At 39.5% G+C, this 1,153,433-nt stretch overlaps 7 protein-coding genes across 28 annotated transcripts; 5 read left to right on the top strand and 2 right to left on the bottom strand.

The window, feature by feature from the left end:
* Window positions 1-8,505: 8,505 nt before the first annotated feature.
* Window positions 8,506-18,174, bottom strand: CCNA1 (cyclin A1). Of its 3 annotated transcripts, none has more exons than XM_052812486.1 (9): window positions 18,033-18,174; window positions 15,076-15,218; window positions 13,634-13,880; window positions 13,281-13,402; window positions 12,340-12,563; window positions 11,506-11,710; window positions 9,909-10,022; window positions 9,108-9,241; window positions 8,506-8,773 (listed from the first exon to the last, which is right to left on the bottom strand). In XM_052812486.1, exons 1-9 carry the CDS (start codon window positions 18,157-18,159, stop codon window positions 8,722-8,724), a joined length of 1,368 nt encoding a protein of 455 aa, XP_052668446.1. In that variant the 5' UTR covers window positions 18,160-18,174; the 3' UTR covers window positions 8,506-8,721. The 3 variants fall into 3 exon arrangements, with proteins under 3 accessions (XP_052668446.1, XP_052668447.1, XP_052668448.1); XM_052812487.1 differs by having other exon boundaries at window positions 13,634-13,877; XM_052812488.1 differs by lacking the exon at window positions 18,033-18,174 and adding an exon at window positions 15,365-15,508.
* A 33,849-nt stretch (window positions 18,175-52,023) lies between these two features.
* SPART (spartin) lies at window positions 52,024-70,278 on the top strand. Of its 5 annotated transcripts, none has more exons than XM_052812475.1 (11): window positions 52,024-52,099; window positions 52,910-52,987; window positions 53,453-53,569; window positions 57,510-58,349; window positions 59,482-59,679; window positions 60,697-60,801; window positions 63,013-63,142; window positions 63,933-64,127; window positions 65,100-65,258; window positions 65,337-65,427; window positions 68,619-70,278. In XM_052812475.1, exons 4-11 carry the CDS (start codon window positions 57,519-57,521, stop codon window positions 68,803-68,805), a joined length of 1,896 nt encoding a protein of 631 aa, XP_052668435.1. In that variant the 5' UTR covers window positions 52,024-52,099; window positions 52,910-52,987; window positions 53,453-53,569; window positions 57,510-57,518; the 3' UTR covers window positions 68,806-70,278. The 5 variants fall into 5 exon arrangements, with proteins under 5 accessions (XP_052668435.1, XP_052668436.1, XP_052668432.1 ...); XM_052812472.1 differs by lacking the exon at window positions 52,024-52,099 and adding an exon at window positions 56,827-56,975 and having other exon boundaries at window positions 52,565-52,987; XM_052812473.1 differs by lacking the exon at window positions 52,024-52,099 and adding an exon at window positions 56,827-56,988 and having other exon boundaries at window positions 52,565-52,987.
* A 1,836-nt stretch (window positions 70,279-72,114) lies between these two features.
* Window positions 72,115-118,332, top strand: CCDC169 (coiled-coil domain containing 169). 7 transcript variants are annotated; one of them, XM_052812480.1, is made up of 9 exons: window positions 72,117-72,294; window positions 78,435-78,517; window positions 78,970-79,086; window positions 79,173-79,213; window positions 86,632-86,730; window positions 86,931-86,984; window positions 90,805-90,881; window positions 93,635-93,732; window positions 94,373-97,604. In XM_052812480.1, exons 1-9 carry the CDS (start codon window positions 72,218-72,220, stop codon window positions 94,441-94,443), a joined length of 717 nt encoding a protein of 238 aa, XP_052668440.1. In that variant the 5' UTR covers window positions 72,117-72,217; the 3' UTR covers window positions 94,444-97,604. The 7 variants fall into 7 exon arrangements, 6 of the variants coding, with proteins under 6 accessions (XP_052668438.1, XP_052668440.1, XP_052668439.1 ...); XR_008238919.1 differs by lacking the exons at window positions 93,635-93,732; window positions 94,373-97,604 and adding exons at window positions 110,922-111,888; window positions 114,812-114,911 and having other exon boundaries at window positions 72,119-72,294; XM_052812478.1 differs by having other exon boundaries at window positions 72,115-72,294; window positions 93,635-94,597.
* A 23,592-nt stretch (window positions 118,333-141,924) lies between these two features.
* On the top strand, window positions 141,925-388,592 carry DCLK1 (doublecortin like kinase 1). 4 transcript variants are annotated; one of them, XM_052812469.1, is made up of 17 exons: window positions 141,925-142,310; window positions 152,540-152,886; window positions 267,255-267,354; window positions 307,962-308,078; window positions 322,232-322,326; window positions 339,917-340,001; window positions 341,335-341,443; window positions 346,351-346,408; window positions 347,148-347,267; window positions 353,128-353,274; window positions 358,187-358,320; window positions 358,998-359,075; window positions 359,725-359,821; window positions 361,713-361,793; window positions 368,479-368,592; window positions 374,100-374,173; window positions 383,654-383,821. In XM_052812469.1, exons 1-17 carry the CDS (start codon window positions 141,935-141,937, stop codon window positions 383,709-383,711), a joined length of 2,190 nt encoding a protein of 729 aa, XP_052668429.1. In that variant the 5' UTR covers window positions 141,925-141,934; the 3' UTR covers window positions 383,712-383,821. The 4 variants fall into 4 exon arrangements, with proteins under 4 accessions (XP_052668429.1, XP_052668428.1, XP_052668431.1 ...); XM_052812468.1 differs by lacking the exon at window positions 374,100-374,173 and having other exon boundaries at window positions 383,654-388,592; XM_052812470.1 differs by lacking the exons at window positions 141,925-142,310; window positions 152,540-152,886; window positions 267,255-267,354; window positions 307,962-308,078; window positions 374,100-374,173 and adding an exon at window positions 321,078-321,289 and having other exon boundaries at window positions 383,654-388,592.
* Window positions 388,593-446,035: 57,443 nt separating this feature from the next.
* On the bottom strand, window positions 446,036-957,543 carry NBEA (neurobeachin). 7 transcript variants are annotated; one of them, XM_052812195.1, is made up of 58 exons: window positions 956,899-957,543; window positions 862,583-862,814; window positions 856,181-856,281; window positions 855,834-855,929; window positions 852,952-853,073; window positions 843,185-843,311; window positions 838,625-838,744; window positions 834,245-834,391; window positions 826,795-826,992; window positions 826,233-826,366; window positions 812,563-812,671; window positions 809,942-810,094; window positions 808,991-809,159; window positions 799,677-799,756; window positions 798,838-798,900; window positions 798,632-798,729; window positions 796,561-796,653; window positions 793,297-793,405; window positions 791,120-791,201; window positions 790,784-790,907; window positions 790,264-790,456; window positions 788,973-789,995; window positions 784,583-784,800; window positions 782,912-783,065; window positions 776,035-776,058; window positions 773,373-773,553; window positions 772,119-772,249; window positions 770,722-770,829; window positions 768,822-768,990; window positions 767,330-767,425; window positions 753,260-753,698; window positions 741,581-741,735; window positions 737,324-737,450; window positions 732,918-733,045; window positions 712,611-712,672; window positions 699,503-699,567; window positions 685,840-685,948; window positions 682,023-682,189; window positions 641,402-641,526; window positions 620,544-620,687; window positions 605,636-605,772; window positions 553,855-553,972; window positions 552,920-553,022; window positions 546,891-547,006; window positions 537,272-537,384; window positions 527,545-527,685; window positions 518,753-518,872; window positions 507,646-507,798; window positions 497,136-497,303; window positions 476,157-476,246; window positions 474,456-474,633; window positions 469,392-469,463; window positions 467,057-467,212; window positions 465,968-466,138; window positions 455,388-455,489; window positions 450,828-451,024; window positions 449,954-450,105; window positions 446,036-447,827 (listed from the first exon to the last, which is right to left on the bottom strand). In XM_052812195.1, exons 1-58 carry the CDS (start codon window positions 957,169-957,171, stop codon window positions 447,737-447,739), a joined length of 8,826 nt encoding a protein of 2,941 aa, XP_052668155.1. In that variant the 5' UTR covers window positions 957,172-957,543; the 3' UTR covers window positions 446,036-447,736. The 7 variants fall into 7 exon arrangements, with proteins under 7 accessions (XP_052668155.1, XP_052668156.1, XP_052668154.1 ...); XM_052812196.1 differs by having other exon boundaries at window positions 474,456-474,648; window positions 741,599-741,735; XM_052812194.1 differs by having other exon boundaries at window positions 474,456-474,648; window positions 956,899-957,542.
* Window positions 600,662-603,074, top strand: MAB21L1 (mab-21 like 1). Its single transcript, XM_052812202.1, has one exon. The coding sequence runs from the start codon at window positions 601,743-601,745 to the stop codon at window positions 602,820-602,822; it is 1,080 nt and encodes a 359-aa protein (XP_052668162.1). The 5' UTR covers window positions 600,662-601,742; the 3' UTR covers window positions 602,823-603,074.
* On the top strand, window positions 605,705-607,127 carry LOC128153212 (collagen alpha-1(I) chain-like). The gene is made up of 2 exons (XM_052812203.1): window positions 605,705-605,799; window positions 606,897-607,127. The coding sequence occupies exons 1-2, from the start codon at window positions 605,739-605,741 to the stop codon at window positions 607,121-607,123; spliced, it is 288 nt and encodes a 95-aa protein (XP_052668163.1). The 5' UTR covers window positions 605,705-605,738; the 3' UTR covers window positions 607,124-607,127.
* Window positions 957,544-1,153,433: the final 195,890 nt, after the last annotated feature.

Below are 1,153,433 nucleotides of genomic sequence, written 5' to 3'. Positions count from 1 at the left end.
GCAAGAAGCTGCTGATTTTGGGTCATTCATATGCCAGGTAAAATGCAGGCCCCATTTGAAGACAGTATGAGATTTAGCAAAGATTTCACTAGTTCAAGATAGTACCACTCAAGAAGGGTAGTAAAAATCAAGTGATAGCCTTTACAAAGTCACTTATAGAGCAAGGCCAGATAAATTCATTACATTTAATACTGTAATGAACTTTTTTTTTCAACTTTAATGTTACATTGAATTTTATACCATTACAATTAATGTTGTTCTTAAATTTTTCAGTATCTTTAATATGAATTAGCACAAAGAAATTCCCAGAATCTCCTTGAGCATCCTTAGAGTGATTGCTCGTGTCACACCATACAAGGAAAACCCCCAAAGATTCTAAAATATTATGTTTTCAGACACTTACCAACCACCTGTGGAAGCTTTTCCCATGCCAAAGCATCTACAAGTTTCTCTCCTCCAGATGGAAGAAACAGCAACTTTTTAATTAATGTTTTCTGCTAGAGATAATCCAGTACAGTATTGGCACAATATTGACAATGTAGTCTTCTTACTATATCAGATTAATGAATCTAAGGCGGGGGGGGGGATTGTTTTGTTTTGTTTTTAAAAAAAAAAATCCTTTTATATCTTTACAAGACAGCTATGAACAGTTCTGGAGATTTCATCTGACAATAAAATAAAGGATTTTCCCAGTTTAAGTCCAGTCAGCATTTGCTTTAAAACAAGTGAAAGTTACAGAGATCAGCAGTTCCCAGACAGTAACCTCTGAATTGGCCCAGAGAACAGTATGAAACAGCAGAACCTACTCGTACATCCCTTACATACTGTCCAGCTCAGTGCTCTGGGAGGATTGGCAGTGGTTGTGCTGCGAGGCCTAACGTTTGTGCACTAAAACAAGAAGCCATTTAGAGAAAGTACAGTTTTGCGAAGCATAATCTGGCAAACTGCAGCAGAGCTTTCTGCCCTGATTACTTGCTGAAAAAACAGAGCCATCAGAGCCTGTTTACTCCCTGCTGGACTCGTCTTTTCACCAGGTAATACAGGATAACTAGCTACAAAAGATTAGGAGCCAGCTTCATGTTTAAGACTTGGTGCAAGGAGATGCTTTTACAAACGGGTGGACTCTGTTCAGCACTAGTGTGTCGGTGCTACATGATGTGAGATTTATTATTTGCTAGCTCTGGGCCAGGAGCCCTGCACAGCGTTATCCTGCTGGCAAAGGCGCCTCTGCAGAGCCACATCCTCGTTCCACATCATTTGAAAGTTGTGAGCAGTAGCTGAATGAAGAGAAAAAGACAGAGGAAGGAGTACAATGTTCAGCTAGCAGATGCAGAGGCATATGCGGAAAATTGCATTTGTTCACGGGTACTCAAGTGCCTACTGAAGATACACATGCATGATGTGAACATGCTCTGCCCTCCCCCGTACCTCTTTTACTCAGAGACAGCAACACCTCCTGAAAGCTGCTACTGTTAGCCCGAACAAAACATTTGTTTTCCTCTAGCCAATGTCCGTGGAACGCCTCAGGCAGCCCATGCCTCTGTGCACAAGACAACTGGTTCAGCAACTGTCTTAAAATACATCTGTATTGATATCTGCAAAAGCTCAAAAAGAATAAGGAACCTAGGCTCAGTCACAGCTCAGCAACATAACTATCCAAGGAGAAAACTTTTCCGTTTGACTCAAAATGTTTTACTGACAAGTTAGATCACTGCTGCAGCACTCAGATGACTGCTCTGGGTACAGGCTTTCCACTGACTCTACCAGTACACCTCCTGCATTCTGTTTAGAAGCTAAAGCTGAGAGCAAATACATTTTAGAAATAGCTGCAGACCAAAAAAAAAAAAAAAAAAAAAAAAAAAAAAAAAGATTTGAATGGGTGAGCAGCTTGTGAAAGTAAAACTCAATTCAAGTTGGGAACAGAATAAGGAAAACATGACTAAAATCTCCCCAAAGTGACACTTAAACACCACAAACTGGGCAATAATTGTCATACATAACTATTCTCCATCTAGCTAGATCACCTTGAAACAAGAATTAACACTGAAGTTTTCAATGAGCAAGACGAACACATTCTAACTTAAAAATTATCATTGATTTTTTAAATTTTTTCCCCTTCTTCGAAATAGGGCTGAATCATCTGGCAGGAATTCCCCTCTCTCCTGCACAAACCATACAAGCTCTGTAACATTACAAGAGCTTTATCTGCCCAACCCACAATATAAGGGGATGCTCCTCCATCAGACCTGCTTCAACAGAACATGTCATGAACATTAACAGCTTCCATCATATTTTTATCCTGTCTGAAGCAGATTTTAAGTTTAAGTCAACATCAGATAGCCTGATTTGTATAGCCAGGGAAAAGATCTAACGGAAAGCATTGGATAAACTAGTGCAAAAAGTCAAACTCTGGAGTACAAGATTATGGATGTTCTGAAAAGTTGCATTTAGTACCCCTGGAGCACCATGTGTGAGAGCTAGACAGCATGGCTGACAACCTAACATTGCAGCTTCACTAAATCCTGGTTACATTTAATGAAAAAAATAACTGAACATAACTGTATTGTTGCAGTGATCTCACATGTTGCTGATCTACCCAAAACCAGGTAAAAATGAGTCCAAGACCAAAGAGTCTTCTCGAGCTCTGACCCAGCATCCTTGTGGGAAACGCTTAGGTTGACTTTCCCCCTGCAGCCACGGACCAAGGCCGCCGGTGCCCTCTTCTGGTTGTCTTCTTTGGAGACCATCAGAATACAGCATGACTAGTATTTTTTACTAGAAGTCAATTTGCTCTTTGCTTCTGGTTTAACACAATAAAAAGCTCAAGGTCTTTTCTTGTATGGCTGAACCTGAGAATATTTTTTATGTGCCTCTTCAGTAAATAGAGGTGACAATACATCACGGCACTGGGACAGGTATATCGTCCTAAGCATGTGCTATGCAAATGTGGAGTGAACCTGGTTCTGCCACCTCAACATCTCACTCCATTATCATATGGGAGAACAGCACTGCTGTTGCTGCTCATCTGCAGTCTGTTTTGCCATCCATTTTGTTAATTCCTGGATATTTCTATCCTTATTAGGGACAAAAAGAACTAAATGGAGGATGATTCTGGTTTGAGATACATGTCACGCTCTAGTTTCTGCCTAGATAGGGATAGGGTTTACAGTATTCTACTGTAAGCAGCTCACTGATTAGTACCAAATGCCTAATCTGTTGAATACGGTGGGGTCTAGGGCTCTCTTTCCTAGTTTTTCAAGTTATTTACACATCAAAACACAAACAATAATAAACAAACAGAAAAGGCAGCTTGGCTGCAGATGGTGGAGGGAGAAGACTATTTCTTGCCAGAACTCTATGCTTTATCATGAGTCTGTTCTTCCAGGACTTGGCTCCAGTAATGCTCCTCCGTGTTCAAATAAAGAGGGTCTGAACATCTGAAAGACAAGGACTGAACACTCCCTTATGGTTTAGCTAGGTATTTACTGGTATTAGTGACAGGGACACTTGGTCATTCTGGGCACATTGCTAAGACAAAAGAGGGGCAGACAGCAAGTGTGAGCACTGAACACAGCCACTCACACAGCCTGTTTGTTAGTTCACACTGACTACTTTGTCCTGCTCCAACAAGCTCTCCCCTGGACAAATCTGCTTAAAAAAGGAGCTAGCCCTAAGCATCATGGAAACAAGCCAAATAGAGACAGACATTTGGCCAGGAACCAGCCCTTTCTCAGCCCACAATTATTTTTCAGTACCAGCACAGCCTAGCTAGACAAGCACTGTACAAAACTCCAGGACAAAGCCATCATTTTAGCATCTTCAGTAGGATTAGGGCCAGGACTGCCTGGTCATTCTTGTCTTAGCTTAGTTTAGACACAAGTAAATTTGATGAGGGTAGGCATGTACTTTAGGATTAACTGCACGATATGCTCAGTATCTTCCTGTAGACTGTCCTGGAAGTTTGTCTGTGCTAATTCTCTTCAATGTTTGCACTGCTGCCATCTGCACTGACAAACCCCAAGCAGGGCACAGAAAAGCTGGGACTGGCTATATTAGCTACTCATCACATGGGCTAAGCCAATGTTTCTCTACATCTCTGCAGGAACACAAGATAAAGTACACCTCCTCCATCAATGTGTTGCCAGGGATGTTCATTATGGGCATCTCATCATGCAAAGCTTCGTATTTTTTACATTACGTGGATGCAATCTGAACAAGCTTCCAAGAGAAAATCTGAGCTTACCATACAAGAGAACTACAACACAGACAAGAGCTAAGAATAAGCCTTCAGTGAGACTCTTAATTGTCCAATGCAATAGGAAAATACATACATCCACTCTAACCAGCAGAGGACCTAACAAAGTTCCTAAGACTCAACTTGACAGGGCTCTAGAACATCTGAGTAGTAGGGGATGGTCCGTACCTCCTCCAGTTCACATCTGCCTAGCAGAGTCTGCACAGCTCTTCAGTATACAAAGATGATCTTGCTCCGGGGCAGTGGGTGCTGAGAAAAATGGCAAGATAAAAAGCTTAATTCCAGGAAGCAATCACTGATGCTGCTGGCTTGTTTCTCATCCTTGAGAGCAGCCCTACAAGCTGCTTCAAGGTCACTGGCTAAAATAAGTACCAACCTCAGCAATCAGAGCTAATTCTAGTCATTTGTAGAACTGACAACAAGCAGGTATGTACACAGACTAATCACACAGCTAGGTTTCCCAGCAAGGCAGACACCCTTCAGTCATGAATTAACAGCTTAACTGTCCTGACCACAGTTAAATCATTCTCTTTAATTACCCAATTACATCTCAGACATCCTTAACTCACTCGAGAGAAGAGGAAAACAAATACAGGCACTAGTTGTTAAATCAGTACCTTCCCATAAAGTATTATTTTGGGTTCTGCTTGTCCATTTTAATCTTAAGGGAACAATGGATCCACAATACATCCCCAGCTATAAGGAACAGCTTTCTCAGGACACCAGAGGCAGCTACAATATTTAATGTTAGAAGATATTGGTTAAAAAATTAACTACAACACAGAAGAAACAGGATCATGCAACCACAGCACATTTGGGTCTTCCGAAAGTCACAGCCTGATAATATGGAAACTGCTAGAATAAGATTAGGGAGCTTTTTGTTTGCTACTAATACCAATGTTAAAGAGCTCTTGAATTGAACATCATGGGTCAAAGTTAAAATCCTCAGCACTTCTCAGTTCCAACCCACTCAAGAGTATTGAATGATCACTCAAAGCTCCTTGGATGTGCTCAGCCTGCTGTCTCACCAGTAGGTTTTACTCCCAGGGTATTGTCCCAATACACTTTTAACTGGGGGGAAGATACTGTGACCTGCACAGGAGTCAATATTCAGCCTTTGAAATACACATGCTGAAAGTCAACAGACTGATCTTCACAGCAGAGCTAACTGAGCAAGATCAGGCTTGACAATCCTGAAACTGCAACAGTTTAAATACTTCCTGAACGTTTGTGTCCGTTGTTTATAAGCCACTAAGTGGGATGGTCAAGAATTGAGATTGCCTCTGTTCAGTCTTTAATGATGATTCCCCTTTATTTCTTTTCCAGGATATGGCTGTCTTCAAGAAATCTGGTTCTGTTTGTTTCAAACATCACACAAGGCTGTGAGCTTTACAGGTCTTAGTTTTTCTGTATAGCATAGGCACTACATGAGTGAAAACTTGAAAGCAACCCAAAAGGAAGCTTTATCTCCCTCCTTATAAATCCATATTCCTGTATACTTGATTATTTTCAGTACATCTTTTAAGTACTCTGAAGTAGTTTTGCATCTGCATTTAAGCACTTCATCTTATTAAAACAGCATTATTTCACTTTAATTACCACAATATGCCTACCTCTTACACCTTGATCTCAAGTAACAGCTGCAGAGGAGAGCCCACATGAGGGGTAGGCCAGAGTTAAGTGTGGTGACTCACACAGAATGCGAGAGGAGATAGCACCCAGTTTTCACCTTGGAAGAGTCAAGGCTCACTCATACAAGAGCAGTTAAGACTTTTCCTTGCTCCGAGTAAGACAAATACAACAAAAGGAAGTGAGAAGAGAGCAGGAACATTCAAAATGCCATTATTACCCACAGATCTCAGATGAGACCACTTCAAGATTAGTTTCTTCTGTCTCACAAATTAAAATTTAATCCGTCTTGCACAAACTTGTTATTAGCATTCACACTGCAGCACTATGTGATTCTTCACCTTAACTTCTTAGCTTTTTTTCCCCCCCCCCCCCCCTTTTTAGCCTTTGGACTAGAATAATATTTAAGCCACTAGGTCAGTTGCAAAATAATGACAAAACAAACAAGAAAGCATACAAAGCGCAGTCTTCTTCAGAGATTATAGTTTAAAAAAACAAACAACAAAAACATCTGGCAGGTTTGTATACCAGAGAATTAAAGCTTCAAGGAAGTTAAATGCAACTATTGTATCTGTCTGGCAGCTTAAGTAAACTCTAAAGTAAAACAGAATGAAAGTTTGGCTTCTAGGAAGACACCACATGGTAAAACATTTAGTAAATTCAGACCTGGACACCTCTTACTGTGCTAGATGCCCCAAATCTTTTGGCCCAGGAACACAGGACGTGACTGTGGTCATAGACTGTTCATAAGATCAAAACTCATCTCTTCCCCATTACTATTGTGACATGACCATATGAATACCTTCAAACTGCTCTAACACTAGGAAAACAGTTCTGCACTTGAGACATTTGTTACTGCTTCCAAAATACTTGACACTACAGTAACTGCAGTTCAGTAAGCGCTACTACTTATTAGTAGAGTAAGGCTTATTAACACAGGGCTTCAGGACACCTTACGTTCAGCCTGAAGCAGCACAGACAAGCTGGTACTCACAAGCCTGTAGATTTAGCAAGACTCTTGCTCGGTACACTCACCATTTCCTTGTGAAACAGGCAACCAAGAAATTCACCACTCCCCACTGTAACTAGGGACCACTGGCTCTGACCAGCTACTTCAAAGGACTTGGCTGCAGGCATGAGTGAAGTTCATAGCCCACCTTTAAGACATTCATCCACAAGCCATGAAATTCACTGCATGGACACAATCCATGGATCTAGGCCCCCACCATGAAGTGAATACCACAGACACAAGCATGGGATATCTGGTCACATCTGTCATTATCAGTAAATACAAAAACCAGATTCATTTACTTAACTAGAAAGTGTTTGAAGCAAGAGACCAAGAACTGCATAGGCTAGAACTGAAACTGAATGCTCACCTCCCTTAAAGAATATTTACTTTGAGACAAGTGAATCAGTCATTACCACTACGTCCATTTTGGAGGAATACATGGGGCCGCATTACTAGGAAGATTCACCAGCCTGGACAGGGAAGAGGCAGGGGGAAGAAAGTCTCATACACATCGAGGGAAGTGAAACCCCTGAAGCCAAGAAGAGCCTCATGACACACACACTGGTATAATCAGGTTTTAAAATTAAAGCAAGCAGCTTGTTAGCTGGTACTTAGTATGTCTGCTGAATTGCATGTTAATGTCAAGTGCTAAGCATATTCCTGTTTGAAAACACATAATGCCCTTGTACCGATTAATCTCTTATGAAGCAGTAAGCGCTGAAGGTTTTAAACTCTTACAGTAAGAGAATGCCTCAGACTTACCTTGCCCTTTAGATGAGCTGGGCATAGTTTTCTACACATTGACCAACAAGACCAACCGAATTTTTTTAACTACTTTGGACAGGAATTATGTTTAAGAGTACTCAAGGTGGCGTTTTCTTTGTTTTTGAAAACACTACCTAACGAATAACTGGGGGGCACAAAACAGCGTAGCAGCTCAGGATAAAATAGTTAGTCCTGTCCCATCATCCCCCTCCTTCCTGCTAAAGTGAGGTTTTTCTAGAGACTGCAGAGCACACACATTCAGCAGTGCTCTAGTGGCACGAGAGGTTGTCTCGGACAACTATGCCATAAGACTACTCAACGCCACAAGTGTGGCGCAGCAGCCATCTAGCTCAACTCCACTGTTCCAGTACCTCGTAGCTTTTAGCATTGCTCTTTACTGCAGTCTGTCCACCTGTGTTCGAAGTGTTGCTAAGGCTCTGACAGCCACAATCTCCCCTTCCTCCAGCTCCCTGCAGAGGGATCCCCCTTATTCTCCTCCATCGAGGGAAATGTGATTTTTACCTCAACAGTGGTAGCCTTCTACGCACAAGTTCTGAGTTCATAGACCACTTGCATCTGGATGTTTTTGCTGTGATATGGTAAACAAGTTGTAGAAAATAGGTTCTGTTCATGGTCACATGATCTTGTCTCATAGAAGAGGAAGAAACAGGTAAGATACTGCAGCAAATCACCCGTGTCTATGGAGATGTCAGGTTGTATGGGTTCAGGCACTTATCCACTCCAGCTAGCTTAAAAGCCCTGCTCACAATGATTTTGTAAAAAACCACAACCCTTTCCACTCACTGTTGCTGCAGATATTAACTGGAGTCAGAAGATTCAGAGGAACAGTATAATAAGACATTTATTAAAAGTGCTGTCAGCTATATTAAGAGCTATATTCTAATATCCTTTTTAAAAAAGGCCTCTAATTAAAAAAGAGTAGCTAAAAACCATTCTGATCTCTGTGGTTACAGACATATGACCTGCAGTGCTCTGTGGAATGTTTGACCAGCTTTGCCGACTGGGACGAAGTAATCTTTAAGTCCAGGATCCACAGTCTCTATTGTAGAGGAAGAACTGCTGGGGGCTCCAGAAGAGACACCTGCAGGTACCTGGAATAGAAATACAGTCACTAAAGATATTAGTTTAGCTAACAAATTTAAAGATGTCACCTTCTTGTGTGACACACTGGAGAAGAAGAGAATAATCCTGCAACATTACAGAAGAATTGTTATCCAGTACATCTGTATACCTACAGCTGAACTACTTTTCTGGTCCAAAAAGTTTTCCCCTCAAGAGGCTGACAGAGGCTTCCATTTCAGGAATAGAAGCTGACCACCACGAGAAGTTTGCCAGCTACAGCAGCTGTAGCCCAAGCTACTAAACCAGAGTTATCCTGTGCTTATAGCCGCCAAGTTACAGAACACTGGCTTCATGGTTACTTACTTTGAGCGCTTATACTTCTCCTTAATCGCTTGCAGTTGGCAATGGGGAACATCAAGGCATGCTTTATGCAGATCAGTCAGGCAAGGTGCTATCTCACTTAATGAATACCCAGTGAATGCAGCAAGCGTTTCCGGCTGGTCAGAGGAGAAAAAACAGTGTTACTCTATTGTAGGCAGCATTTATCTAGAAGATACACTTTCTACAGAAGCAGAAACCATTTTCACGACATCAGTGCTCACTCCAGGTTCTTTAGGCTTGAATCCTTTTCAAGTGTATCCTGCCATCAGTTTCACTCTAGGTCTCTTCCTTGGTGCCAGGAGATCTGACAAGAAGCTCCTTCTGCTCTAAGCATGTGACATCCATTACATCTCTTCTGGATCCTGCTCTCTGCTAAAGCTGTTCCTCCAACACACAGCTGAGAGCCCTATCAAGGCCTGCGTTAAAGCAGCCACTCAGTGTAATCACTCCACTCAAGTGGACACATTCAGCTCCCCCCTCCCTCCCAGAAAGCCCCTGAATTGTATTTGGGGGACGAGTTTTGGAGATTAAAAACTAACAAGGCCTTAGGTACAGGCTTGATGTAAGTGAGCAAGACAGCAAGGTCCCTCCCATTTCAGAGAGGAGGCAGGATATTTCAGGTTGATTTAACATTCTTTTATCAGGTAGTCCCATTAGCTCAGGGTCCTAGGATTTCAGCCTTTTTAACAACATACTTTGAAGCTACTCCTTCTGCTTTCTCAGCCTAGTTCTAATGATAACATAAAATGCTTGAGCTACTCATTAACATGCAGTTGTTCTTACCCAGAAAGATCTGTTCACGGTATAGTTTGCTAGACAGTAGGCTGCTGCAGCAGTTTGTGAAGGAAGATACTTCAGAAAAGGATCAGCTTCAAGGAGACTCAGCTCTGCAAGATACTGAACAAAAAAACAACAAGTTTTTCCAGACAGAATGAGCCTAGCTGCTAAAATCAGTCCAATACAGCAAGCACTGAAAATTGTCAATGGTCTCAGTTTCATGTAAAAAAACCATGAGTCACACGTCTGGTGGGTAGAAATAGCATTCTGGTCCTGTTGAGCTTACAAAAGAACCTTTAGCATGTTTCAGTGGGGACAGAAAGACCACACTTTGTCAAAGCCTAAACAATCTACACTGTAAAATCTGAAGTTCTGGTCCCATCAGCTGTCCCAGTTTCAGCTGGGATAGAGTTAATTTTCTTCCTAGTAGCTGGTGTAGTGCTGTGTTTTGGATTCAGTGTAAGAATAATGTTGATAACACACCGATGTTTTAGTTGTTGCTAAGTACCACTTATCCTAAGTTAAGGATTTTTCAGTTTTGGCTCAGCAGGAGCCAAACCGCACTTGGGCAAAGGCAGTGCGGTGGCTGCAGGAGGGACACGGCAGGCAGAGGATTCATACCACAGAACATCACGCTCAGTATATAAACTGGGGGGGAGCTGGCCGGGAGGGGGGAATCACTGCTCCGGCATCAGTCAGCCAGTGGTGAGCAATTGCATTGTGCCCCACTTGTCTTTTCTTGGGTTTTCTTTCTCTCTCGTTTTGTTATATTCCTTTTCATTACAATCATTATTATATTTTAGTTATTAAACTGTTCTTATCTCAACCCACAAGGTTTACTTTTTCTCCTGATTCTCCTCCCCATCCCACTGGAAGTGAGCAAGCAGCTGCGTGGTACTTAAGTGCTGGCTGGGGTTAAACCACGACATCAGCTCTGATGTAGTTTTACAGATAGACACTTAGAAAATTCATGTTTTGTAAAAATAACAAAGACACACTTTTCCCATCCTCCAAGGCTCTTGTTCACACAGGTGGACCTCACTTGGAGATCAGGGATAAATGGACAGCTCTAAGAAACAGAATTTGGCCTCTGTTGGAGCAGCGTCACTGTACAATCCTATACCCTTTGCAGATAAGCAGCAGGTCAGATGTTTTGCTATAAGCTTGGGTTAACCCGTTTCTAAGCGGGGTTGCCTATGCAGCTATGCAGGCATAGACTGTGTCATCCTGTAGCAATGTGTAGTACCACCACACCCAGGGCAGACTTGCTGTGCAGGCGCTGTTGAAAAAACAACCAGATTCCTACCACCTAGCTGCCTCATCAGTGCATTATCCCCAACCAGACAGACAGACCAAACTTAGGATTTCCATGAGATATTTATCCCGAAGTCTCAGCACACAAGCCACCTACTGAAGGTAATAGGCTACAAAACATCCAGTTTTAGCCCTGTTGCAGTCCTACATAAAACTTGGCATGAGAAAAAGAGTATCTTCTGATAGAGCATAGTATAGTAGCAGCACCTGTCTTAGTGAAATACAAGTGGTCCTGCTTTTAGGATCACTTCTACCCCCTCCCCAGTCCTAAAAAGAGGATAATTCATACCCTTGCAAAGTTCTCTGTCCTCATACAGACTCCATGCCTCTGAATATACTGAAGGAGAAACTGGTTGATGGTGGGGGCTGTTAGGTCAAAAGCCAACACTTTGAGGAGCAGGTGTTCCATTTTTAGCAGCTGCCTCTTTGTGTAGGTATCATCTGTTATATACACAAACTCATCCACTTCTGGTGGGTAGATTTCTTCATATTTCCTGAAAAAGGAATATAGAAGCCACATTTGCCAGCTTGAAAGCTATGGTAAAAGCAAGCTTTCTGCTGGACCCATATCAGGATGAGCGCATGACATTACTAAGATTTGTGCAGAGCTCTTATTTTAGTCCTTCCTCCAGGCTAGGTAACAATTTAGTTTCAAATTTGGGCAAAGATGTTTAGAGGAACTCCAAGTCATCGGTCTAGATAGAAACACACTCACATTGCAATAGCAAGTTAACAGCAAGCTCTGAGAGAGAGAGTCTCAAGAATACAATGCACTCCAGACAAAAACCCATGCACTCCCAGGCTGTGTTGGGTACCCTGTCTACTTAAAGCAGTTCAAGGCTAATTGCAGACTGCAACTGTGAATCTACTACAGCCTTATAGGCTAGCAGCCTAACACAGTAGTGGTTTTGCTCCTGCTGTTATGGTTACAAGTTTTCCCCACTACAGTTCCTCACATCACAAACTAAGTATTTAATTTTGCTAGTGCCAAAGTAGGCGAAGTTGCTAATCTTGAGACATCATGAAAAGCTACCTACCACTGCAAGCTTCAGTCCTTCAAATTAAACTAAAAGACTCAGTCCAAAAAACAGTTTTAGCTCACCGAGATTTCAGGAACACTTACGCAGCCAGAAGAATTGCTGCTGTTCCTACAAGCTGCAGCTTCCCTCTGAGAACAGACATGCAGGAAAGAAACCTGTCCAGGAAGTTCACCGCCAAGTACAAAGTCTCCGTCCGCAGTTTATATTCTTCCCCTACTTCCACCAGCCAATCTACCAAGATGGCACGCATTCCTGTTGTTATATCTGGTTGCTTCCTCATGTAGTGGGGCTTGGGCCTGAATCTCACCTGTTTGGAGAGAGAGTTGAAGAATCAGGATGCTCACCCTGAAGAGAGCCATCAATGGCTGCGCTGGTTAGCATTCTTTATAGTTCTACCAAAAGGAGCATGAGTTGTTCCACTATTAATAACTCATTACTACTAATTACAGTTATAGTGCTAGTAGTATTAATTAGCAGCTAGTAGCATCTCCAGAAAGTAGTATTTCTACGCTGAAGAGCTAGGAGCTACTGTGTTAGCAGCAGAATAGTAGAAGACCTCCGAGACCATGGACAGCCTTTGCCATCAAGCACACATGAGCCATTCAGAGGGACCTGAAAATAAACAGATCACATTTTTTTCCCCTCTTCCTATCAGGAGACTGCACTTTACTGCTCTGATACAGAAAGGTAGGAAAAACTACTAGTATAGCAAGAGAGCTGTCAGTGGCTTCACATCCAACTGCTTTAGTATTTTTGCAGCATTCAACTCCCATCTGCAAGAATCCTTCATCCCAAAGAGTCAAGAGATGCTCCAATGGCAGGGAATTTCAGGGACACAGACTAATCCTGAAGGACCTCATCACTGTGTAGATGCTGCCTCCAGAGATGGCTTTTACTGCTTGCTTTCCCTCCTTTGTAGTTCAGCGGCAGCCTTGGGTTACCCTGGGGCAGCCACACATCTGCGCAGCATTGCAGCCCATCACAGAGACCACGAATATCTATCAGCTTGTTACAAGCCACTCACTTCAGCCTCTCGGAGGTACCGATGAATGTCTTCGGCATACTCTCCCACAGTCAGAGTTATGGCATCTCCCACGTGATCCTCAGGCTGGGACTGGAAGGATGTGTCCACTATCATAGGAGATCCTAACAGGTAGGAGAAGAGGAAGCAGCACGACATTTGCGCAATTAGTCTCTTCACCTTCTCCTGCTATTTCTAGCACAGAAGTGTTGTGCCTCACGTAGACACAGTCCAAGCTATCTTGAAGTGTTACTTGCCGTAACATCAGCTACTCACTAGCTTACCAGCATCACAGTTCATAACCACCTTACATGTACTCGTGCTATAGACACCATCCGAGCAGTAACAGGAGTTACCTGTACTCAGATCCAGCAGCAGGTGAATACTGGATGTCATTGCACTAGTATCCAGTTCACACAGGCTTGACTCCAGCTCTTCAGCCACTTGGCAGGTGTAGTTTTCTTTCTGTTCTGGTTCATCTACGTAGATGGCAAACCCTTGCTTTGATGCAGCATTGACCGTGCAGTTGGGCAATTCATCTTTTCCAGATGAAGGGATGGTGTTTTCAGAGCCAGAGAAGCGTCTGATAACAGCAGCACCCTGCTGAAACAGAGCACACAGTAATGCTGTGGGAGGGCAACTCAGGAAGAAAACAACAGTAAGTATCACTTGTTTCAGAAAAGAAAATCACTTTCCTTGCCTAACAGACATCAGTAACATAAAAGTTCACTGGAAAAACCACCAGCTGCAGGGGGTGCCTCAGAAGTACCACTTTTGGCTGTCTCGCTCCAACAGACACCTCACAGAAAGAGCGAGGCGTAGCAAAGGCCAGGAACCAGGGGAGCAGCCTCGTCTCCAGCGCCCACCACCAAGGAGGAGGAGGTGAGAGCGCGGCTCGGTTCTGGTGGGGCTGGCAAGTGCAGGGTCTGCTCCGCGTTCCGTTCCGGCAAGAAGCAGCTGCTTTAAAGCGCGGCAAGTTAAAGTTGCAAAAGGAAGCACTCGGGCACTGTCACAGACTTACGAAGGACTTGGCCTGCGAGAAGGTGTTTTACGCCGAGTTACAGACCAAGGTTTGAACTTTTCAGCTCAAGCATCACAGCCCCTAGGGCTACAACGTGTGACCGGGATACAATCCTTCACATCACCTACTATCAGTAAGCCACCAAACAAGCTAGGGGCTTTACACAGTCACAACCAAGAAGAGTTTGTGCGCCGGTAACAGCCGCTGTTTTGGGTCCCGTAAATCAGCACAATCACATTTTCCCTGCCACACCAGCAGACTCCAGGAGGGCCCAAGGAACCGAAGCGCAGACAGACGCCCCGCTGTGAACTTTAGCTTCTGGAAGGCTCTAGCACCCTGCCGGGAGCGTGGCCAGCCACAAGGCAATGGGACCTTTGGGTAAGCATCGGCGAACGGAATTTTCTTAAGCTGCCCCTGCGCACTTTAGAGGGCAACTGCCCAAACAAATTCTCACGGAGCCCCCCCCCGTTCCTTCCGGGACAGATTATTTGTCCACAGCATTTCCACGGGGGAGCGTGGAGGAGGAGAGGAGGGCTGAGCGGTCACTAGCAGGGTTTCTCAGGAGACTCACGCTCGTTAACCGGAGCCCGACCCAACCGCTTCCCCCGCCGACCCCAGGCCTTTCCCCCCGCAGCGGCGGCGGGCTGCCGGCCCCGGGGCCCGGGCGGCGGCCGGGAGCTCCCCCGGGGAGCCCGGCGGGTGGCTGCGGTCCCCCGCGGCGGGGAGAGGAGGCCCGCCCGGCCGCCCTTCCCTCCCCTGCCCTGCCCGGGGGCTCACCTGGCTGCCGGGCCGGCGCTGCCCGTTCTCCGCCAGCACCCCCAGCACGGCCCGCCCGCCGCTGCGGGGGGCGGCGGGGCAGGGCTCCCGCCGGCCCGCCCGGCTCTTCTCACCGGTGCGGCGCATCGCCCAGACGTCGGTACCTTTCGGAGAAAAGGGGAAAAAAAAAAAAAAAAAAAAATCAGCAAAATAAAGTTGGGGGGAAAAAAAACCCAAACCAAACAAACCCAAACACCCGGTTACGCCTCGGGCAAGCCCCTCCCGTCCCGCAGAAAGGCAGGCGACCGACCGACCAGCCCGCTCCGGCCCCGCTCGCCACGGACCCGCGGAGGCGGCCGCCGGCCCACCCGCCCCTATATAGGCGGGGACCGGCGGAGGCGGTGGCTGTTAGCCGCGGCCGGTTGGAAGCCCGGGCCGCAACCCCCGCCGCCGCCCTGGCCCTGGCCCTCGCCGTGGCAACCCAAGCGGCCCCGGGTCGTCATGGAGACCCCGGCGGGGGGGGGGACGACCGGCCGCGCTGCCCCCGCGCAGGACACGCACCGCCCCGCGCCGCGCCCGCGGGGCGGCGGGCAGGGGGGACCGGCCGGGGGGCGCGGCCCCGGCCGGAGCCGGAGGCGAGGAGGCGCCGGAGGGAGCGGCGGCCTCGCTGAGGTCGGAAGGGCTCGGCTTCCCTCTCTGATAACGGGAAAACCAGAAGGAGGAGGGTCTCGGTGGTCTCCAGGCTGGGACGGGGTCCGCAGCCAGCGGGCAGCCGCGGAACCGAGCGCGCAGCCGTAGGCAAGAGCGGGTCTCACCCGACAAGGGGGGAAACGGGCAGCTCTGCAGGAGGACTGGAGCGGCCGCTCGTCCGGTGCCATCCAAGATGCTGGCAGCAACGAGCACAGCCAGCACGCTTACTGAATTCGTGGGCAGTACCACCCACGGTGCTGGGAAGGGCTGCGACTCTGCTGGGGGACAAGATTCGATTTCAAAAATGATCTTGGCAAACTGGAAGAATGTTCTGGAAGAGCGGGATGCTCCTGCAGCGCAAGTGCGAGGTCAGACGCAGCCGCTGGCTGCAGAAATGCAGGACGAGGAACAGCCGGGCAGGTCGCAGCTCCGTGAAGAAGAGTCAGGAGGTTATAGTGAACCGCAGACTGAGCGTGACCCACCATGCTCGTGGCGGCTCCAGCACGAGCAACCGAGAATATACCCTGTGTGGCGCACGAGCCCTCTAAAAGTCCGTAGTGAAGACAAAAGAGCAAGCGGTGTAACAGCTTGAACCTCAGCATGAGGTTTAGCTCAGGTATCAGGCTTGTGGGCTTGTGATGCCCCAGAATAGACAGCATGGGAAATTCAGGGATTTCCCTTTTAGCAGATCTGCAAGAGCAAGTTAAAGAAACCGCTGTCAAAAATGGCCGTGCCTTGGCAGTTGTGGTACTTCTTGAGATGCTCTCCAGTGTGATTGAAATGTAGGGGCTACGATCCAAAATTTGGATACGTCAAGCAGGGTCTTACACCAGAACTGGGTTTTGCAGTTCTTGTCATCCAGGTTGTATTAAGGTCTGTATTTTTTCTTCCCACTTTTCTTATGTTTATTTTTTAATTGAGCCCCCCCCCCCCCCCGCCACCTCCCCAGTGAATTTACTATAGGAGGTAAGTGGAATATCTCAAGGTGAAAAACATTACCTGTGTTTGATCCATCGGCCACGTAACACTACTTTTCCTTTGCGACGGAAAGAGCTCCGTGTCCTTGCAGCAGCAAGGTTGTAAGCAGGCAGTTACCACAGTGGAGCTGTCACAGCTACAGGCGTGGGCAAATGCAGGTCAGGGGGACAGAAGGTTTACGCTGTACTTCCCTGTTCTTCTCTTTCTTTCACGTCATCTCTAAACCCCAGGTTTGCACAAGGAAGACTTCAGTTGGGGACAGTTCTTTAAATATTTTCATGCAAAGTTTTAATTTCTGGAAAAAATCAGTCTAGCTGCCAGCCTTTGAAATGAAATATCAGCTTAAGCGGAACTTTAAATACTCTTTATCCTGTTGTTTTGATGGCATTACTAAAAAATATGGAAAAAATCCTGTGCTATGATACATGTAGAATCTATAGCAGTCTAAGAAGGTGGATGTTAGTCAAAACCATATTTAAATGTGTGACTATTCCAAAAGTTAATTAAAAATTTCAGTTTTAAGAACATTTTTTAAACAAAAGGCTTTTGAAATTTATATATTTTATGAGTGAAAAAAAGCCCAGTCTCATGCTTCTTAGCAATAAAGGAAGAAAAAATTGGATTTTTCCCTCAAAGAAAAAATTTGCTTTCACTTCAAATTACAATTCAGCAATGTTTTTTCTAATTCAGGAGTATCAGGACTCTGATTTCAGGCTCTAATTGTATTTTAAGTGGCTGGCGCTATTCTTCTGACCTTAAATCCCTATGGGTTGCTAGTTTCAAAATCTCCTCTGAGAAGAACGGAAGTCATATATTCAGGAGTAAAATGTTAAAATATAAAAAATAAGGGAATGACTTTGGAAACATTCCCTCGGGACATCAGTGAGGCGATGGTTCTAGGGCCCAGATCCCCAAAGACGTTTATGTCCCTGACGCCCCGGTCGCACGCCCATTTCCATTCAGCGTGGTCTGGCCTGCTGTGCACAAGGACTGCCTGCCCTGCTCCCAGCCCCTCACTGCTGCTGCCACAAGGATTGGTGCGGTTGTGAGACAAACCACGGACCTAGTCCGCCGGAAAAGTAACGCAGCCGCAACACCGGCACAGCGCTGTCAGCGGCGGGGTCAGTTGTCTCGGCTGGGTTTCTAGACAGCTCCATGAACTGTAGGTCCAGCACAAAAGAAATGACGAGACTGCGGTACCAGCATCAGGAAGGCAGTGGGGGTGGTGGCATCCCTTGTCTTTATAGACCTAGCGCTCCATGCCTGAATTTTAAGTGCTGTTTAATTTTTCATAATTTTTAAAATGTTACCTGATTCTTTGTCAACCCTGAAAATACCAGCTGTTCTTTCAAGGGATCTTCCTTTGGCAGTGCCAGAGCTGGATTTTTTATTTTCAGTAAAAAACATCCAGGTGTGATACGGAGATAGATGAAACATTATGCAAGTACGTATTTTCAGATAGATAAATGCTGTTTGTGAAAACTGCCTGTAGCTTATAAGAATAACCTTACCTCTGCCCAAACCTATTTTTCTAGCTGCTCAGTCTCTCCATATGGTATTTGTCACGAGGAGTGTCAGAACTTGGTAGTTCCAGGTCTAACACGTAACTCGCGTTCATACAGAAATGGCGTGTCACTCCTAGCCAAATACATGGATGGAAGTTACTTACTAAATTTGTCTTCAGTCAGTGAATATCCTTTATATCCAAATACCCATCATATCCATACACCATTTAGACATAACTGAGGAACCTCAGCTACCCAACAGATGACTTATTCATATTTTTATATATGAGCAGCATATGGATGTCCTTGATAGTCATATAGTACATTAATGTAACTGAAACACCTCTCAAATAGCTTTTAATGAGGTTATCTAAGCTCCAGTGTCTCAGGAGCTCTTTGAAACAGCCCAGTATGGATTAGTACCTGAGGGAGGCCAGTGAGCTTTGCCAGCCACTACCTAATTGTAGCAGCAGATCAAATAAAGCTTTGGGCCATTAATCATTTACTTCTGAGCTTTCCTGTGAGTGCTTGAGAGGAAACTGGGGCCTTCCTGAGTGGACTCCTTAGGGCTTCTTGCAGTAATTACTGTCTGTCTTACGATTTCTCGGAAGACAGAGAAGTCAGAGTGATTCCTGACTTGGCGAGGGTGCTTCCTCGGGGGCTCTGGAAAAGACAGTATTAAAGGGCCGGTTGGGACTTGTCTCTGCCTCATGACTCTTTCCGAGCTCCTGAGCTCTTTCTCCTTTTTGCAGTTTTTGCTTTGAATGTTGAAATTTCCACATTTGGCACCTTTTTCAGTTCAAGGGACTTCCCTTCTTCCGTGCCGTGGGAGCAGGCACAGGCTCCTGCTTTCCTCTCCGAGGACCACTGGTAAGCCCCAGCTTTTACAGAGCGAGCTCTGCACGGGCTTCAGGTCATGATCTGGGGCACGGGCAGTGACTCCGCCTGTCCTGCAGTTCTGCCCCAACGTCAGGCCTCCCAGAAGTGCCACAGAGGGCTTCTCTAGAGATTGAAGAGCTGGATTTTATTTGTAAATTTCCCAATAGAAATACTTGAAGAGTATATTTTACCATACCAATCTTTTTGCAAGATTTGTTTACGGAAGAGAGAAATGTTGTCTGTACAAATGCAGGTGCTTGGCACTGTGCCTGGGAGCTGGAGGAGAGATGAAGCACACTCCCTTTTTTCCTTTCTCACGCAATTCAGAGTTTTCAGGCTACCACCACCACATCATCCCCCTCCCAGGATCTTGGTCCCGTCGCCCGTACAGGGACCATCCTTTGTCTCTGTGGCTTGAAACCACACGATTCACTCCTGCTCTGGTTGTAAGCATACAGGGGCAAAACTGCCTTTTGAAAGGAAATCATAGCATATTTTGACCTAAGAGATTTTTCCTGCATATTTCTTCCTCTCACGAGCTTGAGAAGGACACAGCTGCTTCAGAAGCTCCCAGCAGCTCCTGCTATCCAAAAATCAGACCACCGTCAGCTGTCCCCTTCTCTCTTCACCCTTTGACGTATGTTTTGGTCCCTGGTGTGTTTTAATCCCCAGGGTTTCAGCTTGGCCTAAATAGCTATTTGGCCTGCACCCTGGAAGTAGTGTCTTCACTAGTGATAAAACATCCATTGTCTTACAAATATGTGTAAGTATAAGATGTGAAGCAGTTAACGTAAGACTTGCAACTTCCCAGCCTCATTTCTCTAAGTCTCATACCGAATTACAACACAATATTCATATAGGAAAACCCATTCAGGCAGGTTAAACACAGAGTTATTATGACCTTGGCCAGGTCACATTCAATATTGGGGAAGTTTTTTCAGACCAGTGTACCGAGCAATCACACAGCAGGTCCGTGTGTGCCACAGACTCTTCTGAGGTCAGCTTATTGCAGAGCAACCCTGAAGGGTCCACTGCATAGCAAATTTAATGCACGGCTGCATAATACCCTGGAAAATGTGCTGTGGGAGCAGTCTTTGAGTTCAGAAAGTTTCTAAAAAGGATTATGAAATCTCCTTGACAGCGAGAGCAGTGCCTGGACTCAGTGACCTGCAAGGTCCCATCAGGACCTTGTTGTATGGTCTTACAGTAGCAAAGAGTGGAGAACCTGAGCTCTCTTCTTTCATATGGCTATGATTCCTAGGGTTGTGAATAGTCCCCTGCCTGCAGTTTGCTTTGATTATCATACCAGTAAATTAATTTCACGTTATTTAAGAATACATAGATTTTATCTTGGGTCTCAGTGTTTTTCTGAACTACCAAAATCAGAAGAGTGGCCAACAATTAAGACATGGGTCCAGGGCTCAGGAATTGTTGGCCAAGGCATACAAACAAGACCAAGACACAGCCTTGGTTGAGCCACCAACTCTCAACATATATTAGAGAGATCGCTTTGGCTTTCTCTATCTGTACTGGATATTTAGCACAGGCCCAAACAAGAACTCAAGTCCAAGCTTACCTAATATTCCTCTGCATGAAAGCCCACAGTGGACAGCGAGTTTGGACAACTCTGCAGCCCACCGAGAAAAAGCTCTGTGCACCCAACCACCCAACAGACAGGATCACGTATCGCTGGCAGCGCAGGCAGTCACAGACACAGTCTGCATTGCTTGGCTGATGATAGTGCATTAAAAAGGGCCAGAAAATGTACGCTACCCTGCAGTTCAGTCATCTATACCATACGGTTGTTAGTACAGCTCTGACATGGTCCCTGCTGCAGTTCAGGCTCATGGCAGATTGTGCTTTTCAACAGTTTGTGAGCATAATCCAAAGGTTAGCATGGCCAGGGACCAGTCCCCATTGGCAGTGGACATGTGGACTCCCTGTTTTGACAGATAAGAGAACCTAATGCTCAGAGTTTTTCTGAGCCTATATTCCTAAGCTTGGAAGAAATGGTCTGAGAGTAAGAATTGTGCTTGTTCAGCACCCTCCAGAAACTCAAAAAGAGGCCATAACTGAAAGAGGTTGTCAGGATGCAATCAAATTCGTAATATCTGCCGTCTGGTTTCCTTTCATCGTATTGTGTTTCTCCTTTTGCCATTCCGTAACTTTTCCAAATGTCCTTAGCTTTTGCAAAGTTACACTTGTCCAGGAGAAAACAGAAGAAAACCAGAGGTATAATTTATTCTGTTGCTTTCACAGGCAAAAAAGAGGGCAGAGATAAAAAGGAAGAAACACTGTGTTTAAATCACAGTTTCAAAACACTAAATTGCTTTTCTAAAATATTTCAGGAGAGTTTTTGAAAAATGACTATGTTCTGAGTCCTAGAAGATGGAAACTATATTGGAATGTTTATAACCTATTTCTTTTTTTTTTTTTCCTCCTAACCCTTAATCTAAACTTAATGGTGCAGGTTGTACTGATTATCTAGTGTTAATTGGTATAATTTAAATAGGGCTACATGTATGCTTGTCAGCTGACTCTGTGTAATATTCACTTGTAATTTACAGAATATAAAAGAAGGTAGCTTCTTCCAGTGGACATATTTCTTTAAACTATTGCTTATGCATACCTGATGTACTTTAAAATCTACATTTCCCCTCTATGACACTTCTGTGAATGATGTCTATATAACTTTAATTTGTAATGCTTCAGTATTCCTTAGGCATCTCTAGAAAATACTTCATATTTGCCTTTCAGAATCATTTAGTGATTAAGTTGGCTCTTTTAACTTTGCCAGTTTTCTCTATTAAGCAAGTTCCACTAGGTTTCATGCACTAAACCCTTCAGTTATAAAAAAGAAAACAGTCAAACCGCCACACACATACAATTTTACATTGTGCAAAATTATGTTTTCTCTATGCGTATTAGGGCTCTGCTGTAATACAAACTTTTGTGTATTTTTAAGTATACTGACTTTATAAGATCAATGAACTCCAAGGCTTAGAGTGAAAGCTTTCTTCCTAAACAGGGGCCTAAACTAATACCCCTTACTCATTACGTGTGTCATAGCAGATTATCAAATCTGAGAGCTGAGATTTATCTGGAAGGTGAACCGACTGATTTTCCTCAAGCCAAATCACCCATCAGTGCGAAAGGTTGATATTGCTGGCAGGATCAATCAAGCAGCCCATTTTGTTACATGGAGTGCTATGAGACAATTTCTGATTCTTACTGTACTGTATGCCACTATAGCACATATATTGAATGTAAAGTGGGCGTGGAGTAATTCTTACATAGAGATATGGAGCCAGGGGCATGAGGGAGAACAATAAATGTAGGACCTTAGTCAGTAGAGTGTTCCTGAAAATCCATTCTGCAGAACGGCCCAGAGACAACCATGTGAAGTTGTTTTAAGAAGTGCGATGATCCCAGGACAGCCCTCGAAAGCAGATTCCTGTTCCCCAGATGTTGACTGTCAGAGGTACAGTGCACAATCCGTGTTCTTGGCAAATGCTGTGCAAGGTAAGACTGTGAAATTTGCCTGTACCGTGCACATACTCCTCCTCCACTTGCTATAGAAACCAGATATAATCTGTGAGAGTCCCAGGGTGCCTATGTAAAGAAAGAAGGGAAGCAGCAACGTATCCTACGTCCCTTGGAGCACAGCCTGCCTGCAAATCCCACCACCTTTGCCATCATGTCTCGTGTCTGACGGCGAGCAGAACTCACCTCAAGAAGTGGTGGAAGCTACCAAGCTGGCACAGAGCACCAGCGGATGCCCACAGCAGGAAAGCAAAGCCCAAAGCCTCAAGCAGGTGCAAGATTTTCCCCTTCGGGGTTGCAACGGTCCCAACCAGAAGACTCTTGTGCATCCAAGAGTTAGCGATCCACATAACAGAGAACCTGAGCAGGCACGGGCGGGTGCCGCGCTGCGCTGTGCCGCTGGACGCACGGCTTCTCCTTCAGTCCTGCGCTGGGCGCTCCGGTCTCTTGGCCGCAGCGTGAACTGGGCTGGGCGATGGGAACGGAGGAGCCCGCGGGCAGCTCCCACTCGGTGGGATTGTCGACTGCACCGCCTGCGTGGCCTTGTCTTTATCTTAAAAGCGGAGCAGCAAGTTCTCATCTGAACACAGGGTTGTTTGACGGTAGGAATGACGAATACAGTATTTTCTATAGGAGGTCTCGAAACCGTAAATGTCGGTGAACCTTTCCATGGGTGGGATCTGGACCACATGCCCTGAGCAGAGGTCTGTCTGATGCTGCGCAGCTCGGGGTTCCCAGCACCTGAAGGGCCATAAGATTATCTGTATTCCTTCTCTCTCTTGCGTTAGCTCCAGAAAATGGTATTTTAAGCAATAGCTCATGGAGTCTGAGTGCCTTTCTTACTGGGATCATCAGGTACACTAGCCCCAGTGCCTTGTACTACAGGGTATCAGCAGAATAGCCTTAAACTGCCCCCAGAGATTTTTCTGAATCAAGTGGTGTGACAGGTGACAAATACGGCTCCAAACATTTCCAGCTTTGGGGTTGCTTCTCCACAGCAGTCCAGGGCTGCTCCTGCCGGCTTTGTGACTGTGCAAGTTGCCCAGCACCACTGCAGTTACTCCCATTTCTCCCAGAAGGACAAGAAAAGGAGGTTTTTCAGTATCAAAACAATCACAGAATATAAACTATACCCTTTAGTGCTGCATGTGAAGGGAAAATACCAAGCTTAAAATCAAACATTTCCACTGCCCTTATTTTATTCCCTTACGAGCTTCTCTGTATCGTAAAGCAGCTGATAGCGTACTGTAGCACTGTGCATGTTTTAAATGAATGTCCTTCACGGAACATTAATATCTCAACCCTGCTTTTCAGTTCAGAACACCACAGGAAAACACCCGTAACTTTGATAGAACCTTGAAACAGTTCTGCACAATTCAGAAATAGACATTTCCAGATTGTTCAAATCACTCTTTTTAATAACTGTCTAGCTCCAGTGTTAGGCCCTTCTGCCAGATACTGCTGAAGTGCATGCTAAAATGCCCTTGTTGTATAGTAGATCTTTTCTTGATCAATCAGGCCCCTAATTTATTGTCCCTATATTCACAGCATCTGTTACTCAGCTGTTTTTGCCTGCTGCCGTTAATTTCTACCCAGAAGCTGACAGTTGAAAAGTTTCAAAAGGAATTCGTGTTTTGACTTGACGATCCTATGGAAGCTGACTCGTGGGCTCTGTTTCTCGGGTTACAAATCACAGACAAGTTCTCAGAGTGCAGTGTCTGGACATTAAAAGAACAGTTATTTATTATTTGTTGCTATCAGTTCTACTTGTTCATGTTAGTAATTCAAATGGAACGGCTTGTATGCATATAAAGCAGATGAGTTTTGTATGCATGACTAGTTGGAGATCAGCTACCTGTAACAAAAATTGAGGCAAAATTTACAGCAACAGTAGTCTTGGAAAACAGTTTTTTATCTTTGTTGTTTTGAAAAGTAGGTGCAATGATCAACATCTGTAGTGTTGTGAAGGCAAAGGCTATTCATGAAGGCCTCAGCTCAGCAGAGTTCTGCAGTGCCGGTGTAAATGCTGTATGTTGGATGTTGACAGGGGGGTGACTTCTCTGGAACATTCCACGTGCTAAAATTCATACCGTAAAACTTTGTTACAGCTAAACTAAAGGATGTGAGCAGAACTGGTCACTGTAATTTTCTGAAGCCATTTTAATAGTTTTCTTAATAGAATAGCAGTTTGATATGGAATTTCCTTTTAGACTAATAATAGAAAGAAATAAAACACCAAAACTTTCAGATCTTATCTTTCAGTAATTTAACTTTTTTATATTACAAGCATTTATTTCAAATTGAATTGAAAATCTCTGTTGAAAGCAAGAACAATCTCTGAACAGAAGCCATGCATGTTTTGGTTTTGGAGGGAATGATCAGAATGACAACTATTTATCAGAATGAATTGGGACAGGCAACTGTTGTTTTTCAGTTCGCTCTGCATGCAAGATTCAGCATTGCTGGACTCTGGCAATGGTTTTATCTACACTGGAAGAGAGGTTCTCATCTGAACTCTATGCCTTACATATTAAGTACACGACTTCATGCCACCATGCAAGGGCGAAGGGAGACATATGTGCTTAGACAGAGGATGGCTTAACAGAGCCATTGCCCAGTGGTTTCATGTCACTGGCACTCTTTCCCCTATTTCCCCTAGAAGTCAGTGGTAAGATTCATCAAAACTGAGATGAGCTCCTCAGACATCAAGCCATTACTGTGGATTTCATAACCTGTGAAGCAAATAGGCTGTACTGTGCTGATCACACCTGGAGCATTGCAGTCTCTCTGTCTTCAAACTAAAGAAAAATACAAATATATGGCTGCTTGCAACAATGCAGTGTTCACAAATTTGTACCAGGATTATTAGCCTCATGGCCAGCAAAGTGTACTGAAAGAAGAAACAGAAGTAGCCAAACTCTTCCATTACTTGGAGAGTTCCTCTGCCTTTTTTCTTTGGTTTAGGAGTTTTAATTGGAGTACTGTGTGGTTTCTCTGTAATGTAATTTTAGTTGGCCCTTGATTATCTGAGTACATTAGTTAATGATGCTTGCTCATTGCAATTACACTTTCCCATTGCAATTATCTGAATTCCGCTCTTTCAAGTCGTCTATAATGAATCTGTGTCCATAATTACAGCATATTGCTAATAAACGTTTGTAGTAGATGTATGGTACAGCAATGCTTATGTACATACACAGCGGCTACCGTTTAACGTAGTTGAGCTCACACATTCTTATTGCTTACCGCATGCTTTGCTAGTGATAAATGATAGCCATTTTTCTCTACCACAGCCAAGAACAGAGATTAAAACTCTAGATACCAATCTGATCTCACAGGTCACAGCTTGTCTGTGTAACCTGTTTTATGTTATAACTGATAGCAGTAAAAGGTCTTTCATCAACCATGTTTATTTATGTCCATGATTCACAGTGATGATGATTTATAGAGCACCTGTAATTGCAAGTGTATACCTCTCATGAAAATGCAACGCATAGCTGGAAAAAATGACCTTGTGGGAGGGAGAGATATTAAAAGTCTAGTGTGAATAAAAGAAATCCCAACAGTGTGAATAAAGAAATCTAAACAATAGGACAATCCAATTACTAAATAGAGAGCACATCTGTATGTAAGCAGTGGAGATGGGTAATTAGAAGGGGAAAATAGAGGACTATAAAATTCAGCACATCTATTTTACATTGTTTGAAATTCAAAAAGCTCTGTTCGTGTAGTCATCTGTGCTCTTTGGCTTGCTAACATTCATCTTGGCTACATCTTGGAAAGCCAAGAAGCTTTGAGATCATAGAGTTTGAATTTCCAAATTCAATGTGGTGAAGAATAAGAACTCTATAATGTAGAAAACATGAATGGTGATTTTAATACAGAAAACCAATGTCTGCATGTAAAAAAGATGTTGAAAATGTAGCAAGGGATGCAGAACAGAATAAATTAAAAAAAAGCCTTACAGGAAGAGATTGAAGTATCTCAACATTTTACTAAGCAGAAGACTGAAAGATGACAGGATTGCATCAGGACTCCCATGGGAAGAAGATACTAAGCCTGAAATCCCATTTATTCTAGCAGTCACTGAGATAATAAGATGCAATGACAGGTACCTGAAAACAGTCAGATTCCAATTAGACATAAAGCAAATGTCTGTAACAATGAGATTGATCACCCACTACAGCAAACCCAAACGGGAAAACAGGATGTCTTTCAACATCTGCCTTTACTTAAGATATCCATTGGCTAAAAAATACACGTGCTACCAGACTGTATACTGGAGTAACTGGGGAAAAATTTTATGGTATGCTAATAGGTAGAAAGCCCAATGAGGTGATCTAACAGACTTTTTGGCCTCTAAGATCAAAACAACTGTTATCTGAAAGTTTGTTCCTGTAGAGCTATATTTGGGCTATAGCATCACTGACTAGATGACCCCATAAGCTTTCACCTGTGTATTTACATTTACCTAATTCCCTACCCTGGAAGCAGCTCTTTCCTCAGAAAACACAGTAAGAGAACCGCAACCTCTTTCCTCCCTTTTTAGTCTGGACAGCCAAGAGGTTGGTGTCACGTTCTTCTGTCCTCCAGATGCTGCCGTCTCCCTGTTTCCATCATTCCCTACTTTCCACCCCAGAAGCCAACTGTCCCCTATTCTCGGGTGGTTAATAAGCACCCACATGTTGTCTCTAAAGCCGGGGAAACCTTTGCCTCTGATACCCTCCTGAAAAGAGATAGGCTTCTGAGAGGTGAAGGAACTAGAGCCATTGAAGAGAGTCCTTATCTGTAAAACAGCCCAGGCCTTTAAGTATTCATGTGTTAGCCAGAAAAAAATAATTTCTGTTTATCTCTAGCGTACAGACTACCACTGTGGTACTGATAAGACAGTGAGAAATGAATGCCTTTCTCAAAATAGAATATACTATCAGAGACAGTACTTACAGAACCCTGTTTCATATACTGAATTTAGGTTTCCTCTTAATGTCTAGCATATGTATTCAGACTTTCTTCTTGTATTTTTTATACTTGCTTAGTACCAAGAGAGTAGAGAATTTTTATCTTTTTACCAGCTTTTTAGGGTTTCAGATCTTATTTTTGGACAGCAACGCATGATACCCTTTAAGACCACTAAGAATTTTCCTGGTGGTCCTTTTCCAGCAGACAGTTGTGCACTGCTGACAGCTTTACACCCGACTCTTGCATTGATCTCAGTTTGTGCCCGTTGCCTCTTGTCCTGTCACTGGGCACCACTGAGAAGAGCCTGGTGTCCTCTCCTCCATTCCCTCCCATCACGTATTTATACACATTGATAAGGTCCCTCTGGGCCTTCTCTTCTCCAGGCTGAGCAGTCCCAGCTCTCTCAGCCTATCTGGGTTTTGGCTGGGATAGAGTTCATTTTCTTCCTAGTAGCTGGTACAGTGTTATGTTTTGGGTTCAGTATGAGAAGAATGTTGCTAACACGCTGATGTTTTCAGTTGTTTCCAAGTAGTGTTCAGACTAAGTCAAGGATTTTTCAGCTTCTTGTGCCCAGCCAGCGAGAAAGCTGGAGGGGCACAAGGAGTTGGGAGGGGACACAGCCAGGACTGACCCAAACTGGCCAAAGGGCTATTCCATACCATGTGATGTCATGTCCAGTATATAAACTGGGGGAGTTGGCCTGGGGGGATCGCTGCTCAGGAACTAACTGGGCATCGGTCGGTGAGTGGTGAGCAACTGCATTGTGCATCACTTGTTTTGTATATTCCAATTCTTTTATTACTATTATTGTAATTTTATTATTGATGTTATTATCATTATTAGTTTCTTCCTTTCTGTTCTATTAAGCTGTTCTATCTCAACCCATGAGTTTTACCTTTTTTTTCCCAATTCTGCCCCCATCCCACTGGGTGGGGGGGAGTGAGTGAGCAGCTGCATGGTGCTTAGTTGCTGGCTGGGGTTAAGCCACATCACAGCCTCTCCTCATCAGTCAGATGCTTCGGTCCCTTCATCATCTTCGTCGCCCTGTGCTGGACTCACTCCAGTAAAGCTGTATCTTGTACTGAGGAGCCCAGAACTGGACCAGGTGTGGCCTCACCAGTGCTGAGCGGAGGGGACGGATCACCTCCCTCAACCTGCTGGCGACGTTCTCCCTAATGCAGCCCCGGGAGCCATTGCCCGCCTTTGCAGCAAGAGTGCATTGCTGTCTGCCAGGACCCCAAGGTCATTCTCCGCCAAGCTCCTTTCCAACTGGTCAGCCCCCAGCATATGCTGGTGCCAGGGCTTGTTCCTCCCCAGGGGCAGGATTTGGCATTTCCCCTTACTGGACTGCGTGAGGTTTCTGCCAGCCCATTTCTCCAGCTTGCTGAGGTCCCTCAAAGGGCAGCGCACCCATATGGTGTATCAGTCACTCCTCCCAGTTTCGTATTGTGCAGACTTGTAAGGGTGCACTCTTCCCCATCATCCGGGTCATTAATGAAGTTGTTAATCGGGATTGGCCCCGGGATTGGCCCCAGTATTGACCCCTGGGGTACACTGGTAGTGACGTCCCTCCATCTGGACTTCGTGCCACTGACTACTGTCCCTTCAGCCTGACATTTCAGCCAGTTTTCAATCCACCTCCCTGTCACCTTATCTAAGCCGTACTTTAAATGTGATAGACTTGCCATTCCTTCTATCTCCACAATAGATGGTGAGGGCTGCATTGGTATGGCATACGATACCATCCTCTCCCAGGATCAAGTTTTTAAACACATCCTGTGATTTCCGTCCTAAGGCATTATAATGAACCTATCTATGTAGTTCTTGGTACACAAGGGAATCTCAAAGCTTGAAATCAGTTGGATGCCTTCAAATCAAACTATATGAAAATGTTATAGTACAAACAAAGTGGTAAAGGATTTCTAAGTATTGAACAGGGCACTTCGTAGTAGGGAGTAGTATGTTTCTTCAGAGCCAATAAATATATTTTTCATTCAATGGCTACATAAATATGCCTTCATTCAGAAAGTCAGCTTGAGAGCTTAAAATGTAAGGTAAAGCTCTCACAAGAATATGAAAATAGGTAAGAATAAGAATACGTGAATAGGTATATGACAGTCTTTCCAGCAGACCTGTGGTTCGTCTAGTTGAACAGCCTACCTCAGGCAAGGACCAACACTTTATTATTCAGAAAAATATAAAATTCCTTTCATGTGCACATTGTGTGAAGACAGAAAGTGCTGCATCCTCATTGTATTCCAGATTTCTGGTCGTGATAGTGATCAGTAGCATATAAATCAGAGAAAATTTTCTTGTAGTCCAGATATGGGAAATGGAGTATGTCTTGCTTGAAAACTTCTCTTCTCTTGAAGACAAATTTGAAATTTATGTGCCCTTGCAAGAGAAGGGCACATCTCATTTTAAACTGGGGCCTAAAGACTGAAAAGCTGAGTCAACCTCAGGAGGTGCCTTTCTCCCTCCTTTGGCTATAGATGGAGACTATCTCAACAAGTTATGTGAGATGAACACAATCTCTTGTAATTATTTTGTATCTAGAAGCACATTAATGTCTAATTTTTTTCAAAGTCTAAAACTAAACTCTCAGTCTCTGATATCTGATGGCAATAAGTAATATATACTCTGTATTTAGAAATAATACTGTTATCAGTTTCCCATGTGTGGATGTTTTGGGCTCATTTCTGCTTATATTGACGTGTCTAGTTTTGTCTTTGGCTTCAGCTGGAGTCTGTTCAAGCTTTTCATGCTCTTTATACATTTTTACAGGTCAAAGACTATGGCTGCTTTTTTCTAAAACCTAGGAAAAGGGCGCTAATGGCTTGCCCTGTGTTCCCAGAAGTCCAGTGTCCCTGGATTTTAACACGGCCAAAGATTTGGCAGTGTTTGGGCAGATTTTTCCCTCTAACACTTGATTAGTTAATGAAGTCAGGTTGCTTCTTACAAATACAATACTGACTTCTTTTAGACATTCATATTTAGCCACCCAAGGCTACTGCATCATTACAAGAAATGTCAAAGTCGTGCTGGGAGTGCAATTAAGTATTCTTTATTTTTGTTTACTGCCATTAAAAAATTGTGCTCAAGATGTGCTCAGCCACAGGAAAAAAACCCCACCACCCTCTCAAAGTATTAATTACAGATTTTACTAAAAGCGTACATAAGACTTGAAGCGTAACCACATAAGATCACTCTTCTCTCACCCTAGGAGAAGGGAGGAAAAGGAATTCCAGTGGCAGGGAGCTTGGTTGCTTTTGACAAGAAGGGAAACGTAGACCTCCTAATGAACAATGTAGTTAAAGATGGGTGAGCCCAAGTTGCCATACATAACCACAGGGAAAACTGTAACTGCTGTAATCAAGAGAGTTATTTACCCAGTCAATAAAACCAGGCTGAAACAAATGACACAACGCCCTGAATAACTGTGGTCTGAGAATAGGAAGTTACCAAGGAACGTGGCTGCTGGTGGGGGGTTCCCTCCTGGGTCCCGAGCAGCGTGGGTACCGCGGGTGCTCGACTGAAGGTGTCCTGCATTGTACGCGCGGCGGTGGGCACCGAGCTTGGATCTCGTCTCTGCGAAACAAGAGGAAGACCAAAGAGAGAAGATCATGTCCGCACACTATGAATATCCAAAGGGAAACGACGGTCCAAAAACTCCCCAGCTATTGATCGTGGTCAACTTGCAGGCTACCGGGTGTTGAACTGGGCTGCACCGTTTGGGATTTTGTAATGAATCCCAGGAGATTTGTGTCTTCATCTAACCATGACTGGAGACAAAATGAGGTTTTCTATTCACTCCAGCATTTATTGGGTCAGGACTTTATTAAAGAGCTAGTGGGCCTTTTTCACAACCCTCACAGCCTCTTCCAGAGCACGCCAGAAAGGAATGAAAAGCACTTTTACAAATCTAAATCCAAAAGTGATTTGGCATGCATCAAAAAGCAAAATGATCCTATATAGACCTTGGCTGACGTTTACTAGGATACCAGAAAATGCACCAGATTTAGAGCTCCCTGGCTTGCCCTGGACCACTCAGTGCTAAGTAACTCGATGTCAATGCCGAGTCCACTGCTGTGTGCACAGTAAGGCATAATCCATTGATAATGGTCACAGCTAACTGTGGGTTTGCTTTTTTTTCCCTGTCCATATTAAATTACCCAGAACATCTGCTATAGCCTCACATGATAGTCCGTAGGCTCAGGCCTACATTCTTGATGTCCTGAAGTCTTGACATCCCGTGGATCAGTGACAAAATGTGGTTAAAATAAAGCAATGGCTACATATTTGAGGAATACTGAATACTGTTGATTGGGGTACCAATTAAAATCTTAGTGAATATAAATTATTTCTTTCTTAGCTTCAGAAATACTAATATATTCAACCTTACAGCTGTACAGAGCCAGCTCCAGGTAATATGTGATCAGATTTTCTCAGACTCTTCGGTAGTCCTTCTGCAGATGAGGAGGGCTCTGATAAGGAGGAAGCAGTTGTGTGAGTCAGACTACCAGGGTCAATAAGGATTTTCAGGACTTGGGCTGATGTATCATAGCTTTCAGCTCTAAAACTGCCTTTTTGATTAGCTTTGATGTAATCTTCTCAACCTCTGCTAACAAGAAAGCCAGCCAATATTTTTTTGTATGATGGCAGCCAAAAAGAACAAGTACCATAAAGGTGCATGTGGAATTGAAATGCTTTCCAGCTTTTGGACGTCTAAGAACCAGTGTCCACACTGAAGTCAGCTGCTTCGTTATTCAGACCATCATTTCTACACGGCTCTTTGTGGACACAAAGGATCGGTTTCCAAGCAGATTCCCCATCAGGCAAGAGACTTCTGGTATTACTTGTGCACACCCACCAGGTGTGAGTCATTGTGCTGATAGATCCTCATTCCTCTCTTGTTTTTACAGGTTTAGCAACTACCTTAAGTTACACCAATGCAAACAAGTCGAGGATGACACCTAGCAGATCTGACTGACCTCATTTTCTCGTCTGCACAAGTGGAAGTGAAAGTAATCTACGGAAACAACTAGATTTGTAGTTGAGAAAAAAGCATTGAAGGTAAGTGAAAGATCTGACCCAGCTGGAAAATCTGCCTTTAAGTTCTTCAGTAAATTCTTCAGGTTTTTCACTTTCCTGGAAAACAACTGGAGGGCAAGTTTCCCAGGCAGCAGGGGCAATGACGGGGCAATTTAAGTGTCTCGCTATGCTCCCTGTGCCAGAAATTTGCGTAGTGCTTACCATAAAGGCTGTCCCCATAAGGCCAGGCTGCTAATGGGTGTTTGGTCAACGGGGCCAGGGGATCCCCAGGAGCCACACAGGGCAGCAGCCTGATCATACACCTTCGGCTACCGACTCGTAACGTGCCCCAGCAGCACACATCGCCTGCGTTTCTGAAGCATGGAAAAGATGTGGAGGTCAGAGGGAAATGGGGGCAGCATGGGATCTGCGTAAAACCACAGGAATGGCTAGCAGGAGACAGTTCAAGCTGAGCTGGGTGTTCTGTTACTGTTATTTAAGCTTTCTGTAAAGCAAGCACTGCGTAAGAGACGACTTTGACTTCGTGCAATGCACATAGCCTGTAATTGGAGCATAGTGGCTGGCAATGGCACCTGCTCACAGCACACATCAATCTCGCCTGTAAGTACCTCCATCATTTCGGAACACAGTAACAGTTGTCTCCTAAAAGTATATTATTTTGTTGAGTGATGAATGGCATTGTGAAATATTACCTATAATCAGCACCCTTTATTGCAAAGCTCATTAAATTCCTGACAAATCTAGTGTTGACAGCACTTTAATTTTGTTTTATTGCCTCATTTTATCTCACCAATTTCTGTCTCTGGTTTACAGTTAATAATGAAAGACAGCAGAACTGCACTGTGCTTGAGAATCAGAAAAATAAGTATTCATCTTTTTAGAAGCCCCTGATTTAGGCCACAGGAACAGCGGGTACTAGACAATGAACGCATTGAGAAGGTGATTAAAGTTTAATAAAACTGTCAAGTGAAATAAACCAATCTCCTTGCAAAACATTCTGTTTGCCAGGTGCTTGGATTTTAGCTGTTAAAAAATTGTCCTTCAACAGTCTGTTTAAATGTGCAGCAGACTAATGTTGTGACTGCCAAGTCACAATTCGTTTTTTTGCATGATCTGTTGAGACTTGGTAATAAAGACGACTGCTAAAATGACACACTCAGAAGCCACTGTAGCAAGTGCTATATAGAGTAAATGCACTATTAGTTAATGAATTGCTACAAACATATTCCTGTCTTTTACTGTCCAAGTTAGGCTTTGGAGCCTGGTCCTTCACCACCGTCTTCACAGAAGAGGGTCTGATTCTCTGCCCAGCTGGTCATCTGCAACTGTCCAAACTGTGTATCTGCTACCAGTCTGATGTGACAGAGCTTTCCAGCATTTTTTCAATATGCACACGCTTATACAAAATCCAAGGCAGTGAGAAATCGAACACATACATCCACATATAAAATCTATAGTCCCTATAGCCACCTGAAACAACCTTTCATCTAAGTTCAGCACAGAATTCTATTAAACTGTAAAAATTGCTCGTTATTAGTGGATTACTAATTATTAATTGACTTGCTATGCAGTACGTCAGGTAACATTTCAAGAAATTTTTTACCAGTTGTATTCTCTGTAGAGCTGTAGGTGAGTTAATACAGAGTGATTCATAAGTGACGTGTTCCCGTGATTCTGCCCAATGTGTCAGTGTGGGTACCGTATGTCAAACCGTGTTCTCCAGATGCCTCTCTGAAGAAAACAGGTCAAACGACAAATTGAGTTTCTTGAAGGCCGGGATGGTCCCAAGGGATTCACGGTTACTTTAATGAGAACATCACCTCGCCTCTCACAAGGTTTTGCAGTGCAGAGCGCGTCGGCTCCCTGACTCAGAGGCAGCCCTGACTGACGGGAGAGAGACCTCAAATAATGAGGAAACCATTACACCTGGCGCTGCCCTGAGTTAAAAAGGCAGCCTGGCTCTCAGGAAGACAAGTTTTTCTCCAGCCACTTTGGAAACGCTAAGTGGCCTCGAGAGGGGAGAAATGTCCCACTGAACAAACCTGTCTGTGCAGCTCCCAGCAGAGCAGGCTCCTGCTTTTCTCCGATATCAGAGGCACCAGAAATACCCACCCAGGCAGGTGCTCGCTGCATCGGAAATTAAAAGAAGGGCTTAAAGCTAAATCTACAATGGCTTCTGTATCACAGTGCTATCTGAGATATCCTGTCCTCTCCCCTCATTCCGCCCAATGATTGTTATTCCTCACACTTGCAACTGATTTTAAATTGTATTGCAAGGCTCTTGGGAGGATGCTGAATGTCTCTGTGTGTTTGTATTAGCTCAGCTCTGTGTGTGAATTTTGTTCCAGGTGCAGGTACTGCTAGGGCTAGTACGGTAATACACACACCTATATATGTGTGTATATATATACACGCACATATAAAAGAGCTCTCTTAATAGGACAGCATTAACTTCCATTGCAAAATTCTTGTTCAAAATTCATGTTCGAAACAAAGATAGCAAAAATATGCAAAATTAAAAGGTCACATGCATGTCAGCAAAGCTTGCATTTTTAACTTTCCCATACTTTCTCTGGGCTTGTGACAAGATGTGCAAATTTATACAAAGCTTTAATTAATACTGGGAGGTGAGAACTGGAGAGCTTTATGAAAACAGCCATTTACAATTTTATCTGGAAGCTCCTAAAGATAATGAGATAAACCTCATATTTTTTCTTCCTCTGCATTTGGCTTTTCAATAATACTACCAACATATACTGTACCACGTACAGCATTATCTGTAGAAAGGCACTGCAAAGTAAGATCATAAGAAAAATAAGATATGCTATATTTAAGGAAAAATAAATCTGTTTCTTTATGCTTTTGACAATGGTTTTGAAAAGAGTGTGTTTTGAAATTATGTGGAAAAGAGTGTGCATAGACTCTGAGTAAGGAAAATGCATGACTTTTTCAGGGAACAAAAATCACCCTTTGTAGCAAGATCCACATTAACCAATATGCCTGGCATTCAGTGGAATGTATTGCCAAAGAGTCTCACTGAGGGGGAGTCCTGCTACCTGGAGGGGGGCTACCAGTGAGCTCCATTCCCCCACTCTCACATTAATAAAACCCTGAGGTTTGAATCTGCTGCCTGATAGTATACATCAGCATTGTGCCAATATCCTTTCTTCTCTTACAGCTCGACCGAAAAAAAGTCCCACCAAAAACCCAAGAAGAAGGGATACTGAGATAAAATAAGTATTTTCAGGGGTTTGCATTTATTTTATTCTGTAACAAAGAAGATGTTTTGTCTGAGGGCTTGTTTTAGGACCATTGAAAAGCGTGGGAAATGACAGCCTGGGTTCATAAGATCGTTAGTGCTGGTGGTAACAATGCTCAGGTAATAAGCGTCCCAAACTAAGATGGGGGAGACTTCATGTCAGATGTCTCCTTGATGAAGAGGATGTGAACCCTGCCTCCTTTCTGTGCTCTAATCACCATAGAGGCTGCTCTCAGCCACCGCAGACCTTTATAAGAGTGTCTTCAAGTAGAAAAATTAAAGCGTAAATAGCCTATGACATCGGATAATGTAGTCACTCGTTTTTTGAGTAGAGGGAAAAATACTTTTCTTGAGAAGGAACTTCAGTCTAATGATCTGGACCACCAAGGGTTCCACACTCACTTTGATTTCTGTACATTAAACATCTCTTTGTGAAAAAGCTGTATTTAGCAAAAGTTGAGATTTTTGTGCTCGGAGTGCTGTCTAGAACAGGAGTGGTCACCCTTTAACGCTTGGTCTGCATTGTCTCATGAGCGGTCTGCATTGTCTCATGAGCCTAGAACAGTCCTCAGGCAGGAGATGGGTCTCCCCATGGGGCAGAGAGTGCTGAGGGGATTATTTGAATTCTCTATGGTGGGAAAAAGCACACCGGCATGTGTTGCTAAGGCTGACATCACCAACTTGCCTAGGGTAACCTCATCCTGCAAAAATGAAGTGCTGGGACCCTGGGAGAGCTGCTGCCTGCAAAGTGCTCCCAAAGCTTATAGGAGATGCTGTACGCAGTTGGCAGGGTCAGGATCTTTTGGCTACCTATGATCTTGAACAATTTGTCACTGCTTCCTTTTCCACTGAGAAGTAGATGTTCTGGATAGAAAGGTATATGAATCATGGCAGACAGTAATTTTCTCCTGCAAATCTTTTGATGCTGCCTTGCCAGGAGGATGAAGCAAACCGTCCTGACATCACGTTCGCTCCCTACATTGGTTCAACACACCCCCTTAATCCACAGCCTCACACACCCGGCATTCTCAGACCGACTTTTGTTGATTTGAAGGAAGATGGAGGATGCCATCTCTCCCTCTCGTGCTTTTATCACTGTTGGAACAAAGGGTTTTATTCTTGTTATCTCCCTCTGGTGAGCAATAAAAGATAAGCCACAGGACTTACAGATTCAAAGAGAAGCTGAGAGATGTAACTAAAGAAGAAAAACAAAGAGCCGGCTGCTGCTGGGCACTGCAGGTAGGCGAAGCTGGCAGGGTGCCCCATGGCACGTCCGCTGTGCCTAATGGCTGCAGGTAAGGTGAAAGGAAGAGTAGCAAAAAGATTACAAGGATGTTTCTCTCCAGTGCCCTTTGGTCTTTGTTTTAGCATTTGCCAGGCACCTTCTGTGCTGCAGAGATCTATATCTAGATTTTTAAAAAAATCTGTAACTTCTTTTTTTTATTTAAAAAAAATGTTTTCGCTCAGTCTATTTCAAGAAATTGTTACTGCACCTGAAGCTCTGTATAGATTTTAGCCTTACTGCTTTAAGATCCAAAATACCTGGTCTTCTAACCTGCAGTGTCTTCTACTAAGACACTGCAACATCTTTGTAATTCCAATAGCGTAGTGCAACAGTGGCGGCCACACATTTCTTCAGTTACACAGCTAGTTGTAGCACTGCTGACATTAGCTACCAAGAGAGCTTTGAGCTGATGTGCTGTCATGCTAATTAGGACTAGTGTACACATCAACTTGTAGAAACTCATACCAAAAACAAATACATGGGAGGCCACTCTCTTCCACTGGTAACAGCTTCTCTAAGAAGTCTTTCATAAATGATTGTTTATCAAGAGCCGCCTCTTCTATGCATCTATTGACATTTGTGTATTGAACAACATAGAATATTTATATGCAGCTTCCAGCTGACACAAGTCTCAGAAGTGAAGAGCAGATGAGTAATGCATATTATTTCTTTACTGGCTGTCTCCAAATCATAAACCGAGTGTTTGTCCAGTTTTAATTAGAAAACGGTAAACTGACAGGATGTGATTTCATTTCCAAGAACACAGAACACTATTTCTTGGAACGAATTTAATTTATTAACTCGTGAATTGTTTGTAAAGGTGATGTATGTCAGGAGTACTAAGGCATTACTAATGGTTTTCTGGCTTAGAATTTGCTTGAAGGACAGACAAGCAAATTCAAGGTGATTGCTATGCGCAATTTAAGCTGTAATGCAGCCTCCTAATAAGAGTTTACATCCACTCAGTGCAATGACGACTGCTGAGAAAGATAATACTGACACATCTAGAAAACTAAAGCAATAGAAAAAGATGGTATCGTCACATTATTCATTATTATTATTATGCCTTTTTCTAAAGGAACCAAACCAGGAAAAACAAGATAGAGATAAGCAGGGTTTCAAAATCGGTTTTGGCAATGATAATAACATATTTATATTGGACGCCTCATTCAAAAGAGCTTTTCACCCAGAGATTTTAATTAATTGCATACACCAGACAAAAGAATCGCAGAAACTCAGCCATTTCTGAGGAAGAGCCCAGAGCGATTCTACAGCAAAGATAAAGGATGAGCTGTGAAAGCCAGCTTCTCCAGCCGATAGGCAGGACTTGCTGCTCACACTGACTCAAAACCGCAGGGTCAGTGCAGGCAGCGGGAGGTGCCACGAGGGGAGGCTGAGAAATGCAAGGACTTCGTACGGGGGTCTTGGCAGGGGCGAAGCAAGATGGAGTTTGCCACTTCTCAAGCAACTGCTGCCGGAGGAGCTCCCGCAGCACGCGCCTGCCCCCGGATCCCGGCGGCGCAGCCCGTGTCCCCTTCCGCACCAAGCTGGGCTGGAGCATCCCTGTCCCCAGCTGCCCGGCCGGGGCTCCTCCGCCAGCCCTCGTGCCACCCGGAGCTCTCACGCCTGCCAGCACCGCTGCCAACAGCCCGGCTGCCCTCGGCACAGCCGGCATCCACATCACCAGGGCATCATCGCTGCAGATGCACAACAGTTACGACCGAGGTACCGCCTTCCTGCGGGTTTCCAAACGAATTGGTCCTTCCTGTCGCTCGTGGAAGAAATGCGGAGACTTCGACAACGAGCGAGCAGAGCCGGAGTGCCTGCCTGAACCTCCACACCGCTCCAGGACTTTCTCCAAGTCCAGCTCTCAGCTCCCACAGCAGCTCTGCCCGGGGGAGCCAGGCAGCCAGGCATCGGCTCCTCATGCACAGGCCACCTCTGTTACAGCTGTGGGCAGCCAGCAAACCTGGAGACATTTCATTCCTCCCAAATTCTTGACCGTGAGGACTTTCTCATCTGACAGTGTCAGGAATGCTGATGTTTTAAATGAGCAGCGAAAGTTGTGCTTTAAAAGGCTACAGCCCCAGATCAGCCTAGCTGCTAAAATATATACACAACGATTGACAGAGCCAAATTATTGATTCCTTAGGGAATAGTTACTCTACACGGAAACTGCAGAAATTGGTAGTTTTATTTAATACTGTGCATGCTGGTGCACTTCTTTGCAACTACTTTGCAGTTATGGTGCATTGGAGGCATTAGCCCGTGTCAGTTCCAGCCCTCAAGGAATGAGAAAGGAGGATCAAAACATCTGCAGAAAAAAAGCAACTGCATGAGAGACATGGGTTCAGATTCTGCAGCTGGGGATATCCTCACCCCTTCAGGTTTCTGAAAGATTGGGAAGCCTCCTTCTCTTCTCTTTTGGGTCCCCACACAAGACCCTTCATGTGCAGAGGATCCCTTTCCAGGAGTCAGTGCGAGAATACAGCCTGGTGGCTCTGCACACCTTCTTTCTATCTGGAGACTGAAATCACTTTGTTTTCAAGTGCTTCGCGGCAGACTTGGGTATTGTACATGCCTCACAGTGAGATGCTTCCTGGGTTGTATAGAAATCCAATCACAGAATACAAACCAGGCCTTGGACATATGTCCTTTTCTGCTTCCAGCTGAAGAGCTCCTGGCCCTCACCAACTCCAGACACTATTGCTGATCCTCAGAAAGAGGCTGTTGCACAAGGAGCATCATTTGCACTGGCCCGCAGCTGGTGGCAGTAAGCACTGCACCATGCTTTGCACTTCAAGAACACACACGGCAACAGCCTTTATAACAGTAAGCACCTGTAACAGTGGGAAAGTGGTGGGATTGTCTTACTGATTCTGAGGATAGTATTCAATAATTTTACTAACAATTATTTTATTCACAAGGCTCTATGACATTCAGACTGTGTTTTCTAAGTAAAATGTTTGTTTCAAGAGTGTGTCCACAAAGTAAAACTATCCATTATGAGTTAAGGCTTAAACAGTATATTATAGTAAGATAATGATCTAGGTTTTTCTGCAGCTAATGACAGAATTAGTCCAAGGAACTTCTGGATCACCTTTGGTCTGATGTGGATATTTCCAGCATAACTGCCCAATCTGATGTAATTATACCACCTGGCTGCCTGAGGTACTTTAGATTGACCAAGATTGACAATGGACACTTGTTGGCCTATTGCTCTTAATAATATAAACCTTCCCATTACCCCATCAAGTTTGTAAAGTTTTCCTGCTTTACAATCAGAAAGAGTATGTAAGCACTAGGTTGGAGTGGGCTCTTCTCCCCTCCAGAGCCCTGACCGTAGCACAGAATTGCTGTTGCCTTGCCCAGGTAGTACAACGCCCCGACTACCACTGAACTGCTAGTAAAACATTTCAGTTTTCCATACCTATATTGTACTGCTTCAATCACACATTGTCTTATATTTCCTCCTTATATGTGATATCAGTCTGCTAGCTTGTTCATGTTAGCTTCTTCTCTTTGCCCATCAGTCTCTCAAACTTTGGTTCATGACCCTTCATGTTAGTGTCACAGTTTTGTTATATCTTAATACACTGCTCTTTGAGTGTATTTAATGAATAGGATCTAGGATTTAATTAACCTAGGATCATTCATAGGTCTTGACATTAGATGCTATTATACAGCGTAGGGTTGTCAGTGCTGGCTCACAAGTGAGCAGAATTACTTTCAGTAAGGTTGCAAGAGGCAAGAATGGTTTTAGGAGGGAGCATTCCCTGCATATATTTAGGGAGTTGCAGTATCTGCCATACTTGTTGCTTTACATGAGCTTTCTTTTTTTTTATTACTGAATCTTAATCTCTTGCCAGATCTTTTTGGCTATAATCCTTTCCAGAAGAGAATTAAAGATGGGGCAATAGTTGACAACACTGGAGAATGCTGCTTTTACCATAAGTGCAAAAGCTGAGGCAGAAAGGTCTAATATAAGAAAATGAGAGCACTATGTTTCAGAGGTGATATAAGCCCTCTTTAAGTATTTCAAACTAGACCAGACAAAGAACTAGAAGTTGTCTCATCTCTGATGCGTATAATGCTGTTAAGACAGAATTCAGTTCAATAGGGATTAACTCAAATTTAGGTTGCATTTGGCACCTTAATTTCAGCTGAAAAGCATTTTTTATACACTCACTGTTTTCATGCCTCCCAGATAAATATGTCTACAGGAACTACTACTTTTTTAAAAGCTTCAAACAAAACAAGAGAACTGTATAAGCCACTTAACTACCCATCCCTGAAGCCAGGAGAACAATGTTCTGCTCTTGAATATCTATATTTTTACTCAGACAGCTTTTAAAAATACTTATAAAATTTATGCAGTAGATAAGAACAGTGGAACAAGTTCCACTTGAGTAAATATGTGTTGAATATTTATTGAGCTTAAAGCATTTTACAAGTAAAAACAAGTCAGAGAGAAAAAATATCTTCAAATATGTGTTCTCTTTAAATCAGAACAAAGTAATCATTTGAACAGTCCAAGATGGAACTTGGCATTTTGTGAGGAAAGCTAATTTACCTTTTGCCGTTACAGCTGATAGTATGTGGAGTTGTTATTCTCCTGGATGATGCAAGCCACCGTCCTGCAAATGTATGTGCTTCCCTACGCACAGACGTGTACCTTCCTCACGGCACCTCAGTTTTGCAGAGCTGCTGTTCTCAGCAAAGAACGGCGATCCCTGTCCTATTGCTTATTGTTAGCTTAGACTAACAAAAGAAATGAAATACTAACTACTACACACCTGGGAAATAGCTAAGAGGGTGTATTTTAGATCCTTAGGGTGCTGGTGGTGCCCCATTTTCTCAGGCAGCAAGGCTATTTTAACAAGTTCCCCGCCTCTATGCTGCAGTTCATCATCCCATCAGGTCTGCAGATGTGACTGTGATGGGCACCTACCATGAACTGCATCAGTAGCATTAAAAACCTGCCAAATCAAAGAAAAAGAAACAGTTCTTCATGGGTTGGTTTGCTGGTTGGTTTTTAAACCTGGACAATTTGACTGTTAAGGCACTTACTTCCCCAGCCTCTCTGCTTTCCACTAGTACACAGACAGCATGAATTCCTGAGCTTTTGAAGGGTGAAATGAATATTAGTTAATTTGATTTGCAAGAGGGAAAGTGAAAGGGTATTTTGGTCCTACAAGTACAGACTTCAAACCAGGTTAATTCCCTAATAACACATATCGAGACCTCTGCACATAAAGATTTAGATTTAATTATGCTGCACATTATGTTTTCTTAAATATTTTCATAAATAAATAAATAAAATTTGAGGGTAATAAAATAATTGTACTGGAATATAATAATGTCTCAGACACTGAGGGAGTAACAGGTATGAAAAATTTCTCATAAAAATGTAATCCTTGGGATATAACCTTGTCACTTGCATTTCAATATCATACAGACACTTTATCCAGTAGGTTAAAGAGTTCTCAGTGCTAGTTATTGGGACTTGTTTGTGTTAAATTAGCCCCAGAAGGGTTTTCCTTGTAATCCCTGTATAAAAAGGAAAGATATGAAATATTTCAATTACAATAATGCTGAAGTCTAATATAAATTCTAGAAAATTAAAAAATACCTATTTCATTTCAGGAGAGTTTCACATTCATAAATTTAATACATATTTCTCCTTCACTCAAGAAGATTGAATGGAGAAAACAGTCATTTTACTGTAATTTATTTATACAATGTTGGAACAACAAGCCAACACTTGTACTAAGTAATTTACCTAGGGAAGTACATAAAGACAATAACAAAGAAGCTTTTGTTTGAAGTTCAACTTTTATACATGCTTCAGGTACTTAAGTATTATTGTGATTGCCAAGCTGGAAGGACCATGAGATATCTCTGAGTAAAGGATGCAGCCTTGTAACCTAGGAAAGAGGGATTAGCATAAGGACAGAATGGTTAATGGGTCACAAATTCTCTAGACACTTGGACAAAACCCTACACATGTTGGTCCATTTACAGCAGGTCAGTCCATAACATTAAGGATGTACTCAGGTGTCTGTATCATCATTTTTCTCTATGTTTTGGCAAATTTTAAAATAAATTCAATCATATTGATAAATATGATAAGTATCACCTAGCACGTTTACCTGTATATTCAAGGCCAAGGCTTTGCACTGAGCTCCCTATCTAAGTATCAGTAAGAGAGCTGTGAACTTTCAGGTGACTTTTTCATTCAACTTTTATAGGTTCCGATGACGAGATTTAATGAACTATTGACCTTTGCTCTATATTATACAGCTTTTGTTTATGAGATTTACTGACCTTTGGTTGATGTTACACATCTGCAAAAACTCTGGAGCTTCGTTTCAGGTTCTGATGGCAGCTTTCCTCCATTGAGCTAATAAATATAAAAAAACATTCCTATAAACTAAAAAGCACAGGTATTGGATCTACAGAAATAAAGAAAATTCAGAAAGCTTTTAGTCTATGGGTTAGCCAGCAAGGCAGTCAGAACAGGGCTGTAAGACCAGAATTGCTGAATAGAAATACAATGGTGCATTTTTGCTAATAAAATCATGCTCAGACTTTACATTATGATTTCAAGTAAATATGTCCATAGTATAACCTCCAGTGTTATGCAGAAATACTGAAAATAGGTTTAAGCATCTCTGTCCTATCCTATAGTCTGCAGTATAGACAGATGCTGAGCAAAACCTTATTTTCACTGCAGTATTATTTGATTTCAGGCTGACACCTCTGCACACTACATAGTTACCCTGCTTTGCTTTCTGCAGTTCAGTCCATAAACTAGAGATAAGAAAGTACAGAGAGCAGCAGAAAAGGTTCTCTCAATGGTACCTCCAAGGACAGTGAGCTGAAATTCATAAATAATTGAACTGAGATAGCAGAGTTAAACTCAGCCCTGTTTTAATGCTGAGGCCACAGCAACAGCTTACCAGAAAAGACAATATGCCCACATCATCCTGGCAATGCCAGGATCTCCCCTGGCCTCCAGATCAGGTCAGCACGATCCTAAAGGCTCTTATGACTAGTGTCACCGTTGAAGTGGTGGCTAGCACCTGAGGAAAGCCACCCCTGTCAGCTCTCCCTCTTCTTTCGCCCTGCCAGGGAACCAGCCTGTCTGACATGTAGTCCCCATCCATCCTGTCCTCACGGACCATTTAAAAGTATGTAGTAGAGCTGATTTTCAGAAGGCATCAGAACACTCTAATTTACTCTTTAAATTACTTTAGTTTAAGGTTGAAGGTGGCTCTGAACAGTCCCATGGCTTTCTTGGAGTTCTCGTCTGTATGCCACCTTTAGTCTCCTGCAGAGAAGGCAAATCCTTCCAGTGCAGGAGCTTCTCAGTTGTTCTCTACTTCTATGCAACCCTCAGCACAGGAATGTCATGGATAGGGGTATTCTAGGAAATACTGCCTCACTAGTAAATGAATGTATAACTTTACATACATTTAGAGACAATTTTAAGCAGTTAACAGTGAAATCAGTAATAACAGACTCAGAATAATTTAGGTTGGAAAAGACCTTTAAGATCATCGAGTCCAACTGTAAACCTAACACTGCCAAGTCCACCACTAAACCATGTCCCTAAGTGCCACAAGGCATGAGGTGGTGGGCTTCTGCTTGGTGAAGATAGGTAAGGCTTGGCGGGATAGACAGAAGGAGCTTACTGGACATTCAGAAAGACTTTACTGAATAAGTATTTTGCTATATATTTGAAAGGAAGAAAATTTGTATATCATCAAAACAAGCTGCTTGTAGCATTTCATGATACTATCATAAACATGTTTCCCTCTAATGCTGTTTAAAGTAGCTTCTTGGTATTTGAAGCTGGAATCTGTTTCCCTATTCATTGTGTTTACAGACTAGCCTATTATTGTAGACATATTCAATAGCTTGTGCATTTTACTGTACTTTAATTGCTTTTGTAATGAAATAAATGAGGTTTGGGAGGTTTTCTACTGAAGAAAAAAGTACAAGGTAATTTTAAGAATGATTCAAGGCCTGCTGAGTCAATGGCAAAGATGCATTAATATTGCCTCAAATTTTAAGGAAATGGAGTATGTATGTAAAAAGAGTGTTTTTATTTTATTTTATTGCAGTATCTTATTTACAAAATTCTCGAACAAAAAGAATCATATATAATAATATATTAGCCTGTTTTGAAAGTTGTAGACACATAATCAGGTTTTTATCTTTTTAGATAAACAGGGAAATACTACATTTCATACTCATTATCTATAGGGCCAAATTATGCACCTTTGATTTAGACACCTAAATGAAATGGTCAGATTTTCAGATGTATTAGGTATTCAGACATTCTTACGCAGCACATTTCAAAATAGGACCATGCCATTTAACTGTTACAGAGCAGCCAGATTTTTTTTAAAACCTTTCAAATAACCCCAGTTTTTCTAAAAGCAATGTGAATGCTGCCATCTAGCTATACAGTAACAATATATCTTTAGTCCAGTTCTGCTAGACACAAATTTTTTCGGTTTCAGTTTGGAATAGAGCAGAACAGGGATACAAAAATTCCCGTTGCATTTCTGTTAATTTAAAAAGGTGTAGGCACCATTTATTATTTAAAAAATACTATAGTATTATAAAATACTACTTTGACAGCGAACTGAAAAGATAAGAACAAGGTTAAAATTATTGCATCTGATGGTGAAAAAGCTATTCCTTGTGAATGACTGACTTTACAAATGCAGGATCTTATTTTTCAAAGGTTTACAGATGCCTTCAGTTGAATGGGGTAACTAATAAAGTTAAAACAACACATTTGTAAATTGAAGCCTAGATCCTCTTTCCAGTTTGAGATTCATCTACCAAAGATCAGGATTTTTACAAAACACTTTGTCTAACAAATACCCTTATTATTATGTCTGATCCATGAATCGTTTGGAAACTGTTTATGCAGAGTGTCAGCTAGACACTCAGTATTCAACCAGTACTGTTTGAGTTCTGCCATTGGCCATATGAAGGCACTTTTGGATGCCTATCATTGCATGCTCAAGATGTTGATCCACCAAGCATCCTACTCAACACCTCTTTGGGTAACCAAAGGACCAAGAGACTGAAGACACACGCACAGGACTTGCCCTGATACTGAGAGGGCCATGGATGGTCTCGGCACCTAGACTTGGGAATTAGAAGAACCGATTTCCACAGCCTATTTCCACATTTCATCCAGAGCATCATGTACAGAGCTGTGCAGAGCCAGACTGTTGTTTGGGATTACTCAGTGGATAACTGGAATCATTCTGGTTGAGCTCCTACCCATCAGTTTGAGGAGCTTGCATTTCAAAACAAATTGAGACATGTGGCTCCTTCAACTTTCTTCCCTAGGTGGGGAAAACGGATGTAATTACATGACAGATGTGCCACCTAGTTAAACATTAAACACACAGTCTCATTTCTAAGTACAAAGCGACCCGGAAAGCTATCCACTTCCCACCTGAGGAAGAAAAAGTTTACGTAATCTAGCACACACACGGTGGGACTCCAACTAGAAAGCGAAACCTATCCAAGGACAGACATACCTTAAACATAAAAGGAGAGGAAATCTATATAAGCAGATGTCTTTTAGCTAGGGTTTCCTATATCCTTACCAAAAAACCCATACAATATGGCATATATCCCTGCACAGGACCAGTTCACAGAACTGTCTAGTCCAAAACCTGGCCAATACCAGATTCATCAAAGGAAGATGCAAAAAAACATGTTGTTACTTACAGAATAACAGCCCTTGGACCCATTCTAATTCAAGCAACAGGAGATGAGCCTGAATTTCAAATCGTGAAGAGCTGAGACAACAAGAAAACAAGCCAGAACTGCCACAGGCAGGGCCCCAGATTGCCTCACCTAAATCATTAGGAAAACAGATGTTCTCCCACATCATCTGTAGAAAAATCTTGATGATAGTTGTTCTTACATACAGTATGTCATAAGGCCCTAATTCTGCCAATATCGTTTTTGGAATAGCATGCTTTGAAGTTTGGGTATATGTGCTTTTGTACACACGTGCGCACTCACACACACAGCTGAATGAGAGTTACAGCTTCTTATCAAAAGATGAAGGGACTACATGCAATCAAATGATTAACTCAATTGATCACAAATGCCAAGCCGCTCTTGGCCACTGAAAAACAACAGAAAAAACAACGCTCGATATCACTAGGCCTATACATTATTTTTCAGTTTGACACATTAGTGCTTGATGGTGGTATGAGCCACAAAAAGCCAGAAGACAAACAAGAAGTTATCTTTCATGTTCCCAGCGAAATTAATTTATGGTGAAGTGAAATCAGCATGCAGACATCTGTTTCTCCCAAACATCAAGAGCATTAAAAAAATGTTTAATTATGGATACAGGGTGAGATGCACTGCTTTCTAATTCTGCACTTTTTATTTTGCATTTTTAATCTTCTGTGTTCCCTCCCCCCCAAAAAAACAACCAAAACCCAGGATAAATTGCATAATTCAGGATTCTTTATTAATTGTGTAAAATTTCACTCCTAGACTTGTGAAGTGCAAAGTCCTTGCCCCTGAATAGTCTCTCTTTTTTGACAGCACCATACTTTGAACCTTTGGTGCTAAAAGAAAAAGAAAGATATTTCACGATCTCCACTGCTTTCTGCAGTCTGTCAGTATGTCCAATCATTCTGGAAAACACATAGCTGCTATCAAATAAAGTGGCCACTATTCCAAGTGCCACAAAGGGGCACGATAGAATACTCCATCAGCATTTGAATTTATTTTTCCTCTGAACTGAACAAGCATCTCAATTTTGTAATCAACATATGTGAATAACTCAAGTTCTGTGGTGCCCAGATTTACTGTGATCTGTCCCAGTAGGGATGCATTTAGCTATAAAACACCCAAGAGAACAACTTTGTTACCATTGGTCTTTACAGAGCCAGGTATTTCCCTGGTATTATTCTCTTCTGACCATTTTTATCAACTTACTTTGTGTACTGCTGAATTAACAAACTGAACTCCCAGTCAACTTAAGCTGGTCCATCATCTGTCTCCCTAGTTCTCACATTCCTATCTCCACTGCAGCAGACCCTGCCGTAGCAGACCCTGCAAGAGCACTTTGACCCCTTTCCAGAAAAATTTCCCTTAGGCTGGACTTGAGGACCGTGCTTATAGTGTCTCTGAAGGTAGGAAATGTTAAACCTGGGGTCCCATAAAATGGTCTAGGTTTGCTGTGCTTACTCTGTGGGCACCCCTATTCGACATAAGAATACGGCAGATTAGGAAGATAGCATTTAATGATTACACACATGCAAATGACTGCTTACAGCAAAGGGCAGGGAAAAACCTTGCTCATGGTGGCTGCAGCCTAGCAAGCGGCCAAATGCAATGGACAGATGATATCTGGACCTGTATCTATATCTTTGAATTGGTAGAGCCTGCTCCTTCCCAGGGCTGTACTGTTAACAGCCAGGTTATTCCATCACCCTTTGGGAGTGGGCATCCCAGACAAGATCTTCTCAGGAGCCACCTACCCCTTCCAGATGTTTCATGCTTGTCTGCTCTCTAGGTTGTTAAGTGCATTACCCCTGCGTGTAGTTCAAGCCTATCAACGCTGCACATACATGCTGAAGATGTGTTCTTGCACCTTAACAAAGTGCCAGTTCGCTCTGAGGTCAGTAGCTGGCATAATTTTTAAAAGCTGCAATATACCTTTGTCAGACAGCTGTTATTGCTGTTTCCTCACTTGGCTTGAGGACAATTTATCTGCAAATGGAGTTTGGAGGCAGAAAAAAGGTAATCATCACAGTAAGATCATCTACTCATCTACTACAAAAGTTTTTACTATTGTTACAAGCTGTAGAATAATTATATATTCAGTTGTACCCACACAACAGTGATTTATTGTGCTTCCATCAGTGTTTCAGTGGCTGCTGACTAAAAGCACTCTGTCTACACAGCATGATTCCCATCAGATGTGTAACCAGGTTACAGTCATACTGGCATTTGATGTAAGTCAATGAAATTTATTTGCATACTAGTAGTGGTTTTGGAGAATTCTCGCATATTTTTATTCACAGCCTCAGCCCCCTGCCATGTACACCCCGGCCTCGGCGTACATCTCCTCAGCTCATCCCTCCCTCGCTTGTGACGCTGCTGTGCCCTTCACCAACTTCTAGGCCTAGCAAGGCCTGCTTGCACAAAATAATGTTGGCAAAGGGGATTATTTAGGCCTGTTTACAGAAAACATTGAACTACTGAAAATGCTGAGCTCTCTCTATTGACTGATAAAAATGACATAAAAGTTTCTCTTTAGGAGGCATCCTCTCCACTGATCCACAGGAACTACTTGCAGCTTCTGCTCTTACAGAAATAAAAAAATAATCTATCATCACCTCATCACTTACATCTTCTCAAGACTGACCTGTGTTTCAGCACTCTTTCGGCTGGTTTATTTAATCTCTTTCCACAGTCTGATTAAACTACATATTTAAGAAGGAACCGAAACGAAGTAGAAGAGCTCTGAGATGAAGAATTGTGTGTTGTTCCTACTCCTCTCTAGACATCCACTTAAGGCCACTGTTTTGATTGTTTTGGGTTTGGGGTTTTTCTCTGTTTGAAGGGGAGACCAGCATTTATTTCAATAGAATCACAGAAAAATTTAGGCTTGAAGGGATTGCTGAAAGTCATCTAGTCTAACCCTCTGCTCAAAGCATAGCCAACTCTGAAGCTACACCAAGTTGCTCAGGGTCTTGTCCAGTGGGCTCTGAACACCTCAGGGATGGAGGTTGCATGGCCGCCCTGGGCAAAACGTGACCAGTGTCTGATCACCTGCATGGTTAAAAAAAAAAAAAAATTAACAAGTCCTTCTATTAACTTGCGGCACTGCTTGAAAAGAGAGTGTCACTTTCCGTCATACAACTGTTTTTTAGTTCCTTGTAAGTCTTGCTGTCATGGTTAACCCCAGCCAGCGACTAAGCACCACACAGCCGCTCACTCACTCCCCCCCACCCAGTGGGATGGGGGAGAAAATCAGGAAAAGAAGTAGAACTCGTGGGTTGAGATAAGAAAGGTTTAATAGAATATAAAAAGAAGAAACTAATAATGATACTGATAACACTAATAAAGTGACAGCAGTAATGATAAAAGAATCAGAATATACAAATGATGCACAGTGCAATTGCTCACCACCCACCGATCGATGCCCAGTTAGTCCCCAAGCGGCGATCCCCCCAGGCCAACTCCCCCCAGTTTATATACTAGATGTGATGTCACGCGGTATGGAATACCCCTGTGGCCAGTTTGGGTCAGCTGCCCTGGCTGTGTCCCATGCCAACTTCTTGTGCCCCTCCAGCCTTCTTGCTGGCTGGGCATGAGAAGCTGAAAAATCCTTGACTTTAGACTAAACATTACTTGGCAACAACTGAAAACATCAGTGTGTTATCAACATTCTTCTCATACTGAACTCAAAACATAGCACTGTACCAGCTACTAGGAAGACAATTAACTCTATCCCAGCTGAAACCAGGACACTTGCATATATCCACATAATTCAGTGTCATCTAGTTACCTGAGCCCAACCTATCATCTGCTTAAATCAATGTTTAGGACCCTCTCCACCAGCCCAAACCACAAATGCCACCCTCATCCATCTGCATACCACTTCATGTACAAATGCCATTCTCATCACTGTTTGAAGAGAGGAACTCTCCCTGATTTGTGGACGGCTTGTCTCTCCTCCAGATTGTTCTCTGTTTCTTGTCAGTAGGGAAAGGAGTGAAGAGCAAGCAAGGGAGCATGGAATTCCTACATAAATGTGCTAGAAACTACAATGTGTGACAAATTTCCAGAGATATTTCAGAACTAAATGAAGCTAAGAGGCAAACCCATCTTCCAGGACTGTGCTGGACAGGGCTGCCACTACCTAAACACAATGTTTACTACGAATTTCTCACGGTCTGCGGTCCTGGGTGTGTTACAAGTTGATTCAGGATCAGCCTACACACGACAGTACCTGAGAAAGGAAGTTAATTAGCCCCCAAAGGGCTGGCACTCGGCAAGTTCTGGAAGAGCTCTCTCAGGTACAGAACCACGCACCTTGGAACGCACCTTTGCTAGATTTAACACGGTTAGAAATTTTCTACGTGGAAGTCAAGCTGCAGAAGATTTTTACCATTGATTATGAAAGCGGCAAATAAATAATACGCTGCCAGATTACACTGAGAAAGTCTAACAGCTGTTTCACTGAGAAGCTGAAGTTCCACTGAGAACATGGGCGTTCATGCTCTGAGGCAAGTGCTGGAAATTTAGCGAGACCGTTTCTCTTTCTGTTTTTCCCCACAGCAGTGCCCAAGTGCAGCTCCTTCCCTCCCACAGCGAAGAGGCCGGTACCGGGGGAGGCAGCCAGCTCCTCCTTCCCCAGAACTGGAAATAAGCCTCACCTGGAGACAGCCACCGCTGCGAACACGCCGTCTCTCCCAGCAGAGCCGTCATTTCGCCACAGTTAAAGTAACAGTCAAAATGAAGCTTCTGGCGGGCGACATTAAAGGGGGAGGGGACTTTCGCCCTTCAGAACGATAGCTTTCAGGCCGTATTTTTCCTTTTTTTTGAGCGCTGGTGTCGATCACCTGACTAGAAGCCCCAGTGACAGCAAGATACCCTGGCGTTTTCGCCAGTGCCAGCTACGAAGCCCGCCCTCCGGTGGCGGGTACCGGCGGGTACCGCCGCCCGCCGCGCCCGGGCGGCGGCTGGCACACCGGCGGGGCCCAGGCCCGCAGGAGCGGCAGAGCGACCGCGTCCTGCCGCTTCCTGACAGGAAACCGAGCCGGGGGAACACGCGGGTCACAACCGAGTGCTTACGGAACGCCTTTTGTTAATTGAACCGAGGTAATCAAGCTGTTATAACCGCGCAGCGCCGCCCGCGCCCGGCTAGGGGCGCCCGGTGACGTCACGGCCGCCTGACGCGGGCGGCGGCTCGGCTCGGCTCGGCTCGGCTCAAGAGCGGGGCCCGGCTCGGTGAGCGCGGCCGCGGGGTCGGGCCCTGCCGGGCGGGGGCTCCCTGCGGAGCCGGGGAGGGGACGGGGACGCGGCGCGGCTCCTGCCGGCGGGCTGCGGTGAGGGGAGGCGGCGGCGGCGGGGGGCAGGTCGCCGGGGACGGAGCGGGGAGTCCCGGTCGGCTGGGCCGCAGGGCGGGCGGTGGTCGGGGGGGTGTGTGTGTGGGGTGGGGGGGGGTGTGTGTGGAGGTGCCGCCTTTCCAACGCGAGCTGTGCGGCCGGGGGAGGCGGGGGAGCAGCGGGGAGGGCTGTGGTGAGGCCCGAGTCAAGCAGCCGCGGTAATAAATAATCGTTTTGAGCGTCTCCTTGTGGGACCGAGGGGTTATTTGTCAAAATGCTTCGGAAGACTGCTCCGTGCAGTTTGTCTTTTTTCGCGTCGGTTGGGGCCTGGCTTCTTTGAACGCGGAGAAGTGCGTTGGCAGCGATCGGAGGCTGGCAGGCACGCAGCTAATGAAAAAGTATTAAATGGCAATGTTACGTGACAGTAAGTTTTCCACGATGTTGCTAGAACCTTTGGCCGCAGAACGGCAGATAGCAAGTGTCTTTGTACTTGAGTGCTGTGAAGAACGTCAGTGCTGGGCAGCACAGCTGCGTGATGAAGGGAGTTATCTGTGCCCTACTGGTTTTTCACTTTCCTTTTTAGAGAAGTGTCAAGTAGGCACTCAAAGCCTAAAAGCCCCGCGTTGAGAGCATGTGGTGGAAATACAGGCCAAGGAGTCAGGTAGGAATTCCATTTATTTGGACAAAACAAGGCTTGGGGCAGCAGTAGTACTGAGAAGAGGAAAATTAGACGTGCTGGCTGGGTGAACGTAGGTGCTGGGATACCAGCCTGAGAAGATGGTGTGAGTTGAAAATGTCAGAAGATGGGAGTTTACTGAAGTCTTCAGTAATTTTGAGAGTAAGAATTACCATGTTAGATCAGATCACTAACTTTCTCTGTTGTCTAGTCTTTGATATTATCTAGCCTTAGGTGCTTAAAAACTAGCAGTAGGCCACCATTTAATGAAAAATTTAAGGGCTACTTTAAACAAACTAATTTAAATAAACTGAAAGCAAAAAAAGTAAATTTATCAGCTAGTACCTGGCTTGTATTAGTTTAAATCCTTTGTAACACTTGTTTTAATTCAGTTTGTTCTCTAAATTCTTGAAAGTTACTAATACTTTCTTAATTGCTCTTTCCCTACAGAAATAAGGCTTAAAACACTTCTGTCGGCATGGTAGTTCTCCTTCATCCTCTTCATCTTTGAAATCAGCAGCTGATAGAAAAACAGCTGTCACATAGGAAGAGCTCGTGGATTAAGGGGTTTGTTTTGGTTTTGCTTTTTCCTCCCCTACACCCCCAAGGTTTCAAAAATAGTGAGTTGGAAAGAGTGTCCTACCTCTGTCAGTCAGGATATTTAATCCTCTTAATAAGCTTTAGGCTTCATGGTTACCTTCTGGCAGTAAGGTCCATCATTGAGCTACATTTTTTTTTAAATAGATGTTATTTTTTAATGAAGGGGGGTTTGCTGCTTCAGAGGAAGGATGGTCAGCTAGATAGTTGAGATGTTAGCGTACAATATCAAATTGAACTCAAGTTTCTCTGTTGCACTGTGGCCCCTCTTGGTCAAGTCACTTAAAACCACAGAGTGTATCTGTACTGATAAATGAAAAGGGGCCAAGGAATGAGCTCAAGTACTGGATTGATCTGTGATTATCTACAGTGCCCAGTAGCTCTTTTCTTAGCTCTGTTTTGGACCAGCTTTCTCCAAGACAAGTTCCTCTAAATCTTACTTAGCGCTAAGTAGTACAGATCTGGGCCAATCTGTACCAGCCGTAGGACCAAAGGTTGGTTTGCGGCTCTCTCATATTTAGTAATATACACTTTGCCATTCATTCCAGCTTTAAAACAGAGGAAATAAGACTCTGCATTGTACAGAAATGGATTACAGATAAACATTAAAACATGTAGGGTGTTTAAATACTATATTAAGATCATACACTGAAAATAATAATGACCGAGGATCTTCCTTTCATATGGTCAAATTGCTACTTAAATGTTCTGTTCCAGAGAATATTTCTTCTTGTGTTGTGAGGGAGCAATCCAGTTGCCTTATTTACTTTATACTATCCATTATTTTGTATTAATTTTAATCAATTAATAAGAATGAATTCAATTCAGCTCTTCAGGCTGACTTTTTAGTTATCTTGTGTTAAACTGAAAATCCACTGTGAACTCCTTCCTCCATTTCCAAGTCCTTTGCCACCCAAATGCATAGTTTGGTGGTAACTATACATATACTGCAAACTTGGGATGTTTCAAACAATCAGAGGTGAGTTGCAACACTCCCGCTCTTCTGAACTGCTGAGCCAGCTTTTGTATCTTTGCCATGCGTGGCCACACACTAGTGCTGTATATACACTGATCATGCTGACATCTCCATTTTCTTACAGACCTTTTCGAGTGTTAATAAAGACTGAGCTTTAGCAAGGACAGTGGTGTTGACAGTATGACGAGCGTACAGTGAATAGTAAATTAATTCACTGTTAAGTTGAAATGTAGCTAGGATTTTACTTGATGTCTCTTCTTGTTATATACTAACAATCACTAGCAAAAGAATTATTTAAAATCTGTAAAGTATCTTTGCCTTAGCCTCCCCCAGCAAAAACAAATCAAAAAACATGGGGCAAAGTAGACTATGGTACTGCAGTTGTGTTCACACAAACAAATTGTTTACTTAAAGCCTTAAGAAGGGACTTTTTACAGAATTGGATTCACAGGCACTAAAAATGCCAAACCACTAAATTTTGCTCATAAAGAAGTGAACTGTGATGTTAGGTTAAATTCCTCTGTCTTTCTCAGTCTTCTAAACGTTTTTTGTGTTTTGGGAACCTGCAGTAATTTTTAAATTGGAGTTCTTTACTGTTGAATTGGTTTTTACCTTTATACCCTTCTTAAAAGGAAAAATTGACTTTTCATTAGTAAATACAAGTGTTGACACAAGATGATGTGGTTTGGGAGTCCCTAGGTTTTTTTGCTAGCAAATAATTCAACTATGCATATCTTAAATAGTTAATGTCTAGATCATAAAATACATGATGTGGTTAAGTATAATCTTTCATGTAAGCATCCAGCTGTACTCGCACACTTGTTAAGAGTTCTTTCCAGTTACTTTCATTATAATTGCTTGCTGTTGTGCTGGTCAGAAGCATGGTTATAACTTCTAAACTTGATGTCCTTGGTGGTTATTAAATATATGCTTATGCCAGTGTTGTTCTTCAGCTTAAATCAAAGATGCTGAGCCAGTTGGCAGCAAGTGACTGCAATCAGCCAGAAAAATCTCCTCCAGCCCAAGATTCGTTTTTCTGCTATATGGTGGGGAATGGGCGGTGAGCCTGGTGGCTCGAGTTGCTGCTGATCTGTACCATGTGGGCTGCTTTCTCAAGCCATCCCTGTCGTATTCCTAGCTACATCTCGGTCATTGGACTGAAATCACACATCTTGTCTTTTGCATGAAATTGGATTCTGTTGCATCGTAAAAATACAGACATGTGCCAGATCACATGGCACTTCTGTCATGTGAGTGCGGATGCATCAGTCACATAAGTGCTATCTGCATTTTCATCATAAAAGATGTGGGAGTAGAGCGCAGCATTCCATCTTTGCCTCTTTAAAATCTTTTCATGACCTGCACTTCTTAAGTTTCTCTGTTTTGGTTGGAGTAGAGGAAGGATATTTTCCAGATTTTTTACAGATATATATATATATATATAATTTTTACTTCATTGATAGTTAGACTAAAACAAGAAGACACATTAAATAAACTCAAATGTGGGTACTATTTCAGGATTTTATTAAAACTTTGGCTTTCAGTAGTTCTTTTCTTCTTTCCTGATTTACTTTCTTCTGAAAAGAAGTTTATTTATAGAGACTAATGCAATCTCTTAGCCTTTGATTTATTGGCTTGGTAAGCCAAACTTACCTCTCTCTAGGGAAAAGAAAAGTAATTGGTTCACCAGAAAAAAATAATCAGTAACCGTCTGCACGCCTCTTCCTGTTCTGGTGCAGCTTTCTTGAATGTGGCTCAGTGTCCTGTGAGGTCTCACCAATGCTGTTTACAGTGGCATTAATGCTTCTGTATGTCTAATGGAAGTATTTTTATTTTTGCATTTCGGATTTCACTTACCCCCATGTTTTCTGTAGCTTGCTATCATTGTGATTGACAGACGTCTCTAGATTTTTCTCCTTTCTTCCATCCAGTTTACAGCAGAGAATCATTGTTTTTTGTGAAAATCCATGCTCCTTCATTTTTATATAGTATCCCTTTTTTGTTGTCCACGATCATTATTCCCTTCTAGTATAAAAACCTGATTTTTCTGAATTGACAATGCCTCTCAATGCTGTCAGCAAAAGATTTCACTGGAATTTTTTACATTCTGTGTTGTAAACACTATCCTAGTCCAAGAATGATTTGTATTTGCTGCGTTTGGCCAAGACTGAAGATCTGCACTCAGTTGAAACAGTGATTTGACGCATTTTAGAGTTCAGATAAACTTATTGGATTCTCTTCTGCTCTTCAGTTGTTGAAATACACATGGCAGTTTGAGGAATAAATTCCAAAATAGACATAGAACTGCAACCTTTTGTACATATTGGTACTGCCAAGTTTTTGTCATCTGGGGAGCAAGGAAGCGAAAACACCAGTTGTCTTTCTCACCTTATAAACACTGTAAAGGAGATAAGTAATTCCCTGGTTTTGTTTTGTAAAGCACAGCTTTAACTGTTCAAAGTATTTCTTCCCAGTTCTGTGTGTTGATGTTAGTTTATCAAGATTTGTTTAAATGTTGAGTGCTGTTCCTGAATTTTTTAATACCTTAGAGATTTTTTTTTAAATACTATCAAAAGTAAAGTTAGATTTTTAAATATTTTTTTTACTCCACTATTTGCTACTGATTTTAATACTTTTTAAGATGGAAAGTTTAGTATCAAGCATGTCTATATTCTTCTGATGTTTAACTTCTGAGAAATACACGTCTGTGGTGTAACTAGATGTGATGATTATAAATTCCTTGCTGTCTTGGAATCACGTATTCTAAATCTGAAGGTTAAGACGCGATAACCATAACATATCAGACACTGCACCAAACAACTAGATAGCTTTCTGCAGAATGGTCATCATTAGAAACCAGTTAGAAGGCATTTTGTTCTAAGGTAAACTTTGTTTGGCTTCATCTATGAATATCCTTACTAATTTTTATTCCAGTTTGCAGTAATGGAACAACTGCAGGATCCAGTTGTCCAAGAAGATGCAAATATTAAAGCTATTAATGAAGAGTACAGGAGAGCCTTTATTTTTATCAATAAAGGACTGAATACAGATGAACTGGGTAAGAAGGAAGAGGCAAGACATTATTATAAGCAAGGGCTTGAGCACTTGCTCCAAGGAGTTAGCATTCCATCGCAGGGTCCTGCATGTGTAGGGTCCCAGTGGGAGTCTGCCAGGCAAATGCAACAGAAGATGAGGGAGACCCTCCAAAACGTTCGTGCTCGACTCGGCATTCTAGAACAAAACACCCCACCTGCACAAGCAAGTCCTGCTGTGATGGATGTCCCTGCTGGGGTGCCCAAGTTGTACCCACCTATTCCTTCCAAAGAAAAGCCAGAAAGACCCCCTGCCCCTAATTCTCGGTTTGTACCAAGTCAGCCACCTGCAGCAGATGGAAGTGTTGCAACTGCGAGCCAGGGGCAGATTCCAGCTATGAGTCCATCATCTGCAAAACCTCTTTGTCTGCCAAATGAAGCACCTCCTGCCTATACTCCTCAAGCTACCAATGGCCATTTTACTGTGTCTTATGGCACAGACTCTGGGGAGTTTTCTTCTGTAGGTGAGGACTACTACAGTAAGTGTACTCAGCCACCTCCCCTTGAAAACCTGGGAGTGGATGCAGATGAGCTGATCCTGATTCCCCAAGGAGTACAGATATTCTTTGTGACTCCTGATGGGCAGGTTAGTGCTCCTTCATATCCTGGATATCTACGCATTGTGAAGTTCTTGGATACAGATAGTGAGATGGTCCAGAGTCGTCCACCTGCATTTCTTCAGGTAACAGGAAAATAATTTTCTCCTTTAATTAAATTCCAAGAACTGTTGTAAAACTTCAAAAGGCAATCTTCTTAAGTTCTTGCTTTTCTGAGCCTGAATATCTGTATGGTAATATAAAGGATGTTATAGCTGTTGGAAAAATGGTTTTCTGCAAGTATACACTTTATGACTTTTTCTGCGAAAATCACCTCTGTATCTTCCCAAGGTTGTCGAGTGTTGACTGTTCTGGTGAATTCCGTTTTCTAAAGGAGTTGACTTAACATGTCTTTTCATTTCATGAAATTAACTTCCCTTTCCTCACATAGAGAAGACATGTTGATTCACCTGTTGTAACGTGTCAGTGTAAAACAGGGTTGCATGCTACCCGCTTCCATCTCAATTGGTGATAACGTATTGCAGTTAGGACAACTGATAATTTGGAATCTGAGGGCCCATGTTAATCCAAACCCTGATCTACAAATAAAAAAGATGCATTGTTTTAATTTTATCAGTCCATGCTTGCTTCACGTGGGCATGTTCTGTAACGTATGTTGTGTTTCTGGTCTTGTTTCTGACTTTGGATCTCCTTGTTGCTGCTAAGATTGGCTGTTGGTAGTCTCAGCGAAGGGGAAACTTGGAGGAACAAACAAAAACTGCTTCCTGTTTTTGGGTCTGCTGGTTCACCTCCACCTGTGTTAGCAGTCTTCAGCAGTCAGCCAGTGACAGCCATACGTTCTCTTTATCCTATCATATAAACCTGTTCTGAGACCTACAGGAAGTTACAGGCACTGTGAATCCTGACTTGTTTTGCAGTGCTTTGCATCTCCTACACCTGGGTCTCAAGACTAGATCTCAGTTAAGAGGCTACCAGCCTGAATTATAGTCCTGTGAAAATTAGTATTTTCTCCATATTAGACTGTCAGAACTAATAAAGAATGATATTTCCATGTGGGGAAGTCATGTGGGGCTTTTGGTTTGGGGGTTTTTTTTCTTTCTTTCTTTTTTTTTTTTTTTCCCCAAGATGGCATAGAGCTTTTTTGTTTTTCTTGCTAAACTTTATGGAAAATCAAGTTTGTGGTGCTTATCAGTACATTCTGCCTGCCTTTCTTTTTCAAAGGATCCTTTTATTCCTTCATGTACTTATCTTTTCTAGGTTTGTGACTGGTTGTATCCTCTAATGTGTAACCAGTCTCCTGTTCTGTGCTGCAATACTGGAGTCTACATGTTCCCTGACACAATGTCCCAGATACCAGGGTCCTATGTGGGAGTAGTGCTGTCTTCAGAACTTCCAGCAGCAGACAGAGAGCTGTTTGAGGATCTCTTAAAACAGATGTCTGACCTTCGAATCCAGGTAAATTTCTGGGCTGCCTGTTTTAAGCCAATAAGGAAAGGTGTAAATGATCAATATATTCTCCCATTTACAGTTAGTTGTGTAAAACTGCAAAGTTCTGTGTCTTGCTTGGTAAGCTCACCTGTGAGAAATAGATAAAGTAGCCAAGATTAAGCAACCTAGTAATGAAACTATAGGCCCTGTGAGATGGGAGGACAGAAATTTTAAAATAATAAACTGTAAGCACAAAGAGGAATTGGAGACCATTTTGTATATTTTCCCTACTTTTCCAAAAGATAACATAGGACCCAAAATGAAATTTTGTGTTCAGGAGAAAGCACATTTTTTCCTCTGTGTGCACACACATGCACACACTGTAGTTTTGATGATACCAGTCCTGGAATATTGTGCCCAAATGTGTTCACAGTTCAAAAATGTTAAACCACTTCAGAGAAGCAGACCTGTGAAAATAGTGTGTACCTCAAAAATCTGCCTTCAAATGGGATCTCAAAATAGATAAATCTAGTGCCTTATTGCAGTAAGATATTGACAGATAGAGAAAACAGAAAAAAACATAGTCTAACAAAGGTGCAATAAGATACAGTAACTGGAAACAAGGTGAAAAATGTTACTGTAAGAGCACTGGAGCACTATTTCAGGAAGTATGGTAATCAGTAACTACTTAAAAGCTCATAGCGGGATTATATTGTTTCATGAAAGATAGAATCTTGTTGAATCACCAAGATTTGAATGCAGTGATGATGAAGGACCAGTTTGCAGCATGCCATGTGGGCAGAATTCTGTTATGGTATAAATTCTGTTTTGTTCGGCAGGGAATTTCTCTAGCACAGGAGGCCACTAATTTTTACTTAAAAGGGAGAAGTACTACAGAATTATGTGATGTTTCAGTGCAGGACTTATTTGATAAAACTCTGTCATCTTTCCTGCATAGAAGTAGTTCAAATTGGGTATCTCATTAGTTCCTTATTGTCCTAAAATTCCATGTTTTTGTTAATGTTCCCTGATACGATGTCACAGGTGCCAGGATCCCATGAGAGAGTAGGGTTATCTTCAGAGCTCCCAGCAACTGAGAGAGTGCATTTTGAAGATAAATTTAAACAGATGTCTGGCCACAAAGTCCAGGTAAATTCCAGGACAGTGATTCCAAAATTCTATAGAAAAAAAAAAAATGTCACTGAAATATGTTAGAACTGCTGAGATTCCAGACTCGACTGACAGCAGCAATGTATGCTGTGCCCTGTGGTTTTTTGGTTTTGGTTTTTTTGTTTGGTTGGTTTTTTGTTGTTAAGAGCTGATTCAGCTACTGCAGGCTACCACATTTTGCAAATCAGATTTCTGAAGTTTTAAAAACAGTGATACAGCACAAATATTTCAAAGCCTAGTCTGATGGCCATTTAATGTATCTTCTGTTTTATATAGTATTCATGAGGATCTAAGTAACAACTATATTTAATGTAATTATAGTATTGAGTCACCTGTCTCAGAGAATCCATTTCTGCTCCTTAGTATAGTCCTTAGAAGTCTTGTTGACTGTTTTTCTACATAGTGACCCAAACTCTGGTGTAACTAAATTATATCTGGAACATAGTTTAGGTTTTTTTATTGGGGTTTTTTTGTTTGTTTGTTTTTTAGCTATAGCTGTGTATTAACTTTATTTCTCCTGCCCAGCCCCCAGAGTGTTTTGGTCACATGCTAAAGACATTTCTTGAACATGAGATTTCACACTGCTGTCAAGCAGTAATTGATGATGTACTACATGTCAGTGATACACTGTTAATCTTCTGGGTAGCAACTGTCTAAGTCTTAATCTAATCTTTTCTGTTAATGTTGGTTTTGTTTTGTTTTACTGCAGCAGTCATCTTTGTGCAATACCTGGCTTTTATTTCCAGTAAATATTTCAGGGGAGTCTAAGAATTCCATGTAATATCAAATATTCTATATGCTGTACTCTATTCTGCTGATAGGTTTAATCTATGAATGCTTTCATTTAGACTCTTCAAGACTAAATAAAAAGGTTTTTTCTTTCTATCCATTGATAACTAGAAGTGTTTTGAATTATTGAAATGTTTTGTTTTGTTTTTAACTTTTACATTGGGAAAGTCCTAAAAATAGGATCTTGAACAGGAACCTAAATCTATTCCAATTTTTTTCATTTCTGTAATTAAAGTTTAATTATACATTGTCTGTGAACTGTGTAATGTGATGTTAACACTTTTTAGAAACACTAACCAGACTGTGGTGATGGTTGATATGTTTGAATGATCAACATCTACTCATAGATTCATAGAATGGTTTGGGTTGGAAGGGGCTGTTGAAGATCACCTAGTTCCCACCCCTCTGCCATGGGCAGGGACACCTTCCACTAGACCAGGTTGCTCAAAGCCGCGTCCAACCTGGCCTTGAACACTGCCAGGGATGGGGCAGCCACAACCTCTCTGGGCAACCTGTTCTAGTGCCTCACCACCCTCACCGGGAAGAACTTATTCCTTACATCTAGTCTAAATCTACCCTCTTTCAGTTTAAAGCCATTACCCCTTGTCCTGTCACTATATGCCCTTGTAAAAAGTCCCTCTCCAGCTTTCTTGTAGGCCCCCTTTAGGTACTGAAAGGCTGCTGTAAGGTCTCCCTGGAGCCTTCTCCAGGCCGAACAACTCCAACTCTCTCAGCCTGTCTTCATGGGAGAGGTGCTCCAGAAACTCTAGTGTTTGACATGAAATCACACAGATCCTATCCACCCAGCTTTAAATGGGGAGCAGTAGCATGTACAGCTTGATGTGTTCCTTGGCTGTGCTAGTCTGCAAAAGCATCAACAGCACATAGAATGAATAATCTCCTTTATTTTTGAATTTGGGAGGAAAGGATGAGGAGCAAAACAACCAGAACAGCTGCATTATTTTCATGCAGCTGGATTCTCTGACCAAAGACTGCAGATCCCATACTGAAAAACAACAGAGTTGACTTCCCTCTGAGAAGATAAAAATTATAGATAGACTAGTCTCTTATCTTTTTTGCTAGTTAACTTGTACTATAAGTTTTCCCTACTTAGCTACTTGACCATATGGCCGTGTTGGCAAGCAAATCTTTTCATTTTAACTGGATGAAGAAAGCGTACAGAAAATGCTGAGCTGTCTGACAAGGTTCTTCGAACGCATAGCATTTCTGTGCAAAAGTAGTTGAATCACAAATTTCCCTTGAGTTTCTGCACACTTACCCAAGGAATACACAACATTAGCATTATTTGATAATGGATCTGTATAACCTGAAACATCTAAAACAGAAACCCTGATGATATGTTGTGAAGTAGATTCTCAGATGTTTACTTTCACTTGTTAGCCTTCAGAAGCCTCTAGTGATGCAGTTAACTTGCCGCAGACCGTACATATCCAACCACAACCTGAAGAAGCGGAAAATCAGAAAGAGTTGCCAGAATGGAGCGAGAAAGTTGCCCATGGAATCTTGTCAGGTACTGTTGTAATAAGAGGATTGTGTTGGATATAAACCTCCGTGAGTAACATTTAAACAGTATTTTCACCTAAATGCATGTGTGCTGGTAGAAGTTGAGTGGTCGGAAGTAGTCGTTCACCAGTTCCAGTTGTGATCTTCTAAAGGATAGTTTGATGAGCTTTATAAAAACAGTGCAGAACTTAAATCCATTGGCAACACCCTTGTTCACTGCAAATGAGTTAGGCTCCTCATTTGACTGTGTGTTAGGGGATCACCCCCTGTGACCCAAACCACTGTGACAGAACAACTGTACTCCTGTATGAGCAGTTACATTAAAGCAGGCATCTATTGTGATTTCTGCAGATAAACATTTTTTTTCCTCTGAGAACCTTTGGAATATACTAATGACCACCAGCTGATTTCAATAAGTATGAATCTGCTAGGAGGGTTAGAGGGTTGGGTTGTACGTTTTCAGAATGTTAATAGCATTGAGATGTGCAGTTCTATCACTTCTGACCCAGCTGGGGCTTGGATAGCTATTTAAAAACTGAGTACCTGTATTAAGCTGACATTTGGATGAGGGCTGGCTGTATTAAACTTAAATAAGTGAATTGAAAAAGACGTGGGTGGTGTAGGAGCAGAAATCACTGTAGCAATTCATGCTGACCCATTCAAGGAAGAGTGTCATTGCAGACTCTGTAATCAGGAATGTTTCTAAAGTTGGTGTTGCAGAGGCAGAGGAGGGAAAGCTGTAGGAATCATAGTCTGTAGAATTGTACCTTCTAAGAAAAAGAATTTTTGCCTTGAAGGTGCATCTTGGGTAAGCTGGGGCCTAATAAAAGGAGCAGAATATACTGGTAAAGCTATCCACAAAGGAGCTTCTAAACTGCGAGAACACATTCAACCAGAAGAAAAACCTCTGGAAGTCAACCCAACTGTAGCAAAGGGACTTCATGTAGCAAAACAGGCTACTGGAGGAGCTGTGAAAGTCAGCCAATTCTTAGGTAAAAATTTCCATCTCATAGTATATTATATTTTTGCCTTTAATAAATATTCTGTAAAATGAGAGCTGGTTTCTCTAGCCAATGAACTAGAGGAGGGACTGACCTGGTGAAATCCAGAGATCAGTAGCTTGTGCTTAGTTACTTCCTGTGAGAGACATGCTTTAGGATTAATATTTATTATATGGCCTTGAGGCATCTTTCTCTTTCCTAAAAGAATAGTCTGTACAGCCTTAAGTTTGGCATGCTTGTCTAAGTTTTAGACAGTTAATTCAAAATTGTGTCTCTCTTTCTTAAGTTGATAACCATGTATTTTAAAAGCTGCACTGTCACTGGTTACTACCGTATTGTACCACTAGAGAATGTGTGTGTGCATGTTTTTAAAAATGCACACCTGAAACAAGTCTATTAGACTATGTATAAACTTCCAGATAGAAACAGCGTGGTGTTCAGAGGTGCTTGGTAACCCTAGCAGCTCTCAGTAACTTCATTCTGTTATTTATTTGCATTAATGTTTCTATTTAGTGTCTAGTGACTTGTCCAAGCTTAAAACCAAATTGTGCTGGATGTTACAAAACTAGTTTGAAGAGCTGGAATGATTGTGAGAGAGACTTCTCCAGAAGACAAGTCAGGGAAGAAACACAGCTTGTTCCCTGTCTGCAGGTTGGGGTTAACAAAGCAATGGGAACAGCTTCTTGAAATTCAAGTGTGAGACATAAAGTGCTTTTTAGCTGTAAGACCAACCTTACTCGTTTCGTAGGAACTGGAGCTGTGGAGAATCTGAAAAATAAGGTTGCTTCTGTATCAGTTGGGTACTTAAGTGTGGATTAAAGTCTGTCTTTCAAATAAGCATATTTAAATAGAAGCAACACTTAAGACTTCAGTGAAGCTTACTTTTAATTAGGAGTAAGGACTTTTAAAGAAAGATGTTCTATGTTCTTACTAAATAATCTGCATACTATTGTTTTATGGTAGTTGAGGGAGTGTGTTCTATAGCAAGCTGTGTTGGAAAGGAGCTGGCTCCGCATGTGAAGAAGCATGGCAGCAAATTAGTTCCAGAATCCCTTAAGAAAGATAAAGATGGCAAATCCACTTTTGACGGTGCTCTGGTGGTAGCAGCAAGTGGAGTTCAAGGTAATAAAAATTCCTTATACTTTTTTAATTGCATACTTTTCAATGCTATGAACTCAAATAAGCTGTTCGTTTTCACAGGGTTTTCAACAGTGTGGCAAGGTTTAGAAAGCGCAGCGAAGTGCATTGCTAAAAGTGTTTCAACTGAGACTGTAAAAACTGTCAAATACAAGTAAGTTATGTTTTTATTGGTTTCATCTTCTACAGCATATTGTCATTGTGTTTGAATACTGGCAAAAAAAAGCTTATGGAAGTGCAGGGAAACTAACTGAAATACCTGCTTTGCTCTAATTATGCAGCACATGGTAAGCTGCTAAGTGCACAGTAATGAGCATCTGTGAGTAAAAACATGAAATGAGTGAATGATTGTGGTAAGTATTTTTTTAGCTCTTCTAGAAGTATTACAGCGTCAGGCTATGTTACAAATGATATTCAGATTTATATCTTTGCTCTACAGTATAATGTCATTATGAAAAAGTTACCAGTTTAAACCTCTCAGCTTGATCCTGAATTTATGTAAATTTAGCTAAATTTAAGAAAAAAAAGAACTTCATCTATCAGCAGGTGTGACTAAAGCGAGGAGGTACAAAAAAGAAAATTGTGTAAGGAAATCTAAGGCATAAATAGCGATAATAGCATAGCCTCGACTTGCAAAATACAGGTATTCTTAGAAAAAGATAGTGGGGGAAGAGGATAGTAACATTTGGGATTAAGATGATGTTACTAAGGTGATGGAAAGACCAAAGTTGAATGCATGTACTGGAAGATGCTGTGGAGAATAAGGGAATATATTGAAATAACTGCAAAATGTAGGAAATGCACCCCTCCAAAAAAGTGCAATAGGTGTAAAAGAAAGTGAAGAGTAAGCAAAAGCAGGTTAAATGGAATCAGTGATAACTGTAGCAAAAGAGATGTTAAAAAGGATTGTTGAAAGAGCATACAGGCTACTAGCAGAAGGTAGCAAGGTAAACATCAGCATACAGTATGAAGTGGATTGGCATTCAGAGTTGTGTTGTGATGCATTTCAAATAGGAGGCTGGATAGTGAAGTTCTAGTCAGTGGTGCTTTATTGCTAATGTTTGTTTTCCGTAGGAATGTCAGGAGGTATTGTACTGGTACTCGTTTCACATAAATCCACATTAATGTTTTTGTTCTAGATATAAAAATAGGAAATATGGAGATCAGCAGTCAACAGCCACTGAGGGTGAAAAACAATAAGTAATTAAATGTTGCAGTTAATTACAATACAATTGAAAATATTTGATACGTGATCTTTAAAATCTATCTATATAAATGTATTAAAATTCTACATAATATCTCTTTTGGAAGCTGTTTTTTGTTTCGGTGACAAAGATTTCTGCCACTCAGAATACTTCAGTGAATGAGCTAAATTCCACTTAATGGAAACAAAGCGAAAGGAGCATCATCACAGTGTCTCTAAATCAACAAAAAACTCAGCTAAAATTTAGCTGCAGTACCTTTGCGGATGGAATTACAAAGAGATGCTCATCATATGTGCATGTTGATCAGAATTGGGGGAAAACATAGCTTCAGAAGTAACATTACTGCCAGATTACCATGCTACTACCTTGGTGGGTTTTTTACAGTGATTTTAATAACTGCAATACCTACCTCTGCCCAACTTTTTTCTTAAGAAAAAAAAGTTACAAATGATGCAATTGGGACAGGCAAACTGAAAAATCAGTTATCAAATATTAAGAAATTGTTAGTCTAACTGTATTGGATAAGCTATAGTCTTACTTTTAAATGAGGTTACCTATTTTAGTGATGTTATATAAAACTGGCGTATGATGTTTCTGAGGTGAAAATAACTAATCATATTGACAAATACTGCACTTTTGCTGTGAGATTAATTCTGTGATATGCAAATCCAATGTTGGTGATTCAAGGCTGTTGCTCTATCAGAGAATTAAAAACAAAACAAAAAAAGCACTAATTCTTTTTATTTGGTTTCACTGTTGGTTCCAGCCATTATGCCGTGGCTGCTGTACTGATAATGCGATAGATTTTTGGATTCTCTGATATTTTGTGCTTCTCTCTAGCCTTTTTTCGAGGTCCTCAGAGAATCTCTGGTTGTAAGAAGCACAGGGAAAAACTAACTCTGCTAACTGCTGGGATTCTGATGCTGCCAGAAATACTTCCCTTTGGCCTGGTTTGTCTGATTACAGTGCTCTCTGGGGAAATGTCTGGCTGCCCAGAACAGTTGGAGTTGCTGCTCTCACTGTACTCTTGTCCTCCTTCAGTATGCTCCCTCTACTGGTGTAGATGTGTACCTTTCTTTACAGTCGAGTAATTAATACAAGACTGCTGATTTGCCACCTAAAGCATAAAGAAGCCCGACCCACAGCCCAGTGGAGAGACCAGAGGTTTTATCTCTTGGTAATTTCCGTCATATCCTCAAGATAGCTTCGTTGAGCCTTTGGGGGTTTTGTATGACTTCTCTTTTTTTCTTCCCCTTCTTCCCCTTTGCCACTGTTTTGATTCCAGGTTACTTCATATAAGTTTTCACTGCACAATGGAATTTTTTTGTAGGGACCTTGCTACCTCCAATATATGATCATAGCTGTGTCAGCAATTCTTTGTACCCAGGAGACCTGTTAGACTGTCTGGGTTAATTTGTTTGAGCACCATGGTGCCCTACCTCAGAGAGTCTACTTTTGGGACTTTGAACTAACATGCCAATGTGTTGCTGTTTACACCAGATGTAGTATCATATTATGCCGTGCAGACACAGGCAAAGGTGATACAGGACAAGTACTAACCAAGCACCATTCTGGCAGTGGTGGTACCAACTGAGACAAAATATGCCTGAGGTGATTCCAGTCCCTTTTTCTGTAACAGGTGAGAAGGCAGGACAGTGTTTGCCCTCCCTCCTCCTCAGTGCTGCCACCCATGGTACATACTGAGAAGGTTTAGCAGCTGCAAGGGTCCGGCTGTGAGGACTTACATGGGGGTATAGAGGGTATCAGGAATTTTACCTAAGAACTTATGTGAAAAAGTACTTAGGGGTTATTGCACACAACTTCCTCCCTCCCCTGGCTCTTCTTACGGTTCAATAGATAAGCCTTCTACTCTTCAAAACTAGAGAGGAAGGAGGGAGAAAGACTGAAAGTTTTTTTGAGGAAAAAGGCAGAAGCATATTGGTATCTTTAAAGAGTAACCTGTCTGATAGAGGAGCAGCCCTTATGCAAATAGTTTGGTAATTCCTAATTTTATTCTTTAGGCACTCAGGCTGTGTGCTTATTTGTTCTTGGTAATGCTTAAATTTTTGCTTTCAGAAGAATTCCAGTGAATATTAAAATACTAACTATACAAATCTACAAAACTGCTATCTTTCTTTAGGTATGGAGATGATGCTGGCCATGCCACAGACAACGCTATGAATTCTGCCATCAATGTTGGTGTGACAGCATTTAACATTGACAATATTGGTATCAAAGCTGTTGTAAAGAGAACTGCAAAGGAAACCGGCCATGCTGTGTTAGATGAATATAAAGTGTTGGATAATGAGAAGAAGGATAAAAAATGAAAGCAATGAAATATTTCTCAAAGCCTTACATTAGAGATGAAACTTCCTATTTAGAAGTAACTACATTGCTAATCTGCGATTTAACACAAATCACGCTGTACTTTCCAAGCAACTGTTACTTAATTTGACATGAAAATGTAAAAATAGGGAGGGCATTTGTAGAAGGAAAGATGAAAGTTGTCTTGCCTCCTTGTTCTGTATTGAACAAGGGTTTTAAACAACTGGATCAGGACTTCAGACAACTGGAAGGATATGAGTTTTCGGTTAATAAACTTGCCTCTAAGCACTTTCTCAAAATATAATATGGAACAATAGATTAATATAGAAACACTATTGTGAATATTTTTGTAATACTTTATATTTGTAAAGAGGATGGTGATACAGAACAAATAGGATTACTAATTCTGGAACAAGTAGGATTACTAGTTTTGTTTTTTACCTATCATTAAGAGTTAGTTTTATTAAACCAGCCTTGTCTTATTTAATATGCACTACTAAAATAAGCTTTGTGTTTCATTGTTTTGTAGAGAATTTCCCTTTTCAGCTACCAAACAGCTAATCTTATCCAAAGTTCATGTTAGAAGAAATGAAAGATGAACCTCAGGTAACTAGGTAGTTACTCCCTTTAAAACTTTTTTTTTCCCCCCATCCAGCATATAAGCAAACCAAAGATATCAAGCATTTCTTCTAAAAGAGAGTATTTACAATTCTAGAAAAATGTATTCTCCAGTTGACTCCATAAGGAATATACAAAGATTCTTTGAAATTGAGATTTTTATTTAGAGAGGGTAAGTATGTTTTTGCATAAAGTATTTTTCTGTAAAAACATTCTATAGAGGACACTAGGAACTTCTAAGCATTCTGTACTTTCCAGCCAATCCAGAAAGATTCAGTGTATGTAGCATGGCCTCCTAATGGAAGACAATATGTATTTGCTTTAACAAGTAGTTCTAACAGTCAGCATCTTTATTCTGTTAAATTAATAGTTGCACAAGGTATGTCTTTAAAGGGTATGAAGACAAGCCCTTTTCATGAAGAGATGTGTGTGGAATAGAATAGACACTACTGTGTAGGTTTTTCATCCTGTTCCTAGTGCAGTGTGAAATAACTCCACATGTAGAACCCTTGAGATGCTTTTACACTGCTACTTATTTAACAGTTCATTATTGAGTTTTAAAGCCGCTACACATTCTAATATTGGCTGGACCTGCAGCAAACAGAACACCATGAATTTACAACTTACCTCTGTTTCATGTAAATGGAGAAAATTACTATAAATGGTTGTTAGCAAATGATATTTGCATCAGATTGAACAAATACAGTAACAACTAATGTCTATTAGAATGGTCATAGGTGCACATTTTGTGGTAGCTACTGTAGGTGTGTACTTAGGTTGAGAAATGTGAAACAAAGGATCTAACCACTTGAAGTGTAACTGATTTATGGAAATAAAGATGAAATGAAAATTGGTTACTCTGTGCTTGGCCTTTTTATGATGTTGCACTACTGTACAGATCAGTGAGGGGAAAGACTAGGACTTCTGAAGTAATAAGAGAACAGTATTTGGGTATGTCTATGACAGAAACATAGAAGGTTCCTCTAGTTGGGAACTATTCAGTAGGCTGGTTAAGTTAATCTTGAAGCAGTTCTTCACAAAAACTGGTAACAAGAAAAATGGTTACTGATTAACACCTTTGCTGTTAAGATTCAGTACATTGAGTTAGTTATGAATGCTAACCTAGGTCCAAGTCATTACTTAAATTATTGGTTCGGTATGGAATGTGTTTTCAATATGTATCTTAAAAAGGTAGCATTCAGTAAATCCTGAAGGCAAAATGAGCAGCTAAATTTAAATGCAGTTACAGTGCAGCACTCTTCTAAATTCGTTTCTTGATTAAAGTATTTCAGACAATTTTGAATTCAATCCACACCTCAAGTGGTAATTCACTGATTAGATGATAGCATCAGTTTTAACTTGAGACTGTCAAAAACCACCTCCTGCTCTAATATATATCGGACAAGTGAAATTAAAATGACTACTTCTTATGATCAAACTTCTTGCTTTCCATCCTACTGTTCTGCTGCCAGACACTAGATCCTGCAGGATCGGTGACCCTGCTGTTCCAGTATCAGTAAGGTGTTAGACTGGCTCATTCCAGCGTCACACACTACCACCTTAGGACTAAAGCAGCTGGGTCTAGTGGAAGGTGTCCCTGCCCATGGCAGGGTGGTTGGAACTAGATGATCCTTAAGGTGCCTTCCAACCCAAACCCTTCTGTGATTCTATAGCTCCCCTAGTGAGCACTAGGTCCCATGAAATGGTGAGCTGATCTAAGAGCACGCTGATCACTCCCAGTTTCACCCTGTCCCTTGCATCAGCCCTGGTGCTTTTTCTGAGCAGCTGGTGAGCCATTTCAGCTCACCAACCAGCAGAAACTGCAAACATTGAACATGTTCCCTGAAGTAAGTTTTCTAGGTTTCAGGAGCTGGACTGGCTCATGGGAGAGTTACACTAATGTCAGAGCTGGCACTGAAGCAGCCGGAGAAGGCAACAGGGAGACCCTGACGGAGGTGATGCCCCTCTCGGCAGCATTAGGCTGTTAGATTAATTCAGTCCACCCATTAAAAGCTTTACCTTGAGAAAGCCACGAACCAATCTGAAATGCCTTGTTTGAAAACTGCAACATCAAACATTTTTAAGCATGAATCCGGACCATTGTAAGATAATTAAAATACTAGCCAGTATATATTGGCTAATTGACTCCATTGACTTGATCAGTGATGATTAAGACTGATTATTCTAAGCTCTTCTGTCCTGTCTCAAGTCAGATTCTTGCAAACTAGTTCACACACAGCACAGATCGCAATTATCAAGGGTGCCAAAGTACAGGCTAGGCACTCTTTCAAGACCGAGCCCCGCCATGCTGTGCCTCCCTTCACATGCGGGTCAAAGCATTTCTTTAAAACCATGCCACTTTCCATCCAAAAGAAGTGTTTAAAAAAAACCCCAAACCCCGCACATTTGTGTTTCCCAGGTCACGAAAAGCTTCACACGCAAACAGTTCACCCCGCACGCCCAAACCCCTTTCACTAGGCCAAAACCCGTGCAGCGTTATTTCCCATTAATTTCTGGTGCTGCCCGAGCCACACGCCGGGCATTTCCCCGGACAGAGGGAAGAAAAACCCCATCAAACGACTGGCGTTCGCGCCCGACCCCGTCTCCCCCTCTCCCTCCGCTTTCCCGGCAGAGCCGCGGCGGCTGCCGAGACCGCGCTCTCCCGCCCCGAGAGCTGACAGGACCGGCGCGAGGACCGCCGCCCGCCCCGCTCCCTCAGGCCTCCGCCGGGCGCTCGGCGGCCATTATCCCGCCCAGCCGCCGGGGCTTGCGGGCGGGGCGGGGGCCGGCGGCGGCATGAGGGAAGGCGGCGAGCGGCGGGCGGCAGAGCCCGACCGCCTGGCGCTGGAGCTGGGGCGGGAGAGGCGGAAGAAGTGAGTGGCCGGCGGGAGATGGCGGGGGGGGGGGGGGGGGGGGGCGAGGCCGGGGACCGCAGCGGCTCCGGGGAGCCGCGCCGGGCTGCCTTGACGGCGGCTGCTGCCGGCTCCCCGCGGCAAAATGGCGGCCGTCGCCGTCGGCGGGTGCTGCGGCTGGCGGGACGGGGAGGCCGTGTGTCTGCCGGCAGGTCCCACAGCTCGGCTGGGCTGTGCTGGGAGCGCGGCTGGGAGCCGCGAGTGGACGTGGGGGCGTAGGGCATGGTGGGCGATCGAACAGCTGGCCAGAGGGCTGGGACTGGCACGAGGAGCCTGAAGAAGTTGGGTAATTTCAGCCAGAAATGGGGCTGGTGCTGAACGGGCAAGGAAAATGGGACTGGGTGTCGTGGTTTAACCGCAGTGGGCAGCTAAACACCGCAGAGCTGCTTGCTGCCTCCCCTCCCAGTGGGATGGGGGGGAAGAATTGGAAGGGTAAATGCGAGAAAATTTGTGGGTTGAGATAAAGACAGTTTAGTAAGTAAAAGAAAGGTAACAGAAACAAACCAAAGAAAAGCAAGCAATGCAGAAAAACCCAGTTGCTCACCACCAGCTGACCAGTGTCAATCCCCAAGCAAGGCAGCCCTGGCAAACTCCACACCCCTCGTTATTATCGCTGAAGACGACATGACGTGGTCTGGAATATCCCTTGGGTCAGTCGGGGTCAGCTGTCCCGGCCGTGTCCCCCCCCAACTCCTTGTGCCCCCCCAGCCTGCTCGCTGGTGGGGTGGGTGAGGAGTAGAAGAGGCCTTGGCTCTGTGTAAGCACTGCTCAGCAGTAAACAAAACATCCCTGAGTTAGCAACACTGTTTTCAGCACAAATCCAGAACAGCTCCGGATGAGCTACTGTGAAGAAAATTAACTCTACCCAAGCCCAAACCAGTACACTGGGATTGGAAGCCGCAGTGGGGTAAGAACAGAAAAGACCTTACGTGGGTGCATGCCTGTCAAATGGACAACAAGGTGCTCTTTAAACACGCATCGTTCCACAATGTCGAATAAAACCGGAAAGCTGGGTTTCACTCTTTCTCTATTATCAGTAGATATCTCTGAAACCTACAGGGAACGTATGGTATCTCTAGTGCATTTTGCAGAGAAGATGAGGACCTGTTAGTGCAATCAGTTAGTCCCGTTGCTTAAGCAGCAAGTGTTTCAGTGCTCTGATGATTGTTGATGCTCATGCAGTGGTGGGATTCTAGGTCTGGTTTTTTTCCCAGTTTGCTTAGGAAGTTACACATTTTCCCTGTGTTAAAGAACATGATTGCCTTTTGAATGTTAATAAATTAAAAGTTAGAAAATGTCAGAAGCTCCTGCGCTGCTCCCTTAAGTCAGACTCTTAATATTTACATTTCCATACCATTTTCAAACATTCTGTTCCATACTGATGTTTTCCCTGGACAATGTTTCTTTCCGTGTCTGGGCTGCAGATTCTCTTCAAACTAGTCCTGCAGTTATGGACTTCATAAAATGTTTATTCACTAACAGAAAGGGGGGAAGCCGATATTAACAAAGTCAAAATGGTTAGGGAGCTTGTATGTTCAAAATGGCGCACAAAGGAGCTTGGACGTACTTGCACCAACGTGTAAGCAAATGTCCTTTTACTAAGTCTCCTGAAAAGTAGCATGTCAGTGTAATATATTAATTGTCCTTTGCATACACCAATTCTTTTACCTGACACACAATCCTGATACTGTAGGTATTCAGGTAAAAAGCAGAATGGTATTGGCTTTGTTTCACTGCTCTGGTTTTGTTTTGGTTTTTTTTAATTAATAAAAACGTAGATTCTTTGTGCACCTCAAGTTCTTACTAATATACCTGAGAATCTTCTGCAAAACTGGGCCGAAAGCCCAGCACAGATTGTGAAGTGTTGACTTAATTGCCGATGAAAGGAAAATATATATTTAATAAAAACCTTGAAAAAAAGGGTTTTGATGGCATGACAGTAGAAGACTTGCAGCTCCAGGTGGATTCTGCACCTGTTTCCTGTGTGTATCTTGTGTGTACAAATAGACTATATCATTATTGCCTATTTCACAGAAGTTATTTATTCAACCTAACTGTTAATGACCAGGCTTGTTAGACATCTGCATCTAAACCAGTGGCATGTATAGTCAATGAATACAGAAAGGCTCTTTGAAGGTGTGATTCATCTGACCTACTGTGGCTGGCTGTTTTAGATGACTCACACCCTAGGAGGTGCCTGTTTCTCTCCATTGGGTATAAAGCAAGCTGAGGATGACTGGCTTGCAGATAGATGGTCTGCATTCCTTCACAGTCATCTCATCTTTGTTGTCTTTTTACTGGCTTATTTGATTATTGTGCCATTTAGGCAGTTTGCTAACAGCCCACCTACCACTCTCATTTAACACTCATGAAAGAGAGATTTTTACTTCAAAGAGTAAATTGAATCATCCATGTCCGTAAGGGGTCTGTACCTAAAGTACCTGCTGATTCTCAATGATTGTGGATGTAGTGCTGTGAAATCTTTCAAAGGCTTTAATGAAAGCTTAAATCTGACTCTCAATTACTGTAATCAAGGTTCAGCACAGGTTTTGACTGGGAAATGTCATGGCAAATGTTTCTGAGCGAGAGAGAGAGAGAGAGAGAGAAGGCATATAATACTGCAGTATACTTCTTAATAGACAAAGAGGTCTTAGAGCCATATATTTATGCATGTCAGCTACTTACTAATGTTGATGGAGTTGTGTGTTAATTCAGCTTGTGAGATTTCAGCTTCTGTGGCTTTCCTGGCAAGGAAAGCTGCAGCATTTTCCCAGCATACTGCTGACTGCAAGTGTCTGAAGTCTGTAGCTTTCAATGCTGTGTATGCTCTTCCCTGTGCTGCTGCCTTTTGCACTGCGCAGTATTCTTTCTGGTTTGTTTGTGGGTTCTGAAGGCATCTATATATTTTGTCTTTTACAGGAATCAGTAAAGGTCTGCCATGTCGTAGAGCTGATGCCCTAGAAGTGGCGTTTTGCCTTGAGCTGCTCCTGTAACGTTTCACTGGTTTCTCTCTCCACTATAGAAAATGGCTTCAGGCAGCCTTTTGCCTGATACATGTACCAGATACCCAGATCTGGGTAGCAAAACGTGCAGGAAAATGGCTTTCATCCTAAGTGGCTGTCACTTTCAAGTAAAATAACACCCATAAACTGTCTTAAAAAGAAACTTAGCAATTTTTTCTTTTGTCATTTCAATCACAGCCTTCTTAATCTGAACTGTGCTTTTTTTCTCCTTTTCTTCACAAGAGCTTTCTTGTTATGCTTAGGATGCAAGGATGTAGTTAAGTTCCCCTGACGACTTAAATGTGAGCTTCCAGGATTTACGGGCTTTCTTCTGTGATGACTATAAATTGTCGATTGACATGGGAAAGATTCATAGGCCTTGAATATGTCTAATTATGTTTTAACACATGTGAGGTTGCAGGTAAAGTTACACCACAGTCCCTCTTAAGTACACACCAAGTCTTTGGGCAGGCAGCTCTACACAGCTGCATTAAATTCACAGTAACAGATACATGGCCTGACCATCACTTCCTATCACAGTTAGAAATAACTGCAGAAATGGAAAATACTCAATACATTAAAAAGCTGAAGTATTTACCAGGTTGATCAAAGTGATTGATTTTTACAATACCTTCTCTGTCAGGGCAGGGACTGTAATTTACTGCATATACACTGGGTAAAATAGAGAGGTTCCACCCTGAGTACTTTCTGGGTGCTATTGGAGTATTAAATGTTTAATAATAATTAGATTTCTTTAAAAACTGGTTTCAGTTGCCAAATGAAAATAAGACTTTCTGTTGGTGTAGCAATTATAGTCTTGACACCTGACAATTCATCATTTCTTAACACATTTGCATCAGGACAAAATATAATTAGAAGTTGGCTGGAAGTTTTGCTAATGATGTAGAAAGAATAATAAAATCTTATGTAAGAAATGTTGCATATAGTCTTGGAATAGTAACAGAAATTAAAAACTGAAAACATTGGATTTAAAGAACTCATTCTTCCTGTGTTATCCCTCTGCATCCAAGCACTTCGTTAGGATTTCTTTGAAAAGGTAAAACAATTTCATTTTGATACAGCTCAGCTCTAGTTACAGCTTTGACTTTGTCTAATTTTCAGTGTTTTCCAAAAATCCCATTTTAGCACTCACTGTTGTCATAATTTCCTCTTTTCCAGGCACTGGGAGGTTGATAGAAATCTGCTTTACAGAAACCTTACCTATTTTTATTGGAATGATACCAGCAATGTAGTAAGACTTTGTCTTTCTTCTTGCTAGCCATCTGCCTCTTTAATTTGGAGTGGGAACAAACAGGCAGCAGCAATCAGATTTCCTTTGGTTTCCTGTATCTAATACTTTCATTATTTCTTTCCTTAGGTCCCTCCTCTCTAACGTTGGTAGGGACAAAAAGAGCAATGGAGCAAGGAGGGACTGGAAGACCCAGCTCTCCTCTGCCATTCGAGATGTCTGTCTTACTGTGCTCCAGTGTGTTTCTTGCACTGAAAACGTACTTGCATTACGTTTAATTACTCTTCTTTACATGTCTTTGCTATTTCAGCTCTTCAGCCCTCCTTACTCTAGGCATACCTCTTCTGTTTCTTCAGATTGGTTGGTTTGCTTCTGCAGCTTTCAGTTGAAATCTGATGTTTCAAGCTGTGGAAAAGAAACGTCACCAACTGAATGTGAGCATAAGGAGTGCAACAGGTGATACTATTTATCAGTAATCACCTCTATCATCAGGGCTTTAATTTCTTATAGGCTTATTAACTATTTCTTGAAGAGCATTTCTTATTATGAACATGTTCAGAAAGAGAAGATCCATGTTGACATGGAAGCTCCCCTTAAAAAAAAAAAAACCCACACCAAAAAATAGGACAGCACAATGATTTTCTCACTTGTATGTTTTAATGAATTAGGCTAAGATTTAAAAGACTTCTATAATCATATTGGTATTGTAAAGCATTTTCTAAAGGGTCTTATTTGCAGAGTTGTGTTCTCAGTTCTTTTGAAATATCTCAATTTGGGCACTGAAAAATAGAGGCATCCAGGAACCATTGGTTGTTTTTTTGAACTCTTGGCCTTCTAAACTTAACTTTAAAGGACAAAACCACAAACTGCTCTTGCGTTGTGGTGCATTGTGTTTTGCTTGCACTTATGCTGGTGTGGGCTGACTTCCTGAGATCTCCATAGACATCTCCAAAAAGAACCAGGCTGTTGGCATACGTATGGTCAGTAATTTAGTTAGGAGTAATTTCCTCGTGGCGTGATTGAGATCATGTGATTCATTATAGCACACTAAACTACCATCTTACCACTTAGAAGGATGAGAGTCATTCAGCACGTTGTCTCATGCATGTAGGTGGGTTGTGCTCTCATCAGAGTCCTCTGCTAGCTTCTGCTTCTGGTCATACCTTCCAAGGCAGAAAGAACTCAGTTTCCATGGTACTTGTCAGCTGTCTGGCTGCCCGACCAGTATACAGAAGTAATCAATGGGCAAAAATACATTTTGCCACAAGATTAAGTTTAAGGTACGGGAAGAAATGGTGGCTTTAGCTCCTGTATTTTTTATGTAGCACTCAGTTACTTTAATCACTGGCTTTCTTTTCTGATAGTCATAATACATGGCATGCTTTGATTGGTTTTGTTATGGGTACAATTTAGAAAATGATTCTTAATCATTGAGCAGTGGGTCAAAATGAAAAATTGATTCAGAATTTCAAATAGCACATCTCTCAGGCATATTCTTGTTTCAAAAAACCGTATTCCTTGGGCATCTTCTTTTAGATGAAGAATTAAGGCCAGTGTCTTCTCTACATTTGTTTAATTCTGATGATCTGCTAGACAGTTATTAAATTTTAGGAAATGTTGGTCTTGTTTTTTTATGGAAGTAATTTTATTCACAAAGTAGAAATGGTTCTATTGTTTTTAAGGCTGTACTGTAGTATCCATAGAGAAAAATACATTAAAAAAAACATGGGCAAGATGACGTACATAGGAAAGACCAGTAGATACTTCATCTGAAAATATATTCATTTTATTCTTTTTAATTTTAATAATAGGATTAATGTAATAGCCGATTTATTCTCTAAATACCACAGGCAAATGCTTGAAACCTCAATGTTTGAACTGAGAAACACTGTAACAGAACTGGAAAAAAGACTTAGCAGTGTTGAAGATGAAGGTAAGTGAAATACAACAGGGTCTTGCTAATTGGTTAGGAAACACAGAAAATTCATTCTTTTGGGTAGGCCCTACAGAGATACAAATTTTTATTTAGAAATTTAAGTTATCCCTTTTCAAATGTGACTATTATAGGTGTGATGTTGAAAATGTGAAATTAAGGAATGCTATATGCTGCCATGTTAGCTTTTTTGTTAATTATTAATGAAACTATGAATAACATGAATTCATAGAGTTGGTTAATATTCTGGCCACAGTAAGCCCAGTGAAAAATTCCCTTGATTTATATTTTCAAGCTCTTTTGTATGCAAAGATCCTCATTATGAGGATTACTAATTAGAGACTTTCTCAGTCTCCAGAAAAAAGTGGGAACAGTTTGAAAAAATGCTAACTTTTAGTTGAAATGGCATGAAATAATCTGGGAAATAGAATAACCCTGTATTTGTTTTAAAGGTAGTGAATGGAAAACCAGATATGAGACACAAGTAGAATTGAACAAACAGCTGGAAAGGCAAATTAATATTCTTCAAGACAAGATGGAGCTTATTCGTGGAAATCCAGCAGGAAGAAGTGGGTATTCATAACTGTTTTTCAATAGAATTAGTGATTATATGTTAAAATTATATCAATGGGTCAAATGTTCTGCTTATTTGTAGATAAATTGTCCATTGTTCGCACCTTTGATCAAATGCCTGTGGTGAGTACTATGGCATTTAGTTGGTTAACAACAAATCGCAGTGTAATTGAAGAACTTGTATAATATTTGTTTTTTCATGACAAAAAATAGCAGCAGCCTGGTCTAGAAACCAAAGCAATCAGTCCTGCTCACTTTTTTATTGTTTCAGATATGCAGTTACTTATAAATTTGTAAAGTATAGGGTAAAGTCATTAAGTAGGACGTACGTAAGACCGGAATATTGGGAAGAATCATGTAGTGAAATTTTTAACTGAGTGAAGGTTGTGTGATTGAACCTGAAGTAAGGCATGTGAGATGGAGTAGCTGGACTAGTTCTGTGAATACATGGAAAAATGTTGAACCTCGATCACAAAATCATGGCATCATTTAGTGTTTGACCACTCTCACAGTAAAAAAAAGTGCTTTCTTGTGTTCAGATGGAATTTCATGTGTTACAGTTTGTGCCCACGGCCTCTTGTCCTGTCACTGGGCACCACTGAGAAGAGCCTGGCGTCCTCTTCTCCATTCCCTCCCATCACGTATTTATACACATTGATAAGGTCCCTCTGGGCCTTCTCTTCTCCAGGCTGAGCCGTCCCAGCTCTCTCATCCTCTCCTCATCTGTGAGATGCTCCAGTCCCTTAATCATCTTCATAGCCCCGTGCTGGACTTGCTCTGGGAAGTTCCTGTCCTTCTTGTACCAGGGAGTCCAGAACTGGACCCAGCACTTCAGATATGTCTCACCAGTGCTAAGGAGAAGGGACGGATCACCTCCCTCGACCTGCTGGCGACGTTCTTCCTAATGGAGCCCGGGTGGCCATTGGCCTTCTTTGCAGCAAGAGCACATTGCTGGCTTGTGGTCATCTTGTTATCCACCAGGACCCGAAGGTCGTTCTCTGCAAAGCTGCTTCCCAGCCAGTAGGCCCCCAGCATATACTGGTGCCAGGGGTTATTTCTCCTCAGGGGCAGGACTTTGCATTTCCACCTGTTGAACTGGGCTTCATGTGATTCCTCTCTGCCTATTTCTCCAGCCTGTTGAGGCCCCTCTGAATGGCAACACAATCTTCTGGTGTATGAGCCCCTACTCCCAGTTTTGTATTAACTGTGATAATATAGGTGAATAGTTGCAGTAACATTTTGTATAATAAGTTACAGGAAAATTCCTCATTGTAGAGTAAATTTTTGCAACACTAAAGGAAGTATCTTTCTATTTTTTAGATTTTATTCCTTAAGATGCTCGTATTTCATGACCTGTATTTCAACAAAGCATAAAACATTTTTCTGCGATCTTGAGGAGAAAATGGCAAAAAAACCCCAGTAAATATTTTGACCATTTAGTCTTCTAAAGTGGTAAATGAAGTGAAAACAATTTTAGATTCAGGACTGCTTTTTCCTTAGTCTGTTATCTGCTGAAATCTTTTACTTTGACACCTTTTCTCCTTCTTACCCACTTATAGAAATAGGGAAGGTAGATAAAGATGTTATAATGCCTTGTAACATAAGCAGGAATAATGAACGTTATGAGGCAGGGCTCTGACAAGTTTTATTCCAGTTGCTTATGCTTACAGAAGTGTTTCCATCTGACTTTTTTGTGCTTCAGATTATGAAGATTAATGGGAGTTTACTGACCCTAGAGAAGGCTGCATGCCCTGTTAGTGGGAATCATTATCTGTTGTAAGCAGGGTGTGAATAATTAACTGCTCTTTCTGATCTGATCCATGGCTTTCAGATAGTAAATATTCTTGCCAGTTTTAGTACTGTCCTAAAGACCATGGTGTTTTCTAGGTTGGCAGGACTATTTTTTTTTTAAACAGCTAATTAAAAAAAGAACAAAATCTTTCCCATGCCACTTTCCTGTTTCACGGAGTTGATTTGAAAATACAACTGAGATTATGTTTGAAGAAAAGTCTTGAAGACAGAACATTGGTCTACAAAATTTACAGTAGAGTCTGCTTCAGACAATGTTATTCCTGTCAGCCTGTAAAGCACAGACTGGCATGCATGCTTACAGTATAGGAAGTGTTTATTTCCATCCAATTGCTAGTACTCTTAACCAATCCAATTACACCTTGCCAAGCACTCGAAGAGTCATTACCAGTGAGATAATCTCCTTCACCAGCAGCTGGGCTGCACCAGTCCAGTACATTTCTAATACCTACTGAATACTGCCTTGCCTCCTCACCTATGAGATATTGTTCTGAGAGGTTTGATTACTGTTCCCATAAAGGAAAGAATGACAGCACAACTGGAAGATTCATACTGCCAGAAGGAGTCTAGAAGACAGTTTGGAGAGTCCTAGACTTCCTCAGTGACACCTAGGGAAGTCTGGAGCCCATGTGCCATGCCATGTTTTTTTCTTCTGCAGTTTTAAGTCCTTCCTTCAGCCTTCCAGCTTACAGTGAATACATTCTTCTGTTTGCTAGCCAGAGGGGAAAAAAAGTGCATAGGGACTTAGTGAAATGTTTCAGTTTTCCTTGTTTTAATTTTCAGGAGATGGAAAGAGGGGAAGAAAATAGATGCATTTTGTGGGCTTTGCTGGTTTTATTTCACTGAAGCTATCAGAAAAGTCATTGTATATTTACAGATACTCTTGGAGAATGCGGAGCTGCTTTTTTTTCTTTTAAATTTTAGGAGATACAGAACATTGGTAAAAAAAATACAGAGATCATTTTGTGGTGTTTAAGCATACAGGTTTATCCAAATCCTTTTTATGGTTTTGTGAGTTGTTCATGGGAGTAGGGGGGAATTTTTAGCTTCTCCACAGATGAGAATAAAGAGCAGATGTGGTGAGTGGGTGTAGAAAAGCAAAGAGCTTTGCAGCCAGTCATCGATCTACATTTGCTCAAAGTAAAAATGCTGAGAGTGGGTATATATAAAATTGTGTGTGTGTGTGTTAAATCAAAAGTACACTATGATATTCAGCTTTCAACTTGCAGTTGCATATGAAGCTCTGTGGAGAGATAGCAAAGTGATTCTTCCAGTAAGTTGGTAAAATTTCTATAATACAGCAACAGTAGACAGTAGATTTTGAGCAACATATTTAGAAAATTAAATAGTATTTGCAAGTCTTTTAAACCTGTGTTCCCAAGGAGGTTAGAATTGTGCAGTTAGAGTTATTAGAAGGGCCTCTAATAATTCTTAACTTCCTAAGTAATTTCAGCTGTATTTAACAGAGGAGATATCTCAAAGATACTAAAGAGATTTATCTTACTCAGCTAGTCATTTAAGGTTCTACCATAGTCAACAGAAGGAGAAAAACATGTCTGTAGAGTAATTCATCCCATTTAGAGGTAGATAGCATAAAATATTTTCTTGATATCAAGCACTACAGGGAAAATAAAAAAAAAATTAGTCATCAGAGACCCTGGCAGTCAGCAAGCTATAAAAACCTGAATGAAAGAGAAGAATACAAGTGCAAATTCTGGAGTGATGAACAAGGAAGCACAGATTTTCTGTGTTGATAAATTGCAATAATTGTTGCAGGTGGCTTGCACTATTTTTACTTCAGAATTAGAATTGTACTGATGAATGATTCCTTGCTATTAAAAACACGCCTAAACCATTTAAATATACAATTATCATTCTGAAGTCCGTATACTGACTTGAGATAATCCTTTTTTTTTCTTTCAAAAAAATCCTGTAGATCTCACATGACAGTAATTGCAGAACCAATACCTTGAACACACAAATTTTTACAGGCAGGGTTTCGAAAATCATTTTTGTGTACTGAAGGCAGATCAAAAATAACCTAAACAGTGACAAGCAAAAGGGAGTTCCAACAGTGAAAACTGTTTAGTCAGTAATTTCCTTTATGTCCCAATGAATAATAGAAATGTCATATAGTACTTCAGAAATAATTACAGAATGAATGCCTTCTCTCTAAAGTATAACATGATGTGAATTTTACTTGCCTCTCTTAAACATGCTGCATTCATTTGTTCACATTTTTTCATTAAATGAGTTTTGGTGAAATACATGCTCTCTGCTGAGCATAATTTCCCATATAAGCAGAAAGAAAATTATTCCTTTCTCTCTCACCATTTCTGCAAGAAAGAATCCCTAGATAGCAGCTTTAGTATGCAAATACTGAAAAGCATACTGCAAAATCGGTTCAGAAGAGCACAGTCCTGATAGCATTGCCTTAGCAACGCTCTAGTTAAGATTAGCCAAGGAACCAAGGTTTCTGTGATAAATCACCATTTTCAGGAATGTCCAGCTCCATAGCTGAGAAAATTCTGACATTAAGGGCCAAATAATTGCTTTGCAGAGCTGCCTTTCTGAGAGCACAGTGACACAGAACTGAGACCCTCACACAACCACCTCAGGGTTTTTGCCGTCAGTTTTAAACTGTAAGCAGAATGTGTGGCAGTGGCACACTGGAGAAGGCGTTAGCAACATGACAGGAGGGGAATCTTGCGTTTATGAAAACACGCAACAAAGACACTATTTCAGTAGGTGTCGATAACTGCCTATAGGGAACATCAGCACTTTATAATGGCATAGGAAACGACAATTCTCCTAGCAAGTCACTATTAAAGGAACCTTGTTGCTCGTGCTGGAGTAAGTCACCAATAGCTCTATGGGAAGAAATCTGCTATCCTATCTTTTCGTGAAACTTGGAAGCATTTTGGAGAAAGTTCTGTAGTCTGGTCTGACTGCCCTAAGATATATCCTGCCTTCTCACAGACTTCCTCTTCCTACTCCTTTCATCTGACCTCAGACAAGTATCTTGGATGCCTCCAAGAGACCTTTGTGATTTGCATTTTTTCCTTTCCTTGTCATGTTGGCATTAGTTGTTCCTCCTGGTGGCCTTGCACAAACCAGCAGACTATTTTACTCAAATCATTTTGTGGTATTCCCAGAGACAGAATACACTTTGTATTTCAAAGAAAACAATCAGGGAAAAATCTTGCAGTCAAGTGACATTTTTAGCTGGCTGTTCTGAAGAATTCCTCAGCAATTGACTGGGGCCCTGGGATATCTTCCAGGGAAAATGTGTAAGGAAGGTATCTCCAGGCTTTTTCAGGCCTATCAGGAGAGATACTAAGTGAAATGTTTCAGAGTCAGGAACAACTTGTTCTGCCAATCTGAACCACGGCAATGGAAGTCTCCGTTTTAACTTCCTACTGCCCGAGTCAGCAGATAACCTCTATGAGCAATGCTGTGGAGACCATTGACATAAGGATTTAGGGTAGCAGTGTCCCACATCTCTTACACTGAAGGAGCCTGAACTTTCCAACAAGTCTCCAGGCTGATTTCTTTACCCTGACCATTGCCAATGTCTGGTGGGAACAGGACGCTCTGCATTCATGTGGTTCAGCTCTCAGTCTGGTTTGGAATATGAAGACGATGCTAACCACGAGGGGGCACTTGGCATTTAGGCAAGTACAGGGAGCCTTTCTTCACCTGTACTGAAGCCCTTACAGCATTTAGTGTATATATATCGAGTGCATACTGTATGTAGAAATGTGCTATGCTAAATAATTTTTAGGCATCATTTGTTCAGTAATATATGACTAGTGAGTTTATTGGTATCAAGTTAAAATCAAATTCTGTTACAGGAAAACTAAAGATATAGTATTGCTTTTTGCTCTTGATGGGTTTAAAATGATATGTTAAAAGATTCAGCTAAAGCAGCTGATGAATGTCAGCTCCTAGTGTTGGAGGGAAGGGAGTTTATTTTCTAAACAAAACTTCATTTGATTTAAAATGTCAAGTAGAATGGATTGCAAAGGCTTCTTGTGTTGTTGGTTTTTTTCTACACAACTGACAGATATGTTGCTTCTGTTCTAACTCATGGAGAAAAGTTAGAGGATTAGAGCTGAAGAAAATTGCCATAAGGATCAATGGTCTGCATGAGCTGTCTCTGATGAAAGCAAGTTTGAGCCTCTTGATGATGTCATGGATTTGTCACCTTGTCCGTTGTGAAATGATTGATAGAAATTGTCACCTCTTGCCACTGGTAGCAGGGCAAGGAACAATCCAGAATGAGAGCAACTTACGTGGGTGGCCTTAAAAATTCAGCTGCAGTATCATTCTGTATAATTTCATTTTCTGGCAATTGTTAAGCCAAATGTGTAACTTCAGTCGAATGAAAAGGAAATTGTGTGAAAAAAAGAACTGGAGAATTGGTGTTCCCTTTGTGAAACTCTGGGCTTTGGTCACTGCTGGACACAAGACTTAATGTATCGTTGCTCTGAGAGTGAATCTTGCTAAGCCCTGCAAAATTCCGTTACATAAATAAAGTATTCATTTAAAATCTCAGTATGTCTTTTAGCTTACCAGCTTGCTCAGAGTGGTTTGACATGGACGACTTATTGAAAACTAAGGATCTTAAATTCAGGTTAAATCCTTTAGTCAGCTTATGACTCCTTTTCAGGAATACATTGTCCAGCTATTCAGGGCTTAGTAGAAGAACCTGTAATAAATCTAACTTAAAAAAAATTTCAATATTCAGTTAAACCACTTCTAAAAAGCTTTTTCAGAATTTATCTTACTGGTTCATCCTGGGGTTTGGTTGGCAATTTCTCCTTCTGGGGGAGTGCTGCATAGCTGGGAGGCTCCTTCTGGTTCTCTTGAGCTCTCACTGGTCCTTGCTTTGTACTGAGGCTTTTCTGTGCTCCAAGAACTCTGCTACAAGTCTTTGTTACTGTATGCTTTAAGCTCTGTTTTCTGTGAGCTTTTTCTTTTGTGTTTTACTCTATTAAGCACTAAGCTGATCATACAACCATGAGCATTGAGAATTCAATCTGTTTCAGTGAGGCTTCCTTCTGCTTGCTTCCCACAGAATTCAGGAAAGGCAAATCCAGCCCTTAGTGATTTAGCTGAGTTCATAGGCTGGCGTTTCTCCCTTCTTGATTTGTATTGTGCAGCAGCTAAAGACTTCAGATATATAAGGTCTCAGCTAGTTCTTCAATTACTGCCTTGAAAGTAGGGGTGGGAGGTAACTTACAACCAGTCCTGGCTAAAGTGGGTTTCCAGAACTTCTTTGAAGTTTTACCATTTAAAATGTTATTGTGTCTGTTTTTGAAATTACATTTTATAGTGTTTGGGGAGCCCAGAACTGAACACAGCACTCCAGGTGTGGCCTCACCAGTGCTGAGTAGAGGAGAAAGATCCCCTGCCTCGACCTGCTGTCAATACTTTGCCTAATGCAGCCAAGTATAACAACCTATCAAGGAGCAGCAGTGTGGAAAACCATATCTGTGTCATTTTAACACAGTGGAAATGTGTAGTGCATAACTGATAATTGTAGCATATAGTTAATTGCTTTTGTCTTTGCATTGTGCCAGCCGGAACCATGTAAGCAAAAAGGGTACAAGAAGCAAATAGAATGACAAATATCATAATGCTTGAAGAATAAGGAGGACTATGGTGATGATATCTTTATATGGTATGGAAATATTTGTAAAACGTTGTTTTATTTACTATAACCACAGGGTTCCTTAAAGGAGGTTCTTAAACGACTAGAAGAAGAGAAGAAAAGTCTCCAGAACCAGCTAAAAGACTATGAACTTAGACTGGAACAAGAAGCAAAGGTTTGTAATCACTGTATGCCTCTAATCTATAAAAGCCATTATGTTGTCTGACAGACAATGTGTGTGGAACACACAATAGTATAGTTCCACAAAATACGTCACTAGAAAAAAGCTCTGCTGTATATTTGTTTCTTCCTGTATGATTCAACTTTTAAAATATTTTGCTTAATGCTAGCCTATACCCCTTATTTTAACTGTAGGCTTACCACAAAGCTAATGATGAGCGGCGCATGTACCTCTCGGAGATCTTACAGGTAAGAAAAATATGCTATTCAATAACTTTTAAAAATCATTATGCTTTCTTAATACAGCAACAGCATCTGTTAATGCCATTAGGTCAACGTCTTTTATCACTTCATTCATTTACCAAATCCATTACAAAAGCTAGAAATTTTTAAAAATTTTAAGAGCTAGAAATGGAAAGATTGCTACAATTTATTTATTTTTAAATACTGGTTTTGCTTTTGTGTCAATTGGAGTTTCATTGTTCCCAAGGATAGTCAAAGTGCCCTTAACTGAGAAAGCTGAAGTAATTTTCTGATACTTGCTTGCCCATCCATTAGTCAAAAGACTGCTATGCTAGTTAATGTTTCAGTTGAAAAGAACAGAACCAAATTATTAGCAGTAGTGACACCCACCTTAAGTAGCAATTCCTCTTTTTCATATTTCTCCTTTTTTCTTTTAAACACAAACTACCCAGCCAGCTCTGAATGACAATACAGCACATATTTCAATTAAATTTAGAAGATAAGGGGTAAGATACCTTGGTTGGTTGAAATCGGAGGTTAAATCTTATTTCTGCAAATTATGTAATACATAAAAGTTGATACTATAAACTGGAGGAACCTGTAAAGGAACCTGTAAAGATTTCTAGTACTTCTTATTCTGAAAGAGCTCTTAATTCCTGAATAACATAAAAGTAATAGCTTAGTGTGATACTCCAGAATGACTGTCACTGAATCCCTGTCATAGCTAACTGGGGTGAAAGGCTGTAATTAGCAGTGTTTCCATGTGTTTGCACAGTGGGCAACTGATTCTCTTACGTGGTTCATTGCTGCTTTGGGAAATCTGAAAGAATTGCTTAAACTAACTTTCCAGCGTGAAACCAAGAAAAAGCCCAGGAAATGCCCATGATAACTGTTAGTACCTTTGCATTAACAGTGAAACTGGGAACTGCTGGAGGAAGAAGGTAGGATATAAAAGATGATTTTATTACTGAACATGCTAGCAAGAGGAGTGCCTATGTTCAGCTGCCTAGAAAAGCACTTAAACATGCATAAAACATTATTTGAAGTGAGGTGTATGTACCTGCGTGTTGCTTAAATGGGGCATTAGGGACTAGGATTTTGCCACTGACACTTAAGGTAGGTAGTGCATTGTATTTTCATTAATCAGTTATTTGCCCCCATGATTTGAGAACCATATGAGAGCAAAATAATCATCTCCAGATTAATCTCTCTGTCTTTAATTCTCTGAATGTTAAACAGCCAATCTAAAGTAGTTGCAGAGGGATCCTCTGTAATCTATGGAGAGAGAAGCATGTTTAAGGTACAAACCATCACACCCATTTTAGATCAAGATGAAATGAATTTCAGAGGGATTTATGTGTCCCTCTTCCTGAGCTATAAGCGGAGCCTAGGTGAGTAGTTTAGACATCTACCTTTTACATTGCTAATCTGAACATGGCAGTCAACCTAATCATGGTTGACCATTGGTTGCAAAAGAATCAGTGGCTTATCTGGGCCCTTCAGGTCCTGTTCTGCTATGACTTTGATTTGATTGTTGCTTTTATATTATCTTAAAATCTGCGTATGTATGCCCTCCCTTTTAACAGCTCATTTTAACAATAGAGGCAGAAGTAAACTTATATTCGGTCCAGACTCTTTCAGCTGTATTAAAATTTCAGTGTTCTAGAGCCTGCACAGTAATGTTGGCAGCAGAGTTAGAAGGATTTACCCATAGGCTAATATTTTCCATACATTCCAAAGTAAACATACTACAGGATGTTGTTATCCTGTGACAACAATGTATTCCAGTGACACTCTCTTAGTTACAGAGGGTGGATATAATGTCTTTTTAGGCCTTTTTTTCCTCATTATGTTTGTGCTTTTCTATAGCTCACAGTAAAAAAAAATAATCATAGAATGGAAGTTTTTACTTGGAGGTGTTAAAAAAATCCCAGATATTTTGGGTTTTTTTCTACTTTGTTTTGGATCCCTCCTGAAGCCTGCAGCAGAAGAGAGAGATGCTTCTGAGCAACCATTTCTTTTATTTACCTTTTTTTTTTATTGAGTGCTTTTCTGCTTTTTTACAAAATATATGTATCTTCCGAGTGCTTTTTTTGTTTGTCTTGTCTGGATCTGTGAGGGTATAGTCAATTTTAAATGATAGTTTAAATTAAAGATTTCACAAACTTGAGAACCCATGCTAGAGGCACCGATGGTTTATGGTGTATTCCTGTTTGCTTTTTTTGTTTTGCTTTCAATCTGAAAAAATGTTGGGTTTGGATTTGGACTCCACAAATCTCAAAGCACTTTCTGGTGGTATTCAGAAATTGGTTTGAGAAGCAGGCAAAGAAGAATGATAGATATTTAAAAGGGCCATTCTTTCAGGCCAGATTTTTACTGCAAACTTTTACTAACATAGTAGAGTCTGACTTGTGATTGGGATTTCTTTGCAGAAAAAGACCACAATTATAGAAAGGCACAACTGGAAAGCTGCCTGTGCAACAGCAGCTCATTTTAGTTGGGATAGGCCTGGAGTAAACTACCAGCAAAAACAGTGCTGTAGATAATAATCGTATATACTGGCACTCTATATTCATATAAATTAAAAAACCAGTGAAGGCAATCGTAGCCCAGATCTTGCCTTGTGTCACAGAGTCACATCTGCTCAGAAAAATGATAATTTATACTAGCCGTCATCTTTAGTACTAGAGTTCCTTGAGTGCAAAAAATTTCTCGCCTTCAAGAAAGTAAATCTGTGCAGATCCTATTCCATTTTTACGCTTGCACTCTGAAAAGACTCTGCTTTAGTTATAGCTAAACTGGGTCAGCAATACTTGCCTAGTGCATTGTATACATGGAAACACAGTAGAAACCATTGTCTTATAAGCAGTGAGACATGCTGCTTTTCAGTGCCAGAATTTTTTCTCACAAGTGCAAGATGTTTTCACACATGCTATAAAATGTAAAGTTGTAATGTAATGTAATGTAATGATCCAAACTTTGAGCCTTGTTTAGGTAGCCCCAAAATCTAGCTCTAGGCTTTCAAAAAGTCTTCCTTGGTCTGGTTAGCCGATACTTCATCTATCATGATTATCATATATTTATTGCATGTTCCTGATGGATCCCTTTAAAGGGGCTGAGAAAATTCCATGCACTTACACTAGACACCCAAGTGTGCACAGCAGCCAGACAAGCCCTAAACCTTCTGCGTTTTCTGGTTTTCTGTCCATGGTAGAGCTGTACCTCTGAGAGGTAAGGGCAGCTGGGTGAGCCAGCAAGTGCTAGGTGAGAAGGGAACCCTGTGAACTAAGGAACAGGAGAACAAACTGATTTAATCCTGCTCAGATGCTTTTGAATGCAATACCAAGAGTAACAACTGGGTTTTTTTCAGTATGTCCAGTAATGTAGACTTCCAGAGTGTGTAGAGATTTCCATGCTGTGGTATTTTTTTTGAAGTGGTTCCTGTTCTCAATTAATGGTTTAATCATTCAAAAGTAGAACTAAGTGACTATAATTTGTTTTGTTTCTCATTCAGGGAAGTATGTTAGAAATAGAATGCTTCTTCATTGACAATGTGGAATTATAGGTCGTATGACCAAAAATATGCTGATTGAAATTACATATTCTCTGATCGTCCAGCTTAACAAATAATGGTATTTTTGCACAGCAAGGGATTTTGGCATGTGTTCAATTCCCCAAATCAACAAGGCATCAGTGTAATATGTGCTTAAAGTACTGTATGGCAGTAAGACTGTAGTGGGTCAAAATTAGTTTGGAAATATTTTATTTTCTTAACTGTGATTGTGGTTAGGATTTAACTTGTTTTGTAAAAATTTGGCTGTTGCAGACCTCAGCGACGCTTCAGATTGTTCAAAGGCAAAAAACAGATGCTCTGACTGGCAAGGGAGAAAACCAGATACTGAGGTAAATTTCCTTTATATTCCCTCTTTTTTCTGGTTTATTATTTTTTGTTGAATATTGCAACTTTCCGTTCATGGTAAATATCACTGAGCATAATCCTACTGACAAAGTATTACTCTTAACATCATTTTTAATACTGCTTTTTAATCAGTTTTATTTAATACTAAGTATGTTGCAATATCGAAAATACATATATTTAAGTGGCCTTTTTGAAATCTTACAATACCTCTGATATTCTTCCCTTTCAACCTGTGTTTAAAATGGATCATTTTTTTCTATATTACTGCAGAGTTGGGAGCAACAAGTATACCATTTAGTCCATGAAGAGTAATTCAATTAAATAAATGCCTGCCTTGGTCCTTTTTAGCCAATAGAGATTGTAAAGCTTTTTGTGGATGATAATGTGAGTGATTTTAGATGACAACATATAAAGGCTTCATTGTTTAACAAATTTCTGTTTAGTTGTATGGGTTAGAAATTTAAATTTTAAAAGAGCCCACCTGCTCTGAGCTATATAGAAATAAAATGAATTTCTGATTGTAGTGCTTGTGAGAAAGCTTGAAATTGGAGGAGAGTTATTTTTTTAACTGAACCGAAAATGTTAAGAATATAAAGTACGAAGGATATAGGGCATCACATCAGAAGTGTGTTGGACCCAGTATCCTGCCTCCAGTGGCCATAAGTAGATGCCTACAAAAGCGTAGGCAGGCAGATACAATATTTGCTTTTGGAACTCTCCCAAATACTTTATATTTGGAGACTTCCTGAGCTAGTGTGGTTTCTATGTATTTAGTATCTCACAGTAAATACTCTTCCATGAACCCACTTACTTCTGTTATTAAAATGAGCATACACAGTATATACTGGGAACATCTGAAAATGTAATGAGTAAATTATAAGCATGAAATTGTGTAGACATATTTGCTTGCCAGCTTTATGCTTTCATTCTGTGTAAGCACAGAATCACAGGATTTCATAAACTGGAACAGTAGATCTTCATGCTCCAGGAGAGGATATTAGTAGAATATGAATTAATGTAGTACAATATGAATCAATGTCTATAACTGAAGTTTCTGAGTACAGAAAAAGCACTGTATGGGTCTGAGGTACCCCATATATAGCCAGCGTGTTGCTTCTGGCCCCAATGATGTTTAACGTAGCTCATGCGAAGGTCAGGAAGCTAGAACTAGGAGAATTCACTGTCTCTGCTGGGAGATTAAATATCGTCAGCCAGATATTGAGAGTTGCTGAGGGTTAGCACTGATCTGTGATAATGTTGGGGTTTTTTTGTAATTTATTTTAGTGGATCATTACTTACCCTGAAATTATATGACAGTGTGTTTCTGTAATTTTCTTTATATCAAACAAAAGAAAATTAAGTGTAAAAGATAATAAAGTGTCCTGTAATTGCTCATCTCAGAAGATGCATATTGTAACAAAATATCCCCTTTTTCCCTCAGAGAATTTTTTTTAAACTTTTCAAAGTATTTTATGCACATGAAGGGAATAGTTCATCTTTTAAATTGTCCTTAATAGCAAAGCATTGGCTTTTATAACCAGTGATTTAGAACTTTCAAGTCAAACTTTGGTCTTGGCAACATGGAGATAAGAATGGGGATTGGCATAGTTCGTATTTTGAGGAGATGCTAGAATGTAAGTAGGCACCCCTTGATCATCACAAGGTTAACACATAACAAGGTTATCAACACAAGGTTGTCATATTATTCCTTTTTAATTATGTTTTGATTTACAGCCTGAAGGTTGTTCGTTCAAGCTGACATTAATGAGAAATACTTTCATTCAAATAAGAGAAGACTTGCATGATTGAAAATATATGTGTTCTTGAAAATAATTTGAAAATTTTCTGTCCTGAGTTCTTATCTCACTTCTGTTGGCCTTTCAGAAAACGCCTGCCTTGACTGGATTTCAAACCATACTAAGAAACTATGCTTAATGTTTGTTTTAACAATAGGTACAGGTATAGAAAATGCCACCTGTGTATTAAAGCAACACTGAAACATTTTTGAGTAGTAATTGTGAACACTAATTGTTGTTGCATTCAGTTTCCTGGCCATCCAAACATAGAAGTCAAGTTCAGTAGGGGTCCTTTTTATGCCATTTCATAGGACAAGAAGATAGGCTAGCTGACTTTTGGGAAAAACATGGATGTCTTGATGACTCATATCTCTGATGCGATCTGAGCAGCCAGTTTAAAGTCATTTTGAGCCCTTACTGTCATACTGAGGCATATAGCAGGGCTTATTAACTCCGTTTCAACACTGCACTAGCTGCAGCTACGTGGCTTCTCAGTCCATAAGTCCGGCTGGTTTTGAGTGGAAAGAGGTTTTTCTGCCTGCAGAATTCTACACAGACATACGCTGTTTGCTTGGTCCAGCTCTACAGTGATCTGCAGATTAATCAATTGATTTTGAGTAATCAATTGATTTGAATTTGAATAATCAATTGATAATTGAGCACTTGGGTTCTGACCTTCGAAGCTCTTGAGTAGAAGTAGCTCCGTATCTCTATGGGGGCAGCTCTCCCTTCAAGACCATGACTGCTTGTAAGAGCTCGAACAAAGGATGTGTCAATCTCAAGAAGACTGGCGAGCCCTAGGGACAACTTTGTTGGCTGTTTGTCCAGAAATTTGGAACTTGCACAGATCATGTCATCGCAGCTTCTACTGCATAACAAAATATTTCTCTGGCTATCATCATGAATATCATGATGTGATGTTGTGATATATTTTCCTTCAGAGTGCCTTTACTTGAGAAAGACATTGAAACCCTGTCTGTTGTTGTTAGAGTATGTAAAGTGATGTCTGTCCACTGTAGTAATGAACAGGGAGAAAAAGGTACGTTGCGTAAGAGTCGAGATGCATGTTGCTTGATCATGAGAATGACCCTTCCAGTTTGTGGAATCACCATTCCCCTCCTGGAGATTAGTTTACATTCCCACTGATTTCTCTTAGAAGATCAAGATGAAAATGGCTCTGGTAGGTTTCAGGCAGATGATGTATGTGTCCTTGATGCATACCACTTCAGAAGTCTGCTGGCAGCATTTCCCACATATGATCATGGGCTGAAGAGCATGGGTCTCTGGAGTGGAATACCTGCAGAGAACTGTAACTACATCTACATGAAGTGTTTTTCCATTACCTCATGGGAATTATGTCATTGATGAAAATGTCTCCTTAGCCAGTTATCATTCTCTTTGTGCAAATGTTTAGTATTCTGTTCATGTTCTTTGAATGCCATCATTTAGGTAACAGGAAGTAGTCAGGAATCATGAGATGAGGATTGAGTTTCTGTGCAGAATAATTAGATGCTCTGCTAGCCTGCAAATCCAGAAATATACTTGTGTTTTCCTCTCTCAGGTTTATTAATTCACAATAGTAATCAGTTATGCAAATACAAAAAGCATGCAAATTTCTAGCAGTTAAAGCTTACAGGCAATGTGACACTTGGTGACTAACTTCACCCATTTTATTTCAGAGGGAGGTACAGTGTTCCAGGAAACCCGAAGATGGTTAATCCTCAAAAAGGATCGATTAAAAAGACTGTAGGAGTGAAGCAGCTTCCAAGGCTAAAGGACTGATTAAATGTTAATGCCAAGAACTTCCAATCACTTTTCAAAAATTTTAATTTAACTGAAAGTTTCAAAATTGAAAATGAATGTATTTGTGCCTTATTATAATACCAAACCAAGAGTGGCATGTCTTCTTGGCAGTCTTAATGTAAGTGTTCCTCTGCCTAATGGAATTGTTCTAGTTGCCATCTTTGTTCTGGTGATCTCTGACCCTTTCTATTCTGGTTCTCATCAGTGATTCTGGGTGTCAGGGAGTTGGAAGCCTTGGAGAACATTTTATGTCTTTATACACTAGGTAGATCCTTGAACTCTTTGACTGCACAGCAACGATTGAAAACAAACAAGCCTTTAACATTTTTGATCTCTCAACCAAGAAGAAAAAAGCAGACTGATGTAACCTGAAGTATTATCTCAGCACCCGAAACAGTAAATCTCAGATAAAATTCCATTCAGGGGCATCCCCATTCAGTACAGGCAGCAAAGAGACTCTGAAGTAGTCTGATGTTGGTACAGCTGAACACGCCTTTCATTTGGCTTTTAAAAAGACCGACAGCATAGTTTACTAGCCAGTCTGATTTCTTACATGATACCATACAGTAGAGTCCCTTTACAGTTGTTTTATATTCCATGAGCTTTCTTACTCTAGCAGAGAAGACAAAACACCTCCAAATCTAACTTTTTTAAAAGTTGGCTTGCCACAGACCCTGTGTTGACCACCACTTTATGTCTGCATGGGTTAGAAGCACAGCACCATTTCCAGCTACTTTAGGCACTAGTAATGGGTAGAACCAAAAGAAAAATCGAGGACTTTTTATTAAGGATTCTTCAGAGCCCATCTTGCGGAGGGGTTCTTTCTTTTAAACACTATATACTCTATATGTTTCCTGATATTGGTATGTTGCTATTTGAGATTTGAACTCTCAGGTGAACCTTTGTATCCACAATCTGGGTTCCATAAAAATTTCTATGTATTCCTCAGTGGCCCTGATCCATGTATTTTTAGGGTCCAAAATAGTCTTTAAAGTCATCTCTTCAATGAAAGTAGAACTACTTCGTATTTTCATTCTTAAGCGTGCAATTATTGTTGCAGTTTCATTACCGACATTCTAGTCATTAAAATTCAGCAGAATTTTTTTAAGTGGCAACAGGAAAAATGTTTTGGTAATGAAGCTTCAAGCCTCTGGGTTACCTTTTAAAAGCTCTTGCAGAGCAAATGTGATTGATTGACTGCCCTTTATTATTTTTAAGAGCATCCCTAGCTCTTTGCAGTATCTAATAAAGCTTTTTGCCTCTTCAAGAGCAGTACTAATAGTTCCTTATTACTGGCAGCATTAAAGTGAGGCTGTAATTAAACTCATACAAAAAGATCAGTGATGTCATTCTAAAATGCAGAGAAAGAAGACTTGCAGCATTGTACAGCATATTCAGTATGGAAACCCCATTTTTTCTTTTACATAGTACAAGATTTATTACAGATATTTCTAATGTTACCATGACGCACCTGGTATCATTCTTTCATAAGCAGGGTGGTCTGCCTGGCCAGTATTTTCCTCACAGTCACAGCTGAAAGCATAGCACAGCTGATTAGGTTAGCACTCTTCTGTTCCTGTTTTTCGCATGGAAAATTTCCAAATTTTGATTATGCTGGCATTTGTCATTGTGGAGAAGGAGAGGGGAAAAAATCACCATGATGGTCCTATTGGCATAAAAGAGAAGGGACATCTGCAGTAGTGAAGAATATCCAGTTCTTGGACTCATGCAGCAGACATTTACTACTGCTGTCTCTGAATCGAATGTTAGTCAATACACTCAAGTCTGGTCCCCGTAGCACCTCAAAATAACTGGAAATGTTGCCCAAATGTGGCAGAACAGCATTTATTCACAGCAGGAGACTTGGACACTTTCCTCATGGGTAGTCCTCACTGAGGACTTAAAAGGGAATTTTTTATTTTTGAAGCCTAAGAAGATACATTTATTGGTACAGTTTGGTACAGTAGTGACCTGAGGAGAGGAACAGACTATGTCCTTCCTAGTCCCTGTTTCAGCTTGCCAGGAACAAGCTCAGGATTTGAAACTCAGTAGTATGATAATTAAGCTCTAAAACATGTGTTTGACCATTCTAATTGTGTGTCCAGCTGTAATGTTTTCTGTGCAAAATGGTTATAGTTCTGTACTCTTACTCTTTAAATGACTTGGCATTTCATTTTCCTCCCACCTTTCTGAAAATAAGGGCACCCCGATGATTAGGTTCGATGACTCAAGTTTCTTTGCAACAGCAAAAGGATAGGTTTTGGTTTCAGAAGTGTTGCATTATTTCTTTGGACCTGAATAAAACTTTTACACTGCTAGCTTTCCCAAACCATGTTGGAATTTTTGGTTTGGTGGTTTTGGATGGACGAGTGTTCTGAAGTTCCTGGCTTCATCTTGCACGGACTTTTCTCACTACTGTTAAAGCTGTGCTGTGAAATGGGGTTTGTCTACATTTGCAGCAATGAAGAGTTACACGTCTTTACACAATATCTTCTATGTGGCTATTCCAGTGCATTTAGGAGTAATTAATCCTTCAAAGCACAGTAGGTACTGTTGTTCTCATTTTAGGCATAGAAGACTGAATCACAGAGCTAGGTTTATTTAAATTAGAGATGGGAGTGTAGTGATGTCTGGTTTTTCCCTGATTTCATGACAGGGTGATCTTTTGTAATGTTGCTATCCGTTAGAAGGTAAATTCTGTCTCCTCTAAAGTCTCTGTGCATCATGTTCTAAACAGTGGACAAATCTGAAGACAAAAATGGGAAATGGAGTTGCTGACGGTGGTCAGTGAGCAAATGGAGCTAAACGTCAGAGGAAGATAGGATTAGAGGTGAAGGTTTGAATCTGGCCAAACTTCTTCCTGCAGCATGGAATGTAATTGGGATTCCAGATGTACTGGTTGTAGTGTAAGTGCCTTTAATTGATGGGCTGAGAAATTTTATATCCTAACTCTTGGGACTTGAGAGTATGCTTCCCTTACGTGGTTACTCATGTAACTCCACTGATTTCAGATGAGTCATGATTTTGAGGTAACTATGGCATTTTAAGTATTTACCCATATTGTTGCTGGCAAATATGAATTAAAAACCTCAAATGCTGGTAAGCAAACATTTATTTTCCGAAATACATTTTTTTTAAGTCTCATGATTTAAGAGGCTATCGAGTTGTGATTTTTCTTTTTAATAAATCAATATAGCACCACCATATTCCTCTATGACAGAATAAAATTGTTTACTGGATAGGCATTGAGTGTGTGGTTGATGATTATGCAGCGTAACCAGAGACTCCAGAGAACTTGGGCGATGAGCTTCCTATATTCAGGATATTATTAACAATAAGTGAGATATTTCATTGCTTAAATACTTTGTTTAATGGGTTCTCCATATAAATAACTGACTAGGTTGTACAGTTCACAGCTTCCCTGATTCCTATGATATTCTATCTCCACTGGTAAAGACAAGATGCGTAATTTAGTATTAATACATTTCCAGTAGTGGAAAATGCTGCGCAGGCATTTTTAGAAATGTGATGCAGACACAGTAGCAAGCAAATAAATAAATAAATAGATAGATAGATAAACAAATGAACCTCTATGTTATTAAGCTTCTGCTGTTGCTGCCAGACTGGTGTCAAACATAAACAGTAATTTGAACTAACTCTGGTTGGAAGCAGAAGTAAAGTGCGTGGATGAAAATCACAGCTAATGGCTGTGTCATACATACAGGTGTCATGCCAACAGCAGACAGCTCTAGACCAGATAATGAGGCTTTTCAAAGCTGGCGGTATGCCATTGAACTCGGCAGATCACTTTAACCCTCTCTTCCAAAGATACACTATATGTAGTTCCTTGTAGGTTACAGTTCTGCACTTTGCTAATCTGTGCCCTAAACTACCGCCCAAGAACCACACAGAGCCCACAGGAGTATCTTGGATCCACGGGAGCGGCACGCAGGTGGGAGCAGGCGTTCCGTACGGTTCTGTGCGCACCCCAATGCACGGCTCCGCAGAAGGGGCTCACCCAAGCTGTGCCTTCCTTTCAGCGAGAACCACCAGCAGCTGAGCTGTGGAATGGCTTGAACCTCTGAATCCATTCTGGGTGCTGCCTGTCGCACAGGTGGCTTCCACCACAGTCCTGTCGTCCACGTGGCATGCCCTGTGTAGCTGGCAGCATCCTCTTAAAAAGACTGTTAAGACTCCGCAAGTTTTCTCGTGAAGGAGAATCAAGGTGTGTTTTGTGTCCTCTGGCTGGCAGAACAGGTAACGGCTAGCTGGCTTAGCTGTGCCCTTGCCGTTGTTTGACAGAAATTTCCTGTGGTGCTTGTGACGCTCTTTACCAAGCTCTCAGAGATGCCTCCCGTGACCGGAGATGTTGGGACATCACCTGACAGCAGTGGGAAGAGAGGTGTATGCCTGATGGTAGTAACACGGCGACAGGAGTTGCACTCTGTCCACCTCCAGTATAGAGCTGAGGACTGAGAAGGACAGTAGTCCGCTCCCCTAAGCACAGGACTGTTTCGAGCATCTCCAGTTCTCTCGCTAGAAAGGCAGATTCTTTGAGGGGGGCTACCCCCAGGTGACGTTCCTTTGCCCGTTATAACCAGGGACAAAACGGGGCTGAGAAGACAGTGCTGACTTGTTGCAGATGCTTCAGTGCACCTAGCTAGGGGAGGCTAATCCGCTGCTTGTGCTCCTGCTGAGGGGTACCTGGGCAGTTCCTAAGTTAGAGCTGGCTTCCAGGCGTAGGCAATGAGGTTTCTTCAGATTTTGCAGCTAGGAGTGCTCTGTTGCCACGGCCTGGCCAACGTTTGAGGATCGCCACTGCTCCATCTGGATTCCGTATCAAAGACTTCCTTGGTGCCGTCTTCCCCGATGGAAGCAGCAGAGCTTCATTTCCAGGCTGGTAAAGTTCCTATGCTCCGGTTCCCACGTAACTTCCTCACCCCTCCCTTTGTTGCCTGGGAGAAGGTGAACTCTGCTTCAGGAACCCATCTGTAAAGTGGGGAGAATAGTATGTTTCTGGTGCTGAAAAGTGATACGAAGATAAATACGTCAGCGCTGGAAGGAAGCCAACTGGTAAAAACACAATGAGCCTAAGTAAGCCTGACCTAAATCAAAGGGGTTTTCTTTTGTCTTACAATGAAAATGAGAAATTTTGGTGCTATGTTGGTGCAGAAACTTAACAGCTGTGGCTGCTGCATCCTATTAAAAAGAATTACCGGTAAGGATTCATGTTGGGGTGTTTCAAAATGAACACAGCCCAGCAGTGTCACCAGTTGCTGTGCAAATCTTGTCAAAGGAAAAAATGCCAGCCATGAAAAGAGAAGGACCCCTTGTGAGGTGTGGACGAGGACGTGCCTTGCTCCCCCACCACACTGTACAACAGGCGCTTCCTCCTGCAGCTGTCTGATCTCGCCTCCCAGCTAGCAAGTGTCTTGTGGGGAATCTGCTAAGGAATGATGCAGTGTAACGGAGCTGTGCAGGCTGGGGAGCAGACAAATGCACAGCTGAAGGGTTATTTTGGGGGAGAGGTGAAGCAACAAGGGTATAACCCCTTGACTCATCCTGTGCTGATCAGGAACAGGATACTGAGACATCTTAAAAAAAGAGCAGAAGTGGAAAAGAAGGAAATACAGAATCATAGAACGGTTTGGGTTGGAAGGGACCTTAAAGATCACCTAGTCCAACCCCCCTGCCATGGGCAGGGACACCTTCCACTAGACCAGGTTGCTCAAAGCCCCATCCAACCTGACCTGCAACACTTCCAGGGATGGGGCAGCCACAACCTCTCTGGGCAACCTGTTCCTCACCACCCTCATAGTGAGGAATTTCTTCCTAATATCTAATCTACGTCTACCCTCTTTCAGTTTAAAGCCATTACCCCTTGTCCTATTGCTACATGCCCTTGTAAAAAGTCCCTCTCTGGCTTGCTTGTCGGCCCCCTTTGGGTACTGTAAGGCTGCTGTAAGGTCTCCCCAGAGCCTTCTCTTCTCCAGGCTGAACAAACCCAACTCTCTCAGCCTGTCTTCATAGGAGAGGTGCTCCATCCCCCGGTCATCTTCATGGTCCTCCTCTGGACTCGCTCCAACAGGTCCATGTCCTTCTTACGGTGGGGGCCGCAGAGCTGGACGCAGTACTGCAGGTGGGGTCTCATGAGAGCAGAGTAGAGGGGGAGAATCACCTCCCTGGACCTGCTGGCCACGCTGCTTTTGATGTAGCCCAGGATACGGTTGGCTTTCTGCGCTGTGAGCACACATTGCTGGGTCATGTTGAGCTTCTTATCAATCAACACCCCTAAGTCCTTCTCTGCAGGGCTGCTCTCAATCCACTCATTGCCCAGCCTGTACTTGTGCTTGGGATTGCCCCGACCCATGTGCAGGACCTTGCACTTGGCCTTGTTGAACTTCATGAGGTTCGCACAGGCCCACCTCTCAACCCTGTCCAGGTCCCTCTGGACGGCATCCCTTCCCTCCAGCGTGGCGACCGCACCACACAGCTTGGTGTTGTTGGCAAACTTGCTGAGGGTGCACTCAATCCCACTGTCCATGTTGTGGACAAAGATGTCAAACAGCGCCGGTCCCAATACCGACCCCTGAGGAGTGCCACTCATCACCTGTCTCCACTCAGACATCGAGCCATTGACTGCAACTCGTTTGAGTGCGACCATCCAGCCAATTCCTTATCCACTGAGGGGTCCATCCATCAAATCCATGTCTCTCCCATTTAGAGACAAGGATGTCTTGCGGGACAGTGTCAAAAGCTTTCCACAAGTCCAGGTAGATGACGTCCGTTGCTCTTCCCTTATCCACCAACGCCGTAACCCTGTCGTAGAAGGCCACCAAATTTGTCAGGCACGATTTGTTCTTAGTGAAGTCATGTTGGCTGTCACCAGTCACCTCCTTATTTTCCATGTGACCTAGCATAGTTTCCAGGAGGATCTGTTCCATGATCTTGCTGGGCACAGAGGTGAGACTGTCTGGCCTGTAGTTCCCCAGGTCTTCCTTTTTTCCCTTTTTAAAAATGGGGGTTATGTTTCCCCTTTCCAGTCACGGGACTGCCATGACTTCTGAAAGATGATGTATAATATGATATACAATATATAAACACGAGGAATCATCTGTCCCAGCTTGGGTCTTAAAAGTCATACATCTAAGTCTGAGCTAATCACTGTATACTCCATGTGTAGTCAATGGGAAAAAATAGACACCTTCAGAGAGCAGATCCTCTCATTCTAACAAAGATGCTTAAAATGGATCAGATGACACATCTCCTGGACTTCTCTCCACTGACTAGAAAGAGAATATAGGATGACAAATTCAGAATAACCTGTCTAGCATGTAGCTAGGTAGGTTGAATCCTGTTCTTGAAAATGTCTTTATTTTTCTTGCTCTGGTTAGGGAGAGTGTCACCGAAGATCAGCGGTAGAAAGTCTGAGCCAAGAAGAAAGACTGAGCTGCAGTTTCACTCTCCTTTGGGTTGATCTTTTCCTCTGGTAGCAGCCCAGCACACAACAGAGGACCTGTTCTTTTAGCATCGTATTTACAGGGCCCATGGGTCTATTCTCATGTTGCATCAGCAGTTACAAGGACAAATTAGCTTTTTTTTTTTCTTTCCCTTTGAAGAGATTTGGCAAGCTCCATGCTCTTTTGAAATCAAAGCAACAAGCTGCTGCATTATTCTAAAAAGCCCTCCCTAAAGCCTATGGACCTCTAATATACAAGTGGGAAAATACAGCCCATAGATCAATTTGCTACAGACCTTAGAAGAAATCTGAAGCAATTGTGATAGGAATCAATAACCTAGAGATCGATACTTTTTTGTGTGTTCCTGTCTCTTAAAAAGCTGAGCTAGGAATTTGCTAATGACAAGTCAAATTACTGGCTCGGCAAGTACGTTCCTAGAGGATTAAAATAGTCTGCAATTCCTGCCAGGCCTGCAATGGCTGACAGCGTAACTTCATTAGTATAATGTATTTCTAGGGCAAGAATAATTTGTCCAGAGACACTTAAAATGTTTGGATGAAATCATTTGCCTTGCCTTAGACTGCCATCAGAAATCGCATCTCGGGCCAAGCCTTTGGTCCCTCATCAGGACCTGAACGGCAAGGATGGATGCTGCTCCTGTGCCGCCGCGGCCGTCCTGGCTCGGCGGGCCGTGGGAACCGTGCGTCCTTCCCGCGGCTCGCGAGGAGAGGGCAGGAGTGGAAGACCACACGTCTGCGCGGTGTTTTCTGCTCCGGGCCTCTGCAGCGAAGCACCAAGTCTGAAAGCTTACCGCATCGTGCTGTGCTGATCGCTGCCTCGGCTAATGTTTCTTAATTTGTAGGAATACCGCTCCGGTGGCTGGTGTGTCTGGGTGTACCCACAGACACGCTAAACTGGGCAAGTAGTGGGAATTCCTAACAATCCGAATCAACGAAAGGCTTGCCGGAGATAGAAAAAACCTACCTCTTTCCAACCCAATTAAAATTAGAAGAACCGAAACCCTGGCGTTACAAAACCAGGCTGGTGGGACAGGCTCTGCCCTGCCTGCCCGTGGGTTCCCTGCAGCTCCCAGCTCTGGGTGGCAGAGGTCACCGGCTGCCGCCAGCCCTGCCAGATTTGCACTCGCTGACAGCGATGACACGCGTAACAACTCGCTAAAATGCAGGAGTGATTTACTTTAAGCACTTCAGCACCTGCTGTTGCTCATTAAGGGATTATCATGCCCCAGATTGTTCCCGGCAGTCCAGGGTTTACAGTTTTAGCAGGCGGCACGCGTGTACGAGTCCCCTCGCAGTGGTGGGTTCATGCGCTTACCCTGTCCTCCCCCCGGCACCCCCAGACTTCGTGTTAAGGTCTCACACGGAACTTGAAGCCACGCATTTTGGAGGTGGGACGATTAGGAGAAGATTCAACAATTATAGCAACACGCACGCTTTTAATGTTAGAGATCAGTATTTGACAGTACTTCATGATTCAGAATAGCTGAGCAGTCTCCGTTGTCGGCTGATTTTATCGCTATGTGGACATCATTGCAATTAGCATTTCCTGAAAAGGCTGAGAAGAATACAGAGGTGTAAGAGAGGTGAACTTGTGCTAAAGCCTCTGCAGAAATCTGGCATTTCTCACTGTCCCCTGGGCTGGCATTCAGTGGGGGGAACTTACAGCAGTTTTCATGGCAGATGTTCCAAAAACCTTGGCAAAAATACCTGTCTCGCTCCTCCTAGTAGTCTCCCCTGCCTACTTAATTGCTTTAATTGCTTGTTCTTTTGTTCTTTGCTATCTGCAGCGCACACTTTCTCACCATAGCATTTCACAGTACTGCAAACTTACTCCTCCATCTCGTTTTATTAAAGTTGGTGACCTGCAAGCCTGAGTCATAGGCTAGTTCAATTATTATTTTCTGGCCTGGTAATTTCCCAGCACCATCTGTTTCCTAATGCCAGTGCTGGCCGCAGCGGTGCCTGCTATGTCCTTTTTGAACTGTATGCCCTCTCTTGTCTCACCATCAAAACTTCAACTGGAAATTACTTGAATTTTACTGCTTAGTACGGCTCTATGGACTAGTTGTCTGGTCTCAGGGAATGATCATTTAGGAGCAGTGCCCATGGCATTTCCGAGGAGGAAAGAAGGAACGGTCTGTGCCCAAAGATACAGAAAATGGAAAAAAGAACATGCTAACATTACACAGGACAAACAGCACCCTGCTGCTTTCCCAGCCAAAGCTCTGATGATGTGCAAAAAACCCTACCACCACCAAAAAAAAAACCCAACCCAAAACAATCCGCCCTAAAACCTAAACAATGGATTAATGCAATGAAAGACAAAACTGGTCCATACAAGCTATGATGTGTTATTTTGAAGGGAAGTTCAGCATTTCTATAAAAACATTGTAGTATCAAACTTCATATAAACTTCAATTTAAAACAAGCATTGGTACAAAGCGGGGGGAGAGGAGGAAGGTTACCCTATAAAAGCCTTAGAAAGGTTTAATTAAGAAATACCTTTGAGGGACTATTTTAAATCTAAAATTGTGCTCAGAGGCAAGGAAGATACTTCTGCTAGGGAAGAAAGAAAAGAGGCTTCCTGAGGGCATAATTTATTTACTTGCAAAGATAAAGCTTAACAAGTTTAATTGGCTGGTTGAATTCTCATATAAAGAAAAAAGAGAGAGAAGATGTTCGAAAGTAAACCTGCATGCTTTTGGCATTCCTTTTGAGCTGTGGAGTGTAAGCATAGCTGAGGTACTTGCCCAATATATCTGTGCAAAGACTGTCTGACAAACAGCATCCAGTGGATTCCTGGACCCTTAAAAAGAGGGTGCAACAGAAAATAATACAGAATGTGTTGTTAAGGTTTACGTTAAGAGCCAGATTTTCAAAGGACTTTACTGAGTAGATTCAAAGAGGGCCCAAATCATATAGGGCTTGAAAGGTAGGTTCCAGAGAGGGAATCTGGCACTGATGCTCTCTGTACATTAAATGGGAAAAGTTAGAAATGGAAGGATGAGATCTGCAGCACTCAGGTGCTAAATGGGGGGAAGCCTAAGCCAGACAGCCAGTACTCCAGTCATCAGGATGATGACCAGGAGCGGTGGAGAGCTCCCGTCAACTCTGCTTTATTTTACCGAAGCCAAGTAGGGAAGCTCTTTCTGGGGAGAGCTTCTGTTTCAGTTATTGGCCACTTGATGATGAAATGTAGCTTAACCAGAAAATTCTGTGCTGTACTCCATTTCAGATCCCTCAAATGTCTTTGGAACCGTTCAGCGTTTTGGTAGTTTCTTGTTAATAGAGTTTTCCACAGTGCAGAAATAAATGCATCACTGATGTCATTGCATGTATGTTGCAACATTCGTGTTTTCCACAGTCATCCAGAATTCATTGGTGTTTGACAAACAGAAGAAACTCTGCTGGAATGGTTAAATAAAATAGGTTGGGGTTTTTTAAATACCACTTTATGTTATGAAATGTATGTGTACAAGAAGACTGAGAGTAATCATAATCAAGTGAAAGGAAAAGGTGTCCTTAACAAGGCATGCTGAAGAGGTTCTGTGTAGTCTTTCCACCCTCTCCCTGGCAAATCCACAGTACTAATATGTACATGTCTGGGAGTGATGCTCTTACCAGGTTAGTTCTTTCTCTTTGTTGTTGCCTGTGAAGCATTACTTTAAATAAAACAGGTCACTCTCCTTCTTCTGCATTTTCACTGACCTTAGACACAACCGATATTAAAGAGCCTGAAGTTGTGATTTTGACAATTTTAACAAAGCAGTGATATCTAAAGTATTCTGTCTATGAGCTGATTAGTTAAGCTGGTGACTCTCCGGAAGGATGAGTTTAGGCTTCTTCAGTGTGTGCAGGAATAGCAGAAGATTTTCTCTCCAGGTATGACACTGTTATCAAATAAGCCTTTTCTTTTTGTACACAGCTTGTCCTGCAGTTTTAAACCAAGACTGTGGTGAAAGCATTAAAGGTGCTAATATCATAGTTGCATGCTAAAGTTGCTTTGAGGGACCTGGCTCTTAGCTGAGTAGTGGAATCACAAACCTGAGAAATGTAGATGGTTTTTGAGAAAAGCTGCTTGAGTTTTCTGGTAGAAAAGGCAGTAAATCAAAGTCATCCTAGGGGACGTGTGCCGTGTCTAAGATTGCAGCTTCCCTGGAATAAGGACACTGTTTACTATGGAAAAAAAATGAAACACGCTACCAAATGATTGTTCTAATATATGTATTTTACTTCCAACAAAAAAGACACGATAAGAAAACTGTGGGAAATACTTCATACCAAAGGTTTTTGATGACTTTTAATGACTCTCATTCTATTTATGAGTCTTGGGTTTGTCTTTGAATTTTCAGGCAGAAGGCACCATTTCATCTGCTGAAAGCGCTGTTTTCAGCACAGAGGAATACAGGTATTGCTTTCTGTGCGTACCTGTCCCCATCACCATTACCAGTGTTCCCAGTGCAGTAGGGCTCGGCGGGGAGTGCACGAGCAGCACGCCTGCCCGCTTGGAGGAGGTTGCACCGTATGAGAAAACTTGAGGCTAATATATGACAAACCACAAAAATCTGCGATACCTGTAACGTTGTTGTCAGGTGACAGTTATCTAACTGAAAGAGGATTTTCTTGGGTTTGTAGTATGAGGATTTTCTTTCTTTTTGCTGTATTGTACCTTTAACTATCAGGTACCTTCCTCAGGAGGGTGGGTGGAAATTGCAGGCAAGCCATACAGCTCAGTGGACAACATCCCATTCATCTGAGCTGAGCTCTGGGGAAAACATCACTGAAAGGAGAAGTGGTTCAGCTAAGAACAGCTGATTACTTTTAAATTTGCTTTCTAAAGGCCATTAAGTAATCAAATTAGCACCTTTGATTGGGAGGAAAGCTCAGCAAACCTACGTAGAGCTGGGTCAGGGTGTGTGCCAGTGAACGCAGGGGAGGGAGCTCTGCATGGCTGGGTGGAAAGTTCCCGGCGACGGCCGTGCCCCGTGTACTTCAGCATAAAGCACTTCATCGGGTGAATATTGAACAGCCCTTGCTTTGGCCCACCGTATGTCCTGAGGTCATCCTGCAGGTCACGATCTAGCCTAGATGTCCGTAATTCAAACGTGAGACAGCTGCTTGTGCCGGCAAGGCTCCGCAATACTCCGGCGGTCCTTACCTTTAAGGCTTCATTTTACTTAGATGATTCTGAATAGGGAATGATGTTATAATTAGGACCCTCGGCTGGGCTGTAGGAGACGATGATGATACGGTGACTCAATTTCTCACTTGCCTGTGGGATAACAACTGTTTCCTGTGGGTGTTGTAAGCACTATAATTATGTCATGTTCTAGAGGTGTCTCCGTCTCAACGTGACAGGCATCAGCGGTAAAAACCTGCAAATGAGTCCATGCCCTCTAACTCAGAAAGATGAAACAAGAAAAATTGAATGAATGGTGGAAATTGTGCATGCTTGCATTTTTTGAACACCAAAAAAATTGGATTATTTGAGTTGCAAAGATGTTATACCCAGATTTCTACAATGCCTGGTTTCCTACAGGCTGTTTGGGCCGTGGACTGCTTCTGCAGCACAGCAGAGCCCCGACCCTGTTTCTCTGTGACAACATTTCTACCAGTGTAGACCAAGTGAGTGAGAGAAATCATGGCAGGTTAATCGGTATTTTTCATTCTCCCTTCCTGAAGGCTAAACTTCTTCTCTGTAGACAGAAAGACCTTCCAATGGGTAAAACAGGCCAGTCCACTTTTGCAAGCAAAAGGACGGCCACAGGTGGAAATCCCTCCTCTCTTCTGCAGCATACCGCGGGCATAATTTTGAATAAATGGTTTCAAAATTTGTCACGTTCTGCTTCAGAAAGCAGGAGGAAGGGGACCTTTTGTCGTCTTTTTTTTTTTGCTGGCATGAGAATTGGACAAAATCTGCTGTTTTGTCCTAGCTGAAATGAGTACAGAACATCTATTATGACTGAATCGTTGCCAAACAGCTTTGGGTTAGAGAGATGAGCCTGAATAAAACTGTTGACTGTACTGGGAATATTTTCAGTTGCCTCTTCATGACTGGCTCCCTGCTCTGCCTTTCCCCATAACTTTTCAAGGAAAAAGATGGGATATTTGGTTCAGATTTCAGATTCCGTGCAGGTAGATGCAGTGAAAGAAGCCTCTTCTTGTTGCCCAATGTGACAAACACAAAAAATTAAAATACAGAATATTTATATGTTAAAACTGATCAGGAGCAAATGGAAAGGGGTGATAATAACATGCAAAGTGACTTTACTTTGTAAGTGGTTCTTTCTTGAAGAACTTAAAGTAAGACTTTATGCCTTGTAGCTTAGCTATAGTTGATTTCACTTTAAATTCTGCAGGCTTCTCAAGCTAAGCACAGAGATCCACCCACAAGAAACAGCTTGCAGACTCAGACCTTTAGCTGGAAGAGTTAGCTGACTTATGTCAATCAGCTTGCCAGTATATACTCTCCCTACTCTCTTCTTAAAATAGCAGTAGCTAGTTGAAAATTTATTTTCATGGGGGTGGGGAGGTGATAGGAATAATAAAATGAATTCATAAGCCTAGCTGTGCACCATGAAATATATCTCTTGATTCTTATGTGCATTAGCCATTCACATATGGTGTATGGCTGCAGAGTTCACAGTAAGTGCCATTCAAATGGATTTTGACATTTAAAGGTTAAGTAGCACCAACAGTCATTGAGAGAGCGTGATCAAAAAAAAAAGATATGTAAAAGTGAGCTCAGAAAGAGAAATTAAGAGAATGTTACTGTGATAGCTTGCCGTTTTGCTTGTAAGTTGTTTTGAAGATAAGTAGGGAAAGTTTGTCTCACCACTAACTATGAAATGTAGTTCTAGAAGTGGCATATAAAGATAAGCCTCTTGCTGAAAAATGACCACAGCACCTATCCCCTAGAGATCAAACAGTCAAGGCACTTTGAAAAGCAGAGCAAACAACAAAAAATAATACAACACTGTTCTGCTTTTGCTGCCTTCTTCTGCCTTCTTCAAAGAGCTGGCAAGTGAACTAACCTTGCCTGTGGTCCATGCTTCCCCCCATCTCTTTGCTTCTCTTTTTTTCTTTGAATTTTTTTTTCATCAGACAGACAAATGGGTAGTTTTAGGAGAATGTGGTTATTAAGCAAGGAGAACCAATTGAGTTGTAAAGGGTCTCTTATTCGGCTTAAAACTCACTGAGTTGTGCTGGCAGAGGGGACTGGATATGCGCACAGTGCTGTCATTTGCACAACGTAAGGGAAATGAAACATTTTTTTCTAAGCTCTTGTTGTTATGGCACTTTTATAATAGCCACAGTCAGAGCAAAAACCTTCAGGAAGAAATGTAAACATTTTTCTAAATTTGTTCTGTTGCATAAGAACTGAAAGGTGAAACCAACTTTTCCCTCATTCCAGAACAAAAATAGACCAAAAGTACAAGGAGGAGATTAAACTCTAAACTTCTCTTGAAGTCCGTTAGTGTGGTTTCTCAGCTTCGCACTCTCCATGTTTTTATGTCTGTAAGTCACTATTTGACATCTACTTTTCCACACCATCCAGCTCACCTGAGAAGCTGCCTTTGACACGTGTTGTTAAAATGAATCTTTAAGCTTTTTTGGATTTTTAAAAGGGTGACATTTAGCTAGATGGGAAGGAAAACGGTATGACTGTCATGATAGTGCACACTCTTTCTCCCCCAGCTTTTGGAAGGATGAAAGGTGAGGCCTGTCTTCTTTCAAGGCATTTTCAAACTTCCAGCAATGATTTAGCAGGAAATGTATCCCAGCGAGCAAAACACTGTGACTGCCACTGCAGAGTTCCTTACAGAACTGCAATGTAAATCAGCAGGGCTGGTTTGAAACTTCACCATGTGCTGACAGAGAAAGAGACAATGCACCTTAAATAACTTCCAATAGGTAAGATTTCAAAAAAAAAAAAAAATCACAGTGAAAGGTCTCTGACTGATAGATTATGATTTGTCACTGCACTATGGAGCAGGTAAAAGGAAGGATAGAGTAAAGCTCTTTTCCAACCTAAATGTTTCTATGATTCTATGATTCTATGATTTTCAAACTTGTAATTGATATAGCTGTTATTTTTACGAGGTTTCTAAATGCTTGTTTTACAATCCCATATTTAATGCAGAATAATGCAAAGAGTAAAGAGCAAACATTACAGATGAATGTTTCAATGTTAGTGTCTGCTTTGTAAAAGACAGAAGAGGAAGCAATATATTTAACTTGGTTTAACTTGAAAAATTTGGGTCATGCCGAGTAGGGGAAAAAAGCAGTAAAATACATGGAAGCAAAGTAAAAAGGAAGCAGCAAGCAATTCTTCTAGAGGGTAAATATTTGCCTTTTTTTTTTTTTTTAAACAGTGGACTCACTTTGCTTTCTCATGCACTTCCTCAATTTTAAGACCTATGCCTATATGAATTAAAGAAAATATTATCAATAACTAGTTAATCCAAATGTTGTAGTGTACAACTTCTATGAACATTAGTTTTCAAGGAACGTAACAGTTTTGTCTATGAACTCCTCCACTGTGGCACAAAGCCAGGGCATGTGAAGTGAAATGGGACTGTGTTCCTTGGGAAGAGCTCATGCTGCTTTCCTCCTACCAGGAGAAGCCAAGATGGTGAGTGCTGTTGTTAATGCATTAAGCAACTACTGCAACACAGCTTGCTTTCAAGGGGAATATAGATTCTTCTAATTATTTTAACTAGAGAACCAAATGAAGTTATTACCACGAACAGCTGTTTGATCTTCTGAAGCAAATAAAGGGGGAAAATGATGTTATATTAATTCTTGAGGCACTATCTGGTTATACAAGGTATAGTTGAGATGGGATTTCTCAGGCACTCTGAACTCCTTCTAGGATGCTTTACAATATTGTACACCCTGCCTAAAAATACTTCCCAGTGCTTAACTGATTTTTTTTCCCATAGTTACACTGCAAAAACACTTCAAAGCAATGAAAGGACTCATAAGAGGCATCTAATGCCTGGACATCCAGCACCACCAGCCCATGTCATGGCACGGAGGTATTCCTGACAGATGTGGGTCCTTCAGGGCCTCTATCTCAGTTGTTCTTCTTCACTGCCGAGTGTCAATACACCAGGTGTATGACATGCACAAGAAGAGGAACTTGGCGAGTGTATAACCTGCCCCTTGTCAGGAGTAATTTTTCTGAGTCTCATAATAGCCTGGGTCATTGGTCTCCTGAGTGCTACTTGTGTGGCTATACGTGTCATTAAAAAGGCACCAAGCGGATCTGTCGTAGATGCTTTCTAAGACTAAGTCCCTTGGCACCCCGCTACGAGTTACCTGGAGGTACTCCCAGAAGCCGCTCTGACATTTGTATATTTATGTGTGTGCAGTGCTTTGCTCTCCAGAAACCGGGGCCAGACTTCTGTCTGAGGATTAGCAATCACCTTCTCTAACAAGCTGCAACACACACTAGAATACGTCTCTTGGAAATTTAGTAGAAACGAGCATGCAAAAGCCTCCAAGGGAAATTTTTCACTCATCACAGCTGCCAAAGGAGCTACATGCCAACAAGAGAGGCAGTGCAAGACTACAGCAAGTCACTAGCAATACGCTAGTCAAAGAAATGTGGATAGCTTACAATGCCACTTCATGAGACTTGAACTAGATTTGACTTAAGTGACCTTTTGTTTTCCATCCAAGAACAAGCAGGAATAATCAAATTTAAAGGTGCTTTGAGCACTGGTGTGGGCTGTCAGTTGTCCTGAGGATCTTGCTGGGGACCTTGGCAGGGCTGGTTTATAGACAGTCTTTTTTTCTTCACCCACGTGCCTGTCTTCACTTTCCCATCAGCTCAGCCAGCCAGCCTGCAGCTGAGCAATGTGGGAATACAGAAAGAGGAGGAAAGCAGTTGCAGTTAAAAAGACGGTAAGTTACTCTTTCCTCTGGTGGTGGGTGAGTGCAGGTTGCACTGATCAGTTCTTCATGCCAGAATCCCACTTTCCTCAATGACTGTCTTAACTTCAGCCCTCACCCCTGCCTTTCACAGGCAGCTCTTAAAGCATGCAGAAGCACAAAGCAAAATCTTCTCGTTTCTCCATATTTGCAAGTTGAGCTTTACTAAGACAGATGTTTTCATGAATGAAGGCACTCTGTCACTGCAGCATGGCACAGTTGCCAGGGTTATGCCGAAATCTGACTGGTCAGGATTTGTTGGTTGGGGTTTTTTGAGATTGTAAGCAGAGATGCACCATACTTATCATTGGGCTTGGGGCAGGGATCAATGTATGGTTCAGAATATGGAGGGAATGATACTTCATGCTGATGCAAGGTCTGCTCATCACTCAAAGGCCAGTATCTTGCTGGTCTCAGTCTAGTGGTTCCCAACTCTTGCCAATGTGAGCAAGGGAGGAGAAAGACTGCTTGGGACATACATCTGGAAAGAGTGAAGGAAAAAAAAGGAAGAAAAAACCTGTTTGTACGTGTACAAGAAGAGTGGAGGGGTTCTGGATCAAGTACATCAATATGCTGTCAGATTTCTGCTGCCAGGCTGTAGTGACCTGTACTATGAACACTGAACAAAGAAGGTAACTATTTTGTTATGCTATAGACTTTTCTTGACTAAATCCTGTTACATGAAATCATGTTTCAAATATTATTTGGTGAACTCCAGAAATCTTAGAAAGAGTTAGAAAATCTGGGTTTGGGTTTTGGTTGGGTTTTTTTTTTAGTTTTCCCATGTTTAGGAAATTATCCAATTATCAGCCTATAAGAGACATGATGCCTCCTTAAGTTGGGAGAATAGTCTTAAGATTCCCTCTCAAGACAAGAGACACAGTTGCTCCTAGAAACTGATCCCGTTTTTGAGGCAAGTGCATTTTCACTAAAATTCCCCTCTCACCTTTGAGAAAACTCAGTTGAGTGCCTAAAATTAATGGTCATAAATCTGTGTAGGGATGTGTGGAATGAAAGGGTATATGGAAGGTAAAAGACACAGGTGAAGTAAAGGCTGCGTAACTACCTGGCATGAAAGGACATGTTTTGTGGGGATAGCTGGTTAATGGTTATTCAGCATAAAAAAAAAGGGGTGAGAGACATGAGAAGTAATAAACCACACCCAGATACACAGACTGTGAGGACAGGAGATAACAGAGACAATCCTGAGGACCAGAGCGCGCAGGTCACCGATGGACGGGCCACTGAAGGAGCCGCTCCAGGCCTTGAGGAGTTTCAACCAGGACTTTGTAACTGGGAAGAAGGGGTGGGGAACGTGTTTACCATGGGTCTCGTGGGAAAGAGCAAACTTGTTTGGGGATATCTGAGGGGGCTTGTGGGATTGTGTAAAACTTTTTATGGGATGCTTGAAGGGAATTCTGGAAAAGTGTAAAATGTGTGATGGGTTGTTTAAGGGAAGGGGAAAAGGTGAGGAAAGGAGGGACCACGATGGATTTGGAAGGAACAAGTATGTGAAAATGGAGAGGAGAGGTGGATAATAGGGGCCAGCTATGTATAAATAAGTTGTTGGTCGTATCCTTGTCTGGACAAACCCAGCAGCTGATCACTGCTGTCTGTCCTGTCTTCTTATTAAACACTACTCATTACTGTTTTCCTGGCAGAGGGTGCTCTCTATTCTGTTTTTGTATGTTTGTGTGTGTGAGACATGAGGGAACTACAAGCCAGAACAGGGTGAGAGGTCTGGGAGCCAGCTACTGGAAAGACCATAGGTCTGGGGACCAGGCACTGGGAGCCTGGGGATCTGAGAGGTGGTTACTGGAGGGACCATAGGTCCAGATTTGTCTCTGTGAGTCTGGGTGTGAGCTCTGGTGGCAAACTTTGAGCCTGAGCCCCTAGGCTAACCGTAGCTGGCAGGTAAGAACAGGATCAGACCTTTGGTCTACAGGCAGGCAAGCCACGGGAATGGACTCATACAGCACAAGGGTTCTCAGGAGAAGGTGGGATAACGTTCTGCACAGGTTAGACTCGTCTCCACCAGAGTTTGTGCTATGCACGGGGTATGCACGGAAAGGACTACAACCATACGCTCTAGTGTAGTGTATAGTTTGCTCTGAATTATTTAACAACGGGAAATCAGTAAAAGTGAAGTAAATGAAAGGTAACAAAAACACACAGTCTCTGTCCTGAGGCTTGAGCTAGGCACAAAAATGTAAGCATTAGTAAGAGGTTACAAGATCACTTAATTCTGCTGCTTCTGGAGCTGCCAGCAGTTCTCGTCATTTGAAAATGCCTCACCAGTGTCTCTCAAGGACCTTCCTTCTCCCTTTGTTCTCCTCAGGGAATACCTCTTCTCACTAACCTTTAAAGGGTCTTATATCTTTCCCCAGTCAATGTTTTGAAGCACTGTAGAACACAGTTTGAAATATGTGTACGTATAGAGAGAGAGTTTATCAGGGTAAAGCAAATTTTGTGATTTGCTAAAGTAAATTCTTAAACAATATCATGTAAATGTGTTATGTTAAATGTCTGGCTATCTGGGCAGGGTAAAATACTACACATTTTATTTTACTCCGTTTATATATGGCGTTACCAGCCTAAATATAAACTGAGAGCCAGAATTAAAAATGTATTGAATTTTCATTAGAGTAATGACAACTGTGTGCCTAAGTTAATCTTAAGTGTAAATTACTGTTCAGGTAACCTTTTTTTTCTTCCCAGTTGAGGTTTATCTAAGTTAAGGAGCTCAGGATTTGTTTCTTGACATCTTTTAATATACTGAGTGAGAATTAAGTGTGTGGGTTTCCATCACCTTGATTACCCTTGCCATCAGCAGGAGAAACTGTGCTGCAAGTAATAAAGGCAATAATAAGACCATTTCCTTTTTTCTTAATTTCAGGCAGAGCACTGTCAGTTTGCAGAGAAGTAAAATTCATGCTGATAAGAAGATTAAAGGCTGTTTAGAGTATCATCATTTGTGGTCCATGGAGAACTTGAAAGCCATATATTCTACTGGTGATACCTGCAGGATAAAAATACTAGTAACATCTTGTTTCCCTGAAATGGTTGTAGCTACTCATGCCTACAGGCAGTAAATAAAGCTAAGTGTCACAAAGGAGAACAGACATCAGGCTTGCAAATAAGAATGACTGCTTTCGGTATGAAAATGCCTGATCTAAGAAGCTTGAAATTTCAAAAAATAATTGAGAAGATTTGTTCAGCCCTACATTTCCACCTGAAGTGAAATAACTTTGCACAGCTGCCTTGTCAAAGCAAAATAGCGTGTTTGAAGCTAAACTGAAGAAATGTATCATCTGAGTTACTGACCTTCTATTAGTTGAAAATACTTATCGCATGGGGAGCACCAGGGGTTGTTTATTAGACTCACCAGTTTTATTCAGACATTACTCAGTGGTAAGTAGAGTGCAGCCCTGCAGGTTTGCAATGCTTCCAAGAACCATCTGAATGAAAATCTCTTTTTATTGTCCTTTTTTTTTTTTTTTTTTTAAATCTATGAACAATTCAGTTCATTTAGGGTTGAACATAATTTGATTTAGGGATTTAGAAGAACCTCAGGAACCTTATGAAGTTCAACAAAACAAATGCAATCTCCAACCTCTGGAACAGGAAAAACCCCAGGCATCAACACAGGCTGGGAACCAACAACTGGAAAGCAGCTTTGCAGAGAAGGATGCAGGGGCTCTGCTGGACAAGTTGACCGAGAGCCAGCAATGCACCCCTGCGTCAAAGGCGGCCAGCAGCCTCCTGGGCTGCATCGGCATGAATGGCCAGGGAAGCAATTCTTCCTGTCAATTTGGCACTTGTGAAACTGTATCTAGAGCGCCGTGTCCAGTTTGGGGCTCCCCAGTACAAGAAGGCCATGGACGTACTGGCTTTGGAGAAAAGAGGAATACTGTAGGATGGAATCCATCTCACTTTCCTTGCCTTGAAAGTCAGTGTGGTATTCAGGTGCCCACCATGTTTTTATACAAAGCTTACCTAGTTCTCTTTAAAGAGGGTTTTCTAGCTGTTAGGGTTCGGGCTTTTTGAAGGAAACCCAGTGCTCTACCTAGTTTGATTTATCTTGAAGAACTGATCATATTAGAAATTACATTCATCGTCAATGCGCCAGCTCGTACTGAAGTTCAGAACTTCTTGCTGTCGTCACTGTTCTGTGTCCTTTGCTTTGGCCGATTCATTGCACACTGGCAATCTGTTTACTGTCACCGAGTCCTCCTTCAGTTCTAACAGCTGTTGTCCTGTTTCTTCCATTAACTTCTTTTCTGGACTTAGCTTTTCAACTTCTCTAAATAGGGATAGTACCATGTGATTACAAAAGCTGTGTGATTACAGCGAAGGTGGACTATCTAGGCTTTTTTCCTTCCTCTTCCATTCACTGCTGAAGACTTTCACACACCAGTTACGTGTGCAAAGACTCTGACATTTCCATGAGCTAATCAGAATATGCATAAGGACACTTAGAGGATTGTCTTCCCTTTACAAATGTTTCAGTGACAGCCACATTGGGGTGTTTTATTCCAGGACACAGAAAAAAGTACCTGAAAAAGTAGTTTATTTCCCATAATCTGGAATGTTATAATTATTTTATGTTTAAAAATATTCAAGAGGAATTCTTGCTGTTGTAGGGTGAAGTCAGTTGTTAATTATTTACATTTTCTCCTTTATTCAGCTATTCTTTCTACATAATTAAAAATTCCTTCCCATCCAACAAGAAGTCTGCGTTCCAGCTGAGTTTGAGTCTCCTAGAGGGGAAAGGGTTTTTTTGTTATTGCTGGTTTTTAGTCATCCCCTGCTGCTATCCTGTCGTCCAGTCAAAACAGAATGAATTTGCAAAAGGCTTCCAGCAGCAGAAAAGCCTCTGAAGCTTTGCTGTAAAATAATGCGTACAATGTACTGGAAAACAATTGAGCTCACAGTGCTGGAATATAAACTCATAGTAACAAACCACTCACTAATAAGTTTGACACACTAAGTCCAATATTGATTTGAAACGATTTCCTGTAGATCTTGTGCATTGTGAAAGTGGGAAGTGGATGTAATAAAGAGGCTAACACAATTAACTTATAAAAGTGTATAGAGTGAAGCAAATAATCACACAGAAGTTTTAAATGACTGATAAATATTTGGTCAGATTTCATCTTACTGTGGCAAAAGCCTTGCCTGTTTTCTCTGAGAATATTGTGACATGCCTAAGAGCAATCAGGTATCTAAAGTGACTTAGTATCCAAATCAAGAATTTTTGAAAAAAATACATTTCCTGATTAGTTTAACTCACTAGATTGCCTGTGGACTGTCAGTGTTGATGCGAGGAATTGGCAGTTTCATGCACAAGTAGATACAGATTCTTCTAGACGTCACCGAAATGGAATCTGAAAATAGTCTACAAATATGTACAGTGTTGTCCCTACTGAATCCTGTGGAAATCATCCCGTAAGTCAGAAAAGCACAGAAGACAATCTAGATTCTGGTTGGAATGCAGGATGGAAGGCTAATCTGAACATTACTTGTGTTTTAAAATCAGTTTAATTAAATTCATGAACACAGCTGAATGGACACGCTTTTCTTTAGTATATAAATAAGGCAGTACTGCAACACCAGTCAGAAAAGTAATGTGGGAGTCGTATACATACAGCATGCTTATGCATCTATCATGTTCCGGGGAATGTGGATCCAATACCACTGAGTAAATCTATTCCTTGTGACAGTTTGATGGGGGTTTTTTTGGATCTTTTCTTGCTGCAATATTGTAGAACATAGTCAGAGATATCAAGATTTATTCTGATGTCTCCTACGTGGAGTCCCTATCAGAAAACAGCATTAGCTGGATGTTCTCAAAGAGCTGCTTCTGAATGGGCTGCCAATCTGAGATAGCGGAAAGGACATACTCTCTATTATCTTATGTATTATTATGAGCCATTTTATTAAAATGAAAAGTTTGTTGTCCAGCTTATTCTGTATTACCTTTCTGTCCTTCTGTCTTCTTCCTGCTTTGCAAAGCTTTTTACAATCTTCTCATCCTTTTTTAAAGATCTGTGTGAAGAATATGCTCTATACAATACTGTTGTGCTGAAAGTTTTACTAAAAAATTAAGATTTTTGTGGTTTATGACCTATTCAGACAACCAACCTGTTACACTAAATATTAATTTTAAATTGTTTTATACAACCAAAACATTTGGAATACACAAATACTTTCCAAATATTAATTAGTTATCAAATTATTTTTCTGTCCCTGTTAGACTGTAAGCTCGGAAGTGTATGTTACAGAGCCAAACATGTTTAGGGTATTAGACAAAAGCAACAGGCCAAATTCAGACAGATGATGCTCAGCCAGATTGTTGTGTATGGCTCAGTAAGCTTCTACTGTCTAATACTTAAAATATTTTGTTTAACAATGCTATGCTGTTCATTTCTTTACAAATCTTCCTTTTCAGATGTGAAATTGTTCTTCTCTCTGTGGGGACCACATAAGCATAGATCTGAGTTATTGGGAAACAAAGCTAAGCTTTTGTTAAGGAAAACCACAATGAAGGAATGCATGTTAATGATTAAGAAATGCAGGGGTTCTGCTAATCTAAATTACAGCCTGTTATCCAAACCTGATAAGTTACATAAGAAGTTGTATCTTGATCCACCTAATTTACTCTACCTTTTTGCAATGCTGGATTAATCTGAAATATAGATATTTTGCTGGTGTCATATCTGGTCACAAGGTTGGAGGTCGAATACCATCACATACAACTTAAATCCTCATTACCCTATTTTATTCCTGAACCATTCTTGATTTCGGGACTGCCATAGCCCCTGAAACTGTTGAATAACACAGTAAAGAAATCAAAGTTTTTTGGTTTTTTGGTTTGGGGTTTTTTTTTTGCTGTAGTGAAAGTCTGGCATGAACAAGCAACTGTTTAAATTATTTTTTAAATTATTGTGCTCGTTTTGGCTGGGGTAGAGTTAATTTTCTTCATAGCAGCTGGCAAGGAGCTATGTTTTGGATTTGTGCTGGAAACTGTTGATAATTCAGGGATGTTTTGTTACTGCTGAGCAGTGCTTACACAGAGCCAAGGGCTTTTCTGCTCCTCACCCCACCCCACCAGCGAGCAGGCTGGGGGGCCACAAGGAGTTGGGGGGAACACACAGCTGGGACAGCTGACCCCAACTGACCCAAGGGATATTCCAGACCATACGATGTCATGCTCAGCATATAAAGCTGGGGGAAGAAGAAGGAAGGGGGGGACGTTTGGAGTGATGGCGTTTGTCTTCCCAAGTCACCGTTAGGCGTGACAGAGCCCTGCTGTCCTGGAGGTGGCTGAACACCTGCCTGACTGTGGGAAGTAGTCAATGAATGCTTGATGTTGCTTTGCTTGCGCACACAGCTTTTGCTTTACCTATTAAACTCTCTTTATCTCAACCCACGAGTTTTCTCACTTCTACCCTTCTGATTCTCTCCCCCATCCCACCAGGGGGAGTGAACGAGCAGCTGAGTGGCCCTTAGTTGCCAGCTGGGGTTAAACCATGACAGTTATTCAAGCACAGCTTAATTTATCTGAGATTTAATCTATGGAAACCACAATTTTCAAACAGTTCATAATAGCATGGAAGTTCACAAGGTGCTACATAATGTGTAATCATTTTTGTCTTAAAACTGATTTCTTTAAATCTTGTTTTCTATAAATATTGCTTGATCTAATGGAACTTATTTTAGAGCTCTACTGGAACAAATCAATTACCTCTTGAAACTTTTTCCAGTATCTAGCATAATAAAAACATCAATTTTAGTTTCTAAAATAGATCATTTTGTATAGTGCTCTAATAGTTTCTGAAGATTTCTGGAGTAACTATAGCAGAGCTTCCCTTTATAAAACAAATGGTTTTTACTCTCTGGTGAAGCCTTGTTCTGCTAAAATAGTCAATTTGATAATAAGAGCTTCTATTAGGAAATAAATTCTCAGTAACTTTGAAATATGTGAATTAAATTTGCTCTGTAAGGACTTGATTCACAAAACTTTTACCTAATTGGTAAGACGTGAACAATTAGGACATATATTTAATAAGATTACAGTTCTCCTGAGCCTGAAGAATTTTTTAAAAAATTTTTTATTTCATTTTTCTTGTATAACTGTGAAATACAGTCTCAAAGAACACAGTCAGTTGTGGTTTTTCACCTGTGGTATGCAGTTAAAAGCATCTTGGTACTTTTTTCTGTGATCTACCCCATCTCTGTGAGTTCCTTGACTATGCTGCTTGTTTTCTCACAGGTCACAGTGGTTTTTCTTTAGTCACTTTTCTCCTCTCATTGAGTATGCAAAGGGCAGCAAGAAATTCTGATCCCAGCAACCCCCTATTCAGCTGCTTTTTAAACACCGAGCCACCTAAAGCTGACTAACATCCTTTCTCTTTGGCGTGCAGTGCTTTCAGTGCATATCCGTAATACCCTGTGCCCTTGCGTGCCTGGAAGCATCAGCCTTCACGAGGCAAAGCACCCCAGCACGGCTCATACCTAAAACCTACAGAGGTCTAGACACTTAGGAGGAAATTCATTTCACCTAACTTTGCAGCCTGTTTTGATGTTCCTTATTCCCCACAGGCACTTTATGGGAAGCACAGGCACCTGTGAAAGGGTTCAGATGCCTAGAGCACAAACAACTTTTTAACCTTCCACCTTCTTTATGACTACTCGTCTTAGGTCTCTAGAGGATGTGTTCCTACAGCTTTGAGTGAAGTCAAGGGAGGATCTGCCAACACCAAGCTCACACCTTTTTGTGCTTCTCACACCTACTTGTATGAATAAATTAATTTTTTTACTTCTCAAAACAAGAGATAAAATGTTGCCTCTTATAATTACACAATTGGTGAAGCTGAAACCTAGACCCATGTTGTTTAAGCAGTTGATTCCAAACGACGTGACCGATACTAAAGGGGAGATGCAAACAATCAGAATTAATTTAGAGCAAGCCATTGACCTTGATTTCTTTGAAATTGTATTTCTTGTTAAAAGTCAGCCTTAGCCTGTGATAACAGGAGATGGCAAAATAATTTTTAAATGTGTTTAATACTAGAGAGAGACTGTCAAAGAGTTTTATATGGCAGCAGTTGAATGTCTGAGGAAAAGCAATAAGATTCATATTGTCATTTTTCACAGGTGGCGTTTATATTTTTTCAGAGTTATTAGACTCTCTGAATGGTTAATGGGAAATTGTGTATTCTTAATCTCTTCTCAAGGGGTACTTCATAACTACCAGATATCTTAGTCCCCCAGTTGTCTTCTGGGTCTTGGCTCCCTAATCATCAATACTGTATACATTAGTTCAGCAGTAAGCACTCATTTAGACTGAAACGTTTAGTTCCCCGCAAAACAAAATCTAGATGCAGTTCTGGGGATAATTCAGTCCAAAAACCATTCTCCAAAGATGTATATATGAGCCTGCACGAGTTCTAACTCCTGCATTACGTTCTTCCAACCCACTCTCAGTAGCCTTTGAAGCCTCAAGCAACCTTACATGTCTCCCCCAGACAGGTAATACATGCCTTCTGTTTCATGCTATAAAAATATTGCTCTTGATTGATAGACTGAAATAAGATCCTTATATTTTTTTTCAGAAAATTTCAACTAGAAAATACAAGATATTAAAAACCACTTATATCTCTAAGCAACTGGGACAGCATATAGGTCCTTGAGGAGGAAGCCCCGGACTGGTGTGGATGCAGCCAGCTTATTTTGAGCGGGGGAGCCCCCAGGATGGACAGGAGCCATTCTGCACTATGTAGCGTGGGGCCAGAGATCTCCCTGTAGTGAATGCATTTAGCGATGTTGGTACAGCCAAAGAAACGAAGCTTTACCAATTATTCAGGCAGCTGATGGCAAACTCACGATTGTGTTAGTGGCAACAAACTCCAAGCAGCAGAACTTTCCCCCTACACCACCTCCTGCACAAAATATGCATGCTTTGGTCCCACCCATATTCCGTGTAAGATTTTTGTACCTTGCCAAGGTATCCAAACACCTTAATTGTGTATCATTCCACAAAAATGTTCAGACAAGGCTAAATACCTGTCTTTGGCATACACCTCTGCGTATACATTACTTTACTAATGCAAATAATCAGCTTCATTGGGTCTCAGTGATTAATCATGTACTTTGGTGGTTTTTTTGCATTAGGTCCCAAACTGTGTTCAGAGTTTAAGTGAGCAAGACAACTTTGGGCCTGCTCCACCATGACATCTAAATAAAAATATCTGCAGTCCCGCGAGTTCAAAGGCCGTTAGTCAGCCCCTTGGGTATGTTATACTTACCTATAATAAAATGGATGCCTTTTTGATTTGGGGAAACAGTGTCCAGTCATAGACTATATTTTGTTATATCCACCCGCAGCTTTTCCTCATATGCCAAAGGTCTACTGCTCCTGCAGCCCTTGAAATGATTAAGAATTTTGCCACTGTTAGCAATGCACTAAATCAGGATGAGATTTTCTTTAATACAAATGTGTAAACATAAGATGAACAGCTAAACACAGCTTTTCAGCTCTGCAAACTTGGCTGGGCTTTAGTGAAGCTGAGTTCATTCATGGAAGCTGTTCTCACAGTTGTGAGCAGTACACGTAATCATTCCTTATGTAATTACACCTTTTTTTCTTCATTCCCTAGCACTTTCTTAAAACTACTAGGCATACACAGTATTTTGTGTTATTTCTAAACAAAGTAAAATTCCATGATTCTTGCAGTTTAATTAAAGGAAGAGATTTAAGTGAGTACCTAAGTTTATTGATTTCTAGGGGGTTTAAGCATACATTTCAATTAGCATATAGGTAAATATGCTGCTAAATCATAATCCTGGTTTGTTTGATAAGAATTGCATTATCTGTCCTGTATTAGTCAGTCTACGTCACCCACGGTCAGCTCTCCTTTTGGATGTCTTCTTCATCTCACCCCTCTAATATTTGTTCTCTATTTGTGTTTTAGAGCTTTAGAAACTGCTTCTTTGTTTACTTTTAGAAAACAAACCTTTTCATGATACAGATTCCCCACCTAAGAAGTCCTTCCATCACTCGCTAAAGATGAAACATCAATATCTGTATTTACTGAGGAAGGTGCTTCAAGTCTAAAGGGAATTGACTTGAATTTTTTTATAATTAATGTGATCAGCAGCAATATTAATTTGCAAACATCTTCAGTCTGATGATACCTTTTTGCAGCTGTGGTCAAGATAAAACATGAAACATTAGACATGAACATAAAACATATCTCCTCACCTCTCTTTCAAAACCAATTTTAGAAAGAAAACATTCAGAAAAGTTCTTTAGAAGAAACTTCATAACAATCTGCAATGCAATCTGCAGAGAAACCCCTCTGGTCCTTGCAATTTCGTAACCAAGGACCGTAACAACAATCCTTAGGGGTGGATCAGGGACTTTCTTTCCTTTCCTACTTAGTTTTCATTTGGCCTTTTTGGGTAAAATGAGACAATATTTAGAGCCTGTCATCACTGTTCTTTATTTTATTGTATGATGACCTGTGTCTGCCCAGAAGGCAGCAGAGACCCTTTGAGCCTGCCATCAAGGATGCAGAGGAATCCTGCACTGCCATATTCTACCTGGATGACAGAAGCAAGAGAAACAATTAGACAATACCTGAGGACCACAGAGGCACAGCAGGGTGATGGACAAGCTGAAGGATTAAAGCTTTATGAGGATCCATGGTAGAAACTAAGCTGAGAAGGTGCTGTTTGTCATTACTTGGGACAGACCTGGTATCATATCGTATTGAGTCCTTTAACTCAGAACTGTGTCATCGGAAGGGTAAAGGGTTTGCCTTCCACCGGTCATGGCAAGACACAACTATGTTCCCTCTGCTAAAGCCTGGGCATTTTGTCTCAGTAGGGTTTCCAGAGCACTTAGTAGGGAGAGGCAGAGATGAATGCGCACACACCCCTTTTTCCTGTTACCACACAGTTCTAATTTCCACAGACTACTGGTCTGATTAACAGCTAATGCCAGTTTCCAATTGCTAGTATAATAGAGTGGTTTATTTTTTAAATGCCTTAATACTCTACACATAACCTAATAATTGCAAGAGTAAGAACTCCCTGATTAAAATCTAAACTGGGACTAAGAAGAAAAATGATGTCTTATACCCAGTGGCCAATTACATTCCCCCTCAGCTTTTAAGGATTATTTATATGCCATTTTGTATTACAGTCACATGTAAAGGGTCACCACTGTACCTTCTCTCCACTGCACTGTACTGTATCATACAATAAATGGCAGGCTTTTCTTTAACAATGTTAAGATAGGAAGCATATGCTTGCCAAGTATTGCACAAATCACACCATGGCAAACATTTTCAAATGAAAACCTGAGAAAACAATGGGCTGTACCTCTTAAAGAGCAGGTATGTTATATATGTTATAGGTCTAACCCTGGCTCTCTGAGAGGTAGATTTATGCTTGCTTGGGATAGGCTAAATTCCCTTTAAGGGTGGTGCCACATATTTCTGCTTTTTTAAAAAACAAGGCAATTTGGTTTCCTACATTTTAGCTCATTCTTCTGTCCAAGAAAAAGAAAAGGCATAAGAAACTCACAAGAAAAAGAGGATGGAGAGGCTAGGATATACAACATAAGAGGGTCTGTACAAACACTAAACAGTTAACCTCCCTCGTCTTATTTTGCAGTGTGTCTGATGGGTGTACATGGGTGTACGTATATAGCCTTTCCTTTTCCTGTTTGTCTCTCATTATCACCAATTCTTCCCAAAGTATATCCTCTTGTATCTGGCTTGTAGGCAGTACCTTGTCTTTCATCTTTACATAACCATTCTCCCCCTCAGTTTTCAACACAGCAGCCTGTTTCTTCCTTTCAGCTCTGACATGGCAATCACCCCCCTTTGCTATATAGATATGCAGTCCCTCAATTCTCAGCACATACACTTATCTAACTTTTCTTAAATCCGGCAATATACCTGTTCTGCTTTTGTTCTGCTGGGTTCTACTTGTGCGAAAATGTGCAGGGACTCCTCATGTACTTAAAGGAGAGTAGCAAGTATTTTAAGCTATATTGTCTTATAATAAAAAAATCAGATACATTATTTGTTTAGGGTATCATCACATAAACTTGCTCTACTTACAGTTTGGAAAACATACTGCACCTTATTGCTTTAAGTTGGCACACTGTGAAATATAAGTGGGACTGACTTGTTTAGTCAGGGGAGTAATTAGTGCTCTTTAAAACCTGTACTCATGATTTTAATTTTATCTGGCACGTAGCTGTGAGAGCATACGATAGCAGATATATATGACAGCACACATTCCCACTGATAAGACCAGTGACTTTTTATACGCGTATTACCATCAGACACAGTCATAATACTCTAACATGCAGCATACGTTTTAAAGGTCTATCTTTACCTTTTTTCCTCTTTTTCTTCACTCAGCTTTGTGCTTATTTTATCCTTTCTCACCCAGAAGCTTTGTGTCTCCTCTCCAGTTTGAGAATGAAAAAGTGTGAGCGCCACGAACTCCGCAGGGAGTTCAGGAAAATCGCTATTACGACATTGTTTCCTGCAGTTTTCATGGCTTCTTACACAGCCAGAACCACAGAAAAGATGCTGAATCTAGGGCAATTCTTCCAGCTTTGCACTATACAGTGTGTGGCAGTGGGGAAGCTGGAGGACTCACTATGTATGTCCAGCAACAATGAAGCAATCCCTGTTTAATGAGAAAAGAGGAAAAAGCACTTTTTATCCCGGATGCTCAAGTATCCATCTTATTATGGAGTTCGGCCTTAGTTTGTTTAGGGACACTTCAGCTCCCTTGCAAAATACAACTATCAACTTCTAACAGTATTATTTTATCTCATAAGCCTGCCAAAACCACATATTTTGCTATAGGTACATTTTTCAAAACTATTCACACAACTGAAGAGTAATTATTATTCTGATTTTTTTTCTGTCTTTCTATTCCACCTTTGCCCTTTGCTTCCATTTCCCTCTTGTTCCCTATTTCTTTTTGCCAATGGAAAGGGGAGAAAACAGAAAACAAAACTTGTGGGTATCTGTCTCCTGGGTTGAGATGGATACCCACTGTTTGCTGGACTATTTCTGTATCCAGCATCACCAGGGATCAGATAAAATATGGGATCCCTGGAAACCACATCAGGAATTACCTTTCTGAGTAACTAGTAGGCAGTAGGACTATGCTCCTGCATGCTATCTGCCTATAAATGTAACGTAACTTCAGCAAGCCAGAGGACAGTGTTGATTATTCTGTTGTCTTGCTTTCATTCTGGAATATGAAGTAGCATAAGAAGAAAATTTTCCTGCTAAGATTACGGATGTTTGGGGAATATGCTGAGTTGCCCAAGGAACACGCAGGCATTGCATATATGGATGTGCCTGGCAGACATTTGCCAAGACAGAGGTTTTCTGCACTGGTTTACCTTTGGTTTCTAAGGATATGAAACTCAGAAAATTCGGTGAAACTCAATTCAAAATTAGCTCCTCTAGAGCACGGAGCAAGTACTGGCAGCCCGAGCACGTACATTTTGTTGTTTGAGCTTTCAATATGTTTTTGGCAGTGCTAAGGTGGGGACCATCCATCCTTCCCCAGAGGCTCTTCAGGCTCTCTGGAGGATCCCTGCCAGCCTGCTGCCCCTGCTGAGGAAGCCGTATCCATCAGCTGCCTGCTGAGCACTTGCAACCACTGGAAACTGTAATCAAATTGGACAAGAGGAGAGAGCTCGAGTACGCTGAATTCCTTCAAATGTTATGAAATTAGACAGCTGGGTAGAGAGAAAGGGTATTTGTGTCCGTGCTGAGGAAAAGGTTAAGAAGCTCATTCACCATTGGACATCGAAGAATCATTATAAGCAAGATGCTCTAACAACTGAACTCGATTCTTTCTGCTGCTCTGGGAACAATTTTTTCAGCATCTCTCTTAAGTATGAGGGAACTTTCTGCATCTGATGATAAATTGTGTTTAATCACTTTTACATTATTGGTCACTTTCACCTAGCTAAGTGATTATCATTGTATTGTGCAATGGATTTATCAATTCTTCTGGATTTATTCCCTTCTGCAGGTTTGATACAGTCTTTTACTAAAAAAAAAAAAAAAAAAAAATTCTAGCTTCTTTACTAAGAATGCAAATTTAAATAATTCCTGGCTGATACTTTTATCTTGCTTTTGAGGCATTTTTTTTGCACCTTTTGTTCCTCAAAACATATTTAAATAGCTCAACTAACATGGGAAACAGGTAAAAATGTTGTATTTCCTCAACAGCTGCTGTCTACCAACTTCTGTGGTATACCAGCTTCTATAATACTCAAATCTAAGAATGCTGAAACTGGAACCAATGATCCGCATAACATATGTAAGATATTTTAAATAGCAAACTAAAAATGCTAAAGCCCATTATATATATTTAAGTACTTAAGTATAAAGAAAAGTGTTTTTTTCTGAAGGATCAGCTGGCAAATTTTACATTGCTTCAGTTTTCAATAAAAGGCTTTCCACTGCTGCCAGACAGCAGTGGAAAGCTATGCTGACTTTAAGAAGGAAGCTAGAACAGAGGAAATATTCACATACTAACTTAAAAGAATCATAGTTAAACCATCTGAAACTAATACATACACAGGATACTGAGGTTGCATGTTTTTCCCTGCTATGTGCAAGAAATAAGAATTTATATTAAGTTACTTGCCATGTTAAAATGATTGAGCCTCATGTTTTCTGCATGGTTTAGTACTTTCAAAGTGGGACAAGTAATTATCTCTTACATAATAAACCATCTGCATGGATATAATTAAACATTTGCTCAGTTGTATTTTATATTAAACCAGAAAAAGAATGTGGTTAAGCAGCATTTATCATGCAAAAGATGCCAAAATCAGCTGAAAAATCCATCTATAACATCCTGGTTAGTTGCTAAGCTTTTGAAGGGGTCTTGAATAGATCTCAAATGTGATGCTGCATAACTCAGGTTGACATGGTAACGTGCATAGTAAGGAAAATCTCAGCTTTATTAGCAACTTCATTTTAATTCCCTCCCCTTTTCATATGCTCCCCTCAGTTTCTGGAGTAAATGTATCTTAAGAGCCTCTGATTGTAACTCATAATTTTTTGGCATAATTAAGATGGTGTGCTAGTCTTTTATTTTGTAGGCAGCAGAATAGTAACAGGTCTTTGAGATTAATCCCTAGCAGCATTTTTTAATGACCATGTTAAATTTAGTGCTGTTCTGAGAGAGATTATGTGTATTGCTTGGTTAATGGGATGCTTGCTATATTAGGACTGATCTGGCAGCACTCTGCCAGAGGAAACAGGCGGAAGAAAAGAAATTTTCTCAATATAGCTACTCTAACAAACATATAAGCTGTTAAGGGTCAATGGCGAGAGCCATAGGCCCTGAAGACTCCTGCTGAGCAGACAAGACCAGAAGGGCCAAAGCTTTAGAACACAGGCTGAAGGAATGATAGCAGGGTACAAAAAAGGACCCTGTAAGACGGAGGCAAGAGCAAGTTTACAAGAACAAAACTGAGACATAGTCAACACTTTTGGGATATTTGGATAAAACTGAGGCTTCATGGATGACCATCACAAAATTGTAGGTCTTAAAGTAATATAAACAGATCTTTACATTGTTTTAAAATAATTCTCTCTAAAAGCTTTATTTCTTCTGCAAAGTAAACAATACTTTGTTTTTAGCAAGATTTCATATCTTTTTGCATTCCTTAATTATCATCTTCTGTGCATGAGAGAGCATTACAGATTGCTGTATGGTGTGGGATGCGTCTGGCACCTTATAGCACGTGATCGAGAGGAGGGAGGGAGGGAAGGAACTGCAGAGCTAGGATGTCATCTGAGGAACACGACAGTCAGAGCAGGAAAGCAAAGTGCTACGCTGCAGGAACGCATCAGGTACAGACAGAACTGAAGAGGAGAGGCAGAATCTGTTTTACTGTGTGACACTTGACAGGTCTACTAGATACAGAGTCCCAAAGGTACTCAAACTCATCCAGCCTTTTGGGTAAGTCATGGAAGATTAAATAGAGTACTTCAGCTCCGAGGCTGATTGAGGGACAGGAGAACTGTGAGATTCCACAGAGGATAAATAAAGGCAGACTCGGAGTGACCAAAAAAATGCTTAGCTGAAGCTTTCCCTGCAACCATGACCTTGGTCAGTCTTCAACCCCCCAAAATAACTTACCACTTAGAAAAGTGAGATGTTATCATCACACTAGACAGCAGTGTTATGAAGTGAGAAATGAGTGTTTAAGTTTGTCACCTGGCTTTACGGGGGAACCGTGATTTACCATGGAAATACTGACATCACTGTGAGACATCTCTGACAAGGGAAATCTAATCAAGGAATTAGAAACACTTGAAAAGAAACCTGACATATGAAATAACAGAAAAGATCTTCCTCTTCTCTGATAACTGTGTAATTAACAAGATTGAAAAATGCTTCAAACTAGCTTCCGTGAGAGCTTCTGGGTCCCTGGTAGCTCCGCATGTCTACTTAAGATCTGATTCCATCCACAATGGCATTCCAGAGCATCAAAAAAACTAGTCATTTTTTAAACTGACAAGTAAGTTTTCTGTTGTTCAGATAATTCTAAATGTAATAACCCTGGTAAGATTAAAGTGAGGAGACAAAACAAGAATAATTGTTTGGAGGCAGTTTCCCCTAGGCCCACACCATCCAAAAGGGAAGAAAGAAAAGAGAAATTTTAATGTCACTATCTACTGCAATATCATCAATTAAATGTTAAGCTTGAAAATGCCGGTTTTCCACATGGACTTGCTTTACTGAAGCTTCACAAACTTAAACCACGCATGATTTAAGGTTCTTTATTTTAAAGCTATAAAGAGGTATAATTCTGTTTATGTAAAACAGCCCTTCATAAATTTTCAAGGGATGTGTTACACAAAACTTTCCTGTACTAAGGCAAAATTAATTAGTTCTTCAAAACAGGAGACTCTGAATTCCACTTTCATGGCAAATTAGGTTTCACATTGTTACCGTCTAAGAGCATGTGGATTAACTTGCTTAATACTACTTTCCTTCCTATCAACAATGGTTTGAATGTAATCTTAAGGTTTGTGTTTGAATGCTTTCCAGTTATTAACAGTAACAGCCTCTTTTTATCAAAATTCATGTTTAAGACTATCTGTGAATATATTTCATGTCGACTGCATCTAAACTTTCAAAATGTAACCACATGGACAAGCAGAAGAAGAGTTACCTGGTGATGCAAAACTGCCAGCTACCCTGTTCTCTTATAGGCCTCATCAGTTTCCCCACAAAAGCACAGTTACTGTGTAGATAACAATGGCCCTATTCCTTACCAAAGGACTGGGCTGACAATCCACAGAGTTTTAAAATTACAGAAGACATCCATCTACCTGTTGTGGGTTTGTGTGGCGGGGTTTTTGGTAGCAGGGGAGGGGCTGCAGGGCGAGCTCCTGTGAGAAGCTGCTAGAAGCTTCCCCGAGCCCATCAGTGACAGTGGAAACACCTGTGGGAGAGCAGATTTAAGAGGGGAAACCTGCAGTGGAGAGGGGATCAGAATGTGAGAGGAACACCTATATGGGTACTGAGGTCAGTGAAGGAGGAGGGGAGGAGGAGGAGGAGGAGCAGGAGCAGGGAAGGAGGGGATGCCCCCGCAGCCCGTGGTGAGACAGCAGGCTGTCCCCCCCAGCCCACGGAGGGGAGCGGGGGAGCAGATGCCCACCTGCAGCCCGGGGAGAGAGAAGCCCACGCCGGAGCAGGGGGATGCCCCCCAAGATGGCCGGGACTCCATGGGAAAGCCCGCGCTGGAGCAGGCTGTGCCTGAAGGACTGCAGCCCGTGGAAGGGACCCACGCTGGAGCGGTTCGTGAAGAACTGCAGCCCATGGGAAGGACTCGTGTTGGAGAAGTTCATGGAGGACTGTCTCCCATCGGAGGGACCCCACGCTGGAGCAGGGGATGAGTGAGGAGTCCTCCCCCTGAGGAGGAAGGAGCGGCAGAGACAAGGTGTGATGAACTGACCCCAGCCCCCATTCCCCGTCCCCCTGCGCTGCTGGGGGGGAGGAGGGAGAGAAACTGGGAGTGGGATTGAGCTGGGAAGGAGGGAAGGGTGGGGGGAAAGTGTTCTCAGGTTTGGTTTTATTTCTCATTATCCTTGTTTTGATTTGATTGGTAACAGATTAAACTGATTTTGTTTTTTCCCCAAGTTGAGCCTGTCTTTTGCCCGTGACCATAAGAGAGAGTGATCCCTCCCTGTCCTTGTCTCCAACCAGGAGCGTTTCTTTCTTTTCTCCTCATCCCACCGGGGCTGGGGAGGAGGAGTGAGTGAGCAGCCTCGTGGTGCTTTGTTACTGGCTGGGTTTAAACCACGACACTACCCCAGCCCAGAGCTTTTGCCTTACCTTTTCTAATGAGTAATGCTAAATAGCAGCTCTTAAAGATACATAATTTTTAATCATTCCAGATCATTGTCATTTAGACTGGCTGAAGAGTTTTCAAGGTCAATTTTTTGATGAACTTGGGGATAATTCTAGTTTGGTGCAGCAGAACTGGAGGTACCTGGAACTGTCCAGAAGGGTAGTGTGTTGGGCAGATTTCAGTTTTGTATTTAGGCTTCTAAAGTCTGAGTCCAGTTTTAGGCATTTAATTACTTTCTTTGGGGGAAGGGGAGAAGACTGTTGGTTATGTTTACTTGCTTTCTCCATTTACTAGCTGTTTAGTTCACCTCAAAGACAGTCTCTAACCTTCATTCTTTTTCCTCTTTATTTTGGTTATCTGTGTGTCCCTGACACAATCTGTGATGATTGTGGGAATATTGCACTTCGATCTGATTTTACCTCAAGACGTATTACCACAAGAGTCACAACTACTTACAGTGTCATTGCTAATTAAAGCAGTCTGCCCTATAAGACATAAAAGTATTACTGCCTGTATATTTACCTTAATTATTCTTTAGCAATAAGGTATTTAGGATTGGTATCTGTGATCGTATTGTTTGTCTTTTACCTGATGAACCTTACAGCAGTGCACAACCTTATGGTGGCTAAGCATACCTGAATTGGCATCAACAGAGATGTTATTAAAGAGTACTTCTCTAGACCTTATATTTTCAATAATTTGGAGATAAAATTATTTGTTGCTCAGCATCTTAAAAAAAAAAACTTACTATTTATCTGTGCAGCAATTGTATTAGGCTGAAATCTTTAACATTACCATGATAGTTTGGAGGTTGAATCTCCTCTAAATTAACGAGAATTGGATTTGCAGCCATAATGTAGATAAATCTTTAACTAAATGTCACAAAATCAATTCTACCTGCTGCTGTGCTTAGCCATAGGGTGGTCAAGTGGAAGGACCATCAAGTAAAGGAGCCTTTTCAGACCACATAAGCAGTAGAGCAGGATCCCTCCATAGGATGCAACCTGCATGAGGAGAGAAGTGGTAGTCTAGTTAAAGCAACAGCCAGTGCCTTACACCCCTAACCCGCGAATGACCTGCGGGAGAGGATGGCATCCAAATCCTCACTCAGAAGAGATACATGCTGCCCAAAGGATCTGATTCTGGTTGTGACAGGAGGTGTGGAACCCAGCAGACACTGCTTGACAACCTCGTATGGCCAGTGCATCACAAAAACCAGCACCTAGGTGGTGAAAAAAATACTCCTATACAGTGACAATTTGAGACACCTCCCCGGTCATTAATGTCTTCCCAATTCATTTCTCCTCTTTGAAAGACCTGAGATTTCCCCCATTGTTTCCTTTTTACTGTCCTCACATGTCCTTTATTGATTTGGGAGACACTGGCTGATTACGTTCCTGAGAATGAGCTGAGGTCTATCCCTCCCTCTCACAAAATCCTGCCTCAGCTACTGTGACGTTCCAACCCTCTTCTGACTGACAAGACCTGCATGGCAAAAGAATTATTTGGGGATTTACTTCAAAAGTGCCAACAGGTGGTGTAGAATTTCACCCTCTGAATTCTTTTGGGAAGCAGGATCTTTTTAAAAATAGTGTTTGTAAAAATTCAGTCCCAACCCCAGCCTCTCTAACTTATTTTTAAAACACTGGTAAATGAAACTACCACATATGCTGTTCTTAGGTCATTCCAAAAACTGTGTGCAGTTTGTGCATTTATATTCATAAAACATTCCAGCTTCCTCTCAAAATGAAAAAGACACTCCCCAAATCCTCAGCTTAGAGCATGTGAATACTACTGAGATTGAGTTGAGGTTATTGTGAACATACATATTCTAAATTATTTAAAATGCTTCTGCCAAAGGTTAGCAGTCAGCAAAGAATATCAATTTACTTTAATTAGTTTGAACCAAAGACCAGCAAGAATTCAGATCCTGCACTTCAGAATTATTCTAATTCAGCTTCTTGGCAACATGGAGAGGAGGAAGATTATAGTAACAGTTTACTCAGATATTTATCTTGCTATACTACATGATGATGGAGAATATTTTAGAGACAAATAGAGTTGTTTCACAGGTAGGATTTGGCCTGCCACATGGATAGCTAATTTATAATTGATAATCCCAAATGACAGGGTTTTAGGTTCAATTTGTTAACCAGTACAGGCAAGCAAATCAAATCAGACAAACAGCTCTTTAAACATGCCCTTCATAATATTTGAAATAATAGTATCTGAAACATCTCAACAGCATTTGAAAGAAAAAAATTAACAGATGTAAATCTGACAAACCATGCTGGAGGTCTTTTGTTGACATAGTTAAAATACCCATGGAGTATCAAAACGTGAAATGCCATAATTTTCCAACACTAAACATGTTCACTTTACAACGGGACCTCTTTCCAGTGGACAAACATGTAGAAATAACTTTAAGAATGTTTCATCCAATGACCAGCATGGAATTATATCTGCTGTACGCAAAGAGAGTTAAGTCCTGGTCTATAGTCTGTTTTTAAAAGGATGAATTTCTTGAAAAAGTCAGTTATAAGCAAATATATGAGACAAAAAAAAGAGTCTTTAACAGTGAATGATTTTACCAGATTCAAAAATCCAGTTGTGCAGTTAGAGAGGATATTGTCTTTTGTTAAAAATATCCTTACTGAAAAGAAATACAGAAGGACAGATAATATAGCAAAAACTTTTTATTTACTCATTATTGTAAATCTGGACAAGTGAAATATCAACAACAGACATATGAGAAATCATCAGTGAGAAATTTTACACCCAGAAACACTAAGGACAAAGAGGAATTAAAAAAAAAAATATATTGTGAACAAAATTAATCCTAGCAGAATCATAGGTCTGTTATTAGAAGCAGTTGAACTGTTATTAGAACAGTTGAAATTGTCCATAACAATGCAGAAGAGATTGAAGTATTCAACGAATATTTCTGCATAATGCAGTCCCACCCCAGTCATGAATGCCATATGTTTTTGCCTAAAATAATACGTAAATAATTTTTAATACACGGGTAGTTTAACTCTAAAATTAACATTGCTATTCAAGAAATTAAAGAATATCAAAGAAGTATTAAAAACCTGGATAAAGCCAGGGTTACAGTAGGATTTGGACAACACAAAAAAAATAGGACCTTGATTATATAATCCTAGCTATGCTGGAATCAGTAGCGGGTAAAATAACTGAACGCCTGATACACGATGTAATCAATACAGAGAGTGATTGTGTAACTAGTGCCAATGAGCATGTTAAATTAGGTAGACTTCTGGGTGAGATTGCCAAATATGATTGAGAAAGGTGACTGCATCGACATACGCTTCTGTAAAGCAACAGACATACAGCAGCACATCAATCTAATTAAATGATTAGCATTATACAAAATCAGTGTAACACGTAATAATTAATTAAAAACCGGCTAAATGACAGATCTCCAAAAGTAACTATAAACAGCTAATCATCATCCCTGGGGTAGGTAATTCTTGAGGAATTTGTCTGTCCTTTTTCACGAGCGAGGTTTTCCCAAAGCGCTTCTGGTGCCAGGACGCTGCCAGCCCACCCCGTGCCTCTGCAGTGCCCAGCTGGCTGGTGCGGCTCCAGTTGCCCAGATCCCTGCTGGGAGCTGGCACGGGCTCTTTGCTGAATCGGGCATATGCCGCCGCGCTAGCACCGGTTCCCTTGGCCTGCTTTGGCATCCCAGGAGCTGAGCGCCTCTCTGATTCGAAGCGGAATGAGCTCTAAACACACCCTTGACACCGCTGCCTTGGGGGATTGAGCCCCACGTTTTAGAAAATGCTGTGCTCTGCTACTACATAAATTTATGAGTGATCTGAAGAAATACTTAACAGCATTAATGGTAAAATTTGCAGATGACATAAAATGCATAAAGCACTAAATAATGCAAAGAAAAAACAGTTTTTCTGTAGGGAAACTGACATCCTTTAGCAAGCCAGGATCATTTGAACGTGCTTTTTGAGACAGCTGAATGCAAGGTCATTCAGCAGGAACAAAGAATGTAGGTCACGTTTAGAAGACTGGAGACTGTGTCCTGGAAAGCAGTGACTCTGAAAAGGATTTAGGGGTCACAGTGGTTAGCCAACTAAAGAGAAGCTCCCAGAACAAATTTCCAAGGCATTTGGTAGAGCCTTCAGATACAGGAGTGTTGGGCGGTGACATAACTGTATCCAATTCTACTGCACACTTTTGACAAAGGTGCTTAAAAATTGGAAATGTTCAGAAAAGCACTGTTGGAATATTGTTAGATCTGAAAAACCCGATTAACAGTAACAGAGAGGAGAAGTCCAAGTTACTTACTTTATCCAAAGTGGGATTAAGAATTGACTGTATTGTGGTTTACAAAGTTGCGTTACAGAGGGCTCTGGAAACACACAATATTCCAAAGTCTGTCCAACGAGGAAAGACAGTTTTGTATTAGCAAAACAGTACGCTCTTTTAACAGGGCGACTACGTAACTGTTGACACAATTTACACAAGCTTTGTTTCTATTTAGAATTGCTTTGTTTTAATTTAGGTGGAGGACAAACATGTGAAAAGGTGAAGGAAAAGTATCTTTTAAGTGCTTTAAAAAGAAAAGCACAGCAGGAGTGCATGACGAAGGCAAACAGACGGTACAGTATTGTGTTGTGTCTTCATGTTAAACACAAAACTGTAAATGAACAAAATAATACATTTTAAAAGATACTTTCCTATTGGGTTTATACTTTAGTATTGATTTATATCATATTCTTTTCTTTTGACCTTTATGTTTTTTTTAACGTAATCAGAATTAAGGTCTGTCTTGAACATCTGTGAAATATTTTGCTCACTTAGGCTAGCCGTGAATAATACATGTCAGAGAGATGTAAACACCAATGGGAGAAATAAATTATGTACGTGAACACAGGGCACTATAGCTAAAGTAATGAGCTGAAACGTAAGAAACTTCCATTAACCCGATCGTCAGAAAAAAAAATTCCTTATAATTGGAGGAATTCAACTTTGAAGAGATGTCTCCTTTGGGAAGTAGAAGCCCCATTACCTGAGACATTTAAAATGAACTGGACAAAACAGCACTGAAGAATGTTAAAGAACAATCCTTCGTCAGGACCACGATAGTCTTTTCCATCTCTAATCTTTGTGATCTCCTGGTTTTTCTTATCATTTAAGACTGTCGTGAATATTTTATTTGATTGTTGACCTACAAATGAAGTGGTTTAAAGAGTAGAATTTTAATGCAAGATTAGCAGAATTCTTTTAAAATTAGTTTCCATTCTCCAATCAAGTATACCATGACCAATATCGCCGTATCTATTACGGCTAAACACAGACGAAGAGATTTTCAAAAGCAATAGACTAAAAAGCAATATAGCTGGTGAAATAGTCAATGCGGAGGTGCTCAATTTTTAGGAACGTGCATTTGAAAAACGACAATCTCTAGTAAGATGCCCATTGACTACAGGAGAAGAATTAAGTGCCTTAGAACAAGATCAACAAAAACTAAGCTCGGTGGTAAGAGCGTGCTGAGGACAGAGTTGTACATCGAATTCTGAATCTCTTTGGTGTTCAGGTATTTTAATGCTATTACTCTTTTGAGCAGAGCTTTCCTGAAGATTTTAGGTGCTTGTTGTTACACTTTCAAAAACTAAGGAAACAAGTGTAGCCAGAAGGCTCCTGTTTCCGCGCTCAAAGCACCCCTCCAAGACAATGAAGACACAGCAACAATTAATTTTTCTCCTTTAGGGAATCTCCCGTCTCCTAAAAGCCTATCCGTGGACTATTCTAGGGGAAAAGAAAAGAAGGGAAGTGCTCCATCCCCTTCTTCTTTTGAGCCTCTTACAGTTTTTGTAGACTGAAGGCTTCATTTGCCTTCAGACAGATTAAGCAGGAGCCTCTCTTCTGATTAGAGGTCTATCACTGGCAGCAGGGCACCCCAGGCTTAAGTCCCTACTCCACTGATTGTGTCTGGATTTATGGATATAAAACACATAAATGGTCCGTAATACAGACACACAAAGCCATCTTTTGTCCTTCCCGAGTGCCATAACCACGAGGTTACAGACTAATTCCCTCTCTCTGATCTAATGCATTTTTAATTCCTTCAGAGTACAAAGTGGAGCAGCTTCAGCAGAAGGGACAGACTGTGTTTTCTTCCCATCCGTGTCCCCCTGGACTGTGGGCTGTTTACCTGACAAGCAGAAGAGAGTTGAAGTCTTTGTCGCACAAAGGAAAGCGAACCAGGTCCTTCACCTCGAGAGTGTTTTAACCGCTGAGATTTTTATATTAAAAGGAAGAGTAACCAAGCCTTTGAAGAGAAAGCATCAGTTATGACTGAATTTTTGTGTGGAGGCTGACTTAGCAAAGGTGCTCCCAGACCTGAGGGGCTTGGGCGTAAGGGGGGCGAGTCAGTCAGGTGGAGCCTGAGACACCTTTGGGCGAATTCATCTTCTGGGAAATTTAAGAGTAAAAAACTGTAGCGTCTATGGAGGCTCCTCACCTCCGAAGTCAGCTGTAACTAAGCAAGCGGCGTGAGGAAGCCTGGCTCCACTTTTAGCACCCAAATTCCACGTCAATCCCACCTTCAGCACCCGGCCCCGTCGCGGGGCTTCGGGCACCGGGCGGCCCTCCCGTACTTCGGGACCAGGCCAACCTCGTAGAAACGCCGAGTGACGCATTTGGTAAAAATACTTCCAAAAGCGTGTTTTTTGGGTTGTTTTTTTTTTTTTGGACGCCGGGCCAGGGCCTCGCAGGCCCGGCAGCTGCCCCCCGCCACGCACGGCTCGGGCACATGACGGCGGGCGGGCAGCGGCCCAGGAATCGCCTCAGGGGGAGCCCAGCGGGAGCGTCACCCACGGTCCCAGCCCGGCCTCGCCTCTCCCCCGACCCGCCGGGGGTCGCGGAGCGGGCGGCGGGCTGCCCTGGCCCCCGTCGCCCCGCGGGCAAGGCGCGCTGCCCGGGGGCGGCTCCGGCGGTCGCCCCGCGGGGCTGAGGGAAAGGAGGAGAGAAGAGGGGGAGATGGCGGCGGCGCCGCCCTCCGGAGAGAGCGGCAGGGAGAGGCTGGTGCGAAGAGCCGCATTTCAATGAGGGCCGGGCTAATGCAAATCCCTGCAATCGGCAGTCAGCAGAAGAAAGGCGAAGCAGCCGCAGCCCGGGCTCTCCCAGCAGCGCGCTCCGGCCGGGGGAGGCGTAACAAAGGCAGCGTGAGCCGCTTTCTGCGGCAGCTACTGCGATTATAAGGCGGGTGGTCGCCGGAGGAGGGCGGAGGGAGGGAGGGGGGGAGCGCTGCCGCTACTTCGGCCGCTTTCCCCGTTTCGAGCCGCCGTCTTTCCCTCCGCGCCCCGCCGGCAGTGTGTGAGGCAGAAGGGGCTCGCCGGGCTGCGGAGAGCAGGTAAGCGCCCGGGGCCGGGGCCGCGGCCGGGGCCGGGGCCGTCCCTCTCCTGCGCTGAGGCGCTGAGGCGCGGCCGTTGGGGCGCGGCCGTTGGGCGCCCGCCGCGGCGCGGTGCACCTGTGCCCATTGTGTGGGGCGGCGGCGGCGGCCTCCGCCGGGCGCCGCGGCCCCGCGCCCCGGGCGGCGGGAGCCTGAGGCGGGAGGTGCGGGCTCCTGCCCGCCCGCCCCTGGGCAGCGGGGCGGCTGTCCGTCCGTCCGTCCGTCCGTCCGCCTGCTGGCAGCGCCGGGGGAGCGCGGTAGGTGCCTCGCCCGGGGGCGAACGCTCCTCGGTTTTGTCCCCGCGGGGTTGGCGCCGCGCTCGCAGCACCGCGGCGGGGCTGAGGTGCTTGATGCCACCTTCAGCCGGCTGGTTGTATTTCACACACGTTTCCCCTACCCCAGCAGAATAAACCCTCTTTTTTTTTTTTTTTTTTTCTTCTTGGAGCCGCTGCCGCATGTACCCACGTTCCCCCCCCCCCCCATGACTTAGTAGTCGGTGTGCTGCCTAGTCTTTGAATGATCTTCGCTGGGTCCCAGTCACCCCGCTGCATGTTTTTTGCCAGCGTGTGTGATTGTTCTGTATAACTGCTCACCCGCACCGGCGTTATAAATAATTCTTTAACAGATTTATAGGGTGTGAAGTGTTGGGCATGGTGGTTTTCCAGGGGTGTGTCCTTTCATTTTTATGTATCTGTATGTATATGACTATATATATGCACGCACACGGAAACATCTGATCAGATCAAATTGTTTAGGATATTTCTTTGTCTGCTCTGACCTTGTGGTTTGAACACGCTTTTCTGTAAATAGCAGGACTGTGGTGTTCAAGGGGAGCTCTATTTCTGTTTTAAAGGGCGTAAGTGGGAATTACAGCCCTTATTGATTAAAGCGTAAGTGTGCGAAAGAAGGGGCAGTGACTCGCGCTTCTTCCTCCCCCATCCAAAATTAGTAAAGCTGAAAGTCTCTTAGAAAAGTATATCTTCATGTAAACTTGATTTTTCCTTTTTTTGTGTGTGTGTGTTTGAGATGGTTTGAGCAAATGAAACAGCAGACCTAAGAAAAATCCATTTTTCTTGGCACAAGCGTTGCTTTTGAGATACAGTTGCTGAATTGTGAGTTCTGGGATTGTTTAAATCTGAATAACACATTCTCATTGGAATTAGAAATTAAGTAAAACAACTGACATAATTTTTTTAACATGGGAACGGCAGTGGTGTAATCTTGATCCTAAGATGTGGCCACTAAGTGGTATTTTGTATTTAACCTATAGAGAAGTGTTAGTGAAATGCCACAGCAAATGTTCTTGTTCTTTTCACTGAAGTGGGGTGTATGTGTGTGTGTGTATACTGAGAAGGAAAAATGTAGATTAGTCTTTTTATGTGCGTGTGTGTGTATATATATACACACACATATATACTGCACCATATATATATGTTAGGTACCTTTAAAGTATTTACAAATCTAAATCTTGCATACATACATAAGCACATGATCCTGTGCCAATGTAACAAAACAAGCTGTGAGCTGTAACCAAAGCAGGGTAAATAATTTCCACCGAGGCCCCGCACTTGCAGTGGTTAGCCTTAGGTGCTTGTTCTAGTCAAGCACATGAACCGCTCTGAGAAGTTGCTGAGCAGATCCCCTACAGCTTTGCAGCATCAGGGTCCAGCTGTATAATCATTGGTTTAATACAAACTTCTGTAAGCTAAAGAGCATCCATAAGTCTTTCTGTATTTCCTCCTACTGTTTTACAGCTGGTCTGAATACGTTTTTTTTCTTAATGGTCACACAATTGTGAGTGGTTGAAACAAAGCTTGTGCTTGCTATTTTTTTTTTTTTGTTTTTATTGGAAATCAATGAGAGAGACCACTTCTAAATTAGGTCTGTGTATCTGTGCTATAAATAAACTTACTGTGCTTTGCTGTTCTGCAGACAACTGCAAATCTAGGAGGCTCCTAAATTAAAATAAATATGTTTGGAACACGTGATCCTTTGATAATTCTAATATTTTTTGTCATATTTTTGTTTCTTTTATTTGTGAAGATTAATGTGCGATTTGTAGTATTTAGTCTTGTCTTGGTTGTAAAAAAGAACGGAAGAATCTACCTCCTTGATTTCATTTCAGAACATGTAAACTTCCATTTACATGAACTGTATTGAACAACTGGGATCATTTTGGTTAGACCAGCGGGGTTTTTGTCGCTGTCAAACATGGGAGACACCAATTGCTAATTTGCCCATCGACACTGAATTTATCACTCCTTCAGTGATAGGTTTGTAGGCAAAAGAATCTGTCAGCCTTAATAAATTTGAATATTAGGCCTAGGATATTAATAATACGCCTTGCAAATGTTACAGAGCGCTAAAGTAGCTCGCTCATTGAAAAATACTAGTTTCCTGTCTCCCTCTAATCTTTTTTTTAATTTCATGATGTTTGAGCACTTCTGTTGGTTCTGAGTATACAAAGTATTTGGACAAGGACAACTGAAGCAATTTATTACAAAGCTTAGGCTGCAGGGAAACCAGTGGTTGGAATACCCAAAGACTTTTGAACAGTGGGCTTGACCCACTAAGTGGTAGTCCTGATTCTCACTGCCAACCTGTGACATCTATTCCTCTGAGAAGTTCTTAATTGCTTACTTGTTGGCTGCAGGTTGCCCTTCCAAAATGGTGCCTCCTGAGATCACAGTTGGAAAAAACAGTTTAGTGGGAGTGAATGGTCTAGAAGGTAGACTGGACTCAAATAGCACCTGAATATAACATGAGAGAAAGTAGAAAGTTGATGCATTTGTTCTTTTTTTTCCAGTAGCTCAGCTTTGTCACCTCGTTTTCAGAGTTTTTACCGGATTTGAACAAACACTTTTTAATGTTTGCCTATTGCTAGCAGTTGGTTTCATGAGTGGCATTTCTACGGTGTCTAAAAGCCTAACTGATAAATTAGGTTTTATGGAACGGCAAGAGAGGTAGCTGTAAAATGAACATGTAAACATGGCATGGTTTCATTCAAACCATTCATTTTTCTCAACCCAGAAAGTAGTCCTCTGTAAGTGCCATGTATAGAACGTGAAGTCTCAAAGTGAGCTCCCTTAAAATGTGTGAGTTTCTTAAACTTTTTATCTTCTTTTGTGCATCCCTTAGGTTGAACTTCCAAGATGTCCTTTGGGAGAGATATGGAGCTGGAGCATTTTGATGAGCGTGATAAAGCGCAGCGATATGGCAGAGGGTCCCGGGTAAATGGTTTGCCCAGCCCAACTCACAGTGCCCACTGCAGCTTTTACCGAACCCGTACTCTACAGACCCTGAGCTCTGAGAAAAAAGCCAAGAAAGTTCGTTTCTATCGTAACGGAGACCGGTATTTCAAAGGGATTGTATATGCCATCTCCCCTGACCGGTTTAGATCCTTTGAAGCTCTCCTGGCTGATCTGACCCGAACTCTGTCTGACAATGTGAATCTGCCCCAGGGAGTGAGAACAATCTACACAATTGATGGCTCCAAGAAGATTTCCTCCTTGGACCAACTAGTAGAAGGTCAGCAGTAAGATTTGGAGGTGTAAAGTTATGTTTGAGTTAGTGTTTGTTTGTCTAATCTGTTAAGTTTTCTGCAAATAGGTAATGGTATTGTTGTTTTTATTGATAAAGAAAGGATCTTCAATGGTATAACTAGAATTGTGAATATCTTAAATTGTGCCATGAAATATTGTTGCCTTGCTACTTATTTCCCTCCTGTTGAACGTGTCTAACCTTTCCCTTTCTGTTAACCTAGTGCTGATAGTCCTAGATCTTGAAGATTGCATCTGCTGCTTCTTTTGAACTTGCATATTTAAAAATGCTAATGAGAGTTTAGTCAGTTAAACTTGACAAGGTCTGTGGTGCTGATGAAACCTATGTGAAATACAGTTCTGATGGATTTTTCTTTTTTTTAAAGTCTGTCTGTACCTAGTGAAGAGCTCAAACTCTTCGCTACAAGTAAATATGCCATAAGTAAAATACTCTGCTCTCGTGGAGTAGTATAAATGTAGGCAACCTGTTAAAAGAGTAATGTTGTAGCCATGGTTCAGCTGGGGTAGGCAGTAAGCTTTTCTTCCCTGTAGCATTTCCCTTTTCCTCTTCCCCAGTCCTTTGGCATCCTTATGTTGTTTTTAAATAAGGGTGATGTACCTGCAGTATAAAGCATTACCAGTAATTTGGTCAGAACTGACCGGTCTTGGTCACTGTCAAACATCGGAGATGCCAGTTGCTAATTTGCCCATCAACGCTGAATTTATCACTCCTTCAGTGATAGTTTTGTTGGCAAAAGAAGCTGTCAGCATTAATCAACCTGAATATTAGGCCTAGGATATTAATAATACCTTTTAGAACTATTACAAATCACTGAAGTAGCTTTTCCAACATAAAGTGCTTCTGGCTTGCAGTGGGTTTCTTTTTGTGTGTGTAGGCAATAGCACCAGAATGTATAAGGTCTGAAAGCAATAACTAGCACATGGGCGTAACTGAGGTTGTTTTGTATCTGTAAAGTTTAAATGCAGGTGCTTAACTGTGTTCAAAGAAAGTAAAGGTGGAAAATTTTGTTTTTGTGTGTTGCTTCCATCCTGCCCCTGGCCCCAATGTGCCATGGGCAAGCCTGTAAAGCATCGATCTGCAGTCACTGGACAGCCAATTTAGAGTTGTAACAGAGATCGTAATTTCTTTGATTTTTTTGTTTCTGGGTGAGAGAACTTGTGGTGTCAGGATGTAATGAGTGGATCAGAAGAAGACTAATGTGGGGAGAGAAGAAGAAAAGGGTAGTTCATGCTGAATAAGGTTGCTTAAAGGAGCACATCTTTGCATAGCAGGTGTTCAGCCATGTCTGAGTTGTCTCCTTTAGGTGTCATAGCAGAGGAAGGCTTTTAAGAAGTTTTGAGAGAGGATATTCTTGATAATCGTCCTTGCATAAAAAGGAGAGTAGAAGACCACGTGAAGATGCTTAGAAAGAAAATTGAAGTGGTGGGATTGTCCATGTATGGTTTTTGGGGTTAGGACCATAGGTTTAGTGAAATGGAAAAGAAACTGGTCTTATGATCAATGTTATGAGTTCCAGGGCAGAGTTAGAACTGTATTTGTCAGGACAGTATTTAATTGGTGGAGAAAATCAATTTCTGGGAGGAAAGACCAATATTAATCAACATCTGTTTAAAAGCAGTGTTGTGCATTTTATTCTCAGTAGTAGTATAAATAATTGTACTTATTTGATTGGTATGCTCATCAAGAAGGAAGTATCATTGATGTTAATGTTGATTTGCACAGTCTTTTGCTGCCAGTCAGAACCAGCTTTTGAAAATAAAGAACTGAATACAGAAATAAATTCAGCAACCTATAAGATTGGTTTATTTTGGCATCCTAGAGAAGAATTATACCAGCTATAAATCAGTCAGTCAAAATGAATGACAGTACAAGAGCATAAGTTTATTTTAAAGAGCTTTGGGATTTTTTTTTTTTTTAGTTCTGTGGTACTTTATTCCATACCTTTTCAATGAACACATCCTCCCTTCCTGTGTATAGTTCAAGTTGGACAGTCTTATTTGCTTGTGCCATAAACACTGTGGGATTTACAGAAGTCAAGTCTGTGTGTGCAAGTAGAGAGCTACATCCTTGTTCCACCTGAAAGGGGGCTTCTGTCTATTTGTATACAACTACAAGGTGGGTTACTTTGTTCTGTTTCCCTTGTAGAGCTTCACTGTAGAGTACAGGTTCATATATTATTAGCTTAGTGATGGTTTTTATGTAAGCCCCTTCCACTCTACTGTACAAATTTATTAGAGTTTGGCTAGTCTGGTACAGCATTAATTAGCTTGAAGCTGTGCTTTGTGTTTAAGTAGCTGGAAAATCACTTGATTTTTGCCTCTTGCCAAATGACTTTGTGTTGAAACTATTGAAATATGAAGCATTGCTTTCCTTATGGTGAGACTACTCCCTTACTGTATGAATTCATTTAATAAGACTGTTATGAGTTTACAAATTTTTTTTTTTTCTTTTTTTTTGGGGGGGGGGGGGGGCATTGATTTTTAGTGATTGCCTTGTAAGGTAAATGTATAAGGCCTTGATTTGGTGTTGGTTTTTTGCCTTTATGCCTGTGAGGAAGTTACTGTGCTCTTACCTTCCTGTATGATACATGAAGACAGAGAAGTAACTAGCTCCTGAGGGAAACAAGACGGCAGCCACTGTCTTTCATCCCCGAGCTAAATACATAGAACTGCATGAAAGGTAGTCCCAAAGGCAAAAGATTGTAAAGGAGGTGTTTTACTTCAGTAATATTTAGTTCTGTCCTGCATACAGTTCAGAGCTGGCATGGCTGTATGCTGGTGCTGTAGGTTATTTTGAGGTGCATGAACACATCTTCCCTTTGTTTGAAGCTAGTGACTTCCCTAGTCACTAGTTTTGGTGTTTGGTGTTTTTGTGGGTTTTTTGTTGAAGACTCGGGGCATGTGAGATTTGTTGGAATTTGATAACAAGGTGTATGTACTGTTCTGAAAAGTTTCACAGGCTCTGTAACTTCTCCTGTCACCCTAGAGGAAGGACAGAATGCAATGGATTCAGGTTACCTTCTTTTTGTCAGACCTGATGTTCAGGACCCTCTTATCTTTAAAGAATGGTTTCCAAATGTGACATGACTATTGCCTAGGTATGACATGTAATCAAAGCATGTAGAAACAATAAAGATGAAGTTGCTCTAAGGCTAAATTGTCTAGCTCTAAACAAAGTCTCAGGAAAGGACTAAATGCCTTTTGCTTTTCCAAAAGTATACCATCTTTAAAGCTGAAGGCAGAGGTGGACTGATGGGTCTTACCCCCGAAATTACCATTGAACAGTGTAACAAGAACAGTAGTAGATAGGAATGAGCAGGATAACTCTGAAACAAAGAGTATTATTTACAGTTTGTTTGTTTTTTGTTTGTTTTTTTCGTTTTTTTTTAGGGGTCCTGCTATGTGGAACAAAGACCACAGAATCAATCCATAGCCAGAACTGCATCCCTTTCTCATTAATTTTTATTATAATATTACCTCAGAGTCTTGGGTGTGAACCAGAATCAATTGTTTTAGGTTTCCACAATACCTGCCACAAAAGATGAACCCTGCAGCAGAGAACTGGCAGTCAAAGACAAACCAAAAACCCCAAACCACAAGGCTGAGAGGGTACTGGGAAACAATATTGTCACATGCCAATATTGGGTGCACTCCCAAACTATTGTAAAGACTTGTATGCGTGCATGCACATTTTGCGTAGGCATAATGGCAAAAATAGTTTTAAGGAATAATCTGAAAGAGAAAAATGAATGTCTCTCAAGGATTATCTTGGAGCTGCAATCCTCATTGAAGGAGCAGTTTGAAAGAGCGCTGATGCACCAGTTTTAAAATCTGATAACGGCTGTAACTGGCTGATAACTCTTGGGAGATGTGAACCTCACTGCAGCGGCAGAGGAGATGATGGGTCCCATGAGGACCGCGGGAAGGCTCTTGCGAGTGGAGGCAGGCAGTTTGTGTTCGATGCAGCGGAGAAGCTGCCCGCAGAGAAGCGGAGGGTTCAGGAGGCCGTGTCTCCTTGCTAAAGTGGTGGGCCGTGATGGAGTTCCTGGCTTTTTATGTATGTGGGTCTTGCCACTCCCACTGTCACCTCATTCCTCTTGTCTCAGCTTTTCCCTCTCCTACCTGCTCTTTTCCCTCTCCTGCTGCTGCCTCCTTGACTCTGCCACCCGCTCCAGTGGTGCTGGTGAGAAGCCCAGCCAGGCCAGACTGTAGGAATTGATTGATGTGGTCTCTGATGCACTCTGGAGCTAATGCTCTTTCTTCTAAGTCGTGCCTAACTCAGCAGCTGGGAGTTGGTGGGCTGGAAAGATTTGTGTGCATATGTAATGTGCTATCAAAATAATAATAGTAAAGTATCTGTTTAAATGTTTGTAGAGCTGCATCTATGTGGACATTTGTTTACAGGATTGAATTTATACTGGATATTTACCATGGACTTGATCCAGGGCTATCAAAGTTAGTGAAACTTGGACTGGATCCTGTGGCAGAAATGCCTGCAATCCTTATATTGTTTAATAAACAAACGGCTGAATAATCCTGTTGCATAAAATGGTAGAGGGTTGTTCTGGCACTGTTTATTTGATTATTTTATTTCATGAATTTGAGAAGATTCATCCATTAGCCACTTGAATCACACTGTGTCTTCCTTAACAACTTCTTGGAAGGTCCCATGGTTTCTTATTCTAGGTGCCTTCCCGTTCTTTTTTTAAAGCACGTACAATGCCTATCTTGATTGTAGCAAGACTGTGGAAATTTGGGGGGCCTGAGGGGGAGGAAGTATGTCTTTATTTTTTCACTTGGCTTTTGATGAAGAAAAAAAAAATAATTTTTAGTCCGAGCTGAGCAGAAAGAATGTTGTGTGAAAGAAGTCCTTTAAAAGGACTGAGGAGATCTGTTTCAAAGTTTCTGGTGCATCTGAATGCTAGGTGAACATGGGTCGGTCAGATTTATTTCCTGTAGATGCTCCATCTCTTTTGCACTGTTGTGTTTTTTCAGACACTGCAGAAAGACAAGGCGGCAGTAATGTAGTTTAAGTAGGTTATTGCTCTATTAACTAACACATTTGGGAGCTATCAGGTAGTAACTTATTTGGTTCAGGTCATCTTCGTTTTGCAACCTGCTCTGTGTGGTGAGGGACAGTCGGAATTCTTTGTCCTTTCCCCTGAGAGATTGCTCCTCTGCCTTTTTTATGTACAAAACCAAAAGGTGGAAGCGAAGAGGGGTGGCTGTGCCTGTTGCACGGGGTGCTGGATGGTGCCAGTCCCTTCCCCGTTCTCACAGTCTGTTTCTTGCCCTGTCCGCTGGGGAAACGGACCACAGCGAATGACTGCTGCACCGAACGTCGTCACTGCCAAAGTGTGCAAGTACTGCGGTTCCTTCACCTCTGGTGGGCTTGTAGATTAACTTTCCTTGCCTAGCGCGTACTCTACTACGACGAGTCAACGCTACTTTCAATAAATTGGCAGTCCTGCTGCCCCCACAAAGAGGGGTCGGTTGTTCACTCTCGGCTTGCGTGATTCAAACAAGTTCTCTATTCCTTCTCCAGGGTTTTCACCTAAGACCAGCTGGCTTCTTCATGAAGCCATTTTAGGCCAAGTCGCCTTTAGCACAGAAAAGCAATGTGAATGATCCCCTTTAAGAGATAATGCCTTGATCATTCTTGTAGTGCAGCAAGCTGAAGGAGACAAACTAACTACTAATACCAATATGCCAAAGAGGGAATCAACACTTGCATCTGGAAAGCTCCAGTACTTACAGGCAGTGATTCAATGTCTCCTTAGCAGCCAGCCACCTTGTATACAGATATATTTTTTTAAATTATATTTTTAATACATGAAGCGTGTCACGAAATTCTGTTGTGACCTATAAGAACTATCCTTCAGTGTTACATGGCTCTAGTGGTTAAGCTGCATTGAATTTTGACAGATGTGTAACTGCAGGTAGTAGGTTTTGGTTTTTTGTTGTTTTTTTTTTTTTTTTTTTTCCCCAAGCATATCCATGGCAGGGGGGATTGAAACTAGATGATCTTTAAGGTCCCTTCCAACCCAAACCATTCTAAGATAAACTGTGTTTGGGGATCTCTCCTTCTACATGATTAGCTTTCTGATTAGCTTCTCCGTGCTAAGATTTATTTTAATTGTTCCACATGGAATTTCCTGCAGTGTTGAACACTTGCATAACCTAAATTGTAGGATTACTGGTTCAGAACTGGCAAATAAGCATTGTGTATCTTTTTTTTGAAGGGTTAAAGTGGTGTGCATTTCATTTGCACTGTTGCTGTGAAGAAGTAGGAGGGCTGTCAGGAAAGCGATACTTTCTAAGATTTAGTAATGACTTTTTTCCTAGATGTCAGATATCCCAAAACAGCTGGGTGTCCCCATTTTTCTAATGGCTATTGATACTGTAATCAAGAGTCAAAATTTCATTAGTGACAGCTGACTGCACTGTGAAATGCTTGCTCCCCTCTCTTGGGAGGCTGCAGTCAAATAGACACTTTAAATGGCTTTTTTCTATGCTTTTGTTTAATCCAGTATCTCCCAAGATTCCTTCTTCAACACGTGTTCTGTTGCAAATCTAGTGTTTCGAGATTGTTACCTTCTTCCTCCAGCTGCCAGTTAGTCAAAGCTGATGTTTGGGGGCCGTATTTGTGCTTAGGTCTGACCCAGAGTAAGAGGTGATGGTGCTTGGTGGGATTACCCCTGGAGGTATATTTTCCTGGTGCTTAGGAGCTGGGAAAACCAACTTGCTGCTGGCATTGCCAGTCTGTGAGGCAGTTGTAGCCAAAGGATACCAAAAATAAAAATGAAAAAAAAAAAAGAAAATTGTGTCATCACCTAATAGTTTTGGTGAGGAAGCAATAGTTAAGGCAGAAGGTGGATTTTTTGGACGAGCAAGTCATACCCATTGTAAAACTTCTTTGCAGTCTTTTCTCCTTAAGATAACTGTGAAAGAAAAGAGAGGATGAAAATCTAGATGAAGGCTTTTTGTCCTTTTCTTTGAGATTTCCTCGGCATACAAACACCACGGGCACTAAAGGATTAGGCTAGACTTTGAAATGTCTGGCTGCTGTCAGGGTGGGTCCCACATTGCAGAAATTTAAGCTTGTATTTGAGTGTTTCTAGTGTTTTCAGTACTTAAAATTTGCTGGATGTCAACATAAAACAGGGTTTACTGATCTTAAGGTCAGATATAAGGTACTTTTAGGACATAGGGGTTTTGTGCATTTAGTTTTTGTTCTTACAGGCCTGGTCCTTAGGACCACCGTGAATGAGAACTGCAGTCCATGGCTAACATTCCTGAAGGTTTATAAGCCCCAGCACTTCGCTTGAAGTATAAAAAGTCTAAAATAACAGCATTATGGGAGAGGTGTCTGTTTCTGTTTTCCTATATAAAATAGGTTTTACTGAAGATATTTCATCTTAGAAGGCATTGGATACTCTACCTCCAAGACATTCTGTAGCTAAATATGAGCTTCGTCAAGGGGAAAAAATATATCTTGGTGCAAAAATTTTATTGATGTAATATAGTACTATTGGAAATGAAGAAAGGGAAAAAAGTCTGATGTTAAAACAATCCCATAACTTCAGGGATTGTATTTGTCTTTTTTATGGTCACAGAAAATGAGTTTTGTAATGAAGAGCTGACATGTGCTGTTACATGCTACAAGGAATTCAGCTGACCTTTAAATATAGCTGATATTAAAAATCATGTGGAATGCTGTCCTTTCAAGAAGGATAACCAAAAGAGTTCTTAATAAACTAAATGTAAATCTTCTGGATACAACATGTATGGCCATTTGTTTATGCACCTACCCTTTGAGAAGTGAGTTTTAATATGAAGACTTGTTTTTAAATAATTCTTATTTCATGCAACTAAACTGAACAATTTCTCGGATAGCACTGAACCTGAAAATCTGATGTCTCTCTTCCCTCCCCTAAAAAAAAAAAAAAAAAAAAAAAAAAAAGGTTGCTGGTAAATTTTAAGTCTTAGAGCAAACGCAAGTGGAGACAGGAATAAATTATGTTGAAAAATTTATAAGAGACACTTCTGCAAAGTATTTTACAGAACAGGTATTTAATGTATTGAGTGCAGTCCTATTCATAGTAGGATCTTTAAAATTTTTTTTCCATACAAAATGCTATTAAAGTTTTTAAAAACTTGTTAATTTTGTGGATGTGGTGTTGTGGGTGCATTCTGACCTTGCAGTAATTGAGTAGCTAGTGCTAAAAATATTGGACAGGGACATGGATAAAAGAGAATATGTACTGTTTAATTACTCTTGGATCATTACTGTGGCTAAGCCTTTCTGTTCTGATGTTACCATCTCTCTCTCTCTCTCATATATATACAATGGATAAAAGGAAGAGCTTACCTTTATCTCTTGTAAGGTTGGTGTAAGCATTCCATCTTAGATTCTTTTCTTAACACTTTAGATGTTACTGCAAAGTGCAGATTAACTTGAATTTACAGGATGACTAGTAAGCATTGGAATGTCTTACTTCATGTCCCATTCTGTATGTTTTTCTGCTTTAGAAGAATGCTTTTTTAAAACCAAAAAAAAAAAGGAAAACCAAAAATCTTCTTATGGTTCTTGCTTGATCTTATGCTATCATTGCATTTATCTTTTCTGCTCAGTGATCCGTCTTCACGTGTTGCTCTGACTTCTTTGTCTTCTTTTGGAGTCCTTGCACTGCCTTTCTGATAATCACTGTACAGTGTGTTACTGTCTCACCTTTGGAGCATCATGCCGGCAGACTTGAACCTCTCTTGCACTGGGGGCCTCACGTTGCGGTGGATCCCGCTGCCCCCCATTTCTAACTGTGGTAACTCTTGTCTATTTGCCAGCATTCCTTGTGTGCTGTATTGTCTGTGGGATTGGGTTGGGTGCCCTGAAACCTTTAAAATTTGTGTCCAGAAGTAAAATTTAAATACTTCTTTTTCTTTTAATAATTGAACTGTGAGTCCTCTTTCCTTAGGGTAGGGATTGTTAGGGAAATCCTTGGTTCTTATGTGCTTTTTGGCATAGGAGTTACATCACTAGGTTTTGTTCTGTTTTTATTTCAATACTTTGGGCTAAACTGCTAACTGAAGGCCTCTGTGCTGTTAGCATACACTGAACTGCTGAACCCAGAAGAATTAAAACATCTCAGATGTTTTTGTGGTATTGTTCAGGGTAGGATTTTGCATTACTTGTAATGGAGTTTAACCGCAGGCTGCCAGAAGGTGTGGTCTTGCTGGATGTAGTAGTGTTTTCTTTGGTGTTTTTTTTTTTTTTTTTTTCCAGCCAGAGAGTGAACTGGATCAGCTTGTCATTGCAAAATTAGCGTTGTCTTCGTTATGTTCAGTCAGATCACCAAGCTGATCCAGCTCACCCAGTGTGAGTGGCGGTGCAGTCGCTCAGTCCAGCTCAAGGGAGTCCTTGGGAGCACCCAAGCAGGTGCCCCTTTCGCAGCAGCCTGGATTGAGGTGTTAATCCACAGGGATGTGCTGGGGTTTTCTGGCTAATCCACTTTTTTCTTTAAAGTATGGTAAATTCGTTGTGAGGAGAACTCTGTAATTACTACTCTTTACCTTCTTTTCCCCCTCATATTACATATTGAGTCAGTAGAATAATACAGTGAGATTTCTTGCCTGTACGTATCCTGGGTTTATGCTACTTAAAGCTTTAAATAATCAAATATTAACGAATCTCCTATGACACTTTCATCCACCTTTTATAGAAAGTTATTTGTAACCTGTAGTTTTTGATAACGTTTCATATTATTTCCTCTGAAGTGTATGGGGCCTTCTGTTTTGTTAGGAGTGGGCCATTTAGACACGAAGGCTGGGGGACTGCTGTGATAATGTGCTGGGGCTGGGCAGCTGATTAGATATGAACACTACTTACTGACAGGAACGATCCCCACTGCAGATGGTGTTTTCTGAAAAGAAAACTGCTGCTTTCAAGGATTTTGTAACAGCATTTTCTGAATGGTTAGCTGACAAGTGATCTTTAAAAGATATTTTATAGTCTGTAGCATCTGAGAAGGGAAGAGATCAATTCTTTATGCACTGTAGATCAAGAATGATAAGAATAATGTTTAATAATTTGAGAAGGATTTGATTTGGTATTTTTCTTTTTTTTTTTTTTTTTTTTTTTTCTTCTCCCCTCCTCCCCCTCCAATCTGACTTGCTGGTCTGGCACTTTTGTTTCCGCAGGGGAAAGCTATGTATGTGGCTCCATAGAACCCTTCAAGAAACTGGAGTACACGAAGAATGTAAACCCAAACTGGTCAGTGAATGTTAAGACAACTTCTACTTCTCGTTCAGTGCCATCTCTTGCCACTGCTAAAGGAGGTACTCCAGATGCAAAAGAGAATAAGGATTTCATTAGGCCTAAACTAGTCACTATCATCAGGAGCGGAGTGAAACCAAGGAAAGCAGTCCGGATTCTGCTCAACAAGAAGACAGCACATTCGTTTGAACAGGTTCTTACTGATATAACCGATGCCATCAAGCTGGATTCAGGGGTGGTTAAACGCTTATACACACTAGATGGAAAACAGGTAAGAATTTTCATGATGGTCATTCTCAGCATGAAGAAAATATAATTTTCCAAAAGGAAAAGAATAGAACATTAGTAAAAAATTACTTTTCTCTAGAACATAGAACCAGGCCTTCCACTGCTTATATTGTATTTAAGAACTGTGAGCAGTTCAGGAACATATCATGAAGCATTACTTGGCCTCGGTGATGGTCTTGCCATTTATGATAAATAATAGCTCTAAATCTGTCAGTTGAAAGTGTGATGTGGTTTTGGCTCTGCATGCCGGAAACGTAGGATGAAGGGTGTCATTTTAAAGAAGCTCATTCTGTTAACTTGTTTCAGCTTTTTCTTGCAGCAGTTTTATGAGTCATTGTACTTGCCTTTCCATAAACTGTAAGAACAAACAGTGAGGACACATTCCACCATGATAAATGCAGGCCTACTGCTGTCCTGAATGACCAAATGATGAATCTTACTGCAGCTAGAATGGACTATGAAGAAGGTGCAAGCTTAGAAAATGAGTAAGCTTTTTCCTTTTGCAGGAAAACAGGTAGGGGTTTGTGTGGTGCCCACATTTATTGAGGAATCTCTTGTAGGTTACATGTTATTTCTTCTATGAAATACCTTCAAGCAGTGTCTCCTTTTTGCTGACTTTTTAAATTGCAGTAGGTTGAGATTTTTGAGAGGCTTATTATTGAACTTGGGGATGGAGGGACAAGAAGAAACATTAGAGAGTAATCCTACTTCTTTTTTGTCTTTCACTTTATTTGTAATTTATCTACGGACATGTATTAATTATAGCAAAACTGGAGAAGCTGTTAACCTGGTGAAGGGCAAGACTAATTTCAGCATGACCTGAATTGATTTAGAGCAATGGTGACTCTAGAGAAATAAGGCAGATACTTGCATTTACAGATGTAACTTATTAAACTGAAGAAATGATAGAGATATAAAATGTGGGCAGAAAGATGAGCAAACAGTCTCCCTGAGAAGCTAGAAGCTGCTAGAGACCAAGATAATTCTGCTGTAATATAACTGTGTTTTACAGCTTCTAGGCTCAATGATTCACAGATATACAGCTAACAGCGTAGCTATCAGGAGATGCTGCAAAATATGCTTGATACAGATAAATACTCAGTCAGCTGGACACAGTGGTGATGCTAACATGTATGCAGTTACTGGGGTTAATATGCAGGCATAGCTCTGGAAGCAGCTACAGCAGTACCCTCTGATCTCGGAGAGGGCTGGTTAATGGACAAGCTACTTATTCAGAGCACTGGTTCAAATCAGGGGCAAGCCTGGCTTGACCGCAAGTCCCTTCCATCTGCTGTTTTGTATCAGTAACCTTTGACACCAGTTACAGACAGTAGTTCAGTTCTTGATGACTGCATACATGCCTGTAATGATCCCATTACTGTGACTTTGTTGGGAACTTTGACCTGGAGCAAAAATGTGGATGTGAAGTTCTTTTTGCCTGCAGCAAAGGTAAAGTGTGTGTCTGGGGAAGCTCTCAACTCATGTCCTTCTTACCTTGCCTCGTGCTCCAGGGAGCACTGAGGATATTAAACTTGAGGAAGGAGTTGGGATTTTAAAGCTGCAGAGATCAGTGGTGGTCTCTGCTGTGACCTTGACAGAAGATCTTGAGTGACTATTCCAGTTCGTGCAAACCCTGTCAATAAAAATGGATGCATATCTGTTTTGTATTGTATATGTAAATAAACTCGTGATCTCGCTATAAAGTAGTACAGCCTGGAAGGATGCCGATGTGGTCTATTGTCTCCTGGATAATGTGCTCACTTTTATTTTTTTTATATTCCAAACTCCCCTTTAATGGTTGTGCTTAAAATGAAAAAATACCTTTACACCTGTTTTAGAGCTCTAATTGTTGGAAGTAAATAGTACTATCCTACTACTGGGGGGAAAGGGAAGACCAGGTTTTCTTGGCCCTGATGTTGTCAAAGTTCAGTTGAATCCTTTGTCAAGTCATGGGATTTGAGATGAGCTTAAATCAGCGGTGTACTGGGACATTTGTTACCTGCCTCGTAGCCTGAAACCCTTGTGTCTAAAGGCTCCTCCAGGAGACTGGTGTCTCCGCGCTCCTTCCCTTTTTGGCTGTACAGTTGAAATTGCGTAGCTAACTGCCTAACCCTACGGGTAGGGGTGGGGTTTGGGGGAAGGTGTGTGCGTCCCGCCGGTGTGACGGAGACCTTGCTCGCTGCGCGTACAAAGCAGCTTTGCTGGCAGAAAGGGGAGTGAATGGTCCCGTGCTCAGCAGGAGCAGCCTGTGGCTCACCCCTGTGCGGGGAAGTCGTTGATTTCCTGTGCTGCTAGGCGGTTGCTGCTCCGCTTTTCTCTGCCAAAAGCCTGATCTCCCAGATGGTGCTGGGGGCACGATGATGGATTTCTTTATTGCTGAACTCAAGCTGTGAATGATTACTGGGAGGAAATCCATGGTAAATCCAAAATTTTTCCATTAGTGTTTATAGTTGAGAACTTCTACTGCGACTGCTGCTGGAGCTTTGAAGGTTCTGGAAAAGCCTGCATTCAGTGGCTAAATCTAACAAATCTATGATTAAATCTTTCATCGCTAACTTAAAAAGCAATAAAATCTTAAAGCTTTGAGCCAAGAAAAGTCATTTACTGTAAGGATAAGGGAATAAAGCTCTCCTAGGATTATTCTTTGGGAATGTAACTTGGAGAAAGGCTATTCTGTACAGTCATCTCTTGTGGGTTATTTTGAGGCCAACACCGGAATTGCCCATCCATGGCAAAAATTGACGTGAGTCCCATGTATTGTTAGCACAGGTGGGCAATGAGGTATGTGTACTGTTGTTGGGTGCTATCACTAGATGCCTCAGGCTAATAAAAAGAAAGTAGTAGGAGTCAGAGTCGTCGCTGGGCATCCGAGTTAGCTGGTTGTCCCATACTGACACTACACACTGAGGAAATGAGCTTCGGTGCTCTCCTTCCAACAGCCCCGTTAGTTGTGATGTTTTGATTTGTATCTCTAAAAGACATTAATAAATATTATGTTGAGTTAAAAGGAATTTAAACGATGGCTTATAAAATTTGATGACAATGTAAAGAGCTTGTCTTGATCAGAGAGTAGCACTTGGACAATCAGTACCTGAGGAAAGTTATGATTGCTAGGAAAAACGCACTTCCATGACATTCAGTTGCGTCCCCCATCCCAAAAATTCCTTCTTGGCTTTGGAAAATTCAGTAATTTTTGGTGTACATGATGCTCTGTGGGTGTTCCTTAGAACTTCAGGGAGCTTGATTAAGTAGGTGTGTTATAGTAGCCATTTCAATTTTTTAATGCTGGAATAGCAGAAGAAAGGAGAAAAAAACCCCCAAAACCCAAAGCAAAAAACCAGCAAACTAAAACCACAAAAAAACCCAAGAAAACAACCGCCAAGAAAACAAACCCCAACAAAACTAACAAATCTTGTCTCATTGGGTCAGTGGCAGTTCAGGGACTGAAACTTGGTGTTTTCCAGTATTAGGTAGGTATTTACTTTGGATTTCATCCATTTAATTTAATTTTGTTAAAATGTTTCTCCATATTACAAACAGGGTGACTAGTGGTTTATTTGCATTTCCTTATAACTCATCAGAATCTGTGTTTTGACTTCAAGGTTTCTGAAAATTTAGAATATAATTTAATTTGTGCTAAAAGGGGTGCAATGTACAACTGCAGTCTGATTGTATAGCACATTGGTGGCCTGCATTTAGTATATTCTCGCAGTTCAATTATTAATGATTCCTCAAAGCCGGATAGGTTTCATACTGAGTCTAGAATAGTATATGTATACTTTTATGGATACGTTTATTTTTTTTCTGCGGGTACAAGGAACTGATGCTGTTTGTACTCTAAAGAAAGGATAGAATCACTTCCCTGTAAGATACTGATGAATCTGAAGAAGGTGGTGGGACTCTCAGAAGTGTTTAATAGTCTTAAGAGCTCAGGCCAAAATTAAAACTTTTCCAGGGGAAGGGAGGTCTTGAAGTGTTTTCCTGCCAACTTTGCTATGTAGGTTTAATGGCTGCCTGTAGGAATACAAACCATGAGGGCATGCTCTTACTGTGAGTATTACTCTTTTTTTTTTTTTTTTTTTTTTTTTTTTTTTAAGATTAAAAGGTTGTTTAAGTACATGAAAAGATATTGTTAGGGCTGACCCTTAATATTATCACGTACTTGTGCAGAGAAGGAACACTTTTTCATAGCTAAAACATGTCTTGCATTACTGTAGCTGCACTGTTGCAGTTTGGTTTTTAACCTTCCCTTAACAGAAGGTGTCATTTTTAGTTTGATGTGCATTAAAATATAGTTTTGTAAAAGGCAGTGTGTAGGCACACAATGAAAACATCAAGGATACAAGCTGCCTGTGGAGATAGAGCCCGGTTGCTGTGTCACAAGCTCAGTTCTCTGGTTTCTGTTTACTTGGTGCACTTGTAGGACACCACCAATGACTAAAATGGGAGAAAATTAACGAAGGTCACACATAACAGCAAAATTGTGAAACAGTGCCATTTTTAGAAGTGTTATGATGTGTGTATTTGTACAGGGTATTTACAATTTGCATGTTTAGATAAAGACTAAAGTTCGGACAAAAGTGCTGTATTACTTTAAGTCCTTCATTTGCTTTTGGGAGAACAAACATCTGGTTTATAGTAGGACCTACTTATTTGAACAGGTGGTTTGTTTAGCTTAACAAGATGCAGTCATGCAAATTATTTTTCAGTTTATGCATTATGCTGTCGATTTGACTCCAGACAGATAAGTGGTCAGTGGCAGAGATACCAGAATAAAAGTCACTATCTGATTTTGGTTTTTTTTTATAAATATTTTATTACAAATCAAATTACCTTTACAAATATGAAATACAGCTACTGTTACTTAAAGGCATACCTTAAGAAGTGTGTGTGAGAGGTGTAGGATGTCCCTCAATAACCTTGCTTTAAACCATTAAAATAGCTATTAAAAAAATTGTGGCTGCAAGGAAAGTGAACATCACAGTGCTGGAAAGCTTGAAGCTTCTTCACTGAGTGTAATACATGTTTGTTTTTTATTGGAACCCCACTCTAAAGGGGATATTTTATGATACAAACAACTCCCTTTCCTGTGGACTCCTGTCTGTGAAGGCACCTAATATCTTAGTTTTTAATAAGGAATTAATACTACTGTTTTAAGAAAGTACTCTCTCAAGAAAAAGGCGGCAACTGTTTGCACCTACAGCTAAACTGAGTATGTGCTTTTTAAATTGTTTTCCACTCGCCAAGAACAAAACATTTGATAATAATGTCTGTATTCTACAGTAAATTCTTGGATAAATCTACCCTTTTGTAGGATGGATTAAAGATCTCAAATGTCTTTCTCTATACCTGGATTGTCCTTGATACAGAAAAGCCTACAAGGTAGGTATCATTCACGAAAAGACATTCTCTGCTTAGTATTTGTGTAGTGTGTGTTATACAACAATCTAGGCAAAATGAGTGTTAATAAAATTTATGTGCAGCAAGTGACTCGTTTTGTGTGTGCTCTGTAACTTTGATTCACATCAGCATTTGTAATCAGTTCCATTCTTAATATAGAAGGTGCATTTAATTTTAAGGGTGACTGGTTGTGCGTGTTCTTTTTATTTGTTCTTTAGTTGTAGTTACAATCCACTCAAGATGCACGCAACTTAAAATTATTCCGAGTGTGAAAAATGTGGACAGTAATTGCTATTTTATCTTCTGTATGACTTCTCTTGAGTGCAGTAACTTTAACTTCTCTCTTCTGTTGAAGGCTTTGGAGCTCCCTGCCAGCCACAGGCACACAGGGGTGGTATTGATTGACGAGAGAACCATGGTAAATTCTCTGAGATGTAGCTGTGCAGATACTGACTGATTGGGAGGAAACATTAAGTAAAATGGTTTCTGCAGCTCACGCAAGGATTTTAACAGGGGAGCAACAGCTAGGGAAACTTGTGCTTATGTTTTTGAGGTGGTACTTTAATATTCCACTACCACCTGGGACCTGAAACCCATTGTGCTTACACTGTACAAGCTGTTCTTTCCTAAAGGGCTTCTGATGTGAATGCCAGATTGCCGTGCCTCTCAGAAAATACCCGTACTGCTTAATTTTAGATATGAAGTTTCGGGCCCTCTCTGGGAGATGCTGACAGACCACCATGTTATTTAGCTGCGAGAGACACTCTCCAAGAACAAAGAGTGTCTCTCCAGCTTTTAATGCACCTCACTTTCCCTCCTTCCTGCCTGCAGTATGCTTAATCAAAAGCTTTTTTCTTTCTCTGGAAGATGTATCATTTCTGGCTTTGGTGTTTTGAAACTGATTTTGGGGAAGGACTTAAAAGATGAGGATTTTTTCTCAATATGGGGGAAAAGGCCCCTTTCTGAAGACATGATAGACTGAAAACAAAACAAAAAATCAGGGACTGAAAATTGCCTATCTCAGCAAGTGGTGGTGGGCTCTGGGGGTCTTGGAAGGTTCTTACAATTCCTCTTGAGAGAAATGGACTTCCATTATGAATTAGACCATACTTTAATATGAAAAACATAAAAATCTGGTGCAAAATCATTCAAAGACATGCTAGGGTAGACAGTTTGCTGGCAATTGGTATTATCCTGGTGTTAGAGGAGAGCTGTGATAGGTCCTTGAACCCTTGTGACTCTGGGTAGGCTGTTTGGATGTCATGTTATGACATTGACTAACAATTTTAATTGTTACTCAAATAAAGTCTTCTGTAAAGGAGTGAACAGGAGCGCATTCTTAATGGAAAGCAGCGTGTTCATTCATTTGTCTAGGGTCGGTTCCTATTAAACTGAGACTGACAACTGTGTTGCTCTGTCTCCAAAAGCTCTCTCACAATAGGAGTTTCCAGGGTTGCTAACTGGCATCCCTTAGTAACTGTAGGCTGACTTTGAAAATGAAGAGGAGAAGATGCAATCTTCTGCAACCTTTAGATTGGCTTTCATGCTGTGCAAAAGAAAAGTTGTTATTAATTGAATAAGACTGAAACTTGCATATCTGCTTCAGTATGCTTTAAATATCACATAAGTTGATCTTACTGTCTTATAAAGATATCCAGCTACTCATTAGAGTGTTTATGTACAGTCAGAAGCCTTTTTTTAAGGAAGAGTAATATCCAGCTCCTCAAAGGTAGAGTATCATATTGTGTAAGTGTGAGAAAGGGTGTCTCAGTGGAAGGGAGATGGTATGGTCATTCAGAACTATCAGTTACTAGAATAAGTGTCCTTTTCGTCTACATCTGGACTTGCTTCATTGCTTTAAATGTTCAATGTAACTAAGAAGACCTTCTTATCCAGTTAGGTTCTTATATGTGTATTGCTGACTAGTGGGGGGGGAGAGGAAAAGCAAATGGAAACATCCCCAACTGTATGGTCTTGTTGGGGGTGGTTTTGTGTGTGGTTTTTTTGCTTATTTGTTTGGTGAAAGAGGACTTGGAAAAGTGCTTGCAGATTTATCTCTTGATGCTGTACAACTGTTTTGTGTGACAGGCATGAGATTACTGGTGATCATTGAAAAGAGTTTCCACTGCTCAGTAACATGCAGTTCTTGGGACCAGATAGGTTCCCTGTCAACAGCTGAAATCTCCTTGTGATGCTTTCCAATAGCAGTCATCCTAAACTTTGTCTGTTCTGCTCCCCCATCCTGTTAAGATACTGTATTTCATGACTTCCACTGAACAAGCTGAGCTCAATAGTTTGAAGACTTTACAGTGAGTATTGTCAAATTGTTGTGTTCAGTGGGACGATTTATTTTTACTCTCTGAAGCTGATATTCTTAGTAATATTTTTTCATTGGCATAAGTAAATGTGTGTGTATTTCCTTCATCTGAAGTGGTATGATGTAGTAAGACCATAAAAAAGCATAATGAATCTTGGATTTGCTGGGTTGTTTCTGTTCCTTCTAAAACTAGTTGTTACAAAAGGATTAAGAATTTCCAGCCATTAAGCAGAATTCTAAGCATCATCAAAAGAAAATAACATTTTCCTCTCATAGTTTTTTGTAGCACATGTGTTTCTTCTTAGGAAAGTAAATTATACTATTCATAGGAAAAGTTCTTAATACTGCATGCAGCTTATTAGAATTTATATATTTGCTTTTTAATGTAAGCATGTTAGTATAATTCTATCCTTGAATTGTTAGGCCTTGAATTTTTTGCACAAACACTTGGAAAATCTTGGCAATCTCTCTTTTTCAAAAGTTGAGTGAATAAACTAAAGGCTGATATCTTTTTAATCAAACTCAAGTTTGAACAGCTACCTGAGACTTAGTGCAAGTATGTCCTTGATTACTTCTTTCCACTTACTTTTCTTTTCAACACTTTTTTGCCAAGTTTTTGTGTAGAAGGAAATTCTTCCATGAATGATGAATATTGAGAGGGCAAACTACATAAATATTCTGTCATTAGCCATGTTTTTCTGTGAAACCTAATCCTTTCATTTTTCTCTATCTGTTTATAGGAACCAAGATCTTTAAAACACCCCAAAGTGTAATTGATACTGGCAAAATAGTCCTAAAATTACTGACGGTGGAGGAAACGGTAGTGACAGCCCAATTCTGTACCTTGTTTTTCTAATTAAGAAACTGGGTTAATAAAAGCTTTTCTGAAACTGCAGTCAACTGTGAAGCATCTTAACTTATTTTCAATACTTTCCAGCTTCTTAAGCTATGCACTTTGCTGTCTGTTATAGTGAGTGGCAAGAAACACAACTGTCTTTGGATATTCTACCTATTTGGTCTGGAATTGCCTCTTGTGATTCTCTTTCTGTAGAAAGCGAGTCTAGGGCAATGATGTACTTCTCAGGTGCTCATCAAGTTAATCAAGAATAATCCAGGTTTCTACCTCTAGAAGGATTCTTTCTTAAATGAACCCTGCTGTGTATAGAAGTTGAGATACGATTCTGTTTCCTTACTCTGTGTGTCTGAGGATTTCTGCTGTGAATTTCAGTAGAAGTGGGACTGAGACTTAGAGGGTCTTCAGGGACAACACTATTAAGTACCATTAAATCAGTGATGTACAGTGTATTCTGCCTCTTTCCCCCTCCATTCCTCTTTAAGCTTGAAACTAATTTGTTCAATCCTGTAGTAAGTATTGACTTAATCATTTCTGAATCTGTCCCCACTACTGTGTGTCAGTTCATGGGGGCAGAATGTCCAGACTCAATCAGATTTAGGAATTAATACAATTACCAGTAGGTTAAAATATTTCCATTGTACTGAATGAAGACAGTAGTGCTCTGAAAATTACTTAGATTTTTATAAATAAATAAAACTCTTCTGAGACTGTTTTCCTGATGTCACTGGTTAATGGTATGTTACAAGGAGTATATCACATATAGTTTGTTCTTAAATTTTAAGTACTTTCTGTTATGTTTTCCCCCAAAAAGCTTTTGAAGCAGGTCAGACTACCTGCTACAAGGAGGTGTTCTTGCTTGAGAAGTCTGCCAAGGAGGGAATCGAGCTTCTTCCACAGGATTGAATTCTTGAAGTCATAGACAGAAGAGCAAAGAATTCTTCGGGAACTTGAGGCATGCAGGACAGGGTATGGTACTTTACACACAGATAAAAATGAGCGCAAACGGGTGTGAAATTATCAAAGATAAGTGAGTTTAAGTTCAGAAAGCACAACAGAAGACTGTAGTATGCTCCCACTGGAACCAGCAAAGCATTATAGGGTTTTGAATTCAGAGTTGGATGTTACTGAAAATAAAACTCATGTTAAGTAGTTAAGGCTGATTGCCTCTCCCAAATCAGTTGTTCTGGTGGATTTGGTGTTCTATTAAACGTTGGATCTCAGAAATTTCTTTTAAATAAAACTACTTTGAGCTTTAATAGCTTAAAACCGTAAGAGACATTTACTCATTGACTGAATAGAGAGTGAAATTTCAGTTTGAGCTGCTTTTAATTATCTTTTTGCCTTGATCTAAGCAATGATTTTCTCAAAGCTGCCAGGCAGTAGGGGAAGATTGGGGGCATCTTGTGGAATAGCCAGGGTAGAGTGCCGTTGATTAAAAGTGAGGGAAGACAGACATTGCCTGAAATGCACGTGCTGACTTTTTAAATAGAAGAATGTTTGCTGTTTAAAATACCTTCACCTGCCTTCCCTTGCAGCCAGTTTATGTGTCTGTTTTGCATTAATTTGAATTGCAAACTGCAGCTGCTGCTATATAGCATGCATCCAAAAGCTAAACCTTTGACACTTTCTTTATTCTAGTTGTCCCTGAAATATCCCACTGTCTCATGTTCCCTTTCTTGATTTCTTATATGCCTCTCAACCATTTGTCTGTTTCTGAAGGTTTTCTAGGAGACTCCTTAATTTTTTTTTTGAGTTAACTACTCTTCTTGTGTATTTCAGTATTATCTCCTTTTTTGATTTCTAGTCACAACTCCTGTTCGTTTAAAATCTAGCAAATTCTGATGAATGGTGTTTTCTGTGGAGTTCGTTCTGTGTGTGAAATGGTCTAAGCGCAACATCTAGATTCTATCATCCAGCTCTTTTGTTCTCTTTGTCTATCTTGTATGCTTATAACCAAGATTTCTTTAACCTTCTGCTGTTTCTCCATGTATGAAATCTGTGTTTGCATCTTATGCCCACACTAAATCTGAGTTAAAGCTAATGCAATACATGGAGTGTTTAAGTGCCATACTTACATGCTCCTTGGAGAGGAAATAACTTGGAGAAGGAGGTGAGTATAACACGCATGTGTTGCGGGAAATGATTCTGGCACACTAGACACCGATAATGAGAAACCGTGTGTTCACATGAGAATAAACTCATACATGCTAGAATTCTGTCTTGGCACTTAAGAATAAAAAGATTAAAAATGTAGAAACTCATGATCATGGAAAAAGTCCATGTGTGACATTGTCAATTCTGATACAGAGTGGTTTATTTTCTGTCTACTTCGTGAGCTACATGAGCATGAATAGGGTCAGTGTCCCTTTGTGGGTATGATAGTGGTAGCAGAGTTTACACCTAAGCAGTTGTGTTTAGGGTGAGAGCACCTGGAATACAAAAAGGCACTCTGTTATCTCCTGTTGTCTGAGTAGTCCATATTGCTATCTGAAATGCTATTGTACTTTATTCCTTTATTGTTGCTACTTAAAAATACCTCCTGTGCTCCAGCACATTCAGTTTTCTATATATTTGTGACAAAGAAGGTGGCTTAAAGAAAAAAATTCGTATTTGGACGTTTCAGTTTCTAAACCAGAACACATCTGTTCTGGGGCAGTTTGAGGAGCATTGTGAATACTCTGGAGGAATTTGTTTAAATAGAGTGTGATCTTGATGAATTGGGAACATGGAATTAAATCAGTGTAAAATTTAATAAGGCAAATATGAAGCAGTTAATGTTGGAGAGAATAATCAAATGGCCTATCAGAACTAGAGGAACAGAAACCAGATGCGAGTGCAGTAAGCATGATGTGAAGGCTTTTAATGCAAGAAGCGTTGGAACATTTCATTGCTATGAGATGGTGGAAAACCCATATGTATGTAGGAGAATGGGACATAGAAGTAAGAAGTGTTTAGTGGTTGTGCAGTTGATTAGGATCTTTGTGAAAGCAGTTGTTGACATCTGCTTTTTTCATCAGGGATAGGCAAACTAAAATTTCTGTACCTTATGTAAAGACAATTGGACTAATATTAACATTGCTGTCAGTATGGTAAGCAAAGGTTGAGAGAGACATAGCATCTAAAGAGATGAAACAGAAAGAACAGGGCTATTCTAACTGGCTGAGAACTAGGAACATTGATACTTTAACTTTTCACTTTTTTGGTATAATTTAGCAATAAGTAAACTCGAAATGAACATTCAGTATCTGTAGTACAGACATGCCAAGCAGCTAGGTGAAGTCTCTCTGGGGGTCCATTTCTGTAACACAAGATTGAAAGGAAATAAACCATTTTATAGTCATGTATAAGTATTCTACTAGTTAATAAAATGTCTGATGTTTTCAGTTAACGAATTTGTCAAAATGAATACATTTGCCCAATAACTTTTTGGTTTTGACAAAAAGCTATTCAGTTGAATGTTTTTTTTTTAAAATCAGACAATTTCATTAAGACATGAGCAAGAAATATTGCTGTGAAGCTAAAATTCCTTTTAAAACATGTACTCAATTTTAAGTGTGGGACCAAAGGAGGAAATGGGTAAAGATGCATAGGAATCATTATAGATGAATAGCATTTGTAGGAATAACACCTTCCTGAAAAATGCTTTCAACCCAAATTATATTGCAGCTTTATTTAAATCTTGTTTAAGCAGCAGTATTGAAATGTGGGGTCCTGGTATATAGCCTGCTGTGTTTTATACTTTGATTGTTTGTGGGGGGAGGAAGGTGATGAGAAGGAAAGGATGAGATTTTCCTTTCTCTGGCAAGTCTCCAGTGACACTGTAGGAGGAGTAGCTTTTAAATGTGGCATCCCTGTAAAAAAACGAACCCTTCTATCTGCAGATGGAGGAGGGCTGTCCTAGAAAAGAAAATTAAGCTCCGATTTCTCTTGTGTTGAGTCCAAGTGAATGCCAGTCATCTTTCACAGCATACAGTAGGAACTGCTCTCTTAAATGTTACAGAAGGAGAGGGAGAGGAACAACTGAATGTCACATTGTACCTCTGTAGGAAGAGGAAAACTTAAACAGTGCTTCTTTTCTTATAAGCAAATAATCAGAAGGATCACTGAAATAAGAGGCGGGTGCTCTGAAACATGACCTATATTGTGGCTATACTGATTGAAGCTCTTCACCACTGCCTTCAGTTCCTCTCCTGGGTAGGGGAGGCTCTCCCTTGCCTTTAGTTTCAAACTGCGACATCTTGTCCTGCTGCAGCACTGAAACAGGAACGTTATGATGTTATGCAGTCATCAAGCTAAGCTTTTTTTTTTTTTTTTTTTTTAAGCAGCCTGTCATGACTTAACATCATTCTGAAATCCTGAAATGACAGGCAGCCTCACAGCTCCAAATTTTCTCCCCCAGAAGAAGCTAGGTAGAGTGTGTGGGAAGTTTTTGTATCCCAAATCAATGGCAGTCTGTCTGTACAGTAAGTGTTTCCGTTCTTTGGGAACAAAGCCTCACTGAAAACATGTACCAACCTTCCTTAGCTTTTATTCTATATTATTTTAGATTACTCCCTGGATATAAGTCTTTAAACTTGGTACAAAAAACTCCAAGCAGATTAGAAAAGGTGACAAGTCATTTTCAGCTTGTCAAGTAGAGCCGGAACAGTTTTCCGAGGTGCAGTGGGGGTGTGCTGCATTAGAAAGAACAAAGACACCGCTTCTGCCTGCAGTCCTAATCAAGGTTAGCCAGAAAATGCTGGATAACAGTTAAATGGAAGGCTTACGCAAAATAAGACTGAGACATTTTGCCTTTAGTAAGGTGTATTGGGTTTGTGTGGCAAGGTTTTGGTAGCGGGGGGGCCACAGGGGTGGCTTCTGTGAGAAGCCGCTAGAAGCTTCCCCCATGTCCGACAGAGCCAATGCCAGCCGGCTCCAAGTCAAACCCCACAGTGGCCAAGGCTGAGCCCATCAGTGACGGTGGCAGTGCCGCTGGGAGAACAGATTTAAGAAGGGGAGAAAAAACCTGCTGCGCAATAGAAACTGCAGGCAGAAAGAGGAGTGAGAATATGTGAGAGAAACAACCCTGCAGACCCCCAGGTCAGTGAAGGAGGAGGAGGAGGAGATGCTCCAGGCGCCGGAGCAGAGATTCCCCTGCAGCCCGTGGGGAAGACCACGGTGAGGCAGGTTGTTCCCCTGCAGCCCAGGGAGGTCCACGGTGGAGCAGATCTCCACCTGCAGCCCGGGGAGGACCCCACGCCGGAGCAGGGGGATGCCTGAAGGAGACTGCGACCCCGTGGGAAGCCCACGCTGGAGCAGGCTCCTGGCAGGACCTGCGGATCTGTGGAGAGAGGAGCCCACGGAGCAGGTTTTCTGGCAGGACTTGTGACCCTGCGGGGGACCCACGCCGGAGCAGTCTGTGCCTGAAGGACTGTAGCCCGTGGAAGGCACCCATGCTGGAGCAGTTTGTGAAGAACCACAGCCTGTGGGAAGGACCCATGTTGGAGAAGTTCATGAAGGACTGTCTCCCGTGGGAGGGACCCCACAGTGGAGCAGGGGACGAGTGAGGAGTCCTCCCCCTGAGGAGGAAGGAGCGGCAGAGACAAGGTGTGAGGAACTGACCCCAGCCCCCATTCCCCGTCCCCCTGCACCGCTGCGGGGAGGAGGTGGAGAGAATTGGGAGTGGAGTTGAGCCCAGGAGGAAGGGATGGGTGGGGGGAAGGTGTTTTAAGATTTGGTTTTATTTTTCATTACTCTACTCTGATTTGATTGGTGATAAATTAATTTTCCCCATGTTGAGTCTGTTTTGCCCGTGATGGTAATTAGTGAGTGATCTCTCCCTGCCCTTATCTTGCCCCATGAGTCTTTCATTATATTTTCTCTCCCCTGTCCAGCTGAGGAAGGGAGTGGTGGAGCAGCTTTGGTGGGCACCTGGTATCCAGCCAGGGTCAACCCACCACATAAGTTGTACATAATTCCTTTTTAAATTAGTACTTAATCTCAATCACTTAGAAATAGAGATGTAGAGAAGGAGAGGCTGATTATTTAGGAGTGGACATGAAGATGAGCGTGAGACTGGATGAGCGTGAGACTGGATAACCTGCCCTCCGTGCGGGGAGTTAAAGACAGAAGTTGAGAGAAAAATATAAAGTTGTCATGGATGATGCTAGCGGACTGGAACAGTGAGGCTAAACACAACACAAAAGGAACAGCAAGGCGAGAAGAGTTTGTAGAAAGCAGTACAGAGCCACTGAAGAGACATGAAAAGATCACTCGCCTGCTTTACACAGGAGCCTGTGTAACGTGTGGGTCAGGAAAAAGAACTGATTTACAATCCTGTGAAACTCTTAAGGGAGCCCTGGGAGTAGAAGGGTTTGGTAGGCACTGCAGAGGGACAAGCAGCTGTCTCCTGGCATATCCCAAGTAATGCATCCCAAAGAAGGAAGACGGGACTCTAGACCCTTCTAGGGTAGATGCTCCTTCATTTCCAAAACCATAACAAGTAATTTAGAGAGTTGTCTGCCATCTACATAAGATGTGATGTATCCAAGTATTTATGTTGGATCTTTAGCAAGTCTGAAAAAATTTTAATTGCAGACATATCTCAAGAGTTAATTTGGTGAAGCTGTAGCTGAAGCTAAGTAAGGGCTTTTTGAACAAAAATTTTGGCAGACAAAAGACTTGGTAGCCTTAGTAGCCTAACTTTGTTTTGTCTTGTTAGTGAAACCATAATTTGGATTTTTCTTCCCTTGAGGCAGCTCTTTCCTGTATGACTTTAAAATCTTCTGTAGGCTTCATGTTCTCAAACTTCCTTTCTCAGAAAAGATTTAAGTGCTGTGAATAATACCATTCTGAGTCAACTGGCTAATGCTAACAAGTTTCAAGTATTGTGACACATCCTGCAATAGAATAGTAAACTAAATTAACGAGTTTTTTTTGGTACTGCTCTCATTCATAACATTTCGTACCCAGTGAAAACTCTCTTCAGACATCTCATCTTATTCACTTGCCTCTAAACTGTTGTATGGAGGAGAAGCAAGACCATCAGCTACTTACCAAAACTGCAAATCAGCTGGGCAAACTGTACTCTTCCTAGGTTTCTCCCTTCCTATAGGGAAGATGGTGTGTAGGAAGGGGGAGGGAGGCAAAAGGGAGGTTGGTTTGGGGGTGGTTTTGCCCTTGTTATTTCCTGAACAGGGATACGATCAATCTACATTGAAAAGAGATTTTTTTTTTTTCCCTTTCTTTTATAATCCTGTGTTATTCAGGTTTTGTTTCTTCAGAGATGCCTGCATAAATCTCTGCTACTCAGTATTTTGTCCATCTGGGAAGGGCAGGTTAGAGCTCTTTTGTGTGCTTATGTACACATACACCCGCAATCCAGTGCTCACATTGCTTCTCCTGAGAACAAGTAAGGAGTTAGAGTTTTTTCTGCTTTTTTTTTTTTTTTTTCCCTGGTGGGTGTTGTCTGTGAACAAAAACTGTGCTATCCCAGTTATTTTTTTCAGGTGGATTTTCACCCCCCATCTTCTCCCCGCCCTTGTTAGTATGGCTCAGACTTTCCTCAGCTTTGTGAAGTTTGGTTCTGCTGGGAAGTAGTACTGAGCAAAGTCTGCCTGGACTAGTCCTTAGCTATGGCAGCTGGCTTTGTAAGGAAATAGTTTTCATATGTGGCATAGCATATAAAGCTGTCTTTGTAGAGGAAAATGTTACTAGATATTTGTTAAAATCTTTTCAGACTGTGGAAAAAATTGTCACCAACAGAGTAATTTTTTAAATGCTGTTGCTGTTTTTCAGAGCTGTTGAATTGTGTGGCTTTTGTATGAAAATCTGAAAGTCTTTACTTTCAGAGGTACTAGGCAAATATTTGTTATTGCTTATGGAATCATTTAGGTTGGAAAAGACCTTTAAGATCATCCAGTCCAACCGTAAACCTAACACTGCCAAGTCACCACTAAACCATGTCCCTAAGCACCACATCTACATGTCTTTTAAATATCTCCAGGGACGGTGACTCCACCACTTCCCTGGGCAGCCTGGTCCAATGCTTGACAACCCTTTCAGTAAAGAAATTTTTCCTAATCTCCAATCTAAACCTCCCCTGGCAGAATGTGAGGCTGTCTCCTCTTGTCCTGTCTCCAGCCACCTGACAGAAGAGACCAGCACCCACCTCACTACACCCTCCTTTCAGGTGGTTGTAGGGAGCGATCAGGTCTCCCCTCAGCCTCCTTTTCTCCAGGCTAAACAACCCCAGCTCCCTCAGCCGCTCCTCATCAGACTTGTGCTCCAGGCCCCTCACCAGCTCGGTTGCCCTTCTCTGGACACGCTCCAGCCCCTCCATGTCTTTCCTGCAGTGAGGGGCCCAAAACTGAACACAGGACTCGAGGTGTCACCTCACCAGTGCCCAGTACAGGGGACCATCACCTCCCTGCTCCTGCTGGCCACGCTATTTCTGGTACAGGCCAGGATGCCATTGGCCACCTTGGCCACCTGGGCACACTGCTGGCTCATATTCAGCCGGCTGTCGACCGGAATGTTTCAGAATGACGAAGGATCCTTAATGGAATGAATGTTTTACGATGAGGAATGAAGAAACTTAAAATAAGCGGTAAACTGCATATTCCTGATTTAACATGTATCATGACAGCTGCCTTATTCCGGTAAGTTAATAGTTTGATGACAAATTGGATCTTTTCTGTGGGTAAACTGAATTCATGTAGGTGGTGAAGAATGGGTTTGTCACTCACCCTTTGGAAAGTGTCTGCAAAGTATGCTGTCAGACATCCAGGTGGAATTCTATTGACTGACTTCCTGAGATCACGGGAAGTTCAAGACGACTTATGACCGGACTGTGTCTTGAGCAGAAGAGAATTAGGACTGCCTAGTGGAGAGTATATCTTCACCTGCCTCTTTGAAGAGAGGAGAATGTGCAGCGATGTGTTTCAGTGTAATAAGTTAACAGCTGACAGCTAATAAAAACTTCTTACACTTCAGGACGTAGTCTGTAAAGAGAAGAATATATGCTACCCACCTTTTTTTTTTTTTTTTCCCCCCCTCTTTGCTAAGGTGACAGTGCCTCTAACTCTTCTAAGGCATCTGAATAGTCAAATAGTTGAAGTATAAAACCACTTCTGAGATAGCTGGATAAGTCTCTTACATTTCTTACACTTCTGTCAAGTGAATCTGGTCTTTGCTCAGATCTTCTGCTGTTCAGTGTTCAGTTAAAAGAACTCAAATTCCTCATGTCTTGTTTTATATTCCTGGGTTTCTCTAAGGCTAACTCAAAAGTTACTGTAGTTCTGTTAGAGCACCGCAGTAGAGAGAACTTCACAGATGATATTTGGTACACCAACACTTCAAGCTATAGAGGTTAAATTTTAACCTCTACTTACTTTTAAAACTCTCCAGAGAAGCTGCATGCAGTAGTATTTGTCAGTTGTTAGGGTGAGTCTGTCTGTGGTGGGAAATAGGCTGTTGGTGCATAATGTAATACACTGGAGAAAGTTCTTACAAGCACCCTATAGCTCAGAAATTATTTTACTATTGCATTAAAGTTAATGGAATCTGTGCAGAATTTTTTTGTTTGTTTACATAGCAGGTAAGGTGTTAAACTAAGGGAACTCAGTAAATTGTTCAGTTGGGATGCATATTTTTTTTTTCCTTTTATAATTTACAATAACTGATTGATATGCAGTATTTTTCCAGAGCAGCTGCTTTCCTTTAGCTTGACTGGGTTTTACACACCTGACAATCTTGGTGATTATGACCAACGAGAATACTGGTTTTCACAGTTCATTGAATAGCTGAGGATGAGTACAGTTTTATGACTGATTTCTTTGATTTGCAGAAAGCATCAAGAGGATGCATATTCTTTTAAAATTGCTGACATCTTCAGTTCCAGTCTAGTTTCCCATGGAAATAAAGTGTATGGACTATTTATTTCAGTCCTTGCCTAATACATTTTGAACCCGTGGGTCTGCTTAAGTCAAACTGGAAAGAGCAGTAGCAATTTTGAAGGAGTTTATGGTATTTTATGGCTGAGTAAAACAGGCTCTTGGTGCTGTAAGCGGACTTTTCCCTTCGTGGAGGTGAGGCAGCCAGGGCTCTTGTCACTGATGCTGTGTTTGGCAGTAGTCAGCTGGTCAGTAAACAACTAGTTACTGCCTAACCCTAACTCCGTGGAGGTGTCACGGTGAACTGGAGAGTGCCGAGGTTAACATGGCAGGAGGAGAATCCGTCCTGCGCCTGTCGGTGGGAACCTGCCATCAGCGAGTCTGTGTCTCTGAGCACATGTACGCGGGCTCTCTTCATCTCTCTTTCTCTCGAGTATATCCTGCTGAGGAGTGAAGTTGCCTGGCTAGGCAGCTGAACGTGCTAGTTTTCTTTGAAGAGATGACTTGTTAAATTGGTTTCCTTTCCTGGGAAATGCAGCATGTGGTGGGGTTTTCTCTGCGCCTTGTTCACTGGTAGAAATGTATGCCTTGAGTGTGCTCTCCGCACGTGCACACACACAAGATGTAAATGTGTTTAAAATGCATTCAGGAGATGGTGGTCTCTGGCATCTCTCTAATTACTGAAGAAGTTAAATATTTTCTACTCATAAATATTTATTGATGAATAAGAAACTTCAGTATACATTCCTTAACTCAAGTGAGCTATGATGTACACAATTGCTCTGCCTTTTTGCTCCATGAACACTTGCTTTATCCAGCTTGCAAATATTCTGGGCGCACCCCTCAACAGTTCTGTGCCTTTTTTCCTCAGCCCTCCTCTTCCCTGAAACAGAAAACACTGACTGAAATGGGAAGCATTCCTCTTCAACTGTGGTATAAATCTTCAGGTATATTTGCCAACTTGAACCAAAGGGAAAAGGGGCTACTCACAGCTGATGCAATGCAACATTAGCTCTCTGTGAACTCAGTTTTACAGAAATAATGAAAATTACAACTAGTAATTTAGTATTTTGATTTAATTTTTTTTTAAACGGTGGGAATGCTGTAGGAAGTAAGACAAAATATACCCACCCTATTTAGGGTTGCCTTCACAGTTGCTTTGTTTCAGAGTTTTTATAAATTAGTCTTTCCCGTTTCTGTGGCAACTGAGTTGTCTGCATTGGTTGCCAAGGAACAGCTTCTGCCGCACAAAGGACAGGGACACTGCTACAGAGTGATTTCATTCTTGGCGCTAATAGGCAGTGGAAGCAAAAGCTTGATATTCGGTGGAGTATGGCCTCCATATTGACTGTTAGCAGGAACTTTTTTTTTTTTTGGTGTAACTGAGGTGTTGGCTTCTCTTTGTAATTCAGCTATCACAAACCTCCTGTTATACGCAGCTACAGGACTCCTTTGGAAAGGTGTAATAGTTGCATAGACATAAAGCACTGAAAAATGCATGCTTTCAGAACACTTTAACCAACCATACAATAAATTGTGTTATTCAGTGGTTAAAAAATTAATTGTTTTTATAATGAGAGATAACTCCCAATTCTGTGGTTTGTAGAGAGCAATTAAATGTTCTCTTTCTACATATCCCAGCAAAGACAGGATTAATAGTGAGCACTATTAGGATAACTTTTGGACGCATGGCTGCCTAGGCTCTCTGGAACTCTAAAAGTATTTTCTTATTTGACCTCTGGTAAAACTACAATCTGGATTCCCATCTGATCTTTCTTTTAAGAAGCACAAACTGACACCTGTCATCAGTTCATCAGTTTTCTAAAATGAATGTACATAGAGGGAGCATATTGTGATTCATGATTCTGTGTTAGTGTAAAATTTTATTTTTGAGGCTGCCTTGCAGCCGTCAGTTCTACGGCTAGTAGAACTAGTAGTTCTACAGCTAGTAGTTGCTGTAGCTAAAACGCCAGGAGGAAAATGATTCTATGATTCTATAAAGTGAGCAATAACTTGATTTAGATTAAGGTTTGAAAAGCTAGATACCGGATTTCAAATACTGTATTACACCTTAGGCAAACCAACTACATTTTGCAAGTTAGGAATAAAGCAGTGGGTATGGTGGTGGTATTTCATATTTTGCTCCTAGTTAGCTGTAATCTGAAAGCTTTGAACAGAGAAGACATAACGCGCTGGGAAATAAAGGAACAAGTTACCTATGCTCTCTCTTTCAGATACTGTATTCCATCATACAAGTCCTACAGTGTTCTTTAAAAACCATTTGGGGATTATTAAAAGGGGAACATTGAATTCTCTTTCTGTATAATGCACTTACAATAATTTGCAGTTGCCCAAATAGCTTTACAAGTCACTCGAGGCATGATTTACTTAAAAATTATATGAATCAATTAGATACTAAACCATACTTAATGTAGAAGTTATAGCACAGACTGATAAAAGCCAGGCAACTAGATTAAGTATTTGACCTAAACTTGTCCTTTTGAACCAGATGCAGGGCAGCACTCAGGCTGTAGGCTGAGTGTAGATTCTCTGAACTGTACTGATGTTCTAATCTTCGACCAGATGGGTTGATTGGAGAGCCTGTGATCACTGTTTAAATATTTATTGCATAAAAATGTTTATTATAAATACCATTTACAAGGGAGAAATGGACATTGCAATACAATTGAGCACTACTTCCTGAGTTATTATTAGACCTTTATTTAAATGAGATTGTATAGAACCTGGCCAAACCGGGGATTTTTTTTCCTCCTCTTATATAACAGACTTTAAAATCCTGATTTGATACAGCAAATCCACACAAATGTTTTATGTAAAGTGCATGTCCTATATTCCATCTCTCTTCATTGCCTGCCCTGCCAAAATCAAATAAACTGCTGAATGCACACATGCATATCAATTTCTAAAAAAGCCCTTATTTTTGCCAGCTCTATAATGGCTGAAAAGAATGTATTCCGGAAGAGGGTTTGAATGGGGAAACTCTTTATTGCCCAAGTTGGTGCCGCTTTGATGAGCTGGGATGGCTCCATGACTTGCTTACATTGCCTGGTGTGCTCACGTTGGCAGGGTTTGCTTCCCAGCCTGGCTGTGGCTCTGTGGCTGTCAGCACACAAGCCGCATCAGCCAGCCCTAGCCTGCGTACTCCGTCCAGCTTTTGGTACTATCAAAGTATTCTTCGTGTTTTCATCCTGGGTTGGAGAGTGTCTGTTTGTGTTTAATGGACCGAGTTTCTAGTAATTCAGTCTCATGGGAAGGAGCTGAATGACGATGATTCTAAGGTGTTTGTGCTACCTAATGTAGCTTACAGCTACCCCACTCTGAGCTAAAAAACAGTCTCTTTTTACACTGCCTCCAAAGTATCTGGAAAGAGACACTAAATTTAACCATGACTATTTCACAGCACATCTTAAAATTCACAAAAGTAAAGCTTAGCTACAGTCTGTGCTTTGAGTTGGAGCTGGGCTGTGAGGAAATTCTGTAAGCATGCTAATATTGCTTTAAAAAAGGAGTTCAGCTGACCAAGTAAATAACTTCCTAGAAATCTCTTTGGGTAGATTTCCCTGTAAGGGTTATTCAGAAGAATGTTATCACAGAATTGAGACTTTTCTGAAATGTCACCAAAAACCAGCAGGTGACTGGAATTTCCATTTAATAAGTTGTTAGTACTTGCTGTCTAAACAGAGATCTAAATGTACCTTTGAAAGAAAGTTACTGCTGTGCTATATTGCTGTTGATTTAATAAAGACATTGACATCAGCTGTGTGATACGGGGGAGTCTATACACTTAACAGATTGTTGACCCTTTTTAGCCTTGAATGATTAATCCAATCAAGCCTTGTGTTAGAAGAATTTAAGGCTATAATATATTTGGTTTACATATAAATACACAAAATGGCACCAAAAAAAGAAGTCCTCTTTTGTTCCACTCCTGCAAAGGGACTGTCCGCTTGAGGTTTTACACCCCTTCTCTAGTCAGCGCCTGGCTCCAGAGCTGGTCTGGTTTTTGGGGAAATTGTTTTGTCAGTTGCTGACTTTTTTCTCAGACTGCCCCTTCAAAAATTAGGTAAGCGAAGTGCTTCTGCATTTCTGCACAAGTTGCTGAAAGTCTCATGAGCCATCCTTAGATTTTTTTTTTTTAAATATTTTTTTTGTTTGTGAGAGTCTGTTCTGTGTGCTACCTTGTTATTTAAAGCTCTGCAAAGGTGTGTTGAACTTCTTTAGGTATTCTATATAGAAGGATCTTCTGCAAGCTCCTTAAACCTAGCCTGCCCAATAAACGCATATAGGTAAGTGTTAGTCTTACTAGTTTTAAGTGTTGCATAGTGATGTTGATGTTTCTTTAACTATTACTCATTTTCCTGCCATTTTAAACAGCATCTAAAAGTTTGCTTGCAGTCTAGTTTAGTTCACCTTCCAGGGTTTATTAGAGCATATGTATGGGGAAAAGCTCCAGGGTAGGGTATCATACTGCTGCATTTAATGACCCAAGCTGGAACTTCTAGATTGCCTACAAAACTGCTGCTTTGGCTGATGGAGCAACAGATGATACAGATAGTTTTCTTGCCCTCTTTGAAAGGGAGCAGAGAAGGGTTGCAGTAATGGCAAAATTTCAGAGATACTTGCTTTCCTTTGACCATGCACAGGCTTGGCTTTATTTTCACTGCAGTGGCAAGAGCCCATCCTGTGATTTGAAAGTGAAATTATATTTACTGTTCACAGCTGTTTTCGAGGGGAAATCTTGCAAGAAATGCAAAATGCTCCCTTTTCTCATTCACCCTTGTTTCCTAAGCTGGTGGATTTTTTTAATTGTGGTTTTAAATTTGGGGAGGAAGCTAGCCTGGTACGCTGTGGCTCAGTTTGCTGAAGTTTAGCAGCAGCAGGATAGTGCTGGGGGCTATGCTGGGCAGCCTTCACAGGTGTGGCTGCTGGCTGCATCTTAATAAGCACAGCTGCAAGAACTGAAGCCAGCTGCAGGGAGTTCTGGGGAGGGATGAGTTTTGGATTCTGTTCACCATCAGCAAATGGCAGCTTTGGAAGGGTGGCACTGGCTCAGGCTGAGAAGCCCAGTGCCGACAGGCGGTGAACGGCAGGACGTTCTGAGCAAGCTGAATGTCCCTTGACAAGGTGTCTGCAACTGCCTCTGGTGTTTGGGGTAGTCGTCCTTAGGGGGTTTTTCGTGTAGCTTCAGTGAGTTGAATTACATAGGTTATATGTATATCTTTAGACTTTGGGTTGGGTTTTTTAAATTTAGTTGGTTTACAGTTTCTTGGTTGCTGATAAGAGAAAGGGAGAGCATTTTAGTCTGTTGCTTTGTGTATTGAACATTAGTCGTCATGTTTCTACGTTAAACTGATCAGTTATTTTATCTAGGGAAGCTCTTTTTACAATAATTCAGCCTTGATTTCCCTTTGATCTATGCAGCAAACCGTAGTGCTTCTCTTGATTGCTTTCTCGTGATTGCTGTACAATATTTTGAGAATTCCTCTGCTGTGAATCATTGTTTGGCAGGTACATGGAGAACTGCAGGATCTAGCTGACAACTGACAACTTTTCCACATCCTGCTGATCTTGGCCATACTGCAGAACAGTGGTGGTCTCATGTACTTACGACTTTTGAGTCTTGTGTCATATCTTAGACAAGCTTTTAATCTTGGTTTTGGGCTTATTGTCAGAAAAAATATTTGGATTGAATAAAGTGTCTGTGCAATGTATTAATGTATAATGTCTCTTGTTATAATGGTCCTGAGGTACAATTCCAGGACAAGAAGCTGTTTATATTAGCATGGCTACTTTCTCAGCATTCAAACTAGTAACTGTATCAATCTCTCTATCCCAAGCACTAGGAAATGATCATGATCAGCTTACAAACTGGTATGCTTATTTTAAAAACAAAGAAACTTCTTCTACTTCCTTCCCCTGTTACCCCCTGCCTTTTTTCCCCCACCAGATGCTCTTCCAGACTTTCAGCTGGGGATAGTTAACAGCTCCCTGGTACTGCACACTGTATGGTGAAATCTAAATTGAACAAGTATTACATAATTGCCTGAAACCAGAAGCGGGTGCTTTAGGGAAATTATGAAATATTGCATGATTCCTCATTAAAATTGTGCATTGGCATTGAGGAGGAGTTAGACTCCCCCCAAGTCCAAGCCAGGATTGTGATAGGGAAAACAAAGCATCCTGCATGTGCAGTGCAAAGATGAAAACCATATGTGATACTGCAGTGCCTTGAAACAATTGTAAGTGAGAACATGTGAGACTGCAGTAGAGTTGAAAATGTGTGCAAGTAAACACAGTGTGTTCTTCCTTCTCCTGCTGGTAGATTACCCCTTGATGCAATTCCACTTCATAGAGCGATTTGCAGTTTTACAAGGCTTCTTTGTCCCTCAGCCCAAATACTTATTTTCTTTTGACTTTATTTCTAACCTTATCCCCTGTTCCCAGGACTTCTCTAAAATTTTGCTCTAGAGCAAGAAAGTTAGTGTCCATTCAGAAACAAACTATTGGAGATTACAGAGGTCTTTGAAATGATAACTTTAGGATACACCAGACGCAAACGCTAATCAGGCAACACAATGTTTGCAATCAGATTTGGTGGCAAGTGCAGGAGACATCAAACCTTCTAGTTAGTGGCCTGTAAACTAATGGTTAGGCTTCTCTGCTGAGAGGCAGTGTGGAATTTGTGAGATTCCTGCAGCTACTTTTCAGAAACATCTCTATGCTCTTGGCAAGGTTTTTAAAGGTATTTATGTGTACTTAGCTGCCTGCAACTAGTATTCATCTGAAAGCCTTATTAGATGCTTAACAGCATCATTAGCCATCTAAATACCTTTTAAACTGTTTGTCTTTGCCAGAAGCATCACAAACTTTGCTGGGATAGGTCTTTTAAACTTGGCTGGAATGCTCAGGTTTCTCAGCCTGTGCTAAGACAGGCAATGTCAGGTAGAAAGTACGTATAAGCAAACCCAGACATGGTTTTGGGAACTATATGATTTTTTTTTTTCAGGGTGTACTTCACAGAGAAACTTGGGAAAGTATGGCACCTGCAAGTCTCAAAAGAGATTGTCAAATAGTTGTTTCAGTGAGCCATAGAAAGGCTCCCTTTCAGAGAAGCAAGTTAAGGAAAGCCAGCAGGAAAACGGGCTGGCCTTGGAGTTCCAGTGCAGTTCCTAGTTCTGGTTCAGACATTCTGAGCGAATGACGGTATGTCCATCACACTTTGTTTTGTAATAGAGTCAGGAGCTGTCTCTAACCCTCTGCTATCTACCCACAGCAAGTGATTCCTAATCCTAGCAGCGACCTAGTATAATAGAAATAAGATTTTTCAAAAGACAGCCCATAGGGCTGAGCAGCAGAAGTTCCTTTATACAAAGGGACCTAGGGTAGACACTTGAACTTCATGGCGGCTTCCCAGTGGTTTCTACCTAGCAATTCCTGGAATAACCCGAAGTCTTCCCTCTTACAGTTCAGCTGCTTAGCTCTGCTGCTTACCTTCCCAGCCTCCCTCCACAGTCTCAACTCAAGCACTGCATGGGCACTGCAGACTCTCTACTAGACAAACTGCCTCAGCATTTAGGAGAGGACGTAGGTTGTCTTAAGCAATGAATCACTTTGTATTTTTTCCAATGTACGTTAAGATAAGTAATCTATCCCTAACCATGACCATTTAACAAAGCAACGCATAATTTGATCATTTGCAGAGAGGTTTGCTGGAGAAACTGTTTTTAATACAGGACATGAAGGATAACAAGAAAGTATCCTACAAGTATGGTAGTTGCAAGAGAAAGTTCAGGGAAAAGGGGGTGTTGCTCAAGGATGGAGGAAGGCAGCCCAACGACAGGTAACACACAAAAGCCTGGAGTACTCTTCCACTCCCCCATCAGTCTTTGTAGACAAAGCTTCTTTCCTAGCAAAGTGGTTTGGGAGGGAGAGGAGCAGCCAGCAGTTGGGAAGCAAGAGTGTAAGGATTACTTCTCGAAGTAGTTGGACATACCTAAATTGATGAGCCCGCAAGGCTCATGAAAGGCTACGGAAATGTGGTGTGAAGTGAAGTAGCCAGGGGAGTGGGTCACTTGGGAAGTTCAGTTTGGACATTAGGAAAAAGATTTTCACTAGGAGGGTAGTACAGCACTAGAACAGCTTGCTCGGAGTTTGTGTAATCTTCATCTGTAGAAGTTTTTGGAGCTTGACTAGATGGAAACCATCAGGAAGGAATGGGAGTCTGGACTAAAGATCCCAGAGGCCATTTCTAACCAAATACCTATGGTTCTGTGAATACTTCCTAATTTTGTGTTCTCTTGCAGCTGTTCTGTATTTTTTATTGACGTGTTTGGATAGGCCAGCAAGCCCAGCTTCCATCATGAACTGGTGGTGAATGGCAGTTGTCCATTCATAGCCCACACTCAATGTGACAGACCACGTTCCTCAGGGAAGAGTGTGCCTTTGCATGTTAGGTACATTGCAGCTACTCATCTTGAATCGCGCATATTAGCCATTTAATAATTTATCCACGTAGAGGTTTGATAGTCTTGAGATTTCATTCTCTTTTATGCTTTGTAAATCACAACTGTTGAAAATTCCTCATTGTTGTGGTTGGGACTAATTTTCTTACTGGGATTAGTATTCCTCAGGAGACCTCAGTGTTCTGTATTACCAGTCTGTTTGCTGATGGATGATCATGTGCAAAGATTCAAGATTTGTGCAGGCGTGTGTGGTAAAACTTAATGGAACATGGATCAAGTAAAAATAGGAGACAGCACACTATAGCACTGGTGTTCCATGATGCATAGATTCTTAGAGTATTTTCTTAAAGGTTATGACAAAACTTCAGTCTTACAACCTTTTTGAAAACTATTTATCATAGAAAGAAACAACAACAGCTCTCTTTGCCTCAAAGTCATAAAGATAACTATTTCATATTCAATGCAAATTTGACTTCTAGATAGATGAGTTTCTGGTATTTGTTATTAAAGTCAAATATGTGTAAAGTAGGCCTTTTTTTTAATATGGTCTCTTGGCATAGTACATTCATATAAAAATAGAGAACACATAAATATATCTTGTACAGAACACTTTATGTTAAAGCTTGTTTCAGTTAGATATATAAGCATGAGCTTCCGCACTGCTACCCATTTTCGGTGTATTGTAGAAATATTGTCATTTTTCTATTTAAAAAATGTACCTTTACATGATTGCTAGGAGACGGCATATACAGATGGTAGTCTACCTCCCTTTCTTTTTCAAATCTTTCTATGACTTTATCTAGCTACCTTCAGTCCTCTGCCAAAACTGTTTCAAACAAGTCTCTTGGACTAGCTACTTGTTGGTTAATACTGTGTCAGTTGCTAGATCTGGAGCATAAAATGGTTATTGCATCTTTCCCTTCATGCTGTCCTTGTTGCCCTTCAGTATATTCTTATTTTAGTGCTTATCTTTAATTAGGTGTTTTCCTATTTTTCTCCATCTCTGAGCAGCTATGGTAATCATTACAAATGTAGTAGAGATTTGCCTGGTTTTGAAACTCAGGATGATTTTTAAGTTCAGTGTCATAGAGAGACAGGATTTTTTTTTTATTACCAGCTCAAGCGAGCGTGGTAAAAATCAACATGTTTCGTCCAGATCGACTCTCCAGAGCTTTGCCGTTGACGCAGAGCAGCATCCTAGAAAGCAGTTTCCTGGCTGGCTGGGGTTCTGTTAGCAGCACTGCCAAAAGATGCAGTTGTGTTTCGCCTTGCCTCTTCTGGGCCAGCACCAGGACTTGGAGATGGCTGACTGGGATCCCAAAAGCACTAATCCCAGTACAAACTGGGGGATGGGGAGAAAGTGCTACAGCTGGCCAGAGGTGAAAGGGTAGGATGTGACTAGCCACATGACAGCAGCACTAACGTGGGCTGGCTGCAGTTGGTGGTGGTGAAACCACATCCTAGCAGATAGCTGCTGAATATATTTGAGTTATGTTCGTTTCAGAACCCCGTAACTTGGTCAGATTCAAGAGGGTTTTCACAAGAATTTTAAAAGTCATGAACTTGGCTATAGCTTCCTAACCAAATGTGAGTCTGTGCTCCAGATTGTGGAATTATAAAAACTTCTCATTGAAACGCGCGTTCAAAGATACTGAGTACGAAGAAATCTCTTCATGTCAGAGCTGTAGTTAATGAGGCTTCCCACATCAGGGTGATGTGAGACTGCTACATGGCGTGGAAAGTTTTGCTCCAGATATATCATACCTTGCCAAATGTTGGAGAAGAACATTTCCATTTTTAGAAGTGGGTTAATATCTTTGTTCCATATAAAAATGGGAAACAAAGGGGGAAAAAGGCAGGGGGAAGGACAGGGTTCTGGTCAGAATATGGTATTAATTGAGCTCTGAGCCTTGATGGCGCGTTACATACCACTGCTGAGCTCACCTCCGTGTATGGAGGGTAAGCAGACTTTGCCTGCTGGGGAAGAGACATGCCTCCAACTCCTCCATCCTCTTCAACTGCAGCTTCTAAGGGCGAGTTCCCATGTGACTGGTAATGCGCATTGTACGGCGAAGTCATGTGGGGTTTGCCTTTTATGTAGAAGCGTCTTAGTTTCCTTTCATCAGTCTTCAAAAATTCTCAGTTTATTCATCTGTTTGCTACTTTGTGCCTTGGGCGAGAGGACTTCAGTTTAGAGATACTGCTTACATGACCAAAACAAATAAAGGTTATTCAGCAACTGCTGTTTGCTAGCTGAATGCCCTTTTCAGCTTCTGAAATGCAGATGATGTGCTAGGTAAAGCATTGTACTGGAGTAGCAAATAACATTATATTTAGAAGATGATGTTTTGGCGGCCAGAAAGTTACCTGAAGACGGGCATAGTTGTGATCTTGTCTCTAGATAAAGAAGCGTTTAAGTGATGAACAAGGAGTAAATGTCTTCTGCGGCTTCACAGATATCCCTTGTGGAAAGTTTGTAACTTGTGTGCATTTAATGGTGCTTAAAGCTCAGGGAGTTTGCAGCCCATTAGAATAATTCTTTCTGCTTAGGAAAGCAAGTGCCCGCCTTGGGCCACAGAGCTGGCCGATGGCAAGATCAGCACGGCATGCTTCAAGTCACAAGTAACTATCGCATATGCTGTCAGGGCTTCACATGAACGGTTGCTTTCATTATTTACTTTTTATCCTACTTGATCACCTCTGACTGTTACTGCAACACATTGGGATTTTAAGGCCATATAAAAATAATTTCTCTGTTGCTAACATAGGAGACTGAAAAATGCATTGTGTGCGGCTATTTGGGGTAAAACCATCTTGATCCAATGTCATAACAAGAGTTAATTACAAAATAGTTTAAAAGTTGTAGCCTTTTCTCCCCTGAAGATGAAGGTTGTATCTGCTAGCATCATTTTTGTTTAGATGTTTTGGTTTTCCCAGGGGTAAAAAAGTCTGTTTGGTTTTCTTGTTTTGTTTTTAAACTTAAGATGTTCTACAGAGCTGGATTTCGTGGCTCTGTGCAGGATGCTTAGCTTTGAAGTTAGGAGTAATGGTTGTTTTTATGATTGCTTTAAAGCTGCAGAATAATAAAAATCACAGTGTCCTTCACCTTTCAGTTTTATAAAAACAAATATTTTAAGCAAATTTTACTTTATTCTATTTTGAAAGTAAGAAAACACAAAACAAAAGGGAAAGCTAGCTTTCTGTGATTGATAAACTTGGAGTGTAACAAAAACAGCCGCTGAAGCCTTTTCAGTGGTTGTCCGTAACCTCTCTTGGCAGTGCAGTCTTGCTGATAAATGGCGGTGAGCTCCTGTGCCACCTCCCCCTCCCAGGAGTTGTTTTTATATCTATCTATCTTTATTTATAGTATCATACAATGAGGAGATCTCTTAAATAGCTGAAACCTCTACTTCTCTGTCAAATTTGAGTGAAGCCAATGATTTTATTGTGAAGATAAAAATAGGTAGTTTGCAGTACATGGTATGTTTGCATAAGGGCCGTTTCCTTACAAGATTAGATTGTTTAGGATTTTTTTTTTCTTTCTTGTTTTTATCCAATTACTTGAGAACCTCCAGATTCAATGCATGTAACCTTCAGTATAAGGTTGTACTTAGGTCTAACTTTGTATTAGAATAGTCCAAATGATGTACAAGAATCTGTTTTTTGGCTGTGTCGGTACATGTTATGACTGGATGTATGGTTTAGTGTTCTGGCACTGCTTTTTAAAACTGAAATGGCTGTGGACATGCTGCCATTGCTCTTGAAAAGGAGAGAGAGAATTGCATGCTTCTGAGAAGCATGAGTTCACCAAGGTTTTGGTATTATGAAATCCCCACATTTCCTTTCTGTCTTCAGATTATTTATTACTTTTGAAAAGGTTTTGCTGTTTTTAATGCTGCTTGTGGCCCAAAACTTGCTTTACCAGGTATTTTGGTGTCTCAAATTCAAACCAGAAAAGTAAACGTGTTTTCCTGCGTGAGTGAGCAGGACCAGTTAATGCAGAACCAGAGAATGGAATGGCTGGAGCACCTCTAGGAGTCTCATCGGCCAAGGATAAGGTATGATACAGGTGACTGCATGTGTCTGCAGGTACCATATATGATAGAAAAAGTTCTCACAAGATAGGAGCTCTAACTACCATTTTTCAGTACACTCATTTTTCAACACGGTTTTTCTAAGGAGTTCAGAAAAAATATTGTATTAGGACCCAAATGGTGGGGCCCTAATTAGCTGTAGTATTTTCTGCCCTTTAGAAATTTGTGACTCCCTCTGAAGTATGTTGAACCGAGAAGTTACATTTTTGGGATGTGGACAGTCTGTGACTCCCTCCAAAACTGGAATGTGAATGGGGCCACATTCAAGAGAGCATGATGATGGTGTTTGTTGTTGTTCGCTAAGTTATGAAGTTTTCTAGACAAAGATGATTCCCATTTGATTTCAGGTAATAATACTGTTTGGGTAGAGAAATGAATCGAATGAGAATCATCAATTACTTAGATGTATAGCAGAGTTGAGTAAGTCTTCAGGTAATTTTTGTGAACTGCTACTTTGCTAATACTTTGTGCTGATCTGCTATTGTGGAAAACCACTTTTCTTTTGAGCAGAAACTGCTGGGGTAAAGGGCAGCGGCACAGCTGTGACAGGCCAGCTCAGACGGGAGCGACAGTTCTCGGGGTATCTGCTCTCCCTCTGTACCAGCTGGCAGAAGCCCGGTACATCTGCTCGTCCTGTTAGCAGCTGCCCTTCTGGGTCAGGAGCTTTTTAATACAGAGCTCCAGTGACTGCAGCTTTTGTGGAGAGTTACCTGAGCTAGCAAACCATAGGGGTTTCTGCTTCTTGCTGCTTGTATATGTGGTATTGAAACATAAAGTGGGGGGGGGAAATATTGAAACTCAATCCCACGCTGCTCTTCTAATTCTTAAGTATGACCTGCCATTCCTACTAACGTAGAGTGATTTTGCTGTTCCCATTTACTGGATTTCTGTTGCACTGCAGCATAGCCCTTAGCAAATCGCTCAGGATGTCATAAAGTGGCTGTGCTGTAATATCACCAATTTGTACTCTGAAACCTCAGCAGTACCTGAAGTGTCTGCAAAAATGTAGAAACTGTATCTCTGTTGAAGGGAAGTGATCTTTTTACAACTGTAAAAGCAAAGGCATTGGGACGGGGTATTGTCCAACCTTGGCATTCAGTTGATGTGCTTTTGGTACGGCCTCACACCTAGCTGTAGGAGACTAACTCCTGCAGTCCTGGGCAAGAGAGAAAGGACTGTTCAGAGCAGGAATTCACCAAGGTGCTGTTAATCTTTCTGACTTTTGGAATAGAATTTACAATTTTTTTTTCTGCATATTGAAGTTTTCTAAATCAGAAAGGGGAAAAGAAAAGTGGCAGTGAATGGTATTGTCTACCGTATCAGAGGGTGGAGAGAAAGGATCCCCTGAATTAGAAAGGGCAGAAAAAGCTTATATACAAAGCAAGCACTGCAGTGGAAGAGAGTGTTTGTGGTCTTGACAAACAGATGAGAGAAAAGGATCAGTTAATGGTGAAACAATGAAGTCCAGAAATAGTGAAAAAATAGGGAAGTTTCTCTCAACTTTCTCAAAGACTGATACCAGTGAATGAGAGGGGGCTGAGAAGCTATAGGTCTGTGCGACATTTGGCTGAGACAAGCGGGAAGTGAAAAGGCGCAGAAGGTGGGATCTGGATAGTGTTGGATCTTTCAGGTAAGAGTACAGAGCTGGGTCAAGCTCAATATCTGTTGGATGACTAAGTCTTTATAAGGATGCTGGAGAAGAAAATGCAACTCTGCCCCCTCCTTTAGAATAGGGTTACTTTCTTGCTGATGGTTGAAAGGATCCAGCTGGCTGGAAGCACCCACCTTCACCCAGGAAAGGAGTAGTTCTGTTCTGATTGAAGGTCATTTTCCCCTCTTGTGACTAGACTTATCTTTTTCCATTGCAAAGATAACCTAAGTTCAGCATACAATCAGGAACATGCTATCTCCGGTGAGAACTCTCTCAGTGAAGAGGGACAGTGCCTCCACTGTCTTGCCACACACCTTAGCAATGATCATTGGAGCTATTTCATAGGAAGAGCTCCTTCATAAGCATCCTTCATAAGAAAAGGCTGTTGAAAAGTACTGTTCTGTTTGGATTTCCCTTCTTTCTTAAATCCCTGACAAAGTTCTACCTAATGCCAGATTTTTACCTTGATTTGGTAATTTCTAAAGTACTCCAAAGCATGGGATGGTGGTTAGATACTGTTGACTTAAAAGCAGCAAAACCCCAGATAAGGTTCTGAATTTGTGCTGCTTTGTGGGATTTGACTTGGTTTGCTTGTTAAGGTGAAGTTACTGATTTGGGGGAGAGTATGACAGTGATAGTGGGGGTTAGCAAGTTCATTCGCTTAAATTTCTATTTAATTTCCTCTTTCTAAACGGGCAACTTAAGTTTATTTAATTCTGCCGTGGATATTCCTGTATGTTTTCATCCACACATTTTTTTGCACTTGATTCTTTATAATGGTTAACGACCTGGAATTTTTATGAAGCTATGTATGTATGTATTCAGCAAGGAGATCATTAGGAATTCACCTCCCAGGTTCTGTAGGCTGAGGACTGACATATGTTGGAGGCCTGAGGAGAATGCAAACAGGACAGGAGCTAAGGCAGCCCAGCCCTGAATGGGAAGGGAAGGAGCCATGCACCACCATGAGCCTGTGTCTTCAGGTGAGATTCATTTGCCCCACTTCAGATGTTTGCAGCTTAGCCTTCTCTGTTTAAGCTCATTGTCTAGACTATTGTAATAGCCAGTGAAAAGACATAGGCATTTCTAAGGCATGACTCTTTTGTAAGATGAGATGAACTGGACCTGCAAGAGAGGATTGTTTCTTTGTGAAATGCAGCTTGAGGTAACCAGAGTAGGTGTAGATGTTTGCATCATGGAAAACCACAGCTGGGGCAGAACATCCCCGTGGTGCTGGAGGACACGCCTGGCGCTGGACACTGCTGGAAGCAAAAGGAAGAGAAAGGGGCTGGGACTCTGCTACCTGGGAATCCACCCCCAAAACAATGGTGTAATAGAGCTCTTAGAGAAGCATAGCCTATCTGAAAAACTGTAGGTTTCCCATTTTGAGGGTGTTATTTTTTTTAATCCCACTTGGGAGGGAGGGAGTTATACAACCACCATGTCAGCACACCCACAGCAGCAGAGCCGTGACACAGTTACAGGGTGAGAAGAGCAAACCCCGGGTGCTGTTTGCCCAGGAACTTTAAACAAAATGGGCTGTTCAGAGGTGTTCAATCTCAGTGTTGGCAGCTCTGATTTTTCTGTCCTTAATTTTGTGGTAGTCATTGTCTGTCTTGAAAATGTGGCTTCAGAACTCTTGCAGCTTTGTGTGAGAATCTGTATTGCTTTTTTTTTTCTTCTAAGCTGCTAGATACTATGCTTTGGAAGAAATTCTAGAAATGTAGTTCACAGCATTTTATCCGCATACTGTTTTTTATTAACTATTGGAGATCTTCCATTTGCTTTTTACCTGAAGAAGTTTGGGGCTGCCTGTGTGGATTTTGGGCACATTGATTGACAGTGTTGTAAGAACTTTTTGATTTAATTACTTAGGCAGAAGTAATCTGAATAATTTAAATTTTTTTTACCATGTATAGAGTACCTTTTTGACATGCTTTTGAGCAGACCACTCAAAACTGTGTATAACAAGAGAATGCAGATTGGGGATGGCTTGCATTTTTTTGGTACCATAAAAAAAGCTGGAAAAGTTTTATCTCTCAATGGAAAAATAACAGCTAGTAGGGTGGAGGTGTAGGTTGTTTCAGAGTTTTAGTTTTTATTCACTGTGACTGTGTGTGTCTCAAAAGAGTAATTGACAACAAGAGAATTAGATTTTCTGGTAGTTTTTCTGGCCTATGAACATATAATTGCATTTGTTAACCTGCAGTAAAAAACAATTTTCAGAACACAGGACACGTTGATGTAATTATTTTCACTGTTTATCTTGTAATAGGAAAATGCATACAGACAGATCAATATAACAATCCCTTCTAAATGTTTCTGTTCTGTAAGACTTTGGGAATGATGCTAATGCAAATGCTCTTCTGAAACTATCCTGCTGATAGTTTCACAAGTTTCACTGGTTGTAGTGGAAGAGCCAAAGTTACGGAGGGGAAATCAGCTAAGAGCTAAATTATGCTCTGTTTTTGCATGGTGGGTATCAGAGAAGGTACTCTGGTAACCCAGCCTGTCTGGAGAAAGTTTATGAAAGCTTTCCTTCAAACAGTTCTGAGTGTCTGTCACGCCTCAGATATTATGGAGGGTAAAGTGTCACTGAACTGGTAATTCTTGCCTTGGGCTTTATTAGGGAATGATGTCCACAGACTACAAAATCATCTCTTCTTTCTCCTTCTGAAACTCTGTCAGGTGTTTACTGAAATTTCTTTCCTAATGATTCCTGACACTTTATTTCCTATTTTAAGTGCTTGCTGAGCAGGGGGCTGATATTTTCATGCAGCTGTCTGTCATAACTACCAAGATTTCACTGCTAACAGGTGATAGTTTACTCAAGCTCACAATTTTCTTTCTGAAGTTAGGATTGTTTTTCCAATGTGCATAACTTGTGATTTAATTACACTAAATGTTACCTGCCATTTTATTGTCTGTTCAGTCATTTTTCATAAAGTCTTTGTTTTCTGTAGTTTGCCTTTTCATTTATTACCTTGAGTAACTTAATATCTTTGATGGATGTTGCCAGTGCACTCCTTGCCCCTTTATCCGGAGCAGGAAAGCTGTATGTCCTGTATGTTTCAGCACAGATTCTCCAGAACTCCACTGGTGATGACAAGAATTGGAAGCATGAGTAGGAGTAAGAGGTCGATCTTTCAATCAATTATTTGCTTCTGCGAGAAGGACCTTTGCTTTTTTGCATACTTAGCGTCCTTTCAAGCCTTAATGATGGTCTCTGTTGAAAGCCTTTTGGAATTTGAAGGAGAGGAACTGGATTAGCCTTCTCCACTGGCTTGTGGATACAACTCCAGTAGGCTTGTAAGTCAGGATATCCCGTTGCAAAAGCCATGCTGACTCTTCCCAGCTGGATCATATTTACCCAGGTATCTCCTAATTCTGTTCTTCCTTGCAGTTTTTATTAGTTATGTACAGTACAGATTTTGGGCTTAAGGTCTTGCCGGCAGTTTGTTAAAAGTCTGTCACCTTTGCAACCATACAGTCCTCTACTACCAAGATACTTCTAATTGAGAGGTGACATACCATTGTGTTAGTAGTTCACCGATTTCATGCTTGAGTTCTTTTAGGATTCCTGGGTTGAGTGCCGTCTGGTCCTGGTGAGTTGTTAGCGTTTGTTTTGTTGGTTCCTGCTGTATCTGCTCATACAGTCACTGCCATTTCAAACGCGTCCTCAGAGTCCCCTGCAGAGAGGGGTCCTGGTAAGGGAATCCTGAGAAATAGTGTTGCTGTATTGTAGCAACAATGTGGCAAAACTCAGTGAGATTTTATAGGGGGGGAAAGTGATTTTATTTTAGTACAAAACTGGTTTCGTTCCACACTCTCACACCTGTGTACTTATGAACTCCAAGATACTTCTGTCCCCGCAGTTTAGCATTCAGTCACCAAGATGTGTGTATCCAAGTTGTTGGTCCAGGATTCTTTGCAGTGATGTGGAAGACAAGGGACTCCAGCTGTTGAGTTCTCATCGCAACTTCTGGATCCTTAGTTTGGCAGGCATGTGGTTAGTCTCCCTCTGGTTAGTGGTTAGTCTCGCCATCCTTTCTCACCTCTACATCATTACGAATTAGTTGCAGTCCCTTGTTTTAGACTTCTTTTCCTGATTTGAGTATCCTGAAGCACTACATGGAAATGTGCTGCAGTCTTGCTGGCCTGCTATTCTAGGTGCCATCAACAAATGCCATTCCTGTATTCCCTCTTCTGCTGTTTTTCCTGGTGTTTTTGTGCTCAAATATTGCCATTTATTCTCCATTCATACCAATGTTAATATTTCTGTCATAGCTCTTTACAGAGGCTCCCCAGCGTCTCGGACTGTTACCATCACTGCAGTGAATCTGTCTGGTGTATTTTCTGTAATGCCTTTATCTTCCAAGTGCTCCTTTACTGCTCTGATCATGAGTTGCCTCCTGGAGTTTCTGGCAGGCTTCCTGTTCCTGATATGTTTGAAGAAAGATTTATCATTAGTCTCTGTGAGTTGTTCATCAGATTTTTTGTTTGTTTTGCCTGCCTTGCTGTGCTTTTACATTTAATTTGCCAGAGTTTATGATCTATTGAGCTACTTTTTTTCTGTTTGTGCTTGACTTCAGCTTTTTTGAGGGTAACCTCACTCCTACACTGCTGTTCTAACCATTCTGGTTTCCTTTCTTCCTTTCTCAGGTTTTACTTAATAGGAAATATGTACCTGCCTAGTCTTTCTGGTCTTATCACCATTCGTAATCTTCACAGTGCCTGCAAAGATTTAAATTCTTTATCTGGCCGTTTTGGATTCTCTTAACAAGCTTCCTTACTTCTCATGCTTGCACACTCTGAAGCTGGGTGCAACTGTAGATTTATTTTTTGCCTCCACTGCTCCTGCTGGGAAGCTATTGCATGCAGGATTTTTCAGAATCTTGTAGCTGAAGAGCCATTCTATATTTAGGACCAAATCAAGGGTTGCATTTTCTTTTGTGGGCTTCCTACCCAGCTGCTCTGTGAAACAGTCACTGATTTGATGCAAAAAAGTCACATCCTGATATGATGGGATGTTTGTGATCTATATTGAAAGTAAGTGAGCTGAAGTCTCCCATTACGATATTCCACTTTCATCATACCATATTAAGTGTTTCTATTCTGATTAGGTGGTAGTAAGGATAGTAAGGACCAAATACCTTCCTGTTTCAGCCTGGAATCTAGTCCATGAGGATGCTGCTTTAATTGTGGAAATGATAGGTTTATATATTTGAAATAAGGGGAACTGAACATACTTGTAAATGAAAGTTGTACTTTATTTAGCATAACTGTAGAATGGTTTGGGTTGGAAGGGACTGTTGAAGATCATCTAGTTCCAACCCCCCTGCCATGGGCAGGGACACCTTCCACTAGACCAGGTTGCTCAAAGCCCCATCCAACCTGGCCTTGAACACTGCCAGGGATGGGGCAGCCACAACCTCTCTGGGCAACCTGTTCTGGGGCCTCACCACCCTCACCGGGAAGAACTTCTTCCTTACATCTGATCTAAATCTACCCTCTTTCAGTTTAAAGCTGTTGCCCCTTGTCCTGTCACTACAGGCCCTGGTAAAAAGTCTCTCTTGGTCTTTTTTATTAGTCCCCTTTAAGTATTGAAAAGCCACAATAAGGTCTCCCTGGAGCCTTCTTTTCTCCAGGCTGAACAACCCCAACTCTCTCAGCCTGTCCTCATAGGAGAGGTGCTCCAGCCCCCTGGTCATCTTCGTGGCCCTCCTCTGGACCTGATCCAACAGGTCCGTGTCCTTCTTACGGTGGGGGCCCCAGAGCTGGACGCAGTACTGCAGGTGGGGTGTCAGGAGAGTGGAGTAGAGGGGGAGAGTCACCTCCCTTGACCTGCTTGCTGCTCAAATCAAGTAAGTGGAGTAATTTTTATGACTGAAGTGCTGCATAAGTAGTTTACTTAAGGAAAATCGAAGACAGGTAAGAGGAGAAATTCTCCATTTGTGTGGTAAAAATGCCTTTACTTAACCCACTAGGCAGTGTTGAAAGCCTATAAAGGTACACTGAAGAAAAAAAAGTGATGCTCGTTCTCTTCAGATTCCTCAAGTAGGCTATTTCTCATCCATGTGTATTCCCAAGTACAGGGTATAGCATTCAGGGGGACTCCAACTACTCTGGCAACATCCAGAAAATAGTATTGTAACATGCAGTCTAGCAAAATTTCAGGATTTCTTTTGATGAGCAGTGCTGAAAACAACTCATGGTGAATGTCTTCTGTATTTTCTTCTGACTAAAAGGAAGGAATGGGTGGAGGAGGGTGGTGAATTGGATGAAAGTGGCTATTAAGCAATGGCCTGGAAAACATACTTCAGAAAATCAAAGAATTTGTCGAAGTCTGAGGACAGAAGATTTAGTGGTTTCTTAAAGACATGCTGTAAGGGCACAAGTACAAGCTGTTTCTTTGGGAAGAATAGATAGCCATAATTGCCACTGCCTAATTACAAGTTATTCATTAGTCTGAAACTGAAGGAGCCATGCAAAAAGGGGCTACTAGGTCAGCTTTTGAACATGTCTTACAAAAGACTGGTACTCGCATGTAGAGATGTTATTAGAAGGACTCGGTACAAAACAAGACAGAGCTGGCAAAGCTGCAGCAAGAAAACATTCTGTAAATATATTAGCAAAAGAAATCACTAAAGAAAGAACTTGTCTGTTAGGCAGAAAGGCTAGAAAGTTACCAACAGATGTTGCTAAAGAGGTCGTAAGCACCATTTTTACTTTATTGATCAGGATTAACTGAGCAGACAAGCACAAGGGCTAAGATGTTGGAACACAGCTTAGCATGCATACACAGAGGCTAAAGCTTGGGGTCCTTTCCTAAATACTCTTGTGGCAGATAGAAACTTTAGGCAAATGACTAAAATGGGTTGATGCTGTTCATTCTCAAATAAGGTCCCAAACAGAAGATAACTGAAATTCTGGAAAACTGAAAAAGGACCAACTTAGTGCCTGTTTCTAAAGGGAATGGGGTGTGGAAGTACAGAACAGAACTACAGGCCAGGCAGATTAATTCCTGGAAAAATACTGAAACAAACAATTTATAAGCATTTGGAAGAAAGCGAGGTGGTAAGCAACATGCAACGTAGATTTGTCAAAGACAAGTCATTTTGAATCAGTTTGACTTCCTTCTGTGACAGAGCAACCAACATGCCTGCTGGATATGGGAGAAGTAGATTAGATATATCTTGACTGTAGGAAAGCTTTCAACACTTTCCTAGCACTTCTATGAACAGGCTGTAAAAATACTATCTAGTTGAAGCTTTGTAGAAAGTAGACATAGAACCAAGTTTAGTGTATGATTATGTTTGTTTGTTTTCAGCTACAGACAAATTCCAGATTTTGTGGTAACCTGTCCCAAGTCTGCTACTAAATGTTAATGTTGTGAGCAAGAACTTTTAATTAAGATCTGTCCTGCAAATCGTATCAGAGATGGAAGCTATGTTAGAGAACAGATTTAAAATTGAGCTTTTACAGTGTTAAAAAAGAAACACTAAGTGTGGAGTTGGGAAAAATAATCAAATACCACATGGGAATTAGTTGCTAGGTAAGCAGGTCTGAATAAAAGAATTTGAGGTTGTAGTTGATTCCAGCTGAACACTAACTGGGAACGACATCTTGTTGGAAAACATTGCCATTGGCTGTGTAAGCAGAGTGGTTATATGCAGCACTGGTCTGGCTCAGAAAATACCAAGTAAGAAGTGAAATGAAATGTGCTTTCCCCAGGGGAAAGCTCCCATGGGGCTTCAGGCTTCAGAAAAGACAGGCCAAATGCAAGAGCACCAAGAACGAGCAAAGATCTAGAAAACTTCCATGACACAGCCCGTGGCTGTGGTAGTCTGTGTCTGCAGTTCTTGTTCATGTTACTGAACTCCCTATGCTACTGTTGACTGTGAGTTACAGTAAATCTTGTATATAATCATGGTTTTTATTTTTCCTTTTCATGTAATCTTCATAAAACTGCATTAAAAAAGAGGGGGGGAAAGTCCTTATTCTGAAAATGTCCTTACTGAGATTGCAAAATCTAGTACTTAAAAATTGAGAAATGCCATTTCTCATGTGCGTAAGTGTACTCAGCCTCCATGTGTGACCACAGGCTGTTGGGAGGGGACACAGCCAGGACAGCTGACCCAAACTGGCCAAAGGCGTATTCCATACCGTGTGATGTCATGCCCAGTATATAAACTGGGGGGACTTGGTCTGGGTGGGGCGGATCGCTGCTCGGGAACTAGCTGGGCATCGGTCGGCAAGTGGTGAGCAATTGCATTGTGCATCACTTGTTTTGTATATTCCAATCCTTTTATTAGTATTGTCATTTTGTTATGGTTATTATTATCATTATTAGTTTCTTCCTTTCTGTCCTATTAAACTGTTCTTCTCTCAACCCACAAATCTGACCTTTTTCCTTCCGATCCTCTCCCCCATCCCTCTGGGTGGGGGGGAGAGAGCGAGCAGCTGCGTGGTGCCTAGTTGCTGGCTGGGGTTAAACCGCAACAACCACTTGAAGAAGATGAATTTAGTGCGGTAGCTTTTGTTCTTCCTGTTTACACCATAAATAATATTTCATTACTGTGGTGTAAGAAAATTCATTTAGTTGTATGCTATGCTGATAAAAAGATGATTACAGTGATGTCTATGAACTCATAGGTGAGCAAGGTCGTATTCTGATCTTTCTTCAGCTGATGTAACTCCAGTGTAACTGGAAAGAAGTCCTTGTCAGTATTTTGTATATAGAAACAGATAACATTTGTAAGAGGCACTTACACTGTATGCTGAAGGGCAGGGGCCATATATTTTTGGAAGATGATTTTCTTGAGCTACATGTTTTGAACTGTCTGTTTCAGTCTGACTCCCTGCAGAAGAGAGAATTTTCTGTTATCTTGTAAAAGTGAATGATTTATACTTGCATTGTGCCATTCAGCCCGAAGAATCTTAAAGTACCTATAGAAATGCAGAGAGTATTGGTTTTGCAGATTACCATAAAAGCATACTAGTCTGAGCAAAAATTGAGAACTACTCTATAGCGCACAGCCCTGCTGGATGGCCATATTTTTAAAAAAAAAAAAAAAGGCAAATCTGTTTCCTCTTTACCTCTTACTATGTCAGCCAGTTTCAAACAGGAGCTGTGCAGTGAGAGGCTATAATTGCTTGTCAGGAGGGATAGGGGAGTTTAGGGAACACCTTCCCTGTGAAACCTTTGTTGAGTAACTTAAAGATTTCTGATTGTTAAACTGAAATCCCCGATTTCAACCATCTTCCGTATGAAATCCACAGACTGAAGAGCTCAGGAGTGGCAGCAGTCACAGCCATGCATGCGTTCTCTCCAGTATTTCTCTGTAAGCTTCTGGGGGTTGTGCTAATCAAAGCTCCTGGCGCGTCTGCAATGCAGTCTGGAGTGTGACTGCAGCTCCCTGTGAATACTGAGCTAGGTTTAAGCCATACTGAGCTAGCTTTAAGCCAGGTGGAGGCTGTTCTCTAGCCACAACAGCGCAGGTTTTAACCACCGCTTGCAGCAGCCTCTGCTTTTCTTCCTTCCCAGTAAACTGCCTCTGCAGGGGACTGGACGCAGTGAACAGAAGACTGGAGTCCCTATCTTAGCAATAGAAATGGAGTGAGCACGCACTGGAGAAACTCCCACACAGTCTCTGCCAGCAAAAAGAATTAGAAATTTTTGTATGTTAAACAGTTTCCTTTCATTCCTCCTCTCCCTAAACTTACCTCTCTGCAAACATGCTTAAACTTTCTAACGGTTAAATGCTAAGCTTCGCTTATTCGTGCAGATTGTGCATGAAGGCATTTTAATGAGCCTGTCAGCTGAGTGGCCTCTGACAAAAGGAACTGTGGCTGTTCTTGTAGGGTAGCTTGGTAGATTGTCCTACAATAAACAGCCGAACAGAAGAGGATAGCATTTGAGTCAATTATGTTGCTTGATTTTGTCAGCTGGCATATGGTATTTGCAGTCCTTAAATTGGTTTAAAACATAGATCTCCTGCTGTGCTGATAGCTAAATCTGATTATTCGATGATCTGGCTTTTCCTGTAAGATACCAGAATTAAACAAGGCAGCGTATTTATTACGACAGGCACCAGGACTGCATCAGTGCATCCTTTAATGAGGAATTTGTGAAACAAGCTTTGTGGGATTAGAGTACTGGAGGTGAGGTTTGACTGTTCCAATGTGCCTGGCATTTATGAGGAGGTAATAAAAGGTGTCTGACATGCTACCCTAGATTTTACTATAGCTTCACTCTGAAACAGTGGCAAATATCTGCTTATCAACTACTGTAGAACAATTTAGTAATCCTCAATGCAATATTAGACACAAAACTATGTGCGGCAATATTTGACTTTCCTGTAGTGTTCATAAAGAAAGCGATGACTAAGTTCAGTTCTCATCTCAGAAGAATTTGCAGACAGACATGGAAAATATAGTGCATCTGCAATTTAAAACTTGCTTCAGACTCTCTCCTCCACATTATGTTGCGTTTCTCCAGTTATAAATTCATTGAAACTATGTTAATCTTTTATGTCTTTTTCTTATGTGTGGTAGATATTTAGATGGTATCATCATCATCTACACCTTAGAGGTGAGGAACATAACAGCAGTTTAGCTACATAGATCAGAACTCTACAATGAATGGTCTGGTCTCATGAGTTGCTGAACAGTCTCAACCCATTCAAGACAAAAGCAGTAAACCTCAAATGTGGGAAGTAAAACGATTTAACTAAAGAAAATGCTATTTTCCAAATCAACTATTGATTATGCCCATTCACAATATTTGGTTGGTAGTTTAAATCCTTTTAGTGTTAGAGGAGAGCTGTGTGGCATTTCTCCCACTGGGTAAAGGCAATGCGTATCCACAGTGGTTTTGGAGACGTCAGACTGACAGGTCTTGACAGGGCATGTGTATTGCACTTGTACAGAAGAACGGTGAGTTCCTGCTTGCATAGGATTAACTGCTCGTTCACAGTACTGTTGTTCTGTGACAGATTTGGTGTTGCTGGGGAGCAGTGCGGCTGTAGGTACCCAGTGACTTGATAGGCTTGAGGGATTGCAAGAAGGCTCCAGGTTAAGCTGCTGCAGCAGCTGCCGGGGCAATGAATCCAGCCTTTGCCCTGAAGTCCCTTTTCTTACACTTGCAAATTGCCCTGAGGAAACGAAGCTGTCTGGAGTATAACTAAACAAATTCTCCTGGGGGCCCAGATCCAGCCTCTGTACTGCAGGTTGAAAAGAATAAAATCCATGCGATTCTTCCAGCCTGTTTCTGTGTAATATTTAAAGCTTGTAGTGCTGTGAGCAGAAAGATTTGCAAATACTAGTTGCACAAAAGTATACAGGAGATAGAGGAAGCTGATAGTGATGTTGATTTTAATGTAAAATACCTGTGTGTGCTCTGTGTGTCTGATAAATTCTGACTATTTTTGCTGATTCGTGAGAATTTTTTTCAGAGTTGGCCTTGGTTGATGACTGTCAGCACTGCAGCTGCGTATCAGTTATGTGCTCAGGCTGAAACATTATGGCATTTGTTCCCTGCAGTGTTTCTAGCTTGTTTAAAAAGTGATCCAGGAAACAATTGCTGCTTCTGCGAGGTTTGTACTGTGCTTCTGTGTGTGTTAGCACCAACAAGTTATGACTGTATCTCTTCTCATGACTGTGTAGTTCAGAAAGACAGACATGAAATTTTATTTCTTTAGTGTGCACATAATTGCAAGCAAGCTTTTACTTGTGTTAAAGAACGGGATCTGAAAAGTGCAGCTGATGTTGATTGCAGCTCTTTTTCTTATCAGATACTTCAAAAACTTGATTCCCTCTTTTAATATGAAGAAAATGTTTTCCATAGTTGGCCATACCAGGTAGGGGACTTGCCCAATGCTGGACTCAGTGTCAGAGAGGAAGAGGGGGAGGAGACGGTCTAGGAAATAACTTTTCTTCCAAATTTAGTTCCCCAAACCCAGAAAAAACTCTGCTCACCATATGGATGAAACCTACCCTTTTATAGTTCTGGAGAGAAGGAGAGGAGAAAATCCAAACATGCAATGGTTGGGACATTTGCTAGAGGTGCAGGTTTCTCAGGATGAAGTCTCTGCTGTGGCTGACTGACACCAGTAACGGCTGTGCCGCATCCCTGTAAGAGACTCGCCCCAGAATTCCTGTTTTCTCTGTTGAAACTCTCCCACTGCGTTGCTCGGATCCCAGCTCCAAGCGTCTCGCCTCCGCAAGGAGCGTGTTCGCTAGATAAGCAAGCGCTTCACCCGGGAGGTGCAGACGTGTCGTGTCCAAGCCCGGTGGGCAGCCCAAGTTAATAAGCCCTGCTGGATAGCTGCTGACTCTGGCATGAAGCACGGTGTGCAGAGGTGAAAAAAACTGAAAAGTAAGACTCTGCAAAAATACGTTGAGACTCTTGGCAGAGGATTTTGTAGTCCAATCTGATAGCTATTAACTGAAACTGTTTCATTTTAAATGAAAAGGAAAAATCGATGATCACCAAGGCTCCTTTCCTGGTTGGGAGTTTGTTAGCGTGCAAACTTACTGTAAGGAACCTAAACAGGATCAAAGTGGGTAGTTTTCACTTGCGTCCGTGTGTGATTCCTAGAAGCATATGGGATTTGGCCCATGAACGTAACCCCTTACTTCCAGTGTTTGATAGCAATTAAAATATTGGGGGTGAGGGAGGGAGGTTAGCAAAGACTGTGTGCCTTCAAAACAAATTGAAGAACTGTGAACTAGATGACCTCTAATTTGTTAAGTCTTTTAAAGTCCTTTATAAATATGGCGATAAACTTGTTTCATAACTTTCCCTAGTTGTTTCTGTGTATATTTTTTTTCTCCTGAAAACATTATATTGCAGGAAATGGAAATACTTTTCCTGAAATTGCCATTACAGTCTCAATAAATGTAAAGACTTTCTGATAATCACAAGTAAAAAACAAAAGGAGAAATTTAATGACAAAAGGAGACTTGTTCCTAGAAGCAATAGCATATATCCCTGTACTGTATTTACAAAGAAGAAACCAAACTTGCATTGCTTTAAGTCAGACTAGGAGCCAAACACCATGTATTTACATTTTTAAAGGCTGTATATCAGATGCAATGCATCCAAATGTCTGCTGTACCATTTCTTTTGTTTGTCGTTCTGTAGAAGTAACATCCAGTTTTCAAAGGCCAAATGTTTGTTTCCTGAAAATCAACAAAAAGGTATTAGTTACTCTGACATCTGTTCAAATTATCTGAATCTTTCGACATACTGTTCACTGTAGTTGGTAACACACTCAAGTTATTCTCAGTGCGGTGGTGCATTTGCACAAATACCTTATGTTGAGGATTTGTGGATGTTAACTGGGGCAGCACTCTAATAATGTAATGCAGTTGCAGTTCCCAGAGAGCCATGTCATGCTCTACAGGGTTGGCATTTGTCATGCAGTGGTGATGTTACAAACAATCAACCAAACTAAATAAACAAGCTAAATTAGTTTAGTGTTTGTTTCTGCAATTGAGAACTTGTTTAGAAGTTCTTATTTCTTTGGTGGATATCAAAAGATTTACAAACTAACATCGTTTCTATGCTGGAGTTTATTTTCAGTGGCTCAGACATGGACACATTTTTCCTGGGAACAGCCTGTAATTCCTTATCACTTTCGCACCCTTCTGACTGTAGTATTTCAGTTAATTTTTTCAAATGGACTTTCCAGCTGTGGGTAGGAGAGCACGATGTGCCCAGCCTGTGATTGCTTTTCCTCTTGGCTCGGATTATCGAGCATACGCAATGCCTTATGGATTTAAGGGAACTGAGAACCTCAGAAGAACAAGGTCTGTGTGTCTTTCTGGGAACACCTGCAACGTGGCTTTTGTGGTCTGGGGGGAAAAGCGGTTAAGGAGAAAGACCAGAAGAATTAACGGGATTTGATATGTAATCCTCTCTCAGAAGAACCCTTGCAGGCTGGGGGGGGGGTGTTGCTGGTTGTTGGAGGGGGTTATGGAAGTTCACTTTTCTTTGTGGAGAAAAGACTGGTGGTCGACCCCTGGTGCTGTTTGTGCTTCTTGGGAACTTTTTGACTTCTCTGAACCTTCTGAGATTTTGCAGGTGCTTACCATATGAAGCATCTCGGACCAAACCCACCTTCTGAACGTTTCTTTTGAAACTGTTCAAGGCTAAGTGTTGGCCAAAGTTCTACCAGAGTCCCCTGTTGCCTTATAAAATAGGCCAAAAGGAGGTCCTGTGGGAAGCCGGGTGCCTAGAGTAGGGCATTTTCTGTGGATGATAGGCATACAAGTGTCAGGCTGTCTTAACAGGCACCATGATACATCCTCTCAGCAGTTGTTCATACTAATTTAGTCTTCCTTTGCAGACAGATCTTTTACTTTGCTTGTGCCTTTACAGAATCAAAACCTAAATCACCCAGAATATCTTCATTTAGTCTGCAAGACTTCTGCTGTAGTTCATGCTTTCCACACTTACCATCTAAACTACAGTAAACCCACACTTACAGTTTTCCAGTTGTTGAGGGGGGCTTCCTGCTTTCATTTAATAACATTGCGTTGAGTACTTGTTCTTCGTGTTAACTCGTAGGGGTTCTAGTGAAGTCATTTTCAGGACAGTCTGGGTTGACAGAGCTCCTTCTATTCCCTAGAGCAGTGTGTTAAATATTCAGATTTCCTGATTGCTTTGAAGATGTTGGCTTTAGTGATTATGCAGAATTATTCTAATATTCCTGATAGAAGGAAGTAAATTTGCATAAAAGTAAAGCAAGTGGTTGGGTGATCCAGTAGGAGACAGACATCTCTGGTGGAAGTTATCTTACTGCAGCCAACGCTGCCATTAAACTAAGTGTGTCTCCAGTTGTGTTGGTTCTGTGTATTCAGATATTACCAGGCAGGTCCAGCTGCCTGAACATCACTTCATTAAAAGTGAGAGTCCAAAGGCCAAAGCCAGCCTTCAAAACAGTATGGATTTATGGATTTAGGACTCCCCATTGAATTAATCAGGAATCAGGGTATACTGAAAAATGTATTTCCTCTGCTGTAGATACTATTGTGCTGCATTTATTATTAAAAAGAAATATATATTGATATTGTCTTCTTGAATTCAAAGTAACTCAGAAGGAATAAAGTAAGAAATACTGTTTACTATACAGACATTTTTTGTCCTGCTTTTGATGCCTTCAGTTTCAAGAATACATTAACAAGGTATGTTTTGTGTACTGTAGTAAATGTTTCAGAGCAGAGGACGATTGCCCTGACTTCAGTGGTAGGCCTGCAGCATTTCAGCTGTAAATGTTATCCTTCTTTCTCAGTGCCTCTCAAAGATGCTCATCTGTTAAACCCACCTAATTTTCCCCTCAAATACCATGAACAGAAAGGGTCTCATTCTTTCTCACTTCCACATGTGTTGGCATGCCAAACCTGCTGGTTACTGTGGAGTTGTTCTGCATGACTTTATTGTGATAACTTCAGTTTTCTTTTCCTTCTCTCTTATATTCTCAGTGTTTGCTTGCTAAGCCCTGCATTTTAAGCATCAGTCCTACCAACACTGAGACACTTGAGTGCCTTCACACGGCACGTACAGGACAACCAGGGGATCAGGCCCAGTCAGCGTGGGTTCATGAAAGGCAGGTCCTGCCTGATCAACTTGATCTCCTTCTATGACCAGGTGACCTGCCTAGTGGATGAGGGGAAGGCTGTGGATGTTGTCTACCTGGACTTTAGCAAAGCCTTTGACACCGTTTCCCACAGCATTCTCCTGGAGAAACTGGCTGCTCATGGCTTGGACAGGCGTACTCTTTGCTGGGTAAAAAACTGGCTGGATGGACGAGCCCAGAGGGTTGTGGTGAATGGGGTTAAATCCAGTTGGCAGCCGGTCACAAGTGGTGTTCCCCAGGGCTTGGTATTGGGGCCAGTTCTGTTTAATATCTTTATCAGTGATGTGGACGAGGGGATCGAGTGCACCCTCAGCAAGTTTGCAGACAACACCACGTTGGGCAGGAGTGTTGGTCTGCTGGAGGGCAGGAAGGCTCTGCAGAGGGATCTGGACAGGCTGGATGGACGGGCCGAGGCCAACTGTGTGAGGTTCAACACGGCCAAGTGCCGGGTCCTGCACTTGGGTCACAACAACCCCACGCAGCGCTACAGCCTTGGGGAAGAGCGGCTGGAAAGCTGCCCGGTGGAAAAGGACCTGGGGGTGCTGGTCGACAGCCGGCTGGATATGAGCCAGCAGTGTGCCCAGGTGGCCAAGGAGGCCAACGGCATCCTGGCCTGTATCAGACATAGCGTGGCCAGCAGGAGCAGGGCGGTGATGGTCCCCCTGTACTGGGCACTGGTGAGGTGACACCTCGAGTCCTGTGTTCAGTTTTGGGCCCCTCACTGCAGGAAAGACATGGAGGGGCTGGAGCGTGTCCAGAGAAGGGCAACCAAGCTGGTGAAGGGTCTGGAGCACAAGTCTGATGAGGGGCGGCTGAGGGAACTGGGGTGGTTTAGCCTGGAGAAAAGGAGGCTGAGGGGAGACCTGATCGCTCCCTACAACCACCTGAAAGGAGGGTGTAGCGAGGTGGGTGCTGGTCTCTTCTGTCAGGTGGCTGGAGACAGGACAAGAGAAGACAGCCTCACATTCTGCCAGGGGAGGTTTAGATTGGAGATTGGGAAAAATTTCTTCACCAAAATGGTTGTCAAGCACTGGAGCAAGCTGCCCAGGGAAGTGGTGGAGTCACCGTCCCTGGAGGTATTTAAAAGACATGTAGATGTGGTACTTGGGGACATGGTTTAGTGGTGGACTTGGCAGTGTTAGGTTAACAGTTGGATTCAATGATCTTAAGGGTCTTTTCCAACATAAATGATTCTATGATTTAAAACCACTCAATAAAGTTGCAATTCATTGCTTATATGAATTACCCATCTGCAAAGATTTAATATTGGGAGGACTTGACTTGTACATTCTTTGTTTGGCTTCAAATCCTAAGTCAAAAATGGTCGAATGTGATTCAGTGCTTGGTTTCCTTAATATCTGAGTCAGTTCTGAAAATGTGCATTAGGAGACTGTGGTAATATTTCCTCTAGCCTCTATTTCATAGTACTATGTGCGCTGCTACTCATGTAAAAAGCAATATAGTAATAAAAAGTAAATATGGTAGTAGATGTGTCACTTTATCAATAAAAGGTGTATGTTATGTCATAGTACAGCTATTTTATGTAAAAGGTTTTACTTGTTACTTTTATTTAATTCACTGTTGACAAACTTGTTTATGTACTGATGAGGAGGGAACCCAGGTGTGAAGAACAGACATTTCACAGGATTCGTAAAGCTCAAGTTGCTACCTCCATTTAGTAAATTTGCCTTGTGTGTTAGCCAGGAAGGGTGAGTTCTGCCCTGATAATATAACACAGTGGTATCCAGGGTTGTTATCAGATTCTGGCCTCCTAGACAATCCTGCTTAGCTTGAGATACAATTGATTAACAATAGCATACAGATACGTTTATACTCTTTCCTCCCTGAAACCACTTCATCAGGAGTTATCAGTTTTGCCTTGGAAATCAGTGGCTTTTGTCTAGGAAAACAGAAGCTTCATCTAATCTCAGCTTCAGGAGTAGATTTTAGGTAACCATGTTTGGTTTTTCCAAACTGCGAATCTGCAAGTCCTTCCCACACCCAGATAGGCACTCACAGATATGTGAATATCAAAAGGCATAATCTGATAGGAATTCTGCTGTCATTATAGCATATACAAGATTGTTTTGGCCGAAGTACGTTTTTCTAACAGGCAGCATCTGACTTTTAGTATTAAAAGTAAGCCTGTGAATAAAATTCAGACTATTCACAATGTGTTATCACAAGACTATTGTTCAGCAACATTTGTCTTTTAGGTACTGGCTGGAGTGATTCGTTGCTAATGATAAACGTTTTGCCTCTTTTGCCTATTCCATTGTTTTAATTCTAAAAATGAATCAATGAGAACAGAGCTTTCTATTTACAGCTTGCCCAGCTCAGGTTAATGAGCCAAAACAAAAATATACATGGTGTGGGCTATGAAATAATAGATTGTTTGGTTTGCACAGAAAGCAGTTTCTCAGAAGCAAAGGATTTGTTAAGGCTAATCAGATGCTCCTCTTTTTTTTTTTTTTTTTTTTTTTTTTTGTAGAAAAGCATTCATACAATTTTAAGTCCCAGAATGAGGTTTATACTCATTCACGGATGAGATGAAAAATAGACATATGAGATACATATTTTGGAGGACAGTGTCTCCTCCATATTCTGTCCTTATTTGCCTCATTAAAAAAGAAAAAAAAAGGAAGATTCTTATGCAACATAAAATAAGATACTGTTGTCCATTTGCTGCCCAGTGCCTGCTAGTTTTAGGAAGGAAGAGGACAACAGTATCTCCTTAGGTTACAATTCTGAGTCTCTTTACCCTGACCTCCAAAATACATTGTGTAATGTTGTGTGGTTTTTTGTGAGTGTTGTCTGAAGGTGCAAGATTCTTCACCAGTCAGTTTTGAGGCACTGTGTTTTAAAATACTCACAGCTCACTTTGGATGCCCCATCCCTGGAAGTGTTCAAGGCCAGCTTGGATGGGGCTTTGAGCAATCCGATCTAGTGAAAGATGTCCCTGGCCGTGGCAGGGTTGGTTGGACTAGGTATCTTTAAAGGTCCCTTCCAACCCAAGGATTCTGTGACTTATTTGAAATATACAGCTCCTGTCCATTCGTGGCAGTTTGTGTGACCTTCCTGTCTCAGTGTAACATTCAGTACTGCTGTAACACGTTTTCAAAGTGATCTTAGGTTGACCTTTATTATGGTTCATTATGGACCATCACTTCTGTTTGCCAGTACTTTCACATTTAGATACAGGCGAAGCATTTTAACAGTAGTTGCTGTCTTCTCATTGATACCTCTGCTCAAAGGGTGTTATCCATAGCTTTGTGCTCTCATTAAGGCTGCCCACTTGATGGGGTTAGGCAGTTGAAACTAAAAGTGAGTAAGGAACTGCATGTAGAATAATTCTGTACACAACAAATAAATAGAATATCAGCAACTGTGAGTATTTAATCGACATCTTGGTCTACGTAAGGTAGTCTATGCAGTGAGGTCTTGTTCTTCGTTATGACTATTACCACAGTGAAAAGCTAGTCCCTGCTGGAGAGCACGTTGCAAAACAGGAGAGGGGGGAGAAATAGGAAAAGGTGTGCGTGGAGGGGTATTGTTCCATTTCTGGGTCATGTATGTAAGTGTCTACACTTGAAATATCAGTGATTAGCTTACACTAAACTTTGGAGGAAAAAAGTTCATGTCAGTACCTCAAAAAAATTCACTAGGGTCTTGCAGTAAGTGGTATTACCTTGCCATTAGTAAGACTGGAGAGAATTATACGCTTTCTCCTCATTCATCTTTTTTAGACTTCTGCCAGGAAGGGAACTGCAAACAGGATTTTCACTTTGCCAGCAGTTTTTAAAATAGCTGCCTTTTCCATCCTCTTTTGATTTTAAAAGAAATCAATCTTTGAGATGTCTTAGACACATTATTTATTTATTTACTTACTTATTAAATTCAGCATTATAAATAATACTCCAGTATGACTCAATACTTTGGTATCTGACTTTTATCAGCTCCTTACCTTGCTTAGAGAAAAGCAAAACTGAATTTACTGTGTCACGGATGCCGAATGTTGCAGACTTGATACTGAGGGCTGAGCATTTCTGGGTGATTTGTTAGCTGCCCCTTATGATAACAAAAGAGTTTTTAACTGAAAGTTAATTTCAAGGACTGCTTAATAGAGTTACAGGAAAATGAAAAGATGAAGGTGTCCCACGGGGTCCTTACAAGTAAGCTTGTGGTGGGTGTGAGCTGTGTGGTGGAGCAAAGGCAGAGGACTGGGAGGGCAGGGGGACTTTGGGGGTGAATGTACCGTGTAATTACATAATGTGACCTGTGCTGACGCTGCTTTTCTCTTTGTGGTTTTATAGATGAGTCATCAGTGACAAGTGTGAAAATCAGATACTTGCCTGAAAATCTAGGGACAATTAAAAAAACCCAACAAACCACCTGATCCTCAGTTTTTCAACCTAGTTCTCCCCAGCATAGATGATTTGCATTTCTGTGCGTGACCGGAGTGCCACAGGCTTACCAAACTATAATAACAAAAGCATGACATGGTTATAGTAACTGACATAAAGGTTTTCCTTGCTTTTCAGTACGCTAATATCTAGGCTAGAAAATTATGGTCCTTCATGTTAGCTGGCTTTCTAAACTAATAGTGATCTGTGTTGTGCTTTGCAAAGTGAAATAGCTTCATTATGGGGTTAAGTGCTGCTGCCCAGAACAGTTTGACCTGGTGGTTAGAGCACTTTCCTGAGGAAAGGGAAATATTTCCTTTAACCATTAGAATATTGCTTGTCTATACTACCTTTGATGATTAAAAAGTACTACTCTCTTGTTTCTTTTCCCTTATGGAAAGGCTTTGGCCTGTGGATAAATGCTTGGAGTGAAGCATTTAAGATTGGCAGAGGTGGTATTTAAGGTACATCCTTCCTTCCCTGTAGTTCTTCATGTTTCCTGTTAATTGCTCAGATATTTCATTGACTGCATTTAGTCATTTCAGACCATGTTCCTAAGAGATCTGATTAAGTACTGTCGAGACATCATACAGAGACTTCTACTCTTTCTACTCTGGAAGATAAATGCCTCATTAGTCTTGGCCAAGGTTTTGCTTTTCTTGAGTACACCTGAGGTTACTTATGTATTCACAATTTTTGCCTCCCTACCAGGAGCTTTCTTCTTGCATGCAGTTTTCACTCCCCTTGCCACAGCAATAAGTTTTTGTTTCCTTTGTTCCTAAAGGTATAATCACCAAAAAAATGCACTGAAGTCAAACTTGGCTGGTTCTGAGATACTGGAAGCCCAACACAGGTCTTGGGAATAATGTAAGGATGGTGTTTCTGCGAGTTGTCCATGAAGCGCTTATGTACCCAGCAGCATATGAGTTCATAGTACCTGCCTGACAGTTCGGTGTCTGGAAAAAATAAATTGTTGCAACTAGGCAGTGTACACTTGGGAGTGTATTTCTGTTCATTAAAGTTAGAAATATTTTTGCTACATTATAATTGCACTATTATATTACAGATCTTGATCTCCTCCATGCAAATTTTCAGTAAAGATTTATACTGGAAGTATTATAGTTGTTACGAACATCCCAAAGTTGAGAGTTATCTAATATATTGCTCTGGTTTTCCATTTAAGGAGGATGTGGCATCATGACACATGAATTCTATGAAAATGTTAGATTTTCACTATTCCTCTGAGTAGTGCCTGACCTTTATTTGGTGCGTACTTTTGTAACTGTGCAGCATTGAAAGAATGAATTTTGGGGTTTGGATTCCATGTTAATAATGTCAAATAATCATGGTATTAAAAGAAAAGCGGGAAAAAAAAGTAGGAGGTAATTAACTGCCATTTATATTTGTGACCCTTACAAAAGTCTTAATACTCCTGCAGTCTGCAGTAGCTTATTTCCTCTTGTGGAAACTCCTACTCTTTGCTGAAAGTAGGAGCTGGAAACCTGTTCCCAAGCACTGATTATATCCCACAAATTCATTCAGTACCATTTACCCAGCTCCGATCCAATACCTGTGTACCTATGTAATCTTTTCTTTCTGAGGAAAAAAATTGCTACCTAGCCTCAGTTCAGTGCTGCTTGATAATTCTGCTGCACTTTGGAGCTCTTTGAAGCTGGGGGGTGGCTGCAGCAAGCTCCATTCTTTCCCTTCCCAGACATACTGTGCAGAGGAACATTGGAAGATACCTATCTTCTCGTCAGTCCTGCAAAGAAAAAAGAAAGAGGGGACACATCCACTCACCCTCCTGAAGTCCCTAAATATTTCCCTTTCCCACCTTCTGTAACCAAAAAGTTCTTCTTCCCTCTAGAGGAGGGAAGAACTATGCCTGCTTCCCAACTCTGATTTTCTGCTGTAGGATCAGAAGTGGTGAAGGTGGTAGGTCAGTCAGTGGGAGGTTTTCACTGGCAAGAACTTGAATCATGTATTTGGTCTGGAGCTTCTTGCAACACTGAGGGACAAGGTCCACCAGGACCTGAAATGGCAGTGCCCATAAGAGACCACAACACTGCTCATTGCTGAGCGTTTACATGAACTCTGAAGATGTTTCCTGGAAACATACTGCTGTGTTATTCTACAGTCATACTGTAAAAGACACATGGTTTATCTACTTCCATCCAGGACTATGCTGTGGAAATGCAGCAGTTCTTGCAATAACGGGTCATTTGAAAAGCTCATCAGGAATGGGATGGAGCTCACAGCTGATGCCAGCCAGCTGCCGGCTCACTGAGCCTTGAGCAAGGGTGAGCAACGTGGGTCCCAGGGTATGAGCACACTGCCTGCCCAGACTGCCCCTGCTCATGGGGTGGCATTAAGTGAAACTTTCTGGTGTTATTTCTCATTTCCCAGCTCTTCTTCTGGATCTTTGTGCTTTGTACCTGTCCATAACTTTAAGGGCTAGAGTAAATAGTTAAATAAAACTAAGGTACTCTTACTGTAATTTCTGAGGCTGGTACTTTCAAATGCAGGGTGTCTCTAGTACCAGCTTATAATGTTTTACCTGCTGTCAGGAGTGGTGCAAAGCTGAAATACCACACAGTTGTTACTCCAGCTGAAGGACTGGCTACCAACTGTGTCGCAATCTATATATTGTATGCTGTCTGCTTAAATGTAGGTTGCATGATCTGCAGTCACTAAACAAACCCTCTTGCTATTGCCTGGGCTGATGTATGTGAGGCTGATGAGCAGATTGGACTCTCCCTGTATTTCTACTTCTGAGCTTAAGTAGTCCGACAAGCTATTTTTCCTGTCCTGAATTTCTTGCTGAATGAGTATATTTTAAAATGCATCCCCAACTTTGTAACCTTCTGTGTCACTGGAAGCAATTCTTTTTCCAAAGCCCAGGTCCATTAGTCAGTTTGCCTAGCAGGCCTTGAAAAGCCATTATTACTTTAAAACTTCATTAGCTTTTCACTGAGAAATCGGATGACAGTGTCAGTACCATTGCTTTATTGGGCCCATGATTAGACAGGAATGCAAATTCACTGCGACACTTAGCGAAGGGGTAAGAAGAGGTTTCGGCGTGGATAAAAGCAAGAAGCAGAACCTGTAGGAGCTTGCTTAATGACACTGTTTTCTCTTAAACTGAAGAGCTGTCACTTTCTATATGTGAATTTTTTTAATATGCAGAAGGCAGATGTGGCTATAAGGATAGTGGTAAGACATTTTAAGATACTTTGCTCAAAATCTAGTAGGCAGAGAAATTAGGGCAACAGAATTCTTTCACAATTGATTATTAAACTGTGTTTACTGGTAGATACGTATCTGTGCATTAATTGAATAATAAAAATTCAGCAAGGAATTTATTAGATAACCAAGTCCGAATGTAGCTATATAAATTTTCTGTATGTTTGCTGAAATTAAATGTTTTCCTAAGGAAAACAGCAACATAGATTGAAGTTTTGCTTGTCTCAGCTACCTGCCGTGCCTCATTTGAAAAGGCCTGTGGGTAGCCTAGCTTCACTGGTTGACAGTCTTTGAAGAGGTACTTCCATTTGAAGTCTCTGATGTGGGTTTTTTTTTCCTTTGTGATGTTTGGAGGTGGGGGAGAATACCTGTAGACTAATATTCTATGAACATATGAAAAACTCAGTTACTGGGATTTTCTGGTTTGGGGTTATTTTTTTATAAACCCCAGCTATATCTGTGTCCTACTGGTCCCCTATAGGCTGGAGACTCTCAGGGATTAATACACGAGAAACTTGAGATGCTGAATAGTGTACAACAGTGTCGGCCCTACATGAATTACAAACAGGGACTATTTCCCTTGTGTGCCAGCAGGCAAAGGGAGGTAGAGGTAGAAGAGAATAAAGGAGAGGGTGATTCATCTCACCTCGCATTGACTGTCTAAAGTTCAGTGTCTAGTCTAAGCTAATTGTTTAGAGATAAGTAGATATTTCCACAGGGCAATTCAGTGCCTCTTGAAATACGCTGATACAACTGATGCAATGAATTACCCTTTCAGGTTTGCTGTCCTCTGTTAACTATGCTCTGTCTTCAAACGACAAGCTGAAACCTTTCTTGACTTGTGTGCTTAATTTGTTTTTAAAGTCACAGGGTACTCTTTTAACTTCTAATTCTTTCATTCTGTAAAAACAACCCTTACTGCTCCCCTTCACCCCCAAATCCCAAAATACCCTGCCTCACCCTCTCCTGTAAGGTCTTATAAGTAGTGAAAATATTAAGCAAATCTAAAAATCTATGGTTGTATTGTTAAAGCTCTGCAGGAACTGGATGCTTAAAACAGCATATTGGTCCTCCAACAGCGAGTGGTCTGAGTCTTATTTCTACCTCTTTATTAGGTGGTAGGCTTTTTGTTTTGTTTAGGGGTAGCAGGAGAGCTGGGGAGGGAGAGAACAAGGCATCTCTCTAGGCAGAGGTGCAAATGCAGTGCTGGCTCACTGCATGCTATTAAGTCACTTTTTTAGTCACAGTCTTTAGCTTCATCTAGAAATCTTAGTCTCGCTATTGTTTCTGAAGGAAAGAGATGAGTTTTCAACCTACATTGTAATGAGCTGCAAAACTGGCACAGGGACTCAGAGACCCTGAGCAGTTTACCTGTTGTGCCAATAGTCTCTCCATCTTCCTGATGCTACAGAGAGAAATTTCATAATTATCACCAAACCAAGCTCATGCATTAGTTGTTGGTTTGGGTTTGTGTGGTGGGGTTTTTGGTAGCGGGGGAGGGGCTGCAGGGGTGCCTCCTGTGAGAAGCTTCTAGAAGCTTCCCTGGCTCCAAGACCCGCCTCTGGCCCAGGCCGAGCCCATCAGTGACAGTGGAAACACCTGTGGGAGAACAGATTTAAAAGGGGAAACCTGCAGTGAGCAGAGGGATTGGGATGTGAGAGGAACCTCTTTGCAGATACCAAGGTCAGTGAAGGAGGAGGGGATGCCCCCGCAGCCCGTGGTGAGACGGCAGTCTGTCCCCCCCCCAGCCCACGGAGGGGAGCGGGGGAGCAGATGCCCACCTGCAGCCCGGGGAGAGAGGAGCCCACGCCGGAGCAGGGGGATGCCCCCCAAGATGGCCGGGACTCCATGGGAAAGCCCGCGCTGGAGCAGGCTGTGCCTGAAGGACTGCAGCCCGTGGAAGGGACCCACGCTGGAGCGGTTCGTGAAGAACTGCAGCCCATGGGAAGGACTCATGCTGAAGAAGTTCATGGAGGACTGTCTCCCGTGGGAGGGACCCCACGCTGGAGCAGGGGATGAGTGAGGAGTCCTCCCCCTGAGGAGGAAGGAGCGGCAGAGACAAGGTGTGAGGAACCGACCCCAGCCCCCATTGCCCGTCCCCCTGTGCCGCTGCGGGGAGGAGGGAGAGAAAACCAGGGGTGGGGTTGAGCCGGGAAGGAGGGGAGGGGTGGGTGGAAGGTGTTCTCAGGTTTGGTTTTATTTCTCATTATCCTTGTTTTGATTTGATTGGTAACAAATCAAACTGATTTTGTTTTTTCCCCAAGTTGAGCCTGTTTTTTGCCCATGACCATAATTGGTGAGCTATTCCTCCCTGTCCTTGTCTTAACTCACGAGCCTGCCTTTATATTTTCTCTTCATCCCACTGGGGTCGGTGGGGAGGAGTGAGCGAGCAGCTGCGTGGTGCTTTGTTACCAGCTGGGCTTAAACCACGACAGCTGTCTACAAAATAGTATTTGACATGAACAAGGATTTTCGGAGTCCACTAAGCCTGCAGACTATTGCCTGACTGTACCATCCCCTTTCCTTTGTAGAGTGCAAGTCTTGGAGGCTGTATAGCTGCCATATCAAACTGCTTGAATAATTAATATGCACCACCTGCATGAAATGATGCAGTTACCTGCTAAGATGCCATCTTATAGCAGCCTCCCCAACACCGGCACCTTTCTGAAGAGGTCTCATTCATACTGTGCATGCAGTCAAGATGGCAAATTATGGGTTCCCCAAACAGGTCTCTTGCTGCTGCCTTGCTGGTGGCAAAAGACTGTCTGGAGGCTAATACAAGGGTACTAGGAAATCTCTTCTTAAAGCTTGTCAGCTCAGTATGAGTAATTGCATGGAGAGCTTTGGGTTGAAAGGTCTGGAGGTAAATTTGCTCTGATGCTGCTGCATCCCTTGAGGTAAAGCTTGCAGCCATGCTGGAGGCCAGGAAAGATAAAAGGAAGCTCACACAGAGACAATTATCGTGATCCAGTCATCTCATATACACATGCTTGACACATCATTCTACATCTTCATCACAGATCAGGCTCAAGCTCTTGTCACAGACTGACTTAAGTGATCTGAAAGTATTTAAAAAAAAAAAAGAGGAAAAATGTGCTGGATAATTGATTATTGAAATTATTGCATAATTGACAATTATGCTTATTATTTTGACTGATTATGTGGAGATAAGAGGACTGTCTGGAACATGGTAAGAAGTAAATAGTGAATTAAACTATAAAAAGAATTTTAAGAGAGTATTTCTAAGATAGAGCTTGTAGTAAAGGGGGAGGAATGAAGAGCTGCTTCGAAAAAGCAGTATTATGGATTAAGGCAAGGGGCTCTGCTGGATGTCTGGGACATCCTGGGTCATCTAAGCCCTAAGAAAGGGGATGAAGTAGAAGCAAGCTCCAAGCATTATGTGCTTAACCTTTTTTCCTCTGCTTTTTGAGTACTTTGGGGGGAGAATGAACAACGTTGATTTGGAAGGAGATTGCCATTTTAAACTGTTTAATCAGTCACTGGTAACAACTAAGCAAGTCTTACAGTTAGGCTTCTCATAGATTCCCCCAAGAACTGTAGAGGTGAAAGGTGGTACTTACAAAGATGTGGAGGCAGAAGAAATTGTCTTTGAGGAGCATATTGGTAAGACAATTCTAATAAGTATGGCATCTAAACTATAGAGTTACATGCAGAATCCCCAGCAGCAGTAAGCAAAAGAACATGGATGCGTATTTCTGTGAACCTTCATGGCATCCACACTGCCACTGATGGTATCATGGTATATGGGTTAATTTCTCTTAAGGTCAAATTTGGTTCTCCATCTTCCCCCTTGCCCTGCCTGTGGGGCTATGGGATGTATTTGAAAGAGGGGCACAACTGACTCCACTTCTGAATTTAATGAAAAATCTCCTGAAACAGAGACACGTTTCTTAAAAAGGCAATGTTTGGTTTTTGGTTTTTTTTTTTTTTTTTTTTTCATGAAAAAGATGTCTTCTAGCAAAGATGACCTTGAATGCTTTTGAAAATTCTTCTCTTACATGCTAATGTGTGATTCTGCATCCCTTATTCAAAACTTAGGGAATGTTTGGTATATTACAGATAATTAAAAATATATCATATTGCAAGGATTTTACATAATTCAGAGGAATAGCTTTTCATAAGTTAGTCTTGTAGATCAATGTGTGTATGTATCACATTGTCCCCACATTGAAATAAACTACAATGGTATTACAAATATGACTTACTTGCCAGTATAGTATGTTTTAAACAGTCATCTGGACTAGTATTTAATTTTTTATTGGTGAAAATTGTACAATTTCTACAGTTGAATGAGAAAGACCATGAACTTGCCAAGTAATAATTTTTTTTTCTGCATGGACAAATCTGAAAGTTGTTCCCCTCAGCAGCTGTCATTTGGTTAAGTGGTGTGTGTGCATCTTGAATGACAGTCGGCAACATTGAAATGTTTAAGTGAAGACTGTGGCTCCATCTTGCATGAATGGGGAACACAGAAAACCATCACTGCATGGTTTTACTCCCTTCTGGATACCAAGAGTGCTGAATGACTAGCTATAACCAGGGCTGTGGTAATTGTCTCCTAAATCTACCCCCCCTCTATCCAAAAAACCCCAGCCCAAAACCCTATAAATGCACAAATGGTAGAAGCTACCTTACTGGGAGGAACCTTCTTGTTTTGCATGGATAAAGCATCTATTGATAGAATTACTTAGCAGCAGTTCCTGTAATATTGTAGAGATTGACAAGTGGTGTAGTTGTTTAACGATGGGAACAATTCTGAAGCTGTTGGCTAACATGTCTTCTGTCCTTATTACATTTTGAGCAGTTTGGTTTCCAAGGCAACCGCTCATGTCAGCACACAGATGTGCTTAAATCTATGGGAAGACATTTCACAACAAATCCTTAATTTAGTGACAAAACATAAAGGACTACCTTACGTCCTTCTTTCTAACATCTGCAAAGAATTCAAGATTTCCTGTGAGCCAGCAGCATGTCACGTTAATATAGAGATTTACCAGAGGGGAGTGACTGGGACGAATATCTAAGTGAAGCATGGTATTTACTGATGGAAAACACACACTTTTGTTTAGATCTCTTTACTGGGAGGACTAGAAGGTGAAGAGATCGTAACCGTTGTTGTTAAGGCATTGCTGTGGTGAGGTTTTGTCTTGGTCTTGGGTTTGTCTTCCTGTTGGAAAGAGAAGACTGAATTATTGTAGAACGTTGTGAACACAGTACACAGCGCCGTGGAAGGTGCAATACTTGCTGATGGTGCTTTTGCTGGACCTGTATTTCTCAGTCAAGTAGGCCACTTCCTGAACTAACTGGGGCTGCTTTCTTGAGGGAGTAGAACAGGGCAAATAAGCATCCTAAAACTGTTGAGGTGATGAGCTGTTACTGTAATGGCTTTAGTTCAAAACTGCAATGAAGTACAAAATAAGTAGTATTTTCAGTGCCTTGTGAACCAGTAGGAGGACTTTCTCCATAACAGAGCACAGTGGTTATATATTAAAGAAAAAATGAGGGGAAATTATCCATGGGTGCAGAGATTAAAAGATCAGAATGATCTGTTGTGGTCACCTACCCTGATCTGCCATGTAAAGGAGAACAAAGGGGTTTACTGTTCTCATTTTGGCTCCCAGGCTTGTAGCTATATTTGAATATCATCCACTACGGCATAAACACTGGTATTTAAAAAGTTCCCAGGGATTGAAAAATCCACCATAACCCTTGGTAGTTACTGTAAGTGGCTTAGTATTTTCCCTTGTTGAGACATATGATGCACATTTTGATCTGAATTTATCCAGCCCCAACTTCCAGTAATTTGTCTTGATTAGACCTTTGTCAGCTAGACAGAATTTCTTAATTTTCTGTTTCCTGTGTAGCTGCTTAGTCTGTAGTCCTTTTTACCTTCTCTTTGACAAGATGAATGGACAGGTCTCCTTGAATGTTGTAGTAAAGGGGTATGTTCTGATTCCTCAGTTGTTCTACTGGCCGTTCTCTAAACTCTCCAACTTACTGCCACTGGCCTAGAGCAGACAATGTTCCAGAAACATCTGCGTTAGCCCAAAACACAGAAATAGCATCAGCTCTATACCACTACTTCAGATCCCGTTTTCTACATCCAAACGCTCTATTTGCTCTTTTTGGTCTTAACATTACAGCAGGCACTAAAGTTTGCCAATTCACCCATCATAGGTAGCACACCTCATTTAAAGCAACTGTTTCCACATCCACAAAATATCAGTTTAGTTTAACAAGACCTGTTTTCCGTACATCTGCCCCAGTTGTCATTCATTATATTTCCTTCTTTTAATTGCTTGAACCCCACATCAGCTACCATCTTATTTTCCCAGAACCCAGTGGCTGATTGACCAGACTCTTTAGTTATCCAGATAACCCTGTTCAGTTCCCTTGATTGTTGGACTGGACCATTTTGCCAGTCTTTCTGGACTTTTATTACTTCTGAGCACCTCATTCAGCCTCTTTTAGAGGTCTTAAATATGAGATATCCCTAAGTTTATGGATTCAAAACCTTTACTGGAGCAGCTGTTGTGTAACATCCTTCTTTGGTGATAATGGTAGGGGCATTATTTCATCCTTTATGATGAAATTTTTCAGACTATATCCTGTTTTATATCACTTACCTAGTTAACAGCTCACTTGCAGAAGTTTTTCCTTTTTGCTGCCTTTTTGCTTTGGCAATGAAAAGGAATCTCAAAGAAATTAACTTTGCCATTCCTTCTTTACATTATCTTCTATGTTTCCATTGACTTGTTTCTTAACCCTATGGTGCTACTAGTTGTTGCTAACCTGCCTGTCAGAAAATTCGTCTGTGGTTCTTGTAATGTTAGTTCTCATCCTTTCAAACGTTAGTTGTCTTCTAATATATAGCCACCAGTCAGTACTGTTCATCCCCTCAGCTGCTGTAAGCTGGTGATTCAGGGTGGTTCGGTACTGTCACTGGAACAATCCTGCTTACGTATGTACAAAACTGAAGAGGCAGTACTTTTAAGAACACGTGCTTTTGTGGATTTTCTCGAAAGGAATCTTAGTTTTGCTGCAAATGGGATGTGGACAATTTTTTCATTTCAAGGAACAATAAAAATACTGTTGAAGAAGCAGAGAGTTTATATGAAGTTGTTACTTTTGTGGTGATTTTTTCCAAGACTTTTCCAGTTCATACTCGTGAAGAATTTTTCTGCTGTAAATACAAGTAAGTACCCTTCAAAATGGATCATGACAGCCACTTGCAGACTCAACCTTCAAGCCTGTAGCTGATCACGGGGAATTTTCATTCTGTGGGAGATTCTGAGATGTCAGAGTTTTGTGCTTAATTGGAACAAAATATCAATGCCATTTGAGGATGGAGCACTTCAAAAACATTGGCACTGTTTTTGTTTAAAATATTGATGAAATGCCTATGTTCTCACAAAATGTTTTAATTAAACCAAATCCTCATTTCCCAAGGAGAAAATATCCAATGTTTTTTCAGCCTGTTTTACACAAGAGCACAAAACACTGAGTTAAAATCCACTTGTTACAGTAGGAATTAATTTTTGCATGCGTGACAGAATGGATTTTGGGTACTTAATGAGAATCTCCTTATCATGCTTAAAAAATAAACTGTTCTGTTGCAAGGTGGTTGGCTTGCGAAACTAATATGACCAGGTTAGCGTTTTGCTATCTGTTTGGTGGTGTAGGATCTCTTTGCCATCAAAGCAGGAACCAGAAACACTTGGGTTTGGTTATAACTATGTGTACAAGGCAGCAGTCAGCAAGTTTTCTGTTACGTTGAGGGGAGCTGTTCTGGAAGTTTAAAGCAGATTTAGGCTTGAGTTTTAACTATTCCAATAGAAATGAAATGGAACAACTAGGATTTTATAACGTGAATCCAAACCGTGCCACCATTCTACTTTGGCATGTAACCATTGTAGCTAACCCTGTTTAGTCATGTTGTCCAGTATATCGAAATCTATGCCAGAACAGCTTCCTGAAAAGCTTTTGCTGGGGAATGGTTTCAGTGCCAGGATCATACTGTTTCTCATAGCCGAAGAGTTATTCAAGTGGCAGGAGCCTCTGCTGCTCTTTGCTGAAGCCCTCTCTGAAGAGAGAAATTTTTGATTTTTCTGTTCCTTTGTAGGCGTTTCTGCTTGCATATGTTTACCACATCTACTGGAAAACCCTAATATCACCAAGCATCAAACAGTTGCTCCCTGTGCTCTTCTCCGGGCCACAAAAGGAGCAAAACTATGGAACTGGAGCTGAAAATTGTCAGTATTTAGGGACAATCTCCAAGAATGGTTTGTCATTAAATGCAGATCAAGTGACTTTATTATAATTGCAAACTGCTATTGAGGACTTCTGACATTCTTTAAACCTCCCTTGCCTGTGAAGTAAGGGGACCACGTGGTGACTCGTTTCCTGTGTAGTTATGAAGTCTTGATTATTTATTTTCAAGCTACATCTTAACACTTTAGTTTTGCAGGCTTTTTTTTAAAAGAAAAAACAAAACCAAAAAAAAGGGCAAAAAAATAGGCTGGACCACTCACTGGACTAATTTTTAGTTAGACTAGGTTAAACAGACCCACTTAGAAATAAAAATGTAACTTTTGATGACAAACCAAGGATTTGCTGATGTATTATTGTAGGGTTTTTTTTCTGTTAAAAGTTGTTTATTTGCATGTTGATTTTGCTGTGTAATAATAAGATCCACCTCTTCCACCTGCATATATCAGAGGCTGGGCTACTCCTACACTACCTTTGCATTGTTTTACTGGATTTGTTTCCTTCCCACCATGCTCTTTGATGGGTTAAAGCTTTGCTGAATTTATTCTTCATATACACATAGTGGTGGTAATTTTTTTTTTTGATGATGCTACTCTTAAATCATAGAAAGAACAGGTCAGATTGCAAGTTTTAGGTTTTTAGAGTCTTGGAAAGAAGAGAAGACTGTTGGGCAGTTTTTTAAAGGCAGGCATATGGAGCGATAGTGTAAAGTGCTATACAAGAGGGTGTTCTTCCAGACTTGTATGCCAAGTAGCTGCTACCATTGTTTTATTAACGTGTTGCTGTGATTCAGTGCTGTCTTTTGGAAAACCAAACTGTGGCTTGGGGGTGCTTCTAGAGATCTGTACAGTTTAGCTTGTCAAAGAGCATGAGGCAGTTTTCTCTCAAAACCAAAACTGGTTGCCACTTTTCTTTGAAGGCATGCGTAGGATTTGAAGGGACTGGTATTCTGGGTTTAGACCAAAACCAGAAAGTTTCCTTAGACAGGACTTCTGGAGATGTACGGGACTGGGAATGGCACCCAAATTGGACATGTAGCTGTTCTTCAACCACACAAGTGGCAGTACTTTGAACTGAGTCGAAATGCAGGCAGTATGGCTACAGAATAATCATAATTAGAAGCTCTTTGGAACAGAACTGCAGCTCTGTGTTAATTCTTTGCACTTCTTAATGTTCTTGTCAGCTACAGTGAACTCTGCTGCAGATTAGCCCTGCTGCAGCTTTCTGCACTGGCAGTGTCTGCTTTTCAAGCTGGTGTTCAGAGTCTTGCCTTGGTAAAAAGCATAAGTCATTTGAGTATATGGTGCTTAGAGAGATACTAAAAAGGTCCACAGTTTGCAGAAGTCTTACAGACCTCACACTTGGCTAGTTTAATAGATAGTCACCCAGCATAGCTCAACACCAAGGGTGAGGATTTGGGGTTAGTGATGTTACGTATGTTGCACAGTAGTCGTTACTCCAATACCTTTCATTTATAAATCCACTGCATTTCATTTTCTGTTTAAAAAAAACCCAAAACAACCCTGTCACATTTTTGTCATTGTTTTGGAACTCTGCGGATTTTTTTCTAGGTATTATTCCTGGCATATAAGGTTGTCTTTTTAGACTTCAAAACTGCTGCGGTTGCAGCTGTAAAAGTGATGGGTATGGCGGCACCCTGAGTTACTCGCTGGGTTGCAGTAGTTGATCATAAGCTGCCCTTGTGCATCCATTTTCAGACAGTGCTGCGTTGAAGTCTTCCATTTCATCCCTAGTCTATTGTTCTGATGTGGACAGTGGGAGTAGAAAAGTCCTGGCAGACTGTTAGTTGTTCAAATGTATGAAAGATGTGGGGTCTGCTAAAATACCTTTTTATTTTTACCTTGTCACGTAATATCTGTTTGTGGTAGTGGTCACTGTTGACTCCTCTAGAAAAAACATAATTTGAGCCCACCAGTAATAATAGTGTTTTTCAAGTATCCATTAGCTGGAGCTGACTAGTATACTTTGCAGCATTTTTTTTTAAGACTTATTCCTGGGAGCTAAGCATTTTGAATTGATTTTGAAAGGTGCTATTAGAGGGTAATTACTAGTGGAAGTTCCATGTAAAATGAAAGTTTCAATTATTCAGGCTTCTTGTGGGAGGCAAAGCTGTGGAGGAGGGATGGTCGTATTGGTAATAAGTATTTTTTGAAAGACAGTATAAAAATAGATAAAATGCTTTATAAAGTTACACATGGTGAATTTTGTAGCATTTGAAAGAAACATAGGCTGTATACACTGATACTTTAAACGTAAGCTTCAACTTCAATGCTGATAATGCAGGGATTCTTACAAAATGACAGTGGGACATACACAGCATTAATTAGAGACAAATATAAATAGGATGTGGAACTCAGGTTGGTTAATTCTAAAAGGAATCTTGCCTTAAAACTTCCCCAAATTGCTGGAAATCAGTGGCTGGGAGGGTCATTTGAGTAACATCTGAAGGACAAGACACGTACCAAAAGATCAAAGAAGGAGGAAAGCTTGGGGGAGAGACAGAACAGGAGGGATTCTGTGCAGAGACGGTGACAAGTTTTAGCTGGAAGTGAGCAAGTAACAGGGGAATAAGGGAACTGGAAGAAGGCCTTTCATACGGATTTCGCTTTGAGGTAACACAGTAGTCCAAGCTGAAGACCTTCACCTCTGTGATATTTCTGTGTGCAGAGGATTTGTCTCTGAGGTGGCAAGTTCTTAAGGAATGGATGTAGGGCTAATGAAGGCTAAACCAGTCTAGTTTGGATTCCAGAAGTCAGAATTTCAGACCGGGCCAAGATTAAATTAAAGGTAAGCCTGGAGTATGGATGGTTTCAAGATTTTAAAGATTTTTAGATTATATGAGCTGGGGTCACTAGGAGGAGTTTCTATACCAACAACTATGCTGAGAAAATAGATTATTTTCACTACAGGGATGTTTCGCTACCATCACCCTTGAAGCTACAGTAAAGAATGGTAACAGGCAATGAAAAGGAAAACCTTTCAAAATAAAATTATTGGCCTCTGCATTGATTAAAAAAGATTAACCATTCCTGACTCCCATCTGCCTTTATTTTCTTTATCTTTTCCCTGTTTATAGTTTTCATCAACAGAAATGTCATCCTCCACATCTTTTTGTAGGTCCTAGTGCTTTTGCAGGTTTTTTGAATGTAGAGTAAGTTTCCAGGAAGGGATGAGCCATGCCTTTGCGGTGCTGTTAGCCAAATAAAAATTACTTTTCTTAATTTTCTAAGACATTCCAAAAGTTATTTATCAAAGTGTAGCTTGTCTGCGTTGGATGCCTTCTTTATGAGACAAAACTTGTTATTAATATTCCTCACTCTATGCACGTGCTGGAGTTGGTTTTGAGATAGGTGAAACCTTAGGTGGTTTCATCTGTTCTTTGACATATCTTGGTGTTCATTCTAGAGACACATGAAATACATTTACTAAGCTATTGATGATTTCAGGCAATTGTTTACTGCTTCAAGCAGTGTTTGTTTGTGTTCTGTGGAGCTTTGATGAAAAGTCAGTCCATGGCAAGGTGAGAACAGCTTCCTGGCTTTCATGAAAAATAGCGGTATGAGTCCAGGTCTTGTTTGGTTTTCACTTTTCCTCATGCTTTGTAAGTTCAAAAAAACATTTCCTATAAAAAGTGTCTGCTTCCAGAAAGTAGTGCTGTAGAAAAAGCACTGGACCGGGCAAAATATGGGAAACTTCTCGGCACATACTTCCTTAACAAATTAGTTCTTCTGTCTTTCTGTTTCCTAAATGATGTATGATGTATATAAAAGGTAAGCTTTACAGACCTGGGGCTGTCCTATATATTTCTATCAGAATTTAAAATACTGTTGTAATATAAAAACAATTAACACGTTTCTAGTTCAGCGCAGTTCTAGGTTTGGGGTTTTTTTGCCTTTTCTTCTATATGGGTTTGTTGCCTTGAACTGACATGTGAAATGGATGTAAATTGTTCTCGAGTAATATTTAGGAATGTTGTTCTCTGACCAGATTCCATTTTTGTAAAGCATAATGGAGGTAGATTATTTAGGACTACTTTTTATAGTACTCAGCTTAGCTCTTTACTGAAGTGCACAACCCCAGGTGCTTTTTTCAGGGCTCTCCAGAGTGGGACAGAACACAGGGCTTCTGCCCACCACCTACCTTCTCCGCTGTGCCACCTTCCGTGGAACAAACCTGGCACTTCGTTTAGCACAGGAGGGATCTCCATCACTGTGCCCCTCTCACGCTGCAGTGTTGCCCATGGAAATCTTCTGTAACCAGAGTTGTGGGCAAAACTGAAGTTATAAGAATATAAAAACCTATTGTGAAGTGTAATTCCTGTCCAAACCCCCTGCTTTTCTTGGGTTAGTTAAATAGGTTCTGTTCTGGCATGTGGCTTTAAAATGTGTTAGGTATCATAAAGACTTTCCTCATAGTTTGAATTGTAGAGAGTTGATTGCACCGTTTCTGCTAAAATATGACATCTGCAACTTATATCTAAGGTTGTGCAAATGTTGTGGTCAGTGTTCACAGTATCAGTTTTACAGGATTTTAAGGCTGTCCGTTAAAGCTGCTCTTTCCCATCATCCTAATGAGGTCTATAAACTTAAACTTCGGAAAATTTTTATCTTTGTTCTTTCTGAAACCAAATAAAATCACAATTAAAAGCAGTTAACTGATAGCTGCTGTTGAATGTCATAAACTCTATAGAGTTAAAAAATTCTAACTTTTCCTAATATGTAAAAATCCAGAGTAAAACAGGCACTTGGATGTCACCGTGACAGCTGACACATACCGTAGTCTCAGGTTAGTCTCTTCACTCAGGTCACTAGTGCTGTCATCAACGCCTGTGTTCATAGGCTTTTCTCTTGCCTGAAGCTCTGATGAGCTCAGCTGTCATGCTCCAATATGTGGAGTATATAAATCTAAATGTTAATGGAAGTGCTCATAGATTTTGTGAGCCCATCTTTTTGACTGCCGTGTTCTTCTTCTGATGTTACTGGGTCTGTCTAGCTGAGTTACCCTGCCTTGTTCTGCTCAATGACAAAATGTCATTTCTGCTTCCTACGTCTTTCCTTCCCGTGGAACTAAAATTAATGCTGCAGTATAATGTGTTTCAGTTACATAAACACTGTTCTTCATCAGGTTAATTTTACTTCCCTTCCCAACTTCCTACTGATCTCTTCACCAGTTTCTGTCTCCAGGTAGAAGTATTTGTGACCTCTGCTTTTTATCCGTAAGGTAGTTAATTATGGCCTAACATCTAAGCAGGAATGCAAGTAAAATAATTGCTCTTCTGCATTATTGTGGAAAGGTCTTGAAATGTGTGCCAACCTAATTTAAATGCTTTGCAAATAGGTTCTGTGTGCGACGTTGCAGATACACATTTACTTGGCATACAGCAGCAGCTTAGTGATATGATGTTGGAGCTTGGCTTAATTTCAACTAGTGCATTATATTATCCTGGATCATGCTGATATGCCAATTGTCTTGCATTCCAAGTGACAGCAGCTGAATGCTTTTGAAATACAAGGACGATGCTCTAATGCAAAAGGATTTTGCTGTGCAGTTATAGCACAAAGATTTTGGTAACTTGTAGATGTCAATGGGATGATGAGAGAGGTATGTTTAATTTTGGAATTTTTTAAAATCCAAATTAAATCTACTTTTCATGAAAATTCCCTTAGGATCATATAGTGCATTTCAGCAGAGGGACTTTTGGTAACCATCCAGAAATTTAGGATCAGGGTTCAGCGTTGCTACTGTTCTTCTCTAAGTTCTCATGGGGTACAAAATGTGTGTGGACCACCCCACTACTCATAAATACACCATTGCATACCTGGCCAGGTCTGTTAGCTGGGAAGCAGGTGTCAAATATATCAATATGTATTTAGGAAAGAGTAACCTACACTCCAAGAAGCAAAGAGATATTACACTGCATGTTGGCTGTGCAAAGCGTGCACTTCAGAAGGGTTGATCTGAATTTGGCATACCATGTACACTGTGGCATCTTGCAGGATGTCACATTGCTTGTGGTGACTCAAAGACTAATCTCACTAGCAGTAGAATGGTCTTTATTTTCAGTTTTTTAAAAAATTGTTCTTACCAGCCCCATTTGAATTTTATTCATAATTACAGAACTTTACAAATTTGGAGATAAATACAAGTAATGTGCTTTTATTTTTTTTTGAATTGGTAATGTGCTACCTTTTGAAAATCATCATTGGAATAAACTGGCAAGTTAAAAGAATGATAAACAACAAAATAATAAAGAGTAATTTAAAAGTTAAAAGAAAAAAGGTGACCTGTTAATCCATTGGATTAATCCAGGTAATGACAGCAGTTCCAACTAGAATTAGGACTGTAGTAAAAGAATGTAGAAAAAAATTTTCCATTAATAAGATTTAGGAGGCAAAGCTGCATTACTCACATACTTAAAATGTAACAGCTTAGACGATGTTGTAGGTCTGTTTTAGAGACAGAAGGGATGATAAATTTGAGACACTTAAAATTGCCACAGGAGTAAAAAAACCTGGAGACTGTCGATCCTCTCTTTGTTTAGGAATGCCTGCATTTGTGAAAGCACATATGTACTTTTGTTTTGGCTTTGGGATATCAAGTGTTCCTAAGGATTTAGACATTTAAAGAGATAATCGGGGGTTATAGCAAGGAGGGCATGGATCATAAACAAGGGAGACAGAAATTGCCAACAAATAGAGACAAAACCAGCAGTATTATATGGAATTTTACTTGGACAACATAGGAATCCCAGTATAGGATGCAGGAAAATTGCTGTTGCTTAAAGCGGGAGAAGCATGCTGCCATACCAGTGAGTTTACATTCACGGAGCATTTCCCCTCTTATGAGCATTGATGGGAAAATGTAGTCATTTGATGCTACTGAGTAAGGAAAAACAACAAGTTTTAGTAGATACCGCAGAAAGATTTGCCTGCATTAAAGGTCTGCCCTTTGGCAGTTTTTTCAACAAGATTTTCATGTTAGATTTTACGGCTGAGTGAAGACTTTTCAGTAGGTAGTTGTTTTTTCAGACAGGAACGGTCCTCCTGGATGGGCAATTTCTGTCACAGAGACAATTAATGTACTTCAGAATACACTTGGCAGAACTTCGGAATCAGTGCTGGCTTTTAATTTCTTTTCCACTTTTGCATCAGCTCTTGCAATGACAGCAATACGAGTTGATACACCTGTATTTCTTTATGCAGCCTGCAGCTTTCAAAGCTGTAGCTGTTGTAAAGTTCATCGCAGAAGCGACCCAAGCGTCTCTGGAGAGGGACCGTACGGTGAGGGTGCTGGTTTCCCACGAGAGACCATCCTGAGAGGCGAAGGTGCTGCGCAGGGCAGCTTTTACAGCAAGGGCTGGCCAAGAGGGGACATTGCTGTAGTGAGATCCGATGGCACGACGCTACTCTGCCGCAAGACTGAAATACAAAACTGACTTTGAAGCCCTGTGCTGTAAGAAATACATATTAAGGCCATCAAGTATCTGAAGCCCTTCTTGACAGGGCAGCCAGTTACCAGGGAGAGAAGCTCTCAAGTACGTCAAACTGTGGAGGTAACTGGGTGCTGCGGGGACAGGCATGGCATAAGTTGGCATTCAGAGTTGGAAGTGGTGGCTGTGGTGAAGCCTGGTGAGAGGCTTCCTTGTCACTGGTGGTGATGCCTAGGACACTTAATACAACTCCCTTTTCCTCTTTTCCTGTCTCAAAACCAATAAATGTTTCTTTCATGCTGCTACTATTGTGAATGGCTCATGAGCTTCCTCTTCACATGAGGACTGTAGCCCTTTCTTTCCAAGCAAAATGAGAACAATTCAACCCCTGTTCCCTGAGAAATCATGTCTACGAAACCCTGGGTAAATGTGAAACGTGAGCTTCCTGTTGGCTGCAGATGCTTTGTTTCTTGCTGGGGCTCATGCAATTTCTTTCCAGCCTTGCCTCACAAGAAGACTCATGGCCTTCATTTTCACTAGTATATATACCCTTGACTTAAGATAAAATGCCATTGCGTTGTTTCCTGATACCAGATCTGTGTACCTGGTATTATTTAAATAACCCTTATAAAGTAAATACTACCACGGTGAGTCCTCTTTTTAATGAATCACTGAAGTACTTTTAAGCTTTTCTGTCTGGTTAAAAAGAAAAAAAAAAAAAAGGTGAAATACCAATCCATTTTAATCTCTTCTACAGCCCATTTTACAAACACTTTTAAATGGTGTTTACAAATATTGCACTACTGCTCCTTGATGCAAGAAATTGTTACGAGGATACAGCGATGTGTAGAGGTTGGGTGGGGGGACAAGGAAGAGATTTTTCGAGAGTTTGGCAAGAGTAATTTCAGTGGACGTCAAGAGGCAAACCCAAAAGTGGAGTAGGCATGGAGGTGGGGATGGGAATTCCGAGTCTGAACACAGTGAGCAAATGCTTCCCGCCTGTGAACGCGGAGAAGGGCAGAAAATGGAGCAGAGGCAAGAGAAACCCGGGTATCTGATTTTACCTTCTTTCTCTTCTTTTGCTCTTTCTGGAATGCCCACTTCAGATCTTAAAACCAAAATCTTCTGTTCACATGAGGTTAGTCTTTGTGTTGCTCTCTGCCTGAACTCCTGCCTTCGGCAGTGCTCCTCCGGGAGGCTGTTCCATCTCAGAACCCCCTGGCCTTGGAGGAGGCAGTGGTACCTGGGCATCTCCGTTTCCCTGTTCCTGCCTTCTCCAAGAGACCCCCCCAGCCTCCTCACTCTTTCTTTTCTATTAAAAAGCTTGAGAATTTGCTCTGTTTAACCTCTACCTTGGTTAATTTTTTCCCTCAGCAAAAGGGCAATTCATTTGACTTTTGTACATTGTCCAATTTCTCTGTAACTATAGCCGTCCTTTCTGATTGTCCTGATTCACCTTGGTATCCCCTATCAATCTGCTGCCTCTTACCCTGTCATTCAGCTTCTCTGTACCTTCTAGTCCTTCAGCGCTGTTGACTCTGCTGCTGCTTTTAATTCTCCTTCCATTGGTTATCCTGTAAGGGCAATTTGTTTAATCTTTTTCCCATTTAAACCTCCTTGTTCAGTATTAACTAAAAAGTAATGTGACACTCTGAGTCCTGTGGCAGGCCTGGTTTTGGCCATTAAATTAATTTCTCTGGATCTTTGTTTTTTAGTAGCCGTGAGCTTTCTTTTTGATCCAAAACGGTGGTAAAGCATAAGACTATCAGGAGATACTGGTTTGAGTGGAAAGTGAAGGAATATGCAGAGTTGAAAGCATTGATTGCTACAGCACCAACAAAGCAACTTTCCCAAATCTCTTTATAAATAGACTACAGTTCAGTTTTTAAAACTTAAAGGTGAGTATGATTAAAGTGGCTATGTATATATATAAGTGGCAGCAACTAGTTGTGGTGTACCAGCTAAATATGAAAAAAATAGTAATTTTTTCTTTTTTTAATTGGGAGAAAAATATTTACCTTTTTTTTTCACATGGGAAGATACAGAAAAATGGTAACTTGAAACACCATTTCAAAAATTGCATTTATTTTTCTGAACAGTGAATGTACTCTACCAGAATTGAATGTTCCTGTGGCAGTGTTTGAAATACACCATTACTCAGACACATGCCCTGTGCCAGCCATATTACTTGTAAGCAATAAATCAGCTTATCTTCAAACAAATTAAATCTGACAGCTGGCCTTTCATCACTGCCTATCAAATGAACATGTCAGACTGTTCAACTCATTAACCTCCTGCTTAAGTCAGAATGCAGTCTGGGTTTCATATGAAGCAAGGTCACAGTAGCCTTTTAGCATCCGTTCTTTAAGGAAGTTCCTAAGGGTTCTCCTTCTAGGAAGAAAGATTTGAAATCCCCTTCCTACTCAACCCAAATTCTTTAACCCTGTGGAGAAATTTGTGGGGCTGTTGGAATACTTCGGTAGTAGTGACAACAGGGAAATTCAAGCAAATGGCTTTGGAAAGGTGTGTGTGTATCTTGTCCAGATATGCAGCTGTAGCATTGTGATTTATGCTATTCAAAGAAAAGTTGAAAATAAATTATTTTGGAAGCCAACCTCTAATTGCTGAACACAGAACAACTTAGGCTGAGGTGTTTTAAGTTGTGGTACCTGTTACCTAGACACTGGGTAATAGCATATGGACCAGTTGCCCTGTTTCTGTGGGCATATGTGGGCAGATATTAGGGTACATGGGTATAACTTTTGCAGATGTGAACAAGAAGCGAAGAGCACAAAGGAAATTGTTTCTAAGGAATAGTCTGGTTATAAAGAGTTTTCAGCTGAACTGTGTTGCATGTGGGTCAAGCAGGATTGACTTTATTGTGCTAGTTTTTGGACAATACACAGTATAGTCTTTTCCCAAACCATTTATAGACTAAACTGGAACATAGACTGATGAGATAAAGGAGTGGAATATAAACAGAGCTGTTGAGTCTTTTACTGTACAAGTAAGACTTGCAGAACTGACTCCTATCTCACACTTCCCTACAATCCTCTGCACTGTTTTGTGGTCTTCCTTTGACCATTTTGCTTTCACTTGACTCAATGTTCATCACAGGCATGAGACATAATGTGTAAGAAGATGCCCGAGAGGTGTACCAGTAAGTCCGGAGAATAAAAACATGCAGAATTTTAGCAGGCAAAGAGTAGACGTGAATGCAATAAAACACTGCTTTTATTCCTGGCAGAAGGCCCGTGTTAGCACAAGTAAAATGTCATTGGTCCAAAAAATAGAGGTACACATGAATTAAAAAAAAACAAAAACAAAACAAACCCCAACAAAACCCCTGTGATTATTTGACCTTTGGGAAGCTTGGTTCCATATCCAACATTTAAAAAATCTTAAGTTATTTGGAAATTATAGCTCATAAATAAACAGGCTTAGGTTATTTTATTTTGGTTGTGACTCTGCCATTTCTTGTACATGAAATACCCAATATAAATTGCTTATAAGTTTTCTTACCTCCTCCAAGTTCACATTTCTTTTCAAGGTTCATTTTTGTGGAGCTCTATATGTCAGCCAAGAAATGACAATCTGAATTATATTCAGAAGCTTGAAGTAATAGTTGGATAAGTAAGGGAGCATTGTGGAAAGACAAGGTCTGCTTAGCCTGTAGTGAATGAAAAACTGAGAAACAGATGGTGGGAGTAAGATCAGATTCATAATGAAGTCCCAGAAGGTTCTGTGCTAAGAGTTGTCCTGTTCATCATGCTCATAAATATCCAGGAAGAGGGATCAGTGTTGGGTTGACATATTTCCTATTGGGAAGGTCAATGCTAAAGCTTGTGGCAAAGACCTACGCAGGTATTTCATGATATTAAACAACTGGCCAGAAAGAAAGCGCAAATGTAACTTCTTGTCAGCAGATGAAAAGTGATGCACCTAACTAGGCATTCAATCATTTCTAAATCAGCTGTTTCTGTTAAGGAAAAATATCTTGAAGTTGAAATGGATTGTATTTTGAAAGCCTCAGCTTCAATACTCAGCAGCGGTCAAGGATGCAAATGGGGTGTTAGAAGTGGTTTGGAGAGGAAACAGCAGATGCTGCTGGTGCCCACGGCACCGTAGGGACACGCACACTTCTCAAGTTGTGCATGCAGTCCTGCCCAATCCTGTTTTTTCTTTGGTGTACGGAGAAGAGTAGAGAATATGGAAGAAAGACCTGAAACTTCTTCCAAGACTAAAACTTTTTAGCATGGAGAGGAAAGCCAACTAAAGGGTAATGGAGTTGAGGTCCATACAGTTGTGAATAACATGGGAAAGTTAAGTACAGAATGACTGTTTGCTGTTTCTCATCGCATGAGCAATAGGTGATAGATCTCAATAGAGATAGCAAACGGTTTTTACATTTAATTCCAAAGTCTAATGTAATTTCTCATAGAAAAATGTAAACCATTAAAAATGTTACTAGATTCTAAACTCTGTGTACTGTTAATGCAGTGAGTAAACTAACGTGACAAGTGGACAGATACCTTTCATTCTGAGCTAGCAAAATTGATCATGGTTTTCAGTTCCTTCTTAGTTTCCATCTCAACTTTAAATTAAAATGCTTATGACCATATATATATAGGTCTTATGTGATGCCTGTTATTTAAGCTGAAGACATACTTGAAAAGTCCTGAAAGTTAGTTGTATGTATAAGCAAGTGTGTGTGTGTGCGTGTGTGAGCATTAAAAGTCCGTTTTCTATTTACAGGTAAGGCCAGAAATTTTGTTTGAATGTAAAGCTTTCTTTCAGAGGCTGGACTTTTGCCCTAGTGTTAACAGTTTCCGAGTTAGCAAAATCAAATAGGTTTAGACTGATTCTCCAGTGATGACGGTCAGTATCTCAGAGAGATTAGTATTTCTCATTAGCTTCACGTGGCATTAGAAGTAAGTTTTTCAACTGAGGTTGGGTATTCTGAGGGAAAAAGAACAGTTCCTGCTCTTCTTACATTGTTGCAGGCATGCTGGCTTAGGGGATGCTGCTGTCGTTTACATACTTTGTGGCACAGAACGATGATTTGAAGCCCTCGGCTCTGTTATTTCCTTTCCTTTTAAAGATTAATTGTAAAAGGGGAATAAGCAGGGATATTTGACATATTCAGGGAAGAGAGTCCAAATGTAGAAACAGACTTTGGCTTTACAAATTATGCCAAGTGTACTGTGTTTATAATAGCTGTCTTGAGAGATGTAATAAATACTTTCTAAAACTTGTTGTTCTAAATCTATGTTTTACTAGGAAAAAATACCTTGTGTACAAAAGGAAGAACACACTGCATCCTGTCCTCTTTATATCCAAAAAGTTTGTATTGTCAAGAAGAATAAGAATGTAAAATGAATTTGTTTTTGACATCTTGTGTTGGCTCTTCACACAGAAGCTGAAGATAAGCAAACACAAAGATTGTCTTTGTTATGGATAACATCATCTTTACAGATGAGGTGACTGAAAAACCCACAATAGACTGATTTGGAGGTAGACTTTTCTCTGCACAACAAAATTGGGAGTATCTAGAGATCTTATCTAACGACTCAGAAAAGTGCCTAAATCTTTAGATTATTTTCATCAATACAAGAAGATACCTGAGCAGAACTCACAAGTTTCTGTCTAGGCTTTGGGCTCCTGTAACTTTGCAAATGTTCTTATCCGTGTTGGTTAAAAGATATGCCATAAATACATTAGGTTTTGGCAGCATAAGAGGGAGAAGGATATTTGTTCTCCTAGAATTGGGGAATTGTATTCATTTTCTGTGCACATGCTGTAGTATTGTGGAAGAAAAATATTTGAAAGGGCTCCAAAGGGGCCTGGTGGCCTGTTGAGTCAGCCTCCCTTTTCCAAGGCAGGACCAACTCTTGGCATATGTTTGTCTAAAACTTCGCCAAGAGATTCTGCAACTTCTCCGTAGAATCTTTTCCAGCATTTTACTGTTCTTGCTGTCAAAAAGCTTTTCCTAAAGATTAACCTAAATCTTCCTTGCTTATAATTAAATTTCTTCCTGTCCTAGCAATGTAGCCTTTTCCCATGCAATAGTCCTTTCTATATACAAATGCTTATGACCAAGGAATTTTCTTCCTCCAGACTAAACAACTCTAGTTTGTTCAGTTTTTTTCATATGTCACATTTTATACATTTTTCTTTGTTCTTTGTCTTGGACTCTGTGGCATCTCCTGTCACTGGAACTCTTGTCCATAACACTAAATTGTTTGAAGGCTCCCTGGAACGCTTTTTGGTCTGAGCTAACTAGCACACTCCAGCATTAGGGAAATGTTCAATTTACTTGTATAGATGTCACATGGGGGTCCAGAGTAGCACTGCAGAATGATTAGAAATCTATAAAACATGATTTGCAAGGCACTTCTTACTTATTATGCATATCCTTGTCTCTCACAAATCTCATCAGCAATGACTTTATTATATTTATTTTGGGGTCACTGACTGAAAAAAAATACTGTTAAACATCATCAAGCCCAGCGCCAATCCCTATGGATCCCTGCTGGAAATGCTGCCTTTTCGAGGTGATTTCCCAGTTGCAGCTACTGTTTGAAAACTGTTATTCAGCCACCTTAATCCAGTTATCAAGTGCTTTACTGATACGGAATACTGCTAATTTTTGAATCAGAATGTCATGCAATAACAACTCGGATGTCTCATCTAAGTTTGTCTTTTGCATCTATGTGGTTACCTTTATGAACCAAGTTGTTATTTCATCGGAGAATAAAACCAGGTTTATTTGACAAGATAGATTCCCCCCCCCGCAATTGCATTGACCAACACTAATTATATTCCTATCCTCTAATTCTTTATTTCCCAAATGTATTACATTTACCAGGACTGGTGTCAGGCTAAATAGAGCATATCTGCCAATGTTATCTGAAATGACCTTTTGCTTTTTATTGGTACCCTTCCAGTCTTTCAAAGATTCTGTAGCAGCCAAGGATTTATATACATCAACAAGATAGACTATTTTTCAGCTAATCTCTTCTAGCTTTTGGATGATACTTATCCAGCTCTTCTGATTTTAAAAGCTTTGTTTTTGTAGTAGATGCTTTCTGATAGTCTCTTCAGTTATCAAGGGACTGGAACATGCTCTATCATGACTTGATGCAGTAACTTTTCTGCCACTTCCAAAATGCAGGCTAGACAAACCTTTTCTTCATCTTTATTAATAACTTTGCCTTCCTGATCCATAGAGAACCTATACTACTCCTTTTATTCTTAATTTGCTTGAACATTTTCAGTATCCTGCGTGCTTGGAGGTGAGAATTTTCCTTTGTCTTATTTCTTTACTGTTTTTCTGTCCTTTTACAGCTTTTACTGTGCAAGTATTTATTCCTCGCTTTTACTGTGCAAGTATTTTATTCCTCGCTTTTACTGTGCAAGTATTTTATTCCTCGCTTTTACTGTGCAAGTATTTATTCCTCTCTTTTCCGTTTGTGTGATTTGATAAAAGATACCTTTAAATTGCTTTTATTTAACCACCAAACCAAGGAAGGCTTTTAGCCCATGTTATCTTGCTCAGCCAAGCCAGAGGTTCTGGACAACTAAACAAAATAGTTGTAATATTTTTTTCCAATCAGTTATGCTTATAGTTATGGAAGAAATATGTAGCCACTCAGAGCTGAGGAGCATGTTCTTTTGGAACTGCAAGTGTGTGCTCATGCATTCAGTTCAGACTCGTTTCTGTTCTCCAGTAATTTTGAGATTGTGGTTATTATTTCAGAGGTAACGTGCTTACATTGTCAATTTACTGTTCTTTATCCAGAAGACAAATTTAGTATTCAATAAGGTTTTTTTAATTAGAAGATTATTGTGTAGAACTGTTTAAAAACAGATGCGGTGAAATGCTGCTGCTGGTTTCGTGAAAAGTCAGGCATACACTTCCTATTTTGAAGTGTGGGAAAGTGAAAGCTCGGTCACTGTGCAGTGGTGGAAAAGAGTATTGTTCATTCTAGTGGAAGGGAAGAAGAAGAAAATGGCAATTGAGATAAAGTCTGATTCTGTACTGATCTCTGGAGAATAAGTGTTTGGGTGGCTGGTGAGGCAAACAGGCAAAGGGGCAAGTGAGGTTGAGCTGCACTAAAATGTCAGATGTACCTGGGGAGGTCTTTAATCAGAATGGTACTTTTTGGCATTTTAACTGCTCTTTTAGAATTGCAGAGGGGAAAAAATGAGAACGAAAATGCCTTTCAATAATGCTTTGTTGCCTACAATTATGTTTTTTTTCATGCTACTCATATTTTTTTGTCTGCCTTTCTCTATGGAAGTGGCATTTACATAAATATTTTAAGTAGGGTTGATTGGAAGCGAGAATTGGGGATGCAATTAGATTACTTAATAAAACTGAACTTCTAGCTTCCCTGTGCTTGGAAATGTTTGTTGCTTTGGAAAAGAGCGTAGACCTCAGAACTGGAATGTATCATGGTGAAGAAAGCAGAGTGCAAAGAAAATGGGCTAAACCTCTCCTAAGGTAGAGGTGACTGAGGCCCTCACAACAGACTTCTGCTTCTTAAAGTAGCGCAGATACATAGGAAATTCCTGTTGCTGGTGCATAAAACAGGCTTCCTGTATGTGAAGGCAATCATGCCTGTACCATCTGTGTGTCTTCTCACCAAGCCATTTATTGGCAGGCTGAAGGTATGGAAAATCATGACTCCCGTTTTCCTGGAGATGCTCGGATGAGATTGTTGCCTTGGCAAGTGGGAATTTTATGGCACTGTTTCACACCTCAACCATTTGAAAACTAGCAGGTGAGTCCTCCGAAGGGCTGTGAAGGTGCAGATGGAAGGAGTAGTCCGTGGGGAGCTGGAAGGGCACAGCACAGCCTGCTGCTGGGGAGCCCTGTCCCACGGGGCAGCCCTCAGCGCTGCTCTGTGTCTCTTTCCACGTGAACTGTAATAGGATGTGTCTGTCCATCACCAACTCGGCACCTTTCAGGAACTGTGGAACGGCAGAGAATTACCAACATTTAAATAGTTTAGCATGCCCTCGCGCAGCAAAGCCATGTGTATTCTGGTGGAACGGTGGCTCGCTGACAGCTACTGAAAATTCGCAGGTGCTCCCTGCCTCTTTCAGACACACAGTAGTCATTGGGTAGACTAAAGTCAGCAAGTTTTGGTGTTTTGAATTTATCATTTCCCATGTACATAATGATGTGTTGGAGAGCTCCTCTGGCTTTGTCCTCCATATCCTGCTTTATTAACAGTATTGTGGTCATAGGGGAAAAGACCAACTATGCATGATCAGCAAAATCCATCTAAATGCAGCTGCCTCCATTGAGACAAGGATTCCATTTTGCTCCTGTTTCTTCTAAAGGGTACGTTTTGGAAAATAGTATTTTGACATGCAAGAGCCTCAGTATTTGTCTGTGCCGCTGTCACAAGAGCACACAGTAGAGATTTCCACACTAGTTTTAAATTAACAAACTAATATTGGAAGCAGTGTCTCTGCAGCAGCACAAGACTCGGTATGGGCCACTTTACCTTCCCAGGCAGTCAGTGTTTCCACAGGGGAGGCATGTCACCACTTGCAACTGCAGACAGGCAGTTGTGATCCTGTCTGCCACCGACTCCTAGCAATTCCTTTTTACCTTACTGTGGTATCATATCTGGTAGAGTTAAAGAAATAAGGAAATTCTTTTGAAGCAAAAGAGTGAGCATACAGAAATTAAAACAGCCCTAAGTTCAGGGTCATTCAGGTAAGATCCAAATCTTATGCTTAATTGTATCAAAATAACATCGCACTTCTCTACCAAGGTATCAATAAGTAGCTGGAAGCCTTACTGATAATGAAGCTGAAATGCATAAGAAATACCTACTGCATGTGCTCTATTTTGTTCTAGATTGTCTCTCTAGCTATTTTAAACCTCATTATAACTGGAAAATTACCTTGCATAACAGCATGCACTGCAAAAACTGAAAGGGTTTGTGAATAGAAAATGGCAGTCAAGTTCCATCGCAATCAGCAGTGCTGTCTTTAGGCCAGCTGAGTACTACTTCTCAAAGGTTTTCTATGGTTAAAATGTGATTGCTGTCAGTGTGATGGTAGAAGCTCACAGAAAGAAGTGAAATTTCTTCTGGCATTGCTTGAAACAGGCTTAAAATGCTCCTGCTGAACTGTGCTGGCAGTTCAAGCAGAATTTCATGTCAGGTGATTAAACTTGGTCCAAGTTTAACTTAGTGAAATGATCTCTTTTCTCATCAGTTACATTACTTTTTAAGAGAAGCAAAGTCTTCAAAAGAAACAGCACTACTGCTCCTAATATCCCTCTCTTTGGGAATTGTTGGAATTTGATAATATTCCTAACATTCCTCTCTTTAGGAAGCACTTGGAGTTTGATAATGAGCCTAGAGGCAGTATCTTCTGAATAGCTACCCCTTCTGTAGGAGATGAGCAGCACTCTAGATGCTTCCCAGGCCTGAAGATCTTCTGAGGCACGTACACAGTCTGAGAACTGCAACCCGTTCTTCCAAGGCAGAGGAAACTGCAGGATTTGTGCTTCTCCCCCAAGGCCTCCGTCTGCCCCACTTGGTCAAACAGTAACTACGTCTGGAAGGGTAGGTCAGGAGGCTTGTTTTATAATCCAGCAACACAGGTTAAATGGAGACACTGTCAGAAGATCAAGACCCCAGAGAGGGCTGAGTGGCATTCACTTATAGGGCTAGATTTCAATAGAAGATGCTTGGCAATTAATCTTGGTGGTTTCTGATGTGGAGGAGGAGCCAAGACTACAGCCGTGTAGAATCGAGAGCACTTGCTGTTGAAGCATTGTTTTTCAGATGGGTTGCATCCTGTGGTAAGGAATTATTCCTTGAAGATGAATTTCTGACAAATGCAGTCCCTTGATTGTGGTAGGTTCCTTAGCTAGCAGCTGCCCCTCTTATTTCCAGAGACATGTTGCCTGGTCGTCACTACAAAACTAACTTTTCTTTCCTTCGTTGTGCGGGGACTTCTTTGTGGGAAGGTAAATTGAACTCAAAATCTGATTCCCATGTCTCTCTGTCCTGTCAATAGACTCCTATATGGATAAATTTTTGGAGGTTCCCCCATCAGCATGCAAAAAGTGACACGTCTGTTTCTCTCTTTGGGGGCAGGGGCTTATTGCACTGAGTGGTTCCTGCACAGTTCTTGACAGGTACAGTGCTCTGTGCATGGCACTGTCTATCAATGTCTCTTCTTCACCTCTTCCAAGAATCTACTGCATGGACTAGATGAAGGTAGCTTGTCTCTCACACTGACTAGCCTCTAATCCCACGTCTCCATGGGGAGGGAAGGAACATTTCAGGTGGTGCCTCCTGCTCTCTGCAGTCAGTATTACTCACATGAGACTCCTGTGTTCTCAGTTAGCAGATTGCCTCTTCTTATTACATGTTTCCGGAGCAGCCATCCAGCAGTTGTCCAAGAAAGAATGTGACAAAGCCTGTGGTCTCCAATTTACTTTTCTAGTGTAGGAGAATTGTGTACTATGCTGCAGAAACTGCTTCTGCCCTTGAGGTCACTTGCTAGTTCATTTGACAGGACTTAAAACATCCACTGGATTGGCCTCACCTAAGCAAAGAGCAGGCATTTATAATTCACTTCTTTAGACTCTACTTTTTCTATGGTGGTTGCACCTATTTTACCTACCAGACCAAAAGATGAAGTTCTGCCACCCTGTTCTGCTCAGTATTGCAGTACTTTGTTTTGGATCACCCTGGTTTCGGTTCCAGCTGTGATTGTTTCTGGTGGCTCGGTTCCTCTCACTGTCCTGTCTTTGTGATCTTCAAAATTTTGAATTGGTGGGGTCTCGTAAGGACAAGCGTCCTAGCCATGCTTATGCAGTGAAGGAGCTGATGACTTTTTCCACAGGGCAAAGTGTTCAAACAGTTGGAAGTTTTGAAGCCACTGAAAAACCCTAGGCTAGTATACGGCTTTATTTGGGCAAAACAAGAAAGTCTTTATATGCTACGTTTAAGTTTGCAATAAATTGTGAATTAGTAGAATAATAAATTCTATTATTATGTATATAATAATAGATAAAATAAATTCTATTAATCTTTTATTAGTAGAATAATCAATATTCAAATCTCAACCTGTGATGCATGTAGTTGTAGTAATATAGAGGAAACATTAAGATGCAGTTGCTGTTCTCTCGCAAACACACATGAAAACACATTTATATTATTCTTTCATCCCCCTGCCTTTGTCTCTGTAAACTCACTGTGGCTTACATCACAAAAATAGTCTGCAAAACTTAAAGTGGAGTAGAACTGTCCTGTTGCTTCAAAAAGCCTTTTGAAACCTTGGTAACATTCAAGATAAAATGATAAACCCTTTCCTTCTTTAGTCAACCACAAGCCAGTCCTGATAGTGAGATCCAGGTGAGTAATCACTGGGAAAAGCTACCAAACCTGAAGTCCTCATCCAGAAAGATCTTGGCCTTAGCATCCTTTTGTGCTTTTGAACAGTGGTCTTTCACCCTTTATCCCTTTCTACCTCACTCCTCGACCTTCTTGCTCCTGTCCTTTACCCCATCCCAATTCTGCACCCCTCAGCGCTGTGCTCCAGGCAGTTCTACAGGCAAAAGTAACTCCTGATATTTGCTTAGGTTAGTGATGCCATTTTAGCAACATCCCTTTATGAATCTATCTGAATGCTCTGCAGCACGGAATGAACTGGCAAATACATAGGGAAAAGAAAGGGAGGAAACCTGGCCTGTGTCACAGGCTCCTGTTTTCTCTGTTGGAGTGCCGTGGTTTAACCCCAGCCAGCAGCTAAGCACCACGCAGCTGCTCACTCACTCCATCCCCGCCCAGTGGGATGGGACAGAGAATCGGGGGGGAAAAAAAAGTAAAACTTGTGGGTTGAGATAAGAACAGTTTAATAGGACAGAAAAGAAGACAATAATAATGATAATAATAACAATAATGAACTGACAATAATAATAATAATAGGATTGGAATATACAAAACAAGTGATGCGCAATGCAATTGCTCACCACCCGCTGACTGATGTCTAGTTAGTTCCCGAGCAGCGATCTGCCCCCCCGCCCTGGCCAATTCCCCCCAGTTTATATACTGGGCATGACGTCCCATGGTATGGAATACCCCTTTGGCCAGTTTGGGTCAGGTGCCCTGGCTGTGTCCTGTGCCAACTTCTTGTGCCCCTCCAGCCTTCTTGCTGGCTGGGCATGAGAAGCTGAAAAATCCTTGACTTGGTATAAATGCTACTTAGCAACAACTGAAAACATCAGTGAGTTACCAACATTCTTCTCATACTGAACTCAAAACATAGCACTGTACCAGCTACCAGAAAGAAAATTAACTCAATCCCAGCTGAAACCGGGACATGGAGGAAGATGAGAGGAAAGGTGTCTGTGTGCCATACATTTAAATGGACAGTTGCAGGAAGGCAGTGGCAGTAGGACAGCACCTCTGCTTTGAGCTTGTGGACTGACTGTGGTTCAAGAAAGGGATTGAGAATCAGGGAGGGGGGGAGATAAGGACTTATTTTTGATGAAGGAAAAATGCTATCTAAAGGACATGAGATTGTAGAAAGGGACTGTAGATTCTGCATGTTGAACTTAAATGTTTGAGCCTCATTGCTTATCAGGACATTGCAATCCTGAGATTAAAAAAAAGGAAAAAAGCATAATTTCTCTCTCTCTTATGGTATGATTACCTTCAATTTGGTGATAAGGTGACTTGGCTTTGAATAAGTTAAGCTACTAATTCCACCCCTGAGCCTCTCCTCCTTCCTTCTACCCTGCAGCAGCAGAGGTCAGCCTCCTGGACAGTAGCTGTTTTCCTGCTGAGCTGCTCTAGCGTGAGCAGGCATGGGCTGCAATACAAAACACAGGTCTGGTCACAGAGGGAGGAAGAATTGGAGGGGGTTTAGGTATCCCACCTCTGCATGATTCAAACCCTCCAGCTGACAGTGCACAGACTTCAGGTTTTTGTTGCAGCAGATGGGGAAGGAGGTAATGCAAAAATTATTGGGCATTCATTGAGGCTGCAACTTGATGGGGAAAACAACTGCAAATGGCTGAAGGGTTAAGTGTTAAGTCTAGGCTTCCAGTGTAGTTTGGATACTTGCTTGAACTATTTACCGTGGGCTTGGTCACCTGTTCCTGTTCTCTGCACCCCATCTTCATTCTTGTCATCTGGCCATCCATGAGATACCGTGGCTATCGTTCTCCTCATGCCAGGCACCCAGAGCTCGAGTTTTGTTGCAGGAAGGGAGCAGTGGCCGTGGTGTGCTGGCTGCCTTACGGGCATCCTACTGGAGGGCCTTAACCTCCTTAACCTTGGATTCTGGGTTTTCCTTCCAGTGTGCCTGGAAGGAGATTGGAGTCTTAAGTTGTGCTGCCGCATTTTAAATATGTAATGCTGTCAAAGGGCCTTAGAACATGTTGTATAGGTATCCTTTTTTGAATTTTGTACATGTTTAGCTTTTTTTAAAAAACAAACCAAAACAAAATTACCTGAATGGCTGTCTATTAAATAGCCACTTTTTTCTTCTCTATGCTGTGTGCGATGCTGAGTCTTACTGCTGTTAATAGTTCACGTATAGATGCATTAATGCATTAGAACCACTATTGTTTAATACTCATAAAGCCACTTCAGAGACGGCAGGCGTTAGCCCCGTTTTACAAGAGGAAATGGGAACATGGAGACATGAAGTAGTGTCTCAAATATCCTCTGATTCTGGCTAGCCAGAATGGTGTGCCTGTACCCAGGCTCCCAACTCTGCAGCCCTTTTCAAGACTCTTTTTGAGAGCACAGCTTCATTGTCTTCAGCAGCCTCGGCCACGACACCCTCCTCTTCCCCGGCAGTCTCATTTCGTTCCATACGTACCTGCTAACTTTCCTGCCAAATGCAGAAGGGTCCTACAGATAATAGCTTTCTTCATTATCCTCTTCCAAAGGACACCTGCTCGGGGGATGAGGTAGCGTATGATGGTTAATTAAAGACTGTACAATGTCCATTCTCCAGCACGGGTCTATGGGGAGCGGCAGCCGCAGCCCCCGGCTCCCATTCTAATGCCGCAGTAGCATCTGGTGGCTGGAGCAGCAATTGCACAGCAAAAGTGGGGATTTTCGGTTTCTTGTGCCAGAGAGCTGGGAGGGGCACATCCTCCCTAACGGTGCTTCGCACTTTCTGGGGCTAGAAGTTGCCCTGTGGAGGCAGAGCGTTAGAAAAAAGAGATTGTCCGATTCTAATGCAGTTCTACACCTTAAAATCTGAGCAAGCTGGCATTTTCACAGGGAGAGAAATGAGGCTTTTGTTTGACCTTGGTGTAGTCCCTGCTCCAAACAATGGAAGGGCTGAATTTTCTGTTTAAAGCACTTCAGTTGTTTGAGTATTATCTTAGCTGGTAACAGAGAAATGGCTCAATAGCTACTGCTGAAGTTTTCCCTGCTGTTTTCTGGAACTGAGACTGGTGTGAAAAATGTCAACTGGTTTAAGAACTCGACATGATCGTCAGAGGTGATGATCTATAATACTATCTATACATAGTGCAGCCAGCTCTACACATTGCATAAATTCTCCCTTCTGCAGAGAAGAAATTAGGAAAAGCAGGTTTCATGAGACAAAAATAAGATCTCTTTCAGAAGAGAAGTAGTAATTTAAAATTGAAGCAGTTCTTCCTCGCAGTGGTGCTGCAGTGGTGCTTTGTCCATTCTGGTTACAGTTCATCACCAAGCAGGTTGGAAACTGCAAAGATTATATGTACGTTCTGAAAATGCCTGGCTAGCTGTTTAGCCGTGGACCTTGACTCCAAAGCTGACAAGGTGCTGTGCTCAAAAGCTGTGTGCTCGGCCCTGTGTAAGCCTGGTGAATACGGGCTGTGTGAGTGAGGGCTTGTGATTGCGCTCACGGGAATGTCACAGACTCTGAGCTTCTCTCCCCAGGCTCTCCATGGGGCTTCTGCCACCATGAGATGACAGGAGGGTTTCAAGTCTGGTCCTCTGAGGGGCTTCAGAACTAACAGTACCATAGATAGCCCTGATCTTCCCATCCTGTTGCAGCTTCTTCCACAATTTTTCAGCTGAGAGATCCCCGAGTCCTTTACTTGCCGGCAGGTTGTGGGGTATCACCCCAAGTACTCAAGCCGCAAAGGAAAGCAGAAAAGTAGATAAGCTGCACTACTGTGGTCGCTAGATAGAAATACTGGGGAAGAAGTGCTACAGTGTGGTTCTGCAAATGAGCAGTGTCTAGTTTCAGTATGTTCCTCCTGATTTTGTAAGTTGGGGAGGGTCTTCACAAAGACATAGCTGAGCCTCTCCCGCTTTTTCTGCCACGCAGACGTTGGTAGAAGGCTTTGGTTGCAATGCCCATAGTTTTGGTAGCACTGCACGCTGAGTTTGACTTCGGGCTGTGGCGGGATGGCTTCCCGACGGCGTGACACGGCTGCTCTGGGCTGTCCTGCCTGCCTTGTCGGGCCCTGCTGCGCAGGGACTTGCTGCTGTCTGCGAGCTGTGCTCGGCTGAAGAGGGGGGAGTCAGCCTATTTCTCCCCGTGCAATGCGACTTCAACTCGAGTGAAGCAGAGTTTCTGTGCCTGAAATGCTGTTTTCTGCCCTAGTATCGCAGTATCGTACAACTTAACAGTAAAAACTGAGTTCTGTGGACTTCAGTTATTTCCTAATAGGAAAAGGGATAATGTTAGCGCAAATGTTTTTGAAGATTATGTGTTCTTGCTTTAATATCGTGTCATTGAACAAAGGCCAAATAGTTTTCATTGATAAACTTTTTGTATCTTATTCTAGGTTTAAAGCAGAAGATTTAGGTTCTTCTTCAGTGCTAAGGAAAAATTAACTTCCTTCTCTGCATTATGCTTTTTACTGAACACTCTCCAAACTCAGGACATTTTGTAAATGTATGAAATAATATATCTGTACTGTAACACATTGATTAAACTGGAACAAATTGTGTGGTGGCTTCTGGAAGGTCAGACTGAAACTGAACTTGGAACAGAACCTACAAGAGTGCATTCCTAGGCCTAGGGGTTAAATCTATATAGCCCAAATGCTACAGGGGTATGAACCTTTAATCCCTCTTAGGACTCAGTACCTTAATGAGTCTGTTGTGGCTGCTAATTAGCCCTTCCTGCATTCTAATTTCCAGTCCTGGACTTCTAGGGCTGTGATTTTCAAACTTTGTTGTCACCTCAGAAATGGTCAGTTATATAAATGCATGGCTTCTTGTTTTCCCGTGGACATTATGTAAACTTGCAGATTTTTTTAATGCTGTACGGTATATGTAACAGTAGTAAATATAGGATTATGTTCATTAAATGAACTGGAAGCTGCAGATTTCAAAGGGTCAAGTGTCTTGCGCATGACAACATCTAATTGAAAATAATACCAGAGGAAGCTGTCAGACAGCCAGGCTTCCTTCTGCACCAGGTGAAGCAGGGTGGCCGCGGTGACTTTCCTGCTGAAGGACCACATACGCTCGCTTATTAGTGGATTCTGACCGTCTCGTGCTGTCTGCCTGCAGACTCACTTCTCCATATCCAGTTGGAGAACGTAAAGGCTGTAGCAGGTAAGCACACGGTGACAAGTTTATATAAATGCATGAAAGGGCAAGCAAAGAGAAGCTATAGGTTAAACAAGTATGTGCAAACATAACACTTAATAACATCACGCTGTCTTTCAGAAGATCTCGTGTACTCTACAGTGGGTTCACAGCGGTCATTTTAGCTCCAGTAAATATCACCAAAAGTATAAGTCTTTTGTGTGTTTATCTTAGGAAGTTACAAAAAACTACTCCATGACATTGTATCTGGAACACCCTGTTCCATCCTGGGGTTTCTTGTTTTTCTTCTCAAGGGAAAAAAGTGTGTGTTTCACTCCATCCGTCATCAAGCTCCATGCTGGAATCCTGACTGTGCTGTGGTAAAAAGGTTTCCATGGCTCGCTCTATCTGCCTATTGCTTTTATTTCCTTGGAAAGTTACAATTTGTGCTTGTGAGTGAGAACGTGCTGTGGTGGTTATTATGGATCTGTGCTCAGAGGCAAATGAAGAACGTGATGAAGAGAGAGCATTTCCCATTTCCTTCCAAACAAGAAAAGAGTTAAGTCTGAGAGACAAAGCCATTTTCTGACAGCCTGTGTCCCAAATGTCTCACTTCAAACCTCAGGTGGGTCCAGACCTTAACTACTGTGAATTGCAATAATGAGCAGATTCAACTGCAACTTCTATTTTGAGTGCAGCGTGAAAAAGCTCCCTAAATTAAATGTAGTGGATCAAATCCTCAGAGGTTGCAAAGGCCGAGCGGTGGTTTCCTCTTCTCCCCCTCTCCCCCATCCCTGTTTGCAACAACAAAAATGACCCTGGCAAGTTTGTGGTTCTGCAGAAAAGGTCATTTAGTAGACGTGCTACTCCGTGTGAGGCAACCTGCACAGGAAGAGCTCAGTGCTTTGTCTAGACTGTCTGCATATTTCTTGACATGAATAAGAGTTGGCCTTCATCTCATCCCTATGTTATGCTTGGATAAAGCCTCATCTGTGAGATACGAAGAGACTTTACGGAGATGGCTGTTTGTGCAGCGGAGCGTGTGGTCGTTCCAGCTTCATGGTAATCTGAGAAAGTAGGTAAGATAGTAGTAGTATGAAAGTGGCATGTAGCGTTAGTGGAAAAAATGAGCTACTGCTCATCGTCCCCTTTCCATGTAACAAAGTAATCTCTGTTCATCATTTCTTGTTACCCTTCGACCTCTTGTCACACTGGTATTAAGCCTATTACGTGAATGAAATGTGTTCTGTAAACTCAGGTCAGTTTTTAATGGACAATAATTCAAATGATGAGACACGTAATTGGTTATAACTTACTCTAATTGACATGCTTTTCCCAGGACAACTCTAGTGCTCAGACAGCAGGAGCATGGATGTTATTAACCAGGGCAAGTGTGAAGGACGTCCCACTTTTACATGTCCTGTTTTGTTTCCCTTGATCAGATGCACGATAACTTTCACCCAGACAAAATGTCTTTCAGGTCATGTACATATAAACACTTTCGACCTCAAATTCAGCCAGAAAATTCCTGCCTACCCTAATTATATTAAATTCGAATGCTGTTACAGGCAATGACAGATAACGAGCAGGCAGTAAAACTTAGGTGACACTGCAGTGCATGTGTCTGGTCTGTCTTTCAAGCATTGGTCACAGACTCCTTCCTTCCAAGGAGGCTAGTCTTAGGCCAGCATTTAAGAAAGAGTATTTTATATTCTTTGAATTACCAGAAATTTGAAGCCCTCGTATATGAAAGGGCAGAAGACAGAGAGTTTCTTTCAGAAGGTGCTACTTGTAGCAATAACAGTGCATTGACTTTTTTTCTCCTTTTAGCCCAGGACTTAAGACTGAAAAAAACATTTTCAGTTGATGGACTGCACTGATATTGTATGTTAATGTAATTTGCCATCTTAAAATTTTACTGCCTTTATTTAAATATAGAAGAATAAATATTTCTCTAAGTTGAGCAGACAAAAGTAGGTATTTATTCCTGCAGAGTGGAAAGCTCTCATGAGCTTTGAAGTCCTTTTTAAAAAGTAATTGCATCAACTGCAGAGGTTTTTAGTTACAGAAAGACTGAAAATATTTTCTCCTTCTGTTTCTTAGACTCCCTCAGAGCTGCCAAAGACTACAGTCACCTGTCAGCCACTGATAAAAGAAAGGCATTTTCTTAATGGGAATCGGATACTGGTTTCATACACAAGAAGAGTCAAAAAGCACAAAAATTTACATCTTCCTATTAAGCTATTAATTCAAATTTTTGATAATTTATGTTTGTGTCTGTTCCTGAGTTTCTGAAAAGCATTTAATGTCATTCTTACAGTGTAAAAAAAGTTGAATGTCACCTACTGTTTTTCCCTTCTGAAAGTCCCCTGCCTGCCTGAATACTTAAAATGAGTCTTAATTCCCTTACTTTATGTAGGCATGCTATTAATTGAGGGGAAAAATTTTCTGGGCCTTTAGGACAGCTTCTAGGATCATTATTTTGATCCCAGGGAGTTTGTTCACCTTGTATGGTGGCAAATGCACTGTCTTCTAGACTGCATGCACAGATTTTAATCTGCTGTAATGCTCTGGATTTCAGCCATTTCCTTACTGCAAATGAATAATGAATAAGCTGTGGTTTGAAAGCTAATGGTTCAAGATGAAATCAGAAGCTCATTGCAACATGGATGATGTTCATTTGTCATCTCCATGGAAACATCTATTTGTCAAGATACTGCAGCTAAGACTGTAACAAGAAAGTAAGCAATTGTTGGAATGCAGGGCTTTTGCTGAGAAGCAGATTTAGCAAGCAAATGATAGGATTACACAGGAATGCAGCATTATTTTTGAAATTGGATTTTTTGTAAGAATACATAAATCTTTCACCTCGAAGGATATGGATTTTGTTGTGTTTTGAAAAGTTGAAAAATACCAGTAGAATGAGGAATAAAAAGCATAGATATCCTGGGAGATCTCTCCCATTCTTACCTGTTGTGGTCCATGTGCCTGAGAGCATGTGGTAATTTCAGAGCTACAGAGTTGCGTGGCCCCCTTGCATCCAAAATATGGCAGCATGGCTCCCTGCATGTCATATGGCAATTATAAACTTAACAGGATTTAACAGTTAGTGCTGCTTAGCAATAGAAAGAAGTTTCTGTTACGTAAATTTATGATAGAACCAACTTATTTCAAAGTTTTCCTTAACTGAGTTTAGCTTAAATCCTTTGTTTCTGTTAGTGGGAAGCAAGGGCTTGCAGGAGAGTCACAAAGGTACAGTAGCTGTCATTCCTCAGGACTGCCCTCACCGTTTCTTCTCTCAGATTATTCTTTTCTCATTTAAATAGTCATAATAGTGCAAGCCCCAATCCTGAAACACTGTTTAATATGTCATTCCATAGCAAGCTTGGGTTTTTAGTTTTATGGACGTAATGCAGTGGACTCAATACTTTCTTTTAGTATTCTCGAGACAGCTTTAATTGCGTGGCAGGAGGTAAGCTCAGAGCTTGAGAGGCAACAGAAAGAGTGTCGGAGTTTTTTTTTTTCTAACTTTCGTTTATGGTGTGTTTCAGCTTTTTGAAGCAGGGAAATGCTTTCCCGGGCTGGTGCTACACTCTCCCAGGAATGCCACGTGCCTTCGCTGGGGCGGGTGGTGCAGGAGAGAAAACAGCCTTTCTCCCCCCTGAGTCTGACTGAAGTTTCCACAGCCAGATGAAAGGGTTACCCTTCTTCCTCAGGAACAGGGTCAGGGATAGTTTGGCTTCTGGGAGACAGGTAGCTTTGTAATTTGATGTCCAGGTAAAGTTGGTGAGAAATTTGTTCACAGGGCATAGGCAAAACTGAGAGGGGTTGGTGGTGGTGAGGATTGTCTCCGGTAAATTATGGACACAAAATCTGTCCTGTTATTTATTTCTGTTCCACTTTTGTTTATGAAAATGACTTATACTTAGGTTGGGGTTTTATTTTTGCTTTTTTAAGGGAATGAGCTATTTTGGAGCATGCTTATAGCCCCGTCAGGGTTTTTGCTTCTAAACCTACATAAGGTCTGCTTATTGTCCTTTACAATTAGTTTCAAAAATCAGTTAAAAAAAAAAAAATCAGAAATTTCAACTTGATTTTGCAGAATACTTACAAGAATGTATGTGGCAGTTTTGCAAATGAAGCATACATTTACTTCTAGCGTGTTAGCAGTCCTCGTGACACAGGAACGCATTTTTATATTGATACAAATAGTGCAGTTTACTGGTTACACAAAGTTTGTATGATAGTAGGTATTGATATCCTCTAGCCATGGTGATGATGTTCTCCTTTAGTGCCTCTTGCCCTGTGTTACTATAGAGATGGAAGATGCTTCAGTAGGACTGGATTGTTAGCTCCAATTGTCAAACACGCAGCTCTCCTGTTAATTCCCAAGGGCAGAATATCCTTTCACTGTCCAAGAGTGAAAAACAAGAAGTGAAAAGTAAGCAGAGAGACAACAGGGTGGGAATAAGGCAATTGAGGCAGCGGATATTAATGGAAAAAGGGTGAGAGTGAGAGAGTGGTGGCAGGAGAAAGTGAACTGAAGGAAAAACCCACAGAATCACAGGACGGTTGAGGCTGGAAGGGAGCTCTGGAGGTCATCTGGTCCAGCCCCCCGGCTCAGGCAGGGTCCCCTAGAGCCGGCTGCCCAGGACCGTGTCCAGATGGCTTGTGAGTATCTCCGAGGATGGAGACCCCACCACCTCCCTGGGCAACCTGCGCCAGTGCTCGGTCACCCTCACATTAAAGTCTTTCCTAATGTTCAGAAAAAATGGGAGGAAGCGTGAAAACCAAATTTCACGCTATGAGCACTAGCTTAGGTGATTGCTCCTAGGCAAGCATAGCTTTAAGAAGAGCAAAGTTCATGCATCTGAAATGTCAGAAATGGAGAAAGGGTTTCTCCTGGGTAGAAAAAACAGATTTCTCACCCTTAAAAGAACAGAAGTCACTAGTTTTGAAATTCTGCAATGAAAGCTCCCTTGGAGATGTGCGAGAGTTAATTTATGATCTCCCCCCCCCTCCATTTATGTGCTATTTTTCCCCTGTCTGGATCTAAAGAAGCCCTAAGTCTCTTTGCTAGAGAGTGTCAGAAGATAACACAAACCTAACCCCACGGACGCTCGGCTCTCCCGGCAGCGGGGGGGCAGAGGACTGGGGACGGACGGACGGACGGGGCTCGGCAGAGCCGCAGCTCCCCCGTGTGTGCGATCGGGATCGGGGGTCCTCTCCTCTCTCCTCTCCTCCCTTTCTTCTATGTACATGTGTGCGCCGGCGTTTTCTGTCAACAGGCATCGCTGCTTTCAAATAAATATTCAAGTTTAGTGGTGCTAACTCTGAACGTTAAATAAACTTAGGTAACATCATGATAAACCAAGCAGTTGGTCGCGTGTTGCTGAGCTTGGATACGCAGAGCGTTTGAAGTCTGCGCTGGGTAATTAAAATTGAAGGAAGACCTCCGGAGCCACTTCAGATGGACAGGGAGCTGTTTAGCCTCATTTGGAAGCAATATTCCCTTCTCCGAATGTTCCTGGCTGGTCAGGAGGGAAGACATGGCTGCTGCCTGCCGTTAGGATGACCACTCTTTTTCGAGAGTGAATTCGTTCTGCAGTGGCCACTAATGACCTCAGTAAGGTAGACGGTAATCTTTGCACAGGAAATACTTTAAAAGATGCCCCAGATAGTAACTTGGAGCTTTATGTTCTTTTGAGCCTCCAAGTCGGTTGAGTCATTGTGCCATTCCAAACAGTGGGTGGTTTTTCCCCTCTCGAATATTTTCCCATCAACTTTTGGGTCACATGAGAGAAACTAATACATGACTTGTGTGATCAAGTTTCTGTTTGCAGAGGCAAGTTCTAATGTAGTCTGGAGGATCTTTAGATATATATCTTGTGAATCTCTATTAGTGCTCTTTTCCATTATTGTGTCTCCATTTTGTCCCTCTCCTACACTAATTTGCAGGTTCAGGAAGTTTTGAGACAGTTGGGGATGCCAAGTAAATGTATTTACGAAGGTAAACTAGTAAGGCTGGTTTTTACTGAGACTCTAAGCTACTACGCCTGTGTTGTGGTTTAACCCCAGCCAGCAACTGAGCACCACGCAGCCGCTCGCTCCCCCCATCTGCTAGTGAGATGGGGAGAGAATCGGGGAAAAAAGTAAAACTTACGGGTTGACATAAAGACAGTTTAATAGGACAGAAAGGAAGAAAATAATAATAATCATGATAATAATAATAAAAGGATTGGAATATACAAACAAGTGCTGCACAATGCAGTTGCTCACCGCTCACCAACTGATGCCCAGTTAGTTCCCGAGCAGTGATCCTCCCCCCCCAGTTTATATACTGGGCATGATGTCACATGGTATGGAATAGCCCTTTGGCCAGTTTGGGTCAGCTGTCCTGGCTGTGTCCCGTGCCAACTTCTTGTGCCCCTCCAGCCTTCTTGCTGGCTGGGCATGAGAAGCTGAAAAATCCTTGACTTGGTATAAACGCTACTTAGCAACAACTGAAAACATCAGTGAGTTACCAACATTCTTCTCATACTGAACCCAAAACACAGCACTATACCAGCTACCAGAAAGAAAATTAACTATCCCAGCTGAAACCAGGACAGCCTGTCAGCAGTCAGATACCCCTTGAAGGTAATTCAAAGTGCTTAAAGTTTTGCTCCTGCTCTGACCCACCTTTTTTAAAAATCTTTTTCCATCGAAGAACTTTCTGTTCTTAAAGTTAACTTTTATGAATACATTTCCGCTGTGTATAACAGTAGGAGAAAACAAATACAATTTATTATAACTTAGTTTTAAAGGAATATTAATACCTACACTATGCCCAAATAATACATTGCCAGTTAAAAAGACCTATAAAACACCTTTCCAAGTCCTAACACTGGCCTTATACAGATGCATCACTGCTGGTGCTAAACTCTCTGGCTCCTACTGAGAGCTTATTCTGGGTCCTTGTAGGTTATTTCTATACCAAGTTACTGCTCTGAAGTAGATAAAAGGAATTTTGTATGCCTTCAGGTTCATTTTTAGTATAAGAAGGGAAAACATGCCCACAGCCTCTTGGCTTCTGCAAAGAAGGATTATACTAGAGGCTAATCATCTTGAACAAAAGGCAAAGTAACTGCCTCTATAAAAATGCAAAGGGATGGAAAGAAGTATCTTTGGGGATTGAAAGGGTTAACCTGATTTTAAATGATGGGGAAGGTTCAAGTAAGGGGGTACGTTTGAGGTATTTTTGGCTAAGCGAGTCTGTTGCCTGTTATAAATTTGCTAGAAAATTGTAATTATGTAGTTAATACAAAACAAATGCATCTCATACATTGCTGCCTAATGTATATTGTGAAGAGTAACTATGCAGAGCACCCTTGAACGGTTATGCACTAGGCAGAGCTCTGCAAGCATGGCTGTGAAACTGATTTTTCTGTGTTCATATTCCTACTTTTCAGGTTTTCTTTTAAGCAACAGAAAGACTTAAACTTTGGATTCCAATATCAAGTTGTTGCTGCAGTATCTCTTAAGAAAGAAAAGCATCTCATATTTTTTTTGAAGCATTACCTGCACTTGCTGGAAGTAATTAACACTTCCAAACTAATGAAGCCAGTCAGAGTAATTGGAGCCTTGCTGTTAATATAAGTGAGAGTGCTTATCCCCTGTCACGTGCCTAATGTTTCTGAATATCATTCAAGGACTCCTTGAAGAGTCCCAGGACTAAGACTGGCTCATAATTACTTCCATCCCCATTAGAGTGTGTCACCATCTGTGGGCTGTGTAGTCGGTTCCTTCTTGCTGCTTTTGTCTGTCTTGATAATTTTTTTTTTTTTAATTCTGCACAAATGACCCAGCTTCGACAGTTAGTGTATCCACAGCTCCATCTTTGCTCTCAGGTGGTTAAAATACTTCCTTTTTCTCTCTCTTTGCTTCTGAGGTGGCAACCCAGTTATTTCAGTTTCTCGGTTAACAAAAATTCCCCAAACCCACCGACAACAAAACCATATGCAAGCACAGCAGAGAGATTCAGGCTATGACATTTCACAGACATACCTAAACTTCGGAGAGATAACCAGCTTGGACAAACCTTCATCTGGTTTTTTTTCTTATAGGTCAGATATTTTCTGGTTCATTATGTTAGCAGTTACAAATTGTATCCCAGGATCTTTAGATCTGTTGATATTGATACACATGGGACGCGTAGAGAAATGTATGTGGATTTAACTCAGTTTCCTGAATTGTTCTGGATGCAAACCCTGAACCTGGGTGCAGTGCGGAGATCAGCTGTCCTCCCGGGGATCTGGCCCTTTGTTCTGCAGAAAAGCATCAGTGAGTGAAAAGGAAATTCAGAAACATGACAGGGCGTTGTCACAGGTGAAATGGCTTTTGGTGCACATTTCCCTTCCCAACACGGTGCTGTTTTCTGTTCCTGTATCTTTCTCTCTCAAACTAACCTGCGCCTAGCAGCCTCCTGAATTGCAAACGCGCTAAATTCTCCTGCGTTTCGTAGCCTGACTTCTTTCATGTTTCTTTATCGCATCATTCCCTAAAAGATGTTGGATCTCAGAAGTAAAGGATTTTTAGCCGAAGGCTATGAAGTTTGAGTTCATTATAGGCAGTAGAATCAGAACACAGGTGATACAAATCAAAAGACTGGGAAGTTGTGTAAGGAACAGCCAAAGTGCCGAATGGTTTCCTGGACTTCTGGGCCTCCAGTTCTACAAGTTTTGGGGCTGCAGTGCCTAAGTACGGATTGCTTCATCTTTTTGATTTCATTTGGGTTTTGAGTCAGTTCTTCTTCAGATGTGTGTTAAATTCCATATAATTTCCAAGCGCATCTGGCAAATATTTTTGGTGTGACTGTTGCATGTAAGCGATGCTGCACTGCCAGCAGAAATGTGCCTCTGCATCAGGGTGTCAGTTTGATATATCTTGTTGTGTCAAAAAGAATCAAAACACTTCCAAATTCCTTTGGCACTTATTACATTGCCATATGTTTCCTCTAAGCTATGCTACAGCTTAAAATAAGTCACCCTAAAGGTGTACAGATGAGGATGAACTTTCTAGTAATTAAGCATGAATGCAACACTCTTCGCCTGTGGAATCTATAAATATGCAGCTGTCGGGTCAGTGATGAATGCGAGAGGGTTGTATGGCAGCCAAAAATTTTCCTTTACATTTTCTTAGGCAACAAGTTTATTTTAATGATACTGGTATTGGCACCAGTATATTCTAATAATTTTAATCTTAAAATTAACAACTCTGGATATCTGTTCTTACTAAAAGTACCTGCTTTCACAGTTCACAGCTGAGATTAAGATTACAGTTTAAATATTAAAAAAAGCTTTTCTAGCAAAATAGAAGGGATTTTGAAGGAATTGTTTTCTGCATCATCATGCTAGAACTTTCTGATGTGCTTGAGAAAGCGCCTCTTCACCTCCCATTGCTACGTTAATTTGCTCTGTGTTTTGCTGGCCTGGATTTATTTGCAACTTTAACTGACTGCACCTTTTTGTTTAGCTACCTCTTAGCGGGTTTCGTTTTAATTCTCAAATCTTTGAGTAGTCAGTTGTGACTCTATCACTGCTTGTAAAAGCCTTTTCCCAAGTGTCAATCTGAGTTTTTTGCTTGCTTGCTTTGATGTCAGCTCTAATCCGGATGGTTCACGTCATATTCATGGATTTGTAAACTCTGCTCGTTTTTTACTTGCTAGATTTAGTAATGTCGCAGAACTTGCTGTACCGAAAGACTCACAAGTGATAGTCTGTGTTCCAGTACGAAGCATTTACATGAGAAAGCAATCTTTATGTTCAGCTTGCTTCAGAAATCTCAACGGTTGTAACCAGCCTGCCTGCATAGTGGAGACACTGTTCTGACCGAGGTGTCTCTTCCACAGAGCTGGGCTTAAAATTCCAGATTTTTGTGATTATTGCTTGTGTCTGCTCTTTCTTCATCCTTAAGCTTTTGAACTCTTTCACGTTGTAAATTTTTGTAAGTTAGATTCTCTCTGCACATTTCCTACCTTTGCTGCTCTGTCCTAAGGAGGCAAAGCCCAGTGAGAACGGCTTTCCAGTTACAAGGTTCACTCCACCAGTCCAGTTACGGATTATGCGTGTAGACCCTGTTTACGTTGCTTAGTAATTTTTCTGAAGGACGCAGTCTTTGTTAATGGAAATACCTTGAATTTATAGCAGTTACTAGCAAGACAAATTCTCTGATTAATTTCCCAAGAAATGCTTGTGGGGAAGTATAGAATCTGAACAGTGACTTTGCTAGATAAATACTTATATATTAATATTAATGTTTATTTAACATGCTTTCTATCCATCTTGTTAACATCTGCTGTAATAATGGAAACTATTGCCAAATAGTTTCAAGAGTGATGGTGACGAGATAGCGTGCATCTGAATGTCTGGTTGGAATGGACTTTAGATTTGTTGTCCATATTTTGCACTTAGAAGAAGTGGAATCTCTCAATTTTCACTTTTCTTGAGCATAAAGAGCTGTAATAGTTGAATCATTTGATCTGGTTATTGAAAGGATTACTATTATTGTTCAGCCCAACTGACCCTCTGGAATTTGAAGAAGGTGTTTAGCCGTTCAGCGTTTTGCATTTTCTGCTATTTTATTGCCCTTATTGTTACATGAAATGCTACATTATCAGCATACTTGTGTTGGTTTTGTACTGGTTCCAGCTGCAGTGTGCAATGACTTGTTGAAACTTTGACATCTGTTTTCCCTTTTCCTCCTTTTTTTTTTTTAGAAGTCAACCATGTCGCTCTTTTTCAGTGTTGCATGCTGAGCCTTAACTTAGCATGTGTATCTAACCAAACGGCATCATACATCTCAGTTACGTTCCAGTCAGTATACGATGGAGTGCTGTCCCGCATGCTTTTTATTAATGATTATGCCTGAAAGAAATGCAGTTTACAGCTTTATCACCAGAGTCCACCATTAGTCAGTAAGCTAACATGAGAACATTGTGTCATGGACAATAAGGTGATGCCTGCATTGTAGCACTGGGATTTTGGAAGTGAAATGCTTTCAGAGAAGGACAAATAAGTCTCCCATCTCTAAATGTGTTTAGGTAGCTATATGTTATTGCACAGTCCATCTGCTACTTGAATCACTGGTTGAAATCTGGTTCTGCTGCAGGCGCAAGGTGTCATAGGTCCAGTTCAGATATTAATAACTCTTACAAATTCCATGTTTCTACCTGCTTCTGCAGTGCACTCTCTCTCTCTCTCTCACAAGAAAAAGAAAGCCAGAAATATTCCCACATTTGAGAAAGACAGACTGTGAGGCAGGTTTCTCTGAATCCAAAGAGCAGTCCAAATGAAAGGAAATCTTTATTTCTAGGAGGCTTTCCAGAAACTGCCTCCTTGAATGCCACCAGGTGGACCTGATGACTCGTTAGTCTCTAACTTGGGTTCTTTCATAATGGTGCATAGACTATATCTTTGACCTTTTCGTGTATCAATCAGTGATGTATATAATACAATTTCTGTTATAGAGGGATTTGCAGTATCTAAAGCAAAATTATAAACCAAAGATTTCCATCTGGATTTGCATCCAGACAACTAGTAAATTTTATTCAGACCAATTCCCGGATAATCATGTCTCCTGCAGTCTCCAAGGGAAGACCGTGTGATCTCCCAGTGTCTCAAAAAGTGATTGCAGCTTGCTGCCACAATTCCCAGCTGGGAAGGTAGAGAGCAGCATCTGGCTGGCCAAGCGGAGCAGGACCCAGCTTTATAGCTTCCTGCTGAGCAGAACTTGGCAAAAATAAGCAGACCTCTAGAAAGTGCATAGTAGACTGTGGTGAAAAATGAATCGAGTGCTGCTCTAAGAGTTACTTCAAGGACTCATACTTGCCAAATAGCATGTGTTTGATAGATCTTTTAATTGAAAATGGAAATAAGTCTTGCACACTTTCAGGTAAAATGATGAGAGTGCCTTTGGTTGAAAAATTTTATTGAATTCAAGAAGAAATTGCAACCAGAAGGCTTTACTGATCTGCAAATATTTGGAAAAAGCAGATTTTGAGAAAAATTGATCATGTGCACCTTATTGTTGAGACTTATGAATGAAATCCAAGTTTGCAAGATTTGGGAGGAAATACATTAAAACTACTTCAGACCCACTAATTGCCTTGTGAGGAAATGGGCCAATATAATGCATTTATTAAACACAGTGAGCATGACTGAGTACAATGTTTAATTTCATCTAGCACTAGAAGCTTACCCTGAGAAATATTTTTATCTGTACTTTAAAAAGACATTTCCTTCTTAACTCCAAACCTGTAATTATAATTCCCAGAAATTGGCACCTGACTGCATTTTTCTTCTGAATGAATTCATTTCACGTAGCCAGTCTCTGCCGCCTCGTTTACCTGCTCTAAACAACTAGAACGATAGGATTAAATCATCAGCTAAAATTTGTCATGAAATATGAACAATGAAAACTCATGATTGATTGTTCTTGCTTATTTTAGAAACTTTACACACAGACGTGAGAATCTAGTCCAGTGTTCTGCTGTTGATTGCAAACATAACAAAGCTGTGGATTTTCATTTTTTGATATATCTGGCATGGTATTCTAAAAAGTAATATTATCCCAACCAATGAAAAAAAATAGCATTTTCTCTTCTAACATGATTGATGATCGAAAAGCCACTCGGGTTTTCTACTACATGGCCTTCAAATTGTAAGTTTTTTGTTCATAAGAGGTTTTGTCGTACAAAGGCCTTCTTCAGCCAACAAGCTCTCAAGTGTCACTGCTTTTTGAAGAACATACTGACAAGTGCTTAAGATATTTTAAGAGACTGCTCTGAAACCAGCAGCTTTTGTTCAAACCCAGTTGCAAGGAATACAATGATTTGAATGGCAAATAAGTAAAAGTAAACACCATCTTGACACAGATAAGTGGATGAACAAGCTTCCTTAGGATTCCTCACTCAGCAGATCATGGGCAACGTATTCTGTGCTTAATTTTTCTGTTTCTGAGTATTTAATGGTAGAATTCAGTAATAATCATGAAATAAATAACTCACAGGTGCATGGTACTGCATTTATCTTTTTCAGCAAAAGACAGCTTCCATAGCTGCGTAAATTGTTTCCCTTGTACATTTACATTCTGCAATTCATTACAACAGACGGCTCCAGAGTTGTGTGAGATAGTATCATGTTTTTCACGGTAATAACTTGCAAATGTTTCTGTTTTACTTCCCTAGTCTTTGAAACTATTTTAGTACCTCTGACAAGGCTTTAAAGCACCTAAATTCAAAGACATTTTATTTTACTTAGCAATCAGAAATTAGAGTAATATTAATTTCCTGGTTCTTAGGATTATGTGAGCACGCTATTTACTGTTAAAATAGTTGCCACCTGTTTGGACAAAAAATACAGGAGGGCTGCTGGAGTCCGCACTTTGTGTGTCTGACCACTAAACGGTAGTGTTGTATTGCAGCTGAGAAAGGAAAATACATGAATATGGCACAGAAAAAAATTAATCCAGATGTAGTTGAACTCTGCCATCAAAGTTTCAACTGTTTTTCCATTGGCCCATTAATTACATCTTCTGCTGTTAAACCAGCCATTCTCTCGATGTTTGATTGTTCTGAAAAACCATTCTCTGTTTAACACTAATTTATTTTAAATGTGTGAGGAGTTTTTTCCTCTCTTCCCTTTACAAGCTTTGTTTTGCTGTTTGAGTTGTCCATCACAAGCATGCTGATCTGTTGTGCAATTGCCGTGGGATTAACAGGAGGGTATTTTACGGTGACTAGCAGGATTCAGTTTCCTTCAATGCAAAAGTCGACTGTAGTTGATGTGGCCAAGCGATTCATTATTTAGGAGAAATGTTTAGCTGGTGTATGTGTTTGACTTTTATGAGCAAGATTGTCTGGGCTGTGGGACTGCAAAGTTATCTCACTTTTAGTTGTGGTATAGGAATATGCATTGTGTATTTGCCAGGGAAAAAGAATACTCGGGGATGCGCTTGTGGCAGATGGACATCCTGCCTCTTAATCCAGCTGGATTTCTGAACCTGAAGGTTCACTTTCCTGTTTCTTTGCCAAAAACATTGCTTAGAAATTGCTGCAGTCCTTGAATTGCTCATAAGTATGCCTTTCTGCTTACTTGCCTGAATAATCTATCCAGTAATTCAGCTTTATCTATTGTATTATTAATAAAAATTAGAAAATACTTAAATTTAATTCAAATATTAATTTAAATAGAATGATAAATAATATTATGAATGATAATACAATTATTTTTGAGATAACACCTGTGGTATTGGCTTTCCCTGGGTGTGGGAGTAGTTCTGACTTGTGCTGCAACGTAGAGATACCTGGCCAGCTGCTGCTTCCAATAGGTGTTACCGAGCTGAGCTGCTGGGGGAAGAGACCATCCCTCTGTCCTTTCTCAGTATGAATACAAGAGGCAATAATAATGCCTGATCCTGCTTTCTGTGTCACCCTGGCGCAGACAGTAGAGGACATACAGCTGCTTTTGCCTTGCTTTATGCTCTAGCAGCCTCTTGTCTGCCAAGAAAATGCTATGGGACACCTCTTGGACCAAAAACAATAGGATACAGCTCCGATTCAGAGCTTGGAGCAAATGTCTGTCTTTTTGTTGTCTGTATGGGGGCTTTGGATCAAGCACTATGTGACCTGTTGTTCGCAAGTCATTGCTTGTTCGTTACTGTTTGTGATTTGCTAGACACTTTACAGTAATTTAAGGAGTAATCAATGCCACAAGGTACTTCCAGTCAAAACATAGGAAGTTCCTGGCTGGAAATGCAAATTCTTGTTTCGTAGGAAATGCCAAACAATAAAAATTCGGAAGCCCCAAAACAAGCAGAGCTGAAAACTTACTATTCAGAATTTTTAAACTATTTTTAGTTCTGGGATGTTGCTTTGGACTTGAGCAAGTTATGGGACCTGGAGCATGAGTATCCATATAAAGAAGTACCAGTGTGATGTTCTTACTCTGATGCTCTCCTTCATCAGTTCATCTCGTGTAATCTATTTAGATAGCAAAATCTCTGCAGCACACAAACCTTGCATTCTGACTAAATAATGTCATCTGTCAGTAACTTGGGGAAGTGAAGTGCCCAAAAAGGAAGATGAGTCAGTTTGCAGATAACTCAAGACCTTTGCTGAATCCATATTGGCAATCAAATAAACATCAAATGTAAAGATAAAATGCATAAAACACGATGAAAAACTATTGCTTGCTATGTAAGCTGTACAGATCCAGGCTTCCCTGATCTAAGTTGTGTATGATAGTCACTCTCAAAACAGGTATAGCAGACATAAAAGAGGCTCTGAAGAAACTCCACTGAGAGTTCTGTTTTTCTGTAGATAGCGTGAACCTGCAATGCACTCCAGGTTTGCAAGGGCAAAAGGTCATGCCTCGTTGGTCTTTGACCGTTAGAGGGTTGGTTGAAGCTAGTAAAGGTGTTTGTTCACCTCACATCTGATAACTGCAAGATCTGAAATACTCCTTTGAAATGCCTGCTCTTCGTTGCTTTCAATGGACTGGAACACTACAAGGCAGGAGCCAGGTAGTTAAAGTAAAAGAGGTATATTGAATTAAGGTTTCAGTAATAGTAGCAAAGTATTTGAGACCCCTTTTATGTAGGGAGTTAATGGGCGATGTAGTATCCTAAATTTAGGATGAAAGAAAAAGAGGAACACACTGAGATTGTGGACTTGGGAAGCCGGTAGAGTTTTACAGCTTACGTTGTAGGCTCTGAAGTTGGAAATACAGAGGGTGTAGCGTTTCCTGATGACTGTAATTCTGTAGTACAGAATAAGAGGAAGGAGCCAAAGACTGGCTACTGCAGAAATAAAAAAGTGGTTTGAAACTGCAAAGAAATGCATTGATTGCAGTCTTTGCAAGCAGGAGGATAACTAAATATGGTACCATGAAAACTAGAAGGGAGATTTCCACAGAAATTATGTGACTCTGATAAATTGGAATTAAATTGAGAATGAGGAAAAAGCATTTCAGAAAAAGGCTGCTGTTGAATTTGCAAATACTGTCCTTAGTGGATTGATGGGGAGATTGTAAAGAGCCACAACTTAATGCCCGTGGTGCTCTTCAGAGGGGGCTGAAGAGGAGGATGTGGGAGGAAAATTACATTGTGTTGCCAGAGCTTTGCAGCCAGGGTGTAGAGTGAATGGAAAGAGCTTGCTCAGAATATTCGCATATAGGGAAGAAAATGGAATCTGGTAGAGGAGAAAATGGGAGATATATTGTTGTGGTGTGTGATATAAAGACCCAGGTTTAGAAGAGAGAACTGAAGTGAGAGGGCAACAGTAGTGTTTTAAGTTAGAGTTCGCTGCAAGAACAGGCGTCAGCGCTGGAGACTTTTGGAAGTAAGAGGTGCAGAGGGAAAAGAAATTTTAGTACACTGTAGGGTTTGAATAGTGGAGTGAGGGGACAAAAGAAGCAGTAAGCTGGTAAGAAAACTGGAGGGCAGCAAGTTTGCATTTGATGCAGGAGATGCAAAAGTAGGTGAAGGGAGGAGATGCCCACTCTAGGCTTGATGCTGCTTCTCTACATTTTTCCTCTTTCCCTTGTGAATGTGTGTTATCTTGCTCCACACTAAGCTAGTCAGCACAACTGTGCATTGGTGCAGCTGCCAAAGTAAGGTAACATTTGGCGAGGAGTCATTTTTGGGTGCGGATAAGAGCCACGTTCTCACTGCTCTCATCCTGTCTGCCATGAAGCAGTTTTTAACAGGAGGAGTTTGAACTGGCTGTGTTAGTGGTTCCCACAGAGAAACCTTTCATGAAACTGAATATTAGTGCTTTTCAGCATTGCATTCATGCAGAAGCCCATGGGTTCCCAGTTGGGAAATATCCCCTGCTCTCCTCACATTCTGTAACAAAGCAGCTTGTTTACTACATTAGTTTTAATCTAACAAAGAAGTTGTTCAGGTCTCACCTAATGTTTCAGGCCAAGGTATAGTAGTTTCAGTGTATTAGAACTGCCAAGTTTCTGTTATCTTTATCTGAACTTTAGAGGATTGATTTGAAAGTTTTAAAAAAGATTTGTCACAAATTAAACGTGTTCCTTGAGAAGAAGGTGATGGCAGAATTGCAAAACCTGGGATCTTAATCAAGATTGATTTTCTTTTAAGCATGTCATCATTTAGTACAACACAGGAAAACAAAACAGAGAATATTAAGATTAGTGTATAAAGCATACTGTGGAAAGGTTTTCTTGTCCTTATGAAAAGCCCTTACTGACCAAGACAGAAATACATGTTTTAACTGAGGAAAACAGATGCTTCATTCCTAGTGATTTATTTGCCAAGTCTTAGCTGGGTAAAGATCATAAAGGCCGAGCTGTGTATAGCACAGAATGGATGTTGGTGAATACACAAATTGTAGAAGTAGACTGATACTACATCTTCAACAATTAAAAAAATAGAACAACCTCTGTATTGGTGACAGAGGAAGCAAAATGAAGAGTGGTCAGCCCCGATCCGGTGCTGATCGACAGGCAGCTGAGGCAGAATGGGTGCGTGGGGCAAAGCACGACTCCCCGCGGCCCGAGGGTGCTGGCTTGCTGTCCATCCATCCGCTCCTGTGAGGCAGCAGGAGAGCAAGCTATTCCTGCTGAGGTCGAGTACGAAAATTCGTATGTTTCTAACTGTGATGGTGTCTTGTGTTCATCTAATTTGGGGAGACACACAGAGTGTTTCAGAGGCATTAGTCTGCAACGTGGCCTGACAAGGCAGTTGGTAAAGACTAGCTTCAGCCAGTGTGAACCCCTACGGAAACATCTCCTCATTTACAGAAAGCCCTATGGTAACATCTCCTCTTCATTTACAGAGGGCACTCTTGTAATGAAAATCTCATGATAAAATGCTGCTCTTCACTGAAAAGCTCTCACAGCTTGATGATGCAGTTGTCACCATGGAGATTTCACTCCAACAGAAAAGAATGAATTCGGTGCCGTTCAACTTCAGAAATGTGTAGCAGACGCCTCCCAATGCCTTCAGCTAAGCCACAACCTGAGGAGAGAACTTGGATCAGAAACTGAGAGAGGAAGTACATACATGCTCATGATAAATTATATTTTCTGTAGATGACCGGATCTCAACAAGTGGCATGTGTGTAACGACAGATAAATGTGAAAGGGCATGAATAAAAGCCTCAGAGCCTGAGCCAACAGGAAGGGAAATAGACTTGCTTTAAACTTGAAGGAAATATTCAAATGTGATGCTCTGTGAATTCCTGTTGAGGTCTAATTCCTTTCCCTCAGAAAGGATATTTCTTGCTATTATCCCATAGTCCACACAGAATGGGGCCAGCTGAGGTTCCTCCAAAAAAAAAAAAAAAAAAAAATTAAAAGAAGGCTTGATATCAAATTTATTTAGAAACAATGAGTATTTTTTTTTCCCCTTCCTGAAAGCCTTATTGATATGTTTGGATTTCTCGTTTCATAGCAATGATCTAAAGAGCAATTACACCAGTATGGAATGATTAATTTCTGATTTTCCTGAAGCCATGAAATCCTTCTGAATGAGTAACAGTTGGTTGTTTTACTGGTCTTTCTGCTAAGGGAAGCTCTACACAGTAAGGAATGTATTACAAACCTGAGCAAAACATTGGGAAAGCTAGTATGGGAAGCACCCTACACTGGCTGGGAGATAAATATAGTAACGTAGAAGGTCTCTTCCGTTCCTGTAATTCTGCTAAGATTATGAAGTTAAACAAGACTATGTTAATACTTATACAAACAACTTGTGTAGGACTTGGGGACACTGGTAGATGAAAAGCTGGACACGCGCCGGCAGTGTGCACTCGCAGCCCAGAAAGCCAGTGGTATCCTGGGCTCTGGGGAGACCGTACGGTGGCCTTTCAATAGTTAAAGAGGGCTTATAAGAAAGATGGGGACAGGCATTGTAGTAGGGTCTGTTGCGGTAGGACAAGTTGTAATGGTTTTAAACCCAAAGAGGGGAGATTTAGACTAGATAGAAGGAAGAAATTATTTACATTGAGGGTGGTGAAACCCTGGCACAGGTTGCCCAGAGAGGTGGTAGATGCCCCATCCCTGGAAGTGTTCAAGGAAGGTCAGGTTGGACGGGGCTCTGAGCAACCTGATCTGGTTGAAGATGTCCCTGCTCATTGCAGGGGGGTTGGACTAGGAGACCTTCGAAGGTCCCTTCCAACCCAAACTATTCTATGATTCTCTGATTTATAAGCTCTCAGGAAAATCCATAGCTCTCATGAGACTTCTTACTGACTGCCAGTGGTAGATGGCAGTGAAATCAGTTCAGGGTCTAATCTGAGATGTTTCTCCATGAAACAATAGAAAAAGAGTGGTGAAATGGGTAAAATAAATGCTGCAGGGCTCCTGGTTAGTGGAAAATACAGTTTGGTTAAGGAGGAAAATAGAGGATCAATAAAGATCAATTTATATCTTAAAACAAGGAGAGGCTTTGTTTTCTTGGAAAAATCAGTCAGAGGAAAAAAAAAAAAAAAGGAGAAAAATAGTAGAACAAAGGTATAGTGAGCTCCTCTGGCATATGAAGAGCTAAGGAGACCTGCCTAGGAATTAAACATTGAGGCTGAGTGAACCAAAAGTAGCAAGAAAATGAAAAACAGTTCCATAATAAAACTCATGAAACTTGACATAAAATTAATGAGTCAGAGTCCTACAATCATGAGTCATTTAAACACTGGGGTTCTTCCAAGGATAAAGTTTTTTTCTTTTTAATGTCTTTTTCACCGTCAGGGAAAAGACAATCAAACTCAACATGAGATTGTTTCAGGTTCAAAAAGGCTACTTTAAAACAGCTTTAAAACTTCCCAGCTGACTGGCTATGGGATGAAGTCTGGACGGCACTTGCCGCTGGCCACTGTCTCTCTGCCTCTGCCCCCTCCCTGGGGCTGCTCGCCCCCCACCAGCCCCGATTACGCCGCTGTCACCCTCGGCGTGTGCTCCTGCCTTGCAGCCCGCATCTCCTCCTTCCTTTATGCTTCATGTTTCCCTTCTGCCGTCCTTCATGTCTCTTTTTCTTTTCAGAAAGCCCCTATGCCCACTTATCGTTTGAGTTCTCCTTATATCCTTCTGCATCTTTTTTGTTTTACTACCTCATTTATTTGTCCTCACTTTTCTTTCCAGCTCTCCAACAGCTATGGTGCCTGAAGGCACCCCAGCTTGAGGTTTTCTCATTGCTCATCCAAAATAGCTTTCAGCTTTGAGTCTAATTAAGTTGTTGTTATTAAAAGAAGACAAACACACAGAACATCCCCCTCCTCCTTTTCCATCCAAGAACCCGGCATTATGAAAACTGTAACAAAAACGTGAGTGTTAGTAATCCTGGTGGTGGTGGTGTACTGTGCTGGTGCTGTGAGCTATTCCTGAATGCAGGTGAAAATCTGAGTTTCTGATTATTTTTTATTTAAAAATTTCAGAGTTCGTATTAACTTGATACATGGTCAACTTTAAAACAATAGGAAAGTATTTGGTGTGACTGACATATGCAGAGAATTTTGTTCTGGGGTTTTTTGGCCGTGTGTTTGTTTTAAAACGTGAATTCAGAAAGGTCCCTGATCCCACTGTAGCTAGAATACAGCAGTTATAAAAGGTGATTTCATCTGTAACTTCCATTTCGTGTTTTTAGAGAAAGGGTTGATTCAATCCCTCTTCCCATCCCTCCCTCCTTCCTCCCCTCCCTCTTCTGCCTCCCCCTGCTTTTCCCTCTCTTTTCCCTCCCTCTGCACCTCCTCCACACCCACACCACTGCCGACTGCTCTTTCTCACTTGTAGTGTGAGAATAAAACCAGTAATGGCTCTACAAGCTGTGGTCCTTACTCTTGGGTCATCTGTGCTCCAAAACGTAAAGCATAATTTCTCGCATCTTTTGTAGATACAAGAAAGAGGGTCTCCATAAAAAAGTTACCTGCTTCAAAGAGGTGAATATTAAGAGCTTAAACGTTTCAGGACAGTCAAGGGAAAACAGTTAGGAGATTTCTCATTGGTTCCAGGTACTCGCCTATTTGAAAAAAGGAAAGAAAAGCGAAGGTGACTTTTAAGGTGCCTGTAGTGTCCGTGCTCTGGTGCAAAGCCAGTCCTGCTAAGCCGGGTTTGCTGCTCTGCTCCCTGTTCTCCTTCTGGGGCAGTTCAGCCGATCGGCTTTGTGCTCCTGGCCCGGCTGGGTCCCCGTGTCCCCTCTGGGCTTCCAGCCAAAGCACCACACTGACTGCTGGGGTACGAAATAATTTGGGGTTCTGCCTGGGCAGACCCCTGCATTTCCCACTGGAAGGGCGTGCGGGATTGTTAAGTTGTTCGCTAGGACGAGGATTTGTGGGGCATCCAGGCTTCAGCCTGGGCAACTTGCTCACGTGAGTTTAGGCATGATAAATTCTTCTGCCTCTCCTCTGTTTTGCATCAGGTATGTACAGTTCAGCTGGTCTTTTTTATGTGAGTTGTGTATAGCCCAAAGCCTGTGCTAGCGATCTATTTTCTTTGCTCCTGCTTGTCGCCTTGCTCGCCACCGATGCAAAGAACTGTAACGCCTGAGACTCCCTGCCCTCTGGTAGTGTCACTGTTAGTTATTCGTTCCCCTACAGAGCGTAAGAGAGACACCATTACCTATAAACATCAGCTCTTTGCCAGAAAGTTTTTTGTTTACAAGTGTCACAGTATATTTAGTAGCAGGTGTGCGGTAGAAAACTTCAGGTTTTTTCGGTTTCTTCTTACTTAAGGTGTATGTTTGAATGCTGCTGCATAGACTTTGTTTTCCCCACGGTGAGAAATGTCCTGGTGGAATATGGAAGGTAAAAACGTACTTGTGAAAAAGAAGGTGGATTCTGTGACTTGAAAACAACAAAAATGATCGGGGAGGCTTCTGTAATTCACTGTTTTAAAAATTGACTAATTTTAAAGCTGATCACGTGTAACAGAGCACACTGGCCTCTTAAGCACTGGCACAGTCCAGTACGGGTGATACAAATCCTTGATCTTCTAAACCATAACTTTTGAGGAGCTGTGTTCTCCAGAAGTGAAAATGGATAATAAAAAGCAGGTCCTGTTGCTTAGCTGATGACTGAGTGTGAATAGAAAGTGCTTGCAGATTTCTGTCAGAAAAAGCCTGCAAGGGGCTGCTGTATATTTGTGAGATGCCTTCTGGAACGGCCCTTCGGTGTAACCTCCGAGGAGCGTGAGCTGGGAGCGGAGCGGGCTGGGGATGCTGAGGCAGAAAGGATGGAAAATGCAGGCAGTGAAGGACATCTCAAGGCTTCCAATAAATAACATAAAAAGATGCTGCAAGCCTGAAGGGAAGTTATTGCAGAGGGGGATGGGTTTGGAGGGAACTCATGCTCTTGCTGTGAGCTTTCTAGGAGCTAGAATTATAATTCCCAAATTAATAAAATCTCAGGAGGCGAGAAAAACTGTAAGAAGGGTATGTATGTAGTTTTACATACAGAGTAGGAAACTGAGAGCACTGAGAAAAGAGGCAAGCATAAGAACACTTTAAATTTGAAGTGTAAAGTTTAATAAAAAACAAGGATATCTAAGTATAAATTATTTTTCTTTTGTGCTAATCCTGTTTTCTTCCTTATTTGCATACAAATTGCACTGATTGAACCTGAGATTCTTTAATTATTGGCATAGTTAAGCCTCGTGAGGTGTTGCTACTTCCGTTTTAATGTCTTGTTTAGGCTTGAATGAAACCCTCTTAATTGGGCAGAGCCAAGCATTTTTGAGTTTTATTAAATCCATGCAATTTTTTCATTTTTCAAATATTAATTTAATTTTCATTCATGCTTATTGTCAGAATAGCTCAACTTTGTGCCTAGGGTTGCTTATTATTTGTTCATTTCTAATATTCTGCATAGTATAAACACAAATGTAAAGGTTATCACTCCGCAGCAGTGCGTGAAACTTGGGATGCAAACAGGAAATCACAGGATTTTTAATGTCATTCTGCAAATTAGTAGTTTTGTACATGCTGTGGGAGAGGTGGCAATTTTAGAGGAACTTGACTGAAGGGAAGAGATGTTTGAAGCTTGGTGGGAGTATGGGGTGGGAAGACAGGCAGGATATGTCTTGTGGACAAAAAAAAAGATGGGAAGTAAATGAGTTTATATAAAGGTTGCTGAGGCTGATACACTAATAGAACATAAACTGAGTAGGAACATGGTAAAAAGCTCCATCAAATATTTACATTTTCAATGTTGGTGTTCAGGTACTGTGTGGTGTTAAGGTGACAGTGGTGATAGAAATGGGGTTCAGGGTCTACCTGAATTTTAAATTATGTGCATTGCTTAAGGAAAGGATGATTTGGGGAGTACCTTTGTCTCTTTTGGGGTATTTATTTAATCTGGCTGTTCTTCTCTCAATTTCCTATTTTTTCATTTCCTACAGCTCTACCTTTAAAATAGTTTTAACGACAAATCTTAGTCTGCAAGCAAGTCACGACATGTACCACTATTTTTCTTCCTTAAGATTTTTCTAGCATAGAGGCTTGTAACTGTTGTAGATGCCAAAGCCTTCAGGCACATTTCCGGGAAGCATGATATGAATTTTATAACCCTAGACACCAGTCACTGCAGGTTGGGGGGGTGGTGCTTGTTTTTATGCCAAAGTCTGGCAAAATCTCATTAGCTAATTCTTTCACTTGTGTTTTTTGTAAGCTTTAAATGCTGACTTCCCCCCCCCCCCGCTTTTTATGAGGCGGGTGGTCTGGTTCAGTGGGACTGTTCTCAACTGTTTTGCCAATTTTTAGAGATTCTTTATGTGTTACTTTCCTGTCTGTAGACTTGAAACTCCGTTTGTGAAATTATCCTGTTCAAACACTAGTGCACTACTTAATTAAAAGATATTATATAAAAAAAAATCCCCAAACATAGCCTTTTAAAATCTTCTTCTAAATGTGAAGCAGAAATAGTGTTTACCAACTGTCTTTGTTTTTTTAAAGGTAGACGGATATCTAATTTGGTTTTAAAATTTGTCAAATCTGGATCAGTAAGTCTAAAGTCAGGTTTCGGGGAAGTTACTGGGGTTTTTTTAAGAATATTAGTAAAAATAGTCATATGAATGGAGGCGTTAAACTGTTAAGTACTGCCTTGTGAACTAAAAGCTGTTGTAAGGAAATCATAGAATCAGAGTGGTTTGGGTTGGAAGGGACCTTTAAGGTCATCTAGTCCAACCCCCCTGCAATGAGCAGGGACATCTTCAACCAGATCAGGTCGCCCAGAGCCCCGTCCAACCTGACCTTGAACGTTTCCAGGGATGGGGCATCGACCACCTCTCTGGGCAACCTGCGCCAGGGTTTCACCACCCTCATCATAAAAAGTTTCTTCCTTCTATCTAGTCTGAATCTTCCCTCTTTTATTTTAAAACCGTTATCCCTTGTCCTATCACAACAGGCCCTACTAAAAAGTCTGTCCCCATCTTTCTTCTAAGCCCCTTTAACTATTGAAAGGCTGCAGTAAGGTCCCCTGGAAATCTCATGTATGGACATAGAACTACACCAATGTAATCCTGACTATTCATAGTTGGGAGTAGAAAGAGATTATCCTTTTATTCCGTACTAGAAGAATCATTCCCAGCTCACCCGATGGTTCAGCTTGGTGCCTCAAAGAGACTTCACGTCGGCTCTGCTGGTGAAGAGGAAGAGGGTGTGACGGAGGCTCCGTTCACCCATAGGAGTTTCATTCCTTGTCAGGGAGATTTTGCTGAAATAAATACATTTCATTCTGCATACAAAGCTGTAACCTTTTTTCCTTGCAGTCAAAGGATAGAGATGTGAGCTCAAAAGCAAATTAATTATCCACTAACTACTGAATCGTACCTTGTGCGTAAACAAAAGGCATTTACCTCATACCCCATTGATGCATCATGTAATAAATGTGACAGTTATGGCTTTTTGTCTTATCTCTCTTCCTGCAGTGTCCATAAAAGCGTTTCTCACTTGTAACAGATGGTCAGAGCACAGCTTTGAAATTTATCTGGAGATGAAGCCCCGTTGATTCCATTAAAAGTAAAGAGTTTTCGTGCAGATGGAGACAAGGAAGGATTTATTCTTCTTACAATTCTGATGATGAGGTATTTCATACAATGCCTTCCTTTCCTTTTTGCCTGCAGGTGATGTGCCTTCAGGATTTCTTTGGTGATGATGACATTTTTATTGCATGTGGACCGGAAAAGTTCCGTTACCAGGATGATTTCTTGCTGGATGAAAGTGGTAAGAAGATGTATTTTTAAAATGTTTACAACCAGAGTAGAGGGCAGATTTCCATATCATGCTAATTAAGCCAAAACTGTATCACCTAAATTGATTTAAAAAAGAGGATAAATATTTTTATTCTTCTGAATACTGAAAATAAGAGGTAACTGAAAGCAAGAATAAAGCTGCCAAGGGAAGCATATCTGCCTATGCAGCATAAAACTTTACTTCAGCCTGATTTTCATATACCATAGGAAATAGTCATGTGTTGGGTGGAACTCCTTTTTTGCAAGGAGTCTTTCTTAGCATTTTGTCTTTATTTTCTGTTTTAATTTATTCTGCTTCTTTATCACAATCTTTCAACCTCACAATTCTTACAATTGAGAATTAGATAATGCTTCAGAGGTAGTATGATAAAGGAAGCTAGTTACAATTTTGTATGGAAGATAAATATAATCAGCAAATGCAGACAAAGTCATCTGAGAAAATTCAGGGAGTTCTCTCTTTTCTCAGAGGCTGACTAATACAATAATGTAATCAATGTACGTAATCCTCTCTGGAAAAATACATGTTTGATTTGCAAATATCTTTGTTCTTACAGAGAATATTTCTAACTTAGGAACCACAGTCATAAGAAAAAAAACCTATGAGCTTTGTGTGTTTTAAAAAAAAAAAAAAAAAGAGCTACCACTTAGATAGCGTTTATTTTTGTGTAGAGCAAGACCCAGCAAAGGTGTTATTGGCCCTGCACTCTCTCTCAGTCAAGGGTATGCTTGTAATCCATTAGTATCAACTTCTCTCATCTTTTTTCAAAATATCACAGGTCTCAAAGAACAGCTGACTGAAAAATCAGTCAGAAAAGAATTTGCTACAGTAGTAATCATAGTCATTATGTGCGTGCTTGTTTAACTTCACCACTTCATCACTGGTTTTGATGCAAATATCCATTCAAAATGAAAGATGGTGCAATTGTATTTCCCTGACTAACCTGTGAAACTGGAAGGCTTCTTGGTTTACCTGGATCCAGACAAATGCTCCATTAGCTTGTGTAGGGGCAGAAGAAGTCAGTTTGCACAGACCTTACGTTGTGAGCTGAAGGGTGAGCACACGTTCTGCCTTCCTCCAGAGCACCTTATAATATGGAAATAAAAATCAAATAGTGCACCAGATTTGCTCTTTGCAGTAACGAAATTGCTGTAGTTGCCTCTCAGGTAAAATGTACTAACTGTGGAAAAGGAACTTTAGCCACCTTTAGGACAGGAATTTGGAAGGTAAGGGGGACATATTTGGGCAGTGGGGGAGTTTCCCAGGTGGCAATGTGGCCAGCACAGGCTGTCCTTGCCTTTAACGAGAGCAGAGCCAGGTACTTGACCGCGTAGTCTGGATTCACTTGTCTCTCTTATCTGAGAGGTGACACTGGCAGCTGCCCGGCGTCTCCTCACAGTGAATCCTGCAGCAGTTTTCCCAGCGCTGACTCAGGGAGAAGTGCTGACAACAGATTTGTCTAAATCCCAGTTTGAAGTACATAGCTCTTTTTTGGAGGTCTTGTGTCAAAGTACAGACATAGCCTGCCTCTGTCTAGTCTTTATTTGTCTGACATATCATCATCTCTTTGAGTAAGCACTATCTTTCTCTGGAACATTGGTGCTTAAAGCCGTATCATGCTGAGCTGAAAAAAAAAAAAAAGCTTAACATATAGGCTGAAAATACAACTTGTATTTGTAATTTGTTGTGGTGGTTGCTCTTCTACTAGGTAAAGATTCAGTGGACGTTGACTGTTTTGACTACAGGAGTGAAGAAAGAGCAGAAAATCAGACTCCAGACTATATCTCTAATTCCTTTGCAAAGTGTACATCAACTTTGCTCTCTATTTTTGGGGAAGTTTGGTATCAGAAAACTTGTTTAGGTTGCTTGCCATTAAGAGCTGATGCTGAGAGGGATCTAGTTGGACTTCTCTGAGGTAGGAGCAAGATTTGGATTGAGAATTAAAAAACAACTGAGCTTCTAGCTTGTTTTGCTTGGCAAATGACGTTTGTGTGATCACACTATGTGTCTGTGTGTTCCTCTTAGTTAATGTAAGTACATTAAAAATATTAGTAAGTGCTGTCCAACTGTGTAAAGCTTGGAAAGCCTGTCTCTGCTTCCCTGAAAAGGAGCTTGAAGCAACACTGTGCTAGTCTCTGTCACTACATCCATCCAATGTTTCCCAGTTTCAGCCAGATGATGAGAATAACAGTTAAGGTGTTGCAGCTTAAGGAGTAAAGAAAAGCCAAAATTTGAAGATGGGAGAGAAGAGTAGGGAGAATAAATACTTAAACAATCAGGGCTCCGGGCTTTTGGGAATTAGTTATCAGGGAGGAAGAATGCCCTTGCTCTGTGGTCTGGGTTCAGAGCTCCTGATACTAGAAGTGAGCAAGAGACAAAGTTTAGAATCATAGAATCATTTAGGTTGGAAAAGACCTTCAAGATCATCGAGTCCAACCGTCAACTGTGCCCACTAAACCATGTTCTGAAGTGCCTTGTCTTCGTGCTTTTTGAATACCTCCAGAGATGGTAACTCAACGACTTCCCTGGGCAGCCTATTCCAATGCCTGACAACCCTTTCAGTAAAGAAATTTTTCCTAATATCCAATCTAAACCTCCCCTGGCACAACTTGAGGCCATTTACTCTTGTCCTATCACTTCTTACTTGGGAAGAGGGATCGACCCCCACCTCACTACACCCTCCTTTCAGGTGGTTGTAGAGAGCGATCAGGTCTCCCCTCAGCCTCCTTTTCTCCAGGCTAAACCACCCCAGTTCCCTCAGCCGCCCCTCATCAGACTTGTGCTCCAGGCCCCTCACCAGCTTGGTTGCCCTTCTCTGGACACGCTCCAGCCCCTCCATGTCTTTCCTGCAGTGAGGGGCCCAAAACTGAACACAGGACTCGAGGTGTCACCTCACCAGTGCCCAGTACAGGGGGACCATCACCTCCCTGCTCCTGCTGGCCACGCTATTTCTGATACAGGCCAGGATGCCGTTGGCCACCTTGGCCACCTGGGCACACTGCTGGCTCATATCCAGCCGGCTGTCGACCAACACCCCCAGGTCCTTTTCCACCGGGCAGCTTTCCAGCCGCTCTTCCCCAAGGCTGTAGCGCTGCGTGGGGTTGTTGTGACCCAAGTGCAGGACCCGGCACTTGGCCTTGTTGAACCTCACACAGTTGGCCTCGGCCCGTCCATCCAGCCTGTCCAGATCCCTCTGCAGAGCCTTCCTGCCCTCCAGCAGACCAACACTCCTGCCCAACGTGGTGTTGTCTGCAAACTTGCTGAGGGTGCACTCGATCCCCTCGTCCACATCACTGATAAAGATATTATAAACAGAACTGGCCCCAATACTGAGCCCTGGGGACCACCACTTGTGACCGGCTGCCAACTGGATTTAACCCCATTCACCACAACCCTCTGGGCTCGTCCATCCAGCCCGTTTTTTTACCCAGCAAAGAGTACACTTGTCTGAGCTATGAGACGCCAGCTTCTCAAGGAGTATGCCATGAGAGATAGGGTCAAAGACCTTGCTGAAGTCCAGGTAGCAGGTAGACAACATCCACAGCCTTCCCCTCATCTACTAGGTGGGTCACCTGGTCATAGAAGGAGATCAAGTTGATCAGGCAGGACCTGCCTTTCATGAACCCACGCTGGCTGGGCCTGATCCCCTGGTTGTCCTGTACGTGCTGTGTGATGGCACTCAAGACAAACCGTTCCATAATCTTCCCCGGTACCGAGGTCGGGCTGACAGGCCCGTAGTTCCCCGGATCCTCCCTCCGACCCTTCTTGTAAATGGGCGTCACGTTGGCAAGCCTCCAGTCCTCTGGGACCTCCCCGGTTGACCAGGATTGCTGATAGATGATGGAGAGCGGCTTGGCAAGCACCTCCACCAGCTCCCTCAGTACTCTTGGATGGATCCCATCTGGTCCCATAGATTTGTGAGTGTCCGGATGGCATAGTAGTTCACTAACTATTTCCTCCTGAATTATGGGGGGTATATTCTGCTCTTCGTTTCTGGAAAACCAATCACCTGTACTGGGATTCATTTTAGCTAACACTAGGTATTAGGAGAGTAGGTACCTGCAACTGAGCCAGTGCCAGTAGGTTTCTTTCCCAGTAAATAAAACTTAGACCCATTGACAAGGTAGATGGTAGGTGTTTGATTGACTCAGTTGAAGGTGGACGTTTAGAACAGTTCATGTGAATTATGCTCTGGATATGTCTGGTTTGCTTTTGTAAAGGGATCTATATGCCTGATTTAGCTGTTCTTATCTACATTTCTCTAAAGTTGCTGAAAAAACTTTTAGGATGAAATTAATTCCACCCCATCAGAGAGGAGAAGTCTAAAGACTCATCAGCCTGCACTATTTCTAGTCATCTGTCTTTATCCTGCTCCCATGGCTTGCTCCTAGCACAGGGTAACACCTTCTAAAAGCCACAGAATCAGAAATTTAGAAAAAACAGTCTAGAAGTCAGTGAATCAATCTCCCTATCTAAGTGTGGGATTAACATTCCCCATTTCACTTCTGACATACTTGTCTAACATGCTCCTTTAACACCTCTGATGAGGAGGAATCTGTAACCTCCTGAGACGTTCTGTGCCAGTGGTGAACTCTCCTCACTGTTTTTCAGCTATCTTACCCCAGATTCCCTTGTGCTATAAAGGAAGCCCATTACTACTTTTCTTATCTACTGTGAACATGGGAAATAGATGATTCCTTTTTTTTGACAAAAAACTGTGGACTGCCATGAGCCTCATCAATTTTCTCTTCTTTAGGCTGAACAATTAGTTCAGCCTTTCTTTGTTTTGACTTCAGGCTCAAACCTGTCCTTGAGGGAGGGAGTGTGTTCCTTCTTTGTATCATCTCCCTTCTCTGTTTTATGTCTTTCAGGAAGAGGCATTGCATATCCCCTTTGCAATCAGTTAAGAAAAGTCAGTTAATTAGGAATTCATCAAAGAGAAAAACAAGCAGTCGGCACTATACGTTGCAGTTTCTTCTCTCTTCCTTGATGTACAGATGGTTTTCATATTAAACACAGTGTATTGCATGAAATACAGAATCAATAGGCACCACCCCCTTCATAATTCCTAGCAGTCATCTCCATATCTGACCTAAGTGTTAGATACAATAGCCACACGTAATTCCATCAAGAGAACTGCAGATGGGACACAAAGATGCATGGGAATGACCATAAAATTGAGAAGCAAATACTCCTTGTTTGTCAAGCATCAGTGGCAATGCTATTTTCATAGAAAGTTTTTGTGGGAAATGTAAGCACAAAACCATTATGTTAATGAAGCACACATTACATCAGCCAGCTTGTAAGAAGAAAAATTCCTCAGAGTAGAATATGGCAGTGGCTGCTTCAGGCATTGTTAGCTTGCAGTTCTGGAAACTTTCCCAGAAATCCCAGGTTTTCTTTAACTGATGATGGTTCAGTTTTCAAAGACAAGAAGAAGTCAGAGGATGGTTTTCTATAGCCCTCAGCTGTGGGTTGGCAGAGATTAGGGTTTAAGGGCCATGCTCAAAAATATTTGCAATCAGCTATTATTTAGGCATCTAAATAGGATTTGGCAATGTAAATAACTCATGGGATTGGCCCCAACTGAGAAAATCTCCTTGGCTTATACGGGTATTTCTTTCTTAGCACTGTAATATATGAGAGTTTTTGAATCTGGCAGTATCAGACTTGAATTTTTTAAAATTTTTTTTATGTTTAGTTAATGTTGGCTGACTGCTTTGGAAGCTTAAGGGTCGCACAAACCTAAGTATGACAGGCTTCATCACATACTGAGGCGCATCGTGTAAAAAAATTTGCAATCTCGGCTGACCAAAGCCGGTGTCTGCCTCCAAGCAGAGCGTAACCAACATAGAATGTCTGGATGTGAAAGCAACTGCAGATCGCTTGTCAAGAGCACATATTACTGTTATGGAAACAATGACGAGAATGACTCTCTTCTAGGGGAAAATTAAAACTGGAATCTTTGAAACCTAATTTCACTTTGACTTTGCTGGCCTCTGTTAGTCCTCAGCTCAGCATCTCTGTGCCAGCAGCGTTAACTGCTTCGTCTTGCCAGCAGCAGACAACTTGCCAGGAAAATCTGAGTCCTGTGGTGTCCGCACACGTGCATGTGCGCGTGGAGGCATGCACACGCATCTGATTCAGTAACTGCGGTTAAGGTCAGGAGTATCATGTTTATCCCTGTTAATAACTGTCAGGTTTCTGTAACCTCCATTACTCTGTCCTTCCTAAAGGAGGGAGGAAGGGGAAATCGGTTATAGTCCTCGTCTACCCTGATTTATAGGACAGAGACTGATGTGTTAAGCAGCTTTTGGCTGGACTTGGGAGCGGAGAGCATGCTGGCTGACTTACTCTGCCCTCATCAAAAACTCGTGCTTTGGCAATTGGAAAGTAATGGTGGGTTCTTTGAGATGTAACTTTGCTTTCAACAGAGGCATAAATATAAAGTGTTCCAGTGCAGTGTGATATTTTCAAATGTCAACAACTGCTGGGCCTTGGAGACAGATATTCTGTGTATGAGGCAGAAACTGACGGAGGCAGGGGGGACCAGTCCTCTGGCTGCGCGTACCATTTAGACTAATGGTTCAGAAAGGGCAGAAGGAAAGAAGCTGTTTTTCCTGTGGATTGCATCCAGTGCCCCCTTTGTTTTCCTACTCCAAGACCTCCCGTTTCATCTCCACCCTCTCATCGTGCCTCCGACACTAGCACGGTACCCGCAGCTCCCTCGCGTTTGGCACGCCACTGCTCGTCCTTGTCCCCTCCCTCACGGCAGGGACGTTAACGGCGTCTCTCTTTTATCCAGCAGCGTGGGAGTTTCACAACTTTCCCCGAATTGATGGGAATATACCCTCACCGAGACCACCTGCATCCAGCCGCACTGGAAGTCTCTCCCTCGCTCGGACCGTGCGGCAGCCTTGGCTCTGGCTGGGTGGAAGTACTCAGCCGTATGGCAGCATGTGAGCGACCCGCTCGTTGCTGTTGTCTTAAACTCTTAAAAGGAGATATGCTGATCTGCAGTTAAATACTAAGAACAGGTTGTTAGCTTGACCATCAGGTGGCTGTTAATATAATATCGCGTGGTGTTCATTAAATGAAATCTGTAGTAACGCTTGAGTCGAATGAGCCATTCACATGAAAAATGCATTCACAGAACTTCAGTTTTTTTCTGCACAGGACTTCTCTTTTAATATTTGGCATTGTTATAGATATGTTCTTGATTACGTAAGCCCATTTCTTCATCTGTTGTCTGCAAGCTATTTGCTTAGAATATTCTCTCCTCTGTCTCACAGGTCCACTTATTTGAGACATTGCTTCTCACCTTTCTGCCTAAGCATCTCTAGCAGTAAAAGTTTGGTCACTTAAATCATAAATCTTTGCTCCGTCCGGCTGGCAGATTTATAGACATGAATAAGGACATGAGAGCTTTCAAGAAGATTATATATGTACTTTCCAGTCCAGAATTACACTGAAGTGCCTCTCTCTTCCCTTTCCCCACCTCCTCACCATGCACCCATGTATATTTGCATAGTTATCACTTTTCATCAATGTTGCTATGAAAAAGTTGCCTGTATGTATAACCAGGAAACATCGTGATCACTTAAAACTTATAAAACAGTCTCTCATTGAAACTAGCCAAACGGTAAGGCTGCAGTTGATGCTAATTCACTCTGCTCATTGAACCAAATGTTCTTCAATATGTTTTCTGCAGTATTTTCTTTCTGTGATGTCTGTTAAAAATAGCATGAATGAAACACCATCCAATAAATTAGAGCTGGTGGAAATTCCCACTTAATTAGCATAAGGATTTTTGAGTGTGCATATTCCTTCAATATTTTTTGATGGTAAAGCTGATTTTGGATATAAAAATACTAAAAACTTTGGGTCCAAAAATATCAAGCATTTCTCAATAATATGTGCATTTTAATTAAATTGCATTTTATTGGGAATTTATAATATAAAACTTCAGCTTGTGTTAAATAAAAGAAAAATTGTTATTAAACATCATCAGTATTATTATCTTACTGTACAGGAGGTTTTACTCATAACAGGTAGTGTTAATATGCAGTTAATAACAGAGTAGACAGAAAGTGTTTATTGGGTTTGTATAGCTTGATATTTTTCCTCTTTCATTTTATTTTTGTGTTGTAATTTCTTGAACTGAATCTTGCCAGGGAAACATTTAGATTAATCAGGTTGGTTCAGGAGAAAAGATTTTTCTTACAACACGTTTTAAGCTAGTTTCCCAAACTATACATATCTCAATTGTATATCCAAATGCAAAGAGCGCAATTCTAGTTTTTATGACCAGTTTTATAAAGAAACTTTCAGTTCTGGGAAAGTAACACAGAAATTTGGTAGACAGAACAGGGTAGATCTTGGCAGTTGAGTTCTTAATTTGACTGTCTCATATCTCTTCATTCATGGAAGCTGCTTTACTTTACAGCCTTTGAGCCTAGTCCACAGTTTGTATAATACTCCATTGTAGCCCACAGGTTGAGTTTTGAGCTTGTATGTTCAGTCTGTATCCTCAGAAGATGGTAGCTTCCAAAATATCAGCTTCCTTTGAGTGCTTTTTAGGAGACACTTTATCTGTTACTTTTCCAGTTTCAGTGATGATGGAAGCAGCAGATAGTAGCTGTATATTATAACCCCCTCCACTGAGTCTGTGAAGTAGTTTGGCAACAAGTGCAGAGGAGGTTAACATCGGAGACGTTTAGAAATTACCTTTCCCATATATTTATCTTTGTACTTTTCCTCGTCTTGTTAATTAGCTCGGTAAAGTGGAGTGTACAGTGTTGGTAATCTTGGCAAGTATATTTGTATTTTTCACAGTTTGCAGATCCTTTCCAGTGCTGGAAACTATTAGACTGATCTATTTCTGAAAAGATGTACCCTGTAGTCCTATTGCAGGAGATCCTTTGGGTGAGAAACATAATCCCATTTTCTCCAGTAATTACGAGTTTATATGAGACAGCTTCGAGATGAGTAGTTCTTGTAGCGTCAGTGCTTCATTATTCAGTTTGAGAACCTGAACAAACTGTGCCATCTGCTAAGTTGTTTTGGGATGTGCCCTGGAGACCTGCCTCTTTGTTGGGTACTATGGTTGTATCAGGGAGATTTTGTATTGAGGTTAGACTCTACTCATCATCAATAAATTTGGACTGACTTATTAAAATGACTGTTGTAATTTTCTACTTCTCATACTAGGTACAGGCCCTATACCTGGAGTTTTGTCATGTCTTGAGTAGGTGTGTGCACACTTTTTTAATGCCAGAGCTGTCTGCAGATTCTCTTATACTGGCAAAATCTTTTGAAAAGAGAATAATTATTCAAAATCCAGAGTTCATTAGCTTTTAGAAAGCAGGAACTTTCTGAAGGCATATGAGGAAAATATATTCATTCTTAATATTCATTAAAGGCCTTTTTAAAAAAAAAAATCTTACCAAACAAACCACAGTACAGCAGCTGAGAGAGAATCAAAAACAACCTCGATAATATTTCAAAGTGGTGAAATCAGAAGCTGAGTACATCAGAGATAGGTATTCATATTTATATACTCATACATATTTAGTGAGATGCTGTGTATACAGACACAAATATATCAAGTATAAAGGGTTTTACTGTCTTGCAAATACAGCCAGTGGAAGACCTCTGTATAATGCCTGTGTTGGGCTGCACCACAAAACTGATGGCTCAGAATATATGCTGCAGTAGTGGTTCCGTGTTGTTATTTTCAAAATGCAACCTACCTACAGAAATTTCCCACTGAAACACTCAAAAGCGTTACCCGACAGTTCAGGTTGCTTCTGTGAACAGTCACTGTTGAATAAACTTTTTTCATAGCATAGCTCCATGCAGGAGGACTGGATGCTAATATTATGCATAAAGTCATCTAAGGCTGAGTAATCATTAGGAAGTCTCATGTTGCCATGGAATTGAACACCCGTAGGTGGTAGGTCATGGAGCTCTGATTTGGATTCTTTTATTCTTCAGCCAGAGCTTTTTTTAAATTTTGTTCTAGAGGAATTGTAACACTGTTTTTTTTCTTTTGGAAGAAAATCTTCTAGGGACTTAAAATTTATTGAAGCAAGGAGGGAGCTAACCTGAGATCTCATTCTTTTAGCTGAAGGACCTGGGTCAAGGAAAGTTTTTGGGAGATTGCTAATTATTCCTAATAGAGTGGAGGGTGGTTAGAAGACAAAGAAATTTAAATCACTTAGTTTTTTCTGTTACTCTGGAATAGGAAAGTGAAGTTTTTCACAGCTGCTTAGAATTGTTAAGATTGTCTAGCAAAAATAGGAAGACAACTTACAGAGCGAAGCAGTTTCTGACGAAGACAGCATATTTAGGAAGAAAAAAATCCTGCAGGAGAACAAATTTGATGAAGCTTTATAAAAATTATTCCTGTCTTTAACTTTACATGCTCTTTCTGTTTTGCAAGCACATATTAATGTCTACAGAAGAGGTGTCTTGAGAAAATGGAATAGACCAATTTTTGCATAGCAGTTGCTGTACTGCAGGGCTGGAAGAGTATATATTGTTTTCTGCTTAAAAAAAATAAATTGGGGAGTCATAAGGAATACACACCAGGGAGCCTAACTTTGGGATCAAATAAATTGCTTGAAATTGTCATTAAAAATAGAATTCTTAAATTCATACGTAAGCATTTAATAATAAGGACAAACCTACATAAATAAAACAGGATTGATTTTTTAAAAATCACTTTGGGGAGGACTGTTCTCTTGAGATTCTGCTGGTAGTCTACTGGGAACACAGCTCAGACTGGATGCAGACAGACAGCTGTGTAGTTTTTACCAGCGGGAGAAATACTAACATATTACGAGAAGCTTTAAACTTCCTAGATGCAGATTAGAAACAAAATGCTGCTAATGCTAACTGGGAACATTTATTCCATTTAGATTTAGTGCTGTTAATACTAATGATATTACAGAAGAGCTCTCTGAGAAAGAGCATTAGGTGTTGTAATCATATGTTGATTTCATTTATGTTGAATAGAAGATTAAAGAAAACCAAACCAGTCTGGCAATTAAGGTTTTTTTATATAAAGAGAGAACAGTTTGAAAAATCAAGAGAATTAGTTAGTCAGTGAAGTCCATTGGACTTAAGAGTTTGGGAACTTGAAGGTTGGAGGAAGTTTGGAATTTCAACCAAAAAGCAACCCAAAAGCTGGTTTAGGTTTGCATCTGTCCAAAATACATTGGTAAGGATCCAAACTCAACTGGCAGAAAATGGAAAGCCTAAAAAGAATTGATCAGTAAAGAAGTCTATACCAAAACCTAGACATGAAAATGTTCATATAGTCACATTTGCCGAAATTATGCTGTTTTGACCTTGCCAAAGAAATCAAATTAGATAAAGGTTTTAGCCAGATGAGGAGATTAAAAAAAAAAAACCAAACCCAAACAAACCACCAGGAACTGAAGTCATGATACAGCGTAGTAATGACAGATCTATTATTTCAATATTTTGGTCTCTGTATTCAGAAAAAAATGAAATATATAATGGGAGAAAAGCACCCTGTCTAATCAGAATCTTTGGAGAAATGAAAATTACTGTCCCAAGAATGCAGAAGTTAAGGCAGTTGCAAAACGCATCATGTTGTGCAAGTAAGATCTATCTCTGTTGAGGAAAATATAAGTTTGTGTAAACTATTAAGATAGTAACAGAGTTTAATGCTATGCACCTTCCTATAAAGCAAAAGAAACTGATATTAGTAAAGCTTGTGATCTCCCATACTCAATAAAAATAGGCTCTTTGAGTTTTCAAACAGGACATCAGCCTTATGAACAAATTCATCTGTAAACTTCAAAACACTCTGAACAATCTCTGAAGTATGCTGTGATACACGGAATGAAAGATGGTTTCATGGGCTATTTCCAGCCTAACATGCATTTAAAAAAAAAAAAAAAGTCACTGGGGCTTTACACACCTCAGTAAGTGTTGTGGTGTTAGCAGATGTTCTTAGTAAAGCCACGTTTTCCAGATACCCCCGCTGTTAGCCTATTGCTAGGATGACTCAGCCTGTTTACATTAGTTTTATCTAAATAATTATAGCAAAATTTAATTGCCTGAACCAGATAGCGTTCAAGGAGAACCCATTAATATTAGAGGCAAAAGCTGCCTGGGGATTTTTAAATTGGAGACAGTCCTGGAGTCCTTGGTATATTTTAAGTTAGGAAGCTAATTTCTGGATTTTCTGTTGATAGGTAAAGCAGCGTTGCGGTAAGTCCGCTGCAGCTGAAGGCAGTGGTACCGTTGTGGAGGTGGAAGCAGCAAAAATGCGGGTGGGCTGGCAGTTGTATGTGCCTACAAATGGCAGGTGGGTTTTGTTGCCCACATTGCAGCACAGCTCAATGTGCGAGGCGTGTGTGTCCAGGTGTGAATGTTGATTTAATGTCGGCATATAAAACTGTTTTGCTTTAATAAGGGTGTTGTATTTAATTGTTTGGTGCATGAGGATTTTGTCTGTAAAAACATAGTGCTGAGGAGCTCTGTATTGTAGTAAGTTTGTCTGAATCTGCAGTTTTGCCTTTTTTCCTGTATCCATTTGTAGACTTCTTAGGCTGTGGTTGATTTGATATTTCTCTTATGTCACAGCTCAATATTTTTTCTTGTGTATATGAAAATTTGATAAAAACATTCAAAATCATTAACACTTGACACTGCAGGTATTCTTTTTGCTAAGGGCATGCCAAGTAATGTTGTTGTTTTAAATAGCCATTAGAATACCAGGTGGTTTTATTTCTTCAGACAACATCACTTTATGGTTTTCTTCTTTAAAAATTGCTGCTTACTAACTTCCAATACTCTTATTACAGGCAGATTTGAGGCACTAACTAGAAAAAAAAAAATTCAGTCTGTAATATTCTGAATTCCTTGAGGTATGTTAAGTAACTTAATTTGCTGCAAGACAGCCAGTGTGTGCCCGTTTCACTTTCTTTAAAACCAAACTTACTGCAGTGCACTCTTACATAACAGCTTATGTTCAAATGGAACAAAAATATGGTTGTTATAATTCCTTCTCTATTTTTTCAACCATGTTTTGAAAGTTTCATCTCCTTTTCCTACCCATTACAAGCAATCTGCACCTACTTAGATGTTCCTGCCAACCAAAACCAAATTCAGACCAGTTACACAGGTCTGAATTTGGAATAATTGCATTCTTTAGGGAAGTGTGTGATTGGTGAATTGGACTAGATCTGGATACAGCTTTTCATAGTGAAGACAGAAGAATGGTTTGAAAAGAGCCTACAGCTTCCCCCGCCCTGTGATATAACACTCTGTTTTAAATGTATGTATGGATGATGTTTGGTAAAGGACAAGATGAGAGGAGAACCTGTAAGAAATGCAAAGTAAACATGCCAGTAGTTTCATAGCAAGTATTGTAGGTACCTAGCAAAGTAGCACAGAATAGCCAACAGTTTTGACAGGGTTCCAAGATACCTGATGTTCTTGTTATGGGCAAGTCTGTAATTAGCCTAAAACCCTACACATTGATTGAGCTATACGGGGTAGCAAAACCAATGACTTCCTGGTAGGCTAAAATAGTCTGATTCTTACTCGCACTGGTCTGCATTTTCCGCCTCCAAAACAAGTGTCCTGATATTTTGCATGCAGGAATGCGAAAGTCATGAAACTGAAGAGGTAGGAGGCAAGAAGGAGCGTGTGTCTACAGTCTAGTAAGCAAGGACATACATCTGGGAGAAAAAGCACTTCCATTCAGCTCCCTCCTTCCTAGGGTAGTTTGCAGTGGCTGTATCCACCATCATTTATAAGCAAAAATACATAGACATTAAACCTTAATTGTCATCTGTTTAAGTTAGCGTCCTAATTGCCAGGTAATGGAACGAGGCACCGTTGCGGGTGCTCTTGCTCACTCGTGCTGTCCCCATTGACTGGCATGGCCACGTCCAATGTCACTTTGTCATCCAGGTGAACCCCAATCTTGGGAACCTGTTTTGCATCTGTGAATCCACTTCGACAGTGAAAGAATCTTAAACTTTGGAAATGACAATCCAGCCCCAGGAGGCTTCATCCTTTCTCAAGGCGCATCTATAAACCAAAACGCAATAGGCATAGCTCCTTAATCACAGCAGTACTTTCAATTTTCTATTTATAAGAATCTTTGTTCTTATTAAAAATGAACTTTAACTTAGTTATTTCACATAACATTAAGTAAACAGTGATCTTCAATTAGTATGATGCCTGGGTTTTTAGTGGTAGCGTCTGAGTGACAAACAGAATTTAGGGTTACTTTTACTTTTAAAACTGATTAGACAATTTCCCTCGTGCTATGTGAAATAAATATTTTTCTCTAAGTTCTTAAAATTGTTTCTAGAGTTTCATGATCTACCTCTGTATTTCTTCTTTCTCTGTGAGTCAGACTGCTTTGTTAGTAGTCCTTTGTGAGCCTATATCCAATTTTAAGTAATTTCTATTGCAAAAAAGAAAAAAAAATTGAGTGGAAAACTGTAATTTGTAAATGATCATGTTTCACATTACATAATTGCATCTCGTCCAACAAGAGTGTCACTACAGCAGTTATTTAACCGTTCTTACAACTCGCTGGGACATTAACATTGCAAAGAAGGATTTCTGTGCGAGCTAGTGTTGTACAGATAGTCCAAAAATCTGTTACAGGTAATTTGAAGAAACTTGTGCCCAAGCATTGAAAAAAGAAAATAAAAAGAGTCGAAACCTAATACAAATAGCGTGCTGTTATTCCTTTTCCACCTTATGGTATTTAAATATATACCTTGCTCTTCATCTCCTCATTTATGCCCAGAGTTTCTAGAGTCCAGGTCAGGTTGAAAGATGTAGTCTGCGGTTAAATTTCAGAACTTTCGGGGCACTAGTAGCATGCGGCCTTACTAAAAGACATACAATTCTTGCTGCGTTGCACTTGCATTTGGTGACTGGTCTGAAGAGTGAAGTAGGTTTGGAAGGAGCAGAGGCTTTGTCAATTAATGTCAGGGTTGAGAGTTTCAAAAAGTGGTTGAAGAGGTGATGCATCGGCAGACTCTTTACACAGAAACCATGGTTATTCATGAGCTCTGGTGCTGAGAGTCTTATCGGTTACTGTGTCTCTGGACTCCAGGACTGTGCTAAAAAGTTTTCAGTCATCTCAAGTGCCCCAAGGATTTGTGGAGAACATGATTTTTTTTGTCATCTCAATGCTTTTCCTGGGTCCTCTGTTAAGCATAGCCTTCTCAGCCCCAGAGTTTGGTTCTAGCTGAGGTCCAAGTGGTTAACTCCTGTTGCAGAAGTGATGCTATAGTTTTGTAGCTAAAATAAGTTGTTCCTTGATACTGTGTATTTCTGTGTTGTGTTAGAGGTGAATCTAATGAATAGCTTTGTTAGGAGATTTTGCATTCCTCGGATTTTTGTTGCGTTGAGCTCTAATATAATTTGCATTGCATTGTACTTTAACAGCTTTCATCTTTAGTGAGGTAGGATATTAAGTATTTCCTCTTCTTACTTTTATGATGTCATTATTTCCAACTCTGAATTTGATCCAGGTGCTTATTAGGTATTTGGAACTCATTATAGATGATAGGTACTTACTGATGGAGATACAGCTATATATAGCAGGAATTGCTTGTAGGACAGAGGTTCAACAGGACTTCTTTGAGTTGTTTAAAAGTAACTGGAGTATATGAGTACAGTGCAAAATAGGAGTCTCTGTGATCTCAAGTGGGATATTCATAAATATTCTTTATGTCTCTTCTTTTTAAAGAGAAGGACAAATGCTTCTAGCCTGAGACCGTGCCAGGTTAATTCTTTCAAGATCTAATACATGAAATTACAGGATATGAAAGACCAGAGAGAGAGACCTTGCAGATTATTGTGTTTGTCACAGTCCCTTTGACACCATTCATTAAGAATGAATTCTGAGTGAATTCGTGATGCTGAAAATAGATAGATCTTGTTAAAATGGGAGACCTGAATAAGGAGGTTCAATGGTTGTTATCAAGAAGAGAGAGGCATACATATTGTCAGTAATGGAAGCTGCTCAGGTGAGGTTTTTCAGCTTGTAGGCAACTCTGTTTCTGAGATGGAAGCTCCATGGATAGTTACTTGTTCAAATGATATTGCTGCAGTCGAATGTAAGTGAGGTTTCCTTTTTAAAGCACATAAATAGTCTCCATTGAACTACAGGCATTTTGTTAGCTTTTGGGGGTTTTTGCACTTTGGGGAGGGCTTTGCCTGCATAGTGTAGGGCAGCAGCCTTATCACTTCCAGCAAAAGTCATCTGGAAGATTTAAAAAAATGCTCGTAATCTCGTAACTCATGTTGTAAATTATCAGTACTGTATACTGAAAACAACTTGTATAGTTCTTGTAGCTGTCCCAGAATATTGACTTACCTGTGGGGTTTTTTTCTTTATCATTGGAACGAATACAGGGGGCACACCTTCTCCAAGCTCTCAGATGGATAGCAACAGACCAGCTTTCTGTGTTGTATAGTAAATTGCAATAGCTATATCCGTGTTTTCACATTAGCTCTTCATATAGTCTTTATCTATTTAAATGGAATAACGAATCTCACTTTGCAATAGTACATAAAGTTGTTCAAGGAAGAATAGAATAGAATAGTTCAGTTGGAAGGGTGCGAACATTCCTGCTTTCCTAAGAAAGAGACCAAGCTTCTGAAACATGTTTTCTGCTTATATGGCAAGTTTGGAAAATAAGTTACTTGTGGACATGATTTGATAAAGAATGTCCATGATGAATAAGATTATGTTAGCATGTTACCTATGACGGAGTTTCCAGACAAGCAGTTTCTCTCCTCAACAGATAACAGGGAAAACTTCTAAACATGCTTACCTTATAATCACAGAATGGATGCTTTTTGAATGAGATTAAAACATAATTCTCCTTTAAATGATCCAGAAGTCCCTTAAGAGTGCCTGCCTTTCTTCTGAACAGCTCACAATCTTACCTGCTCTTCCACAAGTATTCCTAGCTTTGGTGGCCAGTTTCCCCCGTGTTTTCCAGAACTTCCTTTCCCCCTTCTCCCCACCACGTATGAAATAGCCTTCCTGGACTCATCCATAAGACTCCTGTTTCAAATCTTTCTTCAGTGACATTACTTATTTTTCTTCTGGTGAACCTCATGATGCAGTTAAGTGGACAGGAAACTGAAAATATTTGGTGCTTAACATGGGGGGCATGTCTTTTTCTCCTCCTTTTTAAATAACCTACATGAATATTTCTCAAAACTATTGAAAGCTGATTCCTTGTCTTTACTTCCCTTTTAAGAAATCTTGCATGATGCTCAATCAAGTTCACCATTTGCTTTTTAATGACAATGATACTTTACCATTATTCACAACTACCTGCAATGCACGGGCTGTTCCAGTTTCAGGGCTCCGTACAAATTCAGGCAAACATGAGTATTCGAATTACACATGGGCTTTTTCAAGTCTGTGAGAAGGCTGACATGAAACTCTGGAATCATAGAATCATAGAATGTTTTGGGTTGGAAGGGACCTTTAAAGGTCTCCTAGTCCAACCCCCCTGCAACGAGCAGGGACATCTTCAACTAGATCTTTCACAGATTACTGATGCCATTGCAAATTCACAGTAACAAACAGTTCTAGCCCATTTCCAGACTCCAGTTTAGAAAACTATTCCCAGAAGGACAGCAGATTCCCTAAGTCTTGAGTAATTATTTCCTAAAATCACTTTGTGGAAGATGAATTGAGCGGTCTGTTAAGATCATCCACCACATTCATCCCATGGGTTAGTCCTTTAGTCCAAGTCTAGGGAAAGGATGTTTTAAGTAGTATACATGAGACATCTGAACATATTTCTGTATGATTCTGTCTAGCCATCTTAATACTTCTTTCCCTTACTGACAAATGCTTCAGGACAAAGATCGCATATTTTTGTGGGTGTGGTTAGCACCTCTTATTTATGGGAACAGCTTCAGTAAACTAGAAAACACCTGGACCTAGATGTTTAACATTATTCTTGGGTATAGTGATGAGATCTGACACAGCAACTGTGCATGCGTTGAGAAAGGGAGAAGTGAGAGGAAAAAAGACCGTCATTCCAAAACACGATTTTTAAAAGTGGGAGTGCATTCTTCCTACTGCAGCATACACTTGCTGTGCATTTATCATTAGAAGTAGCGTTGCTGTCAGGCCTCCCACTCAGAAAGTGTTTAGACACCACATATTGTGTGTATTAGAAGTGCCTAACTAGGTAAAATATGTGACTGCTGCCATTGCTACTGTAGTTGAAGTTGGCCTCATTTTCTTTAAAGTTGCCTGTGATCTGCAAACCTTGTAATGAAGAAGGAAAAAAAGAAATGAAATGAAACAGTAATATATATCTCTTGGGTATTTCAAAGCCACAGAGAGCTAATTAAAATCTCAGACTTAAATATCTGATCCTTGGGGGTATAAAACAGTGCATAGGTTAGCTAGAAACCATAACTTCACAGATAAACAGTGGCAAAATAAAAACATAATTGTCTGGGGCCAGTTAAATTGGGTGTTAGTAGAACTTTATTTGAATAGGTGTTGGTTTATACATCTGAAAACCATCATTTATTTTTCCAGCATTTGCATATATTATCTGTAGTGTTAGATACTTGAGCTGTAAGATGCCAAGAAATTATCAAATGTGGCGCAGCAATTACTGGTGTGCTTTGTGCACAGCATTCAAGCTGTGCCGCCTTAGAATATAACCCCTCACCCAGGGAAAGTGTCCCATCTTTGCTGGCTCACCTCATCACAGGACAGGGGATGATTCATATTGTGTAGAAATGCTAGTGAGAAGTCGTTAGAGCTTGATGCTCAAGAAATTTCACGCTAATACTTTTTAGTCTGTCGTCTTTACCTTCAAAGTATCTCCAAATGAATCAGTTAGTGCACTTGTTTTCCTCTACCCTCATGTTGTAACCAGCTGAGTGGTAATGTGTGGTCTGTGATAGAGAAGGGCAGAAATAGAAATGATGTGTGGAAATAGCTAAAACTGGGCTGTAATAAGAGCAGATACACTGCAAGGAAAGAACTAAAAATACCTTCTGAATGGACGATGTGTGTGTGCGTATACAAATGGGAACAAAACTTAAATGGCCAGTATACCAGTTCTGTTGCTTAGGGATTTTATTCCTTTAATGATCTATTGATTTTCACTTCCCCGTTTCAGAAGGTTTTTTTGGGAGTTTGGTTTTGGGTTTGGGGTTTTTTTTGTTTTTTTTTAAGATCAGAAGTAATTTATTTCTTTGCTGTTTGTTATTTGGTAAGATTTTACTATTTTTAAACATCTCTTTTATATAAGCACATGTAAAAATCCAAATAAATGCTTCAACTAAAAAATAAAAAGGGGGAAAAAAAAAATCTCCAAATCCAAAGCACTATGTAATAATACTGTGCAAATATTAAGCAAATCAGGCTCACAATTATTACAGAATTCACAAGTTATGGTTGCCTATCAAACTATGTTTTACTTCATCATTATTTGGCTCCCTCGGTGCCTCAGAGTGGCTGTTCCCTCCTTCCTCTGCCATCCCTTACAGGACAGCACCGGCAGTACAAAACAGCGGGTCTCCAGCTCTCCTTTCCGTGTCTGGAATAGCAGTTGCCTGTAGAGATCAGGAAGGGAAATTGGAAACAAAGTCCTGCTTCTCCCCGATAGCTCCAAGTGGGAGATGCTCACTGGTGGTTGTACAACATGGCACACCTAACCACGTGGTCGGTGGGTGGGCAGAAGCTGTGGAGGAGATGGGTCCTCCATAGTGCAGGCAGGATCTTCAGAAAATATCTCTGTAAGGTCTGAAGGCTTCTAAAGAAGTCTTTTAATCACATGAAAACACTTCTAGAGCTTTGTATTTTGTCCAGACCTTTGCTTTTCTGTGTAGCTGTGTAAATCAGAAAAACTAAACTTGGATCAGTGAGAAGTTTTACGGAATCAGGTGGTTTTGGGTCTGTTCCAGTCCTGCTTCCTCTGGTTTCTTTAACTTGACAAATAATAAACTTTCCCCTAACCATCTCTAACTTTTGGGAATCAGTTGAGGACTTAGAAGTTGAGTAAATCAGCCTGAGGACAGACAGTAAACATGGAAGATTTCAATCCACAGTCAAAGTTTTCTTGAAGTTTTATAAGCAACTGGTAAACAACATTTTATAACGGGAGGTGTCAAGCAGCTTCAGCTATAACATTGACTTGAATGTTCAGTTGAAGTGAACTGTAATGTTCCACTTAATATAATCTCAATAATGTGTTTTGCAGTAGAAAGGAGGGCTCATGATGTGGTGTAGGCAACATTATACATGTGAGTTGCGAAGAAACAGAAGTTCTTGGCACCAAATATCTTACCTTTTAAATGTGGCAACGTGCTAAATATGAGTCATAGAGTGGAATAATTTAGTGTTTCTTTGTGCATTTCTTGACATGCGCTTCAGCAGAAGTACAAAACTTTAAAATTGCTATTTTATTTTAAAAATGTATCTTAAATAATGCTACTAATTACAGCAGCAAGAAAACCATTGTGTGTTTTACACTGGGATATCTCTTAAGCATGGTGTCTGGCAAACGATGCAGCTGTGCCATCTAGGACTTCTCATGCAATTATTACCCTGAGGGTCTAAGTCCTCACAAAAGTCAGGTGCTCAGAGATGTCTGAACATATTTTATTTTTGCTTTGATGATTTATAAAAAAAAAAAAAGGATTTACTGGACATCTTTTATGTCAAAGAATTTTATGAAAATACTCAAAAATTTTCAATGTGTTATCAAGATCTAGGAGTATGAGCTAGTTTTGGTAAAAATCAATACCTGCCCCCGTACTATTAAAATATTTTATCTTTTATGACTTTATGGAGGAAAAAAAAGGTTTTGGTAGCTTGATGTTTGAACTGTTCAAGAAAAGGTTATTTTAAAAGCAAGTTACATTGAGCTAAAAGCCTTTGAAAGACATAGAAATGAGAAGATAAGTTAGAGCTGTACAGATCATGTTATTAAATCTGAGGCCTGAAATAGAAGGCAATCCTGGCATTTGGTTTTAAGCCAGTAGATGTCTTTGGACTGAAAAAATAAGTTACATCTAGCCCTCTGCTGAACTTCTGTCTTTAGTACCCCTTCTCCTCATAATACCGATGTATATATTGCAATATGGCATGCATTTGAAACAACGAAAATTAGCCCCGTAATGAAAGGAGACTGTTTTCTAACACAATGTGACTGCTAATGGTAGGCTTCAGCGAATACCTGTGGCAGCCCAGCAGATTCCAAATAGCACCAAAAGCAGTCAAAAAAATGCTATAATAACAAGAACAGCAGTAGAAAACTTGATGCTTGCAGTCGTCTTAACTTGGAAATGTAAAAGACTCTGCAACGACTCCGTTTCCAGGACACCGCTGTTCTTACAGCTGGCATTGGTGGTCCTCCCCTCACGTGATCTCCTCAAATTCTCTATTCGTGGTCATTTCCTAATTCTCCAGCTGCAGCCCGAGTGTTGCTTACGTTATTTCCAGCCCATCAAATGTGGTTTCTCAGGGGTTCCTAATTGTCCATTTCTGGCAGGGTCACAAAGCCTCTGCTGCATCCTTCTTCTCTGTGACCCTTTTCAGATTCTGCGCTGTTGATCACACTTTCCGCAGTAACTTCTTCACCGTCAACTCCTGTATTTTCCTCTCCCACTTTCTCTTCCTACTCCCTCACTGCTTCAGTGTATCATCACACAAACAAACACCCCCCCCGCCTGCTCCTAGGGAAGAGGGGAGAGAGGTGATAGACAGAATAAGCCTCAAGATGTGATAAGATGCTGGCAGACAATATTTTTGTTGCTGGCTGAGCAGTGCAGTTAAGGATGCTCTTCAAAATTGTTACTGCGTGAAAGCTTCTGTGTCCTGGAAGTTTCTTGGGAATGCCATTTCTTAGATCCACTTCATTTTAAGATATTACTGATCTTTGAAACAAAAATATCCCATGCCCCTTTCTTTCTTACTGACAAAACCTAATTTGTTGGAAAGGTGAAAATGGAATTATGGGAATATGTATTTATGTTAATGGGAGAAACTATTATATCAAGGTCTTTCAATGTTTTTTTTTTTCTTCTTGTAACTCTTAAATTAGATTGGGTCTTTGTTATCTTTTGTGCTTTGCCTTTGTTTGTCTTGTATGTTTGGAGTGACCACCAGGACTTCCTACTTATGCTGGTAGTGCTGCTTGTGGTAGAAGCAAACCCACTGTCAAAAAAAGCAGAAACTTGCTTACAAGTTTGGAATATTTGACGAAGATGGATATTTAGGCATTCACTCATACCCCTTAAATAAGACTAATTTCCAAATTTCATTTTTCCTGTCCTGTTCAGAGTAAAAAAAGAAATAATCAAACCCACATAATTAAAAACAACCCTAAAATATCACTGCAGAAATATGAATAAAGATTTATTTAAGAAAAGGTGGGAAAAAAAGGAAGTCCTGTTAGAAGGTTTGTGTACAGCCAAATACAATCCAAGAGGAGCATCATCAGCTAGTATATATATTGTCATAGTCCCTTCATGGTAACTCAATTAAAATCAAGATGTATAAGCTGAGAGTGTACACTGAAGTGTTCATATTAAACATCTGCTGTTTAAAAAAAAAATCTAAAAATATTTGGAGAGTGAAATAAACTGTGAAAAGTCTGTTTTCTATTGTTTTCTCTTTTAAGACATTTGACCCTATATGTAAAGTTGAAAATATATCAAGGTCATTTAATTACGGAAACCATAAAACCTAAGATATAAGGTATGGTATTAAAGAAGGGTAACTATCTGCTAAACCAATTCAGTCAGTTTCTTTCAGGTACTCAGTGATGTACAGGTAGAAAGTTATGGAAATTCAAAAGAAATGAGGGGAACAGTTTTGTAAAAGTGGTGGAAAAAAAAATTGGTAGGACTGGATTACTTCTTGGTTTGTTTTTATAGCAGGCTTTGAGAACAAATTTTCTTTACTGATGCATATGCTAAAAGAATTCTTTGCTGCAGCCTCTCTGCCTTGCTTCCCAGAATTTGAGGATGAAATACATAGCTCTGTTTTTCCTACAGGTTCATTTCAATAAAGGTGCAAAATTACTAGGTTTTCATCAGGTAAACTTGCAGAAAAATTACCCAGCTTGGGGAAGGTCAAGCTTCACTAGGATGAGTGCAGGGGTTCTCATTACTGTGTGCAACGTGGCACTTCTTACTTCAGGTCATGCAGCTGATAGTTTTCAAGGTGAGTCTCATAATGCGAATCTAGGTCCTGTATCTGATAACAGCTTAAACCAGTTGGTTAGTATTCTTTCGGTGTAAGATGAAAAAGGGGAAAACAGATAAGACTGTCCCTTGTCTCCTTTGTTGCTTAGTAGATTGTAGAATAAATCCAGATAAGTGAAGCATAAGGCTTTTGCTTTATGTAGGTGTTCTCCACTTCTATAGTACCAATACAGTAAAATCACCACATATTTTCCCACCCCCTACGTGCATAAAGAAAAAATAGCTTATGCCTGAGATGTAAAATTAATCTTGTGGAGATCAGCAGCATGCTGCTATGCTCAAATTCTATTGCTTCCATAAAGATTCGTTTTCCGTTTCAAATTGCTAGGGGAACCATAAAATATTTAGATACCTATGTATGTAGAAATCTTTTGTTGAATACAGTTGTGTCCAGATATAGAAGATCTGCAGTTAACTTTGGGGACTGGATCTATGCAGATTTAAAAAAAAAAAAAACACCAAAAAACCCCAAACCAATGCTAACATCTAAAATTAATGCTGTAGAACTTTCCACATTATTTAAACTAACCTTCAGATTAAAATGAAATTAATTGCTCATTTGCCACAGTAATAAAAAGCGATGTGTTGTATTAAAACAAGGATGGATGTAGAGTTCTATTTATCTAAAAAGCTTCCTCACCAAGCTGAACTGGAAAGACAATGCACCTCTTATATAACTTCTCCAGGTTTTATTAGCTCCTTTATTCTCTCTGTGGTGTAATTAAGCAAAAGAAAATGTAGCATACACCCTCTTGAGATACATTAACATGTGGAAAGTTGTGCAGAGATCGGACCAAATTTTTTATAGTCTTCTTTGAACTACAGTTCATCCACAAAAGCCTTGCAGAAATTCTCCCATGGAAAGAGAGAATTTCTTCCCCGGTGTGTCCCTACCTGTCTAGGTGACATTTTATTTCTGCCTTTTCCCTCCAGTATAGGAGGTGCAGAGGAACCCCACATTGCCGCGACAGTTAGCTGCTACGTAGTTCACCAAGAGTGTGGTTTCAGTGGTAGAACTTCACACATCCAAGTGATATATTTAAATTTCTGTCCTCAAGAATCGCAGTTCTCCATTTGACTCCTTGACTTTCTCCTGTCCTGGCTCCCATGCACTAACCTCTCCTGTCTTAAGAGAAGTTTAATGTTTCCTGTGGATTTTCTTCAAACAAAGAGTCCATTATTTAATCCAGTGCACCCAGATGTTCCAGTTGGACTCGGAGGGGGTGGGGGGTGAAGAGGAAGTGAGAATCAGAAACAGTAAAACTTTCATAAATGGCTGTTCTGTTGTTATGTCTTTTGAAAGTGCAGTATGTGCCTGCTGTGTTCCATAAACACATGCATTGCATTAGGTACAAGCCAATGCATTTCATTCAAGCACATCTAAATACTAGAGGGAAACCAGCAAGGAGTTATGGTTGCAGGGGAAAATTAGGGGGAAGAAGAAAGAGTTCTGCCTAGTGCAGTGAGTACTAACTTGATTGGTAGACATTTATAGGGTAATATTGAAAGAGCAAACAAATCTAAGTTATCTAATTAGGAAATTGAGAAAAAAACCAAGACGACTCAAAAAAAGAGGAACTGAAGAAGACGTATACAGCAACAGCTATAAAAGTGTCTCTTGAATTGCTCTTCATAATGAAGAACAGGGAGCACAGTATCTGTATCTCTCAAGTTACAGAACGCAATAGTTGTGCCAGTGTAAAACTGGGAATTATGTTGGTGTTTGTGTTTGGCACGCTTTGCGCAAAAGTTCCGAGCGGATGTTTGTAATAGTTTGTCATTAGTGGATGTATAACCCTTTCTCATAAAATTATTATGTTATCCTCACCCACAATGAATTCAAATAAAACGTATCAGTCAGTGTGTGTGCATATGCTACCATATTAATAATAATTTGCAGGATGATAGAGATTATTTCAGCTGCCTAATTCAATATGGGAAGTCAGTGAGATCATAAATCATGGAACAAATTATCTTTTATCTTAAAAGAGAGTGAAAACACTGCCGTTAGATTTATGTGAGTGGACATATGCTCTTGCACCTAGCTGTTCTGAAAGCAAATTAATCAAACAGTTTTCCATAGGGATGCATTTGAATTTTTAGGTCAGTAGTTACAACAGCATTTATACTTTTAGGTGTCCTTCTTCATTTTTTTGTCGTCCTGTCACTCATTAAATAAATAGATTATTTTAAAACCCTTTAAACTCCAAGATTTTTTTGTTCTAAATTATTTGCTTGGCTGGGAGACTTTAAAGTTTGCATACACAAGCAATTTCAGTAGCTTGAAAAGTAATCGCACATCAGCTCAGCTGTAGCAATTGTCCATGTGCACATAATTTAATCTTCTTCTATTGTAGGCTCAGCTAAGCCATGTTGCATTAACTCACTTTTACCATGCATATATGCAGATAATTGCTGTGACTCAGCTGACACTCAGTAACTCAGTAAGCTGCAGTAACCTGATCATCTGCTTAAGCCTTTTTTTTTTTTTTAAATTACTGTTTTAAAACAGACCTAACGAAGTTTCTCATTCCTTTTGCTTTTTAAAAATACCATTTCTTTTTTGATTGGGCATGGATCCATTTTTCGTGTGTGTGGTTGGATCAGCCAGGTTCTGCACGTTAATTTGGGGCCACAAAGCCAGAGGGGTTACGGAGACCTGTGTCTGCAGCTGCAGCTCATACTGCTGTGAAAAGAGAAGTCAAAACTCCTCCTCTGTCAGGACACGGGGGGCGAGAGCACTCGTCAACGAGCTCAGCACAGACGAGCGCTTTGGAGCCACGAAGCAATCTCCTGCCCACATGGGAGTCTGCAGGAAAGGGTGGGAGGTTGACGGCTTTTTGGATCTGGCCCCATTTCATCTTAATCTGCTCTGGCTCCTGATCTTTTCAAAGTCTCCCCATTGTGCGTGTGATTTCTGCTAAACATGCAGAGAAATTTTTAAGATCAAGACCATATGATACAGAAAGATTAATCTACCCTTTGGCCTTCACCTCTCCCTCCCACTGGGGGAGAGGTTTGGTTCTGCTAATTTGTCATGTTACTTTTTTTTTCTCCTGCCATCATTTTTTTTCCTCCTCATGGTTCACCTAAATTGGGGATTTTGGCCCAAACACTCTCAGCATATAATGAAGATAAATAGAATTCTTCATGTCCACTACGTGAATTTTGAAGACATCATTGTTTATTTCACCCAGTTTTAATGTGGAGAATTTGTAACTCATTTGTAGAATATAAGTGTTTTTTCACTTTTATTATATATTGTGGCTGAGTGAATCCCTGTAGGTCTGTGAAGCAGATGTGTTAGTACAGCTAGTGTAACAGCTTCATTCCTTCCCTCATCTTCTGCAATGAGGTCAAGTTTCGAATTGTTACGATATGCAGTAATTAAATATGAATAAATAAAATATCACCAGATAATGAAGCTGCAGTCCCCTCTGTCATGTTAAATCATTGATGAGGTGCCTGTGAGTAGGAACTGTGGCTGATGATGTCTTCTGCCTTGAAGTCTCTGATTAGCTTTCGGAGCATTCGTGTAAATTTTTCTATCGTCTTTGCATCGATAGTCAGAAAAAATCTTTTGCCTCAATGAAATATATATCTGGATCATTATATCCTCCTGCCTCATCAATCCATTCCTTTCATGTCTTCCAACACCTGAATAATAACTGGAAGTGGACCAGTTTTGCAAATAACAACTACGTAATTTGACTGTGTTACCTTGTTAGGTATCAGTATGTAATTTGCAAGCTTGTTAGAATAAAGAGTTAGGTTTTTGGGAATAGATGCAGAGTACCTCTGTTTATCTATTTCTGTTTTTAAAATCATATTTACCCCATAAAAGTATTAATTTCAGTGAAGAAATGGAAGAAATAATGAACAAAATGAAAATCTTTGTTTGCATTTGTCTGTTTCAAAGCGGCCCAGATGTTAACCCAGGTATTTTAGATCCTACAAATCCTGCTCTGCTGGAAATGAGGTCTGACTTCAGTATTCATGCTCTTCTGAAAACTCCTCCTGTCCCCATAATGGCTTTCAACCCATCTAAAACGTTACTTCTGTATCTATAGCTATTACTTTTATATCTATAAATATCTCAGATTTATAATGCTTAATTTCAGACTCTAGAAACTTAATTTCAGACTCTACTGTTTGCGCTGTGCTCTCACCTGTGAGAGGACTGGAGAATATCTAGCTTATAAGTTACGAGAAAGCTGTCCTTTGGTTTCATCAGATGTGAATATTAGGGGAAGGAGCTCCACTTCAAGGATGAAGGCAATTTATGCATCAGGTTGGCGACTTTAAAAGGTGCTGCGTGTTTGAAGCAGTCTGGGGAGCTGGAATGCTACTGCCCATCTTCAGCTGTTTCAGTTGGTCACTGAAGATGTAAAGCCCAGTCCATCAAGCGTTCTTTGCTCCTGGCTTTAGACCATAACTACTGCAGAAATGCTGTTGTCTGGTCGCAATCTATAGGGTGATGGGTTGAGACTGGACGATCAAAGTACTTGAGGGCTTGTTTTACCGTGTTCTCTTGTGATTGACCATTGCATTTCCACCGGTTTATCTTTATAATACTTCCATCTTTTTTCCAATATTTCTTTATTGTTAGAATTACTTTTCCTTAAAGCAATGTCTCTGGTACTCTGCTTTTATATGATTGATGAACTGCACCTTCTGTCACATAAAGATAGCATGGAATGTAATCATTAGGAAAGACACTGGACTGGGAGTGATTATTTTTCTTCAGTACTACCACAGAATTCCTGTTAATACTAGAGATGCCCAAGTGAGATTTAGATAAATCCTCTCACACGGTCAAGCAGTCTGTTGCAGCAGCACAGAAGTTAACATATGCTAATTTACCTTTCTGAGCTCCATTTTCACGTAGCTAGGTTGCTACCAGTACTCAAGTTAAATCTAGGATGGTACCTCCAGATCTCTACACTGCAGTCACAAAGTAAACACTCCTCATTAAAAAACTCCCATTTGTTCATAGCATTCTTTCTGCGCAGGAGACCACTCCTGATCTACACAACAGAGTTTTGGCATCCGGAATTACCTTTTATCTCCACAGGTTTGCATGCAGGCACATGTAAATGCGGAGTAAGCAAACAAAGCCCAGCTTGTGGCACCTAAATAGAACCACATGCTGCAAACCTCAGCCAGCAATGCAGCTGCCAGCAAAGATTCAGCGTGCACGCATCCCAGGAGCGATGTCAGCAGCTGCGAGCCCAACAACATTTCTGGCAGTGATGTTTTCCAGTTTAGGCCTGGCCACTCTTTACATCTCTTGCCCATCTGTTTGTTTTGCATTGTGTTACATCATCCCAATTGCAATATTTAAACTATAAAATCATCGGGGGATCGTACAGAGGGGGAAGCTGCCTTGTGCAGGTTGCCTCAGGGAGAGCTTTCTATTCATAGAAGTTGGTGTCAGAGAAAGTGCAGAGGCTTTTTTGCGGGAGGAACAGATGCATGGGAAGCTGGGACTGACACTGACAAAACCACGGGGAGGTTAGAAACAAATTGGAAAGTTAAGGATGTTTTGTTTTCAATATTTCTACATTTCGGTTGTGAAGCAGATTTATGATGTTCTTGAAGAGCTTCTTGGGTTCCAGATACTGGTAGAATGGAAATCAGGAATTCTTGGGACTACATTTTATCATTGGCGTCGTTGCCTAATTCAGTATTTTGTGACTTTGAACAACACTGCTGTATACGTGCTTAAGTTTGTGAGACAGAAGTCACATTTTCTCTTAGAATGTCTAGAGGAAAATAGGAGTATGTCCTGTGAATAAACCTGGGGTTTGAGTTAACTTTTGGGTTCAGCTGTGTTTGGAATTCTTGGTATTTGTTTTTTTTAAATATTCTTGTAAAAAAAAGTGTATTGGAATGATTTTTCACAGGAAATAAAGTGTCTTTTTTGAGAATACTTATAGAAAATAAGTTAGTAAACATTGGCTTTACTGGTAGCTGTTCCTTATCTGTTCAGAAACAGCTTCTGAGTGTTGCATCCCTTCCAAGACTAGGAATACTCTTAAATATCGAATAATCCCAAACTTCTAAATGCATGTTTTAGAGAAGTAAGACTTTAAATAAAGAACATATCTGAGAAAATCGTGGGTGACTCACAAAGAATAATATGGCAGAACTTGTTAAATTAATTATTTTTTCATATTTCATAGTTGCTACATGACTTCAACTCAAAAGCAACCCAGTGCTTTGTCAACCCATATGACAGCCCTCTTCAAACACTTAGTAGAATTTCATCTTTATTTAAAAAATTAACAATGGATATGGGTCCACATTTTAATTTCTTTAAAATTAATACAGGGCTAGAGATGTCTCTTGGACACCACCTTGCAGAACAAAAAATTACATGGGTCAAAGAATTGAAAAAATGAGACACCCCTATTAAACATTCTTGCCTACCGCATGGCTAGGCTTAGCATACTTTGTTAATCATAGTAATGGCTTTCATTTCATGGAAGAAGGTGAGCTCAAACAGGATGCGTCTAGTATCAGCTAAGTTTGTGTAACTCAGTAGTGAAATAATTTTATAAAAAAGACTCTAAAAACAATGATCCACTGAAACGTTAGGTACTATTATAAATAATACCTGTAATTTTATAAGGTAGATTGTAAAGCATTGCTTCCAACAATAACCTAACTGAATGTGTATAAATAGTCTTACCGATGCATAGTTAGCACTCCTCCTGTCCCCCTCTGCCTACCCACTGCTTGTTGATTATCATTTAAGCATCAGCTGCATATTAAGCTGTGATCCTTCCTTCAAATGTTTGCAATCCAGACTGCTTCAGGAGATGGTGTGGGCTAACATATCTTCGGTTGGTTGGCTTTTACTTTGTCTTTTGATGATAGCTTTTCTTGAACTGGGTAGCATGTGTGAGTTTCTGTTTTCGTTTTATCTTTTCATCTGGACATCCCTATACATGGGCTTAAGAATGAAGGACGTGTTTCTGGAGCAGATTGAGTCGTGGAACATGTAGATAGAGCCATGCCTCCTCAAGCAGCTCTAGCATCACAAAATCAGTTTAGATCTGTCCAATGAGACTAAAAAAGGATGTAATCCATGAAGTTGGTAAGGAGTGTCTTCTCTCAGTATTAAGTTCCATCATACAGTTGGTTTGGAAAGAATGTACATACATCTTAATGGTACTAGCCAACAAGATTCTGAATTATCTGTGAAGGATAAAGTCTGCATTTTTGGGGAGATATCAATTCTGCTAGTGCCATGCTGAGATAAATTCTTAAAGCTAATCAGTCTGGTTTTTGAAGACGAAAGATTTATATCTCAATAATCACCCCACTCAGGTAATGATAATGATTTTAATTCACCCATTAAGCAAGCACTTTTCCCCTGCTAAAATGTTCTTGGACTTTCAGTCAGTTTTACATTAAAGTGCCTCTCTTCCTTTTACTTCTCTTTCAGCTAAATCCAGGCAGAAGTGCTGACAATGAAAAAACTTTTGAGTACCTTCTATGAGTCATACTAGGAAGACTTAATCGAAAGAATCATAGAAGGGATCTGAGAGGTCCCAAGGGAACACCTGCTATACCTGAGTAGACTTTACAGGTTTCTGGCTAACCTGTCCATGTGAAGTTGTAGTTAGGGAAATCTAATAAAGTCCGCCACATGATTTGTTCCAATACTTCCTTATACTTCCAGTTAAAACCACATTTCCTCATGTCTGAATTAATCTGCCTTTCAGAAACTTAAGATCACTCTTCTTTGTCCTCTTTGTGGTATAACTAATAGAAGGAATGTATTTTTTCTTCTTTTCTAAGCATTGAAGGCTGCTACTTTGTCTCATCACTTCCTTTCTGAACTGAAGATCCCATTTAAATTAGTTGTCCTTCATTGGTCACGTTTCCCAGAACTGTGATCTTTCTTGGTATTCTCTCAACCCTCTGAAGATGAAAGTCTTGTTTCTGAATTGGAAACACAGAAGTGGATTTGTTGTGTTAGCTAACACTGCAGTAGCCCTGAGGAGAACAGAGTAATTCAGGTGTCCTCCGCAGAGTGCTCCTGTTCATACCAGCAAGATGATGATTCTTTTTGCTGCAGTAGTTTCCTCCAGATTCAGCATGTGACCCACTGCAAAACTTATGTCCCTCTTTGCAGAACCGCTGTTTAACATTTATGCAACTGACTCGTGTAGTGAGCTGGCTTCTACCTTTTTTCTGTTGCTTATTCTTTCCTGGTTGTAGTACTGTGGACTTGTTGAGTTCTATCTGTTTTTTCTGATGACTCCTCCAGTTTTCAGGATTCTTCTAAATACCACTTATGTTCTTCTACAATGCTTACAGCTTTACCGATGGAAGTGTCATCTCCAGATTTAAAATGCATACTCAGCTTATTATTAAAAATATTGACTAGTACCAGGCTCAGAAACAAAACCCTGGCAAGCTCCTCCCCTCATTCTCTCCCAGTTTGACAGTAAACCCATTAGTAACTACTCTGGTTTGGTTTTCTAATACCCACCTTAAAAGCAGTTTCTGTAGGTGGTATTTTCCTAAGTTGTGGCTTGGGTTTCAGAATCCTGATTAGAAAAGTTTATCGTCTCTACTGTCGTCGTCCCCCGTTATCCTGTTCTAGGAAGACTACTTTGACACAGTTTGTTCTTGACAATACTACTTAGACTATTATATATAATTTTAATATCTTCTAAGCTTCAAGTGTTTTGTTTCCTTTATCGTTTTGTATTGTCACGGAATGATTGAGGCTGGAAGGGAGCTCTGGAGGTCATCTGGTCCAACCCCTCTGCTCAAGCCGGGCCACCTAGAGCCGGGTGCCCAGGACCGTGTCCAGTTGGGTTTTGAATACCTCTGAGGATGGAAGCTTCACAACCGCCCTTGGCAAGCTGTGCCAGTGCTCGGTCACCATCAGAGTGAAAAAGTGTTTCCTGATGCTCAGAGGGAACCTCCTCTGTTTCAGTTTGTGTCCATGCCTCTTGTCTTGCCACAACCGAAAGGAAAAGAGCGTGACTCATCTTCTTTACACCCTCCCTTTGGATAATTTTTTCAATAATCTCATGTTAGGCTGGCTTTTCCGCAACTCCCAGTTTTCTGATTTGTCCCAGTTTTAAAGATCGGCGCTTGCTTTTACTTTTTCTAGTCTCTTGGAACTTTACTTGTCCTTCACAATTCTCAAAAAATAGTGTCTGGTAGCTCAGAGATTGTCTCAGGTATGTCCCTAAATATTTTCTTCACATCTAGCTAATTTGAAATTGTTATATAAGGACTCTGTCTAACCTGTTCGCTTCTTAGTGCGTCTTGTCTTCTAATCCCGCTGTTGCTAAAGTTATGTTATCTGTCTGATTGCAGTTGGTCTTTCTAATGAAAATTGAAACAAACAAAAAAATTAAACAGTTGGCTTCTTATATTCCTCTGTTTTTAATGGATAGTTTGTATTTGTATATCCTTGCTAATCTAACTAATTAGCTATGTAAGTGCTATGGGCATTTGGTTTGTGCTTAACCGTTGTGATGGTAATCTTTATCCCGGTATAGTGTGTTCTGTTTCTTTAAAGAAAAAAAAAAGGCTTTTAAAACTTAATACTGCGCAGTAAAGTTGTTGGGCTGATAAGTGCATTATAAATATGCAGATTTACTTGAGAAAAAGCATCAAAGCAGAAATAAATAGGACATTCCGTTTAAATACGTATTTCCTCCCTCACCACAAATCGGTTACACAGAAAAATCTGTAACTTTAGGAGGCCTGGTTAAAATGTGTTAAAAGTTAACTGTTTTGAATGGTCGTTTCTCAGTAAAACCTTTAGCTGATGCTTTCCATGTGAAGGCAATGTTCTGCAAATGGGGATTTTTTACCTTTCTAACCGTGGAAAGGACTTGAGCTTGTAAACTTCCAAAAGAGTCACTTGAAATGGAAGATGGTTGAAGACAAGTGACGCTTTTCAGACAGCAAGTAGTAGTACCAAAACCCCAGAATCTGTTGGACTGCAACATTGTCACTTCTCTTAGGCTGGAATAAAAAAAAAAAAAAAAGATGGAATGCCTGTGTACTTGATGCTTAGGATGATGTTGATATTTACCATATGGATTGGACAGGAGGTCTGCTTATTCTCAAGTAAAGAACAAGATGATTTTTAATAGGTAATATGACAAATATTACCTCTTTGTGCTGAACAGGAAAGCCATTGATCTTGCTGAATAAAAAAGTTAAGAACTGATGAATTTGTACCATCCCCTCATTTTATCTCCAATTGCATGAATAAAACAATGCCAAGAAAAATGCTATCCAAATTGTGCAGATAAGGTAAGGCACTTCAGTGATGAATTTTTCCCTGACTTCACCAGGAGTATTTGAGGGATATCTGCTGTTAAGAGTATATGCCCAGTAAACAAGCTTTTGTCACAGAAAGAAAAAGAAAGCCATAAGCAAAGGCAGGACACATTTCTTTGTTTCATGAAGAATAATGCTGGTGGCAGGTGTAATCAGTTGTGTCATCTTAACCATTTCCAGTTAAAAGTAACTTTCTGGTATTTTGGTCAGTGCAGCTAGTGTGGTAAACCTGCAGAAGTAGGGGGAGGGTTCTGAATATAGGGGCAAACTAATGAACATTTATATCAGCACTGGAACAGCTTGGGTGAAGTATATTGAGCAAACAGTGATAATTAAAATCTCTGGAAGTGAAGCAGAGTATGTGGCCAGACACACAAGACTACATGTTAAAGCTTAGGTGTGTGCTAGTGGTATGTTTTAGCTCATGACAAAATTCCTATTTCAGCTTGGTCTTCAGGTTTCTTAAAAATAGTTTCTGATAATGCAGTTTCAGTTTCAGAAATAAATATTTTACACATGCAAATTCATTCACATGGATTCAGTAGGAAATATTTCAGATTCATTTAGGCAAGCAGGTTTTGAAGAAGTCTTCTAATTTTGGCTGCTTACAAACGCAGAGTTGGAAAATAGATATTGTGCCTTGTCAGAGAAGCTGTTGCAGTGATGAAAAATGTTTTTTAACTCCTTATTATTACTGCTGTGGGGTGGAATTTTTCATGATAGCAGATCCCTTCTCTGTTGAAAAGTAAAATTTAACATCATAGTGTTTGTATAGCCAAGGAGGTTTGTGTGAGATTATTCTGACAAAAAGGTTAGTGCTTGGAGAAGGCAGGAAGATAAAATCTACTCATACACAGTAAGATCATGAAATACAGCAAAAATCTTGTGTTACTGTTTGTATTGAGTAAAAGAGCCCATCCCCATCTAAAGATACGGCTTCTGATTAGGGTATGTTCACCACTACTCAAAATCTATAATTTATATCTGGGCATTCATGAGTAAGATTCATCTTTCCTAACTTACAGGTTCCTAAGATAGGTCACAGAACTGAACATGTTCCATTGACTGTTGAAGGACCATGGGTTGAATAGTTCCTAAGTATGCATCATATTTTTAGCTTTCTAGTACTAGATGGGTTCAGTCCTCCCAACAGTGTCTCTAAGTTATGTAGACAGGAGCATCTTTGACGATAAAGTATGAAATACTTGAAGCAACATTTTGATTATCCATAAAATCTACTTGTTTAGAAAAACTTTCTAAGTGACTTCATTGAATTTAGAAACAAATAAGGACTTTGAAAGTTATACATTAGAGCAGAATGAGATATTAGTGATAAAACATGAATTCACGAATACCTTCCTTATTTCTAAGTTACAAGGCATTTTTGGAGTAGCACATACATCTGAAAGCATTCTTAGGTTGGGTGAAGCTATTATTGTTCCTACAAGCTAGCAAGATCCTCTATTTTATTGACTTGCAATAAGGCATAGATGGCTTTAATTGTTTGTATTTTATTGTATGTAGCTTTTGCCTTGTCAATGAGTACTTATCCCAGTTTCAGAATTGAAGAATGATTTTTCACATGAAAGAAAATCTAGCTTTTTTCTAGATCTTATACCCCAGTCAAAGCATGTTTCTTGGTAGAAAAAAAAAGATTTACGTATTTGCTACCACAAATATTCGGCGCACAGTTGAAATAGACAGTATTCCTAATCTCTGTCATGAGCGGAGGACTGGTTACTGGTAGGAAATCAAATCAGAAGATAAGATGTCTCAAAACCCCATGCATTTACAGTGACAGATAGCTTAGTGCATGGGATAAAACTTGAGGATTTTGTATTCTACACATACATCACTGTCCATCTGCATCAGGAACACACTGAACAGGAAGACATGAAGAACAAAATTGAAGTAGGCACAGCCATGACGATAGAAGATTTGAAATTACTTAAACCTCTGTGAAACACCCTATATCCCTTTCATTTCTGGAGACTGTATGATAGTTACCCTTCTGAACATGTTGTAATTACAAGTCATAGCTTCCACTGATTCATCAGTAGGGTTGAGTGAATTGCAGTGTATATCAATACCACTAGACAGGATGGTACCATTTCCCTTTTGCTGAAGAGAGTGAAACTTAGTTCTGCAAACAGAAGATTACTGGTTTTAATTGAAGGCATGAATGCAACTGAAAAGTAAAATCTTATTAGCTGCATTAAGAATTAGCAACATGGAACAAATTACTCTTAACATTAAAAACTAAAATCGGTACTGCATTTGGGGTAATGATCTACTGATTGGCCTGAGGACGTGGCTAGTGAGGCTGATGTCTTTAAGCAGTGGTAAAAGGTACCAGCCTAAGGCTTACAGTAAAGTGGCTTACCAACAACCACAGACATCCCTGATCCTCCCCCCTTGCTTATCTGTAGGATACAGCTGTTGCTGAAACCAAGTTAAATGTTCTCATCTTAGAGAAACAGATTGGCAGGGATACTGAAAAAAATAAATATCTATCCCCTACACATGGACCTCAAAAAAAAAGCAAAACACAGCAGAGACTGATATTTTAGCCCAGAAAGAACTCATGAAGGCCATGCAGTCAACTTCTGAGTAGCTGACAAGTAAGCCTTTTTGATCTCCTGGTAATTTAGATAACTTTTCAGAGTCTTCTCTAGAAACACATTAAATTTGTTCATTTTATGACACATTTATTGCAGATTAGTTACTCCCTGCTGCTTTCTTGCCATTGTAAAATCTAATGAACATAGAAGCTAATGAAACATTTTGGAAATGAAACATCACAGAGCTGGAGACTGGAGGCGTTATGATTCTGCGTGTTAGCATCCCTTAATTACCTCATGCTTACAGTTTATCCATTTGTCAACAGGAAGAATCAAGAGCTCACAAGTAAATATGTTGGGGTTTCTCCTAGTTGTACCAGTTCCTACTGCTCATTGACACCACCGTGCAATCTCAGGAATGTCGTGTTGCTTATCTTGTCCCTACGGTGTCTCAGTGATGTTAGATCGTAGCCTTGGGATTTTTCCTCTTTTTTTCTCAGCCTTATTGTTGTTAATGTCCACTAAATGCCTCAGACCTCTGTGGTAATATTCCACGCTATAAAGGGACTGCAGTGTTACATTGTCAGTCTCGCTGCCTATAGTCTGTACTTCTCTCTCCTACTTTGTAGTTCTGTCTGTAGTTATACAATAGAACATCTTATTGCAAGATGTTTTGGCTGGAAAAACATTCTTATTTATCTGGTATTCTGAGTTGGAAAGCAATAAAGCCTGTGATCAGACCTTAAAGTTGACCTTCTTTTGCTTCACGTTACCATGGGTATCATCATTTTGTTCCTTTAATCTCACTTGATGGTGAGAGGAAGGACTGGGGCTTCGTGATACATTTCTTTCCTCACTGAACATACCACAGAAACACCCGGTGTTTCTTCTTGGCTGAGCATGCCCACATGAGTGAGAAAGGCAATATAACTCGCTTCTGTCAGGAGTTCAGATCTATTTGTGATATAGTTTTGGCAGGAAGAGAAAATCAGGGGAAAAAATGTTCCTCTATTTCATGGCTTACCGAGGACCCGTTGTATAGTTATCAGAATACTGTTGATGAGGAGAAGGTATGTATTTACTTCCTTACCAGTATAGATTCTGTGTAGAAAATATGGTTTTAAAAAACACGCATTTTTGTTTTGTTTTCCCTTCCTTTTTATGTACACATAGTTCTCCTACAGCAACAGGCAGATTATGGTAATGTCTTAGAGGAGACAAGCAGTGGTTGTGTGGTTACTGAGTGGGATCTTTGCCTGCAGTAAAATTTTATTTTCCAAACTAAATGTGACAACAGAATTGCATACATAAACTGTTCATGGGAGCTAAGACCTATTTACAACAAGCAGCATGGTTACATTCTACTCAGGACTGGAAATCCCGTTAGACTCTGTAACTAGTCTTGCCACAGCCTTGGAAGACATGAGTTGCTTGACCCTGGTGTGCACAACACTAAAGACTTGCCCACGTGGTTCTCCACAGGCCGTACCGTAGCCCATATCATTTGTGAATAAACTTGTAAACCCATAGGAAACATGGCACTTGACAAAATTTACTTTAGGCTTCACAGTGCTATTCGAGCAAAGAGAATATATGCTCATTTGAACTATGACCTTTTAAAACTTCATGACTTGTGAATTATTTTTGAGAAGAAAAAGAAAATTGTGCCAAAGAAGTTTAGAACTGAGCTCAAAAGAGTTTGTACAAATAGAAAATTAGGGAAAGAGAGAAAACTTCTGTGACACAGACTAAAGAGAAGAGAGAGTTGCCCTGACAGCAAAGAATGCTAACGGCATCCAGGGCTGTATGAACAGGAGCAGACTCAGTAGAGACAGGGAAGTAATTAGTCTCCTCTACTCAGCACATGCGAGGCCACCTCTGGAATACTGTGTCCAGTTTAAAGTCCCCCAGTTCAGTGAAGACATCACTAAATCGGAGGCAGTTAGCAGAGGACCATCATGATGGTGGGAGCTGGAGCACTTGCCTTGTGAGGAGAGGCTGATGGAGCTGGGCTTGTTCAGCCTGGAAAAGGAGATGGCTTCGGGGGGACCTGCCAGCAGCCCCCGTGTCAATGGGGCAGCATCTCTTCTCCATCAAGACGATGGAGTCGGGCTCCTCACAGGGATGCACGGTAAGAGGATGAGAGGTGATAGGTATAAATTGAAACAAGAGGTTCAGGCTGGATATAAAGAAAAACATTTTCACTATGATGGCAGTCAGGCATGGGAATGGGTTTGCCCAGGGAGGCTGTGCAGTGTCCATCCTCGGGGATTTTCCAGAAACAACTGGACAAAGCCCTGAGAATCAAAAAATCGCAGAATGGTTTGAGGTTGGAAGGGACCTCTGAAGGTTATCTGGTCCAACTTATTGTAACTCTGGGTGCTTATAAGGTATTGGGAGAACTTAAATGAGTATTACTAGGTGAGAGTTAAGCTTTAGTGCCTAGCATGAATTGCAAGAGAGGGATGTAGATAATTGTTTCTTTACATGTTGGAAACAGGAAAGCTTTTACATAGCAAAGTATATTACAGAAAGTAGCTGGCTGGTTTTTTCATGGACTCTTAAGGTTTTCTACTAAGCAAATATAAGAATATATTCTAATGGTTTTGGCTTGATTGGGTCATTCTGCTTTAGTCTTGTTATTTGTTGACCATTAGAATATGCAGTACCCTTTCCAACTGATTCCTGTGAACGAGGCCCACACTGGGATTACATCGTAGTTTCACAAGATCAAACAAGTTGGCTGTTAGGTGTTTGGACATTTTAAATCTTTGTTTACAAGAAAGGTAAAGAACCTGTTTACATTTGACACGTATAGATGGTTTCTGGAGCAGCTGCTTATGCCGATACATCAACGTGAGGTTCCTGCTGTAGTTACCTAGTGGAATCTAATTGAAAGCTTTCATCTGATTCCTCCTGTTTTCAGTTGATAATTTCCTCTTACAACAGACTAAATGTTTTTCTTCGTTTCCACTCGTTGTTCAGTATAAAATGAGAGTAGTCATCAATGAATCACATAAAAAGTCAACAGAAAGGAATTAGCTACTATTGGGCATTAGAAAGGTGGGAGAATTTGGGAAGAAAAGCTTCTTTGGGAAGACCGGGGTATTTCCCTGGTCCATCAGCTCTTAGCTGTGCTGGATGTTCCCTCAGTAACACATCAGTTCTTGCTTCTATTTCCTTCAACAGCTTGATGAAATACAAACAGTTAGGGCAGCCAAGAGAAATACATTTCATGACATCATTCTCTGGTGGATAAGTTTAAGTTAATTAATTATGCTCGATTTTATTTCTTTGTTCTCTAATCTGTCTAAACTATGTTACAGGCTCCACTGATCATCTATGAAGACTAAATAATGTGCAGGCTTGTACATGGTATTTTCTGACTAGGGAGAAAAAAGTCGTGTTTATTTCTCTTAACCTATGTTGAGGAACCTTAACTGTGGGAACAAAATGGGGAACAGGTCTGATACAGAACTAAATGTTTACTGATGTATTTTTAAACAAGTGAAGTATACTGACATTGTCAGGTGAAGACAGTATAAACATTGCTGCAGACTTCTAATTGTATATTGGCTAAGAAGTGGAAGTTTTTTTCTTCCCTGACTGTATAATATGTCTGGTGATTAATTTAGTATCCATTATGAGTGCAAGACATCAGCATTATGCACACTAAGTTCTTTCATCCTCAGGCCAGGAACCATTTTGCAGGCGTAATGCAACAAAGCCTACAGAGCTGCGTGGGTGTATATAAACTCTAACCTGAACATCTTGCAGTGTTCTCAAGTGGGAGGGTAATTTCGCCTCTTCGTTGATTTTACTGATGTGTCTTATGAGCAAGTAGTGCCATTTCCCCCAACCTGTGATGAACTGAGTGTGCTATACAATGTGGGCTGTTGCTCACCAGAGGATTAAGCAGGAGCAACAAACCTGCTTCACTTTCTTCAAACCTTTCATGAGTGATAGACACGTGTGTCAGCTTGTACAGTCTTAACATTTTGATATATAAAAGCAGCTTCCGGTTCTTCTAGAGGAGACTGCCTAGGTTGACAAAAATGCTTACATTGCATTTGGATTGTTTACAGAAAAACCACTGCATCAGTTGTGCTAAAATCTTCAAAAGCAAATTTTATGTGTAGTCTCAGCACTGTTAAATGAAGCTGTCCCAAGTACCTGCAGTAACCATGGTATCTAAAAGTCTGGATTAGTGCAGCAGTTCTTTGTCTGGGATGTGGTACATACTGTGCTTGGATTTTAATGGAGCCATTTATACAGATTTTATATTTTCCCATAAAACTCCTCAATATGAATGAAAACAAGCGTGGGCTAAATGTTTGTGCTTTTCAGTGCTCTTTCTGTTACAGAATCTTGCTGGCTTTCTTAATTGCTAACTTATGCAGTTTCTTTGTCTTTCAGAATGTCGGGTGGTGAAATCCACTTCCTATACCAAAATAGCTTCGACTTCACGTAGGAGCACCACCAAGAGCCCGGGCCCATCCCGACGCAGCAAGTCTCCTGCTTCTACTAGCTCAGGTAAAGCACACAAGAAATCTTTCTTAATAACAGCAACCAATCTGTTTCAGTACAATTGGCAATGTACTTAAAATTCCACATTTCTGTGGAAAAACATTGTATGTATGAAACAGTCGATAGTACAGATTCACTTGTTCTCTAAGTTGCATCTCAGATGAAGTGTCTTCCCAATGCAAAATAATTCCTCAGTGTTTTATAAATCATACTCTGGCATTACCATGGTTCAGTTTACTTTATTTTCCGTGCATGATTTTCCTGCCAATACCTAACGACTGACAAAAAGAGGTATTCTTTGTACTAGGAAGTCAATAAGCACAATGCAGAAAGTAGTCCGAGTTACGCAACATAGGGTCCGTGTCTGCAAAAGGTTGATTTCACAGTCTTTTTTTGTATTTTGTTTCTAAGGGAGCTAAGAGGCAGCAGTGAGGAAAGGATAGGTTAAAGACAATGAGGATATTGAGGAAAGGGGGGGCGGCAGGGCAGAGAAATAATGCAATTACAGATCTGAATGGGAGGTGCAAAGATAGCTGAGGAAGAAGTGAGTCAGAGTTGACCTAACAAGCCGGTGGTGCATGCTGGAGAAGACACAGCAAAAAGCTTTAAGAAGTTCTGTCTGAAAGGCCTTGCTTTGGCTGCCTGTGCAGCTGCTCCCACTAAATAGTCTATGACTAGTTCCCCCCTACAGCTTTTTTCCCAAGCAAAACAAATAAACAAAAAAGTGCATTAGATAATTTGCCAGCATTGGTGCCTGAAAGTACAACTACTACTTGGCGTGGGCCAGTTGAGTAGACCCAATCCAGCACTTGCAGCGTTGCTTGTGAATATGGATTTTGCAGGAGACAAACATTAGAGCTGTCTGAAAGCCACCTCGCTCTCTCTGCCCTAAGTCTTCTGCCAACAGGGAAGCGAACGTCATACTGGGACCTGCATCCAGCACCGTAAGGTCTGTATGGGGAGGTGGGGATCGGAATGGCCCAGGTGCTCCTAGCTGGTTTCAAAGAGGGGAGGCAGGCACCAGCTGGAACCATATTTTTCCCAAGAAGACTAAGCTGAGGAAAAAAGCATTCTTGCTCAGGGAAGGAGGAAAGAGGGAGAGGCACAATGAGAGACAGAGGTGTGGACGTGGGGAGCAGGGCTGGGAGGCAACGTGCCGCCTACACATCCTAAACCAGCTGAAGTTGAGAAACCTAAAAAGAGGTAATGGGAAGAAGTATCAATTGTGGGGAACAAGCCCAGAGTAGCTCTTTCTTAAACATGTATTAAATAGCTTTCTTTGTAGCTAGTTGGAACAGAGTTAAATCAAACTTTAGCAAGAGAGGCCCTGTTTGGTGTGTGAGTGTTATGGACTCTTTCTGGTTTTTTATAATGAATATTCATTTGGGAGTACAGGTAATGGACACTGAACTGTGTATATTCATTTCTATGTGAAATAACTGTCCTGCTATGCATAACAAATGTTTCTGCCATGGGACTAGCAACATTTTTGCCATGTTGACTATGTGATACCTTGTTGGTTTTGGTCCTGAGAGAAATAGTACTGTTTTTACTTAAACGTGCAGGAGAAGCATAGGTGAGTAAATCTTAATTTCCTGCAGTTCAGTTTTAGAAGGGTCTGAGCAGAATACCATTACATGTTCAATCACTGCAAAAGGTCATGAGTTTATTTTACAGCTTGTGAAAAAAACGATGTTTTCATTATGCCACAATAATAATTAATATATCATTAAATTTATAATAAGAAAAGAAACAGTATAGGGGAAATACTGAAAATGCAAACCATTTTGGATGGTTCTGTGTTGATGACAGATTTACCCATCTTAAAAATATCTTATGTAAAAACAATAAATTTACAGAAAATAGGCACATACTAGTTAGTCAAAAGATGGTCCATGACCTTGTCTATTTGACATCATCATTTGGACACTGTAATTAAGATTTTCATAGAGAAAGACATCGGACAAAGCTCTACAAGAATGTATAGGATGCTGACAGAACAGTCTGGCAACTGGTAGAAGCCTGGGTGAAGAACTGCCTGAAGGGCAGGGCTCAAAGGGTTGTAGTGAATGGGGCTGAATCTGGCTGGTGACCGGTCACCAGTGGTGCTCCTCAGGGCTTAATTCTAGGGCCAGTTCTGTTCAATATTTTTATCAGTGATCCGGATGCAGGAGTCGAATGCATCATTAGCAGGTTTGCTGATGATACCAAACTGGGAGGTGCTGTTGACTGTCTCAAGTGACAAGAGGCTTTGCAGAGGGATCTAGATAGATTGGAGCATCGGGCAATCATCAATGGCGTAGAATTTAGTGAGTCCAAATCTCGCATTCTGCACCTGGGGTGGGGTAACCCTGGGCATGAGTATAAATTGGGAGAGGAGTGGTGGGAGAGCAGCCCTGCAGAAAGGGACCTGGGGTGCTGGTCGACAGCAGGCTCAGTAGGAGTCAGCAGTGTGTGCCCTGGCAGCCGAGGGGGCAAACCCCATCCTGGGGGGCATCAGACAGCACAACCAGCCGGTCAAAAGGGGTGATTATCCCGCTGTATTCAGCGTCGGTGCGGCCTCGCCTTGAGTACTGTGCGCAGTTCTGGGCCCCACGGTTTAAGAAGGTTGTGAAGGTGCTCGCACGCATCCAGAGGAGGGCAACAAAGCTGGTGAAAGGGCTGGAAGGCATGTCCTGTGAGGAGCAGCTGAGGACTTTGGGCTTGTCTAGCTTGGAGGAAAGGAGGCTGAGGGGTGACCTCATTGCTCTCTGCAGCCTCCTGAGGAGGGGACGTGGAGAGGGAGGTGCTGAGCTCTTCTCCCTGGGATCCAGTGCCAGGATGTGTGGGAATGGTTCAAAGCTGCATCAGGGGAGGTTCAGACTGGACATTAGGACACATTTCTTTACCGAGGGGGTGGTCGGACACTGTGTGGTGGATTGATCCTGGCTGGACACCAAGTGCCCACCAAAGCAGCTCTATCACTCCTCTCCCGAGCTGGGCAGGGGAGAGAAAAATGAAAAGGCTCCTGGGTTGAGATAAGGACAGGGAGATCACTCACCAATTACCATCATAGGCAAAAGAGACTCAACTTGGGGAAAATTAATTTAATTTATCACCAATCAAATCAGAATAGGGTAATGAGAAATAAAACCAAATCTTAAAACACCTTCCCCCCACCCCTCCCTTCTTCCCAGGTTCAACTCCACTCCTGATTTTCTCCACCTCCTCCCCGCAGCAGCGCAGGGGGATGGGGAATGGGTGTTGGGGTCAGTTGATCACACCTTGTCTCTGCCGCTCCTTCCTCCTCAGGGGGAGGACTCCTCACTTGTCCCCTGCTCCACTGCAGGGTCCTTCCCATGGGAGACAGTCCTCCATGAACTTCTTCAGCATGAGTCCTTCCCTCGGGCTGCGGTTCTTCACGAACTGCTCCAGTGTGGGTCCCTGCCCTGGGCTGCAGTCCTTCAGGCACAGACTGCTCCAGTGTGGGTCCCCCATGGGTCCACAGGTCCTGCCAGGAGCCTGCTCCAGCGTGGGCTTCCCACGGGGTCACAGCCTCCTTCAGGAACCCACCTGCTCCGGCGTGGGGTCCTCCCCGGGCTGCAGGTGGAGATCTGCTCCACCGTGGACCTCCCTGGGCTGCAGGGGGACAGCCTGCCTCACCGTGGTCTTCCCCACGGGCTGCAGGGGAATCTCTGCTCCGGCGCCTGGAGCATCTCCTCCTCCTCCTCCTTCACTGACCTGGGGGTCTGCAGGGTTGTTTCTCTCACATCTTCTCACTCCTCTCCTCGGCTAGTGCTCTGCAGCAGGTTTTTTCCCCTTCTTAAATATGTTATCACAGAGGTGCTGCCACCGTCGCTGATGGGCTCGGCCTCGGCCAGCAGCGGGTCCGTCTTGGAGCCGGCTGGCATTGGCTCTGTCGGACACGGGGGAAGCTTCTAGCAGCTTCTCACAGAAGCCACCCCTGTAGCTCTCACCACCACCAAAACTTTGCCACGCAAACCCAATTCACACTGGAACAGGCTTCCTGGAGAGGTGGTCGATGCCCCAAGTCTGTCAGTGTTTAAGAGGCATTTGGGTAATGCCCTTGATAACTTGCTTTAACTTTTGGTCAGCAGTTGGACTATGATTGTTGTAGGTCCTTTCCAACTGAAATATTCTATTCTATTCTGTTCTATTCTATTCTTGTTACAGCTTAAAAAGGATAAACAATTGAAAATGTTTCTAGAGAAGTTAATTTTAATGGGGACAATGGATCTGATTTGGCTGTCTGTACCTCTTGTGTTTGCTTTCTGCAAACAGCGAAGTCAAATTGTGTGAATGTTACAGGAAGCCTATTTCTAACCTTACATCCATGAGTATTTACATCAATATTACTTTCATAAAAGGAAACAATATTGTACTAAGTGGGCACTCGCCCTCAAGAATTGTTTTTATATCATGTAAAACTAAAAGCAATCAGTGAATAGATTTTAAAAATATGCAATTTGGTATTAGACAGTGCATGAAAAAAAAAAACCAGTGGAAAGAAAAAGAAACACTAGAGTCTCAGATGTTGTTAGACAAAAACCAAAGTTGTCCCATGAAATGCAGACAATATGTACAGATTTCACTATTCTGCCATCCAGTAGGCCTAAAAATACTGCCTATTTATTGGAATTATGTACCCGTGACAGTAGTAGAATAGAGAAATTGCCATCTAGTGCATGTAAGAGCAGATAATTTTTTCCACGTTGTCTACATTAAACATGTCAGTATTAGGGAGTCTCCTAAATGACTAGTGCATAATTGGAAGTTACGCTTTTGTTGTCATGTTGTTAGTGCTAAGCGTGTATATATGTATTTTTTTATTCTGTGCTTTTAAACTGCTTTCAGTTCATCTTTAAACTACTGTTAGGATTTTCTCTTTCATTAGGGATAAACATAAAAAATACTCGAGGAGAACAGTAGATTCTTTGCTTAGATCAAAGGCAATACATACACATTCCAAAAATGAAAGGATGTATCATTTTGTGAAGACTTGTACCATAAAAGAAAGTTGAGAAAAGTAGGGATAAAGGGCAGGCAGAAAGCATTATTGACAGTGTACCCTTGAGAAAAAGCTAAACGAGATGTAAGGAGAACAGCGTGTTGCTAATTAGAAAGAATCTGATTCCTCTTGTTTGATTCTTGCTGCGTTTTGAAAAGTCTGCGCATTCTTGCTACGCAAAAGGATCAGATGCCTGCGTCAGTCATCAGTTGATGACCACATCAAGATAATACGTACGGATGACTACATGGGTCAAAAAAGGAAAGTTGCATTGACAAAGAGGATGTGAAAAAAATTTCGAAATCTCAAAGTTGGATATTAAAACTGATAAAATTCTAAAATGAAGGGCTATCCTTGACTTACCCTTAATTCTCTACTGTATACATCTATAGTATGGTACAGCCTTTAATGTCGATATTCAACATTATTTTTCTTCTCATCCAGCACAGGATAGCTGATCAGGATTCATCATTTTTAGAGTTAATGAAGGTACAGTCTTTGGGTCATTTCCCCATTGTTAGAGAAACAGATGTGTAAATGAGGCTAGGACATGCAGACAGTCTGCTTTGGTTTAAGCACTTAAATACCACCCTCAAGAACTGTTTCCCTTCTTTGACATGGAATTTCAAGTGGTAAGAATTAAGCCAAACTTTGGCTTGAACTAAATGTTTATAAATGCGGTGAAATCCACGAGTCCCTTGTTCTTTACAAATAGTGGTATGGGATGGTGAACTTTCCCAAATTCATCCCAATAGCTTCTGAAGTTGCTTACAGAAATCAAAGGGGTTATTTTGGGGCATTGGTCGGTTTGTTTGTTTTCTTTAATGTCCGTGTCTCATTTTCACAATACCATTTTACCAAAAGCGGCGCTTTGAAGATAAATTCAGTAATGTTAACAAATGATTTTTAGAGAAAATTCTGCTTGAAGACCCTCGCCCCTAACGCGTAGAGCGTTCTGTTTCAGTCTCGCCTTGTAGGGGTGGCCCTTGACGTGTGCGGGAGCGGGCAAAGGGACCCCCAGCGTCCCCTCGCCGTGGCGAGCCCCAGCCGCTGCTCTGGAGAACCGCTTCCCTCATCGTCTCACCTGGTACTGGGGGCAGAGGGCTCCCAGTGACATTCCCAAGGGTCTTAGATAACTTTCACCTTGCCTGGAGAGGCCTTTCCCCCTCCATTGCCTGTAAAGGCAGCATCTTCGGCGAGCCTGAAAGCCCCGTACAGAACCTGCCGTAACAACGCCCTGGGGCTTTGCCACGCGGCCACGGGAGTGACGGCGTGGGAACAACAGGGTAAAAAATAGTGTCCCACAGGCTCTGGGACGTACTGCCACGGCAGCATGGGGGAAAGGGTGGAGCTGCGAGTGGAAAGCAGGCTGCAGGGTTGCCGAGAAAGACCCTTAGCGATGCCGGAGGCCATACGAGTGCTCAGTGCCACACAGTTCAGACCTGTACTCTGGTTAACCGAGGGCAAGGAAATATGTGTCAGTCCGTAAGGGAATGGGAGACGCACACTCCTTACCCTTTCTTGAGCAATACAGTCTACAGTGAGCAAAAAAGCTGCATCTGCTTTTAAACCATTTCTTGACGTATTTAAGAGGATTGTATGCATTTCCAGAGGCGGTGGTCACCTTTCTTCCGTCCTTGCTTTTTCTTTTTTTTTTTTTTTTTCTTAACAGAGCATACGCCTAATGTGCTTATATTTTCCTGGTACTTTTTTCTTAAAAGAGTACATGCAAGCTAGGAAGATCTGTGGTAAGGGCTGGCTTCTCCATTATTATATGTTTTGTTCAGTTTTTTATTTACATCTGACAGTGTTTCAAAACAATACCACAAGACAGAAATCTCGCTGCGGGAGGATTGCTTTCTGGTTTTTTACAAATGCATTTGAGGTATTGTCTGCTTCAAAATGCTTTCAGTCTAAATAGAGAAGAGAAGCAGGGAACAAGGCAGAGAAGAGAAGCAGAGAAAGGTAGCATGACCTCCCAGGCAGGCAGAGGGCTGAAGTCTTGTTCCAAGTGCAATAGGTATTCCTGCCTCTATTTAATTTTCCTGATGTCTTAAAGCCTGTAAAACACTTTGAAGTTTTTTTGTTGGCATCAAATATTATTTGGGAAAGGACATCATAAAAGAGACGTTGAATTTCAGTAAGACCGGGTACCAGCCTGTTGCTGGTGACTGAAAATTATGAATGTCTGATGGCTGTTCAGTAGCTGTCGGCTTCTGTCCAGCTGCCAATTAACACCATTGGTGGCAGCCTCAGCACAGGTGAAGAGGTTACAGATTCGAAGAAAGCAGCGCTTACTCCTTCATGATCATTATTTTTAATCCAATCAAGAGCAGCATGAGATGGCTGGAATTATTGTACCCTTGGTCCATTAAATTAAGGAAGGATAATACATTCGGGTGAACTCCGTTTTAGCCTCTGAAATCCCAACTCTAATTTTCAGGACTTGCTCTCAACAAAACTAACTACTTTCTTTTTTTGCAGTTTGAGCACCTCCTTCAAAATTATTTCCTTCTCACTTCTCCTCCCATCTGAGCTATCTCCTGTTCCCCTCAAACTATCACCCAAAATATTTCAGATGCTTGAAATATTATTTGTAACAGCAATTCAGGTTTGGTGTTAAGAAGAGTTATTTAGGAGTTTCAGTTATTTGGTGCGACAAGTGTCTATTTCAAGAGTAACTAGGTTGATACGTACCTATTCTGAATGACAAAGGGAACATATGTGAAGGATGGATAGAGTAGGTCGTATTACCAAGGGCTGTGTATTTTTTTTTAAAATTGCACCTGGGCAAAGAAATTGTGAAACTGCATGTCAAACTAAAGCCTCATCAAAGCTGTAGATGTTCACTAAAGGAAAAAGAGGTTTAGGATATGGAAATTGGATCTTACTGAAGGCTTCTCTAGAGCAGATGCTTGTGCTTTTCTCAGCTAGTTAGAAAAAAAAAGGTAGATGTGTTCCTCCGCAAGAAGATATGTTTTCTTTTAGTTTGATAGTTCATCCCTAGGCCGTTATCCAGAAACAACCCTTCTTCAGCCACCTGACTCAAGAAGGTCTTTTGGATCCCAAAGGAAGGAACATGATGTATCATATTGCCTGTGGCGAGGTCACATATTTTTATTCACACTGTTATAGGTACTCATCTGACAGATTTTGTAATAAATATGCTGAAGTGAAACTTTCCTGAAGCCAAGAGTACAAACCCATGGGAGTGATGGAGTCATCCTACAGACCCAGGGATTTCCAGATGATTTTTACTTTGATCCTGGCTTCCTTTTAATTTTTTATTTATGTTGTTTGTATTTGATACTAATCATTAAAAAATTAAGTTTTATCATTTTATAGCCTGTAACAAAAATCTAGAGTTAGTAAGAGAAATAGATTTGGTTAGACTGAATAGTTTAATCCTCTTAAAGGATTAAAAAGTTAAACGCCGAATGAAGAAACATCCTCAGAGTTGGTACTCCATTCACACAGACTGATTTGAGAATCCTAGTCTTTCCAATTAGGCAAAACAGTTCAAAAGAGAGATTTTCATTAAATCTTATGTACATGTAGATGCTCTCTCGATTAGGTACTACATGAAATTAGCAGCCAAGATCATAGATATCAGCTGTACTCTGATGAAGTGCAGAGAAAAGAACAAGAGGCACTTACCCACCTTCTGAGGCTACAGAACAAAAAAACCCTTGTGGATTCCAGGAAATTGTATTTTCAAGGAAAGCTCCTGTCTTCTGAGATGTCGGGCACGTCCGCAATGTCTACGTGTCTGCAGCACTTCCCTGCTTGATAGTGCAGAGGTAGCTGACTTCAGGCTGGGGTAGAAGGGCTATCACGGTGGCCACTCCACGGAGACCAGCGTGGGCTGAGCGTCTGTGGGGTTCGTAGCCCCAGCTGCGCTCCGCACCGCTTGGGTTCCGTTGTGTGGCTACCACAGGTCCCGAGGACTTACAGGGACTCGGGTACTGGTGGCTGCTGGGGCGGGAGTGTATACCTGACCTGAAGGTGATCCTTTCTGCTGATGTTTCTAATCTGGTGATCTGTTGATGAGGTGAGAGCTCTGTATGGGTCTGTCAAGCCTTGTCGTCAGTGGCAGAGAGATGTTCTTGTATCCACATAACTTCTTGACATAAACTCTAGAAAAGATCGAATGTAAAAAGGACAGTTTAGCACCAGTTAGAATGAATGCAGTACTGGTTATTTGGGATTTTTCCTCAACCAGTTGCATGCTAAGGAAGAACCTAGAAAGCCTTTACTAGGGAGTGATGATGAGGGTACTTGCTTAATGTGGTGCTCTGGACAAACTCTGTCTTTTGGAATGAAGACAAAAATGACAAGATGTATACAAGTAGGATACAAAAGCAGAAGGAATGAAAAGGCAAGGTATGGTTTGTTCCCTAACTACTTAATCTTATTGAGACAAAAACGTTGTTTCGGAGAGGACAGTGACATATGACACGAGTAATTGAGACAAGGTCAAGTAGTGATCCCGCATCACCATTTTCTAGCTAGCAGTTGCTGAATATGGCCTACACATGTTGTTTGTGACTTCTGTAAAACATCTTTTAGTCTAGCCTGCCCTAGTCATGAGTAAGTTGTGGCTGCGAAAAAGCCTGCACCATTCCTTTCCCTTAGTCTCCTCTTTCCTCTTCACACGTACTCTCGTGTTTGACAAACCACTTTTGTAAACACACAGAGTCATCTTTACATGTTTGTTATAGAGTACAAGATGCTAACACGTGACCAGGCAGTTTTATAGGAGAGTATGATTTTAATACAGTGCAGTGGCATCGGCAGCTTCTCAGCCTGGCACTTGATACTTTAATTCAGCTTTTCTCACTTTCTGTTTTTATTACTTAATAAAAAGGTGCCCTATCAAAATTTAGTTATTGGAATGCCATCAAAATACTTCTTATTTACAGCATTTTCACAAGTTTATAAATATCATCATATGAAAAACTATTTTGCATTTATCTCAGTAGACGATGGTATCCATCTTTAGTGTTCTATTTCGTGGGGTTTTCTACCTTCGTGTGTGTACCAGGTGCTGGAAAAACTAATACAAAGGCAGGTTCTTGTCCTGTTATGCAGCCTCAGCAAGAGAGGACAGTAAGGAAAGGAGTTCACAGCTAAGCAGTTGGAAAAGTCTGCTCAGAGAAGCCACAATACTTTTGTTATTGTTTTAGCTTTTTAATACATCTTTCACCTGTGAAATTTTGAACGGATAAATCTTTTTCATGAGATGATGGGAGGGCGCTGTGTGTTAAGCTGAAGTCTCTGACCCCTGCCATTTCATGAATAAAAAGTGACAAGAAACCTCTTGCCTCACTCAATAACATGATTAATCGCAACAGTGATTTACCAATTTCATATGTCTTTATCTACATCAATATTCCCTGTAGGAACATGTGCTGTATCAGTCAGTGAGAAATGCAGTGCAGACACTGGACAGGAATGCAGTTTCCAACCAGAATGCATGCCACCTAGAAATGGATTGTAGGGCAGTTTAGACTATATTCCTGTACTTACTTATTATTAAATATTATAGATTGTAGTCACGTATTTGTTGCCATGTTATCTGGTCATGAATGGCATATGTAAGAATGGTGTTGTGATTGTAAGTGGAGTTCAGGAAGGGGGTCAGAATCAGTCCAGTCTCTTCCTGCTACACAGCACCTAATATCAACCCTATCTGCAAATTCAGTATAACGACTCACAAGGAAGTAGAGTCAGAGGTGGAATGGGCAGCAAGCCATAAACAAGAAAATAAAAAAGGAGGGCCCCTGGAGTGGACTGGGGAATTGTTAGGAATTACCATTTCTTCCCTGTTGCAATGCCTGTCTCAAGCATTACATTAATAATATCAGTAGTAATAATAATGTATATTTCTAGGTATGCAGAGCATCCAGAAGACAGACAACATGATGTGCACAGAGAGTTCATTCTGCCAGAACTTAAAGCCTAAGTAGAGATGTGGTAGCGGTGACATGACTTGTCTGATGTTGTGCAGATGCATATACAGAGCTGGGAATAGAACCCACGTCACCCAAGTCCCTGATCAGGTTGACTCTAACATAGACTCTGTATGGCCTTCAGTCATCAGAGTTTATTTAATGGAGTTTTGCGCTTGGAATAAAATCCACCAAAATTGGTAGGTGGGGAGAATTTTGATGATTTTGCTTCATCTCCAGCATATCTTAAACCTCTAGGTGCATGGGTTTGGCTTCATCTTGCCCAGCTTTAGTATTCTACACTGCAGTGCATGCTCGTAGTACATTGTTCATCAGGTCTGTTTGAGGTGGTTGCTTGGGGATGATACAACTCGTGCTATGACAGCAACTTGGTTAAAATAAGGTCTAGAAAATTATTTCAGATACAGAAGCCGATACAACAGGTACCTAAAGACTAGTAAAAGGAATCTCATTCCCAGTGCTAATTGTCATCTCTAGACTTACCTAAACAGCTCTCCGTAGGGAGACCTTGTAGGCTCACAAAAATCCTGGTATGTGTTTTAGGTACTTAGCACCTTTGTATTTCGGATGTGGGTAAGGAGGTGAGCAAACTCCACTTAAATTTCCTGAGGGCCTTGATGCATTAATTGTACTCTTGATTTCAGATATTACAGACAGCCAACACAAGCACAACTATCATAATCTTCCTTTTTAGAAACTGCTGCTGGGGGGAGCATTGGAGCTTAGCTTAAATGCTCTGGGTACTCTGGTGGTGGCAAGTGAGTAATTTTTAGGGTTTATGATACTTTGTTTTTTCATCTCAAATAGATACTCATCAACATGGTACATGTGGGAAATACATCATGAGTCAAATACACTATTGCATCTGTTTGTCTGGTTCCACTTGGTAGCCTCCAGTCTTTGTCTTCAGGACAGAATAATTGCAATAGTAGTTCTAAGAAAAACTCTTGTTGAAAGTTATGGGGAAGGAGTCAATCTATAAGGAACAGGAACCGGTGTCGAGTGCTACAAGGTTTATTAAAGTGTATCTGTTATCTTAAATTTTCTCATAATAATAAGACCGAAGAATATCTGCTTGGTTTAAAGAGAAGGCAGAGCACTAGTCTTGTTACTTAGCAGTCTTGAGGACTAGCTCCATGTGAATAGTAGTAGTTTATATTGGTTTCTGAATAATACCATATTTGTTTATAAGAAGCCCTTTAAAACTTTAGAATTTTGAGATTCCAAAAAGCTCATTTTTAATTATTTCGGAAGTATTGGTAATAAATTTGATTTTAGTCATTATTGGCCAGGCCTATGGGGTGTTTTGCTGAATACTGTATGAACTTCAGTGAATGTGTCCATATGCATGTGCCTTCCCACACACACTTAGTACAACATTTGAATCAGTGCTGATATGTGCAAACCTCTGTACAAACGTTGTCCTCTGTACAAAAAGAATTCAAAGCCTAGATGAGTGGAATGGTTTTCTAGAAAAGCAGCCTATTTTAATCCAGTTAGTGTATCTTGTTGTTCCTATGGTTATACAAATATAATGTACCTTTACCTTAAGCAATGTGATGATGAGATTTGGTCGCTCATAGCACCTAAGCACTATTAAGCGATCATTATTTATCATGCAGTGTAATGTGGTTTATTGTGGTGTGGTAGGTATACATGTTTCTTCCTTATATTGCGCGGGCCCAGTTTTAGCCAGTGAGAACAAAGTATTACGTAAAAAGTAAGGAAAATCTATTAGAAATGCCTCCTGTATTATCCAAAGGAATTAGCATTTGCTAGATTGCCAGTCAGCCAAGGTTTTACAAGAGTTATTGTCATTTTGATTTTCAGATGAGTCATTTGGTATATTGTCCCCGAAGGCACCTCATTATGATTCAGTGCACAGCATATAAAATTACTTAGGCTTTCGGGGCTCCATGGAAAGTGAGTGGGGGTTGCAGTGGCTCAGCGTTGTGAAGCAGCAGCATTATGCTTAATTGACACCTTTGATGTAGCCCTAAGACAGCACCTGCACCTCCCACTGCTGCTCTGAAGACGTCAGCCTTACGCAGAAAAGGCTTCTGCTTATGAATCCTGCATCGCATTCAGCTCACTCTGTGAGCAGCCCCAGCTATCCTTAACTAATCCCATTGCTTCTCAGTTTGGCTACAGCTTGGCTTAGTACAGAGCAGGAATTTTGCTGCTTGCTATTATCAGGTTAAACAGTAAGATTTTGTCCATGTTAGAACTCATAGAAGGTAAGTCAAATGCCTTGTTGATATCCTAGTATGTAAATATTCTCCTCAGATTCAGAATCTGGGAATCTGATTGTCGGTTCTTTTTTTCCTGGTGCTGACGAATGTGGACTATGATAGAACAGTTGCCTGTTTAAGAATATTTACATATATATGTGATACACGCTTCGTAGTGTTTCTATCAGTGCTTCAGCGTGAACTTTATTGATAGCCTCTCGTGTGATTACTTTGTAGTAGAATTCTGTCCTCTGCTGGTATTGTTTTGCTAATTTAGTGGATAATGTCACATGCATGCAAAAGATGCTTCTAAAATGATAGGCACCGACACAGATGAAGGAATTTACTTATTTGGGAAAGTGATGCCTTGCTCTAAGTCAGACTTCAGGTGTTAGGTCCAATTTATTTGCCTCTAGAAAGCTCTTCTGGGTTAAGTCTGAGGTGATGTTTGGGTCAGATAGTATTGCAAAAATCTTTTCAAGTGAATGAGTGAGGAACAGCAAGCAGCTGATTTGTTCTTGTGAGCAGTACTGCTTTTTATTTTTGGTGGGTAGCATTTCAAGCCATAACTAAATGGAATGAAAAGCTTTACATATAGCAAGTGTCTGTTAAGGTTAGCAAAGCACCTTGCTCCCCATCACTTTCAAGCACCGGAACAATAACAGTTTAAGAAAACATGATCATGTTCTCAGGCAGTAACTAAGCAGTCTTTTCTGGTTTGTTGATTATTTGCTTGCACTCTGTATAAAAATTGGCTTCATGAGCCAAAACTCTGAGGAAACAGTTCTTTTGTGAATGACCTTATTTTTAAATTACCTTATGTTTAAAACATTAACCAAAAGCAAATTAATCTGTTCAACAAAGAACGAAACGAAATATGTTTATTTAACTATTTCTTCGCTTTTAATAATGCCTTGTATTTATTTTTTCAATTTATTGCCCTTTTAGTGAATGGAACCCCTGGTAGCCAGCTTTCTACTCCCCGCTCTGGGAAGTCTCCAAGCCCATCTCCCACCAGCCCAGGAAGCCTACGGAAACAGAGGGTAAGGAAATAAGGAAACTGATTTCTGAGCGTGGCTGGGGAGAATCTGGCATAGCCATTATCCGATAGCCTTCTCCCCACTGATTCCTTGTGTGTAGAGTCCTAGGGTGGAAAAGCTTGGCTGCAGTCTTGTTGTGTTTGTACAACACTCTGAAGTGGAATACAACTGTTCTGTGTCTGTCAAAATGCTAAGTATGCTGGGAATTGGTTTATCCTTGAGGGGAAAACCAGGGGTATCTTTCTCCTTTTTTACAAACCTTTTTTTTTATTTTAGTTTCTTTTCCCAAACTTTTCACAACTGGAAGGAAAAGTTCATGTTGTCAAAGACATTTTTTTGGTCTTAATAATGCCGTGGGCATTACGTCACTTGCAAAACCTGCCATCAGCTTTGATTTTGAAGCAAGGTGAAAGAATGCGCTGTGGAATTTAGCTGTGGATTAGCCACGATACCATAGCCTTGTGAAGTGAAGATACTATCAGTACCAAGGCAGCAGGAGACTTGTCAGTCGCTTTGCTGGACCAGAGTTGTTAGTAGCTGTAGGTTTCCCCTAATTATCACGTATAGAGGAATCTACAATGTACCTAAGCATCCAGAATTAAGGTAGTACCTATGTTACCACTGTAACCCTCTGACAAAATATTACTTGTTCAACCCAAAAGGCTCCACACGCTGATTTAATTAATTGTATCTATTCAAAAGCAATGGGACAGATGTCTATGTATCTTCTCTTCTGCTATTTTCTAAACTGTGAGCACTTCGCTATGAAAGCTTCCCTAAGGCAGGACTCCCTATCTCAGACTTGTTTGTAAACACAGTTTGAACACATGCCTTTTCAGTTTTTAAATAAAGACATAATTTTTGTCTCTCAAAGTGAGGGGATTATGTACAAAATTGGCAGTGCTTGACTTTAGAGGCTGGTGCAGACCTGATTCCGCAGATATCCAGGTCAGGAATAGTGTAGCATGGCACGACTCCCTTCCAGCCTGCGTACCCTTCTTCATCTCCGTTGGATACCAGGGAGCTGAGGAATTGTGCGTGCCCAAGTCTTACCTCGGGCTGGGATACAGCCACGGGTTTCTGCCGTGACTTGTTTATAGATGTGGAAGCTGACTGTGATCTCGCAGTAGAGAGACAGCCAGTGAGCGGCAGCTTGAAGCCTCAGGGTAGTGTCATGGTTTTCATCATCTGGTACTCGGAGAGTAACGATGCAGGTTTCAGTTGGGTAGGCTGGTACTAAATTCTTCTTGAATGCAACGTCTTCCACACCTGTTTGTTCTTACTCTCAAAGCTTATTAATGAATCATTAATAAGTCACTGAAGAGGGAACAAAGAGTTTTCCAAATGAATTATACATCGGTGATGTAAGAGTGTCTGTTTAGATGGATGACATCAGTATACAGTGGATTCGTTTGCTGTAAGGCTGTCTCTTGTCATTGGTAACTTTCCTAAACTTCCTTCCCCACCACTGATGCTTCTCTCCCCACAGTGAAGAAATGTTTTTCCGTTAATGTTTGTGGCCGGGTGGGTGGGAACCATGTGGTCAGCTCCATTAGACACAAGGGGGTTTGGGCACAAGGTTTCTGACTTTCAAACGGGAAGAGGAGAGCAGATGGGCTGCTTCTTATCCGGGTTCCCCATGCGGAATTGTAACAGGATCACCGAGTGGCAGGATTATGGATGCAAAGGGATGTGTAGTGGTAACATAATCACGTTGCTAACTATATAGAAAATAAATATTGAAATAAACTATAGGAGTGATAAGACAGTGTTAGAGATTTGAATTCTCTTCTCGGATATTCATATCCAGTCCCCTTGACCTCACTAGGAGACCTTTCATGCTTGTCTGGATTTATTTTAGACAGATTTTTTTTTTTTTTTTTTACCTGATGAAACATGGAATAAATTCATGTAAAAATAGATTGCAATCATGTAAAAATGCATTGCAATAATATTATTTAGGTTACTAAATCAACTGCTCAGAAGTTCAGGGATGGAAACTTTACACTTGCTCTGAGAACTTATTTCAGCTCCTTTCATGTTTAACTTGTGAAGTGAATGAGCTAGAAGTTCACTGTAAAAACATACGATTGTGTTGTTAAAGGTCATATGTGTATTCCAATGACTAAATTAGTGCTATGAACAGCCATTAAACAGTGCTTACTAATCTTAATTTTCTCGTTAGCAGCATAAATGGTGTTCTGGGTTTTTTTAGTACCATCTTTCGTATCTTGCCATTTAAATTTCATTTAGAGTTATTTTATGTACCATATTGTCATAAACCAAAACTGAACACAAAGCATTTTGCTTTGTCTTCAGTGGCTTCAGCTACAGGGCTGACAAGCCAGGTGCAGGAGAAGGTTTATTCCCTAGGAGGTTGTTGAAGTGTTGATATCGTGTGATAGACCTACAAGAGAGAAGGGGAGACTGATTTCAGTGCCTGCCTTGTCCCCAGTGCTGAGAGGTGAGGTGTTCCTGCCCCAGAAGAAGAGTGTTGGCTGCTAGAGCCATGGTCTGGGGTTGAAGGCGATGGCTGGGCTTCTGCCTGGTCTGGGTTTCTCTCTTTACGTGGAGTCTGAGGGAGCTACTGCTCTTAGAACCGAAATAAGGCGCTGGGTCCTGGGAATGCCAGCTCAGCTGTGTAATTCGTTTTTTCTCTGCCCCTCTCTCTGTGCGGTTGCAGTTAGAGGAGTGCCTGTTCTCTCGTGCCACCGGGTAGATGGGATGCCAGTGGTCCGCACTGGATCTGGAAGGCAAGAGGGAACGTCGACTCTAGCATAGCCCGATGCCCCTTGGTGTAACTGGTCAGTCAGCTCTGCAGCATCCCCATCCGAGCGCTATGAGGGAGTTGTAGGCTTGGTACGTCAAAATGCTGAGGGGTCTGGGCAGGCTGCCAGTGCTTTTCCTGGGAAGTACAGGTGAGAGGAAGTCATGCTTTTGAATTCAGAGGCACAAAAAGCAGGGTACTTCTGCAAACTGAGGGATTTCTCCCTGTGAATAATAAAGAGCTGTAAAAATAGTAGAGATGGTAGAACTTTCCAAAGAAAATATTCCTTCTAATTCTGGAGTGCATTAGGCAACTTAAAATAGGGATCAATCATCTTTCTTACTGACATTTCTTCACTCACCTTTTTAAAAAAAAGAAACTCTGGCCTTTGATGGAAGGCTTTCCGTTGATGTAAATAAAGCCAAAAATGCTGCTGTGTTACATACTCATGAAAACAGTATTCTTGCAACCCTACAGACAAAATTTTGTACCCTCAAAAGCCAGAACATAAAAAGATAAAGTCTTATCCTTTCTCACTTGCATATGTATGTGGCTGAGTTGTTTCCAGAAATTCAGAAATCAGTGAAAGTTATATTTTTATAATCTTGGGTGAAATTCAATCTGTATTTGAGGAAAGTAAAGATTTGAAAGATTAATTTCATGGGTGTAATACAAGGACTTGAAAGTGAACTAGGGACCATTTATCAGCTGTCTGGGCTAACTATCAACCAATTGTTACCTTCTGAGTATTTTAACTTGCAGGCTGTGTACTGTAGTTATGCTTTCTTTAGTTTAATTCTTAGTTTAATTCTTTCTTTATATTTATTCTTAAATAGGAAATTAAGATTCTTGTCTTTAAATTGGTATGTACTTAATTGTGTATTTCCAAAGAGGACTAAAACATCTGAAATTCAGATTTATAGCAGTTGAAGTAGAGAGTTACTGTGTTGCACATGCATATAGTTCCTACCACAACAGAGTACAGTTAATGACGCAGACTCAGAAAAGGTGACATGGCAATCATAACAACAAATATACATAATAGCAACCCCCCCATTTTATTTAAGTAGCCTTTATAATAGTTTATGAGCTTATTTTCCCACTGTCTTGTAATCATAGTCATTACTTCAATTAAGGTGGACACTTTATCCCTGATTTTCTGTTGCTGGCCGTTATTTTAAATGTTTTTTCTACTGCCCTAGAGACTACAACCTATAGCATAATAAAAAATGAGATTTAAGGTACCTCTTGACTAATCAAAGCAGTTGAATTCTATGCATATAAGGATTTTTTGAGTTGTGTGTGGCCAAGAATTCTTATTCATTCAGCAAGTTTTGTCCTTTTATTAATCTATGCAAAATAATAAATAGATTCTCCTCATATTTTTTCCAAAATACAGCTCTTCGGCTAATTATAGGCAAGGAAAATTTTTGCAGAAAGGAAAACTTTAAAAAAGTTTCAAGTGTTTAAAAGTATATGAAAACACAGAGAATGTGACCCTGAAATCTTGTGCATGTTTTTGCTTTAAAACAACCACAAGTTATTAAAATAAACACAAAAGTATTTCCTAAATGTTAAAAGTGAGTTCTCACAAGTATCTTCTTTGTAAGTTTGGAATGCATATTTTTTATATGCGTAGGAGTGAGCAGTCACCTGGAAGATACTATTCAAAACTTTGTGGTGTTCCCCTCCCTAGCAAATCACAAGAATTTTTTTCTGTTCTCTATATTAGAAATTCCCAAACTGTATATGCTCAAAAGAAATTTTAATAATTAACTGACTAGTTAGTATTTGGAATGAGATGATCTTGTCTGTTTAAAATTCTTCTTTTGTCTAGATTGTTCACAACAAAATAGAAATGCATTGATCTGATAATGATCTGATATTCACTCTGCCCGTCTAACATGTCTGCTACCGTACGTACACACGCCCGTTGGCAGAATACATGCAGAATAAGCATTCTAGGGAATGAAAAACCCCTTTAAGGGACTTAAATCCCCTTTATATCATGCGCGCAAGTAAAACATAAACCTGCATAGATTACTGAGACCTGTGTAAATTTGCAATTTGTAAAGCATTCACTTTAGGTAGTCCTTGTTTTATAGTATAGCTTTTAGACGTGTTTATTTTTTTGTCTCGGTTACCTTCCTGCGATTAAAAAGAACCCCAAACCAAGGTCAGCCCTAAGCTAGCTCCATCAGCCTTCCTATTCTCACGTGTTCTCGTATTTTGTCTTGTAGTTGTTTTGTTGTATTTCGTAAATACGTTTTATACTTGAAGGTTCCCCCCCAAACGCCTTAAAGGTATCAGAGCTTGGCTATGGGGTGTGCGGGGCCCCTGCCGAGTCGGTGCCCCTCGAAACCGTCGGCTGTGCGTAATTCACCCAAAGGAGAGAGTTCTCCGTCCTCCACCGCCGCTCTTGGCTGAACCTCCTCTCGTTCAGCGCTGTCGTGTGTCTTGGCGAGGACTGTTGCGCTGCGTAGGTCGGGCAGGGCACCGTGTCGTCCCCCAACACCTCTGGCATTGGAGGGCTGTCTGATCCGTCGGAGCGGGCGTTGGAAAGACGAAGCGGATCCCTGCGCTCAGACTCTCCCTCTGCTGTCATGAGCTGGTTGCTCGGCTACCGTCGGAAAGAGCCGGCGACGGGGGGATGTTACGTGCCGAGTTTTTACACATACCCACAGACGCAGAAAAACTGGGGAAAAGACATACCGTTGTCAGTACAATGTAGGTAACGGCAGTATTCAGTGGCAGCGCTCTGGGGCTCAAATGTTGCCGGATCTGTGCTGTATCACCAGCGGGTGGCAAGTTGTGATTACCTTAGGTAAGGTAAGCGCTTACTTTCCTGCTGCTGTCTGTGGAACAGCAAAAAGGGCAACGTTTTCCCTTTAAGGTTAAATTCATATTGCCAAGTTTCCAAAAAACTAGGAGGGTCTCCAGAGCAGACATATATTGTTTTAATAGTGTTTAATAGGAAAGAATAAAAACAAAAAAATTGCCTCTTAGAATATGTTGTACATTGAAACTCCAGCTTTATTTACTAACCATCTATTTGTTGATTAAAAAATAATTGTATGACATTAAGCCAAAAACCTGAGTACATAGAATATGTATATTTTATGTTAAACAATATCTTCTGGTCCACGGTAACAAAAAGAATATAAGACAGTTGCAGTGCAACAAATCAAACACAATAAACAAATGTATACTGCACTTCATCTTACAGGACCTGTATCGCCCACTCTCTTCGGATGATATGGATTCAGTAGGAGACTCAGTGTAAAAGAGAAAATGGAACAATGTTTATGGTTTGTGATTTGGTGAAGGTTTAACATTTTTAAAGAGAATAGCTGCTAATTTACAGTAATAGTGAATCGCACAAAAGAGTTTTGCATATTTGATATTAAAAACATGGGGCCAAATTAATTCTAGTGTGTGGGGGTATTTTTGGCTTTACCACTGCATTTTAATGCAAGAATTTGTAATGAATGAGCCATTGAAAATGTCCATCAAATACAAAACAGCATTGTGCACGCTTTAAGGAACGAAGATTGGATAAGGTGAATATAACGCACAAATCCATACTGGGCACAATTACGAATAGTGCTCTTTTTATCATCTAAGGTACTGATTATATGTTCTGTTTTTACCATCGGTATCTTTATTCATTTTGGTATGAGCAGTTAATGAATACTTTGCTTTTACCAACGAACAGGTAAAAAGCAGAAAATTAAAACCCTGCCATATTAAACTGCTTGCATCACGCTGTCTGATCCCGACACGCACATTTAGAACGCTCTAAGTTTAGTCTTTTTATCTAAATGAAAAGAAAATGGAGAAATCCTGTGTGGTCACAGGACAAAAAGTAAATGCTTTCAAAGCAGTGTTCAAGTTCTCTTCACTGCATTACCATCTGATGACCGTAAACAGAAGCGTGTTCACAGGCAATGTGAACGTTTTACCTGGCACACGCTGTTATACTGATCACCCGTGTGTTGCAAGTAAATATGGACAGATTTCTAAATGAGGAAATACGGGGGCCTGCTGGCTAGCAGCGTTGTCTGACACATGTATGATGGCACCTTTTGGAAAAACACATTTTGCCTGAGAAACGAGTGGTTATTTTCACTTAAGTACAGGAACATCATTTTTTATTTGCTGTAATAAGACATTGTATGCATTTTAAAATGAAAGCCTACAGAAATGGTGGTACTGTAAATCATCCTCCTATTGACCTAATTTCTCTGTTTTCATAATTTCTAGAGGTGGTCATTTTGTACAGCATGAATATGCAAAACTCCTTTAGTGTTAAAGTAGGTCATGCATTATAACCAGTTGCTTAACAAATATCTACTAATTCTATTTGTTTTCTGCTGCTTTATTGTGAGAACCTTAGTCTACTTTAGTTTACGTATGTTGCATATTGCTTTAAAATTTATGTTGTATTTAAGCCCATAGTGTAGCGATCACACGCTTTTACTGTCTTATATCTTTCCTTTCAGTATCTCAGAAAATAATGATTTAAGAATTAGAAATTAGTGTGATTCTGATCCTCAACAAAAATCTATAGAGATTATATTTTTGAGCTACACTAGTGATGATTTAATATATTTTGAAATCAGGAAAATTGACTTAATAGCAGAAAATGTTTAGCTGCCTCATGCTGACTTCTAAATGTAGTGAAATAATTCCTTTACATTGATCTGTCCATAATAAAATTCAGCAGCTGGAAAATGTTGGCATGTGATGTTATAGCTTCACTGTATCGATTTCATTTTCTTTATGGAGGATATTTGCAAAAAGAAGTAAAAGGGCAGCAGAATACAAAACTTACCTTCTCTGTTTTCAATACTTGGTTCCAGTATCACCTGGAGAGAAAGTCATTGATCTGGCAGGTTTGCTGAAGCAGTCAGGTCATTCCCTTTTGAAATGCATGTTTTGTCATTCCTGCTTCAGACTTCAGATCTAAAACTGTTCCCAGGGATAGGAACAGTCCCCAAACATACCCCAATCCTACGGCTGTCCTGTTCTACTGAAAAAGTTTGCAGCTGTGAAGTTACGTGCATTTTTGCCTGTTACGAGGGAATGTCTTTGTAAAATGTATTACTTAATCCCAAGAAATGCGTATTATGTAAAGGTGCATTGGGATCAGTTTCCAAAAATTCAGACAGCTCCACCAGACTGAACAAAATGCATACTGATGTTTTGAAAATTGTTTTTTCCTGTAAAGAAAATAAATTCCAGGAATTTTATTTTTTCTCCCCTCTCCCGTATAGGCTACTGCTGCTTAAGGCAGTTTATTAAGAATGTTTGTTCTGCGCAGGGAGCACAGATTGCCAGCAAACCTGAATCCCATGGCTTTGCTTAGCTGTGGAAAAGAAAAATGGACCCTATATCAGTAATTGTTATCATAGTGAGTTCTCCATCAAGACTGTTTCAAAGAATATGCTAGTCCATAACATTTAATCATTTCAGCATATGACTTGTATTAAGGGGCTATTCAGGGGCAATATGTATCATTAATATTTCATTTAAGGAATGAAAGTCCCTTAGAGATTGAAAAGGTACACTGTTTATGGACTTTGAGATCCCTTTTGTGTGGAATGTAATTCCCATTATACATGAGCAGAAATGAAATGCTTCTTTTAAGCAAGACCAGAAGGTTTCAGTTTATGGGTGAAACTGAAATTGTGTTTCTTGATGCTGTAGTTCTGCTTGCAACAGCACAGGTTTTAGTTTGTCCCTAGATTTCACTGACTGCATTAAATAATGAAATAGCTTAAGCAACTTTATAGTGTTTGAACCTCTTCTAGTTCTCTGTATGCTGCATTATTTGTGCCTACTCTAAGGTGATTATGATGTAGCTAAAGAGTCTTGTATAGTTTGTGAATGCTCTGCTTCCCTTTGAGCTTTATGAATATTTGTGATTATTTCCCTAATGCTTTCTACAACTTTCTGGGGTTTTTTTAATCTCTTTTCTTCTTCTTTTATGCAACAAACAGTTCACATGTGAAGCACAGAATGTGTATGTTTATATTTATACACACAGACACATAGATTAATGGCTTTGAAACCCATGCACAGTTACGTCACATTTGTGGCTTTAAACAAATATGTGGGGAAAATGTGTTGCTGGGAGGATGTTCATCTGGTGGGATTCACTACAGCTCTCGTAGAGTCAGCGGAGCTGCACCCACCTGTACTTGCTGAGCAGCTCCCCCAAGGAAGTCTCTACAATTTTAAGAGATCTCATGTACAAACAAGGGCTAAGTTCTGCTCAGTTTGAAGTTAGTGGCAAAACCACGATTGACTTCAGGGTGGGAAGGATAGGGCCTTATGCACAAATACATAGACACAGACAAAGCATTAATCATGAATTTGAAATGGGTTTATTTTGACATGTTCCGACTTGTGTCTCCTCTTGACCTGCACTGTTCTGCAGTGTATTAAGTCATGCAATATAAGAAGTTCTTTTGCTGAAATCAGTAAAATCTTTAACATTCGTTATCCAATGTGAAAATTGCTTTTCAATTCGTAGAATAATTCAGTGACAGCACATTATATTTAGTTATTTTTCCCTTTAAAGCATTTTCACAGGGCATATATGGCTGTAAAATGAAAATTCTGGGGCTTTAATATTGTGGCTATAAACGTATATTGTGAGAAAGGATACATAATGTTAACCAGCCTTGAAGAACACCTGGGTTGAGATTGTATGGCGTAACAATTGAAATAAATAATAGCGTTTCCTTTTACAGTTTCATACTTCACACTGCGATGTGAACTTTATAGTGCAATATGTTAGAAAAAATGTCCTCCAACTCTAAATGTTAAAATGAATTAACAGGAATACAGAAAAGAACATCTGATCAACCCAAGTTTACCGTTTTGTCAAAAGCAGTAGCGAAACGAGCAAACAGAAGATCTTTGTGGTGCTAAATTACCTCGTCACTTGATGAATACTTAGATTAATGCTGTCTGTGCTTTTTCTTGTACCCAGTTAATGGTATGCAACCAAATACAAGATTGTTCTTTATTTAATCTTCACTTCCAGTTTATCTGTTAGTGACGGGACGAGAGCTTGTAACTGTGAGTGGTCAATAGAGAAATAACCTTGTGTCACGCAGCCAGCAGCAGCTTTTCACGCAGAGCAAAGCCGGCGAGCGCTTGTCCCGCTTTTTGGAAATGGGCGCGCCGCCCCCCCCGGAGACTCCTCCGCTCCGAAAGCAGGGCTGGCCGAGCAGAGCAGAGGCTGTTCTGGGCCGAGTTCGCTGTCGTAGCACCTTTCGGCTGGCTCGGTTTGCCTCTTCCAGCCCGCACCTGATCTCAGGCTGGCCGAGCGCCCTGACGCCCCGCGGAAGGCCATGGGTATGTAGATACGTGTGTCGTGTACGCACTCGTTAGCGAAGGGTTAACACACACGCAGTGCACACGTACATCTTTGTATGCGTTTTTGTGTCCGTATTTGCGCATGTTGGTTATATTCAAATTTGCTTAAATTAACCCTCAGCAGTGAAGTATGAAAAAAGCTGTACTGTATTCAGCGTGTACTTGTTGTCTGATGTTATATGAGGTAATTAGTTTGTGGTTTGCCCTGCAATACAGTGTTTTGGAATTTGGACACTAGTGAAAGAGGAGCTAACGATGTTTGTGCTAAGGCCTCTTCATTTTGTTAGTTGCACTATGATATTGTAAATATTGGCACATTTACAACATAAGTTTAAGATTTTACAAAGTTATGCATACAATTATTTTTTTTAAAGAAAAGTTCTTGGATATTTGCTTTTTAAAATATACCATTTTTGTATTAATGTGATGCAGGAAACCAAAAAAGAAAGCTGTTGATTTATCAACAAAAAATGTAAAACTTGCAAAAATAAATGCCGATGAATGTTTTATTTCATATAATCAGCTGAAGAAAATCACCTTCATTTTTGTGCCATTGTTTCATCATACTGTGTTGTACTTGTGTTTCATATTTGACCATGTCATCCTGGTTGCAATTTGTTGTTTTGCTAGATTTAACATTACTGTAGATTATTGTAAGCGATGTAATAAATATATTTAAAAAATACACACTGTTCAGTGAGTTTATTTTGGAAACATGATTAACAGGCTTTAAAAAAATACTTGCAGTTGGTATCGCTTGTTCGTTTTGGATCAGCATTGTCCATCTCACAGTTCATTTAGTACAAGCATATGGGATTCATGCGTCCTAATGGGTTCCTTTAAATAGTGGATGCATTCAGTGCCTTTTTAAATAGTGAACTTTGGGCTCTAGTGTGTGGAGGCAAAAGATCCTTCAAGGAAGAATTTGGTTTCTAACGGGTCTTTTGGAGACAGTATATATACCTGCCTTGAATTGCTTATGGGTAAGTTTGTGTGCACGCAACGGGATAGACTTGAAGTCTGAAGTGGGAGGTTAGTAGACTATCCAAAGCAAGGTACCGGCTCCCTGCTGACAACTCAGCTGCAGCAGCACCCCTCGTAAGACAAGTATTAGGAAAATATGCCTGTGGAACACTAAGAGTACTGAAACATACCCACGGTGTTTTAAAATAAGTACCTTGTTTTCTTGATATGTCTTTCCACTCTTTAAAAATACATATCTATAGGCTAATTTTATTTTGTGTTGGGCGGGGGTGGGGGAAGAGAGATGTTAGTTTCTGACATGTCATCTGCCAGTCTGATGCTTCAGCTGATGTTCAGACACTCTCCTAGAGGGATCTGTGGGCCTGATAAAAGTTCTAGTTTTGAAACTCTCTTGGTTGCTAGTAAATAGGTCTGCCTAAAAAAGGTGTGCAGACATAGAAAGGAAACAGTATTATAGAAATGAGGAAGAGTAGAAAAAAAATAATGGAGGTTTCTGTCTCTACCAAGTAACAGTTAAGAATACCAGGAGAGCTTTTAAAATATAACTCAAATAGATTCAACATAAAAGTGGTGATTGTGCTGTGCCCTTAATTAGGTGGAAGAAATAAGAACCTCCTTTGATGGCCTTTCAATTTTTATTCTGTAGTTGAGTGGAAAATTTTACTTGTGTATAACTTTAGAAAAGGAAAAAGGAAACTTTCACATTGCTTCACCGCACGTGTAACTTTTTATGTTAACCACAGTATGGATACGGTAATGACAGGTCAACTTCCGATACCATGAATCTGATACTTTTTTTTTTTTTAGATCATCAATCTTTTCTGGAGGATGCCAAAGGTTGAGTGAGCCTACAGTCTGAATTATGGCTCAGCTTTGGAAGCAGCTGTTAGGAGCTAGCGGAGGTTAGATTTAAGTTTACTGTTAAAAACCATATAGGAAACTATGCTGGTCTTTCAGAATGACGTTGTTACACAAATCAAATGAGTGTATAAGCAGTCGATGCTGCAGCTTAATAAGAGGTTCCTAATAAAACAAAGTTCTTCAGCTTGAAAATGTAACTTCAGTCTGTCAGCTCCATTTCCTTGCAAACCCTCCCACTTGTCCCTCTGTCCCTCAAAGAAGAAAACCAACACAAGTTCCTGAATGACTACACCAGATTATTGCTTGTTGTTTGATCTTAGCTCTTCACCAAGCTGTATAAGTCCTGAATTGCATAAATGAACCAAAAAATACCATTTCCCTATGTATGTAGGGCCTCTCTTAAGTCAAGTGTCTAACAAGACAGGGCAGGATGTAGAACTGTGGATAAGAAGCAGGTTCGCATACATTTTTTATTGTTCCTTTCCAGATGAAGCAGTTTATAAATAAATTTGGATCTTATGTGTCAGTTTAGTGCAGTGTCTGAATTTGAAAAGAAAACAATTGCATCATTTCTCTTTCTATACATTGAATTCCATTGGCTTCCATTCTTTCGGCATGAAGATTTTGGATTTGATGTTTCTCCATGAAGTAATTTTTTGCCAGCTCTGTACTGTTGACATGAAAACTTTTTTCCCCATCTCAGCTGGCTGGGCCAAAAAATGTAAGCGATTAAACAAAAGAAAATCAAAACCATTTTTGGCTGGATAGAGTTGGGAGAGGGCGTTTCAGTGTAACCCTTTGCTTCTCTCTAAATTGAAAAATAAAAAAATGAGTTTGCCTTCTTAAAAATTGCATCAAAATATATTATTTTACTGTTTTAAACCAGCTGTCCTCTGCTTTACCTTTTGTTCTCTGGAGATGTACCATTTTGTTGTATTGACTCGCTTATTTCTTGCTTAACACTGTTACATCTTACAGGAATTCAGAGTCCTTCAGAGCTAATGCCTACACTGGACTGTTGTCTTTATTTTACCATTAACTGTGATGATCTTTAGGCTAAGGAGCTGACTATGTCAGGAATTCATGGCGGCTACCTTGCAAAGGTTATTTATAACCAGCCTGAACGCTAGTATGGGCTCCAAAAGAGGTGAGCGTGGTTGCTTAACTGTTTAGTTTGGGGTTTAATGCTATTTATCCTTGCTGAGTTGAACTTCATCTTACACATATTACTGACACACATAGCTTTTTGTATGTTTTTAAAATTCTGTAGAATTCTTCAGTATAGCGGAAATCTTTGGAGGCATCATTTAAAGACATTAATAATTCCCTTATCCTGAGCCTCCTTCCTGAATTCACACTTTGTTTACTAATTTTAATCTTTGCTTCATTAAGCCTGTTTCTAAAAGAGCAGAACTCTGCATGAGATCCAAACTTAGCGTTACACCTGTGTGCATTTCTGTTACTCACATTTCATCCAGATGCTTCCTTCATGCTAGGAAAATACAAAGGCATCTATTGTTGAGAGACTTTGCAGCCTCCATATGCGCTAATAAAGGTTTTGAGAGGTTTGGAAAATATAATGCAGTATTTGGGGTTTAAGATTCAGGAATCTGAATTGCATTAACAAACTTCCTAGTCATACTTGTTTCTTTTCATAACTGCTGGTACTGGTGGTCCCCAAGAATAATTCCTGCTCTTTAGTTGGAGGGGGCTTTTTAAGATTAATTTAGGGCAAAGGTGAGTATGGGGAGAGAGGAATTACAGTAATATTTATTTTACTGCCTTTTTTTCATGGACATAGCACAATTTCCACTGAGATAGAAACTATTTACAAAACAGTTGCTAAATAAATCTCCCAGTGAGACATGGATGAAACTCTATAGCACTAATGTTTCCGTTCACATCAATGAGATGTGTGGTGTGCTGGCCATCTGTTATATAAACCTGAATAGGATCTGAAGTCCTTACACCAAAGCCCTGATTTTTTTATGCCATCGCTTTTATGGAGGTGTGCCATAAAAATGGCCATGTGCTGGCAACCTGTGCAACTGGACCCCTTTAAATCTGTGTAAAAGTGATGACATTTCAAGCACCTCAGCATCTCTTAAAATTAAAACAGCTAATTGCATTAAGGTCTGTGTGTTGAAGAGATTATACCCTTGCTTAGAGTTTGTTTTTCCCCCTCCTCCCCATCTGCAATATCCCTGATGGAGTCCACAGCTGTGAGAGCAACAGTGTGCACGACAGAATGCCTCGCGATTGGCAAGCCAACTGGAAGGAACGCCGAGACCCACAAGGATTGCTGGACCCGGAGGGCTTTCAGCTTGTGAGAACAACGAGCTAATTAAAGTCTAAATAACCAGAATGTCCTTCTAGCTGAAGTAAAGAGAAATAAATAAATGCCTGCATGTTGTTCCAGAGGACTGAATAAAGACGAAAATATTTGTGTCGTGTTTACCTAGTAACGTTTCTTTAATTGTGAAAGGGGGTCCGTCAGCAGACTTGGTGAATATGTGCAAATGTACAGTTCCTGATTTCTTTTTAATCTGTTGTGTTAATAGGACGGGTTCAGCAAAGGTAATGAAAAGTGTGTGTTTTCTTCATATTTTTCAACTGATTTAAAAATTTTAAAGTTTTAAAAATCTCGGTATGTATTTTTAGCAAATGTCGTCTTAGCTACTGCTTCCTTGTCACTGGTGAGCTCTGCTTCTGCTCCCACGCTGGTGCTTTGCCCGCAGATCGCACTGAAGGGGCTGTATGCTTTGTTTGCAGACCTTTGGTACAGTATATGCTACTAAGGCATCACTTTAGTTCTTCTTCAGTTGTGAATATCATCTTAGCCTTCCCATCCTTACACAGTGTCAGTAAGAAAAGAAATGGGGGCACTTAAAAATCGATCTCATATCGATGTTTTATTTCCTTTAAATTTTCTACAGGCCACTTTTTTTTCTGTTTGTTTAGCTAAACCTTGGCTAAATACATATTTAGGGAGCTATACCTAAGACAGATATTTAGGAGTGAATTTAATTTCAGTCGTGTGTAGGCCATTAAGATTGTTTGTATTTAAAGTGAAGCACTTGCTGTAGCGCTTTGCTGAAATGGGCCCTCGAAGAAATCTAATTTTGGAAGGACTGAGCGGTCACAGTTCTCAGTTAAACCTTGTCTTGAGGGTCCTTGAGAAATTCGGTTCCCAAACAGAAATTTGAGTCCCTCTAGGCACCTATTCTGAGAATATGTGTCCACCGAGTTAGGTCTCAATTTTCACTTCTCCCATTCTCACAAATGAGAACAATGGGTGCGAAACTCCGTAAAGGGACTGTCAGACTGCTGAAGAAAGCTGCAGCGGTGTGTAGTCGGCAGTCTTGACCTAACATCTGCTGAAAAGTGTAATCTCACTATTTAAAATTTAAAAAACTGAATAAAGTAGCTGCTTGATAATCTATTGAAAAGCTAGCACTAACCTTTTTGTGTTGTACACCTGAAATGTCGTAAAGATTCATTCCTGGTTGCATCTGTAACAAATATTAAACGTATTTAAATTGTAATTCCTTTAAGAAAATACTGTGGAGCGGGAAGTAAGAAATTGGATGCCTGGTCTAGGAAAACAAACAGACGCAGGAGAATGAGTAGAGAAAACATGTTTTTCTGCTTATTTTACAAGCAGGAGTGTAAAGGAAACAATTCTCTCATTACATGTGTATAAAAATAGGCTTTGAGAGTGACTTCTCCAGGCATGAGAACTCCTAGCATTTTCCTGTTACCTTGATCCTCATCTGCTCCCTTGTTCAGAAACGAACCAGAGGTAAGTTTTACTGAGACGTCCTGCAGCGTTTAGCACAGGAATAGCACATACATAAACACATCCTAATCTTGAAACAAGGGCAGCAATATCTTAGCAAACTGCATAAGATCAGTCAGTGCTCACTTCTGTTGTCAAGAGGCAGCAAAAGTATTCCAAAAACTGATTAATGCAATTTTTAATTCTAGTCAAAGCTCAGAAGAAATGCTTGGATGGATGAAAAGAATGAGCTGGGGTTGATTAAAAGGAAAAAAAGGCAAAGAATCTCTTGGTAGATGGGATGTGCAAGCTCGCAGGATTATTTAGTGAAAAATAGGCCAAGTTCAGCCTTTGTCTAAATCATCTGACCTTAATCTATTGTGGGAGAAATTAAAAGTTAGTCTGTTCAAATGAACTCAGCATCCTGGCCAGCTTTTAAGTCTGCTGACTGCCTTCTCCCTGGCTCCGTACTCTGCAAAAATCCCAACTGCTGCATTGTTAGTTATTCAGTTGCTGGCTGTGCTCTGCGGTGGCAGAGGAGAGAGATCATTCCAAAGAAGCTGTATTAAATTTGTAAAGTGGATTGGCACCCTTATTGCGGGCATCTAGATACCTTGCAAACGCAGATCAGGAACTGATAGTGTTAGTTGCATGCAGTACAGCCTGCAATTTATGTGATATATAGATTGAAGGAGGTGAGGAAATACTGCAGCGCTTCGTAACCTTTCAGCGTGCGAACTATGTGAACCCCAGAAAGTTTTCGTTCTGGAAATCGTCTGAACGGTTCTCACTTACGTTGCAACACGAGGACCTGAGGAAATGCTCAGTTTTGCTGTGAGTTTAAAGGGCCACTGTTGCACCGTTAGCTTCTCCTGATTTCCTCTGATGACGGGAGAATCCTGAAGATATGTTTGTACAATCGTTACGCAGCACAGGATAGATGTTTTGGGTGAAATCCAGGCCATCTCATATGTCTGTGTGGGTTCGTCCATCTAGATGCGTGATGAAGCAGTCTTCTTGAAGTACATGCCCGGAGTCCATACGTAACACCGACGGGTGCTTTGGAAGGCTTCCCTTCTGAGATCCTGCCTGCTACTCTTTTGGCATCCAAGCTGGGTGGCTACGAGCCTCCTTCTAGAGACTATAGAGATACCATCCTCTCCCCATTAACTGTACAGGCAAATGTAGACACTTGCTGTACAGGTACTTGAAAACGAGGTCCGGACTCATGCCTCAAGTGAGCTATACCCAATCAAATGCTTTTCCAAGAAAGCAAACATTTTTCACCCTGACATTTTATTTTCTCCATATAGTACCATGGTGATTTGTCCCTTCTAGACCACAACTGGGGAGGATTTCACCAGAAGGAGGTTTGCGAAATTGAGGAATTCTGCCTGTAACAAAGCCAGCGTCGGTCTAAACAGACGTTGGTGCTTCTAGTGCCTGCTGGGTTAACGGTGTGGCTGAAAAAGCAGTCTCCTGCCTGCAGAGGGCATGCAGCTCCTCGGTTTTCCCTGCCAAAACGTGTGTGGAATAGCGAGAAACTAGTAGACCATACATAAAAGTGTTGCTGCGCATTGCTGCGTGTGATGGGTCAGGGATAGCTCCGTGTACGCAGGGGTACCGAAAGTGTGAATTCAGTGGAAAAATTGGACTCGTTCCCAAGCATCCACATATCCCTCCACCAAAGTAAATTGATGCTTTACATAGGGAACACCGAAGCCTCCCCGGGACATGTGTCCAGCACGCACATGCTGCAGGTACTCGTGCTCCTTAAAAATCATCTGTTTTCGTTTGTGTCTCTCCATTTCCAGAGCTCCCAACACAGTGGCTCCTCTACCTCATTAGCATCCACCAAAGTCTGCAGCTCTATGGATGAAAACGACGGACCTGCAGAAGGTAACGTTTGAAGGCTGACATTTCAAAGCAGTCGGTGTGGCGATAACAGCAGCTGTGTGGGAAATGAGTCATTCCTTCTGCCGGGGACGGTGGGAGCGTGGCGGGCGGGATGACTCTCCGAGAGGAGGCTCGTCAGTCTTAGCACACCAGTTGGGTTCACTCTGGATCGGATTTGGTCTGGACATCCCTGTTCGGAGGTGGTTTTGTTGCAGGATGCTCAAGGTGCTAGATCTGCAGGTGACGCAGCGCTGGCTGGATTATTTCAGTGATTTTTTGTCTCGTCTGTCGCGGTACTAAAGAACCTGCTGCAGTCCTGGGCCTTTACCCAAAAGTGATTAGTCTCACCCCATACTAAGGCTGAGGGATAGTGTCCGCTCAAATACTGCCAGTCCACACGCGGGTATACGTTAGTGTGTGTGTATGGTCCCGTCTGACACTAACTCGTCGTGCTGCCTGTGACTGCAGGCAAACCCCAGCCTCCTTGTGCCGTAACATTCGCTTTTAATACTACACTGGAACAAAGGACAGATAAAAATACAGTTAAACCCTCTGTCTTAAAGAGTGTAAATTCAAGTCACATTTCTGAGAGGCATTTTTTTATATAGTAGTTTGTATCAGCTGCAGTTTACAGTCAGCTTTTAGAGGCATGTTAGGTATTTGTAACACGCTATTTCAAATACATTTAAAAATAATGGTACATGAATGAGCACTAAAACACATGAAACTACAAACTTTTCTTATGCTTAGACACTGTGTAATGCAATTTTACCTAAACATCTGGTGCCCAGGTTGCATGCGAAGTAGTATTATTGAGAACATTTGTTTAAAAACTAAATATTTAATATTGGGGGAGGGGGAGAACTAGCACTTAGCACATGAGGAGTTTTATGGATGTCTCAGTTTACAGGATGTAATAAAATAAGCGCTTGAGTGTTGGACTTCTTTGGTACATATATTTAATCATGCTGTGTCAAGGAGTTCCAACCCTTTTTGGAGGCTGGTCTGCGCTTGTGCAGATCACAGAGGCCTTTTCATAATTAAAAAAATACAATTTTGGTTTTGTCCTGGGGGCATATTGCAATGGGAATGGTAAACCATGTAACACTCGAATGGTGGTATGTTTGAGCCCCCAGAAGTCTTATTTTTCATTATTGTATCTGTGTGAAACCTGTTGAGTATATACAATGTCAGCAGCATGGTTTGACTGTACAGTAAGTGAGATACTGACTCGGAATGGTTTCCAGGCTCCTAAACCATAGACTTAAAATGCATGTTATGTGCAACATCTGTGTTTCCTTCACTAACAATAAAAATGTACTAATGATTCTTTCAGAAGTGTTGGAGGAAGGTTTCCAGGTTCCAGCATCAATAGCAGAGCGATATAAAGTCGGAAGGACTATAGGAGATGGAAATTTTGCTATTGTGAAGGAGTGTATAGAAAGGTGAGGAGGATAATACGCTTATTACTGTAAAAATAATCATTAATGTCATGCTTTTCCTAGATCATGTCTTTATTTGTAGAATATAGGACATGTAATAAGGTAACATCTCAATGCCAGATGGAAAAACTAGACTAATGCCCTCTCATAGGAAAAAAAGAGTGAGTCCAAGGGACAATCTATTAATTTAATTCTTTGTGGGTTTTATATGTTTTTTTTCTGCTGTACTCCGCATGACTTTACCAGTTCTTTGTGTTAAATCTTTCTTGTTACACTGAAATAACATCTTTCCTTGTGGTATGTTCTTGCAACTGTCCCTTTACGTTAGACCAATGAAACATTTCGCATGTAGGAGCATTCTGTAAAGATGTCAGGAAGTTTTCTGTGTCTGCTGTAGTGGTGGTGGTCAGCACAGAGCTGACTTTGGATCCATCTATTCTGCCATCTGACAGTGAGGAGTAACCTCTTCCATGCTTATCTTTAATTAAATGGGCATCTATCTTCCTCTTGCCTGCTTTATGCCATTATACGAGCTTCATCCAAGTCTAGGAGCCTGCACTGCAGACATCAAAATCTAACTTCTCCAGTGCCCTTTACTGTTAAGAGGTGTGAACAGTCACCTGTAAAGACTGATTTTAGACATCCACTCCAGATCAGAGAAGTCACAAGTCACCTCAAATGTCGGTGTTGCTGAAAGTGTCCAGGTTGACTAGCTCAGGTGTCGGTTTCTAAATCTGGTCAGGCAGGTCATGAATCAGGTTTGAACTGGCTCTACCCAACATTAAGAGTGTAAAAAATAGACAGAACAAAGACAGAAATGCTCTGAGCTGAACTGCAGGTGCTTTTTGGTGGTATTGTTAAAAATAGGAGAATATGGGGTGGAAAAGACAGAAGGTACCTGTATGTGAAATGGTTGTAAGATTGCTCATGTTAGATAGTAGCAGTGCAGAGAAGGCAAAAAAATGCTAGAGCTAGAGATGTCCAAAAGAAAGAACAATAGAGACGTCAAGGTCTGATAATGAAATTCCACAAGTTTTATATCCCCTATTAACATATCCTGGAGAGGAGTCTCTTACAGAAGACTGTAACCTCACCTTTAGGCTCAAAGAAAGAACCTTTGCTCTTTACCCTGTAAGAATGTGATATTAACCCTAGAGAGTAAGTCAAGATTAGATCTCATGGCAGATGATGATAAATTAGCTTGGCTGGTTTTAAACTAGAGTCTCTCTGGAAAAAGACAGGTCCCGCTCTGCATCCGAAAGAGTCTGGCAAGTCGGAGACCATGAAGACAGCTGTTGGGGAAAGGGGGAAGAGTGGATTTTGTATCAGCTGACAGTGTGCTTGTGGGACTTGGCCAAAGCTCTTGTGAGGCCTTTAGAGCTCTGTCAGAGTGAGTTCATGGTGGAGCTGGTCATCTGGAGGGCAGTAGCTGTTCAGATCAAACCCCAGAACGCTAAACTGGGGAATATGGAAACCTAAAGGAAGCAAAGCAAAACAATATGAAAACAAGAAGGCACTGTAAAACCCTATGGAGGGGGCATGACTGATGAAAAACGTGGGTGAAAGCATACAACTAGGAAAAGAGAAGGAGGCAAGCTAAAAGTGAAGTGAGTAGTGACTGAGAGAAACAGATTACAAGGCAAAGTAAAAAAGGTTGAGGTTTTGATACACTGTCATTCAGCTGAAAATGCCAGTTGTGCTGAGAGACGGTTCAAATGTGCTAGTGTGCATTTTACAACTCTTTCTCAAGCTGAGAGAAAAGACATGAACAGAATTAAATATAGGTCCCACCACACCTAAAAATAACACTGATTACAATATCCTCGAGAGCTTAAATGAAAACTGTTTCCTGTCCTCCAGTCTATCCCACTGGTCCCAGAAGTATCCAATAACACGACGTATCTAGTGAATATGTGCTCAAATAGCATGATTACTCAGGTATTCCCAGATACACACTCTTAGGGTCTCTGAGCTATACCATTCCATAGATCCCATTTATATAAGAGAGTTACTACTTTGGGAGAGCTTGAAAATTAAAGTAGAATTATTTCTGTTCATTTCCACTTCTAAAGCAGTATACCCTTGCCATCACAAGTGTGGAAGGAGAAACTAAAGACTCAGAGGGTAAATTAAAGCCAGTGCATGTAAAGCCCCTTCAAAAACATTCTTCACGGTCTTTCTAAGCAGAAAACACCTCACTTCAAAGTCTGATATGTCCATCATTTGCAGAGCCAGAATTGATGGGGTGATACTTGGGACAGAGGACTTTTCCACTTTCTTCTGATGTACAATTCCTGTGTGCATTAGACTTCAAAGGAGTAGCGCCGTGAGGTGTTAAGCAAGTAGGAACGGGTCTTGTTACACATCTTCACCGATCACTTCTTCTCCATAGCTGTGGAGACCAGCCCGTGCGCGCTGGTTAGCCACTCTGACGCTTCAAATGCGTTCACAGGCGTTTTCCTCTGACAAGGAACAGTGCAAATAGAAACCAAAAACCATCCTCGAAATTTTCACGTGAGGACTTCTAAATCCCCTTCTGTGCATCTGTGAACGCACGGGCATGCACACACACATGCACAAATACATTTAATGCACACACAGAAATAATGACGGTAGTTTTTTTTCTCCAGTGCAATGGAAATCTCTGCAAAATTTGCAATAGGTTAGAACGGCCAGGGAGCGTAGCACGGAGCCCAGTTATGAACGAGAGGTCTAACTCTGTGCCCTGCGGTACTGCTGTGGGTCCAGACTTTCATCCAGCTGTAACGTGTTTCCTACTTTGTGTGGCACCTTTTTATTGTTTGGGTTGAGTGATAGGTGAGAGGCAATATGCCCGTTCCACTGTGAGTTTCTGGCATGGCCGTGCATATTTTTTGGCGGGTGTGTAAGTTGCCGCGCTGCTGACAGCCTGCGGTTCTGCAGCTTTTCAGGGGAAAGGATTTGCATTATCTTAGCTTTAATTTTCTTTTTACCAAAACAAAGAGCAGTCAGAGTTGTCATCTGCTCGTTACATATCTGCTCCATCATATGTGCAATTTGTCCTGTGGTGTTTTTATATGTGTTCATTTTTAACTTTCAGATACTTCCAAATTCTGACATTTCCTCACTAGCTCAGATTTCCCAGTGTTTTGGAGTACATGGAGTCTCCCATGGCCAACAAAAACCATCAATTTCCTTTCTCATGACAGAAAGGAAGCATTCCTAGGGCAACCAAGCAGCTTGAAAGAGACTCCTATTGAAAGAGGCTGTATTGTGTCTGAGTTTGAACCCCAGATATCTTAATTTCTAATATTCCTTTTCCTACCTCCTCCTTCCATTCCCCAAAAATAGCATCCGTATCTCTGCCTGTCCCCTCTCTGAGCTGGGACTGTAGCCACCAAACAGCAGCGCCAGGATGGGGCACCCCACGTGGAGTGCGGCCCATTTCTGGTGCCTGAGCATTAAACCCCTTTGGGGGGGGAGTACAGATATGAGACGTTCTTAATTTTTCTTTACTTAAGTCTTGAACAGCCATGCTGTACTTTTTTTCCAAGTCATAAGCATCATCATCCAGTGTGATTTCTTTGCACAGCCTTTTAATTGATGTCTTAATACAGACTGTCTTTGCTCCCTGCTGACCTGGGAGCTCAAACAGAATTAATATTTTGGGTTTTTTCTTTCTTTTTACTGAAGTCCCCATTTTCCCTTAAATTAATACCTAGTGGTACATCATTTCCAGAGGAATTCTCCATGCTTAAATATGACAATGAAAATGCCCAGTTGTTTTCCTAATGCAGTGCTTTCCGTTTATGACTGACCTTGCATGTCCTGTTTGATAGACTGCACACTTTTAGGCACATTCATTTCTCTGTTTAACTTATTGTATATGAGTTTGATGTATCAGTTTAACTGTTTTGCTAAATGAAGAGTGAAAAAAAATCACCCCATATGCTTGAGAGGTTTTTTTTTTTCTTTATTTTTTAACCAAACTTATGCCTAAGGGCAATGTAATAGACTTCTGTAAAGCTGTTTAGATTTTTATTACAAAATGAAAGCGTTTCGGTGAGAGCTTTTTCTTATATTACCCATTCTCTATTTAACCTTATAGTGAAACTAGAGCTTCTGAACGGAGCTTCTTGGTTTCATCCCTCCAGCCATCTTTTCATTTTGTAGCTTGATTAAGAAGTGGAAGTTGGTACTGTTAACTTGTTTACAAGCTTATTTGTCTCTGTTAGCATTCTATATAATAAATATCTGTATATATGTGGTAGCAATAAGTATTACATGGTTTCAAAACAAAAACACGTAAAAGGAAATGTGTTCTCATCCTGAACTAATTCTCTATAATTTCTTACTGTCTCCAGAACCTTTCATATTCTGTCCTGTAAACATCATATTTAACTCTGCTAAATATCATATACTTACTGAATACATAAAACATTATTCCAGGGACTGACTTTTTTTATCATAAGAGTTGTAAGTGTAGACGTGCAAACAAATGTCTTTTCATTTTAAGTAAAAAATAAAAGTATTTTCCATAGGGTTGTTTTTTTTTTATAATAGAAAACAAAACTTGGTTTTGAAAAGATTTGGATCTGTAAATACTATATAATATTTTTACATAAAACTGCAGAAGAAATAACAACTACCACTACAAAATGAAAAAATCAAGTGATTTTGTTTTGAAAACATTGAACTGTCTTCATTTTTCAAAAAAAATGCTTAATGCTTTTTTTCTCAGGCACACGTATTCAATAAATTTGGCTCGACTTCACAATTCCAGTCAAATCCAAGCTTCATTTCTTGACAAAACAAATACTTGAATAGAATTCTTGCCCAGACCTACTGCGCTCAAATGACAAATATAAACTCGACTGAGAAAAATATTCAATGTGATTGAACATACAATTTTTTCATTTCTCTTTCCTCAGATCAACTGGTAGAGAATATGCTCTGAAAATAATCAAAAAAAGTAAATGTAGAGGAAAAGTAAGTACAAAAAAATCTTTTTTTTTTTTTTCAAGAAACATTTTGTGAGAGATCAGTTTGGGAAGCTGTCAGTATCTGTATTCTTCTTGGCAAGTGTTAGAATTTTTTTGGTTGAAGCCTTTGCCTGCCCTCTGGAGACCCTTGGTATATCACTATAAAAGGCTGCAATTTGCCTTTCTAGATGTGTGTGTTGATTCTCCAGTTGGTTGATTGTGTGTGGGCACTCCCCTTGCTCTTTATACCCATAATTATGTCTTCTAACTTTCATAATTCCAGATGTTATAGAAAACAGAAAAATAATACTAATAATTATAACACCACCAGTCACTATGTCTAAACAGTATGCAAGGTTTATCAAATTTATGTCAGTTTTATACCAAGTGACTGTTAGCTTTTGAAATCTATAACAAAAGGTTCTCTGAGAAGATGCTATCATATTTTTAAATCAAAAGATTCTGCATCGGAGAAAAAATTTTAGAAGCTTCCGTATTTAATTTTTCTCTGCATCAGAAACATGTCTTTTCCTCCCTTTCTTTTTCTCTGTTCTACTCTCTGTTCTTTCAGTTATCACACTGATGTTGTTTCTAGGTATGTTCCTTCCATATTGCTGGAGGCAACATCTGTTACCTTTTTAAAAAGCCCTGAAAAATCCATGCAGGTCCCAATTCTCTCTGCTTTTTCCACTGTGAAATTTTTTCCCACCAACCCATAGTCATTAAAGATTTTTTTTGTGTGGCAGGAACACATGATCCAGAACGAGGTATCTATTTTAAGACGAGTGAAGCATCCCAATATTGTACTTCTGATTGAGGAGATGGACATGCCAACTGAGTTGTACCTTGTCATGGAACTTGTAAAGGTGACTATTTTGTAAACAAGCTGCTTATTAAGAATTGTTTCAACCATATTGAGAAATTTCATTGGTACTAATGCTTACTAAAAATCATGGAATCACAGGATAATTTCGAATGGAAGGTGTCTCTGAAGGTAGTCTTGTCCAACACCCTACTGAAGGATGTGTAACCCACTGTCAGATTTTTTTTTATAGCTTTCAAACATGTCAAATATTTGTCTAACTTTCTGTAAGCCACACTCAGAAGTTCTCTGTGGACAGTACTTTGGAGATCACGTTTTATTTGCTTCCTGAAAAGAATTCTCTTTGAAAAGTTTTATCTTAAAGAAACGCATCTGCCTTGAGGTGAATTGAAAATACACACAGTGTGAAGAGCCGTAAATATCAGCCTTCGTAATTCAATACTCTTTGATAAAATAGAGTTTAATTAAATTTTATTAATTTATGTTAAATTTAAACAATATTACCTGTCTTTTTTCTCTACTGATTTATATTAACACATTGTCAGGCTTGCCTCCTTGGTAATAATCTAAATTTAAGCTGGAGGATGGGAGAAGTGAAAGAGAGAAACCTGCTATTTAAAGCATGGTTCTATTCTGAAAAGTAAGTTTGCAAATGCAGTATTTTATATTTGGTCCCCTATTTATTCCATCATAGTAACTTCCAGATCTCATGCATTTATTTCAGTCACTGGTGGAATTACATGTTCAAGTTGGATTACGAAAGTCAGACCAGGTCATGTCTTGCCCCCATACTGTCAACAGTGCCGTGCAAGAAGTACGAATTTAGCTCTCGGTTCTGGTACTAATACGCAAGTATGCCACTGTGTATAAAAGGTGGTAAAAATACATTTGAGTAAATTGTAGGAATTAAGACAGAAAACCGCTGAGGACATCTTGTCCTCCATACTTAATTTAACAGAATACACCTGTTTTCCACATTCACTAACGGGCTTAGCGATTCTCCTTCCTTCCTCAGCTATTCTGTGGGAAGGAGATCTTTCCAGCAGCCACCTCCATTTCTGTACCTTGACCAGCACGTTCTCCTGGGGCAGCCTATCATGCCGACACCTGGGAAATCCACAGTTTTGAGTGTTTCAGGACAAAGATTACCATGAAGCTGTGCAGCAGCAGCAGCATTTGTGTGCAGGCCTGTGGTATGTGCGTGCTCAACACTTGTGAGCAAGTCAGGCACTCTGAACCCTGGCACCCGCATCACTTCCATGTATCTTTAATTAAAAGCGTGGTCACCTTCGGGAGACATCCTCTGTATCAGTGGTTAGAAACAGGCACCACCAGCGGTCGGGAGAGAAGGCGATTTTGGCAGGCAGGATTGTTATCTGCTCTGCTCTGGTTGTAGGTGGAGATTGGGGGATGCTCGTGATGCGGGCGCCTCGTTGAGATGTTAGGTAGGATGATCCCAGGTCCAAGTGTTTCTTAAAGAACTTCTCGATCTCTGGGCTGCAATGGGAGAGCAAAGAGAACGAAAAGTTTTTTGGTTTGTTCCGTTGTCCCCCGCGCCCTGTGGCAGCAGCAGTCGTACGAGCCGTGTTCCCAGTGCGCTGCTGGGAGGCCGTCAAGTGTGGCCCATGGGTGAATGGCCAGATCTTCCCAGTCCTTGCGGCAGGCTGGGACAGCCTTGTTATCCGTGAGGAGCTGAGGCCGTGCCCACAGCTTGGGAGGTGGCAGCGCTGTCCTCTTCGGTTTGAGCCTGCCAGGTGCCCCACTCGCTTGCGTGGTCCTGTGGAGCTTGTGGTCCCACCAGCCCTACTGCCCACCCCCTCCAGGCTCTGGAGAAGCACGCTGGGATGTGCTGGTGGCAAGGAGCTGACAGGGTAACCAGCATTCCCATTTTGTCTCTGATGGAGAGCTTAAATCCCAAGAAAAAAACAAAATACTGGCACTCTCCCACACCACGAATCCCTCTGTGTAACCGGTCCCAGAAGCATTTCCCCACCGCAGTCACAGCCCTCTCTTGCACTCAGGAGCGCATCGTGAAATAACACAGCTTCAGGTCAGATGCCGTTAGCCATCTAACACTTATAATCATAATTACCGCTCTTTTCTGTGATAAGCGAGCTCGCTGTGAGATCCATGCTACTGCAGGTTTTTACCAGTGTCCACGAGAGCTCGTTAAAAGGCTCCTCGGTACTCTTGCACAGCGTTGTGATCGAATGGAGCCACAGCTTCAGCCTGCACTGACAAATCCTTCATCTTGGCCCCATGAGATGTGCTAAGAAGTAAAAGCTGCGCCTTGTCTAACATGCCAAGACGTAAGCACATAGCTGGCTTTATGGGTGCAACATGCTGTGCTATTCATGCTTGAAAAATGTTCAAACTGTAGTCTCGGGTGGATTTTTAATCAAAGTCCTACTGAGCTAAATAAGAGAGGAGGGGAGCAACAACTCTTCCAAAATAACTAGCCTAAAAGATGTATATAAAGAAAACCATCCGTTATAATAATTTTCTGGAAAAAACTGTTTCCTTGCGCTCTTTCTTCTTTACTCTTCAGGGTTGCTCCACATACTAAGATATTTATGCTTTTAGTTATGATATAGAAGGGCTTTATAGACACCTCTGTAGTTCAGATATCCTAGAGAGCACTGGTTTAATGTTCTTTACTTTTATGTGGAATAATAGAAGAAATTTAGAAGAAATATCCTGATCCTGGGAAGTCAGCTTTGTTTCTTTGAAGCAAACATCTATTCCTTAATACTTAACTGGGAAAAAAAGCCTTGTTATACTCTGTGGGCACCAGGGAAGGTATTTCTGGAAAGACATTAATTGTTAATTCGCCAATTGCTGACTGTTACCATTTCATAGTGTGCACTGTTAGAATTTATTAACCATCTGTTATTGACTGACTTTTGAAGACCTGACTTTAAATCAAACTCACAGACAGGAAAGAAATTCAAGGAGAAAAGGCTTGATACTGCAGAGCACGGTTTCAGTTAATACCACCCTGCATTAATTGGCAGTAACATGTTTGACATAAGTGGCTGCTGCAGATACTGCCCTCACCTCACGGCAGATAGGCCATTCATTGCTTTGTAAAGTGTAAGAAAAAGCACTTCATAAATACAAATATAAACACATTGCAAGTGGTGCTTGTAAAAGGAAGCAAGGACCTGGTTTCTGGCACATTGCCTTTTTACACAGCGAAACAAAATTGTTATTCAAACCTAACAGGGCTTTGGCCAATTTAACAAGCAAGATTTATTGCAGAGTTTCCTTTACTGCTCCAGGATATGATTTCACTTTTGCAGAAGAAAAGAGAGATTATATCATTTACATAACAAGGTAATAAATAAATAATTGGTTACTGTATTTCCAAGTATACTTCCTCATGTGCGCAGATAATAAAAACTGCGTTCAGATGTTGCTGGTCCCATTTCACTCCAGAACGGGGGATTTAAGACTGAAATGTCATCCTGAACTCACCCCTTGTGCCTGAATAAATGATAGTGACCTGCTGTGTGAATCGGCTAAGCAGAACCTTGCAGGTTAAAGTGCTCTTCAGGGAAAGGGAAGTCTGAAAACAATTCTTTCTGATATAGCTGTCAGCTCCGTTAACTCTTTCCAGGATATCACCTCTCTTTTAACGGCAGAGATTCCCACAGACTAAACAAATGCTCTCTTTTCTTAGCAGGCTACCTGGTAAGAAACTTTACCGAGTAAAGTAGACTGCTTAAACAGAGAAAATTATTCTGCTTTAGATTGGCTTGACTGTCTGTTAATGTGCTCTGCAGCCTCTATCTTTTCCTGAGTTTAGGTTTCTCTTGCACATGAACATTTGCTCTTTTTCTTCTGACTTTAGGCCAAAATTTTCCTTTCTCTTTTTCAGGTTCAGCTTCTTTGCTTCTTGCCCCTCATATCTCAGCTCAGACTGTTTTCTTTGTTTGGAGGCAGATCCTTTGCTGATGTTATTGACACCTCTCCTGAGCATCTGGAACATATTGGATAAGACCAAAGATGTGTCTAATCCACTACCTTATGTTAAAAAGCAGCTGGTACAGGGGCTTCACAGGATGGAGCTTAGGGAAGATAGATTATTTATCCCACATATTTTGCCACATGCTGATATCTAATACTTAGGGATCAGATAATGCCGTGAAGGACATGGTATTGTACTTTTGCCAAATATTTGGCCTTTCTCGCTAATCCTCTATCTGGTTTAGCTTGGCCTTTTATTCCTCCTTTTCCTTGACACTATGTATCTTGGGGTATCTTGATCAGTCACCAGCCAGAGGAAGAGGTTTTGATGTGGTCCAGATTTGACGATGGTTGGCTGCAAGCAGTTTCCAAAGCTGGGGTTTCGCATCTGTAGTGGGAGTAAACCTGCCCTGGCAGTCTTCAGCTGCACCTCAACAATGCGAAATTTGTAATAATTTGTTTGGGTTTTTTTAACAAGTAATGTGTGTTTTCTTAGGTTTGAGTCTTCGGTGGTTGTCTTTTCCTACCTTTTTCTCTGTAGCCGTGATTCTTGGAAAAATTCTTTTTTTGTTTCTTTGCCCTCCTCCTTTCTCTTAGTCAAAACAGTGTTTACTCTGGAGCTGAGCCTTAAAAAACCCCAGCAAATAACTTGAGGCTATAGATAAAATCATGAGAGTTGGCAAAGCTGGGACTCCTCTGTTGCCTTCAGAAAATACCTGCTTTTTCTTTAAAATACAGTCTCCTGTGATTTTTTTTTCCCTTGATGTTTTGACTGCAGCAGGGATTTTTTGCATTGTTTTTGCAGAGTTATCCTTTCTTGTTTTTTTTTTTTGTTCTTGTTGTTGGTCTGTGTTTTCTTTATGGTGCTGCTTTGATTTTGGCCGAAGGCCCAATACCTCTGAGTAGTGTCTCTCAAAAGATGTTTGGTTTTTCCTCTGCTCTGTCAAGCTTCCTCCTTAATCTCTTCTTTAAACTTATTTTTTGGTCTTTTGCCAAGCACTTACATGTTCTTCTTCCCGCTTGCCAGCTCAGCTCTGGAAATACAGTCCAAATGTCATGGCTGCCTCCGTTCCTGGTGAAGATCATTTCAACTTTGAGGACTTCCACTTAATTTTCCCTCTTTTCTTTCTTTCTTTTCTTTCTCTCTTGTTTTCTTGTTTTTCTTTGACTGGACATAGCTTTTAGCTGAATTAGATAGCACGATGAGCTGGAAACGGCACAAGCTGCCGTCTGTATTTGTAGCTGTGGTGAAACGCTGATGTTAATTCTTAAGTGTCTTCCAGTATGATTGTCTGACATATATGCTGGAAAGTGCTTCAGTGTTAGCTGCAGGAAGCATCACACTACCAAAAACTTCACCTCTTGTGTAGAGAAAGAGCCTTCTAAAATCCACGTTTTCAAAGTTTCATGAGATGGAAACAGACTTTTAAAATATGCTAGCAGTGATGACAGGTAGCTGGTTTGAGTTTTACTCAGAGTTCCCTCATCTTTCTGGAGCTCAGTCAGGCTTTGGGCAAAAATTTGATGTCAGCCTGTTTGTGATTATAATAAAGAGTGGCAAGGGTTGGTATGTGGCATCATGACAGGCAAGTATGTAGGCATGCCAGAAATTTGCAACAGGGGCTGTGAGGACACAGGTTGGCAAGTGCTGGACGTGTTACAAAAGCAGCAGCAGGTGGGAATGGTTTGCAGGAGAGGCTCCGGCCTCTTGGCTGACCAACTAAGCCATGACAAATGGTTCTGAATTACTGATATGTTCAGCTGCCATGATGGGGGATGTCATCGCAGTATCCCTAGTTTATAGCAGCAAGGAAACTGTACTGCTCCTCCCTCCTCCTCCTCCTCCTCTATAAATGATGCTCCTTGATCTGCCCTAAATTTTTCAGTCATTTCATAAGCAGTATTGCTCATATGCCATGGTCATTTTGCTCCAGGGAGGAGATCTTTTTGATGCTATTACTTCCACCAACAAATATACAGAGCGGGATGCCAGTGGGATGCTTTACAATCTGGCCAGTGCCATCAAATATCTTCACAGCCTGAACATTGTCCACAGGGATATCAAGCCGGAGAATCTACTGGTAAGTAAAGATTCAGCTTTCGGTATTGTTGATAACTTGGAAGTGTGTGAGAGAAGGTCTGCACTTCTCCCTCCTTCCACACACCTGCCAAGTTTATTTCAGTCTTTTAAGTCATTGGTCTTTTAATCTTAACCTTAGCACTGTAAAGCTCTCCTAAGGATAACGGCTATCATAAAAAGTACAGTAACGTAAGCTGGTATGTCTAGACTGTTCCCCAGGACGCAGCAGCAGAGTTGTTCCAGTGATCACTAGAAGTGACCTTTTAGTAAGCTGCAGTATAATTTCAAGCTTCTCAAATACAGAGGTGTTCTGGCGTCAATAGACTATTCTGTACTCCTGCACCTTCCAGAGTAATTAGCAGCAGTTCAGTTTTACAAACGCGGTGGGTGTAAATGTTGTGCCCTAGTCGTGTAGTACGTCAGAGCACAGCCAGGAAGAGACTTCAGTGTCCTTCCTTTCCCTGCTGCATATCCCAAATAATCCTTTTTATTAGGCCACTTTCTCAAATAGACAGCCTAAATCTTCTTTTTCCTGACTGGATCTGTATAAGCCCTATCCACTGAAGACAGTGGAAAACATACCATGGCCATTGCTGAGAATTGTGCACTCCTGAGCGCAGCAGTCATGTTCTCCAGCTGACATAGGTTTCTTTCTTAGTGCATTTAGTCCTGCTTGACACCGAAGAGGCTTTATGGGAAAGTTGACTCCAGCAGATCTCACTAAACTTCCAGGGAGTGGGATTTTTACAGCCGAGGTTCCTCTAGTGGCGGGTGCCTTTATAGTTCTGGGTGAGGGAGTAGCCTGCCCTTGTTTTCCAGAAGCGGCTAACACCACGTTGGGTAGAAGTTTCCCTGGACGCTGATGGCTGCGGCTCCTTTCGCAGCCCTTGTGCTGGCGTTCGCAGGTGGCTGCCTGCAGAAGTTGGAGCAGCCACATGCCAGGATTCATTAATGCTGTGACTTGGAGCATGCAGGAGGGTCTTGGGCTGGGGCAAGGCTTGCCCTGCGGCTGTCTTATCGCGTCTCTAAATGCCTGAAGTCTGACAACGGCAGAGTGAAGTTTGGGGGGGGGGGGGGAGGAAGGTAGGCAGGAGGTGGGGGCAACAGGGAGAGGTTTAGATTTGCCTGCCCAGCCATCTCTGGTAATTACCCACTACCGGGAATGATCACACTGTTTGCACTGTAGCCGAAATTGTTTCTGAGGGATTTTTCCGGTGTTCTGCGTATGTAAAGGTCCTACATTGATATTGATACTGAGCAGTGAGGATGCAGCAGTTAACGTCCTGCAGCATCCTAACCCTCAAAAGCCAGCATTTGATTCACAAATTGCATTAATTCTCTAAGCTTTATTAGGTCCTTGAAAAAAACGAATGCTGTTCTAGAAGAGTGCTTTGGAACCAGCCTTACCTGAGTGCTGACCCTGCCTCTGGCATTGGCTGTCTGTGGCCTTAGCGTCTCTTGACCCTTCTACTTTTATCTTCTTATCTGTCAAATGGGATGGGTAGTTCCTTGTGTCACAAGATCGCAGTTAGGGTTATTTTTGTGGCATTTATAAAACACTTGCAAAATGCCATCCGGGTCAGCCTTTCTGTTGCTAAAGACCTTCAGCTTGCCTTCTGCAGCCCGCCTTTTGCTTGTAGCTCTGTAACCCTTCACCTAAGAGGTCACGGCAGTATTTTTCCCGTTGTTCCTGTGGTGTTGCTTTCACGCCATTACTGTCACCGTCTCGCACCTGCAGACCCCAGTAGTGTTGTTATAGCAGGTTCTCCTGGGCACCGGTGTGGGAATCGGCCCTTTCCCCCCGCTGCTTTTCCTACCCGTGGGTTGTAGCTTTAGTTTTAGGGGAGCCTATACCAGGCCTGCCCAAAGCAGAGCAGCCAACCGGGGGGCTGTGTGGGGGGAGCAGCATCTGCCCCGACCAATACATGCCCTAAGGCTAACAGCCCCATTAGCAGGAAAAAATGACAGGGAGGATGAGCAAGGCCTGACAAAAGCTATAGAGTTACTACGGGAAAAATACGGGGGGTGAAAGGGAGCACACTGCTCTGGAGAGGGCACCCAGAGGAGGATGCTCGTCTGGAGCATCCTTACTGCATCTCTTCCCGGCTCCTGGGAGAGCTTTCCCATTCGCCTCCTTTGGTTTTTTCCTTCTCCCCAAAAGTAGCTTTCATGCTTAGAGCGGATGTGTGCCATCCGCTACAGACCCTGCTGATAAACTTTGTGTGTGTGAACCTGTCTCAATGTCCTATGTGCAACACCAGTTATTTCTATAAGTGCTCAAATATTGAGTATTATCCTCAGGGCATGCAAAGTCCACCTAACAGTCAACTGTCCAAGGGTTTAGGGTATGCTCAATACCTGTGACTTTTTAGCATTTTTTTGTTCTCTAGAGAGTGTCTTCCATGTTTTAATTGGAACATTTTTCATAATTGCTGCTATTTAGCACATTTATTTTGTCAAGTCATGGGATGTCTTTATAGCCATATAATAAACCCTAGAGAACAAATTCTCTGACTGTTGCCATCTGCACTGATCACAAGAGCAGCTTAGAAAATACTGACAGTCTTTATAGTAATAGGATACATATGGTGGCACACAATTATGTGTGGCTGCATTCAATTAGTGTTGTACAATTACACAGTTTTATTGCTTAGTTAAAACAGTGAAAGCACTACATAGTGGGTAATTTGCACTAATCCCCATTTCTTTAATTGCCCTCCAGTATTTAAATGCAGTGGAACTCATATAGTGTTCTGAATAACATGAGCGTTAAATTATCTTTCACATTCCTTGACTGGCAAGTAGCATACCACAGCTTCACATTGGGCTCCTTTTTATATGGAGTTATAACAGGGTGAGGAAAAGTTACTTTCTTCAGTTTTACAAGTCAACTGAAGTAGTTTTCCAAGGAAAGTAATTCCTGGAAACAGATGGGGCAAAATACTAGAAAATGCACAGTACCAAACCTTCTGCATTGGTAAATATTGCCAAACAAGCCTCTTCCATGATTAATTTCTAGGATATATGAGTCACACAAGGCGCAGTGTGTTGAAGGAAGGAACTTGTGAATGTTCACTAGGTTAACACAACTCAGAGAGGGCCTTGTAAAAGATAACCGCATGAAATAGAATATGAGCTGCTAATTAGACTGGATTCAGCTCTTGATGTCTAAGTGCACACTTTACATTTTTCAGCAAATGAATATTTAAAGCTCTAGTCTCTAGCCTTTAATTAAAACTGTTGTTGAAATTAGATTTATTACAGCCATTTCAGAGAGCACTTTCTTTAGTTTCAGGAACCAGATGTATTTAACAATCTGTGTTTTTAATAAAACCATAATTGCTTTTTTTCCAGTGGTTTTCTATAAGCCTGTCTTTTTTTTCTGGCTTAGTAGCAGAGAAATGTGAATCCATATCAAATTGCTGGTCCTCTTAAAGATCCAGTTGTATTTTTAAAAATAGCATTAGGAAAGGAGAAGAATTTTGTGTATTCTGAATGTCTGCTTGTGGCTGTATCACGTGGTAGCAGGGATTCAGGACAGAGGGGTTTTCTCTCTAGACATGACTTAACAAAGGAGAAAATGGGGACCTGTATAATATAACTAATTATTATGAGCTATAGCAGATCTGTAGCAAACAGCGGTGAGAGACTTCAAGATTTCATTTTTGCACTAAGTGAACTGTTCAAGCGTCCGTTGTAGAATTTATTGTATTTTTGTAAGAAAAAAATGTAGGATTTTCCTTTGCGAACAGCTGTAGACAAATGTGATTTCTGATGTAGGAGTAGCTGGTCAAGATGGCTATGAAGGGTGACTTTGGATTTGATTTTTGCACAGTGTTAGTGCTAATTGTTGTCGGGATATCACTAGTGGTGAGCCGGCCTGCATGGAGCTTTGATTTGGGTTGCGAAATAATAAAGTGATGCACATATACTTCAAGAAGGCCTCCTGTAGGCTGTTTCCATTTTTTAACGTGCTGTTGTGGTAAACAACATTAAATAGCGTCATAAACAATTTCAAAATGGGAAGCAAGAACCCAAACCAGCAGCTAGATTAAAGAAAGACTCACAGTCTAGTGTTTCATTTCGATACATTTTAGTCCCTTTTATTTTACACATTTTTTGGTAAGTTTTCAGTGTTTGCAGGTTTGGGGTTGTTCTTTTGCATTGAGCCAGCTTCTAAAATTGTGTATTTTTTACTGATGTTTCTAGCTTTTTTCTTGTGACTATGTCTTAATCTCCCTTTGCACCTGTAAAAACCGATGAAGATCATGCTGCTGCTGTGAAGACCATGTTTTAAGACAGGATTTTCATGTATACTTATTAACAGCCCTACCTACGTCTGTAGATGATGATGGTAACATACCACTAAGACACTGATTGGTGTTTAACAGTCATCCAAGGAGAGGACAGTGTTTTTAGGTGAAATAGTCCAGCCAGGTTTGCACCTTGTGACTTCAATACACAGAGAAGAATCTGTTGCTGCGATCAGTGCAGTCGCTGTCGTATTATCTAAGAAGCTGAAATTCCTGTGCAAGCCTTTAAGCTCTGTGCAAGTGAAATGAATGAACTCAGAATCCCTACACTGTGAATTGGCTGTCAGTGGGGAGAACCTACGAATGTCACTGCTGGGAGGTCAGACCTTTGCTTCTGGGCTTTAGCTTCTAGCAAGTAGTATCTCCTTGTTGGCCAGGTAGCGAGGTAAGTCTTTCCCAAATACCCTGAGTGCGTTCAAGGGAAGTTGTCCAAATTGTCTGTGAATTTTCAAAGCATGCAGAGAAGTAAGTACGTAGAAGTAGGTAAGAAGGAGAAAAAAAGAGTGTAAATTAGAAGGAACATTTCAGGCAGTTAGTAAATGACATAGTAGTTACTTTGATGGTATTGTGTTAAACCTTCAAATTTTCCTCCTGGTTTAGGTTTATGAACACCAAGATGGAAGCAAGTCCCTGAAGCTAGGAGACTTTGGCCTAGCAACAATTGTGGATGGACCTCTATATACTGTTTGTGGGACCCCAACATATGTAGCTCCAGAAATCATTGCTGAAACTGGGTAAATCACTTCTAGTGATGATTCATTCATGTGTACGCAGTGGAGCACATTCTCGCCAGTGTGCCAGACAGGAGTTCTTGCAGTTGAGGTTTTTATGCTGCCTTTGCTTGGATATGATGCAGAATCATGGCTCGTAGAACAATTTTGTTGGAAGGGACCTCTGGAAGCTATCTTGTCCAGAGCAGGGCCAACTTTGGAGTTACATCAGGTTCCTCTGCCAGTTGTTGGCCTCAAACTTCTCAGCTTAACACTGAGTTAGTAACCAGCCATTTGCAGGTACAATAAAAGTAATTCTTAGCTGTCCCCAGAGACTGCTAATTACCATTCACTTAACTTCATTTCGTTATCACACTGTCCTCTTCTTCTGATTTGTTTCACAGAGTAAATGCCTGCTGGCTTGAGCAGCCTGTGTCACCATTGCAGGCTTCATGTTGGTAGGCATCACTGTCTGACTCAAGAATACAGCACGTCTTCTGTGCACTCCTACACTCTCATCTAATGTAGTTTTAAGATGTAAAAAAGATCTGAAAGCGGAATTAGATAGGTAGGTAGGACATAGAGAAAGTCTGGATGAGAATGTGTAAGAAATTATTAGTAATTCTGACAATGTTTCCTCTGTTCTTGTACTGTAGTTCATAGGAGTCGGATGTCTCTAACCATGTCTCTCACACTTCTAGATATGGCTTGAAGGTGGACATCTGGGCAGCGGGTGTGATTACTTACATCCTGCTCTGTGGTTTTCCTCCGTTCCGTGGGTATGGACTGATCTATTCAACCATCCTTGTTCTGTGAATTGTTCTGTGAATTCTTTTGCACTAAGCACAGAGATTCCCACTGGAAAAGGTTCTCTGCTCGTAGGGTTTGTTTTTTTCCTGTGCTCTGCATAGTAATTTACACAAACCCCATAAATTTCTGTGATTTTACTGTAAAATCTCTGCCTCGTGTTTGTTTATTTTAGTTTAAACTTCATTGCTTTACAAAACCAGAGTCTCCATTACGGGTTCTGGGTGCCTTTGCCTGATGTTTAAAATACACAGTGAAATAAGCATCTTCTTTCATGGACTAAATACAACATATTTTGTGGTCAGTAAATGGTAATTAAAATGTAAGCCACTAATAAGGACATGTCAGATCTTTTCTCCTCCTCAGAGTAATTGCAAAGTTGTTGACAATCCTAAAGACAAGCAGGTTACCTCAGAAAGAATGTACCAAATGCACTTTGTTTTATGATCTCACCATTCACACCACACCCATGGTTGTATGCTTGGGGGGAATCCACAGCTTCCAAAAGCATACTAAGTGGTCACCAGTTAAAAGCAATTTCAAGAAGCCTATTGAAACCAGCTCTGGAAATAATTTCTTTGTGGGTTTTGTTGTTGTTTTTGTTTGGTTTTTACTTTACAGAAGTGGAGATGACCAAGAAGTGCTTTTTGATCAGATTTTGATGGGACAGGTGGATTTTCCATCTCCATATTGGGACAACGTTTCTGACTCTGCAAAGGTGGGTTTTATAGCTGACGATGCTTTCTTCTCCAATATTATTCCCTGTGCCAGTAGCTAATGCGTGTTGTTCTCTCACAGTGCTGTATTTGACATGTCTCATGCATCTCCTGCTACACCTGTAAATTCCTCTGGGTCACCAAGTATGTTGTCGCTTGATCACTGTCTGCCTGTTAGACCCCAGGTGGTTCTGAAATGGACCCTGTCTCCATATGATGTCTCACACAACAGAGACACCAGCAGCCCTTACTGATCAAGAAAAATTTTAAGTAACTTTGCTTGACCTACACTTCTTAGCTTGAAAGCTCCCTGGGACTGTGCTTTATATGTACTTATGATGGGGACCAGGTACCAACCTGGAGCCTTTGAATATTATATAATAATATTATAGGGAGGCTGTTTTCCCCTTGTTAATCCCATTAGATGATATGTCTGTTGTTTCTTTCTGTCAAAGAACCACGCCTCACATTGCCTGTGACCCCTTAGTGTTGTCAGCGTGGTATGAAATCCAGACTCGTTCTGGCCACCGGTTGGTGGGCCATAGCCTCTTGGCACATGGCACAAAGGAGGTAGAGCTTGAGGTGTGCTAAGGCAGATAGGATCCTTTTCAGATACAGATCCTGACAGAGTTCATTATACTTGCAGAGCTGATCAAGTTTTTTAACTCTCATTAGTGCACTGGAGCAACAGTTTAACTCATAGATTTTCTAGGGATCTGGTATTCACTATAGTCCTGGAGAGAGAGAGAGAGAGAGAGTGAATACGTATGTGTATGTAAAGAAAAAAGAAAGCCAAAACATAAAGCTATTCATATGGTCATCCTGTAGATAAGTGCTTAATTCCTGCCAATTTACTTCTGTAGCCTGTAAGGCAAATCCAGGCAAAACTATCTTCCTATTTCTTTCAGTCTGACAGTGTTTAATTAATCACCAAAAAAAATATGAAATTTGGAGGTGGATGCAGGTCATGAGACAGCGTTCTACATTCTGAATCTCCATTCTTTGGAGAGTTACATCCTGCTTTTACAGATATGTGGACGGTGATTAGGACTAGCGTTTTAGCCTGTTAACGAATGAGGTTAATGAATGAGATACAGTCATAGAGTTGGAAGAAGTCCTCTAAACCACATCATTGTGTTGTAGCAGGCTTTATTTCGTACCATCATTAATGAGAACTCTGCAAGTCCTTTGCCAATGGCGTTCTCCTGTGAAACTAGTTCTTCCAAATAGTTCAGTCTAAAATTTCTGTCTTGAAGCATTAGCCTATTCATTTAACTTCTCGTTGCCACTAAGAATTATTAACTTCGGTCTTTGGTGATACCCCTTTACTTGCTGTCGTACTGCCAACCTGTTTTCTGTGCACTCCACTCACTGGTGGAATTAGATATATGTTTATTTACATGCTAGTTGAAAACTAGGTAATTGCAGAGAAAATCAGAGGATGAAAAATAATGGGTTTAAGTGTTTTGGTTTTTTTAATATCTTCTATGTCATTTATACAAGAGCTTAAAGTAAAATTCGAGATTTGCTGGCTTTTTTCCTACAGAGGAATCGGCTTTTTCTTAATGGGAAGCTAACCTAATTTCATGCAACCATCTGTTTTGTACATTATGTATTAAGTGCTTTTCTCTTAAACAGTGGCTACAGAGCTGTAACTCAGAACTGTCTTCTAGCTTTTCAAGGTACTGTTAGATATTGATTTAAAAGTTCAGCTTGAAGTTCAGCAGTTCATAGTTCTTTTTTTTTAATAATCTTAATATATTTCTGCAGTTGGTAGTTCACTCTCTCTTGGAGCACCCTTACATAACCAGTTGAAGAGCACTTTAGTGAATTAAATGTTGATTTGTTCTTTAAAAATGTTCTTTAAATTTGACCCAGTATTCCATTTCTCAGGAACTTATCACAATGATGCTTCAAGTAGATGTAGATCTGCGATTCTCAGCCTTGCAAGTTCTTGAGCATCCATGGGTTAATGTAAGTATTTTCAGGCTTGTACATGCTGCTAGTAATTTGGCACCTTTGAGCTCTTTTCTGTCAAGTCCTTTCTGTGCCCTTTTGGAGCCAGCAGATTCTAAAAATGCCACAGAGATAACTGGAAATAAGCTGGGTTACAGGCTGGTTTACTATATCAAGCATACCTTGGAGTATTCACTGTTTTATGCATGCTCAGCTACAATTTCTCTGAAATATTTTGGGCCAGGTTTTCAACAAATCTCAACCACACTTGACAAATTTATACCTCTAACAATCAGCTTGCAGGTTCAGTGACACATTTTGCTCTCCTAAAATCAGATGGACTCAAAAATCTGACAGTCACGATTAAGAGCTATTGAAATATAGTCCATAGTGTTAAGCCTACTTGATCTGGCATGAAACAGGGAAACCTTTAGAATCATATTTAGCTTCTGACGTTGAAATATACATATATTTATGTGCAGCCATATCCATTTAATCTGAGTTACCATGAAATAGCTATTTATGTATCCTGGCTTGTCTCTAAGCGACTGGACATTTGCCATAAAAGTGGTAGTCAGTGAGGTGGCATACGGCTAAATCTGGCAGAAAATAGAGATTTCTCTTTAATTAATGTTGAGACAAGGACGCTACTTAATATTTGTTGATTATTTCAGACTATTTGATATGTCTTAAAATATTTGGATGACAACAAAGAAAAATTGGAGAAAATCCAGATTCAAATTCAGAAGGGAAGATTGAGAAAAAAAATACAATTGGGATGAGCAGAGAAAAAAATTTAAAGGAGGAAGAAATGATGTTTCGTTTTGTTTATTGCAAGTCTGAGTGTGCAGTCCTCCCTGGAATACTATTTGGTCCCTCAGCTGCTGTATCCAAAATCTTTTTCTCTCTAAACCACTCTTCTAAAAATTCAAATATACACTAACCTCAAATGTTAATCTTTTTTAATGAAAGTGTCCTCCATATAGCCCAGAACAGTGGTGACCAGTTAAGTGTTTACCAAATATATGCTTTAGTCTTGGAGGCTCCCTTATTGCCCAAACCATTTTTTTTTTGATTGTAAATGCTATTATCATGCAGAGCACTTCTGCAGTGTATGAAGAGTGCAAGGATCCCGGACAATGTCTGCTGAAAATCTTTTCATTTTTAAGATGACATTCAAGCAGCTGAAATATTAATTTTCTTCGGTGCCAGGTGCCGTCCTTGCACGTAGTGTTCTGTCAATTTATAATGACTTTTGGTGACTGAGGTGTCTGTCTGTCTCCACGGGAGGAGGAGAGGTGGGGAATTCTGGAGCGCTGCTGAGGAGGAGATGGAGGTGACTGATCAGAAGCCGCGGAGCGGCCAGGTCACCCGCAGCGGCGGTCTGCGCACTGCTGCTGAGGTTACTGAAACATCGCTTGTTCACACCACATTAAGGATGTGGTCACTAATCTTCCTCTTTTTCTGAAAAATACATTGGAACTGTTAATGCTCCCCCCGGACACCTTTTTGGTTTGGGGTTTTTTTTTGGCTTCAGTTACACCGTGATGTATTTTAGGAAGCCGTTTTAGCGAGATGTATTAAGAAGAAGAAGAGGTGCGGCTCTTTGTCGGTAACGTGATGGTGATAGTGCGCAGGCGACACGAAGGTCCGCTCCCTGCCCTCGCTACTGCCCGCTCGTGGGGAAGGCCGGGCAAAGGGGCTGGGGCTGAAGTCTTTTAACGCTCCAGAGCTCCACTAACCAAGCCGTGGTCACTGAAGCACCCTGGCAAATTCCTGGGTTTCTGTGCAGTAAGTTAAAATGGGGAGCCCTTTGCCAGAGGATGCTGTAGAGGCCAAGTATAAATGGATTCAAAAGAGGGTTTGATACGTTTTTGGAGGATGAACCCGTTGGTGCCTATTAAGTGTGGTGGTCTGGACACAACTCATGTCTCACAAAGTGCTTAAGTACTTGGTTGGCAGAAACTGGAGGATATACCTGGGAAAGTTCAAGATCTACTTGTCTTCGTTAAATGTAGTATTTCATGAACAGTGACTACGATGCACTGTTGGAAACAAGATTCTGTGTTCAATTCACCTTTGGTCTAGCTCTGCTGCACTTCTTGTAGTTTTGTGCTGATTGTAATTCTTTGCAATCAAAACCTGTAGCAGTTCTGTCCATAAATAAGTGAAACACATATTCCACAACAGTTCTGTGATTTCTTCTTTTCTGTCCAATTGCTGCTTTTAGCAACTGAGATGAATCAGTATTTTGTCTTCAGCAATACGCTAACGATAGTTCATAACGCAGATCAAAACCTCTTTTGAATTCTCTTATGTATCCTCCAGATATTTTTTCTGGAAGGAGAAAAGCCAGCACTTGGACCAGTTCAGGAAAGTGCTTGAGCACATTCCAAAGATCGCTCCAATTTCAAGGCATCACACATGGAAGCGCTTAATATTAGGCAGAAAATTAACTAGATGGCACTAAAATCCTAGTTCACGTCAGGAGAAATAAGAACATGGCTGAGTTGAAACAGGTGCTTAAATGCTTTCATAAAAATGCTTTCATTTTCCCAGCTTCAGGACAGGGAATTCATATACTCATACCTGTTTATAAAAGGCTCTGCGACCTCTGTGTCGTAATTACCTGAGCAATTGTCTGCACCTTTCGTAAAAGACTGTCTTTCTGAGAAGAAATGGCACATGGAGTTTTCACCTAACACTCCGCTTTCCCAGATAACCTCTTTAAATACTTTTCCATGGCATCAAATGCTGGACTTGACTTTCCCTTTTCTTATTTTGGTTTTGAACCTATTCGTAGAGTGGTAAACTTGCAGCTAAAATACTGGATAGGACAGCTGGCTTGAAAAGCAGGCATGTGTTTTCTTCGACAATTTTAAGAAACATTTTCTCTCTTTGATCAAACCTTTGATAGAAGTGTTGTAACTGCTTACACTGTATAAAACCATTTTGTAGATTGTAAATAACCATTCTACTTTATAGCTGCTTACTATGTGATTACTTGGTAAATTGCTGAGATTCCTGGAATGTGCTTTGACAGTTTCAGTAGGAGCCAACCCTCATTTCAGTTTCAGTTTTTGCTATAAAAATAGCTGGAATCCTCTTGGAAACTGCAAAACTTGTTATGGTCAGAGTCAGACCAGCAAAGCAGTTCCTATGTCAATAATATCCCAGCTGGTTTCAATTCAAAAAAACCAGAACCTGAAAAGATATTGGCTACGTGCCACTGCCACAGATGGAGATCTTGAATTCTAAATGCAATTCAGCAGCAGTTCCTTGCCCCCTCCATTTAGTTTATTTGGATTTATCTCTCCTATGCAGTACACTTAGACCTGGAAACAAATCCATCAGTTTAGACTTCCCCTACAAGGACCCCAGCTCTTTCCTTTACCTGCTCAAATTCTTTGCAAAGCCAAAGAATTAGAAAAGAGGCTGGCAGCTTGAGGTCTGGCATTTTAAACATTGATGATATTGATAATCTGAATTATACTATACAAGCTACAAGACAAACCTACTCTCTTTTTGTTGTGTAAGTAGTAAATATTTCCTAATATAACATTGAGCTATGAATGCTGAAGGGGTTGGATTGCATTCTCTAAATCCTTCTCTGTTAAAATAATCAGTATAAAATGTGGTGTGTTGTTGCTGAATGAGCAAGATGGCACACACCAGCCTAAAAAGAATTAAGGAAACTGGAGTTTTTACATATTTCCTTAACCATGTCTGCCTTGGAAATTTGTGTGCAAAAGAAATGAATAACCAAGCAGTAAATAGTAATAAGCTGAACATTTGTAAGGAAGTTAATTTAAAAAGACATTTCTTATTTGGCAGCTGCACTGCTTTTGGTTACACCCTAGGACACTGCCCAAAGAAAAATTTCCCTGTAATCCTTAAAGGAAACAGAGTCCAAAAGCTTTTCCAGCACTTCTATTTGCTCTAATTTTCTGCTGTTATTTATATAATGACCTATTCATCTGATGCTTTTAGACCTGGAAAGTAAAGCTCTTGTAACTGGCTTGTGAAATGGATCTGAGTGTTTCAGTGCAGTAGGAGTCTGGGAATCCTGAACTTCGTTCCATCTTTTTAACACTTCTTTTTTCTTTGAGTGGTGATGTCTCCTGCTATAGAGAACAGTTTAAACTTGTAAACAGTGTTTATTAATTTCTCAAATAATGCCAAGACCCTCTGCCTCTTTTTTTTTTTTTTTTAATTTTGATTTCTTGCAAACAGACCATGAAAGGTATATTGTGGAGGCTGATAAAAAGAAAAAAATGTATCTTAAGATCCCAAGCAGTTTACATTGTCCAGGTGAAAACTCAAATTCTGGACCAGAGTTTTCAAACTGTCAAAGGATTTTGACAGCTCAGCTTCTGAGACATGCTCAGGAGTGTGCTTTTTTCAGAGTGTCAGCAGTCAACGTTTTCTGAAGCTCATGACCCTTTAAAGTTCCCAGAGTTGAGCACCAAATATCACTAGTCATCTTTAAAAGATCTTGTCCTGATTGCTAAAGCTGAGATGAAATTCCGTGATCCTAACCCACTGCAAGAAGTAGCTCCTACAGCAAAAGGTTAAAATTGGGGAAAGGAACAGTTAATCTCTTCGGGGGCTGACATCCTTCCCGTTACAGCAACCTGATGAAATTCTTGTCAGCAATGTTTAGCCTGTTCTCCAATTCTACAACTTACCCTGCTGATTCTGGTGAATCTGATGGGTTTTTTTTCACTTCTTGCCTTTTTAAACTGCAGAGCAGCCTGTTTTGTATGTAGTTAAACAGCTGTCATCTCTCACCCTCAATATCTATCTATTTTATTGTTGGCTGAAGTGATTCCAGGAGCCAGCTAATATATATTAGCTTCTTTATAAAGCATGTTGGAACAAAACAGAAGATAACTACTAAACACCAGGTAGCACCAACAGCAGTAAGAAAATTCAATAACAATAGAGTAATTCTCATATATCCCTATGCTGCATCTTAAATTGAGCTGGAAGATATTTCATCTAAAAGCTGGAGCCCAAACTACGTGTCTCTGGCGTGTTGCCACTGGAACTGTGGGTGTGGTGCTTCACCAATAAAATATTACCACAGTCTTGGTAACTGCTGTCTTCTCCGTAATTTAGTCTTTTGACAAGACGACATGAACGTTTGGCATGCTTTCATGTCAAGAAAGCCAAGAGAATGATTGTTTCCCCCCCCCGCCGCCTCTAGTAAAGAAGAGTTCACTTTACAGACTAGCTTTCTTCTGGGAAAGGCAAGGTCAGCGGAAAGCAGGTTATTTTTAGGGGTCATATACCACCAAGCCAAGACTCCCCGGTGCTAGACAATAATCAGCTACTGGGTTGTATTGTTTTGTTTTGTGTTTTGCAGCTGTGTGCACTTGACCATATTTTGCCAGCTGAGATGTTTTGTGAAGGGGTGAGTGAGGGATCTCTAAACACAAACTCCCCAAGCTAAATAAATAACAAACCCTAACCAACCTCCCTCAAATTCCCACATGCTCACTGAACTCATGATTTACTGCAGCAGCTCTGTAACTCTCTGAGTGCACGCAGAATTGCTGCAAAGCCAGGGAAAAAAGTGTCTATCATCCCTCTGTATTCTGATCTTGTCTTTTGTTTGCCTGTATTCTGCTAGGATTTTGCTTATGTGGAATTTAAGAACTTTTTCAACCGTTGATAGCCACACATACCATGCGGTACCAGCTTGGGATGACCACTGTGGATGGCCAGTGACCTGATATCCTGCACGTTCTGCCTATTCTGCACATTGTCGCCCGAAATCCTGCATATCCCGCTAGCGGGGAAGTCTCACCGAGCGGTGGCTTTTTGCACTTTTTTCAGGCATAAGGATCTTATTTACAATTTCTAAAAAAAAACCCCTCCTTTCTTCTCCCGGGCTTGAATTCAAACCCGCTGACTTGCGCGCAACTGCAGGCTCCTTTCTTTCTGCTCGGGCTTCGCTTCGGCGTCGAGGACGCCTCCGTGCCTGGGTGCGGGTGGGCAGGTTTGCTCCGCCAAGGGAGCCCATCTGCACGGCTTCGGGGCTGGAGCTCGCTTGGAGCACACGGCGGCAAGAACGCGGGTCCGTCTCCGCTCCCATCTTGCCGGGATTTCCTCGCCGCGGGGCTCGCCACGGCCGCGGCGTTCGCCCAACCCCATAGCCCCCGAGTTTGTCACCTTTATGGCAAGGCAAGGACCTTATCGGTGTCTCTCGGGGCTTTTGGAGAGCCTTTCCTGCGTCCTACCAAAACGGGGCCTCTGGTCTCCGTAATGTCTTGGGCGCTTTCTACTTTTGAGGTCGTTATCTTTAAATCTGTGCGATGAGTAAACAGAATCATAAACAGGTCTGAGCTTGTCAAGCTTTGAAATGTGAATGGACTTAAAAATAACCAAACTGGCCAGTGGTAGTTAAGACATGGTAGAAAGAATCATACAATATTTAACAATTATTATTAATCAACATTACCTAAATTTTGAGAGGAAGATATTGCGTAAGGAAGAAGAGAGAGGCTGGTTCGTGACATAATAGGGTGTTCATCTTATAAATACCTTAGATATATTGATGGAGACAATGATTGACCCATATTTCATTACAAACTTTTTGTAAACTTTTCTATATTGACAGGTGCTATCAGAATCGCCTCGCAATGTCTTTATCTCACCTTTTCTCTCTGAAGTTTTATTTTGCTTTATTTCTCTGCAGGACGATGGCCTTCCAGAGAATGAACATCAGCTCTCAGTAGCTGGGAAGATAAAGAAGCATTTCAACACAGGCCCTAAACCGAACAGCACAGCAGCTGGAGTTTCTGTCATAGCAGTAAGCATCTGAAATACACAGCCGAAACACTTGAATTTATGTGCCCCCAAGACAGTGCGTGTTTAGGACATGCCACCAAAAGAAACCGGAGAGGGTTAATGTTTAGATAATTCTAGTGTTTAATTACTATAAACGTAGTTAGACTGGTGTTCTGCACAATTTTGCCATTGATTCTCCTTGTGAGTCACATTGTTATTTAACAGCCCTAGGAGATACAACTGTACACACATTTCCACATTTTACCAGAAGATCAGTGGACCTAACTCCAATGGAGATTCAACAATTTGAACTATGGGGTCATGACATTTTACTTGGCAGCATAATCATCACATTTATTGAGGCCACACAGAGGTTGTCGTAGGAGGACAGCAGCACTTTAAAATGGAAATTACTTCAAAAGTGTAACAGAAAATCTGTGTGGCAGCCTAAGCCTCTCTTCTCTGAAGACATCGGAGAGAGCTGTGATGCCTCACTGCTACCTTCATAGCTGACACGAGACTAGCCACTTCAGATTTAGCTGAGCAGCAGCGTTTTATTGGACTGCCACACGCAAGCTGCTTCCCTTTAGGCAGGAGGAGAAGGACTTAATTGGGTAAAGACTTAATGGAGCTCCTTGCTGCCTTCTGTCATGTTGCAATTCCAGTCTAGGCCTTCCAGGTTAGAACGTGTCGGAGCTTCTGAAACCAAGCTTGACCAAACTTTTGACCAAGCTGTACTGAGGTTTCAGTGGTACGTTTGTATTTTTTCCCCAAAGATGAACATGTGTATTTGATATACACGCACACAGAATATATTCAGTGTATTATGGAATTATTCATATGCCATTGAATAGTAACATGCACATCCTTCACACTTTTTGATACATCTGCCTGTGTTTGTAAGCTTTTCTTTATTACTCATGGTAATGTTAACGCTCCAAATAGTCACTAAAAATAAGTGACACGTTAAACATAACCATTCCCATATCAGATTACTCAGTGTTCATTCCCAGCTTCCATAAATTGCAGGTGGTGTGACTGCACATGTACACTTTCTTGTACTGTTTCCACTTTCATGTTTCTCAGCTCAGCCCCTCCAGTGGTGAGTTAAATCAGCATGAAGTAAACTCAGCTCAGCACATGCAATCTGGCTCACAGGTGTGAACTGTTTGTGCAGCAAAACGGATACTCTCTCAAAGTTACTTGGTATAAGTACTTAAAATTTCAAGCTGTGCCTCTCTCATATTTTTTCTTTACTCTTTCCAACCCTGAACGTCCTCAACATGGAAGCAAGTTGTTCCTCATGCTTTTCCTAGGTTTCCTCAGTCATCAGCTAACATAGTCAGCATTTCTTTATTTTCATTTTTAAGCAATAATACTGCAACAGCTCTCCCACAACTAAAACATCACATACCCATTGCTCATCTGAAATGCAGGTATGTTCTGTATAGACTAGCTGAAACCGTGTTCCTTTCGAATGGACTGCCAGCACGCTTGTCCATGAGAATTACTGCTCAGATCCTCCATGCTAATGACTTCAAAGCTTAAGAGCGAGAAATGATGCCTCTGTCCTCATCCATCCCTCGCCTCCTTTATGTTTTTAATTTCCCCACCCTCCTCTTTTTTTTCTTTGCCCCAGCTGCTCTGCCTAGGAATTGTTTACAGCAGTTTGACACTTGAGTAATGAAAAAGGCACTGTAGTGAATCTTTCCACTGCAAAACTTTATACATTAGAAAAAAAAAAAGTATATGTTTAATTATATTTTTAATGGCTTTTATTTATTTTTTAGTGTTTGGAAATTTAACAGATTATTTTTAGTGGTCATCTCTATGGGTGAACATCATACTCTGGCACGATTAACCCTGCAACTTGGCCTATAAAGTAGAAATGTTTAGAATATTTTTACAGAATTCAGAAGGTTTGATTAGCTTGTGTCAATTATTTTCTAAAAACTTGGAAGAGGTGGGGAAGTATAGACCTTTTTAGTGTTTTGGTAATGTTCCAGAAAGCTAGGTAATTTTGATTTTAAGAATAAATTACCTTTCTTTTCTTCAAAACTAATTTAATAAGTAAAATAAAGCCAAAAGCAAAACAACAAAGCCTTTAATAGTAGTTTCTGCATTTGAAAGCATACTTAATATATATTTGACATGGATGTCATCAGGGTTTTATGTTTGGGAGTCTTCCTTTAACTGTGCAATCTCAAATATCATAGAAGTAAATCTTATTAACAAAGACTGCTCTACATTTAGAACTTTCAAAGTATGCAGATGCTGTAACATATTGTTCAGCACTAAAGATGTGCACTAAGTGTATTTTCTAAAAAAATACTGGTTTATTGTGCCTGCCTGTATGTTTACTGTAACTTTTTGAGAGAGTGCTTGTGTATATAATATAGAGATGCCTTCTATATATTATATAACACATCTGTGTCTGCGTGTGTGTTTGTGAAAATGTGTTAATATGTGTATATATTTATATAGCTTACTTAATAGTATAAAAGATAAATATTAGCATTATTTTGAGTTTTATAACTCTGTTTGTGTACAGAGATAGCTGATCTGTGGTATTTAGTTCTTAATTTGTCCTCACACTGGTATGATATTATATGCCTGTTTTCTTTGGTGGTAAGGAGTAACACACCTCAAAGATCTCAAGCAGTATTTATCATATGCACCAATTAAAACTATAATATGAAAACTGAGTTCCTAAAGATGTGTTTGCGGTCAGCTTGACTGGGAGGATGTTTGAAGCCACGTGTATTTTACATACGTCTACTGTGGCTACTGCTTCCTTCAGCCATGTCCAAGTACATTTTATTGGCTCCTTTGGTTCAGACGTACGTCTGCTTTGCTGACGTGGTAATCCTCAGTAAAAGTTGTCTCTGACCATTCAGGGCAGAGTCATCCTACAAGTTCTCGTGCCTGTGTCCAGACTTCAAGTTTGTCCACGTTTGAAAGGATTTGTCAGTTTGGACAAACTACGATAATGAATGTGTTGTATATGCCTAGCAAAGTAGTTCCTTTGCTGACGTAGCAGAAGATATTTCCTCAAACAAAATTAACTATGCAGGCAAAGAGACTTTTCTGTTGATACATTAATACATCATTAAAAGTTCTGCCAGCATAACTATGTCAGTTGGGAAAAAATTCCCTCAAACGAACATAGCTTTGCCAGCAAAATTTTAATTGGAGAGCTAGCTTTTAAAGAGGCAAGAGAATTAACAAGTCCCTAAAAACCACTGCTTGCGGATGGGAGAGTACGTAGGAGAAAGATCACTTGACTTGCCCTGTTCTTAAACTCTTGTCGTAGGCACTGACTACCGGTCTCGGGAGCGGACAGGAGCGGGGCTGGTGCCCCTCCGCGCTGTGTCAGAATGGCCGCGGTACTGTTAAGCATGTGCCAAAATATTTGCAGGATCTGGTTTCTCGTACAGCTTTCCAATAGGAACAGTATTTTGTAGTTCCATGATGGTGTTTCTAAAAGATACTGCAGTAAAAACAGAAACCCAGACTTTTACTAAATAGTATTGTTAAAATTTGGGATAGATTTTTTCCCTTCACTTCTGCAGGGTTGTCATCCCTTTTTTTTTTCCTGTGGCCACAAAACAGTACCCTGTGGCCGTACCCTCTGGGCTTTAGTGACAGTGGCTAAAGTGACCAGGAGCCAAAATAATTTTTTAAGAATGCTTCTGCAATGCAGAGGTGCGCTGTAATCCCTTGTATGAACCCAGCGTTGTTTAGTTTGTGTTCTTGTCTGAAGTGTTAAAGCTTTGCCTGTATGTTGTCACTTTTGTGCTCGTATTTTTGCCATTGTTAAGACAGAGGAAAAGACTAATGATAATCTTCTGGGTGGGTCGTTGCCCTGCGTTCTGCCGACTTTAAAATAAAATTACAAACGCCACAGTGGCATTTTTAGCGGCGGGATTTCTTGGGCGGTGTGGAAGCGAAGCCAAGTTTAGTCTGTGAGTTTTGCTTGGCTTAAAGATGAACCCGTGCCTCTGCTGTCACTTCCCATCTCTTGTCTGTGTTGTCTGGGGATCATTGTCCACCGCCGGCTTTCTCATGGCAGGATTTCCACACCCACGAAATTGGTTTGGCTCATGTTAGGAAGCAACTCTCCCCATTTTCTCTACATTACTTTTTAGCTATTCACTTGGAGGGCAATATTTTTTATCTGCTTTTGAAGACATCCCTTTTGTGTATTTTATGTGCAGCGTACTAGGAAGCCAGTAGATGGCAATAGTAGACCAGCGTAGTTAAGCCAACAGAAAATTAACTCTAGGTACAAGGTTCTCATGGTTTTAAACAGGAAACATCCTTTAAATAATTCTAAATAAGATGAAGCGGCATTGTTTTAACAAAATGGAATAAATTATTAAATTCCACACTTGCAGGGGAGTCATCAAGCAAAATTTAAATTTGCAGTTAGCTCCTAGCTACCCTTGAAGTGGTTGGTAACTGGAAATGTGTTGAACTGCTTTTCTGAATTTAAAATTAGAAACTGTCATCAGTATTGGAAATATATGCCACGCTCTTCTTGAAGCACAAAATGGCCTTTTCTCTTTATAGGGCAAAATGTGAAAATCATCGCAACTAACAATTCTAAAGCGGGCAGAGCGTCTCCCTCAAGATATTTTCCCCTAAAATTTTATTTAACTCGGCTAAATGATGTCTCCACCGTCTGTTAGTGCAGCACAGAAGGCTTAGAGAAAACAACACATTTTCTTTGTTCCTATGCACACGATTCTGCTAATGATAAACTAAACTTAAAAGATCTGTATTCCTTAAGTAATATCACGAGCACACTTTCCTGGACACAATGTTAAGTTCATTTCCATTTTGACTTTAATTGGTGCAATTTTAAACTGAATAGTTTTGTACTGTTATCTTTTTGAGCATGAGGTGTAAGCTGAAATGATAAACAATGTTATTCATGGCTCTGAGTAGTCCTACTCTCCAAGGTTAACGCATTTTTAGAAATGAATTACCATGATTGATGGGGTATCAAAACCTGATTCTTTTCATCTTTACACATTCCATGATTATGAAGCAGTCTAATTTAAGCCTTGTGTAGTCTGTCTAGCCTGCTCCTTGTGATGGTTGCACTGCATTTTTTTTTTTTTTAAATTATTAAACCTCTCAGTTTAATTGCAAAAGATAATTTTCCATTACTGGTATGTGCAACTTAAAAGGGCACTTCTGTCTTTGGAGGTAACAAGATATTTGTCAGACTTTCAAATGAATGCATTATGCATTAAGTAACCTATTTCACAAACTCCATTTTAGCTTGAATAAATTGGCTTCTAATTTAGCAAGACCGAATCTAGAGTTAGTATCTTTTTCTTCTTTTATTTCTTTACTTTTTTTTTCTTTTTCGTCTCCGGTACGTAGCTTTAGGATGTTAGATAAGTGCCTTCTGAAAGTGAAAACAGTAAATATGCACTAAATAAGGAACAGCTTGCTCTGGAGTCTGAATTCTTTAGCCTAATGTCGATCCACTGAGTTGCCCCGTTTCTCTCTGCTCAGCTGGACCACGGGTTTACCATCAAGAGATCAGGGTCTTTGGACTACTACCAACAACCAGGAATGTATTGGATAAGGTATGAGATGGTGCAGCGCCAACAGTCAGTGTTTCCATGGCAACGTGCTGGCAGTCTCCATTAACCAGTTCCTTCAGTGGATAAACATGCTTTTTGATTTGTTATCCGGTCCATATGCTGCTTTATCAGTTTCGTTTTAATCTTGATTGAGATGCCACACCCCCTCATTCCCTTTCTTCACCCATCCCTCACACCCACATCGCCAGCTTTCTCTTCATCGCACATGCTCAGTATCGATCTCCCTATAGTTAAAAGGACAGTGTATATAGAAAATCTACTAGATATGCTGAAGTACGCACCCTCCCCCTCCCTATCGCTTGTTAAGGCATCTGCTTCCCCTGCGCTCCTGGTTTGAAACACACGGAGCAGCAACAGGCTCTCAGCATATATTTTCCTCTTTTTCCATGCGAGATGTGGAGCTATATACTGTCATTTTAAACCCACTAAACACAATCCTTACCTTAGATTGAACAATGCATTTATATAACACGGTCCGTAGCAACTCTCCCAAGTTCAATGAAATACAATGCATTGTATGTGCTGGTAAGCTTGTGTTTCTAACAATGCATTCTTTCTCTTTTCTTTTTAAAACCCTTCCGATACCTATTTATTTTGATTTGATTTTTTTAAATATTGCATGAGTCTTTTGAATATATTTTTCTTCATCGTGTAACTGTGCCAGGGTTGTCGTTAGCTGGCTTAACCTGTATGATAAAATGGGGCTCTGGGCGGGAGGGGGTTATTCTGGAGCGGGGGCAAGGAGGGATCCAGGTCTGATAGCCCACGCGAGGCCCGCGCACCTCCTCAATCAATCCAGAGCCCTGGAATTCCCATCAAGTGGTTATTTGCTGGCTTTTTTCCTTCTTATTACTCACAAGACCCGCGTTTTGATAGCTGGAGAAATTTTTATAGGTTTCTTGCGAAACCTGCGTTTTCTAACACTGCAGTGTTTAAAAACTCGTCTGTGAGGTATTTGGAAAAACTCAGCAAATTAACCGCGTTAGTGAAACAGCAGAGATGGTCACTGCGAGTGTTTGCAGTAAAGTAAAACTCCCACCCTGGATCACTTCACTGAGTGCATGGATCGGGCTACAGCACGGGTTCCGTAAAACCTAGCAGTCCCCTGAGCGCACACTGAGGGCTAAGTAGATTCTGATATGGATGTTCTGGGGTAAGGAAAAACAAAGATAATCCTATTTTTCAGGCAAAAAGTAGAAAAGTAGTTCCCATCCCATCAGCTGAACGCTGGCTAGCGAGAATTGAGAAACTCTTTCACTCCAAGGGCTCAAGTGTGCAGCAGTACCTCTAATTCCAGCCTATCGCTCTTGCGTTGGTGGCTTCAAGCCTACAGCGACCTGCGAGGACGTGGCAAAACCTGCTTGGTTCATCTTGTCACTCGGGATCCTGCTTCATAGGTTCCAGCCCTGCGACACGGCCGAGAGCCGGCAGCACGGCATCTGTGCTTTTTGGTTTTGGAGAAGGGGAGAACGGGGCCTGAGTGCCCAGCTTTAGCTGAGTGTGGGTTTGATAGTATTAGAGGAATTTTTCTTTTCTGCTTACGAAGGAGAGATGGCATTTTGTGTCAAGCAGGACTTTGTCAAATAGTTGCAAATTTAATGCCTCCTCTGTAAAATGGGGGAAGGCGCCCATGAGCTTTATTTGTCTTCCTGGAGTTTAATTGCTATCCATGATCAGTTTACACTCCTTCTCTGCTTTACTATTTCTATTTTACAAAAAAAAAAAAAAATCTGTGTTTCCATTTGCTACACACAATGCTTGGATCTTTTAAAACCCCAGCTTCAGGGGGAGCAGACCACCAGAAAGAGGAGCCTGTGATAAAAGCGAGCATCCCCTCTCAGACTGGCCTTGACTCAGTTTAACTGCATAGCCCAGATTTTGAAACAAACCATATGCGTTTTGAGAAAGTAGGGGGGGAGGACTAATTCTGCAACTTGGTAAATAAATAAACGCTATAAAAAAAAAAAAAAGGCCATTTGACTGAAGCACTAGTAATGGCTGCCATCAGCATACAAAATGACACATCCCTGAATAATGGGCTGGAGCAGATGGGCGATAATCTCCCTTATTCATACATAAACTGCTCTGTTTTCCAGCTGGGGGCAGTAACAACAATGTTTGTAATTAGTGCTTTCTAAACAGGGCACCTAGTGTGGAAAGGCAAATTGGGAGAGCAGGGCTCCTAGGTGTAGATGCTTAATTAGGAAATGCTGTAACAGGGGGTACCTCGGAACAAGCACTGCCCTGTGTTTGGTCCTCTTTCATCTCCAAGAAACAAGCAACTGCTGTAGTGACCAACATTTCAGTCTAAATAAAACCATTTCGATGGAGCAAGTGTTTACTTTTTAGTAGAGCAAATGCAAAGCATATGAAAAGGTTCATCAATTCCCATCTATAAAACAGTTAATTTGTCACAGGCCCGTGAAAATTAACCTGAATTCACAAGTACAAGGAAAAATGAAAACAGGTCCCAAGGAAAACGTAATGCTCCCTTTGTTAGCGTTAAACTATTCGTTTCTTCTCCACCCCTTTGATCGTTTTCATCCCTAGTTTCTAGCAGTCTTCTAAAATATCTTTTTAAATGGCACTATTTCCCCCTTCAATCAGCCAGAAAACACTTTCCTTTCTGTGCCTAAAAGACTTCCCTATTCAAAGTGCCTCAAAGTCCTAATTTTCTGAACAGTCATTCTGCATCCTGTCTTATTCCCTTTCAGTAGGATATTATGGGCAAAAGTGACATGACTTTTTTGAGATACTAGAATACAACAAAACTCATGTACAGTAATAGTTATTGTAGCAGGTATGAGATATAAGGCCTGGAAAATCTTACAGTGTTCCTTGAATATGAGGAACAGAAAAAAACACAGGGCCCAAATCAGTAAAATCATTTGACCCCAGACTGATAGATATTTTAAAAGCAGCCCACCTAATGCTGTCAGGACATCAGCCCTGCAATCAGAAGTGCAGAAGAGGCCGAAGCGGCGTCAGTAGGGGACGAGACCTGGAGGTCCCAGTTAAACCCCTGCAGTCTGCACTGCCCCAAGGCTGGTGAAACGTTGGTTGTTCTTGATACCTAGGAAAGCCAGCCTTGGTGCGGGTGGGTAATTAATGCCGGTGGTGCAATCACATCTTCATTTACCCCAGATTACCAATGTCAACTCAAGTTGAAGACAGCCAAGATCACCCATCTCTAAGCAGAGGTACTATTATTTGGGATTTCTTTTTCTTTTCTCCAAAGGCAGCCCATTCTCTGATAGATCTCTTTGTAAAAGGGTTAAAGCCAATGCATTCATCTTTTATAATTTCCCTCTACTGGAACTTAGCAACAGTGACCACAACAAATCCAAACGGCACCCGCATTGTCCTTCAGATATATCATAACTGATAGATTTACTTTCTTATAAGGAACTTTTCTTGAAGATGTACTTAACTGAGGCTTTTAACAGTTCGTGTGACTCCAGTTTTCTGGCTTTATTGTAACTGAGCCAGAATATTAAGAGTGAAAGTATTTCAAGCCTTCTCTTCAGCCCCAAGTGTTGCAGTGTTGGGTCCATAGCCTTCTTCAGGTGCTTTACCTCTTCCTCCTAATGGCAGCACATTTTGAAGGCAATACTTTGCATAACTTACTTACCAATGTTTTCTTCGACCCTGAATTTCCTTACTGGTTCTGGTTTATGTCTTAATCTTAACATTATTTTAATCTGCTACTGACAGAATGGCCTGAATTTTCTGCCTTTTCTGGGCTGATTCAGAATACCAAGGGAGCACCAGAGTGGTTGTATCTAACGTAAAATATTAGTAGAAAAAATTAGTATATGTAGTATTAACAACAAGATTAGTATAAAATGTTAGCTTATGTTATTTTCTAGATATCCACAGACACTATATAAAAGCTAAAGGAGCAAAATAAAACCCAGGAAATGTATGGAAAAGTCATTAATGATCTTATCTATGTAATGACAATAGCAAGGAGATGAGTTACATTGGATGCTTAATGAAATCATCAATCCAGTCAATACTGAATTCATAAAATACTGGATTTTTAAAATACAGTTCTTACTGTCACAGTTTAAAAAGTATCAGACTAGCTCATTTGAAAACCCGTAGTTCCATCCTCTGTGTTTGGTTCCTAATTCCCATTACTTTGCATCTGTCGGGTTACTTACACCTGTCCCAAGTGGATACAATACACTTTCAAGTCAAAAGTTACAGCCAGACATCTTGGCAATGGGACAAGGAACTTGGGAATCAGGCTTGCTATCTGTAAAGTGCCATTTTTAGTACCATAAAATCCTTTGTAAACTGAATATTCGTAAAAATGGGCAAACATCTAAACTCATTTAAAATCTCTTCTCCTGCTCTTTGACTAAGAAAACCACAACTGATTTACAAACTATAAATAAAATTCACCCATGCAAACAACTTGGCACTAAGTCTCTTCCACGTGTAATTGAAACCAGCTGAGGAATCGTGTCTCTAAAAAGGGGGGATGTCAAAGAGTAAACACAAACTTAAATATAGCAATATGGATTCAGCAGTTATATGTGTAGAATACTTGTGTTTGTATTCACTCACCAATACAGTACAAAGCTTACATCAAATTGGTTTGGTTTTCTTTCTTTTTTAGTTTCATTGTAGCTAAATTTCATGCCAGAAGTTACATGGTGCACTAAAGCACTGGCCTTTTGTATTTGGAGGTCTAGGTTCAAATCCACTCGATTAATTTGTCCCCTCGATGTGGTCATTTGCACGTCTCCAAATCACCGTGTAACTTGACTTAGTTATAGCTTGTGCCTGAGGGGCTAAAAATAACATGTGTCTTTCACTCCTGGACTGAGGTGCATTTCTAAGTTTGAAGTACTCTCCAAAAAGTGTCTTGAATCATGAATCAATCACACACATATATATATATATTTATATATATATATAACCTGAGAAACCCATGGAAAAAATAAAAAAAGGTCAGACTGAAGGCCTGCCTGGCTCGAGCCACGAGCATTGTTTAATGGTCGTTTTTACAGTAAGGAAACCTGCCTTTACATATCTCAACATATCGAGGTCACTAGCCAGAAGCTTAAGGAAATAAGATAAAAATACCTAGATGTGAACATTTAAATATGTGCATACACATACGTGTATATAAAAGAATGCACTGGAAGAAAAATACCAGTATTTCAATACCTATGTCCATGTAATTCCACACACTAAACAAAGCATCATGAAAATCGCAAACAAATTGCAAATATGCTCCTGCAGAATGAAAGCGAGTGAAGGGAAGGGTTTCTTGGATTAATGCGTGAACAGCTGCATCCCCAGTTCAGTCTCCTGGCTGGTATGAATAATGGATGGGCTAAGAGGCAAAATGCACAATAATGTTCTTTTATTAATGAAATGAATATATATCTATATTTGGTGGCCAGCAGTAAATTAAGACAAGTGAAAAGAAAAACAGTCACTGCTCGCATTCATAAAATGCAGTTACTTCAATCCAATAATTACTGACCTGACAGAAAATATCACCACACAGCTAAAATAAGGTGCTTCCCACTGCAAATCCAACATATATATCAAAGCAGTTGTAGTTTTTGAATGTCTGTTCATAAACACAGAGTTCAACATTTTCCAAGATAAAAAATTAATTTATATGGCTCAGGAGTCCTGCAACATCAAGAGGCAGAAATCAGGATGAAGGCACTCCCTATGGAAAATCCTGGAAAAATGCTAACCGCACCTTAGTATATAGGTGACAGAAACAATGATTTTAAAATGATGCTCCATTACTTCAAATTAAATGCATTTCCAAAAATGGCTTGTTAACCATTTGGTACTGGGTGTCAGGATTACTAAATGCTGATGCAAAATACATTAGTGCTTAATGAAGTGCTTCAGACCCATCAGCACCAAACTATTAGAGGCAATCCACTTATCTGCTGCTGGATAAGAAGCTCTACATTTCCTCATGTGGATTGTAGGAGGACAGCCACATATCTTAAATAAGAACACTATCCTTACACTTTAGTTGCCATTACTATCACATAGTGCTCCAAGTTCTCACTCTCTCACCTTGAGCCAGGAAGAAAAAAAGTCAAAATGTGATAATGAAAATCTGGGATTTGCAGCCCTGTGAAGCATAAGTGCACTTCAGATCCTCTTATTACTTATCGAAAGAGTAGCTTAAAGTAGAAATGCCCTGGAAATCCATAATGGACTGGTTCATGCACCAGCGAACCACCCAGCTGAATAGTAGATGAAATAAACATTTATTAAACTGAGGCAATGTATATAAGAGGCCTTTGTTACAAAACCAGTAATAATAATAATGAAAAAGCTGATTTTTGGAATATGCCCATGTGCACAAGAGGGTACAGTAGGTGAAAATTGCACTTACAAAATACTTTGTACAATTTTTGTATTTGTACAAAATACAAAATACGTGCAGTCAATACTCAAATGTATCTTACCATCTCCCCTGCATTCCAAAGCATTAATCTATCATATTTTGAAATTCTTCAGAGGTAAAAAATAACCGTGACTTCATTAAATGAAGTAGCATTTGTGCAGAATGCAGAGTGGCAATACTGTCTGGCAGGGTATTAGACACTGGAAGTGCAAAATGTCATCATAATATTTGGGCAGAATAAGCCCGGTCTTGCAAGTTCTGTAGGGCTTGTGAGTGCTCTGTCTGTGGCCAGAGGTGACCCATTTTGTGGTTCTGACATGTTAAACGCTATACATTAGAATATGACCTGTGTATTTTTGCTTTTGCTAGATAAATACTCCCTTCTTTGGCTCTCTGTGACTTTATACATATTTATTCAATAAGCTCTTTGGGTGAGAAAAGCTCTGAATGTCTCTCAGCCCAGGAGAGTAACCACAATAATGCCCCTGAGTCTACAAGCATGTCTTTACAAAGACTGATTAGATCAAATTGAGGGGAGACTTTGGATAAAAATGTAAAGAAAAACATAGTCTCAAAATACCTCAGGAAGTTTCTGAAGGGTTAGGCAGCCAGAAATATTTGCTCCTACAAACTACAGCATAAGGTGCTGGATTAAGTAAGATCATCGGGGGTTTTTTGCTTAACATTTTTTATTATTGAGGCAGGAAGTGCCTTTATGTATATTTAAACAAATACATTTAAACAAAAGCCCCCAAAGCTTCCCCAACAATAGTAGAAAACTAGTATCTTGGGGCTTAGTTTTTAAAGACGTCTTTAAAAAGATGTCCTGATATTTAATTATCTAACTAGTTTTGCAATTTTAGAATTTCATCCTTTAAAAGAAGCAATATCCTAGGCTAAGTTTCAAAACCAGTCTTTTATTCAAGAGTATTCTCTTCTGTGTAACTTATCTAATTTTAAATACCTTCAGTTTTTACATATACATTTACCATTCTCATGTAGCAGGTTTTAAAAATAAATGTTGAATTTAATACAAGTATTTTAATTTATTTGACCAGAAATGTTTAACTTTCTCAGAGGAGAGTATCTATTGCCACAGGATGATGTGATGTGGTTTAAACTTTAAGTAAATGCTTATTTCCTGTAAGCATAAAAATTTTTTTAAATGGAAATCTGTATTTTATGGAATGGTAATATATGCCATTCTTTTCAATTTTCACACAGAATTACATACTGTATGCAGTATATTCATTGTGTGTAAAAGATTTAGGTATTCTTCTGTTTCACATTAAAAAATAATCAAAAACTGAATTGGTTCAAGGCTAAGAAACGTAAAAGGCATTGAAAATACTAATTAGAGCTCTTAACCAAAAGATTAGCAGTAAACAAAGAAATTCTCAGCAGATGAGAAGTGTTGGATTTTGTAGCAATTATTATTTAAAATACGGGGATGAACTTATCGAAGTTAATTATTTTACCCCTTTAAAGTAGTGCTACATAGGTTCTAGACACAAAAATAATAGTTCAGCAATTTAGCCTAACTAAATCCATTTGCTATAGTAGCTCTGTACTCTTGTCCATCTTTCTGTCTCTGTTACATCATTATTGAATGCTGATTGCATTATTTTAGAGCATGGATTGCTATAATGCTATTCTGCACCAGCATGATGGATTTAGTTTTCATTTTGTTCTCAAAAATACGTTGGCTATAAATACATCTCTGCTCTCCTATGAGGCTCACACTATAACTGGTAAATTTTCCAGAGAAATCAGTCATGTATATCTCAAGAGAAAACAATAAATCCTTTGAAGCAGAATAACCTTTTGGCTGCATTCTTTTAAAAGGAGATTTTCATACTAGGGACAAATTTTACAAGCCTTAGCAGTTAAACCTATTCAGTTCTCAAAATTATCTTTGCCTCCAGTGCCATGATCAGCTATTTGTTTGCAATTTGTATGTCATCTTACTAGCCACCTGCCTTTTCCCGTTTTGGTTTTTCCAAAAAAATCACGGGCCATGTTTTAAGAAGGCAGCCCTGCTTCAGAAGGCAGTTAACGATGTGTCAAAGTGCTCTTGCTGAATCAAGGCCATCCTGCTGAACTTGTAATTTTACAGCGATTTCAGGGACTGCAGTTTAATACCCCATAATCGAGAAAACAGCGAAACCCAGTCCCATGCTTGAAATCGTTAGTCAGACTTGGGCTGCCCTTACCTGGGTTGCAGTTTCACCTTGTAAATGTGCCAGAAAAGCAGAAAAAAAGATGTGGCTAGAAGTTACAGCCATCTTATTAAGACTTGCATTCTCAATAGTGGCAGAGACTGATCAAAAAATGAAGCCCGTCAAGTAAACGTTCTTCTTTCCCAGTCCTAAATACTCTAGATAGACCTAGATAAAATCAGCAGAGTATTTCATTCACTAGACCTTGGTTAACGGGAGGAGACAGGGTGGTCAGGCTAAACGGGTCTTTCCGTCAGAGCTCTTCAGCGTTCTCCCTAAGAACATCCATTGAGCGGCATGAGGAGGTGTCAAAGAGCTGGGCTAGCTCCCTTCGGTGTTTGTTTTTCTCTCTTGTCTGACAACTTCATCACAATCCATCTTTGTTAGCCGATTGCACTGACTTGAACATGGGTGAGTGTGTATCAGCCTTCATTAGGTCAAATCAAAGACAAGCGTACATCTCTGCCTTGCCTGTAGAAACAGATTTATACTTTGAGAAGGGTGGGGGGAAGGTCAGTTGGTATCTGGCTTGAAATTTGAATCTGTTAAAGGATGAAATTAATAGCATCCAGAAGTAGAACATATGGCATCCATATATATGGTACTGTATCTGCTGGATGATGTCACGCTACCTCTTAAGATTTGGGAAATGCACCTTTTAAAGCATTTAGCTATGTTGTGGGCTCACCCTTTCAGACCTGACTGAGACAGAACAGGTTTAATTTGGTCTGAACATTTATTATCCCTGGTATTTGCAGGCCACATAAAAACGCATGGTTTTCATTAGCTTTGCATTTCACACACAGCCTAATTTCATTTATTCTTATTTTATGCCCCTGCCAGACCACCGCTCTTGATAAGGAGAGGCAGGTTTTCCGACGAAGACGCAACCAGGATGTGAGGGGACGTTATAAGGCACAGCAAGCTCCACCTGAACTCAACTCCGAATCGGAAGACTATTCTCCAAGTTCATCCGAGACTGTTCGCTCACCTAACTCACCCTTTTAATAAAACACTTTTACTCAAAAGTCTTGGCTTTAACCCTTTGAGATCCTGAAAATCCTTCAGAGCTGTGTGAAGTGATTACAGCTGATCTATCCGGCAGTAAACGCTGGGATGGTGGAACACAAAAGGGTGCTCACAGAATCTTTGTAAGAATAATTTCCGAATTGATTGGAATACTTGTTCTCTGTTTAGATTGCAACTTGCTGCTAATACGATCCTCAAAGGGTTAAGGCTATTTTGCTTTTTTATTTAAAGATAGAAGCAGTGAATGTTTTCATCAGTGAAGCTAGGAACTGCAGTATGTAATTTTAGCACATGTTAACCCTCTGAGTAAATGATCAGCTTAAATCTTGACAACCCACATTAGGGCTTTATTCTGGCTTTTTTGCTTTTATACGCACATATCTTTTATAGTACCCTAAAGTTCCTTGCCTGTTTGTGGCCAAAACAATATCAAATGCACTATTGCTTAGGGGTTACAAATATAGGCTTTAAAAATGAAAATAAAATTAAACAAGCAGTATCTTCTACAGCAGCTCGTTCTAAACCTGCATCGTACTTCCAGAGGGAGTGACTCTTGTTGGAGGATATTATGCAGGCTAAATGGGAAATTCAGTGTAGGGCAGCCTCATAGTTTACAGAGGATGACATGATGATGGCCACAAAAGGTTGCTTCCATATCGTTTGCTGCTAATGACAATGCAGAGTCTTGGGAAATGGCTTGAGGACAAGTTCTGTCATGTAATGGTATGTAATGATCTAGTTGAGAAGTTGCTGGTTCCTTTGCCTCACATTCAGAAATGTACAGGCATCCTCTCAGCGTGACCTGGTTATTCCGGGAGAGTCACTTTTAAAGATTAACATCGATGAGAATTACCCTTAAAATTTGCCCCATAAACTGGGGCAAATGCAAGTCATTTAATATATATGTAAAGCCTAGACTGAATTAGCGAAAGTTTTGTCTTAGAATGGAGAAGCTAAAAATGATTCACCAGTTCTATTTGTAATATTTAATAAAATGGGCATTTACACAGAGTATACATATTTCTGGTTTGTTAAAAGCTCAACACAGCATTATAGCATTTTATTTAACCTTTATCCGAAAGTTGGCTTCCACAGAAATATTACACTTTGTAGGCTTTTGCTTCAGATGTGATAATTTGAAAGAAAAATGATTATAAAATCACTCAGAATTTCACTTGAATGAAAAAGGCAACTTCCAAAACCCTATTCTAAAATAAAAAACAACATTGTGAAATTTATACTTCCTCTTATTACTCATATAAAATGGAAGTTTCCTCCTCTAAAGTTAAAATTTTCTTACAGTGTTTTTAAAAAGTCACGTAAGTGTGTTTTCCCCTCTCTCTCTCCCTCCTTGCCCTTTTTCTCTATTTCTTTCTCCCTTTTTCTTTCATATCATACAGCTAGAAATATCAATATGCTGCCCCAAAAGATATGCAGACTTTTTTAATCTTGCTGGGAAGTATAAATAAATTTTGGAGGGACAGGGCAAGCTGCCCACAGTTCCATTCTGAGTTGTGTTTGCTGATGGAACTGTCCCTACGAGCAGTTGTGGCAGCAAATGTGTACCTGCAGCTTGTTGGAGCTAGCATAATGCTCTTTTGTATTTCTAGTTGGAAGTATTGTTTGAACTGTATTTCAAAAACATTGAAATTCTTTTGTTCCTCCATCCTTTAAAGTGCATCTTTGATTGCCTTAGTCATGAAAATTTATGTATTAAAAGCTCTGAAGATTTTGAATACAGGAATTTCATCTTGTGAATCTTCACACAAGTGGTACAAGTATTTCATACAGAATGCTTTTAAATTCACCCAATGTTAATAATCTAGAAATGAGACATTTAGTTGAAACTAGGTCTCCAGACTTCCTTGGTAATACAGAGAGACGAGCATTTCCAGGTTTGGTTCATCTCACCTGTCATGGGCACGCATTTTAGGCAGGACTCATGCTTTGGTTCACCTATTGCTCTCACTCCATTGACTGTAGAAGGAACTGCTGGTGGAAGCTTACGTCAGGCACCAAAATGCAGATTATGAGTTTAGTAGAACGAATCTCACCCGAAGTCGTCAGGAGACTGATCTCTGACCGTACGTCCACGGGCAGGAGCCCTGCGCACGGCCTCAGTTCCTCCTGTCTGGAACCTGAGTAACCCAAGTGGACCAAATAGGTGTCTTGTTGGAGAAGTCCACAGGGGCAAGAGGTGAAGGGATAAAGGAACTGCCATACAAAAGTTCTTGGATTTTAGGTTTTGGCGAGGAGCTGTGTCTGTGGCAGATCCCTGACCGTGCCCATCCAACCCTAGAGGCACTGCAGAGAGAAGACCCTTGGTAGACAGGGCACAGCCACGGCCGTTACGATGTTAATGGTTGTAGTCTGATAACATTTGGATAGGGCAGGGATTATTTTTCCATAGGATCAACCCCTCAGCCAAGCCACTTACCTACCTCAATTTACAGTAGGTTGGGATCTGGCACGTTTTTCCAGCATTGCCCTTCTCACATTATATCACAGCCTTCCCTTTAGAAGAGATGCAACTCAGCCATGTAAATGCGAGAGATACATTTGGTAATAAAAAAGTGTCCATTAATACCACATGCTCCCTGACTGTTGGGGAAGATTTGGCAGTCTTAAAGCAAAAAGGCCAATGTTCATTCTTCTTAATTAGAGAGGGAAGTCAGGAGGAAAAAATGAATATAAAAATATGCTTCACCTTATGCATGAGCAATATTATTGAAAAACCCATCTGGGATTTTCCTATCACCTTTGCTTTGCTTTGGAATACAGGGTTATCATTAAAATAAGATGTTTGGCTCCTTCATCTTACACCATCTTGTACTACTTAAAAAGTATGTAAAAATAATCCTAGATCCTGAAAACCCTACTCATCCCCAACGTCTTATACGTTTCTGATCTTTCATTCATGTTTTATGAACATAACTATAAAAATATTTTTTTAAAGTTATTTTTAGGTCTGTGAGAGATTGGGTTTCAAATTGCTGATAGCCTCTTTTTAGGCTTCAAGGAAAGGTATCTGAATATTTAAACTGTTTTAAAAGAGTTTGTAATGATGGTTTTAAATATATCCATATATCCATATATATTTTTAAATATGACCATATATACGTATATATGTGGATGGTTTCGTGGAAATAATAATGGTTCAGGCTTGTTTGGCAGCTACTGCCCTTTGTCTTGTCTAACCTCTGAATTCCAGGGGGTAAGTGAAGACAGGATATGTGGCCCTAAAAATACTTGAAACACCAGTGAAAAAAAAAGAAATCGGAGATAACAGACTACTTCTAATGTGATAATCTGGGAGAGCACGTGGCACACTGTGGTCATTTTAGTGTAATATATACCACTCCTTCTGACATCTTTCGTCATTTCCCTTTTGAAGCATTGCATCGAATTGGTGCTAAATGTGACAACGATTTTTTTTTTAATGCTTATTACGTGTACGAGGCCAACTTCCTCCCACCAAGCCTGTGTAGTGAGCTGAGGCGGGTGGCAGTCGTGGTAGGCACCGTCCGTCACCAGGGAGATGGGGAGGAACGCTTCCAATGGGTGACTCGGGTCGTCTAATATTTGGTGTCTGGAGATGCCTGACAGTGTGATCTTAGTGTTAACAGGAGCGCAGAACAGGGCCACTGCCAGCTTAATTCCTCTCAATTAAATGTAAGTGGAGATAACGTGGACTCCAACCTAAGTGCAATATTCTAGTGAGCTTACATGCAGTAAGCAAACTTTGATGTGAAAACGTAGTACTGATAGGTGATAGCAGAGGATTAGTTAAAGGGTGCTGAGCTGGGCGCTGTCTCATCTGGATGTATCCATCTAAGAGTTAAGCATCTAATCTAGGGCAATCATCTAAACTTCCCTTATAGTTGCTAGAGACTGGCTTCTCTAGTGGATAATTCTAGGATGGATGAATTGCTCACGAGATGCGGTGCCTAGCCCAAATATATTTAGAACATGCTTTATTAAGTCATGACATATAAATTAATATTTCTGTAAGTTACAATTTTCATAGCATTAGTGTACAAAAAAATCCAGAATACTGTGGTTCTACTCAGAGGGTTAACAGAAAAGCACTAGGCATGCTGATTACATTGGTGTATCCAAACTGCTTTGCTTTTTTAGCCAGTGTTTGCTGATTTTTTTCAGAAAATTCTTGAAAAATTTCAAGTTTGAAATAATTTAAGTGTTGTTGTTTAAGGAATTTCTATAACCAAATTAATCTTATTTTTAGCTTAACTTATCACAGGAATAATATGTATCATTGATGCAGTGTAAGTCTGTAGTTATCAATTTTATTAATTCCACAAGTGATTCCAGAAATCTCTTTTTTTAAGTACTTACTATAGAGCTTACAATGGTGGCATAGGTGACTGAGACTGTCTTTCTTATTGGTAAACAAACAATATTGTAATTTCAAGAAAGTCCTAAGAATCAGCTTTTCAGTTTGGTAGTGTACTAGTTAGGGGAAAGCTATCTCATGACATGCATTGTGTAAATCATCTTTGTAGATGAAGATTGTTCATATTAATGAACACATTCTTTTTCCTTGACATTGTAGCAGAAACTGTTTACTTGTTAATGAACAACCAATACATTAATTTGCTTCAGACTGTTAGAGGGGAAAGTGAGATTCCAGTCATTGACAATGTTATTGCTTTACAGTAGCCCTCATCTAATTTAAATGTGGTGCATACTACAATAAGCAAAGCCAAACCTGTGAATAAACTCCTGAAAAAGCCTGGTGGGTCTTTATTCAGTTGGGTGCTCGCATACAGTAGCGTGTGACAGCAGGAAGGCTTTCAAGAATTGTCGAAATGAAAGCGATATATCCACAAATAAGAGCTAAATTGCAATCCTTTCCCTATGGGGCATATATGTTTAAAAAGAAAAAAAAAAAGAAAAGAAAAGAAAAATTGGCTCAGAGGTTTGCAGTGCTACTATATTACCACAGGGCGAGTACATTAAATCATTGTTATTTGCTAGCCTGGGGTATATGTTAGAAAATGGCATCTTTTTTATTTAGTTTAGATTGTGGGCAGGGAGAGCTTTCCTAATATTATTGCAGTGCCTGCTAGTGCTGCCACGGTTAAGGCTGTGTTAGTATTTCCATTATAAACTCTTAGTCTCAAAGGTTTTTAATTTGATCGTAAAAATTTGCTTCAGGCAGAAACTTGGCATACAATTTTTCAGCTCAGAGTGATTCTTCTCCTAAAATATGAGGGAAATCAGCTTGACCTCTTCGACATTTATTTTCTAAGTGTACACAAACATTCACACACACAGACACAAAGGTGGTTTTTATGCAGCTTATTTCAGATGTGTTACATTTTCAAGCATATCTCGCAGGTCTTAACTACAAAGGTGACAGCTCAGAACTTTTGGGCATTTAGAAGACCAGGGAGAAAACTCAGTGATCAAGAGCAAAAATGTTCCACATGTGGGAGAGTTTTATTTCAACGTGAGAAGCATTTAAAGTTTGCGCACTAACGGGTATGTATATACGCCCTGCTGAGTGCTCGTGTAATTCCTAAACCCATTAGTTTAAGTCATTCCACGCAGCAAATGCTAAATGTGAATATGCTGAATTTCCCTGTAAGACTGGGAGAAGAAGCAGTTTTGTCTTGTGTTTTAGAGTAGCACCATGGACAAAGCTGACATTACACCAGCCAAAAGGGTCCATGAAGAGAAGAATCAAAGGAACGTGTTTTCTCTTAGGGGGAAAAAAAAATTGCCTGCATGAGACAGGGTTGAAAGCTCACACTGAATAAGAGAGGTATTAAAAGCAGTTTAAAAAGCCTAAGTATGGAATCATTTGAAAACTATAAAAGTGCAAGGGAGCCACGCAGTGTAATGAATCCATCTGCGGAGCCAATCAGCTACTAATCTGGAGCAAATTTACAGCTACAAACAGGCATAATTAATATACAAATCAAACACACCCAGCAGCAGATGGAATTGAAATCCTAGTTCTTTTAGCAAACATAATGCAGACCTCTTCCTCATATATTCACTAAATGAGACCGTGTGTAGCTGTTTGAAGTAGTGTTACATACAGGCTAGTGGGGAAATTAGGTGTTTAAAAAATGACTGTAAATTAATTTTTTTTAATAGCAATTCTGCAGCATGCTTCTACCTTAATGTGTCCTTTTGGGAAATGACAGCTTTCAAAAAGTGATGTCTATACATTTTATACTTGTCTGCATATATAGTTGGATAGCCCGTGCCAAATAACTTCAGTAAGAATCGAGTTGCTATATTGAGGCTTCATATAACTGCAGTTTTCTGCAGCAGGGTCCAGAGAAAGGAACAAAGCATCCACAAAATAAAGAGTTCATGGAATGACCCACCTGTAATGGAGATGTCTTCCTAATCCTTCTTCATGATTGACTTGAGCGATGAACCACAGTGCTCAGTCATTTCCAAAAGTGTCCACCCTACCTAGGTGGGTGGGGAGAGGACACTGGAGAGAGTTGTGCCGTTTTCTTGGCATCTGCCTGCAGTGCTGCATTTTGTCAAGCCATGAGTAAATATCAGCTTGGGAAAATAACTGTTTATGCTAAATGACAGAGCTAGAAAAAAGCATATAGCTAGCGATTAGCCATGATAAATGTAGACTGGCATTTGGAAGATGGTTTCCTACCAACTGATCAAACAGATTTTTGAGAGGTTTTTTGCAATAGAACCATTGGAGCCAAGAAACTCCAACTGATTTTGAGGTGGAACTTGATCTGTTGATGAGAAACTTTCTTCTTGAGGTGTTTCTGATATGTCCTCATATGTGTTTCCTGTTGTAGGTAGAGATTGGACTCAGAAACCCAGAAGATACTTTGTATTTCTATGTTCCTAACAGATTTTAAAGATAGTGATGACTTATTCATACACATCTAATTTTAAGTGCCTAGAGAAAAAAGCAGTGATGAAAAAGAAGCCTAGCTTACTTGACTTGTCTGGAGTTACTCTCAAGAAGAGCTGACATTACTACTATGACTGTTAATGCTGCTGCTACTACTACTACCACCACCACCATTGACATTCAGAGGTAATTACTTTTTTTACCTATGCATCTCCATTAGGTGCCTGGAATGCTTCAACATCTGCTAATAAGACCAGAAGGGTCTTATATGAATAACAGCACCCAGAGATTTATTTTCTTTTCAAACAGAATGTCCACAGCTATTGAAGCTGTGGTCCATAATATGGTGAGAGTTTGAGAATTGGTTAGAGAGGAATTGGTAAATTGAGAGAGAGTGTAAGGTATAAATGCAATGGATCATACGTCCAAGGGAATTCCTGGTGCTGTACCTTGCAAAGGACAGTGATAGATTTTTTTTTTTTTTCTCTTCAGCAAATCCAAGCACATAGGAAAAGGCAAATAAACCTTTAAGATACGAACTTCTGACAATTTGGCGTTCATCACGAATCTTAACTGGGGTAGTCTTTGTGAAATTACTTCAGTGTAATAGGGAGTTAAAATTTAAGGTGGCTAACATAAGATCTCGACAACTTTTGCCATTGATAGTTCAGGGGTGGGAAGAATCAAATTGACTGACTGATGCTAAAACCAGAAGTAGTTCAAGAGAGGCATTTTCAGAGAGAACTGATGTGAAAAAAGGAAGGAGGAGGACTCTTGAGTAATTCCCAGAGGTCAATTTATCACTGGCCATTTGTGCTGATCTTTGGTGTCTTATCTGAAGGAAAAAAAATTATTCAAACTGGTCCAAGGTTAAAGACATATCGGCTATAACTTATTTTTTATTTTATTAAGGAATTAATAATAACCTTTTATATTCTGCCTGAAAGAAAATTGTTAAAGGATTAGTTGAGTGTGAAATTAAATTGCACTTTTCTCATGCATGCTAAAGAGCTATCTAAGGAAGTGGTGGCCTTTAAACAAGTTTCTAAATTATTTCAATTTAGAAAAATTTTCATTTCTTTCGAAAAGTAAGAAACTTGGGAATTGCTATGTGGTTTGAATGGCATAGATGAATCTTTAATTTTCAAGGTACTAATTAAATAATTTCTAGATGATACATATTCCCGCAAAAATAAGGAGGGAAGCCAAATGGCATTTTTCAAATCCTGCCATTTATGCTAATAAATGTAAATGAACAGAAACGAGATCTGATATTATCCCCTTAACTTATGAGCTAAGTTTTTAAGCTGTTGCTTAATTTTATGTAAAATATTTGCTCTAAAATGGTAATAAAAGAGTAGAAAAGGACAAGTCAATACTTCAGCTCTAGTCTCAACTTCTAACAAGCTCATGTTTCCTGAGCAGAGAAGCATTACGATATATTTCAATTCAGTCATCACAAGCAAGCCACTAAGGACTTACATCCAGCTGCATTCCTGAGGAGCTGTGCACAGGCTTTAAAAATTAGTCATGCAGCCACATCCTAGTTTTCCCACATAAACCTCTGCACCAACGGGAGTCTTGATGAACATGATTATAAAAAAAAGAAGCAGCAACTATTCAAAAAATTCGCACTTCATGTATTAATTTCCCAGCTCAGAAGGTGAGTTTGGATAAACGTATGGAAATCAAATATAGTTGTGGACTGACAGCCTTTGTATCTGGTGCGCTTCAACACTATACATACCAACTCTCATGAGAAATGTCAATACTATTTTACAGTGGAAGCCTGCTAAATCCCACTAATGACTGGAAGTTTCATTGTAAATGGCTTGATTTGGGGAATTAGCAGGTGAATGAAGAAATACAATAAAAGACCAGAGGATAATGCATTGCATAGTGTACTTTTTCATTTGTTCTGACAATTGATTTAGTTTTAATTTCATACTTCATACATTACCAGCAAGTGTGCTGGAGTGTAAAAGCTACAAATAAGGAGTCTGAGTAATATGAGATCCCACCAGGGCTCTCTGATTATTTTTGCTGAAAGGCAGAAAAAGTGCTTTTTTATCTATGTTGCTGAAAGCGTGTATTTTATCCTACTCTCATTTACAAGTTAATAGTTGCTATTTAACAGCTGGGTCATGGAACGGTTCTTGATGCAGGAGATGATAGCTGCAAAACTACAGAGTCTGTCAGAAGATGTCTGTCTGTCTAGAAGATGAATTTTTATGTTCCCAGAGATTATAGACTGACAACAGGGTTATAGGCATGTGGTACTTTCCCTTTTGGACTCCGTCTTCCCAAAGAGTGTGTGCTCCATCTTACTGGCAGCACAAGTTTTTGGCATGCTGGAATGAAGGCTAGTGATTTGTGAATGCCATAAACCTTCATGAACCTTCACTGTCTTCAGACAAATCAGCCCCCTTCTTCTCTGCCCTCTTTCACGCACCTCCAGCCCCTCCAGGCCACTTGCTTCTTTCTCCTTCCTACACTCCCCTTCTCTCGTGCAGTGCAAATGTTGTACATCCGTGTGGTAAAACCAATCAGGGAAACCGCTCCAGGGGCATAAAAAAGTTTTACCCTGCATTAATTACCTGGTTCTGTTCACTGCTCCGATACACCAGCATGCAAGCGAAAAGGGTAAGAAAAAGTGACTGCTGCAGTGGGAAGATGGGACTACTTTCAACAGCAGTGGTGGCTTAAATTGTAAATGAAAGGAAGAGGTAAGGTCTAAAAAGTGTGTACTGTGTCTGTTGGGATCAAGTTCTACACTGTTCTTTATATCTGGATCTTTCAAAACATTTTTAATTTGAATAAACTGAAAGAGTGGGGTGATCTGAAAAAATATTACTGTAACAAAAGAAGAAGGACTTGGAGGAAGTTGGGACACGGTCATTTATGTTTAAACACTACATATGCTCAGTAAAACTGGGAGTCCGTGGAGAGGAGGCATCGTGTGTTGCCTTCAGACTGCCTATATGCTTTAGGTTTTTCCGATGCTTTCTGAAGAGCAATGATGGAAGACACACACAGACTCTATCTTGCCGTCACTTGCCCAAAGGTGACGAATGACATCTCGCTTTATTATTTGTTGCCACTTAACCTTCAAGATGGGAAAAGGCAGTTGCTGGAAACCTTAAGCCTAGCCGCTGCCCTGGTTGTAGCTTTTTGCTCTGCTCCAGAGGTGCGCTGGCTGGGCAGTGTTTTCCACTTCTCATGGCGTGGGTAGAAAACCAAACCCCGGCCCGCTGCGCGCCAGCAGGCAGGCTTTGCGCTGCTGGTCTCTGCCAGAAAATGCCAGCAGCCACCAGGCTCCTCTGCAGCGTATGGGCATCAGCAGCTTCCGACGAGGTCAAAATTGATGATGCCTTAAATACCATTTAGTCTGGCTAAATGAAAGCCGGTGAAATCCTCTTTTTGAAAGATGGTTGAGCCAATGATAGTCATAAAAGACACACTTCTGCAAAGGGACTGAAACATGGAGCTATTGGGGTGCTGGTTTTTACCTCTGTACTGGCTGTGAGCAGGTGCCAGGCATCAGGCAGCAAACGGGGACCCTGTGGGCGGCTCGCAAATCAGTAGTAAATGGTCATAACCAAGTCTTCCCTGGAAAGCGGATGGATACGCCGTTTGGGTTTTCCTTTCATTTTTCTAAACAGGAAACTTGTTCCCAACTCAAACTTGCCTCCCGTTACTTTTTTTCTGTTATGTTCAGGGAAATGGGACTTCGGAAACATTTAAAAAAGAAAAAAAAAAAGATTAACAGCATTACATCAAAGAACTATCCAAATCTTATCGTAATTCTTCTGTTTGGGCAACAGGCAGATAAGGGAGACACGATCTAAATTATGTCCAACTGCTCATTCTGAAGTACAGACATATTCCTCTCCAGGCAGAGAAATCACCTGAATGGAAACCTTGGTAATTCACTATTTATTTCCCTTCATGTAACATGGAGCTTGATATTGTTATTTTATGTGCAATTGCCACATAGTCAAATCTATGGTACCGCAATGTTCCATGACATCCCCCAGATTGATTTCTTTTTATACCAGCTCTAGATAGGAGAAACAAAATACACAGGTAGCAAATTTAATGAATGACACTAGAACTAGAAAGTTAAACTTTTAGCACTGAGAGAGTTGCCTGTTATCAGAGGTTGCTGAGTCTTTGATCAAAACCATGTATTTGTATGTATTTGAACAGGTACTGAACTTTGAAATATAGCAAGTTTAATTATGCAATGTAGTAAAAAAAGAAGTCATCTCTGGTCCAAGGCTTCTCAAATCACCTGCACAGCAAGAAATCAATTTATTCCTTTCTGTTAGACTCCTGAAAAGATAAATCCACTGACCCTGAAAATAGATCTCTCTTTATTCTTGGCCACATCCATAATCCTCCTTTCTTAATAGCTGAAAAGAAAGTCATAATTAATATGCCACTAGAGAGTTTTCATTATTTCTTCAGAATTACCTCTTAATTTGCTAGATTAGCCTGATTAAGTAATGAATTTGTCAGTTCCAGTTTTTCCTTAAGAATATGAAATATCTCATTTTTGACCAGGCGATGCTGAATTAAACTGCAACTGAGGAAGACGTTTTGGCCTAGATTACTTTTGTTAAAAATTCTTTAAAACCATTTTCTTAATGCACACCTAATTACTGAAGGCTGCAGAGCCCCATAGGCCCTCTCGACCTGCAGGCTTTGCAGCCACAGAGCTGGAAGCGGAGCACAGCGGCCCGGCAAGCTGTTCCCCCTGTGCCGAGAGCCACGATGCAATGGGAGGACGGGTGTTGTAGACCACAATCCCGCTGCTATGGCACAGCAATTCGGTCGTTTGCTGAAATGCTGGGTTGAAGTGCCGCTAAAGATGTGCAATCACTCTTCTGCAGAAGCGGTCTCTTCCATTGGCTGGAGGAGGAGAAAATCCTGATTTTTTTTTTTCCCAAGGTAGGTGCAGTTTCCTGGGCATCAGTGGAGAACACCGTCCTGCCTTCACCAGTGTGTAGCTGAAAAGTTTTGTGTTGCTTCTGCATTCGTTTTTTGAGAACTGTGGACTTTTCCCTTTGGTGTTTTTATTGTTCTATAGAAAACACCTGTGGGTAATTAATTACAATATTATCTTCTAATTGTGAGTTTATAATGGATCACAAAGCATCATCCTCTCCTCTTTACATGTCAGGAGAAACTGATCCTTGTTCCCTGCAGTCTTTTCCATTTCACCCAAATGGATCAGTTAAGTAGCTAAGTCACTGACTGCAGGTATTAATGTGCTCAGTAGCCTAATTTGTGTAAAATATGCGGTGGTTGCCATTAAAATGTCAACCTTTACTCCTTACAGCAGCTATACTTGGAAAGAAGACTCGTAGGTTCCTGCCTGCAACTCGAGGTTGATGGTACCGTAATTGCCATAGGTGGAAATTTTCTGAGGCCATTGGAAAGGGTTAACGACCAGCTGTGTGCCTGTATGGGAAAACAGGCTGGCAGCAACTGCCTTGGTCTGCCCTGAGGCTGCTGAGGGTAAAACCCTGAGAGAGGCTGAGAACTCAGGCTGTCTGAGGAGCTGGAGCGGGATGGAGACTGGTATACATATACATATACATATATATATATATATATATATAAATAAAATGATAGATGGAGAAAGCCAAACCATAAATAACTATGTGGCACTGAAATTCCTAGAGACCGGGAGTTCACAAATCAAGAGAACATACCCCGTGAAGAGTGCTGAGCTGAAAAGGAGAGCACAAGAACCTGACATGCCGTGAACGGAGCAAAAGTTTCCAGATTGCGGGATTTCAGCGACTCGCGACCGAAAAGGTTTGGTGGTGCAGGAGCCAGTGAGGGCCGGCCAGCTGCTCTGGCTGCAGAGCATTTCACGCTGCACGAACGTGCAAATGATGAAGCGACGGCGAAGTGCGATGGTGTAAGGGCAGGAGCGGTGAGCTGGCTCGCACCCACCCTGCCAGCCTGGGGGCAGGAGCTGTCTGTCCCAGCTCCCCGCTTTGAAGGACTAGACTTCGAGTTTTCTGCTTGATTCCCAAACCTGTGGATTTTGCTTTTAGGCCAAATGAAGAGGTGACAGCTGCTTTTGTTTTAAACCTCCTGTCCGCAGCTCTGATGTTTTGTCTGCGTTACAGGGTTATGCTCTGCTCAGGGGAGACTTCACCGCAGCTGGCGCGGGCGAAGCCCTGAAATGCATCAAACGAATGAAGATTTTTAGAAGTAAAGCTCTAACGGCCTCCGGTGAGCATGTGCAACTCTCAGCGTCCGGAAACTTTGCAACTTGCCTAAATCACAGGAGCAGCGTGCGGCCTCTCTCTGACCCCAGCATCAGCTTAGTGGCCAATTTTATGTCCTCGCAGCAGAGCACAGAGGTACTAGAGCTCTTCAAAGAAACAACGGGAAAATGAGCTGTCAGTTTGAACAGCCAAGGCCTATGTGATGGCCAAGATCTGGTTCGTTTGTTAATTTTTAGCTTGCCTGAGATGTTCTTTAGAGAGGCGGTGGTCTGTGCGGAGGGGTGGCAGCCAGGTCCTCTGGGAGCAGTGCAGGCTGCTCCACCGAGCTGCGGAGCCCGCAGAAACGGGGAAACTGCTGAAAACAGAGAGGAGCAGACGTGGCCCGAGCTCGAGGGTGATGGAAAGAGCATCTGGAGGAACAACATGGGCTGGGCAGAGTTTGCTACAACCAAAAAGCCGTGGACTTGGCTGAAGCGGAGGCTGAGGGAAAGGATCTGTCTGTCTGCAAGGATGCAATGGGCAGGGCGAGGTGAGGTAATAAATCCTTTTTATTTCTATTCTGTCTGGCATAATCACTCTGAGCTTAAAACAAGTTGGCTGGCCCTTGTGTTTGAATATAGCCTGTCTGGGTGGTTCAAGGGCTCCTTCTGGGGCCAATTCCCGAAAAGAGTAAGTTTTGGTAGAGCCAGCTCAACTCTGCGCCTGACTTGAGACAGTGACGTTCAGGGAGACTAGTAATATGGAGAAAAAGTGAAACAAGATCATAAGAATTTGCAGGCAAACTGGCCACACATTTCCATGTGAACACACAAAAGGCAGCAAGCTCCAAGCTGCCTGCTGTGCCACTGTCCCTCACCCAGCTCTTTCCCCGGGATACCAGGGCTGTGCGCTTACCCATCCAGTGATTGGGGTTACGCTGTAAATGAAGTAATAGAAATTTGGGCTAGGCAGAAAATTGAATGGGATAGCCAGAAACCAGGTGTCAAACTGTTACTTTACTGCTTACTTGAAGTCCAAAAGTGGAAGAAAAGTCTCCCATAGGACTTTCATTCAGTCTCACATGTGCTGCCTTTCATGTGCGTCTTAAATTACACTCAAATGAGGCTCCTGTGCCCACAGAGCTGTCAACGTACCACCGCTTGCCTGCGTCTGTGGAGAAAAATTCATTAGTTTGGGTGCCAGAATACCATTAGTTAAAATCTTACCTCTTTTCCTTTCTGCCTGTCCCACTGTCATCAGCCCGCTCCTCGCCCACTCCTCCCTTCACAACTTCTGAGTCTGTTGGCTGATTTCAACCAATTTGGAGAGAAGAGGCAGAATTCTCAAAAATAATTAAGGACATACAAGTATCGTGAAAATCAGCGGCTCAGTAGCTGACAGAAGCCTAAGTAAGTTAGCTGCCGGTCCTTGTGCCGCAGAGAGGTGGCTGGGAGCCGGCAGTGCTCCTGCCCAAAGGGGCGGCTTGGTGGTCCTCTCTGGCCGCCGTTCTGCAAGGGGTGCTGGGCTCCGGTGGCTGAAGGGACGGACGGAGAGCTGGCCTTGAGCAGCGGGCAGAACGGTGGTCCTCCAGGAGGCATCTCGCGCAGGTTTGGTGTCACCTTTTCCCACTTGCAGCTGGAGGACTTGACCTCGCTGCCCTGCAGTATAGCTGAATGGCAGGGAAGCCCCGAGAGGAAGCAACAGCTCCCTCATCATCTTCCCCTCTTCCTCCTACCTCTGCTTCATTTTAAAGGGATGCCATTATCCTTCCTCTTTTTCTGCAAGAGAGAGAAGTACCCTTTTTTTTTGTCTTGATGCATCAAAATTAGAGGCGAAAATGGCTGCTCCTAGCCTTCCTGTCCTAGGTTAGATGGTATCATTTTGATGTCTCCAACATAAAATGTGCTGTTCTGAAATTTTGTGACCATGAATGTAGCTGTCACTGGAACAGACCTCTTCAATATTTGAGCCCTGTGAATATTTTTGGAAAAAGACATTCCCTTATTTCATAATTCTAATTTTCTTCTCCAAAGAAAACACTGATTTTCCAGCTAGCTTTCCTTAGAAGCTGCCATTCATCCCTTTTACCAAGAAAAGAAGAAGATTACGGGGGGAGGGGCGAAACCCACAAAACCCAGCCCCTGAATATTTTACACATCTTTAACATTATTCTTTTAAAAAAATCCACACAGGCTGACTACGCAAGTGGGACTATGTGAACTGTTCCTTGGCTAATGCTCATCAATCTGAGGAAGGAAACCAGGCGACGCACTGTGAAATGTTGACCCTGCTGCTTGTCCCCATGCCATATGGCAGCAGAAGCTGGCATTGTTCTCTGGCACTTAGACCAGAAAGCTCTTTTGCCCCAGCCCACTGCTGTTTACAGAAATAGTGCTTCAGCCCTGATCATTAATGATGTGCATGTGTCAGATGACAACACTGTAACCTGCAATAACCTTGTAAACCTGGGGCATGGCACAAACACTCCAAGGACAAACACACTGCAGCATTTAAGTAAAAAAGATTAAGTGTGATGTGGTTTAATTTACTGGAAATGAGTAAAAAGAATTCCACTCTGGTTTTTATAGGAGAAATTTGGCTGGAAAGAATCACAGCTCTGTCTAGTCTGGGCCACTGGCTTTATCAGGGTGAATCCACCCCATATAGAAATGCTATAAGCCTCTCAATGCTCTTTGGTTCCAGTGTTAAATTCTTTGATAATTATATCTTGAACTATTTCCCTTGGCAGCCTGATCTTTAACCCAATAACCTTTTGAGTTAGATTTTTTTCCTGCCATCCAATTTAAATCTCGTCTTCCTTAAATTTAAGTTTATGTCTGTTTCCCTCGTCTCTGCTTTTCCTGCTGAGCTCTCAGGTTTATAGGCTGAGTCATTCCTACTTGAGGTTTCTTCCCATTCTTTGCTTTGTTTGTTCTGCTAACTTAAGCAGTATGTTTCTCTTTTGTTCATGTACAAGAAAAAATTTTAGAAACTCCTGTTATCCTCACCATTCATTTTCCAACTTCATCATCTATCTAACTTGCCGGGTAATTCAATCCTTCTCCAGCGGCCTTGGTTGGTTTTATACAGAAAAACTGTATATGGGATGTGAATGATCCAGAGCTTCAAAAGCAAGCCCTTGAATATTAATGACTGTGCTTTTTTATCTCCAGGATGATAGACTGCCAATATCCACGTTTTTTAAATCCTTCCTGCCAGTAGGTTACCATCCGCTTCAGCTTGGCATTAATCATGCTAATTTGATGACTTTTAGTTTAAATGTTTGTCTGTTTGCATAGTGGATCTTTTCCCTCTCTTCCCCTCCTTCCTTTGTTTTTGATTACACTTTTGATCAGCTGGTGGATTAATCAGACAGCAATCGTTCCCCTGACTTTCAACAACCCCTCCTTTTTGGAAGCATGATCCAACAGGTACATAACATAGACTTGGGAGCATTTGAGTCTGTTCAGAGTTGCATAACTCAGCGTGTCTCGTACCTTTGTGCCCCTTTTTTTCTACCTTCTGTAAGGTGTGAATTGGTCTACATGGCTAATCTGAAGCAGTGGACAAAAGCTATTTTGGTCCTTAATACAGTTTGAGCAAAGGATTGCTTTGCCTCGCTAATGTTCTTTAACAAAAATAGATCTGCAATCTCTGTCTTGTCATCTCCTGGTGTGCAACAGGTCAGAGCACCCGCTTCCATCTCATAATTACATGAGTGTGTCAACAAAATCTGGCTTTGTTACAAAGGGAAGAAAAATAACAAAGTGGTCAAAGCTTTCTGCTCAAAAGCAAACAAATAACCAATTAAACCAATTCTTCTTTCTTCTAAATCCATGAGCACCTGCGAAGCTTAGAATACGGAGGTTCATTTCCCCATTCTTACCTTCCTTTCTCAGATCCATGCACGGTATGTGCCTCATCTTTCTCTGTAGAGGTTCAGGACCAGTCACCCAAAACCCACTGCTGCCTCACTGTGATCGATTGCTGTCTTCTCTGGGCAAACGTTAGTAATGAATTATATATGGCCAGGGTGCTACAGGCATGCAGGTTTCTAAATACAAAAGGATGGACACGGCAGGGTTCAATGAAAGTTGTGCTCCTCACGGAGTCACACCAACAAGCTGCCAAAGGGAGGGGGCAGGAGGCTCAGACCCCATTTAGCCACAGTCCTCTACTCGCCTAATGTAGTACTCTTTAAAATATTAGTAAATTATTAATATAACTACTAATACACTATAATTGATCTAATAAATTATTAGTAAAACACAACAGCAGACAGGGGTTGCTATAACATTGCTGTGGCTGGGAAGCAACCTTTATTCTGCTCACGAGGGTGAACAGCCTGTCTCCTACTTCAGGCGCAAAAAGAAGCATTTAGGGGTGAACGATGAAGCCAGTCTTTACTCTTTAGGAGGTTTCAAAGGGCCTGTTGGCTATAAAAGCTGAGCTATCCGTTCAAAAAGGAGGCATGGGCAAAGGCAGAAACTAACCCATCTTATCAGGAGGTAAAGAGCAAATCCGATGAATAATGGAATGAGGGAACTTTTCCATGTTACCTTAGTATAAGCAGATCAAGCATATTTTTGCCTTTTTTTTCCCTGCCTACATCTTTTATAAAATTTGTGGCTGTGTTGTCTGTTTTGAATATTATGAATAAATGCACGTTTGTGGTTTTGCTTAGCCTGAGGTGAGGGGAGCGCGGCCGGCTCGCACCAGCGTTTCGGGTCACCTGCCAGCGGCAGCAAGGCGTTCCTCTCCCTGGGCTGTGGCAGGGCCAACCCCAGCCCTCGGCAAATGACCCATCTCTCCTGCACCTTGTCCGCTGTATCCAAGGGATCCAACAGATCCGGCCCCTCTGGACCACGTGGGGTCAGGAGCAGGAAATTCATATGTCTCAGCCAAAGGTCTCTAGAACAAATCACGTTTCCCGAAGGTGTGAGTACTCATTTGCTCAGCTACTTTCACCATGCCTTGACTCTCTGTTTTGCCTTTGCTAGTGCATTTTAGGAGACCTAAAAAAAAACCCCCCAAACTAAAAACCTAAACAAGAAGGTGCCTCAATTCTGGAATTTCATTTGAGAACTCCACCGAGGAAGGGAGCACTGCAGTAGCAGCTAGGACCTGCCGGCTGCCTCAGCAATGCAACGAGGCAGGGAGCTAATTGTGGGCACCTAAGTAGATCTGGTCCCTTAAATAAAAGTAAATTGGGTCCTTCTAGGAAAGAAATGCAGAAAAAAAACACTTTGGGAACAGACAGAGTGCACAATGTAGAGGAGTGGTATGAAGGGGAATGAGGGAAAAAAGCAGGTAGGACTATTCCTTTTCCTGATTTCTCCGAAACAAGGCACACACAAATCCAGGGAGAGACTCAGGAGGCTGTGGAGCTCTTTGGGGATCAGAGGACAGTACGATGCCTAGAGGACAAGCAAGACAATGGGAAAGACGTAGAGCAAAGCCATGACTCTCCCACTCACAGGTGTGACAAGCATGGCCACGCTCCGGTTACAAAGGGCAAAGGAGACACCACTTGAGTTCTTGGATCTTGTCCTGAAAACGTTTCTGCCAGCACTTCTGAAAGGGCAAAGGTAGGCACCAAAATCTTTCTGTGCAAATCTCTGAAAGGAAACATGTGCTGAATAAGCCCTGTGTAAGTTAACACAATAACCTCATGCCAGCGAAGTGCCCAACAGCAGTTTTGTCTTTTTTAATCATATCGGTTGGGTTGATAAAAGAATGTGTATCCTTCCTATACAAATACTGTGGTAATTTCTGGCTCTCACAGCACTGTTACTGAAATGTGGAGTTATTGCCTATATCTTTATGGCTATTCAATTATTTTTTAAACATTTTCCTGTGTAATCTTGTTTCACTCCTAACAGGTCGTGACACATGTTATATATCCTGGCCCTACGAAGAGAAATAATAGTATATCCTCTTCTACCAGTCCATTACATGGCACTTTTTTCTCCAGTAAAAATAAGAAAATAAATCATTGAAAGAGAGCATTTGAAAGAGACATAGACCATCTTATCTAAGGTACACGTTTGCGTGGAAGGTATATTTTCCTGCCACAAGCATTGAACGGAAAGGGTGTTTCTGGTATAATCTTCAGAGAGCCACAAAACCTACAGCTCCAGGGACACTGGGGCTTTTCATGTCTCAATCTGAGCAAAGTGCCTGTTTGTGGAGGACGCTGCATGCTTAGCTCCTTGATGGAAATCTTTTTTTCAGAAACGTTGTGTTTAGCTACCCATTAAAAAAACTTTTGCTTGAAAACTGTCATACAGCACACTTTAGGGATAGGTGGAGGAAATATCTTTAAGGAACTGCTTTAAACACGTTGCCTGGTGCTTTATCCTCTGCTATATTGTATGCTAAACTGCTATTGCAGAGATGCGCTGAATCCAGAAATAGTAATTAAAGATAAGATCTGGAAAGGTTATTTTAGGGAAGGGGAGATGCATGTCTCATATCTGTGTAGATGCACCCAAGTCACTAGTGCTTGTACAGGCGGTTTGCAGAAGCAGCCAGATTGGCGAGTACTGTAAAGTGCTTTATTTGCCTCAGAAGTTGATGACGGTGGCAAGTTGTGGCCGGTGATCAGTTAGCCAAAGATGCTTTGTCAGACCTTTTCATTAGTGAATGCCTCCGAGAGACTGAAAAGCTTTTGAATGCTGAAGAGCCAGGTTTTGTTCACATCTGGGCTAGGGTAATTAACTGCCTTCCCAAGTAATAAAGCTCCCAGTGATTGGGTCAGACAAACAGAAGTAACAGAGCTGTGTGGGTAACTCTCCGTTTTTCCCTGCCCTCCTTTCTTCACGACTCATTTTCCGTCATCCCAGGGACTTTCTCCAGCGTTGCCAGCCCTGCCCAGTGATCTCCGGTCCCTAGGAAAGCTGCTCCCACCACCTCGGAGGTCGGACTCTGTCCCTCCCAGCACTGTGTCTCCATGACTGAAGACAAGCAGGCTCACCTCCTGGCCGTGGCTCCTCACGCCAGCCGGAGCCTCAGGATGCCGACCCGCAGTGGCGGCAATTTCTGCTCTCCCTGGGGGTCCCGCCTGGCTCAGTCTCCTCGCAGGAGTATCAAGGAGCTGTGGACAAGAAGGGAAAAACCCCGAGTACTGTCTGTCACACAAGGTAGTGGCACTTTTACAATAGAACTGTAACTCATTTACAGAAAAGTAAAGAAACCATATTTTGTAGTCATCTGTTTCATGGTTAATTTGATAATATCTACTGGGCGTTGAGGGCAGAGACTATAAATGATCTAAACTTAAGAGGGTTACAAGTAGTTGCCGGTAAAGGAAAGACCTCTGCACCTAAAGAGTATAAAATCAGCAAGGGAACATTCATTTTAGCTGATGAATTATTTTGTGACAAGAACTGGGTTATGGGCTGATATGAGTGCTAAAGCTGAGATATGAAACTACTTGCTTCAGTTACTGAAATGTAGTTTTAAGCTTTGAATGTGTGTGCTTCCTCATGACTGAGAAACAAACTCAAGTACATCTGGTTTAGTGTAAGGCTGAGGTTTCCAAAGGCATTTTCTTCATGAGAACATGCTTTTCTTTCTTTTTTTTTTTTTCTTTTTCTTTCTGGTAAAGTAATTTTTCAGATTGGGTTGCCCCTGTATCTCCAAACATAAAGGAGAAGGTTGAGTTTTATAGTCTTTCCCAGGATTCTAAGAGATATGGAAAAACATAGATAAATGTTTCTTGGGATTTTTTAATCTTCATTCCTTAAAAACTAACACCCCCCCCCCCCCCCCCGCCCCCACCAAACTCCAGACAAGTTCCATAAGGAAAACAAAGTTTCAGCAGTTTCTGGTGATCATAGGCTGACTTTTGTGAGTCAGCCATGGCTGATTATTGTTTCATGTGGAAATTGGGCAAAACTCTGTTTTTCATGATGTCATGCTTCACACCTAGATTAACCACAATGGTTTTAGCTGAGTTTAATTTAGTTTCTGGTTTGTTCAGTTCTGAAGAGCTATAAAAACAAAACACTATAAGGGGCATGACCCCTGTAGAAAGGAAAACACAACAAGGTCTTGCACTAATAGCTGTAATATACTACTGCTGAGTTCAATGTTGCTTTAACAAATTCCCTAAACTTTTCCAGTCCTTATTTATTAAAAAGTAAATAAGGATAATTCTATTCATTGCACCTGCTGCTCCTTTGTAAGTAATATATATATGCTTACACAAGTGAGTAAACTTAAGGATTGGCTTTAGAAGTTCATGGTAACTATTGATGATCCACCCTACATAGAACAAATGGCCAGGAGAGGTACCTGCAGGAGAGATTTGGGGATTGGAAAAGAAAACAGTTTGTGTGTTCAATACCTGTAAAAAGTGCCATGACACTTTAACTGAATTCATACTTTGAACAACTAAGCAGTCATCTGCTTACCCTTTCCAACCATCACTTGGGCTACTTATGGATCAATGACACATACAAACACACAAAAAGAAGTGCTGAGTTACATGTTCTAACTTCTCAAGTTTTCTCATGGCTTCCTCTCAAATACATGTTGCTTTGTTACGACTCCGGGTTGATGCTGACTTTTCATGAAAACTAGCTCTCTGGGTTCTGAATTCTTTCTCAGAGGAGGTTTTCAGTGGATATATACCAAAAAGTGTGTAGTCTTACCCAGCATATATTAAAGTGTAAATTAAATACTTAATGGTCTGTTCTGCTGATGGTACACATGCATACTCCCCTAAGACCATGAAGCCTACCTAAAAGGTAAAATTGAGCTGAGGGGAAACATCCATGTATCATACAGTAAACTATAATAATGTTGCCTATGTTGGCTAAAAAATCCTCCAAAACAAATCTGAAATGGGAAGATTTTGCTCTTGCCATAAAAAGTAGTGCACAGAAGCACCAACCACAAAGCAGGACCTCGTTGTAGTAGATGCTATAAAAGAGAATAAAAAGCTCACAACTGAGTTCTGAAAAAGTCAGAGGTTACTGTAAAATGAACAATTTATTGTGTATTTAAGTAGGATTCTTGGAGCAGGAGGCAGTAGCTAAGAAGGAGCTGAGATTTCACCTTACTATGCAACAATTTGCTCATTATTTCTTTTTCTCAGATAGAGCTTCTTCCACCCATCCATTTCCTGCCCCATCCTCCTGTTGCATTTCTCAAGATGGGGTTCTAGATTTAGAAGATCTGAACTTGGATCTCTTAAATGTTTTCTTTTTGTCTCATTTTGCTGATGCAGCACTCTTTAAGGGGCGATAAGACAAGTCATTTTTACGTTAGTCATTGATTTCATATATACGCTTAGAGATGAAGTGAGGTTGGAAAGATGAGAAGAGCGGAAAGCTTCACTGCATCAGCGCCTAAGGAATGGAAAATTATAGCAGTTTCTACCTGCATGCAAAGGACAGGAAAATCACTAGGCTGCTGGAAAAAAGGTCATTTGTACGTAAGGGCTGGGGAAATAATTTGCAAAAGGAGAAATTATCAGTCTGTGTTTATGTGCACGTCAAGTCTCTGTATGTATCCTGTTGGGACGGGTAGCTCAACTTTAATTCTGAAACTTGGTTTTGTTCCCAAATTTTCTGAAGACTTTTTTTTAATATTATAACAGGGACTGCATCATTTATTGTGTCAGGGTGACGCTGTAGAGTAATGAACAAGTATAACGGGGACCGAGTGAAGGCTGCCTCAATTTTCCTTATTTTTGCTGCTTGGCTTTGCAAATTTACTCAGATTATTTTAATACAGCTTTTGCTTAGTTTTATTTATGTTTGAATCTTTTTAAAGGCATGATAAAACCATGGTGTTATGGTGCCCAGCACATCTCTGTTTTCCATTTCAGTCAGTAAGTTAAACAACAGTTTCTGTCTCTTCTAGCTAATATCAGAAAAGGCAGTAATATTTTAGGAAACTTGGAGATCAGATGAAGAATTCTCTCTTGCCAAAACACCTGGCTTTGATGGAGTCCCAGCAGGCTTATGTAAAGATTTTTCACAGTTGCTTTTCCATCTGATAGGGAATAAGTTCAGTAACTCTAGAGAAAGTGGCTGTTTGCCATGCAAGAATTTAGCATTTAAGCTAAATCTAATAAGTGCCCAGAATGTGATGCTTATTTCCTGATTTCACTAAGTAATGTAGATGTAAAGATTTTTATCGACAATACTGGCCACTAGTCTTCAAGACACTATCAGAAAATCAATTCACCAAGACGAGACTGCTTATGTTCACCCCAGACATGTGTTCTATAATGTCAGACACTTAATTAATATACACCAGGTCTCCTGTAGATTTAATCTCCTCTCCGTCTGTGTCTCATCTCCACTGATGCTGAGAAATATTTGACAGTGAATTTCTGTTTATAACTTTATACTCCTTTTCAGTTTCAGAGCCATGTTTTGTTACCTGCAGGGTTTGTAATCTTCTGAGTCCATAAGCAAGAATCAAGCGATTGCATCCAAGACCAGTCTGGCTTTAAATAACCACATTGCATAATCTCTTCCCTGGCCTTTTCTTGTAAAATTTGCCTCAAGAGTTAAAACAACTAACATTAGATTGAGGGTTATGGTTTCTTCGTTTACTTTTTTTTTCACACTAAAAAAAAATTTATTATCTGTTGCTCATTCTGTACACTCAAAAGTCTAAGGTAGAGAAGGATATACTTTTAAAAATTTAATTGCTTATCAGGCAGTAGGGGCATGGAGCAGCTGACATACCCCACAGATCATTTTTCTGTATGTTTAAAAATGTCATAAAGTCATTTATGCACAGCCCTCAAGAGTATCTGGTTCTTAAATGAAGTTTTAATTAGTCATATGCCTTGCTGAATTCTAAATTAACTCAGGAAAGACACCTGGGTACTGTATTATGGGAACATAATTATGACTTCTACCCAATGTGCAAAACCAGGAGAAAAACCCAAGCTCAGCAATATTTTAGAAAAGGGACGATGATAATTCTGGAGGTATTAAAAAGTCATCTACATAAATCAGTAGTTATTTCAGAACAAAAATAGTACTATATAATATGTTTAGTTCAGGTTATCTCATCAGGAAGGGATGTATTCATGACAAGCATTTAGAGAAAGGAAAATGGTTAATTCATACCCTGACCTGTTTTCTTTAGGGCAGAAGGGAGGGAAGAGTCATAATAAAAATGTACTAAGAAATAACTGATAAACACAAGATGAACAGGCACTAATTTTACACCCATTCTCAGAATACAGAAATAAGAGTATGTTCAATGAAATTGGAAGACAGTACATATCAAATAGACATGAAAAAGTATTTCCTCTTGCTGCACATTCTGCAGCTATTCTACAAGGTGAGAAATGCCTGGAAAACCTGCAACAACTTTGTAAATAGAGTTTACAAATCATCTCAAATAGAGTAGGAATCTTTTAAAGAAATATCTGAAGTTCTCTAGGAAATAATTTTAATAAAGGTTCAAAGACATAATATTTCTGTATGCTTCAAAGCATGAGCCAATTTTCAAATGGTGGTAGGCAGAAATAAATGTCACCAGTAAGTCAGGCCATGACTGGTTCGCAGAAAATTTCTTGTCTTTCTTGACTGGTAAGGCCCTGACATTGATACAATCTGCAGATTAATTTCCTTATAATCTTTCTAAGCCCCACCTGTCTTGAGAAAACCAATGGGAACTCAGTAAGTCAAAGAATTTGGTAAAATCGTAGAATCACACAATTTACTCCAGTGCTAGAGAATTTACTAGGATTGTACAAGGACTGACTATAAAGAATATAAATACTATACTTACTGTAGAAGAATTTACTATAAATAATACCTGAAACTGTGGAAAAGGCAACCTATAGGTATTAGGTGGTGTTATCAAGAGTGTATTCATTATATATTATCTTCACACAATTTCTTCTTTCCAAACCTCACAAAAGGGCTCTGTGATTGATTCTTTCCACATTGTCATGAGATGTTGATGACAGTTCAGCATTACCTAGCTCTGAATTATTTTGTTCAGAGGATACCCTCCTGCCTTTTGTACACTGTTTATTTAATCTTGTTTTCATTTACCTAAAAAGGAAAGATTGCAAACTGATTAAGCCACTTGGTACATCATAATTAGAGAACAGGGTTCACTGCTGTTGGATCTGCTGTAGCTGTTAAAACAGAAGAACAGAATACAGCTGCCTATTAATTGGAAATCCTTGCAGGAAGTACTCTACACCTGTTCTCTGTAGCATTTACTAGTTTCCAAATTGTTTATAGCAGTATTATAAGGAATTGTATGTGATGCTGTAAACCCCTTGGAAACCAACAATTCTGGTTGTTCTGGGGATTGCTTTTTCTACCTGTCTGATTTCAGTATAGTTGCAACTCATTTTGCATGAGAAGTGACTGTTGGTGCATAAGAGCTTCTGACGAGGATTCTTTGATCTCAGACTTTTATCCCATCTTTTAAACCCATTGTGCCTTAGTTTGTTTACTTTGTTGGCTTGACAGAAGAATTTGCATGCCTCTCCATATTTTCCTGAGTCAGTGAGATTTAAATAACGTTGCTGGTTCTGTTTGAACAAGCAGCACCCATACATGCCATTCAAACCCAACCTATTGTCTTAGCCAAAGCCATTCCTTTGTAAGTTACTTACTAAACTGGCAGCTCTAACGATGCATAATTAGTGCATCACACCGTTGTCCTTTGCAGAATGGCAGATCGGAGCAGTGTACTGAGAGCATAAGCAACTGATTATTTGATAACTCATTTTGGAGACTGTGAAAAAGGAAGAGATTCATCATGTAATTGCAGGAGTTAATTGAGGTGAGGAATGCAGAAGGCTCAACTTGCTTCTAATCAATAGAAATTCTTCCAGGGAGACATAATGGTTGTGAACATAAAGAAAAATGGGTAAAAATGAGGAAAATATTTCTTAGAATTCTTAGTCATTCTTTGTCTGAAACATTCTACCCTGATAAATGTTGGGGATAAACACTATAAAGAAACTTTGAGACTATAAAGAGACTTTGTGCCATGTAAGTACAGAAAAGTTTTGCCTACGATATAAAAATATTTCCAAGACAATAGACTCACAGGTACCTGTTGGTGTTTAGAAAACTGCACAAGTGACTGCGCACCGTTAGGCAATGAGGAGTCAGCTGGAAAGGAGGCTTAGCTAAGAGTGAAATCAAACAAATTTCCTGCATCTGTGTTTTCCATGGAAGGTGCTATTCAGAGGGCATTTCCTATGGGAAATCAGACGTTGGCCTTAAGAGAGATTGCAGTCTCTCAGGAGGAAGTTATGAAGCAACTTGAGAAAGACAAATGCAGTGAATTACCAGGAGCATATGTTATTAATCTGAGGAGTCTGAAAGAAATAAACTGTGAAATAGCGGAGGTACTGATGATGCCCTTCCATGTATGGTGATTGTTACTGGGGGGCTTCAAAGTTAGTTGATTCCATTAATTTGATTTTTTTGCCTCAGCAGAGGAGGGTTTATTCCAGGATCTACTGCCTGGATAGGTTTCCTTGTGGTTTCTGGGCTGGGAGGATCACGAGGGTGCAGGATGTGAGGAAGGCTAATTCAGTTGGCTTAGACCAGTGTGGCTGCTGCAGAGGAAAACCTTCTGCACTTAAACTTACAGGCAGACAAAGGAAATGGGGAAAAACTGGTTCCCAAGTTAAGTCATGGGAAAAGATTTTCAGTGAACGGCTGTTTGCTAGTGTCAAGATGTCAGTAGTGAATAGGGAGTTGAATAAGTCTGTACAAGATATGCAATTGTGGGAACTAAAAATTATAAAGAAATGGGAAATACTCTAAGCAGATTTGCATACGTATATGTGGGCTGAGAAAGAAGATGTCAGATAAGGTAAAATCAAGTAAGTAAGGGTTAAGGAATAGATCTAATATAAATAACATATCTCCTTATAGAGCAATAGCTAGTGAATTCATAACAGGCTCTGTACGGGAAAAATGGAAAATGTCAGAGAAGGCTGAAAAATGTATCTGTGGATAAGAAACTTGAATTGCAGCAACTTCTTGTGTGGAACACATTAGGTGAACAACACACAGTGCTATGCAGCAAATGAGAGTGAGAATTGGAAAGGCAAAGGTTTTATTCTGACAGCTATTCACATAGACATTTCCTGTGAGCAGGAAACCATAGGAATGAAAAGTCTCAGAAATTATTTTCACTGAATCGTAACAGTGGCAAGACAGTGATAAACATTGTATTTAGAAATGATATCAATGTGGATGTTTTCTCTAAGTGTTCAGCTGTGACATTAAAAGGAATGCTCCTTGTATAGCTGCCATTTTGCTGTGCATGACTTCTGATTTTTAATGAGATACCATACAGAAAATAGGAAATGGGATTAGGTATCTGAAAGACTCTAAGAAATGATTTGTGGGATTTTCTTTTCTACTTTAAGAGCAGGAATTAAGAAGAGAAAGGGATGTGGCTACTGAGACAAAAATGGAGTGGATTTTGGGGTGGGGGTGGGGGAAGAAAAAAGCAGAATCCATGAGGTCTACATTCTTCTGAAGTGGGTTCCTAATACACATTTCCTAGGCAAGAGGTGCTCCAGCAGTAGAAGGAGGAGGTGTGTGCTGGTTTTGGCTGGAGTAGAGTTAATTTTCTTCACAGTAGCTAGTATGGGGCTATGTTTTGGATTTGTGCTGGAAACAGTGTTGCTAACTCAGGGATGTTGTGGTTACTGCTGAGCAGTGCTTACACAGAGCCAAGGGCTTTTCTACTCCTCACCCACCCCACCAGCGAGGAGGCTGGGGGGGCACAAGGAGTTGGGGGGGACACAGCTGGGACAGCTGACCCCGACTGACCCAAGGGATATTCCAGACCACATCATGTCGTCTTCAGCAATAAAAGCTGGGGGAAGAAGAAGGAAGGGGGGACGTTCAGAGTGATGGCGTTTGTCTTCCCAAGTCACCGTTAGGCGTGACAGAGCCCTGCTGTCCTGGAGATGGCTGAACACCTGCCTGACTGTGGGAAGTGGGGAATGAATTCCTTGTTTTGCTTTGCTTGTGTGTGCGGCTTTTGCTTTCCCTATTAAACTGTTTTTATCTCAGCCCATGAGTTTTCTCACTTTTACCCTTCTGATTCTCTCCCCCATCACTACGTGGGGGGAGTGAGTAGTGGCTGTGTAGTGCTTAGTTGCTGCCTGGGGTTAAACCACGACAAGGTGCTAGGACAGTGGATTTCATGGAGTTTAGAAGAGGGTCTGCAGACAAGCTAATTCATCTTCCAAACAAGAAGATGTGGAAGTCAGACAGATAGCTAAGGAGAGTTGCATGTGGCAAAACATGGTCACGAGGACAAGACAGAGTTTGCCTAGTGAAGAGCAATAAAATTAATGGATAGTTTAGCTATGCAGAAGAATGACAGGGGCAATCAGAAAGAACAAACAGTGACAAAGGAAAAAGGGAAACCAGCCACAGCGGAAAGCAAAGATTGAACAGCCTATGTAATGTGAGACTGGAGTGTAAAGAAGAACCCAGATACTCTTCAGGTAACTGTGACACCAAGAGAGGTGGTAAGACAGAATCATCTGAGGACAGACAAAAAACCATAAGAGAAGAACATGAAATTTCCTTGAACTTAAAGAATAGAAGTTTTCATGAACCAAAGGACAGCTCATTACTGTGAGATGCTAGGCTGGCACTAAATAGGTGCAGAGAACAGAAGGATGTGCTGTGGATGCATATGAGGCTGGAAAGGATTCTGGAAGAACATCTATGGGTCAGCCTTCAAATGAGGGCAGATGGTACTCCCAAATTCTCACTGAAATAGATGAAAGATGATTACCTGGGTTGGCAAAGTTACTCAAGGAAATGGAAACTCTATTGATCCTCTGAAGAATCGTCCTTTTTGATGGAAAAGCAGGGCCAAAGTTTGACAAAGCTATGAAGACAGTCTCCAGGTGTGAATTTTTAGAGAAGCTTTGTGATATTGACTATTGATTGAGAAGAATTCATAGAGGGAAAATATTTTACATTTCTGTGGATTCCCCTTATATAAACAGATTTCAGGCTTTTGGGACTCAGGCTAGCACAACTGGTAGGGAGATCTCTAACCTTGGAAACAGACAAGCAAACTCAGCAGACACTTTTATAGTCTCCATGCTTAGATTTAATATACACAAATATGAAAATCCAGCAAATGGGAAAAAAAAATATAAAGAACTCTTGGCGTCACAGGTGCAAGCAGATTTCAGAGGGATAAGAGAAACATGTTAGGATAGCTACATTGCCTAGGTCAGCTGTTGAAGAGTGCATACAGTCCAAAAAGACAGATGTAAAAGTGAAGTTAGAAGAGCAGATTGTATATGACGATATGGTAGATAATGACAATATAACAAATGATAGTATGGACAAAGTTTGAATCAAAATTACGCCAGTCAAATGCACCATCAAAAAGCAGTATTTATTGGCGTGCTGCTAAGACTCTTGTAGTCATCCTGTAAGCGGTCCCACAGTCTTCACTGTGTTTGATCAAAGCTGACAAAAATGGCACGAGACCTTTCTGTTTCCCTTGGCTTGCATGCCAATTCCCCTTTTCTCCTGGAGTACTTTCCCCCGGCTTTACTGAGAAGTTTCTTACTAGTTACTCCTTCTTTGCGATGATTGGGTATCCTGCTGCCCATATGGTCTTGCTCTTTGATGGAGACCCTTGCCTGTGTGCTTGCAAGGTCTGTTTCTTAAATTACTCATTTTGCGAGCTTTTCAAAGCAGTCCTTGTTTGTATGCCACCCAGCACAGCGAGATGCTGCCCTGTAACTTTAGGTGTGAAGATCTCTGGATTGTTGAGAAATGCTTGTAGCTTGTATAAGGTCATACACAAACTCCTAAATTAGGAGTCCCTGGACTCCATTCTTGTGTGCAGTCCAACAGCATACTACAAACCTGAGAGGGAAAGTCAAATAAAGTGATGATAGGTACTTCCTTGTGGCTTCAGAGATGACGTGCAACAACAATGTGAACAGCTTAATTTTGTGAGTTCCTGAAACCTTTATCACAAAGCTAGAGACGGTGAAACATTTGAAATGCTGCATCCTGTTCCTTTTAATAAGACTTTCTAAATCATTTTGGGTCATGTCCATGCTATAAAGAAGCTTTCCTTCTTGAAATTCTACAACTGTTCACATACTTGGTCTGACTGATTTATCTGCTTTGTTCTATTAGAGTTTAATTTTCCAAACAGAAAACTATAAACCTGCATTTGTATGATGTCAGCATCTTCTGCAAGAGATTAATAAAATGCATCTGATTGGGTTTTGCTATAAATTTTTCCTTGATTAGTGGATTTAAAGCATCCTTTGACCCAACAGCTGTGAGGTTACGGAAAGGAGGAAATAGAGCCATACTTCTCTTGCTCCAAGGGGACTGTAGAGATAGCTTGCTGAATCAACCAGCGGGATGCTCAGTACTTTAACTAATCCAACTCGCTTATAGACCCACCCTCAAGATGCACCACTTTTCTCCAGATACATGCTGTATCTGCAGGAAGAAGGAGGCCTAGTTATGACCAGGAGAAATTTCTGCAGTCAGGGTATTTATTCCCTTGTGCAAACCCAGCTGCTTTTACTTTCTGTGCTTGCACTGTATCTGTGGGGGAGCACCAGCTCGACAGGTCATGAATTGCCTCTTACCCCCTTGTATCGCGATGAAGCCTGGTCAACTATAAACTATTTCCAGGTTAGTCAAGTAAATTTGTGAACATGTTTTGTGGCAAGTGGCTGATGTTGCTTAGGAATGGTAAAATTTTAATCCGATCTGTAGTATTTTAGGTTAATCTGTGTGTCTGGCTACCTTATCTGGACATTTTAATCAACTTTGAACGCAGATGTTAGGCTGGACTGTCTTTTGCCTGGTTATCATCAAGAAGTTAACATAAAATGAAGGGGTCTGTTAGGGATGTGAAATGCATCTCCTTCTGCAGCGAATGGGGGTATTTCCAGAAGGGACGTATTTTATGTGGAAGTTAAAACTGCCTCTTCTGCACCCAGCTCAGACAGAAATAATCAGTTTAATGTGAGTATGTACTGTCATGTGGTCAAGCTTTAGGTGAGAGCAGATTTACACAGAGAAATCAAAAGAAAATGGCAGGAGCCGTCTCTTGCTGGATTCTGTGACAGTAAGTGGCCACACAATGGAGAGCTGCCAGCTCTAATCTCTAGTCTTTTCTCCGTTCTCTGAAAGTGCTCTTTCATTTTATAGAATATTAGTTTCCAAGGTACCCTTCTGCATCTGTTAAATATTGATTATTTTTTCCTTTATAGCAAGGGACATAGGTAAACAAATAATCCATATTCTAAGGAGTATAAATGCCTTGGAGAATTATATTTAGCATCAAGATTTAGAAAGCCAAGTCTCATATGTTTGTTAGAAAAGAAGGTATTTGGATGGTTAAGACGGATAGACATCTCAACTCTACAAATACTTCAAGATATATATGTGAGGAAGAATGTGGAGGTGCACTTTAGGTTTATCAAAAAAAGCATAAAGAGGAACAGAACAGAATGGAAAACTGTGGCTGCTGAGAAAATTTTTGACAGGGTATTTGGCTGAGAAGTAATCTCCTCAGGGAAAGGTCCTCTGAACAAACAAAACCAGGCCAGACAAAGGGCTATAAAAAGTTCAGAATTATGCGCTGAGATATAACGGTTGTAATTGCATTGCTTTTCTTGTTTGTTTTTCTTTCTCGCAGCTCTTGGAGTGGGTTTTCCTAGGGAGCACGAGTCGATTCTGGTGGGGGCAAGGACCTAACATTGTCATCTGCATGTCACTGGCAGCACTACTCACTCAGCACCACAAAGGGGAGCGTGGGGACGGGCAGCCCGTGGGAGGATGGCAACACTTTCTTCCCGCAGCCGGACAGGGCTCCGTGGTCCTGGCTGCGAGCAACGCTGACGGAGAGAACAAACAGCACTGAGAAGGGAGTTGTGGGAGTGGGGATATTCACAGGACCCTCCGCTAGCTGCAGAGACGTGTCCTGGGAGCCCGTAGGCAGCTCAGTTGAAAGCTTCCCAGCCAGCTTTCCTTAGCGCGTCCATCGCACGGCATTCGGGAAGCCTCTATCCTGCTCCTGTCGGAGCACCCGGGGGTGTCCTGGCAAGCGGCGGTGGGAAAGGCAGGCTGTTCAGGAGCACTGCTGCCCTTCGGGTGCAGTTTTCAAACCGTCTCAGAGGCAGCTCCGGACCCTGCCAGCAGCCCCGCGCAGCACAGCTAGCAGCCGCTCTCGGCAAGCTCCGCAGCCCCTGCCAGCTGTTTGTCACAGATGCCGGCAGCTGGATCGGTGCCCGCCATCCCCGCCCTGCCTCCAGCCAGCTGGGTGCGACGGGGACGGGGAACTGGGAGATGCTGGCCGGGAGCAGAGCAGCGGGCATGTCCAGCACTGGGCAGAAATGGGAGTGTGGTCAGGGGACGGGAGGGGTGGCTTGAGCAGAGCCTGTGCGGAAAGAGTGGCAAAAACGATAGGAAAAAACAGGGCAAGAAGGGGAGTGATAGTATTGCGACAGATTTGGGCATTTGGGGTTTTTTTTTTAATTGCCGGCGAGTGAAAATTTCTTGTGTGCGTGGAGGAAAGAGTCGCAGATCTGTAAGATAATAGCTCTCTACAGAGTGGGCTGTGCATGGGGCTAATGTGGAAAAGGGGCTGGCATCTGCTGCAACGCGTTATGCACAGTAGGAATGGCAATAAGTGGTGTCTTCTGAAAATAATTTTGGAGAAGGAGATCTAATTTATGCACTTGGGTACTCTGATACAGTGCCTTTCAGTGTGGTATCAGAGCGCATTTCAGATGTCTTCGGCTTCTGGGACCGAGACATTCACAAATAAAGTGAGACAAGTGGAAGTTGGGGAGGGTTTGCTAGGGAAGACTTTCCAAAATTAGATTCTTCCCCTGCCTCACATCTCACCCCACCCCCGCGCATATTTGTAGGGTTTTCACTCTAAATCCAAACATGCACCAGAGAAAAGCAGCAATGAGATCTCAGGGTCAAAGGGTGAACTCTGCTTGTTGCAACATCTGTTCTTGCTTACATAGGGAAGTTACATGGGTGTAAGGAAGAGAAATCAAAAGAAGTACTTAAAAATGATCATGAAATGCTGGAGAAAATAATTTCTTGTTCCTGTCAACTGTCCCCTCCCCCCTGGCCCTGCCCTGTTGGAAATCCTTAGTCACATTTTTGACTGAAGAGTAAGAAATGGATTTGAGGAGACTGTGACTAAACGCAAATTGGCAAAAGAGGGAAAAAGGGATTTTAGCAAAAGAAGAAGAGCTCCCATTTTTAACAGAAAAAATCAAGCTTCCCTCTCCAGAGGATTTCATTAACACATCCAACTGTGGAGACAGCATATGGTTTACATAATGAGTTGCAGCTTTATTAATATGGAAAGCAAAATAAATGAGACAGACTCATTTTTTTGTGGCTCTAGGTGGAGTTAGGCCCTGATACTGTGCTCTTTGATTTTCATGATCAGCCTGTGCCTTGCCACCCAACCCTCTGAACCCTCTGCCCAGGTGCCAGACTGTCATAACAGGGAAATCTTTGATACTAACATCACCAGCTCATCCACCGACTACTGAATTTCAGAGTCCCTTTTAGTCCAAAACAGTGAATTCTAGAGCAAAGGCAGAGCTGGTCTGCCAGACTAGTTGAAAAACCTGTGACCTTGTCTCTGGGAAAGCTAAGATTAATGAGGAGAGCAATTCAGCACAGTAGCCAGTGATTAGATGGCAAAATAGAGAGTTATCTGCAATGTGATTGCCAGGAGAAAATCCAACAAATGACTGTCTGACATGACAGTCACTGTCAGGTGTCTTGACATCAAACACTTGCCTGTTATAGGGCCAGTTAAAGGCCAGGACACAGCTTCACAGTCCTTGTTCATAGGAAGAGATTCAAAATCAGATGGCTTTACCACACTTTCGGATATTAAAAAGCTGTGTCCTTCACCCAGAATTGAATTGTTTTACCTACCTAAATTCATGCTGCATCTTCACTTTCCATCATAGTTGCATACTTTGCCATTGACTTCACCAGGACTAGACCGACCTGTTTAAAGGCTTGTTTCCACGACCAAATTTCTGCTTTACCTTTCAAGTGTACGATCTTCACATGCAGACGTGCAAGAGCCTTGTCGCAAGTACTTCATGTTTTAATTCAGACTGACTGGCTCAGCTTAGCCTATGAGCTATGCCAGAATGAGCAGAAGATTTCTCTTTTGCCAAATCCACCACTCTCTGCATTGATCCTGTGCTTGTTATTATTACCATTTTTTTACAACTGAAGGTTTTATTTCATTAAAAAAAATGCCAGCGAGGCTGACTTAAGTTACCTCCAACACAGTTGCATAGGAAAGAAAGACTTAGGATAAGTCCCTTGTACCTCATTTGTTAACTGTTTGATGGCGTTAAACTCTCTGAGCCGGTCTGTCTGATCAGTCACCAGTGACAGAGCCAGTCCACGCTGCCTGGGTACTGTATTCGTGAATTTTACTTTGTTTCTTTCTTGATCCTGTACCAGTGGTGCTGCACTGTTGTTCTCACTTGGTGCTTGGCTTGAGGTTTAATGCCCATCTTTCAGACTACAAAGGTCTTGCATGTCCTAAAGGCCATCTGTTTTCTTCAAGGTTTCAAACTGGTCCAGTGCAAGACATTACACGTCTCCTCAGTAGTACGTGATAATACACAGGTGACGTAGCGACAGTCCTTTAGTTGCCTCTGTGCGGTAGCCCTTCAGAGCACCACACATGATATATGCCTTTTCTATAAGAGCTCCTTTCTGCTTTCCCCCACCTCTTTAACAGAAGTAGAGACCTTGCGTCTTGGAAAAACACTGCATTAAGCTGGGAACCAAGGGGTTGTAAATCGATGTCGTCTACCAATTGCTACCAATAATTCTGTTCTATTCCTAACATTTATTTTGCTGCAATGCCTCTGACCCCCGGTTTGCAAGCATTTTTTTACCCATTTTGCAAGTTACATAATGCACAGGTTGTAAAAAAGTAATTTCTGGCAAGGGTGGGAATAGAATCTAGATTTTAGCATGGCCACATCCACTGTTCACTCAATTTATTGCAGTATTCCCCAGCCAACCCTCTGCCTGTCCTGTCTGAATGCTGGGCTGTGCTAGCCTTTGCAGTCACAGGACTTGGCTTTTCTGTATGTAAACATTATGCTAAAAACATCCGGTCAGCAAAGCCAGAAATATCAATAGGCTGATTTCCTCAGTTCTGCCTCAGAAAAATCTGCATACTCCATTAACAACATACGTGCCATGTTTCCATTTAGCGTGTTCCAAATAACATCTGATCCATTAGCTTCTCAGGAAGAGACCAGTAGCGTGAGCTTAATTCGAATAACACCAATGATGTGTGGGGAGAAATGGAAACAGCAACAGTTGTGTATATTGTCACATAACTGGAAACTGCCCTTGTATAACAGTAACAAATCCCTTCTCGTACGGCATTTGCTGTGAAGTTTCATGGCTACATGTCTCTGTTGAGGGGCTGCCTGGGAAGCCGTAGTCTGCGAGGTTTGGACGGAGGCAGCCTGAGTCGTTTGTACTGAGTGGCCCCAGGAGTTGTCATAACTGGAGATATTTCCACACAGAGAGTAGCAGACTTAGATGAGTTCATAGAATCATAGAATATCTCAAGTTGGAAGGGACCCATAAGGATCATCGAGTCCAACTCCCTGCTCCTCGCAGGACTACCTAAAACTAAACCATATGACTAGGAGCATCGTCCAGACACTCCTGAACTCTGACAGACGTGGTGCCGCGGCCACTTCCCTGGGGAGCCTGTTCCAGTGACCGACCACCCTCTTGGTGAAGAACCTTTTCCTAACGTCCAGTCTGAACTTCCCCTGACGCAGTTTCATTCCATTCCCTCGTGTCCTATCGCTGGTCACCAGAGAGGAGATCAGCACCTCTCCCTCGGCTGCCCGCTGTGAGGAAGCTGTAGGCTGCCATGAGGTCACCCCTCAGCGATGAGGTCACCCCTCGGCCTTCTCTTCTCCAAGCTGAACAAACCAAGTGACCTCAGCCGCTCCTCCTAAGCCTTGCCCTCGAGACCTTTCACCATCTCGGTCGCCCTCCTCTGGGACACACTCTAACAGTTCGATGTCCTTCTTATACTGAGGCACCCAAAACTGCACACAGAACTCGAGGTGGGGCCGCACCAGGTCAGTGTAGAGTGGGACAATCCCCTCCCTTGACCAGCTAGCGGTGCTGTGCTTGATGCACCCCAGGACTCGGTTGGCCCTTTTGGCTGCCAAGTTTGGCTTGCCAGTTTTCAAGCTTGGTTTTGCTGCTGTGCTACCATGGACTAAGCAGTTTTTAAACTCCAATTTCTTTCTTGTCTAGGTGCCCTGGAGTGAAAGCAAGGTAGGAAACCAAAAAACCCTTCACTGAAGAGTTTTTCCTGCATCCTCAAAAGCCCAGGCTAAGGCACATAGGTGTAATTTCCCTGGTGCAACGTAATTTTTATAATCATGAGCCAATAGACATTACTAGGAACTAGCTAAGCATACACCTATGTGCAAATGCATACAGCTACAGACACAAGCCACATCCCTAATGGTGCGTTGTCACAAGGAGGAAAGGAGACAGCACCAGGGAAGCCCACCTCTTTGTAACGTTGTAGGTGAGAAGGTGGGTTGTACCTGCTGCCATCGTGCTGCTCTCTGCAAGGCCTCTCTGCCCAACACAGCAGCACCCATCTCAGCTCCCAACGCGTGGGTTTGGCTGCTAAAACGCGCAGGGCCTGAACACTCAGCTTTGGGCGAGCTGAGGTGGGGAGCTCAATATTTTCAGTCCTCTTCCTTACACCTCCCGGGATGTCCACGTCGCAGGCATCAGGGAGGGGTATAGAGCATTTTGCTTTGGGCCATCTTCTCAGTGGCTATAATATTGGGGTTTTTTTTTTTTTCTTTTATGGTTTTCTTTTTCTCTATCTGGAGAAACTGTCTGTCTCCAGGTGACTGATGTGGTTTAATCTTCTCATGCCTGCACTGCCAAGGTAAGCTCCATTTCAGAGTAGATCACCATAAATCTTGTATTTTAAGTATACTGACAAAAGTAGGAATGACTTGGAGTGTCCGAAGCATCAGAGGGATCTAGCAATCTCTTTTTTCTTTGGGATAAGAGTAGGCAATTGCATGATCCCACTGGATATTCTTCCCTTTGCTTGTTCCGTTCATCTCTGTCTATTGCTCTAGTGCAATCCCTTGTGTGAAGAAAGTTTGAGATGTGATGAGAGATAATAAATATATTCCATGGTTCACTGCTGGTCTTCAAATTATTTCTATAACTTAGATTAAGTAAATGGTGCAGCTGTCCTTTCCCGGCAACTTGTTTTTCAAGTCCCCTGGTACCTGTGTTTATCCAGGTTGCACAACAGCTGAAGTATAGGACAAGGAAAAGTGCATGATTGTCAGTGGCTTACCCAATTAATGCAGTGTGAAACAGAATGGAGAGATAGATAGTCGGAATATGGGGTTGATATTTGCAATCTCTTTCACTTACAATATTTCTTTAATGTAAAACAGAGACAGCAAACTTGAGTTTTGGTGTAGTATCTTTACTGGTTTATCACTGTTTGTAAAAACAGCCTGTTTATTTCTCTATTCACAAAACTAATCTTGGGGACAGATTTTAAGTTGGCAAGAACAATGTTTGAAACTTCAGAGTGCTTTCCTATGAAAGTGGCTAGATATTAATTTTGCTAATGGTATGTACATTCAGTTGTTTAATATGGCAGTTCAGTACTGAGTAAGTGTGGACACACACCAATGCAGGGCTGTGAGTTTCCTGGGTCTTGAGGGCTTTCTCCAAGGAGAGCTACTGAAAAATTGCCCCAGTCTGCTGCTAAACAGAAATTCTTGCTGGGTGGGCCTTGGGTGGTATAAATAAAAGTCAGCTTCCACCAGCTGAACACTGATTTGATTTTAGTGAAGTCTTAGTTCAGCACAGTAACATTTCCTATGCAGAAAACTGGCAAAGTTGGAAAGTTTCATCAGCTATACACAAGCAGGATTTTCAGTATTTTCCAGCTACTTTTTAAACTGGCGATGTTCCATCTTGTGTGACCTTTTGCTGTGACTAACAAGCAAAAGTAAATTGATGATGTGAAACGAAAGGACGGAAAGATAGTTGACAGTTGTTAGAGCCTGAGACACAGGGTAGAACAGGGTGTGATAGGTAAATATTAAACAGCAGCTTTTGTATTGGAGTAGCAGAAGAAGGTGGAATCTATGTATGACACCTTGCGGTGGCCACACAGAGGAGTAAAGGCACAACCCGAGCTCTACGGGCTGCCTGCAAGCCTTAGAGGCAGAGCCGACCCGAAGCTGAAGGCTGGCACTGCTGCAGCGAGGGCTGAGCGAGCTCCAGCTTGACCTCAGGTGACAACTGCCCGGAGAGCGGCAGAGAAATGCACCGAGACAACTATTTTAACACGGTTCTTTTTGACATGGTCAGGCCTGATGCACTGATGCCAGAAGAAATATCTGCTGGGTGGACTCCCCGCAGCAGCTGCGGGTGCTGTAGGTAGAAGCCAAGAACCAGTTCAGGTGTGGTTTCTGGTCTGAGCCCCCCTGAGAACCACACGAGGAGATGTACTGACATGGGACTTGCATGTTGGTTCGTGTGGTCTGAAATTCATGTGAACTGTCACTTGCTTAAGCTGTAGTTCTGCTGTTTTTTCCCTTAATCCCCTTTGTCACCCCCTCTGAGTTCCCCACTGGGTCTCCTGGGCACATTTTTTGCTAAAGTACATTTTGTGTCTCCAATGCTGCCGCTATAAGTCATCATTTTATCTCTATAAAAACAAATTAGTTCCCATTTATTCTATGTGCAACGATTCATTTCCCCATGCCCCCTAAATTAAAGTTGGTTCCATTTTAGGCATTTTAATTTACTCTAGTTCTCACAGGATGACATTTATAGAGGTAACCTCTATGTGTCTCCAGTTTCGAGACTCAGGTAGCACCTGGGTGCTCAAGGATTTGTCCCTTTTCCTGGGTTGGTGACCAGACAACAAGCAGCACCATTTTCGGTGGGCTTTCTATAGCCGGTGCCATGAGAGAGGAGCTGTCTGAGCTGAGGCCCAAGGGACAGCCACCCGCTGCCAGCCCTGTGCCGTGGCCATTCACAGATGCTGGTTACGATTATCACGTCGGCTGACCTGACAGGTATGGTTTACTCGAATTGTGACAAAGTCTTGTTGATGTTGCTTGGTTCCCTGCTGGACAAATGTGCAGCTTTTAGTACTTGTCCTCTTTAACAAAAATGACATTGCCATAGGTTCGGCTGCTGTTTCCAGCTCACCCTGCAGCTGGGTGAGCCAAAGGCACAGCATCCTTTGGGACTGATGGTTGCACGTGGTGTTGGGATCCTCTCCTGGTATATTTTGGGCCCAGTGTTTTGAACTCTTGGATCTCCAATACTGCTGATTATAAAATGTGTATGCTGCATCACTGCTGCATTGTTTCATCACTCCTGGTGTTGAATGGATCAGTCAAGCAAAAGTTCCTGGAATTTGAACCAAACTCATGCCTCCTGGCACTTTTGGGGTAGAGTCTTTATTTATGAGTACAGTTTCTATTCTTAGCAGCTATCCTTGTTTGTGCAGGGTAGCACATCACTGGAACCACTTCTTTAGCAATATGTATAACGAATGATTCTGTCCTTTAAATATTAGAACCTTGATGGCTTAAAAGTAAAGGGTAGGGCTTTGTTCTGGAGTGGTGCTCTTCCCCCAGGGAGAGGCACAGCTTGTCCCTTTGCCTTGTCATAGCAAAGAGGTAGGAAAGGGGGAAACATACTCTTTAACTGCACCCAATTGGAGATGTACCTGGGATACACATGTGGTCCTTCAGGAGGAAAGAGACAAACTCTTAAATCACCTTGTACCTTCCTGATTTCAGATTCAGTGCGTGGAAGGTCTTTGTCCTGCCAAACTCTTTACACCACAGCAATGGCCCCAGCCCTCGCCCAGCCCAGTCTGTGCTACAGTCCCAGCTTCTGAGAACGCCGATGGGCAGGCACTTGCGCTGATCCTGCCTAGGGAAGTCAGGCTGGGTGGAATTCCTCTTGCCTGAGTTCTGATCTCCACAACGCAGACCTTATTTTTCTCCACCGACTAAATGAATGCTAAAGTAATTAAAGTCAGGTGAAGCCCACCTGATCACTCTCATTTGCACAGTGGTTGTGTTGGGATAGGGTCCTTCTGGATGTATATGAGGCTGTCATAATGTGTGGAGGGATGGACGCTGTATGTTCTACTTTGCATTTAGACATACCATGACATTTGCTGATTGCAAAATATCATCAAGTCCCAGAATATAATTAAAGATTGAAAGCTTATGTAAAAACACTTTTCTTCAATAGTATATGTGTATAATGATGATTTGGAGATCAGTTGTTCACATACATAACTACATTTGTGAATAACTACATTTGTACTACTAACTACATGTGAATAACTACATTTCTTAAGGTAAAAGCTAGCATCTCTGTGAAAGGCAGATATTTATAGAAATCTGATTACATGTTGACTTAACACAGGCCACCTGCTGTAAATAGTTCTCTTCTTGAAGGCTAACAAACAATAAAGAGTCAAAACAGAAATCCAGGTACAGAATTCATGTTTACTCTTGCTAGAAATGGAGAAATGACTTTGCTTTAGGAAACCACCATTCTGGGTTTTGATACCATGCTTGAAGGTTTCATGGGAGGTTGTGTAGATGGCAGAGGGGAAAATGGGGTGAAAGGTCCTGATTTTTAGAAAAAATCCAGAAAATGCCCTAGGCTGATACTTAGTCTACCAATGTAACTCCTACTAGGGTCTGAAAGATAGTGCATGGAGGATCAATAAACCAGTGCTTGTAACTCACTAATTCTTCTAGTCTAAAAGACCTTTCAGAGCTTTTTGTTCACTGGAGAACAAAATATATCTGTATGTATTATAGACAGCTATATACCATATCTCTAGTGAACAGGGATATTCATAAGGCAACCATTGTTCACTCTTTGTTTTAGAATCATAGAATCATTTAGGTTGGAAAAGACCTTTAAGATCATCGAGTCCAACCATAAACCTAACACTGCCAAGTCCACCACTAAACCATGTCCCTAAGCACCACATCTACATGTCTTTTAAATATCTCCAGGGACGGTGACTCAACCACTTCCCTCGGCAGCCTGGTCCAATGCTTGACAACCCTTTCAGTAAAGAAATTTTTCCTAATCTCCAATCTAAACCTCCCCTGGTGGAACTTGAGGCCATTTCCTCTTGTTCTATCACTTGTTACTTGGGAGAAGAGACCAGCACCCACCTCACTACACCCTCCTTTCAGGTGGTTGTAGAGAGCGATCAGGTCTCCCCTCAGCCTCCTCTTTTCTCCAGGCTAAACAGCCCCAGTTCCCTCAGCCGCCCCTCATCAGACTTGTGCTCCAGGCCCCTCACCAGCTCCGTTGCTCAACAAACTCTGCTCATTCTACTTGTCTGGGATCCTTTCTCTTTTGGGAGCTTGCAGGCTCACAGAGCAGCTCCCCTGGGGAGTCAGCGAGAAGTTTCCACAGCGTCCCCGTTCGTTACAGAGCATGGAGCCACCACTCCTCACTCCTGGTGAGGTAGAAACTGCACTTTTGCAAATGAGAAGCAGTACAATATTTGCTTCGAGAGCTGTGCTGCCAGTCTTCTAACTGGGCATTTCAGTGGCTTGAGAGTATGAAGTCCCAAATGATAAAATAATAAGTCTGAGAGCATCCTGGACTTCTGCTACATGTAATGGGAAGGATCCCCATTTGCTTATTCAAGAAATTTCCCTATGCAGAAAAAATATTTTTAGCAGCATTTTAACTGTATGTGTTGGAAATGGTTCACATACATTATATCACTTCTGTCATGTAGTGATTAGATCTGTGGCTGGGTCTATGACCAAATATTGAGATATAATGAACAACGTAATATGGAAAATATGTTTGACCCATTAAATAAAAGTGAGAGCTGGATCTCACAGTGAAGTCTGCTCTCTGTTTTTGCCTAGAGCAAACAAGCAGGAAAGGGAAAGCATTCATGTGGAATGTGGACGAAAACAATTCAAAAGGGTTACTGTAAATACTGTAGAAAAGCATTGGTGAAAGCAGATTAAATTCCTATTACAGGCAGGTCCCAAATACTGTAACAGTAAGGCATAAAATACAGAGAAGAAAAAAATAGTTTGGTTTAATAGTCTTGTGTATACACTAAGGAAAGAAATATGTCTTTCTACTGTCATAGTATCTTCAACAGTTTTCAGAGAAGATAAGGAAGCTGTTTCCACAGTCCTCTTGCAGGGATGGCAAAAATTCTTCGCAAATTAGCCTACACAGGTTCTTTCTAGCAGAAAAGTACATAAGTTATTTTTCAAGATAAGGCAGACATCTATTTGTTTTCAGATTCAACAAAGCCATTGCACTGGATTTTTAATATTTCCATATATTTCCTTTTATAATTCATATGTATAAAGATTTATAGATATTTAATATTTCCAATTATGAAGAGGAAAAATCCAATATTAAGAAAATTATGCCTGTTCTAGTCTTCACAGTTCAACAAAAACTGTATAAAATCCTTTTTGACTACACAGAATTGCCTTTAATTTTTATTTTTGTGGAAACCATTTAGTTCATTGCAGTACCTAATTATTACATGTACACAAAGGAATTGCCTTACAGTCTAATATGTACTTTTGGTGGGGAAATAATAGAATTAACTATAATTACTAGATTCCTTCTCTGAAGACTTACAGATGCTGCTTGCTACATAGGACTGGAGATATTCTTTATTTTTAAGAGAAAGGAAATGTTTTTGACTGGTGTACTTTATTATGGAAGCGTTGCAGCTGCATTTTGGTAGTGGTTTTTGTGTACCTACTCTGTGTTATGGCCAACAAACTGTGAAAATCCATCTAGCTGATGCAACATGAGATACAGAATACTTCCAAAGGCCACACGAGTGCTACTTAGTAAGATGTGTGCTTTGCATCACAGGCCACTGGTGTGAGTAAGCCAGCCTTAGCTGACCACAGCATCTGCTACGTGAGAGCAAAATGTGGCAGACATCAAATCTTGTTTGTAATTTTATTTTCTTAATCTTGAAAACAGTGATCTCTCCTCTGTACACTTTTTCTTCTTTGCTTCCCTTCTCTGTGTTCCTCTACATGTAATTTTAAAGTGAAAACACATGACTTACAGCCTAACTCTGTCCATTTACTCAGCTGTACCTATTTAATCAATTTAAATTGGAAAAAGAGTTTACCAACTTTCAAAAATAAATCCAGGTCCAGTGCAGAGTATTGTATAAACAAAGGTCTAATTTCATTTTTACTTCTTTTAAAAAAAAAAGCGTGCACGGAAAAAATTTTACAAATGACCTTTCTGCTTGGGGAAAAAAAAAAAATAAGAAAGAGTAGGGAACATGGTGGTTCTTTACTTGGATTCTTCCTCTTCTGAGGCCACAACAAAACGAACAAGCCCTGAAACAAAACTGAGAGTTTAAATTAATGGCTTCTGGCAAACTGTCAACTGGTATTAACTTTATCATTCAACACAATGTCAGTTTGAAAAGCTTCAGGACAGGGCATTTGAATGTTAGAATCCTGATTAACAGATTAAATGAATTCCACTTTATCTTTCAGCCCGGTACTGTGGACCAGGACACCTGACTTACTAATCTTCTCTGACTTTTGGGTAAGTATCACTGACTGCAGCAGACCATCGTAAGACAGATGAAGACAGCATGGCAGATAGTTTAGCTGCTGTTTTCTAGCAACTATTTTGTTATTTTGGTTGGCCAGTTTAGGTCTCATTAATGCTAATACTGGAATAGGCTCATGACACACAATCCTAATCTATGTTTCATGTGGCCTGAATTTTCTTGGAAGCAGAGGTTGTTAAATATTTATGTTATGTTAGCATTTAGTGTCACTAATCTCCGTGGGCCCGTCTTGCTATGTTCTGTAAAAATATTTAGTTCACGCGATCCTTCTCCTGAGGTGCTGCTGCACTTTATCAATGGCAGAAAGCAGTATGCTCTCTAGCCCAGGCCAATGACTAGCTTGTTAGTATATGCTCATTCCCATTTTTAAATCTGAAAATATTATAGTTTGCCAGCAAATACCAGCAAATGTTGTTTATGCCATTGTTAAGCCGGTGTTGTTTCATACCTAACATCGCAATGAGGTTTGCAGTTTTCCCAGGGATTTATTTTTGTTTAAACAATAGCCACTTGCAAATTGGAGATCCTTTAGGATTTCAGATGCACTTAGAATTCAGATGCACAGTTAAATTTGAGGCTTTCGTGCAGGCATATGAACAACTGAGTGCAAAAAACCAAAAGACCATTTTCACAATCAATTTTGACGTGCTTGGAACAGGAACATGGAAATAATAACACATGGGAATGGTTAAAACCATTCTGAGGTCCAAACACCTTTGTCTGCAAAACACCATTCTCAAAATTCCTTTCTTTTGGTAGACAGGAATATTCCCAACAGCTTCATTTCTATAAGGAATTACCATGTCATTGAGACAGGTATCGCTGTGGCAGGACAATTGGAAGATGAAATTAATCTTGGGATGAATCTTGGGATGGGATTCCTCATACCACCTTAAGCTATCACCATTTGAGTTAGTCATTGTGAACTCTCTTTACAGACAAAAGAGAGAAACAAGCACTTTAAAACAGCAGATCTCTATTTTAAGTGTTTGCTTTAGAACGAGAGAAAATGTGTTCCTGAAATTCTTGTTTATCTCCTGTGTCGGTAAAGGGAACTGAGGAGAAGTAGCTCTGCTGTGGATGTCCACAGTGCATACGAGTTGTGCAAACTGAGTCCCACCTGAGCACCTTCCAGTTCTTGCCCTGTTGTCTGTTCCCAAGGACAGATGGGTCCCATTATATTCTTCCCATTCACCTCCTCTTCCTTGATTGATCTGCTGCTGAAAACAACGGAAGCTTGAAGTTGTTAAACAAATATTTCCCACTATTCAGATTTGTGTCTTGCATGTTTGGTAAACGAGTTCTGCATTTTCACCAGCGACAAACTTGCTGGTTTTCCTGTTTGCTGTAGAGCTTCTCTTCCAGGAATATGTGCCTGAAATGCTGTTCCTTTTTAAGGTTATTTTTTCCTCTCCCTTTCCAAGGAAGGTAGTATGCGCTGGTAAGGCCATGACAGTTGATTAACTCCAGTTATGAAGATGCTTTCTTTATTCCCGCTAAGTCTCTTGCAGACGTGTGGTTCCAGCTTATCATATCACTTTCAAAGGAATCACATTGTGCTCTTTTGACCTTTTGACCATTCTTCATTAAAAATTCATTGTTATGCTTCCCCCAAGAAATGTATATTTCTCCTCAACCATGTTTCAGCCCTGTAAAACACTAAAATGCATTTTAAACCCTTTTTGCCCATTCAGAAAAACATTGCAAACCCATGCTTCTGCAGCACCTCCCACCTAAGAATGCCAGAGCCCTTCACAGGCATGAATGCATGAGAGAAAAGGAAATATCATGCTCAAAAGATGGACAGTGCAGGAAAAGGTTTCATGAATTGCCAAAGCTCACACAGCAGCACCATGATGGTAGTACATTCCACATGATGCTCTTTTTTTTTGATGTCCACTCTTGTGCCTTAACCACAGTAGCCCATAGGAGCACATTCTTCTCTCTTTTCTGAGAATTGATTTATCACCATAAGGATGGTTTATTATACAGCCTCATGCTGTAAACCTTTCCTGCTCTAATGGCTGATAGAATTCTGGCACCACGGTGAATTCTTGCTCATTTACTCTCTGGATATTGAGTATGCTGCTGATGTGAGAATGAGCTTCCTGGGAAGTCTCTCTTAACATAGAAACGTGAGAATCAAAGAATTTGATTCTGCTGCGATTTTTCCCATTAATCAGGGTTCTGAATGGTTTCGCAACCCTTTGTTTCCTTCATCTTAATTTTTATTGCGTCCCAAGTTTTATAGGGAAGCATTTTTTTAAATCAAAAACCAGAAAACAAAGAGCCAAGCGATAACTGAACTACGGCCTCAGTAGGACTGTTTGTTCAACACAGTCACACAGAGCCAGTCTGCTTTAAAAATGCCTACAGCTTCAGTTCTATTAAATATAATTTGTTTCAATGTGGGCAATAATCAACACTGCATATATCTGTGAGGGAAGGAGGAGGGCTGGGAAGGCAAGGGATCCCACATATCCTTTGAGATGATTTCTGTAGTCTCATGAATTTATTCAGGGGCTTCGAAGGGGTATTTAATTCACTACAGGAATTGCTTGCCAGTGCAAGCAAGGCTTAGTTCATAAGCAGTCTGGTGTGGTAGAGTTCTTTACAGTCCTTACATCGAAGGTGCCCCTGTAGTGCAAAGTACCATCAACGTGGAGAAGTGACACAGTAATGTGAAGGATGACTCTTGGAGGCTATGTCTGAATGGAAGTCATAAATGTAGCTGCAGCTCATGTAACCATGCCTGAGCTAGCTGCAAGTAGGCTGTTTTGGGTAAGGCTGGCCCCATGTCCACCCCAGTCTGAAAGCTGGGGGAGCACAAAGGAAAATGGCAATGGCTTTTCCCTCTCTCCTGCTTGAAAGGATACCTGCGTAAAAAAAGCGACTGGTTAAAGTACAACTCCAGAAAAACTGAGATAAAACTGTTAGGATCTAGAGTATCTCTTCCATAATATGGGATAGTTGTTCTTAGTGGCTTTCTTGTAGACACCTTCAATACAATTTGTTACCAGATAGCAACAGTCTCAATGTCTGTGTCTGTGAGTGGCCGAGGGCTAACCAAGCACAGACCTAAGCACACGGACATGTGCATTTTCATACTTAATCACTGCCATTCAGTCTATTAAGAGTGAAAGTCTCACCCTGATAAAGCTCCAAGGCATCCAATTCCAGCAGGCTGTCCACTGAGTAAGGTATTAATGTGAACATGCCACTCCTGGGCTCAGTTTTCTGTTCTCAGACTTTTGGTTTTGTTTGGGTTTGTTTTTTTGTTTTTTTTGTTTTTTTTTTTAAATTCAGGTTGTGTTTCAAAATGTTTATCCTGTGTGCGGAGCTGTCTTCTTTGGGAACAGCCCCTGTTACCTTTCTCCCACAGCAGCTGCCTTTGCTGGGAGCAATGAAACTGGCAATAAGCTTGGGGGGTGCATGGGAGGCAGCCCCATTCCCACTGCATCTGGGAAGGGACTTCGGAAAAATTCCTGCAAGGCACATTATGATGGACTTTGTTGTTCAGAAGAAAAACATGTGGCTTTTTGATCCTACAAGCAGAGTCCTCTGCTGGAGTCCTGCTTAACCAGGTAAGGTCCCATGGATATATCTGAATTTGTCTGATCCACTTGTCCTTACTACTGAGATAGACTTTTTCCTGCCTAGCTGGTGCATCAAATAGGATTTACGATGGAATTAAGTGTTACGAAGCTTAGCACTGCTGGGGCAGAGGCACTTTTTCGTGTGCACAACAGCAGAAGTGTAAGCACCAGGAGCACTTCAGCAGTGGAAACCCAGATGCTAAGAGAGGGCTGATATCTAGAGGTTTGAGAATGGCAGTGGTAAGAGTGCACAACTGTAAATACCCATGGTTTGCCTTAAGTATAACAGAAGCACCGGAGAATAGATCCATAGACTAGTTCTATCTGCTTTTGTGCGTATTTGAAGTATGGCTTATCACATGAAAGCTTTTGGACAACCCCTCTGGCGTACAAGCTCCACTTCTTTCCACTGGAGCTCCACTGCCTATGGGGGGGTAACAACAATGTGCTGTGTTTACCCTATTGTAAGCAACAGACTTTGTTTTCTGCACAACTTTCCTCCAAAAACCTGGTTTTGGTTTTTGCTAAGAAAGCAAAGGATGTTTACACATTTAAGGTTCTCCCTATATATGAAACAACAACTTTCAGAAATCTAGAGCCCACTGACATTTAGAGAACCCATGCTACTTATAAAGGGAAAAAAAAAAGTGAATTGCGTTCATATTGAAATGTAGATTGGTACAGGATTTACTATGGATTATTAATCCCCCCTCAAAATCCTTATTTCATGAGCCATCAGGTCAGAACATGAGAGAATGAACAGCCACAATGGAGATTACTTTCTGAAGAAAGCCATGTGTATTTGTGTGATGGTCACGAAGTTACAGATGTTAATTTCCAGGATTGTAATTTGCAGAAGCCTCATTACCTGACGTACACCATGGAGATGACACTTCCTTTAAAGGCATATTAATAGTTTATGTCATTTTCTTCATCAGCTTAGACATGCTTGTTGGTCACCATCGCTGCTGGAAACGTGCACGCTTCCTAATGTTCAGAGTTTCTATGTACAATGGTATGCATAGCATGAAAATTATAAATGTAAAGAACAAGAGTCAGCAAGGGCATGTACAATTTTGCCTACTTTTAGTGTTCCATCCAAGTGCTTGTTCAACAATACTTTTGTCCTTTCCCCCCGTCTCCTTCCTCTTCTATGTTACACGCGTATGTTGTGCGTGCCCTGCCCAATATCGCTAAAAATTGCTAACTCTTGACAATTTGAGGGCAGACAGAGAGGGCATCTGTTGTATGTCGTGGCTTTTTTTTGATGCCTGGTGATAATGTTGATACAGCTACTTTGATCTTTAAGCAGTTTGACTTCATGGAAGAGATTCTGACCGTGTGGATGTCTAAGTAACATCCATCAGCTCATAAATCTAAATAATTCTCAAACGCTCCTACTGGTTTTATGATCTCCTAAATTATACAGTCTAAAGTATTTTTCAACTGTTCCACATTTCTGGCCAAGTCTTTGGAGATGGTGAAAGCTGAGCCTTTAGTGTCCTGTTTCTATGGCAGGAAGGGCACAGGCAGCATTTGTAGGCCTGGGCAGATGAAGATGGTTTTCACCTGCTTTGTTCTTGGGCAGATGTTTGTCATGCTTAGCATCCATTCTCCTTTTATGCCTTTATTAAAAACCTCCCCTCCACACAGCATAAATTTTGCAGCCTACTTGAGCTCTCATTGATGTTGCAAAGGTCTTTCCGTGGCAGATTTGAATAAAGGACGGATATTTTAATATTTTTTTGGTAATAACTCCTGTGCTTTAGGAGAGGGCTTTTGTTACCACTGGAATGCAATAAAAGCCTCTTTTGAACACTTTTGATGAAGGGTGAACTCTTTCCATGCCTGTGTGTGTGCAGGGGTATGTGAGCAGTACCCGCCCAGGAGTCAGACCCTGCTCAGTCTTCCTCAAACTGGTCTTGACGTTTAAAAACTACTCTGAATGAAGGACTCCCTCACATCTCAGATCAGCACCTTACAGACCCAAATCTGGGCTTCCTTTGCCTTATAAAATCTCTGTTTGAAAATATGTCTCTTCCAGACTTCTCAGATTTCTGAAAAAGTGCGATTGTAGAAGATATTTCACTTTGCCAGTACTGTTCTGATTAAGCAGAGGAGGAAGAGGAGAGGAGGAGGACCTTCACATTGACCTCTCCTCTTCTTCTGAGCTCTGTGTTAGGCACTGACTACTGCGTCCTTCTGGTCTCATTCAGACCAAATATGAGTTTTGACCAGAATTCCTCTGCAGAATGGCTCCAAGTAGGGCTATTTCATAGTATTGTATATCAGCAGGTTAAAATTGCTGAGGCATCTGTCAGAGCACGGTAAGTATCACTGCTTTCCTCTTTCCCAAATACTGTGTGGCCAGCAATGGCACTTTGCAGCCAGAGGGAAACAAAGAGCCATTACTCTCAGCGTGCGCTCCTGATCAGGATGTATATTGATAGTTTGTTCTAGGAAGAAGGGTTTATGAGTGCCTCTGGCAACTGGTGGTGTGAGCCGCGCACCTATAAATTCTAAGTTGGCAATATCAAACAAAAAATATTCTCCGGCTATAGCCTGAGGTAACGGGGAGTGGGAAAAGCCAAGCTGCACTACTAATCCATAACCACAGAAATGACCTCCATTCCAAAACAAACACTATATAAAATTTTAAAAGCTGGCCAGTGCAATATATGTAATAAAATGTCAGTAGTATAATTCAAACCAACCTTAGAAATTGGGGTATATAGCATTTGGTCATTTATACCCTTCTGTATCAGCATTAGCTAAGAACAAAGGTTGACAGCCATTCAGGAGCTCATTCTGCCCAATGAATATCATCACCAAACCCTTCTGCTTTGACAGTAATACTTGCTAATCACCAGGCAGCACCTACACAATAACACACATATACTAATTTTAGAGACTTCCGTTTCATTTAAAACGTCATAAAGAAACATTAGTGAATTTCAGTATTGTAATTGTGGATTTCACAACGTTATAGCTGAGAGAAGACTCTAACCTTAGAGGTTTGGCAGCAGTTGCATTTGAGAAGTGATAAACCCATTATATGCTCAGTAGATATCCCCCCATCTGTTGACAAAATAAAATTATAGAAAATGTTGGACTGAAATCAAATGTTTTTAATAACCAGTTTTCTTCCCCCCCAACAATAAAATAAATTCAGTATAACAAATAAAATGTAAAATGCACAACAGTTTACACAGGACAATTTTTACAGTTTCATGGGAGATTTTGAGATTTTCTCTGTGGAGTTTCTCCAGGTATTTCAGGCAGGTGTTTGCGCTATCTGTAAGGCCCTCTTGCTATAATGAATTTCATTTTGTGGGAACCTACTTAACTCACCCTGCTTAGTTAAATTATTTAACAAATTAATTCTGCTTTGTCTCTAACTGTTTGCTGCATCTGTGCTCCATAGCTAAGGAACAGAAAATGGGATAGTATTGGAGCTGTATGCTTCATTAGCCGATCGAGTTTAAAAGGCAGATACAAAATACAGAAAATGTATGTTATTTTCTGACTTCTCATTAGGGCATGATGCTGTAGGTTTCATTTTTGTCCATCCATATGCCTCCTGTCTTTAGATCAGAGACCTGTTGGAGCATGCTAAGGCTTCTCTCCTGTCCACTTTTCCCTTCCTCTGCCCAGATGATGGGTCTGGCTGCAGACTCCTGCTGTGGATGCAGTACTCCCCAGTCTGTTAATAAAGACATTCCCTTAGATGAATGTTTTGAACTGTCAGAAATTGCACAAGCTAAGGACATATCTCTGGGTCCAAGCATGCTCCTCAAACACTGCTAGAAACACTGGGGAATTTTTCTGACTATTACTGGTATCTGGGAGACACTTCTTCACCTGATCCCTGAATCTTATTCTGGCTTGTGCATCTTTTAGAGAGGTGTGCTGAGCTCTTCTTTGAATACCTTCAAGCAGGACTTTGGTGAGTTTGGTACTTTTTCCCATAGCCCTGACCTTGTGGTTTAGATTTGCTGTATCCTGTGTACGGAATTCTTTGCTGTAAGCAGGTTGCATGAAATGATCCTTAATTCAAATCAGGATCCAGTAAAATGCAAATCCATTTATTCTTTTACAGCATGCTAACAGAAATCACAGTTACAGATGCTTAGAAAGAAACACAGGAGAAAGAAAATCATGCTGAAACTACTGTCACCAAGATTCAACCAGAAAAGCCCCTCTCCTTGTATTTGCCTGACCTGCAGTAGAAGCTTCCCTGATGTATTTCTCTGTACACAACCTGTGCCCCAGGCTGCGCTCCCCGGGGACAACCTGCTTTCTGCAGAGCATGCCAGGTTTTATAGCTCATCCCTCTCCTGGGGTCCTTTGTATTCCTCCTCCCTTCCACCTCCCACCTCTCAACACATTATCTCCTTTGACCTCGTTGCAGGGATACCTATAACACGGCTCAGAGAGGGGATGGTTGGACAGTGTGGCTAACCTTTAATCCATCCGAAGAACTGACCCAGCCACGAATGAAGCCAGTGGGGAATAAAAAAGGGGGAGAAGGTATCTCTTTCCAACCTGATCCCCTTCCTGACCCACTTTACATGGCAGGTGGGGAGAAGCAGCCATACCCACAGTGCAGGGAGAGTCCAGGTTTGGCTGGACCAAATGGAAAGGAGGGGCTGGATGGCCAACACCAGTTTGAGATGCCTTAACTTGTATAGATGTGAGGTATTTACTCATGAGGCAGTCACCTCAGGGTGCGTTTGTTACCGGTGGAGAGAAATAAGTATCTATTACCACAGGAAAATTTCTCTCATTAGGTATCCTAGATACCTAAAAGGCCGGTATCTCAAGAGTTCACATGACTCCCTCTCCACAAGTGACTGTTTACATCTTTCCATTGACAATAAAGGTATCCTGGCGTGACATCTACGGATTTGGATATCTGATCTTAGACAGCTGGAGCATTGGGTGAAACAAATCCTGGGTTTAGTAGGTGCATATCCATGCTGAGCATGTCCCAGCCAATGGACTTGAAACCCATCTGCGTATTGGTAAATAGCTAAATGACATGCACATACGTACAGCCCCTTACTTGACTTGCCTCAGTGGGAATCAGTTCATTTGGGGACACTCTAGACTAGAATCGGTAAGCTTTGAGTCTCAGTCTTCAGGAGATGTTTTTACAAGATGTTACACTTCAAATGCTAATGAATCAGATATTTAATTCAGGGGGTCACACCAGACTTTTGTTAGAAATTCAGACTTCAGCCTGAAGTCTCTTCTCCCCTGGAAGACACAGAGAAAACTATGATAAATTAAGTGTCAAGTGTGATATACAGATAAATGTTGCCATGAAGTGTGTTTCTCTGGAATTTAACCAGGCCTATAAGCCAGTGTATCAGTGTAACCTAGATTTAGTAGTGGTAAAGTCAATTCAAAATGTCATCCTTCTGTATCCAAATACCTGTCAGTCTTCTTTTGCATGAGATCCGTATGATTATAATTTTTTGAAATATATGAAACAATTTTAAAATTTCAAAAAGCATTTTCTCACAACTAACTTGTAGCACGTGTAGTTTTCTACTGTAAATAGCACTGAGCTTAAGTGTCTTGTGTAATAAGTGTCTTGAGTCTCTTTAGCCTCCGCATTCTCAATTACACATTGATTTTTAGTGTAGTGGATAGATAAGGAAAAGTGAACTTCTTAGTGAAATCAAGGAATGCATCTAGTCTTTCCTTAATTTAGATATGGACTTTCTGAGAAGCATTTAGCCTAACATTACCAACTGTCACTTTCTACTTATCAGCTGGAACTGGCGTGAAGGTGGGCTCTCCAGCTCTGCTTTGCAGTTACAGTGACTGGTTTCTGAAGATAGAGAGTTGACTCAGGTGATTCACTCAGGGTGTTATGACAGCTGTATTCTTATTTTCTTCCCTCATTTCACAGCAGTCTCCCCAGATAAGGCTTTGAAAGACAGAGCTAATAGGGTGCTTGTCAGCAACATGGCTTTACTTGTTAAGAAGCTGGGGGCAGTTGTGTTTGTTACTCAGATGATGGTGGTGCTGCTCCCAGTTTCTTTCACCTGGATATTCCTACTTCAGGGAACAACATGTTGAGCAACAGTGTTTTGTATGATTTTTGCAGGGCAACTTGATTCCTCTGCATTGAAAAGAGGGCAATATGGTGCTTTTAGCAAAGATTTGGAAAGCCGTGCCAGGGTGGGAGTTGTCCCTTCTCATTATCCCATGGGAAAATGGGGTTGTCGAAGCCCCTAGCTGTGTGCTTCCAGTTGCCTGTGTTTGTTTTCTGTCTGATATGTCCTAGTGCTGCTCAGTCCAGGTCCTGTTGGCAAATCCAGAATTCTCAGGAAATGTCTTTTGAAGATCAGAGCTATATAGACTATCATCTGCCTGCTGCCTGACAATCCTTGCTGAGTAGCTGGTAAAGTTGCTCCTTTTACTTGTCCAGTCCATCACCGTCACCAGCAGAAAATAATTTTAAAAGGTTGTACAAAAAAGCTCCATGAAAATTTTGCAGTATTTGATCACCCCTGTGCTTCCATGATAAAACCAGTAAGATTGCACAGGTTTTTCTCTAGGCAACTGCCAATCATGAAGGTAGACTTACTGATCTTACAAAATTTGAGTGATCTTGGCTCAAAGAAGTTGCTTATGATCGTACCGTTTAACTGCACCTGTTTCATAAGAATCATTATATATAAGTGCACTTTAGCAGCTGTAGGTGCATAGCTATTAAAAATAGACACTGTGATCTGAAGTATTTTCAATAGTACATGTGGCTTGCCAAATCTAGACAACTTTTTCTCAAATAGGAAAATGGTTTTAGTTGTTTTTAATTTTATTTCTGAAGTTTGGGTTACACCTATTAGGTGCAATTAGATATAGTCTCTCTAGTAATAGCTGTTTTAACTAATAATAACCTTAAGAAACAGTGTAAAACTTCTTTGTTTCTGTTTTGCTGCATTACATGGTATATATTGTATAATTATAAATAAGATGATTGCAAGAAACATGTAAATAGAAAGAATTTAAAATAAGCTTGAGGTTAAAACTTGCTTCACCAAAAACATGGTTTCGAGCTAAAATTGGCTATTGAAGTTGCTTGAACACTGTTGGGAAATACAGAACAGTGAGGATCCTGTGTTAGACATACTTCGCACATTTAGATGTAGTTTGTACGTACAGACTTAGGCCTAATTGATAGAAGAATTCTAGATAGCACACGAATGGATAAACAGTAAATGGTAAAAAAATAGTTGTTAATGAACTTTGTATTTTTGCTGTTGTCACTCTAATCCTTATTTAGCTTTTGTCTGTACATGAATAGTGGATATTTCTATGAAATCCCCCTTAAGTTAAGTTCCACAGAGTCTTCTCAGAAGTGAATTTATAAGTAAAAATATTTTTTTACATTTAAAATTTTTTTCATGCTTCTAGGAGATCCACTTTATTATAGAAAATAATGTTTACTACACTTATTACCACATTACGTTGATCTCATTATTTTAGATAGTACTAGATGTATTTCAAAATCCAGGTTTTATATAAAGTGTCTTCCCTCCAACCGTCAAAAGGCATTGAGATCAATATCAGACTGAAAAACTAAAGGTGAAGTATTCTCAAGTTCACAGAGAAGAAAGTCTTGGACAGGAGCAACCATAGTGCCTTCTGAACCAGTCTTGGAAATGAGTAGTTTTACTTCAGGCTGCAAAGGGATCGTATGCATTTGCTTGTTAGTGTCTGTTGCCAACGGTGTGTTACTCTGGACAATCCCAGAGCATATGCAAAAGATCTCCAGTCAGTATACATCATCACCGGCACTTAGGACACTCATGAAACTGAAAGATATCGTCTTTTTTGGAGTAACAATTCATCTGTCTAAAATGTTGCTATATATTCATCTGCAGTGACATTTATAAGATTGCCTTTTATATCTTCATGGTTTTCTCCCCAGTCATTTATTTTCCAGCCAACCACTAAGTACATTCCTGTGAGTCCTTTATTTTTTTGTTACAAGAGCTAGCTGGCTGCCTGTAAATCCCTGAAAGCTGCTTCTTATTATTTATTGTCATATGTGGTTGAAAGGCCAGCCTGTACTATAACGTGCGTAACTGCTTCAGCCCAACGAGGGAGCGGGCCAGCTGCAAATGAAGAATTAGGCGGACTGTAGGTGTTGTCCCACACTCGCCCCTGGCAGCCCGGGGAATTGCCCAACGCACAAGAAACACGCTTTCTCAGATGAAATTTCCCCATCAGATGCTCGAAATTGCTGTCCTCTTCCTGCCTTGAGCGGGCACATGGCTCCCTCGGAGGAGGGTTTGGAAGCCCCGGCTCCTCTTCCCCTCCTCTCTCACGCCGTTGGCTTGAAACGGCTGCGAGATTAATAACGGGATGGAAATGAAGGAGCAGAGAGGGCGTCAGTAAAGTAATTTGATTCAGCTCAGGTGCTCGGGCTCCAAACCTTATTGCGGGGAGCAGCTGGTACCTCTCGCACGTCATCGGCATCATCATCGCGTAATGAGTTCAGGCAGCGACACCCGCCCGGGGATTACACCCCGATCATCGCCAGCCTAATCGGGCGGCCTGGGGGAGCACGGGTGGAACCCAGCACCTCATTTGGCCCCGTGGCAGCGTCGTCGTTGGCGGTGCGGAAGGCGGTTCCGCCTGACGCTTGAGGGCGCGGAGCCTGGGAGTGAAGCCGTAACCGGAATCCTCCTCGTTTTGGCCTGGAAACGGAGCATGTTTGGGACACAAACGTGAAATCAGTCCTTGTAACGTGTTTGTCGACATTTTCTGGATTTCCAGCCTGTCTGGTATAAATCTTTGTCTCCTCTTGTCCAATATTGGTATATTCTTGCCTTTGGTTTAATAAAACAAGCATTTGACTCTGCAAGTAACCCTTCCCCAGTTTTTTTTAAAAAACCACTTTTATCACGCTGTCACAGTGAGGGACATCTTCAGGCTTGCTAGCAGAAGGCAACTGCTCTGGATGTCTCTACACTGTAGATTGACAGGAATTGGTGTAATCAACCACTATCTCTGAGGAGGAGAAAAAGTGCTTTGGTTTGACTTTAGCAACTCTTGTAGTTGTAGATCCATATAAAATGCCTAGAAATGGACATTTCCAGGATTTGCAGTCCCATAATATGATTGTCTATGGGCCGGATATATAGAGATATTAGATTCTTAAACCAAGATTTGAGTATAATTTGAGTAGTGGCAGTATAAATACAAGTGTTTTACCCTTCAAACCCTGGTTTGTGTATGGCTGCACCTGTTAATCTGGAAAGGTTCCTGTGCACATCCCCAGTCTATTCTAGGATTGTTAGTGGAGATGCCTTATTTCTTTTTGCTGTAGATGATACAAAAAATGGACTTGGGCTTGGGCTCCTAGTTTTGCCCTGAGCCCAGGTCCTGCCAGATTCCCTGACTGGTATTTCCACTGTTCCCTTTCTCCTCCTTGGTACCATCTAACCTTGCTATTTAATGATTTTTTTGTTTTGTTTTGGCCTGTTTTTGCTAGAAAGTTCCCTAAGTAGCAAAAAGACCGATCCATGATTGAGCTGCCTTGCACACACACATGCATGCATGCACACTTGTGCTGTTGAGTGCCTCTGAAAGGCAAGCACATGGTGACAAAAGGGATCCCAGAAACAGGGAGACATTTGGGAGAAAGGGGTTGAGCAGTAGGTTGAAAATGTCCCTGTAGGTAACTTATCTTGAAGAAAAGTTGCAGGCAAACAATCTTTTTTTCAAGTTTTTGTCTTTATGTACATTCAAACCCCATCCTTTCACCCCTCCCTCAATTAACAGATTGCGCTTTGCAGAAAACCATAACCCTTGAGTGCTCTAGTTGTGTACATGTTGCCTCATCACATTCATTATGGACTGACATGGAACTCAGAAGGTATTCCTGACTAGTGTCCTGGCCAGATCATCCATCAGTGAAGAAGGATCAGCACCCCTTGGGACACTAATCCCAGCCTAGATGGAATGAGGTGTATGTGAGTATGCTATCTGTAGACAGCTCCTGCACAGGATCCGTATTCATTCATTACACGCCTGGAGTTTTATGTCCCAGCTGAATCCTTCCCACCAGACATTCATATGTGCTGTAGTAGGTGACTGGCTAGCAGGCTTATCTCCCACAAGATAACTTCTTACCACTGAGGGACTTACCGAGTTAGGCCATAAGCCTCTGCAACGAGGCTCTGACAACAGAGGAAGCTATAGCAACGGTGACGGTGCCTTATTACCTCTTTCCAAGGTATCCAGTTTCACGGATCTGAAGCTGGTGTCAATGAGCTTCACGGAGGAGCCCTGACCACATACCTCTTGAGGGCTACAGAGCGAGCAGAAGCTCTTTCCAGTCAATATTGATGTTCCCTCATGTAAAGGTATACACAAAGCAGCACTCACTCAAGGAGAACGTGAGCCTGAGCATGCCAAAAAGCAGTAAGGTCTCAATGAGCTGAGCACCTTTCATGTAAGTTATTGCAATAGCTGTAGTCAGTGATCCAAAAGCTGTAGTCTTAGGGTGTAGTGCTCAAACAGCATAGAGCGGTCGTGTGCCTAAGCTTGTCAGTGGGAGTTATTACTTGGAGTCCCAAGCCCCATCTGTCATGACTGGGTGATATGGTTGGTAGGCTGATGGTCATGGAGGCCAAGGGACTCCTTGTAGGTGCCTTGGCTACATCTAGCAACTCGAGCAATGGAAGGTGGAGGCTTTGGCACTGCAGTGTGCACGTCTGCACGGTGCAACTGGCACGCCATTAACCTGTCACCCTCTAAACAACGCCCTGCAGTGTGCATGGGCTAGGATGGGTTAAGGGCTGGTCCCCGGGAGGCTGGCAGCATGGCTAGAGTCCGTCATGCCACTTGCTTTCGGGTCAGAGAAGGGCCCTGACCTGTGTTAATTACTAGGAGAATAATACTCCCACATGACCGCTGGTTCTGCTCGAATAGACAGCTGAAAGATAGGATACCCTTTTCATTTCAGGTTTTTGCCTCCTGCGACTCACACTGGGACAGCAAGGAGCTTGGTGAAGAGATTCGTATGGGCCTTCTGGAGCCTCACATGTGTGTGCTTTATGCTGAATCTGATTTAGTTCTTCCTGGCAGTCAGGGGAGTGAGGGCATGGGATGGATAGCAGGAGGGACATGGTTGCAGGAAAGAGAAATCCCAACTTACAGCCTGCTCCTCATGGCAAGTTAAAACAAGGGGGACAGAAGGGTTTAGTAAAGAGAGAGGGAAGGGACATTGCAGGAGCGGAGCTGGGACAATCTGTTTGGGTCTATTTGGAAAAAATGGACCAAGTGTTTTGCTGTAGAGGAACTCTGTCCCTCTCTGACTTTTGTCCAAGCCCCTGGCCCCTTCCCAGAGTCCTGCTGCCTTCCTACTGAAGCAGTCCCTTTTTTTTCTGCTGCTATTATTTGAAAAGATGTGCATGCAGAGACACTGGCCACCAGGCACTATTTTATTTCCTGTCTGATAGCTTTGTACAAACTGATGTATCTGAAAAGCCATGGGCACTGGATTTATACATGTAGCTGTACAGCAAGACTGAAAGACCACTTTCAATTGTTCTGCTGCCTTTTCTGGCACTCCCTAGTTCTGCTACACAGTGAGGCAAAATAAAAGTGCATCATTCTTAAATTTGCACAGCTGTGATACTAGGATTAGCTTTGCCACAGGGCTTGGTCATTGCAGCATCATGCCAAGACTAAGTCTCTTCAAAGTATAAACAGACATGAAACTTTTAAGCCAAATCCACTGGTGCTGATGATAGCTTTTAGCTGTCTCTAATCTTCTGGCACCAGGGGAGATTTTTTTTTTTTTCCTATCTAGTTTTGTACATAAAAGCATATTCTCTGCTTGATGTTAGGAACGCTAGGCTGAAGGTAGCTTGGCATTGTGGCACCCTCAGGCACACAAAGCCCTTCTGCCAATCTTTTACTGAATAAAAAGCACTCCAGGCTCCAGATTTTGCACGCAGGTACCCATGTTAGTTACCCAGGTCCTTGTTTGTGCAAATGGGGTGCGACTGAGAGGACTTACTTCTAACTAGTGATGTGGAGCTGTAGTGCTGTTTCGGCATGATGTCACCATAGCGAGACCCATAAACCGAGTCAGCTGTTTGTTTGGCAGATTTTCATCTACGTAAATCCCTCTGTAAACTAATTATATGGCCACAGCTTATAAATTTTACAAGAAAGCAATCTCCAGACTTGTTTTTCTTGTCAGTTGCAGATCTTGAAACTTAAATGTAGATGTTGCAAAACTAATCACCAGGGTTAGAGAGTCTATAAACTTCACTGTATTGCATAGACATATAAATTTCCAGTACTTCTTTCCTTCTTTAAATACCAGCTTAAGTTTTAGTCCATTCATTTTTCGTATTTGCAAGTAACACACACACACAAGCCTAAATAAAAGCAGTCCACAATTAAACCCTTGGAAAATGTGAGCATAAACTCCAGCTAGAAGTCTCCAAATGAAATATTTATATGTACTAGACATCTTGTATCAGGAGGTGGTTCTCTTGCTGTTATCAGAAGTCAGCCCTTCACTCCCTGTGTCTGCTTCGAATGCTTTTATCCCTGGCAGCACGAGGCTTGCTTCAAACACCCTGCTTGCTTGTCAGCAGGGTTGATGCACTGTATTATAACAAGCATTCGCCACAACTGTTGTTCACAGGCAGCATTTTTAGCTCTACAAGCACAACCCGTGAGATTCTCTATCAATGTAATGATTATTTAGCCAAGGCTCTTCCAGTAAATTGAGCCTAACTAGTCTGTCCTTGGGGTAAAATGCAGCAGCCTTTCTTTTATTGTTACTCTTGTAGAGAAAGCAGCATCCTCCCCACCAGTGGTAGGATCTGGACAAGGAATAGCTGTTGCATTGTCCTCCCAGTGTGGCATTGGCTTATAGTCCAATTCTTAACCCAGGACTAACTGGCAGGAACACAGCCAATAACTGCATATTATTTTCATTGTAGGTATATTTTAGTTGCACAGTTCTATCCTTAATGCTGCATCTCCCTTCGCTGAGAGACTGGTCGCATTTTAACTGGTTTGGTCAAAGCTGCTTCATCTTCCACAGGCAGCTCTCAGAGACTCCCTGGAATCAGTAAGTCTCATTTCTGTAGAGAAAAAAAGGTGAGTCAGCCCAGCTTTACCATGTGACAGAAATATGGGGCAGCTGAAGCTTTGGAAAAGTCTTGTGATACAAACTGCAGATCTGTGTATATAGCCTTTTTACATTAAGAGACCCTGCAACAGATAGGTGTATACTAGTGTAATTAACACAAATCAACAGAGGAATTTAAATATCCTGGCACAATTATAACTTTTTTTTCTTAAAAAATAGAATTTAAATAGAGAGTAAAAGGCAACAGTGGTGTTTCACCACAAAAACTGTATCAAGCTGGTCTATGTGACTATACCAGCCTGTTAATATATTCTCCTTGTCCTGTGCCTTTCTGGAAACTACATTTTTATAACTTAAACTGTAATGGACGTGGCACATCATCATCATCATCATCATCATCATCATCATCATCATCATTATTATTATTATTATTATTATTATTATTACTACTACTACTATGAGTCTGACTTGTTTGGGTACCCCTCCCTATGAATGCAATACAGTAGGATTTTTTTTTTCTTTTTGTAATCCATGGCCAATTTCTCATACAAAGGTTTGCTTGGGCACAAAAATTTCTAATTTGTGACTAAATTGTACTTCACATAATGCTGAGAGACTTCATAAAAACAACAGTATAATTAAGATAATAGTAATATTCATTTTTGGTTTAACTGCAATAGTGCATTTTTTTAAATTGATTTGTTGCATAAGATATGAAAGTAGGGGTGATACTTGTATAATAATGGAAGGGAGGTTGCAACATACCAATAAACTGTTTCACATGCTGCTATTAACATACCAGTCCTCTCATCTCCTCCCCCACCTCTCCTCCAGCCCCAAAGCGATCAAGTTAGGTTATCCACTTCAAAAGCTGATTGATATAAATAGTTATCTGCTAAAACATATAATGTATTCTAATAACGTACTCAAATATTTGCTTTAATTCATTTTGATAATTGTTTAGAGAACAGTCCTAAATGGAAAGGCAATGAGTGGGGCAACAAACTGAAGTGTTGGCTGTTATTCTGCTTTTTAGTCAACTGGGAGTTTTCCAATTATGAGGAAACTATTTTGCTTACCATTGCTACCTTAAATTAGACATCTGACATTTAGATAACTATCTATCTCCACTTACTTGCTATAATCTTTGTAGGGACCTCAGCATTTCCAAAATGCAATTTATCCCACCTGTTTTGTTCTGCTATGCTGGGAGTGTAGATATTTAACTGTCAATGCCCAAAATAAGATGAAATTAATTCCATCTTATCAGATATTGAGAGATACCCAAAATGGCTCTCATCAGATCTTCGCTTTCTGCGAGGTCTCTTACACAAGATTATTGCCTGTTCACAAGGATCAATATCCCTTAACGGCTTTCATTTTTCACTTCGGCTGATCTTTAGTAAGCTTCTCTTCATGTACTGACAATCAAAGGAGTTGCACTCTGTAACTTCTGTTTTATTTCCTGAGACCCCAGGAAATACAACCACCCAGGTGTGCAGAATTTTTGGCATATACATAGCATATAAGAGAGGATTTCTTAAAATATTTGTTTGTTCCTAATGATAATGTGCATATTTTGATGAAAAGTTCATTGAAATGAAAAACAATCACTGAATTCTTTGCATATTTTATTTTTCTTTTTGATTTCCAACTCACACACATCTGGCATATTTTACATCTTTGCAATAAAACATGGTTACAATAGCTTAAGGAATTTATATATCCAAAATATTTCACCATGATCTCAAGATGAAATGAACTTGTCTTCCAGATGTTCAATATTCTCCCAATTCTAAGCTACAAACTCAAGATATTGCTTACAGACGGGTGATGAATAACTTAATCATTACGTTGATCCCCATGATTTCAGAATCTTATAAATACAAACAACAATGAAGAAGGAAATTCAGTGCTAAACTTACTAATACAAGGTGGATAACAAATAAGTAATCACATCAATAAATAATGATATGTTTCTGGTGCAAAGTGCCAATACAAAGAATCCATTATCTTTTTAAATAAATGACTGCAAGTGAGTGTAAATTCTGAGAAAATTACATTCCTGTTACATGCCTCATAGCCCTACCGACACAATATGTACATCTATGACAATACAGTCACCAAATATACAAAGAAGAAACATGAATTAAAGTGTATATACCCCTGGGTGTGTAATTTGATCAGTACAATGTGCAGAAAATTATTCTGATAGTTATCATTACAGTATTGTAAAACATGAAGTGCCTTAGTCTGAGTGGCTTCAGGTGAGATTTTCAGAAGAACCGAAAAGAATAACCTCAGTCACCTTTACAATGAAGCTAAGGCCGTGAAATAAACCAAGCTGCTCAGAGGAAAAATAAGGGAAAAAAATCACTGGGGGCTCTCTTGCCCATGACTTGTATGCCAAATGCTAATAATCCAGAAGTATAGCACTTTGTCTGTATTGGGAGTCATTTAAGCGTTACAAAGTGTTAAACTGAACTTCCCTCTTTGCTCCCTTTCTGTCTAGTCTTTGAATTTAAAAGGGAGGAATTTAATATCTATTGTATAAAGTATAAATATGGCAAATGATGGCTTTTTATCCAAATGCTTCATGAGCAGAACTCCACTTAAGAGGGGTAAAGTTTAGATTCAAAAAGTGAAAAACACGTGTTGGTGGAAATGTCAAAATTACTGTTTGCGCCCAAATTCAACCCTTTAACACAAGCTGTACCCTTAGGCAGATCTCCAGTTTGATTTGTGTGAACGCACCTGTTCCTTCCAAGACATCAGGTTTAAAGTACATGCAAGTTGTAACTCCACAATAAAATTAAGAAACAGTTTTGTTCTTTATACAAGGTTTTACTTTTACAAAAGTATCCCTTTAAAGTTAAGATGTGCATCTGATGTACAAAGTATCAAACGTATTTTTTTTATCTCAGCTTGAAAAGAGGCTGGAGATGGGATGCATGTTAGGTTCAAAGCCTAAACATTGAAATAACTGGACACAAGGTTCCCCAGAATTTTCAAAAGTCTCTTGTGGCGCATCCTACTACCTTTTCTCAATAAACAAAGATATATGAAATAATTACCAAAACATCTCCTAATTCATATAATTTACATGATACAAGCTTGCTTTTCAGCAGCTGGTGTTCAGTTGTGAAAAAACACACAAAGTAAAATGGTTGCTGACTACAATGTACAGCTATTGCTGGGTGTAATGGAATGTACAACGGAGGTCAATGCAGACGTGGTTTTCCACCAGAGACTACACCTTTCATTGCAGCACTTGTGCTCTCAGCTTTACCTGGGCTTTCAGTTCTTCGTTCCGCTTCAGTATCTGTTCTGATGTTCATAATGCCACCGGTTAAAATCTATATTAAAAGCTACGATGCTGCCAGAAGCCATGCCAGTAATCAGAGTTCTGAAAAAGACAGAAAAGATGGTCCTGTCAATCCTCTTTTACCTTCTCAAGCAACGGTTTACCATAAACAGTAAAAAAAGCTAAAAGAACGAGGCACTTTTTGCAACACTGTCTGAAGATTAAGCTCATGGGTGAGATTCAGTCTGCAATGGAGATGCTACATTTAGGTATCAACATATGAGCCAAATTTCCATGTTCCCAGAAAGGTCAAGGGATATCTAGAGGTCTACTCAGTCGCCTTCATATAGGTAAAAGCACCGTGCCATTTGAGATGCTCTTGCATGTCCTGCCTTGCCTCCAGCTGCCTCTCCAGAAGGGTGTGGGTCTTCACCGGGTTCTTTGTCATACGGGCCACCCCAGGTACGTACCTCAGACCTCCGAGGTATTTCAAACAGTACTAACCAGCTACGGGTAATCAACGGAATTAGGCCCTAATGAGTTCCCTCAGAGCAGCCTGAGACCAACTCTCTACAGGTCACTGGGCATGTGCTTTAGGGCGAGCTTAACTGTCCTCTGGACTCCGCAGGCTGTAGCAAGTAAATCGCCACAGTTATTGCAAGACCTTATTCCTGTAGCTCACACGACGACACCTAAGCCAAAACACCTTCATTCAGGTGTTTCGGAACCCAGCTGCCTAATTTTAGGCACCTCGTGCCACTGGAGGTGCCCCGGGGCGGCGGACGCGTCCCTGCCGGCTGGGACGCAGGACCTGCGGACTGCTCCGCGCTCCTGGCTGCGGCTGGGACCAGCGGGATGTCCTGCGGCCTCCCCGGCAGAATGAGCTGCCTCTGCGAAGACAACTGAACCGATCCCTTAATCACGAGCTGATCACACCTCGGTACTCCCCAAAAGCTTTATATTGAAATGTAGCCCCGTATTTGCGTTGTTGTGGTGACAACCGTTGAGGTGATTTTCCAGTTATCACATATCCTCTAATTCTGGTAGCTGAGTTTTAGGTATCTAGCCCTACTTCTATCAAACCATAAAAAAACCTGTTCTCTGCTTAATTATGTGACAAAAACTAAGCAGGTACTTAAAGTGCTTTGCACAGCTGGGACTTCCCAGCCTAGTATTACAATAAGAGACAGAGAAAATAGGCTAGGTGAAATTTTTTGCAGTGTAAATAAATCCCTTCGAACAGACCACGGTACTGTACGCATAAACTGGCAAAGCTCCAGAAATGAACAGGCCTCTTCCAGTAAGTTAGTTTCAATTAGACTAAGTTTGAGGCAAAAAACTTGTTTCAAGTAATCTACTCATACATGAGAAAATTAGGTACGTACTTTGTTTATAGGTGTTTTTGTTGCTTTACAAAATGGGTATATAGCATAGGAATGCTGAAAAGTGTAAGAAAAATAAACTGAAATGAATGCTGTATGATTTTTTCTAATATCCTATGAATTCTTTGCATATCACGAGTTTGTATATTAATAAGAAATACAAGACTGATGCATGATGTAAGCAGAAAATCCACTCATAACTCTGCATAAATGCAACATATGGGCTTACATTATAATCACATTACTATAGAAGACTGAGGGACCAGGTTTACATATCTTTTACATTTACAGCGTGCATTTTAGTGCCACAGCAGTGACTGCAAAAATCTAGGCTTGTACACTGCATATCCATTGCTCAAAAAGGTCAAAGGAGAGGACTACACTCACTCCTTGTGGATAGATCCACTGATAATATTACACATTGTAGTCTAGACACAACCCCAAGAAGTTCTCAAGCTCTACATAGCTGAAAATCAGAAATGTACCACAAACTTTTGTAATTGGTTTTAAGGCACTGGATAATAGCACTACTGCACTCCGATCCAGTCTGACTATTCTTATGTTCTTAAGTTCATGTAATTTTACTCATATATAGCTAGCTGAGTCTCTGGCTTACTGACTTCAGTGATATAAGACCTCACCTTAATGTTAAGTGCTTGTGGTATGAGACTCAAGGATCAGAAAAAACACCGAGTCAGATAAATCAACAGGGTAACAACTGGGGTAATGGTTTTGTACCATAACCTGATAATGACTGCATACCATAAATTCATACCTTAAAGTTCATGGAGATGTATACTGCGTGCAATTTTACCATTTACATACAAATATTAACGACAAACTGACCTCTGATCGTGAGACAGATCCATAGCTCTTATGCCAGCATCACAGCCAGGGTAAATATAGAGCTGCTTGAAGTCACAGGCCTGCCATACTTCCACTACACCGTTGTCTCCCCCTGTCACCAGGTTCTGCCCATCGCTGCTCAGGAGGATGGCCTTGGGGAGAAAAAGATAAAACCCGAGTACACAGTTAGCTTTTACGGAAATGGGTCAATATTACAAAAATTTAATGAACTTATAAGCATTTCTTTTGCTCTGCTGACTTTAAATTTGAAGAAAAAGGCTCCCACTCCTCTTTCTCCCAATCAGAAAATAAACCAACAAATTTTGGATCTCCAGGTTTTAAATAAAACAATTGTGTGGTTTTAAACATGATACATAACCAAAAAGCTCTTTAACTGAATCTGCCAAGACTTGAGTTCAGCACATAACATTTCAATGTTCATCCTACAATACTCAGTGCCATCATTAACACCTAAAGAGGAGCAGCAATCTGTATTCCTAATGCTGCTTTGAGTGCTAGGGTCAGAGCAGAGCCCTGAAGGCAGGAATTCATGTCTTGGCTAATAAATGAAGAATGGACTCTTTTCAGAGCATTTTCTTTTAAAGATGTATTTCCCACTGAAATTTAATTCCAATCAAAAATTCCAGGAATCGTGTGGGACCATAAACAATTTGTTCTTATTTATTCTGGAAAAGCTCAAGTGCATTTTTGCATTTGGAGATGGAGATGAGAGGATCTGTGTTTGAATATGACTTAACAAGGAGGTGGCAATTTTACATATGTGATTTCCTTTAAACCGCACGGCAAATAAATTCAATTTATTTTAATAAACAAAGGCGAGAGACAACAAATGTTTGTTTGCATTTAGATTTACCCTGGTTGAATCATTGATCTCCATCTGAGCTAAGAGTTTGCCATTAATGCTGAAATTGCTGAACCGTCCTCGTTCATAGTAGATGATGCAGTGACCTTCACTAGATACTGAAATTAAGCGAGGATACAAGCAGTTTTCTGTTCCTTCCAGGGCTCTCAGCAAATCTCCAGTAATTGTGTGTACCAGACAAGGTCCTTCTGTATATGAAAACATAATATATCATACATTTGCTGCTTATACAAACTGTGTACGCTGTGCAAAAAGGCAATGCATAATACACATTTATATATCACATTAGTCCTGCATAGATATAAGAAGATGCAATGTTTGCTTAAAGAATTTAAAATACGCAACAGAAAAGGAAATGCAAAAGCTAGCATATTAAGAAAATAGATACAACAAGCCTGAAAGTGGTAGTTTATTATTTACTTAAGCTGGAAGGAGTTTTCGTTGATCTATCTTCTAAAATATTCTTTCTTCTTTCCAAACATTCAGAAGCTTCAGTCTTACTGCTTTCCTCCAACAACATGAACTCTCTTTAGCCTGCCCATTCACATTAAACAGATGGGGCCCTATCAGTGACTAGTAGGAGCAACTCCCAGAGGGCATATAATCATATCACTGCATATTTCTCCTATAGACAATGGCAGTTCCTGTAGGTCCTCTCCCCCAATGAGTATGTTATATGCACAGATTTCAGTCCTGAATTGTTTTAACAATGGGAGTCATCTAACAGCCAACAGAGTTACTATGCTATCTGGACTTTAAGAGCTTTTAGGAGACCACACTATAACTGCATTTACTCCAGAGAGATTTTATAATACGAGATTTTAATGTCTTTTTATTACTGCTGATGAAAGAAAAAAAAACAGCTATGAAATCCAAAAGGTACATTTTAAGATGCAAACCTAGGCTATTTCCATTTCAAGATCTACGAGAAAAGCTCTTTTGAAAGTGAGATCCGTATTCCTACTAAGAAAAAGAGTCTCTTCTGTGATAAATGTAATGAGTCACGGTAAATACTAACTGTTTTCTTTTATGAGTCACAGGATACTCCTGGACAGCACAGTAATCTCTTCCTTATACAACTGGCTCATGACCCTGAAAGTAAATTCATACTGGCAGACTCAGCCACCTCACGTTAAGCCCTTCTAACTTCTCTGAAGTTCACACAGCAGCTGGGTTTGCCCAGGTAGAATGAATCACAGCATCAGTGCATTCGTTTGTGAGCCCCCTGGTACAGGTTTTATCTGTGTTTGCATAAAGCCCTATGCACAGAGACCTCACACCTGACTGGGTCCATGGGATAAGACTGCAATGGAACTAATTTATTTTCTGAAATAGTTGAGTTTCAGCTTTGGAAACACTGAAGTGCCAGAATGTTATAAGAAGTGATGCCTCCACCTTTAGAATAATTACCATGTTAGATTTTTCAAAAGAAAAGTGTAATACCTTCATAGCTGAGTGGTCACGGACACAAAAAGGCACAAAGAAGAACTGATTTAGGATGCTACTGTAAAGACATACAGACTGACCCCTCTTTTGGGGGGTTGTTGGATAAGACCGTGCAAACATCAACCTGATGCACAGGATTTTTCTCGGAGGAGTCCTATGTGCCCTGTCTCCCTGCTTCAGCAGGTTCTCGAGTGCTGCATGTGTTATCACAGTGCCACAGCCAGCTCCGCAGGGACAGCCTCCCCACGAGGGAGCACAGGCAGCCCCGAGGCAGGACTGCTGTGAAATGCAAGTTAGGAAACTGAAGAAGAAGCCTTAAAACAGACATCGGCTGGAAACCAGCAATAAAAAAGGGATTTTCTCTCTGCATTTATATATGGACTAGAGTTTGAAGAGGAAGAACACGAGAAGAGTAACTCAGGGGCCAGACTGAGCCTCCACTTCTCTTGATCAACTACAAATATATTCTGGATTTGATGTAAAAGTCTTTGGTCCTCCAGCAGCCTTTACCTCTAATAATATATAAGTTATCAAAGCATCATATACTTAATGAAGCAGAAGATAACTGAATACAGATTCCAGCTATTTTAATAAGAGGAAATTTGCAAAAAGATAGTTGGAAAGGGTACACTATTACGGCAGTAAGAGTGTATAAAGCTGCCTTAAAAGATAAGAAATAACGCTGCAAGAAAAAAACTTTAGTTTCAGTGTCACTGTACATTTTTTTCATGAATGTCTTGCCTTCGCCTGTGACTGTTATGTAGTGTGTCATTACAAGAGTTAATGATCCATTAGGATTTCCTGTTAAAAATTTTAACAGGTTAAAATTAAAAGGTAAAGTTAAAAACTTTACTCAAAAGTTTCACACTCAGCTTTGAAAATAAATGTTGAGCTCCAAGGCAGTATAAAAGATGATAACCCAGGAGCTCAGCTGTGAGCAAAAGCAGGCAGAACAAGCATCACCTCCTTCTTACTCTCAGAAGCAGCAAACCTTTTAAAAAGGACTACGAGGATATCCATGGGGATGAATAAAACAGGCATTGAGAAAGCAAGTAGCTGTATGTGGATGTAGGAGTGGAGTGGAAATGAGACAGGAAGATATGTAAGGAGGAGGAACCTAGGAAGGACAAGGGTAACGTGAAGAAAGGAAATAATAAGGGAAAAGGGATAACGTAGCACAAAAGAAAGAAAGAGAGAGGGGGGAGGAGGGGATGGCAAATAGGAAAGGAAAAGAGAAGAAGACAAGCAGTTTGCCAAATTAAGAAAAGAAACTGAATGAGAGAGGGCAGTGAGGGAAGAAAAGTGGACATGGAATTATGGGGAAAAGGAGAAGGTGGGCAGAACAAGTAAAATGGAACAAATGAAGGAGAAACTGAATAAGGAATAATGCAAGGTAAAGCAAACACTCATTGAGGCGGGTGCTTTATTTATGTTGATTACCAGTTATACAGGAGACTGCTGCAGGTTTGGAAAGGTAGTTTGAACATTTGTATTAGCAATTATTGGATACTCTGGATTCCATAGATAAGTAACAGGGAGAAAGTGTGAACAGATGGATCAAAAAGTTTAACTGAATCATAGAATCATAGAATAGTTTGGGTTGGAAGGGACCTTAAAGATCATCTAGTCCACCCCCCCTGCCATGGGCAGGGACACCTTCCACTAGACCAGGTTGCTCAAAGCCCCATCCAACCTGGCCTTGAACACTGCCAGGGATGGGGCAGCCACAACCTCTCTGGGCAACCTGTGCCAGTGCCTCACCACCCTCATGGTGAAGAACTTCTTCCTTTACAGCTAATCTACATCTACCCTCTTGCAGTTTAAAGCCATTACCCCTTGTCCTGTCACTACATGCCCTTGTAAAAAGTCCCTCTCCAGCTTTCTTGTGGGCCCCCTTTGGGTACTGTAAGGCTGCTGTAAGGTCTCCCCGGAGACTTCTCTTCTCCAGGCTGAACAACCCCAACTCTCTCAGCCTGTCTTCATAGGAGAGGTGCTCCAGCCCTCTGATCATCTTCGTGGCCCTCCTCTGGACCTGATCCAACAGATCCGTGTCCTTCTTATGGTGGGGGCCGCAGAGCTGGAGGCAGTACTGCAGGTGGGGTGTCAGGAGAGCAGAGTAGAGGGGGAGAGTCACCTCCCTGGACCTGCTGGCCACGCTGCTTTTGATGTAGCCCAGATTATGGTTGGCTTTCTGGGCTGTGAGCACACATTGCTGGCTCATGTTGAGCTTCTCGTCAATCAACACCCCCAAGTCCTTCTTCTCAGGGCTGCTCTCAATCCATTCTCCACCCAGCCTGTATTTGTGCTTGGGATTGCCCCGACCCATGTGCAGGACCTTGCACTTGGCCTTGTTGAACTTCATGAGGTTCGCACAGGCCCACCTCTCAAGTCTGTCCAGGTCCCTCTGGATGGCATCCCTTCCCTCCAGCATGTTGACCACACCACACAGCTTGGTGTCGTTGGCACACTTGCTGAGGGTGCGCTCAGTCCCACTGTCCATGTCACCGACAAAGATGTTACACAGTGCCGGTCCCCAAACCGACCCCTGAAGAATGCCATTCGTAATATAAGAGAGGTAACAACAAACCTGCAAAATCCTCATTATTTGGAATCCTCTACAAAAAACCCTACTGGATGAAATGCTGTCCACAGATCCAAAACCAAGCAAATTGACTCTGCTTCCCTTGCCGAGGAGACTGAGGTCAGTTTTACAAACTGCCATTCAATTGAGGTCAGGGTGCAGAACTTGGAGCTGGCCCTCCCCTAAATACAGGTTTCTATCAACAGGTTTCTTCAAAATCAGTAGATGTCGTTATGAATTACTGCGTAAATTTTTATCAACTGCTCTTCCAGATCTGGGGGAAATAGTAGCACAGGCTGACGGTTGGAAGGAACGATCAACTTAATTTGTGTCTAAACCTTGTAAGTCCAGATAGTAAGTAATAATGTTCAGAGTAAACTGCTGCAGATTCCTGCAGAACTACAACGCATCTTAGTAGAGGAGACTGGGTAACTAAAGTATATGTGGCTTGAGGGAAGACTGAGATGTACCGCTAAAAGAGCCTCTAAAAATGTTAAAACTTAAATCATAAAAACATTTCTGACCTTTAGCACCACTGATAACGAGTCCCAGCTCTGCACAGACCGACACGCAGACAACTTCATGGTCATGACCAGTTAGAACAGCACGAGGAGCTGGATAATCACCTGTTAAAAAAAACAGAAGAAGAAAAACAAAAAAAGGAAACAACAGAGGAATGCCAAACCAGACCTGTTTTATAAAGCAAAGAACTTTGCTGTAATTTGCCTTAAATCAGTAAGCATCAAAGAGAGATGCAGTGTGCTTAAATATCTCATACTTAGGTTTCTGAGCAAAATACATTCAAATATCATAAAGTTTCATAAGCACAGATTCCCAATGCATTAATTCATACATTAACAAAAAGCAAACTTTTTTGGTTTAGAAATTATGGACTGCATGCTGTTTACAATACACAAATGATAACAATACATAGCTGTTTTATGACCTAAAAATACTGAAAATGTATATTTCAGATAAAGAACACAAAGTGTGGTGGTATTAAAAGCAGCTGTAATGTAAAGGTTGAGGATGTTCCTATATTAATGATCATAATTTGTTTCCTGAAACTGGGGGTAGGAAAAGAAGAGAGGAGGAACAGCACTGTACTAGAAAGATACTATTGTTGCATAGACATTATTGATTAAGAGACACATTGAATGCTCATAGATCAAAATTGTACCTAAAAATGGTTATGGGTATACAACATTTTGTATATATCACTATGGATAACTATGCTATTTTTATCACATTTAATTTATTAAAGAGTAGGATAGACTACTCCCTAAATATTTAGTTTTTTATATTCAGAAGTGAAATGTATTTTATTTTGGGTTCAAACAAGTGGGCATTTATGGAGTGTTTATATGACAAATAGCAACATTCCTGTTGTTTCTAATAACAAGATGCTGACATCTTAACAGTGAAACTCCTATCTGCAGTAAGGAATTGCTCAGTATTTGATATTGCTTTGCCAGGCAAAGAAAGTTAATCAGCAACAAAAAATTAGCAACTTGCTAGATAACACAGATTTCATCTGGCTATATGTACAAATGAAATATAGAAAATTGGGAAATTCCAAAGGACTGGAGCTCTGCCAGTGTAGTTCAAATACTTAAAAAGGATAAAAGAAATGACCTAGGGAACTACAGATGAATTACTGTAACATTAATCCTATGCAAAATAACAAAGAAGTGGTTAATCCACAGTTCTGTCAACAAAGAATTGGAAGCAAAAATCTCATTAATGCCAGCCACCATGCTGTACTGGAATGGGAGTCTTGTCAAGCAAGATTCTTATCTCTTTTTGACAGGATGACAGGTATAGTTGATAAAGATGGCTATGTTAAAATGGCCTCCATATATTTTTTTCAAGATATTTGTCTTACTAATAAAACGTTTTGATTTAAACCTGTTTTATATGGAACTGACTGTGGACAACATGGATGGTACTGAAGCTGGTTCAATGACAGATCTTAAAATTTTTTGTCGATAGAAAGGTATCTATCTACTATGAGCCACATATTAGGATATTGGAAATCACGGTGTCCAGTTAGGAGCCGGGAATTGATTCTTGATCGAGTCCTAACCAATAATGTTATCTACAGGATAATATAAAATCTTTGCTGGTAAGATATGGTTGTTTATAAACTGATACAAAGATTCATGAGCAACTGTATAATGAAGAGAGAAAGTCATTATTATAACATTCTCTGCATTGCCTAGTTAAATAAAAAGGTAGCAAAATGTGTTTTATTTATTTTGAATGCAGCCCCATGGAAGGTTGACGCTCCTGGACAAGCACAGGCTCTGCTCACTGGAGAGGACATTCTGTTCTGGAAGGCAGTGAGACAGAGAAGGATTTATGGAGCCAGAAAAGAAAACTCCCTCAACATTAATTTTCAATGCAATACCCTAGAATAGCAAACAGGAGTCGAGCACTGTCTTGCCACTGTAGACCAGAGAGATTAGTCTTGTACCCACATTTACAGAAATGAGCTTAAAGGAGGGTCACGCAACTGATATAGAGAATAAGAAAGGAGGGTGCACAGTGCTTAAAGTGTTTTCTCTCTTCACTGCACAGGCAGACAAGCAGTGACTTGACCACTGTAGCTGGGAGTCACAGGTGTAAAAGATGCCCAGTAGCCCAGAAACTTATCTTGCAGCTAATGGCACAGCAAGGTCCAATGGGTGAATGGCTGCACACATTTCAACCCTGCAATAAAATGCAGTTTCCTAACTGGGAAAACAGTTAAACACTAAAACAAACTAAAAAGGGAACTACCTGAGTAGCTAAGCAATATTGCATGGGTTCCTGAAAGATATGCATGAGGAATGGAGGCTTGGACAGACTTCTGTGGGTCAATGAATTTAGTCTTTATTGCGGACATTCACATAATATAAACCTGTTAATAATTTAATGAAATGGCTATCTGAGTATGTGACTTGGAAGGATGTTCCAGACCTTTCCTACTCTAAAGGAGAGAAATATTCTGATTTTCAGTCTGAATTTATTCCTGTCTACCTTCTATCTCTTTGTTCTTGTGTCCCTTACTTCAGGTCTTCTCCCTCTCTAGTGTTTTCCCCACTCATGCACTTAGAGAATAAATCCGCCCTCTCAGTCTTTCCTTTTGACTCAATTAAACAAACCAAACTCTTATAAACTCCTTTGAAGTGACAAGCTTGCCATTTTTTAGTCATTGTAGCAACCCTTTCTGTGCCTGTCTAGCTCCAAGTTCTTTCTTAAAATTTGGGTAGCCAGAACTGTATATAACAACAGTTCTTGAAAATTCAGCGTGAATCTACAGTATTTCTTGCCAAACCCTAAAGTCTCCTGTCATCAAAATTTTAATAATAATTCCATGTATTTTACTATCTTTCTGAACCAGCTGAGAACTACCAAACATGGATTTACAGACCTCTGTTTTGGACCCAGGGTGGGTCAATCTACCTGGCGTTATCACTGCATTGTACAGACACATTAACACTTTCTTATCTCTAACAAAAACAGCTACCCCAATATATCCTAGTTTCCCAATCTTTAATCTAACCTGCAAGAAAAGAATCTTTCTGGTCTGGAAACTGAAGTTGTGAACTGAAAACTGGGCTTTACTGCTAGGGCAGGACGGGTGTCTGAAGAAACAGAGAAAGATGCTTCGTGTATCTCGTAAAAGATTAGCTATATTTTGAGATTTAGATTTTTATAATTTCCCCATCAATGTTGCTGTTGAGAGCCCCATCTCCTTCTGAGGTCTTCTTTTCACCAAGTGTAAAACAGAAAAGTGAAAAAAAAATGCAGTTCAACTCAATTCAGAATTTTCCACTTTTTTTTTTTTTTTTCCTTCTGTATGTCCCCCTGGCAAAAAGAGTAATTATGCTCAAGGGTCATCCTGGCTTAAGCTCTGATTACAGAGTTGTATACAGTAGTGTCATCAGACTACAAGAGTGAATGACTGAAATTATTAGATGGTTAGAAATTTTTTAAGGGAAAAGAAATAATGCAGTTTTCAAATGGACATTTTTCTCAGTGTTTCCTAGGAAAACACTATAATATCATGAAACTGTAAATGTCAGAATATGAAAAATGAGCATATTTAATTGACTTCTTGATTTATAAAGGGAAATGCTTATAAGAAACAACTGCCCTGAAATATAGATCTTGGAGCCCTGTTTTTCAGTAAATACAAATTAATAACAGAATATCATTATTACGAGTAACAGTCCGACAGTAATTGAAAATGGGATTTTTCCCCTTAGGGCTCAAAGAAAAAATTATTCAGTGATACTTTCTACAGGAAAAGCTGTAGCATGGGGAAGAGAACCTCAGTTATATTACATTTTATTGCTAAGGACAGAAGTTGTGAACTCCAGGAATCATTCAAAATCTAGCAAAATATTCTGTCACTGTCACATCACCACTGATAGATGCAGCCAGAGGTCAAAGGCTGCAGCTCTGAGGGAATTGCAGGTGAAAATATCCTACCTATGAAGTGAGATACCATCACTGTAAACTCCCTGTAATTTCCACGAAGAAGCACCTTTGAACCGAATTACTAGAGGGCAGAAGGAAAAAAAATAATAATAATCTGCATTGTGTTTCCAAACAAGTAAGTTTTTCTATAAAGTCTAAAACAAAATACATCTTCCCTTCTCTCTGAAAAATATAATGCTTAATACTATTGTAAGGTTCTTCTGGAACAAATGGTGCTCTCGCATGTTAAGGAAAAAAAAGAAGAAAAGAAAAAAGAAAGAGAACAAACAGTGTTACTGTTTCTCTCATACTGCCCTTTTTGCAGGAATTATGTACAGATTGCTATGGGGACACATCTAGGAGTCTTCTGTATAAAGAAGCATGAGAGCACAAGGCAAATTCCAGCTTCCATTTCATCTCTGACTTTGACAGAAGCAAGTAAAAGGCTGAATTATTTGTTGAAAATAATTTACTTTACTATTAGCACTTTTGAGGGGATACTCATCTAGAAAAAAATCTTAGAAAATACTATGGCTTTCATGGAAGTGACAATGTAATAGCCTTCTGGAATTTTTACTGTCAGAAAAAAACATCCTGGAGTTTGATGAAAAGCTAAGGCTACGACAAATAAATAGGAATATTTCAAAATAGGAAATAGCCAGTGTCAACAGTGTCAATAGTGTCAACAACATGGGGGAGCAATGGTTGTAAAAGAAAGATTGCTGATAGAAAAATATTCATATATTCAAAATATTCTCACCTCTGGCAGAACTGGTTTATTTGCTGAGGAACGTGAGCAGCATTTTATATATCTACAAACAATTCACCCAGGTGAGTGGACTTTCAGGTACCTTGCACCTATCCAGACCCCAAAAGGAAAAATACAGTGGAGGAGAGGAGAGTAAGGATTTGCAGGTTCTCTTCCTATTTCTTCCACTAAATTGCTTTGGGAACTTTGGCAAGTTGCTGAACCGTCCTGCACTGTACAGCTCCCATGGGGTATGCAGCAAAGCATGGGCACAGACATCTGTTGATAAAATGCTAGCTATAACTGCATTAGTTCAGGTGTATTTTTGCTCATTTACCTTCACATAGCAGTCTTAGGAGAGAGATATCTTTGGCTACCAGAGTAGAGAGGGTGCCAATAAAAATTACAGACTATTTTTCAAAGCACTTCTACTCTGGCAGAACAGTGCTAAGATACCGTATTTCAAAAATTAATACCTAAATTGTACAAATACACAAGTACCATAATAACTCTTTAAACAGGCAAAGCAGATTGCGTGTGTGCCAACGTGCTTGCGCGGGACCTTCAAACAGCCGTCCACTCCGCTTGGTACAGGTCACACCGGTGGCTATTTTTAAACTGCTGCCCTTTCAAGGTTAAACTAGGGCATGTTATAGGTTATCGAAATGTAGAGGGATATAAAAGAATAAGTGAATATTCTGAGTTCAGAATAACTACTCTTTCAAGATACAAACTCGCAAAACCTGCAATGTTCACAGTTTTAAATTGTTTCAAAAAATAGGTTATGTAAAAAGGAACACATAAAAGTATACTTCATGACAGACTTAAAAAAAAAGTGCAGGTTAACTTGACAAAGATCCTTAATGGTAATGCTTACCCTCCCTTTCAAGTATATACAGAATACACTTACTGAAATAGGATGAATTGTTAGCACCTCTGAGGATTATGTTATAATGCTAAACAAACCCAGCTAAGGGCTGATAGACACAATATTTTCCAATGGTCAGCACAGTTCCCGTTAGAAAAAGCAGGGTTAACTCTCACACCTCTTGTGACCATCCTCTTGGAAGCTACAATAGGTAATGAGAAATGTCAAGTCCCAAGATCAATGAAATTTCAGGCTCTAGGGACAAAACAGGAATAGCATTGATCCTTTTAAAGAACACCAGTCAGAGGGTGAATGTAATATATTGCACAGAGAGGCTCAAGAGGATAAGCGGCCAAGTCCAACATACTTACCTGACAAAAAATTCAATCAGCTTTTAGCACAAGCTGCCTACCCTTCCTTTCTTTCATGCAGGAGTCTGATTCCAATTAAAGTGTGCAAATTAATTTTTATCACTTCCAAATTAGTTTCTGAATTTGTGTCTGTTTCAGATGAAAGCATCTGTCCCTCACTTTTCTGCAATTCTATCATCCACTTTGGTATCTGTTCAAAGACTCGGAGATAATTCTCATTTTCAAAGTCACTTGTTTGAAAGAGACATTCAATAAAGCAATCATAAAATATAAAAATAAACCAACTATAACGATACATGTTGAACTCCAGGGCATATCATGTACTCTCTTTGCTCCTTTTTGTGATGACTAATACAGTTGCTATGTGAGAAGAAATTTGTATACAAATTAGCGCTTAGCTGAAACAAATCCCTATATATCATAAGAGAAAAAAAATCAAAACATAAATTGTCAAACACCATCACAATAATTTTTCTATTCGATCTCTTAGAATTGCAAAGATTTACATTTGCCAGATCACTTCAAAGAATTAAAATAAGCAAGCTATGTTCTTTGCATGTGCCGTGTCTTCCTAAGAGAAAACAGATTCCTTTCACTGTTCTCTCAACTGTAGCAGATTTATATAATGCGGTCATCAATTTAATAGGGTGCAGATTCAGATTACCTATTTCAGATGGGCTATTTTGGCTTAGAAAGTAGGTATCTGACCCTGGCAAGATGACTAAGCTACATTCAGTTCAGTGTTCTTCCCAAAGGTGGTACTTATCTAAGCAAGGATAAAGAAATAAGGGGAGGCTCAAACATACATAAAATCCTGCATTCAACTGCCCTTCAGCCTAAAGGAATTCATGCAACATCTCCCACTTTCCAGGAGCATCCCCAGGCACCAGCATCTAGTCTGGGCTGGAAAAGGACATTTTCTGTCACCACTATTGGAACCTAGCCATTGCATAGCCATGAAACCAATTTTTGTTGAACCAGATAAAGTACAAGTAGGGCGAAGATTTGCCCCACATACTGCTGTTGAAGGTATGCAGTTTTGGTTCCTGATTTCTTGATTTATGCCTATTTCTATCCATAAGATCCATAAACAATAGAAGAGAAAAGAATTTTGCTTTCCACCAAAGCTGGAGGTTCACAGGGGGCCCCTCCCACATTAATTTATAGCCTGATCGTCAGCATATGCTTGTGAATATGGGAATGCAGGTTTGAATTCCCCCAGTCCCTGGAGGCCAAGAACTTAGTCTCCCGCTTCCTGGACAAACATTCTAACCAGAAGCTATTTTACAAGCTATTTTTGAAAGCTACTCCGTGGAAAACATTGTATTGAAAATCTGGTAAAACTTCAGTCTTCTCACAGTAATTGTGAGAAGTGTCAAGAAATTGTGACAAGTGCAAACTGAACCAGAAACTCCTTTTTGATACTTATTGTAGAATCAAAGGGATAACTTAATAAATGTATTGATTGGAAAAATTATTTTAAAAATATAAAATGAAGCTCGCCGTGCTCTCATAGGCAAGTTTTCAGCTACTGAGATGGAGCAGCCATTTGCAAGAACCTTATCCAAAACACAATTTTTCTCCATTCCTCTCTTTCAATGGTTCTGTATTTCCCACAGACACAGCTGAGGTCACCCTCTGACACATGCCCGCACAGGTATTTCAGCAGAAGGCTCTACACAAGTCTGACAGGTCAGGTTATTGACATACATGTTGTTTAGTAAAGATTTTATCTAACTCATGGATTCTGGAATATGGGATTTTAGCAGAATCGGCAAGGAGTTTGTTCTGACAATCTTTTGTCTCAGAGTATTTCACAATAAATGATTGTGATTGCTATGTTTTCTAATGCAATTGTATCTGCATTTTTCTACACAAATGTTAAATTACATAAACTGTTTAGGATTGGGGGCTTGCTTTTTCCTCCTCTTAACATCTTCTGAAACAACTAAAGTTCCTTTTGGTAATTGGATGCATTGAAGCTGAAATTGATAATTAACTGTCTTTCAGCTTAAAAGATCATTATGAAGTCAAGCATCTAGCCCAGATAATTACTATAACTGACATTTTTCTTTGAATTCTTCACCTTCTTACAGTCTGTGGTATAAAATACCTTATCTGTGTCTCCAGATGACAGCTTTTAAAAAACTAATCCCCCTTTTTTCCCCTGAAAATATAATCTACATCTTTCTGGAAATTCATTCTAAAGATGTTAACTAATTGGATTTGACCTACAGAGAACATCTCACTTTCATTTTTCCTACAAGGTAAATCCTAATCTTCTACCAGTAAGTATAGAAGAAGAGTAGATTAGGAAATACTTCTCTACTACTTCGGTGGCTTTAACTCTGTTAAACTTTAAACATGTTTTCATAAGGATTGTTGAGAATGCTTCACTCCTGAAAATTAGTATACAAGGATTCAGTCATACAACAACTATCATGTCTGTTCATAGTAGGGAACAGAATCTAGTAGTCATTACTTCAGCAGAAAGATTTAGTAATTGTAGAAGTTTTAAAAGGCAGAAGGTCCTTCAGGCATATAATCACTCATGTGATCTATCCTTCCTGATGTATGTTCATGAGAATTCAAATTAGCTGTTAATAAGGATATGTTTACAACACATGAAGTTGTAGTTATAGTACAGGAGTAGTACATAATTACCATATCCATGGTAACTTTAATCCAATGAGTAGAGACAGCACTAACAGTGATGACATCACTCTTCCTCAACATGAGTCTTCAACATGTCTTCAACATGAGTAGTAAGAAATCTGATCAATATATTTTGAAGCTACCACAGTGGACTTGGGTATTTAATCTTCCTGAGTTCTGCTACTCGTGCCTGTGAGATTACATTTGCCTGGACATGACTATCTGCAGCACAGTCTCCCATTAATCTGACTATACAGCCTTTTCTTCAGCAAAACAGTGCCTTACCCATACAGAGGTAGAGACAGAGAGCAAATCATACAGTTCGGTTTTGTTTTCATTGATTTCTGTCGGTCAACTGATATCCTTTCTTCTCATAAAATTAAAGATCTCCAAGGCAGACACTTCCAAAGTTACACAGTTAAGATATTAAACCTGAGATTCCAAAAAGTACTGCTTTCTTGCATTCAGATATGTTCATGATGACAAAAAGGTATCAGAACTAAAATAAATCTATCTACAAAATAATTGGAGCAGTTTGTATCAGCCAGTAAGGAGACACTAATGGCAAGGCTGTCCGAGCCCCATGTAATCAAAGGAAGTAAAGGAAAAGTCTTACATTTTTTTCTTTAATGAAAGGAGGAAGCTCTTATTTTTTTTCTGACTCTTAGCATAGAAATTACTAATACTTGATATGACTCACAAAGGCATTCAAAGAAGCAAAATGGCATCAAGCTAAACAGAGTGCCCTGACATGAAATTCCTTTTCAGACTGAATTTTTCTCTGAGAATTAAGTGCTAAAAAAGCCCTGGAATATACATAAAAATTAGAGAAATTTGTTATGGGAACACAATTTTATTTCCCCCCCCCCCTCTATTCTCCCTCTGTTATAAAAGCAAAAGAAAGTCAGGTGAGAAAGTGAGTCTTTTATCTGTCTCCTCTTTGTTCTGCTTACAGACAAATGGAAGAAAATTAAAACACACTAAAAAATCTGCTGCTGTAAAATTAACAAAATATTTACTTTGTAACAAATAAAACACTTTTCTACCAAACATTCAGTTGAAGAAATACTTTCACTTAGATGACTGTAAGTGACAGGTCTACAACTGCCTCCAGTCAGTACTTGAACCAGAGATCAAAATTGATAGTGATGGATTCTTCCATGTTTATGTAAAGAGGCAATATCCTTGTGCTGAAAATAATAATCAGAATTCAGAAACTGCTTTAAATGAAATGGATTTGGTGTTGTACAAAAGAGCTCTAGTATATGGGTAAAAGTTGCTCTTGTCTTTAGCTGTGGTCACATTTCTGACTTGCGTGAAGGAGGGACCTTGTAAATTAGTAGTGCACTTTAAGTGCCCTCTTATATAAATTAATATTATTATTGTTGTTGTGTCCCTCACTCTGCAAAGCACTGATAGTTAGTCCCCTGCAAATGAAATGTAAACTCTTCCTGACATTTTATCTTTTTCTATTTTTATTCAGTCACATTGCTTCCCCAAAGGTTTGCTTGCTATAGAAAGACCTTTCTCAGAGAGACTCATTTAATTCCACGGCATGTGAGGCATTCCTTTTCTGAAAAGGCAAGCAGCTGATATAGCATGCTGTAGCACAAAAGGAGTAAGTTAAAATGCCAAAAAATATTTCTGAGGAAAGGAAAGTCAAAATATAGTGATATACGCCCTGTCACTTAAAGGCCATAACCATCTTGTTCTAGTTTATGATGACATGATGTTATAAGTGATAAAGGCAATTATGAATTTAAGAATTACTCCCATACTATTATCTGTTACCACGCACAGACTGTTTAAACATTTTTTTGGCTAGTACTCAATGAATTGCTTAGCATGTGGCACTCTTCTTATATCAACTCTCAACCAGTAAGTGAAGTAATCAATATATTTGGTAATACCTTCTGAAGCTGACAGAAGGAATGCTAAAAATGAATAGGTGTGACAAAGGACCTCTCAAGAAGGTGTTTTTTACAGGATACTTACTGCTATTTGGATTGTCACCTATAATATGATGTCGGCCACTCCAGTACCAAAGCAGCAATGTAGCATCACGAGACCCAGACACGATGTAGCAATCGCCACCAATATAGGACTCTGATCTGGCAAGGCAAGTCACAACATCCCAGTGGCCAAACACAATCTGAGTTAATTTTCCTGGTGGGAGTGCAAAGTGATACAAATTCAGGTTTTTTAAGTAGTTGCAGCATTTAGAAATCATTAACTAAAACATTAACAAATATCCAGTTCAAATGTAATTTTTGCCTCATGTCCCTTAATTAGAGTTCACTACATGCTACAAGATTAAAAAATCACAAAGATAAAACTTCTTTTTTTTTCTCCTTTTATGTTGCTATTGAGGGCTGTGCTCTGTGTCAATCCATAGGCTAACCCTTATCTCTGAAAATCAAGTCAGTGCTGCAGTCACTGAATATTAAGTGGAGTTACTGCTCCATCAGTATTTAAGCAATGGTGTTAGAACACTATTTGTGAATTTCATGAATTATATGCATAAGACAACACATGAACTTTTCCATAATGGTGCTACATTATTATATTAAAAATGTCTATTTGTTCTATGTTAATGTCAAACTAAGGTTTATGATGATCATCACCTCCTCCTTTCTATTACTGCAATCAGTTTTTAGCAATATACTGAATGATATTAGGCTAAGCAATCAGACAAAGAAACAAAATACTGGTTCTCGGTACCAGGCTATGCAACCTCTTTCCTCATTACATGAAATAAATAGAGATAGAAACAATACAGCCATGAAAATATTCTAACAAAAATTTTGGTTGATCCTTTTGATATGATCAGTTCCCTGGATATAACTATGGTTTTCAAAAGTTACAACTAACAAAACTGTATGCCTTTCTGTTTCCTTTTGCATCCTTTATCTTTTAAAAAAAAAGCATCTTAAAGCTATTATGCTCAAACAATAATGAAGGATTTTATAAACTGCCCTTTATCATTTCTTGAGGGGTAAGCACAGGCATTAGATATGGTAGTATTAAGACAACCATCCACTTCCTGACCTAAGAAGAAACAGGTAGTTGTATTTAGGGGGTCACCTGTTTCCGTAGAATAAACTCGAAAGCTCTTGTCCCAGAACCCACAGATAAGAATGTAGCGATTATCTGCTGTGACCACGAAGCAATGCGCATTGATCTGGATGCTCTGATCCACAAGGTCTGTGATCTGCCGTTTGTTCACACCAGAGTTATTGGCTGTAACGAAATGCAAAACACATTTTACAAGTAAGCCATTCCAACACCTTCCTGTCATCCACTTACAGAAGAAAATGAATACATTTAACTTTCAATGAACTGTGAATTTGTTGTTGAGTAAGCATTTTGAATATGAACATTTAGAGCTGTCTATATGGGTGTCAGAAGTACAAAATTATTGTGAGATTTCTGGTTTTCCTTTGAATAAGACAAAAGATTTTACAGGAGATGACAATTTCTTATAAACTGCCTGATGCACTGCATAATATGTGGTAATATTTTAAGTGCTCTGCTGAAGTACTCTCCAAAACCAAATTGAACTAGGGGAAAGTGGTGGAAGTCCATTTAAAATACCAAGTTGACGCTAACAATACTGCAGAAAGTCAATTCTTGCTGGTTGGTATCTCTCCTACAGATAATATCCCAGCTTGTGTAGTGTGACCTCGACATCCCCCATACTTGCAGATGCTTAACCGGATCAAAGAGGTAAGGATTCAGCTAATGAAGCTATTCAAATCTGAGGTGCTTTTTCAACACTTTCTTACCACCTACGCCTCAAGCAGGGAGCCAGGCCATGGGCAGTAATGTTAAAAGAGGCAATGCCACCTGGAAATTCCCCCAGGCGGAGGGAAAAGGAATGGTTCGTGCAGAATCCCACCGCCCTGACCATCAAACGGAGCTGTTAGGAAGGACTGGGAATAATAACCTAACGTGCTCGTTACTTCCTGGGACACAACAGGCAGGATTTGGCAATACAGTAAAGGTGTGTTCCCTCCCACCTAATATTAACTTTCTAAAAGTTCAGTATATAATCTAATTATCTGTGCTTCCTCTATAGTCACTGGAGAGAGAGACATCGCTGCACATGGCAAGTCATCTCACGCTGTAATAGCTGTCCAAGTGCTAGACAACTCCAGAGGGCGGTTTCTCTTTCTACAGTAGCTATGGAGGAAATCTTGACAACTAACTTCAGTTAACTGAAGTTAGGTGAGACAAAACTCACTCTGAGAGACATGTTTCTCCTGACGTAGGAACACCACTTAATGCAGATAATATTCTGAAATTTCTTTTCTCCCTATTTTTGGTTATTCTACTTAAATTGCTCGCAACTGCATGAAATTAAAAAGACTCAACCAAAAAAATCCCCTTTTTTAAATTTGCTTGTAAAAATTAATACCATGTTTATATATATTCCGAAAACACATATTTAAATTATCAGACCCTCTATGCCCATCCACTGAAAGATAATGAATAACAAATTACTCAAATTTCCAGAACAGGTGGGCACAATAGTTGTGCCCTAGCTTTTGAGAGGAAAATCTGAAGAGAAAACCATTGTCATTATATGAGCAAATGAAGCATACAGAATGAGAAAGCTAACTCTCCTGAGGTACTTCTATATAAATCTTTCAACCGCGAATATTGACACAGACGAAAAGGGAACTTTTCATCACGAGATGTTTAAAAATGCAATTTTTCTCACCAGTGCTGCAAAATTGTCTCTAAGAACCTTCCCTATCCCCAATTTCTGTCTCAAAAATAGGCCTACTGCAAAAAAATAACCAATCAACCACAAAGCAAATAGTTGCAATTAAAGAGAAATAATGACCATTAGGAATACAAGTCCTGCAATCTCTCTAACAGTTTTAGCAGATGCTGTTTCTCAAAATACTTCACTTCTTCAAATATTTTTGGATTTAAAAAATACAATCATGCATCAATTTAAAATCCATTTTTTCTTTATTTATTTAGTAATGCCAACTAAAATAATCCGAATCATAAATTGAATGAAAAGAAATGGATCTGCATCTGCACTGATATACACAGTGCTGGCTGTAAGAATGAAAATATGTGAACTCTACCAGAACCTCACATTTTATTTTACTAATGTGACCTGATAAGTGAACAGAATATAGATATGGGCTGACAATATAACTGACTTAATTGGTTGTTTCTTAAATACCAATTGCTGGTGATGTTAATAACAAATAGCACTCTTGTAATTCATTCAGCATCAATAACTAATGCTTTTAGTTCTCCAGGACTGACAAGAATAAATATTTTCCTATCTTTTCCTATCTTCCATGTTAAATGAAGCATAATATACAAATATAGCTTAATCAATAATTCTTGAGAATGCCTTTTTCAAATATATTGCTACATTTTCATCTTGACATACCAATCAATGGATCCATTTCGATTGGAAGATGATGGGCTTGATCCAAAGAATATCCTGGGGCTCCCCGAAGGCCTACACATGAAAGAACGAATAAAAGAATAGGAACCTTGTTGTCTAAATTTTTTATATGATTTTTCTAGGTTTAAAACTGTATTACTGGATTATTATATATAAAAAAATGTAACTTCTTACTACTACTTGTTCTATGAATCTTCTAAGATTCTTTCCACTGTGCTACACAAATATGCATTAATTCTTCAGTTATGTAATAGTAGCTATAAATGTATGAGTGCTAATTTCATCAAGATTTCTGCAGCCACAAACATTCATTAAATAACTCCTTTAAAGTAGTGTAACAGAGAAATTTTTTTTATATGTGAGCAATGGCTGAGATCTTATAATAGCACAGAAAAGAAAAATAATTGGATTAAACATTGTTACGAGTTTCTTACATATGGAAACCTGTAAGTAACAGAAACTCGGACCTTTTCATGGATTTGCCTAGAAATATTAGCTGGGAAATTGTGGGCTACAGCAAATTTGCCGCAATTATTCCTATTAGCTCTATCCTGAGCAGTCCTTAAGCTCTTCAAATGTGCATCAGGGGCTGCATATTTCGTGTTACCTGCGCTCATGCACAGATAGCATTGCTTTGGCTCTTCTGAGCACCTTCCCTAGCATATAGATCACAATGGTCACTCCTGAAAACACAATTTTTGTCAGGGACTGCCATGTTGCACAAGAATATCCTCCATAAGAGGAGATACAGAGTTCTGGAGAATAAACTCCATTTTCTACCACTGCAATAGACAACCAGAGGAGGTAAAAGAAAACAGGGCCTACAGCTGACCCTGCCATCTTCTGAAAAACACTGCTCTGAGAACGTCTTCCCTCCTTTGTCTCTCTTCTTTCAAAACCAAATGAGTTTGGGACAGATCTTTACTGGTATTAACTTAGATTCATTTGCTTCTGTTGTGAGATGGTTATGTAAATGCCTTCTATTGTGTATAAACTCTAAAGCTCTACATACATCCCACAACAGTAGAAGTGGTCTGTGTATACATTTCTGTAGATGAACCTGTCCTTTATACTAGAGTTGTGATTTATTAAAATAATAGGGTAATAGTACGAAATTGATACCCTGCCCTGGATTAGCCTCTTGCAAAATAGAAGCCATTGCCAAGCAGCATGTAAAAGTTAAGAAAATCATTAGAATGAGTTTTGATTCTCCAAACAGTTTTGTTTTCCTGTCTCTTCCTGTTATAATATATTCAGAAAGTATTCCTCTGTTTGAAATTTACACCAGAGGTTTTCAAATGGTGTGAAATTTAGTTCATGGTTGGTTCATGATGTGAATTCTGCATGTTTGCAACATATGTTTTACAAGAGTATATATGAAAAACTAAAACCTAACAGTCAATGCATTGTAAAGGCCAACACGACTTCTACTCAACTAGATGACTTCAAATAACAATTGTTAAGGAAACCCTTGAAATCCAGGATGCTGCAATACTAGCGGCCGTGATTCCTTCATGGTAAAGTATGGTAGGAATTTTCACTTCCCCTCACTTGTCAGTTTGGATAAGAAAGGGGTACTCCAGTACTAAATAAGCCTCCTCAAATGGAGATGCCAATGATGATGGGTACAGAGTACTTGGGCAGCATCCCTGAAAAATCCAGGGGACCTAATTAGGAATTAGTCAACCAGTGCTAGTCAAAAGAGTATTAAAATACCAGGGGACAGTTTCTGTGCCTCTGAATCATTTCTGACATTGGGCTCTTCCATTGAGGACACCGTCACAAAATATTAAAAAAAAAATACTTTATTTCTTTTTCTCTCTAAATTTTTCCCTTTTGTTTTAAAGAAATGGGCGAAACATTTTTACTTCTAATGCAGTTGCACCTGATGGAGTATCATAAATGCATGGATTTGTGAAAGGCAATCAGATACCCTGTTCTGTTCCTGTCGTATTCTCTAAACCACCATGCAAAGTTTGCTCGTAAACAGAGAACAGGTACATTCCAAATACATGCAAAATTTAATATTCATGCTAACATTATTTAAATGTTCAGAATAAAGGTAATATTAAACCTTATATTACTATGCAAGAATACAGAACGATACTAACTTTATTTGCTCTGATAGTTCCTCTAATGCATGCCTATAAGGGAATTCCCATTCATTCCTCTAATTATTCCTTGTAACACCAATCTCTGGCCAGCCTGGTGCATAAGGGATCTATCTCACCTGACGTGAATTATTCACTGAGGAGATGTTTACATTTAAGGCAGTGAAATCCCTAGGTAACCTAGAATCCCTTTATGTCTACTGGAGGTAGACATCTAACGTAAATATCATAAATCTCTCTCCAGGAGGACCTACTTCCGTCCAGGGGTTTCTCCTGTGCGTGAAGAGTGGAGGATTTTTCTTTTTTTGCCTAGTCCCTACAAAGCAACAAAAGGGGGGCTAATGACAATCTCCATCCTCTATTGGATGCGGGGAGAAACACAGTGACAAAGGCTGAGGAACAGGCTGAGGTACTTAATGCCTTCTTTGCCTCAGTCTTTAATAGTAAGACCAGTTGTTCTTGGGGTACCCAGCCCCCTGAGCTGGAAGACAGGGATGGGGAACAGAATGAAGCACCATAATCCAAGGGGAAATGGTTAGTGACCTGCTACACCACTTAGATGCACACAAGTCTATGGGGCTGGATGGGATCCACCCAAGGGTATTGAGGGAGCTGGTGAAGTGCTCACCAAGTCGCTTTCCATCATTTATCAGCAGTCCTGGCTAACTGGGGAGGTCCCAGTTGACTGGAGGTTAGCAAATGTGGTGCCCATTTACAAGAAGGGCCGGAAGGGAGGATCCGGGGAACTACAGGGCTGTCCGTCTGACCTCGGTGCCGGGGAAGGTTATGGAGCAGATAATCTTGAGTGCCATCACACAGCACGTACAGGACAACCAGGGGATCAGGCCCAGTCAGCGTGGGTTCATGACAGACAGGTCCTGCTTGACCGACCTGATCTGCTTCTGTGACAAGGTGACCTGCCTAGTGGATGAGGGGAAGGCTGTGGGTGTTGTCTACCTGGACTTTAGCAAAGCCTTTGACACCGTTTCCCACAGCATTCTCCTGGAGAAACTGGCTGCTCATGGCTTGGACAGGCGTACTCTTTGCTGGGTAAAAAACTGGCTGGATGGCTGAGCCCAGAGGGTTGTGGTGAATGGGGTTAAATCCAGTTGGCAGCCGGTCACAAGTGGTGGGGTCCCCAGGGCTCAGTACTGGGGCCAGTTCTGTTTATAATATCTTTATCAACGATCTGGACGAGGGGATCGAGTGCACCCTCAGCAAGTTTGCAGACAACACCACGTTGGGCAGGAGCGTTGCTCTGCTGGAGGGCAGGAAGGCTCTGCAGAGGGATCTGGACAGGCTGGATGGACGGGCCGAGGCCAACTGTGTGAGGTTCAACACGGCCAAGTGCCGGGTCCTGCACTTGGGTCACAACAACCCCACGCAGCGCTACAGCCTTGGGGAAGAGCGGCTGGAAAGCTGCCCGGTGGAAAAGGACCTGGGGGTGCTGGTCAACAGCCGGCTGGATATGAGCCAGCAGTGTGCCCAGGTGGCCAAGGAGGCCAACGGCATCCTGGCCTGTACCAGAAATAGCGTGGCCAGCAGGAGCAGGGCGGTGATGGTCCCCCTGTACTGGGCACTGGTGAGGTGACACCTCGAGTCCTGTGTTCAGTTTTGGGCCCCTCACTGCAGGAAAGACATGGAGGGGCTGGAGCGTGTCCAGAGAAGGGCAACGGAGCTGGTGAAGGGTCTGGAGCACAAGTCTGATGAGGGGCGGCTGAGGGAGCTGGGGTTGTTTAGTCTGGAGAAAAGGAGGCTGAGGGGAGACCTGATAGCTCTCTACAACCACCTGAAAGGAGGGTGTAGTGAGGTGGGGGTCGGTCTCTTCTCCCAAGTAACAAGCAATAGGATGAGAGGAAACAGCCTCACATTCTTCCAGGGGAGGTTTAGATTGGAGATTAGAAAATATTTCTTTACCAAAAGGGTTATCAAGCATTGGAACAGGCTGCCCAGGGATGTGCGTGAGTGACCATCCCCGGAGGTATTTAAAAGACGTGTAGATGTGGCACTTAGGGACATGGTTTAGTGGTGGACTTGGCAGTGTTAGGTTAATGGTTGGACCCGATGATCTTAAGGGTCTTTTCCAACCTAAATGATTCTGTGATTCTACGATGCTATGTCCCTGAGCCAGCTACTGAGTCACACTCTCAAATATCAGGTACCTTCTTGTTTTCCCAGGTGGTAAGAAACCTTCAAAAGTTTCCAGATACTGCAGCATAAGGCTATGAGAGCAGGAAGCTACCTTAGAAAATGAAACCTGTTCCTTCCCGCCCGTACCTCATGGCCCCACCACCTATTTAGCAATGCCTCGGACAAGCTCAGTACCTACATGTCCAGGTGAGGAGACAGGACAGTCCTAGCGGCAATATGGAGAGGTGAGCAGAGGGGCTGGAAGGGAAATTTGCGATGACCTTGTTGGATGGGCTTTTGGGAGGGAAGGAGGAAACTTCTCTTCAGAATAGTTTGGTGTCCGGCTGCTTAGGCTTGCTTAGGGTCCCGCACTATCTAACGGTGACCCAGGGGTAGGTTTATGACAAGCTCCTGGACAGACCTGAAATCTCTCTCAAGCAGCAGACAGCGATGTACACTCTCTAGCATGCCCGTACGTATTCCCGAAACCTGGGACATATTAATATCGGCTATGTCAAGAACAGCAGCACTCTCCTGAAAAGCATTATATCAAAGGCTGATCCTGATGTAACCACAAATCGATTGGCTGCCATGGTGATGTGCTGCTGTTAGGGAGCGTATTTCTAGGAATGACACCAGAGAAAACACAAGCTTTGATTATTTGACACAAACCAGAAGAAACAGTAAATATTTGTGCACAGGCGGGTGAGTGAGATTAACCCACATCTAGCTAAATTGCACTCGAAATTAAAGCTGCACTGTTAAGGTCTTCAAACGTGCATGAAACGTGCCCGTGAGAACCTACCTACTGTGTTGTGCCACCGATTGACTGCAAACAGCCTGCTGCAAGTGACGGTCACCACGGCAGGAATGGTCAGGTGGGGCAGCGTGTTGGCTGCCACGTGTGTGACGGGGGAATTGGATGGGAACTTCAGCACCATGATGACATCCTGCTGCATCTGATCTTTAAACATGAGGGGGCTCTGTGGAAGGAAACACTGTTGAGTAGAAAGGAGAAGAGAGCAGAAGAAAACAGAAGGGATAACACAATTAGTGAGGAGGTCTGAGGGAAAACGAGGTTAAAAAAGAGCAGGCAAGCATGTGCACATACAGGGAAAACAACGCTACCTGCACATCTACGCTAGTGATGGAGGAGAGCAAGATCAGAAGCTATTATCGGATCATTACATGAGGACAAGTAGAGAATAGGTATGGTGAGGGGTATCGTTACAGGGCGCAAAATGACCATTAGCATTAATTAATATACAGTAAAATGTAAAATTATACAGCAGTTAATATTCATACGATAGAGATATGAGTCAAATAAAAGAGTTAATCAATTAATACATCATAAATAAAAATGCTATAAACTACGTTTGAAAAAAGAAATTTTAAGAGGGACTCAAGAACTCACAGATATTTAATTTTTCTTAATGAATTCTTTATAAGAAACACAGCACTTCCAAACATAGACAATTTAATTCTATGTAAAACATATACTTATTAGGGAGTCTGTAAGTAATTATAAACCTGTTTGATGATTCTACAAGTGACACAGTTTTTTGTGCATGGACAATAGTACTGTTATTAAGTACTGTTTTTAATGTGGTTTTTTTCAACCACTGTTATAACAAATACAATTATTTCTAGAAGTTCAAATAATCCTTTCTACTTATCACTTTAACTTATTATTAAAAATATCTTATCCATATCTTAAGAATGTAAAATAAATATCAGGTACATTCGAAATCTACACATTACTTAAAATAACACAGCTAACACTTCCAGATCAATTCCCACTTTCGCAGTGTGCAACTAGATAGAGTGATTTCCTTGTAGGTAGATAAAATGATTGAAACTGCTACACGTATTACTGTCGATTTACAAAACTTAAAAGAAAACATCTAGCTCTAAGCATTTAAACAAAGGGACTGAGGGGCACAGAGATCTGTCTCGTTCAGTCTGGCTATTTCATATAATTCTTTGCAAGAGGCACAGAGAAGAATGCGTTAGGAATGAGTTTTGGAGTTCAAATTGAAATTCGAAATATACATTGCATTCTCCCGGGGGAACAGGCGGGAGGATTCCAGCACGATTTGAACTCCAATACTTCATTTTTGTCAGGCAGGCATTGTTCATAAATCAGCCCCTAACAATGCATCCTTTAAAACAACACAAACCAACATGCTCACTCTAAGACAAGCCTGCAGTCATTCCCACCACTTGCAGAAATAAGAACGCAAATATGTACTTATCAAGGGTATATTTACGAAGATAGGGCCTTTTTATACAATATTAGACAGGAAAAGCCAGGACTATAGGAAGCTAAAGCTGCTGAAACGTCCCCCTTGTCCTTCTAGAGCACTGCGAGCCGTCGCTGCCAGGAGAAAGTACGGCTGCATGGGCAACGGGGGCGTTAAAAGTGTTGCTGAATGGGTCCTTTACGACCTACAAAGGATCCTCAGGTTCAAAGGGAATGCATTCCCGGTCAGCAGTTATGTCTCACCAGGTGCATGGCAGAGCTCCGAGGTGGATGGGGCTCAATGAGCAACTGCGATGGCGTCTGTCCAAAGTTCTGTATCTGCGCCTCCATGGCCTGCGGGCAAGGGAGAGGGACTGTCATGAGCAATACGCGTCAAGGAGAGAGGTCAACACACTGCGTGACAATGCAGGCATATCCCAAGTCAGCCATGAAAAAAGTCCAGAAAATTCACCCGGTGCTCTCCTCCCAGGCTGCAGACTCATCCAAGTGTTAGTATTTTGTAGACAAGCTTTGCTTCTCCGTTCGAGCATGCTTCAGTTAACCAACTAACCATTCTCATTTCCAGTAACCGGCGTTATATGTGAAAATGTTAACCTGTGAGGACATGCAGTTCAGGTCTGGAGAGAGCTTTTTTTTGCACTAAAAAGAACATATATACCTTAATAAAGTCCTTTGTAAGGAGGAAAGTATGAGGATCTCTAATAAAATAAGCCTCTGGAATCTTAAATGGGGGAAAGAAAAGCAAACTGAGAAACAAAATTCATGTATAAAATATAATAAACCCAAAATAATTACTATTTCAACAACAACATTAGTAGGTTAAAACAAAAAAAAAATGCCAGAAACAAAACTTGCCAGGCACATTCAGACTAATGTAAAAATCTTTCCAAGTTGCATACATTCACTGAGTATTTATTTCATGCTTAATTTTATTGCATTTTTTTCATGGGCTTTCAGGCTTCACAGGTTTGAAATGAAAACTTAGCAATTTCAATGCATTCTTCAAGACTTAAATCTACTTTCAGAATAAATCTGGAGTAATTTGATAGGGAGTAGAATACAGCCCATATACTCAGATGCTTCCATTACTCAAACAGTTCATTCAAACAAAGCCACATTTAAGATATTTTCTTAAAAACTTTGGCAAAAGATTGCTGCTTGTAAAAGCAGTGCTGTTAAAGAACACTTCTTATTTTTCACACAGGTACTATTTTATTTGACCTTGTAAAATCAAGAATAAAGGGTTCACAGAAAACTAAACTGGCAGATTTTGAAATGCACTGTGCATTATGTACCTATATATATACTGTACCCTGTACTACTGACCCTTAATATTTTTCTTGTGAGCTTTATGAATTTTTCATTTGCTACCACACAAGAAACATGAAAAAACACCAGAAACATGACTATCTTGGTAAATTACGTTATTTCTTTCAGACATGAAATGGTAAGAAGCACAATAAATACTTCATGACACGGAAGAATCCTTTTAATCTACATATTTTGTGATTCCTACAAGACAATCTGTGTTTTCCTCCGCTTCACAGCATAGATGCACGAACCGATGTTGGAGAGAGATTTCCTAACAGGTCACTAATGTCTACCGCTCTTGATGCCCTAGATTGACAGGTATATAATGGAAGACCACCAACAAACATTTGCCAAAAAAGAAACTTAATGCAAAATCCAGCCAAGCAGCTGAAGGACTTCCACTGGATTGTAGCCCTAGTGCATTTGATGCTGCAATTATGCCGGTACAGGTGATTTCTTGTTTGTTGACTCATTCAGAGTGAACTTCAGTCTGCAAGGCACAGTATTTCTTGGGAACTGGTGAGCATCTCGGGTTTTATTAACATCATTTAATGATGAATTAATTTGAAATCATAGAGTAATTTTATACAAAATCAATGCCTTTGTGTGGGCATATGTGTGTACATGTCTGTACAGCAGCTGTCTATATGTACCACACAAATAGTATCTCTTTACACACTGCGTAGATACCTTCACTCATGCAGACACTTTTTATACAGGAACATAAAATTCACTTCAAGTCAAATCAAAGGTAGTATTTTCTTTTACATTCAGTACTCCAGAACTGATTTGCCTGGTGGGGAGAAGGGAAGGGCATTACACTTGTTTGTGAATTTCACTTTCAAAATGACAAAAACTAATATTAACAATATCGGGCACTGCATGATATATGCTTCCACACAGATCTGTCGATAATGTTTTCAGAAAAGTAATTTCCATTTTTCTTTTTTCAAATAATTATCAAGGTTAATTTAATTTTAATTTTTGAAAGAATTCTGTGTTGAAATAAGAGTGTGAATTGTATTTGGCAGCAATACTGAACAAAAACCAGACCTTCCTCTCCCACCCTTTATAGCGATCCCTTAAATGATACTTCTGTTCTCTCGCAGGCACATTGAAATGAATTATTAAATTTTTTTCAGTGCAGCCCAATTCTAATTTACACATTTACTTTCATGTTGTCCAGTCTTGGCAAATTTTGATTGTTTGGCTGTAAATTCTGCACACATAAACTTTGCTGGCTTTGCCTCCCAGTTCACGTAGATTTATGATAGTAATAGAGGAAGAGAAAGAGAAGCAGGACATGATAATAAACCAGCATGAATTTTTCAGATTATGAGGAATGGACACTTAAAACATAACTGTCAAAAGCAACTGTTATTTTACAGCTGAAGATTTCCTGGTAAATACTCACTTACATACTTTACGTGCCTATAATTTTAGAATATTTAAGTTAATGCCAAGTCCTTCTGTAACCAGAACAAATGCAGAATGAAGACCTTGATATTCAGGGAATATTGAATATTTTTGCTGGCTTGCACTTACAAGACAACCACCTCCCCCCCACCCTGTGGATAGTAATGTTATCCTTCTCTTTCAGAAATACCATTCGTAAAACTGACAACTCTTAGAAGCATTAAAAAACCTGAACAATGTTTCTTAAAAAATACCTGTAATATTCAACTACTGCACAGAGACTATAGTCTGCACAACACCACAGCTTTGCACAGCTACAACTGGTATTCCTCTCTGGAGCTCACAACACTTAAAAAGGACAGAAAAACCTTGTCAAAACTTAACACAGAAGATAAACATAAGCATACAGAGATAAAGTGTCTGGCCCAAGGGTATTCCTAATGCTGCCTCCTATCAGATCACTTGACACAAAATGAAAAGCAGGTACGGAACAGATCTGTGAATAATAATGTAATACATTGATTTGTTTACAAGAGAACTCTGGCTGTATCTGAAATTAATCTGAAAACTGGTAAGTGTACACCGCAGATTTTCTTGAACTGTAAATTATCAAACTTCTTTAGATTTATTTAATGGTCTTAAACATTTCATTCCAATGAATCAATTCCTTTGCTCCCATCAGATCTTGAGTATTGTGTGCAAAGTGCTACACCACTCCAAGACACACATTCTAGTCAATTTAATGCAAATTTTAATAAAGTTTATTCTCATTTCACCTTCAAATGTCCTTCCTGTAGAAACAATATAAGCTTGGAATTCAGCAGCTGCCAGATTTAACGCTTTCGGAACAGCAAAATGGCAATTATATTAGTTTTCACTTTCTTAATAAGGTGTTGCAGAAAAGCTATGTAGTGAGCTGATTTGAGATTCCCTACTGTTTTTAATACACATAAAATGAGATTTGTACTCCGGACACTTCAGGGAGTATCTGTTAGGATATGATCATGTATTGCAGAAAGATAAAATGGGTCTTAGCCTGTTATTTGATAATCATAGGTCAGAACAAGGAAAGAAAAAATATCGGCAAACTTGCTGGCAATTCAAAGTTAAAATGAGTTGATCTCACACATCCTAATTTATGCAATCAAGCAAAACACAACTTCATAACACTTAATATTGGTCATTTAACAATAAGATAGAGAGATTTATATTATATGTTTACATACATTTTGGTCAAGAAAAATCAATATATCAAATAATCCAATCTTATGAATGATACTAATCTTAGATACAATGAGCAATATCCTTAATGTATTTTGCTCAAAGGAACTAAATTATTGGGTTCCAATTTTTATGCTTAAAGGCAGACTGTACAAGCACAAGGACACTGGGATGCACTTCTGCAACCTGAAGGATCAGTCCTCAGTGTCAGCTTCCTGTAGAATGAAGAGTTCAATACATCTGCTTTGCTTATTATGCATTCTACTGAAGTATTTGAGTTTTATTTCTTAATTCTGGTTGAAAGAAATACAAATCTTCCATTAAATAATTCAAGCAATCTGTTTCTTTAGGTGTAAGAACTATTTTTAGTGGTCAAAGACAATGCCTCCAACAGCAAACAGTGTAACCCAACAGAAGCAGAGGCGCAGAGAAAAAGAGTTGGTCTTAGAGTAGAATAGGATTTTTTTTTTAATTTCGAAGGGACCTACAATGATCATCTAGTCCAACTGACCAATTCAGGGCTGACCAAAAGTTAAACCATATTATTAAGGGCAATGTCCAAATGCCTCTTCAGCACTCACAGGCATGGAGCATTGACCACCTCTCCAGGAAGCCTGTTCCAGTGTTTGGCCACCCTCTCGGTAAAGAAATGTGTCCTAATGTCAAGTCTAAACTTCCCCTGACGCAGCTTTGAACCATTCCCACGCGTCCTGGCATTGGATACCAGGGAGAAGAGCTCAGCACCTCCTTCTTCTTGAGGATCCCATAGTGAAACCGTGCCCACTGCAGGGTTTTCTGACCGGGCTGGCTCCAGCGTGGGCTGCAGACCCCAACCGTGGCTGAGCTCTGCTAGCTGCACCCCTGGAAGACACTGCTTCTGTGGCTTAGAAACCAGTCCACACATTCCCAAACTGCTCTGCAGCGTGAATGAAAGCACAGCAACTAGGGACGATTGGCAGATTCATTTCAGAAGCACAGTCCTAATCTAAATGAAAAATGCTAGAATTGGCTCATCTGAAACATCACAAAAGTGAACGTTTTGTTTGCTCTTTGACATAGCTTTTCAAAAAGGGTAAGCCATGAAGCAGGTTATTTTTAACATACTTTTTCTCTAAAAACGTTCTTTAGAAATGCAAGCAAAATCACCGAGGAAGATATTAATGGTCCATCTCATTTGCAAACTCCCCTTTGCTGAGAGAGATGCCTGGTGACTACATTACACAAGAAACATAAAAGCATGAGCACTTTTACTTTGAATCATGGAGGGAAGAAAGAAATTCCTAAAAGCAGACTGCATTGCAGATAGTAAGACAGTGTTTTTACTCTTAGGTGAAGTGGCCTTGTTTTATTCATCTTCACTGATTACTACCATCATCAGTTAAACTTTTGAAAATATGTATTATCTGAGTTTCTCTATGTTTTTATTACTTTTTTTTACATATTCAGTCTTTTTATTACTAACTCCCATAATCCTGGTGTGTTTTGTTCCTCTTGTGTACCACATTCAGGTTTTTCTACAATCCATTTTCCCCTGTGCATGGGGACTGAGTCCAATGAAGAGTGAAAATTTGTAGGCATTTGAGAAATATGCACCACAGCAATAGTCATCCAACTCTGCCTTTCCTGAAAGTTTATTTCATTTTTGCATCCAACTGAACACAGGAATCCTTTATGCCCTCTCCCACCCATGCAGCCAGCACGCTCAACAGCCCGCAAGCACCATCTTCTTCAGAGCAAATGTGATTGACAGCCCTTTGGTGGGTAACATAAGCAGCTTGAAATGTTATTGTTTGGTACAAGTGGTGTGAGATACTGCTTTTTTATTTGCATCTAAGGCTGTTAAGCAGCATCGATATCTCCAGGACTTTTGATAAGTTCGGTTAAGAGTATTGATTTCCATTTTATTATTGTATGTTTGGAGGAACGAAGTGCTGTAGTTTAAACACAAGCAATGACTCATCTAGTCTGGAGGCTTCGATACAGTTGGTTATTTAATCAGGATACTCAAGGGACTAAAAGATGGGCACAGAAATGGATTTTCTCCACAGGTCACTACTTTATTAATTTAACAATGGAGAAGGGGCAACCTTAAGCTCCTTCCCCTCACAGGAGGTATCTCACTGGATCCAGTGTGCAATTAAATGGCTCCCCAGCAGACCAACAGCTCCGAGCTGACCTTCAGCTTCCTCCCAGGCTCAGGCCACCCCTGAACTTCTTCCTCATTTCCCTCTGAAAGGAAATAGCACTACGAAAGCAATGACAATATGTGAAAGGTAAGATTTCCCATTCTCTTTACAGGCATCAGTCACATTGGTGACCTTATTTGTCTCAGGGAGTGCTGCCTTTAGCTTTCATATTTACCTCACTAAGCCACTAATTGTGATACTTACTTCCTCCCTCTTTCACCTTTATAGTTCTCCCATTCTGGTCCCTGGTAGTCCAATATGCCTCTCATGACACAAAACCATTTTCAACACTGTCAGCTTAAGCAAGCATTTGGTTAATACATTGCAAATGGGAAATAAATCCAATACATCTCACAAAAACAGAAACAGAGAAGGTAAAGCAAAATACCATAAAGATGGATATCCTGCAGCCAGGGCAGGTTTAGCTGAGTGTCCCTTACTCTTTCAGGCATACTCTCCTATGGGAGGTTCCCATGTGCCTGAGCACAAATACTTCCTTTTCCTCTCTAGCGGCCCAGTCCCCTGAAAACCATGGAAAACTTCCTTACGCTGAAAAGGGCTGATGTCAAGGAGTGAAATGCTTCCCTCCCTTCCTAACTATACCAGAAGGAAAAAAAAAACAATTTTCTATAGTTTTTCTCTTTCTTGTATCCTTCCAACTCTGCCTGGAACAAAAGAGTTTACCACTGATATAATGAAATTCTCTCATTAAATTACACTAAAAACTACAGCAAACTCTATTATGCTCTAAAGCAAATAGCTTTAACTCCCAATTCCTCTGACAAGGTCTATGTTGTTATAGGGGCTCCTCAGGCCACACTGCTCAGTTCATAACTTCCTTTTTATAGTTGTGATAATTTTTAAAACTGCGGATTTTGCTCCCAGCCCATGGCAGTTTTGCTGCCTTTTCTTCCCTGCTGTTTGCCTGTATACAAGGCAGACAGGGAGCATCCCTTTGCTTGTAGACTCAGTGCTGTGCAAAACTCTAAACATAGGCTGGAACTGAAGAAAGTCATACATTTATTTGTAGTTTTGTTTACAATTACATTCAAAATGATTTTATTTTTTTCTTTTGAATGGAATGGAATGGAATGGAATGGAATGGAATGGAATGGAATAGAATAGAATAGAATAGAATAGAATATTTCAGTTGGAAGGGACTTAGTCATCTAGTCCAACTGCCTGACCAACTCAGGGCTAACCAAAAGTTAAACCATATTATTAAGGGCAATGTCCAAATGCCTCTTAAACACTGACAGGCTTGGGGCATTGACCACCTCTTCAGGAAGCCTGTTCCAGTGTCTGACCACCCTCTCGGTAAAGAAATGTGTCCTAATGTCCAGTCTGAACCTCCCCTGATGCAGCTTTGAACCATTCCCACACGTCCTGGCACTGGATCCCAGGGAGAAGAGCTCAGCACCTCCCTCTCCACGTCCCCTCCTCAGGAAGCTGTAGAGAGCAATGAGGTCACCGCTCATATAAAGAACATTTTATTATTCTCATTTCATGTCATTATTTTCTTCAGTTGAACTATTGTATTTCTTATGTTCGTGTTTGTAAAAATTCCTCTCCCATACAGATTAGTAACATTTACTGAAACTCTTGTGTGTTCATTGATGTCATGCCAAATGAAATCATTGCTCTGTCATCATTCTCCCAAATCTGTATTAAGTTTATAAAAGAAAATGTTGCTTTCTTTGATCATTAAGTTACTGAGTACAACACATTAGAAAAGATTCTACTGCTAAGTTACTTTTGTGAGAGATGTAATAGCATGATACAATAATTCATTAAATATGTAACTTCATGCCATAAAAAGTTACGGTTTTGAAACCTGGGCAATCAGGGGTTTTTTTTATTTTTAGATGACTGATAATTGCCCTGAAATAATTTTCCTATTGTTATATAATGGACAACCTCAGAAACAAAGACTCCTTTTGATCTGACAAGCAATTTTATCTTTTCTGAAGACATTCCCTCATTTCTTTTAAAACAAGTTTTTGGGGTTTTTTTGGATGATAAATATTAAGATGACTGACTGAAATAATTTCTCATCACCTAAACTCTACCTGTATAAGGAAACACTTCTGTATCCTCTTTTTGTTATTCAGACACCAACACTTATGGTTACATTCAAAAGGCTACAATGGACAAAAGCTCTATGTGATTTGTTGGGTGCGAGGCCAACCTGGATGATCTTTCCCATCTGGTGTTCAGGTCTATGGAACAAGCTTCTTTGACATCTTGATTTTGCAGTGCAAATTACTAAAATGTGCACCTGCAACATAGAATTTCCCCATTGATACTACTCCTTTGTATTGCTCCTTTATGTGATGGTAATCAAAGTATCACAACATGCAGAATTGCAGGTGTGTCCTAGCTAGTATTTGCAAACCAAACCACACCAGTTCCGTTGCCTCAATGTGCCTCTTGTTGTATAAATCCTGTTACTGAGAGTCCTCACTCCTAGGTCTTAGCAAGGTCTTGCTCAGAACATCGTCTTCTGTTCTGGCCAAACTGTTTCTCTCCTCCTGAGTTTATGTCGCCAGTTTCAAGTTCCAAGAAAGTCAAGGTCTTGTTATTATTATCCTTGCCTGCATCTTTCAGTTTTCTTTTTTTTTTTTAAATCTACCATTACAGTCTTAGGTTTATCATACCTTTTACTTCTTGACACTCCTACTTGGGAGTTTTTTCCTTTTAAGCCAAGCGTTTCCTTTCCTCTCCCTTACGTCATCTTTTAACTAATTTATTTATATATTCTTTCGCATATGAAATACAAGCCAGGATGCTGAAATCTTAATTTATGCTTTTAGATCTTTGGGATGGATTTTTTTTTTTTGAAACAGAGCAAACTTATGACACAAACATTCTTTTCTGAAAAGGCTCCTAGGATTCCAAGTGCATTATCTCCAATAATGAAAAGTTATTTCAAGGCTTTTCTAAAGCAGAGATATAATTGTTACATTTCCTTGAGTAAGAAATAAAAAATCCTCTGAATTTTTAAATGTAGCTTCTCTTCTGACTGGAACTGTTACAGATTTTCAAAGTCTACAAAAGAGGAAGTGAAGGAATAAAAAAATTATATGAAAACTGTCATTAGCATCCCTTAGTTGGCAGTCACTAAAATTTACAGGCATTTTAAAAAAACACTGCTGCTGTCTGGGATGCTACAATTGTTTCCACATGTGAAAAGCAGTGAATAACAGCCAGAAAGCCTGAAGTTCCAGTTGTGCTAGGCTAAAAATTGCCAATAGTATTTTTCAAAACACCATCAACTGCATTTAGAAACCTGCTAAATTTTACAAGTCAGAAGTACTTAAAATAAAGTCTTTTTTGTTTAGAAATGCCTAACTAGATTGTATTACACAATATCTCAATGAATTCACTAATGAAAAAACAGAAGTCCCAAAGGTCAAGACTAAAAATCCCATAAAGCTCTGGGAAGGCTGCAAACATCATTTCTCTGCATTAACAACCATACTAAGAGCTCTCTGTTCCTATGGTAATTCCTTCACTTCTTCTATAAGGCTCCCAAGGACTGCCTTCCTAACCCTCTCCCTTCCTCCTCCTCTGCGTCAAGAGCTCCAAATGTCCTTTCTGTCCTTTTCCCCTAGTTGTTGTTCACCTGGCTTCCCATGCTGCCATTGCACCTTGGCCTCTCTCCCTCCCTCAAGAAGACAGGAGCTGTGTAAATGCCCATCTTCCCATGCAATTCCATTTCCTCTCCTTCATCCCTCATTTTTATTTCTTTTCTTCAGATGTGAAGAGAAGTTTCTCACCCTGACCTGTTCAGTTAAGCACTACAGCACACGCAGGGCTTTATTCTGGGCAAAAATTGAAGGTACTTTTGGCTTTCCTATTATTTAAAAACAATTTAAAAAAAAAATTCAAACACTCACACGTCACTGATCCATCACCATTTATACCAAGCAGAATGCTGAGCTGAAAGCAGAAGTTAGCTATTCTGCGGCAATGAAGACACTGGTATTATTATACCTTTACATTCCTACAATAGTAAAGCTCCAGATACTGTCCAGGAGCAGAAATGCTACAAAACAGAGAAGGTACTTGTGAAAAAGCTCTTGTTACTTTTCCTCTCCATTGAGGCAGAAGAAGCTTCTAATGTTCATGAAGATCTCCTGGGGGAAGAGACACGGAGCAGTCTCTAGTCTGGACAAAACAGCAAAACTGAGCATCTCTGTCCTTATCCCACAGCCTGGTCTGGAAAGCAGAAGCAGTCAACCTGACCTCCACTCACAGCTCTCAATAGGCCAACGCATCAAGTGAAAAAAGCAGTGGTATTTTTGAGGAAACTGGGGGAGTGAATACTTCTGAAGGACCCGCAACTTTCAAGCTGGGTGACCAAAGGGCTCGTGACTTCTGCTAGCCAGGAAAGGTCACAGAAGCAGAACGAGCCTGGCTTTGCCGGTACCCGCACAGTTGCCGGAAGAAAAGGAAAAACTAACCAGGATGAGAATAAAATACAAGTACCCTAGACTCATTAAGTGCTTTGGGGAGTAATTGGGAGCGAAGCCAAGGAAGTAGCATTGGGCTGCTTCCCATGGTTTTCAGGGAGGCTGATGTCATTTGAATAGCGCACTGCCTCTTACACATAGCAAAATTTTACCCTGTGCCATCAGAAGGGAGAATTTGTTGGGGACCACATCAGGTTTAATACTATTTATTAGCTGCCCTTGCCTTTGGTTTTGTTTAAGACACCATATATGTTTTTAATTGTCATTTTTAGGAGCGCAGAGGCCTTTAAGCATAGGCATCCTATCCATAAAAATGCAACAGTAATATCAGCAGGAGGTTTCGTTGAAACTTTGAAACTTCATCCAGTCTTCTAATTAATTTTTTTTTGTCCGTGTCTAAGAGCTTTAACAGTGCATGCTTACAGCTGGTTTTAACTATGCTTTTTTATTTTAAAAGCTAAATTGCGAGCTTTAAAAATTCACAGTTAAACTTTTTAAAATCAACAATAAATGTATGTAAAGTTTCTGCATGACAAGTTTATTTTGGGAGGGAACGATTTTTTTAAAGAACAACAATTCTTAAATTCTCCCACCTCTTTCATTATTTTTCTGTCCATCAACTGAATTTATCCCTTTTTTAAGAAAAGTGTCTCAAATTATTTCCTTACTCTCCTTCCACTTCAGTTACATTTCCCTCCTCAACGCTGTCCTCTTTCTGTCTTAGGAAATGCTCATACATTTGCTTTGTATTCTGTAAAACTACTACACATTTATACATTTTGTGTAACATTCGGACAAAACTGGCAATATAAGAAATAAAAAAGGGAATGGGAATATTTAGGACAGTATTTAATTTCTGTGACTTGGTGTAAATTACATGCAGCTGGGTTTGGTTGTAGGAAGTGTAGTAAACTATGACCCCGGATAGCAATCTATACATGGTAGGTGCTCAGGACAGCTACTGACCACATCTTTTCAAGCTGCTGACTTTAGGTCAGCAAAGGACCAAGCCCTCAGACAGAGGGGCTTAAACAATGAAGAGCTCCAAAGAGCTAAACTGACAGTCTTGAAAAATTTCCACCTATAATGTAGCAATTTTAAAAAACAACTTCTACATTAACCATTAATTTGTCAAGAATTAAAAACTTATAAAGATAATCCTGAATTAAAACAAAAAAGATGCAATGACTTATGATGGAAGTTAATGTAATCATAAGAGGCACAGACTAATGTAGTTACTGAAAAAGTAGTTGCATTCATGTTATGCTTACAGGTAGCACCATAACATAACATAGCAGAATAAAAGATACAGATGAAAAAGTGCCGATTTTTCTATCTGCCCATAGCAAACATACTTCTTAAAAATGCATTTTTTACAGTGTTTGCCCATTCTAGTTTGAAATGACCCATTTAATGAGGCTTCTACAATTTCTCTTATGAGATTTGTACCATCAAGTTACAGCCTACAGGCCTTAGGAAACTTCTTCTGCCATTAAGCCTGAACTTTCCTGTCTGAATTTGATCCTGTAACTGCTAGTCAACCTGGCATCGGACCAATATTCCTATCTCAGTTGGCATGAGCAACTCTCCACATTCCTGCCTTTCTGCTACACGTCCCCTTTCACTCTGTTATTTTCTGTCAAGCTCTTCAAATCCTGGTCATAAACCAGTCTTCTCTGTCCTCTCATCACTAGGATGCTCTTCTCTGAACTCTCAAATCTCTCTGGTAAGCCAGCACAGAGAATAACACACCATGCTCCTGAGGAAGGTCAACCAAAACATGAGTGAAAGGAGGTCTGTTAGCAACTCTTCATACGCCATGGCAACATGGCCAGTAGTTGACAAGAACTCAGATGATCATAAGCAGATAGTCTTTTGAACTACTGGGACACTGACATCTTTTGATGTAGAAGTAAATAAGTGAAGGTATAAGATCAAGTCTAGAGAACATCATTGTTGTGGAAAATAAACATTATTAATAGCTCAACTAACGAGTAATCTTTACTGCCAAATCTTACACATTTCAGAAAGCCATTACACAGAACATACGCATCATATTTATTTCTACTTATTTGACAATTAAGAACTTCCCCTGTAGGAAAACACAAAAGAAAATGAGGAAAACAGGGAAGCAAACAAGAGAACAGGCCTTCTGAAAGCTTGCAGTAATAAAAGAGGAAAGGGTAGTTAACCATTAAAGAATGCATTTTAGCCGTGACTTTTTTTCTTCTGGTTTATTATTGAAATAAAACATGATCACTGAAGACATTTTTTAATGCTTGGAAGGCAGAACAGACTCAGTAAACCAAAGTATCTAGCACGCGTATTTTGTTCGTGTTTTATAAATATAAAAGTATACAAAATTAAAAGTGCAACTTACAAAATTAAAAGTGTGACTTCGTGTTCTATTTCTGCTTTGTCAAAAAAAAAAATAGCAAAACCATGAGTAAAATCTTTCTGTGTTAATGAAATAAAATGCATTAAGTTAAGAATGTGGTAATATAACATTAGTGGTTTTCTTTTTTATCTGAACAGAAAGTAAATGCTGGCTTATCTCTTTGCTCTCAGCTTCATCTTTCTATCACAAATCATCTGCCTTCTTCCCACCTTAAGAAGGTGCTCTGAGATTTGCAAAGCACATACTCTTCACTACAAATTGTGGTTGTGATGAGGCTCCAACCATCTGCCAGCCTTCAATTTATCCACTGCAGGACACAAGAACTATCTCAGAGAACGGGCAAACCTTCAAAACTAACAGCTGAAAAAGGACTGACAGGGAAGTAGGTAAAACATGTGTACTGAAAGGTGTCGCATATAGTGTTCATGAAGCTTCAGTGTATATTAGAATTTCAGTTTTGGAAACAGGTTATACTGTTACATTTAAAATAAATGTTCTCAGTTATTTTCAGGGTTTAGCTTATAAAGAAATAATTCTGTTTGGATTATTTCCCAGAACGCATTCTTCAAAACTTCACTTTGTTCTTGACATAAATTGAAAACAATAATATAGATATACTGTACACAGGCTTCAAAATGGCATTAAAGAGGCACATTATCAATATGTTTAAAACATTTAGAAAGCTCAGCTTTGCATCTTTCTAAGTGAATGACTAGATACTTAGACTGAGTAATATCTGTTCCAATAAACTGCTGTGTGTGAAATGTTTTGAATAATAGTTAATTTATGCTGAGGTAATGACAGTGTAATATAACTGAAATCTGTGCTAATAGGAAAAAAGAAGCCCCTTCCAGCTATTTCTGTTACAATCAGCTGCAGTAATTTTCACCCCATCTCCCTCTCTCTCTGTCTCTCTCACATAAAAGATTACTTTTAAGTGTATGTTGAAATGCTTGTTGCTAATTTTAAAAATCAATAATTGGTACCTGTCATCCATATGGAAAAAGGCAAAATAACCAGACAATAAAGAAGAAATTTTCATGTACAAGACCTATACTTTATATATTTCTGCGATAAAAGAGAGCAATTGCAGTTAATGATGTTCTTTTTCTATCAGCAAAACATTAAACTCAGTTTGAGTAAGACTCCAGGATGTTCTGATAAAAATGCATATGAAATTTCTAATGTAGATGAGAACTGGCCAAACAATTTATTCCAACTAATACTCAAAGTAGAGCGAGACATTTTTCTGGGCTATGAGTTATTTACAAACCTACCCCAGTATTCCTTTGATGAATGAACTATCTGAAATATTTATCAAACAAGCTGGTTGAAGTCTCACCAGCTAAATAAGTTATGGGCAGTTCTTCAGTTTGAATGCTCAGTGTATGGTTGGTGAGGTACAGTAAGTGGCAGGGCTTAGCGCTGTCTGGATGCCGAGCTTTTTGATCGCAAGTACAATGAATAATAAACAAATCCCAAACCTTCTACTATGACATTTTGGACCAAAAACCCACCTGTATGCCACAATTTGTTTTACTTCCAGGAACTGTGTATTTTCTTGACTATGAAAAGATTCTGAATTCCCATAAATATATAACAGCATGACCCAGGAATGTCATGAACTCAGAGGAGCACAGATTCGCTAAAGTACTGACTACCTGATCATCTCTCATCCATTCATTAACTGGAGATATCATGATCAATCGTTAATCTAACTGTAGATAATTGTTGGAAGCAATGGTAGAAGGATGTTTTAAATTTGGAATCCTATAGATCAGATTATGATTTCTGACTCCTTGTCATAAATGGCTTGTGTTGCTTAGGGTAGGTGCTCCCCAAAAGTTATTTCATAGTGAAATTGGATGCATAGTTAAAATGTTTCAGTTATTCTGCAGTATTCTGAAAGCCCTTTCCCCTGAATGAGAAACAAGACTATACATTGGGCAATTACTGTGTGGTAACTGACCTCATCCAATTTACGCTAATTCCTTATTCAATATTCTGACTTAAGGTGTCTCCTCCTGTATTCAGCGCCTTCTGCAGGAATCTTTGCCTACAGAAATAAATATCTTACCCTCAAAAAATCCCTGTTTTTCTTCTTGATCTACAGAGAGCTATCGTAACAAAGTGACAGCAAGTAAAAACTCTTCCTTTCCCACTTACAGACGAGGATACTGAGCTCTGAAGCTCACTGGAAAGACATAAAAATTATTATAACCATAGATGCTCCCAGAGTGAAACATAAAAATCCATTTAGTTTTCTGTTGATAATCTCTTAATGCATACAAAACAGACTCACAGGCCAAAGAGACTATAAAATAATTAAGGTGGTTTTCCCCAAAACAATATAAATTCAGAAGAAAAATCCCTCTTTTGTATGTCTGGGAAACACAGTATTTGGGAGGGAAGGAGATGTAGACTTTTCAACAAAAATCAACAGGATGCAAATACACATTTCTTAGAGAAGAACAGAGCCCTTAGCATGTAAGAAGAAAAATTTCTACTTTGATGACGACTTTTACCTGAATAACTGTTCTTGCTATACAGATTCCTTCAAATAACTTTGAAAAAAGTGGATATTGATACTACTTGCAGCTTCCTACCTATTTCACCACTTTCACCGTATTCATGCTTAAGCGGGACTGCTCCTAGAAAGGAAGCGAAGACCATCCCTTGTATGGAGGCAATTAAGCACAACCGAACATGTAAGTGGCCAGTGCTGTGGGTACAATTCAATCAAGCAGATCCATAGGGGTGGTTTTGATATTCTTGTCACATCAAAGAAAGAGCGCCCAGAAGAAAAAGATCTAACAAGTTAAAAATGAAATCAGAATAAATAAGAATAACTCCAAGCGAAAGCAAGAACAAGCACATGGTTGCAAGGGCTGGCATTACTTTGAAAGCATTATACAGTGCTATTAGAATAGCGTGTTAATTTTTTCCTCATAAATTTGCCAGGTTCAGGCACCAGGGAAAGGCTAGCATTCCAGCTCCCTTTGTTAAAGATATATCTATCTTGCTGAGTCTTGACAGCCCTATCATGTCAGCCCTCTGTAGTAGCAAAGAGTGTTTCAGCAAGGAGGGGGGAAAAAAGGAAAGGAGAAAAAAAAAAGAAGTGAAAACTGATGTGATCTACTCTGCTTCCTGTGGGCATATTTCACTATAGCAGATCCAGAGGGATGCTTTGTTATTCCTGTCAGATCAAAGAAAGAGATAACAGAAGAAAATATAAGAGGAAAAATAAAACCTAGAAATGAGGGTAACTGAAAAGCACTGCAAGACTACCGCATCATTATGACTTTTCAAATTATTTAAATATGCTAAATATCAAGTCACCACCAAAGAAATAAATATTGCATAGGCCATATGCTCTGTTAGCTGCCAGCAAAACTGTCCTACTAGGATTAGTTTACGGGCGCAGCAACTGCCTGTCAAACACTAGCAATTTTAATCATTTTTCAATTTGCCGTGTGAGTTGCGAGTCTGCTCAGGTATTTTGACAGGTGGCTGCTCGGAACAAATATCGGAGCCCAGCAGCTTCGCACCGCCTTGCTTTCCTACGCCCTTGCAATTCCTGTCGGACTGGGGGGGAAGCGAGCATTTGGTGCAGATGCAGCGGTTGCAGGAAAGTCACCGTACTGCGCTGCTAGGCTGCATTCGCAGCTCAGGTAGAACACAAGGATGACACAAAGTTAGCCTCAAGTCTAGCGCAAACCAGTAGCTGTGTAATATGATGTTTCGCTGGATTTTTCAAAACGTTTCTAACCACAAACAAGCTGAATGTCTAAAAAAAAGTAAACAGAAATCTGGCTATGATTTTAAACAAATAATCAGAAAACCTGAAATAGTACTTTTCTGCACACTAGATGTGCTTTCAGTACTACATGTGATTAATCTATTATGCGCTAACTGCCCACTTAATTATTTTGTGTTTAATCTACATGGTGGTACTGAAAATAATTTTAGCTCTTCTGTTGCATCTTCTAATGACCAGCATAACTGTGCCGTTCCCTTTCAGCCACAGTACTTTGTGTCATTCAGAAAGAAGTTCCTAACTTGAAAAAAAACCCCAACTCTATTGACTATTGAGTGCTCAGATTTCCAGGCATTTGGGAATACTGAGGCTCCTAAAATCTATAGACATTCTGGGAGAAACCAGGGGAGGAACTATATTTTCCTAAAGAAGTGAACCGATAATATCGCAGCACTATAAACAAACTAAAATTCTGACATCGTTCATTATACATTAGCATTCTCAGCATCAACCCCTTGAAGTCAGCCAAATCTGTCCAGTGGAAAGGATTTGGATTATGATGTAAACTAACAGTAAAGACAATTCCAAATAACATCTAATGTCCAATATAACTACTGTTTACATATTAAAAAGAGATACAGGCTTTGTACCAGGGATGTTCTGTCATGTTTCTCCACAGGAGAAGACTGTCATGGTAAAGTTCATTATCAATTACTGCTTTACAAGTACAAGATGAGTTAAGCTGTCATAATTTTCTCAGCCAGCGATCCTGTGCTGTCAAAGAATGTCAATTTTTAATCTGACAAAAGGAAGAAAATTATCTGTTATTCTGACCTCTAATTTCTTGACATTTTAATGCTGTAATTGCTGTGGTTAGTGCTGCAACCATGATTTCACCTGTCAAGTAAGAATGAATCAATATCCTTAAGCTGTTCTTCAAGTTTTAGCTTTCACCTCACTGCTTTTACTTTAAAAAAGGAAAAATTTACAAATAGAATACAAAAGGTTGCAATAAAAAAAAAAAAAGACTAATTCGGGGCTTGAAAAATGTTTATTTTGTTACATATTTTTTGTCCTCCATATTACAATATCAAAACAGTTTTGCAATGTGCAGAGTAAGAGAGACCATTAGAACTGGTAGAACTAGAGAATTTCCCAATTTCTAATCATAAAAGATCTAAACAACAAAATTCAATTTTATACATTCCATGGAGCATTTCAGTCAGAACTTTCATGTTGCCCTCATCGCTACTTGAAATAAATTATAGCGATCAAGTATTTTTTGTGGTATTAGAAAATTAAAAAGTTGTTTGAAAAATCAAAATCAGTATGTTTAAATGAAACCAGTACATTTTACCCATCCAGTGCAGATCTTAAACTGTGGAGGAGTCATTACAGGCGCAGACATATATGATTTCATAGACTTTAGTAATCTAAAACTTAATGCTATCCCAGCACTCCGGTTTCACCCATTATAAATTTGCAAAAAATGAAAATGAAGCAAGCAAGCCAGATGGAGAGTCTTCTACTAAATAGGTCCAAACAGAACAAAAGCACAAGATAGCCATATTTCCAGTGTTAAGAAGCAGAGAGTTCTTAGAGGGCTCCCCCATGCACGTGAGAAAAATGTAAGGAACGGCAGGGATGAGTTATCCCACCATTGAATATATTTTTTTTCTCCAGCTAGAAGGCTACTGAAGTGACTCCTTTGTCATTCTTCACAGAAAGTTAAGGACAACCTATTCCTCAGTGGTTAAGTGAGGTACTCAAGCAAAGGGCGAAAGTGAAAGGGCCAAGGTATAGCATGAACAGGTCACGGGATCTGCCTTTTTAAATGATGTGTTTCAATCAGCTCAGACCTAAATGGGAGGGTTTTTTATTTGGAGCCTTATTTCACTGGACAGGTTCTGGTGGGACTCAATATGAAATTAGTTAATGGCCACAGTTTGAGGAGACTACTGCTGTATTTGAGCCCATTGGTCTGATAATGGCTGCTGCCAATAAAGTTGTATTGATTGGCCTATTTTACAGCCATTTATTGAGAACATTCACCATCTCCTGTGTGACAGAACAAAAATGTTTCAGTTTACTTAGAAAATAAACATCAAGAGCATTTGGGTACTGAGAGATGCATTTTCCTGGATAACCGCAAAGCTGAATTAATTTTAAATTGCAATGTTTCTAAGTTAAGATGCCAGACACCACCACCTGCCACTGTAAAACATACTAAACAATTGTTATCACTATTTTTAAAGGTGCTACTGTTCCTATCCTTTCTGTATTTATAAGTTATCTTCAGGGGCTTTTAAAAGGTCTTTTTGCTTTTAATTTATTTTCTGGAGTATCTAGTAAAAGCCAGAATAAAGTAAAAAAAAAAAAAGCCAACAAACCAATGCATATAGAACATATATACTTGTAACAGAAACATGACATCCAAATACCTGATCTACTAGACCATCAAGATGTCAAATGCTTTATTACTGGCCAGAGAATGTCTGCTAGTTTCATAAATAGAGCTCAGGGAAACAGAAAGCGGCTCTAAATCTGTCTATATTTACAGGTGTATTGTAATTTCTGATTAAAAATGAATAAAAAGTATTTTTTAACCTTTTTATGACAAACCACAAATCACCAAAGTCTGAGATCTCTTGGAGGAGAAAGCATACTATTTTTAAATGCATGCATACAACTTTACATATCTATATATAACAAAAATTAGGAGGATTCATTTTTTCTCGACATGTTGCCTTCTCATTGCTAACAATGAATTTTATTTACTAATCTAACTTGTAGCAATGAAGATAAAGTAGTGCTTTTAGAAGTTTACATGGTGTAAATAGCCTAAGAAGAAGTTTATATGCTATTGACTGACAGGGCATGGGTTAGATGTACAAGTGAGTGAACAAAAACATCTCCGTGAATTTCTTGAAATTTCTGATGACAAGTTATGCATGTAAGTAGAGCCACAGGAGAGCTGAAGAGTCTCATCATGTCATAAGATGTTAAATAAGGTGCACAGACAGACAGATAGACTTCAATCCTACAAGCTGCCCTGCGGGAGTAGACCCTTAAAGTCAAGGCATAGGAGTCTGCCCATGCAAATCAGGACCTTAAGCCATGCAAATCCCTTGTATTCATGGTGCTTGACACCTGTTTTATACTTTAAAAAGCATTGCTCCTTCGTATCGCCAGTTTTGTACCTTACTGACTCTTCTCGTGCTGAAAGGTTTAAATCTGGAAAACCACTACATAGATGTTAACTTTAAATATTTGAGGCAATAGAATCAAAGAAATTCTGGCCATTCTTAAAACTAAACAAATACTAACTGTTTACACAATATAAGCTTTGCAGTGCATGGTGTGAAAATCCAGCTCTAGGAAGCTAGGGGTCTGAATGTTTTTTTAGTTCTGCTCCTCAAAAAGCACCAAATGTAACAAGATGCAACAATGCACTACTAAAAAACAACATGCCAAACCCCAGCATTTAGCTGAATACGAATGCTTTCTAGAATCTCTTTCTCAAATCTGTAGATTTCTGTCTCCAAGACTGGAAAAAAACAAACAAACAAACAAACAAAACCCCATCGCCTGGCAATGTATAAATTATTACTGTTTTGCATACAGCAGATGGCAGCTATCTGCGGGAATGGAAGATTGTGTGTACAGCTTCATCACAGCGGTACTCATCTAGCAGCTGTTGCTTCTTCACACTTTTCACCAAATTTCAATTGTTTTAGCCAATGAATGGATAATATTAGAAAATGATCATTCAAATTAATAGTCTTACTAAAAACAAATACAGTCACTGGAAGGAAACATGTATCAGGATAGTTAGTACAATTTTTTTGTAAATTTACTGATAAATTTAAAATGCTCACTTGTATATATACGCACATGTATATATTTCACACATACATATATACAAACATAAATACTTGTATGCGCAAGAAATAGCAAACATTTTCTATATTAGTAACAGTTTGATTATACTTTACGTGATTAATGCAAAAGTAATCCGAATAATTGCTACTGTCACTCTAGCAAGTATATTCTTTTTCAGATACAAATTCACACCAACATTATCTGACTGAAAAGGTTAGATTTCTTTCCCTATGACTATGATGCAGTTTTTTCTTTCAGCTTTTCAGTTCTACTAAGTGAACTTAACAAAAGTAAATTATAAGAAGCAGAACATATATTACAATATATCCGTTACATTATAATTTCCCATATCAAACTGACCATTAAATAAATATATTAGTAACTTCAAGCAAACAAAATACTTTGGGACATCTGTTTTATTGCTAGTTTTTTAATGCTTGCTTCTGAAGTCACCTAGTGCCTAAGTTCTGAATCAAGTCACACACAACAATTTTCTCCAGCAGTGAAAGATGGAAAAAGTACCATTTCTTGTGAGACGACAGTAGTTTTTAGAACAAAATGGCAGTAAACACCTACCTCCCTGAGGACAGGATCAGTGATACTGTCCAGGTTCACGGAGCCTTCGTACGTCAGGTAGTGGAAAACGTTGAGTGCACGCACTGCTTCTGGTCCTCGTTGCTTGTAGCCAAATATAAGGTCAATCCACTGATGAAGTTGACATGATACAAACTCACTTTCCAGGGCCTGCAAGTGAAATTCAGAGTTAGGAAGTAAATTCCATCTCACAATTTCATGCTTAAATTACATCCTACCTTTTCCTATTAACTGAGGAAACATAATGGGTATCATTACATTTCCTGTTCAGGCTTATTTGATATATTTGAAATCCTTCAAACATTAAAAACCAGAACTAATTATATTGAGAGAAACACTAAAAAGATATCCTTCTTTCCTTCAGCTTTATATCATGCTAATTTTCTTCTCAGCTACTGGGTTTCTCCTAGCTGCAAGGATTTTAATTATTAATTTTTGGGCTTGTCAAATAAGTTAGGTAATTTGTCAAGAAAAACTGATGAAAATGGGAAAACAATTTAAAAAACCCAATCTTCCAACTCATTTTCCAACTAGTTCTAATTAGTCTTAAATCTAAAATGGAAACTTGAGGATTAAAAAGCTGTACCGGCAAAATGAGGTTCTGAACTCTGTGTGTGAATTGTGACTGATTTCTCAAAGGAGAAAAGCATTTTTCACACTCATTTTTGGCATTAGGTTGGTTCACCGGAGAAAACACAGGCTGCAACTCGCTAGTTTAAAAACTGGTTCAAGGATTGCTATTCCGTTGCTCAGCCTATGGAAAGAGATTAATTCTAGATGGAGGAAATGATGATAGTATTACCGTTGAGCCTGATCCAACCAATGTGCCTGTATCAGAAATGACTGGCATCCTTAGGAGATATCTTTGCCTGAACTGGAGCTTTCAGAAGCTGAAGGCATTGCACAGTTTCTCCTTACCTCTACCAGATTACCTATCTTAGTTTCCCATGAGCCCATACCTGGATACACAAGTCATTCTCCTATAAAGACGCGTCATGTATTTAAGATGGCATCCTGGCACACTCGTTCCTTCTTTCCTAATGCTACCTTCAGAGAAGAACGGCGATAAACAGGAACTGGTATTAAAATAAAGATTCATGGTTCATTGACCAAGTTTTTATACGTGTCTTTGCCCAAACTCCGTCACAGTCCTGATTTTGTACAGTGTCATATACCTAGTTCCCTTCAGTCAGGACAAGTGCAGTTCAGTTCTCGGATCTGGCAACTAACTTCCAATTAGTTTGTTAGGAAAAAAAAAAACAAAAAACCAACAACCCAGAATCACAGAATGGCTGAGTTTGGAAGGGACCTCTGGAAATAACGTGGTCCATCCCCAGTGCTCAATCAGGGCCACCTAGAGCCGGCTGCCCAGGACTGTACCTAGATGGCTTTGGAATATCTCCAAGGCTGGAGACTCCGCAACCTCCCTGGGCAACCTGTGCCAGTGCTCGGTCACGCTCACAGTAAAAAAGTGTTTCCTGATGTCCAGAGGGAACCTCCTGTGTCTGAGTGTGTGCCCATTGCCTCTGGTCCTGTCACTGGGCACCACCAAAAAGAGCCTGGCTTGCTCTGAAAAAAAAAAACCCCAGCCTTAATACAATTTATTATGTAAACACCTATGTCAAGCTTACTACTACTCACTGCATATAGGCAGAGCTGGCAGCAACCCTCTATATTACATTATCTAATATTTTTGATTCTCAAAGACTGTGGCTTTTTTTTTTTCTTCCCCTGAGAAATCCTAATTCCTCCATTGTTTCTAGCACAGTGCCACTACTCTGCACAAACACCTTCCAGCTAGGACAGAGTTTCATGTCTGCCCCAGGAAAAGTTCAAATTTTACAGGGGGATAACCTTTGGGAAAAAAATTGTTTTCGTTTTACTCATTTACATCAAAAGGAGGCTGCTTCAGGAATACTCATCGGATATTGTGTGTAGTACCACGCCATGCACTGCCCACCGGCAGCAGCCCCCTGCCCACCCCCAGGAATAGCCACAGACAGGGCAAGCCACACGGGTCTGGCTCCCTGGGAAACCACGCAACCGTTCCTCAGACGTTCTCCCTGCCATGCTCCACGTGGAAGAGGAACTCTGCTTTGGTGGAAAACTGGACCCTTTTCAGTCGAAACCGGTGACTCTTGTTTCTGAGGAAAATGGATGGGAAGGCTCAGGCTTAAGAGCTGACATGGAGCTCAGTTTTCAAGGGCTTAAGTTCGGGATAACATAAAAAGCTATAAAGAAATGTTGCAGAGAACCATATAAAAATTTGTTACTTCCTTTTCAAAATCAGAGGCCATCATATGCAAATTGCAAGTAATATTATTTAAATAGCATTAATACTACTTAATACTAAATACTATTAAACTAATACTATTTGGTTTCAAAGCATGTCTCCCAATCGATAATTAAGAAATGCCAGATCCTGAATTATATTGTATTGTGCGCGTGCAACACGATATAGTCAGCAACTACATTATCCCATATAATCTTTTTCATAGTACTTTTACCTCATTTAGCATGCAGGATGATAGCATGCAAGGATAAAATTAAGTATGCCACAGCAACCATAAATAAAGCATTTCCTAACATTTAAATGCTCAATTTTTAATGTTCCTTTGTACGTAATAAAACTTAAAATAGAATTTAAAGCCTGTTGTCTTTCCATCATCCATCTCTGACCAACTTACAGTGAGCAGCCTAGCCATTCTCTTCCTCCTCCAAACTCTGCATATTTATAAGTTTCTTTTGCATCTGTATCTATTATTTATTAAAAAGTAATTAACAAAAAAAATTGTTAGGCATTTGGTTTGGTCAAAAATAGCATTATTATTTCTAGAATATGGAGAGCATTTCAGGAAAACAGCAAAAATGTTGACGATTTAAGGTGGGACAGTAAATTTGAACATATTTCACCCATTATCTCCTCTAACATCCTCTCTCTGGTGTTAGAATCACAGAATCGTTTGGGTTGGAAGGGACCTTTAAAGATCATCTAGTCCAACCCCCCTGCAATGTGGGAAGAGAGTTTGCCAGTGAAGACTGAGGCAAAAAAGTTGTTGGGTACCTCAGCCTTCTCCTCATCTGTTGCTACCAGTTTGCCAGTCTTGCTCACTGGGGGGGTACACTTTCTTTGACCTCCAAGGTTAGGAGAGCTGGGAGAGTTGAACGCCTATGTTATGTTTCCCTGAGGCAGTTTCTACTTGCATGACCAGCCCTTATTCAGCAGCTTGTCATTCCGGAGAAGGTCTTACTGACCCTGGCAGGTTTGGAGAACTTCTGTTTCACATGGATGAATGGTTCTTAAATAACTTTTAAAATAAACGAGCTACTTTTTAACAGCAGCATGTCACGTCTTTGTCTCCAATTTTTTGAGCGGATTTATTGTACTACGTTTATAGGTCTAATGGTTCTTTAAAGAACCTTGGTGTCCTTAGTCCCTTGGGGAAGAACCTTAGTTTCTTGGGGAAACTTTGGGGAAATTTGTAAGGAGTGAATTTAATTATTTTGAACTATATATTTCTGAACTCCCCACAAAATCGGAAGCCAGAAGAGCTGCTGTGGGGGAGGCTGTGAGGATGTTGGTGGTCACGAGGGGACTAAGAGTGCTGTGCCTGCCAGGCGCTGCGTGGTGGAAGACCGGTGCAGTGGGGGATTTGGAGCAGAGACCGGAGTGGAAGACGGAGAGAGGAGCCAGAGCTGTGAAGCGGAGTCTCGGCCGCGGGATGCGACGATGCGTGGACGTTCACGTCCTCCCCGTCGGGGTGTCCTGTGGCGTACGGCGCTGGGCACAAGCGGTAGGTAGGGTGCACTCAAGAACGGGCCACCAAAAGGCTACCAAGTCCTACCTGGCCCTCGGTGGAGCGAAGGCTCCTGATGTGGGCTTTATAACCTGGGTTCGTTCAGTCAGGATAAAGCTTCTGATGTCAGGTCTGACCTGGTTTGCTGATGTTTCTCCCAAGTCCTTTTGCAACACCACTCATGCGATACTTGCAGAATCCTCTCCCTAATTTGCTCTAATGCACAGGCTGCTCCCCCTCCATGTAAGTGCCTCCTGAAAATTTATGAGCTGTTCCCTGTCAACAGTACATCGTTTGGTTTCTCAAGAATATGCAATGCTCAGTAGGGAATAGGGTGAGGGAATTTTCTGTGTAAAAAATAATTTGTAGGTACAGTAGGAACAACGTACAGAAAACGATAACAATAATATCCTTAAAATAGGCTGGTGATGACCCTAAAGAACAGCATTTTTCAAGAATATTTTGGCTGTAAAGCATTTGGGGGCCTTTAATTTTTTGAGCATATTTTCAATATGAAATATGAGGAAACAATTTTTTTTAGAAAAGCAATAATAATTATTACTTATATAATTATGTAATATTATTTATGGTTTTTAAAGATTCTTACTGTTAAACAGAAATGAGCTAATATCCAGCTTGTTTTCTATTATACTTAAAATGTACAGAAAACCGAGTTTTATTCAGGCACTCTCAAATTGAACTTGTTTGTAGAACCACTGTTACTAGGGCTTCATTTTCAAATAGCAGCATTCCAGTCAGTATTTTTTCATGGGTTTTGTTTTGAGTAAGGATTCTCCCATGTTACAGTTTTCAATGGAATGACTTTTACTGCTAATAGGTAAATCCCAAGCATCATTATATATCTAGCGTATACGTATTTTAAAGTAAAAGTACTGCGGGTTTTGTGTGTTTGCAGGCAAGTGTATGCACACATGTTCCATAGGCTGAAAATCTGACCTGTGGTGGTGTAAAATGTAAATATGTATTAGTAAGATTATGTTTATGTATAAACCAAATAAAGTTAATATGAGCCAAGTCACTGTTTAGTGGCATCGATCACTATAGCTCTTTTCAGACCTTTGTGCAGTATGAACACTGCACACTTTCCTCTCTGCTCATCCAAATTTGATGTTAAAATTATTTTTTACAGCGATTCCAGTAGGAGGCATTAGTCGTTATTTTAATGCACACTGTGTGCCATGTAAAGTCTCAGGAGCTCTGATAAAATAAACTATTCCAACCTCTTTCTAACGTCACCTTTTGCGTTACCCAGGTATTTTGTGTCACCAGAGAAGAGAGCTCCGATGCTGCCCCTCGTCTGGACCACAGCCACACCTGCCCCTCCTCTTTCTGCAGCTCCTGCCTTGTTTCTCTCCCCTCCATGGCTATATGCTGTCTGCCTCTCCAAGAACTCCAATCACAGTATCTTGCTATTAACTTGTATTCAGGATATTTAAAAATATTTTCTTAAAACTACTCTGAGACACTGTGGTTTTGTAGATCTGCTCTGTAACAGACCGTTGTCTCTTTCAGCCTGTGAGCTGGGATTTTCTTCTCTGCCCTTACATCTGTGCTCCTCTGCAGCCATTGAATATAGATATTCTCTCTGCCTAATATTCCTCTGCCTCATTTACCACTTCTTGTACTGATTATCCGAGTAAAATCTTTGACTCTCGTCATAAAATAACAGCCAATACTGATATCTGAAATTAGTTATGTTTGTTTAAACTAAGTAATATTTTAATAAAAGTGACACAGAAGTGCATTCTACAGATTTGGGTTATTCAGGGATGTCTGCACAGAACTGGTCCTTTATGTGAGCGTCTTCAAGATGTAAATAAGATTCTTCAGAGATTTAGAAAGCTTTAAAAAAAAAAAATCACTGTCATTTCCAAATTAGATTGAAACCCCTGTTAGCTGAATGAGTTTTAATTGCATTGAGAACAAACTTTGGCAAAACACAAAATAAAATCAAAGCTACTACTGAGGAAGTAATATCAAATCTTAACTACTGCTTATCTGGTAAAAAAGGAATGTCAACTGCTGCTGAACAGTGAGGAGAAAAGATAAATCTTCCAGATCCTCATAGCACAGTGATTTCATAATAGATGTTTCTAATGACTATTCAAGAAGCTTTTTAATTATGAAATACTATGCATGCTTCTGAATAGCCAGGGAACTGTACAAAAATGTAATTGGCAGCAGAAGAGTGCAAATAAATCATTTCAAAGACAGAAAGAAAATTCAATCTTAGTAACAGTTATGTAATAGGAACAAAATATGTATAACAAAAACAGGACACCGTTTAGTCTCTCAAAAATGTAATTTATAGTGAATGCATTTTACTCAATGCTGTAATTTGTAATTTAATATGTGCATAAGCCATAATGAAAATATCATTATAATTAACTTTGAATTACACAATCTTGCATCTTTTGTTTCAAAACTAAAGAATACTTATTATAAAAGCTCTGCTTCAGTGTTTCACAGTGGTGCTCCCTGCCTTGATTTAACATGCTTGACTTACTGACTGAATCTGTTCTATTTCTGGCTCTCAGGACCGCACTAAGTCTGTGGGGACCGAGAGGCTGAGTAGGACTACAGATGCACATCTGTGGAAGGTTTTATGCGTGGGGTTTTTTTCCTGGTAAACTGGGAGATTATGATTGATGAGCCCAGCATTAGGGTAATGTTATCAGGGACACTTTCTGCCTCTGTCCTTTGTGCCATCGCCGAGGTCAGACCATAATCATGTTAGCATTGAACATAGTGCTTTATTAATGTTTCATGAGTAACTCCGTAGTAATCAGTCTAGCTTTGTATGGATAAATAAAACTGCTACAACAATCCCTGATGTATACACTGAGTGCTTTAGAAGCTACTGTAATAGGTCTTAAAAGTAACTTGACTGAATGTCTTTTCTAGTCTTTATAAGTCTAATTTTCACAAGTTGAAAGGAATCTCTTTTGATGGAAAACCACTTCCGCTTCCAATTCTGTGTTTAGTTAGAAGCGTAAAACACCCAGCTGAACAATCAAATAAAACAACACCAAAACCCTGCCTGCCATTTATTAATTTGCACAGAATTTTAGTAAAGCTTGTTAACCAATTGGTTAAATTACGTTGATTTGTGTCACTGTGCCTCTGTGACTTTTTCTAGTCTGTTCTCTAGTTGCTTGGGTAAGTCTTAGGATGAAATGCTGAAATTCTTGCTGTTATTTAAAGAAAATGTTTACATTCATAAATGTGCAAGTAGGCTGTATATAAGGATTTGTATTTACTTGCACATAAAATTACACATTATATATGCCTGCAGCAAGCAAAAAATATGTATGAACAGAAGAAAACATTGTCAGCTAGGGAAAAACAAGATCCCACTGTATGTTATGTGGTATCACATAGGATCCTTTCCACTGAAATGAAGTGACTACTGTTGATTTCATTAGAAAATGGATCAGGATAACACTTATTTGAAATATTCCTCAATTTTCTGTGGCTTTCCTGTAAACATGTTCTCTCCTTGCTTTGCTAAGTTCCTGTAGAAATTCCAGGCTTGCACAAGCTTGCTGTGTTTTACACGTCAGCACCACACCCAGGCTATTTTTTTTTTTTTCCTCAAGATAGATTCTTGTATAACAGCCAACGCTTCGCCTGGGGATGACCTAACTGAATAATACATCTGCTGGACGGTTCAAAACATGGAATTAGGTAGGGAATGTCAAACTTTCCAGTCGCTTTGTATTCGTTCCTTACTTTGGCCAGTCTAGTTCTAGTGACCAAAAAGGGAGCATAGGGGCAGTTTGCTGTATCCACTAATAAAACCCTACATGAAGAAGCTTTTCTGAAAAATTATTACACGTTCAAATTATTACACTTTCAAAATGTAATTCCATTACTTCTTACTACATATACTATCTGCATTTTCATGAAAGGGATTATCCTTCTTTCGCTACTTGTTACTTTATAATAAGCTTTATAAAAAACTATGCATATATCATGCTCTTTAAACATCCCAAAGTTATCCACTTTGTTTCTATCCTCTGAACTCCATCCAAATGTGAATACTTCTTCTGTCATCTAGTCGCCCAGAAGTGAATCCAATATTCCAGGTGCAGTCTCAAAAGGACCATAGACAGGTACAACTGTTTACATCCTCTGTGATGCAATGATTCTCCATAGATGGCATTAAAATACACTTATTTCTGGTGAATACAGAATTACAGAGTTTTATCTAACCTAATTGCTGCTCATTGTCACCCTTCCCTCGCTGCTGCTCTATTTTTGGTACTATTTTTGCTTCCAGACTTCTGCTTCATATTGAATATCTTTAATTCTTTCCTCCCAAAGTGATTTTCGGTGTATTTTCTGCATCTAATTCAATTAAATCTATGCCTCTTTCTCCTTTTTTCTAGGCAATTCCCAACTTTATTATCATTTGTGAACTTCATCAGATTGCTCACTTGAAGATAGCATGTATCTGTGTAGAACCGAATTTTAACTACTGATCATGCTTTTGCTAAAAGTAGATGCTGGGATGAATAAAGGCCATGCAGAAACTGCCTCCAGGCAAAACTGTGTAATAATGGCAGGATGCTCACATCTGTGGGGACAGGGGTGGAAGACAGTATAGGAAGGGTATAATATGTGAGATCGTTTCTGATTTTAGAAATCTGTGAAATACTCAATTAGTTGAAGCCTGTAATTCTAATACTACTTTAATCTTAACATCAGTTTGTCTGTCTCCTGGCAATCTGAGCATACTAACACACACATGGAATCAGTCATTAGTGCTATTACAGCTTGATATTTAAAAGGTATTTCCAGCTTTTAACTATCAGCCTTTCTTGCAAGTATAGTTCTGAAGGGGCATAAATGCTATACTCTAAATTCACTCAAGCAGCCATTTTCTTCGGCAGCACAAAAATTTCCTGTAAAGAGATCCTATGCTTTTTTCTAAAAAGCAGAAATTGCACAAGAGAAATCAAATAAACTAAAGCTAAAGCTTTTCTTCAAGTGATCTCTTATCATATAGTGACTTTCATGCTCCTATTAATCATTCCATCTTTGTGGAAAGGAAAGATGGAGAAAACGCAATTTAGGATACAAGAAGGAACAGTCTTTATAAAATTTCCCAAAGGGAGTCATTAATATGCGTCTCTCATTATATTCCCCAATAGGTGGCAGCTTGTTTATCCTTTTTCACTAAGGTATCACACTTCTGTTCTTACAGACGTCAAAACTAAACCTCTTGGTCAACTTCAGTGTGCTTACTCCTGGGCCCAGTTCAGGTTTAGCCACAACCACAACCCAAAAAAAGGGCTCTGTGCAGCGATACGGGCACTCCAGAGACACGTACCTGTGACTGCGCATCCCACGCTAGAGAATGCTAATGGAGTGTAGTGATCCTTTGAGGCCACCTCCTTCTTTCCTAGTAAAATTGCACCTGAATTTATTGCCGCCAGCTGTGACAATTACTTGTTTTTAGAAAGAATGTCACAATGGATGCAGCTATAAGAGAAATCAGCCAAGAAAAAGAAGGAAAATGTTGTTCAGCTTCTTCCTGCCAATGAAGGACTACTGCCTGGAACACATTTCTCGTGCTTTGTGTAGTGCATTTCATGTCTCAAGTGATGAAGTTGCCATCACTTCCTTAGGAGACTGCTGTACATACGTCAAACCATTTACTCTTCTAAATGGAGGGCGCTTCCAAATCATATACATCTAGGAATAGGTTTGTTTTTATAATAGCCTTCTATTCTTTTGAACTTCATATGGCTATTTTTTCTATCAACTCCTGAAGAACAACTTTCTTTAAACAGACAGTTCCTGAAATTAAATTGCCAAACTGACTGGAAGAAAACTAAGTGCTAGACTTACAATGCTACCACAAAAGCACTATAGGGAATAACGCACAAGCCGAACAGTTCTGCAACTGTATGGAAACCCATAGCTTATTGAAAGTATAGGCCTGATTCTATAAGCAAGACAAGCAATATGCATTTTAAGGGAGATCCATTTCCAGAACAGAACCATGAATTGAACTATAGCTGGCCAAAACATCAGAATATTCCTCGTTTTTCCTAAAAATTACTAGAAGCATACGTACGTATTAACTCTATCATTAATAAATTCATTATCTATCAAATTAAAGCAAAAATATACAACATAAATAAATGTTTTTCATGCTTAAATTCTGCAGACTTCATGGTGATTTACATCAGAGCAGTTCTTCTGCAAAATTTCTTCAGAGACTGCAGTTGCTGGCTTATGTTCACATTTCTACACTTCCAGTTCATCTCTGATGAATAGCAAGTGCATAGCTTCAGCCGAGAAAGGAATATAATATATCTTGCAAGATACCAGCATTTACAATAACCTTTTATTTTTTGATGTAGAAGGCGGTGAGGAGGAACACACTGAAATTTTTCAGGCTATCCTGTATTGTCCAGCTCATACCCATCTGACGCTTTCTCATGAGAGAGTAAATAACTGAATTTCATTTTGCATGATTTGGGCACGCGGAAGGACAATCCATTGTAAAATAAAGGGTTCTGCCAAGCAAGACAGAATGCAAATTCTCCTTCACTTTCTATTTTATTTCTATAAATCTAGTTCTAAAGAGATGAAAAACAGCATTAGGTGAGCTTGTTAAAACACAGAACTCCTTACTTAGGCTAAACTAAAGTGCAGCTTACCATCCTGTTGATACGCACGAAGTCTTCAGGCTTCTTGGCCCATGGAGGGAGATCAACATCATTCACAACAGCTTCGTCTTCCCTGATTCCTAGGTTATAGCCATTACTGTTGACAAACATCTCTGGTAGGTAGTAAAACTCTGGAATTAGCTCCTAGCAAGGAGAAAACACACAATGAGACTTTAAATTTATACAGAGATGCTAAGTGGTGCTGCCAGAATCTGTCTCTGTTGTAGTACACACCAAAGCATTCCTGCTTTTGTTTATGTTTCTGTGCACTTGTTTAAGAAGCTTTATGATCTGTTTTCTTGTACTTACGGTCAAACATATTTTTCATCATGAAATATTCAATCTTTATTTTTCCCATTTCTGTTTTTATGAAAAGCCTAACTTTGGAAAAGCAGTGCATATCAATAAAGGAGACCTCTTCAGAAGAACAGGTACAAGAAACTGTATGCTAGGCCTTCAATACTATAAATATGTTGGATTTTTTAATCACTGTTTAACTAAACTACTTAAAAGGGGGAAAAAAGTTGCTGATATAACACTGTCTTGATTTTACTTTCTCAATCTTCTTTAATTGCATAAGAATAGGTGGCAATTTGATCACCTATATAAGGAAAAAGAATTCAGGGTGAATGAATTTTTCTACTGTAAGAAAAAATAAAAAATACATGGAGAGAAAAATGTCAGTAAAAAAAAGTCCTTAAAACAGAAATACATGATATTTTAACTGTGGAGATCAATAACTGAGTAGTAAAGATCATCTGCAGTGTATTAATACATTATAGATCGGTTAGGGTGTGAAGGTTTTCCCAATTTCCAGGATAGCTATATAGAAATGCGTTTTGACATAATAAATATCACCATTTGTTGCCATCTATTATTTTAGCAGCAAGTATTGAACTGCAATAACAAAAAAGCTTTAAAGCCCACTACCTCTTTTCTAATATCCAGATATGGATTAAATTCACTAAATTACATTGTTAAAAGCAGTATGGCATTTAGTTGTGTAACATGATCAGAACTGATGACACAGCACCTGAAACCTGAGTCTCTTTGTGGTCCTTTCAAAGGCTGCAGACATGTGAAGCGTAAAAAAAAAAAAAATCACTGCAGACACAAACTTATCTAATTAAATCTGATCTGCAACTCCACAGAGAATAAAGCAGTTAAAGCATAGATGGTCCTTTCAAATTTATTAATTTAAAAAAAAAAAAAGAAACTATTTATGTTACATTTTTAAGTATGTTTAGGGAAGCAATTTACTTGCTTCTTTACACCATTTTTAATATACTACAAAGAGTATGAATTCAGATTAGACTAAAATGCAATGCCAATCAATATCTAACCAGTGCGAAATACTAACCAAGTGAGACATGCCTGAGCTTGAATAGCTCATTATGAAACGAGCTGTAATTTCAAAAAGACAAAAAAAATTTAAAATATTACATGCAGTAAATAATAGAACAGCAGCTAGAGCAAAGCCAAACTAAAAGCAATCCTGAATATCCTATAAGGTTAAAAGAAAAAAGATTATTTTACTGACAATCTTAAGTTTGATTAAATACCTCTAATTTACTCAGAGTATTTCTAAAAGCAAACTTCTCCCCTTTCCCCTAAACAGGATTCGCTAACCTTCAGGTTCCTGAGGAAGCCCTTTGGTTTTCTCCAATGGAGCCCAAAGAAGAAGGACTGATCCTTGCAGTTGGAGAAAACTAGACATTAATCTTTCTAGAGCTCAACAGACTACTACTAACTTGGGACTAAGAGCTGGCCACAACCCAACATGTGCTACCATACAAATCACTGACAAACTAAGAGCATTGCCTTAAAGAAAGGAAAAATTCATAAGGACCTCAGAATGATGAAATATTTTAAAGTCAAAACTAAATTAAAAGTCAATATTCAAATGAAACAGCATTTATTAAAGAAAAAAGTAAGCAGTTTATTTGTATTTTGTATAAAAGCCTAGAAACACATAGCACTGCTTTTAATTATTACCATTTTTTATGCAACATGGTGGTGTTCTAACCTGTAATGTCAAATAATAAGCACGTTTTTGATTCCATCAAAGATACGTTAATTCTTAAATTTCATTTTTCAGTTTTGTAAGTCCTAGGATCTAATTGTGAACTTTTACATCTAACGTATCTGAAAGGTTTGTGCTACCCAGAGACACATCTAGTGTTTAAATGAATTCTACTAACCTTCTGACTTCAGGGGTATCTTGAAACAAAGGGAGGTAAGTCACTGAATATTTTTAAGGATATTTCCATTTAGTAATTTTATCTTTGTTGCTATTTGCTTTCAGTGTAATTTAATGTTCCCTTGTCTGGTATAGCAGAAAACATAAATAGAAATAGAATAAATAGAAAGCATGCGATTAACTTCCTTCATAAGATTTATTGTGTTGTATATGTTTAGTTTGACCTGTCTTACTCCTGTGCTCTGGAAACTAACCAGTGCCAGACTTCTAAATCCTCTTCAAATAACACTCTCTCTAGAACCCTCATCATTTCAGTTACACATCTCCTGGTATTTTATTTTTCTTTAGTCCAAGTAATGAATCTAAACGTATTTCAAAAAAATTTAATAAACCCACTGTGTTATAGTCTCAGCATTCTCGTCAATGTTATTTTTTAGTGCAGCCTAAAATTTTGTTTGCTTATTTGAGTACTATTTAGCATGAATTGAACCTTTTCTTGAGATATGAACAATGTCACATGTGACCTTTCCCAGATACTTAAACATTTCCCATACTTTGCATTAACCATTCAGTTTTCTTTGGTAGCTTTTGATATTCCTCTTGCAATTTTGCTGTCTCCACTATTGGCTAGACTAAGAAACCACAACACTTAAAAATAGCTCAGATAAATCCACCCCCTTCTCTTTTCTAGAGAATGAATGAATATATACTAAAACACAGACCCATTATGAAATATTGTGGCACCCCGTAGGTATGAACTTGCTAACATTTGGAAAAATCTTCAAAATGTGTATTTAGCTACTTAGAAGCACAGAAAATACAACTCATCTAGAGAAGTATGATAGAAAGGTTTGGGTTTATGTGCCCACTGTTTATTCTGCTGTGAAAAAAGGAAGAAGCTGTCTCTTCTTGAAAAAATGAAGAAGCTGTCTCTTCTACCTCACGGCAACGGCAGGCGCCGGGTGAGGATGGAAAGGCGAATGCTCCCTTCCCCAGGGCCCCCGAGCGCACTTCGCTAGGAGAAGCACAAGCTGGGAGAAGCAGGGAGAGGAAGGATGAGCAAGGACAGAGCAGGCAGCAAGGACGGAGCCTGGGAGGTCGCGGGGAAGAGGAAGGAGCAGGCAGGAGTGAGCCTCAGTGGAGGCGGCAAGATGACAAGTGGGGCCCAGAGAGAATTGCTTTAACCAAGAAGCCACTGAAAGTTTCAAGAATGAACACAAGAATGAAGGAAAGGATAACACTAGCAAGGGCTAGAGTTATTTTCAAAATCTATTTACATTTTTCTCAGCCAGAGTTTGGGTTTTCTTTGTTTCGTGACTGGGTTTGTGCCAGTTCATATTCTGATAAAGATTATGGCTAGAGAGAGACAGCTCTTTTGGTGCTTTTCCTGCTAAGGACAGGGAACAAACACCTCAAATATCTGTTTCAGGGTCATATTTGGAGAGACGATCTTGCCCATTTCTCCATTCCAGAAGAGGTTCAGCTACACCACCTTTCCTGCCAGATATCTGTCTACCCTGTTGTCCCAGCATTTGAGTGACAGCAACTCTACAATCCTTCCGTCAACTGACTTCGGTAGTCTTCGTCCAAGGAAGTTTTACCTAACACCTGGCCTGAATCTTTCATTACACAATCTAAGCTCATTTGCCCTTGTCCTAGCTATTAGTCCATGCCAGATAGAGAGAAAAAATCACTGTTTTCTCTTCGTGTAGTTTATTACATATTTGGAAAGCATTATCCTACCAGTTCTACAGCCTTTCAGCTCCTAAAAGTCCAAATGAAGGACAATGATTTTACCTTCCATATTGCTACATTGCTTAAGTTTTAGTTACAGATGTGTAAAATATTCTTTTAATCTCCCCAAATTAGCTAGTAGAATTATTCCTAAACAGTACATAACTTAATTTACTCCTATATATACTTTGGCCTTATTATATTTTGTCATGTGTTCATCACACAGAAGCCAAAATAAATGTTTTTATCAGCCTCTGTGGTTTTTAGATCAGAGATTAAGATTGCTTACTTTTCTGACAGCATCTGCTATTTTTCATTCATTTTTATGCACAATGTAATTTGCCATACAACATAGTTTCTTACAAATCACAGCTTCATGCTTTAGAAGGGTCATTGTTAAATTCAGCCTAAAGATAGGGACAAGGAGACTCAGAAATTAGCAGGGGAAAAATGTCTCTTAGGGATGGTATTTACACCAGGGGATGGGACACAGAGGACCTTCTGTCTCCCAATCTGCTTTCCACTTGACAGACAGGATAGTTGATAAGTGGATCCTTAAAACTCCTATTGCACCTTCAGTGGCACTAGGAGTAAAAGGTCAATGCAATGCCAGGTCTATGCAAGGGAATGCTTGTTTGAGGCTACCACGATTTTGAGAACTTTATGTTTCAAGCTACAAATGTTGATGAAAGACAAATCTCAAAATATGTTCTTCCTACACTACGAACACTGAGTTAGCCAGTGTAAATCAAGACATGAATGAAAACATCAAAAATAGCAACATAAAAAAGCTTCCCCAGAAGTTACATCAGTTTGCGGGCATAAAATGAGGGAATGCAAAGAAAAAAAAAATACAGAAGACAAATATTTTTAAAAACTCTGGTATTTTTAAAATATTCACAGACAAATTAAGCATTTTAGATGCATATTGTTATTGTATGCCATGCAGCTGATATATAATTTTGCATTAACTGATACAATTCAGTACCATTTTATGGTTTCTTTGCTCTTGCCAAAACATATCAAAGGTTCTAAATAAATCTTTCCAACTACATAACCTGTCATGGGTAATTTCTTACCACAAGAAATATCTAGAGTTCAAAGAGTTAATAAAAATAGGGATTCTAGTGATCTAAATCTATTTGCAGTAATTTCTGTCTAGTTGTCCTTGACATTTCACAAGCTGGTAACCTCCTCTGCTCCCCTTTCATTCACACTTCTAATAAGACAGGTTAGCTTTCTATCATTTAATAGTCAGCTACCTTTCAAACTGCCCAAGAAGCTTGGCTCTTCTCAGGTGAAGAATGACGCAGTAAAGCTACTGAGGGGTGTAAAAAAAGGGTAAAATGAATATTATAACAGACATTTCTTGTCTGTAAATGTGATCTCTAGTTTATTTTAATAGCTATACTAAAACCCCAAGGTATAGTTAACAGTATTATATGCCTTGTGTCTTCATATAAGAAAACATCCCCAAATGCATTTTCTAATTTACAATCCTGTGACAAATCCAGGCTGCTGAGAAATTAAACTTTAAAAATATGTCTTGGGGTGATAGAGGACCACTATTAACACTATTATAATTGTACACCACTTGCATCAAATCTGACATTTCTGTTTAATATGTTTTGCTAAGGGTATACCATTTTATGGCCTCCCAATGAAATCAAATCCAAGCCAGACGTTTTCACTTTTCTAATATAGTTCACTCCAAGGTTTTAAAGCTGCCCTTTCTTTTTCTTTCTTTCTTTTCCTCCCAAAAGGTTGATCCCCTGGCATCCATTAATTCCACAAGAGCCTAGTACTGGGTCAACGAGTCAGTCACGAGTACCTCCATTAACCGTGTTAATTCACACTAAGGCACCCTAATGACATTTTGTCAGAGCTACCTTTCTAACTTCTAACCACACTATTCAAAGAGTAATATAACAAGTTTGAGAGGCATTAGGAAAGATTAGTGCCTGAACAGGAGGTTCTGGGGAAGTCAATGTTACCAAAGACTGGAGCAGGGACAAGGGGGGAGGTGGAAAGGAAAAAACGTGAAAGCTGACTGGCCCAGTTATGGTCATTTCTGGGTGACTTGCTTCCTCAAAGGTCACCCCGCAAATGTTCATTCTTCCTCCAGCTTGTTCTGATTATCTCGAGAGAAGGTCGATGTTGATAAAGGGAGACACAATAAAATAAACTCTCTTATCCAGGTTCTCCCTTGCGTGTTACCACTCTAACATAGCGCATACCGTATTAATTCTGTTTCATCCACTGTAGGTGAACAGGTTGCTTTGAAAATGAAGCAAAACAGCCCAAACGTGAGGAACAAAATTGTCTAAGTAATCATCCATTGAGCAATAATCTATCATACGCTACATTTTTCAAAGGTGGTATACCTTTCGGCACAATTCAAGATGCAGCAATTACGGCTTGTTTTTCAGACTGATCAAACTACTGCCACAGCCCGATTTTCCTTAGCTCAGTGAGAAACAATTTAGTTCTGGAGGAGACTACACATATGCAAAGGGAGCGAGGGAAGGAGGGAGGGGAAAGGCAGAAAGGGAGAAGCAGAGAGAGAGAATACCAGAGAGGACACATGCATGTGAAAAAAGGAGGCTGACCCACCAAACTGCAGCTTCCTAAAGAGATAGACATTCTTTTGCAAACGGCAGGTATTTGTGTTTTAAATTTTAATGCAGAATTTCTTAAAAGTGGTTTGGATGTTTCTTTTAAAACTGCATTGAGGCTGCAAAAGCACACTGCATTGCTTAAAAATCTCAATTTACTAGTTAAAACTGACCTACCTCAGAAGCACTTAAGAATAAAGCACCTCATAGTCCTCTTTCTTAAACAGTAACTGATGAAAAACAGTCATTATACAGATTTTACTTTCCTAAAAAAATTAATTTTAAAAGGATTTTTTTTAATTAGAGCTTGCTAATAAAGAATTAAGGCAATTCATATCATTATTTAATACGGTACTTGAAAGCAAAAATTGTGGCCATCTTACAATACACAGCATTGAAGAATGTCAGATTAATTCATTACACACGCTGTTTTTAAATTATTTCATAACCTGTGCCACAGTAATTAATGAGATTAGTGAGATCAGAGATTAAATGTACTTAAAGCAGCTCAGATGAATTTCAAATATATGATAAAGAATACATGAATAATGAACACTTGCTATTCTTAACAGTTTCCAAAGTTTGCTACTTTGATGGACAGCCCATATTCCACGCGCCTAATATTTACTATAAAGACTCAAAAAATCTTTAGGGTGGGAAAACAATTTGCAGTGCGTATATCATGTGGGAATCCACACTGCCAAAGACCTCCGTTTATAACTGCGTGTGCAGCCAGAAGAAGCTACACAAATATGCAGAACACTTTGACAGAGAACGTGCTTTAAGATTTTGTACTTACACGCAACCTCTATACATCTTCTCTTTTGCACACTACCTACTTTCTTGCAGGACTGCTAGATAAATATTAGAAGCTGCCAGACAGCTGAACATGAATTTTTGGATGTTTCAGGCTCTGAGAGTTGAAGGTCTTTTGTTGTCCAAGACAGTGGTTGCTGTTCTTAGGAGAGTGGGCAAAATGGGAGCAGATTTTGAGGGGGTTTCTTGGTGGTTCTTCATACCTCACTGCTTTTCCAGTCCCTGAAAACTTGATTAAAATGCTTAAAAAGCCTGTAAGGCATTCCAAGCAGTAGCACAACTAATGTGAAAAAAAAAAAGGTCTATTTGTAGTATTAATAATAGTCCAGTTTCCCATCCTTTTGCAGAATGAACTCCGAGGCCTCAGGGAAAAGTTGGCCCTGATGTCATGGCATTGAGAAATGCAGTTCATTAAGATGTTAAGCAACAAACAGCAGCAACAATTAGCTGCTATACTCATTCTTGATTTATCGCTAAGAAACACAGACTCTACAAATGGAAAGGGCCTAAAGGGTCAACTAGCACATCCTCTTGCCAATTCATGATTGTCCCTGATGCTTTTCCAGTGCTTTGCCAGTCTATGCTTCTAAGAAGCTCAAGAAACAAGGGTTTTACTACTTCCCCTTGTGAGGATATTCAAATTCAGAGAATATTCCATTTCACTTTAACTTTTCATACCCTGTTGGTTAAGTAAGCATTTTTCAACTCTGATCCCTTTCCTCTGAGGTTTACCTCTTTGTTCCCAGACAAACAATTCTTCCCTCTTTCATATGTTTGCATATTTCACAGCATTTATGTTACCATGTCTTCACTTTTAGACTTTAATTACCCCACACATACACACATTTTTCTTCCTGTATCCAACTCCTTTAACACATTTGCTGCTCTTATGGCTTCCTCCAGTTTGGGTATATACTTCCACTAGCTAGTTCCCAGCAAAGCAAGCACTAAGAATCTGTTTTATCCAGCATGAATACATACTAAAAATTGAATGAGGAAAAAAACGATGACTTGTGTTCTCCAAGAACATAAGAGCTCTGAAACGACTGACTAATCAGACTGTTTCAGGTGGAATTTAGGTGCCGTGGGATATTCTAGTTGTTATAAGGCTAAGGATATAGCTTCGGTCTCACTATAAGCTTTCTGCCATCCTGCCGATCTTCAAGTTTTCTTGTTAAACTGAACACAAACCAGCAATGTATTGACATATATTGCTTAGGCTACCGAAGTGTACTTCAGTAGACTCATTCCAGTGGTGGCTTTGCATGTGCACTTCAGTAGACTTATTTCAGTAGTGGCTTTGTATTAATATATAATTATATACTTTTAATATTAATATATCCATTAATATAATTTGATGATGCAATACATTGAATGCTGGTATTAAATACATTAAAAATGTCCTTTCGTTTCTACCTTTTTTTGCTTTTTCTTTTTTATTTAGATAGTTTATGAACTTTTTCTATTTGCTTTAGCATCCCTTAAAGACTCAGCTTATTTTTGAATCTGCTTTTGTTTATCTATATTTATCTTGAGCTGAATCAACTCATAATAAATCAACTCAAGGTTAATTGCTAAACTACCTTCCCTGTATCTTCATTAATTAACAAAACCATATTTTAAACAGCATCTTTAATCCCTAAAGTATCCCTGAACGGGAAGGTCAGGGATTATCTGGAGAAAACATTTATTGGCTAACATACCTCATCTGTGCCTCCCATATTAGATTTTCTGTAATGACTTAGCTCCAAGTAGTATTTCTCTTTCTAATGGCATAATAGAAATGTATATATATCTAAATCTGACTCTGGGGCTCTACAGCAGACTCCCAAATGTATTCTAGAATACACTATTTTACAATCTTTCCCCCAGTGCAACTATGACCCTTAATTGTCACTATTTTATCCAAGTTATCCCCAACTCCCTTTTTTAAAAGTGACATTAAAGTACATAGCTACCCCACATCTTCACCTTTTGCCTTCCTTTTCCGAAGGTATCTGGCTTTGAGCGCCTTTTTAATACTTGTTTTATTTTAATAACTTGGGTTTTTTTAATACAAATACATTTTGTAATGCAACTGTTATCCCTCCATAATTCCCACATCCTTGCAATAGCTGGCAGCAGCAGTTTAAGTCACCCCACTTGCTTCACAAGACTCCTGGTATTTTCATACAAACATTTCAGTTCTTTGTTTTACTGATAACTCATTCGGTTGCTAGTTTAGGAACAATCCTTTCACTAATTATATACCCTGGTTGAATACCATCCCTCCGTCTGTCCACAGATATTCCTTTATCTTTTGCAATGCCTTCATGTATTTAACTGCCCTCCTCCTGTGTACAAAAGCCAGACAAGAAGATTACAGTCACTTCCAACTGTTTTCACTTATTCCTCAGTTTAAGGCTCTTATCTTTTGTTTTAGCCCCACTCCTAGGAACCCATTTTCCCAGATATTCTGGTGGAATTCCAAGAAAACCAGATTTCATTGAAAGACAAAAATCAAAATGTCAGCACTTTGGATGTGAAGAAATGGCTGCATTTCAAATATAGCAGATATTAACTCAAATTCCTTCCAAGTTCTGAAATTTCCTTTGTTTTTCTTACAAAGGTAACAGTGAGAGTACCTAAAATACTGTTGACTTCCAGAGAAGCATAAACAAACATGAAATGGGTTGTAAGAGGTTTAGGTTAATTTCTTTCCTTTAAAAAGCATTTTCTCCCATATATTAAGATGGCCATACAATTTACAATTTTTTATTCTGACTAGTAACTGAATAATAACAACATGGTTTGTCCACATACGCTTCTGAGACTGCTGGAATATTTATGCAAACAGGAGCTCTGGAATAAAAATAAATCGACAAATTTACGTCGTCGTCTTTTGTCAAGTTAAGTAAAAAATATAATGGCAATGTGACCTTGACTTTAGCATTTCCTAGTATGAGTGGCAGTATCAAAATAGAAGAGATATATTCACTTTAAAATAAAGTTTAAAAAAAAGAGCAATTAATGGTATACTGCAGCCTTTGCCTACCTTATTACTAGAAAATGAGAATCAAGAAAGGACCATATTATTCAAAATATTATTAGATTTTGGTTTCTTCCTGATAAGGTCCCATGTAGATGAACAATAACCCTTTGTATTTAACAATAGGTAAGGAATAACAACAGTAAAATCACCCTGCTCTCCGGCTGTTTCTGTATATCGTGTAGAAGTTGTTTTAATCTAATGCGTATTGTTGCATAATATCCCCAGGCACATTCAAGTAAAAGCTAATGCTGTACAGAAAAGCCAACATTTTAAATGGGTCTTGTCATTAATGCTTTATTAATTGCCCCAGGCAATGCAAACCCAGAGCTAGGCAAGCTATAACAATATGACACTTTAAGGTCAAATCCAATTCCTGCTGTGTTTTATGGAGTGGGCCAAATATTGAGTTAACAGCAGGAAAGAACAATTTATTGGGCTTTTCTCCATCTCCTGATTATCTGATCTAAATTAGATCAGTTAGGTTGTTTTTCTCTAAAAACAAAACACCTTTTGTCCACTCAACTTCAAAGAATCTTTGATTGTTTCTGTTAGAATAATCTTTAGTAATATCCACCTTTTATTTAAACTACCTAGTGTACTGAATATAAAGATATTAAATATAAAACCCTCTTTGTCCCTACACAAAACAAAATACCATGAATGAAAATGCACATTTATCAATTTATTTAATATATACGTTACCTTCACATCTGAGGTATCTCTTTGGCTGTTCCTCCAAGACCTGGCTACTGAAGAGAAGGTTCGATCTGGGTGGTCAAACTTGCCATCATTTGCATTTAGAAAGAACGTTGTAAAGGGCTCCTGTAGTCAATGAAATGAAGATGGATTAAGAAAACAGCAGAAGCAATCATGCAGCAGGTTTCTAACAAAATCCAAATTACTTTTGCAGATCAAAATACTTCATAAAGGCAGAATTAAAGAAAAATATGGCACCTCATAGTTATATCTATGCACATGTATCTTTACCGAATATCTTAGTACATTTATTGGCACTAACGCATTTTGCACACGCACAGATCTTGAGTTCTGGCAGGAAAGGTTATTTTAAATATTCACTCTTCCATAAGACTAATCACCCATCAGTGGCAGACCTATGTAGCTTAGTTCCAGTTCACAATGGCTGCCTACTCCACTGCAACCATCATAAACGCCCTCTGTGTTATTTATATTACCATGCTTTGTTTACCCTTTGTAAGATGGTATGCCAAAATAAAATCTTGAAAAATCCCCCACCTGGATTTTTCTTTTGTTTTCATTTCGTTTAAAAGACCTCAGTAGGTTCCACTTTGCCTCACGGTGGGCAGAATGGCTCTATGGTCATTATGAGGCAGACTATCGTTACAGGATATCTAGCTTTATCATCACTTTGGGGCAGAGGTACAGAGACAAAATATTTAGAGTTTTTACTTTTGCTAATCCTATCTGAAACCACACTCCCAATATGTACTAAATGGAAACAGCTAACTTTTGGGTAGGTAGAGTTCAAGTCTTAAGACAGTCTGGAGAACCCATTTTTATTCACTGCATTGCACTGCAGGGAAGGGGTTAACAGGGGACCAAATCCTTAATTTGACAGCAGAACCTGAACACCGAGATCACTGCCAGCTCCCTGGTTTTCTAGCACCACTCCATTAGCTCTCTGATTGAACTAATATTTGGCAATATGTCCACATGGATGGAAACTACTTGTTCTTCTGCCAAAGTCTGATGGGGAATTCTTGAAAAAGTGTCCCTTTTGTTAACTTCACACCCAAAGTTATTTCCTTGCATGATCATTTAGAAATTTTTTTAATCAAAGCAGTTCATAATCACCAGGTCATAATTCTTATTACATTATTACCCATCTATTAATTGAATTTATTCTAAATATCTTCTGTTTCCTTTTCTGAAACTATTGACCAAACCAGGGAACTCTTCCATTAATAAAGAAAGTTTGAGGGAATTATGTCACATTACACACATAGTGTTTGAATTACCCAAGATTAAAGAGGATTGAAGTAATTCATTTTCCATAGCATTTACGAGCAATTAAAAAATACATAAGGAAAGCATGGATGCAAAGGTAGTGAAAGAATCCAAAAAGAGGAGGAAAAGAAAAGAGAGAATACAGACTTCCAGAGACCATTGTTTCTCTAATCTTTACATGTCTTCCCAATTAATCTTTTCTATCATACACAACAGTCAACACAGGCTACTTTCTTTCAAAGAAGAGAAATACTCTAAATTTCTCTCTCTAAATGAGAAGGAATGGGATCTCTCTCTTACTGTCATCATAGGATGCCAGTACCTTTGAAGTAGCTTAAGGGAATTGTTTATATAGGAACAAAGAATTTTTTTTTTTTTTTTTTTTTTTTTTTTTAGCCAGGGATGGTATTTTAACTTTCAGTGTCTGTTGGTGCAAATATGGAATCATTTTCATTACAATAACGTAAGACATTCTACTGCTAATTGAATGGGGGAGTGTCCATATTTTTTTTCTCTTAAAACACTGGGGATTTATTTTTAAAAGATACATTCAAAAGAATAGGTAACAATCTAAGAAATCAGTGCATTTACTCCCATCAGAGAATCCTAATATATGTTAAATAATTAATTAAAAATAATTAAATTAAATACAAAAGCATTACAGTGTCATTTCTTGCTGGAGGACCCTAACTGCCATTGCACAATGACTTTGCTTGCACTCATGAATACTGAAACAGTGTGTGGCAAGTGAGGAGGAGGTTTATAATTTGAACAGAATATTAAAATTTACCAGTAGCTCAACTTGGTGAGCAGCATAAAAGTATCACAATGAACTGAAATACTGAAAGAAAATAAATTAAGTTTTTATGTGTCCAGATTTTACAGTGCTCCCTATAGTGAACTTCATGTGAAATATAAATGAAAAAGTGTACAGTTCAGACCCAGAGCTAGCAAATGCAAAACAATATACACAGGAATTGGATTATATTAATTTATCCTAAAATTCTATTAATATTATAATTTTAACATTCATAAATTCTTTTAACACTAGAATTATTTGGGGTTTAACTGAATTCCTCCCCACAAATCTCTTTGCAATAGCAATCTTTGCAAATTATGCTATTTTTCTAGCTTACCCATCCTGAAAAACTTTATATGTTGTTGATCTGAGCACAAATAATTCTGTCTTCTGCCTACCCCTAGCTATCACTTTTTTTCTTTATAAGATACGTGTAATTTGTTGTGAATATCATTGCGGAGCAGACTGTGGGTCACTGCTGAGGTTCTGAAATCAGCAGCAGTTGATGGATTTAAAAAAAGCAGAAACCATAAAAATGATGTAATTACAATAAATTATGTAAAAATATTAATCCAAAATTCCATGACAACACTATTTTAAGCATCTGAGACAAATATACAAAAGCAATAAAATTCATAATCAAGGATTAAACTTTTAATAGCTGAGCACTACAGGGTGCCCTATTATGCTATCCTGCTATGACCTGTTGTGCCTATCTTTTTGGATTTTTAATCCTTTGCAGAAATTCAGAGCTTTTGCTTGCTTTATCTCAGACCTCTCACATAATTTTAAGGTAATTTTTATTCTCTGGAAAGTCAAGTGCTTATATTATATAAATACAATTCATATCTGTATTCAATATACTCATTTAAATACTGTTATTCTATGATACCGATTACTGTCATTTCATGTAAAGGTTTTGTTGCTGTGAAAGCTATAAAGCTGCACAATGTTTTCATTATAAACCCATCTTACTCATTCCTAATATTCCGAATAAAATTCACGCCTTGTTCACTGCCAACAAGAAGAGAAATTTGTGGGGTACTTGATTATGCTGAATACAAGCTTGAGCTGTGGGAACAAGGAATTTTCCCATTCAACAGCGCTTCTCTCCCTCCATCCCCTTTTAATAGTGCCTAGTCCCATTTGAATCATTTATGGTGGGAGTAGGGGAGGGAGGAGGAAGGGATGTTTCATTCTAAGACATGTTATGCCAAACAAAAATGCCTTTTTGGCCATTTGTAAGAGGAGAAAAGGAGAGTATTGGGGGTTTTGTCAGTGATGTACACCTTTTGTCTGATATATCTGTGACTGTCCTGCTCAGACCTACTGAAAAGGAGACTGAGATTCCCTTCTGTTTACAAGAGGATTTCAAGTCTTCCCCACCTTTGATTCTCACTAAAAACTGGTTTCAGCTCAATCAGACATGACTCATAATAAATCCAGAACTTCTTCTACCTTGTACAAGTACTTAGTCATTGTAACAGAAACTGGAAACCAATTATTCTCTACAAACTTCTTGACTACCATGTTGGAGAATCATACTCTCTAGTACTGGTCTCCGTCCCAAGGAAGGTGTAACCGATTCACACAAACACAACTTCTTCAACAGCAACTACTGAGAGCATCCAATTGCACCACAAATCTAGCCTATTTCACCCCAAAATCTGAAAACCATGCTGATATTTACATTCTACATGATTGAAGCCAGAAGTCATTCTTCTGTCTACTTTTCTGTTTTCTTCTGTCTACTTTTCAGGTTGACATTCAAGTCACTAGAGTATATGGCATTCTGATGTAGCATTCTTGGTTTAAACTATTCTGCCTTCTGCAACTTAAACATTCAGTGGTCCAGACAGAAAGCATGTGAAAAAAATGACTCTTGAACCAGGTAGTAAGGTCACCTAGTCATAAACTACGAATATTTAATTTCGTGTATACAAAATGGAACTATTTCAACAGAACAATGCATCCCTTTCCAGAATACCCGTTATTCCGTTTGCTGGAGCAAACTTGTGGGTGATGTTGTCTCCTATGGAATAAGTAGAATTTCTTGGGTTTAGATCTAAGGATGTGTGATGTGCAAAAATGTTTAACCGTGGTTTGATTTCAGTAACACCTCGAAGGAGGGAAAGGCAATATTGTATAAATCATGGTGTTCTCCGTTAGTTTTTATCATCATTATTAACCTGACTGAACAATACCGTAGACTTTTACATTCATTATCTGTCTCTGTAAAGTAGTTATTGAATTTTTAATCTACCCCTCAACTTAGAAAGCAAGCTGATCACTTTCAAGAAACAGTTGATTTTGGATATAAACCTAAGGTTTCTGGAGATCATGCAGGATTCATTTATAATTAGAGTGTTAAATATTTCTAGGCTGTGGCTCAGTTCATTTCTTATGAAACTAGTTAGAGGATTGTTTCGTGTTGTTTCAGAATTCTAGCATGATGTAGTAGTCTGAAATGTACAATGGATTAGTTTAAATAAACATGTACAGGTAAATTAAGAATTATAATTTCAATTCACATATGAGTGTGTGCATGCACACATGTATGTGTGTGTGCACGGCAGGGGGAGGCTGTACAAAAAGAGGGTGCATGCATTATTTTGCTTTGGCAGAGTTTCAGGGGTATAACCCTCAAAAGTGACCGTAACCAATTGTTTTGGGATTGTGTACCGTGGGTTTTTTGGTAGCAGGGGAGGGGCTTCAGGGACTGCTCCTGTGAGAAGCTTCTAGAAGCTTCCCCAGCTCCAAGCTGGACCCACCGCTGGCCCAGGCTGAGCCCATCAGCGATGGTGGTAGCGCCTCTGGGAGAACAGGTTTCAGAAGGGGAACGCCCAGTGAGTGGGGGAGTGGGATGTGAGAGGAACCCCTCTGCAGATAATGAGGTCAGTGAAGAAGAAGGAGGAGGAGGAGCAGGGAAGGAGGGGATGCCCCTGCAGCCCATGGTGAGACGGCAGGCTGTCCCCCCCAGCCCACGGAGGGGAGCGGGGGAGCAGATGCCCACCTGCAGCCCAGGGAGAGAGGAGCCCACGCCGGAGCAGGGCGATGCCCCCCAGGATGGCCGGGATGCCAGGGGAAAGCCCGCGCTGGAGCAGGCTGTGCCTGAAGGACTGCAGCCCGTGGAAGGGACCCACGCTGGAGCAGTTTGTGAAGGACTGTCTCCCGTGGGAGGGACCCCACGGTGGAGCAGGGGAAGAGTGAGGAGTCCTCCCCCTGAGGAGGAAGGAGCGGCAGAGACAAGGTGTGAGGACCCAACCCCAGCCCCCAGTCACCGCTGGGGGGGCGGGGAGGGAGAGAAAATGAGGAATGGAGTTGAGCCAGGAAGGGGGGGGGGGGGGGGAAAGGTGTTCCAAGGTTTGGTTTTACTTCCCATTATCCTTGTTTTGATTTGATTGGTAGTCAATGAAATTGATTTTGTTTCTTCCCCAAGTTGAGCCTGTCTTTTGCCCGTGACCATAAGTGGTGAGTGATCCCTCCCTGTCCTTGTCTCGACCCACGAGCATTTCGCTCATCCCACCGTGGCTGGGGGGGAGGGACCAGCGAGTGGCTGCGTGGTGCTTTGTTACTGGCTGGGCTTAAATCACGACACCAATCCGATATATGGCCTGGTGAGGCTGAACCATTGCGTATCCTGAAACTGCCTTCATTTTTCTCCTAGTGTTCTTACAGAAGAGAACGGAGCACACCTAGAGTTGTACAACCAGCTCACAGAAAGTACAAACAGAAGCTCTGCAGATGCACTAGTAGCTCATAGCTTCAGTTAAGGATTACACCCTATTCTATTAAGTACAATGAAAGGCAGAAAAAGGAACAAAAATTAATAATAAAATTATTATATCTGCTGTAATTATCAGAAGATTCAACGTATTCTATGCTAAGCCACTGTCATATTTTTGAAAATATAATGAAATAGGTCACTTTTAAAGACAGGTTTTTACTGGACACTCTTCATACACAAAAGGACTCAAGAGAAAACTACTACCAGTGAAAAATTTATTAATGACAAAATGAAGGTAGAGATCAATGATATCAAAATCAATTAAACAGGACAGAACTGAGGCTAAGGAATAAAGTGCCTTTTATAAAAGTAGCCTGATACGTCAGATAAAGGAAAGCAACAGAGGGAAATATAAAGCAGTAGGGAGCAGATTATCACAGAATTGACTCAGAAATATGATATTACAAGCAATGTTTTGAAGAGAACTGACAGGAACCAGATTGCATCTGTCAAAGCCAAAAAGCAACATTCAAAAAAAATTTTAAGGTTTTGCGGCAATTACACAACTCTTTATATACATACATCAGAGTGGCTGAAACTTCCTTTCCTGCTGCAACTATTGTTTCATCCAATACAAAGGTCTAGGCATGTAGTTTCTCCACCTGGGTCCCCATTACTCTATACTGTTTCGTTCTGCTTCTATCTAGACTACCTCATTCCCAGTATACTTTTTGTCATAGCTTCTTGTTTGTTTGTTTGCTTCTTTTTTTTCTCTCCATTTCTCTCTTTTTTCCTTTCCCTTTTCTTTTATTTTTTGGTCTATGCAGTCTTCTCCCATGATTTTACTTTCCACTCCTCTCTCTCAGTTTGTTGTCACTTTCTACCAAAAGCTCTACTGTAACACATCTCTTCCCATGAATCTTCTCCAACCACTTAAAATACCGAAAGCATTTTTCTGTCTGAATCTCTGCATCTCTTATTGTCACCTTCTTCTTCCTGGACTAGACTATAATTTACCTTTTATAAAAGGTTCTTACACAGCCTTCTTCACAAACTCATACCAAAACACTAGCTCAAAAAATTCACGAGCAAGAAATCTTACTTTAACTTCCAGAAATCTGACTTAGGCTTATCTATCAACTTCACCGGCATAATCTTCTCCCTTAGGATTTTTCATCCTTTATTTTGTAGCCAAAAATCTCTCTCTAAGGATCACTATGAGTTTATAATCCCCACAGCTATAATCTTTTCCTGTCTCTATACACACTTATTTTCAAATCTTTATTTAGGGTTTCCATATGCAGCCTTATCCGATCTCATCACGTTATTTCCTTTTTCCCTTTTCTGAGCTTTAAACTTTCGCCACGTCTGTCTCCCTCTCACTTCTGTTGTCTCCTCCCACTAGTGATTGCTTTTCTTTGCTGGTCACTCCTATTTAAATAATCTTTAAAATACCTATCTAGGTGCGTCCCCGTATTTAAATTCTCCCTTTGTTTTCACCTTCTTGCCATCAGCAATCTCTTCCCTGGAAAGCACTGCTTTTCCTTTTCTTTTCTGCTTTCTACTCTCACATATATCGTTTGCTCTAACAAATGTAATTTGTAATTTCTATATTGCAAGGCCATCAAGGCAGAGACCTTGTTCTCTTGCTCTTTTAGGGCAGAAGAGAAAGAGAGCAAGAACACCTACAGTATTACATAAACAACAGTAGTAAAAATGACACAGCATTAGCCTAATGCAGGAAATGAATACTCCTTGGTGTGTTGTACATTCAGCCTGTAAGCAGACTTTCAGACCTAAGAATTTGCCAACTAGCAAGAGGGGATCTTTTGTTGAATAGCAGCCAAAATTAATAGATAAACACGCAAATAAAACCACTGTTTTTAATATACTTTAAGGCAACAAAGAAGCGCATGTGAACCATAAAACATATTCACAGTACATGAATAATTTAGCAACATTTAAAAGGAATACAGTGACCACCTCACATAGGAGTGTAATCAACGTTTAGGTTCCCACGGGTTAAGAAGTATATCCTAAACTCACAGACAAATGAATTCTTCCCTTCTGACCAGAAAAAACAGGACATGTCTAACGGAAGCTGAGATGAGTGAAAACTCAGATGTCAAGCTTTGTGTGGCTCTGTTTTGCTTGGTTGTGTGCAAAACATGCTTAGAATACACCTTACGTGACAGATTTTTATTGGCAGGGTGTAGTTTGAGTTCAGTAATTATATAGTGACTCAATTTTTCATTAATTCAGGTTTGTCTGTGAAACCTTAAGTCTCTTATCAGCCCTCCTTGTTCTTCAATTCATTGTGTCACCATGTAAACTGAATTCAGATTCATTCTATCTTTGAAGTTTGGCCCCCTTCGTTAGATCTGATTTTGAGGATAGGATTTAAGCATCAGGTTTCCAGAATTGAAATAGCAGTTTGAAGTTAGAATCTACACTTTTACATTTCTGAAAACTGTGTGATTAATTCATTGAAAAGCACAGTTCATTTGCATGAAATATTACTCCATACAGCTTTAATATAAAACTGGTTCTATAGTTCCCCTCTCAATGTGACACATTTTAATGTGCTTTTTACGAAAGGTTTTTCTTTAATGTTGTATATATCTATCCCTAGCTGAAAATAATAAAGGAGTATATAAATAGTATCAGCTTTCTGTATTGTCTAGAGACTTTTTTTCAGATGGATTTAGTTTTAGATGGCTTTTCTTTATTGTATGTGTCCTTACACCACCACAATTTTGTGTCTAAATATATTTCAGATTGTTTGGGTAGGAAGGGCCCCCCTATCACTACAAATGAGCATACACAGTATACCTACAGAATTTCTGAGATTTTAAGGTAAGGAAGAACAATGAGATTTTGACAGAAAGGTACTTTCATTAAAAAGGTCAAAATAGTGTTAAGTGACAGAAGAGATGCTGTAGATAAAGATATTAACGAGAACCAGGATCCAGAAATACTTACAATACGAACAAGCCAAGCCAACGTAGAAGTAGATGTAGAGTAGTGGGTGTTGTAATGATAAGGTGGAGTCTGATCATCTTCCCATGTCTCATACCGTTCTGCATAGAAGACTGCTCTCTTTGGGTTCAAAGCACCAATGGGCTGCAAAGGGATAAGAGGTCAAATATATTATCAGCTGAAGGGCAGCATGTCTGATATGCCATAGGTTAATTCTGTGTTAAGATTCACTATATAGGAGACTCTGCAGCCAAACTCATTCCATACCGCAGTAATCCCTTCAGATCGCTGTAATCTTCGAATTTCTTTTCAAAGGCTTTGTGTACTAGAAGTCTTATGACATTCCTTATTTTAATTGACAAATATAAGTGATCCACATCTGCAAACTTTCAAGACCTTCTTGAAGTATGAGTTGTTTCCCAATTAATGCAGTAACATTGTTCTGGAAATAGACTTCTAAAACTGCATTTAAAATGCATTGAGGCCAAACTAATATTTCTGTTGCTGTCATTCACCATAATCACACAGCTAATGAAAACTGACTTTTGCTCACACAGGATACTTTGTAATGCACAGTTCATGATGAAAAGATTTCACGCGGAACTGCTGATGGTGTCTGGTGATCCTAAGCAGAAATACTTAAAAACCATGCATAGTCCTGCAGGACTGGATGTACTTTCTGACTGAACAAAGCCACGTTTTCCCAGCAAAACAAACAAGCTTTGTACTTACAAACAATAGAATTTGGAAATTATTCACAAATTCAAAGTCCATTCTGAACATACTTAACTGACAATCTATACAAATCAGGTAAAAACCAAAAGAAATGTAAGACAGGAGTAGGAACTGTTGGTTTTGACATGTCTACTTAGGGGATACATGCTTTTCTATGTTTTTTTTTACCCACTTTATCTCAGAATTTTTTTGCAAAATGTATGTTATTGTGTGATACAAAAGTCACAGAGATAAAGAAATACAACAGAAAGTAACTAAAATGTTGAAATAAATATCTAAGTGATCTTAAGTCCGTTTTTCCAGATGAGATAGTAATAGTATATTTACTACCTATCTGCAAAGAATCTTCACATTTTAGCTTTTGTAGTAAAATTAACCAAACACCCAGAGTTTAATACTTCAAGGAGAGCACACTTCCACACCAAATAATTGTATAAACTTATTATAATTTTAAATGATTACTTGATTTGTATTAATCAAAAATTAAGAGTCAGAATTGATATTATTATGGGAATTACAACTTGAAAACAAACATATACTCAAGGACTTTGACCCTTTTCAAAATGCTAACAGGTATTCTCACATTTCAGTCCACCACACAATTTTCTACTGAGTTAAAATTGAAAGTCATTTGGAATGGAAATACCAGTACAAGGTCAAATCAGTGTGTTTCACTACACTACATATGTAACTGAACAATTTTAAAGCTACAAGTATTTTATTCTTTCAGCACTGCTATGTTTTTTGAGATGGCTGTTAAAAAGGCTGACATAGAACATGATGTTTTCCAATTTTAAATATTAGAGCTTGTTTTTAAATATCAGTGTTTGATGAACACTTACATTTTAAAACATTTTGATTTCAGTATTTTTCACATGAGACGCTCTGGATGCTTAGTAGTTTGCTGTGTCATGAAGATGTTACTAGATTTCTCATACGTGTAAAATGTATGAGTAATCCCTAAGGATCAGTGTTATCTGGTGCAGACTGCACTGCAAGACCTCACAAAACATTCTCGAAAAAGAAGTACGAGCCATTCCCTAATGCTTTCCAGGCTTGTTTCCCAACTACTGGAAAAAGAAAAAAATAAATATTTGCATTCTTGTTATACTCTGTTTTGTTACACATCCTGCCACTGTCAGGAAACATGCTGGTATTATTGTAGCCTATAAGTTGCCAATACATAAAAATGATTGTTCAACCACTTCCTTGAAAGAGCAACTTATTAAAAGACATTCTTCTCCTATTGGACTGACAAACTGTGCAGCTCTACGTGCACTTTGCTAAATTTTATCAGGGCTCTGGGTTGCTTTGGGGACCGCATGGGACCTGCTGACACCACCCTCATTAAGGCACTGTGCATCCACGTCTCTGGCAGAACAAATTCCAGTCCCCAACCGCACATTTCAAAAGCTAAAGCAGTAATTCACACCCGAGTCTGTTAGCAGGAAACGTTCACCCCCTCTGAGAAGGAAACACAAAATGGCAGACAAATCGGTGAGATTGTATTTTGTAATGGAAAAACACCCTGGGAATCTCTCTTCCCTCCACTGTGAAGGTGCATCTTACCCTACGCCGCAGTGAGTTCTGAGGCTATGGAAGACAGAGGCATCATCTGTCACAATATTATGGTACGTATATGTTTGAAGGCACAGTAGAGGAGGGATATGGTGATTAAGGCAAGATTGAAAATCAAAACTCCAGGCCTTTCAAATATATATTTGAAGCTGATCAGATGTCTTTCATCAAATAAGCTATGTGTTTTCATTCTTCACTGTAATTGATTACAGTAACAAGAACTGTGAAGCATAGCTGATGCTCAAAAATAATTACAAGGTATTTTATTTTACAGACTAGAAAAATTTTAATGATGGTTTAACCCATAGCTTTAAATAACTTAAAAAAAAATTATATATATATATATATATTGTTGTATTTAATGAAAAAGGTACTTTCCCTCAGTAACTTGAACATAATTTTCCGAAGTCACATAAAACACTAATGCAAACACACCATCATGTTTTTTAGGTTCTTCAGGGAGAAGTGTTATTTCAATTTAAAAGATAAAAGATAAAAGGTTGTAAGACGGTGCATTCCCATTTTCATGTAAAAATGCCTGCACAAGTAGCAAAAATAATCTACTTTCAGAAGACACATGTTCAATTTATTAAATGATAAACCTAAAAAGCTGTATTCTGAAGATTACCTTCATCCTCATCAATATTCTTTTCAGAGTCAGAAGCCACTTTTCTTTCAACTACTTTAGGATTCATTTCAAGAAGAATGCTGAAATGCACAAAATATCTGCTGAATAAAATGGGTTCTTTAAGTGAAATACCATGAGAGTCACCTCTCTTCTTGCACAGCATGGAAATTTTCACGCAAAAATCTCTGGGAAGAATCTTTTCTGGGAATTACCCTCCCTTGCCCCAGAGAGAAGGAAAGAAAGAGCGAAAGGAGAGAGCGAGGTAGAGCTTGTCTTCAGCTAGAAAGTCTCACCTCGACTTCTCAGGACAGATCCTGTATTGGATGAACTAGTGATCTGGATGGTAGCCTGGGATTCAGGAGATGCAGGTTCATTTCTGCCATTCCACAAAGATTTCTAGCGTTCCCAGGTAAACCGCGTAGGTATGACTATACCTTCCACGGTACGACTACCTTGCAATACCAAGGTGCGCTAGAAGTGCCTGCGCCGGCTCGAGAGGGGCTGGCGTGCATACGAAGCACTGTTTATGAGGAGAAGACAACTGGAATCTTGGAAGTAGCAGGGCTGTCTCGGTGCAGCACTGCACGGGGAGGAGAGCTGGGAGCTGCCCACGCTCACCCAACTCTGCAGCTTCTGCTTCAGCGTCACATCGGCTCTCTCTGGCCTGTGGCGAAGAAATACAAAGAACGTCTGATCCCCCTTTTCTCCTTTTCTGTGCGGTGCTGGAAACCCTTATGTGAACCGCTTCTGTGAAACCCTTATGTGAAACCGTGCACGCTGAAAATGATAATGGAAAGTGCTCAAATCTCTCATTTTTTTGTTGTGTAATTTAAAAATTTGTTTGTTAACCACAAATCGATCAGCTTGTGTGTACCAAATGACTAGGCGTTTTCTGAAAGTGAAAACTTCCGTAAATAAAATAGCATGGAGTAAATTCAGAGGGGTCTGCCCTGGCTTCCTTAGTGCTTTTTTAATGTCCACGCGGCAAAATGCTGTTACCCAAAGAAATGGTAACAGTTCATCCTTCAGTAAAGACATGCATTTTCTGTAAAGACTTTAAATCTCAGTTGTACAAACCAGCAACTAACTCAGTTTTACTCTGATGAGGCATGTGTCCTACTAGATGACAAGTTCTACAGTAATGGTAGTCTCTCACATTTCTTGTGAAATGTGTAGGGTATGTGGAGTTTTGGTCACTTTTCCATAGCATTACAGTGCCGTTCTCAGTCCAGAAAGTCAACTACTATGGTTTTAATCTGATACCATGGCTATAAAATGGAGATAAATTTTATTTATGGATCAATGCCTGTATCTTCACATAATTGGAAATAAAATTATTTTCTTCCTTTCAATGGGAGTCTACTGCTGTGTAAACGAGTTAAAATGACTTGTACAAACAATACAAAAGCAAAGCTCAATCCATGTACTATGTCTCAGTCCAGTACCTTAACCATAAGACTAGTACAGAAACTGAATTTGAGTCAAACAAATTGTTCTGAACATTAAATAAAAAGTTCTCTCTATAATGTTTTATAAATGGCTTTTTCCAAACACACCATTTGTCTTTTTATTAAAAAAAGCCCTCTGTAAGGACTCATATCAAATAGTATTAACTTTTCATAAAATGGTTTTATAAGATATTCTTTACTCCAACCAAGCAAAACAGCTCACTGTATGACAATGCCTATTCAGCCACTTCACTTCTGATGTACTAAAAGCTGCTGTTTGAGTTTATTTTATGCTTCTTTTTCCATTTAAAAATAAAGTAAGTGTTTACTTTAACATTAAAAACACACTGCTATTCATGTAATTCTTTTTTATCTGGCTAATCTCTTTAGACATCTGGCCTTTGAACCAGTGTATTGTCAATACATCTAGTGTTTATATCCACTGGACATGTTATGTTAGCTCATGTAATATTTACTGTTTTGCCAGCTATCTTCATAGAACTACATTCTCTCATGAGAGCAGAACTGAATGTAGCATCCTATTTATCCAGCCACTGAAATATTCTGCTTATCTTGACTCTAATTCACGCAGCAGCTACCTTATCTGTTTATCTCTTTTTTTTTTTTGTAATGTACTGCACAAAATTGTAGCTGGGTACAAAAGAAATCTTGAGCGTGGCTTTATTTGGCTCTGGCTGAATACAGACTGAGCTTTTCCTGACTGCTTGCTTTTTTATTAAAAAAAAGAAACAAACCACCAAACAACAACTTTTAAGCAGGACATCTTAGGATGGTACTTTAAAGTTTAAAATAAATTCTAATTTTATCCAAATTTGTAAACAGCTTTTCTTCAGCATATCAGTATCAACTTTATCAAATATAAGAGTTCTGGCAGATTCAAAGTACCAGAGTTTCACGCAGTAAATGAACTTTTTATTTAAGAAAAGAAAATGTTTAATTGTGTGGCTTAAACCAAATGAGAATCAAACTCATTTTTCTTCTGATGGTAGAGTTCTGTGTGGTAAAGAGAGAAGCTCAAGTTACAGAAACTGATTTCATTTTTCCAGTGAGAGTGGCTCTTGATAAGCCCATAAACTCCATTCCACAGCATATACATTTTTGGAAGTATTAAGTGTGGTTTGCCTTGAAATACTCACACTTCGATGCGTTCATTTGCATTATTACATTTAGAAGCCTTGGGGCTTTATCACTTCCTTTTCTTGAAATGGCACAGTAATAAGGAAAAGTGGTTATGCTTATCACCACCCGTCAGTCAAACACCTTCTATATTAACAAAATATAATTTTTTCCACTCAATGAATGGGCGTGTGATGTTTCATACACATGCCAATATTAGTATTACTTTGCCTGGTGAAGAAATCATTTTATTTAACAGGATGTATGACTGGAAGTAAATGAGGAGAAATTCCCATTTACACTTTAATGAGCAGGGACAATGCAGCATGTCAAACCCATGCATTCACTATAATTTAGGAGTAAAAGTCATACAATTTTGCACAAACAAACCGTATCACATTTTAAGTGTGTTGAAACCCCCAAAACCTCAGTGTACAGTAAGGGCTGCATACGTTTCCTGTACTAATGTTTAATACCATAGGTATTCTTCCAAAGGAAATCTCAATAAAGAAGAAAATAAGCAGATCACCTGGTGGCTTGATAGTGAAAAGATAATCTATGTATCTATGACAGCCTCTTTCATTAGCTTTTCATCCTGTCAAACAATAAATATAACCTTTAACCTTGTATATGTAATGAATAAAACTTGAGCCTACACTGTCTAATCAAATGAGAGGTCCAATATATCCTACTGCTACGGCACCTTCCATGCCCATGGGCCCTGTTTTTAAATCTCAAATTATATGTAAAAGGAAAAAAAAGCCTTGGTAGGGGAATTTCCAAACACTTCAAAGAAAAAGGGCAGAGGAATTTTCAGACTAATATTTAAATATAATTGTTCTGAGAGAACAAGCAACATCTGGATGTAAAAGTACCACAATAAGGAGCGCTACATAAAACCAGAATAAAATTAAATGGAAGGAAAGGACAAGTTACATGTTCAAGATGGCTTTGCAGAAATGTAAATATTTAAGTTTGAGCTAAATGCAAAAGGCATATGTTTTACTCTGTCACTGACATCGTAGGCAAGCCAAATACATCTAATTTCATTTCCACAAAACATAGGAATTGCATTTGTCATGTATGTTCACTTAGGACTTGTGATACCACAAAGGTGGTGTATCATATTTTACACAGAAAGCCTAGGAAGCAAAGGTTAAAAAATTTCAAAAGAAGTACTGTCAATTATCATAACTGACACTGGAGCTTTGTATGACCTTTGTGTGATAACACACAAATTAATTATTTTTCAAAAAGTTAGATTTAGCATCTACATTTAACTGCCAAAACTATTTTAAACCAACAAAACAAAGCATGATAGGAGGTTTCCCTTTTAATTTCATTGCTTTTGTGGGCTTTTACCACATATGTAATAGTGTTAGAATTCTAAGTCATTTCAAAAGATTTGTTTGAGGGCTATTAATTACTAAATATTAAGGACAGAGGCTTTGTGAAACCTAAGAAGGGCAAACTTACAGGAAGACAGAAGGTCAGGAACTGACAAAGGAGATTTTATCCATCAACAGCTTAGCTGGAGGTTCTGATTTGCCATCAAATCTGCAGGAACATTTCTGCATTGCAGGGTAAAATCTGACAGAAGGAAGTGGCTCCTCATGGAAAGGATACTGCGTGTGTCTGCCCCAGAGGTCTGGCTGAGGCTTGATAGCACACCCCGGTTCAATAATGCGAACAATAAATCACTGACTCCTGCTTTTAAGCACTTGGCTACTCAGGATTCACCTCCCTAACAAGGAAAGAAGGGGCTTGCTTACAGATACAGGACAATATCGAAAATGAAAACAGAATTGCCAAGGAAATACCTCAGATACGTTCTGATTTTGAAGACTTTAACTGATAATGCACAAATTGAAACAGGATGCAAGTAATGCGTAACAGCCCGAGTGCACAGAGTAAGGCATTTCATATTAACTAGCTACTGCCTTTTACAAAAAAAATCATTAGTCTATCTTTCCTTTTAAAACCATTGTGAAATGAAACCTATCAGATGTTATTATAATAAACACTGGAAAAATTTGACAATTACACCCCTTTTATCCTGAGGGATCCCGCAACACTTTACAGATTGCACATGTGTTTTCTCACACATCCATGGGATAAACGCAGCCCAGATATTGCCAGAAAGGAAAGACCATTCTCCTTAACTAGTTCTGCGTAGGCTTTTTTTTAGTGGTCAAGACCCTAGCTTTTCCAGAGGAAACTACTGGTAGCTTTTGAATAAGAGAATGCAGTCATCAAATTGGGTAAGAAAAGGTCCTCGGGCAAAATACTGCTGTGCACATTGCCCGGATTCTTGAAGAAACATAAATAACCAGGGACTTGATTTTACATTTCCTTTCAAGGGAGAGCACTACTAGGAGTACAGTGATACTTACTAAGCTATACAAGCACTAATTCCATAATGAGTCTTTACTAACTCATGAGGAAAACCTATCTATTCAACTATGGCGTTACTTCCTGTAGCAATTACATACTTAAATAGGCTGCCACAAAAATTTGGAGTCAACCAAACCCAAATACCTAATGAAGGACTCATGAGACACTGTCTAATCTTGTTGCACTTCACCACACACAGTGCTATTAATACTTGAAAGAAGTGAGTCTGAGAGATTTTGAAAAGTTTAAGCATCCTAATGAAAGGTTTATCACTATACACAATTCTAAACCAGAAATACTTTTATACATGCTAGGGAACAAGCCAGCACAAGATGATCACTGGTCTTTATTTAACTCATGTCTGTGGATTTTCTTTTATCATTCCTGGCACAGATTACAATGGTGTTACAGAATGGAAAAACACATTTGTGAAACGTACCTATAATATTATGAAAGGTCAGAAGTTTTACATAACATAAGTAGAGTCTCAACAAATTTGTTTACATTTGAGTCATACTGTGAATGTAGTTTAATTTCTGGTTTTATTTACTTATTTATTTATCTAAGAAAAAAGGGAGAGGATACTTAGGTGGCTCTATCTGCTACTATACAATCAAGTCCTACTCAAATTATTTTGGAAGTCTCACAAAAGCAGGCTTCCAGGAATGGTTATGACTGCAAGCACGCTCTTTCCAACAGGGATATAAGACTGTGAGACACCCAGGGTGGGATTTCTCCGTTGCTGCCCAGGGTGTGTCCTCGCAGGAAGAGGAGGAAAGAAAAGCAGACTTAAAGGCAGAAGCCCCAGAAACTCTCATCCCGGACCAGCAGCAGAAGGGAAAGCAGGGGCTGCAGCCCAGGACTGCAGAAGAGGCCCTGGGGGACATTTTCTCCTCTCCAGCCTCATCCCTTAAGTCAGCGAGTAACAGCCTCCTGCGGTTTTGAGCCTCACTAACTTGGGCGAGCCACTTCTCCCTCCTGGCTGAGGAACTGTGGAGGATGCAAGAAAGCTGTCATCCTCAGACAACAGAAACCTCGTGCTGGGGATGTTGCAAGGCTATCCACCTTCACTGGTGAGAAAGTACACACGCTTTCTTAGTTGATAGGAACCGGGAAAAGATACTTCCCACAACTCAGTTTCAAACCCTGTTTTTTGTATTTATTCCAGTTGGCCAAAAGTAGAGCCCTTCCCTAGGCTTCTGCTATGCTTGGCCAGGGCACACCTTCTCTCCAGTCTGTTGACACAATCGGAGTACCAGAGCTGGGTATAGATGGCTGTCTGGTGCTATTGGAGAAACAAATACTAGGAACGGTATTATTATAAGGCATTAACTGCCGAAGCCCGGTTGGAGGACGAAACCCACAAATAATGATAGGGACCAGATACTCCAGGGTCTAAAATACAAAATACTTGTTTACTGAACAATTATTAAACCAAAAGGAGGTGCTGCTATTATATTACTCATCTAGTCACTGCAAAATAAAGTGAAAAGTTAGTCCAAGCTTTTTATTTCCAAAGGATCAGCTTTCATAAACTAAGGGAGATAATTAGTGAGATCAAGTGGTCTGACGCACTCATGATCTGTAAGTCAGAAGATACAGAGGAGTTGCAGGTTTGGAAACAGATCAGTCAGGGACACGGAAGCAGCATAATGTTGAGATTCAGTATAAAATGATTCTAAGATAGAAAAGTCTATTTCAGACTTCTCTGACTTGAAGATAAAGACCTAACTTAACCAGACAATAAATATAAAACAAAATCTCTTCCTAAAAGGGCTGGCTGACTGTCTTTAACAGAATCAAAGCATACCTTTGAAAGATCTCTGAAGTTGCCTGGAAGGGTCAGGTCTAACTCTTCAGATTCATAGTTTGTTAAAACCCACGGAAATACAGGGTATTGGTTCAGATCATTGTACGTTCGTCCTATTAAGAAAGAAAATGTTTCAAGAATTAGGAAATAGTGTCCGCTTCTCCAGCTGAAAAACAATCTAGTGGTTACTTTTGTTGCATCACATGTTCCCAGTTCCCACCACTTGACAGAATCAGGTATAAATCTTCCAGACAAAAGTAGCCATTTAGATGCACTTATCTTGAATCAGAAGTCAACACAGAAATCTGCATAATATAAACAGCACAGTATCTTTCAAGATCAACTAAAATGCATCATATGCCAATAAACTTTTTTTATTTCTATGAAGCTATTTTCGTTGTATGAATGTTAAAATCTAAAACCACTAGACTATTCTTTTTCCCAGCAACTCTATGCAGTATCATTAGCTGGCAAAGATTAAATGAGACTCCAAATAGCAAGGGGCTAAACTTGAGGTTTGCAAATCTAGGCCTATCCCAGATAGACCATATTAATCCATTATTCCCCACAGCTCTACTTCACTGAAGAAGTGGTGACATTTCACTGCAATAGTGGAATCAAAGTGGAGGAAGTCATGTTTGCTTTAACACTGTTTTGTAACCACTTGGAAAATTAAAAAACATTTTCTCCCTTCTAAAAGACAGAGCTGACTGCCCCAGGCCACTCTCTCCGAACATAATGAAAGTAACATTGCTACCACCCCAGCAGCTCAAATGTGCAAAAGCCATCTTTAGGTACAGTTTCAAAAGAACAATCTGCAACTGAAGTGAATAGAAAATTATGAATTCATTACCAGGAAAAGTGTGTTTGGGAAAGGCTGTTATTTCTGTGTCAGCTGGTACTTAGTAGTATCTAACATTTCAGTGATAAGACAAATGAAGTTGCTTAGTACAGAACCATCCACCATATTGATTTACTGAGAACCACACAATATGCAACACGAGTCTTAAAAAACAAAATCAGGTCATAAATATACGTGTGTGTGTATTTATATAATATAATTAGCAGACTGAAATAACCCAGGTTAACAATTCCCAGTCCTGCGGCAGATTTACAGCCCTGTCTCACTAACTGCTTCCTTCCAGATTCTGGACAGATTCCTGGGGTACAAAACCCAGCACAGGAAAACACAGGCTTCCTTGTTCTAAGTAGCATTTGCAATTCTCCACAAAAATCAGCTCTGCTTTAATGAAATGTGAAACTTTCACTGCTCTACAAACACCTTATATTTTCAATAGAAGTTGATGAACAAAAGCATGTTTCTATTTTGTACATAGCTTCACTGAAAACAGGAAAAGTGCATATTGTTAACAACTGTGTGTCCTCATTTTTGCATTTTGAACACATAAGTGTTCACAAGAATATAAAAAAAATAATGGAGGTGCAAATACAGCTTTGTTAAAAAAGCAATACCAGCACTGTGAGCCACATACAAATAAAGATGTATAGAAACAAAAACACTTCTTTATTATCAGCAATGAATGAATGCAAACCACTCTTGGACAGAATGAGAATGTATCAAACAATTAAATCAAGAAATACACCAGAATTTATCGATGTGAGGAAGGAAAAGGAAAGGTGCTCTCTGGCAGAGTATTAATTGTTGTAGGGTTTGGTGGGGGGGTGTCTATATGTCTTGAAGTAAGACAACTCTGCCTCATTTTCCACATCCTTCAAATCAGAATATTCTTTTCTTCTTTGGCAAGGGGTTAATTACATACGGTTTGTAAAGTTTCTTGAGATTGTCAAATTTAAGGTTCTGTAAAACACAGTCTTTATAAAACTATACCTTTATAAAATAAAAGTTTTTCTGACCATCAGGATCCTCAATTAAGTTAACAGAAGAATGTGCAAAAGCTTCCGCAAAAGGAAGACATCTGTGCCTATGTAGACAGCAGACTAAAAGAAATTGGAGATTCAGGAAGAAAATGACTGAGATGACTGCAGTTTATTACAAAGCCTAAGCAAAAATGATGATTCTTCAGAATCAAAAGTTTTATGGAAGAGAGTTCACAGTAATAAAGACCTTCAATTGAAAACACTTTCTAGAAACATTTGGAAAGGTGAGAACATCCTTTCACAAAATTTTGAAAGGAAATTTAGGGTTATCCAAAATGACTTTTTATTTAAAAATTGAGATTTTCCATATTGATATTTTATTTAATTTTTATATTTATTTCAGTCATTTCAATTTCAATATTTAGTCAACAAGATTTTGACTTTTTTTTCCTATTCTATATGGGAAAATCATAAATATGTGAATAATGCGATCAAGAAGCAATCCTGAGCCTAGCTGCTGTACACAAGTTCTCCTTTGCTGTGTGGTTTTTGATAGGTTCCTTATAGTATGGACACAAGAACAAATCATCATGCGGAATTAGCTCCATATCAGGACACTGCAGTAACTCTTGTGTGCATTTTTTTACCCCACAATGAGAAATAATTTGAAGCAGCTTATCTCTCAGCTTAGGTAGGACAAGTTACAAACAATGGAGCCTTCCTGATTATGTATTGGATAAAAATAACCATAGCCTTGTGAAAAAATAGACAAAATATTTAATTCTCTCCTACTTCAATATTTATGAAACACGCTTTATTTATTAAGAGATTAACTACTAATAATAGCTATTAATTTGTTTAGTAAAAAAGTTAGTGATTTATTTTTCTCAATTCAACAATTTTCTTTTTAATATCAACAAATAAAAATTACTCAAGAAGACGAATCATAATTTAAATTGTGAAAGCAGACCAAACCTACACACCTATGCTTATCTGAGTAGAGGACAGTGATCTAGGCCTATAATGGGATTACAAATCCCTAATTCTAAACATGCATAAATATTAGTGGTTCAACTTTATTAGGAATGCTTTCTTGATCAGTTCTGGCTTCACAATGATGATTTTCAGAGTAAAGTCAGCCATCTCATCAATTGACTGGTGCTTCCAGAAAGAATTATTTGGTTCTTTCGTAAGGTAAATAAATATAAAACAGAAACCTGTACTGCTATTGGTAGTCCCTATACCTTTTCAGAAGCTTCAGATTTTCCCCCAAGTAGGCTTACAGAGATTAATATTAAAGGCTGAATATTAAATATCACAAGCCTGTGACACTAATCTACTTGAACAATAAAATTGAAGCATAGTAAATGAGATCTCAGAAATACTGGATATGCTTCTTCATTAAAAAAAACTTTTTAATTAAACCATCCAATTTAATGTTTTTATATGGCACTTTAGTTTTGAAGGTAAAGTGAGCTAGAGACAGCTGACAAAGAAATTATAACTGCAATTCCTTGGTGAAAATGTTAATGACAGCAAAATATTGTTTAATTAGATGATTGCAGCATCTGGATTAACACTCTTTAAGAGCGATGTTCCTGTGCTTGTCTGCTTCTTCACACTTTACAGACATTTTGTCATCTCTAGGTCATTAGGAAAGAATTTTTAATGATTTTTCTAGAAGCAAGTAGTTCGAGTTACATCTAATTAGATGACAATAATAAGCCCAACACATGCAGTAGCTAAATATATACATAATTAACCAGTGAGGGCTTGTACATCACAGAGTAAAAAAGTGGAAAATGCTAAACAGGCAAAAAAAAAAGAGGGAGGGGAAAGAAGTTCATCTGAATTTATTACCTGACTGAAGATGTCATTTTTTTCCACAAACCTTTAAAAATAATCCCTTTCCACTACAAGAAATGACTTACAAAAATTATGGATATAATTATTCTCCACTTCTTTTAAAAGCTGTGGCAGGTAGGATTTAAAAGAATTAAAATTCCAATAAATAAAAACGCAAACACACATTTAATATACTGTAATTTGAAAAGAAAAAAAAAACAGCAGAAATCAGTTAAATACTGAGAAATAGATTTGAAAACTAGACTTCTAAGTAAAACAGTGGGCACTGCAACCATATTACAAAACAACTTCTTGTCCCCACTCCTCTCGATTCCTTTTGCTGCAGTGGGATTACTTTTAAGTACTGTTTTCAATAATCTTCTAACTGAGAATAGTAAAAATCACTTGTTCCCTCCGTCACCCAGAGGGTTCAGCTGACATACGTGCCGATCACATGCAATACGGCCTCTTCTTACGCGCCTGAAGGAAGGACGACGAGTACAATTATAGCGGCTTCAAAGGTAAAGGATCCCTGAGAAGGCAGCAGGGAGGAGGAGGGGGAAGGTGGCCAGGAAGGCTCATGTCTACACAGCCAGGACAAAAACCAGGGGCACGGAGAGTACAACACTGAGACTGATTGATAAGTAGCAGAGTGCAATGTTTACCTTTGGGAGAAAAACCCAGAGCCGTAAACATGATGAAATATGCTCGAGTTGGAAAAGAGGGCAAGAAAGAGGTGAAGACCTTGGAAACAGAATAGGGAGGCGAGAAAATAGTTGGCTAGAGGGTCAGAGAAACAGGTTGAAACAAGACTTTCGAGAGTTTTGAAAAGGGAGAGCGATATTGAATTGAAATTGCAGTGAGTCATCAGGCCAGCGCAAGTGATGTTAATCGTATATCCTTGGATAGGAAACGATGTAGGAAGAGAGAACTATGACAGCTGATGTAGACAGTTATTAAGTCACAAGTACAGATCACAACAGAAACAGTTAAACTAAAAATGAAGCCAGGCAATGTTTCAGAGGTGGTAACAGGGTGATGTAAAGACTAAAAAAAAAAAAAAAAAAAAAAAAAAAAGTCATAGAAAGATGGATTTTTTCCAAGGGGACACTTCGGTATTTCAAACATTGATTAAGAACTTATAGAATAGCCAGGGGCCATGCTTGTCAGGACAGACATATCGGCAAAGCAGGGAGAGATTTAAGGAGAAGTTCTTGTATTTATTTCAGTGGTTCTGTTCTACAGAGACCAACCGGTCTGTGTAATTAACAGGATTAACAAGCAGGCAAAGGACTTCTTGTGGGAAAGGACCCAGTTGCATGTCACAAATGAAGGAAATGCGTTGGTGTCAGAAGCCCCCCTTCTGAACGCCTCTCTTCCAAGGCTGCCGTTTCTTGAATAATTTCAAAAACCGATCACAAGAAAACATGAGTGATTTCTTGAGGTTTTGTAAAGGGCTAGACGCTAATTAAGCACCGTTGTAAGAAGAAAGGAAGCTATAAACAATCGGCAAAAAGTGTACTAAATCACTTTGTTAGTGGACCTCTATTTATTTGGAAGAGGAGAAAAAACAATGAAGGGACCTATGTATCACTTACTTACCAGCAGATAATCCACATTTCTTAAGCACCAAACCTCCACGTTTCTTAATTGACTAAGCTATGGCCCAGATATGCTGAATAAGCCAGTAGGAGCTAAATGGCAACATGAATAAAAAAATTTTGATGCACATATTTCTCAATGGCTAAAAACAATTATATTGTTAGAAAAGAAGATGCTGCTTAAACAAACAGTTATAGTCTAAAAGTAGGCCACCGCTGCCTACACAAACAGTTACCGGCAAAGAAGTTGTATCTTTTAAGGAAATATTTCTTACGGGATCTCATTACAAAAGATTATAATTAAAAATGTATTTGAAAATTGGATTTCCAAAGAAGAAAGAAAAGAAAATACATGTCTTGTCTTTACTTGGCAAAGGCAGTCCTGAATATATTCAATACCCTATCTTTGTGTACAAAATAGAAACTCCTGTATTTTCTTCTGACTGCTGAGGGTCCTGTCTACAGCGCATATAAGAATTTGCTTCAGTTTAACACAGATGTGTCTGGACAGTTATCAGTTCAGTGTTATCAAAACAAGGGCAACATGTGGTAGAGGTACTTTGTTTCCAGTACGGTACTTCTGGCAGAGATATTAAGTTTTTTAGTGCTTCATCAGAAAACGCCTATTTGTTGTAAAATACTGTTCTGGAGAAATATCTTTCAGCAGAAAATTTACAGAAATATAGGCACAGCTGTAAAAGCAGTGGTGTCGTTCAGGCTGCCTCAGAGCAATCGACCCCACAGTTCCCCGGATCTCAGCCCCTAGCAGCACAGTGCCATGCAATGGGGGAGCCAGAAAACAGCTTAGGGACGTGAGAACTGCTAGGCTTTCTAACATATAGTTCTGTTTTGAAGCTTTCTCCACTGCCGTTGGACTTGGAGCTCACGTGCACTTCATTGTGGGTGGGTTTCTGGCTTGCCAGGAACTTTATGATGAGATTCTTTGCAATACCCCCAAGTTCTTCGTGAGTTTTTGGAAGTCAGCTTCCTAGCTGAAGTGCAGACTTCATTAGAACTACAAAACCACATTGATCTTCCAAAAAATAACTGGGGAACTTTTGCTTCCATCAAAGAGTTCAAAAATTTAAGGATTTGTTCCAAACTGGAATAAAAAGTTTATTGTCATGTGTAGAATTGCCTGTTGGGTTTCAGTCAGTTTTAATTACCTTATGTTGTTTTCAGAAAAGATTTTTTGTGTGTGTATCGTTGGCAGGAAGTTCAGCTATCAAAGGTAAATTTTATTCTAATTTTCAAAAAAAACATCATGAATTTCTATGAGAGCGCATCAGTGAGTGCAGATGTTATAATGACATTACCAACTGAAATCTATTTATCTATGTTCATAGAGACCATGAATCTTCAAAATCTTCAAAAAATGAAGAAGCAGAAATAGAAAGCACATAATACAGCAGTGCAATCATGCTTTCTTACAAGCTCTTTGCACTGAAGGCCATTCTAACATGCAATAGTCGTAGCAGATGTCAGCAGGACCCTTTATTTCACTAATCCTGCTGGAACACTATCAGATGAATCTCAGCTGCTTTTAGACATTCCTCCAAAATCTTTTATGAGATTGTACAGTGATACTTTCTTCCCAACTAACGCAATGACTGTTACCCTTCTTGGAAAATGAAAACAGAACAGAAAACACATAGATTGGTAAGGACCCAATAGCAAAAGCCAAGCAATGCAGATGGGTATGAAATAAAAATTAGAGTAAGGGATATTCTTTGTGACGAGGAAAAGGTCTTCAAATGTTACTCAACACCTTGCTCACATCTTAGCGCAAGAGTATCCATGGGTATTAATTTTTATTTAACCAATACTGGTTACTTCCAAAACTTTTAAAAATCAGCATATTGGCTTTCCTTCAGAAAACATTTATTGGTTGATTCACGTGACCCACAAGCATCATTAAAAAGAATGACTTTACAAAATAAGTCAGTCAGTACAAGATGGAGACAAAGAGTTAGGCTGAATTTCTTCTAGAGACTCAAATCTACCACCCTCTCTTTCAGGGAACATGGTCTTTACCTAAATTTGAATTTGATCATGCACTGCTGAAAGACTTCATAAGATAGTAGGTAATGCTGTGAAAATGAGCAAGTGAGCTTATACAATTAACAACGAGATTACAGGAACAAATGAGATTTACCAGTAAGAGACTGATACCAAAAATCTGCCAGAAATTAAGTGCTTTGAGTCAGAGAGAGACAATACTGAGGTACTGACCAAGCCGCTGTAAGCTTTTCCAAATACAATACAAGCTCATAGACACACACACACACACACACACAAAAAGAGTCAGTAATCCTCGAAACCTTGCGCATAGCTGGTGGTACCTGGAATGCAAATGTCAGCCCATCCTGTTATAAGGCAGGTGAACGACGCTAGATGACATTAAGAGAAACTTGCCTTATGTGACCACCCAGGTGTTTGGCTATAAAGCCTGCCTAGCAGTACTAGTATCAAACAACAGGTCAAAAAACATTTTTCTTAAGACCTCTGAGATACTCTAAAGGAATCTCTTCAGGCTGAAGCTTGTTTACTGATGGATACTTTAGTGTAAGTGTCACTGCAATTCCTAATTGACTTCAGACATAACGATGCCTTCCAGGTTTGGATGCTTTGATGATGTACCTAAAAATAAATGACCTTGGAGTTTTAAACTGATTAAAAATGAAAAGTAATTTATCAAAAATTGGCTCAGCTCTTGTCCACTCTCATTTAAAGAGTTTAGACACACCGCTTACAGAAGAAATGAATACATAAAAAGGAAATTACAAGTGAGGGACGGTTCTGTCAATAATGTATTGGACAAGGACTGAAGGGACCTAAGCTAACTTTCCCAGCTCTCCAGTAAACCCTCCAGGCTCGGGTGAGGCGGTCAGGGAGCCCGCGAGGCTCTGCCTGCATTTCCCCATCGCCAGAAGGGCAGCGGATCGCACGAGAGGCGGAGCGGCTGGAGGCAGGCCAGCGTCCAGAAGCGGGATAGCGGCATCCTTGCGGCGCTCCGCCAGAGGTAACGAGCCCTCCGCACGGCTCCTTCCTTTGGCACGGGTCTGCGGGGCTGTGGCGATAACGCTCGGGGACCACGCTGGCGAGCCTGCGTTGGACTGCACCGTACGGACTTTCCAGCCCGGGTCTCCGGTAGCTTCAGGGACTCCGCTTTGTGCTCCGCCGCACAAGGGAAACGTGCCCTCCGGCTTCCAGCTGTTCGGCGGTAGCACTTCTGTATCACCCTGGGATAATTTCGTGACACATTTATTAACGTCCGTAAGACTGGATGCCTGGAAGATGTCTACCGTATAAGCACGGAGGCAAAAGCCTGAAGGTTCAGAGCAAGCGAGTTTGACAGCTCCTGAATTCCGCCACTGCCCTACCGGGAAGAACACGGCGACTGTCCTCACACCGGCCAGCGCAACGGGAGCTACCTTCGGGTTTCACGCTTACGTTTGTCTTATGTCTGGCCTGAGGATAACCTCAAGCATAAAAGTCAGGACCAAGTAGAGATGAGAGTCGTAACACTGGAGTACAAAGTGATGCCTGGTGGAATTTAATTTGGGTTTCAAATTAAAGCTCACTGGAGTGAAATGTCTGAGGAAGGCTCTCCGCAGGCAGGTTCATAAGCAGCGTGTGTGCTACAGGCAGGAATCGTAATAGCAGACAACCTCCTGGAAATCTTTGTATATGGTGTAGAAAACTGCTGGTTTTTACATTTAAAATTACCACAGGAGTTAACACATGGAAAAGGGAAAGGTGAAAGGAATAATGCCAACATGAATGTTTAATTAATGATAATTGCCCAAAAAGCTGCTCTTTTGCCAATAACGAATGGATGTCTATGGCAGTTATTTCTCCTTTTAAATACCTAATCTGATATTATATTTCAGCTCAAAGAACTAAATGAGAAAAGATGCTGTAATCTAATCATACCACAATCCAGGTGACATCTGTACTGGGCAGAATACTGTTGTTATTCTGCTGTCTAGTTGCTGTTGCTGAGAATGATGAAGTAGCGAAATTACATTTTCCCATTATTATTTCCAGACACTCTCTGGCAATGGTTTGTTGACTCTAATAAAGCTTCAGACAAAGCTGTCAGCAGAGGAAATGGCAGAAGGGGAGCAAGGAACAGCCTCCACAATACGTGAATCTAAAGTCTCAGTGATAGGTTGTGCATTTTCTGATAAAATTTAATGTGTGTGTTTCAGAATCTATCATAAAGCCGCAGCTGAATTCTAGAGGGATAAATGTATTCTATCAAGTCACAGTGCTTAAGACTTTGACAAACATAAACATATTATGAAGGATTAAAGAGTCAGAAGCCTTACCTGCTATAGTGTTGAGGAACATCAAGTATTCAAAGTTAGATATCTCCCGTCTCTGCCAGCGCTGAGTCATGTTGGAGGATTTATAAAGCTGTCGGGGAGTGGCCAGAGAGATTCTCCTAGGAAATACATTTAAAGAATGATTTTTTTTAAGAGCCTCATTAAATGTTAAGATGTAGGGCAATGTTATTAGTGTGATTAATTTCAGATTCTCTCAGAGGCTTTTTTATTTCATTTAATGAAGTCAAGAAGACACTATTACCCTTATTTGAGAAATGACTAAAATTAAGAGCTGTATTTTATTCTACCAGTACTACAGCATTGTAATAATTCAGAATAACATATTTTGTGTTTTGTTTTATTCTGAATCTGGTTAAAAGACTGGAAGTAAAAGAAACTGCAGACCTCCTGGTGCCTGGCTTGTCCAGCAGGAATAAAAGCATAATACCATTTCCCTGTTTCAAAAGGATACATTGAGATAAGTTCATTAAGGTGAGTGAGTGATTGATAGATTAAAGTGCCATATATTTCCAGCACATGGGCTGAAGATATTTATTCCACAATTTGTGCACCTCCTCCATGGTCAGCTACCCATGATCCCTTCCCATATCCCAGTAAGCTTCAAGATTTCTATTTATAGCCTGGTTTCTGAAAGAAACAAGGTTTATTCAGTTAGCTGCTCACATGTCCATCTGCCTGTCTCTCCATAACAACTTCTGAATTGCATTTCATTCAAATCAGGAAGAGGAGTAGAAGCTTCTAAGATACTCAATTTCCACACATCTTCTAAAACTTACATGACTGGATAAGGGAGAAGGAACCAAACTACTGTGCCAAGGAAGAGAAAAACAGAAAGCTTCAGCCCTTCTGTATTCAATTTGACAACATCACAATAACCAAATACCGTGCACCAAGTTCTAAATTACCCATAGTATATACTGGCCCTGGTTGGTAAAATATAGGGGACCAGATTCAGTCTAGACTGATGCATTAGAGAAAAGATTTGCAAAAAATAGAAATAGCCTCACTGCTCACAACTCATTTCTAGAGAAAATAGTCCTTGCTGAAAAGAAGACTAGGAAAATCTTTGGAAGGAGAAAAAATTCATCTCCTCAGATACTGTTTTTACAGAAATTTAAATCTTATAAATGGATCAAAATAGAGAAAATGTTTATACCTGTTAAAAAAAAAAGAAAAAAACAGAGGACCCCTAATGTGTAGCCTATTCATGAATTTAAAGAATATATCTAGTATTTATATAGCTTGTCAAGAGTAAATACGGACACCCAATGCTTCAGCTTTCACTTGCACACTAAACACACTAAGCATACTATTTCTTGACTCTGAATGCTGAGTATTTTTTTAAAATGAAGTCATACACAAGGTGTCAAATTGGGCAGCTATTACAAAAATGTGGACCATCTACTTCTGAAGTTACGTATACATACTCCTACACATGCACTAAACCCTATTTCTGGAGAAAGGATGAATATTGGTATGAGATTGGAGTGTACAGTTATCACAGTTATATGTCTAAATTGTATATGTGTAGGTTGTCAATGTCTGCCATACTTAGGCTTACAAATTGGGCATACAAAAATGACCATGCAACTGTAGGCACACTTTTTTCTATTTTTTTTAATCTCCGTTTTTACCTAAAATAGCAGTACATAAGGTCTTGCCAGCTTGGCTAGCCTTATTTTACAGTAGATTGTAGGATGCCAATGGTGAATACTTTTTATTAGTACATAGGAGACATTACAAAAATTTTTTAAGTTGTTTCTATTATGCTTCTTCCAAACAATTTATCTAAAGAATTATCTGAATATAATCATATTTTATATTGCATTTTATAGGATAACAATTACTTTTACAGTGGCATTCTCAAAGGCGTATTGTTCCCAGTAAATTTCAACTAACACTACACACTAATTAATAAATACAGAAAATAAAAATACTAAAGAGATCATTAAATTTACAAAGCAATTCTGTCACAGACTTTCTGTTCCTCCCATGACAAAACAACATTTACGCATCAGTACAGCTTAGTAGCTGCTTTTAGACTTTACCCACAATCTCCCAGGGAGTCTCAAAAATCTATAAAATGTCAAGTGCTGGACTTCACATTTGAATGCCTGATTTGAGCGAACTCTACAGAAAATCAAAATATACTAAAAAAGCTCCTTATTTACTCCATATCTAAGGTGTTTGAAAGATTCACAGTTATTTCAGCAGAGACTGGAAAAAATTATGCACAATAAATTGGTTCCACACCTGCTTGTTTCAGTTAACACAGGAAGACCCACTGTTTTCTGTTTTGCTAAATCCACCCAACTTTGATCAAACCATTTCTCTCCTTCGATATGCCATCACCAATATGAACATGCACAAATGAATGTGCTTTCCTTTGCTTCTAGAGAACCGTGAAATAGCTACTCAAAATGGAAACTGCAGAAGACTCTGATGTACAAGGGGATGATCCAATTTTTCAAGTTTTATATGCTTTAAATATGTTTAGAAAATACTTCATGGCATTTTGTTGAGGGAAGGGATGTTATATATCCCATATGTGGAGCATGACCCACCCCCTTTCACAATCACTTTTAATTTAGGTAGCTACAATCCAATCTCATACAAAGAATCTTTAAGTATCTCATCAAAAATGTAGCACCTATGTGACGTTTTGTGTTGTGTTGCTCCTGTTCAGAAGGAAAAAAAAAAAAAAAAAAAAAAAAAGGCTTGGGAAAGTCACTGGCTTCTGACAAAAGACTCATCAACGTTCACTTTTAATCAAAGCCCTAAAAGGGGTTTTATGCTTTGATGACATCAAATCTTGGTTTTCTTATCCCTCTCCCTTCCCAAAATCCAACCTCTGCAACCAGCTACACTGAGATCTGGAAATCCATCACCAAGCTACTGATGTGGAGTAAGTGGCAGAGCTGAGCTGACATTGAATAGAGCTACCGTACCAGCCAAAATATGTTTTCTTTCAGCAAAAACTTCATCATTTGTATTTCTTAGCTTTAATAACTGGAGCCATTGTTTTACCTAATGCATTAATAGCCCACAGAATTTCAGTGGAACACGCTAGCACATCTTTAGTGGTGAAGTATGATATCGCATCTTTTACCAATTTTTTGATCTGTGTACACTTACAAAACTGTCAGGCAGCTCACAGCTGGTTTCTAAGCTGTGATGTTACCCTCAATAAAAATTCATCCGTAAATTACACCTGAGGTGTCAGAACTCTAAAAAGTGGCCTGCTAATAGTGTTGTAAAAATGTCAATATTACTCTACCTGTGTAGAATCATACAGATCTGTAGAAATTAGTTAAATAAAAGGCACAGTACTGTCTGCCCAATTGTATCATATGGCAAGGTCATAAGGAAACTCCAATCAATGCAACATGTTTCAGGAACAGTGAAAATGCATTTATCAAAGACAGATGAATTTGATTACGAAATCAGACCGAGCTCTTCAACATGTGACTAATTTTAAGGACGTAATTACTTCTTTGTAACATTAAGCACAGGCTTGAATGCTTTGTTAAATCAAAGCATTAGACAGGCTGTTGGGAAAGGTAGCAAAGAGGCCAACTGGAGACTTGCTCAGAACAGCAGGTCTATAACAGTCTTGGGAACAGATACTAGTCTGCCTGCTTCTAATCCTTTGTGCCATTAGAAGATCATAAACATTGCTTTTTCCTTCTATTTCCTTCCATCTTTGTCAATCGCAGGATTTCTCCATGAAAACAAAAAAGCACTTAAAGTCCATGTACTGCATTAAAAGTAATTTACTCCTTCAGAATGTTTCCATTGTGAATGCAATTCTTCATGATAATGTAATTAACTTTAGATGAAATGTTTATCAGAGTAGTATCAGAGAGGAAGTATTATTTACAAAAATAAAACTAAAGAACTTAAGCAAAACAACCAGAAAGATCTGCTTTTGTTAAAATATTTTAAAGTACAGCTTAATCTGGAAAATTGGTTATAAAAAAAAGATATTTTACTCAGCATAGCAGGTCCTTTTGGTTACTCAGCATAATTTCTCCTTATGTTAGTTACACAAATAAGCATAATTTTTAAAATGAGCATTCCAGAGCAAACATATTCATAGGAAGGGAAACTATACTTTAACATCAATAAAATATTAAGTACAGAGCAGTTATAGAGCCAGATTTTCTTTCATTTACTCCACTGCAATCCTATTGAAGACAATAAGGGTATGTAGACAGACAAAAAGGAAAAGCCATGATTACAGGGTCTTTATTGTGCATAAATCATACCATGATTACGCAAAAACAAGAAAGAAAAACAACTTCACTACCATATGCCAGATTTATTCTGAAGGCTAGCAAGCTCATTTTCGATTCAAATTGAACTTTAATCAAAAAGGTATGGAAATAACTGCTTATAATATTGAAGCTGAAACTTTTCTAAATAATTATATATCAACAAACTTTTTCAGACAATTATTCACTGAATAATGCACAAAGGATATGAATTTCAAAAGTAAAAAATGTCACTGTAGATATGAAATTCTGATTGAGAAATTTGCATTTTGTTTGTTCTAGAACATGTGGCCATTTTTATTTCAGAAAAGAATACTATTACTTTCCATTTAGAGACAGCAATTCCTTTAATTTGAGTATTTGGAAGAGCAATGCAAATATTAACAAGATGCACCTTCCAAAGAAATGCCCCAACTTCCCCTTGATCTCAGTGAAAACTTGAGAAATTTGGCAGTTTGCCTAAGAACTTCAGCACATTCAGGAGATCAAGCCTTAGGCATCATGAGGCTCTGGAGCTCATGACAGGAAATGATGTTCAGCTGGGAATGAAATAGTTCTCCAATCCTACAAACGCTTTGACACTTCAGAGTATTTCCACATTCAGCACTGGGATAAAACAAGGACAATGTGAAGTTTCAGTTTGTACGAAATGACTTAAAGAAAGAGAAAGACACATCCCAGACATTACACTGATGATTAAGTCATTGGCTTTTGGCCCAGTCAAGCCAAATGGAGATCTGAACCCAAAGCACCATATTTTGTGAATTTCCTGCTGTTCCCTCACTCCCTTATATTTATTTATTCTTCTTTCGTGTTGACCAGAAATTAATCCTGAACCTAAACATTTTTCACCAAACTTCTGCTGATACACCCTCAAAAATAATTTTAGGTCTGAACAGACATTTCTAAACAAACAAAAAAAAAAAAAAAAAAAAAGGAGGCAGGACATTTCCCTCCACAACTCAGTGAAGTACACAAGATGATCATCTTACCCACCACTGAAATATGAATTCTTTTATAGTATAGGATCTGACAATTTCCAGCCTTATTTCTGACCATAGGCTGATTGGATATTGATGTTGATGAGATAATAAACACTGTACTTGTCCATAGTATGTGAAAATCTCTAAAACCAAACCTTAGCTGGTCTTTTCCAAAATATATATCCTCCTTAATTTTGGAAACAGAAGAAGAATAATGCATTATACTAATGAATAGAAGAAATTTGGAAATTGCAAAATAACCACTATACTGATGAGCAATGAAGTAAAACCCACACACATTCACATAAAAGACAAGTGCGAAGATATATATGTAAAAAAATAATTTTCATTCAGCAAACACAAAACCTAGCCAAGTTTAGTTCCATGTCCTGCATAACAATCACAGCAAGGATGAACATTTGTCTATACGTTTATAAAACCTGACTGAAAACCAGACTTTGAAGAGATAAGGTATAAGTTTTTTTCTGGTCCTTCACTGGAAGGTACTTATTTCCTGTAATGATTAAAAAAAAAAAAAAAAACCACCACAACCTCTAATTTACAATACTTTTACTTCTATTCCATAGTAACAGGCCATATAGTAAGTAAAGGGTATTGTTTCTCAAACTAACCTTAAGAAAGAGAAAATCTAGAGTTTCATGACAGGAATAAAGTTGTACTATTGACATGTTTTAAAATATCATTTGTACAATGTAATAAACACAATATATACAAGCTATTTTAATTAAATTACCTGGCTTGTGGCAAACCATAGCTGGTTCCTACTCCAACACGTGGTAAGCTGTACACAACTTTTTTCACCGTTGCTTGGTCAGGAAAATTAAACATAACAGAAGCTAAATGAAGAAGAGAAAATATGGACTAGTAAACCATCTGCAGCGGTCTGTTTCTCTACCTGCATATATTTTTAAAATGCTCTGTTTTTTCTTTGGGAAGAGAAGTCACTTCCACTTTTATCCTCTTGGGGATCCAAGTTAGAACAGAAACTCCTGGCATACTTCATACCTATGTACCATCAGCTGGTTAACGTTTTGTCACTAACTCTCCCATTTTGCAGAAGACCTGAGTGAGGTATACTTCGGAGGACCCACAGCCTACCATTAACCCATATAACCTCGTATCAGGCTGGGAAGCTATTCAGTGGTTGGCATGGCATTTGGTCTTCTAACTGGTGCATTAAAACACACAGGACCAGAAAGCGTTTAATTCTGTCTCCAGCTGAAATCAAAACTTACATCAGAGCTCCTCAGGGCAAAAGACCACTGACACCCCTCGCCAACCACTCAATGCTGATTCAGGGCAGCACATACAGAAAACTGAGTGGAACCATTTATTGATCTGGTCCTTTTTACTTTAACTCAGTGTACAATTAGAAAAGGAAATACCCTTATAGATATTTCACTAAAATATCAAACATTTGAAGAATTTACCAATTGCAATGATGTGTTTTTATAAATAAATCTCACTGCTGCACAGAAAGCAGCGAGATTGATTTATGTGATTGATTTTAATACGATATGCAATGAATACATGCAAGCGTAATCATTACTGAACAGAGACATAAGCATTTTATCAAAGGAAGCACAGAGTTTAAATTCTAAGATTAATAAATAACACACAAAATAACTACTAGCACATTTTTATGCAACAAAATAAACAAAGACATACTTCTGTTTGCCATAAACACTTCCAAAGCTGTGTTCTGGAGAAGATAACGTCTTGAAAAAACAGCCCGAATCTCACTGAACATCCATTTTCCATGAAGGCCTTCTGTATAGGCGAGGACCTTTAAAGAATGTCAAGGTGACAGTTATTAGCAGGATTTTTTCATTAAAATATTGCATAAGAACATAGTAAGTTTTACCCATCAATGAAGTACAACTAAGTTAATCGTATCTAACACTTAAAAACTGTGAGTAAAAACATGAACTTAAATGTTTTTAAAAAATGCAATGAAGTATAGCTGTTAGAAGAATATCGGTAAGTACTGTAACCTGATACTCTTACAACCTATTTCTCACGAGTCACATCGACTTATTTTCCTCGAAAAACCCCAAACTCTACAAGCAAGCACAGGCTAATGGACACAGTCGCAATTATGCTTAGCTGTATTTTCTTCCAACAGTGTGCATGACACAGTTGTCAGTTAGGTATCAGATAACAGATTTACTTCTGAGGCTACCTAGTGCAAAGTACAACCAAAAAAAAATATAACTTGCTATTCACGTTCATTTCAGGGTCATAAATTGGAACTCCCTCCATTCCATTAATAAACACAGAAATTAACTAGAACAGTATGTCAACACAATAATTTTTCTAAAGTTGAGTACATCTAATACCCCAACCCATGAAAAAAATTTCACAATTTGTATTTTTGCATTTTAAAATTAATGGGGAGACATTTTAAAATAAAATAGTTAAAAATTAGCATTGGTTTTCCAATTTGTCAGTTTCTCAATTGAAGGTATTGGTCTAAGACTAGATATTGATACCTAGATAATCTTTTTCACTCTTCTCTCAGTGTTCCGGATGTTCAGGAAAACAGACAAAAAAGACACAATTTAATTAGGTATCAGCTTTATTAACTTATCTCATCTGTGAATTATCATTCCAGCAGTATCATGCATTGTAGAACAACCCTCTTCCAATCCTTTTCATCAGCTGGAAGGCTGCCCTCAGCCCTCCACCTCCGCTCAGGTGGGCTCTGCCCATAGCTGAGACCCTGACACTTCATCCTACGAGGAGTCAGTCATTTGGGATGGGCACCATCCCCTCGCTCCACCCAACCGCATATCCCGGGCTCTGCAGACTCTGCCTTTCCCCGGGCTGTGGTTACTTGAGAGAATTGCAGCCTCAGCGAAACAAAGAAACGCGAGGAACACTTTCAATAAAGGGAAATGCAAAAAGAAGGCTTCGGACTGGAGAGACTGAATTTCTCTGTTGTCCATTCGGTGCACAGAAACTCTTGGTACACCAGCTTGCAGTGCTTTACTCAGTCAGTTGAGGTCTTTGCTTTCTGTAATCATGACCTCTCCCACCTTCTGAGTAGGGAAATGTTAGGGAGACCACATGTTGCTGCTGTCAACGATCCTTCATGCTTGAGGTAATGGAAATTGTATTCCTTCCGTTTTTTCAGTGATGTAGCTTCAAGTTAGTAACATGTCTTCATAGAGGAAAAAGCTAATTTAAGTTTATACACATGGTGTTAAAAGAGCTCCATGGGTTGTTGTTAATTTGTTCTCCATAACTTTTTTCTCATAACCATGATGAGTCTATGGCAGAGATAACGGTAACAACAGTGACGATACAAATGTGCTTCAGCACACTGAGGAGCGTTCAGACGTTAGTTCTGTCCTTGATGGACTGGACAGAGGAACACACTGAGCCCCCTGTACTGTCTACAAGACAAAATGACCGACAAAACTTAGAGCGACATCGTGGCTGACGGCACTGCCTCCTTCACCCAGCTCTCCACGCTAACTACACACAGCCTTGAAGAAGGGAAGGGGCTTGATTTCTCTGCAGGTCCCCCAGACACACATAAGAGACTATATGTTCCCTCCATTCAGTCACAGGCCAGCTGTGGCATTACCGCCTCATATGCTAAATTCTTGCAATGATTAGAAATCTGCACCTTATTTTTACTTTGAATTCTGTTGACTTCAGCTTCTCACCACTAGATCTCGTGACACCTTTGTCTGTGAGATTAGAGAGTCTTCTAGTATCAGATAACTTTTCCTTGTGTCAGTTATTACAGACTGTGATCCAGTTACTGCTTAGCTTTCTCTTTGATGAGCTAAATAAACCAAATTTTCCTCCAGTCTTTCATTGAGATCAGATGCTAGGATACAGCTGGTATCGTGTATGTGAAATTCAGATGGTTAAGAACAATGACTGTGAAGATTTCAGCACCCTCCATCTTTGAATGGATTCTGCTGCCGATACATAATTTCGGTAAATACACAGGTTCTTAAGATACAGAGAGGAAATAGAGAGGAAAACACTCAAGTTTAAAAAGCTCAAGATGAAAACAGTCTCCCAGAGAAAGGAGTTTGAAATGTATATAGCCGTAACCAGATCTACAGCAGCCAGCAGATTAGCCAAAGAACTAGTACCTGGACAAAACACCGTGCTTCAAGAATTCACTTTTTTTTCAAAAATGTTTCTAGTTGCCCTATTGTTTTCTAAAGAAAAATGTTTAATACTGACTGTATCCTGTGTATTAACATTTTAGATGATTCACAGTAATATATTTACAATGTCTTGATATATGCCACAGCTTAGTTATTATAGATCAACACTAAAAGCACATTGTATACTGACCATACACAGGTTGCCTCTTTCTTCCTCCTCTTCTTACTCAAGTATAAAGCAATTGTAACTTCATAGAGGTACATTCATCCCACTATGAAATGAAAGACTTAAGAGAGCGCTCCAGTAAAGCAGTAGAAAGGATAGGAAATCAGAGGAAAGGAAGGAGTCTATAATTCAATTACTGTCCTCAATTACACTCTTCTTAACTGTCTATTAGTCCTACAAATATCAGATTATCATGTCAATATCAAATCATCTCAATTATTTCAGTATTTCTGTTGTATTGTTTTCCTGTCCAAGATATGCTACCCATTTTTGTCATCTTCCATAACATTCCTCTAATGCTATTTTCAAGCGATGCATTAAACCTTCCGTTATTAGGTACCTACAGTTTACAGCAGAAATTACTGACATTGTTGCAGGATTCTTTCTTGTTGTTGTTATAAGAGCTGAAACAAAGTAATTCCATTTTTCTGAATTTGAATCCTTTAAAAGGTTTATATGTTGGTTGGTTTTTTTTTTTTTATTTCCAGGATGATTTTTAGCATTTCACTTTCTCATATCACATGAATGAAGGCCTGGCTATTTTACATTTTTTACAGACTGCATGTATTGTATATTTCATTATTCATAAAAAAATGGAAATTACCACTTTGTTCACCAAAAGACACCAAAATTACGTTACCTAGTTATCTGAAGCCAAAATTACCATGTGCTCTATCCAATATTTTGTTGTCGTTTATATTTAAAGTCAGTGCTCATTATTTTGATAGCTTTATGAGTTTTTGTCCTAAAAACAGTCGTGAAGACTTCTTCTAGGCATGTCTTAATGGCTGAAACTTCATGACTAAGCACAGAATTCTAGATATGTCTTAAATAAGCTGGTTTTAATAAAATAAAAACCAACCAGCCAACCAACAACATCTATGTTTGAACCGAGCACACTTTTCATTTTTAGTATCAGCTGCAATTGTTTGCTTTAAAGCTCATTTTTCTTTGTAAAACCTTTTCATTTACGCAGAAATATGGATATGTTTTAAAGATAGTAATGGGTCCACTGGCCAGCTGATAAACCAAGAATAAAAATTTGCTAGGATGCATTGCAATAAGATGAAGTTGTCACCCTAACAAGGGAATGAGAAGTCTCTAAATCTCAGGATTCCATAAAATGGAAAAACATCTACTGGTGACACTTACTTAAATTAGATTAGTAAAGCGGCTTGGGATGTTCAGATGGAAAGCTCTACAGAAGAGAAGCAGAACCATTACTGAAGTGCTTTCCTACTCGGCTCAAATATGAAGGCTCCACTATTTTAATTTTATTTCTTATGTAATCAAGATCTCTCCTTTTTTTTCAATTAAGAGCCAAGACATTTTTAATCATAAACCTACTTCACTAATTATTCAATTACTGATAATAAATTAATTGTTAATTAACAGCTGGAATTTTGAAATATTGCATTAACAGGAAGACCAGAAATACTAGTTTTCATTCTGCTGGAATCCCTGATAGGTTATGTCCACAGGAGAAACACTTTAGTATTGAGGCTTATTTTTGCTGCTTTATGCCATTTTTTGGTATCTCATAGCACCAGACACTGCATGCAAAAGGATATTCTGGCCCTTTTCTTTTGATTATTGTTTCTGGAATTGAAATAATCACAAAATCAGGTGCTATAAAGAAATCAAGGAAAGCAGCCTGTACAAGTCCTATCTGTTCTCAGTCGCTAACTTTACGGTAAGAATGGTCACTTCTCCAGCCTGTTGCAAAGAACTGTTGGTTATTGCTCAATATTTCCTTTTTTTAAAAATAGCCCTTTGGAGTGATTCATTAATGCCTATGTATGTGAATTTAATCTACTGTTTTCAATGGGAATTCATCATTTGTCTTTTGGAACCAGATTTCTGGTTAAGGGTATTTTAATTCTAACCTGATTCCTCAATGAAAGTATCAACTGATACTTGTAACATTTGTCAAGCTTTGTTTATATCTAGTGCAAAATGCATATATCTACTAATATGTAATATAACTTTGTTGTTGGGTTTTGTGATTTTTTTTTTTATTTTCCATGCACTTATTCCCTGATTTCCTTCATTATTCTTTACCTTTTGTACGAATAATGCCAAACAACAGGAGCAGTAAGGGACATGGTTGCCTTGTACTTACATACAGTAGAACTAGTTCATTTTTTGCTGCATTTCCACAGATACATTCCAGAGTTCCTATAGATTATTTTTTTCAAAGTCTGAAAATGATCCTCAGAGTCATGCTTTCCGAATAAAATGGCCATTTCCTGAAATTAAACGCTTTTTTTTTTTCCTTTATCAGTGACCAGAAGGGCTTCTGAGAATACTGTAATTTTGGTACTGAAGATAGTTTTTCATTTTATAAAGACAGTTTTATCCAGTGCTTAAGTGTAGCTACTACTATCTTTAACCTGGACACCGCTATTTTAGTTAGAACATTAAAGAAAAGAGCTCTGGCATGTCCTTAGTTTAGACATCAAAATCCCATCTATCTGTTCAATGGCTCTGGTACCTGGCAACACAGGGTATTGTCTTTGCCATGTGGTATTTATTTCCTTTTCCTCTAGAGATGCAAGAAACTTCTATGAATCTACCCTTTTTCCTCCTCCTAAGTTTACCCTCCTACTTCTTCAACTTTAATCTTTTACATTTCAAAAAGTATTCGCTCTGCATTTGAACAGATTTGTCTCGACTGAGTAAGGTCTAGGGGGAAGCTGTTGCGTCCTGGTAGCCCAACCCAAAGCAACCCTTCATCTTCTTATTTGATTCAAAGGTTTGGAGACATATGCTTAAAAGCACTGTATTGTATATTCACAGTTTGCCCCTCCAGCAGTCCAATAACCCTAATATAATTTATTCAGGTGTCTCTATTTTCCAGTGTTTTAAGTGCTCTGAATTATGTGCCCAGTGCTGCAATTTTCACCAAACTCAGCATGTCTTCCTCACCACTGGCAATTATAGCTACAACTATTTTATTTATGCACTAACTATATGCTGTACCCTTTCTGTCTTTATTTTTTTCTTAACTAAGTTTGCAAAGTTGTGTTTCTTCCAATACAAAATAAATCCTTGTCATCCCCATATACAGGGGTACTTCAGTTCAAATAGGATTTTTGTTTGTATTTCATTCTCCATTCACCATCACCAACTTTTGGAAGACAGATTACCTGCAAGAGCCAACTAATAAGTCTATCTCATGTGTCCCAACCTTGAACAAAAGACAGGAAGAAGAAATCTCGGTTCATTTCAGTTACACTGCAGTCCCTACACCTATGTTATCAAAATGAACAAAAGTAAAATAGCCTCGGTGTTCCAGGTTTCCAGGTCAGGCGCTTGCATATAGTTTCTCATGACAGACTTTTCTGTGAATGCAGTTGCCAAGGAGAGAAGAGAAACTCTCTGAAGCTCCCTTGTCCATCCTTGTCACATGAATATTTAATGTTCCCTAAGGTTGAGAAAGTGTTTTTTTACAATGAAATTCTGTTGTAAACTTAAAAAAAAAAAAAGATATATTTTTGTTAGTCTGACACTACCCTCCTGAAAAATAACCAAGCACAGTTGTGATGGGCATGAACTATCCAAAAGGTTCTGCTTGCGTCTTTTGCCTCCCTACGGTCTGGTGAAAAATGTATCTTCTGCTTTCTGTATAAAGTGAGCGAAGAGGTCCATAATCAAAAAGCTAAAACCTAAATTTGTGGTCACCTCATCTTTTCTGTATATGAATAGGCAGGAAATGAAAAAAAAAAAAAAAAAGATGCCAAGGAAGGGAAGAAAAAAGCAATTATTGTGGGAAAATCTATTACCCTTTATAGTTATATTTGAAATAGCAAGCAATAGTATGCTTCAGTCACAAAGCAGCAGTTGATTTCATATTAACCATTTCCTAACAGCCTGGTAAGCACAAAATTCATGGAACTTATCTGGCACCTTCCCCACGTCAATGTCTTACAGGATGCTTCCAAGTGTGCAACCTCAGCACTTAAAAGAAGACGCCTGCCAATAAAACATGGGAGTACTTCACAAAACCAAATCACAGTGAATGGATATTTCATCAGAGAGCTGTCCAGAGCCAGCTACAGCAGTGTGCTTATGCGCCTGCCCCAGGTACACAGTAGGTATTCATGAAACAGTTCAGCATCATTGTACGCTTTTAGAGGTTAGAAACACATGAAAACGATTACTGAAAATCATTCTCTCCTCTCAGGGATTTGGATTTCCCTTTTTCAAGTGTTTGCTAGCATTGCCATTTGCTTCAAGAAAAAAGTGAAATTCTGAATGTAGATCTTCATAGGTCAAAAAAATGGCTCCTGTGCACATACAGCAAACTTTCTTCTCCAGAACCATCCAACAACATGGAGCTCACTACAAGTACGTGGCAGACTGCATGATTGCTTCTTGTATTCTAAATACAGACTGAAATGACAGACATTAATGGAATGGAACCAGACTCTTAGAGTTTATGAAATACCATCTTGAGTAAGCATTATATAATTTCAAAATGTTTGATGAAGCACTGAGTATGATCAACTTTCAGATTTAGCACGGAAAATATGCATACACTGTAACAAGGGATATATCCTGCCAAGATATGTAAATGTATAAAGAAAACATATTTATTAAAAATCTCAAAATCAGCTAAGTTCAAATAATGAAACACCTTATATTTTGCTTTTCTGAAATGGGAAACTGAGAATGTAAATAGACAGGAAGGACAATTCAAATTCACTTAATATCCTAGTGTTTCATTGACTTATTACTCTTTTCTTTTTTCATATACATTTAAGCCACTTTAAGAACATTCTCTCTGCCTCAATACCCATAGTCACATAAGAGTAAACACTTCTAAAAATCTCAGCAAAATACCATGTTATTATTTTTGCTTTGCACACTTTGGTCCAGTAAAACGTTCTCAATTTCTCTTTACATTAAGGTCTCCTTTCCCCTTCCTTATAACATTCTTCTGGGTAAAATGTTTCTTTATTTGTAAGCCTTAAAAGCTTTGCTCCACGTAGCTCTTGTGATACTATGTGTGTACTTGTGATACAGCTCTGCAGGATGAGCTGAGTATTATGTGCTATTATAATTTCTCCATTCACATCAGTTTTAAAAATTTTTTTAGAACTTTTTTTTTTTTTAATAAATATTGGCACTCCTGCTTCATTTTTCTCCTCCTCTTCAGGGATCTAAAAAATGCAGATATTATTTTTGTGGTTTTGGGCTTTACTTCCTTGCCAAATTTTCTCAGCTTATACTTCTACTTGCAATGTTTTTTTAAGCTTTCAAGAGGCCCCTTTTTTTGAAACAGAACATGAGGTTCTGTTCACCCCAGCCTTTTCTAAATTTTATTTCTCTGGTCAGCATACCGCTTCAGTATCCATTAAAACAATGCCCACTCAGCTGACAGTAACTGACGCTCTTATTCCCACATTCATTTTCAGTCATCTGAAAAATTATTTAAAGTTGGCCCACTTTCAGGCCATTTTCTTCTTTTCATTGGTAAAATGGTTTTGCATGTTAGGATTTTGTGTTTGAGGAAAGTAACGGAAAGGATACGGGGATTTCTTGAGAAGCAGCCGCAGTAAGGTTATTAGAGTAAAAAAAACCCTGCTCCTCGATACGGAAACGCTGTTGCTAATTGTTAACATCCGGATCAAAATAATCCATAGAGAATATTGTACGTATTCTGACTGCATTATTTCTAACTCTGCTTTCGTGAAACACCAATGCATAGTTTTAAATACAAGGACAAGTGCTACTGACATGGGAAAATATTACCTTCGCAAAAACAGAATTCTGAATAATAATGATTTTTATCATTCATTTTATGGGCGTTACACATCTGTGTGCCTTTGCATGGTTTCCTTTCTATGCAACATGCAAACAGCTTGTCAGTTTAGGCAACTCCTGAAATGCCGGCAATGGACTGAAATTCTTGGGAAGAATAGCATCAGAAAGAGGTGGCAGATTTAGACATTACCACCTTAGAAAAGGTAAGCAGAGGCCTTGTTTAGGCTCTACGTCCAAACTAAATTGCAACAATTACTGTCTTAAGCAGAAGTTTCAGCTGATTTAAGGATTCTAAAAGTGGGAATAAAGCTGATGGTGCTGGCTGGGGCGACTGTGCCTGTGGAGAAGCAAAAGACAAGTACGTTCCAGTGCCATAGAAAGCCGTATTAGAGCACAGCCCAACTCAAAGCACAGAGGTTGAGGAAACAAATATTGGGGCAAAATAAGAAGTAGAGAAGCTCAATTAGTTCTAGTTAGCAACAGGATTGAAGCAGACTGTGCCTGTTACCACACAAGGTTTAAGATGATTTTGTGTTGACTTTGGCAATAACAGGATGTCAGACTCGAATCTAGTGAGAAATTTTAACAGAACTGCCGTTTCCATTCTCAATCTACATCTCATGGTTAGAGATTAATCCAAACAGGCGAGTGGTGATCTCAGTACTTACACTAAAACTGCTCTGAGCAATTCTGCCCCAGCACCACATTCAGTGAAATGCAATCAATTTTTTTCAATTAGAACTGTGCAAATTACATTTTGAGTGGACAAGCCAAAAAAAAAAAAAAGACATAAAATTGATATGATCTGAGCAAAAACACAGAAATTTTTTTCAAGATTAAAAATGAAGAGCTTGTTTTTCTGTCAACTGGTTCATTCTGGATCTCCTTAGCAAAAGTAAAGCAATGGAAAGAAAGGACTTGTAATACTCACAAATCCAGGGAGAAGACAGTGTTGATAAATGCTTGTAACGTGAAACCAAAGCTGAGCATATATTCATTAAATAGTTACTTGACAGAAAAATGCAGTTTTATTAAACTTGAAATATTGGTGGGTTTGACAGAATTTGTGAGAGAGAGCTTTAGCTACGAAAAGTTGCAGGACTAGATTCGGACACCAGCACGAAAACAAACGAGTTCTCTGTTGCCTCAAGCGCAAAGTTGGGACAGGCACTCCGACTCGGTTCCCTTCTATCTCAAAGGTACGTCGACCCAAGTGACGCCCGTCCCCAAGAGCGCCGTCTGCTCCACCTCCCCGCCGTGCTCTCCGCGCCCACGGCTGGATGAGCGCTCCTCGCTGCTCCGGGATGGACCGGGCACGAGGGAGCTGCGGCCGCTGCCTCAGCTGCGTGCCGCCCCAAGGAAAGGCAGGGGCAAGCGGGTCCGGGCAAGCTCCTGCACACGTGCGACTGATTAAGCAATAGAAAAAGAAGCTCCCCGACTCCTGCCGTGTTTCCGCAGGGATTGCAAAGCAAGCGTTGCTCGCTGGTCGTAATGTGCCAACATACGAGGCAACCTGCTCCCTTCAAACATAGGGAAGAAGTGAAACAAGACTCCCTGGGTTCCGGGTGGGTGTGCTGACCATCCAGCTATCGGAAAGGACTAGAAGAAACTCACGTTCTTCTACGTCCGAAAAACATGTCTTCGGGTGCTTACTTCCTCCTCATGTGTATTAGTTTTTCCCTTGCGCTAAAGATAAGTGATTCAATCAAGTTTTAGGACTCAGCAAAAGCAAAAAATGTAGGAATAGTTTGAAGATTAAAGAATGTATGGTATCCAGAAGTATGTGATATGTTCTCTCCCGAGAATAAAGCCATCATAAAATCCTCAGGGTCTTTTTTTTTTTTCCCCAAAAAATATATTGCATGCCAATATATTTATTCAAAAGTGCAATGCAATAAAAAAATGTCTAAAGACTCAGACATACCATGATGCAAATCCTTAACATTATAATAACTGAAGGCACTATAACCACTCTTAAGAAAAGTGCAACTATTGAGTTGTGTTAAACATTACCCATTTCCTACCAAATGACAGGTAGAAAGATAGGTTTATATCCCTCTTTTTATAGATGTGAACTCAGTGTCATACAGATGATATGCGCAAGCATCTTGGATTTTAACAGTTACGCAGTTGATTTATTCAGTGCAGAACACATATGATCTAAGATCTATAAAAGTAATTAGAAGACAACATTTTTTTCTACTATGGAGCTTAATTTTTTAACATTTTTGTTCCTAATATCTGTTCCTATATAAGACTGATAATAAACCAGTAATACTTTGTTGTTAACTTCACACACAAAAGCTGTTTCATTAATCCTGACGTTTGGGAATATAACTGGAGTAATTTCTACCACTGACATTTTAGCAATAAATTTAACATTTATTTTTATAAGCAAAAAGAAATACATGGATTTATACAGTGATAGATATTATACATCTACAACATCCTCACCATCCCCAAACTTTCTGTATTACAGTTTGTAAGAGACAAGCATAATCCTCAAGAAATTCAAAATTCTACAGCTGCCACATGCTCAGCTGTGCCTAGAAGTGTTGGATCTGGAGCACTAGTGACTCCTGGAAGTCAGTTTGCTTGGTGTTGGAATTTAGAGCAGAATCAGGGCTACTCTATGTTATGTCAACTTCTAATGTCCCCAAAGAACAATTACACTGCCTGTGAATTATGGCGAACATACATCAAAATATCTTCATCTTCCTAATATATTGCCATACCAACTGATTCTTTATCAACCCACTTAAGATGAGTTTCTTTTGCACTGCTGGAGAAGACAAGGCATTACAGCACTGGGAAAAACCTAATCCACAGCTCCAGTAGCAAACAAAATTCTACTATACTTTTTATTATTATATATGGAACATGATCTCATATTACTAAGACTGTGCAAGGAAAGAATAGCAATGTTTCTTCTGAGAATTTTAACTTGGAGTGCTTGCAAACTGCCGGCTGTAACTGAATAATCATTTAATTAGTTTGCATTTCATTACACTTATTTTGCTTTAATATTACAGAAAAAGCAGTTATACATTCTATACTTGCTTTAATGAACATTTTTTTTATCAGATGCAGTAATAAAGCACTGAAAAATAAATCTGCACAAAATATAAAAACTGCAGAAATTAACATGTATCAAATGTAAACTGCATATAGGAACTCCATAAATGAGTTTTAGATTTATTTCAATAACTGGAGCCACATTTACACAATATTTTTACCATGTGCATTCTGTACATTCTATGTGTACTTACACATAGTTAACTATCAGCTTGTTTAATTTCAACAATATAAAGGTCAAAATGATAGATAAGTACAGTTTTTTGGGGGGTGTGATCCTGTACAAAATACCCTCATGAAAACTAGGAGGTATATTAAGAGTCTACTCAGCTGGCTACCACAAATGGATTCCGGGGCACACATATAGTCTTCTGATGTCTGCAATAGCTGGGGGAAGAAGTGCTATAGCAGATTTAGTATAGAGTTCCCTCCTCTTTGGATTTCTAGCCAAATGGAATGTAAACCTGCATGTCATAAATTTGGGCATACTAACAGGCTTTCCTCTGGTGAACTCCAGGTTCCCAGTATGAAATTACTGCAACACCTGTCAGCATGTAGAGGTACTTTGGGCGAATGTGCTTCTGCTTTTACCCACTACAAGCTGCTCCACCACAGAGGGTATTTAGATTTTATGGACTTCTGGGTACTATGAGACTATGAAAAAGTGTGCCAATCCCAGTCAAAGACGGTTCCCTCATATAGGCTCAATTAATCTATCCTTAACATTTGTTTAATTAAAAAAATTATTGATAAAGTGGAATTTACCTCAAGCTTTACAAAGAGATTTGATATTTCCACTTTTTTTTTAATAGATTACAACAGCCAACTATTCAAATTCTCCTATTAATCTAGATCCTTACCTTTCTTTTATGTGGGTAGCAGGCTAATTGCTTTAGTAGACAATAAACCCTATTAACTTATATAGACAGATTACTGCCTGTACTGTGAATGGTTCCATTTCTACTGCCATTAAGTCTGGATCTGATGCATATCACATTCTTTCTAAAGAATACAAGCATCCTATGTAATAGTCTGTCTCTGACAGACTCAATTTTGCAAGATGCATCTTTTCTTTGCAGCTCAGTATCCCAACTCCTACTGTTCCGAGTAGAAGCTGAGAGTACTGAGCATCCAGAAAGAGAGCTCAGCATCCTGCAAATTTGCTTTTCTTTCATTGAAAGCCAAGAAAGCTATAAAGAGGAAAAAAAAAAAAAAGAAAGGAAAAAAAAAAAGGGAAAATTAAAAGCCAGGAAAATGAATCGTGTTTTTTTTATGTATGTTTTGTGTGTATCTTTTTGTATGTATACACATTTGTGAGAGACAAAGAAAATGGTACAAAAGGATCATATAGTAATTAAACTGTATGATGCACTCAAGAGATTTTAATTCAACAGTTCAAAAGTTTACAGTCACCTTCTAATCTCCTCACAGTGCAAAACCAGAGATAAGTCCGCTAATTGTTATTGTAATTGTTATATGACTATTTTTGGCTATTATCCACAAAACAAACAACAAAAAAACCCCAGCCAGTGGACGCATAGCTACAGAAAGAACCTAGTTTTGTTACTAAGAGAGTCTACAATGAAATATTTGCTCTTCTTCATTTACATTAAAGGGAATTAATGATGAAACCAAGCTAAAATAAGTCCCCGCTCAACTTTTTACCACAAGGATGGGTTACTTATAGAGCAGTCTTTGAGAGAAGATCCAACACATGCCATTTGACTGTTGCAAACTAATCCTTGCTCTGCTTCTATTTCTTTCTATGAACTGCAATGCAAGGTCCAATAGACAGCCTCCGATGCATCTCAGGTCCAGTACATGCTTTTCAAACTTAATCAAGGGAATATAGAAATGTATATAAAAAGATGAAAGTGTCTTTGCCTTTATATGTATTGCAAAAAAAAAAAAAAGGCAGCAAAACGCTGGGGGAAAAAAAAGTGAGATGTTTCATAGGGGAAGGTTAAGTCTGATGCTAATGCTTATTTAAAATGGTGACAGTCTGGAGTAGTGAAGCCTTGCTGGGCTGCTTTAATTTCTCCCTGGAATAGCTCTCTCCCAACCTTCGGCAGCACATCAAAGTCTCTGGAGCTCAATTAAAATTGGATTATATTGAAATGCTCTATCTATGGAACTGTGTGCTCACTAACACTTTTCTTTCAGTAATACTCCAGATGACAGTTGCCCATCCCAATTTAAACAGTTGTCATAGAGACCACGAACTAAAGCAGCAGTAACTAACAATACAAAGGAAAGGTAAGTGGTAGGATTTCTGTGAATGAAGGGCTTGGTTTCCAGCCGCAGTGCTCACACCGCAAGCAGCTAAATGCAGAAAAACTAAAAGGCTGTAATGCTTGCCACACTCCTAAGCAGAAGGGCAAAGTTAAGTGAAATAGTAAACATTTTCCTTTTATTCCCAGTAGCTAGAGCAGTGTTTTATACACCAGCATGTTGCAGCTACCTAAAACGTCCAGAATCAAGTGACACTCCCTAAGAAAAACAGCAGGTAACCCTGGAGTCAAACTACAGCCACCAGTCCGGGGTATCCTGTAATTGCAATAGAAAAAAATAAGGTATTAAGTGTTTTTTTTCTTTCCAAAAATATTTTACAGGAGATTCCTTAATTATAGACTATGTACAAATCCTTTGTCTTTATGATAAAAACCTAAAGCGAAGATCTGATACAACTCTGTAAGAAACTCAGAGTCTGAACACATTTAGTTAACATTGTGATGTGCAACGTGCCTAATGCTTTCAAATCATTTTATTACTGGCTTTAACTGTTTTGTAATCTATAACCATGTAGATTTTTGATGTACCGCACCAAAGCCTGACGATACCACCAGAAAACTCTGGCAGCTTCCAAAAAACCCCAAATAACATAAACAGCCTACGTTTCTGGCAGCATCAGACAGCAATGTATTTAACAGTGTAGATTGCTGGTAATGATACTATTTTCTCATGTAGATGGCATGTTTCTGGCACTATAAAACTCTTAACCTTTCTTGTAATTGGCTTATTGAGAGTCCCAAGGTTGTTTTTTGTGCCATTGGGCTGATCACCATGGAAATGAACACTTATTGCTGTTTCACTGGAGCGCTCTATTTTTCTTCCAAGCCCTCCGCACGCGTCCTCCCCGCTCTCCCGGGAAGGCCGTGTTAGGATTTTGAAGCAGCAACAAGGCAGAGTGCAAAGAGCGCAGGCCAAAGGGGAAGAAAACAAAAATGTGTCAGAAAATCTAAAAACGGCACAGATCAGAATTTGTCAAAACAAGGCCTTGGTTTAAACCAACAAGAAGGGCCCCTACAGCTCAGGCCTTGACAAAGCGTGGCCTTTTTTTTCCGTTATTTTATTTATTTTTTTTTTTTTTTTTTATTTTTAGCCCAGCTGTAGAAAACACCATCTAATGAACCTGTCTGGGGCTGCTGTCCCCATCCTGTCAGGCATGTCAGGAGATGACAAGCACTGGGGACAGGCCGCCGCCAGTCACAGACAGGCCTGCCAGCTGGAGAGTTCAGCCCCAATCTAATCACACCACCAGAAAATAACTTTCACGCTCGCAGCCTGACAGGATGGGCTCAAGGAAAATAAAAATAAAAAAAATAAATTAAAAAAAAAAAAAAAAGGATCAAAACAATGCTTTTTGTTTCAATTACATACCTTTTTGGGGGGGGGCAGGGGGGGAAGGAAAACATTTTTAAAAGCTACTAGCACTTTATGCTGGTTTCCATTAGTGGACCTGTTTCTGTCTTTCGTTTCACAAAAAGACGACCAATAAAAACATTAATGCCAGCAGTTACAGAAGAAGTGAAAATGAGACAGTATTTGCAGTCCCTGGATATGCTTTTGCAGCATTTATTGCTATGTATACACACTCTTTTCCAACATATATATAGATATAAAAATATCTGCAACCATTGGCGGAGCTACACTTAGAAAAATGTATGACTAATGGTATGTGTTTTTATTATTTCAAAGAAACTGGGTTCGTAGAATATTATATCTCTTCATAGCCATCACTCTAGGGTTTGTATTATCATTTGGGCAAAACCTGCCAAAGTACTAATGGTGGGGCTGTTGTGCTCCTGAAATGGAAATGAATATTCATACCTAAGAATAACAATAAAAAAAAAAAAGTATTGGAGCCCATGGCCTCAACATAGGTGGTTCTTTCCTATTTACACACAGATTATGAATAAACAAAAAGGAAAATCTTGAAATCTTCAAAGGGGCTATTGTGAAAAGGCAGTAGTATACTGGTAGGCATCCTGTCTTTCTCATTCAAAAATTGCTAACACAGATCTCCACTCCAGAAATTTAATAATCAAAAATTGCTAACGTAGATCTCTGCTCCAGAAATCTAATAACCAGTAAATCCACAGAAAGAGAGGCTGAAAATTATTATTTAAAAAAACCCCAATAGTAGTTCCCCAACAAGCATTAAAACAAATTAGTAGGTCTAGATGCAAACAAAATTACTTAAAAATACACATTCAGCTAAAATGAAAGTGCAAAGTGTCAACTAACTGTATCCTATGTATTCCTAAATGTAAATCAAAACATATTTATCTTCTAGTGTATGTATCTTATTATGTACATCTTAGTAAACAATTTGCATTATTTGGAAGGTAACCAGGATGGAAAATGACTGGTTCATGTAGTATTTAGTAATTATTTTAGGAAGAAATTATGAATGAGTGTAGCTCCATCTAATCCCTAGAAAATAATAAAAAATGAAGATTTGTTATTGCATCCTGCCATTCATTCACTCTCTGCTGACATTATAGATGTCAGAAAGTCTGTTTAAAAGCTTGCTATCTCTATTCATCTTTGTTTCTGGCATGAAATACAGACTATAATAATCTTGTCAAGCCCACATTTAGACACTAATTCATGACCCTGTGCTACAATTTAGAGAAAATTCATACATAACTCTCTTAAAACAAACTATGACCCCAGATGGAAGGGTAGTATCTAGCTTCAGCTGCCAAATATACGCTGACTAAAGCTACGGCCACCCTGATGTTTCTGTATGGATGAGATGGTCCAAACCATTAAGACGCATTAATTACTTTTTTTTAACCTGAAGACCAATCAGATTCTTTTTTTCTTTTTTTTTTTTTCCCCATTTTGAGGTATTTGGTATTCAATTAGGCATCATCTTACTTTCCTGAGAAGAGAGAAGGAATCACTTCTTTCACAATTTAAAGACTACGGCTAGAGCTGTGAAAAAGAAAAGAGAAGTTGAGATGTTTGCAGCCCCCACTGCCAATGCCAGCGAGAAGTGGTGACCCTCGACCTTCCAGCAGAGCCTAAAACTCCCCACCAGGGACCCAGCCTGCAAAACTCATGCAGGAGCTGACCATTACTCGAAACCTATCTGTAGACTTGAGAGGACAAACTCAAAACAGAAGTGGGTTACTGCATACATAGAAATGCAAACATCTTCTGTGAGCAGTCTAGATACAAATGCACTTCTGCAAGGAACCTAGATACAAATGTAAATATACTTCAACCTACAATCCCCTAACCATCCTTGAAGTCTGAAAAATGGGACAGTAGACCCAAGTGCTGTCACAAAACTGTTAGTATTTTGATACATAAGCTACCTAGATTGCAAAAATCCTTTAGAGAGCAGGAAATAAGAAACCTACTCAGGTTCTGGAGTTTTGTTTTGTTTGTTTTTTTTTTTTTAAGGAATTTTATTTTGATTAATTTGATAAAAAGAATGGAGAAAAAGATGCTTATTATTACGGAAAAAAAGGTACGCCATACTGGTCATGATGACAGTAAACTAGCTGCCCAGCTCTGCCTGTTGAAGGCATAGATTGACATGATGAAGGGCAATGATACTGATAGATTTCCTATCTCCTGTATTTGGTATTTTCGTATGACTAGTTACAGATTGATGCAATGTCTTATCTTTAGTCACATACACAGGGATTACTACACATTGACCAAAGAAATGCAGTCAACTCCAGTTGATTTCAGATGGGGAAATAACATCTAATATCACACACCAGTTGGGTCATGAAGTGGTACAGAATAGCGCACCCATCTGAAATGCCAGAAATGTAATTATTAAGACAGAATGTAATTATTAAAATTGTAATTTTCTCTGAACATCAGCATTACTGCCTTTGTTAATAATTAAAGGTACTGAATAAATTTAAAAGCTTCCAACTGAAAAAGAAGCTGTTCTGTTTGAAAACAATGGTAATAATGAATAAAAAAAACCCCAAAAGCCACTCATTTGAAACAGCATTTCTACAGATTTTTTTTCCTCATCGACAGTACCTTTCTCAAAACCACCATGTCCTATTTTATCATTAGCTTATACACTGCTGCTTTATGGTGGTATTATTTAATTTATTTCATTCATGTTGAAGCAGAGAGCTCTGGCCTCTTGACCCCAATTTTCACTTAAAGAAACAAATTTCTTTTTTGCAAACTAACTCAATTTTTCTCCTGTCAACCTTTAGCCTCACTTTAAAATATTAACCTTTTTCCTATCGTGATAAGCATCCAACTTTCTTCTATCCAAATTTAATGTTAATCACCGTATCTTATGATAACGCTATATTCACTTTTAGCTACCTCTGTCAAGCACACAAAAGTAATTTCAATCTATACATCCTCTTGGAATGTAGTAGCACTTGAACATTTTTGTACATGCCAAAACCACACAATCCCCTTTAAAAGCATTATTTTCTTGAGTATTTGCATTTTTTTTCCATTTTGTACTCTAAAATGCTAGCTAAAGGATGTGTTTCTCCTTTGAAAACACAACAGGAAACTGAGACAAGCCTGAAGATAGACTTCCAAAACAGAGAGCAATGCAAAATTACCACGATCACTTGCCTGCCTTTTCTGCCAGAAATCATTAGGCAAAATGAAGATATAGCGGAATTAGGGAGAGGAAGCCTGAACTGGAGGGAATTTTTTCCTACATTTATTTTGATGCTATCCCACCAAATTAATTGAATGAGCTGTATCAGTGTTGCTGACAGAAGAATCCATTTTATATAAATTACGATAAATAATTTAAAACTTTAACACCACAGAAAATAAATAAGAGAAATTTTTACATCATCTCTCTAGAAGCAGCATCTAAATAAGATACATTAGCTATTATAAATATTAATGCTGATTTTGGACTTGTTTGCAAAAATGTTGAGTGTTCTAAGCAGCTGTTACCTTTGGAAGTTTGAAGTAGAAGCTGGAAGTACTTCAGAGAGTCCAAATTTATTTTTACATGCGGGGGCCCACCAGCAGGAACCTCTAGAGTGGCCTTACTTGCTTTTCTCATGGAAGAGTGTTTCACCCATGCATAAGGAACTGCTGAGAAGAAACACCTATTTCCTTCAGGAGGACTACGAGATACGTACATTTCTCCTTCCTGGTATCAACCACTTATCCTTAAGAGTCCATGGTATTATCATTCATTTAAAAGATTGCAAAACATAAACAAAACGAGGCCATAATAATTTGTGAAATACCTCAGTGAATGAAACCGTGACCCCCCTCTTTGGCCATTTCAATCTTCCAGTGCAACTGTACAATACTGACATGAGTCTCCTGCACCATTACGTTGTAGAATATTTACCATGGAGAATGAGGTACTCAAGCTGTATTTTAAGAAAAAAAAAATCTAGTGAGAGCATTATTCTTGGAAGAGCTTTTTAAAAATCAGTTGGTTGCTGCTGGAACAGCTTTCTCTACCAGCAGGAAAACTTGGGGTATTTTTAATATTTATGAAAAAACATAAATTTTTTACAATGGAAAATGTCAACTAGTTCTATAAAAACCCGAACACTTAAAATACTTTTTGTCATCTTATAGTGGAATGAATCAACAAATACGACTTTTCAAACTTATTATTAAAAACTTAGCATATGGGAAGATTCAGTCTGGTCCTGCTGGGATCTTTATTTATGACACTGAGCAAAATACTCCTAAAAAGATTCCAATTTTTTATAAGCTTACACCAAATAACACCAGGAAGTAACATTTTCCTACCTCAGTACAGACAAACTAAATAGATCCTGACCGAAGAGCCAAACAAGCCAAGACCTATTCTACATGAAAACATCACTTCACGTAAAGATGAAAATCCACTTATGGGTAATTGCTGTCCCAGATGTGTCGGGCTCTGACAATAATGAGTTCGTTTGTCCACTAGAGGGCAAGGAGGTGGAAAATTAAAATATTGAACTGAAGCATCACATATTTCAACAAATATTTCAAGTAAAATTCCTGATAGTATAAACAATAACATAATAGGAACACAAAGGTAGCTGGAACTTGTATTCATTAACTATCATCTGAGTTTTCCTCTGTGATAAATGACCCCATTCGGATGAGGATGGCAGTATTTCTACGCTTCTGGAACCCACTAATGTCTAAGGATTTTCACGGACATTAAAATGCAAAAGGTTTGATCAGAATTGCAGAGCTGCTTGATTTTAGAAGGACTGGGCCTTATCCAAAACCCACTGAAATCATTCCAGGTCCTTCCACTGATTTCAGTAGCTTTGGATTGAAAAGAACTCTGATCGGAGAAACATCATTAAAAAGCGGGGGGAGCAGCGCTAAGCACAACGAAAGGGAGCGAGAGAAAGAACATGAACACATCACTATTCAAATGATTGGGTGACAGAAGAAAGAGAGGAGGCATTGTATGGACAAAACACAACCAGAATATCCTGACCTTTTACAGTATCGCTGCATTCTGTAAATACCCCTTGAAAGGCAGTGACGCCGTACAACGAAGGCATCACTACGTCTTGTCAGGACGTCCCTCTGGTTCTCTGGGCAAGAATTACTCTTCAGTTTAGTATGAACACAGCAGTTCAGATACTTGTCCAAAACTTTCTATAAAGCCAGTTTTGCAGAGTCAGCGTGTCCCACCCGGCTTAGTTCAGGCCACGTATGAACAGTTTGGGTGTAAAGGAATGAGATTTCTTTTATAACAATGACTCAAAGAAACTCATCTGAGAATCTCATTGTCAAGCTGGATTCTTTCCTGGTTGCACATAATCACCAGTAACTGCAAGCCACCTGAGGCGTCTGCCACGTGTTGGCATTGTAAAATTGAGGTGTACAGAATTTTCAGTAGGCTGGTAGGTCAACCAGTAGAGAAAAAAAAAATGCAAACTTGCTTTTGTTTGCATTTAACCTGCAAAGCTAAATACATTTCTTGGTGGCTCAGGTTAAAGACAAAGTCATGAAAAATCCCACTGTGCTCTTTTGAGCTTTCCTAGTCACAGCAAAATAAAATCTCTGGAGGCAAAATGTGTTCCTCTCTACCTCCTTCCCCTTTCTAATCCACAGGCTCAATAAAGCCAAACAAACATTACGCTGAGCAGCGATGGGACAAGGTGAACACAATTAGATTCCCACTTTCTCCATGATTCTTGGTCAGTTCTGCAGGGGTTTATTGCAAGATATTACACTGCTGAATCCTGGAACAGAATAGGTCAACCTAGGGGAAAAGTAGGGCTGATGGACCAACTCACTTGTCTCCCTCAGGACAAGAGAGGTGGGTGTTAGGACCAGAATCTTCCCATCGTCTCATAGAGCCAAAAATCTACCATGTGTTCTGGGAGAAGATTTTGCTGATGTTAAGCAGTCTAACCACTAGCATTGTGGTCAAATCACTGCAATAGGTCAATACAATGTTTTATTTAAATTTAAAATATACAAGACTGACATGAATCTCTCCAGCCAGATATCTGAATGTGCGTTAGCAACAACTGCTTTGAACATACACAGCAACATTCACAAGGGTTATCTGATCACTACCATTACCTGTTGGTAATTATTTATTGATAATGGCAGTGATTTTAGACTTTTAAACATAACGACTGTACTATATACTATGAACAAGTAAAATCCACAAAAAGGAACATGATCTGAACTCTCAAGCACAGAAATGCGTTCTGCCTGTAGGATGACCCAGTTTCTAAGTTACATTGTTCAAGCAGGTTATTGCGATAGATATTGTGATAGATCTAAGCACGAGATCCTGTCGATTACTAAGAAAACCATTGTAATGAACCTGAACAGAATCCTCTGGTCCTGTGAGGCTCCTCACAGCATCATTTGATTCCTGGGCAGCCCAGCATTCGCTCTACTGAAACAACCTTCCCGTACTCTTGTGCTAATATATCAAAGCATAACACTGAACAAAATTGCCATCTACTCTTTTCACACAGATATTTATCAATGATCGATAAACCCACTGCAATAAAGTGCAGCCCCCTCCCAACCTAACCCAGCTCCCGACCCCCTTCTGTCCTCCGGTACTCCTCTCTGTGTATCTTGCTATTACGCATGAGGTAGCAGAAAAAAATCCTTCTCCCCCAGTGTCTCGGTTTCAGACTCCGCCCGTGAGTGAGCCTGGGCTGTTGACCTCAGCTATCCTTGCTGAAATCCTGTATATGCCCTTTACCGTAGGTGAGCAGTTCAGTTTAAGAAATACACAAGTTTATGAAATCAAACCCCATTTTCACTACTAGAAACAACAATCAATCGAGGCATATTCCCCACTATTTTTTTTTTTCTTATCAACTGCAGGTTTTCCTCTGTCTCCCTTACAGTACTAAAGTTCCTAAAAACCCTCCTTTTTTTTTTCCCCTAGAGAGAGCAGCTGAGAAATTTATTTCCTTCCCTTTCTTTTGGTGTCAAAACTTTGGAATAATTTTTAGCAGTTAAGAAAAAAAACAAACCAAGCCAATTCTGTTTACTTCATCAAAACCACTTCTTACCTGAAATAAACATAGAAAAGAAAATCAAGGAAGCTGAATACTTTTTTAGATCTATGAAGGCTTAAACCCCAGAATCCATTCTCTGAATACAAATAGTTATATGCTCTTAATTATCCAGGTCCCTGACATTCCTTTTGCAATTAAAATGTACACAGAGAAAATGTCATTATCAGGGGAAAACATTCTATATCTATACAATATTTAAATAATTTTTAAAAATTGTATTATCCACCAAGATTTTTAAAAGCAAATGGAACATGTTTAAAACTATGTTCTGCAGTAAAATCAGCTGCTACTTGGAGAACGCACAGAAAATGAGGATGGTAATTGAAATTATTGACCCAGTGATAACTCTCTGAGTAAGCAAAACTTGACTTCGATGGGAATTATACTTGAATTAACACTGCAGGATTGGTCTGCCCAATTGCCAAATGACTTCCTGTTTCTTCATCTTGAATATTAAACCCTAGTAAAACCTCGATACCGTGACATAATTTTATGTTGTCACTACCGTTACAGGACACTCCAGCTTGCCTTTGTGTTCGGAAGAAGCCCTTCTGCTGACATCTATTATGTACAGCCTACTTACGTTTGCAACTGTGCAATGCAAACAATGCGTAGGGAACGACCTGTTCAGTTCCACGCCATCAACAGATAAAACTGCCAAGTTCAGAAGCACAATTAAAACCAGTAGCTGCGATATAAAAAGAACATCCCACCAGTTTACTGTTCTGACCACAGGAAGACTCCAGGAGTAACAGCCGTTGTGTGTTTATGGGAACAGGGAGGTGACTAAAAAGTGCCCTGTCAGTTTTCGGCTCTGTCTTGCCAGCTGCATTAAAATGCAGCCCTGAGCAATTTTTTTTTTTTTTTTTTTTTTGTCTGGAATTTCAGGAGCAGAGAGTACAAAAGAGCTGATGAGCAATGAATGCTTCACCCTTCCTCAATTAATCTTGTCTCTCTACCTTTGCTTTTGCTTTCCCTCTACATGAAGGTAATAATGACACCCTCATCCATTATCCTTTTATCCCTGTTATTCTCGTGAAATTGCTTAATAATATGTTACAGATTCGTCTTCACTCACATAATTCTTCCTGTCATTTGCAGTATATCATCCTGCAAACATACAGCCCACTTTCACTGGCCGTTCTTTGAAGATTATTGTCAGTGACATCTTCAGGATGCGTTTGGAATCTGGAGCATCATTTCCGTTGCGATGGGGAATTACACTGACTTATCTGTCATTGCCAAAAGCACAACAAGCAATTCAGTGTTAATGCAAAGGTAACACAGGTTTTTATCATGCTGCCAGAACAAGAGCTCTTGTAAATTTATGCTAATATGGCCCTTTTATAGTTTAATAACCTCCTCCCCTACTGAAAAAGGGGGCACATGCACACGCACGAGCACACACATACACACACACACGCACCCACACACGCTGGTAGTTTAATAATCTGTGTCACAGTGTGGTAGGTAATTTGTAGCTGATCCTCTTGTAATTATTTATTTTAAATCTTTTTATGAATGCTAATCTTATATAGTACAGCGGATCTCCAGTTTTGTTAGATACAGAGAAATTGTAAGAAGCAACTGAACAGCCTTTATTTCTAACAGTAGGTATCAGCCATAAATAGTTCCCATGACATGAATTCCCTATTTCTCAACAAAATAACAGATCAGGTTTTTGGTGGGGTTTTTGTGGGTTTTTTTTGTTGTGGTGTTTTGGTTTGGTTTTTTTTTTTTTGTCTTTTCTTTCTTTTCTTTTCTGTAAGGCTATGGCTGCTGATTCCGTTTGCTTTCCTCATCAAGAAATCCACAGTACTACAAACGAGCCCTTCTCCCTGATCCAGGGTGGCATTCCAGAGGGACCCTGGCGATCCTGCCTGCATGCCAAATCTGACAACACATGACAAGCCGGTCGGCGTGCAGTAATTTGACTAATTATACCGGATTAGAGCATATTAATGCAAGCTGTTTTCTCCAGAGTTAATGACCTGCTGACTGGGTTCTGTAAGGCCCCACTAGGTCTACAGACAGCTAAAAAACAAAACCCTGCTTTCTAAGCCCTCGTCATTTCGCATCAGCAAATGAGTATATCAAACTACTGAGCAGCAAAATTCAAGCGACATTTTGTGTGCTACAAACCCATGCAGCTTTCCCTAACTTTCCACCTCAAGGGTTTCTTTGATATAAAATTAAAATCTACTTTTTTCTTATTTATTTCCTTCCTGCAATGCAGAGTCCAGAAACTGAGGAAGATTTTTTTTTCTAGATTTTCCCCCAGTTTTTTATTAATGAACTCAGCGGAGAAAAAATAGCTTATGGTCACTATAATACTGCCATGGGATTTCATTATTATGTTAAGATTCTACAGTTTTCCTCAAATAATACGGTATTATAAACAACTTTATGAACTGATGTTCTCAAATTAAATGTGTTTTTCAGGAGGTTATACCCCTTGAGATAATTATTTTGGGATTGATTTTTTTTGTCCACTTTTTTCTAGCTGAATAACTTGTTCATAAAAAGATTGGCTGTTATTTTAAGTGAATGAAAAATATTTTCCAAGCTTGAACAGGGTTGTTTAAAAGTCATTTCATTTTAAACTTTGGCTTGTTTTAAATACAGGTTGTTAAGAACACAATCATTTTGACAAACATGAAACAACTGGGATGAAATTGAAGTTCTTCCCCCACCAAGAGCCATGGATAGCCTTTAGCAATGTGATGAGAGCTTTGCATGTAGTTGTGTGTATACAATGTAGGTTTTCGTATTCTGAAATATAGAAACGTGTTTTTCATTTAATGATTTTAATGTATATATAACTGAATTATCTTACTGTTCAAACACTTAAATCATCCATTAAGGGTTCTAAAATAAATTCACATGTGGAGCTCTTCATCTCCACAGGCTTGTGTATTCTTATTTAGAGCTTGGAATATTTCAATACTCCACTGAATACTGCAAATATGTCCATTTAGCGTAAGACAAAAGTTACTTCTTTTCCTTCTTTTTCTAATATAATTTTTTTTAAAATACACATATGTGTTACTTTCTGGAATAACTAGAAATACAAAATCAAACTCCTGGTACATTTTTCTCGAGATACACATGAAAGTGGGCAACTGAATCGCAGCTCAGACACACTGAGCACGTATTTCCAATATAAATGTACCGCTGATGCAAAATACGATAAATAAATTTATTGCAGGGAAAAAGTCTGAGTTTCTGTTAGCACTATGCTATTTGATTCATTACAATTCTGCACGTACATTTGTATCTTATGTCTCAAAGGACTAAATACATACATCCAGTACATAAATTATACACAGGGAACCAAGTACGGCGCTTATGCCCACACGTGTACCTAGCGTAACTCAAATGGAATTTGAATTTACTTTACCATAAATGAGATCAGAAACATACTCAATTAGCCCATAAGGCCTTTGAGTCAAATTAAACTTGGTACAATCCACTATCGAATTAGTTATGCTTTGCATTTTGTAAGCCAGAAGAAAATTGGGCTATTTGTGACTTGTGCTTCCAGAAAGCATTCTTTCCTTTCAGTGAGTAAAAGAAGAGGGTCTGAGGAACATTAGTAGTGCCGTAAAAAGTCCTAGAGGACTAGTTCAATCAGGAAATTGGTAATGGGCTAGAGAACCTGACTCTAATTTACTAGACTATATACAATAATTGAACCAAACCCCGGTCTTGCCTTTAATTACCCTAAGACCTCTGCTTTGCCATTACCCCAAAGCGCCTGAAAGTTATCACCCTCAGACTGCTGTTCAATAATCTATGGAAAATGAGACGTCCACTGCGACTTGAAAGGCAGTTATCAGACGTTCACAGCGAAAAGGCACCACCACCCTGGCATTCTCGTTGGCACTCTCGGCAGAGGACGGGAGGAGTGAACGGGCATGAAGGCTACTAAGCTGTCACCCCTAAGGGCGATCCTTCAGGTCATGGGTGAAGGATATCAGGAGGGCAGTGTGGGAAAGGCAGAACTGTTGCTGCTCGTGCATAAATAAAGGACTTTTTGGTCTTCAGGGCTGTCAATCCAGCATCTTTCAAGAGAACGAAATTCATTATACACAAAAAAGTGTAGATAGCCCTTCAAAAAGGAATGAAGCTGGCATCTGATCCTCCTCTGGATAACTATGTAATCAATTTCATACTGAAGTTTCTTTGACAGTAAAACTAGGTTTAGTAAATGGTTTTGTATGTTACAAGTAAGAAGGAAAAACAAAACAAAACAAAACAAACAAAGTATATGGTGACTTTGTTACAACAAGAATCCAAATAACTTTGTTTTTTAATATAGACAGACATTTTGGTTTACACCAACACATAAGCAGAAGAAAATATAAATTTTAAAATGGGGAAAACGTCCGTATAACACTAAAGAGTAGCGAAAATGTACACACCGATACAGGAAATCTCAAAGTTTAGATCAGCAGCCTTTAAGGCTTCATTGCATTTAAGAATTTACGTGGTACAGACTTGCTGTAATTGAGAAAAAATATTTAATTCCTGACATCATGTAAGTTCTGAATCTGTTTATCTAAAATTCCAACCTTTGTAGCTGGTAGAAATTTTTAGGCTTTACTTGAACAGCCTGATTACCATTCACACCTGCAGATCTCTGTGGCACTGGCACAAAATGGTGACTAGGTGATCTCCCAGAAACTCACACGGGTGCATAAATCCTGCTGTTGGCTTTCCTCTTATGGCTATAGAAATCCTGGCAGAGAGGGCAGAAGGCTTGTGACACTAAGGTCCGCTCTGATAACTTCCCAAGAGCTCAAAGGTTGTATCTAATTTACATACAAATGTCCATATGTATATCTGTAGAACACCCTACTGAAATACAGAACTGAAATTGGTTTTTTCTGTCATTGTGTTTTCTGGTAGATAAATAGGAACTAATGACCAGTAATGTTCACTGATCATAAGCCCACTTTTCCTTCAACTTGTAAGTTCTGGCACTGCAGCTGTGAAACCCGTTCTTTTTTCTTGCAGCCCACCTATATTCCAAAGCATATAAAGTGAAAAAAACTATAGTAAAAGGATCTAGCGGAAAGGCAAAGGGGACTTTTACTCAGCATATGAAGGCATTCACTAATTTCATTTTGAAGAAATAATAAAGCACTTTTCAGCCTATCAATCACAAAATATCAGACTATAAAATATATTTTATGTTATGGGAGTTATTTCACAGCCACTACGATTCTTCATTTCAGTTTGTTACAATTTTGTTAAAGGGCATCTCTCCAGGCTGCAGGATGCTGAAATTATAAAATGAAATACCGTCCTGAAGGTAGCCAGGTTAAAAAAAAAAACAAAAACAAACTGGTATGTGTTGAATATATACCCACATAATGGTCAGCCAGGAAGACAGCATACTACAAATCAGTGATGGAAGCTTTCTTTAATATGAAAATATCTATTGATACCCTATTTTACCTGGGCATAGCAAACAGTACCTGGAATAAATATTTCTATAGTCAAGTGACTGAGTTCTCTTTGGACTAAAGAAACTGAGTAACAAAGAACCAAAATCTGTGACATTCTGAATCTCATATTATTCTGATCCTCTTGAATATCTAGAGCTCAGAACAGCCTGGACATCTTCAAACAGGCTTACATCATACAATTTACATTCACTTCATTCATTTGTGATGCCAATTCATGCAAAAGCCTTAAAATTGGGGTAACTAAGGAAAAAAACAGAACAAAATATACAACCCACCCCATTTGTTACTACTGTAACTCTCTTGTTCCAGAGTTAGGCAGTGTGTTTGAGGGAAAAAAATCACCACAGGAGACATACATTATGAAAAGAATTGGATAGTCAAGATTTTTATTTCACCAGTCACTGTGCATACTGCGATCCAAACAGAAAATACATTCCCATTTTGATAAAGAAGTTGACAGAACAAGTTTTAAATTATTTCCTGTTACTTCCATCAGACACATCATATTAATATTTCACTGAGAGCTTAGCATTTTAAAAATGTAATTATTTATGGGTGTCCAAAGCCCTAAAGCCAGCTATTCCTGTCTAAACAAAGATCTGATTGACTACAGACTACATTAAATTCAATCACCATTTATTATGCACAGTTTACTGTTGAAGCTAAATTCTCATCAAATGAGATTCAAGAGACAGGTCGAAACTTTTTTTAAAATTATGTTTTAAGTGGCATTTCCTAAAATTTAAATTCAATGAACAATAATATATGTAGAGTTTTTGATCTGGCTTAAGTATTATCTAATAATGATGGTACTAAATAAAAATCACACGAAAGCTATAGCATCTGCAAGGCAACAAAAAAGGCTTACAGCAGAGACTCCATGAAACATTTAGCTGGTATTTTCCCCACACTGATCCAGTGAAAAAGGGTAAGCTGTAAAAATGTGCTTCTGAGAGTTTCAAACCATATTGTACAGAAGTCACATCAAATTAATACTGAGGACCATTTAGAGCTTTTATTCTGAAAAGCTTTTGAAAAGGGATTAAACTATGAAAACTCGCATGATACTAAAGTACCTATTAATGGGTTTAGGGGGGGAGGAACAATGAAAGTGTTATTTTTAGATAAATCGTTACTTTGTATGTAGCAGCACAAAGCATTTGCTAAAGAGACGCTGCAACAGTTCTCCAGCAATATCCCACACATCTAAACACTGATTAGCAGGAGAATTTTTCTTGTCATTAAGAACAATCTTACACAGAAAGGAGGGTCTTATGGTTTTCTCTTTAATTTTCAACAATTTCTATAAATAATTCATTAGGAAAACGTAGTCGTAGTCAAAAATTGCGTAAGTAAAACCGGCACCGTTTTTAGAAGATTACTTGTTATTGTAGGAAATACGACTGCATGCTTGTAGTCTTCCACACGCCCATCTGACTATTGAAAGCCTGCTAACAAACTACTTGTATAAAGAAAGTTCACATTGTACAATACACTTAACATGCAGAAAAATTATGTTTTCAAAAAATAACAGGAAACAGCATGAGTAGTGAGAACAAGTAACCGGGGTAGTTGTCATCTCATCAAAAATAATGAATGCTCAAGAGATTTCTAACTTCATCTCTTCCCAGTAATTTGTCCGATAACAATAGGCTACCAGGAGAGAAGCGACTAGGCACAGAGCACGCTCTTCTTCCTCGGCTCTAGCTAGCACCTGTAACCTCCAAACAACTATGTACCAGCTGAAATCCACATGACGACAGCCCCAAAAGACAACTGGAAATGTTGTTCCTAGCCTGCTGTGCCTCCATTCAGCGACGGGATGCACCACATGGTGGATGACAGCTTTGTGTCTGCCCCATCTTGCAGCCTCCCCTCCTCCCTCGACACACAGTCGCGCACACACAAAACAGTCTTATGGCTAATGATGCAAACATGAAGTGTAAAGTCTCCTTAATTTGACCCTTGTTAAACTCCTAATTGGATTGAGGCGGTCTCAGAGTGGAAAGCAACCCTGGATTATTCAAGAAAGCTTTTACAAAATGAAGACCAAATTACAAAAGGCTTCCACTCTGGCTGCAGGACACCACAAAGAACAGGCAATGAATTGCAGCTGTCACTTAAGTTAAAAATCTAATCAATTGCCTTTTTTTTAAACAGGTAACTTTCTGAACAGTTTCTTCATTGTGATACTCTTCAGAGTGCGCTTGACCCAAATTTAATAAGCTGCTATTAAAGCAGAAGAGCAGCTGTAGAGCAAACACTGTAGAATGATACCGTGCATTCAGGCTCTTAATGATTTTAAAATGACTACAACCATTGCTTCATTCAAGAGGAACAAAGCTCAGGGCTCTTTGCTCAACAATGTCTTAACACAAACTGTCTGAACAGACAGCATTCATTTGTCCTTCATGAACCCAAAAGGTCAGCTGCATTGCTGAGAACATCTCAACAGTTTAATTGTGTTTCTCCTGTAGGAAGACTGAGAGGAGAAACTTGGGGATTCCTTGTATATGAAAACTAGCCTTTTTTTTTTTTCTTCCAAGGAAATATACAGCTTAAGTACAGAGACAAGGGGTGCATGATATGCAGACAGGTGTAAAACATGAAGTAATTATAGAAGCTCAAATTAGTTCCTAGGCCTGAGGCAAAAAAGAGAACAGTGCCTTGACAAAAGGGAATAGCAAATAAGGATAGCAAACAAAAAATGGCTTGAATGTGTAAATTAGCAAGAAAAATGAGACAGAAAAGCAGCTTTACTCTACTATTATTCACCACATGAGAACAGAGCAGCTGAACATGATCAAGAGGGCTTTGGAGGAGAGAGGCAGGCATCAACACCGAAACGAAGCCAAAGAGTGGCAGCTCCGCACTTTCTAGTCAGTCACTCATTATGTGGTGAAGTGCTCTTGAGAAGTGCCTCTTATACTTGACCTATCATATTACTTCTTCTGTAAACACATAATCCCTGCTTGTTAGGTGGTGTCAACACTAGCATTCATTCACTGTGGTAGTCCTTTTGTGTATAGACACTTTAGAAGTGCTGCCAAAACCAAAGAATTGACACCATAATAAAACAATTTGAATTTCAACCAGGTAAACAGATCCTATGTGCTTCTGTAAAGTGTACTGTGTGGAGCAATACATCCAGTGTCCCTTACTTGAGACAAAGCTGCTTTCTTATCACAAAACTATTTTCTTTGCCTGTCTTTTTAGCCAGATTAACAACCACCTAATGATTAACATTAATAAATGAACAAGGTTTAATAACAGGAATTAGAGCCACTGCAACTTATTTGCTTCGTGCACATAAAGAAAAAAAAAAAGAAGAAAGAGTTTGCGTATTTTTACTACCAGTCAGCTAAGCAGAAGACCCCAAACAAAACAAATTGTGGTTGTGCAAAACTGACCACTTCCTACATGCAACATATTATTACCATGAAGGTCACACAAAAGCCATAAAACTGCTCAGCTTTTATGCCAGAATTTCATCTGCTCATACAGATATTTTATACTTCAATCTTCACGAGGACTTATGTCTGATTATTATAATTAGATATTTAGACCTTCCACTCAAAGGTTATATTTTTTGCTGTTAAAGGCACAAATTCATACTTAGGAACACTTTTTTTTAACCAATCCAGAAGTATAAATAATTGGTTCTGTGCTTCTGCGTTAACAGAGGTATTCTAGACAGGATATCACCCTAACAGTTATGAAGTGCTCTGAACACTTTTGCAGCCTATATGACTAAAAAGATGAATCAGTCTTTCACTCGACACTCAACAAAATATGAGTGAACTTTCTGATGTATCACCGCGTATCAATGAAACACAGCACTAGAATGGTAGTATTTGGATAAAATGGCAATTTTTACAAATGAGTCCACGAAGATACACAAGAGGAAGACGCGGATATGTAGCGTCCCACCTCTCAAAGCTGAAGAGCCATGTTAGCGCTGGGTACATCAAAAGAGCAAAACCAGAACATTACAGGCCCAATATTGCAACAAGGTGACGTGATGCATTACTGCCGCCACGTCTAAAAAATAACATATTATCATGTTACACCAATGTCATCATCCTCCTGCACGGGATTGCCAAGATTTTTTTGTTGGGTTTTCTTAGGCGGGAAATCGAGCCTACATTCCTATCCACACGTAAATTTTGCAGCTGAACGTTTTGTGTTCATGCACTGAACTGTGCATGTCTGGGAAACCTTGACAACACTAGTGTTCGGCTCAGTTAGCTTACTTAGCAGACAGCAACAGGCAGCTCACCTACCAGTTTGTCTTCAACTCACCCACCTGGGAGCAGGGACAGTGAAATATTCCCACCCGTACTAGCCACTGCAGCTCATTCAAACACTGCTGAATTCTCAGCAGCCTCAACCAACCTGAACAAACTCACATCGAATGGAAATCTAATTCTCACACCTTCTACCTTTGCCTTTCAACTGTTGCTTCTCCCAGTCCTAACCCCTAGGCAGAACTTCTTCCCTACATCACTGTCCTTCTAGAAATTCCATTTTATACTGGCTTTAAAAAAAATCAGACATACAAGCTTCCTACATAATATAGTAGCAAGCATTATTTATTACAACCTTTTTACCTTTTCCCCTATCTCTTCTTTCTATCTTTTATTTTCCCCACAATTTCTTGCATTTGCCAAAATTAGACTGTAAAATGAGGCTGGAATCACATAATTTTTATTTCTCTAAGGCAACATGGAAATGCGTGTCACTCTATAAATATTAAACAAGACCAATAACAGATAACGTAGGCTTGTGAATGAAGGCCTCCTAAGCCCATGTTTAGTAACATTAATTTAAGAACATACAGTACCACGCAATACAAGCAAGTTCAGCAGTTTGTGCATCCAAAAAGGTCTCATTCAGTCCCACTGGTTAGGACTTAATTTAGAAGGCAAAGAAATACCAGCCAAGGTGTCAATATAATTACCCACACTTTTAAGGATGTGCCATGAACTTCATTATGCATGTTCCCTCTCAACTTCTGGAATCTCTCTGTTGTCTCCCTCTCCTCAAACATATCCTGTTTCCCATCCTAAGAAAGCTTGCCCTTACTGTATAGATTTCATAAGTCTCTGGACAGGTTAACCTCTAGGTCAGTGAAGGATGCTGAAAAGGCTGCTGTTTTCACTGTCTGGGGCTCTGGAAAGCAGCTCTTGGAGAATTACCTTACTCGTTTTCGAAAAGCAATGACTCTTGCCCACAAAAGCAGCACCTACATTGAGGCTGGCTCAGTTAAAGCACAGCCAAGAATAAGCCTGGGAAATGTTGACACTTTCCAGCGTGATTCACAACATCAGAGTCACCACGTGGGCCAACTGCGCTTAGGTGCACAGGTAGAGATTCCTTAAAGCTGGGATTTCTGCTTAGTCTGGTATTTATCTTTATATGAAGAAAACCCTGCACGTCTCCACTTTAATTCAAACTTCTTTAAGCAAAGAACTGCTTCTTCCTTCACAATTTGTCCTCTGATTTCTCCCTTTGGTTCTCTATATTGGTTTTTTTAGTCCCCTCCCTTCAAGGAAAAAAATTTTATTAGAAGTTTTCAAATTAATTTTTCCTGAAAAGTTTTAATGTCTCCCGTTTCAAATTCATTCTCTTGGATCTTTTTGCCCTGGTCTTCAGCCCATCCAGTCACTCTTTTTTCTAACCCAAGCACAGCGTATTTTTTGGTTGTCTTCTTGTTTGTGATTTATTTCTCCTATTCCACAAAGCTGTAAAAAGGTAATTAAATTGATATAAAAATTGGGGGTTTAACTGAATCACTATCATTTTGCCTGCACAACTGATCATCACATACAGTACCACAGGGGCAGCGTGAGGTTGCAGTTCAAATTCCTTATGCAGTCACTAAACTCAAAATGTGCCAGCATTTGCTTTACAAGCAGTCCGACATGTCCACTGTGTGACTGATCGGCACATATGGAATATGGCAAACACTCTTCCGTTAACGCTTTTTCAGAATTTCCAGAAAACAGACGCTCCAACTAGGCAGCCTGGCCCCAGAAATCTGGGAGACGACCAGGGAAAATGGAAGGGCATGGCTTACCAGCAGAAAGGAAAATCTGCTCCTAACACTGGTGAGCTTACCAAGTAAGAATTTACTGCCCAAAACGCGACTCAGCTTCTTGGTTCTCATTTCTGCTAAATGGTTATCGTTGTAGGTACTAATGAGTACTATTTTACTATTATTTTCTAGATACCCATATGAAAAATGATTTTCACCTACCCATAACTGATAAGCATATCATAAGCACTAGCCCTAGCACGGCACAGCATAAATAAGTTTCTAGGTTCGAGGTGACTTAAATAGTCATTCCTGTCACAGAAATCATGTAAAGTAACAAAGGAATGGAAATGAATAAAATGAATGCAGCCTACAGAAGAAAGGAAAGCGGCACAGAGGATGAAACTACAGCTGCAATTCCCGGCTTTTGGAAGGCCACATTCTGCTCTGATGCAAACTCGCACAGAGGCCGACGAAAATGAGACATGAGGTCATGCAACAAAAGTTTGGTCAGCGCAGAAGAATGACATGGTAGCGTCACGGTTTTAGCTAGTGCTTGATTTGGACCATTAATCTTAAATATTTTATGAAATGTTTAAAATTATATAGAACAGATGTACTCTGACTAAACATGAGTAGATTACTCAGCAAACAAAACTACACCTGACAACGGCAGTATTTTAATAGCACAAAAACATAATTCCAGCTAACTGTACTGTAAATGTGACAGTCTTTCTCCAAGGAAAACAACTGCTCATTTTTAGGCATTTTCTAATATACCAGTCATTGTAGTTTGTCATGGTCCTTTAACACAGAACAAACAAAAAACCAGAAAGCCTTACAAAACATGCAAAATCCTGGTTTTCATCTGTGAGGTGTATCCTATCTAAGGATTTCAACGATAAGTATGTGTTGCCAATTTAGCAAACCTCTTGTAATATCTGGTATGGTAAGCAGGTAATACGTGCATTACCCCAAAAGTCAAAACCTATCACAATTGTATCATCAGCGAACCCAAACCAAGGTCAGATTTCATATCGCCATAAATCATCGTGTAAAAATTGTCCTCAGAACACGCTTTTATATACGGAGGAAATCCAGAACAAAGCATAAAGCTAAACATCCTCACTGCCACAGTCCAAAACCAAATTCTGTTTATTTAAAACAACTTAAGCGTAACTGCTACATTATGATACAACTGTTCTCAGCAAACCAGTCACTTTACAAATTGCATGTCTCTCCACACACATTACATACAGGTGTATTCACACCCATTCTATACAAACAGCTTTTCTCCAACACTCTTACCTTCTGATGGTTATCATTCTTGGGTATGTAACACCGCAAACTCTTACTAGGAGAACATGCTCCACACAAATTCAGGAGAAGGAATGAAGTCACTGACAGACTTGTCCACTTTTGTCTTCATGGTTATGAAAATAAAAATGAGGTTGAAATTTTCTTTTGCTTCCTTTTCTTTCCCAGTGAAAGTACTGGTTTTGAAAAATGCTATTGATATGATAAACTTCACTGCTGGGACAGGTTAGGCCACAGACAAACTTCAGGTCTGCTAGTGACCTCATCCTCTTGCTTAACATGGTTACCTGAGGGATGTCATTTTATACGCTTCACTTCTGAGAACTAGGGGTATCTTCTCACCTACCGTGCTGCTAATGTTGTATTGAGCACACCCCAGGTTGTTTTCACAAAAACAGCTGAAAACAATAATTCCTTCTCAGTAAAGCTACTTTTCTACTCATGCAGCTGGTAGGAAGGGTGTGAACTAAGCAGTTGTTTTCCAACCTTACAAAATGCTACTTATGAAATGTGTACCAAAGTAAGTATTTATCTCTCTTCTCCCATTCCTACGAGCAGTGCTATAACTTTTAACCTTTTTTTTCTGGGAATGAAAATTTTGTTTAAGCACTGAAAAAAAGAAGATGCAAAAGTCTTTCTAATCTGGATACAGAGTTAGAAGGTGAAGATGGGAGAAGCTGATAAAACTGAAGACAGACATAACTGAAGACTATTATTACTGAACACGGATGCCAAGATACTTGTAAAAACATCCAGCCTGCTTGGATATCTGTGAATCTGGTAGATGAAGTGACAAACCCTGCAGCTTCTGTGCACTCCATTACTTCATGACTTCAGAGGTATGTTAGCGCCTTGGAAAAAAGATTTTTAAAACCATCCTGGCAAAAAAATGTATGAGTACTTCTCATACAGAGGATGAGTCCCACTAATGTCAGTGGATCTACTTGCCTGAGAGACTGGCAAGCCAAGACAAATTAGGGTGAGAATGGTACATCTAAGGTTAAATAAAGGTTGACACCGAGGCTTCAGTAATGATTTTTGTTGTTGTTGCTTTCTGAAACCTGCAAAGCTACAAGTTATTTCCTTCCCAACTTTTAAACCCGTCTTTCCACAAAGTATCATCAGTTATCAGAACTCAAACTGCATAACAAAATGTGCTTTGCTAAAAGGTATAAAGGGAACCTAACCTTAACGTACAGGGTTCAGAGGAACTCTGAGCCATTTAACAGCAGTACATCTAAGTGGGTTACTGCAAGTCTGGGAAGAGTAAACGACTAAACAAGAGCCATACTAAAGTCAATATCCCTAAAGTTAGAGATCCCATTTAGAATTTCAGTTCGCCCCTATATTTTTAAACAGATGTACCCAGCCAATATCTTTGTAATTAGTCTGTGGTACACTGAATAGCAAATTTTCTCAGATGGACCCAATACCACATGCTCCCATACATGTCTAAGGTGGAAGGCACAATATAACCGTTTTACAGAACTCTCAGGAATCAGACAGGAGCAGAATAAATCACTCTGCGAACAAGCTGTGTACCAGGCTTCATTAGTTATAATTACCCCCAAAATATGCTCAGCAGAATGCACACGTGTCATCTGGGAGTGACACACAATAGAGTGGGCAACTTATAAACTCCTCCAAGCACAGAAAGAGTCCATAAAACAACTGGCTTGTGCATTTGGATTCATGTGATAACACCTCCTATTGCATAAGCCACCAGATGACACAGATGGGGCAAATCCAAACAAGGAACATTTCTTTTGTATAGGCATTGGACTTCATTTGATGCCTATTCAACCAACAAGCTGAGAAAGCTGAGTATGAAACACTAGATCTTTGTCTTTTATATTTCCCAGACTGTGCTACACTTGCTCAAAATAATGAAACGTGTATAGTTTTAAATACTTTGAACATAGTGACTTAAAGAAAAAAACAAAGCAAAACAAAACAAACCAGTTGTTAAAATTTAACGTACTTAATGCACAGGCAAAACCAAACATTCTTTCCCAAACTTTGAAAGGAAATATTTCTAATATAATATTAACCAGCACCTCCCTTTCATACAGCATATTACCAAAAGAGGTAAGTACTGACTGAAGCTCTTTGAGAACGCACATATCAGCAATCAGATCTATTCTTTCCTGGAGAAAAGAGTATTAATTAACGTTATGTTCATGGATCAGATTACCTTTCCTTTAATGATTACTACAGAACCAACCACGCTACAATTATTGCAACATTGATCTGATTTTAACTTTGCTCTGTAAACTCGCTCATTTTTTTCTGCCTCCTGCACTTTCTGCCAATCATAATAACTATCTTCTGTCTGGGACATTCCAATCTCATATCAAATGCACATTTTTTTTCCTCCTATTCTTATCTGCTTCTTTGCATCCATATACCATAGTGATCCTGGTCTTCTCATTAAATGCCTTTTCACATCTTTTCTGTAGTTTTCTATTATTGCCCGCTGATTTGATCATGTGAAAATATTGGAGGTACTTGTTTAATGTAATAAAACTACGCTTTACTCAGAGGGAAACTGATATTCATATACAGTTCACTGTGCAGACTGATTTAATGGCAAATATAATGTGCAAGTTAAATATGCTCATATATGTCACTATTTCAATGTGAACATGGAAATATATATTGTTTGGATGTTACATGTGTAGGCATGTGTACGCATATTGATACGAATGGCCATGTGTCTATTTACTTCTGTATTCAAGTGTATAAATGCAAACAACTAGACCCGCTTAAAAATAACAGACACACATATGTGTACACACTCAAAAAGCACCTACGCATTTAGGTGGCATATACAGTGCTCATACTGTGTTACGCTTCTGACGTGCTGTTAAGGAACTATGTAATATCCTCACATCTGTTAGCTACTTCCAAGAAAACCCAGAAAGTAACTCCAAAACTCTGACTGAAGAATATATTTCAATTAGTAACTTAACATTAACCACATGGCGCTGAGTTCTGTGAAACCGCTCATACCCACAAAATAAATACCCAGTTATTTTGATACAGTGGACTCTAACTGAGGTTCACAGACTTAGAGCGGTAACGTGAACTGTCATGGAGAGAGCCGAGTATGTCCGCAATATGTAAGATCAATTAAGGTCTACTATAAATAGCACCAGTTAACCTGTGATCTGTCTGTGCATCAGTAATGCTGGGTGGATGTAAGCAAGGGCAGAATTTGGCCCGCTTGGCCCCATTTCTGTGTAGTGCAACCGAGAGGTCAGCTTCAGTATTCATGCATTCAGCGCCAGCAAACTCCATAGAGTGCTCACAGGCACAGTGGCAGCAATTTCCTATTTTTAAAACATCAGAGAAGCGTGAACAATTTGTGAATACGAGCTGCTATGGTATTATTTGAAGTCACTGCCTTCTTCTTTTCTTTTTTTTTTTTTTCTTTTTTAAAGAAACAGATATTGAAACTATCCCAGCTAATAATTTCATTCTGACACTTGAGTTTAAAAGGTTAAGTTACTATCTGAAGAAAGGTAATCTGGCTGCCTTTCATAGCAGCCTGCAAGCTCTGCAATCTGCATAGAGAGGGGCATTTGTCATCATTAGCTGAGCAGTGACAGCTGGCACCTAGGGTGTCCCAGATTCAAGAAGTGGCAAAGGCACTCTTTTACCTTAAGTTGCCATCAAGTATAGCATGCTTCATAAGGAGCGATATTTTCTTTTTGTTATACAGCATGAAACAGCAGCAGTGAATGCATCTGTATTTTTCTTCGGCATGGAGAATGGGCTGATACACAATTAGCAGTTGCCTTTAGACAACAAGACACCAGGTTTATTATAGGAGCAAACATCCAATTCATGTCACTTGAAAATAACGACAATTGGCTCAAAATTAGGGCAGTATATTTTCCTTCAAAGATATTTCAGACTGATTGATTTGTAAATTTTATTTATGGACATGACAAATGGTGAATAAAACACAGTTTTTAACTAGAGGTATAGTACTGTCACTTCAAGCTAGCAATGCCTAATTACTTAAAAGAGACAGGTTATTAGATAGAGGAAAAAAAAATAGTCCTACACTGGCATACAAGCTAATGCAGTACATTAATGCTTGGAAAGAATACCTGATGGAGCACTATTTTAACAGCAGCATTAGAAACTTAAAGTGTATTCTTACAGTGTATTTAATGGTTAAGTTTGCCACGATTTTTTTTTTTTTTTTTCAAAACAGTTCCATGACATTTTGCAAATGTATTTAAGGGTGTATTTAATAAATGGAATGTGTAAAAGTCTATGAAAGAAGTCATTTTCATACTACCATCAATTATTAAATCTATGAAAGTCTGAAAAAAACGGTTTATACACATTAAAAGACCCTGATTTGGTTAGTTTTACAGAAACAAAATACAAGCTAAAAACTAATATGCCTTGACATTACAAACAAACAAACAAACAATTTAAAAAAAAAAGAAGAAGAAAAAAACCCCTCATTTCTCCAGTCTCTCAAATTTGGAAACATAATCTATAATGCTAGATTTTGCATTATTATGTAAACTAGTTTTTCACAAATAAAACTAATTTTTGTGTTAATGTAAAATCTATGCAAATACATGCAGTCATTTATCAGGGAAGCTGACAAGCATTCCATATTGGAGAGGGAAAATGAAACTGCCTCAAGAATAGAGGCAATTAATTATTTCTGTATTTTCTCTTCCTCTGTCTTGAGGCACAAAAGTTATCCATCCAGTTAAAACAGCAAATGAAATAAAGAGATTTTTTTTTTATTTAAACACATATGGCTTTTGCCTGCAATACTGATCACCACAAGGTCTACAGATGCCCGTGGCTAAATTGTACACTGGCAGATGCACACAAGGGAAAACTGTGTTAATGCAGCGTGGTGAACAAAACAAATGAAGAACTGAATTTTGGGGGGGGGGGGAGGGAGAGAGGACTTCTCTTACCCTATCGAGATACGCAGTTTGCCCACCAAGAGTGGATTAGGTGAGTTATAAATTTAACCTGAAAAGTTTTTTCTCATCTCCTGTGTCAAAAATCTGAACAGTACGTGCAGAAGGAAACATCCACAAGATCCACACAATTTTGTAAGGTACAGATTATAAATAATGGGCTTGCCAAGATAAATGGTTATATTATTTTATCTTTACAATTAAGGACTAATAATACATAATGAATGTACTCACAGAATATAATGAGAAAACTGTTGTCCGACATACTTGCTGTCATTTTTTACCTACTTAAAGAAGCAATCTCTTGAAGTGTAGCTGAAAATTGCACGCATTACAGCACAACCTGGCACATGCCATATACTCTTCTGTGCTTCAGAGGGCTAGTAGGAGTGCTGCACTTGTTAAGTGTTCCTTTTGATAAGGTTATTTTAAATAATTGAAGCCAAAATTAGCCAGTTCATTCTTGGAAATAATTTGCAGAAGAAAGCAAGAAATAGAGATGGCAAAACATTTACTGAAAAGAAGACAGAATCATGTTGATCACAGTAACCTCTCTCTTAGTAGGCCTGTACACACTGCATAACTTTGAAATTACCACCATAATGACCAAATAAAAAGTAGTAAAGAATATACTCACAATCCATTTTTGACATGTATTTTGAGTATGTCACACAACATAAGAAAATCCACCACATTAAAACCAGTGTGGGGAAAAAAAAATTAAAAATGAATTTTTTTCCTGGAATTTTCCTTCGATTTTACAAAATACTTATTCCGTATCAACAGAAACTGTAAATAAAGAAGATTCAGAAACGTGAACTAATAGAGATATCTCCTTTGTCTCATCTAAAACTAAGGACACTTAAGAGAAAACATTGTCACTACCCTAACAGATACGCTGTAATTTTTTTTCTTCTTTTCAATGGCACTAATGTATTACAAATGATAACATGCCCGAAAGGCAAAATCTATTTCTACTATTAAGAAAAATCCATAGTAATATTCCTGTAAGATAAACAGATATTTCCACAAGCAGCTAGTATTTCTCTTTCAACAATTGTACTGAAGATTTATGAAATTACAAGACCACGTATTATTTCTGTAGTCTTTCTCATTTCAGTGACACCGGCACTATGCCGCAAAGGATCCGGTTCTGTATATTCTGTCCTTGAGCTGGGCTGAAAAAATGGTAGGGAAAAGTAGGAAGGACAGTAGATGATCTAGGTTAAATTTTCAAACCCAAGTAAGAGAACTAGAGCAATTTGTTGCTCTTAATAAGAGATTCAATTCCCCCCTAGATAAAATATTGCACTCTACAATGACAAGGTTCCACCAGCTAAGAAAAAAAGTTCAGAGCGGTGGTGGGCAAATCAATACATTTTAGAGCCCAAAAGAACTAAGTATCAAGTTTTTCCTGAACAGATCTCTCCCCTTCTTCCTTAAATAATAAGTTGGTTGACAAGTTTGTATTACAGTTATAGCTAGGATATTCTTAGGAACAATGAGTAAGTTAGTTACTTTTAGCAAGTAGGTTGCTTATATTTAAGGCTGTTAAAAGATTCTGTACCTTTTGGGAGTTACAGAAACAGTCCCAAATATGCAAAAGTACAAGAAAAACACAGTTTTAATAGCGATTTTGAAAGCACAATCTTCCACTCATGTCTCTGAATAACCAACCTCGCCCTCCTCCTAAAGGCTTTAGAGCAGATTAGGGAAAGCATTTTTGTGGGAGCATCTTGTCGAAATATGGACAAAACAGCACTGCCCTTTCTCAAGAAGCTAATTCAACGCTATCGCTAAACCACGATGAAATTAATAGGGAAGTTCTGCTTGACAGAAGAGAAGGTATTTGGGCCAAAAATATACTTCCTCACCGACACGTGTATTTGATGCATTAGCCATTTTAAAGGCACACCGTATTTCATCCTATTCAAACGTTAATCTCCAAGTGTTATCCCGCTTTGGCCCTGATCCTGCAAATAACTGCCCGTGCACTTAACTGTGAGCCTAAAGAAGCCCATGACCTCACCAGAACCAGCTGAATGTTTCGGTAACCATGTGTGCATTGGCAGGATCAGGGCCTTCATAAGGTTCAATGAAACGTATTAATCACTCACGATCAACTCACTCAACTCCTCCCTTCCCCGTTATTTGGAAAGAAAATATCGGAGAGCTATACACTACATTAAAAAATAGAAGTCTGCATTGAAATATGTTAGGCATGTCTTTTTATAGCTAAATCGAGATAAAGTGAGTTACACAGGTAATTTACCATACCCAGGCTACGGTAAGGGGAGAGGACAAGATTCTTTTTGAGTTAGAGGGACTTAACATGCCCGAAGTATTGGCAGCATGAAAATGAGCAATAAACACCTAACGTGACAACCTGTATATGAAAAGACGGTGCTTACTTATAGCTTTACATAGGCTAGTGTTCAAAGATGTTAAGCAACATGATTTCTTCTGATTTCAACAGCTCTAGCAGCTACCTACAAGATGATGTAGTTTAGTTTGCTAGTTGGTATGGAACCAGCTTACAGAAAAACACCAGTCACAAAACCAAGCATGGTCAAGACATACCACCCTCCCGTTTCGACTGGGCTAATAAGATGTTGGGTTACTCCTAAAACATAGCACGAACAAGCTGAGTGATGCCATAGTTTATATAATGATGCATTTCAAACGCTCCCACGCTTCAGTTTCGACTTACTTACATTTTCTAATGCTCTAGTTGTCTCTCAGACAACATATTCCAGGGCTCGAAGTTACCAAGGGGAAAGGTTAGTTTAGACATGAAGTCTGCGGAAGCTGCTCATCCAACACATACAGCTTTATTTTCAAGGTCAACATTGAATATTTTCAGTCATTTAATCATATACAGCATGAGAGAGTAATGAGAGTTCTGCAGTGTTGGATGACCCACTACAGATGTAGTAGATTAAAAGGCGCTAATCCCCGCTGATTCCACGCTCCTCTCGCAGTTCAGCAGAAAAGAGCATTCTCCAAGCAGGAGATCTTTAAAAAAAAAAAAACCAGTGTTGGACTGCTTAAATAAAACGTTGTACTTTAAGGAATGTCTGGCTTTGGAGAAGCTGATGGAGAAGTGAACCAAATGAATAATTCAATGCATTTTTTCCCTGCTTGAATGTTTCTGCAGTTGTAGCTAAAATTACAGTTGTGCAAGCTCCATGTTTACTTTTGAGATGTAACATTTTAAAGAAAACAAATCAATTACTGTTTTTTCCCCTTAACAGATTGCAGATTAGAGGAATTTAAAGCATTAGCAGTTCATCCGTAAGACCTAGGATGACGAAGCCCAACACTAATGCAAACTCTTTCCACATTTTTTTTTTATTATTTTTAATGGGAAGAGGATACATATACACTTTAAGTGTAGCACTAATGCATGCTAACTGTGCACTGCAAAAAGGAGCTATATCACATTTTTTTCAAAAAAAGTAAAAAAAAAATTTGCAGAAAGCTGTAGATAATGGAAGAAAAATGTTTGCATACCTAATGATACAGAAACTTACACCCCCAAAAAATCTAAGTAATGAAAGGTACAATGTCATTAAAATTGAACTTTTGTAAACACCCTAGCAACTTACGTTTAAACTTAACTTTTCATTTGTTCCTAAATTTGAAAGTGTAGTCAAAAAGTAAACTGCAAATAATAAAACAGAAAATTGCAGGTACCATCAACTTCTATCACCAAAAAAATGATGCTGCCTTTTTTTATATAATCTGACACTTAAAGCAAACGCGGCACAAATATCTGTCTTTAGTTTTCCTACTTGAAAAAAAGTAAATTTATTGTTGCTGGCAGGATGATATGGATGAAATAACCAGGATGAATTGAGGGGGAAGGGGAGAAAGAGAAGCCAAGAAATCAGATACATTCAATGAGCCTTCAAACTCACTTCAGCAGTAGGGATAAATAATTTAATCAACTCAGCTTCATTTTTTTTTTCCTAGCTCCCTAGCGCAATAGGCAGATATTAAAAAATAAAACTTTAAAATTCATGAGCAGTTGTGTATGAGAGAACTATCACTATATAATAAGAACTATAAAGTGATATCAATGCAAGCACTTTTTGTGTATATGCATCTGCACGTGCATTTTAACTCACACTTTTCACCATATGGAAAGGAAATATTGGTGAAATTTATATATGGCAACTTTCTTTTTTTTTTGTTGGGTTTTGTTTTTGGGTTTGTTTTTTTTTTCCAAATTACATTTTGGGGGCATGGGCGGGTACCTGCAGTCAAAGATTTTCAACACCGTTTGGCTTTTTGGCTAACACGAGCGCTACGTGACAAGGCACTGTAGTTTGAAAGATTTGAAATAACAAGGGGAGTTCAACAAATGCTGCTGTAGTACCCCCTAATTAGGGGGAAAATATCTAGAAAACAGTAATTCGGTAAAAGTCACCAATATCATATGGTACCATTATCATGACAAATGATCAATCATCATTTTAATGAGGTGATTTTAATCTCAATTTTCCAGAACAACTCAATACGTATACAAATAAAACTCAGTGATGAAAAGGTGTTCCTTCCTTTTATAATTTATGAAGGACACATTAATAACCACAGAGAAAAACTAACTGCAGTAAGTGGTCAGAAGCTTCAAAAATATTCATGTTTTATATCACATATAGTCAGATTGACAATAATTTTCAGAAGCCAAACCAAACCACCGACTTCTTGTCACGTTAAACGATCGGGTCACCTTAGCAGTCACATTTCAGCGGTTGACTGGTGTCAGCGGTGCCTAAACCCACAAATCTTCGAACTATCAAAGGTTTGCTGCGTAGGTGTGAAATGAAATGATGTAGCGGAGTTAATAGCAACCTTTAGTGCCAAACGTCACCCAGCCAAAGCTAAGGCTAATACTTCCCATAGCCACCGAGATACAGTAAAGACGCATAACCTGCACTACTCGACATCCCAGGTGAAACTCAGCATCACGCACTCGAAAGCTCCGATTTAGGATATAAGGCGCGATTTTTATTTAAATTACGTCTGCCCCGTTAGGAAGATAAAGAGTACCGGCACCTGAAAGCTACGACCTTTTGCCTTCTGCAACCGGATTTACTGAGCTGAAACCCACGGGGCAAAAAAATAACCGAACCCTCCTCCGGACCATCCCCGCCGCTAACGCCCGGCTCCGCCGCCGCCGCCGAGGGGAGGAGAGGGGGGACCGGGACCGGGACCGGGACCGCCGTGAGCCTTCCCCCGCCCCGGGCGGTCCCCGGGTCCCGCCCGCCGGAGTTGGACCCAGCTTCGCCGCTCTCCCCCCCCCCCGCACGGCCGTGCCCTGCTCCGCGGCCGAGGGCAGGACCCCCCCCCCGGTCCCCCCCCCGGTATCGGCCCGCGGAAAGGGGGGGAGAGGGCCGGCCCCGGCCCCCGCGGCAGGTTCCCCGGGGAGGGATGGAGGGAGGGATGGAGGGAGGGAAGGAGGCGGCAGCCTCGGGCGGGGGCAAACCCACGCGTGTCCCGGGCCGGGCAAGGACGCGAAGGAGGGAGAAAAGGCAAGGAGGAAACTCGCTCGTCTTTGGGCCGAAAGAGCCAGAAAGCGGCCGCTCCTCCGCCGGGAAGAGGAAAAGCTTCTCGGGGACGATCTGTCTGTCACCGGCAGGTTTTTCAGCGAGGCACCCCCGGGCCGCCCCGGCCCTGCTCCACGGGTGGGCAGAACGGGATTCCCGCAACAGCTTCCTCCTAGGAAGCGGCACCGGGAGCACCCGTGTAAACGCCAGACCGAGCGAGCCAAGCCCGAAGGCAGAAATTCTTCGCTGCGCGCAATAAAGTTGGTCGCATTAAGACGTTGAATAAATGTCGTGGAATGTTCTCTGCTGTATGACTTCTCCTTCGCGGTGGATATGCCTGTGACAGTTACTTTAAGAATTAGTAAGCGGGCAGTAGCTTAGAGATTCCAAGCGATTAAAAGCTTCGCTGGTTTATTTTTTTCTTAAAAAAAAACAAAAAAAAAAGGTTCTCTCGAAGTGAAGCTCAGTAAATGCTGCAAAGCAGAAGAGCTTGCCACTCCAGCTTATTTGCAAATAAAGGTCCCGATTACTAACACTTAAACACCAAAGGAGAGATTTGCTAATTACACATCACACACACACGAAACCCCTAACTGTCAGATTAGTAGAGTGCCGGCACGTTTGCAGTCGCTAGCATCCCTCCCCGTGTGCACATTCGCTACAGGCAGCTTGCTAGCGGGGCTCTCGCTATACGATAAATCGCCCGGGTTTGAAATGACTAGATACTTCTAGTGCGTCTGAAAAAGCAGAGGAACATGCACTCTTCACAACGTCTTGGAGCGCTATACGGAACATAAAAACGAAGGTAAGAATTGGCAGATGAGATTTACCGTTCATATCTGCTACTTGATTTCTGGAGGGAACGCGAAAAAGACCTGACATGCGTTTAGCGATTGATTCTCCCTTCACAAGGTACAAACGCAAAAAGCAAGGCAGAGACAACGCCGAAACGCATTAAACCTCAAAATGGATTAGAGCCTGTCAGAAGATCTTTTAAAACAACACGAATCGTGGACTTTTGCGTAATATTTTATTCCAAAGGCCGCTACATTTGCCGTGAATCTGCTGCCTCGTTCACTGGCCGGTTCACGAGAGAAAAAAAAAAAAACCACAAAAAAACAAAACAAAAAAAAACCGAAAAAACCAAACCCGCCAACTTCTGGCTTGCAGTTAGAGGCAACTATCAGGAGGAAAGGACGGCGGGATGTGCCGCCGAGTGTGAGTTAATGAATTTACGCCTCTGCTCCTGCCGGAGCGAGCCCGGTCTGTCGCTCCCTAGTTGCTGGACGCCCATGAATACACCTGCATTCGCGTCTCGGCCGTGGGGAGAGGCACGCAGGGATTCGGTGCGGAGCGGCACGCTTTTGCCAAGTCCTTTCGAAACGGCAATACCCTTCAAGTTACACCCAAAGGAGAGCGCTTTCTCTTGATTTCTGAGCGAACGGATGACCGGGGCGGGTTTTTCTGCCAGTAACCTTCTACCTTTCTATATGTGCCTGCGTGTGCGTGTGTGTGTGTGTGTGCCTGTGTATACATATCTATCTCCCGGAGAGGGATTAATTAGCCGGGTTGGAGCTGAAAGAGGCTGCAGTGACGAGCCCAGTGGCGATTGGCCGCCCGCCTGCCTGGCCCTGCCTTTATAATTTCCACACGAGTGCATCTGGGCTCTTATACAAACCAACAGCCAGCTTCTTCTGACATATACACACACACACACACACACACGGCACTTTTTTCCACCATCTGATTAACCACCCCGCGCGCACACACACACGCACACACACAGAGTGATTACTACGGGAAAACATAAATAAATACGAAGAGGTTTTATTATTTTGACTACTGGAAGCCTCGCTGTGTCTCAGTGCAACTTTTGTTTTTCTTGCTGCTGGGGAAGGTGCAGCCCTCGATGCTTTCCTCTCACTCACGGACCCTTTAAAAAAAGGGGGAGGAAAAATATCGCCCCCTCCGGTCCCCCGCCCGCCCCCCCCCCCCGCCTCTCCCCCCCCCCCCCCCCCCCCCCCGCCACACACACTTCAAGACGGCTGATCTAAAAAAGCAGGAAGAGAGCATCTGAGGAGCAGCAGCCCCGGCGCATTTTGAAAAAACATTTGTTCCATTTCAGAGTGCGGCAGCCCGTTTCTCCTCTGAAGTTGGCTCCAGCCTTAGCAGCCGCATTGGATCCCACAGCCTATTGCGAGACTCCGGTGTACAATCCGGATCTCTGCCCCAACATGATCGCGGCCCAGGCCAAGCTGGTGTACCATCTGAATAAATACTACAACGAGAAATGCCAAGCCAGGAAAGCCGCCATCGCCAAAACGATCCGGGAAGTCTGCAAAGTGGTGTCGGACGTGCTGAAGGAGGTGGAGGTGCAGGAGCCTCGCTTCATCAGCTCCCTGAACGAGATGGACAATCGCTACGAGGGGCTGGAAGTCATCTCCCCCACGGAGTTCGAAGTCGTGCTCTACCTGAACCAAATGGGGGTTTTCAACTTCGTGGACGACGGCTCCTTGCCGGGCTGCGCGGTGTTAAAGCTGAGCGACGGGCGCAAGCGGAGCATGTCCCTCTGGGTGGAGTTCATCACGGCGTCCGGCTACCTCTCCGCTCGCAAAATCCGCTCCAGGTTCCAGACCCTGGTGGCCCAAGCCGTGGATAAGTGCAGTTACAGAGACGTGGTAAAGATGGTGGCGGACACCAGCGAGGTGAAGCTGCGGATCCGGGACAGGTACGTGGTGCAGATCACCCCGGCGTTCAAGTGCACGGGCATCTGGCCGCGGAGCGCTGCCCACTGGCCGCTTCCCCACATCCCCTGGCCGGGACCCAACCGGGTGGCGGAGGTCAAGGCAGAAGGCTTCAACCTCCTCTCCAAGGAGTGCCACTCGCTGGCCGGCAAGCAGAGCTCGGCCGAGAGCGATGCCTGGGTGCTGCAGTTCGCCGAAGCCGAGAACAGACTGCAGATGGGCGGCTGCAGGAAGAAATGCCTCTCCATCCTCAAAACCTTACGGGACCGTCACCTGGAGCTGCCGGGCCAGCCCCTGAATAATTATCACATGAAGACTCTGGTTTCCTACGAATGCGAAAAGCATCCCCGCGAATCGGACTGGGACGAGTCGTGCCTGGGGGACCGGCTCAACGGGATTTTACTGCAGCTCATCTCCTGCCTCCAGTGCAGGAGGTGCCCGCACTACTTCTTGCCCAACTTAGACCTCTTTCAGGGCAAACCCCACTCGGCCCTGGAAAACGCGGCCAAACAAACGTGGCGACTGGCTAGGGAGATACTTACCAACCCGAAAAGTTTGGAGAAACTTTAGAGGGTCGCCGTGACACCGGCCTGACCGATAGATCTGCTCATTTCCCCGCGAAGTTTAAGCTGCCCGTTCGAAAAGTCAAATCTTTCCACTTGGCAATGCAAATAAGGTTCTCTTTTAAAAAGGAATATAGCTTAGGCTCTTCACAAAGAACAGCAAATAAGAACAGCAAGTATCGTTCCTCTTATCCTCGTCACAGTTTTGCAGTTCCCCGTGGGAAAAAAAAAAAAAAAAAAGGAGGAAAAAAAAAAGAAAGAAAGAAAGAGTGTTACCTGGAAAGGAAAATTGGCCGTAATTTGACACGATTGTGACCGTTCTGCCTAGAAACGGTACCAACGGATTATAACAAAACCCGGTATTTTTCTGTAAACCCTCTGTGAGTAAAAGCTATTTGGATATGCCACCTGAACAAACCCTAATGTACCTTTTAATTTGTATCAAATATTGTGATCACACATTGTCTTTGAAATTGTGGATGTTGGTGTTTTGTGATTTGGTGAACGGAAGTTAAATTGCCATTTTGGATACTTCAAGGACATTTTCTGCTAAAGAGAAGATACCATTTAAAAAGGTAGATTTTATCACGGTACTTTTGTTAATTGTCTTCTGAAGTGTCTGAACTTAACAAGTTTACATTTTTCGTTTCATATATATTGCTTGTTCTATTTCTAACATTCCATAAATATACTTGAAATGTTATTTAAATATATTCAAAAGAAATTTGGATTCTGCTTATATAATAACGCTTGAATATTGGAATTATATATTTGAAAATGCACTTGAAATACACTGGATAATTACCTTTTGTGATTTAGATTTTAATTTCTGTTGCTGATTTATTTAATTACAAGCTAATAAATGAAGTAAAATGCATATGGGTAAGCGTTTCAATATCGGATCAAGTTTTCCACTCGAACAAACAGAGGCAGCTGTGGTTTTGTGCATTTTTGCCTTTCTGTGGATAGTTGCTTAAATCCTGTAAAGCAGAAAACTTCAGGGCAGCCGCCTCGTTCTGCGTGTTGAATAGTTTTGTAGAGCAGGGAAATATTGGCGGTACAAACACATTAGAATTTAGCTCCAGACGACCATCGGCAGCTGTCAGACACCGATGTAGTTATTAAGGCAGTAACACTTTTTCAGCCGTCAGAAAAGAAATCTATTTTCGAAAGGTTTGCTGTACGGCGCTGATGTGTTTCTGCTCGGTTTTGAACAAAGCTGAGGAAACACAACACATCCCTGGAGCAGTCGGTGTACTGAGCAAGCAGCGAGCCTGATAAACCCAGCATTTTGGCGCAAGTAGTAATAAAGAAGAAAATAAAATTTATAGGTGAAAGGTTCAAGCCGGCACCAATAAAGTGAACAACAATATTACTCCTGACCTACAAATCCGTTATGAAAGCGGTAAGATTGCCAGTTGCACTCCCAGAAATCGAGCCCCTGCGCTCCCAGGGCAGTCAGAGGGAATAACATGTGCCTGCCTACAAAACTGCAAGCCAGCCAAAATTGCCTGTCCGTACTGCAACGCCTGGTCCTTCTCAGCATGCATTTCTTTAAAGCGGCTTTAAAAGCAAAACGCGAAGTAACAACGCGGATTTTGTTTAGTACCCTAACAGTCAACAAGTGCTGAAAGAGGCCGATCGCCTGTGTAACACCCACCAGCAACTGCTTCCAGTGGGTGCACTGTAACGAAACCGTTATACCCAGCCATTCTGACAGAATCCCTTTTTTTTTTTTTTCCCCAGCGCTGCGAAGAAAGTTTCGAGTTTGAGAAATTATTCGTCAAAGAGAAACCACCTTATTACGAACGTATTAGGACGAGATCGCTGGCATTTTCTTAGAAATTATTTATGATATTTCTCCCGACCCCCCCCCCCCGCCCCAAGGTCTTTGTAAAAGCACCTCCCCTATTTTCTCTCTTCCAGCGTTTCCCAGCGCAAGAACAAAGAAATAAAGCAACAGCGATAAGACTAACAAAAAAACCCACCCCGAACCGATGCAGGCGACATGAGCGCCCCGTAACACACGTCCCTTCCGTGTGCCCCCTCCTCCCCCCGTGGCCGCCCCCCGCTCCCTTCCCGCGGGGAGGAAAGCCGCGCAAAGGGTCTGCTCAAGTCACGCACCCCTGCTCTGCTGCGGCTGGGCTGGAGGTTTGCGGGGGGGGGAAGGGAAAAGGGGGGCCGGGGGCGGCGCTGGGGAATTGGTAGTAGTAAATGACTTCAGAAAAAAAAAAGCCAGAGCTTTCCCAGGAATCGAGTCTTGGGTACATGCCTATTTTCCCTTTCTTTTTTTTTTTTTTCTTTCCCCCAGAAGAGAAGCAATAACTTGGATTTCAACAGCGTTTACTCAAATGCGCCGTATTTTCTTCCATGGAAACTAACGTTCTCGAAATAACGGGATTCTCCGGTATCCTCGGAAGGGGTAAAACCCTCCGCGGCGCCTCGGGAAGGCTGCGGGCTGGGACTGCCGCTCCCTCCAGGGATTTCAGAGCAATTGGCTTAACTCCTAAATCTGACCACGTTCATACAAAGGCACCGAGCGAAAGGCTGTTGGAAAACGCGCCCGCCGCCGTAATAGAGGATTTAGCACCATTAATACATTGCGCGCTTTTTTTTTTTTTCCCTTTTTTTTTTTTTTTTTTTTCTTTAATAAAACGCAGCGAGAGGCGGCAGACGGGAGCCGAGTTTGGAGGGAGGGGGCGGCCCCGGCACACGTGTACCGGCACCGGGGACCGAGGACCTGGGACCCGGGACCGGGGACCCGGGACCGGGGACCCGGGGACGGGGACCGGGGACCCGGGGACGGCCCGCCGCACTCACCTTGGGGTCGATCTTCTTGAAGGCCGGGTCATCCTCGTCCACCTCGAAGTAGATTTCCGTGGTGGTGATGGAGAGCGTCCCCTTGGCCACCACCACGGGGGCGATGAGCTGGGCCGGCGTGCTGAGGACCACCGGGCCTGCAAGGCAAAGGGCAGCGGCGTCAGGTCGGAGGAGCCCGGCCGGCCCATCCCCGGTGGCCCTTCCCCTTCCCTCCGCCGAGCCAGAGCCCGGCTGAGCCCCCCCAGCAGCTCCGCTCCGAGAACCGGCGGGTTTATTCCCCCTCCTGCCCGCGGGCAGCGCTTTGAACTCCGGAGTCGGGGCAGAAGCGAGCCGCTGGGCTCCGGGGCTGCCCGATAAAATCAGCCAGCAGCGAAATTGGGAGGGGGTTAGAGTGAAAAATAGCTGCCTCTTACAAGCAGGTCCCCTCTCTTTTCATGCCCTTCTGCTCCTCGTTAACACTATCGCCGTTTATGTGCGATAGCGGCGACTCGTTACACGCAGCTTCGACCTGGAAGCGAAGGGTCCCGGCGGCCGGGCACCGACCCTGAGAAACCCGGGGACATCACTTTTCGCTCTGGCTCCAAACCTCAACTCCCAAAGTTTGGCGAAAGATTGGGGTTTTGGGGTTGTTTGGGGTTTTTTTTTTTACCTGCTTCGATACCACAGGCACACAAAGGCTAGCATCGTTATATACGTTTACAGCAAGATCATTTTTATTTCAACTTGCTGTCACTTAATCCTTCTAAAATTACTGTCACAATATTTCCCTCAAATGCGTTTCTTAACGAGATGCTTGCACGGGCACTGAAAAGATGGGACGGAGAAAACCTATCATAAAAGGCAGCTTTCTCAGCACAAAGTGTTAGGGTTTAATTCGGGGGAAAAAAACTTCTGCTTTAATGCCACAGACGACAGGGGATTGCTTTTTCACCACCCTATCCTCAGCACGAATGCAATCTTCTGCTAAAGCTGGCAGTGTCGGTGTTTAGGAAGCTCGCTTGCTCAAATTAAAAGATTAAGCGTAAAACACTCTTCTGGATCGAACCTCTAAAGCCTGTAGGGTAATCTGTATACACACACGTAAACACACACGTACGCACGCACGAACACGCATCTGCCACACAAATAATAAAAGCCTCAGTACTGAGAAACCGGGCGCAACGCCCCGTCACTGGTGAACTGATCGCCTCGGTGAAGGCTGACCGGGGGGGGGTGGTTTTTTGGGGGTCGGGTTTAACGCGGTTCAATTCTCCTCCGCCAGAAGGAAGACCTGGCTCGGATGGCCGAGAGAGAGCCTGCCTACGGTTCCAGCCGCCATCGTCCCCGGACAACGGCGGTCCCTCCGGGCCCGAAGGCAGCGCCGGACGAAGGCAAGGCCTGGCACGGCGGAGGCCAGGCCTTGGGCCGCCAGTTGGCACCTCGCCTCGCTCCCCGGCATGGCGGGCGCGCTTGGCTACCAGCCCTCGCCAGCACCTTAGCCCAAATTAGTCCCGTACCGGCGCAGCTAACCGTCAAGGTTGTTCGCGTTTTGCTTTTACTCTTAACACCCAACTCGAGGCCGCGCCGCACGGCGTTTTGCCACTTACGCCGCAAAATAAATAAAAGAGGAAAGGCGCGGATTGCTGCGTGTGCAAGGGGAAGCTAAACCGCGCGGTTCCAGTGACAGCTTTCAGCGGCCCAGCGTGGCAGGCTGGATAATATTGATACAAACTCTATTTTCTTTCATTTTATTGTTTTCCATCTCCTAATAAACCGGGGTAGCCTCTTGACCCCAGTCAGCTGATCGGAATCACATGCGCCGGGCTTGCTTTGCTGCTCTCCCCGTCTCGCCTCCATCTTCTCTCCCTCCCTGCACGGCGAGAAAGGAGCCGAGCCGAGCCGAGCCGGGCCAAACCGAGCCGAACCGAACCGAACCGAGCCGGGGAAGCCCGGCTGCAGGCTCCGAAGGGCAAGGGTGATCGATCCGAAACGCCGCTTTAAAGCCTCATCAATCTTCATCTGAGGTCGCTCAAGTCATTACGCCCGATTCCCTTGTACGATTACAAGTGGATTTGGGTTTCTATTCCCCAGGCCCCCGGGCTTTGTGTTTCCAGAAAGGGGGGGGGGGGGGGTCTGGGCAGCCGGCGGCTCCCTGCCCCGCCGAAGCCCTCGCCCTCCCGGGCGGAGCATCCCGGCCCTCCCCTCGCCCTTCCCCGCGGCCCGACGCACGGTGATGGGCTCCCGGGCCTTTGTGCCGGAGGAGAAGCCCCTTCGGAAGCCGCGTCGGGGCAACGACCCGATATTCGATCATTTTAAGGAGGCGTTTGGGGGCTTTGCTGGATCCCAGAAGGAAGACCGGCAGTTTAATCCAATTACCTCTTCTTTCCCCTGGTGTTATGCGGCTAAAATAAAAAATGAAGCCGCAGCTATTTAATGGTCGAAAGGCCAAAACCTATCATCTGACACCCAGGAGAAGACAATCCGTGCGCCCCGGCTAGCGGGTGTGCGAGCGGAACGCACTCGCGGACTGGAGGGGGGGGGCAGAGCTGCAGAAGCCGGGGGGGGGGGGGGATGTGGAGGGAAAGGGGACATTCCCTTCTGAGCCCGTTACTGGATGCGGGCGAAATCGGGGATTTCTGGCTTCCTCCTTCTCCTCCCGAGCCAAGGCTCCAAGCTCCCAGTCCGGTACCTTGGCATCTGCCCGGTGTTCTGCTCAAATGACACCCGAGATTTGTTGCAACGTAAACATGTCAGAGGTATTAAAAGGCGACAAGGAACGAGCGTTAGTGTACTCTCCAGATGAGAAAACGTTTGCCTGTGTTTTTTTGTTGGTGGTGGTTTTTTCTTTTCTCTTTTGGTAAAAAAGAAGCAGAAAGCATAATAAACAGTGGTCAAATTGCGGGATTTCGGGGGAGGGTGCGTTCAAACTAAGTTAAAAAAACCTTTGCAGGTTCCCCCCCTCCCTCCTGAAAGCACAAGATGAAAAAATATTCGGCATTAGCAGTGTGTCATTTTTACACTTGTCCTTTGGAAATCTCCAATTACAACTTCCAATTCCATAGCATGTTTAAGGAGCGCTGAGTCTTTTTGTTGTAGCCTTCAGGGAGCAAGCCAGCCACTGAGAGAATACGAAATTAATCCACTACAGCTATAGAGAGAGAGGATTATGTTTTAATCCCCTTTGGGATAGTCTCTGGATTTTAAGGATCGGATATTAAAATGTGTACATAGCGCATAATCAAAACACTGCAGATTTTCCATATGGCACCGAGCTACCGGGAAGCTTCGGGTCTCCTCCCCAAACCCAACCGATAACCTACGGAAACAAAAGCCGGGCACACCTGAGCCGGGAGCCGCGGGACGGGCTCATTCGCTATGCGGGCAAAAAAAGAATAAAAAAGAGAACGGGCTCCGGCTCCCAGCCTGGCCCCGGCCCCTCGGCGGGGCTGAGGGTGAGCTGCGCTTTTCCAGGGGATGGAAAGAGTCATTCCCAGCGCGGCTGGAACCAGCGGGAAGCGGCGGGCAGCGGTGCTGCCCGGGGGGCCGGTACCCCCGGCACCGGGGGGGGCTGCCGGCCGCTCCCCGCGGACATCGAGAGCAGCACCGAGGGTATTTCCCTTCCAGCTCCGGGGGAAAAAGCCCAACCTGTGGCTGCTCCGCTTCACCAAACAGCCTGGGGGGGGACACACACCCGGGGACAGGCGGCTAGAGCGGCTGTCAGCTCTCGGAGCAAGAGCATCTCTCTTCTAGGGCCGGTTCCTTGCTGCCTCTTCCCAACGCCTCTGAAGCGGCCGCCACGGCAGAGACCTAACAAAGAAGTTCTGGCCTTAAAAAGCAGACCAGGAATCACTTCAGCTCCACAGGTCTTGTAATCGGTTCAGCTGGGGAGTTTTCCGCTTTGCCTGTGGTCGGCACATGTGATTTACATTTCTAAAACAAACGCTACCGCGCATATACTTTTTAAAATAATATTTTCTTTCCAAAAGTAAATGATTGGGGGATTAGAAGGTCCCAGTGAATAAAAGCAGAATGTAATCTCTCTCCTCCCCTCCGCTAATTTTTGTTAGACGGAGGCTTCAGTCCTTGTACTTAGTTCTTGCCTCTTAGCTCTTGTGTTTTTCAAGCTCAAGTACAGAAAGTCAACGCGAGTGAAAAGTTCTATCAGGTGAAAGAGTTTGCTATCTGCTAAAGCAATGCCAGTAAAATTACACCTCTTAAGGAAAGCGCCAAAGGAGGGGTGTTTTGAACTCGTTATTTCGAACATTTTCCTAAACTATCATTTTTAACTATAAGAGCTAAAGATGTGTTACATTTGTGAGCCTGAAAATTACACCGGAGGTGTATTTGCTAAGATGATCGGCCGTAATTACTCCTAAGCAGGCTAAGATACATGCTTTTATATGCTGAATTATGAAAACAAGCAATTTACCTGCTGCAGCCTTAGAAGTCTAACTTTTAGAAAAATATTTTGGTGATTACTTATAAATGAAAAAATACTAGCTGGGATAAATACTTTGAAAACATATCCAATCGGCTAGACCATTTTAATTTTACAATCTACTGGTAATTATTCTGAAAAACAAGTCATGAATATTGTCATGTTTAATTTTTAGCTGACACTGTTTTAAAGGAAAAAACATATCAATCTTTTTTTTCATCTACCGTTTAACATGGAAAATACAAAACAGATTAGCTGGAACTAAAAAAATTCACTATGTAAAATAGTTTGCATAAACTACAATTTGTAATTTGATATGATACTTAAACAAGAATTTTAAATATTAAGAATAATTATTAAAAATCACTCACAAGGTACCTGAAATAAGACAACTGAAATTGCCTCAGCACTTTATAACTCTAAAGCCAAGTGTATCTGACATTGACTTGCATTTAAAATGACTACAAATCCCTATACTTGCAACAATTTATATGTAACACACACTCACACACACAAAACCTTCAGTTTCTTGTAATACAAATCACACAGCATACAAGCAGAAACAGGTATAGGCACCAGAAGCCTCTGGGAAATGCTCTGTAGTCAAAAAAATATTTCAACCAATTAGCGTGATTAATATAATACATGCACTGCCATGTAAATAACAAGTAAACGATGTAAGATTCCTAAAAAACAAGTCACAGAATTTAGTCTTTTTTGTTCCTATGGTCATCATAAATCCGATCCAAGCTACTCTTTAAAAAGACTTCTGCAGTAAATATATCGAACTTACATGAGGATGGTTGCCCCCAATTTGTTCTCCGCTATAGCAGATACAGGGAGTAACTCCTTCACTCAAGCCAAGGCTGTTATAAGAACGTATATATACAGCTCGCTTTACATATCACTTTCAACAGTTTCAATAAAGAGAATAATTTGCACAACTTCTTGATTGAAAAACTCAGAATCTAAGTCTAAACGTGACTATAATCTTGTTGTTCTCCTCCACCACTGAGTAACAACCCCAATTCCTTTCCCCGGTTTTCAGAGATATCCAAGCCTACTTTGTTGGCTTTTTGCTCTTGCACAATCATATGTTTCATATTGTGAGGGAGGGATTGATTTTTATTGTTTGTTTAAATGTCATTGCCGGTATGGATAGGCCCTGATATCCAAAATTTTCCCCACTTTTTCCCCCTTTCCCCCATAAAGCATGCAACACTACTACTAACATCAAAGATCAACTTCAATGATCTTTTTCAACAACAATAACTAAACAATTACAGCAACTCAATTCTCTTAAGTGGTGCCATAACAGCAAACAAATGTGTTTGATTAAAAAGAAAATGTAAATAAAAATACTCTTACCTATTACAACTGTGAACAAAATAGTAAGAAAGAAATACATATTTTCGCTGAGATGATTGTGAAAATAGTTAAAGATAGTGTTGCTTAAGAAAAAAAAAAAGTAATTTTCTCTTGAACGTATACATACTTTCCATACATTTGAATGAAGTGACACATGCACCTCCACAGGTAAATTATTATTTGAATTCCATACCTTCCCAGTCACACTGAAAGAAAAATGAAAAATAGTACTTCTTCCTGAGGGAAAGCATGTTTCACAATATTCCTTGGAATAAGTATCTTTTTATATTGTTCAAATAGTGTGATAGAAAGCAACCACTTAACAGAACAGTTACAGAATATGCAGAGACAGGCTCAGTACTGTACCAAAGTCAATCTTACTAGGTATCTTCTCCCTGAAGGTCCCATGGAACAACTAGCTGGGTGTCTAACGGCCTAAAGCAACTCAGAAAATCGACTTTTGCCCCCTTTTGCAGGTAAAGTCTGATTTGCTCTGTGGCACACATGAGAACCTCTGAACTGTGCTCGAGCTCTGAGTGGCTTACATAGGTTTAGTGTTCTTCCAGGACGTGTTCAAGCACCAACCTGCCAGATGATCAGGTATTAATAATAATCAAGACTCCCCTTAATGATTTACAGCTGGCCAGAAACTTAAATGTTTGGGATAGGGACCTCACTACTGCAATGCATACATTTCCCACTTCGAAATTAGATTCATTCAGTGTGCTCTGCCTGAAGCTATACCTCGGAAGGACGGAGTAATTTAAGCTGGTTTAGAAACTAAGAACTTGATCGTTAAACAGTGCATCCAGATGTGAGTGTGCTACACTAACGCACTATGATCAGCACTAGCTTCCTCCTCATTTTCAGGTAAAACTTAAGGTACTTTTTTCAACCTAGAAAACCTTAAGTGATGCTGAACACGCCCATATAAGTGAGAGTTTTTCCCTCAGAGAGAGTCACTATAGCTGTCTATTTAATCAAAAGGTAACAGAAAAAACACACCTTAGAAAAGCATACTTAATGTCGGAAGAAGAAAGGAGAAAGCAGAGAGAGCATCCTGCTATAGCAGTATACCACTGAAACGGGAACTCACTGTAAATGAGTCAGGAACACGAGGGATCAAATCCCAGTTGCCAGCCTGAGTGAACCAGACTTGACAGGTATCTTATACAGTCCAGCTTGTGTACCTTGTCATGCCAATAGAGCTCAATTGATTCGAAATGAAAGATGTGAGCCCTCAGCTTTCAGTTCTAGTCTCCATTCTGGAAAAGCTCTTCAGGATAAACTGTAAGCCTTCTACGTCTTGAGACCATAGTGAAAAGAAGTGTTATGGTCAGATAGCTTGTGATATTTTAAAGTTCACTTATTTGGTTAGCTACTGCTATATGTGTGGGGGAAGCAAGAAGTAAGTTGTTGAATCAGTATATACCTTCCTAGGTATATTTGGAAGAATCATCTAAGGTGCAATAGTTGTAAGTTCAACATTTTCTGAAAATAAAAAAGTATCTCTAAACACCACCAAAACCAATAGAGAGTGTTTTCTAGTGTAACTGTGTCTACTGTTCGATTGTATATTTTGCTTTCCCACAGTTGGGAAACTTCTGAAGACACAAAGATTCTCTGGTACCTAATAAAAGCAGAACTGATGTGTCAGGCTCTGTCATGTAGGCTTTTTTCCTTAACAATCTGATTTCATTGCAGGAATTTTATTGCTTCTGAAATCCTTACTCCTGTGTTAAAGTTTGCTCAAAATGGCTTCCAGGTTCAGCAGTTACAAAGATAGAGGCTGACAGAGGATGCTCACATAAACCTTGTTTCTTTAGAAAACCAAGCTAAAAGCATTTGTGTACCAGGCTACCCGTGAGGACTCTCCAGATGCACTGGATGAGGCTGCCTCTTGCACAATTTCTGGCTAGCGAAACCAAGACTAACCAAACTGTCTGTCTTCTTGATTGATTTTTTTAGCTTGCTTCCATAACACCAGTGGAAAAAAAAAAAAAAGGCAAAAATCCTGTCCATAGGTCAATGAAAGTGCTTAGTTTAAACATAGGTACTGTTAATACAGTTCTGGATACATTCCTACCGCTGATCTATGTAGGTCTGTCCCTACCCGTTCTTATGAAGATTACAGGGATTTTTATATGGGAACCAACTGTATAGTGAAGATGAAATAAGGCGCTGAACGGTGGAGTCTGGCTTCTTATGTCTAGGCCTGTCTTTCTGCAGGCTCTCTCCTATATATCAGGTAGCTCATCGGCTTGACCTTTGATAAGCTAACCAGTTCCATCCAGGGTGTGTGTGGTACCTTGGGACAAGAGAGAAACTACAGACCTATGCCCTAGGCAAGCGTGCAGTTGTAGGGTCCACTGTAGTCTAACTTTGCAGCCTTAGAAATTTCAAATAAAGAGAGTTTTGCAAGTTACGGGAAAAAAAAAAAGAAATTTAAATAGACTGGTATGAGTGGACAGCAAGAGCACATGAAGCATTCTCAGAGCCATTCATAAATACAAAACAACAAAGTTTGAATTGATTTAATTTTAAAGCTTGGAAAGCAGGAAATCCGGCTGTCACTTTAAAAGCTGAAGATGCTCAGACTTCGAGTGGGGTGTAATAAGGTACAAAGTGAAGAGCTCTTCAAAGCTGTGCTTAGGAGCACTATCATATGTGACTGACAACCACCTTATAAAATATTAAGCTATTTTGGATAGTAATGTGGAAAAAATGATTAGAATAAACACTGAGATGTCTAAAAATAGTATGTTATAGAAACTGCGGGGCTTTTTTTTGTTTTCAATGTGAAAGCCAACTACATATCAAAAGTATAACTGTTTTCAGTTTATGCCTGAATCTATACTCTAAATTAAAGTCATACAAATATGTTTTTCTTTTTTATACGAAGACTTGAGGATCAAAATCTGAATATATAATAAGCAGAAACTATGGAAATCTGGCTGAATTAAATTTCCATGTTTGGAAGTACAAGTCTCGTGTGGTTACGTGTCTACCTTAAAAAGGGAAAAAGAATCACTCTTCTTCCACATTCCTGTCCCTTCCCCAAGCAAGCAACACCCCCCTCCCCCATGGAATTCCTATCTCGAATGCTAATTTGCAAGAAAAATGGAGTTTGAGGGGAGAAAACTACTTGGTGACGCATGCTGAATTCAGTGAATAGTTTCCATTGAGAAGCTTGAAAAACTAGGAGAAATATTAAGACTTTTTTTGGTGTTTTCTAATGAAACTTTGATATTTGTTATTTAACTGACACATTTGTGTGTATGCATATACATACATCCTTCCTTAAAGTAAAAAGCATAAAACATGGGAAGGCTTAAGGTACCTTAGCAGCCTCCAGAGGGAGAGAAAACCAGAGTGAGAGAAAGAAAGTGTAAGAGAGAGGAGAGAGAGAGAAAATGGGTGAAAAAGAACGAGAATTAACTACTACCTCTGACTCTGGAAGCCTCAGAGGTGCAAGCTGTTGGAGGCTGAGAGAGAATTATTAGGAAGCATCACTGCATGCTTGTTCCAGTCCTTCCTGGGCTTCCCCTCCGGTTGCTGCTTTCTGCCCCCCCCGGACCCTCACAGCCCGTCAGAGCCACTGGTGTGTGGATGGAGGAGGAGGAGAGGACGTGATGGCCAGCAGGGCTCTGCCAGCCCGGCAGGAGAGGACACACCAGGGAGGGAGGAGAAGGGTTGGAGAGGGATGGTGAGACCACTCTCGGAACCACTGCCACGCTTTGCTCTCCAGGAGTTGCGAGGGATGAGGATGATTCCTCTCCTCCAAAACCTCCTGGGTAGGCTGTGGTTGCTGCTGGAGACAATATAATGTGCTATTTGGGCCTTTCTTTCATCCCATTACTCGGACAGCAGATAACGTAACAAAACTTTCTCTGGTTGGCCCCCCCAAAATGATGGGGTTTTTTGCCTGCAAAATCTAATAATTTGAAAATCTGCCTTCTCAGTAGAGGCCCATGTTATTGTTCTTTTCTTTCATTAAGAAAATCTACTGTTTGTCTAACTCCATTGACAAAAACAATAGAAATGATCCTACATTCCTTAAAATCATTTTGAGATGGCAACAGAAGAAAAAACAAGAAAATATGCCCTCCATTACTCCTCAAGAATAGGTAAGAAAAAGTCGCAAACAGCTTTGCTTACCAGAGATTGTCTACGCTGGTCAACTCTTGTAAAGAAAATGCAGTGTCAGAGTTTGGCCACAAGAAATGTTACTGCAACTAAATACGTGTATGTACAAATATTAAACGCGTATTATATATACAAAGATGAATCAATCGTATTTAAGTTTTCCATCCCAAATACTTATTTTGTGAGCTTTTTGTGGCTTTAGATGCCATTCCTTGGTGTGTTAGTGTTTTTATTACTGCATCTGTCCCTATGCAAGGCTTCAAAATAATTTCAGAAATGTAAATGAGTCCTTTGTTAGAACCAGGAATAGAAAATTTCCCTAAGGGCTAAATGATTTACTTTTTTTTTAGGTACTGCTATACAATTTTAACAGTAACTCTATGTAGTAGAACTTTTGGCACTATTCCAATTTCCTCTAATGACAGCGTCAAATATTTTTTCAATTGGAAATTGCTCAAAATCACGATGTCTCCTGTCAGCTTGTCTAAAAGAAGACAAAAGGCTTATTTTGCATAGGCCACAAAACAGATGTTGATAATGTTTGGTTACCACCAGTCTTGTCTGGACTTCAAACGGATGACCTGGAAGTGAAAGGTCTTATATCTCATTAATAATACTACAAGCTGTCAAATCCTCATGACCTAGTGTGTTCCTTAACACGGGGCAGTAAGTCAATACACTCAGCACACTACCAAAAAGTCTGGACGGCGGGCTTAGCACGTTTAGTCCTCAAGCCAATGTGGACGAGCTACCCATGCTGGCTTGGCTGGAAGACCAGCTCTTGTTTAGCAGTGGTAATGCTGCTTTCTAGAAATATTGCTGCACTGAAGTTCAGAGCTGCTGGAAGTCAGGGCAGTGCTGGGATGCTGCGTCCCACTCAGACCCTCCTGGCACATTTGCAGTGTGGGGGGTTTCCTTCCACCTAGAGACTGATGTCCAAGAAGAAGGGAAGATTCTGTAGCAAAGGTTAAGATACGTTAAGACTAAGATGCATTAAAGGCAGTTAGGGGCTTTCCTTGGGTTTATTGGATGAGTCGCTCAATTTTCTCATATAATGGAGCGAATAATATGGATTTATTCTTGCAAGCCTGTTGTGAGGCTGTAATTCACCATGGCTTACGAGGAAGTCAGATTCTAAGTTGATTGAGCCCATGCAAGTAACCAGACAGATGCCTGCCAAAGCCTTTTGTCTTCCTAAAATAACCCAAAGCCTCATATCCTCCTATCTTTATTTCCTTTTTTCTTTCTAGAAATTACTCTTTAGAGAGTAGCAAAAGACTTTGTCAAGGATACTTTGTTTGGCTGGGGCCTATTGGCTGTTGCCACCAGCCATATGACAAAATAGATGAAATGTGCTCCAGTTACAGAACACGTACCTTTCAAAAATGTCATTAAGGCTAAATTCTGCTCTCGGATGCACACAAACAATTCCCAGCAAGTCAACTGCAACTTCACAACAAAGAGAAGAGAACGTACTTCTAAAATGTAAAATTCATAAAACCTGAGTAGTTCAACATTCGTTCTGGGTTTTTTTTTGTGTTTTTTTTTTTTTTAGTGACCTATTTTAGTGCAAGATCAGCACTTAAAAAAAAAAGTTTGGGGAAAGAATATTAATTATATATTAAAACATATTTCCTTTTGAGAATGCCAGCTTACAATATTAGAATACATCCACATATTTTTCATTTTGAAAAAATCACCTACTAAGCAGAAGACAAACTGTTAGCAAATTTGTATTCTCAGGCTTTTAAGAGAAAAGGTAAGTATTTAAAAGCCCTATTGCAGTATTAGAAAATAGAAAAGGAAAAGGAGAAGTGTTAGTAATATCAACTCACTACAGTGGATTTGATTGTATTACCCACAGATTCACAATATATTAGAAAACTGTTAAAATTGACTGGGCTATCTCAATCATTAGTTCTAACAGAGATGTCACTTGCCTCTTGAAGTGAACAGTCTGGGAAGAAAAGGAGCTAAAACTGAAACAGAAAAATGTAAAATATTTTAACATGTAAATGCTAAAACAAGAACATCTTTTGATAACTCATACTGTAAGACAGTTAAAATACTGCTTTAGTTAAAAATCTTGATGCAAACTTAGAAGTCATAATTCTAAGACCATAATAACATGGAATGTGATTTTAATATTTTATTAAAATGCTACTTAATATAATGAAATCTGACCAACTGCCATTGCAACATATGGAATACTAGGATTATACAATAAAAATATTCAGACTATAATTATTTAAAAATTCTCCATCCCATATGTAATTTATCAAAGTGAACTTTACATTGATTTGTGCCACATGGTTGATGAAAAACTATAAAGAGTCTCTGGAACAAAAGGTATGTACAGATAACTTTGTAAGAACAGTCCCAATCTGTTTCAAACTTTCTTTTTTTTTCCAGTTTAACTTCACAAATCAAAATACTGTAATATTTATATTCTCTTAGTTAAAAGTTTTCTAAAATCTAAGGTCTCATCTTTTTAAAAGGTGCCTTAGTTTCATGGAATACACAATGTTAACTTGTTTTAGTTAAATGCGGAGAATCTTAAATCAATTTAAACCTGGTTTATAACGATTTTGTTTAATTCGTATCCCTTACTGAGGCAATCCAAATCGTTGTAAACCAGGTTTAAATTGAATTAAGCTTTAAAGTTAAATTGGAGGCATATCTGAATATAGGAATTCCTATGTGTCATTCCACTCTGAACAGTAACTGGCTATAAACGATGCTGTGATTCCTTGCCTACTGCTTTTCTTGATTTCAGTTATTGGACTCAAGTTTCAGAGTCACACTGTATATGCTCAAAACTGTGGAAAACAGTGACATCATTATATGCAAAATCATGCGGTGAACCAGAGGGTACGGAGGGATTCAGGGTTTTTTCACCCATGGGTAAAATTTACAGAAGACACATATGATACCGTGTGTAACCATTAACTTTCAAAATCCTTTCGGCTCCAAAAATGAGCAAGACTCGAGTAGCAAAGGCTGCAGTTAATCTAATAGTAAAAATGAGGTAGTGGAATGTGGGTTCTTTTTGAGAAGTTCACAGTTTTTGGTACACATATAGCACCATTGTCACATCACCTCACCACACTCGGAGGCGCCTTGCTCGCCCTGTTAGTGTTGATAGGGAACACAAAAGATAATTTCTGACAGTGTTAGGACACACATCCTGCCAATATTTGAAAAGTTAATTTGTTTTGATTTCTATAATTTCTGTTTTTCTAATATTGACAATATCTCCCAACTTCTACAAACTGTAAAAGCAAAGGACTAGAACTACTGTGCCATGTAGGAAGGAGCAGGGGATGTCCTGCCTGTAGTGATGTCTAGTAAAAGGGTACATTGCACATTAATACTTAAGGACACATTGAAATGCCAGGTTTTTGCAGAGGGATGTAGCTATAGGGATTGTATTGCATCGGTGTGTTTGAACAAAATGGCAGTGTTGGGGCATATGTAAGAACTTCACAGCTGACTATGAGATTTCCCAGACTGGGCAAGAATTTTTCATGTCCACTTTGCAGTTCTAATCAATATTTCAATGTAAATGCATATTGCAGCCTTTAAACTATAGCTACTGTATGCATATTTAGTTGGAAGCACTGTTCTTAGATATAAGAACTTAGCCAAAGCGGTACTGAGTTTTCCTTCTAAAGGAGAAAGGGACATCGATCAAATTATCCCACTAATGGTCCTGCTTGACGCACTATTTTATTGACTTAAGACAACAGTGTCTCAGCAACAGTCAGCTGCAGGTTGAGAAAGCAAGCAGGCTGACATATTAACTGTGATAATCACATACTGAAGGTTGCTCCCAAATAAAAGCATTTACCTCCCTCCTCTGCTCTGCTCTAGTTTCAACGTATGAGACCAACTAACTTCCATGTAGGCATTTTTTGCTTTTTTCATTTGATTGTTTATTTTTTGTTTTGCCTTGTTTTGGTTTTTTTACCATCCATTTACAATCTTATCTTTGCTACAAATTTTGACTATGGCATCAGAAGAAAGTGCAGGAGCAAAGATAGCTATTTTAAAAATTCAATTATGCAGAAAAAATCCTTAGACATCACAAAACTTCCCCTTAGTGGAGCAGTTTAATAAACTTATTCCTAAGTAAATTAACCTAAAAGATTTCATACTGCATTTCACAGTTCTCACATTTTTGTCTCGCCTGAGAGGAGAGTGCATTTTCAACTTTCAACATGCCTTTCTTTCCAGACTACTTCCCCAGGAAAGGTAGCATTGCCTCAAGACAGAGCTGTAACAGAACCTGCTAGAAGACGGATAAAACCGAGACCTCGCTGCACACCTTCGCCCAGGGAGAAAGGACCAGAAGGGTTCTCTCACGGACATATTTACGGAGGACTCATTCCCAGCCCGTACGCTAACTTCATAGCTTGGTTACAGTTTCATTCCTTCTTAGTCCTTGCTTACAACAGGCAACTTTTTCCCTCGCTGTGACGGATGGGTTGAGGTAACTGCGGACCCCCCTTAACTCCATCCCCGAGAGAAGCGGGTACCCGCCGGAGCGCAGGTGTCTCGTCATGAGCTGCGTGGCGCTCGGGATCAGGTCGGGAACGTGCACAACCGCACTCCGACACTCAAAACCCTGAGTTGTGGAATTAGTCCACGTTTCCATTTTAACAACAACAACAGGAAACGTTCCACAGTAGTTTTACAGAATTTCCAACGACTCGCAGGCAGTAATAAAAGCCCTTGAGGTATTGGTATTTCTCGCATCTCTGCTGAAAGGCTGTGCGATGGGCACATGCTTTGTAATCATTCCCCTAGTTCATGGCAGTAGGACATCATATTAAATCTAGAACACAAAGAATCTGTTTGTACTGTAATTGTATGCTTAGCTGTCAATGTGAAGACACTAACCACAAAGGTTAAGAACTAACAAGTTCAAAAGAGCCTTTCGGCTCATATCTTAGTTGTAATGAAAAGTATAATTACCTGCCAGGTTGTCAATCTCTTTTTCTTGGAGCAGACTAACAGCATCATCATCTCCTTCCAGCATAAGCTCTGTTTCTGCATTCTGATTTACCACAGCTTGACTTCGGAAAGTTTTCTTTGACTTCACTACATCCTCTTCAGTGCCTAAAAAAGTTACAAATGTTGCGAAGTTAACTTAATAGTATTTTAAATATAAAACAAAAACAGTCAAGTAGTAACAAAATACAGTGTAAATCATGTTTATCAAAAAAAGGAAGGAACATTTTCCAAAACTTTATCAAGGTTTACAAAATATGCAGCCTTATTCTGTCTTTCAAAATATATCTTGAATAAAATACAAACCGTTTCACAAAGACTCTCCTGCTTTTAATAATTGCTATTTACTTTATGTTCAATGTTGTTCCATCAGTTTTGCACCTGCAAGAAACTCAGCAGGAGTTTCTCTTGGGTTGCTGGTGTCCTGACTCTGACTGACCTCTGAGAGCTCAAACCACCTACTCTAAATAAAGGAGTTGCTTGCAGGAATTCAAAATCTGTCATGGTTTTCATCTTAGAGATAGGAGGGACGGAATGGTGAAGCAGGAGGTTGGTTATCTCAATATACAGTAACAACAAGGTAGGCTATGCCGAGATTCAGAAAAGACCGAAAAAAGACAAGCGCAGTGAGGGAACTTTGCTGTGCATCTGTGTGTGTGTTTTTAAGGAGCACAATAAAAATGTCAGTGCACGGACATGTGCCAAGTACCTCGAATGTCTTCACAGGTAAGTCTTACCCCTTCTTCTTGCCTACAACTGATGACTTCTATCCGGACTGCCAGCTCCTTATGGCAGGAGATATACTATCTTACATTTTGGGAAGGTCCTACTAGCGCTTGCCAGAGTTTATTCACATGATGTAAAAAATTAATCATAGTGTGGTCAAATGATAGGATCGTAAGTAGCTTTCATAATATAAATAGCTTTCATGTTATTGTTGTGACATCCACACGGTGTTTCTTTCTTAGCTGGGGAGAGGTCATTAGCTTTATTTTCAGTACTACGTACTCACAGTAGTCTTAGACAAGAAAGCTTCTGTTTTTTTCCTAAACGGAAAACCCTGCATCCTCACCTTGGACCATGCAAGATCTGGGCATCTCCAGTTCTGCCAACCAAGAAATAAAACCCAAACGTAATCTCTCCTTTCTGTTTGATAATTTGGAAATTTGCTTCCTACTAAGCTACAGAACGATGGGTGAAAACTGAGAAAAAACAGGCACGTGCGGATTTTGTTTGTCTTCCACAATGCCTGAACTGAGCAACCTGGTCTAGTGGAAGGTGTCCCTGCCCATGGCAGGGGGTTGGAGCTAGGCGATCTTTAAGGTCCCTTCCAACCCCAACCATCCTATGATTCTAACTTAAACATGATGAATACTATTATGGCAGATGTAAGATGATGAGGTAAAGGCCAGTAAGACTCATGGCCTCATATTAATACAGGACAATTAAGAGGAATATAGTAAGCTGATAGGTTAGTGAAGATAGATGCATAGTATGGAACTGATGTGTCAGGCAGTTTTGTTATTACAAACTGTAGGGAAGGTGTTATGATTTTATCTCCTACTCTTATATGGGTCTTTTAATTAGTTTGTGCACAGGAGAGTCACACCATGGAAATAAAAATGCTGGAGATGTATTTTTCTGTGAGTGTATTTATTTACTCTGTTTGAAGATAACTCTTAGCATGCCACTTGATATCAGACTCCACCACAGGCCGAGACAACCTCATGTTTTACATTGCCTAATATTAACCTTTTGGATACTATCGCTAATATCGTAATTGCTATTTCTGAAACTCCAGAGCAGGTAAAGACAAACAAGTAAGCAAACCCCCTTTTTTTTCACTATGCCCAAAATTAAGGACAGCATCTCTAGTCTTCCTGTTTGTTGTTCTCTCCACTAGGACCATACCGATACTGACAGCAATTAAGACAACACCAATGCCGATACATACCAAAACACTGTGTTGTGCTGTGTTCAGTTATTAGGCTGTGATCATTACCTCACTTGCATAGGTTACTACTTATTACAACTAACTGTAATTATTCACCTAATTTAAAATTGAATCAAGTAACTAACAGTTGGAAAAGTTTTCAGTATTATGTCCAAGCTTTTGGGGGTTTTTTTGGTTGGGTTTTTTTTGTTTTTTTTTTTTTCTTCCTCCTAATTCACAGAAAGGAAGAAGAATTGTAGGAGTTTGGAAAAACACAAAGGAGTAATGTGCTGTAACAGACCTTGAGTTTTATCACATCAGAATTGTCCTGAGTATTTAATTGCTGGATCAGGATCTTGTTACACTTGTGTTTACTGCAAGGGAGTTTAGCATCATTTGACACAAGTAATAGCTCCTGCTGTGAAGCATTTGACACTAAAGGAGACCGGGCCTGAGATGAACTAACACAGTGGAGGAAGGAAGCATGAAAATACTCTTCTCTTCCTTTTTGGTAGTTCTAGTGTTAAGAAAGTTTCTGGCTTTATAAAATGTGATAATCTTCAAATGAATTACTTCAAAAGTACCAATCTGGAGTAATCATAGAGTCAACCATTTCTGTAGTAACTGATTAGATTAGTGACAGTCCTTTAAAATTATTTATGCATGAAGATATATTTTTAAAGTTGCAATAAAAAAGTTCCAAGCCCCCAATTATTACTAACACTTAAAATGCATCAGAAGAACCTGAAATTTATTGTATTATTTTAAATCCCTCGTGATGAGGGTTCCAGTTACCAGATTACAGAAATATTGCCAGACACCAATGTAAGAAACATGGTAGAGTAGAAGGCATTAAATTAGTTTGGCAAATTTGGAGCTTAGCAACAAGATGAATGTTTCTAAGACCCATTCTGGTTTATAATATTAAACATACATTTATCTAAAAGAAATATAGTAAATGGCGCTTCTTTGTCTTGATGGAAAAAAGCTCTGGTTTGGCTGTTGTTTAAATTTATCACTTTGCTGAGTGCACCTCAGTTTTGCTGTACTGTACCAAACATTTATCTAAATGAAAGTGTACGAGACCCAGAGTTGCCCTTCAATCACTATATCCTTTATGAATTAGAGTTCCATTTATCAAAATTACAGCAAGAAGAGTAAGGTCTCACAGGGCTGTCTCATTACAAGGCTTGTAAACACTGTCCTTACAAAGAAATGGTTTAACACCTAACAAATCAAAAACTGATTGGGAATAGAATTTATTTGAGATCATCTATCTTCGGAAGACGTGCTGTACTGAGTGCACTTCGTGGCCTTTCTACCCATTCATCAAGAAATTAACAAGCGAATACCACAGACCACCAGATCTCCTTGGATCCTGAAACGTGAAATATGTTCAAAACAGATCTGTCACAGATGTTCTATTTTTATATTTCAAGATGACTTCAAAAAGGTTTTAAAATAAGAGAACCTCTCCAAATAAGAGTAAGAAGAAAAACAACTTGTCTCTTTAAAACTAGACAACAAACTGAATAAAAAATTATATGACATAAAACTATGTCTAGTATTGTTAACAATGATATAAAAAGGAGAGTCGAATAAATGAATACTTGATATCTCAGCGTGTTTGAAAAAAATCAAAACTCAAATTATTTTTTCCAAAGCCCCAGCAAAATTACTATGAAATGAAATCCATTTCCAGATATTTCATTTAAAACCCTTTTTAGGACACAAGGAGTTTGTATTTTAAAGACACAATACAGAATTGTATTAATGTCAGTTCCTAAGTCTAATTAGAAAATGTTTCAAATCCATTAAAATAGGAAAAAAATAAAATTAAACTAGATATAATTTCAAGAAAGCAACATTTTGACATTGGGGTGCACAGAACTGGAACTGGCAGACGCTATCAGTTCTTGTCCTTATCAAGGTCCTTCTTAAGGCATATTTTTCTAGACTGGGATTTGGAAAGAAGCCTTGCAATAAGCAGCTAAATATTTCTTAAAACTACATTTTGCAAAGAAGTTAAAGGAAATAAGTCATGCAGCTGGCACTGAAGTCCAGCTGAAGTTGGCGCCCTAATTTCTTGAAACTTGAAGGCTCTGTCTTAAAGATATTTCAAGAGAATGTATGTATAAGCCTAGATAAGCTATTAAAAAAAAAAATCTCTCTTTTGTTACACCTGTTTCCATCTTGATAATTTTTTTGAATGTGCATGTTAAAAACTGGCTTCCTACAGTAGCTTCAGGGTAACTGAAAAGAGCTCATCTTTAAAAGAAATTAAAGAAACCAACCACCAGTCCTCTACAAACCCCCAACTTCCATGAAAAGGTGTGTGGTTTATATGTCTGAAAGATTATATAAGCTGCACAGTAAACTTGTATAGTATTGCCAAGAATTTACTAATCTCTCTTCCAGTAGCATTACTCTTCCTTAAACAGAAATTACCAAGCAGACAAAAAAACCCCATACCAAAGCCCCACAAAACCCTAATAATTTCCCAAGAACAGGAGAATTTCATGTTATTTTGCAGCTACAGCCTCTAGAAGTATTTAATACAGGCAATATTTAAACAATTGGGGGGGGCAGGGTATTGTTATTGTAACATCTGAATTTTTGCCTCTCTATTTTCAATTAATAAAGTCGCTGTTGGGTTCTGTAGGTCACAACAGGTTCTAGGGATGCAACCTATATTTCAAAGACACTGTAAGTGTCCAGACCCACAAAAACTGTCCCTAAATAAAATTTTAAAATTAGCAGTACAAACATAACATATTGTTGATTACATTCATGTTTATGTACACTTATTTTATTAGGCATTACACTAATTACTACGATTTAGTTGAACACAGGATGAGAGTTTCCAGTTCTCTTTTTACTTCTATGCATTCATTACACATTCAAATAGAGTGTTTTAAATTTTTTCTCTCTGTATTTAGTAGAAAATGAGGTTAAAAATATGGTTAATTTTAAGAAAAGTTTGCTTGGTGATACTGTAACCAAGAAAAGGAGACTACTGCTCCTTATAAAGTTGTTTCCATAGTTCAACGAATTACCGATAAGGCAATTTATGCAGTGAGTGCTCTTTGATCTTTGAAGAGAGATGGCAGAATGGAAAGTTAACCTCATTTTAATGTTACCTAAATATACTGACAGGAAATTCTAATGTTTCCAAACATCTGGAAATCTGCTTCATGGGATGGTGTTTTTCTTTTCTTTAAGAAGCCTTTTTCATATATTGTCTTTTACGGTTTTATGTGGCTTCTAAAGGAGCATTTTGACATAAGTAAAGTCTGTTCTCTTTACAGTAAAATGCTGCATTTAATTAAAAACTCCCTTTTATAGCAGCTGAAGTACAATTTTTGTGAAGCTTAGCTCTCCTCAGAAACTTTTAAGGGTAAAGTTGCTTTTTCCTCTTTACAGATCACTGCTACGTACTGCTCTGTAGAACACTGGTTTTGCTGCCGACTTTTAATCGTGTAAGGTAGTTTTTAATATTTTAGTAAATAAAGGACTTCAGAATTAGTTCCTCACAAGAGGCTACCTGACAGGTCACGATGTGAACCATGAAATTATATCACAGGTAAAATATAATTTATCAACAGAGCTTGAAAGAACTAAGCTTTTTCTTGGGAGAGGTTTTTTGTTTATTGTACAAACTAACTTTTGTAGGAAGAACCAAGCTTACGTGCGCACAGAATTAAAATGCAACACTACGGTCTACCTTCTTTGTAGATAAGCTTCCTGCTTTATATATTCTAACAGTTTAACCCCCCGCTTTCATTGCTAATCTTCGCTAACTTGATTAGGCACCGGGACCCTTGCAGCGCTCACAATTATGGAGAGCAGCTGCTTGGGAGTCTGTAAACTGACCTCTGCAAAACCCAGGACGATTAAATCATCGACGTGGTGACCACTCCACCCCAGCCTAACGTCCTTCCGCGCGGCTGCAGAGCCAGCCCTCCGAGGGCTCCGTGGGAAACGTGCACCGCGTAGCCTTGGCTCTGCTCAAGAGCGGCATATCACGACGAACCGTCCCCACCTGTGTCTGCTGGAGTTGTTATTTAAATTGCAATGTGTTTCTGGAAGGGGCAGCTTTGACTGGCATATCATTTAGTTTCCCCAGAGAATCAGAGAAGTGACTGTTATTAAAGGAAGGCTGGTTTTAATAGATTTAATAAAAGCCAGAGGAATCTAAATCATATTTTCATTATTAAGGATCTTTGAAGAAATGAGGGAGAAAAACTATGAAAATCGCATAGAAATTAAAAATTGCATACATTTGTATTGGAAATTACTTCCACCAAAATCAAAACCAAATCACATTTTTGCTTTCTATAATAGATAATTACCTGAAAATTTAATCATAGACATTCCACACATTTTTCTCCAATTTTTATACCTAATATCTGACCAAATGATCTTCTTTATGCGAGTCATTTGTAAATAAATACTTTACTGTTGTATACGTTTTCCTCTTAAAAATTCTCAGATGTTCTGCATTGTAAAAATGAGACTGATGCAAACTATGCCAATGAGGAGAGTAAGAATATGAGCAAGGCCAAAATGAACACGTTTCTCAGGTGAAGTTGAGGGCTTTTTAAACAGTAAATACTTGTGGTTAAAGTCAAAGTGTTGTATATAAATATAAAAGGTCCTATATAAAAATAAAGATGGAGTTACCATGTTGGGCGCTTGGTTTTTTTTTAGTTTACGGATGGGAAAACTGAGATTCAGAGTGGTTATGAAATTAATTTTTAGAAGTCGTCAATATTATCATGACACATTATTTGAGATTTCAGGTGTTCTGAGCACATGAGAAAGGATCCTGCACTGATTCAGCACCGACCACGACCAGTCAGCGGGTGACAGAGTCGGATCTGCCCAGTCCAGCCAATGTTACGAGGTGTTCGGGCTCCTGAATGGCAGTCTCCATTCTGTCTGGAACCAAAAGAAGCCCTTCAAATGGGAACTTAAAACAGTCAAATGTTTATATTTGGATTAAGATGTAGTTTGCCACTGTAACTTGTACACACAAGAATGGATTCATATTTCATGACTGATGACCTTTACAAATCCCTGTCAGTTTGAAATGCAGCCTCGCGGTGTATACTGTAGTTTGATAAATTGCAGAAGGAAACCAGATTCTCTGATATGCTGTGGATCACTTAAACAGGCAAAGATGATACACAAGAAAAATAATTAAGAGCAATAAAATTTTCCTAACTGTCTTTCCAGCCATTTTACAGAAGTATAGTAATAGCTGAGAGGAAAATAACTACATCACACCAACAGTTATTGCTCAGTGGAAAGGACATCAAGGACACTTGCAAGTAAGAGAATTGGATCAATATTAACGCGATTTTCATTTCATGCTTCCCCAACTCCAGTAAGCTGACAATATACTCTGATTATGTGAACTGCCTCTGAGTAACATAGAAAAGGTTATTAGAGCAAGAGGTGGAAATGGAATGCACTTTTTATATTGACAGGTCTGCTAATAGAGTGTACTGATTTTCAAAGCCATGCAACGCATTTTCACAATTTGGTTTTGACAGCAAAAAGGAATTTCATTTATCCTTAATTCAAAATATTCACATGTAAGCAAAGGTTTCTTAAGACAGGCCACTGAAGAGGGTAATCAAACTGTTTCAATAGAAAAATGTAATTAATAAGGTAAAAAGCAAAAAGTGATTGGATTTAAATATGTATGATATGATAATGAAATAATGAAATAAATCTGCTAAACAAGGGATTCTATGCTTGTGAAATAGTATCTGATAAAATGTTTTTGAGATAACATATAAGTGAAAAAGATGTCATGTCTTAACATTCAGCTCTGGATTATGTCTGGAAAGTTTTAGACTAGTTCTGAGTTTGAAGTACCTAACCCAAGCACACATTCTCCAGGAAAAGCCATGTTCTGACTCTATCTGCTTGCGGAGCCTAAAGACAGGATCAAAGTTGTCGGACTTCTAAAGAGGCACACCCTGTACCGAGGAATTGTGCCCACATATGCTAGCCTCGGTTTTGCTTCCTGCTCACAAAAAATTCTAACTGAAAAAGCTAATAATGATAAAACCCTGGGAAGAAATAAAACGCTCTTTGGAAATACAAACGCTTGGTGTATGCTAGCAGCCCAGTCGTAATGCAGTGGCATATGAGAAACGTGATCTTACCTCCCATACTGGGGTATTCTACACCAACATTTCTAACCCTTACCTAACATTTAAAAATTAGAGCCTCCAAACCATGAGACTGGTCCGCAGCCCAATATTTTTAAAAAGAAAGATATATCTGTACTATTGTGACCTGTCCTCTAATTTTTGAATTCTCCCCCTCTGTGGCCAAAGCACGGGCAATTACATCTGCTAGAAGGCAGCTTTGTCCCTCACCACTTCAGCTGTTGCTATCGGATCCAGACAAGATCAGCTCTTTGGAAACACCCACTGTACAGAGACACAATAGGATAGCTAAAAAATTCATTCTCTAGTGCAGAGAATGAAGGTATAGGAATTAAGTTTAAAATTATTTCATAGTAGCTATCATAATTCCAGTAGTTAGGTAACTCTTTTAATTTCTATCAAGACTACTTAGAGAAGAAAGCCTCAACAGCTCATGATCAGTGCTTTGAGAAAGCCATTTGCCAACATGTCTGAAATGATTTTTGGTTTCTGGAATGGCAATCTTTTCAAATGAAATTCTGCTCTTTTGAGACATACAGAAGGGACATCGTATGCAGTCTTAACACAGGCAAAATCTCCTATACATGACATAATATCTCCTGTAACTGTTTCTTAAAAGGATTGCCCCCGTTTTATATAAATAATAAATTTGTCAATACAATAGGATCATTAGAACATCTAGATTTACTCTCCATTACATTGTCTTTTACTCTGCAATTCCAAGTGGTTCAGTGTGCTGCACTGTTGGGTGTTTTTTTCTGTGCAAATTTCATTTCATCCTCACATAGATCACCACTTCTTTAGAACTGGCATACATCATTTTCACTTCAGCAGCAACAGTAACTGGTGGGAGGAACTGTTTCTATTTCTGCGTAGATCAATGGCTATAGCAACTCCAGACAAAGGGCAGCACCCACAGGATATACACATTTGTGAGACAGCAGTGTGGCCCTAATGCTGGGATATTTGTGTTTAACTCTTAGCTCTACTAAGGCACGATGCTCTAGTAGCAACACACAGCACTTCTGTTTGGGCCAGGCTGTTGTAAAAACATGACGTCCTAGTTCCTGAGCCTAAATGCAATTATTTATCAAATTAAAATCAAAGCTTTGCTATTTGCTTGATAGGGGCCAGAATTCTACTTTTTTTTTTTAAAAAAAAAACAACCCCAAAATAGCTGCAGTTATAAACCGTCTTTGTTTCACGCAGTCTAGCAGATGAAAAGCAAAACAGTAGTGGTATACAAGATATCATTGAGATAAAGCAGATTCTGAGGGTCTATTATCAAAACAGCTCAATGAGAAAATTGACAAGATATTGTCATTATTTTGTCTCCGAAATAGGTGAATGGTAATCACTGTCCCAGGTAGAAAACCTGTGTGTGCATTAAGCAGAGCTAACTCACAGAAATCTTAGCAGCAGTCAGCAGTAAAGAAAAAAGGAGCACAGTATTTTATTTCACTTTCCATTAAGCTGCTGCGCGGGGTCTGTGACATCTTTCATTCTGCTTCGCAAAGACTGCAAGAGAGCGCAAACCTTCCATGCAGCTGCAGGCAACACTTGCAAAATTTCTACCTTTATGTTAAATTTGCAAGCACTAGCAACACTATTTTCCATTCAGACTGGAGCTGAGATGCTATTTAGACAACATGATCAGCTTTTTCAGGGCACAAGATTGAATGACTCATGCTATATGGCAAAAGAGACACCAATAAAACACTCTTGAAGCATTATGAATAGTTCCTTCAGCTGGGAAAGTATATCTGTTGTAGATGATTTTGAGGGCTTTACACAAATACACTGGGAGATATACTCTTTAGGCATACAATAAAGATAAGAAAAAAGTCATGTCATGATGTAGCATACATGATATGAAAAACAAAATTATATATATAACTGGAAACATGCATAGTATGCTGGCTGATAGAATTACTAACAAGGTGGCTTCCTTGTCATGCTGGTTAGTGGTATATTTGAGAACTTTTCCATAAAATGTATTTGGCTTTTAATACAGTGCTTTCACTAGGTGTTTCTGCATCTCTGCCTGTACCTTGCACAATGCTGAAACTCATAAAATCTTCCAGTTTGTTTCACTACATTGGTACTTTTTGTGTGTGTTTCAAAGCTAACACTATAAAATGAGTAACATATAAAAATAAGTGGTATTGAAGAACTCGCTGTACTTGGAGGGATATGGAATAGCCAGTGCACATATACATAAGTCTTTGTTTCTTGCGTACAAAGCTTTACTATTTACATAAAAACTCTACGATAATTTTAATGTGATATAATAGAAACAGACATTCTGTGATAAATGTATAGTGCAATGTAAAAAGAGGATTAAAAATACTTAGGTATATTAAAATGAATTCTTTTAGTTTTGTAATCTATACATACCGATTCTGTCTACTTTGTGAAAAACAAGGAATCGCCCATATCAAAGAGATTCCTGCAACCTGCCTCTGTCGACTTAACCTACCTTTACCTTGCAAGGAGCCCGGAGGCTCTCAGAAACCCGAGTTCATCGCCTGAAAGCCTGTCATGCCTCCTACCGGCTGTCAGAAAGAGTGGGAGAATAAAGTCGTCTTAAATCTATACTACGATCTCCCAGTTCTAGGCTGCAATGGTTGCAGCACTGCTGAAATAATGGCCCGCCATTCCAAGCCATGCGCTTGGCAGGCTGTCCTAGCCACGTCTTCAGAAAACACCTTCCTCTGTACAGGCACAAGTGGAACTTCACCTTGCATTTTTAGACCCATTTGGTCCAGCTTTGGCTTCTTTATTCAGTTATTGGTGTTATTAAACACCTTTTCCCCTTAACAAATGACACGTATTTCCACTTACTCCTATACAAAGTGGAGAACGGAGTCCTCCAGTCAAGAAGACATCAAGAATAAGAGTGCAGAAAATTTAAAACCAGAATATTTTGCACTTTTAGCTATAGCCGAAGAAGATTTGAAGTGCTGTTACTCCTTAATATGGAGTTTTAAAGCACAGAAAATAGGAGGTAAGAAAAGCACATGGTAAAACCTGAGTCCCAAGAGCTACACTCACCCAGCTGTGAAAGCTGTCCTGAAGGACTATTATTAGACTTTCACTGACACAATGTTCTTCCAAAATGTTTCTATGAGATGCGCTGAATATACATGGGTCAATAACTTCTATTTCTTTGTCAATTAGCAAGAGAACTGAATTAATAGAACAAATACACCCTTCACATGGTTCTGAAAACATTTCACATCATAGTAATTTACTGAGTTAGGTAAGTAAATGACTTTCATTTGGCAGAACAGACAGATACCGTGTATTCTTTTCACATGAAAACATAATGGTGGAAGGGAGAAAAATGCAGCTAGAATTCTAAGACTGGTAGCAATGGTGGCAAGTTTTAGGTCTTAGAAATGGTTTTGCAGGCCAATTTGGCTACTTCAAGAACATTCCGGAGTCATACACTTTCAGATGAAGAAGTGAGAAACAGAAGCAGTTAAGTTAACTGCTGGTAAAAAGCCAGAAAGTTCTGCAGTAAAATCTATTAGCTCAGACCCATAACAGCAGCTAAAATCCAGATCATGCCATATAACCTGAAAATCTCAGAGGAAAGGCATCTGAAATCCAACACAAAGGTTTTGAGGGAAAAAAACAAAAGTTTTCACATCCTATTTGGCTCTGTGAAAAGCTTGAATTAGAGTCACGACAGAGAGTCTGACATTCAAGATTTGAGGATATCACTAGAAAAAATTGACTATTATTTCATGAATCTGTACCTAAAACTTACTATAAAGCTGCTATGAAAATTCCTGTGCTAGAAATAGCATATAACAGGGAGCAGGTATTTAGAGACTGCAAAGGACCGTTAGGATGCAATTGCAACTCATTTCCATCACTTAGTCAGACAGCAGCAGCTCAGAGGCTGAGTGTTCAATACAATTCAGCACAAGAGTGTTCAGTACTCTACCTAAGCAAATTCCATTACAGCTTACACCTTGAAGGTGTCTTTCACTACATTACATTACAGTGGGTTATAAGAATGAGGATCATAATAATAGTAGGTATATTTAATGAGAATATATTTATCATGGGGGGGTGGGGTAAGAAATACTAGAAAGAAGACCAGGTTAAATCTACTATTTTAGATTTAATTATTCTCACAATTAGGATTTTGCTTTGCAGATCCTTCTAGTAATCCCTAATGTAAGCTCTTATGCTCTTATTCCTGGACTGCCTTTAAAAAAATTTCATTTTCATCTGTATCTGACAATTACCCTGTAAAATATTAAGAGGACACAACTATCACATTATATTTTCCCTAAAGCCCTATGAGGATGAAATATTTGGAACTTTATTTGGAGAAGCAGTGGATGGCACTGTTGGGCTACAATTATAAGGCTGTAGATGCAAATCTTAAATTGCTATGCTTAAAAAAATTCACAGATTTTCACGACTCCTTCAGGAACACAATTCAGATGTAAACTCATTCAGAGTACATTAGAGATTTCACAATCAATGTGGAAGTTAGTTCATATACTGAAAGGAAGTTGTGTAACAGGAGTATTATTTTAGGTTATGGTTTACATGCTTGTCTCACATGGCAGCATGATCACATTTAGACCAAAGAACAAAGAGGACTTACTTGATGACACATGGAAGCATTGTTATGGATTAATTTAATGACCGCATACATATTCTTAAAATGCTCACCGCTGAATATCAAGTAACATACATGTGTTTTCTGTCCATAAAGTGGATGCTATTTCTTAAAACTGCTCACAATTAATTGTCAACTTGTGTTTACCTACAGACTAAAATTAAGTGTGCACAAATAGGGTGAGGGAACAGGGTTTCTTTTTAGTCAAGGGCTTTTGTTCTTTAGTTTCTTTTCTATATTCATACTTAAGACATTACTTAAATAAATATTAGTTTGGGAAGTTATCTTAGATAAGGATCATCACCTGCATTTCCCCAGAGCAATGTGTTTTATGATACTGTGTGTGTTACTAATTTTCAGGATAGTGCATTAACTATGTAAACAAACAAAGACTATAAAAAACATTTTTGTGGCTCATGTAGTCACAACAAACTCAATTTCAGTAATAATAAGTATTATAATATCCATGAGCAAATTGACATTAGAAGTGTTTTATGATGATCCATACCTGTTCAACATCTTCATTAACGATCTGGATGATGGGGCAGAGTGTACCCTCAGCAAGTTTGCACATGACATGAAACTGGGAGGAGTGGCTGATATGCCAGAGGGTTGTGTCGCCATCCAGAGGGACCTCAACAGGCTGGAGAAATGGGCTGACAGGAACATGTCAACGTGAAGTTGAACAAGAAACGCAAAGTCCTGCACCTGGGGAGGAACAGTCCCAGGCACCAGGACATGCTGGGGGCCACCCAGCTGGAAAGCAGCTCTGCAAAAAAGGACCTGGGGGTCCTGGTGGACACCAAGTTGAAGACGAGCCAGCAACGTGCCCCTGCTGCAAAGGTGGCTGGTATCCTGGGCTGCATTTGGCAAAGCATTGCCAGCAGGTCGAGGGAGGTGATCCTTCTCCTCTGCTCAGCACTGGTGAGGCCGCGCCTGGAGTGCTGCTCCAGTTCTGGGCTCCCCAGTACAAGAGAAATATGGACATACTGGAGGGAGTCCAGTGAACAGCCACTATGATGATTAAGGGGCTGGAGCATCTGACGTACAAGGAGAGGCTGAAAGAGCTGGGACTGTTCAGGCTGGAGAAGAGGAGGCTCAGGGGAGAACTCATCAACGTGTATAAATACCTGGAGGGAGGGTGCAAAGAGGACGGAGCCAGACTCTTTTCAGTGACAGGACCAGAGGCAATGGGCAAAAACTGAAACAGAGGAGGTTCCCTCTGAACATCAGGAAACATTTTTTGACTCTGATGCTGACCGACCACTGGCACAGGTTGCCCAGGGAGGATGTGGAGTCACCATCCTTGGAGATATTCAAAAGCTGTCTGGAGATGGTCCTGGGCAGCCTGCTCTAGGTAGCCTTGCTTGAGCAGGTCCCTTCCAACCTCAACCATTCTGTAATTCTGTGATATGTAAATCTGCATTTCTTAAAAAAGTTTTATGAAGATTAAAGTAACTTGTTGCCAAGGCTTGCATTTCTAGTATCAATCAAATTGAAATTACATAAGAAGATCAGTCTTGAACATTGACATATAAGTAATCTAGGGTTTTAAAAATATTACTGAAGACTAAGTTCTGGCAACCGTCTACTTTAAGCTCTGGCTCCTTTATGAGAATCACAGAATCCTTGAGGCTGGAAGGCACATCTGGAGATTGTCTAGTCCAACCCACTGTCCAAAGCAGGGTCAGTTAAAAAGCAGGCTGCCCAGGACCTTGGCAAGCTGGGTTTTCGCTATTTCCAAGGATGGAGGCTGCACAACTTCTCTGGACAGCCTGTTCCATTGTTTGAGCACCATTACAGTAAAAAAAGGTTTTACTTATCTTTAAATAGAATGTTCTGTATTTCAGTTTGTGCCTGTTGCCTCTTGTCCTGTCACTGGGCACCACTGAGAAGAGTCTGACACCATCTTCTTCATTCCCTCCCAACAGGTATTTATACACAACTATAAGGCCCCCTTGAGCCTTCTCTCCCCTGGGCTAAACAAAGCATATCTAAAGAATATCTGGATCAGTTTAGAAGTAAATGTAAAAGAAGCCTACAAAAAGATCTACAAACTCAACCCTGACAGCAAAGCTGTTCATATAGATACAGTATAGAAAGCAATATTTCATAGACAAAACTGAAAGCATAATTTGGTCTTTAATCTCTTACATGGTACATATAGAACACTCTCACTGCAGATACACCTACAAAAGTAACTGGTTTTTACGCATCTAGCAGGCCTGCTAGCAAAACTCTGATAAGTTATGATCCAGTATCAGTTGTCTTCAACTTGCTTTCAGTTTTGCATTAGTTACTGAAAAATACTGCTTGCTTAAACATAGTTCTGAAATTAGCATTGTTGAAACTGTTCTGGAAATATGGTAGGAATTTTCAATAAGTACAGACAAAAGATAGGGTGAAGATAATGAAGTCAGAGGACTTTATGAACCTAAGAAAAAGTATATTAATGTTTCTAGGTATATACAATTTATGCAGTAACCTTGACAGACAGTCTTGAATGCAGTGTAAACAATGGTGGTATTTTCACCAACAAAAACCACCTCTAGGTTGCTAGCAATGTCAGTGTCAACAACCTAATATATCAAAGCGTAGAACCCAAAATGCAGGATATTTGGAAATGAAGACTAACTTTTAGGTGGGAATTCAGACTTCCTAGAAAAAGGCATTTGATTTTACAGCAAAGCTTCTGAACAGAGATGGTGAAATTGAGCATCTCCAGTTCATGGGACATCCTGATTTCTACAAATGTCTTATCTGAAAATGTCAAGCTAAGTTTGTTTCTAAAACGCTGACTTAGCTTTCTGGAACAACATCTGGTGCATGCCAAATGAAACCAGCTCCTTACCAGTTTCTCTGGACTCTCCTCCCTCAATCTTGTTCTAACACTGGCTGCAGAAGGTGGGAGCCCAGCTGTTCAGGAGATGGAAGTCAGGAGCTGTGGGAATCAACTGCTCTGGACTTCTCAGCACTGAGGGGTTGCTCTAGAGCTACAGTTACTGGAAGTTCATCTTGGTACATTTTTCTTTAACATTGAGGACCCTCAAAAACTGAATCTTCCTTTAGGATCCAATGGGATACCCAGAATCCCTGTTATGAAGACAGTCCCTGGTTTGAACAGGGGTTCCCATTGATTTCAGACTCCCAGTTTCGTAGCAGGGAACCCACACAGCCTTTTTTTTAAGGTAGCGCTTGCTTGAAGCTAAATGTTCTGGGAATGTAAGTCCTTCAGCAGCCTGAAGGAATCCTGCCTGCAATTCTTTGGAAGTCTATCAAAATCCAGCTGCTTTCATAAAAGTAGATTTCAGATTTGAACATTTCAGATTTCAAAACCTGATGCTTTTTAATTGTTTCTATAACAAAACTGTATTTCTGATGATGAGCACACACAGCATTTGCTGAAACTAATGACAAGTCCCAGAAGGAGCCATATACAGTCTGCTTCAGCTAGAACCACTCTTGAAATAAGGTTGCTAATTAGATGTCCAAATACATAATGGAATGAGTAACTTAAAATATGCAAGTTCAAAAGCAATTGCCATACTGCACATAAGACATATCTGTAGCTTTGTTTCAAAACCTGAATGTATTACATTATGAAGTCTTTTTTTTTCTTTTCTTTTTTCTTTTTTTTCTTTTTTTCCTTTTTCATTCTAAGCATTCAGGGTCTGTCATGATAATCGGCTTAACAGGCAAAATATTCTTGAGCACAAACACTAGAACTATTTCACCAGCTTACATATGTATGTTTAGAACATGGGCACTGAGTTATTCATGCCCATTTCCTCCAGTGCAGACTAGAAAATGTGGCCTTTCTTGGACCCCCTCTATGTGCAAACAGTTTGTGGACCACAATCTTTAAAGACTGAAGGACCAAAGCTTAATAAATTAACTATTTTGCTCTTAAGATGACCTTTGTGGAGCAGTATTCTGCCTCACTGGCAGGATGGTACAGTAATGTCTCATCTGTACTAATCTCCAGTGACTGTAAACTGTTAAGGTGATTAACTGGAAGAGACAGTTCTTTCACCACATGTACAGAATCACTGTGAATTGGGTCATATCTGCATATTTCATGCATTTACTGGTAGTAAAATTTGGGGGAGAGAAGTAGAGTTTATAATCTTTTATACAATCTTTTTTTTTTTTCCTTTCTTTTCAGTCTACAATTTACTCAATTACATTGAAACTCCATCTAAACTTAAAATAAGAACTGTTTAAAATCCATCGACACTATAAAATTAAAGCTTTACTAAAAGTTTCCAGGTAGTTCAAAATCCTGTTATAGCTTGCACTTTGACACTGCAGTAAGCAGTATCCCTTCAGCTTCACAAAAGGGAGAAATGAATCCATATTTCTATTCAAGTAAGAATTTAACTAAAACAAAAAGGCACAGCAGATACAGTACTGAACTGATGATGCTTGAATTTTAAATCCAGATATGAAAGTCATTTTAACAGATTACAAACAAATCCAGTGCCTAATATAAAAAACTTAGAAATGGAGGAGACTAATCCGACGGGAAAAAATTGTCCAGTCCATCTCCTTTAAATGCTGTTATGACTCTGACATACCTACAGTCTCAAAGAACAGCTAAGTATATAGCCATAGGAATAAACTATAATTTTTCACACAGTTGTATATACCCATAGAAATACGTTATAATTTCTCATTGCAATATTTTTTACTTGCCAGGTACTTTGAACATGCGTATATACATATATATATATGTACATATATGCACACACACATACATATATGTATGCATATTATATTTTGTCAAAACAAGACATCTGAACATGCATACAACGGCTGACTAACAGACGGTAGTTAAATAGAAGCTTCACCCACTTGCCTCGTAGGAGAAATTTTTTGAGAGAATACTATTTCCCTTAGTAGATAATATATAATGTTATCTACAGGAAGAAGTCACTTATCAGTCAAAATTAACACTTTTGGTTTTTTAGCTCTTCAAGGTAGAATTTAACATTTGTTGTTACTTCTCTGAAACAAACATATAGATCACAGACATAGTTTTCATTTCCAAATCTCTTCTATTCCTTGATGACTGCAAGTGCTATATAATTACAGTATCCATACATCCAACGTCAACTCTGATTTAATACTAGAGTAGCTGTAGAGAACTTTTTTATTTACCAAGGTCATATCTTGATGGCTGCACAAGCTTAGATATATCAGGTGTTAAGCAGGCACATCTCCAAGGAATCTGGAAATTCTCTCATCTGCAATCCTCAGCATATCTTATTATTTACTGCCAAAGAAATGACTGATTAATTTTGTCATCTTTGCTCTGTGATTTTTGCTCAGCTGAAACTGCCTGCCCTCTTCTGCAATGCCTGATCAGACCTATTTAAGTTGATGCCTTTGATCGTAGACACTGAGGAGCTTGCTGACTTAGGCTTTGCCTAAACATTCCTCCACTGCAATATTTATGCACAAAATCCTAAATGATAACTGACAGTCAATGTAGATAACAAAAACTTGTAAGATGTTTCCACTATTTTACTGATGCTCAAAATAGCTTTACTTGTACTAGAGGTATCAGTCAAGATGAAAAATTGCTGTTAATATAATAAAAGCCCAACAAATTTTGCTTTGATGAACAGTTTATTTCTCACAAAGTATCTGAGGTCAGGAAAAAATCTGTTACTGGAAAACTATGTAGTATGATTTTTTAAAAATGCTTTAAATTCTTTCTGTAGTGTGATATCATGCTTAGTTTTAGAAGCTAGGGGCATTTTACTATCAAACTGTTCCAAACAAAATTATCAAAACAAAGCTAATAAAAAAAAACATAGTGAAAGTTAAGCCCTATGGAGAAAAATCTGCCTCCAGCTCTTTATTAATCACATTCCAACACCAGAGGCTAAAAGTACATCAAACTGCACCAAATCCTTTTCACATGACAACCTCATAAATTATTCAACTCATTAGTAACACCAAGAGGCATAAAAATAACATCAGTGTTAAGGATGTTTTCTTACAGAGAAAGGTCAGCTAAAAGTTTCAATATTAAACTCCAAAGGCTTAAGCCTCTGAAAAGTAAGTACATCTAGATAGAATCCGTGAATTATAAGTTTAATGTATGCTGTTTTAAAATTCCATATGCTAATTTTAATACATATGTGAAAAGTTTGAATTATTTATTTTAATTCTGCAGTCTATTGTAATTTTTATGCAGCCACTGAGTTTGGTGCGTACCACCTCTAAACACACCTGAGCTTTAATCTTCCTGTATGTTGAATGCACTAACAGGTGAGTAGCATGAAATTATATATAAACAATCCAGTATGAAACTATAACTACTTCAGTTTTTCTGTTTCTTTTGGTCGTAGCTTTGTCTTGCAGGCTAGCTCTACCACCAGGCAGCTGTCACCTGCACTAAAACACTGGAACACAGAAACTACATAAATGGAAGCAATCTTTGCAACATGCTGAAACTGTTTAAGTGCAACTTGTATTATAGTTCTCATAAAAAAAGCCCCAAACCATTTCCAGCATCCTCTGAGTACAATCTTATCCCAAAGATACAACATTCCTGCTATAAAGGCATGAAACTAAGTCCATCTAAGTAAATGGAAAGCTCCTGTTATTTTAAAAACAGGATAATATCAAGGCTTAAAACTTTGTAATAGCTCATAAATCAGATTTCTTCCTGTTTTAATGCTAGTTCAATATCCAAAATTATTAATCAATAAGAATAGTTTTAAGGGTTCTTGTACCTGTATAATGCACAAAGTCCATGGTTTTGATGATTATTTGCCTTACAAAAGCAACACAGCAATTAGCACAGTTTTGCATCTGCCTCTCATAAAATCTCTGTTTTGATGTTTTTGAAGAATGTGGAGAAAATAAGCTTTTGTCAAATACGCAATACTATGTACTACTGGGGGAAATGTCTTCCTTAGCCCAACTTATGAACAGTTTATGACCTAAAGTCCTGCACATGATAGCCTTCACGTTTAAATAAGTATTAAATTACACTAGCTAGTATAACTGCACACACAGATATTCATTTATATGTCTAACCTTGTTTGAATCCCAGCTACTTGCCTCAACAACCTGGTGAAATGTGTGGGTCACACAGAGTTAGCTTTATATCTATCATATTCAGAACTTTTGGCAACATTAGCCTTTGGCTACACACCAGCTGAAAGGTTCAACTTGCTTTGTGCATAATTACTTCCATTTTTTACTCCTAAATGCTAAAGAACCCCAGGATTTTTTTTTCAGTACTACAGATAAAAAAAAAAAAAAAGACAGAAAAAATCTTAGTATTCGTTAAAAAATTCCTGTCTTTGAAATCTTAGAGAAGTACCCCAGCTTAAACCTGAGAAATAAATTTGCTTTAGACTTTTGGAGTACTCAGGTTCAGTCTACTGTACAGAAGTCACTAAACATATGAAACTTTTAGATGATATAAGGGAATTTGTAAGCATGTTCCTCCTTCCTCTTTTATCTCTGGCTACCTCTCCATGAAAATCAAACAGCGTCTAAACCTTAAGTTCCTAGACTGAAGCTCCTATGTAGTCAGTTCACTGTTCAAATCACAAGTATGCTTAAAATAATTAAATGAGTTCTCATGTATTTCATGATTTGCAGAAAAAAATACTTTTGGCTGAGATGATGCACGCCAGGATAAAACTTCTGATATTTTTTAAAACCAGTTAATTCCTCATTCATGAAAGGTCTGCAATGAAACTATTACGACACATTAGTTTGATGGCCTAACAGTTTCGTTCTGTCACTCTGGAGAGACAAGTTCAGTCACTTTTACCAGTGTCTCAAAATTAGTGTCTGGGGATGCTAGAGAGGTATAATGTGAATCCCTTGGGGATCAGAGAATTTAGCAGCCCACAAGCTCAAGTCTTCTGGTTCATTAAAGTGTAAGAATTGAAAGAATTCCTTTTCTAAGAAAACGTTGTCCTAGAATTCTCAGCACTGCCCTTAGAAAAGAAGCGACACAATTCTCAGGGATTCACGGACATCAAGAAAACATCATCAGCTACATTTTTAAGCAGGAATTAGTACTGACCATATTCCACAGCAGCTTTTAGGAGAGCATCAGAATGAGTAGACCCAAAAGCATTGCGAACAAATCGCCTCCGCCGGCGCAAATCGTCTTCCCAGTAATCCAAGCGCCAGAAGTCGTGCAGTTGGCTATGAAATAAAGAACACACACATCAGCACCTACCACAGCTTGAACTGTATTTACATACATTATAGTATAATTTCACTGCTGCTTTTCTATTTCAGGAATACAATCTTGTAAAAACATATATTACTAAAACTTACAATATTCTAATGTTTCTTTACGTGCATTTATATATTATAAACCTCAGCACTGCCTGTCTCAAAATGTTCTGCCTGCTGCTAAAAACATTAATCACACTGAGCCCATTAACAAATGCAGCATCAAATTACAAGTATTAATGGCACAGCTTGCTTTCTTTTACAGTGTTTTTAACAAGGCTTGTAAATCATAGAATGGACCTCAGTGCAAATAGTTTGCAATTTAATGACTATGGTCCCTTAGCAGACTGAACTTAGAAGTATAAAATATTGCCCACTTGAATTTTGTGGAACTATGATTAAACTAATGTGCTGAAATATTCATTGAAATAATTCCCCACTGCCCCTAGCAACCTGAGAAAATTGCAATTTTATTCATTATTAATAACACTGAATTAGGGCAGCAAAAAAATTCCACCATGTGGTAATTGTCTTGGTAAATTATTATTCCAGCACTAACAGAGTACTGGGATGATTTTATAGCTTCCAGCTAATACAAGCCATTAACAACCATGGCCATCTTTGCGTTACATTGCCTTCTTACATTCAAAAGCAATATTGAAGTTCTGTAGAATGATATAAGCCATTGTTAATCTATATTCAAGTCAAAACATACACATATATAATCATCTGGTATTCAACTTTGGTTCTAAAGAAATGACCAGCTCCACTCCCAGACAACTTCTTGACCCTATCAACACAAACATCTCCCACATCAATTTTATAAGTATGCTGCAGGGTATTCAGGCAAAGCTGTATTTTAAGCCATCATTTAAAAAACTTTTTGGATCACTATCAAATACCCAAAATGTTTGTGGATGCACCCTTATCATCAAACTCACAGTGGAACACGCTATACACTTAAAATGATTCTGCAGACCATGACTTTGCAGACCATAACTAGGGAAACACTGCTTTAAACCAGTTATTTTCAATCTATCTGCAGAACTCTGGTGGTGCGTGGTCAAAAGGAAGATGAGAAAAAAAAAAAGAAAAGTTTTCAGCTCAGCAGATGGGTTACATCTTTGCTGGATTTTTCTAGGTGTTACTTCAGCCACTGTTTTCTGTGTTGCCTTCGTTTTGAGAAGCTATGCACTGGTAGCCATTTCCAGAGGAAATGCAGAAATATGCTAATGTAGAACAGACCTTTTTTACTTTTCACAGTCCACTTCTTAATCACTTTTTTTCATGCTTGCATGAGTTCTTGTCCAACTTTACTAACTGCTGTCATGAGACCTGGATCAGTTCTGGAGGGCACAGCACCAAGGGGAGTGGATGCAGCAGCATACCTTCTAGCCACTTACAAATTTTCAGAAGCAGGACACCATCATTTTTAGCCAACGTTGGGGTTTTTTTGCATTCGGAATGACATTTTCACTATACGCTTCTTGAGTCTGTGTGAAGGTCCTACTTTCATTGCTGCCTTGCAGAACAGGCATCTTACTGATCTACAAGCAGTGAGGAGCCAACTTCAGGAGTTCAGCGGGAGCTGCTTCCTCAGCAAGAGCAATTCAGAGCATCTTGCGTAAAAAAGGTGAGGCAGTGACTCTGAGCTCCCACAGTGGGAAGATCCCGCATTAACGGCCCGGCCTGCATGCTCTGAGACAGAAATATCTTGAGTGCCAATTATGTTTTGCTAAGTAAAATAGCCTACTTTGGTTTTGTACTATGGTACGGTTTTTGCTCACAGATGTCATGTTAGCCCGAAGTATCAGTCCATCATTTCTCCTCCTACACTGAGCACTGAATAATTTTATTGTGACTGCTAAATCCCCTTGACCTTTCTGTGATATGAATGCAAAAACAGGCAGACAACTGCCCCATGGTTTAACAGACAAAGTTTAAAGACTCCTTGCGTGCTCTAAGCCTTTATTTTAAACTGATGATATCAAAGATAATCCTAAAGGCTTTTTACCATAGTGATTTTTTAGGAAAGGCAAGGAACTTTCCCTTTTTAATTCCATCTAAGAGAAAGTCATGATGGAACAGGAGTAAAGGTATTAACGAAAACTCTTTTAAACACAAGAGTTCCCTGAAATGGCATTTGTCTCAATAATAATAATAATAATAATAATAATAATAATAATAATAAAAAATACTGTTAGGTTGATAAGAATGATACAACTATATAAGAATTAAGAGTTTTTTAAGAAATTAAGAACTATTCAAAGACTAAAAAATTTGCATTTTTAATTTGTTCTGTGTTTAATGTGGTAATCCATTAATTTCACTAATCAGTCTGAAGAATACTGTATATTCTCAGTTTAAAGTAAAACAGATTTTAAAGTCACTATGTTAATGAAGCACTAAGTAAAGAAGTGATGAAATTGTCAGAGGATAAAGTCTGTTTTGGGGATCCAAAAAAAGATTACAAGTTCACCAGGGATCACAGTCTGAAATATGTAATAGTGGTGCAAAATAAAAATTTTGAAATAACAAACCTTATTCTTAATCACAAATTATACATCTTTTTAAAACACAACTGAAGTTTCTTCCTAGAGATTTCTACTGGAGTCTATCCCACAACGTTATTACATACTGCCAGATACTGGAGGATGGTATCTGAACCCTAAAGAAAAGGTTTCTGAATCTTAACCAGTTACTCTCAGATTTACCCTTGACTCTTTGAGCAACACCTTTAATAAAAAGACAAGATACTTTCTCCTACCCTACTGTTATCAAGAAAGCAGACTTCTGAAAAGCTGGTGGCTATACTTACAGAAAGTTTTGAATGATTGAGTTTCATCACTCGCATTATAGACACATAAATCTGTGGGATTTTCCTGAAAAGTTATATTATCACATTTTTTGATTAGATTAAAAATACTAGTAAAGTCGAAGACTGTGGCCACAAGCTCCAGCCTAAAACTAAGAATTTAACCTGCTTTAAAAGTCCAGAGCTATGGACTGAATCAGTATTATGTTGTCTAGCCCCTAGATTACAGTATTTGAGAAATACTTACATTCTAATCCTGAGGATATTATTCAGGCTTTAAGATTTTTCAGGAATTTAGGTAGCTGTTAGGTAGTTCTAAATGATGGCTGTAAATCAAGCAAAACTACACTATCTAATGCTGTACTAGGCACAAGTCAGTCCTAGAAGAGAGCATGTCTGCAAATAGTCCACATCTCTTTCTGCTACAACCCATGTTTCCTAGAAGTGACTTGACGAAATCAAGTCATTTTAGTAACTTATTTCTGCAACAAGTACAATATTTCAATAAGCTTTACTTTTCTTAATAATGTATATTATTAATAATCCTTATTTCCACCGCCAACTAGATTACATGTAATTTCTTATTCCCCCATATCTTATACCAGTTAAGTGACATTTTGAATCAGGCTTGTTTGAATGAAAAAGTGCATGTTAAGCATACTGTGATGAATTTTTTTTAAGAACTAAAAGTTCATAGCATCATTCATGAGCTACTTCTACATACTTCAAAAAAAGAAATACATCTGTATGCCTTTAACTGAACAGTTATTTAAAATTCACCCTAAAACACGACCCAAAGAAGTCCCCACCGTGAGTTCAACTGTCGAGATAATTTCCTTACCAACTGTAATATAATCCAATATAAACCTTTCTCATCCTTATCATAATGAGGGCTGGTATGAAACTAGTGATATTTCAGGGTTACTAAGAGAAATTTTACTTGGAGTGGTGTGCATACTGCAAACTTAATCCCAAATTTCAGATGTGCAGTGTTTCATATAGTTAATACAGTCACAGAAATACCTGTTTTAATGGAACAAGCCCTATTTCACTACAGTTATTGAAGGATTACAAATTCTGTTTCACTGCCACTGTCTTCATTGGTGCCTGCTTAGCGGCTCGCTGTGTACATTCTCCTACTTCAAACAGCATTTTATCTTGTTAAAGGCCAGCATAGGATGGAAAGGCAAAGCAGTGTTATGCTACCCCAGGTAGCCAAGGTGGACTTTGATAAGTTAGAGCAAACAGCTTTGAAATCTCCCAAGGGCAGGTTACTCTAAAACTCGGAACTGAGTTCTGTATAATACTCTTTGCTACCGTACCACACACACACCTTCCATAAAATTGGGGACAAAGATTATTGAGATGGACTAAAGTATTTCAGGTAGCCCAGTCTACTACCCTCTCAGAGGAGAAATTGTGTAGCTCTGCCACCAAAAGAATTTAGAGGAATATCAAGCCAGCCCGCAGAGCAAAGTCCTCCCTGCCTTTTCACAACATCTGTACAGCTTGGACTTCTTAAAGACAACTTTTGAAAAGATTTTCTGTTAACTCCTACGGCCACAGCTTCGATGAAGTGTACGGGGAGGGTTTTTTTTCTTTTACTTAGGAATATTAGCTGTCCTAAACATCAAGCCTTTGTCCACCCTGTGGGCAGTCAGCATCCACGACAGCAGCTCCATGGCTGCGAACCCCAGTACAAATGCCGTTTGCTGTACGTCACCTACAGCTCCAGCAACTGCAGGCAAGTACAAACAGTGGAGAGTTGCAGTACACATGTCCATAAAATCCTCAGACTGCAGCCCAAAGGATGGGCTGCCAGATGGAAGAGATTAAGTTCGAATATGTAAATGAAGAGGAATAAGCCTGCAGGCATGGGGGAAGGGGAAAAAGTTGTTTGGAAAAAGAGGTGGGTCACAGAACTGGAAGGATGTCAGAGAATCCATAGTCTTTGTAATACTGGGAAACTGCATAGAAAAGGCACGGAATTGATGATCTGTAATTTCAAGAATTAGTCCTGGTTGTTTTTATGTAACATATTTTAAAAAGGAAAAACAATTCTTTTCACAGTGTGGAATTATGACTGTGTTTTGAGAAATAAGAAAAAAGTATACTAGAAAAGTATTAAGCATTTCCCTAAGGTAATATGAAGAACAGAAAATCTGGACCATTAAAAAAACTGTAAGCAAAAGAAAACTTGAAATAAAAAAATACAAATTATTCCTTATGCAATATTTATTACAGTTTAAAAGTACAAGCCAAAATATAAACCTATTTGCCAGAAGATCTAAGTAGTAAAGGCCTTCTGTAACAACAAAAGAGCAAATACTGTTCAGAAGTGGTATAGCAACAGATACAATAATTGTATTAGAGTGAAGGTTTTTCTGACTGTGCTTGAAACAGAAACAGTGACTGCCTGGTTTTATCAAGATGGTGAGACAGGTATGCAAAAATCACATCCCATATTATAATGGCTAAAAGACAACAAAGCCTTGTACGTGAACAGAAACAAATATCAAAAGCCTTAATTAGCATAACTAGTATAGTTACTCTACACAAAAAGATTTTGTTAGTTAGAAAAATCACAAAGCTCCATGATGTTTTTCCAAAGAGCATGCAAGAGAATCCCAGAAATAAAACTAGAAATACTGAAAACTAAGAATAATACTAAACAAATAATACCAATAATACTAAAAACTGCAAATACCAACATAGAGAATAAAGACGTCAATGAACCTGAGAATCATCTAATGCAATGAAAATTGAAAAAGATGGTAAAAATATTATAAATAGGAGTTTAAAAATTCTTTAGGCATTCTTATAAACAGCAACTTTTTTTCTCTTAAGTACACATGCACAGGAATAATTATTGCTAAACATCAGGAATATATATGGCAGATTTTCAGAGTAGAAGGGAAAAAGTCTCAGAAAAAGAGCTTACCACTTAAACAGAAGGATGCTAAATACTCAGGGAAATGTAGGTAATATTTAGTCTTTTGAAAGTTTTTTTATGACTATGGTGTCGAGTGACTCGTTTCTTACGTGCGAAGTTTCATACTGTAATTTTTGAAAGAAGCTGGGTGGATGCATCCTAGGGAAGTCACGTGGACGATAGATGGATTGCTGGAAGCCAGGCTGCAAGGTTTGGGATGTGGGTACAATACGATGAAGTAGTGCTTACAAACTGGTGAGGTGCCCTAACAGCAGGAAGACAGGGCATGAAGAAGAACGTAAGAAGCTGGTGGAGACGGCACTGGCAATAAATATCAGGGGATGGAGGTTGTGGCAGTGGGCAAACAAGGGATGCCTAGGCTGGCAGGTAGGGACAGAATTTCCTGGGGGATGTCCGGATGGTCAGTGACCACTAGCTTTTTCTCCACTTTACCTCGTATTTGTAACCAATGCAGCAAACTAGCATGGGCAGAAATGAGAGAGAAAGCAAAGGAGCAAGCTGTGAATTTGGTTAAACGGTTAGTGTCCTGGTCCCTGACAGCGGGAGGAGGTGGTGTGGAGAGCACAGCGGTCCAGCTGGGTGACTTACGGCCCGGCAGCATGGTGCCAGCACCGCTGTATTCCCAAGTGTCGCAAGAGATGAGAGGGGTTTTGTACCTCCTGTGTGGGGCTGCCAAAAGGTGAGAAATTAAAATGAGAAGAGACACGAGACAGGAATGATCGGTGAAATCTGAGGAGAAATGTAGACAAAGTCAGAGCCCTAAAAATGAAAAAGGACTTGATAGAAAAGTCTGGAGTTAGGCAGTGAGGAATTAAAAAAGTAATACAGTCTAACCAATTGATAATATTCATTGGAATAATTTTACTGGAGCAGGAGTGACACAGAAGGACAGATTAAAAGGCTTCTTCTAGCAATATTTTCCATGATACTGGGAAATGGGAAACCATAAAGACAACAGATCGGGAGGCAAAGAAATTGAAAAGCATAGATGAAAGGTTTGAAAGGTAATTATTGATTATAGAATCATAGAATCATTTCGGTTGGAAAAGACCTTCAAGATCATCGAGTCCAACCATTAACCATGCCCCCTAAACCATGCCCTGGAGTACCCTGTCCACTCGCTTTTTGAATACCTCCAGGGATGGTGACTCAACCACTTCCCTGGGCAGCCCATTCCAATGTTTGACAACCCTCTCAGTAAAAAAATTTTTCCTAATATCTAACCTAAACCTCCCTTGCCTCAACTTGAGGCCATTTCCTCTTGTCCTATTGGTGAAGAAAAAGCAACACTGAGCTGGAAAAAATGGATAAGTAGTAAGTTTGTAAGGAACAGAGATGTGAGAAGAAAACCAATGACTTTGGCAACTAATAGAAGAGAGTAACTGTGAAAGTGGGTGGGAAGAGAAAGAAATCCATATGAATAATAATAATGGATGGATAAATGAATAATAATAATGGATGGATAAATGGATAAATACTGTGTTATCAAGAATATCTGTTAGATGATAATCTATAATATTTTGAGACCTGTGAATTTGAGCTATTTTTGTTTAAGGCAGTGAACTCCAGAAATCTGTGAAGTTTAGGGCTGATCTGTGGGGTTCTACGATAACTTTATGAACAGAAAAAGGGAAAAAGTGGTTCATTTTAACGCAATTGATAATATATGCAGCACGAGTTACCAGCAGATTACATGTTAGTAGACCCACAGGTTTCCCTGTGGAGACTGGAGAATGGTAGAAGTTTTTAAAATAGGAAAAAAAAAGTTTTGAAGTTGTTTACACTTGTGAAGGATGAATGCAGTTCATAAACCTGCAAACTTTTACAGAGATTGGTATTTGTGTGATGTAGCTTTGCAAAGTTTGGGTGGAGGGAAAGCGTTTTCAGGGGGACTTTGAAATAAGAGTGAAATAGAGCACGGAGGAACTCAAAGTAACAGAAAACACTACCACTGATCATCAGAACAGGAGCAGAGGAGTCACCTTTGAAAAGCAGAAAGAAAACTGCCAACACAGGTTCTCTCCTGTTATCATGTTACTAATGGTCTTGCATTAATAATGAAGGACAAAGCTGAGAGGAACAGAGAACTGGCTACAAATGAAAAGAGAGCAAAAATTATCAGAAGATGACTAATGGTTAAAGACCCACCAAATTCCTGCAGAAGAATTTTCTAAGAACTGTTTTAAAGTGTAACATCCTTGTCAGAAAAGAGGGAGTGATTTATGTGGCTTTTATTTTCTTCTTAAGGCACTGGAAAAAGGTATATTTAGTACACACTCTTAAGGAAACCCTCCAACTCCTGAAACTTCTATGACTTCATTTTGGTGAAAAAATTGAGGACACTGAAGTTCAAAAGAGGAAAAACAGAAAGGGGAAGCTGAGAACAGAAATCTCTGCAGCTGTGTTAATCTTCAGTTAGATGAAACATCAGAAAGGACAGTAATGTCCGTAAAAGCGAAAGGGAGGCTGTGGCAATAGAGCTGTTCCTTTTAGCTGTGGTAGTACCTGAAACACAAACTTTTAAGGCAGTTAATTCCCAGATCATATTGTAAGGTCTGATAACTTGCTTCTGATCATCAGGAAAATTTATACCAAATGCACTCACTTTGCATAGGGATTGGGGATTTTAGTATCTGCATAGAGTCTGAAGGAACAAAATGATAAGGAACACACAAACAAAGCAGGACTAACAATTTCCTGATTGTCTAGACTTTTTATAAAGCTTAGATCTCCAGAATGAGATGTTTGTTCTGGAATGGCTTCTATATTATTAAATAGTAGTAAACTTATACCAAGAAGCAGTAGTTTTAGGGAAATAAGAGTAATCATGTATAAAGCTATATAGAAAAAACGTAAGAAAAAAGCCACATACCTCCTAAAAAATAGCAATGGAAATGACAATAACTCAAATGTCTACGAAGTAAAACTAAAGGTAAGTAGAATTTTTAAAATTATTAAATTGATTTAACATAAACCATAAATTTAAAGTAATGCGAGATAACCCTGGCAAATCTATCCAAATACTAACGTGCAATATTAGGACACTACGTGTAGTACAGCTAAATGAAACAATACAATTTCCTGAAGTTTTTTACTCAGTTCTTTTTAGTTAATCCAATGACACTGAATGAACAACTGAGGTAACATAAAAAGTGGATACATAAACTGTCAGCGTTTGACTCACCAGAATCACAATGGTTTTTTTTCAGTAACAAATTATCAATAAAAGCAGAATGCAAGTGCACGAAATTCTATGAATAATAAATTATATCCCTAGAAACACTAAAATGCAATAAATTTTAAGGTTACTAAAATGAAGAAATGCAGTAATATTATCTTTGAATAAAAGGAAGAGAAAGCGGTTGGAACAATACTCTGTGGTTTAACTCTGATTTCTAGTTTGGAACCTTTATTCTGTTTCAGAATGTGTCGTCATCACTCCAAACAAAGAAGAAACAAACTCCCCAAAGCCCCCAAAGCCTTTTTAAAGTTTCAAATAAATGAAAATTTGGGTAAAATTCACCTTTGGAAAATGTCTTGGAATAATATACAGTATTCTAGGACATTTTTCTTTTAAATGCATTTTTTGTTATGTCATGCCATCTCAGCACGGTGGCATACTCACTAAGATTTCAGAAGTACTACCAGGATGCCACAGTATAACAAACTCCAAGATGGAATGAATGGTGTATTGAAGTTGCCTCTCTCTTTCTTAACTGACTGCAAAAGGAGACAGATAGGATGGCTTAGACTAGAAGCACATTTGTAGATGGCTGAAATTAAGTAAAATGAATTCCATGCTAAGTGTGCAGATTTTCTTATTCAAAATGTAGAAATATCTCAAAGTTTCACTGACACAGAAATTGAACTATCTAGCAAATGATCTTCCAATGTCAAGGAAAAAAAAGTCTATTTATTTTACATTTTGACTATTATGTTTGTTATAACATCACATCAGAAATAGGTACCATGACATCAGCTTACGCACTCCTGCTGTGAAGAAATACAACATGAAAATAAAATAAAATTTCAAAATAAAAAATTTTGAAGGCTTTTATTAAATTAGGAAAATGAAAGGGAAAAATCAGGTATTTTCATAGGAACTTACACCGTCATAATTTTTCACCAAAAGATTTAACCAAAATACCGTTTTCTGATTAAAAAAAGTTTTAAAACGAAATTTCTATTCAACTCTTCTTCTGTTTGTACAAGTATACCACCTGCTGGTAGCAGTATTATTTTGCTTCTTAAGCACCTTATGTGTCAAATTAAAAGAAGAATAAAAGTAGGTGCCCTCTGAACACAACAAACAGGAGTCGTCATGAAATAGTACAACTTTTTGTCACAATCGTCTGGAAAGTATTGTGACATTTTACAGCTATGATCCATAAGAAATCAGGTAAACGTCTCAGAAAATAACTTGTTTATCTTAATTTTAACAAAGTAAAATGCTGATTTAATAAAGTAAATGGAAAATGTTTTAGGAGAACTATTAATTTTGCCGTAAAGATGCTGGGTTTTGAACAAGGTTAACTTTAATAGGTAACGTTCTTATGACACTACCTAAGGTATTTGCAGAATTAAAGTTCTTTTTTTAAGAAATATTCAATGTAGTTCATCTCTTGAGCTTCAAACACAAAATATTCTTCCAGCAGCAATTCTGCAGACAGCAGTGGTCCGATAATACAGCTCACTACTTCTGTTCAGTTTTTCAGCCCAGAATATCAAAATGCATTTGAGTCAGAAGCATGGTGACTCAATTCTGCCTGGGGAAGGTGAACAACTGGTTGCAGAAAAACCAAATAAACTGGTGTTAAGGCCACTGGAAAGTAAGAGAACTCTCTCTCGTAGTTTTGATTTGCCTCTAGTATAGCACCTTATTGTCTGACTCCCTTCTTGCACAGAAATTCATTTAAAAAAAAAAAACCAAACCACGAAACCCAACTGCCCAAAAAACAACCCTTGCCCATCTCACCGGGGTTTTTTTGGTATTATTTGCTTGGTTCAGGTGTAGTACTGATAAGGGAAGACAGAACAATTTATTCAAATCTCACAGAGACACCCTCCTCCTTTGCCTTCTGCACGAGTGTTATCTTCTCTACTTATGTAAATGAGACGATATTTTGCTCCTGAGTGAAATGAACACCACCAGATTCTTTAGGTAGCTTTTTCTACCTTTTCTGAAAAGGGAAAAAAAAAATCCATTTTCCCTTTGAATTCTGAATGGCAATAATACCACTGCATTAAGAAACTCTGATAAGCAAAGCTGGAGGTTGGGGTTCCTCCTCAGGTTGTTGTAAATGTCACCCCCATACTGTCCACATCAGCACAACAATTCTGAGATTTTGACAATATTCTGATGAAGCAGGCACCTTTTACAAGAAAAACAATTTACTCTGTATTTCAAGATTGTTATCTATCATATTAAATATATAACTAGGGACAACAGGGTCCTAGCTTCTCAAAAAAATCTAGGCTTTTGTGACTTATCTGCAATTCCAGAAGAGTTAAATGCTAGCTAAAAGTTGCTTCAGTTAGGGTTACTGTGCTTGAACAACTGAAAGAACAGTCCCAAGTTTTCAAAGTGGGCATCCAAAGTAAGAGAGCTTGTGGAAGCTCTTGAAAACTTTGGTGCCTGATCGGCTTACTGAAAGGTCAAACGCTAAAGGCTCACACTTGTAAGTAGGGATAACATATGTGACTGCTGATGAGGATGCTGCCCCAACTGTCTGCTCCATTCCAGATGCGCGGATTAAGGTGCCTGCGTTTCTTGTGAAAGAACTACCGAAGAAGCTACTGAGCATACAAATTACAGTCCAGTTTCATGGCAAACCAGCAATGACTTGTCAAAAAATCTAGAGCTGTACTTTTAACATAAACAGCAGGGTTGGGGTAGACAGCTAGGGCTCGTTATCTCATTAGTTACCGCTGTTTGTAAGTCACGGCTCGAAGGCTATGGCATCCAGGAATAGAAATTTTGTCTCTCAAAACCTTTAATTAGAAGAAAGAAAAAATGTTTTATCTAAATATTTTTAAAGTGTTATTCTAAAACTAAGACACACAGCTTTTTTTTTTAATACAATTTCTTAAAAACCCATAATGAATTACTGTTTCAAAGCTTTATAAATTATTCAAGCTGCAACTATTTAAAGACAGCTAACTTACTTATAAACCTGGCATTGAGATGAAATAATTAGCTTCCTTGAGGCCTATCAGCAAACAGCAACAGTAATCAAAGTTTAATAAATAAATAATAAAGTTTTACCTAGGCAATTATTTTAATTTCCATCATGCAGAGCTGTTTATTAAAATGCAAGTCTAATAATACACTATTTTAACAGAATGATTATTTTTGCAAAATGCTGCTTCAAGCTTGGTAATTGGAAATCTTTGAATTCAAAATTTATAGAAGTCTGAAGTTTTACACTTTCTGCAAGTTTAGACAAAGGACACATCTAGCTTTAACCCTAATATCGTTCTTAAGAATTGAAACAAGGACATGCTGGCCCAATTAGTGGATACGTCTTGACTGGTGTATAAACAGTTATTGCTATCCACAAATGCAACTTGTATTGATGAAATAAACATTTGCCAAGTGGCATAGCCATGAGTGCTATAGAATTTTTAATAGATACTATGTTTACAACACTATCAAATAAATGCTGAAGTAATCTTAACTTTGATCTTTTTTGTTCCTGGGAATTTTTGTAAGAGCTAAGAAACCAGCTTGGCAAGTAAATCAAAACTGTTCTATTTATACTTTATTTCTGACAGTCAAGAGGTTCTTTAGAAGTATAGAAACAGTCTTCTATAAAACATCCCAAAATACATCAGCATGACCTAATGATTTATTTTTGGCTCTGCAAAACTCATGGGAGAAGAAGCAGACATGACATTAAAAAAAAAGACAACACAATTAAAACTTCCTTGTTCTCTGTCTTAAAAAAAAAATCTCTGTTTTTGTGGGTTTTGAAAAACAAGCAGCATAGGCTTTAAAGAATTTTTGCATATGAAGTATGTGACAACTCATTATTCTGGATATAATTCTTAATGTTTTCCTTCCTTTTAGCTACTTAATCTGTTACGCAATTCTGTGTGACAGTCATAAGACACAGCTGATTTTTCCCTTGTCTGTAGCACAAATCTGTGACATAACCACATGTATCATCTTCTGCATTTTCCATGTACTTACATAGTTCAGTTGATATTGGATAGTATGATTTCCTATAGGGAAATATACAAATATAATATAGAATATAGAATGTATATTTGGCTATATGTTCTTAATTAAATGGATACTACAGTTAAAGAAAAATCAGTAGCAGCGTTTAATAAATTTATACAAAGCCCCACCACTATTCTGTGTAGAATCACCGTGAGGAATTACAATGGTCAACTTTGCTCATTAAGCTGATTTTATCCTTTACATGTTCACTGCAGTTTTGGTTTTTTCTAAGGCTTTATTGCCATAGTTTGCATGGAAGATGTGAAATGAGAACAGGAGTTAAACCCCATCTATTATTACACCAGAAAGGAAAGCTTACTGGCTGGATCAGTACTGAGGTAGACAACTGATGGGGGAAGGAATCATATATCTGGGAACAGAAGGATGTGCTCCTCCCTCTTCAGGGCATGGGTAGCCAAATTTCCTGATCCAAGAAAGCAAAAATCAAGAACATCACATGACTGTGAAATACAAGCTATGAGTTGAGAAGGGACAATGTTCTAGGAGTAGTTCAAAAGTGGGAGAAAGTGAGACAAAATGGAGCTGAACTCAGTCTGTACCTGGGTTTGAAGGCAATTTGGTGATGGTATTTTTTGGCTTACTTTCTCTGAGCTGCAAATCTGGATCACCCAGAATATTTTCTGCCAAAGCTCCTTGTGACACAGGCCCCGGGAAGGAGTCGATCTTGAAGTGCTGAAAAGCCACATGTGGCTTAAGAGCCATGGAGCAGGTCATGCCAGCCTCAGAGGTTCCCCAACTTCTAATCACCAACTTGGGAGAAAATACGGTCTGCTCTCTCCCTTCTTCACCAACTTCATTCTTTTGGAACCTCTTGCTCCATTTAGCTGCTCCAGACCTTCTACGTGTAGCTCAACAGAAATTATATTTGAAGATGCTGTGAGGTTGACTATAACCTTATTTTTGGAAACCGCTTTTTCTACAGGGACCAAATTGCCTCTGACCTGGTAGAATTTGTTTTCCTTTCTTGCAATCTGGGAGGCACAGTTCAATTACTGGGAAGTTAATACTAGCAATTAACAGTTGTAATTTACTGGAAGATTAAGGTTGTCAAATTATGCCAAATGATAGCTGAGTTGAGTTCCTTTTATCTAACTTAAGATGTCAACATTATTGACATTTAACTAATCAACCCGGGCCCATTTCATAGATGATAGAGAGAACTAGTTGCACCTTGGGAAAAGTTGTGTGATAGGAATCCTGCTGCACTTGTCTCAAGTAACAAAGGTCTCAACAGTAGAGAAAGTAAAAACCTGGGGTTCTCACAAAAGAATCTGGCATCTAAGACCTGCGTTGAATTGTCAAGGGAAGGATCAGGTCAGAGAATTCACATGACTGAGTGAAATCCAAGAGGCAGGAGAGAGAAAATGAGAATTATAGGCTATATGGATCCTGTTAAATGAGAGAATTGGAGAAAGTGGCCGATTGACTTGTCCCAGTCTTGTATTACTACAAGTAAAAGTTACACAGAGGTGTCTTTTCATCACTTGATTGACCTGCTAAAGGGAATCTTGAAACATAAAATGGACAAAAATCAGAGAAATCATCTCCTCTGTGTAAATTAAAAAAAAATAAAATCAAAGTTCCTCTTTTAAAGAATGGGCTTATGATTTTATTGCTATAAAACAGCAACGGAGAATCAGAGGGTCAGCATTCAAAATCCCCAGGTGCAGACTGTAAATGCCTTACTGGAAACAAAATTCTTTTGAACCGAAACAAAATAATGAACATAAAATTATATACATTCAGAAAACAAAAACTGTATAAATTCAAGCAATGGGGAAAAAAACCCCTGACATTCTCAAAAATCAGACTATGTTATTAAAGCAATTGAGGAAGCCTAATAGTTAAATACTTTAAAACAGAATATTCTTTATTATGCATAATACGATGTTAAAAAATCAACAACATTATTTTGGACAGTCTGAATCTGTGGTGTAGTATATACATATTTTTAAAGAAAAAAATTATAATTTAGGCCCTATTCTAAAAAGAAGTATGAGCTTGTTTAAGTATAAGCCTATGAGAAATCCCATTAAAGTCAACAACATTTTTAAAATGAGACATGTTTCAGGACATATGTTAGGGGCTTAATTCCACCAAAATTTGAGAAAATGCTTTAAGCTATTGGTAAAATATCAATGTATTTTTTTACACTACAGATTGAACACTAGTAGGCAAAGATATATGGAAATAGCTATTTATTACACATGTTCTGTAATCTCTGCAGTTAGTGATGTGGTTCCAAACAGCACATACAAACCAAGGCACAACGTATAATGGATCTACTATTGTTTTAATAGCGATGTCCTCCCATGGAGTAGTAAAGCTGAATTATGGACCGAGCAGCCAGATGCTCTTTCTAGTTTAACACTGAATCTGTCAAGTTTCTTGTGTAGTTTTGGGACACCCCCCCCCACCCCCCGCAAATGTGTTCTTGTTCACAGCAAAAAAGCATTCTGCTTCAATTTATCTTATCCCTTGAAAAAAAAAATGTAATTCCTCCATTATTTAGCTTCAGGGAGAGCTTAGGAAAATGACACTGTACCACGATATCGACATACAATGCTATGAAAATACTCTGGCTTTACCCTCCACCACACTTACAACATTGTGTTGAGAATTAATTTCCGATACCAGCAATATTATCTTCCAAACGGGCAGTATAACTCAACATATAGATAATGAAAAAACCACTGTAAACAACAACTGAAGTGTGTCTATGACTATAGTGATCTGGTGACCAGTGAGAAGGCAGTATGATTCAGAATTCATTCCCTATCAGTAATCAGATCACTTGCCCAAATTTCTTTACTTGATAGAGAGTCTTGTTGGTGCTGTCTGACCAGCCTTTGGTCAGCAGCATGACCGTTGGTCCTTGCACAACGAAGACCCCTTTGTCGATAACTCATAAATATCTGCGCAGCCTTCAGCACGGCTAACGTGGTAGAAAAGAAACACACTAAAAATCTCACACTCAAGGAGACACAAAGTTCAGAACTGACTCTCAGTAATACACCCTTCTTAGACACTAATTTGCTAGAGTTTTATCAGTCACCAGTTAATAACACAAATGCATAGGCGCAGTCATTTCTTCCCTTAGGGCCTACTCTGCCATCCCAAAAATAGCTGATGGCATAGAACTATTCCGAGTCTGCCTTCAGAGCAGAAACGTTCACAAGAAACACTGAAAAAAAACAGAGTAGAAGGAAAATACAGGAAACATTATGGAGGATTGTTGGATGAGCTGGTAATAGCTCATTTATTTATAATACTTGGTGTTTTCACTACAAATGTTTATAAAAACTGTTTAGTGAACATCTCCAAACCCTTCATTTGCCTGCAGCAGGCCTTTGAAATTAAGCAGGAAGAAAGCAATCAGGTTGGAGCATTGCTCTTTCTGATATTAAATGCTCTTCTGGCATAAGTGGGATGTAAATTTTTGAAAAAAATCTGTGTTCTACTTCTGTTCCATAGGACTATGTTGGCAGCATACCAAAATGACAAAATAAAATGAGCATAATACAGTCATAATGGTGCAATGATCCTAGAGCAGCAGTAGACCCAGCACTAGGACTATATGGAAACTTTTAGAAAGACAAAGAGGACTCTCTCCCTACTTTAGAAGGTCTCTACTCCCAGATTAATTTTTTGCCCAAGAGTCACTGTATGTCATTCAGTGCTCAAGGTGTATGCACTAGCGGAAGAATCATGGTTGTTTTCCCTAATTTTCAAGTTAAATTTGCAAGCAAAGTGTTTTCAATTTGTACATTGTATATCAAAAAATTGAGAAACTACTATTCAGCACTGTGAAATACACATACGCTCTAACTTCACCAACATCCAAAGGCACCAGATGCAATTCACTATATAGCATAATGCCTGCAATCTTCCAGAGGTACTCTGAAAGCCTCCGACAGCAAATCAAAATTATTTTTTTCAGGCTTTGTCAATGAAGCTTTCCTCTCTCAAATATACACACCAATAATAATTTGTGCCTAGACTGTTACAGCTGATTCTATCTGAAGGTAAATACAGTTATATAAGAAAAGCTATGGCAGACACAACACGCTTCCCCCACGAATCACCAAAGTTTTCTGGAATGGAACACTATCAGCCTTTTCTGATGATGCTATCTCATTTTACACTAGTAAAACATTAATTGGAAAGGGGAACGAACGGACTACAACCATATGGCTCAGGCCCAGGCTCCTCTCTTACCGCATTGCTCCAATTCAGAATCCAAGTCTTTAATATTTTTCCCCTTTTGAAAATATTGAGTCAGTGTAGACGTGTGGATTTGGTTGAGGAAGCTTTAGTCATTCCTGGTTAGCTTCCTAATGGCAATAAAGCTACAACCTGGCACATCGCAGATGGGGGAGGGTGGGTGGGGAAGGAGAGAGAAGCAAGTACATGTGTTTGTCATTCTCTTCTCTCTGGCTATTACACAAAGTAAAATAACTCCAGCTGGAAGGATTAACAGAGACCTGCTCCAGAATAAGCTACAGCCTGCTAGGGGAGGAAGGTGGACAGGGCCATTTCAGACCTCCCCAGCTAAAGAACAGAGCTGTAACTGAGAAAGATATGATAGTGATCGTTAGTGTTATGAATGGCACCAAGATGGTGAATTGGCAACAAGGACTCGCTATTTCTCATGAGAAAAGACCGAGGGAGAACGTACGGTTATCAAGCCATGAGTTCAAAACAAATGAAAGTGGACTTTATGTGAATTTCTCACACAACATACTCAAGGTGTGGAACTCAATGCTATGCCATGTTGTGGACAGCAGAAGTTGGTTCTTAAAGGGATTAGACGTTTCCTTTCACAGAGGGGGAAAAAACCACCAAATGTTATTAAACTCAAGGATATCACCTCTGGCTCAGGAAGTCCCTGAGCTACAATTTGCTGAAAGCTGGGAGGATATGCTGGGGGAGTATCACGACAAAGATACCTAGGGAAATACTACACTCCTCCCTAGGCCTCCTCAGCTGGCAGCCAACAGATATTGGAGTAGCAGACTTGTAATCTGATTCTTGTCGTTTGCTGTTATATCGTTTTCCACTGCTATTTTGGGGCTGATTCCCCAGTGCCATTGAAATAGCCCCATGTCAACTAAGTTTCAGTCAATTAACTTTCTTCCCCAGGTTAACAGCAGTAATAAGTAACTCATGCCATTGCTCAGCTAACAAGCATAGGACAGCACGTTCTCAGCAGGAGGACTTAGGCTCTGTAATTAGAAGAATATAGATTTGGCCCAAACCTTTGAAGGTGTTCATACAAAGGATAAGACATACTTACACATACTGTGAAATTCATTGGTCTTGAAATATAAACTAGTTTCTGGTATAAAACCCCCCTAAGTTTATGAGCTTTTAATTTTTTAAAATGTCATCTAGTACTCACATTCACTGCCAGGTCACAAATAGTATTCTGTAACATTTGAATAAGTTGATTGATTTATAATCTTAACATTTATTCTTTTGGAGTAAGTGCAGTAAATACAACTGTACACTGTTAAGTAGGGGAAATTAATATAAACGTGAAAGACATTCACCAAGGTTCATCTATTATGGTATTTTGCTAATAGAAATCATCCTAGCTGCACTTCAAATGATGAAATACAGAGTTTTCAATTTATTTTATATATTATTTTTGATCAAGAATACTTTTTTGTTGTCATTTTTTAAATGGAGATATTAATGAAACCACAAAGCAGCTGTGTAAGACAGTACACATTCTATGATATGTATAATTTAAGATCATTTACGGAAGGAATGTCTTTAACAACTAAATTGCATAGGGTTAGACTGTGATGAAAATGTTATAAATAAAATATCTTCAAAATTTGAAGAGAGTCACTTCTTTAGTATGTAACAGAAAACAGTGAAACAAAAAGAAACGTGAAGTTAAACAAAAGAAAAAATCAGTATGCTTCGGGCAGCAGTTGATCCATTTAAAAAATACCACTTTATCTGTTCTCTTTTCCTTTGCAAAATCCAATAAACTGCCATTATATTCCTTTTAAATGGTTCCATTACAAGGATTCTATAACAACAGACTAATCTCTTGATAATTATAATAAATGCCTGTAATCAAAGCAGGAACCATTTAAAATAAGGAGAAAGGCTGTTTTCCATCAAACTCATTGTAGTTCCGTGACCTTTGGAGCATTAAGCTACATCATATGCTGCCACCTCTAACTGCAACATAGCCTTCCTACCAATCTTGCTCAAATAAAAATAAAAAGGATGAGAGATCAATGGCAATGTGGATTGACACATGGTAAGAGTTCTTACTTTCCAGCTCTGAGCCTTGTAGAACATAAAAACCTCAATTCGCAAGATTCCAAAGGCTCAAAGCCGGCAGGATTCAGCCAGCAGCTCTTTGACGGGCTTTGATACGTAGCGTTTCCCTTCAGGAGGGAACGGGGGAAGGAGCAGACTGGTATTTTAAAAAGTCATGCTATGGCAATGTGAGCTGTATATCACTACTAACACATAAGAAAGTATTACTTTTCAGAAAGAGGGGACATTTTATCACAAAATTCGATATTGTATTCACATGAACAAACAATGATTTCCAGAGATCATTTAAGAAACTGAAGGCTGATAAAATTACGGGAAATGACTATATATGATCAGAATGGCTTTCATCTGCATTTTGTTAGACCCAGCATTGATTTCACTTTTCAGCTGTGAACAGCAAGAGGCCAGCTGTGGCCAAGGGAGAGAGCAAGCAATGAACCAGGGTCACAATAGAGGCTGAGTTGTCAGAAAATTTAACACTTTTAATGACTAAATCTCAGCAAAAAATCTTCGAGTTACAACCATTTGAAAATTATATCCAGCGGGTCCCACAAACTGTCAGAGAGTAGAAGATTTAATTTATGACAAAGTAAAACCTTTGAACTCTAGTTATGTGAATAAACAGCATTATAAGGGGAAAACAAACAAAGCAAGGAAAATATAAAATACATTGCCTTCAAGGCAGAAACAACTACATTTTACTTTGTATTCCCAGATGTGTTAAAGGGAAATTTATGACAGCATACTGAAAAGCAAGATTCCCATTGTGAAACCCTTCACATTTATTTAACTAAGCACAATCATTGAAAATGACCTTTATCCAAACCCTTCACAGCTGTCTTAAAATGATCTAAAACTATTGCCAGATTTTCTTTAACTAACATTACTTAACAAAAAGTCATTACCCCAGGGCCATATTACACTACTGGCAAGTAAACACAAATCCATTTTCAACAACACGCTACAAAGTTTTAATGAAATATTGATAACAAATTGAAAACTCCTCATTAAAAAGGTGCCAAACAATACAAATCATCATAGTTTTCTGTTCTAGCAATAAATGCAATTTCCTTATTTTTAATAACATGTTTGTCACCTATTAGATGTACATGTGAACAGAAAAATGGCTAATACTTAAAAAAAATCTTACATTTAAAACTGTTATTAAATGAGATGTCAAAATTATTGTAAATGAAGCTGTTCTAGCAGCATATTGTGAAAAGATATCCTCATCTGTTCTTAAAAGACAGCACATCCAGAGTGCACATTACTCTATAAAATTAAAGGGCTACTGACAATAAATTCATACAGCAGTTTTCATTGCAGTACACTAATAATTTACCAGTGCGTTAATAACATTTGATCCCAAGACTTAAAAAGCAGTGTGTCAAAACGATGAACACCTTAATCTTTCTCCTTTTTCTACATAAATACTAAAGATTAAAAGATTGTTGCAAGAGCTGGCCTTCTGCAGGTCTGGGTCGACTGACAGGGGTTAGGGGGAAAAAAAACATCATACTTGAGGGTTCAGAACGGAATAATAGTACAGAGCCACAATTAAAGTGGGTGCATACTGTGGGGAGGGGGAAAAGGACTTTATTAAGGGGCTGGTTAGTTCAGTAAATCATGGCTTTCGGATAAAGATGATTATGGTGGTTCCTTGGCGTGAGAGGGAGAAGGGTACAGGAGGTTCATTTCACCACCAAGTAATTATGCTGACCCAGAGTGTTACCATTTATCATGGCTGAAAGATGACACTCACTGTTAGCCAAGGGAAACTGCTAGTCAAATGCTTCCATCTAGATCAATACACACCACATTTTTCTACAGCCAAAAGTAATTATACAACAGCAAACTTCACAATCAATACCCACTCGAGCTAACTTATATTCTGCTGTACAGACATGAAGGTATGGCACTGTCAACTGCCAGTGAAAACTACTGCATTTGACCCAGATTAAAGGGTTTCCCCCCACCATTATAAAAGATTTTGCTATCTATTTTCTGAGTAAAAGCAAATGTATCCTCTTTTCTCTATCATTAAAACCAATGAGCAACCATGTTGGTTTTCAGGACACATTGCAACCTACAGCTGAAACTGATGTTCTTGTTATCATTTCATAAAGTCTCACTTAACACAAAATAAAAAAGAAAATCAGTCAATTAAAGAAAAATCGATCTTCCCAACCACTGAAAGCTAAAATAGTTTCTGGAGCATGAGTTTCTGAAAGCTGCAGTTGACGACCTGACCTTTGTGAACTCCAGAGATCAGAAAAGAGAGAAACATATATACCTGGAGTATCAAATCAATGTCATTTTCAGTATTAAACATATATTCATGTTTGTTTACACAGAGGTGGACACACAGGATTACCAGCAAGCCAGCTAGTAGACAAAATTAGGCTTTCAGAGTTTAGGTTTTGTTTCAAAATATATCTAAATGTCAGTTTTGACAACTGCTTTCAAAAAGGCAGAGCTTAGTCTTATAAACCAATCTAACACATCAAGAAAGGGGCAGAGGGCAGAAAAAAATCACTACTTCAGTAAAAAAAAAATTTGACATCCAATTTTCAAGCTGATTTATCAGTGGAAAGCTAAAATTGATAGTTTGCCATTACTGGGTAGCAGACTGTCTAAGAAAGCTGTTACAAAGCCTTTCATTTTGATTTAGCCACATGGATCAATACAAACCTATACTGTTTCAATTTTACAAATATTGATTTTCTGATATAACCTCTGTGGGAGAACATTCATCACCTGCCATACTAAAAAATATTGAAATTTATTTTGTAAACTTTGATTCCCAACAAAATATAGCATTCTACTGAGTGAAGTGAAATCTATTTTTCCAGATAACAGCTAATCACTGTTAAAATGATATTTTGAGTAATGTATTTTTGTCTTTTCATTTCAGAGTCTGATTTACACTGTTAATCCTTTAACTGTATTCATATCAAGGAAGATCATAAAACTTCCTTTTGTTTTTTGATCAAGTATGTGAGATTCTTTTCAGTTTTAACGACTAGGACAAACTAGAACTTCAAGTTAAAATATTCAGTTACAGTGAATATTAAATTCTCACACTAAGTTACTTCCCAAACCTAGAACCACTTAATGCTTCAGGGAAGAGGATTTTGGAAAACAAATTCTTAAAGTAGAAACAGCTATTTTATGAAACAAAAATCTTTATCACATATTTACAAGACAATACTATTTACACAAGCACATTGGGTTTTATCTACCTTAGGCTTTTCTAATCTGCTTTTTGTGATATCTAAGAGCTTTTGTTCCTCAGCATTCAAAGCATACATTTTTGTATGTTACTTTGCTCATATGTAGTTACTGATTTTTATGACAGCCCACTCAAACTGATATAAACACTGAATTCATTAAAAAAGTTGTGTGATTTTGTTAGACAATTTTTAATTGTACAGCTTTTCTTGTTCCAAATTGTGTCATCAATCCTGAGTATCTTATTCAATTAAAAAAACGCTCAAAAGTAATTTACGAGATTGAACCAATAACTTTCTTTACCCCCTTCTTTCCCATTCCCCCAAATCCCCTTTATGAGCTGCCTAAACAGGACCACAAACATTTCTGAGTGCCACGTTGCTGCTGGCAAGTACAGATACACTATCCAGCCAGGGCATCAATACAGAAAAGACACTGAACAGGTTTGGGGAGGAAATATACCCTGGATAAAAGTGTAAAAGAATTTTCTCAGCAGCTTATGAGAAAGAAATGAGAAAAATCATAATCCTCTGTTGGAAGGACACAGTCCAGGGATGAGATTCAAGCAACACCCAAGAGGGTTTAGATTAGTAAGTGCACACTCAGAACATGTGCTGGTAACACAATGCCATTCAGATTAGTGATTACTAAACAGGACTGTGAAAAATTCCTAAATGATAAGTTAGACACTGAGTAAGTGAAATTCCTGAAATAAAAGCAGTATTTTCATAATGGAAAGAATATAATAAATTCTAAACTTCCTTATAAATGTAATGTCATGAAACCAGGGTAGAATTTCTTTGTAGATTTAGGGCTCAATATGGATAGTCGGTCTATTTATAGAATACAGAATGTTATTTCTAGCATTTGGATACTAAATTAATCTTCCTATGTGTACCTGAAATCAAATAATACCAACATCAAAATACCTGAATTTGAAAAAAAAAATTAGCATCACAAAAATTCTGTAAGATAGAGAGGTGGGAGAGAAAACCACAGAAAAGAAACAAAACAATTGAAATAAGGACTTGCTAGTCAAATCAGATGTGCCTTTTCATCCTGTTCCAAAAGGGACTCTATATGAGCCATCGCACAAACTCATCCTGTTATTCAGATGCTGATGCTGATTCAGATGCTGATTTTAACCATCAAAAGAGTGCAGACAATGAATCTGAGGCATAGCAAAAAGTCATTAAAGAACTACACGACCAAAGCATGTTTAAAAATAAAGCAAAGCAGCACTAAATATTTAAAACCTTTCTCTTAAAATAAGATATTAATTAAGCACTATTTTTAGGGCTTTTTTTTCCATCAACTGATCTCAAATCACTCTGTTGTTACCAAAGTACCATAATTCATGTATTAGAGATGAGGAAAACAAGGTGGATAGATAAAGAATGAAATGATTTATTCAGCGTTGAGGTGTCACCTCACTGGCACCACCAAGATTATAACTTCATTATTTAGGGCATAAAGTGACCGCTTTCACAGCTGAAGAAAGAATCTTGCTTTCCCATATGAACTGTACTGTGAATTCTGGAGGGGAGAGTGGGTGGAACAGTTCTATGTCTTGGTCGGAAGTGCCATGAATGGCTGCTCTGATTTGTTAATGGCACTTACTAGATCTACTATTCCCATAAATATGTGTAGTTGCAACAAAGATTTAAAAACTACAAGAAATCTGAATAATCATAATTCCAATCTCCACATATTACTCAGTTAAAAAAATTTCCAGCATTTTGAAAATATCATTATGTTTATTACATAACAAAAATTTATCTCGGTGCAAACTAACATTTAATAATTTCTGAAAAATAATTTCCCTCTAACAGGACTGTTTTATTTCCTTTTTTTTTTCCTCAGGTAAAAAAATAGGTCTTTTGTGGTCTCCAGTTTGTTTTCTTGGGTTATTTTTTGTTTTGTTTTTTATTTAATGAAGAAAGAAAGAAAAACCCAGAAGCAAAATATCTTGTTGACACTTGGGCTGCCATCATATAATCATAGATGCAAATAAACTAAAAAGACAGCATTTGTAGCAAATACATTTAAAGACTCTTTCTTCTGTTAAGGCTTTTCTGTATCTAACTATATTCAGAACAAGAAGAGAATGACCTTCTAAAAAGTAATGATGGTGATTATCCACATAATGGTTGTAACATGCAAATATACAGCAGCCATGTAAAGGAACAAAAATCAGGCAGCAACTTCATGATGCTTAAGGGCTTCATATTTTACAGCACCAGCATTAATGGAAAAGTTAATGTAGCATTGAATAATAGTGAGTTGCTCAGCTGCTGCTACTGCTGCAGAACATTTAGATCATGGAAATAACACATCATTTTTTCACTCCTATTGCTTTCTTGACCCACAGAAAAACAACTCTCACCCACCCCCAAAATCAGATGCAAAATATTCCTGCATTAGTCAGTTGCTTAAGAAATATGCCCAAGCAGATAATTTTTAAGACCAAAAATGCAAATAAATAATTAAACCACAAAACTCAAAATAATTAAGCAACAGTGCTGAAGAAAATCTCAAAAACTATACTGTGTGACTTAACTCGTACTGTGGTACAAATGCATGCATGAGCACAATCACTTAATGCAGTACACAAAATGAAACAGCACTTTACAGTACTTTTATCTCTTAATTCCTGATCTCAATACATGAAATATCCAGATAAATTATGCACATTAAATTCCCTTGTTTTCGATACACTAGAGAGTAAAAACTACTGAGCGCACTCAATACAGTGTCATTTAAATACTTTTCATTGATCCAAGTCTACAGGAAAGTTTCGGAAGGTAGGCAACACCTAGATACTGTAAATGGAGGCCCATAACTGACTCTAAATTGAATCGCACTGACAACTGTGTTTAGGGAGAAATCTGAAGAAGGCGCCGCAGACCCCACAACTACAAATTGTGTAAACCATGTTACCCCTTCATTATTGCTGGCTGGTTTAGAAAAGAAAAAGAAAGGAAGTTGTTATGTAAATATAGAGTAAATGTTGGAAAATACCAGCAATCTTTCCCTCATTCACAAATTCAGGCAATGACCCTAAGAGTTTTGCTCCTTCTTGATCTGAACTGTAAATTGTGAAGACATATCAGAGTTTAGAATCTCCATTAAGGAAATTAGTCCTTCCTGGAATTCCTGAAAATTATCCCAGCTCATAAAGGACTTCAAACTTTAATCTTTCTGCACTGATGATGGACTAGTAAAGCTTTTTGATTTTGCTGCTGATTGCCTTTTTTTACCATCAGAAGGACAACAAAGTGAAGAGTGGTGAGCATGGTTACGGAAAGCAAAAAGATTCACCCCTTTCTCTTCTGCTCTCAGAATAATCAAAACAGGTGCTACTACTTTGAAATTCAGGCAGCTCAAAAAGTAACACAAACACTTGACTGATACTTTATGGTTTCACTGTTAATGTCAGACGTGAGAATAAAAACTGGGGAGTAAGGACCGCTGCCTCCAGATCCTTCTGAATTTGGTTGTCTGCCAGGTCTAAACTCAAAGGTTTTACAAAATGACTCTTCAGTCACACCTACAGCTGTTTCTCAGTCAGACAGTATTTGTCAGGTAGTATGAAAATCTTCCTCGCCCCTCCTTAATTTATCCGCTCTAGGTGTCCAAGTGACCGCAATTTCTGGAACCGCTATCATCATTCAGTTATGTGTATGCCAATTATATCATTCACTGACCTTTATGCTTCTCTAATGTTTGTGATGATATTAGCTATGAATTTCTAATAGGGTTGAAAAAGTACTAGCAGAAGGTATGTGTCTTGCTTTTACAACTGGTAATACCGACTGGTATGGGGAGAAAAACAACAATAAAAACTTCTGAGTATTAGAGCCAATGGACAACCTAAGAAGCCAGCAGCCAGGAAACGATTGTTTACTAAAAGCTACCTCAAAACCTGCTTGTGATTTAACATCTTATAAATGTTTTGGAAACCACGAATGACAGCAGGAATCTGTCAAAGTTCTCTTGTAAGGGAATGTCCATTCTGGCCTTTTCATTTTTACAGCAGAGATTTTTCCTAAGGAATGTATGTCTTTTAGAAAACAGTAGCATTACAGCTTTACTGTGGGGATTGTGAAAAATTTAATGAAAGAACGGGAAAAGTAAATATATTTCTAATCCTAATACTAGAGAACAAGAATTTAGAAGTACATTTTTTTGCTTTTATTGTACACAAATTGAGAATTTGTTGATTACTTTTAAAGAAGTGGAATCCTCTAAATAAATATTGCATTGAGAGCGCCACCCTTAGCAATTTGTCACTGTGTCACTGAAATAAAGGAGCTATTCTCCTACTTTCAGGATAGGACATTCCTAAGAAAAGATCTTTGCTTAAAATTTAGTGGTGTCCAGCAGAACCTTTTGAACTTCCCTGAACAGCTGGCAATAACACCCTTTCATAGCTCGGCTAAAGATTATCAAGTGATGCAGATATACAGGGAATACCATAGCCAGAACCCGACAGACGACCTGTAGATTTAGCTTCTGCAACGCACACGTTAGAAGAATTGATGTACGTGGCCTCCACTGGATGTCCATTCAGAAAGAAACGGGTCTGTTTCCTTCCAGGGAATACAATATATTAAGATGAATATATATTCATCACCAAACAAAAGCAGCAACATACACAGTGTCATTAGTCCAAAAAGTAAGTCGAAAATTAAGCCTAAGTATATCTGATACACTAAAGGACCATGTACGCTAATGGAAAAATATAATTTGTATGTAAAAAGTAATTTCCTTGTTTTTAAAGACAATGGGTGATATTCCTCTAACATTACTGAATTGTACATGAATTCCAATCTACCTTTTATACTAATTTTAATACTTTGGTTTTATGCCATCAGGCCTCAAACCTTTATAACACCTTCTTTGTTAAAATTGAACAGACAGTATAGTTTTCATTGAGGCCATTATCAGAGAAATTGGTGGCCAGTCCCACAAGTTTCCAATCAGTTTTTCTACATTTTTAATTCCAAGACTGTTAAAAATAAAAAGTAACATATACTTGGGGAACAATTAAACAGTTTGTCTGCCTGGGTCCTCTAAGAGTACACAAACAGAGAAATTCATTAACTCTTCATGATGATCTCAAATGGAAAGACTATTATGAAAGAAACAATTTTTTTCTTACTCAACCTTGGCTGGCATGTAGCCAAATAACGTAGGGTGTTTTTTTATTTTATCTCATGCTTCTCAGTGGTACTTAACTGAGATTAAATCAGAAAGGATAGCAGATTCCATTTTGTTCTAGTGGATACATATCACATCCTGCTCTTGCTCCTGCTGCTCTTCTTTCCTGACAGATTTCACTCAATTAATTTTCAGAGATTTTTAGCTCAACAGTTCAGTATGAAGCTCTACCACTGAAAATACTGTCTGAAGTTCACTAAATAAACTTCCTCTACTGTGAAGCTGTCATCAACTTTGAAAACATCACTTTTGATTCAAGAAAACACAAGAGGTTGGGCGGGGTACTATTCAGTGTAAAAGACTACAGTGTGCCTGGAAATAATGCATTGTTAGTTAATAGAAATTGGAAACTTGAATGTCTATACATTAAAAAAATTTAAAAAAGAACATTTTTTAATAATACCGAAACAACACTTCCACTCACCATGAGGCAAATAGATCATGCTTTACTTCCCTGCATGTTTTCACATAGCACAAGATATATTATGCATAAAAATTAAGGCCCTCTTATGGCAAAGTATCCCAAAGGCTTCAGTAGTATTTCTAAACTGGGCCTAAGAGACGTCAAATTTAGCTTCCTCTTTATGTACGTTTTTATTGCTTCCTACCATTAGTGCAAACATAACTTCTAGTAAATCATCAAAAGAAATTTCTTACACCTGAATCTTTCCTAGATTCAGATTGTGACTGTAACAAAACCAAAAAGCATTCTCACCCAATAAATATAATTTGCTATCCAGAGAGAAGAGAAACAACAGTGGGAATCTGAAAAATAAGTACCCTTACATTTTAAGAAATAATTTCATTTTAATTTTAGTCTGTTGGCATTATGTATACAGAATATTTTTTAAAACAATGGTTAGCATTGTCAAATTGAACAGCAGAAGTACATGTGGCTTATGCATTTTTTTTGTGGATTTTCTAATAATCTAGACAATTGGATGGTTTGCTACATTATTGGGGTTTAAAATGGTTCAGTGCTATTGAATGTTTAAGAAATACTTACAGCATAAGGCAGTATATTCCTGAAGCTGAAACAATCATTAGACTCTGATGTTCATCTATTTTATTGAACTACCCGCAGGGAGCTTTATGGGCGTACTATCATGTCAAGGTCACAGGATTAAGTGAGCAGTGATGACAGTAAACAAGCCTTTTCTGTATATTCTACAGGGTTTTACTGAGTTACTTAAAATGCCATAAACATAAATAGTCTCCTATCTCTACGACACATCCATGACAGATGACTTCAAAATATAACACTCTTGAGCAATGGAGCTTTACAACCTAACCAACAGCCTATATTATTGACAACAGATATCAATATACTGGGGAGCACAAATATTGGGAGAAGCTTGCATTCTGTCATCGTCAGATATTTTATGTCTGTAAGTGTACAAGAAATATATCTACATATACGTCAAACCTCTATGTGAACAGATATTACTGCTGAAAAAAACCAGGTTAAGAAGAAACACGGTTATATAGAAAAAGTAAATGCTATAATAACAAATGTACCAAATCTATACAAGCCGTGTAAAAACAGATAAAAACCCCAAACCTACACAGTACTTTCAATACCAACTTGAATGATTTAATTACTCTTTAGAAGTATACTGTGCATTACCGTATCTATTTTATCAATGAGGAAAGCAGTATAACCAAGTACAGCAACCTCCTTCAAGTCACATGAAGTCTGACAGACATGGTGCTCCTGAGTCAGTCAAAATAAACCTGTGTAAACTTATTTTTTCACTCTAAAAAACCCCAAAATAAAATAATAAAAAAACCCAAACCCAGAAGTGCCAATTGAAAGAGAAATGTCTGCTGGGAATATTTTTCAGAAATCAGAAAAGTGAATTGTCTAAAGATGATCTTCATAGTATAGTATCTGTGAAAGTACAGACTGTGCTAACAAAATGCATACAGAAACACCAAACCCGAGGAACCCTCCAGCTAAGCTATATTAAGGTAAGAAGGAAGGGACAAGGCTCTGGTTGCTGGCCTCTGTGTCCAACAAACCATGAAACACTGAAAACACCTGAAAACAGGACCTCTTTGGCGGTGCTTCAGGAGCAGCAGTTGCGCCCACACTTGCCTATCACTCCCCTGTAGTAATACTGCAGGATACGACTCCAAGCAGATTAGAAGTTACTGCAGACAAAGCAAGAGGAGATAAAGTGAAATGGGCACAAGCACAGAGTATTTCTGGTTGATGGTAAAGGTATGGATAGATGAAGGCTGTAGCTGATAAGGACACAACAGATACTGCTGAGAGGAGATCTTTGATTTCCTCAAACATGGGACAATGAACCAAAACAAAAACCTGCTATGCAGAGATAAAAGATTTTCTTTTTAGCATCAGATGACCTGTATGATTGATGCATTGACTTAGGAAAGCTCTAAACTAGTTTGAAGGAGGATGATGTGGTACAACCACAGAGAATCAAAAATGGGAGAAAACTCATCTCGAAGGTTGATTTTTTTTTTTTTTTTAACTTGGGAGGGAAGAGGGGAAGGAGAAAAAAACAACTGAGGAGACAAGAAAAATGGATCAGTCTATTACATATCTTAGCTGATTACACACTGCAATGAGGAAAATGGGCAATACAGGAACTAAGTCTTAGTATCCAGAAGATAAAACTTAGGCTGGCATCACAGAAGCTTGCCAAGACAAATCAGCGTTTGTTCCTGTGAAAAACAAGAAAGAAATACTTTTTGTTTAGCACATAATAGTTTACTTCCTCTGAATTTCAGAGACAGCCATGAAACATGTTTATTGAAAGTCTGGGCAATGTTAAAAGAAAAAAAAAGGTAGTACTGCACTTTGAGATACAACAGAAAAAATCTCCACCACCACCTCTGAACGAAGATGGAGACATGAGATATTTTAGGTTTTTTAAACAACTGAACGAAAAAAGACCAAGCTTGGTGGTACAGGGCTCATGTATTAAAACTATAGATCTTAAAAAAAAAGAAGTTATAAAAAGATGTATGTTTTGTATACATGTGTATGCTATCTTAAAAAGTAGTTTAAGCTCAGTAAGGTATTTTACATTTGATTCTGACAAGTTCAAGTTTTTTTCATGAGAATATTTAAGAGGAAATATATCTAGAATGAAAATAATCACTGAGAGTTCCTATTTCCAAGGAAAAACATTAATCCTACAGAACAACTAAGTTTAAATCCCCCAAACTTAGAAAATTTCAGGAAACTGGTGGATAATCCCCTGTTCAAATAAACTTGCCACAATTTCTAAAACTGAAATTACATACACAACGCCAAACAATCCTGATGTGGAAGGAAGATAAAATATACTAAAACACCAATGTGGTTGTAATCAAGAGCTCTTTAATAAACTCACATAATCAAAAAGGAAATGTAACAAGGAGAAAAAAAAAAGGAGGAGGACAGGGCAATCCCTGTCACTTACTTAGCAGTTCTTTGGAAATTTATGAAGGATAGGTGTGATTCCAGATGACTGGAAAAGAATGCTGTGTGGTCTTAAAAGGGGGAAAACACACTAAATGCATTATAAACTAATGTTTACCTTTGATACATGCAAAGATACTAGAAGAATTTATCAATCAGATAATTAATCTGAAACAAGTAATGTGGGTTTACTATGAACAAATAATTTCCTTCACACCTTTGCCATTTTATTTATTTGTTTATTCATCTATAGCATAATTGGAATAGCGATCTTTTAACACAAGAGTACTTACTGTTCGCATAGACTAAGAAATACATAACAGTATAAGAGAGGAATACATGAATGGTTAAAACCTGGATTTTTTATAGTGAGTATCAAAGGTTCATGACCAGATTGGGAATGTTTTCAAGTGGGAGGCTGTATGGGTTGTTTCCTGAATTCTGCTGTATTAAACACTTCAACTTTGATGGAGAATCAGAGAAAATCCACAATAAAACTTAAGGTGACAACAAGCTGTGAGAATTGTAAGCATAGTGCAGGAGAATAGTAATTCAAAATTATTTCAAAAAGTCTCAAATCCGTAAGATAAAAGAGAGAGACAACAGTCTTAAAAACAATTAGAAGCACAGATACAAAACAGCAAGTGATTGCCAATTAGTAGAAGGGAGTAAGAGCCTGCAGAGTGGTTCTGGAAAGTACTGACTGAGCCTACAATCTCATTTTAGAATGCATCAGTAAAGCTATAGTGTGAAACAAACTTAAGTAGAGTTGTGCATGGTTGAGGGCTCACCTGCAATCAAGTGCCCAGATTACAGTACCTCTTCCTAAGGAAGATGTAGGCAAACTGCAAGGAATCTAAAGCAAGACACCAACATTATACAAGCTATAGATAATTTAAGCAGTAAAGGAAGACTGAAAAAACTGCGTTTGTCTAGTCTGGAAGTCAACAGCCTGAAAGGACAGTATCAGCTTCCGAACACTTTGAGAAGGACTAGGTTTAAAACCAGGTATAATTAATCTAATTTGTAGCAAAGAAAATGATCCTATAATGCACACGCAAATTCAACTATAAAGCTATCAAAGACATAGAACAGGTTTTCTCAGGTGTTTGCAGAATTCCACTCTCCCCCCGTCAAAGAAAGGGGGATGCAAACATGTGATAGGGATGTACCAGACTACGCCTGCCTTAGTGCCTGAGGATGATTTAATCTTCAGTTCCTTTCCACACTCTACTCTGAATGTCTCAAATTTATTTTACAAACATATGGTTGGACATAAATATATTTCAAATAAAAAAGTACAAGACACATTAAGGTTTTTAGAGGAGGGGAATCAAAATGGGTCCACTGGGTTTTCACTTCTGGTTAAACTTTGCATTTCTGATGTTTCCAACAAAAATGTCTGAGAAGTCTGTCAAAACACTACATATGTTTCTCTTAGAAAAAGCCATTTTGTACAGCTTTGCATTCATATTCTGTAATCTACTTGAAGCATCACATGGGAAAGAATCCTGGAGTGTAATGGTACTACAACAGCTTACTGCAACTTAAAAATACGATGTTTCTCACCCATTCTATGTCACAAAATAAAGAATAAATCAAAGGATTTTCATTTCTGAGAAAAAAAAGGCCTTCTTAGAAACAGAAAACTTACTTTTTCAGAACCTTCTAATCTATGGCTTTTGTTCCTTTTTTATTCTTGGCTTTCTAAACTTACATATAGAGAAGATGGGAAATCCACTGATGTATTGCATAGCTATTACTAGACAGACGCGGGAGAAAAAGTGAGAATCATGTGAGGAAAGTGTTATCTGCCTAATGAGAAATTCTTCCCTCACGGTTTCTACTGAGTTCCTACTTCTATCTAAATTGGAGGCAGGGAAAGAAGGAGTACAGATGCTAGGAACATTGTCCAATACCAGCAATGGTTGGTCCAGTCTGCTGGTACCCACTGCAGAGGCTGTTTCCACTGCAGGAACTAGGAGGAAAACATGAAGAAAGGCAGCTGGATTTCGAAGCCCTACTGAGATGGGGAAACTTCAAAATCGAGACTGACTGAAATTGCGATTCCTCAGGAAATCCCGAGCTGAAAATCCAAGGAGTCTCAGTGAGTATTTGATGGACCTATCATGTCTGCTCGTCCTATCTTTCTGTTTCTTAAGCACTCACTTACAGTGGAAGATAGGTTACAGGGCTAGATGGACCGCCGGTCTGAACCACTATGGTTATTATTGTGACTGGTATCCCAGAAGCTGAACGGCTGCATGTGCACATGCTAGCTCTATGGCTAGACTTAAGTGGGAGCAGAAGTCCCTCTCAGTTTGTTAAGGTTGGCCTTCCTCTTAATATATGTTTACTTTAAAATTCCCTTGTTACTGCTGCAATGAAAATATATATAGTAAATTGATTGTATGCAATTTGGATTTGTATTCTGATTGCTGTTGCAGTTAAAGATTCTGCTGACATCTAAAGTTCTGTTGTTCTAAAGCTTAACGAAAAACAACATTGGCAAAACCTTCCTCTTTGAGTTTGCCATGAAGCAAAAGCAGAAAAAGAAATTTTAGGCAGAAACAGAGAACATATTGAAGAGAAGTGAAAAAAACAAGGAAGAAAAAATAATTCTCTTACTGCAGAAGTAATAACGTGAAAGAAAATGCAGAGGCCTGCCTTCTTTAATATGAAATACAATGTACTGTATTTCCTAGAGATAAACAAGTCTTTCTGTAGAGCTGAACAAGTCTTCCCTGAGTACCATGTGTTTCCCAACATTGGAAAACACTACCGCTTTCCAAAGAAAATATTTTCTTCTGAGGTTTCTTTCAGCTGTGGGAAAAAATCCATGGTGAACAGCACCACAGTGCAAAACAGCTGAGTAACCTTGCACAAATACAGAACTGAATAAATCTCACGTAAGCAAACTGTGCACTCACTCGTACAGCCCATCTCCAGTTATACAATACTCCTTTCTTGGCAGCTATCTCTATGCTGCAAATGGCATCCTACATCTAATGTCCTATTATTAGAAAAGGATACAGAATTATTCTATACCCCTTTTTCCATCATGCTCGTCAAATGCCACAGCACCATTAGTAAGAGCTCCTTCAAATAGTTTCTGCCTTCCATGACAGCAGTAAGCAATCGGGGGGGACGAAGGAAGAGGGTACGCAATGGGTAGGGGATGTAATATAATGGGTGCAGAGCAGCAGGAGCAGAACAAAGTTGAAAGCATAATAAGAAAGGTAAGAAGGGGATTGAAATAGTAAAATACTACAGAAGAGTGATCAGAGTAGAAAAATAGTCTCATTCACATTTATGTTTAAATCCTGCTACAGAAGGGTGACTCATACTGGACCTAAAAGGTGAATAATGCTGACACATTTGCTGACCTCAAGGAATCTCAAGTAGCGCAGTTAAGTAAAAACCACAGAAGACAGAAAAGCATTTTCTTAATGTTTTGTTGTGGTGAAATAATCTGAGAACTAAATATTTGGAACTTGTAATCAGGATAGCTAATGAATGAGCTGGAAAGTGTGCAGTTCCATCAGATCAGTCTGGAAGGATCTGTTCTGCAAAGAAAAACAGATTCCACCGATTCCAGAAACATAGACAATTCATAGTTCTTACAGAGTATGTGGGGAGATGCAGAACCTTACAGGCCCTCTAACAACGGGCATGTCAAACACACTTCTGGATCCAGCAGACAGGATCTGGCCCTACATCTTTTCCACTGTTCTAAAGCTCCCTTTGTAATTTATGTTAAAATAAGCCAGAAATGAATGAATGGCTAAACCAGATGAAGCCGATTTGCAGTGGGGGACAGGATCAGTTCTGTGTCTCTCTGAACTTCCTAAGACAGCAGCTAGTACAGAGATGGAGTCAGAGCATGCCAAAGGCCGGCTGTAAGGGAAACGCCGCCTTACTAAATTCCTGCATTCTGGTCTCCCTTGCTGTAAACTGGAAACATTTGGTTTAGAAGCAGCGTCATCCCAGAATCAACGTATTGAACTGCCAAGCCCCATAGGCTCAGAAAAGGGGAGTTTTCCTCTTTCTGCTCTCCCCCCAGCCCCCAGCAGAACCCAATCTCCGCAGAAGCACATGCCGTAGTGAGAGGTAAAACTAGCTGTCTGGCAAGAAACTTTTTATTTCCAGCCCGTCTCCCCAGACAAATTTGGTCTTCACCACAGAATGAGTTTGACAGCTCTGCCCTCCACCATGAATGATTAATTTGTTATGGGTGTCTAGTTTAACCAAAGATGGATTTGAACAGAAAAAGCCCTTGTATACTTGCTATTTGGTAAAGCTGCTTTAATGTAGGTGGAACCTCCTTCATCAAATCACGGAAAGCAAAAGAACCAAGTCTCATTTTTAAATGTCATTTTTCTCATTATAGTAATCCTCCTGTGTATATCAAAACTGATCATGTGAAAATATCTATGACAAGTATTTCATATTTAGATTTAGAACACAAACTGAAACTCAGAACTCTTTGTATTGCCCTAGATTGCCTTAAACCTAGCGAAACTGTAAGGTAGAGCTATAAATACAGTATTCTTGAACAAAAGTTTTTAAAAAGTTGAGATATCTGATTAAACCAAGAAGCTGAAATAAGAGAATACTCCAAATAAATATGGTAACATATTATGGCCCAAAACACAGGCATGCATATGGCTGATAAGGAATTCAAACTGTGTGTACAGACAGGTTTCACTAAACTTTTTTTTTTTTTTAAGAAAGATGTGTATGGGGAGAGAAGCAGATGGGGAGGAAGAGAAGCACCATATGAAGCTGACAGAGAAGACAGAAGGAAGCATATGTTGTGACATGAAGACTATAACCCTGAAAAAAGCTAAGGGTAAGTGCTGGCTTAAAGAAGCTTTGAACGCTAAGCTATGAAACACCCTGTTTGATTCTTCCTGAGTTCAAGGAAATAGGATGTTGCATATTCACTCTGAATAAGTGGCAATACATCAAAGAAATAACGAACTTATCAATTTCTCATCTGAATGGGAAAAACCTGCAGAATTCTAATTTTGGTAGAATGCTGAAATTAGGGAAAAAACAGTCTGTTTAGGGTAAGCTATTACGAAAATACCTAAAAGTGTCAAATTGCCAAAATGAGGAAAACAGAATTAGTTTGGGTTAAGGGCACAAACGGGATTTATAACAAACTAAAAAGATTTATTTTGAAATCTATTATTCTTTGTCTGTGATATGTAGAAGAAAATAAGATGATTCAATAATTTGCTTTTGTTGTAGAGGAGTTGATGCTCAAACCTGCAAGAAATGGAGCAAAAGAACTTTGGTTTTCACTTTAAGAGGTGAAGGGAAAATATTTGTGAAGGAGGAGAGAAGTTAACACTGATAAGCAATATAAAATAAAGTTTTTTTTCAAAACTGTTAATTACCATTTTTAGACAGAAGGAGATGAAAGAGTAGACAGGTTCTCAGACCAACTCAAACTGTACTGATTGATTAATGTATGGACAGGGATAGATTGTACAATGGTACTGTGTTTGTAGGCATTTATTCAAGTGGTGGAGCACTTCCATGTAGTTAATTCCTCCTTCATAAATGAATAGCTACTTAAGAAGGTAATTGAAATGCAAGTCACCTACGATGTTATGTTATTTTTAATTCAACTATCTTTATGTAACTATAACTTAGAATTGAAAGTTTCACATGGTATTTTGTTGACTCACACCATTCAGCTTCATTCTTGTTTCTTCAGACATTTTGAGAAGAGTTTATGATAATATATTAAAAATTCATAATTTACAAATACTATAGAATTTCACTCATCACACCCCTTGTTTTTCATCCCAGTGCTGTTTCTGTGTTTCTTAATAGTCTGTTTGTTTCTTAATAACAAAGAGTAAACTTTGTGGCACCTACAGATTAAACACAGTAAATGCTGGTTGCTGCTTTCTGCAAAAACAATACACGCAGATGCAAAAGCTGGGGATGCTTACAAGCTCTTTGTGGAGCTTGTAAGGAAAAATTTTCTCTACAGCCGGGTCATAGTTCACAAAATGAGACCTTAATATTTTATAACACGAGCATCTATGTCAAAGAACCTTAAAATTGTTCTTTACCTTGTAGAGAGACAAACCAAGCCACATATAGATGTACTATATGCTACAATTATCAGTAAACCAGTAGCTGTAGACTGTGTATGTGATAGAGAATTGAAGCTTTTAAGAACCACACTCCTCCCCCCCCAGTAGTTTCTTACCTATCTTACCCATTTTGGTCGTCAAAAGGCATTGCTATTGCCCAAGTATTTACCATGCAGAAGTGGTTGCTTGTTTCTTTCCCTGCCCCTTCTGGGCCTGAGAACAATATCCCAAATTCACCGTTTCAGCGAACGGTCTCCAGCTCCCACGGGGGACAGCAGACCAGCAGTGTGTGCCTTCAGAACCAGGAACACTCTCCCCAACAGAAACGATGGAATCACTACAGAGGTCTGGAGGTCTGCAGTGTCAACCTATTTTTTTTTTTTTTTTTAAGTAAGTCTGTATTCCAGTCAGGCTGTATCTCCTGGGGCACAGAGAAGCATCGGTTTATAAAGAGGCTGCTAATGTTGTAACTGTTTGTCAGGAATTAAAAATGGAGACTTGAAGCCTGCTGTGTCTCTTGCTGGTCAAGACCAAAGGTAGGTACAATTTGAGAACCCATCTCAACTTCCATCATATAAAAAGTATTGGAGGAACTACCTAATTACCAGCAGTTTTTGCCTTCTGTGCCGAAGCAGTTTAGCGAGCCCCCTCTCTACTTTCTGCACCTGCAGCCTTTTAATTCCGCCCACTGAGAACCAGTGACCTTGGTCCTTAACGAGGCTCGGAGCGTCTGCCACCGGCCATCTCCCCCTGCCTGCCGCCATGCCAGGCCCTTCCGTTCACAGCCCGCCAGGCCCCGTGACGGAAGGTGCCCTTGTGTGGTGGATCACACAGCTGCCACGGCAAACCTGAGGCCATCTGCTTCCTGATGGTCTCCTGCAGGTGGGGAACCCCACCTGGAGACCTCATGCTGTCTCCATGTCCCCTCTTCTCCGGGTGAAGCAGCAGCCCGCGGCTAAAACACCGACCAGGCCGGCAGCCGCGCCTAACACGGCGAGCACCGAAATGAGAAAGCGGCCCTGCAAGTAATTGAGAAGCGGACACACCGGCGAAGCGGCATGACAGGAATAAAATAAAGAGTTTCTTTTGTCTGATGTAAGAAATCTGCTAGGTTTGTCACAGGTGTCAAGCTGCTTCACGGCCCATCAAAAAGTATCGTGGACTGAAGAGCAAAAAAAGCCGCAGCGGTGGTCTGTTGCCATTTAGGATGCAATCAACAGTCCTGGAGAGGAAAGTTATCTGGCCCAAAGAAGAGATGGTCTCCTGAAGAAGTCAGTGACCAGGAACCGATTTAAGTGTCTGCAGCCATTCACGAACTTGAGCAACAACATTATTCAACAATTCAAAGACATTAAAAGGACTGAAAATTGCACTTGTTTTCATCAGGTTCGAGTCCCCAGATACACAGCTTTAAGCCTCAACTAGAGATAACACGAGTGTCCATTATGGAGTAAGGCTGTTTTGAATTAACCATATCACAGTCATCTACTAGTCATTTTTGTAATTGCCACCAGAATGTCTCTGGTGTTAGACTACAGAGTTTCTATAGGACTGTATTTCCACACTTCCTACCACCTTAAAAAATAAATACATCTCCATCATCATCCAGGAAATACGGATTTTTTTGGAAGATATATGGATGATGAACATGAAAAATTTCATTTTTTTTTTTAAACACTGCATAACTGCAAGAACCAACTAGAGAGAATTACAAAAAGAATGAACAGTATATGTGGTATTTATTAAACCTTATTACTGATGTGTCAAATTTATTACTTGGCAACTTTTCTAATAGGCTTAAGCCCTAGATATGTATTCAAGCTAAATCCAGATAGATTTTTTTTAAAGAAAATATTTATCTAGAGAAAAGTTTTTGTATTAGTCTGTCAGTCTCAACTAGATTTTTACTGAAAAGGGTTTTCAGAGCTAAAATGGAACTTCCTGTTCTGCTCTGCCTGACTCAGAGCAGACTTAAACAGGATTTAAGTAGAAAAATCAAGCTGTAAAAATTTGGATATTTGGGAGCAGAACTTCCTTGATTTCTCTTCTTTGAGCTGTTCCGCTCTGAATAAATAATCACGTATTTGTGGCTAGAATGCACAAAGAAGAAAGAGACTTGGCGGTCTCTAGTTTTGCAGACAGGGCACTCACATGGCAGACCCAAGCTCAAGACCTTGCTGTGAATGAAGGAAGCAATTTCAGCTCAAGTCTTCCACGTGAGGGTGAGCACCTTAGCCACTGGCTATTTTTGTGACTCAAAAGAGCAAGGCTCTGGGTTTTGGCATGATATATGAAAATGTTTAATTTCACCTCTGTGTTGAATAGAATGAATTTTTAAAAACAGGACTCAATACAGCTCTGACTAAAACCTCAAATACTATAATATCACTCACATACACTAGAAATCATATATTTTGGATCTATTTACTTATCTATTTATTTATTTAACAGGAGAACCTGCAGAATTGAGCTGCTCTTTGGTTATCTTCAGCTTTGCACACACTACATTTAAGTACAATGTAAGTTTTGCTCCAAGCATACAGACTTTGACCGTGCGTGGCTGGCACTGACTACTGATTTGTTGTAGAAGAGTTAAAATTTACCAGTGGATCTTACCAGTTCATTAGTTGCACAGAAAAAGCTATAAACAGAAGAAAGCGTTAGACAGCAACTCAAGTGACCTGGTTCTGCTGGTTATTCTAATACTGACTTACTCTACAATATCAGACAAGTCATTTTGATTCTCTCTTCTTTATTTCAGGCTTCCTCTGTCAACGTCTATATGGAAATCTCTACCTCTCTCAATATGTCATTCAGAACACTCCACTCAGATTCTAATACTGGTAGGAGCCTCAAAACCTGCTGACATACTAACAGTAAAACTGCATTATAATCAACAAATACCCATTACAATTTATTTAAAATACGGTCAAATACTATGTTCGCAGCCTATAAAGAAGTTTGATCTGTGAATCTTTAGCAAAGAGGACTTCTCGAGAACCAGCTGAAGAAAAGACTAACAGAGAAAATATATTTTAGTAATACTAGCTCCTAATACATTCATATTTCAGTTATACAATGACTGCTTCTCTTAAACTTTGAAAGTAACATTTAAAGGCACACATTTTATGTTTGCAGCTTACCTGTGAGAAACAGCTCCCCAGGCACCATGCTTATTTGTTAGTATGTTGAGTATCTTCTGTTTCAGCTGGTTGGCTGTAACGTGATCTCGATGCTTAGCAGCACTGATAAGGTGATCACACATCTTCTCCTCCTCTCTTCTGTCAGCAGCATACTGAGCACACTGCGACTAGGAATGAAAGTACATCTACTTCATAAAAGATAGGCTATTTAGAGTCACCTTAAGGTTATTATTTACTAAAACTCTTTAAACATGACAAGAATTCATTAAAATACTTTTAAAAGGAGTAGGACACACCATTCAATTGAAATGGTTCTACTACTATATATATCCATGGGAAAATTGAAATATCAAGGGCAAAGACAACAGAATTGCAATTAAAAACATTTAGCTATACATCTCTGCATGTAGATGTATGACCACAGATATGCCTTAAAAGTTGGTCTTTATTTGTAAAAGTTTCATGTGTTCTCAGGTATAAAATACAGGTATAACATACATAGCATAATATACAGGAAAAAAATATGTACACTGTTTTTGATTTTTAAATTGCAATAAAACCTACAATTAAAAAGCCATTTGATAATTTTTATTATTACGGATGCTAAAGAGAAACTCTTTTAGCTATGAAATTAAGGAGCATATTTTCTATTTCATATCACAACATGAAAAATTTTCATAACATACCACCACTTCTAAAAAACCCTAATGGTTAAAAACTGAAAAAGATCTAATGTTTTCTTCATGTTTCCTTTAAGAGATAACTACCTCTAAAATAAATGCTGTGGCTATTGACCTTCATGCAAATTTGTTTCTAACACTGTCAAAACTCTGTAGTGTATTTTAGTTTTGATAAATCCTTTCTTTATGTATAATAAACTCAATATAATTTTTCCACTTCTTTTCTCAAAATCATATTAAGTTCAAATTCAATTTCTCCTCCTAGTAAAGATCCTTTCAAAATGTCTAAACAAAGCAAATGTAGCCATACTAATTAAAATAACTCCATTGTAAGTATCATTTTCTAGGTATAAATTACAAAGGCTAGATTATTCTCAAAACAGCTAATTTAAAATCACCTTTTAAGAGGCATTTTTGCATGCATAGTTATGTGTACCACTCTAGAACATTTAACCAACATTCAGTGCTGTAACACAGCACTGAATAGAATCCTATTTTCTAGTATTCAAAAGAGCAACTAAAATTAAATTAACCATATACTAAATTGTAGCTTATTCTTCATATTTCTGCACACTACCTTTTTAGTACAGATCACGTTAGCATTCAGAAAGAATTTAACAGTGGTCTTTCCACTGTGTTACAGCCATTATTTCAAGTGATCTAGCTGGAAAAGAACAATTGTTACACTAATTCATAAAGGGTTAATTCATTTTTCAATTTATCTTCTTGTACAGGGAAGCACCAATTAGTACAATGATCCGCCTTAGTAATGAGGTTAATATTTCACCAGCTCATTGGACAGTAAAATTAAATTTTCATTTTTCTTCCTGAACAATTACAAAGGTTAACAAAATGAAAGTTAACTGTGAAGCACCCATTCCGGGAGGAATTTCCCTGGCCCTGACTGCAACTGGAGGCACGGGATAAAATTTAGATGCTGGTCCATGGCCTCCCCACCACACAGGTGACACGGTAACTTGGTGCAGCTTGGGCCAAATAATTTCACCCATAATGATTCAATTAAAGTTTAAAAGGTAAAAATAAAATAGCCACTCGCTTCTCTGGCTGAGAGCAATGATTAACATGTACTAAAACCCAGAACATATACCAATACAGCTTATTAAAACAAAATGACAGATTTACAATTATGCAACAGAAAACTACCAGAAATCTCTTTGTCCCTACTACTTTCAAGTAGGATGAATAATAAAATGTTCCGTTATATACCTACCATTATTAAAGACAATATAGAAAACATTCTTTCAGACTTTAACCATCACCTTATTTAAGTACATCTGAGTTTCATATTTAACACAGGCTACATTTCATAATTTTCTTTTATGACTTGCAGATTTTATCTTACTCATCTACAATGTGTAGCTGAGGTTTTTCATGTGACAAAAATAATGAAAATTTTCATATATGAAAAATGTGTTGGTTTCTTTACCAGACAATAAGACTGACTTAAGGGTATTCCTTTAGGGAATTTAGTTAATATTCTAAATCCTATTTGCTAACAGAAGCTGGAAGTTAATTGAATATTCTCATTTTGTCTAGAGTTCTGACAGATCTTATACCTCAATGTATTCTTCAAAGAGCAGATAACTCAATCTTCTATTGTCATCTTAGGTTACTGCACGATGCTCTGATAAATATCAAATGTTATTTATTGTTGAGGCAATATGAAACTTCACTCTGACACACACTTAATTGTAAATGTGATTTTATCTAAGTTCAAAATATCCAGTATATGCTTGGTAATAAAGTTGTTGCAATCCCATATGACAAGCGTCTGCTGTCTGCTCTGACAAAATGAAGTAAAGGTTATGTGTATTCAAAATGACAACAGATATCTCTGGGTCTCACACTTTTCAGCTAGGTCAAGGAGCACAAGAACTAGTACATCAAAGTGCACATTTAAGAGAGCTGTTTCAAGGAGATAAAAACCTCATCAAAACTAAGATTACCGGATCCTATTTCTAGCCACCAGGTGCTTGGTGACATTTTCTGACAGATGAATAAATTGATATAGCTATTTATTATCATCAATACTAAGTCAGTCTATCTTAATACTAACGTTAGGTCACTTGAGCATTAAAATATGTGGAAATGTATGTTTGTGCATCTATAGTTACATATAAACAAATATATACAAGCACACGCAGGTTTGGAAGTAATAAAAAACAGTGATGCTGAAATGTTGTATAAAACACCATAAGAATGCAAAAACCTATTTGATAAAGCAATGTAAAAAATGAAATTTTAACTTTACTCCATCACTTCTGCATGAAAATTTTTTGAGTAGGAACAAAATTAATCCTGAAGAAATAATCAAAAAGCTGTTAAACAGAACACGTTTTAAAAATAGTTTTTTTGTATATAAGTATCATTTGCAAGCAATGTAATTTAAATTGTATACTGCAACACTCATTGATGAAAAAAGCAATTGAATGTTGACGCCTTTTAGGAGTACGAATTACAGATGTTAAAGAGTTATGGGAGTCAACTGCTCTGTTACTTCTTCCAAAACTTAAAAAGAATAGACATTTTAAACACAATCTTGCTGTCAGTAGTTAATGATTCCTAACTAGCAAGAAAGATATGCAATACCATATTTCAGTATATAAATTATAGCAAGTAAATGTTCTAAAGTGCTCCAAAATGCAAAATGTTCTAACAAAATTACCTTAAAATACTGATTTTCTTTAAGAAATTATTTCTATTCCTTATTTTTTGTGAAGTGCCACAAGTGTATTAATTACTTTTCTTTCTTACTGAACTCACATATACTGTTAATAATATAAAAAAAAAATAATTACTAAGGTCATTTGCATGACTATTTGCAATAAATCAGAAAAGTTCTTTGTGAACTTAAGGGTCTGCCATATCAGTTGAGACATTCTGATTAAGGGATTTCTTCAAGCTGTAAATATTTTCATGAATTTCAGTGAGGAGATGAGGAATTAAACCCATTCCTTGTGTTTGACATTTACCAAAGCTTTTAAAAACTAGTTTTGAAATGCCTTCAATGTAAATTTCTTTCTTGGAAGAAAAAAAACTTTACTGTATGGGGTTACAGTCTAGGTGACAACTGAGTGAAAACAGAGAAGCAGAAATGCACCAACTCTCAGGCTTACCTCAAACTCAGCATGCTTGTGGACATCTTCAGCTCTTTGTCGGTTCAAAATAAATTCTGCTTCATTTGCGACACGTACTATATGGTCTTTCATCGCATGACACAATAATCTAAGATAAGAAAAATCAAAATCAACCTTTGTATTTAAGCTACTTCAAATAAGCTATTTCAGCAGATTTAATTAAAATGGAAAAAGTTAAAATTAATGAAACTACTGTAATGCAATTGCCAATTAGTTGACATAAAAAGTTTAATTTTATCCAAAATTTTCTGCATTTGTGAAAGCACAAACAAATCATGTTATATGGAAAAAGCTTGCTATTTATTATTGAAGGGAAAAGTTCTTTATGGATTTACTATATTTCAAATATGTTTTTAACAGCAGTCTCAATATGAAAATGAATACTATACTATCATTAAAAAAAAACTAGACAACTGCTTAAACTCTTATTGATACCATTATATCATTAAATATAAATATTCCAATTTCAAAGTCTTAAAAAATCATGAGATTGCAGAAGATTTAAAATTCTATTAAAATTGCAAAATAATATAAGTATCTCTTATATGTTTTTCAAACGCTGGAGTGAAAAGTACATCATGTTTCCAAGTTTTCGTGGCATCAGAACTAGACAAATCTTACTTAAAAAGAAGGAAAAAATAGATTAAGATTGGACTGAGACTGAGGATGTCAATCAAACACCTTAAATTAAGACTCCTGTAAAGACCACCAAACACCACAAGATACATAATAAAATTGCAGCATAAACGACATTGTGTTGTTAATAATGCTGATATCTTTTGGGCAGGAAGAATGGAAGCAATTGCTTTCTTGTCCCTACAGTCCACATCTGAGGTTGCCCGCTCTATTAAAAATTGCTTTGCTCTTCTTGTCAGCAGGGAGGAAATATCTTTCAGGATGCAAAGATCTGACAGGTCTGTTTAGGATCAGGAAGAACTGTTCCTCTTTGTGTCAAATTGGCATACGGTCTGGGATTTTCCTTCTGGCAGCATCAGGGAAACACACTTAATTTCAGAGATTCTTATATTAAGAATGTGAAATTTTTAGCAAATTCCACCTTAAGGTTGGTGTCTGGTGCTTAGAAGTGCCACAAATGAAAGTCGTGATTATTAGAAATGAAAACCATGATTATTAGACCTTATACCTATAAGATGGAAAGACGTGAACTCTATTCTTGCCTCCTTTGGTGTGTTCTACCATCTGTGAAGGAAGGAAATCACTTACCCTGAGTTAATGTTTATTATGGGTCTGTGGCATGGGAAGATATAAATATTGGGGCCTCTGTTTGGAGATAATGACAAACGAGCTTGGATCAAGGTTTCACAGTGGACATTCATGCTTTTAATAAGCCTTTTTATTATATCTAACTCTGCTGTTCTTGAAAGCAAAAAGTTTTTGGCAAACTATAAGCTGAAAGACTAAAGTTGCCTCTGTTGTAGTCTTAAAAATTTAGCTTTATTTTTAATCTACCCTGCTGAAAGATATGCTTTAGTATTTTATTACTGTTAAGTATTTTATTACTGATAAGTGTTCAGATTTTTATTGTTTAGAGGTAAGTGTAGAACTGCCCTCGGATATGGCTTAGGAGTGAGCATTCGTGACTTCAACAAGCTTCTCTAAAATGAGAAAATACTAGAAGTGAGTGTTTAACATCTCCAATCAAATTTTGCATCACACGTCTTCCTGAACTTTTCCATATGACATTAACGGCCTGGAAGCAACTGGCTAGGATTTCAAAACTGAACACAGAGACTTCAAGTGTCTACTAGCTGTACATCCCTTCCTGAATGAATAAAATATTGAATAAATGGAGCACAGTGTAAATTCAGTATCTTTGAGCCAGCTGTGGTCCAGGCAGGATTTCTAGTTCCAAATGGCTTTAGGTGAAATCAATAGGTTTCGTAGACACTCCCTGCCACCAAGAATTTGGTGAGAAAAGATCGGTACTAACTTTGATCCACTGGGTTTATTATTTGGGACATCTCGGCATGGTTTTTATACTTCAAAAAACAACCTAAGCTGCCTCTGTTCATGAGCAATGATAAATACATACTATCTTCATCTTAGTTGTATTTATCTGTAGTAAGAATTGTCCACATTCTCTGTGCCCATTTATGCACTGAAATACCTACAAGGGACTTCAAATAGATTCCCAGAGAACGCTAATTTCCACAAGTTATAAATAAAGCTCTTTCCAGTACTCACAGAAAAGATATATATATATAAAAAAAAAAAAGATAAAAACCAAAATAAAATCTGTTGACACTAGTCTCTGGTGTTTTACAGAAAACGAAAACTTTTATCAACGTGCAACAGATGATTCAAATTAGCTGGCTGGAACTGCTGATGATGCCAGCTGTACCTCCCGCCCCTCTAACGGACCTTTCTGCTCCAAAGACTAAGAGACCTGATGCATTTGGGAACAACTTCAGAGTTGCTGCAGCTTTTGGACAGCACATTAGGCAAACTGAGCCAGATTTTAGGTAACCTTGAAATACCGCAAGTCTTCAGGGTCCAAAGTCAAGGAGATGACAAATAAGAGGGGACCAAGGAATATGGCTGAGCACTGGGTCCTGACTGCCTACGGCTCTCAAATCATTAGCTTGGCCCCTGCTCATTTTTTGGCTTGCTCTAACTTCCATCCAGAAAATGTATAGGCATGGTCCAAGGGACAGTTCACTGAAGACACATCGATGAGACTGAATCAACCTAAACTCTCTCCAGTGCAGCCCAAGAATGTTCTGCAGGTGTTTTCATACCATACCCCAGCACACATAGAACACATCATTCTAGTGGGTAGCCTTCATGTTATTCCAAACAATCTGAACTAAACAGACAAATTAGTAATCATATCTTAAGGTGAAACAGGAACTGTACAGGCTTCAGGGAAGAGCTGGACTAAGTGCTGCATAGGGTGAATGAAGACGCTCTGCTCTAGCAGGTGCTAACCTTAAGCAGTATGAACATAGGCCAGTCCAGGCTATTTGGTTTTATTTAAAACCACAGACATACCTGCTCTCTTCCTTTTTGTTTGTTGTCAAAAATCTTATCTATGGGATATCTCGGTGTTATTTCAACTGTGTCTAGCCATTTTTTTCATGCACTCTCATATTTCTATCACTGATTGTGATTTCTTCAAAAAAAAGATGAAAAATTGTTTGCACGGTAGTCAGCACATTGGGATTATGACAAAAGTGAGGCCACAGCCTATCAACACTATATAAATCATTAAATAATATTGTATCGATGTGTGCTAATAAGGGACATACTGTGATTCACTTACCTTAGGTGCTTGTATGCACCTAAGAGAACTTCAAAGACTAGGTAAACTGTGCTTTTGCATCTAGAAGACCATTAAGAATTACACTAGTCTTAAAATCGCTTGCCAGAAAGACAGACTTTTGAAAAAGAGAAGGGTTAAAATCTAAGCCATCATTTAGAAATCTTGCATGCTTCCAAAAGAAGCTTTGGCCTGGATGTTTTGATTTGTAAGTGCAAGGATGTAGGGCAGAAAACAGAAGCATAATAAGTTAAAGCAGTTAAATGTGTCATCTTAGCTTTGAAAGGAAAGGCAGCTACTGCGAGGTCAGGGAAGCAATGCCTTACAGAGGTTTTTGCAAAGGAACTTGCTTATGTGCTGGATGTACTTGTTCAAGGAAACTTGCTACTTCTTGAAATACAAAAACACTACTTAAAAAGAATTTTTTGGTACTGATTTTTTCTTCTCATGGGAAGTTATCCTGTATTCTCAAACTATACTTCTACCAAGCAAAAGATGGCAAAAGTGCTATTCCTGTTATATCTGGATTAAATCATAGCCAGCTGACTCTGGTTGAACCTCAAATTCATATAGGCACAGCACAACACAGCATACTGTTGTAACTGGGTTACACCTGATGAACGTGCGTGGTAATGTCATCATCCTTTGAATACTTACCAATTTATCTAAAACCTTACTAACTCAAACACATGGATGGCATAAGATTAAAAAAAAAAAAAAAACACAACACGAAAGAAACCCCCTCAGACTTTTCTGGCATGAGAAAAAGTGCTTACAACTATGTTTAGGATTCTCAAAAAGACCCCAGTAGAAATGATTCAGAAAGGATCCCAAACCAGGAAAAATCTCACACTCAGTAGTATCAAAGGCTCCCAGTACATCAAAAAAAATCTCCTTTCACGCACTGCAAATAAGAGAAAGGAACAAGGACCTCTAAGTCAGCAAATTCACTCCTTCACTGCAACATGCAGCTACGTCATACAAACTCTTTCATAAACTGTCTTTAGTTTATGAAAGGCATTTTTATGAAATCTAGCTCATGAAATGTGTCTTCAGTTTATGAAAATGTGATGAAGTTTCTTGCCTCCAGCACAGCTTTGGAAGGTCCTCTGAAAGTTAGACCCCTTTTACTCTCCAATCCAAATGTATTCTTCAGCTTTACTTTTATGCAAATGTTGCCCTTAGGTTTACACAATTCTTCCTTCTGTTGACCTTCTGATATTCCATCTATCCCTATTTTACTAGGCTAAGTAAATGAGCTCTCTGACTTTTTGTATGGCGAAACAGTAAAAGAGATTGCCTGATTTTATGTTTTCTGCAACTGCACAGCCAAAACTGTCAGCAGTATTCTAGACAAGTTATAGTCACTATTGACATACTAACATTAATGCTGACTTATTTCAATGGAAACACCTTTTCTTATGAAATTTTGGAATTGTGTTTTCCTTTTTCTTAGCCCTATATTCTATGATTTTGTACAAGAAAATTTCAGTGATGGATTGGTCTTTTACTCCTCAGACATTTCCAAAAGATGAACCAACAGTTTAGCATATATTCTCAAGAACGTGAACTCCATGTACTGTTACGTTATAAAATCTTTATGTACCATATTACATTGTATAATATTTATATTAATGCAGGTTTGACACCCACCCAATATATCCTGATTGATATTTCAGTCATCTGCCCAATTGTTTCTCATCTGCAGATTTTTATAGAGCACTCCCTTTTGGGGAAAAGTCTATTCTCTGCATCTTTCCCAAACCATCATCCTGTACTGGAGTAACCAATCCAAGTAAGAAGGAGCTTGAGGCACAAAATGCATATATACTTGCTAAACAGAGGGAAGATCTGAAGTTTGAGAGCAGTACCATTTTTACACTCCTTTGGAAATAAAACATGTTCTTTAGCGAGATCTCCTTATCACTGACAACTGAACATTTGTTGTGACTGAATTATACCCCCTGTTCTCATTCACCCTTGTAAATCCTCATCCCGCCTTAGTAAGCACCACCCTCAAAAGACCTAGTAGATAGATTGATGCTGAGCCAGTGATGAATCAGGCCTTCTGGTCATCCTTATTAATCTCTACACAAGTAGTCCTCCCAAAGGGCTAAGGAGTTGTATGAAAAGTGTCACCACAGGCTGGCTGTACTTTTTATAGTGTTTTCCAGTAATTCATGATTTACCAAAAGAAAAAAGGCATTGACCTAGAATAACGTTTGGCTTTATCCTGTGTGACCTCTTCTTCAGTTGCACCACTGAAACTCCTACCAGAATTGAAGCCAAGTGTGCTTCTGTGTCCTTCCCCAGCTAAGCTGATCTCAACCAGGATCTGACGACCAGCAAAAATCTTACCCCATTTAAGCGGCAATTCTTACCGCATAAGGCAGAGATTAAACACGGACTTGATAACTTATGGTTTCTCTTTACCAAGACAAGCTTGATTTCTATTAATGCCCACAAATTTATGAACCACAGCTAAAACTCCCTTACTAGGAAATGGGTTTGATTTGTTTTTAGACTGAATCAAACAAGTTTCAGTAAGGAATCTACCAACAAAGCAGTCTGAAATCTCTCCTGACTCAAATCCTGGTATACTTCTACAGGGAAATGAGCTTTCTGTAGAGATAGCTGTGAAGTTTCCAGCTGAACATATGGAAAATGGAAGTAAAAACTAGAATGAAGGTATGCTGGTACTTTACAATAAGCATGACAGGGATTAAGTATCTGTAGGAATAAAAGTAAATGGCAGGCTCTCCTTTACCTAAATATCGAAGAGTTTCACACTCACAAGTGAGAGCAGACTGGGCGAGAGTACATCTCAGGACATGTCCATTCATAAATATGAATTATTTGCAAATGTTGTTTAGGAGTAGGTAAGAAGTTATTCTAAATCAATGTGGCTTGCTTTCCTGAGTTCTGTCCTCAGCAAGGTTACTTTAGAAGTCCAGAGTGCTTACAGGTTAAAGGAAACTGTGAAAAAGTACATGTAATCAATCAGAAGCCCCTGTTTTTCAGATACTGGGGTTTAAAAAGGCTGGATTGCAGACTTCCACATTCCAAGAATTCATTCAGGTAAATAGCCAGAGCCTGGGAGAATTATTATTATTATTTTTTTTTTAGATTTTTGGAAAGAGACAGTGATAAGACTATACCCAAACTGTCTTGGAAACATGTGAAAAACATAAAATGTTTGCAACACATTTAGATGTGGATTGGGATAGGTTGTGACAACCCATGCTGTTTATACATCTATCAGAATTGAAGGATGAAAACTCATATCTCACTAACTATTCTAAACTGACTTTGCTATCCTGCACTCAGTTCTTCCTAGTAATAATCTCACACAGAGAGAAAGAAGGCTCATAGCTGTTACGCTGCTAGATAAAACAATTGTGCTTATGTTACCCAATCTTTCTTTCATTTGAGATAAACTAAAAAAGCAGATCATTCCCAAGCAGCAATTTTCAAAACAGATTACAAAATGAACATTTGTTATAATTTAGCTAAGGTCTTGTTTCCTCTACTCATTCCTGAAGTTCTGCCAACTCACATGTCCAGGGAAACAGATGTTTCTCTGACTTACTTTCATCAGATGCCCATAGCTTAATTTTTCCAAGAAGCAGCCTGGAAATATGCCACTTTTTCACCAAACACAGTTGTTTTGACAATTATTACTCTTAATGGCATTCATAAGAAATGAAACCTATCGTTGCACTTAGTATCTATTATAGGATTCATAAACTGGTCTAACTTGAAGAGTTTGAAGTTCTACAAGATGCAGTACTGCTATACATACTTTGAAAGTAAATTCCTATAAACTCTAGAAGGTAACGTCTAACACAGGGGTCTGATTTCTAGCAAAAGGGCAGCGATGAAGAATTTACTAGAGAAAAGTTTGAAATTATAGCATGCAAAGACTGGCTACTGGACTACAATATGAGCACATTGGCAAGATAAACTTCATGGAGGGTAACTATTAATGTTTCAGAAACGCCACAGAAGCTATAACAGACTCAGAGTTGACAGTGAAGAACCTATTCCAATCCGCATAAAGATTTTCTATTTTGCATAAGAATTTTCTAAATCAAGAGGAATCTCTTTGAAATAGTGACCAGCCAGTAAAGACGCAAGACCAGCAGTTCCAACTGAAATGACCTGCATCTCACAAGGAGCCTCCCCTTTGAGATATGACTGGATCAGACAAACCTAGAAGGTGAGAGGATGCCTCAAAACCTCTAACAGATTAACAGAACTCCAGGTGTACTGACGCCACAAGTACATAGATGGTTACCATAACAATGTATGCTTTGTCTCACACAACCTGACTATTAGTCTGGAGATACAGCAAGGACAGCTGTAGTAAAAAATATGAGATTATAAAAAAGCATATCTAACAGGGAGCTCAAGCTCACACCTCAGCTAGAGCAGAAATACAGACATTCAGTGTCCAGTTTTATAGAAGTATCTGTAACAGGAATCCTCTACCGATGGAAGATGACATTTAGGATGAATTTCCATAAAACAGCCACTCACACTTGATAACGGATTCCTCCAATCAAAAAGTTATACTTGGCGAGGGTGACAATACAGGAACAGAATTTGGTTACATCTGTCAAAAACAGAATAATCAAACACCTTTGTTCTTATTTATGTATTGTATCTGAGTGCTACTGCTTCCCCAGTGCTATTTTCTGCCTGGATTTGCATATATTGGATTTTGTACATCAGACTGGAATCCTTTGCTTGTTGTTCTGGTAGCCCTCAGCTACATAATATCCATGACGTCTGAAGACCAAGTATCTCGCATTCCTGGCTGATTCAGGTGAGCTCCCCATTCTGACCTCAAGGTTCCTGTGATCAAGGTCATTGTCAAGACAGAAACAAGGAACAGCATCCTTCCTCCATCCTTCTTGGACCCAACTACTAAACGAGTTCTTCAAGGGGTATCTAGGGATCCAACTGTAAATGCATGTCATAAATCAAATATGGCAAATGGCACCATAGATATACCTTTTAACACAGGGCCTGAACATTTAAGTATTGCAGACAGTGAATAATGACTGTGAGCTCATTTACCACAAACCAAACATATCAGAACTGCCAAACTGCAACAGAGGATGTCCAAAAGAAAATTTGCTCCAGTTACCCAACAATCCTAGTTGAGGTAACATGGAAAGAATGTAAGTCAGTCTTTATTAGCCTCCTTTCAGGATTTAATCAGCAATTCATCTAAATTTAAACAAACACAAATTTCCAGTCTATTTAAACATTCTGCTACTCTTTCCAGGAAATTAGTGAAACCTCTCAACAAAACAAGGTTTAAAGGAAAAAGGCCTCCTGTGAATTTTAAGTATGCTTGGAGGTCCAGGTAGGTGGATATGCAAAAGTACATATTTTCATGGTTAAAGGCAGAAAGCAGACTTAGGTACAGAGATGAAATTACAGAAACAAAGCTTACGATTTTAAATCTGAGATGAAATATAGTCTCATGTTTCCTCAAATTTATATTATGAGCAGACTACTCCTGCTATTTAAAATGAGGAAATTCTGTAAAAAATAAAGAAAATTATTTTAAATGAAGGGACAAGGTCATCTCATTAAAGAGGTGAGTGTTGTGAACACATAAAGGGGGAAGGAAATTGAAGATGAGGGTAGGGATCCAGTTCTGAAAGACTAATAGATAATGATCTGTAACCTCCATCTCTTAGGCAGGATAGACCCCTGAGATACTCTACTTGTCAAAGGCATCAAGGTAGAGTACAACCAACTAACCACAACCCTTGTAGCCCCATTGTGTAGCCAGTTTTCCACCTAATTTAGTTGTCCATCATTCAGAATGTAGCATTCTAACTCTAATACATGAGTATTGTGGGACACAGTGGGAAACCTTGCCAATGTCAAGGTAAATGATGTTCACTGCTCTCCTTGTGTCCACAAATCTAGTTGTTTTATCATAGAAGACAAACAGGTTGGTCAGGGATGGTTTAGCTTTTGTAAATCTATGTTGACTGTTCTCAATTACCTTCTCCTTCATGCGGCCACAAATGTGTTCCAAAAGGACTTGCTACATGATTTTCCAAGGGACAGAAGAAAAGCTGACCAACTTATAGTTCTCTGGCTTTTGTGGACTATTTTAAAAATGGGTGCAACATTTGCCTTTCTCCAGGCACCTGTGACCTGCCCCAATTTCCTTGACTTTTCAGAGACAACAGTGATCAGCCTTGCAAGGACTTTCACTACCATCAGATGTACCCCATCAGGTATTATGGACTTGTATGGGACGAGTTGTCTCAAGGAATCCTTGACTCAATCCTCATCCACTGCTGATAGTTCTCTTCCTTGAACCCTTTCGCTAAAGACAGAGGCTTGAGAAAGCTTGGTGAAGACTGAGGCAAAGAAGGCATTGAGCATCTCGGTCTTACCTGTGACTAAATCATCCATCCCATTCAGCAACGGGACACATTTTCCTTGGTCAGCCTTTTACTAATGAGTGGTAGAAGCTCTTGTTGCCCTTGACATCTCTTCCAAGTCTCATTTCCAGCTGAGCATTGACCTTCCTGACAAAATTCCTTACATGCTCAAGAAATGTTGCTAAATTCCTCCTTTCTAGCCTGCTTCCACTTCCACCTCCTGTGTAGTCTCTTTTTGCATGAGAGCTCTACTGTAATTTCCTTGGTTAGCCAAACCAGTCTCTTGATACATCTACTTTTTTTCCTGTTCTTGCACTTGGATGATGCTGTACTTAAAGGCCTACCACCTTTCCAGAGCTCCCTTGACCGCCACATCTGCCTCCCATGGGATCCTACCTATCAGTTTCCCGAATAAGGTAAAATCTGCACTCATGAAATCCGTACTCTGCTACTCTCCATCCTCACTTCCCTTAGGATCTTGAACTCCACTATTTCATAGTAACTACAGCCAAAGGTGCCATTAATACCACATTCAAAACCAATTCTTGCTTGCTAGTAAATAGCAGATCCAGTTGTGTGTCACTCCTGGTTGGTTCATCCTGTATCAAGAAGTCATTCCCAGCACCTTCCAGAAATCTTCTTGACTGCACGCATCCCACCTTGTTGCACTTCCAGAGGTTGTCAGGAAGGTTAAAGATCCCCATGAGAACTAGGGTTTGTGATCCAGATACTTCCTCAAATTGTTTAAAGAATGCTTCTTCTTTTCCCTCACCCTGAATGGGTGGTAGGTAACAACCTCTCACCATGGTGTCACCCTTACTGGACTCTCCTTTCGTCCTGTCCTACAAGTTATCAACCAGACCGCCATCCATCCTGCTGAAGAGCTCCACACATCTGAGCTGCTCCTTCGCAGAGAAGGCAACGCTCCCTCCTTGCTTTCTCTGCCTATCTTTCCCGAGGAACTTGTATCTGTCCATCGCAGCATTTCTGTCATGCAGTGCAGGCTGTCCCACCAAATCTCATTCATTCCAGTGATGTCATAGTTTTGTGATTGCATGTGGAGTAATTTCTCCTGCTAGCTTCCCAAGCTGTATGCATTTGTGTACATATTTACTTGAGGCAGGTGCTCCTACCTTACCTCTTGTTCTCATCACCCTGCACCCTTCGCTTTTGACCTCATCCATCACCACCCCACTTAAATGTGGGTTGTAATCTCCCTCCCACATAATTCCTAAAGAACTCTTTTCATGTCTGCTTTTACAGCCAACATTGCAGATGCATCCAGCTCTTAAATTAAGAAGCCTACTTATGTGAATACCCTAATGTAAATCTGAAATCCTAACTAAGCTGCAATCAGTGAAGCTCTTGACGTGTGTGATACCCTCAACATCACATATTCATAGCATGAGACTGATTAAAAAGAAGCATAAAGTTCAGGATCATAACCAGGATGTCTCTAAATCTTTCAGGTATATTATAGACAGTGTTATTCTACACTTCCAAATTAAACATCTTTGCATATGTTTGCCTTGAAAGTATTAATTTAGATCTATAGTCAGATACTCGTTATACTAAAAATTGTTATAACAGTTCCTATTTTTAGAAAGCTGTATCAGAGTGTTTGTATGCTGAATTCTACAAATATGTGTCATTCAGACATTCCTAACAAAATATTATCTAAACCAAGAACAAACACACACAGTAAATCAACTGATTTAAAATGAAAATGCAATTTATTAAAGTAACAGGAATGTAGGTTTGGGGTTTTTTTTTACTACAACTAAACTGAAATATTTTATTTCAGAACATTTCTAATAAAGTCAAAGATCAGAAGGGCACTTGAATTATTTCAAGCAGAAACGATTTAAGTTAGGTACTCGGAAAATCACCTTATAGCATCCATATATTAAACCAGCTAGATATCTAACTGAAGATTATAAAAACTATGATCCTCTGCATTACATCTGAACCTTTTCCTCCACGCTCAAAAGAAAAAGCTCCCTCAAAACTGTTGAATTATTACCTAGGTCTCTTAAAATCTTATCCAGAATGTCCTTCGAAATATTCTTAGTCTTCATTTTCCTTTTAATAATTTAAAATTCAATCATTATTGCACAGCGATTATATGCAATTTTACATCCCATTAACCCTGCTTTGTTTTAATTATAAAGATCCTTTGTTAGATTCCTTTAAATGATCCAGTTTATAATTTCAGGTTATCCTAGGGAGCACTTTAATTCAGCTGCACATTCATCAACTGTTTATGTCCTGTTAATTGTTGACAACTGCACAATTGCATTCTCTAGCTATGATTGATGAATTGCATTCACAAGTTTAGCTATTAAGTAGAATAAATATTTATAACAATTTCCAGTTAAAGGATTGTTATCTTTATACCCGAAAGGGTAAATTAAAAACAAATGCACTGACTGCAACGAATAGCGTTCTAGTAATGCACACACACTTGTTCTAAAAACACCTTTCTGACAAAAGTACATGGAGGAACATGTGTCTAAGGGCTGTTTGATTAGACATTCCTTTGATTGGATTTAAGCAGAAGTTCTTAAATACTACTTTGTTTTAAAAGTTTTTGTTAGAGGGGAGTAGAGTGTCCACCGATATCTTCACACCTGACTGCTAAAAATATGCAGATGTAGGATTTGTTCAGAATGAGCATTTTATCAATAGTGAGCATGCAATAATATCTGAACTCACCAGCCTGGCTGAGAAAATAAAAAAGGTCAAAATGGGATTGTATATTACTATCCAAGAACATAAGCTTACTATAATTATTTAGTCTATTACCATGTAATATTTATTGTATAATGTGCAGTATATGACCCACTCAGGTGAGCCCTATTATGGTGTAAACTCATATTGCCACTTCGTAGCAAGAAGAATTTCCAATGAAAGGACTACACTTCCAACTGCTATATTGTGGTGTAAGTTCAGTGTGCGCAGGGAATCTAAGAGAAGTTACACCAACCAAAAATTGGGTAATAAGCTACATGCTCCTGTTTTGCAGATACTCATATTCCTATATTCCTATACTCTGATGTTTTCTAAACTTCATTTTAAATGAATGCATGATTTAACCACTGAAATATCAGCTAGACAAAAAATATCCTATAATAAAGAGAAGATCTGATACTTCAGTGAAAAAAAGAAACCACACATAAAACGACAACATCTCTTCAACAGGCATATTGCTGTATTTTTTTTTTTTTTTTCAGCTGCACATATCAAGACATCTAGATTCAAATGGATTTAATGTACTGGCCAATACGAGTCACACACATTACACAAGTGGCTCCATTTGTCTTTGGCATTCCCCTACCAGGAAGGCCAAAGAGTCCCCCTCTGCTGCCCAGCTTGCTGGCTGGAAGTACTGACAAACATTGCACAGACTAGAAGATACATACGGAATTAAAATTACTTGAGGATTGATAATAAAGTATCTTAACAATTTTCAAAACCAAGGCAGGTCTTATAAACATAATGTCCTGTGTGTTTTACAGGACTTAAATTGAACCAGGAATTCTAGATAAAATAATTCCTCATGAAATGATAGTATAGAGAAGTGCATCTGTACAATGAATGCTGTGCTCCTAAAACAGATGGAGCAGCAGATGGGTTTACAGATTGGGCTCCCTGGACTGTCTGGGTGAAACAACCTGGCTGCTCTGGAAAACGGTGGTTCAATTCTCAAATAAACCCAAACCTATACACAGTTCATGGAGCTCTACTGCCTTCTGTCAATAAACAAAATTTTCAAAATTTACACATTTCCAAATGAAATATTTAGTATATAAAGTGGCTATATAATAAATCTGTTAATTAAAATGGCTTTTTCACAATCTTTTTGGAACAGATGGTGAGGAAGTATTATCACCCAATGGAATAAATGCAAAATGACTACTTGTTCAAAAGCTTTAAAATTCATTACCTTCCTTCATTGATGAGCTCAATAAATGCAAGTCCTGCATTCTTCTGAATAGAATTTTGCCATTCCTAAGAAGATAAAATATAACATGATCAACACCCAAGGATTTTAAACCACATTTCTGAAGCTGACCCTGATGACTTCCTGAGGAGCTTGAATTTAGGCTGAACTTCTTAATTTAATGTTTTGTTTGTTTGTTCGTTTTTCCCCAAAGAAGAATGACCTGATCATTTAATAACTGTAATTCATTCTGATTTTCAAATAAGTTTTAGGTGGTCATGTTTTCTGTTTCACCCTTAAGCAAGCTTTAGTTTCCTTGTCTAAAGAATATAAAAACACATCGTGTTTCTCCAATTCATACAGTTGCCCAATTAACATATTAAGTGCAACAAAGTATGGCAGCAGTAGTTCCTTCACGTTGCTTCACTGTTACACCTTGTACATTTTATCATATAGGGCAGGCAATAATCTATATACCATCCACCCCTCCTTGAGTTCAATCTTTGTTTCTTCCACATTATAAATTAAAACAAAACCAGTCGCTAATAACAAATTGAGTTTTTAAAATTTTTTTACTATTCACATGAATTTCCAAGATAAACTTTCAAAACTGATTTAAACCACCTAACAGATATTAAAAGATAATAAATTTTACTTCATGTACCACTAAGTTAAAGAGAAAATTCTCAATGCATCACAAACGGCTTTTTGCCATACAACCCACTGGCTCTATCATACCAACAGAATTCTGATAATTGAGATGCAAAAAGGTTGAGCTACCTCTCTAGCAAGTAAAGATTACTTTCTTTTGCGATAATTCCTTAAAACTTTTCTTTAAGAGTAATAAACATTTCCTTTTCATAATACAGAAAAAAAAATCAAAATACAATAGCTGGATTACATTTCAGAGAGAAATTATGTAGTCTGAGACCACATTATAAACAAAAATGGGTAGACACAGTTACAGAACTATTCTGCCTTACATTTCATTTTTTCCAGGACTAGAAAATTGGGCAGAAATTCCCAATGCTTGTTTCCTGATATGGGCAAAAAAAGATAGCTTTGCACAGATAAGGAAATTTTTCTCAAAGAATAGTTGTGAAAACTAGTCACTAATCAGCAAGGTGCTTCTTACTGATCCTATGAAAATTCACAGATTTCATCAAGTCATGCATCTTAAAAAACCCCCAAGAACAATAATCTCGTATTCATGATTGGTTTTATAAGAGGCAAGCTACCAAAATACGCAAATAATGAACATACTCTTAACCCATTACTGAGTAGGTAAATCCTGACTAGGGAAGATGGAGTATCAGCACTCAAGCCTCTAGCTTGTGGGCTAGAAAACCATTGTAACAGGTCCTTTCTTCAGTGCTGTTGATTTTTCTCTTTTCCAAATCCAGTAACCGAAGCAAGCCTAATGATCTAGTTTTTGGATACAACTAAATCACCCCTGTATAGTACAAAGTCACTCTGAGAAACTAAGAAGGAAAGGATTCAATTGCCTAAACATAGGCACCTAGTGCCGTTTTAAGAAACAACAGCCTGGATTACAGATACTATTTGAGGTGTAGCGTTATTTTTTTTTTTTTAATCAGAGCCTTTTACTGTACACTATAAAAACCCCTATTAGCATTTTCTTTTGAGATGATTTTCTGCACCACAGCTGCTATAACTTTGCAGTCAGGAGAGCAGAACTAGTGTGACTACAATTCAGGAAAGAAGTTGAAAAGAGAGAAGAAAAAAAAAAAAAGGCTTCCTAAGACAGCTAGAAGAAAGAATGCTAATTATATTTTTAAAGAGAGACAGGGGGTCTACCTGTGTCTGTAAAAGACCAAGAGATTCTTGCAAGTCTTTTGTCAGATCTTCCTGCTCAGTGCAAATGTTGCAGATACTCCAGGACATCCAAAATGGCTAACAATCTCACTTTTAGGTGAGATATCTTAAAGTGCCTAAAGAGCCATTAGATACCAAATTTGGAAGCAAACAAATCTCTTCTTATGTCTCCATAGGTGGAAAATCTCATCAATTTATCCAAACTAATTATTCACAATAAAAATGTGTCAAACCTGCCCAGCTATCTACCAAAAACTAGTGGAAAACATAATGATGCAGAAACAGAAAGAAAGCAAGATTCATGGTTCATTCATTGCTTCACTACAAACTCGCTACTACAAACTTCACTATAAACTCCCAACCCTCCATTAATGCACAAATAAGGGAGTAATTATTACTACTACAATTTCCTCTCAGTTTTAGGCATAATTTAATATAACAAATGCATGATCCTGAGAGGTGAACTGTACTTGTGAAGAGGCACCTGGTTTTCTTTTTTCCAGTTTCTTTTTAGAAGACCCAAACAATAAACTGAAATACTTAGAAATGCCAGCATTACAGTTGCAATTCAGATGACTGCATGCACTTTAAGAACTGGATTAAGGTGTGGAGTTATATGCTCAAAGAATGTACAGCAATTTTGTTTATATTATCTTAGATTCCACAGAAAATCTTTCATACCCTCAAGGTGGAAGAAGCAAAAAGATTAACACCCAATGTGACGGACACAGTGATGGTGGTTGGAAAATTTACGCTATAGGCAAGTAGAATCACAGCATAGACATTTGGTTATTAGCAGCTAAGCGTTTGAATGAGTGCACTACACCTCAGGTGGTTTTGGTGTAGTTCATATCCTGAATCTTCTGGGCCATAAAACAAGAGCTTTAAATTTATTCATGTTGAAACAAATAAAAAAAATTGTCTTCTTACACAATAACTAAACATTATAACTTTAGACATTCAGTTCAATTACTGTCCAGTATGGCTATGTTCTAAGTATTTTATATTATGCAAACTTCTATTGAAGACATAAAAAATGTACTAAATTATTACGATATTGGCAATTGCCATCCCCCTGCCCTCACCTAACTTGTCTTCCTCTATTCTATTGTTGCTTGAAAAGCATCACTGCATTCAGAAAGCATCAGTACACGTTCCCTGACAGAAGGTTCAGACTGAATCTTGTTATGAAACTATCCATGCAGAGGAAGACAGGAGATGAATAAAACTAGGATAAGAGCAAAAGGCTAAAAATTCTAAATAATGAACCATAACACAGTACAGTACAGTTGTTTTTTTTTCTTTCAAAACAGGACGTACATTTTCTTATTCTGTGATATTCTTACAACTTTTACTTCTGAGTGTATTTTCCCAGTCCTATTTCTTTAAAATTCTCCAATCCCTGGTACACTAAAAAAACCACCACCACCACTACCAACAAAAAAACCCCAAAGAGGCCAGACAGTATTAATAAATTTAGGAACATGTTAAATTGATACCAGAAAATTTGCACAGGTAAAAAAATAATAGTGAAGGAGCAAAAAAGGAACAACTAGGCTTGGCATGTTAAGAACTTTTTTTTAGTTTACATTATACTTCTTTCCAAATCAACTTTTGCTTACAATTATTTTTTAATTTTTATTCATGATGATTACAAAATGTCTTTTAAAAAATCTTGTGATAATATTAAAAATTAAATAATAAATCTGACATAAGATCTTTATAAAAAATGAATAGTGATTCTCAGAGTTTTCATAATTTACATGAGAGCTCTACCCTTTCCACTTTCTGCAAGGAAGTCTAAAATTGTGTCACAAATTACAAGTTTCTCAACAAACTGCAGTTACTGAATGAACATATACCTGGTGTAGTAATCACCCCACAATTCTCCTTCCACTACAGGTGCCACTGTCTTGATCAGTTGTGTCTTCTATAGAATTCTCTTCTCTCCATGTCTTAAACTAATCTGAGTATATTTTTCCTTTTGTCATATTGAATAGTTATTGAATTTTCTAGTCTAAGATATTAACAACTCAGTTGATACCTCAATTCTTCAATCAAAACACTTTTATCAGGAGAAGGAAGAGGAAATTTTATAAAAATGTGTTTGCAATTCATAACATGCATGTAATTTAGCTTGGGTTTGAACTCCATGTTGTGAAGTTACCTTCTAAAATCACCAATAACTTGCTTTACTTCATTTAAGAGGAAGGATTCAAAGGAAACGTTACAAGATTGAAGGAAATGTTTCTTTATGGTAGAAAACCATGTCCATTAAAAATAGGTAAAACCAGAAAAGCCAATTGATTTCAAGATACAGCCTCAGAAATTTTTGAGCAGATTACTCATAAATTTTTGAGAGGATTATACAGTTTTTATGATTATAGGGCTGTCCATACTATTCCTAGAGGAATTTATCTAAAGATTGGAGTCTTAAAACCTTCCATTATTGTTTGGAATGAGAATCAGATCTAAGAATTCCAATTTCACTGCCTTTATCCATCTCTCATGCTCACACGTGTACTGCTGATAGATGATAAATAAAATATATTTTGGTCTCCTCTTTGAAGTAAATTTGGGATCAGTTTTATGATAGGTCATCCATTTTAAAAATGACTATTTCCCACAATAAGGAAGTTGCAGAATGACTGACGACATCCTCCTGGAAGGCAAATCTGCAAGTATTCGAATACACTGGGCTTCTGGCCAAATCACAGTAAGGAAAATAACGTGAAACTTTCACAACACTATTTACATGAATATGACTATAACAATGCAGCAAAGGTAATAGGAAGTTTTAGATTTCACTTTCACAAGACTAAAGCCTCATTTTTCCTGTATTTTCTTGACTTGGAGTAATATGTTAATTTTTCGCTCTCTTGGAAACACACAGACACATTGCCCTTCTGATCACCTGTGGTAATTGCCCAATTTATCTTGGAAATGAAATCAAACGTTCCCAGAGGAACATTTCATTGGTATCTTAGAAGAGAAGAAAAAAAATCCACAATTGCAAAAACATTTACATTATCCAAACAACACTGGGGAAATGGCCAAATTTATTTAGATGATACAATATTAACATTCATCACCTTGTAGAAATTTTGCATATCTTCTAATACAGACAGAAGATACACACATCTCCACAACTTCTAAAGCTTACTTCCTGACTGGAAAAATAGTTCTTCATTTAAGAGAAACTAAAATTATTATTAATAACATGTGTTGCTACATATGGCTATTAATCCTAAAAGCCAGTCTGCTTATTACTCAATTTCTGATGTTAGAGGTGGATAACTAATTTGAAGTCTTCAAAAATGCACCGTTAAAGAGAAGACTTTTTGATATACAGAAAACTACTCCTCACATTGTCTCCATTATATATGTAGTGAAACCCCACAAAACTATGGTATATTTATTAATAATGATGGTATCCAATAATGAGCTTTTGCACCTTTTCTCAGCCCTTTAAGAAATACCAGCTGAGTCTTTGTGACTTTCTAGGTGTTTTCCTCTGATCGAAGATCCTTCTCAGTTGTAGGCAACTTAATAGAGAAGTCAGGGGAAGATACCTTGCCATATTAGGATATGGGGAAAGTAATTCTTCCAGTTTTCTGATCCTGCCTGTTTTGCCATGAATCTAGAAGAGGTTCAGATCAGCATCTCGCTGATGTGTAATATATGTATTCTTTGACATTTTTTGACAAAAATACTCTGACAAGGACAGGCAAGAGAAAGGACCAGAAGTTCCATGATGACTGGCGTAAGTAAGATATTGAAGAAGAGTTCCTGCTTATTACTAAAGGCAAACCACAGAAGTAGTTTTCTGAGTGTACACGGGTCTGGAAGGACATCTCGCAGGCTAATCAAGAAAGTAGAATTGCCCAACAAGTAGGAAAGAATACACTGATGGTTTACATTCGAAAGCTAGATTATCAGAAGCAGACGGCCAAGAGATGCAGACTGAGATTGGGCTGGAAGACATTCCACACATGGACAAGGAATTAACGCAAGAAAATTCTCTGATACCCCTTAGGATAAAAAAAAAAAAAGATAATGCAAAATGACCATCTTTTGGAAAACGTCCAGAATTCTATAAAGCAAGTGAGCAACACTGGTGAAACAACAAACAAACTAAACATTCCCCCCTCCCAAACCACTTAACTTCTAGAGCAAAAAAATATAAAGGAAAAAGTTTTTTACTTCCTTTGTAGCTTGTACTGGAGTTCATTTCTGGTTTTGGAAATTACACTAAGTGTGTATAACAACCTATGTGGGTCTAGGCCATGTTCTGGATTGTGAAGAGCCCCAAATCAACACCAGAACATAAGTACATATTTAAGCTGTACCACATTTGATAATGGATACGGACACAGTAGAAATGTTGTTTTTCTCTTGCTGGACCTTTATATAGTCCAAATAGGATGACAATATTAGAGAAAGTACTCGCTTCACCTACAAAGACTTTATTTATTGAACTTAAATTTGAGCCTGTGGTAAAAAGTGAAGTTACAAAGCCTCAATTTGGAGCTACATGACTGACATTTTCATATACCTTTCCTGTGCTTTGTCCAGTGTATGACAATCTCTGCGATTTTGGGGGTTTTTAACTTATTTCTCTCACATCAAATGCCAAAATTCCTTTCTTTTTTCTTGACTGCCACAGAGGCAGCCTTTCTTTCCTACAGCCCCAGCCATCCTACTTGCCACCTGCTATGAGCTACTGCTTTCATGGCTACTCTAGAAGTATTATCAGTTAAAAATTACTGTTTTATCCAGAGTGACTTTTTGTTTTGATGTGACTGTTTTTCCACCACTGCATGTATTGGTGAAAAGGAACGAGCAGGAATATGGAGCTAAGCATGGAGAAGATACGATACCTCTGCCAGTGTGATTTGGGCCAGAGAGAAGCCTAAGGCAATCATTGAAACTGCAGCCTAAGAGCATGATTCCATTAGATGCAGAGATCTGAATTTACAGCTTGCTGCCATCAAGACACGAGTGGCGTTTTCTCCCTTCTGCTCTGTGCTCCCGGATTTGCAATCCGGAATCCTTCTCTTTAAGTAGCTCAGGTGGCTTTTGAATTAGGGTCTCAGCCAGCTTAACCCGCTAAACCAGGAAACAAACATCTGAACCGTTTTCAGATGTGTTTGCAAGTTAATCTTATATCAGCACTGGTACAAAAGTGGGGTTAGCAGAGAAGAAGCTGCAGGACAGAAGCCGTGTAACAGGTCCAGAACTTTGTTAGGATAAATGTTTTCAAGATATGCTGGAAAAACGGATTATTTAAACAATGAGTTTCTGTATGTTTGCATGTGTGTTTCTATGTGTCCTTCCCTTCTACATCAAATCTTAATTCAGACTTTTGCAGTGATACAATATGCAGCATTGTTTCCTTCTAGATGCACTGGTACAAATACAGAGACAGTGGATAATCCAACAGGACAAATGGGAAAACACAGGCAAAGGTAAAATATCCAACTTGTTTCATTATTAGGAAAAAGAAAGATTAAAAAATTACAACTCCATAGGAATTTGCATAACCAACCTTAATTTCACCATTTAAGTTACATCAAACTTAATTTCCTAAGTAGATTAAGTCAAGGTTCATTGTTGTTTAGATTTAAGAGAAGCAGTCATTATTTAACTTGTCTTCAGCCTTCCTACCGTAGTTGGTGTCAAAAAGACAAATAGCAAACAATTCCGTTAGTGTGCTACTATAGCAGTTACTCTGAAGGAGCTATCACTGATCAAACAAAAATTAAGGAGTATTAGAACTCTAGGAATACCTTTGGAGGGAATAAATAAGGACCAACAAGCATAATTAAAGTTAAATCTAATACTGGCAACAAAAGTAAACAGATAAAAAATATTGCAAATAAATCAATAATGAAAATTAAAAGGTTTCTAATAATGTATAAAATTAAAATGTAAAATAGATATACAAACAGTGTAGCACAGAAATAAAGCTAACTGTCTTAAGATGGAGCCTGGTAAGATACCTCTGAGGATGGTGCTTGATGCGAAGGCACTGTACAGCAGAGCAGGAGAATTCCTACTTAAAATTTTCCAGAAAGCCTTGAATAGAATATGTTTAGTATCAAGAAGGATGGATTGTGTTTCTATTGTATGAATCCCATATTTCAGGGTTTCTTCTGGTCAGCTGTAGGAACCAGAAAAGGATTTCTTTTTCGGCTTGGTTTCTGTGTTGGGCAGCTGCCAGTTCCAGAATGCACATTTAGATGTGCTAGTGCATACTGAAATCTCTTCAGTGCCTGGTTGATGGCTCTTCCTATATTCTCAGAGCTAAACCTATCACCAAATTTTCTCGGTGAGAATTTCCTTCGAACTTGCACAGGCAAGGCATATCTTTTGGGGTTTTCTTGTTTGTTTGTTTGTTTTTCCACCTTTCCTTGGAGCGGGATTAATTTCCTGATAATGTTTCAAATTTTTTCTTGCCACTTAGGACAACAGGCAATGCACTCCTTCGCCTTCCCCCCACCCATTTTGCCACCTTATAGTTTTCATTGCTATAGTATAGGGCAATAGTATATATGTATGGTATACAACCACCGTGTTTTACACGTGTCAAACTGCTGGAAAGTGTTTTATGGGCTGTGCTGCATGGGAGCAGATCCTTCACAGATCTTTTTTGATTAAGTATGTACTGAATGGCTGCCTGTGATATGGAGAGACAGACTGGATTCAGCCCAAGCAGCTTCTAAGTTTCCAGGTTAATAGATAAGACAATGTGGACAGACACAACTCGTTTATGAGGCTCACACTGTTAACCAATGTTTGAAAGGCTTAGCTGAAGCTCAGTTTACCCGTTAACTACATACTGGAGTTTGTCAAGTTATGGATACACTCTTGGCATAGTTTGCTTTATTTAAGGCACTTTAAGTTCTATATTTTTCATAAAAGTAAACAATTTACAGAATGTATTTACAGCTTAATTATAAGAGGGACTGTGTGTTATCATTTATTTGAGAATCTCCTAACAGGTTTCAATTGCCAGTTTTAAGTAAAGCTTTTCTTGGTTATGTGTATCCTTTTCCTCACTCCTGACAGAGTTTTTCTTATAAAGGCCTATTTAGAAGGGATAGCATCTAAAAGAAATCCTTTTCCTCAACATAGTGATTCAGAAGCAGATTATTTTTATTCTAGTTTTGATATTTCCTTTGGAGGATCCTGAATTACACTCTTGATCAAACTTCCAACATGGGGGGAGGGGAAATCAATAGAATGAATGATGTATTGAAAACTACAAAATCCTGAAATTTCTCAGATATTCTACATATATTCTACAATCACAAATGACACATCATTTTTTCCCAAAGTAATCATTTATCCATTGTAATAGCTATATTTTTAAACAGGTCAAGTAGCAAGATGTCTTAAATACTACGGCAGTATTTTCTGTTTAAGAAAATAAATTTCCCCTGTTCATAGATAAGATACAGAAAAATACAAGTGGCATGAAATAAAACTCCTTTGGGATAATATCATTCAGTTTCTGCAGAAGCTGTATCCCCAAAGAGAAAAATTTGCAAAAGATCTGGAAGTAATTAGAAACCATTGTAGTGTTTTGGCTAGGGGAAAAAAAAAAAAAAAAAAGAGTAAGAAAAAAGTAATTGAAATCTATGTCTGTTGTAAGAAGGAACTACACTGCAAAAATTAATGTATTTTTTTAAAAAATCATATAGTTTATTGAAGAAATCTGCCACTCCAACAGCAACACAGCTGTGACATGCTCAACTAGGCTGAGGGAACAAAGACCAGCTAATCAAGCACAGATCTTGTCAAACATAACACATCTTCATCCGTTTTATGTTAAAATAGACTAAATCCAAATGAAAATGCCTTTTTCATGAAAAGCAAAAATCACTATATGTTTATTATCAATTATCTAGAAAAAGTATATTTCAAGTCCTTGGATCTATGCTTTCGGTTTATATAAGAAAAAAAAGAAAGTAAAGCCTTCAAATTAACCTAAATTTTAATCTAGTGAAGTAGGTGATACTAGGAAAAAATAAAATGGGTGCAGGGAAGCAAGTTACAGCATGAGAGAGAGTCTGAAAATACAAAGAGTAGAACTTTTCGTTCTTCCCCAAACCCACAAATGATGCACTATCCCTACAGGAGTTCCTTTAAAACTTAAAATGTATTTTTCACAGAAACTCTAAATTCCTTTGGGGGAAAGGCTTGATTGCATATCCCTCAGAGTCTAAAAGGCTGCCCACATGAACTGAATTATCCATGACATGTACCTTCAGATATTTGTAATGTGATATTTCATGTAAATTTAGACCATACCTTGGACGTGAGCCGCTGGCAATGTTGATTTTATTCAGGAGCTCAGATAAGAAAAAAAAAATCTGACATCCTTGCTAATCTGTAGTCGTTAACATGGAATTTCCAACATAAAGAGCATAAAAGCATCTAATTTGCTGTAGCAAATGAAAGGAAAACAAACTTCGCATTTCCCTTTCCTTTTCAATGTCTAAAGTTACCCTGTTCTGTGCAAACAAAATTGTACTTTTCAAAGGTTTTTAATATCTTCATCTATCTTTTGAGTGACACATTTCAAACTTCCCCACATAATCTGTAAAATGTCATTCAAGTTGAATATGAAGGATTTACCCATGTTACGAAAAAAAGCCCCAGTTACATTAGGATTACTAAAAACCCGCAGTACTTTATATAGTCTTTCCAGTTCATATTACTGAATTTATCATATGGAAAAGCTCAGGTCGCACTATCTCTTTTTTACAGAGACGAGTTAACCTCATTTGCTGTGGGCAACATCTCCTAAACTCTTAATTCCAAGTTCTGTTATCTATAGGCTGGATTACGATATATGTCTGCCATTCTCTTCTTCTAGCTATTTTATGTATTGGTATTTTTATAGCATTTACCTCGTGTTTTCTTTTGACAAATTGTTTTAAATGTAAACAGAAAAAAATAACAAATTTTTTCCTGCAGATGAATAGCACTACAGACCTGATTGTTTAGTACACCTAAAGGATTAAATACAATATTCTGTGGTGATGCAATTTACAGAAGCAATACTTGTGGAGTTAGGAAGGTGAGGGGAGGAGAATGCAATTTGCACCACTACAGCCCCCTCTTGACCAGCTCCTGTAGAAACATGTAACATCACCAACAAACATTACAGCATTAGCTCCTGAAGCACTTAGTAATAAATGGACATCAGGACACAAAATCTTCCTTATTTAGAAGATAAGGAAACAACCCTGAAGTATCAGATGGGGTATAAAAACTAAAAGCTTGCAATTTCCCCAGGTAATTGGGTAGATGGAAAATAGCTCTCCCAAGCAAACATTGAAGAAAATGAATAAATGTTCAAAACTTCAAAATGATTAGGCTCTTCACATTATTTCAGGTATAGAATAAATCTTATTTTTAAAATAGTCAAATATTTAAAAATAATAAATAACACGTATAATAGTCATAAAAATAACAAATTGATTTAGCTGCATTTGTTACATAGCTTTACTGGGATGTCTAAAGAAAAAGCATTGCAGAAAGAGCTTAAATTTCTCTCTCTTCCTTTCAATCAATATTTGAGGCAAAGTTTCATCTCTAGGGCCCTTAATGGCAGGAATTCCTGGAGCCAGCAAATGAGTAATGTTAAACCTATGATTAGATGATGAGGCCATCAAAGACACTAGACCCTAATGCTACATTCCACTTCATTCCTGAGAACTGCAGTAAAACCAGAGGCTAGGGAAGAAAGGACTATAAGTTATTCCTTCCCTCAAGAAAATGTTTCAAAAGCTGCTAAAAAAAAAAAGAAAAAAAAAGTTGCATGACATGAACATAGAGCTCAAAAGCCTTAATGGATCTTTTGGAATTTTCCTGGAACCCAGGACTTCACCATTAGGTAACAAATTTTTCAAGTGCCCTGCTGGAGAAGGTTTGAAGTTCAAACCCCACTGAGGATTCCTGCCAGGGATGTATTTTTCTTTTACTTTTCCCTAACCAATATCTACCCTGGCTAAAAGAGGAAGAAAAAAAAGGAAGAGGGAAAAAAAAAAGGAAAACAAGATTTAATGATTTCCTTATGACACAAGCTTGAAGAAACGCAACCTACAGACTGGCAAGCAGCAGGTAAGTTGGAACCCCCTCCCCCCAAATCCGTAGTAAATGTTAATTATTTTCAGACAGATTCCTCAAAAGTCAATCTTCATTTCAATTACCCCTAGAAACTCATTTGTTTTCAGTACATTTTTGGTGCATGTTCTCAATGTGAATGCTCAAGTAAAGCTACAAACAAGTAATTCTCCTCGGTAATAATATAACAAGTTAACCTGGGCATTTTATATACTGACTTGGTTTGAGTTTAACTGGTATTATAAATCTGTGGGGAACTTGGTAAATGAAATGCTGTTAATAAGCCTTTAGAGAAGTGTAAAAACTTGTGAAGTTATTTGGATCTGTTAGGCCATCGTATTTTTCTTATATTTTACAAAATGAACAAAATCCTAAAATGTTTGTTGGCAACTTATTACTGGCAGTTCAAAGTAAAAGGCTATATATATGAAATTAGCCAGTAACAACACTTCTGTCAAAACAAATAAAATTAAAATTGAGATCTAAACAATCCAAACAGTATCAGGAATTACTTTAGTTTTGAGTATTTTACTTGTGAAAGCAATTCAAAATGTTAATTGATTCAGATTTCTGAGAACCCCATTACTGCTACGCTAAAGAAACAATAATTAATCACAGCATTTTTTAAATAGAAATACTCCATTTTTGCCAGTTCTTGAGGACTGCCTAAACCATGTTCCTCTGCTTTTTATATACTGACAGCTACATAAAATATCCAGTAAGTTATGTCAGGTATATCAAAAGTAATGAAGTCACCACAAAGTAAGGTTTTAAAAAATTACTAATCCAAACACAGATTTCAACATAAAATTATGACAACAGTATCCTATTTATGTGTTCTAAATAAGAACTGGTTTGAAAGATAGTTCAATACACAGAAAAATTACATAATGTGCATCCACACACTATTACAAAACAAATGCAAATATGTGTTGTATATCCTCTGGATATAGAGAAACTATGGAATGTATAAAAAAAACCAAACCCTACAATTTATGTGCTACCGGAAGAGATTAATTTGTATTTTCTTATACTGAAATGGAAGAATGAAACAAACAGCAAGATACAATTCTTAGGCTGGCAGTAATCCAGCTCTATGCAAAGAAACTAATACAATTAAAACCAGAGAATGTCTTACCTGTGAACAAAGCAGCATAACAAGTTCAACCACTGAAGTACTCGACTTCATACAAACCAGACCTGCAATAAATGGTCAAAAATGAATTTAAAAGATTGGCGATATTTACTTATAGCTACATGGTTTCAGAAATTCCATAAAACATCAGTAATGTATATTTTTTTATCACTCAAATTCACTGAAACAAGTTTCAAGCACAATTATCTGAGAATTTCAGATTCAAACATATTTAAATGTTGAGAAAGCATCAAAGAATTACCTGGAATAATCTGTACCATGTTCAGGATAGAATGTTTTTTAATTAAGTCTTTTTGGCATTTAGCTTAGTTCACTATTTAGCTAAATAAACAACTAACTACCTATCTGTATAATCCAAAGCAATTTAATATACGATAAACATAAGAAAACAACCTTTGAACATTAAATCCTGTACATTCTTAAGAATAAACTGATCAGATATTAACAGGTAGAGAATAAGGCCTCTGCTTTAGAAATTATTTTAATTTTCATCTGGTAATTGATTTTCCTGTAATTGAAACCTTGAGTATTAATGACAGAGGCATTCATGTGAAATCTTATTTTTATTGAAATTATAACTCATAATTTGTAGGCTGTGTTTCTTAAAACAAACCTTGAATTATGCAGCGTAACCGTTATCCATTGTTTTGTACTTAATTTAAATAATCAATACCTAATAACATTGCATTGCCACTATTGTAAATCCTTGTTTGCAGCTTTGGAAATGCAAATTTACTTTCCAAGAGAAGGATATCATATGTAAGTATTTTAAAGATGCATTGTAAAGAGACAAGGAGGAAATTACACTTCTACCGTTAACTTTATATATGGTCACTTCTGTTATCTGAAGTGATACAGACATTGATATGATGGTTTAGGGCATGGAAACACTTTGGTTGTGTTATAAAAAGGATAAATTCACAACTATAAAGCTTACAACTAAGGACTAAATAGGAAGCTGAAAAGCAAACTGATGTGCTTTAAGTAGGTTTCTACAAACAGCGATTAGAGACAAAAGCACTCCTACACAATAGCACGTATATTTATTGCGGGTAGAGGATAAATACCCTTTTGTGCCCATTTTGCTAACAACCCCATCCTTATTGTATAGTAACACAGAACAAGCTGTAAGAAGCCACTAGGATTCCATTCTATCAGATATATGGGCAGACAGTTAACTAATGAAATAAGAGGCAGATGTGCAAAGCTCATTTAGGGAGACAATTGCTGTAATTGATCAGCTATTCTCATGCTCAAGTGCTAGAGGATCAGAAAGATTAATGGGATACTTATCACCTGCAGGCTACCTCCCCTGTTTGAGAGCTGACAAAGACGACTGAACTCTACAGTTAAGCCGATGCAGGTAGCACAGGCATATCAAATATTTTATCATAGAATGTTCTCTGGTTTATTATGAATCCACCTCATACTCTGTAAAACTAAAAAAAAATACCTTTCCTGTCACACACTCACTTATCACCTTTCAAAATCAGACTTCAGGTGTATTAAAGCATGATCAAGGCAAAATAATGCTCTTAGAAACATATTCCCATGCTATGGTCTTCAAAATTTGTACATGTCTTTACCTTCTGATTTTACATCAAAAGAACAAATCTATCCAGAATAAACATCATACACACTTATGAAAAATAGACCAACTAAGTTACATAACAAATGTTTGTGCATCTGCAGTAATTTCTTTGTATTTTCACCAGGTTTCCCAAAAGAAGAGAAAACTCAATGCAAAATGTACACTTTACAGAGAAACACATAATGAGTATTTCCTGGCTTAATTCATTAAATAGGAAGTTCTGAACTTTCAAAGGCAGCTGGTGATACTTATAGCACTGTGTAGCGTCAAACAATATGGAAAAAAGTTTGGAGCACGGACCAAAACAAACATGCCTAAAATGGCACAAAGCTAGGATAAGTACTCATGGTTATCATCCCAGTAACAATGATGTTCTAGTCCTAATGACACAAATGCTCTATACCTAATGAAACCTAATGACTTGAAGGAAGTCATAACTACCTTAGCACAAAATTTTCTATTTACAATAATAAGAATTTTTATATACTATATCTAACTTTTTAATAGCCTGATGATTCTATGGGCTTGAGGAAAGTGGTCGTCTGACCTAAAATTGATGTCTTTTCTCTATTTGTCTGGACATCACTTGGTAATTTTTGGATATCACATCTAATCAACTGCAAGCTTGGATGTAGCATTCTAGCATCGGAAAGGAGACTCGGACTGATTTTGGTGCAATTCAGAAAAAGAAAGAGGAGGATACAGAACTGACATCTGGTTAGTGCATCAGCTCACCCAGTAGTTGTAACCAGTTCTGTAATTGCCTGCTGATGAAACAACCCATTGAAAATAGCTATTAACACCTCTCATAACCAGTAGGATTCAAACCTTCACATTCCAAGAGGCTGGTTTTCATGTCAAAAAGAAACAAATAACTATCTTAGAGACTGTAGCATGTTTCACATGTGGAAATACAGAGGGAGATCGGAAAGCCTCATAAAAGAAGTCCATGGTGTCAAAGATGGGTGCAAGGAATATCCTTTGCAGAGAGCTCAGTCTACAGCAGAAATGAAGTGTGCAGCACTCTAGTTACAAATAAGCAAAAATAGGAGTAACCATGACAGAAAATGGGGAATCCCATGCATCTTGATGGGTAGGAAGAAAGAAAAAGAAACAGAAATACTTTCCATTCACCTTTAAGTAGTCATACCATGTATTCCTTGAAGTAATACAGAATACAGAAACGTGAAACATTCACAGCAGGGCCACCATTTCATGTTATAAGCTTCTTGCTTAGCAGCCTCCTACTCCCACTTCAGGGACTCCTTCCACTCAAATCATATGAGGGGAAGTGTGTGCCCTCCGTTGTCTTCTCCATTTCTTCCTTCCTAGCTGCCAAGGGCTCTATTTTTGTGTCCCTTGTGCTTCTTCCCATTTTTGCTTATTCCTGATTAAGCAGTTAAGATTTGAAATAAATAAAGATTTTTTTCCCTGTTACACAAAACACAGTTAATCTTCAGAGTTTACTGTCAGAGCTGTTGTGGAGTCAATAGTAGAGAATGATAAAAACAGACCAGACCTAATGGAGGACAAATCCATTTCTGGCTATTAGGAGAAACTGTCCGAATGCAATCTCTTGTTTATGAAGATCCCACATAATCAAAAGCTGTAGGAGTAAGTTAAGGAAGGATCACCATCCCTGTTGTGTTTAACTTATCCTACATAGACTAGAAAAAAGATAATTTTAATACTCTTTTGGTTTTTAAATTTGCATGATCCTCTGTCCTAGGAAGGCCTACTTGTGTTAATTGCCTCACTTTTGGATTGGTACAGACACTGAAATAATTTCCTTCAGCAGACAGTATATATTTTAACAGACAAAAATAAAAAAGGAGGAAGAAAATGTTCTGCTCCCATTTTACAGACAGAAAACACAAACTCGTTGAGGTATCTTCATAAAACCAAAAATAGAATTTGTAGCATGAATCAGAATAAAGGTCAATTTCCTAAGTCCCAAATGCACCCACAACTGTATTTATTCTTGCTCTTTACCATCTTGCAGGATTTGACAGAGTTTGAGAGTGTGCAAAATTTTATTAGTTTTAACATAATGAGAAACAAAAATGATAACAAACTTTGAAAAATAAATAATGGCTTCTCTGATTGAGGACAGCACACAAATCTATTTTCAGTTCTCCCCCCGCCCCTTAACTCCAATGAGAAAAACTATATGCAATTCAAACTAAAACTGTTGCCTGCATTCTTCAGCTGCAGATAAGTTCTTCCTATACCATCTGTATCAAATGCCATTAAGGAAGCTAATGTAATTACTAAAATACAAGTGGATATTTCCTGCATACAGCAAGGTTAAAAAGGTCACTGTTTAACTGAATGGAGTACGTGCTCTTTATATTTGCTGTTCTTAGTACTTTTCTTCATGGTCTCTTCTCAGTCCATTAAATATAGCCATCAAAATTTAGCAATTTGATGGCAACAATGACCACATATATGGATACAAAAACTGGGAGCATCAAGTGCGTGACCTTAGCTAATCTGGAATAAATGATGTATGCCTGGCAATTATCTTGAAATGCTCTGGTTTACTTGACTTCTTTTTCAGTGTTCTTCTGTTGGCCCAAAGATATGCTAATTATTTCTTTTCACTTGACTTATTAATGTCTAAAAAAAGATTAATTTCAACTAGACTATTTTAGTCATGCCTGTGGCATTAATGACATCATGGGTTCAAATCATCGAAGTCACCATGCTGAACTAGTCAGTCTGAATTTCTATTTTGAAGAAATATAATGTAGGCTGATAAAATCAATTTAAAAAAAAAATCCTTATGAAATAAGATCATGGTTTTGAACTTCTTTTTACTATTATTATTAATACAATGTGTGTATGCGTCTAACTGAATACCACCACAAATTCATCTGGTCTTTATCAAGATTTGCCTGCATTTTCTTTCAATGATTTTACTTTGTGTCAACTTAAACCTTTATTGGAACTGGAATCAATTGTAATATTAGCAAACCCAAAAGTTAAATGTTTTTCTATCTTATGTTCAACTTAGAAAAAAAGATGCAATTAACTATACTTTAGAGCCTGCAGAAATCTTTCACTCAGTTATAGCTTCTACTTATCTGAAAGCCTCAGGTATGGCTAAATAAAAAGCTTGAGAAAGTTTAATACATTTAACCCAGTTCACAGACAAAACTTGGCCTTCATTACTCCTGTACAGCACGTCATCAAAACTACAGGAGCTTTTTTTAGAAAAAAATGCTTATGACAAAATAAAGACATGCTATTATATGCGTTATTTTATTGACATATGAAAAGTGTAGAAAATGTACTTAGAAATGAGCATAAGGTGCTAAAACTAGACCAAAAAAAAAAAATCAGAAAATACTAGAATTCTCCTTTTTAACTTGTATTTTTGTAAGGTCAGCTACTTTCTATTTCCTACTGATATAGTCTTCCATGTACTTTAAACAAAACTGTATTGTTTCAAATTGTTCACTATAATTACTGGTAGCTCATACCATGGTATCTCTTCCCATAATCCTCACTGACTTCTATGCCAAGAAACAGAGTAGGAATTTTCCACCGGTAATTACCATTCACAATTGTATCTTCATTTTTGGTAGACTATTCCCTTATACTCTGTTCAAGATGTGTTAGGAATGGCACAACAAAGTTTCAAGGACAGTTCACGCTGGTGACAGAAACTAAAGCATGTTTTGGCTGTGACAGTACTAGAAAAAACGTGATGGTGATATTTTGGTTGGAAACGTGAGTTTTCCTTCAAGTTTATTTGTTCTTGCAAAATGCCTTTCTTCTGCCAGCAACATATTTTGGTGAATGTTTTCTTGAAATATTTTTCTAAACTCAACTTAGAATAAAAAAAATAAACTTAGGATTTCTTTTTTGACCATTAATTAAAATTAATTGGATACTTTAAATCTATGTTATTCCCTCTCTACCATATGTTGTCATTCAGAGAAACCTAGATTCAAATTGATGTTTTTAATCAATTATCAAGTTGCCGGTGAGTTCACTACAGATATGAAAAGAGATAGTACAGAGGGAAAATATCAAGATAGGTGAAAAGTTCAAAAGTAACTGCTAAATATGTAAAATTATTCACTGAAATGACAGGGTGTTCTTATTCCAAGCAAAGCAATTATTAGGGAAAAAAAAAGCAAGATGTGTATTAAACAGAATGTAACGTTTTGCAAGATTACACTCAAAAGTGGGTTTAGAACCATACATATGTCACATATTTTGTAGACATTTAAATTACACTAATGGTCTTAATTTATGAAAAGCAAAGGCTGGCAAATATTCAGGAATTGCAGAAAGTCTGCAGATGGAAATCACAGCCATGTTGCAAAATAATTACAACTTCACTTTTACTAGATGAAAGGAAACACTATTCCAAAGAATGTAACTCACTAAAATAAGAAAGGCAGGGTTATGGATTTAACAATTCCCTTCAGCAGCCTTGACCGGCAGAACCCAACATTACCACCAGCTCTAGGGACCATGAAGGATGGCTGTATCGGTACTCCAGACCATCCTGTGTATGGGTAGATCTCCTTTACGGAGCAGAAGAGCGACACAGAAAAACATGATGAATGTGAATTTGACTCAGTGCCTTTGTAACTGATCAAGACAGTTACACCTCCTACAGGATGTTTTCGTTACGGTGAAAGACACTGCACAACACATGCAATATTCTTTATATCTGGTACCTGAAAATCTGGGAAAGATATCATCCAGCTTATCAAATGAAATATCTTTAAAATTTTATCAGAAATCTTTAGAACTCCCATCCTAAGATAAACACCTTGAATAAACACTGATTGGTCAACATAAAAAATAGATTTTAATCTGTTCAAACCCAACTCAAACGGTTCTGCCCTTTTAGTCAAATTTGTAAAATAAACCAGATCTTAATACTAGGATAATATTCAAAAGAATAAGGATGTTATGTAACAGTTTCTTGAATTATTTTATTAAAGTAAGAAAACCTATACTTCTTCACCACCACAGTTACTATAAAGGAATCTAAATGAGGACTATAAAATATCCAGATGGAATCACAGAATGGCAAAACCCCTTGAGAGCATACCCACAGAGAGGGGATTTATTACAAGGTATACATGATTTACTTTTTAAAATTACAGACTTTTCTACTGTGATCCCATGAGCTGTAATGATATTGACAAAACTAATGGTGGTGCCACATTACTCTGAAGAGTCTAGCCTTATACCAACGTATGGAATTTTTGTCAATCTTCCATTAGTGTTAATGGGATGCACAAAATGAGAAGGAGATCACTTAATCTATAAAATAAAATCCCCTACCACTGTTCAGTTTAATATCTATCTCACTGAAGATTTTCAAAACTGATCCAGTTTTTCATTTAGCACCTGTGGTAATTTTTGCCTTGGCCAACAGTCCATTGGGATTCACTCAATACATGCATTTGTGTTTCTCTGTCCTTCTCTTAAAACAGTATCTCTTTGGATGGATCTCTTTTCAAATATCTGTTGTGATGTAGCGAACTAATATGCTTATCTAATTGCTATACCAAGAAAGATCTAAAATTTATATTGATCTATCATGTATCAATTGAAAAATTGTTCTGATTAGCATTAAAAACACAAAATAAATCTTTTCATATAAAAGAATACACCACAAATGTTAATTATGAGAAAACAATTCCCTGTCAAATTTAAGTGAAGCAGATTTTTTTTTGAACAATATGATACTTATTATATACTAGAATTTGATTTGGAAACAAAATATGTTTCCTTCTCTTCTAAAGTCCCCTTCTAGACAATGGGTCAAAACAACAAAACCAGTGGTCACGCTGCATTGCAGCTGATTGAATTAAAACACCTCTAATCTTGAAAATGTCTATAAAATTGAACTATTGCTTTTCTGCTGAAGTCTACTTCAGTTTCAGGTAGACTTGAGTAACTTATAAACATTTTATTTTGGTGGAACCCTAGAAGAACTAAAAAATAAACTACACTTAGACATTCTGGAAAATCTAAACCTCTTATTTATCTAGAAAGCATTTCAATGAAAACCATTCCAATTCCTTTCCAAACACCCAACAGTCCACTGTGAAAATTAAAATACGATACTGAAAGTCTTCTGATTTCCCCCTTTATCCTATGATACTACTCAAATCAGTGGATCAAAGTTGTAGCTAAATTTCTGCCATAGCTGCTGCCCTGGATATTTTATTTCAATGGATGGAGTAAGAGAAAAATTAATGGAAAAAGCCATTTAAAAATTAATTTAAAATGTGAAAGTTAAAAGCTTTTTCAAGTTTTGTCATGTTATATTTTCTCAAGATGCCATTCCTTTCCTGATCAAGTTGCTATTTTTGTAATTAAATTTGTAGAAAAATTACTAAATGAAAACAACCAATACCAAAGAAGTTGCCATGTATTCAATACATCTGGGAAAAAACAACTATTCTGAGATTTTATGTTCTACTGATCCCTCACAATTTTTTTATTTAAATGAAGAAACATCTACCCCTCCTTTCTTTTTTTTGTCAGTCCTTCAGCTCCTCTCAAGTCAGTGTTACAGGAAATAATACATTTCGGAAGAACAACCTTAACAGTGAATTATTTTCAAAGAAGTATACATGCAGAAATCAGAACATTAATTTCACTCACTAATACAAGCTGTTGTTTGTACTTTATACCTTCACTACACCTACGATGCTTTCTCTTCATCTCAAGAACCTTTTCTAATTCTATCTAAAGCTGTCAAAAGTGACATCCTGGACAAGATGGATCATAAGTATGATCCCAAATGACATATCTAGAGTATCACGCTTTCCCTGAAAATGCATTATTCAATGTTATTTTTTCCCTTAGGTATGAGGTTTTATTTTTCTCCTGAAATTTATCAACTTTTCCTTAGCTTCAGTCCGTAACTTATTCCTATCTGATGCTCTGTTTTCTGTGCTTATTTATTCTTTTTTTGCTTCTCTCCTCTTTTTTTCAAACGTAGGAATTGCCTTTTGTTTCTGTCTTTCTACTACTACTTTCTAGTTCTTTGTTACATTCTTTCCTATTACTAGGGGGAATATTATCACCTTGGCATGACACAACTGGGATGTGTGCATGGTGAATGACAAAGAAGGAAGGTGAGGAAAGGATAAGCTGCACAGCAGCAAAACCACTTACTCTTTACTGGTCCTCCTTACTTCCTTACATTTCTTCTCTTTGGCAACCTTGGGGCTGTACTGAGAGATCAGTGAGTGAACCAGTGCAGCTACAAATAGGAAGTATAACAAAACCTCACAGAACTCATGCAGCTTCCTGAATTTCAAAGGCCAAGATGACCATTATTTTAACTAGGTGTTATCTGCTGAGTAGCATCACCCACCAGCTAATTTTTATATCTAGTTGAGCAAACTGTTGGTGAACTAGTATTTTGTTTAGATGGTAACGGTTTTCTGAGAAATTGATAACAACGAAAAAAAAAAAAGATCTCCATTTCCATGCTGAACTTTGCTGACCTTAGCTGGCAGCCATCAGATCTTGCTCCTATCCTGAAGCCCTGCTGACAAATGGTAATCATTCTGAAACAGTGTGTCTCAAAACACAGAACCACACCACAGTCATAGATCTCTTGAAATAACTTGTATTTCTTGTGTTTCAGTTTTCTTTATTTACTTGACAGTAACATTGTTATGGGCTCTCCCTAGACCTGCTTTGACATCACTTTGCCATCTTAATTTGACATATCACAACTGTCTCTGTTGTCTGACAAGTTCTTTCAGCTTGAGGGTTTCCCACTGCAAGAAAATCTCTACAGACAACATCACTATTAGTATAAAAAGATTGGATCATGAAATCCACATACCAACAGACAAAAATAAGACATGATGTAAGACAATATATGTTTAGCAGGTTTGGTTTTTTGGGGGGGAGGTAAATTTTAACATAAAGTTACACTGAACACAATAAAGATATTTTCTTAGTCCTTGCAAAAATAATCCCAGGTCTGTAGGGAGTGTGTTAACATCTAGATAAATCAAGCTTGATGGTTCATTAATGTTTATACTATAGTTAACATTTTCTTCTATCAAAAAGAAAGGGCTCTATGAAGAGGTATATTTTTAAGATTCAAGTGTAGTAGTTTCTCAAGTTAATTGTTTCAAGAGTTTTTGTGGAATATTCTTTGTTTATGCCTTGAAGGCATGGAAACAAGCACATCCCTATCCAATAGGATGAACTGTAGATCATCAGGACAAGTAAGGGACTTTTGTAAACTTGGTCACTGATTAAAAGGTTTCAGTCTGGGTCATAAGAGCAGGTGATAAGTAGACACGGAGTTAAGGAATACAGGAGAAACTGTGACTAGCCCTAAGGAGATTAGTTTTGTAAGGAACCTGGACATAGAGCTCAGGCTACATGGAAAAGGATTATTAGACTATGCCTCAGGAGAAATACATCTTTCAGGGCAAAATCTGATACAGAGATGTTATTTGCACCCTATAGCTTATCAGAGTTAGGTAGTTCTCTGGAAAATGCTGCCAGGATAATAAAGTAGATTGATTCAATTTTTAAGCCTTTAGAGGACAAAGGGTGGGGCAAATACCAGCCTAACTGTTTCAAGTCCAAAATCAGGCAGAGTCCCCTGCTGAGTTCTGAATGATGAATTAAGTGGAGTAAGAACCAGAGAACCTCTGCCTGTGGGGAGCTTCAGTCGCAGCAGGAACATCCTGTAGATACTGAATACCTTTTTGGCATACCACCTCGTTTTTCTTAGGACCTGGACAGTAGAGGAGAAAATAATAGGGGGGAAAAAGGTGGCTGTTCTAAAAAAAAAAAATTGTACAACTTAGTCCAGTGTTACCATGCAGCACTGCTGTATACCTGATAGGATGAGTCCACCTACAGGCTATGTTACAGTAGCGCCTGTACATGTTAAGAACTTTCGTAAGAATCTTTTAAAAATTATTTCTTTGACATAACATTAAATAGATCTCCTGCCACTCTTTTCGTAGTAGGAGGCAAACTTTCTAAAAAAAAAAAAAAGGGAAAAAAAAGAAAATTGTTTTCCATGAAAGCTGAAAGTTAGAACAAGAAGGAAGACAGAGGGATATCAGACCTGGATGGTATTAGGACAAAGAAGAAGTATGAAGTCATCGGGGAGGGTATTACTCTAGAGTTTTAAGACAAAAAGAGCAGTCCTTTCTAGGCCTTACAGCTTGCAGCTGGAATACAGGCTACTAGCTTGAAAAAGAAACTTGTGAGAAAGTGCCCAATACTGCTGAAGGTAAGTGGGACTTGAAGACCACAAACAACTCCTTTCCTTGCTTTTTAAAGACTCCAATATTTTGTGCATTTCTTTATGTGCTTTAAACGAACAGCAATTGGTATTGTTTGGTTTCTAATAACGTAATTTTTATAGTAGCACTTTCAACAGTAATTTAGTAACTTCAAACATCTAGTGGCTTCTGTATTTTCAAGAATAACTTTCAGAGCTTCTTTTCAGCAAACCTGACTACTTTACAGCTACCAGCTTTTGTTTTCCCGAGGGCATGTATTTATTTTTTTTTACTGCTGCACTCTCTTAACCCCTTCTGCTGAATATATGTAGTTGATTCTCCACTTTACAATCAGTCTCACATTTTCAGTCCTTTTTTCTCCATTGGCAAAGCAACAGAACCACCCCAATTCCTGCCTAACGGGGACTCCATACGTTTTGGATTGTACAGGTGTCTTGATTATTAATTAATGTAACATAATATAATCAAGGACATATAATCTGAGTGCCAACAACAATTTCTACCCTTAAGTTACGCTGGGACCACACAAGCCAAAGACAAAGGAGAGGGCATGAGCAGTTAACCTCTGTTACATAGTCTAATACATCTTAGTAAGTGTCCAATTCATTAGACAGGGATAGAGTGGCTCATATGTGTAATTAATTATTGGCAGGTTTACTTTCAAAAAGGTGCCAGATGCTATGCATTTCCTAGTTGCTATCTGGATCTCTGATCTATAATGTTTCCTGCCATGTTAAACATCTGTTCAGAACATACTTCTGCACACAGGAACTTCAGTAATTCAAGAGTTAAATCTTCAAAATCAAATGAATGTATATCCTCTTCACTTTCTGGTGTTTGTAATGATATCCCTTTAAAGGCATCATAAAGGAATATTATATGAAAGAAGAATGTTCTGTAACTGGTGTGGGGTCATTATAGTTTGAAGATTTCACTGTGGATAAATCACAGACACTTCTGCTGTGGCACCTGCTCTTCAATTCCTCCTCTGAATGCCAGTATTGGGATCATTCTTGTCACTAGTAGCACATTCCGAAAAACAATGTGGAAGTTGCAAAGCTTTGAACCTCAACTCTGCTGGAGTACGTGTAAATAAATAGGCAGATTTGAATATCCATTCAACCTTTCATCATTTCTTTGTTCCTACACACAGACTTCTGGAAAACCGGTGTTGTCTTCTGTCTCCATGTGTCTCTGACTCATCAACGGTTTTTAGTAGGAAACAGTTTCAGTCTCAAAGTGTTTGCAGAAACATGAGCATACTGTGCAGGCTTTCAGTAAGACACTAAGAGCTAATCATAGATAGAGAATTTCTTACAACAAATTTCTTAGCCTATAAATAGCAGACTGAAATTCATGAACTTTTTTTTTTTCCGTTTATGAAGGGATTACAACATGTGCAGGCAGGATTTCAATCATCAGCAGCATTTTAAATTATATCCATTGGAGGATTTCAAGGGTTTTTTTCATGCCCTGTTTCAAAATTACCTATTGTATTCTTCATGGTAAAAACCAAATCTTGCAAATTACTTGCAGAAATTCATAAAGTAGAAAAGGAAAATATATAAAAAACATCCTCACAGTGCAAATCAACACTTAAAGCTTGCAACAATATAAAGTTATTCAATGTATTGTTAGTGATGATGAATGTTTTTAAACTTACTGAAGAAAAGCATTATCTGTAACTCATTATTGTTCCAACCTCATTACCTAAACAGGGGTTGGTTTTGGACAGCAGTTTGGTTTCACTGGCATCTTTTTGCAAGTGTTTACAGTGAAAGATAAAAAGAAATCTATGAACAGGAATCCTACTACCACAAATTAAGGAAATCTGTCGTCCAGAGGATTGGCTCAGATAATTCACTGGCTTTAACTGCATTGTGCGAAGCCTGCAGCATCACCTTTTACTGGACATAGAAGAATGTAACTGAGACACCCAGGACACTTGGCAAGAAAGGAGTGGGAGGTGGCATGGCAGAGAAGAAATGTTTTATGAACTCCTTAGCCTTGAAAACCAATTCAGAGTTCCTGCCCCAGTACCAACCAAACAATCCGTAAGATTCCTGACCCTGACTGACCAGAGTGATCACGTCCAGTGAGACACACACTGCAAATGACGCTGGCCTGACCTCCCCACAGAAACATTCTTAACGTTCACCTTGATTTCTAACAGGATTCTCTGATGTCTAATAGGGTTGAGTTCCTATTGCTTTCTCTCTCAGTCCTGCTTTATCAATTGCCTTCCTGTTCCTTACACTGCAATACCCATAGTGTTGTACCAACACAGTATATTGCACAGCTGCAAATGAGACTTTTTTGAGTTCCTTTTTAGTTTTCCATTTATTCACTACATGATGATGGCACACCCCAAATGATAGTGCAGAGCAAACACTGAAGCTGATTAAGAAATACACATGTAACTACTGCCTCAGCCAAGACATTATAGGGGATCTTTTCTTTAAACAGACATCTATATTTGTGAATATTGTGTAAAAAAATGCATGTTTTAAGCATCTCCTGTTAAACTGGCTGAAACTGGCCAACACACTGAAAAGTTACGAAGGGAGTAAAAGGCTGATCCTCCTCAGCCAGTGTGCTCACGTAAGTCTCATACCCTCAAGAAATTGCAGTAAAATATATGTATGGCTACGCATTCATACACTTGCAAGGGCTCCCTGAAGTCTGGGACCAAACTATAGCTGGCGTGAGCCTTATATGAGGCTTGTCTGAATAGAAAAACTTCATCATGCAGAGGAAGGAGAAAAGGTCTCATACTAAAATGAGCTTCAAGGTAATGATTAAAGAACTTCTTAAATAAAAAAGTTTTTTATTTTTATTATTTTAAAAAAGTATAAAAAAGGTTTTATATATATATACACACACACAAAACATCAGAAGAAGGGCTTATTTCATACAGTGACTTGAGCACTGACCATCTTTGATGCCTCAAGGGAAGATGATATATTCTCAACTGCATCTGCAGTTGAGATGCAGTCAACTGGAGAGCAAGTTAAAAACATTTTTTTTACTGATCCCTGCCGGTGGTTAGCTGACACTGAAGTACATGTCTCTATGACCATGTGAACAAATGCAGTGATGGCAATGTTAGAGCAAATTAAGTTAATGCAGACTATCATTCCTTGCAGGGTATGGCACAGAGAAAATAGGGATTCACAGGCTCCAAAGCCACAAAGACGCTCCAATACCATTCAGCAAGGATGTGACATTTTTCCTCCTGAGAAGCTGGATTGAAGACTATATTTATAAAGAATGTTTAAAACAGTCATAAAGACTACAAGTAATATGTTTTCCAATGTTATTTATCCTCACTAGGCATTCTGTTGGTAGAAAGGCTAAGACATCCTGTAGTATCTAACTTCTTTTTATCTCTTTTCTTTGGTACATTGAACAAAACAAGCTCCTTACATTGTACTGCATGGAGTTTATCTCCCATCCATCAATCACTCCTGTGCCCCGCTCTTTTGTTCCCTCTGCAGTGTGTGTGTATCATTCTTGAAGTGCTGACTATAGAACCAGATGGTAGGAGTTTTACTAAAGTTGTGCACAGAAATTAAATCATCTCCTCATCTATTCTTCCTCAGCATCCAAGTATTGGACAAGTCATTGTTGCCTCAGCACTGAGCTAAGAGAGCCCAGAGTACGCTAATTATTATAACAATCTCTACATTCTTTGAGTAGCTTCGTCCCTCATCTCCTACCCTCTAGGTGTAGTCTATATTATTTGTTCCTAGAGGTTAGACTCAGCATTTGGCTGTGTTGAAATTTGGCTTTTTCTTGGGCTTCGGTTATTCTGCAAAATGATTCAACATATCTCTCCAGTGGAATGCCTTTGCTTCTCATTTTGCATATCTCTGTCTAAGCATTTAGCTTTGCCAGGAACAATTCTGCACCGTAATTAAAACTGCTAATAAAAATATCAAAGTAGGATCAAAAAGTGGCTCATAGAAATTTCAGCACTATGAATAGCTTCAGGTTTTACTTATGTGGTGTTAATTCCAGTTAATGTGAATTTTAAAATCATAACACTATTTTTTATTCCTTTTCTCTTTTACTTGCTAATATTTATTCATTTATTTATTTTGTTCAGAATATTGGCTACATGCTGTGCTACAGACTGGTAAGGAATTACCAAAAGTCTGATTAGTTGAAAGAAAACACGCCTAGACACACAAACAAAAATATTTCGGATGTGGCAAAGCGAGAGAAAAGAATGAGAGAACAATATGAACAGGAAAATAAAGTTCCACAGGAGCATGCCATCTCTCTGCTTTATAGCATCTGTGCTCCTGAGCACAAAAATAATACAAAGGTTCTGAAAAGTTTCTAAGAGAAAGCCAAGGACCATGTTAAGTACCAAAAAGTACCTTCTGGAAATCTAAGGGATTTCCAGACTTCTACAGTGCCTCAGCAAAATGGTTACCCTGTTCTTCCTAATAAAAAAACTCGGCATTGTTTGAGGAAATCAGAAACAAATTGTGCCAGCATTGGTAGATGCCACAGTGATGCCACACTTGTGGTCTTTGGGAGCATTTAAAGTAGTGTCATTTAGCACCCAGATTCTATCTGTGGTTTCCAAAGGAATGTTCTGGGCAATTTTTCAATTGTTTCAAGAAGCCTCCTGTCAAATACCATACCAAACTAGTCCATCACCACTTCTGCTGAATATTTTCATAGGGCCATGTGGTGAGTTAATGAGGAGAAACAGATTCTGCTCATATCAGCATGAAAACGTTTTCTGTTTCATCTGATTTGAATTGCGTATCAGAAATATATCAAAAGTATGCCAAAGAATTCCTAAGAGCTCTTTTGGAGAAGGGCTACCTGGCTGACCTTCCACCCAGGTAATGATACAGGAAAATGAAAAGCATTGGTAACATTTGTTTGGTATCTCACTAAAGTGAAGGGAAAGCATTGTACGTGACTATGTTTTGATCTTGGACCTATTGTAACAGCTCAGGACACTCCAAGAATAGCTGTAGTGAAAATACTTTTACCCATCTGTGCTTGACAAAAAGAGGATATAACTTTTCTTTTGGACACAGATCAGATTACACTTGCCTGTAACATTTTCACCTAAAAGCTAGAATGTTGTAATGTGCCTTACATGGAGGGGATTTGCAGACCATATGGAAACTAGAGTTAGTGAAAACATATCTGTGCAAGTGTTAAATGGAACTCCACAATGAGCATTGCTAAGCTTAAATATGTGACCTACCCATATTGCATGTTTGTTTCCAATTAGATGCTATATGGACAATTTTAACCTTTGCAACTTCTGTTCTCTGAGGCATTGAAAGAACCTCAGTTGATGAACCACAGTAGTGTTGGGCTGGTTTTGGTACACTCTGAAACTATTTGCACCTGATTGCAAATTAGTCCTTTTTAATCTATCACGGAGGACACTTACTCTGGCAAGTTGAAATATTTGGAATAAGGTAAGATATCTTTGAAGAAAGAACTGGTTGTGGAAAAAGGGGCAAAAATGGGTGCTATTCCAGGAAGTAAACAGACAAAGTGTTTTACCAATAAATATATTCTGTAATGTCAGATTGCTACTTGACACAGCTCCTCTGCTACCAGTCACATTTTGGAATTTACATGAACAAACATGAAAAATTAACTATTTTGAGCATGAGTGGTCCAAGTTTTTAGTCTAGACTGACCAGATGATTGCAGCCAGTTCATTTCAACTCCACTCAAGATGCCACCACTTAGAAGTTAAATATAATTTCCTCAAAGAATAAATCAGCCAGTCTTCCATGGGACAGAATGATGATACAAGCTAAAGGAAAATGAGGTGGCATGGTATGACTGCAAGTTTTTTCACCAAAAGTTCGAGAGAGATCAACTGCTACAAAAAGGTGAAATCATAACTAAGGTGTATACACATTTCCAAATACATATTAACAACACCTATCTCAAAGCATCAGATGTTCCTGAAAGTTTGCATAATTAACCTGTTTTAGAAGTATTATAATGAATTTTTTTCGGTTCCCTTTTCCTTTGTGCTCTCTCTTCAGCATGCAAAACCTCAGGTACAAACCTGTGGGTATTCTAACCAAGTCTGAAATGATTTAGTAATTCTTACACACACACATGCACAAGAGCAATAGAGAGAGCTTCAGAAAAAAAGCACATGCCATCAAGGATGCCTGAAGGTATTCAGATTTTAGCAAAATCTGATAGGGCAAAGGCTTCATACCATATGGAGGTTTCAAAAGACAGCAAGAAGAGGGAAGGTATTTTTATGTTTCAAGCTTGAATAATCAGAAGAAAAGGACACACTTTATAGAATGCAACAGATACTTCTGTGGTAATCAATTTGAAAAACAGACAGCACCTTCAGACTTGATTAAATAAGGTTTATTTGCTCCTTTTTAATTGTTATAACTGAAGCCTTTACACATAAAGCAACAAATTAAACTATTTCATATAAAACTGTCAAGCTAATTACTGCTTGCCAGTAAAAATCAAGTTCAAATTACCAAAGCCCGACAGGAATTCTGTGTACTCACGTACCTTGAATCACACCACTAAAACCCTCTGTTTTGCGGAGTCGTTACATGGAGAGCCCTTTCAAGCACTTCAAGGACCACCACTGGCTTTCAGTAAACAATGACAGGGAATTTATCAAAGTAAATCGGGTAATGGACTAGGAGAGAATTTAGAATTCCCTTTTAAAGGGAACTTAACTAGGCAAGAACGCAGTTTAGTTGAGATCAAGAGTCTCACACAGGCAATGAAGAAAGAAACGATGAGGAGGAGTACACAATGACTATAAAAGTAGCTGAGTTCTCTGTTAAAAAGAAGAAAAGCCCAACTATTTTAGAGGGAGCAAACAGAAATTCAAGTCCTGAGGCATGCAGTGTAAAAATCTAAGCTGTGTTTGGATGTTTTTCTGTACAGATTGCTATTTCAGTATCTTGGGAAGAAAGGGTGTCGTGGTTTAACCCCAGCCAGCAACTAAACACCACGCAGCCGCTCACTCACTCCCCCCCACCCAGTGGGATGGGGGAGAAAATCGGGAAAAGAAGCAAAACCCGTGGGTTGAGATAAGAACGGTTTAATAGAACAGAAAAGAAGAAACTAATAATGATAATGATAACACCAATAAAATGACAACAGCAATAATGAAAGGATTGGAATGTACAAATGATGCGCAGTGCAATTGCTCACCACCCGCCGACCGCCACCCAGCCAGTCCCCGAGCGGCGAATCCCTGCCCCAACTTCCCCGTTCCTATACTGGATGGGACGTCCCATGGTATGGAATACACCGTTGGCCAGTTTGGGTCAGGTGCCCTGGCTGTGTCCTGTGCCAACTTCTTGTGCCCCTCCAGCTTTCTCGCTGGCTGGGCATGAGAAGCTGAAAAATCCTTGACATTAGTCTAAACACTACTGAGCAACAACTGAAAACATCAGTGTTATCAACATTCTTCGCTCTGAACTCAAAACATAGCACTGTACCAGCTACTAGGAAGACAGTTAACTCTATCCCAGCTGAAACCAGGACAAAGGGCTAGTTCTTAGAAATCAGAAATGAGACAGCGATTGAAGAGAAGGTTAGACATAACTTTAAGGAAATGTGATGGGAAGGACAGTACTTATTTTGGAACTCGGTGTTTGGTTCGTAAACAATGATTCCTGAGACTGAATTGGATGGCTGAGTCATAGATGGGACAAAATTTGGAACAGCAGTCCAAGTGGGTATCGGAAGAATGCTACAGCCAACAAAACCATGTGTCTGTCTGCACAGGCAATGAGATATGCTCATACTGCCATATAATCGTAAGGCTCCTGTGGCCTCTAGCTTTTCAGTCTTTGTCATATGCTGGGAACTGTTGGAGCCTTGTTCACACCACGAATCTGACCAAAAGATGAAGTCTGAACAGCATCAGTGAAGAATGTTTTTAATCTATAAAAGTGCTTGGGCAAAACCAAGACGATTTTATATGTATTGTATAAAAACTATAGTGCAATTAATCAATTGTCAAACAGAAAAGGATGACACTACTACAAATTTGCAATCAACTTCACTGAAATAAGAGACTTAAGAATGGAATCCATCAAATATCTTACAGCCACCTCAATGTTCTCAATGAGAATCTCGGACCATTAACTTCAGGTGTCATTGACTGAGAATGGCAACTTACTCATAGCTATTAAATAAACAGTATAAAAACTCTGAAGCTTCTGAGAATTACTAAGCTACCATACCATTACTTGGTATTATTAAACAATAATATTATTAAACAATAATTAGATAAAAAAGGGAAAGGCTATTTGCAGGATTTCAGTTACAAGGTGGAAATATTTCTAGCATTAAGAATAAAAGAGGGCCAATGTTGTGGGGAATAATAACTGAGACCATAGAAAGACTGTACACTAATATTTAGATAAAAAACATGTATAATAGAAGGAGTTTTGGAATTTGAACACAAAGCTGTGGTTTTTCTGCGTAGACCTTCACATGTTATAAGCTTTGCCTTTATGAGACTTTTTCATAGAATCATAGAATTGTTTATGTTGGAAAAGACCTTTAAGATCATTGAGTCCAACTGTAAACCTCTCATTAAACAGCAATATTGTGTGTAAGAACAATTCTGGAAGGCAAAAGTTTCCTTGACTGAATATGTTCCTCTGGATATATGATATGGGATCAGTACACATTCGTGCAAATTCCCCCATCGCTATTTTAACTGCATTAGCACCGAGTTGTTACTTTCTGCACGAGCTTGCCACATTTGCACGTTCTGCATAATTTCTGCATTATTTACTGCCTCACTTATGAGGATTCATTATTTTCCCCAAATTCTGTAACTATGAAGTAGTAAAGACAATGCATAAAACCCCATAAAAATCTTTGAAAGTGTTCAAAGTTACTTTTCTTTAAAAAATCATCACTTTTTATTCTGCTCTAGGGACAATTCTTTATCTGCCCGTGTGAATCCAACTGACCCGCCTGAGCAAATAGTGTCCCTACCAAATCTAGATACAGGCATCAATAATGCTGGAGCACGGTCTTCAATTTACTTTCTTCCACGTGAACTGATTACACCTTTTAACTCTATTTTTCACTAGTTTCTCAAAGTCAGGCTGAAAGACTTATACTAATATAATTATTCTAAGGAGGAAAAAGCAAATTATAGAGAGGTTTTTGCATTCCAAGATGACAAGATGTATCTTTACACAGCATCTCACTTAGGGAAGAAAAGGGGTACAAAAGCTATCCCTTTTAAATTTTTTAAATTAAGTTAAATGCGAGGAAGTGAAATCACAATACACTAACAACTGATTTAATTATTTATCAAAAATAATTATATAAAGTCTTGTGAAAATGAAACATTGTTCATATCAAATGACTAAGAGCTAAAATAACATAATTTTATAACAGAAACAGTACCTTCAATCAAGAGCTCTTGTCCATGACTGCCCAACAATGTTCGGGACAGGAAAGGGGCAAAGTCAACAAAAATTTCTCGCAGGAGAGGGGCCACCTTTTCTAAAGCTCTTTCAAGCTTTGCAGTGATACTGTGGAAAAACAGAGACCATGATTGGAAGAACACTTAACAATAGAAGTTAAATGATGTCAAATCATACCTGTTTTTAAAAGTTGCTGTAAGCTTCTTTAGAAAAGAGGATGATCATAATTTGATTAAACTTTAGAGTGTTTAAATGGCTTTAAGTAAATGCAAATATCACGTCAGAGTCACCAGTGTGTCAGCCTCATAAATTCTACAGCATTTACAGAGTACTCCAGAACAAGTAAAATTTTTATTCTCATTTTCAAACATGCTAAGAATGTCAGATATTCAAGTGCAAGTCTATTTCACCTCTCTCCGCTTATATACATCTCAACATTTTATATACACTTGAAAGCTTGAAAAGAGAAGTTTTTATTCACCCAAAGCAATCACAAGTAACTTGCTTTTTTGTACAAGCTTTCAAATAACAACATCTGGCATACTTTGAGGGAACATGATCCCAGGTAAATCACTTTGCCTTTCCATTTACACTTCTCTGCCTGCTGAGACTACACACTCTTTGAAGCATGGGGTGTTCCTTAATTTCTACTTGTACAATGCGAAGAGGTGTTATGACTTCTCTTTGCTTCTTAAATACCAGAAATAATATCCCTTTTTCTGAGGATGCAAACCTAGCAAACATGAGCAGTGCGCTAAGGTTTGTAACCCTTAAGTCCTTCCTCCCTTTTAAAACTTGACGGGGCATAACACTTGGGCCCTCTGAAACTCTTACGCTAAGATTAAAAACCTGCTGTGTTATCTTAAAGAAGTGAACTATTACTTAAAAATAGAAATGTAATTACATACATATTCTGGTCTACCAAGAATTTTGCCTGTTCTTTTTCAGACTCCCGGTGTCTGAAGGTGTTTTCTTTGTGCTTGAATTACGGCACCAAAATATTATTGGCATTTAAAAGCACAATTACAGGAAGAAGTTACATTTACTGACAGAATCTAAGAGAATGAACACTGACATTTAAATTTTATACTGTATCTACTATCTAGAAACACTAAATAAATGTGGACTTTTAAATTCAGATCACATGAAGATCTCTACATTTAAAAAGAAAGCTGACACTATAAACACATTGGAAGTTTTCCTTCATTAGCTTAAAATTATTTTACTGAATTGCTATAGCTCATTTTCTTTCAGTGTGCTGCTTTCCCATTTCAAATTCAGATACTGATTTTCTAATATTCTAAAGGATGGATTCATATTACCAGCCTTTGTTTTAGACGATTAGTTGAAGTGAATTTCACTATGTTAAGCCTCTATTGACTATACTTGAAATGCAGGCGACTAGCTTAGAGTTTTTAATTTGCAACATGAATCTACCCCAAGCTTTTGCTGCTAGAGACAAAAAGCCTATTAGATTAATCCGGACTTCTCTAAAGCATGTTTTAAAATATGCTTTCAGTGTAAATTTGTTTAAAAAGCCTAATTTTAGAGTTCATCTAACTCTGAAAACTTTACATACAATTGAAAAAATTTCAAGTTCAAAAGTTTTTAAATTAAGATCAATTTGTATTTAAGAATCAAGTACTGTAGGAGGTGTGGATGTGCTATTAATCAACAGCTTGGATGAGCTATTAATAAACACCTTGTTATCAAATGGATAGTTGATGGATCTTGTATGTTATGGATCCATTCATGGGCAATTGGGAATAGTATTCTGTGAAAATGTGAGCTCAAAGTTTAGCACTGTTTAAAAATGCATATCAAAGGACAGAAATTAATATTTAAATAGAGAAAAAAAAGAAAAAAAAAGTCTTTTTTCCTTCATATAAATCCCTGGTGCATTTACATATTGAAAACTGACTGGAGTTCTGGTCCTTCAGTTTCAAAAAGAACAAGCAAAATTAAGAAAAAAACCCCATACACAGAGACCCCCAAAATGTTTCAGGGAAGCAGGTGACCCATCTACTGCCTTTTCTGTACACACACACATAGAGGAGAGAGACCAATCTGATTCTACAGCTGTTTCTAACATCTATTATACCTTATAACACATCCTGCAATCATTACGGAGCTCCCTGTAGAGAGTAATGTAATAAGTTTTCATGACTTAACTAAGAGATGTTAAGGGTTATTTGTAAAGAATGAATATTTTGGTTTTTCCTCTCCATTTGTGGACATTCAAGGCAAATAAACTCTTAACATCTTCCAAATTCAAGATTATTTATTTTGCAGATTAATGGTACCACACATCAGAAAATAAATTATACATATATAAATATATATAATTTTTATATATATATAATTTATATATATATATATATAATGGTGATAAACTGGGACAGGAAAGGTTGAAAGACCACAGTAGCAACATCAGATTAAAATAAATACTTTCAAAACTGAGAGCAAAAAGACCAAATAATCCTGTCGACGGTTCTTACTACCTACTGCTTGAACTGGTCACAAGAAAGTGCAAAGAGAGGGGGGGACACGCACTGTCCCAGTCCCAAGCATGCTACCTTCCCTTCGGCCTCATTCCAGGCCAAACTTCTACCTCCAAATCAAGACTATTAAACGTCTAAAAGTCCAAGATCCTTGTCCTGCTCACTCTCCTCTGCTCAGTCTACAGCCATAAGCAGCTCTTTTCCTACGCAGCTGCTATAAGGGAAGACTTAGTTAGATAAGTGAGCTTGCACTTCATGCTCTCTGACCCCACAAACAACTCTGATTTTTAATCTTATAAAAGCTGAAGCACAATGGATTCGAAGTGAGAAAATAAAAAATTATCTATTATCAAAGTAAAGTTTTAGTTGTTTCGGGGGGGTGCAGGGGTTGGAGAAAAGGGAAAAAAGCCCAAAAGACACTTCTTGGGTTGATTAGATTTTAAGTTATCTACATTTTTTATATTGTGTTCCACTTAAGTCTTTTCAGTCGCTAACTTCAGTTACTACTCAGAGTACAACTACTTCTGAGTTCAAATTCTGACTTCAAAATTTGAATCTTAGATTTTGCAACTGAAGTTTTTCTTCGACTCCAGACAAAAACTTCCAAAATGCTTGTGAAAAAACAAGAACATTGCATTGGTTAAAATAACTGAAAAATAAACTATTTAGTGATCCAGTGTAATTTTAATATACTTCAGAACCTGAATTCTAAAAAAGATTTCACCCTCAGTGAAGCGCTGTCCCAACATATGAAGAAGACAGAAAGCAAAAAGAGTGGTTTAATTACACCACAATTTCATTAGCTTGCCTCGTAACACTGTCAAGCAATAAATAACGCCACAGAAACGGTCATTCTCTCCTTGGTCATATGCACCTTTGTGGAGTGGAGCAAACAGCTCTCACACTTTCAGCCTGGGCCCGTGCCCGCTGCTGTGATTCCACCTGCACCACTCACCTGCCAGACAGCAGCAAAAAAAGGCATTTTTTGCACTATGTGCTAAATCACTGAAGCACCAATACTTTTTTTACAGGTTACCTAGGGCCCTTGATTTAAGTTTCTTTCCTTTCCAGTTCATTAGGGAATGAAATTCTCTTGCTCATGAGCTTGCAAACTCATGAACAGCTAGCTTGGTTGCTGTCTCCACCCCGATCTTCTTAAAACCATACCTCGAAGTGGCCAGCCAGCTAAGGGACACTTGGCAACTCCTTAGTGTACCTGTGTCAGGTGTTTAGGGCAGACATGTGTGCGCCTTGAAAAGGTCAAAAATTTGTCTTTGAAGCGTGTTGCGGCAGAACTGAACACCTTTACAAAATAGTAACCTATTATAGAAAGATACTTAATAGGAATTTCAGAGGGCATTTTCCTGGCTGCCAGTCAGCGTAAGAGGGCTATTAGCTATCCCATGGCATGTCTCTCTTGCAACACCAACTCAGATCTGGTGCACCATTTAGTCAGCTGCATGAGTACAAGTCTGGTGTCATCCTCTCCAGTTTAAATAGGGCTTTTGTTTGCTCAGAAGAGGTCGTGTCTCTCTTTCCACTTGCTAGTGCTCCATTGCCAAGTTGTGCCTGCGTTCCAATTCTTACTATCATTACTGAGCAATGTAAAAAGCCAGTCAACTAAAAAATTACTTTTAATGAAGTTTTAGTATCTGGCACAGTTCTTAGAAGTTAGACTTTTCAGTGGAGTGTTATTTTAGTATATACATTTTTAGTACCGAAAAAGTATATAAATACATATTGTACTACATTAGTAACTACAATAATGCATATTGAATGAGCTGAAATATATTTGTGTATTTTCTTCTTTTCATACTATTTTGTATGTATGAAGTTGTTGTGGGAGGAGAAATCATAATTCATTTAAAAGGTAGAACTTGTGTACCTCATGTTTTCAGCTGAATCCTCTGGCATTGGAGCAACAGTTTGGACAGCTGGGAGATTTTTGCTGGTAGCACCATTCACAAAGCTGGATGACGAAGAGGAAGAAGAAGATCCTGAGTCTACTGCACCTGTCCCCCAAAAAATACAGGTCTTAATTCAGTCTGAAGAAACATAACTTTTAGAGACTTTTAATATAGTCCTTGTCTTATTCATCTACGTTTAAGTAAGGAAATAATGCTACTTATGCTAAAACAATTAAAGCCATTCCATATGATTATCATATAAATTAATACCTTATTTGGCTAGTACAACAATAATAAGCTTTAAAAGCTATTGAAAATCAGGCAAAATAAATCCTTACCTCATTTTCATTATTCCCAAATTATATTCCAAAGATGAAAACATTTTTACATCATCCTGTAAAGCAAGATCTTTCTAAAATAAAGGTATACTTAAGATGAGCTTGAGTGGAGAATAGAATTTCAACTATTTTTTTAAATATATATATGCACACACACACTTCTTGGCTGCCCATTTGCAACTACAGGCAGAAAATAAAATGCAAATCAAAAAAATGACAGAGAAGATAGAAAACGTATAGTCCTTCAGGAAGTAGGGTGGAAACTAGTGTGTGAGGAGTATTAAGACTCTAATTTTACTTTTTCTGTTTCTTTCCTCAAGTCAAGGAGAATTTTTAGATCTTAAAAGTAGGGAGGGCAGTGGGGATATCATTTCAATGGGTTGTGAACAGCTGCCCAGAGAAAAGATGCAGACAGAGCATACATTTATACTTTATGTGATCCGGGTGAGAGCTAAGGGCTAAACTTAGACTCTAAATGCCAATCGATCACGTTTGCTGAAACGGCACGGCGAGTTCAGTCTCTCTGAAGCAAACCAGCGAGGGCTCAGAGCGGCGAGCCCCGTGATAAATGCCCTCCCTGTTCTCCCCGTGCAACACATCGCTGCAGGAGGGGTAGCAACGAACGGTCTCGTAGTCGGAGTTGGAAGCCCAGGGGACTGCAGTGCTACCAGCGATGAGGGTGACAGGCAAGTTTTATCCAAGACAGCGACGAGGGGTGGAGAACCCCGGTTTAGAGATCAACGGCATTATTCTGCCAGTTTTTCTAAATGGTGACCGGTAACTCCCTTTTGCTGGTCAGTTTTAGCAGTTGATATATCACTGTCCTTTGCATTACACAGGTATATATTATTTTTCAGTTTTCTGCAAAGCTCTACAAAGCATTTATCGTTTCTTAACTACTTAAGCAGCCAGTTGACAGTGAAGTAGAGGTCAAATGCTGATAATGGTGAAAAATTCTCTGGCAGCAGGGGTGTTTTGGGTTTTTTTGTTTTTGCCTTTAAATAATATTTCCTGATAAAAGAATTAAGATAAAGATCAGAATTTTGACAGGCTCATTTAAGAAAACTTACATTCAAACCAGTATCAAAACGCAGCAGGATTTGCTGGGCTTGCTGACACTGGAGTAGCTGGTGAGGTTCAGGATTTAGACTAGGAACTGATTTAGTCTCCTGTTTTAATAATGCGAGTCGGGGGTGGATTGTGGCTTATGCTGCGGGTTCTGACTGGGACTAAATAAAAATTGTAAATGTACCCAGACACACTGAGAAGGAAACACAAAAATATAAGGTAGGCTATCTCTCCCAGCCTAGGAATCACAGCAACATAGCTAGCGATAGGGTAGCTTAAAAAAGATTAAGGCTTCATATATGTGTGTGTGTGTGCATGCGCACATATTTGTATTATTTATAAAATTTATATATCTATATTATTTATATATGTATATTATTTACAAATTTATGTTATTTGCATATTTATATTATCTACATTTTATAGTCATATATACATAGGTAAAAAATATTTTTATTGCTGCTTCCCTTTTCCTTCCAAAGTCAAATTTTCTTCATTAAGGTTGTTGTCTAAAAATGCAGTTGCTAAGCTGTTTAACCAGCTAGGCTCCCAGAAGAGAAGGTCAAACAGACCTAGAACTACTGGATTAACACAGAAGTGAGAATCAGGATATGAGTTACAGAAATCCAATCTAAAAACCTATAAACCCAGTTTCTTACATAAAGAGATGAAGGAAGAAAACCTATCTCCCAAAAGATACATTCAAAGCACAGTAACATACATCTCATTACATCATGACAGTGACATTGACTACGACAGTGATGGCAGATGGAATGTAAACAACGACTGCAATCCATGAATAACTGAAAAAAAGAACACCTTTCGCACAAGTCCAGCACAGAATATATCTCAAAGATAAAACTGTATTTCTAGACTATCTGTGACATACTGTAAAAACAACTGTAAATAGGTTTGGGGGGACATCTAGTGTTTCTAAAAAAATTGTATACTGTTTCTTTTTTACCACAGGGGGAAAAAAAAAAAAAGTGCTGTTCAATGAAATTCTATACACTACTTCAAAATCATTAATAACATAGATAATTTCACAGACTACAAGTATATAAACCAGAAAGTATCTGGATACTGCATGTATATATCTGAAAAACTGACATACATGATCACTGTTTTAACTACCGTAGGCATAGCTTAATGAAAAATTGCAAAAAAAGCATTTTAATCTAACAGATATTTACATGTTTTCAATGTGATACTACTTTTTTTTACTGTCATTAATGTGTTTAGCATTTCTAAAATGTTGATATAAAATTCAAATCTTTAAAAAAGTTTGGAGGGGAAGGACTTTTCAAACTATTTCTTAAGAGAATTTGTCAATAAATCTCATTCAGATGAATTCAGGCATAAAAGTATGCATATAGTTCTAATTAAATCTGATACTTGCTAAAATTCCATTGAATCAATACTTTTCCTTTAATCAAGCTAATCCATAGACTAGGAGACAAAAACAGTTGCATTAAAAAAAAAAAAAAGATGCTATAAGATCTACTAAAAAAAAAAAAAAGCAGCCTTTAATCCACAGTGAGTGTACCATGGTATCTGCAATACTGTCCTCTACTAAGAACAGTATTGGGGAAATGACTGATTTTTAAATGCAATTACTTACAAAGAAGAGCTACTACATTCCAGCCAAAAGAGTTCAGATCTTTAATCAGTGAGAAGACTGAAAATCTTACACTATTCAGTATCATTTGGAAAACAAGTTTTCCAATGTAGGATATTTTTTGCATGACATAAAAGTACCTAAAAGAAAATCCATTCAAGATTAACAGAAGTGGCTACACAAATGGAACTGTTCACAGAAGTGATAACATTATTCAGAGCATTCATTCCTCCCATCTGCCTCAGGATAATTAGATTTTAAGATTTTTTTTATCCTTAGAAAAACCAAAGTTCTATTACCAGGTATTAAAGGTAATCTGCAAAAGGAAAGAAAAAAAAATGAGTGTGTCTTCATATTATTCCATGAAGCAGAAGGATGCCAAAAGCTTCCCCCTCCATTTTCTGCAATCCCAGGGAGATTTTCACTTTCTCAACCCTTGACTGAAGTTGTGATATCCTTGAAGAGAGCTCTTCCCTCAAGTGCTTTTGCTTAGTTTAGAAAGAAAACAGACCATAGCCAGACATTTCAAAGGAGTTTAAGTAAACATCAGTTGCTCTCAGTAAGGATTCATTTCTGAGTGGAAACCACAGCCTCCATGGTCAACAGGCTCCCTCATGACAGACAATCCCATTATTACTATTATAAAGAATTAAAAAAAGAAGGTCTTGTCCTCCTTCTGTAGGTCACAATAAACAACTACTGGTAAGACATGACTACAGCTAAATTAGGTAGCTTCTTACTGAAAAACCTTCCAAAAATCATGGCATAATTTTCATTGACAAATAGTAATTACCCAAAATATTAACCCTCCACAATCTATGATATATTTTTTAAGTTGCTAGTTGTCTTTATTTTCTTTGATGCATAAGGAGGGATTAATTGGTATATATCATATACACATCCTCTACTGCAGAGCACTGGAGAAGGTAGCTCATTTCAATTCTAAACTATGCTTATAAAACAGTATTAAGGCTATTTACTCACTTAAGGCTGTGCAAGTCCAATGTGCACTATCAAAGATTATAAACATACACCAAGAGAAAACGCTGGCTCTTAATAAAGGCCAAGATTTAATCTTTCCAGGTTTTTATTTCAGAAGTACAAAAACAGTAACAAAAAAGATGATTAAAAAACAAAACACCACTAAAAGTAACAAAACAAAAAACAAACAAGAAAAAAATGAGGGTCACAAAAATATTTAAGGACAATACCTGTTGTATTAATCATACTTTTTGGTGTAGCTCCTGTTGCAGCAAATATATTAGGTGTACTACCCGGTGGCAGTCCACTCCCAGCTGTGGCAGCTCCAACTGTGGTTACAGCCAGACTACCTGGAGGGGGTTTCTTTACTGGTACAACCACACTCCTGTGGAAAAAAGAAATGGCAGATTACTAAAAGTGCACAAGGGAGTCAGCCACAGGTTTTGTTTATGATGGGATTATGCTGTGTTATGACGCCGTTGCTGAGGAACACGTAATAACATCAATTTTCTTAATCTTGCTGAAATAGGGTAAGACTACATTAACGGTAACCCATACTCCTATCCTTTGTCTGCAGCTTCACGCCATTCTGAGAAACTTAGTTTGTCCTTCAGTGCCCACGAAATGGAAAGACCCCACCATTTCATTGATATGTTGTGAACACTTCTGTTACCTGTGTTCTAGTTTTGCAAAGAAAATGTGAAGTGTTGGAAACGATGCCAGCGTACTAACAGTTTATATGCATGCCGTCTTAATGAGTATGTTAATTTGTTGATCTTACTGAAGTTATCTAAGATGACAATTTTTTTGCCAGTCAGCTGAACATTTGAATACGGTAGCTGATTCTTCAGTACCATGCACATACTGGTCTTGCAAATACAGTTGACTAACAAACGTAATTTTGCACTCAGCCTTCTGGAAAACTCATACTTATTTAAATCAACAGCACATGATGGAAATTGAACACCTAAAATGCAATGCAGTAAACATTTGCTTTCAGAGTATTGATATAATGTTCATTTAAAGATAAGGTTTAAAAAGCAGCTGTGAGAATTTGAAGCTTTTAAAAAGAGACCAGGGCTTTCATACAAAAAATCTGACATAACATCAGATATCTATAAACAACATTGCATTCAAACAAACACATTCTCACATAATCTTAAACCACTCTCTTTTTTGTCAAATCTCAAAACTAAAAGACTTACTCTACATGTTAAAAGGGAAGAAGAAGGAAAATATTAGAGACATTTAATTAATATTTTTTCAACAATGGACAGCTGTCATAGTGCACACAACTATGTTCACTTTTTTCCATTTAATTTTTCCATTTATCTAGAAAAAAACTGCTCCTAAAAAGTCTATTTCAGTAGAAAACCTAAGTGACAAACAAACCTGAAAGAAATCATATTTGTAAATGTTAAAAAATATATTTTCATCATCATCTGCACGTTTTCTGGTTAAGCAGATACACTTCTCTTTAAAATTAACCATTGTGATCAGATAAAAGAGCAAGAAAATGCAACTATTTAGAGTAATAAGGCCACATTTTGCTCTAGAAGTTCCTTTGGTAATTATTTTATTACACTTCTGCGTAAGTATGATGGCACATGAAGGATCAAAAGGTGCAGAACAATTTTCTACAGTCATGTAGTTTGTTCATGTAAGTCTAAATTCTCAGTCTCCCTGGATTTTAAAGACTGGTGATGCAAATTGTATTGATGATGCCATTGTGAGAATTATATACAATTGTTATTTTTTGTGATCTCCTCTTATATGATGACAGTGCAAAACCCGATCCATAAGCAATTTTTTTCTCACTCTTTTTAGAGGGGTAACAGTGCCAGATGGTGTCTCTGAACAACAGTTTTACCACTACCCTGAAGAATGTACTATTAGAAAGGTAATTCTAGACATATTGATGGTTTTCTGCCTCCCTCCATTTACATTAGGAGAAGATGAGTTTGCACAATGCAAGCTATTGATTAAGATACGTGACCCTAAAATAATTGCTTTTGTCTGTAGTTAATAATCTCTTACAATCATTGCTGATATGAAGTGTTTACATAGCAGCTGCTACAGGTGAATAAAGCCGGGTCTACATGGGTTAGATTAACCTGCTCCATAACACCATGAAATTTCCTAAAATTAGCTCCTATACACACACAAAGATCTCTATCTCAATTAATTCTTCAATCAAATACTTGAGTTCTGGTTGCTCAGGAATACTGAACGAGTACTCAAGAGCAGAGTCCCCGTACTGCCATAGAAACACAAGAAGAAATTAGGTTTGTATCTTAAGTGGGAGTATATCCCGATTATATTAATTTCATAAGGAAACTACTATCATTACCTACAATCTTTGTAAAGAACTGCAACAGAAAGGCTAAGATTGGTGTGAATGAAGAATGAATGGGAATATTTGGGTGCTGAGTCACAAGAGGGAAAGACACAGCAGGAAAAGGTGTCTTAGACTGGCCTATGCTAATGGCACATAGATTGTCAGGTCATCAAGACCACAGACATGTGTGTAGCTTCACAAGATAACCAGACCTTGGAGACAGTAACAGTGAACAGTGATAACTCAAAGAGTTGGGGAAGGACAGAGAGACTGTTGGCAGCTCCATAAAGGTAAAAAAGGGCATATCCAAAATGTGGAAATAGTTGCCAGCCTATGAAGAACCCAGGAGATGTGAGGAAGACTTGACAGCTGGTGTCCCATGCTCTCCATGTCACTCCATGTGGACACAAGCGTGGCGGGTGCCTGACTGCTGGACAGACTCCTTAGACACACGGCCATTCTAGTGTTTGCAAATGTGAGACAGAGAGGGAGTGAGAGAGATCTGGTTTGGTTTGGGTTTTATTTCAGTAAAATAATTTTTCCCTCTTATAAGGTCTGGTATTGGTATCTGCTAAATTACTGATACAATTGCTGCAAAAGTATTTCCTATTTTCCTTTTCCAAAGAAGCAGCAGCTAAATTCAAGGCCTTCCTCCTTATCTTCAGACAGCTCAGTGGTCATTCAGAGTATCCAAAAGATCACCTAACTTTCCATAGCAAAGACCACATATGTCAACTTCACTTCTCAGGTGTAATAGAAACATAGAATAGTTTGGGTTGGAAGGGACCTTTAAAGGTCATCTAGTCCAACCCCCAAATGTAGTGGCCTCCTATAAAGGCAATGACTCTTTTCTTAAGAGTGTAGTTTTAGACTGAAAATCAGCTCCCGTAGCAAGAAAGGACAATCCTGCCTCGATCCCAGAAATACTAATGCTCTACATATGGTTGACATTCTTCTGCAGGTCTGAATCAGGACATTAAGAGAGGTCAACAGGTCAGGTGTTATTAAATTACAAATTATCAAGAAACATGGAGAGAAACGTCTCTACCATAAGAATAGGCAAAATCAGTGAGACGTTATCAGCCCAGACTGAAAGAAAATGCAGCTTTCTGACATGTCATACACGATGACCTCGTCAAAATGTCTCAATCCTACTGATAAAACAAAATACAGCAAGCGAACACAGAATGACATCCAGATGAAGGAGACTGAAAATCTATGTACAACACAATAGAGCGGTCAAGAATACGCAAAACAATCAGAGGAACAGCAGAACAAGAAAGGTGAAAGAGGATGACTGCTTTCAAGTAAAAAAACCCATCTTTTAACCAATCAAACCACTCCAACAGCACATATGGTGAAAACAGGCAAATCAAAACAAATCAGATTTATGAAAGAAGTATAGCTATCTACCTGAGCATGTGAATGGAGGAAAGAATTTAATGTGATAGATGCCTTACATGTATCTGCCAGGCATTCAGGTGTTTCTTTCACGGAGGAACAGAAATCTACAGACTAGAAGAAAAGGTCATATACACTTCCACCATTTCATTTTAGGCCTTGTTTTATACAATGTATTTCAGACTTCCTAAATGTTCCAAGCTGGTCCACATCTTTCTGAATCACATCATCACAGTCTCAAACAATCCCCAATGATTTAGTCAGAAAAAACTCAGTAGTAATTGGCTGTAGTGACTGATTTTGTTTCTCTGTTCACAGAGTGGTTTACAATTCTAAAAAGAATTGTGACTACAAATCACTGTTCTGTTACTCTACGAGTGTCCTTTTCAAATTGTAAACCTGAGCCTGAAGTCATTGTAATTCATATCATGCTCAAGATGAGCATTGTTGGTTCAACCTGCATACTACTTGTGCATTGCTGGTTCATTAAATAATCTCAGCAAATGACTACAGGATTCTTCTGGGTTTTAAGAAATTTGCATGAAATAACTAGACAGAAAATAATACCACCAACGTGTTGAACTGCAAAAAGAGAAAATGGAAATTAAAAAAAAAAAAAAATCCTTTCTCAAATTAACTTTCCTTAAAAATTTAGCTGCCCAGTGCTGGTGACAGACAAATCAGGCTATGCAGCACTATAGTTTCTTTCTCTTTCTCTGTGATCCACATTCTGTATCTCTTCTCCATTTTAAAATTTAAAGGCCTTCCAACCTAATCACTCTGGTCAATCAAGAGCTCAGAGATAAGCCTCCAATCCTGGATGTCTTGTGTTACCTATCTGAGCAGCAGCAATTAAATTAGAATCACTTTACGCTCTTCTGGGATATGTGAAACCTCTTAAGGCTGAATTAATATTCTTGCTCCTCCTTTCCTCCCCCACAGCAGCAGAAAGCATGAGGATTTTCAAGAAGTGCTCTTCAAAAAGCAGTACAGACTTCAGGCAAATTTTTCACAGAAGTACTCTGTGTCAAACAGCAACTTCTGCCAGATGCTTCAGAAGAAATCACAGTAGAAAACGGGGGACAATTATTACATGCTATTTTGTTCCTACAGTCAGATTAATCTCTGAAAAGAAAGCTTAGTATTGCCTGAAAGTTGTTCATACTCTCCATACCTATGGAAGTGTCCTGTCCTTTATGAAACATGTATATTGCTGATTACCCACTGTTCTTTCTGATTTCAGCCCCAGGTTGTGATTTCAGTCTGTAACAAGTGATTGTTAGTATGTACTAACGACACATTTTGAATCCTACTTTAGACAACCTTCTGTTAGGCTGACCGCATTAAGATAAGATTCATGTGAAATCCAGGAGGAAAGATGTAACTCAGAATCAACAGCCACAGAGAAGTAAAACTGGATTAAAAAAATGTGAGGTATACTGAAGAGATATGGAAGGCTCACAGAAGGACATAATCTTTGAGGCTTATGCAAATGAAACCGTAGTGCTGAATGTCCAGTTATTATGGATTCTTTCAGTCATTTGATACCATACATTCATCAAAATACCCAAATCTTAAAGTACATAAAATGATCCTAATCTACTAAACATAAACTGTTTGTTTCTAAATAGAAGAAAGAGAATCATCTCAGGTGTGGTTTTAGGACGAGGACATGAAGATCATTGATCTTCACTCTCAGATCAAGCAGAAGAGTGAGTATTTATCCCCAGTGAAATTCCCAGCCACTAGTACCTCCTTTGCATTCAGGATAAATTAGCTGAAGCATCTAAAATGATCTAAAATATTGACAAGAAACAAGGAAAAACTGTAAGAGATTAAAAAGCTAACTATCAAGAATGATGAATGGTCTTGGCTGAACAGAGAAATTGGAAATACTGGAAATTTAATAAGTTTGAAGAATGTGAGTAGAATATAAGTGAAAATGCCATGTATTAAATGCCAGAAACATCATTGAATAAAGAAAAAAAAACCATAAAGAAACAATCAGTATGAGGTATAGACCGGGGATGGGCGAGGAACCTAACCTTGTACATACGATGCAAAAAAATCCAAAAAAGCAAGAGCTAAAAAGCAGCAGTCCTGTAAAAGTCAATACAGCTTTAATAGTGATTTTACAGAGGCCTGTTGGGGTAAAAAAAAGCAAGACAAAAATTCAGTACAATTTTCATCTGTATAGCCAGTGAATCAGAGAGTAGAGAGATGCTGGTTTCTCCTGATAAAACATACATAAAACTTCAGCTGAGATATACCCACAGCTCCATGCATATGAATACGAAAAGACACACATCACACAGGTTATAAGAAGAGTTTTGAAAGAGCTACCTGTGTAGAGACTGCTAAATGATGGACAAGGGCAATAGGATTACAGCTTGATGAAAAAAAAAGAGGGTTAATAACCAAAATTGGGTCTGACTTGAGCCTATTAATAAATTCAGGATGAATTTATTCTAAACAAACAGCTGAGGTGTGCTTCCACCTCGTCCCCCATTTTATTTAGTAAATGAGTGGCTAAGACACTCTCTAGGAACACAGAGAATGCAACTCCAGCTCCTTTCTCTGTCTAACGGGATCTGAAACCATACCTCCCATTCTCCGGAGCGTATTTTAACTGCCACCTTAGGAAAGATTCTAGAGAGAGGAGCTCTCAAGTCTTTCCTTTGGACCACAATCTCCACTGCACAAAGATACGAAAAATTATTGAGAGTCAACTGGAACCCCAGATGAGTGACTTCATTCCCACACTACTGATTAGATTTTTCGTTCACAAACTACTGTGATACCCAAAGTAATGGGGAATGCAATGACTAAGTACAGACAGCACCTGTAATGGTCCCTTCTTGATTCATGGGAGGTGCTCTGTTTTCTCCAATTATTTTTCATTATGAACTTTAGAAAGTAATCTTTTCTGTTGGGAGAGGACTAAAACATATTTATTCATAACTCTTTTTTATTAAGTTTTCAGGAACATCAAATCTATTTTCAAGCGATCATCTTTTGGAGAATCTAATGACTCTAACAGGAATATAACCTCCTCATTTAGCTATTTTATTTAAATGACTGTGTAGACCAGTGCATATCAATGATCTCCCAAAGGTGGGCAATAATACAACAGATAAATATTGAACCTCTCTATTTGAACCTTCAGTGCATCTTCTCTCACAGTTCTTGTCTTTTTCCCATTCTGTCAGTCAGTATAAAAAAAAAAGTTTATTCCAGTAAAACACACAGATTTCACAAGATGTCCAGCTTTTCTAGCATATAAATACCTTTAAAACTGGCCCCAAGAACCTTCTAAGGGGGAAAAAAAACCCCCAAACCAAGACTAAAATACTTCAAAAGTGTGTCCTTCAAAATATTTCAGTGTATGCTTGTAAAGATTTCACTGAGCATGTGAACTATGCAAACCCATAGTATTCCACTTTATGAAGTGATAATGGATTAAAAGGGAATAAGGTATTTAATAGCAGCAAAAATAACTGATCTTCTCATTTCCAGGAACTCAAGATTTTCTGCTTGTGCAAGCATGCTTCCTATTGAAATAATTCTGCTAAGTACAGAAAATATATGTAAATTACCTCACTTTGAAAAATAATGAGGCACAAAACCATGTCTCGATTTCAATAATAGGACCCCTCTAAAAACCCCCTACTAGAAAAAAGTAGAGCGGAACAAACATAAGCTTCAGAATGCAGTACTGGGTAGAATCACAAATAAATTCACAAATGTTAACGGTCCAGTGGGACAAATGTAAATTGACAAAAAACCAGAAACAAGAAATCCCCAAACCCTAAAAATCAATAATGGGGACTGATTTTTGTCAGACAAAAGATGAGAAGACAAAAAGGAATTATTGGCGAGTTATGCTCTATTAGTTGCAAATCTAGGTGAAATAACCCTTTGTGTTTGCTTCTAAAAATGTCATCCTGGATGCCATTTTCAAGGAATTCAGTCTGACGTTAAAAGACATGTCATAACTTTGAGGATCCAGGCTCCAGTGTCCCAGAAATCTGTTTACATAGCTCATAATGTAATTACAGCTACCTTAAGACAGATGAGGCAGAAGGCAGCAATATATTGAAAACTAATTGAAAAATGCAGTTGTCCAGAAGCACTTGTGGGGAAGAGGTCTCTGAAAAGCTGCTCAAAGCTTCAGAGTTTGAAGTGAAATTTTTGATGTTGTCACTCTCAATCTATTGAAGGGCTGACAGACAATCAAACCCGTCTGGCTGGCTGGCAGCTCATTTTGCTGGCAGGTGGCAAACAATTAGACACACCAATTTGTGCCTCCTGATGACATTAAAGCATGAAACTAAGTTGTATGCGGGGCCTGGTGATTTGTGTGAAAGCATTTCAAAAATAATACTCTTTGCCGTGGCAACTCATTTCAGACTGCCACCTCCCATTACGGCTTTGAGCGCTGAAGACGACAGACTTGAGTTACGTGCGGTGCAAGGCCGCTTCTGTTCAATCCGTCATCAGCGCCCCCCGAGACCTCAATCCCCTCCTTTCATCAATATCACCTCATCATTTACATTCGATAGTACTTGAACTGCTGCATACATTAACTACACGCAAGTCCTATTTGATAAAACGTCGGACACATTTTCTGCTTTTGTATTTCCTTTATGACTGCACAAATTCTACAGAAGTATAAACTGGAGCCTATTGCACAATCACTCTTATGAACATATTGGCAATGTACAATTAAAAGAACATGCAGAGCAAAACACCTCATATTAAATGATAAAACAGAATTCTTAACTTCAATTCTATTTACAGGAGTTTGCTTCATATGGCGTTTACCTGCATGTAAGATCAGTGATTATAGTTAAAGAAATATCTTTAAAACAACAAAGATACTGTTATTTTTCCACTAATTACTTATTACCTGAACTCTTCTTTTACAAGGCACTCAGCCATCCAAATGCAAAAATAAAATAAAAAAAGTCTAGCCTCAAAAGGTCTAAGAATATCTTTCAAGTAAAGTGAAAAATACATTTCTCTAACCTCGATTTGCTTATAAATATGGAATCACTGTGTATATTTTATAAAAACTGAAACAAATAAAACCTGACAAAACAATACACTCCATTGCTCGTGATTCTTCCCAGAGACAATAAACATGACCAATAGCCACACTGGTCAGCGAAGTACCAAAACCTGCATAAACTACAGCAGCAGCAGATCCTACAAAAAAATGGTCCACAGGCATAGTGTTAGCTTTTAAAAAGTGTATATTATGTAATTGTTGTTTTATATCAGTAAACACCATTATATTTACGTGAGCAAGTATGGAAAAACAATCACACTGTAATTTTTTTCAGTTTTTCAACGATAATTGGGATATAAGCAACACGAAATGTTCATAAACTGCCACAAGCTAAATTTCATGTTGCTTTCTCAATTAATATTTTAATTAATTCTAATATTATTTCAATATACTATTCAAGGTTTCCCCCCCAACCTTTGTTTTCCCCCCCTAACCTTTGTTTCACTCCCATGAAAAGTTATAGGGTCAGGATCTCAATCTGCTCCTCCTTTGTAATTTGAAAAAGAAAAATGACACCACCACCCATCTTTTGCCTCCAGAGATTGCCACGGTGGTCAAGCAAATACTTTGAAAATATGAGCAAACTGCACAGAAAAATATTTGCCTGAGGAGTGGTCATCGTTCAGTAATGCAGCCATGAGGTGCAACCAGCCAGCTGAGATCCTGTGGGCTAAGAACATCAGCATTTTTATCAAGATGCCCACAGTTCAATAGCATCCATTTAGTTGGAGGAAAGAATTTAACACTTCCTGATCTGCTGGGACCTCCCTGAACCTGCCAATTTTCTCTTCATAGTTGTTGGTTATACTAAAAAGCACGATCTACCTCGCTCACCAAAATCAGATAGCAGGACCGTCTGTTTAAAAGAAACAAAATATCCCAACAAAATTGATGTAAATGGGTCTTCCTTTGCCTAAACTTCAACCACTACTGCTTTTTTTGCTGAAGAAGTAAACAATACCAAGGGCCGACATGGTACAACATAGTCTACCAAGATACAAACACAGCTGTACACTTTGTACGGGAAATCATGGAATCACAACTTGGTCAGCAGGGTAAACAGGATAGGGAAAAACCAAACCGCTAAACCCTCTTGCTCCTAAGTGAACTTGTTAAGTATGAAAGGCCTATCAAAATCTAAATCTGAAACACCTCCCAAATAATTCCATAATTCTGTTTAGCAACTACTACTAATGATGTTCAAAATGTACAAGCAGTCACGTTGTCGCAAGAAGAATCTGATGGAGGTGCTCACACTAAATACAGGTTATGGCCAACCTACCGCAGCCCTTTAGAGTTTTTAATACTTTCTTATAAAGCTATAATTTAGAAATGTAGACTGAAACTCGTCTCTTCAATCATATTGATGTTAAGTTCCCTCTAACGATGACAAAGACATCTTATGAGGTGATACACTCCATTTTAATTTAGGTGTGTAGCATTTTGTGAATTAACAACAACCCTCCGAATCAAGTATTTTTCTTAACTGACCCAGGGAGAGATTTAGCTGAAAAGGTTCAACTAAAGTAACCTTTTGGTGGTTACAGTTAGGTGCTGTTAAATCCACACGCAGCACAAATTTTTGTACTGCTTGATGTACAAAAATGCATTCTGGAGTATCATGGTTCCTCAGAGGATAAGGAAAAATTCCTAACTGTATAGAAAAAAAAATATTTTTCACTTCACATTGAAAACACTCTGAAATCAAAACATTCAGACTGGTAAACAAAAAAAAAATCCTTTTAAAGAAATAGTTGCTCAGTGAGTTTTCTCTGGAATGGCCTTAAGACCTAAAATATTGTTAGAAAGGGATATATTTGTTGCTTGTAAAGCACATTTCACTTTTCCTATCTTGATCCAATCTTCTTTGTTACAACAGATGCTATCTGATTGTTTATTTAATTATTTCAGAAAAGCAGCCTCAGTACCTATATACATATATACACACACAGACAAAAAGGCATCAGCTTGTCTATGGAATTCATAACGAAAAAGTGCTTCTTCACTTTTATTCTAAAATTCTCATGTATCTTCTTGCACTTTACATTACACTGAAAACATTGATTGCATATTGTTTTTCTTAAGACTTTAATGACATTTTTGCAGGTTTTCTGTAAATGCAGATGGATTTTTCTCATAAATCACAACACAGTCTCTGTTTTATTTTTATTTCCTCCAGAATTTTAATTCTTGTACCTGCATGATAAGCTAATATATTTCCACAACTTTGCTTAAAATTTTAAGACATGTTTTAACATATCTTTGAGCTAAGTCTGGATTCCATTTTTTACTTTTTTAAAACATTTTTATGAAGAAACTGCAGGGATCTTGTCATACTGGAAAACGTAACCACATCAACACTTGTAAGAGTTAGCTCTTTGCCCAGGTTAAGACTGAACCCACAATGGATCAAGTTACCCTTCTTGTGGAAGGATGTTGTCATTTGCACATCTTATCACAACTTCTACATTCAGGATAACTGAGATGAACTGGACATTTAAAGAAAAGTATACTCACTAGAAGCTGGGAAACTACAACCTAAAAAGAGAAACAAAGGACTCTCTGTGGAAATGTTCAGCAGTTTATTTTTAAATGCTAACTTTTGAGCATATTTGCTGCTTAAAGACCTAAAAGGAAACTGGTTTCCACCACGGCCATGCAAACAATTTGCCATGGTTGAGGCATTTCAGTACCAGAAAACAGTGCAATGATGGATCCAATTAAGATTTAAGCCTTTGAAAGAATATTCGACTGAATTTCTGCACAGTCTGTTCTATATCAGCAGATATTACCCCTCCTCCTCACTGAAATGCTGTTTTAAAGGAAAAAAGATTTTATTGCAAAAATATTTCTTTACAACAGGCTTCTTTTCCAAGTACCTCGTAGAGTTTTATTCACTGCTGACAGAGAAAAACAAGGTGAATTACTTTTATCTATACTATACGGTCCGTTTTGGTAACACAGAAAAGGAGAAGTAATGCAGCTGGTTTTTAACATAGTCTAATACAAACCAATAGAAGAATTACCACGTTTAAAAAAAAAAAAATCCTTCAAACTTCTGAATTACATCAATATAAAATAATGAATCCAGCCATATACCTGTCAAATGAGTGAAACTGCATGGGAAGAATAGCCTGAGCTTCTCTCTTCAGTGCAGGATCTGGGTAAGGGATCGGATCCGGACCACATTCTGCAATTTCAACGGGGGCTGCCACAAGACTTTTCAGTATTTCCTTGACATTGATGCCTTTACTTTGGCTGATACTGGATATCGATGATGCAGGTTTCAGGATTTCACTGGGGCTTTCCGTTAAGCTCTCCTGAGATTTCTTCACTTCCGAAGACAAAGTAGACAACAGCTCACTCATAGCATCAGGGCCTGTGCTGGTCTCCAAGTCTGTCCCATTCAAAATATTGGGCATCTGTTCATCTCCAATTCCAGAATCTGTATGAGGAATAGAGCTTTCCAGCTGAATATCTTCAACTGGTGTCGGTGTTTCTTTATCTTTGATGTTTTCTGGAAATACAGTTGGTGTCTCTGCAGTGAAATATAGATTATGAACAATATTTATAACTTAGTTTGATTATTTTTCCTAAAAATATGATCATAAGGTTTTACGAGACAGAAATGTGTTAGAAAGCCCTCAAATCTTAGTAGTTTAAACCTTGAAAACTCATTTTACATACAGAACATTTTGCTTTCAACAGCTGTTTGGCATATATAAAGGCTTGGAAGAGGGAGCCCAAAGTTGCATTATGAAAGCTCAGTGACATTTAGAAATTACAGCCCACTACTCAAACAGTAATCAAATAGCCAAATACTGCCAGCAAAAACAACATTAAAAATTATAACCTATCGACTGCGTATCTGTATGATCTCTGAGACTACTGGAAGAGAAAAATGCAATCATCACTTATGCTTTAGGATTACTATAAAATCTAGTCTTTTTAATAGTGTCAGCAAATATTAAGCTTGCATTCAAAAGAAAACTGCCAGACCTTCTGTTTGCTTTGTCTTTTGTTTGAAATGTGTATTATACACATTTTCACACACATATCATTACATCGAATACAAATTTATTTATACAAATTAAAAAAAGAAGTGTTATTGTTGATTCTTTACCCCTTCCCCACGAAAGTTAAAATTCTGTAATTCTTTCAAGCAAACGTTAAGAACAAAATAAACACAGCTTTATGGAGACGGGCAAGTGAAATCTGTCAAGTTTGGAACATTTCCAGATTGAAACGGGCTGTACAACATCTTGTAACCGAGAAAAGCGTACCTCTATTAATTACCTCAGTGAAACAGACAAACAACTTCATTATATATGAGTAATTTACTATGCTTAGTGGAAAGTTAGCTAGAGTTGTGAATAACTTCCATATTCATCTTTTTGGTTACATTTTTTGAGAGCAACAGACTGTGGCTATTTTTAATGACGAAAGCTTGCACTCAAACTGATTTTTAAATTTCTTTTCATTGGATCATTTGTCTTGATTATAAAATTTAGCTGGCCTATGAAATAGGAACAGGTTTGGGGTGGGGGTTTTGATGGTTCTGATATAGCAGTTTAGATATCATGGGAAATATTTTACAACATACTTAGATGAAGCTCAGCCCTTCTGACTATTCCAAACAAAATCTGCTTCAGCAATGTAACTTTAATAACAATCACATAACTTATTACCAATTGTTTAATACAGTCAGGTGTAAAATATCTACATATTTACCACATGGGCATAAGTGTGTGTGTATGCATGTGCACATAAAAAAATTCTATGTGAGATTATTCATGTGTTTGAACTAATGGTAGTGTAAACCTCTTCATGTGTACAAATATTAACAAACAGGTATCGGCAGAACAGAAGAAGCTTTTAAAAATACAAAGCAGAATAACCCATTATAAGGAGCATTGTTTTCTTCTTTTAACAGCCATAAACGCTAAGCCACTTCCTTTTTCTCTTTCTCCTAAGTGCCTTGAACACATCTTATCAAATAGATATGAGCCCTGCTTTGTGGAGCAGGAAGTAGAAACTGGATTTATGAGCTGCATAAAATGCACTTAGCATCTGCTGGGTCAGGAAGTAAAAAAATCCGTATCTACTTAGTACTGCCTATATTCGGCACAGAAGGACATCTGATCCGCAGAATGATCCTAATGAATTTTCTGCTTGTTTGTCTCTTTAAACTTCATCCATACAAAGACAACACTTTTCAACTGAAGGGAAGAGTAGGACCGGACTGCCAGTCAAGCACATAGTTGCCCTTGTAATGTATGGTAAGTAAAATAGCATAAGGCTCCACTATTATGTAAATGAAAAAAGGGCACTGAAAAAAGAAGATGGTCCACTACATGGTGAAGTTTTAGCACACCTAACCTCCATTTTCGTTAAGGTGAACAACGCTGAATGGAAAACCAAAGACAGGAAAGTTAGTAGAAATGCAGTTGTGGAAATTCAAATACCCTAACTAAACCAGAAGAAAGATTTTAATGTATTAAAATCATGGGAATGAGCTGACTCCAAGCCAATTTTGAAAGAAACAGTCTATGAAATTACTGGTCTAGTAGCAAGTACTTTTGCCAAACAGGTAAGCAGAGATAGCAACATATGACTGGAGAAAACCACACATGGTTTCTCTTTTTAAGAAAGGGCAAAAGATGATCAGGACAACTACAAGCCTTCAACAGTAAGCAAGATTTCAGGATGTATTTTGGAGAAAAGAATAGTAATGGAATGGAACAAGAACAATTACAAAATGGCTTTCCTAAAAGAGCTTTTTAAATATCTGTTGCTCAAAGAAAGTAAGGGCCAATGTAGTAAAATTCAGTAAAGCTGGGGTTGTTACAACAGATAGTAATTTAGTCAGGAGAACCTGGACATTAAGAGAATGTGGGAAAAGAAACTGGTTAAGAAGGAGCCATCAAATAGTTTTAAAAGAAAAAACACCAGACTGAGATAAACTACCACCGGAGTTATCTAGTTTAAAATTTTAATAAAGATTTCAGGTGAAAAAGTAAAAACATTCTGGTGAAATTTGCTGATGACAAAGTTACAAGGTACAATTGATGGCCACAGAAGGATGATTGTAAGAAGGCATTATGACAGAACTGCAAATTACATTTAATAGTGAAAAGCTATGCATCCAGTGACTAACACGGAGATTCCCATTATAACTGGAATTCATCAACTGGAAATGACTGAAGAGAAGGACCTGGATACATCAGTCACTGGGTAACTATTCAGTTACCAATACAACACTGCCATGGAAAAAGCAAATGTGATTCCCAACTTTTCTGAAGAAGTAGCTCCTGCAACAAATAAGTATTAATGGCATTAGAGAAGGCTTTGATAGGGTTCATTATGGAATACTGTGTACGCTGTTATGTTTGAGAAAGATGGAAGTGCCACTATGGAGATCCACAGTGATCTACTGTTGCAGAAGAACAGTTTGGCTGCCATAGTCTGGCCAAACTAATACTGAGAGGGTATACAGCAGCTATCATACATGTATTTTCAGGATGCAAACTCCCCAAAAGGATTTAAGCTAAATGGAAGAGTTGGCATGAGAAAAACAGTGCAAACTCACCAGGAATAAATTTAGTTTGGGAAGTGACAGCCATCAATATGGAATTAAGATTCTGAAATACCTTTATAGTCAGAGTAGCAAGTTCAAAAAACAGAACTAATTTTGAGATGTACTTAATTACTCAGCAGGTGCCTTGTAAACCTTTGTTCCCAAAGGAGAATAAAATGCCTAGAGGATTGCACCATTTGAAGCTAAAAATGGATGGAAAATTAAATTTGTGGATATAGAATTCAGATATGATATACTATACAATACATAACACTAATAAAAATTATTTAGGAAAAAAGTATCAAGAGAAGTTATTCTACATACAGGTAAGTGTATGGCTACTTGATTTCCACAGAAGCCAGACTTGTATCTTTACTTTTCTTACTGTTCCTCCAGTACCTAATACGAATACGCTGCACTAAGTCAGTTAAGCTTAGTCTGATTTAGCACTATGAATAACTATCTCTAAAAACTACGTAAATCCAATGCATTAACTCTCATTTTTAAAACATCAAGCAAGCTAAATGAGTAAGGGTTTAAAAGGTCCGATTTACTTTTTGTAAATCAAAGGAAAATAAACTCAGAGCAGATAATGCTGCTTAATAACTGCCTCTCAAATAGGACTACTAGCAAATTAGTATTTGTGAAATTCAGATAAATATGTCTGAAAAGATGTATTATAAGACCTTCTGGATCAGCATTATTATTTTAGGCAAATTATAAACTCCTTAGCATGGGTCACAAAACCCAACCAGTTTTAGTTACAACACTGCATATCCACAAGTTTTATTCTATGTTCATTTATTCTGTGTCATAGCACTTCTGTAGCCTTCAGAATTCAGGAATGAAGAATCCTGCTTCATAAAGTTATTTAGAAAAATCTTAAATGGGTCATGCGTATGCTTTTATAAAAATCCTAAATACTCAAAGCAACTTAGCAAAATGATAAACATGAACAGAAGCAAAAATATAACTGATTGCATCTGTCCATGTTATAACATTGTGACAGTAAGCCTGTAAATTTTCAGCAAACCTCATCAGTTTTCTGCAGCACAAGGCCATGTCAGTAGACAAAGCAGAAACATTACTAGATCTAGCGATCTTAACCCTGTCAGAAATTGGCAGTTGGAAGCCAGATGCCTCCTCTTTACTGTTTTTCATTGTAACTAATGAGTTCATCTACTACATTATGGGAAAAATATGGGCTTAAGTTAACTAAATGACATATTGTATATCTGGTGACCTCATCCGTCACGCTCCTTCCCTAAAATATCTTGTTTGCTTGTGATTTATGAAGTGTATTGTAATTGTTTTAACCTACTGAGTTACCTAAATAGCTCTTGCACTGCTTCCATATGCCTAAAAAATACACCCCCCCCCCCCATGTTTATTAACTTAATAATGACACATTTCATATCTGTGGTAAACATATACAATTTTGCTGTGATAAAAAATGACAACACAAAATACTCTGCTTTTAATCTTTATTTACTTTAAAGAAATGGAAAAATTGTGTGTATATTCCTGTGGTCTTTTTGCCTTTTCATTTCATTAAACCTCCCTACTAGATAAAAATCAGCTAAAAATTTTCAAAAGTAAAAAAGTATGAAAATTATTCTTTTTAACTGCTTACAATATGGCTGAAAATTTATTTGAAAGTCATTCTATCTCAAATAATTGTCAAATTTCTGCTGCAAACAATATAGCAACATTTGGCAATGGAAGGGTTGGGGCAATCTTAATATAGGAGTTGCTGCCACCTTTCAGTCTGCATGTGTGCTGGAAAATTTATGAGTTGTTTTCTGTGTGGCTATCTTAAGGCATTGATAATAACCTTATCAGCTGCCTTTTACATGCCCCTTTGTAGTATTCTACAAACTTTCAGGGCCAGGACACTGCAAGCTGAGAATGCTCTCAATCCACCTAGGCAGCGATATTATAGCTTCCTCCATAGGTGACAGAGTCAACTCATCAATTCCTGAGCTCTAAGCTATAAAGAGAGAGTGAAAAAATTCATCCTAGCAGCATCAATCTACTGGTTTTCATATATGAGAAGCAGCACAGTTAAACAGAGATGAGAAACAAAGTATGGGGACAGAATCAGAGAGTAATAAGGGTCTGATTTAAAAGTACGTTGAAAGGAGTAACCAAGAATGGAGTTGCAATAGAAATGTCCTCAGAGGCTGGGGCACAACGGGGAGAAGAATCACCCTAAAAGAAACATCAGGACGCCAAGCTGCTCTGTATTTGCTCAGGACCTTTTCTCCTGTTGGCATTTCTATTTCTGTGTGAAAGTTATAAAGAGACCAGAGTAAAAATTCCCTGTATAGTGATGGGGATCACGGCCCAACCATGTAACGTGTACTCATTTTGGCAGCCTGCCCAGTATTACTTGTCACGTAATAACTATGTATTAATAGGCAAATTTAGTTGTGCCCCACTAACGGAGTTCATGGCGTTCTGTTATTTCTGAGGCAAGGCTATCTGAGCAACACTGACTTTTATTTTGCAGAACTCGTTTGTTGTTCTAAAAATTTTTTAAACAAGTTTCCTTATTAATTGAATTATAAAAAAGTGAGGAAAAAAGAGCCTGGCTTAGGGTTGCTATTTGCCATTCTTGCACTATCAGTCTTTCATCTAGGAAAACGTTTGATAAATGCAGCCTGCACTTAGCCTGCATCTGTTATTTAGCCAGACCATTTATCCAGGTTTCTGAAACTCCTGCCAGACCAAAAGCTGGCCCTTTGCTTCTGCAAGGATAGCAACGCACCGGCGCAGATTCAGCAGGGATTCCACAGGGCTCCGACATGAATGCCTGAGGGCAGGAGGAACACGGCTGAAAACTGGGGCACCGGGGAAGCTCGGGTCAAAGACTCTGGGGTGGGTTGGCAATTGGAAGGGCGCAGGTCTCCAGACAAGAGATTTAAGACAGAGGGTTGGGAATTTCCTTTTAACCAGAGTGGGTTTGTGCGGAGAAAGGATGTAGGTCTGGATCAGGAGAAAAAAGAGAGGCTCTGAAACGGAGCAGGAGAGACTTAGGGTGGGGAAATCGAGGTTGGGAAGAGATTGAAGAGGACAAAGGCATCATCGGCCCTTTTCCACAGCTGGACACCTGTAAGTGCGCGTCTTCTCTTTTTGCTCACTGGAAACTGCTTCTATTTGCTCAAATTCCTCAAAAGTCTTATCAGTTGTTTCCCCACAATCGCTCCTGGACTCAGGCAGGCATGCAAGGCAGCTCATTCTACCTTGACCAAAAAAAGAGTATTAAAAGAGCCACCTGTGACAGACGTTAACTCTTGATCTGTTTAGGCAATGTCTTAAATTCTTCCTTACTAATCAAACCTCTTTCACTCAGTGCTTGACAGATAAGACATCTGGACATCGCTCTGATTGATTACCTGGTTGCCAAACAAAACGCCAGCCGTCCTAAAACAATGCCTTACCAAGGCATTAATTAAAAAAGACTTAAAATAAATGTAAGAAAATGAAAAGTTGTATTAAAGACATGTCAACTTTAGAGTGTAAAACCAGCTGTTTACATCTGAAACAAAAAACAAATACAAATTAGGAACAATATGATAATATGTATTTTTTCTAGGTGAATTTCCCTAGTTTTTGTCAGTTTTATTTCTTTATTTATTTTTTTACTTTCATCTTGTGTAAACTCAAGAACAGATAATGAAAAAATAGATTAGTTGGCAGTTATCTATAATAATATCTGTATTTCTGACACATGCTGAGAAAGCTGATGTTTTTGTGATTAGACATTTCTTGCAAAAGAAATAAAAAAATTCTGTCACCTAGGTTACAGCATCCAGCAACAGAAGTTAACAGTGAAGCACAGAGTATGTTCCATACATATGATGAAACTTATACTAAAAATTTTTTATATGAAGCACTGCTTTGAAAAATCAAACACTTTTAAAACATCTGTAATTTGTACAAATGAAAATAAGTATTGATGTTACTTAAAAAAAAAATCCCTATTACAACTGCTTCATGTGTACATAATGACTGATCAATTAATAATGAAATACATGTGCAAACCTCGCTTCTGATGCCTTAAGTAGTTGGTGAAGGGCAATAAATATTAGATCAAGATGTATTTATTACTGTCTCATGATCTTCAAATGCATGTCCTCTCAGAAGCAGTTGGAATATGCAGTATGTATTTCATCAGGAAAGTAGTATGATAATTTGAGCAGAAGGCAGAAATTCAGCAGAATTTGAATTTTATGATTCTCATGATTATCATCCATGTCCCTTATAACATTTCCCTCAGTTTCTTGAAAACATATGTACAACTAGATTTTGAGGAAGATGGAGCCATGAATTTTGTCAGGACTTTGTGGAGGCAAAGGATATTTTGACAGGCAGTGGAAGTTAGTCCACTTTGCATAGTTAGACTGCTACCCTTATGCAAAATATTTAGTTTAAAAATAGGCTGGAAATTTCTATGCTACTACATTAGCAATACAAACAACAGTGTAGCAATGTACAATACCCTGAGTACTGTATACCTATGAGATCAGAAAAACTTGATGCTTTACTTGTCTTCAAAGAAAAAGCTGTTTCTGCAACTTTTTAATATAGTTCAATCTGTCAAAAAAAAAAAAAAAATCAATGGCTGCCAGTCCATCCACAGCACATACCTTTAAGAAATCTGTTCATTTACAGTGCTTTGGGAAAAATACAGACAGTGATATCAAGGGAGTTTAAAAGCCAATCAATTTTTGATAAAATGTTGTGATAAGCTACATACTGATTTTCTTCACACAATATGTTCTAAGGTAAATTGCACTGTTGCGGTGCTTTCATTTCTGAAACACTCCTGAATAATGCTAAGTGGAAACATCAGTTTTTAACTGAAAATATCCTTCCATTCTTTGGTTAACATTAGTTGTGTTCTCAGTAATTAACAGGCTGCCAGCTGAAGTGTAAAAAAAGATTATTCACACTTTTCCACTGCTAGAGCTGTGGAAGCACTGTTGAAAGAAAGAGTAGTCCAATAAACCTTCAAGGTAAGCAAGGATAGCTTCAATAACGACCAGAATTGAGAAAACTCATCTTAAGTGATCCTGACCACCATAGCTAAAACTGTTTCAAGTTTGTAGCTGTAATTTGAAGAAGTTACTTGGTTTTTACGTGATAAGGCTGATTAGCTGCTATTAACAGAAGATACTGCGCTCCTCTATTTCTCCTGTGCCTTATTCCAATGACAAGATATTTCTGCTCTCAAAATATGTATCCATTACCCGCTACCTGGTAAGAGAAAGGGCTACTCTCAATTTTTCAGTCTCAACTTCCACACCTTCCAGACACAAGAGAGATATTTTCATACCAATTTTGGGAAAACATCCCTATCTTACCAGAGAAGTCAACCGAAAACAAAACATTATTTCCTAAGCTATTCCAATTGCTGCCATTCCTGAAATACAAATTTCAGTGTTTTATGCTCAGTTCACAAGGGTAGTTCTTACTGACCAAAAGTAAAGACCACTAATGATGTCTTGACTGACACGATTTTATCTTAAAATAGCTGTGGGAACGGGCAAGTTCCACTGCTCAGATGCACTTTCAGAATGTGCCAGTAAGTCAGAAGCCTTGTAAGACTCTTGATAACCCTCCTACGAAGACCTGAACCTCCTCTGACGTTAAGATTCATTTCATGTATTTGCTTGCAAAATAAAACAGAAGCAGCTTGTCTACCTTCCATGGGAAGCAGCTTTTCTTACTAGGACTATCTTCATCGTTCTGAATTTGAAAGCAAGCTTTTCAGAGGACTCAAAATCATCCCCCATCACCAGGAGTAGAGCTTAAGCTTTAGCACTGCTTCCCTACTAAATACAACACAGCTCCGATTTCTCACACGAGATCTTTGTGGAAGATGTTGCTAAAGATGAAAGCCAGAGATTTTTATAAAGGAGTTCGCTAGTACCTCAGACTGCAGGGAACAGTCTCCTTTGAGGATCTCAAGCACTCAGCAGGCACAAAGGGAAACTGGAATACTTGTAAGACAAAGAAGAAGAAAACTGAAAATCCCCTCAACCATACAACAAAACAAATCAGTATTCAAAAATACAATGGAGAACGGTGCAGATTAGTTGCATTGCACAATGTTAGGTAGAGAAGAAATAAGGGGCTGTTGGAGGAACAATGATACGCATTGCTCAGTTGTATTAGATGCCAGGTACAAAGGGAACATGCCTGCCAACCATTAGGTTGAAGACATTATGTAATTGTTTAGATGGATATATAGTTCCTACTTTCAAACCATATACATGTAGTACTTATGAAGAAGAATATGTATCTATGAACATATATGTAACAAATTATAGCTATCTATGGGATGGGGATATTACCGAGGCACATAATGTCATCAGACTGGATTAAGTGCCTTAAAGAATTTCATGCCAGCTTTTGTCATAAAGCAAGTTTTGTGTCTGGAGTTCGGTTAAACCTTGTCAAAGGAGCCAGATTAATCTGACCAAGGCAGAGGTGTACAATGATATCTATAGTGAATGGAAAAAGATAGGGATTTCTAGTGCCCGATGTATCTCACTTTTAAGGAGATCTCTAAAGCAGATCACATGAATTGTACCCTAAATGTGCCCTAACTTCTCTCCACCTACTATAAAGGGAGACTAGGATGACTAGCTCAGACACTGATTCACTACTGATATTTTCCAGAAAGTACAACTCACATATGACTGATGATTTCGAGATAAAACCTGAAAATGTAGTACAGAGCTTTTGGTCATACTGGAATACCCCCAGTCACAGAGACAGTGAGAATGATAAAGAATGTTTCTATCATCTTTGACTAGTCAGGTGAAAACAACTCTCCCGTCTGGAAAAGACATTGTTAATGCTATTCCCATCTTTACTACACCTCAATATTTTAATTATGTTGAAGAACTTATCTTCATCACAGACAGTTGAAGAAAGCCGATGAACCAAAAGGTCTGTAGGCCAGGCAACTTTTTAGATCACTTGACAGGCTCTTGCATTTAAATAATTCTTGGTTTAAAGTCTCCATTTTGAAATCTTCACAAATGCAGAGAAACCGAGCCATTTGACATCCCAAAAGTCTAACGCGTTCTAATTCTTTGGTATTGTGAACAGAAAGAAGCAAGTCTGGCAACATTTACTTTTGTAGGACTGTTTTTCTCAGACATCCTTCAGATGCAAGAGAATAGTTCTGATCTGTTATTTTCCTTGAGACTGTGATAATAAATTACTCCAAAGAGTGACATTATATATGACCTAAACTGAAAAGAGAAGGAGCTTTCTTTTCATTTTGCAAGTTCTGCTTTGTCTGACTAAGCACAGACTGTTTCAGAAGTACTGCAGACCCTTTAAAGTTATCAGAAACTAGTAGGAGAAACGCTTGCAACAAACTTATGACAAGGAGTAAATCTACAGCTAAAGACAAATGCTTCTCCTCCCCATGGATCAGCTTAGAAACGAAAATAAATACAGAAGTATAGAACACGATAAATAAATAAACATTTTTATTGTTTAAGGGTAGTCATGGACACCACTGTTTTTTCTTCCTTCCCAGGTATGTCCTTTCTCCTTTAAGGACCATAGGATAACATATAGCTTGAGAACAATATTTGATTAACAGTAAAAGAAACATTAAATCCTTATATTACCACCTACAAACATTTCTAAGTAAAGGTAGAATATATTTCCCTGCAAAGCCTATTTTAAAGTCTTTTATTTCAGTACTACATTTTATTCACATATGATATCATCAATAAACTAGGCAAAGGTCAACATTTTATATGATGAGAACCAAAAAGCTTCATATCAATTATAATGATGTTTAAAATTTTTGTAATCTGCACTTGACACCAGCTGTAGTTGCTCATAAGAAGCACACACGAATCACATACTGTAACGTGCCTGAGACAAGTAGGGTCTCACACAGCCTTAAATATATTTTAACTAAAGATACTGCCCCATGTAAAGAAAGAAAAAAGAAGCATCACTAAGAACAAAATCAGTATCTTACTTGAATACCAGTAATATACCTACTCCTATCTTACCCTTCCCCTGACAAGTTTCTGGTCAGATAGTTAGAGTACATCGGCTAAAAAGGGATCTCTTAAGTAGCCAATTCCTCTCCCTTTATTCATAGAGATCTGTCCCAAAGTTCTAACAATAATGATACAATTTGCTGTATTGAATTGGACTGACAGAGAATGAATCCTTTACATCCATTTAGTGTCATGTGGAATGAATAAAATATAGAGACTTTACTTCCATGTAACAACTGAATTTTAATCCATTTTTTAATAAATAGGATTTTGCTTTAAAAATACATATTTACTTTTAAATGCTGCATTAAACCACTCTATAATATATTAAAATACCTTAAAATTTAAAATAATATTCAAATATTACATGCTTGCTGTCAACATCTGAAAGCATGTCAGATCACTAAAAAGAAACCAATTGGCTTAGCCACTGGAACGAAAGATTCTTGAAATGACAAAATAGGTTTTGACTTTTAGCCTTTTCTGACAGTGTTGGCAAGGTTTTTTCATTTCACTTCCTGCTAATGGTGTTCAAAACTGGGGGACTGGGTTCTGAATATAAAAAGCAGAAACATTTTTCTTCTCTAATGGGTAAAGCAGTTAGGTGTGAGAGGCTGAGACCTCAGAGTTAAAACCTTGAAGGACATGATGACAAATAAAATAACTGCCTACAGATAACATTTCCTTTATTGAATAATTTGTTTCTAAACCCAAAAAACTTTTCTTTTGTATCCTGCTCACACTTTTACTATCGCTCTATTGAACTATTTTAAAAACAAAACTATATTTTACTTGAGCTCAAGGTAAAACAAGTACTATAGACAATAGTACAGAAGACACAATTCTTAAAAAATGCTTTATCTGAAATATTTTGGTGAGTTTGTAAGGCTGCCTCCATTTCTTCTTAAACTTTTTTTCTGCTTTCGTTACACATTTTATTCATGTACTACATGTGGATAAGAAGAAAAAACTGTTTGTTTTTCCCCTCCTTTTGCCACCCATTATATAAAATGTCAAGCTTTGTACAAATAGCAATATAATCTCATTTATGTTGCATAATTTATTTTTACTGTATTAAATTTAATAAAAATCAAAATGTCTTTCAATAACTGTGTTTTAAGGCAGTCTAACCAGTCCCAGTTTTCAAGCAAAGGTGGTTAAAAACAAAATATCCTATGCCTGATACAGAGAAACATGCTATAAATGGAAAAAAATAAAAAAAAAAAAAGAGAGAAAGCCACATTTAATGAAGTTTTAGGGGTTTATTCTGTAGTACCACATAGTGCTGTAGTACTCTTCTGAACTAAGAGCAAATGATTCCTTTTTTTATCAACGATGGATTAAATCATACAAATGCAACTATGTCACAACAAAGAATATTACATGAGCAAACTGAATGTCCAAAAATATATTTTTTTCTTTGTATGGCAGACAATAGTCTTATTAATCAAAATCACAAACCCTTACTAGTTGTTAGAATTTAAAACAATTTATAATATACATACATGCACACACCAAAGTTTAAGAAATGCCAGATTAACATAGTGATAGTTTAAGTTGATGTAATGAATATTTTAACATCATGCTCCCAGAACAGCATATGATAAACATAAGTTGCATTATTACTAAAGTAGGAAGTTAACTATTTCTGTTCTTTCTAAACAGGATGCAATTTTAAAACTCTTAGGCTTTTTATAAAGCAATCTTTTTACCCATGGAGATTTTTCAAAATTATACCAAGAGCTTTTTCATCAATCTTTTTCATCAGATTACATTTTTTAACATATTTTACATTTCTGTATTTGCAGCACAGTGCATGCAAATAGATGGGGAAAGGTACATGCAAACTGAGCTTAAGTTACATTCAGGTAACCCTCTCCTTTTCAAGTAATGACATCTGAAAAACATTCCCTACATTATATAGTATCTATTAAAACAAACAAACAAACAAACAAAACAGATCAGGCCCAAAACATATAATAGTTGCTGTGGTCACAAAAGCAGTTTCCTTCAAGAAAAGCACAGCACAGCACATTAACTAACAGGCATAAAATAATTCACAATACATACAATATCAGAGGTTTACATACCATCAAGAGGGCAAGGAAAAAAGCGAGAAAGGAAGGCAAAAGAACAGGAAAAGGTATGGGGAAAGGGAATACTACAAAAGTACTACATACTTTATGTGGTATGCAATATTTTAAAAATAGGCCTGATTTTACTTTTATGGAGCTAATATCGTAGCAGAATAACCACAAACCAAAAGCATTTAAAATTTTCTATATCCATTCCCTCCTCCTGACTGCTTTTTCTTTTTTTAATTTTATTTTATTTCATAGTAAGTAAAGTTAATAAATGGTAGTAAAAGTGGGAAAGAGATTTCCTAGAGAAATGTAGGCAGGAAGTTTTAAAGGTATCGTCAGGTCTGATCTCCATGTAACCTGAGGCGTATACTTATTTATCAACAATTACATCACAGTTAGTTCTTGAATTACATTACATTAAATAAGAACACCCAAACAGGTTAGGAGATGATGTTAATATTACCTTTGTAAAATGAGTGGGCAAAGCTCTGCTCAGGAATTAACTTGGCAAGGAATCCATGGTTCAAACTTGGGTGAGGGATAGATGGTATGACCACAACTGTGGAGAAAATCATGGAATCAAATGTGAGCCAGCTAGTATTCATGTGTGGCCTGGTCCACTGTGGATCCATGACAGATATCCTATCTCATTGAAACATGCAAATATGGTATTATCAACAAAAAAATGCATTGCTAAAGGAAGAAGATAACTTCTGTATCAAGAGATAGGAAACAGCATACCTATTATTTGGGCATTCCAAGAGCAACATTCATGGGGAAAAAGAGACACGGATAGATAGATATATACATACACACGTACACAGGCAAGACAATCATGGATGAAATAGTTCACGGAAACCAGCAGTTTCTTAGTGCAGAACCATAACATAGAACCAGGAAGGCACAAAAAAATCATGATTTCTCATAACTGACTACGTTCATGTAGTATATTTAAAATGGAAAGCCTACAAGCACATGGACTTTAAAAATTATGTATAAGTAGTAAATTAAAAAATCATGATGAATCAGAAAATAACGACTAAATGTAAATATGACACAAATCGGAAGACAAATTCTATGAAGAATGAAAATTAGCAACTCTATAAATGAAGAAGGTAATTAAAAATCAATACAAGTAGAAAAACATACATAAAGAGCTTCATGGATAAATTCAGTTACTGTTTTCAGCTCTTTTAACACGGAAGGTACAGTCATAATCAGTTTTTGAAAAAATCCACCGAACTGACAGTGTAAAATACTTGAAACAAAGCGGGGTAAAGCTTGGATCCCTAATTTCTGACGGGTTTTGACAGCTAACAGACTCCCTCCCTCTCAGGCTGAAGAACACATGCTAGTAAAACCCACTACTACTAATAAAAATCACGAACAGTTCAGTCAAAGAAGGCAATAGAAATGTTTCCTTTTTATTATATTGTTTCCATAGGCTCTTAAATGCAGGCACCAACGCAGCGGGACTCCAAGAAAGTACTCAGTCCTCCACCACTACCCTTTCACAAACCTCCTCACTCAAACAAAAGGAGTTCACATGGGCAAACAGCTCTGTTTGCTGTTTATGCATTTCATGGTAGAGAGTTAAAGATATCTGTTCTTCCTAACAAATAACAGATTCAGGAAGTTGTGCCGATCAACTATCTTGTACTTTACAGCCTTAACTCCATCAGGCACCCTGTTTCTTTTTAATTATTTTCAAATTAAAGAAAAAAAAAAGCATAAAAAAGCAATATGCAAATGCAAATTAGTTATACCCTATAAGCAAATATACAGAATAACTGAAATCTGCCAATGTATGTTAAAGAACCGAATGATTATACAGGAAGAAAGTAGCAAGTAATTTCCTATTAGGATCTTAAGCTACTCACTAAAAATACTTTGTATTAAAATAACTGCAGTTCTAAAAACAAAAATCACATAACATTTGAAGAAAACAAATGTACCTGTACTTGTTGGTGAATTTATTTCTTGTCTGATATTTCTACCTGCCTGGCTCCCAGACCTTGCAGTTTCTCGTTGTGGTTCTAGTATATCGCGGTATTTGGAGACCATCAGAACGGAAATAAAGTAGACGACCGCCAAAGCTAAGAACTGAGCCTGTTTGCTGTCGTCCTGTGTTGGAGAAAAAGGAACAGATCTATCATATCAGACATTTCCATACAATTTTCATACAAGATCATCACACAGCTTAATAAAAATAGCTTCCTGAGACGTTGTATCTGTTAGCATAGTAGCAGATGGATTATGTCGAAGACTTAATGGATTTTCAGTGAAGTACTATACACACAGCATGTATTAAGTACTGAATTCTACAGGTAATTTGGCAACTACACAAATCTCTGGGACTGTGGAGTCAAAAGGCTTTTCAGAAGAGAGGCCTGACTCTGCTCTGAGAGTGCTTTCAAGGCTTCCCAACAGCAAGGGCGACTGACTTCTGCTGCCCCAAGGATGAGACTCCAGAAGGTCCTGCCACGAGAAGGTAAGGGGAACTGCTGCTGAGAGGGAAAACTAAGCTCGCTGATGCTTTTCTAGCTAACACTGGATGCGTAAGCAGGCATAACAGCTTCTGGTAACATGAAAAAGCAGGAGGGATATGACCATTGTTTTTCTTCCAGCAATAAATCCCAGCTCGTACATTCTGACTTCTCCTTCAACAGGACTGCCAGCAGCAGTCCTAGTTTCCCAGGACTCTGACTTAAGTAAATGCCAGGACCATGACGACTTTGTTGTCGTTTTTTCCTCCCACCCTACGTAGTCCGCTGTTGTATGCCAACTACCATCTTAGATATCATCCTGATTGAGCTTAAGCTGCTGTAGTTCAACTGAAATCTCTTTTATTATTATTATTATGGTGTAAAACCCAACATGGTAGAATTAAGACTTCAGCCTCTATCTACTCCTATAGTGGCTTCACCATGTCTCAATTCCAGAAGTATGGATTTTCTATTACAAATCCAGTGCTTGCTTTCCGTGTTTTCTAGGTATTATTTAATTTAGCTGCATGTCTTTGCAGTTCTTAAAATAACTAGAAATCCTCTTATTCTTTCATAGAAATGCCAGAAACAGTATTTCCCTTATTCTCTTCTCCTCTGGTTAAGAAAAGAGTAGGTGACAGAAGATCTCCACCCAAATTCAACCTTGCCCTTTCAAGATGATCGGGTCATCCTAACAAATTTTTTTGTGTCAAGTTCTACTTTCTTCTTTTTAAAGCTATTTCTAACTTCAGCCTTCAATCCACTTGAACTTAGGTTGGAGAAGTTTAAACATAACATATCTATTTGCGTATATATAATAATAATTCTTACTGTACTGCTTTCAAAAACAAACACATTGTGGTGCAGTAAACATAAAATGGTTTTTATGCTAAAAACAGTTGCAGACAAATCTGAAAAACATTTTTATACATATTGATGTATAGTATGTGTATATATATATATGTTCAGCAGAAGTAAAACTTGTCTTTATAAATCAGTTTGCTGCAGTTCTGTAACACATATAATAATTCTTCCTCCTACCCTGGTTGGACAAATAGCTGACACCTTTAGTAATACAGTTTTAATCAACATAGGTCATAACTGATTTATTCTGGCTGTGATTATTTGGCTAACATAAGATCAAGTCTGACTGTTAAACACAGTTATCTACTAATCTCAAATAGCTTACCAGTATAATTTTAAAGTGCAGAAAGTGGCTGGTAGTTACAAAGCCACGAGCAGATGGTTTGCAGATAATATACAAAGTGCAACACGTGAAGGATATTTTTAATTCAGGTACGATCAAAATCTCTTTCAAAATATAAGTTATGATTTTGCAGAAGAAAGAATTACAGCACATATTACTCACCACATCACGAAAAACTACTGCTCGTAGACGATTAATATCAACATCCTGAAGAAGCCTATCAGGGTCTTTTATAGGAGAAAGATTGCCAGGGACATTTTCAAGGGGAGTCTAAAAATAAAAAGTAGTGAGATTTCCCCCCCCACCAAATATCAAAGCATTTCCGTTAGAACCTTAATTTGACACCTATTTTAGATATTGCATCAATCTTAGATACTTTTTTACTACCAATATACTTCCAACATAATACTCAGACAAGGGTTCTAAAAATAAAGCAATGTTTTGAATTATTGTCTTAATACTAACAATTTAGATATAAATTTTTACATCTTCCCAGTACCTCAGAACAACTCTATCTCTTCCCAGAGTTAAGATAATAATTTGCACACAAATGGTTATTTCAGATTACAGTTGTTTCATAGCAGTACAATAAATTATTTCTATTACGTGTGTTAAATCTAAAAATGATGAGCAAAAATATTTTAAAACATCAGTTTATGTTCATTTTACTGAGAATTATTACAGACTACTTGCAGAGTAACTGCTATTATTGCAAAAGCATAGAGTAGTATGCTACCTTTATAAAATGATAATGTAATACAAATGATGCCTAAACACCTAAAAGTCTCCGTATACTGATTTGCTTTGCACTGAATGTGATAAGGTGGAGAAATGTAATGTTCTTGTGAGATTTAATGAAATAATATTGTGAAAGGAGCTGAGTTTGTAAATGGTATCTGAAAAAGCCTTTAGAGAAGAAAAACCACTGAATTTAGTAATGAAAATATAGTAGCAAAAAAAGAAATCCTTTACGTCATACAAAGTGTTGTATTTTAGTGATGGGCTATGCTAAATTCTTTGAGATTTTAGTTTCAGGACTCCCAAAGTCTTAAAGCTGTAAACAAGTTAAAAAAAAGATGAACAATGAATTAATGAAACTGGAAAAACTAAGCTGTAATTGAATATTAAACAAGTTTCATTCCTAAAATCAGATAGAAAATACTGATGTCTAATATGCATGCAAACATCTGTTGAAGTTACCGGGACTCGGATGTTCCACCAACAAAGATGTGATGGCAGGATTTCATCAAAACTGCAAGTGCCCTGACAGATCAAAAAAAGCTATGCAGGTATAGATGACAGATGTGGGTAAGGGGACTTGCTCTTTGAAGTAGACCAAGCAAGAGTGAAAAAGCTATTTAAATTTGCTCCAGTCATACTACTGCAGTAACGTTTTCTTGTTTCAAATAAACCCCCTCGCGTACTTTTGCTTTAAACCAGTTAATAGCATAAACCTGAGCTTTTGCCAAATATTTGAGAAGGCAGTTAAATTATTTTCTGATCCCATAAAGAAGTGGTACAGACTCGTCATTGCTGCTGGTCACCGAAGACTGGGTTACCTTGGCTGCTGCTGATGCAGTTACACCCTGAAGAGTGTCTTGAGTTTTACTGCTGATTAACGACGTCTTGTTCACTCTCTCTCTCTGCCTTTGCCGACATTCTAAGCAGTTTCTCACAGCCACACAACAAACTAAAAAGAAGTTATGAAAATGCTACAAATTAGAATATTTTCTCATTGTTATATTCAGAACATCAATTAGCAGTCTGCACATCTAGTTTGCTATGTCAATAACCATGTCCAAATAGTAAGTGCAACATAGTTCTCACATTAGACTCTGTCGGTACTAAGAAAGCATTATGGTGACTTATTCACTTCATTCTTGAGTTGAAGAACTAAATGGTTTATATAACTGCTATCTCATTATATTAAAATTTGAAAATTATTACTCCTTGAACTGGAGCTCTCATATGTTATTGATTGTTTATCAACATTTAAAATCTGAAAGTACTTATGTACAGCTAGAATAGGAAAAAAATAGTAGGTGGTAATTTAGAATTTGATGAAAACTGATCATTGAGAATAAACCACAAGTTTTATACCAGAAGCAGTATAATTATCAATGACCTAGTAAGTGGTATGTATAATAACAGGATAAAACCTGAGTACAAAAATTATTCATCATTTGAGGGAAGAACAAGTATGTGGGACACAACATTAGCAAAACAGCATCATGCCAGATGACAGTCAAAATTTAATGTTCACAAGGATAAAGTGATATGGTTTGCATAGAATAGTTTGAATTATTCATGTATTTTTAAATTCCCTAAATTAATCGTAACAGTATACAGTAAATAGTGAAGAGAGGTGCCGGACTATTGCAAAATATATTAAGGTCTACAGAGTCTGCACATGCATCCCATGCTTTTAATCTTACATAGCCTATAAGTAGTCTTTCAAATCCATGGAGACTTGGATAAGGAAACGTGCAACATGCAGGCAGCAAAGCAGTTTTAAGAAAAACATTTTTTTTTTTTCTCCCTTTACTTAGTTATATTTAATATTTTTACTCCCCCCCAAAATATATACAACTTGAAATACATAGGAAGGAACAATTTCAGACATGACATTTTAACTTATTTTTGTGCCTAAACTCATTCCACCTTATAACTGTATCAAATCAATAATAAACAGGATTTGTATTTTATCACATCACAGTCAGTACAAGTCCTTTCCTACATGTGTCATTGTTTGATCCATCTGTAGCTCACTGATCTGTAAGTAATTATTTAATACATACTGTCTGCTGACTTACCAAGCCTTAGGCACTGTCGCATTAGACCTCCAGAAGACATGTTTTTTTCAGCTTCAATCTCACTAAAATTTAGAGAACTGGCAAATACTAGTACATCAACCATTGCCATCAGACGGCTGAGAAAAGTTACTGCTGTCTCTGCTGACATTCCTTGTGTCACTTCAATATTTTCCAATTCAGTCTTTAAAAGGAGATAATTGAATTAAACAGTTTGAACACAACTGAAATATAAAGACAGCACATACACGTACAAATCTAAATTGTTATGCTTAATGACAAATACATTGAGAAGTTATTTAAAAATCTCCTACTATTACCATTAACATAAACCGTGAGTGAAATTCAAAGTAAGACAACATGAAGAGTGAGAAAATCATTTACATTTACATGCTGTAATAGATGAGAAAAAGTCTAATATAAATGAGAAAGTTATTAGCAATTACATAAAGACAGAGCAGCCAGATAGTAAAACAATGCATGGTATAGAAGGGTGCGACGTACTCCTACATTCTTCCATAGGCTAAGCAAACTGACAGGTAACAGATAAAAGTAATTGCTGTCTGTATAGCTTTTACGTTCCTTTAGATAAACAAGTAAACGGGAGGAGCGGAGTGGGAAAAACCAGACAGTTTTGCCCTGTTTCCGCAAATCGATTCTCCCCGGGAATGCTTATACCGAACAGGAGCCTGACAGAGCGCAACTCTCCTGGAGATCAGAGGAGAGGGCAGTACGCTCACTCCTCACGACAGCAACAGGGAGGAAGGAAAAACACGACAAGTTATATGGCGAGCAGCTCACATTTCCCAGAGAATGGCCATTTCTTTCCTAAAGTAGTGTCGGACTCTCCTTAACGGGAATCCACAGAAAAAATGCTGAATGAGGTCAGTATTTCTGAAATCTAAAAAGGGGTCATGTTTTTCTCCAAAAAGATACTTAGATGTCCAGAGTCATGTTTTCAAATGTGTTCAGGTGCCTAACAGTGCAGATAAGTGAGGAAACAGTAAGTTGAATCAAACAAATAAATATCTGTTTAAATACCTTTACCTCTGGAGCTAGGCAAAATTGAAAACGGAATTTAGTACTTGACTGTGTCCACATTTATATGCCTAAATACTGTTTTTAAAATTGTTTACAGATGGCCGATTCTTATTGATTGTCAACAAGATTTCAGATTGCAGGGTTTTTCTGAACAGAGAGTTCGGTCCCTTTGAAAGGTATTACTTCCGTCGTGTTTGATTATTTTTATTCATTTGCTTAGAAGTATCTATAACAAAAATTCAAAATATATTTTGTGCTGTTAAGGCCATTTCCTTCCAAAGAAAAAGAAATACAGAAAAATTAAAAACTCCTTTATTTCCATACTTCTAAAAAATTAGTATCCTCACTCATGAGTCACTTTTTAGAATATTTTACATCCAAAATTATAAAAGTGCAAACTGTGCCAAACGATATTAAAGAAACAACCGTTCTGAAAGATGAAGGATCTAATGTGGCACGTGTTACCACAACGATAGATACCACTTCATTTAATTTCTCTTAAGGATGTAACACGTCGGTTATGTGAGTGATTTAGGAAGGGCTGTCATCTGTTTGATTTGCCAATAATATCAGAAAAATGGTAAAACGACAACTCTCAGAAGAACGATTTCCAGCCTATCTTCTTTAGCCAGGTCTCCCCCACCTAGCGTGTGTTGTGTTCCTACTTTTTGGAAAAATAAGTTGCTGGGTTTTTGTAACAGACTGGAACATCATTTTTGAAAGCACTCATCCAAAGAAAATATATTTGCAAAAATCTATAGCCACAAGAGTCTGCTAGAAAAACTCATAGGCGGCTATACAAACTTGAACTTCAATCTCATGCCTGAAATAACATCAGGCTTGCTAGTAGCCAATTGACTGCCTGCTGTTGATTTTTCTCAAGCTTCAACTGTATTGCATCAATCATAGTCTTAAACCTTCTCAGAATATCTATTGCTTTATATTTTTTTTTGCAAGTTATTTAATAAATTCATTTTATATAACACTTTAGTGTATTTTACCAAGATTTTTGCAAACTTTGAATTGAAAAAAATCTCTTTTTTTACAAATCTCCCTAGAATTCTGCTGGATGGAAGAAAAAAAAAAAGACTGACAGTTTTTTACAGCAAAACTTACCATGAGTTCTACCTGTTAAATACAGCACATTGATATTCTAACAACGTTTAAAATAAGCTCCATTGTTGATGAAGCTGCCTTCAGGTATTAGCAACATTTTAGATAGGTGCAGCTCAAAACCTCTTTTTAAAGAGAACTGATCACCATTTCATGACTACTCAGCGTACTTTAAGAGCAGTAACAAGTCTTCCATACAATTAACATGTTCAGAGCCTAAAGAGTTTTTCTATTGACTACTATATATATATTTATAACTTTTAATTTATAATTTAAATTAGCTCATAGACCTGCCTACATTCAGTGCAGTAGCTAACAGTAAGCATCATATTTGACAATGCATTAAGTTACTCAAGGGCAACATGCTAGGAAAAGTTAACGATTACACCCAGTCTATTGCTATTCACATCCTACCATATGATACAGGAAAATAATAATAATAATAAAAAAGCCAAAATATTAAATGATCAAAAATAAGGTATTTTTGAAAATGCAAAAAACTGAAACTTACAGCAGCAATACTAACCTTAGAACCCTGGACATGCAACAGACAAAACAGACAACAGATCACAACAATAAAAGAAAAAGAAAATTATTTAAGTTAACTAAAAATACAATGTAAAATTGAAACAAATTAGTATCTTGGAATTATACATTTGTTTAATTTATAATTAGAACAGCAAAACATTTCAGCTCAGCATGAACATTTGAAAATAAAGACTTCTAAGAGATAGCTACGCACAAGGAAAACTGTAAATCTTGTATTATTACGGAGTTCATGTAAACACTGATTCTTCCAAACCAATGTACAGCTTTTATATAGTACATAGAGCAATTTTATGAAGCAATGTAAACCAAAGTAATGTTTTCACTGATTATATAGAAATAAAATGAGCATTTTACAACAAGCCATTCAACTGAAATGTAATAAAGTAGTTAATCCTTGTACGAGGAGGCAAATACGTTTAAAATGCTTTGACAAAACAAATATAAATCACAAAAAGCAAACTGGTTCTTCATGCATAATGTTCCTTCCTTTGAAGCAACACAAGATGATAGTTCATTGTATGTATTACATTGGGGTGTGATTTCTTCAATGTAAACCAGTATCATACTGGATATTTGAATGCTTTTGAACCACAGAAAAAAACCTGAAGATTCACTAAGCCCCTGGGACCGAGTTAGTCTTCAAATTTCAATGTTCACAATTAAATAGGTGTGTCAAATTTTTATGGTTTAGCTTTAGGTACAAGCATTTTCTCTCTTATCACAATGAGCTAGGAACTAATCCTTAAGTTTTCACTGGTCATGTTTTAAAAAGAGAAAGAAACTGAATTCTCATGAGTATGTCCCTATTTTTGTCATTTAAATAGTGGAAAAAACCTAAACTAACAAAGAAAAACCAAGCTGAAACAAACTGCTTTTTTTCCTTCTGGAACAGAAAATACCATGTTCAACCAGTTTTTAAATGTGTCTTCCTCTTTTGTAGCTGGATGCACCTCGAGAATTAACCTGTGGCTATTATCTCTCGATTACTAGCTGACAATTTTTCCATCAGTGTGCCACTATTGATTCTCGGAATTGTTATAGAACACACAGCACCTGTGGCACCACATGAGTCATGAACATGATAATGCTAATACTATATAGAGGACATACAGAAAAATATCCCTTCTTGGCTTTTAATCCACAGACCTAATAAGGCTGTCTTTAAATGTTTAATTGAGTTTTGTAGACAGCTGTTCATATAGCACCAGCAGCCCTCAGATCACAACCTGAGAGCTGCTGTTTTAAATGCTGCAAGCAAGAATTAGAATTACAGACTTCACAGAATAAGTGGAAAAACAAACTAATTGCAAGGGGCCTGGAAATTTACTCTCAATTGCCACATATATTTCAACTCCTCAAATTTTTTTTGCCTTACTCAATGTCCTCAAGTCCCTGTTACAGCTGCTATCCTTGTAGTAAGCAATGATTACTTCAAATTCCTAGCTTGTACACAAAGTGTTTTATCTGGCAACCAGCTGCTATTAATAGAAAGCATCTTCTGCAAACCTGTTTCCTTACAGCTCCCCAAATATGTTTTTTTTACACCTGTACACCATCTTAAAAATGCCTTCCTTATAGCTGTAATTAAAAAAAAAAGCCTCAAGGACCTCCCCCACAGAAAGGAAAAAAAAAAGGAAATCAGTATTTTATATTTTATGACCTGCCTATAATATTGGCAGAGTTATCTAATATCCCCAATTTAATAAGCAAGACATCAGAATCAACAGTGGAACACACTTCAGCTTATATTGTAAAACAACAAAACTGGTTATATTTTTTTGTTAATATTTGCTTCAATTCAAATTGTTTCATATACGCAATTGACAATCCTTTAAAAACACCAGCATTTGAAGAAAGTCCTTGTACAGACCCTGAGACAGAGATGGTATAGAACTGAAATTAAGGGAAATACTAAAACATGTGGGAATAAATGACTGTGAATCACAGTAAACTTTCCCCTGTATTTCATACAAATGTATAACCTTCACCGTATTCTTGAGTCACTCACAGACTTGTGAGTGGTTTGTTTTCACAGATAACGCATTTTTTCTTTTCTTTTTCCTATTTGTATTTAAAGGTTCCTGTTCACAGCACTATTCAGATCACCCTAGTCTGGATTAAAAAAGCAAGGCGAAAGGCAGGTTTCTATTACAAGAATTCAATAGTGAGGAAATTCCATAACTAAGATTGCCTGTTCTACAGCAGACAAGGGATCAGGGGGTAATCTTCCACCCAGCCCAGAAGAATTGCCATTTCACTCCAAATCCTAACTATGCAAAGGAAAAAGTCTTTTTGAAATCGGAAATTCCCCAAACATCCATCTTTTTAAAGAACTATGACAGTACTGCTTTTTCAGCAAGGGAGGGAACACAATACAGAATCTGTTGCACAAAAGAAAAAAAAACAACAAACCACCTGCAATTCCTCCAATATTCTGAAAATCATTTTGGTAAATTTATCCCTTGGTTCTTTTCTGCATATAGCCTTAATTAATTCAAGCATCTGATATTCAGCATCTATTCTACTAATGGGAATAGGTGAAATGCCTTTAAAAAAATGAGAGGCAATAGGACACACCTAATAACAACTAACTCTATAGCAAATTGTTGAGAAGAGAGTTTTGTAACAGACATTTCGGGCTGTTTAACAATGCACAGCCCAGGATGAGGGCTTGCTTGAACTCAGACTGACACACTGAAGTCAAGGAACTGTGGATAGGTAGGACTCCAAGATCGATAACGAAACTATGTGTTTCTGTCTGTTGCCATCTCTGTTAGAAAACAAGCAAGCTACCTCGTAAAAAGAGACTGGATTCAGCTCCAGGTTAATAATCATTGCAGTCGATGGACCCTAGAGGGGTCTGGCTGACCAGCTACTAGATGTCTACATCAGAGATAGCTAAATAATTTGCTTCTATTGAGTAGATCTCCGTTGGCTAGAAATCTAGTCCACACACAAGTACTTCAAATGGATACCTAAATTTACCCTAATCTCTTCCTGATTTCCATCCTGTTTTATCATCCCGAAGTAAAAGGGTGGAATGACCTTTACTGTCTGTTGTATAAGCTTTTTGCTCTCATATTTCATTATTCCAGACCAAAAAGTAAATTAATTTTTAGAAGTAGATGTAAATACGTGTCCGATGCCACAAATACAACACACTAGGAGGAAATAAGTAAGTACTACTTCAAAATTTCAATACGGGCCCAAAAGGCCTTCAGGGGGAATATTTGAGTCACCATTCATGAAAGTGAAAAAGGAAGAAATGAAGTAAAATGAGCTCATACTTGTTGATAAACTCAATATTTGTATGCTACAGAATCTACAAAATGTGAGGGTTTTGACATCCCAGAAAAGCTCCACGGAATAGAGATATGGAGGATCAGAGGCTTCTAAAGACAGACAGACTAAACAAGATGAAGACTCTCTGGATTCAAACAGGCACACCAGGAGACATGACTGAAGCCTACAAAGTCATAAATGATATGGAGATTAATAAAGATGTGATTAAACACTCCTTTCATAGCATAAACAGTAAGGCACACAGTGACTTTATACATTTAAGCAGGCTTAAAAAAGCAAAGACAAGAAGTGCTTCAAAGGTTATATAATTACTTTGTCAGACTCAATGCCGTAGGATATTAGGGAGGCTAAAAGCGTAAGTAGCTACAAAAAAGATTAGATAAAGTCTAGAAGGATAAATTCCTCAGTAGTTATTAAACACGACAGCCCGAACACCCTCTCTAGCTGTTAAAATCCTAAATGCTGAAACAAAGTATCATTAGAGCAATCAATATGCTTGCTCAGACTTCTGTATTTTGACATAAACTGCAAACAGTCGCGGCTGGAGGCGGAAAGTTAAACCAGCCAGGCCCCTGGACCGACCCAGTACGGCAGCTTTATCTAACATGTCAACGGCTTGCTTTCCTAAGAGTAGTGCAGTACTGCTCGGCCGGACTTCTAATATCATGCCCAGTTTAAATTACAGAATCACAGAATGGTTGAGGTTGGAAGGGATTCATGAGACGCAACACAAAATTTGGACTGTAGATCTTGTGGAAAAAAGCATTCATGAATGTAATTACCTACGACACAGCAGGTTCCTTCCGAAAATCAAGAAACACTTTTTCGCTGTGAGGGTGACCGAGCACTGGCGCAGGTTGCCCAGGGAGGTGGTGGGGTCTCCATCCTCGGGGATACTCACAAGCCATCTGGACACGGTCCTGGGCAGCCGGCTCTAGGTGACCCTGCCTGAGCCGGGGGGCTGGACCAGATGACCTCCAGAGCTCCCTTCCAGCCTCAACCGTCCTGTGATTCTGTGATTCTTTGAATCAGTGAGGGAGAAAGCATATTGGCTCTTTCCTCCCTTGAGAGTTACTCTGGCAGAAAGTGTCACTACAAAGCCTGCCGTAAGTGTTTTTATGCAATGGAGTCATCATATCTTCCAGTTTCAGACCTCTTCTCTCTTCCAGTCAGCAGCTCTTGGAAGGAGGAGAGTGAGACAGAGTCTTTTGTAACTGACTGTAAGCACTGGACTACTTTGGCCTTTCAAGACTGAGAAGAAACATTCCTTCACCAACAACCCATCCGCTTTCTCCACAGCAGTTCAAGGATGCAAAAGTATTAGAAGTCTGAGAATCAGTACGAAACTTCTTTTCGTTCATCACATGATGGATATTCAGAAGTGGTCCGATGCCCAATAGGGCATCTGGTTCCTTCATAACTGTGATCCAGACCAATACTAAGGGACAGAACCTTCTCCAAGAAGGAGGAAGGATGTGCTGGGCTCTTTGTATCTGTCACAACGATGGATGAATAAATCCACCGTCCCGCTCATGGGTATGGATGGGCAGTGACGGAACAGGAATGGAGTTGCATGGGAGTGAAGAAGCTCTCTGCTAGGTGGAAGAGATTATGAAATCATCACCTAGATGGTAATGGTTATTTCCAGGTGAAGGTAATTTATGATTTTATCAATTACTCCTTCCCACCCTCCCTGTACATCTAGGACAAAAGTAATCCCCCCCCTTTTTTTTTTTAAAGGATTAATTCAGTTTGAAGCCAGCTAATGATCTTTTAGTGAATTTAGTTTATTTCACAATTTGTTTTTATTTTATTACCCTAAACACATGGCAAAATTGAGCATTTAAGTAATACACACAGTTCCCATGTAGTGGTGAAATGCCTGCATAATATACAAATTTGAAAATGTAGTATTTTGTATCAATGCATGAAAAATGCTGCTATTTTAGCAAGGCAGCATCAACACACAATATTTTAACAAATGGATGTGTAATTTATAAAGCTGTATCACCTATCTGTCTATACACACACACACACATATATTTATTATCCAGAATAGAGGGAAATGGTGAACTGCAAAATTATTGTTCTATAGAATGGCTCTGCAGTGTCATAAACCAGGATAAGAGCTAAAAACCACAGAGACCATTCAGTGGAATTGCAGCCTAATTAATGCTGTGCCTGTTTTATGTTTTTATATGAAAGATGGCAAAGAAAACGTCTTCATTTTCAAATGATGCCTAAAAGGTTTGTTTTAAAAAATATCTCCCAATGTACTTTTATCTAAAGACTGATAGTACAGCCTGCATCTCAAGATGGCTTGGTGTGCACTCTCTCATACTTGTCAATATTTACAATGAAGCATCTGCAAAATCTTTTATTCAGCAACCCTGATGTCATTCTTGTGACTACAGACAACTAAAGTCTTTCCTGTGAGTCTTGCACTTTTGCTTATAGCAAATATTTTCCCAGTAAATACAGTGAAAACAGTAAAGACACAGCATTTTACCATTAATTGCCTGGCTGAAAGTCATATTAATGTTTAGCCAATTGCTAGTCCATACATTCATACCTTTCAAATAAAATCGTGCAAAACAGGTTTCTTTGCTAGCTAGCTAGAAGTAATAGTAGAGGCAAAGTAAAGTAATCTCTGTTGCTGAATGGCTAGAACAAGGAATTGAGCTTTTACTGCCAAACTACATTTGTAGCTTCCAGTGCCTGCTAGCCACATTACTTCAGAGAAGCCTCTTTGTCCCTTCTGGGCCTCATTTTTTCCCCTTTCAAAGACCAATATTAACTGCAGATGCTTACAGGATGCTCAAGATAAAATATTTAGTATGAAAGAAATAGTTGCAGATATTATATGCACAGACAAGGCATCACATTCAAATACTGTAATTACTATTGACAATAATGCAACATTTACAAAATATTTCTCCCTTTTTCATGAAGCATTCTATTAGGCTACTCTGCCTGCCTGAGCTGTGATCATCTAAGAACTTACAAGTTACTAAGAACATTGGAGTGGATAAAAATATCAGCCTATTTCAATACAAGATTTAAAAAAAAAAAAAAAAAAAAGGAAATGAAGCTCAGGACCTACTGAAGGAAGAAGTAAACAGAGTAATGAGGAGATGACTTCTGGTATCATTTGGCATGCAAACAAATGGTGGCCATGCAAAACAGATTTACAAATATCAATGACTAGCCATCATAAAGCATGTAGTTTTGTTACATTAACCAGGATGCATAACCATGATCCTAATGGTCTATTTCAAACGAAATCTTAAATACCTATAAAAGATTATTCTTACTTGTTACTACTTCTCTAATAAAATTAGCATTTCAAATGTAACATATTATAAACACTCTGTATATCAAAGCTTAACAGTTTCGATTATAGATCTAAATTTTTTGAAGGAATTAGCAGAGAGGGGACAGGAGTCTCTAAAGAAGAAAAAGTCAGCTGTAAATAGTGGTTTGTATTATTAACAACAATTTCTAATATGACCACTAGGTGGAAATATTGTACTTACAGTTGGAGAAGTGGCTGCTGACAGCAATGGTAAAATTCCTCCACAAGCAATAATAATATTGTCTACCATCTGGGAAATGAGGTGTATTGTGTTGTGTACAAAAATAATATTTTCATTGCTATTGACAAAGTCCATCACAGACTTTGTGGAGTGACTGCAAGAATAGAAGAAAGGATGGATTAAAAACAAACAGTTAAAATAAAAGTTTAGATAAATTTATTCTTCGCAACCAGACCGTGAATGTTTCTTTGATATAGAGCCAAAATCTGGTCTACAAAACTTTGCATGTAAATTGTCTAAAAATATGAACAGGACTAGTCCACTGAACAAATTGATTGCTATCTATTTTCACACCAGGATTAGTTTCAGATTCCCAGTTGAGAACAACAGCTTGTAACCTTTTATTCCCATCAACCAGTACTTCGCTTCATAGTTCTGCTGAAAGCAGTGGGGTGGTTTCTTCAGTGTGAAGGTTATTATTTAATTTTAAGAGTTCACCATACTGCACCAGTGCCATTTGAAGCACCCTTGATAACACCTAATGATAACAACCTGCTAGTGTTTTAAAGAAGAAACTTGATAATATGGTGATACCTTGATCTAATATTAACTTTATTAACTAATATTAAATTTAGCATTAGCAATAGCTTTGCAAGCCACAGATGTTAATAAGATTAGCTGAAATCTCAGCAACTCCTAACTGGTGAGAAATTGTTCCATGAAACGGTCACTCCCCAAAAATATAAAACACTGTGTGAAGACATTGAGGAATACTCAGTGAATAAGTATGTTCTTTTCCCAAACCAACATTGTTGCCAGCCCACAAACAAAAATTAAAGGCTTCAGTTGAAAATATACAAACTGAACTTTAATCTCCAAGCATTACCCTAAACACAAAGTACAAACCCCTCCCACATATTTGGCCAAAAAAAATTATCAAAAATGTCTATTTCCTAGTGACTATCATAGGACAGTTCACCAAACTGGAAATTAAATGCAATATAAATTGGTCCTTGGGTATAACTATGCTCAAGTTTTCTGAAAATGAACTATTCTGTCCTGGAAATTCGATTAAGTAGTGTCTATTACACCTAAAGGGCTCTGATAACAATAAGTTATTGAGTATCTCCGTTAAAGTGTACAAAAAAACTAGGAAATCGCATTGCTATCATAAAATATAATATAATCACCAAGACTAACCACAACCAGGAGCTGGCATGCAAGAAAAAAAATTTGTCAACTGGAAAGAGCGATTCCTTAGAAAATGTTATAGGAAAGAAGTTTTATTTATAAGGTTTGCAGGTAGAGAAGCTCTGTTTTAATTGATCCGTTGAAGAAAATGGCCATTAGCAGACACACAAGTCTCCCTCGCGTCTGAAACAGAAGCAGCAGATTCTAACGCTAAACATAAGCTGAAAGAGCAGATCACTTTAGTTCAGTATGTATGAGTTATAGAATCCCTCAAGAAAACAGAAATTGTTACCTGTGAAATAGAGCTGTTACAGGCTGGGAAGGGGTGAAAAGAGAAGATGCAAGATACAGAAGGGCACTTCAGCTAACACCAACTCTTTCCCTTCCCACTATCCCAGTAACATCCTCTCTACAACACATCTAATTTTCCCTTGTCAATGGAAACACAAATCAGGAGTTAAAGAAGAAACAACTGCCTACCTTCTCCAAACATGTACATCTGTTTCTAGTGCAAAAAGCAAGTCTGTCAGGAGCCGCTGGTGCATGGGAGACCATTTAAACTCTGGAATTCGAAACATAGTTGTGCGTGGACCTGGACTAAACTGTCGTCGCTGCTCTTCTGTCATTGGCATTCCTCGAAATCCCAAGTCAACACGTAAATCCCGGTCTTGCTGGGTGACAGATCGACCCTGTACTGCCTACATCAACAAGAAATTCAAAAATCATGTTAACGTTTTGTAATGTGTTTCTGAATGGATCGCAGAATTTGAGAAAGAATAGGCTAAAACTGGACTCGAGCACAAACTACAGGAAATATTGGTATTCCAAGGCAGGCAGTATCCTTCAGTAAAGGAGCTGCTCCAATTCAAATGAATCAGCACCGAGGGGCTACGGCTGCCCTTCCGTGCAGCTATTCACCAATGGTTTACACGCAGGTACTTCACTTGAAGTATTACAGAAAACACCAAATGCAGCACGTACAAGGTCAGCAGCGACATGACTTTGTTTACGGGAAACAACTATTCTTTTGTGCCAATAACACAATTTTCTTTGAATATTTGACTCAAATATTCATGGACAAACTACACAGTGATGGCTTCAAGGAATCAGAGTACTTTTAGACAGCTCCTCATTTTCCCAAACCAATGTATTTATCTGGTCTTTTTAGCAGGATCATTACAGAATTAAGTCGAGTCTCCCAAATCTCATTTTGCCAATTTTGTAACACTTTGTTAATTGGTGAACAGTTTTATGGATCCTCAGGACATTCTTTAGATTGGTGGTGGATGTGAATTTCATTCCCTTTCAATACCTACATAGCCATGACTGTTTCCGCTTGGTGATTAGGATAAAAGATACACATAAAGCATATGATGGAGAATACTTTGAAGGAAAAAGTAGTAAAGAACAAACATTTTGACTGAATTTGAGGCAAATACACATAACGAAACTACTTACGATGTGTAACATCTCTGAAAGGAAGAAATACAGAGTCTGATCCTTGAAATTATTTTAAAGTGACTTTAGATTAGCTTAAAACTGGCAAAATAGAAAAATATACTTGCTTTGCTCACATATTCATTTCCTGATCTTAGCATGCTGTTTTAAATCTGGACGTTTAAAAGCAAAAAGACATTTATGAAATATTTAAGCTAGCAGTGTAAAAATGGACATGGCATTGGACTTGAGCTGGAAAGCTTAGATCTTTAGTCTAATTTTGATCTTCTGTGGCCAGCATTTTGAGAGCAGGGCAGGTTTCCTTCATTCAATTTGACCTACTGGGATCAAAATTGTTACTGTTGCTTTCATTTCCTATGGTTTTCTTAAAGTTATCTTTAAATGGTTCTTTTCTTTTTTTTCTTAGACTTAATCTAAGATTTGAATGTTTTGCATCTGCATAGTGCTTTCAATTCTATTTTCAGGCTTTCTTAGTTGGGACCATAGGAAAGAGCTAATTTTATATTCTTCAATATTTGATCTATTATTGATAAAGGCATTAATTCTTCTTAGAAGTAAGCAGGAGTTCCCATCTCTACTTTGTTGTGCAATATGTTGCTTCCTTTCAGTCCATTTGGACAAAAGATAGCTAACTCCTTCCTCAGAAGGTGGGGAGCTGATTGTAGATCTTGTTTTAGAGAATCTGAGGTTAGCAACTCCATTCGCATACCACTTGTTCTCTTTTGGGTACAACTACAGGTGGTTGTCATGTCAGCAGCAGTAATGGTTTAACCGTACCATAACAGGAGAGCTTTACCTAGCCAGTAATACTGTATTTGCGAGAATGGGCTTTCATATGTATTGTGTAAACCACCATGAAACCCAACTATCTACACTCGGGTGGCCAGTCTTTAAGTCATTTTCAGTGTTTTCAGTGGTCTCAAAGAGATTAAACGTAATGTGGCAGTTCCCACGCATGTTGCAATCAAAACTCCAACCTCGGGCTCCACTGTAGACATGTTAAAATTAACATTGCTCTTTACTCATTGAAACAATAATGCTTGATTTATGTTTTATTTAATACATATTTCCATCTTTTTTTATTAAGGTTAACTTCATTTAAACAGAAAAGATATAACTATGGACGGCTTACAGTTCACAGGGTATTTTGAAACACCCTAAGAAGACATCAGAAAATAACAACTCTGGTGGTTACACAGTTGATAATTGTTTTTAAGAAAATTATTTAAAAGAGATATTAATGGCTGCAGACTTAAATCAATTCATTGTAGTTTATAATTGATTTTGGTGGGAAGTAACTGTAATTCAAGTAGCATAAGGAAAATCAAGGGAGTTAACTTGTAGAATCAGACTCTTGAAGAGTACACAGTTTGTAGATAATTTGCAGACCCAAATGATATGTTAGGAAATTTCTGAGTAGCTAAGAATAAAACATTTGGAAAACATTTTGTTCTCCTATCTTACAAGGATCTGATAAAAGTTCATTAAGATTTATGTATCATTTTAATCCTAACAAATAATTATAGGCTTGAGGAATTTACATTTTTATAATAATTCAACTGTTATAGGTAAAATTCATCAAGAAAAGAGGTTAAATAACATTAAAGTCCCTAAGTCACGCCAACAGGATTTTTTACAGTAGCTAGTACAAAGTCAGGTTATGTTTTTCATTAAAGATTTATCTTACAAATTTACTGTGTTTCTGGGTGCATATATGTACATAGCAAATGAATACTAGCATTTCACTTGTCTTTTACTCTTTAAACAAAAATCCATATTTCATAATAAAAACTGACTGATTCTTTTTCTTGCTATCCTCGATTCATTCCATTTATCAGTTTCCATGGTATTAACCGTCTTAAAGTTAAGATGTAAAATAAGGTGTTTGGGAACTGGTAGTGATAGATACACTATTCCTGTCAAGAGCTTTCAGGGCTTGTTCTTTATTACACAGAATGCTTTTAAATATAAGGATGCCTACGCAATGCCTGATGGTCTGTCACTGATGTTATGAGGATTTTCACAGTTTTGGAAAAATGCTTACGAGAGAACCCCAAACTTTTCTTATAATACCTGTCTAGGGAATGCAAGAAGCTCCATCTACTTTTCAAAACAGAGGTTCTCACCATAGAAGAGAGACTTAGAAGAGTGTTCTTTCTGTATGTCAGAACCCACTGGCCTGAGTAACTGGGGTTTTTAAAAATTTTTTTTTAAAGGGAAAGTGTTTGTTTTGGAAACCACGGATTGTTTAAATAAATTAAAATGTCCATTCACTGGAGTTTTTCTGAAAGTATTGTCTCCCTGAAAAACAAAGCAGGCAGGCTGATCTGTGTTCTTTCATCAGATGACATGTACTTTGAGTGTACTTAAGTGTGTCTCTGAAGCTCTTTCTTCTGACAATTTGGTACACACTACACAGTACTGGGTAGAACAATTTTTGCAATTTTTGCAATTTTTGTTTGGCTTTTCTTCTATAGTTTCAGGAAGTCTGCTTGACTTTAAAATCCTAGAAGATAAGTACTGGTGTACATACTGGACATATAGTCAGCTAGTAAAATCTTGAAGGTACTCAGTTCTTCCATCTGATAACATACTTGAAAATACGTGCTACAGTCTCTGAACAATGCCAGTGAGGAAATTAATCCTGTGCTTTAAAAATTCAGAGAGATCCTACATTTTGCAGTGTATACAGAGTACAAGTTCTTTCAAAGAGTAGTCTTCTGTCTTGGCCTTCCCATTTTCAGAATGCTATGGCGCTCGCAAAACCACTAATTTCTCAGAATTTTTCAGAGGGAGACCTAGACAAGAAAGGATCTCCAAGAAGAAAGTAGATACTTCTTTTATTAATCATCTCTGGTCTGGAAATCAAGTCACAGTTTTTCTTCTGTTATCCCTGAACTATTCTTTTTCTTGTGTTAGGATCAAATATGTAGATTATTTATGCCAGTGTTTCTGTACAGGAAGAAAGAAAGTGTACTAAAGTGCTGTAAGACTACACTGAGAAAGGTACAGCAAGAGTAAAAAACACTTCAGTGTGTATTTCACAGTAAAATATAGGTATTTCTAATCTTAAGACATACTAACAAGAAAGTCTAAAGCAGAATTCTAAGAATATCAGTTAATCTGTCCAGAAGAACTAAGGAAAATGGATGAGAGGTTCTCTTAGCTAAATTATTTTTAAACTAAAGCATCCACAATTGCAATACATATTTTCTATACAGACATGAAAGACTTCACAATCCTTACATGTTGTGGCATTTTCAAAGCAAATGGGCTTGGAGGATGGACACCTTTCATATAATTAAAGAAATATACTTCAAACATCTCTCAGATCTCATACTATCAATTTATCCAGCAGCAATGAACAGCGATTACATCAGACACATACACAGCTACAGCACTTGAAACTTACCTGGGTTGTGGTAGTTGTCTGGATCTTTCGTATCTCCTTTCCTGCTTCCTTACCATCATCAGATCTTTCTGTATCTGATATTATGCTTCCTGCATCAACGCTAGGTACAGTTTTGCTACCAGAAGACTCTGTCTCAAGAGTAGTGGCAGTCATTTCAGCATATTCTAATCCTTTAGATGATGAAGCCAACTCCCTCTCAGAAATGCTACTCATTCCATCTGAAGTTGTGTGAATCTTGAACTCCTTGTCCTCTATTATACTTGAAGCACATGTTATATCTACACTACCCGTCATATGTGCAAGCAATCCCAAATCATCATTTACACCAAGATGCATCTGTGTCTCTTGCACATTTGGAATAGAAATGTGATTACTTGAAAGTTCAGGTAGAAGTTTCTCCTCTTGACTAGGTATTTTATCAAAGAGAAATGAGGTACTGTTAGTAGTGGAAGGTTCATCTTTCTCATCAGCCAGAGTTATTAATGGACCATTATCTTTCTCCTCATTCTTCTTAATAATACCCACACTTCCATGAACATTGTTTTGGAGCTTCTCAACAGCAGCACTATATACATTATCTAGAAGAGATTCGACTTCTACAAGTGCACCATTTTCTCCAGTTACCAGTGTCTCTGGTGATAAATCCATATCATCAAGTTTTACTTCAGTAGCTTCTACCTTTTCAGCTTTTATATCAACTAAAAGGTCATGAACTTCTACATGCACTCCTCCTCCTGGTCTCTCAGCACTTCCAAGCACATCATCTGACACCTTTGTAGCCATGAGCAAGTCCCTCGTATCTGTACTGACAGGGTAGTCCGTTTCACTTTCTGGACTTTGACTTTGTGAAAGGTCTTCTATCTCTCGTATTTCCATTCCACCTTTTGCTCCTGTTGTCTGAGAGGAAAGACCCGAGATGGTGCTCACGTTCCCCTTCTTCCCCTTTTTTATGTTTTCTTCCTCTTGCCTTTGATACTCTTCATACATTTTTGCTAGATACTCCTTGTGAGCCTCATATGTGACCTTAAAAAGAAAAGAACAGATTATGTGGATGAATATACATGCTACATGAACTTGGACAAAACCTAACAAGAATCTTAACAAGATATTACATATGGCTTACAAATTGTTTCACAGCAAAGGACCTACAAGGATGACAAAAAAAATGCCACCTTGCCATGTATAGAGATAGCCACGAGATGGCACTAAATCACTTTACAGCTTATCTTTATCGCTAGTCCCTTTGGGGGAGTTACCAGTACTAAAAAAACATCCACGAGCCATTTCTTACCTTGGAATGAGCTATTGAAAGAGTATCCACCCACACTCTCCAGCCTCCCCATTCATATTTTATTGCATGATACAACAGAATACGGAAAATGTTGTAAACCATCTCTGTGATCTTCTGCTCTTCAGAGTTCTTAGGGTTAATGTATCCCAGAGAAAACATCCAGTCCTGCCACACTGAACACTGAAGTAAACATCTGAAGTGAAATAATTAGGTCAAAATATATCCAAAGAAAGCTGCTTTATTTTAACATTATGATGTCAAAATGGGAAGAACAGCTCTGAACATCAATCCAATAGTAGGAAGAAACTTAAAAATACTTCAGGATGAATAAAAATGCGAAGCATATTCTAAACAGAGGAACCCAATCTTAGTTGCTGGACTGAAAAAAGTTACCACAAACCTATTCCATTTATTTTTTATATATTCCATTTAATATACAGTATAAAATTCTACATAGAGTATAACAGATTGCTATTGCCCACAAATCAAGGATGAGAAAATACTCTTTGTAGTGACATACCTTCTGTTTTCGCGGCTATTACTAAAGAGTTTTATCATATCAGATAAGAATAAACGTCGAACTTCCATCAGCTCTGCACTTGGTGTGGAGTTTTTTAACAGCGTTGCCACCACCTTAAGAATCACTTTGAAAGAATAAATTAGTTATGTAACACATTTTAACAACATTTTAAAAAGAAAAGTTACTGACAGCAACTAATGTAAGTAGTAACTGAAACCCATATGTATTTGAGATACACAAATGAATTGTTCTTGCTTCCTGAACCATATTCTTTCAAAAAAACCCACAACCTCTATGCAATACATTTATCATACAAACATAATATATTGTCCTTACTTGGATTCTGAATTTTCACTGTAGAATCTGGCTCCGGATGTGGTTTATGAACAACTTGAGTGCACACTTGTTCTGTCAAAATCTAAAACAGAGCATTAAGTTCCTTTTACCATTTTTAATTAAATGCTACAGCATTTCTTTGTTCATTTTTAAAGTTGTTAAGAACACTTACCATGGCCACACTGTCACTTCAAATAAAACATTTTGGTAAAATATTTTTGTTCTTGAAGAAGGGAAACGAGCAATTCCGTGCAAGGATCAAGATTTTCATGGTTGTACAGTGGCTGGTTAACTAACTTTTTCGTTAGCTGACTAAATACACTATAAAGGTGTTTTAAAGATTTTTCATTCATATTCCTCATAGTGTTATACATTCAGAGATCAAAAATTCCTTTATGAGCACTGTACATCAAAAGTTATTCTCATACATTCCATCCATAACCAGACCCAGTAATTCTTAAAAGTGGGTTTGGTTTTCCCCAGCTAGGAAAGAGGAACAGTCACAGCATTCCACGGGGATAATCCTGGGGCTTCACATAATGAGCAAGACAGATGATTCTCCTGTTCCATGAACTGTACCTGACAAACTAATTAATCTGTATTGAGGCAACATCACAGACCTTTCACACTGGGACACCTGTCACTGTTTCAATTCATGCAACTTTATTTTTAAGAACAAGCTAAAAATTTAACAATATTAATACGAGATTCTCAATGAGTACATTCAAGCAAATGTATTTCAAAATAGAATAATTTCACTGGTAATTCTTATTTATTTTAAAGCATAACTTTAGCTCAATCATTAATCAATAATCAATAAACAAACTAATGTCAGTTGTAAACACAATTATCTTTGAATGGGTCTTTACATATTGGTATTTAAAATAGAATGCAAATATGCCTTTGCTTTTTATGAGAGAACACAGAAAACATCCGCATCAGTTCCTTGGCAAATCTTTTGTACTTATGGCACTCAACTCCTTTTTCTCCTCCTCTGGTCATTTTTTAAAATGTAAACGTCTGTGGATGCTGGACCTCATGAGGCCTTTAATTTTGTCACTGAGTTATGTATTTTCTGAGAATACCAGTCACAGAAGTTCTCAGAAATCTGAATGCAGGGACATCTAGAATGTGACACCCAAATGGTCAAACCACACAGGGTAAGCTTAGATATGTGCAATAAAAAAGAACTTGACATCTGAGTAAGTCATTGGCAAATAGGTGACATTTAGGTTTTTACAGTCATAGGAGGTTTTGTACATCACTCAGACTCAGAACCCGAAATACCAAGCACTCCTTTAGTCTTCTGTGTCTTTTCTGGAACCAATCCTGACTACCTAGCCATTACACCTATTTGTGACTAAAAAAACCACATTAAAAAAAAAAAAAAAAAAAAAAAAATCTTTCTAGTGCATAAGATCCTCAGAAATTGTAAAAGATTCAATTCTAAGTCACCTTTTTAAAAATAATTGAAGGTTGGACATGATCTTTACGCATTTGCAGGCATAAGGACATGGGTTTCGACCAACTTGATGTTGACAATATTTTGCTTTACTAAAATTGCTCATCATCAAAACTTAACTTTCTACAAGAGCCTGGTAGAACAGTCGAATGCTTTGAGGTCACATTAATTCGCCTCAAGCAGCACCTGTTACATAAAAGTGGTTGTGTTCAGTTATCATTTTGGCATACTATCAGCATTACTAGTTAAAAAAGAAAAACATCACTTTTCGAAATTTTGTAAACTTGAAAGAATGGCACAAAAAAGAAAAAGAAAAAAAGGCATCTTTTTGGCTCCAGCGCTTTCCATTTCAATGGAAACAAACTCCTCCAAACAATGGAGGAGTAAGAGCAATTGGAGGTCTGCAGTAATTTTATTTTTTTTTTGTGGAAACTGATGTACATCTTAAATAGCAGGATGCCTTCCATCACCCTTTGTAATGCTATAAGTGGAAAGTTTTATAGAGAATATGTTAAAAATTATGACATTGTTAATACAAATATCCAAAGCACTGCAAAATACATTCTGAACCAAGAAATCCTTTCTTAAAATTTCTACTAAAATTTTCTCAGAAGTCTTAAGAATCAGGATATTGTAAAGCACAGAGTCACAACAACATAATTAAGTCATAATTGTTACAATAGACATGACAATCTCTATGTTTAATAATTTGTACCTCATAAAGCGTGTTATATGTTGTAACGGTCACTGTATTTGTATGCAGCATCAACCTTTCTCCAAGAAGCGTGAAAAGACTGTGAGTATGCATGATTTCAACCTTTCGCCTGGAAGAGAAAATAAAAACATTAGGAAAATGCTAAGCATGTTGAACATTTTAAGTAAATGCAAAAAAACCAAAAGCCCAATATTTTGATGTTGTACTAGAAAGTTCTTAAACTCATTGTTCTGTAAATATTATGAAATAAACATCAAGATCTTTCCCAATATGAACGCAATTGTAGTAATGCACAAAGGTTCTCAGAAAGCAATGTCGTATTTGGGATGGGCTTTTGTATAAAAGAAATGACACACCATTCTCACCCTCCATGACTTTCACAGAGGAAAAAGACAAAGGAATCCGTTTCTATCTTGCTCAGGCTGAGAGAGTTCAAGATGTTCATAGGCTGGCTAAAATGTGATCACTGCCGAACATATCTTTTGTCACTCTCTCAAGGACTTGGGACAATCCAAGCTCAGAGTTTCCAACATCAATACTAACACGTACAGATTTATCAGTACTGCCATTCTCTTTATATAGCATTCTCTCATGCAGCCAAAATAATCAAATCCTGGAATAACATACGTTACAATGCAAAGGAAATAAAATCCTGAAAAGTTATGAAATTCCAAGTGATTGAAGTGGATTTTGTAGCTAGGATGAAAAACTACTCAAATCTTAAAAAGCGGAGAAGAAAGCAGCTCACATCAGTGAATTCCATCTGTCCCCAAACACTACTTTTAAAATTGGATATAACATCATAAATAAACAGTACTTCTCTTAAATTGCATCATTAAATTTATCTCCTACTGTAATGAATATGAAATAAAAGACATTGTTCAAAATAATTAATAATCTATATTAAAGCAGCAGAAAAATATGAAATAAGATAAAATACAGTAAAGTTTCTGTAAAATTTCATGCATTCAAAAGCTAAGAAACTCCCTTTTCACGATTACTGATGATAATAACACAGGTTTAAATTACATACATTCATTCTAGAACTTTTGAAATTAATACATTATATTATAATTTTCAAATAACCACAAAAGAGAGAGGCAACAACTTCTAACAGTGTGTACTCTTCTGCGCACAGAAGAGAGTTCATGAGTTACTTATGAGACAAACTACAGGTATTCAACCTTGTGAGCCATGATGTAGCACACGGCAGTGAAAATTCATTGGAAGGTTTAAATGAGCAGATAAAACCCAAAAGTAAATAACGGACTATGATTTCAGTGGTGGCATAGAAAAAAGCAAAGATGGCAGAGAAGGAAAAGAACAGGACTTTGCCAACTGTTAAGGTTAGACAAAGTAGTCTATCATCACAGATCACAAAGAAAAATCAATTAAGTTATCCAGGCTCTCATCTAACACATTATTGGTCACTTCTCCTGAGAATCAATTACCTCCACTCTATAGCTTAATCTGCAATGAATATATATGAACTACAGCAACGGTAATTGGTTTTGTACCTACACATTTGTACTTAATATTGTATTGGTTCAGATTTCATACATCACATTATAACATCTCTATGCAATTCTGCTTTAGTGTATTAAAATACAATGCCTGTTTCCTCTACTGTGAAACAGAAATTTAAGTGCTTTGTGATTTATGTAGCTTATAATTTTATAATCGCTTAGAATTTCCTGTAGTTGACTACAGTTTTATAAAATCCTCTGTATGCAAGCGTACGTATGTGCACAAACAGGCACAGCTCACAAGTGCTAGCTGTAAGATATGAAAGGTGGGGGGCATTTTTACTTGCTGAAATCTACATAAAATGTGAACATCTACAGATGTTCGGAGGTCTGAAATTTAAAAAGAAAAACTTTGAAAGTTACACAGAATATTCAAGTGGATTTCAATGACTTCAATTACATGAAAAATAAAGTTAATTTTGTGCTAAGTACTTTCACTCAACAATGGAAACTACACTGATAAATCCATAATTACAAGTAGATGCTAAGGACCAGAAAATGAAATTTCAGCTTCTTTTTCTGTAATGTTCCACTGACAGAGTTTGCTACTTGATTTACTGGATAAGCTATAAAGATTTTAAACAAATGTACTTATTTGGACACAACCAGGCTTCTGCACAAGTCAAACCTTCATCTGGTGTATCTTAATCCGACTCCTATCAATGTGAATGATTTTCAGCAAGTAATGTTTGAAAAGCCCTCGGAGATTTTTGAGTGGACTATCAATTTGCTTTATTAATTCCCAGAACACTACTTGGCTTGCTGGAGCCCAGAAGAAAAATCCCATTTGGGAGCATATTCTCGGCTAACTGTCTCTCAATTATACAGTCATACTTTATAGATCTCGCTGAGAACAGCGTGCCTAGCAATACTGCACTCTGGCTGGGCTCCGAGCTCCTTTCCCTCCTAAGGAGGTTTTACCTGATGAAGTCTCTTGTGAAGCACACGGCTAATTTTTATACCGCATAGTCTCCCTCCAGAACATCGTTTTGGGTTAACCCCAGCAGGAAGCCAAACACCACGTGGAGAAGGGGAAAAGTGAGCAGCAGCAGGTTACGCAGCACCGCATGCTTTTTAATTCTTTCTTAACACCAAAATATGGAAGATGAGACTAAGTACGACTATTTTGTGACACCAGTTCTTTTTAAATGTATTTCTTGCTGCCACATTTTATATGTGAATACTTCTTGCCTAGAGGTATGTCCTTACCTCTTTTTTTTTTACCATTTACTTAGCCTGTTTGCTTTTCCTTCTGAAACTTTCCCATGTGAATAACGTATTCTTCTATTTCATTTTTCCCATCATTTTAAAGCTATTTTTAAAAGAACTGCCCTGAAACTTTTATTGCAATGACACTGAAAATTCCAGTAACAAATTTTTGATGACACTCATATGTTTCCTGTTATCCTTAGCTGAACGTGCAATATACATTTATAAAATGTATTTTTGGAAAATGTTTTTCAATCATTTTAAGACTCGAATTTCAGCATATCATATGTTTGGTGGACAATCACAGTATCTTTTAAAATGTCATAGTACTAACAAGTTAACTGGAAAATTAATTTTATCCTGATGTATAAAGGTAACAGAGTGCGCAAATTATTGATCAGAAAACCTAACAATTTTATTTTAATTAATTTCTAAAGACTGTTAAAGAATATACAGTAATCATAACAAAAAGACAAGAAGAATTGTGAACTTAAATACACCATTATAAAAATTTTTAAACTACACTTACTTATGACCCAAGTGTTTAAGAAAATATCCAAGGACCTTCAAAGCTTGCACCCATATACTCTCACTTTTGGAAGCCAATAACTTATAAATTACTCTAAAAAAGAAAAAGAAATTCAACAAGTTTTTTTCGGTTTATTACTAAACATCACATATATAGATTGTATTTCACTGAACAGAGATATTTCTTAATAAATAAAACTATAAAAGTAGCAATTTACACAAAATTGAAGGATATACTGAAAGCACCAAGCACAGTGTAAGGGTTTGATTATGAATTCTTTAGGTTAGAGAGATGGTGGCTTTTGGTTCAGTTCAATGTTTTATAACAGAAAGTGACAACCTTATCTTATACTTCTACCTTGGACCAATCAAATAAACCACAGTCTGAGCAGTTGTAGCTTAAGACAAGGGAAGCAGACTGGAGCACATAAGGTCAGATTCTGGAGTTTCTTGGAGTACCTGGGTGCTACTGAAAATCTCTTTTCATTCTTAAAAATCCTACTCAATATCCTTTCTACACAGGATAGGGTACCTGCATTTAATCACAAGATGTTTATACTGAAATCTCATTTGTCAAAAGAAAAATATGGCAATATGTTACACAAAATCCCATATACACCTATGAAGCCGCATTCTCATTACATCTAAATTTGAAGTAGAAAAAGAAAAATATACCCTCTATCCTCTAGGATACCTATATCCTAAATTCTGGATAAAAAAGGCCTCAACATTTAACTAATTTAATTTAGTACTTACTTAATTATTATGATTGGTTTAAGCACAAATTCTACAGTCTTTCAGAAAGGAAACCAGCCTTGATTTGAAGGCACCAAGAGACAGAAAACATTACCCTTCCCCTAGAGTGGTCTTCATCAAATTTTTAAATTTATATTTTAGTTTTCCATTTGAATTAGCTGAGCTTCAGCTTTTAGCCATTCTTTTTAGACTTTCTCCACTAAAGAGCACTTTAGCAGACAATATCTTCTTCTCTTCAGAGGACTTATGCCATTATCAAATGACCTCTGAGGCTTTTGTCCTCTGATAACCTAAGCAGACAAACCCCTAATTCTATGTAAGGCGCTTTTTTTTCTTAATACTTAAATGTTGCAATTCTGTGCATTCTCTCTACTTTTTCAACACAGACTTTTAAACACAGAGACTGCATCATCAAACAATTTTAATATTGGTACCACAAATGTTCCATAAAGATCTCTTAAATCCTCTAGATCAGTCTTACCCTTCTTCGAAAGCTGTCAGGAATAGTATTCTGTCTGAATACAGCCAACTATAGGCAGAAAACAACGTCCTAACCGTGAGTACAGTGAGTCTTCTCCTCAACTACCATTGCCATTCAAACAGTTTTAAGTACAAGTATTTGTACAAAGGTCTTAGTATTTTGGCCAAACAGAGCTTGAATTTAACAGGAAGTAGATTTTTCTTTTCCCCCTGTTTTACAAGCCCCTTGCATTTTCCAATATATTTTCAGAACAGCATAAAACAAAATTCTATAGTAAATATTAAATTATTAACAAGAAAATTATTAATCTCTGAAAAAAATTGCATTACCAAAATAGGCATAAGAAAACAACAAAAATACTGCTTCTCTGAGATTTATCAGTTATTAGTTTTACTGTCAAACAGATAAACATATGAATTCCACAGACAGTTTTTTAATCTTTTCAGAGAGAACTTGAGAGGTTAGGGCACGATTTCTCTTGTTCTCCTCTTCTTCCCTCCAGATTATGTTAAACATCTGAAGACAGAATATTCAAAATTATTCTGAGATAGATACTTGGGGTTTTGATGCATCTTGTTAATTACATATTCTATTTGAGATTGAGAAGCAAGTACAACAGTACATTTACCGTCAAATATCATAATAATAACCTTAAGTGGAAAATTTTTTCCTCCAAGCTATCATCAACACTGTTTTTGACAAAAAATATAGCCTAAGTTAATAAGATTGTAGTTTGAAAGATCAGCAAGTGTGATATTTATGTGAAAAAGAAGCAATCTGGAGAGTGATGATACTGGAACTACTTTTAAGATATTTTCTCACTTCACTGTCTTACCGTATCCCATTTCTCTGATCAAAGGCAGGTATCATGGATGCTGGGTGTTCGGACATTAGTGCCACTAGCAGCTGCAGCACATCATGAATATTTTCATCCTGTATGACAAGCATCAATGTTATTCTACAAACTAACCTCAACAGCAGGCTTCCCATAGAGCTGGTACAATTGATTACAGTAAAAAATAGGTAATTACAGAAAGGTACCTCATGCATTGTTAATAAGTAATTTAATATGCTCTGCAGTTCATCTTCTTTCACTCCTCGATCCTAAAAAAAACCAACAAAAAGGAGGGGCATTATTCAGAGAAAATACATTCTTTAACTTTGGCTCAAGAAAAACTTGGACCAAGTCAAATAATCCTACAATTTTTTGCTATTTAAACTCAAAAGACGAAATTCTCTCTTTCATTACATTGCTTTTCCTTATCACATTGACAATTCCAAAGAGTATGAAGTCAGCCCCCTATTCCTGCCAGAAAGGATGCTTATAGCGTGGGCCCTCAGATAGTATAAACTATTACTGCCACTCCTCCAGCCCCTGAGACAGAACAATAAAAGCCAGAGGAATAAGCCAGGCCAAAAAATACTGGTTGTCAGTCTAGTCTCAAATGGCAGATTATACCTCAAAAACTGTTCAGCTGTCACAGAAAGAGTCCTAGACCATTTCAACCAGTGGTAGAACCAAAAACAAAAGGATAAAGCAATAACTAAACAACTGCCATTACCTATTTCATTTGATCAATCAAGCAGCTATCTACTATCACAAAAAAAAAAGCCCAAGTACCTGAAAGGTTCTGTACTGTCATATACTATTCCTGCAAGTACATTTAATAAAATATATGTGGCATAGTTTGGTGAGGTTGATAAGAAATATTGTATGGATTTACTGCCTCTATGTTGATTAGAAGTATGTGCATGAACATTAAAATTAACCAGAAACAGATACAATACCTGACAGGTAGTACGTATTTATTATTATGAAAGAACCTATTACATGTATATAACAGATCTCAATGTTTTCCATCTGGAATAGACTGTTTTACCTTCAATATAAGTTGTTTCAAAAACAGAAGCATAAATGCCCTCAACGATATGATTTCTTTCTGTGAGGGCCGAGGACCATCTGGAAGAAGCAAAATATACCACTTTTAAACATAAACTAATTCCTTTAATGACTGCAGCTTCTTAAGGAAATCACAGTTTCTACAACAGACTTAGTATTCTATTCATTATATAAAAGTTCATATTTGCAAATGATATAATTTATAACCCTTCAGAATCACATTTTACAACACCAATATACGTAAGTGATGTTTCATTTGGAAAAAAAGAAATCCTTTTTTTTTTTTTTTTTTTTAAGCAAAGACACAGGAAGATAAAAGGTAGTAATCAGGTCTAGACTCACACAAACAAATTAAGGTATATGTTCTGTAGATGTCTTCATATGAGCCAGGAGTTTCAAATCCAAATATAAGCAACTACTCTATCGACTAGATCTATTCAACTGACCCAACATCAGTGCCCAATTCAGGATAAACATTATTAGTTCTATTGACTACATTGGGTTGAATTCCACTGAGAACAATGGGAGTTTAAATACCTAGTACAAGCTACAATGTGGACATGTAAACTTAAAAGGGTCTGAATACAAAGTTGAATCTCACCTAAAATACGTGATAACAACTTGGAATAACTAAGCCACTATGTTAAATTCCATCTGAATGAAAACCAACAGAGAAAGGTTTAACAAAATATTAATGGTGGCCATTACCTGTAGCAGAAACTGAAGCTATTTAACCAAAGACAAACTACCATCTGAAGAAAATATTAAATTTAAACCAGCATCTGTGACCCATAATACTTTAAACAATTGTGCTTGAGGAAGTACATTAGGAAAACAGAAGTATCTACAAAACTGAATAAGAAACAGAGCCTGAACAACTATATTCACTTGAAACTTGCTCTGTTGTATTCTCCATTCTCCCCTTTCATAAATAGTTAAGGTTGAACTGGAAATTCCTTTGTTAAGTTTCTACTTTTCAAACAATGCGTGTCATAGACAGTCTTAAATTTTGCACAGTAAAAATAAATGCAGCCTATTTTATCTTTTCATCAACCACTTCATCTTATGCTGATAAATACATATCAAAGCTTAGTAACACTCTATGTCTCACTATTATTTCCAATCCAGGTGAATGCAACTTTTTAATGAAGATTTTTTTAGTCTCCAGTGCCACTCTTTGAAGTGAAGCCACTGCCATACACGCAGTAATTCAAGTTTGCAACACGGGCAAACCTGAAGGTAAGTTATATTTGTTTGACTAGCAGGAACAAAAAGAGTAGTTAATCCTCTCAAGTTTTCTTCCCTGTTTAGGAGTGGAGGGAGGAGAAATGGATACTCTTCAGAAAGAAGCAAATAAATCTCAACCTCTCCCCACCACCATGCGTAAAAACAGGAAGGATATTGTTCTAAGAAATCCATCATATAGGCTTTAAAGATATAGGAACAGTTTTATATCGATACGTTCTAATGGCACCATGAAACATCTATTTCCCACTGTAAAAAACAGAAGTAAGTTGGATTTTTTGGTACTAGCTGCAACTACGTTAAGTATTGCATGCGTTTTTATGGCAGTGTTGTGCTTCTAGGCAACAACTATTTTTTTTCCCTAATTCAAATGCAAATTCAACTCCCCTAACCGCATCGCAGAAATCTGTTTCTTTGCACACCCTCTTCCCTCCTACACCTTATTGGGATTCAATATCAGACAATATCTGAAAAGCAGGCCTAAAAACTGAGGCATTTTGTCTTTTCTGGAAGACTGTCATTACGGAAACAGAAAACAGAACACTAAGGGCATGGGGAGTTCTGCAAAGCATTTCGGTAACAGAAATTTTAAGGAGGGATTAAAATGAAGATATCCCAGATTAACCGGGTACCTGTTCAAAGATACCCGAGTTTCATATTTGTTATTTATATACCCACTAGTTTCTCTGGAGATGTGCAAGAACCCTGAAAAGGGTTCTTCAACACACAAAAGGTACCAAAGGAGTTGTTGCTTGCAGGTTATATGCCACGCAGGCAAAACGGTCTTTCTCCTTCAGTCCTCCAGAACTATTTATTCCTTGTACTTTGGTTGTGTCTTGAAGCTTCACTGCATTAGAATCAGAAGAAGGGGACAGCCTCTACCAAAAAGACTTTATTAATTTGAAAACTTAGAAGAGGACTGGTAGAGGAAAACAAGAGAGGCTGGAGAAACTGGAGGCTATGTAACCAGGAGACAACTACAAAGAGTGGAAGAAAGGTCTGCAGCAGTAGTAATGCAACAGTCATCTGACACAGATTGAATGGAATTAATCTGGGAAGTTGTAAAGCTACATAAAATGGGTTTGCCACCATAACTGTTGTGTCATCACACTTTTTGGCTTCATTACTAGTTGAAGAACTTCATTACTAGTTGAAGATTTATTTTTAAAAAATGCATTATTGACCAAAAAATGGCATAATTTATGCTATAATTAAAAAATATACATTATACATACATACACTGAGGTAAAGAGAGACAAGTAGATGGTGTTTTTCAACTCAAACATTGAAAAGTAGTTTTCTTTACTGCCTATTAGTCTTTGTGCTCACCGCTGGATATAGACAATTCAGTGTCACCATCGCTCAGAAACTGATGAACAGCACTGCTAAAGACTAAAACCAAACTCAGGCCAAATCAATAAGATAATCCTTTTAAAATCGGGTACAGCAACCATAAGTCCCTAATACAAAATAGCAACATTCTCGTTAACTGGCAGAGAAAGGATGCCTCCCTTATCCCACACCCGGATGAGTCACTAAACCATTTCCTGCTTTTAGATTCTTTATGTATGTTTTTATTGCAGGTAGCACATGATTTGCATCAGATTTTTTTTAATATACACTGTTAATGAGAGTTAGCCTGCTTTATCCAGACAAAGATAAATGAAAAAAATTTATCCAATTCATCCTTGCGGCACAGAGCAATTATAGGGGCATAATCCAGGACTAATTAAGAGGGAATACGTAAACATATTCACAGGGTAAAGTACAATTAGTACTGGTGTAAAAAACTCATCGGGAGCTTTGAATAACAAAAATAATGATTTCTAATCCTGTCTTTGGAAATAAAACGTTGTGTTATCAGTTCTACAAGCAACCAAAGGCAACATTCTTCCATCTGGCTTTTTTATATGTAAAAAGCATGACTTTTCTACTCCTTAAATTAATAAAACATGATACTGACAGCAGAATCTGATCTCCATGCATGCATAAATAACATCACATGTTATGTGGATCACAGAAGGACCTACTTTTTATCTCACTGCTGCAAAGCTAATGAGAACTGAGTTCCACTCTAACCCAGCCCTTGAAATAACTATGTGCAACTTTTTCTGTCCACAAAAACTATAGTTACTTTCTCCTTATAGTAATTTTCATAGTTCCCACTTTTCTAGCTCATGTTCAAAAATATTAGACATTAAAATATTCTTGGAAACTCTGTTTAACATGAGCTAACCGGGACATTAACAACCATGCATCCTCTAGCGGGAAGCAAGATACTGCTCCTAAAGGTCCATTCAGAGTAAGAGTTGGGAAGCACCCAGGAAACACCAGTATGGAAAAAGAAATGCTTGGCCAACAGCTCAAGAATGAACAACACTCCTCAGTAGTCTGGAACTTAAATGCACATTTCTCTCACACAACAATGAAGTTGCAAGTATTTCATAGGGTTGCTCCACAACAGGGTCCAAAATTACAATTTAGCACAATACACTTCTGAGGGTTGTTAACACTGAGTATCCCAAGGTATTTTTTCTTAGAAGAAAAACCACAATTTTTAATTTATTTTTCTGTTATTGGCTTCATTTTATGCTCTCTCATTAATGCACCACTGTTGGTCCATCACTATTTTCAGAGAATGCCATGCAGTTGGTAAGTAATTCCACTGAAGATTTTTCAAGGCATAAATATCCTGGTGGGCTCTAATAAGCACCCTCTTAAATTTACAGAAATTGTATATCAAATTAGTTCAGCAACATGGAGAATTTTTTTTTAAGTGCATAAGTGTTTTATTTTTCTTCAAAAAGGTTAATAGAGAAATTAAACTATCCGACAGTTTAGTAGACATCCAAAGATGAAAATACAAAAGTGTGTTTAAATTTTTCTCTGTTGCTCTGATATTAAAAATGTGTGGTTTGCCCCTTCTGAAAGACAATCACAGTTTGAATTTTCTTTAAATATCAGTCTAGTATATAGTTTGAAAAGACAAGACATCAAAGAACAACAAAGCCTGGTAACATAACTCTAAAATGTCCCTGGCAGCTTGAAGTATCATCATTGAAATGCACCATCTACTATAGAAAGATAAAGAGTTAAATCTCTCCCTGCTTATCCTCTTATTAATTCCCGAAATCCACAAAAGGAAATAATTACAGAAAGAAGTAACATAATTTTAAATAATTTTTACTCAGTTGCCTGCTTCACTATGTCTTTAGATGCTGCAACTGTTGGACAACCCTATGATCTTCTCCCACCTTCACATCTCATTCTGTATGATTTAACAAAACATTGAAGGCACGCACATGGCAAATCAAGGGAAGAGCTATAATCACGGTTCAAGTGTAAAATGCAAAATGTAATAAAGTTTAGAATTTCTTCCCTGGGGAAATTGGTTTGACTTTTTTTGCTCTTCCTGACATGAGAATTATTTCACAAGTTTACTTTTAATATGGTCTTAATAAAAGACAAGTCACTTTTGTCCTGTCACCTATTTATAACTGGTAATTTAATCTAAAAAAAACCACAAACACAACACAAAAAAAGAAACTAAAACTCACTATTTTAAACAGAAAACTTGCCTCCACTATGTGGATCTATATCTAAAATGTAGAACCTACTAAGAATAATTACCAAGCAAGCTGATAAGTATACATTTTGAAAAAGTGTTTCTAATACTTCAGAAGGAAACAAAAAAAATATGAATTTAGTATACTTAATCCAAGAAGAAATACCAGCTTGAAACAGGAAAGCAATAATGACAGAGAAGATACAAAACCAAATTTGAAAGAAATATTTGAGCCTTTTAAATAATGCCAAACATTTACACCTCCTATTTTATAAGCTGAATACCAGGAGAAGCAAGGGAGAAACTGTCATTTAAGAAAACAGCATTAGCCAAGTGGGAAGCTTCAATACTGAGCCACTGTGGCTTCAAAACAAGGTATACTAAACTGTCAGTACAGAAAACTCACCCACTTTGTGCTTTATTAAGACAGGAGAAGGCAATAAAACCTTGAAGCAGAGTAACTGTCTGCACGTAATAGTAAATCAACACTAATATTAAAAAGTGTTTCAGTATCTCTGCATAAAAAATGATATGCCTAGAAGACAAGAAAGCATCACACTACTAAAATGTCTGCATGAATAAGCTTACTTTCTAATATGACAGCAAATTACGTGAAGGCACTATAACACATAAAGTCAAATTTCAGATATTGGCAAGATTTCCATTAAAGTATTCTTCAGATCTGAAAATTCTGATGTCAAGTTAGCTTGACCATATGCCATTTTCTCGCATCATGACATTTTTCTGTTTCTTACAGTAAAATTGCTGTTCATAGTCCTGTTCTTCTATTTTGAAATATCAAATGCTGCTGAAAATGCAACAACTCTAGCATTTGCATAATTGTATTCTTAAAGTGTAAGTTTCTTACTTTTACAAACTTCTTTTTACACATTATTCTACATTTTAACAAATGATAAACTTGCCGGCTACATGTGGCAGTACTGGCAGTATGCAGGCTAATAAAAATCAAGACAAAACCAAAATCCTCAAACAGTTAACGTTTTTGAAATATTAGAATTAGTGAAGTTATAAAGAAAGGTGGAAGACAGGTGGAAAGAAAAAAGCATTAAGCATATTAACTACAGCTACTTACAGTATTCTAAGACTATAAGCCTTAATCAGCCAGACCCGCATATCACATTGGCAGATTGCACTTAATTTTAAAAGAAAGAGCATCTGGTGAAGAAAAGCAATGTAATATTCAGGTGATTAAACATTATGAAAAGTTTTCAGGAATATTATAAATGGAAAGTAATTAATGTGAATTTGATAAAAAACTAGTATGAAATTAAGTTAATATGAGATTAAATTTAGCAACCCATCACCTCAGCAATTATTATATTGCCACAGTCATTTGCTTGCAAATCACCAGTTATTACAGCTGTATTAGTCAGAAGCAGAAGCTACGTGTGAAATAATAGCAAAAAAAGTCCTAGTGCTGATTTGCACGGAGAAAATTCCATAGCTATGCTGGATTTGCACATCCATTGCTATATCACTGCTCTTCCTCCCTGATAAGCCGACATTCTGCAACTCAACACAAGGAAAGTCATTTTTACAGGCAGGAAAGAGTACTACAAAATACTTTCTTACAGTTGTATCAATTACGTGGGATTTTCTGCAGTCTAAACAACAGGGAAGAAGGAAGATGATAAGGAACAAGGAAGAAAGTTGAGATGAATCTTTAAAAAAGTCAAGTTTATCTATAAATCTAACTAAAGGAAAAAAAGGAGAAAATTCAGATATAGTGGATAATAATAGGCATTTTGAAAATGTGCATGGCCTCACGGTTTATCAAACACCTTCCCAACTACTGTATGAAGGCCTTAGTAATTGTGATTTTTTTGTTGTCATACTGTTACACCAAGCAACCAGTAATTTGCACTATCTGGTTACCTTTCAGGGACCTACCTGGTTGCCTTTCTCAGAAAAGCAGAATATTGTCTGGAACTGACACAAATGAGAAAAGAATGTATTATATCCTTAAAATAGGTAGGAATGAAAGAAAAGGTAGGGAAGTAAAACAGCCATATGTATGCTAATTTAGAGTTAACTGATTCATTTCTCATCCCTAATTTTGTGTCCTTGTGTACCCCATGCCTTCTGTTCAGATTTTGATGAATACATCAAAATTTTTTCATTTTTTGTAGCTATTCAACTGGCATTACACATACAAACACTCCAAAAATACAGCTAACTGCAGAGAGGCAGATCTGGGCAAGATAAAAACAAGCCATACCTCCTACATAAAGAAATGTCACACTGTTTCCACAAAACAGCAAGCTTAGCCAGAGGGAAGTCTGTAATATGTGATACATTTTCCAAGTGTTGTTAGGTACTAGTATCACGACACAGAAGTACAGGAATTCTTTAATTAAAAACAAAACAAAACAAAAAAACCCACAAAACTCAAACCCCCCTGGAAAAAAAAAAAACCAAACAACAAACAAACCAAGAAGAATTACAGCAATAAGTAGACAATATTATCAAACGTAGAGTCTCAAAGTAGTTGAGCAATTTTCCAGGTCTCTGTCTAGGTGTAAATACGGTTGACACTTGGAACCTTTACCTCCCAAGAGCTGGTCATTCAACAGTCACAAATACAAGTCCACATTACAAGCTGATCAGCTGAGTTTTTAACCTCCTAATTCCTCACTGAGCTCAGATATGGTTAACTTGTCTGATGGTAAAGCTGTACCTACGGAGCACGGCAGCGTAACCCTCAACAGAGTAGAGCTCTGAAAGCGTGAAGCTGGATAAAGTCAGTCCCAGGGTAGGACTCAGCTCACCCTAATTTCAGACATCTGGAGCGTCGCTGCCAAGAGGTGAGACCAGCTTCTCACCTTCCACTGAAGCCAATGGAGATCTAATCAATACAGCCAAGAGAGTCTGGAAAGCAACTACCTTTCAAACGAAATAGTTCTCAAGGCTCTGCCGACTAGGGGTAGGACACAGCTGCCTAAACATACTCCTCAGTGTGACCTGACATGCCGTAAGGTATCCAAAATATCCACACCGAACAAGCAGATTTGACACAGGATACCTGCATCCTTCTGAAGGCAGGTAGGATGCTCCACAGAGACTAAAATGATGCTAGAAACCCAGATTCAGGCAACTGACTCCTGCATTCCACTGGCTATAATCGGCAGACGTCTAGCTCAGATGGAGACACCTTCCTTGTAGGTACCAAAAATGAACCCATTTCTATTTTGGCAGAGGGAATCCAGAATCAGAGTAAGGGAAAATATATTTTATCACTGACAAAAATTTCAAGCTAATTAAGTAACCACCACAATTAATTTTCGTAAACTGATATTACAAACTTTTCATTCACATGAACAGAGAACAATGTGCTTTTGTTAGGTATTTTTAAAGCAAATTTTAATAATTTTATGAAGAATATAATTCATCTAGTATTATACCATGAGAGAACTACAAATGAGGTCCCAGCTCCAACAGCAGCTCTTCCTGTGAGCCTCAACAAGTTACAATTTACTGCCTATTAGGATACCTAACCTAGGATAAGAATTGTTCCTTCCATTTTTATTTATTTAAAAAAAAAAAAAAAAAGAAGGAAAACCCTATGCATACAGCTCACTTACAAATGAAAAACTTATCCAATAACTTATATGTTATAATGTCACTTTCTTAAATATTTGGCTATGTGGCAGCATAACATAAAGCACTAAAACATTCCCCAATTATTCAGTTTCTCAGCATGACAATAATTGTTACAGAATAAAGATAATTAATAAGCTCTCCTATATCAATTAATTCTTTAAGAGACTTTCAGCCAAATCCTCCCTGCTTTACACAAGTAGTCAGCTAAACGTAATGACATTACAGCTGGAGTGTATAGGATTAGAATGATTTGATGCTCTGGTTAATACACATCTGTTACATGCAGCGTTTAGCCGGTACGTATTATTGTATTTTGTTGTTGCTGTCATTCAATGCTTCCTGAGCTAACCTAAGCACTATGTGCTATAAGCAAAGTTAAATCAATCTCTATTTTATAAGGGCAGAGAAAAAATATTATTAAACTGGAAATACAACTTCAGAGATCTCAGCAGCGAGAACCAGAGGTTTCCACTCTGTTTTCAAGGTCACTTAACACTACCAATCATTCTAACCCCACAAAGCTTTCTTTGGCATACGAAATACACTTAACGTTTCCTCTTTGGTACAGAAGAAAAATCAGTGATTTTAATAGGTTTCCTAAAGTATGCCCACATAAGCATATGCTATGCGAGTGAAGACCAGAGTTGGACTCTTCTGCGAATACATATAAACGTAAGGAATTATCATCAGAGGTGCGTGATACACCAGAAGTACTTGCACAGTCCTGCTGTTGACCACTGGGACCGATTATTGCCATTTACTTACCTCCTTGTCTACAGATCCAAGGAGCTTTCACACATTTACGTCATAAATCTTCCCATACAAGAAATGCTTATATTTTCTTTCTTATGCATTGTACTTACCTAGTCCTTTAGGAGTAATGCCACTGCTATCAGCAGGATTAACCACCCAGTAGTAATATTTCAGTGTGTGCATTAACTGCAGCACTGTTCCTACTCTGCGTATAGTGTTATAGATCGTAGCAGTTCCAATGAATTCAGCTGACAAGTAGGTATACAAAGACAGCTGCACCTGAAGAGTGACATAGTTATCCACATAAATGTAAATTCTGTATTAGTAGCCTTAACTTGTAGGGTTTTTAGGATTTACTTTGGATATGATACAAAAAACTAAAAAATAATTACAACTTCAGTTAGGGCAGGGACTGGACTGACACCTGGAATGACATCCAAAGTTCCCTTCCAAACTACATTTTCTATGATTCTATGATTTAAATCACAATAAACATACTACTTTGTTTCCTATTCTGGCTTTTTATACTAAAAGTACATATTCTCAGATTTTAGGACCATGCCACTTTTCACTTTGGTACACATTCCTGAACTGTGATTATTTAGGAAAACAACTAATTCATTATTACCAGAGATGAATGATAACTTTTTATAGTTTTTATCAAACCAAAATACATAATTTAAATTAAAATGAAAGCTTATGTGAATGTGTACCAAAAGAATTCTCACCTTTTGCTTACAATTAAAAATACATACTTTTATGCTTAATCTTTTGGGTAAAAAATGTAATGCAACCACTGAAAAAGTGACTGGGTTTCTAGAAACAGCCTTTTAATAGAATTAGCCAGAACCTTAGCCAAGAATGTAACTGCATTTAGGAACTTATAAAAGACATTGGAGAATATAGTTAAGCAGAGTATAGACTTCATGATCTAAAAAAGTCTTTGCTATTGCCATGTTTTAAAATAAAAAAATTTAAAACCTAAGTACCATGGTATAAAAGAATACTAGTATTTCACTTCTTTGCAGAAGAGCCGTAACATCGCTCAAGTGTACAATTACCTTTGCAGGGGTGTGTATCCAGATAGCAGGATTAAAAAGGATGTGATCACATAATTGCTTCAGTAGAGGTGCTCCATGAGACAATCCATCCAAATATTTTGCAAATGACAAAAATTGTTCCAGAACTGCTCTGGTTATATGAACTCTAGATGACTGGGGAAAAATAATCAGAAAGAACAAAGATAAAGAAAACCCTTCTTCTTTAATATACTTACAGCCAAAATATGAAGTGATGTTTTCACCAGGATTGTCTTTACTAAATACATGCAACATCATGTGGTTTTATGTCATTGAATATGAAAGGAAAGTAAGAAAAAAATTATCAGCAACTTATACTTTCTAATAATACAGTCTTTCTAACATTTAACAGGTTAAAAATATTCACCAATAACTGAGGTTTGAATCCTTTTTCTTTTTTCCTTTCTTTTTTGTTTTTTGTTTGGTTGGCTTTGGTTTTGTTTTATTATAATCCAGTCAGGATTCTACATTTTACAGCACTGTGCCTTGAGAACTTAATCTGAAGTCCTTAACTCTTCTGCAGTTAATTACGTGTCTTACTGAAATTGGGTGCCTCAGTATGTAAACACACATTACTGGTAGACATGCTTTCGTTGCTTAAACGTAAGTAGGTGTTTGAAGGAGTTGGGTTCAAGGTTTCCTCAAATTTCAAGAGTGCTTCAGTTTTATAGCGTATGCTGTAAGATCACTGTCGAGACCTGCTCCTATGCAGTAACGTGGCACGTGGACTTTGACAAACTTCTTTATATACTAAGTTAACAAAAGGAACTAATAGGAAAACCCACTAAACATCCTTCCCCTTGCCTTCTCTACAAAATGTTCCAATTACTTTTAATGCTGTAAGTACAGTCTGGCAATATGCAGATTTGTTATTTTTAGAAGTGAAGTCCATTTGTCAGTAATACAAGTTCAGCCTGGATGCTGAGTTTCCTTTGTGTACATCACAATTCACAATAAATAGTCTGCAACTAATAAGAACAAAAATGTTATTTTGAAGTTCAAGTCAGAGAAAAAAAAAGCTTTCTGTCCTCTCTGAAGTATTTGATTACATGCAAATGAGCAACAGATAATTTATAAATAATAAAATTGAGCCTGGCTAGGAAACAAAAGGATTTTCTCCTGCCATGTGTGCCAACTGACTAGAAGCATATACTGAAAAAATAAAATACATCCTTTTGAAAAACTGCAGCTAAGGAGAATATAGCATAAACCCCCCCCGAAAACAGCATATGCTCTAAGAATTATGTTGTGACAGAAATCAGTCAAAATCCTTTAAATATTCACATACCCTGAGTTTAATGATTGTAGCAGGTGTTAATTAGAATAGTATCCAAACTTTTTTTTTTTATTTATTTCACGTACAACATTCTAAATTGATGTATTCAAAGTGCATAAACCATAGTGCTCTATTCAAAAGAAAGGGACTCCATGACAGCTCACTAGCCTGCCTGTATATAACTCCGGTATATAACTTACAGAACCGGAGCTAACAGCTTTGTAAATTCATTCTAGTTATGTCAGAAGAAAACCTACCATTGGAAAAAATCCACCTTAGACTAGTTCTTTGACATTCTAAATCACACTTGCTTAGTACAGAAAACATAGAAGCATAGAAAATAATCTGCTTTTAGGTATTACTTCAGTGAATGTAAAGTCTTTCTACTATAAGAATGTATTTCCCTAGCTGAAAATAACATAGGGAGCAGAATGAGAGAAATTATTTATCATTCATCTCCAAAATTCATATATTTTTAAAGGCGAGATTATCATTATTTAATTTCACCATCGGAGAACACAAAGCTCTGGTCACAACTTCTTCTCAAACGATTGCTGTACTGACCGCATGCTAACAAAAAATACAGTAGCAGATATTCAAGAATGTCAGAGCCATGAGATTCCATCGTAAGAGTATTACTTAGTACAGCTGACAGTAGTTTGTTTTCAGGTTATTAAATCACAATAACAGGGTTTCGTGAGGGCTTTGGGCCAGGAGGCAGGTAACGTTCCTCGGACAAGCATCTGAACTGAACCTCAGCTTTGTAACTGCTCATCACGTCTGAAAACAATCAAGTAAAGGGAATGCCCCTTGCAACTGTTTCTTTCAGAAATGAAATTATTTTACAGTTTTTCTTCTTAAAAACACAGAGCAACTATTTCAACAATTTCAGAACTGAGCCACAGAGGATTAACTTAATTTTTATTAACATACACAAAAAAAGAAATTTAAACCTAAATTATGACATGTCCGTGACATGCTTGTACAAACTGGGAACGAGAGAACTTTCCTAAACAAGACTTTGCGGGACAAAGAGTGGAGAAACACAAATGAAAATACATTAAAGTGATTCACAAACAGATCTAAAGTAAAAGCATAAATTAGACAAACCGGATCAACTCTAGAAAACTGATTCTTTGAATATTGGCATATAAGAGGATAAGGAAGATGAAAAGACTCCTGTACACAACTTATAAATATTACAAATCAAAAATACCTTATATCACAAATACATTTTATTCCACCAGTCCTTTGAGCTAAATGATTGAAAATACCACAATGACAGTAGAAATAGTAAGAACAAAGACAAAAAAACCCCCAAACATACCTTTTCAAGGAGGTAGCCGATGACTAGAAAGCCTTTTCCACCAAGCATTTGCTCTTGCATGGCTACTGAACTCTTAAGAAGCTCAACCAAGAAAGCCAATAGGGTAGCGCTGCATGTAAAGAACAAGCGTTTTTTCAGATTACAAATGTAGAAAAATCAGTCTGTTAACATTCTCAATATTCACCAGCTATTAAGTGAACAGAAACGGGCTTAAAGTGGTGAACAATTCCTTGAAAGAATACAAATCTTACTTTTTCTGTTGACAAATTTCTCCAATGATTGTTCACATATTACAACGGTAGGAGTGGGAGTTCATATTCAAACAGAAGTGCAAAATCATTTTGTCAGCTCTGCTGATTTGACCAGGACTATCCCAGGTTTTAAATATCCAGTCCTGCAGCTTGCAGTTCTAGCCAAAGGTTTTGCAGTTGGAAGAGGCAGGAGATGATGAGTGGGATCCAGCTGACAGTGCTAGAATGATGCAGGCAGGGGCCGTGTCAACCATTTTACCATCCAGACTATGTCAAACAGCAAAATTTGCAGCCACTACGTATATCATCATTCCACACTTTCAGTCCCTAGAGTCACTACTACCACAGAAATGAGGCATAAAATGGCTGAACATGCACGTGGGCAACGATGCCCACCACAAACCACAGTGGAACAACGGCAGGGTGGAGAGCTTCCTTCATACTTTCTCCAGACCAAACATTAGAATAATAGCTAGGCCTGATCAAATAAAGGTTGCGAATCACTTTCATCCAGTTAGGAAAGCACAGAGAGACTCCAGATGCCACAAGGAAATCACCCAGCAGCCCATCCCAGCAGTATCTGTAAGTGAGGTGTTCAGAAAGCACAGTGAGGGGGAAAAAAGTGTTCAGAAAAGGTTACAGTTTAGAAACAGAAGAGATATGAAAGTCTTCAGGGGACAGACTCAGCAAGAAAGTGAAACCGTTATGAAAACCAACGGCGGAAACATATGACAGATCAATGCACCATGGGAAAAAAAATCGCAACTGACTCTTGGGTGGTGAGAGGGAAACAAAAATACGCTCATCTGTTGCTGAAGAACCCAGAAGAAAGGGAGAAAGAAAAAAAACCAAACCGTTTATGACAGAAAGGAAATATTTAAAATGATTTTTCAAATATCTCAAAAAGGTAGATGACAGAAATGCATTGTATTGCATATACAATGCATATATAAAGTCATTATTCCTTTTCTAAAAATAAAATAGGTGTAACAGTTCCTAGCTGTACAGACAAATCTCTGCAACCATGAAAGTTCTCACACAGGTCGTGGGCACAGGCAAGGGTGAAAACTGTGGCTTTTGTAGCTATGAAAACGTGAACTAAAGGAAATGTCCAACCTGCATTTTCTAAAGTTCAACTTTACTTACAGTATCTAGTCAGCTAAAGGTTCACTTGCTCTCCAAATACAATCTTTTACTTTAAATGTTGAGATTGGTTAATCCATGCCAGCATCAAAAAATAATCAATGTGCTGAGGAAAACAAGATTTATTCTATTTGGTGAGCAAGGCCGCCATGCAAAAAGTACACAGTGTAGGCAAAGTACATGCTGTGAACATGAAATAGTGCCTTGTCTTGCTTCATTGTTGAATGGTCACAATAATCAGTCTAAAATCACATACAGAATGCTCCACAGAGTGTCAGCAGTAAAAGAACACAGATAATATCCATTTACAGTACTCCAAAGCTTTTATCAAAACAGCCTGTCAAGCTGTCACATCAACTTCAAACCAGGTTATATGCATCAATTTTTTCTTACCCTGACTGAAAGTTTCTATTGTATTTGTCATCTAAACTAAGATATTCATCATTTTTACTACATGACAATCCATAAGAAGCTCATGTAAAGGGTTGAAGATTTATATTTAGAAACTTCTTTAAAAAAAATTGAATAGGTCAAAGAAAATTCCAGGTAGATGGTGCTTACTATCATCCTTATGAGTAACCGTGTGACTTAGGAGGACAACCCATTATGCATAAAGTTAAGAAACGGCATACGTCTTTGCAGGATTAGGACCTAAATTACAATGAATACTATTAATATTATATTGAAAAGTCAAAAAATATTCTTAAAATGGATTTAAAGGTTGTTGTACCATGAACATGGCACCAGACTTAAGTTTAAAAGGTTCTACTTCCACTTCTGTAAGTGATTTATCAAAAGCCCTTTTCTTTGTATTGCAGTTTATTTGTCTATTCTATGAACTTAGCTGTAAACTCATGGGCTGGACTTAGTCTTATCTCATATTAATACAATCTCTACGCAATTGTTAAAAATTCTGATAGGACTCCGAACAAGTTATGACACACTGACACCCTAACAATAAAGATTTTTTCTCTCTTTACTTCTTTTTAAGTGCACATAAAACCCACCAGTCAACTCAGAAATAATCAGTGGCCAGTTAATATTTAACCATGGCACAGCCACAGAAACATACAAGCTGGTTCTATGCAAGAAAGACTGTTAACAACAAAGTTTATTAATTCAGATGCAGATAGAGCCCAAATATGACGTTTTAGATACCAACCATCGTTACGTGGGGTATGCCTGAATTAATTAATCCTGCCTGCCCACATTAGCCCTGCACGGAGCTACCTTAGCTGTCACCGCAAAGTGATGCCAATGTTTCTAGTTCCAGGAAAATGTGTTAATTCAGCCAACACCTTTGTGAATGAGCTATGCCTCTTCCTCAGCCCAAAACGGCTTTTAGCATCTATCGAACCAGCCATGTAACGGCACCACAAGCCAGCTCTGCAGAGCCAGCTCAGGTCTGCAAGCAGTAACTCTAGCTTCTAATCCTTCTGCATTATCCAAGATTGCCGCCATAAATAACAGAGTTGACTGTAGTATATAGTAATTCAAATCTTGGGATAGCACATGTGAATGCATCATTACACTTTACACCTTCAAGCACATAAAAAATTCCAAGTACCAGAAAAAGCAGCAGTTAAGGAGAACCACCTGGCAGTCACAGAGGCACAATGAAGTTTGAGATGAACACTGTATAGGACCACAGTATTGATAAAAATTAGCACCATAATTAAATGTAAATAGTACTTTGTCCACATCATTATGCAGGAAATAAAGTAATTAAAAGATCTGTAATATTTTAACTGATAGAACTGTGAAATTAAAATGGAAGTGGTTTTGAACTCTCACTGCACGTATAGTACTGAAGCTATTACTACCTGAAGGTGAGGATCAGAGACAGGCAGAAAACAGATTACATGCTCAGTCTGATGTTTTTCAGAAATCTTGCTTACACTTGTTTCCTCCTCCTTTTTTGGAGGAGGAAGGAGGGAATGAAACTGCACTAAATAACAGCTGTTGCACAAAACACTGTTTTTACATGTTATGTTCTCTGTCTTACATACTTTATGGTAGAGAGCATTCAATCTCCCTGAAAAGACCCAACAGTTAACAAGTCTCAGATAAGCCAAAACTTCTCTTTCCCACATGTTCAGACTGACCTCAAGCAAACATTTAAGTGTGTGCGTATGTGTGTATATATATATATAAATCCATACTGACATAATGGATCTTTTCTCCTCAATATTGCCTTCTAAGAATTTAGTCTTCTAGAGAACTGACTGCCTAATTTAGAGGATTGTTTCCAGAACTTTTAACATATTTCTAAGGATAGTCAATTTACGTAGTCATCTTGGCAGCTGAAAATAAAATAAACCTGAAGATTTGAAATATAAAAGTTTTTATCAGCAGAACCAGGTTGCCAAAATTATGCTTTTAAAAAGGTTGCTGTTGACACAGGGGAAATAATATTGATTAGAGGACTGTCTTCTAAGAGGAACAATTTTTCAAACAGAATTTAACAAACTTACCAGTAACTAAAATGCATCGGATTGCTGCAGGGCTCACATTAAACTTGCAAAATTCTGTGCACTGCCATACAAAATTTCTCTCCATTCTTGCCTATTTTCAACTCCCCTAGATACAAAGGCAAATATAAAGGATACTTCAGCCCATTCCTACATCTCCTCTATACCATGCCCTGCCTAGAACAGATCAGTTTGTCTGCAGTGCAGCTAAGATACAGATACACAATGAAAGTATATATGTCAACCAACACTAAATCAGACAGAATTATGATTTCTACTGAAAATATAGTTAATTTCAGGACAAAATTTTCCCAGCAGTTTTCCATTACTAAGAAGCTGAAAAAAAAAGGTTGCAGACCAAAACATGAAGATGCTATATTTCCAATGGTTATGATACTGCTTATTCTATAATTAGCGTATTATAGAGACAGTAAGTCTCTGGAATACTGTTACGTAAAAACCTGAGGATTAATTACATTGTTACAGCATTGCCTGATTTTTCCCTCAAACATACATGTCCCCTGTGAAGACTTAAAAAAAAATTTTTTTTTTTGATAAATAAAACAGGAGCACGGAATTGGTGTTCACAGCATACGCTGTCTGACTGGAAGACGTTCTTAAGGATGCTTTCATGTCTATACATATTTATTATATTTGTGAAGTCCCTACCTTTATAATTCAGACAGTTATTCTTATGATGTGTACTATGAAGTTACAAATACCACCTAGCTTATTTCCTTCATCTAAACATATATAATATAAATAACTATTATGTTTCAATAGTTCATCATTATGTTTCAACATTACAATGTTTCAGCATCACAATCTTCAGTCAACAGTCACGCAATGTTACTCCTTAAATAAAAAATATACTACGGATATTCATAAAAACATCTTCTGTAGATAACAGTCTTCAAAATTCCAAAATATGACACTTCCTCCTTCATTAAAAATAAGAGTAATTACACACATAAATAAATATTTCATTTTCACTGCCCATTTATATCTATGGGAATTTTAAAGAACCTTTTCATATTACACGTAAAAGAAGATCACCATGGAAATCCCAGGTGTACGAAGTCTTCATGCTATGACAATCCCTGAACAAGAAAGAGCCGCCTGTGTCAAATTCTGAATTGACTGGTAGTTCCCACTAAGTGAACAATTACGGTTTTGTGGAGCTAAAATACAGGACAATTTAGACAAACTACTCTTATCACCATCCCTGGAGATATTCAAAAAGCGAGTGGACAGCGTACTCCAGGGCATGGTTTAGGGGGCATGGTTAATGGTTGGACTCGATGATCTTGAAGGTCTTTTCCAGCCGAAATGATTCTATGATTCTATGAAATGAGTTTCTATGACTTCACTTACAAATGAAGCATCCTATTAGGAACATCAGTCATATGTTCAGATAAACTCAGATGACAAAGGCTTTGGAGGAATAAAGAAAACCCTACAAGCCAGGAATTTGTACCACTAGGACAAAAGTGAAATTTGTTTTGGTTTTTTTTTGTTGTTGTTTTATTATTATTTTTTTAAAAATCACTACCTAGATCAATTTCTCTAGTCTACTCTTTCCCATTATAATTTTCTCTGCAAAATTTACCTTAATTACTTTAAGTTTCATCTTGGATTGTGTATTATAAAGTTATCTGGATTGTGCTTTACAAAAGGCACCTTTTATTAAAATAGGCATGTAGCTATAAAGATCCAAGTACGTTGATTAACAACAGATGATTTAACTTGAAGAGGCTATGTAAAAAAGAATGATGCAGGTATTTGTTCTGATTATCTTTGGGAAGGATCCTTTTAAACTAATTTCATTTGTATTTCCAGCTTCTCCAAAATAAGACAAAAGGATCATACGATTAACTCCATCGCAGGCTGTTAAGACGGTAACATTTGAAAACTAATCTTAGCATAAACAGATAAAGTGGTATTAAGGAAAATCATACAAAAACAACTAATGTTTTGTTTTTAAACAAAAATAATCCTAAGATACTTGCCCCTTAACTTCAATTCAAAATACGATACTGGCTGTATCGAGATAAATTATTATTATTATTCATCTGCTGGCTGCCCTTTACATCTCATTGTTAGCAAACAGTTTTAAATGAGTTTGGCTGATTCATTAAGTAATTTGTTACTTCATCAGAGTATTTACTAAACGTTTCATAGTATGGACGTGGAAATCCTCAGGGAGAAGCTTTAGCAATATATTTTGATGCACAGAATATGTGAGATGATCTCCACTTCCTTACTTCATTCCTTCAGGAAGAAAATCAAAGCACAATGGGTAAGCATGGATTTTAGAAACTGTTTTGACTGCACTTACAGTACTGGTTGGGAATACAAAAAGGGATTTTCATCAAGGTCTATTCACCGCTAACGCATGAAATCAAACACTTGTGCATGTTTTAACACAGTCAGTTGCTCTGCTGCTACATTACCAATTACTCATATTAATTCATTCATATTTATGCAGTCATGGCCACTAATGCCTGTGTGCCGCAAGGCCAGGAAGGGTTCCCCTAACCAGGCGGGAGGTAAGAAAAACTCAGAGCAGAAGAGACGCAGACAGATGGTGAGGATGGAGAGGAAATTCCCGTGAGCCACAGCTACAGCAGCTCTCTAAAGTTCTTCTTTAGCTTCCAGCTTAACTACCTTTTTTCTTTCTGTAATCTTGTTAGAGAGAAAGTGGAAACCTACTTTCTTTTCCCTTTTCCACTTCTTTTTCTCATAACATATGATGAGGACAATAAGAGAAGACTACTAAACGTGTTCCATCCAGACTGATGCCACTAACCACCAGTCAAATGAAAAGGTGTTGCGTGGGAGAACCGGAGAGGCAAGTCATTACACACCTGCTTATGGGCATAACATTTTGGGATGCAGACTCCAGTCATAAATTAGCCACCCTTAATAGTTCTGGATCTTCCGGAGTATGTGATGGTACCACAGTTTGGGAGTTTACAAAGGATTTCTACCACATGATCATAGAATCATAGAATCGTTCAGGTTGGAAAAGACCTTTAAGATCATTGAGTCCAACTGTCAACCCAACACCACCATGCCCACTAAACCATGTCCTGAATGATACAGTGACTGTATTTTCATTATAAACTATCGTCCAGGCAGTCTGATTTGGCAAGTCACATTCCTGCTGTCACAGTTTGGGAAGATTCCAGTACAACTGATTTCATCTGAGCACAGCTAGGTTATACTAGAGATGTGAAATTTCAGGTGCAATATTCAGCCTTCTTCCCTTTGAAATGCACGAGGAGAGGGTTATCAGCACCCAACTCTACAAATTCTAAATTGCAGACTGGAGGCAGAGATGGACTGGGACCTTGGCTTACCATCAGAGGCACAAAGGTAAATGCAACAACCTCAGGAAGGATGACTTTTGTACCTACTCTCAAGTTTAAATACCTGGGCTGGCTGTGGCGAAGAAGAAAATTCTTGGAAGACAGTAGGAGAGGACAGGTTAGGTAGGCAGGATGCTGTGGTGGTGCAGCCCTCCCTCCCCGGGCCACTCTGAGATCTCAGGATAAGCCATGCATGATTTGGGGAAACCTCCCTTTGTGCTGTTATCTGAATTACAGGTACTTTTGGGTGCCAGGCACTCTTTGGCCACACCTGGGCCATCTGCTGCCTGAATTGTATATCAGAATGATCGGCACGAATTGTGGCCAGAATGTAAAATAATGACCAAAGCCAATCGCCTCGAGACCCTATAAACAGCGATCCAAGGGGAGACCTTTGGAGCTGTCTGGGATTGCAGCGGGATGTGTGACCCAGTGTCTCCCCCTGAGCTGGGACGGACACCTCTCGGGTGGATTTCATGAGGGTTGAGAGATCGTCCGTCAACGATTTTGTGAGGACTTAAAAGGCCTGCTTTTGCGAGGTTCGCTGACCAGCCGTTGAATGCTGGCACATAAAAGTGAGTAATTCACGAAACTCACAAAAGGGAAATTTTAATCATAGGTTAACCTCTCGGGGGGGGGTGGGGGGGTGGGGTGGTAAAATTTGGTTCAAAACTGTTTTATCTGTGCGTCTGCATTTGCAGTTTGGTTCAGAACTATTTGTCTGTGTGGTTCAGAACTGTTTTATCTGTCTGAGCGTGTGTGTGATTTGATTTAACCTCCATCTGTGTGTGCAACCCTGCTGGAAGTTTCAGGTGATCCTTGCCATTTTCGAATCTTTAACTAAGTCGCAAATTTGATTGTAACAAATTCCATTGAATCACCTGTTAAATTGGCTCATGATTAAGTACTGTTAAAATCATACAACCTAATCTTGTGATCTATCTCAAAAATATTAATAAATCCTAAATTGCTGCTAAACCAAAGCCGTGCAACAAAATCTCATTCGCAACAGATACTCCTTGGCATTCATCTTATTTGCTACCATGATCTTAAAGATAAATTCAATTAAACTAATGACATTAATAAGAATTATTGGAAACTCACAGTTTTTTCATGTTAAGATAATAAAAATATCAAGACATCAAATTGTATTTCTTATCAAGCTGTGCTATTTCCTATCTGTGGAAACTGATAGGAAAACTGTCTATTTCCTAGCAAACTATTCATCTATCAAGAAGCAGATGCAGCAACAGTACTAGTTACAGACAGGAACACCAAAAGGCATCATCTGAATATAAAAAATACTAAAAAATATTAGTACAAGATATTAATCGATCAAAGCAAAACACACAAAACATTCACAGGAAAAGATGAAGAACAGGAGTTGAAATATTACTGTTGTCCCCCCTCACCAATGTTTTCATTTCACTCACACACACTCACAATAGGTGGGCAATATACTCTGTTAACAGGACTACCTATATTAAAGAGTGAAAATAATGTCAGTAATAAAACTGACTGAAAAGATGCCTACATTTACTTTGCCACAAATTTTAGGTGGGTGTATATATCACCTTTAAGAAAGTTAAGGTGGGCCTAGGCACAGCATTTATTGAGTATGATAAACAGTAAAAGTATTTTTAATTTGTATTGTATAGTGTATGCGCTCTAGCAAACGCAGTTAGTAACTTCTAGAATAAGTATATAAAAGAATTCTTGGAATGACTTCATCTATTTAAGCAAACAGCTACAGCTCTTCTACTTTCAAATATTTTCCCAGTCTGGTACAGTCCAAAGCAACAATCTCATCCAAATTAATACTTGTTATTTATTCTGTGACGGAATTGGGTCAGTGCCAAAGACTGTGCACCCAACACCCTGTCAGAATCAGTCTGTAAGTCAGTGCTCAGCAGACCCAAATGAGTTCAAAACCACACATGAGAGATCACAAGAGAAGAAAGCAAGTCCTTCCTATCATGTTACCCATATAGCATAATCAAAGGTAATAACAACAGTAGCATAACAGAAAAAAACACTGTATTGGGTTTGTGTAGCAAGGTTTTGGTAGCGGGTGGGCTACAGGGGTGGCTTCTATGAGAAGCTGCTAGAAGCTTCCCCCGTGTCCGACAGAGCCAATGCCAGCCGGCTCCAAGACGGACCCGCCGCTGGCTGAGGCCAGTCCATCAGTGACAGTGGTAGTGCCTCTGGGAGAACAGATTTAAGAAGGGGAAAAACCTGCTGCACAACACTAGCCGAGGAGAGGAGTGAGAAGATGTGAGAGAAACAACCCTGCAGACCCCCAGGTCAGTGAAGGAGGAGGAGGAGGAGATGCTCCAGGCGCCGGAGCAGAGATTCCCCTGCAGCACGTGGGGAAGACCACGGTGAGGCAGGCTGTCCCCCTGCAGCCCAGGGAGGTCCACGGTGGAGCAGATCTCCACCTGCAGCCCGGGGAGGACCCCACGCCGGAGCAGGGGGATGCCCAAAGGAGGCTGGGACCCCGTGGGAATCCCACACTGGAGCAGGCTCCTGGCAGGACCTGTGGCCCTGTGGAGAGACAGAGGAGCCCACGCTGGAGCAGGTTTGCTGGCAGGACTTGTGACCCCGTGGGGGACCCACACTGGAGCAGGCTGTGCCTGAAGGACTGCAGCCCGGGGAAGGGACCCACGCTGGAGCAGTTCGTGAAGGACTGCAGCCCGTGGGAAGGACCCACGTTGGAGAAGTTCATGGAAGACTGTCTCCCGTGGGAGGGACCCCACGCTGGAGCAGGGGACGAGTGAGGAGTCCTCCCCCTGAGGAGGAAGGAGCAGCAGAGACAAGGTGTGAGGAACCGACCCCAGCCCCCATTGCCCGTCCCCCTGCGCTGCTGCGGGGAGGAGGTAGAGAAAATTGGGAGTGAAGCTGAGCCTGAGAAGAAGGGCTGGGCAAAGAGAAGGTGTTTTAAGTTTTAGTTTATTTCTCATTACCATACTCTGATTTGACTGCTAATAAATTAAGCTAATTTCCCCAAGTCAAGTCTGTTTTGCCTGTGATGGTAATTGGTGAGTGATCTCTCCCGGCCCTTATCTCGACCTGTAAGACTTTCTTTATATTTTCTCTCCCCTGTCCAGCTGAGGGGGAGAGTGATAGAGAGGCTTTGGTGGGCACCTGGCATCCAGCCAGGGTCAAGCCACCACAAGCACTCTATATTTCTTTTTATTACGTAAACACCTTATTGACCTAAACAGCTACGTTTTCTATTCTAACCAGAGTACTGAAAAGCAGGATAAAAAGTAGCAGTCTTGGCGTTCAAGTTGATGGACCACTCTTCTGAATAGCAGGTGCATCTCTTAATCTAAGAAAACATACTTAAGATATGAACTCAGTTTCCATTCTTTTAATTTCAGTGTATGAGAGCATAAGAATCTATACAGTGCTTCAAAAGCAGAATTGTAGATGATTTCAATATTTCATTGGTCTCATGGAAGATGTAGATAAGGCACAAAGGGATATACATATTACAGGAATAAAGAACATGTAAAAAGAATACCATTAAACCACAAAGTTGCTATATTCATATTGGCCTGCTTTAGGATTTAAAATTTTATTTACAATTAATCTATTAATTTAGAAAAGATTAAAATTGTAAGTGGATCAAGACGATTAAAAAGCAAGGTGTTTCCTCATAGTCCTGTTAACAACCCCCTTCTAATGTTAAAAAAAAAAATTATACAAATAATTGAGAAACTTGAACTTATCAAACAGATTTTGATATGTGCAGGAGAGAAAGAGGTGAGAAGGATTCAGAAAGGTAATTTGGAAACCTAGGACACTTACACTGGGGTATCAAGCTATTTATATTTCCCACCTCCCAGGAACACATTAAGACAAAAGGCAGCACAGCTATTCAAGGGAGAACTTCTGTCCCCCACTTGGCCACCAGAAAGAAATAAATTCTACAGCCATAGTAAGCCTTTACAAACATAATGGTCTACTGTCATCAAGCATCACCTGGACCTTTTCTTTTTTTTTTTTTTTTTTTGGCAAAGTGGCATGAAGATTATCTGTTTGTAAAAATACATAGATTGTAACGGCTGAATGCCAACTACTTTTCCGAAACAAGTGGTGCAGCCCTCTGTTGCTGTTGTAGATACATTTTTGTAGGTAAGACAGGTATAAATAAGTATCAGATACAGTTCAACAACTGCATTTTGGAAAGGAACAAATAAAGAGAGAACAGTCTAAAAAACAAGGGGAAAGAAGGAAAGGACTCAGTAAGTATACTTTTTCCCTTATTCTACTCCACAAATGAATCTTAACCGTAGCCCTGTTTTTCCTGTTTAGCCCCCTTTCCCCATTATTTCCTTTCTTTGTCCACAGAAATCTTTTATTCCTTTATTTGCCTACTTCCTTGTTCACTTAAACTATTATTTTTCTCAATATCTACATCCTACTAAATTAAATATAAGAAAATAATGCACATACACCAAAACTATGGTAATTCAACACTTAAGTAACATCTCACCAAGCAGCCATTTGTTTAAAAATCTTTTGAATATGTTTTTGAGTTAGGATCACATCTTCTTGTATTATGCATTTGTACAATCATATAGCATAATGAATCACAGATCTCTTTTTAGAATATAATCTAATTATAAAAGAAATGCATTCATTTATTCAAGAACAACTTTTTTTTCCTACTTACAGTTTAACTAACTCCAGAAACGTTCTGTACATTTTAAATTGAACTTTATGAATGTTCTCACCCACTGGAAAGACCACACACTTGGGAAGAATTAGTCTTTATCTCGACTTACAAAACTTAACATTATATTAGCTTTCCCATTTTTAAACAGACCTAGTTACTGCTTTATCATTTATTACAGACTCAGTTCATTAATGAATTTAACATATATTTTATTCATATGTATGGGCACATACACACATGATCTTCCTTAAATTGGAATAAACCATTTTTGCCTACTGCTGTGCCAGTAAATAAAAACATACAAGGAATTTTTTTTCCAAATTTATTTCAAGCCAAGCATTGTTTTTTCTATTCCCCTTACTTCACAAGACTTCAATGAAAAGTACATACCGGAAAACAGACTACAAAAAAGTAAATATCCCACGTGAGCCAATACACAACTAGCTTTTCAGTCTTTAACATTGACGGAAATAATTGCACCACTATACTGCTTGAAAGTAGACTGTGATATTACTTCTAATATTGGACTAAAATATTCTCTTGAAAGACATTAACTTTTCACACTACAGAAACAAATAAAAACCAGCAGCCATCTTAGCTACATATATTTGCCTTACCAAAGGGGAAAACAGATGGCTGACAAAACGTCACCAAATTGATTAATTTCTTAAATTAGATTGAGGCAAGTGACCTTTCACGAGAAATTATACCAATGTACCACTTTCAGTTAAATTTTTCAAAATTGTCAGCCATTTTAGCAGTATTTAATTATTTTTCAGTTAACTAATTATTACTGAACTATCTAATGCAATAGGAAATATCCACAATAACTAATAGCAGAGTAGGAAAATAAGCCATGTACTCTGAATTACGCACCTATTTTATAACTTTATGCAAATACAAGAGTCAGCTTATGCTGCCCCTAAACACTGTTTTCTAGCAGGTTTTGGTTACGTACCACCCTACGGAGAAACGCCGTACCAGTTCTTCAACGTTACCTTTTTGGTTGTGTTACCGCCAAAGGTTTAGACCGCAGACTTTGTTCTGACAAGGTTAGACACCTTGTGCTGCCACTAGCCTGCCCTGACAAGGAGGTGGCAAGAGATGATCTTTGCAAAAAGGACTACAGCTGGGCTAGCTTTGCACAAGTCGGCGTGTGTACTGACAGCCCCCTAAGCGGTCCTTGCAGGCTACGCACGGAAGAATTCATCTACTTCTGTGCAGGCTTTCCAACCTCGGGGTTATTTCTACAGCATCGGAGCAGAGACTTCACGTGTCCCTCTTTAAAACTCCCTTGCTGTGGCCCCAGTCACTGCTGCAATTGTAATATGGCCACAAAACAACTGACCATAGCTCTGTGACTTTCTCACCATGTGTTAATATCAAAGGAGGTATCTTTTGTTAATTTTGAATGTTATTAAATATGAATTCAAATGACACAGACTTTGAGAAAGCAAACAACATTGCACTGTCAAGTAAATGTTCATTGGTTCCTTTTAGAAGTTGCAAGAACTGACATTACCCAATCCAATCAATTTTATGCCAGTTCCATCTGGAATCTCATACGATTAATACAATTTACACATCTCTACAGTAAACTACATCTTAAAAAATAATATTCTTTCCAAAGAAACAAGGGTAAAATGTAAGTCACAGTATTTACAAAAGAAAAGAAAACAAACATTCCCACAACAAAAACGAAAATGTTCTTAGCTTAATTTAGTTTGTATCTTGCTTGAAAGAAGCTTACCAAACTGTTGTTTCCACCTGACTGTCGTGCAGCTGTCGATTGTCTAACTGGGCAAAGAGAGGAAAAAGAACTTGAATCCCTCCAATGGAATGAATTGCACTGTGAATGGAGTGTGTTACAATAGCCTTCACATCCTAAATTAATAAAATAAAGACATAAAAGGAAAAACACCCAGTTAATCTCAATTTTTAAGGGCAGTTACAAACACAACTTGGGAACACTTTAACACTGAATTGAGTGCAAATTAAATCAGACTTGTTTTAACTTAGTTTCATTATGTTTCAGTTATAATCGCTATACTTGAAGGCAAACATTAAACAGAAAACTTCAGTATCGTGGCACACTGTGCCTTATGGTATGAAGTACATATTTCTTAATGAAGAAATAATCATTTTTTGCTCTACAAAGCGAGCAAAGAAAGAACACTTCAAGTGATAGGTATATCGAGAGCTGAAATAATACAAAATAACAATCTCGTCGTACACTAGCACACAAATCCTCTTATTATGCAAATGATGTTGAGCTAACAGTAATCACGGAACATCAATTTAGTAGCACAAACCTGAAGCATAAGAGCATGGGGGGAGTGTACAAAAATTGAAGGATTTTCCTTCGGTGAGGATTCAAGGCATAGCTGAGCATCAGTAGCCTTCGCATTATAAGTAAAAGCAATGCTACTTGCAAGTTTCCCATCGTATAGCACTTGTTTATGGTGCTCAGCCAGATGAATGTCACTCTCGGATTTAAATTTGAATGTGCTCTGAAAAAAAAAGAAAACACAAGTTTTAGAAAGTAAATATTTTGGACAAAATCCTTGCCACAAAATGTGCAGAAAACACATTGGACTTGAGAAGGAATACAGAAACTGCTAAACTTTGTTTTAATTTTCCAGTAGCTTAATGCTACTGAACAATGAGACATTTTTTTAATTTACTCTACTCCACATCAACATGTCAATATAATATCTGATATTTACGTAGTATTATTTCTCTCTCCTTTCAGCATCAGTGTTAACAAGTTTCAGAAGTAGCTATCTGGAAGAAATGTGTCACATTAAACAGCTATAAATATTTTAAAATAAAAAATTGAGTATACAACACACTAAAAATAAAGAACAAATTAAATGCCTTGTATTTTAGTTTATATAAACTCACTCAAATTAGAATATCGAATCCTATACCATTTTGATTAAAGGAATGGTTATTTTTAAACAGTATTAAAATCCATGCTTCATTAACAGTCAGGAGTATATATAAACAAGCTACTTACACTAAAAAAAAATCCAAATAAAATAATAAATGCCATATTTCAATGGCAATGATTCAATTTTAATGATTCTCAAACTCAAAGCTTTTACAAAGGAATACTGAAAATTTTTGTTATTCTTAAACATACCATGCTTCATATCTGATCTAAAACTAGGTTTTCTGGCAACACTGACAAATCAATCAAGCACAAGAAGATAGATTTCTGCCTTTCTGCAAAGCGTTGTCAGATTTACTTGGCACATAACTACTCTTGCGTGAAACAATCATCTGACAGTGGCAAAAAGACAACTAGTAGTTACACACAGTGCTGTACCGATACAAGTAAAGCAAATTTGTTAAAAATCGCCACCGTTTAATTAATGCAATATATATAAAATGTTATATTTCTAAAATCTTTACTCAGTTTAAAATAATTTATTGCTGAGATTAATTATGAATCATTGTGCTTTTTTTTCACTGCATAGAGCCATCACAATTCTCTGTATCCCTTTGGTCCTACCAAATCCTTCCCTCCCTCCCCACCCCCAGTAAGAAATCCTGTATCATGAAACTATCAAAAGTACTGTCACTGGGGTTTTGGTTATCCAGGTCAGCAGAATTAAAATAGGCAACTTACAGGCTATCAGCTGCTCTTCCCAAACAAATTACAGGTTCCTACCGATTACGTAAACCCGTAAAACCCATCCAGCTTTTACAGAGCTCTCAAGGCTGCTGGAAACCCTGACAAAATTCTCTTGCTTACAGCCAAATGATGGGAAAGCGCATCTGCTCAAGGGACTGACACACGGCAATGTAACGTCTTGTGACAAGCAGCCACTTGTGTGTGGGGCGCGAGATTGACGCAGACTGAACAGACTGGGAAGAACCCAGAGCAGATCCGTCAGCCAGCCCCGTCCCGTGCTTGGCGACGTCAAGCAGAAGGGAGGCAGCAAGGCCATGCCGAAAATGTGTGAGATGCAGGTACCGTAACAGAGAACGCCAGTAGGGAGGGCAAAAGTAAGCGAATAGGAAGTCAATGGTTTAAGCTACTCAGCACTGGTGAGGTCACACCTGGAGTTCTGGGCTCCCCAGTACAAGATAGCCACGGACTTACTGGAGAGAGTCCAATGAAGGACCACGAGAATCACGAAGCGACTGGAGCATCTCTCCTGTGAGGAAAGGCTGAGAGAGGTGGGACTCTTCAGCCTGCAGAAAAGAAACCTCGGGGGATCTCATCAGTGCGTACAAGTATCTGAAGGGAAGGCGCAAAGAAGATGGAGCCAGGCTCTTCTCAGCGGTGCCCAGCGACAGGACCAGGGGCAGTGGGCACAAGCTGAAACACAGGAGGTTCCCTCTGAACGTCAGGAAACGCTTTTTCCCTGTGAAGGTGCCCAGCAAGGTGGTAGTCTCCATCTCTGGAGACAGTCAAAAGGCATCCGGACGCAGCCCTGAGCAACTGGCGCAAGGTGGCCCTGCCTGAGCGGTGGGGTTGGACCAGATGACCTCCAGAGCTCCCTTCCAACAAGCCCAACCGTTCTGTGATTTGCATTTGGGTTAGGAATCCGTTTCGTAGGGAAACTCCCAGCGATCCCCACCTACTGCTCTGTTCATACTGCAAAGCCGTTCAGAACCAAAGAGAATTCCTTTTGGCTGAAACTCAAATGTCCTCCAACCGGTGGTAGTCATTCAGCCCAAAGGATCAGACTACAACCAATCTGAAGTAAAAACCCCCAAATATACACACTGTGGGTATTCAGCCCTCGGCACCAAGCGTTTTAATCTAGAAATGTGTTCCTTTTGTGCCACGCTACTTACTGACACAGAAAAACCCAAAGAATGAGTGTTATGCTTAAAGCTTGAGAGCTGGCTCTCTGTTGATATGGCTGGCTACATCTCACTGATCAGGAATTGAAAGCTACAGATTACTGATTTGTCCTGAGGAAGGTGATGATGTATTTCTCCCCAGAGGGCATTTTTAACTGTACAGATAAATCTCTGTGCACTTTCTGCAGAGACAGAAATAATTTAGTGATTTCATTGATTTCCAAAGATATCGGCAATCTGCATGTACTATATTTTGATGTTTTACCACATGAAAATGCTTCTTACCCAGAAAATTTTTCACGCCTCTAAGCTTTGTCAGATCCCAAAGCTCAGAATGTTTTACTTTTATATAGTTTTTCATAACTTTGCCGTTTTAAATATGCCAAAGTGTCACAACACAAAATTTGTATTATTTCATTACCATGACATTTCACAACTTTCTACACTGCTTAAGTTAAAATAAAATCAGTTTTATAAACAAATTTTTACATGAATCTACCTCCTGGTTTTCAGTGCTTTCTATGCCTCAAAAACTTATCAGAGATCACTATTTGAAAGTCAGGCACAAATAAGTTATGAATTAATATAATACTGCCTCACATTTTTTGGAGGAAAAACAAGAATTAAAGGGCCATTCTGCCATCGAAGCCTAACAAAACTGATCATAAATTGGAAATGCTGTTCTCCTACCCAAAAGATTATTATAACAGAATGGAAAGAGAGGCTACAAATTCTGATGTATGACAGTCCTTTATTACTAACATTGATCTACAGAAAGAGAAAAGAAATGCAGTATACGCATGCTGTACTGGGGACTTGGGAAAATACAACCACAGGAGGACAGCAGAAGCTGTCAAGCATATAAGCTCAAATTGGAAATGGTTAGTTACTGGTCACTGAAGGAATGCAACTTTGAGATCTGGTACAAGCAGTGTAAGGGCATAAAGACAGCAAACAAGAGCCTTAGATTTAACATATTCTATATATGGTAAGAATATATACGGGATCCATAAAGAAGGTATAAAGGATAGATGTTGCTCCTACAGGAATGGGAGAGAGAACAGAGAGAGCTGGGAATTACTCCAGCACTGTCTTCTCCAGTACAAGAAGCTGTGCTTGATCAGGACCACTACTTAAACACCAGCAGCTCTCTCCTTTCCTTTAGCAGCGAGAGTGCTGCTTTTTGATTTACCATTCACCCCATTTTGCTACTGCAGGTTCAGTGATCGTACATAAAATATTATCTCATACTATATAACTGGCCTAAGCAAATTCAAATTTTCAAGAGTATTTTGTGTGTGTATGTGCGTGCATAAATGCATTTTTACTCCAACCTTCGTACATGACAAAAACATTGATACTACAGCACCGATTAAGAGCAAACTCAGATGCAGCAACATACGGAATAATCTGATAACTTGTTTTGAAATGCATATGGGAGGGTTAAGAGGAGTGGCGCAGACTTGACAGGGCTATTAGGACAGGGCTTTGTTGAAACATCCCTTTATAAACAGCACCAACACTGCTATCAGACACATCTCTTCCTCTCACATTACCTCTTCCTTGCCCCTCTAATCTGCGTTTATGAGTCCCTGAGGATCCCAGCTGATGGGTAGCAGAAAAAGCACAGTGAGAGCAAGGATGCTGCTCTCACTTCCTTTTTCTTTCTGCAACCTCTAGCAACTGGAAGTGTCAACATAGTAGGTAAAAGTCCTGCTCGGCAACTGCAAGAATCAAGATGAGCATGCTTTATTGCAGATAAAACCTGGGAATGCAAATATTGAATTCTACTATGTTTCTACTAAATATAATTTAAAATTTCAAGATACTTTATGGATGAATTTGGGAAGACTTAATGGTAAAGAGGCAAATCACACAGTTCTACTGCTAGGATATTTTCCTCTCTTCCCCTCTTAAAAGTTTGATCACATGTCATTTCTATGCAATAGATACTAAGTGTGGCAGCTGTTCAATATTGCTACTCATGCAATCAATGTAACATTTCTATTAAAAAAAAAAAGGCCTTTTGCTACAATTGAAAATTTAGTATTTCAAAGTAAACTATCTATTTGCTTAATAAATACATTTTTATATTAAGGCATGCTGGTTACAACTAAATGCATTCAGAAGGTCATGTTGAGCAAGACCAGCATGGAAGTATTGTGAACTGTTTCTATGTGACATCATTCTGTAATCAGCATATAATGTGCAATAAATAATATAAATATTATATACATAAATTTATGTAAATATTATATATAAATGATAAATAAAGCTTATTTTAATGATTTCTCTAGTTAATCCTAAAATCCATTGCTTCTACCTGCATCACAGAATAGGGGTGGGACAAGGTGCAACAGATTTGCTTTTCTTTGTAGATAAAGATCTGCCTTCTCCTGAACTTTGTGGCTTTCGTGTTATTTGCAACATTACATACTACATATATTCACAGATGTGTGCCTACCGCACTGTCCTGAGCTCTGGTATGTTGGTAGAGTACGGAGATTTCTCTGTATTCCAGAGATCTTAATGGCAGTCATTGTAGACTAGGGACATTATGAATGATTGTAAAGGTAGCTGAATGAGAGGTAAAATCGTATCTCTTGTCATCAACAAAGCAGGTAAAGCCCTAGGGTCGCTTTCCCTAAAGAATCACAGTCCTGAGATATAGTGGACTAAAGCAAGAATTGTAAATCCAAGGATCTACCACAGTCATAGGAAAGAAAAAAACATCTGTATGAAGACATTATCCAAAAATTCTCAAGTATTTTGAATAATCCTCCTTTGGGAGAAAAGCTTTGGCATAACCGGAGTTCACAATGCATCTAGAATAGTTGCTCTTCTGGAAAAGTTGAACAGTTGATTCTACCAGCTGGCTAACAGTACCAACAATTAGAATGAACAGGACATGTAGTGAACTACTTAAGAAAAGTTTCTGAAAGGCCAGTTTGCATCAGCAAGTTAGGTAAGAGCAAGAATGGGATCTCTAATGTCCAGCAATTCGAGCTACGTGTCAACTGAGGCTCCCTTGGACTATGAAATACCATACTGAAGGGTTCTGAACTGATGGACCTTTGCACCCACACAGAATCTGAAAGAATTTACAGAAATAACTGTGACATGAAAGAGGCAAGCTTTTGAGCGAAAGCCACAATCAGTGCCCTGAGATTTCTAAATTACACGACATGGTTTCTTCCCTCTACATGGTAGATCTTGGGTTGGAAGAAGGTGAGAAAAAAAGGATTCTGTTTTGTCTTATTTTTTGGAATAAGGAAGTTCAAGAAAGAAATTTTACTATTTCTAGGGTCCTGCTGTAGAAACCTACTCTTTTTAACCACTATTAGTAAAATATACTTTCAGATTCTTAGACAGGGAAGGAAACTACTTTAGAGAGGAAGGAGGCATTAACTGTGCGGGGACACAACCTAAACCTAAAAACATGATATACCAAAGAAAAATATACCCAAAGTATTAAATTTCATCTAACTGACATTTTACAAAAGTCACTACGAAACTACAGGTGTGAAGAAACATAGTTTAAGGGAAACCTATGAATCAAGCAAGGCAATTTGACAGCACTGTAATAAGGTTAGCGCAGTAACTACTGGAAATGTCGTTTAGCATGAAAGCATGTATGCCTTATGAACCCCTTCAACACTCACAAAATATTACATAATAATTTTCACTTGAAACAAATGAAAGCATTATTTCTATCTGATATCAATTCAGTATGCTGCTGCAAATCCAGGAACTTAATAAATTCATAAAGATTTACTACATTTATTATTAAGAGGCATAGGGTTACATTACTTTCTTTTCTATGACCAAAAAAACCATTTGCAGAAATATTTGTTCAAACAACATACAGTATTAAGTTTGGAAAAAAGTACTCCTTGTTTGCACAGGTGATACATTTCTCTTGACTGACTGAACATTTTTATTTTCAAGGTAGGTTTTAACCATTAACTGTATGCAAGAGACTTCCTCTTCTCCAAGTAACCTTGACATGTATTTGGCTATTCACGCTACATACATACCATAAAAGATATTTTCAACTGCCACTGTCATTCAAGTGTTAGCTGTCATCAAATGATTTAGAGCAATCATTTTCAGCACACCAAATTAGTATTATTAGAATCTAAATGCTGATTTTTACTTGCTATTTTAAAAAGTTTCTATCTTCAGAGTATATGATATATACTAAAACCTGAAAGTCTACTTCAGATGATACTGCAAATTTCACAAATCAGAAAAAGAAAATTTGGGAATAACTGATGGTAGAAATTGAATAGTGTTTAGCTGGGGTTAGATTCATTTTCAAGCCTTCTCCACTAGGCAGTTTCTGCAGACTTCTGCAAAATATCTGCTTTGTTTTTCTTGGTAAAATAATACTATACACAGCCATTCCAAGACATAAGTGATTGTTCATACTAGAGACCCAAGTTTCTGCATGCACCATTAATTTGTCCAAACTGTCCCCTAAATGTCACTGGCAAAGCATGAGTGAAAAGCTCAACTTTTATTTCAGCAGAACTGTTTGAAACCGTGAATTTGAACTAAGTTGGTTTATTATGCCTTGTTGAATGTTAATCTGCCTTAACTCAGGTTTTAAACACAAACAGTAGAGAAGTTACTCACTCCTCTGGTATTCAGAACACCAAATATGAAATTGCTCTAATCTGATTATGACCCAAACTCATAAATTTCACATACAAACATGTTTCAGCTATGCTTTAAAGAGACAACTTGCATCTTGCAAAAAGCTGGTGGAAATAAACGTTAGTTAGGATACTTGAAGAAATATTCTTTTGCTGAAACAAATCACATCGCTTTACAAGATCCTAAGTGGAATACCTATGTGCATACGTATACGTAACTTCCAACTACATCTATCAATTATTTTCTTTTTCCACTTTTATATTTTTTAAGATTCATTATTACCTTATATCCAGGTCCTAACTGATGTATTGCAAAAATCTGTGCTGGGTTGAGTGCTTCAGTGAATACATATACTGCTCCAAGCTGGCCACAGAACACTCTGTTAGCATCAGCAGTCTCCGAAGAGCCAAGAAAACATTTATCATAGCTCTGTATCAGAAAGAGGCAACGTTAATGAAGTTTAGTGATACAAACCATATAATTAAATAATATTCATGTACACCAACTGAAGCCAAAAAATAAAGGGAGACCGTAATTAAGAAAATAAATCAATCATTTATTACTTCAGTACCTGATTCCTTGTAGCGAACAACTTCATTTTGAATATTGTAGCATTAATTGTTTTACAGGTCAGTATTAAAAAGCTGTTATGACTGGCTGCTAGAATTTGGTTTTTTATTAATTGTACAACATACAACAGAGAAAATTAGAACAGTAGATTCAAGTACCAAATAACCTTTGCTATTGCCTTCTAGGAAATATGAAAGCCTTGAAGTTCTTTGTAATTATAATCAGAACTCCCACTGCTAACACACAAGAACAGGCGCTGAAATGCACTCTTCTTTCGTCGTTGTGCTAACAGGGCTAAACACCTCTAGCAGAAAAAACCAAATATGAATTCTTCTAGTTTGCAACTGGTGCACAGTCTTCCTCTATGACCACAGCCTATAATGATTTGGTTTGACCTTAAACTCCTCTTCTGTCTTCTTCCACAGTCACAAGAGTTGTTATTTTCCTTTCCTTCTTCCAACAACTATCCCTCTGCACAAAGACCTTCTGCAATTCTCCATCTGTCCATTTCCTATTATTTCAGATTTGGAGTCTTTTTTGTGGCTTTTTTTTTTTTCAATTGAGATTTATTTTACAATAACTAGATTAAATTCTTCTGGTGCTTCCAAGAAAAAACACTTTCAGACGAAACAAAGTTTAGAACTTAACTGTCTAGAATAAAGATCTGGGGAACTGGAAAACAAGACGCAGCACAAGAGGACAACAACAGGAAACACAAGGATCTTTGCAAGGCTATTCTCGCAGCTTCCTTGAGTCACGTGTACTTTATTTAAGGGAAACAAGGGTCAGGCCTCACTTTTTGAGCTGAATCAGCAAACCAGTAGAAACTGCATTAGGAAGCCTGCTTCTTCATTTTGCTTGGCTGCAGAGTTTTACCCTAAGAAAAACTTCTGTCAGTCTGGAGAATGGAATCAAATATGGTGAACTGCTACAGCTACTGATCTAGGTGGGTAAGCTGGTGAAAAGGAAACGGGGACTCTGTCTAAAGAGTTAGCGGGAAGTCAAAGATCTGGAGCTCAGCTTTGCAATGAGGTGAGGTAAGAAGTATCCAGGATTTTATCTCTGATTTATCCTCCTTTTGACCAAATACCTCTTCTGATTTTTTTTCCCTTGGAATTTCTGAATTTTTTAAAAATTTTTTTTGGACAAAACTAAAAAAAACTTCTGAAAAAAACCTACATCCAAATTGATTCACAAAGTCATATCCAGGATGCACAGTGCAAAAGATGGGCTATGAGACCACTTTGACTACTGGTAAATCTAACAGTGAAACTTCCTAACAATTTTCTGAGATACACATTCCTGCCTATTACAAGGGTATTTTCCTGGATTCTTCTAGTTATCATTAATTGTATAGCAACCATTGTAGCTCTCGATGGATTCTGAGTTTTACATATAATTACATTCTAGTTCTGTTAACCTGTAGTAATTTCCAGTTCTGCTTTTTTCATTCTGATCAGATTACACTTTCCCATTGTCCAGTGCTTCACTCTGGATTAGGTGTTTCCATTATTTTTAATTGGAGAGGAGGGCTAACTCCTGATATTCTGGTAATTTTTATTCACTGCTGTTCCAGATGCCAAACAATCTGTAAACCTGATGGATTGATTGATTTAAAAATCAGCACCCAATACTCATAGCTCATTTGGTCTTCCTCCAACTATCTCACATTTCCACCGTTTTAAACCTGACGGACACCAACTGATCCAAGTTTGTTTGTCTATTTCTGTACATCCCTGCTAGTATGTCATTAATGACCCTAAGATGGGGTGACTGACAGATCTGCTTCATTCAGTGTCTTGGTTCAAATCCTCCTATTTTATTTACATAGAAAATTAAACTCTTGGGACTCATGGACCTTAGGCTAAGGAGCCTACGTACGCACTCCTCTTATTTTCCTTTTTATGCCTTTTACACAGTCGCATTCATACACCTTTCCTGACTTTCTCCTACTTTCTATTCTATTTCCTACTTCTGATATAACAGATTTTTGTTATTAAAAAATAGAGAGCTAATGATAACTAGCATCTTTCATAACTTAGTCTATTCTCCAGCGGAGAAAGTAAAACCTTAGCAGAAACTTAAAAGACTTATCTCAAAACATCTAAAGCTTGGTAAACCAATCCCACCTTAAGAAAAGGTTGTACTTCTGTTATATGAAAAAATAAAAAGGAATACTGTGAAGAAATTATGAACAGAAGGAGCAGCTCTTCCTGCTAAGCATTTATCATTCAGGATTACAGATCCCCACACCATATAACTAGTAACTCAGCCCAGATCCTCTGAGACCTCAGCCGGCTTTTCAATCAGCACATTCTCACCTATCACAAAAATGTTTATATTACCAAGGAGAAACCATGCTCTGCAAGAACTGAAAGGCTTGCTTTTTCTTGCAAGTAGAAATGCTACCAAGAAAACAAAGAATGATGATCAGAAGCTTTGGCAAGCAGAGCCCTCCTACTTTAATTAGCATGTAATATTTAAACTCTCCCTTTCAAATCCAACTTTGCCTCTAGAATTTAGCAGAAGACAGTTAATTTCCTTAAGTGCAAAAGAACTTCCTTATCCTGTACAGGCAGTCAGAAAGAATTGAGAATTATATTATAAATAAGAAATAAGAAAAGCGTAGCAAGCTGATGAACCAAGCACCTCTGAAAGTCTAGCACAGCTTTGGCTGAAGGCAAAGCACAAGAGAATAATTTTACCTGCCTTCCCCATCCAAAACTTTGGGCCAGAAAAAGTGCCTATTTTCTGCATCATTAGGTGTAGACTCTCAAACCTTCCAAAGTAGAAGGTACAAAAAGAGAGAAAAAAAAAAAATCTGAAACCTACATAGATTTCATTAGAAGAATTTAAATATAAAAATATATGAAAACGGATGCATTTCCTGTAAGCATATGCTGTTAATTTGAACTCGGTCCAATTAATACATACAGGTGTATTCACAGGTATACATGCAATCTTCTCCAGGTGAAAATGACTGGTTTCTGCCCGTGGGACAAGCAGATGCAAGGTCACTGTGTCTTTGCTCTGAGCTGACTAATGCTATGCAACTGTACGTCTCTCAATATCTTTGAACTGGTTTGGATGGCCGATAAGGGAGGACATCTCTCTGTAAAAGTTTACTACCCAAGAAACTTGCTCAGCATTTCAGGGATGAAATTTTGTAGCAGTTAATTTGTAATTGCTAACAATATTAATTAAATATTAATACCTTAACTCTTAGCACAGCATTTTTAATATTAGTCAACTGCCTATTTACTAATGTCAAGTCAAACAATAAAAGGCAAAATATACTTGTTACTGGGAGACAGATGTAAGACTTCACACTTTGCTTAATTCTACATCTTGACACTTCTCCATGCTTCTGTTTTCTGGCTTTTACTTTTTGCCTCCCTATCTAACTTGTGGGTTTAAAACTGTAAACTCTGCACAGAAGAAACGATCTCTTACTATGCTTATGCAGTGCTTAAAACAATATGACTCTGCAGTACAGGCTACTCAGTTCTACTGCAATTAAAAAACCTACTTAAAATCTAATGTTCAGTAACACAAAAAGCACAGAAATCTTTTAACCATTAACAAATATCTCCTTTTGAAGCCAACACAGAACTTAATGTGATACAAAAATGAGTACTTTTGTATACATTGGCAGCATGCACAGTCATTTGGCAGAATCAATCAGTTTTTCTTAAGGACTTTTCTCAAGCTAAATCTGTAACTCTACCACATTTTCCTATGGAAAAAGCTAAGCATTCATCCATTGTTATCAGTGTCTTCTATACGGTATCACATACTAAAAACTTCAGCTATAACAGTCTCTCCAAACAAAATCTCTGAAAATGTCATTAAAATAGCTATGCAAAATACAGCCCAAAACCCCTCCAATATTCTAAAAAATATTAATATATGAAAACAATAATATTACATTTTATTAAGTACATAACTAAGGAAGATAGATTAAAGGAGAAAGTTAAAAAAAGATAGAGAATTTGCAAAGATCTAGAGAAAACAAACATAGTACTTTTTTTTCCTTTTCCAATTTACTTTAAAATGAAAATCTATGAGAAGGGAAACAAAATAAAAGCTTACATCATTCGTGTTAACATGCCAGGCCATGTCACCATAGGATACCAGCTGACCATTCACATAACATCGTATTTCACTGTTTCTCCATCGATTGTAGATGTGTACAATGCTTATCATGTACCACTGGAAAGACATGGAAAATCAGTATAGAGTGGCAGTTTTTGTGCTATAAAACATAAAGTTAATGAATGGCATTAAAAATAAGTGACCAGCCGCATAAAGTTATACAAACAGATGAATCCTTGCAAAATTGTGAAGTTAAAAGTCAAGTCAGTGGAACTTCAAGTCCAGTCAGTAGAACCACACCTAAATGTAATGCTATACCTACCTGCATCCCCTTACGGGATTAGAGCCCAAAATGCATAAATACAATTAAAAAGTTGAACACACTTCCATTCCTGAAAGTGTAATTTAATTTAAACACTACACGCTGTAACACAAAACACAACTGAGTTCTGACGGGAAATCCAGTTCTGTGTGCACTTACCTTAACAAATTCATATCACATATCTCTGCCTTTTCATCATAGCTCTCTGTCAGAAATTATTAAATCAAAGAAAAAAATTTACAACAGCAAATTTTACAGCCCAGTTTAAGATGTCATCCTGATCGCTTCATATGATTTTCTTCCTCTATTCTTTACCATTCCACCAATTTTTGGACAACTGTCATATCATTAAAAATGCATTATATAATCAAACAGAGAAAGCATCACAGTGAAATGCTTCCAAGTACAACTATGGTGATCTTTCAAAGAATCTGTTCAACAGGAACCATTATGTCCATGATGAGTAAGTTCAAGAAGAAAACCTTAAGTTTCCTTTAAAACCAAACCTTTAAACTCATCTAAGACCAAGAATGGAAATTTAACCTTTAAGATCTGCAAATCAACTCATACTTAACTATAATGGGTATCTGTATTATTTCAAAATATATACAAACCAGATGGAAATGGACATACTGGAGAAAGTCCAGAAAGGGCCACAAAGATGAAGAAGTGATTGAAGCCTCTGACACATCAGGAGAGGCTGAGATATCATAGAATCATAGAATCATTTAGGTTGGGAAAGACCTTCAAGATCATCGAGTCCAACCATCATCCATGCCCACTAAACCATGTTATGGAGTGCCTTGTCTACGTGCTTTTTGAATACCTCCAGGGATGGTGACTCAACCACCTCCCTGGGCAGCCTATTCCAACGTCTGACAACCCTTTCAGTAAAGAAACCGTTCCTAACATCCAACCTAAACCTCCCCTGGCACAACTTGAGGCCATTTCCTCTCGTCCTATCTCCAGCCACCTGACAGAAGAGACCAGCACCCACCTCACTACACCCTCCTTTCAGGTGGTTGTAGAGAGCGATCAGGTCTCCCCTCAGCCTCCTTTTCTCCAGGCTAAACAACCCCAGCTCCCTCAGCCGCCCCTCATCAGACTTGTGCTCCAGACCCTTCACCAGCTTGGTTGCCCTTCTCTGGACACGCTCCAGCCCCTCCATGTCTTTCCTGCAGTGAGGGGTCCAAAACTGAACACAGGACTCGAGGTGTCACCTCACCAGTGCCCAGTACAGGGGGACCATCACCTCCCTGCTCCTGCTGGCCACACTATTTCTGATACAGGCCAGGATGCCGTTGGCCTTCTTGGCCACCTGGGCACACTGCTGGCTCATATTCAGCCGGCTGTCGACCAGCACCCCCAGGTCCTTTTCCACCGGGCAGCTTTCCAGCCGCTCTTCCCCAAGGCTGTAGCGCTGCGTGGGGTTGTTGTGACCCAAGTGCAGGACCCGGCACTTGGCCGTGTTGAACCTCACACAGTTGGCCTCGGCCCGTCCATCCAGCCTGTCCAGATCCCTCTGCAGAGCCTTCCTGCCCTCCAGCAGAGCAACGCTCCTGCCCAACGTGGTGTTGTCTGCAAACTTGCTGAGGGGGCACTCGATCCCCTCATCCAAATCATTGATAAAGACATTAAACAGAACTGTTATAGCAAGACCATACCTCTCTGCTATAACAAAAGCTTCCTTAGGTAGTATTCAAAGACAATTCAGACAAACAGCCTGTCAATATTTTACACTGCTGAAATCTTTCAAGCTCAATCACCTATTGCTGAGTAAGTCATATTCCTACTCCATAGCACAGTACAATCAGAGAGATGAGGCATCACACACTGTTTCCAAAATGTGGAACTTATTTCAGTCTGTACTACAATTACTAAAGGTGTTCAGGATTAGAAACACCAAAAAAAAAAGCTGTTTGCTTTTGACTGCAGTGCTTTCCTGTTTATACTTTTACAAGGACTGATACTGAGGCTGGAACTCAAGGAGTGACAATTACTGGGGGTTACTAATACACAAAAATTTCACTTTGGAGTCCCAAAAAGAAGTATAGACATATTAAACACAACACTGCCAAAGCTAGTTTAACTCTGTTGAGAGGTCAATCTATTATACTACACCCACGTTTTCTATTTGGGGATATGATGATCAAATTTCTCCTTGTATTTTTATAAATACTTGCTTTTATAATGTTGTTGAAATAGACTAATTAAAACCTAAAGTAACCACTTAACACATCTTAAAGTTTTAAATGAAGATTACCTATTATTCTGTGAATGGTGTCATATAACATAGTTAACAGTGGGAAGATCTTCACATGAACATACTATCTTTCTGGTCTGCGTGCATAAAGCTTTTGACCAGCTGGCTTGAATATATAATTTTACCATCATTCAAGAAAAAAATTTAAAAAAACATTATTCAGAAGTTTAATGAGGATGATGTTTCTGGCAAAAGCTATTGCTGAAATGTCTATGTAACCAAATGGCTAGAAAATAGTGTAACTGATGACAAAAATCACACTTCTCAAGTCAGCATTTGGACAGCAAGCTGCTTTGTAAAAGGGTACACATTTTTCGAATACATATCTACACATTCAATGCTTGCACAGTGGAACCAATGTAATACTTAAATAACATGAAAATCAAGCTACATGTTAAACAGTGTATGTTTCGAATTATTAGAGCCAGGAATTGTATTTGACAGGTTTTCTTTCCTCCATTATGTGTTATGTACCTTCTCACATATATGTACACACAAGTTACTAATGGAAAAAATACATCATATGAAACCACTTGTAAATATATTCTGGAAGATTTATTTCAAATACTTTCTACATCTGACATAAGACCCAAAGTGTATGAAGCATGATCTTTGAGAAATATAAAAAAGGCATGAAAGTTATATTTGGACATACTTCAGCAGATCAGCAGATTACGATTTGAAACTGATATTCATATAATGAGATATACATGTACTAGTATTTCAGAATTAACTATTTTAAGTAGAATAGCAAGAGCTAAAATGTTCCAGGGATGGCATGAAGGAAACTAGTCTTTCATAATAAAAATTATCAAAAGAATATCTTGCTAAATTATGAAAGACTGCTTTTTCATCAAGAAGAAATGATCAGCTAGATCCCAAAAGCTAGTTATCAATAACATAATCCAAAAGTTAACAATTCCATTTGTTCCTAGGTTGAGTGTTTATCAGTAGCATCAGATGTGCTACTTCAGAAGAAAACTGAACTGTCATCAAGTCTTTTCTGGCTATAAAATTAAATAAAAATTGCAAAACAGAAGTGATTCATTTCAATACACTCAGCAGATATGTGTTTATAAGGCTTTATACATCCCTGAGTAATATGCTAGAAAAAGACATTACTATGTTTTAAAAAAACACAAATGACCTCAAAGCTACATGACAGAATTAGAATTGGTGATTTCAAATCACAAATACATACCGAGAAAAATAGTAGAACATAAAGCTGATGAGTGTACAATAGCACTCCCTCCCTAAAGAGATTTGTTTCTCAAAACAAAACAAGCACTGAAATTCAATATACAAATTCTAAGACCATAAAAAAAGAAATGAGCATCACAGCAAAATATATACAAGGCTGCTATCAATGACAAACACATAATGCTTGCTGCACGGAAAAGTCAATTCTTCAGTCAACTAACTGAAATATTGAAGCCAGCAGAATGATTGTTCTCCTAGGACTACTAGGCATACAGTAGAAATGAACACTATTATGATCTGGAGAAATAATCAAGATTTACTATGAAAAATGAGAAATCCCAAACCACCACTGATATAGAAGAAAGTTCAAAGCCTTATATCCCCCAGCAACAGATAATGAAACTCTAGTGCTGCCAGCAAAATTGTTCCAGACGTTGGCACCAAAGTTACTAAGTACACAATGTTCAGAAATAGAATGATGACCTTTTAAACATAAAATACAACCATTTTACAAATAGTCAAAATTCCTCTCTATCTGAAGTTAATTAAGCAGTATTTTTAAAAACAAGTTGACTTTATAGAAGTGTTACTTTATAAATTATTACATTTTTATTGAATTGATTCTGGTCTGTAACTGACCATCAAAGAAGCTACTTATAAATTTGAAATTATTAGTAACACTATGGCACTAAAGGGATTTTAGCCCTTCATCCCAGAAGCACTTTGTCACATTTTCAATGTTTTTCTTTATCGTAAATACCACTTTGCTTACCTTGCGTGGCTGAAAGTCATACTTCACACAGTGCTGGAAACCTTTGCCTTTTGACTTCAATGATGTAACTATTAAGCAGTTGCCAACAAAATGAGCAGAATACCCAACACCTTTGCTAGTGCGGAAACTGAAAAGAAAGAATTATTAATGAAATTGGAAAAAGGGGAATTATTGTGTAATAAAAAGGTCCAAATATTACTTTAAATTGCCATGAGAAAGAAAAGAAAATAGTACCTGGAATGGTGAACTTAATTTCCTTTATATCTTCTCTCCCCACCATTTCTTGGGGTGGGGAGCTACTAACCTTCATCACTTACTTTATTCCAGGCTACATTCTGAAAATCAGTACTTTTTTTTTTTCTTTACAAAAATCCAAGATGGTAAATATTGTACCTATCAGGTTTTTCCCTCAGTTTCCTAATTCATTGTCATTCAAAATAACATATCTGATTTAAGCTGTAAAGAAAAATCCATCACAGAACAAATGTGAGATGCCTTGCAATTTTATGGGGTTCAGAGAACAGTGTGGCCAGTATGACTTACAAATTTGGATTCAAGGTAATTACTATGCACAAGAATTATTTCTGTTTCGAGACTTATGATTTAGTTAGGCTAATGATCTATGAAATTTTAATCATCTGAGTTGTGGATTTATTTTCATTTGTCAAATTGATAAAGGACTACAATTTTAACAAAGTATGTTTAGTAAGAGTTTCCAGCTTTCTTGTGACAAATATCATGAAGACAGATAATGCAGAAAGCTCAGACATTTCTCTACTTATATTTGAAATCAAAATCATTGTAAAAAGAAATTCTGGACTTCTTAAAAAAAACATTTTGCAAAGGTAGCTGGTGGAAATTCATGAATGATGTTATAGAGAGCATTTTTAAAAAGGGAAGTCCATATCCACAGCTATGTCACTTATTCCCTTCTGAAAAGCTAAGTACAATAATGAGAAGTCTGCTATCATTAATATGGAGCTCACTTTGTAAAGCTTTTAGTCTTTTTTTTTTTTTCTTTAAACTCATTACCCATCAGGTTATGAAAATAACCAATGGCTGAAATACAAGGTCTAAATGGTATACTTCATCCATAAATTCTGAAATGAAGCTTTGCAAGTATAAGAAAAAAAAGACACTACTAATTTTGAATACTTGTATATACTCCTGTAGCCCACTAATTAACACTTTCTCAGTTCCTTAATGCAGGTGACTTATAAAATAATTTCGTATTATTACAATAATGATGTTTTAAATTGTTTCATTGTTGTAACATTTTCATCAAACACTTTAACTAGGTTTTTCCTAGTAGCATTAAGAGATGAAAGGCACAGGCAAATACTAAGTTCAGATTTCATCTTACTTAATTGCTGCTGAAATTCTACATCTTTCATCTACCCTACTACACAAATACAATCTTGATTTTAATATGAAAAAAAATTGCATAGTTATAGACCTAATTCCATCTCCAGAAGCTTACAGTTAAATCTGTATGTGTATATTACTGAAGGAGAGAATCAGATTTTCCTCTTTTCTCACTGTCAAAAATATTGCTGATAAACCATGACCTTCTGAAAAAAATAAACACGTTACAAGACAGGTGGTGTGACTAGACCCTGAGGTGGTCAGAGCCAGATCTTCTTCTCCTGTGAGGGAATTTTTAAAGGAGGTCAAAAAGAGGAATTGAAATTCTCAAATTCTAGAAAACCACTTCTGTTACAATTAATTAGAATACTTGTATTAGATGTGGAAAACAGAGTGATCAGGCTAAACAGAACAGGAGTAGTAACATCTATAGACGACTCTTCTCCACCCTAACGGGTCCTTGCACAGAGGTCCTTACTTCCAGTCTTGATTTCAGTCATCTTATGAGTTGCAGTATAATATGCCTCATGATCTCTGATCATCTGTTGGCCCTGAGACATGCCTTGGTTTGCTCTTTCCCTTTAGCAACTTGTTAAGGTGCTGCAGAAGCTTTATTTTCCCAAATTCAGGCTGTGGTTTCCTCATTCTTCGATCTACCTCTATACGTTATACACAATTCTCTCTCCCCTCAAGCTGCTGCACTAGAAAGGATCATTATTCCCTGCCACAGCCCTTTGTGCAGGCTTCCACACAACCCTCCTTGCCAAAAAAGAGCACACGCTTTAATAAACCTAAAAAATCCTCTTTAAATAAACCTAAGATATAATCTAAGAATGAAGAGAAAAATTACATACTGTCCATCACCACTGACCTCAACAGTGAAGACAATTTATAACACTGCCATTCCCCTGCGTCTTTTGAAGACTATTTTTAACCTGGATCATTTCAATGATCTGGCTTCCACAATGACCCCATAGGCAGCTATATCCCATAACAAAAGGAACAGTGAACAGCCTCACAGGAGAGTATTACTCATATATGTATATAACCTGCGTTACCCATATAGACAAATAACATCCACGACCACAGTACTGAATTTTGTACAATAACATGAAGGTTAAAAATGTTAAAATACAGCTTTTACAGTAAGAACAACTGAGTGTGTTGTGGGCTAGTTTGAAACTTTCATTTACCTCTTTGGGGCTTTATGCCATTCAAAGAACTTTGCGCCAGGTAGTTGCATCTCTCACAATACCAAATTTGTTTCTCAGCAACATGTCATCTCTACAAGCTAAAATGGTTTTGGCTAACAGAATCCTATTCTGAAGGATATTGAAAAAAATACACAGATTCACTACGTTCTGACATATGGTGTACTATTATTTGATTAGAGATGTCAAATAATTTTTTTTTTAAATTACCAACAGCCAATCATTGTAAATACCATCACGTTTTTACCTGATAAAACATTATTAAAATTGTGTAAAATGCATCCTACCACTTTGAACAGGAGCTAGTAAGCATTTTGTTATACACTGACAACACTCTGTAAAAAAAAAAAAAAAAAAAAAAAAAGAATGGTTCTTGAAGAAATGCCTACACCTTTAAAATTTTTCCCTTTCCTAACCCCCCAGTTACTGGGCTGATTTTGCCACCATTATGGTCAAACCAGGCTGTTCCTGAAATTTTAATCACTGAATTGCCCTTACACGTGTAACTTCCTGGAGTTCAGCATATGAAGACAAGAAAGCAATGAAATGATGAAAAAATAGCTCATTTCTTAGCAGGACTCTTCTCTTCATCTTGGAATAGAACAAATGATTTTCTGACCATGAAGCTTAGCCAAGATTTTACTTTTTTCTGCCCAAACGAATTAGCATTCTAATACAACAGTAGTTGAGAAACTGAGAGCTCAAACATGTTCTCTGTTTACCTCAACATTATAATATAATATACAGATTATGTTAATCTTCACATTTTATTTCTTGCCAAAGGTAAAGTATGCTAGGACTGGTCTCTAGGATACTGCACAGAAATTCTCTCACCAATTACCTAGACATGCAGAACTTGCCACATCCAAAAATGAAACGCAGAGAGACAACAAGAGCAGTACTGTCAACACCCATATGGTTTTACAAGCCTTTAACTACCTCCCATAGCAGCTGGTATATAATTTTACTACAGATCGTTCATAAACCCCTTATAGTTATGTTTCATTTCAGCAAGTTTCTCAAAGCAGCTACTGGATGTTATTACACTTCAATAGCAGGTAAGCGTTCTTCCATCCACTGGTGAAACTGTTTAGTGATTCCAGTTTCTTTAGCTTAGGATTTTATGAGCAATTTAACATATGATCATAGTACTGAGATTGAGAAGATATTAATTTATTCTTGCCTGAAGAAAAAAAAGAAGTTCTCTTTTCTACTAACTTTGGAATTCCATTATGTACTTTTGCATCTGTTCTGCATTATCCCTATTATTATTAGCTCTAGAGAAGGACTGAAAAGTCTACACGGCTTGCTTTGTGGCTTTTTTTGGGGGGGGGGGGTTGTTTTTTTTTCCCTTGTCCCTACATATCAGTAAAAATAAAATTTAGAATGCTCTTTCAGAAGTTTTAGCCATTCTTCCATTAAATGGTTGTGGAAGCACTTGGATGTTTTAAGGACATAACCAACAATTATGACAATCCAGCCTCAGTTCACCCTCTAATTCTTTTACAGAGCCCAATACACAATTTGAAAGAAAGCATCTCTTAAAAAAAAACCAAAACAAAACACAAAAAAACCCCACCAAAACCCCAATCTTATAGCTGGATTGATTTTATCTAATTCCAGGCCTTACTTAGAAGTAATGTCACCCCATCTCCTTTTTTAGCAGAAACAAGTATAGAGATTTAGAAGATGGAGACCTCCCAGTTGACTGCAATTAAAGTTAGCCCTAAATTCCTAAATTTACACTTTCTTTATGACAAAGAATCTAAATCTCATTTTTGAGGAAACTTTTCCAATGATCTATTAAACTGTGATTATTATTATTATACTGTGTCTTATTATAACTGTGATAGTTAAAGTGACCACAGTACTGTGTGTCTAAAAGTTTGGAGTCTCCTATTTCGCTGTCTACCCACTGGAACTCAGATTAAACAATCCATCAAAATCAGATTTTGCGTGAATTCTGAAAACAGAAGTCAAGAGCATCCTTATTTCATCACTTTTTATTTTTTTCTTGGAAGGTTTCATTATAAAATGTGTTTTCCAGCGCACAGTTCACTCTAGAGTGTTCTCTGAATAGTACCGATTTTTTCCACAGTCTCTTAAAAGAAGTAGCAATCCTTAACTGTAAATGGCATGCCAGTAATGCTTTTGCCAAGATTTCAGGAAGTGATCACAGCACTTTTACTCTCTTCTCTGTTCAGACTATTCTTGAAAAGAACACATTAGCTCTTCCAGCTAGAGCAATGAAAAAGCAGTTTATGGTCAGTTGGTTACCTACAATAACCCTTAACATCCTTCTGTAATTACTGCTTTCTAACATGTAACTACTAATTCCATAAGCATGGCACCCATTATTCACTGCTAGGGACATGACGTTGGTTTGCTTATACTAAAATTTGTGCTATAGAATTCTGAATCTTACCATTTGAACCTCACTGTTCTGCAACAAAGCTTTCTCCTTATTGTTATTTATCATCCACACAAATGTCAAAGACTTCTAATTTTCTTCCAGGATTGTCACACTCATTTTGTAATTGGTAAGAAAGCTACAGTATGGTCCAATAGAAAAGTATTAATAGACGGTCACTTACCAGCTGCCCAACATCATCCTCAGAGACAATTAAAATTATTAAAAAAAAAAAAACCAACGAACAAATTGGCTTACATTTGTTGAAGCAGCACTTAGCATTTAGCTAATTACAGAACAGTAGCAGTTTTCCCTCACATCTGGCAAATATGAAAGCATTTCTTTGCTTCCCTTCTCCATTTTTAAGCATCAGTTTTCACATCATGGTCAAGCTGATGTAATGGCGCTCTCCCACCAGAAAGGCCTCTGGCCACTTCTTTCTGCGCTCATTTAAAGCCTGGATCACACCTAAGAAGATGATTGGGAATAGCCAGCATGGATTTACAAATTGGAAATCATCCTCAATCAAACCGATAGCCTTCTACAATGAGACGACTGGCTTGGAGGAATGCAGACGAAAGCTGTGGATGTTTATCCTGACTTTCTAGCAAGACCTTTCAACACCGTAATAACCTCAAAGACAAACTAACGAAGAATGTGCTACATAAATGGATGGTGAGGTGCTCTGAAAACTAACTGAACTGCTGGGCTAAAAGCATTGTCATCAGTGGTATGAGTCCAGTTGGAGGCCAGTTACTATTGGAGTACCCCAGGGGTCAATACTGGGACAAATCTTGTTCAGCTCCTTCATTAATAACCTGAATGGTGAGACAGAGCGCACCTGCAGCAAGCTTACAGATGATACAAAATTGGAAGGAGTAGCTGATATACCAGAAAAGCGTGCAGTCATTCAGCAGGTTGGAGAAACAGGCCAACAAGAATCTTACAAAGATCAACAAAGGGAAGTGCAAAGTCCTGCCCCTGAGGAGGAACTGCCCCAAGCACCAGTACATGCTGGGTACCGACCAGCTGGAAATCAGCTTTGCAGAAAGGGACCTGGTGGTGTGGGTGGTCAGTAAGTTGACCGTGGGCCAGTAATTCACCCTCGTGGCAAAGGCAGCCAGCGGTACCCTGAGCTGCGTTAGGAAAAGCATCGCCAGCAGGTTGAGGGAGGTGATCCTTCCCCTGCCCTCAACACTGCAGAGCCCACATCTGGAGCACTGCGTCCAGTTCTGGGCTACACAGTACAAGGTATGGACATACCTGACTGAGTCCAGAAAAGGACCGAACGATCAAAGCCTCTGATGCATGAGAAGAGGCTGAGATATGGGACTCTTTAGCCTGGAGAAGAGAAGACGAGTATAATTACCCGATGGGTGAGGAGTAAAGAAGACTGAGCCAGAGACTTCTCAGTGATACCCGCTGAAAGGACAAGACGCAACGGACTCAAATTGAAACCGATAAACTTTTTCATTGTGAGGGTGGTCAAAGAGTGGTACAGGTCTCCTGATGAGGATGCAATGTCTCCGTTTGTGAAGATATTAAAAAACCTGACTGGAGAAGGTCCTGCGGAACCTGTTCTAGCTGACGTTTCTTTCAGCACCTCTCTTTCAAATCAGAGTCCTCTTTGAAGATGTGCATGCTACTAAGTTATTGCTTTCAAAATAAAGATTGTTTAAAAGACAGATGACTTTTAAGAAGAAACTATAAAGAAAGAGTTAATGTATATGCCACATTTTTCACCTAGTTCAACAGAAAGATATTACATGCCGAAAAAGCACACTGGAAGAAAATAAATCTTTGCTTTGGTATCTTTCTCTTGGTGGTGGTTGTGTGTGACTCAACCTTTCATGTAGCAAAGTCTAAAATCTGCGTAAAGAAGTTTACATGGATGATTTAGTTGGAATATTTTCTTGTTTTTAATTATTAATTATGGCTTGGTTTAAGACACTTTGTTTAAGACAAAGTATATAAAAATGACAAGTATTTGCATTGTTCCCAATTTCCTTCTGAGTCTGGCATATTCAGTTTCTCTTATGTATATTTACATTTACACAGCCTCAATTTTGGCAATTGATTTCTGTGAAACCGACTTCTTTCTGTGGCTCATATGAAGCACTTGCAAAGTTCCACTTTGTTAGTCACAGAAGTTTTATTTCCCACTCTTGATCAATACTTTCCTTTTACATATATTCCGTAACAAGCGGTAACATAAGAAAGTGAGACACTGAACTATAATTAAAGATTTGCACTTGCAAGTGTGTGTGAGATATGTCATCATTCATTCAGCACAGATATGCCCAAAGATTACTTAAGAGTCTGTGTGTGCAGCAAAATACCTATACTTACTAGAGAGGTTATCCTTTATGCACTACAATAAGAGAGTGGAAACTCCATATGTTTTGGGGCTATACTTTCCAGATTTCCAAGCCGCAACAACAAAATATAAAAGAGATTATTTTGGCGTATTCTGGGTTATGAAAACAGAAAAAACATGAAAACAAAGAAAAGCACACATCAACCGTGGGGAAAGATAAACCTAAAAAAAAACCAACTTTCTTACTCTGCTAGACTCTTTATGCTAATCAATCTAATAAACAGATATCGTATTAAGTTACTTATTATAGGTAAATCATACTGTCAGTAGACATTTTTTAAGCAAACATGGAAATGTTATGGTTGTACCTAATAAGAAGTATGTTAATAAAAAATATATTGTTTAGAGTATAATGTTAAGGTGAGACCTAGAATTCTTTTGAAGGAAGAAATTCAGGTTTCTTTGATAACTCGAAGGACAGCTTTGTGGGGTTTATTCATTGACGTGTTCAAAACCAACCACTCTAATCAAGGAAAAATCTGTTTATTAAAGACAGATGTCTGAGTATACAAGGCAGTTATTCTAATTATTCTAAGCTATACCACTTCTTTGTAGCAAAGTGAATATAGGCTAGAGGAAAGGTCTAAATCAATATACTTAAAATTGGAACCAGAATTAAATTCCCTCTGACACAGACAAATATGAAGTATCCATAAATATCCAGAAAAGCTTAACACAGAGAATTTTAAACTATTTCAGTGCAAAAAGCATGCTCAAAAAATCTTAGAATTCACTAAGAATTGTAATCACATCATAATAAACATCAGAACTACCTCACAGCAAAAAACATGTATTAAAAAAAATAAATAATCAAACATCTGAAGTTATTCTAACCTAATGCCAATTGCTGCTTCTGTATTATATTGGAATCAGAAGGAATCATATTCATCATTCAGGCTAAAGGTCTTTCTACACTATTAACCATAAGAAAAGCAGCATACATCATAGGCTCTGCAACTTTGGAGTATGCTTTTCCTGTTCTGAGGCAATAACAAATTCTCAAATCAAATACACCACCTTAAAGTTGCCAATTCTGAAACGTAAATTCTGGCTGAGAAAGAAATGATCATGTTAAATTCCTGTATGCATGTTCAATCCTATAATTGCATTTGTTATTGTCCTTGACAGACTGAAAAAATAAATAAAATATAGATCATACTAATAAACACAGCTATACCCAACAGCTTGAAAAAATCTCCATAGTAAAATAACTATAGCACTTAGCAGAAAATGGACATATGGAAAAGCATTATCCCAGATGGTAATTTAGAGAAAAATGTATTATTTTTTTTCTTCAGAATAAACCTAAATTATTTTTAATTAGATATTTGTTCTGTAAAAAATATGAATTATTTTTGTTTTCCAGGTAAATGCACAGTAAGATTTTTATGTATTGATAGTACAAGTACCTTCCTGAGACCACATTTGCTGGTCCTCTCCTCAGCTGATACTAAAAACTTCTGCTCTTTAGACTACCTGGAATCGCTACAAAGTGAGAAACATTACTTTTGGCTACTTCCCTCCTTGTGCTACTCCTGTTTTCCTGAGCTGCTAAAACTTGATAGATCTTGCTTATGTCCAAGCTGTCTGCACAGCTGATATACAGTTTTTAAGAATATGAGAACAGGTAAGCGTACTAAATAGCAAATACATAAAGAATGAAGAAGTGCTGAAGAAATTACCAGCATGTTCTGACACAACAGAAGGTTCCTTATTTTCCTCATTCCTTTTTTTCCTCAACTAAGACAACCATACTTGATCAGATATATAATTAATTTCTGAAGTGAAAAAACTTTTTTCATGATTGACCAATAGAATAAACATTTTTACTATTATAGCATAATTTCTAAATACCAGAGGGCTTTATTAAGGATGTAATGATTATTTCTATTTTTATCACAACAGCAAACCTAGAGTAAACTAAAATTGTCTCTCCTGCAATTAATGCACTATGAAACACAGCTTCCATTTTTGGGAACAGGTGATCGGTGAGCCATTTTTATATTCACAGATCTACTTTCTATTACCTCTAGCTAACACGCAGACTGCGCTCTAACAGATTTGTTTTGTAGTACTGACATCAGCCAAGAAGCTTAAACAGGAAATATGACAACATTCTCAGTTTACAGCTCTAAGAAATCATATCTTTTAAAATTCCTTAACAAACCACCACACTAGATTTTATGGTTTACCTACAAGGCACATATCTTGCATCCATGGATTTATAAGTTGCAAAGCAAAAAGGACAGATGACTTTGTAAGAGTTTGTATACAGTAAGCAGCCATTACAATCTGCAGATATTTGGGGGGGAAAAAGCATGGCAGAAACTAGAAACAAGGAGAAAGATTAACTGTTATTAGGAAGTCAAAACAAATCATAACTGCAGCGTTGTCAGTTACTTACCAGTAGAGATAGGGTTTATCCTTATCTACATTGATATTGTTTAGCGGATCCATACGAAACCAGGTGTTAAGAGTAAACCCATTTTGATAAGGCCACTTAGCAATAGGAGGCAATGCAATTGCCTGGAAGGGAAAAAAAAAAAGTGGAAACAGCAAGTAAAAAAATTAATTTTTTGAGAAGTATTGTTAAAGGTAATGCCTTTCTAAAATCCTGGCATTCCAGATCTGCAGATCTGCTTTAACTTTCAAATATTAAAGATGACTATAACCGCCCCTTCCCCTTCAAACAGTGCTTTTGAATAAAACACATTTGTTTTCCATCTATTTTAAAATACTTTAATTTTTAACTACATAAATTCTACCAATAGAGGACATGCGATTAAATTTGTGAATGGGCATTATTAAGAGAAAATAATAGAAAAATTACTCCTGCAGAAATTAAACTACAAATTCAGCTTTCAGTAAGTATTCATCTCATCAACAGATTTAAACATTAAGATCAAATAATCTCAACAGATAGTACAATAGAGATTCACTGTGAAAACTACAGTATAAAAAAAGTTGTTCTCTGCGGTTGAAGAGCACTATCAGGTTTTTCTCCTCTGAACGCTTAGTAAGGTAAGAGACTGAAAATTTTACCCCCATTCTCAGTTAAATACATTAATAGTAAGGCATGGCCTGGGAACAAATTTGATTTTTCAGTATTTTATTTTTATGGGCTGACTGATGAAGAGGTTTCAGAGAACTCTTTATCCCTGGACAAGGCCCTGCGTACCTGATCTAACTTTGAAGTTAGGCACTCTTTAGGGAGGAAATCAGCCAAGAAGAACTTCAGAGGTCACTTACAAAGTCAGTGTTTTCTATGATACCACTAAAAGATAAAACGTTTCTTCCCCTCGGTATGCGAACTATACACAAAATGAAGTAATTTTAAAAATTCAAGAAATTAAATGTTTGTAAAGAGGAAAAGAGCTGCTTGGTGGCAAACGGGAACAACACCCGGGAATAGTACTGCCACCACAAGGGAGTGACTAAAGTGCTACTTATACAGACTGGCAGAGATGTAACACAGTACTGGGAAGAGCCCTTCTGTTGGGATAGTGAAGCAGCTCCCACCAGCAGATCAGCCGACTGGTCCAGTAGACTCTTGGCTCTTTCATATTGCCACTGAAGTCTTGGTTATACGAGGAGCATGCACCCTACTTTAAAGAGGGCCAATCCGATATTTATCATGCCAAGTAATCATGATGCTGTTTCTCTGTCTGATGTCATCACTGTGCATCACACCTGAAAACGTGAAGTCAGTGCTAGTAAACTAGGTCCTATCCAGTCTTTTTCTTCTAATGAAGTGCTTTGGGTTTGGGGTCATTTTATAAGTAATCGCCCTTGACCCACTTCAGAGGATGACTCCTCTCCAGAACTACACAGTGTAATCCAACATGCTCTACTCAAGAAATGTAAAATTGAAACTCATATTTGCATATGCACAGTCAATGATGAGTGGTACGTGAAACAAGATCCTAACCAAGGCAAGAGAAACGCCTATTGTGCATTTCAATCAAGAAACTTTATGCTACTATAATCGATGCACCTCTTTGGACAGGGAGGAATATTTGAAATTCTTCCCCTGCAAAACTTTTTTTGAAGTTTTGACACAAAATTAAATTTAAGAGAGACATTTCATCGGGGTTTCCCTCTGAAGCCCAGAAACGTCAAAGGAGTCTGTGTTGTTGTAGACATTCATATTCTGCAACAGCTGTCTTGCTGCTGTATGTACTTTTAGGAGAGGTTAACTGTAGTTTTAATTTAGCAATAGCAAATGAAACTCTCTCTTTCAAAACTCAGTAATTAATTCCTTACACAATCTGCCCTGTGCATTTTGCTGACACATCTGTTTGTGCAGCTGAATATCAAACAAGATCAAGGAAGTGATCTAGCCAAAAATAACCCAGGTGAAAAACACTGATTTTCAGCCAGTTTATTTCCCTGATGCAATCTGCCACACCAACAGCTGTATTCACAAAGAACAGGAGGTGGTGGTTTATGCCTGAAGAAAACTATCAGTGCTATTGAGGAATCACAAGTAGAACAGCCCAAGAGAAGCTCCTACAACCCTTCATGCACTGGCATAAAAAGACAGGGATCTCAGGACTACTTCCCCTTAAAAGATTCCAAGTTCTACCATGAGCATATATTATTCCATACCAGAATGGCAAAGTGAATCTCAACTCTGGATTTCTCATTTTTAAGCATTTGTATTTACTGCCTTAATAATCATATTTATAAACCTGTATACAATATTTGAATTTATTTGTAGGTTTTTCTGAACGTACATGCAGTGAATGGAAGAGAGAATAACTATTTGAGAAGGTTTAGAAAGGAATACAATTTCATCATCGTGAGTTATCTCAAAAAGTAAAGCCAAAAGCAGACTGCATTTATATCACTGCCTTGAGGGAAAGGAAACAGCTGATGGAGCTCAGTCAAAAAGAAAACGATATAATAAAATTTATGACTAAGCTGTCACTGTAAACTGTGATGACATGGACAAGCTCATCCCTATATTTTCCTCAGGTTTCTGCTTTATATAATATCAATCACATTTTTCAAATAAAATAACACTGTTCTTCAGAATTTTCAGGTTTCACTTTTATGATAACTTCCCCACACAAAAACCTGCTATTTGACATTCCATCCTCACAAGTGCAACTGCTCAACACTACGACTACCTTGCAAACCTATGGAAGGCAAGGTCTACTGTACTCAGCATGTATATCCCCTCTCGTTTCCTTTTCAAGAATTTCTGAAACCAAATGAAAGGAAATGCAAATAAGGAGCAATTTATTTGTTCCTCAAGTTGTAGTATTTTGGTTGAAAACTTACTGCAGCACTACAGCCTGGGAAGTTGAAAAAGGTATCAGGCCCATGTCTCTGTGGCATCTGATTAAGGACTGATAATAGTTTAACCGCATGTCTTGGCTGTGAACACAAGAAAATTGCACAAAAGTCAATACAACCATTTTTGTACTCTCTCGGCTACAACGGAAACTGGACGGTTTTCAAACAACACAGCAAATTAACTCTAAAGTAGTTAGCAAAAATACTTCATAAACATATGTTCAATCAACATGAAAAAAAAAAATTCAAGTTTATATGTCCCAGGAGACAATTTATGTTAACTTCAGGCTCTAATGGAATGACACTTAATGCTTTATCTGATCACAGCTTACCCAGATTCCATTTTCGCCTCGAAGCATGCTGAACAAAAGCTTCAACTCTTTGACAGTGATGCTGTAGCTGGCAAGAACCCCCAACATATCAACTAGAAGATCTTCAAAGGAAAATAAAGTTATTCTGAACTCTGTATTTCATTGTTTGGACAAAAAAGCTGAAAAAGTTAATACCTTTAAAAGTAAGTGTATTCACAAATTCTAAAAATCAAACTTAGTTGCCTTAAATATTTTACAAAGGAGTTCATATTCTCACCGTTTTACTTATTTTAGAAATAAATTTACATACGCAGTTTTAGATTTTGTGTCACACTTTGAACAAAGTATCTATTAAATTTATGAAGAGTTCTTCCCATTTCACAACATTCATCATACATTATGAACTTCTTGCTTGTTCCTTTCTATTACATGCTTTTGGGATAAGGGTTTCTGCATTCCTCTGAAGTTAGTATTTTTCAAAAATTTCTGACCTAAATGATGCTTGACATTATTCTTGAACTTAAGCACAGCGCCTTATACTGAGGATTTGTATGGTTCCCACAGTTTTGCTACAGTGATAATGCTTCCAATTTTTACCAGAATGAAAGGCGGGGAGGGGGACACACCAAAAAACCACACAAAAAAACCCTCAAAAAATCATAGTGAGAAAACAATAAAAGACCACAATAAAAAGAAGTGATCAAAATTGCTAATGAATTTATGTAATACAACTTTCATTAAAACATCTCAAAACCCATAAACTTTTAAAGTAATAGCATTACATAGCATGCCTTTCAGAGAATATCAGGTTTAAAATTACAGCTAGTGCTTGGATCTTTATTTTAAAACACAGAATTTCATTTAAAAAATTTGTTAGCTTGTGGGATGCTGGACCTTGCCTTATACTCCACACTTTCTTCTGGAATAAAATGCACTACTAAGAATTACTGCTTCCTCTAGCAGGAGGAAAAACAATTTGCTTGTCTTCACAGATGTGGCATAAGAAATTTAATTCAGAGATAAAGCAGTGAAGTACAGAGTTTCCAAAACAAAAAAGCTATGACACAATAGAATCAGCATTAACAAGCTTTTTTCAATCTGCTCAACAATCAGAAAAGATTCCCCCCATAAAACTTGTAGAAGACAAGAATAAGCTTATATCTTATTTGCAGGACTACATGTTCTCCTTGTTCATTACTGAAAGGATGACTCTTACAGCTGCTGACAAAGAGTAGTCTTAAAAAGCATCCATCCTTTTCAGGACATTTTGCATCGGTATTTTGTTTTAAAACAAATTTTCTCTCTGCAAATCCCTATGTATATATTTTTGAGTAAAACCATCAATACCTATTTAACTTGTTCTATTATGAAGCCAACCTCTGGTCCTCAGTAAGCAAAAGGCATGTGTGAAGAATGAAATATCATTTAATTTACAGGAGACATAGTAAGCTGTTCAGTGAGTGAAACTGCATGTCAGGAAGGGCAAAAGAAAAATACTGTAACTTGCAGACATTTTCACCATAAGATCTGAATATATTCCTAACGTTCAAGTATAGACTTTTTTCCCCCCCTTTCTTTAAAGGAAGAGTTTATTTAATCTTTCCTTTAAAATTAGTGCCACACTGTATTTGTGACAGAATTTCTTAAGGGAAAGCAAAATAAAGCCAAGACAACTAAACCCCCTTGTCTTTTACGATGGTGAATTCTATGACCCAGCTCCTCCTCTGGTACCTCCCAGGTCTCCAACCCGCCATGTGAAGCTGGCAGTGATTGCACATATTGTATGGGATGAGAAATTGAGAACAGTAACACACTGAAAACTCAGAAAGGGAAATCAGCACTAGTGAATACCAATCTTTGGCTGAGTATTTCCCAATTCTTATTTTGTAGTCTTAGCTTGCTTTTTAGATCAAGCTACTTCAAATTTTGCTTCCTTTACAGAGAAAATGTGTGTAGAAGCAAAGTTGTTTGGTGAAAAACAGAACATCTTTAAAAAAAAATCTTCTAACATAGATGACAAAAATGTAAATTAATACAGTCAAACACAGAAATGATTGACAGATTTTTAAAATTACTGAACATGTGCTGCTTTGTTTCATTGTTATAGCCCTGCAATACCTTATGGCACAGAAAATTTCTTATTTCTACTGAAGATGTTTAGATGTGTAGAAGTACATAATTACAAATAATGAATAAAACATTGATGGAGAGAAATAAACGTAAGCTCCCTAACAACATAACTCTGGGTAAAACAAAGAGCTGAAAGATTGAAGCCCAGTAGGTAACAAAGATAAAGCAAAGAACATCTGTGGAAGTCAATGCTACTCAAAAATATTGCTGTAACCACCTCTAAAGATGGTTTGTTTCTTGTTTCAGTATGACAATACTTAAAAAGAACTGTACTCTATTACATAACTTTATTCATACTTATTAGAAATCTCATATAAAAGAGTCAGTCCACATCCTAATAATCCACTCATCTATAAGTGGACAAAGGTCACAAAACCTACTACAATTGGATTTAATGTTTACTTAATTTTTTTTACTTTAAGTAAGATCACATATATAACTGGTATCTATGATCTCATTTCAGAAACAAGATTGTGTAAAATAATATTAAGTCCAAAAGGAGAAAACAGGCGCTGTTTCTCATTTTTAATGCATTTCTAAAATGCACTGAATGCAACAGATTTTATTTCTGTTAATGGCACCTTCTGACTACTTTCATACTAAGCGGTTTATATATGATCTATAAATTAACGAGAAACCTTGAAGGAATGCTTAATTCAGTCATTTAATATGAAAATACAATGGTAAAAGAACCTGCCTGTCTTTCAAGTAACAATGAGCATATATCAAAATGAATGGTATGGCATTAACTTTAGAAGACATATTAAACAGCATTGGCAACACAACTTCAGGAAAACTACCCTCATGCCTCCTTAATCTTTTAATAACAGACAGCCATGAAATTCTGAATTTTAACTCTGTTGGTGATGTAAATTAATTTCTACATGTTGGCAATAGAGAATGTGATAATTTTGCAGTGTTTCTTACGGAACCAGTTGAAAGAAATGCTTGTTAACAGCCCCTTAATGACAGAGCACTCAAAACCTAACATCTTTGCTTAAAAACTAGGAACTGTTTCAGTGCTTAAGAATTCAGTTCCAGCAATTTTAGAACAATTACCTACAGCATCACAACAGAACTGTGGGAAATAAAACGGGGCTCAAGGGAGACATATCCACTATGTATGAGTTCAGGCTACTTTCTCGTCCACCATTCAGACTCCTCTGAAGTTACTACAGACACACTATCCCAGTCTCTCAGAGCAGATGATCTGCTTCACTACTCATCATCTCGAAACAGAAAACTGTAAAAAGTGAATCCCTGAAGGAAGATCCTTGGCAGCTGTTAAAAAAAAAAAAAAAAGTGCCCATCACCTATGCAAATACTTCAGTAAACTTTTCCCCTTAACCATTGATAAAATGGCTGACCATCCCCTATCTTAGTATAACAGATTATCAGAGTGCAAAGATGACTTCTGATACGTGATGCTTCTGGAAAGCAAATTGGAATACAAGTGGCAATGATCCCATTTGGTTTGCTACTGAGACTTTCAGAGGTGATTAAGCTTTTATTCTTGACCACTGAATCTGCAAAATCTCAAGAAGTGAGACATTTAAAGTGCTGAGAAGCCTCATGAATCTGATAGGCTTCACCTAGACAGACAAGTTCTTCTCACTGCAAAAGATTGGGTACATGTTTATTGTTGTCTTACTTTCATAAAACCAGAGAAGAGTGGCTTCAGAATTAAGACTGGTCCTGAAAGTGTGCTGTCAGAACATAAAACAGAGATTATGCCTGTCTTGTCTATTTAAACCTTATCTAGGTCTAATCACAGCGTTTCACAAAGGAACAAGTGAGATGACCTAAAAATAAACAAACAACTCCCCCCCCCAACCCAAATAAAAAAACAGAAAACCCGCACCCCTTACAGATGATAAAAGCCAATTGCAAAACATTGGGCTGACAGAGTCTTAGCAACTGTTTTGGGAAGAAAGTGGTACTAACTTCCTCGGAGTAAGCACTAACACAGCTCTTGTTCAAAGCATCCTCCCTGAATGTTAAAAATCATTTTGCCACAAAATTTCTTACTTTATTCTCTGGGTTTGGAAAGTTCATACAAATCTTCGGGGCAAAGCAGTTCTACAGTCATTTGGTGTCAATTATGACCTCAACATCTGCATAGCAGATTAGGGAACACAGATACTGCATTAGCTGTCACTCATTTTGTCATCAGGTGCCTACCATTGAGCTAGTTATTATTACATGACCATATTTATTACTTCTGGCTTATTACCAACATTGATGCCATTTATAAAAGGGTGGTGAGGTACTTGCAGAAATCAAGAGATAAAAGCAAAATGACAGATTTGGTGGCTTCCATGTCTCTGTCAGAAAAATTCTCAAAAACCCCACATTCTCATCTATTTACCATTATCAGGGAAAGACGCTACAAAGCCTGATTCTGTTAAATCCCTCCTCATGATATATAGCAGACTATTCAGATAATTTGACACACATTGCAGAGCTAAAATGCCATCAGAATTCCAATTTTCAGTTTTGATTTTAAATTAAATATGTGCTCTCTTCGTCCATGTAAGTATACAGAAGAGCAAGCTTACTGATGTTTTTTCTGCAGAAGGTCTCTTTCTGAAGTGTGACCACTCTCAGAAGATTAATGGGGTAGAGGCTCCATTAATTTCTTTATTAATGTACTACCCCTGGCTTATATTAATAGTTGTAAATTCAGAGTGATTTTTCAGTTCCCAAATGCTCCTGGAAGTCAGATCCTATACTCTTGATTTCTGCCTTCTACAATTAGCTAAGCATTTTTTTAAATTTCTCCCTAATGGGGACATCATTATGATTATATATGCCACATACAGAAGTACTATTTAGGGGAGCCCAAATTGGGCAAATTTTATTGGTATGATTACTGATGTAAGCACATTGTTTCTGTGAGTGAAACCCTGAAAAACTTCAAGATAGAAATGTTTGTTTTCATCAACTAATGTCTTACATTTAATGTGGAATAAAACAATATCTTCACCCTTATACCATTCTGACCTATTTACAAGTCCTGCAAAACAAAACACACTTGGTGAAAACCATTGGTTTGTGAATCTATTGATCTGTTATACTTCAGTCTGGATCTCGCAGTGCATTATTTAGCGTAACACACACATTTCTAATCAATAAGGTGTTCGGTAAGACTTGCTTTGAAATACAGAATGTAGCTTTTTCAAATACTTAACATTACAGACACCTTTATACTGAAAAAAAGCCAAGAACAAAAACATTCCTGAATAATCCAGTTTTCATGCTGCTGTTATCTTCCTATTGTTTCTGGTCTGAAATCCTTGCTGGTTTACTGTTCCACATAGGTAGGCTTTGTGTCAGGAATCAGATCATCAACTAAAATCTTAGGATTATGGAAGACGAACCTCTTCAATCTTTCAAAAATGCCTCACAATTTAAGTATCCTACAATCAGTCCCAAACTCTATCACAATTAAGAACTACTTTCACACTGAGTTGAAAGAAACTGATTGGCTTAAGTTTCTCCCCAAGAAAAATAAGTAGTAGATAAATACTAATCATATGTAGCTCTCAACTGCCATATTTAAATGTGACAGCCAAACCTGCTCCTCTAACCAAGTAATTCAGGATTACAATCTGTACCCTACTGCTGAGAGGACGTAATATGGAATAGCATAAACTCCTTCAAAAGTACTCTGAAAACCTTAGCTGTGCAACAACTTCAACACTTATTTTCAGCAAGCAGACAAAGTATGCTATTTTTTTTAAAGCTGTAAAAAATCATAGGATGTTAAAAACCACAAGTATAAAAACCAAAGAGAAATTATAGGGAGCACAGCTACACATTATGAAATGATTGTTTAAAATAATCCAAATGTGCAGCATTCAAAGCTATGAATAATTTCTGATATGCTGTCAGATGTAGGTTATGTTTAAAGTGGATCACAATAACAATTCTAACATCTGAATAATTCAAAATGATCAATGCACTTAAAAACAAAAATACTACCTTGACTGTTAAGAAGTCTAACATGTACTGTTCTTAATTATGTTCAAAATTGCTTTTTTTAATCACTAAGATAACATTATCTTCTCAGATAAATTAACAGCCAGTTATTTTAAACAATGTATCTACATATATTTTAAACTAATATACATTTGTCATTTTTCTGAAACTGATAAAGTACTTCTGACTCAACAGCAGTACTAACAAAAATACCACTTTAAGTAAAAACCAAGACATCCCAACCCTTCCATAACCACAAAATGTTGACAGTTCAAGAATGCAGTAATTATTTTATCAGTTGGCAAATTATACCTGCAATCATGTCGTCCACAGTACTCATCTTCAGCAGTACCTGCTCAATTAAACCAACTTCCGTGCTAGTCTGTAAATTACGGACACTTTTACGAAGAATTGCTGTGAACATACTCCAGATTTCTGCTTGGCACGTTACATCACAGTGCTCCAAAAGCTCTGACATGCACGTAATGCTCTCTGCATCCTGGATTATAAAGTTCATCTCTAGATCAAATTCGCCGCCAACCAGCTACAAGAGAAAACAAGAACAGCATTACAATGTGAAATACATAGTTTAGTGTCTTTCATACCTTCATTGTGACCAACACTGAATATTTTTGGCACAGCAAGAGAGGTAATTTTGATAGAGAAACTCACAGCTATGATCTGTAAGACAGCAAATTAACAATCCTGCTATGTAAAACACAGCTTGTACAAAATATACACACTAATATCATAAAATACTACCTTCAATTTTGTCATAGTGCTGAATACAACACTATCATTAAATAAAATCAGAAGATATGTGAAATATTCCTTCCTATACAGTAATTGAAATAGTAGCCTCGCCCAGAGAGATGTAGTACAGAAGCTCCAGAACCTGAAAAGCTCAAAAGCAATTGAGACTTTCTCTGAAGAGAAATTTGCCTACTCAAAAACATAAAGACACTGAAAATAACTCAGCTATGTTTTCTCCCGATATAAGCCAACATTTGCCCTCAGTTACAAGTTTGCAAGACCCTACTGCCCTTTCCATTGTACTACCCAAACGGTCGTGCAGTCACGCTCCAAAAAAGAATCAGTGATCTGCTCTGAACCAACGCAGACATGGAAAACTTGCTTAATTATATCACAGATCAGTTCGTCGTGTGGCCAAGGAAACCTGCTGCTGGTGGAAGGGAGAGACAGCACTGGGAGAGGAACAAGCACTCAGGTGAAAAGTGATTTAACAGCAGTACTGATGAAATTACTCCCTGACTCCTCTCTACCCAGGTACCTGCAAAATGCTATCCAAAGTCCTGAGCTCCAGTTAAATAGCACAACTACCAGGCACGTTTTAGGAGGGAGGGGAAAAAAAAAAAAAAAAAAAAAAAAGAAATTAGCAAAAATTTGCAAAAGGAATGGAATTCGCCAATTTCAATCAGTCACTTGCATAACTTAAAAAAGATGAACTCAAAACACCTTACTGAACTGAATATGAAACTTAGTTTAAAAAAAGCAATCCCCTTTTAATGGCAGAAACATCTTTCAATTTTGAAGGAAACAAAGCCTGACTCTCATGCATCCTACTTTATCCTAGTAACCTTGAAGAATTTTGAAAGCACCAGTGTTAAATTTCAATAACTGCAAATATATTACCTAATTCAGAAAGGCAAAAGAATAGAATAAATTAATTCTAAAATAATTTTAAGACATTCTTTTCTATTTGTTTCAGAAAGTTATATAATTAAAATTGCAATAATATGTTTTAAATTAAAGATATTCAAAGAATTCATCTCTTGTAAGTGTATAATTTCAACAGTCACTTTTAATAGAAGGCTATTTCATAGCCTATTTAAAAGCAGTTGGTATTGCCTTCAGATTAAACTCCAAACAAGAAGCAAGCTGAAATACTAGGCAAACTTTTTTTGATGGTTAAACTTATCTTAATATTCAAAGTCATCTTTCAGCCCCCATCTTCAGACAGAATTAATACAACTAAGCAAGGACTAGCTTTGGCTTCTACTCTAATTCCTACTTTTCATCCACTTGCAAATTACTTTTTCTCTCTCAATTAATTGCTAATAACCAATTTTATAATGTCTAACATAAAAGCTTCTAATATACTAAATATATAAGCTGACTACCTCCTTAGTTCTCCCGAGACATTTAATTACATTCAAATAAAACTATTATCCTAATTTAGAACTTGTGACTGCACATCATATATTTGCATATTTGGTAAACACATAATGTGTACCAAGGACAGCCAATAAAACTGTCAAAATTGTGGGCACAGTATTTCTATGGTCATTCTTTAGTGTCATGAAATAGTTTTACAGAGGAAACCACCATACTTTTCAAGAAACTCAGATGGAGTTTCTATTTCTGAAAACAGCAGTAACCGGTGCACATTTCACCAGCAATCTGGGCTGGGTTTTTTTCAGATCTCTCTCCACCTGGATGAGCCTCTCTGAGATTACGTTACTGTATTGGGTCTGGCTGAGATGGAGTTAATACTCCCCATAGCAGCCCTCATAGCACTGTGCTCTGCATCAGTAGCTAGAAAGGTGTTGATAACACACCAGTGTTTTGGCTACTGCTGAGCAGTGCTGGCACAGCATCAAGGCTGTCTCTCCAACATTTTTGCCCCCCCCTCAACGGCAGGCTGGGGCAGGGCGAGATCTCGGGAGGGGACATAACCAGGACAGCTGACCTAAACTAACCAAACAGATATTCCATACCATATGACGTCAGCTCAGATACAAAAGCTAAGTAAAGGGAGACGGAAGGGGGGCATTTTTTGTCTTCAGGAGCAACCACTATGCGTACTGAAGCCCTGCTTCCCAGGAAGTGGCTAGACATCGCCTGCTGATGGGAAGTAGAGAATAATATCATTTGTTTTTCTTTGCTTTCGCGCGTGACCTTGGCTTTCAGTTTATTAAACTGTCCTTATCTTGACACACGAGCCTTTGGTTATATTTTCTTCCCCCTGTCCAGTTAAGAAGGGGGAGTGATAGAGCGGCTTTGGTGGGCACCTGGCATCCAGCCAGGGTCAACCCACTACAGTTACAAACACACAGAGGTAAAACAGGCACCTGTAGAAGACATTCAATTAAACTCCCTAGATGCTTATCCTAGGATGAAAAGAAGCACCTTCTGGAAGTGTCTACTCCTTTCCATTTCTTTCCACGCAGAAAATCTAGGATGAGAAATCATATTTGTGGAGTCTCCATCCTTGGACACATCCAAAAGCCACCTGGATGTAGACCTGGACAACCGGCTCTAGTTGGCCCCACTTGTGCAGGAGAGTTGGATGAGAGAACCTCCAGAGACCCATTCCAACCTCAACAATTCTATGATAATATTTCAATGTACAACTTTCAGATACCTAATTTAGGTGAGATGAATTCCACCGTTTGTTTTTGATAACAGATGGACCTAAAACCAAGGAAAAAACTAGTAATACCTCAGTTGGAATGCAGAGGTTCAATACAGACTGATCCCCCTTTCCTCAAAGGCTACTCACTGTAAAATTCTTGCTAATGTAAATCAATAAACTAACACAGAATGGTCAAAATAGACTAAATAATTCACACTGTATTTGCTTGCTAATGTAAATTAATATACTAACATGTAACACTTAAAAGACTGAAACAGAGCTCACTGTATGAGTCTGAAGTGATGGGACCTTTCAATATTATTAAAAACAATCCGTGTGTATATATAAAACATCACAGTGAATCTGCATCAAAAAATACACTGAATGCTAATAAAATTGGCTTTCTGGAGAATCTTCTACGGGGCTATGGACTACCCAGTAGGTACTACAATTATTTTACTTGTCCATTTGACAGCAAGCTATTTATAGTCCATCAGAGTGACTGCTTATTTCACCAAAGAAAACATTAAAATGTACCTGATTTGCCTTTAACTGCAGTTTAACTGTATTTCACCCACTAACAATGATCATAATTATCATTAAAATCAACTTCCTCAATAAAGGAAACGAAGTAATGAACTAATTAACAGTGATGGCAAAAATTTAAGAAGGTAGGGGGAGGGTTACTTTTTTAAAGTAGTCATCCTAAAAATCAACATAAATGAAAAATATTAACAGTCATGATAAAAAGAAGTCTACGACGACACAGAAAATCTAAACAAAAATGAAGTGAGTATACAGAAATAAACGACCATGGTTAAACTGTGTTCAAGAAGTAATACAAAGCAACCACCTCTGCTTTGAAATGTGAAAAATAAAATATATTTCAGCCAAGAAAAGAAGAAGAACATTCACTACAAAAAAAAAAAAAAAAAAGCATTCTCCAACAACATTGCTGCACCTGCATTTCCCAAGCAAAAGACAGTAGGTAAAGAGGAATAACCAGTCAGTCTTCACAACAGAGGGAGGTTATCAGTGGAGAACCACAGCGATAATAACCTGGTAAGAAGTGCAGATACTAATGAAAGGACAAAGTTTGCTGAAGATCCAAAAATAATTAAATGCAGTTAAAACCCACCAACTACTGAGAGCTGCAAAGATTATTCTGATATCAAGTGGCGGGGCAACAACATATAAGAGTTCAAAGTTAGTAAATGCAAAGTAATACCACATTATTGTAGTTTTATCCATATGTACAAAATGACAAGCTCTCAAAACTGCTATTATGAGCCAGAAAAGGGATCTTGGAGTTCCTGTGGGCACTACTTTAAATAACTATGCCACATTAAAAACTGTCAGTAGGCAACTGTAAAAATTCATAATGAATTTGCAACTTTATAACTTGGGTGCAATTCTGGATGCAATACCACACACAAAAAAGTTAAATCATACTGCCATAAAGTAACTTATTTTTGATATAACATGTAGAAGACTTCTGCAGTAAGAAGAATTTCAGCTAGAGTACAATATGAACACTAAGATAGAAATCCTTTCAGGAGCCAGTATACCATACCATAAATCAGTGCTCTTTCCATATCATAGATCTCAAATACCATCTTTTTTTTATGTCAAACACTCAGTCTTACTTTGCATTCTTCAAGTGAACATTTAATATTCAGTAAAGACCATGCTTTCACAGTGATTAAGTATCCTGAATTATTGCTTGTACTTTGTCAAGCTCATGTATCACTTTTTAACTATTCTGCATCTTTCACAGCACATCTGTAAGATATGAAAGCAGCAAACTAATGTTCAGATCATGGTTCCAAGTCAGATGAATATAGCCAACAAACATAACTCCTCCTGAAGAGGTACTGAACTGACAGTTATAAGCAAATTAGGCTATCTTCCCTGTACTGAGGTTGTTTACAATGACAGATTGACACTCCTTGCAAATTGCTCCAATGAACCTATCTTAACCTACACCACCGTCCTCAAAAGCAGCTGCACTACTCCGAATCTCCATTTTTCTGAACACTGTGGCCATTCCTCAGTAAGCTTCTGCCATTCATTATACTATGCAATAAAAGTGTTTCTTCCTCAGCTGCCACTCTGTGCAGAACTTAGGCTTGTCTTTTACACCCTTTTGATCTAGGACAGAGGTGAAATACTCCCCCAAAACAGAGAAGTTGTCTATGTATGTCTGATAGTATATTCAGATCAGTTCTTGAAATGGAGTAAAATATGTTCTGCTGAACATCTAGAATTAAACTGTTTACTTGTGAAAATTGGAATTCTTCAGCATCAGATTCTTCAGATCAAGTTCTGAAGAATGGATTGAAATGAAAAGACAATAGAATAGAACAGAATAGCTACAGTTGGAAGGGACCTACAACGATCATCTAGTCCAACTGCCTGACCGCTTCAGGGCTGACCAAAAATTACAGCATGTTATTAAGGGCATTGTCCAAATGCCTCTTAAACACTGACAGGCTTGGGGCATCGACCACCTCTCCAGGAAGCCTGTTCCAGTGTTTGATCAACCTCTCGGTAAAGCAACGTGTCCTAATGTCCAGTCTGAACCTCCCCCGGTGCAGCTTTGAACCATTCCCACGCATCCTGGCACTGGATCCCAGGGAGAAGAGCTCAGCACCTCCCTCTCCACGTCCCCTCCTCAGGAGGCTGCAGAGAGCAATGAGGTCACCCCTCAGCCTCCTTTTCTCCAACAATAGATAGCTTCTCAACTTGAAAATTCATCAAATGAACACGGAAGGAAAAGAAAGATGGCAGTCAATCTTGGAAGAAGTAAACAAATGGAACATCAGGATGATAATACTACTGAATGGCGAAAAATTCAAAGAAAGCAGAGGTCAGAACTTACTCTAGGAGGATTTTATTAAAAAAGCCCTGAAAACATGAAGATTTTTCAACACAATTTCATCTGTGACTAAAAAAAACCCGAACAACTGCCAAGCATAAGGAGCTTAAGAAGTGCATGAGATGCAAAAACATATTTCAGAAGCATTTGGTATTTTTTTTGGTTAAATGAAAAACATGAGTGCATTCTGCTAAAGAAAGAATGAAACAGTAATACAAATACACAACAACAACAATAAAATGTGAAAATCTGAACTACAGGGAGATCAAATAAAAAATTTTTCTTTGCAATTACTTTCATGTTAAATAGATGAAGTACCAAAAATTTTTCAGAATAGTCTATTTTCCCATGTTCTGCACGCATACTTTGGAAGAAGTTTCATGGTACCTAAACTGGACATTTCTGTTTACTTTTAACATTTTACACCTATTTCTCATTCGCAATCTTAGGAACTACTAACCTGTACAACTGAAACTTACTTTTACTTGTCAAGAACACATTTTTCGGCAGAGTTTTTGGTTTCTTCAAATGTCATCTTAATTACAAGGATGCATACAAGGAGAAAAAGGTATTATCTATAACCATCTACTACTTCTTGTCTTGTATTTAATCTCTACACACTTTTGGGCTGGCAGATATTTTTTCAGTTTCACATTTATCCATCATAAAGTGAAATATGATTGTACTTATCTACAATAAAACCAAAGGTCTTTATTTTAACCCTTTTGTCCCCCATCTACATTAACAGACTTGTATTTTATGTATTTGTCTTGATCAAAGAAAGTATATTAAAACTATATAAACCAAAGTCTTCAAACATTTAAATCTCTAAATTTGCTGTTCATTGCCATCAAAGAAGCACTTCTTTCTAGTTTCCTTCAAGTTTGATTCCTATCTGAATTTATTTAATCAAAAATCAAGAATATAAATTCCAGAATACTAGATAGACAGTGCCACTGAAAAACTGAATTATCACAATGGTATAATTACTATAACCCTAACAACATCCAGGTCTGATCTGCACCAAGGCACTCCTTCCTTCCTTCTCCTAATTAACTACTGTCACACTTGCTCTACCTTTTCTAAAGCCAAGTATAAATAAGGGCATATCACAGTCAACATGACAACCATTTTCATCTGTTTTGGACTGGTTTGTGAGAACCGCTTTAGGTTAAAACATACAAATATATGATTAGAATAAACAATCTTTCCTTCTAAGTATAAGAAGTAAGCAGTTTGGAAAAAAAATTATTCTCTTCCTCTCCCTGATGTTGATACATCTTTCTAGGATTTGCAAAACAGCTGACTTGGCATTTGGCACAAATTTCCACAGGGAAGGAGCTGGAAATAACCAGCTGGGATAGGAGTGAGAATCTCTTAAAATCCCAAATCAATTAGTTGTTTTAAAGAGAAAATTAGTAAACTTTTAACCCTTGATAACAAAAGCCATCACATAACATTCAAGAATAATTGTTGTTCAAACTGGAACATCTTTTCCACAAAACAACACTGAATTGATTTCATAACCACCAGTGAGAGTTCAAAATATGTGGAATCAAACTGCTTGTTTTATAAAGACAGGGCTCCAATTCAAGCATTAAAACACAGTAATCTGACAAAAGCGGTCTGGCAGGCAGAAAAAAAAAAACCAAGTTATTATTTTCTGGTCATTAACTAAACCATTGGATTTCTAAACAGTTAATTTTAATGGAGAAGATTCTTCTCCAGCTGCATGATTGAAGATTTCTTTAGGTAAAAGTGTTTAGAATGCTAAATGAAATAAATTAAACTTTTCAGTGACCAATATGTGTGCTGATCACATGCACTCATTAACCTAAATATATCAATATGACTACAGAGAAAAACTTAAAGTGGGTATTTTCCATAACTGGTACATATTCCTCTTTTTTAAAAAAATTTTATTTATAAATGCTTAATTGTTGAATGGAGTTCTTTAGATATCTGAATTACAGGTATGTGTAACTGCGTAATTTTCAAAATTCTCTTTGCCATCAATGGAAAGTAAAAGGAGCTTCTGGGAAGTGATTCATCGCACTGGTTTTAGATGCAACATTAGGATGAAATAAATCTTTCCCTGGGAATGTAGTACTTTCCACTGACTATAAAAGGACAACTAGTTCAGACAGGCACATCTAAAGTTATGTCAGATTAATCTTACCCAGTGTGCTCACAGTATGGTTTACAACCGAATGACAGTACTAAAAAGACTGATTCTCATGTGAATCACTACAACAGCACGTAACTCTCCACATTAGTGTGCCCTTTTAAAGGAGACTTCATTCATTCTAGCTTCAAAAACTTTTTTATCCTGAATAATGTATAGTACACACACAGCAGTGTGCCACTAAGGGAACGCTACTTAATAAGTTTATTGACAATTTTAAGGTATTCTGAGAAAAGAAAATAATTTAAATGTCCTTTATACCTGCTGAGAAAATTGAATGAAGTAACATGTTCAGCTTCACTTTCGGTACTTTCAAGCACGAGCTTGTTATTATCAAAGCTTAAAAATATTTCAGGGAAAGATTTACCTTTAATTTCTTGTATTTTCTTTTGGGGGAGGAGGGCACTCCCGTAGATTTGTGTCCTGCCTCTGGCTGGGATGGAGTTAATTTTCTTCACCACATGATGCTGTGTTCTATGTCTGTGACTAAACCAGTGCTGATAACACCCCGGGGTTTTAGCTGTGGCTGAGCAGTGCTCACCCAGTGCCAGGGCTGCCGGCTTCTCCCCTGCCCTCCCGCCAGCAGGGCTGGGAGGGGACACAGCCGGGCCGGCTGACCCCCACCGACCAAAGGGATGGTCCTTCCACGCTGTGGGACACTTTCCAAACCAGGGGTTCTACAAAGGTGGGCATGGCATCAGTCTGCTTGCGGGAGGTGGCGAGCGATTGCCTTTGCGTCGCTTGTTCCACAGACGCACACTTATTGACTGCCTTTACCTCAACCCGTGAGTTTTTTCTTGCTTTTGCTCTTCTGAGTCTCCCCCCCCATGGCACTGGGGGGTGGGGGAGCAGGTAAGGTAGTTTATTTGCTGGCTGGGATCAACCATCCACGGTTTAAAACTTTTGGCTTGTGTCCTCGAATTTACTTCACACAGTTTTGCCCGCTGAGCAGCACTGCTCAATTCAGGAAACTGTAATGAATCTTGTGTAAGTGGTCTTAACAAAGCGCTGAAGGGAAAAAACTGTAAATTACACAGTGTCAAACTATAATCCGATACAGCAGACTCTGCTTAAGAGTATGAGCCCAACTAAACTTGAGCATGGCCTGCTGAGTTCTTCCAGAAACATCACACTTCAATGTTTGTCTCAGAACATCAAACCCCCAAATTTTCTGAATACCCTATAAAGCATGTTTATTCCTCGTTTCAAACAAGCCTGCATGTTAGACCACTGTTACAGAGGGAAAGCATTTTATCATGCCCTTCCCCATCCTACAGTCATTTTCTATAAGTCAATAGTTTTGATAATACCTACAGTTTTTCCTCTTTTTTTAGATTTCAGATCTTTTTTCCAAGCATGAAGAGAAACAATAAAAATTTATTTGAAATGCTTGGAAGATAACGTACGCTGTGAAAGAACAAAGGCTCTATAAGCAATGAAGATTAACTTTGTACTTACCAATGTCCTCCTGTTGTCATTGTTACCTGTCTCAGGACATTAGCTTCCTTGGGACATAAACCAGGAAAAGACAGTAAAAATTATTAAAAGAACTGCCTACTTTCCTTTAATTTCTGGGAGGACAGTTCTAAATAACATGGGCGGCACCAGCAGTAAGATTTTCTACAATGAAAAGACAAAGCTAGCAATTGTCAAACTGAAACCACCTTTGTTGTAAAAAAATTACACACGGGTTTATTAGGCACTATTGAAGCTTTCTTTAAAAAAATGCTTTAGTTATCTAAACAATCCTCCTGCAGTTTCACATGGCAAAGCTGGTACAATGTGGCTGTAATACATTGCTTAAAGAGGGTGTGAACTTTCATCTTTGGGGCTCTTTCGAAAGATAACAAGCACATGTAGAATGCGTAATTATAACCAGTAACAGACACAAGGTATATGTCTGTCAAGACCTATTCAGTCCAGTCCTATGATTCCAGTACTCCCCAACTCCAAGAAGAAATATTTGCTCATTCAATAAGCCCTACAGAATAGCAGTTGTCAATAATTACCTAATGACAATGGTAATGCTTAAGTAATGGCAATGGTAACATTAAGTCACTTCAGCAAGCTGTCCCAAAGAAACACCCTTAAAGGAACTGTACCTAAGAAATGAAGGTTTCTGTGTATTTAAACTGAGTTACACGTGTCTTGAGATACTGCTCCAGACTACCTTCATCAGTTCTTAGTATCAAAATTGTAAGCTGCTTTGATGCAAGAAAGGGAAAAAAATAATTCTGTTGTGCTGCTCAGAAAATCTGTCCCCTGTACTAAGTCCTGATTAGTGTCTGATTTTTTTGTCATGATGAGGCATTGAAATTCTTCAGCTGAAACTTCATGGAAAAAAAAAAACAAAACAAAACCCTGATGGATGGAAAGGACAGTCTATTATTTAGTTTAAAAAGAGCCCAACATCAAGGCATGGTTTGAATTATATTTGTTATAGGAGGAATGCTGTAGTACTGCAGTACATTAGAATTGTGGTAACATATATAACACACAATTATCCAGGTCAGATTAGTTGAGTTTCACTAACTTGCTCTTCTGATAATATAAATATCAAATAGAAATGCAATAAATAAAATACCAAAGATGTTTCAAAGGAAAAAATGTCACAGGACTGCTCTCCTGAATGGGGCACAGATCTAAAAGTCAAATCAAGAGAAAAATATCATAGAGGTATGATGAGAACACCTTAAAATTAGAATTATGGGTACACTGCTATACCATATTCTGCATACCAATATTAATGCAAGTGCGCATTAAACCAAAGCATCGAAAACAACCGTAGATCAACTGCAGTCAAGTATACCTACAATTTACTGAGACAAGTATCAATTACACTCAGGTATACCGCAAGTCTGTGTAACTTAAAAGTTAACAGTTTGACTTAATAGTTTGCTAAGAGAAAATTTCAACTCCTTCTCTCCCCTGCTTGTTTAAACACGTACTTAACAAAGTCAGACCTTTTCTTAGTATCACTGAGGCTTAGAGAGAAAAAAAAAACCAACACAAAAACCACAAAGCAGGCTATTTGGCACAAAGTTCTGTAGCTGTTCTTTACCTAACTGTAAAGAATGCTTGATACAGGGGTAGGACAGAAACTAGTCTGATAAAGTTCAAATGTCTGCCCTCATAAAAGCTTCACTAGCACAAGACTGTAACTCCTTGAAAGAAAAAGTCCTACCTTAAAAGGAATGCAAGAGGAGGCTTTTAAAGTGTGACACAGGACAAATTTTACCCACTTAGGAGAGCTGGAAGAGCAATCCAGTCACTTCTGACGGAAATGAAGACCGACAAAGGCATTTTACGTACAAGTACCTAACCCAAAACACAAAACCAGAAGTCATCCACCCTGTCTAGTGTTCCTGCGTCACCAGAAGGAGACTCTCTTCCCTTTTAGTATACCAATCTCCAACAGACCTTTTTGGGCCACAGAAGAATATGAGCTTTTAGTTCAAGATATCGAACGTGAATACTGAAAGACTAAGAAACAGAATTTGCAGGTTTATTTTCAGTGAAGTAAAATCAAAACCATTCTCAAGCTTGGGACTAACTCATTTTCACTTTGCCTGGTTTAGTTCCTCTTATATATTCTTTCTGATCTAGACTTAATCAAACAGACATCAGCCTGTTCGATAAGGGGACCTCCTTACCTCAAAAAAGGGAACAGTTAACGACCATTTACTTTAATATGCAAAACCAAGTAGCTTAGGTTTGCCACATCTGTGAAAGCAAAAATTCAAAATTGATTTTTACGGACCACAAAGATGTTGATAAATGAACACAGCTTAAGGAGCACGAAACATGGTATTACCAAACCAATACTCCTAGTTCATTTTGCTTATAACACTTGATAGCCCATTCCTAGCTCTCTTCTCACTTTCACAAATTTCACTTTAAGCTCAAGATACACATGCAAGTACAGTGTAAGCTCATGACAGGTTATATAATAAGCTTCTAATTTCCAGGCTTCAATAACCAGTTATATTTTAAAACAAGTTTTTTGGTGGTGCTTGGGGTTGTGCTTTTTTTGCTTTGTTTGCTTTTGCTTTAACTCATCTTCTTTTGTTTCCAAGCCAGAAGAGAAGCAACAGAACTTGAATTAACTGAAAGTTACCGAAGTCACAAACCAAATGTACTCTGAGAAAATAAATGGCTTTTGCAACTACTTTTGTAGCCTCTTCTACTAATAAGACTATGTACTTGCACCACTGTGGCTTGCAGAGGCAAATGTAATAGGTCACCAGCATCCCTTACTTATTTTTCAGCCATTTATCAATTTCTTTATGGTGGCTTAAAAAACCCAAACTTTTTCAAGAGTCACAAGGTATACGTACTTTTTGTTTTTTAAAGTAGTTCAAATAACATATTATCTCTGTAAAGCAAACCTTGCAGAGGTTTAATATAGTTTTCAGAGAACACCACCAAAAAAGTTGAAAGACTAAGAAACATTAAACTTGCAATAATTACACATTGTTTTTAATCTAATTTGTATTGCACAACTAACAATATCATACAAAACGTTTGTGCAGATAGCAGTGTCTGTTTTTAAAAGAAAACAACTGAAAAAATCCTACAACACACACTCCTGCTTCCCCAACTTCACATACAGAAGTGAACAGAATGTATTTCCTATAAATACTAATAGATGATTTTAGTCAACAGAAGTCTCCAGTAAATCAAGACATTTGTTTTATATTTTCATGGATAACAACATTTGTTATTATTCAAACGTACTTGTCAAGTAATTTTTTTTGTTGTTTGTTAACTCGCAGGTGCATTCTGTGACTAGAATAAATTGCAACAATACAGTTAATGGAATTATAGTCTGGAAAGCTGTGGACTTTATTTCAGAATAGTCTGTGGGATGGTTCCCAGGCACATAAGGACACACAACTTAAAGATTATAGAAGAAAAAACGCGATAAAGGACAATAACAATGAGGACTGTGCTGTACGTTATGCCTACACGCTTTGGCTAAGACGTACCGTGAGGACAAAGATCTACCTGGCCTACTCTATTCTTCTAAACAGCCATCACGGACTGCCCCTTGGCCTGTAAATCTAAAACTAATAGCCTGCAGGCTCTCTTGCTGTCTCCTCCTTCCCCATGAGGTAATCAGAGAGGCAAAGCGGTTGCTCTCTGCTGTCACGACCCGTTTTTTCCCTCACTAGGAAGGAGCCCTCCTGCGCGCGCCTCCCCACAGCACCTCTTCTGCAAGCTCCTGCTGGGCACAGTGGGCAGACTTCAGCCCACCCGGGGCCTCGCTTTCTGTTCTGCATCCCCTGCAAACTGACAGTATGACCTGTCACTTGATTGCCGTTATGAAGCACGTCTCTATCCAATACGCTCTAACAGGACTGGGACAGTATTACAACCTCTGTCCCTACTGAGAACCTATGGAGAAAAATATTTCCCTAATTACGTGTTCCGTCATATTAAATGAAATTTGGTTACTTGAAATATTCAGCAGCTAGCCAAGAAATAATCTACTTTTTATTCTAAAGGATATGACTATTTGAACCTAAAGAAAAAGAAGTTTAACCTAAGTAGCTTTCATATTGCAAGCAGGTTTCTATAAAACAATCTACACACGCAATTCACTTACCTTGCTAAATACCACTTGCCATTGACACAGCTTGCTCTGTTTTTATACCACTGCACTCCTGCTTAGTAAGGAAAGGAATTACATTCCTCCCATTAAGAGTAAGCTATCTATTACCTATTATAAAACTAAATAATCCATTTTTAAAGTGTCCCATTCTCGTGTCCATCTTTCTCTAAATTTTCACTTTCTTTAGGGTCTTTAACAGCTTTTATTTTGAACTGAAGCACTTCCTTCTTGTCACAAAACACTCCAAGACTCTGAAAAGCCTGGAAACTATAAATCATGGCTATGCAATATTTAAAAGCAGAACAATTCCCATGAACTCAGTTATGACAGTGCCATTTTGCAACTGATACATATAGGTGTCAAAAGTATCCTGTTCACATTAATTAATGATAGAGTGATATCCCCCACAATGCCGGGGATACCTGATCTCAAACAATACTGAAGTGAGAGGTGCGCAATTGTGGTCTTACCCTCCACTTCATGTTGCTGAAAAGCAGGAGCTTAATGGGAAGAACAAACGTCCTTAATTCTCAACATCCTGCTGCTCATTTACATCAATAATTTTGAGATACCTAGTAACATTTTTGGCATCAATATTCTGAAACTTTCCAACAGCAATGCTCATCACCAGTTTGTGAAGCTCTACATTCAATTTCAACATGCTCATTTTCAACAATCCTCCATTTTTAATTAGATGCCAAAAGTATTAACTACTTACCATACAGCATTTTTTTCCCAGAAGTTAGCACAGAAGAAAACAACCCAGTGTTTAAGCACAGTGAAAAGCCCTAGCTCATTTCTGTACAATGACTCTTTATAAAACAAATGTTGGACATGTGATATAGTTCCATTTAATTCTCTACATGTGACATAACTAGGTAAAAAAGAGCCAACAGTAAACGAGGAAGCCCCAGGCAACATTCCTTCTATTAAAAAGATACATAGATTCCAGCAAATAATAACAAAAAAATATAATCTATAATTGAGTTAAACTTATTAATGAAGCTTGAACAAAGGCTTCCTGTAGAACCTACCTAAGCCTTGTTAACGACTGAAATGCCTATTGGCTATATTTTAATAAATAAGCACAGTCAAATGTATAAACAAGCATGGTTTTACCTCAAAGCTTACTTTGTTCCCTTGATAAGTGCATTTTGTCTTATAATTTTTTATTTATAGCAAGGATAAAACCTAAAACCTCAACCGCTCAAGGAGCCACCACAGAGACCACGACAGTTGTTTTACAAAGCCAGAAGTGCATCCTAATTGCCTTTTTTCCCCCCCCTTTTTTAATTTATTATGCAGATCTTCATCCAATGAAATCTTTTCTTTAACCTGTAGAAGATAACACAGTCAAGAACAAAGGCCAGATACACAGCAAGGTAAGAGAGGTCAATAATGCAACTCTAACCAGATAAAATATCTAACCACAAAAGATAATTTAAAAGGAGGAAACCAAAAGGCAGATAAATAAGCATAAGAAACAATTTATCAGTGGTCAGAGAGTTTCCCTTATGCAAGAAGCTTGCTGGAGAGCTTAATTGTTCAGCTTTCCCAAACTGCACACCATTTTATGTACAACTGTTTGCATTTTTCAGCTTTTTACATTATCCAGAGGCAAGGGCAACATAATTAAAGTTAGGTGCAATTATGCACCTGTAGGCTGTAGCCAAGATAAGAGTGAAAATTTTGATTTATTCTAATACTTATGTGTGTTTCCTCCCTATTTTTGTTACTTAGTATTATGACTTTAGTTTGTTACACAAAGCATCTCAGCATTTGAAAAAATATATACCCACTTTTCTAAAAATGAAACCCATAAGGAAATGAAACCAAATTATTGCAGTAGGAAGTCCCTGTACAGAGAACACGGTTATCTCAATATTGCACTAGCTCTCCCATTGTGTTTGCCTGGTGTAACTGTTTGAACTACTGTTCAAGAATATAAAACCAGCAAAAAGGTCTATCTAACCCATCCCAGTGGCTAAATGCTAAATATCTACAAAAAGTATAAGAACAGGATAAGCATATACTGAATTTCCTCCATTATAGAGTCCCAGCCTCCCACTACTTGTGACACAAGAATTTCTTGATCCAGAAATAATGTTTTTGCTTCAACAAGCTGATGGATTTCCTTCCATTAATTTCTCTGATTAGCTTCTGGACCCTCATCTTTTTCGATCCTTAACATCCTATAGTAATGAGCCCCACACTTTCCTCATGATTTGTGTAAAAATACCTTGTTACACATCTGATATAGGATTATTTCATTTCAGCCCTCTAGTTCTTGCATTTTGAAAAGCAAACGGTCCTACTTTGCTAAGTCACTCCTCATCTGAAATCCATATTTAATCACCCTTCTTATCCTTCATACTTTTTGCTAGTTCTTTTGAGACTAGAAATTACCAGAACTGCAAACAACATTCAAAATACAGACATATCATTCATTCATACAGTTGCATAAAAATGCTCTGTTTTGCTCATCTTTTCCTTATTAATGACTCCTAATATTTAATTTGCTTTTATGATTGCTACTAAGAACCAAAATGGTTTTTCGCAGAACTAATATAACTGTGAGGCCATTTATAAGAGCATTTGTGAAAGAGCATAGTTAATACAGGGCAGCAGATATGAAATGAAGTTAGAACTTCTATTACACTTCATGAGATACGGAGGAAATAGGCTTCTGAAAAACCTTCCAAAAATGTTAATTGCACCACATACTCATTCTTGCAAATACGTCCACATCATAAATGCTGTATGTAACATGAGTACCATACTTCTCTGCAAACACCACCAAATGTCTCTCTTCCCATTTATGATTCCCATCATAAACTATATTTATACGTAATTGCTAAACACAGTTTTAAATGAAAGGATAATTCCACTAATAAAGAATTAGGATACTAAACCCTCTCCTCCCCCAAACAACATAAAAAAAAAGTACCACTCTCTCTCAGCAACACATTATCCCTTAGTTGGTTTACTCAAAAATCACAACCATATTTTTTGTAAGCATTTCTCTTAACAGGTAAGATATCTTTTCAGCAAAATACTCCATCACATATTGGCATTTCTTCCATGTTTTGATACTATACTTATTAGACCATTTACTCAACTGATGCAGGCTGAAGCTTGGAGGGAACACTTAAGGATGCACTCTTGTGGTCTCTCTAATACTCAGACCCAGATTTTGAAAATAATATTCCTGTGGTCTGAGTTTCAAACACTCCATCTGCAAAACTAAATACACAGCTCCAGCTGTACTAAGCATTATTTGTAAGGCATCATGTAACTGAGTAAAACTGAGATCACATATCATTTGATTGCAAGACATCTACAATTGAAGTGTCAATAATTACAATGGCAGATGTTACACAATGGAGGAAAATCAAGTGTTCTTCATTCCATTAAAAGAGAAATTTCTTAGAGATACGTATGAGTTTTCCTTTAACATTATGTTTAGTTAATATTTACATAACTTTAATATAATTTCAAATCACATAATCTATGGATCATGGTACTCTTCTTGGTTAAAAACATTTGCCAAAGTACAAAAATTTTTATGACAATTTTTTTCTCAATGCTTAAATAAGATTTACCTCTACGCAGCAGATGTAAATTCTTAACTTATCAGTAAAAAGAAAAGTGTCTCTGATTCAAAGAAAAATTAAAAAAAAGGAGGGGGGCTGTAAGAAAAGAAGATTTTAACAGCATTAGAACCCATTTTTAATTGCACTCCTTCTATGTAGCCATGTCTTACTAATGAAGACATTTGTTCTAAAATAATCATAGTTTTCATTTAAAGTGATTATGTTTGGAGATGCCTAACATATTCCTCAATCACGTTTTAGAAAAGAAATTAGAATACAAGGAGTTTAATACACCTTCTTTAATAAAAAGACAAAACCCCCCAGCATTCTATTCACCTAATTGAAATGAGAAAGTAAAAAAATCAAATTAGAAGTAATTCACACATGTCACCAGTCAAACTTGATATTTGACTGGTTTTGCATCATCTTAAAAGCACTTATACGCTCCTTGTTTTTGAGGGAAAAGTATAAAATACTAAGCAGTAATAAAAGCAAAGGAAAGGACTTCTAAACAAGGCCTCCTCAAATGGCTGGATTCAGTTACTTTCCCTCCCCTTTCAACTTCTTACACAATTTAGAAAGGGGAATAAAATATAAAAAGGAACTGTAGCTACAGTTCACTCTTTAAAAATATTTATTTATTACCGTAAACCCAGCACAATCTATCAAAAGGACTTTTCAGATCTCATTTTAAACATCCCAAATTGAATCTTGACTATGTGAAATGTTAAAGAGCAACAAAGATACTTTGAGAAAAGCAATCTGAAAGTATTATTTTTGCTATTATTTTACCTTAAGAAATGCATAATTTTATATTAATTCATATTTAATATAAATTTATATTATTTATAATTAATAACATATAGTAATTTTTATTTATATCAAAATGTACACAAACATTTTCAGAGACCTATGTCTTAGTTCATCATGATTAACACTGAGAGTAGGTTTTTCCCCTTTTGGCTGGCGTAAAACAGAATCAGTACTTGACTTAGGTGAAAATGTTACTCCAGAGGAAATGGAACAGTTATATAAATGGGAAAAAGCATAATAATCCATAAAAGCTCTTTCAGAAGTGAGGTCCTCAGAAACCATTATCAACTGGCAAACTAGAAAATTTATTCAGTTACTCTTTAATTGAATGGATAATAATCAGAAGTGAGTATGCCAAGTTAAATAATAATTCACCCCATGTGTAAACAGATGAGAACTTTGCGAGAACATAGCCATTAAAAGGACTGTACAATCTTGATCAAAAGTTCGAGCGTTTCCCTTTCCAGTACTCCCTCCAACTTTTATTACATGGCAAATCTTATTACATTCTTGACTTCCTGAATACATGCAATAATCAACGATTGTATTCTGCAAATAAACTATTTCACTTTCAGTTGTTTCAGTTAATGAAACAACTAATTATTCCATTAGTTCTTCTTGGGGTATTGCAATTTAATACATAGTCAGGGGCTTATCTCCTCAAAAATTTCACATATAAATCCTCTCCATAACAGAAGTTACAGAAGTACATGGAAGAGGAAAAAAAAACTTTTTCCAGCCATGTTATTAGCACTACCAGAACTTTGAACTCCAGTAGCCAGATTAAATTGTTCTATTTTTTTTATAATTTATAAACAATGGATTGCTTTGTTCTGATTCTGAAGGTCTAAGTAACTCACCAATTATTCTATGTTTCTGTATTTTCTGCACATTCCTCACTTGTCTAGGCAGCAGGAAAATCCACAAAAGAAAACGTAGCTAAACTACGTTAGCTACTAGCTAGCTACTCATAACTAGCTAAACAGAATTAAAGCAGAAGAAAAGTTGCAAAACCAAATTCTGACTGCTCCTAACAACTGGAAGAAAATTAATAGCTCAGTCATAAAGTGGGCATCACTCCCAGACAAAAAGAGGGCATGCTCTGGAAACCAACTAATTTTTTGTAACAGGGCTATTGCACCTACTCAGAACCATAATGTTTGCAAATGAAGTATGGCTGTGTCAAAAATGTTTATGACTTGAAAGCACCTGAAGCTGTATCAATTTGTCCTCCAAGAAGTGCCAGTGAAACTTCTGGTGTCAAATTTAACCTTAACTTAACCTTAAGCATACATCACTCCCTCTTCAGTCCCACGTGAGACTTGAGGGTTTATTTCTGAATGCTTCTCCTATGGAGTTCCGTGTGGAAAGAAACATCCATTGAGATACTGTCACACAACTTCCAAATGTCTCCTCTGTGTTGAAAAGTAATCTCTAGTACTGTAAATACTACTACTTTCAATACCAGTGACAATACTGATGCAAATTTTATCTAGCTTAGACACTTCTCCCTCCCTCCGTTGATGACTCAGATCAGCATTTTACTAACACACTCCAAGTTTGATTGACACGGAGAACTTTCAATTTGATTTTTCCCTCATTAATAAAGATGCTTCATTACCACCCTCCCTCCTAACCTGAAGTCAAGGAAAGCTAAGTAGTTACTGCAACACAAGAGCAGCTTAATGCGTGCAAAGTCCCCCCCGTGAGGTCCTGGTAGCGGTGGCCGTGCTGAAGCAGCCCGTGCAAGCCGGCAATCCAACTGCGAAAAGGCCCACGTGCCGACGTGGGGAGAGGTCAGGAGGTGGGAGAGGGGGATAATCGCTCCCTGGTCTTGTTTCACTCTGGTTTAAGGGCCACGTCAACCACTCTATACTGGCACTACAAGAGGAGGTTTAATGGATTTAAAATCACTAAAGATTGTAAAGATTTTAAAGGTTGATTTAAGATTATATTGCCTTGGGTGGAGTTTTGGGGGGGATGGTTTTTTTTTTTGTTTGGGGGCAGGGGTGAAGATCTGAGATTGGAGCGTCATGGATTGAATGCTGCTGGATCCCATCTTGCTCACCTGGTAGAAGAGAGAAGTGGGGAGGGCCATGGCTTCCTTAGGTTTTTACAGACTTGTACCAGAACAAATGGGCCCATGGTGTGCACAGAATATACTTGACTAAAATTATCCACTTAGGGCACAAGCACATTTAAAGCGGACTACGTATTGACAAACACTCAAGATCCCTTATTATATGAAACAGTTTTATTAATAACATTTGCTCTGATTTTAGTTAGAATTTTAATGAACTTACTGTGTTGTCAAGCAGCAAAAATCACATTAATTGCATTTTTAAGAAGTGGTTTCAGAGTCACTCCAATTAAAATAAAAATTTTACCACAAAAAAAGCAGTCTTAGTATAGCTGTAATAGTCTAAGCATATAAGAAAGGCTAAGTTTACATATGAAAATGCCTCACAGTTTGAGGGACATACTAAGAGCAAGATAGCATGCCCTTTCATTAATGCTAACAGCTTAAAAAAAAAAAAAAAAAAAAGCAGCTATCCAAACCACCTTTAACAATCTAGGACAACACAGCAAGTATGCAAAAGCAAACAGCTGGTGGAAAGTACCCTATTATCAAAATTCCCATAACCATTGCCCTCCTAGCTCAAGACATGTTAAATATCTTAGATGACTGAATAGAAATTTCCACATAGTTCTCTCATCTGATTAGTTTCTTGATATTCCAGACCAAAACATATTTACAATGTAATTTTCAAAAAACATTATATAGGTCCTTTTAGGTATTACTTCATTGTTAATTATTTTCAAATTACATTAATGTCTTCAAAAAAAATGAACTTACAGGATTCTCAAAAATGCATCAAAACTTATTCAATATAAAGTATTTATCATGCTCAGTCTCAATAGCAGTGTAAAAACACTGTAATCTTTTGCCTAAATATTTATATTTTTTAACTACATGCATTTCATGTATAATTAGATATCCTAAGTAGCATTTACAGCTTACTTCAGATCACTGGTAGAATGGAATTTTTAAAAATCCTGCAAAATGCTATAAGAAAGTTAATTTTTTCCACTTCTTGTTTTATTGTTTTAGGATGCCCATCTTTTTAATACAGCTGGCTTAATATCTATGAGACACTACATTTGCATATAAACATATATCTTTAATAATCTACATTTGAAAATTAATCATTAATAATTATTTATTAAAACGACTAATAACGATATTTAACCAACAATATAAAACCTATTTTTCCTCAGATCAATAACCTGAATTTCATCTCAAACCATAAAAGCTTGGAACATAGACACAAGATTGACTGTTAATGCTGAATTAGCTGAATAAATATTTCCTACTTCAAAAGGCAGGCCATCAGCTGCAATACAGGTATTTCATGCTTGCTACATTTGCTAATACTTCATTACATGGCAGTTCTTTCTCAACAACCTCTCTATAACTATCTAACTTAATTTCCTTTTATGACAAAGTCACCCATCTAGCTGACCAAGGGAAGCCTGTAGATGTGGGTTTTTTTTTTATTTTAGCAAAGCTTTTGATACTGTCTCTCTCAGTATTCTTCTGACTAAATGTCCAGCATACAGCTAGACAAGGCCAGTGCTCTTTAATGTTTTTATAAACGATCTGGACGCAGGAATCAAATGTACATTAAGTTTGGTGATGATATTAAACTAGGAGCAGCTGTGGACTCCCACGAGGGTAGAGAGGCCTTACAGAGAGATCTGGGTAGGCTAGAGAGCTGGGCAATCACCAGTCGTGTGAAATTTAAGATGAGCAAGTGCCGGATTCTCCACCCAAGATGGGTGTAATCCTCATTATACATACAAATCATGGGACAAGGGGCTGGAGAGTAGCCCTGCGGGAAGAGATCTGGGGGTTTGGGCTGATGGAAAGTTGAGTATGAGTCAACAGCGTGCCCTGGCACCCAAAAGGGCCAACCGAGTCCTGGGGTGCATCAAGCACAGCACCGCCAGCCGGTCGAGGGAGGGGATTGTCCCACTCTGCACTGACCTGGTGCGGCCCCACCTCGAGTTCTGTGTGCAGTTTTGGGTGCCTCAGTATAAGAAGGACATCAAACTGTTAGAGTGTGTCCCAGAGGATGGTGACCAAGATGGTGAAAGGTCTCGAGGGCAAGGCTTAGGAGGAGCGGCTGAGGTCACTTGGTTTGTTCAGCTTGGAGAAGAGAAGGCCGAGGGGTGACCTCATCGCTGAGGGGTGACCTCATCGCTGAGGGGTGACCTCATGGCAGCCTACAGCTTCCTCACAGCGGGCAGCCGAGGGAGAGGTGCTGATCTCCTCTCTGGTGACCAGCGATAGGACACGAGGGAATGGAATGAAACTGCGTCAGGGGAAGTTCAGACTGGACGTTAGGAAAAGGTTCTTCACCAAGAGGGTGGTCGGTCACTGGAACAGGCTCCCCAGGGAAGTGGCCGCGGCACCACGTCTGTCAGAGTTCAGGAGTGTCTGGACGATGCTCCTAGTCATATGGTTTAGTTTTAGGTAGTCCTGCGAGGAGCAGGGAGTTGGACTCGATTATCAAAACTCACCAGCTACCCTCTCTCTCTCTAGACCACACACCTTCCACTACATCTCTAGACAGATCTCTATGCATTTTTTCTTTTTCAAATTTAAATTGGGATTTTCCATATCAAATGCTTTACTCAACTTCTGGAGAGTTCATATTATTACAGATTTGCTGAAAGCTTCTCTCTCTCTCTCATGTAACAGTTTAGATGCTTAAGGTACTTATATGTAAGAGAGCTGTTTAAGTCTTTTCACAGACTGAGCAATTGAATGTACTTCTTATGTCAGAGTAATTTTAAGAAGAACTTAAATTACCACAAGGAAACATTTCTGTAACATACGTATTTTAAACACTATTTATTCTTTCATGCAACACAGAAGCATTTACCTTCACATCAATAACAGCAACCAGAGCACAAGACCACAATCATCAACACATAATCATGTTTAATAAAAAAGATTAAAATTTCCCATGCTAAAAGTTGCATGTGAAAATAATGAAAATATGACAGTCTTTAGAAAAGGCATTTTAAGTTGTATGTGGTCATAGCCAAACTAGACTTAACACTCACAATATGTGAAAACAAAGAATCATGTGACAGAAGACACGGATGACCAAATGCCTTATCTATCACATTTTATAACAAAACCTACTATGGTCAGATGCTTACCATTTCATACACAAGCTATATGACACTGAAGTGTCACAGATTATTTTTCCTTCTGTTTTAATTTGAAACTCTCAAATCTGGAAAAAACTGAAAAGGAAAAGTAATTTCCACCTTTTCAAAGAGTAAAAATCAGTAACAACACCACAGGCAGCTCCAAATTACAGAAAACAGAATATTCCACATAGCTACTAAGTAAAGCTATTAAGATTTCCTTACAGAAGTACTGTCCAAATATTAGCAGTCTTGCAACTGGTTGTGAAAGACAGGATCCAATCTCAGAAAATTCTGAAAGTGCATGTTTGAAATTGAAAATACTGGCAAATCTTTGTATGGTTCCACTAGAAGTAAAAACTGCATGAACTTCTCAGCTCTTTAATAAACAGTGATTTACAACATGCAGAAATTAGCTTAACTGCAGACATTAAGCATGCTTCTCAAGTTCTTTCTTCAAATAGTTATTTTCAGAAGATGTCTAGAATTCATCACATTGAAATGGGAATACAGCCAACACTGGGTAACTGAAGATGACACACAAAAGGGACACATACTACCAAGTTCAGACACAGGAGAGATGCTAGGAAAGCCCCTGATAATGTTCCTCACACGCTGTCTCCTAGAAGACAGCTGTCTACAAAGTGACCACACTCCAGTGTTTCCCCAGTTACAGTATGTAAGTTCTTTCATTTCTGCTCAGGCTTTTGTAAATATTTGTCCTGCATAAAGTGCCTGTATTTTAATGTAGGTAAACTAGAAGTAAAAATCAAATTTATACCAAAGTTTCAATGCAGTGCCATGTTTTCAGAGAGAACAAAAAGCTATGATTCATACTGCAGTTAGTCAGGTGAACCTTCAACCAGATAACAAGATTAATTCTGGTTGGGGACCACAAGAACAGACTGCAAGGGACTGCCAAAGACTGAGCTTCAATCTAGCTGATTACAAAAAATGCTACCACACAATCTGGAGTATCAGTAAACATTAGGAATTCAGTTTATGCATGCCCTTATTCAACAACACTTAGTACTTCACATAATGTTGTGTAATTAACATATCAAAATACAGCAGTTCCACAATTTTATTACAAACTGTCTACCCAAAAGTCTTTGCAATAGGCAAGACAGGCAAATTTCTGCTTAGTGAACTTCATAAGATCTGTTTAACCAAATTTTATAAACCTGTCTGCAAGGAAAGACTAGTCTTTCCCTGCAGAAGCCTTTTTTATAGTATAACAGATAGACTACAGATAGACATTTCAAAGCCAGTTTCAACTAATGAACAGAGCTAAAAAAACCCAGTAACAACAACAACAACAAATGATGTTAGTATTGCTCTAATTCAAACCAAGACAGGAGATGACACCAAGATGAAGGACAAGTAACTATGAAAGTACCCACAGCCGCCTCAAGACGTTTCATGGGCAGATAAAACTGAGTCATACAGGCTTATTCAACTGATTCTTAAGGATTTTGACTATTGTTATAAGTTAATATTTGATAAATACATGATGGTGGTAACTATCCTCTTCTCACTATTTGCTAAAGAAAGACAAAGTTCCTTCAGCTTCAGGAGTTTAATGTAACATAGTCCAAATGAACAGTTGAAGTCAAAGAGCCGGTAGTTGGACTAACCCGATTCAAACAGCAAGGCAGGAACACAACCGGGGTTTGAGCTGAACGTCAGGTAGAGAGAAAAGTCAATGGTTGCACCAAACGTAAGTGCGAAGAAAAAGCGTGGCTGGACGAAGGTCCAGCAACCAGGTACTTTAGCTACTATTCAGGGCACAGAAGTCCTGCCTTACTCAGCTACAGAACAGGACTCTCAAAAAGGCTTTTCAAGTGCCACAGCTGCTGAAGCGCCAGGTATCTCCCAAATCCATATGTGCCAGACTAACTGGAAACAAAGGAACACCAGATTGGCCAGATTAAATATTTTATAGTGACACAGGTGGAAAAAAATCAGCCACTACATAGTGGTCATGATACCTACTCTGTAAAATTTTTGAAGTCCTTGGAAATAATTGGTTAAACACCTGACATAAAATGTACATTGCTTTTATTCTGCAAGCTATAAAGGATATGTCTGCGAAAGAGATAATGAAATGAATAATTATATTGATCCATCTGTTATTTTCTCAGATTTCCTGAAGTTTCCTTTTTTTTTTTTTTTTACTGCTACTTTGTTTAATAATCTGATTACATATTCTAACATGCTGCATTAAGGCTACCAGTCTAAGATTAAAAGGGAAGAGGAAAAAGAGGCATAAATTCCTTTCGTTTACTTCTGACACCCACTGCTGTGATACAAACTACCCACTTTCCTAAATACAGATCAGATTCTGGTAATAAGGAGTAATGCCTCCATTAAGACCTTTCTTTTCATTACAGAAGATATACAGCAACCCTTGGGCCAAGGCTGGGAAAGTTTTAGGGGGGTTGAGACAGCAGAGAATAAGAAACTTACTCCCTTGGAAAAAAAAGGTGCCATGAGAGAATTACATACCTTCCTGGTCATTAATGAGCACAAAACAACTTACGATATTTCAAACCTTTGAACTGACTCCCACAGCTGAAAACACCTTACACTTTCAGAATCAACTAGTCACCTTCAACTAATCTCCATCTCCTGTTGAAAAAGACAACTACTAAAAACCTATCCTAAAATCATCACCAGGTTCAGGATTTCAGTTTCAGGTTCTACCATCCCAAACTCTCTTTAAGTATTTTTAGGGGGCAGTACTTTTTTTTTCTTCCTTTTTTTTTTTCCTTTTTTTTATTTTCCTTTTTTAACATCAGTTTGGGAAATAAGCATTGTGTTTGGGGAAGAGTGGCTGGAAAGCTACCCAGTGGAAGCTTTGGGGGTGCTGGTTGACAGCCGGCTGAATATGAGCCAGCAGTGTGCCCAGGTGGCCAAGGAGGCCAACGGCATCCTGGCCTGTATCAGACATAGCGTGGCCAGCAGGAGCAGGGCGGTGATGGTCCCCCTGTACTGGGCACTGGTGAGGTGACACCTCGAGTCCTGTGTTCAGTTTTGGGCCCCTCACTGCAGGAAAGACATGGAGGGGCTGGAGCGTGTCCAGAGAAGGGCAACCAAGTTGGTGAAGGGTCGGGAGCACAAGTCTGATGAGGGGCAGCTGAGGGAGCTGGGGTTGTTTAGTCTGGAGAAAAGGAGGCTGAGGGGAGACCTTATCTCTTTCTACAACCACCTGAAAGGAGGGTGTAGTGAGGTGGGGGTTGGTCTCTTCTCCCAAGTAACAAGCGATAGGATGAGAGGAAACGGCCTCAAGTTCCGCCAGGGGAGGTTTAGATTGGATATTAGGAAAAATTTCTTCACCAAAATGGTTGTCAAGCATTGGACCAGGCTGCCCAGGGAAGTGGTGGAGTCACCGTCCCTGGAGATATTTAAAAGACATGTAGATGTGGTGCTTAGGGACATGGTTTAGTGGTGACTTGGCAGTGTTAGGTTAATGGTTGGACTGGATGATCTTAAGGGTCTTTTCCAACCTAAATAATTCTATGACTCTGTACTTTGAGACATCCTAAACAGCCATGTAGAGAGCTACAAAACAAACAGCTTAATCACCCTAAACTTCAAACAAATAAACCAACCTCCTCCCCCCCACATACACGCACTCCAATTCCACAACTAGATGAAACCACAACTTTCCAAAGAGTCCAAAGTATGCTTCTTAATGACCAGAGAAATGTACTCCCCCAAACTCAAGCATCCTAGCTGTCAGTGCGTACCTCCTGTAGGTGAGAGACTGTGGGTGAAGTTACCACTGCAGTATTGATACACACAAAGTGAAAAAGATCCTATCATGGATAGGAAGGCTTCAGGGGAGGGAGAAGCAGGGGCAGTGTTTGCTAAATAAAGCTTCAACAAAACAAATGCTCTCCTAAATTTTACTTTTGATCAGCTAACATTTTTCTTACAAATTACTTATTTGAAATCGCCTTGACCAGATCAAGTGGAAAGTTCCCTAAAGTAGCCCTAAGATTATGTTCTTAATATCACCACACTGCTTCTGCGCTATTTTCGTGCTAGCTCCATGGAAACAAAGACATAATTGTTCATTCAAACGGCTGCTAAAATTTCCATTACAAAATACGCTTATAAAAAGCCTTTGCTTTCTGTTTTTATTATGAGAGGGAGAAGAGAAACTAGGTTATTTTCTGTACTTTACTGCAAGCTTCAGATACTGGTGTACAGATTCAACCAACACCATCGCTACAGTAAAAAATGAATTCTGATGAAGCTCTGCAAACATGCTGCAATCAAGAAGTCTAGTTATGGTTCATAACCTCTTTTAAGTTTCAGGGTTATTTGCTGTGTCAATCACCACATTGAGGAAACACTCAAAAACATATATCTGACTTTACATTTAATTTACTTTATTTGATCATCAATTTGGTAATTAAATTATTAAACCATCAGCTGGTTTTACAGAATTGGTAGAAAGTATTAACATTTATGGGTTTTTTGTATGTAATGTTTGTAAGAAAAAGATTTAAAAGCTTTCTTGCTGCCAAAACTCCATTTAAATTTAATTGATGCCCCTCCACATTAACACCCATAAGAATGCCTTTTATTCCTCTTAAGTCTTCCACCTTGCAAGATGAAGATAACGTTCTTTTACCGCTTTACTTTGATTTATGCCCCTTTTCTCAAGTAAGAGGTTTCTGACTAAAATGACAGATGATTAAAAAGACTATCCATTGTAAAAATGGTTTACCCTCATTCCTGCATACAGAAGAGGGAATACCATGGCATTTATCATACAAAATTGCTCACCATAGTCATGGTTTTATCAGATGGGAGGACAGCAAAAAAACCACCTTATGTCACAATATGGTTCATAAATATCTGTAATCAAAGGAAATACAGGACCTAAGTTCTACTACTCTACAACAAAGACATTCAGAGAAAAAACGGGACAGTGAGCAAAAGTTTACATCATCAGATGCACAAACCTAGCAAAAATAAACAGGGGAATGTGAGCTTTATTTCCACATGAGGGCTTGAGTACAACCATATTCAGACCTCCACTTACATGATGGTTACACTGTAACACTCAGAAAATCTCTATTCCAATGGGGTTTTAGGTTAAGGACCTGATACTGAAATTAAATACAATTATTTCACCAGGTGTCTGCTCTGGACAGAGTAGCTTTGATAGTGTACTGCCAAAACAGCAATAGGAAAAAATTTTTGCATCCCCTAAGTCACTTCTTTGAAAAGCTCTAGTTTGCTCTTCTCTGGAAAGGATCTTAAAACACAGCAGTTGTTTTCAGAATGCACTTTTGCTTTTGTATTCGAATTTAAGCAAATTATAAAGTCCTTACAAAAGAAACATGAGTCTGCCTGTGCTTAGATTTGCTAAAGAACTTATAAAGGCATCCAAAATCTTGATTTAAAAATGTGTAGTTGTATTGGCTTTGTGTGGCAATGTTTTGGTAGTGGGGGGTTACAGGGGTGGCTTCTGTAAGAAGCTGCTGGAAGCTTCCCCTGTGTTCGAGGGAGCCCATACCAGCCGGCTCTGAGACGGACCCGCCGCCGGCCAAGGCCGAGCCAATCAGCGATAGTGGTAACGCCTCTGTGATAACATTTTTAAGAAGGAAAAAAGTTGGGACAGATGGAAAACAGCAGCCGGAGAGAGGAGTGAGAACGTGTAAGAGAAACAACCCTGCGGACACCAAGGTCAGTGCAGAAGGAGGGGGAGGAGATGCTCCAGGTGCCGGAGCAGAGATTCCCCTGCAGCCCGTGGGGAAGACCACGGTGAGGCAGGCTGTCCCCCTGCAGCCCAGGGAGGTCCACGGTGGAGCAGATCTCCACCTGCAGCCCGGGGAGGACCCCACGCCGGAGCAGGTGGGTGCCCGAAGGAGGCTGTGACCCCGTGGGAACCCCGCGCTGGAGCAGGCTCCTGGCAGGACCTGTGGCCCCGTGGAGAGAGGAGCCCACGGAGCAGGTTTTCTGGCAGGACTTGTGACCCCGTGGGGGACCCGCGCTGGAGCAGTCTGTGCCTGAAGGACTGCAGCCCGTGGAAGGCACCCATGCTGGAGCAGTTCGTGAAGAACTGCAGCCCGTGGGAAGGACCCACGTTGGAGAAGTTCGTGGAGGACTGTCTCCCGTGGGAGGGACCCCGCGCTGGAGCAGGGGAAGAGTGTGGATGAGTCCTGCCCCTGAAGAGGATGAAGTGGCAGAAATAATGTGTGATGAACTGACCGTAAACCCCATCCCCGTCCCCCTGCGCCACTGGAGGGGGTAGGTAGAGAATCTGGGAGTGAAGTTGTGCCTGGGAAGAAGGGAGGGGTGGAGGGAAGGTGTTCTGAGATTTGGTTTTATTTCTCATTACACTCCTCTGGTTGATCGGTAATAAAGTGAGTTAATTTTCCCCAAGCTGAGTCTGTTTTGCCCGTGACAGTAATTGGTGAGTGATCTCTCTTGTCCTTATCTCGACCCACAAGCTCTTTGTTATATTTTCTCTCCCCTGTCCAGCTGAGGAGGGGGGCTGATAGAGCGGCTTTGGTGGGCACCTGGCGTCCAGCCAGGGTCAACCCACCACAGTAGTAAAAAGACATGGATATTCTACTACTACTCCTGGGTAAATTCATGCAACAGCTTTCCATTCTATTAAAAACGTACATCTCATTTTTAATTTGCCTGGTTGCATCTTGTGGCTACTTGTTCTTATGATGTTTCTTGTCACTAGATTAACAAGGCTTTTATAACAGAAACTCTTACCACAAAGAAGTCCCTGCACGCTTCAAATCCAGTCACACCTCATCTTTTTTGATAAGTTCATTTGACTGAGCTTTATGCCCTTTCCTGCAAGATGTTCTCTCACAGACATAAAACAAATTACTTTTGAAGGCTAGTAGACAAGGAAAAAAAGTAAAAGTGGAGAAGCTCTAGGCATACCAGAGAATGAAAGAAAAGGGGGGGTGGGAGGGAATAAAAAATATATATGTGTTGTTACAGAGATACTTACATGAGCATACATTTTTAAAGAATTTATGCACAAATATTAGACAACAGAGAGAAGAAAAGTGAAAAAGAAAAGAGAAGTTGGGAGAAACCTAACAGCCATTTACTTTTAGAACTTTATAATTCCTTTAACGGCAAATAACACATAAACAAATGCATATTGAAAAACTTGTTCTCCTAAGTGGCACTCAAGTTATCTTCCAAGAAAATAAACAAGAAAAAACCCTCTCAATCACACTTTTTAGTTTTGTTCTTAAGGAAAACAGTTGCATCCCAGAGTTCCTCACTCATCTTAGCCCAGCAAATACAAAGGCTTAATTCCATTCAATTTTGCCAAATTGTTAAACGACTCAAGTATTTTTCTTCCATGTAATCTTAAAGATATGAAGGGGATCCTCTCTTCAGTCCCTCCTCCCCTTGCTCCTACTTAAAAATGTCGCTATCGTCTTCCTTCCTAATTCACTGTTCTTTCTTCATCATAGCATCCTCCCATTTTTCATTAGTTACGAGAGTTCTTTTTATTCTGTGAATACAGCTAAATAATAGTATTCAAGATTTGTTTATAAAACCAACTTTAATGTTTTTACTTTAAGTTCTATTATGTTCTTCATGAACACTAAAATAGCTTTCTTTTTGTATTCACTTGTTAAACTGGGAAGAACTTTTCTGAAGATGTACCAGAAGAATCACAGAAATTACTGTAATTACTGAACACATCTAATTTATGTAACAGCAATGTATCAGAATATCCATGGAAATACAAGTAAGGAATAGAGGGTTTTTTATGTGGACTGTCCTATATACAGTTTTACCCCATATTGGTTTCTAAATGCTCCTTCATTAGCTGTTCTCTGTTCATATATTTACTTTTTATTCCCCATACATAGGGAATTCCTCAGGATCTTATCTGAACATGGTTATGTCTACACATGTACTGATTTTGCCTCTTTTTCAAAACACTGGAGGAAATTTTTCAAAACCCTGAAGAAAATTTAAGATAATTCCAATATGGCCCTGTAGGACATTCTTTCAGTATGTAGCGTTTTTTTCAAGTATGTTATTTTGTATTTTTACCTTTCTATAAATAAATTTACATTAGTCTAAATGTTATTTCTGGTCTACAATGTCCCTTTCAAAATGGTATCATTCTCAAGATTTACCACAGAAAAAAATAGAAGAATTTTGAATGAAAATACAATATATGCTTTTCAGTCCATCACTTAAAGTTATCTAGCCCAGCAATTTAGGACCTAAAGGAAGTGTTGCTTCGTTACAGGAATCTATTTTTCCTATACATTCACTACAGATTCTCCAAGTTATTTCTGTGATGCAAATGCTCCACTGTGCAAATGGTTAATTTTCTGTATGATCAGGAGTCAAAATTATGCACTGTATTCAGTAGATTTGTCACTGAGTTACGAAATAATTGCAACCTTCTTGGTTTTATAGGCTGTTCATGCTTTTGCTTTGGAAAAGGATCTATAAAAATAGGCAGTATCTCACCCTGCAGAACTCTGACATTATTTGGAACATATAAAGAGAATTGTTATCTTGAACAGTAATGTGAATTTTGAGCAGATTTTTCCTTTTAAAAAGTAAATAGATATGCAAAAATTAAGAATGCTCCAAGATTCAGTTCTATTCCCCAGTGGTTAAGGAAAACTTCATTTAGAAAACAGGACTGATTCTTCCCCATACAATTTGCATTTAAATATAATGGTGTTGATGAATTGATCATGTCACAGTCTGAGTATTTTAATAAACACCTAATTAGTAAGCTTAAAATGCATAGTGTTTCCAAAGAATTTCTGGATTAACACACTTACCATCCAAGCAAGAAATCAGTACAGCAGGGTTTTCATAGCTCTTAGCTTTGAACACCAGCACACTCAGCTTTTAAAGTTGGAGCCTACATGGTCACAAAACTGACAACAGACAAAACAGGCACAGACAAACAAAACACAATGAAGTATAACAAACCTATCTTATACACTCAAAACAGAGACATTGCCAGTCCCAGGGATGCTACTAGATTAACGAGCATCACTTCTGCACGCTTGCTATTCTGACATTTTACACATTCTGCAATAATGTCTGTTTTTCGGGGTTTGTTTGTTGAAGTACTCCTGCCAAGTAGGAACATAAATAACTTTACCACCATTGCAATGCTGGAATCAGTATTAAACAACGGTATGTTTTGAAACAAAAACATAGAGAGGTCACATTCAATAACATGACAGGAAAAAAAATACACCTAAAAAGATTCAAAAGTAAAGAAAACAACCCTCCTGCCCCGACTGAAGCCAAAATCCCCACTCCTTAGCCGGATATTCTTACCCGGTATTAGCTCCAGAGGACTGGACCTCCCTCAGTGATGCCCTTTAGGATGACACAAGCTGCAATGGCTGGAGAAGTAAAGTAGCTTAACCTGGAGAAGGGGTGCCTTACTTCAGTCAACAGTGTCCTCTGGGAATTTAACACTTCCCAGCACTAAAAAGGGTTAAGAAGAATTATGGTGGCACCGAACAGTGTTCAACTGAGCACAGTCAGCACTGGCGCTTACGTGGGCTTTAGGCACAAAAGCAAAGTCGTGCAGGGGATGCTGGAGGGAAGCAGCTCTCTAAGAGGTCATGAGCAGAAGACTATCAGCACGATACCTGACTTCTCATGATGCCAGCACGGAGCTTTTCTGAAGCCCAGCAAAATGAAAGCGTGCGTAAACCTGGATTCAAGGTGGCAGAGAAAATTCTCCAACTTCTGACAGACCCTCCAAGTTAAAGCAACGTATTTACCTGGCGAGTTGCTGGAGCCACGCACTGAAACTTCAATGAATTCACACTTAGTGTTTGCACAAGTACGGGCTCAGGCTTCTCCGTTTACTCCTACACCTCCTCCTCTCATCTCATCCTTGGCTTCCGAAATAAATGACACAGAAATCCTACAGACATAGCTGAGAGGGTTTTGGTATGAGGACGCTACAGGAGGCTTTGTGCTGGTCACGGCCACTTCCAGCCGGCTCCAAAACCGCTGCGAGTAACCTGTCGCACCCCAAACCAGCACCTCTGCTTGGGTGTCCGTAAGCCAGAGGCAGCAGCCACAGGGGCTGGTGACACCAACGTGCTTTTGGGGTGAGGTATAGCTCCCTACAGCAGGCGTGCGCACCCCCGAGGGACAGCAGCCGCGGGCGACTCATGCCGGGGCAGCGACACCCCGAGGGACGGCCACTGAGGAAAAGCATGTCTGGAGAAGCCCCGTGGGGCCGGGGAAAACTATTAATAAGCAAAGAGCTGCAGGAAAAAACAAGCGAGCAAAATGCAGCGGAGGAGATCGCTAAGAAGCGTCGGACGGAGATCGTAACGCAGGTGACCCCAACCGTGCTGCCTGTGGCAAAGTGTTTATGTAAGTGTTTGATTATTTAGTTCTCCTCAATACCCAAATCAGTGATCAAAGTTTGTGTTAACTGGCAGTAAATTAAGTAAAAATTCCCTGAGTCAAGGCTGTTTTGCTCATGACACCTTATTAGACGAGCAGAACACTGCCATTTACCGAGGCTTCTGCAAGAAAAGAAAACACTAGATCAGAACATGCAACATGCAAGGGCACCCAAGGCATTTGACTTTGTAGCTATAAGGAAAACTACATTAGTAATGGAAATAATATCCTTTAAAAAGCCTCAACAGTCCATAACCCATTCTCATGCTAACTGCAAATCTGTATGCAGTAACAGATTTGAGGGTGTGGTTGATCAACGGGACAATGACAGGAGGCAATCCCTCTGTGCAAGCTGGTTCACCTGACTTCAAATACTTTTCTGCACTAGAGATATAACACTCTGAGGAGAAAGGAAATCAAATAACAGTTTGCACTGAGAACACTATCTGAAGCTAATACACAAAATAAGGAAAAAAGGCAGAAAAAGTACTATGATAATTTGTAGTGATGTGTCCAGAGGACCAGACCTCAGAGAAATGGTTACTTTTTGTCTTAATTATCTTATCATAGAGAATCCCATAATCCTATACCATTACATAGCCATTCTATTTTATTTAGACAACTGTCATATCAAAGTAAATGATTTGTGCATTGAAAGACATTTTAGATTGCTGATGGAGGAAACTGTTGGCAAAGTGACTTAATTATTGAGCCTGGTTCCTTGGTTTTATTTAAGCAATTCATGATTTAGTTTTCAGAGATAAAAAAGAGTCTGTGCCTTTATAATGACGAGTGCCTTATTTGTGGAATATTTGCTAGAAATTTGTAAATTACAGTAGAGACAAGTTGTAGGCATTCCATACAGAACTGCAAAGCACAACTCAACATTGCATATACAGATGCTAGATACTAAGTGACTTTAGTTGAAGGGCATAAAGATTTGTTGTTTTAGCTTTTCCTCTGTTTTCACCATAATAGACTTAAAAAATCTCAGGGTAAAACATATAAAGTATAATATTCATGTTCTCAATTTATTTACTACCTCTTACCATGGCGATTCTCAAATCCATGTTCGCAATTACTCTCAGCATTTCCACCTGCTTCCGCTGTCAGCTGCCCTTACATTACACTTGTTAAGCATTAACAATAGAGCTTCTAGTATCCCACAGGCCTTTGTGTCTCACTGCTCTGTGCCTGTGCCAAACGGCCTCGCTGTAATGCAATCAGAGATACGCAATGGTGCCTTCTGCCCAGGCCCAGCTGGCTTCCTTTTGACTCCCTTCTCTGTGCACACACGATGATGAAAGAATGAAAATCTTTATGCAAAAACTTGACAGATTTTCATAGGTAACAAAACTATTTACATAGAAACTGTCATGCATTACTAAACATACAAATATTTCCTTTGCAATAATTTTTAAAAGATCTGGAAAGATAAACACTTTTACAATGAAAATATATTGCATTAAACAAGTTTTGGCATCAACTATTTCATTTAACTTCAGTACATTTTCAATATTGAAAAAGTAATATTGTCTTTTTCGAAATTCCAAATATATTGGAAAAAGCTTTTGCTTAGCCTTCTCTGTCAGTGAGGAATGACTCCAAACAAGGAACCAGGCATTCATTCAAAGAAATTATTTAAACGAAGAGAAGAAGATTCCCTCAGGGAAGAACACACTTCTTCATAAGGTACTTGAGATTTTGTCCTTTTCTTCTGTAAAAGCTATCCATCTGGCAACAATGCACATGAAAAGTTTTTGAACCCATATTCTTATAGTAACGCCTTAAGAAGTCCTGCATCAATAGAATGATTGCTATTCCACAGAAAACATGGAATAGGAGTGTAACTTTTACCGGTCAGGACTGATTAGTCTGAGTCTTTTGAAACATCTACACAGCAGATGATAAACACTTGGCGTGTCAAATACAAGAGCTCTCAGAAAAACATATGGAGATTATATTTCATTTTTAATATCACAAAAAAATTAAGAATAATTGGAAAAGTCAGACTAAGTTCTGTACTTCACCAACAAACTCTACAGGCAACTCAATAAGTGGGCAAGACCATACAACCAAAGTATGGCAATGGTGAGCAGACCAGGCATTGGCAGCTAACCCATTTAGTTTTCATGTTCCACCATGCGCGAGCAGCCCCCTTCTCATAATTCTGGCATACCCGGCAGTGGCAAAGCAACTTAGGCCTAAACATCTTTGGCTAGACTTAGTGACAAGCACCTGGAAACTGTGTGAGAAAAACAAAACAAAACAAAAAAGCACAATCCCCACCCTCCCTGTATTTTTCCTTCTTTTTATGCTGCCTTCCTTTCCCTTTAGCAGTACAAGTACAAGTTTAGTAATATTCAGCTAATGGAACAAGTAAAACCAAAAATAACGATTTGAAAGATTTGGAAGCAATGAGGATTACACCATTCTTTAAGGTAGGTAAGTGTGAAATCCTCTAGCGTTCTGATGCAATTCCCTTAAGACGCCTGGTCTCAGTTAACATTAAAAAAGACAACACACAGAGCAACTGCCACATGTTAAAAAAGACTTGAAAAAGAAAACACTAAACTTATCTCACATCTTTATAAATCAAATACATTCATAATCTGTAAGGCTGTGTTCCAGAAACAAATAACTTTAAAATGAGCAATAAAACTAAGTAATTCACAGAAATGTTACAGTTCTAGTTTACAGATTTTACAAGATGGGTAAATTAAGTTATAACACCTAGAAATTCACTGGAGAGTAAAAGTAAATAACTTAGAAAACCTATTGCATTGCAAGCACTTACACCCATTGTAAGACAGTAAAATAGCAAGAGCTACAGTCCCAGATTCCCTTAGCAACAAGGAATTATATCCGAAAATGAAGTGCAGACAAAGGCAAACCTGAAAATGAGAAGCAGCGATACCAGAGCAATGGACCAAAGCTAACCACAAATTACAAAACAAATATCAGAATTACCGTTACTGAAAGCACTACAAAAAGAAGCTCCCCAACTACGCCCCCAAAATACTGAAGAGCATTAGTCTTTTGAGTCTACTTCCCAACATGTGTATTGGGGCCACAAGCCAGCACATCTTTGTCTACAGGAGTCTGAGCTTACTACTGTTGAAAATAAGACAAAAAGTCAAAAAAGTCCCACCATGTTATTAAATTTGCCATTGGACTGCCCTTTCAGGTAAGTACTGGTAAAAATATGCAAGTTTCTGTGTTATTTCCTATAATGATTATAACAAGCCTTCATCTGGAAGCTAAGGGCTTTATCACAAAACCTCCATGTAAATCAAATATATGCCGAGGTTTTGTTCGCTTGGTTTTTGTTCTGTTTTTTTTTTTTAAATTGCATGAGCACACAAAATTCTTTTTTTAATCTTAAAATATAGTTTAGGCTAAAGGACAGATCACAAGTTGCCCTATGAGGTGTTCTGCAAGCTAGAAATCAGCAGTGTACTTTAAAAAGAAGTCAGTACTACTCATACAAGACTGGGAAGAAAATAATAGAGTACTCTAAAAAAACAGAAGGGGCCAATAAGGATACAAGTCCAGTTGTATTAATGGCAGCATGCCAGTCAGACAGTCAACAAGTAAGGAGATTCATCAGACTGATTTGTTATTAAACTGAGGAATTTACATTCAAATAGAAATACGAAACTATGCTTACTAAACAGACAAAATCGAGTAAATTATGGATAAAATAACTGGAACACATTTGGACTAAACAGTGAAGTTTGAAGAGTGTACTTTAACACATCAGAGATGAGGTTACAATGGCATCTTGGCACTTTGGTTAAGACAGAAAGTAAAAAGAAAAAGAGTTAATGAAAATCATTTTGACAATCACAGAGAGCAAAAGAGAAAAAGAATTTAAAAGAGAAAAAAAGAAAGAAATACATGAGCATAAATTCTCAAACAAGACAGGAGAACAAAGTACAGGGAGACAGGTCTTACCCTCTTGACTATGAAAAATATGTACCAAAAGGAACAAAAATAGTTATGTGCAAGGACATCTATGACTCACCATAAATATAAAAGCAGCAACTTAGAAAAGATAAACACAAAACTCTGAATAGAATTTAGGCAAACCAAAAAAAGAACTTGTTTTAAAATGGGACTCTTAAGTGAAGTCAACTGAAGACCCCTAATTCACCGTCTCAGAAACCTGGATGGACACAGCTTCTGGAATGGAAGCAATACTAGAAAGAACTTTGAGGTCTTGTAGGAATGCCAGGTGGAACTTCAGTACAGTTTAAACATGCTCTTAATTTAAACATTTACACGTCAGCTGTCTATGTAAGCTCTCATTCTTGACAGTAAAAATCCAGGCAATTCAGTCTGCGAAATCCAGAGAACTATTCAGCGTATCACACGTAGGTCTGTATTTTATGATGATACCCGCAGGTCTCCAAATGATGGCAGGGGCAGCAGAGACAGAGTCAGCCACACAGCTGGTCTTCACTGAAATTCTGCAACTTTTCACTGCCACAAGGATATCACTTAGGGAGTTTAGCGACAATGTAAATTGTTCTTTTTCAAACCACCTGTTCAGGGTTTGTTGAGAAGGCTGGGTTTTGGGGTGTTTTTTGGGGGTGCTAGGGCTGTTTTCATATTAGTTTTAAAGCTACATCATTCCAGACTAACTCTACTACAAAGTCAAAAACTTTAAAAGAAAACACTACCTCAATGAGTTGGTTAAAACAGATTTAGTCAAGAAGCAAGGCAATCAGTATGAATTTTGCTTATGAGCTCCTAAAAGTAACATGTTTACAAGTTACCCGTTTTGCTTGTTTATTATTAAAAATTGAAAACCATATCACAGAATCACAAAACAGTTAAGTTTGGAAGTTGGAGGTCATCACAGCCAGACCCCCTGCTCAAGCAAGGCCACCTAGAACCGGTTGTCCAGGACCATGTCCAGACAGCTTTTGAAGATCGCCAAGGTGAGAGACTCCACCACCTCCCTGGGCAACCTGTGCCAGTGCTCAGTCACCCTCAGAATAAAAACATGTTTCCTGGGGTTCAGAAGGAACCTCCTGTGTTTCAGTTTCTGCCCATTGCCTCTGGGCACCTTCCTCATCTCCCCTGCCTCTCCTTCCTAAAGAGCCTGTATCCTTCCATTCCAACACTCCAGTCATAGGAGCCATCCCACCATGTCTCTGTGATGCCAATAAGATCACAGCCCTGCAGGTGTGCACGTCTCTAACTCCTCTTGTTTATTCCCCAGGCTATGTGTGTTTGCCTGGAGGCATTTAAGTCGGGCCACTGATGAAGCTGTCTTACTGGCTGGAATTCCATTGTGCTGCTCTTCAGGTGCTCTCCTGCTGACCTATGATCCCTCTCCAGGCTCTTGGCATCTATTGCTGGCACTGGCATCAAACTGGTAGGAGTGCAACGGATTAAGGTTCCCCTCCCACAGCAACTTTAGTTTAAATCCCTCTTCACCAGCTTAGCAAGCCTATGACCAAAGATGCTCTTCCCCTTCTCTGACAGATGGACCTCATCAGCCCCCAGTAGACCAGATTTCTCAAAGCAAGTCCCATGGTTTTAAGTAGACGAACCCCTGGCTGTGGCACCAATCCCGTAACCGTTTGTGGATTCGCCAGATTCAACTGGCCCTTTCAAACCCTTTCCCTTGAGTGGGAGGACTGACAAAAAAACCTGTCTGCACTCCAGAGTCCCTTACCACCACTCCCAGGGCTCTGTAATCCTTCTGGATACTCCTCAGACGGCTCCCGGCTGTATCACTGGTGCCCACATGGAACAGCAGCAGCGGATAATAGTCAGTGGACTGTACAAGCCTTGGTGGTCTCTCAGTGACATCCCTGACACAAGCCCCTGGTAAGCAGCACACCCCTCTGGAGCGCGCGTCAGGTCGGCAGACGAGTGCCTCCGTACCGCTCGGAAGAGAGTCGCCTACTACCGTCGCCCGTCGCCTTTTGGTAGCCGCGCTGGGTGTTACACAGGGAGCAGATGGGGCTGCCTTACTCAGCTCCAGCGTCTCTCCTGACGGGACGGGTCTTTCCCCTCTGGTCTGCACAGCGGTGAAGCGGTTCTGCAAGGGCACCTCAGGCTTCGGAGGAAAGTCTCTTCCTCCTGCCGGTCCTTGCCATTGCAGACTTCCATTCTTCTGCATTACCGGCCCCCCTCCCGCCCGTGTGTGCCAGTGGGAGAGTTTTTGGCTGGTCAGCTGTGGGTCCGCTGCAGACTGGGCTCGGAACCAGCTACCTACCTCCTTCTCAGCCTGCCTGATGTTACGCAGACTTCTCACCAGCCACCTCCGGCAGGAGGTCCTCCGCCTGGGCACACCTTCTGCAGGCAGCTCTGCTGCCCGGCCCGGCCCCAGGAGAAAGGTCTGGGCTCTTCCCGCAGAAAATTCTTAGCAACTCCTTGAGAAAAACGTTTACTTCCAGTTCTATTTGGGTTTGGTTTTCATTACGTTAGTATAAGCTCAAAGTATATTAACTTCTCTTACCAGATTTGGCTCATTTCTCAGTTTAGGTCAACTGGCTGGAGTTCTACTTTTCTCTGCAATGACTTCTCCAGTGCCCACGCATACAACTTAGTTACGTTATGACAGGGGTCAGTAGATGGCACTATTACACATTTTTTAACACTATGCTTTTAACCGGTAAATATTTAACAGAGATTTTCCAATTTGCTGTGTGTGCATGTGCAAGTGTGCACACGAAAGAGATCAATTTCAGAAGAACAGCTCTAGTATTGTACTGATGTTCATTCAGGCTGCAGTTTATGAAAAAAATCTGCTACAAAACATCTAATAATTACCTCTGTTTCAAGGTTACCGTGTGTTAAACACAAATTCTGCCTGACATACACCTAAACTCATACCACGTTTTCTCTCTAATAAGAAACAGACGTGAAAGCCACAGTAATTATTACCACAATGAAAAAAGTCACATAAATCACACTCCAGCATGGGATTTCCCCTTTCCTCTATAAAGCAGAATATCTAGCAGACTCTGACACCTATATTACAGAACACAAAAAGAAAGATAAATTACGTTCTCTTGCAGTCATCCAATCCACCCCTTCCTTTCTATAAATTAACAGAGTAATTATCACATCACTGTTTACACTGGGATGATTTCAGCTTTTCCCCCAGGTTAATTTCAGGAAAGTCACTCTGACCAAAACCAATAAATTTACCCTGGGAAAGGTTTCTAATCTCAAAGAAGAAACAGAAAAAACTGAACAGATGCATGGTGAAAGTTTTGGTTTTTTTAAAGTGAGATGCAAGTACTTATGCTGCCTTTTGCATATGCATCACTTTCTACAAGTTTACTTAGCTAAAACCTTACCTATATATGTCATTTATACTGTGAATTGACAGCATTTTTCTCTTTAGCTATATATTTCATCTTTGTTTACTATATGCATTCTGACCTTGAAATTTCTGCCTATTCAACTATTCTGAATGAATTCAGCTCTTCCATACTGCTAGTTTACTTTAAGATACGTGCAATCTGGAGAAACCAGACATAATTTCTATTTAAGAAAAAGTCATTAACAGTGTAAACTAATTTAATACTATGTAAACAGAGATACATGAATACATTTTCTTGCTAGTAAGGCAGCACCTTTTCCTGCAGCAAATTCATAAATCACAGAGAAGGTGTTCACACAAAGCGGAGCACTGCAAACCTCACCAGACCAGAATTCTCTTCATCCTTGCTCACAGAGCCCTCCTCTCCTCCAACTAGCTTCAAGCCTGTTCAGTCTTCTGTAATCCCCATGATGTTAGCTGGAGCAATCATCTCTCTCCTACATCTAAGTGGCACCAATACTCAAAGAGAATTCAGAGTGGCAAAATGGATTAAGTTACTGCTTCAGAACTTGCTTCAATTCCAGAAACAGTCAGAGGCCCGGGGTGACTGGAATGACGATGCTTTCATAGAGGACAGCAGATTTCAGGATGATACTGATGTTGAAGCTGATGGTTATGGCTACAACAACACCAGGATGAGGGGTGATCGCTGATCAGTGGAGACCACAGCAAACTGCTGTGATGATACGGAGCAACCTACTTCTCTGGGCTGACTGTGCTGCTCTACTTTCCCTATCCTCTCAACTTCCATTCCTGCTCCAACCACTGAAGAGGAACTTGCAGAAGCAGTGGAGGAACTAATTCAGAGAATGCATCTTGCCAGGTTTAGCAACGCAGTCTGCTTTCTTTCCTCCACCTAGTGTTTTGTACTAGAGTGAGGAAGAAGTACCTGGAAGTGAATGAAGAGAGCCACCAAGTCCATAGAGGTGTTTCTCTGTTCACATTTCACTTAAATGCCGTAATGACCTCACTAATTAAACCTGCCTTATCTGGCCAACAGAGTTATAAAACGCCATTAAATCATCAACCTACATCTGCTTGCCTGCATTGAACTGCTACTCATTTTAACTGAGCAGACCAGAGCTAGAGTACAGTCAGTCAATTCAGATATTTTGAGGCCCTTCAAATAATCAGTACATTCAAGAATGCATTAACTTCAAATATAATTAACATTTAATATCAATAAAGGTTTTCAGTTTTCACCTAAGGTAAAACCTAATATTCAGAACTACGACAGTATCAAAATAGTAATCTCGGACTTTTAAACTCTCGCTTAAGCACCTCTTTTCGTTCACTAGAATCATTTCCTTCACAACCTCAATATGAGAAAGTGACTTACTACGGAGAATATTCAAATAAGTGTTTACAAGGCTTCTAGACAGCTTGTTAAGTATTTCTGGATGTCAGGAACTAAAAGTAAAATGATCAAATGTATTATTTTGCTAACAAAACCATATATTACAGAATGTACTTCAAGTAAATATGTTTCAGTACAGTAAAATAAAATTTTGTATAAAAGATAATATATCCATCTGTAATTTAAAATGCAAACTTTCAAGTTTGCATTTGAAATTCAAAGCAAAGACATTTCAAACATTTTCCTGAACATTACATACTTTTCTGACTTCTATATTAGTATAATGTCTAAAAATTTCCAATAGCTTAAAATTAGAAAGACTCTACCTATCTTCATCTAATGAAAATTTTGGATCAGACTTTGACCAATTAAACATCCATGACATTTCTCCTCAGTTTTATTTTAGTTCCTAAAATATATAGGGATTGTGTTGGCTGGTTCTTCTTTTAGTTATTGGGGTTTTGTTGGGTTTTTTTCTTCCTAATAGGATAAGGCCTTTCAAGAGTGATATCAATCTTTCATTAAGTATTTACTTCAACATTGGAATAAACTAATGGCATTCTCCTTTGGCCAAAATTTCTACTCTTACTTCCAAATGCCTGAAAAACACACTTATAACAAAGTCTGTACCCATTATTTGAACTAGACTCACCTCTTTTTTTTTAATTTGGAACAAAAAACAGAGATTAAAACTCAGCTATTACAATATACAAGAGTTTACTGAATTTCAGCCGCAAAATAGAAGTGATAAATTTACTTATTTCACTTAAAGTCTTCAGCAGTTTCTCTTCTTGGGCTGATTAGTAATTTCATAGTCACGTGCTTTTCTTCATCTAACTAATCTAAGACTTTAAGTCTTTAATCAACTATGATAGCTGAACTCCGAAATGAAGCTACAGCAGGGACAGTGTAGCCTGAAAAAGTAGTCAAACTGCCAAGTTTAACTGCCTAATGTGTTTATTCTGGTCAATGTGAGAAGACCATGACTTCAGGTTCAGTAAGATGCATCTAGAATCAATATTTTTCCATAGACCATTTATAAAATTTTGCATGGTCTTGAAGATTGTGACTTGACAAAAACTATCATTTCTAGCTAGTAACTATCATTTCTAGCTAAGTAAATAATACATTCGAAATATGAATTCAAGTTAACTGAAAGGAGGAGAAAAATACCATCTCAGGGTACAAGACAGAACAGAAATGTTCTGTGTATTAAATCTGCCTTTTTACTTTTTTCACTTCATCACGAAATTGGATTAAAAAATAGATTTTCATAGCCAGATGTAGTATAAATCCTGAAGTGAGATGCTTATTTGGCACAAAACATGAAAGTTAAGGCCACCTCATGACAATCTAAAGAAACAAAAAGGTCAAAGCAACTTCACCAGTAGTTGTTCTCAGCTGGCAGATCAAACAATGAAACAATGATTCAATCATTAATCTGAGTGTTAAAGCATGATTTAAAATTACATTTTTCCATTTTGTCATCTTTAACTATATATCCAATTTTGTAATACAGAACAGAATATTTTATTTTTCTGAAAGGAACTTCCCATGCTTTTATTCTTACTTTTGGTACTGTTTATCATAGTAAGGGAAGTTTGACAGGTATAGCCCATATCGCTCCTCAGAAAGTTAAAATTTCAAATGCTGCAGAGTTTGCTCTCTAAGCAAACAGTATTTGCCAATGCAGATGCATTTCAGGACAGGACATGGACGTTTTTCTCCCACCCAGTGGCAATGACCAGTGTTAGCACTTTAAAATGCAAAGTCACTAGAAAGGTCCTTCCCAAGTTTCCTTCAGTAAGCAGGAGACAGTGCAAAGACACTTAGCACAAACTCCAAATTGACAAAGATTGCGGTCAGTGAATTTTCCTTTATTACCAAGTCAGTTTAAAAAAAAAAAATCTCTGAAATATAAAAGCAAAACTTATGTGCTGCATATGGAGATGATTAGTACAATTTAGCTCCTCCTCCACAAGGTGCAGATTGTGCTTGATTAAAATGAGTGTATTTTATATATAGTTGGCTCTCCTTTTACTTCTGCTAAAAATGAAAAACGTTGTTGGACTACATTAAAGTTTCTGTCCTGCAAGCCTTGTATAGAGCCTCAGCACCTTACTAGGTCTTCCTCCTTTTTCCTCTCTCCCCAGACACCTACTATTTGTCCTTGCAATAAGAAAGAGGACAGCAGACAAAGCAGCAGCTTATACTTGCTTGCGACAACACTTCTGTTTCTGAGAAGACATACAGATGCTGTGCCCTGAAGGATGATTATCAAGACTTCCAGCAGAGTAAGATTCTCTATATATAAAGCAGGACAGTAATTGCTCAAGTGACAGACAAAAATCAACCAGCAAAGACTAACAGAATTTTCTGTTGTTCTTTCCTAGTACTTGTTGCAACAAAAAGCTCCTTTCTATTGTTGTAAATTAACTGCTTGTATTTACGTGCTTAAGAAACATTTTGCTTTATCAAAATAGTCACAGAAGGAACTCAAACCACCAAAATTTTGAATACACTAGAAAAACTATTTCTATCTTTAGAGAGCCTTGCCTATACTTCAGCAAGAAGACAAAAGAGAATGTCACATATCTGTAAGTCATTCAAGACAAAACCAAGAAAATACCATGTATCTAAGACAGTTCAATTCCTCACATCTAGAACTGCTTAAATCATTGAGAAATTTATTCTTTTTTTAATAGTAAACAATTATTAAAACTAAATTGAAAATTATATTTGAAATTATCACATAAGCTTGGATCTTAAGTAAATACATTGTAGTAATGCTGTAATCAAGCAGTGCATCTGAAGTTATAGAGATAAATGTAACTAAACAGACAAAGCCACCCCTCAACACAGAAGTCTCTTTTGTGAAGTAAGAGAAAAATTTTGGAAAATACCTAATTTTAGTTTATTTATTATTAAAGCTTATTAGTATCTTCATCTATATCATTATCAGTTCATTCAAACTTCTGAAACAGGCTAAGATACAAAAAAGTAAACCCCACTTCCCTTTTTAATCTATGCATATCAGTGAACAGGTTGATCTACTGGTTCTAATGTCATGAAGAACCAGGAACTCAGTCAACTGAGTCTCCAACCTCCCGCACTATTTCTGAGGCTCTCTTAAATGCAAAGCTGATTTTGAGGAACCGTAATCAGAACACCTAAAATTATACATATTTACCAATAAAGGCAGTTCTAAAATACTAGGCTTTGATGCTCACTGACAGAAAGGCAGCATCAAGCTCAGCAATAAGGCTTTATTTGGGGGCATATTAGAATATCTTAACAGCTACCAAGCATTGAGCTTTCATTTATGAAACAATTGAAAAACACAAAGTAGAAGAAGATGTACTGACTGCCTAAACACAATTAAATTACTATTATTCAGATACTCTGAAAATATACATTTATTTCTCTGATAAATTACTTTGATAGTACTTCGATATGTACATCCCCCCCAACCCCCACCCCAAAGTTTCCAGAAATTAGCACTTTCATCAAAGTATACCAAATCACTAAATCATTATATTCAAATTGGCTCTGATTTCTAAAGTCACACAATTAAATAAGAATCTAGGTTTTTATTTCAAAGCCATCAACATTTGAAAAGAAAGGACAGGACCGTTACAAATCCCTGTGGTTTCTGTCTAGGATTGCAGTCAGCCTTAGTTCCGACAACTAATTGTAAGCACTGATTTGATTTTTAGATGCAAGAAAAACTGTTCTGTGGCCTTTGCCAAATCTCTCCTAAGAAAAGGAAAGAGAACAAGCTAAAGCTCTAAAAACTAGGCCCAGAAAACAACCATGGATTTTGACACAAGTCTGACAAAGAGGCTTTACCAGTAGCAATACTGGAGAATGGTGAAGTTCGTTACATCTCTGACTTGGCACACAAAAAACCCAGTGATCTTTCCTCCACAGGCACTATCAGCCTCTTATTTCTGCACTCAATATTCTAAAAGGCTAAAGACAAACAAGTCATTTAAGGAAGGAAATTACATTTTAAAATATTTAAAACAAAAAAATACTCTTTTGTTAGATGTAATTTTCCTATTTTGGAAAACTGCTATAATGATCATTCAAACTACCACTTCATTTGACCTAGAAATATTTGCTGTCTGTACTCTTTAAATGAAAAAGTTAATGTGAACTCCTCTTCCCGAAAGCCATTTAAAACATTTAAAATTACTACCCTTTTATCTGGAAGGAATCCATAGTCATTTCATAGTATATGTTTAAATAGTCAGGTTGTTGACTGAAAGTTTAAAAAAGAAAAAAGCACAAAAGACTGCATTCTAACAGTTAGGGGGGGGGAGTAGTCCACTCTGAATACTTGCAACATGCAATAATTACTCTTACATTTTGTGGTATACAGACACAAAAACTTTAACAAACCAAGACCTTAGCACCATTAATTTAATGTGATAGGTCTTCTCTCTCAAAAAAAAAAAAGTTATAAAACATATTTCTTAGCTTAATTTACTTTTTCCCCCAACAAAGCTGACTTTACTGTCTATAGAAAAGGATTGCAACGGGTTTCAACTAACATGGACATTCTTGACTCTTCTGGGAGAATTCCAGCTGCCTCACAACAAGATTATTCCATATCTGGTTCAAACTGTGTCCACTGTATATCCCACCACTGCTCTGAGAAAAGGCTGATCAGAAACCCCTGCTGCTTTTGAGATCTATCTGGCAACATCTTTTCAGTATGAGAGAGTGATTCACAAACTGAAGAGCATCCACTTTGCCCTGCGTAACTCTGTAAGCTGCCGCAGACATCCTTTATGTGGACTGCTTTCTCTGGAGTACGTATAGCCTGTGGAAAAGAACCTTTGGATACACACACATGTACATTTCCAAAGCAAATTCTAGAACTACTGTTAAGTCAGAGCAAAGGAGATGTAAATATTTAAGATAAGGGATCAGAACAGAGCTTTCAAGCGTAATTACCTGCAAACTTCCTTTTCTCTTTCTACCACAGAATCACAGAATGGTTTGGGTTGGAAGGGACCCTAAAGATCACCTAGTTCCAAGCCTGCCATGGGCAGGGACACCTTCCACTAGACCAGGTTGCTTCAAGCCCCATCCAACCTGGCCTTGAACACTGCCAGGGATGGGGCATTGTCCTGGTTTCAGCTGGGATAGAGTTAATTGTCTTCCTAGTAGCTGGTATAGTGCTATGTTTTGAGTTCAGTATGAGAAGAATGTTGATAACACACTGATGTTTTCAGCTGTTGCTAAGTAATGTGTAGTCTAAAGTCAAGGATTTTTCAGCTTCTGACGCCCAGCCAGCAAGAAGGCTGGAGGGGCACAAGAAGCTGGGAGGGGACACAGCCAGGGCAGCTGACCCAAAGTGGCCAACGGGGTATTCCATACCATGGGACGTCATGTCCAGTATAGAAACTGGGGGGAGTGGGGGAATCACCACTCAGGGACTAACTGGGTGTTGATCGGCGGGTGGTGAGCAATTGCACTGTGCATCATCTGTACATTCCGATCCTTTTATTATTACTGTTGTCATTTTATTAGCGTTATCATTATTAGTTTCTTCTTTTCTGTTCTAGTAAACTGTTCTTATCTCAACCCACGAGTTTTACTTCTTTTCCCAATTTTCTCCCCCATCCCACTGGCTGGGGCGGGTGGTGAGTGAGCAGCTGCGTGGTGCTTAGTTGCTGGCTGGGGTTAAACCACGACAGGCATCCACAACTTCTCTGGGCAAGCTGTTCCAGTGCCTCGCCACCCTCACAGTGAAGAACTTCCTCCTTACATCTAATCTACATCCACCCTCTTTCAGTTTAAAGCCATTACCCCTTGTCCTATCACTACCTGCCCTTGTAAAAAGTCCCTCTCTGCCTTGCTCGTGGGCCCCCTTTGGGTACTGTAAGGCTGCTGTAAGGTCTCCCCGGAGACTTCTCTCCTCCAGGCTGAACAACCCCAACTCTCTCAGCCTGTCCTCATAGGAGAGGTGCTCCAGCCCTCTGATGGCCTTCCTCTAGACTTGCTCCAACAGGTCCATGTCCATGAGTAAAGGACTTTATTTTTGCAAATAGCGATATCAATGAAGCAGACTACTCTTTTTGATCGTTCTCAACAGAACATCCATGACAGAATTAACAACATTCAGATCATCTTTTAATATTATGTTTCTTATGAAGTATTTGATTAAGAAAAGATGTATCATAGCATTCAAGAACTCCAGGATCACAGAGATCTAGATGTTATGCAAGATCCTTATAAAAACAGAAATGCTGCAACAGCAATGGAACAGAGCTCTACTGTCACCAGACTAAAATTTCCACGGAGAAGAAATCTGCTAATAAGTATGTACTAGTTCCGTATACAAAATAGGGATTAACCTATTTTCCTCTATGTACCATCTGGATGCTAGGCAAATGAAAAAGTCTCTTTTTACCTGCTACAAAATTTGGATAATCATATTGTGCTAATATCTGCCTTAGATATGAACTTCATATCCCATTGTATTAAAATTCACAACTACTCCTGCATGTTTCGTATTCCCAGATACTAACCTGAATTCCCTGCCTTGCTCAAGAGGTGAGCGTTACAAGAGTTAAAACCTTATAAAATACGTTCATTGTTTTTATTGCAGAAACAGAGATAAAAAAAAAAAATCAAGAAATGGACTATGCTAGCATAGTTTTGTTGTTGTTTTTTTTTTAATAGATTCGTGTTTTAGCTAACATGAAACTTCATAAGGTAAATGGCCCAAATCAAGATGCACATTTCAAGAGACTATGAAGTCTTACAACATCTTTAAAAATAATCACCAAAGACTTCTGCTAGTCTTATAGAATAATTTATGTTGATCTATAAGTGCCAGCAGAGAATTTAAAGGCAGTACTCTATTTTAGCACAAGCACTGCCACAAAAAACGTTGTTCTTCTGGGACTCTCTGATAGTTAATATTTCTTTTTTACCTCTCCTCCACATAAGATACACCAACCACTAAATTTCCTCTCTTTCAAAAGGAAAAGTTAGCATGGATGAGCTTCACTGTCAGTGAAGAAGAGCTGATATCCATAAAAGACATCACACCCACCTCTGCTAAAATCTTTGAGTTGCACTAAAAGACCATGTGAGCAATTATGACATCTTTTGTGTTGAATTTGGAATTCAAGAACTTTCCCAGCAGGATTTAGGCTTCATTTACTGTCCATTTTATACACGAAAAGGAAAAATGCAACTGCTACAGCAAAGTGGAGTCTCTCTGCTGGCCATGACTGGATAGATCCTCTTTCAGAATCCCCTGAACTTTTAATATGGTTTTCAAGTGATAAACTTCTTGCACGATCTTGCCAGTATTTGTACAGAAATAATCTCTTATAGCCAAAAGCCTATCACAGTTGACAAGTTTATGAAGCATGGAGTTGCTATCAGTTAAAGGCTTTCCACCAGTTTAAAACTGTTCTAAGCTGTTGTGTTTACCAGACTGCTGTTGTGCTTATTGCCTACGTTATGACATAGGTAGGTCCTAGATGTGTCTCCTGAGCAGTGTTCATTAACAGAAATTATGCCCTATCTTCATATCCTCATTAACTGAGGTGGTATAACAAATTAGAAATGATGAAATCCTTTAGTAAGCTAGCTACACATCCATCGAGGCACTGCTAAGTTCCCAGCTATAATGAAACAGGCACATGATCTGAATGAAAGATATGTAAATACCTATGCAGCTCCTGTACAGCAAACTGCAGTCCACCAAGACATGAACATCTGTCCAAAAGAGTTATTGAAAGGCCTAAACTGGAAAAAACCAAGCTTGATCGAGTACAACCTATCCAATACCTCTTTAGAGCCTTCTCTGGAAACAAGCAGTAATTGAGCACCCAGATGATAGAAAATACAGACTTCCTTGACCAGAAGCACTCTATGCTTATCGAGGAAACGTCTTCAGACAAAGGAGGCCAAATAGTTCATCCACTGAATGCTACAGTGAAGTGTGTTAGACAGTCCTTATCCCCTCCTTCTCCAATAAAGGGAAATATCACATTCAACTAGGGAAGAGACTCACATGGTAACAACTTTATTCACATGGTAACAACTTTATTAATCACAGCATTTATCAACGTTGCCTGGGAGTAGTCTGAAAATAGCGCTGGCAAATTAACGGATGCCTAGAATGAAATCATGGAAAGCTGATCCCATGTTTTCCCATATTTTCAGTAGGGATCCCAAAACAGATCGGAAGTAAGGAAGAAATGAAAGATTTAGCTGAATAACAGCATCTACGAAAAAACCTGAAGAGGTGGTTCTTAAGTGCAAAACGGGATGACTGCAATGATACAGAATTTCTTTATAAGGAAGTGTGAACACATCTTTGATTTCACTGCATTGCTACAATACTGCATAAACATGCACAGTGACCCCTTCACTAGGTATCCCCTCAGCAATTCTGAATGATGCTCTTGCACTTCACATTGTGGGCTCTACAGTATGCCTCATATTGAAAACAGAAATTTTAACTGATACCAAAATTGTCCTTAACTAATGAAAAATAGTACTGATCTCTATCTATGATTCATTCTGAAGAAAAGTAAAGGCCGGGGCTTAAAAGACTGGAAAAACTATATACAGCAACAATTAACACAGAAACTGTTGGTTGCTGCAGGACTGCATCTGATGTTAAGATGCTAGCAAGAACAGTTAAGCAAGTAATTTGGACTTATATTTGTGTCACACCCCCATGCTACCTAATTAAAACAAGAGAGTCAGAACAGCTACAAAAATAGCACATACAGGTATTGAACACAACCAAGGTAGTGAACAATACACTTGAATGTGTATATATAAATATTTTCATGGTCAATTAGTCATGTGCTACATAACAATATGTCATAAATACAACATACAAGTACTTAACACTGATGTAGTTACATAGTAATATGCTGTGGTACACGATGGAACCCACAGCTAGAAAGCTTTAAATTCCAGCTGCTGAGCAATAAAGATTTACTGATATTACACCATGAGTTGTGCTACTCCACTGCTCACCATAATACTCAAATAGCCACTGGAGTGACCCTTCAGGTATCCATAATTTAAGATGTGAACCCTGGGACAGGACCGGAGTACTTAAAAAAAAATATTAGGAGTTAATGCAAATTTTTCATCAATAGCATTCTCATCTGAACACTGTAAATAAAGTGTATTATCTGCCTTTTATTAAAACAGGATAATAAGTCTCCTGCACATCTCCTGTGTTTGCATGACCCTACAAAATAATAAGAAGGTGAAGTAATCCTTTGTTGAACTGTTAGTTTTAGAATTTGATTTAGACTGTTTACTTCAAGGGGGGGTGAAAAAAAAAGCAGCCCCATACTGCATCTACTTATGATAAGAATTTCTAAGTTGACTTGACTTTTATGGATGACAAAAGTTCGAACATAAACAAAAAACCCTTCAAGTATTTTGTAACACTGATACATTTAACCTAACATAAACCAAGATATTTCCCAGAGAACAGACAACTTTGTCATTCCAAAAATAAACAGTCTTTTAGAACTAAACACTAAACTTCTGCTAATTTTAAATACACACTATTTGGGGTGTAGCAAATAATATTTTTAAATATTACGGTCCTAACTTGGCTTTATATAATAAGGTCTCGTCTTTAAGTGAATGACACACCAGACAAAGAAGTTATACAACAGCAAACAACGAACAACTACCATCCACAATTAAATACAGTAAAAGGGTACCAAGACGAAGTGAAACATTAACTAGAACAAATTTCTGGTCTGTTTAGCAGATTCAGTTCATTTTACATTAACATATTGATTATCTACACATGATGGGTTAATTTGCCTGATTTGGGCTGCATGCAGCCCATGTCAGATTGTTTTTGATTTTGTTTTTGGTTTTTTTTAACTTACCCAGATCTCTCAAGCAGCTCTTTAAAAAGCCAGGAAAAATATTATTTATATTGTATATTTTAAAGACATGTCCATCAAAAAATGAATGATTAAGTAATAGAAACTCAGTATTGTCCCTGCTCTGGTATGGGTTGTCCGTGGGCTGCAGCCTCTCAGTGGTGTCTCTGCTCTGGCCGCCCACAGGCCACAATTGCCTCAGGCGTGTACACAGTTTGAGTACAAATAGTTATACATATACTAAAGGTGAAGTTTACTTTTGCCACATTTAGCAAAACTGGAATCCTTAAGAGAGATACACATCTCAAAATACATGAAACCCCCTTTAAATCTAGAAATGCTTCCATAACTCATATGATTTCAAAAATGTTTTCAAGCTGTATACTACTAATCGTGAGCGCGTGCACACACACACTTTATAAGCTCCACACGTTTCAAAACTTGGTGAAAAAGAGCAGATAAAATACTCAGTCATTTCCTTTACTCAGTTACACAGTGTAATTCTAAATGCTTCAGTCCAAACAACGAGCAGTAAGCTTGTAAAATACTTTTAAGTAAAGTTCTCTAAACAAATACGGTAATCATAGAATCATTTTGGTTGAAAATGACGCTTAAGATCATCCAGTCCAACCATTAACCTAACACTGCCAAGTCACCACTAAACCATGTCCTAAGCACCACATCTACATGTCTTTTAAATACCTCCAGGGACGGTGACTCCACCACTTCCCTGGGCAGCCTGTTCCAATGCTTGACAACCATTTTGGTGAAGAAATTTTTCCTAATATCCAATCTAAACTTCCCCTGGTGGAACTTGAGGCTGTTTCCTCTTGTCTTATCACTTGTTATTTGGGAGAAGAGACCAGCACCCACCTCACTACAAGCCCCTTTCAGGTAGTTGTAGAGAGCGATCAGGTCTCCCCTCAGCTTCCTTTTCTCCAGGCTAAACCACCCCAGTTCCCTCAGCCGCCCCTCATCAGACTTGTGCTCCAGACCCTTCACCAGCTCCGTTGCCCTTCTCTGGACACGCTCCAGCCCCTCCATGTCTTTCCTGCAGTGAGGGGCCCAAAACTGAACACAGGACTCGAGGTGTCACCTCACCAGTGCCCAGTACAGGGGGACCATCACCGCCCTGCTCCTGCTGGCCACACTACTTCTGATACAGGCCAGGATGCCGTTGGCCTCCTTGGCCACCTGGGCACACTGCTGGCTCATATCCAGCCGGCTGTCGACCAACACCCCCAGGTCCTTTTCCACCGGGCAGCTTTCCAGCCGCTCTTCCCCAAGCCTGTAGCGCTGCGTGGGGTTGTTGTGACCCAAGTGCAGGACCCGGCACTTGGCCTTGTTGAACCTCACACAGTTGGCCTCGGCCCGTCCATCCAGCCTGTCCAGATCCCTCTGCAGAGCCTTCCTGCCCTCCAGCAGAGCAACGCTCCTGCCCAACGTGGTGTTGTCTGCAAACTTGCTGAGGGTGCACTCGATCCCCTCGTCCAGATCGTTGATAAAGATATTATAAACAGAACTGGCCCCAGTACTGAGCCCTGGGGACCCCACCACTTGTGACCGGCTGCCAACTGGATTTAACCCCATTCACCACAACCCTCTGGGCTCGGCCATCCAGCCAGTTTTTTACCCAGCAAAGAGTACGCCTGTCCAAGCCATGAGCAGCCAGTTTCTCCAGGAGAATGCTGTGGGAAACGGTGTCAAAGGCTTTGCTAAAGTCCAGGTAGACAACACCCACAGCCTTCCCCTCATCCACTAGGCAGGTCACCTTGTCACAGAAGCAGATCAGGTTAGTTGAGTGGGACCTGCCTTTCATAAGCCCACGCTGACTCGGCCTGATCCCCTGGTTGTCCTATACGTGCCGTGTGATGGCACTCAAGATGATCTGCTCCATAACCTTCCCCGGCACTGAGGTCAGAGTGACAGGCTTGTAGTTCCCTGCAACTGTGGTATACCAGGCCACTAACCATTTCCCCTTGGATTATGGGACCTTGACTCTGTTCCCCATCCCTGTCTTCCAGCTCAGGGGGCTGGGTACCCCAAGAACAACTGGTCTTACTATTAAGGACTGAGGCAAAGGCAGCATTAAGTACCTCAGCCTGTTCCTCAGCCTTTGTCACTATGTTTCCCCCTCATCCAATAAAGGGTGGAGATTCGCCTTAGCCCCCCTCTTTTTTGTTAGTGTATTTACAGAAGACATCATGACAAATCAAATTTATTCTTCAGAAATGATCAGGAAGTACAAAAAGACATGTTCTGCTTCAAAGTAAAATCTGGAAAGACATACATACACATGACCTAGCGAGAATCATCTTTATATTTTTTTAAATACCATGCTCAATTGTTGGGTTGTTTGGGGGTGCTTTTTGTTGGAGGGGAGGGAGTTAATCTTTACATTGCAAGTTAACCAATTTTTATTCACATTTTGCAAAAGCCTGATGTACTGGTTTTGGCTATGATAAGAGTTAATTTTTTTCATAGTAGCTGGTGTGGGGCTATGTTTTGGATTTATGACCAAAACAGTGCTGATAACGCAGGGACATTGCTCTCCCTCATCCCACCCAGGGGGAGCGGGCGAGCAGCGGTGTGGTGCTTAGCTGCAGACCAGGGTAAACCCACAACAACAGATACTCATGTTTTCAAAATCAAATTCCCCAATGCAAACATGGCTTCTCTTCATTAGGATGTTCTCACTGCTCACTTTTAACATTTTGCAACATGTTACTTTTTTTTGTAAGTGAAGTGTGGTTTAGGTAAAGCACAGGGCACTTTCCAGTAACTAGTCAAAATCTGCAAGTCAGCATAAATGAATAATTTACAAATATAAACTTATTTGGAAATAATTGCAGCATTTTCTTGTGTTACAAAACTGATCTCAGAAACTCAAAATCTTTTACCAATAGCCCACCTGCAAATTTCTTGTATTTGTTTTTTGACATGACCAGAAGTTAACATAGGAGTTTGTCCCACAGAAGGCAGAAAGGATTGTGAAGGGTTTTCAGTCTATGGTGAAGTCCCAAATAGTTGAAAAAAGGAAAATTCAGTCTATACTTTAGTATTACTCCTAGCAACTCTTTGTGACACTAAACATATATGAGTATTCAGTAGTATCTCAAATCCAGGTAATTAATGAAGTCTAATCTAAGCAGATGATAACTTGCCCTTGTCTGGCAAAACAACAGCAGAAGAGCATGTCAGGGCACAGCCTTCAGTACCTAGGAAACAAATGCTATAAGCACACCATATCTGACCTTCCACTTTCCATACTGCTTTCTCACAATATTACAATCAAAATGAAAGATTTAGTATTTATCTTAATGATGTTCTATTGTTTTTTTGATTTTTAAAAGACCACCTACAATTTTGTGTTTAAAGTTGCAGCTTTCTGTTCAAGACCAACAAATGTCATCAAAACCAAGGATCATAGAAAATCTCCCCCATTTTCACACCAGAGCACGTCTCTGACTTAATCTTATTTAACAGCCAAACTGTTTCTCAGGAAGCCCCAAACAACCCTAACATCGCACATGTCTCCTTGGAAAGCTAATGAGCCATGCTGCAGAACAACTTCTTCTTCACTTCAGGGACAGCTACAGTTAAGTTCTTCTAGTTCAGGTTCCCTTTCAGGTCAATGATGTTTCATTAACCAGTTTGGTTATCCTGCTCTAATTTGAAACAGTTCAGAGAGAGAAGGGGGAATAATATTTATAAATAGGCTGGTTTAGATAATTAGATAGGTCTTTTAGTTTCAAACCTTATCTCCTGCTCCACAGCAAAGCTGGAAGCAAACCTGTATTTCTAGCAGATCATTGTAGCTTCCCTTCAGTTTCTTAAATCTGATACCAGAAGCTGAGGAAGTAAAGAAGCACTAGGCATGCTGGAAGTGTAGTGCTGCAGTAGGAGAACAGGATTAGCATGTTAACAGGAAAGCAAACAGAACCACTTCACATCTACATTTAGCTGTATGACAAATGGAGCATCAAAGTAAGGTCCGATCACCAGCGTCAGCAGGACTAGAGGAGAACCATACGTTAATACTACCACCATAGGAAGAGAGGTACCAAAAATATTACTTCTCCCTTCCCTCTCACCTCTTCCTCATGAGAGGAATTTAATTAGAGTTTTAATTAGAGCTTGAGGCCAGAATAAGAGTTTTCATACTGAAAAAGTTTGTGAGAACTGCTGTACTAGGTCAGACAGGTTTGGTTTTTTTTTTCCCTAGAAAAATACCTATTTATTAACAAGACATTAAAAGATATCATGGAAAAAACGTAAGGGTGGGGTAAGCATATACATCACTTGGCCTAATTTTCCCCTCTACAACCTCCAGTATTTTCTTCAGACTTCTTGAGCTAGTGGGTATCTACTTGTACGTGATAGCTTCTGCTGCAAAAGCCCATAGCAAGTTGTCTCAGAACTTAACCATACATTATGTTGAAAAGCATCCGACTTCATTTTGAATGTTCTCTACTTGTTAGATTAATATGACAACTCCTAGTTAGAAGCAACAGCAAAGCTGTTCAACTCTCTGTATCATTATTTCAGCAGAACTGTACCCTACTGGTGTGCTGCTCTGATCTTCTCCCTTCAATTGCATTCGTAATGATTCCTAAAACTTCCCTTTCTGTGACTGACGATTGAGCTAGCGTTTCCATTAATCTATTTCAGTTGCAAGTTTTCATTCTCTGAGTAGTAACAGTCAACTTAAGGGCCATAGGTCTATACGTAAAGTTAGGATTATTCCTTCCCTCCATATTCATACTTATTTACATTGAACTGAACTGCCATTTTTTTTTACTTATCCTGAATTACCCTGTAGTGTCTGCAAACTTTGACACCTCATTATTCGTTCCTCTTCTAAATGATTTATGAATATATTAAGAGCACAGGCCTCGGTTCAGATCCTTATGGGATTCCACTGGTGACCTCCCTTCACTATGAAAATGGGGCATTTATTTTTGTCCCTTTCACTGTACATTTTAACCAGTTTTTACACATGTAAGAACCTCCCATTACATCATGTCAGCTCAAATTCTTTTAAAAGCCTTTGCTGAAAAATCTAGCCAAATACTTTGGATGTTATCAACTGCTGATATACATAGTTTCCCAGAAAATGTTGATTCTTAAAACATGTTGAAACTTCTCCAGTATTTACCCACATGCTCTCTAACTCTATTCTGAATTGTGATTTCTACCTGCTTACCAGTACACTTACCAGATGTACCCACTTACACCTCCCCTAATCTCCTCAGACCCATTTTGATTATTATATACTGTAATTCAATTTCTTCATACATGAATTCCTTAGAAATGCTGGGTGAAGATGACTTGGTCGTATTAGTTGCTGCTCCACATGACATCTACCGTTCCTGCTAGGATCAGCAGAGTGGGATCAAGCAGCTCAACAGCCAAATACTGAATAAAGAAAGGTCATGTGCTGCTGAACACACTGCTGACTCACGCAGCAAGGAAGGGTTGTTCTGCAAATCCCAGCAGATTCACGCAGTCCCACAGCCGACAGGTCCTCAGTACCGCATACCTTTAATGGAATCATCCTGAAATTGTAATAATACTGCAGAACTCTGATTTGGGAGCAAGACAGACCTCAAGATAATAGTTCAGAGTCAAGGAATTTATTTATTTATTTAAGGTAATGGTTCAAATGCGGGGTTCTGCTCTGATTCAGATAGTCACCCCTGGGAGAAAACACACACACCTTGTACTTGTCACACTGCTGAGGGACTGCTGGAAAGCACGTACGCACTGTGTGCCAAGCACTACTCCACAAGAGAAAAGGGTGACATAAGAAACGGCTCCCTCAAAAGTCAGATAACAGCTACAGAATCAGATAGGGAATCGGGTCCACGATTTTATGTTTGCACGCTTGCTTCCCAACAATTACATTTCTTCTACACCGAAACACATTGTAGGACATGCCCTACTTTATTTAGCAAAATACAAGAACAGACACAAATCTCCCCAAATGAAACTACACATTTTCTTGATAAAAATTAAATAAAGTATACTATACAGGTTAATATACAGGTCAATGTGGGTTAAAAAAAAAAAAGAAAAAAATCTTTACACTCCCTCTTTCTCCATTTTCCCTAAGATACTCATTAAGTAACAGATGTTGCACTCATTTATCAGCAAGTGGAAACAACAGACAGCAAGGATTTTATCTGTCACCAGTTACCATAGAGGAGGACATTACAGGAGCTGTTTGGAGTACTTCCAATCTGATTTTGTGACATCATGCTGCATCGAGCAGACTGCAGGCAACACTGAAACACCAGATTGTTGTTGAAGAATTACAAATTCCTAGTATCATAGTCGTTGGGTCTGTATTAGATTCATAAGGCTCAAAGTCTTTATGTAATCAACCCCTGACTCAAAAAGCCACCATTAAACCTCTTTGTAACAAGTATTTTATGTTCATCTCATCCCAGAAGCAATATTTTTTTATTGTTATTTAAAAACCACTTTATGTATTCTAACACTAAAGTGAAGTAAAAGGTATCAAATAGAATCTGATACTTCTCAGGACTTTGAATATCAATCTCCTTGGACAGCAAACTTCAGATCAGGTACATGCAAACGTGGTTACATGGTGTACTAAGACATTTTGTCTTTAGACACCTTTAATAGCCACAGTATTGAGTGCTTAAACACAGCTGGTTTACTATATATAACTTTTATATAAACTTTAATATACCTTCATGAACTCTAAATTGCAACTCATGAATATATAAATCATATGCTTTCCTAACATGAATTTTTTTAAGTAATTTTCTTCACTACGAGTCCAATAAGATGATACTTACCTCTTAACACCAATACCCATGGTGACCTTAGGCAAATCATATCATCCTAAGTAGGTAAACTAAGTCTCAACAAGCTGTTTGAACTGCAGCTTTAAGTAGACATGTCTGACTCTTTCAGCTTCATACCAGTACGAAAAGAATACTAATAATTACTTTCAGAGGAATGTTTAGATGTAATTGTGATGTTCAGAAGCACCATATTGTAGTAATAAGTTTATAAAAATACTTCACCTCCTCTTAATCTTTTTAAATTCAGGGGGCTATGGGTATTCCGTCTTTCATGTTCGTTACATTAAAGCTACTGCAGCGATGCAGAACTGCTTTGGCACAATTCCTCAGGATTGTTTTCACTTACCTTTCTAATTTTTATACCACCCATACCTGTTTTGTCTTCTTGCCAAAAATCAAACTTTCCTTATTTACTTAGATTTTCATTGTCACTTTTATTACTTAACTATTAGCCAACTGATAAGAAAAAAGTTACCGTAAAATAAAATCTGAAAAGAAAGAGTACAGACAAAATAGTGTTCTTTCTCAGGAGGCTGAATATGTGTAAATAATCCCCACAGCCTCCAACTACAGGTTGACTGCATTTCTAACAGAAAATCTTTAATAATCTTATCAGTAAATTAAAATCCTTCTTCAAACACCTTACTCCCAAACAAATATAATTTCACATTTAATTTACAGATACTCACGTCCAGTGAAGAAGCCAAACGTTTTTGTGGCTAACTTATCCTTAGAACATAACTTTACAAATTAAGACATCTGGTTTTCAATCAATCCTTAGTCTAATAACTGGCACAGAGTAAAATTCTAGACATGACTATTTTTCCTGGTCTTTCTTAATGATTTAAGCAGTCCTTGGTGCATTCTAGTGGTATCACCAACAAAATGACTAATTTCCCCCTGCAAAAATAAATTAATTTTTTTAACTTTTAAGGTGCTCAACATTTTACCCAAGCTACTGATTCATTCAGTCCAACAACCCATTCATCAGTGGCCATGTCTAGCTCCTCCTCATCTTAATAATTATTAAATGTTCTAAGTGTATGCATACAAGATCTAGCAGTAGAGGGTTTTTTGTTTTTTGGTTTTTTTTTTTTTTTCAAGTTGAAAAAAGTTTCTTCAGCTATCACTATGTAAATAATGTGAAAATAACCCTGGACCTCACCAGGCTGCAATGGCAGGAGGTGGGCATGGACTGTACTACAATGATACATGGTTGTAGAAAGATGATGGACAGAGCAGCACAGAAGGCTGACGCTGTAACAGAATACAACGTGATCCAGTGCCACAAGCTTTTAATGCTCCACTGCTGTAACTGTGGTTGGACTTTGACCCTGGCTGACTGCTCCTTCAGAAGAGCCAAAGGCAACGCTTCCACCTTTGCAGACAGAGATAAGGTATGCACCCTGCAGGTGGCACATAACCTTTTTCTTCCCCTATATTAAAGTACCACAGAAATAGCAAAAGCAAGCAATCCCAACTCTGAAGGCAATGCAAGCTTACTACACCCCAAGAAACTACAACGAAGCAAAAAGACAGCCTTTCTCCCTTCTAAACTCTGCGTGAGGAGGTACATTGACTCGACTGGCAAATACAGTGCACAAACAAGTTCCAGAAGTTAATGCCACACGCTTCTTTATCCTATACAAGTGGGAACGTACAAAAACACCTGAAGAACTAACATCCTAGCTTCACCCTTCTTGAAAGCGCTTTTCGGACTCCAGTCAAAAGCAGAAGTATTCTTTCCCAAGAGCCTCAAGAAACCTCTCTGAAATGGTCCAAAAGACATGGACAAATAGGAAATTTTATAATGAAATACTAGGTCAACAACTCCAATTTCTTAATTGGCAACTAACTGAACCTGTATAAATTATGTGGGACTGCAGTTCACATAGCTTTTAGCATCTATGTTGAGTGTACCTTCCTAAAATGCCTGCAACAAAAGATAAGCATTTACAGTATAATTTGAAGTAAAAACACTGTTTGGGTTTCCACACACATATTTTTAGGGAATCAAATCCCTGGAGAACAAGGCTTACTTGTTAAAAACATTAGATTAGAAAAATTAAACATAAGTTTGTGACCTTTACAAATTTATCAGTCTTTTAATTACGTGACCAAGGTTTTTGAAGGTATACAATTTCACTATATAAACAAAAAGTGTGTCATTTAAATGACTTGTCTGTAAAACAACCATTCCAAACCCTATTTTAGTCTTGCTGGATATGCAGAGGTGAGCTCCAGCTAATCTCTAAAAAATGTCATTGTTTGCAGGTGTTAAATCAGGAAAGCTTATTAAAAGAAATAAGAAGATAACCATTAAAAGCAAAAACAGTATTTTTCAAATCTATGCAAATCAGCTGAAACACAAAATATTTTTTTCCTTCAACCAGGTTGTTAGAGGGGTAATTAAGTGGATAAGAGACCATACACACAATATTTACATAATTAACAGTTCAACCTTCAGAGAAAGTTGATATTAAGGCAAATTATGGAATTTCCAACCACATTAAAACCACACTTTCAAACGACAAGATGCGGTGAAGCAGATAAATCAGTCTAGCTTTCTGAGGACCCCTGCATGTTTTACTTTGTCTTACTAAATCTAGCTACCATAAATCACATGAACTACATCAAGAATAAAGAAATTTTGAACTAAAACATTTAGTTATGCAAAGATCCACAGATAAAAATGTAATCTGTATGTTTCAGAAATATGGATTTAGTTCCAATACGTTAAATAGCTTGCAACTATATTACAAATATATTACACTTCACAAGACACGCTTTAAGCTATTTTACATGATGCAAATACCAAGCAGAAGATTAACACATATCAGCTTTCAATTACAACAAGCTATCTATTTCTGTTTAAATGCTGTATTTCCTTGATTTGGGTCAATTTCACTTTTTATCATGATATTACAGCAGTGGGTCTGATGTGTGCATAGTGGAGCCAAACAGGCAAATATTCTCAGACAGGTTGCAATGGGTGGCCCACGCAGGGCTCCAGGAAGAAAGGAAAAGGTGACTCCAGAACCGCAGTGAGCATTCGACTCAGTGGAGGAAAATACATAGATTAGAACCTGATTAGCAGTGTTGCAAAACCAAGGGCCTCCTTGGTTCCTACTGAAGGCTATGCAACTATGGAAGAACTCACAGTATGATTCTGGTTTAAATGGCTCATTGATCTAAGGAAAGGAAATGCAAGTAGCCTGGAAAACACCTTTGACAACTAACAACATTCAACCCAGATTCCTCTGCCATTCATCAAAATCACATCACATAAAATGAAATTGCAAATTGAGGATATTAAAATTGCATGTTAAGACCAGATCCTTAGACCAAACAAACTGTTAAAGATAGCATTTTTCAGTCAAAATCAAAGCATAGTGTTTCGCTGTTCTTTCCCCATCTATCTGCATCCTTCCTCTTCCCTCCTCCTCCCACTCCTCAAATCTTAGGATTATCCTTATTTTTATTCCTTGTTGTTCTTGTGGTTTATATCACTTCTCACACATCTTCCATGTTTCCAAGAATATTAATCTTTCCTTTTGATGAGATGATGATTCTTGAATCCTCTGCATTCCAAATCCTTTCTTTACACTGCCACTCAACTGTCACCTTATTTCTTTGCTCTTTTTTTCCCCTTTTCCACCCATTTCTACCAAAATAGCTACATTTTCTTACCCATCAGTTGCTCATTCATTAATTCACACTTCCCACAAGGCCTTTTTTCCCAAAGTCTCAATATCTATGTTACTAGCATATATTCTTGAATCAATAGACACATCAGGGTCTTCTAAATATTTATCATAGCAGAAGAATTAGGCACATTATTCCCTGAAAATCCTTAAGTTTGTCCAAGGCCAATCGCAGCCCACTGATACCACAAGGCACTTTCAAGGGGCGAAGTCCAACAAGCACACACCTTATGCTGCCAATAGAGTTTTATGTCAGAAAATTAATCCGTCTCAGAACTGGATTACTCACAGCATTCTCCTTTAATCACAAAGACTGAAGGTTTAGGTCAGACAACTTTTTCAGCAGCCACCTGGAGATGAAGACCTCAACGTCTACCTTTTGCAAAGGCAATTCCATAACTGAAACTCATACACACCTGTTAACGCAGCTCAAAAAATTTGAATGCACAACCCTCACTTACCAATTCCTATAACTACAAATAAATTAATATGCTGTAAAATATGAGGTATGTAAACTTTCTTTTAGACCAAGTCTGTGCATAAATACTGAGACATCCCATGTGACTTCAGGTAAAGAAACAAACAAAAATATTCTCTACCTGTGAAAGACAATTTTGGTTAGGCTGAAGCAGGTCCATGAAGAAACAGTTTTCCTTAAACAGATGTCAGTAAGAAAATGCTATTTGCCAGCACCTTTGCAAAAACATTTTTGCATCAGGAATTAGAATCCAGGAATTAAAAGGCAAGTCCCATGTCAAAGCAAGCAGAGACAGAAGTGTTACAATATAAGATAAGCATTATGTTTTTAAAGGAGGCAAAGTAGATAATGGCTTGTCCTATTTAATGAAAAGCGGAATATTTTATCTGAGCTAGTTGCAAGTAAGAACACAAAAGTTGTGCTCCAAAAAACAGGTTGTAAGATGTACAGATTTAAAAAAAAAAAAAAAAAAAAAAATTATCTTTAGGAGATGTGAAGCCAGTTTTTCAGAGGTACCTGGGCATCTAATTGATACTACAGGTATCTCTAAGTTGATTTGGAACACTGACCTCATTAATTTTTCAATTTCCTGATCAATATGTTGATAAATACTAAAATAACGAGCATATAACTATTAGATATTTTTAAAACGTCATAAAATAATTAAAATTATTTTAAAAACTTGTTAAAATGTTGTTTCATATACTTGAATGAAACCCAGTTGACATCCAAATTCAGTTTGACACACATCTCAGTCATCTAATAAATTTATATGTTTGCTATGCATTTTGAAAATACTCATTGAATGAATATTAAAGAACCACGAGCTTATACAGAATGGAAGATAACTTTTTGATTACCAAGCAGTGGTAAATGGAGTTCATTAAAAGTAGATTCCTGGATTGTCATTTTAAAGCTTCACTAAAACTGAGTACTCAAATAAATCACTACACTGCAAGAAACAGCAAAGCAAAGGCCACATTAGCAGTCAGCTGTAAGAGTCACATTCATTGTAGCTTATATGTGAAGAACCTTAAAACAGGGCAAGAAGTAGAAAAGCTAGCAGGCGTAAAGCACTGAGTGTGAGCACAGGTTCTCCTGCACGCAGAGACCGACTGGTTCCAGCAAACAGTAATGTTGCCCTCCAGTGTCCAACACTATTTCTTTTAGGAATCACTCCTAATTAATATCTCCATCAGTCTCCTTAGACATGCTCAATTATAACATCACTGAAGCAGAGAACAACATACAAGCCTCAGGCTAGGTATTCAATGCAAAGGATTTAAAACTTTTTGTTGTTGTTAAAACAACAAAAAGAAACCCCCCAAAACATGTTTTTTCCATAAAACTGCCATAAGAATACATTGCTTATCCTGCTTCTTTTTGGCTTTTGGTACCCAAAAGCTATTTTATAAAGCTTTACAAGTTACAGGTTTGACAACACTTACTGTACAAATACATCACTCAGATTCTCAAAATCCATTACTCAGATTCACACATAGCAAATGGCAGTTTTCCGAGAGATGCACAAACAGATTATTGCTTACGTTTTTTTAAAGTGTTAGGACTTCTAAGGCTAATGTCATAAATGAAACTGAGTTGGAATTGATAAAGTCTTCAGTCTATAAGGAAGGTTATCACTATCACTGTTAGTAACTCTGGTCTTGAAATCTTATGAAAATAAATGGACAAGACTGCTCTTTGCCAAAACACAGTGAAGCTTTCAATAAAAGCTTTATTATTTAAGCAAAGCTAGAATCACAAAAATGGCTGCATCTGGGTCAGAAAATATACCAAGAATAAAACCACTGATTTTAACTAGGCAACTGTCCTGTAACCAAGAAAAAAGTACCCACGAGACAGATGCATAACGCAAAAAATATGCGCAATGCCTAAAGAGGCAAAATAATGAACTTGACATTTCAGTGATTTTATTCTAAACATGTTGTGAAATCATATATATTCATAGCTTTTTCATTAGAAATTTAAAGATACATTTTATATCAAGTATAACAAAATCACTCAGAAAAATCTTTACAGATATCAGTATAATAACCACTATAATTATTTGCATAACCAGTACAAAAATAGACCACAATAGAAAAGTCTGGGTTAAAAAAAAAAACAAACCAAACAAAACTGTTACAAAGCTCCAATCAGAAAATATCAAATTCAAACTTTAAATCCCAGATTTGAATATGTCAGTACCACTAACTATACCACAAGAAGAGAGACGATATTGACTGTGCAATAATGGATCTCAAATTAACTGAAAATTAATCACTAGGTGATTAGGAAAACATCCGTACCACCAAACTTGAGAGATCTAATTTGGTTCCTAAATAAAGGGCTAATCTCTTGAGACAAGGGAAACAGAAAAAATAAGCCTTTCTAAGGTTAACTGAAAGAAAGATTCTAATTCAGGCATCTTCCCACCTCTGTAAAAGTCCTTCTCCATCTCTTCCTTTCCTTGAATGGCTATAAAGTCCATCTACAGAGATGATAGCCTCAAACTTGGTACATATGCCACACTCTCATCACTATCAACTCTCCAACTTCATTTTATCCTCCCCTCCCAACACATGCACAGTCATCAGAGTCTCAGTAAAAGGCCTGTCAGAGAATCCATGATGTAGTGCTGGATATGCTTCCGACTACACAATCTCATAATCTTTTAAGAGGTGTATAATCCCACTCCAGGAAAAGAAAAGATACTCCACAGTATCTTTAATTACTCACTCCACAGCTCTGCAGCAGAGTGCTTTGGTCACAGGACAAGAGATACCACCTTCTCTTTCACCAGATGGTAGTTTTGCTTTTTACTCTGTTTTGTTTAGGTTTTGCTGAAATATAGAAAACCATGGCATTTTGCCATTCTGTCACATGGTAAGTGCCACCTAAATACATCTTCATAATGCCTCTGGTCACATTCTTGTGAGCATTGATCAGTTAACACCTATGTTAACATACTCCTTAGTAGCAGGATTAGTCTAAAAGGTGTGAAATAACACACTGAATTTTGACACCAATTCGTAAAAGCAGGTTAGGCCACAACTAAACCAAAAAGAAAAAAGTGCCCAAAATTAGGAGAACTAAACCAGAGAAGAGTTATACAATAATCGGACCAGATCTATATGCAACTAAAGGCACTGAAAAATGGCCACAATTTGTCTACATTCAAGACTGAACCGTTAAAACCAGACAATTTGTCACACCTCGGCAACAAAAGCCATATCTCTGCTTCATCAGTGTAATTCACTTTGCAAAAATCAGACAGTAAATTAAGGGAGCCGCTATGAGAAATACTAAAGATTTAACAAAAGCCAACCAACCTCCTTTTGAATTCTCCTGCCAGGAACCAAGGGAATATGGAAAAATAGCAGCACCTTGAGATGCTGTTTAAAAAGACCAGAAAAAACACAGTAGTACCTCTGTGCTCCCGAGTGTCTTTACAATAGAATCACAGAAAAGACAATCTGACATTTAAAGTATTTTAACGTTTTAAGAATAAAAAATAAGCACATTGTGAAGCACTGATTAAATATACTGACATAGGTCCTCATGCATAAGGCAAGAGAGGAGTTTTATCCTACTTTCTAATAATGACAGCTACATAAACATCAGAAAAAAAATCACTTAAATGAAAACTTTTGATAAATTACCAAAGTTCAGTATGTCATCTGATAAACATCATCATGATAACAAATTTACAGGTAGCTAAATCCAATCAATAATCAAGGTAACATCGCTCTAGATTCTGTGTTGCTACAGTGACATCCAAATCTCAGCTACCTGCAAGCAACCAATTTAATCCAAATCAGGCTTGTGTGAATCTTCCAATTAAAATTTAATGATGGCCTTCACAAGTTTCCCCAGTATTCTCTTTCCACTGAAAAAATGAATGGTCATAAAATTTAGTTCTAGTAAAATAGTCTCATCCCTACACCGTTATTGCAAATACTCATAACAAAAAGATCTAACCAGTATCAGCAGGGATGCAAGGCCTAGTAAGACAGGAGCAAGTAAAGAAAACAGATAAGGACTTGCTCCATGTATCACATACTGAGGCAGTAGCGGGGGTGGAACCAAACAGTATGTTTTCAAAACTAGGGGATTTAAAACAGAGGGATTATGACTTCAATCTGTTCCAGCAAGCTCATGAACAAGAAACCCAAAAAACCAAACAGTAGTTAAGACTGAAAGGTATAATTCTAGAAAACACTCTTCACTCCAGTTAAGAACTGAAATGCTGGGTTTAAAATATTTTTCAATTCAACATTTATATTTTTTTCTGTTTAGATATGGAGTAGTTTCCTACAAGAAATAAGTAAATTAGGACTCTTCAGCTTGAAGAAGGCATCTAAGGAAAAAAATATCAGACACCTATAAAATTATGGGCGATACAGTAAAAATCAACAGCTCTTGAAATATAAGAGCTAAGGGGTATCGCATGAAAGTGGGAGAAGGTAGGTTTAAAAATAAATACTACACCACCAGTTTTGTAATTCCTTCCCACAGGAATATATGCTAGAACACATTTTACATATGTTCAAAAGCAGCAGAGAATTTCGTTGGAGGAGGGGAAGAAGAAATGCATCAACCAACGCTTAGTACAAAGGTGACACCTAAGAAGTCTCAGAGCCATGTTTTGCTAGCGGCTAGAGCAGCATTAGGAAAAGGTTTCGCTACACGCTTTCCCTGCTCTTAAACTCTTCCCTGTGCACCCACTCTTCAACAATAGTATACTGGTGTAGATGGGTCTTGGGTGCCATTTGGCATAAGCAGTGTTCTAAGCCAACATATTTTCATGAAAACAATCAAAATCCTCTTGTGAAAGGAGATGCTTGCAGTCCCAAAATAATAAAATAAAATCTCCAGTGAAAGAGGCACAATGAAAAACTCTGTTGAGGAATTAACAGTTGTACTGACAGACTCCGGCTACTTACTTTCCCAGAGCACATACAAATTTCATTTGGTAAAGGCAGCACCAACTTCCTACCATTTATTTTCTTGTAGTGGACTCTTAATGCATGGGTTTAAAGTGTACACTAACACACAAAACAGAATCTTACTTTAGACAGTTGTTTAACTCAGCACTTACTGAGGAAGAATGCAGAAGGCCATACACATGAGGTTACATATAAAAGGATGTGTTGGGTCCGGCTGAGTGAGATGAAGTTCATTTTCCCCATAGCAGCAGCCCTCATAGTTCTATGCTTTGTATTTTTAGCTAGGAAGGTGTTGATAACACACCACTGGTTTGGCTACTGCCAAGCAGTGCTTGCACAGCATCAAGGCTGTCTCTCCAACATTCCCCCCCCTCACCATTAGGCTGGAGGTGGGCAGGATCTTGGGAGGGGGACGTAGCCGGGACAGCTGACCCAAACTGACCAAAGGGATATTCCAGACCATACGATGTCTGCTCAGCAGTGAAAGCTAAGAGAACAGGGTTGGGGGAAATTTGTTATTACATTTGTTTTCCAGAGCAACCGCTATGTGTACTGAAGTCCTACTACCCTGGAAGTGGCTGGACATCGCCCGATGATAGGAAGTAGAGAATAAATGTTTTGTTTTCCTTTGCTTCCACATGCGGCCTTTGCTTTTGCTTTATTAAACTGCCTTCATCCTGACTCACGAGTTCCTTTCCATCTTAATCTCTCCCCTCCCTGTCCAGCTGAGGAGGGGAACGATGGAGCAGCTTGGTGAGCACCTGACGTCCAGCCAAGGTCAACTCGCCACAAAGGAATACTGGGGGAGGGATGGAAAAAAAAATAAATCACTATTTTCCCCTCAAAAAATACATCATCCACTCAAAAATAAATTTCTACTGAAAAAATCAGATCATAATGGAATTAATTTGTCGGGGGGGGGGGGGGGGGGGGGGTGGAAGCAGAGTGCAGCAGAAATCACCAAATTCTCCAGGTTATCAGACTTGTTTAAACAGATGCTGTTTCTAGATTTTTCTCATTTTAGCCATAAACAAGGTGTTTATCACTCTGAAGGTTCTGAAAATTGTATCGCTTTTAAACAATGGAGTGAAGACTGTAATGCATGGTTAGTATGATTCTAAACATAACCTTCAACTTCTCCCTCTTATAATCCCCATAAGACTGATTAAACCAAGGAAACATAAAAGAGTGATTAACAGTAGGATCCCTGCAGCAGAGGACAGTTTAACAGTTTACATTTTTCCCAGACAAACACCATTTGCATACCTACAGTAGTCAGATGGAAACCTTCTCATATATAAACAGCTCAGCATTTTGTAGGGAATGAATTTCATAATGGGAAAATGCAGATTAAACAGGAGAAAATTTAGAATAAGAACCAATTAAAGTGATAATCTTTACTTTTGACTAAGAAAAAGTGTCGCCAAAGTTTCACATCTACCTTAACAGTGCTAACTGGGGAAAAAATGTCTTCCTAGGTATCACCTCTGCTTAACCATCAGGTAGGAAGTGAGGATTGGTAATTAGCGCACCTAACTGGAAAACATCTATAAAAATAGATGAGAAGGGAAAACTCAGAGTATGTCCACATTAGCATCATAGTTCATGAGATCAGATGTGTGCTTTTGAAGCATATCACCTAGATCTCAATTTTGAATGTGGATGCTTCAGTTCACATCACAACATGATGCACATATTATATTTCAGATGACTAAAATGAAAGATGCACTCCAGGAGTACACACAAAAATCAACCCAGGGAAATCCAGATCTTCAAAAATAAAGTGTGTTTCAGTTGCTAACAAACAGGACCGGACTAAAAAGTCTGAAGTAACTTCCCCTAAAATGCATATCATGTGGTCCTCTGCACCACTTGTGTTGCTCTTCAGAATCCCTGGTACTAGCACTGATAACTAATGTGGGATCTCTTCTCATCCTGGTAGAGGTTATATGAAAAACAAGACGACTATGTTCCAAAGAAGCAATCAAGGTCTCCCCATAGCTAAGTATCAACAAAAATTTGTAGGATCCTGACATAAACAGCCCTCTTCTACTAACACTATTGCATCACTGGGTTACCAATAGCTCATCTGCATTAGCCAAACGACTAAGTTAACTCCTTGGTGACGCTGATCTCAGTAAAACATCTTGGATCTTGTCATGCTAGATGTTTCATAGAAGGAAAGATGAAGTTCCCAATTTGGCACCCATAAGCTAACTGTAATCGCATATACAAAAGAGTAACTTTTTATAATTTTTTATTTATTTCTTTTTAAATCTCTAAGGCACAAAAACACATTGGGTGGTTCCAAGAGAAGTAACAGTCCTTGTACAGTATCTTGCAAAATCACAAGCTACTGGAATTATTTTTCAGGATATTTTTTCAGAAAGTTATTGCAAAACTGCTCTGCCAAAAGAAGTGCTGTTATTGGATATTCTTTGATTACACATAGCTTGACAGAAATGAGACAGAAGCTCCAGGTAGCAACATTTTGATGTCCAGTAAGGAGAATTCTCCAACTTTGAACTGAATCTATTTCCGTGGCTTTGTATAAAGTCTTGACGCAACAGAATACAACTTTGATTATCTTCTAGACAAAGATGGCTGCATCTTAACACCTTGGTTCATCGTGGTAAGAAGGTAATTTCCCTGGATCCAGGATATAGAGGAATGCCTCTGCCTGAGAGGCAGAGAACAAAATAGAAATAAATTAAGCTTATCTGAGGAGAAATTCAGTCATGACCCTCATTGAGAACGAGTGATCTGATTTTTTACTCTTACTGGAGAAAAAGCCAGCATAACAGTAACCTGCCATTAAAGCTAGGAGTTCTTCCAATGGAGGCAGAAGTTTTCTGAAAAGGTGAAACAGTAAATGGGTTGCAAAAGGCAGAACGCATACCAACAACCCACTGCCTGTCCTGTTCAGATCCCACAGAGGTACAAGCTACCTGACGAAATTAAGCAACTTACTATCCCTATATGGAAGGAGTGTGGAGAGAGAGGACCAAGTGCAGATCAAGAAGAGATGATGTTGGACAGCTTCAACACAGCAGACCTTAATGCAGCTCACAGCCTAAGCAGCATCCTAATCTGATGACAACCATCACCCATGAGGAAGACTCATGCTTGAATCTGGTTCACTTAGTGGAAGCCATGCAGCCTTTACCTGTTTTTCAACAGGTTTAGGAAAGAAAGGTGCCTAGCACACAAAATCCATTTCACAAGGGATATGAGGTTCAGCTAAGAGATACCCCCTTCATCCTCTGACTGAGCAGGTCTTGCAAGAACACAACAGATTTGCAAATCCTAGGTAACAGGCTTAACTGACTGAAACAACAATGGCACCTAAGCTTCCCCACACGGTCACAAGCAGGGTCACAAGCACTTCATCTCACTCCTCCCCTCTCCCCCCTTCAACTACATTCGAATCTCAGTCACCAAGGAATTAGGAGAAATAGAACACAGACTAAGGTCCTTGAGTAGACTGGCTGCACACTCCATTGGAGCCCTCAATGAAAAACTGATCCCACAGAAACAGATCCTCAAGAAGGACGTGAAGGACAGACTATAGCTGCTATTTATATCACCTAAGCAAATGAAATGCCCATTTCTCATATGCCAGAGAGTGCTCATAGAATCACAGAATGGTTTGGGTTGGAAGGGACCTATAAAGATGATCAAGTTCAATACCTGCCCCCACCATGGGCAGGGAAATCTTTCACTTTCAGGTTGTTGAAAACACTGTCCAACCTGGCCTTGAACACTTCCAGTGATGAGGCATCCACAACTCCTCCGGGCAACCTGTTCCAGTGTCTTATCACTCTCATAGAAAAAATTGTTTGGTTTTTGTTTTTTTTGTTTTTTGTTTTTTTTTTTTTTCTTTACATTCTCATACCCAATCGAAATCGACCCTCTTTCAGTTTAAAACCATTGCCCCTTGTCCTGTCACTACAGGCCTTGGTAAAAAGCCTTCCTCCACCTATTACAAGTTCATCACTTCTGTAAAGGAAACTTCTGATAGGCAAACTAATACTTATATGCTACTCACAAAGACCGATCTATTTTATGACACAGACTCAGATTTCTTTTTTATGCAAGTAAAGCCACCCAGTCATGTTATCATTCACCTGTACATCATAATCCTGAACACAAGAAAAATGCCTGGCACACGCTCCTTACCAAAGTTACACTACATTGGTGTGCAACCTCCTTCTATGGTCTTGATAGGCTCACGTTGATCTGGCTACATGAATAAGCTTTCCAAATCAGCAGATAAATGACAACAAACTTGGAGGGAAAGGCTTATTAATTCAAATGGTCTGATGGTCCTGCCACCGTTCTGTGGAAAAAGGAACGTCAGCAGAACTGTGCTAGCAGCATTCTGAAGGTATGTGATCTCAAGGACACATAAGACTGAAGTTTATCTGGGCATAGACGGAACAGAAATGATGCCTGCTACAAATGGCCATGCATATACAGGCTGCAGTTTGATCACTGACCCAAGCTGACCTCAGGATAGCAAGGTAAGATCAGCGTCAAGATGAGTACGTTCACAGCTACGAATCAGTCTCAAGCAACGAAGGCCCTGATCAACAGCTGTGCAAAGTATGGCCACGGTAACATGTTGCCACTGCATTGGTTGTAGCTGAGGTTTTGGGAACTTCATACCGATACACTTAATAAATCTCATGAGACCTGAAGGGGGTGCAAGATTGGCTTCACAGAAGTCTGTTTTAGAAGCTGAATTTCATGTTAAGAGCATAATGAAGCCTGACCATTAACTTTTCTTCAGATGCATATGAGAGCGCCTTTGGGAAGGGGGGAACAATCGCATCCTCAGGGACTTCAAAAAAACTCGTATTTAGGTGGCTTAGAAAAACATATTAAAAAAAGGAGTTTTCGAAATTACACTAATACTGTAATCTGTGAGAAAGGAATGACACTAAAATAGAGCTCATAAAAAGAAATTAGGAAACCATAATTGCACACACGCACGGAGTAGTGATATCTTGAGGACAACTTCTACAACAGATGGTTGGTTATATCAAGCACAGGCTTTCTGCCTGTGTTTTCAGAAAAAATATGGTGTATTTTGAAAAATTAAAATCTGAAAGGGATTCTCAGATTGACCAGCTTTTTTTTTTCCAAGTTATAGAAAGAGAGATTATAGCAGGGGAAAAAAAAAGAAATAATTTTAGCTTCCAGCTTCACAATTCTAAAACCTAGCCTATCTTTCTTTTTAAAAGGATTTCTTGATGTCTCACTAGAAGGGACTGAAGTTTTAGAGCACATCTTTCATAATGATAATAAAATTTAATTTGGAATGGCATCCCTCAGTTGCATTTATCCATCAACAGATCCTCTTTTGTCAAAACCCGACCCAAACAACTGAGCTTTTAAATGGCCTCCCCTTCTCTGTTAGGATTCTCACGTGCAGTCAGAAATTTTCACTTTTAAGGACAGCTTTGTGTACACCCGATTTCAACATGCATCTTAATACCAATTATTGCAGTTTCACCAGCAGCCAACTACTGAATATACTGTTGCTGTCAAGTTGAAAAAACTCTGATGCAAGAACCTTACAGCAGCTCAGGAATTAGTGACTGCCATACTACATAATTAGTAAAATAAGAAAGCTATTCAAATAAAAAAATTTTATCACAATGAAGACAAGAAGGCACTTCTTTTCTGCCTTCACCAACCACAAATCAAGGACACACAAATCAGTGTGCTGCTGCGGCAAAGAAAGCCAACAGGATGCTGGGTTGCAGCAACAACTGCATCACCAGCAGAGATAAAGAAGTCATTATCCCACTCTATTCAGCGCTTGTCAGGGCACACCTGGAATACTGTGTTCAGTTTTGGTCCCCGCTATGCAAAAAAAGACATGGACAGGCTGGAGAGGGTCTAGAGAAGGGCCACGAAGATGATCAAAGACTGGGAAGCATGCCGTATGAGGAAAGGCAGAGAGAACTGAGTTTGTTCAGCCTTGAGAAAAGGCAGTTTAGGGGAGATATGTCCTGGTTTCAGCTGGGATAGAGTTAATTGTCTTCCTAGTAGCTGGTATAGTGCTGTGCTTTTGAGCTAGGTATGAGAAGAATGTTGATAACACTGATGTTTTCAGCTGTTGCTAAGTAATGTGTAGTCTAAAGTCAAGGATTTTTCAGCTTCTGATGCCCAGCCAGCAAGAAGGCTGGAGGGGCACAAGAAGCTGGGAGGGGACCCAGCCAGGGCAGCTGACCCAAACTGGCCAACGGGGTATTCCATACCATGGGACGTCATGTCCAGTATAGAAACTGGGGGCAGTTGGCCCGGGGGGCAGATCGCTGCTCAGGAACTAACTGGGCATCGGTCAGCAAGTGGTGAGCAATTGCACTGTGCATCATTTGTCTGTTCCAATCCTTTTATTATTACTATTGTCATTTTACTAGTGTTATCACTATTAGTTTCTTCTCTTCTGTTCTATTAAACCATTCTTATCTCAACCCACGAGTTTTACTTCTTTTCCCGATTCTCTCCCCCATCCCACTGGGGGGGGGGGGGGGGGGGGGCGGGGAAGTGAGTGAGCGGCTGCGTGGTGCTTAGTTGCTGGCTGGGGTTAAACCATGACAGGACCTTGTCACCACATTCCAGTATTTAAAGGATGGCTACAAAGAAGATGGAGACTCCCTTTTTACTAGGGGTCATATGGAAGACAAGGGGTAACGGGTACAAGTTGCTCCTGGGGAGATTCCAGTTGGACACAAGAGGAAAATTTTTCACAATGAGGACAATCAGCCATTGCAATAATCTCCCCAGGGAGGTGGTGGATTCCCCAACGTTGGACACTTTTCAGCTGGACAGGGTGCTGGGCCATCTTGTCTAGTCTGTGCTTTTGCTAAGAAAGGTTGGACCAGATGATCCTTGAGGACCCTTCCAACCTGGTATTCTATGATTCTATGACCTAAGCAAAAATCTCATGGGCTTATGACTGGCAACACCAGATTCAGGCGTCAAAATATGCCAAGAATATCACATCAAACCAGTATTTTCACTTAAATAAGTAAATCGCTTCTTTAATCAAACCTTAGTGTAATACAGGCATGCATTCTTAGAGCAAGAACATCTAACGCAGCCAGAAAAGAGGAATATACCACGTAATTTTGGAACACAGCTTTATAAATATTGAAGTTGAGAAATTACTGAATGTTCAAGGGTTTTTCTTCCCCTCTATCTTTTCCTTCCCATAAACCATTTACTCAAGTTAAAGTAGGAGCCTTCATAGCTCCGTTTTAGCACTTATAATAAATATTTTAACTTGTTGATGAATGTAAGAGTTCCACAAGATGTTTTGTACTGTACTTGAACATTTAAAACCAATCTGAAATTCAGTTGGCAATCTGAGTGTGCGAGATACATGTTAACAGTACAAGAACCTACCTGTCAGTACTGCTTCTTTGGCTAAGGAAATACTTAAAAGAGTTTAAAGGATGTCTTTTATATTGATGACCACGAAATTTGGAAGAGAATTTTCAGAACTGTATAAATCCCACTTTTCAAAGTTACTCTGATTCCTAGATCTGCCCTGCTCAATAAAACTTAACTGCTGAAGAACTCAAGTAATGTTCAAAAAATGGTGCTTGGACTACCTCCACCACATAATTATTTCCTCCACCAATTACTTAACAGAACATGATGGCCCATCTAACATACCAGATTTCATGGAGGAGGAGGGAGAAGTAAAAAAAAATAAATTCTTAAATATAGAAAAGTCAACTAAAACGTCTGGAAAAATTCATACACATTTATTTTTCCTTTAAAAAGAAAAAGGTTGTACTTGCATCTATGTTGCTCTATTAAGATGCATATTTACTTGATTTGTATAAATCTGCAAGTAAAACATTTTCCCCTTGTTATATTAGATGCTATTTACACAGAGTTAAAAACGTTCATTGAAAACACCCCTTTAAGCAAAATATACTATAGCAATTAAAATTCACAACCACAAAGATTTTTTCATCACAACTTCTTTGTATAGTTTCTCATATGCTTTTAAAACTCCTGCTTTTTCCTTCAACAGTATAAAGGCATCAAGTAAGTTTTTGATGTTCAGAAGTCATTAAAAAAAAAAAATCTATGAAGAAAGGTAGAAATACAATCCAGCATGACAGAGCACGAATGAATTAACTTTTTACTTTTATTGATGCTGCCTAAAATCTGGTATTCTCTCGCAAGTGAAAATGATATTAGTAATCTAATTCTAGCCCTTCATAGATCTGTCTATCACAAATCAATCTCAAAAGAAAACTTTCACAGACCATGCTCAGAGCTGAGACTTCCTGATACCCCCTTAGTATCCCACTGTGCAAAATAACCAGCTTTAATTTTTAGTTCAAAGTAACTTATTTAAAAAGATTGGTATTCTAAGAAGTTTAAAAAAAAGAATGACTTGACTTCCACACAAGTGGGATTATTTCATTATGTGTCTGGGTTTTTTTTAGTTTGCCATTATTTCTTCCATGAGAATACGTGTTTTAAAGAAATGGAAGAAAAACCCGAACAAACAATAAAATCATCCCACAATTCTGAAACTGATTTTTCATTGTTCTTCGTGAAAAGTAGTTCAATAAAGTTAATGTATGCACATCAAGGATTTTTATGGAAAGAAGTATTTTGCTAAAATACTCCAGCCAAAAGAAATACTTCACACTTCAAATATTGTTCACATTATTTGAAAAGTATGTTTTTATTTTAAGGAATGCAGAGCTAGAAATATATGCATATTTTTCATTTTAAATCCATCTAAAAAAACCCCAAAAAACAATTAGCCCAAAATCCTATAAGAATAGGCACACCTTTGATGTTCATGAAAATTTAGTATAGGAAAATATAATCTGTTTACTCAGAATAAAAGACTGTAGTAGCCCTACTTTCATTCAATAAGTAACGATACTCACTTTGAAGAATTATTTAAAACAAGAATTTTGGAAAAAAATACAATAATTTTAGCTACAGATAAGCTGCAATAGTGAAGATATGGAAGCTGAAGGGAAAACATATGTAAACCTAATCGAATAGGCCTACAAAAGAGAAAAAAAACCCCAACAGGCTGAAAGCTTGCATACAATCCTTGGTTTCTTTTTCTTTTGCTACCACCACCTACCCAGTACTCCACAAATACAGTCACTGAAATGCATCTTCAATACTTGTTCTCCATGACAATTCAATTTTTACTTAATTTGAAAGTAAAGCCATAACCCACTGTTTGACATCACTTATGACAAGGATTACAGTGAACTTTGCTATTGCAGATCAAAAGGAGACTTTTAAAATGTAGTCATATTTAAATAGTGAAGACGGTAAAGTATTAAAAAAGTGAATCTTTAAGTACATTAATTCAAATTTCCATTCTGAAGAAAGTAAAGTCTAACCAAGTGAACAATGACAAAGAAAGCATTGGCCAATACGTCTAAAACAAATAGTGCCTCACTAAACAGATTATATCCCTTTTTTTATCCAGTTTTATCTGCTTACTTAGAGCAGACATGTAGCTTTTTAAATTACTTTATTACTGTAAACAGCTCTGTAGAGCCCCTTCATCTCAAAGGAGCAAACTTTATTCACCTGTAAGTAATGTGTCACCAACGCAACCAACTAAGAGCAGCCATGAGGCCACTCTCTGTTGAGGACAAGAGGACTGTACAGGTCCAATAAAGCCACATCTTTTAAACAAGCAACCTTTAACATTTTTGAAAGGAAAATAAAAACAAATCCTTTTACATATAACAACAACAACAAAAAGCATAGTATTTGGAAGATATCAGATTTTTAGATCTGCACATGTTCCATCATGCCCTCCCCCAAAGCCTACACTTGAATACATGCTTTCTCAGTTTTGACTACCACTAATAAGAGGCCTTCCATTCTAAATTGTTCTGTGAGTCATGATTTAACATTCTGTAACTGATCCAAGGATCCTTTTTTTTCTGATTTTAACCAGCCTTCATAGTTCATCTTTAAGGCTTCAGAATCCTGTGATTCAAAGCTGGATAACAACATCTATATTAACACTTTTTCATACTGCAGAAGTGCCTCCAAATCCTTATATTTATAATTTACTGAGGCATTCCATTTTCTTTAATTTTTGCCATGAATTTTTAAACAAGAAAAGATGATCCAACCGAACAATGTGTGTGCAGTTCAATGGTAGTTTGCAAGTAAATGTGCCAGACATCTGTGAATGTCTTAGCTGGCCCTGTACAAGGAAGAAAGGAATGGTTCTGCGATTTTAAAAGTACACAAAATTAAACAATGTAAATCTCACCTACACAAAGAAAATCTTATGTAAGCATCCATGGCATAACTACCAAATACAGACAGAGACAATCATATGGTTCCAGGTAGAACACACACTGGTCTCTGGCAGTCAACCAAAACAGAATATACTATATGATAGTGATAAGGAAGGAAGGAGTTCAAATATGGCCCTGATCATTTCTTCTAAAAAAAAAATTAGAAGAACCTTCCAGCCTTCCAGTTAAAAAAGAAGAAGTCTCACAGTAACTGTGCCACGGCAGTATGATGCCTAACTAAAAACTAGTTGGTTGCACTTTGAACATACCCAGAACTGACATAAACTTTGGAAGTTACTGTTCATTCGTTTGTTACATTTAAATTGTAACTTACCATTCAACTGCCATAACAAACACATTACAGTTTTCTCCTATACAAGAGAGTTTTAAATAGCGGTAGCTGTCTGATAGACTTGAAAATGAAAACATTTAATTTCCTCTTTATACACACTTAATTATAATATTCCAGGCCAGGGTAAAACATCTCAACCCCTATGAACTTTCCACAAGAACAGTTACAGACTTCCTTCTGTTCAGCCAGAGACTTAAAAAGCACGATGTAGCTATGAGATACGAATCTTACAAGACCCAAGTTCCAAGCCTCTGTGTGAAAGCTGGGTATGCATTACCAGTGTGTGTCACACAAGGGGTGCTAGTTAGTAGGAAATAATCCCTAGATGTATAAGGAAAAGCTATAGAGGACGAAGCGTAAGCACTTTCATCCACATCGCATTAAAGTAGAGTGTGGGATTAGTGACAAAATTTTAATGCAAGCTGTTTACTGGTAACACTGTCCTGCAAGAAGTCTCTAAATAGCTTCACGTGTATGAAGAGAGCCATCAGCAATCTGCATGAGAGAACGAGCTGATTCCTCTCTGTCAAACAAGACTTTCCAGAGGCGGCAGTGGAGCTGCTGAAGGGCTGCGCGCCACTGCCAGTTCTTTTAACTAACCAGTCAGAATCTACCGGTGTATCAGAAATTCCAATGTATCTAGGACAGCCAGTATGCATAACTAAACCTTGTTCATCACTGAAAAGTACCAATCGCAGTTTTTTAATTATACCCCACTACTGCAAACATCAATGCAATGAAGAAAGTCCACACATTTCAAAAGCCGAAAAAAAGCTGTTTGTTGAAATACAGAGAAATGAACAGTAGTGTGTACATCCATCAATCTCTGCATAAAACTGTAATTCTGTTTACAACTATAAACAAAAATATTTAACCCCAGGTTTTCTGTACCTCCTTGAGAACTGTATTTCAAAACGTTTCCATCATTTAAACAAAACCTATCTCTCTGTGGTGGGTTGACCTTGGCTGGACACCAGGTGCCCACCAAGCCACCCTATCACTCCCCCTCCTCAGCTGGACAGGGGAGAGAAAATATAACAAGAGACTTGTGGGTTGAGATAAGGACAGGGAGATCACTCAGCAATTACCATCACAGGCAAAACAGACATGACTCAGGGAAATAAATTATTTTATCATCAATCAAATCAGAGTAGGGTAATAAGAAAATACAACTAAATCTTAAAACAACTTCTCCCCACCCCTCCCTCCTTCCCAGCTCAACTCCACTCCCGATTTTCTCTACCTCCTCCCCACAGCGGCACAGGGGGATGGTGTAACAGGGGTTGGGGTCAGTTCATCACGCGTTGTCTCTGCCGCTCCTTCCTCCTCAGGGGGAGGACTCCTCACTCGTCCCCTGCTCCACCGCGGGTCCCTCCCACGGGCTGCAGTCCTTCAGGCACAGACTGCTCCAGCGTGGGTCCCCCGCAGGGTCACAAGTCCTGCCAGAAAACCTGCTCTAGCGTGGGCTCCGCTCTCCACGGGGCCACAGGTCCTGCCAGGAGCCTGCTCCAGCGTGGGCTTCCCACGGGGTCACAGCCTCCTTCGGGCACCCACCTGCTCCGGCGTGGGGTCCTCCCCGGGCTGCAGGTGGAGATCTGCTCCCCCGTGGACCTCCCTGGGCTGCAGGGGGACAGCCTGCCTCACCGTGGTCTTCCCCACAAGCTGCAGGGGAATCTCTGCTCCGGCGCCTGGAGCATCTCCTCCTCCTCCTCCTTCACTGACCTGGGGGTCTGCAGGGTTGTTTCTCTCACATATTCTCACTCCTCTCCTCGGCTAGTGCTCTGCAGCAGGTTTTTTCCCCTTCTTAAATATGTTATCACAGAGGTGCTGCCACCGTTGCTGATGGGCTCAGCCTCGGCCAGCGGCAGGTCCGTCTTGGAGCCGGCTGGCATTGGCTCTGTCGGACACGGGGGAAGCTTCTAGCAGCTTCTCACAGAAGCCACCCCTGTAGCCCACCCCCCTGCCCCAAAACCTTGCCACACAAACCTAATACACTCTCTGAGACCAGGACTATTATCACTCAAATCCCCCAAACCCCAATACCTTCAAAACCTGAGCATTATCGCAGACATTGTCCCCACAAAGCATCATAATATAGTTTTCTGTATGACATTTTACTCCCCAAAGATCAGTCTGATTACTTAAAGTATTTTTCCTCTACAGCTTATTTTGATGCCTATAACAATAAAAGACTTCAGGCAAGTCTTTATTTTCAGTCACAGTACAAACCTATTGTCCTAGAATGGTTACTCTTAATTTACAAATATATGAGAAGAAAAAAAATGTTGAAAAAAATTATTCAAAATATTACTATGGAAACTGAACGCAGATTAAGAAGGTGGAAGCTACTTACCATACAGCAGTACCAAAATGTATTAACAATTACTGCTAAATGCTACTTTTCTCAATAACTCTCTTGGCTGTATTAATTTTTAATAATGCCTCAGTAGCCTTTCATTATAGTGTTTTAAAGATCTCATTTTGCTACACTAAGTATAGACTATTTGGTTGGATTTCAATTTTCTAAATAAATAGAAATGCCAACAAGTTTTTCTTAAGTCAGGATTTGTTTTTAGACCACAAACAATTCCTTCCCACCTCCCAGGAAATCTTTAGGATTTCTTAAAGGAATTTTAAATCAAAATTCACATTGGCTGCGCTGTCAGCTGCAGCTTGTACTATGAAGTATGTGGTCTCCTCAACAGCTCATACTCTACAAAATGCAAACATAAGGAAATTTTTAAACCCATGATTTTTCAAAAACTCATGCAGCAAAAACATACATATCCAGTTCAGATGCACTGCTTAAGGAAAAAACCCAACCCTCATCGTCAAAAATGCCACACACCCCCAAAAGCTCTAGTATCTATAAGGGGCTGGGGGAGACACAACACTTGAAGAGATGGTAATATAGAAAGACATAACATGACCATGGACGCAGTTCAGAAAACTGAATCCCTATGTTAGCAGGCTGGCACCAGTTTAGTTCAGGTTGCTTAACCAGCTTCCTTACTGAGGAAGTCCTAAAATCTACTGTAACTCCACAAGAAGCATATGAGAGAGGAATTTTGAAATAATAATTTAAACAAGGTGCTCCTAAGATTCCTCTGACCTCCAGAAAGGATTTAGATTATATCAACACTTCAAGTTTCTTATGTCTTTTTCTGCACATCTGGATAGTATCAGGTTTTGGTACAAGACACATCTAGGATTGTTCTCAGCCAGAAGAAAATACATTATATGTGCTGCTTTCTTTTCAGGGTGAAGTAAGTTTTGGCTAAAACAGAGCTCAACTGACTTAAAGTTGAAAAGCCAGTTATGTCATAACTAGTGCAGGAGAAGAGCTCAATTACAAGTATTTGCAGCCATTCTAACTTCACAGGACAGGCTAGAACCACAAACCAAAGCTGTGATAAATGATCCAAGAGCTTAAATCTGGACTACAAAAAAAAGGTATTTTGTATTTACACTCTGAAACCTCTTAACCGCTTTAAGTTTAGTTTTAAGAGAAGGATTTCTTACTTAAAAAATTCAACACTTAAAGCATTTTGAAGCCCACATGTGGGCTTAGACTGGCATTAACAGATGGTGGTAAATTCCTCAGACACCTCAAAGATTAATAAAACATCATATAACAAGTCATTTCAAGGTCTCTGTAAATCCAGGCGGACACTGCATCACTGAGAGAAGATAACCTGTTGTACTCAGGATTTTCCAATCATACCATTAGGAGGTTTTTTTTAAATGTAAAGCTTCATTTCAGCGGTATCTTTTCTTAATAGCTAAACTTTACTTAAACAACTTAATTTGGGGGGGGCTGATACTTTTAAGAACAGACTCAACTGGAGAAGTACCGGCTTTGACAGTCTAAAAGGTATCAGCTTACATGGTTTCGCTTCATTCATTTGAAACTTCTGCTTACCCCTTTCTCATCCTTCCTTTTGACTGTTGCTTATAGTTACACCAAAGGCTCTTAATACATGTTTTACATCTATTTGCATTAGTTTGAGCTGTTGGGTTCCTGAAAAAGTGAAAGCTTGCTTAGTAAACTACACCTTCAAGTGAGAAAAAGGACTACAGACTTGAAAACTATTTTTTTTAACTGAACCAGGACATGCAACAGAGCAAGTAGATCCAAATTTGGTCTTAAATGGAATTTAATCACTTTTTATTAGAAAAAAAAAAAATCACATAAGCTATTTTACTATCGTTAATTTTCTCTTGTTATAAAACTAATTTATACTAGTAATAAAGGAAATCATGACATCTGTGAGAACTGGGAATAAGTGAGAACTACCTTTAAAACGTCAAATACTGTATCAACTGTCAAAGACTGACTCCTTCTCAGTGACTAAGCCTACACATTGTTCCAGCCACAATGTGTTTATTATTGTACATTAGAAGTTACTTTGAATGAAAGAATTATTTTCTTTGCATGAAACATGAACTATAAAAATTTTGTTACACAATCACCTTTGCTTAATATATTACAGTTTCTAAGTTACATATAGTTAGATGCACATAAAGTGCTATCGAACATTTAATCTATAAATATCAGACTATATATAAAGTCATGAATCTATTCAACAAACTTGATGCAGAACTTCAACAGCTTTGGCCCTATACTGAATGTTAGGGGTTTTTTTTTTTTCCTTCTCATATCAAGCATCTGTAACTTTGAAGACTATGCTAATAGCTCTTCTAGTTTAATTTCAATTCATGCTAATTTGTTGAAGAAGGTAGTACTTATAGTATATGTTAAGAGCCACAAAGTTTCATTAACTCAGCATTAAGCCATTAATATTATCTTCATACATTTTCAGCAGAATATCAAATGTAGCTACATTTTATATTTCTGAAATCCAAGAAATAAAGCTTACCTACAACCATAACTGTGATTTGCAGAAGTGACAGATACTCTTGGGTTTGTGTGTTTCATCCAAGGCTATCTATTAACAAGCACGCACAACAGATGAAAAGCAAACACTCACTGCTGTGGCTCACAGAGGTCTATTTTCTTTCTTGGCTGCATGTGGTGCAAATTGTCCTTTGCTGGGTTAGGCGTAGCAATATTGACTGGATTATTTGTGGTAGATATTGCAGCTCATACTGTGAGATGAGGAAAAGGGTTGCTATAATTAAAAGGCTTCCTGGACTCCACCTCCCACTTTTTGGAAAGGAAGCACTATTATCTGCACAAGGAGAATAAACATCTAAATGTGCGAGTGATTAAGGGATTGGAACATCTGACATATAAAGAAAGAGAGAGAGAAAGAGCTGAAGAGAGCTGGGATTGTTTAGCCTTAAGTAGAGAAGGTTTGAAGAGACCTTATATATGTGTATGTGTATTTGTAGGTGGGGTAGGGTGGGCAGGGAGTAGAGACAAGGGAGCCAGACTCTTCTCAGTGGCACCCAGTGACAGGACGAGTAGCAACGGGCACAGGAACCTCCACTTACACCTAACGAAGAACTTGACATGGGAGTCTCCATCCTTAGAAATATTCAAAACCCAGCCAGACAAGGCCCTGAGCAACTTGCTCTAGTTGACCCTGCTTTGAGCATGGATTTTTGTCTAGAGACCTCCAGAGGTTCCTTCCATCCTCAACTGTTCTACAATTCTTTGAAATCTCTGTGATTCTGCTAGTTTATGAAAGTGCTCTGACAATGAAGTTTCAGGAGGATGTTGCAGTGTTAGTGCCAAAGAGAAGAACAGAGAGGCACGATCATTAATATGATTTTGATGAGAGAAAAAAAAAGAAGTGTTGCATACGAGCCCAGGACGGTATGTTGAACCTTCTTTACAGATGGACTCAATTCACTTCACCCTTGGATAGTAGATGCAACTCTAGCAGGGTCTTCTCATAAGTATGTTTCTGCATTCACATAATGCTCTCTAAGATATCAAAAGATGCAATGGAGGCTGCAACATTTCCATGAGGAACAGAGTGGATGAGAAAGTCTTTCAAATCACCTAAAAGCTGCATAAAACAAACCACACAAAAACCAGAAGACTTCTGCAGGCTGTTCGGACGTATACATGCCATAGCTGAAGACGCAGAAGCAGCAGCAATGAAGATTTTTGGAACCCCAGAGACTAAAACATGGGGCAGAGGCTCCACAAATATCTTTAGGGAAAAAGAATTAGAAGAATGAAGTAGCTCCTACCTCCTGAGCATCTTGCTTGGAAGACCTTATTCAGTCCAATGCAGTCTTACACAAACATTTCCATAAGTTTCAGCTATTCAGCATAGGAATATTAACAGCCAAGTAGCCATCAGTCACAGATATGACTCACAAATACACATTGCCATTTACCAAAACAGGTAATGTATTTCACTGGAGTAACAGAAGGAAAAGAGGGGGTGCTGATATTAATTTTTTGACAATTTTATGTCAGCGAACTTCTTGCTCATGGAGGAACATATTGAGGCAAACAATCCTATTGGATGTGTAAACACTGAGTTTACAATGATGGCTTTTGTTGGAGCTCTCAATCTCAAAAGAAAACAGCAAAAGTCACCAGCCATGAAAGTATAACACAACACTTAGTAAGGTTCTTTACCTCCTTCCTCTTTCCATAACTTAACATAGCCACAATGCAGCTTTCAGTGGCCTCTTGATAAGTTTCATTTATTAAGATAAAAATTACAATTTGAAGAGGGATGAAGCTGCTGCTTTCTTCCTACAAAATTGGCTTTTTCTTCTCATTTCAGGCAACAGCTCTTGGCCCATTCTCTCAACATTCTAATTCCTGCAATTAAACAGCTGCAGCTAATGCCCTTCTGCAAAGATGCTGAATCCCCCAGTCCATTCTCCAGACCACTGGGAAGCTCATTCTCCCTGGATAACATCCTCAGATATACTAGTTCACATTTGCTCACTACACAATTGGAGGTGACTAAACTCTGTGGCTACATTCTGATGCATATGTCCTATTGGAAGGGGCAGACAGCTTTCCCATTCTGCTAGCTACAAAACATAAATTCAACTTTAAGCAAGAATGCTCCCCGATTTCAAAATAATTTTTTTCTTTTTTTTTTTCAATTGAATGTTCTTAACACTCAAAGTGACATAGGAAGATTTTTAGCCCACAATTAAATCAAGACACATTGCTGAAGAGTAAGAGTAAACTCTGATCAGTCAGGCATGAGCAATCCAAGAGAGGGCTTGGCTTCAGTCAGTTCATTACTAGCGTGAATGTGTATTTCATGGTTACTATTCTATATTTAATGAAAGCATATCTTATTGTTTTCTATAATTCTGAAGTAGGAGTCTTTGTTTCAATGTTTGTACAGGCTCCTTTGTGAATCAAAGGACATGTTGTTTCCAAATTCACATTTGTGTTTATAAATATTCAAAACATTTTCTTTTTACAAAACAAAGAGCAAAAAAAAGAAAGAAAAACCTGTTATAGTGGCTCTTAAAGCAGGCAAAAGCCAATAAAAGTTAGAAAATCTTATGTAATTGAGTATTTGTCACAGAATATGAAGACTTAAAAGGCAAAAAAAAAAAAAGTGAGATCACGTGAAACTGATTACAATGCCATATTGCTGGTACTGGAGTTAGTTTAGAACGCTCTACTCAGAGAATGATTATTTGCATCCTTCTGTCTACACTGTCCCGGTAGCACAAAAGCCATCAGGTACCAAATAGCATGATATGAATAACAAATTCACTTTTAAGTGAGTATCTTGCCCTATCTCACTTTCAGCTAATTCCAAAACCTAATACCTATTTTGCATAGGTAAGAAACGCTTCCAACTGTAAACAAAAGGGCAGTGAAAGATCATTTTCCAAATACAGAAGTCAAGCATTTGTAAGCTGTTGAATAGCATGAGCAGTATTCACATTTATGCAAGCTTTCGGTGAACTGTTATGTTGGAACAATTTCACTGATGCAACCCAATTTTAAATTAAAGCAGGGTAGTCACATTATAGGGTTGCATTAATATAAATGAATCGACATCACTGGTATAAATCTCAGTAACACCAGAACTACTTAGACTTACTTATTTACTGGAGATTATTATTTTCCATGTACTTCAAAAGTAGAACAAACTCTAAACTACAAAAATTACCAGAATGCAAAGTGCTTCTCTACTGGAAATAACAGATAATCTTTCCATTAGAGATGAATGTCATTAACAATCTTCCTAAATTGGGAGTTATGAAACTATAGTTCAAATAGCTGAAATCCATCATAATCCTATAGCTGAAACAGGTATTTCTATCAATTATGGAAGCAATATGTAACTCTCCACAAATAACCCCCCCCTTTTTTTTTTTAATTGTTCATTATCTTTATGCTGAATATTATCTATTGCATACTGTATCATTCGCAGTACATCCAAGCCAAACCTTTGCAAGACAGAAGTGGGAGTAGATCATCAAATTCAAAACTGATATTTCAAAAGATCTGCTGCCTCCGATTACAAAAGCAAGTTCTACATTTGATTCAGACTTAAAGGAAGCTTAAGAGTTCTGTCTATGCAAGAATTAATAAAACTCCACAAAGGGGTATTTCCGAAAATAGGAATGGTAATTAAGGATCAAATTCAATAATTAAATAAATGGAACTTCTTTCAACATAAACACACACTACTACACTGTCCCTTTGGCCACCAGGCACATACAAGATATCAACTAATGAGACAGCTGCAATGATACTGTTCTGTGCAAGTACTACAAAATGTGTTGCTCTCCCGTTACTACAGCAAGTTGATTTGAAATTGCAGATTTATCAAGACAGGCTAAGACAGAAAAACAAAAAAGTGCAGTACTAAGTAATGAACAGGTAAGATTAAGAGATTGATTTAAAATAGCTTGGATAGCTTATTAAGTTAACACAGCTGTGTTAATACCATGCACAGTATTTATCAGGATATAAAAGTCTCAGTTTTGGTACTAACCCAATCACAGATTTCATTCCACTTTGACTAAATTCAATATGGCGTGAAAGGGGAACAAACGCTTCAGTAGGAATTCAGAGATGATTATGCAGTTTTTGGGTGTTGGATTCTGGTTTGGGGTTTTTTTAAGGATGTAATATAGACAGTGATTCATATATTTGAAAAGTATGAGCGGAGACACAGAAAAGCATTAACATGAAAGAAAAAACTGCACCACAGCCTCCTAAGCATCAACCTCGTGAATGTAATAAGCCATGCACTTTGACTTCTACCCCTTTGAGTACTCATCTGAAAGTCAAGGTGCCAGGGGGACGGGGAGGGAAAAAATATAGAGGGGACAGAAAGATTAGTATATAACTGATTACACAGCTAAATGCTTAGTCTTGTAAAACACATGGAATCAGGTCACAATTTCGTAAGAACAGCATCTTGATAGAGAAAGGTGATAACCTTTTGCTTGATGAAAAGGGATAAAACATAGGTAGGGGCTCAGGTGCAAGTAGGGGGAAAGGCCAAAGATCGGAGGTGTTTTATTAATACCAGTCTCACATCTTTATTACTTCAGTGTGGCAAAAATAATAAAAAAAAACCTTTAGGTATTCACCTCCCTTATAATCCATGAACTGAATCCTGTAAAGACAAGTAAAAGTAAAACTACGAGGAAAATAGCTGCTCAGAGTTAAGCAGTAAGGAATACTCAGTGATACGCTCACCATGACTGATTTTAAAAAGTTATCACCTATAGAAATGTATCAGTCCATCATACCAGAACCACAGCAGATTCCAAGCCACCTGCTGAGATATCACTAGTGCTTCATGACTGATAAAAGTTTTGAAAAAAACTTCCCACCCATAAACACCTACTGTCAAAGATTAGATAAAAAAGCCAATAGCAATCAGTTATACTAAAAGAAATTAAGTGAACATTCAGTCATTCAAAGATTTTCTGTAACCAAAACTAAGTTTTCCATGAAAGCATTAGATAATGACAACAGCTGTAGTACTCTAAGTAGCTGCCCATGGAATGCTATTACAAACTCTTGCAGTGGATACTCTCTTTCATATGGCTCTGGTAGCTTCTACAGTAACATCCAGACATAGCTTAGTACAGAGATAAATGAGCAGGATAAAAAGGGACCAGTGGGACAAACAGTAACTTGGACAAGCACTGTCACCTCCGGTTAAGTATCACCTAAAGCAAAACACACACACACATTAAAAAAAAAACAAACAAACAAAAACCAAACAAAAAAACCAAAACAACTTCAGAATTCCCCCAAACTTCACTTTTTTGAATAACACCATCTATCAGCAGAGAATTATATTACAAAAATGGGAAGTCTTCCACCAAGAAAACGGAGTCAGATTCTCAAGCCTGTAAAGCCAGTTCCACAAGAAAAACAGAAGTCATATGATGGAGGCTACAGTTCACGAGGCCCACGGTTTCTCAGAGTACGACAGCATCTAACAAACAAATGTGACTCTTCCTCCACACACAAGAGTAGAACTGTGCCCACAGGATGTTGCAGCAACCAAAACTGTAAATGGATTCAAAGAACTCAAATATCAAAAGCCAACTTTAGCTTATGACGACCCTTAACCAATGTTTGAAGAAAAAGTACCAACAAAGTTAAAAAAAAAAAAATCTTCCTTACATATGCCTCCCTCTACGTTTTTCCTTATGACCACTACTACGGAAAGCCTGTAGGGCAACAAGGATCTCTCACGTAACCCAACCCATTCGCTCTGAAGCTGCAAATGCCGCTCCTACAAGTACACAATGTGACAGAGCACTAAAAAATGGCTTACCTCTTGTGATGGGTGACTAAAACTGAAGTAGGACGGAACAGCCAAGAAAATGAGAAGAGCTAGGCAGAAGCGTGGGCTGTAGTCAACAAGAACAGCAAGAGACTTTTTGAACTATGCCTGGTGTTTGACCTACTTCTTGTAAGCACTCTCTAGCCTGACAAAACATATATAAAAGCTTTCCAGATTGCACAAGGAGAAACCTGGTCAGCTACACCTGGATTAGACTGAAATCTGTTCAAATCTGCATCACATCACCTGTTCAAGATGCATAGGCAAAACGAGCAGCATGTGTCAGCACCAGTCACAATTTTTTAGTATCAGTCAGCTTCCTGTTCACCTTTCTTATTTCACACTGCTGTAGAATCAGCACTACAAAACTCAAAATCAAAAATTCTAGGAAATTCAAACTGGAACAGAGAAAGCTTTCCAAAAGCTACAAAACAATGCAATTCACGTAGTCGTGTTTGATGAAAGCTGGCCAGACAAGAGACAGTTCAAAATATACACTGAAGGAAAAATTCCCAAGACCATCAAAATACTGGAAAAGCAGAGAATTAAGGAAGCAAGTCAGTAAAAATAATGAAAGGAAAGGCCATTCAAGACATATTATAGAAGAACTAATTAAAGCCACGTGTGGAAATTTTGCACTAGGAAATAAGTGAAACAAAAATGCACTTGAAGTAGAAGAATACAGGTGGACAGACTGACCCATTTCCACCTTAATATCATATTTGCTGAAGTACGTCGTGCAGAACTTTATTTTAAGCATCAGTCTAACACATATCATAACTACAAAAGGGTATCAAGAAGCAAAGGAACTATGGACAATAATAACAACAAGCACATCTATCATAGTAATAACAACATCCTTGACAGTACCCCAAGAAAACTAATAGAGCTGTTCAAAGGGGAAAGGCCTCCTCATCAATAGAAGCATAGAATTGGTGTCAAAATCTCCCCAAAGAGAAATCACTAAGAGCAATTAGAGGATTATGTTGTTTGCAAGGAAAACCTTTTCCAGTTTGGTGCTTTGCAGTACACAAGGGTCAGCAAACACACATCTCAAAGAGAGCATGCTGGACCTGGGAATTCATATTAAACCCATGGACCAAAATCAAAATACTCCCCATCACAGAATAATGCATGAGGCATGATGAGGAGTTCTCTCCTACTTCCAGAAATGTAAAAAGAATACAATATTCTATAAAATCATTCTAGAATAGCCTTCAGCTCGTAGACTCTTAACATCTTCTGACCTTCACAGTATTAACACTAGCAGGTTTTTTTAAGGATAACTTTAAGTAGTTCATAGGCATTGGCATATAAAGGGCTGAACCCTCTCTCCATTATGTCTTCCACTGTAATGTTAAACAATGAAAAATAACACAAGCAATACTAGAAACTCTAGCAAGTGATACTTCATTAAACAAATTCACCGGTATAACAGAACTTTGAACACGCAGTAAGTTCAGAGGAAAAAAAGTGCCACTGAGAAAAAGAAAAGCATCAAGAGAAACAACTAATCCCATAAACAGCGTAGGCGATCCCAAAACCAAAATACTGTCTGAGCTGAAAGTCAACTGTTAAAATTTGGCAAAGCTGAAAATCCAACAACATATCAGACATGGAAAAAGATTTTCAGCACTGCATAAGAAGCACTTCATCACCTCACAGATAAAATAAATCACTGTGTCCATCAACATCAGAAGGTGCCACATGAAGTAAGTCTGAAATGCAGTAATAGAGACCACAGTGTGGGGCCACCAAAACTATCATTTAAAGGTAAAAACTGTCCAAGATAAACCCTAAGAGGAAAACTTAACAGGGAAGAAGACTGAGCATATCCATGACAAGGGCAAGCCAAACCAAAGTTTTGTCTCAAACATTTGCTGCTGCTTCCACACAGATGCAGGAAGAATGAATAGACTTATTTAAGCTTTACATAGAAGACAGCAGTAATCTCAGGTAAGAAAATAAAATTTAAAGAAAGTATCTCAATCTTTAACTTCTGATTCTCTCCGATAATAAAAGAAATCTCAGCTATGCAGCATTCCGATATTAAAAAGCTACTACCAAATGGCTTATAGATATAGTACCGGCTATATTTCTCTCAGAGACTTAACATATCAACTGACATATCAAACTGAGATCAGGTCTTTAAGCACTGTCCACTCATTATCACCCTTGCACCAAAAGTTATTCAGAAATAGTAAAGGTAAAGGCTGAAGAAAAAAAAAAAAAAAAAAAAAAACAGCCCACAAAAATCTCTCCACCCCCAAAGAATGCTTCTAAAATACAAGATGGCATTTTATTTAGAGTTGCCATTAAAATCCTTACTACCGAATCAGATAACGTTTAGTAGTTGGGGGATATGCCATCAGCTTTACTTTGTACCTGCCATATTCACTATGTTTGTTTCACATGGAAGTAAATAAAGTTTGAAACATACAAGCCTAAGTTTGAGACATTCACTGCCCTGAGAAGAAAAAGATTAGCAGACACAATGTAACCTCTCTCTGCTGTGGGAATACTGACTATTGTATACTAGAGTCCATCTGTTAGTAATGACTGATCCAGAATGCATCGCTACTGCAGCAGATTCCCAAGCAGTTTCACATTCATATACGTCCCCCAATGCCGAGAGCACTGTTAAAGACTCTTGCCTTTATTTTTAAATATAAGCATAGTTTTCAGCAATAGGAACTAATTAGTAGGTAGATCTTGTAGGCAAGCACTGTAACAAGCACTGCATGTCCTCCACACAAATACCAAAACACATTCTAACCTCCCCCGCCAAAGACAAGCCAATGTTAGTCCAGTTGCTGATGCGTTAACAGCCAGGATTAAAATAAGCTTAAATATCAGTAAGAAGAATGAAAGAAGAAAGAAAACCAGAAAAGGATTAAACATCTTTGTATCTGTCATGATCTATACAAAGCCAGTTAATAAAATAACTGCATGTCATTCCCTTATTTTGAGTGCTACTTTTAAAGGAATGGGTAATAATCCAATAAAGTTATGATCACTTGTACCACACTTGTACAAAAAAAAAAAAAAAAAAATATTTACAAATCACGTTTCAGTTAAGTGTCAAACAGCTTGTAGAGAGGAGTGGGAAATATACCAGATTACTGTTTTGACACATTCACAAAACTATTAGGGCTTTAACCCTGTGTGTTCAGATAAACCATAAATATTAAAATGATCTGACCAAACCATGTCTTTCCCTGCGTGCTGCAGCTTTTCCATTCAGTCTGTGCTAGGTCAAATGCAAATAACTGTCAAACAGAAGAATACATCCTTTTAAAGTGTTTGAAACAAAATATATTCCTTACATGACTTTGTATGAAATGAGTGGAGGTTGGAAGCATTAAACTCATTTGAAACAAAGGCAGTTTCAATTAATTGCCATTCAGTTTTGAGCAGTCATTTTTCTATCCTATTTTCTATGCAAAAATTTAGGATATTTCATTGACCGAACTGCTTCAAAAGCTTTGCTGCAGCAAATCTTGCATTCAGGAGCAGCACCAAATTGCACACAATTGAAAGTGATTCATTTTTAGATCCACTCGTTTGGCTTCTGTAGGTTCCTCAGGCTTTGGTGTAGGTAGCGCAAAAACATTAAGTCATACAGTCCTGCAGTAACTCTTTCACTCCATGAAGTGAGCAGATGACTAAGGAGCTACATTTTAGCGTCTTCGCCTTGTTTCAAGCTATTTACCAGCACACAATAGTATTTTGCAACGCGCAGACCTTAAACAAAATTAGCAACAGCACTTACTTTGCAGACAAGAATGTGTTTTGGAAAGCACAGCAGATTATTAAGACGTGAGCAACCCAATACAATACTGCAATACAACTAACTCTTTATTACAGGTATTAAAGCGTATTAAACCCTTACAAAAATCTCCCTCCTCCCCCTTCCTCCACATAAAATACTCAACTAGCTCTGAGCTAACAGGGTTAAACCCTTCGCATGTTTCAGCCACTAAGACAAGATACCAGCTCAGGCTGTTTTTGATGTTTTTCAGTGAAAGAGACATACTACATTCACACCGCTGTTCTTCAAGCGAGGAAGCTATCGGGTTATAGGGCAGCGTCCAGAACCCGAAATCGCCAATTACTTAATCTCCTTATTTTTCACCCATGTGAATTCCACACGCTCCACTTCTGCGGGAAGCGGCCGGGGGGGAGGCAGTGGGAAGGGGAAGAGTGGCCTGTCTGTACTAGGCAGGGTCCTGCGTGGAGTTCGGGGAGCGCCGAGGGGGGCTTCTGTCACAGGCACGACGAGGAGAAGGGCAGGTCGCGGTATCGCCGAGGAGAGAGAGAGGGACAAGAGGAGTTTGGGAAGGAAAGATGGTTGGAAAAGGGCCGTACGTGTAGGAGGGACACAGGGGCTGGGAAAACGAAGGTCCTTTTCGGGTCGCAGAGGGGCAGGGGGGGAGCGGGGAGCAGCCCCGGGAGGAGGTGGGCTGCTCGGGCCGGTGCCCAGGGACCCTCTGCCCGCCGGGGCGTCACCGGGACGGGGTGCCGGGCCGCTTACCAGGTTCAGCACCGTCTCCACGATGTCCCGGTTGCTGACCTCCCCGACCTGGATGAGTCCGATGAGGACGGCGAATTTCATCCGGATATTGCGGATCGGCACCGACGGGTTAATCATCCCCGCGGGGAGCACGACGGACCCGGAGCCCGACGCCCTCAGCTCCCCCATCACCGCGACGCCGCCGCCGCCGCCGCCTCCTCCACCGCCGGCCCCGACGGAGATGAGTCCCGCGGGCTGCGGCTCCGGCCCCGACACCGGCTTCTCGCTCGCCATTTACCCCCCGCCGTTAACCGGCACCTGCCGCCGCCGCCTCCTCCTCCCCGCCCGGCCGGGCCGAGCCGCGCATCCACCGCAGTCGCACCCGGCGGGGCCGCAGGGAGCCGGCCCGAGGCGCAGGCACCGTCCCAGGAGCCGCTCCTCTATAATGAGGGATTATTATGGGCGCCGATGCCCCGTTAGCCGAAGGCTGCCTCAACCGGCGCCGCCTCCCCGCCGCGGTGGCGGGAGAAGCGGAGCGACGCCGAGCTCGGCCCGGCCCGCGGGGAAGGCGAGCGGCGCTCGGAGCTGAACGGCGGCGCGAACGATCGCGGCTGCCGCTGTTGTTGTGGAGCCGAAACCGCCGCCGCTCACGCCGCCATGTTGCCGCCCCCTGCCTGCGGTAGCCGTTAAGGCGCCTGCGCCGAGCCCGCCGAGGGGAGTGGCCGGGCCGGGCCTGGCCCCCCCCCAACCTCGCCCCGGTTCCCCCCCCCCCCCCCCGCCCCAGCCGGCCGGGAGACAGGTGAGCAGGTGCACGGGAGCGTGAAGGGGGCCGCGCTCGAGGCGCGGAGCCGCCTCCCCCCCCCCCCCTCCCCGGGGTACCGCACGCCGCCCGCCCGCCCGCCGGGCCGCGGGGAGCTTATTACGCAACGCCGCCTGAAGTGACAGGGCTGGCGCCCGCCCCCGGCCCGGGGCCCGGCCTCGCCCCGCCGCCTCAGGGCGCCCCTTGGCGGGAGGGGCGGGCGGGCGGCCGTTGGCAGCTGCGGGCCGCCGTGGCGGGGAGGTGCTGCCCTTTCCTCGCGTGGTGAGGGGCCCCGGGCTGTCCCCCACCACCCCCGGCCCTGTAGGGCTGCTCGGCCGGCTGCCGGCTTGCGAGCCTCTGTGGTGCTCGGCCGCGCTTTTCCCCAGGCTGGTCCCCACGCTGTTGTGTGAGGAGAAGTGTCAGGGCAGGGAGGTCTCGGGGTGGATTTTTTTAGCGACTTCAGTCTCAGCGAGCGGTCGGGCTTGAGGGAGGGTTGTGCGTGGGCTTCTGAGCCCCGCGGGCATGGGGAGGGACAGGGGAGACCCTGGGGTCTGCCGGCCGGAGAGCTCCTGTGCTGCTGCTTCCAGGAGAGGGATGTTATTCCAGAGTTCTTGTTAATGCTCGCACTCCTGGTTCTTGGCGGTGGTGCTGCATGCAGAGGTGTCCGGTCGGCAGCAGTTTTACCAAGCGCCTTGGTTTCAGTGATGCCTCGTGGCAACGAGCATTTTTTCCAAGCCTCTCCAGTGTTATATCAGAGAAACAGAAGTACCTCTGGTGTTCTGAGGAGGCTCAAATAATTCACGTGGTTTTTTGAATAAAGTTGTGTATATTTGCTCTACGTGTGCTGGAGATGATCCATCCCCGCTGAAAAACATGTTCTGTCTTGGCTTTGTAGTGACTGTCATCGCAAAGTTGAATTTGCAACAAATCTTGTCCCTTGAGTCTCAGCATACCATTCGTCCTGTCTCTTCTGTAACCCCAAATTTGGGAATTAGGCTGGATTGACAGTCCTCCTTGCATCCAGCTTTAGATAATAAACTTCATAAACACAATGAATCAGCAGGACTCAATCACTACATCCTCCAGGATTGCAGAAGCTGGTCTAAGCTCCACCAAGAGAAGAAAGAGAAGACCTCAGGTCTGTACTGTAAGATGCACTAGCTCTACGTACTTATAAATACAGTATGTTACATTTACTTGTTTGCAAGGTGCTCGACAGTATGCATAGCCTAGATGCATAGACATGACTAAAACAGTGGTTAGTGGGGAATCACAGAACCAACATTATTTCAGAAAGCTGCAAAAGATGGGGAGATAACCCAAAAGATCAGTTATGGGAGGTAAGAAAGCACAAAGTTTTCTTGGAAGGAAATTCCTTTACAATTTGCTACCATCCACGAGCAACCTTGTATGACTCCGAGTAAAGGCATACTTTAATTTTGTATACTCACGGAGGGGCCACAGGTTCCATTCCCACTAGCCCCGTAGCAGAACTAGCAAAACTGAATACACATGCACTTAACTGCTTTAGTACAGAGTGAGCCCATCTTAGTTTAATCCCCCAAAAAAGGGTGTTCAAGTGAAGTAACCAGGCAGACTTTCAACTGTACTGGGTGAGAAGCTCTTGTATATCACAGGGTGAGTTCTGGGCACAATAACTTCCAGCTAGTTGATAACGATGAGCTGATGGAGTAGTGTGTTTCAAATTGCACTTGTTGTTTCTATCCTTGGCTGAAGTAAGTCCTGTTCCAGAAGCTTTTAAAAAGATTCTCCAAAAAAACTAGGCAAAAATCCTTTACTTGGAAATGTCAGTGAGAGATCCTATTACTTGTTTCACTTTGCCCCATTTCCCCTAAAACCAACCAACCAAACAAAGCCAATCCAAAAGGTAAAACTTTTGACTATGTAGGAACATTAAATTACTGTTCCAGTCTACAAACCAACCAATTATGCAAATGTTCAAGTTAGGCTGCCCAAAACTGTTCATCTTGATTTCAGAAAGGAATATTTCATGTTCTTAATGATCCTGTCTGGCAGCCAGGTAACCTCTTAGAGTTTGGATGTCCTCAAGCTTGTGTAAACAAAAGTTATTTAATTATACATGTAAATATTTTTGAAAATTCAAGAATACATGACCTTTTTTGCAAAACTGAAACCTAAGTCTAGAATGCTGTAACACTCACTAAAAATTGTAACACCCTTAGGAACTAACACCCAACAGTTCTGCTCTTTATTTTCCCATATCCACATGTATGTGGTGAGGCATGTTGCTACAAATATTATGGTTGGGTGATAGGTTGACCAGTTTTCTTGTTCCGATTCATTGCATGGCTGCTGCCTGTTAAATGGGTAGAGAGCTAAGTTATAATTGCTTTTCTATGGGTAGGTATATTAATTTGGATCTCTATCCACTTACCGACTTTTACAAATCCCAAAATAACTTTGTAACAACTTTGACATCCGTTGTTAAATTTGCTTAAAATTTGTCAATGACTTGTTCATCTTTGTGATGGAACAGATGGACCAATAACACAACCACATAAACTTCCTTTCTGTAGAGAAGTGGGACAACAAAATACAGTTTGATACTTTTTATTATCCATTCTATGCTTCATACTACTATTCATGGAAGACTCCCGTGATTTACACATGTACCCAAATGCTGGGGTAATTCTTGACTACAGCTGTTCCATATACAACCATCAATGCATTCCTCCACATTGAATTTCTGATAAAGTTGCAATCATGAGTTTGTTTAGAAGTTGTATTTGTGAAATCCTTCGTTATATAATTTCCAGCTTAGGACTTGAACTGGCTGACTGTCATTTCCTCTGCTGAAATCACATAATATACTATACTTAGTATAGGGAAAAAACTTATTAAAAAAAGGTGAATTCCCAACATTATGTTTAATAGGAGAGACTTCCTTTAGTTCTTAAACTCGTATTTGGTTTTACAAATAAATTTTTACAAAATCACGTTCTCTTTGTTTTTATAAGCTGGAACACTGTTAAGAAGTAGCTGTCTTCTCTAATCAACAGTGTTTGTTTTTGATAAGCAAACTTCCATTGAGGTGAGCCATTCATCAACTCATGTGAACATTATTGTAGCACTGGCATTCTGAAAGAACAGCAAATTTGTAACACTAATCTCAGCCCTGTAGTAATTGCAGCTCTGGTGTTCATTTGCTTCCATTTTAACACCTCATCAGATTGGAAATTAAAATAAGAGTACATACGCTAGAAATGCTACAGAATGTGACTCATTTCTTTTCTATAAAAATAATGTTTGTCCCATCTCCTTGATATTGACATATTTGGAACAAAGACTGTGAATTCGTCAGTGACAATTTCATTCATGAGGTGGCTAGTTGGGTCCCAGTCCGGCAAGGTGTTCTGCATTAGCAAATCCCAATATTTGCATAATTATAACCATTTTCAGTTCAGCTTGCAAGATCAGTCATTGACACAGGCCCAGACTAGGTGTGGCAGGAGACACTACGTATGGAGGGGTGCTATGCACTCCTTTATTCTTCACAAAGATAAGACCGATGCCAGCATCTGATCTCGTCCCTTTCTGTACCTTTCACAACACTTGCTCCCCACTGAAATGAGGGAAAGCAATGCCTTTGCTCCCAGAGTGTTCTCATTGCTTCACCTGTGGTAGATGATGGGGGGTTTCTTTTATGATATTCTTCAAATTTTCTCAGCATACATTCTCCATAAAAGCCAGAAGATGGTCTCAAATATAATTGCAAAAACCAAAGGAAAAGACATGTATCCATGTTCCTATGCTTGCAACAAACAGATGGGGGAGAAAATAAAACTAAGAAACAATTGTTTAAAGTTTTAGCTCGATTTTTATTTCAGTTGTAAAATAGATTGTAGCAATACTACTTTATTTTGGGGGGTAGAAACATTATGTAGTCATTCAACTGAGAAAGCTTGAAAAAACATGTTTTAGAAGACACACTCTTGGCTACAAATAATGGAACAACTTAAGTGAATAGGGACTGCTTTGTACAGGCATATATTTACACTAAATCTTAGCAAAAAAAATTTTTTTTAATAGTGAAATGACATAGATCAGGACTGAACCATGTTTGAAAGAGTTAGAGAATTTTCATTTATCTGCCACAGTGGCATCAAACTACTGCTTGCTTTACCATGTCCATATGAGGACTCCTGTTGTGTTTAATTAGACTATTCTCATGAGTAAGGATAATGTGATTTGTTCCTGTGCCAGGCTCAGGAAGTGCTATTAGCTCCTTTCTCGTGAAAACCAGGATTTCTTATAAGTTTAAAATAAAAAGCTAGGAAATACAAACTGAAAGGCCATCACAGCATCTAAACTTACCCTGCTGTGCATATGTATTGCACCAAATAGTTCCATTCACTGTTTTTAAACTTCCACACGACAGGGTGCATTAAAGCAGAAGTAAAAAAAACCTGAAGTTGGAATTTTCTTGCTACTCTAACTGTAAATGATTTCTATCTGCTTTTTCTATAATTCCTTTTCTTTAGTCTTGAAAGAGAAAAGACATGAAAAAAAAATACCTTGTATGTATTTCCAGAGGCAAGTTTTGTTATACCCTGTGCAATTTCAGAAACACTGTAACAGGCCTTCCAAGAGAGATTATAAACATTTCAATCACAGTGAAGCAGATGAAGCCAGTATGACTTCACTAAGTTATTTTGATTTTTATTGCAATAGGTTATCCAAGTAATTCAGTTGTAATTTAAAAAAGATGTAGTTAATATCTATATGAAATTTATATTATTCAAAATAAAATTTCTCTCTGCTTTTTACACTCTCAGCAGTAAAAATAAAATAGACGTTATGTTTGTTCTCATGGTTGTAAATACTACTGGGAAGAATTCATTAAATGTAAGCTTTTAGAGTAAAAAGAGGTAATAGTCTGAGAAGTAGTTAAACACTAACCAGCTCCACTTAAAATGTAACTCTTACTTTTAAATGAAAATATGTATTCAATTTGTCATTTTTTTTCTTAATTGTTTTCATTATGGTATAATCATTGTAAAAGATGCATAAATGTAAATAGCAGGATTCATGATATTACAGAAAACATACAGTACAATTTGTTATGGTAATGCATAGCTCTTATGTTCTTTGCTTTGAAAGGGTTTATTCTGTGATTGAGTCACAAATCTTGCTTTAAAACCATGAATTTGAGCTGCTTAATCAATTCAGCTGTTTTATTTTCATCTTTTTTTATTTTTACAAACTTAACCATGAGACCCTTTTCAGTACTGAAATGAATACAGTAATTTTTAATATTGAAGTTATTATTAGGTCAATTATTATGAAGGTCAGTTATTAATATTGATAACTTTGTTGGTTCTCTCCATAACTGATTTTTCATTTCATCGTTATTGATTTGTCACCTTGATCTGTAGATGCTTCAGTCTGTATTGTTGGCTCTTGCACAGTGGGAATTTGGTAACATGAGGACCCACATAAAGATCTATTTTCTAGACAACAGTAAGGATCTTAAGAAAAATCATGTTAGTCTGTCCTCTCCCTATATTCCCTACTCCATTTGCATACAGCGTGCCGAGCTGCCAGCTAACTTTAAGAATTTTCCTCTGACGTTCCACAGTGTGGCCAATTCACAAAGAAATCAGCCCATACTGCCATTGTTAGTCCAAGATGCTTTTTACAACTAGATTTCCGTGCAGTGTTTTTAGCAAAACAAAATATTTTCTTATAAATTCCAAACTCTAATTAGGGTTGAAAACATGTAGCTCTTCTAGAATTAATTCAGGTATCTTAAAAAGGATACAACAAGCAAGCATTGTTTTAAGTTCCATATATATGAGCTAAATTATTGTTACTTCTGACATTTTTCTTTTAATGTGTTTCTAGACAATAACTTATGATGGAAATTAACTTTTGGTGGAAACATTCTCTGCAATAATACAACAAACTAATCATTGCTATTATACATGTCTCTTTGTTGAAGAAAAAGACCTGATTCATTGGCAAATGATGGGTTTTTTTATATGCTTCTGCATGTTTATACTTCAACTACTTGGAGCCAAATAAATGCTTAGACAGAAAGGATGCTGGTCACACACTTTGTCTATATACCGCAGTATGACCAACAACAGGGGACAAAAAGGGTTGCAAGCTCTCATATCTCATTAGAAGCATTTTCCCAAACACATACCATTAAATTATAACTTTAAAGACTTAACATTTGTAATACAGCAAGGAATAGAGATCAATGGAAGGCTTAAAATTGATAGGCTAGTTTACATCAACAAAGTATGTGTGTTTGATAGCCTAATTTTATTATCAGGGAACACTCAACAGTTTACCGAAATATCATTGATATTATCAGCAGGTACCTACAGTAACTATGAGTATTATTTGACATTATTTCCCACTCTAGTCAGCACTTGTTTTCCTACTCTACTCAGTGCTTGTCAGGCTGCACCTGGAGTACTGTGTCCAGTTTTGGTCCTCACAATTCCAGAAAGATGTGGACAGACTGGAGAGGGTCCAAAGGAGGGCCACAAAGATGCTCAAAGGGTTGGAGAACCTGCCCTATGAAGAAAGATTGAAAGAATTAGGTCTTTTCTCCATGGAGAAGAGAAGGCTCAGGGGGGACCTCGTCACAGTTTTCCAGTACTTAAAGGGCAGCTACAAAGAGGATGGAGACTCCGTCTTCACATGGAGAAGACAAGGGGCAGTGGGTACAAGTTGCACTGGGAGAGTCGACATAGGAAAGAAATTTTTTACAGTAAGAACAATCATTCATTGGAACAACCTCCCCCAGATGTGCTAGAGTCCCCATCACTGGAGTTTTTCAAGATGAGACTGGGGGGGATGCTAGGCTCTCTTTCCCACGAAAGGTTGGACCAGATGATCTTTGGAGGTCCCTTCCAACCTGGGCTGTTCTATGATTCAATGATTCTATGATTATCTTCTAAATTATATATTCAGCTATTATATCTGTAACATTAGAAATAGTTTTTTAAAAAACCCAAACACACAGTAAACATATTCATTATATTCCTGCAAAGCAACTGACTTCAGAGAAGTTTCATGAGTGAAAGTAAGTGCAGGATTTACCCAAAGGGATTTATTTAGCTGCTTCTTTGCTTGCATTAGAATGAAGAGAATGTGTTATTCAGGATAGTTCTTTTGTTTTCTGACATCACTGCCAAGAAAAAAAAAAATAAAGCCATATGTCATCTAGAAAAGAAAGAGCTGTGATACATTTCTTCCTCAGGTTCCAAGTATTCCAAGTATTATTTATTTTCCTTGCTTTAGGATTACCTTTCAGGATATTTTATTGATATTGGCTTAATCATTTCAATCTATGACTGTAAAAGAAGGGCTGTGGCACACAACAGGGAAAAGAATGTATTTCTGGATGTTTACAGTTGCCCCAAGAAAGTAAGTCAAAATTACCCTGTCATCAGAATTCCAATAGGGTTTATGTTTAAGGTCATTATCTTGAGTTAATTGTTCTCCGTCTTTCCTGAAGTAGTGCTTAAAACTGGACTGGCTACTACAGTTGAGATTTTACAGCACTGTTTGGAGTGGAGAGATTATTTCACATGTATTGCAGGCTACACCTTTTACAGGAAAAATGCCAGTTTTGTTTGCTTTTATTGCTGCAACATGACATTGTTGACTCTTATTCAGCTTATGATCCTCTGTTGCCCCTGGATCCTGTTCTGCAGAACTACAAACAAGCTGGATGAGCCGCATCCTGTATTTGCGCAGTTTAGTATGCCTTCTAAAAGTAATGCCTCACGCTTGTGTCTGTTCAATAACATCCTGTTTTTCTCAGACCATTCCTACAGTTTGTCAGGATCATTTTGAATTCTAATCTTGTCCTTCAATGTACACACAGTTGCTTCCAGCCTAGTGTTGTTTGCAGATTTAATAAGCACACACTGCATTCCATCATCCAGATCATTAATGACATTATTATATAGTATCAAACCATGGTCACCCTTGCAGAAGCATACATGGCGCCGTTTTCCATGTGGACAGTGAGCCATCAATACCTATTCTTCATTGTAATGAACAGTATATATAGGTTCATTATAACCTTGTAATAAAAGTTACATACAGACCATGTTTCCAAGTCTTGCTTTCAGAGTATGTTCTAAGACATTCCTAAAAGCTGGGCTGACAATGAGATGCATGACACAGTAGTTTAGGCTGGCAGGGTCCTTAGGAGGTGACCTGGTCTAATTCTCCTTTCTCTGACTCCCCAACCCTCAACACTGTGAGGACTTAAGCAGGGTCAACTTTGAAGTTAGATCCAACATTGACCTTAGGTTGCTGAGGAACCTTATCCAGTCAAGTTTTGAATATCTCCAGAGTTGAAGATTTTACAGCCTCTCTGGGGATCTTCTTCCAATATTTGGCCATACTCATGGTGACTTTTTTCTCCTTGTAATTATCAGGAGTTTGCCCTCCTGCAACTTTGTTCATTGCCTCTCATATTTTCACTGTGTATATCCAAGAAGTCTGTCTCCATCTACTCTGTTTTCACCTACTGCATGGTTGAAGGCAGCAGTTAGCTGTCACCTAGCCGTCTTTTATTCAAAATGAACAAACCCAGTTCTCTCAGCCTCTCCTTGTATGTCACGTGCTCTCGTTCTCCAAACATCTTGATAGTCTCCGCTGGACTCACTCTGCCAGTTTGTCAATGTCTTTGTTGTACTGGGGAGTCCCAAACTTGACACAGTTCTCCGAATGCAGTCTCGCAAGTGCCAGCTAGAGGAGAATAAGTACTTCAACTAACCCACTGGCTATATTCTTACTAATGCAACCCGATTTGTGTTTAAGCTTGCATTGCTGCAGAAGTGCACTGCTAATCTTCTTGTCCTTTAGGTAACGCTTAGGTCCTTTTCTACAGATCTGCTTTCTAGATAGTCAGCCTGTGCCTTTACTATATTCTATCATCCCAGATGCAGGATTTTGCGTTTGCCTTAGCTGAATTTCATGAGACGCTGTTAGGTTCCAGAGCACATTACCCACTTCTAGTAATTTAGTTCTCTGAGTTAAGGAGCATAGCTGGCTCAGTCCAAGGTCAGCTCCTTCACTGGTAAGAGCTGTTGCCAAGCAAGATAGAGGTGAGGGCATGCCCCTCCGTTCCCTTGGGAACTGCTTTTAAGCTGAGGCTGTACTGCTGGCCCCTGCCTGCGCTACATTGCAGTTGTGTAACGTCTACATCTGTGCCTGATCTTGTACTTTCTTGATCCTGACCCTGGCCCAGACCCTCTGGTTTGGCTTTAGACCTACCTAACATGGCATTGGACCTGCCTTGTCACTGCAGACTTTTGAGGTGATCACTGGATTGGAGCTGGACCTGTTTGCTCTGTCCAGACCTGATCCTGACCCAGATTTAATGACTCAACATTCTGGATCCTTGTTAGTGAGGTCTGACCCTGCCTGCCTTGCTGCCAGTTAATTTTCTCTTGCGGGGCATCCAGCCCCTGCTGCTCCCTGGCAGGTTCCTTCTAGCCTATTTCTCTCCCTGTTGAGGTTCCTCCAAATGGCAGCCCAACCCTCCACCTTATCAACTATTCCTCTCAGTGGTATCATTCACAAAACTGAGAGTGCACTCCATCCTGTCATTCTGGTCTTTAATAAAGACGTTAAACAGTATCAGTGTGAGGGCCCTGAGAGCATCCTCCCTCCTGGAGGTCTGGCTCCCTGGGCTCAGGGCTCCCTTGGGGATAGCGCAGCTGAGGGCCGTCCCCCTTCTTTTAGTGGCCTTGGACAGAGTGGTCCCAGACAGCTCTGCGGGAAGACCTCAGCAAAGGCTGACTCCTTGCTCTTGGGAGCTGCTTTAAGCTGCAGCTCTTTGCCCCCCCCCCGAGCTACACCTCCCATTGCATTGCAGCCACACCTGTGCCTGGTCATGAGCCCTGCTGATCCAGACTGGGACCCTGACCCGTGGACTGTTTTCCTGGCTTGACCTCAGCTGCGCCTCGCCACTATGGACTTGCCTTGCGATCACTGGACGGTTTCTGACCCTGACTACCGCAGCCAGACCCCACTTGCCTCATTTAGGTACTGTGGGACTGGGTCCTCAGCGCCAAGGCCCCTGCCCTGCTGCTGCCTGTGTTGTTGCACTCAACTCCTGGCTCCCCATCCCTTGTGGAGCAGTGGGCTTTCACCGCTTCCTTACGATCAGCCCAAGTATCCACCCTTGAGGATTGCCACTAAGAATCAGCTGCCTGGTAGACTTTGAGCTGCTGACCACTGCCAGCTCTGCATGCACTTCTGTAGTCCACCCATCTAGTACCTCTGTCTCCTGTGTACAAAGATAGTATGGGAGGTTATGTCAAAAGCTTCGCTAAAGCCAAGGTAAGCAGCATTCACTGTTCTCCCCTTATCTGCAGAAGGCAATCAGGTTGGTCAGACTTGTCGTGTTTTGATAAATCCACACTGACTGTTCCTAATCATGTTCATCTCCTTCATGTGCTGGAAAATGATTTCCGGGAGGACTTGCTCCACAATTTTCCTGGGGGCTGGTGGGAGGCTGACTGGCCTGTTGTTTCTACAATCCTCTTTCTCAACCTTCTTGAAGATAATTGTGACATTTGCATTTTTCCAGTCATCAGGAATTTCTCCTGATCACCACAACCTTTTGAAGATGATATCGAGCAGTCCTGCAATGACATTGGCCAACTCCCTCAGTAGTACTGGATGCATGTGTATGTCCAGCTTGCTTAAATTATCATCAGCTCCCTCTTCCTCTACCGTGGGTAGCTCTTGACTCCCTCAGACTCTGCCACTACGCCCAGGGACCTGGGAGGGACCAGGGAGTGGGAGCAGACCTTGCCAGTAAGGACTGAGGCAAAGAAAGCACTGACTACTTCAGCATTTTCTATATCCTTTGTCACTAGTCCCTCAACTTATTCAGCAACAGGTCCACATTTTTCTTGCTCTTCCTTTTCTTCTACGTGTAAAAACTCTTGTGACCCTTCAGGGCCTTTGCCAGTTTGAGTCCCAACTGAGCTTTTGCTTTCCCAATTCCTTCCCTGCACATTCAAGCAGTGTCTCTGTAATCCTCCTGGACAACTTTTCCCTACTGTGGATAGCTTGTCCCTACTTCCACCTTCTGTACGCTTGCTATTTTGCATTTGAGATCAATCAGGAGTTCCCCATTAAGTCAAACTGGCCTTCTACTATATCTGCTTAAGTTCCAGTACACCAGGATGGAGCTATTCTTGCATTTTGAGGAAGATGTCCTTGAAGATCAATCAGCTTTCCTGGTCTCCTTTGCTCTTTGGGGCAGCCTCTGATAGGATGCTGCCAAGCAAATCCCTGAACAAGCCAAAATCTGCTCTGAGATCAAAGTTCTTTATTCTGCTACTTGCTTTCATTGATTCTCTCTGGATCTTGAATTCCCGTCATCACATGGTCACTGCAGCCAAAATTTATATTCATATCACCAACCAGTTTTTCCTTACTTGTTAGTAGAAGACTCAGATTACCTTTGTAGTTAATCTCATATATCACCTGGACCTGTCAAAAGACTGTCCTCAGTGGGCTCCAGAAAACTCTTGGACTGCTTACACACCACCATGCTACCCTTCCAGCAGATATTGGAGTGGTTAAAGACCCCACCGTGAGAACCTCGGCCTGCAATCATGAGGCTTCTTTCTGTTGTTCAAAGAAAGCTTTGTCCAGCTCCTATTCTTGTTGAAGCAGTCTGTAATAGATGCTTATGACATCTTCCTTATATTGACTTCCCCTATGATCCTGTTACATGAGCTTTGATTTGCCTGTTACCTTTTCTATAGCAGTGCTCTGTGCATTCAAGCCTTTTCTCCATGAAGTAGAGAGCCTGTCCTTGTTGCCTCGCAGCCTGTGGTTCCTAAATAGTCTGTATCCATCCATTGCAGTGCTCCAGCCATGTGAGCTATCTCACTACACCTCTATGATTCCAGTGAGGTCATAAGTCTGTGACCACAACTCTGTGACTGTCTATGGACTTCTAATTCCTTCTGTTCATTTCCAGTTCTGTGTTGGGAAGTTGAGAAGTTTCCCATCCCACTGGATCTGCAGTTGTGCTGCTTTCTCAGGGGAAGAATGAACCTGCCCCATTATACTGTCCACCAGGCCCTTCTTCTCTGTCCTCCTTTCTTTGCCTTCTTTTCAAGCTTTGGGCTTTATGCCCTGACGAGCATAGTCTAAATCCCTCCTCATGAATTGAGCCTGTTGACAAATATGCCACATTGTCGTGGTTTAACCCCAGCCAGCAACTAAGCACCACGCAGCTGCTCACTCCCTCCCTCCCCCACCCAGTGGGATGGGGGAGAGAATCGGGAAAAGAAGTAAAACTCGTGGGTTGAGATAAAGACAGTTTATTAGGACAGAAAGGAAGAAACTGATAATGATAATGATAACACTAATAAAATGACAACAGTAATAATAAAAGGATTGGAATAGACAAATGATGCACAGTGCAATTGCTCACCACTCGCCGACCGATGCCCAGTTAGTTCCTGAGCAGTGATCTGCCCCCCGGGCCAACTCCCCCCAGTTTCTATACTGGACATGACGTCACATGGTATGGAATACCCCGTTGGCCACTTTGGGTCAGCTGCCCTGGCTGTGTCCCCTCCCAGCTTCTTGTGCCCCTCCAGCCTTCTTGCTGACTGGGCATCAGAAGCTGAAAAATCCTTGACTTTAGACTACACATTACTTAGCAACAGCTGAAAACATCAGTGTTATCAACATTCTTCTCATACCTAGCTCAAAAACACAGCACTATACCAGCTACTGGAAAGACAATTAACTCTATCCCAGCTGAAACCAGGACACACATTTTGACTGATGGATACTACCTCTCTGTAGTTGTCTTCATTTCTCGAAGAGAGTGCCATGGTCATAAAAGCCAAAACACTGCTTACAAAACCAGCTGCTCAGCCAACTGCTGATCAACAGCGTATTTCCACTCCTGCCCCAGTCTATCTGGGCTCCTGTGCCCTTCCACCTAGGTCACAGAGCCCTGGAGTCTCCCTCGACAATGTTGGTGCTCACAAGGATGATTGAGATAATGGTCTGATGGCTGGGCAAGCCTTGGCAATCTCTTCGCAACATCTTAGATCCAAGTCCCTGGAAACAATCCTCCAAGTATGGCAAGCCTGATCAGCTGCTTGGTGCCTCTGTCACCTGCAGAAAGCGTCTCTAACCACTGCAGCCTCTTAGTGCCTCTTAATGTTACTTTTTCAACATAGGGATCAGTTGCATCCCCTGATGGATCTTGTTCTTTTTCCCGTTGCAAGTGTCCTCCAGCTCCACATGTGCAGTAATAGAAAGTGCCCTTGTTTTGGCTGGGATAGAGTTAATTGTCTTTCTAGTAGCTGGTATAGTGTTATGTTTTGGATTCAGTATGAGAAGAATGTTGATAACACACTGATGTTTTCAGTTGTTGCTAAGTAATGTTTAGTCTAAAGTCAAGGATTTTTCAGCTTCTGATGCCCAGCCAGCAAGAAGGCTGGAGGGGCACAAGAAGCTGGGAGGGGACACAGCCAGGGCAGCTGACCCAAAGTGGCCAACGGGGTATTCCATACCATGTGACGTCATGTCCAGTATAGGAACTGGGGGAAGTTGGCCTGGGGGGATCACCACTCGGGAACTAACTGGGCATCAGTCAGCAAGTGGTGAGCAATTGCAGTGTGCATCACTTGTTTTGTATATTCCAATCCTTTTATTATTATTGTAATTTTATTATTGTTACTATTATCATTATTAGTTTCTTCCTTTCTGTCCTAATAAACTGTCTTTATCTCAACCTGTGAGTTTTACCTTTTTCCTTCTGATTCTCTCCCCCATCCCACTGGGTGGGGGGAGCGAGTGAGCAGCTGCATGGTGCTTAGTTGCTGGCTGGGGTTAAACCACGACAGAAAGAGCCTTCTTTCTGTTGGTGGAAGTCACAAGTATTTTCAATACTCACTCAAATGTAGCTTCTGGCTGACCTCTGACAAATCTTCCTGAAGAACTTGTAGCTTTCCTCCCGTTCGCTCCCTCCAACGCTGTGCGGTCTGTTCATCTTCCTTGGCACCTTCAGCTGGTGGCTCAATGATTTGAGCAGAGCACACCTCATACAGATGAGGACACCATCCCCTCCAGCTCAGCCGTGGAGAGAAGCAGCAGGTAGTCTCTGCAGCCTGAGCCCCGGGTGGTTAAGTCCTCTTTCGTCTTGGTCAAGACTTCTGTGTCAGGAGCAGTCAGTCTGGCTGCTGCTGGGGACCGTGTGTTGTGGTGTGCCAACGTCATCATTGTGCTGACCCTTGCAGATCTGTGCAGTCTCCGAAAGAGATTGTAAGCTCCTTTGGTTTTCCCTCTGGTGTGAACTGCTTCATTGAATGCAGAGTTCCTGGTTTTATACCATTTGTGTCACTCCTGGTCAGTGGCACTCCCTAGGAGCTTGTTGAGTAGGATGCTCGGCACTACCCTGTTTCCCTCCCACACACACTGGATTACCTCCCTGGCAGACAACTTCTAATATTGTTTTTTGGCTGCTGGCCATGATACATTCACTGTGTGAATGCTAAATCAGTTTTTTCGTAAATTACTCCTACATACAGGTGAAAGGAAAAAAACCCACAAGTTTGGGGTGGTTTACATTTGTCCATAAAACAGGTGCATTAGAGGAAGAGGTTTTGAAAACTTCTTCAGCAGATGATACATCCCCAGCTGAAGTTCTTGAAAGGATTTGGTCGGTACTCTTCAGTCAGTCAAAAAGTTTGTCAGTCTTCCAAGGACTGCAATAAAGAGGACAGTTAGAGAGAGGGGGTGGGAGGCTGCTAAGGTAGACTGAGCTTCACTGAAGCTATTTGCACACTTCTGTAATGTGACAAATTTGTCTTCACTTCCACAGTTATATATAATTTTCTTGATAAAAATATACATTTTTCAGCAATCTTTTTATAAATGTACAAGTTTTTTGTATGTGAAAGTCCATGAATAACATTTATTTACCAAGATACCCAGTGAACTAGGGAAAGTCCCCAGGAAAACCATACCTTCCAAAATGTGCCTCTTAAGGGCTGTAAAAGTTATTACAAGAAATTCTAATGTATCGTTTGAAAATTAGTAGGTGATCAAGCAATTACGCTGTCATAATATGTAAGCACAAGGGAGCGGTTATAATTGCACAGGAAAACTTTGGTATTTCAGGGCTGTAGGATTGTCCTTTCTACAGTTTTTTTTTTTTATTTTCTTGATTAAGCTTATGGTAGCTTTTAAGAATACATTAATACAACTTATTCTACATAGAACTTCATCAACTTCCTTTTTTTTTAATTCTTTTTTTTTTCTTCTTACATTGAAATAACTTCAATCTATTTCTATTTATACTAATAAGATGCAGTATAGCATCAGGCTGTTTTCCCTACAGGTTATACAAACCTGGCAAGTAATAACTCAATTGCAATGTTTGCCCAGTGCTAATGTTATATTTGATCAGAACTGTCAGTCTCACTGTGCCTTTTACACATTGCATCTCAAAAGTTTGCATGTTTTAAAAAAAAGGCTCATCAAGACTCACAGCTTTGACTCATTTTCTTGGATAGCTATTGTGTTTTTATTAACCTCCACACAGTTCAATTACTTGCAGTTTCCAGCTTCAGGTAGACACACAAATGCTATCTTTAATTTCTTTATGGATAGCTTGCAAGGTATTTGGGTTTGATGTAGGTGTGAGGGAAACAAGATGGTCTTTACTTCAGGTTTTAACTTCAGTATTGAGTATAGATAAAGGTTACATACAGAATTTCTCCTTTCACAGAGTTCTTTTCCACTGTTTAACAGAAGAGTCCAACAGATCTTGCTATAGTATCATATTTCCACTTTTATTTCTTTTTTAAGCTTTAAAGATTCTTCATATTTTCCCTATCCATGACAGCTTTCTTTGCACACAACACTATCTGTGAAAGCTGTTAGCACTAGAACTGGGCCATCTAACCTATATCTTTATATTTTTTTGCAGAGGTAAGCAAAATTATAAGTAAAATATCTCACATCATACTTCTTTTTTTCCCCAGAATTTTGTCATTATTTGTTTTTAAGATGCCTTAAAAGTTTAGATAGTCTCTGTTCACTACTTAGTACAGAGTATTGTGCTTGCTCGTATTCTGGGTGGGCTCATTTGGAATTATTCTTAGCCTCCTGAAATCAAGTTTTAGCAAGATCAGCCTGAGAAGGCTTTCTTTTCAAACATTGTTAGTTCAGTTTGTGAATGGCTTGCACCATTGATTGGACTTCCATTCTTGCATTTAAAAGCAAAAATAGAGTCATTACCTTATAAGCTTCTGGCTAAATGTATCTTTAGCAAAACTGATAAAATCGCATTTTGGCTTGCTGGTATTCCAAGACATTCTGATAAACATTTTAAATTTACTGTCTGTTTGCTCTGCCTTCTGCTCTCAGACCTGTGCCCTCCCACAATATAATTTTGTTTCAGCATCCATTTTCATTCTCAGCCCAAGTACAGCATGGTGAGACAGATACCTTTATCTAGTCATCTTTTTTCCCTGTGTATTCACAGAAATGGTCTGATTGACCAGATCCACTGACAGATTTTGTGTTGTCCTCTGCCCGCTATTAAGTCCAGTGATTACAGCAGTATGGTTTAGATTACCTGTGGGCTCTGTCTTTCTGTAGAGAAATCACCTACCAGAGCCTGCCTTGGAAGATCTAAATGAGGTACATCTCTTTCTCTCTTTTTTTTTTTTTTTTTTGAGGCAACTACCCCTGTATGTACTTGCCTCCGGAGGTGGCAAATGTCCTCATATCCTGTGTGAAGAACAGCCTAGAGCTGACCAATACGAAACAGTGACTATGAGAGTGTGTTTGAATAAGACCTTAAATCAGGGCTGCACGATAAGCATCTCCCTTCGCCATAAAGTTCTCTTCAGCAGCTCTGGGACTCTGCCTTCCTCTGGAGCTTCCTTCTCTTTGAATTGGAAAGCCAAGCTCTCTTGTTTTCTGCCTTCCCATCAATTTTGCACTTCTTTCTGCATAAAGGACCAGAAGAAAGGATAAACATTGTCCCACTACCTTATCATTCCAGGATGGTGGCTGTGGCAGTATCCTTGCAACTGGGAACCAAGGGTTCAAAACCGCTCAGATTAAGAGATTTACATATAATATTGAGTAGCGCCTGCATAACTGTCTGCATAGGATATAAAAAGCAGTTTCCACTGTATCCTCTTTGGCCTCTGATGTAAAATGAACTCAATCTTACCTGTTAGTGACAGGCACAGACTTCAGTATACCACCTCCTAGACTGGACTCATTCAGGTGTTTAGATGGTGTTAACTTGTGTGTTAATAGATCTGTAAGCTTCAATATGAGCTTTAGATGTGCAGCAGCTGGAGTTGAAAGATTGACCTCAGAGCCAGAAAATGGTCCCTGGCTCATTTTATGTAAGAATTGATACACTTGATATATAGTGTCTTGTACAGAGTGCAAATAACTCTTCTTCCCTAAGAAGATGACATCACGGTTCAAAGTATTTGTCAGTTCCACAGTGTAGGAACTTGACAAATTCAGAAGTCCCAGCTACTGTCAGATGATCCAAACATTTCAGCTTTTTTTAAAAATCATTCCTCAGAAATAATTTTCAAGATGTGATTTTACAACATGAAATCAGGATTTCCATGTTCTCTTTTAATCCTTTGGACTGGTTCTCTGCTCTCCAACTCTCCCATCCTTACACTCTAGCATAAGAAAAATTTATACAGCCTGTGATGTGGATGCCCTATACCAATAGGCAGAGCATTACCTTTCGTTCAGTAGTTGGTCAAGGTCTATTTATCAAGGTTGCTTAAAGGACTGAAATTTCTACTTGTACTTCTCATGCTGAATTCCTGGGTTAGTACATCCTCAGTACCTGTTTTGTTCGTCACTTTTCCTTGAAGATTGCTTTCCTCGTGGCTTAGTTACTGGAGAGTAAAGTAATTCCTGAGCTCATACTGTCTCCTCCTACACAGGTTTCCATGAAAGCATTCAGCTTGGGTTCTCCACTGCAGATCGCTTACCCTCAAATTAATGTATCCCTTCCTCAGTTTCTTTTCCTAGACCTCCTTCTCAAGCCAAAGCACAGCTTTGTATCCTGGATATATTTATACTGATTTTCTTCTCCCTGGAGAGGTCTGGATTAGACCCACAATTACATTTCCACCGAAACTGTTTTTGACATTTTCAGAATAGCGGGTCCTTTCAAAGAGCCTGAGGGGGTTTCAAATGGCAAACGTACATGCCACATTTTAATGATGAAGAATATCTTAGAATGTATGTCAATTTATATGGACTGAACTCACATAATCTCTGCTGCAATCTTTCCAAAACCTGATTGAAATTTCTAACTACAATATTGTGCTCAGTCTGTAGTTTGATACATTGTGCTATTGTGTAATACTTTACTTAGATACATAAGATTTGATAATAACTCTTTCTGCTGATACTACAGTAGGTTTCTTATTCATCTCTACAAATAAGAAAGACACTGATTGCAACTCACCAAGTTTCTACTGTGTTAAAAAAGAAAGAATCCTATTCATATTATTGTAGCTAAGCTTCTCAAGCCTGTGTTCTGTGTCGACAAATTTGGAGTCCTGACAATGAGGTGTCTTTATTATTGAGTAAAATGGGAAGCTTATAAAGTTGCCATGCCTCTTGTTAGCTTATTAAGAAAGGAATTACATTTCTCATACCTGGGATACAGATGCACAAGAGAGTGGAATCTTTGTAAACCCTGCATCCCACAGAACCCGTTACTGCAAGGTGAGCAATTACTTGCCTTTTCAAGCATTACTAAGTATATCTAAATAGATATTATTCTCTATATAGTTATCAGAAATAAATTTAAGGACAGATTTTCAAATATTGCCTATGTTTGAGTCACAATTATTCATGATAGTGCTTTAAGTGATTTACTTGTCTAGGCACAACACAATTGAGGAAAGAACTTAAAGAAAAACGTAAAAATCCTTTAAATGCAAACATTTCCACCAGAATGCGCAGAATTCTTCATTCCCATCAAAAAGTGCTGAAAATTCTTCCTGGGGTAAAAAGTACTGTATTCATTTTCAACTTCTGTTATGCTTGTACATAATTATTCCTGTGAATTTTTTTTTCAGATTTATGACTCTACTTATCTTATAATCCAAATGTTAATGTGGTTTGCACAAATGAATACCATTATATGGCATTTATATACATTGCAACAAAGAAGTTTTACATTCTTTGCTGATGTCTGTTTTATTTATAAAAAGAATCATAATATAAATATGATTCTGAACCACTGAAATTGTGCATATGGCTGTATAATGTTTTTACTGTCAGTGTTACTGTTATTGCTAAATTCACCCTTCATTTTCTCTTGTTTTCAGTTTTCATAGTGTCTGCTTATAGTTTTTGTTCTTTGACCAGATTCTAGGATAGCTAGAAAAACTTGATTTTACCTTGTTTGAATAAAGTAGATGCAATAGGACCGTGATTCAAACTACAGTTTCTTAGTACTACTAAATAACTAATACTAGTTTTAAAACATGCATTTTTAGTCAAATTGTAAAACAAATGATGCACTAGTACAATGAGACAAGTAATCCTATGTGAAAACAGGATTTCTCATCTTATTTCTGAAGCCTGCTCTGGGAATACGCCCTTAATGAATCCAGAAGAAAACAGAAGGAGGAAAGACTTGCTTATGTGACTGAGAATTTCTGCTATATCATCACTGTTGTTTTCTTATATTACAATTGAAGGTATGGAGGAAAATTAAAATAGATGAATGTTGTTTAGATTTTATGTTGACAATTGTGCTATAAAAACATATATACAGCCTGGCCCTAATGGAAACTGGGTGGTGGTGCTGTGCAACTTGTCACCTAAATATTCTTATTTATTGCTAATAGCGATACTGTAACTCTATAATATAACACACTAACACATCTGTTAGGTTACTACAAACCTTAACAGGTTTTCTTCTTCCGTAATCCATTTTTAAAAAGCAAATAAAGTCTGATAAAAATGTCAAAAGGGCATCCCTGTACTCTTACCCCTCCCCCAACTTTAACCTCTCTTCCACTAAGAGTTAGATTCTTAATTCATGTAAGTCCTTATTTCAATGGGACAACATCAAAATCAATGATGTCATAACATGTCTTGCTGTGGATAAGAAGCTGGTCTGAGAGTATTTCTACCGTAATCTGGTAATACAAATGTAATTAGGTGTTAAAGAATCTTGAGGTGTCTGCAGTGTAAACATTAAACATTGATCACCTGCTGATTTAATTTATGAGCATAAATGTATTCCAAGACAGTGCCTTGAACTTAGGTAGCACACTGACATCAAAAAGAAAAGTGGGATTGAAAAGTCATTAGCATTTCTCTGAGTGACACGAGAGTGGAAATTCTCAGGCCAGATCATTTATAACAACAGGAAGAAAATTCCATCATCAACAAGTGCAGCACTAGGAGCAGCACAACAGCCCCTTTTCACCTCTTCACTTAGCAGACCCCAGTAATATACATTGCTTCCTTTTCAATGTCAATACTATCATGATAATTTTTAACAAAGTAGAAAATCCATGGGTGACACTGGCTGCTTTCTTTTCATCTGGTACTATACTAAATAAGTAATGAATGCATTTATTTATTGAATTATTAAGCTACTTGAGCATGTCTAGCAGAGTGTAAATGTTTCAGAGACAAAAACAGTAAGTTGAACTTGGACAGTAAGCTAGGAATTCCTTATACAGAAAACTCAACATACTCAAAATATTTATTTATGAACACAGGCTTTTTACAATGCTGGTTTTTATTTCTTCCACCAAGAACAAATACTAATTTCCTCCAAACTAAGCCTCCAAAAGATTAGGTTTAGAATAAAATTCGCTGAAATGAATGATGAATTCCCCTCAAAGTGAAAACAGGAAAACAAGGAAGTGAGTTAAGCCAACATTCACATCCAAAAGATATGAATCTTCAAGTATTAGGCCATAACGATGTATTTGGTGCATACCTGGAAATGCTCATGTCTTTGGTTCCAACTTCCTAAGTCTATATTTGAAAATAACTTACCATTTGCTATAATAAGCCTCTCACAATTTTATTGTCTACACATAGCATACAAAGAAATAAAAGAAAACATTGGCGATGTGTCTTTTTTTTAAAGACAGAGCTTCAAATAGTTCACACATACAAACTTCCAGGGTTACCTTGTGTACACATAAGAGAAGGGATCTGTCTAGTCTGACTTTAGATATCTAAATCTTATTCAGCCAAGGATGCCATCTGACAAGCATTTATTAGGCTGACAGTGCTGGCTGAAATAGATCCTAGCTTCACTGTATACTTTTCCCTCCATACTGTCCGCTGAATTACACCAAGACATCTGTTTGTGGGTCAGTTATGACTGTCATTAAGCTGAAACTACTGTTGAAATCAACATTCATCAAATGATAGTTTGTCTCAAAGGTAGTCACCCCATGCTGCTTCTGTAGTCAACAAGAACACCCAGCAGACTATTTGTTGGCTCTAGTTTAGAGTTACGACTGGTTCATTGCAGGTGTCCGTCTCCACGGGTTGTTAAAATGGCCAAGGGTGCTGGCATTCAGCTGAGCAGGTCATTGTGTGACAACTTACTCTGAGTCAGAGGTGGGTGTTTCTGGCTTTTCCTTGCACCCCCAGCTGCACCTTCCTTCCTTTTTCTTCTGCTTTTCTGACCCTGTGATGTGATGGTTTAAACTATCACGACTACACTTTTATACACTTAAGCTTTAGATGCCTGAATAAAATTAATCACTCTCTGTATAAATTTCTAAGACAAAACTTATTTAAGAACCCCACCTTTAGTACATAATCAGATGTATTCTTGTGGTAATGTATGAGTGATACAAGAAGTTGCCTCCCTTTAATTTCCAGTTATTGTGTGCACAGATGAGAAACTTTAATTGCTGGTGTCTTAGTCTGGTCTCGTGCCTTTGTGCCTAAGGTCAGGGTTTAAGGAGGGGATGAAATAAGAGTAGTGGAAAAGAATTGAGTCAGGGTTCTCCTGAGAAATCTTGACCCATCAAAGTCCATGGGACAAAATGGGATGCCTCTGAGGGTGCAGGGGGTGGTAGCTTTATCATCTCTGAATGGTCGTAGAGGTTGGGGCAGGGAGGTTCCTGATGACTGGAGAAAAGCAAATGTCCTGTCCTCAAAAATGGCAAGAAGCACAATCGAGGGAACTTCAGGCTATTCCCTGAGAAAATCATGAAGCAAATCTGCTTGAAAGCCACTTCTGGGTGCATGGAGAAAAATTAAGTAATTCAGAATAGTCAGCATGGACTTGCTGTGGGTAAAACCCTGAGCAACTTGCTCTGAATTCAGTGTTGACTCTACTTTGAGCAGAATGTTGGACTTGAGACCTCCCAGGGTCACTTCCAGCCTGAATGATTCTTTGTCTCAATGACAGTGACTGTATTTCAGCTAAGGAGGGTGATGAATGGGAATAGTAACTTTCAACTGAGGAATTACAATTCTTTACACGCCCTGATCCTATTTGCATGAACAAAATGAGGAAGCACTTTAAAAATTCAGGAGACTTACATGTACAGTAATTTTGTCTTAGTTTGATATTTACAAAGCTTTAAGTAATGTCAGTTTAGTGAGTGGTTTCCAATAAATACTTTGTTATATTCATACCTTAGGAAAAGAATCCAGTGCAAAATTATGCTTTATGTTGACTAACTTCTGTGTGCTTTTGTTTGACTATTTTTAAACTACTTCAAGGCAGTTTGAAAAATTTCCACTTACAAATGAAATTAGCTACAGGAATAACATTTACTAAGAATAAGGCAAAGGTAAAAAATTTTGAAAGATTATGTTACAATTATGGGGTAGTTTTTGTCGACAACAATTATGCTGTAGTTGCTGAGCTTACACTGTGTAATTTTGTTTTTCTTCCCCTGTGAATTCATTTCCATAAGAAAATATTTAACTCTGATCAGATAAGATATCAGAACAGCTATTTATGGAATAGGAAGTTTTATAATCTTCACATTCTAGTTCAGCCCTTGTTCACAGTTTATTGAACTGGTGAAAATTAAATTAAAAAAAATGCAGAAGTAACCTTAAAGGCTTGCCTATGCCTATATTTCCAAAAGCTGGCTAGTCAAGCAATTAAATCTATATTTAGGTAACTATGAGTGAAAATCGTCAAAGTCATCTAACCTAACTTCATGTGTCTCAAAGCTGAACCTCTAAGACCTAGCTATTCACCATCTTTTCTGTTCATGATCAAGTGAAAGAAACAAGTTTTGCTGAGGATGGAATATATAAGCTTCCTCCACAGAATCAAAGAATGGCTGAGTTTGGAAGGGACCTCTGGAAATAATCTGGTTCAACCCCCCTGCTCCAACAGGGCCACCTAGAGCTGGTTTCCCAGGACCCTGTCCAGACAGCTTTTGAATACCTCCAAGGATGGAGACTCCACAGCCTCCCAGGGCAACCTGTGCCAGTGCTTGGTCACCCTCACAGGGAAAGTGTTTCCTGATGTTCAGAAAGAACCTCCTGTGTTTCAGTTTTTGCCCATTACCTCTGGTCCTGTCACTGGGCACCGCTGAAAAGAGTCTGGCTCCGTCCTCTTTGCACCCTCCCTCCAGGTATTTATACACGTTGATGAGTTCTCCCCTGAGCCTCCTCTTCTCCAGCCTGAACAGTCCCAGCTCTTTCAGCCTCTCCTTGTATGTCAGATGCTCCAGCCCCTTAATCATCATAGTGGCTGTTCACTGGACTCCCTCCAGTATGTCCATATCTCTCTTGTACTGGGGAGCCCAGAACTGGAGCAGCACTCCAGGCGCGGCCTCACCAGTGCTGAGCAGAGGAGAAGGATCACCTCCCTCGACCTGCTGGCAATGCTTTGCCAAATGCAGCCCAGGATACCAGCCACCTTTGCAGCAGGGGCACGTTGCTGGCCCGTCTTCAACTTGGTGTCCACCAGGACCCCCAGGTCCTTTTTTGCAGAGCTGCTTTCCAGCTGGGTGGCCCCCAGCATGTCCTGGTGCCTGGGACTGTTCCTCCCCAGGTGCAGGACTTTGCGGTTCTCATCGTTGAACATCATGGTGATCCTGTCAGCCCGTTTCTCCAGCCTGTCGGTGTCTCTCTGGACGGCAGCACAACCCTCTGGTGCATTAGCCACTTCTCCCAGCTTGGTGTCATCTGCAGTCTTGCTGAGGGTACACTCTGCCCCATCATCCAGATCATTAATGGCATAGAAGCCTCAGGACGAGTTGTTCTGCTGGCTGCAGATGCCTAGTTCTGTCCGTTAGCTATGGAGAACATCTGAGGTTACTAGCTCTGACTTAGGCATCTAAATTAGTTAGCTTAGTTAGCTTGGTTGCTAAAGCTAGAACAGATTACTCTGACCTGAGGCAAACAATCTGGATTTTAGAGAGGTAGAGCATTCTGACCTCTCAATGGATGCACATGTTCAAGAACTTTGAATAGTCAGGTTAAGACATCTATGCCAAATAACATGAAACTGTTTCCTACAGCACCTATCACACACTTCCTAATACCATTTGGAATTACTCACAATGAAACCTGCATCACCCTTTTTAATGAACTATTCATGATTTATTTGTTTCTCACTGTTCAGTTATACTGCTTTTCTGTTTCACCAAGTCAGAATCTTTTGGAACAACTTCAGCTATTCCCTGTATTTACACTTTTCTGTATTTCCTGAATGCTGTTGCATTTCCACTTCTTTACTACTTGCAGAAAAATCACATTTCAACAAAATGCTATCATACTATCTTCTTAATAATTTGTTTTTCACTTCTGAAGCCTCACAATTTTATTAAAATCTCTGTAGTGTTAAGATTAGAATGAATTATTCTACATGATGTCATGGCAGTGCCAAAGGAAAAGAAATCTCATCCTTCTTTTTGTATATGTGATGACTATATTCAGTGTCAAGAATCACTGCTAATGCCGAGTTAAGGTTTCCTGGTCTTATGCCCTTCCAGACTGTGGCAAAATCAAAACCTTGGATAACCAGAAAAATACAGAGTTAAGATACAGGCAAATACAAATTTAAGTTCTCCTTCCATACAGTGCCAAAAATACTTACAGTACTTGAATTTTGGTTTTTTTGCAGGTAATATAGGGAATTGGGGTAATACCATAAGACAAAGGAGGACCTCTAATACTCCAATTTCACTTGTGCCCTGCATGCTTTGCTAACTGTTCTCTCTAATAGCATCTGCGGCAGAAAACTGCTATGTGCCTTTACTGCTACAAGGTTTAAGACTCAGTCAAGGATCAATTCCACCTAACTTTAGAGACTTAATGGAGTTATCTAGGCTAGAAGCTGAGTGTCCATACATCCTTCTATAATCCAGACAGAGTGAAATGCCTACTGAAGTTCTGGGTCACCCTTTGAAAAATACCTCTTTTTTGTTGACTACAGAAGCATTTTAGGGTCACGGTACACCAACACGCACTTAGAATTCCAGCTAAAAATCCAAAGATAGGTGAGATGATGAATCCAGGTCTTACTGCTGAAAGCAGATAGAGTGGATCATAAAAGAGCAAGAAGGAGAACTGTGTTAGCACTTTTGGCATTGATTTTCCAGGAGGACAAGAGAAAGATTCATTTTTTTAAGAAATAAGATTAGTTAAAGCTGTTGCACTTACTATATACATTTGCTGTACTATTGTGGACAGTTAGACATTCTTTAAAATTTGCAGGTTCCATCTACACAATCTGCCTATGTCTACAGAATAGAAATAAAAGTCATGGTATAAAATATGTGGAGGGTGGACTTTCTGAGAGGACATGGAGAGAAATTTTTGTATTTTTGTTTGACTGTTTTTAAACTACTTCAAGGCAGTTTGCAAAATTTCCACTTACAAATGAAATTAGCTACAGGAATGACATTTTCTAAGAATAAGGCAAAGGTAAAAAAATCTTGTATTTTGTTGTACAGAAGGGCAGAGTGTGCCTACTTCATATCAAGTAGCAACATACTCACCCATGACAGATACTGTATGTTCTCTTCACTGATTAAGGTTGGTTAGTCTGTTATTTTATTTTAAGAAGAAATTGAGTGGGTCAGGTAGGATGCTTTGGAGGGAGATTACACCTTTCCTGAAGAGCAACTGAGCACCCTGTGGAAGTAAATGCTGGAGATTGCTGAGTGTTGCAAGGAGAAGAGGGAAAGAAGAGTCATGGGAAGAAGCTGCACGCTGTAAGTTCAGCGACAAGGAACAATGTGAAGAGCAGAACAATAGTTGCACCTCTTGCCTCACAGCACCAGTACATAGTTTAAGGGTGACTCTTTGAATCCACAGGTTCCTGTGATAATTAATTGTTTGCAGTCTTTCTTATTTGCCTTGCCATGCCTATGAAGTTCCACCTTTTTGATACACGCATGTTTCTTGTAAGAGATAAAGAGTTAATCTAGTGAGCTGATCTTTTAAGGATATTTTCCTTTTTGCTTTTCTGAATTACAGTTGAGACATAGTTGAAGATAAATGCATGTATGTAGAATTTATCCCCCTGTCATTTGGGAATTATAGTTTACTCTAATGCATCAAAGAAGTTAAGCTTGCCTGCTCTTTATTTGCACTATACTACTGCCAAAGAGGATGTAGGTGCCCTGAATGACAGATCAGTTAGGGATAGTCTTTGCTTACTTGTTGCTGATAATCAAGAAAAACTGGTTTCTGTGGGAGCAGAATGCTAAAACTGAAAAACAATTGGAAAATTAATCTTCTTTCATTTTCTTACCATATACTTTATTGGCATAAATAAAGCACATGGGATCTTTTTTCTCCCCAAAAATTAATTTCACAAAAAACCACCAACATACCCTATTTGTAGCTTCTTAAGGTATCTAGTAGGGTCCACACATCATAAATTCTGTCAAATGTGCAAACCTGATGAACTGAAGCATGCAATGTATAGGGTTGTCTTTGTTGGTGGGTCCCCAGCAAGGAATATCCTTTAACAGCCCAGTATTCCCTGAGGACTTCAGCGGGACAGACCATCTTCATCTACCGCCATCCGCTGAAGAGCCAGAAGAGCTGAAGAGAACAGATTTAACTAAAGCAGGCCTCATCTGTATGCCTGATCTTCTTTTTTTTTCCCTCTTAAAAATAACAGAACCAGTTAAGTTCATTTTTTTTAAGCTGAGTTGAATACAATAATGTTATCTGAACAAATGTAGGCTGGCAAATTATGTCCATTGTGTCCTGGGTAGCGGCCATCTGCACGTGGCAAGGTGGCCCTCAAGAGAGCTCAGAAGTTTCATTTATATGACAAGAGAAGGACTGTCCAAGGTTTTCTCTCCACACCAAGAATTCTGAGACCATGTATAGTGGGTCCCTCCATCAAGAGCAGGATGACAGCAGGGGCCTCTTGCTTAGGAGTGTGACAGCAGAGGTGTCAGCACAACAAACATGAGTGGTAAAAACAACATTTCAAAGTAAAAAAATAAAGCCTGCAATATTCATTCTTCTGTGAGATTTCATATGTGATGAAAACAGTGTTGATAATACACCGATATTTTAGCTATTGCTGAGCACTGCTTACACAGTGTCAAGACTTTTTCTGCTCCTCACGCTGCCCTGCCAGCGAGCAGGCTGGCGGTGCAGAAGAATTTGGGAGGGGACACAGCCGGGACAGCTGACCCCGACTGACCCAAGGGATATTCCAGACCATATGACATTGATGCTCAGTGGTAAAAGCTGGGGGAAGGAGGATGAAATGGGGGGCATTTGAAGTTAGGATATTTGTCTTCCCAAGTCACCATTACATGTGTTGGAGCCCTGCTTTCCTGGAGATGGCTAAATAGCTGCTGGCCGATGAGAAGTAGTGAATGAATTCCTTATTCTGCTTTGCTTGCATGTGCATCTTCTGCTTTACCTGTTAAACCGTCTTTACCTCAACCCATGAGTTTTCTCACTTTAACCCTTCCAATTCTCTCCCCCATCCTGCTGTGGGGGAGGGAGTGAGCAGCAGTGTGGTACTTAGCTGCTGGCTGGGGTTAAACCATGACAAATGCGTAAGAAAGTAAGAGGTTTTCAATTATAGCAGAACTCCCAAACTGTAACAACCTTCTTGCCTTACCATATCATATTGCAAAATTTATATCCCTAGAAGACAATGCAAGGCAATGCTTGGATCTGGGTACTACAATAGTTGAAGAAATTTAAATCTGGATTTCAGTTTCACTTATTTAAGTCCAACTCAATTCATATCCTTGATCTCCATCCACTGTTATTCTATAATTGATATAAAATATGTTAAATGTAATTGATTAGATTCAATGAACTATAAAATAGGGATAAATAGCACCGTTGCTTCATTTTGTATTTATTTGGTATTGAGTTCGATAAACTCAGTATTATTTTGATTTTGGTACAGTGCAGACTAAATGTGTTTGTGTTTTAAATGTTGCCAGAGACACCAATTAGAGATATATCCTGTCATAACAGGCACTGTGCAAATATTACTTCCTAGAATAAATGTTTTTTATTTGCAAGAAGAAATACTAGTATCCTTTATAGCTGCACAGTCTTGAACATAAATGAAGAAGAACTTAGGCACATTGGGAGTTTTGTGTGACATCAGAACTGCATTTGGCTCTCAAGACCTGTGAATGTAAAAATGAAACTTGGAACTACCTATGCTTCATTTCAAGTATAAAACACCTTTTAAAATGTAAAACACCTTTTTAACTATAAAACAACACTGATCTATTTTTTTTTTTGTAGATAAACACGTACAAAGGGCATGTTTTTTTCTTCTTTACCCACTCCCTTTAGGTTTTCTTGCATGTAAAAGTGGTATTTGACTTGTTTACTGACTATCAAGCCAATACGTGCAAGTAATTTGCAATTTATAGCATGCTACCTTTAATTCCTAAACACCATGTGCATATTGATATCACCATCCATTTATATGACTGTTCATTCTGTGTGTGAAATTTTAGAGTACTGAATGTAATATCCCTGCCCTAATTTGATTCTTGCAGTTTTCTACGTATGGGATTATTTTTGTTTATATCCCTCATGAATTCTCTTACAGTCTCTTGCATTATATGTAGAAACAGCCTGTGAAATTTCTACTTGTGAGAATTCATCCATGGTCTCAGAGACTGAAGTCAGGGACTGGCCTGCATACAAGTTTATTTAGAATAGAATAGAGTGGAATAGAATAGAATGGAATAGAATAGAATATTTCAGTAGGAGGGGACCTACAATGATCATCTCGTCCAACTGTCTGACCACTTCAGGGCTAACCAAAAATTAAAGCATTTTAAGAGGCATTTTCCAAATCGACCACCTCTCCAGGAAGCCTGTTCCAGTATGTGATCACTCTCTCGGTAAAGAAATGTTTCCTAATGTCCAGTCTGAACCTCCCCCGGTGCAGCTTTGAACCATTCCCACGCATCCTGGCACTGGATCCCAGGGAGAAGAGCTCAGCACCTCCCTCTCCACGTCCCCTCCTCAGGAGGCTGCAGAGAGCAATGAGGTCACCCCTCAGCCTCCTTTCCTCCAAGCTAGACAAGCCCAAAGTCCTCAGCTGCTCCTCACAGGACATGCCTTCCAGCCCTTTCACCAGCTTTGTTGCCCTCCTCTGGATGCGTGCGAGCACCTTCACAACCTTCTTAAACCGTGGGGCCCAGAACTGCGCACAGTACTCAAGGCGAGGCCGCACCGACGCTGAATACAGCGGGATAATCACCCCTTTTGACCGGCTGGTTGTGCTGTCTGATGCCCCCCAGGATGGGGTTTGCCCCCTCGGCTGCCAGGGCACACACTGCTGACTCCTACTGAGCCTGCTGTCGACCAGCACCCCAGGTCCCTTTCTGCAGGGCTGCTCTCCCACCACTCCTCTCCCAATTTATACTCATGCCCAGGGTTACCCCACCCCAGGTGCAGAATGCGAGACTTGGACTTACTAAATTCTACGCCATTGATGATTGCCCGATGCTCCAATCTATCTAGATCCCTCTGCAAAGCCTCTTGTCACTTGAGACAGTCAACAGCACCTCCCAGTTTGGTATCATCAGCAAACCTGCTAATGATGCATTCGACTCCTGCATCCAGATCACTGATAAAAATATTGAACAGAACTGGCCCTCATATTAAGCCCTGAGGAGCACCGCTGGTAGCTGGTTACCAGCCCGATGCAGCCCCATTCACTACAACCCTTTGAGCCCTGCCCTTCAGCCAGTTCTTCACCCAGTGCACTGTAAATCTGCTCATCCCACAGTTGGACAACTTGTCCAGAAGGATGCGGTGAGGGACAGTATCAAACACTTTACTAAAATCCAGAAAAACTATATCCACCACGTTCCCTTCACTCACTAGGCGGGTGACCTTATCACAGAAGGATATCAAATTGCTTAAACAGGACTTTCCCTTTGTGAACCCATGTTGACTGTGCCTGCTGATTGCGTTTTTCTTTAAATGTCTTTCAATAGCACCCAGAATGATCTTCTCCATATTTTTTCCAGGAACTGAGGTTAGACTAACAGGTCTGTAGTTCCCTAGGTCTTCCCTCATGGCCTTCTTGTAAATCGGAATAACATTGGCTAGCTACCAGTCAGCAGGGACCCGGAATTTCAGGAAACACTAAGAATTTGTTTACATTTATCTGCTAGGTGCCCCAAATACGAACTTGGAGGATCACCCTTAAAGGTAAAGTAAACTTCTCTTGAAGACCTGTTTCAGTGTTGTCCCGCCTGATGGGAATGTCCGTGGAGACAGTAAATGGTCTGGACTACATCAGAAACCAACTACAGACCACTAAGAAATTAACTGAAACTACAGAGCCATTTTCAGATATACAGCAGCCATTGTTTCCAAACTTAGGTAACTACCTAGTTACCTAACCTAGTTACGAACACTAGTTACCAGGGAAAAAACCTCCTATTCTTTTTTAAATCCAGAATCGTATTGGTATGCTCTCATTTCTTCATGAACAATGTCAGTAAATTAGTCAGACAATTCACTTTTTAGAATATTTTAGGTTAAATGCTATATGTAGCTTCTCTAGAAATCCTTGGATAACCTTTGTGCTCCTTGAATAGGTATTCACAGCAGTCTAAGCAGAAGAAAATCTGGCTTCTGTCAATACTTTCTGTACAAAGCAATATGCTGGTGAATGTAGCCATTATACATGCCAGTGTGTTGTTACCTCTATTTTATAAACAGCTGTATTTAGAGAAGCTTCATTACTTCTTAATTATACGTACTTCCCGCCCTTTTTCCCTCATTAAAAACTGAGTAGTCAGCACCTCAGCAATTATATCATCATCACTAATTTTCTTCCTCTTCATTTATTAATTAGACTCTTTTACTCTAGTTTCTTTTTTTCTCTGCAAAGTCATTCTTACTCCTCGTATTTCTTTTGACTAATAATATTTTTGTTAATAATTCTTTGCTTAGCATTAATATCACAGTCAGAAATGATGAGGCTTGATTCTGCTTGATTCTGTACAAACAGAAATCAGGAGTCAAGTTAAAAGACTGAAGGAGAACAATTTTAATCCAAACTTCCAGCAAGACAAGTCTGCTTTAATCCTGGATAGTGCTAGTACCTTGTCCTGCATGACCTCTTTGGTTTTCAAGAGACATTCAGGAAACGAAGTGATTCCAGAATACTGGTCATGAAAGACCCAATATTCAGCTGATTCTGACGGATTTATTAACTGTTGTGTCATGGCTGTGAGGGAGGCAAAGGACTCCTGTGCCTCTGTTACAATGACCGGGAAGATTCGTCAGCAGATTTGCTCTGGCTCGGCTACAGACCCGGTGGCAGGGTGCCCAAAGCACACGAGGTATAGCTTCTAGATCCAAATGAATTAAGGCTGCATATGTCTGTCTGAAATGATCTTACATGCACAAACACAAAGAATACACCCAAAGCCATATTATTTCCATGCTAGTTGTTGTACAGAAGTAATAATATTACTGTCATATAATATTGGTATAATATAGTATATATAGTATAGTAATCTTCAGAGGCCTCAGTCAAGATGAGGATTTCAGAGTAGCAGATACTCTACAAAATACAAATCATCATACAATTCCTATTCCTTAAAAATCATATGCATTCAGATAAACACAAAGCCCCAAATATTTTTCACATAAGACTTTTATGTACATTTTATATGAAAATGTACTCCATGTGTCCCTTGATCATTTTCTTCCTTTTACTTTTGAAGTCTTTCTGGCAAATTTTTTCCAGACCTTCCCACTGGTGTCCTGTTGCATTCTGCTAAATATATTTCCTGCTGATCACAAGGTTATTTCCTACTCTAGTTCTCTTTCTGCTCACATACTTTCAGTTTATTTCCTCGTTCTTCCTCAGTCTCTCCTGCTGTTGTCTCACAGTTTCTACAGACCTTATCACTGTTTCATCAGTTCTTTTTTCTGACAAATGCTGCTTTTCATGTTTCTCCGCATCTCTGAAATATTCTCCTAACTCCTCCCTCTGATTACAGCACATGGTTATGCAGGACTCCTCCAAAACATTCCTGCTCTTTAAAATAAACTGATTGTCCATAGCACTGTGCTGCTCCCTTCAAAGATCATTTCTTCTGTGGCTACTGTCCCAGCAGATCATGTATTTGCTCTGCTCCCATTCACTGTCATTACACTGGACCTTCTTAGTAATGCAATGTTCCCTCATCAGTTTGTGGTTTTCCCATGTCTCCCAAGTGCCTTCTAAATAGGAAATGGGTATGTGCTTTAAAGTTCGTGCAAAGTTCAATTTTGGTATTATCAATAGCAAGCCGGCTTTCCGGTCCAAAATCTCCAATGAGCAGTCTTTTTCCCTTTCAGTCTTTTCTTATCCTTTCCTATTTGGACACTCAAAGCGTTCATCACACCAGCTCTTATTACTTCTCTTTGCCACTGCATTCAGGACTGAAGCTAAGTGTTTCACTTGGGCTCCTCCTTCTGATGACATATAGCTCTTTTTGTTGAACCCGTAGCCATTTCTTGCATCAACAGCTAATCTTGAAAGCCTTCTATGGAAAAGGAGAAAGACTGCAACCGGCAACAGTGTTTTCTGGGCTGAGATTTATTTTCTCATCTGCCAAATCACATGCATTTCACGTCTCTAGCAGCCCCGCCAGAATGCTAGACATTCATCAGGGCTCCTGACATTACTCAATAGTTCTTCCTTTCCTTTAGCGTCCTCTTTTCATCCAGTCATGTGGGTTTTCTGCCTCGTCTTTCACCGATCTTACAGTCAGCAGCTATGGGGAAGGGCCACGCAGATGAAGAGCAATGATAGAGAGAATACTAGTGTCTCCAATAGCAGGGCTCTGCCTTTCACTCCTACTATATAGGCAACCCAGCTCTTAAAAACAAATATACTACCCAATATCATGTACTCACATATACTCAGGCCAACACCCTACAGCAGCTGCAGATGTCCTATTGCAATTCTTGCCATTCTGTTATTGCTCAAGCCTGCCTGATGCACCGAGTCCTTCCATAAACCAGTCACTCTTCTGTCCTATACCACTGTCTGCTGCAACTAACCCAGCTTCCCTCGTGCTTCCTTCCCCAATTATTTTCAGTCTTCTGCATGATCTAGGCTCATCCTTCTATATTCCTCCTCTTTTCTTCAAAGACAATTTGAAAGTGTGAAGGCCATAGTAGCATTTATTGTTCTGGAACGTGCAGATTTGGTGTGCTTAAATCTCCACTCTTTTCATTTGCCCTGGCTGTGAAAGCAGGGAATTAATAATCTTGATTTTTGAGGAAGAGCAGAGATGGAACTGCAAAGCTCAGCAATTCTACACCCCCTCCCTTTTCACTCATATTTTCCAATTTTCCTTCCTCCTCATGTTGCCTCCCATATTTCACCCCCCGGATTCTAGTAATGTCTACTGTGGAAAGACTTACTTACTGCAAAGACATTACTGCTTCTCTGCCTCTATTACTTATGTGGAAGATGAGTCACTGTACAAACACGATAAGATTAGCATCCTGTCCTCTCATGGCCTACACTGCGAAAGTCGGTATGGTGGCCATTATCCAGATTGTGTGAGTTGTGCCAGGAAAAAAACAATCAGTCTCCTGCCAGCGCACTATGTGTTGCAGGTTTATTACGCTGATCCTTTCTCCTGAATGTCATAAATATGACGTGTTGCTTTAATAATTTTTGTAAAGGAAGTGCAAGATGAATAACATCATGCTATTGTTCTGTACTACCGCACCTATATTCTTAAGTTGGTTTTATTTAAACAAACACAAATAAATAATAAATAAACAAACAGGGAATATTCATTCTTAATTCAAATTCAAGTGAACAACACTGAGAAACTGAACGCTGCCTGTTTGTGCACGCATTCCTGTTGTTTACCAAAGTGGATCTTCATTGACACTACTTCTCATGTCAGCAAATCTGAATAAATATCCCTTGCCTGGGAATAAGCAGCTCTTAGGTGGTTTCTCTTTTTAGACTTAGAAGGACACCTTATTGTTTATCATAGTAATACATTTTTCTGATATATTGATGATTCATTTTGCTTTTAAAAACAGTCAGTATGAATTTCTGGAGGCTTCGATTAACGAAATACTGGAAAACCTTGTTAGCTTTTTATTTTTTGTAATCATTTAAAAAGCTCCTCATATAGTTGGAGAAAGGAAGATGGTGTTTTAAGGAATGGCATAGGCTTTTATATGATCAATCTTTTCTGGAAAACTAAGTCATTTTTTTCTGTATTATTTTTTCATGAATGTATAGAAGTTTGATGCTCCCTCATCTCCAACTACATTCATAAGGCTACACTTTTTTTTTTCTTTTTTATTTATAGAAAAGAAAGAACAATTGCATCCAATTTCAAAATCCAATAAACCTAGATTCTTGTTTCTTGTATTTGTAGGACAGAAGTTTCTTATATTTGTAGGACAGAAGTTTCTTATATTTGTGGGACTACATTTATTTTTGATACAAAGAATTCTTATTCAGTAAGACTGAAACTCTTTGCAAGAGGTAATGTCATTCGAAGCTGAAGTGTCTCAGCAACTTATGGAATTGGATATTTAAGACTTTGTCCAAACAGAACCCTTTCATATCTAATATTTTATCTCCCAGAAGATCTGTTTGTTTATATGTACACAAATAATTTACACTCCCTTTTGGTAAGCTGAACACCTTCAGTCTACAAGTAAAAGCTATTTTCCTAGCTCTGAATAATTTGAGTGGTATTTCTTGTTCCTACTGTAATTTTTCTACAGCTTTTAGGGATGTAAATGCAAGAACTACATGTAATATTTTAGTCCTGTAATGTCATATAATGAGGGAAAAGATAATTTCTCAACTATTCTCAAATACTGCACAGCTTTTACATTGAAGAGTGATATTAGGATATCATTCTGAGCTGCTTGTCCACTGACTCTTTGTTTTCTGAGTTGTTGCTTTCCAGTATGTATTTCTCATTCCACAGCTTTGTCAAACATGTTCTTCCTTATATGGATATTCTTTATTAAGTGGTATTAGTATGGCTTTCCACTACTATTTACCAATCTTAATTGTAAATCGTAATTTGAAAATTGTATGTCCAATATTACATGATTTATTCCCATTCACTTCTGAAAGCACAGAAATGGCACCTTACATTTAGTTATGACTGAACAGGCTGAAGCCTGTTCTGAGTTCAGTGGAACCTCAGTTTCTCAGTTTAAGGAGCAGCAATGTTGGCTTAACAAATTTTTACATCCTGCATGCCTATTTGTTCCCATCCCCATGCAGAAGCATGCTGCTGTTTTCATTGTGCCAGCTGTATCAGTGAATTAATACGGGGTTAAGATTACTCAACCCATTTTTTAAACTCAGAACCATGAGTAAAGTAGGGAGCAAGAATTTCTTAAGCTGACCTTCCTGACAAACCCACTTTATCGTGGATTTGTGGCCACAGCCAGTTCCTACTTCATTTAACATATGAATTATTGGTATTTCATACTTAAAAAAACCCCAAACCTTAAGTTGTTATATATATTTAAATTGCTTTCCAGCTGATGTGGCACCATCACGTGAACTATATCTGTGGATAACAAATGGCAACCCTTTTAGTTTCACAGAAGTGCCAGAGAAATCCTTTATGCCTAAAAGGCTTATTCTGTGCCTAAAAGGTTGTAAGACATATTAACAAATTAGCTTGTGTAAATTTACTGCCAATGCATTATCAACCATGTGAACATGTAAAGGATTTTTACCTTAAATATAATACCTTTCATGAGTGCTAGAAAATATTTCCTTTCTTCACTATAAAGCATAGGAAAATTCCTATTTTGAAGGGTTAATAGGGAAAAGGGAGGTCTAAATAACAAAATTATGCATTACTATGGTATTTCATGCTCCCTATAATGTGTTAATGGTTTCCTAGTAACAAAGATAAAGTATTACTAGGTATTTTAAGTGGGATAGAATACTGTCTACTGTAATTAGCAACTATTCAGCTTCTGAGAAAATTGAGGCCATGAATGCCTCTTCATTTGTCTACCCTTGATTACTGAAGTATATCACATAATTTAGAGTTGTCTTTTATTATATTTGCATCTCAAATCTTAAATAAGATGTATTCAAATGATCTGAAAAGCAAAGCTGCTACAGATAGCCTCAGTAAATGGAATGGAAGTAGCCTCTCTTCCTTAAACTATCATAAAATTTTTGGTCTAAAGTATTTTAAGATATAATATGTGTAAGGTATAATATATATAAGGAATGATATCAGGTTTAAAGTACTTTAACCTAGTTAAAATGTCTCAAATGAAGTATGACATGTAAGTGAATTCTTAAGAGTTTTCTTTCATTTGAAAGCAAGCTAGGGGCTTGCAAGAAACAGAATCTCATTCTGGGCTTTTATATGCCAATTTAATCTATGACTTTGGTAAAACTACACTTTATTGAGAGTAGAAATTCTAGTCTGTTTCCTCTGGTAGAATGATGTGAATACGAACATTTTATGCTTTACAGCATTATAGTACTTAAGTTTGAGAAAGAAAGATTTCTAGATCTGAAACAAGGGCACAAGGATAATTCTGCCTTTGGAGTCTTGAGAGTAATGTCCTCTCTCTTCCCACTGATGAAAGGTCTTATAGACTGTGATCTCATTCCTTGAACATAGTTTACTACAAAATGCATCTGCATTTTCATCAGTTTTGCCTTTTTGTCCATAGCAAAAAGAGCACAACAATTTCTTCATACTGTGGATTCTCCCTAATATGTCCTGCTATTGTAACAGGCTCATAGTTATAATGTTGCAGACCATTAATTTACCCTTATCATTAACACTGTAGTGTCCATATTGTGCACTGTGCTTTGACACAGTAAAGGAAATTCACAGAATTCAAGACAATATCATATTGTTCTTTACTCCCTTGGATATGCTACTAATTTATTTTTTCTGCTACTGTTTAAACAGATTGTGTAGCATATTCGTTTATATTACCAATATATCTGTAAGGAATAGGTAGAAACTTGTTATTTGGAAGTCCCATAAATTCTCAACACTGGCACTGTATCAAAGACTAGCCAGTTTGGAAATACATTTTTATTCATGATAAAATAGAGGATCAGGGTAAATGCTACAGACACTAACATATGACTGATGAGGATATCTGAGACAGCAAAAGGCATTGTCAGCCGATGCTTTGCTTTCATGCTTTGTCTAGACTCAAAGTACCATGCAGTAGACTCAAACAGACTAATACTGACTGTATCTGAATGATAAAACCCCATGACATTATAATTACATTTTTGTGATATCCATGAGAGGCATTTGCCAATGATGTGCCATATAAGGAAAGCTTGGAATCAGGTTTTTTTAAGCCAACTGTTTCATATTTTGCTATGTGACTGTGTAAAGAATGACAGACTGTATTACCATGATAAACCTTGTGTAAATAGAGAGAAAAAAGAAGCGAACTATACTTTTTAATGTACCAAGTTTTCAGTGAAATGTGAGACTGAAGGGAAAGTAGTTAGTGTGGGGGAGTTCAATTCAGTTAATGAAAACAAATGGCTTTTGCCCTGTGCTTATTTGCTATCTTATTGTTCAGAAAGGGAAGATTGTCACATCAAATAACTTGGTTACTGTACTGCAGAGGTGGGGTTTTTTGGTTTTTTGTTTGTTTGTTTGCTTTTTCTAATAAATGCAGAGCTTTTGTTTATATATGCAGCACAGTCTGCTGTTTATACTCATGTGGACTTACATTTCTGCCTAAAAAGTTCTCTGTTAATTTTTCAGTAGTATAGCAAAACACTATCCTCCTGTGGCGGACGGTTTTGACATAGTAGAATGTACTCCATTTTCTTGTGTGAACACCATTTTAATTGTAAGATTCCAGTGACTGAATGCTTGCATTTTGTACTCCGTCTTGTTTTGAATCTCCAAATCAGCATGTATACAACAGTAGGCTAAGAGTGTTCTCAAGCATCGAGCGATATCAAAAGTTCACGCGATTGTTAAAGGATTCAAATTACTCAGATGCTCACACCCTTTGACAAGATGTGCCGTAAGCCGTGGAGGGAAGACACCTGAGGGAGGGAGGCTGGAACTCCCCTGAAGGACCATCTCAGCTCATGAGGTTGAACAGCAGATGAATACTGCAGTGTCGTTGCAGTCGTATCCACTGAACGTCAGACCTCCGCAGAATGCACCGTAACTACGACGTGGCTTCCATGCTCCAACTACACAATACGCACCTGAGTCGTACCGTGCTGCCAGACTAGTACCCAGCAGAAGACTTACCTGAGCCCAAGAACTTCAGAAATTCCTTTAAGTCCTTCAGTTCAGATGTTTGTTCTGGTGATTTTAGAGCAGTGAGCAAGCAATCCCACTTTCTACACAAGATCTGTGAATTTCTGTAAGAAAATCATTGCATCACGGTTTAGAAAGCGTAGGACAAGGCTAGATTGGAAAACTTGGCAAGGCACTGCTAGGTTCACTTTCTCCTTTGTATACCACAAGAGAGAGAATAACATGATTCCTACCGAGCAGGTAACAGAGTAAACACAAAAAGGTAGACATTCATTTCACTGAATTTAGCCTTCTAAAAGTTAGCTGTCCCCTTGAAGGTAATAAAGTACACCCCATATGTTTATTGGGAAGAGGTGTGAAAAAGAGGGCACAATCGAGCTCGTCCTAAGAAAAATGTCAAAGACAGGGAGGAGTGACATCCCAGCGCTGTCTGCCTCTTTCCAGTAAGACAGAGGGAGCCAACGTGACTAGTTCAGTTGGCCAAGTAAGGAGAGAATAATCTGTTTAGGACTATTTGCACAACGGTTTTGCCCCCTGATCAAGGAAGGTCTATAGGTGTGAAGCATTGGTATCCTTCCTGATGGACCAGAGAAAATAATTTGCTGATTGGAAACATTCAGGTGCATGGGGCAACATAATGAGGTTTATTTTCGTACTGAAATAGAAACGTTTCCCAGCTGACCAGAGAATGCAAGCCGCTAGGCAGACCTCTTACCAGTATACGAAGTTTAAGGGAGGAATCCCCAAAGAAATCTCTGTGATTTTGGGGGGGGGGGGGGCGCATCATGATTTCATAAGAATACAGTCTCATTGGCTGGGATTTACCTCATTTAATGATAAGAGAGTAATCTGCCATTTAGTCAAAGTGCTGCAGCATGTTACAGAAAAATCATATAGTATAATTTCTAAAACAATTTTGCTTTTATTCTTTCATGCTTTTCTCTTCTTTGGTGTAAAGAAAGTTATTCATGCAAAAGTAGAGGTTTTATTTTTGTGCCTGAATAGCAGAACGTGAGTGATGACAATTGAATGTAAACCAGTGCCGCTCAGGAAAGGTGGCGTGAGATCTGGCTAAGCAGCAGAAACAAATCAGAAGTCATTTACGGAGTTAGGAAAGATATTCATTTTATTTGAAGGGTGGAATAATTTTGGAGGAAATCTTCAAGACACTGAGCAGTCTATTTATGTGGCTACTGTTGAAAAAAAAGTACCAATACAGAAAACAGGCATTCTGTGCTGTTTGAAAAAGTGGTATTTTTGCAGTATGTTTTCTATAGACTGAGCAAGAATGAGGATTAGGACCTAATAAAGTTGCCATATGTAGCAAATGAGTTCATATTACAACAATGAACTGATATCTGCACAGGCTTTTGAAAATTGAAACACTATAAATTATAATTGATGGATATTGTTATTTACTTAGATACTTTTAGTGCTTGAGGTTAGTAGATATTTGTCTCCATTCTATTAGCTAGTACATGCTTTTAAAGACAAATAATAGTTACAGGGCCAGATAGCTCTTACTCAGTAATAAATGAGAAGACAGTGGAAGACCTAAATACCATGCCTATAGATTGCTTCAATTTTTCAGAATGCTGCAGTGCAGAAACTTTTCTTCCTTTAGGAAATATCTAACATGAAAATATGACTGGATATAGTGCATATCTCCTGAGTGTGTCAGTCCTCTAAAGTACTGAACAGCATCTATTAATTAAATGTTTTTGATTGACTACTCTGAATCATCATCTCCTAAGGGTAAGCTTGATACACTGAGATTAATCTTTTCCTAGTGATAGTCTGAAGAGCAATAAGGAATATCTTGAAAAGATTTATTCTTTGTGTACAACTAAAGTCTTAGAGTAACCTATTCCAGAAACCACACTCATAAGTCTATTCAAGTTTTACGTACAGTCTAATGCATGAAAGTACTCAGAAAGAACTCAATATTAGTCTGGATATTCACACCTATATGAAGGTGTCCATGTATTGTGACAACTTAGCATTGAGTCATTCGATGGGTAGAAAAACATTCTAACAGAGGTAAGTACAAAACCTTTTTCATAATCTGAAATGCTGGAAAAATTGTTCTTTTCATCATTCAGTAGCTCATGCTATTTTCAAAATATCATCTCAAGTAAGGCAGATGAGCCTGTAAAGATTTCAAATTATTTTGTTGCAAGAAAAAAATACAAAATGTGGAGTGGGGGTTTCACTTTGACATCAACGATGTTATTTTTCAATAATCAGATTGGTGGTCCTTTTTGCATATAAGGTAATAATGAGAGCTATTAGTACAAATATCCATTTGTATGTCCAAAAGGAGTACTCAGTGTTTGAAAAAGATAGAGTGTGGAAGAACACAGTATTCTTCTGAAGTCTCCAGATATTAAAACCCTGCTGTGCTTAATGCGGTGAAGGTTTGGCAAAGCAATCCTATGCATCTTCTCACTTGGGGGAGTCCATTTTAAGCATTTTCCAAATCCATGCATTCGAGTCATTACTCTCTCAAGGCAAACAAGGCTCTTAATTCCCACCTTTTTCCAGGAAGGGAAAGCAAGGTGCCACACTCCTCGTGGTAGGAGTCAGTTTCTCATTTTTTTTTCCACTTTCCAGTCAGCTTTTATAATTGCTCCTTAAACTAACTAGGCTTCACAGATGTGGTGCCTCTTCTCAGTGGGTGGCCCTTTTATCCCTTTCTAGTCCTGGTGGGGAGCCTATGCAATCGCAGCAGGCATTACATACAGTTCTACTTCTGAAAGAGGTAGCAATATAAGGAAACTGTATATAAACATGCACACAGTATTTTTTATTTCTGAATTAAAAGAATTTTAGTTCCTTACAGGAAAGCTTCATGTGATATTAAAATTGCTCCTTCCTTTATAATGGGTGAGGAGGAGCAAAGAGCCTAAAGCCATGAAAACAAGGTCTGAATGAGATCTCAGGAGTCTCTTTCAGCATGGCCCAGCTATACCAAAATCTTAAGTTACAGAAATTTTTCAGACTTACAGTTTAAAGAGTAACGCTTATGACCATTTATGTTAAGATTACTTTTTCGGCTAAGCATTTGTGTCCAGATTTGTAATCCAGTCAGGTTAGGATATTAATTTAAACTTACCTACATTCAAATTTATCTACATTCTGCATTCCTTGCATAAGCGTATTCATCAGGATGGATTAATACAAAAAATACTCTCTTCCTACTATATAATATTGACTATACTGTTTGTTGGCCAAAGGTGCCTCTAACACAAACAGAATTGAAATAAAATTATCACAATGATCCTCTTTGCCACCTTCTATCTACTTCTTAGCACTGAAGTGGCTGAAGAGGTATAGGTTAGCATGGCAGCTTCAAAACAGCTGGAGATGGTGTGGAAACAGGAAACACGAAAGAATTTTTTATGACACTGTGCATTGCATGTCCTCCCATTAAAAAATGTATCACCAATGCCAGTGTTTACGTATGTTTGCACATACCATCTATGTGTATGTATAAAACTTGTTCCTCCAGTCATTGCTGGCTGTAGCTCTCAATTGTTTTATGAACGGAAAGGAGAACTGCTAGAGTCAATAATTTTCTTGGCACTGACAGCTCTTCGGACTGGTAGAGTGACAATTAATGAGTATTCTATATGTAGTCACCTCTGTCAGTCAACCAGAAACGTGGTCTATAAAAGACAGTCTTAAAAAATTTTCTTGTGAAACGTGTATAGGCTTTCTGGGATCTAAGAAAGCCTGACTGTAAATAACATCAGCTGCAGTATGTTGATAGTTACGAATCTATAAAATTTTAAGACAAAACTCTATTTGTAAGTACGTGAATATGATTTCTCAAGCTGATAGCTTATATTTTTTTAAATGTCTTATTCTACTGTATAGAATGTCCTTAATTTCCCAGAAATAGCGATACCAATATTGTATTCTTCCCCATGTAAGAATATCTGGTAAAATACTGTTTTCAGCACAACAAGAACAAGTGACTGCACTAGAATCCGAGTTGGATATAATATACCTTTATTATTAATGCCTTTAAGCCATCTTCAACACTAGCTGCTGTAAAACGAGTGTGCCTTCACTACTGACGCACTCTAAATAGGTAATCTGCGCAACGATCTGCTTGCTTTCCCTATTTATTTCCCTTGTTTGACCTAGCTGATACTCCCGCGGTTTTCCTTTCTGTTTCAAGAGGGTCTCTGAGATGTGAAAGAATATGCGTGTGATATGAAGTATAACAAAAATGTATCTTGCATCTTGCCCTGAAGATGTCCAGCTCATCCTTACGTGATCATCACAGTGGTGGGATTTGTCGGTGGAAAGTTTGACCTAGCTGATACTCCCGCGGTTTTCCTTTCTGTTTCAAGAGGGTCTCTGAGATGTGAAAGAATATGCGTGTGATATGAAGTATAACAAAAATGTATCTTGCATCTTGCCCTGAAGATGTCCAGCTCATCCTTACGTGATCATCACAGTGGTGGGATTTGTCGGTGGAAAGGCACAAGCAGGAGATGCGCTCCTCTGAATAGTAGCTCTTTTTTTCCCATCAGGTTAATAGTGGGAAAAAATGTCTCTGAGTTGGGCTGACATCAAGACTGGATGTTTGACCTTGCTTGTGTGTCCACTAGCACAGACACCCAAGTACGCTCTTGTCAGGCACTGTGTGTTAGGAGACAGGTTCCTGTGGTGCAAACCAGGAGACATTTCTATTTTAGACTTGAGGGTTGCATTCCCCGCTATATTATGTTACAGTTGTAACAGCTGAACCTAGAGAACACAAAGCTGTCTACCTGATACTGCTCACATACTTTTCATGTCGGTATCTATGTTCTGCACAAATACTTTAAATATTTACAGTTCTGTATGACACTGTCCCTCTATCACTTCAGCTTTCTACATCCTTCTAAATGCCCATTTTCTTTACTCCTGTGCCAAGTTTTTTTTTTTTTTCTACTCCTGTCCCTCAAATAGCTAGGCAAAATGTCATTGCGGGGAAAGGAGAAAATTTGCCAAAAAAGTTGGATATTGAATCTTAAACAAATCACATCAAGTTAAGACCCAGTTTAAATTTCTCTGACAAGGGCTCTACATCCCATAACTTGAATTCAAGGCAGCTCTGCAGCTAGCATCTAAACTTGGATTTCCCTGTTAACATATGAAAGATATCTGTCATATCAGTTTGTGCCTAGCACAAGCTGACTGCTATCTTTAAATAATCAAATTCCTTCAATGTTTAAAACAGGAAAATTACATTTTTTTTGTCCCTCTTTGCTGTGAGGTAAGAGGTGAATTTTTCTTTATGCCTTTATTCATCCAATTTATTCATCAGGTATTTCGTGCCTGAGCAAAAGACTCTAAATTAAGTTACTAAAAACTCAGGGTACACAGATAATTGCAATATGAGAAAATAACATCTTGAAACCCTGTCATTTTTGCCTTTAAAATGTACAGGATTTTTTTCATAGCCATCCATTACTTGGTTCCATTTTAATTTTTCTTAAATCCCATTTGCTGAATTCATACCGCTGAAGAAAGATTATTGCAATGCAAGGTAGAAAGTTTTGCTGGATTTGGTAAAGCTACAGATATATTTACCACATAGGACCCTTGTATGGTGGACAGTTTTCTTAATTATACATTGTGTCTTTGAGCAATAATAAGGATTCACATATATTATTTGCCTATAGTTGCAGTTTGCATCTATACTAATGGTTAACTTAACTGCTTTAACACAACTATTTCCTAGGCACACATTTCTGGCATTAATCCTAATTTTAGCCTGTTGCAGATAATGACAATTTTTTCTGGAGACCCTGTGGGCATCTCATGGCATTGTTGGAGAAAAGATCAGATTCTTATAAATTCCTTTATGTATGAAGTCCTGTAAGTCCTCTAGGGCCTTCCAAAGGGTAGAAAGCTTAATGAGTATTAATTCCTCTTCGGCTACACAGACCACTAATTTCTTATGGATGAATAATTTCTGATGTTCGTTAGCATGGCTTCTTCAGTGTTAGATCTCAACCAGCTTTTTCTGGCTAGAAGGAAGGTGTATCACAAGTTGCCAAAAGGAGCTGCAGCACCACGAAACACACATTATTCCGATATGCCCTGACGCAGCGAAAGGTGTTGGAGGGGAAGATAGTTCACAAGCATTACACAAGAGAGTGGCTGAGTGTCTTCCCGGCATGCGAAATGGCAAGACCCACACAAACAGTGCAGCGGGACTACACTGTGCTCTCAGTCTGGGATCAGCCGCGTCTACATCGTTTTCTGCTGGAGGACACCACGTTCACGAAATTCTGCCAGATCCGATGTTGATTATGCAGCGGAATAGTTGACCCAATATTTGAACAAAAACTTAGAGACTGACCGTTCACATTGTTACAGGTGGGCTGGGAAGCATTTCAAGGTCGGTTAGTCCTTTGTGGACGGTGGTGGCTAAAGTTTGTAACGTCACAATGCTGCACTTCGGGGTGGTGGTGAATGTGCCTGTTTCGGAAAAAGCCGAGATCTCCTGTCAGCACTGGTGTCATTGACATTCCTCCTGGAAAGCACGTAGAAGAAAGCATCACTGCTGAATCTGGAGGCATGGTCTTGATGAGTGGCTGTCGCCGTTCATGCACCTACGTACCGGAGGCGCACCTTAGGTAGAAACTGGAGCGGGTAAAACCACGAGTGGTAGAGCACAGTCTTGCCTGCCTTGATGACCCACTGGCTTCAGCCATCGGGACAGGGTGCTGCCTATCTGCTGCCTCTCTGCATCGGTCGCGTGCTATCCCCCAGCAGGTCTAAGGGGATGGGCTGTTGTGATGGATCTGCCTGGGACGGTCTGTTGAGTAGGTATTCAAGTCCACTGTTGATTTGCTATAGGCACCATCCTCTCTTGAATTGAATAAACCACCTTTATGTGGTGGTTTAGTTTCTTTTTTCATGATTCCTGATATCTTTCATGCTTAATTTTCAACAAAATAATCCTTTTTGTTCACAGAGGAAAGGGATGATAAAACAACGTTGGCCTGGCTAAGGCGGAGCACCGAGTATTTTAATCTGAGGCAAAAGACACACAGGTTATATTATAGTTCCTGTTTACTTTCTTTTAAATCACAGTCTCCAGTTGCTTATTCTGTTTCTGCTGGTGACAGTGATAACATTCCTAAGACAACTTCTTATTGGGAGTGCCAGTAAACAGCAAATCATGGATCAAACTACAATATTTTTGCTGACTGGCATGACGTAACTGTGAGAGGCAAAGGTATGAATTTATAAAGAAAACCAGCTGGTTTTCAAACACCTCATCTGAACACCTTTGTTTTAGAGGAATTGGCCCATGTCACAGGCAAAAAGAATGTATCAAAACAGATTATTTTTATTAATTTTATTAAAAGGACAAGCTAATCTAGAATTAAACATATACAGCACTAATTAGAGCTACTATTACTGTCTGAGATTAATTAACAATAGACTAATGCAAGGATTAAATCAAGGTAATAGTTGAAATTGAATCAATAAATCAATGGTATCAAATTATCAAGTCACCCAATTAATACAACTCCTTAAATTTAATCATGAGGTTGGCAGAAGAAGGTGGGTTTTTTTCTTTAGTTCTGCCTTAGTAGCTGAAGGAGAAGTTGTTTCCTTTCGTTTGAGTCTTAACTAGCACTCCAGCTTCAAAATGAGCACTGATCAGTTGGTGAACATTTATGAAGTAAAATTAACCAAGACAAGCAGTAAAATTGGTTTTACCTATTTTACAGAAGTACAGAGACTAAAGTGACTCTTTTAACACTCACCATTTCTAGTTAGAGCTCATAGCTGCTAAAGTAGTTGTTTTACTTCTTCTGCTCTATTTCCTTCATACATAAAAATAGAAAATTTAGGAAACTTAAAATTCAGCGGATGCTTCTGAATGCAATAGCTGCTTGGGGTTTTTTTGAGAAGACAGTCAGTAATGACAGATTTCACAGTCTGAGCTTTTAGGATTCTGTAGGTACTCTTTTCTGTCCATACATTTTCACTAGCATGTAAAAGCCCTGTCCACACAGAAAGCAAAATGACACCTTCCCCAAAATAAAGGGAGCAAGCGAGTTCTTGATTTTCCTGGTCTCTCTGCTCTATGTGATTATTTATTACAATCAATCTTTCACTTAGTCATGGACTTAATATAGCAAATTACTGTATCTTTCATTCCTTCTTTCTCTGGACATCTTGCCAAGGTAAGGAAGGAGTACCTCTCTACTACGTGGTCTTAACTGTTATATAAAACATGTTCCACATTATCTGAGGTATTTTCTATGTGACTTTGGGACTAAGTACATGGTTCATGAATTTTAGATATGGTCTGGCCCAACTCCCACACAGGAAGCAATCTTTGGGCTTTTTGTCAGTTTGTTAAGTTCCACTCAAGAATTACCAGTAACATGCAAAATCCATTATCAGAACATTGTAATAAGGTGTATGAGACCCGTACTAGAAAAACTGGTACCAATATTCTGTCTATGAGCCACGGTCCCATTCTTGGCAGCTGTAGGAATTACTGGCAATTGTCAACATCTAGTTAAATACGATTCAATGACCTACGTCCTTGCATCAGGCAATAAAATCATGGAAGCCGTTACGTGGCTTCATTCAAGACAAAAATGTATGGATTGCTCTGACCACTTTTAGACTAACCATGCACCGCTATGTTTGTATCTCCATACGGTGGTCTTCCATTTACTGTAGAGCAAACTATTCCTGAGCTGTGTTCAGATACGGACTTCTCTGCCTGATGTAGCAATACAACTCTACTGCCAGCACACCAGTCCTAAGGTGAACTATATAATAGAGCTTTCTATTGTAAGGATGTAAATCGGCGGCAGATGTGAAAAGCCTATGAGTAAATCACAATACCATGATAAAACTTTGTAGTAGCATGCAGGTTTCCTCAGTTCTCTACGGTCAGTTCAGGTCTCCATGGCTTAATAGCTGCATAAACCTTGCAAACAGGAAAGAGACATTGATTTGAACGAATTCAGGCATGCACTGAGGGGGTAGAATTGTATCTCTGCAGGGTACTCATTCTTTTTTTGTTGTCTCTGAATTGCCATGATGTGCACAGAATAAGATCGGCCTCTCACAATGCCCACCTCAACCGGCAAAATTCTGCACATCGCACGGCGTGAAGTGGTGCGAGGCAGGGCAGGCAGATGGGGATGGGCAGCCGGCTGAGGAACGTTGCACAGTTACCGCGTTTAAGTTTCCAGAAACTTGTGTCCTCCCCTGCCTGTACGCACTGGGCATGGCCCACTGCCCAAGACCATTTAATTGCATGGGCTGGGATATGAACCGCCAACTGCCATGTTTGGCACATGAAAACAGCAATTTTGAGCTTACTGCAAAAGAACTGAAACAGTATGTGGCTGCTTTCAGAGATAATATGGAAAACTTGGGTTAAAATGTAGCTGATATTCTCTGCATACTGTGCAAATATAGAACCAGATTTTCAAACATTTAATACTGACAGCTATGGAAAAGATGTTCTGGATGTGTCCTTCAGCACAAAGGGAAAGTGCCGAAGAAAAAAAGACCATATAAACATGTAAGTATTTTCATCCTTATAGGAAACTGTTCTCATCATGACAGAATTAGCAACCACAGTTTTCCAGGAACTCTTGCAGAAATTTCTTCTGAAGACTGCAAACAGTACTGTTTAATAAATGGATTTACTGTGTTAGAATGCATCTCGTCCCCGCGTTCCCTTGGTGTCGTGGCCCTGATACTTGTGCTGTGAATGATTCTGGTTAGGCCTGGGAAATCACCAAGGAATGAGAGGGGTCTACCCAAGAAGACAGCGACCTACTCTGGCACTTACGCATGGACACACACAGATGGCCGAATACAAATATACAGACACTTTAAAAAATGAAAAGTTTTTTTTTTTTCATCACATAAAAGTGGGTGGAAGTAGCAATTAGACAAAAAAATGAAACACTTCTTAACATTTTTCTGGGGAAAGGCAAGCCAAAACTAGTTACGTAAGTCTAAAATTGCCAAACTGTGCACTACTGTCTGGAGTTGCTGATCGTTAATGGAGTACCTTCAATTTTATTGAATTATCTTCCTCTGAGAAATTACTTCAGCAACTTTCAAATTTATGTGGTTTTCTCATAGAAAACAGTTGTCAATAAATATTGGCAGGTAGGAATCTTACACTAAGCTGACTTATGCTAATGAGATTTCTAACATTTTTGGCAGCATGGAAGGAGCATGACCAAATAAACACCATATATAGTTTTATGATATGGTTGCAACTTAACTACAGTGTGGGTCCTCCTCCCTTAGTGATCCAGAACAAGAGACATTTTAAAGGGCACTGCGTCTTCTTCTCGTCCCATTCAATGGGTTTCCTTCCCAGGCTGCCAATATTTCATTTATTTTTCTCTAAATGAATGAAGCTGCCAAGTATTTTATCTCTTTGCTTCAACATGCTTTATTGACTTCTTATGCTGTCGTTTTGAACACTAAATGAAATGCATTGTATTTGCCAGATTTCTAATGGTGGCTTTCCTTTCATTAGAAAGTGACATATGTTTAAATCATTCTATTGGTGCTTAGAGCATATAGTGAGTTTGACTGAAAGTTCAAAACCAAGCCACAAAACAAGCTATAATTCAGTCTGAAAAAAACCCTACTTCTCAATTTTGAGTTTTGGTGGGAATTGTGGAATTCAGGCCTTTTCCCTTCATACCAACAAAGCTGTAATCGTTTGTTTCCACTTAGGGTATAAAGGTTCACTTCAGACTTGTATCTCTATTTGCAAGAGTCGATTTTTGAAACATTTTATCCTATGTGCATTTATTTTGTTTTTATAAACTGCTTCCAGTGAGGACATACTTTACAAAAACCAGCTTTTAATGTCTACAATTACTTCAATCAGTGCTCAAAGAATTTGTTTTAAAGCAAAATAAACTTGAAATAAAATGGAAAAACTAAATTCAAATTTAGAAATTACGACACAGAAAAGAGCAAGTGATTACATTCTAGATTAAGTAGAAAGACACCCAAGTGAAAAGGAATACTGTAAATTACTTTCATCACTAAAAGGCTCAGTTAGGAAATTTTTCATGATTTTAGTTAAATTCATATCCCATTTGTGGGGTATGCGGGTGGGTATGCAGACTGGAAGAACCCTGCTGATATTTTACAAGAAAGAATGGCTGTGCCTTCACTGCCACAGGGCAGACCCAAGCCCAAATTAATTCATATTAATTAGGTAGTTATTAATCATAGTAGTGGCTATAGTGCAGTTAGTAGTAGTGGTAACTTAGTTATGTTAGTAGGAGGAGGCTATACAGCTGGCATTCTAGAAGGAAACTTTGCAGTGAGGATGTCAGGTGGAACAAATGATTTGGGTCCTTTTTGGAAGGGCCGCCAGGACCTTTTCTAGGAGCGTTTTTGTGTGCCAGGCCACAAGGGCAGGTGGAGTTTGAAGGCAGCCTGAACTTGGACCGCATTTAAGCTATTTAAAAGAACAGTTTGGACACTTGATCCTGGGTTTTGAAGAGAGTATGGAAGAATTACAATGTGATTGTTACCAGGCTAAAATTCCTGCCCACATCTCCTCCAGCGATATAGTGGAACAGTCCAGTCAGGCTTTGAGAAGATTTGGGTGCTATGACAAAATCCAGTCCTAATATTAAATGGCAGATATTTTTGAGCTATGTCATAGCTTTGTGTGTTCATGTTTCTTTTGAATTTCTATTTCTGTCAAAACCACATACCTTTTGCTATTTTGGAGTTGTTGCCTTTGTTCACTTGTGTCTATAAACTACAGAGTCTAAGGGATAAACCCTTGGAAGAAGATACTCTCCCCCATCTATAACGTAAATCCTTAAAATGCCACAAAATGATCCTCTGTAGGCAGCATAGATGCGTGCCCATCTATGAAATTACTGTTGATCTTACCAAAGAATCTCAGCTAAGAAAGTTCTCAAAATTGTTTGCCTAAGCAAAGCACACTACTACCCATAACAGACTTGCTGAGATCGTTCATCAAATGCTGATTCCCTACAAAATACTTTTCTTACTTCATTTTTTAAATTACACTAAAGTGATGGACACAGTTATAAATTCCGTAAATTACTAAAAAATATGACAATTATAAGAACTATTAAAAAATACTGAAAAACAAACCGTATGTTCTCAGGCTGCTGTTCCTGCTTGAAGAATCACATCATTAAAAATTAACAGTTTGAGCTGCATGTCTTGGCACATCCCTACTTGTTCATCTACAATGTAATGAAGTTGTTTACTGTGAAGAAGAAAAGAAGAATATTGCAAATAGGAAGATCAGTAGTGCAGGCATGGGAGGTCTAACCATTATATTCTTTCTTCAGCAGATCTTCATAGGAGGGGTTCCAGTGACACTGTAAGAGAAGGCAGAGATTAAAGCAAAACAACTGTGTTCATGGAAACAAAATTAAAAGTGTCTGTAGTACGCAATTATTGGGTACCTCAGAGATTCATATGTCTGCCAGTCCTTTTGGGATTAAAAAATAAAGAGAAAAGTGAAACCGTTGAAGACATTCTCAGTGGATGACTCGCACCATGTCTGGTGCATGTTTTATCATCAGCAATGTAGTTGAGGAATCCCTATTTCTCTGATAAAAGGAGCAACACTAAATGATTCAGTTAAAGATTTCTAGGGTAGCATTGCTAAATCGTTTGTGAGAAGTCAACCCTGACAGAAGCATGTTCAGCCTCATCATAGAACTTAAGGACTTTGCTTATATGAAGGTAAAAGTCCAATTGGCTGATGCCAAAGATACCAACATTTTCATACTGAAGTTGCAGCAGGTTTGATGCATTTCTCTTGTTCCCAGACTGGATCTCTAATATCAGCGGGAAGGATATTTCTTGGAAATGGTTCTTGTAGACATGGATCTGATTGCAAATTGAAGGAGTGGGACATCTTTGCCTGTGAACCTTGTATAAAGACTACCTTATACAACAGTGCAACAGTGGCACTTCTGTTTCTTTATCCTTTAGGGACATTAATCAGTCATGCTTTTGGAAGAACATTGGGGGCACTAGTTGTCAGATGATCGCAAGGCATATATAAAATGAATACAAGTATTTGGATAATCCTTTTTGCACAAGTTCACAGTCTTGAATACAGTTTCCCACAGAGTTTCTGGCTATAAAAGTCTAACTAAATTATCTGTAATTCTACAGGAAAGAGGTTGTATCTGTACTTTGCATCCAAAACTCAAGCACCAATATATCAACGAAAAGCTGTGATCAGGGTAAGCAACATATGTAACATACAAAAAACCATTCCCAGAACCTTGCCAGTGATTCAAGGTGCAAACAACCATGGGATGCTCAGTCTGTTCTGGGTATTAACGAAAGGCGGTGCACTCATCCTCTTTCATAGGAGTTCTTGTACCTAAATTGGAGAATACATTGAAAAGAAAGAGTGTTTTCACAAGAAACAAGAGGAATGACTCATCCTTAGGTTGAGCATCTAAAAATTAGAAAATCTGCGCAACTTAGGCTCCTTTTATTATCAGTGGAGAGAAAAAAATTATGTTGTCCTGTGATCAGAGTCCAACAAATGGCACATTAATCCTTACTTGAAAGTACCTATTTTCCTCTCTCGATCATAAAGTATCCTACAGGGATTAGGTCAGGCTTGACATCTCACTTTCAGACATCTTAAGTTAGACAATATGGCTCCCCCTCAACAGGTCCTCTCCTACATGCTTTCTAGACTATGGTTGGTGGAAGGAAAATATGATTTTATGCTTTAATTACACTGCTAGCCATCTCTTGTATGGGTATCTAATTTTACTCTTTTTGATGCTTTTCCTTCCTTAATTTTATTTAAAGTTGTATTATAGATTCATATTTTAAACTGATTTAAGACCTTATATATTAGTCTTTTACTACTCTACTGCAAAATGAAGTTTACATCCATTCTCTATAAACATCAAACACAAATCAATGACATAGTAAGAGCAGCCCTATGTTATGACTTCACTCTCTGAAAAATCATGAAAAGTACATATTTTATAAAAATTTTATATGATGAATGTTTTCTTTGAATTTCCCAGTACCACTATTAATGATAACCTGAGTGTGTCATCTTGAAAGTGTCTATCATCTGGCTTGTCTGCTACAGAAATACACTGTAATTTCTTCTGGTCAATTACCAGATCCATCAAAATAGTAATATTTCCAATATTTTTCTTGCTGCTCTGTATGTATGTCTGTAAGAAACTATGGGCATATGTCAAGTTCTTAGTCATCTGTGTAGCCATAGAAATAATACAGCATCAATCAGTCTTGGAAATTGAGTTAAAGTTGGCAATTTTATTTTTCTGCACAGTCATTAAATATTTAATATTTCCTCTTGTCCTTCAGGGAATAAATTTAAGAAAAATGACTTCCCCTCTAAATGGTCTCACTTCTACCAAGTGCCCCAAGTAAGCCTTTCCTATGATAGATTATGCTTGGTTCCACGCAGCTACTACCTGCTCTGTTTGGAGACCGTAATCAGGCTCATCCAGATGTTTTTGCCTCCTTGCCTGCTAGATAAGGACTCTTTGTGAGACATTTTAAACTAGCCCATTTGCAACCAAGGCCTTAGGTGTGTGTCGGAACACCGAGAGTGGTATATTATTTAAAAGAAATATTTAAATTGAAGTACGTGCAGTTATTTCCTTAAATTATTTTAGGTGCAAGGGAAAATAAGGAATTGAAAATGAATGAGAAAAACAGGAAAAATACCTTTAGCATTATGGAGTGTTTTCCACCTATTAGGATGCATAAACAATTTACATTCCAATATGTATTTAATCTAGTGAACAGATAATGACTGTCCTTCAAAATATTCTTACTATGTGCATTTTATAATTAATTTATAGGCCTGGTTTTGAGTAAGATCAATCTATTTTTACTGAACACTAGTATTCTGAAACAGTGAAAAATGAAGAAAGTATTCAGTAACATTTCAAACACTTGTGAATATAATTTAAATTTTGATTATTATTATCTATTTTCATTAGCTTTTCTGTGACTGGAGAAGCAAATTCGTGCTGTGTTCATATGAAAGCTCACATAAAAAGTCTGTTGTCAAGGTAAACTTAATTACAAATCAGAAAATGTTTGGGGACTGTTCCTTCAGGTAAAAAATATATCATCCAATAACCTGAATGAAGTATTACAGAGAAATATAAAGCTAGAATATTAAAACTTAAAGACTTAGAATTATAGTATAATATAGAATATTCCATGAGAGAAATTTCTTTTCATAAAAATTACACCAATTGTAAATGATAACGGCAACCTCGTCAGCTTGTGGAAACTCGTGGGTGTCCCTTCAGCAAAGGGTGGTGAGCTCCAAGTCAGCCACCTCTTCCAAGCATGGTCTGGAGAAGAGGGGAGCGGTGCCCGAGAACATACTTGACGCCATCTATCAAGATGAAAGCGGTATTGAAAAATTTGTCTCGGTAGAAAAAACTTCAGAGGGAGGTCGCCTTCTGAATTAGGTCTTTCTACCAGATAAAAAACCAGGAGGGAAACTGCTCCTCTTTGCACCTTTTCTCCTAGTCCTGGTTCAACACCCTGCCAAGAACGAAGGATGGAGACCTCCAGAAAGAGTCTTCTCTCTGTCCTGTGAAGGCCTTACTGCCAGGTTAGGGGCTGTAACATGGGACCCAAAGCAATTTAGACACAGGGAACTTGGGGTCCATGGCATCAGAAGACAACTCAGTGGAGGCTGAAAGAGTTCAGGGGTCCCAGGAGTATCAAGTCCACAGATAATTTGTCCTGTTAGGTTGCAATCTCAAGATTGGTAGGGCTGCTGCCTTGCCAAAACCGCTATTTCCACGTACTTACTCCGTGGAGAGAACAAAGAACTCTTCCCAGACAACCACCAGGCAACAGGGACAGAACCACTAATGCACACACAAATGAAAAAGAGAAAAAATAAGTAAAGGTTTCATGTGGGGGGGGTTTCAGAGCACTCCCTGCCTTTGAAAATTCCTCACTAAATATGGTCTTTCTAAAAGGTGTTTTTGTACCAAAATAGAATGCATTATCCGGTCAGTCTCCATGGTAACTTTGTTTCTTATTAAATGGAAGAGGAAAAAAGCCTAATTAACTCATATGACCTTTTATTTGTTAAAGCATTCTGCTAAAGCTTTAGTGACTCTGTCTGGTGTATATTGAAAGACACCATTTCCCTTTGGCTGCTTTTCTTTTTTAAGAATTACAGGTTTTTCATATTAAATTTAGATCATCATGTGCAAACAGCAAATGGTATACCAAGGGGGAGAATGATGCCTCTCTGCCTCTTGAAGCTTCTCTTAACTTTTAGACGTAAAGCTACTTTACCTTGGCGCTGCAGGAATGCTCATTATGCTCCTTATTCTCTTCATAAAATCCTAAATGATAGGCTTCTGACACTTATGTCTGGTGCTAGTCGAGTGCAATCCCTTGAAGAATTAGTTTAACCCCTTTACAGAGGGAAATAAACTAAAATAAATAGCTTTATCCAAGCCTTTCAAAAGCATACTAGAGCAAAAACAATGAAAAGGAAAGATAAAATAATATAAAGAACCTTCCGGAGGAAAAAGGGCAAGAAAATCCACGGGCCTGGTTGTAATTCACACTGTGGCCTCTTTACTTTTGTAATAGTCTTAAGAAAGGTATCCGCTGTATTTGTACATTAACACAACACTGGGAAATACTATGGACACAGAATACTGGAATCAATATTGTAAAAAATCCAAATAGTCTCCAGAGATTTTCTATGTCTACAGATTTTAGTGTATCAGCGAAAGGAAAAAATAATTTGAGACCGAACCTTGAATTTAGTTTTTTGAATTTTCCACAGATAGACTGAATGTTTATGAGCCTGTGCCCAGACCTACCTGCAGCAAATAGCATCTGGGGCAGGCAATCTTGACGCAGTTAAAAGGTTTTACGGAAGGGCTTCAGCAGCAAAGCTGCTATATGGCCCTTGGCAAGGCTTAGCCCAGTCTTGACTGGGGAAAGCATCGTTATCAGCGAGGAGGAGGGGAAGGAAGAGGAAGACCTCCAGGCTTTCAAACTAAGGGTACACCGAGGGAGTTACTCAGACTACAGGCATATATGTGAACGCCTCCTCTCTCCGCGGGCATCCAGGAGACTATTTGCTATTTGCTAGAGACCCGTTACTAAACCAGCAAGGACCAGCAGCAGGCAGCAGAGTGATGGTCATCCAGGGCGTGATGCTAACCCCCACCCTGCTGGGATGCAAACCTGGCAGGTGGTTGCAGAAGAGCGCTGGCGCATCACCTGGAGTAGGGATCCCGTGGTTTCTCTGTCTTCACCACAGCCCAAGTCACACCTCCTCTGTGCACCTGGGAGGCATCACACCAGCACTGCCCCGTAACTGGTTCTTGGACACTAGAAGAAACTCTGTTTCTCAGAGAATACTGTGTTCCCGTTCCTTGCCTTTTTTTAAATAACCTGCTGCAGCTGGTATTTAATCTGTGTATTTAGTCTGAAGGGGCACTGAGGGATTCGTGGTGACTCTAGTAAATAAAGATATTTGAAATGTCACTGCTCTGTGACAGCGCTTGGCCTAATTGAAGCTGGCTCAAGTGAACAACACGTCTAGGAAAAAAATGTTTGAGAGCCATTGATTCTAAGTAGTGCACTATGTTCTCAATACAAATGTAAGCCTCTCCGTATGTATTACAGGAGGTTTTTTTATTAGGTATGCTGGCTTCAGAAGGCAGCTATTCTTTATATGTATGTGCTTTGTACATTCATTTATGCTTCCAAATGGCATAGTGCTCTTAGATGTGGGTTGATTTTTAGGGTTTGCCCTTTTCATTGGTCTCTTTATCTGCAGCCTTAGAGTTTATTTGCAATGAATAGAAAAAACAGTTTTCACAGTTAATATGCGTTGGTTCTCTTGCTACAATGTCATCTGGGATTAGGTAGACCATGCCCCAGGTACCAAACTTAGGCACCACCCTTGGAAAAAAGGGCTAGTCCCATAGGGTAAGGCAGGCTGGTAGCTTTTCACAGAAAAGAGAGCACTCCCAAGCCATACGCTGGGAAGGAAATAGAGTGAGAATATAGGGTATGGCACCGGGGCCTGGCCACTTGGCAGAAGGAGCCAGGGAGGAGTGGAAAATGGTTGGAACATGGTGAGAATATGTGTGTGATTAAAGGCAACCCTTGGGATACGCAGGTGGAAGGAGAAGCTGCCTGCCTGCCTTTGCAGTGGGTTCTGGTCAGAGTTCAAGGCAGCACAAATAAGTATATTTTCAAATAACAAATGTTTGATGAGGCGGAGCCAAGAAATTTGCCATGGTTCAATCAGACTGTTATGGCATTCTTACGGCAACAGAAGGGCAAGTTCCTCTGAAGTCTGGACAGGAGAGTTAGTAAGGATAGAAGACGCCTCTAGAAGAGGTTAGGCAAAGGCTGGCTGGTGCAGGTGTTAAAGGCTACAGTGGTGTGTAAATGCAAATAATGTGAACATGGGCTAAGACTACAGAATTGAAAGTGTCTGCTGCAGGGTACAATGTTTAGCCCCTGGTGTAGGGTGGCTGTATCGTCACAGGGCGATGTGACAATAGTCCCCTCTACATTAAACTGACAGCTTCCACCCTGCAAAGGTTTGGCCTTCTGGGTCCTCTCATCATGCTCTGTGATCATACAACAAAATAATTGGGGGGGGGGTGAATTTTTTAGTTTCAAGTGTCTGTAATAATGAGGGCTGCATTTCAGGCTATCGTGCATAGCTGCTGATTCATATTGTGAAACTGAGGTTGTGTTGCGTACCTTGGAGCATGGCATGACAACAGGAACACACGTGTGTGGAGGTTTTTGGAGGTGCACAAGAGACAGTTTTGGAGAGGTACTCGTAATGATAGGAGGCAAATCTGGTGCATTCTTGTCATTGCTGGTTTTTGATGGCCATCACACACCAGAACCTTAACACGGTTTTGCTTTAGAGGTCCCAGGACCTATGCAACCAGAGGACCAGGACTGGGAGTGAGCTGGTAACTCTCATACTCATGAACCTTCCAGTCTCCCAGATACAAAAAAATCCTGTCAAATTCATTAAGAAAGAGGGATAATAGAAATAAATAGAAAATTTATTGGGAGAAAGCACAATCTGGAGCACAGCAGCCCATGGTACCACCTTCAAGCTGATGTAGGCTTCACTGATGGATTTGAGTGTCTGCAAGAGGCACTTGACAGCCAGCCAGCAGGGAAAGAGTCTGAGACTGAGTATTCCCAGTGTGTTTGGGACCATCACAAAATGCACGATCAAAGCCAGAGTAAGTTGTGTGCTTTTGATCATCCCATTTCTGAAGAATGGCATGGTCTCACCTGAGTATAACGTGATGCAGTGACACTGTGATGTTGCAACAGATTTGCCATTTCTGTTACCGTCTCTTAATCTTGTGAGTCGTAGCTTGTGTCACTGTGCTGCAGAGCAGAGTCGGTGTGGATGCTGAAGCAGCTCCCTTATAGAGGAAGGCATGTGGGAATAAAAAAGCATATGAACTAAAGACAAACTAGGCTATGACCTGGGATCTGGAATGGCCTTGCCAAAGGTACCACAAGGTCCTTCAGGATAGCTGGTACTCCCAAAGACTCTTCATATAACAATGCAGTGTGAAGATAGCTGGAAAGGCCAGAACGTACTGTATGAGCCTGAAATGAGTGAGGAAGATGAGCCCTGGCCTTCTTTACTGGCATGTCCTTTGGGAACAATCTAACAGAAGGTAGCACAGATATAGGATTGGAAAGCACTTCCCCATGGGATGCTACAGTCTGCTTTTCATTACCCGTTCTGGGGATAATCTGGGGATCCACACCTGGACCCAAACTCGACAAGAACAAAGAATCACAGTTGCTGGCCTTTTAGTATGTGTGAAATGTTGTAGCCATGTGCAAGCCAGCAGTAGCTCAGAGAAATGCGTGGAGAATCATTGGCACGTTGCTTGAGATATGTGACGCCGTTACTGGACATCAAAGTGAGCTTAGACCTGAGCTTGGAGCAAAATGATGAACAGAGCTTTAGCAGAGCAGGATGCAGAACAAGGCGCTGAGCATCTAGCTTTTTTCAGAACAGTTCTCCTATCCCTTGCAGAGGACCTAGACAGAAAGCCACTCTGCCTGAACAACCGTCCTCAGAAAATCTGTAACTGCAGCTGCCGCAGGACCTGGTCTCTTACTGCTCCACGAGCCCTGCTTGAGCTCCAGCTTTCTGACAGCACTGCAGTTGCAGAGTTTCCTCATTCTAAATGGCATGCAGAGAGGCATGAGGACAAACAAAACGGCACATCAGACATCAAAGAAGTGAACATAGCATGACCATTATAAAACTCTGATTTTCTGCAGCTGAGTGCAATTTCTGGTACTGGAAATCTAGCAGAGAAGATGCCTGAAAGAGCAGCACATAGGGAAATATTTACCACCCGCAGTGGTGAGAACCATCCTGAGTTTCAGTGGGCCAAAGAAAGAACGGGAAGGTTATCAAGGAACTGACTTAACATCCCAGCTGCATGTTATATGACAGAGGCCAAACACAACTGATTTCTGCCATTGGGAAAAAAGGCTTGTTTTCAGTAAGCTCCACCAATTTGAGAAACACTTTGAGTATTAACAGCATTCACTTCTGTCCACAGTGTTTTGTATAGCTCTTGGGAAATCTGGACAATTCCTTTGCTTTTCTGTCCTAATCCATTCTGTATCCATTTAAAATGGTAAATACAGAATATGATTCAGATCAGGAATGGTTCTATGGAAGAGTAATGTTACAATAAATGTTCCTGTAATAGCATTTTATAATGTTACAATAGTTTCTCTCTCTCTCTCTCTCTTTTTTTTTAACAATAGAAATGTATATATCTTGTCTGTGCAAGATAGTAAATAATTCCATCAACAGTAAATGCTCCAGTGTTTCAGAGCAATATAGAGTGAAAGATAGAGTAGGAAGATAATTTTAGTCTGGTGTCCAACAACCTCTTCCTTATCTCAGGTTTTTTGCTAATCTTTTAACCTCCTCCATGGCACTCCAGGTACCACAAGACTGGAAGGGAACCCCTGAAGCATCAGCTTCAGCAGGTTCACCTCCTGTTATGCATCAATTAACCTTTGTCTAGAACTGAGAGGTTGAAAAAACTTGAAGGTGTTCTCCCTCAAACCTCCAAACAACCTGCTCAGCACTTCACTGGGCTGTTTGGAAATAATCTAATCTGCAGTAACTCTATTCATGGTCCACTCATACCTATGCCAAAGCAGCTCTTTAGCATAAATAGATCTGTATCTCTCTTGTTCTTTCTCTGCTTGAGATATTTATAGACAGCAATGACACCCCCACTCAGCTTTCTTCCTGCTTGTCTAAGCAAGCCACGCTTCTCAGTCTCAACTAATAAAATGCATTTTCCATCCTCTAGAACAGCCTGGTTAATCTTCCCTGAGTTTAGCTTATCTGAATTCACCTCCGTGACCAAAGGTAAACAGAAGTGTATGATGTACCTGCTGGGACCTCCAGAGGACTATACTATTCATGCTTCTCTCTCTCTGTAGGAAGGGATACACTCTAGAATTAAAGTTGCATTTTTCACAGTCTCATCGTATCGATGGACGTATTTCCCGTGTGTCATACTTTTCCCTGAAATTCATCTGCAGTTTCCAAGTATAAACTAGTTTACAAATAAATTCTCAGAGCTGTCTCTGTCAACACAGCACTGCACCTTGTACTATTAACCCACTGTTCATTGGTTCCCCTTTAGTCTTCACGGCCATTCAGTTTTCCTGCACTGTATTCTGATCTTGGTCTATATAGCTAACTTCAAACTTCAGCTCACCGGTGAATTAGTATACCCTGGGTTTTTGCATCATTATCTTTCCTTTTGTCTTGAAAGTGTTCCTAAGCGCTAGCAGTATTTTTTTAGCCTCAACCTTTTATTTTTATGCAATGATGATCAGATTCTCTGTTACTTTTTCACAATGGGTGTCACTTTACTGTGTGAATGTTCTTACTGATTTCATCTAAATAATTTGCAAAGTAAGATATCACTTACCAAGAATGGTTCTGCATTTTACTTGAAATGTATAAAGTACAATGTACATCTAGTTTACAGGCTAAGTAAGAATTTACCAAGTACCTGCAGGATTATTCCTTCTATTATGCACTTCTTTTTATAAACCACTTTTTGATCAGAAAGAATAGATTCTTCTCTACAAATATGCAGAAAAAATAAAGTGGCTGCAATTGTGTTTCCCCATAAGCTGAAGCTTTCAAGAAGCATTACTGGAATAAGGCACAGCCACTTTTTTTTCTTTTTGGTAGGAAAATGACAGAGGATTTATGATGTGTAACTGTGTTAGAAGCTGATCTGAATTCATTTAACCTGAGGCCTCTAACGATAATGTAGTTGAAATAATTTTAATTATTATCACTCTTATTGGAGACAGTCAAATACTTTTTTCATTAAAATCTGTAGCTTGTTAAATGAACTAAGCCACGCATCTTAAAAAAAAAATGGCATTAAAAATGAATATGCCATCCATTATAAGGAGATGCCATATATGGCTATAACATAGATTATGTTTACATTTTTTTGGCATTGTGCTATAAATCAGGGTGAAATCCTGATATACATCACCTGACTATGTGCTTCGCGACTGGCAAAGTTTGCACAGCGTCTTTTGGCTTAGTTGGGAGGAAACCACGTAGCGCCTTTGGGTACACTTGAAAAGAAAGGCTGTAGCACCCATAAATTTCAGGGCGGGTACTCCTGTCTTTTGTTTACTTACCAGACTTTGCCATCAAAGAAATCATTTGTTCTGGTTGTTGTTTTAACTTGTGCTTTCCTGTACAATGCAGGTGTCCGTAAGCTCCTTATTTCCCTCGGTGTTGGTTTTGTTGCCTTTTACCGAGCCTTCCGTGCAGGCTGGCTGCTCCTTGGGGGCCGGGAACGAAGGGACATGCCGAGGGGCAGCAGGACGACAGGGGACCACCGCACCCGAGCAGGGGAGGATGGTGGTGGTAACCAGTTCGGCCAACTGTCCCGCGAATGCCGGGCAAGTCCCTGGCGTGAGGCAGGTCTGGGGTTGAGCCCGGAGGTCAGCCTGTGGGTCAGGGTCCGCATCTGGATCGGCGGGGACGTGGCAAGGCGCAGGCACGGCCGTAACCCCGCTGCGGTGTGGCTCTGGCAGCGCCTCGGGGTGCGAGCCTCAGCTTAAAAACCAGCTCCTGGGCAAGGAGGAGGATTCTTCGCCGGGGTGTCTTAGCAGACCTGTTCAGGGCGAGCCTCCGCTAAGGGTTTTTAGCAGAGCTTTCGCCAACAGCTCTCTTCAAGGCCAGGCACCCGCACCCTTATCTAAGTTGGCCGGGAGCCCAGGCAGACAAAGCCCCAGAAGCAGGGCAGTGTGCTCAGCGGTCTGACGTTCAGCATCACTGTACATATTGACTATCATAGAGGAAATGGTATTTTTCAGTGTGAAAAAGTGCCCCCAGATGGCGAATAAACCAGTGGTACGGTCATGTTATTCACCAAAATTAGTCGAAGGTGATTGCTGTCTGTCATTGAGGCTAAGTAGACTAATTGGTTGCTGACCAGCTATTCTCCAATTGGAGATGGGCCCAGAGAAAAAACTGCCAATAGAAATGTTGCAATTTAGCTACCAGCAAACTTTGGATGTATAATTACCCCCCTTAATTTCCTGAGAAACCATTTCCTAGGTTTGCAATAATGTGAGCATCTTAATGCTGACTTAGGTCTTGTGGTTCCAGGATTTTCCCAAATGTCAGATAAGAACAAAGGAGGTGAAGGCAGACTGATGTGATAAATTGAAGAGAATTACTAAAAGTGCCACAGTTCACCACAAATAAAACAACGAGGAGGCCAAGATACAAACAGAGAAGTGCTCTTACCTTTTCTCAGTTTTCTGCTATGAAAGGAAGCTATTTATTAAACTGCCGTGAGCTGAGAAGGGGGTTGGAACTACAAGCAAGGAAACTGCCTCTAGCTTTTTCATTCCTGCTGTTTTGAGACAAAAAAGACTTAGTCTCCACTGTTCGTAAATCAACAGGACAGCATCAAAGGTACCTGGCTCCACCCATTCCTCCTTGTAACAGAAATAAGCTGCAGGACCCTGAATGTTGGGTAAATGCTGAGGTCAACAGAGGCAGCAACTGCTATGCCTCCTGCCTTGGTATCTGCTTGCATTACTGATAACTTTTTCCATGGACTGTACTTGGGAGAAATGTAACTGTTTAAAGTCAAAGAACGTTTGATCATCCAACTTTCTCCACCTCACTGCTGCTTATGTTTAGGCTTGGATTGTTTTGTATGAGAAAAAACAATTCTCTTAAAACACTCCTCCAGTCTTCTTTAAATATTTGCATTCCCAGGAAGATGGAATGTCTTGGTGAGGATTCCTATCAAAAGCATATGTATGAGCTCAAGTATGGTTTATTTTTACAAATTAAGACTTCTCCCAAACATTCAGGAGGAAGAAATATGGCTGTAGAAATACTTAAATGACAGAATCACAAATCAACATATTAACGTGCAATCAGAACTGGCAAAAAAAGTTGTAAATGTTTTCCCCACTACAAGCCAGATAAAAAGCAAAATATTTTAAAAAGGAATGGAATCACTCTGCTGCAAGCATAAAAAGGACTGACATAAAAAAAAAAACGAACCTTTGGATGATTCCTCTCAGATAGTTATTAATATTCCTATCGATAGATAATTAACTAAATTAAATGCAGTATGAAATACACTTGATTCCTACGAGAAATGTATTTTGACCATGCTGTATTGTCACTATTTTCTTTTGCTTGGCTACATCTCAACTAACTTTATCTATTTTGAGACTTCAGCAGCTACTCTGACCAAGTTGCTAAATTTCCCTTGTTAGTTGTCTGGAGAGGAGTCAGCATCTCTGGAGAGGATTTCTGCTCACCATCTTTCCTTTCGTACTCTTTGGTCTAATTTGGCTGGTGTATGGATTGGCTACCTGGGTGGTAGTGACTCAAATTTTGAATCACTAGCTAGACATGAGCTAAGCAAATAAAGTATCAGGAATTATGCTGCTTCTCACTAACTGCCTGGCCAAATGAATGGCTTTGGTGAAAACTATTGTATTGTGGGTATTAGGATATATCTTGCTTTCCATGTATTTGGTATGATCTTTTTCTTCACCTTCACTAGTATTAATCTGAAGTACATGCATTAAAAGGGAAACACACCCTTGTCTCGCTCAAGCTTCAATTTGGCATAATTGAAAAGTACTTAGTCTTTAAATATAAAATTCCTGTTTCGGCAGCGTTGTTGTTTAGAGGAAGAAACAGAACGTAAGATGTGCTTGTTCTATAATTGGATTCTTTTTCTAGTATTTATTTCTCTGAGAGACTTTTGTTTTCTTTGACTTCTTGTTCTGTTCTCAAATGCGTATGATAATCTCACTTTGCTCTCCTACTGCTACCGTTTTCAAGTGGCTGTAGTGATAAGTAGCTTACCTGCTGAGACATAGTTTATTTAATACTTGAAGCTGTCTTAGGGACCAGACATTTGTACAGAATACAAACAATTGGCAATGGGCAATGGAAGAAATTTCTGGAAGAAATAAGGACCAAGCCAAACCTTCAGCAGATGAGAAAGAGTGTTGGGGTATTTTTATGTATGGCAAATAGTAATCACCAAAATTGTGTCCAGGCTTTGTGTAAACATGGGAAATTTTTAAAAAGAGTCTTCTAATTGCTCAGTAGTTTTGTTGATTAGGTTCCTCATAAAACAGGGAAATAGACATAAGCAAATCTTGAACTTGGGGACAGGCTTCTTCATAACATGAGAAAGAAAAATAAGAAAAGGGAATAAGCATCCTGTACCTGAAATGTCTGACTTTTCAGTTTCAGTTGGCTGCCCAGATCTGGGAATATTTGAAAAGTTTTGTTTCCAGTTTGAGATCACCATTCTTGCTCATTTTGAATGCCACAACCCACCATGTTCTCAGGGTCCTTCTTGCTCATTAGCTACTCTTTGACAATTGCTTCAACTAAGGAGGAAGATGGGGAGAGCTCAAATAGTCTAGCTTCCTACGTCGACCACATCATATTTCCAGATAAAGTCAGGGCAGAAATGTCTGTACATGAGCTCATGCAATTAAAGCGTGCATTTGCTAATAAGGCATTTTTTGCAGTGTTTGATTCCAGTGAACATTTTGTCCCACTACTGAGATCAGAATTGCCTATTTCAACATTTCAAAACCTGTAAATGAAGCTCCAATTATCATCAGATCAATTTAAAAGTAATGATGCTTTAAACATTTTCATTCCTTTTTTTGTTGCCTGACTGCTAAACTGTCAAGATAAATTTGAACATGTATTCAAACTTTTCTCCATATCTATGAAGCATAGCTTTCAGTTTTTCAAATGAAAGCCTGGATTCCAGAGTGTTCAGATGACTTCAGGAGGCATGACTATAAGAAAAACATTACAAAGAAATACAGAGGCACAGACAGCAGTGACCTTCTTCAATTCCACTTCCAGAGACACTATCTGCTCTAGAGATGTCACAAACTGAATAAAAGAATGTAAAAGAGTAGCTTTTCTTTCTAAATGAGAAACTGAGGTATACAGAAGGAAAAGCTCCCATCCGTTAATGCACTTAGGCATATTTAATTTGAGAATTTCAACTCCATTAAACAAAACACATACAAGCTTGATTTTAATTATGTTCTTAAAACCCATTGACTCCACTACTGCTCCTCAGGAACTTGTATTTATGCCCATTGCAGCTTTTTTCTGAACTGGAATCTATCTCTCAGATTCGGGTCACCTAAATTTAGGCACCTGACAGAAGTCCTGCCATGGACTCTCTTCATTGCTGAGTAGAAAGGGATAACAGATGTTAGATGTGTCTGTGCAAAACACCTACAGTTACGCATGATATATGCAGTCACATATGTATTTTGTGATAGTTTGGAGATGTCATTCCAACAGCTTAACCACAGGACCGTCTTTTTCTGCATTATCTCTAGACATGACTGATTCACCAAACTGAAGAGGCAGCAGGTTTTTTCGGTGCAGAATATGGGAGGGGGAGAGCGGTGAAGGGAGAAGTTGATAAAGGGAACCCAGTATATACAGTCTCAGGCAGTGCAACTACAGGACTAAACTCTTTTAAGGAGGAGACCCTAGGAGGTAATTTAATTACTTCTTTCAGTTTAAAACAGATTCTTCATTCTGATTTGAATTAAGTAAATCAATATGGGGCACTGGCATAGTACAGAAAATACAACATGTTTCTGAACATCTAGCCGTGCATTCAGGAACACCATCTTTGTTTCACAGAATGATGACATCTTGTCAGACAAAGTAGTAGTCCTTTATTGCTGTAGGTACATTAAATACCCTGAAAGAGAACCAGTTTAGGAATACACTGAGAATTTTGGGGTGTATCTGAAACTGCTAGCAGGTGCTCATCCTCCAGAATATACCAAGCTCCTATTTAGATCTCTCAGGTCTGAGTGACTAGTAGTGTCAGAATCTCCAGATACCCTCCAATGGTGCTCAATTGTCGTCTGAATACTATTTTGGCTTATGTTTTTATTATGCATATCATGTAAACAAATATATATTTTTAATAAAAAATTCTCATTTCACTTTTTCTTTTTTTTTAATGTCAGTAAATGTTCAAAGAGAAAACACTGCCTGTTGAAGTATGTGCAAATAGCTGTGTTTGTAAGACTATACATAATGCAGGAAAAAAAGTTTTAAAGTGGAATAATCTATAACATCACATTAACTTCCAAAATAATATATTGAATAATTCATGTCTTTTCAGATTTCTTAAAAAATGGGTTTAACTAGCACTTCAGACTGTATGAGATTTTCAAGTTTTAAAAACCTTACAACTTAACTTTACTACCAGGGGTTCTTAGACCATACCTCTGTCAGATAAAAAAATGCACAAGGTCAAGACACATCATCTTTACACCACTGTGGAATGTGTTAGTTTAAAAAAAAAAAAGGAAGAATTTGAAATATTGTAAAGATGAGACAGATACACAATAGGGATAATAGAATCACGGTAAAATAGCAAGACTGTATTGGGTTTGTTAAAAGCTATACATTCTTCAGAGAAAAAAAGAGAAATAAATATTAAGCTACTGGTTTAGCTCTAGATATTAATTATGTCATAGATGGTTATAAAGTAGGAAATGATTGTATAGACAAAACAGAATCTGCTTAAGTAAAAAATTGCTTTGAGGAAGAATCGTAAAAAATGTTCTAAGAGTTAGAGGTGTTATGTGGTATTCAAGGCTGGGTAGGAACCTGAACAGAGATCTTTGAAATGTTGATAGAAAGAAATACTGTTGGAAATTGTGTAATGGTAGACGATTTTAACTTGCCACATAGAAAGTGGAGAACAGAGAGAATGAAAGTGAATGGTATGGTCAAGGTATTTCTAGAAACGTTGGCTCAGAGATTATTGACATAAGTACTACATGAGTAAGAAATGGTGTTGTTTAAGGCTAGGTTTTTAAAGTGTACGAGAATGTTATATGAAGGCTGATTTTAGAATACAGTCAAGTTGTTTAAATGAAATGAAGAGCACAGTACCAGTTCCTGAAAGGTTGATAGTAGCATCTATACTTTCATGTTATTATTTTTACCATGGAAAATGCTTAGGTTATTCTTGGAATGATGGTGCAGAGGGAGGTGGATCTCCTGTCTGACCTGGTATATTTTTTGCTATGTTTCTAAGAAGGGAAATGAGGAGGGAAATCCTATACAGTAAGCATGGTATTGAGGTTAAATAAGATTTAGTTTTTCTTTCCTGCCATCTTCCCCAGATGCTTCAGTTAAATAAGTACCATGATATTGTCTGAGGAAGTGAAGGCAGAGCAAATTATGGGCATGTGTTAAAAAAACAAAAACGAAATTACCTTAAGCAGAGTAGAAGCCTCACTCGTGAAATGCGATATGCTCCTATCAGACAATCTCCATCCCAGAATCTGGAAAAAATTGTCATATAAAATCACAGATCTTGATACCAAGTTTTAAAAATTACTCTGTCAGTGCTGGGTGATGCTTCATGACTGGAAAATTATCTATTTCAAAACAGAAAAATATGGAGCAACATCAGCCACAATAGATTTATTTCAGTAGTAAGCAAAGCTTTAGAATAATGTTGGAAAAAATATTAATTAATAGCATTGAAATAAATGCTGCAAGAACATAATGTGTTTTTACCAATGCTAGATAAATCCAGAATAACACAATATTTCTCTTAGAAATGAAAAATTATTTTTCTAGACAAGGAACTAATGTATCTGACATTCACTAAAGTATATGCTATGGTGCCATTTGAGACACTTAGTAAACGCAGAGGAGAGGGGTATAAAAGTCTAAGGAAATTAAGGAGGAGGAGACTGGTTGTGTCAAAAGAGGAAGCGTGAATCTAGGGAATGATTACCACCAATATCCCTAAAGGATGATTTTTGGTCTTTTTTGAAAATTAATTAATGATGTAGGCAGAAACTATAGGAGTCTACTAATAAAACATGAGGATGACACAGTTTTGGCATTAAAAAACAGATAATCACACACTTCCCATCAGCACATTCAGTCTGCAAAGTAGAGAAAAGCTTGTAAAAATGAGTGTAGTGAGGTTCTGCACAGCCGTTTAGTAGGAACAAAGACGACTGATTTTTAAGATAGAGATAGGTGAGTTTTCAAAGACCTATTACATGAAGTGATTGTCTGCAATAACAAACTGTTGTCCTTGACGATTGAAGAATTCCCTCCCAGCCTCATGTTTCTAGGCTAAAAGCTAAAAATCAATACAGGTCTTAGGAGATCCATGATAGTCAGGTGCCCATTCAAGGAATCCCTTTCAAACAGGTAGAAGTTTCAGAATGGGAATAAAAACCAACAGAAACCCTTTCCAAGATTGCAAACTGCCCTACTAATTTGTTGCAATTAATTGCAAGGAGCTGCCATCCCTCGTAGTGAAATCCCACTGAGAACCCCTGGCTGCAGACTGCTGCCCTGGCTCTCACTATAACACACAGACCAGAATGTTAGCCAAAATAAATTATCCTCAAAGTTCATGTATTAACCAATGCAATGGTGGCTGCTCTACCACAGTAGCCATTGGTGTGGAAGTATATGTCTAAAAAAAATCACTGCAATTTATTTTTTAGCCTAAGCTAGCCATCTGAGCTCCTTCCGTGCCCAGTAGAAGATGTGTGCCTTATCCTGAGACAGCTGTCCAAGATAGGTGGGATAAATTGCATTCTGTAAATGCTTGTCCTGATCTGTCAGCTATTTAGACAGTCTTGATGTCCAAGATGCCTAACTTACAGATCATTAATGCTAGGTGGAATGGAAAGCACATTCTGGGGGTTATTTACAACGATTTACTGTAGGTGAGGGAGGCTAAGCTTTATATGCTCCCTCCAGAGTCAGGGCACCAGTTCCTGTAGAGGATGAGAGAACCTAACTTTAGCCCCAGTTAGTTGCTCATTTTTAGTGACATTAATCTGTGGTTACTTGACCATCAGGACTGCATCCCACCCCACTTGACATGAGTGGAAAGTGGCAGCTAACGTAAAGCCGTCAGCCTTTTTTTCTTTTCAAAATCCTTTTGCTCCAACATATTGAATTTGGAGGGAAAAAAAAAAAAGTTTGTCAGTAGGGAGGGAGGGCAGGGTGCTTTGTAAGGCAAGCCAAGACTCACAGCAAGGCGGCCAGGGCAGAGACTCACCAGTCGGGACCATCCCACCGCCCCCAGCCAGGGAGCAGGGCAACTGGGGGGAGGCAGCCCCAGCCCCGGGCATCGAGCACCTCCCTGGGAACGAGGATGGGCTGGGATGTCAACCCGTGAGTCAGGGTCTGGATCCACGAGCCCCACGGCCAGGCAGACGGCTGCAATGCTGCTCAGCTCTGGTGGGGGTGAAGGGCAGGAGTCTCCTGGTAAAGCAGCTCCAAGAGCTCCCAGTTTGGGGAGCTTGGGTCGGGGGAGCCGTCTCGCAAAGCTGTCCTTATCAGCGAGCTGGCCTTGGTGGGGACTTAAATATGATCTCCAACTCTCTGCTCACGATCAAAAAAAGGCTAATTTGAAGTTCCTAAGAATTAAAAAAATGCTTGGTAATTTGATAAATACTGCAAGCTTCTTTTTCATTTTAGGGGGGCAGATGGGAGCCCTGTTGTGCGCCTTTACCCAAGCTGCACAAAATGTACAGCGTTGGCCTAGTATGTTTGGATTCTCTCCTCCTCTACAAGAAAGGGAGCAGTGTTTCTCCAGATGTAAATGTGGGATATCATTCATGGTCTGATAACAGTGTTGACATTAGAGCTTTTACAAAATTAGGAATGGTTATCATTATTTGCCATGGGGATAGTATTCCTCTACTTTTCCAGTTCTCAAAAGTAATTGGATTATTTAGCTTCAAGCTTTCAAAAACCAAATTACTGTGGAACAGTAAAGCTACCTGAAAAACCTGATAGATGATAGCTCCTGAAAGTTGTTAATGACTGAAATTACGCAGTTTGGATGGAAACTTACACAGGAGCCACTAGGGTTTTCAGTCCCACTTGTTCTATAATTGCAATATTATTCTCCAGATGATTCAGCAGTGCACTTACACAAATCATGGGCATACACCTGTATTAGCATATTCTTTTTCTGCCTAATCAATTCACTGTTTTCCTGCTGTGTGCAATGTTTGTCCCCTATCAGAGGTGTCAGGAGACGGCTCCCTTTCCTGGAACACGCTAACTGTTCTGTAGGATGAAATAAAGATGAAGAAGTTCTGCCTGGAAACTGTTGTAGTTTCGAGGAGATCCCAAATAGCTTGCTAAGATGCTTTCCATGTTACAGCTAAATATTTGTCCAAGTATAATTAACCCCTCTACAAACACCATCCTTTGCATTTTTTATAAAAAGAAACATCACAGGCTTTCTGTACCTGTCATAAAGGAGCAGAAGTAGCACATTCCCAAAAATTATCTTTAGCAGATCTCCTTCGAGATTACCGCACTGCCTTTTAGTTAGAGTGTAACTGCACTGAACCCCGTAATCCATACTTTCCTATGTGCATTATGGGTTCTTAGATTAACTATAGATTGGGCTCACAGCACTCAGTGCTGAAGAAGAACTATATTTGGGGTACTGTGTGCTGGACTGGACTTTAGGCTTTTTAAGCTTGCCTTAAGATGCTGAGCTGTGGTTTAAGTTTTCCTTACTCAGAAGGGGCCTCATGAGGTAATTGAACAGGGAGGGAGCAGTGTCAAGAGTAGAGCCATAGGGTCCTGAGCTTAAGCTGGGGTACTTGTTTGAAAAATAATAATGTAGCTATAGCTAAGCAGCCTTCTTTGAAGGCTTTCATTCATGTCCTACAAAGCTTCTTCATCTTTTTAACCTTTGTGGTAGCTCTTTAATAGGCAGAGACTCACCAATCTTAGTTTTCCTTTTTTTTATGATAAAAAGAGATATCATAGCTGAGTTAGAAATTCGATAAAGAAACTGAGATTTCAGATAAAAGCTATTTTCCAATTTTTTATGTGATGTAAGCTGTAAAAGCAAGAGAATATTTTCATATCCTGTTTTGAGAGACAGAGGAAATTGAGCAGCTGATGAATGGAAATGCATTAGGTCGACTCATGGTTTTCCTTTCTTAATATAGCTATTCAATTAGCATGTCCCTCATTATAATTATTTTTTTACCAACTGCTATTTTATATTTTTGTGAGCAGCTACAAATTTTACATTTGTTTTATTAAAGGAAATGTACCTTTGCTGTCACCCTGATCAGCACTATTTTTTATTTTCCTTACACAATTCTTTGGACTTAGATTTTCCTCTTGACAAAGAAATGAGGTCTGGAGCTAAAGACATCTGGCAAGGCTTCCTCATTGATTTAAAACACTGAATTGGATTTCTAGTTCTGGCTTACATTGAGGCTAACTCTGTTTTTCAGTGGTTTGCAGGTACCTGGCATTGTCAAAGGGATGATAATTCCAAAAAAGAACATGGGTTTCTCAGTCTGTCACCAGCAATGAGACCCTCCAAAAGGTGTTGGATAGAAAACAGGAGGAGCAACACATTTCTCCTAGCCTTCTCCACAGCTGAGTCTCTGTTTCTCTCTTTCATTTTCATTTGTTGACATTTTGTTCTGACTCAGTTGTTGCAATGTCATAAATTGAGGAAGTTTTTACTCTTGTTAACTTGTTGAGGGTTCCAGGCTCCAGTGAGTGAATCAAATAATGAAGAGATTTTATGTAGTTGGTCAAAGAGAGTTAAGTTAAAAAGAGTTTAAAAATAAATAAGTCACTTAAGTTTGCAATTATTATAGAACCTAAATGGTTAGTTAGCGAGGTGCAGCTAATGAGCATGACATAAAAGCCGTACGTAGTCTGTAGCATTGTGGAACTGAGAAAACAAATCCAGATTCCTGACCAGAAATTGTTTCAAGCCCTCGCTGCTGTTCATTTCAACATGCAGCACTATACTGGAACTAATCCAATAAAAACTCTGAGAGTTCACCTTCATCCTCCTTTTCCCTCAAGGTTTTCTCTTTTGGCAGAATCTACTATGTTCACACTCTGTTTTGCCACAGTTGTTCCCTTCATTCAGATCCTTTGCTAAATTGGAAAGTGTTTCTCCTTCAGAACTGCAAAAATATTTGTTGTTAAAATTCCACCCAGACCCACTGTTGGAAAACACCTTATTTCACTGATGTTTATCGTGCAGTACTCAACCTTCAGTTTTTCACTTACCTTGAGGGACTACTCTGGGTTTATTCAACCTTCTGATTGTATGCACTTTGGGGAGACCCACTTTGCAGAAGCCATCTGTCTTAGTAGCACATTCAACTCCCACCACGTATCACAGAAAAGCCCCTCTGCACCCTTGGCACTAGTTTACCTAAAGGACTGAGAAACTTCTTGCTCTCCCCAGGATTATTCTGTGTCATCAAACTCTCATAGTCTACGGCTATATTAGCTTTTTCTGGTTTTCTCCTGTCACATTACCAAAACCCCTGATCAGAAAATCCCCTGGGCAGGTTGTGGGGTCCAGAGCTGGGTCCCCCAGGGAGGCACAGGCGTTTTTCCACAGCATCTTTAGAGACACTGCTGAGCAATCCCAGCTCCAGGCTAGCAGCCCTCGCAGTGTTGAGAAGGAAGGAAGGGAAAGGGAGAGCCTCACTGCTGAGACTTTCAGGATAAACACTGGAGAAGGGAGGAGGCTTTTAGATTCTTTAGGAATTGTGAAAAACTTCTGGAACAGAAATAGTATTTCCACGACAGATAGTTTTCTTTTTCTTTCTATATTTCCTTCTTTCTTTCTTTCTCTTTCTTCCTTTCTTCCTTTCTTAAACTTAAAATGGAATGAGGTAAAGGTGAAAAAAAACCAGAAGGTAAACAAATTGACTTGGTAGGGGGACAGGAAGCCAGCAGATGCAGAAGGACAATAAAATTCAAGGTGATGAATTGTGTATCCCCAGGTAAAGGAGAGGACAGAAAGTGGCAAAATGAAAATAGTAGATGATGAAGGACAATCTCAATAAATGAATTCCCAGTTTAATAGGGTGCTGAAAAATAAGAACTTTGTGTAGAAATTATGAAAAGCTAGGAAATAAGAAGAGGAAAACCCGAATGCCTTGTTTTAAACTAGCATATTTCTCTATAAACATGCAAAAAACTCAATGGGAGGAAGATAAGTATAGGGACACAGTAGTAGAAAAGCATAAACTACATGGGAAATACAGTATAGACTGTAATGTAGTTGATACTATATCTTAAGGAAATAGTCAAATCAAATAAGTAAGCTCAGTCTCTTCGGTAACATTGAAACTCTGCTGGCTGTTTAAAATAGAAATCATCTAGTAATATCCAACTAGGACAACAATGATTTTCATGACCTGCTCAGAGCAATCATCAAACCAAAAGGCCAAGAAACAGAAGGATAACAGAGAAGGTTTGGCTATGCTCCTGTTGAAAGGACACGTCACAACAGGGGATGATGCTGCCACTAAAGTTTTAGACAACATGACTGGCTGTTCTGTAGAGGAACTAGTCAGGGAGCATGTAGGAAGAGATGCAACTTGTGGCTTGTTCCTGGGCAGCAACGAAATTTTTTTACTAGAAAGCTTTTTATAAAGTACTTAGATCCGGCATTTTTGCAGTCATAGCAAGTCCCCTGACCCGCAATCTGCTACCATACTATTTAATGTCAAAAAGAAGACAACGCAAGCATGACAAAATGTTGTTTCTTGTTAAGAAGTAGATACAGAGGAGAACCACAGGGTAAAATGTTTTTACATTACATGTAAAACGCATTAAATAGTTAAGCAACATATAGGATGTTCAGGGAAAATGCATATTACTTATGAAGAGATGTTAGAAAGACCAAGAAAGCACTTAAGCCAAAAATAAGATGACATCCTAAAAGAGTTCTGTTAACAAAAAGGATCACAGACTACACGGATCTCCTTTGTCAAGTACTCACCAAGCACTGTTACAGAAATAACTCACATGAATTAAGAAAGTTCTAACATGGTTAAATATAGAAAAGCAGAGCAGTAATAAATGGTTAGTTTTCTCAGTACAAGGAGGTCCTGAGCTACCATTCCCCTCTGGAAATGGAGATCCCCACCGCAACTGTTCAATGTATTCACAAATGATCTGGAAACAAGAGAAAATAGTGAGGTGACAGTTTTCTGATATTAGTACGTTTTAAACAGACATATCAAGAGGAGAACTGATTAACAAAAGCTGCAGAAGAGGCTGAAGAGAGCAAATCACAGTGTAATAAAATGATTAATAATACCCAGTATAAACAAGCAAAATATGATATTCCTAAATTAAGATCTCAGGTGTTGATATCTTGACCAGCTACTACTCAGGAAAGATAATTTGGAGTTATGATAGCTGTATGACATGCTAGCTCAATGCTTAGCAGCATTCAAAACCAAATAGATTGTTATTAGGAAAATACTGGGAAAAAAATAAAAAATAAAACCCAAAACATAGCGATCCTGCTGCATAGGCTTATTACATTCAGTATTTTCCATTCCATTTGCAGTTCTGCTACTCACAGCTCAGAGAAGATTTGGTAGAACTGGAAAATACACCATTGACAAGTGGTGTCCCTTAGGAGTCTATACTGGGACCAGTGTTATTTAACATCTTTGTTGGCGACATGGACAATGGGATCGAGTGCACCCTCAAAAAGTTTCCAGATGACACCAACCTGAGTGGTGTGGCTGATACTCTAGAGGGAAGGGATGGCATGCAGAGGGACCTTGACAGGCTTGAGATTTGGGCCCACGTGAACCTCATGAAGTTCAACAAGGCCAAGTGCAGGGTCCTGCACATGGGTCGGGGCAATCCCAAACACAAATACAGGCTGGGCGGAGAATGGATTGAGAGCAGCCCTGCAGAGAAGGACTTGGGGGTGTTGGTTGACAAGAAGCTCAACATGACCCGGCAATGTGCGCTTGCAGCCCAGAAAGCCAACCATAATCTGGGCTACATCAGCCCAGCAGGTCGAGGGAGGTGATTCTCCCCCTCTCCTCCACTCTGGTGAGACCCCATCTGCAGTACTGCGTCCAGCTCTGGGACCTGCAACATAAGAAGGGCACGGACCTGCTGGAACGAGTCCATAGGAGGGCCATGAAGATGATCAGGGGGCTGGAACACCTCTCCTATGAGGACAGGCTGAGAGAGTTGGGGCTGTTTAGCCAGGAGAAAGAGGAGGCTCAGGAGAGACCTTATCATGTCCTTCCAGTACTTAAAGGAGGCCTACAAGAAAGATGGGGAGGGACACTTTATCAGGGAATGTAGTGACAGGACAAAGGGAAATTGTTTTAAACTGAAAGAGGGTAGATTTAGACTAGATGTAAGGAAGAAGTTCTCCACTGTGAGGGTGGTGAGGCACTGGAACAGGTTGCCCAGAGAGGTTGTAGATGCCCCATCCCTGGCAGTGTTCAAGGCCAGGTTGGATGGGGCTTTGAGCAACCTGGTCTAGTGGAAGGTGTCCCTGCCCATGGCAGGGGGATTGGAAGTAGATGGTCTTTAAGGTCACTTCCAACCCAAACCATTCTATGTTTCTATGATGCTATGATTTTATGAATCTCTGATTCTCTGATTCTCTGGTTCTATGTTTCTATGATTCTATGACACGTTAACTGAATAACTGTTTTAAGAAATGAAAACCATGAGTCAACCTAATGCATTTCCATTCAACAGCTGCTCAATTTCCTCTCTCTCAAAACAGGATATGAAAATATTCTCTTGTCACTTCACTTGATGTCAGATCCAGAGAACAGGCCTTGGCCCGTTACATTTACTAGTACAGATGTGGCCTAGATTGGCTCTGGCAGGTATTGGGCTGCCTGAACTTGACTTGCACAATATAGTCTTGGTACTACTGAAGGCTTATAGAACTGATGCCAAACTATTTTTTTTTCATTGAATTTTTATTTTGAAGACATTGTAAATAATACTATTTTACATTTGCATTATCCTGATATTTTCCTAGAGTTTTTTAGTGGAAAGATATGGCAGGCAGGAGGAGAGAGGGGACAAACATCCGAAGACTTCTTCTCTGATGGAAAATTGGGAAAGAACTCCATGAACTGAAAATTAATTCCTTCACACAAATGCATTACTGTTACACAAAAGAGAAGAAATCAGTTCAGCTGTGAGCATGTCCTTCTTCTGGCTAAGTTCCAGTCTTTGCAGTAGGAATTTGCCTAAGTGAGAAATTTTTTTTTAAACAGGATTTACCTATAAGTATTGGATATAATTAAATTCAAAAGTCAACATGGGTTTATCCACTATGCTTAAGTTTTCAAGCTCTATGCTCAAAATGTTAAAGCAATTTTCTCCAGTTTTTTACTAGTGCTAGTTTCTGTGTCACATTTTCTATCTGAGACCAATTACCCTGTTCCGTTTAGACTCTTTGCTTTATCTTTTAAAATTTTAAGAGTAACTCTGGCCTAGTGACTCTTTCTGAGAGGGTAGAGAGTATTTTTCTGGAGCCATTGTCTAAATTTCCTATGAATTCACATTTTCTTTTTCATCTCCTACAGCTACACCTTTAAAATTTTGAAGCAACGCTAAGTGCATGCAAGCTCATCCATTTTTTAGACTAGGTGTGAAACTGTCATTATGTCATTATTTTCAATGTGATAAATAAAGTATCTTCAGTATTTTTTAAAATAAAATTCGTACAGTTACTGTTCTGATATTTATAAGTTTTTATATTGGTTTAGTTGTAAACATGCAGTAATTGAGCACTTAGGCAGAAAATGGAAGCACAACGACTGCTTGCACAAAATAATACAGAAGAAATTTGCATCAGAGATGTACCTGAAGCCATTTTGGAAATATGTTTTCTATATACTGTTTTAAATATTGTTTCCTACAACACTTAAATAATTGAAAGAATCTATAAGAACAATTACATGCACTCCACCACAGAAAGATAGATAATGCAGACACATAAGGTGACCTATTTGTAAAAAGTGTGTAATATATTTCACCTCAGAAGCTATTCCAGAATCTGCAAAAAGTATCAATTACTAAAAAGATCACAGTTATCTTGTGAATACATTAAAAACAGGACTATATTAGTGAATTGAAGAGATTTATCAATACTATTTTTCCCCAATGTCTCATAAGTTTATGTTAATACTTTTTCTAAAACCAAGCTGATGGTTCATAGTAAATACACTTGATGATAGTTTATTGAGAAAACCATTCAATAAGGGATGCATTAGCTAAGGTCCTAGATTTGTACCTAGCATCCTTTGCTTTTCTTTATTTGACACCAATACAACAGGACAGTGATTTGCTGTAAGATGCTAGTGGCTAAATTCTTCTTCCAGTGGTTGATCTAAAACCATTCCACCAGTGTCCTGCAAAGGCTAAAGCAAATAAAACCACACAATCCCATTCAAAAACCTAAGCCCTTCATAAATGCTGGCAAGACTTCAGTGGAGGGGTAGCTGTGTAACTGCCACTAGACACTGACTTGCAGTGCTCTTGTTCTGTCTGCCCTTTCAGTTGACTGAACATGCACAAATGTCAAAAGAAATAAAAACGGGGTCACTTTTAACAATGATTATGTCATCTCATACCCTTTACATTGCACAGCATAAAGTACCTCTCATTATTTACCTTTCTCAGAAGAATATTCTTTCCCATTTAAAATCTGCATCTAAAGAGCACACGGCCCTTTGAAACATTCTTCCATCCGCAGTGGGTCATGTCTGTGACTGAAGTTTGCTTATTCCACACTTAATCCTGATCCCAGAAAAAACCCCATCTGATCAGTAAAATACAAGGTAAAACCCTACAGCCCTATTTATACCCCTGAGCTATTCCAGGTAACAGCAGTGATTTGTGTTTCCTGTCTCATGGGTCTGTGTCACCCTGCTGGGGCAGTCAGGGGACTTAGCAGAGCAAGCTGTTAAATCCTGACTAAAAATACCAAGCTCTGGTATTTGGTTAGAAGCTTACAGGCCTCTGATATCTTTTTGGGCATCTTACATACCACAATTCCTTTTATGAAAAGTAAATCAGCTTTTATCATTGTGGGGAAAGCCTCTTGTGCAGGTAGAGTTTAGCGGCAGCAGCCCACATCTCTGTCCAGATTGCTGGATTTCCATTTTAGGATCTCCCATTCCAAAAGTGTCCAACTTTGCTGAACCTGGATGCCATTGCTCAGTTCAGTTGCAAGAAGTGATGTATTACCCTATGTAAAGACATGACTGAAACTCTAGTATATACATGTAGATTAAACTCCAATGTAGTTTAGTTAGACTCTATAGGCTACAAGAACACAAGTGATGATTCAAAGGGCCATGTGGTCAATGGATACGAAGTTTGTGTGTCCATGTTAATTACTTTAAAGTTGCTGCTTATGTGATACAGTGCTGATGAGTTTACATCATACCGAATGCTGTATTGTTAGAAGATGTAATTAAATGGTGTACATATGAGAATGGGCACATCATGGCTATTTTGCAGAGCGCTCTATTAAACGTCGATGCTCTGGATAGCCTAATAAACATACTATTAACTGTCACGGCTGTTATTGGGAGGTTCTGAGCATTTTGTCTGGGACTGAGGTCACTGGTTTATATTCTGTTGGCTTTTGGTTTATGCCAATAACTCTGTTTTAGTTTGCGCATCTGCTAAAGGATACAGTTACTGATCCAGTTTCTACTCAAGTCATTGGAAATCTTCTTATCAACTTCAGTAGGAGTTAAACCAGATCAAAAATGAAGACCGGTAATAGGCTAGGACAATATCCCATTCTTGAATTAATATTCTTTGGTTAGATGTGCTATTACTGTATATCTTTCCTTTTGCCTGTAGACTGCTACCTTCTATTACAAGACCTAGGCTCTGATATATAGTTTAATAGATTTGTTGGGTTTTGAGACAATTTGAAGATATTTTATGGGAAAATTTTGAGATGTTGTTTGATCTTTTATTTTTCATTATTTGTATGCTAATTCCTATAACAAAGCATCACATCATCTTTACAGTTCCTGTATCTTGCATAACTGTACATATATTTCAAAAATTAAGAGTACAGCTATATAAACTAAATGAGCTATTACAATGTCTGCTATTAAAGAAGAATGTCTTTTTAAAAGTGAATAGTTACTTGTTTTTGAAATTTAGCTATCTATCTCATTTCTTTAAGATGTTTACTGTAAAATAACATCAGTTTGCCTGTTCTTAAGACATTTGGCAGTACTAAAATATTGGCTCAGTTGTGCTGTACAAAAGTCAACAAACTATTTCCGTGTAAGTGTGTATGTCATTTGTGTTGTTATCAAACATCACAGTTTTATTGTGATTGATGTTATTGCAATAAATACATGAACAACCCCTGGATCTCAGTTTTAATGAATTACTGGAATTTTTGTGAATTACCACTTCCTGATCTTGGTTCTAAAATACCGTTTTCTGACTAGATCAGTATCATATCCCTGTGGTAATTAATCATGTGCAGAATGTATCCCTTAAAGGAGAAATATAATCCTTTTATATCCATCGGAAAATACACTCTCTGGGACAGGATTTGGAGTCTGGCCAAGCTGCACATGGTGCAGGGGGAATTGTTTGTTAGGGATGATAAGACACTCTTCTTAATACATACATGTAGGGCCGAGTTTACAATGCCTGGATTTCTTAATGCAAATTTCTGTTTATTGAAATGTTCATCTTAAGAAAATAATTGCCTTGAATTTAAATACTTTTTCCTAAGCCTTAAAAATATAACTAAAACCTTCTGGTTTATTTGTTTTCACTTTGAAATACACACATACACATTTGCTTAACCTTGACTTTAACGTGCAGCTTTAAAAAGTTTATTTTTCCGCCAGCAACATACCGAGTGTGAAAATGTCCATAGGGTAATAGAAAATGTATAGTGGTGATAAGCAGTAATTTCACAGTTAACTGATCATGATGTTACAAGATGCAGTGCACCCTCCTAATCTTTCCTTACTCTTTCTCTTTCTTTTTTTTAGCAGTCTAATTAGTATTGCCTGGTAGTTTTATACAAACTAATGAACCGAAGAAATAAAAGACGTGGCAGTGAGTGAAAGTGCCTGGCCCAGATTTCCATCTGTGGTCAGGTACTTGGTACACTCAGGAGGAGAAGAGGATGTACCCTTCTGAACTGAATCTAACACATCTCCAACACCTTACATGTCAGGTCTCGAGATGCAGGGAGATCATCTTCCACAATCTCATGGAAGTTTAAGGTAAAATGTTTTATTTCACTGTTGTAATTGCCTAGGACTACGCATGCTGACAGCTACCACAGCTCAGCTGATGGGAGGTTACACTGCTGTAACATTACCCTTTGCATTCATCTGTATATATCTCAAATCTCAGAAGAGCTGAACTGAAGCTTTATATGTCTTGATTTCTTGCCAGGAAAAAAAGTGTGTTTTCATTTCTGAAAGCAAATTGGTCAGTGCTTGGTGAAATTCTGAATGTGCTGGTTTCTTTTTGAACCACAGGCCAACAAGATGGCATATTTGAAAGTAAGTCTTGGGGAAGGATACCTCAGGAAAAGCCAGGTAACGATTGACTCCAATCAACTGAAATGATTATGAATTTCTCAAATCAATTTATTAAGCTTTAGATCACACCTGATTCAAAAGGCTGGCGAAATATTACATGACTTTTCTTATAATGAGGGAAAATACGGCCAAGAAGGCACAGATCAGGCCAAAACCTATTGACCTTCTTTTCTAGTCTATGTATAGCTGAACTTTCTACAAACTGACCACCAGTTCCTAAACTTTCTAAATTAGCTTTGCACAGACCTTCATATGGCAATGTTCTCAGTTCAGCACAAAAGTGCAAACCCAAACCTCTACCTGATTTGTTTTATAGCATGAGAATTTCCTTGACAGAGCTGATTCTTGCTACTTTGATTCAAACCAACGGCATCTTTTCTTCTGGATAGGTTTTGGTTTTTCATTGTTTTTAACTTCAAAAGTATACCAATCCTTTCAGTATCTGCTTTAGGAACACAAGCCATTTATAAAGATATAATCCCACTGTGACAAGCACCTTGCATTTTACACAAAAATGGCCTGATCTTAACTCCACACTCCCATTAATATTTTCTCTGTGCTTATAATACGGTGAATGAAATGGAACTAATTGATTATAGTAAAGTGGATGAGTTTTAAAGCTCAAGAAGAAGTAAGTCAGAGATAGCAGCACTTTCTCAAATGAGCTTTGCCTGATCTGCAGTGGTCTTGGGATGGAAAGCCCCTTCTCTGACTGAGAGCACAACCTGGGCCTGGATTTTCCCCTGATGGGCTCAGTGAGGTGGCTACCAAAATGCTTGTACCCTCCACACATTAAACAAAGAAAAGGATCTGTTTTCAGTCCCCAAAGGGCTTTTTGAAACAACTTTATCCTTTAGTAAATTATTGCAAACTGTTTAATTTCATTGCCGTTCAGTAAGAAGCCATGAAACAGCTGGACTGTTCTGCAATTAACTCTGTATTACACTGTGCAGGTTGCATTAGTCAGGAATGTAAACACTTGAAGACTTGGTCTGTTCTCACCGATTATATTTCTATTTGGGCCAGTGCATGTACGAGCAGAATCTGCCTAGAACTGGCAGGATAAGGTGCATTGTCCAGTTCTGACAGTCAGGTAACCCAGATGCTATTACTTCTGTTGCATTACTCCTGAAGAAGGTTTTAACTTAAATATGAATGGAACCGACCTAAGATTTGAGATGGGATTCGTCCTAAGACAGGCATCTAGAAGTTATACAGAAGGCCTGACCTGTCTACCTGAGGTTCCCTTTCCAATCAGTGGAGAGAAGCAGGCGCCCACTGAGAGACGCTCATTTTCCCTTAATTAAGTGTCTAAAGCAGATCGAATGACTGGCCTGTCAAGGGTGCCTGTTTGCCTCTACTCGTTATGAAGGGTAACTATCTCAGACAACTAACTTGGATGTGCGGTGAGCAATCGTGATAACTTGAACGTACATGTCTCGTGACATTTTAGATGCTGTGGAATAAACAAGATGTCCGTGTGGGTACGACTGATACGGCACAGCATTTTTGCATATTGGCCTTTTTAAGTTACTTCATTTTAAAAAGTACACTTTAATATTTCAGTGAGTTCTGAAGAGGGTCTGAAATGAGGTAAGAGGCCAGGCTGATAAACAGGTTTTGGAGGCCTGTTCAAAGTTAACAAGTTAATATAGTGGATATGAGGAATCAGCTTGGCTAAATTTGGCTTAGGGAAGTACGCCGACATCATGACTGCAGAGTCACCACTCATTCCCTCTTGTCCTCAAGTTGCTGTCTTCTGTGCGAGTACAGAAAAGATTGCTAAATTCATCTTACTGGCATTTCTAACAGAGGGAGATGGAAAATGTGTCAGGACAGAGAAAGCGTCAGCATCCTTGATGCTATTGAACCAGTAAGAGGGGAAAATTACATGTAATAAGATTTCTTCTGAAGTTATGAACTTCTCAAAACCAAAAAAATTAATGTTGGAGGGTGATATAATATCTTTAAGGGACTAGGAGTAACAAGAACTGCTTTTCAGTTATCTTTCTGAGAAATTTTGCTTTTCCTGCTGTTACCATTGTTAGTCATGGCACTTAGTCTGGTCACAGCTTCAAGGTATTATTCCTGGACTTCATGTGGAATAGAAAAGTTCTGTTTCCTGGGAAAATAATCTTGACTCTGACAAACCAATCTAGTTAAGCAAATGCTGTTATCCAGGGGCAACTAAAACCAGAGTGAGGCTCAAGGACCAGTGGCCTGAGCCTTCATCTCCTGTGCATGTCAGGCTAAAATTAATGCAAAAGGTCATAAAATAAGAATAATATTTTACATTCTTGCTGCACAGCTATTAATGCAAACGCAAGGTAGAGTAGATCACTATTTAGCGAACAGGAATGGACAGTTGGGACCAAATCTAGAAGAGGATTTAGCTGCATACAGGTTATGTAGCTCAATGCTTTACATGGTAGGGCTTGCTCCTGGAACAGTGAGGTCTGTGCTAGATGCCTATTTGCCGCATGGGGAGACTTTTGTACCTTGGGATGGGAAACCAAAATAACCTCTTACAGTGTACTTTAACATGGAGTAATCTCTGTGTATCAAGGATCAGTACAGTGCATGTGTGACATTTACGAAGTGCTCAGTAAGCTAAATTTTTCCAGGCAGCCTCATACTTACTGCCCATGCCCAGAATATCTATGATGCATGAGCTGTAAACCTAGTGCCTCCAGAAACCATTGGATCTGCTGTGTTGTGCCCCGTCCCAGAGCGCACTCTGACATTTTCAGCCGTTACCCAGGTCCAGCACTCCCCACTGAGCGCACGTGCGCTGTCATTGCTGGAGGGCTGTACTGTTCCTGGAGACCAGGGGCAGCACACTGCTGGACATCTGGAACAAACATCAGTTTCTTGAACCACTCACGGATGAGGTTTCGGGATTGCAAAAGTGGCTTTGTCTGAGAAAATATTCATATATATTTTAGCCCTTCTCCTAGAGTTAGTTAGGGATTACTGGGCTGCTAAGAGTTCATTTCAGAAATTCAAGGCTTAGAAAGAAAATGCAGAAGAAAACTCTTGATTCCTCATCTAGTAATCAGGGTGTTCACCCAGGAATGAAGTGTATGGGACAGGTACAAGCTGTTTCAAGACATTGCAAATAGGATTTTTTTTTCTCTGCCAAAATAGGCCCGCAGTTCTGTGGTGGGTTGACCCTGGCTGGACGCCAGGTGCCCACCAAAGCCGCTCTATCACTCCCCTCCTCAGCTGGACAGGGGAGAGAAAATATAACAAAGAGCTTGTGGGTCGAGATAAGGACAGGAGAGATCAGTCACCAATTACCGTCATGGGCAAAACAGACTCAACTTGGGGAAAATTAACTCACTTTATTACCAGTCAAATCAGAGTAGGGTAATGAGAAATAAAACCAAATCTCAAAACACCTTCCTCCCACCCCTCCCTTCTTCCCGGGCACAACTTTACTCCCGGATTCTCTACCTACCCCCCCGCAGCAGTGCAGGGAGATGGAAATGGGGTTTATGGTCAGTTCATGACACGTTATCTCTGCCGCTTCATCCTCTTCAGGGACAGGACTCATCACACTCTTCCTCTGCTCCAGCGTGGGGTCCCTCCCACGGGAGACAGTTCTCCACTAACTGCTCCAGTGTGGATCCCTCCCATGGGCTGCAGTCCTTCAGGCACACACTGCTCCAGCGTGGGTCCCCCGTGGGGTCACAAGTCCTGCCAGAAAACCTGCTCCAGCGTGGGCTCCGCTCTCCACAGATCCACAGGTACTGCCAGGAGCCTGCTCCAGTGCGGGGTTCCCACGGGGTCACAGCCTCCTTCGGGAACCCACCTGCTCCGGCGTGGGGTCCTCCACGGGCTGCAGGTGGAGATCTGCTCCACCGTGGACCTCCCTGGGCTGCAGGGGGACAGCCTGCCTCACCGTGGTCTTCCCCACGGGCTGCAGGGGAATCTCTGCTCCAGCACCTGGAGCATCTCCTCCTCCTCCTCCTTCACTGACCTGGGGGTCTGCAGGGTTGTTTCTCTCACATATTCTCACTCCTCTTTCTGCCTGCAGTTTCTATTGCGCAGCAGGTTTTTTCCCCCCTTCTTAAATCTGTTCTCCCAGCGGCACTGCCACCGTCGCTGATGGGCTCAGCCTTGGCCAGTGTGGGGTTCGACTTGGAGCCGGCTGGCATTGGCTCTGTCGGACACAGGGGAAGCTTCTAGCGGCTTCTCACAGAAGCCACCCTTGTAACCGCCCCCCCCCCCCGCTACCAAAACCTTGCCACACAAATCCAATACAAGTTCCCAGGCAGATAACTGTCCTTTTTCATCTGACTATATTTGTCCTCTCTGTTTCTAATTATAGAAATCTTGATTTCTTTCTCCCCAGACAATGTTGTAACTTCAACAGGAGGGAAAGAGGATTCCTGCACTCAGTCATCTAAGCTATGAGTGTCTTCTTAGGGCAGTGGGGCTGAGAGACTAAGGTTTAAACTACTCAAGCTGACAAGGGAACAGAAACAGGCTCCCACCCCCTGGCAATCAAGAGTTCAGGAGATGCTGGGAGCAACCAGTGGCCAAGATGCTTAGGTGGCACTTGAAGACACCTTAAAAGAAGGGAGCAATGTTAGCTACACAACCAGTAGAGCTAGCTACCAGTAGAGAGCATCTCTCGGAGGACGTCCCGAAGGCAGGCACGCTGTCCGCATTGCGAACCCCTTGCTGTGAGGATCAGAGAGCTGAACCGCAGGTGGTTGGACCAAGGGAGTTGCAGGGTTGTCTTCTGCTTCTGAGCCCACTTCCATACTTCTTCCCAGTGTGTTCTCATGATCCCCCAGCTCAGGGGGAATATTTTGCTTTCCCCTGTGTTCTGTCTCTGGCCTCCTCGACCATTACCCTGTCCAACCACGCTCTCTCCCACTCTCCAACTCGTGTCCTTTCCTAGTGGTTAGTTAAAGGTGGCTCCTCACTGAATTTTTTTGACACCTCTGCTTAAGCTTCCACCTCTGAGTCTTTGATACCAGGCTGGTGTCCAGATGCTTGAAAGTTAGTCATTGGAGCACCTAATTAGCAAGTGGTCAGACAGCTTCATAGCATCTATTTATAGGTATCTATTGGTAAGGAATGATGCACCTAATGTTTCAGATGGGAATAATTCTGCAGATTACTGCCTGCAGAGCAGGCTGTTAGAAATCAAATAGAAAATATGTCTACACTTGGGTGGAGGTTTAAAGATTGTAAAGTAAGATTATGTGCGATCAAAATCCTGGTTTAGATGCTTCAGCTCTTCTATGGTTATAGCCTACAATGAAGGACTTACCAGTCTTATGGGATGCACCCACCATGGATTAAGTGGTGATAATGTAAATGCTTATGACTGCATGTAAGATGCTTCTACCACATAACAGCTGGTTTATTTTCTGTATATGGGCATTCAGGTACTTCAGAACATTTAGGTTCATTTGGTCAAAAATGAATGGAGCTAGAGACAAAAATTTTTAGTGTTACTGTATGAGCCTTTCAGGTCTTTTATACCTTAGAGTTCAATAAAGCACCTAAAAGAAATCAACAAATCTGACCAATTTATAATTGATTTATCTTTAGGATAGTAGCATGCTTTGCTCTGCTTCATAGCTGATTTGTTTTCTCTCAAATTAATGCATTTATCTCCCAGATAAATTTTCCCTAGTATTCCCTAGACTCCCTCTAAACTCAGTGGAGAGACACAGATGCCCTGAAGGGTGATTCATTCCTTCCGAAAATAATTTTCCAAGATTTGTGAAATTAATATCTCTGTGTGGGTGTCACTTTCTTTTCACGACCATGGAGAAAATCTGAACAATTAACACAGGCTACGCATCTAGCTTTTAGGCAACCAAAGTTAGGTGAAACTAAACTTTCCCTATGCCTTATTCCCTTTTCCCTTTTTTAATCCTTTCCTTTTACATCTCACCTCCAATATTCTTCCTGGGTCTATTCTGCCTTCATCTTATATCTCATTAGTTTCCTGTATTCCATATGCTTTAAACCTATTTTAAATCAATAAGAACTGAGAGCACTCAGCACCTTGCAAAGCTAGCTTGAAGTCAATGAAATTGGCTGTATAAGTCAATCAGAGCACAAGCAACAGTGCTTGTCAGAGAAGGTTCCCTACTCATTTGCCCAGCTCAAGCTAGCAACTGCAGATCAGCATCTTTTCAGGATTGACTCTATGCTTCAAACTGGTAATATTTACGTGTCGCATTTGTCTCATGAAAATGCCTTCTTGTACAAGGAGATTGTCTTTCACTGTTCCTTGAATGTGGGATAAAAACACACAAACAAAAAGAAGAAAAGAGAAATTATTAAAAAAGCAAAGGTTGAACAGTTCAGAGCAAGTGTGTTATCTAACAGCCACTACAGTTCTTATGTTAATCAGCCTTTTTCTGCTTCTTCCGCAGAAGGGAAGAAAAGGATACATGGCAGAACAGTTTTCTGTATTTAGTCTGTTTGTATCTATAGAAAAGGCCCTTTTCCCGGTGTTCTTCTTGGTGTTAGAAAGATCTTGCTATGATGTTAGGTCTGTGCATCTTAAAATGACCTTTATGCTGTTGGTTACGGTGAGCAGGGTCACTTAGGTTCCCAGCCATGGTCAGTTCAGTACAGATAGCAATTACCTAGCTCTTCTCTTTCCCTCAATTCACAATATAGCATCCAGTCACTGAAGTTGAATATGTGTCTTTGCATCTTACAAGGTATCACAGCAGGCCGTTGCTTGTTGCAGCTGACAAAGGTTGTTTTTGTCATATCATATACATGTGGTTCGTCCTTTACTAGTGTGTGGATGCCTCTTGATCTCAGCCTGGCCATTAAACACCCTGACAGAAAATTGACAGCAGTATCTGTTGGATGCCCTAGAGTGGCTGGCTAGCAAGGAGGTGCTATGACCTTACATGTTAGTTTTACTGAGAAGATGCTGTCATTTTTCATGTTCACCTTAAACACTATGTCAGTCCTCAAGGCCTGGATGATATCAGATGTTGAATGAAGAACAGCTGTCTTGGATGTAGTCAGGAAACACTGAGTAGTACTCAACCTTTGAAGAGGCAGTTAATACTTTGCCGTTACCGTTAGAGTGCCAGTTATTCCACGGTCACTAAAACTGCTCCGGTTTATTCCCTAACATGGCTTTAATAAAGAAATATATAGCAAGAAGAAAATGAAAAACTTCTTTACCTTTTCCCCAGCCAGAAAAAGAAGGGCCATACTTGTCAGACAGTGAAGTAACCCATCCACTTATGAGTAACCTGCTTTCATTGTAATAAAGTTCAGATTGATCATAGATACAGGAGAAACTTCAGGCGGTGCTGAGGGGAATAGACTCTTTGCTAACAAAAATGTGATGAGAAAAGCATTTCTTCGGTATTGGCTCCTAATTAAACACCAAACTAACATTCAACTTTTGCATTTCAAAACCCTGGAGAGGATCAGGCCATACAATCTCAGATGATGTTTTCTCATGGCCTCAATGCTTGAAGAGCAGGGGAAAGTATGGGAAGAACCCATCAACAGAGGTTTGTAAAAAAGCTTCCCACATGACACAAAAAGGCCTTTTAAATTCTCTAATAAATAGGCATAGTATAAAAACTTCATAGATGCACAGCTATTCTGAAAAATCTGTTAAACCTGCCATTTTTGCAGCATGCCTTTCAATACAAGAAGTTTTATCAAAAGGAAAAATAAATCTCCTTTTTAGTAGTCATTCATGCTACATTATATAGATGACAATGGAGTTTGGCCTTACTTGTCAAAACAATCAAGGCAGATAGTGACAAGCTTAATCAAGAATTGGGGGAACTCTACCAATGTGCAAACAGAGTCACGGGGAAAGAGAAAGAGAGAGGCTGCCATAACAGGTGTCATGGGGAAACAGTGATTGATGTTTTGTGTAATGGAACACAAACCTCATACTAAGTAATAAGTACTCAGTCATCATCCCACTAATTACTCAAACTTCATTATAAAGAACACCAGGGCCACAATTAAATATTGTATATTACCCCTCATTCTAATTACATAGCCTTTTTAGTTACATTGTAAAAGCAATACATTATTTAATTATTTTCACTTAATGTATTTTAAAACAATATTTAAAACCTCATCCAACACCCTAGGGATTTTAACAAATCATTAAAACCACTCTTCATGTGTACAGTAGTAGTGCTGTAGCCACATAAAGCTGGCATCCTTTTCAACTTCATTTATAAAAATCAAACTTGGAAACCCACTGGCTTAAAAGGTCCTGACTCTGGCTGCCAGAGCTTTAATGGGGTTTCACAGATGTAAGCCAGACTTAATTATATCCCTGAAGTGTAAAAATATATCAGGAGCAAATCCTGGCCTCTTGTCTCAAGAGTTTTCGGAAAAAGCGGCTTCCTCGGGGAACTCCACCGGGATACCTTGCAGATGCTATTCAAGACTTCCTCTGGGGAAGGCAGAGTGAGTGGGTCTGAAAGGCCTCATTGCTGCAGATATAGGCCTAAGAATATTTTTTTGTCTACTAAATGCAAATGATGTTGATGCGACAGACAAGTGAGACGGAGATGGAGCTGATTTTGTTGCTCATTCCTCTAAAGAGCTCGGAAACACAGCAGTGTTTGTGTGCCTGAGAGCACACCAGGGGATTCCCATGCCGCTGGTTCCACCAAGACAAGTGGGTACATAAATGAGATCACAGAATCAGATAAACTCTATGGATTGAAGGGTCCAAGTGTCTAAGGCTAGAAGACAAAAAATGCTGTGGTCCACCAGCTTCCTTTTTTGCTTCTGATGGAGCTGGAGATTCAGGGAAAGCTGCTAATATGAACACGTCTTATCTGAGCAAAAAAGATACAGCAGGACTTTAACTTTGGAGAGTTTTTCACAAATTTCACTGGAGTCGTAACTTGACAGCCAACATTTTTTTTCAGCTATTCCAAACCCTGTGGTCTTCAGATAATGCAAGAAGACTATCTATCTTGACATTTAGTAATGGCAAGAATAGTCTGAAAGAAGTAGACTGTGTATTTAATCAAACAAAGGTTATTTAATGGTGTCATCTTTTTTAGACTACTTGCTTTCATTAGCTGTGACCATATGGAGCTCACAGATGGCAAATAAAACAGTGACGTCCTGTTCAAATAAGAAAGGGGTAAGAACAGTAAATAAATTGCTGGGAAAATCAAGATGAATAATGCATATGGTATACATGATATATGTCAGAGAGGACTCAAAATGTTAGGTAACACTTGAGTCTGGAATGGCTTTCAGTCTGAACATCAGGAGCTGTTAGATAGACATGGGAGAATAACCTTAGAGATTAATCTTAGGGAAGGGAGAATAACCATTTAGATCCTGGAAAATGTGAGAATGAAGGCTTCTTTCCACTCATTAGCTCTATTTCCACTTTGGTCCTTCCATGCTGGGTTTCCTCTTTTCTTCCTTCCCTGAGGGTACTGTCAGGGTCACTTTCTCTTTCTCTGACCCTTTCTCCTTCATCTCTTGTAAAGAAGGATTTTTGCTCTGTGTTCAGTATTGCATCTAGCTGGACAAGGAGACTTTTTGCGAGCAGCACGATCCATTGTTTCTGTCTAAACCCAGAGGTACAGTGAAGGATTCACTGTACACTATCTGTTGCACCAATTCTCCATGAGTTAAGCAGAGGGAGTAGGATTTGAGGACCATGAAGCCACAGTATAATTCTTGCTGGCTAAACTTGGATGGGTATTTACCCTTGTCTCCAAAGTTCTACCAAAACCTGCTTATTAAGGTACATTACCTGGTGCATATGAAGTTGCTGAATATGGTTGTGGCAAACAAACACAGCATGTGAGGATGCTCTGGCGATGGGCTGAAAGCCACAGGCAGAGAACAGTTTTAGCCCACAACTTCCCCCAGCTGAAAGGTATTTCTGCTATTCACCATCTCCACATTGAGACCACTGACATCATTTCTTCTAATGCAAAGTCAAGCAGGGGACCTTAAGGCATAATTATTTATATGCGCAGGTGGTTTAAATTCACCCATTTGATTTGGACAAGAGCAGAGAATAAATGACTCCACAGCATCCGTGCCAGTTCCCCTGGGGAGGTAGCAGCAAACAGCACTGCTTCTGCAGGAATCCAGTTCCTACTGCCTTGCACCTAAAATGTGTATCTAAATATCCAAACCAGCTGACAATCAGAAGGCTCACTACAACAGCCACTGAGCCGAACAAGCACTATAAACATCCCCTAAAAGTCAGGCAAACATCCAGCTGCTTAATGGTGATGCTTTGTACAGAAGAGGAGTTTTCACACAGGCCTCATACAAAGAACACGGAATATTGAGGAACTGGTGCTGTCTCAGACCCCTGAGGAGATACTAGATATTTTGGGAAGCTAACAGAGAGAAGGTCAGTTGCATCTATTTTCCTCTTTTAACTCAAGCATCTCCAGCTTAGCTTATCATGAGGCAAACTAGGTGGGTCTAGTTGTAAGAGTGTGTTGTTTGTTCCTTCAATTTTCAACATGACAAAAATTTCCTAACTGGTCTTGTGCTGAATTTGTATTAATACATGGTAGGATTTGGTTTTTTTCTGTTTTACCTAGATAGCAGTCTTTTTGAAACAGGATTGTATTTGTGTTTTCTCTTTCTACAGCACTGTGCACTCTAAAAATGCTGGGCTGATATGCCCATAGGCACTCTAATAATATATGCAATAATGGGAATGATGCTTTCAACTTTAGAATTCATTCTGATAGGAATGTTGAGTGGAGAAAATTAGTAAGACTAAGTATGAAAATTGTAGGAATGCAGATGTGCTATATTTAACTAAAGGTTACTAGTAATTTCTGCTTATTTTCTCAGACAAGTGAAAGATTTACATTTTCTAAGAAACGGTTAAAAGCAAACAGGACCTAGCCAAGGGGATCAAAACTGTGAGATGCCAAGAATGTTTCTTCTCCCCATAGCCCACTAATTTTCTTGAAGCTGGCATTATGCAAGACTTCCTTGGCATTCTTTAAGATATTCAGTGTTCAGATTAATTCTCCATTCAAAAGCATGAACATGCACAATGGTGGGATACATTAACATTATGCCATTTGATATTCACTCAAAAAATGGATACAGTCTGAATTAAAAAAGATCAGCTAGAGAAAGAACATATGCAAAGAGATGCGGCATTTAAGCAATTACAGGCCAAATCCAGAATAGGATTTAGGTGCACTGTAGATCAAAAGTCCAAAATTGCAACCTGAAATCCTCCCACTCCTTAACTGCTTTACACTGAAGGTCTCTAAATGCCAGTAATTCTTCACTTCAAATCTGAAAACTGCCTAAGGTGTCCTTTCTTCACGTATGTACAGATCTACTTGGTCTTCATATTTAGATTCCTCATTCCTTGTAATCCCTCTTGGGATCTAGAAGCTTGTCAGAGGCACATAGTGTAGGTGTACCAGTGGATGTACTGGCAGCCTGTATAGCAATCATCTGACAAAAAATATAATAATAGCTCATTTCTTGTAATTTTATGAGTTTCTGAGTACCCTAGTGGTACTAGAAGCCTCCCCCCAAATGTGAAACATCAGTTCAATTAGCTTTTATGCTGACAAATCCAACCCCAAACTTGTTTCCTCTGAAGAACATGCCCAAACAACTGACCAAAAGGCTATGTCACGACATCTACTTAAGCTCTTGCTGCTGTGTCAAAGTGCAGATAAGAATGTAGTATTCATGGAGATAGAGAAATCAAGTGACAAAGAGAGTGTAGCCCAGTGATTAGGATGTTTTGGCAGAATCTGTGAGTTCTAGGAACACTTCAGCTGACATTATTAAAGGTGATGACTATCACATACCATCATGGTCATGCTACCATCACCTTCAAGCTCCACATTGGTGGGTTGCAACCTAGCTCACATGTTCACGCATACAATGACTTTGTAGTAGAAATACAGACTTCTGGCTTTTGCAGAAGTAATATAAGGGGAAGGAATCCAGCATGGCGAATTTAGAGTTAGGACACAGACTTAAGGCATCAAATTGTGTCAAATTTCATACTACTTAATAGCTTATAACTCAGCCTACTGAAGGCTGATGATGATCATTTCTCTTCCACATCCTTTTGAGAAACCAAACCAGCTATTCGCCAACACTGGCAAACTTAAGCATTCATCAATTTCGCCCTCAATGGTCCGAAATCCACCTGCCCTGCTCAAATCAGTGCAGACACAGGAATTCCACCTCCAGTCTATTTACAATATAAACGGTCTCAAATGTGACAGACTAAAGATTTCAAGAAGTTTCATTCTTGAGTTCTTAAAGATAGCTTTTGCTACATTTTTTCTCCTCTTTCCTGCTACGCTCATTTACGAGATAACCTCCAGTTTTCAACTTCACCAGCACTCACTTGCTACTCCACAAGTTGTCAAATGCTGTGAAATCAGGAGCAGGGCGCCTACCTGGCCGTGCAAAAGGCAATAAGAACTCAGGTTTTAATGATAGCTAAAAAGTTTCCTAGCTGCCCTCTCCACTACTCCCTTTTTGCCCTCATTGTCAGTGCACTGACAGTTAAAATTTTCTTGGCTATGAATAATTGCTGGTTGTATGTCCATATTTTGCTCTTTGAATACAGCTTCTGAATGGGGTGTGCAATATGCCCAAGTTACCTCCCAAAGAATGCAGTTGTCCAGTAATTTAAACCAGCCATACTTGAAGTTTCCATCTCCTATCACCTCTGACCTTCCTGTAAATTCATATAGTTTTTAATCTAGCTAGTTTGGTTCTTAAATGCTAAAGTTTGGCCTCTAACTGCTTTAGAGTTTAAATACCTTTAAAAAAAAAAAAAATTTTAAACAGTGAAAGACTTGCATCTTGTTGAAGGGGACGGATCTACAGACAAGATCCTTAAGTCACCAGAAATTAGTGAATTAAACCAACTAAGTATAAAGACTTAGCTCCATTAAATGGTTTAAATTAAAGTAATTTTGAAAGTTAAACCTGGTCTTTAATCTTACACTACTTACAGTCATAATTGTCAATGCATGGATGGATCTTGTTTCTAGGTGCATGATACTTACCACGATTAGCTTTCTAACTACTTTTAAATATATATATGGGTTATGTGTTTGTTAATTTTTTGAAATGAGTCTTTATTTGAATTCCGCTTCATCCATTTGACTAAAAGATTTTATAGGGAAATTAATAATGAAAAACAATAGTTTTAAAAGGCCACAGTGCTACTTAATTGTGAAAGCAATCCCAGTTTTATGTGACACCTGTAAATGTGTTGCACATGCAGCCTCTGTGACACCGAAGAGCTATTGGCACTTTCTTTCTTTTCTAATAATGCCTTTATCACTGTAGTTCTGATCAGATAAATTGTTTTACTGTCCCTTCCAAAACTTTTCAAATATTCCTTAAAATTAACTATTTTTCAGGCATTCTTACAGGAGTTAACAAGACTTTTGGGGAAATTTAGTGTGATAGTTCTCTAGTGGTACTTCATTTCACCAGCACTTGTGAAAAAAAAAACCCAAACAAAATCTTTTGTAATCCTTCGGAGCTCTGCTCTTATTTATTACCCCACATTACTTATTTATTTAAATGCACTTTCCAACACAAATAAGAGCCAAACTTCTGGTTATTCTGTGGACACTGATGTGTACACCTGTAAGTCACAGCTAAGTACACTGACTTAAATAAATGGGTCTTATGCAGAAATTCTTAGAAATAACTCCTGACCTCTGCCTCTGCAAATTTCCTGCCTCAGAATCTCTCAGGCCATGTCTTATCTCAGGCTCCTCCTTCTCTTATTTGAACTAGTAATTTACCTCAAAAACCCCAGAATGATCTGGGAACACTTTCATACATGAAAGAGCATCCTCTCTGCAGGATTAATCAACAACCATTGAAGTTGGTGGAGAAAGCTCCCACTGATTTGAGTGGGAATTGGTTTGAAGCCTTTAACCAGGTATATATCTTAATCAGAACAAAAAGCTGTTCTGTGAGGTCTCTTGATTGAGCAGATAGTATTGTACTTAAATGAGTAACCCTTGGCTAGTTTACTCCAATACTGCTTCTTTTTCCTTAATTAAGCACAACACAATGAAATAGAAATCGATTCTGATCAAGACAGTTCGCTGGTGTCTGAGTTTTAATGAGACTCTTTTTGTGTCAAAAGGCCACTGCATCTTTTCTAACAAGGCATAAAAACCAGCTTCCGACAGTCCCCAGGAAAGACTTTTCATCTTGGGACTAGTTTTAGAAAGATTTACGCCTCTTTTACTTTTTCATCAGTCCTACATGACTGCTGCCAATGCAGTAATCAGAAGTTTGGTTAATAAAGATAATAAGGTGAAATTCATCTTCTTGAAAATATTTGAAGTCACCATCAGGTGTGATGACTAGTTAGAAATCAGAGAACTAAATCAAAAGCAGTAATGGAATAGAAACATTGAAAAAATAACAATACTCACGCTCTGAAGTCAATCCATTACTAAAACAAAAGGGTGGTTGTAAAAGTTCATCTTGGGCTTCTTGAACAAAAATACGTGGTTTCAGATTCTGAATCCTTTCTAGCCTGTAACACGATCTTTGGTGCACAGACTTTACAACGTGCCTAGGAAAAAAGTAGAAATGGCTTGTTCTGGAAAGGTAACCGTATTTTATCTTAACTTTGGAAAGATTCTCTGCAGATGTGCTGCAAGATAGCTTGTGTGCCAGCGCTAACACGAGGAAGGAGATGCTCTCTGTTGGTGGCTATGGCTTTTTCCCAGCAGGCAGAGGACGTGACTCTCAGAGTTCCCGAGTCTGACATCTCTCCATTGCTGAAGTAAGCGGTCTAACATTAGGGCATTGTATAGCATAGTGGGTGTCAGCGCCGTCTTTTTCTTGTGTGGTGTATTTGCCTTTGTGGTTTTTTTTAATGAGTAAGCCACCAGCACTCACAAGGAAAAAGCAGGTGCATGAGTTGAGGAGGAGGTTTTGGACGTCACGCATCACCTAAGCGCCTAGTTCAGCGTGGCGAGAGACACAACATGTTCCCACCCTGAGGTGCCTACCTGTCTCTGAGCTGCAAGGAAATGTTGGGGTCCGGTTCCCTCAGGATGGACAAAAAAAGAAACAGGGAAGGATGGATGAAAGTAATACACTCACAGGGTAGGAGGTCTGATACTTCTGTGTGTTCTGATGGATGTCTTGAAGGTAAGAGCTTCCCTTTTCACCTCCCAAGGTCTGTGGTGAAGGATTCCTGCTCCCCAGAAATTAGCTAAGGAAAATGTCATTAAGGGTGGTTTGATTTTTCTTTCCAATGATGCATGGGATTCGTCACAAAGGGCTGACCGATTAAAAGAGTCTGAAAACCAGGGAAGCTAAGAAAAGTCACTCGGGGAAGTGTCCTCAAGCTTGAGGCAGAGCTTGCAGGTAGATAGAGGAGCCAGCTGCAGTGAGGAGAGGCCATGCTGCTCGGGAAGACTTCACCAGAAAAGCACCAGAAATCAGTGGAGCAGAAATCTTACCCCCAGACGCTGCTCGGTTTGCCCTTCTCAGGACCCTTAGGGTCTGCAAACCAAGCCCCTCACCTAATAACCGCACCAAGAAAACCCATGAACACTGAGGGACTTCTGCTGTCTTATTTTCTGCTGGGCCTCCATTACCACACTCAACACAATGAAGTGGTTTAGTGTAAAGCTTCAGATATTCTTAGTTCACATGTATTGGCAGTTGCACTAGACAGACCCAATCAGTGTGTTATTTTACTATTAGCGATTTATAACAGCGCTTCTCCAACTTTCTTGTCAGTTTTACTCTATGCTTTAATTGAGGCATTTTACTGATTTCTCAGGTTCTATGTACGTATGCATTGTATATGTGCAATCCTTTGTGGGTTATTATGTACATAGATCTACTCTGTGGATTGAAGAATAAATTCAACCGCTGCAATCCTACTGCCCAAATGTTTTTTGTCTAGTCCTGGTTATATCCCAACAGTTACACACGGGCTTTGCTCAGGGTAGGTATCAGCGGGTGTGCGTTGCACACCCAGTTGCACTTGCACCGAATCTGCAGGTGAGACTGCACTGTGCTAAAGCCATGCTACTCGTCTCCAGCGCTGGGGAGATGATGGTGAGCATCCATCTGTATACACATGTCCGTGTAAACACAGTGGGTAGCTGCCGAGTTTGAAATGGAAAATGGATTTAATAGTGTGGGTACATCCTGCATTTCCCCTGTAGGGTTTGTTTGGGCAGCAGAAGTGAAGGTGATGGGGAATGTGCGGTTGATTCCTTCAGCTGGAGGCTGCATGGCCTCATCGTGTTGGAGGGCCGCTGTAAGAGAAGTAGATGTTTCTCTCTTAAGGCCAGACCCTGGCTTTGGCCAGGGTCATTGCTTAGAGGTGGAAGGTATTATAGTACATGTGTTAATAGGGGGGGAAAAAGGCAAATTAATAATGAAGGAGTTTGAATTTTAACAGCACTTCTGCTCTGTTCCTCTCTCAGAGGATTAAAACGATGGTAGTGAGACGGTTTGTTAAACAAATCTGTTCAGCTCCTGACCTTCGCTGCTGCTGAACCATTTTCTTCTGCCATAACCATCTCTCTCGTTTGCAGAGAGATAAATAAAAAATGTGTGCAGTAAGTTATAAAACAGGGTGCATTGTTTGAGGGAGACATGTGCACTTTGTGACACTCACAGCTGACCTTGAAGCATATGATACAGGACAAATGTAGCTGCAGGGAAGCTTACAGCTAGTCCTGCCTTAGTCACTGTCAGCACGAGTCATGTTGGAATGCCTTCCAAGGCACTGTTTGGCTTGAAATAGCTTCACATTTTAGAGTCGCTTTGAATTTTCCTTTTTTCGTTTCAGACTTTGGTTGATTTTCCAAAGTGTAGCACTGTATTAAAAGGATTTTCTGCCTGCCTTCTCCCCTGCTTTCTCACCCCTCCCCTCCCCGCCAGCTATTCTCTTTTCCTCTTCCATTCCCAGCTCTGGGTTGTTGCAGTACTAGTATATACTCTTTAAAAAAGCTAGCAGCTGGCTCAGCCAAGCTCTGATCTTTTCCGTTATTAGAATGTTTAAAGTCACTATCAGTCGTAACGGAATGGTAGGGGAGGAGGTTATCTTATGGTCCTTTTGTGCAGCCTAAGATAATAAATTCAAAACCTGTAGATAGCAGCTCCCATACAGGATTACACAAATAATAAAAAGGGCTGGGAATTCTAAATGAATAGTCAACAGGTCAAAATGTGGATGTGAAGGAAAATATCTGGTGAAACCCCAGCCTTCGCCACTTTTCTTTACAAATAAGTTTTTTCTGAATTAACTTTAAAGCCAATTCACTATAAACATTGAGAGTAAATACATAGTTTTTCAGGACCCCCAAATCAGAATGCTTTTAATATAAACTTTGCAATTGTTACCAAATCACAATTACCAGGAATAAATGTTCAATTGGACATTATTGTACATAAGCAATCCAGGAGGTTCCTGGAATGCACTGATAAAAAAATTCCTTCTCCAAGTAATATGGGAGCCAACAAGGAGAGGTGCTATGCTGGACCTTGTTCTCACCAACAAGGAGGGGCTGGTGGGGAATGTGAAGCTCAAGGGCAGCCTTGGCTGCAGTGACCATGAAATGGTGGAGTTCAAGATCCTTAGGGCAGCGAGGAGGGCGCACAGCAAGCTCACTGCTCTGGACTTCAGGAGAGCAGACTTTGGCCTCTTCAGGGATCTGCTTGGGAGAGTACCATGGGATAAAGCCCTGGAGGGAAGAGGGGCCCAAGGAAGCTGGTTGATATTCAAGAATTACCTCCTCCAAGCTCAGGAGTGATGCGTCCCAACAAAGAAGTCAGGCAAAAACACCAGGAGGCCTGCGTGGATGAACAAGGAGCTCCTGGACAAACCCAAACACAGAAAGGAAGCCTACAGAGGGTGGAAGCAAGGACAGGTAGCCTGGGAGGAATACAGAGAAATTGTCCGAGCAGCCAGGGATCAGGTTAGGAAAGCTAAAGCCCTGATAGAATGAAATCTGGCCAGGGACGTCAAGGGCAACAAGAAAAACTTCTATAGGTATGCTGGTGATAAAAGGAAGACTAAGGAAAAATGTGGGTCCTCTCCAGAAGGGAACGGGAGACCTGGTTACCTGGGACACGGAGAAGGCTGAGGTACTCAACAACTTTTTTGCCTCAGTCTTTACCAGCAAGTGCTCCAGCCACACCGACCAAGTTGCTGAAGGAAAAGGCAGGGACTGGCAGAATGAAGATCTGCCCACTGTAGGAGAAGATCAGGTTTGAGACTAAGGAACCTGAAGATGCACAAGTCCATGGGACCTGATGAGATGCATCTGCGGGTCCTGAGGGAACTGGCAGATGAAATGGCTAAGCCACTATCCATCATATTTGAGACATTGTAGCACTCCAGGGAAGTTCCCACTGACTGGAAAAGGGGAAACATAACCCCCATTTTAAAAAATATAAAAAAGGAAGACCCAGGGAACAACAGGGCAGTCAGTCTCACCTCTGTACCCAGCAAGATCATGGAGCAGATCCTCATGGGAAATAAGGCTGTGATTAGTGACAGCCAACATGGCTTCACTAAGGACAAATCATGCCTGACAAATTTGGTGGCCTTCTATGATGGGGTTGCAGCGTTGGTGGATAAGGGAAGACCAAGACGTCATCTAACTGGACTTGTGCAAAGCATTTGATACTGTCCTGCATGACATCCTTGTCTCTAAATTAGAGAGACATGGATTTGACAGATGGACCACTTGGTGGATAAGGAGTTGGCTGGATGGCCATACTCAAAAAGTTGTGGTCAACGGCTCAATGTCCTAGTGGAGACCCGTGACAAGTGGCGTTCCTCAGGGTTCGGTATTGGGACCGGCGCTGTTTAACATCTTTGTTGGTGACATGGACAGTGGGATTGAGCGCACCCTCAGCAAGTTTGCTGACAAAACCAAGCTCCGTGGTGTGGTCGACACACTGGAGGGAAGGGATGCCATCCAGAGGGACCTCGACAGGCTTGAGAGGTGGGCCTGTGCGAACCTCATGTAGTTCAACAAGACCAAGTGCAAGGTCCTGCACATGGGTCGGGGCAATCCCAAACACAAATACAGGCTGGGCGGAGAATGGATTGAGAGCAGCCCTGCGGAGAAGGACTTGGGGGTGTTGGTTGACAAGAAGCTCAACATGACCCGGCAATGTGCGCTTGCAGCCCAGAAAGCCAACCATAATCTGGGCTACATCAGCCCAGCAGGTCGAGGGAGGTGATTCTCCCCCTCTCCTCCACTCTGGTGAGACCCCATCTGCAGTACTGCGTCCAGCTCTGGGACCTGCAACATAAGAAGGGCACGGACCTGCTGGAACGAGTCCATAGGAGGGCCATGAAGATGATCAGAGGGCTGGAAAACCTCTCCTATGAGGACAGGCTGAGGGAGTTGGGGTTGTTTAGCCTGTAGAAGAGAAGGCTCAGGAGAGACCTTATAGCAGCCTTCTGTCCTGGTTTCAGCTGGGATAGAGTTAATTGTCTTCCTAGTAGCTGGTATAGTGCTGTGTTTTTGAGCCAGGTATGAGAAGAATGTTGATAACACTTATGTTTTCAGTTGTTGCTAAGTAATATTTGGTCTCAAGTCAAGGATTTTTCAGCTTCTGATGCCCAGCCAGCAAGAAGGCTGGAGGGGCACAAGAAGTTGGGAGGGGACACAGCCAAGGCAGCTGACCCAAAGTGTCCAACGGGGTATTCCATACCATGTGACGTCATGTCCAGTATAGAAACTGGGGGGAGTGGGGGTGTGGGGGGGTGCCACTCGGGGACGAACTGGCATCGATTGGCGCATGGTGAGCAATTGCACTGTGCATCACTTGTATATTCCAATCCTTTTATTATTACTGTTGTCATTTTATTAGTGTTATCATTATTAGTTTCTTCTTTTCTGTTTTATTAAAACATTCTTATCTCAACCCACAAGTTTTACTTCTTTTCCTGATTCTCTCCCCCATCCCACTGGGCAGGGGGGGAAGTGAGTGAGTGGCTGCATGGTGCTTAGCTGGCTGAGGTTAAACCACGACACCTTCTAATACTTAGACGGGGCCTACAGAAAAGCTGGAGAGGGACTTTTTACAAGGGCAGGTAGTGATAGGACAAGGGGTAATGGCTTAAACTGAAAGAGGGTAGATGTAGACTAGATGTAAGGAAGAAGTTTTTTCACTGTGAGGGTGGTGAGGCACTAGAACAGGTTGCCCAGAGAGGTCGTGGCTGCCCCATCCCTGGCAGTGTTCAAGGCCAGGCTGGATGGGGCTTTGAGCAACCTGGTCTAGTGGAAGGTGTCCCTGCCCATGGCAGGGGGGTTGGAGCTAGGTGATCTTTAAGGTCCCTTCCAACCCAAACCATTCTGTGATTCTATGAAAAGGGATGGTATCCATCCCTGCAGCTCCATTAACACAACCTGGTAGTCTGTGTGTCTCACTCAGGGCAGAAATATGCCTGAGCCCCCATCTTGGGCCAACTGTGTCCTGTTCTCCAAGCTCCTTCTCTTACAACAAAGGCATGTGTGTGTTGGTAGTTAATGATAATTTATTAACACTTATAAAACCACCTGCCTATATTTTTGCTAAATTCACAATACTGGATCTTTACAACTTGCATCTTTTCCATAGCCTGATTCCCTCACCCTTCATAAAGTCCTCATTACTTGCTAGTGTATCATAGAGGCCCCAGTCCTACAAACTGGTGCTTATTTGCTTAATGTCACACCTGAACCTCATGTGGACCTGTCTACAAACGGGTAGCCTCAGATATGTGTGGTTATGGTACAGAGACTTTCATGGACATCTACAAAATACCATTGTGCATTGCACAACAGCAAAGAGAAGATCCCCAAGGTATATGTGTACAAAACAGCCCTCTTCTTTTCTAGAATGACCTTTGTTTGGGATGTCCTCAGTGCTAGCCTGTGCTTTATGCAGGTGTAAAATGACTGGATTCTTTCCCAACATCTGGACTATGTTTCAGGGGTCACCGAGGCTGTGGTTTTTTTAATAGTGTAAATTCAGGTTTAGGGTTTAAAATACTAGATCTGAGATGCTGCCTTCACATGATGCACAGCACTGAATTAGTACAAGTTCACTCTGCCAGTTCAAACTCCTGTGTAAATGTTGAAGGGGTAACTTCATCCCATCATGCGTTCTGCTGGATCGCTTATCTGTCCTCATGCAGCTGATGTAGGGCCACCTGAACGCTGTACAGTGTGTTCTGGCTAATCAAAAGGAAATGTAGTTGTGTCTTCGCACCTAGCTATCATATTTGTATTGTGAGTTGATCTAAAGCAAGCTGATCTGGTATTAACAGACAAGAAAACAAGGATGTAGTTAGAAGTGACATTAAAAAATGGGAGATTTTCTCAGAAACCTGGAGGTGGAACCAAAAGGTGGGTCTCGTTTAGAAGCTGAGGAAGAAACCTCTTTCTTACCCTGAGGATTGGGTGCTTTATGTTGATATTTAAATGCTCCTGGTAGAGTTCCTGGACATCTCCCCCAGGCTGCTGCTGAGGTCAGCTCTGGCCACAGCTCTGGGAGTGCTGCAATAGGATGGGGAGCCCAAAAAAGTGGGCTAAAAAAAAGCTTTTTAGTGAATAAAATAAAAGGCAACAGGATAAAACCAAGAAGATCCTTCCACAATGAAAAACCATGGTAAAAACAAGGATTACAAGGAGAGTGTTAAAATCCAATTGTATTATTGTGCTTTAGAGTATTAAATGTTTCAGTCTAGACATAAATAGCATAATAAATAAACCTTTTCAAAATGCATACTTTTACCACTTCAGTAGACATCTTGAAATTAGTTCTTTTGTTATATCTCTAAGCACTTTTCCAGCAAATCCCTCCTACATCAAACTGAGTGTGATCTCCTCCGTTTTCTGAATAAAATGGACACCTGATCGAATCCTGAAGTGGCATCTTTGATGGCTGTTTTATCAGCTCGCAAAGACATCTGTTACTTGTCCCTGCTGTGGGGGGAAGATGCCAGTGGGGGAGGATGTTGATAATGACCCAAATCTGAGCAGTTGTGCTGCTAGCTGAAGGCTGAATCCAAGCAGTCTCAAAGGGAATCAAATGTACCAGAATAAATCAGTGAAATTCTGATGTCTGAGGTACATTTGAAATGGAAGTGAATCGATTCATTGCAGCATTAGCACACGTTTTAATTTACTGAATGTACAGATGATTTATATATATATATGAGAGTTGGACCTGATGATCCATGTAGCTCCGAACTTGAGATATTCTATGATTCTATGGTACGTATTTTTTGTTATATGCTGCCCAGTATTAGTGACGTCAATGAAACAAGGGGTTCTATTGTATTATTGACTGGCATGCTTTTCTAGAGTTTTAGCTGAAATTTCTGTTGTACTTAAATAACAGCCTGGTTTATTAAGATTTTGCAGTGAGTTTAGTTTATGTTAGTCAATTAATACTGTTGCTAGGGAGCACCAATAACAGTTTTGAAGCATAATTTTCTTAAGTGTGTTTAAAAGGTTTTGCAGCAGGCTTGGAACAGTTTGAATTACACTCGTGATGTTTCAGGTATGGCAGTTTTAATGGACTTGCACTTTACTGACTTTTTGAATAAAGTCCAGGCACGCCTTGGATTATTACCTCTTTTTTTTGCACTTAAAAGATCCGTAAAACTTAAAAATAGTGGGAGACGTGACAATGATGGTGATGTGTCACCATTTCTGGTTCCCTCACTATTGTCTGACTGCCCTTTCAAGAGTAAAATATCATTCCTTTCTCAGTCTTTTGCCTCCTTCTACCTGCCCCAGACTAGTTTTACTTTGACATTTAAAGTCCTTCTCTTTTTACTTGGGGAAAAAAAAAATCCTTACAGGAAACCTTCCCCTCCTCCTGTCCCAAATTTTCTTCACTTACTTTATACATAGGATTCTTTATATAGAAATTAGTAAATATGTATATGTAAATGGGAGAGAAAAGAAGAACAAAGAGCTAACCTTTCATCAACATAAGAAATTAAAATGCTTAACTTTATTCAGGTGACATCATGCGTTATGGAAAGTGTGAATACAGAGTTGTGTTTTTGATAGAAACAGCTTCAGCATCAATGAAGTCAAATCAGTTTGCTTTGGCTTAGGTACTAGCCTTGTAGTCTCGGAGTCATATCCCAGTTTTTTAATTAAAAAGAAATGCTACATATCTTTGGGGCTTATTTTAAAGGCCTCTGAAGACTGGAAAAATACCTTTTGCTTCATGGACTTTGGACTGTCTTAGTGGTCAGCTTTTCTTACTGAATCCCACCAGGAATGTCAGTGCAAGTCTGCCACAGATTTGCCAGTGGCCTTGATCCCGCAGTCTCAAGATGCGGCAATATTCACTAACATTAAATCCTACGTAGAAAAACTATTATTGATCTTTACTAAAGCAATTTTTGTTTTATTGTCAGAGTTGCACATTAAGGCTATTATATGAAAGGGAAAAGTCCATACTAGCTAGCTATTTCCAAACTGAATTCTGAAGTAAGGTCTCTGAAACATTTTCTAAGGTCTCTAACTTTCTTTTTTTAGATAATAGTTTCAATTTCTCTGGGTTGTGAAAAAAGAATGGCTAATTACCAAAGGTCAACTTAAAGGTTACTGGGAAAAACAATGTATTTAACCCCTACATCCAGTATCTAGTATTTTATGCTAGCAAAAGCTTGATGTTTCTCCATGAGAAATGAAGAATAATCTGAAGTTTTAGAAGTAACAAGCACTCCCTTGTTCACAATACAAATCTTTTATCTGAGAGCTATCTGTGAGAGTAGTCATGAGGATGTTGAGATCAGGCAACTTGCTTCCTCTAAGTCCTTCAGTGTGGGTAAAAAAACCCCAAACAAATCAAACCCCAAAAATCCAAACCCAAGGCAAAAAGCAGTCCTCAGTTCTCTTTGAAGATCTTTAAAGGATCTTGAAGTCATTACAGGTGAAAAAATAGCCTGACTCTGAAAAGATCCATTTCATACTGCATTTATTTGGTTTCCCATAAACAAAGTTCTGCAAGCAACATGTTAAATATTTCATGATAGCAGCTGCAAGATGTGGTATTCAGCTAGTTTTATCCTCTGTAATCCAAGGGGAAAAAGGGCCACTCTGTGCTTTTACCTAGAGCAGAGACAGAACATGCAATGGTTATAATGCTTACAGAGCTTCCATATCTTGCATTACAATCCAGCTTAAATGAAACTGCCCTGTGTTTTGTCTACTAAGCTTAAATTTAGCTGCAGCATCGTGGGTTTAAAAAAAAGAAAGAAACAGCCCCTGGTTTGAGATCTTCTCATGCATTTTGAGGACCTTGGGTAAAATCTGATTCTACTGAAATCAGTAACTTTATTGGTTGTGAAGCAGGGCACACTTTTACCTTCAGTGTCTTCACCTCCGTATAATAACAAGACTCATCCTACCTGCCAGTGAAGGAGGAAAAATGTATCAAAACCAGCCAAAGTGAAGAAGCTTGATCTTCTCTCTCCTGCTGACAATGCCTTACTGCTATATCCTCTTTTAACTGAATGCGGGCTTTCACTCCATAGCAGCTTCTTTACATTTATTGGCATACATATTATATTTTTTGGCATTTACCACTTCATTTTCCACTTGTTTTTAACTCAACAAACTCTGCCATTGTCATGCTGTAGTTACCTTCATTCCAGATACTGAAATTGATATCCTGTTACTCATTTCTGAGTAGAGTCTATGCCTTTTCCTTCCATCTTTACGATATCTAGAACAATCTCTCTTGTCTTTATCACTTAGTACCTGTGCCTCCCTCAAAGGCTCATTTTTGCAGTTAGCGGAAGGGGGGGGGATTATTTCCCGTAGTGCCTGTGCTGAAAGGACTTCTGACACCAAGATGCAAAGTCCTACCAGTCTAATGCAGTTGGAATCCTTCACTTAGCTTGAGCTATTATAGATTTTTCACTGACATCCAAAAGCTTGGCAGCTTTATTTTGAGAACTATTTACAGTCTCCAAAGTGTAAAAGAGATTATTTTATTGTATACTTTGATATCATTTCCTTATTATGTAGTCCCTGAAATTACTTTTCTGTTATGACATACTGAAGAGTAATAAGAATGTAAGTATCATTTTTATATTGCATTTTCCTGATGATTTTGGTATAACCAATTTGTGCTGTCATAAATACGGGATTAATAATAATAAGGATATGACGTTTCACAGTGCTGTATCGCTCTGTGTATAAAAAGACCTATGCTGTCCCTGTTCAAAATAATTCAGGTTCTCTGGCCTTTGTTGTCAAAATGGTACTCCAGAGCTTTACCAGGTAACATCACCTTTTTTTGCCTTAAATTTCTCCCACTCTCCGCTTTCAGTAACTTTTGCCAGTTGGTGAAGCTTGAGCCCTCTGTGACAGAGCCTCCATCCCTCCCGTGTCGGCTGGGGGTTCAGCAAGCTGAACAGGGTGTCTGCTGTTTGCTGGGAGTGCTGGGAGCAGGACGAAAATCTTCTTTCTCTATTGCATGTGCCTTTACAGCAGCCAGTGCACAGCTTGTTTCTATGCCAGAGGGTGACTTTTTCAGCTCATTTTGGAGGTATTATCAATATTATTTAATGAAGTAGTTGTTTGGGGAATAATGACTTAGTTGAGATGACTAGCAGCACATGCAGAAGAGAAAATACTGATTCTCAGAAGATGAAGATACCTTCTGTTAAATAATGGTGAAAAATACCTCGCCTGGTTTTCATGCCGCATCTTACAAAAGACAGTAAAGATGCCTCACACGTTCCTTCTTAAGGTCATTTTCAGTTGCCCATTCCTGTGACAATATGTAGCTGTTAAGGCTGATTTCCTTATGCATCGCCTCTCAGTTTTGAAGTGTCAACGGAGGCAGATTTGACATTGTAGTAAAACTGAAGAGCTTAATTTCTCTGTCTTGTTTTCAACCTGTTAGCTGACAGTTTCATTCGGTGTTGAGTGGTTCTGTTATTGTGAGAAAAGGTGAATAATCATTCCTTATTCACCATTTCTGCATAATTTTAAAATTATATATTTACGACTATTACTTTATATTGATAGTTTCATGTTATGTTCCTTTAACATTTTTAATATTATGTCCTGCCTCGGTGTTCTCTTTTCTACTTTGGATGGTCCTAGTCTATTTTGTTTGACATCCATTTCAGTCATGCAGTCATCCAAGTTTCCTCTATTTGAAATTTTTCTAGTTCTCCTATATTACAGTTGGGTTTACAACCTGTAGTTTTATACATACCTGTTTCAAACAGCAATTCTCAATGACTCCAAGTCATTAGAGTCATTGATGATAACTCACAGCTGTCAATCTAAAAATGTCTGAATAGAGCTACTTTTTCCCTGTGTTTGTTACTTTGTACTAATGCCATCAAAATCGGGACACTAGTGTGGCAGGACAGCGGCTGTGAGTCTGGGTAGCAACTCCAGACTTTACCAAGTTTGGCTGTCCAAAGCAGAGGTAGAGGTTCGGGGACTAGAAAATCAGAGACACAGAAGACCACATCTCTTTAGGCATCCCGTCTCTCCCAGCAGACTCCACCATCTGTGTTCTGCAGAGATCCTGGCAGGGATGGAGCACGACGGTAGGAATACCACCCTGCGAAAAGGCCTGAAAACGCTCAGCTAACCTACGTGTTGAAGTGGCCGATGTCCGCTGTGTGGCTCTGGATTGGGGTTGCTCTCAGAGTAGAAAGGTAGGGTGGGCTGCACTCTGCGTAGAGGGCATCCTAATGAAGAAGAAGGTAAGGAGAATAATAATAATAAAAAAAAACACAAGCAAACAAGGTAAGGCAGGTACTAGGCAGAGGGGTGATTGTGTCTGGAGGTCCTACGGAGTGGAGACAAGAGGCCCATACTTGTCATCCGCACAGAGAGAAATCCAAACAGGTTAGGCACAATAAGCTCCATTTGTTACGTTAGCCCCTGCGGTCTTCTGGCAACATATCTGCAGATCACAACTCACATGGGCTTTGGAGCATGAACTAGCCCTCCATCCTCCAGTGTCCCATGCAGCCAGGTTGACTTGCTGATAGGTCCGTGGAAAGTGTGTAAGTGCCCCAGTGGGACTCAGCTACATAGGTGCTATTGAGTGGTGCTGCCGATTTTGTTGTGGGAACACAAACAGCTCCCATTTAGCCATCTGAAAAACACGGACATGGAAAACACAGCAGGAATGAATGGCTTGAGCCCCACCTCACAGGTAAGAGTGTATCCGCTCCCTGTTCCATGTAGGCTGTACTGTTTTATATAAACTTTGGACTACACGGCTATCATAGACTTGGCTGCTAAGCCTAATGTTTCTGTGGGAACACCATGATTCACTGGAAAGATGAGTGATACTCTTTCTAATTTGAATAGTCATGTGAGCCCATAGGCACAACAAGCTGCGCATCTTGTCTGTGGACTCCCCTCTCATTTTGGGAAGTCGTTATGTCTATAGCCAGCAATGACGTCTGTCATACTGCATCCTGTGCTGAGTGTAGATGATCCTGAGTAGGGTTATCTTCATGACAGTGCTGGTAATGGATAGCCTTGCTCTTCCAAAGTGGTTATCCAGGATTCTCACTTTGTCTGTTTCCACAGTGTCTCGCCAGCCATTTCTTAACCAGGCAATCCAATGTCCTTCCACCCTGCATCTTCCCATGAGAGCAACCTCCATTGCCAGGAGGAACCACACCGTTGAAGTAGAAACAAGATCAGCCTTTCACAGCGTGTGAGAGTGGCCCTGTGCACAGAAAGGTTTTTCAGTCCATTGCAGTTCATGTCATGTTTCCAACCTGATACGGTCCCAACACAGAGTGCTTCTAGCCTAGAGGTATTGCAGGGTGCATGCATCCTGCCAGCATCCCTGCAATGAAATGGTGTTCCAGCTGGGTTGTGTCCCATGCTTCAGAGTATCGAAAAGCTCCAAGATGAGGGTATTCTGGGCTGCCGGTCAGGTAGAAGGCCGAGAACTGTTGCCATCTGTAAAATGCTAGGCTGCAAGAAGGAGAGGCTAAAGTTCTTACTCAGGTGCCCGACTTACCCTTCTCCTTTCATGGTTAGAAATAAGCTCCATAGGAATCCATAGGAATCCCAAAGTCCGGCACTGCTGATAGAGGGCAAGGTACTTCACATGGGCAGCGGGGAAGACGGTAAGTAAGCTGGGGGGTGGATGTGACAGGGCGGGTATAAAAGCGCTATTAGGGCTGCAGTGTGAACACAGCTGGGTGACACTCAACCTGTGTGAATCCAACGGGTAAAATCTCGGTACTCGCCTAGAAGAGCAATGGTAATGCAGATACAGCGACTTTCGTGGGAGCTGGATCAGACTTGTGCTTTGTGTAAGTGTAAACTGAAGCTTTTAAAAATAGTAACAGATAATGTTTTCAGAGCATAAATAAGTAATGGAGTGGATCAGTTAGCAGAAATACTATCAGTATAAATGGTAAGAGAACAAATTAAGGCACTTAGTTTTCCTCCAATTTAAACCGTAGTTTTGCGTATGTGTATAAAATTAAACGTGTGCACAAGCTGTTGCTGAAAGACTGGACACTGACACTTAAATCTATCCACATATTGTATTTTCAGGTGCAATTCAGTACAACTGAACCACTGCGCAGGATTTCATGGACTCCATTAGCCTGTCAGCAAGGGATCAGAGAGTCATCTGTGTAAATTGCCGTAAGTCAGTGGCAGTGGCAGTCAGGCCTCAAGAATGTAACTGAGATTTACATACTATCTGTGATAATAGTGTCCATGGGTTTGTGTAGGCTGTCTGCAGGGGAGGAGAAGTTGAGGCTAATAGATTTTTTTGCCTGAACAACATAATCATTCAAGCCTCATGTTTATTGAAATGCAGGTCAAAACGAAGCAAATCATAGTTAAAAGCACAAAATATGACTCACTAGGGTTAGAAGGCAATAGAGGTTTACTTTTGTTAAAAACCCCTGAAAATTGAAAGCAAATCTAAGAACAACTCAGAGCATCATTAGGCGATGACTGAGATAATGCTATGTAGCGTCCTCTCAGCTCTTCCTTTTTGTGGAAGTCTGCTGTGTGCTTCAGCCTGAAGGCAGAAGAAGCAGCTTTCATTCACCCCTCCTACACTGTGTGGGACTGTCAAATGACAGCCCTTGAAAGTAATCATTATTATGACATAACAAAAGGGTTGTGGTTTTTTTTTTTTAAAAAAAAGGAAAGCAGCTATTAACAACTTATTCATGTTGATATTTCTGCTGTTTTCATGTAAGTGTTGCCTCCTCTATGGCAAATATAAAAATTCTTGAATTAAAAAATGCTTTAAAGTGCAAGTTTTACAACAAACAATTTTTTTTTTTTTCACTGAACTCTTTCCCCACTTGCTGGAAAACTGAAATCAGTTGGTGTAAATGTCTAGGATGAAAAAGCACAGCTTGTACCCATTCTACAATTCTGATTATCTAACAAACACCCACTTTTAACAAATATACCCTTTATTTAATGGCAGGCTTGATTTTAAAAACAATGTGGTTAAGTTTAGTTTGAATTCAGGCAATGGAAACTGCCTTGTTTTATTAGAATAACAGTGAGGGTATTTTGCTTGGAAGAAATTTTGCAACAATCAGTTTTTGTTAAAAATGTAAAAGCTTTCTGTATTTTTCATGCAACTGAGGATTGACAACAGTAGATCTAAGATCCCTTCTAACATGTATTTGTTATCTTCTTATATTCAAAATTTGCTTTAAACCTTAAGATTTTGGGTCTTACAAAATGTTTCCCGGAAAATCCTGGTTTGGAGTACAGGTATGTTAGGCCATTTGGACCAATTTTTGATACTCACTTGAGTTAGTCAGTGGGTAGAATAAATTGCTATTTAACATGAGAAGGAGGATAAGAATTTATCTCCCGCTGGAGATTTGTCCACATATACCCCAATTCACAGTTGGGCTTTCTAAGGTTTTTATTGTAACTAAAGCCTCAATTTCACAATGCATATTCAGTAAAGCTCTTGACCATGTATTAGGTTTTAAATGCTTGCTTACCAGCTGCAGGCACCAATGGAACCTAAATGTACATATAATGTGCTTTCCTGGATAGGGTTGTACCTGATCACTTGCTTTGAAACTGTGCAAAGACTCAAATCACAGTAACTGGCATAAATTTTGCTTATACTCTTCTCAGCAGCTTCATCTGATTTCAGTTATTTTATCTCACTTTAAGTGTACATACATATATGTTGATAATAAAATATTAGAGTACATCCAATATGGAGAATGATGATCTAGCTCTCAAATTCCCATGACCCCAACAACACGTTCCCAGTTTAGATCGCTTTAAATCACCTGACCTGTGGGCAAAGTTTATTCCCGCGCAAGTCCTCCTGAGCCGGGTGTAGGACTCTGTAGTGCCTTTTATCACACTCAACTCCGTGTAACGCAGTTCTGCAGGTCCATTTTTCTTGAAGACTGTTTCAGGGCGATGCTGATGGTGCCTCCAGAAGGAGGTCAGTGCATCGCGTACGCTGTGTCCTCTCCGTCTGCCTAACAGCGTGCAGCGGCTGCGCCAGCCCCTTGGGGAGATGCCCTGCTGAGCACCAGAAGGGGCTACTCAGAGCCTCTACTACCTAAAGAAGTCCTTCATCCCTGCTGTCGCTGATTTAGCTCAGCAGTGGCAAGAGTAACTTGGGCAAATTTGTAAACTTCAGAGTTCCTCTGAGTTTAGCCTTTCTCTGTACCTCCTCGCTATGTATGTGAGGTTTTGGCTCATATATATGGCTGTACTGGGCCACTAGAGCTAAGCTGGAACTCTGCAAGGCTTCTAAAATTCATAATTATCTGGATTTTCTGAGGAAAATCGCAGTCCATAGGAAATCTAACAAAAGTTGTGATCCTGGTATATTGGTATAATTTGCTAATCTAACATTCTTGTACTTACATTTCGCTGCTTCAGAAAAGTTGTCATAGGGGGCAGATTTTTGATTTCTGCATTGAAGGTCTTACCTTTAAAAAGAAAAATAAATTTAGATTCACTGTCCTCTTTACTTACACTATAAGTACTGGATTAATTTCTAAATATGCTTGTCTTCCTCTTATTTTGCCATAAAGATATTTCAATTCACATATAATTCTTTCTTATGATTAACTTCAGCTTGCTGAAAAAGATTCCGCTTATCAAAAGGGAAAATTTATAGCAAAATTTTGCATTCTGCACCTGTTGTGGAGGTGGATAGAGATTTAATTCCGGATGGGTGAAGAGGGAGTTGTGTTAATTTAATATTATGATTAATTTACATGACAATGCTGTAGGACCTCAGATTACCAGGAGCTTGACAAAGACAGAGCACAAAGAGTGTCTTCTGCTTCAAAGCGCTTATAGTCAAAGCTGAGAGCGTCAGCAGTCATCTCCTGTCCTGCCCAACAGATGACTAGAGACTGGGGCAGTTCTTTAATTTCTTGTCCTGGGAGAAGAGTATTAGCAGTAAACAGTTTTATGTTCACCAAGGATTAAAAACAAGACAAGGACACTGGACAGTAAATTCAGCCCTCCAGACCTTTAAATATTCCTACCTACTCTTAAATTTGTATTTACAGAATATAATGGAACTTCACACAAACAAGACATCTGTGTAACAGCACCTCTGTTCCTGAGAAACCCTTCGGTGTCCTGCTATGTATTACATGAACTATATCTCTGTGCTAACTTTGTCAAATACTTCCACTGATTTATTTGTTCATTAATTCATTCTTTCCTCTGTTTTCTTTTAAGAGATAATTCCCTGTGTGACAAGTAGTGACAGACTGAGAGGCAGAAAGACTGGAGTCTTCCCTTTGCCCCTGTAAGAGGCACGATGCAATGAGTAGATGAGTTTCCACTGTTGAGCCTTTGTGCCTCGTGTCAGATCTATGACGTTAAGAACTCCAGGTCAGAGGGTCTGTTTCCACATAGGCAGGTGTAATTTCCTTGATTTCATATCATCAGCCATGTTTGCGTTTTGGTTCTGAGAATACCAGCACTAACTCTGATGAGATGAGATGTCGACTGAGATGTGACCAGCCATCTTCAGGAAGCCAACTCGTTTTCTGAAGGCAATTGAACTCAGGTAGGGACTTCCAGGCATTTTGCGATGAGCTGCATTTGAGCTGGTGAGTAGGAAATCAAGGACAGGCTGAAAATCTCTGCCAAGGACACTGCCTGCCGGGGAGAGGCAAGGGCCAACCGCTCTGCAGGGGAAGGGGAGGTGGGAGAAGAGATTCACAGCACGGCAGGCAGAGGCAGCGCTGTCACCATCCAGGGCTGGCCCCCTGCACCCGAGCCAGACGTGCAGAGCAGGCCAGCGGTAGCAACCGGCATCAGAGGCAGACCAGCGTTCACCCAGCAGATCCACAGGGATGAGGCAAGTCCGAGGTGAAGCCAGAAAGTCAATGCAGAGGTTCAGGATCAGAGTCAAGATCACGGAGGCACAAGATGGGCCGCGGTCGCGGCTGCAATGCAGCCGAAGGGCAGCTCAGGTGGGGACCAAGCACAAGAGCTTCAGCTCCGAAGCAGCTCCCAAGAGAAGGAAATCCAGCCCCTTCTGAGGCTTTTCCAGCTCTTGCTGCACAGCCGCTGTCATCCGTGACCTGGCCTGGAGGACATCTAAACTCCTAGAAGGGGGACACAGTGCTCCAGACCCTGAACACTCCCATCATCTTGTGGCCCAGTGCTGCAGGATACCGAATGAATGGACTGGGAGAGGTCCTGAGCTCCTGGATGCAAATGGACATCTTGGGTCCGCACTGACTCCGTGCTGGAGCAAGACCTGGGTGTGCTTCAGCCCCTTTCCTTCACGCCTGCGCTCTTGCCGAATGGGCATCAGCACACTGGTTGCAGGTGAACCATGATGCACCGCTAATGAGATGACTAGATGTCAGCCAGGTTTTCTTTTTTTTCAGTGAATCTTAGGCAAAAAAAAAAAGGAGTGTTGGAACAGCTGCAATGACGTGATAAATTCACCCTGGATTTGCTAAGTTTTGGTCACAGTGAAAGTGGCAATACTGCTAGAAATGTCAAAAGAGTTCATTCTTACATTTTCTAAAATATCTTTGCAGGCACTTCCAAAATCCCTTCATTTTAGACACTAAATAGAAGCAAAGACACAGTGGGTTGGCTTTGCAATGTTGTCAAGGTAAAAGTGATCCCTTTCTATTCACTGAGAAGAGAATTCACACAGTCTGATGAAGGTGGATGAAAGTCCCTTCTTTCTCTCACATTTACAATATCCTAGCTACCATGTTTTAAGGTATTCTGAGTTACTTTCAGACATTTTTAAATGTGTGCTGAACCAATGACAACATTTAGCCTTGTGATGGGGCCATGGGCAGAATGGGATATGTGGATTATGGCCACGTATGGCCAGAGTGTGAGCTCAGGCACTCGTGCCCTGCTCATCTGCTCGCTCCCTGGCTCTGTTTTGGAGTGCTTCAATCAGCTCTCCAGCATAATTTGCTATAGTGGGAAATACCATAGGCAATATGGATGTGGGCTGGCTGTGCCACCTGGCCTTGTAGCCATACAGTGGTCCACATCCTATTTTATTTCTGACTATGGATGTTGTCAGAGGTTACTATCTCAGGAGACACAGTGAGATGTTCTGACATCTCGTCCCTCCCATGTTCCTAGACTCATTCTGGCTGTTCTGGATTCCGGCTTACCTCACAAGAGTGGACTTCTGCCTTCAAAAGCCTTGCACTCCTTAGCCATGGGCACCCATTTGGCTGTCCCTCAAAAGAATGCCTACGGAGGCAGATGCCCCTTTGATTCATTTTACAGCTCCTCCAGGAAATGTACTTTCTCTTAGTCTCCCACTAAGGCTGCGTGAGTATCTAAGCGTTGCTAGCTAAGGATGGCTTCGGCAGGATGACTTTCAGACACCCCAAAGCAGAATACATTGGGCAGGCCGGTGGGAGCTGTGAGAGATGAGCACGCTTGTTGACACCAAGAATGAACTGTCCAAACAACTTCTCCTTCTCCCTCCGCCCCAGTCCCCCCCCATTTTACTCTAGACCCTCTGTCTCTTTTTTCTGTGTCAAACACTTGAGAATGAATTTTTCTACTCTAAATTTAATACTTTCGGTTTTCTTGTTTTTATTTTGGTGAGTGGATTTTTTCAATGTTTTAGTTTGGCAGTCAAATGGAAAATGTAATTATTCTTATACCCTTAATCCTTATGGCTTTGTTGCACATACAGGATTGTGAATGAGCAAGGTAGTCAGGAGACAAAAATGAATAGTGTAAAGTGTCCAGTACATTTTACATGTACTGTTGTTTTGGAAGCCAAATTTGCCAGTGGATGAAATTTAGTTCAATTTACTAAACTTGTTTTTCCTTGGATAATGAAATCCCCAGGTCAGAGGAAAGAAGAAAAAGATCTCAGAACACTGGGTCTGAATTAGGAGATGGTAGAGGTAAAACATTTTGTAGAATATACACTCAAAGACTAGAAGGCTAGAAGGAGCCATTAAGATCTCATATTCTGCCCCTCCATGTAGCTTGGGCAAAATTGTCCCTTCCTGTATTATTGTGCATTCAAGTGAAAAACACAAAAAATGCCTTTTGTAGCAAAAGAAGCCAGTTTAAGTTTAAACACTTTCAGCTATCTGGAATTCAGCACAGGCTTTAACAGTTAAAAATTTGTAGCTTGTCTGTGAGTTAGAGTCTTTCTTCCCCACGTAGATTCTCATAAACTGATTTATCCATCCTTGAACCTTCTCTTTGATAAGCAAAATAGAGTGAGTTATAAAGCAGAGCTTCCAACCCTTCAGTCTTTATCATGGCTCGTCCCTGAACTCTAATTTTTCAAGGATCTTCTGGACACCTAGAGGAGGAAGCATATTCCCACCACATAGGAAAACATAATTTTCTATCCTTATATTGGAAATTTCCTTTGTTTATGTATCCTGGGATTGTTTTAGTCCTTTGGACAGTGTCATCCTAGGTTTTTATATTCAGATTGTCCAGTGTAATCCTCAAACTCCTTTCAGACTGCTATCTAGGTTACACTCCCCCCACCTGTATGTAAAATCTGCATTTTGTATTCTTGGATATGAGTTTATATTTATCCCTCTTGCTTTACATTTTCCCTGTCTGAGCACTGCCTAACGCCATTCTCTTTATCAGTGACAGAGCCTGTTCACTCTTCCCCATCCTTAACACTGCGATCTGCAAATCTTATCTGCAGTGATGTTATGTTTCCTTCCAGGTCACTGAGAATAGTGTTACACACCTCAGAATGAAACCCTGCTCCCTGGAGAGATCCTGAGAAGCACACACACTTGCAGATTATTCATTTACAGTTATCTTTTGAGATCTATCAGCTCACCAGTTTTTAATCCATTTACTATGTGAAATTTTTCTGTTGTTCTAGTTTCTTAATCAAAATGTATAACATGAAGTCAAATATTTTCTCCTCTGTTGATGTTAGATCAATGCTTTTATCTTTATTGACCAGCCTTCCCTATTATAAAGAGATACTAATTTAGCTGAACAAGCTCTAGTTTTCATGAAGTCAGTGGGAAGGCATTAATAAAATTAACTTCCCTTAGCGGTGCAGTGAGGACGCTCCATGACAGAGGGAACTCCTTAATCTCTCCATCCATTTTCAGCCACCTGAAGAAGAAGTTGGAGCACCTGAACTTCCCTTATGAGGGCGGGAGGGTGTGAAAGAGCCTTACGTCTGGAAGAGGGCAGAGGGGCTGCCCCACGTCGGTGGGAGCAGACTCCCACATCCCTGAATCCCTGCTTTCCAACAGGCAACAAACCCCGTAATAGACAGATAGTAAATCTACCAGCCCTGTCACAATTTTTCTGACTTATTCCTGCCTTGGCTGCCTTTAAAGCAGCCAACACAGTGGGAGTCTCTGAGGTATAAGCTAGTGATAAAATAGAGATATAAGCCCCATGCCTGAGCACCTCAGGTTCCTCCTGTCCTCCCTTACTCACCCAAAGCACATGGATGCTGCTACATCTGATGATGGCAGCAAAAAAGCTCCTTTGTCAGTGATACACGTCTTCAACCTAAGGGCTTGAGGTACAGGGTATGGCTAACAAGTAAAGGAAGAGGATTAAGCTATTATCAAGAGCCCAGAATCCGATCTGTAGAATTAATACATCTGCTTCAATAGACAGACCAAAGGACTTTTTGCCTGTGTAGAGACTGTGAGATAATCATAATTTAAATATGCAACCCAGGTGCCTTAAGCAGCATGAGTCACAGACTGTGAATGAGCAGAACTTTTTTTGACCTTGAGGACTGCAGAATTCAGCTCTAGATTGTTAATCAGTCTTTATTAAAGGCTCATTCTTGTATCTTGCTGTGGATCCTGGTTCAAAACCTGAAGTGTTTAAGGACCAGTTAAAATATAAGCACATGAATAGTGCCAGTGCTGTCCATGGGACTTTATCTGTCATCCACGCATGAGCGGTCTGCTGGAGCAGAGGGAAATTGTTCAGCTTCTTGTAAGATCAAGTGCTATGACAGTGCGTGGCTCCCAGTGAATTGTAAGTTTAATCACTCTGCAGAATATTTCTCTTCTGGTACCGATTTCAGGACAGCTATTGATTTCACATCTTTCAAAAGCTTTTCCTACTGCAATTATGACTGTACTTTCTTGTTCATCTGAACATAACATGAAATAGATATCTGCCAGAACAAGCATAAGTAGATATAAGAGATCCTAATTACTTTGTCAATTAATTTCCATGTATTATTATATGGAAAGTGTATTCCGTTAGAAATATAATGCAATGACTTGCTAGTGTTTGATTAGCCACATAATATTTTGGGGGTTAAAAAATTGATCGTATGTGCGGACATGCTGCATGCTGTTTGTTACTTGCCTACAAGTGATTGTTCCTCAGGAAGCGAACACACTGTGCTAATTTTTCTTCCTTGGTAATCTCTTCCTTTTGAGATCTTCAGCACCGTAATCCCTTCCTTTCTACATTCTATGGATTAAGTCTTCTTTTCCAGCATGACAGACTTTAAATAACTTAATGACTAGGTGTCTGCAAAATCCCTTGCCTATATTATAAATAACAATACGTAGTCCTCAGTGAACACTGAGAATGTAAATCAGCATTACTCTTGCTGTTTATAATATCAGAAAAAGCCCACAATTGAATTACAGCCTTATGTTCAGCCATGGACCATGAAATTAGTGGGTAATAGCAATGTACTGAAACTCATACCCTTTAAAAAGGATCAGGACTAGAAATGATCAAAAACGTGTTTTTACAAAACTGCCCTTCACATGCAGCCTGAGTCATTGCTGCATCACATAGGGGAGAAACGGGTGAAAAGTCGAATCTACATTTGATGTCAGCTGGTTATTAGCTAGTGAAAAGACTCTACATTTGGTCTTTAAACAGTAAATAACAACACAAAAAACCTACCGGGTAATCTCCTATTAAACTTTTTCATTTTTTATGGTGACTTTTATGTGTATGTTATTGACTGTTACATTTTGATAGAAAGTACCTGCAGAGAGGGGTGAGGACTGAACCAGATTAGTTCAGAGGGTGTAAATCTCAGATAACAAGTGACCTCCAGGGCAGCGCTCCAGACTTACGGAAAGACAACCCCGCACGGGAACGTTCTCCTCCTCCCCGTGTCTTGCACCACCCGGAGCCCCGGCACCGCTTCACTGCACGGGGCAGAGCCGCGAGGTGCTCACCGATGCAAAAGCCCCAAGTCCGGAGGGGTGGGAAGCCAGGACCAAGCCCACCGCCGAGCAAGGCTGGCCAGCAGCGTGGTGTGAATGAAACGCTCATGAAACGCTGCGTGCGTTTTGTGTTTCGCTCCCGTGTGTTAAAGCAGAAAATTATGAGGCTCTGCTCTGAGGAGCAGGACTTTGGTCGCTCTCCTCCGCTCGGTGATTTCGACAGCGCAGCACCCTACTAACGGAGGGAACCCTTCAGTCGTGGTGGTGAAGAGTTCACGTGGCTCTTCGCTGGGGCTAGGCACCCACCTGCTAGATACCAGGTTGAGTTTCCAACCTGAGACCACTCTAACTCCAGCTCCATCCTTGCTTTACTCCTACAAGTATGCCCTGGTAAATCCCTATTAGTCATGTGAATAAGAAGTAACGGACTGGGATCTATACGCGGCTTGCTTGTCTTTGATTAGCACATCCCATTAGAATCCAGCATAGTTTTATTACTCTCCCTCATCCTTTTGAACTTGGTTCATTTTCTTAATTTTGCGTTGACCTAATTTACAGTACCTGAGGCCATTGTCATCCTTTCTGTACACATAGTAGGCAGTATCTAACGAGTTGCTATGAAATCCCTTCCTCTTTTTATCTCTGGAACCTCTGTTAGTAACTTTAAACAAGCACTATTCATCCCTAGAGCAGGTCTGATCTCTCTCTGTTGTTTTTTTCTTTTTTTTGTAGGTCACTGTTACTCCAAAGCTTAATTTTGTAGCTATTATTTTTCATACAAACTCATACCTAAAAAAAGCGTAGCCAGGGCTTTACTTTAACATGCTAACATGAACAAATCAAACAACATCAGTCCTAAACATTAACAGGAATAAAAAATTTAATTGCTTTTTAAATATCTCCAAAGTCTGCTGGGTGCATGGTTTCACCAAACCCGAGGTACGCAGAAAATGTAAAATGAAAGGACTAGCGAAGGAGGGCTAAATTTGATGAAACCATAAAATTCAATGTGCATAAATGTCAGCCAAATTCCTGAGCACATCTGGAGAGGACAGAATGGAAATTCAAAGGTTAAAAATAATACTATGTTATTTAACACTTCTATTACTCTTTTTATCTGTGGCTCAGAAAGCACTTTCTGAATAGCAATTCCTGATGTCTTGAATGAGAATTTTTCCTCCTATGTTAAGCCCAAGTAAACTGAGGCACTGGGAAGTGACTTGTCCAAGTTCAAACACTGAGTGACAAGTAGGAAGCAATTCTACAAGCTGAAACCCTCCACTGAGTCTGACTGGGATGGAGTTAATTTGCTTCACAGGAACCCATGTGATGCTTTGGTTTGGATTTGGCGTTTGTCTTCCCAAGGAACCATTACATGTGATGAAGCCCTGCTTTTGTGGAAGTGACCGGACATCTGCCTGCTGATGGGAAATAGTGAATAAATTCTTTTTTTGCTTTGCTTGTATGGGCAGCTTTTGCTTTCCCTATCAGACTTTTCTCTCAACCCACAAGTCTTCTCGCCTTCCTTCTCTTTTCTCCGTGTCCCGCAGGAGAGGGGAGTGAGTGAGCAGCTGTGTGGGTGTTTGGCTGTTGGCCAGGGACAACCCACCATAAGTTCTCAGGACTGGTGTGTGTATTCAGCGCTCGAAGAAAGTCTTCTGCTCCCAGGGGTGGACCTAACCAACCTCCAGTCAGCACCTGGGACTTCAGACTTTGAAAAAACCACATTTTTCAAAGAATTTTAGGTAAAGACAAAGCCAATGTTTTGCCAAATAAACCAGTCTAAAACCTTAGGTGGAATAAATTTATTGATATCAACTACCTAAGTAAGTGGAATAGTCAACGCTTCAAACTGCAGCGTACCCTAATCAACGGTCTCATGACCCGCTGATGGAAGATTTCAGTAGAGGAACTTTAGCATAACAAAGTGTTCTCTGGACCACCAATCAGACAATATCATACAGGTATGATTCATGCACTTGGCATAAAGTGGTATTTTCTCTGTTCTTTCAAAGTACAGGCAAATAACAAGAAAAAAATCTATAATGAAACAGTGTTACAGACCTAGTTTTTACCCATAAACTCACAATAACACTGAAGTAGAAGCAAAGCAACCTGTCAGCCCTACTACTTTTTCAAGAGAAAGGCAGAATAAGCGTGTTCGACATTAACTGGTTCCTTAAAATTCATCTCATTCTTCCAAGACATGAGAGAATGTGCATAATTCAGTTTTAGATTAGAATGTTAAAGGGACATTTCCAGCCTAATAAAAGCAAACAAGCCAAAACAGCCCTCTTTGTTCCAATTTTACCATTATGATTTGCTGTAACTGAAGGAGACCCAAAATATTACATTCAGCTTATTTTATTCATGTTATTAAGAGCATTTTTGGTTTAATTATTTCCCCTGTCTGAATACGTCATTCAAAAGCCAGTGTAGAGTTAATAGGTGGAACAAAGAAAATCAATCAATTCCCCACTCCCCCTCAACTTTTATTGCAACAATAAAATCCATAAATATGGCAGGAGGACTGTCAGGTAGAGGTAAAGTTTCATTTTAAGTATTTTTGATTCACTATGTTTCAGGCTGACAGTGCTTGTACCTGGTTATTATTGTTAGAGAGAAATAGTTCTTATTTTAAGACAACTTATGTGAAAACAACTTCTATTTAAAATACTGCAGCACCTTTTAAACAAATGAACTTGTTACAAAGCATTACATCACATACTGTGTTAAGGTTCAATGTCTAAAATGGCTAATAAATTATAAAGGTAATAAAAGGTAACTATAAAGGTAATTATAAAGGTTACCTATGCCATTTATGAACAGAACGTCAAAATGATCAAGTGATATTTGGGGATCAGTTAGGAGTTTTTTTCTGTATCAATATCTGCATACCTCTATACATGTACACATAAAGGAAGTTTTAAAAGGAGAAAAGGTAAAGCAAGCTAAATAAGTATTCCCTTCCTTGGTATGCCCTTTGACTTAGTGAAACAGTTGGTTTTTCCTCAGATTTTCAGAAGCACCTTTGATACTCACTTCTCTTGCCATTCCATTATGTCTGACATGCACGTTGTCAAACTGACCTGAAAATGGCTTGGACAGAGGTTTCTGCTGCCTTTTTTATCCCACAATTTTTGTCCTCATCAAAGCAGAATACTCTTCCTAATTCCTAGAACCATCTTGGGGATTGAGAAAACTTTCCAAATCCCAGTAACCACTGTGGCTGCATCCAGAAATGGCAGCAAGGTGGCAAGTCCTCCACATAGTGCATGGGGAAGAGTATATGCTAAAGAGGAAGAGTCATACGCATTAGCATAAGGACATGGACATAGGAGCAGCTGGAAACTAACAAGAAAGAAATGCAGAAAGGAGGGCTGCAGGCTCAGCCCTTCTTGATACAGTTGGTCGGGTGCCTTATGGTGCACCTTTGGGAAGGTCTTCCCTCTGCTTGGGATTTAGAGCCATGTAGTCTCAGCCTTGTTCGACACATGGGTCAATCCGATCCTCCTGGGAGGAGGATTTCAAGCATGGGACTTTTAAAAAATCTTAATTTTGAACTTGAGGACCTAAGTCGTTTTGTAGTTGTAGGATAAGGAGGAGGCCAACATGTTTGGAATGGGAAATACCTTTGCCAAAATTATAACTGACCGTAGTAAAACAATATGTCATACTGCAATTGCAGCTTGGGAAGTGGAAGCAACCTTAGCAGAGCTAAGGAAGCACTTCCCTCTTCTGGTGCAAGAATAGCAAGGGCAGCATTTTTGTAGTCATGTGATAAGGAAAGAAATGACGATGGGGAAGGTGGAGCAAACCGTGTAGTACGCAGTGAACTTTCTCACGTGACTGCATCACACGCCTGTATAATTTGGAGTTCTTTGGGGACATACAGTAAGGCAAGTCTGATTCTTCACCCACTTTTGCAAGTTTACTGTTAGTGAAACTCCAGTGACTTTGACTGAAGAAAATGAGAGGATAATTGAGTTCAGGGTCCCTGCTTTGAAGACTTAACAATCTAATTTTGGACTGGGGCAAAAAACCAAAACAAAACCCAATTAGGGAGGAAAGGAAGACAAAGTCCCTCAGGTTATGTTCATGCCTTTACTGGATCTGCTACGTGTCTTTAAATAGAAGCTCTAAATCACCAGTTTATGAACATCATGAAAGACAGGAAGAAAGAGATTTGCTTTTATTGTATGCCACTGGAGCACAACTACCCCTAATTTTTGCATCAATACCATAGCTAATTTTCCACTCGTGTGATAAATTTGCAAAGCTGACATTATTGGAGACATCTGCAAAACCATCTGTGATTGACGCTCTTTTGTTTTTTACCAAAGTAAAGAGCTTATTTTTGTGGTTAGGTGACTGTGCACCACCTTCTCTCAGGGCCCCGATCACTCCTCCAGACCTCACAGAAAGGTACATGCAGGATCTCATGTACCTCACGTCTTAGCAGCTGCCACTTGGACGATTATGTCTCTAATTGCACCGTGGCTTACCACTATTTGTACTGCTCTACTGAGCTGAGCTTGAAAGTGGATATTAAGATAAAACCTCTTCATTAATATGTATCTTCCCTTTAATCTCACTTTATGTACTGGCTAAGGTAAAACCTCGTGCATTGCACAGGCAGTATAGAAATTGCAAGGAGAAAATGAATTCAGTTTCTGCCTTTTAGAGCTTGCTCGCTTGCTTGTAATCACAGAAGAATTTTTTCCTTTTAAGATTCAATTCTCCCACTTTAGCTCAAAGCCTTTACAATTCCATTCTTGAGTGTGATATTAAAGTTTAATCTTTGAGGATGTTGAAATGTATTTCCTGCAAAATGTTATAGGCATAATGTGGGAAACAGATCCTGAAACAACAGACAGCTGCTGGAGTTTTGTGATTTCGATTGTGTTTGCCTTTAGTGTCAATGGAGTAAGCTTGCTTTGTTTTGCTTTGTTTTGTTTTCTTCTGTTCTCCACTCGCAACATTCCAGCACTGCAAAGTCAATAGATTTCTTGCTGTAAAGCTTACCATGTGTCAGGTTCATCTCCTGGAAGACAAGCGAGGGCCAAGGGTAATAATTATTGTAGCAAAAGACCTTTCGCTTCATCCTGTGTATCGTACTTATGAATAGTTTTTTCAGCTGAAGCTGTTAGTATACTTTATCCAGAGCTTTGCACGCTCTACGATATTTCTTATAGTAATGAAAAAGGAATTTGTTGAACCAAAGAAAAAATTAAATCCTATCTAAAGGTTGGTATTTCACTAGCAGATTTCTCAGCCAGCTGAATGCTAGTGCTCTGGTATATACACATTGAAACTCATTTCTATTTGCATCTGATATTTTTCCCACAGAATACATTTCACAGGATTCATTCTTTCTTTGTCTCTCTCTCTCTCCAAATCAGCGGCTTCAAATTGCTGGTAGAGCTTGGACAAGGGGTGTGTGTGTGTGTGGGGGGGGTGATTTGAATGTTTGTGTTCAAACCTATCTTTTAGTATTTAAATATGCTTAGAGCCAAAATATTCCAATGTTCAATTACTTATCTCTGAGATTAGGACAGCTCTGAATTTGTTCTATATACTTTTTGTAGCATGGTGCTGTCAACTTCCAGAGATAGGAATTTATTTATCCCAGGACACACAGAGGCTTCAGACTGATCACTGTCATTCCATTAATATTGGATAAATCCTAAATTCTTTCCTAGCTCGAATGGGACACTTTTTTTTTTTTTTTTTGTGGGCTCTGTAAAATGCAGACAGAAAAAGAGAAGTACCTGCAAAGAGCAGTTCTACCTATGTTAGATCTGAATTGCCCTTTTGAGATGCCCCTCTATCACCACAGACTACTGAGAGTGCAGGGGGTTAGTTACCTCCTATTTTAGGCAGCTCAGTTAAGTCCTGAGCTCCAGACATTTTTTATGCATAGTATACACATTCAGGAGAACTATAGTCCAACATACAGGTGCATTGAACTGTTTCACACAATGGGTCTTTTAGATTTACTCAGAAGACCAAACAAGTCATAGATATTCCTACAAAGAGAGATGTTTCACACTCAGTAGTAGCTATGGAAGGCAAGGAAGATGACTAAACCTGGATGACTGCTCATAGAAGATATGCCAGGCATGTATGGCAGTGACAATGAATGCTTAACATCCCTGACCCCTAAAAGGTTGTGAATGACATGTGCAGCTAAGTGCTCCAGGGGAAACATTACAGATTTGGGAATGGAAATGAACTGATTAGGTAGGCTAAGGTTTTTAAGAGGCTTAAGGTACATTTCTACATATGGGATCAGCTGTGGCTTGGCCATTGTCCTAAACACATAGATGTCCTGCTGTGGAACAGACTAGGAATCAGACCATCTCCAAAGGTTTTACTTATTATATCCCTCTGCTGTGGCTGTACAACCAAATAAAGTGAGAGGACAAGATCCAGGTAAGACTTAGGTGCCATTAGTATTGAAGATTTCCATCAAAAAAAAGGTGGTATTTATAAGACCAAATGTTGATATAGTGTTTGTCATTAATGGGATGAAGTGAGTGCTTTTGGAAAATGTTTCTTTTCATTCTTATCTATATTTCTAAGATAGGTGAGGTAAATCATCTATCATAGAAAGGCTTATGTCATTGATTAAAAAGACAGTGTAGGGTGACCAGCCCAGATATATTGATTTACATTGGAGACCTCCAAAATATAAGGTGAGATAAACCCTGCCTAAGGTGTCTAGAAACCAGTCTAGTACATGTCTAACACAGTCACTATCTTTCTAGAGCAATGAGTCAAGCATTTCCCATTGACACCAGCTAAATGTGGGATTCTGCACGTGGGGTGGGGTAACCCTGGGCATGAGTATAAATTGGGAGAGGAGTGGCTGGAGAGCAGCCCTGCAGAAAGGGACCTGGGGGTGCTGGTCGACAGCAGGCTCAACATGGATCCTGGGGTGCATCAAACGTGTAGACATGGTGCTTAGGGACATGGTTTAGTGGTGGACTTGGCAGTGTTAGGTTTATGGTTGGCCTTGATGATCTTAAAGCTCTTTTCCAACCTAAATGATTCTATGATTCTAAACACAGCCTAACCATCTGGTCTAAAGGGGTGATTATCCCACTGTATTCAGCATTGGTGTGGCCTCGCCTTGAGTACTGTGTGCAGTTCTGGGCCCCACAGTTTAAGAAGGTTGTGAAGGTGCTCGCACGCATCCAGAGGAGGGCAACAAAGCTGGTGAAAGGGCTGGAAGGCATGTCCTGTGAGGAGCAGCTGAGGACTTTGGGCTTGTCTAGTTTGGGGGAAAGGAGGCTGAGGGGTGACCTCATTGCTCTCTGCAGCCTCCTGAGGAGGGGACGTGGAGAGGGAGGTGCTGAGCTCTTCTCCCTGGGATCCAGTGCCAGGATGCGTGGGAATGGCTCAAAGCTGCACCAGGGGAGGTTCAGACTGGACATTAGGACACATTTCTTTACCGAGAGGGTGGTCAGACACTGGAACAGGCTTCCTGGAGAGGTGGTCGATGCCCCAAGCCTGTCAGTGTTTAAGAGGCATTTGGACAATGTCCTTAATAACATGCTGTAATTTTTGGTCAGCCCTGAATTGGTCAGGCAGTTGGGCTAGATGATTGTTGTAGGTCCCTTGCAACCAAAATATTCTATTCTATTCTATTCTATTCTATTCTATTCTATTCTATTCTATTCTATTCTATTCTATTCTATTCTATTCTATTCTATTCTATTCTATTCTATTCTATTCTATGTGGGATCCGTGAATTGGGCAACCTTGTACAAAAGTCTTCCAAAGAGACCAGTTTCATAGGTTTGCTGTCAGCCCATTCTTTCCATCCAGACACCTCCATTAATGGTGCTGCCATTGGGCCACTTCTTTGCGCATTTACTACCCAGCAGCTTCAAACCTGTTAAAGGTTTCAAGCGCTTCATAGAGGTACAGCACATGCAATGATAAATGTTACTGTTGTTTAGTTAAATAAGAGATTGCATATAACTGGATGCAGAACTATTCAAAAGACATTTAAAATGTAACTGAAGCACGATAGCAGAGGGCTTAATCTCAATGTATTCAAATCCTGAAGGAAAAATAAGACCAAAGTGAAAATCAGGAATGACAGCTGTTATCCTGATTTACACCATTCAAGGATTTGAGCTAATTAAAATCGACCTACCAGAGTTTTGTATGAACTAATGAGGTTTGAAATACTCCTGGATTTCTAAAGTGAAGTATGATCAGAAAATCACAATAATGATATATAAGTATTCCTCCATATCTGGAAACTCTGAATGAAAGTACTTTACTGATGACAATCTGAAAGAGACTGAATCCCTCTGCCTCTGCTTCAGATTTTTAAAGCTGGATACTAATTAATAAAATTAGATCCTGGATAAAGAAAGTGTTTCAAACAGAAGACTAACAGCACTTTTCAGATTTCCCTTGTAGAGCATTGCTGTAATGGCTTCTGCATCTGTTTTTTTGAAGAGGGCTGTACATTTTTTAGGGTCCCAGAAGCTCGAGGTGATCTGAAATGGGCAATGACAATTGCTCAGAAGCATCCATTTCTGAAATCCTTCTGAAGTGGTACATGTATCATCTAGATTTTGCTTACACCTATAAATTTCATAAAAGTCCAATTACTTCCCTAGCAGAAGATTGAACTGCCTCATGTATCAAAGCAGACCAAAAAAACCCAGCAAAGGCTGATGATCCAGAAATACATGAAAGTAGGCATCAGCTTCTTCACACCTGGGCTATCTTTTGCTCCACCATCAGTAAAGCTGCACCCTCAGTTACCTGCAGGTCCAAGACCAACAACAACCTCAGACTCCCCTACAGAACACTTGCTGTGGTACCCAGGACACGTCAACGGCTGCCAAATACAGCTGGTACCTTGTCACGGGCCAAGGTCTCGTTTACACAGTGCGGGGGCTGCATGTGATCACAGGTTGGGTTGAATGCACTATGGTCCAGCAGTCTGGAAGATATCCACAGCTTTGATTTTTTGGACTGCATTTGTCCATCCTGTAACAGATGCTTCCTTGGAGAGGTTTGAAACTGAGGCTGTCAGAAGCCCAGCACCATGTATCCATAGTGTCTTTTCCAGTAGCCTGAATTCAGCCCAGTTTGAATTCTGCCTAGAACCCCCCCCAGCTCTGCAGATGGCTGTGCCAGGGCCCTTCCAGGAGACAACACGAGTCTTTCTTGTCTGCCCGACATTGTCATTGCAGATGGACAGGAGGGCTTGATGGAGATTACAGGGGGTTGGATGCAGGAAATTGGCTCAGGATTAATCTTTAACCACAGAGCTCACATGAAATTGTCTCCAGAAATGCCAGTCGGACAATGCCACAACCCGAGCTAAGAACCCTCTGAGAGGTGAGCGGTGTCAGTACACATCTAATATGGCTTTGAGCCCACACTCAATGGGCTGTGAGCTGAAAAACATGGGGCAGGGTGTGCTTAATCCTACTCCAAGCCAGTTTGTTATCCTGCAAGAACAGTGTAGTCTGCTTCAGGGTCACTTGAAAACAAGCATACTGACATTTGTGAGGACCTGAAAACTGTTTCTAATCTGAGCGCCTTTATTATATCACAAGGTGAATCCTGCCTCCACTGAAGTTCTCTAAAACCTTCTTGGTTTCAACGAAGCGAAAGTTAACCCTTTGCTGGCTTTTCGACTAATGTGTTGTTCAGAATGATTTCTGAATGTTATAATGCCTGAACTTCTGGAGTATAATAATGAAGTATGACCTGCTCTGCAGCTGCAGTGGTTAGCACTTGGCAGTTACTTCAGTAAGATCGGGCTTTGCAGGAGGGCCAAGTCCTTCTATTTCAAATTTTCCCAAGCTATGACTGCTCTGTCACATCCAGGGAGACCTGAACTCACTTTGCCTGTAATAGTCTCAGAATTAGTAGTAGTGGGGAGTGGGGTACAACACCCTGATTTTCTAGTTATGAGGCAGAGAGGGTCAGAGTGTGGTATTTGCCCGGGGTGATCGGTCTTCCCAAGAGTCAAAGATTGTCTCAGGCACAATGCTCGGCTAATAATGTACTTTGTGGACTTACCGCAAACATCTCCAGTAGCTCAGGGAGCTCTGTGCTGTCCTTCATTAGGTAGTAGAGACATGCTTCAATAGAATGGCAATTTGTAATAAGTCCACTGCCTTCTGGTACATGATCAAAGCCTCTAGTCCGCTATTCTGAGATCTAGTTACATCTTCCTTAGAGCTCAGAACTGAAAACCTGTCCTGCAGCGGATGGTTGCAATCTTTTTGTTCGGCTTGTTTTCTCAACACTTCAGGCTCTTCTGTTGTTTGTTATCCTTCTGCTACTGTCCACCTTCAGTGTTGAAATTTAATCAAGATGGAGGCCAGAAGACAGCAGGGAAGGAAAAACCAGCCCTGCAAGCAAAATGGAGTTTTCAGCTAGAGGTAGACGTGTTGAGAGTGTACCTGGTTTCCAACATCATTCACGAGGTGGACACCCCAAAATTCCTTCCTGGTGAGCTGCTGCAGCGACCGCTCGGGACAGCAAGGAGCTGCTGGCCAGAGATGCGACGTGCCACCGGCTGCAGCACCCAGCAGTTGGGAGAATGTGTCCCCCTTTAAAATCTGTGCTGAAATTTAACACTCTGATTTAACCAGCTTTAGCTGTTTCGTTAAATCTGTGATAGTGCCCTATAAGCAGCTGAACAGAACTCTGTGCCTGCCTCTTTTTCTTATAAGCATCTCTTCTGTTTGTTGGTTTACTTGTCCTAATAACAGAGATTCATCGCAGTGGTAACTTCCTACTCCATCTTCTCATTAACTGCTCCCGCAAAACACCACGGCACCTAAGAGCTCCCTGCTGAACTGCAAATTACTGCCACTCCTCTCTTTCAGTAATTATAGGCTCTTTTTTAAAAAACATGAAAACCGGTCACAGCTGCTGGGGGCGATTCCTATATTGTTTGTAAAGGGCCATTACACCTTTCCACCTCTAACCACCTCCAGCTCCTGGGACAGGCAGCTCACATCTCTGCATTTACATGCCTCAAGTTCTTGTTCTCTGTGTGTGTCAAAAATGCTTCACAGGCTCCGAACTGCTTTTTTAGAGCATGCTTTGTGTCAAATTCACATACAGTTTACATTGACAAAAGCACTTGTACTAGGTTTGTTATGAAACGTAGGGTCTGCCATGGGAAAAAAAACCTGTCAGTGTATCTTGCACGTCAGACACAGCAACGTGCGTGCACACAGACGCTCAGGAGTACCCTCACCTGCAGTGTGAACGGGCAAGATCTGAGCCGGTGGTCTCCGTGCCTCCTGTCTGGCTTTGTATTGATGCCGTCTGGCTGGCAGCGGACCACGAGTTATTTCACAGTAAGCCCCTAAGGTGCTGCAATGGGAGACGGGACTAACGGGCCTCACGCATTTATAGTTTGTGTTATTTACAAGGGTAGCGTTGCTGCAGAGAGCCAGGTCTTGGGAAAATGCAGAGGGATTCAGGCCACTCCTAGCAGAGCGGTCTAATTAGCACCAGCTGATAAATTAAAACTAAGATGTAACCAAGGTCTTAGCAAGGAGCAATGGGAGGAGAGAAGAGCTCTGTGCATGAAGTGCATCAGCTGGGACCCAGGGACCGCTGAAAAGGCCGTGATTGCACTTTTCCCTTCCTTGCCCCATCCTCCCGTGGAGCAGGCTGTGGAGTCCCTGAGGGAGAGGGCTGACATATACAGACGGGTGGATGATGGAGTGGTGATGGTGGGTGTCAGGGATGGAGGTTGCCAAGTGCGTGCTTTACAGCTCTGGCCTTGGCTGTTCTCCCCACTTGTACGTAACCAATATCTCTCGCATGTAACTAGTACTTCCAACACTTCTGAAATCCTTGCACTCTACGGGCAATCACGATATTTTTCTTATATCCATATTTACTTTCATATTTTCTCCTAGTTCCATACCTATTTCTTCAGACAGGTTCCTGCTGGCAGCTTTTGCTGCAGTATTATCTGTATAGTAGACAGGTGGATTTAACTTTAGGGTCCTTTGCATCAGCAGCTGAAATGCTGGTGTCTTCACTTTATTAGTGGAGCTGAACCGGGCTCCGAAGTCTTTGCTTTCAAAGAATTCTGTGTTTGTCTGTTTGTTCGGTTTTGAAATAGGCTGCCTCCCAGCAGAGGAGAGAGCAGTGGAGCTTCATAAAGCTCCTGGAGAAGTTTGTGCTTAAAACTGAATTTTTAGACAGGTGATTTCAAAACTACCGCCAAGAGAGGAAAGATCCTTTTCTTTCTTGTAAAAATTTGTAAATCATAACTAGACTGCCTGGGTGGAGTCCAATAACCAGACTCTTCTGGAAACTATTTCAAGTCCCTATTTATTGCTTATGAAAGGTTAATGTTGTTTCTCTGTTTGTCTCTACAACAAATAAAACTTGATAAGCAGAAAAGTTGCAAATTAGATTAAAGATAATCCCAGTGACCTTATAAAATATTATAAACCCCTCGAACCTTCCCACATGGGAATGTCTCGTTTGAATGACACTTTCACACATATGAGATACACAGATTTAACAGGATCAGTCAACAGCATTTGTGACAGTAAAATGAGCACATAGCTGTCTCAGCAGTGAGGACCTCTGGCAGCATCATGCACAAAGAATGTAAATTCAGACCTGGCAATGCAGCACCTGGCTACAGAAAAGAAAGAAATGTGAAAGGTGCCATGGGTAGGTAGTAATGAGTGGATCTGAGGGGCTCAAACTGTTAATGCATTTCAACACTTCACATTATTTTTCTGTGTTTTCAAATTGACTGGAATTCTGTTCACCACCAGTCCAAAGCTCTCCAAGCTGGCTGTCCACATCAGCCTGAGTTAATTTCAGTTAAAGGTCTAAATTGAAATTCTGGCAGCTGTTTTGGCAACCCCATACTTTGGAGCCACAACTTGCAATATGCCCTCAGAAGGAGCAATGTCCTTGCCACCCCGAAGAAAATCTGCATCCAGTTTACAATCTTTGCCATGGCTGTTCTGGGAGAAAGGAGCACGTTCTCTCCTCTGCTCCGTTTCCCATGCTAGAGCAGGGAACTGTGGAGAAGGAAAATGCCTGTTTCACATGCAGAGGGGCCAAGCATCAGGTTTGTAGCTGAGAGGGATTTGTAGTCGGGGAGGAGGAACCTGGGCAGACACTGAAACTTGAGACTTGCCATCACTCGAAGGAGAAAACCATTGGTCTGTGAGTGAGACTGCCTGGCTAGTATGGTATTTGCAGGAGAAAACTCAGGCTGTTTGGTCAAGTTAACCGAGATAAAAAAAACTGTGTAATTGAGAACAGGACTGATTTGGTGAGGTGACCATTTGGAGGCGAAGAAGAATCCTGAAAAATCCAGAGACTAAAAGTGGTCAGAATTGAGAAAAATTGGGCATAAAGTGTGTGCCCATGAGTAGCTCAGTGTCTCTGAGCTCCGAAGGGTAACCCCAGGTACCAGAGGGACACCATTCCTCTCTTCAGCAGCTGCCTATAGTGGCCCAGACAGCCATCCTTCAGGTTGGTATAGAAGATATCAACTTACTACTGCTAGCTGTCACTCCACAAATACAAGGAGACACTGCCCCCCGTGACGAGTTTTATTTGCTCACCCGTGAGTGAAAGGTGTGTGGTGCTGGCTGCTGGACTCAGAAATTTGGGAATTCTTATGTTTATGAACCCAGATCCTAGAGCAGGGCCAGGACCAGAGGGTGGGAGGAAGAGAAGCAACATGTTTTTACAAAGTCTTTAAGAAATGTAGGACCATAACAAGTTGGATTCTTCCCTTCCCTTTTTCTTTAGACCATAGAATTTCAGAAACAAACTCACCATTGCAGATGAGTAGAGGCCTGGTTCTTCTTAACTCTTCTGTTGCCTTCTCTGTCATAAGCAAACATAACATTTTTGGTTCAAGAAACCTCACAGCTACAGGCTTCAGAGTATTTGATCAGTATCACAACATGCTTGCCCTGTTCATGTGCATCAGCATCTGCTATTGCTCACTACTGGAGACTGGATACTAGGCTAGATCCCAGGCTGAGCTTGTTTAGCCCTCCTAGCACCATTAAACTTTAATACTTTTTTTTATATTGAAATCTGTCATTCATTCATTTTTAGTTATTAAAGATGATAATTTAAATGGATGGTTGAAACACATTTAGAAAAAAATAAGACTGCATTAGCTACACAGGGACAGAGGAAAAACACATTGGCCAAGGCAGTACAACAGTTTTATTTCTCTACCTGCAGCACTAGTTAAAAGGCAAGGGAACTATCATACATTTTGCATTATAATTGGAACTATAGCTCTTGAAAGCACTGATTATGCCATGTTTCTATAGTGCCAAACCCTTGGTTATCTGGAATGCTAGCAGTATCGTTCCCTGCAGCAGTACTTTCTTTACGGTATTATCTTTTAGGAAATAAAGTTTCTTGCTTAATTTTACCTGTATTAATAGATACGGATTAATTTTGAGAAAAGCAGACTAAGGTAATGAATTAGAAAAACAAAACCTCACCTCATTTTGGAGATAGTCATGAACTCGACGCAAAGCATTGCATTAGCATAATCAGCTTTTTTCTAATCAGCAGTTTTACCCAGCTGAGTACTTGAAGACCAAGACTGGACTCAAGCTCTCCACTTTATTTTTTCTCCTTACAGAGCTACTCGTTCTTATACTCCTGGCTGTATGCCTGACTTAAACAGGAAGGAGGAGAGTTCCCAAAGTATTAATTACTTTTTCTCCCCGGAGAAAACAACTCTGGATTTAGTGTTGCCTCCTCTGAATGAAACAGGTCTAGAAGCCGTATGTCTCATTTCTTGAGCAAGTTTATTAATCACTAAGCTCTAATGTAAGGGAAATCTGAATAAGGTAGGAATAAGACAGGGCTTATGTAGCCCACACTGCATCAGATGGCACGGGATCATGCTCACAGTGTTGAAAGACAGTGAGAAGGCAAAAGCCCAGGGACCCTTCTGCCAAATCTGTTCCTGTTTGTGCATGAAATGACCACCATGTATTCTCACTCTGATTCACGAAAAAGAAAACTTGAGGTCAGGAGGGAGTTTGAAACTGTAAATCCCAGGGTGGAATTCATCTGGCGAACCATAGATGGCTACACCTGAGTTTCTCTATTTAGCTGCTTTTTTAAAGTGATAAGGGAAAGGGGCACTAAGGCATGACTTTTCTCAAAGGTAGATGTCTAAAGGAAATCAAGCAAATTGTGCCTGAAATTTCCAGGTTTTCTCTGCTTGTTGTAAAAAGCATGAGGATGATAAACTCAGGTGTAGACTAAGATGGGATGAATCCAATCTGGTGTCACAGAGGCATTGGTTTTTCTCCTCTGAGATAGGTGCCACAGACAACGGAGGAGAAAGAGCTACCAATATACATTTTCCCCGGCATTTTCTCCTGACTGCTTGAGGTATCCTAATCCTTATGTATCCATAGTCCACTTTTTCCCACTTTTAAAAAAGAAATCTCATCTATTGGGTATGTATCATGAGAATAATCAACCTCATGAAAATGATCACAGCAATCTCCTTTTTAGTGCATTCAGAGAACATACAGTGTAGATCCTAGCATTCCCTGGGGTCTGACATCAGTTCCATGTGCAGTGCAATTGCTTCCAGATAATCTAGCTCATCACCTGGGAGTGTAGTATAATTTAAATGATGTACATCTTCTACTCTTACTATGAGCTAGCCATATTGATCTTCCCAAAGGAGACACTTCAGCAGGTATGTATCATGAGTTGTGATGTAACTGATAACTTTTCTAATTGTACAGCCTGAAATAGGTTGATAAAATACTGGATTTATAGATATTGTTGCTTTGTGCCCAGCTCTCACATCTATAATTTCCATCTGGTGTGCAGAAAGGAAATTTGTTTTCCTCCAAATATGTCAGGCTGTTAAATGTATGTTGCTTATGATCTTGAACATAAAAGGCACATTTAACATCAGTAAAATGAACAATGTACCACCAATCCTTTTGTGTGAAGCAATCCAACCAAAAGCTTTCGTTCTGCTGAAATCGCTCGGGTTCTTTTGGGAGAGAGACTTTTGCATTTAGCTTAGCTATTTTGCCCCAGTTTGCCTAGTATATTTGCAGTGTCATATTGAGCATGGCTATTACCACATGAAAAGTGCCAGGTTTAAGTGCTGCAGGATGCTAATTATGAGAACTACTGTGGTTTATGTATTAGAAATGAGTCCAGGGCACAGGAGTGGAGTTCAGATCTAGTGGAGATTTTAAATATTGACTCTCTTGAGGTCACTGGTGAAACTGGCTGGCTTTTGTAAGGCCAGAACTGTAGGCAGGGCTTTGCGCTTGCTCCTTTTTTGAGATAACACAACTGGGAGCAGAAGCAGGAATATAAAGCACTGCTCTGGGCTCCTGGGATGGTTCAAACACAGGGATTGGAAGGGGACTTCCTCTAGGAGTCCTGCCTTCGATGGAGGAACGGTGCTTTGAAGACTGTTCTGACCATGCAAATCTCATTTTCCCTAGCAGTCAGGAAACAGTAATGCCAAATACTCCCAACAAAAACAACAAAATGCTCTCATACATGCCTTGCAGTTATTATTTTGTCATTTACATCTTGGAACTACAGAAAAGAGCAGTTCTTAGTGCTTAATAATGTATTTCATATTGATTGGGTTACAGTAGAGCATCTCTGACACATAAAAACCATTAAGAGCATAGTAGCTACACTTAGGTACTAGCAGTTCACAGAAGAATAGGTAGAAAACATAACTGGACCCCACAGAAAGTAAGGAGATGTAGGGAACACTCAGTTATATTTTTCATTATCGAGGTAGTTCAAAAGTTGTGGGGCTATAGTAGGGGCATCTCCTTTCTTCCTCACACTGGGGAGCTGGGATGAAAAGAAGGGAGGGCAATGCTCTGCTCTTACTCCTTCAGGCCACGCTTGGATCAGACAACACATCCCAGCCTGCTTGAACCAGAACCAAAGAGGGCATTTCATAGCACTTAATTGGCTCTTCAGCAGCTCCACTTTGTAAAACTGACTCCTGGGTCGGACTTGCTCCTTGCTCAGAGGGCACCTGGCTTTTTGCTGGATCAAATGTACATGTTTGGGAAGGCATGCCTGGGGTAGGTTTCATCTCTTTCCAATTTCTGTCTCATTTTAGTGATGCAGCTGGAACTGCAGCTCTGCCTTGTGGCTGGGTGGCCTGAGCTGGGACATGTCATGGCACAGACATAGAGTAGCTAGGGATTAAGGGAAAATAGCAGAAGGGTGCCATCGACATCTGACATTATCAGTGCCAAGAAAATGGCACCTCTAGCTGCCTTCCCTACCTGAGATAGGTAGCTAAAGCTACAGGTTGACTCCAGCAAGAGATGAGCTAAAACTCCATGTCTGCAATTGGGAATATGAGGAAGACAAGACTGTGAGCGTGTTCCTGGGCCACTGACTCCAGCTTTCTGTTGTCACAAGTAATTCAGGTGCACCAGATGACTCCATCCTTTGGGTGGTTGGGAGCCATGTGAAGTTATATGCTTCCCATTCTTCCCCATTAGGCTTGCTGGAAGGCTCTTCCAGGCCTTCATTGGAGCAGCAAACCAATATTTTTTTCATCCAATTTTAATTTATTCCTTAGTCAGTCTATGACTTTTTGTGCTTGTAAGAGCATTTCCTTCAGATTAAATAACTCTACTTTCTCTGTGGTGTATTTATAAAAATCAATTGTGTCACCTCTCTGTCACCTTTGTTTTGTTAAACTATCTGAGCTTTAAATTTTCACACAAAATATGCTCTCTACTCCTCTGATCACCATAATAGCTCTTCTCTACACCTGCTTCAGGCTGAATTCATCTTTCTTGAACCTATCTATGAGGATTTCAAGGGTTAGATCTACAAAGGGAATTGGGGACTTTCAGGTACCTTATTCCAGGAATGGAATTCACAGTGCTGAATTTGGCATCAAAACTCTTTTTGTGCTGGATGGGAAAGGTTGAATGCCTAAGGATGAGCACAAGGAATAGTGGGATATATAAGCGTACCAAAAGGAAGTGTCAAAAAGGGAAAAATAAAACATTTTATCTATAGTATAAGATTTAGATGCCTACTTGTACTCGGAATAAGCACATTTTTTGTTGCCTCTTTCCTGGTTTAATAAGCGTTTGTGTTAATCTTGCTCTGAAAGAATTTGAGAAACAAGTTTGCTTTCACTTTGCCATTCCCGACCACTGATCAAAGGCTTTGAAGCAATGGCCTGTTGGTGAAGAACATTGCTGACTGTAGGTGTCATATAACTTTACATCTTTGACAGTCATCTGGATTGTCTTGATTGGCACCAGAGAAAAAAAGGACACTTTTGTGGCACACTTCATTTTCAATAAATGACAAAAGTGTCTATTTATCTTTGTTAACTGCAGGAGACTAATACAGACATCTTCATTTCAGCAGTCAGAAGCTGCGTGAGGTGAAACCCACCCAGCATAAGTCTTTGGCCATAAGGTCCCTACCAGGGAAGCCACACAGCACTGGTGAGGATGTCTCCTGGTTTATCAGAAATAACTTTGCTGTCTGACACTTGCAGAAGTGTTGCTTTAACAGTCCTGCTGTATATCTCACTGCTATTGCATGCTGTCGACAACTGTGTTTAATTCCACCCTCCTTTATCACAAATTGCAGACAGACATAATGCTAAATTATACACAGTAAAAAAAAAAAAAAGTCCTTAAAAAAAAAGAATCAGAATAGTTTACAGAATGATTTAATGATGGGTTAATGTTTACTTCCAGGAAGCTCTTAAAGGCACTTTTCCCATATGTGCATTATTAAAAAAAAAAAAAAAACAAAAAACCAAACACATGCAAGATGACTGGGAGACTAAACTAAATGTTTGATCTTCTCCAGTTCTGTTTCTTAGGAAGTTTGACCGACATGGTTGGTTGGTGTCCCCAGGATCTAGAAATCATCAACTCTTTGGGATTTTTTGCCAGACTGCAGAGGAGACAGTGCCTCCCCCCACTTCTTTCTCCAGATGTCCTGGCAACAAAAAGCAGTGGCATTTAACTTCAGATGTTGCTGAGGGTTTGATAGAAAAGAGAAAGCTCCCAAACTGCTTTTCTTCTGTATTGTCCTCACTATTACTTGGCACCTTTACCCTGCTCGCTCTCTCAGGGACCATCTTTATGCCTTCAGACCAGGTAGATGAGTGTGGGCTGTGGTGGAAAGCTCCCTAGTCTGCTGTGTTGTGATCCTCCAAAACTAACTTGGCTTCTCCTAGGCTCCAGTGCCAGTTCTCCAGCTGAGACAATGGAGAAGAGTACAGACATCATCTTGATAGGACAAGGGGTAATGGTTTTGTATGGAAAGAAGGTAGATTTAGATGGGACATAAGAAAGAAATTCTTTACGTTGAGGGTGGTGGGACACTGGAACAGGTTGCCCAGAGAAGTTGCGGATGCCCCATCATTGGAAGTGTTCAAGGTCAGGCTGGATGGGGCTTTGATCAACATGATCTAGTGAAAGATGTCCCTGCCCATGGCAGGGGGTTGGACTAGAAGATCTTTAAAGGCTCTTTCCAACATTCTATGATTCTCTTTCATTTTAAAATTCCCATCCTCCAGTCAAATGGAGTCATTGCATGCATACGCTCCTTTCACAATAATAGCACCAGCCTATCACCACAAAATATTTGAACTTTTTACTAAAAAAGACCTAGGAATACAGTAGGAACTCATAATTAATTTTAATCAATTCCTATCCCCAAATGATTGCTATTTTATATTTCCACTTATAATTTAATTTTTTTCCAGGCTCAACACAAATGTGGCTTCATGTTCTTCTTGTGGACAAATATTTCTGTACAGTCTATACCAGATGAGACCTCACCAGAGCTTTTGCAATGATGTCAGTGCATTCCTGTGGATTGCTTTGTAGGCCTGTTGGAAATTCAACTGAATTTACAGATTTCATTTAAGTATAAAGGGCTACCCACAAAAAACATCTTAGAAAACCCATCAGAGTTCAACTGCCTCTCTAAAATGCACAAAATGTTCAATGTTCCAAATACAGAAAGTATAAGAAACTGATAAATGTTTTCTTTCTCCTTTTTCTGAGATAACAAGCAAAGTCATTATCTGGAGCACTGCAACAGGTGCCACTATCAGCCAGGACTGTCATGTTGTAACCGACGTTTCATTTTACTCATCTTTGAGCGACAAGAGCACAGGTTCGCTGCAGGGAAGAGAAAACAAAATCCCCCACCTTTTCCCTCCAGCACAGGCTGCTCAGTTTAGAGTTCCACGTCCAACACAGATCAAAACTGAAAGTTTATTGCTCCTCCCCAGGAACAAATGCATAAGCAGGGTGTATGTGGACTAACCCTTTCAAGGCTTTCTCACACATCCAGGGCAAGGGAGGAATTGTCGTGCTACGAGATCCAGGGATTTCTTGGTAATCCTCCTGTAGCAGTTTAAGAAGCTGAGTTTAACTAAAACCATTATTATAACTATTCATCTCGGTTATTTTTTAAGAAGTGTGTCTGGGGACTAGTATTTTCTACTGAGTGCCAAACTCTCAGTTCATATATAAGTAATTTTCTGCCATAAAATCAGGTAGGGGTTTTTGTTTGTTTTTAATTGCTAACAGCAGCATGACTTAGATGTTTTGTTTCTCTTTCAGAGTGTGACTGGCTGCATTTAACCATAACTTTTGCGAGCAGAGGACAGCCAGCAAGCATACTGCCACTGGAGACCACTGTTAGCAGAAATGCAGACTCAGTGTGATTTGTTTTATGGAACAGAAAGGCCTATTATTCTACAAAAGTGGCAAGTCCTCTCTCTTACATCAAGTTATTCTTTTTAGCAATAAATTTAGGAGCCTATAGTTCACAAAAATCCTGGAGGAAGGAAAAAAAGTTAATAAAAAACTACAGTACCATCACTATGAAGTGGTAAAAAGGGGTGTTAAAGACTGCCTAACATCATAGTGTTTTAAAGTATATTCATAGAACACATGAAGCAAGAATATTCAGTGCAAAAGCAGACTCTTTGCTCTTAACAAGTACATCTCTGGCTTTTCTGCTGCACAGTATCACTTCTGTTGGTGGTGTAGCTATATAAAGTTCCAGCTGCGTGTGGGGTTGTACATAACAGTTTCAGGAATTCTGAAGTTTAGCAGCATTTTAGGAAAGGAAAGCAGCCTCAGAAGAGTATTTCTGACAGAGTCATAAATCACTTTCTTTCTATATGTTCAGAACAATTCTTTAATATTTTTCTCCAACTAACTCCTGCAGAGCAAATTTCTTAACTCCTTTTGCAGTATTGGTATTCTGCAATGACAAAATGGAACTAAAGCAAGAAAGTGTAAGGAAAGGAAACACCTGATAAAAGACCAATAGACATCACTGGAAAAAAACTACACACAGGGTTTTGGCCACACAACCTTTCTTCAAGTCTGAAATCCAAGAGAATTTCAGCTCTTCAAACTTTTCTTTCCTAGTATATTGCAAAAAGAAGTAAAGTACATTAAAATAGATGGGAAAAGAGAAAACATAGGTCCCACCACATCACCTTGCGATTCAGATAAAAACACTATATACCAAATTCTGTTGATTATATGTAAAAACTTTGGTGCACTACCTACTGTATTATAAGTAGTATACCTATGAGCATCTAAGTATACTACTTAGATATGTATATGAGCATCTGTACATTAAAATTAGTTATTAGCTTACTAATTATTTAAGTTACTAACTAATAAGTAATTTTAGCTTACTAAATATTTGTTACTGATTTATTTTTCCTTCTGCAATGCAGTGTGGCTAGAAGTCTATAACGTAAGTTATTCTACTGAAAATTTATTTCTCCAGAAGTAAACTGGAAACAAATATTATCCTCAGACTCATACAGACAACCCCAAACTCTTGATTCAACAAAGACCAGAAAGGATTTCAGAATGTTAACAACTCAATACTACAGGTTTCATTTGAAAATGTTATTTTTGTAGGAAACATCCAAGGCAAATTTGAGCACTAAATAGGCACAAATGGGAAAAGATAGGAAAACTGCCAAAACAAGAGAAAAGAAATCAAACCTGTTATTGTGGTTGATTTTCAGGGATCAAGCTCATTGACTTTCAAGGATCACCTCCTCCAAGCTCCACAGTGGTTGTTCCCACATGCAGGAACTCAAGCAGACATGGCAGGAGGTTTGCATGAATGAGCAAGGAGCTCCTGACAATACTGACACAACAAGGAGACACACAAGAGGTGGACACCCAGGAGGAATATAGAGACACTGTCCAAGTGTGCAGTAATGGGGTCAGGAAAGCCAAAGCATACCTGCAGTTGAATCTGGCAAGAGTTGGGCAGGGCAACAAGAAGGGCTTCTTCAGGTGTATCAGCAGCAAGAGGAAGGTTAGGGAAAACGCAGACCTGCTGCTGAATGGGAGAAGGGAACTGGTGACAAAGGACATGGAAAAGGCTGAGACACTCAGTGCCTTCTCCATCTAGGTCTTTACTGGTAAGACCTGCTTCAGAATTCCCAGGCTCCTGAGACTAGGAGGAAAGTCTGAAGCAAGAAAGACTTAACCTTGGTGGAGGAGGCTGAGGTTAGGGAACATCTAAACATACTGCATGTACACATGGTCTTTGGATCCCAGTGGGAGGCACCCATGAGTTCTGAAGGAGGTGGCAGACCTCACTGCAAGACCATTGATCATCTTTGAAAGTCCATGGTGACCGGCAGAGTTTCCAGAGGACTGGAAGAAAGTAAATGCCACTGTTCTCTTCGAGAAGAGCAAGAAGGAGAATTTGGGGAACTCCAGGCTGGCCAGCCTCACCTCAATCCCTGGAAAGGTAATGGAGCAAATAATTCTGAAAGCCATTTCCAAACACATGAAGAACAAGAAGGTGATTGGGAGAAGTCAGCATGGGTTTACAAAGGGAGAATAATGGTTGATCAATTTGATAGCTTCTGGGATGAGAAAACTGGCTTGGTGGATATGGGGGAAGCAGTAGATATTGTTTACCTTGACTTTAGTAAGGCTTTTGATGCTGTTTCCCATAACATCCTCAGAGAAAAGCTAATGAAGTGGAAGTAAGTGGATGGTGAGGTGGGCTGAAATCTGACTGAACTGCTGGGCTCAGAGGGTTGTGATCAGCTGCACAAAGTCCAGCTGGAGGCCAGTCACTAGTGGAGAATCCCAAGGGTTGACAGTATCTGAAGGAGTGCCTGGAGTGCTGTGTCCACTTCTGGGCTCCCCAGTACAAGAGATATGGACATACTGGCATGAGTCCAGTGAACAGCCACTAAGATGATTAAGGGACTGGCGCATCTGACATACAAGGAGAGGATGAGAGTGCTGGCACAGTTCAGCTTGGAGAGAAGAAGGTAAAAGGGGATTTTATCAATGTGTATAAATGCCTGAAGGGAGGCAATTAAGAAGATGCAGCCAGACAGTACCTAGTGGTGCCAGTAAAGGGAGAAGAGGCAATGGACACAAACTGAAATATAGGAAATTCAGTTTAAACATGAGGAAAAACAAATCACTGTGGGAGTGATTGAACACTGGAAAAGGTTGCCCAGACAGGTTGTGGAGTCTTCATCCATGGAGATATTCAAAAGCCGAATGGCCGTGGTCTTGGTCAACCTGCTGTATCTGACTCTGCTCTGAGCAGCAGGGTTGGACTGGATGATCTCCAGAGGTCTCTGCCAACCTCTGTGATTCTGTAATACAAGAATATATAGCTATGGTCAATAGTTAAACATTTATACCTTTGGTAGCTCAAAATAAATCTTTTTAAAGATAAAAAATCTTCAGGGGACTTTGACACCTCTTTCATAACAGTCTTTCAATTTACTCTTAGTAGAGAGCAAAATAATAAGTGCACAAAAATCAACTTTTCACAAAAACAGTTTAAATATTTTACATTTATACTTCATACTTTGTCTGCAGAGAGCCTAAGATATGTTTCAGCTGCAATAATTGTTATTAACTGTAAGGAAAAGAGATTAGAACAGAGTATAGACATTCCCTGCTTCTTCCTCCCCACTGCTGGGTGAAGGGAACATTTTATTTGAGGTATGATGACTTCTTCATGTTTCAGTTAATACGCCCAGCTATGAGTGAGGATTTTGTTTTTCCCTGCATATGTCACCTTGCATCCAGGTTGCAGTCAATATCCTACAGAAAAGCAACATCCAAATGAAGTGTGTAATACTAGTCGTTCATATCATGAAATGCCATGTAGTCCTTGTTGAATCAAGACAGTTTAGGTTTTGTATCTGAAACCTGAGGTCACATACTCTTTTTCAACTTCTGGAAATATCACAGGCCATGATCTAGAAAACCATAAAACCATCCGGCTTCTTGTTGAAGAAGTGAATAGTAACCTGACCTTCAGTGGGCTTGTTCACATGCTCAGGGGAGGTGTATGTTTACATGCACACTGAATCAAGTCTTCTGGTGGTAACAGACTGGATGGAATAGCTTTTTGAACCCATCAGCTACAACCCTACAGATGGGAATATTAACTATGCAAAGTGTCTCTATCTCCCTTCCCACCTCATCTAGAGTCACACCATACAGTCTACCCAATGCTTCTGTCCCTTCCCTGTTCTTCCTTTGCTTCATGTGGTAATTATTTGCCTGCAATCATTCTTTAATACCATTAACATTATGCAGTATAATGCAGTTGCAGAATATTGATGGCGCTCTGAGTCGACCCAGCAATTACTGTGGAAAGGCCCAGAAAGGCTACTGTGCATTATAAAAGCATTAAAGTGTGAGCACTATGTGATAATGATGGAATTATCCTTATTCACTTCCTGCCACTTTCTGAATGTCACACACAAATTGAATACTAGATAATCATATACCTACCTGGTCATTTTCCACCTTTAGTGTCTATATCATGTCAGAAGCAACTGTATCCTTTACTGCAGCAGTTGCGTGAGCTTGACTAACAAAAGCTTGCATAAAGAATTAAACATGTTAATATAGCAGAATACTTTTCCTGTTTTCTTTTTTTCTTCACTTTTTGATGAAGTGCATTTTTATTCAAGCTCTAGTTTGTCAACTGGTAGAGAATTCAGATTCCCACTCAGAGTCATCACCGTTAGACAAGACTCTTTTTTTCTTTTTTTTTGATCAGTTGTAATGAAGTAGTTGAAGTCAATAGAATATGAATTGCCCAGCACATAGCTGTATTCACAGCAGAGTGAAGATAAGAACTGAAGAACAGAATAAATGCTTGTCTGGGTCAGACCAGGGGTCCATTCAGCTCACTGTTCTGCCTCTCCATTGACAACAGCAGATGCTGTTTCAGCAGGGCACGCAAGTCCCACCGTTTTCTGCTGTCCCCTCTCCTTGTACTTCCCACAACCCCAGCTGGTGTGTCAGGGATGTTAGAAAGTACATGTCTTTCTTCTCCCTTTATTATCTGGTTATGGGCCTATTGTGAATAAGTTGTCTGATACTTTTTTGAACATGCTGATATGATCTGCATCCACAAACTCATATAGCTGTAAATTGCAGAAGTTCACTACCCACTGGAGAGAGGTACTTTCTTTTACATGTTTTAAATCATGGTCCTACTGGTTTAAAAACCTGTCTGTAACTCAAAGGTTGCACAGTTTGGTGAATAACAGTTCTATATTATCTTATCCACTGTTTTCGTGGCTTTACAAATCTTAGTCATATCCCATCCGGCTTTCTGATCTCCAAAGACTAAGAAGAGACCAAGAATCTCTTCCTGGCCTTTTAGGCTCTTCTTGTGAGTCCTGGCCTTCTTGGTCTCTTCTCATAAGGCAGCTGCACTATCCTCTTGATCTTTTAGTTGCTTCTACTGTATTTTTCTCGAGTTGAACACTAGAAATATACATACTTCCACATACTTCTCAAGATGTGGCTGTACCAGTCTTTTTATAGCAGTGAGATGTTGTCTTCTGTTTTGTTCTCAATAGTCTTCTTGATGAAGCCTAATATTTTGTTGCCCTTCTGGCTGCTGCTGCACACTGAGCTACTGTTTGAATGCAAGCCTGTGCTCAGACCATGCTTTAGACGTTTCAACTGAAACACATTCCCAGGAGAAAGATTTGGTCCTCTGTTACCCTTCAGTGTCATACCACCTACCTCCAGTGCAGATGGGCTGGTCAAACAACGTCCTGCATACCCACCACATGGTCCCATCATCACTTGTAGTGCCATCACATGGCTGATATTGGATATATGACATTCACTGGAGCTTTCTTAGGTGGGCTCCATCACAGACTGCTGCAAAGGCAACCCAGATTTGTAAATTTTTTATGCCCAAGCAGGCCTTGCACGTGATGGACATGTGGATGCAAACCTATATATGCTGCCCAGGACATGGAGACAGCTCAGGGAGTGCACTGAGGATTAGCTCAAACCTCACTCCCTGGTTCAGCTTCATAAGTTACAGACCAGAAGTAGCCCTTCTTGCAGTGGAGGGTGCTGTCAACTTGAAGTGCAGGTACAGAGCTATTAAGAAGTAAAAATTGACTGAGAGCCGTTCCCTTGAAAGCAGTGTATGTATTGCAGTCCCCTCTTAGATCAAAGCCAGATACAGCCCAGTGGAGTAGGTCGGCTGACCTCAAGAACGTTGCGCAAATAAGAGAGGTATTGACGGGAGAACTGTAAATCCTGAATTCCTGAAATTAGAAAACCTGTTGACCATCTTCTTATTTTGCACAAGTGACACTGCAAGAATTTTTGAAACCAGAGCAATCCGCTTGCCAATCTCGACCCTTCAGAAAGGAGAACAGTTGGGTGAATATGCGCACAGGCTGTTATTACCTTGTACCACAAGAGTTGAGCATCAATTGCTTCATTTGGTGTGTTTATCAACTGCTAGTATTTACCTCCTTTGCTTGTGTTTGAATAGGCTGTCTGAGTATTTTGGCAGTGATGTATCTTTTCAGGCAGCTGCTTCTTTTGTGTTGAGGTTTTTAAGGATGTTTTTCTCTCTGGCTATGGTATTGTGGGTTGGATGCAGACCTGCCAACCTTGTCCTATTCCCACTAAGAGAAAAATAACTGATGGCTTGAGGGAGAAATGGAGGTAATTTCAACAGACCTCAAGCACATTATTATTTCTGCATTTTATGGCTGTTACAGTTTCCTTTAGTCTACTTGTTATTTCAGCTGCTGATGTTTGTTCTGCCTCTTTATTTTTATTTGTAAAGCTCTGTCAACTTTCAAGGATAACAGCAACATAGTTCTTTATGATTTTTCACTCTTTAATTATTAATTAATTAGTTCTCAGGGATTTCTTTACAGATCTGCCTGATGTGTAAATAGGATAATATGAATTGTTCTTTGAACACCTTACTGGGATATATGTTTCCTGATATGCATTGTTGAAAATGGGTACATATAGCTATTTTTACATCTCATTCCTCTGGAATAGGTGTGATGAGATGGCTGAAGAGGTCATGACATGTTGAATGCTACCAGAATTGTCTGGTTTGTAGTTCACATTAGTTTTATCATCTGGGTTGCTGTTGCCTTCCAGTTACTGCTGGTGTGAACCCTGCCAAAGCACAGCAAACTGAGGACTAATGAGAAAAGACTTGGCCTCAGCATCGTTGTTTATATATGGGTTGGCAAATTCTGTCCTTCTGGTCTGGTAGAAACCTTTTGATTATAATTAGTGCCAAGAACTAAGTAGAGAGAGGGATGTAGTTTAAAAAAAAATGAACTAAGATTTGCTCCTTAGATTTAACAGACATTTACAGCTGAAGTATCTGTTGTGACCTTGCATCAATTAGAAAATGAAGAGCAGATCTAAGTGACAGATGTAGAAAGTGGTCATTTTTTGTAGTAAAGGAGAAAGAAAAACAAGCTAAATATGTTAGCCAGGAAGTTCTACTAAGACAATAATTTCATTTTTGAAAAATAAAAATCACTGTACAGGTGGCTGTTGGCTCAGTATTGCATATCCAGCGTTGGCAGGCTGAGGGACCTGATGATTTTCTGAGATCACTTCCTACCTTACCTTCTACGATCTGAAATCCAAAGTCTTTCACCTGAATGTTTAGAGAACACAACTAACCTCCAGTTCTGTAAAACCTTCCTGCCTCAAATCAAATGCTCTGTTTTCCAACAGAAAACTTTTCCTCCTAAAAGCTTAAAGATTCAAGCACCATCTAAGTGTATGGATGGGATCTGCTCTCTCTCTGGAAGAAGAAATAATTATTAGAGGTTTTTTCACATGGAATTGTAAAAAAGCTTGAGATTGTCTAATTCAGTCTGAATTCTGAAGGTGCAGAAATGTTTGTTTTATCATCCAGAGATGACAATAATGTTCAAGTGATGGTGCAGTGAGTTCTTCTAGCACAAATCTAATCATGAGCCTGAAGGGACTGGTTCATTTGCAAACATTGCAAACCAAACTGCAGCATTCAGTCTGCATACAAAGCCCCCTGGAATTTATATGATTTCTAAAGCCATTGTTTTGAGGAAATGAAACAAAAACAGAGTGTACAGACTGGATAAAGTCCATGGGAATACGGTTATCTATACAATCTGTAATCTATATGCTGAGATGTGCAACACTTCCATATACCCCTGACCCACTTCTGCAGTTCCACATAACCAGGGTTCAGGGCAATGGTAGTTAGATTAGATGTGTCCCCAGTACTAATAAATCCCACTCTCTTAAACTCGTATTTGCTCTTGCATCATATAATGGCAGGCCCTTTTAAAAAAGAGCCGAGAAGTAATTTGTCTACCAGAGAGCAGGTATGTGATGGGGCTGCAAGGGCAGGTGTTTGTCCATAGCTGGGTTAGACCTGGTGCATCCAGCCACTGAAAGAAACACGTGAATTGATGGTCCTCACATGGTAATACAGATTTCCTCCATATTCTACAAGTGTAATATGTTTTAGGGCTCAAGAGTATGCTTGCAGCCTGGACTTTATTCATAGAGTATAGATGCAACAAGTATCATATTTTCTTTATTAGGCAGTACTAGGTGATGAATGGAAGGACCTATTTTGTGCTATCAAATCTTTAATGGCTTCTAAGTCTATTATCATCAACTGTAGCTGTCAAATCAGTCGTTCAAACTCTTACGGTGTTACAGGTATAATAAATATTAACCAGTTTTTCAGAGCAGTTTTAATATGTTGCACTCTTCAGCAAAAGAACCTTTCTTGATATAGTCAGTAATGCATGGGCATTATGGGTAGAAATGTTGCGGTACTTGATAAGGATTAATGTGTTTGTTTATTGTGTTGGAAATTATCTCTTCCTGAGCCCCTTTAACACTCTTGTCTTGAAAAATCGCTTTTCAAGGCTCATCTGTAATGATGCAAATGTTAGACCTCTGAATCTGAGCATGTCACCCTAGATTGCCCTTATTCAGAGAAACAGGCACTCAAGAGGGTGATCCTGAGGACATACCTTTTAGGCCAGCTTTGCACCACCTCTGTCACCACACTAAGGAGAGAACCCCCAACCAAGTGTTGCTGACTCTTTGATGTCCACATCACTGTCAACCTTCCCCGAAAACTGCCCACATCCAGGTTTGGCCAGATCTTCTCTAGGCCTTTTGTGGTGCCCCATAATATAATGTTCTGAGGGGTGGGGTTCAGTTCAAAGTAGCCGAAATAATTAGGGGGCTTGTTTCATCATGTGAAATGTGCTGAATGTGCTGTGTGCAGAGCAGTATGGTGTAGGATGTCCGGGCCGCAGAAGGGTGCAACATGGTATGGGACCACCTCAGGTGCAGCGTGCCCTACTGCCTGTCTAGGCACTCTGCCCAAAACACCCAGCGCTCGCCTCTGAGGGAGCTGGCTGGCCCTCAAAGGAAGGCACGCGGTCGGGACAGCCTGGATTTCAGGATCTGGGAGTGAAATGGGAGCGGACAGCGTAGATACCAATCCCGGGATGAGTTGCGTCACCCCCAGAGGTATCTATTTCTCCACTGACTGTAAAGACAGCCTAGGAAAAGTACACAGACTTTGACTTGTGGTTTCCTGAGCGAAAGCAGATGAGTTTCTCCATAGACACCAGAGACACTGTCTGGCTTGCGTCCCCTTAGGCTCATTGTGTAAGGCTGAATAGGAGGGGTCCAGGCGGAGAAGCCTATGGTGCAGACTGGCTCGTGTCCATGCTGCTGAGGACAAGCCGTTTTACAGCAGATCTCTCATGGAGAGAGCTAGCTGAAACAGTTCAAATCAGAGACAGGAATTAAGCAGGGTTGATGGTCAGTGTTTGAGCTTGCTCTTTCATATAACCGTCTTTTATGCAGTAGTGTAGGCCGTCCTATAAAAACTTAATCCAGGCAGCACATTGGAGCATGCAAGACTGTGATCCTTACAAGACACAGTGGTGGAAATTGCTTTCTTTGGAAATCCTTGGGGAGGAGGAGGTGATGCTTTCCTCCCAGAAGAGCCAGCTGGTTAGAGCCCTCTCACATACAGTGGAGGATACTTCTACATCTGAAAGGAATCCGAATTCATGTCTGCCTGGAGTTTACCCTAACCACCAGTCTGTAGACCGGTCATAGCGGAAACTTGAACAGAGGACTTTTCAACCTATTCTTGCAGGCTAGATCTTTCCTGAGGCAAAAATAGGCAGATTAACTCAGTCTCTCACATTCTGTCAAGCTATTCTATAAAAATGTTCTCTCTGGCTGTTGTTGTCTGCTGTTAGTAGATGTGCAGTGCTGGCATTGTAACCTTGGTGGCAGCTTACCAGCTGTCTAGAAACTCCAACACTAATCCTGTCTCATAAAACATAGCTGTAGGTTCAGTTTGGTAGCAAAGTCATAGCCTGGTTTTGTGTCACCAAGGCACAGCCAAAACAAAAGTATTTTTTCCAGCAAGGTGCTAGCACACCTGTGTCCATGACAAAGCTTTACCACGTCTCCATGTCCAAAACCCAAGTTGCATTGTTTCTGACTCCCCTTGGTACATCGGTCAGAGCAACATTTCGGACTGCTTCTACCTCCCAATCTGAATGTTCATGTTTCACCTTGGTTCACCCTCTGTTCAGTGAATACACTTTTTTTGCAGGACCGTGCATATTGTTCCACCCTTCCAACTGAATTAACACAATCTTGAATAGACAACTTGTCTATCAATCACAGCTGTCTCTGAGGACCGCTTTGAGTGGTGTTTCAGTGAAGCTGTTAGATGAGTATGCATACTGATCAGTCCTCCAGCAAGGCCTGCCCCTTATCTCTTCTGCTTGAACAGTGATCTATATTTCATTTTAGAAGAAAGAAAAAGCAGGGATATGTGTTTGCAAGAGAGACTCCTGGTTTGTTAAACGCCAGTGGAACAAAATACGTTCTCAGGGTGCTGAGTGAGATCCACCCTTTTCTCACTGCCCCTCTCCCCATGGTCTTAAGCAGTTCAGTGTGATTGATTTGGGGAGTCCCCGTCTGAGTCACTAATTCCTTTCTGTCGTTATAAGAAGAATCCATTTACATAAAGCAGGTTTTTAGACTTCACAGTAGAAACCACAGTGCCCCATACTGCAACACTAAAATCCTTTGCTTTTGCTCAGGGCTTGAGTCATACTTTTTCCTAGGCATTTCATTCATATTGTGACCAATTTTGAATCCACTGGTGTCAGACAATATAAAATTTCTGTATAAACCATGTGTGATATAACCAGTTGTGAAATACCATTGGTGGCTGTTACCTTCTTATACAAGATACCTCGGGGTCCTGGCTCTCCAGAACCCAAATAATTTGCTTAGTTTGCTCCAGCTTGTCTGATACCTGGAGAAGTGAGTACACTACTGTGCATCAGTCTCATCTTGCTATGGAGATGGAAGGGAGCTGGGATACACTTGCAAGGTTAGGGAACTGGGAAATACCTCTGGTGGTAGTAGTGTGGCTGAATTGGCATGCAATGTTTCCCTCCAATGTTTCAAGTGAACACACAAATACTGTAAATACAGCGTCTGAATGCTTTATGGTCTTGAACATATTAGTCCATGCAATGTCTCAAGGAGTGGAAAATTGTTGTTGAATATAGCTGGAACAAGAGCTTCCTGAGCATTTAGTGATTTCCAAGTTTAGAAGTATAGAAATATAGTATATTCTAACTCAAGAAACTTTAAAAAGCGAGTTAGATGAAAATAGAAATGCCACCAAAGAATAATCTGGGAAATAGTAAACCCAGTCCACAGTACCTACTCCTTTTTAAGCACAACTTTCAAACAATAAACAAACAACTAATTAAGGACCAGAACCTCTCTGTACTGATGGATATGTTCAAACAGCATACATCAAATTCTTCTTACATATCTCTAACTGTATCAATTCCCTTTTAAAAATGTCATGTTATACTCTTTGTATAGATTTGGATTCCATAAGCAAGATTCACATTTAACCCGGTGTTACCTTCTCTTGCTGAGGCAAGTAAATTTTATGGAGCCACACAAAGGCAATTCACCTGAAGGCAGCAAGGCATGTATGGTTGCCCTGGCCTACTTCACTCATCCCTTTTGTCAGCATCAGGAATGCTAATGATTTAACTAAAGGTGGTTTGGCACAAATGATGAAAGATATCCTTTTCTGCACATACAGGTTATTACCAGTGAATAGTGTGAGCGGTATTAAGTCCACCATTTAGCACTTCCCTCTGCCAGGTTACATGAGTCAAGTGACAGCACAGGACCTGGCCAGTCTGTACAGAATCAGTGCGTCCTGCCCTCAGCTACACAAGTTAAACCAGATCCTAATCTCAGTTACACTGATGCAGACGGTATTTCTGCATTTCTCCATTGACAGCATTGTGCTCCGGGTGAACAGCAATGATTCTGTAAGGGTTGAATCTGATCTCTCACAGATTTTTTAAAAAAAGTAATAGCTTACCTGCTTAACCATGTAATTATTTCTCTGAAGACTTTATATTTGTGATGAAGGATATACTATATTACAGTCCAAGAAAGAGGTAAGTAAGGATACCAAAGGTCAATTATTGGCCAATACATGTTTCCAGATATAATACATACCAGGATAGCTTTATTGTCTCTCAGATGAAGAGAATTAACCTAGTAACCTCTAGATGGCTGACTTTTTAAAGCAAGCCTCACTGGTCTGTCACAAAACTACTTACGTGAAAGACTGGAATATTTTCTGCACAGAAGGTCCTGACAAAATCGATTGCTCACTTTTCCCTTCACAGAAAATGAATGCTCAGTATCTCTGGGATTTCTAAATAGTTTAACAAATCTGTGAATTTGGAGTTGCAGATATCAGTAATGTATGAATCTCAGCATTTTCCCTCTATTTACTTCAAAAGGGGCTCTGTACTTAAGTAGGGAAGGGAACTGAAGGGTTTATTCACTCTAGGCTGGATAGACCAGCTTCTCTAACTCTGGTGAACAGGATGCATCTGTAGAAGAAAAAAAACCCCAACTAAACAAACAAACAAACAAACCAACCCCAGAAACAGAAAAAGAAGGAAAAAAAATAATAAAATAATCTTTATCGTCTTGTGCATCCTGGACAAAAAGAATCCTGTAGGACCATCTCTAAGTTAGCATAAACTAAAACAGCTTTTAAGTTTATCTCTAATTTGCTGGGACAAGGGGAGCTTTTAAGACTCTGCCAGTACTATGGTGCATAAAGGCACAGAACAATCACAGTCGTCTCCTGTGCTGGTCAGAGCCAAGCTCTTCTCTAATTCACACATAAAGCTCAAATCCTTTACACCTCTTTACACTCCCAATGAAGCTGTATCTGGTGCTATTTTTCCCTAGCTAAATTAACTTATGTTTCCTCCAAGCTGGATGTTATTTTGCTATTTTCAGCCTTATTTTCAGGTCTTAAGTCTCTGTCTTACATCACTGTCCTCACTGGTATTAAGATACAATTGAAATAACTCCTTTGAACATGAGATCGACAGTAAAAAGAAATGCTGGATATCGTTATGGTCTTCTGTGATGTACAGGAATCATATAACATGCAAGAAAAAGAGAAAAACTCAAGGAAGATCTTCAGAAGATGACATTTCCTCCTCTCCTACATAATGCACTTCTGTTCTCACCTGTGGAGATCATGATTCAGGTATAATTTTTAAGGTACCTTCCTGTCACAAAAAGTGCTTTATTCTACTGTCTTACCAAAGCTTTCAGATAGGGAACCAGAAATAGCATCCCCAAATGCGAATCTGTTAGGTGCTGTGATTAAGGGCTGACCGACTGAGGCGGCGGGATGTCTGTTCAGTGTGTGTTCATATATGGGACATCTAAGCACCAGCAAGTGGAGAAGGGCATTTCGCCGGGGAACTTCAATCCTCTGTGTATGTATGCGAGTATAAGTACACATAGCTCACATGTGAACCTCAACCCAGACCAGCAGCAAGAAGGATAAGAGGTCTGGGAGGCCAGCTACCAGACAGACACAGGCCTGGGGCTTGGATACTGGAGAGCCCAGGGTCTGAAGGCTGACCACTGGGGAGATGTTTGGTCCAGACCAGCCTGTGTATGGTAGTAAGAGGAGGTCTGAGTACCAGCAAAGGCAGAGAACCTTGGGGTTTAGCATGGCCAGGGGCCAGCGCCTGGAGGAGAACCCAGGCATCTGGGGTCCGCTAGCAGACCTCCCTCCTGATCAGCAGGAGGAATGGGATGAGGCTGTCTGTGTGGCTGCTGTGTGTTTTCTGTCTGCGGTGATCAGTGTGGCCAGCCAGGCATAAATGTACACGTGTATATGTGCACGTGTGCCTAACGGGATACGTGTCCAGCTTCACTACTGGGTGGACCTGAGGACACGAGTAGCTCACGTCTACTGGTGCACTGGATTTGGCAATTCCTAACAAAATGCTGGCACTCTCTTCAGATGAATGTGACTTTGACCACTTCCACTAACACAGTAAACAAACTTTCCATACAAACCGGATCCTGGCAACTCCACTATGATGTTCTGCTTCCATTCCTACTGACTTACTAAAACCATAGACTTTGACCACATTAAAACCGGAGAGATCTCTGGGCTACTAAAGCATGATTATCTAGGTATTGATGTGGGTGTGGTTCTCCCCTGCAAAATGCCATTCAGTACCAACACACACACTACTGTAAATAGCCTTTGGATTCAGAGAGGAACAAAGTTCTTTTAATTTTTTTTACAATACTGTAGATGCATTTCAAGTTAAATCCACATTTTATAACACACTGCTTAGACCCCAAACCAGGCATGGTGGCAGATGCCAATGCTTTTTTGTATCACAGCAATACATGATATAATATCCTTTCTGGATTCACCTGCCCTTCCATTTGTCATTCAGTGCTCCTGTTGCCATAGAAGTCAAGGCAAGTTTTGCCATCTAATTCATCTGCGACAGTTGGAAACTGTCCAACAATGAACTGTCTCGAAACCTTTTTCTTACTAGGAAGGCATCATTTGTTCTTTGTTCCTTGTCTAAGAACTGTTTCTGTTGCTTTCCTCTCAGAATGGATGGGACAGGGTTTCAGGATTTGTGAGGGAGGAAATTATGCCTTTCTTTGAACAGCTCCTTCTAAGAGGTGTTTTATCTCTAGCAGGAGGAGGATCACATCTAATCCCAACTGTTTCAGTGTCATCCTACAATTAACAGTTGAAATGCTATTTCCTGTCTTCTCAAGCTTCACTTCTTTCGGTTTATTCAGTACAGTCCCTGCTTTCTCGCCATCTCCCAATGGGTCCGTCCTTGAGATGAGCATAACAAGTAGAAGTGCTCCCCGAGTCCTATCTTAGGATGCACTGTGAGTAGGGGTGTCCTGTAACTTACAAACCGTGGCCATGTCAGTGGTTTGTTCAGAAAGGAAAGATGAAAAAAGTAAGGCAGATAGCGCCTAGAGTTTTGTCTTACGCAATTCAGAAGCATGGAGAGAAAACTTTCTCTGTACTGGGAGGTGAAAGAGGGTCAGCAAACGAGCTTGAGTGCTGAAGCTCATCAACATCCACATTGCTTAATTATTACCATGGTCCTTGCTCTCTTCTGGACTATTCAGACGAGCTCTCACCAATTCCAATGCCACCAAAACAATGAGGCTTATTTTCCTTTCACCTGTACTGGTATAAATGAAAACTCATTCCATCATGGTAAAAGTACAGCACATCCAATTACATATTTTTTTCTTCTTCAGCTATCCAGATTCAGAAGTTAGCTGAAATGAGACAACGAACTGAGAATTCTTGAGTTTTGGTAACAAGGTCTTGATTTCTCTTGAACTGATCTCATCTTCAAGTTAAGAAAATTCTGCCTTCAACCTTCTTTTTTTTTGTTGGCATATGATGAGGCAGATGTGTGCATGCGTTGACTTGCTCCACATTCTGTGCAGTATAGATTGTTGTGTAGCAGGAGACTCTCCTGCTTTCTGGTCATATTTGCATGACAATTGGACCTTAGAAGAATATATTGTTCTTAAAAGTTTCCCTGATGTTTATGAATTATATTCTTTGTAAGCATCTATATTCATCTACATCTGGAAAGATTAAACACAGAATGTTCTTTTAAAATCCTGGTGGGAATTTTATTTGCCAAAATGTCCATCAGGAATGCTTTGTACGATTCTGATGAAAAAATACCATTGTCTATAACAAAGAGATGGCTTTGAAACACTTCTTGTACATTCTGCGGTATTTTGATGGATTTGTACATCTGAAATGTCCTAATTATGTATTTACTACAAGTTTTCAGATTGCATTTAGGTTGATTAACATAAATCAGCAGTACAGAATAATAGAGCCTTGCCTCTACAAATATAGCAGCATTAATAATACTTCTTTCCTGTTATCTTTATTCAGCTAGTTTGTATTGATTAGAATTGCCTATAGTAATGTGGAGTTCTTCATGTTGATTTAGTGCTGAAACCCTCTCTGACATGTAAGAAAACCTAAGCTGGTGCAGCTTTCTTACTGTAATGACTCTCTAAGAACACATGGGATGGACACATGAATGTAGACTGCCTTCGAGCAAGCGTGGGGTGCCTTAAGGTAATAAAAGTGAATTGAAGTCTCAGAGAAGGAGGATCTATATTAATGTAAAGAGGAAAATGTTCATGTTCTTCCCTACTAAATATGGTTCCTCATATTTAATATAACCACCAGGCCTGACATTGACATGACTGCCTAAGCTACGTAGGCAGTCAATGGGGAGAATGGAAACTTTTATGGCATTATTCATTCGACCTTCTTCAGACTTTCACATTGAGTTTGAAATGGCTTTTGCTCTGTGTGAAAAGGCTGATCTTCCTGAACACAAAGGAACACACAGGAACAGTGTCAGGCAGAGGAGCCCCAACAACCTAATCAGAGAAAATGAAGCACCCTGACGTGGCTCATGCCAGGGCTGTCGCAGGGGAGCCATCAGCCCGATGGTCCAGAGATGACACCAATCAGTGAGTCAACAGGAGATGCTCTCTTCATCGCCTTACAGACTGAGGGGGGTTACTGGCTACAGGGGTCTGGGACGCATTATGGGGTGCAAGGGAAAAAAACCTTGGAATTGTACAAGACTTGCTATGGGATGTTTAGGGGAAGGACAAAAGGTGGGGAAAGGGAAGGATCAAAGTGATTTGGGGAGCTACCAGAGTGGGAAAATAGAAGGAATAAGGGAATAAAAGGTGTAGGTCATGTGGTAAACAGGTTCCTGACCAGTACGCTTGCCCAGCCACATGTACCAATCTTGACTGATCACCACTGTGTGTCCTGTTTTCTCATTTAACTCCACTTCTAACCACTTTCCTGGCCAGGGGGCTCTGTGTGCATGTGTGTGTATGGAGGTCTGAGTGCCAGCAACTGGAGGGGGGGGCAACAAGTCACATGTGGGGGTCCGCATGCCTGTGGTGTCAGCAACAGGGGAGAATGGGGTGCGTACATATTGTGTGGGTGTGAGCATCAGTGTGTGTAGGCACCAGTGAACATCAAGGTAGACTTGCCTGAGAGTAGGCGAAGAGGCTTGAAAGCCAGGTAGTGAGACAGTGATAACTATACGGTAGAGTCAAAGGGGACTGGAGGAACTGGTCCTGGCTTCTGGAGACACTAGGGTCTGGACATCGGCTGAGGGAAAAAAGATCAGGTCGTTGGTGCTGTTAGTGTTGCGTGGGTTCTGTAGTTTCTGTCTCTGCTGATTTATGTGGCTTCCCACGAATATAAGCATACATATTTTGTGTATGCGTGCGCATGTGCCTATTGGGAACGCAGGCTCAGCCTCGCTACTGGCTGGACCTGGAGACAGGGAGCTGCAGCAGCCTCACCTCTGTCAGGCTGCTGGGTTCAGCAGCTCCTCACACCCTGGAAGTGCTGGTTCTGTCCACTGACCAGAGAGGGTCTAACAAGCTAGTTCACATCAGGCCATACGTCTAATAAACGCCTACGTGTGGTCAGAGAAGTCCCTTTGTGGGAACCTGGATGAGCGAACGGCAAGCGCACGGCGTACCTGAGACAGTGCCCTTTGCTGCCTCTCATATGGCCTGAAGGAGCAACTGCCTGAACAGTCTAAAAGCATCCTCCGGTCTGCAAGCACACCTCTTCCGAAATCAGCAGCCCACCTGCATCGGCAGAGAGCGGCTGGGGAGAGATCGCTGCATCAGCACCCACGGGCTGGCCGCAGAGGTTGCGTAATGTGCTGTTTTCAGCTCCCATGAATAGTGCTTTTGAATTTAAAGAAAAGTGAAGGCTTACAAAGGCTTCCAGGCTGAAGTGCCATTTCTACGTGCACAAACAATTCTCACTCAGTGAGATGTATGTGTACTTTTGTATGCAAAATGACGTGAAAAATTAACAAGGGCAGAGTATGTGCAGTCCCTGGGATCCCTTCTAGCATGTGTGCTCTATTATTTCCATAAGCCAAAACACATTACCTTTCTGATCTATGCCTTACTGATTTTGCTCTAGGCTGTTAACTCTCCGGTCCCCTGAATATCAGAAAATTCTGGTCATTATATCACACAAATGGAACCCATTTATTTCTAAAAGCTCGGGGCTGGATGCTGAGCTACACCACATTGTATTTGTAATACTCCTCTGAAGTTAGACGACTGCGTCTGGTTTAAATTAATGTAAACAGAATTAGAAACTATTGCATAGGTTCCTGTTTACAGAATGTGTTATCTTCACATCGGTTTTCTATTCATTCCTTTTTTCCAGGCGTATGATGAACCAGTAATTAGAGTATAGAATGATCATGTAAAGATTACTGAGTGCCAGCTGATCACCCAGAGATTCCTATTACAGTCAGCAAGAAAAAATATTCTACTATGTAACTCGTAAACAATACCCTTGCTTGCAGGAGAAAGGAAAGTATTTTGAAATGGGAATCCTTTGGGAGTTCTTGGAGAAATGCTCTATATTGCAAGTAAACAATTTATAACATATATTTTCCTTCTTGAACACTAAGTATCTGTCATATAATGGAAAACCTTGTGGCAAAATTAACTTGCATCCTGACCTTTTGCTTTTACTTTTTTCTCTTCAGCTTGACCTACTCTCAGCCTCAGGATCACTGTATGAATATACGCAGTTCTTAAAATCCCTTGACATTACAAGCCTGTTCTCTAAATAATGTTTTTTTGCATGAATAACTCATGGATATATAGGCTTGTCCAGACCTTTACCTTGCAAAGCAAAAAATCAATTAAGAACATACACAATAAAAAAAAATCTGTAGCATTTAAAACATTATCTAGTTACAGAATAGTTAAGGGAAAAGAAATAACGTTTGGCTAATGAGAATTTTGGCAACACTGAGCAGAAAAAAGCATATGACTATAAAGGGCATATTATTATAGCACTCTATTTTACGAATTCGAAACAATAGATATGCAGCAAGTATGTACATTTAAAAACTGGCTTTACCCTGCATCTTTGTATTGTTCTGTCTGATCATCTTCTGCTTTAGCCAAGGCACAGCCATCTCTTTGTCTTACTCAGAAAAATACGTCCTCCGTATTATGCATGGGATATTCTTCAAGGCATCAGGAAATGTTACATACATGAAGACTAGCCTATGCCTAAATGCTTTATACGTTCCTGGAAATTATCAGCTAGCATAGCATATTTGCTTATATAGAAACTGTACCCTTCCCTCCAGCTTAACCCCTTCTCTCTACCCTGTTCTTGTTTTACTTTCAAACACAAAGGTCATGCCAAAAGGATCTTCTTACATTGTCAATAATTTGTTTTTTGTTGCTTGTAGATGACATGGCCATTTTTGCATACATCAATCTGTGGTACAAATACTACATGTGGTGCTCTGTGTTCCTTCTCCAGTTTCATGAAGGCAGGAGGAAATGAAACCCATTTTCTGGCTTTTCTGACATTCTCTGAGTGATACTGCGTGACCGATAATGCAGGGAAGCAAAGAAACAGAAAGCAGTCCTATAATGTGAATATGCAGATAGCTAATGATGCTGCAAATCACATATTGTCCATATATTTTGACACCTCAGAAGCCTACTACCGAACTTTTTTTGGACATAAGCAGGCAATTACTGAAAGCTAATTGGTATACAAATACACGTTGTCCATATGATTTCATTAAGCTTGTCACAAGTAAATTGAGATAGAAAATGTCTGTTTAGGCAAATACATTTCAATTTAAACCTTATTTGCTGATGCCTATGGGAATTATGAAAGTGAAGGGCAACAAAGACATAATGAAATGCAGGAAGTAATTGGAGGCATCAAAGAAAAACCTTCTAGAACCTTCAAATCAGTTTCAGATTCATGTCCAGCTCTGCAAGTGTTTTATAACCCATTTTCAAGAGAGAATGTCAAGCTTTTGGGCTCACAGATAAATGACATGACAGAACATAACCTCTTCTTCTGAAATATTCTGCCCCTTAATTAAAAGGAAGCTCCTGAAGGTGGAGCAGAGTACAGGAAGAGAGATAAATGGGAGGCGAAGGGAGATGTCATATGAAGAAAAAGAAGAATCAAATTTCTTTATTTGAGTTTAGGATGTATCACACTCTGTATTTTTGATTAGTCACTGTTCAAACAGCTTACTGCCATTTTGTAGTGATGGAAACATTTTTCTTTTAATAACAAAATTAAAAGCAGAAGAAAGCAAAAGAGAATATCTGATCAGTTGGGTAGATGACCTTATTTTCCTGACTCCTCTCTTTTCTTACTCTTCTTTCTAGTTCATTAAAGTTCAAGGACTACAGGAAAAAGAAGTTGGCCAGTAATTGTGGTTCACTTATTTTCTTACTTGAGCAAGGTGGGATTTTGAGTTAAATTACAGAGCTTTCTGTTCCCATCTGCTCTGCAATTGGAGTCTCATCCGACAAGAAATAGAAGGGAGACAAGTGTCGTGCCAGGAACAGTTCGGATGGATATCAACAGGATGTTTGTAGCCTGTTGTGGTTTCTTCTTATTTAATACACTGAATTAAATGTCTATCTACAACAGACCTCCCAAGATATGAGTGTTTCCTTTTCTAAATGTGCAATACATCACAACTCTCGTGAGAGATCTGCATGTCTGGAAGTGCAGGGAGACGTGAATGTGTTTGAACACACTGGACAGTAAGACACAATCTCTAGTCAGGAAAAACAGAAGGTAATTAGGAAGGTTGTTGATGAAGCCTACATTTAGCTGTGAGGGTGTAATCTCTTAAGGTTCCTTCTGTAACCATGGGAGAGGTTTCTCCCAGGGACAATTCAGAGTGGGAGCCCAACTCAAGATGCTCGGAGCAGCCCCAGGCAGTCACTAAGGGCAAGTCGGAGAAGAGCTGCCTCCTGTGGCTGATTTTCGGTGTGGGACTCAGCTCACTCATGTGTGGGCAGGTTCCCATCCCTCTGCTGCATTAAAAGGGACTATCAAAGAGCAAAAGTGCTGCATGTTATAATTTTCTCTGTCAGTAGAACTGTAATCTATTTATCACTTCTTCAAATGTAACTTAGTTTGTTAACTTAAAACAGCCTTTGAACATGATTACATGTTAATTTTACTATATAATACAAAAAGTTTGGATAACTAAATGTACTTTTAAACCTTCCTCTATGCCCTGTTTTGAATGATGACTATGATTTAATTCTAATTCCTTTTCTAGGACTAATCCCCTCATGTTTTGAATTATCAGTACCCACAAACCTTGTTTCTACTTGCATGAAGACTAAGTTCAAATTAGTACAGTTCTCTTTCCTTTTTCATCTGAAACATGAAATTCTCAAATTTCCTTTATTCATTTTCAAACTGGGTTTCTTTTCCCTGTATTATAATAACTCAGAAAGAAGGCTGCATTCAACCAGAATACAGACTGCTGCGATGGCAACGGTGACAGTGACAAATTATGAGTTGCATTTTGGCCTCATGTCTTAGCTTGTCAAAGGTACGCCTGTTGAACTGTGCTCCTGACAGCTGCCTTGGCCTGAAGAGGTGAGAAACCACCAACACGGTAACGGAGCACTTCAGATTTGATTAGTTCTGCAGTGTTAGTGCTTGATTATGCCCATTTCTGGCTGGCTGAGCTGAAGAAATCACCATTTTCCTTCGCCCGCACTGTCTCAGCTGTTTGTTGGTGGCCCCTGCTGTCAGCTGCTGTTTCCTCAGAGCCGTTCATGAAATCATTCCCATCAAAATGAGGACACTTAGCAAAGATGAACTATTTGAACTGCCCACCTCATTTGGTCAGAAATGAGTCAGAGAGGCCTCATGTGCCTAATGTACCACCAGATCTGAGTGAGCAACAGTCTCCAGGGGAAAGGTGGTGGTGAGGGCTGCTGGTAATTTCTTCAGCCAGCAAAGACAAAACGTGATTTCTGTCTGTTTCTACAGCCGTGTACAAGCATGCCCATGCAGGTACCTGCAAGAGCCCTAGGAGAAGATCACACTTAAGAAAGAAATGGTATTTCAGGTTCTAGGTTGACTGTGTTCTACCGATCTCCAGAAGATGCTAAGCAAAGGATTGGAGCTTCACCGTGTGCCCTCAGGTCTAGATCTAAAAAAAAGTATTTAGACCCAAATGGCTTGAAAAGATGGGATCCATCAGCTGTGTCCACTCACAGCAGCCTGGGCAGTAGTAAGGCATAAGGTGCATGTTTTCTTGTAAGCTGGCTAGAACATCTAGTGCATCTAATAGTGCTACTATTTGTATTAAGGGTTTTTTTGTTGGTGGTTTTTGGTTTTGTTTTTGGTTTTGTTTTTTAAATTTTCCTATAAAAGGATAGGCCAGATAGCTCTCTTGCCCTGCAGAAATGGGGCTATCATTTCTAAGCTTAGAGCGAGCTGGACTCACATATCCTCTTCTCATTACTAGAGTCTCCTTAATTTATGGGGTATGACTTGGAGCATATTTAGGCTTGTGGGTCAACTCATGTCAGACATGGAAGAATATGTAGAAGATGCTATTAAAGAAACTTAATTTTCTGATTAGCCACACTCCCTGACTAAAGAAAATCCAGACCAACAACCTCTCCCCCACCACACCCCAACAAAACCCTCTTTGAGTAATAGTCTGGAATCATAATATACTGAAACATTTTCATCAATTCAATTTGATGGAATAAACCTGCGGTGTGTTTTCATGGTTATGACTACAAAGGATGAGCAAGCAAATGTACATCTAATGGAGGACATTTCTAAGCTAAGACTTAGTGTAAAATTTATGCTTAAAGCTTACCTTATCTTTTAGTACAATTTTGCCAAGCAAATTAAGAGACAGCAAGTTAAGGACAACTGATATTCAATCAATTAGTGAAAGTCTAACTTTCTAAATCGCCATGTTCATAAAAGTTATTGCAGTACTGGCAATGAAACTGAAAAATGAATTGGTAGCAGTGACAGCTACATTTATTATTAGCATGATCTTGTGAAAAAAAACCATGAATAACCAGCCTCTTTTCATTCTATCCATAGCAAATGTTCTAGGTAGCACAATGAGGCAATGGCCTAAAGGCCAGACCTTCTGATAATCTCTACACAGAGATTTAGCACTTGTGGGATGATGAAATATTGTTGGGCAATCCACAGAGAAGTTGCCTAATTTTGAAGGCTTTCTTCTTTTATTTCAAGGGCTTTTTGTGTAAATATTCTCTCAGGAGCTCCTAGGTGTTGTGGGGATAAGCGTTACAATGCCGGGGACTCGTGGATACTGCCTATACCTGAGGTGAGACTTTGGATAGCTATGTTTGAATTACTGCTCAGCCTTTACCTCGCCTCTGCAGAGACGTAATTGATTTGTCCCTATTGGACCTGCAAGGTCCAGGGTGCCTCTTGCTCTGCTTCTGGCCATGAGCGCTTGCACGTGGGCACGAGCGGGCAGGAACGTAACATTGACCAAAGCCCCAGCAGGATCCAGAATTGCAGGCGGGTGCTGCTGTGCTCCGTGAGAAACCAGGTGCTGTGGGTGCTCTGGGCACGCCAAGCACACAGCAGAAACCGCAGCCTCTAACTTCTAGGATCACCGCTGGCTTTTATTAGGTACAAAACGCAAAAACAGCCCTGGGAGCAAAGAAACTAAATGGGCATTTATATGTCCTAAGTGAGTGCCATAACAAACTGGTTAGAGAGTCACAACTGGCCTCTCCTGTCCCTTTCTGGTTCATAAACACCATGGTTTGGGCTGTACAATCAGCCATAACAGGAGGACCAAAGGTATCTCTACAGAGCTTGCCTTCAGCTGGAGATGACAGTAATCTAAGAAGAGAAGTAGGGTCAGATTGTAAACCTGCATCTAGATCTTGCACTTCCTAGGAAAGTGTACTAACCAGAAGGGTGCGATGTGAAGGGTAAAAGCCATCAGCCCAGGCATATTGTCTTCTCTGGCTGCATTTTGAAAAGAAAGGAGTGAAATGCAAAGGAACTGTCATTCCAGGGTGGAGCTACACAAACTTCCACAACCAATTAATAAAATGAATCATTGAGTATGCACTGTGGAATTGACACTGCTATAAATTTGACAGTTTTGTTAATTTTTTTTTTTAGGGGAGGAGGTTTAAGTAGTTTTTATGATCCATGTGAAGATCTATGATTGTGATAAGACAAGAAACAATGTAATTTCTTTCTGTGTCATGTAAGTCAGAATGTCCATATACTTCATCTACTCTATCCACTTTGGAGGTCAAGGTTACACTCCAAACCTTAGACTTTCAAACTTAATTATCTACAAGGACTGGTAGAGCCACATAGTGGGGCAGGGGAGTTTTATAGCTGATGCACAGTAAGAGGCAGATCAGTCAGCCTAAATGATCTAATTATTTCTTTTTACCAAAAAAAATTATGAAAATAAGTCTCCAGTTGCCACAGCTCTGAAAAAACCTCACCCATGACTCATTCAAACCAGACATGACTATGCGAGCTGGTTGAAAGCAAGAAGAATAACTGTGAGATTTGAACTCCCCCATTCATCTCAGCAAGGTTTTACTCAGCTGCCTTTTGATCACTTAAATTTTGGTGTGAACTATTCTGTTCCTCAGGCTAATAAACAAACAATAAAAAGCAGAGGGCAGTAGATTTGTTGGGGGGGGAGAAGATACTATTCCTTGCAGCCAAGACCGAGAGCTCAAGGGAAAGATACTTGTAGATGAGAGAAGTCAGATTTAAGCACAGTGGGGCCAAAGAGTATATGCGCCCATAACTTAAACAGCTACCCAACATGTACCATGAGCTATACTGAATCTGATTCCCCTTCTCCTTCCAGAGGAATTTGATTTCCATGGTTCCAAGTTGAAACGCCCACTTGCAAAAAGCAAGCATTAAGTTCAAAACCTGAAGAAGTATGCTGGTCTGCAACACCATTGCCTCAGTAATTTCCCATCACTCATTCAACCATTAATGGTCACATCTTCCTGGACTTGCTGCATGCTCTGATCTTATACAGCAGAAAGTTCAGGATTGCTCCTTGACCCTGCCGGGGCCTTCCAGTACCAGATTGGACAAACCACTTATTTTCTCTGTGATTCAATTCCCTTTGAAAAATTCCCCTTATGAAAAATGAAGATAATATTATTTACACAATTTGCAAGCCATGTTGAGGCTAAATGAAAGAATGGTAACACATACAGTAATAAAATATGAAGGAAATTGCTTAGTTTAAGGATACTGGGACTAATATCACTTTTTGATTAAGGGAGAACTTACAGCAAAAATACATAATGCAGTTTTACCTCTAAGAATTTATGAATTTCTTGCTTCAAACAAGACTTAATGGATTTCTGCGAGATAAAACATCACTAATCCCAATTAAATCTTCGCAATTGCTACTGATTCTAGGCAAGCACTGTAAAACCTTAGTTGTATAAAATACATTTCTCTTAAAAGCCATTATTTTGTGAGAAACATCTCAAAACTGTGTTTTGTTTCTAGCAGAAAAATACATTACTAAAATCTCATTTTGAGTGAACTGCATGCTTAGCATATTAGAAGAGCAGTAATGTCAGTGTGTAAAGTGCTTCGTGACAAAGAAAGCCTCCAGTACATTTCAATTCTAACCAGTGTGCTACTTTTGAATCTCTTGTTTAAATTTGGAGGGGGTTATAATAAATACACTTTATACAAGCATATATAATGAATGCCTAAATGTACATTTAGCCCAGAGATGTAGTGGTCAGGGTTTTTTTGTTAGGTCATTCTAAAAATTGACTCAAGTGACTATTAGCCAGTCACCATCTATGAATTAGGTAAACTCAAGAGACAGATTGTCCAGAATGATCAGGTTAGTGCACTAATAGGCACACAGAAATGGAATACCAGATCATACCAGCTTTTCTTCTCATATTTTCTCTCTACCACTGATCAAGGGATTTTATATTAAAATTTAGCAAACAATTAATACCATAGCCTCCTCCCCTAGAAGTCTGTCAAATCTCCACTAGTTAACATTAGCTGGATCTCTTGCCCTCTCTCAAATATATAGTATTCATTTTTATATCTATATATGTAGCAAGAGTGCTCTGTTTCAATTGTCATTACTCTTCTGGTTTATATTCACTTCTAATTTTTCCTTTCAGTCTTACTAAATATCAAACATGGTGATATTATGGAAATAAGTTTCCTATGGAAATACATTAACTATGCAACATATTATTTATTTATTTATTTTTATGTTTTGTATCAGACATAGCGTGGCCAGCAGGAGCAGGGCGGTGATGGTCCCCCTGTACTGGGCACTGGTGAGGTGACACCTCGAGTCCTGTGTTCAGTTTTGGGCCCCTCACCCCAAGAAAGACATGGAGGGGCTGGAGCGTGTCCAGAGAAGGGCAACGGAGCTGGTGAAGGGTCTGGAGCACAAGTCTGATGAGGGGCGGCTGAGGGAACTGGGGTGGTTTAGTCTGGAGAAAAGGAGGCTGAGGGGAGACCTGATTGCTCCCTACAACCACCTGAAAGGAGGGTGTAGTGAGGTGGGTGCTGGTCTCTTCTCCCAAGTAACAAGTGATAGGACGAGAGGAAATGGCCTCAAGTTCCACCAGGGGAAGTTTAGATTGGATATTAGGAAAAATTTCTTCACCAAAATGGTTGTCAAGCACTGGAACAGGCTGCCATGGGGAAGTGGTTCAGTCACCGTCCCTGGAGGTGTTTAAAAGATGTGCAGACATGGTGCTTAGGGACATGGTTTAGTGGTGACTTGGCAGTGTTAACAGTTGGAATCGTAAAGGTCTTTTCCAACCTAATCCATTCTCTGATTCTATGATCTTATGGAAACTCAATTTCTTTTTGCATTAAATTCAGGCAAATCTCACTGCTCTGCTTAGCTGCTTTATCAGGCTTAACTTCTACCAAGTTCTGTCTCATCACTTTTCCAGGCTAGGCAGCCTATTTACTGTGTGGTTCTTGGTAGTACTTCAACATCCAGATTCCAGCTAACACCTCATAATCTGCTTCTATTTATCAAGGTCATTTGTTATGTACTTCTTTAGACACAATTGTGTCATAGCAGGTATTGTTGTCTTAGTCTTCTACAGTTTTTAGTATAAATTAATACCTCATTTGCAATAGGAAAAAAAAAGTAAATTATATTATCAGATCACAGAATTTGCTGGAGATTCAGGCAAATATTCAAATAAAATGTGTAGTATTTGCTCTGCAGATAGGCAATAGGTTGGCTAAGTTTAGAATAACCTGGGGCCCTGGGCTGAGACAAATGAGAGCAAACATTCTTCCTGTATCCAGGGCTAAAAATTAAGTCCAAAGAAGCTTCCTACGACCTAACCATCTCCTGATACTTCTTAGATTTCACTCAGCCCAAAACCTAGGGAGGAAAGCTTTGCTGAATGCGTATAGTTGTGGGGTTTTTTTCTTTCTTTGCTTTTTTCTTACAGTAATTTACAGCAACTGAATTCAGTCACACTCCCTCCTGTCTGGCTTCTTTTGCAATCCCAGCATGTGAGCACCTGTGTTGGGTATTTTGTTCAAGGAGAGCATTAACTGGTTTGCTTCTGGCTGTCCTGTGGACTGGGAGGATGGACATCGTGGTGTGTTCGCCCCGAGGGGCAGCTTGGGGCGTGCGGGAGCAAGGGTGCTTCCCCTACACGCAAGCGTGCACACCGAAACACGGCACTGCTGTCAGACACCTTTGTTTAACCCTCTCCTAATTCGGGAAGTACCATAACTCCTCCGGTGCATTTCTTTTGGGTTTGTAGCTCCATCAAAAGCAGTGCTGTTGACTACCTGTATCGCCTGAGGGGTGAATCCGGTGAAGAGGGTCTGAATCTCCCGTCTGCGCTGACAAGACTGAGTGCCTTTGGAGGCCATCCCTGCAGACCAGACCTGCATTGCTCAGCACCTCCTACACAGCGTTTCGGTTTCTATTCAGATTGTTGACGCACCAATTTGGATGCTTAAAACACGTCACCTTGCTCTCATTATAGCCAAGAGAAATTTAGGGCTCTGTTCAGTTGCCTAAACGTGGACATCTAGTGCCATTCGAGATGCCCCTCTAGCTGCCACTCTGCAAGTGTGGGGATGTTCTCCGTAAGTTCACATTTAATTTTTTGAGAGCTAACCAGGAAAGAATAGGAAATGGGATTCAGGCCTTTTTTCCACCCCTTGGTCTTCAGCCTCCCCTTCAGCTCCCACCCAGGTTGTGCCTGGGCCTCTGGCAGTGAAGCAGTCAAGACAAGGTGTCCACACTTGCACTGCAGACCTGCCGGTTCTCCCACTCACAAGAATGGCTCCAGTAGTAAATAACCTTTTGCTAAGAGACAGGCAACAAAATCGCTGAAGCAGAGATCGGAACACAGTATACCCCGTCTTAACGGGACGATTTACCTGCTTCAGTTCAGTGTTTTTCTCTGTTTTTTGCTTGCTTGCTCGCTGTCCTCTATAAGTCATGTTGTGTCCTTTTCTCACACTGCTCCCACCTCTCTTCGTATTTGTTTTTCACATGCATACTCCCTCTACATACTTCTTCTCAACAGGATAACCATGCTTGGCACCCCTCAGACAATTTAGTTCTCTACATGCTCCAACTAGCCTAGTCTGGATTTCGTGTACAATTGTCTGAGGAGAGCAGAAACAATTTCCTCCCCTTTGGCTCAGTATTGACATTCACTTTATTATTTTTATATTCTGTCAGTGCATAGTGTCCTTAGTATCAGGGCTCCATTATATAAAACATGGCACAAATATCATCAGGATGCATATAGGTCTCTATACTAAGTTATTTAGGGATAAACTATGTAAGAAAGGGAGTTCTGCTTTCACTTTACATTCAGAGAATGAAGAAAAGAATGGAAAAATTCAGACACCTACAGATAGTCAGCTTGTGGGACTATCAAAAGTGACTCACAAGAAATTTGGGAATATCTGTCTTCTGAATCTGACCTACTTCTCTGCCGAAAGAGTGATCTCATCATACCTCTTGTATATCTCTTGCTCCACTTCCCTTGAGGTCAAGAAGTTACTTGCTTTCCCTCTAGCCTCTGCCTGCAGAAACTGTCTATACTGCTAGCACAACCAGCTGTAAATATTAATGGATGCATCCTCGGGAATGCTAACTTTACTCTAATTCAGATGACTTCTATTTTTCTGTGTCAACATGGAACATATATATACCATTTGCAGGGACTGCCAGCACAGGAAAGCAATAGTGTGACTGTAATAGCATTACAGCTCCTCTGTCCAAAACTCTAAGTTTTGTCAGAAATCCAAATCGTAGAGTTGCTATTCTTTTTGGAGCTAAACCCAGAGCTGTGACATGACTTTCCTTAACTTGCTCACCAGAAGACCAAACCCAAATATGGCCTCAACCTTTGCAAAGGGTAGCTATGAGCCAGCTAGCCTAAACTTGTTACCTGGAAAGCTACTGGTACAAATTCCTAAACCTCTCAGATTGTAAGCACTTGAAGGATAATACAGTAATAAAAACAGGTCAGTATGGATTTGTCAAGAGCAGCCACATCACTCTAGTTCCCTCTTTCAGTGGGGTAACAAGGCCTAGTGGATAGGATAGAAATAGTAGATACAGTACCTCTTGACTTTAGTAAAGCTTGCAGCACAGTCCCTGCAACATTTTCATATGCAAATTTGGAAAATATTGTTGAAGTGGTTTTCTCAAGAATTTGCTTTCAGAATGGAAGGTCCTGACAAATTTGGAGGCCCTGCAAAAAGTCTCTCCCCATTAATATTCAATATAAACCTTAAATATCATGATGATGATATAGGGGGGTAGTCCCATAAAATTTGCAGATGACAGAAAGTTGAGAAGTACAACATGCACTTCAATGGTCAGAAGCAGAATTAAGAATGAACTAAATAAATTAGAGGACTAGTCTGAAATCAATATAATGAAATTTAATAAGGCCAAGTGAAAAGTTCTCCAGGAAGAAAACAAAAATTAAATTCATAAATGCAAAATGAGAAAAAACAGAGTAACTGGTTAGCTGGCAACACTGCAAGCAGGGCTCAGGGGCGTTCACATGAAATGAGTCAGTGTTTGAGATTCTGTCACAAAAGAGATAAGAAATCTCATTACATACAAGACTTATTGCTAGTTAAATATTAACGTGTAAGTAATTATTAATATGCTACATAGTTATTACACTCCTTGGAGCAAATGGTAGAGACTCAATGACAACATTATGTCCCATTTTGAAAACCATCATTAAAAAAGGTTATGGATAAACCAGAGAGAAACCCCAAGTGATGAACAAAAGTGATAAGAAATCTAAAAAATTTACAGGAAAAGCTGAAGAAAATGTTCAGTCCAGAAAAGTTCAGTCCAGACTGAGTGAGACAAGGCAGTATAATCACGTTAAGAGATTTGAGACTGTTAGAACAGTAATCAACTGTTCTTAATGGCAGTGATCAACAAGACAAGAGGAAATTGGCCTAATTTATAACAAGAGACATTTAAATTAGATGTTACAAAAACTTCTTAGCTGTCAAGATATTTGAACACTGGATTTAGTTATCTCTGAAGGTTATGGAGTTCCTGGCACTGGGGATTTTGAAGAACAGATCCAGTTAGAGAAGTATCTGTCAAGAGTAGCCCAGAAACTGTGTTTGACCTTGTTTTGGAGCTAGGGAATGAAGTCAAAGACCTTCTGAGATCTCCTTCTAGCTTTTTGTTTCGATGGAGTCCATGATTTCTTTCAGGGCTTAAAGAAACCTGCAAGTACTACCAGGGACACAGCTGTCATTTCATCAGTCAACAAAAAAATTTAAAAAGATCAGGTACAGCCAGAAGAAACGTGCAGTGCCCACTTGCCAGTATCTGTGATCTATGTCACTAATGTGACTGCTTTTTATTTTGGACCAGTTTGCAGCATTTTCCAACTGCACATCCTGATTCCAAGTCCTTGATGCATAGTCACCTGCATCTTTTAAGGACCACTGGTTCATTGATTTAAGCCTACTCCCATCTGTTCATGTTTAACTGGTCACTGCCCTGAATTGTTTGCCCAATCACAGTAGTACAATTTATTCAGATATAATTTAAAATGGATATAGGAGCCATAACATATATTTTTAAATCCAATACCCTAGTATAAACATTTATCACTCATTCTCTCTCTAGTGAAACGTGAACTTAATAACATTTGAACTCATGTTGAACTTCTGAACTCTCAATTTTCAGACAAGCTTGTACTTAGCTGACTACTGAGGACTGAACAATACTTTGTCATTCACCTCTGACTTTTTTTGTGTAGGTCAGAACCATGTTTCTGGATATTTTGAGTAATAATGACAGTGAGAGTATTTCCTGAAGCTACTCACTTAAGTAGTGGCCCAACTATGGCAGAAATGAAAAGGGCTATTCAAAGTCTATCATTTGGAAAAAATAAAAGTAGGTTTGAAGAGGAAACAATGGCAGAGGATCAGTGATGGGAGATCATTGACCGCTCTGATTTGTAGAAGAAGCACTTAAGTTGACACAGAGCGAGCACTGAAGATATGTCCTTTGGGAATGGAGCATTAAAGAGAGCTCAACTTTGAATAACTAGAAAAATCAAGGTACAGTCTGTTGATATGGATAAATTCCTTGCTGATTATGGAAATTTTAACAAATATACTGTATCATAAATATAAGGTATTAATAATTTATATCTGACAGACCATTCCAGGGGGTTAGGATTCATAGGCTATTCAAATCTTCCTTCACATTTCCTTAAAAATACATTATTTTAGAGAAAACTACTGTGCCCCTAAACTCTCATCTCAGAACTCCTTAGATGATCACTGAGATCAACAAATGTATGAAATTTTACTGATATATCAGAAGGATTATCCCCTGACCAGTGTTACTCACCATTTTTATCCCATGCTTCACTTCGGTCAGTAAGTAACATTCCCAATGCACTTCATCCCAAGATGAAGCTCCCACAAAATGTAGTTCTGCTCCTCTCATTTGCTTTACAACTGCACACGAGCTATGCAGCCTCAGGCAAAATAGGGCTGCTATTGCATACCTGCATATTGCAGAGGTATCCTTCTGCTACACCTTTTTTTATCTTCTCTGTAAGACATCATTTGTATTGTCTTACATCCTGCAGTTAATGACTTGTTTGTTAAAAGTTTAAGAATTCCTGCTTTAAAGAGGATTTATCTTCATCTGGCTTGGCTAGCAGAAGCTGGGCCAGCTCTGGCTTGCCAGACATCATATCAGATGGGGGCACAAATCTATAATGATGTGCAATGCGGTGTGTGATTTATATTTCCCTGCATGTATTCACAGTTGCTTTAATCTGAGTTTAAACAAACTATGAAAAATATAAAGGAATCATTGAGTAAGAAAGTTGGCCAGACGATTTTGCTGTTGTGCAAGTACATGTTAGCAGATGTAGACAGCTCTTTTGTATTTTAAGGAATCAAATCAAAACAGAAAGCAATCATTTATTTTTAACAAGCAAGTAATAATTGCCTAATTCAACAAAATATTTAAGCGCAGGGTTAACTTCCATTGAAAATTAGATTATTTTCATTTGGAAAAGGGGAGAGAAATTCACTTACCTACAGACCCAATATAGGAAGTCCATAAATATGCGACAGAAGACTGTTTCTCATCACAGGTATTTATGCATAGACAAATGCCTTTAATTTTAGCCAACCAAGTTTCAAAATTTGGTGTGATTGAACGTGAAACTGATTGTGAAAAGTGAGTGTAAATGTGAAAATCTTAATGTTATAAAAAGACCATAATCACTGCAATAAAATGTAAAACAACGTCTATTAAGTTTTATCAGTAACTGAGGGCTAAGATCTTTTGAACTTCTCTCTAAACTTCCCAGTGAGATAGCTATAATTCAATATCTGGCTATTTTACAAACACTGGAAAAGTAGACAAACCTTCCAAACCTCTTCCCCAATGTCACCAAGAGAAAAAATATTTAAAACTACACCGAAGAAAATAACAAGTCAGGTATGTCAGGCTTTTCTGGATGAACAGTAGGACTGGTCATTCAAGGTGGGGTAGCAAAGTGAGGTAAGCAACATTGAAGACAGCAAGAAATGTTGACAGAGAACTAGAAGTCTTGTCGTGCTTAAATATCAGTGTCTGCTCAATTTCACCAACAATAAGATACTCATTATTCCATTCGTGTTTGCTGGATAATGATTGGAAAGAAATTACATCAGGGATAATAGTAATTGATAACCTCCAGATTCCAACTGTGACTGCAGTTTAACAAAAATGCTTCAAAATCTTGTATATCTGAAGAGAAAACCGAGTCCTTTGCTGTTGCTTATTACCTATCTATAGCCTTCTTGCTGCACCCTCTACCTTTGGGGTTTCAAGACACCAGGGTTTAGGAAAAACAACAAAAAAAACCCATAAAAACCCTTTACAACTCTAGAAAAAAAAATATCTTGGAGCTAATTCTGAAAGCTACAAGCCGTCACCCTGTTTACACATTACATGTTTTTCCATCTACCCATATCTGTCTATGATAGCTACTCAAATACATGCTTTGCCTAGAAAAGGCTGCTCACCTCCTTGCTTGCTCACTGCTGTTTGTGCAACGTCTTGACAACAAGATATCATCTGATATCATCTGGAGGTACCAAGTGTAGAAAGGATACTCACTGCAGCTAAAATAACCAAAGTCAAGATTTGGGGGAATTTAAGTTGAGATTTGAGGTTACCCTTGCATAAAAGAATTGGACTCCAGGACTGTTTTGGGGGGAGCATGATCATGTCTGGATATACCTGTTGTGATCCAAGAGCCCCAGTCACTCTGGCTCCCCAGGATGTTGGATGAGAGAAGCCCAGTTGGTTTCTGGATCCCAGTTGGGGACCCTCATCTGTGCTGGGAGGAAGCTGTGGCCATGTGTACCTGGCATCCAGCAAGCGAGCTGTGGAACCACTGCACTGCCCAGGCATGGAGTCCTGGGTCTTCTTCATGGATTTCAGTGCATCAAATAGAAAGCTATAGCAATTTGGCATCCAGGGTAATATCCTGTTGGGCACCTGGCTGCTGACCTTCTGCCTTCAGATGGTATCCTTAAATATTCCTAACCTAGGTTAGCTGGCCTTTGTTCATAGTGTTAAACAACAGATTACAAAACTGGGATGCTTGGTCTGGCAACTGAAACCAAAAAAAACCTCACTCACATACAATGGATGAAGAACAAAGGCCTGACTTCAAAAAGCATTAATAATACCAAATGCCCAATGTGATTGTCATGTAAATTGCCCAGAAATCAGGCACAGAGAACTTTCCTTGATATTCAGTAGGCATTTGATAAAATAAATCACAGCATACCAGCTTTCCTTATTCTGTTTAACTGAAGTCATCACCTCAGCTAACTGGATTTTTTCTACTTTCCAAGCCTGACTGGAAAAAAAATGTGTGAAAATTGATTAAGTTAGAAAAACTTGCATGAAATAAGTAATTGACAGAAATAAACTGAGTAAGAAAGGTAACGGCTTAGACACTTTCTCTGTTGGGTAGAAAAATGATAAACACTGGGTATCATTTCATAAAAGGAATTATCTTTACAAACAAATAAAATGATTATTTTCTGAAGAGCGAAAGACACAATGGACACATTGCAAAGTGGTATAAGAAACTGAAATCCATAACTAAAGCAGATGCTGTTTTAGGATAATCAGAGATTCTTTTGAAATGCAATTAATTGTTGGCACTAAGTACTTGCTCCTTTGTAATTTTAAATAATTTATTAAGATGCATTTAATAATTTATTAATTATAATTAGCGATGATGTTTATTTCTACCCAAACATAATGTATTTTTTTCTTGCTGAAGTGGAAAGACCAATTCACTCTTTCAGGATTTTATCTAAGTTAAAATATTATCTCATTAAAATAAAAGAATCTGATTGACTAAATGGGAATTAGAGTAGATATGTAGGAGCAGAAGCCCAGATATACAAAGCTGTTGAGGAATCAAGCTGCTATTGAAATCAGATTAAGTGAAGGCTTCATAAAAAATTGGAACCGTATAGGTCACTTTGGGAAAGTTAACAAAAAGTCTAAGTTATGCTAACAACCCAGATGAAGTGATAAAAAAGTCAAGCACTCAAATTTTAAAAAGACATAAAACCAGACAATAACTCATTCAAGTCCTGTCATCTCCAACTCATTTAATTGGAAAACCTCCCAGACACTAACAGAAATTTTATCCATTCCTATACAGAGGTGCTACAGCAAAATGACATGTGGGAGCTGCTAAACAAGAAAATTGCTATTCCTGCCATTGAAAAATGCATGAGACCTTGTGTATACAAAGGTTCTTGTTAACCAGTGGGAAACCAGCACCACTGCTTAACTAATGAGTTACTATTAGCAATCTTGTTCTGCAAATAAAATAATTATGAAGAAATATAACCTTCAATATATATTGCATTAAGAAAGTAAGCTGGCTGTTTGACTGCTATATGTAGAAAAAGACTGGTATCTTCTACAAAATTCTAACTTAAAGTCTGCAGTTTTTTATGTTAGACAGTAAGAATTCATGGCATTTCTTTACTTGTTTTCCTAAACTTTTTTTAGATGAATTTACTTTTTTGTTACTGTTGTGGAATGGATGCGTCTCTTTCAAAACTTCTAATTAGAAAAGTAGAACATTCATTTTCTTCACTCTTTTATGGAAGCACATCAACAGGGTATTCAGATCACCAGTTGTAGGTACATACTGAAGCTGTAATATTCACCTATTTTCATAGGAACCCAAGATCTAGCAGAGCAAGCAGTTTCAATCAGAGTGACTGTAACTGTTCCTAGGGCTCACAGAGGTAGAAGCTTGCCTGTTAGAAACCTCAGTGTCTGTCTTGTGGGAAAAGCAAGAAGAGGTGGATTAACATCTGCTAAAAGCAATGGGAGTTCTCTCTTCATCTCCGTGAGGGCAGCAGAGAGGCCAGAGTGTTCTCCATAAGAAGGCTTCTGCTTTGAAACCAATAAAAATCCCCATTAAGGACTTGCTCTAGTGAATTCATAATTACTGGCAAGAATTTGTTAATACCATGATGATAAGCCATGTCATGTGGACATTATAATTTACTAATGAAATATTACCTCTTTGCAACTTTATTACACTCTCCTAATAATTAATCATTGGAATAGGTTACAAAGTGGCAGACTTTAATATTAATGTAATATTTAGATGCTTATCATCCACACTTAAACACTGTGATAAGGTTATAGCACAACTCCCTAATATTAATTTCTGCAAAATATGAGTTATCTCCTCATTGCACTTTAGCCATGATTTGCTTTAAGCCTTTGATTATGTAGTAGTTGTATTTATTGTCATATCATGCCAAATTGATTGAGCTGGGGAAATTTTCTGACCAATCACATGTAAAAACATCTCACTTGTTCACAGTTTGCTGTGCAAATGCTAGTTTATCTTTTTTAAACTAAAAACAAAACCCACAAACATAATAGGGACTTAATTCGGCTAATGAGCACTGCTGTGATAACTCCGATGGACTTTGTTGGAAAAAATTGGTGACGTTTAGGAGGAAAGAGACACATTGCAGCAACTCTCGTAGAGCTTTTCTGAGGACCATCTCAGTGACAACAGTCCAGGGTGGACTCTTCCGCCTGTCCCCAATTCTCTACGTCCCACAGGCTCTTTCACTGCAGACCTTTGGATTCAGATGAACCACTTGGCAAACTCCTCCTCCTTCCCATCCCCAACTAACCCATGCCATGCACATGGGAGTCTAGTGGTGTTTGTAAACCCCTTAATTCTCTCAACCTGAAATGATTTGGACCCCTACAGGCACAGATTTCCCTCTGCTGTGTGTGATATGTGCCATTTCTCTGGGTGTCTTGGATATTGTAGAGCATCTTGAGCAGCACTAGATACTTATATGTAGGCAACTGAGTCATGCCCATGGCCCACCAAGCAGCCTTTCAGAGGATGCTGTCTCACTCCGGTCATCACGCACCAAACCGCTCTGGAAGAAGGATGGGGAAGGACATGGGGCCATGCACAGTTCAGGTATCTACATACCAGAACTGACTGAGCAAATGGGCAACCTGCTCTCCAAGGGGAAAATCCACAAAGAAATCAGTCATCCTTGCAGTTTTGAGGGCTTGGCCAGTGGATGGCTCCAGCACCAGTTTGGGGTCTCAGGCCTGGGGGTTTTCTGATGCCAAATTTGGAGAGAGTCCAGGACAGTAATGGGAAAGTTTTCTCAGAATTTGTGTAGGAAATGGCCATCCTAGACACCTCCAGATGCTGAGCAAAGCTGGTGATAGGCAAGGCAGATACAGGACTGTCTGATAATCAAATACTTCTTGTGTCCTTGTCACTGGGCCCTCACCAGAAACATTAAGTCTTTTTCCAGCAAAGCAGCCCAAGAATTGATGAATATACTGGCTTCAAGGCAGATCTGGGTTGCCTGCAAACCCCAGTGTCAATATTTAGCCAGTAGAATTAGAAGAGAAGCTCAATAAAGGTGAAAGCCAAATCACTGGGGGAAGTGCTGCAACCATACATCCACCAGTACAGCCCTGTTTGGGTGTGTACCACAGCTCTGGGCTGATGGGTTTCCTTAGAGCTGGAGAAACGCTGAAGGGTACCACAGCTCCCGATCGGGCCGTGTCAATGGAAATCAACCTCTGTGCGTGCACAGAGCAACCGATTCATCACCACACCCTAACCGTAGAAAGGGCAGGAGAATGTCTGCAGGATCCACCTCCACACAGAAACTGGAATCCCTCCCAGAAAGCCCAGCACAGACACAGCCTGCTTGTATTGGGATGTCAGAGCTGGGTCAGGGTGCCGGTGCTGTCTACACGTGTACTGTTTCTCTAAAAAAGCAGAAAATCCTGCAGTACTGCTGTGTGGGTATGGTTCAGACATTCCTGCTGATGCAGGCATATACCCCTCATTGGATGGTGAACATTGCCAGAAGGATTTCTTGGAAGATGCTCGTGGGGCTGGGTGCTACCCAAGTTTTCCTATTGTATCAACTGCTGCACTCTCATGGCTCCTAATTCCCTTGGGAATACTCATAAGGGGAGTCACAAGACAATCCCGAGCAAATTAGGCCTTCTGAGTGTTGCATCAGGCACTTCATAGTGTGATTACAACTTCTTTGTCTTGCTCATTGTTGTATTCACTTATAAAAATGTATTGTTGTATTCACTTATAAAATGTTGTATTCACTTATAAAAACATAGAAGTGTTGGAGATGTATAACTAGGCTTTGCACCACTAAACTGAGCCATTCAGAGATTTGTGAGACTCTCGTAGGGTCACAGGAAAACCTGAGGTAAAGGGCAGGACTATTATTGCCACTCAGATGATTTAGCCCATGTGTTTGCTGCAAAATAGGAGACTTAGCAGCTCATGTGAAAGTCCAGTACAAGCTCTGTGACCATATAGAAAAAGTAGCAGGTACATTGGGCAAGGTATATAGAGAAAACAGTCTTATTTGATAGCATGGTGGCTGAAGCATTTCTACAAGTTGGAAAAAAAAGGATCTCTGAGTCTCAAGAAGTCTTTCTGTATTTTATTTTCATGACTTTTAATGTCAAATGCGGATACATTCTTGCTAGCAAAGATGAGAATCCAGCCTCAGCCCAGCGGTCCAACCAGCAGGTTAGACAGCCTAGGTTTTGTGTGCCATTCCTATCTAGTGAAATCTTATTTTGAATCACATTGCTGAAGCGATAAAGCACGCGTATCTGAGTGCTTCAATCTGAAAATTGACTTGACTTCCTAGATGAGAGGTCTACAAACCAGGCTATTATAAAAAAATTCAGGAAGAAGGAAAGGCAATGCCTCTTTCTCATGCCAACTTTTAAAAGAAAATGGTACGGAAACAGGTAGGGGAGTTTGATCTTCATGGAGTAGTAGGCAGCCTTTGAAAACGTGTCACAAGCTGTAGGAGAACTGGTGATGTCAGAAATTGCTGCAGCAGTCACAGTGGAGAGATGAGGACAAGGAATCTGTGGGTAATGGATGAATAGAAGGCAAAGTGGGGAAAAGAGGCTGACAAAAATAAAGATAGGGAAGAGTCATGAGGTTATGGATAAGTAGACTGAAGGGAAGAAACTAGAGGACTGAAAATAGCCATGCAGGGAAGCTACTTTTAGGTGTGAAGCCCAGGCAAATAGACTTTGATCAGATGAACACAGAGACTGAGACTGGGGCAGGGTATGCAGAAGATAGGATTGAGATGTATCTGAACAGAAATGATCACATAGGTTGAGAAAGGCAGATACGGTTACGCACACTCCTCTCCAGAGCTGGGACTGGAGCCCAAGGCTCCTGGCCTTGGCCTCTCCTCCAGTGCTAGCTGAACACCCAGTGGGAAGCTGCCATCCTATATTCTGCTTATCCCCATAAAAATGATCTCCTGCTACTGCTATCAGCTGCTCCCTGAGCTTGAGCAGTGGAGCTCTCCGCAATTATTCCTAAAGCTTTACCCTGCAGGAAGCTTGTTCTCTGAAAAACACGATTCTGCACTTCGGAAGTAAAACACAAGGAGCGCTCATGCCTGTGTTGTTTGTGTGTTGAATACTTGACTGGGGAATTTTAATTTTCTTTTTTTCTTTTGGTGTGCAGTAAATATTATATGGATGTAATTACTGTTTATGGAGTTAATAATTGCCTTGCATATCCAAGCAAGTCAATTTGCTCAAGAAAAGGTCAGGAAACAGGCTGTAGTATTACTTCTTCCACCTTCTGACTTTGAACAGAAAAAGCGGTAAGATTTCTGTAGATCTCATTAAGCTTCCAAATTCAAATCTACATTTTTAAAAAGGTGGATTTTCACAGGCAAGGCTATGACCTTTCTAATTAACCTACACACACATACACACAGAGAAGAGGATGGCAATGTTTACCAAAATCGATGTGATTATAGTCCAATTTGTATTTCTATTATAAAACTGTTTCCCTAATGCAGCTGCAAATAAACCTCTGCTGACCAATTTTATCATCTAAATTCCACATGAGGAAAAATCTTTTTTTTTTAACAATAAATAAAAACAGTTTTGAGAGGGCTCCAACATGTCAAGTGGCAAGTGAAGACAATTCTTATTTACTCATACTGGGTGTTTTCATTCTGGCAGTAAGTAATAATAATGGGGAAAAAAAGATAAAGTCATATTTTAATAACTTTACAGGGTGAAAGCTGCGTGGAGAGAGTTTTCTGGGACTTGAGGATACTCCGTATTTCATAGGACTACCAGACTTAACAGGTAAGATCACTCTTATTTTGACATGGGGGTACTGCTTTATTTCTACCTCCTGCCCAACTTCTGCTTTTCTATGGCTCGCACTTCCCAAGCTCTCAGTGCTCAGAGCCACGAGGCGAGCTGCCGGGCTGCCCATCCTCTTCTAAGTGCTGCAGGTATCCACCTGGCCAGGAGCAAAATGCCAAGGAGAGGGGAAGAGAAAGGGGCAGCCTAGGTGAGGAAAACGGTGGAGCCAGTTGATTGATGGGGGTCTTCTGCTCACAGTCCTCAACCAAAACCCCTTAACTTCAGTCACACATAAAATCATCTGCTTAGACAGCTCAAGCCCTGGCAGCCAAACCACATGTGACACTTCTCCGATGGTCATAGTGATGATATTGCTCTGCTCCTCCTCTGCCACTTAGGACTGTCAACTCCACCTCCGTACCAAAGTCACTAGAGAGGAGTAGGATGTGACCAGCGCAGTGACAGCAGGGTGGCCCCAGCTGTGGGACTTCCATCAGCACAGACTTGGCCTTGCTGATGTGCGTCGTTTGACATACACAGCTCTGTCCCTCCTGCCACGTACCCCACAGAAGACATCACCTTCCCAGTCGGCCAAAGCCATGGGCAGGGCTTCACTGCTCTCCCCCTTCACCTGGACAGGTACCACCCACGTTCCTAGCACATGCCATGGGAAATAGGAGTAAAAAGGGACAAGAAAGGAAGGCTACAAAAGCCTAGCTATTTTCCTCTCTGTAGCAAATTTACATTTTCTTGATAACTTCACTTCTGGAAATCTTCCAGGCCTCAGTTTGACCTTGGTCTCTGAGCAATTATTCAGCAGTGAAACACCTTTGCCTCTTTAGTCAGTTTTACAGACATTGAAGGGGGGAAACTTAGTCACCTTCAGGAAGAGCAGAAACTCAGCTAAAGATTTGGAAATGCCAGCATTAGCCTTAGGTGCCTACATAGCTATGGGATTCTGATCCTCAATTGCAGTTCATTCCTCATAATAATAAATACCGCTGTAACTTCATCCTGTGGTCACATGGAATGGCTGTCACTGCCATGAACACACTCACAAGCTCCAAGGGAGCTGTGGATTACCAGTTCCTTTAAAAAGGCATTTTTACTAACCATTTCCTAGTTTTTGAGATGCACAGTTAGAGGGAAGAAAACATCCATTTCATGGTAGCATGTGGTTGTTCATGAAGATACAGCTCATCTGTTTGCTTTGAGATCTCTGTCATGGAAGTCATAACACACACTTTTCTTGTAGTAATGGCATGTCATGAAATTCAGTCTAGTTTCTTGTGGAGGGTCAGGTTAAAGACCTACTATCTGTGGGATTTAAGTTATATTGTTATGATGTTAAATTTGATAACAAAGTAGATACAAAATTAAATAGCAGGGTTTGCAATAGAAAACAAATCAGGCTTAATTACATTGCAATTCCTTAGTGTCAGAACAGCAAAGTAATAATACATTTACATTTTAGCCAATGGAATTCATATTTCATGTTAAAACAGCAGCTTTATCTTCTCTGTTACATCTTGGTTCTTCAGAGTTCAAATCACATTGCTAGTGAACTTGAATCTAGCTTTGGAGCTTCAATACATATTTTAAGTAAATAAACTATCTGTCAGTGAAGAAATGACAGTAGAATATTGTACAGTGCGATCAAAAGGCTGTATTTCTTCCTGGAAATGTAAAATGGCATGGAAATGGTAACGCACTTCAAAACGGATTCCAAGTAGCTTAGAAAACCATACCATGTGGGTTCATTTTTGCATATCAACTGAATATTGCTGAATTTAAACGTCCACCCTGATTCCTTGTTGATTGTTCCAGCACTACATACTCTTCATCAAGACCTAGTTGTAAAATCAACTGTGTATTTATAATTTATCAGAGCACTGAGTGAACTAGATTTCCCCATCCCAGGAAATGCAGAGTGCCTTCACTCCATTGTCTCAGTGGGAGTTGTGGAAGTTCAGTACATCTCTGTATCTTGTTCTTAATGCAATCTATTCGAGTTTTTGTTGTTGTTGTTTGCTTTACAAGAATAAGATAACGTTCTAAATTCTTATTCAAACACAGGGGAATGATAATTTTTGCTAATATCCTTGCTAATAGGGGTGCTGAAATAGCATAAGCTAATGTGAAGTCAGACAGTCACACTTTCATAAATCATTCATGTAGTAAGCAGCTGGTGGTGCAAAAGTAATAGCACCCTCACTGCTACCCAGCTGATAAAACCCTTTTGTCTTCAATGCTGAATTTCACTCAGCTCGTCATATAGTCAGATAAGATGCCTACTACCCACAGCGAAAAAGGCAAAGAGAAATAGAACAACCCTGAAATATATGGTTAAAAAGTCAATAATTAATTTATTCTTATTCCCTGATATCTTTTATTGCAGTACAAAGCCTGAGTTGCTCCATTAGGTCAAAACACACAGTAGGAGACAGGGTGGAATGTGCCAGGAGAAGTTCTTATAATCCACACTGTTCATGCAAACACAACAGCTCTCAGGTGGCAGGTGATCATTGACTCCTCCGTAGCCCTGGAGGATCTGCACCAGCTGGATTTTATGAATGTCACATGGCCAACGAGTACACGCTTTCAGGATGAACGTATGAACCAGTGGACTCTAGAACCAGCAGCAAGAATTTAAGCATAAATTTCCGTACCCCATGCTGTTCTGGAGCATGAAGGATATGTTTGGCACCTGTGCAGGATGGTGGGGTTCGGAGGGGGAGGTCCTCGCCTCTCCTTTCCTTGCTTTCTTCCTGACGGCAGAGCTTTGGCAAAGCTGTATGTTTCCAAAGACAGGGGAGAGGGAATGGGCCAGGGGATACAACAGCCAGAAAAAGCAATAAATAAGGCTATATGAGTACCAGAAATGCAGGAACAGCAAATTATTTGTTAAATGGAACAAGATAGCAGCAGATCTTTGGTCTTCGACTTTGTTGCACATCTCCAAAAAGCACTAACAAGACACCATGACAGTACTTTCTTCTTCATTTGTTTGAAATGGTCCTTAATTTCAGTTAAACATAAATGTTTGTCTGGAAAAAAAATGCTACGCTCATGATATGAGACCCCCAGATACAAGGATTGGCCAGCAGGAACTGTATAAGGAAATTTCTGGGGGTTATTGAAGCAAATATTGCTGATTAAGATGTCTTTTACATTTCCTCGGGGACCTGACCCTTTTATGAAAATTAAAAGGTTCTCATCTGTGTGGAAAACACTGACATGCAGAAATGGAGTGAATAGATGACCTGAAGCTGTAGTCACCATCCTTCCTAATTGTGGCCATGTATCAAATGCAAGGAAAATGCACACAAGCTGATAGCGCTGTGGTCAACAAAAAATCACTGTAAACTAGCAGGCAACAATAACAACGACCCCTTTTCCCCTTCCCAGGCTGTTCTTTCTTTCTTCCCGTGGTTTCGCTTTCGGAAACTGCTGATTAAGAAAGCCCCCAAAAAATCATGACCCAAATGAAGAGGGGGAGGACAGGGAGGGAAAAGAACAGATGATATTTATGATTAAGAATTTCAATCACTCTAGCATAAACGATGAACTTAAGATCATTGGCAATAGAAATAGTTGACTAAACAGATGGCAGGCAGCTCCTGTCAGAGGAAACCATTTTGAGCATGAGCTTAATTGAATGGTTCAGATCTGTATAAATTAACATGTTTTAAAACAGTGCATATTCTCAGGTGGATTTTCAGAACAATTTTTTAGAGGTTTTCAGGCCCTTTCAGTGAAATACTTGTTGTCAAAGGTTGATTCCCAATTTTCAGATGGTTATATGTAAGAAAAATGAATGTACTGTCATCTGTCTTCAGAAAGCAAATGCTTGTTAATGCAAGCTGTACTCTGCTTCTGGTGCTCATGATCTTAAGTGTGCTTCTTACAGAAATTTTGTTTGAGCAGTTCCTGGGGGCAAACATCTGCCTACATGAAATTTTATTAGGCAAATAATTTGAATATTCAGTAATTGCTCTGCTTGAAGATATTGCAGTGACAAAAAAACCCAAACCAAAACAAAAAATTAATCAATGAAGTTGCTTGACACTAACCCTTTTATTGAATATTTCAGTCAATCGTGGATTGCTCTGTGTGTGTGACAGGACATCAGTTCAGTCAAAGAAACTGTTATGAACACCCTAATAATTCTTAACACCAGACTGTGGCTGTGCCTCAGCATAATTGTTCATGAGAGCTGTAAACAGATGCTGCACATTACACTGACATTTGCAACAGAAGTGTGAGCAGTGAGTTGCCATATATTATGGTGCAAATGGTGTGCTATTGCTGAGAGATAAAGTGAAGGGAATCCAATACAGGTAGAAGAGCATGAATGGGTTTTATTAGAAAATCTACAGTAGAGAATGGTGCGAGTCTACTTAATTCATCAAATTTCTAAGAACTCAAGAGGGTAGGATGGTACAATGGTGAGTCCTATTCTCCACTGCTTTACACTGTGTAGAAACAATCCCCAGGCTGAAAAATTCCACTGAAATGAATATATAAGGCAAAAGCAGAGTCAAAATATCTGTCAAAATCCCCAAACTTCAAAGAGTTGTCTCATTTCAGCACATCAGTATCTCATTTCAGACCAAGTAAATCTGCAAAATACGTCTTTATTAAGTTTACACCCTGGCCTGGCCGTCTGCATATCTGTGAACCTTTTAATGAACTACATTCCCAGCTGCTCTGATGTCTATTTCTGCCACTACTACATCCCAAATACTCGGTTTTCTATCAGTTTTGCCAAGGTCAAAATGGCTTGAGCTCGGTATGACAGAGCAGGGAAACTGGCCTTCTGCCTGTAATTTGACAACAGGCAAAGAACATTTTTGATTATGAAAATACTCTTTTATTTCAAGGTAATTCATATTAATTGCAGGTGATGGGCCAAATTCCCTACTGGCCTAAGGCATTCCAGTTCTGTCATCTTCAAGGCACTTGTGTGCACGTCTATCAGTCATACACCTCTGAAGAAGTTATTGTGAGTTAAGTGAGAGTATTGATTTACAGCAAATGCTTTACTCTGCGGTAGCTGCCTCTGTAGCTTGTTCAGATCTCTAGCTGCCTTATTGCAACAGCACTTTGTTTACTTCCAAAGGTAACTTTACGTTCGTAAAATCTAATTGTAAACAAATTGTAAATTCACATAAAGACCCCAGGCCCAATACTCCCCACAAAGGACTAAATACTTTTTTCATGTGGGTCTTCACTAAAATTGAATCAGATATTGTACCCAGTTTTAGTAGGGATCCACACATGCTGGTGTGAATAGCATGAGAGGAAAGTAGATGGTTGTGACATGACTCCATGTGAGCCAGAAGTGAAATTACCTTGCTTTTTCTTTAGAGCATGCACACTGAAAGACATCTAAAGATCGCAATGGTTCAAAAGCAAGATTTATCAGAGTGCAAAAACAATAAAGAAGAACAAAATATCTCTTTCAATGGAATACACTCAGCATTGCTGGGTGAGACAGATTAAATTAAAAGGTTGGAAGATAAATCTCCGTCCCCACCATGCCCTTCCAAGGGACACCTTCCAATTTTGCTTTCTAGTCCAGTAATTTTCATCATCATTCTGGGCTATTGTAACGGTCATACACTGTTCTCTGGCTCCCCAGGAAAGCCAAAGGCATTGCTTGTGGTCTGTATCCTGTTCTACAAACCCATCCTCTGCTCCTCTTGGGAGCCCACAGGTTGTCCCACTGCAGCCATCCCTTGCTGACGGTATCTCTAGCTCCTCTCTTGCCCTACGCAGCCCTCTGGGATCTGCTCCTAGCCAAGCCTATGCAGCTGCTCATGGGAAAAGCTAGACCAGTCTCCTCTTCCTCGTGGGACTAGCTACTGGACCCTCTGTGCTGTAGTCAAGACAGTGTAAGCTGTCATCCTACCTCCCCACTGCCTAGTTAAACCTCCTAGAAAAACATAATATACGGAATATTTACAGTAAACTGTGCCCAAAACCAGTTTTGCCATCTGTCGCAGTTGTGAATAATGAGTTCTTCATACTTCCACGGAGTTATACATTCAAAGACCTACCCATAATTGCAGATAATAATAAATGTGGACACCTGGCATTCCACTGATGGCTGTATTAGTCCCAGTTAACAAATGGGGAAAACAGGGTGTGAAGATATTAAAGGTAGATTTTACCCCACCTAGTGACAGCTATCTAAATACAAGACACTTTGTCTACTCTACTTAGATAGGTTCTGTCTTTAGCCTATAGAAAGAGACATAGGCACCTCCAGAGGGCTACTTATCACACATTTTCTGGACTCCAACCTTTGGGATGAACTGTCCTCTGGAAATGACTGTCTGTATTCATTGACTGCACAAGGAGACCTGATACCAAGCCTTCAACCAAACAGCTCCCTTTTAGATGTCTAAAATTAGGTGAGAAGATTATTTCATACATGACTTACCACTGGGGAGTCAATTAGTGAGCTGAAGAGGGGAGCCCACTCGACAATTCCGGGCTCAAAGGGCAAGAGGGATGGCCACAGCACCCAGCCGGAGAGAACATGGGAACGGGGCAGGTCCCAGCCACCAACACCCTGAGCAACGCGCAGGGATGAAGCGAAGTGAACTGTGAGGAGTTTGCACTTTTAGTATAGCTGTTGACAGCTGATCATGAAATGTAGTCTTTGGAAACTGGTATCTTCTTGGCAGGGGGCGGGAATAAAACTGAAGGGAACAAATTAAAGAAATGGAGTTAAAAGGAGACAGAGGGTACTAACAGAAGCACAGCAAAGTTTTCTGAGAGCACCAAACGGTCAGTCATTGAAAGTCACTGAAAGCTTTCCTATCTCCATATCAGATAGGTTTTGCAGAGAGGACAGGTGGTGGCTAGAGCTGTTCAGGTCAGCCCTTACACCTGCCTACTTGGAGAGAGGCATGATCCAGCTGAGCTGGCGCTGGGCTAAAACTCCGAAGATTTGCTTTCCAGCTCTGTCAGTGACCTGAAACACCATTACTGCAGCTAGATCCTTTCTCCTTTTTATGCTTCACTTTCCTGATTTATCGAGCGAGGGTAGTTATTCTGTAAGATTCCTTTACAAAATACTTCCAATTAACTAAAAGGAAAATCTCACTTCCCAAGCTAAAGGTTATTGATTACATCTTTAATACTGGCTGTTATACTCACTTGAAAAAAAAAAAAAGGTTGTTTTGTATTTTGAATTTTATATTTTTAGAAATAGTAGAAACCTATAAATGTAGTGAAGATGAATGACTAAATACATACATCTATGTAAATACATACGTACAGGTAGATCTTACTACCACAGGAAAACATCATTACATGCTAAAGCAGAGTTCAGGCACTAACCAGGTGAATTGAACAGCAGATTCCTACCAGTCTATCTAGTGCCAGAATTGAGCCAATGGTGAGCTGTGTGGTTTGCTTTCAGGGGTGACCACTGCCAAGGATAGCAATATTTTGCATTGTGATTCTCAGTAGAATTAGAGGAATTTGATGGCTAGGTAGCAAGAAAATTTACTGCATTTGGCCCTGACTTCTCCCACGTTCTCCCTCCAACAATGTGCAAATGTCCCTTGGCTGTTCTGTGCACAGATTTATCAAGCAGAGATTGAATGATGGGAGCATATCACTAAGGCGGTTTCATTCATGTAGTGGGTGTGTTTAGGTAGTTGCTACGGCTCTTAATTTGTTTACCAAGTATATATTTCTCATCCTTCCAAGGAGTCTGTTTCAATAGGAACTTACCAGTGGCAGCTTCACTTAGACATTATAGTGTCTGTCTAAGAACATGTGACTCCTTGGAAAAAATCCTTTCCCCGCTGAGATCAGTGGGACATTTGCTGTCTAGGGAGAAGTCGTTACCCTTTGTCTTCGATTCTGATTTCAGTCAGTTGTATATCTGCCCACAATATTTTCAGACTCCTTTGCAAACCTGAGGACAAGGGAAACACTTATTTTTTGCGGAGTCCTGTGACAAGTATTGAAATTGTACTTTGATATGATTTATCAGTTGCCATAAGGCAGAGCAAAATACATATGAGTGACTGATTTGCATCTCCCAATTTTCCGGTTATTTTCCAGAAGACCCTATTGCTGGTTTTGACTTTTCCTGTCTACAATGCCCTGGACTAACAAGGAAATAAATAGGAGGTCTAAATGGTCAGTTAGCTACAAAGTTATAAACACTATACAAAGCATCAGAAAGTTAAAAATGTATTTTTCTATAGTAAGGGCTGCAAAGAATGAGAAGCCACACGTTCCAGCGAAAGCCTAGTTAGAAACCACCAGACCATCCTTAATGAGGGGTATCACTATTTTTGCTATAACCCATTACACTGTCAGTAGGTAAGGCATCTATGAGACTGAGAAAAAAATAGTTATCAACATACTTTAATTGAGAATAAGCAGTAGGAACTTACAGCTTGTCACATACGGAATCAAAAGACATTCTTGGAAACACCTTTTCTCAGCTCCCAGATGCGTGCCCACATCCACACGTTTGCTCCCCATGAATGCTCCAAAGCTGTGGCATATGTAGCCATTCATATGCACGAGTTATGAGCTTAAGGCAGACAGAACTCAATTTTTTAGGCGTGCATGGCAGTTCTCTTCATTTCGTCTCTGTTGATGCTAATCATTTTGGTGAGGATAATCTGCAAAATCACAGTTACATTTAAAATAAATAAATTATTTGGGTTAAGAGTCAGTGGAATCTGGAAAGCTATTCAGCTGACCTAATGAAGGTGTCTGCCTTACGGTGAGCTCAATAGCTCTCTAGGCTACGACAGGAGCTTATACACATAGCTCATAGTATCTTTTGCAATACGAAACAGCCTAGTGCATCCAAGAGTCACACATGGCTGGAGGCTATGACAGAGAACTTGGAGAAGACATCTGCCCTCTGGAACTGCAGATGGAGGCCAGCTGCTACATATCAGAGCATCCCAAATGGCTGCAGAAGTCTGTGAATGGTCATTGAACCAGACCCTAAGGTTAAGAGTCTGGAGCTGCATCCTATTCTTAGTGGGTGGCATTTTTATGGGACAATATTCCAGAATCACAACCTGACCACCATAAAATTATCAGGGCCAAGACTTCTCCTTGGAGTGTCAGGAAGGATGCCAATACTTCCCTTATAAACTGAAACAAAAATACAAATTGCACAGACAATCATTGGAGTTTTAAAAACTTCTGAAAATCTTCCAAGAACCACCAGGAGATGGAGAAAGTTGGATCAAATCTCTGCTAGAAGCATATTTATTTCTAACTTTATCTAAAAATGGTAAAATTGCCCTCATGCTTCAAAAACTGTCAAGCAAAGTTTTTTCATGGCACTATATATTGTGTGTATCCGTCATTGTGATGGGGTGGGTAGTCATCTTGTTTGCTTGAGTGAAGCAAACGGCTGACATTATTGGCACTAAGCAGTATGTAACTTTGTTTAATAAGGACTCTTTGCAGTTTTTTAACTTTAGGCAAATGAGAGCATCAGTACAGAATATAAGATTAAGATTTGGAATCTTTAAAAAACATGGTGAAATTGCCTTTGAAGTCATGGCATTCAGAGGTTGAAAGCCTGGCTGTGGTAAGGAATTTAGTATCCTCTAAGGTATTTAATATTAAATTGAAACTAAAACTTGTTCTGAAATAGAATCCCTTTGGACAGAGTTGCCGTCAGGACAATTATTGTCCATTGACTCCCATGCAGAAGTCCCAGGAAAACATGGTGGGATCCACTTCAGCACTGACCTCTCTCAGTCCCTCTGTCCTGGCAGACAGCGCTCTGGAGACTGTGGGGAAACAAATGTAAGGAAAAAAATGTGCAAGGCAGTTTACCTAGAGTGTTTGAGTTTTTAGTGGAGATATTCAAAACTTGAGATTTTAGCCACTTCCCCCTGCTTTCCAAAGGGTGGCCCACACAACCCACTTTGGATATCTAGATCACCTAGAGGTTTGTAGAGAGAGCTACTGGCACTGAAGAGGATACCACATAGAGATAGCCAGAAAATCTGCAGAGATCAGAAACTTTCCCACTTTCTCTGGAACTTCAATTTCTGATCCAGGCTGAAAATATTTTGCCTTTCTGCACGGCTGCCCAGGTGGTCTGAACTCCTGCCTTTTGAAGGCTGCCAGCTGGCTGTGCTCCTGCCATTTTTTATGATAGACCAATGGTATTAGGGCACTGGTCCAAGAAGAGGGTGATCTGGATTTGAAACCTCCTTCAGATGGGGAGGGCTCAGACCCACATTCCCAGAGGTTGCCCTGTAGAGCACATGACAGACCCTTCCCGTAGTGTGGTGGGAGGGAAGGCAGAGGGAGAGAATTTGTCTGGCCATACCTCAGCCTGGCATGTGAGATCCACATGGTTAAAAGAAAAGCAGGCAAAAAAAAGTATAACAACTGCAAGGTTTCTGTTCAAACAACATGCCCTGCATTTCTGGTCCCTTGCCTCTGGATGATTGCTCCAAATGCAAGACTGTTGTGCATAAGTCGTGCACTGATACCAGCTTCTCTGAGGTTTCAAGCTAGCATGTAGAGTGCCTAACTTCAGTGCCTGGGAAGCTTTTAGGTTAGCTGCAAGGTGCCTATTGATTTTGAGCAAGCAAGCATTATGCAATGCTGCACTGCTGTCAAGGCAGAGATGCTTAAATTGCATTTAAATGCAATTGTAGCCAGGATTTGAAAGGTGTGGATCTAATTCTTTGTAATCAAAACTTTGTGTCACGGACATTTTTTAACACCGGTGTTTACTTAAAAAAAAAATGAGCTATCGCAAAACAGGCCTTGCTAGCTCCAGTGCAGGTAAACCAACCGAAACAATGAGAGGCTGTACAGCTCATTGCCTGGCAAGAAAAGAGCACACTGCAAACACTGATTGCAAATATTGAATGAATTGTAATACAAAGGAGCATATTAATGAAGTCAAAGCAACATCACTGGACACTGTATTAATTCCCAGTATTAATTACTCCTATTGAAAAAAGATTAAACTTTTAAAGAGCTCTTTAAGGAAACAACCATCATAGCAAACACTGCACAGCCACAGGGACATTATATACGTTGGATAAGGTGATGCAGATATTATGAGTCTCACATAGGTGCCACAGTCACGTTGGTCTACTGTTGAGTAGAGCATGAGGAAAAGCTGACTAAAAGTGGGGTCCAAGTTCAGACAGTATCTTTCTTTCAATCCAGTTATCATAATGCAAATCTGCCACAAAGCCTGTTTAATATACATGGTAGGGATGCTACCAGTCTGTTAGAAATGTGGCAACAGGAGACTTTAGGTTTTTAACAATGCATCAGCAAATCCCACAATGTACAGAAAGCAAATATTAGACCCTTTAGGGAAAAAAAATGTTGTTCTGCAGTGCATAGCAGCTGCCTTGCTCCAATGTGGGGATGTGTTATTACGTTCATCATTGGCTCCATTTCTTTCCCTGTCGTTGGCAGCAACTACATCTGTCTTAGCAACTCAGGATATTATTAGGTAAACTATGAACACCCTCAGAGGCTGTAGGCTCTCGGGGCATCAATATATCTGTCACATTTCAAAATCATCAATTACATGTACAGAACTGACTCTTCTCAGCATCACAGCGGGACCTTGACAGCAGCTGCTGAGTGCTGGCAGCACAGTCCCCACTGCACGAGTCACCCCAGCTCACCTTCCCAGCGCAGCAGGGCTGCTCACCCACCTTTCCCAGCCACCAGCGCTGCTCCTGCAAGGGCTCTCCCTGACTCCGGCTCCCCAGTAACCTCAGTGAGAGGGAGATAGAATCATAGAATGGTTTGGGTTGGAAGGGACCTTAAAGATCACCTAGTTCCAACCCCCTTGCCATGGGCAGGGACACCTTCCACTAGACCAGTTTGCTCAAAGCCCCTTGGACACTTCCAGGGATGGGGCATCCACAGCCCCACTGGGCAACCTGTTCCAGTGCCTCACCACCCTCACGGTGAAAAAAACATTGCCCAGGTTCTCATATTTGCTCTGAGGGTCAAAATATAATGGAGCATCTGGTGCCATACAGGTGCAGGCGGGCAGGACTGAGACCCACCACGGCTCCGAAGCCGCCGAGCGTGGGGACAGGTACCCTCAGTGCCAAGCTCCTTACCACTCACTCACAAGGAGCAGCCTCACAGCAACAGCCCCATACCTCAGACCTGCTGTAAATGCCTAAGGACATTTGCCATGGTGCCTTCAGCACCAGAAGAGACTAAAGGGGCAGTTTGCAGCCCCTCGGGGCAATGCCCTACGTGCAGCGAGCGTCCTCCTCGTCCTGCCCTGTCTCTCTCGGCGGGCTCCCCGCAGCTCCCGGCAGCATTGCAGCCTGCCAGCTCCTGGGGAAGGCAACACTCAGCCTCCTGGGCCTGGGGACGGAGGAGTTGGGAGCTCTCGGCGAGCTGGGACTCACCCTCGTGGTGATGGCCGCGCTGAGCAAACCACCGCTGCGGTCCCACCGCGACGGCAGGGCTCCCTTTCTTCGGAGAGTCTGCCGTTGCAGAAAGTGTTTCGTGAGAAGTACGTTGTACTGCAAAGGCTGGCTTATCTGCTTGTTGTCAGAAGACCGTTGGGTTCTCTCTGGAGGCAGGTACATGACGGCGGCGGCAGCAAGCAGCACGTGTAGTCCCCCTTTACGCAGTTTGCTTACCAGTGAAGATCATTACAGCATTTACCACTCTAATAAGCCCAGCAAATGACATCAATTAAAAAGTTTAGATTTTCAAAGAAGTACTGGGAACCTAAATATTTCTGTAAACGTGTATCACCAATTGGTGAAGGGAAGGAGTGTGCAGTGTTTTCCGAACGTGGAAGAGGCTCCGAGTACCCACACACTTAATAAGAACATGTTTGTCTTCTTGTCAGTCAAATTGACTGCATAATGCTTATTGGATACTATAGTGAGAACATTGCAGGAGAATAAGATACAATTTTAATGGCTCGATTGGTTTTTGTACATATGCATAATAACATTCTTTCAAAACCTATTCCAACTCCTCACACATGACTAGTAGGAGCAGTGTTGCTAAAGACGTTATGACCTTTAATGTTGAATATGATTATATTAAATAAGCAAGAGGGACAAAAAATGCATGTAGCAAAGCAAATGGAGACTTGGCATTACCCCATGGATTCCTTCATATTTACAGTAAAACATGAATTTGCACTTGTATGCAAACACTGGTAATGAGGTGAAAGATTCAATGGTTCTCCGTTGTAGAGTAAAGAGGCTATCATGGACAAGACGAGATTCTCTAAATGGCTGGACTGTCTATTATGATGGCTGCAGAACTGAAATTTAGTTCTATGTGTTTTTTTCTTTTGCCAGTGGACCTCATTCTGTTCTCAGCCACACTGCTAAAAAACAGTGTTATTGAAGCTATTTCAGCATAAAACTAGCATAAATTAAAAGAACGAGGCCTCTTGCTTGCAAAAAGTACATGTTCTCAATACGTACTGGACTCAAGGAGAACAATATACATAAAAAGATAAATTTGAAAGTCGGTTACCTTTTTGACAATTATAGACTACATTCAGCATAAAATGTTGAAAATATTGTTCTGTTTCCTGAACTACACTAAGATCATAAGATATTTCAGCTTTCTATCATAATCAGGATATATAGCCCACTTAGTTACAAAAATTACCTTACTAACACCTTTTGCATAGCAAGACATTTATATTGTTGAAATACACACAGCAGGCACACATTAATTAGTCTGTTGATAGTTATTAATACTGATAGACTGGTTGCTGAGCTAGATTAAGACACATTCTTATCAGCAGGAGCTACTCTAAAAAAATCCTAAGTATAAAATACAAAAAGTAAACTAACATCTGATTTAATCCTGGACGGGGTGCTTGAAATTAGAGACATCACTGAAATCTCTTTTTATCAGGGTGAACATTGTGCAATGTCCTTCAAATTCTTTCCTTGTGCTGATCTATAGTCCTGGAATCAAACCATATGCATTCTAGTAAAATGTTGCTGTTTTAATTAAGTAATTAGTCATTTTTTTAAATGAGAACTTAATGGAGTTAACTTTTTGAAATTCAAGGAATCCCACAGAAGATGGATTGAATTTTATAGTCTCCTCATTTACCTTCCATTGTTAGGTATGTTCTTCCCTAGTTTTGTCCCATAAATTAGTTCACAGGCTTTGCAGACTCCTCTTCCAACAGTTGTACAGGTACAGATGAAGTAAAATCTTTGTTAGACCAGGGTTGTCATGAAATTGTGATCTGTGTCAGCAAAATACTCCCCTTGGATGCACATGTTGTCTTCACTGCATTTCCTCACAGCATTGTGGGGTTTATAATTTCATTTAGGTAGTAATAAGAAGTGCTGAGATTTCACAGGTATAATAGCATATTCTGTCTTGGCTCCTAGAGCCAGAGATATAGAATATGCTGAAGGCGAGAAACCAGACTTTACTGAATTATTTCATATGAGCATATTTTCAAATTCAGAAGGTGATGGAAACTGACTGCTCAAAATCTCCTCAGATTTGGCCTTTTGGCTTTACATGGTTAAGTATGCCCCACACTGAAATGTTGCATGACTGAGAATACTGCCCATTACATCCACCAGAAAATATATCTGAGTAACATGGTCCAGAAATTGTCTGACCTGGATAGAACTATGTTCATAACTTTTGGAGGCCAATATTTGTATAAAATCTACCAAGTGAAGCGTGGTATGTAAATACAACCTTTCTCAATCTCTTGGACTAAAGTCAACTTTAAAAGTTGGAACGTCTTTAGAAAAAGGAATGTTATAACCACGTTTACATTCCTTATTAACTTCCTTGAGACGGTGCCCCACCGGGAGTGTGTTATCGTTCAAAACCTCCCCATTTTCAATGCCTGCTTACAAACACCACAAAGGAGCGCTGCTATGATCGTGCATTCAGGAAGGTGCACGACTGTAATACATAGAGATAAAAAACTCTTCCTCATCTCAGCCGATTTTACAAATGTCCAAAGATGTTACTGTATTGATTTGTTTTATGTTTGACAATAACATCAGTTTTGCTAGATGGTTTGGTTAATTTGGTTAATGATGACTTGGAGTGTTCTCTGCTCTGCTGCAAGGCATTGTAGAGTACATTACTCTTTTGCACTTACAGTAATGACTTCCTTGCTGGCCTCAGCTCTTCTTTATATGCTACTTAGACTCACTGACAATGTCTACACAGCTAAATAAAGGAGGGCTGGGAGCTGACTGAGCTCTCACCCTGTGAGCATGTGGGACTAACTCTCTTGCATTGGCGATGCTTAGTGTAAGACTCCCTACAGTAAGTATGTCTTAGAGAAAGTTGGTGTGAGCAAAAACTGAGCTGGGGAGTGAGCTAAGAAATAAACAGAGAGTTGTCAGGGTAGCCCTCTTTCATTTGTCAGTCTAGACCTAAAAAACGATGACATTCATAGTCCTGCACAGGGTATTATGCTACTTTGTTGATCTCAATATACTATAGTGTGCAATCTACCTAACAAGGTTGTAATGGTGCCTAATCTGTGTGCTACATGTTTGAATTTTCAGGATCTCTTAGGCTGGGGATGGGTGAACTTTAGAGTGACTCATGCAGACATACTAAAACATGTCAGGTCTGTATCAAAACACAGCCAGGCAGTGTTACAGAGAATGAGGGAGACGTCTGTATTGTTTTTCAATGGCTGTTTTACCTGTCTCGGTTTACGTGCTTGATACTTTTTTGTTTGAGTGCATGAATTTAAATCTGGAGCATCTGTTAGGAGGAGCATTTGCTTTAGTCAAATAGAAGTTATTGAACTCACTACAACAATAAATGGGTGAAATTAAAGGGCCTCTGATATATAGAAGCTCAGAATAGCTCTTCTAATGGTCCCTTCTGGGCTTACACCTTATGAATCTATGTTTCATTTCCTGCTTGCTCAGTGATAGAGATAAGATATCTCCAGGGGAGATACCAAGAGTCCTTCAGAGAACAACGGGTAGGCTATTAATCTGAAAGTGCCTACCTGCCTGGTTCAGGCTAAGGTTAACAAGCTTATTGTCCCACTTCTATGGCTTGAGATCAAAGGACATCTATTTGTTTAAAAGTCTTCCTAGAGAGGAGAAGTGGAGACCAAAGAAACCTGGGAGAACGCAA

Source organism: Harpia harpyja, chromosome 17 (assembly GCF_026419915.1).
Source record: "Harpia harpyja isolate bHarHar1 chromosome 17, bHarHar1 primary haplotype, whole genome shotgun sequence".
Classification (NCBI taxonomy): domain Eukaryota; kingdom Metazoa; phylum Chordata; class Aves; order Accipitriformes; family Accipitridae; genus Harpia; species Harpia harpyja.
Note: the sequence above shows the minus strand (reverse complement) of the source record. Positions and strands in the feature narration are given on the sequence as shown.

Coding starts and splice junctions, on each gene's coding strand:
- SPART (XM_052812475.1), top strand. CDS start 57,519: ATGGAACAACTGCAGGATCCAGTTGTCCAAGAAGATGCAAATATTAAA. Junction 60,802..63,012: donor TGTCTGGCCACAAAGTCCAG/GTAAATTCCAGG, acceptor TTCACTTGTTAG/CCTTCAGAAGCCTCTAGTGA. Junction 65,428..68,618: donor GTAAAAACTGTCAAATACAA/GTAAGTTATGTT, acceptor ATCTTTCTTTAG/GTATGGAGATGATGCTGGCC.
- CCNA1 (XM_052812486.1), bottom strand. CDS start 18,159: ATGTTTCATCTATCTCCGTATCACACCTGGATGTTTTTTACTGAAAAT. Junction 12,564..13,280: donor GGTACCTCCGAGAGGCTGAA/GTGAGTGGCTTG, acceptor CTCTCCAAACAG/GTGAGATTCAGGCCCAAGCC. Junction 10,023..11,505: donor GGACAGAGAACTTTGCAAGG/GTATGAATTATC, acceptor TTTTTTGTTCAG/TATCTTGCAGAGCTGAGTCT.
- LOC128153212 (XM_052812203.1), top strand. CDS start 605,739: ATGAGCTGGGCCGGCGTGCTGAGGACCACCGGGCCTGCAAGGCAAAGG. Junction 605,800..606,896: donor GCAAAGGGCAGCGGCGTCAG/GTCGGAGGAGCC, acceptor CTCCTCCGCCAG/AAGGAAGACCTGGCTCGGAT.
- DCLK1 (XM_052812468.1), top strand. CDS start 141,935: ATGTCCTTTGGGAGAGATATGGAGCTGGAGCATTTTGATGAGCGTGAT. Junction 340,002..341,334: donor AAACGACGGACCTGCAGAAG/GTAACGTTTGAA, acceptor TGATTCTTTCAG/AAGTGTTGGAGGAAGGTTTC. Junction 341,444..346,350: donor GTGAAGGAGTGTATAGAAAG/GTGAGGAGGATA, acceptor CTCTTTCCTCAG/ATCAACTGGTAGAGAATATG.
- CCDC169 (XM_052812478.1), top strand. CDS start 72,218: ATGAGGGAAGGCGGCGAGCGGCGGGCGGCAGAGCCCGACCGCCTGGCG. Junction 72,295..78,434: donor GGGCGGGAGAGGCGGAAGAA/GTGAGTGGCCGG, acceptor TAAATACCACAG/GCAAATGCTTGAAACCTCAA. Junction 79,214..86,631: donor CCTTTGATCAAATGCCTGTG/GTGAGTACTATG, acceptor CTATAACCACAG/GGTTCCTTAAAGGAGGTTCT.
- MAB21L1 (XM_052812202.1), top strand. CDS start 601,743: ATGATCGCGGCCCAGGCCAAGCTGGTGTACCATCTGAATAAATACTAC.
- NBEA (XM_052812194.1), bottom strand. CDS start 957,171: ATGGCGAGCGAGAAGCCGGTGTCGGGGCCGGAGCCGCAGCCCGCGGGA. Junction 772,250..773,372: donor GCGACAGTGCCTAAGGCTTG/GTAAGTCAGCAG, acceptor ACTTCTTTTTAG/TTTGTTGTGTGGCTGTGAGA. Junction 741,736..753,259: donor CAGTTTCACTCATTTGACAG/GTATATGGCTGG, acceptor TTTTTTCCACAG/GAGTGTGGTTGTACCAGTAA.